This window comes from Ambystoma mexicanum, chromosome 5p (assembly GCF_040938575.1).
Source record: "Ambystoma mexicanum isolate Mex_15411 chromosome 5p, UKY_AmexF1_1, whole genome shotgun sequence".
Taxonomy (NCBI): Eukaryota; Metazoa; Chordata; class Amphibia; order Caudata; family Ambystomatidae; genus Ambystoma; species Ambystoma mexicanum.
In genome coordinates, this window is record NC_090930.1 from 460,650,565 (window position 1) to 461,803,997 (window position 1,153,433).

General features: G+C 46.2%; 1 protein-coding gene across 1 annotated transcript; it reads left to right on the forward strand.

Moving 5' to 3' along the window:
- The first annotated feature begins 17,790 nt into the window (after positions 1-17,790).
- LOC138481019 (sodium- and chloride-dependent neutral and basic amino acid transporter B(0+)-like) lies at positions 17,791-771,051 on the forward strand. The gene is made up of 14 exons (XM_069612866.1): positions 17,791-18,012; positions 130,628-130,787; positions 230,117-230,248; positions 303,104-303,265; positions 357,319-357,451; positions 360,144-360,276; positions 396,060-396,200; positions 396,458-396,686; positions 424,181-424,306; positions 452,450-452,568; positions 504,108-504,207; positions 613,423-613,532; positions 725,009-725,176; positions 763,142-771,051. The coding sequence occupies exons 1-14, from the start codon at positions 17,944-17,946 to the stop codon at positions 763,304-763,306; spliced, it is 1,947 nt and encodes a 648-aa protein (XP_069468967.1). The 5' UTR covers positions 17,791-17,943; the 3' UTR covers positions 763,307-771,051.
- Positions 771,052-1,153,433: the final 382,382 nt, after the last annotated feature.

A 1,153,433-nucleotide genomic window follows, 5' to 3' on the forward strand; every position in this document is an offset into this window, starting at 1 on the left:
AAGGTGTGCTCCTTAAAACCCAAGCAGGGTCTGACCTTGCTGGCTATCCGGCCCACTGTAGCTCTGTACAGCGAATTCAACCAGAGGAAGGGTCCTGGCTTGCAGTTTGGGCAAACTGGTTGGTCCCACCAGCTCAAGGGAAGAAGTTTCCTGGAGGATCTTCTCTGTCGGTGGATTCTGAAGATTTGAACCTGCAGCAGGGCTTCTCCGGGCGGTTCAGTCATTGTAGGGGGCTCTTCTGCCAGTTCCTCATTGGTTCTTTTGTTCCAGTGGCGACTCTGTCTTTCCAGTCCCAGAGACCTGCTTTTTATGCAGTTGTGCCCCATTCATACAGCCTGGCTGTCAATCACACAGCAGGGTGGCTGTCCTGGAAAGGACAGTCCCCTCAGCCAATCAAACAGGAGTGCGACTTGGGTTACCAAGGGAACCCATGGCAGGAGTCCGAAGACCCCTCCCTCTCTTCCTGCCTACCTAGACTTTCATGCACCTTATGGAGGGCTTCTGTGCAGAAGCCTGCAAAAAGACAGCAAACCAAGGAATCATCCCCGGTTTGGCGCACAGAGAAAAACACAAGAAAGACTTTAACAAAAAGAAATGGCGAATAAACCCAGCCGGAGCCAAAATAAAATGTATTTGGTCAAGCAGATTTATGTTCGAGGCTAATATAATAGCCTAAAACAATACCCAGTTTATATAAGATAATCGCAGTAGAAAAGTTAGGGTAGTTACCACTGCCACCAGCCAAGTCTTAATGTAAAGGGAGCGAAACAATGCTCCAAGAGGCACAGACAAAACGGGATAAGAGTTAACCCTTTCCAATACTCCATGTAAGATGGGGTGTACTGGGTCTGTGGTTCAAAGTGACTAAAGTAAAGTCAATGACAACTTTACACTTTTCTCTGGGACAGTAGTCAGCCCCAAAAAATGGAGTTGGTGGGAAGTCTCAAAGACAACCCTGTGTCACTGCACTGAAGGTGCTGTTTAATACACATGGAAATATGAGGCCATGAAGTAGGTGAGGCTCCAGTGCTCAAGATCACACACAAAGTGAAATAACACACAGCAAAACACATGTAAGAGTTGTAAAAAAGGCTCACACTCTTACCAGGTGGAAAAAGAAATCCTAGAAATCCTGCAAAGCTGCTGAGGGACTCATTAGGTAAGGGAAATTAGCCATTTATGAGAATTCTCACTAACACTCAACCCCCCAGACTAAGGGACAGGAGGATTTAATCCACTCCTGGATGAATCTCTACCTCTAGTCGGTTATAAACATCCTAGAAAGACCATCAGCATTTTGGTAGTGACATCATGCTCTGTGCTCAATGGTAAAATCAAACCCTTGTAGGCAGATTGACCATCTTAGAAGTTTTGCGTTCTCCCCTTTCATTTGCATTAACCATCTCAAGGGTTGGTAGTCTGTCTGAATCACAATGGTAGATCCATACAAGTATGGTCTAAACCTCTTCAGAGACCACACAATGGCAACACATTCATGCTCTATGGTTGCCCACCTTTTTTCTGGTTCCTTCTGTTTCCTACTGATGAAGCAAATGGGGTACTCCCTATCTTTCTCATCCAGTTGATTAAGGACTGCACCTATACCTATATTGGAGACATCTGTCTGCACAATGAAGGGTTGGTGATAATCAGGAGCTCTTAGGACTATAGCTTGTCAAAGGGCTTTCTTCAGGTTTTCGAAAGCTTGATTGCACTCCTCATTCTGTTTAACCTTTTTAGGGAATTTTGGAGAGGAGATCATATTCAAGGGAGAAGCTATGGACCCATAGTTCTCTATGAAATTCCTGTAGTACCCAGTGAGACCTAAGAAAGCTCTCACTTGGGTTTTTTTCAGTAGTAGGGGTGGCCCAGTTTTGCATAGCTTGTACTTTGCTGGGTAATGGCCTTATCTCACCTCCTCCTACCTCATGACCAAGGTAGACCACTTTACTCTGACCAATTTGACATTTGCTTGCCTTTATGGTTGGACGGGCCTGCTCAAGAGCCTGCAAAACATATCCCAGGTGGTCAATATGTTCTTTCCATGTAGGGCTGAAAACTGCATTGTCATCCAAGTATGCCATGCAGAAGTCATCCGTCCCATTCAGAACTTAATTAACCATCCTTTGAAATGTAGCAGGTGCATTATTTAGTCCAGAAGGCATAACCTTAAACTGGTTGAGACCTGTTGGGGGAGAAAATGCAGTTTTCTCCTTGGCATGGTCTGTCAGTGTTATTTGCCAATAGCCTGAGGTTAGATCAAATGTACTGAGGTACGTGGCTGAACCAAGTCTATCCACCAGTTCATCTGTCCTTGGCAAAGGATGGGCATCAGTCTTAGTGACTGCATTTAGAGTTCTATAGTCCACATAGAATCTCAACTCTTTGGATCCTGCCTTTGGTACTAGAACAACTGGACTAGACCATGGACTTGTAGATGGCTCTATAACCCCCGAGATCAAGCATCTTGTTCACCTCTCCTCTGATTTGGGATCTCACATGCTCTAACATTCTGTAACCTCTGCTTTTCACAGGTAAACAGTCACCAGTGAGAATATCATGCTGGCCCCAAGGGGTCAAGCCTGGTGATAGTGAAAACAGGGAGGCAAACTGATTCAACAGAAATTTGCACTCCTCCTGTTGTTCAGAAGTCAGCTGAGAAGTGAGATTAACTCCTTTTATCTGTTCATCTAAAGGTTGGCCTCTGAGGAGGTCAGGTAGAGGTTCACTCTCCTCTTCCTCTTGAGCTGAAGCTAGAAGCAAAGCTCCCACTTCTGGTCTCGAGACATAAGCCATTAAACAGTTGGTGTGAATGACTCTGGGAGCCTCCTTAGGTCTGCTTAAGTCCACCAAATAGTTCACCTCTCCAAGTTTGCCCACAACCTTGAAGGGTCCTATCCATTTGTCCAGCAAGGCCCTCTGCCTTGTTGGCACCATAACTAGTACACGCTGGTCTTCAGTAAACTGAACCATGTTGGCCTTCTGGTCATGCCAATGTTTGACCAGTGCCTGACCTGCTTTTAAGTTATCACTTGCTTCTGCCATCATGTGTGACATTCTCCTCTGCAGACCTATCACATAGTCAGTCACTCTGACTGGTTTGGGGGAAGGAGCACTTTCCAACCCCTCCTTGATCAGGGCCAATGGAGCTCTGACTGGATGGCCATAGAGAAGTTCAAAGGCGCAGTAACCAACTCCCTCCTGAGGGACTTCTCTATATGCAAAGAGAAGGTATGGCAGTAGAAGGTTGCACTTTTTCTTAAGGGGTTCCTCTAATACACCTATCATGCTATTCATAGTACGATTAAACCTCTCTACCAGTCCATTTGTCTTTGGATGGTAGGCTGTAGAGAACTTGTAAGTGACACCACAGTTTTTCCACACGGCTTGCATGTAGTGGGACATATAATTGGATCCCCTGTCAGATATCACTTCCTTAGGAAACCCTACTCTGGTAAAAATACCAAGTAGAGCCTTAGTCACAGCCTGAGCCGTAACAGTTCTCATATGTATGGCTTCTGGGAATCTTGTAGCAAGGTCTACTACAACCAGGATAAACCTGTTCCCTGAAGATGTGGGAGGGTCAAGGGGACCGGCAATGTCAATGCCCACCCTCCAAAAGGAACTCCCACCACTGATAGAGGCACCAGAGGTGCCACATTCTTGGCTCCACTCTTGCCAGAGGTTTGACAAGTGTGACAGCTCCTACAGAATTTGTCCACTTCTGAACCCATTGTAGGCCAGTAGAAGTAGAGAGAGAGACTTTCCTTGATCTTCTTGAAACTCAAGTGACCAGCCAAAGGTATCTCATGGGCTAAATGTAGGAACTGGAGTCTGTTAGCAAGGGGCACAATTATTTTGCAGTCCCCAGGGATCGACTCAGTTGGTTCACTGTAGAAGAGATGCCTTAGCAATATCCTCCACCTTGAAAAATGATTCATCCACCACAGTTATGCTGGCTCCAGTGTCTCTGATGGCAGGGGTTTCCTCACCATTCAAAAGAACTCTATCTTTATAATACCCTTTAGTATTATCTGGGATGGAATTATAGATATGTAATTTCTGTTGTTCCCGCAAGCCCAGGGACACTAAAGAAACACTAGCTGAGACTCTCATGGGTTCATCAGCCAGTAGGTGAAAGTTTCCACTTGCCATAGGTACTTCTTCCTCTGGGGAGAAGGCTAAGGACAGTGTGGACCCCTGAAGGTTCACCCTTACATCTAAGATCCCCTTTCACATGGTCAGTTGACCCACAAACATAGCATTTCCCAAATGTTTTGATGAATGGGGTTTGTTCTGACCTCCATCTGGTTTGGGTCCAGAAGGTGCATTACCCTAATTTGGTTTCCTTTGTGGTTTACCCTTATGCTGCTATTTGTGGCCCTCTTTTGGATCGGAGGTATCAGAATTCTCTGTGTTATCTTTCTTTGGCTGTTTCCCCTCATCCTTTTTCTGAGTAGCCCCAGAATCCTTGTGAGTAGCCCTATTGGCAACCCACAAGTCAGCAGCCTTAGCTAGCTTCTTTGGATCTATCTCCTTAGAATCAGCCAAGTGCTGTCTGAGTTCAGCAGTGTAACTCAGGAGGGTCTCCTGACTGTGGCTATCCATATCGACATGATTGGTATTGCATTTTAGTGATGTTAGCCTTGTGGTTAGTTGATCCAAGGTAATAGCAGTACTCTAAGTGTAATTACTATACTTTGATCCTCACCGCTGTACACCCGTGTTAGGCAGAATTATATGCAGTACCCTTTGGGACCACCACACACAATTAAGACTACAAGTGACAGTACATATTCACACTGTTAAAGTGGTAGCAGTAGCGGAGAGCAGACATCAAAAATAGACTCTAACATTACAAGATTTCTCATTCCTTCATAAGTGTTGACTCTGTAACCCTTAATCCAACCATCTATGTGTTTCAAACAGTCACATACCGAGGTAGCCCAAGGGGTACCATCATGCTTTTTGATGGTCCTAAACCTCTTAAAATACTGGGAAGGTGTCTTCCCAAATCTAGTTATTAAAGCTAGCTCCACACACTCATAATCCATCCTGTCCACCTCCTCCAACTCCATCACAACATCAGATGAAACAGTGGGTAGCCTAGAGAAGAGCCAGGGAAGCAATTGATTCCATGTAAGACCTTGAATACCATGGTTATATTCAAACATTGCCAACCAATCTAAAATATCAAGCTTAACCTCATACATACCCATAATTTCTTTAGGCATACAGGGTCTCTTAGGACTGGAATACCTAGAAGACTCTGGGAGAGTAGCATTTTCAAGAGACAATCTTTTAATTTCAAGTTCATGATTCAACTCCATTTCTCTGAGTTTAAGTTCTTGGTGTTTTTGTTCAGTTTGAACATGTAAATGTTTAAATTCCAGTTCAAGCCTCATTTTCTCTGGAGCAATGCATTCAGGACTGATATGGGACCTGTGGGGGTCCCAGTGGACAAGGGTTGAGGTTGCTGAGCAGGCAAGGGGCAGAGAGGCCTACATTAAGAGACACATCTACCTCTTCCAACTCATCATTAACAGACAAAAAGGCCGATTCATGGAATTCCTCACAAAAGTGTCGCACGCGGCTGGCGCACAGCATGCCCGTGCGAATGTCTGCGCCAGCCGCGTGCGATAAAATCAATTTCCGTGCACAGCGTATTCATGGATTCTCGCCTCCAAAAGCAGACGTGGCGCAGAGTGGCGCAGCGACCCTGCAGCAGCACCAGTTACGCCCCCAAGAACGCCCTTGCGCAAGGAAAAGCCATCAAGATCGCAAAACCATCGCAAAGGGCCGTGCCAACCCTGTACCAGTTTACCGGACTGGCAAACAGCAAACGCAAAGCGAGAAGTCCCACACGTGAATGGCCTGGGCGCGTGTATTTCAGGGGTGCGCGAGAAATTCCACACGTGATCGGGCCTGGGGGAGCGTGTGCGTGTATTTCAGGGGTGCGCGAGAAGTTCCACACGCGATCGGGCCTGGGGGAGCGTGTGCGTGTATTTCAGGGGTGCGCGAGAAGTTCCACACGCGATCGGGCCTGGGGGAGCGTGTGCGTGTATTTCAGGGGTGCACGAGAAGTTCCACACGCGATTGGCCTGGGCGCGTGTAGTTCAGAGGTGCGCGAGAAGTTCCACACGCGATTGGCCTGGGCGTGTGTAGTTCAGAGGTGCGCGAGAAGTTCCACACGCGATCGGGCCTGGGGGAGCGTGTGCGTGTATTTCAGGGGTGCGCGAGAAGTTCAATACGCGAATGGCCTGGGTACGTGTATTTCAGGGGTGCGCGAGAAGTCCCACACGCGAATGGCCTGGGCGCGTGTATTTCAGGGGTGCGCGAGAAGTTCCACACGCGATTGGCCTGGGCGCATGTAGTCCAGAGGTGCGCGAGAAGTTCCACACGCGATCGGGCCTGGGGGAGCGTGTGCGTGTATTTCAGGGGTGCGTGAGAAGTTCCACACGCGTTCGGGCCTGGGGGAGCGTGTGCGTGTATTTCAGGGGTGCGCGAGAAGTTCCACACGCGATCGGGCCTGGGGGAGCGTGTGCGTGTATTTCAGGGGTGCGCGAGAAGTTCCACACGCGATCGGGCCTGGGGGAGCATGTGCGTGTATTTCAGGGGTGCGCGAGAAGTTCCACATGCGATTGGCCTGGGCGCATGGAGTTCAGAGGTGCGCGAGAAGTTCCACATGCGATTGGCCTGGGCGCTTGTAGTTCAGAGGTGCGCGAGAAGTTCCACACGCGATCGGGCCTGGGGGAGCGTGTGCGTGTATTTCAGGGGTGCGCGAGAAGTTCCACACGCGATTGGCCTGGGCGCGTGTAGTTCAGAGGTGCGCGAGAAGTTCCACACGCGATTGGCCTGGGCGCGTGTAGTTCAGAGGAGCTCGAGAAGTTCCACACGCGACCGGGCCTGGGGGAGCAGGGTACGTGTATTTCAGGGGCTCGCAGGTGGTTTTACACGCGAACGGGCCTGGGGGAGCAGAGTACGTGTATTTCAGGGGTGCGTGAGAAGTTCCACACGCGATTGGGCTGGGTGCGGGTATTCCAGGGCTGCGCGGGAAGTTTTACACGCTCGCCTACAACACGTATTCATGGAAACGAACGTGCCCAATTCGGAAACACGTACGCCAGCAGGAAGTAGGCGTACGTCCACCCGCACAGCATAAAAGTGCACGCAAACAACAAACAAGCTCAGACGCCAGGATGAACATACCGTTCCTAGCAGCAGAGGCCGTAGGATACCGCAGGAGAAGGAGGATAGTCCGGGCCAGAATTTTTACACCCAGAACCAGCCTTTTTGGGATGCCTGATGACCATGTGTATGGGAGGTACAGGTTTCCACCTCACATAATACTCGACCTGGTCAGTGAGTGGGAGGATGACCTCACATCAACCACCCTGTGCTCCCAAGCACTCAGCCCCCTGGAGAAGGTCCTCAATGTACTGCACTTCCTGGCCACTGGATCATTTCAGCGGACAAGTGCCATAGTGGGGGGGTGTCACAGGCCACGCAGTCATGCTGCCTACACCAGGTCTTGGCCATCATCACTGCACGCCCATCAGTCCGCAGGCACATATACCTGTCCAGAACACCTGCAGAAAGGCAGGCTGTTGCCCAGGATTTCTACAGGGTGGCACAATTCCCCAAAGTGCTAGGTGCCATTGATTGCACCCATGTGGCTCTACGTCCCCCCAGGGCAACTGAGCACATCTATAGAAACCGCAAGCACTGGCATTCCATCAACGCCCAGGTAGTATGTGATGCCAAGGGAATCATCACCTCAGTAGACGCCCACTATCCAGGCTCCACCCACGACAGTTTCATCTACAGAATGTCTACCCTAAACCGGGACATAGAAGCTGGGCGGCATGGCGATACATGGCTGCTCGGTGAGTATAAATGCCACTGCGCATGCATGCATGTCAGATACTGAGTAATGTCAAAACCCCACTGATGATACCCATCACCACCTCCCCAGGGGACAGTGCCTACCCTCTCAGCATCCACATGATGACGCCAATTCGGAACCCCACCACGCCACCCCAGGTAAGATACAACACAGCCCACATTGCAACCCGGGGCATCGTGGAGCGCACATTCGGAGTGCTCAAGTCACGCTTCCGCTCCCTTGACCGTTCTGGCGGGCAGCTGTTATACGCTCCCCCAGTAGTGTGCAGGATCATAGTGGCAGCATGTGTCCTGCACAACGTTGCAACACGCCGGGGCCTGGCCGTGGACATGGTGGTGTCCCCACATCCCCAACCACATGCATGCCCACTGCGCATGGGAGGGGAAAGGGCACGGGGTGAGGCAGCCCCTACACAACTCGTGGCTAATTACTTCATATAAAATCACACCCCCGTGGAGTGCACACAGCCCTGGCACATACCAGCTGACAATCAATGATGATTGTAACTGGCAAATATAATGTGTCAATGGACAGTCAACTGTCACAACCATACCAGCCTGAGATTGTACATCTGGAAGTGTTCCATTGTGTGCTTCCCTACCTACACAAACACCACCAATGCTGTGTTCAAAAAACACACTTCTATGCTGCTAAAATCATTACCCCCTTGCAAGACACAACATGACAACAGTGCCATGTCACCCAACCCCTCCCCAGTACCGCCACCCAACACACCATGGCATGACATGCCATGTGAGAGCAAACAAAGTCATCCCCCAAACATGACACGTGTCACAAAGTACAGTGTCCCTAATGGAAACTGGCCACACACAATATGCCCACATAAATGTAGAAACAACAACACACATGACCAAATACTTACCACAATACAATCGACATAGCATAAACATGACAGTACTAAGGCAAAGGATACGTAGTCTTACAACATGAGAATGCCAGCACATCCACCACCTCCAACTGTACATTGTTGTTGCCACGCACATCTGGAAGTCCACTGCTCACAACATGAGCTCCATCTCCAAAGTGGACGGCCTTGTGAAGACATGAGGAATGAACCTGCAAATTAGGAGGGAGACATGGATGCACAAGCACACATCAATACACCATGCAGTGCACAATACAACAACAATATGCACTAGGAATGTATACACAGTATTGACTACAGACTGCCCACACAGTCACTGTGTAATTCACTGTCACTTGGGCACACCCTTTGCAAGCCCATGGAAACGGGAAGCAGGAGGGGTGTGTGTCTCACAAACCCAAGCATCTAACCCAAACTCAGGACAAGCCTGCATGTGCCCAGCCGTAATACAGTGGATGCCCACGGGAGCCACACAAGGCAACACACTGCAACAAAAAATCAAAAATCAAAAATCAAAAATGGCCATGTGTGGGCCAGGGGGGTGGGGTAGGCCACCCAGGAGGTCCGAGGACAGGGTGCCCACCAACAGCCACCTGCGTGAATGTTGCGAGAAAAAAAACACCTCCATGGGCTCATGGCCTGCACGGCTACTAAATAGTGGGAGATTCACTGCTGGATTCGCTCTCCTCAACCTCTGCTGCTGCTGCCACAGGAGGTGGTGGTGCTATGGGAGGCAGCCCACGCAAAGCCCTAGTTTGGTCCTCCATGGCAGCAAGCATGCGGGTGTGGAAGGCCTCGTTCTGGAGGGATATGGTGCGGAGATCCCCATGCAACACCCGACGTGTTGCCCGGACCTCCGCCCGAGTTGCTTTCATCTCTGCTGAGAGCGTACGGGTGACGTGCTCCAGCAGCTGTTCCGTCCTGGTGACAGTGGAAGCCTCAAGGTCCACAAGAGTCTGCCTGAGGTGCCGGACCTCTCCCCTCAGGGCTTCCCTCTGTCCCTGGGCATCTATAGAAATTGATTCCCTCAGATTGTCCAGGGCCGCCTGTCTGTCCCTGTTGGATGCCAACATGTCCTCCCTGACTGATTGGCAAATGGAGTCTGTTGCCTGCTGTAGTAGCTCCATCTGCCTTTCTGGGGGGACAATGGAAGTGGCCACCTTCTCCATGGCTTGAGCAATCATTTCTGATGATGCTGCCTGTTGGTTGGCCATACCGTAAATGGATTGCTCCCATGCGGTATGGCCCGCGGCGGACGGCAACCGCGTTGGTGGGCACCACACCTGTCTGGGGCAAGGCGAACTGCGCCTTGCTGTGTCGGCACTGCCTGAGGCTGCAGGACTGCATTTCCCCTCTGAACTGCTGGCCCAGGAACAGGATCAGATGTTGCAGAGTGTGGCCCTGCATCCGTAACCACCACAGGTGCACCTACCAACACTGACATCCCCATAGTGGGCTCTACCCCTGGTGCAGGTGGGTCAGACAGAGCAGTATCCCTTCCATGAACACATACCTGCGAATCCACATAGGCCTCATCTGAATCAACACCTGAAAAGAGTTCTGGGGAGGTGCAGCCAGGGACACCCCTGGACAGTATGGCCTGCAGCAAGAGAGGGTTCTCCCCCACCACCAAACCACGTCCCCCACTGGTGCCTGGTCGTGCTTCAGATCCCTCCTGGGCCTGCACCATCTCCTCTCCCTCAACAGCATCAGGTGCGTCATCCTCTGCAAAAACATGAAAGACAAAAAATTAAAACAGGCATTAGCACCATGGCACGCTATTAGGCCAGACAAGCTACAGTACCAGTACTTGATTTACACATGTCCCACATGACTATAACCCTCCCATGCATGCACTGTCCATGAGTTGGAAGGGGAGGAAAATGTCAGACACTGATGACACCAAGATGGGAGAGCAACACATCAGCTGCATGCTGGCTAGCAGTGCCATCACACATTGGCCTGTGAGTGGCATGTCCAATACAAATACATGACACATGCCATCACACAGATGGCATGTACCATAGGCATGTCATATATGTGACAATAGGGCAGTGTGATGCGCAGTAGAACCAGGTGAATTCCTACAATCAGTCTGAATGAACACAGCTGAATACAGAACAATGTTGTAGCAAGATGCCACTTCAAGGGCAACTGGCGCGATGTAGTGCAAAAAGCCTACTGTGGCCAGAAGGGATACTGTAATACCCAAATCCCGGGGCGCCGAATGCATTGGATGAAGCACATGGGTGGGCCAAAACACTCAGGCACACACACCCTGACCTGGCACTCAACCAGAACCCCTCCCACAAACAACATACACATGGATCACACACACATGCATGTGCACTCACCGAACAATGCCTCGTAATCTGGCAGCTCTCCCACACCTTGGATCTGCTCCTCTGTGACGTAGGTCCCAGCAACATGCTCATGTATAGTGAGTTCTATGTCCTCTTGTGGAGACCCACCTCCAGTCACCAGAGTTGCGGCATGACTTGAGGCCAGCTTTTTCTTTGCCCTACGCTTAAGGTCGTTCCAGCGCTTGTAGCACTCAACAGCTGTGCGCCTCATGAACCCAAGGGCACTTATGCTGTCCGCGATGGACTGCCAGTGTGCCTGACGTCGAGCAGGTGTAATCCTACACCATGAAGTGACCAACATTTCGGCGTCATGTTCGGACACATACTGCACAAGTGCATCCAGTTCGGCATCATTGAAGCTAGGCTTCCTTGGCGTGCCGGACCGTGTAGCCATGTCGGGGTCATCAGCCTGTACTGGACGAGCACTCTTCCTCTTTCTTTTTGTGGGTGGTGGGGATCCGGAGTGCCCTACGCCGCTCTGGACACTAGAGGCAGGAGCACCGGTGGACTGTGTAGTAGTAGTGTGCAATGGCACACTGACCACATGACTTTCTGCAGGCATTAGCTGAAGTGTGATGATGGCAGGGGGAACCTCAGTCTGATGTACCGGGACCAACACTGTCCTTGCTGGGAGAGTCAGAGCTGGGGTGGACGGAGCTGCAGCTGCCCCTGCAGCCTCCCCACCCCGCCTACTCGGGGCAGCAGATGACATGGCTGCCCCTGTACCACGTGGCCTGGTGACACTGGCTTGCGCCGCCACCCGTGGCCTAGACTTGGCGACCTGGAAGTCAGCATGGGAGTCACCCTGTGCTAGGTCAGGTGCCACAATGGGCCGGTCCAACAAGGGCTGAGCAGGGATGGTGTCAGCCACGTTTCCCTCAACCATGGGGGGGGGGATGTGTGTCCCTGACTGGTCCTCCACATGTGGGGGGCTATGGGGAGTCTGCAAATCCTGGCCACGTCCCCTACCGCGCCCACCAGGCCCACCTCTTGAGGCTCGGCCACCTTTGCCACCCTTACCACTTGCTCGCCTCCCAGCCATGGCACTGATGGAGTTGTGCGTATGGGAGTTGCAGTGGACAATTGTCCTGGGCAATTGGGGGTCAAAGGGGTAGGGTACTAGATGGAATTCATACCCAAGTGCTCTAGCAAGGCTGTATGGAACCCCTGGGGAAAGATGACGGGTCACGCAACGCACAGGCACCCCTAAAACAGAAAATGACTTGCACGCGACCCCTCGTAGATCACGTGCGTGGGAAAAGGAACCTGCACTACGCTGTGGCACCCAGAAACACAAAAATGAACGTATGCGTGTCACACGCAGCCTACAATGACCTCTGAAGGGGTACGCTACACACGGGGCTAGCATAGTTGGTAAATACGTGTGCGACTCACCGTCTGCCTGGTAAAAGAGCGTGAAAAATATGCGCGTGTGCGCGTTGGCAACACCCCCGCCAAAAGAAGAATTGTACACTGTCTGAGGAGACAGGACAAAAGGAGAAGTCAACGCTGTTTGAGGAAACAGGTCGAAGAGAAAATCAGAAAAATACTGACAGAGGTAACAGGGAGTACGAACTAGAAACGCTGTGAAGTAAATCGCGTGTGAACCGACAAGAAGTACAGATTTCACCCACTCGCTCTCCACGGGAAGCACGTACAAGGAAATGACGTACTACACGCACCTTTTAAACCGCACCACACGTCCAACGTCACTTCCGCGTATACGCACTGAGACACTATCCTCCAATTACGCGGGCTGACACTCAGACGTGCAGTTTTTGGTCTTGTAACATTCCCCCGGGTACAGGGACACACCCGCACGTGTCACGTCACAGACGCGCCTGTGCTGTCAGGGCCTCTGGTCCAATGGAATCGCGTACACAGGCCAATCGCGTGTGGAACTTCTCGCGCACCTCAGAAAGACACGCGCCCAGGCCAATCGCGTGTGGAACTTCTCGCGCACCTCTGAAAGACACGCGCCCAGGCCAATCGCGAGTGGAACTTCTCGCGCACCTCTGAAATACACGCGCCCAGGCCAATCACGTGTGAAACTTCTCGCGCACCCCTGAAATACACGCGCCTAGGCAAATCACGTGTGGAACATCTCGCGCATCTCTGGAATACACGCGCCCAGGCCAATCGCGTCTGAAACTTCTCACGCACCCCTGAAATACACGTGCCCAGGCAAATTGCGTGTGGAACTTCTCGCACACCTCTGAAAGACACGCGCCCAGGCCAATCGCGTGTGGAACTTCTCGCGCACCTCTGAAATACACACGCCCAGGCCAATCACGTGTGGTACTTCTCGCGCACCCATGAAATACACGCGCCCAGGCCAATCACGTGTGAGAAACTTCTCGCGCACCTCTGAAATACACGCACATGCTCCCCCAGGCCCGATCGCGTGTGGAACTTCTCGCGCACCCCTGAAATACACGCACACAGGCCAATCGCGTGTGGAACTTCTCGCGCACCTCTGAAATACACGTGCCCAGGCCAATCGCGTGTGGAACTTCTCGCGCACCTCTGAAATACACGCGCCCAGGCCAATCGCGTGTGGAACTTCTCGTGCACCTCTGAAATAAACGCGCCCAGGCCAATCGCGTGTGGAACTTCTCGCGCACCTCTGGAATACACACACAGGCTCCCCCAGGCCCGATCGCGTGTGAAACTTCTCGCGCACCTCTGAAATACACGCACACGCTCCCCCAGGCCTGACCGCGTGTGGGCCTTCTCGCGCGTGTAGGACTTCGGCGCACATTTTTTTCCTGCGCAGGGACGCTACCACCTGCTTTTGTGTGGCGGACATGTATGGGCCTGTGCGCGTCTTTGGCCGTGCGCTGTTTTTCCCTATTCGATTCCATGAATACGTGTTGTAGGCGAGCGTGTAGGCATTCTGCGCACTTGCCTCCTGTACTTCCCCCGTGACGCCCACATTTTCACAAGTTGTTCCCCATTCTGCGTGTGACGCCCTGTGTTACGCCTACTTTTGTTATGTGCGCCGCGCTATGTGCGAATTCGCTGTGGCCTTATCGCACGGCGTTCAATGACCTGTGCGCCAGCGTGCGCCAGCGTGCGCCAGCGTGCGCCGCGCACTTTTTCAGCGCGCATCCCACATTTCGCGCGTGCACGGACTTCCATGAATAGATGTGCGATGTTATCTGTGCGATAACCGCACTTGCACTGCGATTATCGCACTTGCACTGCGATTTTCGCTATTTCACTGCGAATCGCACGTTTTTGCACGCGTGCACCGTTTTTTCGGCGCACGTTGATTCCATGAATCGGCCTGTTAGTGTCATCCTCAATACTTTCCACATTTGCTAGAGAGTCAGGTATTTCAGATGCACTCCCCAGACTTTGGTTCTTTAACAACTTATCAACTAATTAAATTTTTTGCCTTTGGCAGAGAGTTTCCTTTCTTTATACATGTTTCTTAAATGATCAGCAGTGAAACTCAGGAGGGTCTCCTAACTGTGGCTATCCATATCGACATCATTGGTATTGCTTTTTAGTAATGTTAGCCTTGTGGTTAGTTGATCCAAGGTAATAGCAGCACTCTAAGTGTAATTACTATACTTTGATCCTCACTGCTGTACACCAGTGTTAGGCAGAAATATATGCAGTACCCTTTGGGACCACCAAACACAATTAAGACTACAAGTGACAGTACATATTCACACTGTTAAAGTGGTAGCAGTAGTGGAGCAGCCAGACTTATCTCAAGAGTAAGTGAGCAGTACAAGATAGTTACACATAGGACAGCAATTACTATGATTCAGGCAAACACTGACTCAAGGTTTTCAAGTAAAAACATATACATTTATTTCACTCTTCAGTTGTATAACATTACACTATTATTAGCAAGTCAAAACTCACAATCTTAATACACCACACCACTTCCCTTAAATGCCAGACAAGATAAGCTCACAATATGAAGTGGGACCAAATGGCACTCCAGCAATTTAAAAGGGAGGGAAAGACAAATGTTATTAGAAATTAGATCAAACCAACAGGTAAGTACTCAGGGCAGTTGAACAAGAGGAACTTCAGTGAGGAGATCAGATAGAAAAGGCTTAGGGCCAAAGTCAATGGGTCAAAAGTCTTTTGCTCAAGATCACACAGTTTAGGGTAGTTTGCGGTAAAGTTCGTGGCACGGTTTTCGGACGAGGTTGGTTGATACAAAAGTTAATTCAAAGAGAAGAGAAGGGCAAGCCCTCGGATTGGAGAAAGATTCCAAACACTTTCACTGCGGTTGAACAAAACGGACAACCGGATTTGCACAGTACCTTAAAACGGAGAGGGAGCTGAGACGGACGTTCCTGGTAGTTCCTGCAGGCTCATGGTTCCTGAAGCAACTGTCGGACTGACACGAAGTAGGAAGACTGGAGGGTCCTGCACTACCCAGGGAAGAAACCAGCAGCAGAGCAAAGCAATTAATAAAAGGTGCGCTCCTTAAAACCCAAGCAGGGTCCAACCTTCCTAGCTATCCAGCCACTGTAGCTCTGTACAGTGAATTCGACCAGAAGAGGGGGCCTGGCTTGCAGTTTGGGGGAACTGGTTGGTCCCACCAGCTCCAGGGAAGACGTTTCCTGGAGGATCTTCTCTGTCGGCGGATTCTGGAGATTCTGACCTGCAGCATAGCTTCACCAGGCGGTTCAGTCATTGTAGGGGTCCGCTTCTGCCAGTTCCTCATTGGTTCTTTCGTTCCAGTGGTGACTCTGCCTTTCCAGTCCTAGAGACTTGCTTTTTATGCAGTTTTCCCCAATTCATACAGCCTGGCTGTCAATCACACAGCAGTGTGGCTGTCCTGGCAAGGACAGTCCCCTCAGCCAATCAAACAAGAGTGCGACTTGGGTTACCAAGGGAACCCATGGCAGGGGTCCGGAGAACCCTCCCTCACTTCCTACCTATCTAGACTTTCAGGCGCCTTAAGGAGGGCTTCTGTGCAGAAGCCCGCAAAAAGACAGCGAAAGAAGGCATCATCCCCAGTTTGGCGTGCAGAGAAAAACACGAGAAAGACTTTAAGAAAAAGAAATGGTGAATAAACCCAGCCGGAGCCAAAATAAAATGTATTTGGTAAAGCGGGTTTATGTTCGAGGCTAATACAATAGCCTAAAACAATACCCAATTTATATAAGATGATCGCGATAGAAAAGTTAGGGTAGTTAGCACTGCCACCAGCCAAGTCTTAATGTAAAGGGAGCGAAACAATGCTCTAAGAGGCACAGACAAAAAGGGATAAGAGTTAACCCCTTCCAATACTCCATGTAAATTTGGGTGTACTGGGTCTGTGGTTTAAAGTGACTAAAGTAAAGTTAATGGCAACTTTACCCTTTTCTCTGGGACAGTAGTCAGCCCCAAAAAATGGAGTTGGTGGGAAGTCTCAAAGACAACCCTGTGTACTGCACTGAAGGTGTGTAACACACATGGAAATATGAGGCTCCAATGCTCAAGATCACACAAAAATGAAAACACACACAGCAATACACATGTAAGAGTGGGAAAAAAGGATCACACTCTTACCAGGCGGAAAAAAAATTCTAGAAATCCAGAAAAGGGACTCATTAGGCAAGGGAAATTTGCCATTTATGAGAATTCTCCCTAACAGCTCCTGGACTGTGGCCAGTGCCATTTGGCTCTTTGTTGCTGGAGTGGCTGGCTTTTTTGTTCAGACCTCTTAAAAAAAACAGGGGATACCAAAAGTGTAAACACTTTGAGCAGTGAGCCTAAATAAGAACGTATAGGAATAACAAATAATGTGTCTTTCTGGAACTCTACACAATAATTGCTAGACTCATTAAAGGTTTATTTCAGGCACACTTCAGGGGGTGACTCGCTGATTTATTCTGTTCTTAAACACCTCAACACAGCCTTTCATCCTTCTGAGATCGATAAATGAGTACCAACACAGGTTGGGTGATATTGTATGTATGTTTGTTCTATATAAGTGTTTAAGCGTAAGTGCTATATAATAACACATCATTATCATTTGGCCTTGGACGTCTGCTTCGATTCACAGTAATTTGTTAATATGGGCCTATACACGCTGATATTAACATACATATGGCGATTCATTCTTGCATGAAATGTATATCACATTATAGTGATATTGTAACCATATTATTTGTAGTGTACTCAGAAACAATGCTTTGTGATGCCACTTCCTGTTTTGTCAAGGGGTATAAGGTCGTGTTCCATCGCTTTCTGTGATGTCACTTCGGGGTGGGGTCAAATGACATCACGTCATGTGATGTCATCGGAGGTCAAAGGTCATGTGATGTCACTTCCCCTGACTTTTTGGTGAAATTACGTACTTGCCTGTCACCCTTCAAAAGGAGCGGCCACCAGTCTTCTGAGTCCAATGATGGCACTTCCGTGAGCCGAAGGTTTGTGTTCTCTCATAGTATTTTATAAATCAAATGTTCTTTATTTGCATAACATTATGTATTGGTATAATAGTCTCAACCAATCATTAAACTAACCAGGAAATATATGCTGTGATGCAAACATTAAATGTATTTTCCTAACAGGGATAACTAGGTAGTTGCCAAGTCATAATTAGATGAGGTGTAGGATAACTGGAGAATTGTCTTCACGCAATACAGTCCCAAACAATGGGCGTAGGCTGGTTTTGCAGCCTGTAGCTAGACGTCTAGGGATGGTGAACCTGCACTGCTTCCTGGTCCGGTCTTTTTGTGCCTCTCACATCTAAGGAGATCGCGTCTTGAGGGAAAGACTCAGGCATAAGCCACGGGTCACGGAAATACTGCTGTTCCCCTTCTGCAATGGGACTGAGAAAAATTGCACTGCCTGCTTGTCTCAGATGCTGCCGTAAAAAACCTAGAGAAGACAAGGTATGTACAATGTGCGCGCAACGCGTGCCACCGCGCGGCAGCTAGGTTTGTCACGAGCACCCGGAGGAGAGTTGGAACAGGTCTTTTACGCTTGGGATGCCAAGAGCTTGTCTGCTGCCCACAGTACGCGGCACATCTGTTCGGTTGCAAGAACCATTTTCCTTTGAACACACCTGCACGTCTCTTTAGGTAGGGCCGGGTAGCGATGCGTTTGTAAAACATTATGCTAGGTTGTTCCCAGAGCCGGCCCTGGGAGTGGGGGGGGGAGCGGGGAGCCGGGCGACCGCCCGGGGCGCCTTTTGCCCCTGCCACGCCAGCTCGGGGGAGTGTTTCAAGGGCTCCCCCGAGCTGGCGTTGTGGGACAAGGCGCAGCAGGTGGCATTTTACTGTAAAAGGTGCCCACAGCGGTCGGTGCATTTAAATACGCCCCTCCGCCGTGGACACTTTTCACAAGAAAAGGCGCCATTAACCCCCCACCACGCCAGCTCCGGGGAGTCTTTCAAGCGCTCCCCGTCCTGGCGTGGTGGCAGAAGTGTGGCAGGCGCCTCATTGTCATTGAATGAACCCGCGATGGCGGGCTCATTCAATGACAATGGGATGCTAACGGCACCTATTTAACCTCCTCGCTCCGGTGAGGAGGTTAAAAAAAAAAGTTGCCCGTCCTGGCCCCGCCCCCTGTTAACCAGGGGGGCGCGGTGGTGAGGGGGTGGGGGGTCACCAGTTCGCCCAGGGCGCTGCTGGACTTAAGGCCGGTCCTGGTTGTTCCTTTTCAAGAATACGAGTGATTTCAGGGGCTGTGGCCACGAACGTGTGAAGGTAGCTATACACAGGCTGCTATTGCTCGTTAAAAGGGTTCCTGATATTCTACTATGCATAGGATATAGTTTTTCACGGCTCTCCTCAACTTCTGAATTATCGCTCTAATATGCTACGCAAACGCACTAGACGCTGGAAAATCAAGGGTTTACATAAATGGAACTCACCCTCCCTCCCCCACAGAACCTCCTCCCTCCCAGAACCTACCCACCCTCGGGGACCCCGGGACCACCAGACCACACCCTTCCTTGCCTCTGCACTATACCGTTTTGCTGAGATTTCCCGTGAACCCTGTTTTTGAACAGCGCACGCATTGTTGACCCAGTGGCACAAAGACCAGTGGGCAGATTGGGCTTTAGCCCCCTCGAAATGTTGTGTTATGTTGGCTTGACCTGGCTGACCTACAAAGACCTCTTATTGTCTGTGTCATGTTCTGTCCTGCTAGGTCTTTGTAGGTCAGCCAGGCCGAGTTAGGAAAGGCCCAGCAGTTAATAATGTAGAAGCATTTCATTGTTAGCACCTGCATATATTTTTAGGCAATTAAACTCGTGATGGGGTGTTGCTCAGAGGAGTGATTGGAAGGGCGTGGGGGCTAAGAGGGGGGGCTGGAAACAGATAATTCTCAGAGCAGTTCTTAATTGTATAGTTTCAGTTGTGAAGGAGAGAGTTTGCTTGTGTCATCGAAGCTGCACCAGAATAGTCTAATGAGAAGGAGTAAAGAAGTTAGATGCCCCCACCCAAGTTCGTTTGCCCCTCCCCAGAAGTCTCTGACAGCACTTTCTGTCACCCCTTCGTCCACCCTCTAGTTCCTGTGTCATATTGTGTCCTGTCCTCGTGTCTGGTTTGTGTTTCCACCTTCCCCTTCAAAACCTAGTCTTCAAGTCACATTCTCTCACCCCATGGTAAAGGGCCTATGACCTCCGCTCTGTTATCAATTCTGCAAGTGTTGTTGTGCCAAAATGCATCTCTTTCCCTGTGATTGTTATAAATAAATAAATAAAAGTACATAAATAAGTATAACATTTGAAGGGATAGCCCCTCCCCCCGCACTCTTGAAAGTTTAGCCTACTTACACTGCTGACTCTGATAAATAGATCTTTCAGGTTTTCAAGAAAGTCCTTTTGAGTTATAAACAGTTACATCATTTTTCAGCCCCCACGTCTAAGTGTTGTAATAGCCAGTGTTATTATTAAACTATTTTTATGGCATAAGCGTACTTAATGATAGCCTACGTGGTAGGACAGATCGGTGGCCTGAGATGCCCTCATCACGAGTTGGGCAGTAGCCCTTAAAAGCAGTGGTGTTATAACAGCATTTACCGCTCCGCCCAATCTTAAGTCCGTGGTGTAATTGCGCTGAAAATTCCTCATTGGGTCCATTAATGGGGAGTAACGGTTAGCGCCCAACCCATGATCTGGCGGTAATACCACCAGATGGGTTGATGCTAGGGCTAATAAAGTTGGGTGGTATCCCAGCCGGGATACTGTCCAACTCGTGACCGATGAGGCCCTAGTGTGTTGAGGATGATGTGTAGCCCATAAGACACAGATTCACATTCTGGCGGAGCTCTGCCTTTCAACATCCTCAGGTAGAATAATTGTGCCCTGGGAATTGGGTAATACAATCGAAACTACAAATTGTGATCGGATGTGCAGTGTAAAATAATAAAATATACCCTATTGTGAAAGCGATTTGACAACAATATTAGAAAAAAAACAGAAGCAAAGAACATTGTGATAACACTGTTACAATTAAATGTAGTTGTCCGTCCATTTGAAACAAAGAAGGCTGTATTCAGGCAATCTTTAACTTGATGTCAACATGTTTGTAATATAGAGCCTGCTTATCTTGAGGCAATATAATCCATTCAGAGAGGTCCCTGATGCAGAACGCAATTGCGCCCAGGGGAGCTGGACTGCAGTGTTCTACACAATGGTGTTTACTTTAGACTTAGATACACAGCAAAGTGTTCTGCATGGTTGCAGGTGAGGGCGGCTAACACTTGTCTTTGCGTTGGGCCAGTTCTCTTCTTCATTTCACTTGTGCTTTGCTTTCTTTAACATGGGTTTTCCCATTTTCACTTTTGCACATAATGCTGCACGCGCTATTTCAATAGCATCCTGTACGCTCAGATATGCAATTGAAAAACAGTTAACTACCTGGATGTCCAGCATACTTAGGAGTAAATATAAAACAATGCCTGCTCTCAGTTTGGAAAACAAGAGTAAAAACAACAAAATATAACATTGATGAAGTGATTGAAATGTATCCTGAAAACTTCCAGTAAAGGCTGGGGAAGTTGCCATCGGCAAGAAGGGGTCTACAATTTTGGACTCTCCACATGTTTCAGACTTCAACACTCATTAGACTAATCAGCAGAGTCACTGGTGAAGGATAATGGATTTGTAAACCAAATCATGTAGTCTGCAGCAGGTTGGATTGAAAGAGTGTGTAAAGGTGCCCAGTGCATATTAAAAGAGGGTGTAGAGGTTTTTCATTGGCCATTCAAAGCCTTGGAGTAACATAACACCGGAGACAGTTCTACAGCCTCTGGAATATATTTTAGAGGTGTTATGATGGTAATAAAGCGAGTAGTTGGGTGAAGCCTGACACCCAGGAGCTTGTTGTAGCTCTTGGCCATCAAATCCTAATTTCGAGCCCTGCTCTGTAATCATGTGATGTGCTTCCTGATCTGCAATAGTAGGTGTGTTCCTCAAAGAGGGTGCATTCAGTTGGGGGTTGAGCTTAATTTAACATTATAGCCTCTGAATCTTTGGAGGTGTCATTCCCTCCTACAACCCAGCACCACTGCTTTCCAACAGAAATGCTTGTTCCTGCCTGGATTCTGGTGTAGCAACATCTTTGTCTAGGTCATCATCCATCTTATCATCATTACTGTCTGGCCCAGTGTATGGTGGCAGCCGAGATAGAGATCTGGGGTTTATTTGTGGTCTCATCTTGCTGTTTGTTAGGGAGAATTCTCTCTTTAGGCTGAATTTCCTAACCTAGTGAGTCCCCCAGCAGCTTTGCTGGAATCCTGGAGTTTTTTTTTCTCCTGCCAAGAGTGAGACTCTTTTTCTCCCACTCTTGGACATGATTTATGGTGTTCCTTTGACTGGTAATGTGTTTTATAGGCTATGGGGTCCTTTACTCCATAGGGTCTCATGTGTTTTTACTATGTGTGTTACACAGCACCCTCCGTGCAGTAACACAGGGGTGTCATAGTGACACCCCACCATAGACTCCATACCCTGGGACTGACTACTGTCTCCCAGGGCATGTAAAGTCACCATTGGCTTTACTAGTTCCAAATTATTAACAGAAACCAGTACAAACCATCACATTGTGTATGTACTGGTCGGGGCAATTCGATTGCCCTGGGGTCTGTTAGTCGAGGGGGCACGTCTCCGTCCCCCCTGATCGAGTTTTGGCTGGTGGCAGTGGAAACTACTTTTTATATTCAACCGCAAATATTTTCCTATGTGATTTTCCCATTGTTCGAGGCTACCAACTTTAATTATTTAATTCTCATAGCCTCGAACATACCGCCGGTTTATTTAATTAATATTTATTCGCCGGTTGGTATTTTTTGCCAGGACTCGATTCTAAAATGGCATTTGTGTTCTCTTCTGTGACTCCAACCCAAGTCGAGCCCTTTGTTCCACTTTTTGGTGGGCTTCTCCACAGAAGCCTCCAAAAGTGGTGCCACTCTGTCTGGGTACCACAGGGGGTGTGGGAGGGAGTTTAGGCACCCTGGACTGAGTTACCTTGGTAACTCAAGTCGCACTCTTGTGTGATTGGCCCAAGTGGTGAGCCGGCTGGCTCACCACTTAGCATGTTTGATTGACAGCTAGGCTGAGTGAATGGGGGTGTGCTGCATAAAAGTAGGGCTTTGGGGACTGGAACTTCAGAAGTCGCCACAGGACCTGAGAATCTGACGAGGGAGAAGCTGAGCCGACCTATCACGACGACACCACCGGTGGAGCCCTGCGGAACCGACTCACCACTTCCCGACGACAGAGAAGATCTCCCGGCTGGAGAGGCTTCTTCCCCTGACTGGTGGGCACAACCAGTTTTACCTTCTTTCTTCGCACCCCAGACTGGTTTGTGGTCGAACTGCCCGTGCCAAGCACTACGGCGGCCGGATAGCCACTCACCACTGAACCGTGAATCAACGGACCGCTCCTTGTACCTGAGAAACTCCGCGGCTGGTTTCTTCCCTAGCAGTGCAACGGACTCCTGTCTTCCTCCCCGACGAGATCCTCTCTTCCCCCGGATGAAGCACCGACTTGCATCCGCTGCCAGGAACAACTGCCCCTGCTGGAGTGTTCTCACCACTTTAATGTACAGTGTCTGCCAAGCCTCCCTTTCTAAAGATTGCTACAAGGTAATAATAACCCCTTAACCTTCTGGACTGGGCTGGCCCCCTTGACCCTCTAACTGGTCCCTTTCTTTGGTCCAACTCCTATTTGAACCGTTTCAAGACTTTTGTGCACTGCAACCGTGTGACCTAGGACACATTTCGTTTTGATCCTCTTAAAGCGGATCCGGCCTACTGACTCTGAACTCACGGTGTTACTTTGCCTTCCTCTCTTGTTGTGTTCGTGAAAAAGTGTTGGGACCTGTTTCAATTTATTCTCTGTTTTTCTCTCCCTTTTTAAAACAAACTATTAGAAGTGCCATCTACGTTAAGCGCTCACCGCTGTCTGAAAATAAGTGGGGCTTTACTTAAGACTTGTCTAATATTCTTTTAAGGGAGTGTATATCTTTTAGTGACCGTGTTTTTGAATTACTATTACTATTAGTGCCTGTGTGTTTTTCTAGATGTGGTTTTAAATAAATAATTACATCTCTTTTACACCAAGCCCTGGTCAGTGTTTACTTGTTCTATTGTGTTCTCTTGACCTATTGTGAATACTCTGTATACTGCCTAACTCTTATTGAGGGAAGTCTGACTGCTCAGCCACAGCTACCAAGTGAATCTGTGTGGTACAGACTGCTACCAAGTGGGTTTACTGCCAAACAACTGTAGTCTTAAATCTTTTGCAGTGGTCCCAGAGGTAACTGCACAGGTTTCTGCCTAACACTGGTGTACAGTGGTGGGATTTGTATTGAGTGTACACTTTAGAGTGCTTGTTGAACACTTTAGGACAACTAACCACAGAGCTTAGCACTAAAAAGCAGATTTTCTAACTATGTCTGCTATGGAGAGTTATACCCTAGAATCATTGTCTGCCAAAACTGCTGATTGCTTAAAAGCATTGTGTAGACATAAGAATCTCTCTGAGAAGGGCAAGAAAATGGAACTTATAGAAATATTGTTAGAAAACCAAAGTCTGGGTGGTACAGAGGAATCTACCCCCAGCAAATGTAGAAAACAGTGATGCTATTGATCTGAATCAAAGTCTTGATAATGAGTCAGAAGAGGAAAATGAACCTAATCAAGTTAGCCACTCTGAGCCTCTGTCTGCCTTACCTACTGTACCTACTGGGCCTATACCAGGTCCTACATGTAACACTGCTTATTTTGAACTTGAAAAAATGAAGCTTGAATTAGAGTACAAGCGTTTTATTGCTCAATCTGAAAGAAACCAAGAACTAGAGTTCAGAAGAATGAATGCCCAGGCTGAGCAGAAGAAAGCTGAGTTAAGACTCAGAGAAATAGAGCTTAATCATGAACTAGAAATGAAAAACTTGTCTGTGGAAAATGCCTCTCTCTCCTCTGGTTCTTCTAGGAGTTCCAGTCTCAAAAGACCCCGGATGCCTATGGAATTAGTGGGTATGTATGAACCTAAATTGGATGTGTTGGATTGGTGAAAAATGTTTGAGTATAATCATGGGCTCCAGGACATCACCGGGAATGAGTTACTTCCCTGGTTGTTCTCTAGGCTTCCCCCTGTTGCAACTGATGTGGTAATGGAGTTAGGGGAGGTGGATAAGAAGGATTATGAATGTGTGAAACTAGCTTTGATAGCTAGATTTGGGAAGACCCCTTCCCAGTACCTTAAGAGGTTTAGGACCCTCAAAAATCATGATAGTACCCCTTGGGCTACCTGGGTGAGTGAAAGTTTGAAAAACTTAGATGGATGGATTAAGGGTTACAGAGTTAACACATATCAAGGAATGAAGAATCTTGTAATGTTGGAGTCAATTTATGATGCCTGCTCTCCTGAGCTCAGACAACACTTGGCTGATTCAAAGGAATTAGATTCCAGGAAGTTAGCTTAGGCTGCTGACTTGTGGGTTGCCAACAGGGCCACTCACAAGGATTCAGGGGTCACTCAGAAAAAGGATGAGGGAAAGCAGCCACCAAAAGGGCACCAAGAGATTTCTAATACCTCCCAACCCAAAGAGGGCCCCAAGCAACAACATAACCAGGGTAAGCCCCAGGGTAAACCACAACAGGCTAGAGTACCTTCTGGTCACAAACCAGAAGGAGATCAGGCCAAGCCACCCTTCCAGAGAGCATTTGGAACATGCTCTCTCTGTGGGGCAACTGACCACATCAAAGGATATCCCAGATGTAAGGGTAAACCTACAGGGGTCAGCACAGTCTCCTTAGCCTTCCCTCCTGAGGAGGAAGTCCAAATGGCTAGTGCTCACTTTGAAGTCTTTGCTGAAGAACCTTTGGGCCTTCAAGTAAGTGTAGCAGTAGAGTCCATGGGTCTGGTTAGTGAGCAGAATAGGAGTGTGTACAACTCCATACCACAAAACTCTAAAGTTTATTATATGGACAGTGTTCTTGTCAATGGCCAGGCTACCCCTGCCAGGCGAGACTCTGGGGCCAGCAGAACAGTACTGGATGAAAGCTTTTTCAGTCCTGAGGATGTTGCTAAGGCACCCAAAGGTCCCACTAAGATGTCTGGAGGCCCTGTCCAAATGGTTCCAATTCTACCAGCCCTCATTCAGTGTAATGACATGACAGTGATGATTCCTGTCAGTGTTCAGACTGAGGTGCCTGGGAGAGTCCTGTTGGGGAATGATCTAAGAACTTTAGGAGTAGTATCCAGTACCCCCAGGCCTCCCAGTATGGAGATCCAGAACCAAACCAAATTGGCTAGAGAGGCCACCTTAAGGAACCACTCTAAGCCTGTGGGAATCTCTACTGAGAACTCCACTACAAGCCCTGGTGTTGGTTAGTTGACCTCTGACCCAGGCAAATTTCAGGCTAAAATGTTAAGGAAATGGGAGCCCCAACCAAGCTCCATCATTGTTCCCCCAGTCATAGAGTCTGTGACTCCCCCTGCTTCTAAGGAAGAGGTGGATAGACCTACTGGAACCCTAACTAGGCCTAAGAGAACTGGTAATTCTCAGTGCTGGTGGAAAACCAGAAAATAAAGTCTAAGGCCAAAAACCTTCAGGCTGTTGGACCTTCCAGAGAAGACTCCAACCCAATTCCTAGTCTTAAGGGGCAAACTCCTAAAGTAGGTAAAGGTAGATCTAAGAGGCAGGAGAAGCCTGTACCTTGCTTATCTCCATCCCCTCCAACCAAGAGGCCTAAAACCCAACTTTCTCCAACAGTGAGGTGGTGAGGACCTCTGGAGGCCCCTCTAGATCTAAGGGAATCCTTTATAAGGACCCCTTGAAAAAGTCTAACCCAGGTTCAGAAGTTGTAAAAACTTCTGAGGGACTGGTCAACCAGATCCCATATAACTTTAAAAAGACTGATGTTCCTCAAAGGGTTTGTAGGTCATATAGCTTACAAAGGAAAACCTTTGATTTGACCATAGAACATAGGTCAGGGTGTCACCACCAAAATGCTGATGGTCTCTCTAGGATGTATGCCATCGACTAGAGGTTTGAGATTCATCCAGGAGTGGATTAAATCCTCCTGTCCCTTAGTCTGGCGGGGGGGGCAAGTGTTAGGGAGAGTTCTCTCTTTAGGCTGGATTTCCTAACCTAGTGAGTTCCCCAGCAGCTTTGATGGATTCCTGGAGTTTGTTTTTGTCTCCTGCCAAGAGTGAGACTCTTTTTCTCCCACTCTTGGACATGATTTATGGTGTTCCTTTGACTGGTAATGTGTTTTATGGGCTATGGGGTCCTTTACTCCATAGGGTCTTATGTGTTTTTACTATGTGTGTTACACAGCACCCTCCGTGCAGTAACACAGGGGTGTCATAGTGACACCCCACCATAGAATCCATACCCTGGGACTGACTACTGTCTCCCAGGGCATGTAAAGTCACCATTGGCTTTACTAGTCCCAAATTATTAACATAAACCAGTACAAACCATCATATTGTGGACGTACTGGTCAGGGTAATTCGATAACCCCGGGGTCTGTTAGTCGAGGGGGCACGTCTCTGTCCCCCCTGATCGAGTTTTGGCTGGTGGCAGTGGAAACTACTTTTTATATTCGACCGCAAATATTTTCCTATGGGATTTTCCCATTGTTCGAGGCTACCAACTTTAATTATTTAATTCTCATAGTTTCGAACATACCGCCGGTTTATTTAATTAATATTAATTCGCCGGTTGGTATTTTTTGCCAGGACTCGATTCTAAAATGGCGTTTGTGTTCTCTTCTGTGACTCCAACCCAAGTCGAGCCCTTTGTTCCACTTTTTGGCGGGCTTCCTCCACAGAAGCCTCCAAAAGTGGTGCCACTCTGTCTGGGTACCACAGGGGGTGTGGGAGGGAGTTTAGGCACCCTGGACTGAGTTACCTTGGTAACTCAATTCGCACTCTTGTGTGATTGGCCCAAGTGGTGAGCCGGCTGGCTCACCACTTAGCATGTTTGATTGACAGCTAGGCTGAGTGAATGGGGGTGTGCTGCATAAAAGCAGGGCTTTGGGGACTGGAACTTCAGAAGTCGCCACAGGACCTGAGAATCCGACGAGGGAGAAGCTGAGCTGACCTATCACGACGACACCACCGGTGGAGCCCTGCAGAACCGACTCACCATTTCCCGACGACAGAGAAGATCTCCCGGCTGGAGAGGCTTCTTCCCCTGACTGGTGGGCACAACCAGTTTTACCTTCTTTCTTCGCACCCGAGACCGGTTTGTGGTCGAACTGCCCATGCCAAGCACTACGGCGGCCGGATAGCCACTCACCACTGAACCGTGAATCAACGTACCGCTCCTTGTACCTGAGAAACTCCGCGGCTGGTTTCATCCCTAGCAGTGCAACGGACTCCTGTCTTCCTCCCCAACGAGATCCTCTCTTCCCCCGGACGAAGCACTGACTTGCATCCGCTGCCAGGAACAACTGCCCCTGCTGGAGTGTTCTCACCACTTTAAGGTACCGTGTCTGCCAGGCCTCCCTTTCTAAAGATTGCTACAAGGTAATAATAACCCCTTAACCTTCTGGACTGGGCTGGCCGCCTTGACCCTCTAACTGGTCCCTTTCTTTGGTCCAACTCCTATTTGAACCGTTTCAAGACTTTTGTGCACTGCAACCGTGTGACCTAGGACACATTTCGTTTTGATCCTCTCAAAGCGGATCCGGCCTACTGACTCTGAACTCACGGTGTTACTTTGCCTCCCTCTCTTGTGTTCGTGAAAAAGTGTTGGGACCTGTTTCAATTTATTCTCAGTTTTTCTCTCCCTTTTTAAAACGAACTATTAGAAGTGCCACCTACGTTAAGCGCTCACCACTGTCTGAAAATAAGTGGGGCTTTACATAAGACTTGTCTAATATTCTTTTAAGGGAGTGTATATCTTTTAGTGACCGTGTTTTTGAATTACTTACTATTAGTGCCTGTGTGTTTTTCTAGATGTGGTTTTAAATAAATAATTATATCTCTTTTACACCAAACCCTGGTCAGTGTTTACTTGTTCTATTGTGTTCTCTTGACCTATTGTGAATACTCTGTATACTGCCTAACTCTTCTTGAGGGAAGTCTGACTGCTCAGCCACAGCTACCAAGTGAATCTGTGTGGTACAGACTGCTACCAAGTGGGTTTACTGCCAAACAACTGTAGTCTTAAATCTTTTGCAGTGGTCCCAGAGGGAACTGCACAGGTTTCTGCCCAACACTGGTGTACAGTGGTGGGATTTGTATTGAGTGTACACTTTAGAGTGCTTGTTGAACACTTTAGGACAACTAACCACAGAGCTTAGCACTAAAAAGCAGATTTTCTAACTATGTCTTGCTATGGAGAGTTATACCCTAGAATCATTGTCTGCCAAAACTGCTGATTGCTTAAAAGCATTGTGTAGACATAAGAATCTCTCTGAGAAGGGCAAGAAAATGGAACTTATAGAAATATTGTTAGAAAACCAAAGTCTGGGTGGTACAGAGGAATCTACCCCCCAGCAAATGTAGAAAACAGTGATGCTATTGATCTGAATCAAAGTCTTGATAATGAGTCAGAAGAGGAAAATGAACCTAATCAAGTTAGCCACTCTGAGCCTCTGTCTGCCTTACCTACTGTACCTACTGGGCCTATACCAGGTCCTACATGTAACACTGCTTATTTTGAACTTGAAAAAATGAAGCTTGAATTAGAGTACAAGCGTTTTATTGCTCAATCTGAAAGAAACCAAGAACTAGAGTTCAGAAGAATGAATGCCCAGGCTGAGCAGAAGAAAGCTGAGTTAAGACTCAGAGAAATAGAGCTTAATCATGAACTAGAAATGAAAAACTTGTCTGTGGAAAATGCCTCTCTCTCCTCTGGTTCTTCTAGGAGTTCCAGTCTCAAAAGACCCCGGATGCCTATGGAATTAGTGGGTATGTATGAACCTAAATTGGATGTGTTGGATTGGTGAAAAATGTTTGAGTATAATCATGGGCTCCAGGACATCACCGGGAATGAGTTACTTCCCTGGTTGTTCTCTAGGCTTCCCCCTGTTGCAACTGATGTGGTAATGGAGTTAGGGGAGGTGGATAAGAAGGATTATGAATGTGTGAAACTAGCTTTGATAGCTAGATTTGGGAAGACCCCTTCCCAGTACCTTAAGAGGTTTAGGACCCTCAAAAATCATGATAGTACCCCTTGGGCTACCTGGGTGAGTGAAAGTTTGAAAAACTTAGATGGATGGATTAAGGGTTACAGAGTTAACACATATCAAGGAATGAAGAATCTTGTAATGTTGGAGTCAATTTATGATGCCTGCTCTCCTGAGCTCAGACAACACTTGGCTGATTCAAAGGAATTAGATTCCAGGAAGTTAGCTTAGGCTGCTGACTTGTGGGTTGCCAACAGGGCCACTCACAAGGATTCAGGGGTCACTCAGAAAAAGGATGAGGGAAAGCAGCCACCAAAAGGGCACCAAGAGATTTCTAATACCTCCCAACCCAAAGAGGGCCCCAAGCAACAACATAACCAGGGTAAGCCCCAGGGTAAACCACAACAGGCTAGAGTACCTTCTGGTCACAAACCAGAAGGAGATCAGGCCAAGCCACCCTTCCAGAGAGCATTTGGAACATGCTCTCTCTGTGGGGCAACTGACCACATCAAAGGATATCCCAGATGTAAGGGTAAACCTACAGGGGTCAGCACAGTCTCCTTAGCCTTCCCTCCTGAGGAGGAAGTCCAAATGGCTAGTGCTCACTTTGAAGTCTTTGCTGAAGAACCTTTGGGCCTTCAAGTAAGTGTAGCAGTAGAGTCCATGGGTCTGGTTAGTGAGCAGAATAGGAGTGTGTACAACTCCATACCACAAAACTCTAAAGTTTATTATATGGACAGTGTTCTTGTCAATGGCCAGGCTACCCCTGCCAGGCGAGACTCTGGGGCCAGCAGAACAGTACTGGATGAAAGCTTTTTCAGTCCTGAGGATGTTGCTAAGGCACCCAAAGGTCCCACTAAGATGTCTGGAGGCCCTGTCCAAATGGTTCCAATTCTACCAGCCCTCATTCAGTGTAATGACATGACAGTGATGATTCCTGTCAGTGTTCAGACTGAGGTGCCTGGGAGAGTCCTGTTGGGGAATGATCTAAGAACTTTAGGAGTAGTATCCAGTACCCCCAGGCCTCCCAGTATGGAGATCCAGAACCAAACCAAATTGGCTAGAGAGGCCACCTTAAGGAACCACTCTAAGCCTGTGGGAATCTCTACTGAGAACTCCACTACAAGCCCTGGTGTTGGTTAGTTGACCTCTGACCCAGGCAAATTTCAGGCTAAAATGTTAAGGAAATGGGAGCCCCAACCAAGCTCCATCATTGTTCCCCCAGTCATAGAGTCTGTGACTCCCCCTGCTTCTAAGGAAGAGGTGGATAGACCTACTGGAACCCTAACTAGGCCTAAGAGAACTGGTAATTCTCAGTGCTGGTGGAAAACCAGAAAATAAAGTCTAAGGCCAAAAACCTTCAGGCTGTTGGACCTTCCAGAGAAGACTCCAACCCAATTCCTAGTCTTAAGGGGCAAACTCCTAAAGTAGGTAAAGGTAGATCTAAGAGGCAGGAGAAGCCTGTACCTTGCTTATCTCCATCCCCTCCAACCAAGAGGCCTAAAACCCAACTTTCTCCAACAGTGAGGTGGTGAGGACCTCTGGAGGCCCCTCTAGATCTAAGGGAATCCTTTATAAGGACCCCTTGAAAAAGTCTAACCCAGGTTCAGAAGTTGTAAAAACTTCTGAGGGACTGGTCAACCAGATCCCATATAACTTTAAAAAGACTGATGTTCCTCAAAGGGTTTGTAGGTCATATAGCTTACAAAGGAAAACCTTTGATTTGACCATAGAACATAGGTCAGGGTGTCACCACCAAAATGCTGATGGTCTCTCTAGGATGTATGCCATCGACTAGAGGTTTGAGATTCATCCAGGAGTGGATTAAATCCTCCTGTCCCTTAGTCTGGCGGGGGGGGCAAGTGTTAGGGAGAGTTCTCTCTTTAGGCTGGATTTCCTAACCTAGTGAGTTCCCCAGCAGCTTTGATGGATTCCTGGAGTTTGTTTTTGTCTCCTGCCAAGAGTGAGACTCTTTTTCTCCCACTCTTGGACATGATTTATGGTGTTCCTTTGACTGGTAATGTGTTTTATGGGCTATGGGGTCCTTTACTCCATAGGGTCTTATGTGTTTTTACTATGTGTGTTACACAGCACCCTCCGTGCAGTAACACAGGGGTGTCATAGTGACACCCCACCATAGAATCCATACCCTGGGACTGACTACTGTCTCCCAGGGCATGTAAAGTCACCATTGGCTTTACTAGTCCCAAATTATTAACATAAACCAGTACAAACCATCATATTGTGGACGTACTGGTCAGGGTAATTCGATAACCCCGGGGTCTGTTAGTCGAGGGGGCACGTCTCTGTCCCCCCTGATCGAGTTTTGGCTGGTGGCAGTGGAAACTACTTTTTATATTCGACCGCAAATATTTTCCTATGGGATTTTCCCATTGTTCGAGGCTACCAACTTTAATTATTTAATTCTCATAGTTTCGAACATACCGCCGGTTTATTTAATTAATATTAATTCGCCGGTTGGTATTTTTTGCCAGGACTCGATTCTAAAATGGCGTTTGTGTTCTCTTCTGTGACTCCAACCCAAGTCGAGCCCTTTGTTCCACTTTTTGGCGGGCTTCCTCCACAGAAGCCTCCAAAAGTGGTGCCACTCTGTCTGGGTACCACAGGGGGTGTGGGAGGGAGTTTAGGCACCCTGGACTGAGTTACCTTGGTAACTCAATTCGCACTCTTGTGTGATTGGCCCAAGTGGTGAGCCGGCTGGCTCACCACTTAGCATGTTTGATTGACAGCTAGGCTGAGTGAATGGGGGTGTGCTGCATAAAAGCAGGGCTTTGGGGACTGGAACTTCAGAAGTCGCCACAGGACCTGAGAATCCGACGAGGGAGAAGCTGAGCTGACCTATCACGACGACACCACCGGTGGAGCCCTGCAGAACCGACTCACCATTTCCCGACGACAGAGAAGATCTCCCGGCTGGAGAGGCTTCTTCCCCTGACTGGTGGGCACAACCAGTTTTACCTTCTTTCTTCGCACCCGAGACCGGTTTGTGGTCGAACTGCCCATGCCAAGCACTACGGCGGCCGGATAGCCACTCACCACTGAACCGTGAATCAACGTACCGCTCCTTGTACCTGAGAAACTCCGCGGCTGGTTTCATCCCTAGCAGTGCAACGGACTCCTGTCTTCCTCCCCAACGAGATCCTCTCTTCCCCCGGACGAAGCACTGACTTGCATCCGCTGCCAGGAACAACTGCCCCTGCTGGAGTGTTCTCACCACTTTAAGGTACCGTGTCTGCCAGGCCTCCCTTTCTAAAGATTGCTACAAGGTAATAATAACCCCTTAACCTTCTGGACTGGGCTGGCCGCCTTGACCCTCTAACTGGTCCCTTTCTTTGGTCCAACTCCTATTTGAACCGTTTCAAGACTTTTGTGCACTGCAACCGTGTGACCTAGGACACATTTCGTTTTGATCCTCTCAAAGCGGATCCGGCCTACTGACTCTGAACTCACGGTGTTACTTTGCCTCCCTCTCTTGTGTTCGTGAAAAAGTGTTGGGACCTGTTTCAATTTATTCTCAGTTTTTCTCTCCCTTTTTAAAACGAACTATTAGAAGTGCCACCTACGTTAAGCGCTCACCACTGTCTGAAAATAAGTGGGGCTTTACATAAGACTTGTCTAATATTCTTTTAAGGGAGTGTATATCTTTTAGTGACCGTGTTTTTGAATTACTTACTATTAGTGCCTGTGTGTTTTTCTAGATGTGGTTTTAAATAAATAATTATATCTCTTTTACACCAAACCCTGGTCAGTGTTTACTTGTTCTATTGTGTTCTCTTGACCTATTGTGAATACTCTGTATACTGCCTAACTCTTCTTGAGGGAAGTCTGACTGCTCAGCCACAGCTACCAAGTGAATCTGTGTGGTACAGACTGCTACCAAGTGGGTTTACTGCCAAACAACTGTAGTCTTAAATCTTTTGCAGTGGTCCCAGAGGGAACTGCACAGGTTTCTGCCCAACACTGGTGTACAGTGGTGGGATTTGTATTGAGTGTACACTTTAGAGTGCTTGTTGAACACTTTAGGACAACTAACCACAGAGCTTAGCACTAAAAAGCAGATTTTCTAACTATGTCTTGCTATGGAGAGTTATACCCTAGAATCATTGTCTGCCAAAACTGCTGATTGCTTAAAAGCATTGTGTAGACATAAGAATCTCTCTGAGAAGGGCAAGAAAATGGAACTTATAGAAATATTGTTAGAAAACCAAAGTCTGGGTGGTACAGAGGAATCTACCCCCCAGCAAATGTAGAAAACAGTGATGCTATTGATCTGAATCAAAGTCTTGATAATGAGTCAGAAGAGGAAAATGAACCTAATGAAGTTAGCCACTCTGAGCCTCTGTCTGCCTTACCTACTGTACCTACTGGGCCTATACCAGGTCCTACATGTAACCCTGCTTATTTTGAACTTGAAAAAATGAAGCTTGAATTAGAGTACAAGCGTTTTATTGCTCAATCTGAAAGAAACCAAGAGCTAGAGTTCAGAAGAATGAATGCCCAGGCTGAGCAGAAGAAAGCTGAGTTAAGACTCAGAGAAATAGAGCTTAATCATGAACTAGAAATGAAAAACTTGTCTGTGGAAAATGCTTCTCTCTCCTCTGGTTCTTCTAGGAGTTCCAGTCCCAAAAGACCCCGAATGCCTATGGAATTAGTGGGTATGTATGAACATAAATTGGATGTGTTGGATTGGTTAAAAATGTTTGAGTATAATCATGGGCTCCAGGACATCACCGGGAATGAGTTACTTCCCTGGTTGTTCTCTAGGCTTCCCCCTGTTGCAACTGATGTGGTAATGGAGTTGGGGGAGGTGGATAAGAAGGATTATGAATGTGTGAAACTAGCTTTGATAGCTAGATTTGGGAAGACCCCTTCCCAGTACCTTAAGAGGTTTAGGACCCTCAAAAAGCATGATAGTACCCCTTGGGCTACCTGGGTGAGTGAAAGTTTGAAAAACTTAGAGGGATGGATTAAGGGTTACAGAGTTAACACATATCAAGGAATGAAGAATCTTGTAATGTTGGAGTCAATTTATGATGCCTGCTCTCCTGAGCTCAGACAGCACTTGGCTGATTCAAAGGAATTAGATTCCAGGAAGTTAGCTTAGGCTGCTGACTTATGGGTTGCCAACAGGGCCACTCACAAGGATTCAGGGGTCACTCAGAAAAAGGATGAGGGAAAGCAGCCACCAAAAGGGCACCAAGAGATTTCTAATACCTCCCAACCCAAAGAGGGCCCCAAGCAACAACATAACCAGGGTAAGCCCCAGGGTAAACCACAACAGGCTAGTGTACCTTCTGGTCACAAACCAGAAGGAGATCAGGCCAAGCCACCCTTCCAGAGAGCATTTGGAACATGCTATCTCTGTGGGGCAACTGACCACATCAAAGGAGATCCCAGATGTAAGGGTGAACCTACAGGGGTCAGCACAGTCTTCTTAGCCTTCCCTCCTGAGGAGGAAGTCCAAATGGCTAGTGCTCACTTTGAAGTCTTTGCTGAAGAACCTTTGGGCCTTCAAGCAAGTGTAGCAGTAGAGTCCATGGGTCTGGTTAGTGAGCAGAATAGGAGTGTGTACAACTCCATACCACAAAACTCTAAAGTTTATTATATGGACAGTGTTCTTGTCAATGGCCAGGCTACCCCTGCCAGGCGAGACTCTGGGGCCAGCAGAACAGTAGTGGATGAAAGCTTTTTCAGTCCTGAGGATGTTGCTAAGGCACCCAAAGGTCTCACTAAGATGTCTGGAGGCCCTGTCCAAATGGTTCCAATTCTACCAGCCCTCATTCAGTGTAATGACATGACAGTGATGATTCCTGTCAGTGTTCAGACTGAGGTGCCTGGGAGAGTCCTGTTGGGGAATGTTCTAAGAACTCTAGGAGTAGTATCCAGTACCCCCAGGCCTCCCAGTATGGAGATCCAGAACCAAACCAAATTGGCTAGAGAGGCCACCTTAAGGAACCACTCTAAGCCTGTGGGAATCTCTACTGAGAACCCCACTACAAGCCCTGGTGTTGGTAAGTTGACCTCTGACCCATGCACATTTCAGGCTAAGATGTTAAGGAAATGGGAGCCCCAACCAAGCTCCATCACTGTTCCCCCAGTCATAGAGTCTGTGACTCCCCCTGCTTCTGAGGAAGAGGTGGATAGACCTACTGGAACCCTAACTAGGCCTAAGAGAACTGGTAATTCTCAGTGCTGGTGGAAAACCAGACAATAAAGTCTAAGGCCAAAAACCTTCAGGCTGTTGGACCTTCCACAGAAGACTCCAACCCAATTCCTAGTCTTAAGGGGAAAACTCCTAAAGTAGGTAAAGGTAGATCTAAGAGGAAGGAGAAGCCTGTACCTTGCTTATCTCCATCCCCTCCAACCAAGAGGCCTAAAACCCAACCTTCTCCAACGGAGAGGTGATGAGGACCTCTGGAGGCCCCTCTAGATCTAAGGGAATCCTTTATAAGGACCACTTGAAAAAGTCTAACCCAGGTTCAGAAGTTGTAAAAACTTCTGAGGGACTGGTCAACCAGATCCCATATAACTTTAAAAAGACTGATGTTCCTCAAAGGGTTTGTAGGTCATATAGCTTACAAAGGAAAACCTTTGATTTGAACATAGAACACAGGTCAGGGTGTCACCACCAAAATGCTGATGGTCTCTCTAGGATGTATGTCATCGACTAGAGGTTTGAGATTCATCCAGGAGTGGATTAAATCCTCCTGTCCCTTAGTCGGGGGGCGGGGGGGGCAAGTGTTAGGGAGAGTTCTCTCTTTAGGCTGAATTTCCTAACCTAGTGAGTCCCCCAGCAGCTTTGCTGGATTCCTGGAGTTTGTTTTTTTCTCCTGCCAAGAGTGAGACTCTTTTTCTCCCACTCTTGGACATGATTTATGGTGTTCCTTTGACTGGTAATGTGTTTTATGGGCTATGGGGTCCTTTACTCCATAGGGTCTCATGTGTTTTTACTATGTGTGTTACACAGCACCCTCCGTGCAGTAACACAGGGGTGTCATAGTGACACCCCACCATAGACTCCATACCCTGGGACTGACTACTGTCTCCCAGGGCATGTAAAGTCACCATTGGCTTTACTAGTCCCAAATTATTAACAGAAACCAGTACAAACCATCATATTGTGGACGTACTGGTCAGGGCAATTCGATTGCCCAGGGATCTGTTAGTCGAGGGGGCACTTCTCCGTCCCCCCGATCGAGTTTTGGCTGGTGGCAGTGGAAACTACTTTTTATATTCGACCGCAAATATTTTCCTATGGGATTTTCCGATTGTTCGAGGCTACCAACTTTAATTATTTAATTCTCATAGCCTCGAACATACCGCCGGTTTATTTAATTAATATTAATTCGCCGGTTGGTATTTTTTGCCAGGACTCGATTCTAAAATGGCGTTTGTGTTCTCTTCTGTGACTCCAACCCAAGTCGAGCCCTTTGTTCCACTTTTTGGCGGGCTTCTCCACAGAAGCCTCCAAAAGTGGTGCCACTCTGTCTGGGTACCACAGGGGGTGTGCGGGGGGGTTTAGGCACCCTGGACTGAGTTACCTTGGTAACTCAAGTCGCACTGTTGTGTGATTGGCCCAAGTGGTGAGCCGGCCGGCTCACCACTTAGCATGTTTGATTGACAGCTAGGCTGAGTGAATGGGGGTGTGCTGCATAAAAGCAGGGCTTTGGGGACTGGAACTTCAGAAGTCGCCACAGGACCTGAGCATTCGACGAGGGAGAAGCTGAGCCGACCTACCACGACGACACCACCGGTGGAGCCCTGCGGAACCGACTCACCACTTCCCGACGACAGTGAAGATCTCCCGGCTGGAGAGGCTTCTTCCCCTGACTGGTGGGCACAACCAGTTTTACCTTCTTTCTTCGCACCCCAGACCGGTTTGTGGTCGAACTGCCCGTGCCAAGCACCCTGGCGGCCAGATAGCCACTCACTACTGAACCGCGAATCAACGGACTGCTCCTTGTACCTGAGAAACTCCGCGGCTGGTTTCTTCCCTGGCAGTGCAATGGACTCCTGTCTTCCTCCCCGATGAGATCCTCTCTTCCACCGGACAAAGCACCAACTTGCTGCCAGGAACAACTGCCCCCGCTGGAGTGTTCTCACCACTTTAAGGTACCGTGTCCGCCAGGCCTCCCTTTCTAAAGATTGCTACAAGGTAATAATAACCCCTTAACCTTCTGGACTGGGCTGGCCGCCTTGCGGATCCTGCCTACTGACTCTGATTTCACGGTGTTACTTTGCCTTCCTCTCTTGTTGTGTTCGTGAAAAAGTGTTGGGACCTGTTTCAATTTATTCTCTGTTTTTCTCTCCCTTTTTAAAACGAACTATTAGAAGTGCCATCTACGTTAAGCGCTCACTGCTGTCTGAAAATAAGTGGGGCTTTACTTAAGACTTGTCTAATATTCTTTTAAGGGAGTGAATATCTTTTAGTGACCGTGTTTTTGAGTTACTTACTATTAGTGCCTGTGTGTTTTTCTAGATGTGGTTTTAAATAAATAATTATATCTCTTTCACACCAAGCCCTGGTCAGTGTATACTTGTTCTATTGTGTTCTCTTAACCTATTGTGAATACTCTGTATACTGCCTAACTCTTCTTGAGGGAAGTCTGACTGCTCAGACACAGCTACCAAATGAATCTGTGTGGTACAGACTGCTACCAAGTGGGTTTACTGCCAAACACCTGTAGTCTTAAATCTTTTACAGTGGTCCCAGAGGGAACTGCACATGTTTATGCCTAACACTGTTCAGTACTCAATCCATCACTCGTCCTTGATTTTCATTAGCTAAAATCTGCGCACTTCCTGCTTCAGGCCCTCAGATGCTGGGAGAAAATGAAAATGCACCATCCTCTGTCAGCCTCGGTGGGTGTTTGTTGTCATGGTGCACGACCTGTGCATTTCTCTTGTAGTGGCCCATGTATCCCTGAAGGACTTGTGACAGTGGGAATGGAATGAGAGATTGAGGATTTCCTCTATTTACCACATTCAATTCTGCTGGTGTGAGGAGACCAGGAGCAGCATGTCTCCCCCCCGCCTCTGGCTCATTTTGGGTGTGGACATGGTGTTCTAAATGTGTCCCATGTTGTGTCACAGGTGCCCCCTTGAATCCCTGCTGCTCTTTCCCATAAAAAACCATATGTGCATTACCCTCCGACAAGCTGCCCCCATGGACATCAACTCCTCCTGTGCCTTCTCTCAGGGGTCAGCCAATGGCACATGCCTCATCCACTTGCGTCAAGAGATAGACACTTTGAGTCATATTCGTTCCCCATCTACATTGCACGGAGTGAACTGGTTCCGTTTGAACTTCCGTGCAACATGTCACCTCCCTGAAATGTTCCTGTTTTCCACACTGTCGTGAAAAGTGAGAAGTAAAACATGAGCAAAATCGCCTTGACCCTTCACTTTTTGAACACATGACTGAAAGAGTGCAAATGCCCTCTCCAATTAATGATTGTGGTAGGCATTTACAAAGAATTTCTATGGAATCCCCGTGCTTTCACCAGGAGGTAATGTCAGGCAGATGCCATAGGAATCCAATGCATTACTGCCAGCATGGAAGTACATGCTGGTAGTAAGGCAGCAGCATTTGTGAGGTAAAGGAGAAAATGGGGGCAGACAAGGGATGTCTGCCCGCTCCACAAGTCTGCCTTACAAATTCACAAAAAAGTAGCATATTTGAAATAATAGCAGTAAACACTTTTACCAAATCTTTCTTCTCTGCCTCAGAACGAAAATGACCCACTTTGTCAGAAACTACTGAAAGCTGAAGGTCAAAAATATTCAATTGCATAATATTTCAAAAGTGGATTAAAACGTTAACAGTTCAAGCAAACAATTCCTTCTCTCCTTCTCAGAGTAAACAATCCCATTTTCTCAAAATGTGATGGCTTGCATTCAAGTTTTCGCTCCCTTCTTGACTTAGTGAAAAACACCTTTCAGACTTTGCCAAGAGTGTAGGTCCAGGCTCGGACTAACTGCATTATGTTTTGGCTAGGCACAAGGAGATTAGGTCTGGATAGTTTTGTTAGCGCTTGCCTCTGACTAGGTGCCAGGTCCTAAAATAGGGGACTAATGGCTTGGACCTTAATAGGTTTGAAGCCCAAATAGAAGTATTGTAAGCGCAGTGTGTGCCGTTCAGAATTCCATATTAAGAAAAGTGAACGTTCAGAATCTCTGTAAACATGCTATAGAATGTTGCAACTTCATAGGCCAAATCAACTATTACAAATGACAGTTTTTAATCTTCATTGTACATTCTTAGAAAGAGGACATGACACGATTGGTTTAATGTTCTTTCACATGTTTAGGCCTGGCTGAATAAAGTACTTCTCTGAGGAGGGAAACATGTAGAGTGATGAATTACATAGATTCCTATGGAATCTGCCTACTTTTCACAAGTGCAAAAGTCAGGCAGATTCAATAGGAATCCTTGGGTTTGTCTCCAGCATGAACATACATGCTGGTAGAAAACCATTGTGGTCTTTTAAGGCAGTTTGGGAGAGGAACATGACCATGCATATTGCATTCAGTGTCACCACCCCTCCTTTAAAGGACACTAGAATGCTCCAAATCACTCAGTTAAAACGTAAAAAGTACATTTCTTAATTTCATGGTTTATTTTAATATTCCTGGACTTTCGAAAATGACCCCACTGACTGCTGTGCCTCTTGACTCCCTGAATGTGACTCACACACAACCTGCTCTCAGGGATTCATAGCTCCTCTTGCTCTTTCTCTCAGGTGTCACCTGATGGCACTTAGCTGTCCACTAACATTAAGAGTCAGGCAATGATTTGAGTTTCACCCACCTCCCTGAATATCTGCTGCTCCCTCCCAGCAAAATTAGATGAGCATGACTCTCCCACAAGCTGTTCTCTGGGATTCCTGGTTACCCCTGCTCCTTCTCCCAGACCTCACTGGATGGCAGAGTCTCATCCACCCTCGTCAAGAGGCGGACACTGACTGGAATTTCACACAATTCCCTGAATCTCTGCTGCTCCTTTCCAGAAACATCCTGTGAGTCTGATTCTCACAGAATATGCACTCAGGGATTCCTGTCTCCTCCTGATTATCTTCCCAGGTATCACCCAATGGCATGTGTCTCACCCACTCACTTCAAGAGACGGACACTGAACAGCATATCACTCGCCCCCCAAAATCTCTAAGGAGGGCACTTGTGTTGTGAAGCCAATCTATTTCAGTGAAAGTGTAACCGAGGGTGCATATGAAACACAATCACAAACTCTCTGTCACTGACTGAGTTCCACCCACTCACTATCTGTCTCCCTACCTTACTTCCTACACTAATCTAAATACCCCAACACATCCCTTAATATTGGAAGCCTGCCAACACAAATAACCTCCTCTGCATCAGAAAGCTGTTTGAGATTGAATGGGAGCTTCAGCCAAGTTTCCCTCCTTAAAACCATGTGAACCAAATCAAATTAACTTTTCAAAAGGTTTGTCAATGTTCGCCCTTAACAAATCACCAACAATTCGAGTGATTTGGGTTAATTGCTGGAAAGTTTGCCTAGCCCTTCTCACAAACGAAGTCCATGGGAAATTCTATAAAGATTTGGAGGTCATACGTCATTATCTATAAGGATTCTTCAGAACAGATCGGTTGTGGAACAATGGTGAAAATATATCTCCAGTGCTGACTCTTAAGGGGAGTAAGCAGATGTATGTCTGTTGTCTCACTATAATGTATTTTTTGCTTTTCTGAATTTGAGCAGGAATTGACAACAGTTGGTGGCAACTCCTCAAATGTAGTTGGGTATGGAATGCTGACCCACACCTATACTGACAATATGGATCTTCTCAACCCAGCAGTCTATAAAGGAAGTTTAAGGTAGCTTTTCATTATTTTCAAGACAACAACTGTTCCCAGAACCTCAAAAAACAAGGGTGGTACCTTTTTGTATATGAATACCTAAATATAGGTAGCATATAAATTAAGCCACAATTGAGAAGGTATATATCCTCGGCTTAACCGTTGCATGTTTAGGCTCTTTGAGTCATCATGCTAAACGAGTGATTGCCAAACAAACTTAGAACTTGCTGATTGAGCCAATTCTGTTATTGACACAGTATCCACATGCTAAAGGTGTCATACAGAGTTTTTGAAAGAAAGATACTGAATGTATGTTATGTCAAGGAAGTCTGGATCTATACAACGTTGAGGGTGATTTGGGTGCCACAGAACAGATTTATGGGGCTATCACGAGCACCATGCCTGCCTGTGCTTCACCCCCTTGAATGTGGTGCACACCCTGTTAGATTTGTTCTTCACAGAGATTACATATGTTACATTCTGAAGAGAGTTAATACATAGGTTCCCAAACCCCATGGTAATGGGGGCACTGAAGGAGATCTGCTACAGTCCCAACAACAGACAATACCCACAGAGAGTGGCAGTGCAAGCATAGCTCACTATGTAGGTCCTGAAGAATGATAGTGTGTCTTCCCAGCTCCAATTTGCAGTCTCTGACTGGAAAGAAGGCACAGAACTCTTTTTCTTGTATGTGCTGAATATTGATCAGAGGCTGTGTATATGTAAGGCACAAAAATGCTTACAAAATGTAACATTAATAACAGAGTGGAGGACGTGGATCCTTGACAATGGGATGAGAGAATGTGACTTGAAGACAGGATTTTGCAGGGTCGAGGACAGGACAGAATAACATAGGAACAGGATGGTGGGGGAAGCGCTAAAGTAAGGCTGGAGAGGTGACGGAAAGTGCTGTAGTGTAGTCAGTGAGGAAATTGAGAGAGCAAAGCGGGGTTATGGAGTAACGTAGAGTGCTAGGAAACTGGTTATTCAAAAAGGAGGAGGGCTTCAAGGTTGGATTTAAATAGTGGTAGAATTGGAGTAGTATTGGGAGGGAGAGAAAGAGCATTCCAGAGTAGGGATGCGAGGAGTGGGAGTGCGTGTAAACTAGAGGGAGTGCAGGGGGAAGAACTAGTCGCAAGGAGGTTAGCCGAGGATGATTGTAACAACTGAGGGAGAGAGTAGGGAGTGAGATGAGCAGATAGGTAGAGTGTGGCAAGACCATGGATAGTTTTGAAGATGATGAGAAGAACTTTATACGCAGCTCTTTTTTTTATAGATAGCCAGCATATCTGACGATGGGCAGAGGAGGTAGAAGTAAAAAAAGAAAGGTTGAAAAGTGTGCAGAGTGTGACATTGCGGAATTTGTCCAGAGGTGAAACATCATAGTTGGAAAGTCCATAGAGGATACTGGCACAGCAGTCAGATCTATAAAGGACTAAGGAGGAGATTAGCTGTATAGCAGTATTGAAGGGAAGAAGATGACCGATTTTTCTGATATTGAAGAGGTTGATTCTGGCTGCAGTGGCAGATATCAAGATAAAAAGTGAGAAGTTGTGAGATGGGTCAAAGATGACATCAAGATTATGAGCGGAAGCAGAGTAAGGAAGGTAGCCAGAGAGAAGAGAAGAAGAGAGGGCAAGCAAAAGATAGTCTGTTTGGCAGGGAAGTAGAGAAATTGAGTCTTAGTGGAGTTGAGCATGAATGAGTGAGATGACATCCAATATTTGATGGCAGAGAGATAGTTGGACATTTTTGACAACAGCTCGTTGGATAAGGAAGGAAAGGAGAAGAAGATCTGAGTGTCATCACCAAAGAGTTGAAAGGAGAAGCCGTAAGAGGAGATCAGGACGCCAAGAACTGAAGTATAGAGAGAAAAGTGAAGTTGACCAATGATAGAGTCTTGGGGATCTCCAACACTAAGTGGAATTAGTAGGGAGGTAAGGCCAGGACACCTGCAAGTGTCTAGAGGTAATGTATGAAGCAAACCAGGCAAGAGCCTTATCTCTGATGCCAAGGAGAGATAATGTATAGAGAAGATCAGAATGGTGACAGTATTGAAAGCAGCAGAGAGTTTGAGAAGAATATGAATAGATGAATGGTTCGCATAACATGCGGAAGAGATGAAGTTGCTGATATTGAGGAGAGCTATCTCGGTGGAATGCAGGAGTCAGAAGCCACAGTGAAGAGGGTCCAGGAGGTTGCGAGTAACAAGGAACACAGTGAGTCGATTAATTAATACTTGTTCTAGGACTTTGGAATAGTGTGATAGAGGAGAGACAGGATGAAAGTTGTCAGGAGAGTTATGATTGAAACCAGGGTTCTTAAGGAGAGAGAGGGATGAAAGTAGCTGACTTATAGGATGGGTGAAAAGTAGCATTATCAAGAGAGGAAGCCAAGAGGGACTAAGATGTGGATAAAAACTGGAAAATAGTGCTTTGCAATGTGCAGGGACAGTGGGTCAGGGGTGGCACAGAAAGGGTTAGCCATGAAGAGTGTGGCAGGTATCTCATCAGTGTTGGTAGGCGCAAAGGATGGTATAGTAGCAGGAGAGGAGGGTAGAAGAGGTGGAGAAAAATGTGCAGGAGGAGGGTATAGAAGGTAAGTAGGGAGGGTACTGTGAATGGTAGAAACTTTAGAAGCAAAATAGAGAGCAAGATCATTTGCAGAAAGAGTGGAGGAGAGGAGGAGAGTACAGGGGGTTATAGAATTGATTTGAGGGACTTTTGGAGGAACCTGGGTTGAGAGGATTCAGATAAAATGAGAAAGAGATAGAAGTCACGTTTGGCAGACTCGAGAGCATAGGAGTCGTTTTGAAGAGCAGTGAGGTAGAGTTGGGAATCTGAGGAGTGTCTTGACCTTTGCCAAGTATGAAGCTTTTTCTGCATTGTTGTTTTGAGGGTGTGGATGAGAGATGTGATCCAGGGTCATGGAGGGGAGAATTTATGAGTAAATGTGGAAAGAGGGTAGTTAGAGGAGAAGAGAGCATAGTGAGCAATGTTAAAGTTTGTAAAGGCTTCTTCAGTATATGGAAAAGTGAGTTCAGCATAGGAGGGGAAAGACCATAATACTAGCTATTCTGCCTCAGAGCATCACAGGTACTAAAAATATTCAGACAACCAACACAACCTGTGAGAGAAAAAAGTTTTCAGACTGATAACATATCGGAATGTTTAACTCACTGACTTATACAGCAAGAAGCATTCATATTGCACAATGAAACCAATGATATGACCACTGACAAGTATATTCTTAAGCACAAGCATGTTAAAAGAATATATGTGATAGATTAATTCAGCCCTGCAAAATGATTCATCCTGACACTGTATTCTGCACAAGTGGCACAGCAGGCCACATCAAGATGCCCAATCCGGAAGCAAAGCATGCCGCCCTAGTAAACCTCCTATGGGAAACATTGCACATAACAAAACTTTAAAAATTACGAAGGTCAACTCTAATACAAATGCTGCCATAGTCGATGAATTAAGACCCAATGGACACTAATTCTCTTTATCCTGAGAGCACTAACGAAAATGTTACTCAGTTTTATCTGGAGAGAAACTTGAACTTCAGCTGTTTAGATATTGGTCTGTTTACTTTTTAAATGCAGATGACGAGAGCATTCAATTCCTGTGCGAGACATATGGGCACTGCTGTGGTGTTTTATGCACTGGTTAAAGGCTGCTGAACACTGATATTATTTAGACCAGGTTAATTTGCCTACATGGATATTATCCATTTGCTATGTCTGTTGGAAGTGGCTTCCTCCTAGTTCACATTCTTTTATTTTATTTAATTAATTTGTATTTTAGTGCAGAACTGGCCCTACCCAGAGGGCATCGGACCACCTTACAAGGTTCTAAAGTACAAATGGTGTGAGGTGAAACAAAAGTTACAAAATTTGTCAGGACAATATAAGAAGTTAGGATGGACAGGCAATGGCAAGGAAGATGGTGTGGCTGGATTAGGTGTGGGGAAAGAGGTATGTTTTGAGGCTTTTTTGTAAAGTGGTGATGGAGGGTGCAGTGCGGATATGGAGTGGTAGGGAGTTCCAGGTTCTGGGTGCCCACTGGATGAAGGCTTGTTTTTGTATGCATCTAAGTTTGCACAGTCGAATATACAGGAGATTTTGGCTAGGCTGTTTGGGGTTTGTGTGGGTGATGGGGTTCAGTTTGCTGTGAAGGTATGATGGAAGTTTGATGTGGATGGCTTTGTATACAATGCATAGTTTTTAAAGCAATTATCTGAGGTTTGAGAAGCCAATGGTGCTGTGAGAGAGCTGTGGTAATCTGTGATAGTTGGGTAGGTACAGGGTGAGTCTTGCCGCAGGGTTCTGTATGCCTTGCTGGGGGGCGAGGGTGCTGTTGAGGAGTCTGTTAAGGAGAGTGTCCTTGGAATCCTGCTTGTTTAGAACTTTTGCTTGGATTGTGATGCAGGAGCCGTCTCGGGAATTATGTGTCTAATCTTTTGTCATAGGTGTAGTTGTAGGTTGCATGTTTTGGTGATGGCATATATGCAGTGTGTGAAGGAAAAGTGGGGGTCGATGGTGATGCCTTGGATTTGACAAATGTGAAGAGGGATATGTGTGGGTTATCTTTGACGTGTTCTTTGATCCAAGGTGTGAGGTTGGGTTTGTGCTTTGGGAGGCATATGAGAAGGTATAGTGTTTTGGAAAGGTTGAGTTTGAGGAAGTGGGTGGCCATCCTTGTCATGATGGTGGAGATACATATTTTGATGCTGTGGAGTTGTGAGGGAGAGACGTTTTAGAAGTATGTTTCTGTATCTACTTTGGATTGGTGAAAATGGACATTGTGATTGCTAAGGGTCTGCCCGAGAGATTCTATACATAGGTTGAAGAGGAGTGTACACAAGTGGGATCCTGTAAGTGAGAAGTAAAGTAAGTAAAGAGGCGTAAAGTGTGTCCTGTAAGTGAGAAATTAGGTGAACCAGTTGAGAACAGTGCCTGAGTTTTATACTGTGGGATAGGATATTTATGAAGACAGTGCGGTCAATGATGTTTAAGGCTGTAGAGATATTATGGAGGTCATCTTGGATGTGAAGTGTGGCTGTCATTGGGTCAAAAGTTAGACTGGAAGATGTTTAGGAGGTTGTTTGTGGTGATATGATTTTACATTTTATTTATGACAAAGTGCTGCATGATTCTGGGTGAAGTATTTCAGCACCGTGATGGGATGGTAGTTTGGAAGGAGCATGGGGTTGAGGAATGGTTTCTTCAGATTCAGGAGCTTTGTCTTGGCTTGAGTGTCGAGAAAATTGTACCATTTGCGAGCCAGGAGTTGATAATGTTGAGCCAGGGTGATGATGCAGTTGCAAATGGCTTGGGGTGCTCTCCCCCGGGACACCCCCATCCAGGAAGTGTGTTGGTTTTGTTTCTGCTATGAGGATGATGAGTGTGTCCTGGAAGATGGTGCGAATATTTCCCATTTGTTGGAATGTTTTGATGCAAGGGTTGGGAGTGGGACTGCAGGGCAGAGGGCTTGTCTAATGATGTGTATTTTAGAGTTGAAATAGTCCATGATGGAGTTACAAATTGAGGGGGATGTGGGCATGGGACGAATTGGATTCTGCCCTGCAGGAGTATGACGACGAGTAAGGGTAAAATGGCCCACTCAGCCCTTACACTTCTACAACCCCAAAACCAGTGCAATTATAAAGGTAGAACAGGGACAATTAAGAGATATACCTCCTTCACCTTTTGTGGTATCGTGGGCGACGGAAGGCTATACTCTTAAGAGGGGTGTGAAGGTGAACCATTAGTGATGCAAACAATATGCATAGGATGCATGGGTCATCCCACTGCTAAAGAAAACCTACGTTGGGCCCCAGTATTCCCACCAATTACAGGCCTATCACCACGGTCCCATTCTTATTGAAAATCTTGGACAGGGCAGCGTATATACAGATTCAGAAGTATCTAGAAATCAACAATCTTCTCGGCACAATACAATCTGGTTTCCGACCTAAGCACGGGATGGAAACAGCCTTATTAGACCTTAAAACTCAAATTGAGGATCTAAAAGACAATGGTAAAATGGCCTTATTATTACTCCTCAATTTATCAGCAGCATTCGATTTAGTCAACCATCAAATCCTCTGTCGTGACTTGAAATCAGTGGCCCACTTCTCTGAAAAAGCCACCAAATGGATCAGTTCCTTCCTGGATAACAGACAGATGAGGGTATTCTCGCCTACTGCCTCGGCAGAGCCTACACCGGTGCCTTGCGGGGTGCCTCAGTGTTCTTGCGTCTCACCAACGCTCTATAACATTTTCACTAAACCTCTGTTTGATGTACTTGATTATCTGGGTGTCACCTATACTAACTACGCTGATGACACCCAGATACTCATTACCATCATAGGTGACTACATAGTGGACTCAAAAGCCCTGAACGACATCTATCAAGTCATCCATGCCTGGATGCCCCAGCATGGCTCTGTCTCAATGATGACAAGACAGAGCTCCTCATCCTGGGCTCCCAACACCGACTGAACAGACTTGACCCCTCCTTCAAAACCTTCAACATTGACGGCAACTCCATTAAAGTCTCCACTGACACCAAAACATTAGGAATCTACATTGACTCCACCTTATCACTTAACAGACAAACTAACGCTGTTGTCTCGGCATCCGTTTACACATGTAAGCTTATCACAGCATGCCGCCCCTTCCTAACCACACAGAACTGCACTATTTTGGCCAGGACATTGGTTATGTCCAAACTTGACTACTGTAATGCCTTATCTAGGGACTAACCAACGTAACGTTAACAAACTCCAGGTTACCCAAAATAACGCCATTAGAGCTGCCTTCAACATAGCTAGATCCTCACACATCTCCGAAACAAGGAGAAGCCTACACAGGCTCTCAGTAACACAAAGAATTTCTCTGAAATCTCTTACCCTCACACACAAATGTCTTAAAGATCAGGCCCCCATCTATCGTGCCTCCCTCTTCTCTCATTACTCGCCTACCCAGCTACTCAGATCGGCACAAGCACACTGCCTGACCATCCCTAGATACAAACTGCAGAAAGCCGGAGGTGCAAGCTTCCCAGTCCTCGACACAAAATTATGGAACTCGATTCCATTAACTATCAGATCCAAACACTCTCCGTCCCTATTCAAACAAAAAACCAAACATTGGTTATCTACTACACAAGCCTAACTCCTTTCACCACCTCCACCTTAGGACCTTTCAGCTCACTACCTGCCTAGCGTTTGTATTTAAGCTTCATGCTAACTGTAGATATTGCTGCATATTATATTGTATACTATGTATAATGCTACTCTGTATATAGCGCTCACCTTACATTGTTAATTTACTTTTATTGTAGTTCCTGTACACAGTGTTTTTGTTCCTGCTAACTGTAACTATTACTGTGTTGTACCTTTATTGTTCCAAGATATGCACCCTGATGCCCTTGGGCCTGGTGTGTTGAACAAATAAATAAAATACAAATACAATACAGTCCAAAATAAGGGAATGTCCAATCGTAGAGATATATATATATGTATATATACTTTAATTAAACACACCTTCTGCAATAGAACACATAGAAAATACTGTACAAAAACCCACCCTAAAGGAAGAACAGAGAAGATGCAAAAGACTGCAGAAAGTAGCACTCTGAGGGTGGTCCATGGGCGGCAGGTAAATTACTAGCCACAAAAAGGATATGTTGTCAATGAAAAGAGGTGCGATCATGACCTAACCAGTCTCTGGGCCCGAGTGGACTGAGGGGGCAATTTGGGGTCAACAGTACTTAGATTCAGTTCTTGGTGGGTTGGCGGTGTCAGACCCGGTGTTGACCATTGATGCAAGCGGATCAAGTTCTGTTGGGCAGATTGGACCCATTGAGTAGAGTCGTTCAGTGCAGAAGAAGGGGGGCTCTCCACGATGCAGGTCGGGCGGTCCCAGAATCGCTTTGCAGTTTGAATCTGTTCAAGTCGGACTTTAACAGCTGGGAGGGTTTGATGAGTGATGCTCCAGTCATTCATTGAAGTGGTGACCTTGGGTGAGTCAATGTGCATGTCAATGAGGCAGCCATTCAAGTGCTATCTGGGTTGAGCTGTGATTGTAACCCCTGATCAGAGTCAGCGTGTGACTCAACAGTGATTCAGAACAGGTGCAGCGGTCGAGCAGTTGATTCAGGCCTAGCAGGTGACAGGCTTAGCTAGGGCATGAGGCAGCATCGATATGGTTTGAAGTGCAAGTAATAGTTCAAATTGGTGGATGAGCGTAAAAGCTAGTGTTGGTGCCTTCTGTGAGAAACCAGAAAGTGTCTCACCCACATGTCCCTGGGGATCTGCCATCCAGCTGGCCAGGACATGGCCATCGCTTTTGGATCCACTTCCTGGGGGTGGACCATTGCAAGTGTATCACCTGGGTGAGGGGTCTTCGGGGAGTGGTAGTGGGACATCGGAAGGTGAGAACCAGTATCCCCTTCTTTATAACACCTTTACCCCATCCTTCCAAGTAGGATATTTAGGAACTCCACCCCTCCACCCCTTTACAACATGAACACTTTCTCACGCACAGCCTGCTATGAGAGAAAATGGACTAACACCCGAGCTGTATGTATACCTGATGTGTCCCAATACAATGGTCGGGCAAGGTCAGGCAATTACTGACCATCACACACACCTGACTTCCATTAAACTTCCCCACATGGATAAAAGGCAAAGCACAACAGCACCCTCTGAGGGAGGCAAAGTCCATGAGGAAACAGCAGTGCCAAGATCGCAGTTTAACAAGCGGAGAAAGACTGTGAAACAGAAGGGGATTGCAAGGAGGGAAGTTTCCTTGACCTTTTCAACAAGGCACTGTTGCTTTCATGAGCTCTCGAGATTGGAAAGAGTAGGACCAGGAAAACAGGCTGAAGAATCCTGCATTGTGTGTCAGAGATACCAGGGGCTCTCCTGCGTCAAGTATCAAGGCAGGGAGAATTATCTGCTGTAGGACTGTCCTTGGCTCCAAGAACAAAGCAACGTCAGTAAAATCAACACCGCCGGTGAGTTGGGGAGATCGATACAAGACCGGTTTGTGTTGAAGCCAAGTTTGCAGGCGGCAACATTGTATGACGAGCGCTGGAACAAACATTGTTTGAAATACATGTGATAAAAGACGCAAGTAAAGTTGAACTGCTGATTAGTGATTGAACTTTGAAACAAAGATACAATGCCTTTGACAGAGTGGTCCGGCATCATGTGGATGCTCAATCAAAGGTCTCTGTAAGGTATTCAGCTGAAAAGTGAAAGCAGAGAATTGTGAATTTAAGTGGTCTTGAGACGAATCAAGAAAAACCCTTCGCACAACCGAAAGTCTTTGATGTTTGTAAAGTAAAGAACATTTGTGGTAACTTTATTAAAGTTGGTCTGAGCCCATAAGAGGGAGATCAATTAAAGGCTTTGCGAAGAAGTGGGTCTGAGTGAAAGGGGCCCCTAGGTGACCCTGACGTCTATGGAAACAAGGCGAGTCACCACACACGATACAGACGCCAGACACGAGGTTGTATTCCCAAAGCTAGGGCTTTATTGCAAAGCAAAAGTCTCAGTTGGCGAACTCGGTCTCAACGCCCCGCAACGTGTATCTCTAGACCTCGTGGGATGCAAGCGAGCGAATTGCGTGCATCAGTTACATATATACAAAATGCATATCAAACAATCAGCTATGTCATGGTTAACACCCCTCTTCATTGGGTTTCTTTGAACTTGGTGTGACGATGGACATCTCAGGCCACTATGACACCTTCAAACATCTATTCTAGTAACAATTTGCAATTTGTGAGTGCGTAGGCATCTTTTGGTTACTGAATAGAACATGGCGCTTCTGTTCTTGAAAGTGAGCTACATGCAGAGGGGGTTACATTCCGGACCTTACTATCTATCAGGTGCTATTCGCATCCTGGGAGCCGACATGCTCTAGCGGGCTCAGCAAAGGGGGGCTGTTAGAAAAGCATAATTCAAGCCTTTAGCGGTATTATTCTAACATATTCTACCATATAACGAGACTGGCTGGCAGCTGTGAAATGATTAAATGCCCTGCGGCTCTGCTTCAAGGCTACATTAAGGAGGGAGCCGGGCATTCTTCCTGGCGCTGCCTACGTTTGTGTTTCAGCGAAACTCTTGTTATCCTCTCGACCCTGTGGCCTTGTCCTTTTCATATACAGACAGCATTGTTCCTCAGTCGAGCAGTGTAAGCGAAAAATATACTGCGAAGCAATAGGAACAGAAAGCAATGAGCAATGGTTAAAAAACAAAATGGCGATTCTTGTTACATCAAAATGGCTGTTCATTAGAACACTCGAAAACCTATATTCTGTCGTATCGTGCATGAGACGGTTGGCCCACGGCCACCAAAATACGTTTTCGGTCTCGAATTAGATTTCTAGACTGACAAACGTCTCATCTATTTATTGAAACCTCCTCTAGTGATGATGAATCTGAAGTACTTATGTCTGAATCTCGCATGCTATCCTGGTCGTCATTGCCTTCAGTAATATCTATTGCCATCAACTCTTTCATTACTCTTATCTCATTTGGGTCTGGGCTAGTTCGATCATGAGGTTGTTTTTTCTTTGTTATCATTCGCATGCATCCTTCCGTATATCCTTCAGTTACCTCTGCACAAACTATGGGTAAACAATGTATACAACAACAACACGTTAGGAATATTCCGAACACCACTACTAGTATCGAGATCAACTTCCATCCCCAAGATCATAGTATTCCCCAAAACCAAGATCCTATTTCCCAGCTCCCTTCTCCTGTGGGGAGTTCAGAGCTTAGAACGTGCATTTTCTTTATTGCTTCAAAGATCGTGGGGGAATAGTCATCGACATAAACGCAACATGCTGATCCCACTATTTTGCAAATTCCCCCACGATCAACCAGGATTACATTGAGAGCCATTCTATTTTGCAGCGTCATTAACCTGATTCCTCTTTTTTCCAACGTCATGTTGAATAATATATCTGTTGTTGTGTTTATTGTATTCTTTAGGATTCTGGACAATTGCCTTATATTATAGGAGTTCACTATCTGTCCTAAGAATGGAACGAATGATTTTGCTACATCAGTTGCTATTAAAACACCTTCTTCAGTCCTTTTGACTCTAGTTCTAGATAATTTGGCCATGGCTGCTGTTTCCAAGAGGAATACTCCTGGGAACAGTAGCCCAAGATAACATGTACCTCCCCAGTTTCTGGGCAACCAAGGGTATGCTTTCTCTCCACATATAAAATAAACTGGATCACCTATGTATACTGGTTCTATTTCCCATTTTAGTACCACTGTGTTCATACAACCAGTATATGTTCCGACCGAAAAAGATCCTTTCTTTTTCAGGCAAAACGGGACAGTTCTTGGGCTATAATTCACCGTGTAAGGTGGGGGAATCGCATCTTTGTTCCCTTCCTTTCTTACACGAAACGTCATTACAGATGTTTTTTCTGGCGGGGACAATCTATCTCGTCTAGTTGGTCGTTTTATTTTACGTGTGCTTTTCCTCGTGGGCTCTGGGGCTATTACTTGTGCTTTATGGAAAATGGAACAACTCACAGGCTTCATTATTATCTCCTCAAACTCATTCATGTTGGTTCTGTCTAATTGACCTGTACTTCTCTCATTCCATTTCCCATAGAACATTGCACCTAAAGATGCACTACATGCAGAACTTAATGGTAACGGCTGCACATACCACCCTATTCCTTTCCCAGCATGCTGTGGTAAATGGGCACATACCCAGCAGTTTGTTTTCTTCAGGATTGCATGTGTCATGTTCATGATTAATAATAATGTATTATTCCCAAAATCTTCCCTGTGTTTTTCTTCCATTGGGGGTAGGGTATAAGTGATCACCTGAACCGGGCTTTCAGTAGTGGATATATTAATTATTGGTAAAAACATTTCTAATGGGTGTATTGTTTCTACCCACCATAATATTAGGGCTGTTGATATTGGTGCTACCACGCTCATAAAGCACATCATTATCGTTAGTGTCAGCATACAATTTGTTTTACCATGCATTTTTCTTAAAGTTATAGGCCCTCATTACAACTCAGGCGGTAAGGGGTTTACGGCGCCGTAAACAGCACCGACCCTTACCGCCTGAGTACGAGGTCCCTTAGCGCCATGGCGGACTTAACACCTGCTTTTAGCAGGTGTTAAAATCCATGGCGCTAAGGGACCATGGAGTAAATTACGCCACCGTAATTTACGGTGGCGTAATTAACGCCTTCCCCACTCCCATTATGCCCTATGGGGCAAAAATGGGAATGGGGAAGGGTAAATGGGGATTGGGGACTTACCGCCCCGCCAAGGTCGGAATGGGGCGGTAAGTCCGCCAACCACCATGGCGTAAACATAGTTTACGCCATGGTGGTAAAGTCACGGCCCAGGCGGTAACTTACCGCCTGGGTCGTAATGAGGGCCATAGTCTTTATAACTGACTCATTTTCAGCAGTGCTGGTGCAGGAGGAGGCTGGAACCGGTCCCGGCATGTTTCTCGTTGTCCTTCTTCTTCCTTATCACAGTTCGATGTGGATATCTCTCTTCGTCGCGTTTGCTCTGATGTCTATAAGTTCAATGAAATTCTCCCAGTTCAGTTTTGCCTGTCCTTTTTTGTTTTAGCCTGGATTCGATTATTCGTTTTTAGGCGAGATCACTTGTCCCTTTTCATACTGCTCGGAGAACCTTTGGTCAGTTTTCGCCTCAGTATCATGCGCGCCCAGCTTTTCCGCTCTGGTTCCGCACACATGTACTGTTAATCAATTATCTCACTTGCCATAGTACCACGTGCGCCCAGCTTGTCCGCTCTGGTTCCTGACACATGTACTTTTATGATCGCACCGAGGAGCCGCGAGTCTTGAATTGTCCGACTTGCACAATTCTCACGCTTCTCTCCTCTACACCCCTGGTTCCTTCTCCGTCCATGAGCTGAACCAGAGGTTGACATAAACATCAAAAGAAAAAGAATGCAGATCACCTTGTCTTCCGAGGCCGCAGGTTGTATCGCCTTGCTCCTGGTATCGTATTATCTGTGAACAGTGCCGGTGCACTTTCAGATTCAGGCTTGAAGTCAGCCTGCAGCGCTTCTGCAGGTGCTGGTGTGTGCCGCGCCAATAATGCAGATTCGGTCTTTGGCGTGCTGGCAAGTGCTGGTGGGCGCCAAAGGGGTACACGATTTGTTTCTGCTGGTATTTGCAAGGCAGATTTCACGTCGGTCAGCAGTGATGTCGATTCTGCTGGGCAACTTTGGGGCACTCTTTGCCCTTTCCCCTCTTTGGCAATCGTCTCAGGCTTTGTTTCGAGTTTCACGTCATGTTTTGGTAGATCAGGTGGCTGCACACTGGCAACAGTTTCTTTTGTCTCTGCGACCGCTGTCTCTTTCCAGTCATCGGTGTCAGGCAAGACTTTCAGTGCAGTTGGAATCTTCTTGGCATGGGTGGCATGGATCCACGACTTCCTTCGATCCACCCTGATTGCCGTTTGCGTCGCCAAAAGTACTTGATAGGGCCCGCGCCACGTGGGTGCTAATGATGACTTTCTTTCGAAGTTTTTTAGCAGCACCCAGTCTCCTGGCTCCAGCGCGTGCCCCGGTCCGGTATACCGCACGGGTAATGCCTCCTGCACCTGCTGATGAATCAAACGCAATTTCTGCATTAAAAGGCCACAATAAGTACTAAGCACAGGATGTTCTATCTCACTGAGTCGCTTTGGCTGAGGTGCGCACCAAACATTTGCCGGCCTCCCCATTATGATCTCGTATGGGGAGAGCCCAGTTTTAGCCTGTACAGACGTATGGATGCATAATAGTGCTATTGGTAATGCATCCACCCAACTCAACTTGCTTCCCGCACAAATCTTGCTAATCTTTGATTTAAGTATCCCGTTGTGCCTCCCCACAAGACCGGCAGAACTCGGATGCCTTGAACTGTGGAATCTCTTATCAATCTAGAGACCTGCACCCACAAAATGTGGTCCATTATCGGACCATAGGACACGGGGCAAGCCAAATCTGGAAAAATACTCCATACTCATCGCTGTGCAGTCTTTTAAAGGATATTCCTCCACCCACTTACTGAATGCACAGATTACCACCAAGACGTATTTTAAGTTTTGACACCTTTCCATCTCTATGAAATCAAAATGAACTACCGCAAACGGCATGGAGGGCGGGCCACAACTTCCTGTTGGTGTCACTGTTCCCTTTCCTACATTGTGTTTTAAACAGGTGATACAGTTCTGCACCAACCTTTCTGCATTCTTTTTTATGTTTGCATTCTGCCATACTGTAGAAAGGTGCTGTATCATTTTCTTAGCACAGATGTGCGTAGGACTGTGGGCCATTGTGACCATTGCAGTCACATATGAATTTGGCAACATCCAGTTTCTAGTTCCCTTGTCCACCCAACAACCCTCTAAATCCAACTCAGCAGATCCCTCTGCCCATCCCTATATATCATGGGCCGTAGCCTCAGCCTGCATTTCTTTGACAGTCGCAACTCCATCTTCTATCATACAGGGTACTTCCTCTGTCTGAAGCGTTATCATCTTGGTATTTAAATCAGTGGCAGTTTGTTTCGCAATCCTGTCTGCAAACGCGTTTCCCTCTCCTATTTTACATGTTACTTTTTTATGTGCCTCGCATTTCACTATTGCTAGGCGCTTTGGAAACGTGAGTGCAGACAGCAATCGTACAATCAAAGGGCATGTTGAATTCTGGCACCATGTGATGTCAGAAACCCTCTCTCAGCCCAGAGTCGTCCAAAGTTATGAACCACTCCAAACGTGTACTGACTGTCAGTATATATATTCACGTTCAAATTTTCAGAAATCTCGCAGGCTCTGGTTACTGCTATTATTTCCGCAGCTTGTGCTGAATTATAGGGGATTCTTTTACTTTCTACAACACTCTCTAGGGTAGTGATAGCGTATGCGGCAGTTGTCATGCCATCCTGTAATTTAAAACATGAGCCGTCACAAAATAACTCTCCATCCGGCTCTTTCTGTGGAATATCACTTAAATCAACTCTCCCCTTGGTTTCTTCCTCAGTGACCATTAAGCAATCGTGGGGGGGTGATTCATTCTTCCCAATTTCTGTTATGGTTAATGGCGTTAATTCTGCAGGATTCAAAGCGCTACAACTCATAATTTGGCTATGGGGCGCAAACAAGATGATCTCATATCTTGTCAATCTAGCAGAGGTGAGGTGTTGCGTCTGTGTCCTATTTAATAGAACGTCTATGGCATGTGGCACCATCAGAATTAAAGTGTGCCCCAATACCATCCCTTCCGTTTGTTTCACTGACGCAGCAGCCGCCGCGACAGATCGCAAACATCGTGGTAGTGCGCGCGCTATAGGGTCCAGCGCAGATGAAAAATAGCCGCACAGCCTATTTCTTCCACCTTGTTCCTGTGTCAAAACCGCCAATGCACATCCTTCACTTTCACACACAAATAGTCTGAACATTTTCTTATAGTTCGGCGTACCCAAAACTGGAGCCGAACATAATGCAGTTTTCAATCCATCAAATGCTCTCTGACATTCCTCATCCCACTGAAAAGGCATAACCGCAACCTTTCTAGTCAAATTCACTAATGGTTTCTCAATCAATGCAAAATTACCAATCCATTGTCGGCAATATGAAGCCATGCCTATTATGGCTCTGACTTCTTTTTGTGTCTTTGGAATAGGCATACAAGAAATACTTTCTATGCGTTCTGGCGTTAGTCTTCTCCCTCCTTTCGAAAGTAGGTAGCCCAAATAAACTACCTCCTTTCTATTATACTGAAATTTCTTCAAACTATCTTTATGGCCATGTACCGCTAGGTGGTTCAGTAGTAATACAGTGCTTTCTTTACACATTTCCTCTGTGTCTGCAGCTAGTAATAAATTGTCTATGTATTGCAAACGTACACAACCCACGGGTAATTCCAGCATGTCTAGCTGCTCTTTTAATGCTCTACTGTAAATACTTGGACTTCCTGTGTAACCTTGTGGAATCCGTGTAAATGTAAATGATTGTCCTCCTAATGTGAACGCGAACAAGTATCTACTGTCCTTGTCAACTGGAATACTAAAGAATGCGTTCTTCAAATCTATTACACTAAAATATTCTGCTGAAACAGGTATCATTGTCAATATTGTAGTGACGTCTGGCACTAAAGGAAATTGCGGATGTACTACCTTGTTTAATGCGCGTAGATCAATTATGAAACGGTATGGTACCTCATTACCTCCTTTCTTATAAACCTGAAGGATCGGGCTGTTACATGTACTGCCTGTGATTTCCTCTATTACCCCTAATTTCATCAAATCGGTAACAATACTCTTCAATCCTTTCTCACCTTCAATCGAAATGTTGTATTGGGGTATTTGCGGTAGGGTAACACCTTCTTTTAAAATAATCTTTACTGGCTCTATCTTTAAACATCCCACATCGTTGTCATGCATTGTCCATATACAGGTTGGTACTTTACTTAGTTCCCCTGGTAATGCTTCGGACATGAATTCTGACACAGGTGCATCGTGTGGCCATATCGTTAGAAACACTCCGTCTGCATTGCAATGTATAACAGAACCTAGTTTTCTCAACAAATTCAATCCCAACAAATTTTCTCCACAATTTTCTGTTGGAAGGAAAGGACAATGTTTAGTAAATAGTCCTATGATAACTGGGACTGGTTTGGACACTGGGTTTATGACTGGTGTGCCTGCGAACCCTACAGAAATATTCTTTTGCCCTGACAGTAGTATATTCGGAACCAAGTGATGGTCTATTGAACACTTCTGTGCTCCTGTATCTACAAGAAAGCTGTGTTCCTCATTGCCAACTCTCATTTCTACGTAGGGTCCTCTCTGATTCACAGGAATAGACACTGGTTCCGACCCCTGTCCTGGGCTGTCCTATTGGGAAAATAACACATCGTCCGATGTGTAATCATTACTATTACTGTAATATGTGTTTGGCTGTGTATCGAAAACATTTCCACTCTTCCCTCTATTTCCCCCATTCTGATTTCCATATTGTTGATTTTGCTGTCCCTGACTCTGGTTTGGGGCATTTTGGTTTTGGCCTTGGTTTTGATCATCTCCATTATTGTGATGCTGCTGCATACTATTCCTATTTGGTCCATTCGCTCCTGGTTGTCCTCTATGCTGTCTCCTTTGACCAGACCCATTTCTGTTCTGTAAATGCGGGCATTGCGCTCGCCAATGTCCTTCCTCTTTATAATATGCACACTGATTCGGCCCCACTGTTCCCCCATACATATTCGAACTACTCCTCACTTGTGCGTTCCCTCGCCCTCTATTATGTCCTACTACTTGCTGCATTAATACCCGTGTCTTTAGATTTACCCTATCCCTCTCTTCTTTTTCTTTTCCTGCAGTCACTCTGCGCTCATAATATTGGGCCATATGCAATACTTCGCCCAACATTTTTGCTTGCCATGCACTCTCTGATGTCATTATTAGATCCTGAATTGGAAGTCTTAACCCCCCTCACATATTTGTCAACAAATAACCTTTTCCCTGCTTCTGAACCCACATCCTGCCTGCTGAAGTCTGTGAATATTTCTTCAAATCTATTAAAATAATCTGTAGCCAACTCATCTTTGCCTTGTACACATGCAGTCAGTTTGTCCCATTGGATTCTTTTCTCTGGAACAATAGTTTTTAACTTCTGTACTATACGTGCTGGTAATGCCACCAGGTTCGGTCCTGGTGTTCCTCCAACCGCTTTATTCCTATCTTCTATCATCAAATCCGCCCATGTGGCGCCAAAGGCAGTTGTGTCATCTACCTTCCTTATTTGTTTCCATATATCTGCTGGCAGGATCACCGGGAATATTAGGTCTATATCACCCATGGTAAGCACGGATGACTGTAGGCAGGACTCTACTTCCTTGTAAAACCCTGCAGGATTCTTTCTTATGTCCGGAATCGTCTGCTTTATGTTGTTCACCTCTTGTCTGGAAAGGGGGACATGCACGTATTAGGCGGTGTAATGGGCTGGTGTTACCTGCGCCGCTACATTGCCCACTGCGGGAACCTCCACTTTGGGCACAAAGGTAGGTGGGACCGCTCTCATAGGGAATGCCCCACTTACCATCCCTCCCCCTTCTCTTAGATGCAACAATATTCCCAGATCCAATGATAGGGCTGTTTCTCCTGTTCCTCGTTCTAATGCTCTCCTATATACTGCCATTATTTCAGGCGGGCTGGCCTTATCGTTTTTTATATCTTTATCTAATAAGTGTTCAACCATCGATTGTAGCGCTTTTCTTTTCATAGGCATGGAATATTCATCAAATATCTTGTGTATCTCCATTGTGGGAATACTAGGATCTGACATTCATCTAGACGCTTCTCGCATACATACTTTTAACTTGTCGCCCCTTTGTACTGATGACATCGAATGTCGTCGCTGTATATATGGCTCTACAGTTTCCTTTCTATTTCTCCCAATATCTTTACTCCTATATCCGGGTGCAGTATACATTTCGGCATAGTCATTATCTAATTCATCCTTTAACTCAAAAAGTCTATACACATGTTCTCTTACTTCTTCATCCCTCTCCCTACAGCGTGCTAATGCATTCAGATCTAACAATCGCTGCAGTGGTAATTTCCCAATTAGCTGTTTCCATCTCTCCACCAAATATTCACCCATGCATTCCAACACTACCTGTCTTTCGTCGCTTCTACGAAAGTCATATATCAAAGCCAATGTTGCCGTCCCATCATTCCCGTCTATATACATCTCTGCCTGTTGCTGCAATTCCACCTTCCTCTCCTTGCTGATTGCGATGTGGGTTACCCTTGTGCACTGCCGTTGGTCAGTTCCGCCTCTTGCCCCCGCGGTTTCAACTTCAATCCCGGGAGGAACGGACGGTACCGAGTCTGTGTCTAAGGCGGGAGGTGCGGATGGGACAATGGGAACAGCGAGTGTCTGTTGTGGGCCTGGTTGGCTAGTAGGAAGTGTTACGTGCGCGGTCTGTGGCTGTGGGAGGGCTTGAGCTACCGGAGGGGGAGCTTGAGCTACGGGAGGGGTCTGGGCAATAGTTACTAACATATCTGGTCTTTCTTCTGATCTTGGGCCTTGTTTTGTATGAGTCAATATATTTTCTATCAATTCATCTGTCATGTGTAATTCTCGTTGTGGGTATATCTTTTCTATATTCAACTGGTCACGCCTGCCTGCCCTTCTTAGACTCTCAGTCCACTCCTCCTCTTCTTTTTCTTCTGCTACCTCACTTTTTGATTTATGCCTGCGCGCATGCTTTGCTCTGCTTTTAAATCGGAGCATTGCTTCCTTTCTCCAGTCTTTATGCCGCAGGGCATGCTTTTTTTCTTATCAACACCCTTTCCAAGTTATCTATCCTCGCCATCTCAAAACTACCATTAATCGGCCACTGGTGGTCTTGTTGCTTTCTGGTTTGCCTATGCCAAGTCTCACAAAATATTATCACACCCACTCCATACTTCACATACATCTCATACGCCGGCGTTCCCCCAGGTGGTACAATTTGGCCATCTTCCAAAGATTGTCTACCAAAGCGGAAAAACCCTGCTAAGGTGGACAATACCCCAGGCATGTTTCAACCTTCCCCTTGGTTAATCAACCTTACCTAGGGCGTTTGATTTTGCAAAGTCAACTCTCAACCAATATCAGGATGCTATTAATCGGGAATGACTCACCTGATAAATCAAGTCGTCTGTATACTGACGCACCAAAGGACGTTGTGTCTGCGTTCCTTGACTTCGGCCTCGTTTCGGGACCCTCACCTCCTTGTTCTCTAGCCAGGCACGTAGATCAGAGATCAGATGTGTGCAGATCTGCAAAGGAGTCTCTCATCACTTTTACAGGGCGCCCCGAACACCTCTTGATCCCGGCTCGATCGTCCTGTTCTCGCCGTTCTCTGCCTTTCTCAATTACAACGTTACGCGAAGGAACAAGTGGGAGAGGGTCCCTATTCGGGCGCCATCTTGAAAGGGGCCCCTAGGGGACCCTGACGTCTATGGAAACAAGGCGAGTCACCACACACGATAGAGACGACAGACACGAGGTTGTATTCCCAAAGCTAGGGTTTTATTGCAAAGCAAAAGTCTCAGTTGGCCAACTCGGTCTCGACGCCCCGCAACGAGTATCTCTAGACCTCGTGGGAAGCAAGAGAGCAAATTACGTACATCAGTTACATATATACAAAATGCATATCAAACAATCATCTATGTCATGGTTAACACCCCTCTTCATTGGGTTTCTTTGAACTTGGTGTGACGATGGACATCTCCGGCCACTACGACACCTTCAAACATCTATTCTAGTAACAATTTGCAATTTGTGAGTGCGTAGGCATCTTTTGGTTATTGAATAGAACATGGCGCTTCTGTTCTTGGAAGCGATATACATGCAGAGGGGGTTACATTCCGGACCTTACTATCTATCGGGTGCTATTCACATCCTGGGAGCCGATATGCTCTAGCGGGCTCAGCAAAGGGGGGCCATTAGAAAAGCATAATTCAAGCCTTTAGCGGTATTATTCTAACATATTCTACCATATAACAAGACTGGCTGGAAGCTGTGAAATGATTAAATGCCCTGCGGCTCTGCTTCAAGGCTACATTAAGGAGGGAGCCGGGTATTCTTCCTGGCGCTGCCTACGTTTGTGTTTCAGCGAAACTCTTGTTATCCTCTCGGCCCTGTGGCCTTGTCCTTTTCATATACAGACATCGTTGTTCCTCAGTCGAGCAGTGTAAGCGAAAAATATACTGCGAAGCAATAGGAACAGAAAGCAATGAGCAATGGTTAAAAAACAAAATGGCGATTCTTGTTACATCAAAATGGCTGTTCATTAGAACACTCGAAAACCTATATTCTGTTGTATCGTGCATGAGACGGTTGGCTCACGGCCACCAAAATACGTTTGCGGTCTCGAATTAGATTTCTAGACTGACATGAGCCCAATGGATGGTGATCCGGGATGAACAGATAATCACCTGAACATTTCTGCGTGTGAAACCCGAAGGAGAAAGGAACTTTGTTGTTTTTCACATTGCATCAGGCCCTCTGGAAAAGGGGCTTTGAATGGAAAAGAGATTTTGGCACAGAAGGCCATGATGTTGAAGTTTTGAACTGCACCCTCATGATAGAGAAGCCAGAGACTTTGCTAAGCTCTAGTGTGCCGCCTTGTCCCATGCTGAAAACGTGGAGAAGGGAAGCCAATGGCTTGACTATCCTGACATATAATTTCTTGAGCACTATTCTTTTGAATAAAATTGTTTCCCACACTATTTGTATTTAGAAGTAAGCATTGGCAATAGGCTATGTATTAGTATAGCCCCTTTTATTTTCACAAGACACCACTAGGACTGCGCTATTATTATTTGATGGTTGTAGCTTGCTCACATCTTTAGATTTAGGTGTAGATAGACATTTTTCAAACCCAATTGAAGTTCAATAAACACCCTTGAACTGTGGTCACTTGTGTCTGTCTTACTTTTTGATACTGTCATGAGCACTACTCCCGAGGAGCCAGGACTGGCCCAGCACCCCCGGAAGCAGACCCTTCTTCCACATCTCCGGACCCAGCAGATCCCTACAGGGGCCCTTTGGACCGTATCCTGGTGCCTTTGACGCCAGGCTCATAAAGGACTTCAGTCCCGGCGCCATAGGCGCCGGGCTCATATTGATAAACTGTGTAATAATGCTTGGGTGGACTTACCTGAGGCAGACCATGCTGCATACTTACCCAGAACAATCCAGTCTGGCTGAAGTCCCCAGCCATCAGGGCTGGGAGGAACTATTTCCTCTATCAGGAACTCTTTTCTTACCTGGGTGGGGCCGGTGGAAGAACACACACCTGAAGCACTTCTCTGCTATTTAAACCAAGCCCGATGAAATACACGTGCTTCGCGTTATTCTGCATCAGCAGCAGGACGCTCACCGAGTCGGCTCCTGCATCCTGGCTCCTGACACGCCCGCCAGCACCCGGAACACCTGCAAACAGACAAGAAAAGAGAAGGCGAGCATTAGAAATTATACTTACCGGAATCCGGCCTCAGCAATCCTACCTCCGACGATCCTGCAAAGGAAAGGTACAGGGTTAGCAGCGCTCTCAAACACTCGCAGCCGCGCCGCCTTGCATTACCCATCCGTGGCCTCGCCGAACTTCACCGCGGCCACAACGCCGGCAGCATCTCGGCACCTGAAAAACAGAAAAAGACAGTCATTAGAGGTGCCCGCTCTAAAGCGGCCACATTTACTTACGTGCCTCATCATGCGCGATAGCGGCTGTGTCGCCGGCAGCATCTCGGCACCTGTAAGCAGAAAAAGACCATCATTAGAAGTAAGCAGTCGCTTTTCTTTCACTTACCTTCCTCCACCGCGGCTACAACGCCAGCTACATCCCAGCACCTGCATAAGAGGAATACATGGTGAGCACTAACTAAGCACGGAGAACAAATACTCACCAAGAGACTTACCTGCTTTAGGTTTCTGGGCCCCGGCTCCTGTGGAGAAAAGACACTCATACTTACGGCTACTGCAGGAGAGACGAAAGGACACAGTGTCCGCAACTATTTCCCATCCAGTGACGTAACTGGATTCTACGCACCCCTGCACCTGAAGCAGGATGGAGAGCTCATCTTTACAATACCTAAGGTGAGAGCTCGCAGAAACCAAGTTGGGGGGTCAAGGAGAGTGAGAAACGGGAGATTGGTGGGAACACATATCCACCCCAGCTGGTAATCAATCCCTTTTCTTCCACCTGCAGAAAACTTACTCTACAAGCCAGGCAATCCAAATTCGGAAGCCCCGTCCAGAGCATCTTCCGGGCCCTGCGCCTCATGATAGAAGAAACGGTAGCAGTCCAGTTCGGGTCAGCGTCTCTGTGGGAATCAGGTGAGCATTACAGATACCATGCCTTCCTTATATGGTGTCAGAAGTGGGATGCGACTCAATTGCGACACATTGGGGAACCCTAAAATCCCAGAAGCTTACTCATAGAGCCTCAGATTTCACTATCACCACTAGAGAATCCATAGGCTTTGATATCTGTAGCAGCAGAGAAGCTACTATCCTTCCAGGGAAAAGAGGAATGATTCCCACAGACTTAGGGCCTCATTACAAGTCCGGCGGTAACCCATCCGGAGCTGCCCGCAGGTTGCCACTGGACTTGCAATATTTACCAGTGCCTGGCTTGCCGGAATCACCGGGGGATTATGACCCTGGCGATCTGAGAAGTCAGGTGCCAGTAAATTGTTAATCCCCATTCCCATTTGAGTCCCAGAGGAATTTTGCGTTTTATAGAGAGTGAACCAAACGATACTGAGAGAGGTGCATTTGGCTTTGGGGGAAGCAGATGAACCATCTGCCACTGAGCCAAAAAGGGAAAGAAAACCCACAATACTTCCTGACCTAGCCTTCACCCAGCTAAAGGATCCATCACTCACAGAGGCTTTCTTGCACTTGATTCCTGAAGGGGAAGGATTAGAGAAGGGGAGTCCCGTTTTCTTTCTGAGGCAAGGATTACTGTACAGAAAGGAAACATCCACAGAAGACATAAGTAAAATTCAGTTAGTAATTCCCAAAACCCATCGGTAGATCGTGTCACTGGAGTGCATGATCTCCTCATCCAGTTGTCTCCTTCTGTTCTCTCACAGTCTCAGGGTATTTAAAGGGTCCCAGTGTTGTTCTTTCTAAATCTTGACTGTTGCTCTTTTGAATGTAGATCATTCTTGCATGCCTTGAAGTTGATAACACTACACCATCCGTATCAGCCAGAAGGAATTATTCCCCTGGCCTTATATATATGTATACCCACTACAAATTACTAGCATTAATTCCCTCTCCCAGATTGTCACACTGAAGTTATTCCCATGCACCAATCAAAGGATGCCATTTTTAGCTTGAGCCTACCAAATGTAGGATCAGGGTTGTCCTTTCCAGATGCAGCCCCACAACTGATTATGGTACCATTGTAGTCACAATCCCACAACAGAATCTGATTGTCTACTTCTGGTTTCTCCTCCGGGACAGGTCAGGATGACAAAACTCTCTCTCAATTATGGTGGTCTCAGTCTCCCACCATGGTCTTCCAAATAGCCCCAAGCAGGCGCTTTGCAAACTGATTTACTTAGCAAAATGATAAACTGAGCAACACTACTTAGAAAACTCCTCCTCTCATCACGTCTCTCTCACTCGCTCTCTCTCTCTAAAAACCTCTTTCATCTCCACAGTAAACAAACCAAATCTATAGAAATCCATCCTAACCCCCAATCTTATGGTTCCCTGTGCCTCCTTTTATATTGGTTGCACTGACTTGTGTCTCAATAAGGTGTGCAATTGGTTAGCCCCTTACCTCTGGGTTGCTGGATTTGGAACTGTTTTGTGGGTTCCCTTCTTTTTCTTGTTTTACTCCTCCCTTACTGGTATGTACTTCAGGAACCAAGAACTTAATATGGCCAGCTGCCAGGTTAGCATCAAGCATAATAAATAATGAGGCCAGCAGCCCCATGAGTCAGGTCCCAGGCATGTTGTGGTGCCCTGTGTTCTGTATGTGTATATAGCGCAAGAGCCAGTGAAAAGTCAGCAGGGGGAGTGGTTTTTCGTAAAATGTGTATGCCACAAACACAAGCACACAGATCTCCTGTTGAGAAACCATCTTGCTCTACTGATAGTTTCTTCTAGTGTGGGCTAGAAGAGACCATCTTCGACAAAACTGCATGCTTGCTGCCTTTGTAGTGTATTTTGTGCAAGCTACCACACTGTATTATTCTGATCACTTCTGGCCTCTGGCATCATACACATCACATAGGTGTTACACATATAACCCGTCTTCTGCTTCTCTAAAAAGCGAGGATTTCTCTTGAAAGTGTGTTGTGGGGCTCACTGCTGTAAAGGGCTGGGGAGGTTTGGGCAGACTACGGTGATCCCCTGTATACCACCAGGAAGGGTTACGTTACTGCTCCTCTTGCACCCTAGAGTCACCTTAACTCTTACATAGCCATCCTTAATGTGACTTCACCACACCCCTTGTTGGAGAATAATCAGTGGGCTTAGTGACTCCACTCTATCTGGAACTATTATTGTCACAGAGGCTCCATCTGTACATCCTGAAATACACGTTGGTTTGACACCTCCATGCCTCAACCTGCCTCTCCATTCCGGTTTGGTCAGTGGCACCATTGGACAGGTGCAAACTCAGTGGCTCCTTCTGAAAAGCAGAGGTGTCCAGTGCGTTATAGTTCCACTCTTCTTGGAATAATAGTTGGCACAATGATCTACTTTTGGAAAGCAGAGGAGTGTGGGGGCGGTGGATGATGGATGTTGCCTTCTGCTTTTTAACAACAGGTGTTTTACCTTGTTGCCAATATTATGCTCCTGACTAGGCAGGAAAGAGCACACTGGAGACAAGTTACAAAAAGGTTGTTTATGTTCATTCATCTAATGTCTTCTTAGTTACATATAGGCTGTAGTTGCCGGCGTGTACATACAGCAAACCAGCAGTATTCCGCAAAGCTTTAATCTTTCATCTCCAATTGGCATTCCTGGAATTCTTGCACAGGTCACGCTTTCAGGATACCAAGGATCGCTCCATTCATTGCCTCATTTATACATCGCTTCTTGGTGGATTACATGTTCATTTATAACAATCCCTGGCCATGGGGTGACCACCTGGCTAGTTTATGATGAAAGAGTGAGTACCTTTTCACCTAATGGGAGGAATCCTTCCAAATGAGAACAGTATTGGTGCATATTATGATAACAATCATTGAGAAATGGGCACCTACGTGTTCATTTTATGGAAACCCCTAGCAATAGAACAAGAGTTTGGATATTGTATGGGAATGTCCAGCAATGTGGAAAGTAGCTGGGAATGTGATGCCAGTCACTAACCATTTGATGAGTACGTGTGGCTTTTTGGCAATCTCTGGCAATGTTGGAAGCACCTTTGTAATGTCAGGCATCGAATGACAGTACCTGGCATAGGAAGTGAATATTAGCACCTTGGTCTATGCCGGTAAAATACCGGCACCGCCTTGGAGGAAAGGGGAATTACCACCCTATTCCAAGGTTGGTGGGGCGGTTATTCCCCCTTCCCCCATTGCCCTTCCCCATTCCCATTTTTGCCCCATAGGGCATAATGGGAATGGGGAAGGTGCTAATTACGGCACCGCAAATTGCGGTACTGTAACTAACTCCCTGGTCCCTTTGCGGGTTGGTTTTTAACGCCTGCAAAAAGCAGGCGTTAAAGTCTCCAACCCGCAAAGGGACCTCATAGTAAGGCGGTAAGGGTTAACGGTCACCGGTACCATTAACGGTGACCGTTAACCCTTACCGCCGTCCGTGTAAAATGTTCTAAAATGGAATATACCAAAAGAAGATAAATTGGCTTCCAACAAAATTACCTCACAGACACTCCACAACTAAGAGCAAGACCAGACCTACAGAGTACTCAGAACATAATTTTACCTGAAATAGTAAGTGTACTTCATTTTACCCATATATTTATAAACTTTCTGTATTAGATAAAAAAATATATTATCTTTTTTTTCTCACAGAAATGTCTAGTACTCTGGAATGGCTAGAGGAGCATTTCCAACATTAGGAAATGTCAGAAGATAGTGAAACTAATGGTACACACTTTACAATATAAACCATTTAATTATTATTATTTTATATACATTTAACATATATATTTTATTTTTGTACAGAGCATACCAAAATAGAAAATACCTCTGAAGAAACTATTACGGGTAACACTCTTGACAGCATAAAAGAAAAAATTGATATATTGTTGACCAATTTTAATAATTTGATACTTTTGTTGAGGATCATTTTAAAACAAAAACCTCATACCATTGTCCCACATGTACTTGTCCCCCTCACCACATCCCAGTCAATTATCCCCAAACCCTCTCCATAACCCAAAACATTTTGATGAGACTTCCATCCCTTCTTCACCTGATACCAATCATGATGAAACCCCTAAGTCTCCTGTTTTTGTTTCCGTTTCTGCCTCACCTTCTCTGTCATAAATTGTTAATATATGTTAAATAAAGTTACATTTTTATATTGTGTTGTAATTAAATTTCAGTTTTAAAAAAACAAAAACAATTTAGGTGTGCGCGGACAGCGCGGTTGTCCTGAAATGTTTGTAAAGAAACAAAAATGGAGGTGTCCTGAAGAACACTATACCTGTCCGTACTGTTCGCTAGAAAGTTGAAACTGTTCTAGAACACACGCGGTGTCCTGAAATGTTCGTAAAGAAACGAAAATGGAAGTGTCCTGAAGAACACTATACCCGTCCGTAGTGTTCGCTGGCAAGTTGAAACTGTTCTAAGAACACAAGTGGTGTCCTGAAATGTTCGTAAATAAACGAAAATGGAGGTGTCCTGAAGAACACTATACCTGTCCGTACTGTTCGCTAGCAAGTTGAAACTGTTCTAGAACACACGCGGTGTCCTGAAATGTTCGTAAATAAACGAAAATGGAGGTGTCCTGAAGAACACTATACCTGTCCATAATGTTCCCTACCAAGTTGAAACTGTTCTAAGAACACAAGCGGTGTCCTGAAATGTTCGTAAATAAACAAAAATGGAGGTGTCCTGAAGAACAGTATACCTGTCCGTACTGTTTGCTAGCAAGTTGAAACTGTTCTAAGAACACACGCAGTGTTCTGAAATGTTCGTAAATAAACGAAAATGGAGGTGTCCTGAGGACGCAATGTCTGTCCGTATTGTTTGCAAGGAAGTTAAACTGTTCTAAGAACAAACGGTTGTCCGTAACTGTTTGTTTGACGTGTGACGCACTTTTTATTGCTTCAGGACCCGAACAGTGTCCGTAGAACATCAACGCGCATGCGCATACCAATGTCCGTGCATTTGGTGTCCTGCGGACAGCCGCTTCCTTCGCGAACATGTTCGCGAAGCGATCATGTGACTGCGCCCATGCTGATCGCGTGTTCTGAATGCGGACACTGTTCGTGTCCCCGAACAATTTAAAAGTTCATTTTCAAGTGATCCACAATATTTCTCAATAAAAACTTACCATAGCACAAGTCCCACATACTAATCCTGAGTTTCTACATACTTTTTGAACGTTTTTGAACCTTCTTTTGTGTTCGATCTGTCCGCGGACAGCGCGCATGTCCGCGAACCGCGTACAAGCACCCCTATAAAAGACCACGCCTAGAGCTTATTCTCATTGTGTTTCTGGATATTCTTCAGAGCACATCTATTTTTCCTGCAACTTGCAGATTAAACCATCATCGAGATGGCATCCATGGCTGCACTACTGCCACCTGGTGCTGCACCTGCTTCAGCACCACCCCCACCCCCTCCACCACCACCACCTCCCGAAGGGCCTGTAGAGGGATGCATAGGAGGAAGAAGAGGATGACGAGAATGAGATAGTGGAAATCCCTACTACCCGCACTCGGCGTGAGTCTTGGGTGTGGCGGTTATTTACCATTCATGGGGATGGTCCTAAGGCTCGTGCGAACCGAGTCACCTGCAATGAGTGCAAAATGGTACTCAGTCGCGGGAAGCATGGTTCATACAGCTTTGGGACCACTACCATGAAGCGACACCTAAGGTCATTTCACTCTGGGGCCATTCGCAAGGTTGTACCTTGCGAGGAGCATAGTATGTTGATTTCCTCTACTTCATCCTCCGTTTCTGATCCTGTCACCACAAGGAACACCTCTGTGGGACAGCGTCTTCCTCAAGCTGCCTCACAGGCCATACATAATGCTGATGACCCTTACCTTTCGAGGGTCACAGTTGTGTTTATGTACTACGACACAGTACTCTGCAGGGGGAGCGACTTCGTAGTGCTTTTGAGACTATAGTCTCAGAGCACGAGAAGACCTGCTCACTACCCAAATAAAACCCACGCTACATCTTCCTCTCTCAGCTCGCCCTTTCTTATCCCTGTGGTTGGTGTCCCCCTTTTACCCTCCTTTCCCCTCCTCTCTTAGCGTGTCGTGTATAAAAAACCAAAAAAAAATAAAATAAAAAATAAGGCTCTTTTCAGAGCCGCCTTTCACAGTGTCATGATGCCTACCCCCAGGCATCCGGACCAAGCCCATCAGCCCCGGGAGCAGGCATCTAGACATTTAGTAAAACCTCAGCAGCCCTGGCTAGGGGCTATCTGGGTTCAGTCCTGGCGCCTTAGTCGCCAGGCTCATAGTAGAAATCAGTCCTGGCGCCTATGGCGCCAGGCTCATAGTCATTACTTACCTCAGGCAGACCATGCTGCAAATGACTCCAATCCAACATGAAGCCTGAAATGGACTATTTTTCTACAGGGACTATTTTGTACTCGGGTGTGGTTCTAGGGACTTCTTACCTAGGACTACTTTTGAGGCTATTTAAACCACGCCCGACCAGCAACACACGCTTCGCGTTATTCTGCATCCAGCAGCTTAACGCTCACCGTGCCTGCAGCCTGCATCCAGTCTTCTGCCACGCCCGCCTCGAATATGGAGCTCCTAAAACAAAGAGGAAAGAAAGGGACAAGGTTAGAAAACAAATTTATTTCTATTCCACACCTGATTCTGGATCCATCTCGTCTCCGGACCTGTAAAGAACATCATTTCTGCACGCGCCGCACCTCCAGCTGCAGCGCCACGCCATACTCATCAGTCTTCACAGCATCCTTCGGGTCGGTGCTGCCTCCATCATTTTTTCGCCGAACTTCGGCACCTAGGAGACAAAAGAAAACCACAAGGTGAGCCGAGGGAACCAACAAATATAATTCTTACCACCATAGACTTACCTGATTTACCACCGGAGGCATTCTTTTGTGACTCTCCATATTTTCACGTGCCGCATCTATAAAGAGAGACAAAACAACATGTTTTCCATGTGCAACATTTACCGGACAGCGCCGGGTAATACAGACTCTCACCTGAGCGCCACCAGCTGCAACAAGAACATCTTTTCACGAGCCAGCTGCAAGACAAGAAAGGAAGGGGGGAACAAGAGTGAACATCGGACATATTGAACTCTAGGAACTTAATACTTACTGGTCCATACCAGGAACCTCAGAGTCAATACTCTCCGGAACTCTCCCGAGCCTTCAAACCAGTGAAGTAACTGGAATCAACGCGCCCCTGCAAATCCACGCAGGATGGAGAGCTCATCTTTCAAGAATATAAAGTGAGATTGCTGTGAGGGCATTTCGGAGGTGATTAGTTGGGAAGGACTGTGGGGGTGCCATCACTTGAATCCACAAGTGGCTAAATCCATCTCTCCACTTGCTGGAGAACATTTCTACGGGTTAAGCAGACAAGATTAGGAGGGCAGATCCAGTCAGTCATCGCTGCACTACGCATCACGTGGGTGGAGACCGCAGCTGTCCGTGTCCGACCGATGCCCCTGTGGGAGCAAGGTGAGCGTAACACACAGTTAAACAATAGAAGTGAAAATAAATGAAGCAGGGCCCTTTGTATTTTTTAGAAGTCCGCAGACAGTCCGCAGACATCTAAAATTTTGGGATGCTACCCTATCATAACTATTGCAATTTTCTCTGGGAGGAAGTGGCGGCTCTGAAAAGAGCCTTTGGGAGGTGTTTGTGTTTCAAAAATTATAAATACTCAACACCTACTTCAAAATGGATGCTGTAATTCTAAAAAAAGGTTGCAATGCATTTTGTATGTTTCTTAGAAAAATCTGATTGTCAGCATAAATTAGATGTACTCCATCTCTGCAAAAAATATATGTACTACGAAACATAATATTTTCATTGTGAAAAGAGGATATGCCAAAATCTCTTTGAAAGGCACAAACAGCCTTATTGACATTGCGCCTTGCTTTCTCCATTTGTGGACCAAATGAAGAAGAACAAAGCCACATTTGTCTTTGCGAAATCCGTGAAAGAATTACTTGAGAATTTGGAAGCATGTCCATGACCTTCCCAAGTCCTTCTTTCATTGCAAATTGCAAAGTAATTCCAGACACATGTCCTAAACTGTTCCCTCCACAATGAATTACAATTATATCTGGATGTTGCTCTGTCTCCAAAGTAGCACAGAGAGGTAACAAGTCCAATCACTTCATTCCACGTACTCCATGCCAGTGTACTTCCACATGTGGGAATCCAAGATCTACAGCTACTCCACAGGTTTCTGCATGCACCTTCAACCAATGTATCCATGAGTCTCCCAAAATCCAAACAATCTGTTTTCTGAAACACACAGCCATAGCTATCTGTTCTTCTCTCAGCAAAAAGAGTATCTGAGAAACTCTCTCCTGGCACAACACGCCCACTAAACTTTCCTGACCAATCCCTTTCAGTGCTCATTCTCATTTGCATGACTTCTGAACCCAAAAATCCCTGGATGTAACACCCGATGTCCGCAAACTACCGCCATGTCCGCAGACATATCGTAACATGAACAGCCCTTCTACCATTTCCAGTTCACTCTCTGTGCCATTGCCTCATTGGATGTAGCAAAGAAGTCACATGACCATCCACCAATCACATCCAAGACCTCTACATCTAACTGCATCATCATAGATCAGCACTGCAAATGTACTGTGAATCTCTCTGAGTACAAGTGTCATATCATTGGCAAGCACCATCTACAAGAATACTGTACAAGTCTCCAAGATTTCTACTTGCAGCTCCATGCATATCCATATGCATGAACATAAACTACAGGTATGCATATTTTCTGTACAGTACAAGAACACATTTTCTAACTGACTTTTAGCTTGTATAATCTGTAAAATGAATCTACTGTCTTTTTTCAATCTCCTAAAATCAACTGTCACTTACAAATCTTCATTCAATTTAATTTCTTTATACACACACACACTCAAATCATGTTAAACTAACATGTTTGAAATGAAATATATAGACTACGTATAGTCAAACAAAATTGCATGCACACTCTATGTTCAAATCTCAAACAATAATACTTGTACAATTACATCTTTTTATTTCTTTATTTATTTAATTACTTACATTTATATAGGACAAGCAGCCCATGACATTGAGGCACTATTACCTGGAAGAGCTTAGTTACAGGAATAATGGTATTCAATGGTACATTATGAATTTCACAAGACATAGTAAAGATATTTTGTTTGCTACAGTTAGTCATTGCAATACAATTTGTTCATTAAGAACTTATCATATGTATTCAACTGGTGCGATGTATTTTATGTAAATAAGATAGTTTTAATGGTTTTGAGGAAGGCGCTGAGGATTTCAATTAAAATAATCAATATCTAAATTAAAAACAGTGCTATATACAAACAAAATTACTAATTTGTTTCTTTTACAATTGCAGTGAAGACCATTCTCCTGAAAAGAAGCAACCGAATTTAAAGTACAAAGAACAACTAAGAAGTAACCTGTTCATTTTAGAAAAAAAGTAAGTAGAATATCACCATGATATTTGTATTATTACTCAAACACACTGTAAGGTTAATTCATGCTATTTCTGTGCCTAAAAATAGAGATTCTGTACCATTCTGTCCAAAAATCCCCATGTCATAAACAGCGATTTACAGCCAGAATGGCCCAGAAATTCCTATTTTTGGACACACAAATTACCCAACTCAACCACTAGAATTTTGATGTTATAGAACAAACAACTGTTTTAATTGTATAGCATTAGATATACTATTTTTACTTCTCCACACCATTAGCTTACTTTCTTCTGTCATCTGAACCCCTGTTTAGTAACACATTAATTCAAGAATACCCATCCCTACTAGTTGTAGTTCCAATGCACAATCACACACCATTACATACATCTTTATCATCTTACTCAAACACTCATGCACACAGCACACATACATTGCAGAACACCCCAACCCGTACCTTCTTTATTTTTTTCAACAGACCCTAAAGAATGCCTACCAAAAATCAAGTCCATAGAAAGCAGCACAGAAGTAGAGCAAATGAAAATAAGTGTCCAACATAAGCATCCATCTCTAGCACAATTTGTAAAAAGAAGTTGAAACAAAACAGCTAATACAGTCATTTAGTGAAACAAAAGAAGTTGCAAGTACAAAAACTTTGCCTCCTCTATCAAAATGTAAACCAAACCAAAAAACAATTAGCAGAAAATCAGCTATCACTACAGATAAAACAGCTTCTTTAAATCTTGATATAGTTCAAAGTAAGCATACCAAGAAAAGTATTTTAGCCAAAATGTTCTGTCACAAAGTCCTTCAAAATCATATAAAAACAGGTGAGAAACCAGGTTCAACGCTTAAAAACATTGATAGACAGTGCAATTCTTCTCAAAAGAAAGTTATATATTTTAGTGTTAAACAAAATGAAACCACTAACAAAACTAATAACTAAATTACAAAAAAGATTTCTCAATAAACGAAATGTCAACAGAAAGAACTTATTAAGTATCTGCGGAGGTGAATGGAGTCACACTACGAGCACAGAACCATACTTTAATGAAGAAGCGTACAAACAAAAGCAAACAAATACAATTGCCATACATAGCAGTGGTCGAGGTTATGAAAAAGTTAATAATACCATAATGGAACAAGAAGTACTCCTTACAAAAATATGTCCTGAAAACTTAGAATTACCCCTCCATTCAACTGAATCAGAACGTCTAGTGTACAAATGGCCATGCACGTCAATGTGTAACATTCCCAAACAATTTTTCAAGTCTTTACGCCAATTCCTCAATCAATATGTGAAAAGCAAAGACAAAATCAAAATTAAACTACTGCAAAATATGGATACCTGTCCAGTACGCAAGTACACAGGACTACAAGGACATTCATTGAACTGCATTACAGGACCTACTTGCAAAACCACCTTCCATGATATCAAAAGGATATCAATACATCATTCAACTATAAGAAATCTAGTTTATAAACTGTACTATGCTAAAAGTCCTGCTTTAGTACTAGCCAATTTAAATAACTTTCTTCTACATGGTACAGCAAAAGACCGACTGGAAGAAATTGACTATATCCAGAAAATATTTTGGAAGTGAAACCCACTTACAGAATGAAATAGCTGTAAACCAAATTAGTAACAATTCTACACATGGCAACCTTTCACTACGCACATACAAAAAAAGAAATACTAAAATTTAAAAGTACATCAGCTGAAGTACCAAACCATGTGCGTGTATGTTGCCGCAGAACTTTTTATAAAAGTAACACAAAAACTGTGGACCTATCATACAAAATAGAAGACAATGAAGATTCTAAATGGTTTGAATTAGCTCTCTACCTTATAGCAGAAAACAAATACGAAATAACTGACCGCGTAATACTTTGTAGTTACTGCACTACAAAACCTGACAACAACCAAACTCCTTCACGTGCTATCACAAATAATTTCGAATTATATCCACTACGAAAACCCCTTCAACAACTTAATTTATATGAGAGCATCATAATTCAAACAGTGCTCCCATTTCAAGCAATAATACGCCTTCAACCAAAAACTGCAAAAATACCTCCCTCTGAATTAGTGAAAGGTATTCGTGGAAAAGTAGTGTATTTACCATTAGATCTAAAAGAAAATGTGCACACTCTAGGAGTGCAACGTCCAATGCAACAATCTTTAATTATTTTGGTAAATGGAGTACCTACAAAAGACAAAAAAATTTGGCAACAGCTGGTATATTTACATAAAGTTAGAGAAGCCTTGCCATATCTTAAAGCGAATAATGAATATTACAAAGAAATTAATATTGAAGAAAACTTGAAGGATACAACTGAAATAATTCCAGAGACACAAGAAGGCGTGTTATTCTGAACAGTTTGGAGTTTGGCTATATTCTTGGCAGTGGTACCAATGAATAGGGCATTACAGTAGTCAAGTCTCGAACCAATGATGGCTCTAGCGATGGTGAGACAGTTTTGTTGGGAAAGGAATGGTCGGGTCGCATTGATGAGTTTGGAGTAGTAGGCGGATGTGGAGGTTATGGCATTGACCTGTTTGTTCATGGACATGTCAGGTTCAAGGTACACTCCAAGGGTTTTGATGGACTGGGAAACAGTGATGGGGATACTGTCTATGACGAAGGAGGAGTATTGTTTGTTCAGTTTATTTAGGGTGGAAGGTGAGCCAACCAGCAGGAGCTCCGTTTTGTCACTATTAAGGCAGAGCCAGTTTTCTGCCATCCAAGTTTGAATTGTTGAGTAGATTGCGTTTAAGGTATTTTGGTCAGATGCGTAGTCACCTGAGAGGGGGATAAGTACCTGGGTGTCATCCGCATAGTTAGTATACGAGATGCCCATGGAGTCAAGGATTTTGAACAGGGGCCTCGTAAAGAGGTTGTAGAGGGTGGGGGCCGTGCAGGAGCCTTGCGGGACGCCACACTTGATGGTGCTGGGGTCGGCAGAAGAGGAGTCTGAGAAGACCTTCATAGATATGTCTTTTAAGAATGATTCTATCCATTTGCAGGCATTGTCTGAGAAGTTAGCTATTGAGGATAGATGCTGGCAGAGAGTTTTGTGGTTGACTAAGTCAAATGCTGCCGACAGGTCGAGGAGCAAGAGGAGTGCAGGCTTTTTTGGACATTTATTGGACACATACTACCCAAACAGGAGTATCACTTTGGAAACCATGTGTCTATACCACATAGCCCAAAACTACACATACTAAAATAATATAAAACCTGATGAAAAAAACGGTAAATACAGAGTGACAAACTGTGAAGGCAGCTTAGTAAAACTCACCAAACCAAATTTAATTAATCATATCAAATTGTCATTAAAGACTCCTCAACATAAAGAGGTATATTACATGTCCCTGCTACAACTCTTTAAACCATGGAGAAAAGAAGAAGAAATACTAGATAACTATGACTCATATGAAGACGCATTCAAAGCAAATGAAAGCACTATAACTGATGTAAACTTTACACAGTACAAAACAATGTTGCACAATGAACAGCAACACGAAGAAGAACTCCAGGCCCAACTAGATAAGGACACTCCTGACAGTAGTCAACCTTCTGTAACAGGAAGCCAAGAACCACTGGGAGAGCCACTAATAGCAAATGAGGCAGACTTAGCCATGATAGAAGTAGAAAACACAATGTGTCAGTATGAAGATAAAGAAGACTTAACTATACTACAATCAAAACTAAACAATGAGCAATGTAGCATTTTTCAAGAAGTAACAAAAGAAATTGCACATGGTGTACAACATGAAAACAAAGAATGCACCTGCCAAAATTACAAACCTATACTATTGTACGTCAGTGGTGAAGCTGGTTCTGGCAAAACATTCCTAATCAAAATCATCAGTAAGTTCCTTCAACAATTGACAAACAACAAACTGTCAGCTGTCGTCACTGCCCCACAGGTTTAGCTGCCTACAACATAGGTGGTGTCACTTTACACCGATTACTACTACTGCCAGTAGAATACCAAAACAAATTAGACTATTACAAACTTTATACAGAAGCTGCAATGGAACTACGCAGAGTATTGAAACAAATGAAAATGCTTCTAATAGATGAAGTGAGCATGGTGTCCAAACTAATGTTGGCTTTGATTCACCTCAGATTACAAGAAGTACTCAAAACAAACTATGAAGAGCTCTTTGCAGGAAAACACATTATTGTTTTCGGAGATCTCCTTCAATTGACACCAGTAAAAGGTGAACCTATTTTTAAAACATTAGGACACAAACTCTGCCGTAAAACTGTTGGCAGCATTGGAAATGTCAATCTTTGGCAACATTTCCAACAAAGAGAATTAACAGAAAATATGCGGCAATCTGCAGATCTCATTTATGCCAACATCTTAAAAAGTATCAGAGTTGGTATACTTTCTAAAGAAGCAGAAGCAAGATTGAAAACCCGGCACATTTGTGCACTTTATGGTGATAATGCATGTGCTACAGATGTTTTGGAACAATTAGCCCACAAAAATGTCAATTGTATGGCCTTAATGCCAACTCTTGCAAGCTGTTTCAAATTCAATGAAATAATGTTAAGTAAAGAAATGCAACCAATAATGGAAATTAGCGCCACAGACAAACTAGATGTACATGGTATGACACTACCCATGTGTGACCAAGCCACAACAAGACTAAATAGTTTAGAAAAATCAATCTCAAACACAGCAGGCTTGGAAAATATATTAAAATTATCCTTAAATTGCAGAGTAATGCTTAAACGCAACCTTGACGTGGACCAAGGACTAGTTAATGGAGCACTGGGTACAGTTGTTGCTTACGTACACTTGACGGTCTATTTCTAATCAACTTTGATGCAAGTAAAGTAAACGCTGATATTCCTTGCATTTTAGAATACAATAGACATCGCTCAGTATACACCCCCCATCTAAACACATATTCTGTACCAAAAAAAGTAAAACGTTTTAAAAGAAAACTAAATCAAACAGAAATGCAACAAGATGTCACTGCAAATCCTCCAAAGAGAGTAAAAGAACCTAAAACTTCATCAAGTACCACTAACATAAAAGAACCCATTAGGGAAAGTAAACCAGGTAATTCATCAAAGAAGGAAGACAAACTAAAAAAAAATCAATCAGATACAGAACTACCTGGTCCATTTAAACTCTCAAATATAGTTGGAGTAAGTTGCTATGCAAATGTAACAATGAATATTCTATTTCGATTGCCACCAATTGTTGACAACATTTACTTACACAGTACAGACCAATTGTGTTTGCAAATGTTAGTACTTCACAGAAATGTAACAAACAATCCTGATAACACGTATAGTGTTTATGGAATAAGACAACAATTGGACTACTGTGCTGGAATGGTTAAATTCACTATAAACTCACAGGAAGATCCACAAGAATGTCTAATGTACTTACTACAAGTACTGGAAAATAAAAAATATACCTATAAATGAAATCTTCCAGATTTCATACTTGAGGAAACATACATGCACTCTCTGCAACAATGTGACAGAAGAAAAATTCCCCAATGAACACTTCATATATATATCAATAACTAATTGTGAATCCATGCCATTTCAGCAACTTGTACAAAATGCAAACCAGGGTAGATTATGTACTACCTGCAATTCGGATAATCGCTCCACGTTAGTAATACAAACACATAGCAAATACGTAATACTAATGCTTCTATGTTACAATGCAGATGGCACCAAAAACAACTGCAAGCTGACTGGATTCACACATGGTCAAATATCACTTGGTAAGAAAACCTTCACAACAATAGGTATAATCTACCACGCAGGAGCCACAACCAATTCAGGGCACTACACTGCATATATAAAAAAGAAATGTGGATAGTTTGAATGTAATGATAGTACGATTACTCTAAAGCAGAGATTGCCAGCAAATCTTACAAACGCTTATTTAATGTTCTTAAAACCAAATTTGATAACTAAACTGTACTTAAACCTTAAGTAAACTTATAGTAAAAAAATATAAACGGTTAGAATATTCCAAAAGCTACCTAACTGCCCAAAGATTCTACAACAACTAATCAGATAAATGAATACCACTAAATTAGAGCAAAAAATAGACAGAATACGCCAATTGGTATCTAACTGTTCCAAAATTTAACAATATCCAAACAGATAAATCAATACCACTAAAATATATAAAAAAATAGACAGTTAGAATACACCTACTGGTATCTAACTGCTCCAAAATTTTACAATATCCAAACAAATAAATAATATGTTACTGCTCCAAAAAACTGCAACAAGCCAATGTATAAAGCATTAGCCAGAAACAACAAGTGAACACTGAAAACAAACAAAGAAACTGTAGCATAACAGAAAAAGTGTTTTTTTTTAATCCAACATGGATTCTTTTTTCTCCCACAGACCCAATGATTTTAGCAACAAACACAGAAACTGAGCAAATTGCACAGTACTCTGGTTTGTAATCTACTAAATATGAGGGTCCAAAAAAATAATTGTTGATTATACAATGTAATAAGTCATTACAAACTACTAATACTAACATGCTATTTTCTTTTATCACAGAAATGAACAACACATACATGTACTCCAGTTACTAAACCAAACAGTATGTATATTACAATAAGCACAACCATCGCAGCATATCACACCCATAGTGGCTTATAATTATGTTCCTTATAAATTTGTTATTGACTCAAAGTTATAAGCAACTATGAGTGTGATATGCTGCGGTGGTTGTGGCCAGGACATAGAGTCTCGGGTGCATGGCCGTTTGGCCATGCACCCGAGACTCTATGCCCTGGCCATGACCACCGCAGCATATCACACCCATAGAGTCAAACATTTCAACTATGGCCTATGAAAACTTTAAATGTCCGTGGACATTATGAGTGTTCTTAAAAAACTTTCAACTTGGCAACGAACAATACGGACAGCGTCCTCAGAACACCCCCATTTTATTTATTTATTTATTTTCGAACATTTCAGGACACCACAAGTGTTCTTAGAACACATTCAACTTGCAAGAGAACAATACGGACAACGTCCTCAGAACACCCCCATTTGTTTATTTGCAAACATTTCAGGACACCGCGAGTGTTCTTAGAACACATTCAACTTGCCAGCGAACAATACGGACAGCGTCTTCAGGACACCACCTACGAACATTTCAGGACACCGTGAGTGTTCTTAGAACACTTTCAACTTGACAACGAACAATACGGACAGTGTCCTCAGGACACCCCCATTTTGTTTATTTGCGAACATTTCAGGACACCGCAAGTGTTCTTAGAACACATTCAACTTGCCATCGAACAATACGGACAGCGTCCTCAGGACACTCCCCTTTTGTTTATTTACGAACATTTCAGAACAGCGCGAGTGTTCTTAGAACACATTCAACTTCCCATCGAACAATACGGATAGTGTCCTAAGGACACCCCCATTTTGTTTATTTGTGAACATTTCAGGACACTGCGAGTGTTCTTAGAACACATTAAACTTGCCATCGAACAATATGGACAGCGTCCTCAGGACACCCCCATTTTGTTTATTTACGAACATTTCAGGACACCAGGAGTGTTCTTAGAAAACATTCAACTTGCCAGAGAACAATACGGACAGCGTGCTCAGGACACCCCCATTTTGTTTATTTATGAACATTTCAGAACACCGTGAGTGTTCTTAGAACACATTCAACTTCCCTTCGAACAATACGGATAGCGTCTTAAGGACACCCCCATTTTGTTTATTTGCGAACATTTCAGGACACTGCGAGTGTTCTTAGAACACATTAAACTTGCCATCGAACAATACAGACAGCGTCCTAAGGACACCCCCATTTTGTGTATTTACGAACATTTCAGGACACCACGAGTGTTCTTAGAACACATTCAACGTGCCAGAGAACAATACGGACAGCGTCCTCAGGACACCCCCATTTTGTTTATCTATGAGCATTTCAGAACACCGTGAGTGTTCTTAGAACACATTCAACTTCCCATCGAACAATACGGACAGCGTCCTCAGGATACCCCCATTTTGTTTATTTACGAACATTTCAGGACACCACGAGTGTTCTTAGAACACATTTAACTTGCCAGAGAACAATACGGACAGCGTCTTCAGGACACCCTCTACGAACATTTCAGGACACCGCTAGTGTTCTTAGAACACTTTAAACTTGACAACGAACAATACGGACAGCGTCCTCAGAACACCCCCATTTTGTTTATTTACGAACATTTCAGTACATCACAAGTGTTCTTAGAACACATTGAACTTACCAGAGAACAATACGGACAGCGTCCTCAGGACACCCTCATTTTGTTTATTTACGAACATTTCAGGACACTGCGAGTGTTCTTAGAACAGTTTCAGCTTGCTTGTGAACAAAATGGACACATATTGCGTCCTCAGAACACCCCCCCATTTAGTTTATTTAGAACATTTCAGAACAGCCGTGTTGTCCGCAGACAAATCGAACACAACAAGAGCGTCTACCACATAAAAAAACACAACATTTAACGTCCGCGAATCCAAGATGGCGGGTGCTACCGAAAATCTGACGCGCTTCACGCTCCACGCCGTCCAATCAGCGAATGCGTCGCATGTCCACGGACATCACACAAGCCGATTGGCCAATCAGGACACTGTCCGCGGAGCGAACAGGGAAGTGTGCCCGCGGACCGAACACAGATATCACTAATTTTTTATGACCTACTTTTTGGTCATTTTAAAAAAACAACTGGATGGATTTTCACTAAATCTGCAAAAGCACGCTTTCAGGACCAAGCCGCTACTCCTGGTCCAAATTTGGTGAAAATCCGTCCAGCGGTTTGGGCTGTAGGCGTGAGCAAAAAATGTTCCCCATTCAGTTTATGGGAAAAAAAGTTTTGGGACCCCCCCCTATAACTTTGCCCCCCCTGGACGAATCCTCACCAAACTTTGCAAAAAATCCAGAGTGGGCCATATAATTTTTTTGCAAAGTTTGGTGTGGATTTGTCCAGGGGGAGTGAAGTTATAAGCCTGTAATAATTCACGGGAAAAATACCACCTAGAATACTGACAGGTTATCCCAAAGACTCACCGATACTTTCTTTCCTCTCCTTGTGGATGACACCTTCCAAAAGGAGGATGAATACGCGTGCTTCCAACAGGGGGGATGAATATGAACGCCTCCCCGAAACCCCTTCTCACCACTAGAAAACTAGAGAGGAGAAGAGTTCTCAGGGAAACCCTCTGGGGAAGAAAACCCTGTGTCGACGGCTGCGGGATAGCTGTCTTCAATGCAGCGAAGGTTCAGGTGATGTCCGGTGAAAGGCGGTCTTGAAAGAGAAAGAAGATGGTAAGTATTCTACAGGTAAGTGAGAGATAGATATTGTACAGAGGTCTTTATTCAGATTACCCTTATGAAGGATTATGAGGCGTGTCAAGTTGAAACCCGGAGACTTCTGAGAGACCCCTAGGGTAGCATGGAAATAGTGAGATTAGCACTAGGAAGAAGACTGAAATGAGTCGAACTTGGATCAAGGAGGGATCTTTACCTTGAATGAGGTAAGGGCGGAGCTTGAAGGTATTTCCGCAATGTTGTGTTTGGAACGAGCTGGTGCGTAAACCGTATTGTGTATGCCTGGATATGTAAGAATGGGAGAAGGATGTTAAGTACGGATTACGATCCGAAGGTGGGAGGACCAGTAAGTCACTGTAACTGATCTCGGAGACCCCTGATTGTAGCTTATCGAGGTCCGGAAAGGAACCGGTGAGCGGTCTGGAGTGTGCAAGCGTTGGAGTTCTTGAAGTCGGGAAAGGGAGGCGTGGTATGGTAGGCACTAAAGTCAGGAAAGACGAAGGACAGTTTTAGATATAGTAAAGTTCAGTGGCATGAAAGACGTATTAGAAGGATCCTAGATATGAAGTCATGTAGCGTTGTTAGAAAGGAGTAGCAACGCACCCGTGCGTTGTTCACAGGAACTGATAAACCTTCTCTCGAGTAGGAGGACGGCACTTCTTGGATACTGAGTTGTGTATTGTCTAGACCCGCATCATTAGTTGCAGCGGCCATCTTGAAAGTAAAAATGGCCGAAACTCGTCGTCCCCGGGACCATCGATGCCACAAAGACCAACGCCTTCGAAGAGGCGTGACAAAGCCACCCAAAAAGTGCTCTTCCTATGGAAACAGCAACTTAACCATAGCTACACAGCCACTACCGTGGCTGTGTAATATATATATATATATATATATATATATATATATATATATATATATATATATATATATATATATATATATATTACATGGGCTGTGTAGTTATGGTTAAGTTGATAAACCCATAGGAAGACCACTTTTTCGCCAGTTTATAACTTTGCTCCCCCTGGAGCAATCCTCACCAAATTTTGCAAACAAAGTATATGGCCCACTCTGAATCTTTTCGGCAAGTCTGGTGAGGTTTCGTATGGGGGGAGTTATAGGGGGTCCCCAAAATATTTTTTTTCCATAGACTGAATGGGCAAAATATTTGCACACGCTACAGCCTCAACGGCTGGACGGATTTTCAAATTTGCGGGAGGCACAGCAGCTTGGTTCCAAAAGTTTGGTGGAAATCCGACCAGTACTTTTGTTGCAAAGAACTGAAATGTACGTCTCAAAAAATGTGTGATACCTGGATATGCTTTGCGGACCCATTTAACTGTTCGCTCCTCCAACAGAAATCTCATTGGCTTGGAGTATGCTGTGATGTTGGCGTACTTTGGATGTGGCCATTGGTTGGCCAGATGGAAGTGTAGTGTGCGTCAACATTTTTTGGGAAACGCTGACATGGTGTTCTGGAGGACAGTGTGGCACCGAAAGGGACTGAGCAATAGAATGTAAGGCATGTGGTGGTGAGAAGAAGGAATGGAAAGGGTGGAGGAGAGAGAAGTGGTCCATCTGAGATATATGATTATTAGGTGGATGAAGAGGGTGGTGTGCCTGCAGTCTCCGTGCATACTGTGCCAATTCACCGGTCCCTGCACAGGCGGCAACCATGTGTGCTCAATGCAGGCAGCCTTTGTTACGCACGATACCTCATGCCACAACCTTTTACCGTGCTGACTGTTGGCAGCTGATTTGCAGAAGGGGAGGGCATTGGAAAACATATATTACGCCATGTGGTGGTGGGAAGAAGGGATGGAAAGGGTGGGGGAGTGAGAAGTAATTCATCTGAGATATGTTAATAGGTGGACAAAGACGTTGTGCTTCCAGTATTCATGCGTACAGGGCCAATCCACGGGTGTCTGCACAGGCCACTACCAGGTGTGCTGAATGCAGGCAGGCTTCGGTATGCAGGACAGCTGGTGCGGAGACCTCTTTCCGTGGTGACTGGTGGGAGCTCAATTGCAGAAGGGCAGTGCATTGCACATGACATGCACATTGTAAAATAGCATGTACTCCGGCGTGTTGCATGGGTAAGGCCATAGCTCATTCGATGTACGGATGGAGGCTTGGCACCAACCACTATGTGTCGTAGTTGCAATTAGGTTTGACATTGTTGCCTTCTCTGTGTGTCATTCATCAGCATTGCATACATTGTTGATTCCATGGGTGTGGTGCTTGATAGCACACCCTACAGTGTTCATTCCAGTGAACATTTCTGCTGTGTGTGCACTGAGTGCAGTGTTGGAGTACTGTCAGTATAGAAGAGGGTAGGGTTGAAGTGCATCTTCTATGTGCAAGGTTAGTGCCGTGTGTGAAGTGGGTGCAATATTTAAATAGTCTGTGCATAGAAGTAGATAGGGGTGAACTGCATATTTCATAGAATTGCGTAGTGTCCATTGCGCTCAGTTCTGACTACTGTACTGCACTATCAGGTTTTGCTTTTGTGTACTGCATAGAGTACGCCATGTGGTGGTGGGAAGATGGGATGGAAAGGGTGGGGGAGTGAGAAGTGGTTAATCTGAGATAAGTCAATAGGTGGACAAAGATGTTGATGTGCCTGCAGTATCTGTGCATACAGTGCCAATTTGTGGGTCTCTGCACAGGTGACTATCATGTGTGCTGAATGCAGGCAGGCTGCGTTACGGCACAATAGCTGGTGCAGAGACTTCTTTCCATGGTGAACGGTGGGAGCTCAATTGCAGAAGGGGAGTGCATTGCACATGACTTGCACATTGCAAGATAGCGTGTACTCCGGTTTGTTGCATGTGGTAAACCTGTAGCCCATTCGATGCTCGGATGGAGGCCTTGCACGGACAACTATGTGCTGTGGGTGCAATTAGGTTTCACATTGTTGCCTTCTGTGTGTGGTTCATCAGCATTGCATACATTGTTGCCCATGGGTGTGGTGCTTGTTAGAACACCCTACAGTGTTTACTCCATGGCTACAACTAATGGAGTGAACAGTTTGTCAGTGTGTGCACTGCGTGCTGTGTTGGAATACTCTTAGTATAGAAGCGGGTAGGGATGAAATGCATCTTCTATGTGCATGGATACTGCAGTGTGTGAAGTGGGTGCAATACTCAAATAGTGTGTGCAGAGAAGTGGATAGGGGTGAACTGCATATTTCATAGGATTGTGTAGTGTCCATTGCGTGGGGTGCTGACTACTATACGGCAGTGTGAGGTATTGCTTTTGTGTACTGAATAGAGTGCTGGGAGCAGGGCCACTGTTGCAGACATTTTCTTGGTTTGGTTGGCAGTAACACCATACTGTGTGAATGAAACTGAGCATGGGTGCCGGAGGCTGTCAAATGTTAGTAGATTCTGCTAACTGTTCCATGTTTCCATGCATAACTGTATTAAGGTGCAGAGGTTGGGTAGCAGTGGCGGTGACTGTGGTACTTGTGTAAATGTGGCACTTGAGCACATGTTTTCATGCATGGCTGCATTATGTTGCAGAGGTTGTGGGCAAGGCCTAAACTATTGGGTGCATGGCCAAAGGCCATAGGCCATGCACCCAACAGTCTAGGCCTTTGCCACACGCACCACAGCAATGCAGTTTAGACTGCATCTGTCAGAGGGTGCTCAACTTTACGGAATGGGTGTAAAGCACATTGTACTCTTCATAGAGCACCAGAAGTGCGCTGGCATGCATATATTGTTGCTTCCATGGGTGCGGTCATTGTTAGAACATCCTATGGATTTCGGTGTATGGCTAGAGATTGTGCAAAAGTCCTGCGTGCAGTGTTGGAACACTGTCACTATAGAAGAAGGTAGGCTTGAAGTGAATGTTCTATGTGCTTGGATATTCTGGTTTGTGTAGCTTCCTGGAAGTAGGCCCAATGTTGTGAAGATTGTGTGGTCTGGTTGACAGTGACACAATACTTTGTGAATGGAAGTGGGTAGGGGTGGAGGAGGCAGTGGTATGTTTGTGGACTCTGCTAACTGTTACATGGTTCAATGCATCACTGTCTTATGCTACTGGAGTTGGACAGAAGTGCCGCAGGCTATGTTACATTTGTGGATTGTCGTTTCTGGCCACATGTTTGCATGCATGGCTCCATTATGTTGTGCTGGGTGTGGGCAAGCAGTAGACTCTTGTTTGCATGGTCAAAGGTGTGCTGTGTGTTGCTCTGGATGATTTTGGATGCTGACATGGATTTTTTTCCAGACCTTTGTACTGAAGGTGCTTTCGAAGCACACGCAATGTGTACTCGGAGTGTTCAACGGTAAATATGGAGTGCTGTACAGAAATTATAGTGTTGGCTGCAGAGCTCTGGGCTGTGATTGCTGCATGCATGCATGATTATTTCACAGTACTCAAAGAGGGAGTGCTGGAAGAAGAACAGTGGAGAGGGGACCAGGACTGTCATTGCTTCACGGTGGTGTAGCCCTCGCTGTGGCTGGGAAAGCGCACGTGCCACATCTTGCCATTCTCAGCATGGTGGGCATGCAAAATGAAACTGTGAGGATTATGGAAACAGGTGTCAAGGGTGTGGTACACAGGAAGGGGCGGTACTACTTTTTCCCAATACTCTCTGTGTAATGAGGTTGATAGAGATAGAGATACACACAGTGCTGGTTGTGGCTGATACATTTGCACAAGATCTGCACAGGTATGCCGTGGAAAGAGGCGCTGCTGCTATTTTTGGGTTGGAAGAAGTCGACGCGTTGTGGGCCACTCTCTATGCATGCAGTTTTGTCGGGATGGTTCATCTTTGCAGATATGTTACCTCTATCGTTGATGGTCAAGTTGTCATGGTGCATTATGGAGATCTACATTTGGATTATATGGCATGTGGACGGTTGCTCCGTCACCTGAAGAAGTTGATGAATGCAGTGATGCAGTTTTTCCCACTGCCCAGGTCGTTTTCTCAACCATTCCACCAAGAGGAGTATGGGACCATGCAGGTGTAATTTGTCCCCAGCCAGAGCTCAGAAGGTGTCTTATAAACAGAAGCATGTCTGCATTCATGTGCACTGATGGACTGTTCTCCACCCACTATGAAAACATGAAGTTGCAAAATATACAATGCTTCCATGCAAATAGCATTTCTTTGAACGCCATTCGCAATGTCACTTTCTTTTACACTATGCAAGAAGCGTTGGCAATAAATCGGTAAAAGGAGAAAGAAACAGAAACTCATACAAAGAGAAAAAACCAAAACGGTTGTTTGCAAACACTTAAAAAACATAACAAAATAAAAAACAAAAAAAAGTCCAAAACATTTAAGAGGGACGACTAACAACCCAATCCCCTACCCTGTTTCACACTCCCCAGGCCCTCCACCCCCTTGCACAATCACTCCGCCGATTTCATTGCAGTTTCAGGATTCCCCGTTCCACATATGGCCATTTGCAGGATGGGAGCCATGGAAATGGGACTGTGGAGGCTACGACATTGTGCAATAAGGTTTGTGGTTGTGGTGTGTATGTAAAAACTGTGCCATTTTGTCTCTTTGCACAAAGAAGTGTAGAAGGCTATGGTGGAAGTGTGCAGGATAAGGGCCAGGCATCCTGTTTGTATGCATGCACTGTATGTACTTGTGTGTAGTTGGTAACATGCATTCAGTGCTGCTTTTGCGCAATCATTTTTGAAAAGTTTGTAGTAAGTGGGGTACTGCAGAAAAAAAAACCCTGTAAAGTGTACAAGGTAAGTGGCAGGCATCCTGTTGGTATGAATGCAATGTGTCTATGGTATCATATGATGTGAAATTGTATGATATGCCATTTATAATGCGCCTATACACAAGTTTGGGAAGGCGCGATGAGGCAAGGGAGGGGGAACAGAGGGGAGACAGAGACAACGAACCTACTAGGCCAGGTGTCACTGTGATGGCCCAAGTGCATGGGTAGGGGGAGGGGATAGTGCAGTACATGGGGAGAGGATCAAATGACAATAAGAAAAAATACGTCCCGATTGTGCCCAGTGCAAGGATAAGTGCAGACATCAGGTGGTGGTGTAACTGTTTGCGATACAGAAAACAGTCCACAAGTGTGGGGTTTGCCAGAAAGGCAGTGCAGGGGTGCTACTTGGAGGGTGAGGTGGCCTGGGACCGACATCAGAGTGTGGCCAGGTAACCAGTGGAGAATCAGTTGCAGCCAGGAAGCCAGCCGGGGAGCAGAGGAGAAAAGCAGACACAAAGAGAAAGGCTTTGTGGTGCTTCCCGAACCAGCGATGGGTCGCCTCAAGTTTTAAGGAGACTGTTGCAGAGAGAAGCCCCAGACAAAGAAAGAGATCTACCACCAACTCGCTGCTTGGAGAAGCGACTGATCCTGAGGGAGGCAGTAGAGGGAAGAGCTCGAGCAGGGAGATATTTATTAAGTGAGAGTTGAAGGTATTGAGGTCCCAGGGCACATAAGGCCTTGTGCATAAGGCAGAGGGTTTACACCTTATTCATCGCAGCCATTGGGAGCTATTGTGAACATTTAAGTCCAGGAGAGTTACAATCCCTGGGCTTGAGGCCAAGGACAAGTCGCACAGTCCTCTTCTGTATGAGTTGCAGAGGGCAGAGAGTAGAAGAGGGCAGATTTAAAAAGAGGCTGTTGCAATAGTCCAGAATAGAGAGAACCACAGCTGTGTAGATAGTGACCTTTTGGGAACCTGCTTTAGGTTGGTAAGATACACTCAGTGCTGGTTTTGGTGCCTTATTTTTACGATTTATATAGGGGATGGGTTAGTGGGGAAAACAATCTGTAGCATTGTCGGAAGGAAAGAAGAGAGTTTCTGTATCAATATTACAAACTATGATATGGCTAAATGACAACGTTGCAAGCACATACCATTGAAGTGCCACTTGATGGTAGGGGATGGAAGAAAATACAGTATGCTTTTCAAGAACGTAATGGACGCTCAGTGGCAGATACCGTGCGCAGAGGCACTTATACCAGAGTTGTAAACATACTGCATAAAAAGTATTCATACCTCTACTTTGTGGTGATGGGCAATGTTCCCTCTAATTATTTTTCTCTATGTGCGGAATTGGTTGGCTGTCTTGCACACATTATTTTCCATGGGTGCAACTGACTAATGAGGTAAGGCACTTTGTGAGCATGCAAAGTTAGTGAGCTACTGGACCTCATTACGGGTCTGGCAGTAGCTGTGCCTGTAACAAAGGCACGGCTGCTGCCGGATTTGTGATTTTACCGGCACCCACGAATGGGCAATTACCGGGTCATGCCGAGGTTGGCGGTCCCGGTAATTTCCCATTCGCGGGAGCCGGCAATAAGGGACTCCCCATTCCTATTCGGCCCTATATGGCTGAATGGGAATGGGGAGCTTGGATGCACCGGCACCATTCATAACAGTGCCGGTGCATCCACGAGTTGTGCTCGCGGGTGCCAAACTGCCCACCAGGTCGGCAGAGCAGGACCCACGAGCACATCTCGTAGTATGGCGGTACGGTACCAACGGTGCCGGTAGCAATACCAGCGCCGTTGTTGCCTTACCGCCATATTTGTAATGAGGCCCACTGTATAGTATTGTATTGTTTATTTATTTATAAAGCGCACCTGGCTGTTAAGCAACTGGGCACTTGCAAAGAATAAAATCTTAAGTTACAGGTACATAAATAAGTTACATTTCTTATGTTGCAGGATCATATATCAAGCATTTCTTGTGTTACACTGTCGGATGACTTACATGTGGGATGTGTTACAGTTTCAAGTATTTTACAGTAAATGTACAGAGTACTTAGTGCAGTTGAGACATTTTAGCAGTCGTTGGATTTAAGCCAGAGTTTGACGTTAGCTTTGAACACATGGAAGGAAGGGATGGCTCTGAGTGCATCTGGGATAGAGTTCCAGAGATGAGCTGCTAGGACTGGGAAGCTGGATCCGCCAGTTCTTTTCAGTTTAAAGTTGGGGATTTTGATCCTGTTTGAGAGGGCCTTTCTGATGGGTCGTTCAGAGGTGTGCTTTGTGAATTTTTCTGTGAGGTATGCAGGTGCTTTGTAGTTCAGACAATTGTGTGTAATGTTCAGAGTTTTGAATTTGATACGGTCATTGATGGCAAGCCAGTTGATGGCTCTTCTATGGACAGATATGTGTTGTTGCCCTTTGGGAATTACTAGGGCTGTTCTAAGGGCATTATTTTGCAAGGTTTGGAGTTTGTTGATGTTATGTTTACAGGTACCTAGGTACAGTGCATTGCAGTAGTCTAGTTTGGAGAGGATGAGGGCTCGCGCTATGGTGGTACAGCTATCTGTGAATAGGTATGGTTTGCAGGCGTGGATGAGTTTGCAGGTGTAACTGGTTGCTGAGGCTGTAGCATTTACTTGCTTGTCGAGGGTGAGAGCTGAGTCTAAGTAGAATCCTAAGGTTTTAACTTCCTTGGCTAACTTGATTTTGATGCCATCAATCGTGATGGAATTGTACATATGGGGTAATTAGTTCAGTTTACTGGTAGACCCGATGATTAAGAGCTCGGTCTTGTAATCTTTAAGGCATAGGCCATGTGTGGCCATCCAGGTTTGGATGATTTGGTAGATTTTATTTATGAGGTTGGTGTCCTTTTCATAATCACCCTGGATTGGGATAAGAATCTGGGTGTCATCGGCGTAGTTGGTATATGAGACCCCTAGTTTGTCCAATATATCAAAGAGAGGCTTTGAAAAATATTGTACAAAGTGGGGGAAACACATGACCCTTGAGGGACTCCACAGGTGATGGGGACTGGATCCGCTGCTGATGAAGGTGGGAAGACTCTTATGGTTCTCTGGTCCAAGAATGAATTTATCCACGCTGTGGCTTGTGTGGAGAAGTTGGCCACTGATTTGAGGTGATTACAGAGTACCTTGTGGTCTACCAGGCCGAAGGCAGCTGATAGGTCTAGGAGTAGGAGAATAGAGATGTCTCCTCTCTCTTTGTGCTCGTCTAGTTGGTTTTTAAGATCAAGGAGAGCCGTTTTGGTTCTGTGTCTCGGTCTAAATCCTGATAGTCTTGTCCCTAGTAGATTGTTGATCTCCAGATAAGATTGGATCTGTAGATATGCAGCTTTATCTAAGATTTTGAGGAGGAACGGGACAGTTTTTATGGGCCTATAGTTCATTGGGACATTGGGGTCCAGGTTTACTTTTTTTAGGAGAGGTAATATCCAGGCATCTTTAAGTTTGGTTGGCACAGAGCATGATTTGAATGATGAGTTGATAAATGATGTGACGAAGGGGGCTAGTTCATGTGCAGCCTCTTTAATAATTGGGGCTGGACAGGTGTCGCCAAGGCATCGAGACGGTTTCAAAGACATGATGATGTTCTTAGTTTCCACAATAGAGATGGATCTAAAGCTAAATTGGTTAGGGGGTTTAGTTTGGTTGGCGGCAAGTTCCTGGAGGATGGTTTCTTGTGTGGAGAGGGCAATGTTGTGGAGGGAGGATTTTTTGGCTAATATTTTGTCTTGTAACATTGTGATTTTGTTGCATAGGGCATTTTGAATGTTTGTGCACCAGGCACAAGAGTGTATGGGTGCAATTTGGGATTCTAATTCTCTCAAGATGGAGAAGATTTCCCTGGTATTCGAATTCGCTTTTTTGATTCTGTCATTAAAGGTCTCTTTTTTTGCCTGAATGATTTGTTTTTTGTAGCTGTTAGTAAGGGCAGTGAGGAGGTTTTTGTTATGGGGAGAAGGGTTTTTTTCCAGCAGGCTTCTGCGTGTCGTTTCTCTTTGCGTAGGGCTTTTAGAGTGGGAGTGAACCAGGTGTTAAGATGGGCAATGGGTTTAGATTTGGTGAGTTTCAGCGGCGCAATGGCGTCAATCGCCGAGTAGATGGTGTTATTGTACAGGTCAGCTAGATCATTAGGGTTAGAGATCAGGCTGGAGTGATTAGTGATAGGTTGGATCAGGGGGAGAAGATTCGAGAGTGTGATATTTGTTTTTGCAGAGGGTGAGGGCAGGAGGAGGTTTAGTAGATTTAGGTTGGGGAAGGTCTGAAATGGTCAGTGAAATGAGATAGTGATCAGTCCATATGCAAGGTTCAATTGCCGTTATGAGGGAAACGCAGTTCATATCTGCGACCCAGTCCAATGTACGGCCTTTAGAGTGCATGGGGCCATTATTCTGAATAGTGAGGCCTGCTTCCACAATAGTGTTGGCTATGGTGGAGGCATTAGAGTCTTTTGGGTCCTTATAGCCTAAGTTAAAATCGCCTAATAGAAAGATTTGTGTTCCCGGTTTGGCATTAGTGTTTAGGAGGGTGGTTAAGTCTTCTTCAAAGGTGCCTAGTGGACCGGGGGGTCTGTAGATAAGGTGTACCGTGATAGTACGTGAGGCGGAGATTTCTATTTTTAGGGAGAGTAGTTCCGCTGATGGCATAGTGATGCTGTCTATTTCTTTAATGGTGAGGTTGGCTCTGCAGATAAGAACTATGCCTCCTCCTTTGGAGGTTTCCCCTATCTTTTCTGAAGATGGTAAAGTTTGGGTGTATGGCTATCATAAGGGCGGGGCCGGCAGCTTTGTGTAGCCATGTTTCAGTAACTGCTAGGAAATCAAGTTGGTTACAGGTGATGATGTCAGCAATTTCAGAGACATGGGCTATTAGAGATCTAGCGTTGATGAGACTTCCCTTGAGGTTTTGTGTTATTTTAGTATTATTGCTAATTTGGACCTTGTTGGGCAAAGTTTCAGAGGATTTGTTTCGCCTGGCGTGTATGGGCTCCTTCTTAGGGAGGCTGAGAAGTGAGTGTGCACTTGGTGGGTTGGGAAGTATAGTGCCTAGTCTAAGGTTCCTTAGTCCAGTAGGACAAGCCTGATTCTGTTGGGTCTGGGTAAAGGGAGCAGGTTGATTGGGTGGTCTAGTGCCTAATCTAGAGTTCCTTCGTCTGGAAGGACAAGCCTGATTCAGTTGGGTCTGGGTAAAGGGAGCAGGCTATTTGGGTAGTCTAGTGCCTAGTCTAGAGTTCCTTAGTCCTGTAGGAAAGCCTGATTCAGTTGAGTCTGAGTAAAGGGGTCAGACTTTTGGAGTGGTAGCAGTGTGTACATCTTTCTGGTTGGTTCCCTTTCTGTAGGCAGACTGTGGTGGGGGGCTACCATGATGGCTAAGGCAGAAAGTGTCGAGAGTATAGCTAAGTAGCATATAGGTGTGTCAGACATGGGAGATGTCATAACAGTGTTTGTTGGTAGGTTGGCCAGTAGTGGCCTGGTGCCTAGTAGTAGTATGATTTAAGTGTGCAGAGTGCAGATGGGTTCACCTAGGAGCGAAATTCACAATATGAACTAAAATGCATGACTTAGGGCCTCATTACACGGACGGCGGTAAGGGTTAACAGTCACCGTTAATGGTACTGGTGACCACTGTTCCCTCCAAGCTGTGCGCATGTGCGCTTGTCCAACTTGCTTCTGGGTGCCGCTCAGAAGATTTTTAGCAGCGCACACAGACAATTCTCACCTAACTAAAAAGATTTAATAAGGTACAAGCACAGCAATTATCTGACATTTGCTTTCTCTTAAAATGACTAACTAATCTTAATATTCTGCTATAGCTCATTTGCATTACCCTACTATGTAAGCATGACCTTAAAAACCTACAAACCCCAACAGAATACACCCACAAGAGGTTAAATCCTAATATGAAAAGTTGGCTCCATGAACAGCAGAATCTAACCAAGACTTGCCTGGACACATTAACCAAATAATGTTCCCTCCCAACCCATGACTCCGACACTTGGCTCTACCATACTTTTACCTTATGACTCTAACTTGTGCCCCAGAACACATTTAGATATCAAACTGGACTCTTCCTCTTTTGGCTCTACCAAAGGTTGCCAGACTTGTACCGACATCCACTTTGTTGTAATACGAATAACGTTCAAGTACCGGAATTTCTGTTGCTCATGGTGCCTCACCAAAAGTGTCACCCATTCTATGTAAACCAACTATCAGCCAAAAATGGGTTACTGACTTCGAGTAAGCAGTCTACTTGGATGTGTAGCCTCCTTCATTGCTTCTGCTTCTTTGTACATATGTCACGCAAGTATTTTTCAGTGGTCCCTTTGCAAGTTAACACATTATGAAACTCAAATAATAACTTGCCATCGAAGGATTTTGAGTAGACAGATGTTATGCTCAGAATCTCCTACTTTAACACTGCTACCAATACCCTATAGGTGAAGAGCAACATTCCAATATTATTTTCTTGGCCTGCAAGGGAAAATCGACTGTGCCTAGCATTACTCCTCTATAATATTAGGGCAATGTATATTCAGATAGTTGAATGATGTTCACAAAATCTGCATGCTTTCCAAGTGTTCAGAGTTCCATTGGGCATAGACCTTAACAAATGATTTGGTAACTTGCTGGTATTCAGACACAGCTTCACTGAGCACTTGTTTCATATTATAGGGTTGTAGGCGTGGCGTATGTTGCAAGAAACTTGTATGCACTGTAAAATAATTATGTATATGCCGATTGATGACATTTTCTTAAAATGCATATAATATCATAATGAGACATTACTTATGTTTTGCTTGCAACGTATTGTTGGTATGCATATATCGCAGTAAATGCGTACTGCTACAATCCCTCACTTTTTACAGTGCTCTGTCAACTAGCATTGGAGGCTAGCATAGAAGTCGGGGAATGCGGGAGTACAGGTGGAAGGGCAGGGGAGAACACTCCTTGGTGATGAACAAATCAACAAACTTAAAAAAACACGTAACACCTTTCAGCAGGACAGGGAAGGAAATATGTTGTTTGTTTGCTGAAGGGTAGGAAACTGCACCTTGTGCTTCTATCTATGCTCTGCTGCTGAAGCTTTTCTATATAGTCATGTGTTCTTCCATTTATTGACTCAGGTATCCCCCTGCAACTTATTTAAGTGATAATGAATTACAGAAGAGGGTTCCCTGGTTACAAAAGAAGGCACACAATCTGTTGTACTGATGAGCATTGCTGCTACTAAGTTAAAAGGCATATATATGGGATTTTCTCATTTTCCATTAATAACCTCAGTAAGGCACTTGTTCAATTTTGTCTTAGTTCTGGTGAGGAAGGAAGGGCACACCTATAGGCTGTATTATGAGCCCTGTCATTTCACAACCTATATCAGGGTTGCAAGCCAGGCTCTGATAGGATTGTGTTCCCTACTTGGATTCAAATGATTTTTCCGAGAGTTAAAAAGTTATTAGCTTTGCCATAAAGGATATTTCATGCTTATTAAAATATGTTCTTTCCTCTTAAAATTCCTCTCCAGATGAGGGAGCAATCTTATTAGAGTGGTTTCCTATGCCACTGTTCTGCTGGTAACTAACTTGAACACATATCAGTGCAGCTTCGTGGCTAGAAGCAGGGGGCGGTCTCCCATATGATCATTTCCCATTTTTTGTGGGCACATTTTCCTATTTTTAGGGAGTAAAAATAGATGGTGTATATGTCTCTTAGCTATAAAGCTTGTTTTGAGTATGTGTTGTCACAACTCACAGAGAAATGCAATGTTGATAGTAAGCAGAGCCCCATGAATTTTGACCATCATATTCTGAGGTATAGTTATTCTGATGCAATTATTATAACACATCCTTACACAAACTATGCATGTTAACCTGGTCCTTGGATTACTTAAAGTAGCACACAAACTCCCATTAGAATGTGTTCTGACACATTCCTTTTTGTTGCCATTATCCCATCTGAAAATATTGTATTCCGCCTGAATAGTTTGACAGCTGCATCAATTATGCAATGTGTTTTTTTTTAATACACAAGAGGGTCTTCACAGGAGTTATTTTTCTAGGTACTGAGGCAGATCTTGAAGTCTTGAACTAGTTGATGAGTGGTCTTTATAATAACACATAAAATATTTTTTAGCCTATTTGGTTGGAAAAACGTGTTGTAAGATGCAACTTTTACACAGATTTGTAAGGAATTGCAGTGGATGGGAAGCAGAAATTCCTTTCCAAACTATATTCAGAGACAGACTGATAATACTCGATGCGCAATGTCTGTTTGATGCGCCACACCTTTGAATGGTGCCCTGTGTACTCTGCACTGCTCCCTACTTGACCTGCCCGCACTTAATGCAAGCATAGTGCTCTAGCACAACTTAACCTACTCTGCCTCACTATTGATTGGTGCCCCATGTATGTTGCTTTGCTCTCTGCATGATTTGTCCACACTTGTTGCAAGCCTGGGACTTTTGCTTTGCCTATTGTACCTCTGCTGTGAACGTGCCCACTCAATCACTCAGTACTGCCTAGACTTCTGCATTGTTACAACTGCACCCTGTGTCCTATCTGAGACCCTTTTGGTCACCTGCCACTGCACCCTGTGACCTATTTGAGACCCCTTTGGTCACCTGCCACTGCACCCTGTGACCTATCTGACACCCTTTTGGTCACCTGTCACTGCATCCTGTGACCTATCTGAGACCCTTTGGTCGCCTACCACTGCATCCTGTGACTTATTTAGACCCTTGGTCGCTTGCCACCGCACCCTGTGACCTACCTGAGACCCTTCTGGTCGCTCGCCACTGCACCCTGTGACCTATCTGAGACCCTTTTGGTCACCTGCCACTGCATTCTCTGACTTATTTAGACCCTTTGGTCGCCTGCCACTGCATCTTGTGACTTATTTAGACCCTTTTGGTCGCCTGCCACTGCACCCTGTGACTTATTTAGACCCTTTGGTCGCTTGCCACTGCACCCTGTGACCTATCTGAGACCCTTCTGGTCGCTCACCACTGCACCCTGTGACCTATCTGAGACCCTTCTGGTCGCTCGCCATTGCATCCTGTTACTTATTCAGACCCTTTGGTCGCTTGCCTTGCACGTTGCTAACTACTCTAAGGGCCTCATTACACGGATGGCGAATAGCACCTTGGTCCATGCCGGTAAAATACCGGCACCGCCTTGGAGGAAAGCGGAATTACCGCCCTATTCCAAGGTTGGTGGGGCGGTAATTCCCCCTTCCCCCATTGCCCTTCCCCATTCCCATTTTTGCCCCATAGGGCATAATGGGAATGGGGAAGGTGCTAATTACGGCACCGCAAATTGCGGTACCGTAATTAGCTCCCTGGTCCCTTTGCGGGTTGGTTTTTAACGCCTGCAAAAAGCAGGCGTTAAAGTCTGCAACCCGCAAAGGGACCTCGTAGTAAGGTGGTAAGGGTTAACGGTCACCAGTACCATTAACGGTGACTGTTAACCCTTACCGCCGTCCGTGTAATGAGGCCCTAAGTCATGCATTTTAGTTCATATTGTGAATTTCGCTCCTAGGTGAACCCATCTGCACTCTGCACACTTAAATCATACTACTACTAGGCACCAGGCCACTACTGGCCAACCTACCAACAAACACTGTTATGACATCTCCCATGTCTGACACACCTATATGCTACTTAGCTATACTCTCGACACTTTCTGCCTTAGCCATCATGGTAGCCCCCCACCACAGTCTGCCTACAGAAAGGGAACCAACCAGAAAGATGTACACATTGCTACCACTCCAAAAGTCTGACCCCTTTACTCAGACTCAACTGAATCAGGCTTGTCCTACAGGACTAAGGAACTCTAGACTAGGCACTAGACTACCCAAATAGCCTGCTCCCTTTACCCAGACCCAACTGAATCAGGCTTGTCCTTCCAGACGAAGGAACTCTAGATTAGGCACTAGACCACCCAATCAACCTGCTCCCTTTACCCAGACCCAACAGAATCAGGCTTGTCCTACTGGACTAAGGAACCTTAGACTAGGCACTAGACTTCCCAAACCACCAAGTGCACACTCACTTCTCAGCCTCCCTAAGAAGGAGCCCATACACGCCAGGCGAAACAAATCCTCTGAAACTTTGCCCAACAAGGTCCAAATTAGCAATAATACTAAAATAACACAAAACCTCAAGGGAAGTCTCATCAACGCTAGATCTCTAATAGCCCATGTCTCTGAAATTGCTGACATCATCACCTGTAACCAACTTGATTTCCTAGCAGTTACTGAAACATGGCTACACAAAGCTGCCGGCCCCGCCCTTATGATAGCCATACACCCAAACTTTACCATCTTCAGAAAAGATAGGGGAAACCTCCAAAGGAGGAGGCATAGTTCTTATCTGCAGTGCCAACCTCACCATTAAAGAAATAGACAGCATCACTATGCCATCAGCGGAACTACTCTCCCTAAAAATAGAAATCTCCGCCTCACGTACTATCACGGTACACCTTATCTACAGACCCCCCGGTCCACTAGGCACCTTTGAAGAAGACTTAACCACCCTCCTAAACACTAATGCCAAACCGGGAACACAAATCCTTCTATTAGGCGATTTTAACTTAGGCTATAAGGACCCAAAAGACTCTAATGCCTCCACCATAGCCAACACTATTGTGGAAGCAGGCCTCACTATTCGGAATAATGGCCCCATGCACTCTAAAGGCCGTACATTGGACTGGGTCGCAGATATGAACTGCGTTTCCCTCATAACGGCAATTGAACCTTGCATATGGACTGATCACTATCTCATTTCACTGACCATTTCAGACCTTCCCCAACCTAAATCTACTAAACCTCCTCCTGCCCTCACCCTCTGCAAAAACAAATATCACACTCTTGAATCTTCTCCCCCTGATCCAACCTATCACTAATCACTCCAGCCTGATCTCTAACCCTAATGATCTAGCTGACCTGTACAATAACACCATCTACTCGGCGATTGACGCCATTGCGCCGCTGAAACTCACCAAATCTAAACCCATTGCCCATCTTAACACCTGGTTCACTCCCACTCTAAAAGCCCTACGCAAAGAGAAACGACACGCAGAAGCCTGCTGGAAAAAAACCCTTCTCCCCATAACAAAAACCTCCTCACTGCCCTTACTAACAGCTACAAAAAACAAATCATTCAGGCAAAAAAAGAGACCTTTAATGACAGAATCAAAAAAGCGAATTCGAATACCAGGGAAATCTTCTCCATCTTGAGAGAATTAGAATCCCAAATTGCACCCATACACTCTTGTGCCTGGTGCACAAACATTCAAAATGCCCTATGCAACAAAATCACAATGTTACAAGACAAAATATTAGCCAAAAAATCCTCCCTCCACAACATTGCCCTCTCCACACAAGAAACCATCCTCCAGGAACTTGCCGCCAACCAAACTAAACCCCCTAACCAATTTAGCTTTAGATCCATCTCTATTGTGGAAACTAAGAACATCATCATGTCTTTGAAACCGTCTCGATGCCTTGGCGACACCTGTCCAGCCCCAATTATTAAAGAGGCTGCACATGAACTAGCCCCCTTCGTCACATCATTTATCAACTCATCATTCAAATCATGCTCTGTGCCAACCAAACTTAAAGATGCCTGGATATTACCTCTCCTAAAAAAAGTAAACCTGGACCCCAATGTCCCAATGAACTATAGGCCCATAAAAACTGTCCCGTTCCTCCTCAAAATCTTAGATAAAGCTGCATATCTACAGATCCAATCTTATCTGGAGATCAACAATCTACTAGGGACAAGACTATCAGGATTTAGACCGAGACACAGAACCAAAACGGCTCTCCTTGATCTTAAAAACCAACTAGACGAGCACAAAGAGAGAGGAGACATCTCTATTCTCCTACTCCTAGACCTATCAGCTGCCTTCGGCCTGGTAGACCACAAGGTACTCTGTAATCACCTCAAATCAGTGGCCAACTTCTCCACACAAGCCACAGCGTGGATAAATTCATTCTTGGACCAGAGAACCATAAGAGTCTTCCCACCTTCATCAGCAGCGGATCCAGTCCCCATCACCTGTGGAGTCCCTCAAGGGTCATGTGTTTCCCCCACTTTGTACAATATTTTTCAAAGCTTCTCTTTGATATATTGGACAAACTAGGGGTCTCATATACCAACTACGCCGATGACACCCAGATTCTTATCCCAATCCAGGGTGATTATGAAAAGGACACCAACCTCATAAATAAAATCTACCAAATCATCCAAACCTGGATGGCCACACATGGCCTATGCCTTAAAGATGACAAGACCGAGCTCTTAATCATCGGGTCTACCAGTAAACTGAACTAATTACCCCATATGTACAATTCCATCACGATTGATGGCATCAAAATCAAGTTAGCCAAGGAAGTTAAAACCTTAGGATTCTACTTAGACTCAGCTCTCACCCTCGACAAGCAAGTAAATGCTACAGCCTCAGCAACCAGTTACACCTGCAAACTCATCCACGCCTGCAAACCATACCTATTCACAGATAGCTGTACCACCATAGCGCGAGCCCTCATCCTCTCCAAACTAGACTACTGCAATGCACTGTACCTAGGTACCTGTAAACATAACATCAACAAACTCCAAACCTTGCAAAATAATGCCCTTAGACCAGCCCTAGTAATTCCCAAAGGGCAACACATATCTGTCCATAGAAGAGCCATCAACTGGCTTGCCATCAATGACCGTATCAAATTCAAAACTCTGAACATTACACACAATTGTCTGAACTACAAAGCACCTGCATACCTCACAGAAAAATTCACAAAGCACACCTCTGAACGACCCATCAGAAAGGCCCTCTCAAACAGGATCAAAATCCCCAACTTTAAACTGAAAAGAACTGGCGGATCCAGCTTCCCAGTCCTAGCAGCTCATCTCTGGAACTCTATCCCAGATGCACTCAGAGCCATCCCTTCCTTCCATGTGTTCAAAGCTAACGTCAAACTCTGGCTTAAATCCAACGACTGCTAAAATGTCTCAACTGCACTAAGTACTCTGTACATTTACTGTAAAATACTTGAAACTGTAACACATCCCACATGTAAGTCATCCGACAGTGTAACACAAGAAATGCTTGATATATGATCCTGCAACATAAGAAATGTAACTTATTTATGTACCTGTAACTTAAGATTTTATTCTTTGCAAGTGCCCAGTTGCTTAACAGCCAGGTGCGCTTTATAAATAAATAAACAATACAATACTATACAGTGGGCCTCATTACAAATATGGCGGTAAGGCAACAACGGCGCTGGTATTGCTACCGGCACCGTTGGTACCGTACCGCCATACTACGAGATGTGCTCGTGGGTCCTGCTCTGCCGACCTGGTGGGCAGTTTGGCACCCGCGAGCACAACTCGTGGATGCACCGGCACTGTTATGAATGGTGCCGGTGCATCCAAGCTCCCCATTCCCATTCAGCCATATAGGGCCGAATAGGAATGGGGAGTCCCTTATTGCCGGCTCCCGCGAATGGGAAATTACCGGGACCGCCAACCTCGGCATGACCCGGTAATTGCCCATTCGTGGGTGCCGGTAAAATCACAAATCCGGCAGCAGCCGTGCCTTTGTTACAGGCACAGCTACTGCCAGACCCGTAATGAGGTCCAGTAGCTCACTAACTTTGCATGCTCACAAAGTGCCTTACCTCATTAGTCAGTTGCACCCATGGAAAATAATGTGTGCAAGACAGCCAACCAATTCCGCACATAGAGAAAAATAATTAGAGGGAACATTGCTGGTGACCGTTAACCCTTACCACCTTACTACGAGGTCCCTTTGCGGGTTGCAGACTTTAACGCCTGCTTTTTGCAGGTGTTAAAAACCAACCCGCAAAGGGACCAGGGAGCTAATTACGGTACCGCAATTTGCGGTGCCGTAATTAGCACCTTCCCCATTCCCATTATGCCCTATGGGGCAAAAATGGGAATGGGGAAGGGCAATGGGGGAAGGGGGAATTACCGCCCCACCAACCTTGGAATAGGGCGGTAATTCCCCTTTCCTCCAAGGCGGTGCCGGTATTTTACCGGCATGGACCAAGGTGCTATTCGCCATCCGTGTAATGAGGCCCTTAGAGTAGTTAGCAACGTGCAAGGCAAGCGACCAAAGGGTCTGAATAAGTAACAGGATGCAATGGCGAGCGACCAGAAGGGTCTCAGATAGGTCACAGGGTGCAGTGGTGAGCGACCAGAAGGGTCTCAGATAGGTCACAGGGTGCAGTGGCAGGCGACCAAAAGGGTCTAAATAAGTCACAAGATGCAGTGGCAGGCGACCAAAGGGTCTAAATAAGTCAGAGAATGCAGTGGCAGGTGACCAAAAGGGTCTCAGATAGGTCACAGGGTGCAGTGGCAAGCGACCAGAAGGGTCTCAGGTAGGTCACAGGGTGCGGTGGCAAGCGACCAAGGGTCTAAATAAGTCACAGGATGCAGTGGTAGGCGACCAAAGGGTCTCAGATAGGTCACAGGATGCAGTGACAGGTGACCAAAAGGGTGTCAGATAGGTCACAGGGTGCAGTGGCAGGCGACCAAAGGGGTCTCAAATAGGTCACAGGGTGCAGTGGCAGGTGACCAAAAGGGTCTCAGATAGGACACAGGGTGCAGTTGTAACAATGCAGAAGTCTAGGCAGTACTGAGTGATTGAGTGGGCACGTTCACAGCAGAGGTACAATAGGCAAAGCAAAAGTCCCAGGCTTGCAACAAGTGTGGACAAATCATGCAGAGAGCAAAGGAACATACATGGGGCACCAATCAATAGTGAGGCAGAGTAGGTTAAGTTGTGCTAGAGCACTATGCTTGCATTAAGTGCGGGCAGGTCAAGTAGGGAGCAGTGCAGAGTACACAGGGCACCATTCAAAGGTGTGGCGCATCAAACAGACATTGCGCATCGAGTATTATCAGTCTGTCTCTGAATATAGTTTGGAAAGGAATTTCTGCTTCCCATCCACTGCAATTCCTTACAAATCTGTGTAAAAGTTGCATCTTACAACACGTTTTTCCAACCAAATAGGCTAAAAAATATTTTATGTGTTATTATAAAGACCACTCATCAACTAGTTCAAGACTTCAAGATCTGCCTCAGTACCTAGAAAAATAACTCCTGTGAAGACCCTCTTGTGTATTAAAAAAAAACACATTGCATAATTGATGCAGCTGTCAAACTATTCAGGCGGAATACAATATTTTCAGATGGGATAATGGCAACAAAAAGGAATGTGTCAGAACACATTCTAATGGGAGTTTGTGTGCTACTTTAAGTAATCCAAGGACCAGGTTAACATGCATAGTTTGTGTAAGGATGTGTTATAATAATTGCATCAGAATAACTATACCTCAGAATATGATGGTCAAAATTCATGGGGCTCTGCTTACTATCAACATTGCATTTCTCTGTGAGTTGTGACAACACATACTCAAAACAAGCTTTATAGCTAAGAGACATATACACCATCTATTTTTACTCCCTAAAAATAGGAAAATGTGCCCACAAAAAATGGGAAATGATCATATGGGAGACCACCCCCTGCTTCTAGCCACAAAGCTGCACTGATATGTGTTCAAGTTAGTTACCAGCAGAACAGTGGCATAGGAAACCACTCTAATAAGATTGCTCCCTCATCTGGAGAGGAATTTTAAGAGGAAAGAACATATTTTAATAAGCATGAAATATCCTTTATGGCAAAGCTAATAACTTTTTAACTCTCGGAAAAATCATTTGAATCCAAGTAGGGAACACAATCCTATCAGAGCCTGGCTTGCAACCCTGATATAGGTTGTGAAATGACAGGGCTCATAATACAGCCTATAGGTGTGCCCTTCCTTCCTCACCAGAACCAAGACAAAATTGAACAAGTGCCTTACTGAGGTTATTAATGGAAAATGAGAAAATCCCATATATATGCCTTTTAACTTAGTAGCAGCAATGCTCATCAGTACAACAGATTGTGTGCCTTCTTTTGTAACCAGGGAACCCTCTTCTGTAATTCATTATCACTTAAATAAGTTGCAGGGGGATACCTGAGTCAATAAATGGAAGAACACATGACTATATAGAAAAGCTTCAGCAGCAGAGCATAGATAGAAGCACAAGATGCAGTTTCCTACCCTTCAGCAAACAAACAATATATTTCCTTCCCTGTCCTGCTGAAAGGTGTTACGTGTTTTTTTAAGTTTGTTGATTTGTTCATCACCAAGGAGTGTTCTCCCCTGCCCTTCCACCTGTACTCCCGCATTCCCCGGCTTCTATGCTAGCCTCCAATGCTAGTTGACAGAGCACTGTAAAAAGTGAGGGATTGTAGCAGTACGCATTTACTGCGATATATGCATACCAACAATACGTTGCAAGCAAAACATAAGTAATGTCTCATTATGATATTATATGCATTTTAAGAAAATGTCATCAATCGGCATGTACATAATTATTTTACAGTGCAAACAAGTTTCTTGCAACATACGCCACGCCTACAACCCTATAATATGAAACAAGTGCTCAGTGAAGCTGTGTCTGAATACCAGCAAGTTACCAAATCATTTGTTAAGGTCTATGCCCAATGGAACTCTGAACACTTGGAAAGCATGCAGATTTTGTGAACATCATTCAACTATCTGAATATACATTGCCCTAATATTATAGAGGAGTAATGCTAGGCACAGTCGATTTTCCCTTGCAGGCCAAGAAAATAATATTGGAATGTTGCTCTTCACCTATAGGGTATTGGTAGCAGTGTTAAAGTAGGAGATTCTGAGCATAACATCTGTCTACTCAAAATCCTTCGATGGCAAGTTATTATTTGAGTTTCATAATGTGTTAACTTGCAAAGGGACCACTGAAAAATACTTGCGTGACATATGTACAAAGAAGCAGAAGCAATGAAGGAGGCTACACATCCAAGTAGACTGCTTACTCGAAGTCAGTAACCCATTTTTGGCTGATAGTTGGTTTACATAGAATGGGTGACACTTTTGGTGAGGCACCATGAGCAACAGAAATTCCGGTACTTGAACGTTATTCGTATTACAACAAAGTGGATGTCGGTACAAGTCTGGCAACCTTTGGTAGAGCCAAAAGAGGAAGAGTCCAGGTTGATATCTAAATGTGTTCTGGGGCACAAGTTAGAGTCATAAGGTAAAAGTATGGTAGAGCCAAGTGTCGGAGTCATGGGTTGGGAGGGAACATTATTTGGTTAATGTGTCCAGGCAAGTCTTGGTTAGATTCTGCTGTTCATGGAGCCAACTTTTCATATTAGGATTTAACCTCTTGTGGGTGTATTCTGTTGGGGTTTGTAGGTTTTTAAGGTCATGCTTACATAGTAGGGTAATGCAAATGAGCTATAGCAGAATATTAAGATTAGTTAGTCATTTTAAGAGAAAGCAAATGTCAGATAATTGTTGTGCTTGTACCTTATTAAATCTTTTTAGTTAGGTGAGAATTGTCTGTGTGCGCTGCTAAAAATCTTCTGAGCGGCACCCAGAAGCAAGTTGGGCAAGCGCACATGCGCACAGCTTGGAGGGAACAGTGGTGATGGGTGCTCGTGTGGATGAATGTTGAAGCACAAATCTTGCAATCTTTTACTGAACTTTCTACTGGACATGCTTTCGAATGACAAGTGTTGCAGGGTGATTTTGTAATGGTACATATGAAGTGTTGTGCACAGCTGACACTGTTAGATGCTAACTTCTTTGATGGGATTGGTGGATGCATGTGTGACTGAGTACCCGTACCCAATGAGGTAGTTGTGGATATAAAATAGTGGAAAGGGAAGAAGGGCTGCTCCTGCTTTACTGGGATGCGGCCCTCGCGGCACTTTGGGAAGTGCACGTGCCACATTCTGTGCTTCTCACCATGTTGGCCAATGGAAATGGGACAGTGGGGATTATCTAATCAGGTACGGAGGGTGTGGTTCAGAGGAAGGGGCAGTCAAATGGTTTTACATTACTCTGCATAGTGAGGCTTACTGACATGGCGAAACGCATTTTGTTGACTTTGGGTGATGCCTGTGTGATAGATCTGCATAAGTATGCCCTGGAATGACACTTTGATGGCAATTTCGGTTTGGAAGGAGTTTTGCCAATATGCATGCATTTTGCAGAGACCTGGCCACTTTTGCAACAATCGACGTTGTTGTCACATTCTTTTGGCTACGTGGCTTGTTTAGGTTTGTTCCATCGCCTGAAAAGGTTGCTGAATGTGGTGAAGATGCTTTTTCCCACTGCCAAATTGCTTTTCTCATCCATAACACCAAGAGCAGTATGGGAGAATGTTCCTGGATGTTGTTCCAACTCCCTTACCCTGGTTACGATGTATTCCCCCAGGCCCGCATGCAGCATAAAATCCACATCCGGGGATTTTGAGGCTGGCCATGGAAATGGGACTGTGGGGCTTGAGGTATTGCGCAATACCGGTTCTGAGTGTGGTGTGTACACAGAGGACTGTTGTACAGAACTCATACTGTTACATGGAGAGCTCTTCAATGTGATTGGAGGAAGCGTGTGGAACATTCTAACAGTACCCAATGACGGCGTGCTGGAAAGAAGAAAGTGGAAAGGGAAGAAGGAATGTTTCTGCTTTATTGGGGCTTGGCCCGCGCCGTACTTGGGGAAATGCACGTGCCACATAGTACTGTTTTCAGCATGCTACCCATGGGAATGGGACAGTAGGGACTATCGCAACTGAGGGTGTGAGTCACAAGAAGGCCCATTAATATTTTTCTCCATTACTGTGCATGCTGGGCTGGGCTGACATGGTTGCCATTACGTGCAAAGTCAATGTAGCACAGCAGATTCGGTCCACCATCTCTTACAGAGCAAACCTATGTGGCCTGCTGTTCTGTTCTGCAAAACTACAAACCGATTGCAGAGCAGCTCTGGGGTGTGGCCTTTTGTAGGGTTGCTGTGAAGAACTTGCACCCGGAATACAGGCTTACAATGTTCAAAAACATATATACATGTGCACGGGCACAATGTGGTGTGTTGTGAGTGTGTACTTTCTGAAAAACACTCGGTATATTGCACAACACTGTACTTTTCAGCTGTTCGAGGGTCCAGATCGTGTCCCTGACATAAAGGCCCACGCACGCGAATGGGTGCGGTCGCATGGTGATGTCACCACTGTTCTCCCTTGGGACAGCTGCCCGCAGGATGCGGTTTGGGCGGCATACGTTGTGCGTATGTGCATAGGTGTGCTATGCACACCGTTGCCACTTCTCTACTGATTAATAGTGTGACACATGCACGCCGACCATTTTGGGAGATGCTGGGTGTTTATAGGGTATAGCAGGTGGGATGTTTATCTGTATCACTACCTGTAGTTTGTGGGCAGGCGGCGCAAACTAAATAATGTGCTTGCACATATGGTGCACAGTGGCAGTGTCACCAGGAAACAGAGGAACAGATACACATGCGTGTACTTGCACAACAAACAAATGTCCGCTCCCACACGTGCTTATGGGTGGTGCACAACATGCAGATATGCGGGTCGTGCTGGCATCGTACGGAAGCCTCCATTGTCACTGCGGATAGGTCAGGCAGGTGCCGTGTCTGTAGGACACCTACCGTTTGCTTAATTGTGGTCATTCCTTCGAGGACTATTCGCTGCTGAGTCATAACGGCATTTTAAAAAAATAACAATACCACATATACACTCAGCAACAATTTCAATATCATTGTTTACTTGCACACATTCATACACACCATTAGGAAAGGGAAGGGGTAGCAGAAGTGGATACTTTTTGTGGAGAATTGGGGATTTGCACAGGTTGGTAGTGAGGGGAGGAAGGGATTGAGGTATCACTATATCGTCTCCCATCAAATGGATTTTGCAGGGATGGCGGGCTGTGACATGGGGAACGGGTTCACGTGCAGGTCTGACAGTGCTGTTTCATTTTGTCCATAATATACCCTTTTACGCAATCTTTTAAGGCGGCACAATTGTTTTCCAATTCTTCAATTTTGTCTTCTATGCTGTCTATTTTGCTCTTTACAGAGTTTCTTTCCTTTCATATGCCCGTAGGCTGTTGTGGAAGGGGTGCCGCTTGTGCTGCCGTGCTTTCCTTTCCAATATGCTCTCTTACAGAAAGGAAAATGTGTCAGGTGTACATGAAGCAACATATACTACATAAATTATGTTTCACACTCCTGTGAGTACCAATGGGGTTAGTGTCGTAAATCATTGTGTCATGAGGGAAATTTTCTTCCAGTTACTGTAAGGTGCTTGCCATTGCTACGTGTGATGTCATGTTTGATGTCATGGGTGTTAGTCTTAGCAGTGCACAGTGGTGTGGCGAGTAATGGTTGCTTAGGTTACCATAACTGGTGAATTTCTGTTTATTTTATTTCTGTTTATTTTTGGTTGTACTTGTAACCATAATATGGATAGGTTGTTATTAGTGCAAAGTAAGTCTAATGTTCCTTTCAAGTACTTGTTGCACTGATTTTGATTGGTTTTTCTTACAGCAACTGAAACATATTGTTCCTTTAACAAGTTTTTTGTCAGTGAACTTCATAGCTTTTTAGTAGTGCAACTTACCCATAACGTCCCTCTAACAATGTGTTGTGTGAGTGAATTGCATAGGTTTTTACTAGTGCAACTTAACCATAATATCCCTTTAGCAAAGATTTTTGTGTGTGAGATATATTTATATATACATATTAAACAGCCTGCGGTACAGGCTGTGTAGTTATGGTCAAGTTGCTCATCTCATAGGAGGAACCCTTTTTGGGCGGCTTATAACTTTGCTCTATCTGGATGAATCCTCACCAAACTTAGCGACAAAGTATATGGCCCACTGTGATATTTTTTGGTAAGTTTGGTGAGGTTTCGTCAAGGGGGGGCAAAGTTATAAGGGGGTACCCACAAAAAGTATTTTCCATAAACTGAATGGAAAAAAAAATTTGCTCACACCTGCAGCTGAAACCGCTAGATGGATTTTCACCAAATTTCCGGCAGGATCGGCGGCCTGGTCCTGAAAGTGTGATTTTGGTGCAAATCTGGGTAGTCGTTTTTTTAAAACAGGAAAAATGTAGATGCAAAGAAATTAGTGATATCTGGCGCCGCTCCATGGACCAATTTCCCTGATTGGCCAAGGGTGTCACGTCATGTCCGCGGGCACTCAACGTCTCCATGTTGTATACCCGGATATCCAAGGATAGCACAGGGATGAAAATGGCTGGAAAACATGTTTTGGGGCATCTGATATTGCATAGAGGGGCTGCAAATGGTGGGGGAGTGAAAGATGGTTCATATGATGTACCTGTTTAGGTGAAAGAAGAACATGTTATGTTAACATTGTCCATGTACACCACGGCAGTGGGGGGTAGGGGAGTGGTATCTAGATGATATGAGGATGTTTGTATAGGCTGTATTATGCTGTGGTGTTTGTGGCACACTAGTAGACTCTTGGCTGTATGGCCGGAGGCTATGCACCCAAGTGTCTGCCCACTGGTCGAAGTATTGTAATAGTATGTGTGGAGACTTGCTTAGGGCGTGTGGCAGCTGGGTTATTGGACTGCCCTTAGATTCCTGGGTGTATGAGAGTCTGTGCAGTGGGTGCAAGTAGTGTAGTTGTATGCGAACTGAAATGGATAGGGCCTCAACTGGCTGTCTTATGTCTGTGGGTTGTGGCCACTGGGCAGATGTTTGGGTGCATGGCTGTATTATGCTGCAGTGGTTGTGGCCAGGCCCTATACTCTTGGGTGCATGGCCAGAGGCCATAGGCAAAACACCCAAGAGTCTAGGGCCCGGCCACAACCACCGCAGCATAATACGGCCATGCACTCATGAATGTGACACGGAATATGGATTGCATCTGAGAGTCTACTGACTGGTTGAAGTACTGCAATATTATGTGCACAGAAGTGTACAGGGATTCAGGTAGCTGGTTTATGTGTGTGGGTTGTGGCCAGTGTAGAGATTGTTAGGTGCATGGTTGTATTATGCTGTAGTAATTCTGGTGAGCTAGTGGAGTCTTGGGTGCATGGCATGCACCAAGAGCCTGCCGATTGGCTGCAAGAAGTGTCATATTATGTGCACAGAAGAGGACAGGGTGTGTCGTAGGTGGCTTGTTGAACCGCCTTGAGATTATTGGGTGTATGATAGTTTATGCAGTGGGAAGTAATTGTGTCCAGCTACTACAGTCTTGGCACCCAAGAGTCCAAGAGATATGAGGGAATTTGTATAGGCTGTATTATGTAATTGTAAATGTAATTGGTTATTTATAACACGCTTAATACCCAGAGGTTTCTAAGCGCAGACCCGGGGATCAAACTTGTGTTTCTCCGTGTTGTCTTGCTCCCAAGGCAAGCGCGTTGCCCCTAAGCTATCTTCCCGGCCCCTTATGCTGTGGTGTTTGTGGCCTGCTACTAGAATCTTGGCTGCATGGCCAGAGGCCATGCACCCAAGCGTCTACTCACTGGTTGAAGTAATGTAATAATATGTGCAGAGAAGTGCATAGGGCTTGTGGCAGCTGGGTTATTGGAGTGCCCTGCGATTCGTGGGTGTATGAGCGTCTGCCCAGTGGGTGCAAGTAGTGTAGTGGTATGCGAACTGAAGTGGGTAGGGCCTCAGACTGCCTTATGTCTGTGGGTTGTGGCCAGTGGGCAGATTTTAGGATGCATGGCCGTATTATGCTGCAGTGGTTGTGACCAGACCCTAGACTCTTTGGTGCATTGGCAGCGACCTTAGGCTGTAGGCCATACACCCAATAGTCTAGGGCTGGCCACAGCCACTGCAGCATAATACAGCCATGCACTCAAGAATGTGACAGTGGAATATGGATTGCATCCAAGAGTCTGCTGACTGGATGCAGTACTGCAATGGTATGTGCACAGAAGTGGACAGGGCTTCAGGTGGCTGGCTTACGTGTGTGGGTTAGGGACAGTGTAGAGATTGGTGGGTGCATGGCTTTATTATGCTGTATTAATTGTGGTAAACTAGTGGAGTCTTGGGTGCATGGCCGGAGGCTGTAGGCCACAGGGCATACACCCAAGAGTCTAGGGCCTGGCCACAACCACAGCAGTATAATACAGACATGCATGCAACTTTGTGACACTAGCATATGGATTGCACAAATATGTGTGTAGAATGCAATTTGCTGAATACAAAGACGTATGACACCAATAATCGTATACTTACTGTATGTATTGTTCAGGACCTGTGCACCTTTTTTGCATGCAGTACATAATACTGGTCTAGTGGCAATAGCAGATTTCAGTATTATGGTATGGGGAAATGCAGGAGAAATTGTTGTTCCATTCTCTGTGATAAAAGAAAACACAACATGTTATGGCAGGTACTTTGTAATGTCGTATTGCATTGCAGATATTTGTGTACTTTGTTGACCCTCATAATTAGTACTTCACAAGTACAATGATTTAAACAAGTGTACTATGCAATGTGCTCACTTCCTGTGTTTCTTCGCATAATTATTGGGTCAGTGGGAAAAAAAATCCATGCAGGATTTTTTTAAAACCTACTACGTTCATTTGTTGTTATCTGGCACACTATGTTTCAGTGATGTGTGCCCTAATTACAGAAATGTTTAAGGTGTACATCTATGTGGAATTCTGCTTGCAAGCAGGGCTGCAGTAGGAGGAATTGAAATGGTGTGTGATTTTCCTTTTGGAAGTGGTGGTTCTAGGGTTGGGGTCACCAAATTAATTAAAGGTACGTCACAACTTTGCAGACATGCAGACAGCAGTGGAGTCCTATTGACACCCCCATTTTGAATGCAGACATTCCGGACCAGCGCGGTGTCCGCAGGACACCTCCATTTTGATTAATTGCAGACATCCCAGACAGTTGCACACTCAGCGGACTCTTAACACACACAGAGCCACAGAATACACATAGCACTTTATTTACAGACATAAATACACACAATTAGGAAAGGGAAGGGGTAGCAGAAATTAAAACATATACATGGGAATTAGGGTTTTCCACAGGTGGGGCTTCAGGGGAGGAATGGAGTAAGGTCTCATCGTAATGTATTTCTTTACAGGGAATTTGTTGGGATGGTTGGCTGGGATAGGGGGAAGGGGTACAGGTGCAGGTGGGGCAGCGGTAGTTAATTTTCTCCATGGTATGTGCCTGTACAAAAACTTTTAAGTCAGCAAAGGTGTTCAGCAATTGCTCAGTTTTTGCATCCAGGCTGTCTAGTTTATTTTGTAGTGTTTGTTTCATTTTCTATGTGTCGGTGCACTTGTGGAGGAGCTGCTGCTTCTGGGGCATTCCCTTCATTTTATGCATGTATTGTTAAAGAAAGAAATATCTGACAGGTATATGTGAAGCAATGTCTATTAACTGTCTTACTTTTCAAACTGTGTTGTGTACCAATGGAGTTACTGTCTTCACTCATTTCATCCCGAGGGAAATTCTCTTCAAGCCATTCCAGGGTGCTTGCCATTTCTGAGTAAAATAAGAAAAATACATCTTCTTAGTATTGTACACTGAACAACCTGCACAGTTATAGGAATACATGTTGTGTACTTACCACTTAGTAGTACAGTTCTGTTGTCAGTATTTTGCAGTAGTCCCGCTGATAGTTGCTGCACAGTTTGTATGTAAAGCACCACTGAGGTAATATTGCTGGAAGCACAGGTTATTTTTCTTCTTGGTGCATTCCATTATGTTGCATACCCTATGCAATTGCACTGTTGCTTTCTTAAGTACAGAGTTTGAAGACCTTCTTCATTTTTCCTTGTAATTCACTTATGTGTTGCTCTTTCAATATGTTCAGTGTCATTGCTGCACACTACAACAATGTAAGAGAATCCTACGGTCTGCGGACCTTGTGGTTATCTGTATGGGCCAGGACGTTCCGTATGTTGTATGGTACAGCAATACAAATTAAGGGTATCCTGGTAAAAACCTATGAAATTCAGTGAAAAAACTTTGTTAAAGGGACTTTATGGTTCAGTGGCTTTAATAAAAACCTATCAAATTCAGCGCAAAAACTTTGTTAAATGGTAGTTATGGTTATTTTGCACTAACAACAACCTATCCATATTATGGTTACAAGTATAGCCGAAAACCCCAAAAAATAGTAAGCTAAGCAACCATAACTCCCGCCACCACCATGAACTGCTAAGATTAACTCCCAGGACATCAAAGATGATAACACAAATGCAGGTGGTGGTAGCAATGTACCAGCACCCTTTCCGGACCGCCAAACTGTGAGTTTTCCGGTAGGGGCACAGAACCTCTCGGCATGCCTGACCTGCCGGGAATTCAGGCCCCTACGGGCACTGTTTTCACTGAAGCACAATTAACAACCGTGCCAGTGCTTCAGTGTCCTCTGGGACTCCACAGGAATGGGGATTTTACTGTTCTGCCGCGTCTCATGCTATCCCGGTAGCACCGGAATATCAGGCGGTGGAAACAGTGTTACGGGGTTGGCGGTAGCCCAGCGCCTACCAGCGGGTTTTACTGCGATCTCATAATAATGGCCATAGTATATGTTCAAATAATCAAATGTATGGACTCTCTCTAGCTCGAAATTATTAATCATTTGTTCTAGTCTGCAATTCCTCCAACCAGCTGGGACCATGACATTTTCTTTTTCTGATGTTTGCCATGAGGTATTTGATTTTGCAGTGGACCAGAGGCAAGTCCATGTGCTACTGAAACAATAATTTGATACAGGCTAAAAGGACTGGATAATCTGCATATAGTAAAACATGTGTCAATCTTCCTATATCTGGGAAGACCAGGGTAAGGCTAGATAGAAGTCCCTCTTGATTGTTGATGAATTGATTGTATAATATGGGGGCGAGAACACAAGCATGTTGCACTCCAGCTTCAGTGGGGAAAGATCTTGGGAGTTCCTCCTTTCTCCCAAGTTTCACTTTGCATAGTGATCTGTGTGGAAAGGGCATATTAGGACAGTTAACTTCAATGTGTGGGTTGGAGCTTACAACTGAAAACATGTCACCCAAATGAATTGTATCATGTACGTGACTATCAAAAATTCCTCAGTCTTTGTCTTTAATGATTTACCTTTCTGTCCGAAGTTTAAAATTCAAACTCTGCAAAACAGCTTTTAAAAAGAGAATTTAGAAATATATAGTTATTTTAATTTAACAAAAACATCAAGCTATTTGTTTTGTTTCAATATAAATATTGCATTGTATATGTCCAACGTGTATATGGCAGCTATCTATAACTGCACATTTTAGATAACACCAGACATACGTCTGTGGGCTTTGAGTAATGACTGGTTTGTGTTCTCATTCATTAAATCATAGCTGAAAACATAGTTTTTTATTGTGCATTATCAGGTTTCGTTTCATATATATCTTCAATCAATCATGTACAACATTTTAAACATCTTCCAAATTACAGTAGTATATGGTGGATGTTACAAAGGGGTAGAAGGTTGACAATAAGTGGACAGGGTGCTTCACTAAACCACCTACTCTATGCGTGTTGTGGCATACTCATTTGGGAAATCGTTATTTAAGTAGCCCACTGAAGTGTACAGTGTACTCATAATTGGTTGTTTGGTTTCTGTTGGTTCTGTGGCATGTGTGGCGTTGGTGGTGTGGATTTTGTTTTCACATACAAATACCACATTACTAACATCACTATACAAAACAGGGCAAGGCACATGTTGCTCAGCTGGAGCCCCAACACAAAGAAAGGTAGCTTTATGCTGAGCAGCTAAGGATGCACACCAGTGCACACTACTACCAAGGAGGCCTTGCACGGGCGCATGAGGTCCTTTGAAATGAGGCATAGAACATCAGCTAAGGTGGATGCAGTCTGCTGGGGGTGCCACAGGTGCTGTAGCGGGGGCACTAAGTGAGGATAAGAAAATATGCAGTGAGGAGCAGGGTGGCGACCAGGTGGAAAGGGAGGCAGGTGGCTAGCTTGTGGATCACATACAGGGAGGCAGCTTCATGTTAAAATGCCCACATGGAAAGTGAAGAATTAGGGAGCAGCATAAAAGGAGCAGCAATGTTAACAGGCAGGCCATAATGGTGAAATGACAGAGCCATGAATTTTGTTTGTGGCGTTCTGGAGTACAAGAAAGTTGCACAGGTATTGTCTTCAGAAAGGGCTTAAACTGGGCTGAGAAGATCAATATTAGCCCAATACCACCAAAGGCACTGATTCCAGCTGCCTGTGGCTGCCTACAGAGGTCACGTGGCCCACACTAACAAATCAAGGATGCTCTACACGCTGATTAAGTGACCCCTGAAATATGAACTGCCACCTTTAAAGAATCTTTTCATCCTCAGAAGGGTCTTCAACTGGGCTGAGAGGAAGACTGATTTCAGCCCAACCCCACCAAAGGCACTCATTCCAGCTACCCAAGGCTTCCTGCAGAGGTCAGGTGACTCACAAGAATGAACCATGGATGCTCTATGGGCTGATTAGTTGAGCCCTGGCAAGCTCTGTTAAGAAATACACTAACAGGGATCTTGCCCCGGCACGGCCAATTAAGGGCCAAAGGTAAAGGGCATCAGTAAGGTAGACTTCCATTGCCTGTAAACCAGTTTGCCTAGCTTGCTGCCGGATATGCCAAACTGACTATCAATGCCCAAACTCTAAAACAACCTTCGAAAAAACACCTTTAGCAAACAAAGAAAATATTTCCTTCAAACAAACCCAGATACCACCTACTCCAATAGCTCGTACTCAAGGTCAGCCAAAGAAAAAAGTAAGAAACGTCATACTATTCTTCTACCACATATACAATTGGGAAATGTTGCTGTCTCTCATTCTGAACAACTGCTCTCTTACCAAACAGCAATCAATCACCACTGACAAAGAACACATAAAACCATATTCTACCACCCACATCTACATCCACCTGTGTACATCAGGATTGGTCCTATGCCAGGCCAACCAACCCATGCTAAGAAAGTTTGTCACCAAAATTCCAACTGTACTAGGATGTTACCACAATCCACCCTAAAAATCCCATTGAAAAAGTACTCAAAGAGACAAGACACAAATATAACATCAAAACCTTAAATAGCCAGTAATAATCAAATTCCTTGCCTAAAAGCCACTTCACATCCGGATCTATAATATACCAAACCCAACACATCATCCACAAACACATAATACGACACTGCACCCCAACACTCTACTACATATTAATACACAGCATTATCATTCATTTCAAATCTGCACAACACCCCCAACACCCAGCCCACACATTCCACACACTCTACTAACCTGTTAAAGATGCTCAGTCAATCCAACCCGACAATAACTACATGGACCAACATTACATGAATAACACAACTCTCCTCTACTCACCAGACCATAACTCATCTACATCCACTACGCTCATAACCAAACTACCAGACCTAATTCTCATTGGTTCGATCAATGATAGATCAGCAATGAAAAGTGCACATCATGTATCAACTCTTACAGAAAACTTTAACATAGACATATTAGCCATTACAGAAACATGGTTTGCATACAATTAAATTACAGATCTTGACAACTTCTTCCCAACAACTTCAGTGCCAAAACACCCAACAGTTAACAAAAAAAGGTGGAGCCATAGCACAACTATAACAACCAACATTGAAAGCTTTGTAGTCAAACTCATCATAAATCCTAATCCTGCTCTACCATTTGTCATGATCTACAGACCTCCTGGCTACAATCCACATGGCACTCCTTTGGTTCCACTTTGCCAGCACAAATAAATTCCTCAGCCAAGGCGGTAACAACATCAAACTAGATGATCACGATTACACTATGCCATGCTCCTTCCACAAAAAACAATCTGCCCATAACATAAACCTCCTCTCTCAAGGCCCCACAAACCAGAATGGGCATTTAATTGACATTATCTTATCTTCAAATCTCCCACTCCCCAAGCAACTGCTACTGCACTAGCATGGACCAAACATTACCACCTCACTACCAACTGGGCACATAACACTCCCTCCATCTAGCACAAAAAACACAACCCATAAGGTTTCCTTCAGAATAAAAAACATCAACCTCCAAAATGTCAGAAAAACCTTCAACAACAAATCACTCGCTTAACTCCATACAGTCCCTCAACACACACACAGATATCTTGCAAAACCTGTATCACGAAATTACCGCCACACTTGACATCCTTGCTCCCTAAATAGCACATCCATCCAAACCACCAGAAAAAAAAGATCAAACAAATGATTTGACTCTTATCTAAACCTCCATAAATGTACACTTAGAAAAACAGAACACAAATGGAGAAAATCCAAATCAGAAAAGAACAAACTAAATTTCAAAAACCTCTCCAGAGGATCTAGCTTGATACTCAAGAGAAAATAAAATACTTCTACCAATCCGCTATCACCAGAGCTCAATCCCAAACAGTTGAACGTTTCAAAATATACAACCAAATCAACAATCCTGAAACCTTGAACAACCCCAACCCCCATCCAAGACTGGTCAGACATTATAGTTCTAGCTTTCCAAACACATATTAAACAAAATCCAGAAACCTGTAGACAATTTCAACCTTAACAACCCCCATCAACCACACCACTCAACACCAACACCAGTCCACCTACATTCAAACCATTCACCATGTGAGAAACCAAAGGGTGTCCCACTAACTGGTCCCTTGGGATCTGTCATCCAGGTGGCTGGGAAACAGCCATCGCTGTTGGATCCAGACCCTGGGGGTGGACCAGCGTGGGTGGATCACCTGGATGAGGGTTCCTGGGGGGTGGGAGTGGAGCACCCAGCAGAGAGACGCAATATCTCTACATGCATTAGTATGACACCCTCATTCTATATACTATCTGGGAACCTTATCTGCCCCCTGTTTCTACACACACTCTACTGCACAGACAAAAAGCTTCTGAGAAAGACAGACTCACACGCAACCGGTCGGTCTGACCTGTCCCAATATCACGGTCAGGCAGAATCAGGCACTTAATCCTGATGACTTGCACCTGAATCCTGTTCCCTTTCCGCACTGGGATAAAAGATGGAGCATGAGAGCACCTGGGAGGCAAGGCGAGAAAGGCGACCAAGGCAAGCAGAAGCAGCAAAGCAGCAGGAGAACAGACCCTGTGAAATTGGAGCGACCCTGGAAGCAGAGCAGAAGGGACCAAGATGCAAAACAAGGGCTGTAATATGGCCAGTTACAGAGTGAAGGTCGCACAGACTTTTCAAAGGAAATCTCCTCACTAATGCACAAGATGAAGGCGGGCCCTCCTGTATTTTAATGACAGAGTTGGGAGGAGGCAAGCCATGGTGTGCCGATAGCCTTGGCTTCAAGGACACGCTGGAGGAATGGTATCGAGCACTACCGTTGAGTGAACTGTGAGACCAGTTGGTGTTATCGAGTGAAAGATACCAAAACATTTGATGAGTCTCTCAGGGCTTTGTGAAACCATGAGCGAATGTACATTGTAAGCAGAGCGATGAACGCAGAAGCTGCGCATGTCATGGGAACCGCACGGGAAACCTGCAACATTGGGAATGTGTTTAAGACTGACATGTGCTAAGGATGTTTGAGTGGTTCGGTAATAGAGTACTACCTTCTCAAAAGGCTCTGCACCCAGAGTGAAACTGTTAGATTGAATGTAAGATAATTGGAAAGACTGCAAATGCCAGAAGGCCTTAGGAGAGGCCAACCAAAGTAAAGAAAGTCAAAGTGGTCATACGAAGGTGCAAGCAAAATCCTCATACAATTGAAAGTCTTTGACAAGTGGGAAACAAAGTGAACAATTGTAAAGTAACGCATTGTGATGAAGTTGCAAAGGCAAGTGTTAACCCGACGGCGAGATGCCGAGAGAGAGAGAGGGGAGCGAATCCTGCATTGTGATAAAGGCAAGTGTGAACCCGACAGAGGGATGCCAAGAGAGAGAGAGGGGAGCAAATCCTGCTTTTTGATGAAGTTGTAAAGGCAATTGTGAACCCAACAGAGGGATACCAAGAGAGAGCTAAGGGGAGCGAATCCTGTATTGTGATTTGGAGGCTGTAATGAACCCGACGGAGGGATGCCAAGTGAAAGCCAGGGAAAGTGAATTCTTCATTTTGTTAAAGTGACTGAAAAGTGGTGTACAGATGAAGGAGAACATACCAAAGGGGATATCACAAGGAAACTGGGTAAGAGGGGAATCTTGCATGGTGAGAGCTTGGGAAAGTCTTGTGATACCATGCGAAAGACATTGATTCATGGGATACAGCCTTTTCTGAAGTAACTGCTTCCTGATGCCTAAAGACTCAAGGGGTGCTCACAGTCATACCAGTTGTCCGCCTTGTCCCATGATGTAACGAGGGGAAGGATGTACACTAGTACAGCAGTCCTGAACTATCAAAACCCTTTTGGACATTTCAGTTTGCAAGACACTCTTTTGATATGCATATCATTGTTCCACACAACTTTATTATGTAGATTAAGGATTTGGTAATAGGTTTTGTAGTATAGGCCATTTTGTTTTGACACAACACCACTAGGACAGCGTTTTCTTTATTTTGATGGTTGTAGCTTGCTCCCATCTTAGATTTAGGCTTAGAGTAAGTGTTTTTGTCACCCTTATATTGTTTAATAAACACCCTTGGGTTATACCCCTTGTGTCTGTCGTGCTTCTGAGTGATAACCATGCCTTCCTTACAACCACCACTTGACCATGGGAGGTAGAAAAGATAATAATGAACCTAAAGGGAACCTCTACTCAAATTGTCCACTGCCCAGGCTCCTGAATCAAAGAAAATAGATCCCTACTAGTCACCAATATAGCACACCTCTGTAATGCTTCATTTTCAACTGGCTCAGATCCCACAGAGCTAAAAGAAAAAGCAATAGTTATATAATTCCTAAAAAAGACTAATCTTTAACAACTATAGACCAAACACAAATCTACCATGCATAACAAATATAATGGAGAAGCTAGCATGCAACCAACTCACCCAATTGTCAGAAAAAACGTGCAACCTCATGCACAGCAATCTATCCAGTTTCAGACCCTACAGAAGCACTGAAACTGCACTTCTCTACAGATGAGAACACATCCTACACACACTAGATAACACTCCTACCTTCCTGATTCTTCTAGACTTCTCTTCAGCATTTGACACCACCAAACACCCCACACTCCTTAAACATCTGAAATTCAACCTAGAAATGCAAGACTGGGCACTAAAATGGTTTGAGTCGTTTCTTCAAAACCGCACCACCACAGTAAAAGTCAATGATGTCCTGTCAATCACTAGGGAAGTTACTGAAGGCGTGCCTCTGGGATCCACCTTATCCTTATGGGTCTTCAATGCTGAGTTGAAGCCCACATTACAGAACAAATCACACCCACATTTCAAGGATATGCAGACAACACAAAATGTACCTTCTCCATTTCACAAAACATCTAATCCAACACCTCCATCAGCTAATGCCTTTCAATTATACAATAATGGATGACCCAAAACAACTTATGCCTCAACCCCGGCATGACAGAGGTCATGGTCTGTGACACATTACACATTCATAGCCTTCCTTTTGTAGAGCCACTTGACCTAGGAATCTCTTTCCTTCACCTACATCAGAAGCACAGAACCTGGGAATCCCAATGGACACTGACCTATCCCTTAATCCACATAAAAAAGAACTCACCAAAAAACAAACTACCTCATCCACATCCTCATAAATATACGCCCCCCTTAGAACTTCACCAAAAGATCATCATTACCAATGTCTTAATGCTCTCCAAACTATAATACTGCAATTCTCCCTATATTGGTCTGTCATCAGACAACCTAAAATCACCCCACCTTATCCAAAATAAAACTGAAAGATGCATACTAAACCTAAAGCCTTATGACCAAATCACTTCATCTCTAAAAACACTCAACTAGTTACACATCAAAACTAAAATAGAACTCAAAATCCTAAACATTACCCACAGGACCATCCACTCTTTCTGCCCCTCATGCCTCCAATTATTCCTTAAGCTTGCCATCCCATTCAGATGCCCACAGTCATAAAATAAAACTATATTAACACCTATCAGATTTCTCTTCCATTGCCCCCACAAGAACCCACATTCAACACCTTCAAAAAGACTATCCAAAAACTAGTACACTGCGAACCTTCAATCACAAACCTAACACACCACCTGCTTCAACCGCCATAGATCAAAAAGTACCCATCAAGACACCCCTCCATTCTCGCCTCCTTCAATTTGGTTAAAAGTTTCCTCGCCACCCCTTCTCTCCCTCCATCCATCTTCCTTTGACCAAAATAGGACTTGCCTGATATGGATGTCCGGACCCCATAGTACTTTTACCTCTTCAGTAAACTGCACTTCCATTACAATCCTACCCTCTATTCATCACATCTCACCCTGCCCTCCTACTCAGTCCCCCAACTCTATGTCCCCATAAGAATTCTGGATTGTAATATTATGTGCCTTCAAAATATATGCTTACTAATCCTAATTGGTCTGTACATGCTTTTACATCCTGTCTGCAACCAGATGACTTTGGCACCTTGAACCACTTGTGCCATCTAGCGCCTGTATATAAGAAACAAATACATACACCATAAAATAAGTAAATAGTTCACTGCATTAACTTATTTCTTGTTTGCTTCTTTGCTCAGGATATTCAGGATGTAAACAATGACACCAATGCAGATCAGCACAACCAAAAAGGAAAATTGGTCCAACAAATTAAATTAAAACGTTGACCTTTATATAAACACCAAATACAAACAAAGAAACAAACTCAAACTCAATTTGATTATTCAAAACACTAACACTTTCACAACCCTTTAAAACAGATACATTTTATCATTATTCACAATTCCCTTATATCAACCACATAATACCTTGACTGCAAGGCCTGGCCCCAAGTTCACTTTTCCTATGTACTAGCCCATTAAAACCACATTCAGATTTACAAAATTAAAAATGTGTTTCTATTCTATCAAAGCAAGATACAAACTTAACTCTCTAATTGCCATCATTATTGCCCAAAGTGCTTCAGAACAAATGGCACCTGGTGAGTGTACACATTTTTGAAAAAATAATTGTCTCCTGAGAGTTAAATTAGAACATTCAATTATTAATTGAAATAAGGTCTCATTACCCTCTGTTTACATGACTACAGTATCTTTCAGATTTGCTCAAGTTTTGTCTTGGCCTCAGAACTTCCATCGTATGTAAAATATTAAAACAAAATCTTAAAATCCATGTTAGAGCCACCGGAGAAGGGCATTTCCTGACATACATCATTGGTGATCGAAGAGTCATAAGGGCCTCCTTATACACAGTGCAGGATTTTAAAGTGTCTAGTTCATCTCTAGTAAGTAAATTATCATATCCCCTCAACAGTTTGGAAACTAACTTTGGATTATGAAGCCAAGTGTTCCTACCAGGGCTCAATAAGGTTAGTAGCCTATCACAACTCTTGCTAAACTTAGTAACAGCACTATCAACCCATTCCACCATTGCCTCATTTAGCGGCTGGAACATGGAAGTTCTATTTCCCTCCACGATCTAAAAAGTGATAGCCTGTTCTTCCATACTGAGGATTGCCATGACCACAGTCCAAATTCGAGAAGTACCAAAGAAATCGATAGAGAATTGGGTAAATTCAAGACCGCTCTCAGAGAATTGGGTAAATTCAAGACCGCTCTCCATAGATTACCATCTAACACATATAACCATTTTAAATCACAATCTTCAAGGATCTCCAAACCATATGTGACACTCGGAATGACCTTAATTTTGGTAAAGTCAAGTAATGGCATAAGTGAGAACTTACAATGTTTACCCAAAAGTACATTCATCTGAGAAACAAATGCATTACATTTTTCCATGCACCTATTTTTAATTGCCAACATTTTCTGTTTATTGGCAATGCTAAACCCATACTATAACCTTCAATTTAGATGAGTTTATTTCTAGTTCATTCAGATTAGAAAAGTCCACAAAATTCTTTAGACTGGAGTCCCAAATGGGGATTTATCTGGTAAAATAATGTCAGCGTAAGCCAACCACGCTATTCAATGTTTTCACATTTTTGGAGGATTGATATCATGTTTATCCAAAACAACAGATAAGTCAGCTATGTAAAGCTTGAAGAGACAGGGAGCTAAGAGGCATCCCTGTCTCAAACCTGTATTTACCTTCATCGTTCTAGATAGATGTGACCTGAGTCATATTGTCTGAGTGAAGTAAAATCATTGCATTCAATAAACCCCTCGGAATTCCTCAGTCACTAAGTCCACCACAAACTATTGCTTTTTGCCTTATCAAAGTCCGATGTAATATCCAGGGTATCGGAATATAAGCCAGCTGCATCTTTTAATGAGGTTTTTTGATGACATAATTTGAATATCAAACGAGACTGTCCCATATGTATCCAAAACCTGGTCTATTGTATTGAATAACACATTCCTCCAGATATCTAAGAACTACAGCAGCTATAATCTTAATTGCTAAATCAAGCAATCTAATTAGATGATAGTAGGCAAGCAATGGTCACCCTTTTTGTAGATCACGACAATAGTGACTTTCTTCCAACTAGCGTGTAATTCCATCAAATCAACTATTTACTGAAAAAGAAAGTCTTACCAGAAAGCAGTCTTTCATTTGTAAACTGCTTTTGGTAAGCCACCTGGTCTACTTGCAGCAGAATTCTTCAATTTCCTTAAAACATCTTGGGTATCATCACTGTCAAATCCCAAAGACCATTCATCCTCCCCAACCCTGTACTCCTCAGCTTCTTCTTTATAGTACACCTTTTGAAAGTGTTCTAAACAGATGTCTTTGGATATAAATGACGCTTGCACAATATCTATTAAGGTGGCTCCAAGATCCCAGCTAGGCCCAGGATAATCTGAGTCAATCCAAACTCAATAACGGAGTAGACAGTGCATAGCAAAACCCAACTTTATTAACATCAAAACAAAGCCGGGACAGCATACAAACATTGAAATCTCATTGCTCTCGACATGCTTACCAAATACAGTTGCTTAAGTGCTACAAATGTGTCATCAATGATGTCATAACATTATATACGTTTACAAAACCTATGGGGAATGGCGATAGGTTACTGGGTTTGGCTAGATATAGATTACATACAGGTTAAACAGTTCATTGGGTTACAAGTATCTGATGACACTAACAGGGACCACCCCTATGTTGATAAAGGTTAAACTACATCCTCTTCACAGCAAGGGGTTGGTTGGCATACTACTTGATGGTCAGCATGTCTCTAAGGATTTTGATAGGTTGGCACATTGCTTACCAACCTTGAGGGATCATCAGGATCTGAGCAAGACATAGAGTAGGGGGAGAGAGGCATGGAACATTCTTCCTTCAATTAAAAGTTACCATCCCTCATTCTCAGGCCATGAGATCAGGCAATCCCTTTGTACTTGGCCTTGTGTGGTGCCTCATGTCTACGTGTGCATTTAGGGAGTACAGCAGGTGTCCTATCTGTGTTTGCTTCTACTAAATGGCCAATGATATCCAATTATGGGAAAAAATGCACTTGTGCCTGCACTTCTTTGTGCCAATTGCGATGAGTAACAAAATCACAAAAGCCGTTATTTTTGAAGAAGAACATTTTTTTTGTTTATTTATATTTGTCTCTTAGCCCTTCTTGGATGACACATGTTTTGGCGTATAGCCTGCGCCTTTTTCAAATCCGGGCTATTTATGTACATAGAAAAGGAAACAGAACAAAATGCAATAATAAATATAATTCATGTATAGCACCTTGCTTGGTTATTTGATACATTGTAAAAGTGGTGACTTCATTTGTGTTTTAAATCATATACCCACAATTTCCAAAATAATATTGACACCTACACATTACACCTCGTACATTTTACTATATGTGAATCAAACTAAACATCTATGTCTATGTTGTAGAACTGGGGAGGAGGGGTGGGGATTTGAGGTTCTCACATCCTTTGTACCTTGCTATGATCTTTAAGTTATTAGGAGATATAACTGTACATCATCCTCTATAGAGAGCGCCAACAAATAACATCTTTTTAGTTACTCAATGATACCGTGTTGTGCCATCTCTTACCCTTTCATATAGTGTTGCGGTTCCCCTACTGGCAGATAGCTTTCTTTTCTTATCAAGTAACTTGAAATTCATGGGTTCAATCCCACGTATGCAAAGAGTATACATATGACATTATCAGTATGTGTTTATTACTACTTTAAAACACACACAAATTCTAGACTACTGTTCCAATGCCTTTTATTTTGCAATTTTTAGTTTATTAATTTTACATTTTTTAAGAAGGGATCCATTTCATCCCAAACCCCTGTATTTATAATACATCTGTAATCATAAGACTTTGTTCTGTATGCTCACATGGTGTTAATTATAATTTAAATGCGGTGCTTCTAAGGCCAGTGAAAAGCTGCCTGCAGCTATTTCAGGAGAGCGTCGCCTCCCCATTGTTGACACCTGTGTCCGGTTTTTGCGTGCTTATACATTTACCCTTTAGCCGCCTTCTTGTTAATCCAAATACAAGCTTATCTACTTGGCACAATTTGAAACGTGCTCACAGCCTAGGGTGGGCTTCCCATCTACTTTTAGGGCTTACCTGCAAATTCTGATGCTCATGCCTCACGCGTCGGGTTCCATTTTGCCCGAGGTTCGCCAATTGTTATAAGAGATCTCTTTCCACTTAGTCCTTCTTCACTTTCCTCGCTCGCTCATTGGCGGCCATATTTTGGGATACCTGCCCATGTTTTTCTATGTGGCAGGTTAAAATTACCCCTTTCCTTCTTCTGACCCTTCGTGGCAAATGTATTTTTAAGTTTGGTGTGCTTACCGAAAATCTTACTTTTGATATAAATGGTGACTTATTGGATTACATTCTTTTATTCTTTCATGATTTTCACCCATGAATGTTCTATTTTATAAGTATACTTGTTATCCTGCCAATATCCTAATTCCGCGCGAACACTCACCGAGTGTGAAGGATTATGGTTATGGTAGTTGCCTTACTGAGCTTAACGTTTATTTCTTTTTGTTGTATTTCGATGTGTGTATTTATGCATATAATTCATTAGCTACGACCTCTAGATGAACCAGGACCTAGCCAAAAAATTATTATACATTCTGCCTCACTGTGAGAGCCATCTAAAAACTTTGTTCCGATTATTTATTTTGAAACTGTTTGTAAGAGTTAGGGTTTTTAAACAGTATTTGCAAACATCCTAGCAGATATACATCAGTAATGAGAAAGTTTACTTTTGTGAACATGAATGGAGATCATATTGTACAGTAATCATTTTACATATCTTTATCTTGGTAAATGTGCATTTCTGAAAACATTTAAACTTTCTGTTGTCAAAGAAAGTGGACCATTTCATTATCCGAGTTCAGCCCCTGTTCCACCATTTTGAAACAGCAAATGAGTCTGGCTTCTTCCTGCGCAACCGTAACTCTTGGTCACCTCCTCGTTTGCCCAGTTTTATTCTTTTCAGCCCCACGAATCTGATGTCTTTTTTGTTTTGTAATTGGTGATGGTTTTGCCAATGATGGGACAATGGGAGGTTCTTATCTTGGCTTCCAATAGCAGAAATGTGTTCCCTGATTCTAGTCCTTATCTCCCGAATGGTACTCCCGATATATATCAAATTGCACACACATATTATCGCATAAACTACATATTTAGATCTTCAGTTTATTTGCTCTTTTATCCGAGTTTTCACCCCATCTTGGTTTGTGAACAGATCTGTATTCGGTGCCACATAGTGGCACATTGTGCAACAGCCACATTTCCTGAAACCTGCCTGAGGTTGGTGAAGCCATGTCTGTGGTCTTGTTTCTTCTTTCTCTGGCAGCATTGATGGACTTAGCATCATTTTCAAGGTTTTTGCTCTTTTGTACACTATCGTCGGATAATCAAGAATATACTTGCATATGTGTGGATCTAGCTTCAATAGGTACCAATTATTTTTTAGAACTTAAATTCTTTGTTGTTTGCGCAATATGTGGTAATGAATTGAATCTTGTTGTCTGCTTCTACTTATTTGGTTCTTTGAGACAATGTTGATTGTCTGGTCATATTTCTAGCTTTTTTATGGGTGTTTGCAATTGATTTTCGAGGGTAGGGTACCCTCTGACTGTAAACCGGTCTGATAGTAATTGACATTCTTTCTCAAAATTCGATGTTATGTTATGCAATTTCGTTTTGCACGAATAAACCCTCCTTTAGGAATGTTCGGTTGGTGGTGGCAACTTGTTGCAAAAAGTGTGGAGTTCACCTCTGTTTCATTCCTGTATGTTTTTATGTATAGTTGGTTGTTGAATACATAGATGGTAGATCCAAGAAGTTTATTTCTGACCTACTACTTTGTCCAATAAACTCTAAACCAAATTGGTTCTCATTCACTTGATGTAATAGGGATTCTAATTCTTCTGATGTCCCATTCCAAATGCCTACGTTCTGTTTTTCTGATCCTCCCTCATTTCACTTTAACCTTGGTATTAGTTGCCAGCCACTGTCTGAGCTCTGCACGGATATGATATGATATGATATTATAGGTTATTTATGACACGCTTAATATCCATAGTTTTCTAAGCATGGACCCGGGGAGGAAACCTGTGTTGCTCTGTGTCGTCTTGCTTCCAAGACGAGCACATTGCCTCTGAGCTATCCCCCTGAGTCTAAGTATTTCTGTGGATTTTGCTTTTTGAGTTTTGCAGAGGCTTTGTTGCCTGTGCTTATTCAGAGACGTGCTCCGGCTACCATTTTTAATAAGATGGCTGCCCACTTTTCCTTCTGTGTTAACAAGCTATATTTGTGTGTGTGTCCTGTTGCATTCACATTATACATTGGCCATGTTAGTGTTCTTTATGTCTGTGGATGCTCTGTTAATTTTCTTTATGTGTAACTGCTTATATTGCCTATAGTATGTATTCTTTGTGTGGAGTGCATGTTTGCTTCATGTCCAATACATGTGCTTTTACTGTGACAATGTTAGTTTGAATGCTTTTGTCATCTTCAGCTCATATTCTCCCCAAGTCCTGCTTTGCCTGCGGGGGATAAGGGTGGAGCTGTTGTCTCAGTGGGTAACGTCTCTCACCTTTATGGTATTGGTGCGGAGGAGGGGCAGATGCTATGGATGATTTACATGTCTTTGGTGGCAGTTGTTTTATCATTACCTGACAATCCTGCAGTAGTTTGGTATACTTCTATGCCTTTAAACACTATTCATATTGGTTCTTAATCTTCTTAATTTCCAATAATGTGTCTACAATTGGTCTATCCACTGCCAGTATTTTACATGGATGAAACTGCCTTCTCATTACCCTTTAAATATGTTCATCATAACTTGCTAAAGGTCTGTCGTAAAAGGACGCCCACTCCGATTACCAGAGAGCCTTGGCACCTGGAGTTGTTCCTGTATTGCACCATAAAAGTGATGTGGAGAGGTACACCACAGTCTCTCCCTACAACTCCACTGATTCCAACGATTCTCCAAGGAAGCACAAAGAAATTCACTATTCATATGAGTGATTTTGGCCTTGAATGTTGCACTATGATATCTCCAAGTGTAGATATATCTTAACCTAAAATTCCATTTGTCAGCTCAAAGTCCCAAAAAAGTTTCACATGATCGCTCCTGCCTGAAGGGAATAAAAGCATCTTTTCAGTTTTAAAAAACAAGAAATCAGAAACAAATATAAAGTCAATGGTGGAAAGTGAAGAGCCACGACTCCCTGTTGGATTACTAGGACAATCCCCTTTAACATTCCCACTACAATACCTTAGAGCCCACTTCTTCATAACATTTGACCATACACACCGTCTAGATTTTAGCTTATTTGCAAATAAGGCAAAGTAATAGTGGCCATTGAGTCCACTATATTGGGTTCTGGGAAGAAAAAACTGAAGTCCCCACACAGATAATGAATGGTTCTCTCTCTTTAACACACCAATCACTTCTGACCGAGTCAAGTTCTTTTCCAATTTCCTCATCACCTTTCGGATTAGTGTACAGATTTATTAGCAACCAATTTCTCTCACCTTTCTCTGTGGATAGTTTTAAGGTTTTATCAATACTGAAGAAGAATTCGATTTTAACTCCACTAAAACAGACCCCACCTAGTTCCTAGTGACTATAAAAAGTCCTCCAAAAAGTCTACCTTTCGGCCCTTTTTTCAGCTTTTCCCCCAGCAACCCCTTCTCTCCCTCCATCCAATTTCCTTATACCATTATAGCACTTACCTAATATGGACTTTCAGACCCCATAGCACTTTTCAATCTTCAGTAATGGCACTTCCATTCCAATCCTACCCTCCTGTCATCGCTCCTCTCCCTGCCCCCCTGCTACATGCCTCACCTCTATGTCCCCATAACAATTCTGGAATGTGCTATCAAGTGCCTAGCAAATATTTGCTTACCAATCCTAATTATTTGTCAATGGTCTGTACATGCTTTTACATCCTGGCTGCGACCAGATGACTTTGGCACCTTGAAGCACTTGTGCCACCTGGGTCCTGTATGCAAGACATGAATAAATATAACATAAAATAAGTAAATAGTTCATTGCATTAATTTATTTCTTGCTTGCTTCTTTTACCAGACTATTCAGGATGAAAACAATGACACCACTGCGGGCCAGCATAACCCAGAAAGGGAAAATTGGTCCAACAAATCAGATTATCTACTGTCACTGATTGGCTATGCAGTGGGATTAGGAAATGTCTGGAGATTTCCTTACCTAGCTTATCAAAATGGAGGAGGTATGTAATTATGAACGTTCTTCATATGATACAATTTTCCAAATGTTCATAATTGACAGCCTCATATTATTTACAATTGTTTAATGTATTTATTAGATATTCCATATTTGCTCTGATTCTGAATGGTTGAAGAGTCTCTATGAATGCTGCAATTCCATATGATGTTCAGACACAGAAAACACAGCTTTCTTGATGTACATGTAAACATTGCTTCTGATTGCACTTCCTCTCTGCAAAGTCTGACTCAGGAGACTGGACACCCTCCTGTGCTCTAGCACCTTGAAGCATCTCTTGTGCTAGATGGATATAAATCAGGGTGAACTGGCAGACATTGGACTGATGTTTGCACACTCAGACACAAACTTGATTACACAGAGGTCTTATACCCTAATATTTGTCATCTATGATGTCATCCTACGTGGCAAACTATAAAACTTATTAGCAGGAGGGATTGGTTAGGGAAACATGTCCAGTTATAGAATACATAGGGGTTAGTACACCATTGAGTGTCTCTTATCTGTGAGGCACGCCTTGAACTACCTCTAAATATGTCTAATTCTGATTATAGTGAACACAATGGCAGCAGATTGGTCTATGCAGCATTGTATAGCAGGTTGCCCCCTAGACCCACTGATTGGTTCACATTCCTACCCAACCTTGGACTTTCGGCTCAGCTAGCAGCACGTAAGCATCTCTCATCAGTCCAGCCATGAGCCAACGTCTCCCATCTGTAGTTGACCTTGTAGCCTACTCTCTTTTCTGGGACATTCAAGGGAGTGTAAGCATATCACTATGTTCATCTGAGGCTTAATGAATAGCCCTTTTTTCGACTTCTGAGTCAACTGTGAAGAGACCACGAATGTGTCCATTTTGACCTCTTATTTACTGCTATTTGATTTAATTATACTGAGTGTCATTGCTCTTATTGGCCGCTAGAGACTTGCTCACTCTACCTTGTACAGATTGTATACACGTTTAATTGTCCAATACTTGCCTCTTGCAGATGTTTTCTTCTTCTTTAATCTAAGAGAAATATGTCTCGTCCAGTGTGGCCACGGCTGAGGCCATGGATAAAGGGCCCATTTAGGAAACCTATTGGAGCAATATGTAGAGTGGCCACGCCAAAGGCAATGGCTAGTGGGACTGGAGGAAAGCTATTGGGGCAACATGTAAAGGGGCGACGGCTGAAGGCCAGGGCCAATGGCCATGGGCAAAGGCCATGGCTAGTGATCGGCAAAAAAGGTAGTGTTTTGAAAGATACACTGCCCACTGGCCATGGATGAAAGAACCTGGCAAGTGGACCCAAAAGAAGACTTGAAGAGTGGCCAAGGCCTCCCACTGGGTCCAAAAGAAACACATTGGGGGAACATGTACAGTGGACACAGCCAAAGGCTGTAGCCACTGGTCATGGCTAGCGGCCTGTAAAAAACTATAGCAAAACAAAACCCTTGAAAATCACAGAAAAATCTAAGTTACGGTGCAATTAAGTTGTGCAAATTTAAATCACCAAAACCGTTGACATTTTGTGGATGTGGGAAGACATGACCAGCTTAACTTGGCATATTCATGTTGCCAAGCCCATGAGCACGTACATTATAAGACAAGGGATTCCCAATGACATACAAAATTGCATTATGGGGGACTTCCCACATCTAATGAATCTACTAAATATATTATATATAAATACTGAAGATATATAGAGTCTTCCCTAAGTACCTGTGAGAACCAGGAACCTGCGGTGATTACCGCTGTGTGGAGTTTGGTGTATGTTGGAGGATGCGCGTCATTACAACACTGGTAAATCCTTGGCATCTCGTTACATACTATTGCGGTATTGTTGTTAGGCATTTCATTTCACCTAATAAACAGCCTGACCTTGCCATCGCAGGGAGTTGACTTTAATTAGAGAAGTTGAGAAGTAACGGAGGAAAGTGATTTCGAAGTGGTGGGAGGAATGTTCCTTACAAAATTATCTGGGCTTTGGCCGTGTTCCTAGGGATCTATGGATAATGATACTTCCTTCTTTTGAGGACCAATACCCTGCCATGCTTGAAAAATTGGGTCTTGTCAGTAAAGAGTGTTCAGCGCATTTTCTGACAATGTTGGTCAAATAATCGAAATTAGATCGCGCTGGGGCCCATAACCATATTGAGGCAGTTAAAACAGATCTTATGTCTAAACAATCAACTGAAGATGGCACTAAACTCCGCTCCAAGATCGATGGCAACCTGATTACCTATGAAGATGAGATTAAACAGTGTAAACACAGGAAATGTATCCGTGATAAAACAGATTATGACACTGGCAGGGTTTACACATTTGCCAAGCGCTTTGATACACTTCACAACATGTCCAAGTCCAAGTAGGTGCCATTACAGTCTAAGGAGGTTGGCATCATATCCTCTGATCCGATGTTTCGAATTCTGAAAATGATTAGCCTTTTTTAGAGGAAATGCGGCTTCTGTGTCAAGATGTCAAATCGCAAAACAGAGGCAGGGGTCGCGCAAGAGGAAAAGGAAGCAAAGTGGCAGCTGGAAGAAAGCCTGCCGAGGTGAAAGTGGGAAACAACCTAAATCAAGACTCCCAAGGGAGGTTGACTTGCTTTGGGGCTCAAGCATTTGTCTGCTTTTCAACTCGATCTCTTTAATGCACTGCAATGTTAAACCCATGGACTTACTTTGTTCCAACATGTCCACCTGCTTTACACACTTTGGCTGTCTCACTCGCCTTGGTTGCCAACATGGAAAAAGGACTTTGTAAACAATAACTCTGCCATTCTCACCATGAAACTCGTGTGTGATCATGCGTTCTACGTGCACGAAACGCGTTGCTCAGAACGTTGTCCCGTGTATCCTGTTTTTGCTGTTTTTACATATTAAACGTTCCAAGCATTTTGACCTTGGATTTGCTTACTTCACTGGCTTTCTTCGACCCTGGAGTGCGGTCCTCATGCCTCATGCCTTCGGCAGCGTTTGTTTCTGATACATATATATTCAGTAAAAACACTTTACTAAGTTGCGCTACTAAAAACCTATGAAAGTCAGTAAAAAAAGTGTTAAAGGGTCGTTATGGTTCTAAGTAAAAGCGTAAAACCCCTGAAATTTGCTAGTTAAGGTAAGCTAAGCAACCATAACTCGCGCCACCACCATACATTGCTAAGATTAACACCCAGGGCATCAAAGATGACATCACTAATGACATCACACGTGCATGTACTTTTCATGAAAAGTCTGCACAAGCGATTCATATTATAATGTTGACAAAAAAGTGTTCTATTATGAAGATCTTTACAGTATAATAAGCTACTCATCGATAAGCATTGTGTCCAGCATACATGATGGAGGTGCAATATTCATAATCTTCCCATGTTGAATAGTGAAATGATAAATGCTTTCTTATTGGAATTTTGTGTACTGTGCAACATGTAATAAGTAGCTAACGAAACCCACTCCCTATATAATTTCATTATTACATGCAAAACACACACAACAACACATACAAATATGAGTATATACAGGGAAAGTGAAGTATGCAAAAAAGCAACAGTAGAACCAGAAAGTGTTCATAACCTACCTGATTATCTTTATGCACAGAAATGATTGTTCTTCTTCAAACCTACTACTTCCCTAAGTATAACTATCACATGACGTGACTGCACCCTAAAGAAAGTAATGTGAATACAAATATGAGCATATCCAGAGAAAGTACAGTAATAAAAAAACAGCAGGACAATAAGAAAGGGTTGATAACCTTACTGATTGTCTTCACACACAGAAAGCATTGCTATCTTTTAAGTGTGTACTTTTCCTATATGTTTCATAAGCTGTGAGTGGACCATAAGTGAATTATTGTAAGAACATATTTGAAGTATAAGACTACAAATGTAGTACTGATCTGTTCAAGTGTGTATTCTCCCTATTTATGTTTCATATGCTGTGAGTGAACCCCAAATGAATTACTGTAAGAACATATTTGAAGTATAAGTCTAAAAATATAGTACTTATTGATTTTTTTGGTCCCAAGTATTACTGGCTAAGATATATCACTAATGAAAAAAGAAGGAGCCAGACATGTGATGTCATCAGGGATGTCATCAATGACATTTGTGATGTCATCGTTGATGTGCTGGGTGTTAGTCTTAGCAATGCACGATGGTGGCGCGAGTTATGGTTGCTTAGTTTACCACAACCAGGGAATTTCAGGGGTTTTTCGGTTTTACTTCGTGCCATAACGTCCCTTTAACAAAGATTTTTTACTGAATTTCATAGGTTTTTAATAGCGCAACTTAACCATAACGTCCCTTTAACAACGTTTTTTTTACTGAATTTCATAGGTTTTTAATAGCGCAACTTAACCATAACCTCCCTTTATCAAAGATTGTTTTTACTGAATATACAGGTACATAGTGTGCATTTGATAGATATTTACTAGGATTCCCTTACTCTATATACATGTAACATAGAATATACTGAACACCTTGCTAGTGATTTTGATGTCTGTGGACTGTGCGTATGTCCGCGGATGGACGCGGTCAACATCAATACTACCCAAAAAGTCAGGGGGTATCTTAGATTGTTCTATCATGCCATATAAACACTGAACAAGTTCAAATAGCAACACATAAACACATTATATGTAATAATAAATAAGAAGTGAAACCTATGTATGTAACACATCAAACGTCCATTTAAATAGCACATGTACTAAAATGAAATATACCAAAACAAAAAAGATGTGCCTCCAACATAATTACCTCACAGAAACTGCACAGCAAGAAGCAACAGCAGACCTACACAACAGTAACAACAAAACGTATCAGAAAATAGTAAGTAAACTTCATTTTTCCCATCCATCCTCTCCAAACGCCTAATTCCCCTGTAATTGTTTCAGTTTCTGCTTCCCCTTCTCTTTCGTAAATTTTATATTTGTATATAATAAAAAAAAATATTATGTGTTTTAATTTAGTCCTTTGTGTCTTATTTTTATTAAAAAGGCAGTTGGGGTGTCCGCGGACAGCGCGGGTGTCTGGAATGTCCGCAATTAACCAAAATGGGGATGTCCTAAGGACACTATACCTCTCCATGCTGTCCGCAAGAAAGATGGAACTGTTCTTAGAACACACTCGGTGTCTGGAATGTCCAAAATTAACCAAAATGGAGGTGTTCTAAGGACACTATACCTGTCCGTACTGTCCGCAATCAAGATGGAACTGTTCTTAGAACACACTCCTTGTCCGGAATGTCCACAATTACCCAAAACGGAGGTGTCCTAAGGACACTACACCTGTCCGTACTGTCCGCAAGCAAGATGGAACTGTTCTTAGAACACATTCAGTGTCTGGAATGTCCGCAATTAACCAAAATGGGGGTGTCCTAAAGACACTATACCTGTCCGTACTGTCCGCAAGCAAGATGGAATTGTTCTTAGAACACATTTGGTGTCTGGAATATCCGCAATTAACCAAAATGGAAGTGTCCTAAGGACACTATACCTGTCCATACTGTCCATAGAACATCTACGGACATGCGCACCACACCCATAGGTCCTACGAACATCGCGCCTGTCCGTAACTGTCCGTCTCACGTGTGTCACACTTTTAATTAGTTTGAGGACCGGAACACGGTGCATAGAACACACACGCACATGAGCAGGGCTGTTCCTGTACATTTGGTGTCCTGTGGACACCCGTCCCATTTGCAGACGTGTTTGCGACGTCATCATCAGCAGAAACCTTAGTTCCTATGGTAGTCAAATTACTCAATGCCCTACCGGATACTAATGATCCTAACACACTGATTACCACCTATAATGAGACTATGACCAAAGCCATTGACGCTATTGCCCCGCTAAAATTGCGTAAAAGTAAACGCAAAGCCCATCTTAACTCGTGATTTACTCCAGAACTAAAAATACTCCGCACTGAAAAAGGAATCACGCTGGAAATCTTCCCCCAAACCTGAAAATAAAACAAACTTTCCAACATCACTGCCACATACAAAAATAAGATAATCCAGACTAAAAAAGATACCTACAATGCCAGAATAGCCCAAGTCAGCTCCAGCACTAAAGAATTATTCAACATCCTAAGAGAACTAGAGAACCCCAACCCCCTGCCAGATACATGCACCAAGGATAAATCCTGGTGCACTAGTATACACAATGCCCTATCCAACAAAATTAAAGGACTTCAGACCAAAATAGCTGATTAAAGGTCTCTACTTACAGTCAACACTCCAGCACCACCCTCTACCTCACACATTAATTCATGCTTCGTGTTTAAAAAGTTACCATACCCGAAGTTCAAAAAATCATTGCTTCGCTTAAACCATCTAATTGTAAGGGCGATAGCTGTCCAGCTCAGATTATAAAAGAAGCAGCCAGAGACCTAGCCCCATTCAATACTGAACTCATAAACTCCTCCTTCTCCAGCAACTCCGTCCCAAGTAACCTCAAACAGTCCTGGGTTTTACCACTACTAAAGAAACAGACCCTCTACCTGGCTATACCCACTAACTATAGACCAATTATGACAGTCCCCTTTTTATAGAAAATTTTTGATAGAATTGCCTACCTGCAAATACAAGACTATCTTGAAACTCACAAACTACTTGGAATCCATCAATCTGGCTTCAGACCTAAGCATGGCACAGAAACTGCCCTTGTTGACCTCAAAAGCAAGATCGATAAACTGAAAGATAAAGGAAAGATGGCCATCCTACTCCTACTAGACCTCTGAGCAGCTTTTGATCTGGTGGACCACACTATACTTTGTGACCACCTATCATTTTTCCAACTCTGCAGTCTCCTGCATCCAATCTTTCCCCGCAAACAGAACAATTTGTGTGTTCTCAACTTCGGCAGCTGCTGATCCCATCCCCATCACATGCGGAGTCCCTCAAGGATCCTGCATCTCTCCCACTTTGTACAACATTTTTACAAAGCCACTATTTGACAACCTGGACCGTCTGGGTGTCACCTACACAAATTATGTGGATGACACCCAGATACTCCTACCCTTATAAGGAATTTATGATATAGATGTCGCTCGGATCAATGAAGTCTACATCATCATTCAGGCATGGAGGGCCACACATGGCCTCTGCCTGAATGACGATAAGACAGAGTTACTCCTAGTTGGCTCACCTAACAACCTTCTCAAGCTAAGTCCTCTTTACACAAGCATCCTCATCGATGGGAATAGTATACCCGTAGCCAAACATGTAAAAACATTAGGTTTTTACCTCAATGCCCAGTCTAACTTAACCAAACAGGTAAACATGACCTCATCTGCCACTGCTTACACCGGCAAGCTGATCAGAGCCTGCAGACCTTTACTATCACACATCAGTTCCCTTACATTGGCGAGAGCGCTCATACAATCTAAACTGCATTACTGTAACAGTCTCTACCTAGGTGCCAATAAAGCCATCTTAAATAAATTACAGATCATGCAAAACAATGCGCTTAGAGCAGCGTTAAATATCTCTAAAAGAGAGCATATATCAGAAACCAGAAAGCAACACAAGTGGCTCTCTATACATGATAAAATTGATCTAAAAACTATCTGCCTCACTCACAAACGCTTAACTATCAAGCCCCTCCCTATCTCACAGACAAGTTCACTTGGAAAGTATCAAATAGAATCACTAGATCATCCAACACACCTTGTCTGGCGGTGCCCAGATATAACTTAAAAAGAGCTGGTGGCACTAGCTTCCCGGTACCAGCCGCCCAGCTATGGAACACTCTTCCTCAGAATATTCAGTCTATTCAAGCATTTAACAAATTCAGAAGCCATGTAATCACATGGATACTCAACAAAACATAAACGCCACAGCTATTAGATATCACTGACCCTAGGTTGGGACTGCATAATCTGTACGTCGCCTTGTACTATTGTTATAACCCAATGTTTGACTGTATAATATGTATAATATGTATATATCTCCCATTGTAATCTTACCGTGACTGTTTAAATTGCATCTCTCATGTATATAACTGTCTATACTATGCCATATAACCATTAATGTCTTACCAGCGCCCAATTACTTTCGGGTCAGGTGCGCGATATAAATAAAATAAACAATCAAACAAATCATGTGACCGCACCCACGCTGACCGTGTGTCCTGATTTGCAGACACTGTCCGGGTCCCCGAATATTTTAAAAGTACTTTTTTGGACAATCCAAAGTATTCTAGAGTAGAAATTCACCATTGCACATGTCCTAGACAATGTCCATGACGTTCTACATACTTTTTGGAACTTTGTGAGCCTTTTTGGGGTGTTTGGTCTGTCCGCAGACAGCATGGCTGTTAGCGGAGCACGCACCAGCGCCCCTATAAAAGGCCACATCCCAGAGCTCATCCTCATTCTGTCTTTCTGATACTGCAGATTGACTTGCTTTTTCGGCTTTTGCTGCTCTTGCTGCTCTTGCTGCTTTTCCATCATATAACCTGATGGCATCCATGGTTGAACAGGCTAGAAGTAGAGTAGGAGGATGAATAGGATGAAGAGGATGAGGTAGTGGAAGTCCCTACTACCAGCACTCGCCGTGAGTCTTGGGTGTGGCGGTTGTTTACCACTGTTGGTGGAGTGCCAAAGCATATGCGAATAAGGTCACCTACAATCAGTGCCACATGTTGCTGAGTTGTGGGAGGCCTGGTTCGTACAGCTTTGGTATGACATCAATGAAGCAACACCTAAGGCCGTTCCACGGTGGGGCTATTCGCAAGGTTTTACCTTGTGATAAACGTAGTAGGTTGAGTTCCTCTACAACATCCGTTTCCGCTCCTGTCACCACAAGAGAGACTCCTGTGGGCAGTGCATCCCTCCAGCTGCCTCACAAGCCATTCATGATGCTGTTGACCCTTACCTTTCGAGGGTCACAATATTGTGTATGTACTGCAGCACAGTACTCTGCAGGGGGGAGAATCTTCGGAGTGCTTTTGAGAATGCAGTCATGGAGAAGGAGAAAGTCTGCCCACGACCTGAATAAAGCCCACCCTACATCTTCCTCTCTCCACCTGCCCTTTCTTATCCCTGTGGTTGGTGTCCTTTCATTAACCTCCTTTCCCCTCATTTCCTTGTGTGTCATGTTTAAAAAACCCAAATAAATATAAAACAACAAAAAACAAAAAAAAGGATCTTTTCAGAGCTGCCTTTCACAGTTTAAAAATAGAAATGACAAATCAATAGTGCTGTGCCCTGCTAATTCTTTTAGAAGTCCGTGGCCAGTTTGCGGACATTTATTTTTTTGGGGCGGTGCCTATCATAACCATTTCGCTTTTCTATGGGAGGAAGTGGTGGCTCTGAAAAGTGCCTTTTGGTGGGTTTTTTTGTGTTTGAAAAAACTTCAAATGGTCAACACCTACTGCAAAATGGATTGCAGTAATTCCAAAAAAGTCACAACGCATTTTGTACATTTCTCAGAAAAATCTGATTGCCAGCATAAGTAAGATGGACTCCATCTCTGGGAAAATGTATGAGCTACGAAACATAATATTTTCATTGTGAAAATTCAAAATGTAACTTCTACGAAATATGGATACCTGTCCAGTGCGCAAATACACAGGACTACAAGGGCATTCATTAGCCTGCATTTCAGGACCTAATTGCAAAAGCACTTTCCATCATATCAAAATGATATCAACACATCATTCAACTATAAGAAATCTAGTCCATAAACTGTACTATGCTAGAAGTCCATCTTTAGCATTAGGTAATTTAAATAACAATATTCCACATGGTACAGCCAAAGACCTACTCGAAGAAATAGAGCATATCCAGAGAAAATATTTTGGAAGTGAAAGACACTTACAAAATGCAATAGCTTTACAACAGAATAGGAACAATTCTATAAATGGCAACCTTCTACTACACACATACAAAAAAGAAATACTAACATTTAAAAGTACATCTGCTGAAGTACCAAACCATGTGTGTGTATTTTGCCGCTGAACATTTTATAAAAGTAGCACAAAAACCGTAGCAATAATATACAAAATAGAAGACAACAAAGACTGCAAATGGTTTGAAATAGCTCGCTACCTTATAGCAGAAAACAAATATGAAATAAATGACCCCTTAATACTTTTCAGTTACTGCACTGCAAAACTTGACAACAACCAAACTCCTTCACGTGCTATCACAAATAACTTATTCCCACTACAGAAAACCTTGCAACAACTCAATTTCGATGAGAGCATCATAATTCAAACAGTGCATCCATTGCAAGCCATAATACGCCTTCAACCAAAAACTGCAAAATTACCTGCCTCAGAATTAGTGAAAGGAATTTGTGGCATTTGTGGCAAAGTAGTTTATTTACCATTAGATCTGAAAGAAAATGTACACACTCTAGGAGTGCAATAGAGCAATCTTTAATTGTCTTAGTAAATGGAGTACCTAAAAAAGACAAAAAAATTGGCAACAGCTCGTAGAATTACATAAAGTTAGACAAGCCTTGCAATATCTAAAAGACAATAATGAACACTACACAGAAATTAATATTGAAGAAAATCTGAGGGAAACCACTGAAATAATTCAAGAGTCACCAGAAACTGGTCAATTTGTACTTCTAGATCCCGCTAAAGTATCCAATATTTTAGACCATTATTCAATGCATCCTTTACACTCTAAAGACACCATAGATGATGCACTAGAAACATACCAAATGCGACAAACCAAAGGATCACCAATCAGCATATGGGAAAAAAGTATAGAAGCACATGCTTTTCCTCTACTCTTTCCTACTGGGAAAGGAGGAAGGTACGATGATAGACCCGGTCAGATAACAGCATCAGAATACCGCTTGTTACAAATGTATTCTGAAGATTCCAGATTAAGACAAAATCTGGAATACATATTCCACCTACTCTTTGAAAGTGAACTAGCAACTCTATGCTACGGAGTTGCACACACATTGAACTCAGGTACCCATTTTCAAAATATGTCAGCTACGCAATTACTACAAAAAGTGCAAGAAAAAGATGAGGTTTTACAATCAAGCATTACAAATCTGTTAGCAAACATGTGTGATACTAAAGAGTACTGGTTCTGACGTCAGAGAGATGTTCGTTGTATGATAAGAAACCTTGGCCCACCCACATGGTTTGTTACATTAAGTTGTGCAGAATATGCATGGGAAGATTTACATGCTTTCCTACGCATATCAAACAAAACCAAAACAAACATAGATATACTAACATCTGGAGAACATTGCTCTCTAGATCCTGTATATGTTTCAAGATATTTCCATCATCGCTTCATTGCTATGCTACACTTTATTTGCAATAAAACTGTTCCTCCCCTCGGAGAAGGGGAACACTTCTTTTGGAGAAAAGAATACCAAGCCAAAGGAGCACCACATATCCACATGCTTTTTTGGATTAAAGATGCTCCTAAATTTGGTCAAGACAGTGATGCCACTGTTTTACAGTTTATCGAAAAATATGTCACTTGTGAAATTCCTTCCGAAGCAACAAATAGTGATCTTCATGCACAAATTTTACAATTTCAAAGACACAAATGTGGGAAATATTGTCGTTGCAAATACAAAAACAAAGGGGAAATACTACACCAAATGCTGTTTTGGTTTCCCTAGACCAGTTACAGAAACAGGTGAAGTGAACAACTTCATGTCTTCAGTTAGACATAGGGCCTCATTACGAGGTGGGCGGAATGGGTTTAACAGCGCTGGTAATGGTGCTGGTGCTGGTAAACTCATTCCTCTCTATTACGAGGTTCCCTTGCGGGACCCGCTCAGAACGTCTGGTCAGACCAGACATCCTTTGCGGGTCCCGCAAGGGGACCAGGGAGCTAATAACGAACCTGGTATTAACGGGCCCGTTATTAGCTCCCTCCCCAGTCCCCTTGAGCCCTATGGGGGCTGAAATGGAAATGGGTATGAGATCCTTCAATGAGGAATTTCTGGGTCCTCCAAGGTTGGAATGGCCCGCTAATGCCTCATTGAAGGAACCCGCACCTGGAACCCGATATGGAGGCAGCCATGCCCTTATTAAGCCATGCACATATTACATAAAAAGAAGAGAAGAAGCAAAATATATCAATGATTACAATGCAATCATTGCCCTCTTATGGAATGCAAACATAGTAGTGCAGTACATTGCAGACAATTCCACTGCAGTTGCACGATATGTTACAGCCTGCATAACCAAAGCAGAAAAAACAGATATTCAAGACCTCTGGGATGACCTATCATCAGGCAAAACACTGTCTCAGAAATTGTACAGCTTAGGCATAAAAATGCTCTCTCATAGAGAATGTGGCTCCTATTAAGCTGCAGACCGTTTAACCGGTACTGCTTTGTATGGAAAATCTGAAAATATAGTATGGCTAAGTCTTGGTCCTGCTAAATTTAGAAAAAGAGTTCCCAAATCATACAATGACATGGAAGCAATAGCCAAAAATGATTCACAGCCAAGACATTTTGAAAAACAATTTACTAGACACATACTACCCAAACAGGAGTACCGCTTTGGAAACCATGTGTCTATACCACATAGCCCAAAACTTCACATACAAAAATAATATAAAACCAGATGAAAACAAAGAATCATACAGAGGGACAAATTGTGAAGGCAGATTAGTGAAACTTACCAAACGAAGCTTAATTAATCATATCAAATTGACATTAAAAACTCCTCAACATAAAGAACTATATTACATGTCCCTGCTACAAATTTTTAAACCATGGAGAAAAGAAGAATAGTTACTAGGTATCTATGATTCATATGAAGACGCTTTCAAAGCAAATGAAAGCACTATAACCGATGTAAACTTTACACAGTACAAAACAATGCTGCACAATGAACAGCAACACGAAGAAGAACCCCAGGCCCAACTAGATAAGGATACTCCCGACAGTAGTCAACCTTCTGTAACAGGAAGACAGGAACCACTGTGACAGCAGAATTAGCTATGAAAGAAGTAGAAAACACCACGTGCCACTATGAAGAAGATGCAGAAGACTTAACTGTACTGCAATCAAAACTGAACAATGAGCAGCATAGCATTTTTCAAGAAGTAACACAAGAAATTGCACATGGTGTACAACATGAAAATAAAGAATGTACCTGCCAAAATTACAAACCTATACTACTATACGTCAGTGGTCAAGCTGGTTCAGACAAAACATTCTTTAAAAAAATCATCAGCAAGTTCCTTCAACAACTGACAAACAACAAACTGTCAGCTGTTGCAACTGCCCCACAGGTTTAGCTGCCTACAACATAGGCTGTGTCGCTTTACACCGATTACTACTCCTTCCAGTAGAACTCCAAAACAAATTAGAATATTACAAACTTTCTACAGAAGCTGCAATGGAACTACGCAGAGTGTTAAAACAAATGAAAATGCTATTAATAGATGAAGTGAGCATGGTCTCCAACCTAATGTTGGCTTTGATTCAACTCAGATTACAAGAAGTCCTCAAAACAAACTATGAAGAGCTCTTAGGAGGAAAACACATTATTGTTTTTGGAGATCTTCTTCAATTGACACCAGTGAAAGGTGAACCTATTTTTATAACCTAAGTACACAAACTCTGCCGTAAAACTGTTGGCAGCATAGGAAATGTCAACCTTTGGCAACATTTCCAATACAGAGAATTAACAGAAAATATGTGCCAGCCTGCAGTTGGTGTACTACCTCAAGAAGCACAATCAATATTAAAAACCCGGCATATCCATACACTGTATGGCCATAACTCATGTGCTACTGATGTCATGGAAAAATTAGCATACAAAAATGTCAATTGTATGTCCTTGATGCCAACTCTTGCAAGCTGTTCAAAATTCAATGAAACAATCTTGAAAAAAGAAATGCAACCAATAATTAAAATTTGCTCCACAGACAAACTGCACGACCATGGTATGACACTACCCATGTGCCAACAAGCCACGAAAAGACTAAATACCTTAGAAAACTCTACCTCCAACACAGCTGGTTTGGAGAAAATATTAAAATTATCTTTAAACTGTAGAGTAATGCTTAAACGTAACCTTGACGTGGAGCAAGGACTAGTTAATGGAGCACTTGGTACAGTTGTTGGCTTTCAAACATACCCACGTGACAACAACATTCAGTTTATCAATATTCTCTTTGACAAACTATCAGAAGTTAAAAGGATAGGATGGTCAACAGCTCGATTCCTTCTTTTCAAAGACATGTATGTATGCAGAGAGCAATTTTCTCTAACTCTAGCATACGCAGTCACCATTTACAAATCACAAGGTGTTACCCTAGATAAAGCATTGATAGATATTGGGAACACAGTCTTTAAAGAAGGCATGAGCTACGTAGCACTATCACGCTTACGTACACTTGATGATCTATTTCCAATCAACTTTGATGCAAGTAAAGTCAATGCTGATATTCCGTGCATTTTAGAATACAATAGACTATGTTCACTGTACACCCGCCATCTAAAAACCTATCCTGTTCCACAAAAAGCAAAATGTTATAAAAGAAAACTACTTCAAACAGAAATGCAACAGGATCTCACTGCAAATCCTCCAAAGAGAATAAAAGAAGCTAATACTTTATCAATTACTACAACCAAAGAAGAATGTACTTCTCAAAGTAAATCAGGTACTTCTTCAAATAAGCAACACACACTGCAAAGAAATGACTTGGACACAGAACTATCTGGTCCATTCAAATTTTCAAATGTAACTGATGTAAATTTCTACGCAAATATAGCAATAAATATTTTATTTCAATTGCCACCAATTATTGACAACATTTACTTACACAATACAGACCAATTGTGTTTGCAAATGTTAGTTCTTCATAGAAATGCAAGCAACAATCCTGACAACACATATAGTGTTCATGGAATAAGACAAGAATTGGACTACTGTGCTGGAGGGGTGAAATTCATTATAGACTCACAAGAAGATCCACGAGAATTTCTAATGTACTGGAAAACAAAAACATACCTATAATTGAAATCTTCCAGATTTCATACATGTGGAAACATACATGCACTCTGTGCAACAATATGGCACAGGAACAAATCCCTAATGAATGTTTTGTGTATGTATCCATACCTAACTGTGACTCTGTTCCATTTCATCAACTTGTACAATATGCAAACCATGGCAGATTATGTACTACCAGATAATCGCTCCACCTTAAAAATACAAACACATAGTAAATACATAATACTAATGCGTCTACTTTACAGTGCAGATGGTACCAAAAAACAATTGCAAGCTGACTGGATTCACAGATGGTCAAGTATCACTTGGTAAGAAAACCTTCATCACAATAGGTATAATCTACCATGCAGGAGCCACAACCAATGCAGGTCACTCCACTGCATATATAAAAAAGAATTGTGGATGGTTTGGATTTAATGATAGTACCATTACTCTAAAGCAGAGATTACCAGCAAATCTTATAAAAGTTTATTTAATATTCTTAAAACCGAAATGTAATACCTAATCTGGGCATTAACATTAATTAAACTTCAATTAGAAAACTATAAACAGGTAAAATATGCCAACAGGTATCCAACTGCCCCAAGATTCTGCAACAACCAAACAGATATATCAATATCTCTAAATTATAAGAAGAAATAAACAGTTAGAATACGCCCACAGGTATCTAACTGCCCCAAGATTCTGCAACAACCAAACAGATAAATCAATACCACTAAAATATAAGAAGAAAGGACAGTTAGAATACGCCAACAGGTATCTAACTGCCCCAAAAATCTGCAACAACCCAACAGATAGCTGAGCAACTTGAAAATATAAATAAAAAACTATAACCAGTTAGAATACGCCAACAGGTATCTAACAATCTGCAACAAGCCAACAGAACATTAGCCAGAAACAACAAATAAACACTGAAAACAAAGAAAGAAATGTATTTTAGCATAACGAAAAAATTTTTTTGTTTAATCCAGAATGGATTTTTTTTCCCACAGACCCAATGATTTATGAAACAAACACAGAAACTGAGCAAATTGCACAGTATACTGGTTTGTAAACTACTAAATATGATGGTCGGAATAATGCAGAAATGTCTATTAGCAATGCAATAACTCAATATGAACTACCTACACTAACATGATATTTTCTTTTATCACAGAAATAGAAAAAGAATATCTGCTCCAGTTACCCAAGTCATGAAAAAAATATATCCAATCACAAAAAATCAAACAGTAAGTATATAATAATTCAACTCACAAATACTGCTCCATAACACAACCATTGAAGCAAACATCTAACCATACACCACAATCCAAAATGTTTACTTCCATGGATATGTTATACTGCAGTGCTTGTTACCAAACTCTACAATCTTAATTACATGATGTAGCCAAAGTTTCACATACAAACTATACAAATCAAACAGTACACAAACTGGAGATTTGTGGATATTTGATGGATGTTTGATTCTATGGGTGTGTTATGCTGCAGTGGCTGTGGCCAGGGCCTAGAGTCTTGGGTGCATGGCCTGCGGCCTACGGCGTTCATCCATGCACCCAAGTCTCTAGGCCCATGCCACAACCACTGTAGCATAACACACCCATAGAATCAAACATTTTAACTGTGCTAAATGGGCTACTTATACAGGATATTAATTACAATCAACGGTGTACTAACAACCCAAAAAAATATCATAGTAAAGAAAAATAGCCAGAAGTGCATTTTTTTATGTCCACGGACAGCCGCGGTGACCGTGGACATGACAAACACATCAGGGGCGTCTGCCACCTAAACAAATACAGCATTTGACCCATCTCTTACTCCCCCACCCTCCCTAAGCACTCTTATACACCAACACACTCCCCAAAGTTGTATTTTTCCCCCATTCGTCACTGCGCTGTCCGCGGATGTCCGTGGATCCAAGATGACGGGCGCATCAAAACAATACGACGCACGTCATGCTTCATCCCAGCCAATCAGCGAGCTTGTCATGTGTCCGCAGACATGACGCAAGCCGATTAGCCAATCGGTGTCCTGTCTGCGGAGCGAACAGGGGAATATGTCCTTGGAGCGAACAGGGGAATGTGTCCGCGGAGCGGACATATATATCAGTAATTTTTTTAAACCTACTTTTTGGTCATTTTAAAAAGAACTACTGGACGGATTTGCATCAAATTTACAAAAGCACGCTTTCAGGACAAAGCCGCTGCTCCTGCCGCAAATTTGGTGCAAATCTGTCCAGCGGTTTGAGCTGTAGGCGTGAGCATAGTTTTTTCCCCATTCACTCTATGGGAAAAAAATAAATTTTGGGAACCCCCCTTATAACTTTTCCCCTCCTACACCAAACCTCACTAAACTTTGCAAAACAAATTCAGGGTGGGCCATATACTTTTTTTGCAAAGTTTGGTGAGGATTCGTCCAGGGGGAGCGAAGTTATAAGCCACCCCAAAAAGTGCTCTTACTATGGGATTAGCAACTTAACCATAAATACATGGCCTCTACCGTAGGCCGTGTAATTCAATGAAAAAACGTTGTTAAAGGGAAGTTATGGTTAAGTTGCGCTACTAAAAACCTATCAAATTCAGTGAAAAAACCTTATGGTTACAAGTAAAAACGGAAAACACCTGAAATTCACCAGTTATGGTAAGCTAAGCAACCATAACTCATGCCACCACCGTGCACTGCTAAAAATAACACCCAAGGCATCAAAGATGACATCACAAATATGATTGATGACATCACATGTGCATTTTCATAAGAAGTCCTTATAAGGGGTTGTGAATGTAATGTTGGCAAGAAAGTGTCCGGGGTCATCTAGAGATGTGTGATGAACTACATACTTGATTATACAATAGATTGCTCCAAAGAACATTCCATTGCAGTGTTGTTTCTAGAACAGAAACCTATTCATACAGAAACATAGGCATTTGCTGCAGCATACACCATAGAGATGCAATATTTCTAATTTTCCCATGTTGGATAGTAAAACGGTGAATGCTTCTGTATCACACTTTTGCCTACTGTGAATCATATACTAAGTAGGTAATAATGCATCACTTACTACATGCTTGTACTACTACACACAAAACATTATGAGACCACAATGTATACAAATATGTGGCTTATACAGGGAGAGTAAAGTAAGTAAACAAGAGGCAGTAGCATGAGCCACTGTGCATAACCAACATGATTATCTTTACGCATAGAAATGATTGCTGTGTTTCAGGCCAGCTTCTTCCCCTATGCTTTTGCATCATAAGATGCAATTGAATTCTAAGGCAAGTACTGTAAGAACGTGTGAGAATAGCAACGTCTACAAATGTAATACCTTTTGAATTTTAGTTTTTGATTGTCAGTGAATAAACTCACCTGGCCTAGATAATGTCATCAGTGATGTCATCAATCATAGTTGTGATGTCACCTTTGATGTCATGGGTGTTATTCTTAGCAGTGCACGGTGGTGGCGCGAGTTATGGTTTCTTAGCTTACCATAACTGGCGAATTTCAGGGGGTTTCCAGTTTTACTTGTAACCATAACGTCCCTTTAACAATGTTTTTTTCACTACATTTGATAGGTTTTTAGTAGCGCAACTTAACTATAACGTCCCTTTAACAAAGTTTTTTCATTGAATTTCATAGGTTTTTATTAGTGCAACTTAACCATAACGTCCCGTTAACCAAGTTTTTTCATTCAGTTTCATAGTAACCACAATGTTACGAACATCGGACTTCATTGCGGACCTTCCGGACAGTGCCACATGACCATATGCTGGCGCGCGGCATGATGACGTGTCCGAGAACCCGTACACACTTCACGATAAGATCCGTGCTTCGCGGACAGTTCAGAACTGCAGTTTCTAATGATCTAGGAACTTTCGACTTCAAAATTTCCCTTGCACTATTCCAACACCTATTCCTACTCATTCATTTACAATCTTGTACACACTACATTCTTTTAGCAAAACTGCTATTTAACTTAAAATGGAATCAGCTAATGCCATCCCTCCTCCCCAAGAGACACCACCACTGCTATAATCAAGGAGAATGAGAAACACTGCCCCTACCTTAGAAATAACACACACGCAACGTTTTCTCCTGTCCACCTGACCCTCCATATTAGTGTTTTGTGCCTCTTCTCTCATTTCCCTCCCCACGTTTCATTCTTAGCTCTCCTGCCATAAAATGCATCCAAAAACAATAAAAGAAATGTTCCTTTAGGAACCACCTTTCACAGTTAAAAAATAGAACTAAAAAAAAAATTAGAGACTCCATCTACTTTATATTTCTCAGTAAAGTACATAGACTCAATAAGATTTTCCAATATTTCCATTTGCATTTTGTGTTATTCTAATGGAAATATTGTGGTGTTTATCCTCCGCTCCAGGGATGGAACGGTGGATACCGGCCTGGCAGCCCAAGTTATCAACCGAAGCGAAGCAAGGGTGGATAACGAGGCCTCTGGACCATTATCCCCCATTCCAGCCCCTGTAATGGGGGATGAAGGCCATTAGCACCCTAGGTTCCCAAGGCGGGAACCCTCCGGCGTCCCGGTGTAGGAAGGAAAATCCTTTTCCAAGATGGCCATCATGGAACGGGAAGGTGGGGTACCATACAGGGCCCCTCTTTGCTTTCCACGGCAGCCTGCAGAAAGCAAAAAGAGAACTCTATGACCATATTACCACAAGCACATTTTTCTTCCTTTTCAAATCTATCCCAATTTCGAATATCTTTACCACAAATAGAGTTCCAGGTGGACATGGCCACTTTAACCCCATGTTTTGTCCCTCGTGGTCATGGCCAGTAGCCAGATTGTCCGGATCATGACCTTATTCCATGACCCGGACAATCTGGCTACTGCCCATGGCCACAGGCTACACCTCAGTCACTAAAGTTATATCACTATTTTTTGTACCTAAGTTATGACACTTGTCAAAAAATAAAACACGGGCACATTTGCAAAACCATGCTTTCAGGTCCTTCTCAATGCTCCTTACACAAGTTTGCTGGAAATCCACCCATGTTTTATTTTTTCAAAAGTGTCAAATGATGCACATTCAATCATTATATAGCCTAGTTCCCACTGACAAAATCCATTCAGACTTTACGAAAACATTTATATCTAGATCTATAATCCTTTTGCAAACCTTTGTGTAGATTTGTCAAATGGCATCATATTTATAAGCCTTTACAATATTTTGGGACTCCCCCTCTAATTTTGCCCCCTCTTGACAGAATCCCACCAAACTCTGAAAAGTAATTCGGGATCAGGTCAGGAATATAATTGCAAAATTACATGCAGTTCCATTAAGTGGCACCAAAGTTATAAGCCATCAAAAAACTGCTTTTCACCAAACCAGTAATGAAGAGGTGTATGTGAACTTTCACAGGACTGTTCGTGAACATCCAGACTGTTTGCGCACTTTCGTGGTGAAAAACACCCGTCTTTTTGCTTCTTGCAGCCATATTCCATCCCATACTCATCACCCCTCATCACTCCTCACCTCCCCAGAGATTATTTGATAAATTTGACAAGTGCAATGTTGTGTTTTTTAATATGTTTTTACCACGATATCCGCGGACACCGGCCGATGTCCACGAATCCAAGATGGCGGGCGTTTCCAAAAATCTGACGCACCTCACGCTCCATGCCAACCAATCACTGAACACCTTGTGTGTCTGCGGACATGACGCAAGTCTATTAGCCAATCGGTGTCCTGTCCGCGGAGCGAACAGGGAAGGTTGTCTGCGGAGACAAAAAAACTACTGGACGGATTTACTAAAGCACGCTTTCAGGACCAAGCTGCCACTCCTGCCACAGATTTGGTGAAAATCCATCCAGCGGTTTGGGCTGTAGGCGTGAGCAAAGTTTTTTCCCATTATGTCTATGGGAAAAAAATAAAATTTTTGGGACACCTCCTATAACTTTGCCCCCCCTGGAGCAAACCTCACCAAAAAATCAGAGTGGGCCATATACTTTTTTTGCAAAGTTTGGTGAGGATTGGTCCAGGGGGAGCGAAGTTATAAGCCACCCAAAAAGTGCTCTTCCTATGAGTTCAGCAACTTAACCATAACTACATGGTCGCTACCGCAGGCCATGATATATATATATATATATATATGTATATATATATATATATATATATATATATATATATATATATATATTACAGAGCCCGCGGTAGCGGGTGTGGAGTTATGTTTAAGTTGCTAAACTCACAGGAAGACCACTTTTTCAGCAGCTTATAACTCTGTTCCCGCTGGACGAATCCTCACCAAACTTTGCAAAAAACGTATATGGGCGGCTCTGAATATTTTCACCAACTTTGGTGAGGTTTCGTGCAGGTGGGGGAAACTAATAGGGGGGTCCCAAAAAATGTTTTTGCCCATAGACTGAATGGGGAAAAACTTTGCGCATGGCTACCGCCCGAACGGCTGGATGGATTTTCAACAAATTTCCAGGAGGAGCCGGGGCTTTGGTCAGAAAGCGTGTTTCTGTGTCTTTGGTGGGAATCTGACCATTACTTTTGTTGCAAATTACTGAAATGTACGTCTCTAAAAATGTGTGATATCTGGGTCTGCTCCGCAGACCCATTTCCCTGTTCTCCCCGCAGACCAAAGTGTCATTGGCTTGCGGTACGGCGTGCTGTCAGAGAACTTTGGATGCAGCCAGTGGTTGGCTGGAGGGAAGAGTGCTGTGAGCCAACAATTTTTGAGAAATGCCGCCATGGTGTCTCGGAGGACAGTGCGCCGGCGGAAGGGTCTGCAAAATATAGTATACGCCATGTGTTGGCCGCAACTAGGGAGGGAAAGGGTGGGGGAGTGAGAAGTGGTTAATGTGACATATGTAAATAGGTGGAAGAAGACTGAGGAGTGGCTGCAGTATTGGTGTGTATTGCGCAAATTCACGGGTACCTAGATAGCTGACAACTTAGTTTGCTGATTTGAGGCAGCTGTCGTAACGGCACGATGGCTTCTGCCACGACCTGTTTGCGGCAACCTCTTTCCGTGGTGAGTGGTGGCAGGTGAATTTCAGAAGGGGAGTGAATTGCACATGGCATAGGGTGGGTGGGAGCGCTGGTGCCTGTACTATGTGGATGGATTGCAGTAGTTGGGGACATGGTGGCATGCATGGGTGCATGAAGTTGCGGTGGGTCTGTTGAAGGATTAGACTGTTGGGTGCATGGCCAAAGGCCATAGACCGGAGCCAATGCTCTGAAGTGCCTAGGTCTTCAGCTCACCCATGGCAGCTATGCATGTGTGACTCTGTATCCGGTAGAGGAGGGTGCTTGCATGATGTGGTGTGTGCAGATTGGTTGGAGTAGGGCCAATGTTGCGAACAGTATCTGGGTAGGTCGGCAGTGACACAATACTTTGTGAATGGAAGTGGGTACGTCTGTACTATGTGAATGAATGTGCACAGGGGTGCAGGAGACAGTGTTTGGTTTCTACATTGGCGACCTGTTTGCAGCGACCTCTTTCAATGGTGAGTGGTGGCAGGTGAATTTCAGAAGGGGAGTGATTTGCACGTGGGATAGGGTGGGTGGGAGCATGGGTGCTTATGCTATGCGAATGGATAGCAGTGGTTGGGGACATGGTGGCATGCAGTTGGGGTGGGTTTGTTCAAGTATTAGACTATAGGGTGCGTGGCCGAAGGCCATAAGCCGGAGGCCATGCTCTCAAGAGCCTAGGGCTTCAGCTCACCCACCGCAGCGATGCATGTGTGACTCTGTATCCGGTAGAGGGGGTGCTTGCATAGTGTGGTGAGTGCATATTGGTTGGAGTAGGGGCAATGGTGCGAACAGTATGTTGGTAGGTTTACAGTGACACAATACTTTGTCACTGGAAGTGGGTACGTCCGTACTAGGTGAATGAATGTGCACAGGGGTGCAGGAGACAGCGTTTTGTTTCTACATTGTGGTAAGTGTAGCAATCTTTCCTGTATAGCTCTATGGCTGTAAGCAGGTTGGGTAGGAGTGCTGGTGGCAGTGATGTGTATGTGGATTGTCGTTGTTGTTGACATGGTAACATGTATGGTGGCATTAAGTTGTCTTGGGTGTGTGCAAGGCCTAGACTACTGGGTGGATGGTTGAAGGCCATAGGGCATGCTCTCAAGAGCCTAGGGCTTGAGCACAACCACAGCAGTAATGCATTGTTGACTGTGCATCCGTTAGAGGGTGGTGACTTGTACAGAATGGGTGTGGATCACATTTAAGATGCAATAGAGAAGCAGAAGAGAGCTGCCATGCATGTACGTTTGGGTTGCAGGTTAGGTGACTGTTAGAACGTGGTAAAGTTTTTGATGTGTGGTTGGAGATGCTTCAGTGAAAAGTCACGCAGTGTGGTGCGTACGTGCATAGTGGTAGTTGGTGAAATGCTGGCATGAACGGTTGCATTACGATGCAGGGAATGTGTGCAAGGAGCACAGCCACTGCAGCAATGCAGGTTTGACAGTGCATTAGGCACAGGGTGCTGATGTTTGGAGAATGGGTGGGGAGCACATTGCAGACGTGCTACAGCAGAACAAGTGAGTTACAAAGGGTGTATTGTGTGTTCCATGGTTGTGGTGATAGTTGCAACATGCTACAGTATTTGGAGTATAGCAGGAGATGATGCAGTGTGAAGTTGTGTAGTGTGGCCACAGGATGCAGTGTTTATGTAATGTGAGTATCGAAGAGGGCATGGTTGAAGTGCAGCTTATATGTGCTTGGTCACTGTGCTGTGTGCTGATTTATTTGCGGTGGGTGTGTTGAAGGATTGCACTATTGGGCGCATATATGGCAGGACATGGTGCAGTGAGAAGTTGTGTACTGTGGCCACAGGGTGCAGTGTTTGTGTAATGTGAGTATGGAAGAGGGTATGGTTGATGTGCAGAGTATATGTGCGTGGTTACTGTGCTGTGTGCAGATTTAATTGTGGTGGGTGTGTTGAAGGATTGGACTTTTGGGTGCATGGCTGAAGGCCGTAGGCCGGAGCCATGTACTCAAGAGCCTAGGGCTTCAGCTCAGCCACTGCAGCAATGCATGTCTGACTTTGCATCCGGTAGAGGGGGGTGCTTGCATAGTGTGGTGTTTGGTAATTGGTTGGAGTAGGGCCAATGTTGCGAACAGTATGTGGGTAGGTTGCCAGAGAGAGAATACTTTGTGAATGGAAGTGAGTGCGGCCGTAGTATGTGAATGAAAGTGCACAGGGGAGCAGGAGACAGTGCTTTATTTGTACATTATGGTTATTGTTGCACTTTTTTCCTGCATAGCTCCATGGCGGTGCACAGGTTGGGTAGGAGGGCTGGTGGCAGTGCTGTGTATGTGGATTGTTGTAGTTGGTGACATGGTGACATGTAAGATGGTATTACATTGGCATGGATGTGTGCAAGGCCTAGACTATTGGGTGCATGGCCGAAGGCCATCAGCTTACCCATTGCAGCAATGCATGTCTGACTGCATTTGTAGGCCATGCACTCAAAGACCTAGGTCTTGAGCACAACCACAGCAGTAATGCATTGTTGACTCTGCATCAGTTAGAGGGTGGTGACTTGTACAGAATGGGTGTGGAGCTATTTGAGACGCAAATGAGCAGCAGAAGAGAGCTGCCATGCGTGTATGTTTGGTTTGCAGGTGAGGTGACTGTTAGAACATGGTAACATTTTTGATGTGTGGTTGGTAATGCTGCAGTGAAAAGTCACGCTGTGTTGCCACTGGGTGCAGTGTTTGCATATTGTTAGTTTGATAGAGGGTATAGTTGAATGGCCGATTATATGTGCTTGGATAGTGTGCTGTGTGCAGATTGTAGTATGGGCAATGTTGTGAGGATTTTGTGGTTAGGTTGGCTGTGAAACAAACCTTTCTGAGTGGAGGTGGATAAGACAATAAGAATTAAAGGGCGTAGGGGTGCTGGAGACAGTGTGATGTGTGTACATTATGGTAACTGTTGCATTTAATGCAGTGCATATGCATTGTGGTGTGGCGGTTGGGTAGGAGTGCTGGTGCCAGTGGTTGCATTACGGTGAGGGAAATGTGTGCAAGGAGCACACCCACTGCAGCAGTGCAGGTTTGACAGTGCATTAGGCACAGGGTGTGATGTTTGGTGAGTGGGGGTGGAGCACATTATAGATGTGCTAGAGCAGCACCAGTGAGTTGCAAAGTGTGTATTGTGGGTTCCATGGTTGTGGTGATAGTTGGAACATGCTTCAGTATTTGGTGTATGGCAGGAGATGTTGCAGTGAGAAGATGTGTATTGTGGACACAGGGTGCAGTGCTGATGTAATGTGAGTATGGAAGGTGGTATGTGTGAAGTGCAGCTTATATGTGATTGGTTACAGTGCTATGTGCAGATTTAGTAGGCCCAATGTTGTGAAGCTGTTGTGCATAGGTTGCCAGTGACACAATTATTTTTTGATTGGCAGTGAGTTGGGTTGGTGCATTCTGTGGTATGTTTGTGGATTCTCCTAATTGTGACACTTTTTGGTGAATGGGTGTTTTATGGTGTGGGGGAGTTGGGTAGAAGTGGCGCTGGGTATGTCACGTTTGTGCATAATGTTAGGTGCCCACATGGTTGCATGCATGTGCAAAGGGCTGTACTGTTGTGTGCATGGTGAAAGGTGTGCTGGGTGCACCTCAGGATCTTTGTGGATGCTGCAATCGTACCTTTTTTAGCAGAGGTGTCTGGTGGAGGGGCTTTGGAATCAAACAGAACATGTAATAAGAGTGTGTAATGGTAAATATGGAGTGGTGTACAGAAATGATAGTGTGCAATGCTGAGGTTTTGTATGTGCTTGCTGCATGCATGTTTGAAAATGTTACAACACCCGCTCATTGCATATAGGAAAGTGCAAGTGCCATATTGTGCCATTATTACCATGGTGCACATGGGATTTGAATTGTGGCCAATAGGCAATTAGGTGTTTAGGGTATGGTTGACAGGAATGGGTTGTAACAATTTGTGCCAATACTGTGTTGTGAGGTTGGTCGAGATTGAGAGACACACAGTGCGTTTTGTCGGTGATACCTTTGTGCATCATCTGCACAGGTGTTGTGTGCAAAGAGGAGTTGCTGGTAATGCTGGCTTGGAAGGAGTGGATGCTTTCTGGGGCTGTCAGGGTTCCTGCAGTTTCAGCAGGATGGTTCACCTTTGCAGATATGTGGCCTCCGTCATGAACGTTGACTTTTTTGTTGTGCACTATGGAAGCGTACATGTGGGTTACATGTCATGTGGACGTTTAATAAGTCACCTGAAGAGGTTACTGAATGCAGTGTTGCAGATTTTTTACTAATGCCAAGTCACAGAGCCGCTCTACGTAGGACCCAACTTGGGTATGTAGTTCGTCAAAGTTAATCAAGGTAGAGAAGTCACAAATATTTTCCTAGTGAGGAAGTAATTGCCACAACTTATTAATGAATCAGACCATAAATGCCAATGCATTTCGGAAAACAATTTCCTTCATGGCGGCCAGTCTGAAAGTAATGCATTGGAGTTCAAAATCAAATTAAAACAAATCCATAAAAAGCAGCATAATAATGCATAAACATAAAGCATAAGTGTCATACAGCATAATAGTGAATCAAAAAACATACCATCCGGTTGTAGTTTCAAAAGAAGGTATGTTGTCAAGAAGAAACAAATAAAGAAAAAAATAAGTAAGTGACTGGTCGGTATTGATGTAAGATTAAATAATCTAATGGAGAAAGGAAGCTCACCATGTATCACACGGGAAGGGAGAAGTCCTCCTGCTGCCGGCAAGCAAAGACTGAGGCTACCGCAGTGAGGCGTTGCCTTAGCAACCTTTACATTTATAGGCACGTGACCGCATCGCATCCCGAATGGGCACGCGGTCAGAAACTGAAGCTGCTATCAAGCCAATGAGCTTGATACATTTTAATTGAAACAATTATCTGGCCTAATGTGTTAATGAAACTAATTGTCATGTGTAAAAAAAACAAAAACCCACATGGATACAAATAGAAAAAATACTCAAAGAAAAATGGTTTGTAAATGAAAAAGGAGCATGCGCATCAACTAGTGAAAACATATAAATAAATGATAAACAATATTGTGCAGCCCTGCTGCAGTTGGTGACGTCAAAAGGCGGCCCCTCGGGTCCCAGACTGGAGGTCCAGGATGTGCGGCATGGTTGCCAATTGGTCCACAACATATAGGTCGAGAAAAGTAATCGTGGTAAGAGGGAGATAGAGCATAGTGCATCTAGAAAGACAATAACATGATCATATACAGTATTATCTGGGGACATAGCAATCATAACAGTAGGAATAACGCTGGATCATAGATAACATTGATAATTAATTCCCTCATTGTGCCCATTGGGGGCTAAGCTGCCAAGTTTATCAATCCAAAAGGTCTCTCTGCGGTTGAGCCGCAGACCCAAGTCTTCATGCGGATTATTCTTTGTCAGTACTTCCATAATCAAAAATCTTATCTGGGTAAGATTATGACCATTTTCGACCCAGTGGCGGGCCATGGCCGAGTTAGTATTGGCATTACGTATACAGGACCGGTGTTCATTCCACCGTGCTTTGGCCGTTCTTGTGGATTGGCCCACATAGTATTTTCCACATGGGCATTTGATACCATAAATGGTGTTAATACTGTCACAGGTCCCAAATGTTTTAAGGAGGATCTTCTTCTCCGTACTTGGATGGTAAATGACATTATCCTTGATTACTGAGTTACAGTTAATGCAGTGAAGACAAGGAAATGTGCTGGTCCGTTGTGTGATTGGTTCTCTAATGGGTGGTCTCGTGTGCACCAATTCATCTCTGAGATTCTTACTCCGCTGATAGGCAAACACAGGTAATCCACTGAATAGATTCTGTACTTTTGTGTCATTCTTAAAGATCCTCCAGTGTTTCTTTATGGTTTTCTTGATCTTCTTACTTTGAACAGAGAATTTGGATACGTAAACTGGTGACTTCAACTATCTCTTGCTTTTTTGTTTTGGGTGGATAATAGAGTCTCGCGTTCAAGGGTATTAACCCTTACAGATGTTGTGTTCAGTTCCTCTTGTTTATAACCACGTGCAAGAAATTTCTACTTCATCTCTAGTTGTTGTGATATACAATCATCTGGATCACTGACAAGCTTTTTAACACGTAACAGTTGGCTGTACGGGAGGTTTTTGAGCAGACTAGGTTGATGAAAACGTAGGTGGTGCAAAAGGTTGCTGCGGTCCATAAATTTGCGAAACAGGGTGGTGCCGTAGCCAGTTGCTTGCTTCTTGATTAGAACATCGAGGAAAGTGATCGTGTCATGCGACATCTCTCTGGTGAATTGAATACGCTGATCAATGTTATTAAGGTACTCAAAAAAGTCATCAAATGCTGCCTTAGTGCCTGTCCACGCTCAAAAAATGTCATCATTGTAACGCGTCCATAAATGAATGTCCTTGTTCCATTCCTGTTTGTTCAGTACATTGTCCATCTCGAACTTGTCCATATAGCAGTTGGCATATGTGGGCGCCATGGTTGCGCCCATCGATGTGCCTGAAGTCTGTAAGTAGAACTGATTGCGATATTGAAAGTAAGAGTTCTCTGAAATTAATTGAAGAAGAGCCAGTATAAATTCTTTCTGTGCGCGGACATCAGGTGTTTGAAGTAGGAGACATTCTACTGATTCAATTCCAAGGTCGTGTGGTATGGAAGTGTATAGGCTTTTGACGTCAATGGTGAACATCAGTTGTTTCTGTTGAAAAGTCGTAGAGTTGAGTTTCTGCAAGAAATGAGTAGTGTCACGAGTATATGTGGGGGTTTTCTGAATCAGTGGTTGCAAAAAGAAATCGATGTAGATACCTAGTGGTTGGTTTATGCTGTCCATACCTGCAACAATTGGTCTTCCTGGTGGTTTAATGGAATCTTTATGAATCTTCGGTAATGTATAAAAGTTCGGAATCCTGGGGTGACTGTTAGACACACTTATGTGTGTGTTCATTGATCCAGTTCAACTCAAGAGCTTTATCCAACAGTACTTCCAAGTTCTGTTTGATCGAAATGGTCGGGTCATGATCCTAGGTATCACATGTTGTGCGATCTTGATGTTGTCTAGTACATTATGTGTCGTAGTCAGCAGTGTTCTGGATAACTAATGCACCCCCTTTGTCGGCTGGGCGAATTATTATATTTTTGTAGCCACACAGTTCTTTAATTAGTCTCATCTCGTGAGGTTTGAGATTCTTGTGCGGAGGAGTTTTATAACTGATCCGTTCTAGATCCCAGGTAACCAGTTTCTGAAAAATATCAATAGATGGTACTGTAATGGGTGGTATGAACCCGCTCTTGGCTCTGAATCCTTGGAAATCAGGAATCGTAATCGGATTGTCTTGAGTTTCTAATTCTTCAAAGAAGACCTTTAATTTAAGCTTTCTAACAAACTTGTATAGTTCAATCTTTGTGTCAAATAAGGTTGTACCATACGTAGGTATGAAACTAAGACCTTTCTGTAGTGTATCTTCCTCCGGCTTACTCAATATCCGACCTGATATGTTGATAACTAAGTTTTCCTTAGCTGTAGTGTCGTTTGCAGTTTGTTCCTTAGATTTCCTCCTCCCCCTGCGGGTTCTTTTGGGCAGGCACCTAAAAAAGCAGCCGAAGTGGATGGTGCTTGCGTCAAGGGTCCAGTTGTTTGGTTGGAGTTACCTGTCGCCTGTTCTGTTGGTGTTTCAGAATCCCTCTGTGCCTCTGAGTCAGAGATGGAGGTGTTGTCGGATGTATATTTATAGAGCTTTTTAGGTGCTACTGGGCCATACTTCTCCATCCATGTGTACACTGCATCATTAATATAATCATAAGTATCTTGTTTAAATTTTTTAACTTCTGTTCAAGCTCAGATTTGTAATCTTCGAACTTTGTGTTGATATCTGTCAGAATGATGTCATATTCCTCTTTTCCTAGTGAGCTAACTAGCTCTTTCTCAATGTCCTGAATTTCTGCATTAAGAGTGGTCAAATTCTTAGAAAGTTCTTGGATAGTCAATAGGATAAGATCTAAGGAGCATTTGTTCAGGATGGCCTCCCACTTGCGAACAAACTCCTTGCTCTCCTTACAAAGGGTAGGATGAAGTTGTATATGTAGACCTCTAGGGATCCGTCGATTTTTGAAATAGCGACCCAGGGTGATCGCATTTCATTTTCTGTTGATCTCTTTGCGTATAAAATATTCCAACTGTTTGATCCATTTGGCTGGATCCTTGAACGTAGTCCCATGTGCACCAATGGACGTTTCGCTAATGAGTTCGAGAATTGCAGTTGCTTCCTCAGTTGAAAACCCTAAGGTTGTTTTCTCATGCATAACACCAAGAGCGGTATGGGCCCATGACAGTTTAATTTGTCCCCAGGCAGAGGTCGGAAGGTGTGTTATAAACAGAAGCATGTGTGAATGTATGCATACTGCTGGCATGTTCTCCACCCACTATGAGATCATGAGGTTGCAACATATGCAGTGGTTCCGTAGAAAGGGCATTTATTTGAGCACCATTGGCAATGGCGTTTTCTTTTACAATGTGCAAGACGCATTGAGTAGAATGTGGTAAAAATGTGAGGAGAGCCAAACAGAAACACATATAATGAGAAAAAAAAATTTGCTTGCATGCATGTAAAAAAAAAAAAGCAATCAAAAACCTTTATACATGTACGATGGAAGCCCCAATGCTCTACCCCGCTTGATATTACTTACCCCCGCACCCTCACTATCACGAAACGGTTGCGGATTGTGCGGTAGTTTCAGGATTACATGTTCCACATCCTGGTTGGCAATGTGGCTGTATGCGGATGGAGAAATCGTGCATACTTTTACTAATCTTTGTAGTGGACATGCTTTGGAATGGCACGATACTTGTATTTTAAATGTGTAACAGTACATTTGAAGTGTTGCACAGGAGTGACAGTGTTGAATGATGGCAGTTTCGATGCGATTGGTGGATGCGTGTGTGCCTAATTACGCATAAACCAATGAGGTAGTGCGGCAGAGAAGATAGTGCGAAGGGAAGAAGGACTGCTCCAGCTTTGGACAGGTGCGGTCCTCGCGGTACTTGGTGAAAGGCACGTGCCACATTCTGCGCTTCTTACCATGCTGGCCAATGGGAATGGGACTATGGCCTTTGGCCAATGAGGTGCTCTGGGTGTGCATCACAGGAAAGGGCGGCATTTACTTTTTCCATTACTTTGTGTACTGCGGCTGGCAAACATGCACAGTTGTTTTCGTGGGTGATGCCTTTGTGGAAGATCTGTGCGTGTATGTCCTCCAAGAAGACTTATCTGGCAATTTCGGTTTGGAGGGAGTGGACGCTTTGTGATGTAGTGTCGAAGTGTGCTGTTTCTGCAGACTGCTTGTAGAATGTGGATGCATGGCCTCTTCGGTAACTGTACATGTTGTGATCACGCACTTTGTCGCCTTCTTTTTGGGTTACATGCCTTTTTCCTGTGTACCGTCAACCGAAGATTATGATGAAAGCAGTGCAGCACATTTTTCCTCCTGCTAAGGTGCTTTTCTCATGTATGTCCCTGAGAATAGTGTGGAAGTATTCCAATGATTCCTGTCCCCAGCCAGAGGTCGGAAGGGGTATCATCAACAGAAGCATGTGTGACTTCTTGAGTGCTGCTGGGATTTTCTCCTGTGAGAATGAGAACATTAGTTTGCAATACATACACCTTTTCAAGCCAAATGGCATGTCTTTGTCGACCAGTGGCAATGAAATGTTGTTTCACAATCTACACACTGCACTGAAGACCCTATTGTGAGCTGATGTTGAAAACACACATTCACATATGAAAACCGCAAAAAAAGTGTTTCTAGGGAAGCAGCTTTACAACATTTTTTTTTAAAACACCCACAAAGGCTCGTTTAAGAGCCAGCACAACTAACAACGTCTGCTCCCCTGGTTGAAAGTTATTGCCCCAATGAGTTTTTTGAAGGCATCTTTGATGTCATGGGTGTTAGTCCTTGGAGTGCACACTGGTGGCACGAGTTATGGTTGCTTAGCTTACCATAACAGTCGAATTTGGGGGGGTTTCGGTTTACCTGTAACCATAACGTCCCTGTAACAATGTTTTTCCATTGAATTTCATAGGTTTTTGCTAGTGCAATTAACCATAACGTCCCTTTAACAATGTTTGTGTTAGTGATATATATTACACAGCCACGGTAGTGGCTGTGTAGTTATGGTTAAGGTGCTAATCCCATAGGAAGAGCACTTTTTGCGTGGTTTATAACTTCGCTCTGCCTGGACGAATCCTCGCCAAACTTTGCAAAATAAGTATATGGCCTACTCTGAATTTTTTTTGGTGAGGTTTGGTCCAGGGGGGCGAAGCTATAGGGGGGGTCCCAAAATGTATTTTTTTCCCATAGACTAAATGGGGAAAGAATTTTGCTCACGTCTACAGCCCAAACCGCTGGATGGATTTTCACCAAATTTGCGTCAGGAGCAGCGGCTTGGTCGCGAAAGCATGCTTTAGTAAATTTGGTGAAAATCCGTCCGGTAGTTTTTTTTTAAGAAGACCAAAAAGTAGGTCACAAAAACTTTTTGATATCAATGTCTGCTCCGAGGACACACTTCCCTGTTCGCTCCGAGGATAGGACACCGATTGGCTAATCGCCTTGCTTCATGTCCGCGGACATGCGCCGTGTTCGCTGATTGGCTGGAATGAAGCGTGAGGTGCGTCGTATTGTTTCGATGCGCCCACCATCTTGGATCCGCAGACATCCGCGGACAGCGTGACGACGAACGGGGGAGAAATACAACTTTGGCAAGTGTGTTGGTGTGTAAGAGTGCTTGGGGAGGGTGAGGGAGTAATGAGAGATGGGTCAAATGCTGTATTTGTTTATGTGGCAGGCGCCCCTGATGTGTTTGTCATGTCTGCGGTCACTGGAGCTGTCCGTGGACATAAAAAAATACAATGCGCTACCCCATACAGCCAGTTAAAATGTTTGATTCTGTGGGTGTGGTATGCTATGGTGGTTGTGGCCAGGGCCTAGAGTCTTGGGTGCATGGCCGAAGGCCATAGATCGTTGGCCATGCACCCAAGACTCTAGGCCCTGGCCACCACCACTGCAGCATATCACACCCATAGATCACACCCATAGAATCAAACATCTATCAAATATTTGCAAATCTACAGTTTGTGTAGTGTTTGATTTGTATAGTTTGTATGTGAAGTTTTGGCTACGTCATGTCATTAAGATTGTAGAGTTTGGTAACAAGCACTGCAGTATAACATATCCATGGAAGTCAACATTTTGTATTGTGGTGTATGGTTAGATGTTTGCTTCAATGGTTGTGTTATGGAGCAGTATTTATGAGTTGTATTTATCATAATATACTTACTGTTTGATTTTTTGTGATTGGATATATTTTTTTCATGATGTGGGTAACTGGAGCAGATATTCTTTTTCAATTTCTGTGATAAAAGAAAAGATCATGTTAGTGTAGGTAGTTTATAAATACCTAATACATTGAACAACAGACATTTCTGCTTTATTTCGACCCTCATATTTAGTAGTTTACAAACCAGTGTACTGTGCAATTTGCTCAGTTTTTGTGTTTGTTGCTTAAATCATTGGGTCTGTGGGAAAATAAATCCAGGTTAGATTAAAAAAAAACTTTTTTTGATATGGTACAGTACATTTCTTTCTTTGTTTTCAGTGTTTACCTGTTGTTTCTGGCTAATGTTCTATCTGATGGCTTGTTGCAGATTGTTAGATACCTGTTGTCGAATTGTAACTGGTTACAGTTTTTTTATTTATATTCTCAAGTTGCTAATCGATCTGTTTGGTTGTTGCAGAATTTTGGGGGCAGTTAGATACCTGTTGGCGTATTGTAACTGTTTATAGTTTTCTAATTGAAGTTTTATTAATGTATATGTACAGATTAGTTATAAGTGGTATTGATTTATTTGCTTGGTTGTAGCAAACTCTTAGGGCAGTTCGATACCTGTTGGCGTATTTTAACTGTTTATTTTTTTGTTATATTTTAATGGTATTGATTTATCTGTTTGGTTGTTACAAGATCTTGGGGCAGTTAGATACCTGTTGGTATATTCTAACTGTTTATTTCTTCTTATAATTTAGTGTTATTGATTTATCTGTTTGGTTGTTGCAGAATATTGGGGCAGTTAGATACCTGTTGGCCTATTATGTTTATAGTTTTCTAATTGAAGTTTTATTAATGTTTATGCACAGATTAGTTATTAAATTTTGGTTTTAAGAATATTAAAAAAGTGTTTATAAGATTTGCTGGTAATCTTTGCTTTAGAGTAATGGTACTATCATTACATTCAAACCATCCACAATTCTTTTTTATATATGCAGTGTAATGACGTGCATTGGTGTGGCTCCTGCAAGGTAGATTATACCTATTGTTGTGAAGGTTTTCTTACCAAGTGATACTTGACCATGTGTGAATCCAGTCAGCTTGCAGTTGTTTTTGGTACCATCTGAATTGTAACATAAAAGCATTAGTATTACGTATTTACTATGTGTTTGTATTTGTAAGGTGGAGCGATTATGTGAATTGCAGGTAGTACATAATCTGCCATGGTTTGCTTTTTGTACAAGTTGATGAAATGGAACGGATTCACAGTTAGGTATGGATATATACACAAAACGTTCATTAGGGATTTGTTCCTGTGCCATATTGTTGCACAGAGTGCATGTATGTTTCCACATGTATGAAATCTGGAAGATTTCATTTATAGGTATGCTTTTGTTTTCCAGTACTTGTAGTAACTACCATAGAAATTCTTGTGGATCTTTTTGTGAGTTTATAGTGAATTTCACCATTCCAGCACAGTAGTCCAATTCTTGTCTTATTCCATGAACACTATATGTGTTGTCAGGATTGTTGCTTGCATTTCAATGAAGGATTAACATTTGCAAACACAATTGGTCCGTATTGTGTAAGTAAATGTTGTCAACAATTGGTGGCAATTGAAATAGAATATTTATTGCTACATTTGCGCAGCAATTTACACCAGTTACATTTGAAAATCTGAATGGACCAGATAGTTCTGTGTCCAAGTCATTTCTTTGCAGTGTGTGTTGCTTATTTGAAGAAGTACCTGAGTTACTTTGAGTAGTACATTCTTCTTTGGTTGTAGTAATTGATAACATATTAGCTTCTTTCATTCTCTTTGGTGGATTTGCAGTGAGATCCTGTTGCATTTCTGTTTGAAGTAGTTTTCTTTTATAACATTTTGCTTTTTGTGGAACAGGGTAGGTTTTTAGATGGGGTGTATAGTGAACATAGTCTATTTTATTCAAAAATGCAAGGAATATCAGCGTTTACTTTGCTTGCATCAAAGTTGGTTAGAAATAGACCGTCAAGTGTACATAAGCGTGATAGTGCTACGTAGCTCATGCCTTTTTTAAAGACTGTGTTCCCAATATCTATCAATGCTTTATCTAGGGTAAGACCTTGTGAATTGTGAATGGTAACTGCGTATGCTAGAGTTAGAGAAAATTGTTCTCTGCGTACATACATGTCTTTAAAAAGAAGGAATCGAGCTGTTGAGCATCCTATCCTTTTTACTTCTGATAGTTTGTCAAAGAGAATATTGACAAACTGAATGTTGTTGTCACGTGGGTATGTTTAAAAACCAATAACTGTACCAAGTGCTCCATTAGCTAGTCCTTGCTCCACGTCAAGGTTACGTTTAAGCATTACTCTACAGTTTAAAGATAATTTTAATATTTTCTCCAAACCAGCTGAGTTATCTAAGGTATTTAGTCTTGTTGCCTTGTTGTGGCTTGTTGACACATGGGTAGTGTCATACCATGTAGGTCCAGATTGTCTGTGGAGCAAATTTCAATTATTGGTTGCATTTCTTTTTTCAACATTGTTTCATTGAATTTGGAGCAGCTTGCAAGAGTTGACATCAAGGACATACAATTGACATTTTTGTGTGCTAATTGTTCCATGACATCAGTAGCACATGAGTTATGGCCATAAAGTGCATAGATGTGTCGGGTTTTTAATATTGCTTGTGCTTCTTGAGATAGTACACCAACTCTAATACTTTTTAAAATGTTGGCGTAGGTGAGGTCTGCAGACTGGTGCATGTTTTCTGTTAATTCTCTGTATTGGAAATGTTGCCAAAGGTTAACATTTCCTATGCTGCCAACAGTTCTACGGCAGAGTTTGTGCCCTAAGGTTTTAAAAATAGGTTCACCTTTCACTGGTGTCAATTGAAGATCTCCGAAAACAATAATGTGTTTTCCTCCAGAGAGCTCTTTGTAGTTTGTTTTGAGTACTTCTTGTAATCTGAGGTGAATCAAAGCCAACATTAGGTTGGAGACCATGCTCACTTCATCTATTAGTAGCATTTTCATTTGTTTAAACACTCTGTGTAGTTCCATTGCAGATTCTGTAAAAAGCTTGTAATATTCTAATTTGTTTTGGTGTTCTACTGGAAGGAGTAGTAATCAGTGTAAAGTAACACTGCCTATGTTGTAGGCAGCTAAACCTGTGGGGGCAGTTACAACAGCTGACAGTTTGATGTTTGTCAATTGTTGAAGGAACTTGCTGATGATTTTGATTAAGAATGTTTTGCCTCAACCAGCTTCACCACTGACGTATAGTAGCATAGGTTTGTAATTTTGGCAGGTACATTCTTTATTTTCATGTTGTACACCATCTGCAATTTCTTTTGTTACTTCTTGAAAAATGCAACGCTGCTCATTGTTCAGTTTTGATTGTAGTCTTCTGTATCTTCTTCATAGTGACACATGGTGTTTTCTACTTCTGTCATAGCTAATTCTGCCTCATTTGCTATTAGTGGCTGTCCCAGTGGTTTGGGGCTTCCTGTTACAGAAGGTTGACTACTGTCAGGAGTGTTCTAGTTGGGCCTGGAGATCTTCTTCCTGTTGCTGTTGATTTTGCAACATTGTTTTGTACTGTGTAAAGTTTACATCGGAAATAGAACTTCCATTTGCTTTGAAAGCGTCTTCATAGGGGTCATAGATATCTAGTATCTCTTCTTCTTTTCTCCATGGTTTAAAAAAGTTGTAGCAGGGACATGTAATATAGTTCTTTATGTTGAGTAGTTTTTAATGACAATTTGATATGATCAATTAGGCTAAGTTTGGTAAATTTCACTAAGCTGCCTTCACAATTTGTCACTCTGTATCTACCTTTATTTTCATCAGGTTTTATATTATTTGTGTATGTGAAGTTTTTCACTATGTGGTATAGACACATGGTTTCCAAAGTGGTACTCCTGTTTGGGTAGTATGTGTCTGGTAAATTGTTTTGTAAAATGTCTTGGCTGTTGGGATCATTTTTGGCTATTGTTTCTATGTCGTCGTATGATTTGAGAACTCTTTTTCTGCATTTACTAGGACCAAGACTTAGCCATACTATATTTTCAGATTTTCCATAAAAAGCAGTACTGGTTCAACGATCTGCAGCTTCATAGCAGCCACATTCTCTATGAGAGAGTGTTTTTATGCCTAAGCTGTACCATTTCTGAGACAGTGGCCCTCATTACGACCCTGGCGGAGAACCATGGTGCAATTTGCACCATGGTCCATGGCGCTAAGCTGCCAAATCCGCCATGGTGGTTGGCGGACTTACCGCCCCATTCCGACCTTGGCGGGCGGTAAGTCCCCAATCCCCATTTACCCTTCCCCATTCCCATTTTTGCCCCATAGGGTATAATGGGAGTGGGGAAGGCGTTAATTACGCCACCGTAAATTACGGTGGCGTAATTAACAACAAGTCCCGTAGCGCCATGGATTTTTCCGCCTGCAAAAAGCAGGCGTACAAATCACCATGGCGCTACGGGAACTCGTACTCAGGCGGAAAGGGGCGCCATGGTTTACGCCGGCGTAAACCCCTTTCCGCCAGGGTCGTAATGAGGGCCAGTGTTTTGTCCGATGATAGGTCATTCCAGAGGTCTTAAAGCTCTGTTTTCTCTACTTTGGTTAAGTAGGCTGTAACATTTCATGCAACTGCAGTAGAATTGTCTGCAATGTACTGCACATCTATGTTTGCATTCCATAAGAGGGCAATGGTTGCTTTGTAATCATTGATACATTTTGCTTCTTCTGTTCTTTTTATGTAATATGTGTTCTTAGGTGATTTACCTTTAACACTGTGGGCCTCATTCTGAGTTTGGAGGTAAGTATCCGGCCTTACTGGTATGGAGCAAATACTGTATCCGTGAAGTCAAGAGCCTGCTAATAGAGGGCTATTACGAGTTCGCGTGCACAAGCTTTGCGCCATGCCGGTAATGACATTACCGCCATGCCTTTAAAGTCCTAAAAATGGCCCTTAGCGGCATCATGTAAAGTGAAGACAGCACTACTGGCCTAAATTAAGACAGCAGTAGCGGTGACCGCTATTAGCGGTCACCGCTAATTACGGTCAGTGTAAATAGGCGGAACCGGAAGTAGCGTCATCGCACAGGAACGGGAAAGAGCACGGCAGCCATCTTTAAAAACACAATCCATTGCCATCCTTAGCACCCAGGACCTGGAGTATATTGCTGTGTACCTACATGAACCCACAACTACCATATAACGCCCAAGGCAGTGAAAAAAAGCACCTCCCGCCAGCACAAGGAGTGCTTTAATGAAGAAGAGCTCACCATGCTGGCAGAGACCCTGGCTGAGAGCTGAGAATGCAGATGTTGTATTTGCTCAGAGCCTCAAGAGGGAGGCAGACATCAAGAAGAAGGAGATCTGGGTACTAGTTGCACAAAGAGTCAGCGTGGTTGGCAACACCCCACACACAACTAAGGATGTCCTCAAGAGGTGGGATGACCTGCGCCTGCGAGTCAGGAATATCCTGTCCGCAAACAGGAGCCAGGCCATGGCAACTGGCGGAGGAGCAAGCTCTCCGATAAAGCTGACCAGGTGGGAGGAGATATGTGCCAGCACAATCGGCATAGAGGCCATCGAAGGCATGGGTGACATGGAGCGAGGCGCCACCTCATCGGCGGAAGTAGGTGAGTATCCTAAGAAAACACTGTAATGCAGAGTCTGATGATAGTCCACCAATATGTCTGTCTAAAGAGGCAAGCCATGCCCCAATACACACACATTTCCATCCTACTTGTCGTCCGCAGCACAGGCACATGCAGATGCCTGCAGCAAGGCAATGCCATACCTGACACACACCACACTAAGATGTCAAGGGCATAAGTCACACTGCATGCAGGCCACAACAGATATGCATGTCACATAGCATACGTCCGCCCCAACATGAGTGATCCCGATGGATGCCTGCATTACCCACCCATATAGCAAGCAACGAGATCATCCAAACTCTGCTGCCTATTCCCCTCTATTGTGTAGATGAGCAATTATACAAATGTATGCGTGATGCTTCTGAAACTATCACTCGTGCCATCCCTCTCTTCGAGCCCCACAGGCTCAGATCCTGACAGCGAGGCCCGGGACTCACACCCACAGCCGACAACACCCCGGAATAGGGCCAGGGATGAAGGCAACAGGCCTTCCACCTCCAAAGCCCCACACAAGCAACGGCAGGCACCGAAGAATAAACCACCTCAGGATGCCGCGGCATGGGTGCCGCCAAGGCCAATCACCACTGTACCCACAACTCCTGTTACAACGGCACAGGAGACAGTTGAAGGGGCACTCTCTGGAGAGAACAGCTCTGTTGGGGAGGCGGTAGCTACAGCCCCCCTGACTGATGACGACATGCAGGGACAGGTGTCTGTGCCCATGGAGGACGACTCCTTTGACCTGCCAGACACATCAAGTCCGGCACCATCCCCCAGCTCACATCGGTCGACTCGGACCATGGCACCACCCTGGAGCAGTCTGGGAGGGGAGTACATCCAAGGGAGTATGAGTCCTATAGTGGACCCAATTGCATTTGAGCATGACACACAAGCACCCTCCACCTCCACTGGTGTACCGGCGGGGGGGGCAGCAGGCAGGGCACTCTTCGCAGTGGCAGGAGGAGCTAACTGACCTGGTGAGACAGTTTGTCACTGACAATGCCCAAGCAAGGCCGGAGTGGCGCAAGAACACTGCCTCCCTGGGGAAAATCATCGCGGATAGCACCAGTAGACTGTGAGAGGAGGTGCCTGCCCTGTGGCAGGTCCTCAGCCGCATAGCAGATTCAATGAAGGCTGAGTGTCTGGCCCCCCAAATGGAGCAGATGGCCACCCTATCTTCCTCAAGCTCCACGCAAACCAGCCCACTACGCAGGTCGGTGCGCACCCTGCGCCACCCAGACATGCCGCCACCAGGTGCAGGGAGTGGCAAGATGTAGACTGGCCAGCCTGATGAAGGTAATAGATAATTGCTTGGACACCATGTGTGGGGAGTTGTGGGGGGAGGGGGAGTGGGGTAAGGGTGTGTGGGGGAGTTGTGGGGGAGGCAGAGGGGGGTGAGGGTGTGTGGGAGAGTTGTGGAGGAGAGGGAGGCGCTGAGGGTGTATGGGGGAGTTGTGGGGGAGCAGGAGGAGGGTGAGGGTTTGTGGGGGAGTTGTGGGGGGAGGGGGAGGGGAGAGCATGTGTGGGGGAGTTGTGGGGGAAGAGGGAGGAGGTATGTGTGGTGGACGGTTAGTGCACTTTCATCTTTATTGGACAGTTAAAAACACCTGTTGTGTGAAATAAATATCTTGAGTGGACATTCCTCATTGTGCACGTGTCATTTATTTATATACAGTGCATAGTGTACATGTACTCCGACACCCAGGGCACTCTGTCCAACTATCATGTCAGCCTCTGCAGCCATGTGTGTTAGAAATATTGTGCAATCACTGACTGACACACAGCACGTCCCTCATCTTCTGCATCCCCTTCATCATCACCAGTTGGTAGCAGTTCAATGTCAGGGGGCAGGGGCACGTTCCATCGGATATGCATGTTGTGCAGCATGACACATGCCGTGATGATCTTGGCCACCTTCTCATGCCTGTAGAGGAGTGCCCAACCCGACCGACTAAGGCAGCGAAACCGTTCCTTCAACAGGCCAAAGGTCTGCTCAATGACCACACGGGTACGGGTATGGGAACAATTGTAGTCCTCCTCGTGCCTGTTCTGTGGGTTTCAGACAGGGGTGAGGAGCCACAGCTTCAAGGGATAGCCACTGTCACCTGCATGGAGGCAATGAAAGGTATATGTCAGTCGATTCATGATGGACAGTTGTACTAGTCACATATGCCTGCAGATTATCGTTGGTCACATGCACATGTCCCTGGTTGTATGCATGCCATTTTTATGCCCTCAATGTGTCCTGTGCCATAGAATAATGGTGAAGGTTGCATCTCCAAGATGATACACGGTGTGCACTGCCTTGATGTTGCTCATGCATTGTGGACGCATACAGCTGTGTTTGTGTCAAATTTGCGATGTGTTGTGTTCTGCAAGATTTTCTGACTGGCAGCGTTGGCAGTAGGCTCTGCAATATTAGGCATTCAGTGCTGATTGTTCCCATGGTGATATGCTGCACTCCTGTGGTTGTGGCGGCCCTGTGACAGACAGTGGATTCCCTTGGTGGTTTTGTTCAATGCATTCCCATGGATACTTTTGCTGCGTGGTGATTTGCTGGAGACAGCAACATAGTGCATATTCACTGTATGTTGCTGGGTGGTCAGTCATAATGTAGAAAGCAATAATGTAGAAAGTCAAATTTTTTCTACATTTTTTCGAATTTAAAAAAAAAAAATATATATATATATATAATTAAAATGTGTTGAGTATGAGGCGTGAGAGGGTGTTGGAGGGGTGGGGGGTGTTGGGTGACAGGGGTTGGGGGGGACCCCCCCTAGTAAATGATACTCTTCTTGTTTATTTATTTATTGATAGTGCTAATTGACATTTTTTTTCGACATTTTTTTTCTAAAAATTGACTCTTTTCATTATATGTATAGGTTTTCGACATTATTGTTTTCTACATTTTTTTTTCGACATTTTTGTAAGTCGAAATTTTTTTTCTACATTATGACTATAAACCATGTTGCTGGATGGTGCTACGGAGGGTGAGGTCTGCTGATGAGTGGTGCACATGTTGTGGGATGTGGGGTGGTTTACTGTTTGGCATGTTGTGATAGGTGTCCACCATACTTCATTCCTATGGGATTTGGTTGTCATGTTCTGTTTGGGATGCTTTGGGGCACAGTGTTTGGTGATGTGCACATCGTGCTGTCACATTACCATTGACGCCATGGTGGTGTGTGCATCTCTCCCCCCATTTCACTGCCATGTGCCTGTCATGCAACTTACCAAGTAGCCAGGCACGTCGTCCTGCATGTCGCTCCATGTAGCGTGGAGTTCTGCAGGACCATTGAGTCATGAGTTGATCCGGGATATCGGGCAGAACAATGTGTGATGATCTTGCTGGGGTCACATACCATCTGCACATTGATGGAGTGTTATTGCTTGCGGTTGCGGTACACCACCTTCATGGCATGCGGGACCACCAACTCCACGTGGGTGCAGTCGAGGGCACCTATACAATTTGGCATGCCTGCCAGTGCATGAAAGCCAACTTTTGTATCAGAAACATCCTGAGGAGTCCCTGGTAGGGATATGTAATCCCTTGTGTGCTTGAAGAGGGCATCCAGCACTTGGTTCAGAATGCGAGAAAATAAGGGTTGTGATATGCCATGCATGTGCCCCACTGTGTGCTGGTAGGTACCTGTGGCAAGGAAGTGGAGCACCGACACTACCATCAGTAGAGTGGGGATGGCGGTGCGTATTTCAATGAGGCTGACAATGTCGTTGTGTATCATGTCCACGATGGTGGTGATGGTGTCCGGGTCCAGACGGTACAGGGTGTGGATCTGCTCAGGGGTTAGGTTGAATGGACTGGCTCTGATGCAAGGGATTGGGGGCTGCCTCCATGGTACCACTGGCTGCACTGGTGGGGCATGCTGGGCCTGTCTCGCCCTCCTTCTCCTCCTGCATCTCCTCTGTGGTGCCTGCTGTTTCTGTTGTTGTTGCTGGTGTAGCAATGCAAGCATGTCCTCCAGCCCCAGTATTGCTACCATTAGTGGAATCATTTTGGTGTGGGAAGGGGTATGGTGTGTGGGTGTGCTCCTTTTGTGCTGGGCCAGACTCCATTGCCTCCACCTGTGCTGATTGTTTCCACCTGTGGCAGTTGGGAACACTGAACATAGCATTTTACGGTTGGTTCACAATGCCGGTATTGCTGGCATGCCAGTATCCCCTATTAGCGCCTTCATGATGCCTAAATGTGCATGTCCACCTGACTTGTGATGTCCTCCCATTAGCAGCATGCCGGTATTGCTGGCATGATGGGCCGCGTGCCCGCGCCCTTGCCGCTATTAGAGGCACCATTATTAATGGTGCCTCTAATACCGGGCTTTTAGGTTGGAATAGCCCAGAGCGGTATGCGATGCTGGTAATCCTTTACCGGCATCGTTTTTCCATTATCTCCAACCTCGTAATGACCCACTATGTCTAACTGAAGACATGAAGTTGTTCACTTCATCTGTTTCTGTAACTGGTCTAGGCAAACCAAAGCAGCATTTGGTGTAGTATTTCCCTTTGTTTTTGTATTTGCCACGACAATATTTCCCACATTTGTGTCTTTGAAATTGTACAATTTGTGCATGAAGGTCACTATTTGTTGCTTCTGATGGAATTTCACAAGTGACATATTTTTCGATAAACTGTAAAACAGTGGCATCACTGTCTTGACCAAATTTAGGAGCATCTTTAATCCATAAAAGCATGTGGATATGTGATGCTCATCTGGCTTGGTATTCTTTTCACTAAAAGAAGTGTTGCACTTCTCCGAGGGGAAGAACAGTTTTATTACAAATAAAGTGTAGCATAGCAATAACGCAATGATGGAAATATCTTGAAACATTAACAGGATCTAGAGACCAAAGTTCTCCAGGTGTTATTATATCTGTGTTTGTTTTGTTTTTGTTTGATATGCGTAGGAAATCATGAAAATCTTCCCATGCATATTCTGCACAATTAATGTAACAAACCAAGTGGGTGGGCCAGGGTTTCTTATCATACAATGTACATCTCTGTGACGTCGGAACCAGTACTCTTTAAAACCACACATGTTTGCTAACAGTTTTGTAATGCTTGATTGTAAAACCTCATCTTTTTCTTGCACTTTTTGTAGTAATTGCCTAGCTGATATATTTTGAAAGTGGGTACCGTAGCATAGAGTTGCTAGATCACTTTCAAAGAGTAGGTGGAATATGTATTCCACATTTTGTCTAAATCTGGGATCTTCAGAATACCTTCATAACGAGCGGTATTCTGATGCTGTTATCTGAGTGGGTCTATCATCGTACCTTCCTACTTTCCCAGTAGGAAAGAGTAGAGGAAAAGCATGTGCTTCTATACTTTTTTCCATATGCTGATTGGTGATCCTTTGGTTTGTCGCATTTGGTACGTTTCTAATGCATTATCTATGATGTCATTAGAGTGTAATGGATGAATTGTATAATGGTCTAAAATTCTGGATACTTTAGCGGGATCTAGAAGTTCAAATTGACCAGTTTCTGGTGACTCTTGAATTATTTCAGTGGTTTCCCCTCAAGTTTTCTTCAATATTAATTTCTTTGTAGTATTCTTTATTGTCTTTTAGATATTGCAAGGCTTGTCTAACTTTATGTAAGTCTACGAGTTGTTGCCAATTTTTTTTTGCCTTTTGTAGGTACACCATTTACTAAGACAATTAAAGATTGCTCTATTGCACTCCTAGAGTGTGTACATTTTCTTTCAGATCTAATGGTAAATAAACTACTTTGCCACAAATGCCTTTCACTAATTCTGAGGGAGGTAATTTTGCTGTTTTGGGTTGAAGGCGTATTATGGCTTGAAATGGATACACTGTTTGAATTATGATGCTCTCATATAAATTGAGTTGTTATTTGTGATAGCATGTGAAGGATGTTGGTTGTTGTCAGGTTTTGCAGTGCAGTAACTGCAAAGTAATAACAGGTCAGTTATTTCATATTTGCTTTCTGCTGTAAGGTAGAGAGCTAATTCAAACCATTTGGAATCTTCATTGTCTTCTATTTTGTATGTTACGTCTACAGCTTTTGTGTTACTTTTATAAAAAGTTCTGCGGCAACACACACACACACATGGTTTGGTGCTTCAGCTGATGTACTTTTAAATTTTAGTATTTCTTTTTGTATGTGTGTAGTAGAAGGTTGTTATCTGTACAATTGTTGCTAGTCTGTTGTAAAGCTATTGCATTTTGTAAGTGGCTTTCACTTCCAAAATATTTTCTCTGGATATGCTCTATTTCTTCGAGTAGGTCTTTGGCTGTACCATGTAGAAGATTGTTATTTAATTTGGCTAGTGCTAAAGCAGGACTTTTAGCATAGTACAGTTTATAGACTAAGGGAGTGATTTATGGATTATTTGCGCCGGAGGAAACGGGATTTGTGCGCCATTCTGCGCGCAAATCCCCTTTTGTTAAACAGGGATTTGCGGGCAGAATGGCGCACCAATCCCGTTTTGTTCGGTGCAAATAATCCATGAATTACCCCCTAAATTTCTTATAGTTGAATGATGTGTTGATATCATTTCAATATGATGGAAGGTGCTTTTGCAAATAGGTCCTGAAATGCAGGCTAATGAATGTCCTTGTAGTCTTGTGTATTTGCGCACTGGACAGGTATCCATATTTTGTAGTAGTTTCATTTTGTTTTTGTCTTTGCCTTTCACATAATGATTGAGGAAATGGTGGAAAGATTTGAAAGATTTTTTGGAAATGTTATACATTGACATGCATGGCCATTTGTATACTGGACGTTCTGCTTCAGTCGGATGCAGAGGTGATACTGAGTTTTCTGGGGATATTTTTGCAAGCAGTATTTCTTGTAACATTATGGTATTATTAAGTTTTTCATACCCTCGTCCACTGCTATGTATGGCAATTGTGTTTGTTTGCTTTTGTTTGTATGTGTCTTCATTGAAATATGGTTCTTTGCTCGTGGTGTGACTCCATTCACCTCCACAGATATTTAAGAAGTTATTTTTGTTGACATTCCCTTTATTGAGAAGTCTCTTTTGTAATTTAGTAGTTAGTTTTGTTAGTGGTTTCATTCTGTTTAACACTAAAATAAATAACTTCCTTTTGAGAAGGATTGCACTGTCTATCAAAGCTTCTAAGATTAATTTTCTATGGTAGGTTTTAAGGGTTGTGCATGATTTCTCTCCTGTTTTTATAAGATTCTGAAGGACTGTGTGGCGCAACATTTTTTCTAAAATACTTTTTTCGGTATGTTTACTTGCCACTACATCAAGATTTATAGGAGCAGTGTTAGCAGTAGTGGTAGCTGAATTCTTGTTAATCACTTTCTGTTTCGTTTTACATTTTGAAAGAGGAGGGAAAGTTTTTGTATTGGAAGCTTGTTTTGTTTCACTTAATGCCTCTATTAGATCATTTGTTTGAACGTTTTGTACAAATTCTGCTAGAGATGGATGCTTATTTTGGACACTTTTATTTTCATTTGCTCTACTTCTGTGTTGCTTTCTACAGACTTGCTTTTTGGTAGGCATTCTGTGGGGTCTGTTGAAAAAAAAGAAGGTATGGGTTGGGGTGTTCTGCAATGTATGTGTGCTGTGTGCATGAGTGTATGAGTATGATGGTAAGGATGTATATGGTGGTGTGTGATTGTGCATTGGGCAGCTACAATTAGTTGGGAAGGCTATTCTTGTATTTGTGTGTTACTATACTGGGGTTCAGATGACAGTAGAAAGTAAGCTAGTGGTGAGGAGAAGCACTAACACTAAATCTAGTGGTATATAATTAAAACAGTTCTTTGTTCTGTAATACTACCATTCTAGGGGCTGAGTTATGTCATTTGTGTGCCGTAAAACAGGGATTTGGTGCACAAATCCCTGTTTTTCGGCGCACAAATCCCATGAATCAACCCCAGAGTGTGTCTGAGTAACAGTAAGAATATTATGGTAGTATTGTACTTACTTGTTTTGTGTGGAATGAGCAGATTTCTTCTGAGTTGTTATTTGTACTTCAGATGATGCTGCTCTTCAGGAGAGTGGCCTTCACTGCAATTGTAAAAGAAAGAAGCTAGTAATTTTGTGTGTTTATAGGACTGATGTTAATTTAGATGTTGATTTTTATGTTTTTGTAGTAGTATGAATGCAGTTTCCTTTAACTATGTGCAGCCTTTATATTTTACTTACAATATGTTAGTTCAACATGCTTTACAAATGAGTAGAATACTAAGTGTATGAAAGGCTGTGTTATTGAATGTTAGGAGATAGAAGAAATAATGATATACTTATTTTGCAATGTTTATAAGGTAAATGGCAGAAACTCTATAAAAAAGCATGGAATGTATGCATTTATGAAGGTGTGGGTAATAAAAAGAAGGATGTAATTTACAGGCAGTGGTGTTATTTCAGATGGGAGCTTTTCAATGATAGTGTCTATCTGTGTGAGTGTAAGAAGATTCATGACCTTATCCTGGCTGTGTGTAATTTTATACTACACTACTAAGTGTTTTTCTACAATTATACTGTTATTTCTCCCATCTTCTAATATTATAATTTTTTAGATAGCTGTGTGTGTAAAAAAAGAATTTAGATAGCAGACAGGTTTGAAAGTGACAGTTGATTATAGCAGATGGGAAAAATTACAGTAAGTTCATTTTATAGGCTATACAGGTTAAGTAGCAGTTACTCTGTTTATATGCATTCATGAGAGTTGTACATGTACTGTGCAGAAAATATGCATACCTGTAGTTTGTATTCATGCATGTGGATATGCATGCAGCTGCAAGTAGGATCAATCAGAGTGATCAACAGTACATTTAAAGTGCTGAACTCCGATGATGGAGTTAGATGTAGAGGTCTTGGATGTGATTGGTGGATGGTTGCGTGACTGCTTTGCTGTATCCAATGAGGGAATGGCAGAGAGAGTGAAGTGGAAAGCGTAGAAGGGCTGTCTAAGAGTTACACGGTCCACGGACACCACGGCTGTCCGTGGACAGAGCGTGCCACATCCGGGGTTTTCCAGCATGGAAAGTTGACTGTAGGGATCAGTCAATCAGATGTTGAGGTTGTGGATTTGTGTTGAAAGAAACTGTGTGTAGTGAAGATGGCAGAGGTGGAGAAAGTCAGGGGCCTCATTACAAGTGAGGCGGAATGGGTTAACGGGGTCCGCTAATGATGGCGGGACCGTTAACACAATTCCACCTCATTACAAGGTCCCCTCACGGGTAAAACCAGGCGTTGTTACTGGGTCCTGCGAGGGGAAGAGGGAGCTAACAACGGGCCGATCATTGTTAGCTCCCTCTCCCATTCCCATTGAGCCCTATGTGGGCTCAGAAGTGAATGGGGAAGGTCCTTGGCCGGGTTCACAGAGGGAGGAATTACCGGGCCCTCCGAACATTGAATAGCCCGGTAATTCCCCATTCTGGGAACCCGGTAAAGGAGCCCGGTTTGGCAGCAGCCATGGAGCTAAGAGCTCCATGGTTACCGCCAAACTCATAATGAGGCCCAGGGTGTTGGTGGTTGGAGATATATTTGTGCATGGTTTACAGCATTATGCTCAATGCAGGCATGTGGCAAACAATTTTGATGTTAAAGGAGTGGAGGTGGTGTGGAGCACTGTGCCTAATTTCAATGTACAGGGAATTGTACAAGTTTGCGAAGATATGGGCAGGATGAACTGTCCCCATGTGGTAGTTTTGCACTATGGTGCTTTCCATTTGGGCTATGCCAGGCCCCTACTTTGTTGGCAGATTTGGAACACTTGGTTCAAGCAGTAATGAACATCCTTTCAAATGCCAAAGTATTTTTTTCTGGATTAGTACCTAGGGCAATATGGGACAATAGTTCTGTTTTTTGTCCTCAGCAAAACATTGCTAGGTGTGCAATCAACCGAGGCATGTGTGCTTTCATGCTTAGAGCTGGTATGTTCTTCTGTAATAATGAGAATATTTATTCCAGAAGATGGCATTTACTTATCTTTTATGGGAAATGCCATTCTGTTTTGGAATGTAAGGGTTGCTTTGGAGAAGGTCATGTGACAATATTAGGAGTAAAGTAAGAAAAAAAAACAAAATACAAAATAACAGGTGTCTGTCAGCAATCTGCAAAAAACCCCAAAAAATGTCTCTTTTCAAAGCCAACCTCAAAGGGGAAATGGGGCACACTATTTAAATTTACATTCACCACACTCAGATTTTCAGTATGTCCACGGACATGGCGGTAGTCCGCAGACAGCGTGTATTACATACAGGGATTTTGGGGAGGAGAGGCATGCAAATGAGAATCAGCAGAGCAAGGGATTGGTCAGTAAGTTTACTGGGTGTGTTGTGCAATGAGAGATGTTGTCAGAAAGTATTTTTCCTGAGAGAAGAACAGATAGCTATGGCTGTGTGTTTCAGAAAACAGATTGGGCCTCATTAGGACCCAGGCGGAGTGGGTTTCCGCCAGCGCTAATCGCGGCGGACCCGTCCGCCGTACTACGAGTTCCCTTAGCGCCATGGAGGTTTTCTCCGCCTGGTTTTACCAGGCGGAGAAAACCATGGCGCTACGGGACCTCGTTGTTAATTACGCCACCGTATTTTACGGTGGCGTAATTAACTCCTTCCCCACTCCCATTATACCCTATGGGGCAAGAATGGGAATGGGGAAGGGCAGAATGGGGATTGGGGATTTACCGCTCCGCCGAGGTCGGAATGGGGCGGTAAATCCGCCAACCCCCATGGCGCTATCGACGGCTTTCCGCCGTGCTTCGCGGTGCATTTAGCACCGCGAAATCCGCCTGGGTCCTAATGAGGCCCATTATCTGGATTTTGGGAGACTCATGGATACATTGGTTGGAGGTGCATGCAGAACGCTGTGGAGTAGCTGCAGATCTTGTATTCCCTCATGTGGAAGTGCAATGGCATGGAGTGCGTGGAATGAAGTGACTGGACTTCGTACCTCTCTGTGCTAGTTTGGAGACAGAGCATCATCCAGACATAATTATAATTCATTGTGGAGGGAACAGTTTAGGACATGTGTATGCAATGAAAGAAGGATTTTGGGAAGGTTATGGACATGTTTCCAAATTCCCAAGTAATTTTTTTTCGTATTGCGCAGAGACAAATGTGGCTGAGTTCTTCTTCATTTGGTCCACACATGGAGAAAGCGAGGTGCAATGTCAATAACGCTGTTTGTGCCTTTCTAAGAGATGTTGGCATGTACTCTTTTCACAATGAAAATATTATGTTTCGAAGCACATACATTTTTCGCAGAGATGGAGTCCATCTTACTTATGCTGGCAATCAGATTTTTCTGAAAAATGTACAAAATGCATTGCAACCTTTTTTGGAATTACAGCCATCCATTTTGCAGTAGGTGTTGACCATTTCAAGTTTTTCAAACACAAAAACACCACCAAAAGGCTCTTTTCAGAGCCACCACTTCCTCCCATTATGATAGGGCAGCACCCCAAAATGTTAGATGTCCGCGAACTGTCCGCAGACTTCTAAAAAATGCACAGGGCCCTGCTCCATTTATTTGCCACTTCTATTTTTAAACTGTGAAAGGCGGCTCTGAAAAGAGCCTATTTATGGGGGATTTTTGTTGTTTTATATTTTTTTTGTTTTTTTACACACGACACACCAGGAGAGGAGGGGAAAGGAGGGTAAGGAAGGGACACCAACCACGGGGATAAGAAAGGCCAGGTGGAGAGAGGAAGATGTAGGATGGGCTTTATTTAGGTTGGTAGCAGACCTTCTGGTGCATCCTTGACCGCAGTCTTGAAAGCACTTCGAAGATTCTCCCCCTGCACAGTACTGCATTGCAGTACATACACAATATTGTGAACCCTCGAAAGGTAAGGGTCAACAGCATCGGGGTCAACCTGTGAGGCAGCTGGAGGGATGCGCTCACCCACAGGAGTGTCTCATGTGGTGAGAGGAGTGGAAACGGAGGATGTGGTAAAGGAACTCAACCTACTACATTGATCACAAGGTACAACCTTGCAAATGGCCCCACCATGGAACGACCTTAGGTGTCGCTTCATGGATGTTGTACCAAAGCTGTACGAACCAGGCCTCCCACGACTCAGCACCATTTTGCAGTGGTTGCAGGTGACCTTGTTTGCACGTGCTTTTGGTACATCACCATGAATGGTAAACAACCGCCACACCCAAGACTCACAGCGAGTGCTGGTAGTAGGGACTTGAACTACCTCATCCTCTTCATCCTCTTCATCCTCCTCCTCTACATCCTCAGGCCTGTTCCCCTTTGCAGGCCCTTGGGGAGGTGGTGGTGGTGGAGCGGTTGGGGATGGTGCTGACGCAGATGTAGCACCAGCTGGAGCAGCAGCAGCCATGAATGCCATCAGTGTTGATGAGATAATCTCAGCAAGAGCAGCAAAGGCAGCAAAAGTCAATCTGCAATAGCCAGAAGCACAATGAAGATCAGCTCTGGGGTGTGGCCTTTTATAGGGCAGCTGGACCGCGCTCCGCGGACAGCCACACTGTCCGCAGACAGATCGAACACCCCAAAAAGGCTCAAAAAGTTCCAAAAAGTATGTAGAAAACCAGGGTCATTGTCTGGGACATGTGCAATGGTGAATTCTTTGGATTGTCTGAAAAAGTACTTTAAAATTGTTTGGGAACCCGGACAGTGTTCGCAAATCAGGACATATTCTCAGTATGGGTGCGGTCACATGATGACGTCGCGAACACGTCCGTAAAGGGACCGGGTGTCCGCAGGACACCAAATGCACAGGAACGGTGGTGCGCATGCGCATGTGTGTTCTACGGAAAGTGTTTGGGTCCTCAAACTAATTAAAAGTGTGACACAAGTGAGACGGACAGTTACGGAGAGGCACGATGTTTGTAGGACTTATGGGTGTGGTGCACATGTGCGTAGTTGTTCTACAGACAGTATGGACAGGTATAGTGTCCTTAGAACACCTCCATTTGGGTTAGTTGCAAACATTCTGAACACCGGGTGTGTTCTAAGAACAGTTCCATGTTGCTTGCGGGCAGTACGGACAGATATAGGGCCTCATTACACAGAAGGCGGTAGCGCCATGGTTGCCGCCAGTATTTTACTGAGTCCACCATAGTGAATGGCAGAATTACCGCCCCATTCCAAGGTGTGCGGGGCTGGTAATTCCCCATTCACCATGGCACTTCCCCATTCCCATTTTTGCCCCATAGGGCTCAATGGGAATGGGGAAGGCGGTAATTACAGTACCGCAAATTGCGGTACCGTAATAACCTTCAGAGTCCCTTTGCGGGTCCCGTACTTAACGGCTGGTCAAACCAGCCGTTAAGGTAGGGACCAAGAAAGGGACCTCGTAGTAAGGCGTAAGGGATTACCGGAACCGGTAATCCCTTACTGCCATCCGTGCAATGAGGCCCATAGTGTCCTTAGGACACCTCCATTTTGGTTAATTGTGAACATTCCGGACACCGGGTGTGTTCTAAGAACAGTTCCATCTTGCTTGCGAACAGTACGGATGGGTATAGTGCCCTTAGGCCATCTCCATTATGGTTAATTGCAGACATTCAGGACACCGAGTGTGTTATGAGAACAGTTCCTTCTTGCTTGCGGACAGTACAGACTGGTATAGTGTCCTTAGGACACCCCCATTTTGGTTAATTACGGACATCCCGGACATTGCATGTGTTCTAAGAACAGTTCCATCTTGCTTGCGGACAGTACGGACAGGCATAGTGTCCTTAGGACACCCCCATTTTGGTTAATTACGGACATCCCGGCCATCGTGCATGTTCTAAGAACAGTTCGATTTTGCTTGTGGACAGTACGGACAGGTATAGTGTCCTTTGGACACCTCCAATTTGGTTAATTAAGGACATCCCGGACACCGCGCGTGTTCTAAGAACAGTTCCATCTTGCTTGCGGACAGTACGGACAGGTATAGTGTCCTTAGGACACCATCATTTTGCTAATTACGGACATCCCGGACAGGCCCGCTGTCAGCAGACACCTTAACTGCCTTTAAAAAAAAAAATAAGACAGAAAGGACTGAATTAAAACACACATTTATTTAAAATTATATACAGATATAACATTTATGAAAGAGACAGGGAAGCAGAAACGGACACAAATACAGGGGAATTAGGGGTTTGGAGAGGATGGATGGGAGGGGATGAAGGGATGGAAGTCTCATCAAAACGTTTTTCCTGGTGTTGAAGGTTTGGAGATAGTTGACTGGGACATGGAGAGGGGGAACAGGTGCATGTGGGACAATGATATTTACATTTTTCTTTGATGTGGTCCTCCACAAAATGTTTCAAAAGATTGTAATTTCCCCTAAGCATGGCCATTTTTTGTTCCATGCACTGCAGAGTATTTTCTAATGTCTCTTTTGGTGTATTATTTTCAATGTTTGTATGGTCTGTTAAACAAAATATATATATGTTGAGTACACATTAAGTAATGATTATTAATTTGCTTATATACAGAAGAGTCTACCGTTAGTATCACTGTCTTCGGACATTTCTTCACGTGGGAAATTTTCCTCAAGCCATTCCAAAGTACTGGACAGTTCTGTGTAAAAAAAAAAATATATAACTTTTAGTGTACCAAATACAGAAAGTTTAGAAATATATAAGAAAAATGAAGTTTACTTACTAGTTTCTGGTAAATTGAGTTCTTACTGTTGTGTAGGTCTGCTGTTGCTCCTAGCTGTGCAGTTTCTGTGAGGTACTTATGTTAGAAGAATATCTTTTTTGTTTTGGTATATTCCATTTTAGTACATATGTTATTTAAATGGATGGTTGATGTGTTACATATATAGGTTCCACTTCTTTTTTATTATTACATATAATGTCTTTATATGCTGCTTTTTGAACTTGTTCAGTGTTAATATGGCATGATAGAACAATCTAAGATACCCCCTAAATTTTTGGGTAGTGTTGCTGTTGTCCGCGTCCATCCGCGGACATATGCACAGTCCGCGGACATCAAAATCACTAGCAGGGGGTACGACATGTTCTATATAAAGTATGGGAATCCTAGTAAACATCTATCAAATTCACACTATGTATATGTGTATTCAGTAAAAAAAAAAAACTTTGATAAAGGGACATTATGGTTAAGTTGCGCTACTAAAAACCTATGAAAATCAGTAAAAAAAACTTTGTTAAAGGGACGTTATGGTTAAGTTGCGCTACTAAAACCCTATGAAATTCAGTAAAAAACTAACACCCAGGACATCAAAGATGACATCACAAATGTCATTGATGACATCACTGATGACATCACATGTGCATTGACTTTTCATGAAAACTCTGTACAAGGGATTCTTATTATAATGTTGACAGAAAAAGTGTCAAGGATCATTGGAATAGATATCTTGAGCTATGTAGTGCATTAGGCAATGCATTGATATAAATAGCATTCTATTATGAAGTTCTTTACAGTATACTAAGCTACTCATTTATAAATATAAGCATTGTGTGCAGCATGCATGATGGAGGTGCATTAGTCATAATCTTCCCATGTTGAATAGTGAAATGATAAATGCTTTCTTATTAGAGTTTTGTGTACTGTGCAACATGTAATAAGTAGCCAATAAAACCAACTTACTACATCATTTCATTATTACATACAAAATACAAAGACACAACAACACATACAAATATGAGTATATATAGGGAAAGTGAAGTACACAAAAAAGCAGCAGTACAAGCAGAAAGTGTTCACAACCTAACTGATTATATTTATGCACAGAAAGGCTTGCTCTGCTTCAAACCTGCTACTTCCCTATGTACAAATATCACATGATGTGACTGCACCCTAAAGAAAGTAATGTAAATACACATATGAGCACATCCAGAGACAGTACAGTAATAAAAAAACAGCAGAACAACAAGAAAGTGTTGATAACCTTACTGATTGTCTTCATACACAGAAAGCATTGCTATCTTTTAAGTGTGTACTTTTCCTATATGTTTCATAAGCTGTGAGTGGACCCTAAGTGAATTATTGTAAGAACATATTTGAAGTATACGTCTACAAATGTGGTACTGATCTGTTCCTAACTATTACTGTCTAAGATATATAACTAAAAGAAAAAACAGTGAGTCAGACATGTGATGTCATCAATGTCATTAGTAGCGCAACTTAACCATAATGTCCCTTTAACAAAGTTTTTTTACTGAATATATATATATATATGCTTATTATCAAAAAGCTATATGGCATGGTCTAACGAGGAGAGGTTGAAAATAGTGCAACAGGAATGGAATAAACATGTGTGTTGCATCTTTAGCTAAATCAATCAACAATTGAAAGAAATCCTCATGAGTGGGCTTGTCCTGAATGCTAGCTTCAATATTATGACAGAACTAGTCCTAAACTATTTAGATTCACTGTCTGGCAGCTATGTTGGGGACAAAAAGAGTTTTTGACGAGGGCCCTCATGGTAGGCAAGAGGATCATTTTGATTTGTAAGAGTATGATACAGCTAAAGGTAAACGTCTTGTTAGTGGACATGACTGTGCTTGCAGAATTCGAAAAAACTCAGTATTAAAAGCACGATTGTGTGGATAGATGTGATGGGATCTGGAAGGCTTTTAATGATTGCTACCCTCAATGCCCTATTTTGGATATCACCCGTAGATGAGAAATTCTCCCTGAACCCAACTCTATTCCTCCCCTTTTTCATCTCCCTTTTCCTCTTTGCCAACTCGTTCCCTACCTTTGACTGCCCATGATGTGTTCAGAATGCATATCTAAGTCTCAATAGCTATCTCTATCTCACTTCACCGTTCCTTCTCACTCCATTACCTGGTACTATTTGATAAAAAAAAGTGCTACTGATTTTTGAAAGACTTAAGTAATGGTTCACTTATGTGACCATAGACTCTATTAATATCTAAATGAAATAATAAATACAAAGTTCACAAACACTAACAAAATACAAACTAGCAAACAATTATTTACACTGTAGGGGGTCAGACAGGGTTTCATGTTGGCACTGTGCTTATTTAATCTGTACATGTCTGACGTAGGGGAAAGTCTTGCAAACTCTGCATTTGACTCTGCAAACTCTGCATTTGCCTCTCCTAGTATGAATAATCAGCGTCTGACATGTATCTCTTGCGGAGACAACTTCCTTTTGTTTGATCTATCCCTGCAAGACATGCAGAAACTAATTGAGGCATTCGTCAGATACGTCGAACGATTGTTGGGGGGAAGGTCAAAAACTGGAATTGGTGAAGTTTCGTTTTGAGTCCAGACCCACAAAGCAACTATTTATGGAGAACCTACTAAACAAATCTCTGGGTCTCGCCTCTCAGCTGAAAAAAACAATGGGAAGTTCGGAACGTTTTTCATTCTCCCGGCTTTTTAATTTTATCATGGAAAAGTGGTTCCTAAATTACTCTATGGTATTGAAATGCAGGACATCTCTGTGTTGAACGTGCTTCCCAAACTTGAGGCTCTTTAGTGGAGGAAAGTGTTATTTTCTCATGACTCGGGTGATATTGAGATACGAGTTGGGAATTACCTCTCTTAAATCAAGAGGAATGTGGTGTTTCCTTACATTGCACTGTAAGATTCTGCCTGCATATGACTCGACACTCTATGGAGTTGTTTGAGCTTCTTTATCTCGATCCCTGATGTTAGGCCCTTTGCGGTCTCAGAAAGAGTGCGATGAGTTTCTATCCGCGATCGGCTCCTCACAAGATGAGTTAAAAAACAGACCCCAGCACTCTAAACACTTCTGAGATTCTGGGATTGGACCCAAAGGGTTGAATTGCTAGACTCATACCCTTCTCTGGCACATTTGAGTACTGAATATAAGAAGCAGGGTGTGGTGGCACCTTTTTTAATCCATCTATCCATGAAGGATACATTTTGCAGATTTCCCTGGAACATTATGTACACTAAGGAGATTTGGCTGAGATATAAAATGATTAACTCTGGGGACTCAAAATGTAGGTTTTTTGATGTGGCAACAGTTGAAACCCTAAGACATTTAACAATGGAATGCTTCTCCTTGCAACCTGTTAGTCTCAGGTATTTTAGGAGATACTGTGACAGGGGGGTTATTGTGGATGAAGAGGCCATCTGAGATAGATGTTTGGGGGACCGGGTAACCTCAGACTTAATAGCAGTGGTTGTCTTCTTCAGAGCCATAGATGTGTGTTAGCCTGGTTGCTCTACTTTATAAGGAAAAGGTATGTTTCTTTGCCTTTTTCTTTTTTAGTATTTGTAGTATCCATTTTACGCTGTTGAATTGTTTTTTTAATCAAAATGTATACATTTTATTGTATTTCTGCTGTAACTTGATTAATGATTTTGTTATTTTTTAAAAAGCTGCAAGTCAGCCAATCAACAATAAAAAAAGAAAGGAATCAAACAAACGCAAGGGCTATAAGAGTGAACTAGCTACTTTAATCGATTACCACTCAATTTGCATTTCTTCCCTGCTTAGCCCATGCGCAAAAGGAGTTACTGTAGCAATATGACACAGGTACCGTTCCTAAAATATTGCTACCTTCACCTATGAAACCCCTATGCCAAAATTGCACTTAATCCCCAATCTGATTTATCATATTCTAGTCCTGTGAGGTGCTAGGAATTTGTCCAAAGCTTAACAAGGTATGATCCTGACCTTTGTGATGTGCACAATTTACCTTTTGGCTTAGGAGCCAGAGAGAATCATCTCAGTTTGATGGGCAGTGCTCCTTTCACCACATTAAATATGCAGGCCTCAACATTCCTAGGTCTGTTAAGAAACTGTTAATCTTATAGCTGGATCTATTAAACACTTAAGCATGGAAAAATAATGTATGATCCTAGTTAGTGCTTCGTGCCAGAGTCCTCATGCTTCCAAGCACTGTAAAGGCAACCTGCCATGGGCAGACAATGTGGGTGGCATTCATGAGTCATTTTGTCGAAAGTGTAAATATGACACTGAAACCCATGTCCGTATTTAACTGGATTACTATGGAATGAGTCAATTGGGTTTTTTATACCGTTTTTTACACGTCGATGCAACAGAAATCCACACCATCTACACCCGCATCAATTCATACACATTTTAAGGCAGAGTATATTGGGGTGGTGCATTTGGTCAGTCACATAAATACATAAGTATTGCATAGTGAATAAAAGCTACTCATACGACTTGTCATGCATGACTGTTACTAACCGTGCAATATAAACACCTGCTTGACAATGAGCTCCATTGGTGTTCTCATTCATACACCCCTAAAAAAGAGCAATGAGAAAAATAAAACCTAACTTCTTAGAAGGGGATGTTAAAGCAGCCTATTATACAGTCACTGCAGACCAGGAACATGCTGCCAGGCTACACACCAACTCAGAACACAATGATGAATGCTGCAAAACATGCAGCTGTACTGCACCTGATGCTAGAGGCTGTTTATCTGGCCCTGATCCAATTCCCTGACTGTATCCATGCACAATCCGGAAAAGACATTGTAGTGCCATTTAGAATGGCCACCTCTGACGCACCTCACTGTGCCTGTGATGCAGCACCCCCCACAGACCTCCCTGTCTGCACCTCTAATTGGCCCGTATGGCCTGCAAAGAGGGCCAATCACTGTAGCCGGCAGGCAGAGCCGGCCGAAAACCAAGGCCAGAACCAAAGGCTCTGCAAGCCTGTCTGGCTCTGTCCAGATCTGAGGGGTCCTGTCCTGCCTATGGAACTAAGGTATGTGCAATGTATTCCTGTAATGCCTCTTGCAACTAAATTCCTACCTGAGCTCCTTCCCCACTACAGTGCCATTCGACTGCCTTCCTCACACAAGCCTTGATAGCTAATAGTGCTAACCTCACCTTCTATGCCTGCAAGACTCCAGCTCGCCATGCTGTTACCAGACGCAACCCTCCAGCCTTACTTGCATGCATGCCCACCCTGAAAAAATGACGTCTCTCTCACCTTGGTGCATGCCTCATCCTGCCATCCACAACCACTGAAATCCACCCAGCCCACAGAAACTGCTGGCTTACAGCATGAACCCACCCCACCTTCTCCACCTCCGAAAAATGCCTCACTCTCCAAAGATACAGCCCCCACGGCCATACCACTGTCTCCATACACAGCTCTGCTGGTCTCTACACCAATGTCAGGAACAAATTGCCCCATGCACCTCCTCTCCTTCAACCCAAGCCAGGGTTCCCATGTCCCCTCTAGCCACCCTGCAGCCATGAACTCACACTGCACATCAGCTGTGCCCATGGCACTGCATCGCATTGATCCCAACGAACCGAGACACTGCACTAAGCGTGATGCAACTCATAGCCAACTACCTCACCCAGAGACACTTTCCCAGGCACGAAATCAAGCCTCACCTAAGGTGGTACCTGCAAGGGGTACCACTCCACATCTGATGCCATGCCCATCTGCCTATCCCCCATCCCTGCACCCCTGCAGCCAAACACTGCCATGCACACTGTCAAACTCCAGCCTAACCACAAAGCCCTCCACTACCCAATACCCATCACACTGGAACTTGCAGCTCTAACCTGCAGTCTAGCCCCCCCACTAACGCAGTGGATACAAGCCAGCCACCACACTGTGTCTCTACTAAGTCGTGGGTGCCCTAAAGACCATGATAGGTTGTCTACCCCCATCGCAAATAGAACCCCCCCGCCAAGCCATCCCCTGAAATGCATGCTAGTCAATGCCATATCCATCTACGCTCATCCTCTAGATATCCATGACCTTATCATAACCAACAACTTAGACTTCTTAGCCATCTCTGAGACCTGGCTTCCTGCCGCATCAGGCCCAGGATTGTCCAGTTGCCATTCCCAGGTTTCAACATTTGCCACAGTGATAGACCCAACGCAAGAGGTGGAGGTGTAGCTTTTATAGTGAGAGACTCCCTCCCAATCAGACAGCTTAACACTAAACAGGTAGCTAATTGCGACCTACTCTCCATTAAGCTACCACTATCATATTCTGTCACTCTGCACCTCATGTACCGCCCTCCAGGCCCCCTCTACTTGCAAGAGGACCTCGCCCATGTACTGGGCACCAACATAAAGCCCTCCTCCAAAATCCTGCTCCTGGGTGATCTAAATTTAGGCTCTAACATCTCTGGAGATGTTAATGCTGCCTCGGTAGCAAACTCCTGTGATGCCTTATGATTCACATATTGCATCTTGACACCCACCCACTCTAAAGGCTGCATCCTGGACTGTGTAGCTGACCTCAACTGCCAGGCCGCTGTCCAATCTAACTTGCCCTGCCCGTGGTAGGACCACCACGTAATCTCCTTCCTCATCTCGCTGATCATCCCATCTACCCGCATCACCCCACCTCTGCCACCAACCATCGCTCGCAGCTCATGCAACCTCACCAAAGAATGCATTCTTTCTATGCTTGACCCAATACAATCTGGGTGCACTACCTTCAGTCACTATCCAGTCCTGCTAGCTGACCTCTACTCATAAACGCTGGTTCTCTTTGTCGACACCATGACCCCCCCCCCCCTAATACCTTGCAAACAAATTCTACTACACACTGCAACTCCTGGTTCACCCGAGAACTCCTTGCTCTCTGTTCTAAGAAATGGGAAGATGAGTCCAACTGCAGAAGATCACCATCGGGCACCCATAAATAACTGTTCACCACCCCTGTCAAACTTTACAAACAAGCAATTCTGCTGGCAAAATATACCCCCTACAATACAAGAAGGGCCAACTACAAATCGAATACATGTGAGATCTTCACAATCCTCAGAGAATTGGAAACCTCCCATCCCCTTTGTCCAGTCGCACTAAAGATGCAACCTGGTGCACACTGATTCAAAACATGCTCCTAGACAAGATCTCAACCCTCCACAACAAAATCCAAATCAAGCAGGCATCCATCAGCACCCATGAACAACCCCTTATGCCTGTTGTGCAGCACACCACCCAGATGGCATTCCTCCTTTTCGATTTAATTCAGTCTCTGTAGCTTAAGTCACTGCCATCCTGAATGGCCTGAAACCATCTAGATGTAAAGGCAGCATTTGCCCATACACCATAATCAAAGACTGCGCTGACAACTTAGTCCCTTTAATTTCCACCTTCATCATTGCCTCCTTCACCACTGGCCTGGTCCCCACCAGCCTTAATGAAGCCTTGATACTTCCCTTACTCAAAAAAAAACCACTCTACCCCAACACCCCCTCCAACTACTGACCAATGACCACGGTCCCATTCTTACTCAAAATCCTGGGTAGGGCTGTCTACCTACAAATCCAGCACTACCTGGAATCAAACCAAATCCTGGGGAATGCGTCAATTGGGGTTCCACCCAGGGCATGGCACAGAATCATCCTTGCTCTGCCTAAAAAAATCAGTTTGATGAGATTAAGGCCATTGGAAAGCCAGCCCTAATCCTAGATTTGGACCTGGCAGATCACAAGATTCTCTGCCGAAACCTCTCCTCTGCAGTCAACTTGTCACCGGAAGCCACAACATGGATTGCCTCTTTTCTTGAAGATAGATCCATAACAGTATTCACTGAAAATGCCAGCTCCCCCTGAGCACCCATTTCATGTAGTATACCACAAGGGTCATGCATCTTCCCTACCCTCTACAACATTTTCACCAAACCCCTTTTGGACCTCCTTGACTCTTTCGTTATCTCATATACTAACTACTCCAATGATGCTCAAATCCTCACTCCCCTTTCTAGCAACTTATCTGATGACTCTGTCACTCTAAATGTCATCTATCAGACCATCCAGGCCTGGATGGCCACACACTGCCTCTGTCTTAGTGACAAAAAGACAGAGCTACTCCTCGTGGGTGCCCCAGTGGTCCTCAAAAACCTCAAACCTCAATATACATTCTTCACCATCAATGGCATTGTGATACCAGTCTCCCCTTCGGTAAAGACTCTGGGAGTCTACCTAGATGCATCACTCTGCCTGACCCATCAAGTGAATACCATTGCCTCCACTGCTGCCCACACCACAAAATGTATCAATGCGTGCAGACCATTCTTATCACCCGACATTTGCTTCACCGTTTTCCGTGCCACCGCAGGTGCCAGACTGGATTACTGCAATGTCCTCTTTGCAGGCACCTCAACACAGAACATTTAAAAGTTTCAAGTCATCCAAAGCAACACCCTCGGAGCCAGCCTCAATATACCCAAACAAGACCACATCTCTGCCGCAAGAAGAAATGTTCATTGGCTCCCTATACATCAAAGGGTCACCTTCAAAACACTGTCCATCACCCACAGATGCTTGTCCAACTGCGCTCCCCGTTACCTCAAACAGAAATTTACAAATAAACACCTATGAGGCCGACCAGATCTGCCTATGCAAACCGCCTCATCCAGCCCAAATATAAATGGGATAAAGCAGGTGGATCAAGCTCTCCAATCATTGCTGTTGAGTTTTAGAACACTTTACCACCCGCCCTGAGAGCCTAACAATCGGACTGGGCTTTCTGAAAAAATCCTGAAAATCGGACTCTTCACATATGGTTTCCTGGCCTTGATCTGCCCTCGACACCTTACCAGCTAGCAAAAAAACAAAAACCTGACCTTGCAACTTGTGCTGTAATCTGCACTTCATGTAATCCTAGCACGTTGATGCCTACGGGTTTAGTGCGCTTTACAAATGTAAAAATTAAAATAAATATATAAATAAACTAAACCATTGTCAGAGCACCTCCGGAACCAAAAACCACCATGCTAACTGTGACATCATAATTTTACCTTCATGCAGCTGAGTGTTTATCAGGAAATTGCTGCTAATAATTCTTCGCCAACAACAGGAAATGGAGAAAAGACGATAGTGCTAATAGGATAAACGTTCTAGGAAGCAAATTCAGCAACTGCACGAGATGTCGAAGCATCACAGATTTAAGAAAGTTTGGACTCCTCACTGCCCTCTACCAACACAGGTGTCAGTCTTAGTAAATGAACAAAGGAATTCTGACCTAGAAATTTGACCTGCACAATTTGCAAAACTGCAAAAATCAAGCATACAAAAAATGTACAGATACGCACATTTAACCCCATGAAAATAAAAAGGGGGATCAAGTCCCTGAGACCAATCAAAAAACATCCCCATTAAGCTCCCGTACTCTTTAATATTCTCATTGTCCATCTTTATTCCAATTGTGAACTAACTAACACAGACTTCCCGAGTATGCATCAATTGGTGAATCTGGAAAAACCTAAAAGCACAAAATACAAAGGTGAAAAATGAGCAAGTGAATGCATGCCACTTTTATATGCAAACTATGTAAAGGGCAACGACCCCCTTCATTTTGCCAGAGTTGTATTTACTCCAATGTCTGATCGACCACTTCTGTCTGATTCTTTAGTTTGAGGTTGATTTCCAGAGATTAGGTCCTGTTTGAGTTCCTGTTCGAGATATTGACAAAGCCCCTCTAAAATTATGAGATTTACTGGGGCGGACTAAGATTCTGCACTCCACAACCCAGGGACTGCTCATACGACTAACATGCCCAGTCCATACTAACCACAAGCAGGGGCGTTGCTGGGAGGGGCTACGGGGGCTATAGTACCTGATCTTTTGGTTGTAGCCCCAGATAGAATCTCAGGAGCTACAGCCAAAAGGCTAGCTAGCCCCCAGTCCCAACAGTTCCAACATCAGCATAGCCCCGGGTCTTTTCCAGACCTAGCAACACCCCTGACCACAAGCAACACCGTGATTCATGGCACACAGGTAATAGGCACTGTCCACCTGCAATTGGCAACACCACAAGTTTCCACAATAGTCTTCCCGTTATCCAACTAACAAACTGTGGCTCCCTTTCTGACAGAGCCATGCACAGCAAGTCCAATATTATTGTCAGAAGGGCATTATGTAAGACCATTTTATATTACATAAAAATACAGAACCACAATCAAAAATAACCTTCTGAGGCAGGGCCAAAATGGTGTACTGATGACAGTATCGTAATAAAGCTCTGCCATCCTACATTACCGTTTGATAGGCCTAGCCTGACCACTGCCCCATAGTTTGCACTTTGTTCCCATTAACATCTTGGGGCTCACAGAGAGTAGTTGGTGGCAGATCACAGGGGAATAGAGCAAATCCCGCCAGAGCAGTCCTTTCAAAGCTTTCAGACAGTGTACAATGAGCATCCATTTCCACCCGCCTGAACCTTGACGCGGACTGACACCTGAGCTCTCCCCTGGCAAGAAGGTGGATGTAACAGGCTTGGATCGCAGAACCCAATCTCACATCAACACATGCTCTGGGAGCCTTTGCTGGACTTTCAGCAGGGTCAATACTCTCCTGGTGCACTGCAGTGAGAGCAAGCAGCACACCCTGAATGCCAATCGGTGTTCACCTGAGCCACTGGAAGTCAGGATTACCTGCATTGGTGTAGTACTCCTGCCGGGGTGTCTCCTGACTCCAGGGGCCGGCAACTGGTAAATGTCATTGATTGAATATTCTAGTAGCCGTGTGGAAGCTCTTCATTTAGACCACCTGTTCTATGTTCAATTACGGTCCTGCCCTAGCGCCCATCATAGGGTGGTGAAGAGGTTGTCCCATGAGTATGACAACGATGAGTTTAGAATAGGAAAGGGAACTATAAATGAAATGAGGAAACTCTGTTCTATTAGTTAGTTGCCTTATGAAGTTGAAATGGGCAAATAGGCTCCCTCACTACTTTTTATCAGCATCAACAGGAGCGTTTTTGAATCCACAACATTTGTACTGGACGGGCCACATACATAGAGCGTGATTGCAATTTGTTAGTGCAGATGACAAATCAATTGTGGGGCAAAACAGGAGTAGCTTCATATGTGATTTTTTGGATTAATGATGTGGGTAATTCCATCTCAGAAAGGGTATCCAGATCTCCCGTTCAAAAGCTCCATGGCTAACGCGTAGTGTACACCTGTGCCCTGCTGAATCTGATCTCCAGAGGCACAGAGCAGATTCAGGACACAGGTGCCCTCATGTCAGCTGTGGTGTCAACAAAGAGATGACAGTGCAGGGACTGCATTTAAAATGTGCACCACTGTCCTAGGAACTACACTCTTGGTTTGTAGAAGTGTGAGAGGTGAGTAGGCATTTAGCCTCTACTCATATTCGTGCTGCTGCAGAGCAAAAGCAAATTCATCACAGTGGCATTCTGAACATACTGTGCCAACTTCTTCATCAGCCAAAATAAAAGTGTACAATTAAAGTTAGATTTGCTACAATGGAACTTGACATGAACTCTGCATCCACATTGTCAGTAGGTGACATATGGCAGTTATGTCAAGTAAGGGGACTCTTCTGCGTCAGTAAGGCTAAAAAAGGCTAAAAAAGCTAAACTGTTAAAAAGTAAAAAAAGCCTCCAAGCTTTTGAGGAAGCAAGGAGGGTGAAAATTTCCCAAGAGGCCAGTAGTACTACTGAGCCCCCAGCTTATGTACCCTCCACTGTATATCTGTACTGTTGTTACCTGTGAAAAGCACTTTGTTATGCATCTGTACTGTTGTACACCTCTGTAAAGAACTCGGTTGTTTATCTGTATTGTTGTATGCCTCAGTAATGCGCTCTGTGGGCTTCTTGAAGCTAGGTCTGTGCTCAATGAGTCCAATAATTATAAAAATAATAATAATAATAATAATAATAATAATAATAATAATAATAATAATAATAAAATAATAATAATACCTATGTTCTCCTCTGCAGAGGACAGTGCCTTCCCAATCTCACCAATCCTGTTGACATGTTCAGGATTCAAGCCACCCCTGTTGTGGTGCACTATAACACATCACACATAGCCACTAGGGATATAGTGAAGGATGCATTTGAAGTGCTTAACTCATGCTTCCGCTCCCTTTACCACTCAGGTGGCATATTGCTATATGCACAGCCCGTAGTATGGAAAATGTTGTCTCCTGCATAATATTGCCACACACTGCGGCATAGCAGTGGAGGTGCAGGAGGTCTTCTGCCTTCATCCACAGGCACCATCCATTCCATTAGCAGGCCAAAGGGCACAGAAACTGGACACACACAAGCAGGTAGCACACACCTGCTTAATATACATCACAACCCTAGTGTATCACACAGAGTGAAGTCACATTCCTGATGGCCTTCATTGAGGAAATTGGGCTAATCCAACTTTCCCATAACAACACCCTGAGAATGTGTCTCATTGATTGGCAAACACTGTGTGCCCCATTACTTTACCAGTGCCCTGCTGCAATCTCATGGACATCCTTTCCGTAAAGTGAACATACCGCGCCCACATTCGTGTCAAGTAGGAAGAAAAATGTCCATGTCACAAGCTCAAAATACCTAATATACGAAATCCAGCCCCTGGTACAATGGCTCCATAACATGTGTTCCCCTGAATCGCATAAATCAAGAGCAACAAAAAGGGCTCACCTCTCTCCCATCTTGGTGCTCTGCCACTTTGCACCATTGCTTCTGGTGTTGCTCACCATCACACATCACTGCCATGTACGTGCTCCTGCAATGGGGATAATCAACAGCTGCCCAGTCACTTTACCTGTTAACCTACTTTTCCCTCTCTCCACTTCCCCCACATACATCTACTTACCCCATCTCCACTATGTAACCATCTGCAATGCCCTGTCCCTCCCCCACTCATCATCAGGCCCTTCCTATAAATCCATCAATACTCCCTCACGAATCCTGTATCATGCTGTACCACTGCACCCCCATGCCCCTATTGACAGTCTCCTCCACATCTCACCATGAGGGGATTGCCCACACAACCCTGGCACCCTCGGAGGACAGTAACTGGCCTACCCACTACCTTGCTGCACATGGCGTGTGTGGCCATACCACCTGATGCTCCCGCCTCTGTTTCTAATCACAATGTAGTCTGACTCGGCCTATCCTACCCTGCTACTACTCCTGGCTCAGTTGGCAACTTTGCCTGTCATCTGTGGCCATGTTTGTTGTTGGAGGCCTGACCATACACCCACTCTCCCTCATGCCCATCAGAATGTTACTTTCTCCACTATACATGAACAGTTGCGGCACATGTATCTACAACCCTTTACCCCACAGGACCACTGCCAACCTCAATGTCAACTACTTTCTTGGAGTCTCCCTGTCCCCATACCACATCAACAGAGTACACCTAAGCTCTCTTAGCACCCGAGGCCCCTGTTAAGGTCCTCACCAGCACCAATCGCCATGTCAAATCCCCCCCCTCAAACCTCTCTGGTCAGCTTCCCCTCACTCCATGTGTGTACACCCTACTCCTCTGAGTTGACATTGTACCATTTTGGCACTCCTTGTATCAGTGCACCCACCTCCGAGGCATCCCCCTTCAGCGCCATTTGAGCTGTCATGGCTGACACCAACTCAGCCAGCTGCCACATACATGTCCTACCAATGAGACAAAGTGGCACCATCAACATCTCTCATGGTCCATGCCCCCCCTGTGTCAGAGTTCGGGTTTCTCCAGCCCTTTAAGATGAGTAGCAATACCCTGGGGATGGATGGGGATGCAGATTTTATTCATAAATCAATAATCAAGATGACTCAGGTATCTTGGCAAAAGGGAGTCCATTTAAATATCAAAGGTCTAAAACAGGGAGTACAACGAACATCAGCAGTCGCTTGATACTCTTACTCAGCAAACCTTACAAAAAACTGAGGTTTTATTAGGCAAATTGGTCATCAGTAACGTGCTGACCTGCGTCACTACCTACGTGGCAAACTACAAAATCTATCAGAGGGAATGATTGGCTCTAACTCAATAGCTACGTATAAGTTCTATATCAGTATAGAACTGTGAAGGAAAGTGATAGGGTACTTAACATCAGGTGGGGCAACTAAGCCCTCCCCTTAAATTGCCACTATGAACGTCACTAAATACACGACATTCCATTGGCTACACAAACTATAGGACCACTGATTACACAATCCTCTACAATTGGTTGGCTTCTAACACCCGTCAGTACTTTTCCACCTACGTCTAGAAGCATGCTGACTGAACGTCCAGGTGCTAGTCGGCTCATCTTAACACTAGCTTGCCAACAATTAAAATATCAATCCATCATCACCTCACTGGCCCAGTGTCAATTAGTGCTTTGAAGTTTAGCCTTCAGTTTGTACTGTGCTCTGAGAATTTTTAAGGAGTGTAGGCATAGCCTGCCCTCGTGCGTAGGTGTGACCACCTCAATCAGCCAACTTTCTCCTTCCACATGACTGGACACCATGAAATCGACCCTTTTCATGTATTTAATATTATTTTTTAATAGTCCTCAGACGTCTTTTGTTTTGCTCAAGCCTTCTGAACAGGAGTCTCTGTTCTTTCACATAATGTGTATCCAATTCCTGTTTGATAAGACCTTGGATTCTTGAATCATTCAACTCCTTCTTCTAAGATTCACTTGTATATTCAAGTTGCTTTTTAACTGCAACACCTTGAAATGAGGCCTACTTGTTTAACGTTCAGCACTGCTTTATAATGTGTAGTGGAAACATCCATCTTTTACTTATCCATATGCATATATATATATTGGCGCTTGCCGCAATCTATTTACTATAAAGCTTAAGGCTAGCTTTCAAGAGTACTTTCCTGCTGGCGTTTCTGTTGCATCTGTACACATTTAAACTAACTTAATATCTTCATCTGTTTCTGTGGCATAGGTTTCTTCACCTTGATCCCAAGATGTCACCTATCTTTGGTACCTTCTTGATGCCTTATACAATATCTGCATTCTCTGGTTTCTGCATCTCTTCTGTGTGCGTCATCTCAGCTCAGTTGTGACACCACCATTCATCTTTGTCATTAATCTTCTCTGCTTCTTCAGGAATCTCGTTTAAATGGCCATCATATTGTCTTGTATGCAGGTACGTTTTTATCAATGGGTACTTTTCCTCCCAGATTCTCTTAGGTACTGGTATTCTGATTGGTACTGTACAAAGTCCATGCTCTGCTCTTTGTTGGTTCAACTGTTCCGCATATGTCACATACGTTGGTTTCCATTTTATAGATAGGTAATAAGGGTGTGGCAGTTAGAGGGGGGTACTTGGCTCCTCTTCTACAGGTCTGTGGAGGCAAAGCTAGCCATGCACAATTCCATAAACACAACCTATACAACCCTGTTTCTTAACCACCCTATGACACTTGCCCCTGTTTAAACCCCACCTCCAGTCACCGCCCGTTGGCTCTGCCTGCCAAACATAGATTCATGGGTTGTCCCTTTGTCCTGCTCCTTGGGAAAAGGCAACATGTAGCCCTCCCCACATCCTCTCTTCCACACACTGGGCACTGCTTGCCTCCTTCGCCTCCCCATTTTGTTGTGACAGGGCCTGAACTGTAGTAGGTTGCTGGAGCTCCTACTGCCAAACCAGAGTACCACAGCTCTACAGATCCATTTACATGTCGTCATGCCAAGCTTGTACTTGCAGAGCTATGTCAAATAGGCAAAGCAGCCCACCCGAACAGTACACAAAAGCTTTTCTGCCCAGCAGACATGTCCCATGAATGCTCCACCACACCCCATCCTGCTGTCCATGTCCCAAGTGCATTTTCCAAATACATATGAATTACAAAGTGCACTTCAGTGCATCCAGACCACAGCATGCACAGCATGCACACACCAGCACACACATATGCATAGCTACACATGCCTCAACTCATCACTAACAAATCAAACATACATGTACACTCCCACACCATTAATGGTGAAGGGTGCATCCTGACTTGTGAAGACGATACCGACACCATTGCCAGATCATCCTCCTTCGACAGCACGTCCATATGTGTAGAGGCAGATGTTCTACAATGTCGGCAACCACCACCCAATGGCTGAGTTCAGAATTACCTGCTGCAGGGCTCACCCATGCGTATGAACTCATACATTTACCATATGACAATCCTACACAGGCCATCCATAGTGAAAGACAACTCATCAGAACCACTTTAATTGCCCCTGGATGTCAGTGTCTCCAACACATGTGTTATGTGTGTACCAGAACTACCTACAGACAAGGATCAAACACACTTACATATAAGCAGCAACAGAAACACACAATTATTCTAAAAGAACCTCTGCGGAGAGTCAATGTGCACACCACACCACATCAGAAACAAATGCAAACTCACAGACAGCATGCATCTTCATTCCGTCATCCACCTGCAAGAACACTGTAAGAAAAACATAGGACAAACAAGAACCATTGTGTGCACTACACAATGAATCTTCCATCTACTCCCAGCTCCCATTATACCCTTATCCCTCGTCCATGCCTCTGTATATCACTAAATCAGTGGGTACATCTCTGCCACAGGTATCATAGCATGTACAATACAAGATGCATCTTAAGATGATTTGCAACAGTACTCACACAATATGAGGATGGCCACTCCTCCCACACCAATGGATGGATGGCAGGTGTGTGTGTCCCAACACTTGCCCAGTGTTTCTGAATGTCGAATACATTACAGATACGGATCCTATGGTATGAGGTGCCTGGCCTAACTTGTCAAAGGGTGGAATCTACCCTCACTGTCAGGCACTGTGCAAGACATACCTGTTGGCTGTGAAACATTGATCACCTTCAATACCTACAAGCTAGTCACTATGCATGTCTCTACAAGCAGATGCAAGTAGCAAAGGATACCTGCAGGCAGGTTGCAGTTTCCTTGTGTCTTTTGGTTGTAACCCCAGATAGAAGCTCAGTGGCTACAACCAAAAGGCTACAGCTATCCCCGAGTCCTGCCAGTCCCTACGTTAGCTTAGCGCCTGATCTTTTCCAGACATTGCAACACCCCTGCGCTTGATGCATATTTCAAGCTAGCAGATGGGTGTCATTGATCAATAATGCCCAAAGCCATGAACAAAGTTTAACACACTTCCTTTTTATGTCTGTCATATATTTATGACAACATTCGTGATTACAGAAAGCAAAAGTAATGTCATAATACAATAGGCAAAAATGGTGAACACCTAATCTGTCATTCAACCATTCTTGCATTCATTCATTACTAATCTTTACGGGAAAGTGTGGGAAACAACTTAGGTCTTGAACAAAAGAAAATCATCCCTTATATGTTGAATTAAACACACAAGACTTCTAAACAGAAAATATCTTCAATTTCTCACAAGTGTTTTGACGCATTGGGGCCAGTGCTGTTATTCATCTCAATTGTGTTCACTGGTCGCAAGCAGTCAAAGTATTTCCTAGATAGAAAAGTGGTTGGCTCTAGATATGGAAATGACCTTGCTGAGCTCTGTATTCTTGGTGCATCGGGGTAGAAATGTAGGTTGCAAGATCACAGGTAACTTTTTTGAGGTTTGGCCAAGCACCTCATTTGTTAAGAAGGAGAAGGTGGGTTTTTGTTCCTGGCTATCTTGCTTTTGGATTTCAAAGAATTGCTCTCACACGTTGTTGATTGCGATTTTATTTCGCTTTTATTTGTACAAGTGGTTGGTTTTTGTTATAATATACATCTAGTACATTGAGGGTTTCTTGAGTCCCCTTGTTTGTCAGCCGACACGTGTCTCGACCCTTAGGTCTTTATCATGGCTGATTCATTCAAAACCATGTGTGGAGAAGAGTTGGTGACAGTTTAAGTGACATACACAATAAGTAGAGGTGTAAGGAGAGTGGTGTTGGGTGAAAGTGAAATTAAAATAATCACAGTGCATATTGAAACATCAATACATTTAATACAATGCAATAAGAGCCGGTGTGGTGGCAAAGAGGAGAGGGGAGGAAGGAGAGAAAGGGTAAGCAATTGAATATGGAAGAGCCTGTTATCTATCATGAATGGAGAGTGCATGTCCTCTTACATATTGGTATTAGCTTGAAGCCCCCTGTGGTGTCCTTGTTGTTGGGTCTGGTACTTATGCTGCAGTTGCAGTGGCTCAGGTGGGGCCCTGAAAAACAAATGAGATTCTGTAGTGTGGTTTCATCCAGTATTGGATGACAGTGCGGACTGGAGAGTGGTGTGTGGGCTCGTGGCTGGGACGTGGAGGTCCTGGGTGTGATCCCATGGGGTGATGTCCAGATTGCAGCCCTAATGGTAGGAGCATGACTGGCGTGGTCCTAGTGGTGGCAGCAGGTCCTGTCTTGGAGATTGGGAGGGGTGCATTGGTTTGCACTGAGCGCCGGGCTGCTGGCTCTTAGGGAGGCCAGGGAGGCATAAGATTTGGCGCACTGGAAAATCCAGAAGGGACGCATGAGAACGCGTGGTGCCAGGGGCTGTAGTGGGAGTTCAGCGATTTGCACTATGCACTGAGTGGATGGCGTCTGGGGAGGTCAGGAAGGCATTGGGAGTGGCGTACTGAGCAATCCAGAGGGGGGCGCATGGCATATTGCCTGGCGTTAGTGGGAGGGAGCAGTGGGGGAGCAAGTCAATGGAAACAAAAAAGGGGGAGACCTGAATGTCCAACTCAGTAGACTGGCAATGGACAAAGTCACAAATGTGAGCGTGTGCATGCATTTACTGAATGTGGTTCCTCCAGCTATACTGGTTGATGTGTGTTCTGGGAGAAATGTGTTATGATGGTGAACAGCAAAATGTGTCTAAGGGCATACCAAAAGGCAGTGATCACTTTAAAACTCAGACACTGGGTGGGGTGACACACACATATTAAAGAATTACATCTTGGCCTGAGGTGGGTATATCATGTGTCGGTACATTGATCTCACTTCCTTTCATTTATTCTGAAATATAAGCACAAAAAAAGAGAGAAAAACAGAATTCAAACTATGCATGGGAATCATCTCATTAGATCTGCTTCATGTGGCCCATCTAGTGTATGCATATAATAGGGTTACCTCATATGTAGAGACCTCCCAGCAGTTCAGTTGGAACTCCCATACTGTGTTGGATCCAGGGATGGGGCACTCTGGCCATGCATCGTCAAATTTGGGTCCTCATTAGCTATGGTCATTCGTGAGAGGGATGCATGCCTGAGTGACCCAATTGCAAGGTTCTGGTGATGGCTATTGCAAGTGGCCAAAAAGTCAGCATGCATGCTTACCCTTGATGTCTCCAACGGCATGGTGAGATTTTGCTGAATGGTAGCCATCTCTTGGGGGTGGAGGTCCCTTGAGGTCAACAAACATTTCCTCACACAGAGATTGCCTCTAGGAATCCATGTCTTAATGGCAGAATTCCCTTGAGGCCAAAATATGTTCATGCAGACATTTACTCAAGGAATGTGTGCCTTGACTGTGGGTGTCCTTTGAGGGCAACACCTCACAACACAGGATTTGCCTCAAGGAGGCCATCTGTTTCCAGAAGACATCCCTTGCGTCCAATAACTCATCATGCAGGGATAGCCTCAAAGCAGGGCCCTCCTCGTGAGTCACCTGCCTCTGGTGTCGCTCATCCTCCCTCCTCTCCTGACACATTAGGTGTAGTTCCACAGTTTGTGCAGTATTGGAGGAGAGGACATTTTCAGCCAGGCAATGGATGTCCTTGGCCATCTCCTGCAAGACCTCACCCCAATTGGGCACTTGCAAGAAGCAACTCCTCCTCACACTCCAAGTAACCGGCAGGCACACATCCGCCATATGTTAATGCCATAAAAAGCCAGGATGCTGAAGCCCAGGCCTGTGACAGTGAGTGCAAGGTCCTAGGCTGGTGGTCTACAACCCTCCCACTAGCATTAGCCTACACTGCTGCATCCACGATTGTAAAAAGCAATGTTGCAGATACAGAAGGCACCATTGATCCAGGCCTCTCCACTTCCAGGCCCAGGGTCTCCTGGCTCTCCTCCTCAGACTCTGCAGCCTCATGGAACTCAAAAAGCCCCATGGCATTCGGACTACAAAGTGTGGACCCTCCACCATGTCCCTCCGTATGCGCTAAACATCAGATTCAGCAGCATCATTGGAAGACAAGTCAGCAGGCCTGCTGATGATGGCCTGCTGATGATGGCCTGCAACAGGAGGGGATTCTCATCAGACACAACACCCTGGGCTGCACTTATGGATCGTTTTTCCTCATCCTCAGCCTCCTCATGCTACTCCGCTGCATGTTCACCTGCACAAAGTCAGACAACAATATTCAGATGGCTACCTACCCAGATGAACATGCATATGTGAATTCAAATGTATACAGACACAGCAGGGCCAACTACACATACATCAGACATTGAAAATGGGCATTCTGAAACATGGAAGGAAGAGTTGACTAACATTCAGTGCTCTGTGCACATTAGGTGCTGCATCAAGCCATGGAGTGCAGGATTAGGTGGCCATACATACATACATACATACATACATACATACATAATACATACATACATACATAAAAAGGGGGGTCCTGGGAGTCCCTCTGCCAGACATTAGTCCTAGATATGAGAGCCTTACCCAGAGTCTTTAGCTCACTATCTTTCACAGAGGAGAAATATCCAAAACATATCAGTCTTTAAGTTTATGTTTATGTGCTTGTTTATAACGCGCCGATAGCCTGCAGGCATCAGAGCGCGGGAATGTCCAGAGTAATCCAATGTGCATATTATTATGTGTTATAGAGAGGGGCCAGAGATAAGGGATTATCATTGGAAGAGGTGAGTTTTCAGAAATTTCCTGAATCTCAAATAGTTCTCTTTCTGCAGTAATGTTAGTGGAAATTTGTTCCAGCATTGTGCTGCCTTGACTGGGAAGGATTTTCCCTGCCCTCGCACACGATTTGCTCTAGGAATGTTCAGGCTTGTCTTCTGATCTAAGGCATCTTTGAGGCAAGTATAAGGAGAATCTTTTATTAAAGTAGCTTGGGGCTTCTCCATACAAACATCTGTGAACTATGGTCATCGCCTTAAAGTGTACTCTCTCTTCCACCATTAGCCAGTGTAGGGATCTTCTCCCCATTGTGACGTGCTCCCTTTTTCTGATACTCTTAATGATTTGAACCGTATAATTGGCCATGACTTGACACTTTTGTATTTCCCTCTTCGTGCCTCTTATCAATAGGGCATTGCCGTAGTCGAGGCGTGACAGGATAACAGCTCTTGCTATAGTTGCTGCGTTCACCTCATTCATGAACGGTCTTATAGCTCTCATAAGACACATGTAATAGGCTTTATTTTTCTGCAGGTAATTAACCTGAGCCTCAGATCCCACGGATGCTTCCACAATCATCCCTAGGGTTTTTACATAAGGCATCACTGGGATTTGGCCTGTTTGATAGAAAAGGCCTGATATTCTGTCCCTAGCTTGGATCTGGCCTGTTGTGTTCCGAAAATCATCAGTTCGGTTTTCGTGTTATGGAGGCACAACCAGTGACGTTGCATTCAATTGTCAATGATGTGGTAAACCTTTATTATTTTCACTCTATCAATACTGTATTCTCCCTTGAGTTAGAAAATGAGCTGCGTGTGCATCGCATTGTTGGTAAAGAACACGCCGATTTGTTCCAAGAGCTTGCATAAACTTCTCATGTATAAGTTAAACAGCAGTGGCGATAGGCTGGCTCCCTGGGGGACACCATACAGGATGGGGGCAGCCTCTGAAAATGTATTTCCCCATTGGATCTTAGCTCTCCTGTCTTTCAGAAATGATGCCAGCCAATCCAACGCCTTAGGCGTGCAACCTGCTATTTTTTCCAGTGCCTCCTGCAGGAGTTGGCGGTCCACCAAATCGATTGCTGCACTGAGGTCTAATAACTTGAGAATACCTGTTTTGCCCTTATCTATCAGGTCTAACATGTATGTCTGAAGATCGAGCATAGCTGAGTCTGTGCTATGAGAGGCACAGAAGCCTGATTGCTGTTCGTGCAGTAGTTTCCGATCTTCTACATGCTTTTGTAATTGATTTGTTGCGATTTTGTCTAGGACCTTCAAGCTAAATTTGAATTCATTATAGGTCTCATTAGGTCATTTTGGTGCTGGACTGCCCAGGGCAGGACAAAGACTGATATGTTTTGGATATTTCTCATCTGTGAAAAATAGTGAGCTAAATAATCTGGGTAAGGCTCTCATAACCAGGACTAATGTCTGGCAGAAGGACACCCAGGACCCCTCTTGTTAATTTGCATACATGCATACATACATTTATAAGAGTGAATGTTTAACAGTAGACAAATGGAGTTCTGTGCTTCATTGCTGAGACCCTTCTCTTCTTCATCGATGCTTCCTTGAAACATGTGGAAGTATCACACTTTCTCCTGCTGACAAAACTTACATGCAGGAATTTTTGTTGTTAAAATCCCTGCCACCCCCTTCGCCAGATTGGTCAAGGCCAGATGTGTGGGTACCCATGCTCACATGCATCTTTACCATGTGTGAGGAGGGTGCAACATGAATATGTCCAGTGGGCACTTGCATGACCACTAAATGATTGACAATCCAAGTGTGGAATCAACATTATATAGAGAATGTGTTGTAGCCAATAACTACAACTCCTGTCAAGTACATCCCCTCATGCAACTTTTCACTGACATTGTAACTCATCCATATCCACTACCTGGCAGGGACAGTGAATGATTACTCTGACATCACCCACTACTGAGTGTGATACCATGTGAGCCTAATTTAACGTTGAGACTGCACTATCCATGAGCATGACACTGTGAGTGTTTTCATTGATATGTGTCTTGCAGACCATAGGCACATATAGGTGTATTGGCCAGTTTAAACATTACTGTACACAATAATGATCTGTAAGATCAATTTCAACCTGAAACATGGATCTAGCATCCACCTTCTATGATGCAAAACATGTAATGGAAGTGACCATGGATGCAATACTCTAGTAATCATGGATAGGAGAGAAGGACCCTGAACAACTGTACAGCAACATTTGATTGCATTTTATGTGGTGTGAAAAGCATATATATCATGCACACATGGCACTCACCTGATGTGGCAGCATAGGTGTCCATGCCTCCCACACCTACCTCCTCATCACTTGTGGTGAGCCCACTCACCACCACATCAAATGGAGCTATCTCCTCAACATGTGGGGATCCTCCACAATTAGCCTGGGCAGGGCCACTTTGCTGCCAAGCTTCTCCTCAGTCTGCCTAGCGAGTCTATTCCACAGTGCACCTCTTTATGCCACAGGCATTTATCAGGTATGTGACCTCCTGCCACATCCTCCACCACTGGGTCACAGGAAGGGTACTGCCAGCCCAAGGGTAAAGGTCGACATTGTAGAGAAGGAGCCAAGTAGCCCCACTTCAATCAAATCACCCATATTGCCTACATGTTTGGAATCAGAGTGTGAGACACGTGCGGTACCACTAAGAATACAAATACCAAAGAGAATCCTGCAAGCAAGTTCCCATTGAGAAAACCATACCTGCATACGAGAAAATATGATGGTCATTTGAATGAAACCCTGGAAGAAGCAGAGCAAATGAATGGCCAAGACGAATGGTGATGTCACACAGAGCCGAGCTGACAAGCATAAAAAGGATGCAGAGACATGAGAATGGAAAAATTCTATAAGGCATCAAGAGAGTATCAAGGATAAGTGACATCTTAGGATCAAGGTGAAGAAGCTCATGCCACAGAATAGATGAAGATATTAAGTCATTTTACACCTGTACAGATGCAAAGAAATGCAAGCAGACAAAGTATTCTTGAGGCTAGCTTTAAAGTGAATAGATTGCGGCAAGCGCCAATGTATATATATGTACATGAATAAGTAAAGGATGGATGCTTCCACTACGTGTTATAGCAGAGCTGGGCTAAAAAAGGAAGGCCTCTTTTTCAGTGTGTGTCACCGTTAAAAAACAATTGAATTGCAAAATGAATCTCAGAAAGTCGAGGCTGGATAAGTCCAAAAAGCCAAGGTCTTATCAGGCTGGGATGAGCTGACGTTGGATACAAAATTGTGTGAAAGAACAACTCCTGTTCATAAGGCATGAACAAAACATGGAAGACGTCAGAGGCTTATTACCAAATAATATTTTTAATACACCAGAAGCTTGAAATCATGGTCTTCAGTCTTGTGGACGGATGAAGTTGGACGAACAGGACTATCACACCTACGCATGAGGGCACAGTGTGCCTTCACTCCCCTAAATTCTCCAGAGCAAAAAACACTCCTGAGGACAAGTTCAAAGTCTTGATTGCCAGCAGACCACTCCACTGAGGTGATGATAGATGTATATCCTAATTGGTGGGAAACTCTGTTTAAGACGAGCCCACCAGCACCTGGAAGTCCAGTCTGCGTGCTGCTAGACATAGGTGGAAATGTACTGACGGGGGTTAGAGTGCCAACCAATTGTAGGGGACCACGTAATTAAGGGTCTTATAGTTTGTAGAACCAATAGGACATAGTGTATTTAATGACGTTCATAGTGGCCCTTTTGAAGGGAGGGCTTAGTTGCCCCACCTGATGTTAAGAAACCAATTACTATCACTCACTGTCCCATACTAGTATAGAACGTATACTTAGATATTCTCTTAGAGCCTTTCACTTTCTTCAATAGGTTTTTGTAGTTTGCCACATAGGATGACGCGAGTAATACGTAGGTTGAACTCATCAATGACAATTTTTTGCTATAAAAGATTGTTTTTTTTTATAATGCATTGAGAGAATTTGCACTGAGACGTCCGTTGATGTCCGTTGTACTCTCTGTATTAGATAATTGATATTAAAACAGTTATTTCTTTGCCAACTACCTGAGTCATTTCGATTATTGATGTATGAATAAAGTCTGCATCCCCATCCATCTCAAGGGTATTGCTACTCATCCTAAAGGGATGGAGATCACCCAGTGCAACATGGTGTTTGTCAACATAATCTGGGAGGGTTATCAACTCCTCATCAGTTTCCTTGGTGGTCCCTTCTCCGTAACCTGTGCCTGTTTGTGGGGTACTGCCTGTACCTGCTCTACAGGCTGGCCCATCTTGGCCCTAATGGACCTCGGTGGTACTGAGGAACATGTAGCCTCATCACCACCTTTTGCAGGTGAACACTTCTTCTGCCTTCGTCTCCATCCTCATCCTCTCTTTGGACCCCTCTCACTCATTGTGCAATGTTTTTGCTCAGTGAAAAAGTTCTCTAAAGCACTATATAATCCATGTTTAAAGCAAGGTACCCCCAAATATTACAACATCTGCACATGCCAGGAAATCTGCTTGGCACCCACAAATAGCGCTACATCTGTGCATTCCAGGAATTCCGCCTGATACCCCTAAATATTGCAGCCTCCATGCACTGCAGGAAAAGGACATGCAGGATGGCGGCTATTTATTATGCACGTATGCGCATGACGCATGCCGTGAGGAACTTAAACGCAGATGGCTATTCCTCTGGTTTTGTCACTACTGCCTCGTGTTTATAGTAGACACACCTGTGTCTTGCTGATTCTCCTGCCTTGTGCCATGTTTTGCCTCCTCCTGCCATATTTTGCCCCCAAACAACTACATCTCCTGGTGCCTGGTAGTTTGCCACAGGCTTCTGACCACTAGCACTGCCTTGGAGTGCCTGGTGTTCCTTGCTAGCCTGTTCTTTGGTTGGTCTCGTGTCAGGCTGTGTGACCACCTCATCTGCCCTATAAAGACTCCCAAACCTCCATTTTACCATCAAGGCTGCAAAGTACAAGTACAGTGAGGGCCCAGGTTCATCTCACTGGCCTCAGGTGCACCAGCTACATTAGCCAGCACCCCAAGGTGGTGTAGCTGAGGGCTGTCAAATTCTGTGCTGCTGAAGTTAGCATCCTGGGTGACCAGGTCCTGGCCCATTATAATTCCCTCTTCAATCTGCAGAAGCAGCTAGGGATGGGTGGACATCAGAGTACCTAGGCAGACATCACAGCTGCCATCAACACAGAAGGGGTGTCAGTTCATACAGTGCACAACACCAAGAAGCGCTGGGATGACCTGCATATCCAGAGGCAGACAAAAGGTGAAGGCGGCCCTTGAGGCCAATGACTCATCAGGCTTTTGTGGAGGTGCACTCTGCAGGCCACCATATAGTGACACTGCTTCATCTTTCGATCCTGGAGAGGATAAATCCAGTGCTTCATGTCCCAGTCGTTGACCTGCATGCCCATATCCAAAGCACTGGTGAGTTCCCACCGGGTATCCTGGATGAGAATGCATGAATAGAGCATGTCTTTGCTTCTCACTGCATGTGTATTGCACAATTCTTAACTGGCAAGCTGCCTCATGCACACATTGTGAGTATGGCATGGCACACATCTATGAAGTGGGAAGGTGGAGGAGTGAGCTCTGGCAGCTTTAGGTGACAAAGGATACTTGTATGCACGCAATGTGAGAAGCTGACAGCAAGGACTCAGACATAAACATAACCCAGATGGAGATTTTGAGCCCATCTAAGGTACAATCATGCACACCTCATCTATGGGTTGTTCAATTAGGGAATGATGATTGCATCATATCAACTTATCAGGTGAGACGGACACATGTGCTTGGATGTCTGATAAGGGTAATTTAGTGCATTTGGCAATCTGGTTCAACATTGGGACCAGTCAGGCTGCTGAATGAGGTGGCAGACATGGTATGTCATCAAAATAGATTTTCATGTTGGAACCGACAGCATTGCTGGTTGAGCCTCTGCAATGGGTGCATGTACGTGTTGCATGCTTTCATGTTAAAGTGTCATGGGGCATGTCGTAGGATGTGGTTGTCTGGCCCTATCTGCAGGAAACACTTGGTCATTGCTTCATGCTATTGGAATGAGTAATGAGTTGTTGTCATGTGTATGTGGCCACACCTCAATGTGCTATGTTCACATGTGCATGTCTCATAAATGTGACTTATCATTTTACTTTCACTTGCTAGACTGGATTAATTAAGATTTCCAAGCATGGGCCTGCGTGTGTGAGACAGTTTTTTTTTTTTACTTATGATGACTGCATGCTACTGATACAATTGAGGGGGATAAACATGCGTTGGCACTTATAATTGATTCCTACATTGTATCTTCTCTTTCCCACAGTTGTGACGGCTGAAGAAGAGGTTACAACCTAGAATAGGGTATAAACTGTGCTGTGGAGCTGCATACCAGGGCCAAGGCCTCCAGATGCAAGCGCAGACCCCAGGCACACCCAATTGCATCCATCTCCTCGGAGGGCGATGTGCCTGGGGGAGTATCACATTCTGATGGCACTACTGCTGAGAAGGAGGCCCTGGATTTCATCATTATGGTGGACACCTCTGCATCAGAGGCAGAGGGTTATTGCAATGTAACCACACAGGTGCCCCAAGGCACAGAGACCTCATTGGAAGTGTCAGGGTTGATGGAGGAGGGGAAGCAGGAGGAGGGCAAAGTAGTCCTGCCCACAGTGTTAGGTGGGCGTATGGAGGGGGTTATGCAGTCTGCACACCTGCCCTAGAACAGGAGGCTGAGCAGTCCACCGTGGAGGGGTCAGCCCATCCTCCTATCCCAGAGCCATCTGCTGCAGCATTACCCACCTTCACTGATGCCTCTACCCAGATAGATACTGCACTTCCAGCCTATGAGGCCATCCGTGAGGGAGTGCTGCCACTGTTTGTAGGTGTCTTGAGGTGGCAGGCGTCTCTCCATGATGTTCTTCATGTGACTCATGAGATGCTTGCACAGTATCACTGTCAGATGGGCCACCTCTTATCATAACAGGCAACAGCACTGATTGGCCACGTCTCTGGACAGGCCAATGCAATGGTCCCCTCCTCCTTCTCTTACTCATCTGAGCTCCAGTCAACCTCCACTGAAGCCTTCATATCAGCCAACACCATGATCTACTGTGCCTTTGCCCCGCCATTGGAGAGTCTCGAGGATCCTGTGCTCCTAGTGGATGTCAAAGTTTGTACTGTGGCAGTTGAGGTGGTCACAGAGCCTGCCCAGGAAAAAAAATGAGAAAAAGATGTAGAGGAATACCAGGCAAGTGTTGGCAGTGCAGGTGCAATACATGGGAGTACATGTGCCAGAGACACATTGCCAGGCTGCAGGAGATATTAGTGCTCAGGAGGCAAATCCATGAGAAAATAGCTGCCAGGAGGAGGGAATAAGGTGCACATGTGGTATACGTAAGGCAGGAGGCAAGACAGTGGGTACATGCCTTGGTGTCTTACCCGGTGGCACTTGTGAGACAGCATGATGATGAGAGACAATGGTGCATCAGGAGATAATTGCCAGGGCCAGGGCTGAGTCTGCAGAGAATTTGGCATCAACACAGGTTGCCATTCTTGAGGAGTCTTGCAGGGCAGTGGAGGATATAGAGTAAGGGTGACTGAGACACTGTTAATCCTCCAGAAACAATGGAGGCCGGCCCACAGTAGATGGTTTGGTTAAGGCAAATAGGCCATGGCACAGGCATTGTTCAAAATGTCTATGGACTAGCCCGCTGACTCCTGTACATAGTTCTGTAGTAGTAGGTTTCCTTTAATTCTATTTATTTTTGTGCATATGATATTTGTTTCTTTCCATATTTGTAAATAGTTTACCATTAATACATAAATATTGTATTTTTTAATGCACCAGTTTGCTGTCTCTTTGTGACATGTGCAGCATATCTTGGCTTGCTGTTGTATGTGTTCTTTTGTAGTTCTTTAACCACGTGCACCTTTTGTTATCACATGATCTCAAACTGAGTGTTTTTTATGGAAGTCAGGTGGTTTTAGGGTACACTCTGTGGTTCCTAGTGGTAATAGGCTATTTGCTGGGTGAGGTGTGTGCATGATTCTGGTGTGTGTGTGTGATGTGTTGCATGATGCCATAATGGCCAATGTACGTATGTGGACTATGATTGATGAAGGAAGGTGACATGTTTAGAGTTGCACAAGTTTCACATATTTAGGCAACACATCTGTTGCTTTGCAACTCCCATGCTTTGGCAAACAGGCATGATGTTCGTTATTGTACATGGTGTACATGGTTGAATCAACCATGTATGGTGTGGTTGGCATGGCACTTCCTTTGTAAATATGTTCATGGCTTTTGGTTCATGGGGGGGTTACTTGGGGTAGGCATGGTGACATTACTTTGACTGACTTTACCATATTGCCATGTGGACATGTGTCTCACCAGTAGGGACGGGATAATCGTGAGGGTGTGGGTAGCAAGCTATGGATGGTTGATTTCATTTATGGTCGATGTGGATTGGGTGTTTTCTTTCATTGTGTCTGTGGTGGTAGAGTATGATTTGAATTGTGTATCTAATGGTGCTGATGTGGTTTTACTTTTTGTGATAGTGGGTATTTATCTAAAGTTCAGGTGTCTGGCCAGAAGTTCTCCGGTGCATGTATATTTGAGGAATCTGGAGACAGCTCATTCCCCCCTGCCCATTCACTTCTCCAGATTGCTTGATCTTCTAGGTACTGTTCCTTTATGCTGTCCCTTCTGCTTTGTTGGCCCTTTGGCACTTTCTTGTCCGTGTGGATGTGCTCACACTTCCACAACACAAAAGTCCTATTTTCAATGTGGATGATGAGAATGGATGTGGATTTGGAATCCTTTTGATTCAATGTGCTCCCCAATTCACATCAGGACTTTGTTACTTGAAGGGAAAATGACCAAGCTTTAGCAGCAGGAACCATGTAGTTGCCTGTTGTTGTCCATCTTAGTGTGTTTCAAGGGGATGCCATGGAAGAGGTGACTGTCCTGGGACCAGCAGCACTGCTTCCATGTTTTCATGTTGGAAGAGGATATCTGGCAGGTGGAGTTTGTGGAAGACGCCAGCCAGAAGATTTGAGGAAGATAATGGTCAACACTAAACTGGGCCTTGGGTGTTGAAGGGGCATAGCTAGTAAGTGTATTTGTACTGATAAACATTGTAAGGCTGACACCACCATCATACTGAGCAAGGACTGCAAGCCTGTTCAGCAGCTTCTAGGGTCTGTGAGTGGGAGTGTAAATCCATTGCTGTTGAGTATTGTTACTCTCACCTGGTCTCTGCAGGGGCGTTGTGGCATGGTTGGAGCCCTCCCAGCAGTTTGTATATGATTTCAACTCAGCACTCCACCTAAGTCAATGCCTAGCGTGTGATGCCCAGCTGGAACCCTTAATTATATATGTGTGTCTATAAGTTCTTTTATTTCTGAATGATGTACCCTTATATCACGCCCCTCTTTGAATCCACCCCGGTCTCACTGAACCAAGGAGCAGGCTGTTTTGCAAAGTTAAAAGATTTATTTTTATGAATTTGAACAAGATATATATCACACTTTTATGAATTTGAACAAAATCTAGATATCACAGTATTAATATTTATACAATGATCACCAATGGGTGATATTACAATCAACAATCTCTTTAATCAGTAGGAGTATGGAGGAGAATAATAATGTAGCATAGAATAAAACTTTGTGTGGGTTCAGTCAAATGCAATGATAGGAAATTAATGCAGCACAGAAATAATACGTTTGTGTGTTCAATCAAATGCAATTTAATCACTCTTTCCCCCTGATACTACTCAATCCCCCCTTTTTTGCAATATAGAGATGGACTGAGAGAAAACAGGTTTCAGGAATATACAATCTCAACCAATACAGTTTCAATCCCAGTTCCTCCCAGCAAGCCTACAGAGAAACAGGATTTCAAAACAGGTCAAATGCTTTTGAATGTGGTTTTGAATGAATGGGAAAAACACTGAAAATGGATTCAATTATCTAAATTGGATTCAAAACTAGTGGGAGACACTTTGCATAGTTTCAGGTAGACACTAGCAATGATGATTGGATAACTAACAGATTGGAAACTGAATTCTGAGGTCAGATGCAAGAAATAGCTATTTTACATGTGATGAAATTGAGCCAAACGCAGAATCGCAGCAAAAGTTTCAGCACGTAATAAACCAGGATATTAGCTTCAATCTGACACTTAAATTTAGTTTCTAGCATGCACGGTTCAGTAGTTATGAAGGTTTTAGTAGAGGTCGATTTGTCTCAAAAAGAGTCAAGATTTTCAAATGGAAGATGCGCTTTTGAATTACAAACAAGGATTTTCTTTACACTAAGGCAGGATATGAAGATGCAAGATACCCAATGGGACAGCCACCAGAACAGCGGCGCCTCTGCTCTGACTTTTGCCTGCCAAGACACTTGTCTTTCTTCAGCAAAAATATTAGCGCAAAGATGATAATATCCCTACAATTATCAAAGGACTATATGGGTGAGGGAAAGATTCAGAAAAACAAGAAGGTTCTACAATGCAGTTCTGGATATGTTAGAACGGGTTGGATAGGATTACTTACGGATAAGAGATTGGCTATGTACAATTCTATGCTAGATACTCACAACTATGGTTTGGAATAGGCCGTCAGGATCTGGTCAAAGGGTTCTAGACTGGAATTCTGCGAGCCCACTGGACAGAATTCAGGCGCTTGGTTCTGCACTCAGCACGGCACTTGGTCTCTGCACAGCCTCTGAACTGGATCTGACGGGTTGGTTCTGGGTTACAGCTATCTGGTTACAGCTCTACTCTACTGGTTTGGATCTCTGGGTTCTGGCAAGAGTTCTTGGCAAGACGCAGAAACAGAATAGCCAGGCTGTTCAATTTTTGTGTGCCCCTTGGAAGTCTGGGGTTAAAATCAGGTTGCAAGATTTTAAAGGCCAGCTGAGAAGGGTTCAGCTTTGGAATTGGGCCTTCTGCTTTCAGAGTTCTAGAGTCTTGGATCTGGGTTCCTCCTGCAGAGTGCTTTGCCAGTAAATCAGTTGATGGGTGAATGTGTGTGTCTGTCTCTAGGTCCTAAACTGTCCCTATTTATATATTTCCCAAAGGGGTGGGTAGGCTGATTATACTAAGCCCACCCTCTAGGAATCCGATTGGTCAGAGTATTTCCCTTCTCCTGATTTGAGAAGGAAATCTAGTGTCATAGTGATGCTGCAATTTACAATCCAGGGAAAAACCTCCCCTTTGTTTCTACACAGAAAATCTATTTTTCATATAAAGCATATTTACAATATCACCAACTTGCCAATAATACATATTCACATCACAGATTTAGTAGAGCACATATCCGTCCGAGTGCCATTTTCTTGAGAGTTTCAGTTCAAAATTGACGGTTTTTCACTCTTTTGGTTTGTTACCCAGTGTCAGATCTATACACATTTTTCCACATATATTCACATGACATCTGGGCATAATCCTGTAAACTTTCATATTCCTAGCATTATCACAATTGCTACAATTTCAACCTTTTGGTACTCCTGTCTCTGAATGTCGCACAGGGTTCAGAGTAGTTTCAAACTGTGAGTAGCATTTTCATATTAACAACCTATAAAATACAGATTTCTCCAAGTTTTACACAGTTTTCTATGACTCTTTTTCCCAAAAATATTTCCTTGGAGTTTAAGATACACATATCTGTCTACTCCCGCCTCCAAGGTTGGGCTGGGCCAAGAGCAACCTGTGCCTCTCTTCCTTTGGCAGTTGGTTTCTGTTGACACCCGAATTTGAATTTCCTTTCAGTCAAGGGAATCTTTTGTCTCCACTCAGAGCAACAGGCCAAAATTTCCTCCCACCTCCATTAACAACTCAATGCCCGTTCCTGAGCAGAGAGAAGGAGGAAGATTCCTTTGTTTGTGAGAAGCTGTGGAATGTCTTTGAAGTCCAGTGTGGCTGACATTAGTTCACTTTTAAAACACTGTTTTAAAATTGTCTTTTCTAAAATAAAATTACATTTTCAACAAATATACACACAGATCTCTCATTCCAGTCTTTTTAAAACATAGAAATTGAATTGTAGCAACCCATATTGCTTTTGATTGCAAGTCTCTTCTTTTCCACAATTTGATTTTAAGACACAAGTTTTAAACTGACAGTATAAGTAAATGACAGCTTGGACACAGGCGAGCGGAGGTACTGCGCCCATATCTTACATATTTTTCCTAGGCAAGCACCTTTTGCATGTGGATTTGTTATGATGAAAGGTGCTTCTCCTGACATTGTGCTTATGGGGATTCCTTAAACACCCTACAAGGATGTTGGATCTTCTCTGCTGTTTGGGAAACATGATTTTTGCACTTTCAACAGCAAAGGAAAAACAGATTTTAAAGCACTTCTGGGTTTTCCTTGGACTGTAGCACTGCTTTTTCAAGTAGTTTCATTTCACTCTGCGGGCAGCCCAATGATAGGTTTTGGCAGTGTGGTCTCCTGTTTTACCACTGACATAGGCAAAAATAGATTTTGCAGCCTATTTTTCAGGTTTCCCGGCCCACTTCTCAGAGATATATAGCGCATAGGGCTTTTTGACGGCCATTCTGTTGTTTTTGATGAAAGCAGCACACAGTGATGTTGAGGGGCAGAGCCTCGTGGGTTAGAACATCCCACAAGTTGACTCCCTCGGATTGCTTCTTTTCCCCAACTGCTGCGTTTTCGTGTACCCGGAATGCTGGAACTGTTCCTGAGAGAAGATGAGAGGCAGTGATGATGTTGCAGTTCCCCTCGTCCCTTTCATGCCAAAATGTAGTTCACAGGAGTTTGCCCATGCAAGCTCACCTGTTTTTAAGTAAGAAGGAGCTCTCCGTCCTGCTTTCTTTCAGCAGGGGTGCTGTGGATGGACCTAGTTGCATTACTGGTCCAGAATGTGGAGGTCCAGGCTGGCAGCGACCATTCCGTCTTGAAGGTAAGTGTTTATAGCTATGTTTATTGTCGGTATTCTTTATGCTAATTCTTCCCAAAGATTATTATTCGTAACCATGTATTGTTCTCTCTTCCCCTTAGTGATGAAGATGGCTCAGGAGCGGGTTATGGCGAAAAAGTCTTTTCCGGATGACCCACTAGTGGTAAGTAGACAGTTCCAGAAGTTGCACCAAGTTCGTGGGCTGCGCTGCTTTACGTGTTAAAGTCTATGTGATTGCTCACCTTGTGTTTCTTATTCCCTTTGCAGGTGTGGCTGGTCGTTGTTAGCTGGTGAGCGGTTTCCGAACTCCTGCAGGCTGCGGGAGATGAAGATCCACCTGGGTGCTATGCTCGAAGATGGCCCTGTGTTGCTGTGAGTTCGGGACAGGTAAGGATGTTGGGCGGCACCCGCGGAGGATTCAAGAAGACAGGTAAGATGAATGTGGCTGCTGCAGAGTCAGAAGCGATAGCAGTGTTTCTTCGGGCAGTGGCGTGGCTGAATCCAGGTAAGATGCGTGCAGCCACTTCAGAGTGGGAAGCTGATGGCAGAGCTTCCAGAGATGGTGAGGCTTCAAGGTAAGATGTGCACGACGGCTGCAGAGTAGAAAGCTGATGGCAGTGCTTCCAGCGATGGTGTGGCTGCATCCAGGTAAGGTACTGGAGGTTTCCAGAGACTGAAGACACACATGCTGAACCAGGTAAGGGTCTTCTGGATGGCCGAAGCGCCAGTATGCGAGTGGGGCTGGCTTATATAGCCTGGCCCCAGCCACTCCCCTTAGGCCCTGCCTTGTGGCCCCACCTTGCTCTGCCTCCTGTCTTCTGCACGTGCCTTGCCTGGTGCTAATAGGGCCGCGCCCGGCCTTGTTGCACGTGCCTTCTGTGTTTGCGGGGGCGCAGATTAGTGGAGATACTGGGATGAGGACTTGTGGGTGCAGCCTTAATGTGGGAATGCAGGGGCGAAGATTAGTAAAGCTAATGGGATGAGGCCTTGTCGGTTTCGGTATCCAGTCAATATGTCGAAAACATTCTTTCGAAATACCAAAATGTCGAACCAAAAGTGCAGTTTTTTTTTTTCAAATGTATTTTTTTTATTTTATAGGGTTTAGTTTTGTTTAGTTAGCAAAAAAAAATATTTTTTTGTTTTAAAAACGTGGGGTTGGAGGGATCCCCCGAAAAACATGTTTTCAAAAAAAGGCATTCGACATTTTTTTTTTCGGCACTTTTGGTTCGACATTTTGGTATTTCGAATTAGTGACTGTCGGAAAAGTCACTATAAACCGTCAGTTGCAGTAGAGAAATGGAAGTTATGTTGATTGCTGGTAAGTAATCCTTGATTACTTCTTTCACATTGGTCAGGCCAATGACGTACTTTTGGGACACACAATGTTCACACTCACGCTACTACTTTGCGCAGAATTAATTCTTCTTCTGTGAATTTGAGCCATAGTTTCTTTACATTTAGAATATTCTTCATGTATATGATATATCTTTGCTTCAGTATAAAGGGATCATTAGGCGATTTAGCAATGAGCACGGGCAAGTGCAAGCTGGGTGGGAGTAATCTTGCAGAGTGGTTCCCTGAAACGGTGATTAGCTCACGGAAATAGTGCTACCTGCTGGCTCCTTCTCCTAGGACTGAGGGAAGTTACAAATTTGGTGGCACTGCATGGAGCGTGTACACGAACAAGTATGATTCAAGTGTGAGCAGTCTTGCAGAGCTGTTCCCTGAGACACTGTTTACCTGAATTAAATACTTCTACCTGCTGGCTCCTCCTTGTAAGACTGAGAAAATAAAAACAAATGTGGTAGCACCACGTGGGGCATGTGCATGGGCAAGTGCAAGCCAATTGTGTGCAGTCCTGCAGTTCCCTGAGAGACTGGTTATGTCAATGAAATAGTGCCACCTACTGTAGCCAAGTTAGAGCAGTCGTGCAGAGTGATTGCCTTGGACTCGGATTATCTGAATTAAATAGCACTAACTAATGATGGCTCCTCTTCCTAGCACTGGGATAAGGTACAAATTTGTCAGCACCATGCCTGGGCAAGTACAATTCAAGAGTAAGCTGTCTTGCAGTCTGCATCTCAGTGTCAAGATGGAATGGAGAAGCACCCCCAGAGAGTCAATGGCAATGGGTTTAGCAGGCGTGCCTTTTGATGTTGGCTTATTTAGAATAAGGGCAGCTTTCAGTGTGAACACATATACAGAAGTTACATTGCTTGTTGATGGCGTCTAATAAACAAGATTATAATATATGAAGCATGAAGTAATTCACCATCACGGACCTTGGAGATAATTGACATAGCTCTGCAGCAGGGGAACATTTTTTTTTTGTTGCAATAAATTGTCCAAGGTGATAAAGGAAAATGATTGCATGTTAGTTAAAGTAACAATGTTAGCTGCAAACACGTCAACATAATGTAAAATACTTGAATTGGAGAAAACGGATTCTGTCTGAATCGGCAATCATTCTCTGCTGAACCTTTTTTTATAGCTTGCAACGCAACATCTTAGATAGAGAGACTGATTGGACAGTGAGCCTGAATTTAATGGGTCAATTTTACACTTTGAGAATTTAGAGTCAATAAATATGGATTTCATGATAAAATACAGTGCTAGCCTTTGTGTCTGATGTAGAAGGAACATATTTTGGCAGTAAATGCTACACAACACCGAAAATGACAGCAGAGGCTCCTCTAATTGCCTTACAATTGACATTTAAAGGTCTAATAAAACTGCCCAATGGTATGTATGAGGAAATAAAAGTGCAAAGGAAAATATTAACGAGGGTGGACACAAGGTTATATCCTTCAGATACAACAGATATGATAAGCTGAAGCAATCATAGTAGTCAAAAAAACATTCACATCCATTCAAACTACGGTTAAGAGTTTACCACTATGCAACGTAATTGAGCGTGAAATTAATCCATCTGAATAATTGTTGATGAATTAGTTGGCAAATACAGTATGTTGCAACAACATGCTAGAAAAACAGGCACAAAAGGAAAGACAAAAAAGGTTTGCATGAACTCTAACAAAAACGTAATTGTGATGCTGCTTCCTCACATGAGCTGCGTGAAACAGAGGAAGGGACATATTATCCGTCATCAAAAACAACTAAAGAAGAGAACTCTGCACCAGAGAAAAGTGGTGCATAGCGAATGAACGAATTGGGTAATTAAAAGCAATCCTGGGCTTGAAACAAGATTACACAATGCGGGAGGAGGAGAGAGAATTTGTAGGGAAAAGTAATGGCATTACTTTTGGTGATATGTGTAATGATTCAAAGGTATCTTTGAGAAGATATAGGCAAAAACTTAAACTCTTTTATGTTATAAGATAAAGGAATTTTATAATGCGCTATCACCCGAAGATATCTCGGCACTAAGTGGGGAGAACCTCCAACAAAGGGAGAGAAAAACTAAAGAAGATCATATGGGGAATAGGAAGGTTTGAGCAGTTTCCTAAATTGATAAAAAAATCCTCAGTTAGCCTGAGAGAAAGGGGAAGTGTGGTCCATTGATGAGGCGCAGCCAGAGAAAAGACCTGGCCACCAAGGGCGGACTTCCGAAACCTGGGAACCACAAGAAGAACACGTTGTGTAGAGCAAAGAGCCCGGGCAGGGGTATAGGCAGAGATGTTCTCCTGGAGAAAAATCACGCTGTGCCTGTGGAGTGCGCAGTGAGTCGGGTAGAGAGCCTGCAGCTTAATTCTGCTCTTGAGAGTCAACCAGTGGAGCTCAGCCAAGATGGGAGAAGAATGGGAACATTTAGGCAAACCCATAAGAAGGCGCTCAGATGAATTCTACAGGACCTGGAGCTGTTGTGTATGGTATTTAGGCTGAGCAAGAAAGATGGCATTGCAATAGTTGCAAGAGATGCATCTCTTTTAATAAGGGAGATATGATATGATATGAGGTGGCATTTACAACGGGCCTGTACACAACTGTTTCTAAATGGTGAAAAGACCAATAAGGCCAAAAATATTATTGTCATTGAGGCCTTATTGTCTACAGGGGCGGAGACCCCAATTAACCACTCCCACATTTCACATTTGTGCTCACTTTTTCCACAACTGAGGGTATTAACCACCCACAATATACATTTTATAGAAATGATAGAAGCTGGAAAGCAACTGGTAAACAGAGTGTTTTGCTCATCTGTCTCGGTTACTTGGTTCGTATCTAGACATCTGGAGAGCTTTATGAAATTAGGCCGTGAAATCAGTGGTGAGGTTGAGTCTTTTGATTTAAGGAGTGAACACATGGAAATTATTACAGTAATAGGGTCTGCATCAGGTCGAAAATTAATCTGTAAAAAAGAATTTACACACGACAGAAAACATAGCAAATTTAATAGTGGATGGTAATGGTTAGCTGGAGAACTAAAATTGAATAAGCAGTAGACGCCATGACCTGTTGCAATAATGGCATGCAACAAATACAAATGTAAATATATGTTTGTTGTAGGAAAGTTGGCTTATGCATACATTAAGCATAGAAGGCTACTCTATTATCCAAGATGTCACAACTAAAAGAAAATGAGGCTGTCCCATGTTGATCCTTATTATTGAAGTATGCATATCACTATTATAAAAGGTTATAGGGAACATTTAAAATGCCAATCTACGCATTGCAGAAATCAAGCTATAACAGAAAACTGTATCTGCCTCATTCATGCTGTTAAATACGTATGACCGCCCTCGTGGTGAAAGGATGGAAACTTTGACGTTAATTATTCATGAAACACAAGTTAATAGACAAGGAGATGGTAAACATGAAATAGTCACTGTAGGTGGTGATTTCAATGCATGATAGGTAGGCAAATAATGGCAGAATGGAAATGATCCCTCCTATAAAAAATGAAAATAGGTAATTAAGACAAACAGGGGAAAAAGTGGATGGATTTTATGTTTGATTGCCAATTAGTAGTCATGAATGGTAGAGCAGAGGGAGGCATACCAGGCAATTTTACATGGAAAGTAGGGAACAAGCATGCTACTATTGATCATTTACAATGCTTGGGGATGTTGATTCTTTGAATAAATATGTTGATAAATGCAGTGATCATTCCTGGCTTACTATGACTTTAAATTTGTCTTAGAGGGTTAGAAAGGCAGCAAATGTTGGCGAAACTGGGATAAATGACAGTGCCAATAGAATTTGCGGATACAACAAGATCTCAAAGAAATGAGCTATCAGATGGAGATTTAGGATCTTTTCTATGAAGGATTTGATATTGAAATGACTCCTGATAAGATGGTGGATTGGATCATTAATCTAACCTCCACTTTGGCCCAAGTGGCCCAATTAATTGTATTTGGATAGACTGGCAGTAGAATATAATGCTAAAATAGCCACAGTGAAACATTTCCTTGGACAACAGTTCAGGTTAATATGGAAAGTGTCATGAAATACAATGACTGATGGCACTATTTTAATTTAAAAAAAGCTTTTTGGTTGAAAATAAATTAACTCTCCATAGTAAAAGCCAAAGGTTAATTGATACCTAATGAGTTGCGAAAAACAGCACTAAAAGAAACTGGAAGATGTATAATAATTATAGCAGGGAAAAGTGACCATTTGCAGATTACTCTGATATGTGAAGTTAAGTGGAGCAATTTCAGTGCTGAAAATATTAGATCCAATAAAAGGTTCATTATGATGTAAATTATAATAATCAAAAACCCTGGAAATTAGATATACAATGATAATATAATTGGCATTGTTACCTAATTAAAGAATTTTCACTTGCCTGGGCCTGATGACCTAGCCAATGTAGTGCTTACATTGAAAGCAGTAGATGGGTAAGATTACTAAAACAGTTATTTGAGAGGATAGCTGATTCATGGAGGGAATCCATGTTGATACAAGTCATCAAAAAGGCGATTGCCTTAATCCACCCAAATATTGTCATATTGCACTACTGGATGTGCTAGGTAAGATCTTTGCAAAATATTATGTTAAGAGAACTGCACACCTGGGCCAATAGTTTGAGACCGCCAAGCCCTTTTCAAATGGGCTTTAGAAAAGGAAAAGCTGTGATTCATAACATCCTACCATTACATAATTTGGCAAAAAATGTTCTGCATAACAGGAGTCCTGCCCTCTATGCTTTGTACATTGATCTTACATCTGCATTTAACACAGTAGAGTGATATATTTTATGGAATAAGCTCACTAACTGAATTTGCCATCTTGACTATGAAGTATGTTACAACAACTATATAATAATACTTATTCAGATTAAATTAGATATCACTTTTGCTTTGCTCCTAGGATTCCCACTATATAAGCTCTTAAACAGGAATGCATGCTAACACCTCCATTAATCAATATATGTATTGCTGACTTAACAACAATATTACAGGGAGTCCATCATTTCCCCCTAAATTCGGGAAATGAAATGCACCCTGGGTGGCCTATGCGGATGATGTGACCCTTTTGAATCACACTCCCATAGGGCTGATCAAAAGTATAGAATTGCTGTGCTAAACAAAATCAACTAAGAACTAATATAGAAAGGACACAATGCATGGCTTTCAGTGATAGGATTGCAAAATCCAAAACATGGAAGCTGGGACATGACAAAGTCCACATTTATAGCTATTTAGGGGACAGTATATAAAAAAGTGAGAGGAAATGTAATGAGGTATTGAGAGAAAGTAAGAATACCAAAGATAACTCTCTAAGGTTTTCAATTCAAAAATGTTGACCAATACATTTTACAGTGGTGAATACCCTCAAAGGTATCATTTTGGCATATTAACGAAGTGTGGTTCCTTCAATAGTGTATGGTTTCTAATCTAAATATGATGATCCCAATAAATTAGCATTCTTGAAGGGAAAATAAGGAAAAATGTTTAATTTCTTACTCAATGTACTCCGATTTGAAAGGTACACCTTAAATTAGGTCTCATCTACAAGTTTAAACATTAGAAAAGGATTTCTATATTAGAAAAAGAACACATCCACATACTGCCATCTGTCATTAACAAATGCCCAGGGCATCAATCAATATAATTTAAAGACAGCACAATCATTTTTGAGGAACAGTTTGATTTTCTTTTTTTAAATAAATGAAGAGATAGCTTTGAGTCTAGAGAATGTTAACCTAAGAAAAAAAGGTGCAAGCAGGCCCAACCAGTGGGATTGGAGAAGCCAATCTTAGCACTTATTACATTTTAAAATGTATAAGGAATATGTGTTGCTACCCAAGGAGTACTTGACTCAACAAACATTTATAATGGCATTCCATGCTGTTAAATAAAGAAGGGTGATCATTCCCCTAAGAATGAATTTAGTGCCTAGGCTTGAGACGATCAGTCCCAGATATGGCATGGAAAAAATGTAAGCTGTAGTGTTGCATCTGTAGACTGTCTAATATAATGCAAAATGCATCGCCTGTACACACTAATTGTGAGAACATGGAAGTACTGCATGCATCTCTGGGGAAATGTGTGCATGATGTGCAAATTATAAAAACAAAACACTTTTGGCAATGCTGTATGTCCAGAAAGCAACCCTGGGAGAAAGTAAATTATCATTGCTCGTTGAAAAAGAATTGGAGTACTGAATTGCAGATTGACATTCTACGAATAGTTAAAAGGTGTTCATTTTTAAGATTTTCAAAATGTTGTAGGTTGTTTTATTTTAGGTGTAGTATGAGAGGAAATTTGATATGATGTTTTAAGCAATTGTATTTGTATTATTGTATGGTATTTCAATAATGGGGTGTGTTGTTTTAATTGTGATGTATTGTTTGAATCATGATGCAAAGAAAAATTATTTAAAATGTCCTAATTCTTTTCCTTGATCCAAGTACATCTCCTTCACCATGGTTCTTAATCCTATTCCTTCTCCTTAGTCCTAGCCCTTCTCCTTCATTGTAATCCTTTACCTTTGTCCCAGACCTTAAGCCTGAGACATTCCCCTTCTTCATGGCCTTCTCCTTTAACCTAGTTCTTCTTATTTGTCCTAGTCCTTGGTCCTAGTGCGCCTCCTTCATTCTAGTTCTACACATTCTAGTTCTTAACTCTAATCTTTCTTCTTCTTTCCAGTCCTTCTCCTTCATCCTAGTCATTCTCCTTCATAGTTCCCCATTCTAGTCCTGCTCCTTAATCCTACTCCTTCCGATTCCTGTTACTCCTCCTCCTTCATCCTAGTGATTCTCCCTTGTCCAATGCCTTCATCCTAGAACTTACAACCAGTACCTCTTCACCCTAATCCTTCTCATTGGAACAAGTCCATCTTCCTAATCCTTTGTTTTAGTCTTTCTCCTTCATGCTAGTCCTTCATCTTATTCCTTTTCCTTCATCCCATCCCCTTGTTTTAGTCCGTCACTTTCATCCTTGCCCTTCTCCTTCATCCAAATGGTTTGTCCCAGTCCTACCCTTTCATCATAGTATTTCCCCTTCAAAATGGTTCTTTACTGTACTATTTTCCCATTCCTTCTCTGTCCTCTTAGTCCTTCACCCTAGTACTTATTCTTCACCATTGTGGTTGATCTAAGTACTTCTCCATAAAACTAGTACTTCATCATAGTACTTTGTTTTATTTCTTCTCCATCTCCCTGTTCCTTCATCGTGAGACATTTTTGTTGTCCTTCTGTTTCATTTTAGTCCTTTTCATTCACTATAGTATTTAGTCCAATCCCTTGGTCGTGCCTCTTCTTCCAAGCCCCAACTCTTCATCCAAATACTTTGCACTACTCCTTGTCCTGTATACTAGTCCTTTATCCCAGTTCTCAGTCCTAGTCCACCTACTTCTTGATGGTCCTACTCCTTCACCCTAATCCCTCAGCCTGGTCATTAATCCTAGTTCATTTATTTCACACTACTCCTTCAAATGAGTTCCGCTTCATCGTAGTCATTCTCTTTTGTCCTAGTCCTTTGTCCAAATCCTTCATCCTTGTCAGTTTCTTAGGCACCGTATCTCAGTCACACTCTCAAGTCCTTCTGAATAGCTTCATCCCGCTTGTTTTTCTTTCTCCCCTACATATTTACTTCTCCATCTCTAGCTCTCTTATTTGCTCTCTATTTCTCTCTTATTTAGTTCGTCTCACTGGGGAAGGGAATGCCAGTTGCAGTAGGAATGGAGCAGGAGAATGAGAAAATAGAATCCAAGGATGCATTCAGTGGTTGTTAGGAGGCTGGACACTGAAAGCATAAAATGGTATGCAATCTATGTGAATATCACTTTGCTATCCTGAAACAACCACCTGCTAAATCTACATATGGATCTAGATGTGGTAGTTCTCAAGTCACAACTGGGGACATGACTTGGTTGGAGTGTTTGAGGTAGGCATGGAGCCTAAGCTCTGTTGCTTAGAGTGGAGTTTGCAGGCGAGCACGGAGTAGATCTGCTGCTTCAGAGGTCCTGGAGGCAAATGGTAAGGCATGAATGCTGCTAGAAGGTTTCTCTGCCATGAATTGGGCTCATGGCCTTCGATCTTGCAGCAGTTATAACTAGGACATTTATATGAATGTCGATGTCGTCTTTGCATAGCAGTGCGTGGTAAATCGGTGCCAGTTCTAGGTACAGAAGGATATTTTCATTGTGTTTCAAATGATAGTGCCTTTGGCCCTGTAAGAACAGATTGTTAGGGATTGCACCCTTCTGTTGATCATTGTGTATGGCCCACAGTGATTGGAGTTTGGAAGTGTGCTTTAAGAATACTAGTAGCCATTGCCAGATGGTACAGAGATCAAGGCGTCATTCCTCAGCTGCCAGTGTAAAATCTTAGAAATATTTAATCAGCAAGCAGAGGACAACAGCTCATGTAACGAAAGTCAAGTGATGACTGACTCTTCAGCATTTTAATTGAGGTCAGCCTGTTCTTTGTGTGGCCGAACAAGTTTGTGTATATTAATGGAAAATTAAATGAACACATTATTGGCTTGGGTACCAAGTTGTGGGAGATGCTCAGGTCTATGAATTGCCCGGGATCAAAAGTAGATCTTTTGGCTAGGTTGCATGGTTCAACAAGGGCATGTTATAGGAGTGGTGTAAATGGGCAATGTACATGCTTCTTCCCTGTCAAATTGGGGTTCGGCAGGGATGTGTGCTTGCGCCTCTTCTTTTTTGCCTTGATATAAATGAGCTCCTTAAGCACTTCCAAGGGTTTCTCCTTAATGTTCCAAAACTGGCAGGACGACCAGTACTAGTATATGCGGATGACTCTGTTTTGAAGGCACGCACACCAAGAGCTCTGCAGGCACACATCTTGGAGTATGCCACTTCCATGGAAGGGCGGGATTTGGTGGTTAACGCACCAAAATCCACAGTGATGGTTTGTTGTAAGGGGATGAGAAGGATACTTTTCAAAATCATGTATTGCGGGAATACCGTTAACCCCAGGATCAAAATCTTTTGTTACCTGGGGCCAGATTTTTGGCAAAGTTTGGTGCTAAGGCTCATGTTTTAAAACAAGCCTCAAAGTTTAAGCAGGGGCATTGGCTAGGGTCTCAAGAGAGATGTGTATGTTTAAGGCTAAACCAATCGCCCCGTTGTTACAGTTGTACAAGGGGAAAGCAGTGTCTGTGGCCAGATTTGGAATGGAGTTGTGGGGTCATTCACCTGTCAACATGGTGCAGTGCAGGGAGAATATTTTTTTAAAGAAATTGTTGGTGCTGCCCACCTCTGCCCCAAACTTTGGTGTTCACATGGAGTTGGGTTGTACACCAATCGAGGATATTATTTCCCTGCTTCCTGCAGTACATTGGCTCAGGTTATGGGGGAATTTCAATGCCACTCTAACTCAGGAACTAATTATTTTTTTGTTAGATATGGCCTTGAGAGACAAGATTCTGTGGCTGTTTAAAATTAAATTAAAGTTGAGGGGGATGAATTTTATGCATTAGTACCCCCCCCCCCGAGTAGTGCTCTAGCCCTGAGGGAGATAAACTGATGGACTGTAGGCCTGTATGAATCTGTAAGACTAAACAGGGAAGGCTTAGAACTCCTGAAGGCCAAGAATCATGGTCTGCTGACGACCATAATGTTTCAGGGTGTTCAAGGTCACCTGCTCTGGGCTGAATCCCCAACAGAGCGTGTACTTTTGACATGGGATGGGCTACGTTAAACTGTATCCACCTGAGGGCTGTGGTGGCAGGTTGGTCCGGGGGCTGGGGTGCAGATCGTTGCTGGCCGTTATGTGAAGCTCCGTATGAGGATCTAGCCCACTTGATTTTGTTTGCCCTATCTATGGGACATATAGAAGTCGTCTTATTAGGCCAATGGTGCGGGAACAGAGCTTTGAGCAGTATAGGCCAGCATTGATTTACCTGCTGTGGGCAAATCCACCCTGTGTGGCCTGGTCCTTACTGCTGTTCTTGAAAAAAACTTTGTATCATAGGAAATGTTTGCTGCAGATCCGTAATGAGTTAACTGACAATATCAAATGAAATGTTGTTGTAATCCCTCCTGTCTGTTTTAACACTGTTTATTATGGATGTATTTTTACCGATTCTTACATTTTGCATATCTTTGTATTATGCACTGTTTTTATGGATTTTCTATGCATATCCTAAATACACTTGATGATGATTATGATAGTATAACTAATTCATATGGCATATTGAACAGTTAACTGTGGGATATTTGGGTGGAATTTCTTAGAGAAGTACTGTGCACAAATGAATTTTTTCTTGAGTGTATAGTTTGCGATTAATCAAGATAAATAATGGCGTGAATGATACCCGTGCAGACGTTTTGGAAGCTTCATGAATAATGTGAGTGTTGTGTGTTGTATGACGTCAGACCATAATTAACTGTAATGTTCAGATGATAGGGACTTCAGTTAAATATGGGTAGCCAATCTTATTAGCGATTCATATTTCATGGAGGTCATGGCAGAAAACTTGAAATAGATGTTTGTGTGAACTGCGTTCAATTAATGACTACAAAGGTGTTGGTAGCCGTACAGGCTGCATGAAAATATGTCCTTCTGCACACATATGCTTGGATTACTGCCCCCAGACTGTTATACTAATGTAACACTGTTTCTGCCAACAGGTGCATATATTATTCCTTTTGTAATCATGCTGGTCTTTGCTGGAATGCCTTTATTTTTCCTGGAATGCTCCCTGGGGCAGTTCTCCAGTTCGGGGCCAATTGCAGTGTGGAGGGTTTTACCAATTTTGCAAGGTGAGTGTTATTAGTTTGTAGTTTCATTTCGAGTGTATTTCTTCTGCTGTGGTTCAGAATTAATATAAAATAGGATGCATAACCACCATTTTAATGAGCACAAATGTCTTGGCAAATCGAAGAATGTAGAACTGTAAAAAAGCTACTAACAGCGACATAGACATAACCCACTGAGGGGCAGCTTCAGAGTGGCATCAGATAGACAAGAGTGAAGCTTGCCTTGTCTATGATGTCCCTTTAAACCTTGAGTTGAAATGCAACCATTGTTAACAGTTGCCCATTTGATATTTATGTGTCCACTGCCCAGTGCCCTTTTTTCTCACCTGTGCTAGCCCCATATAGCAGTGTTAAAGCGGATGGAGAGAAGAGGTGTGAGGGAAGCATCACAATATGGATGGGCCCCTCATGTGCACTTCAACCTCCTCATCACAATCAATTCATTAACTGCTCTCTGACACCCACTCTGACCCAGATCTTTCAGGTGTGCCCCCACCTCCAAACCAAGACAATTAATACCTGGCCTCAGAACACCCTCCAGCACCCCCTTCGCCTTTATGTAAAAAGTAGCTGAAACTTGTCACTCACCCATATATCACTCAGCTTCCTCTCTCCCAGCACAGATCCCCGACAAGTGTGGAGCCATTAACTAGTGATGTCTGCAGAGCCACCTCACCTGCACCGTCACAAGCTTTGTGGCAGCGCAGGAGGGAGCGCTCTGTGACTCTGGCAGGCACTCCACTCCTGCATTACTGGGAAGCTGGAAAGCATATGTAGGAAGGGAACCTGGCTTTCTCAGATTACCTTAGCTTTAAGGAGACCCACGTGTGTGGGTTGTGCGATAGAGAAGACGATGGATCCTCCTGCTGTGACATCATTTAACATACATGAAACCATGATCATGTTGCGCCTGCCTCATCCCAAGCTTTCTGGTGGCTGAATGAACCGATCTGAATCAATTTTGTTTTAGACCCAGTCATAAAACCAACATAATATACAATGAATATACAAGTGTGAGCTGTAATCAAGAAAATCACATTACAAACGATTGAAACCTTAACATTAATTCATCTAATGTAACCCTCATTCTCTCACAATACAGCTGCTCTTCATTCTCTTTTCCTTGTTTAAGTTATGCATTTACATATCATGTCTTATTAAATCTGAACAAATTATTCCTACTATGTCAGACTTTCCCAATTTCAGCCTCCGCTAGATTCCTCACTTGATGGTTAATTGAAAATGGTTTTAGGTTCTGTTGACGACACAGGAACATAATGTGCGAAACCGATTCTTTGCCATTGCTGCATGCTGGACACCCATCAGAATCCTCAGGAACCATGATTTTAAAGCAGTCATTATCGGGTATGTCCCAAACCGCAGCCTAATGAATAATGTTAGGGAGAATTCTCCAGAATGGCTAATTTCCCTTACCTACTGAGTCCCTCAGCAGCTTTGCTGGATTTCTAAGATTATTTTTTTTCACCTGGTAAGAGTGTGAGACTTTTACCCACTCTTATATGTATTTTGCTGTGTGTTCATAGACTGTGGAGTCTCACCTACTCCGTAGGCATCATCTTTTTACTGTGTGTCACACAGCACTTTTAGTGCAGTGACACGGGGATGTCTTTGTCAGACTTCCCACTCTAAACTCCATTTTCTGAGGCTGACTACTGTCCAACAGAACATGTAAAGTTGCCATTGACTTTATTAGTCTTTTTAAAATCCCAGACCCAGTACAAACTATCTTACATAGAGTACTGGAAAGGGTTAATAGTTATCCCTTTTTGTCTGTCTCTCATACAACATTATTTAGTTCCCCTTTCTTTAAATGTTGGCTGGTGGCAGAGGTAGCTACCCTTTTTTTCCTACCGCGGTCTATGAAAATAGCCTTGGTACTATTTTAGGCTAAATTAGTAGCCTCAAACTTAAATCTGCTGGACCCCATTTACTTTTATTTGGTTCCGGCTGGGTTTATTCATCATTTCTTTTTGTAAAGGTCTTTCTCATGTTTTACTCTGCGCAACAAACCAGGTTTGGTTCCTTTGTTCGCCGGCCCTTGGCGGGCTTCTGCACAGAAGCCCTCCTTAGGCACCTGAATATCTGAGGGAGACAGGATGTGAGGGAGGGGTTTTAGACTCCCTGCACAGGGTCTCCTTGGAGACCCATGTCGCACTCTGTTTGATTGGCAAGGTGACTGTCCCGCCAGGACAGCCATCCTGCTGTGTGATTGACAGCAAGGCTGGGTGAAAGGGGGAAAAACTGCATAAAAAGCAAGTCTCTGGGACTGGATGTCGCCACTGGATCGAGGGAACCGAAGAGAAGCTGAAGAAAGAGGACCACTACCACAACTGAACCTCCTGGTGAAGCTCTGCTGCGGTTCTGAATCTCCAAACTTCGACGACAGAGAAGTTCTGCAAGGAATCATCTTCCCTTGAGCTAGTGGGATCAACCAGTTTGCCAAACTCCAAGCCAGGCCTCCCTCCTCTGGTCGAATTTGCTGTGCACAGCTACAGTGAACCGGATAGCCAGGAGGACCGGACCCTGCTTGGGTTTTAAGGAGTGCACCTTTTATTTGTCGCTTTGCTCTGCTGCTGGTTTCTTCCCTGGGCAGTGCAGGACCCTCCAGCCTTCCTCCTTCGTGTCAGTCCGACAGTCGCTTCAGGAACCGTGAGCCTGCAGGATCTGCCAGGAACTTCTGCCTCAGCTACAGCATTCTTCTTCTATTAAGGTACTGTTCAAACCCGGTCGTTCGTTCTGTCCGACCGCGGTGCAAGTGTTTTAAATCTTTCGCCAATCCAAGGGCTTGTCCTTCTCTACTCTTTTAAGTAACTTTTCTTCCGACCAACTTCTTTTCGAACTCTTGGTAAAGACTTAACAGAGAACTACTCTGAACTGGGTGATCTGCAAAGACTCTGAACCATAGGCATTGGCCCAGGCCTATTGAATTGAATCTTCATTGTAGTAAGTCTTTTCTAGATTGCCATGCCTACTTACTAGTTGGTGCTACTTAATTGTACCTTGTCTTTCCCTCCCTTTTCAATTGCTGGAGTGCCATTTTGCTCACACTTCATTTTGGGCTTAACTTGTCCAGAATTCATTGGGTGTGTAGTATATTAAGATTGTCATTTTCTGCTGCTTTACTTTAGTGACCTGTTTTACAAATGATGTGTACATAAATGTATATTATTTTACTTACAAACCTTAAGTCAGTGTTTTCATGAACCATAGTATTGCTGTCCTTTGTGTAACTTCTGATACTGCTCACTTTACTCTTGAGATAAGTCTGGCTACTCAGCCATCGCTACCACTTTAGTACAGGCTTGTACCAAAGGTGAATCTGTACTGTCACTTGTAGTCTTAATTGTGTGTGGTGTTCCCAAAGGGTACTGCATATGATTCTGCCTAACACTGGTGTACAGTGGTGAGGATCAAGTATAGTGATTACACTTAGAGTGCTGCTATTACCTTGGATCAACTAACCACAAGGCTAAACATCACTAAAAAGCAATGTTAATCATGTCTGATATGGAAAGCTACAGTCAGGATACCCTCCTTGGTTATACTGTTGATTATCTGAAAAATCTGTGTAGAGATAGGAATCTCTCTAAATTCAGAATTAATTGAAAGGTTGTTGGAGAAACAAAGTCTGTAGAGTGGGTCTGCAATACCTGACCCTCCAGCAAATGTGGAAAATTATGAGGATGATAATGTGTCTGTTATTCTGATGAGTTAGATGAGGCAGACGTGTCTCACAATGTAGGCCTTACTGCTCCTCTACCTGCTCAACAACCTCAACCTTTGTCCACTGGGGCCCCTACAGGTCCTACACTCAGTCCTGAATTCATAGCTTTAGAAAAGATGAGGCTTGAATTGGAATTCAAACTTATAAATGCTCAAACTGACCAAAAACATCAAGAATTTAAGCTCAGAGAAATGGAGTTGAATCATGCCTTAGAAATGAAAAAGTTGTCAGGGGAAAATGCTTCTCTCCCAGAGTCTTCTAGGTCTTCCAGTCCTAAGAGACCCTGTATGCCTAAAGAAATCATTGGTATATATGAGGCTAAGCTTGATATTGTGGATTGGTTGGCAATGTTTGAATATAACCATGGGATTCAAGACATTACAGGGAATTAGTTGCTTCCTTGGCTCTTCTCTAGGCTACCCACTTTTGCATCTGATGTTGTGATGGAGTTGGGGGAGGTGGATAGGATGGATTATGAGTGTGTGAAGCTAGCTTTAATTGCTAGATTTGGGAAGACCCCTTCCCAGTACCTTAAGAGGTTTAGGAACCTCAAAAAGCATGATGGTACCCCTTGGGCTACCTGGATATGTGAATGTTTGAAAAACATAGATGGTTGGGTTAAGGGTTACAGAGTAAACACTTATGAAGGTATGAGAAATCTGTTTATGTTGAAGTCAATTTAAGATGCCTGCTCTCCTGAGCTCAGACATCACTTGGTTGATTCTAAGGAGATAGATCCCAAGAGGTTAGCTAAGGCTGCAGACTTGTGGGTTGCCAACGGGGCTACTCACAAGGATTCTGGGGCAACTCAGAAGGATGAGGGAAAGCAGCCAAAGAAAGATTACAAGGAGAACTCTAATACCTCCATTCCAAAAGAGGGCCCCAAACAGCAACACAAGGGTAAACCACAAGGGAAACCAAATCAGGCTTGTGTACCATCTGGACCCAAACCAGATGGAGGTCAGAACAAGCCCCGATTCATCAAAACATTTTGGAAATGTTATGTTTGTGGGTCAACTGACCATGTGAAAGGGGATCCCAGTTGCAAGGGCAAACCTTCAGGGGTCCACACTGTGTCCTTAGCCTTCTCCCCAGAGGAAGATGAACCTATGGCAAGTGGAAACTTTCCCTACTGGCTGATGAACCCATGAGAGTCTAGTGTTTCTGTAGCGTCCCTGGGCTTCTGGGAACAACAGAATTTAGATGTCTATGATTCCATCCCAAATAATACTAAAGAGTATTATAAAGATAGTGTGCTTGTGAATGGCCAGGAGACCCCTGCCATCAGAGACACTGGAGCCAGCATAACTGTGGTTGATGAAAAATGTTTCAAGGTGGAGGATGTTGCTAAGGCACCCAAACGCCTAACCAAGTTAGCTGAAGGCCCTGTGCAAATGCTTCTCCAGTTACCAGCGTTCATCCAGTGTAATGATATGACTGTCAAAATACCTGTTAGTGTGCAGAGTGAATTGCCTGGCAGAGTCCTGTTGGGTAATGACCTGAAAACTCTTGGAGTTGTGCCTAGCACCCCCAGGCCTCCCAGTAAAAGGAAACAGGAGCTCACTAGGCCTGCAAGGGAGAGGACCTTGAGAGGCTCTCCAGAGGAGTTGATAGAGGAAAATATCACTCGCAGTCCACAGGACTTACTAACCGCTATATCAGGAAAGAAAGAGGCAAAGGGGAAACTCAAGACCTCCAAGAAGAAAGCAGATAGCACCCCAACAAGGACATCCCCAAGATTGTCCAAAGTCACACCTGTGACTCCTCCACCTGCTCAGTCTGAGCGTGAGGTACAACCCTGTGTGGTTGATCCAGTCTCTGAAGAGTCAGATCTGGAAGAAGACATAACTTTAGTTGGAGATCTGGACCCCGTTGACCATCCTGAGCTGCAGTCTTTGCTGGCAGAAGGTGGGCCCAACGGGGCAGACTTCAGCAGAGGACAAAGAGAGTGTCCTACTCTTGAAAGTCTTCAACAACAGGCAGCTTCTCAACTTGATGGGCAAGAAGCTGGGAAGCATAGGTTGCACTGGGAAGATGGCCTCTTCTACAATGAACCGACTGAGTCTGTCCCTGGGGACTGCAAAAGACTTGTAGTGCCCCTAGAAAACAGACTCCAGTTCCTAGAGGTTGGCCAATAACATACCTTTGGCTGGTCATTTGAGTTTAAAAAAGACCAAGGAAAGGCTCTCCTTATACTTCTACTGGCCTAAAATGGGTTCAGAAGTTGAAAAATTCTGTGAAAAGCTGTCACACTTGCCAAACCTCTGGCAAGAGTGGAGCCAAGAATGTGGCACCCTGTGATGCTGGAAATGCATCGGAGGGCCAGGGCCTCCGTATTCTTGTCCTTTACTGCTTTTTATCACGTGTTCTGTCGTGTTTTCCGCACAGGAGCTCATGTGGGACTCCTGGCGGTGCAGCTCTCTCTTTTGATTTGGTGTACATACACATGGGATACCCTTATGGCACCCATGGGTGGGGGTACAACACTGTGCCCCTAATGTATGTTTTTGGGCACCTGTGGTTGGCCCACAGAGCAGGGTACAGGCTGGTGGAAGCTCCGTGCTGAATTGACTAGTGTCCTGAGCATCCTCCATTTTGGGATACCCAGGCCCTGTCATTGGAATTGGTAGGTTCCTGATGGAGACAAGATGGCCCCCGTGGCCTCATGCCTTCCATCGCCTGTTACCTTGATCTTCCCGAAGTCCCGGGAAGTCCTGACTCTGTCCCTTCCCCCTGACTGGCTGTTGGGTGGAAGTTCTGTATATGGTAGTGTGGGGAAGTGCCGACCAGACTGGCTGGAGCCTTCCCAACGACCGTATGTTCCCAGCATTTTAGGGAGAATTCTCACTTTATGGCTAATTTCCCTTACCTATACAGTCCCCCAGCAGCTTTGCTGGATTTTACCTGCTAAGAGTGAGGCTCTTTTTCCCACTCTTAGGCATTTTTGCTATGTGTATTCTAGGCTATTTTTGTGTTTAATGCCTATGGGATTTTCTCTCCCCCATAGGAACCATCTTTATTCACTTGTGTTACACAGCACCCTCAGTGCAGTGACACTGGGGTGTCGTAGTGACCCCCAAACATAGACTTAATACCCTGGGACTGACTACTGTCTCCCAGGGCATGTAAAGCTCCCATTGACTTTACTAGTCAATTTCTATGAACTAAACCAGTACAACCCATCTTACTATGGAGGTACTGGAAGGGGTTAATAGTTTTTCCCCTATGTTCATTTTCGTGAGTGTACCGTACAGTACCCATCTCAAAAGTTTCTGGCTGGTGGCAGTGGTTACTACCAAAAATATTCAACCGCAAATATTTCTCTATGGGATTTTCCCATTGTTCGAGGCTACCACTTTTTCTGGCATCCTCTAAAATACCGCCGGTGCATTTTAATATTAACTTCTATCCGGTGGGTTTTATTTGCCAGAACTTTAATATAACTTCTTTCTCGTGTCTTTCTCTACAATCCTAACCCAGTCAGGGATCCTTTGTTCGACCGTTTGGCAGGCTTCTGCCCAGAAGCCCTCTTTCCGGGGCCACTGAGTCTGGGGTGGGTTCATTGTGTGGGAGGGGTGTAGGACCCCTGGACAGGGTTGCCTCCACAACCCATGTCACACTCTATCCTGATAGGCTGGAGGGTCTCCCGCCAGGATGACCACTCCACTGTGTCAGTGACTGCTAGGCTGTACGAATGGGTCTCTTTTTGCATAAAAGCAGGGTCCTGAGGACGGGAAGAGCAAGCCGTCGCCACTGGAACTAAGAGGCCGAAGAGGAGAGAAGCCAAAGACACCTGCAACGACTGAACCACCGGTGAAGCCCTGCTGCAGCGTTTCACCACTTTTCTGCACAGGACGAGAGGAAATCTTCAACCGAAAGAGCCTTCTTCCCTTGAGCTGGTGGGGCCAACCAGTTTGCCAATTGCCTTCCGGAACCTGCTGTGGTCGAATCGCCGGTGCCCTGCACTTGGAGACCGGATAGCCAAGCAGCTATCGACCCGGACCGCGATTAAAAGGAGTCTACCTTTTAAACTTCATTTTGCAGCACCGCGGCTGGTTTCATCCCTGGGTAGTGCAGTGCCTCGAATCTTCCTCCACGACGAGAGCTTCTCTTCCTCTGCTGGACCCCTCGAACTGCAGGAACTACCAGGAACAACCACCACCGCAGGAGCCACTTCTTCACTTTAAAGGTACATTGTTCCGCCAGGCCGCCCTTTCTTCGCAGTAGTGCTAAAGGGGTTTTAAATCCTTTACCTACCTATTGGGTTGGCCGCCCCCCTCTCTTAACATTGTCTTTTCAACTCTTGCAACCACCATTTCAAATTTTGTTAACCAAAAACTTGACTGCAGCTATGAGAACATTTTTGCTCCTGGGCCCTTGCCCTGTACCACTAACTTTGGCACAGGCCTATTGACTCTGGACACATTTGTTAGATCTGCTTTCTTGAGACTGATTCTCCATTCGAACTGTGTGGTGCACCCCTTTCTTATAACTACCCTTTTCTTCCCACTGTTGAATCTTGTGAAATGACATCTTGCTCAGTTTTCATTTAAGTACTGCTTATATTGATGCACTGTCTTGCTCTAACTGGGTCACAAGCTAATGGGAAGTGTTGCTAGGGTGTATAAGAAACTATTTCTGAATAACTTGTATTTTCCCTTCATTGTGAGAAATTGTCAGAACCTCCCTTTTGTGTAGTTTTCACTGTGTCGTTTTGCTCAGTTTTCACTCTGGTTCCCTTGGTCTGCAATTTATATAGGGAGTGTGTATATTTTTCCTTGACTTAATTTAACTTGCTTGATACTTGTGATAGATGTGCTTGATTAGAGGTGTATAAAATAAATATATATTTACTTTATAACTACAAGCTTTGGTCACTGTTTCCTTGTGCCATAGTCTAGTGGGCCTATTGTGTAAACCCTGAATACTGCTCATCTTCCTCTTGAGATAAGTCTGACTGCTCAGCCACAGCTACCAAATAAATCTCTGTGGTACAGACTGATACCAAAGGGGATTTATTGCTCTCACCTGTAGTCCTAATCTGGTGTAGTGCTCCCTAAGGGAACTGCACTGGATTCTGCCTAACAGGGTACACCTGTGGATGGGACCTGGGTGAATAGAGTGTGTGACGAATATACACTTCTTGTTGTGGATGTCTGGTATCTGGTGGTTGACTATGCAGTGTGTAGTCTTGAATTGCATGGTACATGTCCGAATCCACATTCTGTGTTGTGAGTGTCCGGATGGAGAAAATGGCCTGAATGCACTGTGTGCCTGATTGGCTGACTGACTTTCAAACTGATTGGATGCCTGAGTGTGACCCAGCAGAATGAATGGGAGATCAACAGTATATCTGGGGACCTCTCACTGCTAGCAATCGTGTTCAGAAGCTGAAGTCCAAACTAGGAAGAGTAACTGGAGTGAAACTGCAGCTTGACCCTGAAGCCCTGCTGGAAGAGAAGAATTGCTGTTGCTCTTCTTCACCAATCTGAAAGCTGCTGTGTCTCCAAGGACTGACCCAGAGAGGACCTGGTAAGGTGCCCTCTTCCCGAGCTACGAGGGACCATCGTGCACCAGCTGATCTTTGCCAAAGCTCCCTGGTAGACAGACCTACGAATGGCTACCGACCAGAGACGGGAACTGCTGTGGAATCCCAAAGAGAAGCGCCCAGACTGTTGTCTGCCACAGTCGACGACTGCAGTCGCCGACTGGAGCTGCCGTGCTCCCGGTGACTAAGAACTTTCAATTCACGGATGCGCTCGTCCGCACCGCCGCCTGCCCTATCCCCTCGGAGAATGCCAGGACGTCAATGCGCCGAGGAGCATCTGCCAGTGGGTTTCCGGCCACCCAAAGACCACAGAGACGCTGACGACTCAACGACCTTGCTGGGCCACAGTTCTTCAAACTGTTTGCGGTCCAGAACTATCGACATCGAGGTGCCCCGCACGCCTCTTCCTTGCAGGACGCTTACGCTTCCCTGTCGACGAGCACCGCTAGGAAAAAAGTTGCCACTTCACCACCGTAGTTCACCCTGTTCTCTGCCGGATGTTCGCTGACCCGTGACTCCTGGCTTAAAGGGAGGGCACTCAAGAAGGGCCGTCGATTCCCCGACGAGGAACGCTACAATACCAGGTACTTTGGAGTTGCTGAACTATTGGAAATACTCTTGTGAACCATATATGGACTGGGCTTGTGATATTTATTTATTCTACAGGTTGCCCAGGTGGGGGATCTCCTATTTCTATAGTTGGTTTCCATTACAAACTGATTTGTGTGACAATTAACCATACAGTTGATGTACTTTAAAGAGATATAATAGTAATTGTGGTACCACGTAGAACTGTATATTTGTCATTATAGATAACCGAGTACAAAGTGACTTATCGTTATATTGTACATAAAATTGAATATTAATTATATAAAGACTGTGTTTTAACTAATACAGTGTGCGGACATTCCTTTGTGGGTGCTTGGGGACTACACTGTACTGAAGAACCAGCCTGCATCACCTCCTGAGAATCTAGGCTTTGATTGCTCAACCAGGTACCACTAATAGAGAATCTTTGCTGGGGTCCCCTGTGCCTCTCCTCTGTCATATAGTGAGCGGGAGTACAGACACCCCCCTCCGGTCTTTACAATGGTGGCAGCGGTGGGATGCTTATGGTTTTAAGAATCAGTGTATAAACGTGCCACTTACACAATATGTGCACTTTGTTAAATTGAGGTTTAGTTGTGTACAAGATAACTGCATTACAAGCAACAGTATCTATTTCGAATGGTAAATTGTCTTGGATGAGCTTAGAGGCTCTCCAGAGTGCTTGTGAAGCCAAGGAGTTAGACTTTGTGGATAAGTCTAGGGCTGAGCAGATAGTTGCCCTGGTGGACTATAAGACTGATGGTGAAACTCTTGAAGAGGGGGATACAACCAATGAGGACTCTGCCCCGGGGGTTGTCGCTGAATCTGTTTCTGGGAATGCCACCATTCCTGCTGCCTCCATTCCAAACTGCAGCAATTCCTTGGAACATGAGTTATTTAGGATGAAATTGGCCTTTGATTATTGCAAGTTGGAAATAGATGCTATGTTTAAGAAAGAGGAGCTGGCACAGCAACTGGAACTCAAGGATAGGGATCTTTAACTCAAAGAGAAGGACACTGAATGTCAGCGAATCCAGTTAGAGAAAGCTCAAGTGGAGACTTCAGCTAAACCAGTTGAGAGTGTCAGGTCCCCAGCAACCAAGTTTATGAAAGATTTGGTTGGTGTGTTTGTGGAGGGTTCTGATATCCTCCAATGGATTGAAGTGTTTGAGATGGCTTGTGCAATTCATGATGTAGATAAAAGAGATTGGGCTAAGTGTTTGTTAAGCGGAGTGCCTCAGACTGGATATGACTGTATTCTGAAACTGAGTGTGGAAGAAACGGGTCGGTATGAGTGCATGAAGTCTGCTTTGATTACCACGTTTGGCAAGACACCTACCCAATACCTTAAAAGGTTCAGGGATTTTAAGAAAAGAGAGAATGTGTCTTGGGTTGACTGGGTGAGTGCTGCGCACATGAACATGATGGGGTGGATTGATGGTTACAAAGTGAAAACGTTTGTTGAATTGTCCCACCTTTTGTTTTTTGAGCATTTTTCTGAAGCCTGTTCACCATAGCTGCGTCAGTATGTTGCTGACCAGAAAATTTTGGACCCCTTTAAGGTGGCTAGGTTGGCTGATAAGTGGGTCTCCCACCAGGTGTCCCATAACGACTCCAGTGGGAAGGACAAGGACAAAGAAAAGGGGACCTCTCAGAAAGCTGAAGAGTCCCAGAAGCAGTCACAGTCAGGTAAACGAAAATCTTCCTCTCCTAAGACCCAAAAACCTAGTGGGGATAAGTCTGTTGTGGATGGCAGTAAGAGTAGTGGTACGCCTGCTGCAAAGCAGGGTCCCAGTAGTTTGTGTACTGTACCCCTCACTCCCGGCACTTGTTGGGTTGTGGGGCTCTGGATCACAGAAGGGGGGAACCCAAGTGTAAGGGTAAGGCACTTGGAGTCCAGACTGTCAGCCTGACCTACCCCTACTCCGTACCTGAGGTGGAGGTTACTGTCCTCCCCTCGTCTACAGGGATCACATTCGGTGCTCCCGTAGAGATTTCCTTAGTGTCCCTTGGGGCTTAGGACCACTACACAGAAGTACTGGCAACTATCCCACAGAACACACATGGGTTTTTGAGAAGTGTCCTTGTGTCCTCGTGAATGGCCAGCCTTCTACTGGTTTGAGAGACACTGGGGCAAGCATGACAGTGGTGGTCAGGACCCTGCTCAAGCCATATGACTATGTAAAGGTGCTCCTCTGAGAACCACCAGGTTAGCTGGTGGGCCTCCCAAATTATCGCCTGTAGCCTTACTCCACATCATGATTAGAGACAAGACAGCGAAGCTTCCGGTCCTAGTTCAGGACAATGGGCCTGCGAATATTTTGTTAAGAAACGATTTGGTCGAGTTGGGGATGATCACGGATGGTCTACCCATGGCTGCTGTGGCAGTCAACCAATCGCAGGTCACACAGGGTCCGGCTGCGAGCCTGGTACCCTCGCCGATGGGGAAACCCAAGGCAGGAAGGAAATGGAAGAATAAGAAGGCCACCTCTGTGGAGGGGACTCCTGCTCTTCCTGCTGTTCCGACAACACCCATTGGGATCTATGCTCTGGACGGGCTGGGTCCAGTGGTGAACCCCATCTCAACTCCTGTGAGAGAAGAGCCAGAAGACTTTCCTGTGGGAGAGGTACTCAACCTGGAGGACCACCCCGACATTCAATGCTTGTTAGCTGAAGGGGGACCCTTCCGGGCAGACTTCTGTAAGGGTCAGAGAGAGTGCCACTCTCTCTCGAGGGTCTGAGAAAACAGGCCCTGTCCCAGGCACACAGAGAAGTGCCTAAGTCATTCCGGATCTATTGGGAGGGTGACCTCCTTGTTAGTGAGCCCACTAAGCCTGAACCTGGTGCCCTCAAGCGGTTGGTGGTACCCCAGGTTTACAGGCCCTTCCTACTGCAGTTGGCACATGAGGTGCCCTTAGCTGGTCATCTTGGTACCAAGAAGACTAAGCAGAGGCTCTCTTCCCATTTCTACTGGCCCCGGATGGGAGTAGAAGTGGAGTCCCACGGCAAGACCTGCCCCACTTGTCAGTTATATGGCAAGACTGGAGGCAGTGTTATTGCCCCACTTCAGCCATTGCCAGTTGTTGGCACGCCGTTTTAGAGGGTGGGCGTCGACATTGTCGGTCCCCTTGACCCTCCCACTTCAAGTGGACATCAGTTGATCCTGGTCTTGGTCGATCATGCCGCCAGGTACCCTGAGGCTATACCCCTTTGGACTGTAAATGCCAAGGTGGTTGCCAGGGCTCTCCTGGGCATTTTCACCCGTGTTGGATTTCCTGAGGGGGTTGTCTCTGACAGAGGATCCGACTTCATGTCTAGTTACATGAAAACCATGTGGAAAGGGTGCAGGGTAACCTACAAGTTCTCCACCTCTTACCATCCCCAGACCAATGGTCTGGTCGAGAGATTTAATAAAACTCTCAAGGGAATGCTAGGCGCTTTGGAAGAGCCCATAAGGAGGAAATCGGATCTCTTCCTGCCATGCCTGCTATTCGCTTACAGAGAGGTACCACAAGAGGATTTTGGTTTCAGCCCCTTTCAGTTACTCTTTGGACATCCCGTAAGGGGGCCCCTTGCCTTGATCAGAGAAGGTTGGGAGGCCACCCCTCCAGGTCCCGCCAATCAAGTGGGGGACTATGTGTTAGGCCTCAGACGAAGGATGACACAGATGATGGGTCAGGCGACACCAAATCTTAAGGCCAGCCAGGAATTGAATAAGTACTGGCATGACCTTAAAGCATCGCAAGTGGACTGGACTCCGGGACAGGAGGTCCTCGTGACGGAGCCTACCAAGCCTCAAGCTTTGGCAGATAAATGGACTGGACCCTTCAGGATAATCTCCAAGATGGGCGAAGTCAATTATCTGGTTCACATGGGAATCTCTGGGGTAGCCCCTCAAGTATTCCATGTTAACAGGCTCAAGCCTTTCCACAGGCGAGCAGAAGTTTCATGTCTCTTGCTAGCTGCAAAGCAAGAAGAGGATGAGAGTGAGCCCCTTCCTGATTTGCTGCATAGCAACCCTCAGGATGGCTCAGTGGAGGGAGTGCATCTCTCTCCCGATCTGACGACAGAGCAGCAGAGGGCCTGCAGGGCTTTGCTCCGGCAGTATGCCACTCTGTTTTCCCTGACCCCAGGCCTTACACCATGGTGTAGGCATGAAATTGACACTGGTGACAGTGTGCCTGTCAAAAGCAGGTGCTACCGTGTGTCAGATAAGGTTACGAACCACATCCAGGCTGAGTTCGCCAAGATGTTGGATCTTGGTGTTATTGAACCCACAACCAGTCCCTGGTCCAGTCCCGTGGTCCTTGTCCCCAAGGCAAGTTCCCAGGCAGGTACAAAGGATTGGAGGTTCTGTGTGCACTACTGCAGAGTCAATCACCAAAACTGACGCATACCCATTGCCCAGGGCTGATGAGCTCGTGGACACCATAGGCGCTGACAAATTTGTGAGCACCTTTGACCTTACCTCAGGCTATTGGCAAATAGCTCTGACAGACCATGCCAAGGAAAAGATGGTGTTCTCAACACCTGAGGCACTCTACCAGTTTAGGGTCATGCCTTTTGGGTTGAAGAAGGCCCCTGCCACCTTCCAAAGATTGGTCAATCATGCGCTCAGTGGGCTAGAGGCCTTCTGTGTGGCCTACTTAGACGACATTGCCGTCTACAGTTCCACCTGGGAAGAGCATTTGACACATCTGGATAAGGTGTTTCAGGCCTTGAAAAGGGCTAACATCACTATCAAGGCCACCAAGTGCCAGATAGCTCAGGGGAAAGTCACGTATCTTGGTCATGAGGTAGGAGGGGGTCAAATCCAACCTCTCCCCAGTAATGTACAGGATGTACATGACTGGGAGACTCCCACTACTCAAACCCAAGTGAGAGCCTTTTTGGGCCTCACTGGGTATTACCACAATTTCATGGCAGACTATGGGACCATAGCTGCACCGCTGACATCTCTGACTTCACCCAAATAGCCTAGTAAGGTTAATTGGACTGAAGACTGTCAGAGGGCCTTTGATGGCTTGAAAGAAAGTCTGTGTAGGGTACCCGTGTTGTGTGCACCTGATTACAGCAAGCCCTTCATCGTTCAAACTGACGCCTGCGACAACGGAATTGGAGCTGTCCTGTCCCAGTTAGATGACAAAGGAAGAGAACATCCAATCATATTTATCAGTAGACAACTCAAGGGTAGAGGACTTAGGTGGGCTACTGTTGAAAAGGAATGTTTTAGTATAGTTTGGAGCCTTGGGTGATTTAGACCCTACCTTACTGGGTCTGCCTTCAAGGTCCAGATAGATCATAATCCCCTGAAGTGGCTTATGTAGATGAAAGGTGAAAACCCGAAGTTGCTCAGGTGGTCCATTAGCCTGCAAGGGATAGACTGCACCATAGAGCATAGACCAGGGAAGAGTCCCGATAATGCAGATGGCCTTTCCAGAAGGTATGTTGACCGTCTGGATGAGGGTGTCTATCTCGTGGGAGATTAGGCACCCTAACCGCAGTCTGGCGGGGGCAACTGTGATGCTGGAAATGCATTGGAGGGACAGGGCCTCCGTATCCTTGTCCTTTAGTGCTTTCTATCATGTGTTCGGTCGTGTTTTCCGCACAGGAGTTCATATGGGACTCCTGGAGGTGCAGCTCTCTTTTGGTTTGGTGTACAGACCCATGGGATACCCTTATGGCCCACAGAGCAGAGTACGGGCTGGTCACAGCTCTGTGCTGAATTGACTGGTGTCCTGAGCGTCCTCCATTTTGGGATGCCCAGGCCCTGTCATTGGAATCGGTAGGTTCCTGATGGAGACAAGATGGACCCCATGGCCTCTTGCGTTCCATCGCCTGTTACCTTGCTCTTCCCGAAGTCCCGGGAAGCTCTAACTCTGTCCCTTCCATGAACTAGCTGTTGGGTGGAATTTCCATATATGGTAGTGTGGGGAAGTGCCAACCAGACTGGCTGGATCCTCCCCAACGACCATATGTTGTGGGTGCACCTGTGGGTGGGACCTGGGTGAATGGAGTGTGTGACGAATCTCCACTTCTTGTTGTGGATGTCTGGTATCTGGTGATTGACACAATGACTGAGACAGCCCTGCCCGAAACTGGTATGAATGTAGTGTGTAGTGTTGAATGGCATGGTACTTGTCCGAATCCACATTCTGTGTTGTGATTTTCTGAATGGAGAAGAATGGCCTGAATGCACTGTGTGCCTGATTGGCTGACTAACTGCTGAATCCCCTTCAAAGTGATTGGACTAGAAAAATGAATGGGAGATCAACAGTATATCTGGGGAGCTCTCACTGCTAGGAATCATGTTCAGAAGCTGAAGTCCAAACTACGAAGAGTAACTGGAGTGAAACTGAAGCTTGACCTTGAAGCCCTGCTGGAAGAGGAGAATTGTTGTTGCTCTTCTTCACCAATCTGAAAGCTGCTGTGTCTCTAAGGACTAACCCAGAAAGGACCTGGTAAGGCGCCCTCTTAACGAGCTACGAGGGACCATCATGCACCAGCTGATTCTTGCCAAAGCTCCCTGGTAGAAAGACCTACGACAGGCTGCCTACCGGAGACAAGGACTGCTGTGGAATCCCAAAGAGAAGCGCCCGGACTGTTGTCCGCCACAGTCGATGACCGCTGTCACCGAACAGAGCCGTCATGCTCCCGCTGCCTAAGAATTTTTGAATCACGGATTCTCTCGTCTGCACCGCCGCCCGCCCTATCCTGTCGTAGAAGGCCAGGCCATCGACGTGCCGAGGAGCATCCGCCAGTGGGTTTCCCGCCACCCAAAGACCACAGAGACGTAGACGACTCAACGCCCTTGCTGGGCCACAGTTCTTAAAACTCTTTGCGGTCCGGACTATCGACATCGAGGTGCCCCGCACGCCTCTTCCTTGCAGGACGTTTATGTGTCCCCGTCGACGAGCACCGCTAGGAAAGAAGCTGCCACTTCAATGCCGTAGTTCACCCTGTTCTCTGCCGGACGTTCGACGACCCGTGAATCCTGCCTTAAAGGGAGGACACTCAAAAAGGGCCGTCGATTCCCGGGCGAGGAATGCTACAACACCAGGTACTTCGGGGTTGCTGAACTATTGGAAAGACTCTTGTGAACAATATATGGACTGGGCTTCTGATATATATTTATTCTACAGGTTGCCCAGGTGGGGGGATTTCCACACAGAGCTGTGTCTAAGTAAACGGGGACAGTATTCTGCCAATTGTTTTAACCAACTGCTTTCATCTTATTTCTATTGTTGGTTTCCTTTACGAACTGATTTGTGTGACATTTAACCGTACTGTTGATGCACTTTAAAGAGATCTAATAGTAATTGTGGTACCATGTAGAACAGTATATTTTCCATGATAGATAACTGAGTACAAAGTGAGTTATTGTGATATTGTACATTACCTTGAATATTAATTATATAAAGACTGTTTTTTATCTAATACAGTGTGCAGACATTCCTTTGTGGGTGCTTGGGGACTACACTGTACTTAAGAAGAAGGCTACATCACCTCCTGAGAAGCTAGGCCTTGATTGCTCGACCACGTACCAATAATAGAGAATCTTGGCTGGGGTCCTCTGTGCCTCTCCTCTGTCATATAGAGAACAGGAGTACAGACACCCCCCTCTGGTTTTTACACACCCCTGGTTCCCCTCCCTGCGGTGGGAGTTCCTTTTGAGAGGGTGGACATCAACATTGTTGGTCCCCTTGACCCTCCCACATCTTCAGGAAACAGGTTTATCCTGGTTGTAGTAGACCATGCTACTAGGTATCCTGAAGCAATACCTATGAGGACTGTTACGGCTTAGGCTGTGGCTAAGGCCCTACTTGGTATTTTTACCAGAGTAGGGTTTCCTAAGGAAGTGATATTCGACAGGTGATCCAATTTTATGTCCCACTACATGCAAGCCATGTGGAAAAACTGTGGTGTCACTTACAAGTTCTCTACAGCCTACCATCCCCAGGTTTAATCGTACTATGAAGAGCATGATAGGTGCTTTAGAGGAACCCCTTAAAAGAAAGTGCCATGCCTTCTCTTTGCCTATAGAGAAGTCCCTCAGGAGGGAATTGGATAAGGTTCCTTTTAACTTCTTTATGGCCATCCAGTCAGAGGTCCATCGGCCCTGATTAAGGAGGGGTTGGAGAGTGCTCCTTCCCCCAAGCCAGTCAGAGTGACTATGTGATAGGTATCCGGAGGAGAATGTCACATATGATGGCAGAAGCTAGTGATAACTTAAATTCAGGTCAGGCTCTGGTCAAACATTGGCATGACCAGAAGGACAGCATGGTTGAGTTAACTCAAGACCAGCTTGTAATAGTTATGGTGCCAACAAGGCAGAGGGCCTTGCAGGACAAATGTATAGGACCCTTCAAGGTTGTGGGCAAACTTGGAGAGGTGAACTGTCTGGTGGACTTAGGCAGACCAAAGCAGGTTCTCAAGTCTTTCACACCAACCGTTTGAAGGCATATCTCTCGAGACCAGAAGTGGGTGCTTTGTTTCTAGCTTCAGCTTAAGAGGATGAGGAGAGTGAACCTCTGCCTGACTTTCACCGAGGCCAACCTTTGGATGAGAACATAGAAGGAGTTAATTTCTCTTCTATTCTGACATCTGAACAACAGGATAAGTGCAAATTTCTGTTAAATCAGTTTGCCGCCCTGTTTTCACTTACACCAGGCTTGACCCCTTGGGGCCAGCATGATATTCTCACTGGTGACTGTTTACCGGTGAAAAGCAGAGGTTACAGATTGTCAGAACATGTAAAATCCCACATAAAGGAAGAGGTCAACAAGATGCTTGATCTCTGGATTATAGAGCCATCTACAAGTCTATAGTCTAGTCAAGTTCTTCTAGTACCAAATGAAGGGTCCAAGGAGTTGAGATTCTGTGTGGACTATAGAGCTCTAAATGCAGTCACTAAGACTGATGCCCATCCTTTACCAAGGACAGATGAACTGGTGGATAAACTTGGTGCAGCCAATTACCTCAGTACATTTGATCTGACGTCAGGCTATTGGTAAATAGCCCTGGCAGACCATGGCGGGAAAAAACTGCATTTTCAACCCCAGCAGGCCCCTACCAGTTTAAGGTTATGCCTTATGGGTTAAAGAATGCACCTGCTACATTCCAAAGGATGGTGAATCAAGTTCTGAATTGGATGGAGGACTTCTGCATGGCATACTTGGATGACATTGCAGTGTTCAGCCCTACTTGGAAAGAACATATTGATCACTTAGGATATGTTTGCAAGCTCTTGAGCAGGCCCATCTGACCATAACGGCAAGAAAATGTCAAATTGGTCAGAGCAAAGTGGTCTACCTTGGTCATGAGGTAGGAGGAGGTGAAATAAGGCCATTACCTAGCAAAGTACAAGCTGTACAAAACTAGGCCAACCCTACTACTCAAACCCAAGTGAGAGCCTTCCTAGGTCTCACTGGGTACTACAGGAATGGCATTGAGAACTATGGGTCTATAGCTTCTCCTTTGAATGTAGACTCCTCTCCAAAATCCCCTAAAAAGGTTAGATGGAATGAGGAGTGCACTCAAGTCTTTGAAAACCTGAAGAAAGCCCTTTGTCAAGCTCCAGTCCTAAGAGCTCCTGATTATCACCAACCCTTCATTATGCAGACAGATGCATTCAATACAGGTATAGGTGCAGTCCTTAGTCAACTGGATGAGAAGGGTAGGGAACACCCCATGTGCTTCATTAGTAGGAAACTGAAGGAACCAGAAACAAGGTGGGCAACCAAAGAGCGTGAATGTTTTGCCATAGTGTGGTCTCTGAAGAAGTTTAGACCATACTTTTATGAATCTACTTTTGTGATTCAGACAGACCACCAACCTTTGAGATGGTTGATGCAAATGAAAGGGGGAAACCCAAAACTACTAAGATGGTCAATCTGCCTGCAAGGGTTTGATTTCACCATTGAGCACAGGTCAGGATGTCACCTCCAAAATGCTGATGGTCTCTCTAGGATGTTTATAACCAACTACAGTGAAGAGATTCATCCAGGAGTAGATTACATCTTCCTGTCCCTTAGTCTGGGGGGGCCAGTGTTAGGTAGAATTCTCCAGAATGGCTAATTTCCCTTACCTACTGAGTCCCTCAGTAGCTTTGCTGGATGTCCTAGGATTTCTGTTTTTTTCACCTGGTAAGAGTGTGAGCCTTTTTCCCAGTCTTGAATGTGTTTTGCTCTGTGTTTTACATTTTTTTGTTCATAGAGTATGGAGTCTCACCTAGTCCATAGGCATCATCATTTTACTGTGTGTCACACAGCACCTTTAGTGCAGTGACACAGGGTTGTCTTTGTCAGACTTTCCACTCAAAACTAAATTTTCTGAGGCTGACTACTGTCCCACTGAACATGTATAGTTGCCATTGACTTTATTAGTCTTTTTAAATTCACAGACCCAGTACAACCTATCTTAGATAGAGTACTGGAAAGGGTTAATAGTTATCCCTTTTTGTCTGTCTCTCCTGCAACATTACTTCATTCCCCTTTCTTTAATATTTGGCTGGTGGCAGTGGTATCTACCCTTTTTTCTTTCCTACCGCGGTCTATTCTAGGCTCAGTTAGTAGCCTCGAACTTAAATCCACTGAACCCCATTTACTTTTATTTGGTTCCGGCTGGGTTTATTCCCATTTCTTTTTGTAAAAGTCTTTTTCGTGTTTTACTCTGCGCGCCAAACCAGGTTTGGTTCCTTTGTTCCCCGTCCTTTGGCGGGCTTCTGCACAGAAGCCCTCCTTAGGTGCCTGAATGTCTGAGGGGGACAGGGTGGGAGGGAGGGGTTTGAGACTCCCTGCACAGGGTCTCTTTGGAGACCCATGTCAGACTCTGTTTGATTGGCTAGGTGACTGTCCGCCAGGAAAGCCACCCTGCTGTGTGATTAACAGCCAGGCTGGGTGAATGGGGGAAAAACTGCATAAAAGGCAGGTCTCTGGGAGTGGAAGGAAGAGTCGCCACTGGATAGAGAGAATCTAAGAGAAGCTGAAGGAAGAGGAACACTAGCACGACTGAACCTCCTGGTGAAGCCCTGCTGCGGGTCCGAATCTCCAAACCTCGACAACACAGAAGATCTGCAAGGAATCCTCTTCCCTTGAGCTGGTGGCACCAACCAGTTCGCCAAACTCCAAGCCAGGCCTTCCTCCTCTGGTCTAATTTGCTGTGCACAGCTACAGTGAACCGGATAGCCAGGAGGACCGGACCCAGCTTGGATTTTAAGGAGCGCACCTTTTATTTGTTGCTTTGCTCTGCTGCTGGTTTCTTCCGTGGACAGTGCAGGACCCTCCAGCCTTCCTCCTTCGTGTCAGTCCGACAGTCACTTCAGGAACCGTGAGCCTGCAGGATCTGCCAGGAACTTCTGCCTCAGCTACAGCATTCTTCTTCTATTAAGGTACTGTTCAAACCCGGTCGTTCGTTCTGTCCGAGCATGATGAAAGTGTTTTAAATCTTTCGCCAATCCAAAGACTTGTCCTTCTCTACTCTTTTAAGTAACCTTTCTTCCAACCAACTTCATTTCGAACTCTTGGCAAAGACTTAACCGCAAACTACTCTGAACTGTGTGATCCTCTGCAAAGACTCAGGCCCAGGCCTAGTGAATTGAATCCTCATTGTAGTAAGCCTTTTCTAGATTGCCATGCCTACTTACTTGTTTGTGCTGCTTAATTGTGAATAACCTTGTCTTTCCCTCCCTTTGAAATTGCTGGAGTGCCATTTTGCTCACACTTCATTTTGAGATTAACTTGTCCAGAATTCACTGGGTGTTGTGTAGTATATTACGATTGTGATTTTCTGCTGCTTTACTTTAGTGACCTGTTTTACAAATGATGTTTAAATAAATGTATATTATTTTACTCAGAAACCTTGAGTCAATGTTTGCTTGAACCATAGTAATTGCTTTGCTTTGTGTAACTTCTGATACTGCTCACTTTACTCTTGAGATAAGTCTGGCTGCTCAGCCATCACTACCACTTTACTGTGAAGTACAGGCTTGTACCAAAGGGGAATTTGTACTGTCACTTGTAGTCTTAATTGTGTGTGGTGTTCCCAAAGAGTACTGCATTTGATTCTGCCTAACAAATAACATGCCAGCATATGGGGGCCATACTTCATCGAGATAATTCTCGAAGCCGTAAATACATTTTTCCTTTTTGTAGTCTTGTATTAGTTTACCTCCACTATCCTTCATCCTATGCTATTCTTTGGTGCATGCGTGATAGGCTAAATTCAATTGCTGATGGGATTTTTCTGTAATAATTTCTGGTTTAGACCAGAGACACCAGACCTCCGATAGACCCTTCTTGTTTAAAGTATGTTTGTTAAATTGGAACCATTGCAGCGTAATGCCCCCTCACTCATCTATGCATCACGCATGGTGTCTCTGTATTGATGCAGATTGGGATGGGACCATCACCTAAATCATCAAATTCTTTCCATCCCAATACACAATGTAGTGCTTTAGAGGGGGTAGATCTAGGGAGACCTAATAGGCCTTTCAAAAACTTGTTTTCAGAAAGTGTCAAAATGGTGGTATTACGTTGTCCCCATAATTCTGCACCATCAAGTGAAGCTTGTCTTGCCTTGATCTTGAATACAGTCAAGGCTGAATTAATGGATCGGCTTCTACTGCCATGAGCACATCTAGCAACTGCAATCCCGTATTTAGTCACAAGTCATTTTTTTTGTATACCTTTTATTTTTACCTGCTCCTCCCTCCCCCTTTACCAGTAAAATGCAGGCTTCGGTACTCATAAGGAACTATGTTCTCAAGATGACCTCTAAAGTGATTTCTTTTTCTGATCGTGTATTTCTTCGCAGACCAAAACCTTAGTTTGATGGTATTACCGATTTTAGCTGATTGACCATTTTTACCACTTTCTTTTATTGAGAACATATAGATGGTAAGTTTGGGTATGGTATATAGAAAGGTGTGCCATTTGACAATTTTAATTCAGCAAAATAAATTTGACGAATGTTCATAGATGCCGTTTTATCATAGTTGATCTCCAAGCCTTTTATTTTGAATATTTCCGCAAAGACCTTAAGTTGCTTTTAAAGTCCAGAATGGGCCTTATAGATTAAAAAAGAATCATCCTCAAATGGTATGACTTCAGTCGTATCAACACTCAAGACCGGCGTAACTGCTTCCAGATTTTCAGTGGTAGTCGCTATCAAAGTTATATACAACAAAAATAGAGTAGGTATAATGACACACCTCTGTCTTACTCCTTTACCAACTGGAGACGAGAGATGCACTCCTCTTTGAGGCCCCACCTTACCATTGCCGTGTTGTCAGGGTAGAATGCTATAGTAGGATTTAATAATCCCTTTGGTAACCCCAAACTACTTATGGTCATCCATAACCTGTTTTGTGGGGCTCCATGAAAGGCCTCTTTCACATTTACAAAAGCCAGGTAAAGAGTCATTCTTTTTCTGATAAAACATATTTTAACAGCAGTATTAGAACTTGAAACCTTGGTCAGTTGTATTTTGCCCTCTCTAGAATATTGCTTGTAGATGGGATATGACTTTATAAATCAAAATCTAGACTTCTCATTGTACATACATTATCCAGCCAATGATTTTACAAGATGCTTATATTAACGTAATTGGACAATAATTTGTATTCTTAGATATGGATAGTATTATGGCCTGAAGCCAGGATTCTGGGATCTTTCCACTTGCAAGAATAATACTAAAAATGCTCATTAAATATGGTGTCCTGATTAGCAGCTCATCTTTGAAGAGGTCCTTAGGTACAAAGTCTGGACCCAAAGCCTTATGCCAAGATTTATTCATTGAACATTTGTAAGGAGCCTACACAGAAAAAAGTGTATCGGGGAGCCACACAACAAAAAGGGGGTTGGGGGGGACAGAGAAGAAAATACCAATAGCGTTCGTACTACACATTGTGACATTCGGATCATGCAAGTGCTATAACTAGAAGTGGGGTGGGGTGATCAGTGCAAAGGGAGGAGGAAGAGGGGGAAGGGGGAAGAGCAAGTAGTGCAGGAGGCAGGGGGCCCAGGGGCTGGCCAAGTGCTAATGGGAGCCCCGTAGGGCAGGTGCCTGGAGAAGCAAGGGTGGGAGTCAACTAGTGCAGGGACGGGGGTGGACCAGACTTAGTAAGCTAGTCAGGGAAGGGTGTCTGTAGGCAAGTGCTGATAAAAAAAGGGTGCAGTGAAAGCTGGCCAAGGGAGGGCCTGGCCCCAGTAAGGCTCAAAAGGAACACAGATGGGGGCTTGGCTGGCCGGCGAGCAATGCAGACGTGAGTCTTGTGTAGCTCCCGCGGCCGCCAGCGACATCCTGCCAATATCCTGTTTTCGTGGCAAGAAATGGAATAAAAACTACACCAGCAGAAAGGGTACTGTATGCAGAATATGCAGCACAGGGATGTTCCGCAGAATCTGCTTACGAGGGGAGATCTCCGTCTGAAGAGATACGACCAGCGAAAATTAGTGTCTCCACAAAATGGTCACCAGCACTATTCAGAGTGGGTGAGAGGCGCCACTTACAACAAAGCACCTGCATTGATAGCTGCATCGGACCAGGACCCACCAGAGTGGAGGCAGACGCAGTGAACTGTACACCTGCATACTCTGTTCTGATTCGGCAGAAAGGCATGCACAATCCACCTCTGCACTGCGAGCCTGCGACCAGTCCTGAGTGGACTGCTGCTGTGTTCACTGGAAGGACAAAGGCGGGTAGAGAACAAACCACTGTGGCCACGTGGTAATGTCTGAAGACTACACTGGCTTGCAATCCAGAGGCCCGGTGGCCGTGAGGAATACTCTGAGGCACTGAGAGCAGTTTGCAGATGGAAGATTCCGGTGAAGCCCACGGGAAATATCGTCTGGAAATACTGGTACCTCCCAGACTTGTGAAATGCTGGCAGACCCCTACATACCAGTGACACTCCTACACCTCGATACCACCGCTCCACCCATGGAGAGACGCTGCGGCAGCACCTAGGGGAGCGGAACCGCACAGTAACTACGGGTGTCACAATGAGTTCGTAAAAGAACCCAGACCGATTACACTGCTGCCATGGCGCGGTGCGACACAAGCTTCACTGGCAGGGCCCCTGGCGGAGCCCCTAAAGACAACACCCCCCCCAAGGTCAGCATCAGAGAAGAGACTGCTTGCAGGTCACCATGGGATGCAAGCCTGCACAACAAGGGAATCCCTCCTGTCCGGGGATAACATTGCAATAATGGCCAACATTATAACCCTAAGAACAGTTGCCACAACACTGCACCCAGGGACCCATAGGCACTCACTGGGCTGCGCGACCGGAGCAAGGTGACAGCTGCATCCCTCCTCCAGAGCTGCAGCACGGAGCAGCTGTAGGGAGCCACCACGCCACCCAAGGGAGCCAGATGAACCTATGCCTGTCTACCCTGTGAGTGGAGTTGGCAGGATCACTCCAGGCAGCCATGCAGCAGCTGCGTGTGGTGCTCCCCCAACTCCCCCGCCTCCTATCACTGAAGAAACAGAGTGGGACAGTGAGAGGGAGTGCCTGATGACACCCCCACAGAATTGAAACCTGGTATGCAACCAAGAGGCTAAGCAGAACGCAGACCCTACTTGGCAGGCCAATAAGCTAGTATAAGGCTTGAATTCACTGCACCAGCTCCACCAATCAGCATATATGACCGCTCGGAGTGGGTGGGGGATGCGGGACGGCGAGGTAGGATAGCCTTCACACTGCCACAAGTGACTGACCACTTTTCACCATGGGGTGGAACCAGGTGAGGTCTGGCAGCATGATATAACACTGCACTGTAGGTCAACCACTCGAACGCACCCCTATGGGAAAGTAAGGAACTGATTCGCCCCCCTACCTCACGCCTGGAAACCTACTACGTACCACAAGTCTAGTAAATGTATCAATTGCACCGCCTGATTGGCGGACACTGCCCACTCCGGCCGGAATGCTACTGGTAAACGTGATGCTGACTACAACCCTGCAAAGCCTGTACCAATAGAGCACCCAAAACGGAGGAATCAACTGTGGGCAAACGACACTGCAGGCTAATAGATACATAACCAGTGGGGCAAACGGAGGTACTGCCTGACACTGAAGCTGGTACACTACCATACAAACGGTGCAATCCCTGCCCTAACTGGAACAATATACACACTGCAGACATACTAGTGCTCGTAGAGCCTCTGGACTGCGATCCTGAGTTGATATAGGCAATGAAACCCAAACAGAGTTCCTGCTTGTGCTCCGCTGGCAATCTAATGAACTATAGTAGATCCCGATAGACTTGGTAACCTGCCATCAACACAGATAACGCAGCAGCTAAGTGGCGTGAGGGAGAGTCTCTGCCTTGCACTCGATACCTACTATTAGAGAAAGGCAACCAGTATAAGTACTCACCTCAGAACTTATCAACAAAACCTGCAAGTTTTGACCCATTCAAAGTGTGCGTCATCATGGTGAAAGACAAATGTAAAAAACCACCCACCCAAAGCATAATGGACCAATATTCAACACCACTGGTAATCACCCCAGCTGACAAACCCCAAATGGATGACATGACGGATCCAGAGGAAGTCATCTCACTGAAAGATCTAAGGAATGCCATTGCCAACTCACCTGCTTCCATGGAAAAGAAAATGGACAGCATTAGCGCGGACGTGTCTCTCCTGTGGCATGACCTACAGAAACGGACCCCCCATACAGGCAAAGCTGAAAAACGCATTTCAATGGCGCAAGATGGACTCCGTAACGTGGAGCAACAAATGTCAGGAATTATGGCACGTCTGAAGACAATGGAAGAAAGGTTGGATGAGGTGGAGGGCTGAGCATGCCGCAATAATATTTGCATCTTGAGGCTGCCTGAGAAATCGGAGTGACCAAGTATGGAACTGTTTCTGGAGCGATGGCTGACGGGCATGTTCGCCCCTAAAACATTCTCTAACTTCTTCTCGATTGAAAGAGCCCAGCGTATGCCAACGGGGCGACCCACCCATGAGGCGCCACCGCGTACAGTAATCGCTAAACTACTGAACTACAGAGACTGTGATGCTCTATTACAAATGGCCCGCACTAAAGGAACAGTAACATACAATGGCTCCCGGATTGTCTTCTTCCCCTATCACACAAGAGAAGTCCAACGAGCCAGGCAATCCTTTGATCACCTTAAAAAATGCCTCCAAACCATGAATGTCAAAAATGGTCTCTTATTTCCAGCGCAGCTTAAGATATTCCACAATGGTACACTGCTACATTTTACATATCCCAGGGAAGCGTGGAGATGGATGGAACAACTCATTGAAAGGGAATGGAGACCGGACAGAGTGAACAGGAGCAAAAGACCCAGAGGCCAAGAAGATTTCAATCCACCAGAACAGCTGCCACACGCACAGGAACCTGACCCACTGCCACCAATCAACAATGATTGACAGACAAACCCACACAGAACGACATAAGATTGGCTTGCCCCAACCATACGCCCATGGAAAGACAAGCTCCTAATCCCGTAATAGAGAGCAACGAGAGACACGGGGTGTACCTAGAGCTGTGCGGCCCGGCACGCACCCACTCTCCTAATTGATAAACAACTACACTGCCACATTATTAGCTTGTAGTAGAACTAATATAAGGTATGGAATGTTATTTGGTTGACCACAGATAGCTGACTGTTCGGACTGTCAGTAAAGTTTGGGCGATAGATGCTTCAAGTTGGGATGGAGTATAGGGAGGGGGGAGCACCCACCCCCTTGCATTACAGTACACACACCCAAGCTATCCTCCCAATTCCAAGCCCTGTGTATAGAGACGCATTGATCACACAAACAAGCAATGGCCAGGCACAGTGTTAAAACCCTGAAGCTCCTGACATGGAATGTCAATGGCTTAGGCACCGGGATTAAACAATGCCTAGTTACACAACTTCTTAACAGGCAATCCCCTGATATTGTCCTCCTTTCGGAAACACATCTGCTAGGCACAACATGTACCCTATTCCATCGCCCAAATGACTGTACAGCAATACACGCTAGCTTCTCAGGGGCTCCAGGTGGGTCCTGATAGTACTTCACAAAAGACTTGCCTTCCAACTATCCAAAGTGATACAGGACAGTGGAGGTAGATTTGTGTTAACACAGGGCTTCGTATGGGATGAAATCCTCATGATCCTAGTGGTATATGTCTTACCGTCACTGATTGATGCACTAATTCAAGACATCACACCAATAATCACAGCCCACACATCCGATCTCTGGGTCGAGGGAGGAGACTTCAATGACATAATGGATGTGACGATGGACCGCACACACCTGCAGGGAAGAAACCCCAGTGTGAGCACCAAACTCACCACCTTCACTTCAGCATTCGGGCTGAAGGATATATGGCGGGACCTTCACCCGGCGGATCGTGGATACTCCTACCACTCTGGAGCCCACGCCTCCCTTTCAAGACTTGACTATTTCTTCCTCCCAATGGTAGAGGCGTATCGAGCAATTAATGCGACTCTCCTTCCCCGAGGCATATCCAACCACTCAACCCTGATGATAGAGTTAAAAACAAATAGGCCACCCACCCTTCCTGGCGTCTAAACAATTATTATCTCGATTTCCCAGAACTTATCAACTGTGTCCAGGAAGCAACAACCACATACTTTGAATTAAATACTGTAACGGTTGACAACTCAGTGACACTGTGGGAGGCATATAAGCTGGGGAGGAGATTATCTCCTGGATATCGTCTCAGAGGAAAGCTCAACAAACAGTGGCAGCAGCAGAGCTGGAAGCTCTGCAACAAAAGGCGGAACACATTACCAAAGGCTCACCCGAAATGTACAGAGCCCACTTGGTGGCCAAGGAGCGCCTTCGTAATGTTGCTCTAGACAATGCCAAGCAAACACACTTGGAAATACGTACAAGACTGTACGAATCCTTGGACAAAGCAGGGAAGATTCTAGCTTGGCTGGAATGCAGAGATGCAGGGCAACTGCATGTCAGGGAAATCAAAACAACGCAAACTGACCCATTACAATCTGACCATGATATTGCAGAGGACTCTGCAGACTTCTATGCAAACCTATATGGGTCACCTCCTGAAGCCATTTCTAGTACTGTCCTTAATGAAATTATACTCCCCTGTTTGAAACCCATACAAACACTACAGCTGGAACACGATATTACAGAATAAATAATAATAGCCATGTCACAATTGCAGTCAGGGAAAACCCCGGTACCCAACGTATTCCCGATTGACATATGGAAGAAATTGGGTGAGAATGAGATGACCCCTCATTCACTTAAGTTGTTTTTGTACTGTAAAGAGCAAGGAAGACTACCCCCAGATCTCTGCAAAGCCAGTATAATAGTCATCCTGAAGCCGGATAAACCACTGGAATTATATAGCTCATACAGGCTGATCTCACTAATTAATAGCGAAACCAAAATTCCGGCAAAAGTACTGGCAAACAGGCTGCAAAGGGTGGTTTCCTTGTTGGTCCACCCGGACCAATGCGGATTTATGTCAAAGAGATCCACACACATGAATATCTGCAGACTGCATTTGTTGCTAGAAAGAGCCACAACCCTTCACGACCCCCTTTGACTACTGGCTGGTGATTTTGAGAATGCTTTTGACTCTGTCTTCTGGGAGAGCCTTTGGGAAATTGTGCGGCAAATGGGATTTGAGGAGTCCTTTATGGCATGGGTCTGACTTCTAAATGAAGCCCCGATGGCAGAGGTAAGAGTTAACGGATGATCTCATGAATCTTTCCTTTGGGGAAGTGGATGCAGCAAGGATGTCCCCTAACCCCACTGTTGTTTGCATTAATTATGGAACCCCTAGCCATACTCATCCGTCAAACAAATTTGTGGCGAGGTTTCTGCTGGCCCAAAGGTGAGGAGGATAAGGTTTCCCTGTATACCGATGACCTCTTGGTATATTTGGATGATCTGGCGAACTCGTGTCCGATAGTCACAGAGATACAAGAACGATATGGGTCCGTTGGCAGGCTGAGAGTGAACTGGAACAATCCAACCTTTTCCAGATTAACGGAGCAACACAAGCATTCCCCCCACATTGTCCATACCGTATCGAACTGGGACACTTTTGCTACTTAGGGATTCAAATCACGACAGACCTCTCGTGATATATAACCAGAAACCTACACCCGATCACAGAGAAATGTATTGCACATGCTTGACACTGGGTTCTGCTTCCATTGACCCTACTTGGGAGAGCCGCCCTATTTAAGATGTTAACGCTACCGCATTTTATATATGTCCTTCAGAATTCCCCACTTCATATACCAGACCTAGAATTCAACAGGACTGACAGTACTCTTTAAACCTTGATCTGGGGTGGAGGGTATCCTCGAATTGCATTACAGACACTACAGCGGTCCATCTGGGAGGGTGGAATTCGTTTGCCATGCCTGCAATCCTACTACTGGGCAAGTCAAATGGCAGTGATTAATGACATCCTACATGGGGACAGATAGTCACCTCACATCCGAGCGGAGATTGCTGCAATGCAAGGTTTTACCCAACTAATATGTCTGTATCAGCCCTTGCCAAGACCACCCCCCGCAAGATGGCAACCTATATCACAATATTATGGCGAGACGCTCACAAATGTATAGGCTGGAATAGAAAGCTGACACCGGTACAAACACTGGAAAAATAGCAACCTACCCGAACTAGGTAAATTGTCGGTGTGGTCGGGGTGGATCTCAAGGGTGATTTTGACAATTGGTGATGTTTTTAAAGAGGGCAACCGCAACAGTTGAGGAACTGCAGGAAAAGTTCGGACTCCCTATCACAGAACAATACAGTCATCATGATTGAACTGAGATGCCAGATTGTACACCGTTGGAGAGAAATTTACTGTTAGAACGCATACCCACTAAAATCACATCTGTGATGTACAATGCTATATCCTCCTTCGCTACTCCTGAACTCTGTACTTTGAAGCTCCAATGGGAGGTGGATGTCCCATTCAATCAGAAGATTAGTTGACGGTGCTGATGTTTCCGTGGGAGACTGCGATCTTGGCAAGAATTTGGCTGATACAACTGAAAATCTTACATAGAGTATACTTCCCACATGCTGCTCTGTACAGGTGGAATGGGGTCACTGATCCCAACTGCTTATGTTGTCTTCAGGAGGAAGGCACCTTTTTCCATATCCTATGGGAATGTTCACAGATTCAGGAATATTGGCGGAAGTGCTGTGATAAACTGACTGAAGTCTTGGGACAGGTTGGGCTAATGGACCCTAAATTGTTATTACTAGGTTTTGAGGAGGAAGGGAAATTGACACGCTTCGAGAAGCTATTCCTTGCTGCGACCACGGGTCTTCTTAAACGTAATATTGCCAAACTATGGGGATCCAGCACCGTCCCACTTTATGAGCAATGGGTAGCAAATGTAATTATGTGTATGGCCATGGAACAGCGAATATATACTGCTAGAGGGTGCCCTGGGAAAGCAAGAAAGATCTTGCAGAAATGGGAGGATGCTAGATAGATCAAGCTTTGATGTTACAAATTGAATACTGTAAGGAAGTAGGAAGGTGGAAGTGTACCATATGATGTAGTGGATTTGTTTTTGTTTGTTTTGTGGTTGTATTTTGTAATGTATAACCAATTTTTCCTTTTCAAAATTAATAAAATGTGTCATAAAAAAAAGGAACACGAGTAACCAGTCAAAATGGTAGGTGGAGACTAGCAAGGGATGGAGAGAGGAAAGGAGGAGGAGAAAAGGAAGGTATTGAGTAGCTTCTGGAACTTAAGGAGACCCTTCTCAAGTCAGAGAGGGGCAGGGAGGCTGTTCCAGTGGGCGTCTCCTGCCAAAGGAAGAGATCTACACTCCACTCTCTGCTTGGAGAAACATCTGACCTGCAGAGAGTTGGAGCTAGAGGACCAAAGGACTCCAGCAGCGAGGTATTTAGAGAGAGAGAGTTAGATGTAGTGAGGTTCCAGGCCAGGAAAGCCGTGTGGATGAAACAGAGGGTCTTGAATTTGGTCCTTGCAACCACTGGGAGCCAGTGGAGAGATTCTAGGGCTGGAGAGATGCAGTCCCTGGGCATGAGGCCAAGAATAAGTCCTGCAGTCCTATTCTGGATTAGTTGAAGAGGGTGGAGGGAGGAAAGAGGAAAATTAACGAAGTGGTTGTTGAAGTAATCCATCCCAGAGAAAAAAAGAGCTCTGAGACATTGAGTTTCTGGGGGAAGGTGTGGAAAGGGAGAATGCCTCTAAGGAGGTGAAGCTGAAAGTGGATCTTCTTGACAAGGTCAGAGATATGAGGTGCATTATCCTGTGTGGGCCTGTTTGGGACTGGAAATCGCACCCTACCAGTCAATAATGCAGCCAAGAAAACAAGAGAAGTGCTCCTAAATCTGAACATTAAACCTCGTATCATAAAACTGACCGACACCAACACACACTCAACCTAGTTTCTATCATCAGACATCAAATGCATACACTCTCAACATGTGCCAGACCAAACCTCCATAACTATCCAGCTTCATTACATATCATGCAACCAGAGTAGCCAAGTCAAAACAACCAAAACACCATATCTCTCCTTCATGAACTTCCCTGTAAAAGCACCTGAAGATGACATCTCACTAGAGTCCACTCATCAGCAGGCATCAAAATCTTACTTCAACAAGTTAAATGCTCTTTGTTCAATTGGCATGACACAAGTTTGAATCCTGGCAGGGCTGACCCTACATTCATCTTTAAAATGGCTGTAAAGTAAATCAAATGAAATGGGAATAACAAAAACCTATGATTTGCAATGCTTAGAAGCAGGAGGAATCCGGCATGAAGGATTATATACAAATGTATCATTATTATTATTATTATCCCTTAACTGACATTGTCAGAAACCATGCACCACTGAAGCTATAGTTCAATAGACCAAAGCCTTCTACATGCATGTAATAACTCACTGACCAATCCACCAACAATAAAAGGCCGGGCAAAAATCCTAATAACAGGAAAACCCTCTCACGAGTTTGCAGACATCTCAAAACCTCAAAATCTGACACAAGTTGACATTTGCAAGCACACTACAGACATCCCCCTTTCTGCCTCTTAATATCATGATTTTGTCCTGGAATCCCTGATCAACATCTTTGAAGTACTCAGCCCAACATCTACAAAGATGGCACTCTCCCTGTCTCTATCATGCAACATATGTCATTCAAGCCAATCACTCACTCCACTGCACTATATCATCAACATCTTCTGCAATCAGGGGAAATTGTCAGAAGCACTTAGGACTGGCTGGATAATCACCATGCTAAAAAAGCCCATACTCCATCTAGAAAAAGTGGCTAACTACTGCCCCATCACTTACCTATCCATCATTGTCAAGGTAATTGAGACAACCATCACCCTTCAATTGCTTGAAAACATAACCAAACACAACCTTCTACCAAATTATAAGCCCGGCTTCCAACCAAGATAAAGTACCCAGACCACATCCATTCAGGTAATTAAATATGTCCAGCAGATGTTTTGAAAGATTGGACCATGCCTACTGGTCCTACATAGCCTCTCCATGATAATCAACACTATCAGCCTCAAAGTTCTCCACAACATCCACCCCACTTGGCTGAGACTGGATGAATCATTCTTGCTCTGTTCACCTCCTAACATATGGAGAGACCCTGGTTCATTCAGATGGCCTGTAGTAGATCTCAATGCCAAAATGTAACCTGTGGTTCTTGCAAAGTTGAATCATTTTCTTACTTATGTTCAACCTGTACAATGGAGCACTGGGAGAACTCTTTGCCTACCTCAACATCAAGATCCACTAATCGACTGGTGCCACACATGACTCACAATTCTGGTTCTATGTGATATTTCTGCATTTTGAAGGTCAAACACAAAAAAACAGACCTTTTACGGCCGATTTTATGTAGCCTTCAAAATGGCAAAATATCACATTCTGAACCCCCTAGCTGCTGGGAAGGTGATCCCACCCTCTCCTGCACTGGCAGAATTTCTAGGGAATTGGGGGGTTGAACCATGGACACACCTGTTCAACCCCTGCAGCCCGCTTTCCCTGCTTAACACATTCATCCTCACCCTCCACCACTCAAAAAGACACACAAAACACTTTTGCTTGCTCCCCTGCCCCTTACATTCCCTACCACTAATATTCCCCTCCTCTCCCAGACACCCCCTCAAACACACACACACACTCAGACAAAAACCACTTACCTCACTCCCGTGACTTCGCTCACCTGGCCACACCTCTCAGCCCCCGCACGCACTTGTGTGTGGCAGGGGCATGACAGTTAAATTTAGAAGGACTGCTCATTGCGGTCTCTGAGAGGTCTTTCTAAATCAGTCTTTTTAAAATTTGATTATTTAAAAAATAAATTTTCGATTAATACCACAATTCTTCCTAAAGGTCAAATATGTCAAGAGGAAACATTGACCAAAATGGGATCTACGTGATCCGACCGCGGCTGATTTTCAGCGGCCGGAAAGTTTGCATGAGAAAGATGCAAACCACCAGAAGTTTGCACCTTTCTCATGCGAACACATGTACATACCCACACCCCCCAACCACACTCTCAAAACACCCCCACCCACTCCATCAACATAAACAAACCCTACTTACCTTTATCTTCACGCTGAGTCCCTGCTGCGCAGGTTCACTTTCACTTCTGTGATCGGGAACCGGCGCCGCAGGGTCTTTTTCTTTTTTTTTCTTTTACGGGTGCTGCAGGGGTTTCCCCGGCAATCCCCTGGTCACTATACTGTAAAGTAGTGAGCGGGGTGTTGCGCGGGACACTCCTGCAGCCCCTTTATTTTGTTATGGGTATGCTGCGGGTTGTCCCCTGCAACACCCCGCTCACTATACCACACAGTATAGTGAGCGGGGTGTTATTGGGGACACCCCTGCAGTCTTTTATTTTTTTTACTTACCTGCAATGCTACTACCAAAGGGCAAACTTTTGGTGTTCGAACCTTTGGTGGTAGCATTTTTAGAACTTTTTGTTCATGAGCCCGTTTAGATACCGTCTTTTTGTACAATATCACCAAAATGCAGCAACACCCCTTAATCTAGACCTGCATTTTGCAAGCTTACATGAAACTAAACCCTGAAAACATTGCATTCATCCAACGCATAAGCTTTGCCAAGCTAGGTCAAGTTCAAAATCAGCGATGGGTATGAATCTTAATGTATTGACAGCCCAACTCTCCGTATTTGCAAAATCACTTAACTTCATCATCAGCTGTGACCTCACCTCAAGGCTCACAGCACCAGAAAATCTTGACAGCCCATAACCATTTATTGCTCCAATGAATAATGAAACCATTTTATCCCCATTTCTGACATTAACATTGTGCTCCAAGATCATGCCCTCTCCCATCTCGATAGGCATAACATCCTCCTTATGGGTGTCTCTGTCTCCATCATAGCTACACTACAATCTACTCAGTATTGTGCAGCCCGCCTCATCACAGCTCTGAAGAAAATGGACCTAATAATTTCCAACTTCAAGGCTTGCACTAGCTCCTTCTGCATGACTGCATTATCTTGAATACAGACTGCACGAGATGCCATACCAACCCCAGGGGAGTAACAGAACCTAAAAGAAGGATTCAAAGATATTCCATCTCCTGCCAGAACCCCTGACTCTTGGAACACATCCTCTCCATCATCAAATAAGACAGACTACACGAAGAACAGTACAAGACGACTACAGAAAAACAAGCCTTATCCTGCTACAACCTTAACTCTGAAGCAACTTGCAAAATCACATGAGATTGCCCACCCCCTCTCCTGTATTTCAGGATGGAATGGAAGGCAATGCTCTTCAAAGAACACCTTGTCACACCTGGAGTCTGACTTCAGGAGTCCACCTTTCAATACCCCACTACACCCCTCTTCCCCTATGAATGTCCTTCTTCTTCTGAATTGGTGCTCCGTATCCCCCACACTGTACTGTACTGCTAGCAAGGTAGCTATTTTATACATAAATAACTGCAAATTTAGCCTTGCACATAAGAGATTTTGGTGAGAGGAATTTTTGAAATCCAGAGTTACAGAAAACAATTAAATGTTGTGCTTTCTTTAATAAGAGTAACATTTTCAAAGGGTGTAAAAAGGGCAACAAAGAGCGCCATTACATGTTTGCCATTCTGGGAAAATTGATGGGAAAATTGCCAGTAATTCCGGCACCAGCAACTTTTCCAGACCAAGAGCTGGAGGTAAATCAGGCCCCCCCTGGCAAATAAATGCAGGAATCAGCGCAACCGGTGTTACCAATGCCAGTAATTCCAGTAACCCCCTCCATGGAGTACTGTTGGACTCCATGGAATGGGGATTTACTGCTGTTGCTGGAATCTGGAATATCCTGTTAATACCAGGATATCAAGCGCCGGTAACGGTAGGGTCAGTTTCCGAGTATCCTGCCGGAATTCTCCCTGTCTTGCCCCCAAAAAAGAACATTTGTAGCACAGCCAAATGGCCCTTGTAATGTTATACTGGTATATTTGTTCCAAGGTGTAAAAGAAGCATAGTGAAGAATTGCTGCTTCAAATATATAGATTTCCTTTTTATTTGTAAGGTTGATTGCTGTCTGACAGTTCACTTGACCAAGTAGCTCATGCCCGCTGCTTGTCGTGGGGCTGTTCCAAGGCAATAGCGTTTCTACCACCAGAATCTATTCGTGCATTTAATCCCCAACAAAGCTACTGTCAGCAATGTGAAAGTAATTTGCCCTAGTATTCCTGTATCTGAAATAAAATGAACAATAATGGGGTTTCCTTCCTGTACAAAGCTGCCACATTCTGATTATTATTTATATTTTTGCTTGGCCACAGTGGGGTTGATGATAGTCCTTTGTGTGTTGCTTTAAAGGCGCCCATTTAAATATTTCTTTAACCAAAACGCATTGATAATTTGAAACCATATTCCAATGTAACCTATCATCTGCTGATTGCTGATATCTAATGCATACACATTGCATGTGTGTAAAGGGTTAACCAACAAGCATTGCTGAAAAACACCTTCAACAATGGGACCAGTGTGTCAAGAAAGTTTTGGGGCTGGCTGTCATTGTTTTTGACTGGACCCATTTCTCATGTGGTCCTTCAATACCTGCAGAATTATGTGCCAGTCCCGAATTGCTCTGTCCACAAGGGCATATCACTCTCACATTATGTATCTGCACCCACTGTCTTTAATAATTTAGTACCTGAAAGGTCCCCAATTGATTTTTTAGATGATTGCCGATGATAAACATCTGACAGCGCAGTTTGGAAGAGGGCAAAGGATACCATTCAGGCAATGATGATGAACAGTTGGCATGCCCCGAAATGGGCACAGAAAAATGCCCATGTTGCTGCTAGCAATAATTCCTGCCATTGATGACATTGAACGGGTCATGACACATGGGTGACACTCTGACACTCACCCAGAATAATTAGGTAACATAGACTAGTTGTTGATCATAGCTCTTCACGTAGTAAGTGGGGCGCATTTTGAAGGTTTTTAACATTATCGCCGTACGTATAGTCGTACGTCTCACCATAGGCGATATTTTGGGGGGGATACTTTGTGGGTGTGGAGGTTACAGGGGTGTCCCTGCACATTTAAAAATAATGCAGGGGTTGCGGGGGTGTACCCTGCCGGGTCCATGCCTCAATATTGCCCCAAAAATATGGTGATATTTTTGTATCGCAATATTTTTGCGGGAATATTAACACATGGAACCGAGAGAAGGGTATGTAGACCATGTTCTAACTTTGTCCCATGTATCGAAGATACGCCTGGAAATCTCCAGCCATGTTTACCAAATGTATAGTGCCAGGTGTTCTGTTTTGTTTCTGTATGCATTTTCCTACTATTTGTATCCAAGCATGGCTACATCTGTGCTTTTAGTGCTGCCGGACGTTTACCTATATAAAATCCAGAGCACAGCTTGGGTTAAAATATCTGTCTTTCACTTTGGATACCTAGTTGTGTGTCCCAATAATCTGTAAAGTTAAGGGTGGTGCCCAAATTGATATATTGTTTGTTACCCCACTTTAACACTATCACTGCCATAGCTCCACTATTCCATTTATTTAGAATTCCTCAGATAATCCATATAAACATTTTATATTATGATATTAATCAAAGAAAGACTTTACAGATACAAACAAATCATCATTGTAAGTAAATGGCCAAGTACGGCTAAAACAGCCAATTGCTAATTATAGCAGATCTATTTGCCATAGAGTGCAGTCAACTACATGAGAAAATTAAGTCCATCTAAGATTGACAACCTAAGGTAGTATGTAATGCAAAACCAAACGTGTACCAGATGAATGCAGCGCATAATAGCGGCCTGGTGTAGTCTGAACTCTTGCTTAGTTTAATAACCCCCTTGTGTATCAAATCCATTTTAGAGAAAAATGTGCACAAGCACATAGAAGCATTTCTCAGGCATGTCCTCATTGCATACAAGAACATCGAAGTATTTTATTTATTTTCATTCTTATACCTCTCTGAATCTGCCAGAGGCGGGAGTAGGTGGAACATAATTTAAAGTGTTTTCAGAATAGGATAGGAAGTTTAGCAGGTAATAACAGAGCTGGTGATCTGGGTGTTTTCGGTGTGGCAAAAGAGGTGGGTTTTGGGCTTTTGCATAAGGTGATGATAGAAGGTGTGGTACGGATTTGGGGTGGGATGGCGTTACAGGCTATGGGTGTGCATTGTGTGAAGGATTGTTTTTGTGTGCAGATTAGCATGTAGATTGAATGAGATTTTGGTTGGCTTGTCTGGTGTTGAGTCAGTAGTGATGGGTTTAAGTTTGTAGTAACGATATGATGAGTTTTGAGGTTGATGGCTTTGTATGAGATGCCAAGTCCTTTGAAAGCAGTCCTCTGTCATATTGGGATGGGAGCCATGAGCAATGTGCAAGTGTTTTGTCTGGTGTAGAAAGAGTCCTGCCGCTGCTTTCTGTGTGGTTTACAGGGGTCAAGAGTGTTGTTAAGGTGTCCAGTAAGGATAGAGTGTCCGTATTCCAGCTTGGAGAGAACTAGTGCCTTTACTTGATTATGGACTCCTCAAGAGAAAGATGTGTTTTATCTTCCTTAGGCGATGTAGCTGTATGTTGCATGTTTTGGTGATGGAAGATGTGGTGTATGAAGGATAGATGTGGGTCGATGGTGAAGACTAGGACTGCTTTGGAGAGGGATATGTGTGGGTTGTCTGTGGTGAGTTATTTATTCCAGGGGATGAGGTTGAGTTAGTGCCTTGGAGGTAGGTGATGAGGTATTTTGGATGGAATGAGTATAAGGAAGTGAATAGCCATTCAGGTAGGGATGGTGGAGAGACAGCGTCTTCAGGTGTGTCATTCTGATGGGTAGGAGGTTTGGAAGTACATTTGTGGGTCGGCTTCATATTGTGAAAGTGGATATTGTAGGTGCTAAGAGTGTGCATGAGGAATTCAAAAAGGAGGGGAGATAGGCAGGATTTTTGCAGTACTTCATATTTCATTGGGGTGGGATTTTATCGTTAGGGTGGTAAAGAGACAGTGTGTCCTGTCAGTGACGAAGGAGGTATATCTATAGAGAACAGTGCCTGAGAGTTTTATTTTGTGGGAGAGGATGTCTTGAAGGATAGTGTCATTGAAGGTGTTAACAGATGTAGAGAGGGCAAGAAGGACTAGAAGGGTTGTGTATCTTTTGTCAGTGATGCTGTGGAAGTCATCCAGGGTGTAAGCTGTTGTAGTCTTGGTGCAGTGGTTTGAAAGGAAACCTGATTGGAAGTGATTGGGAGGTTGTTTGTGGCGATGAGCTGTTGGAGTTGCTTGGACAAAGCTTTCCATGATTCTGCTGAGGTATAGTAGGATTGTGATGAGACAGTAGCTTTCATGGAGTGTGTAGTTGAGGCTTAGTGTGGGCAAATAAATTCAAATGAACCCCTAATCACCTGAATTGTCACTGTATTCACTGTGTTTTGAGGGGGCAGTTTCTTTGAGAGCATGGGTTTGTGATGCATTTTATTTGACTGGCGGCTGTAGGTGATGGGGATGTGTGACAAGTCGGGCAAAATTGTGAAGGATATTAAAGTGGTCTGACCATGATACCTAGATTTTTTGAAGAAATCAGTAGGTCAAGAGTACTGTCAGATATGGGTGTGAGATTGGTGATGTGTTGAGCGAGAGGAGTGAGGATACTGTTCAGTATGTGGCTGTGTTCTGGGTGGAAACTTCCTTGGTTGAAATCATCAAGGTAGATGTTGGTGAAGGGGGAGCTGTGGCTGTTGGTTGTAAAGTTAATGAAAAGACTCTTACAGGATCTATCTGCATGGCTCTCTCAAAACCTCCTCAATGGTCATTCATATATTCGGAGGAGAGGAGACATACATTGAAACGCTTCGCTATGTGCCTACATTGTAGCATTTGCTTAGATATTTTTGAACGTGTTTATGTATCCAGTGTTTGTAATGCACTTGTACACCCTATTTGCTCTTCACCAGATGCTTCACATTTTCACTTAGCCAATCTCAATGTTCCCATAGCCTATGAAGATCAGATCCCACCTCCTGTCTCCTCTTTCTTGGGAGTTACTATGCAAGGGCTTTATCCATTGCTTCCTGCATCAATTAGAACAACAGCAGGATCAGAGTTATGTCAAAGTAATAGTGCATCGTGTACAATTTTCAGGCTAAGGGTTCGGAATAGAGGAATAAGGCAAACAAACCAGAAAGAGGCCTATGGTGCTCTCAGCCTGACTGCATTAAAAAAAAATCACTGGGTGTGTCTGGTTCAATTTCTAAACTTGATCACGAATCCTGACTGGATATACAAACTACACTGTTTGGCTGGTTGTGCAGCATGTAGATAGAGCTCTTGTCTGCAGGAACATCTTACATTCAAAGTATGATATTACCATTTGGCTCTGGCTAACTAATAATCTATCAATTGGACTTATTTCAATTGAAAGAGGATAGCAAATTGAGATAAGCAACATGAAAAGAGCATTTCTTTAATTAGTGAAAACTACAGGGAATGATCACTCAAAGGAATAGTCGGACTGTTAGCAGAGTCCCTGTATACTATATGCATTGGTCGAAAGATGGACCCAATACAAAAAAAGCCTAAGATTAGCTGTGTGGGCAATCCATGTCATATATGATTCACAATTCTAAGGTATACATCAGGGATCTGCCACTGTTGCTCTCCAGATGTCTTTGACTACAACTTCCACAGATCATTAACATCATAGTCAATGGTGAGAAATCATGGGTGTTGTAGTTCAGAGCATCTGGAGAGCCACAGGTAGAGGACACCGGGTACAGGTGGAGTAGGGAAGAGCACATTTCATGTCCCCATAGCACCTCTCTATATAACTACATTGTTCTCTGTAGACTTTGGTTGCTGCTGTCAAAGCACAACCCCCATTCATACAGCTGAATTGCCTTAGACATGTAGGTTCTGCATCAATGAAGGGTTTGCTCTGGCTACATGGTGCCTCCAGTGGGTCTGAAGATTTAAATGAGGCCGGGATAATATAATTTGAATATTTAGCTGTCTCATCATTCGGTAAAAGGTGTGAAAATGCTTTGCCCAGTGTCAATAGTTCATATTTAGCATTTGTCAACATTGATAGACTCATCGCTCTTCAAAATGAGTTCAAGATTTACAACATTTCTATTGGGTTCAGGTTGGTTGTTCCAACCAGGTCTGCTTCAAGCTGTAAGGGATTTCAATCAGGCACTCACCCAGGTCTCGCCAAGCATGTAGCGCGCGATGAAACCCATATTTATTTTTGTCTATAAATTCAGTATTCTGAATGATATACAACTCATATCACACCCGTCTCAAAATACCCCCCAGGTCACATTGAACCAGGAATCAGGCTACTTTGTAAAGGTAAAGATGTATTTATTTATTTAATATTCAAATGACACATAAGTTTAATACATATAGATATATGGGCAGTAATCACCCAAAAGGTGACAATGCAATTCAGAAACTATGCAGAGCAATTGAATTCACTTATAATGATGAAAAATAGAAAACACAGGAAAAAGAGCAGTTTTGTTTTGTGCACAGATAGTGTTTAGGTTAAGATTCCCCTGCAAAGTTTTGTTAAATACAAATGAGCAATCCTACACCAATGTGAGTAACCAGCAGGTATTCAGGAATGGAAGACAAGTTCTAGAGTTTATAGGCAATCTTCTCTCCCCAAACAAGAGAGAAAAACCTGTTTTGTAAAATGGCCTTTTAAACTGACAGGTGAAAAACGACTTTGTAAAACACTGCAAAATGGTCAAAAATGCTTAAATGGAGAAAAATTTGCACATTTGCAGAAAACATTAACTATGCGATATTGAAGATAAACGGGTCAAATACACTGTTCAATGATGCAGTGGATGTAGCTAAGTGTTTTAGGTATCAGTGAAAGTTAAAATGTTGTTTCTATCTTTAACAATGAAGATGTTATAGAGGTTTTAGTGAGAGGCATATTTGCAAAATAGGCACGAAAATGAAAACAGAAATTCGATTTTAAAATGACAGATAGGTTTTCTTATACTATATTAATGACTATGAAAAAGAAGAGACCACACATGAATCTTCACCGCTAAGTGGCCAGCGCAACCATTCATGTGATGGGTCCTCAATTTCTTCTGGGATTTACTTTAATTACTTCAAAATCACTAGGGAGTTATGGTTTTGTAACACAGATGAGAGAAAATCAGCGCAAGTAGGATTCTAACACTACTAAGGTTCTGAATTAAAGATGGGATGGGATGGGTTGAGATAGGGATAATACAATGCAGATATACTATTGGTCACTGTTCTTCCTATTATACTTACAGTCTTTATAATTAAATTGGACCGTCCGGTTCTGGTGATAGGGTGGATCAGGTCTACCGGCAACAGGGCACCTCTAGAGGGATTTGGATCAGCGGCGCGGTTGTGGTCAATTTTGGACTGCACCTCAGATGGGATTTGGAAGGGCCCCTTCTAGTTACTGGACACGGTAGATAGCAGGATGCAAGTTTCAGCAGGCAAGCCTTAATGGTAGCAAGCCAAGCTGAATCAGAATTATTCTTTTAAGTTCTGTATGTTTGCAATTGGATCAGCTGACAAGAGTTCAGCAATGCTAAATCTGGATTCTGCAAAGGAATCTGGATCTTCAAAGAATTCTGGAGTCAGCTACAAGATGAAGAGTTCTGGAATAAGGTGCTGCGCTGAAATCTGGATGTATTCTGGAATCAGTGTGTCTTATGTGTAGTGAAACTCCTATATTTATACATTACAAAGTTTATGGCATGGGCAGAACTTCAAAACACACTCCCATGTCTGTGTGTGGCTACAGGCATGTTATTTGTCCTGGTTAGCAGTCTGAACAGAGCTGTCATCATTATGACAGGATATAGGAACTCCCACCTTGATTTTTACCAAAACATAACTCTTGCACACATGTACATTTCTAACATTATGTACCCAAATAAAATTGGGCACATATATTTCATATTTGATTGTCTGCACCCACATTCAATCCCCCTCCTTGTGTGAGCTGTCTTTCTCATTCTACGGATTTTAATCAATTTTCACCATAACGGTTTGGATTACTCATTTCTAATTCGATACACCTCTGGGCGCTGATCAGGGGATCATATACATACAATGTTATGCTTGCAACATTAATAGTTTTGCCACAATCAGTGTTTTAGTGTATCTTTGGTTCCTAATGTAGTAAGAACTCCTACCACATCTTCAACTGTCTAGCATGAGTTCAGATTTATAAGTTTGAGAAACCTCCTCCACATCCTGCCCCTCCTTTAGGAGGCTGGGTGTCCAAGCCTTCCTTTGTCCTTGGGTCAGCCAGCAGACGAATGTCTGCTGCTCTCTTTGTTTTCATTATGCGGGAACCATTAGCATCACTTAAGCCTTCCTGTAGCAACTGAGTGTCAAGCTGAAATGTGAATCTTCCCAGGCTGGGCTGTCAGATCAGAATTAAATAGTGTATTAACTCCAGACTGGGTTACTGTTTAGATGACAAGGCAAGATTCACAATAAAGTCTTATCTTCAACACATATAAAAATAAGCACAGTATATAGGGGATTTGGACTTTTTAAAAGAATGAGCTCTTCACAAACCTGCTTTAAATAGGTGAATTTTGCCATTTTAATCAGGAAACAGAAACACATTTAAACTGGGTTTGACAGCTAATTTTCTGAAGCAGCTGTCAGTCATTGAGGCCTGAATTCCTCTGACTGCATGGAGAATCCATGATTTCAGCACACTTTCCTTTCAATAATTCACTGGGAAAAATGACTGAATTTAGCGCCAAAACAGCACTTTGAAGGTTACCATTGATTAGGAATCTTTATTTAAGGACATTTTTGGATTTTAGCCCACTTCTGTGGCATTGATTCATGTGACAGTTGACAGATGACAGATGACAGGTGGCAGCAGTGATTCCTGTTTTTACACCAATTTTGCCTGTGTATAGCAGGGTGTGCAGCTCTTTTGTGGTTTGTGAACCATACGCAGTTTTGTAGATTTGGCGTGCACAGGGTTATTTCCTCCATTTTTGACAGTTTTCTTTCCCCATTGGCAAAGTTGTGCAGTGTGGCGCATTGGTGTGTATAAAAATATTCCACAATCCACTTAAAGAGGAAGTTTTACTGCTATTCAAGCACATTGTGGTACATCCACATTAAGCGATTCAAGAACGATTATAACCGGAGTTGATACTATGATACTCAACTGTTGAACATCTCCTTTCTAGGGGTTCCCTTGCCCCCTACATCTCCCCTCCCGCAGCGCACTCCGGCATAGCTGTCAGTATGAAAAAGTTACAAGTTCTCTATTAGTTGCTCTGGCATTTCGAGACCGTTAAGAACATAAATCATCTTGTCACAGGGAATCATAGTAAAGGCCAATTCAAGTCTAGAAAAAGCTAGATAAATGGTGTGTTTGTGTAGAGCCACTTATTTTTATATTATTTTAAAAAAAATATCTACCATCGGTAAATGGCTAATTGACCTCAGAGGTCAATCAGCTAATCGCGGAAGGTTCTATCCAAATAATTACCTTCTTCAACATGATTTTCATGAACATGTTACTGGAAGAGTCTGGAGGTGAGATAGGTATGTAACTAGTTTCATTATTTTTCTCCTTCATGAATAAGGTGTTCTTTCCTGCCCAAAGCCATGTAGAAGACATTTTACTAGATTGAATAACTGCATTAAGTGGGTAGGGAAGGGGACCCAGACACCAAGGTCATGCCTTTAAAATTCTACAGGATAGGATACAGCCCTTGGGCTTTATCAGTACTCTGTAACAGAATGGGTACTCTTGTTTCCTGTAGGCTAATAGGGATATTGGAAACACTAGTGGTATAGAGTAGTAATTGGACTTGTGCATCTTTATGAAGTAATCTGCAAAGGAGCTAGAAGTGGTTAGCCATGTGGCTGCTCCTATCTCACATGGGTGAGAGAAGTTGATGGAACATATGCATCAGATCATTATATTCCAAAAGGGCTGGCTGTCCTCTCCCTGGATAGCTGTGGTTAGTTTTTCCCATACCAGCTCTTCATGGACCTTTTTCTTTACTGGACAATTTTATTTGCATTGGTTCCTAACCTCTTGATTGGGCAAGGACCCAAGCATAGTGGATTGCTTGATTGCATTTAAAAGCACAGTCCTACAGTCTGTGAAACCATCCATTACCTGGTCCATTGTACATTCCAGTGTTTGTTTTTCCAAAAGACTCGGTCAAATGCCAATATACTCTGATCCTGAAGCTATCCACAAATAATTTTACTGCAGAAAGGTGCCCTTCCTGAACCAAGCTAAATGTTTCAGTGTATCCTTAGGTAGAGGGGCAGTATATTGATTTAACAGCAGATAGAACTAGAAAACTGCATCATTTTGAATAACCTGTCTCATAGTGGGCCATTTTTCCCTTAGCCAATGGCGTTACAATCCCCGAACTCCAGCCCCTGAGGCCATGTTCGGGCTCTGGACAGCATACCAAAGCCTATTAATGAACCTCACTAGGTGTTGAGGATGCAAGGGAAGGTTACATATGGCTGTCTGAACAATACCAAAGCTGGAAAAATAGCTCCAGCTAAATAACTCGTTCCATGTACCCGAGCATAATCTGATTACATGAGTCAGTGTTCAAGCGACACTCTACAATAATATATTAGCAAAATGCCCACACAGGGTCTAAATGTTGACCAGTTTGGAGAATTTGAGGGGAACCTGTTATTCATATAAGCAAATCCCTGAAAGTGAGCTCAGAGCAGAATGGGAAATTACAACAGTGAGTGGAGCGGTTCATCCCCAAATAAATGTTGTATTCCGGCAACCATGGGGAGCACAGTGAGTCTTACAGCGGAACCCTCATGTATATGTTCAGGAACACTCATGAATATGTTCATTCAGGATGTCAGCCACTATGATAATTGCATTTACCTTTTATCCAACATCTATCAAAAAACATTTTTTCTTTTTGAACAACATTTACCATCAAAGCATAACCATCTACACAGTGTAAAAGCAGTGGTTGTTTTCTCAAGAAGCAGGGCCAAACATGCCAAGTACAGATTTAAAAGCATTGGCTTCAGTTTGCTGACCTGCCATTTGCCATTCACCAAGATATCCCTGATGCCCAGTGTTCAGGATGTACTGCCACTATTAATAGAAGAGCCACTATTCATAACCCAACTTTTTAACTCTGCTTAGATCCTTTGGGCAACAAATTGATAAAGTGATGGCTCAACGACAGCATAAATTATAATTATAATTGTTTTTTTATAATGCGCTTAATACCGAAGAGGTTTCTAAGCGAGGACCCGGGATTCGAGTCGGTGTTGCTCTGCGTACACACATAGGCCTTGATTTTGAGGTTGGTGGATGGGAACTTCTGCTTCCATTACCATCCCCACTAGCCGCATGCCAGTATCCACCAATCACTGATGCAGGAAGCCCACCTCTGCCATGCCTCCTTCTTCCTTTCACTAAACTAAGCAACAAATACTTCTCCTCGATTTATTGAATGTCAAAGAGTGCTGGTGGGTAATGGTAGTATGCTAGTTCAGGGCTTGCAGTAGTCCCCCCTCCCATCCTTGTCACAGGGACCTTTGCTGCCAAAGAGATCCCTTCTTTTTGGCTTCCTGGTGCTGAATGGAACACGTCTGGCAGAAGCACTTCTGCCAGGTACATCAGCACCACCAAGCCACAGTTGGTAGCCTGCTTCAAAAATCAGGCGGGGCCTCACCACCAGGGTTGGTGGCTGAGAAATGGTGTGACAAATTGGATGCCTGATCAGCCCTCACACTGCAGCACGCCAAGATCCAACACAATCATAATGGTAAAACAGGCACTCTTAAGGGATATACCTCCTTTTCCTTTTGCGATAACGTGGGCTGAGGGAAGGCTATGCTCTTAAGAAGGGTGTGCATGTTCAGTAGCAACCCAAACATCAAAGCATAACAAAGGGAATAAAGGGAATATCCAATCAAGGTTCTATAAACTCTAATAGAAAACCTACATAGGAAAACACTACTAAAACCTACCCTTAATGTAAAAACAGAGAATAAGCAAAGATATGATAATGTAGAACTATGATCAATGCATCAAGGACTAATTAGTCTCTAGGGCCCAGAACTGGACCAAGGGACAGTTAGTAGTCAATAGTAGTGAATAGTACCTTTTTGCAGTTCTTGGTGGTTTGACAGTGCCTAACCTGACTTTGAACAGTGGTATGTACGGATCGGGCTCAGTTCAAGTACGTTGAATGATGTGGACGCATGCAGTAAGCAGACATCAAACAGGTTCAAATGTGGTGGCACTGTGTGGTCCGAAGAGTCCATTTGGGGATGAAGGTTGGAGATCTCACCAGGATTGTTTTGAGGTCAAGCCGGGTCTAGTCAGGTTGTACCCTCCAGAATGGGCCAATGAGTGATGCCCCAGCGGTTTGAGTCAGCAGGCAGTGATTTTCAAAGTGGTGATTCCTTTGCTCCGATGCACGCTTCAGCAAAGCATCAGTTCGAAAGGCGAGTCAGTTCAAGCTGTGGAGTAAGCAGTGTTTTAGTTGTGAATTGACTCTCCAGTGGTTCGAGTCGGGTCCCGGAATCAGCGTTTGATTTTGGCCTTGCAAGTGACAGGCTCAGCAAGTTCACAATGCAGCATCGAGTGGGCTTGAGATGCAGGCATTTAAAATCTTCATTTGTACATCTATACAGAGCTCTCTCTGTATACACAAACCCCCCTTTACCTTTTCAATAGGATCAAAGGCTCTTTGAAATGCAGTACCCGGGTGTAAGGCAAAGGCTTTTCTCAATGGGTGCGCCCTTTGATTCCAGTTCCCAGGCCAATGTCCTGTGGAGTTGCTGTCTTTTGGGAAGGGCATTACCTCCCTTCTAAAGGAACAACTAATGCCAAGCCACCAAAGGAACAGTCCTGCCAGAAGTGGCAAGGTACAGCCTGTCTAGGGAGAAAACACAAAGGAGCTCATTTTATAGAAGACCATAATTTGGCATGCGGGGTGCTGCTACGTGTTGATATACATGTAGGTGGCTCCCCACCGTCAAATGTTCATCATTTGTATGTTGGAGTGGAAATGTGCAGGACAAAACGCTGCCTGTCATGCTTGCATGCCAGGCACAGTTCACTTTTAATTGTGAGTGCCGCTTGCTATGCTGGCAAGGCAAGCGGCACTCACAATTACAATAAAACCCTGCCCAATGTTTCATTTTCATTGTAACACTGCATACTAAGTCAGAAAAGGTTTAATTTCCATTGTTAACAGTTCACAAGGTAAATTAAACCCTGCCTGCAATGGATTTTTATGGGTCCATAGGGATCTCCAGCCAAATCTGCCAAAAATTTAGAACAAAAAATGCTGAATGCGCTTTTTATGCACATTCTGCATTATGAAAAATAACAAATTCTTAAAATGTTGAATAAGGGGTGTGGAGGTAGCGGTGGGGTACCCCTTGTAAAGACTGGAGGGGGGTCTATACTCCTGCTCTCCATATGGTAGAGGAGAGGCACAGAGGACCCCAGCCAAGATTCTCTATTGTTGGTAGCAATGGACGAGCAATCAAGGCCTAGCTTCACAGGAGGTGATGCGGGCTGGTTCTTAAGTACAGTGTAGTCCCCACGCACTAACAACGGAATGTCCGCACACTGTATTAGTTAAAACACAGTCTTTATATAATTAATGTGCACGGTTATGTACATTATCACGATAACTCACTTTGTACACGGTTATCTATAATGGCAAATCTATACAGTTCTACGTGGTACCACAATTACTATTAGATTTCTTTAAATCGCATCAACTGTACGGTTAAATGTCACACAAATCAGTTTGTAAAGGAAACCAACAATAGATATAAGAGGAAAGCAGTTGGTTAGAACAATTGGCAGAATACTGGCCCCTACCGTTAGACATAGTTCTGTGTGGAGATTCCCCCATCTGGGCAACCAGTAGAATAAAGATATATCACAAGCCCAGTCCATATATTGTTCACACAAGTCTTTCCAATAGTTCAGCAACCCCAAAGTTCCTGGTGTTGTAGAGTTCCTCGTCGGGAAATCGACAGCCCTTCTTGAATGCACTCCCTTTAAGGCAGGAGCCACGGGTCGTCGAACGTCCGGCGATGAACAGGGTGAACTACGGCAGGGAAGTGGCAGCTTCGTTCCTAGCGGTGCTCGTTGATGATGGAGCATAGACATCTTGCAAGGAAGAGGCTTGCGGGGCACATCAGCGACAATAGTTCAGGACCGCAAAGAGTTTGAAGAACTGTGGCCCAGCAAGGACATCGAGTCGTCAGTGTCTCTGTGGTCTTTAGGTGGCGGGAAAACCACCGGTGGATGCTCCTCAGCACATCAGCGGCCTCGACTTTCTCCGGCGGGACAAAGTGGTCGACGGTGCAGACGAGAGCGTCCTTGGATCAAAAAGGTTCTTAGGCAACGGGAACACTGCAGCTCCGGTTGGCGATGATGGTCATCGACGGTGACGGACAACAGTCTGGGCGCTTCTGCTTGGTATTCCGTGGCAATCCCCATCTCCGGTCGGCAGCCTGTCGTAGGTCTGTCTACCAGGGAGCTTTTTGCAAAGATCAGCTGGTGCACGATGGTCTCTCGTAGCTCGGGGACAGGTCTCCTTATCAGGTCCTCTCTTGGATCAGTTCTTGGAGACACAACCGCTTTCAGATCGGCGAAGTAGAGCAACAGCAATTCTTCTCTGCCAGCAGGGCTTCAAGGTTAAGCTTCAGTTTCAACTCCAGTTTCTCTACAGCTTCTGAACGATTTCTAGCCGTGAGAGGCCCCCAGATATACTAGTTGATCTCCCATTCATTTTGCTGGGTCACACTCAGGCAACCAATCACTTAGAAGGGCATTCAGCAGTTAGTCAGCCAATCAGTCGCACGGTGCATTCAGGCCATTCTTCTCCAGCCAGACACTCACAACACAGAATGTGGATTTTGACAAGTACCACGCCATTCAGCACTACACATTGCATTCATACCAGTTTCAGACAGGGCTGTCTCATTCATTGTGTCAAACACCAGATACCAGACATCCACAACAAGAAGTGTATATTCGTCACACACTCCATTCACCCAGGTCCCACGTACAGGTGTACCCACAACATACAGCCTTTGGGCAGGCTCCAGCCAGTCTGGTTGGCACTTCCCCGCACTACCATATATGGACCTTCCACCCAACATCCAGTTAGGGCTTCCCAGGACTTCGGGAAAACCAAGGTAACAGGCGATGGAAGGCAAGAGGCCAAGGGGGCCATCTTGTCTCCATCAGGAATCTGCTGATCCCAATGACAGGGCCTGGGCATCCCAAAATGGAGGACGCTCAGGGCACTAGTCAATTCAGCACTGAGCTGCCACCAGCCCGTACCCTACTCTGTGGGCCATACACAGGTGCCCAAAAACATACACTAGGGGCACAGAGTTGTACACCCACCCATGGGCGCCATAATGGTATCCCATGGGTCTGTACACCAAACCAAAAGAGAGAGCTGCACTGCCAGGAGTCCTATATGGACTTCTATGCGGAAAACACAACAGAACACACGATAAAAAGCAGTATAGAACAAGGATACGGAGGCCCTGTCCCTCCGATGCATTTCCAGCATCACACCCGTCTCCCCTTGATTAACATTATGGGAATTCGGGGTTTGCAGGGGTGTCCCCCGCTTCCATAAAAAGGAAAGCAGGGGAAAATGAACATTTTAAAAAAAAGGACTCTGTGGCGGACGTTCCGCCCCACAATTGGGAGGAGGAATTCACATTGCAGGGAAAGCGCAGCAGTAGTGGACATAAAGTAAGTGTGCCCAGGCAGGTAGGATTTGGGGGAAGGTGGTTGTAGGGTAGTGGGGTAGGGAAGGGGGATAGGGGCCGGGGGAGATGTACTTGATTACTGCGTGCCATAAATTTCAAATTCGTAATTTTTTGATTCAACATTTTTGGCGATGCAATAATCACGTAAATCCACCTCCAGCGCTTGCAGAGGCAAGAAAATCCATGCCGGCGCAATGCTGGAGCATGTGTATGGCGAAGAGGAAAAAAGGTGGTGGAAAGTTAACTTGCGTTCTGCCCCTCTTTTCCAACATACAAATTAATAATAATGGGTGGGTAAGATTAATGGAAAGCGTCAAAGCCTGGAATCGTCCGAAATGACCGAATCCAATTTACCTACCCCACCAAAAGACCTAAAATACATACCACCAAAAGTTCGAACTACAAAAAGTTTGAACCTTTTGTGGTATGTATATTTTGGTGGGGTAGGATCAAAAAAAAGAAAAACAAAGGCTGCGTGGGCTGCGGGGGTGTGTATAAAGTATAGTGAGCAGGGTTGCGGTGCAACTGACCCGACTCATAAAGAAAAGCTGCAGGAGCTGTGGGCTGTGGGGGTGTCCCCCGCAATCCCCAGCTCACTAGTATAGTATAGTGAGCGGGGGTTGCGGGGACACTGCTGCAGTTGACCCGAAATATATATATATATATATATATAAATAAAGGCTGTGGGGGTGCAGGGGTGTCCCCCGCAACACCCCGCTCACCATACTATACAGTATAGTGAGCAGGGATTGCAGGGGACACCGCCGCAGCTGCCTAAAAAGAAAACCCTCAATAAATAAAAGAAAATGACTCACAGTCACAGAAGTGAAAGGGAACCAGTGTCGCAGGGACACATCGCTTCGAGCTGAAAGGTAAGTAGGGGGTGGGGGTATGTTGGGGGTGTGTTGGGGTGTGGGCAGGGGTGGGAGTGTGGGCAGTGATTTAGTTTTGGGGTTGTTTTACAACAGATGTCCGCATGAGAAATGTACAAACATTCATGTATATCGGACATTTCTCATGCGGTCATTTCCATCGCTGACCTTTCCACCTAGATAAAACAACCCCAATCCAAAAGCCTTACGCTAGGCTTGTATGCCTTCCATTAACGCTACATCACCCATAGAAAATGAGCTCCAGAATCCATCCAGAGCAGAGCATGGGCTCTCAGGGCTGACACATGTGTGATATCAAATTGCTGCGGCTGGAATAATTATGAGAATACCATCCACCATACCGTAACTCAGGTAAGGCTTATTTTTAGATTATTCTGCCACCAGGAGATAGACTCATAATTAAAGGGTTTTGAAGCAGAAGTGCATATCTTAAATGCAGCCTGTGCGCTGCAAAGACTTGGCTGTCACTGCAGCTGTCAAAAGGGTACCTGTAACCTTTGAACCTGCTCTGTGCCACTGGTAGAGCAGGTGCTGCTGATCAGTCTACCGATGCAGCAGGGCACAAGTACACAATATATTTTTGAAATGCAGCATGTAAAAAGGGAATCTGATCTGGTGATTCAGAGATGGTAGTACCCGCATAATTTTATTAAATTAATAAAAAGTAAAAACAGTGCCTTACACCCTATCCAAATGGCAATCCATCACACATGGCACATAGATTCCATCTGGTCCCCAATTCCAGGTCAAACAGTTATTGTGAAGATATGTTGGTGTATTCCATTACCAGTGGATTTAGTTTTCTGTACTTCACTTTGGTTGAACATCTGTCAATAAACACTCTTGGCAATTGAGTGTAGACACATTTTTTTCTGAACCCATTTAATAAAATATTTTAATATTTAGAGGGCAAACCATTCGACAATGTGGAGAGCAGGGTCTGAAGGTGTGGAATGCTTTGCCTTGCTCCCCGAAAGAACAAGTCCATTATATAGCCCTTCGTCTGCGTTGCACATATGTCCTGGGATATGAACAGACTTGTAGACTCATGAGGCCCTCAGTTAGAGTAAGATATAGATTACTAACTTAAAAGTGGCAAAGAGGCGGGAGAACAAGATTAATATTATATTACTTCAGAATCATAGAACGAGAATTACAGTAGAATTACCCAATATTTGCAGATTCCAAATAACAGTTAATTCGGACAGGTAAAAACTGGTAGACAACACTGTAAAGTATGCATGCTGTATGACAATCTGGGTTCAATAACAACACAAGGTGCACGTTCCAAAGACAATGCAACAAAAAAAAGAGGCAGGGGAAAAAGCAAAAAAATGCCATCGGAAATCGCATTAAATCGGCAATTAAAAAGGCCATGGGTAGACCCATGGAGGGATTATTGACGTTTGTACGAAAAAGTTCTGGTTACAAAATCTTAGGCGCCAATAACATCACGCCTTACATTCAGAAAATACATCTGGTCTCAGAAAGCTAAAAAAAATTGGAAAGGACTGTCTCCATGTCATGAATATCTACTGGCAACACAAAGCGACCGGCATATTATCTTTTGTTGACCAAATAACAACCATAATAGATCAAATTTATGAGATGGAATTAGCTCCAAAAATTCTGCTATGTGGAGACTTAAACAACAGCTGCCTGGAATTAAATAACAAACCACAGCATGTAAACTTGACCATCATGAACGCAGCTGAGCAATGTTGTACTGAGATGGAAACGAGAAGCATGCATATGTTAAATTGTAACACCACAGGCGATATGCCAGCTAACGTTACTTGGAAGAGGCTATCACAGGAGTCAACTTTAGACTATTCTTTTTATCTCAGAGGCCCTACATACATGCGTTAAATCCCTTCAGATAGTGCTAAAATCCAAAAGCGATCATAATTTGGTATGGCTGGCCTAGTGAACAATACTGCTTGTCAATGGAAACATGAAATAGCGGTTGAATCAAGCAGAATTAGACTCAGACTGACTGAGCACGATGTCAAGATAATTAACTTCGCCTATCAAGATGAACACTGCCAACTTGAATACCAGCACCTACTTGCAAGCTTTATGGACAAAAAGCAAGGCTTTAAAAACAATGTATTTACCCTTAAACATATATTTGATCTTGATGTGATGAAACAAAAGCGAAAGATGAGATCAGACATTAGAGCATGTGGCAAATCATATACAACTCAAGACGTAGCCAAAATCAAAGCCATAAAACAGTTGTATAAAAATTGGCTCAAATCACATAGAGGCATCATATTTGTAAGAGGATTCAATTCAACACTACAGCTAAGTCAATGCCTAGTCTGGGATACTGAATGGAAACCCTTATTGATATATCTTTATGTCCAGTTCATGCGTTCTGGATGACTACCCCTATATAACACCCCTCTCTTGGAATCCTCCTGACCCCATTGAGCCAAGAAGTAGTTCTGTTTTGCAAGTTAAAAGGTTTAATTGATAATTTAAACAATATATATATATATATATCACGCTTTATAATAAATTAATAATTGAATATCACACTTAATCTGAGATGATCAAGATTAACAACGGAGAATCTGGCACTAGCACACTTCTTTATAATCAATGATGAGTGGTTATAGGATGGATAAGATAGCAACAATACTTTTATGGTTTCAAATGGATGTAATGTGGAATGAAATGCAGTACAGAAAATAACTTGATAGGATTTCAGCAAAAACAATGTAATCACTTTCTTGTACAATTCACCCCCCCCTTTTATGCAATGCAAGGAAATGGAAGGAAGGCACACAGTTCTCAGAAATGCAATTAAATGTGATTCAGTTAACCCCAGCAAGCTTAGACTACAGAAGTTTAAAACACAGGCAAAATGCTTTTATATGTGCTGGCAATTAAGTGAAAAATATGCTAAATTGCTTTTAATTCCCTCTAGAGGTTCAGGGTGAGTGAAATCAAGTTAATATTAGTCCAGGCTCACTTTAGCAATGCTCTATAATGGTTGTCAGGTTGCAAACGAATTTTTGCAACGGAAGGCAAGCAACAGCAGATTTTTACACGTGGAGAAATTGGCAAATCGCGGTAAAATTCGCGAGTGCGTTTTTCACGATTGCGGCAACTATAGGGGGTAGGTTCCTAGAAAAGCCACGATTCTAAGCTTTCTGAGGAAAGTTACTGCAAGTCTCTAGCACAAACGGTCACGGAGATATGAGCGATTAAATAAAGGTCGTTTTTCAGATTTGAAATTTTAAAGTTAAAAAAAAAGACAAGTGCAGCTTGCAACTAGAAAATGACAAGTGACAGCTTTACAAATGACAGGTGACAGTTAGGAGGCAGTTCTACTTAGATTAAAATAGCTTGGATTATATTATTTTAACTAAGAGATTGGTTCTGCACAGTTTTCTAGGTACTCACACTATATTCTTGAGTTAAATGGGCCTCGCCACGGATCTGGTCAGGTTTTCTTCACTCGCCCCGGACGGTCTCTGCGCACAGCGTCTGGGTCAGCTCTACTCTGCTGGTCTGGTCTGGGTCTCTGGTTCTGGATATTTGATAGATTTGAAGTCTCTATGTCTGCTCTCTGAAGGTTGAGGGAGGTAAAGTATGGATTTTCCGGCAGAGCTTCCAGCTGCAAATGGATTTGAAGGTCCCTATCTGTCCTGTCTGTCTGCTTTTATGTGTTTTCAAAATGGGTGTGTGTGCAGCATCACTAGACCCTACCCCTCTCCACTTATCATTGGCCAAGCTTTCATTTCTCCCCTGATTGGGGGAGCTAAATTGTGTCAGAGTGATGTCATTTTACAGCCTGCAGAAAGTCCACTCCTCCTGTCAACTTACACCCAAATCTAGATTTGAACCAAATACATATTTGCAGAGGTACATATTGTTTTAAAATCATATGCACCCCTCACATATCACCGGAGGTATCCTCTGTTCAAACTCTGCTCTTCCTGGGAGCTTGCATTCAGAAATGGCAATATTTTGCACTTTTTAACTGGTTTGCAATACCGGACATTACCCCAAATTTACACACATGTGCGCAAGGAGTATGGACATTAGTTGATGAAGTGTCAGATTTTTCACATGCACACATTTTGAGTAATATCCTCTTTTCCGCTAAAACCCCCCTGAACATACCACCGGTTCTAAAAACCTCTTAAAATGTGGGCACAAAAATCACAAGAATTATGGTGTCATTTAAATAATTTTCACAAGTCCGTACTACGAGTTATTCATCTTTTTAGAGTTATGTTCTGGCCCCAAAGGGGTGTGGTTTTCCCCCAGCACAAGGTTGGATTTCTGGTTTTTCCAGTTCTGCCAAGCCAGCTTGCTCTCACAGGCAGTGCTCCTCCCCTTTGCTTCAGGAGAAAGCTACTTTTACAGCCCCCGTAATAAAACCCTTGCCTGAGTCAGGACAGGGCTTTGTTCAGAGCTCCTGTATTCTGTGGGGGCTTCCCTTAATTCAATTATCAGAGAGATGGCATATCCTTAGTGTGGCCAGCAAAAGGCAGATAGGCCTGGGAACACAGCTGTGACTCAAGTTTCACTCCTGATGGGGGTGGCTGGTGGGCAGAATTCAGCTCCTTAAACCAGGTTTCAGATAAAATGTCACTTTTTGTTACCCAGTTTAAGTCAAGACAATGTTTACATATGCAGCTAGAATGCTGATTCTAAGTTTAAAACTATGACATTTGAACAATTGCAACCTATGTGACACTCAAAGTAGGTCACTCATTTCTTTTAAACATTTAGATTTTTAGTGTCTTTCAGTCCAAATTTACTTAAACTGCTGAAATCCACAGCTCAGCCAGTCTTGTTATAAACCTTCAAGTCACTTCAGAATATAACTTTACATTGGATCCACCTCTCAGTAAGTCTTTCTTTGGCATGTTTTGGGTTCATTTATTCAGTTTTCTACAAAAAAGTAAAATCTGGTGGTTTTAAAACGCCGGCTTTCTGATAGTGGTGAGTACTGGTACTGCACCCCTTTTTGGGATTTAAGAAAATGAATTCTCCACAGTTATGGGTTTGCTTTTGGCAATCAGCATTGCCATTCCCAATGGTTTCAGACTACTGTGTGGGTAGTCCAATGGTGGTTTTAGGCAGTGTCTTTCTGTGCCCATAACATCGGCAAAAATGAGTGGCAGCCTATTCTTCATGCATTTCCCTGTGCATTTTCTGGGAAGCTCTGGCCATCATGATGTTTTCATGTCAGTACTGCACAGTTTTGAGGTAGGGCTCGGATGCATGGGTAAATACATCCCACATGTTGCAGCAAGATGCAGAACTAATGTTGTCCAAAATGAGAAATAACAATACACGTGAGTTCTGGAGTTTGATTAACGAACAACACGGCCCTCAGGCTGTGCTTCAAACAACCATGGTGACTGAGAATGACTGGATGATCCACTACAATCAGCTCTATAAGAAGAAAGGGAACTTTGCAGATCCTTCTTCCCCTTATTAGACACCTGGGACTTGATATTTGAGAGATCTGAAATCTTGGAAACCATCAACAGAATAAGCACGACTCTTGTTCCTGGCCGGGATGGCTAAACCAATTTTGCGTTAAAAGAAAATTCTGTTAATCCCTTTTCAAGAACATCACAATCGTGTGTGCAACTCAAGCATCCTGGAAAAGTGCAACTATTGTACCAGTCTTCAAAAAGGGCAATAGGGCAAATCCAAAAGTGTATTGCCCCATTGCACTATTGGATGTCTTGAGCAAGATTTATGCAACTTTATTGCAACGTAAGCTTTTAGCTTGGAGTACCATCAGTAAGCACATCAACCACAGACAAACAGGATTTGTCAAGGAAGTAGGGTGCAGCCTGAATCTCCTGATTGTTAACATCATGAAGATGGACGCTATAAGAACAAGAAGTAAGATCTATGTTGCCATAATTGATCTATCACACGCCTTCGACAGCATCGATCGGGAGATATTATGGTCGCAAATGATTAAGTGGCACTGTTCTGCAAGTCTCTGTTGGCAATAAAAGAACTTCATACGAACACAGAAATCAGGAGTATATTAGATTGCTCTGGCAGACTTTCAGCTCCCATTCGAACACAGTGTGGAGTAAAGCAAGGATGTCCTCTAGTCGCCATTATTTTCAATCTGTTGCTTTCTGACATTGATCAGACCATTGAAATTACTGCATCTTTTCCCCCTTAAATAAATGGATCGCACAGAAGTCGTCTTCTTTATGCTGACGACTTAATTTTGTTAGATTCCACTCCAATTGGTCTTCAGAGAAAACTGAATGCACTGGGGCAATATGTTACAGCAAATGGTCTGTGCATCAACATTTCAAAATCAGAAATACTGGTACTTGAAGATCTGTGTGACTCTAGACAACGTCATCAGCCACATTTTTCGTTTGCATTTGGACAAAACTCCTTTGAAAAACACGATGAATACTCTATACTTGGGGATGCAAATCAACTCCAACATAAATGATGCTCCCTGGTTAGAAGGGACCAAAAAAAAATGTCATCAATTGGCAATTCAGGCATTGGTACTAAACAAAAGATACAGCAAATATTCATTGATGTCTGTTCTGGTCTTCTATAAGCAAAAGGCGGTTCCTGCCTTAATCTTTGGCACTGAATGCGCCCTGGGTTGCTCCTAGGAACTATGGAGCTCTCTTAAAAATATCTTATGGTCCAGGGTTTGGGCCTACCTAGAGGAACACCTACAGCTTGTATTCATCATTAACTTAGTTTAACATCCATCAACGCATGGGTATGTTCGAACATGCGCTCCCTGTACCGGAAAAATGACCATGAAGGACATTCCTCCACAATTTAAGATCTTGCAAAATCCGGCAAATGACAACAAACCAATGTAGAGACATATTACTTGAACTCGATATCGGTATTGACACCTTACAAACTAACCCTGTGCATGCCAAATAAATGCTATGGAGACGAGATTGGTGTGCTACTTGTGGACAAGGAAGAGCTCATAGCATTATGAAATATTTTCCATCTGAAAAAAGAGCCTTTAACGAAATTCAAAACTATTGGAACATTTTTCCTGACTTGCATCGTAGAAGAAGTTATATGAGGTTTTGCTTGAACCTGTTCAAAACAAAAGAAAGAACAAGTACATAGACAGAGAAAAAAACACTATTGACCATTGTAGACTATGTAATTCCACTGAAGAAACGTTGAAACATCTCATCTTATTTTGCCCAGCTCTCTGTCAAGAGAGAACGATTCATCTAGGAAGTTTCATGATGAAGAGCCCAACGCTAAGCGCAGAGGATTGGTGGCAGCACATGTTTGACGAGGCTAACAGACGTTTAACTATAGCTTTGACTTCTTTTTTAGGGGTACTGCGGTCCTGTTTTCAAATATTAGATGAGGAACTATACAAAATCATTATTCATAGAAAAACTGCCATACAACTGTGTGTTGAGTTCAAGCGGTCGAGGACACACTAAATTAGTTATCAATTAGATTGGCTTAGTGCTATTATGTTGATTTTGTCATAAGTTTGAAATAAGTTGTATAACGTGAAAGTGTATTTTAAAGGTTTGTAATAAACCATAAAAAATTAAAAAATAAATTAAAAAATGCCATTTTACATTTTGTGTTGGCGCAATGCAAAGAAAGTGTATTTTCTTGCTCAGTGCCAGATGCATGCGTGTAGCATGATCCCGAGTAATAGAACGATAACAGAAATGTATTGCGTCTGTGCAGGAGCATTATGCCTGGCCCATGCATTTCACATATTGTGGAGGAATAAAAGCTTAAACAGAAATAAGCAATGTGCAAGCAACATTTTCTGCTGAACATGCTGATGCAAAGGACCATCCCCTCCTTTCGTTGTGTTCTACCCCCTGCTCCCTGCCCCCCAGTCTGATGTTGTGTCCCTCATGCTCCCTACCACCTGATGGTTTTTGTTTGCCCACCTCTACCACCTGTGATGATTTTGGGCACCCTTCCCCGCCTTGCCCCCGTGATGGTGTTTGGTTTTTTCCTTCTGCTTCTTTCCCTTCTTCCCTCCCCCCAATCCTTCCTCTTGTTACATTCTGGCATTATCTCAATTGCCATCAGGCATAGTAATGTAGCCGCCGGTTTGTCTCATTCCCTTGCCCTCCCCCCCTTTCATTTTTAATAGCGCTTACTCTATCATTTTGTCTCATGACTTGTGTGATAGCAGCGTGTCTGTCTCCCACCCTTTCCCTCCTTGTCCTCCCCTCCCGCTCCCCCTCCAGCATTATCTGACTTGTCGTGATAGTAGCTTGTTTTGTTCTTCTCCTTCTCCCTTACTCCAAGCCCTCTTCCACCCTTCCCCCCTCCTGTCAAATCCAGCACTACAACAATTGTTGTTAGGCATAGTAATGTAGCCGCTTACCTGTCTCCTTCACCCTCCCATCCCCCCCACCTACCTTCTTTGTTCCTTGCACTTGCACTATCTGAAATGTCGCTGGGCTGATTATGATAGTTATTTTTCACATTCTGAATGTATCAAGGACTTGTAAGAATGTCACTGTATTCTCCTTGTTCCCTTTCCTGCCTTGACGCGCTTTGAAACACATTCTGTATAGGCGCTATACAAATAAACAAACAATTCAATTGAATACAATTTGCAAAATTTAAGTCTGTCTATTCTGCTGTCTGACGGAGGAGGAGCTGCCTATTAAACCTGCACCCCTGGGGCAGAGACACGGACTGAGGCAGGAGTGTTTCTTGGTGACTTTACCCGCTTCATTTGCAAAATTTCAGTCTGTCTTCTCTGCTATCCGAAGTAGGAGGAGCTGCCTATTAAACCTGCATCCCTCGTGGAGCAACGCAGGAAAGTTTCTTGGTGACTTGGCCCGCATCATTTGCAAAATTTCAGTCTGTCTACTCTGCTGTGTGAAGGAGCAGGAGCTGGCTATTAAACCTGCACCCCTTTTGGAGCGAAGCAGGGTGAGGCAGGAGTGTTTCTTGGTGAATTGGCCCGAATCATTTGCAAAAATTCAGTCTGTCTACTCTCGGTCTATAGCAGGAGGAGCTGCCTATTAAACCTGCACCCCTCGCAGAGCAAAGCAGAGTGAGGCAGGAGTATTTCTTGGTGAATTGGCCTGCATCATTTGCAACATTTCAGTCTGTCTACTCTGCTGTCTGAAGGAGGAGGTGCTGCCTATTAAACCTGCACCCCTCGGGGAGCGACACAGAGTGAGGCAGGAGTGTTTCTTGATGACTTAGCCTGCATCATTTGCAAAATGTCAGTCTATCTACTCTGCTGTCTGAAGAAGGAGGAGCTGCCTATTAAACATGCATCCCTCGCAGAGCGATACAGAGTGAGGCAGGAGTGTTTCTTGGAGTTCCTTGGTGGTCTGAGGTTTGGGTGAGGTGTGATCAGCCTGTGAGACGGGCGATACTGAAAGACAGCAGAAACTATATAAAGTCTGCTGGGAGCCGGGACACGGCAGCAGGTAAGACTGCGAGTTCCATTAGATCAAGACCAGAACCCAGTGGGCGCGGCAATCCCTAACAATAGGGCAAGTATTGTGGTCAACTACCGTTCCTTAAGCAACTTCATAGGATTGTGTTGATGGCGCATTTCAGTCAAACGCTGAAGAGATACGATCTGTCCCGGCAAGAGTGGGGCCCGGGTCTGAAGAGATCGAGCGGGATGAGGAGGCCATCTGTTTACCGCCCCAATTGAAAAACATCCCTGTGTTGGCAGAAACAAAAGACATAAATGAGACCCCTAAAGAGAGGATGATGGCGAGGGAAACCTGCAAAAACCTGGGGTTCCGAAATAAGAGCTTGAACATGGAGGACTCTGACCCCACAGACCTGGGGGAGGAGGAGGAGTTATGTGGGGGCAACTGGAAGTTCACAAGAGGAGGAAGGGTTGACACCGAACGATCCTTTAGCTGTGAACCCAAAAAATTATCCATCAGCTTGCCCACAAATCCAAGAGCTGAAAAGCTCAGATCTGGCGGCACGGCTTGTGAAAGACTTATTGTATCTAACAGCAAAGATTTCCTTGCTGAAGCATAAGAGCCTATCTAGCATAAATTATCGATTGGTGATGCTGAGTTATGAAACACCAAATGTGGAAAAGGTCAACTTGGAAATAGAGCCCACAGTATTTCCAGAAACACCAACAGGGTGGAGAGAGAGGAGCAATACAACTTAAAACTCGGCAAAGATCCATGATGAGACTGAAATCCAGGAATCTCCAAAAAAACTAGATCCAGCAAAGGAGTGAAAATTATCATGGTGAAAGGGATGCGACAGAGGAGATAAAGGCAAGAAGGAAAAATACGCTGACACAGCCTGAAGGAGACATATTCATATTTGAAAATAGATCTATTTCGACAAGCTGCATTATGTCCTCATTCTCCGTGAGGTGCATCTAGGATGAGTTTAGTTTTGAGGGGGTGAGAGCGGTCACTAGAATAGGAGATGGACCCCATCAAGAGAGTCGATGACCCACATGCAGCACACAGTGATGGCTGTGCTCACTAGCTCGATGGGCCCTTTTACTAAGCTATACGAGATGCTGAATAATTCACTGCAAGATCAGGCCACACTAATTGTGATGGCTCACGCTGAAATGACCTACTCAGAAAGTTTTGTAAACAAAGTCCAAGAGCGGTTAGATAAAGAAGCAGAAGATACAATTAAGTGCCAAAACTGTCTTTGTGACCTCGCAAGAAGAGAGACAACAGATAAATCTCTACTAATGGAAGCAATATTGGAAAACTGTAAATGGATGCAGGACCAGTGGAGAAAAAAAAAATGTGATGAGAGAGGAGAAAAATGAGGTGGTAGACCTGGAAAGGAGGAGTGTAATGGAAAGAGGAAAGCGAGAGTGGAATCCTCCCATCAAACATCTTAGGGAGGAATCCAGATGGGGCCAAAACAAAGGCCCAGAAAGGAACAGTGGAATTCAGGACAGAAATTATTGGACGCTGCCAAATCCATCAGCACAAATATTGCTTGATTAAAGCATGACCCAGGAAGAAGATGGGGGGGTTGAAAGCACCAGGAGGACTCAAGGTGCGGCCACACAAGCAAATATTTTTTAGATATTCCAGTCTACACAAGCTCCGGGGGACCCAGGTTGGCAAGTTTTAAACCATGTACAAACTGACAAAAATGGGAAAAAACCTAAAAACATAAAAACTGGGAGGAAGAGAAAGTCCAATGGATCGAGGGCTTTTTTGAGGAATATAAGAACTCCTCCGCCCCGGACATAGCCCAAATACTGAAACGCCTGAGAAGAGAACTGGTGATGACCAAGGAGAAAACATCAATGAAGCCTATGGCTCCAACAAATACTCTCTCACGAGGCCCCCGACTGAGAATGATAAGATAGAATCAATTTCGGAGACCTGTTTGAGTGACCTAATCGAAACAATGGAAAGGGAAGAAGAAGATGAGGAATGGAATAATCTAAGCAACTCTGATTGGGTGGAAATTGAGCGTCAGGTAAACCGAATAACGACGGGACCCACATCCCATCCGTCTAGTTTGCTCTTCGAGAAAGAAAAACCAATAGATCAAACAAAAATTCACACCACCTTTAACACATTGGAAGAATAAAAGAGTAGACTTTGGGGAGGTCGCGACAAGGGGACCTCCACCAAAGAGCAGTCGATAAAATAAAAGCAAAGGAAAGTTTGCAGAACAACCAAATTGGTTTCACAGGGACATCGAAAAAAGAAGAAGTGGACCTCCAATTTAAAAACCAAGATAGGAGGATGTGCCTTGAGAGAATACTGTCCAGACCTGATGCACTTATCTTGAATCGTGGAAATGTGATGAAGCTCCTCCAATACATCCCAAAGATGAGATATATAACAATTGAGGATATCCCGGTGGTCGAGTTTGTAAATGAGAGTAGAATGTACTGGGATATACTCCACCTTGAATCCCAGTTGATCAAAGAAGCCCTATTGGAATCCAGTGACCAACTCTTACCCTTGGGATATGAGTTTAGTGACTGTGTCGAGTCTGATAAATCAAGGAAGGGGAGAGTGGCAGTGTGAAGAAACATTGAATCCAAAGACACTAGCAACTTACCAACAAAGAAAAGAGAAGGCACCTTGTATATCCCATCTAAGGAGAATCAGCAGTGATGAAGACAATCCCTTCTTCCACTGAACTTCACGATTGATAACTCATCTCAAAACAAGAGGAGCCCAATAATACATCCAGAACATCGACAAAAAATTGGGAATGGGTAGCTGAAGTATGAAGATAAAGGTCTGCACATCGACTCCTGATATGCAAGGGGATTATGGACTCTTTTCTAAAATAAATCCTGGAGCCGGACACAGTTTGATATTCTATGTCTGCAAAACTTGGATGAGGATCAAACCATCATGTGAAGGCTACAAGATCCATCTACACCTGGCATGTAAAGGTCCATTGGGGAGGCCCAACTCAGGACTTTTGACCATGATTAAGGTTGATAAAGGGATGATGGTGGAAAGCATTGCAAACCCAAATCCATGTGTTCAGATGGTGAAATTGAATATGTGGAACCACAAGCTGAAAGTCCAAATCCTCTTGATAAACATATATTGGAGTGTCAATTTGTGCCTAGAAGAGGACTTCATCAAATCAAAAATTAGTTATGTGGATGAGGCCCTAATAGCAATGGAAAAAAAACCATATTGTCATATGCAGAGACTTGAATATTTGCCTATTGGACAAGGAAGGATGGCCACTGAGTGAGGCTCTGTTGGAGAAAAGAGCACAAAGATGGTCTATTAAGACAGGAGCCCGTGAATTGATACTCCACAATGGGCAAACAAAAGGTGACATTCCATGAGCATGCAAATGATGAAGAGGGGCTTATAGAGCTTGCCTGGACTACTGCTTTGGTTCAAAGAATATTGCTGTAGGGGTAGATAAGTGTAAAGTATTAGAACAGACTCTGAGCGATCATGATCTATGTGCCATCAGTTGGAATGGTAGGAAGGTAATGGCTTCAGTGGAGATAGTGTGGGGAAAAAATAGGCTCAGAATTAAGCAGGCCTATGTCCCTAGAATTGTCATGCATTATGAGCACTTCATATTGGAGAATCTAAGCAAAGTGGAATATGCTTGGATCCTCAAAGAGTTCAAGGAAGAAAGAGATCAAAGTGGTAAAATTAATATGCTACCCATACATGCATATGCTCATGACCTAGTGATGGCGAGAAGAGCACTCAGATCTGATATTAGAAAGCTGCAGAGTGATAGAGGAGTTCATGAATGATAAGATAAGGAAACAGAAACACAAATATCATAACTGGGTCCTGGCGTCTAGGGCAGGACAGATGCAATTAGACGCTGAAAAAATGCTAAAAGCCGGGTTTAGGAATAATACAAGGAATCTGTGGGACATTATTAATAATTGGGGACATTTTTGACCAGCGCACATGATGGCGCAAGTATTAGAAGAGCGATATGTAGACCATTAAACAATCTTATTTGCTCAACAAGGAGTGACAAGAGAAAGGGCGAATTGAGGGGGGAGAAGAGATGGTCTTTTGAATTTGACGTGGAGGACACAAGAACTATGATTGGTAAGCTTAGATCCTCTAGGGCAGCTGGTGTGGATGGTTTGTCAAACCAGGTATTAAAGGGAAATGTGAATGCCTGGGGGGACTTGGTGGTAAAAATTTTCAGCCAGATTATGCAAACAAAGCAAGTACAGGCCTCATGGCGTGAGGCCATTGTAGTGCCAATTTTCAAAAAGGACAACCAAAGCGATCAGAAGAACTATTGCCCGCTTGCCCTTCTGGATACATTGGGGAAACGCATCAGTCTTGTTGAGAGACCTGGTGCAGGGGCAATGAAGGTAGGCCGATTAGATGCTAGACAGATAGGCTTTGTAAGTGGAGTAGGGACTTCATTGAATCTGTTTATACTCAATGTTTTGAATTGAAGCTGAGATCCACGGAGACCAAGGCAAACATCTACTTGGCCTTCATGGATCTGGAGAAGGCCTTTGATGGGGTGAGTAGAGAATGTTTGTCTACTCAATGGTCTAAGCTTGCAAAGTGGAAATGTCCCGTAGATCTGATAGAGGCAACTAGAGCCCTATATACAGATACATCGTTACAGGTGAGACTGTCAGCGGATAGGGGGTTGTCAAGGAAAATCTACACTCACTGTGGGCTAAAGATGGGATGCACTCTGGAACCCCTGCTATTCAGCCTCCATATGTCAGATCTGAAGGAATCTCAAAAAAAGATCTGAGCCTTCCCTCCGAAGATAAATTCCATTGAAGTTCCATGGATTCTGTACGCAGACGACTTGGTATTTATTGACCAAACGCCTATTGGTCTGCAATGGAGGATTAGCACATTCAATATCTATCTAAAAGATAATGGCAGGTGAAATAATGTGGGAAAATTTAAAATTTAGACCATGTCGTTTACGTGCTAGAAACAGAAGGAAACATTTTCATGGAGGGTGGAAGACCAAAAACTGCTGACAGTGGACCTTATGACCTATTTGGGCCTAGTGGTAGATAAAAACCTAGATGAAAAAGGCCACTACACAAAGCTAAGAGTTAAGCTGTGAAAGCTTACAACCCGGTGGCAGCCCTGAATAGAAGATACGGGAGTTACTCAACTCTCCCACTCATCATATTTTATAAATGGAAGGTGGTGCAGATCTTGACATACAGAGCTGAATATCTGTTGAATCTATCATGGAAAGTGTGGGGAGTATTGCAGGGGGTATTCTAGCGGATGGTTTTGAGATTGCCAAACTCACTGCCAGTGTGCGCCATTAGATACAAGCTGCAGCTTCAATGCCTGGAGTCAATAGTAATGTGAAAACCATATCACTGTATAGAAAATGTACTATCTCAGACAGTTCTGCCCCATTTTCCATCTTGAAGTCAAGGGAGACTGACTGAGATAAGGGATTGAGATGGTGGATGGATGCATTTGAGGTCTACTTTGAAAGGTGTACCATCACAAGGGACTTACTCAAGTGCAACCCAATTAAAGCTAAATGAAAAGCTGCAGTCCCTTGATTGGATTACCACCATTGAGACAAGAAGCAGAGTTACATTGGGGCTTATATTAAGTATGCAGGGGAATGGTCTAAACCAACCTTCAGGCTACCTCCAAAGGGTTCTGCCAGCGCATTATGGAGACCTTCTCTTGCGTTGCCGCCTAAATATCCTCCCAACAAGAGAAGTTCAATTGGCTAGGAAACAAATCAAAGAGTCTGAATCACATTCTAGACACTGTGGAGACAACATGAATAATGAGACACTCATTTAATAACCTCCTGAAAAGCTTTAACAGAGGTAAGACTGAGATACCGGGAGGGGCATGTAAAACAAACACTTACACTAACAGCAGAAGAGTGGTGGGAGAGAGTATTGATCGGAGAAAATATTTGCTTGGTATTAGCAGTGATGACATTTGTGGAGTATATCTAAAGAGAAAAAGATGAATTGGTTTTATTTGGTAAATCAGGGATCAATTCAAATATGTATATATTTTAGGATAACTTGATGACATTGATAAAATGAGAAGATTGTGCTTCTTCTATGTCTTGTTAAAACAACGAGTTTAATTGGCTGGGAAACGAGGGATGAATTTTAACATGTACGTATTTTATCACGAATTGTTGATAATTGAACAAAGAGAAGATTGCTTGTACAAATGAATGAAGATGTAAAAGGTTGTTTTTCCTGATAAACGAATAAACATAAAGAAATATATAATTTATTTCAAAGGGTTTTGCTTCCATATGGCTAAGTGAGGACAAGCCCTGTTTTCTTTATTCAAGAGATGTTGTTTGTGTATACATGCTGTCAGTGCAGTTGATGGAAGCATATCATCTGTTTTAGGTATTACAGATAGAGTAGGAGGATGACTTGTGCTTCTAGTTCCTTTAGGTGTTTGCAGACTTTGTGTCCAAAGTTGTGGGATGATGACAGATGTGGATTTTTGTAAAAGAGTTTTCATTAGAACGTTGTCGGAGTAATCTCTCATATCATTTTTGGTGATGGGAAAACAAGGGAGATGTATTAGTTTGCTTACATGACAGACAGCATCCCACACGTTAACCCGCTCTGTCTTAACTATAGAGACCCTCCCTTCAGTGCCATCGTTCTTATAAGAGACATGACCATCACATGTTCTGGAAAGTGTAGACTATACATTCCACCTCACACGTTTCACAAAAGGGACCATTTATAACAGGTGTTAGTGCTACTTCATTACTAGTGGTGGAAAATGAAGTACGATCATGCTACTTCTGGCTCAACATGGCCACCCTAAAGGAGTTCGGGTCTCACCCCCAGTGTCGAGCGTGCGTAGGGTATCCGGCCCCGTGACGGCTTTCAGTCTCACTGAAGCAGTGTAGCCTGGTGACTGAGCACTACCACAATGTTCACCCTCTAGCTTTATGTGAGGATTAACGTCCATTGGGCCTCATTACACGGAAGGCGGTGAGCCATGGCGCTATTAGCGCCATGGCTCATGCCGGTAAAATACCGGCACCGCCTTGGCGGAAAGGGGATTTACCGCCCCATTCCAAGGTTGGAGGGGCGGTAAATCCCCCTTCCGCCATTGCCCTTCCCCATTCCCATTTCTGCCCCATAGGGCTCTATGGGAATGGGGAAGGCGCTAATTACGGCACCGCAATTTTGTGGTGCCGTAATTAGCTCCGAGGTCCCTTAGCGGGTTGCTTTTTAACGCCAGCAAAAAGCAGGCGTTAAAGCACCAACCCGCTAAGGGACCTCGTAGTAAGGCGGTAATGGTTAACGGTCACCGTTACCATTAACGGTGGCCGTAAACCATTACCGCCTTCCGTGTAATGAGGCCCATTGACTTGTATTGGCATTGTGCTTTTTGGGGGATTGAACTGGAAGTTTGTAGGAAGCTAATGCAATTGCAATTTCTTTATTTTCTAATGCAGTTTCGAATTGGATTGCTCCTGTCACAAGATGCTTTTTTATGTAAAGAGGACTCTATAAAAGGGAGGCACACTGGCATGTGTGGTATATTTAGGGAGTGTGCCTTTATAGTTTGCAGAAGGGGTGCTGCAGCCCTCTGACTGGAAACACTATCAGTTGATATTATTATTATTATTATTATTATTATTATTATTATTATTATTATTATTATTATTATTATTATTATTATTATTATTATTATTATTGCTATTACTATTATTATTATTATTATTAGAATTATTATTATTATCATTGTAATTATTATGGTATTTATTGAGCATAGACCTAGCTTCGGGAAGCAATAGAGTGCTTTACAATCATTGGGGAAGAACAAGGTTAGGGATCAGAGAAATAAGGGAGTGGGGATTTAAGAACAGGGGAGGGAGGGCAATTATCAACAATGGATCTACTAGTTACCACGGGAGGAAACCCGGTTTCAGAGAGGGTGGCGCGTCTCAGTGATAGGACAGCAGACATTCAGAAATAAAAGGGACGGTTGTCTGCCTTCTGATGGCAGTACTGAGCATAGTGACGGACTGAGAGTTGAGCTGGAAGCAGATACAGGCACCCAGTGCTTTAAACGCCTATAGAAGTGGGTTGAGGGATGCAAGTTGCCCATCATCCAGATGATAGGTTAATAGGATTTATTCCAGATCTTGGAAACCTGAACTTTGTTCCAGAACCCAGGATAGGATGTAAACCATAATCTTGCATCACTAATGCTATGCATAACAGAGAGAGACAGAGAGAGAGAGAGAGAGAGAGAGAGAGAGAGAGAGAGAGAGAGAGAGAGATTCTCCATGAAAAAGGGGCAGAAAATACTTTAGCCAGTACCTAAGGCCCCACAAATTGGACAAGGGAACAACGGCTCTCATAGCACCTCATGAGAAGTCCTAGGGGTTCATTGCTTGGTTAGAAAATATGGCAGTACAAAGTAATCTGCACGTTGCGCTCATAGGCTCTCCTGAGCCGATGAGGTGTCAGACCAGTCAGAAGGATGCAAGCAGGGGTTCAAAGTTCTGAGGTGATTGCCAAAGGCAGCACCACAGGTCCTGGTGGTTTGAAAGCATAGAACACGGTTCAAATTTGGTTTGAAGTGGTTTGAGAAATGAAAAGAGGACACTTAGATGCTCTGGAATTTCTTGATGCTGTGATACTCGCTGCAGGGGCTCCAGGACAAGGTGTGTCATTTTCACTCTCTGCTCTCACCGCCTGGGGAGATTTGCTAGCAGGGTAGCAGACTTTGGTCCTCAGCAAGGACACCAGCAATGTATCGTAGGCATGGGTAGGGAGCGGACCTTGACTCTCCTTTGGAACACATGTCTGTCTCTGACAGAGGACTTTGGAAAGGACTACACTCCCAAAAGGGTCCAGATGAATTCTTCCTGAAATTCCTGTAGGTCCAAAGGTTAAACATAGGAGGTGTGGCCGACCTCCTGTTTTAAAGGTGAAAGGTCATGCATGACACCAGATTGGTTTAAGGGGTCCAATCCCAGTCCTTGAGACAAGTGACTTTTGTCTCCTGATGTCATACACATAGTACCTTGTTCCACAGAAAGTGGAGGGGACAGGAAGGAAAGAGAAGCACACAGAAAAACAAGAGGTGGGGACCCTTCCACAAGTGCCTTGTACTTGTGCTCTTTGACTGCCAAAACATCCCCCCAACTCCTATTAAGCCTACAGCTCGAAGGCTATCAGGTATGCAACCCCTACTGTGAAGCAGGCCTTTGATATGGAAGTCCCTCTTTGAAACAACGCTCTTGGGAGATCTGCTGGTGGAAGCTACCAGACCTAGCAGGGAGGAATTACCCATCCACCCTGAGGGTCAACCGAAGCAGTGTTTTAGTTGTAATTGTAATGTTGTTTGAAAGTTACTAGGTATGGTGGTGAGAAGACAGGGAGTGAGTCATGTGTATGGGTGCCCAGGGACTCAGGACTGCGATAGCAGAAACGTCAGTCTCATGCTTAGGGGGGGCAGGTTGCTCTGATTTTGCTAGATCATGGGAAAGACTTTGCTTAGGTTTCCCAGTGCTCTGCCACTATCCCTCTTCCAGCTGCATCCCATACTGGGCAGGTGCCAGTGAGATGGCGGCCATGAGAGTGCCACTGTAACTCATCTACATATGTGGGAAGTTTGTTGGACTAAAGGCAGAGATAGGGGGCGGTCAAGCCTACCATCTCCTTGGAAGTGTAGCACATAGAAGAGGAGGTGAATAAAGGTCAACTTCAGAATACATGTTCACAAATATCTACGACTATGACTCTGTTCATCACCGATGTCACATGGCTGAGGTTTATAGCAACTTTACTGTATAGTCAAAACAAGAGCAAACCTGGAGATCGTACCAGTTAAATCCCCAATTCTTGAAATGTCTCTGAGATGCCTTTGAGCAAGTCTTTGAGATTCACATTTGCACATGGGCCGCTTAAACAGGTTCTGGGTATTCTCAGGTTTCCTCCTGAATCAAGTTTAGTGAGTCAGGAATAAGGTAATGCGTGCAGAGCTGAGATGCTAAAAGGTATCTCCTGATTCAGTTCATTGAAGATCTTTGAGAATTTGGCAGTAGAGCTAGTCTTACAACACATGCCATTTAGAAATTAAGTTTCAAAATGTATCTATTCGGATGTACCTGATTATTTGCACAGTGGGAAATTTTGAATAACTAAAATTTGGAATACCCTTATTCCTTATACCCACCACCTGTTTACCCCCCAACCCTTACCTAAATACCCCCACTTTATGCTCCCTGCATCAGGCTTCTTCCTGCAACGTCGGTTCCATCACCTGGAACTTCCGCTACAGGGTCCCTTTTTATTGTACTTTATTGTTCCATGCTTTCCATGTAATGGAAGCAGGTGACACCCCCACAACAACCCAACCCATAATGTGGAACAAAGGGAGTGGGGGATACCTCCAAAACCCCTGCTCCCCTTGTTTGACATTATGGCTTTTTTTCCCGACCTTTTCGGATGAAACGATCTATTCCTTTGAAAAAGTATCAAACTGCAAATAGGTTTATTTACAAGGACATCTTCAATAATTTCCATACTTTAATTCACAAATGTTAAAAGAAAAGGTGTAGATGGTGAAGTAAATGAGACGATAGGGAAGAGGGTGGAGTCAGTAGAGCCCACTTGGGCTTCATGCCTGTACACTATGAAGGCACTTTGGCACACCTGAAGACTATAGAAAAGCACAAAAAAGTGTGAGTGATGCATACACCACCAGATTAATGTGACAAGCCCAGAAGAGTTCAGCCCACACCAAGGGCATACGTTGGATGTGTAATTGATATGATATGATAGTCATTGATAACGTGTCTGTACACAAGTGTTTCTAGGCGCGGTTCCGCAATTCCGCAGAACCTTGTACTCTTTCACCAAACACACGGCCATGTAGAATGATTGACGTTTTTGCAGCCACCACACAGGGGTGGACTGGGAACCAAATGAGGCCCTTGAAATAATTTTCAAAGTGGCCCTATATAACACATTTCCAGCAAAACCAACTCTTTTTCCTATGGGGAAATTGTGGAAATACCACACAAAAGAGGCCTTGGTTGCAGAGGTCAACTGGGAAATCTCCAGAGATCCTTATAGGCCAGTCCACCCATACCTTGATGAGCAGCCCATGCAGTGTAAAGGCTTGACACCTGGGTCATCTGTAATGCAACCCCACCCCCTCTCCTTCTTTCACCTTTGCACTTTTTCATTTATCTTTGACTGTGTTTTACTGGAAAGATAGCCGTTTATATATCATAACTAAGTGTAAATAATATCCATATGTTGGCAACTAACTAACTTGTCCTTATAATTTATTTTACAGGAGTTGGTGTCACCATGGTCCTGATTTCAGCTCTAGTAGCAATTTATTATAATGTTATTATAGCCTATAGTCTCTATTATTTATTTGCCGGCTTCCGAAAAGTACTACCCTGGTCTGAATGCTTTGAATGGGCCGACAAACATTGCAGTAACTTCAATGCAGGTAATTTTATTTTCAAATATTATATTAATATGGAGGGGATTATCAATTTGCTGTGATTTTTTATTTATAAATACATCTTTTGTTGTCCTAAAATATCAGGCAAAGAATTTTGAAAGGAACAAATTACCAACATTGTATCAAGGGGGTCCAATGATGTTTAGTATTTTATAATTATGCTTGTTCGTTAGCTATAAACTCACTATTTATCATTGTATGCCTGACTTGAGGAAATTGAGACTTTCTCGTGTTCTTGTGAAAAGGCCTCTGTTTTACGGGATAACTAATGCAACTAAATACAAGTGTATTTTGTTAGTTGGCAAAACAAGGTTGCCCTCCCACATAATTGAAAGCCTATTTCAAGATTGTGGTCCTACTATTTGAAGGGCTATGGCATACCAATGGTGCTATCCATCACACAATAGGCTCCATTGGGAGTATGTGTGTGTGTTGAATGTTCATTTGCACAACCCTCAGTAGTAACTTCCAGGCTGACCTACACTGACAGCTTGATATTTAAAGCTGGAATGCATCGCCCATGGAACTTCCCTCAAGTCGGAGCTCAATCTCCAATGATTGAAGTCGAATGTTCAGTTCATTTTTTTTTTAAACTTTCTTTATTGCCATTTTAAACAAAACAAACAAACATTAAGACCGGGCACTGGTGAGAACCGCCCCCGTCCTGCCCTACCCCCTTTCCCCACCCGTTGTATTAAAAAGAGTCTTGGCACCAAACACTATCGTCCACATATCGGTATCCATCAAGGTTTCAGTATTATGCGTTGGACTGGTGATTGAGCTTTGTGTTGAGGCTGGATGTTGTGGGTCCAAAACATTCAGTTCATAACAATATAAGCTTTAAGGTCAAATGCAAAATGTGCAAAATAGGCTTCGACTGCACTTGAAATTCGCATGCTTTAGTGATTTGTAAAAATGGCCACTTGCACCATGTATATATTGTTTTTGGCATTAAAAGTATAAAGCAATGTAAATAAATCAAACAAATTTGGAATTTGGTCATAGATTTATAAATCCACACAAATGTCGACAAAATACAGTGGGCCAAAAGTTACAGTCCAGACTGATGCAAGAGGATTTCTCTTCTGGTACATTCCTATGTAATCTGATGAAGTCTGGATTGTTACTTCCTTAATTGTGAGATAAATTTAACAGCTACGTTTCCAAATTGTTTCTAAAGCACAAGTAGTTTCATTGCACTATTGAGTGTGGATTTTGCTTGTTGCAATCTTTTGAATCTTGAACCTATTCTTCAAGGGTTCAACCTCTGTGTATTTAGCATTTGTATTTATTTGCATTTGTTATGCGACCTTCACCAAAGTGATGCACATAATAAAGAGACGGTACAGAATCAAGTAATGGATGCAAAAGAATCAGTCCAACAAGGAAAAGAATCAGTTTGAAGAGTAGAGAGAAGGTGAGATTTAAGACAAATGCAGAAAAGATGAAGGGAGGGGGCAGAATTCCTCTATTTAAGAGCTAGAATTGACAAAGAAGGGAAGTGAGAGGGAGCACGAGAAGGAGAAGGAGTGGCAAGCAGGAATTGAGATTGCGAACACATTGAAAGAATACAATGCATCGAATGCAAAAGCCTTGAAAAAATGATTTTCTTTGTAGGTAAAGTTTTTTTTAATTAAAATGGCTTTTAAGGGGTAAAAAAACAGGGGTGGGGGGACCGCCCATAAAGTAAAATGAAGAAAAAAAATGCATTTTTCAATGCATTTTATTCGAGGCTTTTGCATTCGATGCTTATGCATTCGATGCTATCACTATAAACCGGTTAAAGACAATGGATACACTTGTAGATATAGAAGCTCATTACCTCGAGAGCCCTGGTTCTCTCTAGGCTGGACTATTACAACAGCCTCTTTCTCAATCTTCCTACTTCTACACTCTGTCCTCTACAACTCATCCAGAACAGAACCGCAAGACTTATCCTTGTCTCAAGCCCTGGGACCGCATCTATCCGGCACTCAAATCCCTCCACTTGCTCCCTGTGGCTGCGAGGATCAAGTTCAAGATCCTCTGCATAATCCACAAGGCTTACTGGGGCCGGGCTTGCACTATCTACAATGCTCTCTTCCTAAATACTCTCCTTCTAGAGCCCTCAGCTCATCCTCCTCCAACTCTCTGCAGGTGAGCCACTTCCACAAACAGAGATTTGTGGGTAGATCTTTATCCTCTACGGGTGCCTCCCTGTGGAACAGCCTTCCTGCCTTTCTCTGCCTTGAGCTGGAACACCAAAAGTTCCGGAAACTCCTCAAGACCTTCCTTTTCTCTTCCTCCTTCTCCCTCCCTCTCCCTTGCTAACCCCCTTTCCTTCCTCCCCCACACAACTCTGTTCAGTTTTTGCTGACTGGTTGCCTATTCACCTCCAGATCCTAACAGGTCCCAAGCTCCCCGGCAGTCTTTTGCACGTGCTGCCGGGCCACTGCAACTTTTTCAGCATTACTGCACTTCCTGCTTACGCTCCATGAGTGGGGATACCTCTCTGCACTTAACACAGGGCCCTGCTGGACCAGACTCGTTGTTGTTCCCTCCTCCCCTACCCTTCCTCGCACCTCTGTGTATACGTATGCCTTACCTAAATGTTCTAGGACCAGTTAATTGTCTCTCATGTCCCCCCCTTGCTCCCCTACCCACCATTTCTTGTCTCCCCCTCCGGAGCTTGGTCGCAACACTTTGTGCACTCACACTAGTAAAAATGTTGTCAGGCCTAGTATTCTAGTTTTCTTTCTCTGTTTTGATCATTCAGAATCTTCAAGGCCTAAGAATGATTACTGTATTTCCTTGTTCCCTTCCCGCCTTGAAGTGCTGTGAAGCACTTCACCTGTGTATAAGCGCTGTACAAATAAACTATAAATAAATAAATAGTGAGAAAGTGGAAAATAATAATAATAATAATAATTTAGCATTTATATAGCGCTACGAGCCCTTAGGTATCTGAGCGCTGCTTATTATTACCCACGGTGTGTGGTGCTCATTTATCGACCTCGGAAGGATGAAAGGCTGAGTTTGGCCCTGGCTGGATTCGAACCTGCGTCAGCAGGCTCTGCACGGATGTCAAAGCGAGCGCTCTACTAAGAAGCAGAGAGTAAAAAGGAAGAAGAAGAGAGCTAGAAGAGCGGGAGAAATCGAGGTGCATGGGAAGAGAGGAAAGAGAAGGCGAATAACAGAATTATAGAAGGAACATAATGGGGTGAGGTAGGAGATAGGAAGACCAAGCAGCATCGCAGAGCAATAGTCAAGCCAGTAAAAGATGATGAGTTTAGTAGCAGAGAAAATCAAATATTATAGAGATGAAAGCGACAGATGTCAGCAGTGTTGGATATATGATAGAAGAAGCATAGGCACAGAGTACTTTGGCCGGGCCAAAATCATCCCTGGGGAGTGAGGGCTGGTTTCTGGCCATGCCTGGGCCGGTTTGGGAAAAAACATTTGTTTTCAAAGATCTATATTTTTTTTCAAATTTCCTTTTATTTTTTTCAAAAAGCCTTTCATCCTTCTTAGGTCGATAAATGAGTACCAACACAGGTTAGGTGATGTGGTGTGCATATTTGTTCTATATATAAGAGCTTAACCACAAGTGCTACACAATAGCATATTATCATTTGGCCTTCAACGTCTGCTTGGATTCACAGTAATTTGACAATATGGATCTACACACACAGATTTTAATGATAAATATGGTGAACCATTCTTGTATGAAATGTATATCACATTAGTGAAATCATAACCATATTTGTTTTCGTAGTGTACTTAGGAATAATGCTATTTGATGCCACTTCCTATGTTTCATTGCGTCCCGGGATGTCACTTTGGGGTGGGGTCAAATGACATCACTTCTGGTGATGTCATCAGAGGTCAAGGGTCGTGAGGCGAGGGTTGGGCCACTTTTTTGAGGCGAGGGGTGGGCCACTTTTTTTGGGTGACCAGGCCTATTTCTTGTCCCAGTCCGACCCTGTAAACAGATTATCTTTTCTCCCAGAATTGTGGGGTTGGACTGTATACAAGGCAGTGTTGAGCTGCAAATTGTTTAGTTAATCTACTCTAAGGGCTGTATGATGGCGGCTGAAGAAAAGTTTACAGGGATAACTATATCAAATATCCAAACAAGGTGTGTATAGACTAATAGCATGATTTGTGTGGAAACTGCCTCATTATAAGCTTGAAGTGTTTTCTTTTTTTATGCTTGAGAACTACAACAATAAATAGACAAAATATAGTGCAAACATGTACCTTTGCTGAGAAGGCATACAGAGGCCCTTAGCCAAACCTCTGCAAAGGCAGAGAGCAAGTTGAAAGGTCACATGTGCATTCCTGACTGCTGCTGAAACACAAAGTTCATGCAGGCAGAGGTGACTTTTTACTCTTCTGCACCTTGGATCCAACCCATAAGAATTGGAACAGACACTTCAAAGACAGCACTGACATAACAAAACAGAATCTCACATTAGGGTGCCAACCCCTGGACTCCTTTAGAAGTCAGCATGCATGGAGAACAGGTGACATTAGAGTATCTAGAAGGGTGAGGTGGGCATAGAAAAGGGTACCGCCATCTTGGTTTCTATTAGGGATCTCTATAACTTCCTGTGCTCAATTTCCTGCAGGCCAAGCTGCTACAAACTAACTACTGGATTCATCTATGACCTCGACACCAAAATTCCTCTGCATTTATGAGTTTGCTTGACACTGAAGCTCTGCCATCTCTGCATCTGAGACCTACCAGGATTCGTGTTTCCAACTCAACACCACCAACTGGTAACCTGCTCCCTAGACCTCTCAACAGATGCTGATGCAGTGCATTATGCCACTTTGAGTGAACTGACCCGCCTTATTGCCAAAGACAAGTCTACCACTCCCAGCATTTTTGACCTACAAGCCGGTGCAACTGCTTAATAGACCAGGATCCCTCACTGCCACTCAAACCCTCAACCCCAGCCCAACGTTGCTCACAGACTCCAGGTTTGATCCTGAAAAACATGGCTCAATGCTGTTGAGCCACAACAACTATAATAAAAGTATTGTGAAGAGGCAATGTCCAACTGGTCCACTTTTTGGGACACTAGTGGATTGTAAACCCTCTTTCACTACCTTTTTGTTCATAGCCCTGAAGAGTGACATTGTTTCCAATCTATCACCTGAACACCCCTGATCAGCTACCCAGAGTGCCCTTTCACAAAGGTCTCCATTCACAGTTTCTTTCAAAGGGGTGGGCTTTTCTCTAGTGTTTTCACATTAGTTTGAATGCATTTAATTATTTGAATTAAAGTCTATGGGACTCCTTAAAATGCCTGCAGTAGAGATGGTGTTAATTCTGAGGGGCTGAATTACCATTACCGCCGTGGCATCCGTCAAGTCTAATGCCAAATTACAAGGCTACTTGTGTGTGCCCCAACATTGGCGGTAATGGGAATTCCGTCCATGGGAATTTGCTGCAAAAATCAGTCCCGATTTGCAAATCTGCCACTTTTCAGCATAGTGCAGGAAAAGTGGAGGAATTGCTGAACAATAATTCTGACACGAAGAAATAGCACTGCAAAGAAAATGAGAGGCTGTGCAGCACCCATCTTTGAAAATCCAATCCACTTGAAATTCATCTTTTGAAAGTGCCATTTAAAGTGGAAAGATATAAACGGCAATCTAAAATAGATTCTTCCTGGCATACCATGTTTGATCCAAGAGGTTCGTAAAAAAAATGTAAAGGTCTCAGAGATTCAATGTAAGCAAAGGTGCGAGGGGGAAAAAAACAAAGCTCGCACACAGGTTGTAATGTAACAAACTCAAAAACAAGTATCTTGAGTAAGGATACCCCATCCCCTGCACACTATCTAACTGAGAACAGTCAAGCATTTAGAGATGTGTGGAGAGTTTGAGATGACGTGATGCATTTTGTGAGGTATTAATATAATAAACAATAAACAAATATGATATTGTCAGAATATTTGTTGTTATGAGCATGATGTAATTATCAAAGCAAGCTTTAGAAAGAGTTAAAGCTCGATACTATAAGTAGTACTTACAGATTTCACTGAAAAGACAGTAAGACTACAAGTTGTCTTATTGACAGAAAATATAAAATGAGTGTTATGTCCTTGTAAAATATGATAATATTGTGATGCATTCAAAAAGATTAAACTAGATAAGATTTAAATATATGCAATGACAATAAGCATAATATTTAACAGCTTTCAGTCATATACGTATGTATCTTGAAACCAATGTGTATTTATATATACACATTGGAAAAGGGTCCAGAATCCGTAATCCCATTCGCGAAGTAACACAATATGGATTTCAGATAAATGCTCCAAATTGAAAATCTTCGATTTAGGATTGTTATAGTTATAAACATTTAAAAATGTGTTTTGAACCTGGGTGTAATAGTATTTGAATTCTTTTTTATAAAGATTGACATAAATCAAAACATACATTTCGCTCCTCAAGAAGAGATTTGTCCTGAAACGCATTGAGACATGGGTCTCAAGACTGTATTGAACCGAATTAAAGATGTATTGTTTAGTTGCATATCATATTTGTTTACCTTTTATTATATTAATATCCTACCAAATGGATCATGCCCATGCCCATGCCAAATTGTCAAAACATCTCCAAATAATTGACTGTTCCCAGTTAGATAGTGAGCTGTGGACCGGGATATCCTTAACTATAGGATACTTGTTTTTGAATTAGAGAGACAAAACATGCCAGGAGACAAATCCAAAGCCCAGGGGCTGGAAATGAAGCATAGACAGCCTACATTCACAAAATCTGTGCTCGCTACGGGGCAGAGAACAGGAAGACAACTGATCAGAGGGAACAATCAGTATGGAAAAAGATATGTGAGAAGCTGGTGGCCATGGGGACAGTGCCTAATAAAAAGATGCAGTGCCCTATGTCCCCACCGTAGTAGTCCACCATCTAAGGGCACAACAGCTACCATCGGAGGGACAGTGGATCCTCTGCAACTAACACTTTGAAAGGAGAGTCTGAGCCGCATACGCCACATGGTGGGCCTGGAGGGTACAGGAACAGCAAAGGTTGGAACGGGCAGCCAGGAAGAACCTGGTGCGTACATGATTGGCTCATAGTCTCTTTACCTAGGTGAAGGCTTCTTCCAAGCAGACTTTCACCAACATCCTCTTTGACGTTCCTTCCCGGACCTTTGGATTCCCCTTATGGTCTCTGTGTTCTCCCCCTCCCATTAATGGTGGCACCCATTGGGAGGTTCCCTTGGCATCCTTCCTGTCCTCTATGGTCATCATAAATGTCTACCTAAATGGCACTGTCATGGTCCAGGGCTCTTAGCCCAACCTCCTCCTTCGTTATAGGCATCTTCTGTCTCACATCACCTTCCTCCCCTTAACTGCCACTCCTCTTTCTGCCACCCCTCTGGCCCCTATACCACCTCCGACGGATGTACCACACTCCTGTACCCCTCTTAGGAAGACCTTAAAAAGTGGCTTAGCTACCCTAAACTCTTGCTCTGCCATCAAACACTCCTCTGACATATGCCACCTCTTTGAAGACCTTGGCCTAGATGCCCTCGGATCGATATTGTTTCTGGTTCCAATACACTGGCTCCACTGCCTGGGGGTGGCACTAATGCCAGATATGTACAATCCAATGCTGCTATCACATTGGGGAAGTGGGCTATGGCATAGAACCATTTATTTATTTATTTATTTATTTATTTATTTATTTATTTATTTATTTATCACTTATTAGGCACTTATACAGTTAGCCAAAAACTGTTTCAAAGCGCTCACAAGGCAGAACAGGGTGGGAACAGGGGAAGGTAGACAATTAATTACGGCAAGGATAAATAATTGCTTTAATAGTACAACAAATAATGAGAATAAAGGAAGGGGGAGACAAACCGTGGGGATAAGGTGCTATGATGCTCTTGAAGAAGTGCTAAGGGTAAGTGCTAAGAGGAGAAGAAAGTAGGTGCAACCACCCATGGGTAGGATGAGCCCAATTAAGTGCAGCAGAAAGACAGTGGCTGGGATGAGAGATGTGGGGGGTCAAGGCCCCGAGCACACATAAGCACCTTGCATATTACTCACACTGCTTTAAGGTTAGCAGGGTCGAGAGGAGGAGACGGAAGAGGTAACGAGAAAGGTCTTGAGGCTTTTTGGAAGTTAAGGTGGTCTTGCTCAAGACACAGAGGGAGAGGGAAGTTGTTCCACAGGAGGGAGCCAGACGAGGAAAGTGAACGCCCACCAGCTCTCTGTTTAGCAAAGCGATTACCACGCAGGCAGTTGGTGCCAGAGGAACGGAGGATTCTAGAAGGAGAGTATTTGGTCAGGAAGCATTGAAAATTGAGCGGTTGCTGGCACCAGATAGCCTTGTAGATGAAGCAGAAGGATTTGAATTTAATCCGTGCTGAGACCAGGAGCCAGTGAAGGCTTTGTAGGGCAGGAGAGATGCAGTTGCTGGGCTTGAGGCCAAGGATAAGTCTTGCTGCCCTATTCTGGGTTAGCTGTAGGGGTCTAAGATGACTCAGATTCCTGGCTACAGTAGAGGGGCGGGGGGGCATGGTGGAAGACCAGAGTGCAGGGAATAAGTATGGTGCAGTGGACCCAATAGGGAGAATCTCTGTTTTGCTGGCATTGAGACAGAGGTCATTGGCAGTGCGCAAGGCCTGGATGGCAGAGAAGAGGTCAGAGATGAAGGAGGGTGCAAGGGCATCAGTGGGAACTTTGAAGAAAAGTTGTGTATCATCAGTGTAGCACTGGAAGTTGGGGCAGAAAGAGGAAATGAGTCATGCCAGCAGAGAAAGGTATATGTTGAAGAGCCAGGGTGAAATAATGGAGCCCTGGGGGATGCCACAGGTAGTGGAGGAGGAAGGAGAGGAAAAAGGGACTAGAACGGTCTTGGAGGAACAGTCAGTTAGAAAGGATTAAGTCAGTCCAGTGCCCGCTCTGAGATGTCAAGGGTGTCATGGAGGCTTTTTATGAGGATGGAATGATTCACTGTGTCATATGCAGAACAGAGATCAAGAAGGATGAGGACAGCAGGGGAGTTGAGTCAAGAGATGCGAGCAGATCTTCACAGGTGTTCGGAAGAGCAGATTCCATGCCTCTGAATGCTTGGAATCCAGACTGGTGGTCATGTAGGCCAACAACAAGTTCAGTATGAGAGTTGATTTGGGAGAGGGACAGCTTCTCAAGCGGTTTTCCCAGGAAGGGGGTGGTTGGCTGGGCAGGAAGGGTCACCAGAGGGTTTTTTAAGGAGGGGGTGCACAAGGGAGTGCTTGAGGGAAGATGTAAAAGAACCAGTAGCGAAGGAGTGGTTGCAGAGATCAGCCAGAGCAGGTGCGAGAGAGGCAATATTTTCCTTGATGGTTCTGGAGGAGCAAGGATCAACCTGTTTGGACGAGAACTTCATGGAGTTGACAATTTTAGTGACTTCTTCAGCAGAGACACGGGTGACGGAGGGGATAGAGGAGGGGGGATGGTGAATGGAGTGGAGGGCTGGGTTCAGAGAGTGTGTGACAAGGCTGTTCAGTATGTCCTGGGTTTTGGAAGTGAAGTGAGAGGTGAATACATTGCAGAGGGCCTGGTACGGAGTAGGGCAGAGGATGCTGCAAATGGGTTGGCAAGTTCCCTGCAGATTGTGAAGAGTTCAGCCGTGTTTTTGCATGCATTGGACACTCCTGCCTGAATGTGGGCTCTTTTTATGGCACAGATGGAGAGTATGTAGTGTCTCCATATCAGGCGGCAGGCCAGTTTGTCAGAGAGTGAGCCTGAAGTGTGTCACTTCCGTTCAGCAGCCCTGCAATTGCGTTTTTGGTCTGCAAGATCGGAGTCGTACCAGGTGTTACGCTTAGAGGCAGGTTTCAGGTGGATCCCCATGACTGGGGAAAGGATGTCAAGGGTGTTAGTGATGGACAGATAAAGGCCAGAATCAGCAGAGATGTCAGTGTTTGGAGGTCAAGAGTGAATGAAGGTAGAGGAGAAGGCAGCAGCTGACACTCGTTTCATCAGATGGCTGTTCATCAACGAGGTTGGCAGAGCTTTATGAGGGGCTGTCACTGTGCCATAGGTACCCAAGTGGGAGCTGAGGAGAGAGTGGTCAGACCAGGAGAGGGGAGTGACCAGGGGAGAAGAGATGGTGAGGTTGGAGTGGATGATGGCATCTAGCGTGTGTCCAGCTGAATGGATAGGGCCAGAGGTAAGAATGGAGAGGGATAGGGAGGAGCAGAGGTCAGTGAAGAGGGTGGTTGCTGTGCAAGGTGAGTCTAGGTGGATGTTGAAGTCACCTAATAGTAGCAGGTTGAAGGTGGTAGAGAGTAGGGAGGAAAAGAAATCTACCCATTCAGATAGGAACAGAGAAGAAGTGCCAGGGGGTCGATAGATGGTAGCAATGGCCAAGGTGGGGAAAGGAGAGATGACCAATTTGCACACTGGGCTCTAAAAGGATGAATAGTGCTGAGTGGGAAGAATGGAAGAAGGAATTCACTCTGGGAAGATTAAACTAACTCCACCACCAGCGCCGTGGGGTTGAGGATTAGAGGTGATCCTATAGCCATCCAGGAGGAGTGAGTCAAAGGAAGTAACTGAGCTGGCGTTGAACCAGGTTTCCGTGAGTGCAAGTATGTCCAGGTCAGTGTCTTCAATGAGAAGGCAGATATCAGCAGAGTGTTCGATGGCTGACCGTGAGTTGAGTGTTGCCAGATGAAGACGATCACTGCCTTTGAAGGTTTTTTGAGGCAGAGTGTCAGGACATGGGACATCCATCTGGAGAGGTGGAGTAGTGGGTGGTAGAAGGGCGAGAGGCAGGGGAAGGAAGGAAGTTGATGAGAGAAGGCAGGAGCCGGTCAAATAGAAGGAGGTTGGACTGCGGGCCTTGAACCAGGACTGTGCTTGTGAGGTAAACACAGCAGCTGACACTTTATTCATCAGATGGATGTTCATTGATGCGGCAGCGAGAAGAGAAGAAGCCCACAAGGAGGACTTCCCACTTGGTGCTGCCATTAATGGGAGTTGAAGAATAAGGTGGGAGAGTGGCAGTGAGGTGAGAGGTCCATAAATTGGGAAATGGGACGATGAAGAGGATGTGAGTGAAGATTTCTCTTAAGGATGCACTGACATGGGTGTCTGCAATTGGGAGGCCTCGGTTAGCAGCAAGGATGTCTTTTTTATGCTTTTTCCGTCCACATTTAGTGAGAAAGGGAGGATAGGTGATGGTGTAGCAGTTACAGAAGATAGGGGAGATGGAGCGTGCCATGTCAGAGCGAGGGAGGGCGAGAGAGGAAGAGAGAAAGTAAGAGCTGAGGTGAGGGTGACTATGCTGCACAGCACAGATCTGAACCCACGTGTCACAGTAGGCCAAATGGGTATTACGTGTAAGATCAACAAGTAGGAAGGAGGCACAACTAAGAAGCGGTAACACACAGGCAATTTCAATTTAGGAAGGAGGCACAGCTAAAAAACGATTTTCAAATACACAGGCAATTTCAATTTAGGAAGGAGGCACAGCTAAAAAGTGATTTTCAAACACACAGGCAATTTTAATTTAGGAAGGAGGCACAGCTAAAAAGTGATTTTCAAACACAAAAGCAATTTCAATTTAGGAAGGAGGCACAGCTCAAAAGCGATTTTCAAACACACAGGCAATTTCAACTCAGGAAGGAGGCACAGCAAAGCAGTAGTTGGTATCAGTAAGAGTGAGTCATAGTGAGTGAAGGCAGAATGCAAAGTCACCGAAGAGCAAGGGGCATCTGTAAGGTGATAACTTAAGAGGCAGATGAGATGGGTTCAGTGGTGCTGAGGCAGACTGGCAGTACTTACGTGAAAACACGATTATGGAAGAAACAGTCAAGAGGGACGTTGAATGTAAATAACTCATTGCGCTGCATTTTCACAGAGGAATCCGGAAAGTGGGGCCCGTAGCATGTCCAGGCACTGACAGGAATGGACAGGGCCTTAGATGTGGTCCTTTGAAGAGGGGGCTCGCTAAAGCATGTCGGTCCCACAATATGCTAAACAGAGATCCTAGCAGCCAATTGAGGTGGGGAGAGGAAACGTGAGGAGGACTCCAGGGGCCTTCTACAAGGAGAAAAAGGTGGCAACCATCTTGGAATTGCCGCATGGAGCCAAAAACAAATGGCCCACAGATGTAGGACCCCCCTCTTTCACAATGCATACAGCCCCTGGGTGTTGGTGGGCAACGTTATCCACACAAAAGACAGCAAGGAGGTCAGCGTGATGAAGGGACTTATTTTTAAAAATAAAGCACTTTTCTTTAAATTAAATTATTCTTTTTTTTCAATTATCGATTTTCAAGCAGTTTTATTTTAAATAATGCTCCTACCGTATGATTCATCTGAGTGCAGTGGACGATGCAGGCTCTGAGAGATGAGGAGCACCCTCCAGGTATGTAGTCCAGGACTGGCAGGCAGGGAGACCACATCCTCGGGCAGGGAGATATGTCGATGTGCATATCCCAAGAACACATCCAACACTTGCTCCAGCAATTTAGGGAAGATTGGCTGGGACATACCATACACCATTCCCAAGTGCGTTGGAATGAGCCGGTGTCATAGAAACACAGGACACACCAGCTTCAGCATTGGTGGGATGGCAGGCCTGATGTTGATTCCTCTCTGACGGTCTGCCTCAATCACAATCAGCAGGTCTGCAATGGAGTCTTGGTTCAGGTGGTAGGTTGTGACTAATTTTTCACCAGTCAGTGACCAGGGGGAAGGATGGACAAGAGGTATGGGTGACTTCTGCAGTACATTTGTCCTCCACCTTTGTGGTGCTTGTACTCAACGCTACAGGGGCTTTGCATGACCCTGGAGCTTGATGAACAGTACTAAAATGAAATGATGTTTTATTTATATCACACTCATACACAAGTGTTTCAGAGTGCGGCCAGGCAAAAAGGGAGGGTGTTTTGTCAGGCAAAAGTCTTTTGCTCAAGATCACACAGTTCAGGGTAGTTCGCGGTTAAGTCTTTGCCAAGAGTTCTGAACGAAGTTGGTCGGCAGAAATGTTAGTTTAAATAGTAGAGAAGGATAAGCCCTCAGATTGGAGAAAGATTTCAGACACTTTCACCGCGGCTGGACGAAAAGAACAACCAGATTTGCACAGTACCTTTAAATGGAGAAAAAGGTGTAGCTGAGGCGGACGTTCCTGGCAGTTCCTGCAGGCTCATGGTTCCTGAAGTGACTGTCAGACTGACATGAAGTAGGAAGACTGGAGGATCCTGCACTGCCCAAGGAAGAAACCAGCAGCAGAGCAAAGCAACAAAATAAAAGGTGTGCTCCTTAAAACCCAAGCAGGGTCCGACCTTCCTGGCTATCTGGCCCACTGTAGCTCTGTACATCAAATTAGACCAGAGGAGGGAGTCCTGGCTTGTAGTTTGGGTGAACTGTTTGGTCCCACCAGCTCTGGGGGAGAAGATTCTTGGAGGATCTTCTCTGTCGTTGGAGTTTGAAGATTCGGACCTGCAGCAGGGCTTCACCAGGCGGTTCAGTCGTGGTAGGGGTCCTCTTCCATCAGCTCCTCGTCAGTTCTTTCATTCCAGTTGTGACTATGCCGTTCCAGACCCAGACACCTGCTTTTTATGCAGTTTTCCCCCATTCACACAGCCTAGCTGTCACTCATAAAGCAGGGTGGCTGTCCTGGCCGGACATTCACCTAGATAATCAAACAGGAGTGCGACTTGGGTTACCAAGGGAACCCATGGCAGGGGTCCTAAAACCCCTCCCTCACATCCTGCCTACCCAGACTTTCAGGCACTAAAGGACGGCTTCTGCGTAGAAGCCCGCAAAGAGACGGTGAACAAAGCAACCAAACCTAGTTTGGCGCGCACCGTAAAACACGAGAAAGACATTTTCAAAAAGAAAAGGCGAATAAACCCAGCCGGAACCGTATAAATACTTATATGGTCTAGCGGGATTAAGTTTGAGGCTTCCAAGAAAGCCTAAAACAATACCAAGGTTATTTAAGATAACCACAGTAGGAAAAAAATGAAAAGGGAGCAAAACAATGCTCCAAGAGAAGCAGACAAAAAGGGATAAGTATTAACTCGTTCCAGTACTCCATGTAAGAAGGTTTGTACTGGGTCTGTGGATTTAAAAAGACTCATCTTTTCTAAAGCAATTAATTCAGGACTGAGTGTAGGACCTGATGAGGTCCCAGTGGACAAAGGTTGAGGTTGCTGAGCAGACAAGGGAGCAGTGAGGCCTACACTTATAGACACATCTACCACCTCTAACTCATCAATAATAGACACATTATCATCCTCATTATTTTCCACAATTGCTGGAGAGTCAGGTATTTCAGACTCACTCCCCAGACTTTGGTTCTTTAACAACGTTTCAATCAATTCAGACTTTTTGCCTTCGGCAGAGAGGTTCCTTTCTCTACACAGATTTTTTAAATAATCCACAGTGTAACTAAGGAGGGTCTCCTGACTGTAGCTTTCCATATCAGACATGATTAATATTGCTTTTTAGTGATGCTAGCCTTGTGGTTAGTTGATTCAAGGCAATATCAGCACTCTAAGTGTAATTACTATACTTGATCCTCGCCGCTGTACACCAGTGTTAGGCAGAATTATATGCAGTACTCTTTGGGAACACCACACACAATTAAGACTACAAGTGACAGTACAAATTCACCTTTGGTACAAGCCTGTACTACACAGTAAAATTGGTAGCGATGGCTGAGCAGCAAAACCTCAAGAGCAATTGAGCAGTGTCAATAGTTACACAAAGGACAGCAATTACTATGATTCAATCGAACACTGACTCAAGGTTTTTGAGTAAAAGAATATACATTTATTTACACATCAGTCATATAACATTTCACTAAGATAAAGCAGTTAAAAAATCACACTCTTAATACACCACACCACTCCCAATAGTTACCAGACAAGTTAAGCTCACAAAATGAAGTGTGAGCAAAATGGCACTCTAGAAATTGAAAAAGGGAGGGAAAGACAAAGTTAGGCAGAAATTGAGCATCACCAGCAGGTAAGTAAGCAAGGCAATCTAGAAAGAGGAACTACAGTGATGGAACCAAATCAAAAAGGCTTAGGGCCAAAGACAATAGGACAAAAGTCTTTTGCTCAAGATCACACAGTTCAGGGTAGCTGCGGCGGTAGTTTCTGGCAGTTCCTGCAGGCTCATGGTTCCTAAAGTGACTGCCCAGGGAAGAAGCCAGCAACAGAGCAAAGCGACGAATAAAAGGTGTGCTCCTTAAATGCACAAGGGGGCTCTCTCAAGCTGGCTAACCGGTTTCCTGTGGCAAAGCAAATTCGAGCAGGTTGAAGAGAGAGGTCCAGGGGCTTTTTGAGATGGTTGGTTTCACCAGGCTCAAGGGGAGAAGACTCCTTGCGGATCTCCTCTGTCAACGAAGTTCAGGCGATTTGGACCTGCAGCAGGGCTCCATCGGGAAGTCCAGTAGTTGCAGCAGTCGTCTTCCTTCAGTTTCTCATTGGCTCTCTTGATCCAGTGGTGACTCTGCCTTCCAAGTCCCAGAGACCTGCTTTTTATGCAGTGTTACCCCCATTCACACAGCTTGGCTGTCAATCACACAGCTGGGTGGCTGTCCTGGCTGGACAATCACCTAGCCAATCAGATCATAGTGTGACTTGGGTCCCCAAGGAGACCCTGTGCAGGGGGCCTAAAATCCCTCCCTCATATTCAGCCCACCCAGACACTCAGAAGCCTGCCAAAGGACGGCAAACAAAGGAACCAAACCTGGTAAAACACAAAAAGACCTTTACAAAAAGAAATGGATAATAAACCCAGCCAAATAAAATGAAAAGGGGTCCAGCAGATTAAAGTTTGAGGCTACTAACTTAGCCTAAAACAGTAACAAGGCTATTTTCATAGACTGCGGTTGGAAAAATACAGTAGATACCACTGCCACCAGCTAAATTTTAAAGAAAGGGGAACTAAATAATGTTCCATGAGAAATAGACAAAAAGGGATAACTATTAACCCTTTCCAGTACTCTATGCAAGATAGTTTGTACTGGGTCCGTGGATTTAAAAAGACTAATAAAGTCAATGGCAACTTTACATGTTCTACGAGACAGTAGTCAGTCCCAGAAAATTGAGTTTTTGAAGTGGGAAGTCTGAAAAAGACAGCCCTATGTCACTGCACTAAAGGTGCTGTGTGACACACAGTAAAAAGATGATGCCTATGGAGTAAGTCAGTGAGGCTCCAGAGTCTATGACCACAAAAATGTAAAACACACAGCAAAACACATGTAAGAGTGGGAAAAAAGGCTCACACTCTTATTACCAGGTGAAAAAAATAAATCCTAGTAATCCAGCAAAGCTGCTGAGGGACTCAGTAGGTAAGGGAAATTAGCCATTCTGGAGAATTCTCCCTAACAGAGAACAACAACAATGATACTAGGCCCAGTGACATTAAGAGCACGCAAGTGCATGGGGAAGGAAAAAGGGGGAAAGTGCATAGAAGGGGGATAAAAGGAAAGTGCGGCACAGAGGAGAGAACAGAATAAATAATATGTCAAAATAAATAAATAAAGGTGACTGTTAGGCAAAGTTTGTATCCAGTGCCCTTTGGGACCACTACACACAACTATGACTACAGGTGTAAGCAAAACCAACCTTTGGTATAAGTCTGTACGACACAGTTTTTGGTAGCGGAGCTGAGCAGCCAGGCTTATCTCAAGAGGGAATGTGAGTTGTAATGATGTTACACGGAGGTCTACAATCACAGGTGTTCAAATGAACTCTTACACTCAAGGTTTCTTTGTTAAATACTTATTAATTAATTTAACTGTCAGTTATAAAACATTAATAAGAAGGAGGCAATATAATCACACACAAATATAATTCAGTACTGTACCCTCTACGTTTCTGAGGCATTCAGAATACTTTGAAGGAGGAGCAAAAAGGCATAGGTTATCAGAACATAGAAAGAATACAGTTATTTCTTAGGCAGTGCAGATATTTTGAGTTCACCAGAAGAGTCAATTCAATTCAGTAGGCTAGGCCAAAGTCAATGGCCTAAAGTCTTGGATAGGATAAGGCAGTTTGTAAAAAGAAGAATCATATGTTGGGTCAGAAGCTGATTAGGCCTGTGAGTTGAGAAAGTTTCAAGCGCTTTCACCGCAAGAGGTAAGTACTCTCAGTCTGGTTTTACAGTACCTTTACCGATGAAAAAAAAGATGCAGCTGGTGACCTCTGTTCCTGTCATTTCCTGCAGATCTTGCTGTTACTGGGCTTCAGTCATGGGGACAGGAGGGAGGACGCCGTGGGACTCCTGCACTGCAGTGGGACTGGTCAAAAAGCTGCAACTGGCAAACTTCAATTCCGGTGGCTGTAAACAAGCACACAAGCTGGTGTCCCTCTCCCTGGTTATTCGGTTTCCTGCAGCACTCTGAGGAAAATACAACCAGCTCCGAGAATGGTATCCAGGTGGCTTAGTGTCGAGTTGATTGGTCCCACCAACTCAAAGGGAGAAGTCATCCTTGCAGGGCTTCTCTGTCTAGATGAACTTAGCGATTCGGACCTGCAGCAGGGCTTCACCGGGCAAACCAACGGTCCAGGAGTTGCAGCAGCCGTCCTCTTCATGCTCGTCTTCGGTTCTTTTGTTCCAGTGGTCGACTCTGCCTTCCAAGCCAAGAGACTCGCCTTTTATTCAGTTCTCTCCCATTCATTCCAGCCTGGCTGTCACTCGCCCAGCAGGGTGGCAGTCCTTGCCGGACATTCAGCCAGCCAATCACCACAGAGTGAATTTGGGTCTCCTAGGAGACTAAGCACAGGGAGTTTCAGGCACCTCCCTCACTTCCTGCCCACCCCAGACACTTGGACACCAGAGGCGGTCTTCAGTCCTGAAGCCCGCCAAAGGCGAATTAACAAATTAACCAAACTAGGTTTGGTGCGCAGAGCAAAACTCTAGAAGGACCTTCCACAAAGAAATGGTGAAAAAAGAAGACTGGGACCTGTTTTTACAGAGGGGACTCAGACGCGATCTTGAAAAACATGGCTCCCGCGATTCAACACTACCGTGTTCACGGTCGGGAAAAATCATGGTAGTTCATTGTAAAACCACTGCCACCAGCTATTCTGAGAGCAAAAGGCAACATTTGACTGCTACATGGGTATCTAGACACAAGGGATACAAAGTAACCCCTCCAGCACTTTATTGTAAGATAGTGTGTGCTGGGACTAGGAATTTAAAAAGACTAGTAAAGTCAATTTCACTTTACTTACTCTAGGAAACAGTAGTTTATCCCAGAGAAGGTATTTAAACCTTGGGAAAGCCTGTAAAGGTTTCCCTGTGCCACTGGCCTCTTGAGGAAATAGCCTGCCCTCAGCCTGCACTACGATGCAAGAGGAGAACGAGGAATACCTTTTGGGGTTAACTTCTTTCACCTTTGTGATTGGGATCATTGCTGGGTTACCAGTAGTGTGGGGCGGAGTAGGCAGCCTAACCACCACTCATCCTTGTACTCCTGCAGAGCAATAGTCATGTCCTCACAGTGGACAAGAGGCATTGGGTCAATGAATAGAAAGTCGCTGTTCTCTATGTTATTGAGTCCTGGGAAATGTGATCCTGAGCTAGTCGGGTAATCCGAGGTTTTATTACTTTCATAAGGCAAATAGCTCATCAGTACATAAAACCTGCAATGAGTATGAATAATTTTCGGCTTTACGTGGAACTATGATTAACATAAATTAATGTTTCTCAGTGCATGCTTCCTTCACATGCTAACACAATTGAATATGTTATTCCTGTATTTCACAGGTAAACCAGGTGTAATTGGCCACTGTTGTTCAGTAGTTCTTTAATCATAGAGCCTAAACATGTAATAGCTATTCCATAGGGAATTGCGTTTTAGTGAAACACATAAATATATAGTTTTCATGTAGATTAATAGCTGGGGATTGTAAAGTAACCATTATAAATAATAATACGTTATATGCTAAAATAATGCAAAACATAATGTGTGATGCATGATGAGGAGCAATTTGAATAAAGCTTGTAGATATTAATAGTAATGTCGAATTTGTCACAGGACAAACAAGCCTTTTAATAAGCAATGGTTGGGGTGATTTAAACTGAAGGGTATACACGCCAAGAATTAGTTTCCAGTGCACTTCTCTGTATGAACCACCAGGTGGCAGTATAAGCTCGGATAACAATTAAAACACATTTGTTGAGAATAACCGACGTCGAGAATCGAATACTTGCTCCTGAGAGGCCTGGTAGATAGTAATTTCGATGGAAGAACGTGTGAATTAACACTACAAAACCTAAAAACCAGTCACGGCAAAACTCTCCCGGGATCGATCAGTTTGGGAAGGTAACACGGCATTAAACAGCAATAGCCTACTCTAGTGCATGAAAATCTAGACTGGGCAGTAGCGCGATCGTTCTGAACAGGTTTTAAGGAGTTTTGGAATGGAAATAGTGAATTGCACTGTGTCAGTCATGGCATCAGATGTGATGGTGGTAGAAAGTCCAACACATCGTGCATCAGCGGGCAAGCAATTATGAGACGACTGTAAAAGAGGTGCTAAAAACCATTAAGACGTAACCTGGAGTAAGGTTTAGGATTTCGCTCATAGTTCAGATTGGCCCTCAGTCACGTTTGCAAAAGTCATGCAGCAAATACTTCCCCCTCCTTTTTAGGTTTTGGAGCATATGGTGGAGTTCGCCACCTATGTGGCAAAGCATGGCTAACAAAAGCAAGGAGCAAAGGTTTTTTAAAGCAGGATCTGGTTGACAAACTAACTGTAAATGTTCAGGAATGAATTCACCGAATTAGTAAATGTTATGTCTTCTGGCCTGGGGCCATTTATTCCAATGCATGCACCAATCGGGAGTCTCGTTGGAAAGCACGTTTCATCCAGCAGGCAGTGGCGTAGTGATCTGTCCTTTTAGCCCGATTGCCCCCGCCCGGTGTGTGCGTCATTCACACGTGAGCGTACGTAGTCAGTGAGATGATACCTATGCCAAGAGAGGCAGCCCCGCAAAGCCTTTGCAATGATGGTTTGCTCCTGTAGATTGGGCCCGTATGCCGATTTAGTTCTACCACTATGGGCCTTCTCCCCCCCACCACCCTTTGCCCATCATAAACTGCGCGTTACGGGCCCCCTTTTGTTTTCCACTGCGACCTCCAGCCCTCCTTGGACTCCCAACGTAAGACACCAGAGCCAGGCTAACGTACAACCTTCTTTATTCCTCTCTTACATGCTAACTACCTTCCCCTGGTTCCCCCCTTTCCTCCCTCCTCCCATCCCTCCAACCCGCTTCCCCTGGGTCTATCCCTCTTAAAGGGATCATGTCCCCTTTCTCTTCCCAACACCTCTCCTTACAAGCAGTCATAACTGGGGCTCCTGTGGTGCACTTCCTGATTTCAGAGGTGTCTGTCATGCCTGCCGTCCCTAGTGTGGTGTGTGACCCTCCCAAGAGCGTTCTCCCTTTAAGGCAGAGGTCTTCAATCTGTGGGGCGCGCCCCCCTTGGGGGGCGCGCCACCATGCCTGGGGGGGCGCGTGATGCCTTCCAAAAGAAAAGAAAACGAGTAACGCTTTTTTTTTTTTTTTTTTTTGGTCGCACTGAACTGAGCATGTGCAATGGGGAGCCACTGGCTCCCATGCACATGCTCAGCCAGTGCGATGTGGTGGGGGTGTGGCCATGGAAACAGGAAATAAACGCAGCCTGGCCGCGCGGTTTCCTGCATTTGGGTCGCGCGTCCAGGCTGCGTTGTGGTGTCCTGTGTTCCCTGTTGTTGTTGCTGCTGCTGCCGCCGCCGCCGACGAGTCCGAGGTAAGTGACTCGTTCCGCTTTATGTTTAACACGGCTCCCCCGTGGCAATCTGCCATGGGGGAGCCGCGTTATTAATGCAGCACCGGTCCCCCTGCGCCCCTCTCTCCCTGCATCCCCCACATTGGGGGGCATGCATGGGGGAGAGGAGGCGAGCGGGGGACCGGAACTGCTCTGTTGGTGTTTTTTTTTTACAACGCGGCTCCCCTATGGCAGATTGCTGGAGCCCAGCAATCTGCCATGGGGGAGCCGCGTTGTTAATGCAGCACCGGTCCCCCTGCGCCCCTCTCTCCCTGCATCCCCCACATTGGGGGGCATGCATGGAGGAGAGGAGGCGAGCGGGGGACCGGAACTGCTCTGCTGGTGTTTTTTTTTACAACACGGCTCCCCCATGGCAGATTGCTGGAGCCCAGCAATCTGCCATGGGGGAGCTGCGTTGTTAATGCAGCACCGGTCCTGCTTCATTTGCCATGGCTGTGTTTCCAGTCATCCATTGGATCCCTAGCTTGCGCAATGCTCCTCGTTCTGGAAAAAATGTGTTGGTTAAACCAGGGCTCTCAACCTTCACCCGCCAATAGCGAGTGATCATGGGGAGTATATATATGGTGTGCATTTGGCGAATTGAAGTGGTGAGTGACTTCTCATGCCTGGTAGTAACTTGCAGCTTGAAATTTATTTCTCTGGATATGAAGTCAGGTTCGTTTTCAGTGTTGGTCCTGTTTGACAGATGATTTACTGACTTTTGGAGAATGTTTTTCAACTTTTGGTGGTACCTTTTTTCTTTCCCAATTCTGAGGTTGATACTCCTTTCGGCAAAGCCTCTCCTACAAACTGATGGCACTTGGCCATAACTAAGGTTCTTGGCTCTAGGGAAAATCCCCAAATGGTATGTAATACCACATCTGTCACTACTGCAAATTCAACTACTACACTAAGCTCATTTCCTTTCTCCTCCCCTAAACGCAAGCTATCTATGGACCCCTAGTCAATGCTTGCCCTCCTCGTTCCTGCTCAGATTGCGCTACCGTTCCATTTTTCCCAAAACTGAGAGCTCCGCCATCCACTACCACCACCCCTTGCCGGTATGGATTTCACAAGGCCCCATTTTCTTCATGCCGTATGCCACCTCTCATTGCAAACCCATCTCCTTTGGATTCTCATATCCTGTATTTGTGGGTAAAGCTCCAATCTGCTTTTAGTTGCCTGACCTCCCCACAAAGCTGTCCTCTTGCACTACTAACTGCCCATCTGATTTCTATCACTGTATGGCGCTGCATTGCTTGATGCCACATCACGGGTGACCGGGGGGACGGGACATACGCATCATCAAGGGCAACCCAGGGGGGGCACATTATCACCTGCAACCTAGTCCGGGGCCACACTGCAAAAAGAAATTAGAACTGGGCCTGCATGATCTGAATAGTAATTCTTCTGAGACTTGTACCAATGTATTTTATCCAACCAGTGTTTCGGACCCATTTTTGTGTGGGGTTTCCCTCCCCCACTCCCAAGCTTTTCAGAACGTTTTTTGTTGAATTTTTGCTTTTTTAAAATCTCCCCTCCTTTTTTCCCCACCCCATATTTCTGACCCTTTTTTGCATGGGGTGTTTCCCACCAACCCCAACATTTTCACATGGCTCAGTTCAACTCTTTGCAAGTGGTGTTTGCCATGTTTATGCTTTTTTTGGGGTGCATTTCTACTTTTTTAAAACCGTTTGAAATGTTTCGACAGGTTCAGGCTCCTTTTCTCGATGGATCGTTTTCTAGTGCCCAAAGATGGTAGGGATCTGAAACGTAAAGCGGAAGGAGAGGTGGGAACATACACAAGAAATGCAAAAACACGGAAATATGATCACTCTTATTTGGACTTTGGGTTCACATGCATCACAGTCGCTGGGGAAGTGAAGCCGCAGTGTGTGATTTGTGGTGCTACATTAGCAAATGACAGCCTGAAGCCAACAAAATTAAGGCGGCATTTGGAAACCAAACATGCCGATTTAGCAAAAAAGACCAGGGATTTCTTCGTACGGCAGCTTCAAGGCATGAAAAAGCAAAAGGAGACTGTTAAAAGTGTGGCATCTGTACCTGCAAATGCTTTGAAAGCATCTTACCACATTGCGTACTTTCTTGGCAAAAACAAGAAGCCTTTTACAGATGCTGAGAAAGTGATTCTCCCAACCATTCTCGCTGTCAACCGGGTAATGCTTGGTGAAAGTGCAGCAGAGAAATGCAAAAGTATCCCTATGTCAGACACAACAATTTGCCGCCGTATTGCTGACCTGTCCTCTGATATCAGTACAGAATTGGTATTGCGCTTGAAAGACAGCCAGTTCGCCCTACAGTTGGATGAGGCCACTGACATATCAAAAGAAGCTCACTTGATTGCCTATGTGAGGTACTGCCATGGAAAGGAGATGTTGGAGGACTTCTTGTTTTGTAAGCAAATTAAGGGCAGAGCAACTGCACCCGAACTCTTTGAAATTTTAAACAACTTCCTAAATTCCAACTGCCTAAAGTGGGAGGCGTGTGTTGGTATTTGCACGGATGGTGTTCCTTCAATGTGTGGTGCTAGAGCTGGGCTAAAAGCAAAAGTATTGGCAGTAGCTCCACATATTGTGTGGACACACTGCATGATACACCGAGAAGCTTTGGCTGTGCGCAATATGGGGCATGAACTGACACAAGTTTTGACTTCTGTTGTAAAGATCGTAAATTTTATTAAAGGAGAGTTCCGGGACTTTTTTTTTATTGTCCCTACGGGTCGGCCATGTGTTTGTAAGCATAAATCGGTAGATCGTAGGAAACTTTCCTATGGACCTTACCCGACTTTTCGCCCCTTATCGCACTCGAAATCAGCCTCCATTTTGTGATAATCCTATCATTCCGCCGCATCGAGCTGGCTCACCTGCCTTTGCGGCACTAAATCAAATCCCCCGCCCCTGAGCCTGACATCAGCAGACGCGTACTGCCCATTTCAAGCACGTCTCGTGTCAACAATCGCTGCGCCTCAGCTATTGACGTGTTGCCATGGAAATGGCAGGACGCCTCTTTCCCCAATAAGTATAAACAGACCGTTTCACAACATACAGCAGCAGATTTTCGATTCCATTCCTCTCTCTGTGTTACTTTGAGTATTCTGTGACTCGTTTCAGTGCTCTGGTCAGCTACCTTCGCCGCTTGTAGCCCGTGTGAACAGATACCAGTACCACCGCTATAAATTATTTTACTATCTTTACCGCACAATGGCCACAATAATGCCGTATATGTACGAGCCCGAGTACACCGAGGAAGAACTACTGGAAAGGCAAGCACGGGAAAACGATGGGGATTCGGACGGCAGTTGGGAGGACCAGTCAACGGATGAAGAGCCTGGACCATGTCGCATGGACGGCGTCTCCACCTGGTGCACGTGCAATCGGTGCGAGCTAATGCCAACTGAGGAGGAGAACTGCTGCTGCCGTGAAAATTCCGGGTGCTTGGCCTACATTTCGGAAAGCGAGCAAAGTCAGCAGGAAGGCGAGCAAAGTCCGCAATGCATCACCGAGCTGCCAGAGTTCAGGGAAGCCTGCCTCTCACGGACAGTGTTGAGGATGATGATGGTGCTTATGCACGAACTTCGTGGCACTGTTCGTCCGCGTAATCCGAGTAACGAGTAAGTATACTCTGTTTGTGATGTCAGTGATGCCACCACTATTTCATGGTCGTCTCCCACATATAAAATTACATTTACATATCATTGGAACGCATGTAAATTGGTTCCATATAGTGCATTTTCTAGATATAATTTTTTTCTAAGGAAAATGACATGTGTTACCTGAATCGACATTGATAAGAAAGTTTGGTCAGTTTAATACAGTTTGCATCTTTTTTTTTCACAGGTGGTACAGGCTGGTGGCCTATCGTTGCTTCACTTGGTGGCTTCACGGGAGGCTCGGACACCGCGTTCGGAGAGTAATACCTGCCTGTGCGGTACTTGCCATTAGACAACATTTCCCCAGTGACAGTGGACAATACCGCGGATTTTCCCTCGATGTGCTGCAACCTCAACTTTACAATGTGTAATGTTTATTATTTATGTTTAATTAAAATCTAAAATAAAGCCCAACATATATTTTAACAATGGTTGTTTTGATTTTTTAAATGAATCTAGTGTATATTCTCCTGGGAGGGTGAGGTATTTATAAACTCACCCCCCTGCCTTCCATGTAGTAGATCCTGCAGCCATCCTCTTACATTCAGTTAGATGGCCTCTCCTTGGTGAGGCCCTGCGGCAAACGGGTCTTGTCTGCACGACCACCGCCCCGATCCACCCCCCGCCTTATCAAAGGCAGTTCGCACCGGGGTACTTGAGCTGCTGGCAAGTGGAGCTGTCAGGGAGCGATAAAGGCCAAGAGGTGCCAAAGACCATGTACACTTCAAAGTGGTCTATAGAGCATGGGTTTGTTGTTCCCATGTCTACCTCCAGACCCCGTGTCTCCTGCCAAGCATCCCCCTCACGCTGGACGGCCCCCTGCAATCCACATAAGTGTGTCTCCATTCACGAGTCTTCCTGTGTCTTGTCTGCACGACCACCGCCCCGATCCACCCCCCGCCCTATCAAAGGCAGTTCGCACCGGGGTACTTGAGCTGCTGGCAAGTGGAGCTGTCAGGGAGCGATAAAGGCCAAGAGGTGCCAAAGACCATGTACACTTCAAAGTGGTCTATAGAGCATGGGTTTGTTGTTCCCATGTCTACCTCCAGACCCCGTGTCTCCTGCCAAGCATCCCCCTCACGCTGGACGGCCCCCTGCAATCCACATAAGTGTGTCTCCATTCACGAGTCTTCCTGTGTCTTGTCTGCACGACCACCGCCCCGATCCACCCCCCGCCCTATCAAAGGCAGTTCGCACCGGGGTACTTGAGCTGCTGGCAAGTGGAGCTGTCAGGGAGCGATAAAGGCCAAGAGGTACCAAAGACCATGTACACTTCAAAGTGGTCTATAGAGCATGGGTTTGTTGTTCCCATGTCTACCTCCAGACCCCGTGTCTCCTGCCAAGCATCCCCCTCACGCTGGACGGCCCCCTGCAATCCACATAATGCCACGACATATACACGTCATTCATTCACAAACACACCCCTGGTTCGAATTCTTTATAACCCACTTCATATTTCTAATGAGAACTTCTTTGCGCTTTGCTAGTCAACCCGTGAAGGTGCTGGTTATCTGCTCTTCGTCTCTGTGAACTTCCGTGACCACTTTGAGCAAACTCGTCAGTTTGCAACCTGTGAACTGCTCCCTGTTCTACGACAAGAAACTACTCTGATCCCTGCATCTAACTGTTTGTTCGTCAAGGTAAGTCCATGTACCATAATCATTTTGCGTCCAATTTTTTAATTTATATCTATTTGCTAGTAGTCATCAAATTGCATCCATGTTTTCTTTTCGTTCACGACAGTACATGCAAGGAACTAGTCACATGTTCTGAGTTTAGTCAAATTACTTTTTCTATTTTTTGAAAGTTATTGAAATACTTATCCGCATGTGAATAACGTGTATAGTTCCAAGAACCAAAACGGACCTTGCATTGAACCTTTTATGTGTCATTTACTGTTTTAACACATTGGTATTCATAGAGAATTGTTGATCTTTACTTTTCAGAACTTTCCATAATGCCTGCCTGTTCCATTGGCGGTTGCCCTTCGAAGACCCATAACAAATCTGAAGGTACTATAATGCATGTTTTCCCTAAGACAATAGATCAGATAAGAGAATGGGTCCGATATTGCGGATATCCAGCCTCTGAGCTAGAAAGTAGAGTCCTAGAAGTCTTTGCGGACAAGAGGGGTGATCGATACCGCATCTGCAGCAGGCACTTTAGCCCAGACATGTACTCCACATCATTGCTAATAAAGAAGAAAACACCGCGAGCGAGGCGAAAATTGCTCTCAACCGCTATTCCCACTCTATTCGTCCACATCCCTCCACTGGTGAGTCAAGTTTACGTATTTATCTCTCGGCCTTGCGGTAGTGTGTAGCATTAGCTAACAATAATTTCCCCATTTATGTATCCACTCAATATGAAGGCGGAAGATTCTCCATCCGTGTCGTTATTGCAGTCATCAGCCACTTCAAGCGCCTATCGGGTAATCTTACTTAGCTATTCTGACACTGACTTGTTTTAGGCATGTAAATCAATAGTTTTAATTGATCGTGTAATTATTTTACCTAATGGTACACCCTTGTACTCGTCCTCTAGTCTTTGTTTTCAGTTATAATTATTGTTATCCAAAATAATGCAAGTACTGTCTTTCAGGGAGATGCTGAGGAGTCCAACGCATTGACGACAACCGTAGATGTCACTCAGATGCTCGAGGTACGTTTCCGGACAGTTCCATCGATGGAGATCATCAGATCTTGCATTCTTGTAGCGTGATTGTTACACACAATGTTTCTTTCGTTTTTAGCCATTGATATGTCCTTCTGTCGTCGCCCTCCTATTTGTCTTCTTTTTTCAATATTGTGTTCATTACTAATGAAAGTCCTATGTTTCAGGGAGTCGATGGAGCATTAGTCCAAGTAGAAGGGGGAGCATGCAGTTACGGGTCGGCGCAACAGCTTGCAGAAGTGTGCACCGCAGTTACATCGTCCCTTGATGTTCTTATGCATTTCGAGGTATGGATACTGACAGCTCGATCAAGCGAAATCATATGACGTGATTACATCCGCTATACTTCCTTCTTTATTAACGCAAGTACTATGTTTCAGGGAGATGACGGAGCTTCTTCTACAAGAACATCACCCCTAGTAGTTGATGCAGATCTCTGGGTGGTGACACTTCCAACGATCGAGCAAATCGAATCATATTTACATATCCATTATTTATTTTAGACAACTGATCATTTGTGCAGGTCTATTTAGATGAGCCGTTGACGCCTGCTCAAAGTTTATGTTCTTTTTAACAAAATAGAAAAGCATACTAATGCAATTACTGTGTTTCAGGGAGTTGCTGAAGCGTCATCTTCAATAATATCATCAATGGAAGTCTATGCGGAGCCCGAGGTATGGATCTTGACAGTTCAATCTAACTAGATCAACAATGCGTGAACTATTGTCGTTTGAATGTTCTACACAATGCGTTCATTCGTGTTTTGCTATTGAGATGTACGTATGGGTATTGGTCCCCAAGTACATTTTGTGTTTTCAATATTATTATACATACTAATGAAAGTTCTATGTTTCAGGGAGTCGATGGAGCCTCAGTGAGTGATGGATGTGCTTATCATGAAAATATAGTCGTTGCAGCGCGAGAGGAAGTGGAGACATGCACACACGAGTCGGAGCAACAGCGTCCAGATGTTGAAGTTCGAGGCAAGAAAGTTTCAAAGAAAAGAAAGCAAAAGAAGGTTAGTGTCCTGTTCACTATATTATGTTGTCTTTCACTGTCAATAGTTCAATACTGTAAGTTGTGTTTAAACTGAACATCCCTTTTCTAATCTGTCCTCTAGTTGCGAGTGGGTGTAAGAACTAGATCTACACAGACAGTGAAGCGAACGAGAGATGTTGCTTGTCAAACCTTTTGGCAGGGACTTGAGACTGGAGATGCATCGTGCCAATGGGAAGAATATGAAGTGATTGACAACGGAGCTATACCACCACCAGCCATTGATAGTGAATGTCCTCCTGGTAGTTTGGATGCAGTCGGAGATCAATTCACAGAATCCACACCCGCAAAAAATAAGAGCGCGCGAAAGTTGAAGACATTGTTTTTTTCTCCCATCTCCGGACAAGGAACAGATGTTGCAATGGAAGAGAATGACGTGGACGACAATGAAACACCATCAATATCACTCAGCATAGCGGAAGACGATATCAGAGATTGTACCTTTCATGCGAGTGACATGTCCTCAACGTTACAGGCCGAACCAGCTGGGATGCAGAGTGACAGTATAAGGAAAGAGGCCAAATTCATTGTATTCGATAGCTGTTTGATGGATATTATTATGATGATGAAATGTGGGCATTCGGTTGGTGGGGAAGTATGTGGGGAGCCATTGATTAATGTGACTCGTGCAATTCGAGGCACTAACCTTAAAATACATGCCACCTGTACACAATATCATCCGTTCGCATGGTCTGCACAACCCATGCTGGGGCAACTGCCAGCAGGCAATCTACTTTGTGCAGCGGCCGCACTTTTTAGTGGTTCAAGTTTTAAAAAGTTACAGTATTTCTTTCAGTTTGTGGGAATCCATTTCATTGCGAAAAGTCAGTTCTACAAATACCAAACCGATTATCTATTTCCAGCCATCAGCGAAGCTTGGAGAATGGAAAAAATGTCAATGGAAAGTACATTCGCGGGCAAACGCTTCAGGCTAGCCGGTGATGGACAGTGCGACAGCCCAGGATTTTCAGCCAAGTACTGCACCTACCACTTTCAGGACATGGAAAGTAAGAAAATTGTGAGTTCGGTGGTCGTGCAGGTGTCACAAAGTACATCCTCAGTGGCCATGGAGAAAGTTGGCTTTGTAGCATCATTGCAAGAACTACAATCGCGGGGAATGGTGATCGACCTGATAGCCACGGACAGACACGTTTCAATTGCCAAGACAATGAGAGAAGAGTACAAAAATATAAATCACCAATTTGACGTATGGCATCTTGCAAAAACAATCAATAAAAAATTGTCGGCTGCAGGAAAAAAAAAAGATATGCAAGGTATTTCACAGTGGTCCAAGTCAATCAGCAACCATCTTTGGTGGAGCTCAAAAACATGTGAAGGGTCGTTGGAAATTCTACTGGAAAAATGGCGGTCAGTAATGTTGCACTGTAGCAACGTACATCGATGGTCGACAAATGAGCATTTCCACAAATGTGAACATGGCCATTTGTCCACAGAGGAGGCACGGAAGAAGAAGTGGTTGATTCCTTCATCACCCACTCACAAGGCCATTGAAAAGATTGTATTTGATAAAACTATAACAAGAGATTTGAGGGGACTCACGGAATTCTGCCACACAGGAGATTTGGAGGTGTTCCACAATATGTGCCTAAAGTACAGGCCCAAAAGATTGCATTTTGGCATGGAAGGCATGAAAAATCGGACTCTTCTAGCGGTCTTGGCACATAACCATAATGTTGGCCGTCAACAAAGTAGGACGACCGGAACTTTAGGGACGCTTCGCTACAATAAGGCCTTCACTAAAAGAAGTAAACAATGGGTGATCAAACCAGTGTTTGAGGATATGCAATATGAGTTTATTGAGAGACTTATCGTAGATGTCCTCGATAGGCACATACATGGAGTGGTGAACGAACCTATGCAGGGGACAACTGCATTGCCACCCAACATTGCCTCTGTTCCATGTCCACCTAAAGCAGAGCTCATTGAGAAATACACATCACGGTTTAAATGATTGTAATTTGATTGTCTGTTCTCTCGAGTCTCCTCATGTTGCAGGCCCATTGCAATTAAACCAAACAGTAATATAAATCATTTTTACAAAAATTATAGAATGTTTCCGTATTGCAAAAACATGGCCGACCCATAGGGACAATAAAAAAAAAGGCACGCAGACAAGATGTCCCTAAAACTAACTGCAGCTAACTAGAAATGTGTGCTCGCTCAAAGTGAAGGTCAGCTGCTTTGATGTTTTGCTCGGGTGGCGGAACGGCCCACGACCCAATATAAGGTTCTATTGTGATTTGACCTTGACAGGCCGGGACCATCCTGAAAGACTAAGAAAAGATAATGAATAAAATTTCAGAAACGAAACGATGAGCCACGTTCATTAGAAGAAGTAACGTCGGCAAAGAAGGAGTGGTGTTTCGGGTCTGCCCTACACAGAGACACAATGGAAAATGCAAATATAATGTAAGTAACTTTTGATGAGTTTATACCGCAATTTCATTACTATACAGTGGCTTTAAAGACGGGTTCAGTTGTACTTGTTCGTTCTATGTGGCATATTGTTTTCTACCGCGCACTATCTTGAGGAGAAACATCTGCTTTTACTGAAGCACCTCAAAACCTTCCTCTTTGCTTCTGCTTTCTCTCTCCCTCTCCCCTGCTACAACTGGTCCACTGTCTGCGACCTCAGTCCTGGGCCCTTCCACTCTCCACCTGCACTGCCTCCCTGTCAACCCCTGCACTGGGGGACTGTCTCAGTATCCTACAGCCCCCCCTTCCCAGCACTTGTTCTGCACTTACCTTGCACTTGCCACCAGCTGGCCCTATTTATTTATTATTTTATGCTACTTACCTTGTACTCCACTCCCCCCCCCCTCCATGCCTCGCCACGCCTTTAAACACTTGTGTACACCCAGTAGCGCTGTCCTCGCTATGAAATGAATAATTTTAATAAGGATCTGATGGTGAGACTAATTTCATTTTTTATGTTTTTAGGTACATCATTCACTACTGTCTGTGTCACGAGTACCAGACACCGGCGGACGGCTTCTACAGCCGCCAGTTGCTTCTCCGCGTGAACAACGTTACCACCCTGACCATTTTATGGGACGATCGCCAAGTACAAGTATGCCCTTATGCGGTACTAACGGTTAGATGCAACATACCTACCGTTGTGGTGGCCTAGTGCCTCGTTGTTGGAACAGCCATGCGATTATCAGTGCGACCGAAGAGCTTATTTTTATCGTAAACCAACACCCTGTGTACTGCACACGAACATCGCTTCCCTCAAGACGAACTAATTTGGATCGAGAGCAAAGAAAAATGCAAATCGCTGAATATTCTCTAAACATTTGATGTCCAATAAACGTACTTTGCCAAATGTACAATCTTGCCGTTTGCTTTTAAACCACGGTTTCACATTCCGAATTGTGGCGCTGTATTGTGAGATGCTCTAAGACCCTGTGTACAGCAAAGGACCATCGCGTTCCTCAATACGAACTTTTTGGAACGTGAGCAAATAAAAATGCAAATCGCTGAATATTCTCTAAACATTTGATGTCCAATAAACGTACTTTGCCAAATGTACAATCTTGCGGTTTGATTTCAAAGTACAGTTTCATATTCCGAATTGTGGCGCGCAGTATTGTGAGCTGATCTGTGTTGATTTCCGGGGTCTGTGTGGAGTCGCGTAGAAGACGCCTGGGCGCGTTTGCCTACGCAGCTCAGTCACGTCACGGATAGAGGCGGGGAATATGAATGTTTTGATAAAGTCTGTTTCAGGGGCGGGGGATTTGATTTAGTGCCGCAAAGGCAGGTGAGCCAGGTCGATGCGGCGGAATGATAGGATTATCACAAAATGGAGGCTGATTTCGAGTGCGATAAGGGGCGAAAAGTCGGGTAAGGTCCATAGGAAAGTTTCCTACGATCTACCGATTTATGCTTACAAACACATGGCCGACCCGTAGGGACAATAAAAAAAAAGTCCCGGAACTCTCCTTTAAGATGCACCCCACAAGAGCCCGTCTGTTTGCCACCTTATGTGCAGAAATGGGAGCTGACCATGATGCTTTGCTGTTTCACACAGAGGTCAGGTGGCTATCCAGGGGAAAGGTTTTAAATCGCATCTATGAACTCAGAAACGAAGTGAGACACTTTCTCCTGGAGTTAGACCAGACAAAAGCAGAGCCTCTGTGTGATCCACGCTGGCTTATACTGTTGGCTTACCTTGGCGACATCTTTGAAAAGCTAAATTTTCTAAACCTCTCCCTGCAAGGCACAGAAACCACATCATTTGCCATGAATGCAAAAATATCGGCATTCAAGAAGAAGCTGGAGCTTCGGAGGAGAAGGGTTGATATTGGCATAGCCGATGCGTTCCCATTATTAGAAGATGCTCTTGAGGAGACGGAGTATGATCTCTCATGTGTTTCTGAAGTAATTGGAAACCATTTAAATGCTCTCAGAACCAGTCTCGAAAAGTACTTTCCTGACGACAATTGCAACATGAATGACTGGGTGGTTCAGCCTTTCCTAGCTGACGTAGGAGCCCATCTCCCAATACAACTCCAGGAGGAACTAATGGAGCTCCAAAGTGACCGCCTAGTAGAGAGCCAATTCAGAAAATTGTCTTTGGGTGCATTTTGGCAACATGTGTCTGCAGAGTATCCAACTTTATCGAAATGTGCAGTCAATGTACTTTTACCTTTCAGCAACTCATACCTGTGCGAAATTGGGTTCTCTGCACTTGCAGCCCTAAAGACAAAATATCGGTCAAAGCTGGAGGTGGAAGAAAGCCTGCGGTTGGCTATTGGAAAAATTGAACCGAATATTGACAGGCGGGCTGGTGAAAGGCAGGCCCACCCTTCACACTAGTTCTCCAGTATGCCACTGTCCAACTTGCAAGTGACAGCATTGACAGTACGTTGTTGTATTTCAGAAACAAATTGTTACAGCACTTGCATAGCAAATGTTACTACAGGACAGCAATATTGGGTGTTTTCGTTTGTGTGAAATAAATACCCAACACTATTTTTAGTCGAGTCCTCTGTATTATAGCAAAATAATCGGAATGCTTTGTTCACACATATTTGTCCTCATTTGATTTGAATCATTGCAAGCAATGATTTTGAAACAACGTGGTGTGTGGCATGCACTCCTTCGTTGGGGGCACCATTATACTCCAGCGCGCGATAACCGTTCGCAACCGAGTAACATTTTGGAGTACATGTGTATAGGGGGGGCCTGGGCCGGAGAAATTTTTCTTAGGGGGGGCTCGGGGTCAAAAAGTTTGAAGACCACTGCTTTAAGGGAATGTATCCCTCCCCTTGCAATTGCCCTTTTAACACGGGCCATGACTCTGTCATGTCCCAAACTAATAAAAGGAGCCTCTGAAGACACGCCCGTCAGAAAGGCTACAGACTCCAGAAGTGGAACGACTGAGTCCGTGTCTCCTTTCATGTAGGCCTGCAGCCTACACGTGGAGGCACAGGCCAGCATGCCCTGATGCCGTGGGACCCTCGTGCCAGCACGGTGGCAGAGGTCTACATGGGCATTGCTGGCTGTGCCCCCACCCCCATTTGTGCTGAAGTCCGGTAGCACCATGGGGCCTGCCGGAAGTCCAGGGCAGGCCCCAACCCCCACAGGCACTGGGCCTGTTGTGCGCTGATGTTTTTGGCACTATGGGGACCTGCCGGATGATGATGGCACGCCGCCCACAACATTGGCGACGAGGAGTGAACCAACAAAATGGGCCGTTTCCCTGCTATCCCTTGAAAGGTTTTTCTCCTCTGTTCTTCTGCAAAAAGGGGAAGGAGGAGGAGGGACAAAGAAGGAGGAGCGGCGATGGTGTGGAGAAATGTCAGGGGAGGGCCATCTGCCCCCCTGTGGTGTCTACCGCAAGAAGACACGCCCCTGCGGTGTCTGCCGCAAGAAGAAGTCAGAGGAGGACCATCTGGCCCCACAAGAAAGAATGCAGCGCCACCCGGAACGGTGCGTGCCCCACTAAGCGGCTGCACCATCATATGGTGTGCCGCACCGCCGCCAGAGACCCACTGTGATCCTGGGCCATGCAGTGGTTAAGAGAAAATCCAGGATCGGAGCTACCACAAAAACATTTAAAAAAAGAAAAAATGCTAGTTTTCATGCTGGTGCCCATAGAAGATCCCGGGCCCGGCAGTGATAATGGTGAGGTGCTCTGGTCGGGAGCAATTGCAGTGACGGCCCCTGCATGAGCCCGTGCCTCCACCATAATGGGCAGCAGCCGATGGAAAGAAAACACCCCCTGGTGAGTAAGGGGTGTGTTGCCCCAACAAGGATAAGGGGGTGCACAGAAAGTAGGATGGAGCTCTGTTGGCGCTCCTCCATGGCCGCGGCCCTCTGAGGAGAGTGCTCGTGCGGCCGGGGTGGGAGTTCTGCCCACAGCTCCTCTGCCGAGGAGCTGCTCTGATACGGAGCGAAAAGTGGAGGGCCCGCCTGAGGCTGCGGTGCTGAGGTGGCCGTCTGCACCCTGATGTGCAGCACCCACAAGAGATATTAGGGGAAGGGAGTGCCTGCTCCCCAGCAAGTTAACAGAGCCAGGAACAGCCTGTTTGCCCCTGCTGCAGCGGAGGACTGTGGAACAGCTGCAGGGATGGGAAAAGACTGAAGCCCTGCTGGGTGATCCTCCCTGGCCGCAGCCCTCTGATAAGGGTGCTCATGCGGCCAGGGGAGGGCCAGCCCGCAGCCCCTCCGAAATCTGATGCCGGGAAGATTGTGGCAACTGCAGCTGCAAGAATAAATGGGGCAGCTGCAGCCCTATCAATAGCGGCACCACCCGCCTGCAAATAAATGAAGTGGCCACAGCCGCAGCAAGCAAGAGGGGACCATGACCTTGTTGGCGGACCCTCCCTGGCCGCGGCCCTCTGTCAAGAGGGTGCTCGTGCAGCCAGGGAGCAGTCGGCCCACACCAAAGCCCCTCCAGTGTTTGCAGGGCCCCACTGCAAGCAGGTTGAGCCCGGCCACCCGAATGTGAAGATGCCGACAACTATGGGAGCCAGGCTAAGGCAGGAGAGGCCTCTCGAGCTGCAGAGCACCATGACCCCGGGCCACTGTGGCGGTGCTGTGTTTATGCTCCTGACCTTGGAACGAATGGTGAGAAAGGAATTGCTCCATGTAGGAGCAGGTGAAATATGAGAAGACATCAGCTGCCTGCGCTGTGTGGCAACACCGGGCAGTGCAGTCCTGCACAGTGCAGCGCCTGCAAAATCTTCAGCAGTGTCCCTGGTGGCTGCAGGCATTATGTGTGCTGGCCCCTCATTAACAAGTGAGGAGTGCGATGGACAGCACATTGAGGATTTGGCATGTCCTGCGGGGAGCCTCCTCCCTGCACTCTCCGGTAATCGTGCGTGTGCGGCCAGAACATATCACAAAGGGGAAAGGAACAGGCGTTTGCAAACTGCCAGGAAATGCTGACAGGACAACTAAAGGAACTCTGCCAGCCGCTGCATGGTCCCACGCGGTCGGCGTGCAACACACTGCAAGCACCAGTATCTATCCAGACAGGCAGGCAAAGCAATACAGAAAGACACAGAGGATGTCTTACGGTCCCCGCGCTGCGCCTCAAGGGTTGACCACACCCAGATGCCTCACACTGAGGTCACTTTGGTGAATTCCAGAGATTGGCAGCATTCTTCCAAATGGCCTTCCTCATGAGACACCTCCAAGGTGTAGTCGGTGGCAGGGCCAGCTATCGGAGGTGAGGAGGGGTGTCAGTGTTGGTCCTGCCACCAGGCCTTGGTGCATGGCACCGGTGGGAGGAGAACTAGAGGTAGCAGGACACCCTATCTCTGAGAACGGCATGGGAAGGAATGAGTACCAGAGGCCAGGAGCAAGAGGTAGAAGCTCTCCAGGTGTAGCCCAGGAAGCACCAAAGCCTCAATGAGAAAGAGTGTGTGCCCTGCCAAAATCACCTCAGTGATGGAAGAAGTCAAGAACAGCGCTGAGAACGGCCTGTATGTAACGACACAAGGAAGACAGCAAGATATGCCCTATATGGCCAAGGAGGGAATAGCAGGACAGGCCTGGGGAAACGGCGACTTGTGCCCAGTCAACCTAATCCACATGCGAGCGAGCATGAAGTCTGGCGAATGTGATACTTGCCATCCTGTCTCCGCAATGGTGGACGTTAATCAGCCCCGGTAGACCAAGCGGCAACTCCGAAGTGGAAACCAACACTGGAAGAAGGTACATGCCATGCCATTACATTGCACAGACCTGTGTCACTGAAGTGAAGGAGTGTTGTTGTTTTTGTAGGGTGGAGTGAGGCGAGCCATGTGGGAGCCAGACGAGAGGTGAAGACTTGCCCGGCGCAGAATAAAGATCATGGCGCCGTGCAGTGAATTGGGGAGCTCCCATGATCTGAGCTCCGAGGACAAGAAGGCATGGTGTGTATGCACAATCCAATGGAGGTGATGTTTGCCATTCCACCTATGCAAACATGAGCATGGACGGGCAGGTGTCCCAGAGAGAGAGAGAGGAACTGGAACAGTAAGTGGCCCTGGCACCTAGCCATGAGTGTCGCCCGACTGGGCCCTCCAATTATGGCCCAGAAACATGTCACCGTGGGTGCAATTCCTGCCAGCCCTTAGCTCGGATGTCACCAGCTCAACTGTCCGGCCTGGAAGAATGACTGGGCGTGACTGCTGCTCCATCAACAGCAGTGTTTCCTGCCTGGGGGAGGAAAAGAAATGGCCCAGGCACCCCGTCACCTGTCACCTGTGTCTGGCCAACCAACGTCATGCAGCCCTGACAGCTGTCATCAGGAAGAAGTACAAAAAGCATGTGAGGGTTGCAGCTCCCCAAGAGTGCTTGTGCACCCGCCGGTGCCACTGCAGTAGTGACATTCCTGCCTGCGAGAGTGTGACAAAGGAGAAGGGGGGTGAGTAACATGCTGTCATCACATGCCCTGTCAACATCATGTGGCACCGCCTAGATGCCCTGCCGTCAGCGTCTCGCTGCAGGCCATAACCTCAAGGGACTAAGCTGATGTGGCCCCTGGTGTCCCCAGGTGCAGCTTTGCTGGTTTCTGTGAACTGTAACACCGACGGACCTGGACCATGGAAAGACACATCCTGAACAGACGTTGTTGGAAAATGAACTGGTGTCCAGCAGTCCTGCATTTGCTCAACAAGGACTCCACAAACACATGTTTTGATGCTGAAAGCCTGCACATTAGTTATATGCTTCAAGTGGTTTTGGTAAAGGGCAGCCAGGTGAAGCGGTGATCTCGCTGTTTGTAGGTGTGCGCTCTATGGTGCCAGTAGCTAACAATGGCGTCATTAAGTGGTTGTAGTTTCCACACCCTGGGTCAATAAAGGGTTTTGAAACATATGGTCGGACTGCCGACACTTCACCGGCGGTTCACAAAATCGCGACTGTTACCCACGAGTTGTGTGGACAGTGGGTTAGTATGTATACTATGTCCACGACCATGTGAGCTCTGTGGGTGTGGCTGTGGCATATCCTAGTTGTTGGTGATTCTAGTATTCAGAAGTAGCACAAGTAATGTTGTTTGTAATGGGGGGAGGGGTTAGTCTAGATTTAGGAATTGTTGTTTGTTTGTTATGAAAAAGGAGGAGTGTGGTGTGTGACACTCCCACGAGTGTTGCCCCTTTAAGGGGATGTATCCCTCCCCTTGTGTATTGCCCTTTTAACACGGGCCATGACTGAGCCCTACAGAACGACTGCAGACTCCAGAAGTGGAACAACTGAGTCTATGTCTCCTTTCATGTAGGCCTGCAGCCTACACGTGGAGGCACAGGCCAGCATGCCATGATGCTGTGGGACCCTTGTGCCAGTGTGGTGGCAGAGGTTCACTTGGGCATGGCTGGTTGTACCCCCACCCCCATTGGTGCTGGAGTCCGGTTGCACCATGGGGCCTGCCGGATGTCCAGGGCAGGCCCAAACCCCACAGACACTAGGCCTGTTGTGGGCTGATGTTTATGGCACTATGGGGACCTGGCGCCACCCACAACACCTCCTCTGTGTTGTTCTCTTGAGTGCACACCTTTTCCTCTTTTGTGCTGCACGGAGTTTGGGATTTCTCAGGGGGCATGATCAGGAGGCAATTGGGTGGAGGGGCAGGGAACAAGAGGTTTCTTGAAGCTTTTGGGCTAATTGGCCCCTTTGTTATTCAGTCTCCCTCAGCTTCCCTCTGCGTTGGCATAATTTAGTAAGTCCTTGGGAAAGGAACTCGCCTTAATCTTGGGTGAATGGATGTTAAATTCAGCAAGCCCTTATTCACCGAAAGCACTGCATTTTGCAGCCTAGTACTGATATGGAAAGGTGGTCCTGCCTCCGGTCATTCACATGAACTGCTCTGTTACACCTTTTGTTATGCAACAATTTAGGGGACAAAGCCAGGCCCTCAGGAGGCTTTGCTGTGGGATGAGGTGTGATGTATTTTGCAATAAAACTGCATTTCCAAAAACAAACAAACCTCCTACTTTGCTTGGAGGAGGAGAACTAAGTATAAGGCAATCACTTGCAGCCTTGGTCGAGTAGTGGGGTGTACGGTATGTTAGTTAAATATTGTAAGTCAGCAAATGTTGGTATTTATGGATGCATATTTTAGCCTTCTCCCACTGGAAAGGTGGGGGTGAGTGAAGCCTCCAGAGGAGCACCTGCTTCTCTTTGCTGTCATTGCAACTCTTGGGGAGGTGGCTTATTGGAGCTTATCCCACCTTGGTTATTACATGTTTTGGTGGTTATAAGTAGTGAAGGCGAGGTTTTCACCGACCTTACTGTAATGATAAGTGGGTTTTGGTAACCGAAATGACCTTCTTTATTCACAACAATGAAAGCTTCCAATGCTTGGACAGGTTTAGTATGTTAGTATTGGGCGTTGAGTTGTTTCTACTAAAATATTTCATGCAGCGTTGTGTGCAAGGGGGATTTCGGTGACAAACCCCGGCACAAAGCGTGGTCTATTGAGAAGGCATAAACATCCTCCACCTCCAGTACAGCAGCGCCGGATTAAATCCTGTGGAGGCCCCTTAGACAGTCGAAATGTCACCCCCCTTCCACCTCGCAATTTATCTTCTAATACGTTTTTAATTTGCAGCACGGCTTTATTTTGATCCGTTGAGCAGGGGCCCCTAAAAAGGAGTGGGGCCCATAGGCCAGTGCCTGGATAATGCGGCACTGCAGTAAAGAGAGGTTATCCGAACAATACAGTAGTGAGATAGCGGATGATATTCTTTCAGGATAGGGATCTGTTTTTTTATGTATTCACTTTTTGTCAGAAAATCCTCTGTTTGTTTTGAGTATTCTTGCTGTTCCCCATTTAGGCAGTCCACGGTAGCGGTCACGGTAGCCTAAACTCAATCACAGTTGGTGAACAGATATTTTGGGATTATCCCGTGTTACTGGATGGTGGGGTCTTCAAGTAGTCTTCAAATAATAAGAGAAGAGAGGAATTGAGTAAATGGGGGAAGGCAAGGCATGTGCAGACTCATAAGTACTGTGACGAGGAAGAGTGGTAGATGGGTGTAATGCTTAATTATGCCATTACATGCAAAATTAGAAATGCATTCTCACCTTAGTTCAAACATATCTTCCTTGCTAACATCAATCGTATCTTCAGATATATATTTTACTGATCACATCAATGGATCAGCTGGTCTTTGATCTACATTAGGCAACCCCAATGTATCAAAATAAGTATGAGTCAGAGAGACGTGCCGTATATCTACCCCTAAATAATGTTATGATATGATATGATATGAGACAAGTGTTTCAAGGCATGAGGAGGCAGGGAGGGGGGAACAAGGGGAAGACAGACAACGATCCCACTAGGCCAGGTGTCATTCAGATCGCGCAAGTGCAGGGGTAGGGGGATGTTGGGATTCTAGTCATGATAAGGGTCTGACTCATTTCTCTTATGAGGTATTAATCACCATGTGCCTGATGTACTCTGTTAGGCCTGCCGTACACACCGCTCATGCATACGCCGGAATAAAGACACGGAGCCCGGGGTCCTGTCAACCTTCTTTATTCTCTCTCTCACACGTTCTGCCTTCTCCCCCTCTGCCCCTCCCCTTCCGCCTTTCTCCCGCTCCCCTCGCCTTGGTCCTCTTAAAGGGGCCATGTCCCTTTTCCCTATACAACACCTCCCCCGTGCTTAACATGAAAGCTCAATTACATCTGTTCGATGAGTCTCATTGGCTTCTTTATTGTCCGAGGGGGTCTCCCTGGTGATTCGCGGCTCTCGCCAGTTGATTCCACTGGGGGCTCTGTTTCTTCTTCTTCACTACGGTCCTCGGTAGGTGTTCCTTGCGTCTCGGGTTCCTCTAGATACATTTTCTTGAAGAATGAGGAATTGCGGGTAATGTCTCCTAGGTCTCCAGTTGCTGTGACCATGGGTCCCTTGATGGCCGTGATTATTCGCGGTTCGGGACTGTACCGGGTGTCTGTTTTCTTGCGCTGCTTTTGTCGCACGAGGACAGTTTGTCCGATCTCTAGCTGTTGTTCTTTCGCTCTCCTTCTCGTGTCGGCCCATTGCTTTGCTTTCCTCTTCTTTTCGGCGTCTCGTTCTCTGATGACTAGGTCTTCTTCAGGTGTATAATCTTCCCATCGGGGAATGCGCATTCTGGGTTGGTATCTCACCATGAGCTCGGCTGGTGGTTTTCCTGTCGCGTCATGTTGGGTATTCCGATAGCCCCGGAGCATGCTGCAGATGGCTTTCGGATGTGGCGTCTGCTCTGCCACTGCCTTTTGTCTTGTCAGTTTGATGGTAGCCATAAATCGTTCCACCATCCCGTTGGCTTGGGGCCACAGCGGGGTGATCTTTTGGTGGTGGAATCCTAGGTGGCTTGCAAAGTTTGCGAATTCCCTTCCTTGGAATGGAGATCCGTTGTCGGTTTTGACAACGTTGGGGATGCCCCATTCGCTGAACAGTTCATGCACTATGGGTGCGGTTTCCTCGAATGATGTTGACATCGTTTGTTTGACAAAGGGGAATCTTGAATACTCATCTATTATTACTAGTAGATAGCCCCCCTCTTCTAGGGGTCCGTAGAAGTCCATTGCGACTCTTTGCCACAGTCTTGTCGGGAGCATTGTTAGTTGCAGAGGGTTTGGGTTCGGTCCTTGCACTGCTAGTTGGCAGGGTCTGCAGTGCTTAAGCATGTCTTCTACTATCACATCCATGTATGGGAACCAAACGTAGTTCCTGAGGAATCGTTTGGTGTTCTCTATGCCTCTGTGGCCTTCATGAGCTAGGGTTGCCAGGGTCTTTCTCAGGTCTCTGGGTGCTACTAGTCTCTTTCCCCGTAATAGGAGTCCTTGGTCGGTGACTATGAGTTCTTCGTGTATCTTGGACAGCCGGTCGAGTTCTTTCTGATCTACCTCCTCCATTTCCGTTTTTCTTGTGCGATGCTCTCTCCATTTGTTGGAGCGGGTGAGGGAGATCGCGGCTCTGATTGTCGGGTCCGCTTTGCTTCTTTCTTCAAAAGTTGTTAAGGAGATGGTGGGTGGCGTGGCATTTGCTGACAGGTATGAGATGTATTCAGCGGCTTCGTGTTCTAGTGTGTCCTTTTTGTCCCTTAGGGGATGCCTGGATAGGTAGTCTGCTGGATTGACACCTCCCCCTGGTTTGTGGATAATGGAGTAATCGTACTCTTGCAGTCTTATCCCCCACCGTTCAATGCGGGGCGGCATTTTCGTCCTGAGGTTTCCAAAGATGGACAGCAGGGCTTGGTGGTCCGTGACCAGAGTGAAGTTTTGACCGATGATGAAATGGTGGTATTTTTCGCATGCCCATACAGCGGCTAGGCTTTCTCTCTCCGCTTGAGAGTAATCTTTTTCAGTGTGTGACAGGGCACGGCTGGCATATGCGACTATTGCGTGATGAGTACTGTCCGAGGGGTCGGTCTGGGCTAGGATGGCTCCTAGTCCCACCGGGCTCGCATCGACCGTAATAATGGTGTGCCAGTCTGGACGAAAATATGCCAGTTGACGGTTGTTGGAGAGGCCTTCCTTTATCGCCATGAACGCTTCCTGGCAGGGTGCGTCCCAGGTGAATGGTGTATTTTTCTTTAGGAGGTTGCGGAGCGGGTCAGTTGTTGAAGCATAGTTTGGGAGGTAGCGCGCGCAGTATCCTGCCATTCCCAACAGGGAGCGTAGTTCAGCAGCGGTCGTGGGTGCTTGGAGTTCGGTTATTGCTTTGATTTTGTCCGGGTCGGCTGTTATGCCCCTGTTCGAGAAAGTGTGCCCGAAGAATTTTAAGCTTGTCTTGTTAATGTCGCACTTGGGCTCGTTGAGGGTCAGTCCTGCGTCTTGTAGGATGGAGCAGACGGTTCTTAGGGCTTTGTCGTGCTGGTCTTGATCTCTCCCAAATATCAAGATGTCGTCACTATAGTTTAGTGCATTCATCTCCGATGCTATGAGCCGTCTGATGGTCTCTTGAAAGATCTCTGCGGCGGACGATATGCCAAAATGTAACCTTTTGTATCGGAATAGCCCATCGTGCGTTGCAAATGTAGTGATGGGCCGTGACTCTGGATCCAGGACAAGTTGATGATATCCTTGGTTGAGGTCAAGCTTCGAGAAGAACTTGGCTTGGTTTAGCCTGATCAGCATGTCTTCTAAGCTCAGGCCCGGGTGCCTTTCCCTTTGGATAGCGGTGTTTGGGATGCGCATGTCAACGCATATGCGGAGACGGCCGTTATCTTTGGGGACGATGACTATTGGCGATACCCACGGTGTTGGACCATCTGCTTTCTCTATGATATCATTGGAGAGAAGAAGTTGTATTTCTTTTGATACTTGTTCTTGAAGGTGGAAACCCACTTTACGCGGGTGTTGTGGGACCGGTCTGATGTTGTTGTCAATGTGCAGCTTGATGCACGAGTCTTTTAACATGCCCACCCCTTCAAATAGCCTGGGGAATTGGCGTTTGAGGTCTTCTTTCGATAGGGGCTTGTCTGTTATTGATCTGATAAGTCCGTGAGGCAGTGGTAGCCCTTCTATTTCTTCTGACGGGTCGGAGTGTAGGTCAATTAGGGCAAGGGCCTTAGCTGTTCGGTAGCTGAGGAGGCAGCGGCCGACGGATGGGCTCCTTACGACGTGTATCGTGGCTGGTATTGTGATGTTTCTGTGCCGTAGGTTGCATTGGAACTTTCCTTTAGAAGACATGGGTTGTGTCGCTCCCCATTGAAAAATGTGTGTTCTGGATTCTTGTAGGGGGTATGATGACGCTATGTTACGGTAGATGTCTTCCTTCATGACATTTACTGTCGCTCCCGTGTCAATGATGAATCTGTTTCTGATGTTGCCCAGTTGGACCGTTACTCTGGGGGCCGACGTGTCTTCATCTTCAACACTGAGGAGACATACGTACTCTCTGTCGTAGCCATCTTGCAGGTATTGAGTGTGGTCATTCTCTCCTGGGTGATGTTGGGGGGGGAAGTTGAGGTATGGGTCTCTGTCTTGCTCACATAAACTTGTGGTCTCTCCCCTGTGGGTCACTTCATACTCCACGTTTTGCATGATGTTGCTCCTGTGTGTGTCATATAGTTCATGATCTTTCTTGTCTGGCTCGATCTGGAGACCTTCGAGGGCTCTTATAGTGTTTGGGCGTTGATAACCACTCGCGGAGGTTGGCGTGTTTCTGTCCGTCTGGCGCGGTTGGTCTGTGTGGGTTTCCATCGTGCGAGTGACAGGTCTCGGGCGTGATGATCCTCCTTCCGGTAGTAGTTATTTACACATCACTTGGAAGTGATTTTCCATGCCGCATCTCATGCAGCGTTGGCCGATGGCCGGACAGGGACCTCTGTGTGGGTATTCAAATCCACAGCGATAACATTGGCGGTCACTTTGCGTCCGTTGTGACGGGTACCTCGTGTTCATCCTTGTTTGTTGTGCTGTGTTTCGGGCATAGGGATGTATTGCTGCTATGACTTCACCCTTCTTGGGGTTCTCGATGGCCGCAGCTTGGATGTCCACTCTCTCGTAAACTCTGGCTAGGTCTAATACCTCCTTTAGAGATAAGGGCTTCTTCAGGAGGTGTTTCCGGAACATCGACGATACACAGCCTTCAATTATACGTAGCCTGATGGCTTCCTCATCATTAAAGTTGGCGAAGTCGCACTTCGATATTTTCCTTTGAAGGCGAATGACAAATTCCCCCATTGACTCGTGGGGTAGTTGACTGCATTGGTTGAACGTATATCTCTCGTAGTCGTGATTGGGTGAGATGACAATTTTGTCATTGATGGCTTGTCGTAATTTTGCGTATGTGGAAAGGTCCTGTAACGGGATCGTGCGTATGATGTTCTTAATTTCTCTGCCAGCTACATTTGCGAAGATGCTTAGTATGTTGGGTGGTTGTTGCGTTCCTATGTCACCTACAAAATCCTCAAATTCTTCCATCCACTCTTCCCATCGTTGGCCCTGGTCATGGTGTGGGTTTAGAGTGAACAGCGCGGGTCTCCTCATTAGGCTGGCGTATGAGGATGGTACCTCTAGTGGTGCTGGCTGTGCATTGGGGTCTGCGGCGTCTGAAGCCGACATGATGGTGTCACTAAAATTCCTTTTGTTGGTTGATGGCACTTGGGTGCATGTGGTGGTTAACTATGGCGTTATGATCCTTTTGTACCGTTTCCACGTGGGTGCAGGTTTCCTTTTCCTGCGTGGGGTGGTAATCGTGTATTCCCTTTGATTTGCTTTTTTTTTTTTTTTTTGGGAAATGTCACGTGGGAAGACACGGGGTTCTTCTTCTCCCGTGATATTTGTGAGTGTCACGTGTGGTGGGGGCACGGGGTTCCTTCCCCGAGGTGCGGTCTTTCCAGACTGCTTTAGCTTGTCACAGTCGGGAGAAGCAAGGTTTCCTTTTCCCCCCCTCCTTACTTGAAGTGGTCGTCACGGTGCCAGTCTTCTCGTCGGAGTTGGCGCTTCTCCCTCTCTTCTTCGGCACACCGGCGTCGCTCCTTCGAGGTGCGCAGACTTCCTCTGTGCGGGCGCACGGGGCGCCGGTCGCTGACGGGCACACAGGCCCTCCCCGTCCACCGAAGCGCGCAGTCCTCTTCCACTTGGGGCACACGGGCCACACCTTCTCGAGGCACACGGGCCTCTAATCAGCCACGGGCACCCGGGACCTCTGGTGAGCTGCAGGGCACACGGGCCACTGCTGGGCCACTGCCGGGCACACGGGCCCCCCTCGTACGGTCCTTTCCTTCTCGGGGCGCACAGGCCTCCGATTAGTAACGGGCTGCAGGGCACACGGGCCGCTGCAGGGCTTCAGGGTGCACAAGCCCACTTCGAACTGCCGGGCACACGGGCCCTTCTCACGCGGGCCTCACCTTCTCGAGGCGCATAGGCCTCCGATTGGCAACGGGCACACGGGCCCTCTGTCGAGTTGTAGGGCACACGGGCCCTCCTCCCGAGGCGCGCAGGCCTCCTATTAGCGACGGGCACACAGGCCCAAACTGCCGGGCACACGGGCCCTCCTCAACTGCTGGGCTCACCGCCCTCCTACTGCCGGGCACACGGGCCCTCCTCAACTGCTGGGCTCACCGCCCTCCTGTTACTGCTGCCGGCACGCGAGTCTTCGCATCGGCTTCGTCGCCAGTGTTAGGCCTGCCGTACACACCGCTCATGCATACGCCGGAATAAAGACACGGAGCCCGGGGTCCTGTCAACCTTCTTTATTCTCTCTCTCACACGTTCTGCCTTCTCCCCCTCTGCCCCTCCCCTTCCGCCTTTCTCCCGCTCCCCTCGCCTTGGTCCTCTTAAAGGGGCCATGTCCCTTTTCCCTATACAACATACTCATGTATAAACTAACTATACCAGTCTGGCAGACACGTGCAGGTAGTATTCAGAATATTCTGTGTGTTCAGAGTGCTTTGCAAATGCCTTCAGTGAGGGAAGGGATACGGGATTCTGCATGTTCGTCACAGTCTCAAAAGTACATTATCATGAGAGAATCACGATAATTGATATTGTACCAGGACAACAACAGTACCCAAAGCGCTGGGGAACATTGAGTCAAGGGTTTAGGGTTGTTCAAGGGCGGGAAGGTGGTTCATAGTGTTATGGGGCCCAAGGGTGAAGGGACGTGTGGGGGAGGCCCACAGCATGGTTCTCAGCGCCGCGCGAGCTGCAATAAGAAGCTGACAGCTGGAGTTGCAGTGGTAATTAACTGCCGAGCGTCGTCTCTGCACGGGCCCTTAATGGGCTTATGACACAACATCCCATGCCAAGGGTATAAAACAAAACAACACAAACAGGAACAACATAATGCAGCACCAACCTAACTTGTTACTTATTCAATTTTCACTATGTGGCAAACACCGCATTATACACAGACCAATAGGCAGTTACAAGGAAAGGGACACCCACACTTGTTTGACTGAGTCCAATTTTTCACCCGCTTTAAGGGCGGGAGCACAGCATGTAATGAGCATCACTGTCTGTTGGGGAGCGGGACATGACTGGCTCCTGACACACGCTGGGACTGCGTGGCCGCAAGGATGAACACAGTCACTGGGTCATACACACATCAGGATGACAGGAGACATATTACTGGATTCCTTTTGAGCACACATGTGTATGCAGGACGACAGTTTAAACACCCCTGGGTGATCACGTACACAAGCAACAACACATACATTGGTAATAAGTTCATTTGGATGCATTGGGGAAACTGCGGACTTGGGTAACTTTTATTAGTCGATAAACTTGGGGAACATGTCCCCCTGGCCAGCGGGGTTACCGAGGGGCATATCAGCATTGTGGTCCTTGGAGTAGGCGGACAGGGCTAACAGCAGCACGATTGCTGAGCCTATGATTAAGCTCGATGCTGGCAAACAGCTTAACACCTGCGTCGCTGTTCAGGAAGGATGGGGCAAGGCTGGTATCACTAGCAGCAAGCTTGCTCAGTCCGAATGAAGCAGTAGTGTGCAGGCAAACAGCATGTCACCCGCATCACTGGTTTGCTGGGGAAAGGTCCAGTTGTCTTGGGAGAGGTGGTGCAGCAATGGCATGCCTGTATCATATGTCTGAGGAGGGCGCAGTCCAGGGGCTGTGATCGTCGGTTGGTGGGAGATCTAACCGCCACACTGCGGTGGTGGAAGAGGCCCCTTCCATCTCCCCCGTTTGGGAGACATGTTAGCCCAGTGCGGCAATGGGCAGCGGGCCACTATCTGCCCCATGCAGTGGACCCCGCTTCTGTTTCTCTCCCTGAGGCGGGAAACCCGATCATATGAATGCTGTGGCTGATGCTGCGCCGACCCTGGGGCGGACCCGCTCTTGGCCCCCAATGGGCCTCAAGGATAGATGAGGTCCAGCCGGCATTGTCGAGCTTCTTAGTATGTTGAATACCGAGGAGACAGTCAGACACTGTTTGTGGCAGGGCTTTGGGGGTGCCACGCCACTCATGATGGCTCATGATGGCCACCCTTCTGTCCTTCAAGGCTGTGTCCCCTTATGGCCGGGTGCAAGCTTTCCCACCTGGAGGACAAGCTCACCACTCTGCTCTGCGGGTGCCCAGAGTGTATGTAGATCCACTATGGGGCTCAAATGGGAATGTGGAAGAATATTTTCCGGCACCAACGAATGGGTAAGGTCGCAATGACCCGGTAATGGCCCATTCGTGGGCACCGGGAAAAAAAATGATACCAGCGGCAGCTGTGCCGGTTCTACCGGCACGGCTACCGCCAGTATCATAATGAGGCCCATTACCTCCATGTCTGTCTTCCTCATCGCAGTCCTAACCTATATGAGAGTATATACATCTTCAACTATTTCCCGATAAAATAAAACATGCAACAACCTATAATCTTCCTATTACATTAGCGATTCATTTAGACTCATTCATTGCTTTACGGAAGACAGTGCACTGGCCCAAAGTCACCTGGGTGCCCTTCCAACACTGTAAGAAACCTGAAGGTGTCTCACCCGCAAGTCCCCGGGGATAAGTCATCCAGGTGGCCAGAACACGGCCATCGCTATTGGATCCAGTTCCTGGGGGTGGACCAGTGCGGGAGGATCAACTGGATGAGGGGATTTCGGTCAGGGAGTGGAAGTGAGACATTGATAAGTGTAAAGTGAACTGCAATTGGTCTGAGCCCGGCTGAGGGAGACTAATTGAATGTGAAGAAGGGATCTGAGCCTGGCTGAGGGTGATCCAGGGTGAACAGTGAGTCACCCGAGAAAGAATAAAGGAATCTGAGCCCGGCTGAGGGGGATCCAGGGTGAACAGTGAGTCACCCGAGAAGGAATGTTTTTGGAATCTTAAAGTAAAGGGATCTGAGTCCAGCTGAGGGGCATCCAGGGCGAGACACCCCATATCATACAATCATAAGAATAAAGGAACGTTCTATTTTTGTTTTGTACATCAGGCCGAATCAAGAGACTTTGATGGAAAAGAGACTTGAGCACAGAAGGCCCTGATGCTGCAATTGGAACTGTACCCTTGTGTCTAGGAAGCCAGATTGTGTTCTTGGCTCGAGTAAACCGCCTTGCCCCATGCTGAAAACGTGAGGAAGGGGAGCCAAAGGCTCAACATCCTGACTTATCATTTTGTGAACTCTTCTTTCTTTTACATGAACATTACCCCACACTATTTGTAAAGAGTAGTAAGGATTGGCAATAGGTTTTTTGTTGTAGGCCCTTTTCTATTGACAAGGCTTCACTAGGACTGCATTATTATTATTTGTTGGTCGTAGCTTGATCCCATCTGTAGATTCACGTTTCGATAGGTGTTTTTCAAGTCCTTGAGAAAGTTCAATGAACACCCTTGGTCACACGTGTCTGTCTTACTTTGATACAACTTCCTTACTTCGTTACAACACCAACAGTTTATAATGCTTACTAAATGCAGTCGAGCATCCCATGTGGCTGCCCTGCAAATTCCCTGTATCAATGCTCCCCCAAACTCTGACCATGAATTATCCACCCTCTGAATGGATCTGCCCTAAATCAGGTAGGGCAATGGGATTTCCACAGTGGCATAAACGGTGGATATTGTGAGTTTGGTACACTTGCTCAGTGTTGAGGGGGAAGGACGAGAGCCCTGCTTGGCTGTACTCAAGATCACAAATAGGGAATGCACCTGGCAGAATGGCTGTGTACTGTCTAGATATATAGCAATAGTTCACAACACATGTAGGGAGTGTGGACTTAATCTGTGGAATTCCCCTGGTAATGCCAGGAGCACAATCACCTGGGTCTCATGAAAACGGAACACCACCTTGAGTCTAATAGATGCAGATGAACTGAGGATTTTCCTATAAGAAAATAAACTGGCTATAGGATTTGTGACAGAGTAGTACCTACGATCCATTTCCATGAAGTTATGGCTACCTAGGAAGGCATTTTCGTGGAGAAGAATTTCGGAATTAATATGTTTTCTATAGGCTTTTCTGCAATCTCAGCAAAATCAAAAGAAGGTCCAAAGGGGAGTTGGAGGGGCTATTTACTAGGAGCCTCAATTAAAAAAGCAGAAGAATGTTGGCACAAAGCCTTATATGTGGCATTCCCTCATAGGTTGTACACAAAGCCTGACAGACCCAGTAGGAAGCCATCCCAGAGGAAATTCAAAATCTGGCAAGGTGCATTCTCCCAAGGAAGACAGTGGGTCTCATTACGAGTCACCCGGTATGGAAATAACGGTGGTGGTAAACACGCTGCCACCGTTGTTTCCATACCGGGTGATCTCGAGTCCTGCATGCGGAGGTGTCATTCCCGCCAGGTGTGACCTGGCGGGTTTAACACCACCCGCCTGCAGGCGGACATGGAAACACCGGCACCATCACAAGATGGTGCCGGTGTTTCCACTTCCCCATTGCCATTGAGTCCAATGGGACTCAACGGGAATGGGGATTTACTGAATTCTGCCTCCGGAATTCCTGTGTCACCGGGGTCGTAATGCCCTGGTAATTCAGGGAATCACGGAGGCGGAATGGTAATACGAGTCCGGCGGTAACCTGCTGGAATTTCAGGCACGGTTACCGCCAGACTCGTAATGAGGCCCAGTTTCCCTCTGCACAGATGGTGGACACATTCTTCCAGTGACACGAGGTGCATGGCTGGTTTACTGCCTGCTTGAATGCAGAGCTCTGTCCCATTCAAGCAGTAACACTAACTTCTCAAGATCCATTACATAACATGAGGTGGAGATGGTGGAGGGTGGCTCATGAGAGGGCCATGGACAGGACAGGAGACATGGTCCAGGGTGAAAAATCCATGGAGCCTCCTGTGCCAGATGGAGGAGGAAGTGGTGTCGCCTGTACTGGATAAGGATCACCCCAGTCATCTTAAATTCTGAATTTAAAGGGGACTTACCCTGGATCCAATCACTGGGATTAAATTCTAGTCCTTGGGTATGCAACAGTAAAGCTATCAGACACTCAAAACCTAGAGAATGTCTTTTCTTGTCTTGATACAGTGCTGAATTTGCTCTTGTTACGATGTATGTTCACTTACGTGTGTTTGGAGGCCAAGCCCCCAGACCCATTAGACACAGTTGCAGTTATACCTCTGATATCAAAGGAATGTTTTGTAACAGTGTTCTGCTAATGCTAATAACCTTACCAACCTGGTTGTTTACTCATTTGGGATGCTGTGTCTAATGCCCACAATAGATGGATAGGGATATAGAATGGGAGAGAAGCATACTCTGCATCACATAACACTTTTTGGTTGGATAGCATATCATGTGTATCAATATACCAGAGTCACACATGACCATCTGGTAAAAAAGAAGAAGCTTTCATTTACATGTCAAAACCTCATCGAGTTCTCTCTTCAACAAAACATATTGTTCCAACACATATTTGCCATTATCAAACGACCGTCTACACTTGCATATTTGAACATAAAAAATCTAACACAGGTGGTTAAGGATAGCAGGTCATATCCCTGCACTTGAATCAATCTTCAATGCCCCCAGACGAGCTTTTCAACACATAGAGTCCAGCCCAGCCTGGGCTCAAAGAGATGTCCATTAAAAGTGATGCACAAGCCGTGTCCAGTCTCAAACACTCTGCTCGATTTGAATCGCATTTCAAAACTAATACTGGAAAAAAAGCATGTCTCAACCTATTCTGTGGTTTCCAGACTCAACCAAAAGCTTAGACCAAAACAGTATTCAACATAAGGCAATATATCATCATCACATCAATTGCAAGCACACTTCTACTGCATTGAAATAAAATAAAAGAAGACCACAGTTAAAGGACACTGTTCAGCAAGCAGAACCCATTGCAGAACGTTATATAGGTGCTGCTTGAAGAAACCACCCCCTGTAATTATGGTCTCAAGAAGACCACAGGACGTCTGGACCTCAGCCTCGGCAAGACCACCAACCAGCTAGCCCCCGAATAGGTGCTGCTCTGCCATATATATAGGGGTCTTCTGAAAATCCCCTTACCATCAAACTACTATCAACTAGCGGGCGTAGTAAAAGTAATATGGATGTTAGTTCCCCACCCATCTGCATAGTGTATGTCAACAAAATTGAGGAGCACATTCCCTTTGGTAAGGGGCTGTGTTTATAGGTCTTATCTTCCCAGGGCGCTCTGAAAGTGACTCATCGTGTTATCCATTTCAGAACGCCGCGACAATGTCAGCTCTTTCGCAGGTCGCTTGAAGTGTCTGGCTGCTTTATCAAATGTAAGACTTAGGTCAACGTGGTTGGATGTACACGTCTGTGCAGTGCCTCTACTCTTTAGCAAACTGCCTTTAATATGGAGAATACAATGGATTCTAAATCACGGCCTGCTGGTGCAGTGATTTATGCATATTTTGTTCTTGCACAGTCCTGCTTACAAATACATAGTTGAACATGTTTGCATGCATGCATGTATGAATGCTCTCCCTGTTGAAAACTACTAGTGCTTTGCTATAATGAATGTGACTACAGGAAAGGTAACAAATAAAAACACATTTCTTGCTAAGTGGTTGCTTTGCAATCTAAGGCTAGTACAGGTCACTAGCGCTTTAAGTGTATTCTGCAGTATAAAGCACTACATTCTAGCACTATATTAAACCAGGACTTTTCAAACCAATTCTAGTTCACATGTATGAGGGGAATGCTGACATGAAATGGTATCTCATCTGCTACTTTTACTCTGCAAGGGTAGAATGTGTCCTACCACATGACAGTGTTATCTGGACCTTCGGGTCCAAAGCAGGACTATTGCCAAAACTGATGGAACTGGGGGTATGCATTAAGCCATTACCTGGGGCATGACACTGAGACGGCATCCACTCTCCTTGTCTTCCTGGATGGTTGCAGAGAGATGAATAACAACACCTGATGGCCCTGATGAGAGGCAAAGAGCTTGACCACTGGACACCCACACCAGAGAACACAGAGGGGTGAAGCTGAGAGTGGACTGAGGAGGAAAATATCCTGCTCAGGTGGTCTACAAGCATATTTTCCCTGCCCAGAAGATAGGCTTCAGATAGACTCCCTAGATTGGCTTCTGCCCATTGACACATTGGCCCTCATTACGAGTTTGGCGGTAACCATGCCGCTATTGGCGGCATTGGCTGCCGCCGAAATCGCGTCGGGGTCCGGGTCCTCGGAATGAGGACTTACTGGGCCATTCCCAGTTCGGAAGGCCCGGTAATTCCTCCCTCCGAGGACCCAGACACAGTCCTTCCCCATTCCCATTCAGCCCCCATAGGGCTGAATGGGAATGGGAGAGGGAGCAAACAACGGGCCATTACGAGATGGCCCGTTGTTTGCTCCCTCTTCCCCTCGCAGGACCCGGTAAGCACGCCTGGTTTTCCCAGGCTTGCTTACCGTGTCCCGTGAGGGGAACTCGCAATGCGGCGGTACGGAGTGAACGGCGGCGGCACCTTTTACTGCGCCGTTCACTCCGTACCGCCAGTGTCATAATGAGGCCCTTTGTGTTGGCTTTCTGAGCCAATGGTTTGCACCTGGTGCCCGCCTGCTGATTTCGATACATCTGAAGGACCAAATGTAGTCACCTTTTTGAGTGGGAATGATCAAAGACCTGCATCTGGGTAAGAAAAAAATAACGCGTGCGGGGGAGTGGGGGGTTTTCAGGGAGGAGCCTTAGAGTAAAACAACTGTGAGAAAGAAGAGACTGAAGCATAGTAAGCACTATCTACAAGTGTGTTTTTGGAAGGGCAGTTTGGAGACTCTGGGCCTCATTATAAGTTTGCCGGTCCGGGAACCACAGTAGCGGTAAGCATGCCGGTACCATAGTTCCCGGACCGGCAAACTATGAGTTCTGCTCACGGGTGCCATTGAGGCCATAACGAGCAGTGCATGTCGGATGCACCGGCACCGTTCATAACAGTGCCTGTGCATCCGACGTCCCCATTCCCATTGAGCCCGATTGGGCTCAAATGGGAATGGGAAGCATTCGGTTCTGGCATCCGTGAAAGGGCAATTACCGGATCCGCCAGAGTCGTAATGACCCGGTAATTGCCCATTCACGTGCGCCAGATGTTTTCAGCAGTTTGCCGGCAGCCTGCCGGTTTTACCGGCAAGGCTACCGCCAAACTTCTAATGAGGCCCTCTGTCTGACAAGGTGGGAGGCCCAAAGTGCAGTTCTTGCAGGAGACTTGCTGTAAGAAGCCTTCCTCCCCGACTCACTTTTGTTTCACTGCATACACTGCGACCCAGGAACATACGAACCTGCGACCCAGGGTGGTTACAAAATGCACATTTTACCAGTTTACCGTGTTCTCCTTCACTAGACATTCTCTCCACCTGGAGAAATGACACTAAGTAAAAATTAAAGTGAAAATTAAAGTGCATAGGTATTGCTTCAACTGGATGTGTTATACATAAATGCTTAACAAATTATATCTACTTAGACAAATGTTCTTAATTATGCAAATGCATGTGCTTTCTCGTTAAACAGATTCATGTAATGCAAGTATGGGCCATAATGATACATTAACAGCAAATTTAACAGGAGTGGGAACAAATGAAACTTGCATAGGCAACAGCGATCCAAATGGAACAATGGAGCTCCCAAGCCAGCAGTACTGGAGGTTAGTGCAAGTGCTATAATGTAACCCATCCATTGTAAGCAGACCAATACATTATCTGCCTTTAATAGCTTCAGTCCATGTTTTAAAATGCATCTGAATTGCAACCCACATCAGAAATGAAATGTTTGGCTTACATCTTTGCTGCTGAAAGAGAAATCTTCTATCATGGTATTGATTATGTTGTATACATTGTTGTATGTGGTTTAACGGAGACATACGAATTATTAAAGATTACTACTACTAAATCTTGAATTTAACATACTTTTTGGAGTATAATGGGCAGAGTATAATGTTAGCGTGGGTGCAGGGGACACACTTCCGTGGCTGCATCTGTTGGTAGACAGAAGACAGTTCATTCTCCAAAGTCATAGCATTGTGTATAAATGACTCAATATTTCCCTGTACATATAATGATAACGACTATTGCAACGCAGTGGATGGGAATTTTCTTTCCCTCTGCCCGTCGGCTTCTTGGAATGCCAGTTAATAGCTTTGGTTGTTGTTGACTCTAGGGCGTCACCCCATTTGGGGTTCCACTGGGTGGTTCAGCGCTGCACCCCACTGCCACGGTTCTGCTGTAATGGCCACATTTCTTTGACGTGCTTGGTGAACAGCGGTACTGCCCAGGATTCAAAGATACTTTTTGCGTCAGTGCACAACTACTGAGTACAGGTTTAGAAAATAAAAAAAAATAATTAGAAGAAGCCAAGGAGAGCATAGCAGAACCACCTAATCTGCCTCCACCTTGTCTGCACCTGCTAAAGAAAAAACAATATGCATCCTCTAATAAAAGCTGTTTCTCAAAGATGTCTCAAGCTAATAGTCCAAAAGACCAATGTCTGACCAAATGCATTTCAGAGATCCATAGCTCAGGTTGTAATCTGTATGATTTTTAAAAATTCTGTTTACATGTTTTTCACCATTACTCTGCTCTATAACGATAACTTGAAAAGTACACATATCATAGTGTCACTCAAATGTATAAATCCTTATAGAACTATGTTAGACAAAAAGTTTAATATTTTGGCATTATTCCCCCCATCTTGACTGGGAAACTACAAATACTAGAATGCAATAAAAAAAAAAGGCAAATAAATGGTCTCTAAGTGCAATACTTCCAAGAACTGAAAGTAGACCAGTTTAAAGAAAAGAATGCAGGTGCCGTGTGTTTTCTTAGTGTGTTATGAGATATTCAAAACTAAGAAAACACATAGCATCCGGGACTGTCTCCCATCCATGCAGTAACCAGAACCAACCCTGCTTAGCTTCAAAGAGAGAAAGAGGCCTGCCCTGTCAGGCCATGTTGCTCTAAGTGGTAGTGTTACCTGAAGTCATTTATTAGGCAACATGGCGTAAGGGTGGCGGCAGCAACCTTACTTTGAATCTAAGCAGGGTCAGTCCAAGTTACTGCATGGATGGGAGTCCTGGATACCTATTGTGTTAGTGTCCAGGGCCTTTGATTTTTCATCCCCAATGTAGCTGTAAAAAAAAAATTTTAAATCTTTTTTTCTCTAGCCACGGGTTCAGAACTACAGATACCCTTGGCTATCTGTAGTCGTTTTATGTATGGACTACATATACCCACGGTAATCTGTGGTTTTTATAGCCACGAATATCAGAAAAATGGCTGGGGAAGAAATGCTTTCTTGCCTCCCCCAGGCCCTCACCAAGTGCCCCCCTCATCTGTGCCATCTCCCCCAGAACCCACTTCTCCATCTAATATTTTAAAAACGACTGCACGGAATAACCCAAACCACAAAAAGGCCTCCAGTAAACACTTTGTGCCCAGGTTGTTTCAAACCTGGTCCAACTCCATCCAGTGGTTTGAGCTGTGCAGTCAGGCAAACATTGACCTTGTTTGTCTATGGTAAAATTAAAGGGAAGTAGGCTGCAACATTGATTTTTTGTGTGATTTGTTTTCTTAATAACATTTCTATTTTTTTACAAGTCTTCCCCAAACTTTGCAGCCAGGGTTGGATGGGGGTAGGGGGGCTGGGTGGATGCGCTTCCCTAATTGACTTCAAGATTTGGACCAAATCCATTACACAAATCAAAAGTCATTAGCAATACAATCTTTCTAGGTTACTATGTGAGTCTGACTCACCTTAACTATAGGACAGCGACAGCCACCGTATAATAAATATGCATTTGATAAAATTGCTGCATGGTTCAATCAGTAAGTACATGATGCACAAAGGGCTTGGTACTCATTTAATTTACCACAACTGTCACCCCGAAATTAAAATGATGGGAACATGGAACAATATATAGTGATTCATGCAACCTTAGGCTTTGACTATAAGGAAAGACTGGCTGTGACATTGATCACGATATGTGATCAAGGTCTCATGATAAGGATGACTGTGCACATGCTCAGTTCCCAATGTACAGAAATCCTAAGAGAGTTTTATGTAAAGGATGTTTCACGTTTAATTGGGCACTACTCATGGCTTGAGAATGTTTGCATGCAATTATTTTATAGTGATGGATCTGTGTGTTCAGACCATTTCCCCAAATCGTGATAACTTATTTCTACTGTGCACTCCATTTACTTTGTATCTGACTTTTTATACATCGAAATATACATATATTTTTTTAGGAACTTTTAATGTTCTGATGGTTTATCTTATTGTAGAGAAAACAATCATTATTCAGATAAATTAGAAGTGATTGTAATATGTGTTCTCTTTAGTAAAGTTGCCCTCCGTGAATCAGGTTCACTCGATGAGACTGGCCAAGTCGTGTGGCACCTTGCCCTCTGCCTCCTCCTGTCATGGATTTTAGTTGCAGCATCTTTGTGCAAAGGAATAAAATCGTCTGGAAAGGTAATTTTGTCAAAAGCATTTATATACGTTTTTACTGTGCAAAAGTATGTATTATCATAAACAAGCATTGACAAAGCCAGAATTATTGGAATTTGCAGTTTATTTCATTTTACATTTATATATCCCCAAGTGACTGTTTCCAGATGTACATTGAGCATTAGTACACCGCTGCCATTCTATTCACTTACCGTAGTCTGTTGATTGGTCAGGTAACAGGCTTTACCAGCCCTACAAGCCCACTCTTCCTCACGCACTGCGTGCCTCAAACGTCCCTGTGTTGCATCTCTTTCCATTTTACTTCATTCAGTCCTCTGTACATCGCTGCCATTTACAACTGCTCCTTTGTTCATCTCGCCTTTCAAACAACGTGGTCCCTTAAATCCTTTCCTCTGTGTTCCACGACATTACTTATTGCAACATTTTGCCTTGTTTTATTTACATGTGCCATAGTTCAGCACTAACCAATATAAAGTAACGTTTACTCCCACATTTCCAACATGGTCGCCAGAGACTAGCTGTGCTTCAAGCAAATTCACCTGTCTAGTCTTTTCACACTGCAGCCATGTTACTGACATGGACGGCATCCTTCCTCGCTTTACTAATAGCAATAAACCCCTCACTGGGGAGGGGCATTACTGAGTCAGGTAATGCCCAGGGGCTTACGTTAAGGCCCTCGTATGGTAGGGGTTATTTTATTCCTTATAATTAGGGTTTCCGGAGTTTTGGGAAATTCCATAAAAAGACACAGTAAATGACCTCATGATTGTTTTTTATTTTCCCTGGGGACCCCGATATACACTGACATTTTACATAATTTGTATTTATTAATTGCCACCCAGTGCGGGATTGGGATTCAAAATGTTGTTGTTCCAAATTGTCTTGTTTCCAGCACACACACACTGCTGATGAACTATCCTCCCAGCCCTGGATGTGCATAGCTATTGGATGTAACATTACTATAACTATAGCACTGACGTTATCCACTATTGCCACCTTGTGGTCAATCAAATAATGAAAAATAAACCTGGGCTGCCTTCATGTCCATTGCATTAGTATGCACTGCTCGTTGAGTTCAAATTATTCAATTCATTGAACTCATTCTCTCTAACATGAGGCAGCAGGACAGAGGCAACATAGGCATTTTCCTGCTATGGTGAGCATCCCTCTATATATGACTAGAGAAGTAGTGGAGTACCACTGAGTTTCCGATAACAGAGGTACTCACTTTATTTTGTGCATGCTGAATTATCCAGCATACATAAGGACTGGCACCATTATTTGCTTATTCATTGGTATTAGTAGATAATCAATATACTTTACATTAAATAGGTGTGTCCACCTTCTAACAGGACTATGTATGTCCATAATATCAGCATTACAATTCAGAGCATGCATTTCAGGTGGATTTAATTCAGACTACCATGCAGCCAGAACTACTCCATTATTGGTCTCCATAAGGCTCTCTCAATAGCAACATTCCAAGATTCCAAGATTTCTGCCGTTCTCGCCTATCCTACATTAAGACCACATAATCTCTGATATGCAGCGTAGGCCAGTACACTTCTCATACGTAGCCGCTAATCATGTGGCTTCAGCTACTGTCAACCCGGCCAATTTACAGATAAAATTATGCAGGTAAGCAATACACCCCAGTGGGGAAACCGAAGCCTCTTTAGTTTGCATAGAGAACGGCACTCGTGTAATCGCATAGGCCATGTTATTTCTGAATGTCCACGCTTCTGAGAACACTCGAGCTCCCGCTGTGCAACCGAGGGAACAATAAATCAATACTCTGCTTCATTTGGGTCACGGCTATTAGTACTTTGAGGCAGATTACAACTGCAGGAAATTACGTTTTAAATAAATGTATTTATTTTATTTATTTATTTACTTATTTCTAAAGCGCCGAAAACTAAGGGCATCAGGGCACTAACAAACATGCTTCAACAACAAAACGACAGGACAAAAGAAGCAGGTGAAAGCAACCGGGTGTTATTCAAATAAGATAGTTTTCAGCCATTTACGAAACACCTGCTCAGATTCCTCCTGTCGTATGGAAGGGAGTTCCAGGCTTTGGTGACAATGAAGGGAAACAATCTGCCGTTGCCTCGAGCACGGTCGGGCTGAGGGCATACTAGAAGATGTTGTTTACTAGATCTCAGTGTTCTCTGTGGGTGGTAGTTATTGATTTTCTCCTTCACATAGTTTGGGACTTTGCCATAGATGCATTTGTGTGTCAATATGAGGGTCATGAATTGAATCCTCAAGCTTATTGAAAGCCAGTGGAGTTACTTTCTGTGCTCTGAGATATGTTCACCCCCAGCTTATATTCTTTATGATGCAAACCGCATCATTTTGGTTTTTCTGCAACTTGGCTATATTACCCTTACATGTGCCTTCTAAGGAAGCATTGCAATAGTCTAGCCGAAAGAGGATGGTTGCTCTGGCTAGAGTTTCACAATTTTTATCAGAAATCAAGGAATGATTTGTCTGAACAGATTGAGAAGATCATTTATAGTTTTCACTTGGTTGTTTACAGATACATCTGAACTCAGAGAGGAATCTAAATAGGTTCCAAAGGTTTTGACCTTGCTGAGTGTCGGGATGTGGCAGCCATCAATCTCAAAGTGGGCATACTGCACATCTAGTTTGGTTCTTGCTTGTTGAGGGCCCAAGAGTAAATTATTGAAGCACATTTGATTAGAGGTCATCCACTGTTTAATTTTGAGGAAGGTGCTGTCTAATTTGGAGGAGCCGGATTTGTGGTTCCTGTTGAACGTGAACAAACGTTGCGTGTCATCAGCATAGTTAGAAAACAATATATTTTCACTATCCAATGTATCACATAATGGCCTGATGTATATATTGAAGAGAGCAGGGGATAAACTGGCTCTATGGGGGACCCCATAACTGATAGCGGCAGGATCAGAGCTAATGTGACCCCGGTGCACAGTGGAGACTCTACCAGACAGGAAGGAGAGAAACCAAGACAGAGACTGATGGGAACATATGCCAGCATTTTGGAATGTAGCAAGCAGAATGTTGTGGTCAAGTAAATCAAACGCTGTGGATAAATCCAACAGCAGCCACAGACCACATTAGTTTTTTTTATCAACCATGGCAACCATGTTGATTTGAAGGTCTAGCAGAGTGCTCTCTGTACTATGGTGGGCCCTGAAATTAAAAATATCACATCAGTTTTGGTTTGAGTTAGTGAAGGAATCGTGAAGGAATCATGAAGGAATCGTGTTCCTTTAACGTCTTCATAGCCTAACGCTTTCCAATCCATTAAACAAAGCATTTTAACTGACAGTGTTACTTTACTGGAATTTTTCAGCATGAGAACACTTAACCATTGGCCCCACTTGGAGTCATGGGTCACATTAAATTGCCTGGTGACAGATAAAAGATTGCATCTTGATATTCGCCTTGCCTGGCCCAAAAAATGAAAACCTCAGAGCACTGAGGACATTGACGTGATCCTCTGCATTCCTAAAATTGCTAAATCGAAAGGGCATCACCAAGCCTTTTTAAGCTGATCTACAGAAATTGTCTTCCTTGCGGTTGAAAACTGTTGTCGAAAAAAAAACTCCTGCTGCTTGAACATTCTGCAGCTTGTTCCAGGCAAGACCATCTCAGTGGAAGATTGCTGAGCTGCGTCTCAAGGAGCCTGAGCACATTTCATGGTTACCTTGTGTTGTCTTGGTTTCCTATCACAATTAACAGCAGGAGCCCCTGTGTTTGCAGACCCTTTTTAGAGTCACTTGATAATTTGATGGATTCACAAGCGCATAAATCGGAAAGGTATGGATAAAATTACCTTTATCCTTCTACTTAGCTCATAACATTTTCATAATGTTTGGCATTCTCAAACCATTTAGGGGCAGGGATGCCCAGTTCAGTGAGATTGTCCAAATGACAAATGCTCTAAAATAGTAGGTTGAAATGGTGTGTTTTCCAGGGTATATTTTGGACAACTTGTATTGTGAGACAGACACATTGGCCCTCATTACGACCTTGGCGGAGATCCATGGTGCTATTTGCACCATGGTCCATGGCGCTAAGCTGCCAACTCCGCCATGGTGGTTGGCGGACTTACCGCCCCATTCCGACCTTGGCGGGGCGGTAAGTCCCCAATCCCCATTTACCCTTCCCCATTCCCATTTTTGCCCCATAGGGCATAATGGGAGTGGGGAAGGCGTTAATTACGCCACCATAAATTACGGTGGCGTAATTAACAACAAGGTCCCTTAGCGCCATGGATTTTACCGCCTGCAAAAAGCAGGCGTAAAAATCACCATGGCGCTACGGGAACTCGTACTCAGGCGGAAAGGGGCGCAATGGTTTACGCCGGCGTAAACCCCTTTCCGCCAGGGTCGTAATGAGGGCCATTGTGTTTTGTACTTCTAGCATTAATAAACAGGAGCCCGTAATGTGCAGCACATACTCTTTTAATTATGTTTCTCTAACTCCCTCTTACATTCTAAATTTCTCTAAACCCCTCTACATTCTACTATGACATACTACCATTCTTGACTACCCCAGTAACTATTAACAACACAACATATTGTAATCCTAGCAGCACCTAAACAATAATTGAATATTTGGGTGTTTACACTAGAAAAAACTGTTTTCCGTGATTTGTTGAAGGGGCAAATGGGAAAACACTGATAAACACAGATTCTGAAATGTAAAAAGTAAAACAAAGTAATCCCTAAAACTGGAAACCCTACTTATAATACATAATGACAACCTGTCATCCACTTTAATGCCTGGCCTCCCGCTTACTCTATTTTAAGAGATGTTCCAGTTATTGATAAATATAATCAGTGTAGAATCTGTTTGGATAGAAAATGTAATATGCAAATTATAATGTTTTGCAGAAAAACAGTTTAATTAAATACATCTACATATGTTTTGTGCTTTAAAGTAAAACATAGAAAGTAGATAGACTCTTCCTCTCATGTCTTAAACTCCAGCAGTGCACACAATAAGTGCCATCAAAGCTATTTTAAGAGAAAGGAATTTGAAAGTAAAATATACATAGTAAAATGGCTTCTCTTCAACTAACTTGAAGACGTTTTTGGAACTTTTGATGCAATGTTGGCCGAAGTGTTTATTGCAGCATGCCTGTAAATTAGAAATGCAAGTCAGTCTGCCATGAAGAGGTGTAGATTGGTTCATGTTGCTATGACTGTCCTCATCCTTTTTTCAATTCAAAGGTACAGTTTCCTAATCCTCCGCAGGACTTCTTCTAGGGCTCTGGTGTGGTCTTGTGTGTCTGTTCTGTGTATTGTTTATAGTGATTGGAGCAACTTTGAACCCATGTATCATTAGTGGCATCGGCCTTTGAAAAATGGACATAAGCCAAAGAACATGTGGGTGAATTGGAGAACCCTAAATTGAATGCAAGACAGAACGAGTGTTTTGAAATTGGGGTGCAGCTTCAGCTGGTGGTAGGCAGATCATATGCCCTATTTTGTATACCTTTGTTCAATACACTGAAAGTACTAAATGTAAGGAGCGGGATGTTTTTCCACAGTACTTTGCTGAAGTTTCTCAGGTTGACTCACAGTCTCAGTTGATTATTGTCTTACAAATATTGGGCTCAGCTGCTACATGATTTCTACAAGTCCAATAAGACTCTCTCTGCAGAGGTCTTATAGTATCTTATTGGGTGATCGATGTGACGGTCTCATTTTCTTTAAACTGATTTTGTGCTCAAACTTTAAATGATCAAATGCAGGGTTTAAAGTCTTTCTTGTATTTCTTTAAAATGTCTTCTTGTCACATGGAATTGCCATTATTTGCTTTTTGTTTTATGGTCAAGTTGTATGTGTAGTCAGCCCTTGGTAAGGCTACCCTGGCATTGGGTCTCCAGCATTGGGTCTCCTTTGGCTGCTCTGAGCTTCCAAACTATTTGTATTCAAATGTTCCCTGTAGGGAAACATCCCAATATGAGGCATTCACATACAAAAGGTTCAATTAGTCTAGTGAGAAAGGCCCTTACCTGGGAGCCTGACAACCAGAGTTTAAATCCTGCTAGTATAGACCACGCACTAAACTATTAATTCAAATAAACGCAAAACACCAGTTAACATTCCTGGTTTCAAGGGAACTGGCCTGCCTTAGCACAAACAGACAAGGTTTTGGCTATCAATATGTCAAGGTAGGAAATGTGGGACAAAATCCAAGTTAATCTCTGCAACATGCACTTTGAAAACAAATTGAATCACTTCCACACTTTTATGCAAGAAAGTGATTGGAAAGGAAACAAAGACAATAGGCTTTTAACTTGGCCTGTTAAAACATTTAGATAGGAAAATTGTCTATTGCACGACTTAACTATGATAAATTCTCCAAAGATATTCAAGTGACATTTCTGAGATGTTACCAATAACTTTATATTGATAGGAATAATATCTCAGTGGCAGAAAAACAGAGATGCCTTGGCAAGCTGATGTTTCATATGCTAAATATATCGAATTGAAAGAAATTACTCACAGATGATACAATGGGAGTGGTTCACAGCTTTGTACTACTTTAATCAAAATGCCTGACGAAATTTGTAGAGCCAGATGGGTATGATCACTAAACATGATGGTCAACCAACATCAGCCATGAGTTGTTGATATTTTACTTCCCATACTAATCTCCCTATTCAGAACTTTGTTTGAAGATTGACCTCACCTATGACTTTTCATCAAGGCACATTAACTATCTCTCTCAAATCGGGGAAGGAGTGTTCACGTTGCAGCTCTTATCAGCAGATAACTCTATTCTTAATTTCTAATGAAGGTTAGTACTATCAGACAACTGGTCTGTATCACCTTATTGTTACGCAAAGACCTGACCGGATTCACAGCCAGCTGGCATCTTGCAACACATATATATATATATATATTGTCTCTTTGATGTTTTTGCAAAATCAGAGTAGGAGAATTTGGTACCAATACAGTTGGACCTGTTGAACTGTGGAATTGTGTGTAATACTTTAAAGGCAATGATTTCACCCCATCCAACTCACCACAAGGGTTAGACATTGTTATTCTCATTTAGGTGTAAATATGATTATATACAATGCTGCAGCCAGACAGCATACAAAGATGGCATCAACAGGGGTGGTTGCTTAGCCCACTTTTGTTTCATTTAGACATAATGTCCCTTGGCCAGATGATTCAAAGCCAAGAGAAAGTGCTACATGGCCTGCAGATGCATGGTGTTTAAGTAACTATTACTTAGTTCTATGTGGATGATACTGCACTCTGCCTGCACCTTCTCATGTAAATTTCCATTAGGTCTTCAGTCTTACAGACAGTGTTTCACAAGTTCTGGGGGTACATTTATAAAATGCATAAGATGGAAATAATTATATATGCTTCCCATAAAGATTCATCAGTCACTGCAGTCAAATTTATTTCCAATAAATAATATTTAGTTATTCAGATGTCAAGTCAACATCTGAAATAGGTGAGCAGTAAATGGTGTCCCTTCATAGGAAACATATTTAAACAGCTATTTTGATATAGTCATGTCATTCTAGATATTGTGGGTGGCAGTAACTTGGCCAAGAGTTAAGTCTCCATATCTACCCCTTCTGTTCTGTTTCAAGACTGTCAACTCTTCCCTAGCTTCTGAGCAATATGAACAAATCACAGGTTGGAACAACAAGATATAGTTTTCCATATTCTCCTCTTTCCCCTGATGAGACTTTATCTTATGCTCCATTGCACTCATTCCTGAAAAGTACTTCCCGGTGGTCTCTAAGAATGCACTCTCCATCTGTTTCTCTAATTAGTCTTCTTGAGTTATAATGATACCAAGTATGTTCAGTTAGTTTACACCATGGTATTAATGGTTTACCTCCTCTGCTGTGCTAACAAACTGTATAGATCAGTGTTAATGAAATGATCGAACAAAGAAAAGTTGATCAATTGTTTGCCTGTGGATCAGTACTAATTTGTTCAAAAGATTTTGCTACAGCATATCACATAATCTCAACATTTTTTTGCTGAGGAGTATGTTTTTCCCACATTGAGTTATGAACATAATTGCATGGATTATAGATACAGCTGACGCATTTAAATTACAATATTAACAAAAATTAACAACAAATGTTCGTGTTGCCTGTTTAACACAATATACTCTTGTGCTAATTGTCAAGTTAATATACAATACTTGTACCAAAAAGCATTCACTGAACCCCATTGGTTTTTGAATTTGAAACTCTATAATCACAGTCTCAAAACAACATTCGTAGAACTGAATCTCTATAATATAAACCAAGCCGACACATGTTTTTACCGATTGAGGTCATCATCAGGGCTAGTATTAATGCTCTACTTTCATTATATTCAATCCTGTGTTGAGCCCAAAACATCTGTGAATGGGATGACCATGTGAGGAAAAGAGGAAAAGGAGTACACACCATAGATTCAGAATGTTGAACTGTCACCAACGGCATTATATAAACAAGATTGCTCTAATGATCTACTGTTTACAGATTGGAAAAACTGTAAGACTGGAAAGTACTTCTATTTGAGAAATTTGAAATTGTACGTCTCCTGTTTTTATGCGTCTCCTGATTTTATGCAAAGTAGATAGTCACACATAAGGGAGGGGGGAGCCTCTTTAAAAATCATGTGAGATGTATTATTAGCCTCGGACCCTGTTTCTGGTGGCGAAAAATAGACTTGTGTGTTTCATTGAAATTACCTGTCTGGTAGTGCTCAGGGAATGTGAAGATGTCCAGATGATGAGAAATATTGATTTTGGTGATATTTCAAACAATTGCTATGTCCAGTGTATCTACTCGATACCTGTTTTTGAGACACCTCATCCTGTTAGGTGAAAGTAATTACCATCTTTTAATTCACTAGCATATCATGATACTGCATATTCAAATATTCAAATATTGTCAAAATTTCGTTCACCTTGTAAGAGTTGTGCATAGGTTCAAAAGGCAAATTGTGCCCATTATACCAACTATTTTAGCGATTTGTTGTTCTAATGTAGAACATGATATGTTTTGAAAGGTTTGTGCAAATATCATGTTTTGAAAGGTTTGTGCAAATATCCACTTGCCTGCATGGTAGCACATGAAATGTGAATACATCTGCGCTTAATCTTGCTATTACCCATTATTAATTTCAAAATCTATAAATATGCATAATGCAGAAGATGTTTGTGCCTCACATGTTATTTAGTCGGCTGAATCTGTATGCCAATAACACGTAATGCAGGTAGGAAAAATCGGACATTACGCGGGTTGCCATAACGACGGCAATGCCGAGTCACGTGATCTGTAACAGGACTCAACCTAAGAAGATTGCTAAACAAGTATGTGAACTCAGCCAACACCTTCATATATATGACAAGAGTTCATTTAAAATATCTCTTGTATATAATCTGACTGCTAATAACATGTAATGAATGCGAAAATAGGACAACAATACTACACATATTATAATCAGACAGACGCGGGTTACCATAACAACGGCAATACAGTCACGTGATCCTTCACATGACTGAACTCAAGAAGTAGATAAACAGGTACGAGAACTCAGTCCGGTCTTTGCCAGAGCAGGATCAGGACGACCGCATTGAAGCAGATTTCAACTCTCTGCAAACATTTGGGCTGGTATTAGGTAAGAAAATAGACTTTGGTCTGGTATTTCTGACATGATACTGCAGGATTATAGCTATCTACAAATGTTAGTTAAATGTGATAATACAATAGAAGGGGCACAAATCTTAGTATTTGATTTCACTTGCAGAATCTGCAAAATACAACACGCAAAGCGCACTTTGAGCGCAGCCTTTTTCATGTTATAACCTTCCATCACGCAGGTAAGCGGATATTTTGATCTACCTATAATAATGCGTAAAGGTTGGCCACCAGGGGGCGCAGAGACAACCGTGCTCTCTGCATGATCTCCGTTGCCACAGCCCTGAAAGGTGGATTGAGCCCCCACTTATCAGACCCCCCCACAAACAAAAAGCAAGCGACAACTGTGGGAACATCCCTGCTCTAAGTGGGAGAAATTTTGAAGAAAATCGTAGGAGGAAACCCCCGGAAAACAGCACTAGAAGTTACGGCCTGCCGGACCCAGATAACCGAAAGTGAAGCTACCCAGACACACATAGGCTGAAGGTGCTCCAGCGAAGAGGAACGACTTCAAGGTTACATGAAGGATCCCCCCAAAATATCAACACACGTCACAACCCCTGACGGCGAGGGCACTGTCCAACAGGCTGAGGAGGTGGGTGTCTCCGGCTACGTGCCATTAAATCCACTGCAGCTCGGGACTTGCTCCCTCTTGGATTAGCGCTGGGAAACTGCTGCTGGCCCAGCCACTGCTGCACCCCGCCCTGCCCAGTCCCCCTGGTGGGCGCGTTAAGAGGCGCAGTCCTTGGTCGAACAGTAGAAACTGCTGGAGGCCCCCTGCCTGAGGAGAAGCTAAGGTGAGAGCCAGTGTGATGCTCCCTGTGCCCTAGGGCACCTCTCACCCCCTGCCGCAGAGCCACTGAACTGGAGGCTACTCCTCTGGAATGCGGGGAGGGCCTCGCGGACCCAGGGGCTGGGGATTCAGTCAGCGGTAAGTGGACGCTTTGGGACCCCCTCGCCTCAAAACTCTCGCGCCCCCTACCGATCTCCATAAGACACGGTCGCAAAGGGCCCGAACGCCCACATCACCTACTGGAGCGCAGCGCGGCAAAGGAGACCCTGGACCTGCTGCAGCCATACAAGACAATACAAATCCCACCTACCCATGCAGTGCTCCCCAGGGGGACACGAGTGAAGCGGGGGGAAGTAAGAAACACACAGACTCATTACACAGAGTGAGGACCGGCCCCACCGGACACTCATAGAGGCAATGACATTGAAGCACATAACAGCTGTTCTTATCCCAACAGCACAAGGAGAAAAACTAGTGTAGAATAGATCAGTGAGCCCTGACAACGCAATGCCCTGAGACACCATCAGACCTCGGACAAACCTAACTACAGCAGACCTGCAACCATGCTGGACACCGGGGGGCGTGGCCAGCAATGGGACGATGAGGATGTGAGTTCCTGGCGCTCCGAAGGCCGCAGCAAATAGCCTGAATAAATAGCCTGCTACGAGTGGCAAATCTTCCTAAAACACATACCCTCCTGAAGGCAAGCGCCCCCGGTGCACATGGAGAAAATTCCAGGCCGAAATGCACCGTTTTGAGCGAGTTCGGAGAGGCGGGAAGGAGGAGACGTGCTTGCGGCATCGCACGATCAAAATAGCCGCGCTCACCGGAGTGAAGCAGGACGGCGGGAAGACGCGTTGAGGGAGAATCGCGACTATCCCCCAACGGACCGCAAAGCAAACGATTTGTCCGCTACACCTGCATAAATCAACAGAGCTGTTGGGCGGCAGCCCCCGTGTGGTCTGAGAAGAGACTTTGGCTGGTGAGGCGAGATGGGCGGTAAACCCACCACACGCCCCGCACGACACGGAAGGGCCGGGGTCGATGGAGAGGAGCCTGTGAATTGGCTGGGGAGACGAGGCGAGCTGGTCGCCCACCACACACCACGGCGAACGAGAAGAAACGGCCCCGCTGGGTGGAGCACAGAGGACTGCCCCGTTGCCGAGACCGGTGAGGGGAGCCCGTGACATCAAAAGAATCGCCGCCACCCTGCTACAACAGCCCGGACTGCGATACCCACATATTGGCATTCAACATGGGTAAAGACAAATCCAAAAGATTGATATCCCAGAGCAGGATAGATAAATTTACTACGCCGACAGCCAATGGCCAACCAGAACAAGAACGAGACCAAGCAGACGCCATGGCAGGAACAGAGGGCTCGATATCACTAAAGGACATCATGGCGGCCATAGCTGACTCGTGCGCCTCCATGGAGCAGAAAATGGATGGCATCAGCATGGACGTTTCCCTCCTGCAACATGACCTCCAGAAGCTGACATCGCGCGCCGGCGAGGCAGAACAACGCATCTCTGGTGCGGATTAGGGAATAAGGAACATAGAACAGCAGCTGGCCAGAGTCACAACACCATGGAGGAGCGAGTGGATGAGAGCGAGGGAAGATCCAGGCGTAATAACATAAGGGTCCTGGGACTGCCGGAGAAAGCGGAGGGACCACATATGGAGCTATTTCTGGAACAGTGGCTTACAGACATGTTTGAAGAAAACACGTTCTCCAATTTCTTCTCCATTGAACGAGCCCACCGTGTACCGACGGGTTGTCCAATTCCGGGCGCCCCGCCTCGTACAGTGATTGCCAAACTTTTGAACTATCGTGATCATGATGCGCTGATCCAGTCCGCAAGGGCGAAAGGCACCCTCACCTATAATGGATCCAAAATAGCATTCTTCCCAGACTATACCAGGGAAGTGCAGAAGGCTAGACAATTGTTTGACCCACTGAAAAAACAACTACAATCCCTCAAGGTGAAATACGGCCTGATGTTCCCTGCCCAACTTAAAATTTACCATGGAGGCACAACAGTCCACTTCACCGACCCCGGAGAGGCGTGGAGATGGGCGGAACAACACATCGGGGGAGACTGGACGGCAAGGAGGGGCAACAGAAACAGAACACCCTGTGCCCGGCCGGGTCCTGAACCGCCAGACCAACAACCGCCTGTACCAGGAATCGCACCACAGCTGCAGGAATAAGAGCACCGACTCCTGAAACATATGCGAACAGAAACACTTGAGACCCTACCGTGCGGGGTTTAGGGTACTGTATAACAACCTAATGCTGAACATGTATACATACTAGCCACGAAGAGACACACAGCCAAGCCGCCAGCCCAGACGGAAGCCCCCCTTCCCCTGGCGTGACACCGCACCGGAGTACGTCCGGAGCCTACACACAGGGACACAACCCCGAATAGTTTATTTGTTCATTTGTTAGCAGGCTCACTCAACTACGGTTAGCTGAGGCTTGTTGTTGAATGTTCGGGCAACAGATGCTTCGAGTTAGAAGGAGTATAGGGTGGGGTATGGGAAGTTTGTTTAACGACGGTTTTGTTAAGAAAAGGGTCCAAAGTTCAAATCTAGAACGCTTTGCCACAACACTATCAGCAGACAACATGTGCACATGGTGCTACATGCCAGTGATTAACCCGCACTCTTTACCAAATGGCCTCCAACAACACAGATATCAGGACCCTACGACTCCTAACCTGGAATGTTAATGGGATGGGAGGTGGAATCAAGAGTCGACTTATCACACAACTCCTGAATCGCCACACACCAGACATAGCCTTCCTAACTGAGACCCACTTAGCAGGCACTACATGTACCTTATTCAAATGCACCAACTACAGAATTGCAATACATGCTGGGTTCACCACAGGCTCTCGTGGGGTGCTTATATTAATACACAAATGTTTGCCCCTGACCATGACACGGGTGACCCAAGACACTGGCGGCAGGTACACACTTACTAGAGGAACACTATGGAACCAGACGATAGCCCTACTCGGGGTCTACTCGCCACCGACACTGCTCACCACCCTCCTACAGGACATTACACCTCTGAACTCGGGAGATAACTCAGACATACTGATAATTGGGGGTGACTTCAACGAAGTCATGGAGGTGGGGATGGACCGCTCCCACTTAAGAGGAAGAAATCCCACTGTCCGAACCAAACTAGCAGCGTTCACCACAGCAATGGGGCTGCGGGATGTGTGGTGTGACCTACACCCAGACACAAGGGAATACTCCTTCCACTCAGGGGTACACGCCTCTTTATCGCGATTAGATTACTTCTTTCTGCCTGGGCCAGAGACTCACAGGGCCACAAAGGCAACCCTACTGCTGCGCGGCATATCAGATCACTCCCCCCTGCAAATCGAGCTTAATATGGCTAGACCACGTCTGCCCCCTCCTGGTGCTTAAATAACTACTACCTAGGCCTCCCAGATTTTCTGGAGCAAATACAACAAACGACAAAAACTTACTTTGAGTTAAACACGGGATCGGTGGACGACCTGGGGATCCTGTGGGAGGCACTCAAACCGGTGCTGAGGGGTGAGATTCTGTCATGGTCTGCTGCACACCGAAAGAAACACCAACAGAAATTGGTAGAAGCCGAAGAATAAGTGACCCAGGCTGAACTAAACCACCTGGCACTAGACCAACCGGACACAAATCGAGCACTAACACTTGCCCAAAAACGCTTACAGAATGTTGCGCTAGACAACGCTAGGCAGGCACATATGACGATGAGAGCTAGAATATATGAGACCGGTGATAAAGCCGGCAAAATGCTGGCATGGTTAGAGAAACGCGAAATAGGCAACGGCCAGGTCAGAGCGATAAGATCAGAAGGAGCTGAACCCTTACTGACCGACCGCAACATAGCCGAGGACTTCGCAGCCTACTATACGGAGCTCTATAAGCCACCCACATCGCCTATCAATAGATCGGGACTAAACGACATAGCCCTCCCCACTCTAAGCGCTGAACAGCAGGCTCTACTTGAGAAAGATATCACAGAGGAGGAACTGATAGCGGCCCTGTCAGAACTCCAGACGGGAAAGACACCGGGGCCAAACGGCTTCACGATTGAGATGTGGCGTAAACTTGGTACAAATGAAATTGCCCCCCACTTACTGCGAATGTTCCTACAGTCCAAGGAGAGAGGACGCCTACCGGCAGACCTCCGGAAAGCCACATTGATAGTGATTCCCAAAGCAGACAAACCGCCAGACCTCTGTAGTCCATATCGACCGATCTCACTTATCAATAGTGAGACCAAAATACTAGCAAAAGTACTGGCCAACCGCTTACAAAAGGTAATCACAACATTAATTCACCCCAACCAGTGCGGATTTATGCTGAAACGGTCGACCTGCATGAACATTCATAGGCTACACACTGTAATAGAGAATGCACCCGCCACCCGAGGTCCCCTGGCTGTACTGGCGATTGATTTTGAAAAGGCTTTCGACTCGGTGTACTGGGAGGCAATTTGGGAAATAATGGGCCGGATGGGGTTTGGTCCCCAATTTCTGAGCTGGGTGCAACTCTTATATCAATCCCCCGAGGCACAAATGAGAGTGAATGGGTGGCCATCGCAAACCTTCAAGCTTGGGAAGGGAACCAGACAGGGATGCCCATTATCCGCCATGATATTTGCCCTGGCTGTGGAACCATTAGCAGAGGCATTGAGAACATCACCGGCCTGGTGTGGTATTCAGTGGGAAGACGGGCGGGAGGGTAGGGTCTCCCTGTACGCGGATGACTTGCTTCTGTACTTAAAAGACCCACACCAAGCCTGCTCCACAATTGTAGACATACTGGACAGCTACGGTACTTTCAGCGGGCTAAGAGTAAACTGGCCCAAATCAATACTGTTCCCAATAGGTACCACAACTTTTATACCGCCAGCCAACTGTCCCTTTCGCTTAGAAACCGAGCAGTTTAAATACCTTGGCATACAAATTACTAACAACCTGAGCAGTTATGTGACCAATAACCTCCACCCGATAACAACCAGATTCACAGAAGATGCCAGGCACTGGGTCTCTCTCCCATTGGCCCTACTAGGAAGGGCAGCACTATTCAAAATGATGGCTCTTCCACGCTTCTTATACATACTGCAAAACGCACCACTGCACATCCCAGTGAAAGAATTCAAAAAGATAGACAACGCACTAAGGAAACTCCTCTGGAACAATGGACATCCACGTATTGCGCTGGGCACTCTGCAGCGCTCCATCTGGGAGGGAGGAATAGGGCTCCCCCACCCACATTCCTACTACTGGGCTAGCCAAATGGCAGTGGTCAACGACTTACTGCATGGGGACACCACGCTGCCACACAATAGACTGGGGAGTGCCAGAGAACGTGCTAGACCTGAAACTGAACTCCTTTACAAAGTGATTCATAACTCAGCCCCACAATCTATGCTATCACACATTGCCCGAGTATGTAAAGATACACTCAAGTTCCTGGGATGGGAAGGGAAGATCACCCCACTACAACCTCTGTGGAACAACAGGAATCTACCTGAGGTAAACAAGCTTCCGAGATGGCGTACATGGTCACAACACGATATTAGTACAGTGGGCGATATTGTAGAAGGGGGCAGACTGGTATCCTTGGAAACCCTAGAGTCCAGATTTCACCTCCTGGGCACTGAACGGTTCCAATATGCGCAGATGCAGCATGCCCTACAAGCCCACCTCCCAGCACTTGAAGACATGGCCGAAAGCACTCCCCTCGAAAGAAACATAGTTGAGGCAAGCATAGAGACTAAAGTAACGTCCACCATGTATAATGTAATCACTTCCTTTGCCACCACTGAACTAACCAGCTTGAAGGGCAAATGGGAAAGAGACATAGGACTTATACAACTAGAGGACTGGGTGGGGGCCCTCATGTACCCTCGGGAGGTGACCATTTTGGCCAGACTTAGACTTATCCATCTTAAAATACTGGATAGGATTTACTACCCAAGGGTGGCATTATATCGCTGGGGGAAAACATCTGACCCACACTGTCTTCGATGCAAGAGGGAGGAGGGAACCTTCTTCCACATACTGTGGGACTGCAACCATATACAACAGTACTGGCAAAAATGTTGTGATGAACTCTCACGGGTATTGGGGAGAACGATACAAAGAGACCCGAAGCTACTCCTGCTCGGGATAGAGGAGGAGGGAGAAGCATCTAAATACGAGAAGCTGCTTCTATCGACGTCCTCAGCAATAACTAAAAGGAACATTGCACAATTATGGGGCTCGGAAACAACACCGCAGTACGAACAATGGGTGACGGACGTCAACATATGCATTGCAAAGGAAAGGAGAGTATATACAGCCAGGGGATGTCCTAGGAAAGCAGACAAAATATGGAACAAATGAGAGGAAGCCCAGTGACTGCATCAACCTGAACAATGGATGATAAGGCACAATGTGCAATGTGCAAAAGTAATCCAATCTGGCATATAGCGTGAGAAATAACGGACACTGCAAGACCCCTTTTCTTTCCTTTTCTTTTCTTTCTTCTTTTCTTTCTTGCTTTCTTTTCACCTGACCAGGGACTATTCCACTGGTCATATAGGTTGAATGTTTATATGAAGAATGTATGTTTTATGATGTTAAGTTGGAAAAAACAATAAAATGTGTTATTAAAAAAAACCATGCTGGACACCCCGTTACAGTAGGTGAAGTGCAGGCATCACACATGGACTCCCACCGGTTCCAACCCTATGGACGAAACATAAAGGGAGCATACCTCAAGGGTCAAGAGCACTTACGCCTCCCTCCCTCCTCTATGTGGACAACACACCGTAATCAACCACACAAGCTGGTGCACTCACAATAGGAGTGGACCTGGCAGAGGTCCTATCATCGCAATCCACTCCTGAAACCATTCTAGCATCGCAACTCCTCGGTTTGACACTTCTTTGATCAAGCAGCAAGGGGACTAACCTAATACATCATATAAACGGGTAAAGAGAAAATGCAGTGCAGGAAAACTGGGCATTAACTCACATGCTGGAGAAATACTATTGATCGACCCCTCTCGCTGAGCATTCCTGCACACGACAGAACCCCCAAAGACAGCAACACTAATAAGCATTAAGAAGGGACAAAGATAAATGCTCCACCTCCCAGTGTCCAGGAGGACCTGACGATACTCACTCAAGGTCACCACCTAAGGTTTGGACCAATCCGCCCTCACCAGGTCCACTGTGCACTGCCAGCGCAACCCCCCAGGGTTGCATGAGTGTGAGACAAAAACTAGCCCCATTTGCCTACATCCCCACATCAACTTGATCTGCCAACTCTGTCATGACTCCGATGGATACCATGCAAAATGACTCAGCAGCCACGAAGGGGGACATTGCAGCCTTGTTATGTGAAATTAAGACCATGGGAGCCAACATTGGAGGCAAAATAGACAAGATCACACAAAGGCTGGACAACATGGAAGAAAGGCTAGACGGAGTGGAGAACAACCAAGCGTCCATAGACGCCCTGGAAGCACAACTCGAGCAAAGGATAACTGACTTGGAGCAACGAGAGGAAGATTTCAAGCTCAAGATGGATGACTTAGAAAACCGGGAAAGACGAAACAATCTGTGCATTTTCGGGATTCCGAATGAGAAGGAGAAACTGAAAACGATCTGAGGAAAACGCTTCACGATATCATCAAGCTCTTAGTTGTGGACGATGCAATAGACCAACCAAAAACAGAACGAATTCACAGAGCTGGGGTTCCCCCAGGTGGACCAAGATTGGTCCTAGCCCAATTCCATTGCTTTCAAGATAAAGCAAGAGTTCCGAGAAAGCTAGAACCAGCGAGGCAATTACTCTGGGTGGTGCCAAATATCAATATACCAAGACCTATCTTCGCTGACATTGGCCCTCTGGCGCATGTGTGGGCCTCTCACAAAATGGCTGAAGGAGAAGAACGTTCGATACCGATGGGACTACCCCTTCTTCCTTTCATTTGAATATGAAGCAACCAAGATGAGAGTGAGATCTGAAAAAGAAATTAAGGCATGCCTCGCTGAACTAATAGGACCCAGGGAATAGGAAGGCAATCAAGAAGAAGTGAGACGGGAAGACCGAGGTTGGCGCATCCAGGGCCCCAGGAGGAAGCGGGTGAAAGGCTCGAGAAAGTACCGGAGGGGCAATGCCTCCCCAGAGTGGGATAACTGAACACTCTTGGATTTGGTAACATGGAATTTACTCTATTGCTCAGATTGTGACTTGAATGAGTGGCCACTTTTCGAACTTTAGTATGGCCATGACAAGGAAACTTGGGGGGGACACAAAGGGGGCTCAATCAAGATTGAGGTATCATGTTAGGTCAAGGGGTGTGAAGCAACGGCCCCTATAGGTGGTTTGATGGAAGATCGGTGCCATCAGATGCCATGAACTGGGAAAAGGTAGGGAAGGGGGAGGGAGGGAGAGCAGACAAGGGGATGGGGTTAAAGTGGCATCTTTATTGGTCCAAAATGCCCAATAAACCTGATGAGCAAATAAAATACTGGTCACGGAATGTAAAATATTTCCCCATGAAAATACCCAATGGCACTGACTATTGACACAAGGAAGGGGTATTCCCTTAGAATTTGGACACTCAATGTAAAAGGGCTCAACTCACCTACTCAGAGATCACTGGTATCCAGAGAATTCCGCAGGGCCAAGATCGATGTTCTCCTGTTACAAGAGACAAAGTATGGTAAGGGGGAAGAAAGGCAAATCCTAGGGAGATGGGTTGGGATGGAGTTCTGGGGATCTGGACCACTAAGAAAGGGGGGAGTGGGGATCCTCATCAGAAAAGGTATAGCATTTGAGGTAACCAAGATCTGGTCCAATGTAGAAGGGCAGGCTCTATTGGTCACGGGAAACATTGCAAAAGTGAAAGTCACGATTGCCACAATCTACTTCCCCAACTCTGGACAGACTAGGTTTCTGGCCAGAACGATCCCTAAAATTACACTGGAGGCCTCAGGACATATTATTGTAGGGGGAGACTTCAATCAATGGGCAGATCCAACTAAAGATTGGAAACCTGGTAATCCCGATGCGAGAGGTCAAACTAGGGGTGACCGTACAGAATTTATGGGGATGATGGACACATATGGAATGGGTGATGTGTGGAGAGAAATGCACCCAAATGAACAAGGCTACACCTTCTACTCCAACCCACACAATACATTTAAACAATGGAGACAGAGATTAGCGAATACCTCAAACTAAATGATACGGGGGAGGTATCTAAGCAAGTAGTCTGGGAAGCAGGGAAAGCCACCTGGAGATGTATTTTATTAAAGGAAGGGGCATGCAAGAAGAGGAAGAGAAAGATCATTGAACACAGGCTCAGAACCGAAATCTGTCAGCTGGAGGGAGAATGTTTGAGAGACGAAGTAAATGATCCCAATAAAAGTAACGAAATAAAAAAGAAAAGAGAGTAACTGAGACTGCTAGAGCATGAGCAAGTAGTGTGCAAGCTTCGCCTCTTGAAACAGAAATTGTATGAAAAAGGGGACAAAGCAGAACCACTACTAGCTACGAGACTCAGGGACCAGAGAGCTGAGCGTAAAGTATTAGAAATAACCGAGGATAACCCCTCCCCGGCAGACTCTGCCCCTACCATCCCTGAATGCTTTGCCACCTTCTATGAGACCATATACACCTCAGTAACAAACCCTGACCAACCTGACACCGAGACTTACCTGTCCTCCATCAATATGCCCAAGATATCAGGCCTTAACTCTGACCTGCTAGAATCCCCCATATCTGAGCATGAAGTACAAGATGCTATAAAGAGGCTAACACTAGACAAATCTCAGGGTGAAGATGGCTACAGGGCCGGATTTTATAAATCCTTTAGTGCACAACTAACACCATTCTTGACAGACCTCTTTAACGAAATACTTGAGACAGGGGAATCCCCAGACTCCTTCATCCATGCCCTGATTATGGTAATCCCTAAAGATGAAAGAGACCCCAAAAAACACAAAACACAATTTAGACACGAAAATATACACAAGGGTTCTCGCCGCTAGACTAGAGACACTAATGTCACAAATCATACACCCCGATCAGGTCAGATTCATACTGGGAAGACAAGGCGTGGACACAATGCGTAAAACCCTCCATTTTATTCATGCATCCCAAAACATACCCAACGAACCCGTCCTCCTTTCAATTCATGCAGAGAAGGCCTTTGATAGGGTAGAGTGGGGTTTCCTGAGAGCAGTCCTGAGGAAGGTGGGGATCGGGCCAAGATTCCGAAGGAGAATACATGCGGTATACACAGCGCCCAAAGCATCGATATTTGTGAACGGGGAATACTCTAGATGGTTTGAACTAGGACATGGCACCCGACAGGGATGCCCCCTCTCCGCAATCCTTTTTACACTCTCCCTTGAACCCCTGGCACAAACAATGATGGCTGACCCCCAAGTAGAGGGAATTCGACTGGGAGCGGTGGAATATAAGGTGGCTCTCTACGCCGATGATATACTCCTGCATATGACCAGCCCTATGATGTCCATCCCCCGGGCTCTCTATCTGCTAGAAGAATATGGCCGTCTCTCCGGGTTTAAGGAGAACAAAACCAAATCCATTCTGTTTCTACTACGGGGATCGACAGAGATAAATGAAACCAGGTACTCCACACTTGGGCTCAAGATCGAACACTCTAAATTGAAATACTTGGGAATACAGATCACTAAAGACCTGGCTGACTTATAAGAAGCCAATTTCCCCCTTCTCCTCCAACAATTTCATGACGACCTAAGTAAATGGAGCAAGCTGACAATCTCTTGGTTAGGGCGCCTCAACGCTATCAAAATGGTTTGCCTCCCCCGGTTCTTCTACCCATTTCAGATGCTACCCATAGAGATACCCAATAAATTCTTCCTTGAGGCCAAGGAAGCCATGGTGAAATTCCTTTGGGAGGGAAAGAAGGCAAGGAACGCATATGACACCCTAACACTTCCCAAAGACAAAGGCGGGATGGGACTCCCTGATCTCCGAAAATATTACGAAGCAGCCCAATTACGTGTTCTAATTCCCCACTTCTGTAACCACAAAGAACCCCAATGGATACATATGGACAATCACTACTTATCACCGGCCACGGTCTCAGAGTGGCTCTGGGCTCCAAGAAAAATACTTGATAATAGACTCAAAGACCACTCAATTCGGAGTAGCATATGGGGAATTTGGAGAAAAGGTCAGAGGATGCAAAAGATCTCTACATGGCCATCCTCACTGAGTCACTTATGGTCCCCGGGAATAAATGATCATAACCCCAATGTAGAAAGATTCCAAACATGGTACGAGGCTGGCTTAGAGAGGGTAGGGCAACTACAGAAAAAATATTCTTTTATCACACTCCCGGACCTGACTGAAGCCCTGGGGATAGGCACACTCTCCACCTTTCAATACATACAAATTAAAGGCATTCTAACGAAACCAGCATGGAAAGACAAGCTGATGCGACACCTCAACCCCTTTGAAAAGTTATTAGACTCTAGGACAGAGATGAAGGGCCTGATATCAGCAATGTACAAGGAATTGGTTGAAGCTGGAGATGGGACCACATACCCACTGAGATGTAGAGGGGAGAGAGATCTGGGTGAGCATATTACCCCAGACATGTGGGGAAGGATGTGCAAGGCAGCGTCACAAACGTCCATATCAAGCCAATATAAATTACGTGCTATTAAACTGTTACATGGCAATACAACCCTCTCAGGCTGTCTAAAATGTCCCAAAAGATTAACCCAAGATGCTGGTGAGAATGTGGGGAGGTTGCTGACTATTGGCACATGTGGTGGGGCTGTTCCCGAATAAGAGTGTTTTGGGGAGAGGTCTTGGGTTGGATCAAAGAAATAGACGATATCCAAAGAACTCCTGACCCCCATTTTATACTATTTGACCTGGAGAAAAGTGAAGACGAATGGAGTAGGATTAAAGGTTTGGCCCCTCAGCTACTCCTAGCGGCCCGTGCCATACTTGTAACTAAATGAAGGTCCAGGACGGTCCTGAGCAAGAACAAATGGATCAATTTAGCATCAAACATATGCATAATGGAGAAGATAACGGCATCTCTCCACGGGAGATCTTCACAATGTGAGGCTCTATGGATGGACTTTGTGAATAAATACTTGTCAGGGAACTCAAAATGTCAATATGTTTGATGCATTGAGTTGAAACGTAAAGGAAGTGACCGAAAGGGCTGTGAGCGAAAGGAAACAGAAAAAGACTAATCCAATGGGTAATTCCCTGATCAATAAATGGTGGCCACGTAAAGACACGTAAAGATACATTCCCCAAGATGTCTGCTGGGTTGGGGGGAGGGAGAAGGGAAAGTCATGCTAAATCATTGCAGCTCAAATACGAATGTTTGTATAAGATGTTTGATGAGATAATAGTTTTGAAATGTTCTGACACTGTTCTGTAACCTTAAGTTTGTATTGTTTTCAAATACAGTGACTGGCATTGAACAAACCTTAATAAAGTTAAATTTAAAAAAAATAATAATAACGCATAAATGTTGTATATTAGATTTACAAACAAAATCAGCCGACTAAATAACATTTTGATTTACAAACATCTTCTGCATTATGCATATTTGTAGATTTTGAAATTAATAATGGGTAATGGCAAGATTAAGCGCGGACGTATTTACGTTTCACCTGCTACCACGCAGGCAAGCGAATATCTGCACAAACCTTTCAAAACATATCATGTTCTACATTAGAACAACAAATCACTAAAATAGGTGGTATAATGGGCACACTTAACATTTTGAACCTATGCACAACTCTATAAGTGAGGGTACAAGGTGAACAAGGTTTTGACAATATTTGAATATTAGAATATGCAGTATCATGATATGCTAGTGAATTAAAAGATGGTAATTACTTAAACCTAGCAGGATGAGGAATCTCAAAAACAGATACTGAGTAGATACACTGAACATAGCAATTGTTTGAAATATCACCAGAATCAATATTTCTCATCATCTGGACATCTTCACATTCCCTGAGCACTACCAGACAGGTCATTTCAATCAAACACACATGTCTATTTTTAGGCACAAGTAACAGGGTAAGAGGCTAATAATATACCTCACATGATTTTTGAAGAGGCTCCCCCCTCCCTTATGTTTGATTATCTACTTTATATAAAAACAGGAGACGCATAAAAACAGGAGACGTACAATTTCAAATTTCTCTAATTGGATTGAATAAAAGTACTTTCCAGTCTTACAGTTTTCCCAATCTGTCAACAGTAGATAATTAGAGCAATCTTGTTTATATAATGCAGTTGGTGACAGATCAACATTCTAAATCTCTGTTGTGTACTCCTTTTCCTCTTTTCCTCACATGGTCATCTCATTCACAGATGTTTTTGGCTCAACATAGGATTGAATATAATGAAAGCAGTGCATTCATACTAGCCTTGATGACGACCTCAATGGGTCGAAACACGTGTTGGCTTGGTTTATATTATAGAGATTCAGTTTTACGAATGTCGTTTTGAGACTGTGATTATAGAGTTTCAAATTCAAAAACCAATGTTGTCCAGTGAATGCTTTTTGGTACAAGTATTGTATATTAGCTTGACAATTAGCACAAGATTATATTGTGTTAAACAGGCAACAAGAAAACGTTTTGTTAATTTTTGTTAATATTGTAATTTAAATGCGTCAGCTGTATCTATAATCCATGCAATTATGTTCATAACTCACTGTGGGAAAAACATACCCCTCAGCATAAAAATGCTGAGATTATGTGATATGCTGTAGCCAACAATTTTTGAATAAATTAGTACTGATCCACAGGCAAACAAATGATCAACTTTTCTTTGTTCGATCATTACATTAACACTGATATATACAGGTTGTTAGCACAGCAGAGGAGGTAAACCATGAATACCCTTTATAGAGATAGGTGGGTAGGGGTTCAGCCACCGTTCCACCTCCACCGAAGCAGTAAAACAAGATTTCATATCTTAATTGTTTACATTTTTGGTGAATACGCACACTCCACACTAGGTACCCTACACCAGTCATAGTTTACACCATGGTTACACAATTCCTCAGAATGAGTAAAGTCAGAAGCGTGAAGACAGAGTCGAACTGTTTAAAAGATCAGTGTACCTGGGCATTACCTAACCTTCAGAAATATAATGTTTAAAATAACCAATGATTACGCCACTCCCTGGCCCATGACACCTAACAGCTCTCTACTGGTGAAAGGAAAGGAGACCAGATGTACCCATTAAGTCCTGTAAGTGAAGAAATGGTGAAACATATGAATGTGTTTGTACTTGAGAGCAATATTTGTACTTTTTACTCTTTTCAATCATCCAAAACAGCCTTCTCACCAACATATCTCAGCACTATTTTTCCCCTAATTTCTTTGATGCACAGCCAATACAGCCTTGTGAGATTGAGTCTATCAATTTGCCACTTGGTGTTTCATTGTCATTCAAAAGGGGTAAAAGTACATGAACATTCACCCGCATGCCATTTCCACAGCACAATCGTATTTGTATTCAGACACACATGATTTCCCAAAGCACAGGTGGGCCTGATGTAAGAATGCTCTCCTAGTTAACACCTCAACCAACTTCCCTCATTCAGCTGTCAAGCATGCTTCGATTCTTTGCACAAATGTTATTTTTACACCTATACTGTAGAGTCTACCGAGCATACTTTCATTTTATTTATGTTCTAATGTTTTGTTGGTGCCAATTTACTAGTTCTTGTGCATGAAAATCAGGTCACACAATATTTCATAATGGTCAGTTAGATTCTTTTATTTGAAATGTTTTTCTGATTTATTTTATGGTGCACTCTACTCCTGCAACATTGCAGGATATATGTTAATGTTAATGTTAAAGGACATTTTTACCGCGCACTATCACCACCGGAGTGGTCCCCTGGTGCTCTGGCGGCTCTGAAAGAGGGAGGGCGGGTGAGTTAGTGGGTGGAGGCTGGAAAAGTGCAAGAGAGCAGTGATGTACTATTGGCAGCCTCAACCCGGTGGGTCCGTCGGCTGGACCTGGGGTGTATGCGGCCGTTAGTCGTTGTGTACTGATGTGCGAGTCTATGTGAGTTTATTGTTTTGTTGTTGCAGTGTGGTGAAGTTTGTGCGGTTTGTTGTGCTGTAGGTTTGTGGTTGTGTTTGGTTTGGAGTTTGAGAGGTGTATGCAGAGGAGGAAATTGTTAGTGGTATTGGTTAGTTCGCATCTCTATCCTGGGGTGACCAGTTGGGCTCGCGTAATCTCGCTCGATGGGGTGCTTGGGCACCATGTGCCTCTGGAGGTTCGTGCTCGTTTTGTATTCGAGGCCCCTTGAGCATCTCGCTGCCTCTTCCGCCCGTTCTGTCAACAACATTGCATGTTCCTCACCCCCCCACATGGTTAGTGCACCTGCCAGTGTCCATATCTCAGTTAGTGCGGTGATTGGTGGTATCTCGCATGGTGTTCCATTCCAATGTACAGTTCCTGCTGAAGCAGTTGTTTTTGTATGTAAGGCATCAAACCTTCTGCTCTATTAGATACATAGGGCAAGCAAATGATTACAAAGCCACTATGTGAAGAGGCGGGGGGTCGAAAAGTCCTCCCAAGCAGATATGTGTTCAGTCGTGAATCTTTCCCCTCCCACTGGTGGGCTCATGGATTGGATGCACACTCAAAAAACCTTCACTCAACTTGGGCCAGTCTATGTCAGTTCAATTCCTCCCCATCAGCATAGCATAAAGTAATGCAAACTTTAAAAATAAATGTTTTTTGCATTCAGATATAAACACACGACTACAATCCAGTAACAACTTATGAATAAGGTATTAAAAAACCACAACTGCTGTGTTGGACAGTGTGTCAGCAGTCAAGAGGAACTCGCTGTGGCCAAAGATACTGTAGCATCTCTCCTAAAGATTGATACACTACACGGTATAAGGCTTATCATGTTTCCAGTGTCAGGTAATATCATGATAGTCCTATTTGATTATAATTGATACATTTGTCAACGTAATCAGGAGCCCGAGCTGCTTTCAGGCCCTGGGTCCAGATGGATGGGAGAGGATGTTCAGTCACTTTCTATATGCCAACATTGCACCTAATAAACATAGTGCTATGGGAAGAGGTTACTGCAATAAGCACATTTTTGCTAGTATGCTAGATTGCCTTGCACTCTCCAATAATACCATTTAAATGTATCCAATTCTTTATAAACTTTAGTAGACACTTTTACTTAGCCAGGCGTAGTGGTGTTTTGATTGTGACTGCTTTAGAGGGGATGCTGGGTGACTGGAACATAGTTCTTGTTTGATGATGGGGTTGATATTTTCAGTTTTTCTCAATTCTGTGCCGAGGCATACTGCAGCATGCACTATAGATTTCAGCAGGGCCAACTTAGTGACTGGGACTCTTCTGAGCAGGTCACTGCCACCGTTCAGGTGGACAATGACCAGGGCTTGAACTGTTCTGAAACTTGGGGCAATAGTGAAAGGCTTGACTTAGAGGTGACTGGCAAGCTGGTACTGTGCTGCTGGGGACTTCCTGGCAGTGTGTGTTTTCACACTCAACTCATTTTCAGGCTCCCTTCTCCTTCTCTCATGTCTGACTGTCTGTCTGCTATTCAGGAGTGATGTGCCGCCAATGATCTCTGCCTTAATGCCAGTAAGACCGAGATTCTCCTCATCGGCACATCTGCTCCCTCCTTTCCTGTCACTCTCTGGCTGGACTCTCTTGGCCCTCTTCCTGCTCTCACCTGTGAGGCTAAAAACCTTGGGGTCATCTTCGACTCCACACTTTCCTTCTCTTCTCATATCTCTGACGTCTCTAAGAAGTCACACTACCAGCGGCACATCCTCAGAAGTGTTCTTCCTTTCCTCTCCTTCCCTCAGAAGCTCACTGTTTCCAGAGCTGTGGTTCTCTCTAGGCTGGACTACTGCAATAGCCTCTTTCTAAATCTGCCTGCATCTGCTCTCCGCCCTCTGCAACTCATCCAAAATAGGACTGCGAGACAGCCAGGAACAGCCTCCCTGCCTCTCTGAAACTTGAGGAGAACCATGTCCAGTTCTGGAAGCACCTCAAGACCTTCCTCTTTGCTTCTGCTTTCTTTCCTCCTCTCCCCTGCTGATCTCCTTGCTGATTCTGAAACTGCACTGGTTACCTGGCTACCCTATGATCTCTGGCCCAGGTCCCCTCACCACCAGTTGCACATATGCACTGCCCCCTGGCAACCCTTGCACTCAGGGACTGTTTCTGTATCCCTACAGCCCCTATTAGAACGTGATACCTGATGTCTGCACTTACCCTTGAACTTGCCACCTGCTGGCCGCACTTTTATTTATTATTTATTGTCCTTATTTATTTTACTGCGATCCCATGTACTGCACTGCCCCCTCTCCTTTCCCCCCGCACATTTCCCCCATCCCCCACCCCTGCACTTGCGCTGCCTCTGTCTTCCCTCTGTTTCCCCTCCTTTCCCCGTCGCTCCTTGAAACACTTGTTTATAGGCACGTTATAAATGCCATATCATATCAGAGGAAATGGCGTGCTTCATGTTCATCCTCTGACAAACTGGCCTGCCGCCTGCTCCAAAGGCAGTACCGGCTCTCCGTTCTCACCAAGAAGAGAGCCCTTATCCAAGCCCGCATCTCTGCGGCATCAAACAATTCCGCCGAACTCTTTAAAATCTGCAAGGAGCTGGCCAACCCTGTTGCAGTCTCTACCTCTCCTGTCCCCTCCCAGGCCCTCTGCACTGCACTGGCCTCTCACTTCATCTCTAAAACTCAGGACATCCTGTCCTCGCTCTCCTCCTTTCACCTCCCTCCCTCCCTACCCGGCCCTTCCTCTGGCCCTTCTGCGGTCACCCCTCCTCCCTCTTTCTCTGCCTTTCCACCTTTCTCTGCTGACGAGGTTTCCAGACAAGTCCGATCAATGAAAGTCTCGTCTAAACAGGTTCACCCCTGTTCCTCCAAAACTATCAAGGACCACATCGACTCCCTGGCTCCTGCCCTGGCTGACTTTTGCAACCACTCCTTCGCCTCTGGAGTCTTCCCTTCCCCCTTCAAGCACTCCCTTGTGCACCCTCTTCTCAAGAAACCCTCTTCCGACCCCTCCTGCCCGGCTAACTATCGCCCTATCTCCATCACTCCCTTCCTGGGCAAGCTCCTGGAGAAACTGGCCATCTCCCAGCTTAACCTCCATGCTGAATCTGTTGGTAGTCTTCATGACCATCAATCTGGCTTCAGAGCTGCCAGAAGCACGGAAACTGCTCTCCTGAACATCCGTGAAGACCTGCTCTTGAACCTCGATTCCAACACTCCGTGTGTTCTCATTCTGCTCGATCTCTCCTCTGCCTTTGACACTGTCAACCATGCCATCCTGCTCAACCGTCTCCGGGAAAACCTAGGTATCACTGGTCAGGCTCTGGCGTGGCTGACCTCTTTCCTTTCAAATCGACCCTCCCAGGTCCAACTGGGGCCCTTCCTCTCCGACATCTTTTTCTCCACCTGTGGTGTCCCCCAGGGATCTAATCTCTCTCCCTGGCTGTTCAACCAGTATCTGGCACTCCTTGCCCACCGCATCGCCGCTCTCTGCCCTAATTTCCAGTGCTATGCGGACGATACCCAGCTCATTTTCAGGCTACCCTCAGCCTCCCCCTCTCCTTCCCTCATCTCTGACTGTCTGTCTGCTATCCAAGAATGGTGTGCCGCCAATGACCTCTGCCTTAATGCCAGTAAGACTGAGATTCTACTCATCGGTACTCCCACTCCCTCCTTCCCTGCAGCTCTCTGGCCTGCCTCCCTTGGCCCCCTCCCTGCTCCTACGTGCAGGGCAAAAAACCTTGGGGTCATCTTCGACTCCACACTTTCCTTCTCTTCTCATATCTCTGACGTCTCTAAGAAGTCACACTACCAGCGGCACATCCTCAGAAGTGTTCTTCCTTTCCTCTCCTTCCCTCAGAAGCTCCCTGTTTCCAGAGCTGTGGTTCTCTCTAGGCTGGACTACTGCAATAGCCTCTTTCTAAATCTGCCTGCATCTGCTCTCCGCCCTCTGCAACTCATCCAAAATAGGACTGCGAGACAGCCAGGAACAGCCTCCCTGCCTCTCTGAAACTTGAGGAGAACCATGTCCAGTTCTGGAAGCACCTCAAGACCTTCCTCTTTGCTTCTGCTTTCTTTCCTCCTCTCCCCTGCTGATCTCCTTGCTGATTCTGAAACTGCACTGGTTACCTGGCTACCCTATGATCTCTGGCCCAGGTCCCCTCACCACCAGTTGCACATATGCACTGCCCCCTGGCAACCCTTGCACTCAGGGACTGTTTCTGTATCCCTACAGCCCCTATTAGAACGTGATACCTGATGTCTGCACTTACCCTTGAACTTGCCACCTGCTGGCCGCACTTTTATTTATTATTTATTGTCCTTATTTATTTTACTGCGATCCCATGTACTGCACTGCCCCCTCTCCTTTCCCCCCGCACATTTCCCCCATCCCCCACCCCTGCACTTGCGCTGCCTCTGTCTTCCCTCTGTTTCCCCTCCTTTCCCCGTCGCTCCTTGAAACACTTGTTTATAGGCACGTTATAAATGCCATATCATATCAGAGGAAATGGCGTGCTTCGACAAACTGGCCTGCCGCCTGCTCCAAAGGCAGTACCGGCTCTCCGTTCTCACCAAGAAGAGAGCCCTTATCCAAGCCCGCATCTCTGCGGCATCAAACAATTCCGCCGAACTCTTTAAAATCTGCAAGGAGCTGGCCAACCCTGTTGCAGTCTCTACCTCTCCTGTCCCCTCCCAGGCCCTCTGCACTGCACTGGCCTCTCACTTCATCTCTAAAACTCAGGACATCCTGTCCTCGCTCTCCTCCTTTCACCTCCCTCCCTCCCTACCCGGCCCTTCCTCTGGCCCTTCTGCAGTCACCCCTCCTCCCTCTTTCTCTGCCTTGCCACCTTTCTCTGCTGACGAGGTTTCCAGACAAGTCCGATCAATGAAAGTCTCGTCTAAACAGGTTCACCCCTGTTCCTCCAAAACTATCAAGGACCACATCGACTCCCTGGCTCCTGCCCTGGCTGACTTTTGCAACCACTCCTTCGCCTCTGGAGTCTTCCCTTCCCCCCTCAAGCACTCCCTTGTGCACCCTCTTCTCAAGAAACCCTCTTCCGACCCCTCCTGCCCGGCTAACTATCGCCCTATCTCCATCACTCCCTTCCTGGGCAAGCTCCTGGAGAAACTGGCCATCTCCCAGCTTAACCTCCATGCTGAATCTGTTGGTAGTCTTCATGACCATCAATCTGGCTTCAGAGCTGCCAGAAGCACGGAAACTGCTCTCCTGAACATCCGTGAAGACCTGCTCTTGAACCTCGATTCCAACACTCTGTGTGTTCTCATTCTGCTCGATCTCTCCTCTGCCTTTGACACTGTCAACCATGCCATCCTGCTCAACCGTCTCCGGGAAAACCTAGGTATCACTGGTCAGGCTCTGGCGTGGCTGACCTCTTTCCTTTCAAATCGACCCTCCCAGGTCCAACTGGGGCCCTTCCTCTCCGACATCTTTTTCTCCACCTGTGGTGTCCCCCAGGGATCTAATCTCTCTCCCTGGCTGTTCAACCAGTATCTGGCACTCCTTGCCCACCGCATCGCCGCTCTCTGCCCTAATTTCCAGTGCTATGCGGACGAAACCCAGCTCATTTTCAGGCTACCCTCAGCCTCCCCCTCTCCTTCCCTCATCTCTGACTGTCTGTCTGCTATCCAAGAATGGTGTGCCGCCAATGACCTCTGCCTTAATGCCAGTAAGACTGAGATTCTACTCATCGGTACTCCCACTCCCTCCTTCCCTGCAGCTCTCTGGCCTGCCTCCCTTGGCCCCCTCCCTGCTCCTACGTGCAGGGCAAAAAACCTTGGGGTCATCTTCGACTCCACACTCTCCTTCTCTCCTCATATTTCTGACGTCACCAAGAGGTCACACTACCAGCTGCACCTCCTCAGAGGTATTCTTCCCTTCCTCTCCTTCCCCCAGAAGCTCACTGTCTCCCGAGCCCTGGTTCTCTCGAAGCTGGACTACTGTAACAGCCTCTATCCTAATCTGCCTGCCTCCACTCTCCGCCCTCTGCAACTCATCCAGAACAGAACTGTGAGACTTGTCCTTGGCCTTAAGCCCAGGGACCGTATCTCTCCAGGACTGAAGTCTCTACACTGGCTCCCAGTGGCTGCGAGGATAAAGTTCAAAACCCTCTGCATTGTCCACAAGGCATTCTGGGGCCTGGGGCCTAAATACCTTCAACTCTCTCTTCCTAAATATCTTCCTTCCCGTGCCCTTCGCTCATCCGTCTCCAACTCCCTCTGGGTCAGCCGCTTCTCGAAGCAACGAGCTGGGGGTAGATCACTCTCTGCGGCAGGGGCCTCCCTCTGGAACAGCCTTCCTGCCTTCCTGAAACTTGAGGAGAACCATCTACGGTTCCGGAAGCACCTCAAAACCTTCCTCTTTGCTTCTGCTTTCTCTCTCCCTCTCCCCTGCTGAACAGCAAATAAATTCTTCACTGAAACTGCACTGATCCTGAAACTGGACCACTCTAAACGGCCTCGGTCCTGGGCCCAGCCACTCTCCACTTGCACTGATGCCCTTGAACCCCTCTGCACTGCGGGACTGTCTCTGTATCCCTACAGCCCCCCCCCCCTTCCCCAGCACTTGTTCTGCACTTATCTTGCACTTGCCACCAGCTGGCCCTATTTATTTATTACTTTTCGCCACTTACCTTGTACTGCACTTCCCCCCTCCCCTTCCCCTTGCACTTTTCCCCCTCCCCCACCCCTGCACTTGCGCGATCTGAATGACACCTGGCCTAGTAGGATCGTTGTCTGTCTCCCCTTGTTCCTCCCCTCCCTGCCTCGTCGCGCCTTGAAACACCTGTGTATAGGCGCGTTACAAATACCATATCATATCATATCATATCATATATCATTTCATAACTAGAGGTCACAGTCAATGATAACGCTGAGAGATTTTGCATGTGGTGCAAGTTGAGCCTTGTAGCCGTTGCTGTTCATGGCATCAAGCCCATTCTGGGCTTGCGCATAGTTTGTGATGTTTGCTAGAACAACATTTGGTCATAGGCGGGTAAATCTTCAAGAAGGTGTTTAACATCCAGGCTTGGATGAGTAACAGACAGTGCTTGAATCAGTGGATGTAGTTCATACAATTGTTTTTAGGAAGAGCTGCATGTCATCTGCTTTATTTTGGTGTGTTTTGATATCAGTATTGGCAGGGAGTTCCCCTAGAGATTCCATGTAAAGCTTGAAGATGACATGTGGCGGGATGGAAGCTTGTGGAACTTCGCAAGCTACTGGTTCCTGCTGGAAACTGCTAGGGCACATCTGGATTGGTTAGTCTCTACTGGAGAGATGGGAGGCAGACCACTGCAGGACTGTTCCGTCGAAACCGAAGGATGTTGTCTTTGTAGGTAGTGGCTTCGAGGGCTGCAGAGTGTCGGTCAGGTCTTCTAGAACTATTGTCCGGAACTCAATTCATTTTGATTAGTTACAGGCTGGTATGGGTTTGACCTTTGTGGGGTGTTAGGCACTGTCTTGGCATGCCTTAAATTGTGTAGTTTGTCTGTGAAGTTGTTGATGGTGTTGCATTTGTCAGTGGATTGCAGCATTGCAGGGTCTGTCAGGGGATTGGTGCAGACCTCTATCCTTGACATGGCTCAAATGAAACAGGAGGGCAAAGACAAACTATTCACAGTAGTGTGGATAATGTTTCTGGGCACATGGGATGATAGGTGCCTAAGTGTGCTCAGGTACTATGCATCAGTTGGGCAATATACAACCTCGTGTGTTACACCGGGGTAGACCTCTGATCGCTGTGCTAAATGTTAGTAAAATCTGATCCCCTGTTCTATCAGTAACTTCCTAGAATAGTGAAGAGCCCATTCCATCTTGAAATGAAACTGTCAACGGAAGCGGCCCCCAGAAGTGTTATAAATATAATGATAATGCTGTCATCCCTGTGGTGGGGCGGTGAAATGAATATGATAGGAGGATACTGGTCACTCTGGGCCTCTTCCCCTATTGTATCATATCTCATTATGTCATCCATGCCTTACACCTAGATATTTTTGTTTACATTTAAATCGCAGCAATATGTTGGTGAGGGTAATCCGTGGACTAATGGCTTTGCCTGCACTCGATTGGTCACCCCATTAAGAGACACATGCTGTATAAACCCAGGCTCAGCATTTTTAGCCAGGCGAGGTAACTAGATGAAGGCTACTTGGCTCCCATCTTTGCTTTAGGCCGGTTGTACCCGGCATGGACAATGACCCCTGATTCCACGGGTGGAAATGCATCAGGGGGTGGTGGACCTACACCCTTCACATGCTATACAGCAATAGGATTTGGATGAACCAGAAGAACAAGAACACGTGATGAGCTGAGGGTATTGAAGAGCAGTGATGGACACATTTCATCTTTCAAAGGATGTGATGGTTATTTGCGGGAGAATAAACAACCAGAGGTTTCATCAAGACTGACAGGGTCGAATCACTGGGGAGTTATAAGGGTATGTGAAGTGAAGGGCCGAGTTGGGTTGGCTTGGGTTGCAGGGTGAAACGCTATGCTGTCTGTTTTTCTTGCAAGTGAAGTGAGCTTGCTTGTCCATCTCAGAGACTGACGAGTGACTTATTCTTAGGGGTGTCCAGTCAACTGGTCGACAACAAACTGGTCGACTGCAATTTGGTCGACACCATTTGGTCGAATGCCAAATGGTCGAATTTATTTTTTTTTTAATATATATATATGTGTTTTGTGGGTTTTCGTGTGGGGAAAAAAATAAAAAAGAAAAAAAAGGGGGTTGGGGGGGGACCCCCCCAAAAAAAACCAAAAAATGGGTAAAAAAAAAAAAAAAAAAAAAAGCGACCATTTGGCATTCGACCAAATGGTGTCGACCAAATTGTCTGTCGACCAAATGTTTTCGACCATTTGACTGGTAACCCCTAGACGTTAACAATACTTTATTGTATGATGTTCACTGTCTACCATTTTCCTGTGGACATTCCTGACATTACTTTATGCATCTTGTGTTTTTGCTTGCCTGTTCTTTCTGTACAATACCAATCAGAACCGAATATAGTTTTGTATTACTATTCAAGAACTAATTTGGGCTGAGTAATTAAAACTGTACAGTGTGCAGTGATCTTAGGTGCAAAGGGTAAACACAGGTGGCAGAAGTGGTCAGTGGGAGAATATCCCCCTAGCTGCCACACTTCAATGAATAGTGCACAATTGGAAATTGTAGTGGAGTCAATTTGCTCATGTGGCTGCACTGCACTGTGGACTGGCCACCCCGTCCTGACAGAGCAAAGCCCCTCTGTCTTGGTGTGCTGGGGTACCTTATGGTTCATGGGTGGGGGCCGGGGTGCTTCTAGGCATCATGGAGTAGCTGGGGCCCCAAAAGGTACATCGCAGCATGAGTGTCAGACATGCTGATGCTCTATTGGGGACTGTGATCATACAGTGCATGCTCTGTAAGGGGAACATGGGTGAGTAGAACACCTGTTCATAGAAAGCTTTGGGGCATGTGACCATGGTAATGAGTGAATATGACCATTTAAATGTGCTCCCCTTCAACAAACAGCTATTAGTGCCATGTGCATGGGAGGCACCCTTTTTGTAATAAGGCCGGAGTTGTATTTGTGGTCTAGTTTTTGTAACGTGGTATACAAAAGTGTGAATATATCTTTAATTAAGCTGCACATGATATCTATGTCACGTATTCCACTCTCTCTCACACCTCATATTGCCCTTGCCCCACCTGCCATCCAATAACCGCTCATTTCCGGGCCCAATAATGCACTGCGTGTGATACCTGTAATCCAAGCGTGTACATTTCTTCATTTCAAGCATGCATGTGATTTCCAGGCGAATGAAGTAACACGTCATTCTGTTATCTCCTTTTATTGAGCGCTATATATGTATGTATTGGTTTATATATCATGTAAACCTATCTGTGAATCAGCGGACACACCAATGGGATAAAGACATAGGATTCGATAATGAAACCACCTTTAGAAGAAGAGACTGTTAAGGGTTTATTTAGAATAATATGCTGGGCTAGGGTGCAGAAAGTTAAGTCCTTGGCACTGCTCCCTTTTAGCCCTCCCAGAAGAAAATATAACTCGTATTATGTACATAAACTGCAAACTGTTGACATTTACCTTACTTTTGACCTTGCCTTTTCAATATTTATTTTCTCTTTGAATTATGATTGACAGGTGGTTTATTTCACAGCCATATTCCCGTATGTTGTCTTGATAATACTACTAGTGCGTGGTGCTACCCTGGAAGGTGCTGTGGATGGAATTAACTTTTTCATTGGCACTAACTCCGACATCTCGAAACTGTCCAATGCTGAGGTAAGATTCTATAGGCAGCAACCCTGATATTGATACAAAACACACACTAATTAGAAATTCATATTGATAAGTATTGCATTAACAATAAGTTATTACTACCTGTACAGACCCTACTATACAACTCAACGTTACCAGTTGTCTAGCTTGGTAACGAGACATTTTCACAGCATGTAGACTATAAGCATTCTTGTGTGTTATTTAAATGTCAATGTGACTTTTACTCATTCTCATCAGAAACTATTATTTTTCAAATGTAGGGCTGGAAAGATGCTGCCACCCAAATCTTCTACTCACTTTCAACAGCCCAGGGAGGTCTAGTGGCTCTCTCGTCCTACAACAAATTCCGCTACAACTGCTATTTGGACTCCTTAGTGGTCTGCTTCATAAACCTTCTCACCAGCATCTTGGCTGGATTAGTGATATTTTCAATCCTTGGTCACATGGCACATGTATCTGGGAAAAGCGTGGACTCTGTGGCCAAAGGCGGTAAGTTACAATGAACAGAAAACATATTGAAGAAATGTGCTTTGTGTTTGTTTCATGGCATATTTAGTTAAAATGCATAGCATGTATGTTAAAGACATTGGTTACTCTGAGCTGCGGAGACATAGAATACCAGAGTTAAGCATCACCTTTTGTTTCATGTGTTACTTAGTCTCAAACTGTAGCTCCTCACCTGAGGTTTCAGGGTCTTCTTCAGCAGAATCCTCAATAGCTTCCTCCTTCTTCTTTCTTCATGTTTCTCCTTTCTTTCCCTTCTTTTTCTTCTGGAAGAGAAAAGGACGGGCTCCCCCGGAGGCCACAGTGCCTTATCAGCTGTTTGCCAGTCAGTCGGGGACTTCAGGGAGCCGGTCCCAACACAGGGAAAAGCCAAGGGCAGAAAAACCCTGGTCTTGGTGGAGTGTTGGCTGCAGGTTGAAGTGTACGGAGGTTCTTAATTCTCTGCCTTTGTCGGCTTGATTGCAGAAAGGTAGGTGTACACAGCACCAGAACAGCCAGAGGAGAAGAAAAGACAGGTAGTACAGAAACTGGGAAGGTATCCAAAGGTAAGTATGGAATGAGGTGAGACTGGATGATTGTGTAGTCAGGGCTGCGGCAGCTGAATGAGGCTGGTGTTGCCGTGGAGCGGCAAAGCCCCTTTTGCATACAAGTCGCAGAGCGGATGAAGGAGGCTGACGTTTCCGTGGAGCTGCAAAGCCCCTTTTGCATACAAGCCTCTCCACGGCTAAAGGAGGTAGTAGCTGCCGTGGAGCGGCAGGCCTCGGAGCAGATGAGGAAGGCAATAGCTGCCGTGGAGCGGCAACAGCTTTTAACATACAAGCCGCAAAGTGGCAGAGGGAGACAGATGTAGCCGAGGAGCGGCAAGCTGCAGAGCGGCTGAGGGAGGCAGTAGCTGCCGTGGAGCAGCAACAGCTTTTAACACACAAGCCATGAAGCGCCAGAGGGAGACTGATGGAGCCGAGGAGCAGCAAGGCTGAAGGCAGACAAGCTGAAGGGGCAGAGATGCCGGGCTCAGCACGTCCTTCAGGAATGAAAAGCTGACGAGACGGCAGAGAGGAAAGAGCAGGAGGCAGCACAGAGTCTGCAAGGGATACAGAGAGGGAACAAGTAAAACAAGAACACACTAGCGTCTTACCCGAATGGATGTGGGTTGCAACACACAGCGCATAGGGCTCCTTTCAATGATATGAATGCAGCGGCCATCTTGGTCAAGGACTAGACTGCTAATGCACCTTAGTATGGTAACGTGCTGGGAAGCTTAATGGAACCTCCACGTGTTCCACCACTTCCACCGTTGCCGCATGACACTTGGTTTGGATGCACTGAGTGTGACTAGGAGTGCTGTTTGGCTGTTTGGGTGCTTGGGGGCTAGTGGGTGAGTAACAGTTGACCTATCTTCTGTTTTTCCATCTTTTGCAAAGTTCTTATCTGGCCTTGGTATTGGCTTCCTAGGTAGGCAGTTGTCTATCTTGTCCTGAAATTACCAGGCAATACTGGGTGTTTGTACTGTGCAGCTGCTCTAAAGAAATGTCATATGCATACATACTTAAGTCAACAATGCCTAATAAGAGTTTGCTTACACAATCAAAACTACAGAGTAAAAATACTAGGGAAAATGTTGGTTTGTCAACGATACAGGCTGTGCCGAAGCAAAAAAGATGGAAATCCCTTACATCGGACATTAGAGGATACTGGTGAAACCCAAGGAGATATCTCGGGAGTCCATTAATAAACCACCGGAGCGGGAAGTTCAAATTATACATCATAGGTTGGTTAACATTGTACCAGAACCACGGGGTGATTCGTTAATCTATTTTGATGATGTTCCTGACACGGCGCTAGCTAGGGAAATGCAAAATATCGAGCGACAGATAGTGGAGGCAAGATTGTCAGAATTGCTTACCCGAGAAGGGAAAGATAATCATTATACACAAGGGCGAGAACCCGCTGGAGGGGTGGAACCATTCAAAATCAGAGTCCAGTCTCCTATTCTTCAGGTGGAGGCCCATGTACATGCTGGTAATGAAGAGAGAAGGGGTGAGTTATGTAGGGATTAACAGCCCACACCTGTGGCCAATAAGGACACTACGGCTTTAAGACAGGAGGATTTATTAAGATCTTTGCCAGCAGTAAAAACAGTTAAAAACCGTTTTAGGGATTAATCTAATACTGGGGTATTGGTCCCTGCAATATTCCAGCAAAGGGTCCCTGAGGAGATTCCGGAAACTCAACTGCCTCAAACCTCCCAGTTGACTCCTGTGTACTCTGTGGATATCTCTGGCTCCCCAATTATATACCCCAACACTCTTGATTCTTCTTCTGATTTATCAGTTTCATGTACTAATCCATCCCTGAGAAAATCGACTGGCTTGACCCCAGGACCTAATGCTATGGTCGAGGTGACTCTGGCAGTGATGAATACGGGACTATTGGCCTAGTAAAGTTATATGAATCATTTGATGGCAGGCTTGTTCAGCAAGCAGCTGTTCTAAACTCGGTGCTGGAAAAACTGACACTGTTACAGACCCACATTATGTCTAAAGAGCAAGTGGGGGTGTCCAGACAAGCTACAGGTGGGAGTGGAAAGAGAAAACGCTCAATTTCTAGAGACTGCACAATCCCTCACCACTCTAATTACGGTTGAAGAGGGGACGAGTGGAGAGGCCCCCCTTTATTATAGATCTTGAAGAAGTACTCCCTCATAATGATCAGTCAAGGGCCTCTACCCCCCTATTGCCTCCAGGGTAGGAGCCAGTGTTTAACATTTTTGTGAAAACAAAAGGGAGTAAGAAAAGTAAGAATACAGTCAAGAAACCTAAAAATCAAAAGAGGCCCCTTAAATCAACGATGTTTGGTTTGAGGAAATTCCTCAGAACTTTGACTACTCCTTTTCATCAGGATCCTGTGATTGCCATCTCAAATCCTATAATAAAGAAAAAAAGAAAGGCTAAATCAGTACTAATAATGGAGATGGCAAATATTGAGATCCCTAATTTAAGGGGGCAACAACTAGACCACAACGTTTGCAACATAGTAGAGTCGGAGGTGGGTTTGAGTGATATTACTACCCATTCGATCCTTAATGATTCGCTTAGTGCTGAGCCACCATGGGATCCTGAGACTGCTCCATTGTGGCACTTGTTAAATAGTGGTGAGGGGTTGATTTTGTCTCATAGGAATTATCCTGCAGCATCCGGGACAGTAGAGTTCTCGCATGGCCCCAGAGAGAGGAGAAGGGTCAACAAGGCCCCAATAATTATTCAGGGCAGAAACATCAGAGTGGCTCACCGATCCGGGGGTGTAATCTAAATCGTCCCAATAGAAGGTATCAAAAAGGGTATATGGATGATTACTGGGTGCTAGAAGAAGATGAAGCCCCTGTGAGATTTATGGGTAATAGGAAATATCAAGGTTCAAACTGGATGTTGGTGCCGATAAGATCTCAAGTGAGAGGTAGAGGGGACAATTGGGGTGGTGACGAAAAGGAGGAAACAGTGGGACATCTGTGAGATAAGAGGTCTTAAAAAAATGAGAGAACCCCTGGAGGGGTAAATAGACCTGGTGGGGGGAAACAAATCTAACATATCCCAAGCCCTTATTCTAGAAACTAGAAGAAGGGCTGACAAAGATCTAATTTTAAATATATACCATGTCCTGCATCTAATACATAGTATACCAGGCTATTCATTTGCTGGACATAGCCCTAGTGAAATTTCAGGATGTATGGGACTTGGGGCTAGTTAGATTGGAGATCCCATTACTGGTAGTGAAAGAGATGATGTTGGGGGCAGTGAAGCATTTCTATACACAGGACTTTAGACTGAAGGATGAGCGTGGAAGAGGAGTTGATTACAGCAATGGATGATCTGATGTAGACCATCAACAGAGGGGAAATAGATCATCTCAACCTCTCCCTAGGTCTTCTCCCGATCACCGGCAAGGGAAGGAGGGGAAGGACAGAAATTTACGATTAGACGTTAATGAAGGAATGAAGCTTAAATTAGCCTCAAGCAACATCCAGGGCTTTATGTTTATGTTCATGTTTATGTTTATGTGTATTGTGTTTATACAGCGATTTACGCCAAAGCGCTGTACATTATAACAACAAGAATACAATAATAGTAGAAGCAATTACAAAATATGAGTCAAACCAGTAATACAGCAACTAGAACAATTTGCCAGTGGAGAGAAATGAGGGAAGAAGGGGTGGAGAGGGGAAGGTAGTGGGGAACAGGAAGTGAGATGAGCTGAAGGCGAGAGAGGAGGAGAGGGGACATAAGAGGAGACAAGGCAGGGGGAGAGGGGTAAGATGAGGAGAATAAAAGAGGGGGGGGGGATGGGACGGCGGAGGAGGATCCGAGTATCAGGGAGGGGAGTGGAGAAGAAGAGATTTTAAGGAGACACGAAAGGAGGAATAAGTGGGGATGGAATGGATAGAGAGGGGAAGGGAGTTCCAGTGGAGGGGGGCAAGGAGCTGAAAGGAGCAAAAGCGAGAGGAGGCACATGGGGAGGGAAGAACTAGGAGAAGGAAGTGATCCGCAGATCTGAGGGAACGGGAGGGAGTGTAGAATGAGATGGGAGAGGAGAGATATGAGGGAGCAAGATCATGAAGAGATTTAAAGACAATACAGAGGAAGTGGTATTTGATTTGGGAATGAAAGGAAAGCCAAACAAGCTGTGAGAGCGAGGAGGAGATGGAGTCGTGAGGAGAGAGAAGACAGAGGGTGCGAATGACAGAGTTGTAGAGGGATTTGAGGGGGGCAAGATGAGAAGCAGGGAGTCCGAAGAGGAGAGAAGAACAGTAGAAAAGATGAGAGAAGAGAAGGGAGGAGATTAAATGTTTAGTGGCGTGGAAGGTTAGAGACGAGCGTACTTTGCGAATATTGAAAAGGTGGTAGCGACATGCGTGGGAAGTGAGAGAAATATGGTGGGTGAAGGAGAGGGAGGAGTCAAAGTAAATGCCTAGATTACGAGCATGGACAGAGAGAGGAAGATTAGCGGGAGGAAAGTGAATCGAAAGAGGGGGAGAAAGTGGAGGAATAGTGTTGGAGGGAAAGAATAAGACTTCAGTCTTGTCTGTATTGAGAGAGAGAAAGTGGGATGACATCCAGTTTTTAATGGCAGTGAGACAAGTAGAGAGCTTAAGATGGAGGTCAGAAGTGAAGGAAGAGAACGAGAGGAAAAGTTGGGTGTCATCAGCGTAGAAGTGGTGAGAAATACCGAAGGGAGAGATGATAGGGGCGAGAAGGCAGGTGTAAAGAGAGAAAAGAAAAGAGCCAAGGACAGAGCCTTGGGGTACACCATAGTCCAAGGGGAGTGTAGAAGAGGTACGACCACCCCAGGAGATGGTAAAAGAGCGGTGGGAGAGGTAAGAAGAGAGCCAGTTGAGGATGGAGCCTTTGAAACCTAAAGAGGAAAGAGTGTTGAGCAGTAGGGGGTGATCAACGGTGTCAAAGGCTACAGAGAGATCAAGGAGGATAAGGACAGAGGATTGCTTAGAGTAGCGAGCAGTGAGGAGAGAGTTGAGGACCTGGGTGAGGGCAGTCCCAGGGGAGTGTTCAGGACAAAAGCCAGATTGAAAGGGGGAAGGAGAGAAGTTAGTGACAAACGCAGAGAGCTGAGAGTAGACTATGCATTCAAGTAATTTAGAGAGGAATGGAAGAAGAGAGATTGGATGAAAGTTGGATACAAGATGATGATTAGCGGAAGGCTTCTTCAGAATAGGGATGATAGTAGCATGCTTGAAGGCAGAGGGGAAGGTAGCAGAAGAGAGACAAATATTGAAGAAGGAGGTTAGCTAAGGAATGAGGAGAGGGTAGATCTTGGGAATGGGGAGTGTAGGGAGTGGATCAGAAGGGGCAGCAGTGGGATGAGATTTGGACAGGAGAATGGAAACTTCAGACAGAGTGACAGGAGAGAAGTCAGTCATACAGTTAGGGGTTGAGGGTTGATTGGGGGAAAAGTGGGGGATTCTAGCAGAAAGAGCAGGAAGTGATGATTATTCGGGGAAGAGAGAGAATCTTGGAGGAGAAGAAGTCAGAGAAGTCGGAAGGGGATAAGGGAGATGAGTTTGAGGGGTCATGGGTAGGTGGGGAGAGGAAGCGAGAGAGGGTTTGAAAGATACGACGAGGCTTGAGAGTGTAGAAGGTTAGAGTAGTAAGAGCGTTTAGCAGAGCTGAGGCTGGAGTCATATAGAGAGTGGTAAGAGAAGTAGGAAGCCTGGTTTGATAGGGAGGGGAATTTGAGCCAGTGACGCTCGAGGCGGCGTAGGAGACGATGCATGGACAAGAGGTGGGAGGAAAGTCAAGGTTGAGAAGGTTTACGAGTAGGGCGGAAGGATGAGAGAGGATAGAGTTGATCAAGACTGGAAGAGATTGATGAAGACAGAGAGGATAGGGCTTCATTATCTGAGAGAGAAGAGAAGTCGGAGAGAGGGGGAAGAGAGGAGGAGCAAGTATCGTGGAAGAGAGGAGGGCTAAAGTAACAGATATCTCTTCAAAAGAAGGAAGAGGAGGAGGTCAAAGGAAAGGGTTGAGGGAGAGGAGGAGTAAGGGAGAAGGAGAGAAGGGCATGGTCAGAGAGATAGTTGGATAGAGTAGAGACGGAGGAGGAGGAATAGGTAGAGTTGAAGATAAGGTCAAGAGTGGAGCCAGAGGAATGAGTAGGAGGAGAAGGGAGAAGAGATGGGAGGTAGGAGTCAAGGATGGAGAAGAGAGGGGAAGGATGAGGGGGAGATGGGAGGTGAAGATTGAAATCACCAAGGACGGTGAGAGGAGAAGGAGAGGGGTAGGTGAGAGAGAGGAGGTGGTCAAGGTCTTCGTAAAAGGAGGAAAGGGGGCCAGGAGGTCTATATATAATTAGAAAAGAGATAGGATGAGGGGAAGAGAAGGATTTGTAGAGGTATTCAAAGAAAGGGAAGGTTGGGCGAGGTACAGAGGAGGTAGAAGAAAGGTATTTAGGGTGGAAGAGGAGTCCAATGCCTCCACCACGCCCAGAGGAATGAGGGACGTGAGAGAAGGAGGAGGAGGATGTAGTGAGAGAAGCAGGAACAGTAGAGTTGTGAAGTGGGATCCAGGTTTCGGTTATAGAGAGGAAGTGAAGGTCAAGTCGGAGTAACATGTCCAAGACAGCTGCGGTCTTATTGCAGATGGATCTAACATTCCAGAGAGCAATGTTGATAAGCCTGCAGGGTTGGATAATAGGGGGGGTAGGTAAGATTGGGACGAAGGGGAAGGGAAGGAAGGGGATGGGGCGGACGGGGAAGGGGGTTGAGAAAGGGAAGGGAAAGGAGAATGGGGAGTAGAGGGAGGGTAGGAGAGGGGGAGGAGGGAGAGGAGTGAGGGGGACGTTGAGAGTGAGGACTGGCGATGTGCATGACAGAGAGGCTTGAGTGAGTGGGTTAGGAGGGTCCAGGAGAAAAGGCGGGTCGTAGGACAAAAGGGCACTGAAAGTATCAGGAAATATAAGATAAAAGGGGACCAGATGGTGGGGGGGTCCAGCCGAGAAGAAGGCCCACGATGAAGGTCCAGGGACCAGGTGAAGGCAGGCAGTCCTTCAAGAGAAGAAAATCAGTGGGGACAATGGGACGACGGACCGTAGGGGCTCAGGGGGTGGCAGATGGTTAGTAATCAGGTAGTACTATGGCGGTAACAAATTGGTCTGAAGAGACAGATGGCTCTGGAGGTCGCAGATAGCCTTCAGAGAGAGATCAAGATTTGGTGAAGGCCAAAAGTCAAGAAAGATCCAGGGGGGGTAGCAGGCAGTTTGCACATCCAGGGGTTACGGTGGTAGCTGGCAGACAAAGGGAAAAAGGGGATCCCAATAGTGGCAAAACCAGTGGTTATGGTCAGAGCAGGCAGTCCAGGGACAAGCGAGTCAGATGAAGGGGGGATGGTCAGTAAATATGAAGGGACCAAAAGGCGGCAAAGGTCAGTAAACAGGTAGGTCCCGTATTATGGCAACCAGAATAGGGGGCAGCTGCACTGAAGGTGGCAGGTAGTCCATAGGATTGGGTCCGCAGTATTAAGGCAGTTAGTGCAGGAGGCAATGACAATTGCAGGCAGAGCACTAAATAGATGCCCAGTGGTGGTAACAGATGCAACCAGTGTAGGAGGCAGCGGCACTGAAGGTGGCAGGTAGTCCGTAGGAGTGTGTCCGCAGGATTAAGGCAGTCACTGCAGGAGGCAACAATTGCAGGCAGAGCACTAAATAGTTGCCCAGTGGTGGTAACAGAGGCAGTGACAGTGCCCGCTCTAGTCAAGGAGAGGCAGGGACAGCAGTAGGCACCTCAGGCTATGAGGTGAGAGTAAGAGAGGCAGTGACAGGTCCACTACAGCCAAGGAGGCAGGGGCAACAGCAGGATCCTCTAGGCAATGAGGCAGGAGCAAGAGAAGCAGTGAAACCCCACAGCAGTGAAACCCCACTACAGCCAAGGAGGCAAGGGCAACAGCAGGTTCCTCCAGGCAATGAGGCAGGAGAAGCAGTGAAAGCCCACAGCCTCGGAGGGGCTAGAGCGGAGGAGAAGCAATGGAGAAATGTGGACCGTGGCCAGCTGAAGATCAGCTCATCCTCCCAGGATGAGAGCCGGAAGGCCAGCGGAAAGATGGCTGTGGGGCCAGGATTCGGAGGTGTCGTCTCACTGCAGTACCAGCAACAGAGGAGGGCAGTGAGCCAAGCAGCAGAGGAGAGGCCAGGGAAGGAGCGTCTGCGGCCCCCTGCACAAAGAAGCAGCAGAAGCTTGAGAGCTGTGGCCCCAACACCCGAATCCGCAGCACCAAGGTAGAGGCTGGAGAGACGGCGCAGAGGTGTCAGCAAAGAAAGGCAGAGCAAGCCGGCAGAGATCCAGGACGCCGGCTCGGGACTACACCGAGCAGGGGCTGGGGCTGGGAGGTGCCGGCAAAGAAGGCACCTTTGGGTGGAGCAATGGCCGGCAGAGGCCCAGGACAACAACACTGAAGAGGGAATACGCCAGGCACCGAAGGTGACCAGCTGCAAAGGAGAGGTGGGGAGCCAGGCATGTCCAACAGTTAAGCACCTACTGTCGTCTGTGAATAGTCCATTGCTGGATTTAGATCTGGTTGTGCTCCAGGAAACATGGCTGCTTAAAACTCTAGTATGGGAGGGTTATAAGATTGCGACTATTCCAGCATTTAAGGGTTCGAAAGGTAGATCAATGAGCAGTCTCCTAGTGACTTGTAAAAAAAAATCTGGGTTATAGCCTTGAATTTTTGGCCTCTACAAATCATTTTATTCAGTTGACTAAACTGAAGTGTGTGACACTGGGGAAACATCTAGGGGGGTACTATGCATTGTAAAATGTATATTGCAATCATGTGGCAATCCCTGATGATTCCTTTTTGGAGTCGGTTGAGGCCATGTTGGAACTAGCTATGGGGGATACTAAGACTCTAGCAGTGATAAGAATGGGCGACTTGAACATTCAATGTTTACCTAGGGGAGGGTCCCTTGACGGTTTGCGGCCAAAGAAGTGGCTTACCCTAATGAAAGCTAGAGATCTAGTTATGTTGACTGGCTCCATTAAGGGGGATATCGCTGCCCAGGCAACTTGGGGAAGGGGATCTCAAAGAACAATCATTGATTACATGTTTGTGGAAAAGAGCATGTTGGGATTTGTGGAGGCTTTTCAAATATTGCAACAAGTAAACCGTGATCATGATATCTTGCTGGCAGTTTAGAGGGTGCCCTATTTGGTGCCGGAAGGGAAATTTGATAAACATGATTTACAGATAAATGGGGCATAAATAGGTTAAAGTGGACGGAAATCTCATTGCTAGACTTTAAGGTGAGCTGAGAATTAAGGGAACCAAAGGGAAGAGGAGTGGATTAGAGAAGGATGGGGAGTATGTTTCGACTATGGCCTTGTTTGCTGAGTCCTCCCACAAAGGGTTTCATCCTGGATTTAGCCATATGCATGTTTTTGACAGCATGGTACATTCTAAAAAGAGGGCGTTGAAAAGGAACGTGAAAGCCTTGACAAGATTAAGTCCAGGGAGGAGCCTAATGAAAATAAAAAAAATTCTATCTCACCTATAAGAATTGGACAAGAGGGCGTAATGCAGCGCTATTTCAACAGGATGGAGAGAATATGCTAAGGCATTTAGGGGTGAAAAACAGCGCCCAAATCTAGGCCCTACTTAAAGAGGGATGTAAGGATGTGAAAATGCCTTTGCTAATAAATCCCATCCATGAGAGTGCCTGGGTAGATTATTTTTTGTAAATTATACAAGTCCTCATCCTGTAAAGAGGCTAACATTTCCAAAGACTGGAACCCGGTTTGTACCCTGGTGTTTCATACTCACAATATTTTAATGCACTTCTATATCCCCAGGTCCGGATTCGCTGTTGAAAGCTCACCCAGAAGCTCAGGAGGAGATCCTTTTTACTATTTTTAAACAGGTCATATGCTGCCAAAGAATACCCCAGAAATGGAAAGAATCGGTTATTATACCTATTTTTAAAAGGGGGGATAGAGAGACGCCACAGCACTATAGGCCGATTGCGCTTCTGGATGCCCCGGGAAAAATCTTTGGGCATTTATTGATTAGAGATATAGAGGTCTGGGTCAACAAAACACAATTCTTGGACAAACTGCAATCTGGTTTTGTCCCAGAAGTGGGAACTGCGTTGCATTTGATGACCTTATCATTGATTTTAAAAAGCGTGATTCGGAAAGGGCAGGTGGTTTGTATGGCATTCATTGATTTTAAACTAGCTTTTGACTCTGCCCTGCGAGATATTTTATTTAAGAGAATGAGGGCGGCAGACTATTCAGTACATATTTTAGCATTGATCCATCAGTTTTATTCAGGCACTTCGATCCAGGTTAATTTAAATCAGCTGGGGCTTCTGTCAAAACCGATACCAACTGCTAGGGGATTAAATCAGGGGTTTATTCTGGCTCCTGTCCTGTTTAATTATTTTATAAGTGATATTGGTGTGCAACTGCTCAAAATAGGGAAAATACCCATATCTTGGCTGCTCTATGCTGAAGATTTAGTGTTAATGGATAAAACCCAAATTGGCCAGCAAAGACTTCTTTCTGCATTAGACTCATATGCCAAGAGTAATCAATTGGTTATTGATGTACAAACATCAAATATTATGCGATTGGCGTAAAAAAAACAAAAAGTGTGAAAGAGTTCTGCATGTAAATGGTTTTTGTACAAATGCCCCTTGATGGAGGTTGATGAATATACATATTTAGACATGAGTTCTAATAATAATTTCCAGGAACGCCCATATATAGCTGATGTTAGAGCAACATTTATGATGTCTTGCAGCCCTAGCGGGCGCCATTCATATCAAATATGGCAAATGTTCTTATTTACCAGTTTTAACCTTCTACAAGCAAAAGACAGTTCCTCTCATCCCATACGGAGCGGAAACTAAAATAGTTGGTCCGGGTATCGATTGGAACTTAATGGCTAGTTTATACTGGAAAAAGGTTCTCCAATTACCTAAGAATGTTCTCAATTCAAATATTTAGATTTGAATTGGGATTATTTCCATTGGGAATTCTGGTGAAATTGAATTCTTTATCCTTTCTGAGGAAATGTATCTTAGTGAGGTATAGAATAAATACAATTGTCCCATTGCTGATGCACTTACTGGGGTGTCAAATGGATATTTCATTGTAATCTTGGCAAAAGATAGTTTTGTTATAATGGCTTTAGCCGATATTATGCTGGATCTTCTATTGACAAATCTAAATAGTGCAAAATCATAACTGGGGGCGTATGACTGGAGAAATACGTGGGAGAAGTGTAATAAATATAATATGAAGTGGCACATTTTGAAATAAAGTCATTCTCCAAGCTCCCTTTATATCTTAAGAAATTCCTGTCTCCGAAATATTGAGCAGGATTCTTACCCCTTCATTTGAACCTATGGCCAACTAGAGATGTAATAGTGTCAAGATCACATTTTCTACCTGAACAGAAAGTCTGTAGATATTGTCAGCATACCAATATACAAGAGACCCTGATAAACCTATTGGTAGGGTACCCTCGTTTGTTGGCAAAAAGAACAGATTTTATGGAACAGTATTTTTTTTGGAGACTATGAAGGAACCCTATGGAGAAGGATTTTTAGTGGAAGAAGGGTCGCAGTGATTTTAGCAGTAGTTACATTTTTTTTAGCACTATATAAGTAAGAATTTTCTAAAAGAGGGAGCTTTTTTGGATCCATTATGAAATGTAATAGAGTGTATTGTCGGGGGGAAATTCTGCCGGGGTCGGCCGGACCGTCCGCAGACCTCCAGGCAGGGAGGCCCCAACTCCTCCCGTGTGTATCCCAGATAAGATGAGATAGAGTATGAGACGCACACAAGGAGCAAGGTGACTCTGCTGTTTATTAGACAAAACGGCAGGGATGGGTCAAGGAGCGCACGCGTTCGTCCTGACACACACACAATCGTGGGGCTCGCAGGCCCTTTTTACTGTATTATGACGCGCTACTTGCGTCACTTCAGAAAGTTAACAAAAAACCTATCGCCACTCTTAATTGGGTGTTCGAGTGGTAGGGTTAGTATAGCACACATATAGAGAAAGATATTAGTGGACAAGGTGTAGTCAGGTGGTATATCTGGGTTGTCCCTACAATTAGATACATGAAAATTGTTACATGAAGGCTCCTGAGGATTGGCTAAATGTGCTGGCGTCAGTGATAAGAGCCCCATGTTCTGATTGGTGCGCCCGTGAGCTTCCCAGCCTGGGACCACCGTCGTTCCCAGCTCTCGGTGTACCTGTAAGTTGCAACAATGTTTCACTATGGGTACATGCAGACAATGTGAGGACTTATTCATAGCTGGGCGGGGTACCGTTCCCACTGTTGCAGATGTCCATTGAGCCTTTCAAGTGTATCTGCCAGTGTCTCGTAGCGAGGGATCCAGACGCCTCTGTTCTCCCGGGTTTGGCATCTCGTCAGGTTCGGCTTGATCACGTGGGGAGGGACCGCGAAAGAGGCATAATTCTGCACAATTAATATTGTTTTTCTACTGTGCGTCTGGTTTAATTTGTCGGTGTGACTTTAACGTTGGTGCGCGGAGTGCGAGGTTGCAACATCGTGCCTTTGATGATTTGCTCTTGGAACATGGGTTTGCAACATTGCGACCTTGGCTGGTTGCTTCGCCAAGCTCATTCTGCAGGATCAGCAACTGACTCTTGTCTTGTTGATGTCCATGGGAGCTCTTGTTTGAGGCCTACTTTGGCCCGGTGCATAAGTTGTCCGTTTGGTGCATAGGTGCCTTAGGTTACAGGAGCATATAATTCCATAATCGGTATTGTCTTTATTATATTTCTCATCGTTGTACCTGATTTCAAAGAGAAGCGTGAGCAAGCTAGTAAAAGTTTATGATGCGTCTTGCGTTTCTGCATTCTAAAAGCCTATATAAAAATAATAAAGATGCACGTCCGTGAATATGCCTGTCGCCTACGTCATAGCACTGAGTATATTCTTCGTGTAGGTTGGTGTGGGAATGTCCAGTGTGTATATTTGAACAGATGTGCTTCCCGTTGTCTAGGTCGTCATGGCATCTCTAACGACGTGTAGATTTTAGTCTAGTTGATCCGTGCCGCAGGTGTCGGCATGGCCAGTGCGGGCTGCTGGGCAAGCAGATGGACACATCCGTATGTTCCTGTACCAGGGTATCTGGTCGTCTGGTAAATGGGCAAACTCTTCTCGTGGCGGGTGTTTGGGTCGTGACCCTCTAGGCCAAGCGCGAGAGGTGAAGGACGGGAGCCTGGTTTTCCATTCTCCCACTTCAGTATTATATAGGTATGTATTGACATTTTGTTAAAGTGATGTGTTGTTTGGTTTTATGATATATTTAACAATGGTTTATAGGATTGTATTATTGCTGAGAAGAATTGGAATTGCAAGATATTTTGAAAGGTTGAATTTTTCTTCAGCCAAATCTTTTTACCTTGTTTTAATTTATTGGTCATCGTGAAAGAATTGCTTGACAGTTCATAAGGTCTTGTCCATAATAATTAGATAAATAGCTTCCTTTTTAAATTAAGATGAATGCCAGTGAATCAGGTTGTTAACACAGCATAGTAAGTGCCACAACATATATATTAATTATATTAAACCAATAACTGTTTCTATATTAAAAAAACACATTATTTGGATTAAAAATCCAAATTATTCCAGTCTAAATCTAAAATATATTTGCAGAAATTCCTCTGAGACATTGCTAGAGATCTTAAAAATAATTAAATGACAGGATATTATACATGCAAGGCATTGCCATATACACTGATACAATCCTTTTTACAACATAATACAGGCATAGTGCTTATTTCTTCATTGGCTGTACAATTGTGTATCCGTAATTCCTCTTACTTAAGGTGAAATGAGGGAGCCTCCTCTTTGCAGTATTTGTGTCTTCCTGCTTCACATACGAAAACATATTGGAAGGATGTATGCCATTTGCAGTATTATGCATTTACTAAATTAGCTTGCCTGTAATTGAGCACAACACAGGCATATGTGCTTTTTTGAAATATAAATGATTCATTAAACTTTGGATACATGAATGCCATTTTCAACAGAGGTGAAGGAGCTTTCCTGTGACTATCTCGACTGTGTAATATCGAATCATACTATATTTTGACAGATGCAAATTTATTTTTTCTTGATCCTCCTTGCCCAAATGTATGGATGGAGGGATACCTGCATGTGACATTGTGTGTTGTTTTATGTTATTGGTATTAAAACAGCACCTTAGTGTCATTTTTATGGTTTTTGGCACTTTGGAACCTGCACAAAATGGGCTAAGTTCAATTAATGGGAGAAGAAGGAACAGTTATAAAGGTCCCTTTGCTCTTGTGTTCATCCATGAAGATTGGAAGGAATTGGTTCTGTGTGCTAGTATGGAACTACTTCTGGTATGTGTATTTAAAAAGGAGGCCCTGTTGTAGGTATTCTGCTCAATTTGCTACTAGCGTGGTATGTACTGTGAGTGAGGATGGGTTGAAGGCTGCTGGAGAGCTCAGTGTGAGAAGCTGGTGGGAGAGGTCTAGAGTTCTGTTGTTGGTAGTACTTTCTAGAGAAGGCGGTTTTATCTTGTGTCACCTGCAGCATGATAGTGGGTCGTCAATTTGTGTAGTATAAGGTGGAAAGAAGAATGGTGAGAACGTGCATCAATGCAAAAGGTGGCATAGTATAGCGTGGCAGGGCAAAACAAAGCCTTACAAGACATAGCAAGGCATGTAAAGTCCCAACATGGCAAAGCTACATGGTTCCCTGCCCATGCTCCTACCACTTGCCCCTGCAGACGCATGCAATTTCAGTTTCTCTTTGCCACTGTTAACCCCCTCTCTTCTCTCGCTCTCTCTATCTCACGCTCTCCCTTTATCTCTGTCTCGCTCTCTCTCTTGCTTTCTTTAACACTCTCAATATATCACTGCGCTCTCAAATATATACATTGTACACTCCATGCAACAACGATCAGGGAATGGGTAAATTGGGGAAGGGGATGACGGGGGACTCCACTCCTCACACTAAACCCTAAGAATAGTGCTAATGATTATAGGAGGCATGACGTTTCTGGTTCAGAGAAAAAGCTGCCTTAGATATGAAAACACCAGGTTCTCATTTAACTTTCATTAGTGTGTTGGTTGGTAGGCTAAGAGTCATCTCAAACCTCACTTTAATGTGATCTGGTGCTGTGTTCAGTGTGGCTTGCTGGAGCTTTTGCCCGTCAGGCCAAGGCATGATGCACAAACAAAATGTATTTCAGCCCTTATATAGGCAATTTTGGAAGGACCCAAAATCCCTTGTAATTTCTGCCTGAGGTCTACCCCAGTATCTCTAACATGCCTCAAAACGTCTCTCACATTGTGCACACAGCCAGAGGCTGAACATATCTCCTCCACACACTCAGCCGGTGTTTTCAATTAAGATTGGGATTTCGATGAGTTGGGGAGCATAAAAGATAAAAGAGAGAGTATTTCTCAAAATGACCCAAAACGCTGTGTGTCCATGCTGATTGCTGTGTGTCCATGCTGATTGCTGTGTGTCCATGCTGATTGAAGGTCAAGAGAATCATGAACACTAAACGAGTTGGAGTTGGATTGAAAAGGAGGGCTGCAGGATGCACAATTGAACAACTCTGACATCTAGAATGCAAGGCATCTTTACTAGGCTCTGTTCAAGCGTTAAACAATGAATCATGGCACTAGGCACTATGATGAGCAGTTCTATCATAAAGGTGCAGGTTGGCCACATGGGATTTAGGGAGTCATCAACCTTGGATCAGAAGAATGGCTGAATCTATGGTAGAAGGGTCTACATTGTTTCCTATAGAGCAGGATTCATCATCTCTATGCCACAGGTATGCACATTTCTCAAAAGAAGTGTTCTCACCCAAAGGTGCCGTATTTATCTATTTGTAGAGGCCTGTGCTTCCTAGGTGATGATGATGGGGAGCAGGCGAAAGAGTGTGGACACAGGATCCCAGCTGCACAGAGATAGGGAGAGGATATCAGGGCTTATTATCAGTACAAGCTGTGAACTGTCTCCACATGGGGAGTCCTGATGTCAGGAAGGAACTGCCTCACCCACAAACAATTACATGTGTTAACAAAAAGTGGTTTGGGGGATTGTCATTCTTGAATAAGAATGTTGCGGTCCCTGTGTAGAGGCAGTATTCTGACAGATTTTTACCCAATAGGAACAATTTATACAATTTGATATACGTGCTTGGATGCGTAGTGCTTAGTTAGTTATGGTGAAACTTCAAAAAGCTATGAAATTACATATTTTACAGCCATGTAGGCCCATTTCAATTGCCTGGTCATATTTAATACTAAATGGCTTCACATCTTACATTTGTCAAGAAAGATCGTTGAAACTTGAACTAGGTCTCATTGTGCTCATCTTGAGTTGGCAGATGCAAAATATGTGTCACACATTGAGATGTAGATGTTTGGATGTCATCAGGGATGGCGGATAGGAGAATGGTGTTAGCATTAGTGCCATGGAGTAACAAAACCTCTCTCTTGGAAGAGTTAAGCATTCGGGAGCATGGCTCTGAGACACTGTTAGTGCATTCCAGGAAAGTGGGGGGAATGAGAGAAAGAAAACAATAGGGATTGATCTACAAAGATGTGCTAATGGGAGCCAAAGTACATGGTGCGTTTTCCCAGGAAGGAGATGGAGAGAGTGATGAGGAGTGGGCAGAGGACTGATACTCGTGTGATTTGCACAGGAAGAGATGAGGGGAAGAGGTGTAGGGTTTCCAAGCAATGTAAAAAGAGTGGTTAGCGAGAATGGAGGTCAAACAATTGCATATGGTGTTCTTGAAGCCAAGATTGGAAAGGATTTGTAGGAGGGAGGGATGATCTACAGTGTGAAAGGTGCTGAGAGATCAAGTAGGAGTGGGATGGAGGAGAAGTGAGCATTGTGATCAGCATTAGAAAACTGTAGACATGCACTAGACAAGTGTCTATAGACTGTTTGTTCTGGAAACCTGTTTGAAGGAGCATGCAGCGTGAGTAATCCTTGAAGCAGTTCACTGGATGGGTAAAGAAAACAACCCCCCTCAAGTGGAGGTGTCTGGAAGGAGAAAGGTATGTAGAATGAGAGTTTGCTAGAGTCAATCGCCAGAGGGTTTCTTGAATATGAGTATTACAGCAGCTATTTTGTAGCAGGCAGGCAAGGTCACAGTGCAGAGGTAGGTGTTAAGGAGAAAGGAGAGGTACGAGTAAATGATGGGCTGACAGGAGGTGGAAAGAAGAAGGAAGTAGGTGGAAAAGATAAGAGGGTGAGCAGGATGTCACATATTTTAGTGATTTTAGAGGAAAAGTAGGCGGCAAAGTCATCAGTGGACAGAGAGGAGGGTGTCAATCGTATTTAATGTGAAGAATGGCCTTGAAGGTATGGGATCGTTTTTGGGGCAGTGAGCCATGAGAGGATATAAGGTCAGTGTAGAAAGAGTTTTTAGCAGTGTCCATTGCAATAGTGAGGGCAGGGAGAGGGTTTTTGTGGGCAGTTACTAGTGTTGTTTAGTTAGTGATCCTTTCACCAGCCATATAGGGGAAAGTGCAAAACCATGGATGTATTTTAATCCTGTATAAAGGTGCATTAACACGATCTAATTTTAGCTAGGGTGGCAAAAAACTCACCTTTGAGTTCAAGTATGATTTCAGCTGCTTGCGGAGGTAGCTCCAGTCTCCAGGAGACCTCAATATACTAGTTTCTGGATTGGTCAGCTGCTATTAGCTGAACAAGTCAGAGCCTGGTCTGGTGGCAGAGATGATCTGCCTTTGTTTTTTGGCCTTAAGAGATCACCAGCATATATAATTATTTTTCTGACCTGAGGAGCCCAGACTTAGGAGGCACTGATTGTTCACAATTTTTAGGAAATTATTTGTAGGAAAGAATGGAGTCAGAGGGAGAGGACAAAACACAGACACTGTGAATGAGGCTGGTCGGAAACCGTTCACTCTCCCTCTGGTCATTTGCTGCCCTTCGGTTGTCAATAAGATACTACAGCTAGCCCTAATTGTAGGATGAAGGTTACACAGAAGTTGTTTTACAGTATGGTTATATTGTTTGTTTTTATGTAATTTGATGTTCTATGAGATTGATAAAAGGAATGGAATGATTTAAGGCCACTGAGTTTAGTTGTTCAAAAAATAAAATCAAGATCAGTCAAGCAGAAATCATATCATAGTGTCACAGACACATACATGATTCACCAGATGGTCCCGGAATATATCCTGGAAATCACCAAAGAATAAATGTACACCATTGAATTTTATGGAGCAGTAAAGTGTGCCATTGACACCTTGCCAAATTTACTCCACATACCAACGTTTTTATAAAAAATACACCCAGATTCTTCCAGGAACACCACCTTTGGCTGTGCAAGCAGACTGTGGATTCTCTCTGTCGCAGCTGCAGTGAAGGAAACCACAAAAGCATATGCTGCTAATCGATGCTTGACACTGACAAATGATAAAGTAGACTGAATCCATCAATAGCTAATAAATCAACCATGTAAAATCAGCCAGATTTCCTATATTATAAAGCAATCAGGATGCTTCTTCTTGTTGGTTTCCATGTTTTAGTCCTCCGAAAAACACGGTTCAATCCCAAAGAATTGGAGCCAATAAAAAGCACCGATTAGAAGCAAATCTTTCTGAAAATACCTGAGCCTCGTGACTCCTTAATCTCTCTGAAAAACCCAGAAGCTTGAATGGCCTTTTTGTTTGGCAAGAGCAATTTACATTCCAGGGTTTGAGAAAAAATGAGTAATACAGAACAACACAGACATGTCATGACATAGGGATTGACAGACAAATTGAAGTCAGAATGTAAGGTTACTGGTGCTTTATTGGGTACAAAATAATATACATGATTAGGCTTTAATGAGCTGATGGGACAGGGTTCTAACAGGAGTATAACTTAACCAAACCTTTCTTAGGACTTTGACCCACCTTCTATTCTTCTTAACCTCAAACAAGTCTACCCGTTTGCCTGGAATGAGCCACGCAAAATCTCGGGGATTGGTTGCATCCCGCACCTCTTTATGGCTCATTGCAGGGTTGTTTTCATGGCATGATTGGTTTCTCCAGGATTTCAGGGGCACCACAACCCCTCATGCTTTTGGTCAGCTTTTTCACAGTTGGAGGACCCTGGTTGTCAGACTAAACCACAACTTTGGCACTGGTGCTCTGTGCTTTTATTTGATATCATTAGCCCCCACAATCGTTGTGAGACCATTCCACCATTGTCTTAGGTCAGTAAGGATTGGAGATCTGAGGACCTCCTCTAATGCCCTTTTATTCTTTCCCTCGCCCCCTCTTGCTCCTTCCCTCGTAACTGTTCATTATTCCTTCCTTCTTCCTCTGCTCATGTTGTGTTATTTCTCTCTGTCTCCCCTAATAGTTTCCCTTTACACCATTTGGGCTCTGCACCAGTCCACAATGTTCTACTTCTCAATCTCTGTTCTTCCTTCTTTGGGTTTTCTCTCTTTTTCTACCACCTCTCTGTTTCCGCTCTTCTTCTCCTTCCCCACATTTAGTCATATCTCTCTCTTCTCCTTCTCCTTTTACCATCTTAATCACATCTCTAGCTACTTATGATGACGGAGATAAAGTGGGTGATGCGCAAGGACCCACCCCCATGTGTCACCTGATGAGAACGAACACACAGAATAAGGAAATTGGAATAAAGTGGCATTCTGTGTATGCCACCGCCATGTAGAATGAAACACAATTAGGATAGAGTTAGTTTGCCACACTGTAGGGAATTAGTTTGCCACATTTAAGGAAGGGTTAGGTTGCTGAATACACAGAGAGGTGTTGTTGCAAATGGTGGCATGCACAGTTATATAGGGCACACATGTATAACCTCATCATAAATTAACAAGAGAAACGCCCTGCATAGCACACGGTTAAGAAAGCACCGAATTTTGTTTTAAATAGCTTTGTAGTTTATTCAGTGTATTCAGGACTGTCCCCATATTGGTCTTGTAACGGAAGGCAAGCAGGGGTAGTATTTTCCTCAGGATGTTCAGCTAATTATGGGAAGGTCTGGTTACTATTCATTTATTTATTTATATACAGGTGGAAGTAAGCTCTTTTGTTCAAGAAAGAACGTACAATGGCTAAGAAATCTGATTTGACAGCAAGCAGTGAGCTTCTTACAATGGGGTGAGTTTAAGGGACATTCTGACCAGGTTGTGGAGGGGAGTAAATGGAACAGTCACTGGGGACAATACATAAGTAGACATATATAGATTAAGGACAATGAACATTGGACATATTTAAGTGCAGGTAGGTGGTACGACCAGCTGTGCTTGGGATGTGACCATGATGGGTTTAGTGCTAGAGTGGAGGCAGAGGAAGTGAGGTTCCTTTTTATTTGTGGGTGACTTGAATTATAAGACATTCACAAATAGGCACATTATGAAACTGAAGCCTAATAGATTTTCACTGAATAAATATGGTGCAAAGATTGTATTGCCATGTGCGGAGGATACCAATGAATTGGATCCTTGGTTACATTTTATTAATACAAATTGTCTTAATCAATTGTATGTGAACGATCAAACAGATATGTCATCAGATTATACCTGGTTCTGCAGAAAGAATTTCTCTTGGTTCGATTATATATTTTTCTCTGATTCTCTTCTGGGTGGTATAGGACAAACAAGTCTTACACCAACACAGATTAGTGATCATGTGGTACAAAAATGTAAACTTGCCGTCCAGACTAATATGAAAGAAAAAGAGATCATGTTGGGGGCACTCTGTCTAAATAGACCTGGTAATTTTATGGATTGGTCTATTAATAATATAGACAGATCTGTGAGCTATCTTGAGGATATGGTCTCAACAATGGATAGAAATAGGTGTATTGATGTAAGAACTTTTGAAGAAATCTCTCTGGCTGCTAATTGATACACATATGATCGACCCAGGAGTAATACTGCTAAAATAATGTATAAAAGAAAGATATTTGATATTGTAATTGCTAAAGAAAAAAAGAGACACTATAAGGAAATGAATGCAGTTAAGCATCAATATAGCAATGAATATGACAAAAGGAGGATAAATTAACATCTGAAAACGGGTTATAAAAACTTGTCACAATGATATAAAGCCTCTGAACATTCCAAAAGATGGGTGATAGTTAGAAATGTGTTAAACCACTGTGACAGATGCAAATTCTGGAATATGTACAATATGTACAATAATGAAAATGGTGGAAGGGGTAAAGATATTAATCAAATAAAAGAGTTAGACTGAATTAAGTATATTAAACAGAGATATGATGGAAACAGGCAACTATTTAATATCGCCTATACAGGGGATTAAAATATTGAGAGCTTTAACATGACCTTTAAAAGTGCTGATATCGTAGCAGTCATTGTTAAAACGAAACCTTCCTGTGCCCCTGGGCCAGATGAAATACCAAACTTAATATACAAGAGAAATCCAGGATATTGGGCAAACATATTTACTCAGCTATTTACTACAATTTTTATGACAGATTTATTTCCGGTCAGCTGGAAGGCAACCATCTTAATACCTATATTTAAGAAAGACGCTCTTGAGGATCCACATAATTACAGATTGCTAGCCATGACAGATGCCTGTTCAAAAATCTTCGCTCAAATCCTCTTGCAGGAGTTGGATGCCTGGATTAAAAATAATAATATATTATCTAAGCAGCAAACAAGTTTTCGAAGAGGCATGATCACTCCGTATAATGCCTGGACTTTATTGTATCTGATAAGAGACCATCTGAAAGAGGACGATTCATTGGTTATATGTTCCATAGAATTTAAAGGTGCCTTCGACACAGTTGACCATCAATTTTTGTGGAATTAACTTGGCAAATGGGGTTTTAGCACTGTGTTATTACATTTTTTACAGACATTTTACACAGACACAGTTGCCTAAATAAGATTAAATCAGGAGGGAGCCCTAAGTGAAACAATTGGGACTAATATGGGCTTAAAACTGGGTTGTTCACTTGTTCCCACTCTTTACAATGTGTATGTATCCAACATTGGTCAGACTTTAGTGACTGCAGAAATGTTCCACCTACGATAGGCGATGAACATCTGGCCTGGCTTACGCAGATTACACCCAGATAAAACCCAGATTGGTGTACAACGAATTATCGATAAATTAGTACAACATTCTAATGATAAAAGGTTGGTTATAAATTTCCCAAAAACTAAGATTATGATGACTGAGTACATTTGTGTGGTTAATGGACAACAACAGAATTGATGTCGTTCAAACCTATTTATGGTATTTTTATTTTTGATACCTTGAATATAGCAATGCATGAACAATTTATAAGGCAGAAAATTGAAAAATGGTTTCTGGCTGTATACAATTTTGTAAGAGCTGAAGGTGGATATTCCTTGGAAGGCCTGGTTAAACTATATAAAACCTGTCTAATTCCCTGTTTGAGCTGTGGGCTTGAAATATTTACTGCCAGAGAAACACGTTGGTTGGAAACAATTGAGGGTAATATTTGTAGAAGAGCGCTGGGTGTTTCTAACAATACCCCTATGACAGGTTTGGACTGTGAGTTAGGACTGCTCTCTTTAAATATGCAAAAGAAACTGGCTATGGGTATATTGTATGGTCGTATGAGAAGCAAAACTGATGAGCAGAATTGTATATATTCTAATTTCAAGAAGGTGGTAACTCAGGGGTGTGCAAATCAAGCATTTAGAGAATGGAATAAGGATGTGTTTTTATTTTTTGATGGAATTAGTTTTATCATTGATAAAGAAACGAATGTAGCAGTGATATAAAAAGAACAATCTAACTACGCATTGCTGCTTTTCTCACCTCCTTCTACAGTCCATCACTTTACATAAATGATTTTAAGCATGTTTTCTGATGACTGTGCTTAGGCAAAAACAGGAGGAGTTACTCCACATCTCCACATGCATATTTACATTGGCTGCAGTGCAAATGCAGGGGAAATGTGCACTAAGTGTAATTAGATTGAACATGCGCAAAATTGTGTTTGGGCATGCACAAATGCACCAAAATGATGACCCCACTCTCAATTTCTATCTGCCCACTAACGCTGACCCCTTATCTCTTTGTATTCAATTTTTTTTTAACTCAATCTTGATTCATGCTTGATAATTATAGTATAGAAATCTGGCAATTAACTTTTCAGAGACCGGGTGGACCGCCAATGGCTGAGACATGAAACGTTCCTGCCTAATTCCTTCTGTATGTAATTTCATATCCAAAATATGTGTCCAAGTTCCTTGTAAAAAATGAGTTACATCATTTGTGTGCTTGTAAAAATCACAAGATTTTATTCTTTGTAGATCCGATGCATTTTGGACTTGAGCCCATCTTCAGGGATCCAAAATGATCATAGATAGAGGCAACACAACATCTGTTACGTTATAGTCATATGCTAATAATTAACCTGTTTTTCACTAACCATCTCATTAACGTATCACATATCTGCCTGTAAAGTCTCTGTGATCTGTCCTGAAAGAGAAAGAACATCTTGGTACTTGTTCTCATTCTAAAACTATGTGTATAATAGTGGATACAGTTATATGTATTGTACCGCCCCTGATGTAGCAAAATCATGGTAATTACATACCTCAACTTCTATTTAAATATAAATGCTGGATGATATGTATGTAGTCTGATTGTCTCTTCTACTCGTGTATTACATTGTGAAAAGGAAAAAGAAGACGGAACCTTGAAGTGTTTTACGATCAAAAGGTTATGAACCTGCCTATTTTTCCAAAAATTAGTTGTAATTACCTTGTAGGGGATATTTTCATACATTTCTGTGGAACCATCAGGTCACCTCTGTGCCGAGAACACAGTGTTTCCTGATGGTAGCTCATAATCCTAGTTTTTATTGTAAGCGCATGCAGCCAAAACACAACCTGATGATGCCATTAGCATGATGACGTCATTACGGTATTGTGTGCTTCATAATTATGCTTTTACTCTGTGGTGGCTGGTGAATTTTTTTATTGGAGGGGCATAAATGTTTTCCCACGAAAATGTGGGAGTGACTGAGCAATCCAGGAGAGGTCTGGGGTTCTCCCCCAAGAAAAACTATAAAATAATGGGTTAAAATAGTGCATTTTACAGCATACTCTGTAAGCAAAATTGGGTCAAAAATCCACAGTTTGCATTTAGTTTTGTAGGGAAGGGGAGCACATTAAAATATCCAATAGATGCATGTCACCAACACTGTTCAGGAGCCTTTTCCAACTCATTTTGATGGTGACTTTGCCCACAATATATGCCAGCAAAATAAGCATGTTTATGATGGCTGTTCCATACATGTCCATGCAGACTACTGCACCAATACCTGGCATCATTACCAAAACGTATGAACCAAAAGGGCCTACCCGCTTTTCCAGTTGGGGCTAGGGATATACAGCAATACACACAAGAAAGTGTGCCCACTGGGAATTATTGAAAACCTAGTTCTAAAGTTATGAAAGGCTAAGCTTCCTGTACCTCCAAATAGAGGTTACGACGTTGCAACCCTGTATTATTCCATATCTAAGAATACATCAAAAATAAAAGACAAACAATCATGAAATAACAACTACTTTCCATATCTGATGATATTTATTTACATCAATACATGCATATATACAGGATTTAATACAAAAATACAAAGAATACAGTAGCACCAAATAATAATGGATGCTGGCCAGCCCACAATTAAGAAAAATCGTACTTAATAAGCTGAAATGCTGGCAAATGCAGCAAACATAATGGAGAACAAAATTAAAGATACTTCCAAATGATACAACAATAACATAACTAACAAAGTTGAACGAAAATCTACCTACTCATGAAGAATGCAGGGGGTAGGCTGTCAGGCAACTGCTGTGTATCTACTGCTAAATAACAGAGGCCAACTGTATGATGTAAAGCAGACCCACGGACAAATAGGGTCCAAAGCCACACATTTTCCTTTTTGTTTTGTAGGGTAGGGTAGCACATTAAATCCAATAGATGCATGCCACCAACACTGTCCAGGAGCATTCTCAACTAATTCTTATGGTGACTTTGCCCACAATATATGTCAGCAAAAAAAACATGTTTATGATTGCTGTGCTATGCATGTCCATGCAGACTGCACCAATACATGGCATAATTGCCAAAAAGAACATATCCTTGTTGTCTTTGCCATTACAAAATGCTGTGCCGCAATTAGGAAATATATCCAGACTAACTGCACCAATGTAGGCCATTCGAGCCACATAACAATTATCATGTTTGCGTTAACCTTGATGCCCAGTAAAAAATGCCATGCCAGAGTCATAACAAGTCTGGCTCCAGCAGCGTAGGTGAGTCTAGCCACATAACAACACTTATCATGTTTGCTTTAACCTAGATTTGTTGAAGAAAAAATAACCAGACTAACTGCAGCAGTAAAGGCCAGTCTAGCCACGTACCAACACTTATCATGTTTTCTTTAACCTTGATCCCCAGTAAAAAAAAGCATTGCCAGAGTCAGAATATGTAACTAGACTGGCTGCAGCAATGCAGGCCAGTCTAGCTACATAAAAACACTTTTCATATGTGCTTTAACCTTGATTCCCAGTACATAATCCCCCCCACAACCTGAAAACAGAGGCCCGCTCCCCAGCACACACGCTAGAAACAGCATTCATTGATTTAGCATTCATACACATTCACTAGCGCACCCAAACACATTTGCTTGCACTTTCATATACATTCACAGCTTTCATAACTCTTTCACCTGTACATCCATAACATACACTCTCTCATTCACACGTGTACTCACACAACATGCACTCATTCCTTAACATGCAAACATGCACACATGCACATATTTATTTATTTACCTGCAGCAGTGCTCTAGAATCCTTTATCCGCCGCCATCCAGACAGGCTCCCATGATGGCTCTCTGGCACCTGCACAACATGAACATGAACCAGGAAGCAGGGAGAGCTTCCTAGTTCCAGTCCATGCAAGGAGGAGCCAGGGCACTTGCTGACGACTACCAAGGCGCTCTGAATGTGTGGGGAGATGGATGAGCACCCCATAAACAGATTCAGAGTCGTATTACCCCAGCGTGCATCCCCAATGGGCCATGAAAGGCTTAGGAAGCAAAATGCCCCTGGCCTTGCATGGCCCATTAGATGTTTCACTTTGACAGTGCAAGCCAGCTCAGGAGCTTGACATCAGCTGCTTGCAGCAGCTGAGTGAGTGCTTAGTGTTTTCACTGGGCTGGCTTGTCGGCTCATCCATAATGGGTGGGCCGATGTCCCATCGCCCATTATGGATGAGCCGTCTCTGCTTTTACTTATCCTGACATATGCACACTCACATTGGCATATGCAGACATGCTGTTTGAACACGTGCAATCATATTAGCACCAGTGCAAATACAGTGAACGTGTTTTTGTATCGGTGCCAATCAGATTGTGCTTGCACAAAGAGCTTTTGCTCATGTTCCATTGTACTCTAAAACGGCCCCATTCTGTTGAGGGATAAACAGCCTTATAGTGTGGACATCAAAGTGTACAGAAGACAAATGACTGTTTTCTGTTGTTTAGTATATGAAAGGATTCATTGATAAGACACACATATTGTCTAACAGATTGCTGACAGGGGACTTTAGATGAACTGACTCACTGAGCAATGTAGCAGGAGTGGCTTCCTTATTATGTGCAAAGTAGGCGGCATGAAGGTGGGGCTGTGATGTAGCACTGCTGGCTTGTTAGTTTCACATTCTTAATGTCTCAAGGCCTTGTAAGAATGTCACTGTATTTTCCCTTGCTCCCTCCCTTGCCTTGAAGCGCTTTGAAACACGTGTGTATAGGCGCTATACAACTAAACAATCAATCAATCAACAGAGGACTATATCATCATGTCAGTGTACTATAATACTATTATCAATACCTAATGAAAGGAGGATGTTTAATACATGTTGTCTCTCTCACAGGATTTGATTTGGCGTTTGTTGCGTATCCATTCGCTCTGACGAAGTTGCCAGTTTCTCCACTTTGGTCCTTTCTTTTCTTCTTCATGCTGTTGTTGTTGGGTCTTGACTCCCAGTTTGCGCTGATAGGTAAGTTAAACATGCTTCACTTTTTTAATGAAACAGCTTCACATCAGTATGGCAATGTTATAACATTCTGAAGCGTGTATTTAAGTTCACAACAACGGGTATGGGCCTCATTACGACCCTGGCGCTAATGGGTTAACGGTGCCGTAAAAGGCTGTGGCGCCGTTAACCCATTAGTGCCTAATTACGAGGTCCCTTTGCGGGACCCGACCTTAACGGCTGGTCTAGACCAGCCGTTAAAGTAGGGACCCGCAAAGGAACCTTCGCGGTAAGTATGGTAGCGTAATTTGCGGTACCGTACTTAGTGCCTTTGCCATTCCCATTATGCCCTATTGGGCAAAAATGGGAATGGGGAAGGGCCATGGGGAAATGGGGAAATACCGCCCCGCCAACCTTGGAATGGGGTGGTAATTCCCCATTTCACCATGGCGGACACATTACGATACCGGCACCAACCATGGTGCTAATAGCGCCATGGTTTAGCGCCGGTATCGAAATGAGGGCCTATGTGTTTATATTTGAGCATGCATGACTGAATGAATGGATGAATTACCACATATCAACCACCTCACATCATGGTGATTACAGAACCACAGCTCAATTCCCAATTGTGTTCTTTGAAATATGAGTTAATATGTAATAAAGTTTTCATGTGATAATGTATGTATTAAAATGTCTTTCTCAATTCATATTTCTCAATTTCCTTTCTCTGAATAATACATACTTTCCTTGTTATGCTTTGTGTTTGCAATCATTGGTTTAGAATAAATACTTAGGGATTTAATTTCGTTTTTTCCTCCCTTTGAATTTCATTGAGATGTTCTGTTGGTGGAGACCCCTAAACTTGCCAGCTTTACCCTTGATGAAGAGAAATGTTTTTTAGGAAAAATTTTAAAACATTTAATTATCAAGCAAAATGTTTTCAGGGGAGTATTATTATAGAGTCGTTTCCACATATTAGTGTCTACTGTAGACAGTGACAACATAACAATTACAGAGTGGATTGAAGCCCAGTGTTCAGTTGATAGAGGGGTTGATGAGAGATTCACCAGGAGCAAGCCCTGGATTTGGTTACTAGGTAGGAGCTCAACCTCCTGTCCAATGATGTTACAGAGAATGATGGGTACCAACATTCGTATCTCCTCTCTGCCTCCTGGCAGTGCGTCCGTCCATGTGTGCTGTTGCCAGGGTAAGCAGGTGCATGTACTTCTACCCTTGTTGAATGGGAAGGAGGCACCTAGTGGGCAAATGGTAGACAGGGCCTTGGAAAGCTGTGTCTGGCATGTATTAGAGATGCATTTGGGCAAAAGAGTTGCTACATTTGTAAGTGAAATGGCTGATGCTGCTCATAAAAAGAACACTACGTACAAACGTAAATGTCAAGTGCTGTAGACCATTGTTCTTCTCTATACAAAACTGTAAGTGACTTTGATTTTGCTAAAATGGAAGCAGACTGCTAAATGGTAAGCTTCATAGAGGAGCAAGAAACAGAACCACAAAGGAAACAAGGGGGTAAATGAATATAAAACTGTGCATCTTTGGTGAAAACCTCAAATGAAGGGTGTGTTTTTAGTGAGGGCAAAGTATCTAATAGCCAATAAGAGAAAATGGAAACAAAGAATGAGACCTGATACCAGGCAGGATTTTAGTCGGGGAGTGAGGTGCTCTGAGCAGCACATGGCTGTGAATGGCAGAAAAGAAAGGCCATCCATGCATCCATGTGGCTATGATAATTCATTAAATGAGTAAAATACTCACTTACTATGTTTGGCATAAGCAGGCGAAAGGGGAAGAAAACATATTAGTTTTATTTTCTATAATATTAATTCTAATTGTGGCTTGTGCATTTTTATGACACTAGTGATACTGACACTTATAAGATATAGTCAATAAAACATATGATATTATATTCCTATTGAGAAGATAATAGAACTCTAGTCAGACCACATGTATGTAAACTGGTGTTATTAAGCCTTTTGAAGATCAGGCAAATCCGATGGATTTAGTTACCGAAATCTATTGATGATATTCTTGTATGGTAAAGTAATAAACTCCCCCGCACAAAGCCTCCATCATCCCTGAAGATTGATAGTCTTTGGGGTTCAAAGGGTGAAGGTGACACTGTTGTACCATATGAATAATATTACAGAGACTCTGAAAAGTGGGCATTGCGGATGTTGCCTTGTGGGTCAGGGGCGCCCTATTTCCACACAGCTTATCACTCCAATTCTTCTCAGATTCCACACTTTGTTGCCCCACCCTTTCTTGCCCCTTCTCAAACTGATTTTGCCGTTTCCAGTTTACAGGCAACCCAACTGTCTGTGCCTGGCCATGCTCCCTTCTCACAGCACCACCCAAAGCTACCTGTTCTCCCCCACCCACTCCTTTCCCCTTTGTTTTATCCATATTGCCAGGGGCGTGGCACCTGCACAAGCACCTATAGCCGTCTCATTACCCCAGACACCCTATCACAGGTTCTAAAAAGGACCACCCGGGCTAGATGAAGGGCTCTGATCCTAATGGGGAGGACGTAGCCCCCCCTGCTCCCAGTTAGCGGGTAGTAAGATCTAGCACTCTTTTTACGCAACATGGTAGCTATCGGACACTGGTTCACATCCCAGAAAAAGGCTTTTCTCATCTGATTACAATGCCAATGTATGCTCTGCTACAATGGTTTACAATTGGGTGTGTGGGGGTTCAAAGTGTGTATCCCTTCCCAACTCACATAGACAGTTCTAATGTACACAACCCTGATACCTGAAAAGGTGATAACTGATACTTACTCACAGATCTACAATATGTTCACAATAGGTTTTTATTGCAAATATTTAGATAGAAATAGGAAGAGAGCAAACCAGAAAGGCTCCATGGAGAGAGAGGAATGAGGCATCTCATAGCACTTGGTTAGTCAGCATTTCACTATGTCTACATATCAGGGTAAAAAAAACACCACGCTGTAAAAAGGAAGCATTTATTTACAAATATAAAAGCCCTCAATACAATATCACTAAAATTACAGTAGTCCAACTTATTCATGTCATCAACGACCTTCTAAATGTTTTTCTGTTCTCACATAGGATCAAAAGACCTTTCTGTGGTAAATAACTTTTTTTTCAATAATCAAAAACACTTTACATTGTCTTGCAATCATGGGCCTAATCATATTACATAAAAGCCCTTTCATACCCCATATGGCGCATAAGACACAATTGTTCTTCACAGCGGCAAAACGCCCTGCCCATGCTTCAATAACAATACGGCTCACTTCTTAATTCAATGCAACACTATGGTTTTCAACCTAAGCCAAAAGCTTCTACAATCGATTCATGAGTCAATATTTCATCTTACAATGCAAAGCACATCTCAATATAATGCGAAACATAATTCACTGCATCAAGATGAAAAGAAAAGACCAGCATTTGAGCACAATATTCATCCAAGCCATCCCCATGGCAATGACAAACTACTCAAAAGGAGCTGCTTAATCACAGATCCCCCCCGCCCCCCCTCGCCCTTTGCCCTGACAGCTCCCCGTCTCAGCATGTCTCATCCAGTCCCTATGTGGGCTTTCATGGTGTTTATATAGGGACAGTTTGGAAAGGCCCTGAATATAAAACCTACTTGTCACTTGATGGGCAGATCCGCAGCTTCTACTTGAAAGCTGTTGTAATATGGACGCTAGTCCCTACCCCCCATGTGTGATGTGGGTAAACAAATCACAAAAGCACTTCCCTTTTAGTAAGGGGCTAAAATAACAACTCCTGCCAAATATATACATTATTCTCAAGGCGTCTCATCATGTTATCACCTCTTAGAACCTTTCTTTGAAAGCAAGGTGCTCCGAAGGGTGTAGCCACGTTATCATGTTGTAGCAAGATGCTCGAAAAGCATCACGCTTCTAGGACCCAAGTCAAGGCCTTTGGCACGGTACTCTGGCTTCTTCAGCAGACTGCCTTTTAACCCTAAATATGAAGAGCAACATCGAATTTGATAGCACGGCTTGCTGGTTTAATATGTAAGCATACGGGGTCGTGTATTGACCTGCTTCAATCTGCATATGTAAGCATACGTGTGCATGTATACATGAAGCTGTTTAAAACTACTAAACGTTTTGCTGTAATGAATGGTGACATAAATCAAACACACATGTGTGCGTTGCATGCAACAAACGTCTTTGCTTTTTAGCTACTTTGCAACATGAGGCTGATACAGGCCTCTAGCGCTTTGAGTGTTTCTTGCTGGTTGAGGTACTATATTGCTATTCTAAATATAGATTGCTCTTTAAGCCTGTAGCGCATCACTAGCTTCAAGGCACGGTGTTAAGCTAATGCTGGTTACATATTTGAGGGGAATTCTGACATGAAATGGTATCTCATGTGCTGCTTGTGTGCTGTTTTAACCCCAAAGGGGCAGAATGGGTGAAATCCATGACAAACCTCTTTCCAAAGTGCAATTGCAGGGATGAAAATATTAGCTCTGTGCGGAAAGCCTGTAATTCTGCTATAGGATTGTTAGTGAAAACCTGACTCCAGCTATAGGACCCACTTCCTGTCTTGCAATCATGTTGTTTATCTTGCTCGGGAAACATTGTGTATCTCTTCAATCATATATCTTAATCACTTGTTTGTTGTGAGCCTTATGGATTAGCACTGCCCCTTGTTCTATTGAACATTGAACATTTCCCTTCATTCACTGTATCCCAGCTCTAATGAAGTCTTTTATTTCTTTTTACTATTATGCTTTCCCCAAACCACAACGCCGATGGTAAAATAAAAATCTGTATTGATACATTGCGAACCTTCATTCCTCACATTGCTCATACAAACACAACAGGCTACTTTCCTTTTATATCAAGGAAGCACTTATGCCCACACCTTAAATCGGAGCAAAGAGCTTAGTCAATTTTTGCTTTGGTCCAATCTAGATAGGGTGATGCGAATAGCATTTATCTGGGCCTGCAGGCCTTCCGGGTAAAAAGGTTACAATAACAGCAGAATGAAGTGATCAATCTAATAAATTGGGGACCACTTCAAATTATTCCTGTCCTGCATAAATTGCATTGGCTATTGGTCAAAAAGGGCTTTTCGTTTAAGGACATGTTCAATGTACACTAGAAGATCAATGGTGTAAGGCCATCTTTCTTGGAAAGAAAATACTCACTACAATCCCCCTAGATCTCTCTGATCTCTTGGTCATAGGCATTTAAGGGTTTCTAGATTTCCTCTATGTTAGATGGCTGGTGCCACACTGGAAGCTCTTCTCTTGCCTCCTTTCTAAAGAACATAAATGCATGGTTGGTCATGCCTTGCAGTGTTTCCGGTGGTAGCAGAGTGCCAAACAAGTATACATTAACATAGCTTAACACTAGAACTAACAGTGACACAAAGGTGAAAGAGGAACAATCACACCCTGACATGGCACCTGCACCGACAGCCCGATGGCTAATTACATCTATGCCCCACACGACAAAAATGTTGTTTGAGATTTTATTTGTGCAGGATGTACAGCTGCATCCTAACAATTGCACTTTGCGCCCTAAAACTATGCCCTGTGGGAAGTCTGGGATAGGTCTGGGCACCTGGTCTTTTATGGTCCATATGAAGCAACAACATTGACATAAGTGGCACCAACATGCACATCACCTTCCCACAAACCAACCAGCACTGAGTCACGTGGTGGTGTTACTTGTCAGTCTGGTAACCCTGTAAAGTGTTGATGGGCAAGAACATTGTTCAGAGTCTCGTAATGGTACCAGACACAGTTGAATCAACAGAACAAACTGTAACCCAGCCTTGCACCAGTCCTGTCTCAACGAGTCAATTCAGGTTAGTCAGAAACACAACTGAGCCTTACTTGAGTATCTCATGTCTGTGGCATACGGGTGGTAATGTTAGCAGTGCACCTGCCCTACTCACTTGTAAAAAACAAATATTTGATGGACTTGATGGAAAGCACTGATGACTACTGGCAGATTCCTAGACAGTGTTACTTTGTATGCTAGACTGTATTCCAGTTGTATAATAAAGTAAGTATAATAGATGGAGAAGAACTGGACAGGTCAGAGAGTATCACAGACGACTTTACCTAGGAATTCATCCTGTACATTGGTGAATGAACAAAGCAATGATTAAATGAGCATAGCAGTGCAATTGATCACCTTCCACAAAGTGCCAGGTATGAGAAGGTAAATGCTAACCACAAACAAGGCACTTGTGCATATACAGCTTTGATGGTATGACCAACAATGTTGGAATCGTTTTCTAGCATGTGGCAGTACGACTTACAAGACTTGTCGTCTCATTTGGGCGACTGCAGGTGGCATATGTTTTAGTTTAATAATTCGACCAGTGGCAGAATGTTATAGTGTGTCTCCTTTAATGATATTACTACTACATGGGGTGGGACCAAGCCTGATTTGCAAATGGTCAATCCCCTTTCTGCAATGGCTTGGCAGGCAAACAACAATGGTCTGGGGCATTGCCCAGAGGGATGCCAGAGGTTTAGATCAATTCAAAACTTTCCGTTTGTTTTGCATTCCTACAACACAATCAGTTCAATCAATGGAAAGCTCCTTCACTTTGAGTGGTGAGGTGGTGCTGGTGACCTCCTAAGGACAATACATCAGATTTCATTTGCATATTCCTTTGTCTTTTATGAACAAACCTCAGATGGCATTTTGACAACACTGTACATGCCTCACTCATGCCAATAAAAAGAGACCAATGATTCTTTATGATTTGTTCAATTTTGTGACATACTGGTTCCTATGTAAAAATGCTGTGTATATTGTATTTCCTGCATGGCAGTTCCATAGGACATATCACAATAGTACATGCTTTTGAGAATGTCTCTTGGCCGTAGCCTCTTGTCTTTAACCTAATCATCATTTGTTCCACTGTGCATCTGAATCCCTGCTCATCGCAAATCATACATTTGATGTGAAGTAATTGGTAATATGGAAGAGAATTAATGGCGTTGCGTGGACACATGGAACTTCTGTGTAACATTGAAAAGTAGTCAGTAGGTACTTTATCTAATGATAACTCGGGTGACTTTTGGCTAATATTCACCATAGTATCTAAATAATTGACCGACTTCATAGTAAAAATGTGGATACATTTGATGGTGTCATATATTTGATTCTGAAAATCAGATTTTCTAGGGAAGTCTCCCAGAGAATGAATACATCATTTATAAAGCGCATCCAGCCCCTGCACAGAAATGCGAATCTTGAAATGTTCATACTTCATAAAGAAGTTTGCGTACTGTGGCGATTCACTAGGTGCCGTCCCTTCTGCGCAGGGGGAAGCCCCTTCTCAACAGGCCAAGGAGGTGAGGCTGCTACCCAATATTCCCCCTAGGGGTGTTTTAAGACAGAAGGAGCTCATGGGGAGGGACACCCATCCATGGGATATGGACAACCACCTGGGTAAAAGTCATCGCAACACCCCAACCCAACCCTCTCAAGCCTGTTATCATCCACCAACCACTCCTTGATAGCACTTCTATTTGTTATTGTAACATTATACCAGTTAATTATACTGAGATGAAGAAGATTCCTTACAATACAGATAGTATCAGTAACTCCAGTATTGGCATGAAAAAAATCCCCCAAAGCATGAAGATTACCAGCAAGGACAGTACTGAGACGCGGTAGCCACCAGGAGCCACAAAGAATGGCTCACAGAAGATACAGGAACGGTATAGACTTCTGCAGGGGAGTCGTCCTGAGGAATACATGAACACTGACAAAGGACTTCGAGAAGGAGAGCCTCAGACCAGCACAAATGCAGTCCAGCCCGGGAAGTTTGAAGGATATGCAGAGGATGCAGTGGGAAAGCCGAGAGGAGCCCTCTCCCAAAGGCTAGAGGCCAATGACGGGAGTCCTTCACTCAGTGTTGTGGAGCAGGCCAAGGTCCTTACTGGACTGCAACAAAAAAAGGCAGAGGCAACCCACCAATACTTATTGTGATACACACAACATAAAGTGGTATTATGAAAGAGACTAGGAGAAAAATATAGAGGTGTGTTGTGCAATTTCACCTGTATTGTGGTACTTTAGAGATAAATATGATGATATTTCAAAAGTCATTTAAGCTATTTTAAATTTATTTTACACATATTCATAAAACATCATCTACAAACACATTAACATGACTAATAAACATGACAAATATGTAAAAAGAAAAGTATCTTTTCGGCAAAAATCTGAACTTGCCCTGAATTCCCCCTGTTGCAAAAAATCCAAATCCCACCACCAACATGAAAGAACCAAAAGAAAGGCCTAAGAATAACAAAATCAAGAAAACACTGCCAACCCTTTAAAACAAAAAAAATACTCAATGAACACCCCGAGTTATACTTGTGTATCAACTTGTGCAACCATGAAAAATTAGAAGTGTGCAGTATGAGTGATGCTCATCCTTATTTGCAAAGAACTAAGCAACCAATGCTTCAATGTTGCCATCGATTTACACACAAGAGGCCATGAAACAGTGTCCTTTTCAGTTCACAACATATCTTCAAACGCGTGCTTACTCGATTTTCGGCTTATCGAAGGCCATCAACTGTATCAGTGGCCCTAGAGGTTGGGCGTCCTTTAGACCAGCGTAGTGTTTCATATGGTTTCTAAATTGTAAAATGTTACCTTTGGGACTGTTTTGCCCATTATAGACTTCTGCATACAGAAGGTACACCAGACATGACCCTGTATGTTAGGCAGAATCATATGCAGTACCCTTTGGGCACACCACACACAATTAAGACTACAAGTGACAGTACACGCCCATACTACACAGTAAAGTGGTAGCGATGGCTGAGCAGCCAGACTTATCTCAAGAGTAAAGTGAGCAGTATCAGAAGTTACACAAAGGACGGCAATTGCTATGGTTCAAACAAACACTGAATCAAGTGAGAGCCAGAGTAAAAGAATATAAATTTATTTTCACAATCATTTGTAAAACAGTTCACTAATGCAAAGCAGTAGAAAATCACAATCTTAATACACTATACACCACCCAATGAATTCTGGACAAGTTGAGCTCCAAATGAAGTGTTAGCAAAATGGCACTCCAGCTATTTAAAAAGGGAGGGAAAGACAAGGTTATTCAAAATCAAGCGGCACCAACAAGTAAGTAGGCAGGGCAATCTAGAAAAGGGTTAGTACAAATCAGTAGGCCTGGGCCTATGTTAATGGTTCAGAGTCTTTGCAGAGGATCACACAGTTCAGAGTAGTTTGCAGTTAAGTCTTTGCAAGAGTTCGAAACGAAGTTGGCCAGAAGAAAAGTTATTCAAAAGAGTAGAGAAGGACAAGCCCTCGGATTAGCAAAAGATTTCAAACACTTTCAACGCGGTCGGAGGGAATGAACGACCGGATTTGAACTGTATCTTAGTAGAAGAAGAATGCTGTAGCTGAGGCAGAAGTTCCTGGCAGTTCCGGCTGCTCATGGTTCCTGAAGCGACTGTCGGACTGACATGAAGGAGGAAAACTGGAGGGTCCTGCACTGCCCAGGGAAGAAACCAGCAGCAGAGCAAAGCGATGTATAAAAGGTGCGCTCCTTAAAAGCCAAACAGGGTCCGGTCCTCCTGGCTTTCCAGTTAACTGCAGCTATGCACAGCAAATTCAGCCAGGGGAGAGAGGCCTTGCTTGGTGTTTGGCGGACTGGTTGGTCCCACCAGCTCAGGGGAAGAAGATTCCTTGAAGATCTTCTCTGTTGTCGAAGTGTAGGAGATTCGGACCCGCAGCAGGGCTTCACTGGGAGGTTCAGTAGTTGCAATAGTCCTCTTCCTTCAGCTTCTCTTCAGTTCTCTCGATCCAGCGGCGACTCTGCCTTCCAAGTCCCAGAGACCTGCTTTTTATGCAGTTTTTCCCCATTCACACGGCGTGGCTGTCAATCACACAGCACGGTGGCTGTCCTGGCAGGACAGTCACCTAGCCAATCAAACAAGAGTGCGACTTGGGTCTCCAAGGAGACCCTGTGCAGGGGGCCTAAACCCCCTCCCTCACATCCTGCCTACCTAGACTCTCAGGTGCCTAAGGAGGGCTTCTGTGTAGAAGCTCGCCAAAGGACGGCAAACAAAAGAAACAAACCTGGTTTGGCGCGCAGAGTAAAACACGAGAAAGACCTTTACAAAAAGAAATGGCAAATAAACCGAGCCGGAACCAAATAAAATTAAAAGGGGTCCAGCGGATTAAAGTTCGAGGCTACTAACTTAGCCTAAAACAGTACCAAGGCTATTTTCATAGTCCGCGGTAGAGAAAATATTGTAGATACCACTGCCACCAGCCAAATCTTAAAGAAAGGGGAGCGAAAAAATGTTCCACGAGAAACAGACAAAAAGGGATAACTATTAGCCCTTCCCAGTACTCTGTGGAAGATAGTTTGTACTGAGTCTGTGGATTTAAAAAGACTAATAAAGTCAATGGCAACTTTACATGTTCTGGGAGACAGTATTCAGTCCCAGAAAATAGAGTTTAAAGTGGGAAGTCTGAAAAAGACAACACTGTGTCACTGCACTAAAGGTGCTGTGTGACACACAGTAAAAAGATGATGCCTATTTAGTAGGTGAGGCTCCACAGTCTATGAACACAAAAAATGTAAAACATACAGCAAAACACATGTAAGAGTGGGACAAAAAAGGCTCACACTCTTACCAGGTGAAAAAATAAATGCTAGAAATCCAGCAGAGCTGCTGAGGGACTCAGTGGGTAAGGGAAATTAGCCATTCTGGAGAATTCTCCCTAGCACTCGCCACCCCCCTCCCCCAGACTAAGGGACAGGAGGATTTAATCCACTCCTGGATGAATCTCTTCACTCTAGTCGGTTATAAACATCCTACAGAGACCATCAGCATTTTGGTGGTTACATCCTGACCTGTGCTCAATGGTGAAATCAAACACTTGCAGGCAGATTGACCATCTTAGTAGTTTGGGTTCTCCCCTTTCATCTGCATTAACCATCTCAAGGGTTGGTGGTCTGTCTGAATTACAAAAGTAGATCCATACAAATATGGTCTTAACTTCTTCAGAGACCACACAATGGCAAAACATTCACGCTCTATGGTTGCCCACCTTGTTTCTGGTTCCTTCAGCTTCCTGCTGATGAAGCAAATGTGGTGCTCCCTACTTTTCTCATCCAGTTGACTAAGGACTGCACCTATACCTGTATTGGATGCATCTGTTTGCACAATGAAGGGTTGGTGATAATCAGGAGCTCTTAGGACTGGAGTTTGGCAAAGGTCTTTCTTCAGGTTTTAAAATGTTTGAGTGCACTACTCATTCCATCTAATCTTTTTAGAGTTTTTGGAGAGCAGATTACATTCAAAGGAGAAGCTATGGTCCCATAATTCTCAATGAAATTCCTGTAGTACCCAGTGAGACCTAGGAAGGCTCTCACTTGGGTTTGAGAAGTAGGGGTGGCCCAGTTTTGTACAGCTTGTACTTTGCTAGGTAATGGCCTTATTTCACCACCTACTACCTCATGACCAAGGTAGACCACTTTGCTCTGGCCAATTTGACATTTACTTGCCTTTATGGTCAGATGGGCCTGGTCAAGAGCCTGCAAAACATATCCTAAGTGATCAACATGTTCTTTCCAAGTAGGCCTGAACACTGCAATGTCATCCAAGTATGCCATGCAGAAGTCCTCCATCCCATTCAGAACTTGATAGACCATCCTTTAGAATTTAGCAAGTGCATTCTTTAATCCAATCCAAAAGGCATAACATTAAACTGGTAGAGGCCTGCTGGGGTTCAAAATGCAGTTTTCTCCTTGGCATGGTCTGTCAGGGCTATTTGCCAATAGCCTGATGTCAGGTCAAATGTATTGAGGTACTTGGCTGCACCAAGTTTATCCACCAGTTCATCTGTCCTTGGTAAAGGATGGGCATCAGTCTTAGTGACTACATTTAGAGCTCTATACTCCACACAGAATCTCAACTCCTTGGATCCTGCCTTTGGCACTAGAACAACTGGGCTAGACCATGGACTTGTAGATGGCTCTATAACCCCAAGATCAAGCATCTTGTTGACCTCTTCCTTTATGTGGGTTCTTACATGTTCTGACATTCTGTAACCTCTGCTATTCACAGGTAGACAGTCACCAGTGAGAATATCATGCTGGCCCCAAGGGGTCAAGCCTGGTGAAAGTGAAAACAGGCAGGCAAACTGATTTAACAGAAACTTGCACTCCTCCTGTTGTTCAGATGTCAGACTAGAAGAGAGATTAACTCCTATGCTCTCATCCAAAGTTTGGCCTCTGAGTAGGTCAGGTAGAGGTTCACTCTCCTCCTCCTCTTGAGCTGAAGCTAGAAGCAAAGCTCCCACTTCTGGTCTCGAGACATATGCATTCAAACGGTTGGTGTGAAAGACTCTGGGAGCCTCCTTAGGTCTGCCTAAGTCCACCAGATAGTTCACCTCTACAAGTTTGCCCACAACCTTGAAGGGTCCTATCCATTTGTCCTGCAAGGCCCTCTGCCTTGTTGGCACCATAACTAGTACAAGCTGGTCTTGAGTAAACTCAACCATGTTTGCCTTCTAGTCATGCCAATGTTTGACCAGAGCCTGACCTGCTTTCAAGTTATCACTAGCTTCTGCCATCATGTGTGACATTCTCCTCCGGAGACCTATCACATAGTCAGTCACTCCGACTGGCTTGGGGGAAGGAGCACTCTCCAACCCCTCCTTAATCAGGGCCAAAGGACCTCTGACTGGATGGACATAAAGAAGTTCAATGGGACAGTATCCAACTCCGTCCTGGGGGACTTCTCTATAAGCAAAGAGAAGGCATGGCAGTAGAAGGTCCCATTTTCTTTTAAGGGGTTCTTCCAGAGCACCTATCATGCTCTTCATACTACGATTATAACTCTCTACCAGTCCATTTGTCTGTGGATGGTAGGCTGTAGAGAACGTGTAAGTGACACCACAGTTTTTCCACATGGCTTGCATGTAGTGGGACATATAATTGGATCCCCTGTCGGATATCACTTCCTTAGGAAACCCTACTCTGGTAAGAATACCAAATAGAGCCTTAGCCACAGCCTGAGCCGTAACAGTCCTCATAGGCATTGCTTCAGGATATCTAGTAGCATGGTCTACTACAACCAAGATAAACCTGTTTCCTGAAGATGTGGGAGGGTCAAGGGGACAAACAATGTTGATGCCCACCTTCTCAAAAGGAACTCCCACCACTGGGAGAGGCACCAAGGGTGCCACATTCTTGGCTCCACTCTTGCCAGAGGCTTGGCAAGTGTGACAGCTCCTACATAATTTGTCAACTTCTGAACCCATCTTAGGCCAGTAGAAGTATAAAGAGAGCCTTTCCTTGGTCTTGTTGAAATGCAAGTGACCAGCCAAAGGTATCTCATGGGCTATCAAAATAGCATCACTCCGCGCAGACTGTGGGTTAGATGGTGGCACGCTGAGGGCTGAGCTTACCACTCTTTCCACTTCCAGGATATGGTGGGGGGAGGGGCATGGCAACAGGGACCTAACATAGTAGTTCACCCAGAAATACAGAGCAAACACTGTGTGTTTTCATATTTTCACAGACCCTTGAGCTGTGGGGAAGGTCTGCAGTACTTTTGGGCAGGTTTGCAAACCTCTGAAGGTTTAGAGGCATGCTGAGTGTGATGGTGAGACTGCTTGCTTCCCTGTGCACAGTGGCCAAATGTGCAGCTCTATGGTGGTCTATAAGCCACACAGACAACTGGGGATCAGGTTGGATAGTGCTATTTATAATGGCCAGTGGTTCTGATGTGTGAGAGGGTTTTCCTAGCATCTGGCACACTTAGGGGAGACGTGTTATATGGGCTGTAGTGTGACTGTCCCCAGCCAAGTTGCCCAGAAAGTGGAAGTGCTTCAAGACTACAAGTCTTTTGCAGTCCCCAGGGATAGACTCAGTCGGTTCACTGTAGAAGAGTCCATCTTCCCAGTGCAACCTATCCTTCCCAGGCTCCTGCTCATCGACCTGAGAAGCTGACTATAGGTCTAAGACCTTTAAGAGTAGGACACTCTCTTTGTCCTCTGCTGAGGTCTGCTCTGCTGGGTCCACCTTCTGCCAGTAAAGACTGCAGCTCAGGAAGGTCAACAGGATCCAGATCTCCAGCTAGAGTAATTTCTTCTTCCAGATCTGACTCTTCAGAAGCTGACTCAACCACACAGGGTTGTACCTCAAACTCAGCCTCAGCAGGTGGTGGAGTCACAGGTGTGACTTTGGACAATCTTGGGGATGTCCTTGTTGGTAGCAAAGGTGAATTTGTACTGTCACTTGTAGTCTTAATTGTGTGTGGTGTTCCGAAAGGGTACTGCGTATGATTCTGCCTAACACTGGTGTACAGCGTTGAGGATCAAGTATATTGATTACACTTAGATTGCTGCTATTACCTTGGATCAACTAACCACAAGGCTAAACATCACTCTAAAGCAACATTTTAATCATGTCTGATATGGAAGGCTACAGTTAGGAGACCCTCCTTAGTTACACTGTTGATTATCTGAAAATTCTGTGTAGACAAACGACTCTCTCTGTTAAAGGCAAAAAGTCAGAATTAATTGAAAGGTTGTTAGAGAAACATGTCTGGAGAGTGGGTCTGGAATAACTAACCCTCCAGCAAATGTGGAAAATGATGAGGATGATAATGTGTCAGTTATTATGGATTAGTTAGATGAGGCAGATGTGTCTCATAATGTAGGCCTTACTGCTCCTCTACCTGCTCAACAACCTCAACCTTTGTCCACTGGGACCCCATCAGGTCCTACACTCAGTCCTGAATTCCTTGCTCTAGAAAAGATGAGGCTTGAATTGGAATTCAAACATATTAATGCTCAAACTGAACCAAAGCATCAAGAAATTAAGCTCAGAGAAATGGAGATGAACCATGTGTTAGAAATGAAAAAGTTGTCTATTGAAAATGTTTCTCTCCCAGAGTCTTCTAGGTCTTCCAGTCCTAAGAGACCCCGTGGGCCACACTTATCTCAAGAGTAAAGTAAGCAGTATCAGAAGTTACACAAAGAACAGCAATTGCTATGATTCAAACAAACACTGACTCAAGGTTTCTGAGTAAAAGAATATACATTTATTTACACAATCATTTGTAAAACAGTTCACTAATGTAAAGCAGCAGAAAATCACAATCTTAATAAACTACACACCACCCAATGAATTCTGGACAAGTTAAGCTCAAAATGAAGTGTGAGCAAAATGGCACTCCAACAATTTAAAAAGGAAGGGAAAGACAAGGTTATTCAAAATCAAGCAGCACCAACAAGTAAGTAGCAAGGGCGATCTAGAAAAGGCTTACTATAACTAGGATTCAAATCAATAGGCCCGGGCCAATGTTAATGGTTCAGAGTCTTTGCAGAGGATCACAAAATTCAGAGTAGTTCGTGGTTAAGTCTTTGCCAAGAGTTCGAATCGAAGTTGGTCGGAAGAAAAGTTATTCAAAAGAGTAGAGAATGACAAGCCCTCAAATGAACGAAAGATTTCAAACACTTTCACCACGATCGGATGGAAAGAACGACCTAATTTGAACAGTACCTTAGTAAAAGAAGAATGCTGTAGCTGAGGCAGAAATTCCTGGCAGATCCGGCAGACTCACTTTTCCTGAAGCGACTGTCGGACTGACACGAAGGAGGAAGACTGGAGGGTCCTGCACTGCCCAGGGAAGAAACCAGCAGCAGAGCAAAGCGACAAATAAAAGGTGCGCTCCTTAAAACCCAAAGAGGGTACGGTCCTCCTGGATATCCGGTTCACTGCAGCTATGCACAGCAAATTCGACCAGGGGAGCGAGGCCTTGCTTGGTGATTGGCAAACTGGTCCCACCAGCTCAGGGGAAGACGATTCCTTGCAGATATTCTCTTTCGTCGAAATGTAGGAGATGCAGACCCACAGCAGGACTTCACCGGGAGGTTCAGTACTTGCAGTAGTCCTCTTGCTTCAGCTTCTCTTTGGTTCTCTCGATTCAGTGGTGACTCTGCCTTCCAAGTGCCAGAGACCTGCTTTTTATGCAGTTTTCTCCCATTCACACAGCCTGGCTGTCAATCACACAGCATGTTGGCTGTCCTGGCAGGACAGTCACCTAGCCAATCAAACAAGAGTGCGACTAGGGGGCCTAGAACCCCTCCCTCACATCCTGCCTACCTAGACTCTCAAGCGCCTAATGAGGACTTCTGTGTAGAAGCCCGCCAAGGGACGGCAAACAAAGGAACCAAACCTGGTTTGGCGCGCAGAGTAAAGCACAAGACAGACCTTTACAAAAAGGAATGGCGAATAAACCGAGCCGGAACCAAATAAAATTAAAAGGGTTCCAGCGGATTCAAGTTTGAGGCTACTAACTTAGCCTAAAGCAGTACCAAGGCTATTTTCATAGTCTGCGGTAGGGAAAAAATGGTAGATACCACTGCCACCAGCCAAATCTTAAAGAAAGGGGAATGAAATAATGTTCCATGAGAAACAGACAAAAAGGGATAACTATTAGCCCTTTCCAGTACTCTATGGAAGATAGTTTGTGCTGGGTCTGTGGAGTTAAAAAGACTAATAAAGGCAATGGCAACTTTACATGTTCTAGGAGACAGTAGTCAGTGCCAGAACATTGAGTTTAAAGTAGGAAGTCTGAAAAAGACAACCCTGTGTCACTGCACTAAAGGTGCTGTGTGACACAGTAAAAAGATGATGCCTATGGAGTAGGTGAGGCTCCACAGTGTATGAACACAAAACATTTAAAACATACAGCAAAACACATGTAAAAGTGGGACAAAAAAGGCTCACGCTCTTACCAGGTGAAAAAATAAATCCTAGAAATCTAGCAAAGCTGCTGAGGGACTCAGTAGGTAAGGGAAAGTAGCCATTCTGGTGAATTCTCCCTAACACTGTAGGCTGTGCTTCTTCTTACAAACAAGTGATGTATTATCACCCCAGAATTCATCATACCACAACATTTCTGAAATTGGTATGCTTTTTTATTGTTTTTGTTTATTGTGTGTGTCTACACATGTTTGTTTTTTATTCTTTACCTTAATTGGTTGATGCTCATGTTTATATTAATGTTGGCAATGCTAAAAGATATTTATACCGCGCATTATCACCACCGGACTGGTCCCATGGCCCTCTGATGTGGTATCATATTTGTTTTATCGGAGTACCATTCATTTGGCTTCTCCGTTGTGAAGTTGATTCTGCTGCCCTGAAGAAGGCTGGGCCACTGATATAGTTGATGGCCTTAGATGAGCCAAAAATTGAGTAGGTACTTGCGTTTGAAGACATGTTGTGAACTGAAAAGGACACTGTTTCATAGATTCTTGTTTGTAAATTGATGAGTGCACAAGTCAATAAACAAGTACAACTTGAGGTGTTCATTGAGGATTTTTGTTTGTTTTAAAGAGTTGTTTTTTTTCTTGATTGTGTTATTTGTAGGCCTTTCTTTTGGTTCTTTCATCTTGGTAGTAGGATTTGCATTTTTTGCAACAGGGCAAGTTGTTTTCTTTGCAAAAATAGATACTTTTCTTTTTCTGTATTTTTCATGTTTATTAGTCATGTCATACATGTGAAGGTGTTTGTAGATGATCTTTTATGAATACGTGTAAAATAAACTGCTTAAAATGACTTTTGAAATATCATTTTGATCTCTAGAGTACCACAATTCTGGTGAAATTGCAGAACACAACTCTATCTTTTTCTCCTGGTCACAAGGTTGTGACTGAAGCATGGCAGACGGTGTGACCGAGTGGTACAGTAATGGTGCCGACACCGTCGGTGAAGAGACCAGGAACAAGGCATGCAGAGTGAGAGCAGTAGAAGCCACAGATGCATGCACAGCCTGGCGATACGATGCAAACACACAGGAAGAACCAGCCCAGAGTCCCTAAGGAAAAAAAGGTAACAGGCACGTCACAGGGACCTGTAGGGGTTTGCAGATGCTGGAGGGAGACAAACCGCACAGAGATAAAGATACAAAGTATCTTCCTTGTGGCAGTTCTTGGGAAGAGAGTCATGCAAGTGGGGCTAATGAGAAGGGAAGAGAACCAACAGTCTGGGACCCAAACAGAACTCAAGCTTATGTTGATACAAGTCATCTTCCTTGTGGAAGTACTTGGCAGGAGAACAAACCAAGTTGGCCTGACACGATAGGGGGAGTGATTAGGGTCTGGGACCCAAATAAATACAAGAAAAATATCAGAGGGAGGAACCCTCTAAACAGTGGTAGAGAAAAGACCACTGACGGCCAGTACTGAGACGAGGTGGCCACCAGGAGCCATGAAGAATGGCTCATAGAAGATACAGGAATGGTATAGACTTCTGCGTGGTAGTCATCCTTAGAAATACATAAACACTGACAAAGGACTTCGAGAAGGAGAGCCGCAGACCAGCACGAATGACAGTCCATCCCGGGAAGTTCGAAGAAGACACAGAGGATGCGGTGGGAAAGCTGTTTGCTCCCAAAGGCAAGATGCCGACAACAGGAGGTGTTGTGGACGGGAGGTGTTGTGGAGCAGTTCAAGGTCATGACTGGAGCCCGGCAGATGGTGATGCAACCTCAGGGAGGTGGACCGAACTGTCCAGTAAAAGCGCCCACACCGTTGGTGAAGAGTCCAAGAAGACGGTATGAAGAGCGAGAGCAGCAAAAGCCAGCAACACCCACACAGTCTGGCGAGAAGACGCAAGAACCTGGGAAGAACCGGCTAGGAGTCACAGAGCCAATGAAGGTAACAGGCAGGTCCCGGGGACTTGTAGGAGCTTGGAGGTGCAGAAGAGAGATAAACCACATGGGGATAAAGTTACAAAGCATTTTCCTCATGACAGTACTTGGGTAGAGAGTCACCCAAGTGGGCCTAGTGAGAAGGGAAAGAGAACCAAGAGTCTGGGACCCAAATAGAGGTGAAGCCTTTGTTGATATGAGTCACCTTCCTCGTAGCAGTACTTGTCAGGTGAGTAAACCAAGTGGGCCTGATGAAAGAAGAATAGAAACCGGTCTGTGACCCAAACCAAAGTAACTGATATCAGCACATGCATTATCCTCATAGTGGCACTACTTGGCAGGAGAGTGAACCAAGTTGGCATGACAAGAAAACGGGAGCAAACAGTGTCTGTCACCCAAATAAATACGAGGGAAATAATGGAGTGAGGAACCCTCTAAACAGTGGTAGAGAAAAGACCACTGACAGGCTAAGGAGAGCCTGGTGCTGTTGTGAAAGTTACCCAAGGAGACAGGTGAAGGGAGTCATTCTCCCTGATCCTAATTAGAACTTTGTTGAAACTAGACATCCAGGGGAAAGGAGTAATTCCCCCTGGACACAATTGGAACGTTGCTGTTATTAACATCCAGGGGCAGGGAGTCATTTCCCCTTCATCCAGTTTGAATATTACCAGAGAAGCCAGGAGAAGGGAGTCATTCCTCCCTGGTATTGATTGGAGTCCTGAAGAGACTTTCTTTTAAAACACCAGGAGAAGAGAGTCATTCTCCTGGTGGGAGAACTTTACTTTTATTTTTTGTTAAACACTTTATTTAAAGTTCATGAAAAGCAATAACAAATAAGCAATCAATACATAAGTAACATATGTAGTACCGCAAAGTAAAACCATCATTCTAAGCAATTATCAATTAAATCAGAAACCATAGTACATATAATGTGAACAATGAATCTAAATCTCTAATAGCAAACTATGGTGAAATAATATACAGTTCAATAAACTAATGAAGCACAAAACATAAGACATGACAAGACTCATGCTCACAATACAAAACCCCACCCCACCAGACAACATCAAGCAAAGTCACAAACATTCTGTCTGAACATTAATCATAAAATTCACTAAACGGTCCCCACTGTTCCATATAAACATCTTCCCTATGCTGCTTACCATGCTTAACCTTTTCAAAATTTGAGAGAACCTGCACATTAACAAGCCATTCTGCCACACATGGCTTCTTCCTGGTTTTCCAGACTCTTAGTATTTGCCTTGTTGCGACTAAAACAACTTTGTTAATCCAACCTAATGTTGTACAATCAATAAACCTACAATACTTTGGGGCTTTCATAATCACTGTAGATGGAGTTTAGCGCTGGTACACTTTTTGATTTATATTCAAGAAAGTCTGCTTTTGAAAGGGTTAAAAATAGGGGAAGAAGAGGTCAAGGTACTAGCTTATGCTGATGATGTCACGATAGTTCATGGTAATCCAATTGAGGGGGGCTCTATTCTGAAGCAAATGGTTGAGGGGGTTGGATCTCTTTCAGGTTATAAGATTAACTGGGAGAAAACTGTGGATTTTCCTGCCAGAGACACCCCTGTTTGTAATTGTTTGATGGATTGGAACTGCAAATTGGAGAACGGTAAGGTGAAATATTTAGTGGTGTATCTTGTGAGAGATTTGAAGCGACTGGTTGAATATAATGTAGATAAAATAATAGAGGTTCTTCGTAAAGACATCTGTAAATGGGGAAGACTTTTGTTAAGTATCTGGGCAAAAACGAACACGATCAATATGGTACTACTACCGAAAGTCCTATATATCATTCAGTCACTTCCATTTAAGTTTACAAAGAAAAACTTAGGGCGCATTGACAAGGGTGTTCCAGGAATTTTTGTGGGGAGTCGCTAAGAGTCCGAGACTACCTTGCTATATCCTGGTTCATAGTGTGCAAGAGGGGGGATTTGGATACCCTATCCTTGAGAATTACTGCAAAGGATTTATTTTGAAAAAATCTGTTGCTTATTTCAACATGGATAGTTCCTTGACTCCGTTATGGGCACAAATAGAAAATCAGCAAAAGGGGCCATATGGGATCGAGAGTTTATATTCAATGGGAAAATTACCTAAGCCGGTGTCTTGTTTACAGATAGTGGTTGCTACCAAGGGCGCTGTTACATCAATGATGTTGGGGAGTGGGCAGGGATTGTTCTTGTATAGGGAGGCTTCCATTTGGCACAATCCAGGTTTGCAGATCAATAATTGTTATGTTGGAGGAGGTGGATTAGTAGAGGTGTATTGTTAATTGGGGACATCTGGTGTGATGGTAGTATGGTGGCTTTTGAGAACTTAAGTGAGAAATTTGGTTTGCATAAGAGATAGTTGAGGAGATATGGTTTGCTGACCGATTTAATTTCAGAAACACAACAGATGTTAGAGGTTCCACTGACGCAGAGGCTGAAGGGGTGTAACCTTCTCAAATCTGCACCATGTAAGGTGTGAACTTTTTTGAAAATGTTCCCATTAGAGGCTCATCTGGCTGAATCATGGGATAAATTGAGACTTACTTGGTATGAGGAACTGGGTAGGGTTATTTCAATAAAGGAATGGGAGAGTCTGTGGAAGGTTCCCATCAGGGCGGAAGTTGACTTGAATTTATGTTGTGTTCACCAGAAGATATTGGGGCGCCTTTATTGGACACCGGTCCGGATGCACAGATTGGGATTGATAGGAAGTGAACATTGCTGGGGATGCCAGAAGGAGAAAAGTACCCTTTTACATATGATGTGCAACTGTGCCAGGGTGAGGGATTTTTGGAATGACGTATTGGATAGAATTGATTTGATATGGAATGTTATATTTCTGTTTGGTTATATTGTAAAGGATAGCAGTAAGGTTTTCACTCAGGGCTGTGCTTTCTTTAGTTATGGACATTCTAACAGACCCTCTTAGAGTTGGGGATAGCTTGGTTTGTGAATTCAATAAATTTATTTGCTAACCACCATGGCATCTCCTGGTCAGTTACCTTCTTCTGCACCCTTACAGTACTCACGAGCGAAAACTGACCCCCATTAAATTCCTGCAACGTGGTTTTGTAATTGTGCTTGTCAAAACAGAAATATGTATTCTGTAAAGACAGGTCTAATAAGGTGATAAGAAACTCATGGTTTCTCATGGCCGCTAAAATCTGGAACTCCCTGCGCCATGAGCTGAGAGCTGACCTGCCTTACCCTCACTTCAGAAAGAACCTCATTACCCACCTCAATCTGATCAAGAACTAGCTTCCTCTGACACTTTTGCATTCCAGTATTATCTGCCTCCTAAGATTATAAATATATACAGACGTTTGTATACTATGATGTAAATAAACCTGTATTTTGTGAAACTTGACTATTTGTATATTTTATATTGTTATATCTATTGTGAAATCTGACTACCTGTATATTGTACTTTGTACACTATGTAACCTTGTAAGCCTTGCATAACCTTGCCGCGCCCTGTTACCCCTGGGTCTGGTGCACTTTACAAATTCAATAAACAAACAAACAAACAAACCCCTTCCACCTTTTTAGGTAAACCTATTTGAGCTGTGTGTATAGCCTCATCATGGGGAATAGTAGTGTACAATCAAACCACATCAGCTGTGGCGATGGTTGAATGTCCTTCTTTTTGGTTTTCAATCTTAGTGATATAACCTGATAGATCCTCAAAGAAATGGGGCCTTTTGTTACCAATAGCTTCAAGAATTCCTCAATATGAATAACACTGGGATCTAAGAGCCCGTCTCATTGAGAGGCAATAGGTCTTCTGGGAGGGGATTTTGTTTTTGTGAATTTAAGACAGCATGTCAAGCTAGGAGTCTGGTGGTGTTTTTGAGTCAAGTAGTGAACCTTTTCTAGAGGATACATATTCCAAATCAATATTCACATTGACAACCACCTGAATCAAGGTTTTAGTTTACTTGTATGGACCATGTGTTAACAATGATTCAATATCACAGTAGGATAACTGCATTTCTATTTCATTTTTGTAATCCACTAACTTCATTACCACCAAAGCATTTTCAGTGAGAGGTCTTTATCATTTTTGAGAGATTGGATAGCTTTCTTTTTCTGTCAGGGTATGTTGGGCAGTGTCTAACGCTGGTTGAAATTCCTTCAACGTACATCTTTCAATACGCTGTTAGTGAAAGATTGTAAAATAGCTTTTTGTACTGAAGGTGTGAAATCACTTTTAGGGTGACATTTCTCAAATGTAGTTTGTGGCTCAATTGTTTCACATTCTCAGTTTCAGGATGCGAAAAAAGCGGTGAACTTCCAGCTTTGTTTAAAAGGAATAATTATTACTCGAAGGCACAAAAGACATTCATTTGTTCAGGAAGGATTGGTCAGATCAAGTTAGTACCCCATCTGATACGTTAACTAACAAGGTTTCACTTGTTGAGACCTTTTCGCAACACATTTGTATTCCCCCCACCATGTGGCAGATGGACATCTAAAAAAACCTGATTAATGGCTATCGAACCACTGGTACCATGCTGTCTGCCTGCACCTAAGATGTGGTTAATGGCTCTTGAGCCACTAGTATCATGCTGTCTGCCTGCACCTAAAGACCTGATTAATGGCTATTGAACCACTGGTACCATGCTGTCTCCCTGCACCTAAAGACCTGGTTAATGGCATTTCAGACACTAGTGCCATGCTGTCTGCCTGCACCTAACGACCTGATTAATAAGCCGCTAGTTCCATGCTATCTGCCTGCACCTAAAACCTGGTGAACGGCTCCGGAGCCACTAGTATCATGCTGTCTGCCTGCACCTAAGACCTAGTTAATGGTTCTTGAGCCACTAGTATCATGCTGTCTGCCTGCACCTAAATACCAGATTAATGGCTATCGAAGCACTGATACCATGCTGTCTGCCTGCACCTGAAGACCTGGTTAATGGCTTTTGAGACACTAGTGCTATGCTGTCTGCCTGCACCTAAGACCTGGTTAATGGCTGTTGAGCCACTAGTACCATGCTGTCTGCCTGCACCTAAAGACCTGATTAATGGCTTTTGCGACACTAGTGCCATGCTGTCTGCCTGCACCTAAAGACCTGATTGCTGGCTTTTGAGACACTAGAACCATGCTGTCTACCTGCACCTAAAGACCTGATTAATGGCATTTGAGACACTGCTGCCATGCTGTCTTTCTGCACCTAAAGACCTGATTAACGGCATTTGAGTGTGTAGTATCATGCTGTCTGCCTACACCTAAGGATTGAGAATCACTTGATAGTGCTCCTAATGAAGAGGACAATTCCTAGCAATCTCAACAAACGGATTTGATTAAATGAATAACATCCCGAGTGCATTTAAGTTCTGACGTTTCCACAGTCCAAGTGTTCAAACTCTCACATTTGTAACCCAAAATGTGTCTCTTAAATGTTTGAAGAAATTCTGTTAGATGTTTAACAATAGTTGTGTTTATATCACCTAAAATCTCCACCCAATCCATCGGGTCACTTTCTTGTGACATGGCTTGTTTGGTTTCTGCAATTTTCAATCTTAGTTCATTGAAAGAGATTTGCAACTCTTTTATGGTAAAGAGAATGAGATCGAGAGAGCACTTATTCAAAATCATTCCCTGATTCATAAAGAACTCCGCTTCCTCTGCATAACTTCGGTTTAAAAAAGTCCTCAAGGAATTAGATTGTCTTTAAAGTACTGTGAAACAATGACAGTCTGAAGCTCTGCACATGTTCTATGACTTTTGTTGATATGTGTTTCAGTGAAAGACCCGAGACAAGGTGCCCTGCCGGGCTCTTTGTGCCAGTGGGAGAGCGACCTTGGGGGATAAGTGCATCCCAAACCCAGTGGATGATGGATGTTGGGGTGTAATAGGGAGAATCTCTGAAGAAGGCCCACTTTCTGGGCAACTTGGCTGGGGACAGTCACACTACAGCCCATATAACACGTCTCCCCTAAGTGTGCCAGATGCTTGAAAAAACCCTCCCGCACATCAGAACCACTGGCCATTATAAATAGCACTATCCAACCTGATCCCCAGTTGTCTGTGTGGCTTATAGACCACCATAGGGCTGCACATTTGGCCACTGTGCACAGGGAAGCAAGCAGTCTCACCATCACACTCAGCATGCCTCCAAACCTTCAGAGGTTTGCAAACCTGCCCAAAAGTCTTGCGGACCTTCCCCACAGCTCAAGGGCCTGTGAAAATATGAAAACACAGTGTTTGCTCTGTATTTCTGGGTGAACTACTATGTTAGGTCCCTGTTGCCATGCCCCTCCCCCCACCATATCCAGGAAGTGGAAAGAGTGGTAAGCTCAGCCCTCAGCGTGCCACCATCTAACCCACAGTCTGCGCTGAGTGATGCTATGTTAATGATTGAAGTGCCCTACGAGGTCCTGCGACTCCACCGCCCCTCCAGATACAAGAAGTGGAAATGCCATAATCTCACTTATCGGCATGCCAGTGTCTGTGCCAAGTCTTGCTGTTTTGCTGAATTGAGTGCCCTGTGAGGACCAAGGAGCCATCACTCTCACCAGATCTGAGACCCAGAAAGTGTGACAAGCTCCCTCCTGAGCGCACCAGTGCTCATGCCTGACTCTTGCAGCAGTAGCAGTTGCTGTATCAACTGCCACCATTGAGGAGACCCTGCTTTGTGCTTCTGTGACCAGTTTAGAATTTTTTCTGAATATCCTGCTTTTGGCTTCTGAATCATGTTTGCTGTAGCTGCTTTGTCACAGCTCATGTCCTGTTTTCTGTGAAAGTCCTCCAGTTCTACGTCAGTATCTTTGCTGCCTTTCTGACTTTCTGCAGAAACCCTGTTTTCTGTGAGAGTTAGTTCCTCACAAACCCCTCTTTCTGCAACGCCGTTTATTCTATTCGCTTTCCTTCTGCAATCCCAGTCTCACACTTTACTGTCATTTCCTCCTGTTATCCAATTCCACAAATGTAATGAGTTAGCAGCAACTTGCAGTATTAAGCTTTACTGTGTGTTTGTTTCTTGCTTTATTACTGGACTTCAGTGCATAGTTTAAGTGACTCTTTAGTGCACTGAGTAACCTGAACTCTCGTATTCACTGAGTTGGCCGCAATCTATATTATCTGTGACTATTGCTTTGTATTCTCTGATATTCCGAGAAATCTAGGATTCAGAGTTTTGTCTGGCAGCTTTTCTTGCCTTCTTTCCTGCTTACTCCTGATACCTGTTCTGACTCGTCGCCCAAGATTCCCTCTGTACCAACATTCCCATGAGCATTCAGAGTTAGTGCTGTAGAATCTCCATCTACAGGCACTGCTTTGTACTTTGTTTCTCTGCCTATCCTGTACCAGGTTATTTCTATCCACACTGCTTTCTGCCTGTATTACAGAATGATCCATTGTTGTGCCTCTGCTCCTAATCCATATACAATGTGACGCCCGAATTGGTCTCCATCAAGATCAGATAAGGCAAATGACTAATATTGCCTTTGTCTAGTCTATTGTAGTCTTACCTGTTTCCGTATATAGTCTCCAGTTTTACCCTTACACTGAGTAAAATAGTCTCTTTAGCACGCCTGTGACATGACACTGCTGTATGACAGTTGCTCAGAGTGATCTGATTGTATAGATCCAAAGGGGTTTCCCTAATTCTTCGGGACTACATATCATATTCCAGTACAGCATTTATTCTGATCAATCCATGTTACCCAGTGCATTTGCTTGCCTTTGCTTTCTCTATGTTTCTTTGCTTATAGCCAGCTCATCCCCCTGCCCTTCCAGTTCCTGTGACTACCTGTCTCAACTCTGATCAGACTGGTATGTACCCAGCTTCTGCTATATGCTGTTATCTCCTGTATGTCTCCTAATCTACAGTATACAATATATCTTTTGCATTCTTGCCAGACTCATTTCAAAGGGAAACAAGCCTTGTCTTCAGAGTGGAGGCAACTGCATTACATTGCCTGTGCAGTATTTCTACAAAATATATGGCAGATATTGGTTAATGTGTGAAATTCTAATACATTTTAGCCAGGTTAACCGAATATCAAAGTTTACAAAATTACACAGGCTTTTGCTATGCCAAAACCTTCAGTGATAACCACATGTAAGCATGGTATCACAAGTTACCAGCACCTCCTCAAGTGTGCCCAATATATATTTGACTAGCAAAAAGTACCTATACTCCCCTGGTTCTCTATACAGACCTAATATCACTTATCAATTGTTGAAAATCAATGAACCTGTAATTCGCTGTCCCTAGTCGCTTGAGGTGCTTTGCTCTCTGAAGTAAACTGCACTGAGAATGGGTTTGTGTTGCTGGCTGTAATACCCGGGAACAGACATGGAGGGAAGGAAACTGTTGGCGTGATGCAGCATAATGGGACCCTTCTGTGTGCTCGCCCGACCAGTCCCCTCACCCTAGTCACTAGAGCCTAGTGCATTGCAATGAAAATATCTTGGAAACAGTGCGTCCTAGGGCCTTGAAATGTGGTTTTTGAGGACCTTCAAGTTGTGTTCCTCTCGTTGAGATGCTTAAAATGAGCTTTATCTGGTTCTTTTACGACCATATTGTTGATTTGCCAATTTCAGGCAACTATCTCATGTGTGAAGGGGCTGAAGTCTGGGGATAGGGGTGGGGTGTCCAAATGTCATGTAGCCAGTAATGTCTGGAGGGTCCGAACAGGTAACTATGCAACATTTGGTGCAGACTGTTGGAATGGTGTGGAATTGTATGAGGAACAAACTAACACATTTTCTGCTTTATATATACATATATATATATATATATATGTATGACTTCAGGGTGGAGAAGAGAACAGAAAACACAATTGTCATAGTCTACAAAATGACTTTGAATCCAATCAGTCTGCCTGAGGTCCGTGGAGGAAGAATAGCCTATGCCCAAGGGCCACAACTAGGAGAAACAAAAGTGGTTGCCAACTAGGGCATGACCACTGGGGTGCACCAAGCAGGCTTACATTTGCTACACAAGCAGCACATGTGGGCCCATTGCCAGGTAGGGAAGAGGCTCACAGCATGCCACTTCAACTGTGGAAGAACTAATCATGACATCGCTCCTGCCCATCAGTTTTACTCTGCCATCCTAGAACTGCAATCTGTCTACATTGTCGAGTAATGTTCTACAAGCAGTGATAAAATATAATTGATAATAAATCAATTTTGAGTGTTTGTTTTTATTTCATATTGCAAGGAATTAATCCTAACTATTGAAAAAGGGAACAAGGCTTTAGCAGAAACCCTAAACACATTTGTGCTAGAAGTACTAAAACCATGGATCTGTAATGTATGCAGTAATCGTATCCTAATATATATTGTTTATAACTGCAAAATGAGAAACATTTGAATGCTTTTCAGCGGAGAGAAGCCCTTTATTTTGTTGAGCCTCTTTGCCAGCATGCAAAAGACACAGCATGGACGGCTCTTCTAAATGCCTGTCTTTGTTCCCTGCAGAAACAGTCACAACCTCTGTGGAAGATGCCTACCCACACCTGATGAAAAGGCTGAGAATCCCCATCACTGCTGGGTGCTGCATCGTTTTGTTTCTACTTGGTCTTAGCTGTGTCACCCAGGTAGGGCTTTCACTGTTTCTCAACCATATACAAATACATGGTCCAATGGACGTTATAATTGACAGTCCTCTCAATAAGGAAATGCATAAAACGATTGTAATTGGTTATTTATAACACACATAATACCCAGATGTTTCTAAGCGTGGACCCGTGGATCGAACCTGTTATCTTGCTTCCAAGACAAGCGTGTTGCCCCTGAGCTATCCTTCCGAGACTACTGGGGATGATTCACAAAGAGGTTAACTCCCAGTAGTAACTCTGACCAGCACCTGAATAGGGACTGAGGACGTCAGCCGGCTGGCACTTTGGGCTCCATATGTCCACTCACCATATGAATCCGGACGGAGGTGACTTATGATCTGCGTGATAGAGGGGGAAAGGGAGTTGAAACAAAAGTGCTTAAGTTTCTCATTGTCATCCCTGGTTAAACATTTAGAGAGTTCCAAACATGTTTCTCAGCTATGAAATGCTATTTATGCAAAATGGAGAAGGTAGATTTTAATCAAATTGCAGGCATGCTTCTATAACATTTGATTGCAATCCTGAAGTCCTGATATATTTTTTTTACATTTAAATCACATTTTAGAAATGCCAAGTGTAAACATAAGAAACCCACTTAAAAAAAGTGTAAATATTTCTCACATATCAGGAAACCACCCTGCAAAACAGGAAGTGTGAATACAATGTTGAGAAAAACCAAACCTTTCCACCCCGGGGTGCTGCTGTAGAGTTCAGACTTCACAAACTTCCGTCGTTTCCATCTATAAGATTTTCTGGAGTAATTCTCAGCAAGGTTTATGCACTGCACATTTTAAAGAAAGGGAATATTTTCGGTTTAGAGAAGGGGGGGATTTGTTTCCACTGGGATGTGCTTTCCATTTTCGTGGTGAGGAAATCCAGGGTGTGCAGCACTGCAAAACAATTTCCGACTGCATAAAATAACATAAGAAATGTATCAACAGCATGTGGCCAGATGTAGGCACGAGTAGTCCACTTTGATGAGTTTATGCATTTTCCTAGAAAACAGTTTTCCAAAAAAGATAATAAAATCAGAAAGCAGACTAAAATCTCTCGAATTGGGCCCATGTGCCTGCAGTATAATATGTTGCTCTCCTGCAAGGTATGACACGGGTTAAAGAGATGCTGAAGGAAGAGCATTAAGCTAGAGCTTAGAAAGGCGATTCAGATTCCCTGCTGGTGCATCCCCTTCTCCCATGGAAAGCCACGCAGAGAACAAAGGACAATGGTGGTGGACTACCTGCTGCTCATCCTCAATGTTCTGCTGAGCAGTGGCCGGATATCACACATTTTAAAACAAGTCATTGTTGTTTATTGTTAACAACATAAGCAAATCCAAATGTCCCAACACAAACCCCCCCCCATCTCGCATGTATACTTTGTTCACAAAACCGTTAGTTGATGGAGTAGTAGACAAGATCAGGACTATTTGGAATAACAAGCGTTGAAAAAAGTGTATACAATTCTCCTAGGTACCCAGGACGGGTAAATTACTTTATCTAATGTACCTAAGAAAATGTCCCTTTATCCATAAACTAAGTGGCATAATTTTTTTTTATTTTAAAAATACATGGGGAGCCATTAAGAAACTACACTTGTGCTGTCAATGTGTCTATTCAAAATTGTCCTCCTACTGGAAGCATTGTAACCAATTGTCCTAGAGATCGCAGGGCACGGTCCCACATGTAAAGCTCCATAAACTGAGGCCAATTTGAGGGTAATAATAAAAGTGGGTTACAGAAAGGGTTAGAGTTGTCAAAAGCAGTTCACGCTTTAAACGGTTAGGGTTAGTATACAGGATCTCGCACACAATGGAGCATTACCAGAGCCCAGGATAGGGTTACAGTGTGAGTTTGTGTTTGGATGTATATATAAACTCTACTTAATTCTGTACATGCCTACATCGCCTAGCCAAAAACGGAATCCATCAACTTTTAATGTTGATATTGGAGCACTGATGTTGACTATTTAGACATACTTACAGGTGTAACATAAGATCTTTATTGTACCATACAAGTTCTAGGCCCATGGATATGTTTTAGTGCTAACTACCTAGAGGTCCCAGGGAGCGCTGCTCTGTGGTTCCTTCTTGGGACAAGCAGACCCAAAGCAGGCCTCCTCTTGAGAGCAGCCCCAGAGTGCAAACCAATGGCCGCCCTCACCAATAGTTCTGGAGGGCAGATTGCCAGAGACTGACTTCCGGTAACAGTGATTTACATGGAGCACTGCTGCCACCTAGAATGAAGCTATAGGCAGTGCAATGAGTGCAAACAACGATTTAAGAAGGGATGTCACCCGCAGGGGCGAGTACAGTAAAAATGCTACTCAATCTTGCTAGAGTGAGATCTGGATAATATATGCTCCAAACAGAGGTAGAATCCAGATTTAGTAGTAGCGAAAGTACAGAACGGGCCATACTTCAGATGCATAAACAACTCTTACATTTGAGTGATGGCTCTGGGAATACTAGCATCTAGCAACAAGGTGGCTTGTAATTTCCCGGATAATTCCAAGGACCCTTCTTATAAACTGGGACGATCTGATCTCAGCAGCCCTCCAAGATGAGAAAATAAATCAAGAGTAAATCAATGCATTAAAATATTTGAAAATACCCATACCTCTACATTGTCCTTAAGAAGCCGCTGGGTTCCCATCATTGCCTGCTGCCTTCCCCTCTTTCAGTCTGAGCCTGAAGCCCTTCACAAAACATGATTGCTAGGATTCTAAGCTCCAACTGCATAGCTAGATTCAGAACTCCCTTATCTCTTGACTCCTCCTCCTTGGTACAAATCTCTGAAATGGCCAAACCAGGTAACTTGAACAATAATATTACTAGACATTAATGGAACACTATCGTTGACCACCAAGTACATGAAAACCCAAAAAGCTGCTGAAACCTTTAGAGACATAGGCTCCATCAAGCTTTAATTCCTGGTCTCTGCTTCCTCTTCTTTAAGTTTAGTCAGCATCTTACATGATGAACTCAAGAACTTGGGAAAGTGTTGATCATTCACAGTCTGGATAGGCAGAGTGGTGCTCATTAAGGACCTGCCTGTACACCCTCTCATCATGTTCAATGTCAATATGACCAAATTGGCCTAGCGGCTCAACTGAATGCCTCTCATTTGACTGGTCATTATTGACGAACCCTTGGATTAGGTACATTACCTGAAAAAAGGTGGGATACAGTATTGTCATTCAAGGTTAATGCAGTGAGTGAATATACTCACTGTTATCTGTAAAACATAAGTAAACTGTCCCAGCTGACCAAGCTTAGCTGCAAGTGCATCACCAGGAAAGTAGGGAATGAAGGTGGGGAAATCGCTGAAAGGCACATTGCCATTGTGATGAGAGTGTTGCAATTGACTGGCTGTGTTGAACTGAAATGGGTAAAATCACCTAGCCTAAAATATGCAGGTCACAATCTCCAAAGGTCACACTCTCCAAGACAGTGCAAGGATCCCTGTGGCCCAAAACCCTGTCCAAAACGTCTGGTCTCTGGTTGACACAGGATATTTCTATGCAGAACTAATTCAAGCCTACTGGACATCCCAGGACAATTTTACTTTGCCCACATGGCAAAGAGGGCACAAACAAGTGGCTATATCTTGGATATTTGGAAAAAGTAATCAAAATCTGATAGAATTACTGGGAAACCATCTCCTTACCAACCATATCTCACTTATCTGGAGTATAGAGTTAGGACCACTTTTCCAGTCCGCTGTACAGAGATATGTCCTGTGACTAAAGAGATGTCTCTCTGAACCACTGATTAAGCACACTACCATGAGGAAAAGTGATCTTGGCAAACACCTCTGTATATACTCCACCAGTTGACTTGCATCCACTGGAAATGAATGGATGTGATTTGTCTTGAGGGCAGAGAGACAACAACCAGCAATGTCGGGAAATGGAATATTATAAGACACGAGCAAAAATCTCACATGCATAGAATAATGCAAGGGGATAGTGGTGGAGTTCCTGTTGACTGGAATCTTCACTAGACACCAAGCATATGCAGTGCTAGCAAGAAGGCTGACCCCCAGCCACAGTAAAAGACACCAAGACCACCAGGTCCCCTAAGAACACAACATATTGCAATGTAGGTGTAAACGTGCATTCCCAACATGGCTACACTTATTAGACTATGATAGTTATGTTCCGATTATGGCAGAGGTGCTACAACCAAGGGGGTCATTTTAAGTTAAATGGTAATTGCATGCAGGGGACCATCAACATGTGCACTTAAATGTTGCTGCATGCAATTCTAAACACTCCCAAAGTGGAATGTAAAAGTCAAAAGTAAATCAAGGTGAGATTGGTTCTGTTCTATGTCTAACTGCCGCGCAGAACAGGTCACACCGCAGATTCCAGCACAAAAGGCTGCATCCTACTGGTGTGACCTTTTGTGTGTGGCCCTCTCTTCTTGCTCATATCCCCACTACTTTGACACCACTAAGCCTACAGCCTACAAGAACACTGTGCTTTCATCAAGCATATTTCATCCAAGCTCAAAAAGTGAATTGATTGATAACAAACCTTATATCACTGAAATATATGCATCATAGGATATCAAAAGTGGGGGAGGGCATGAGATGGGTTTACAAGGTTTTAATCTCCATGTCATCATAGGAGGTTCTATGTACTATGGACCAAACACCATCCCTCAGGTTTACATCTTAAAAGCAACCGGAATATTGAAATATATGAACAATAGCATATGACCGCGGTGTGTCAAGGGCGCAGTGTTTGGCGCCGCTAGTGTGTCAACTGTGAAGATGTTCACCATCTCTATCCCTGTCGATACGCCGCCTGGACTTAAAAATCCCCTGCATTTGCCCGAAGTGGTGAAGCCACCGTGTCAAGGGCACAGTGTTGCCGCCGCTGGTGGCTTGCCGTGAAGGCATGTGCCCCTTCTTATCCTGTCACTAGTAAATTCGGTATTACGTCTGACAGGAGCAGCTTGGCTTGGTGGATGGGAGCAGTGGCAACACTAAGGCAAATGCGACCAGAAGCCCTAGTTCCCGGGAGCAAGAAAGATGATTTTGCCTCTGCTCTCGGCAAGCCCGCACACCATTGGCAGTGAAGAAACTTCTGTGGTTGTAGCAGTAGCGCTCTTCAGACCTGGAACCTTTATGTACCTGGAGCGAGGATTGTTTAGGCCCCTGGAGCGGAGGTGGGGATTCGGACTCTGGGTGCCCCATAAACCAAATGTGCATTCTTCACTCGGGCCTGCTACTGTTGCACAATCCAAACGACACTCCAATTAGTGACTGCAGCGTGCCTGTAGTGTGTTTATTGTTTCGTGCTCCAGGTGTGCGTTCCTCGACCTGAACGGGTCCTAAGAGCACCTATCACTTAGCACGGTATTAGCCTACATCCCGTGTAGGCTGGAAAAGGTGTCTGGGGATTGGGTGATTCGGAGGTGTGAGGGGTAGGGGAGTTGGATTTTGCACCACAAATCACTCGGGCATCTCTTGCTCCAGCAGCACATTTATATGATGAGATTTGTGAATTTACCTAGTGCTACTTAGTGTTTTGTGTTTTGCACCTGGGGCAGGAGGGCGGCAGTGATGCTCATGGGAACTTTTCAGCTCAAGTGGGGTGCATTTTTAGGTTTGCACATTTAGCATATTTTCACATTTATGGTTATAAAGCTCATGTATGTTGGATGCACAGTGTGTGAGCTTTGATTGTGTACTAGGGTGTCAACATATTTCAAAGTGTTTTATATATTGTAAGTGTTTTAGTATATTCATGAAAGGTTGTAAACTGGCTGCTATTTTATGCTTTTTTTAATGTACCTAATAGCCTATTTTAACACATTATCATCTACTAAACCACAGTGATCATTTTATGTTCCTCCCATATTCTTTAGCTGTGGGGGTCCCTAGGCATACCTGCTTTACCAGTGGTGGGCACATGTACTGTGCGGACTGCGTGCCACCTCTTGAGAGATTCCTAGAAGGAAGGGTGTATTTGATACTTCCCTTGGGAAAGGGTGGACAAAACTCTTTAAAATGTTCCAACGAATTGATGAAGTGAAGTGTTGATCACTGTAATCAAGGATTTGTTGAGTGACATTGAAGGCGACAGTGAGGCTGTAGAAAAATGGGGGCAAAAATCAAATTGCGTGGCGGTGAGGCCGATGGAGGATGGCTGGAGATAGCTAGATATAATCCTTACTCCATTGACCCCGCCATCGGCTGGTTGGCTATTGCATGGAAAAACTGGTGGGTTACACAAGGAATCCCTGGATGGGTTTGTACTAGGCAGGAAAGAGGGACAGGAAGCAGGGGGGAAAATTATCTACTACCAGTTGGTAAAATTAGTTTGGCTGGCTCGGTGCTCCCATGTATTATAGAACACGTTGCTAGCCGACCCCCCAGTATTTGCCCCACCAGGTCCCCGGAGGCAATTAATTTTGATTTCGTCCCTACAGAAAATGACATTGGGAAGGACATAGTGGCAGTCTCACCATCAATTCCAACTTCAAGTAGTTATTCTAGCCTAAGTACATTGGATAGTTCCAAACGAAGGTGGGAAGCAAGGAGGCAATAAGAATGTTAGTGGGGAGAAGCGACGGTCCAGTAAACCTGGTGAAGGGCAGAATATCTCATAGCATGAAGGAGACTGTAAGTAAAATTCTAGAGGCGCTGGGCCAGCTTACAGTAAAACTAAATGGGTTGTGTGTAAACTCGCACCCCCATATAAGTAGCAAAGGCCATGAGTACTGCACGCCGGAGATCCACAAAGGGACACCCTAATAATAACCAGGATAGAAACATTAAACGCCGGGCTTAGCCATGTAAATAACCAGCCCAAATGGGCTGGACCCATTATTGAAGTGATAGGGAAGCAGGCAGAAAATGATCCTAGTGGAACAAGGAGTCTCTCCAGTTGAATAAATGGAACACCCCACTTAATGCAAGTTGCCCGCAACGGAGGGCAGAATAACCTCCCCAATTCTGGTGGGGCTAAAGGGTATTCAAGACCTAATCCCACTAGTAGGGACTATAGAAGTGGGTTGATGAAGCACTTTGTAGTCATGAACTACGTCCTAAAAAAGCAAGAGGGAGTTATGAGGGCCAAGAGGCACTTATTAATAAAGTTATCCATTGGATTTGCCACACGAGGGGATGCGTCTCTGTGATCCAAGATGGCATTGCTATTTGTAAAATATGTAATCCATCTAACAGCAGGGATGACAACATCTAGGTCTTTCTTACAGAAGAGCGGCTGGTTCAGAGATTGTTGCCAATTGAACTTAGATCATATCTTCCCCCTGGTTTTAATATCTCCCTCAGGGTTAATCTTCCTGTGGCTGGGCCTCCATCTTTATGCCCAGTACTGGTAGGCCAAACTACAGGGCAAATAACTAGACCACTAACCAGGACGACACACAGTCCAGCTGGTGGGAGTGTTGAGGGTCATCCCTTTGTAGCACATGAAGCTTTGTGGACTGACTGCCACTGATCGCTGTAGTCTTAGCTGCTATTTTGAGTGCCCCCTTTAAACTGATGTCTTGGAACATTGCAGGGGTCAGCAAGCATCTTGCTAATAGCGAGTGGGTGATGTCCATGGAGGATTTTATTATCATCTGTCTCCAAGAAACATGGGCCATGGAAGAGATGACTATTCAGGGATATATGTCATTTGATATCAAAGCCAAGAAGGGCCCAAGGGAGAGACCCTCTGGTGGGCTTGTGACATGAGTAAAAGTTTCCCTTAATTGGGATGTGAAGCAGGTTAGCACCGGCTCATCCGAGCTGCAGCAGCTGGAAATTAGCATGCCTGGCAACTACCTCATGCTGTTGTTTAATGTCTACAATAGGCCCAAAAATAGAGAAATTCCTAATGCCATCATCACAGTCCAAGAGTGTATACAAATGGGAACTGGGCGGCAAGGAACATTTTGGGATTGTTGTTACGGGGGACTGCAATATCCAATTGGAGTCTCTAAGGGGACTTCAAAGCATATGGGAAGATCAGGACAAGGCTTGGGACATCCCACAAGTAAATACAAGCTCTCCTGTAAGAACTCATTGTACTGCGGTGGACACTACCTGTATTCTATACAACCTCGAGTGGAGGGCTTGCAATGGACACCTCCCGACTGACCAGCCCGCCAATGATAACTATTACTGGACCTAATGGTAGATCGAGAATAGATTATGCCCTGGTACTAGCGTGAGATTGGCATCAAGTGGCTAGCTTCCAAGTGATTGATCACTTTGAAAGCAATCACAAACCCATAATGATCCTCCTTAAGAACAATGGTACATCTAATATCATGCATAGCACAAACACTTCTGATATTATAGTTACGGGACATGCCCGCCACTCAGTGACATAGGCATCATTGATTTAGAAAGATATGATTCCCGGTATATATGGTATATTTCTGGCGCACAATGAGCTAGTATCCACCCAGAAAACCACTGATTCAGAGGTGCTATCAGAATTTGTAAAGTTGATTGAGCACATTCAGCCTTTTGTCACTGCTCCAAAATCCCTTGTTCATAATGGGGCAAAAAAGGCAGAAATTTGGTTTGACAGGTAGAGCTGCTAACACAAGCTGATCGACTATTTAAAAAATACTAAGAAAGTGAATATGGAGTACCTGGGTAGCAGTAACCAAGAAATGGGTGTATATCACTGTCAAATGGGGCTACATGTTGGAGTCTGTCAAGGAAGGAGACTCGGCTAAGTTCTGGAAATCTGTCACTGAGAAGGAATTAAAGGGGGATGTGACTCACCAAGCATGCATTACCCCTGACATGTGACATAAGGATTTTGAGCCTTGTACCAGTCCTTGCGTGGTACCAGGAAAGATGAGTTGGTACCTGTCCTCAACTTAGGTACATGTGATAACAGTGGGAGTATGCACCTAGGATTCACTGTGATGAGGTGGACGAGGTGATCAGGTCACAGGTAGAAGGAAAATCTGCCGACCCAGACAAAATCCCAGTTGATCTCTTCAAGAGCAAGCCTACGATATGGGCCCCAGTTTTAACATGTCTTTAATGCTATCTTGGCCATGAATAGAATCCCTGAGACTTGAAATAGTGTTGAGATAGTTTCAATCTTCAAAAAAGGAGAAAGGCCGGCACCTACCAACTACTGCCCAATTTCCCTTTTGGATGCGTTAGGCAAAATATTTGCCAAGGCAGTCTTGAAGCAGCTCCAGTCTTGGGTTGAGACCACAAGTCCGCTAAATCACTTGCAAGCAGGCTTTTAAGCCGGCATGAACACCATAGACCAGAGCATTGGACTGTACTTGATTATACAAGAGCACCTAACAGACAAAGCTGTATGCAGACTTTGTCGATTTGAAGACAGCATTCAACAGCGTTCCAAGAGCCTTAGTGTAGGAGGCATTCCGGGCTAAATATATTTCAGAAAACCTGTTAAATCCGATACAGCTCTTTTACACTAACAACATGGCAGTGGTCTGCTAGAGTTTGGCGGGGGACGTGACAAAGCCTTTGGCGGTGGCAAGTGAGGGGGACGACAAGGTTGTGTCTTGGCCCCTTTCTATTTTGCATATATATGAATTAAATTCTTTACCAACTTCTCACGATCAGCTCAGACCCTCCAATTCTGGGGAATGATTGAATTTTTGCCCTCTTCTTTGAGGAATATGCACTGTTGTTGGCTACGACTCCCTCAGTGCTGCGTGTGGCTTTTTCTTGTTTTGCAAAATAGTGCGATGAGATGTGACTAGAGATTAATGTCAGTAAGACCAAGTGTATGGTCTTTAGTCCAAGAAATTCTAAATGCAAAGCCCTGAACTTAAGTATGAGGGGTCACAATGCTCGAGCAAGTGCCTTAGTATGACTACTTGGGTATACACTTTGCAAGTGGCCCAAACTGCGCTAACCAACTGCTAAAGGTTTAGGTCAGTTGGAGAAGAATACTAGTGCCCTGAAAGCATGGTGGGAGCGCCACCAAACCAGTTGTTGAAATCTATCAGGCACAGGCGAAGGCATCAGACCTGTATGGATCAGAAATTTGGAGTATGTAAACCCTCTTGCCCTGTCTGTAATTGAAAGTAAGTTTCTCAAAAGCACTTTCTTACTGCAACAAAGCACCCTAAGTGTAGTAGAATGAATGGAGAGCGATTTGGGCTTCATTAATGAAGAGACAGGGATTAGACCCATGTATTATCCGTTACGGGTATGGGGCAACCCAGGTCTAACCAAACATCGAGAGGCCCTTGAGCATATATCACATCACTGGGGGTTGGGAAAAAAATCCAATGCTCATACATGTAAAAAAAAATGGCTTGTGAGATTGGGGCCGAGTTTTCGAAACTAATATATTCAGGGATTTTATGGAAACTGTCCAGGTGTTGCTCTATAATCAAATCATATGTACCGCAAATGTTCTTCCACCCATAGGGGGTCATTACAAGGTAGGCGGTAAGGGGTTAACAGCGCCAGTAAAGGTGCCAGTGCCAGAGCCGTCAACTCCTTACCGCCTCATTGCGAGTTCTGCTTGCGGGACCCGCTAAGGCTGCCTGGTAAAAACAGGAATCCTTAGCGGGTCCCGCGAGCAGACCAGGGTGCTAACAACGGGCCCATTATTAATGGGCCCGTTGTTAGCACCCTCCCCATTCCCATTGAGCCCTATGGGGGCTCGAATGGGGATGGGTTCCTTGAATGAGGAATTACTGGGCCCTCCAAGGTCAGAATGGCCCGGTAATTCCTCATTCAAGGAACCCGGACCCGGTACCCGGTAAGGGGGTAGCAATGCCGCGAATAGCGGCAAGTTTACCTCCTACCTCATAATGACCCCCATAGTCTCCTTTTTTTAAACTTGGCATCAAAAGGAGTTTACAGTCAGAAGATCCGAGAGACCTTTTAGGAATGTAGGGGCATGGTTTTTGTTGTTGAAGGAACCAGGTACCCACGCCCTTCAGAGCACTATAGGTCATACACGTGAAGTTAAATCCGATCCTTCTCTCCAATAGCAGCCAATGTAGAGTTCTGATGTTAGGAGGCACACGATCCTTCCTATTTAGACCCTTTACTAGAGTTGCTCTGGCAATCTGCATGTAGTGAAGTTGTCTAACGTCCTGCCTATGAAGTCATAGGTAAATATCATTATAATATGGTATGTTAAGATTATGGATTTGATACCGAAGACCACTGCCCTTTTCATGCTCTCCAGGAATGGATCTGAAAGAGAAGGAAACAGGTTAGGTTAGTGGATAGAGAGGGAAATAGAAGATAGCTTTGCTGTTCTGTTGATGCAGAGATAAGAAGTACCCTTAGCTCTGAGTGCAGGTAACTCTGTATGTGTGATGTGATGGAAGCGCAGAGGGGCGCCTTGCATGCCCATGGTGCTAGGCTGCATTGCCTGGGACTGTGATGTGTAAGCTAATTGTAGAGGTGTAGCATTCTATTCATGTCTGTTGGTAGGGTTATCCTAGCCTTCAAAGTGATTGTCATTAATAGGGGACCCCTTATAAATGTACTAAAAACAAATAAATACTATTGAGTTGCCATGTGTGGATGACTTAGTTGGTCTGTTTGTGTAGTCTATTGGAGTTTAGAGGTTGAGAATGTTAGTACATAGAGGTTTTAGGAAGGCCTGGTGGACAACTGGGAGCACCCATTCGGTGTGGCCACAGTGACGTCTCTCAAGGGTGCCCCCTGAGTGATGTCTAGATGGTAGCGCCTCCTAAGAGTGCCCCTTGAGTGAAGTCTTGGTAGTGACGGTGTTTGAGTAAGGTACTTGTGAGGATATGTCCTTTCGGTATCATTGAGTGGGCTGGTATCCCTGTTAGTGGGCAGTGTGGAGTGACTGGTCCTTTACAAGTGTGGGGAGAGTAAGAGGAGGAGTGGAAGATATAGGGTGCATGCAGGGCTCAGGAACAGCTAGACAGTAGATCACCATCGTTCCTGAGTGAAGTTAATAGTAGATAATTGAGAGAGGGAAGGCTGCTGGTGGTGTCCCTAGGGACAAATTAGCATGTTGTGAAGTCAAGTTGCATGATCTAGAAACAAGTCACGCAAATTAAATTAGTCATCAGAGAGCAACAACATGGTAAGGTACTAATTGCATTGGACATAAGGAAGTCAAATCACAGTGGAACCCCAGGAAGCAAAACCTCAGGGGTGATCATTTGTAGAGAGAGAACAAAATGACAGTAGAGCACACCAGGGTAATAACACTCAGACAATCACACACAGTAGCTCCAAAAGATACAACATTGATATGGACATTGACAGATGATGTGAGGGGGCAGTGTAGGGCCCCCACCCATTATCATAAGCAGAGTGTCAAGGGTTAAAGAAAGGAGAAACACTGGGCTCCTCTGAACAAGCTCTTTGAGAAATGGAAACCACAGGCCCCCACTTCACCTTCCATAAGAGAAGGCAAAAGCATTCAGAATCTGCCTTAGAAATTAGATCTGAAAATAAAACGATTTAGTTATTGTCCCAAGATGGGTACATACAGACAGTTGATCATCAATTAATATCTCTCACTGGTAGCGAACAATGGTCCAGAGTAGTCAGGCAAAGGGACTTGCTCTAAAGTGTTGTGCTGTTCCCTCAGAGAAGAATCTCTCTTTTAGTAGGATTAAACTTAATTCTATATTAGTCTACCAAGCTGCATACTTTGACCAGGCATTTAGTAAAACAATCAGAGACCTCTATCATGTCTCTCTCTAGATAGAGGAGGACCTGGGTGTCATCTGCATAGCAGTAAAAATGCATGTCCTGTTTTCTCAAAAGAAGTGCAAAGGATTGAAGGTTCAAAGTACAGAGAAGTGAAGGGAGTGATGAGCCCTGCGGATGGTTCAGTGTATGTTTGAGGGGTAGAAGAGTAAAGGGGGCTAGATATTAGCTGTTTTTATTTGCTAAATAGGGTTTGAATAATTGTAATGCCTGATCACTGACAATGTTTATCCAGTTTGACAAGTAGAAGAGAGTAGTCAAAGATGTTAAAGACGGCCAAAAGATCCAATAGGATCAGGGCCCCTATATTTTTGTGGTTCATTATTCGTCTTGTGTTACACACTCTGGATAAATCCCCAGTATTTTGGGGTGGCCTAAAACCAGCTTGTTGAAAATCTAAAATCCCCTGTGATTCCTGAAAATCGTGTATCTGGGCCACAGTGAAGAATTGTACGATTTTTACGGGAGAAGATAAATATGACTCAGGTTGCCAGAGTCTGCAGGAAATCTGGTTCAACATGAGATGGGAGTTTTTTCACAACCATAGGGTGTTACAGGTTTCTATGAGTGTCAGAATGGCGTGTGGCTTGCCTTTATGAGAGTGTTTTGTATTTCATTAAGAGAAACTGGGCATAATGCATTCAACACAAAGCTATTTGAAGGCAGATAGCCCTCAGAGGCTAATACAGCATTACAATCAACCAGTGCTGTAAAGCTACTAGTCAGCTTTGATAGTGTGATCTTATTCTGAAACAATATGTTTAGATTACCACAAGTAGTCTGAGAAGGAATAAAGAGGCATGCATTTGATTCTTCATATTTCTTTTAGGTCAATACAAATCTTTAAAGGTTCTTTAGAGCTATATCTATATAATATTCTTTGGTAAGACTTAGGAAGAAAAATAGGAAGGACGGTTATATTTACATAGTACAAATCAATAAATCGTCTCCTCCTGTTACTGGTAAGGCAGCTTTGTAGACTGTAGACCTGCTGTCCATGGGAAACCTGTAGATCATATATTCAAATGGCAGCAGGGACGACTCAGCCATTTACCCTTCTGAAATCAATGAGTACAATAAATTGGGGGGAAAACTCCTATTATGATCCTTACAATCCAGGGGAGTGTTGTGGCACCCAACCCCTTTCCTCCAATGTATTTGCTCTACGAGCTGGTATGGCTCAGATATCTGATAGATGGCCCAGAAATTAGCAAATGAGGGGGTCTGTGTGACTCCCCTAGGGTCTGTCATGGGTAGGACTCTTAGCTTGGCATTCGCTATCATCACAGGATCTTTGCTCCCCTCCTTGCCCAGGCCATACCTGAAAGACAAGGTCCAGGCACACTGCATCGAAGACTCGCTCTCCGCTAGCTCCTTACCACAAACCGAGGTGTATGGCTCTGCCCGCAGCCAGCATTCCATGTTCGCCGGGCCACTCCACGCTGACGCGGCCAGGTCTTGGCTCTACCCTTAACCCTATTGGATCGCCACTCTGTTTCTTTGCTGGGGCACACCTGTGCCAGTTTAGCAAGCCCCATCGCTCCCTCTGCACATTTCTGCATGCCCACTCGCAAAACCAGTCAATTCCAAAGCAGCCACCACAGTCAGATTGCCTTATTATTTTAATCCAACTCTCCTCTTCAACAAACACAGCTCATAATTGCTTTATAGAACCCTGCTTCAGGCCGTACTGAGAGTTATAGGCCCATAAATCTCACTAAACGCCCTTAGTGCTCTCTGGCTTTTGACATGGGGGGGTCATTACGAGTTTGGAGGTAGCCATGGCGCTACTAGCGCCATGGCTGCCTCCAAACCCGGGTCTGGGTGAATGTGGACTTACTGGGACATTCCGACCTATACGGACCCGGTAAATCCCCATTCAGTTAACCATTCCCCATTCCCATTTGAGCCCCCTTAGGGCTCAATGGGAATGGGGAAGGTGCTAATAACGAGCCCGCAAATTGCGTTCCTGCTGGGACCCGCTAAGGGACCTCGGAATAAGGCAGTAAGGGTTTATAGGCACTGGCATCATTACCGGTGACCGTTAACCCTTACCGCCCAACTCGTAATGAGGCCCATGGTCTTTAAGGCCCGTGACCCCCTGTACGGACCCTAGGACGGCTCTAGAAAGCTTAATCATGGCCATAAGAAACACCAGTGATTTTCTGTCTTTTTTCCCCTGAAAGTTTCCAGGTTATAAGGACACACAATCATGGATTCTCTTTTTAAATGCAACACCATTTTTACAAATGTGTATAATTGGAGACATTTATTAAGTATGTTTACACAATGGATGAATGCAAAACTATACACATTTGAATAGGCTTGCTTACAACAAAGACATAAATCAACACTTCTCGTCTATCAGTCTTTTCTTTCTGTGATTTGGCCAACCCAAGGATGAAACCAGCACCTAATAAAGAAAGAAAAACTATGCAAAGCAATAATGGGGTGACTAATTTAAGATCCTGGAAAAGTTATTAAAATATAGTAGAAATGTACTTCCCAAATGTTTCCAAAAGATTCGAGGTGCACATTTTAGTGTTACAATTGTTTCCATACGACCCTATGAACAAAGCATGCAGGGCCCCAGAGCACCTCATACTTTATTTCCTGTTTTTATTTTTGCGTTGTGTTTTCCCTCCACATTATTCTGCTACTTCGCAGCACTTTAAACAATGCTGCCATCCAACGGCCTTAACCTTTGACAGATCATCAATATATACAAAGAAAACTGTGGTAGATGGCCAGCTGTCCACAAATGCTGTTCAAGTGCAGGAGAAGAGAATACAGCGCTCTGAAAAATACACTTAATGGAAATCTATTAACTCTCTTCAAACAGGTCTTTATTCATTCAATATGTATTTATGTCACATTGTACATTTCATGAATTGCTGTTTCTTCTTCCAGCAACATTAATTGTTGTTCCAAAGATACTGATCATATAGTGATTCAAATTTGATTTCAATATGGATCCTAACCTATGAATTTATTATTCAGGAATGACTCTTCCAATGGTAAATAGTAAACATTTTACAATACACACAAACAGTATCAGTATCATAGTATGACGTTTTACACAACCAAGGCTACACCTTTGCTGGTGTTGAAATGCAACAGTGGCAGAAAATAGTAGTGGAAACAACACAAAGCATGTACTGGTCTCATTAAGCAGGGTTCTGGAGCAAGATCCTGTTTAATGGCACTGCGAAGGATCGTTTGAAGATCATCCTACATTTTCTTTTAGAACCTGTGTCATAAATCAAATGAATCTGGAACAAAAATGTAATATTGACCTGAAGGTGCAATGCTTCCTTTTTAGTGCCAAATCTGTGTTCAAGCCAATAATCTGTTTCACAAGCATTCTGTAGTAGCACACACACAACGTTGTACAAGCAGTGCCATTCTGACATGTATTTGTATTTTATTAATTCCTATAAAGTATGTATGCATCACTTTATAACACAACAGATATACAAAAGACAAATGTACTTGATGTCATTGTTGAAACTCAAACACTTCAGAATAATCTTTTGTGGGTGAAGATATTCTGACCTGAATACTGTCTAGTGGGCCACTTTACCCAGTTACACATGAGAGCTGTAAAGAGTAAGCTACTAAGCTCTTTCCCAGAAGCTCAAAAGAATTGACATGGCCTACATGTGAGTAGTGATCCCCCTGATATCACTCATATTCAAATGGTGAATTGTGTGATGCTCTTAGAAGCCTCTATTGTAACGTGTAGAAGGAAAAGGGAAGTCTTGTCAATGTGATTTTATTTTTAGCAGCCATTGGGCCTCATTACGAGTGCAGGGTTAAGGGGTTCACGGCACCGGTAAGGATGCCCGTGCCGTTAACCCCTTACCGCCGCATTCCGAGGTCCCTTAGCGGGTCCCACTAAGGCTGGTTGGTAAAACCAGCCATCCTTAGCGGGAGCCGCTAAGGGACCAGGGAGCTAATAACGTCATATGTTCAGCTACTTGCGCCTTTTGGCATGTATTGGCACATATTTACAAGTACGTGCATGAATTGCCATGAAATATCCAGGTACTCGCAACATTATTGTGTGTTGGGGGTGTTTGTATGTGTGTGAAAGGGGTATCTATGTATGCAGTGTGTGTGTGTGTGTGTGTGTGTGGGCACTGCCTGCATTTGTCTGTGCAGGTGTGTGTAGCAAATGTGTATGTAGGGAGGAATATGTGGAGGGTGTGAGTGGAGGGCAGAACATATGTTAGGAAGTGAGTGGAGTGCAGTGTTTTTGTGTGGGGGTGGAGTGTGTTTGTCTGTTAATGTGTCTGTGGGGAGACAGTGAACAGTGCACCTAGTTATGGGGAGGTGTGTGTGTGTGTGCACAGGGGATGTTTGTGTGATGTGTTCAGTGTGTGTTCAGATTGTGAGTGAGTGGCAGTGTGTGTGGGAGGCAATGAGTGTGAGTGTAAAGTGAGTTTTGAACAGTACGTTTGGGGATGCATTGTGTGGTGGCAGTGTTAGTCTGTAAGGTCAGTGAGTGTATAGGGTTTGAGTGTAGACAGTGTGAGTGGGGAAGTGGATGTGAGGAGAGTGTGTGTATGTATATGTGAGTGTTTGGGTACAGTGTGCTTGTGTAAGAGTGTGTGAGTGCATTTGTGGGTCAGTGTATGTGTGTTGAGCAGTGTGTGCATGGGGCACTGTGCTTGGGTGTGTAGGCTGTGTGTGGGGGGTCAGCATGTGCTGTAGGGAAAGTGGGTGTGTGGAAGGTGTGTGCGTAATGTGTGTGAGTGGCAGTGCGTGCACGTGTGTGGCAGTGTGATGAGTGTGGGTGGCAGGGTGTGGTGGGGGAGTGGCAGAATGTGTGGGGAAGTGGCAGTGTGTGTGGAGAGGGGCAGTGTATGGGGAGATTTTAAGTGTGTGTGGTTAGAGTGGCTGTGTTTGGGGAAGTGTCAGTTTAAGTTTGAATGTGTGTGTGCACGTGTGTGTGTAGGGGAGTGCCAGGGTAGCGGAGTGGCAGTGTATGTGTTGGGGAAGTGGCATTGTGGATGTGGGGATGTGACATTGAGGGGGAGTAGCAGTGTGTCTGGGTGAAGTGGCAGTGAGTGTGTAGAAGGGAAATGGCTGTGTGTGTGTGTTGGGGGATCCCCTATGTAGGGGATCTGCCAGTGTTTGTGGTGGGCAAAAGGTCTGTAGGCAAGCAGAGTATACGTTTATGGGACAGCGTGTGTGTGTGTGTGTCTGATGTGTGTGGGTGGAGCGGCAGTGTGTTTTGGGAGGTAGCCGTGTCTGTTGGGGGAGTGTCTGTGTTTGGGGGAGTGGCTTTGTGTGTTGGGGGAGTGGCAGCGTGTGTGTCAGGGAAGTGGCAGTGTGTGTGGGGGGAATGGCAGTGTGTGTAGGGGGAATGACAGTGTGTGTGTGTGGTGGGAGTGGCAGTGTGCGTGCGTGTGTATGTGGGGAGAGACAGTTTGTGTGGGGAGTGGGAGTGGCAGTGGGTGGCGGGAGTGGCAGTGTGTGTGGGGGAAACTGACTGTGAGAGAAACTGACATTGTGTGGTGGAAAAGTGGCGGTTTGTGGGGGATTAGCAGTGTGTCTGTGGGGAAGTGGCATTGTGTGTGGAGGAGACGTGATAGTGTGCGTGATGGGGAAGGGGCAGTACAAGCAGGGGAGGGTGCAGTGTTTGTGGGGTACATGGCAGTGTTTGTGGTGGGTAGACTGTCTGTAGGCAGACAGAGTGCAAATTTATGGGTCAGTGTCTATGTGTGTGGGGCAGTGTCATTAGGCAATAGGTGTGGGGAAGTGTGTGTTTGGAGCAGTGTGTGTGGCGAGCAATGTGTGTGGTTAGGTTGTGTGGGGCAATGTGGGAGGCTGTGTGTGTGTTGGGGCAGTGTGTATGGGGGAAGTATGTGTGGGCTCTAGTAGTGCAGTTTGTGGGCGTGTGAGGAGGTGTGTGTCTTTGTCTGTGTGTGAAGCCATTGTTTCGGGGGGCATGTGCACTTGGTACAGTGTGGGTAGTTGTGTATGCGAGTGGCTGTTTGTGTGTGTGGTGAGTTTGGGAGACGATGTGTGGTGGGGGAGTTGCAGAGTATGTAGTGGGAGTGGCAGAGTGCAGGTGAGCAGCAGTGTGTGTGTGAGGAAAATTACAGTTTGTGCTTTGTGTGGGTGGAGAAGTGACAGTGTACTGGACGAAGTAGACGTGATTCTGGGGGAAGTGGCAGTATCTAGGGGATTGGCAGTGTGTGGGGCAAACTGACAGTGTGTGTCTGGGTGAAGTGGCAGTGTGCCTGGAGAGGAAATTACAGTGTGTGTGGGGGTGGAGTGATATTGTGTGTGGGAGCAGTGGCAGTGTTTATGGGGAAAGTGGCAGTTATTAAAGTGTTCAGACAGTCTGTGGGTGGGCAAGAAAAGTGTATGTTTATGGGCAGTGTGTATGCGTGGCAGCAGTGTGTCTCAAGGCAATGCATGTGTGTTGGGGAAATGTGTGATGGAAACCCTGTTAGGTGAGCAGTGTGTGGGAACATCATGAGGGGCAGTGTGGGTGTGGGGGGAGCAGTACGTGTGTGTGTGTGTGTGTGTGTGTGTGTGTGTGTGTGTGGGTGTGTGTGTGTATGGGGAATTGTGTGTGGGAGCAGTGTGCTGGGAAAGTGTTACTGGGGCAGCATGTGTGGGGTAGTGTGTGTGTGGGGCTAACCGTTTGTGTGTGCAGGGCAGAGAGTGTATGAGGAGCAGTGTGTGGGGCAGTTTACAGAATGTGTGGGTGGCAGTCAGGAAATGTGAAAGGCAGTGTCAGGGACAGTGCATGTGTGGGATGACTCTGAACGGGGAACGTGTATTTGTGTGTGTGTGTGAGGAGTATGCAGCGGCAAATGTGTGTTTGGAAGTGGTAAGTGGATGGCAGTATTTATGTGTATGGGGCAGTGGGAATATGGGGGGCAGTATGTGTGTGGGCTGGCAGTGTGGATTTGTTTGTTTGTTTGTTTGTTTTAGTCATTTGTAGTGCGCGCCAGACCCAAGGGTATAAGGGCGCAGGAGCAACAAGGTTATTCTCAGCTTGGTAACAGTGCAGTACAGTATTTTACAGGTGTATACATAGGTCAGTACAGATACAAGAACAAGGCAACATATGAAAGGAATTCCAGAATGTACATATGGTGGGCAAGCATAGGTGAGGTTAGCAGTCATTTTCCTTGATCCACTGAATGTAATTGCGCCTAAAGTGATGGTAGGTTTGAGGTGTTGTTAAAGTGGGTGGCAAGGCATTCCAATGTTGGGCTGCTTTCACCTGGAAGCTATTACCACCAGTTTTAGTGCGTTTAAATCTGGGGACTGTAAGGAGGTTGGTGTTAGCAGTTCTAGTAGAACGGGTAGGGGTGTATCTCTTGACTCTATCGACAAAGTAGCAAGGGGCTGCATTGGTGAGGCATTTGTGCGTCAGAGAGGCTACCTTGAGCATGATTTTGTCAGAGGTGGTGAGCCAGTTATGAGCTCTCCTAATGTTGGAGATGTGTTCTTTTTGGAGATACTCAGAGCTGCTCTGAGAGCATTGTTTTGCAAAATCTGGATATAACATATTTGTTGGCTCCCACATACAGGGCGTTACAATAATCCAGTTTTGATAGTATTAAGGCTCTGGCTAGGGTGGTGCAGCTCTGGGTTGAGAGGAAGGGTTTGGCGGCTCTTATTCATTTACAGGTGTAAGCTCTACAGGAGGCCATGGAACTAACCTGTTTACGGAATGATAGGGTGGCGTCTAGCTAGAACCCTAGGGTTTTGATTTCTTTGGCTACATGAATAGGATTGCCGTCGATACTAAAGCTGGCATAGTTGTGATTCAGTTTATTTAAGTTAGGGGTGGAACCAAGGATAATGATCTCAGTCTTGTCATCATTCAGGCATAGACCATGGGAGGCCATCCATGCCTGAATGATGAGGTACACCCTGTTCACCAAGGTCAAATCCTAGTCATAATCTTCCGTCAGCGGGATGAGGATATGGGTATCATCTGGGGTCAATGAGTGTGTGTGTGAATGTGCCTTATATTTGGGGGGTGATCAGTGTGTGTGTGGAATGTGTGTGCTGACAGAGTGTGTGTGGGGAGTCAGTGTGTGGTTGCGGTGAGTGTGTGAAAGTGTGGATAGTGTGTGGCTGCGGTGGACCAGTGCATGTGTGGAGTGGCAGTGTGCTTGTGGGAGTGGCAGTGTGTGTGGGCGGGTAGTGCATGGGTGTGGAAGGGCACAGTGTGTGTTTGTATGGGACTGTGTGTGTGGGGAAGTGTGCTGTGGCATTGTTTGTGGGTGCACTATGTGTGTGTATTTGGGCTTTGTTTCTGGGGGTAGTGTGTGCATGAGCTGTTTTTGAGGGCAGTCAGTGTGTGTGTGTGTGTTTCATGTCAGTGTGTGGGGCATTGCGTGTGGGTGTGCATAATGGTAACTGTCTCCATTGAAATATAATTACAAAGTAAACATTTACACCAATTTTCAATCAAATATAACACCAACGCTCTCTTGTGATAGTATTTGAATTAGAATGCAATTACATGGTAGCTTGCTAACCAATGTTTTTAAAATATGATGTACAATGATAATGAAAGATGTCTTTTTGGAAAATGAACAGTCAACTTCTACTCGAATTTTCAGTAGAAACCAAATAATGTTTCCATTGCATTGACAAACACGTTAATTTGACGTTTCTTTGGAGTTTTCTAAGCACCTTCTGAATATGCCACGACGACATAATTTCACGATTAAGCATTTTGAATAGTTCTGCGGCTTGCTATTGTTTTGTTTTGGTGCGCTGACACAATCCCACACACCAAAACAGTTATTGAAACATGTCCCTCTGTATTTATCAAAGCGAATAGGTAGCATGAAGATCCGCATATGCTCCAGCTTTTTCATGTTATTTGTTGTCTAGTAGACATGGTAATTAACTCCAATCTTTCGCCAGGTCAAAAATAGCAAACATGTATATGAAACATACATTTTAATACAATTTACAGCAAATACTATTGTTTTAGTATTATGTTTATTTTATATATCACTACACATATTACTAGCAATCACTTCCACTATGTTTTACATTTTCTATGTATCTATTCCACAATACATATCATTCTTCTTTCTTAATCTCATCACACAGACATAATTTACCTCTTGGTACATCCATGTTATTCATTCTTATCGTGATCGCAACGGTTCCATGTGATAATATCGCCGCAAAAATATCGCTGTACAAAAAAAATGTCGCCATATTTTTGCGGCGATATTACCCCATGGAACCTGCAGGGGACACCCCCGCAACCCCCATATATTTTAAAAGGGAGCGGGGGATACCCCCGCAACACCCCCATCCATTTACCCCATAAATTATCCCCACCAAAAATATCGCCTATGGCCGTTCCCGACGACCATATGTACGGCGATATTTTTGGTGGCGATAATATTACCTGACACCATCGCAACTTGCTAAAAATGCTTTATTAAAGTACAACTCATAAAAGAGTAGTATTCTGCCATGCCCGTGAATGCAAATGTATGATGAAAACAAGGACAATCAGGACCATTCACCTTTTTATGCATACAAGAGAGATTTGCCCCACATTAACAATATGAATCTGTACTACATCACTGCTGTATTTCTATTACAAATATGCAAAAAAGCAACCATAAATGAAGCCGGCCTTAAAAGCAAACCACACTCTTCAAGACAATGGGCCTCATTACGACCCAGGCGGTAAGGGGTTTACGGCACCGTAAACAGCGCCGACCCTTACCGCCTGAGAACGAGGTCCCTTAGCGCCATGGCGGATTTAACACCTGCTTTTAGCAGGTGTTAAAATCCATGGCGCTAAGGGACCATGGAGTTAATTACGCCACCGTAATTTACGGTGGCGTAATTAACGCCTTCCCCACTCCCATTATGCCCTATGGGGCAAAAATGGGAATGGGGAAGGGTAAATGGGGATTGGGGACTTACCGCCCCGCCAAGGTCGGAATGGGGCGGTAAGTCCGCCAACCACCATGGCGTAAACGTAGTTTACGCCATGGTGGTAAAGTCACGGCCCAGGCGGTAACTTACCGCCTGGGTCGTAATGAGGCCCAATGACACACTGCGTAAATACCTTAATGAACCAGCCAAAGGAATTGCCAAACACAAACCCCTATTAGACTAACTCTGACTTCCAGCTTAGACACATCATCAAGACAGCCACCATCAATTTCACTGGTGATGGCCCTTCATATCTTGAAGGAAGAGAAGCTGTGCTTTTTGTTCCTACTTGACCTCGCTACTGCTTTTGACACCATAGACCACAAAGCACTTCTCAATATTTTTTACAGTCGCCTGCGTTTTGAGTAATCATTCCTAATCCTAGTTCTTATCACCTCCTTCTTCATTGAAGGACAGGAACTCATCCATGGGAATCAGCACCTAACTGCCATAGTGCTTCATACCCTCGTCAGTAATCTTCAAACTCCACATGGAGACACCAAAAGAAATCATCTCCAACACTGACATCAACATGAAATGCCATGCAGATTTCGAAGGATCAACACTGCACTTAAGATCCATTGGCTGAAACACTCTCTCTCCCTTCTTAAAGCATTGATACTGAGTGCCTCCATAAAACCGAACCCGGTCAAGACAAAATTCAGCCTTCTTGGAAAAACCCCTGAGCACACCTGAGTGCACAGATGGCTGGCAGAGATGAGACTTTATGGTTTTTCACCCCCAAACAAACTATTTTTCACAATTACCAGCAGTCTGTCATTGAAAAACTAAATCAACAAGTAAACACATCATTTGCTAATATTTAAAACTCAAGTAATTCCTCCCTGCTGTGGTCTTCAGAACCACGCTGTAACCACTTGTTCTTGCCCATCTAGACCTTGTTTCTGCCTGTTTCAGAGAAATCCAAGATTTCACCCTGCCACCCCTGTAGACTACCCACCATCTTGCAGAGTGCCTTACTACCGACATAGAAAAATGTAACATCGGAGACCTACACCAGTTACCCCTACAGGTCTTCATTACCTGGAAAATAGCCTGTTTCACATACAGAGAAATGACAGTCTCCCATATATGGGTGGAAAACTCAAGCTCTCAGAAGGTCAACGGAACATTAGAAAAAATAATATTACCCAGTTGGAATCCAAGCACTTTGGGAACCAAATAAACAGGGTAGAGGCTATTTGCTCCTATGCTCATGAAATATAGAACAGCCTATACATATCAGGCAGAGGCAGGCCCCCTCCCGCCTACATTTAAAGAAGGAATTGAAGTCTGAATTCTTCAAATCAAGCCTTTCTGAATGCAGCCCATTTAAATCTTCCCCCATTCCCTTTCCTACCCTGCAGTTTGTTGCCGCCCCACCTCTCCTATTTTAAGCAATCTATTGCTGACCAGCTAAGATCATGTAATGTAAATCCTAATGGATACATGCAAAACATGACTTCTGGGAGATTATGTTGGAGCCTTCTCTCAGATAGACAAATGTGATAAATACATCAAGCTTTAGAGGCACAAAGAGTGTGTAACACCCATAAGACTCTTGCAGGGGGAGCCAGCCAATCAGGTGGCTATGAATGCCGTCTTGAACCACCGGTCTAAGCCCACGTTCCAAGCCGCCTGGCGGCCGGCTCCCCCTGCTTCCATCTTCCGCCCACCCCACCACCTTCTTCTCTGCTCACAACGGCCACCAGGGAAAGGGAAGAGGGGCTCCGGAGCCCCGACTTCCATTTCCATGGCAGCCATGTTGGTAAAGGTTTTTACATCCTACAACGGGATGCCGCGCACGTCCCGTTGTAGGAAAGAAAAACCTTTTTTGGTAACCTAGGTTTCTAATCGCCATCAGGTGTTAATGCCACAAGAATGACCAATGCACCTTCTAATGGCATAGTATATGGGAAAGTTATATAATGCTCACATTTAATACTTTGCAATCACACAGTATAAAATCAAGTCTGTCTCAGAAAGCTTAAGTGTGAACTAATAATGAACACACATGAAAGAATGAATACAATAATGAATTAATTAATTTATACAGCACAGCCTATTTCCTAAAGGAGGGGTATAATTAAAACTTAGAAAAAGTGTGTTAACATTATGGCGATATGATTATTTTCAGTGCAGTTTTTCATGGGAGCATGTTTCATAGCTTTGATGCATGAACTGTGAAGCGACTGCGGGCCTCATTACACGTTAGGCGGTAAGGGTTTACCGGTACCGGTAAGGGCACCAGTACCGGTAAACCCTTACCGCCTTACTACGAGTTCCCTTTGCGGGACCCGACCTTAACGGCTGGTTTTACCAGCTGTTAAAGTAGGGTGCCGCTAAGGGACCTTGGAGCTAATTACAGTACCGCAATTTGCGGTACCGTAAGTAGCGCCTTCCACATTCCCATTATGCCCTATGGGGGCAAAAATGGGAATGGGGAAGTGACTTGGTGAATGGGGAATTGCCGCCCCCGCTCACCTTGGAGTAGGGTGGTAATTCCGCCATCCACCAAGGCGGACACGGTAAAATACCGGCGGCAACCATGGCACTAATAGCGCCATGGTTACCGCCTACCATGTAATGAGGCCCTGCCTCTTTCTGCACGGCAGGATACTTGGTTTATCTGGAGCACCTTTTGGTCAAATGAGTACAGGGATGCATCATTTGAATAACATTTTATTTTGTTAGGAAGTTATTTGGGGATATTTCTATTAATGCCTTTGTGGGTAAGGCAGGAGTTAATGTCAGGTACTCAATGGGCAATAAACATAGTGACAAAGTTATGGAGATGTTGATTTTTGGTGTTGATGAAAGTAAAGATACAGCAGAGGAAAAGTGCAGGAATTGGTAGTGGCAGCGATTGAGTCGCATATGCTTAGTAATGGATTTATGGTGGACAGGAGTTTGAATTTCCAGAATTGAAGAAGAGAGGTTCAGTTTTGGGTTAATTCTGTTTTATGACGCTTTTTGTAATCCAGGAGCTTTTTGTAAGCCCCCAAGTGTTGGTAGTCATTTAGTTTGATCAGTTGAAAAAGGGTCAAAATAGGGAAGCCAGTCAGTGTAATGAATGAAAAGAATCCAATTAAGTCACAGTCATTTAATGTCTAAGTGCTGTCAGCATTAATCAACAATTGTAGCGATTCATACTAATCCTGTGAAAGAGGGGGTTCCTTAAGCTTCTTCCAGAATTGTAAGTAACTTCATGAACCACAGGAGAAGATTGGAGGTTATTCTACCTGACTGGGAATTAGACTAGGGCCCCACTTATCATGACAATGGTTAAAATGATGGTGGTCACCAACCCAGCGAGATTGGGAAAAAGGGATCAAGGGCTCTTTATAGCAAACTGTCAATTGTATAGGTAATCAGATAGCCACATGAAGTGAGAACAGTTCCATCCTGACAAAGGGTGCATGATCATATTTTGTAAAGTATCAGACTCGCCAAACACCTGCATTCTTTACATGTATTACTCTTTAGGTGCAATGCTTAAGCAAACCGGGCAATGTGACTATTGCAATTGTCGTTCAATAGTGATCTGACTGCAATGAACAAGAATTCCATGGGGATTGGTGTATAGATCTTCCAGAGTTGGAATAGATGTTGAACAAATATTGTGGTATTCCCTAAAAATGGGGAGAAAAGAAAATTCATGGTATAGCACTGTGCCTAGATTTTTGACTCCATCCTTGAGCTGCAACTCCTTCTGAAGGAATTGAGGGATGAGTAGAAATAAATCTAGGGAGCTGAGTTTCTTTTCCCAAACATGAAGGATTCTGCTATGTTTCCATTAACCTTTATCCACTTCCTCCATGTGTCAGCAGCAGTTGAAGGAATTGAGGGATGGGTAGAAAAGAATGTGAGGTGTTCAGTTTCTTTTCCCAAATATGAGGATGCCTGCTGTATTTCCATTAACTGGTATCCACTTTATCCATACCACCTACTAAATGTTCAGGAGGTCTACTGGAACGTTGGAGAGTGGTCGCTGCAACCCTGGTGTTATAAACCTAGGTAATGGCAGCATAGATAAGAGGTAAGTGAGAACAGAGAATTGGTTACCCCTTTCTACACAGACCTGTGAGTGATGACATTGGAGTGGTTGTCACACGGTATTTAGCATTTACATAACATAATACAGTGTTAGCTCTATAGCGGAACCAGCTAAATTAACACAAGAACGTATGAATTGATTTATAGAAAAACTTTTAAAAATTAATACAAAGGTAAAAAAGACATGCTTACAAAAGCTATATGAATGAAAACATCGATCTAAGCACAGGTGAAACTAAAAACTAAGAATCAAAGGGGTGTACGTCACTCAGTGAACAATACTTTTCACAGAAAATTAATTAATCAGACAGCTATATATATATATATAGCTATATAGCCATATATCAAATTAGACATTATCTCAGCTGTCTATTCAAAAGGTGGATGTCACGGCCATCTTCAGGACAGAGGATTTCTTCCAAAAAGCCTTCACATACATGGTTTACCCTATATTTTGATGTAAATATGACATGAATGATCTAAACAAAATTCAGAGAATTAATTAGCTGGAAGGTTTTTTCTGTGTAATATATCTAGTACAGTGATATTAGAACATAGCGTGTTACCATACAAACTTTATATAAAACAGTACAAACAGACAAGGCCCCTAAAGTCTATCTATTTTTTAAGAAAAGGCTTCGGGACTAACAGATCTTCCAAGATAATACAGGTTTTTATTGAACCTCATCTAATTAGGGTTCTTCATTTCAACAGTAACCAAATAGTAGTATCTAGTGTGACAAAACACTGAAATCAATCTGTTACTTGCTTCTCCAGGTAAGCTGAAAAATAGTCGACCAAAGATGCGGCAGACTAGAAGGTATTTCTTTTACAATAGCCACGGAGGGTTGGCGTTGGTGGTAGTTCTTTTGACAAAGGCCACCTTATCCTACATGTTAATCATAGGAAACCATTGTTAAATCAGAGTTTAAGGCTGGCTAATACATAAGGTTTTCATATTTATATCAAAACATAATACAACAATGATTTGTTTAAGTTTATTTTTTAATAGAGCTCAGTCTAAACATTTACAGACCAATCATGGAATTAATGTGCGCCGAAAATCTCTGCGCAAACGTGCGAGAGCGTGCTAAAAGCAGCGCAAGTGCGAAAATCGCAGTGCATGCGTGCGAAAGCCACGCACATCGATTCATGGAAGTACGTGCGCGTGTAAATACTGGGACGTGCGCTAAAATCCTGCGTGGCGCACGCGGGCGCACACGTCATCAACGGCATGCGCTACGCGCACAACTAAAGCGCTCATAGCGCGGCGCACACAACAAAACTAGGCGGAACACAGGGCGTAACACGCTGAATGGGGAACAACGTGTGAAAATGTGGGCGTTACGGGGAAGTACAGGAGGCAAATGCGCGGAACGCCCACACGCGCGCATACAACACGTATTCATGGAATCGAAAAGTGGAAACGCGGAGCCAAAAAAGACGCGCTAATCCGGAAACACGTACGCCAGCAGGAAGCAGGCGTACGCGGACCCCCGCAGCATAAAAGTGCACGCAAACAACAAACAAGCCCAGACGCTATGATGAATATACCGTTCCTCGCAGCAGTGGTCGTGGGACACCGCAGGAGGAGGAGGATAGTCAGGGCCAGAATTTTTACACCTAGGACCAGCCTTTTTGGGATGCCTGATGACCAGGTGTATGGGAGGTACAGGTTTCCACCTCACATAATACTCGACCTGGTGAGTGAGTGGGAGGATGACCTCACATCACCCACCCTGTGCTCCCAAGCACTGAGCACCTTGGAAAAGGTGCTCAATGTACTGCACTTCTTGGCCACTGGTTCATTTCAGCGGACAAGTGCCATAGTGGGGGGAGTGTCACAGGCCACTCAGTCACGCTGCCTACACCAGGTGTTGGCCATCATGACTGCACGCCCATCAGTCCGCAGGCACATATACCTGCCCAGAACACCTCCAGAAAGGCAGGCTGCCGTCCAGGATTTTTTACAGGGTGGCACACTTCCCCAAAGTGCTAGGTGCCATTGATTGCACCCATGTGGCTCTACGTCCTCCCAGGCCAACTGAGCACATCTATAGAAACCGCAAGCACTGGTATTCCATCAACGTGCAGGTAGTATGTGATGCCAAGGGAATCATCACCTCAGTATATGCCAACTATCCAGGGTCCACCCATGACAGTTTTATTTACAGAATGTCAACCCTAAACCGGGACCTAGAAGCTGGGCGGCATGGCGGTACATGCCTGCTTGGTGAGTATAAATGCCTCTGCACATGCATGCATGTCAGATACTGAGTAATGTCACAACCCCACTAATGATACCCATCATCACCTCCCCAGGGGACAGTGCCTACCCTCTGAGCACCCACCTGATGACGCCAATTCGGAACCCCACCACACCACAAGAGGTAAGATACAACACAGCCATATTGCAACCCAGGGCATAGAGGAGCGCACATTCGGAGTGCTCAAGTCACGCTTTCGCTCCCTTGACCACTCTGGTGGGCAGCTGCTATACACGCCCCCAGTAGTGTGCAGGATCATAGAGGCAGCATGTGTCCTGCACAACGTTGCAACCCGCCGGGGCCTGCCGGTGGACATGGTGGTGCCCCCACATCCCCAACCACATGAACGGCCGCTGTGCATGGGAGGGGAAAGGGCATGTGGTGAGGCAGCCCGTACGCAGCTGGTGGCTAATTACTTCACCTAAAATCACACCCCTGTGGAGTGCACACAGCCCTGGTACATACCAGCTGACAATCAATGATGATGACATAAGGGACAGTCAACTGTCACAACCATACCAGTCTGAGATTGGTCATCTGGAAGTGTTACATTGTGTGCATCCCTACCTACCTAAAGACAACCAATGCTGTGTCACAAAAAGACACACATTTATGCTGCATGAATGACTACCCCCTTGCAAAATAGAAAAACAACGCCATGTCACCCAACCCCTCCCCATCTCTGCTATCCAACACACCATGGCATGTCATGCAATATGAAAGCAAACAAAGGAATGCATAACACGTGACACAAGTGTCACAAGGTGCACCGTCCCAAATGGAAACAGGCCACAGACAATATGCTCCCAGTAATCAATAACAAACAGCACACATGACCAAATACTTACCAGCAACACAATACAGCAACACATGATGAAACATTGCCAACATATAACAGTACCAAATCAAAGTAGTGCAAGTTTTACAACCTGAATAAGCCAGCACATCCACCCCTTCCAACTGCAGAGTGTTGACGTCAGGCAAATGTGTCAGTGTACTGCATACAACATGAAGACAGCCTTGTGAAGACATGAAGAAGGTACCTGTGAATAAGGAGGAAGACATGGATGCACAAGCACATATCAATACACCATGCAGTGTTCGATACAACAACAATCCCCACTAGGGATGTACACACAGTTTTGACTACAGACTGCCCACACAGCTCATGGGAGGCCAATGTCACTGTGTAAGTCATTGTCACTTGGTCACACCCTTTGCAAGCCCATGGAAAGGGAAGCAGGAGGGGTGTGTGTGTCAGGAACCCAAGCATCTAACCCAAACACAGGACAAGCCTGCATGTGACCAGCTGGAATACACAGTGAATGCCCACGGGAGCCACACAAGGCAACACACTGTAAAAAATAAAAAAATAAAAAAAATAAAAAATGGCCATGTGGAGGACAGGGGGGGCACCCAGGAGGTTCGAGGACAGGGTGCACACCAACACCCAGCTGCGTGGATGTTGCGAAAAAAAAAATACCTCCATGGGCTCATGGCCTGCACGGCTACGCTATTGTGGGAGAACTGCTGCTGTCGCTCTCTTCACCCTCTGCTTCTGCATCAGGAGGTGGTGGTGCTATGGGAGGCAGTCCACGCAAAGCCCTGGTATGGTCCTCCATGGCAGCAAGCATGCGGGTGTTGAAGGTCTGATTCTGGAGGATGATAGTGCGGAGATCCCCATGCAGCACCTCACGGGTTGCCTGCATTTCTGCACGCATGGCCTCGCGTGATGCCCGCATCTCCTCCCGAGTTGCCTGCAGCTCAGCAGAGAGCGAACGTGTGAGCTGCTCCAGCTGCTGTTCTGACCTTAAATTTCGAGAAGCCTCAAGTTCACTTAGAGTCTGCCTGAGGAACTGGAGTTCTAACCTCAGGGCTTCCCTGTGGCCCTGTGACTCTACAGAAATGGCTTCTCGCAGAGTCTCTAGTGCCGCCCGTCGGTCCCTGTTGGACACCAACATGTCTTCCCTGTGTGATTGGCAAATGGAGTCTGTTGCCTGCTGTTGTTGCTCCATCTGCCTTTCAGGGGGGAGAATGGAAGTGGCCACCCTCTCCATTGCCTGAGCCATCATTTCAACTGATGTTCCCTGTTGTGCTGCTATACCGTACATGGAGTTCTCCCATACAGTATTGCCTGGTGGCGCACGGCCACCGCGTCGGCGGGCACCACACCTGTTTGGGGCAAGGCGATCTCCTTGCTGTGCCAGCACTGCCTGAGGCTGCAGGACTGCATTCCCCCTCTGATCTGCTGGCCCAGGAACAGGATCAGATGTTGTGGAGTGTGACCCTGCATCCGTAACCGCCAAATGTGGAGTTACCAACACTGACATCACCAGAGAGGGTTCTACCCCTGGTGCAGGTGGGTTGGACAGAACAGAATCCCTGTCAGAAACACTCACCTGCGACAGCACATAAGTCTCATCATCCGATTCAGCACCTGAATCATAGAGGTCTCGGGAGGTGCAACCAGAGACATCCCTGGACAGTATGGTCTGCAATAAGATTGGGTTTTCACCCACCACCACACCACGTCCTCCACTGGTGCCCGGTATTGCCTGAGATTCCTCCTGGGTCTGCACCATCTCCTCAACCTCAACAGCATCAAGTGCGTCATCACCTGCAAAAACATGAAAGACAACAAATGGAAACAGGCATGAGCACCATAGCACACACATAGGCCTGACAAGCCAGAGATCCAGTACATGATTTACACATTCCCACATGACAATAACCCTGGCATGCATGCACTGTCAATGAGTTGGAAGGGGAGGCAAAAAGCAGACACTGAGGACACCAAGATGGAAAAGCTACACATTTGCTGCATGTTGGGTAGCACTGGCATCACACATTAGCCTGTGAGTGGCATGTCCAATAAACATACATGACACATGCCAGCACACAGATGGCATGTAGCCTAGCCATGGTACATTTGACAAGTACAGCCATATGTCAGTGAATGAGTACTGTCACCCATCCATGTGAGATGGACATGATGAGATGAAAAATGCTAAATAGTGTGACAATATACGCATGTGCCACACACTGCAACACATCCAGTGTACAATAATACAGTGATCGCAGGCAGATGTACACATCAATGGTTGGTCACTTCAACATGACAGGAAACAACTATCATGTTCCACATTCAAACAGGCCCCAGAAATTAATGTGAGCAGGCCAATACTCAATCAGCCTGAATGCTCTAATCATTCACGTAACAAGGCAACAAATGTGGGCCAATGTGGGGTATAATCAATGACAGAAGCATGTCACATATGTGGCATTAGGGCTGAAAAATGCATTGCAAAAATGGGAGAATTGAAACAATCAGCCTGAATACACACTGAAAAATTCAGAACAATGTTGTAGCAAGATGACAGTTCAAGGGCAACTGAAGTAATGTGGCGCTAATTGGCTACTGTGGGCAGAAGGGATACTGTCATACCCAAATCCAAGGCTGTTGAATGTTTTGGAGGAAGCACATGGGTGACCCATACCACTCAGGAGTACACACCCTCACCTGGCACTCAATCAGAACACGTCACCCAAACAACATACACATGGATTACACACACATGCATGGGCACTCACCGGACAATGCGTTGGGCCAACGTCGGTTTGATGGATATGGCCCGACACTGTCCCGGTTTGGAGACTCAGAGCTGGGGTGGATAGAGCTGCAGCTGCCCCTGCAGCCTCCCCACCCTGCCTACTTGGGGCAGCAGATGACATTGCTGCCCCAGATCCACGTGGCCTGGTGACAGCAACTTGCACCGCCACACGTGGCTTAGACTTGCTGACCTGGAAGTCAGCCTGGGAGTCATCCTGTGCCGGTTCAGGTGCCAAAATGGGCCGGTCCAACAAGGGCTGAGCTGGGATAGTGACAGCTACGTTTCCCACAACCATAGGGGGGCATGGGTGTCCCGGATTGGTCCTCCACACACAGGGGTCTAGGGGCACCCTGCAAATCCTGGCCACGTCCCCTACCGCACCCATCAAGCCCACCTTTTGGAGGTCGGCCACCTTTGCCTCCCTTACTGCTTGGTCACCTCCCAACCATGGCACTGATGTTGTTGTGCGTATGGGAGTTGCAGTAAATAATTGTCCTGGGCAATTGGGGTGAAAGGGGTAGGGTACTAGATGGAATTCGTACTCTAGTGCTCTAGCAAGGCTGTATGTGACCCCTGGGGGAAGAAGAGGGGTCACGCAACACACAGGCACCCCAAAAACAAAAGCACACGTGCATGCAACCCCTGGTAGACCACGTGCGTGGAAAAATAAACCCGCACTACGCTGTGGCACCCAGAAACACAAAAATAAGCGTACACGTGTTACACGCAGCCTACAATGACCTCTGAAGGGGTACGCGACACACAGGGGCAACCACAGTTGGAAAATACGTGCGTGACTCACCGTCTGCTTTGAAAAAGAATGTGAAAAAGACGCGCGTGTGTGCGTAGGCAACACCCCCGCCAAGAGAAGAAAAGAACGCAGTCTGAGGAAACAGGGAGTGCGAACTGGAAACATTGTGAAGTAATCGCGTGTGAACCGACAAGAAGTACAAGATACACCCGCTCTCTCTCCACAAAAAGCACGTACAAGGAAATAGCATGATACTCGTACCTTTTAAGCCAGCCCACACGTGAAACGTCACTTACGCGCTTACGCGCTAAGGCCCTTTCCTCCAATAGCACGGTGACGTGCAGTTTTCTCACGTGCTGATTCACTATGCACCCATGTATTGGGCAACGCCTGCGTGCCTAACGTCACTGACGCGCTTACGCACTAAGGGCCTTTCCTCGAATTACACGCTGACGTGCAATTTTTTCACGTGCCAAATCACACCGTATCAAGCTGGCCACCTGAATACACACAGAAGACCACGCTCCTGCCCAAAAGCCCATTTTCCTGCCCCCCAGAGCCCCGAGCATGCTCCCACCTGCCATCTGCTGCTGCCTGACTGCCTGCTGCCCAAGTGGCCTGGTATTTGCTGCCTGCACGTCAGCCAGGGGTGCAGTTGCTGTGACCACCCTTGCTGGAACTGAAGACTCCCGACTGGGATACCATCGCTCCACAGCCCAGCCCCAGGACCCAGTTGCCCACCCACACCTGCCTCTGGGGTTGCCATGTCGGGCACAGCCCCATCTGACACCACTGACAACCCCCAGCCAGAGAGGCAGAGGGCCACCAGCTTCAGTGCCAGGGAAGTTGGTGTCCTGGTGGAGCAAGTCCTGGGGCAGTATGATGCCCTCTTTGGAAGTTTGCGCGCCGACAATGAAGGACGAACCAGGATCTGGATGGACATCGTGACTGCCATCAACGAAGAGGGGGTGGCAGTCCGCGACATCAAACATGTCCGGAAGCGCTGGGAGGACTTCAGGTCCAGGACCCTCGACAAGGCCCAGCGCCTCTTGAAGGCAGAGGATGCCAAGGTGCACCGGGGCCACCTGTCGGACCACCAAATGAGGGTCCTGGAACGCACACGCCCAGCGCTCCACGTCCAGGTCCTTGAGAGGCAGACCCGTCTGGAGTCGAGCGGTAAGTGTACATGCATACTGATTGGACGCTGTGCGTGATGTGGTGTGCCAGTAGTGTGCAGGTTGCACATGTGTTTTTGTAGGGCCATGTATGGATGTGTATGTACAGGGGCGTGAGGCTGACACATGTGAGTCCTCTCATGTGTGAGACACATGGTTGGTGTATGTGTTGGTAAGCATGCAGGCCAAATGCAGGTGTGGGAGCACACATGTTTGAATTAGTGTGTATGTACGTTGGCATTGTTGTGGTGTCACACATGGATGGTGGTTCCAGCTGCATGTATCTGCACTGTGTACATGTGCATATGTGTGTATTTGACAAGTGTGCAACTGTGATGCAACATGGATGCATGTGACACTGACATGTAGAAGGCTGAATGCAGATGTGACATGGATGGCGATCTCATCACTGCGACAGTTGGTGGAGATGTACACATGCATGTAAGTGTGGTGGCCTGTGTGCATGTGTTGTGCACTCCCCGTGTTTCATGTGATGTCAGGCTCACCTTCGGCTGCTCGTGCTGTTGTTTGTGTATGGATGGTGCAGCCTGGTGGAATAATGCTGTTGAATTGCTCATGTGTGTGAGTTGAAATGACATGTGTGTTGGGGAGTGTGATGCCATGTCTGAAGTTTGACACTGACACTCATGTACAACTGTCATGTGTGTATCAGTCCATTGTCCAGTGCCCTGATGCCTGTGTTCTATCTCTCCCTGTCTGCAGCATCAACTGATGAAGAGGGCGGAGAGGGTGCTGTGGAGCAGAGCGGCAGGGATCGCACCACCAGCCGGAGACGCATGGCCCGGCTCCCCTCCCAGGTTGCCATCTTGGCGGGGAGTGAGGAGTCTGGTGCCGCATCCCAGGCCACAGCTGCCGAGGGTAGGTCCAAGAGGCGGAGGTTGGAGGTGGACTCCTCGGCAGCAGAAAGGGCAGCTGAGACCCCACAGGGTCCGACGGAGGAAGATGGCACAGAGTCATCCAGGTTGGGGGGGGGGTTTGGTGGAGGAGGAGGCTGTGGAAGGGACACACACGGGGTCTGGAGGTGGGGATTCCACTGGTGCTAGTGGTGCAGTGCAGGGGCAGGGACAGGAGGCAGCACAGGCCACCGTGGAGGTGCCTGTGTGTAATCCTGTCCCCGATCCTGTGACTGCATCATCCCGCACCAGCAGGGATGCCTACGTCCAGACCCGTTTTCAGGGAGGGGATCCGCTTACAACAACTGGCCTTCCTCTCCCTGCGGACGTGGCTATCCAGAACCGGGTTGAGCCTGTCCTGAGTGGGATGGTGTTAAGTCAACGGGGTATGCGAGGTGACCTGCAGTGTTTTCGTGAAGACACTGCACGTCATCTCGAATGCCTCATTTACAGCGTTGACCTACTGGATTCCTCCGTTTGCTGGACCTTGTTCCGACCCCCTCCTCACCTGAACACCCTACGCGCCAGCCGTCCTCCATGCCATCTTCCCACCCATGTATCACCTGGGTACCCTGTGGCGCTGCCTCTGACCCAGTGGCCAGGCTGGTGGGGGACACATCCCTGCCACAGTCGGGAGTCGGACGTCCAGCAGGGGTGGCCACCACGACAACTGCACCCCAGCCAGAGGAGGACGTGCAGGCAGCAAGAGCAGGGGCACAGGCACAGCAGCAGCAGCAACAAGGTGGGAGCCATGATGGCTCGGGGCCATCGACATCGGAGGGGCAGGCATCGGCCAGAAGGCAGGAGGACCCAGGATTACAAGTGTCTTCCGTGTGGCAGCGGTTGGGCCACGCCATAGATGCGGAGCGGCAGCGGGCGGAAGAGGCATGGCTCACAATGGTCAGGGCGGAGAACGAGTGCCTCGAGGCAATTCGCAGGGAGTTGGAGGTCAACATGTCATCGTCCCTGCGAACCCTCGAGGCCATGGAAGAGGACCGCCTCCAGGACATTGAGCGGGAGTTCGATGATGCCCTGGCCCGGGACACTGAAAAGTGAGCCGTCGGACTAGCCCGCTGCCATTGTAAATAGTTTTTAGTGTTAGGTTTCATTTTCATTTTCCTTTGATTTGGGGTGATTGGACTATGCCCCACACATTTGTATATAGTTTTTTTCTTAGGTAGTTTCTTAGGTAGGTTTCATTTCTTTCGTTGGGCTCATGAACCCTTGACAATGGATTGTACATAGTTGGACAATGGATTTATTTGAACTTTTCATTTGGATTTGAACATGGATTAATGGATTTTTCTTTTTGACAATGGATTGTACATAGTTGGACAATGGATTAATTTGAACTTTTTCTTTGGATTTCACCATGGATTAATGGGTTTTTCTTTTTACGGGAGAGTTTGGACTATATTTCTTTTGTATTCCTTTGGATTGGTTATACTTTTCATTTACTCATCTTTTGGACATGCTTTTCATTTCATGTTTGCTATTTTTTTATGCTTTCATTTCATTGCTTTATTTTTGTCCATAATACATTTTGATATTTTACTTCCATGTGTGTGATTCGCTCATTGGGTTCATGCATGTGAAAATGTGGGTTTACGCAATCAATGCCAACCAGTGTGTGTGTGTGACGGACATGTGTTGATGTACATAGTTGACTTTTGGTTTGTGTCTTGAGATAGGCATGTCAGTGTGGGGTGGATTGGGAAATCATTGCATCTCAAGACTGGGGTGGCGTGATGTGGTATTTTGGTGTAGAAGTGGGCCATGATTGTGCATCTTTATGTCATGTGGGGGGGACATGAGTAGGGGCCTGCTGGCAGGTGCCCCTCACTGCTGGGGGGTGGGGGTGCAGGGGGACATGAGTGGGGGCCTGCTGGCAGGTACCCCTCACTGCTGGGGGGTGGGGGGGGCAGGGGGACATGAGTGGGACATGAGTGGGGGCCTGCTGGCAGGTGCCCCTCACTGCTGGGGGGTGGGGGTGCAGGGGGACATGAGTGGGGGCCTGCTGGCAGGTGCCCCTCACTGCTGGGGGGTGGGGGTGCAGGGGGACATGAGTGGGACATGAATGGGGGCCTGCTGGCAGGTGCCCCTCACTGCTGGGGGGTGGGGGTGCAGGGGGACATGAGTGGGGGCCTGCTGGCAGGTGCCCCTCACTGCTGGGGGGTGGGGGTGCAGGGGGACATGAGTGGGACATGAATGGGGGCCTGCTGGCAGGTGCCCCTAACTGCTGGGGGGTGGGGGTGCAGGGGGACATGAGTGGGGGCCTGCTGGAAGGTGCCCCTCACTGCTGGGGAGTCGGGGTGCAGGGGGACATGAGTGGGACATGAATGGGGGCCTGCTGGCAGGTGCCCCTCACTGCTGGGGGGTGGGGGTGCAGGGGGACATGAGTGGGGGCCTGCTGACAGGTGCCCCTCACTGCTGGGGGTGGGGGTGCAGGGGGACATGAGTGGGGCATGAATGGGGGCCTGCTGGCAGGTGCCCCTCACTGCTGGGGGGTGGGGGTGCAGGGGGACATGAGTGGGGGCCTGCTGGCAGGTGCCCCTCACTGCTGGGGGGTGGGGGTGCAGGGGGACATGAGTTGGTGATCACTAGTGCAAGGTGACATGTGGCGTGGCTGGGGGGCATGCCCATGGTGGATGGGCTGCCTGCGGGACATGACCAGGGGTGCAGGGTAGTCCCCTGTGGTGTGGGCTGCCTGCAGGGCCCGTGGAGGGGGTAGAGGGCACACCTGGGAGGACCCACACTGCCAGTTCACGTGTGGGACTCCCCGCGCACCCCACTGGATACACGTACCCCGCTCTGACAGCGAAATTGCGTGTGAAACTTCCCGCGCATCCCCGAAATACACGTACCCCGCCCGCATAGGGCCAATCGCGTGTGAAACTTCCCGCGCACCCCCGAAATACATGTACCCCGCTCGCACAGGGCCAATCGCGTGTGAAACTTCCCACGCACGCCCGAAATCCACGTACCCCGCTCGCACAGGGCCTACCGCGTGTGAAACTCCCCGCGTACCCCCCAAATACATGTAGCCTGCTCGCACAGGCCCAATCGCGTGTAGAACTCCCCACGAACCCCAGTAATACACGTATCCCGCTCGCACAGGGCCAATCGTGTGTGAAACTTCCCACGCACCCCCGAAAGAGAGAGAGAGAGAGAGAGAGAGAGAGAGAGAGAGAGAGAGAGAGAGAGAGAGAGAGGGAGAGAGAGAGAGAGAGAGAGAGAGAGAGAGAACGGCGGTGTGATTTTGACCAAAGAGGCAAGGCAGCTAATTGGAAGGTAGCTAGCTTCCACCTGGTTGCCTGTATAGATTTCTCAGGAATACTGCTTCTAACATCTGTTTTTTGTTGTGCCAAAATATTCGGATAATAAGGCAGTGCACGGCTCTTGTCAGTGAGTATCTGATTAGCCATCCATCGGTTCATGATTTCAGTACGCAGGCAAACCATTCTCTAGATTTGCTAGCCTCTGTTGCCGTTTTCTAGAGACCGATTCCCCATCCCGATGAAGCTATATTGTATGTTAAGGGAGAACATTTAAAATCACTTGATCTGTCACTAGTAGCATTGTATACATTTCCTGTAGGCACTTATGATTTGTTTAAGGTGTTATAGGCTGTCTGAGAACAGTACATTGTATAGCATTGCTTTTGGCCACTGTTCAAGGAGGGTGTTTATAAAGTTTAGGTTGGACCCATTGAAGGTACAGTCCTTGCCACTAGGCCAAGCTCCAGAGTAAGCACAACATTTTTTTAACCTACTTCAAGGTTTAAATATGGTAGTTTTGTAGAATTCTGCCTTGCAACTTATATAATCTACACAAAATTAGAGTTTGACATCAATCTTGTAGGTAAAGTCATATGTGGGCCAGGAGGTGGCTATGGTAGTTTAGGAAGAGATAGAAAACTCATATAGGTTTAAACTGAGTTTGTGGTATGTTTTATTTAATATGTATTGATAATGTGTCACCTGTGCAACACGCAGATTGCCTCATGGTGTCTCAAGAGGAGGGCCAGGAGTTTGCAAAGGGAAAGGGAGGAAGGTGGACAATCAAAGAGGTAATTCACAGTCCTTGCATCATTCAGATCCAGAGAGTTAAGGGAGTAGAAGAGCCATGAATAGCAAACAAAAGAAGTGCATTAGAGATGAACAGTGTAAGACTAGGGTTAACTTTAGAGCACATGAATGGTGCAAGTGCCCCAGAGACAGTGCAAGTGAAAAATCTGACACAGTGACTCTACTGGTGGAGCACCAAGGTCTGGGGGTGAGCACAGGAAGGCGGGGGATTACTGCATATGAGCCTCAGGTGGCAAGGTACGCCAACTTGAGTTGGTGAGTCTTCAGCCTTTTCATGAATTTAAGTGAGATTTCTTCCAATTTGATGTCAAGTCGTATGTTGTTATGGAGAGCAGAGCCACTGGAGCAGGAAGATTACCTAACAAAGTTCTTTTTCTTAAAAGAGTTGCTTTTCAGCCTCCTTACTGTGATGGTTCTTAGGTCTTGATCTAGGGTATATTTGGAAGTGCATGCTCTAAGGTAGGTGGGCCCTCTGTTATGCCTAACTTTGTGTAGGATGCACAGAACCTAAATCAATTATGTCTTTCAACCGACTATTCAGGACAATAAAGGTGGGGGGGTGTGATCATGGGTTTGAAGCCCAATACCGGTGGGCAGTGCTATAATGGATAAGCTGCAAGGTGTGGACTGGGTATATTGTGAGATCAAAGTATAAACTATTGCAGTAGTTGAGACACCACTAGGGGGGCGCAAAACAATATGGCAGCATAAGCATCTCGCTCCCGTTCTGATATAAGTGCTTGCTGTGGGTTAGGTTGCAAATTGGATGGTGCAACTGGTGGGGGAATCCACTGTGTTTCCCATTGAGTTCATAGCCTGGAGCGTGCAAACAAAGGGGGTATGTGTGAAGACACCCTTTCTGCAGCCTTGGGGTCCAGGCAGTGCGCCCATTCTACAGCAAGCGAAGCAGATGAGCAGCAGTGTCTGTAATTGAGGAGGGAGGCATGGGCCAAGAGGAGGGTCAAAGCCCCCTCCTGATTGCCCCTCACAGTTGTAGAGTGTGGTGAGGGGTCACAGCAACCAGAGAGTAAGGAATGTAGCCTCTTGGTGCCCCCCCCTGCAAGGTGTTTAGAGGGGCAGGGCCAGCCTGGATAAAACTGAGGCCCAGTTCTATAGTGCAATAAGTGGAGGCCCATAGCAGGCCATAGAGGGTGCTGGAGCCTGCAGGTGGACCCGCAGAAGATGAGAGGAGGGACAAGGAAGAGATTGGACAGTGGAGGAGACCAGACGACCCAGCGTTTTGTATGGAAAAAAGCACTCTGTGCGCCCTGTGCTCCTGGGAGAGCCCAATATTGGATTGGGTCTATTGAGACCGACCTGAGGAGGCCTCCTCAGAGGGTGAAGTGAAGCCGTAGTCTGGAGGCCAGAGAGGTGAAGGCAACAGAAGAGAGTGTAGTGTCCCCCCACCCCCAGTAAATAGGCACAGCGCAGAGAAGGCATGTTGTGGTAGCCTACTCCCCTGCTCACATTGAGGCCAGCATGGTGGGAAAGCAGCCCCAGTCCCAGCAGAAGAGTGATGATTTTGGAATGCTTAAGGCAGATATTCATTTAGTCCTGTCTGAGATAAATGCATTTAGGGCTCAACTAGACAGCAATGTCAGCCATCCACACATGGGTGGACAAGGTGGAAGACAGAATCGAGGCGTTAGAACATAACCAACTCTCGGCAGAAGTATTGGAGGTAAAAATGGACTTGAGGTTTCAGGACCTGGAGCAGAGGGAGAATGAGATGCGCTATAAACTGGATGACATAGTGAATATGTAGCACCAAAATAATGTGCGTGTTTAGGGGCTCCCGTATAAGGATGGGTAGAGGCTGACAGTCTTGGATTAAACGGTGGGCTCCATGCTGTGCAAACTGTTGGGGTCAGACGATGCTAGAACTATCCAGTTTGACAGAGTGGCCCGGGGAGTGGGCTCAGGTGTGGGCGTAAGGTTTTTGGTGGCAAAATGTCACTATTTCCGAGACAAGGAGGACATCCTGTGGAAGGCGAGAGAGGTGGAAACCTTTGAATGGGAGGGTGCCCGCATCAAGATATTCCAAGACTTGTCTGCGCATACTTTGTTCCAGAGGTGGCTGTGTAAGCCACTGACTATATGACTGCAGGTGGAAGGCATCAGATATAGGTGGTGCTAACCCTTTTCCTTGTCCTTCGAAGTTAAGGGAGATTTGCATGTGGTAAAGGATGGCAATATGGCAGAGCAGCTTCTCCAGGAGCTCAAGAGGGTTCCCACCGAATCTGGTTCCGAGGGCATCACTCTGATGAGAGAAAGGTTCAAGCAAGCGTTTGCCCCAATGGCTGGGCATAAGAAGGTGGCGGGATCGTGAAAGTACTGGAAGATGAGTTTCTCCCAGAGCGAGAAAACATCTTGAAATGGAGACGTCTTCATTAAAATTCTGTCGTCCTTTGATGGACCTTGATGTGGCTGTGGCTCAAGGGACACTGTGGAACTTCTGTCACCACAACATTGAAGGAGTGACTGAGAATGTAAGGAGCAAAAAGAGAACAAACATATGTTGGTGCTTAGGGGGTGCATTGGAGATGAGGAGCTGTACTCTATTGGCCCAGGCATCTCTGGGCATCTCCGCGTTAGAGGTTTTCTTTTACTAGTTCTTGTTACTTGCTAGTATGAAGGATTTTCATGGGCGCCTTAGTTACATGAGGCAGAGGGTGGGGGATTGGAGTTGGGGAGGGGGAGGCGGGTTTCTACATTCTGGGCAGGAGTGTTTTGCCAGGCTATATGTCACTGGTAGGGAATTGCTACAGGTGTATATTCGATAGATGGACCATGGCTGATATTAAGGCTTCAACCTTAAATGTGAAAGGGCTGAATTCACCATATCAGGGAGCTCAGGAGACTACAATTCGCGGTCCTATTCATACAGTAAACCCACTCGGCTTCTGGCCTTCTGGGATTCGGAGGGTGAGAGGAAGAAAGGTGAAGTGGGTATTGTGCTCGCGAAATCACTGGTACTGAAGGAGGTGCAGGTCAAAAAGGGGATGGGAGGACGACTGCTTATGGTTAAAGGGTTTATGAGGTGTCAAACGATTACCCAAGCTGCTCTTTAGGCTCCATTAGCAGCATTCGACTTGTTAGAGCAGTAGTCAGACGGCTTCACATTGGTTGGGGAATTTTAATGATTCAAGATTACCTGCGAGGTTGGAAATCAGGCAGATGGCAGTCTAGTTGAGGAGGAATAAAGGAAGTGTTGAAGTTGTGTACTCATTAATGAATATTTTTGGGCTGATGCGTGAAGGTACCAGCACGAAACCATCCGGTGGGTGTACCTTCCATTCCCTCCCACCGCCATGACATGTATACAAGAATAGATCTCCTACTGGTGGGCAAAGAACATGTGGGTTCCTTGGATGAAGTGTTGCTTGAAACCATGGCCTGGTGGGATCATGATATGGTTGTCATGACACTCTGATTCACAGTGGGGGATAGGCATAGGGCTGGATGGTGTTGTAATGATGCTCTCCTAGGAGATAAGCTATTCAGGGAATCATTGGAAGGAGAAATAGATGGCTTCTTCGAGGTTAATGACACAGCGAAGTCGCTCAGCAATTTGTATGTGAAGCCGCGAAAGCCACATTAAAGCGGTTTCTCATAGCAGAGAGAGAGAAGAAGAAGATGGAGAGGGGACAGCTGCAGGGCATACTGAGGGAGAAAATTGGGAAACTGAGAGCCAAACTGTTTGAGAGCCAGAGTCGAGAGGATTTGATCCTCCAGGAAATTAAGGCAAAGAGGCAGGAACCAAAACATCTGCTTATTGGGGAGGTGCACAGAATAATACAATTCACGAAGCAGAAGTATTATGTACACAAGGATGGAGTAGGGACCATGCTGGCCAGCAGACTGAAGGTGGCCCAGAATGAAAGGCTAGTTGAGCAAATTAGAGATGCTAGGGGTGGATTCATATGTGATAGGGGGGGATACGCACTGGTTTGCTGAATTTTTACAGACCTGTATTAGGGGGAGTGTGACCCTTTAGACCCATCACGGATGGAATATCTGAAAGGCATGGAGCTCCCAAAACTATCAGCTGAGGAGAGGGAAGGCTTAGATACAGAGATTAGGGTAAAGGATGTTAAGATGGCCATCAAAAATCTTAAGGCAGGGATGATCCCAGGGGAGGATGGTTTCACAGCAGCTTGCTATTAAATGTCTGGCGATTGCTTGGCGTAAGCCTGTCTGAGTCCGTTTCAGCAAGAATCAGGTCACAGCATTCCTCATAAATTGCTCAATGCTTTGTTATAATTATTGCTTAAAGATATCTTCAAATAGCAAACCCGATAATGCAATCAAACTTTCCTCGGCCTAGGTTGTACTATTAGTTCTAACCCTATTATATCATGAACCCATTCAGGGCATATGAAGCAAGCAACCTTGTTAAATGTGGTTGGTATCTAAAATATTCTTGTATGCTTCATTACGTATTTGGTATTTTAAAATGTTTACGTTTATGTACTTTTTTTACTCCTGAAAGCCACTTTCGGTAATTTCACCATGGTTAAAAAGGAACTGATGTCATCTGGTTTTAAGGTCACATCAGGTTTGCAATGTCACTTCTGCTACACCAGGCAATTTGGTGAATTGACGTCCCTGGATTTGACATTGCAGTTTAAACAGCCAAACGGAAATGACAGACAGAACAAGGTGTGGAAAGGGCCAGACCCCACAATGATGGTTCTGTCTTGCAAGAATGAGATGTGCTATTTAAAAGTCATGCCTGTGATGCCAAGAGTGTTCCAGTCTCAGCCTCTGTTGGTGGACAAATGCTGGAGAAAGTTGAAACAGGCCCATAGGAGACTTGGAATTCATAGCGGAGAGAAACACCTCTTGACTTGTTGCTGTGTAGGACTGGCACGCAGTATCTGCTGAATATACTAATCAAAGTCTATCAGGATACTAGGGCATGTGTGAGAAGCAAAGGAAAAGGTGTACCAGCTTTTTTCAGTTAACATCCAGGGTGTCATGGCCCCACTGCTATTTTAATTGTACCGCAATGGCCTTTATTGTGAGCATGTTGTTCTGATATCCCAAAAATAGGTAGCATCACCCTTCCCGTTTTGGCTTACGTAAATTATACTTTTCTGGTAGCAAGAAGCCCCCTCACTCTCCCGCTCAGTGCAATGTTCGATTAATGTGTCAAAATAATTCATGAATAATCTAGATCTTCAGGTGAAGACTCCCAAATCTGCTATCTTACTATGGCTATTGTGTAAAAAGCAACATCGGTTGCCCACTTTCCGGAGTAACAACAAAACTATCCCGGCGGTTACTGAATTTGATTACTTGGTAATATGCCACATAGATTAAAAAATTAATGGTAATGAAGGAGGCCTTGGGTGGCATCATAGGTTTAGTGAAAATGTTTCAAGCTCAGCCTACGGATTTGATATTAACGGTCTACAATATGAAAGTTAAGGCATCGACCAAATTTGGTGCAATGCTTTGGGTTTTTTCTGATGTTCTGGAAAATTCCCTTTAAACCTGCTTGGTCTAGCCATATCTGCGCCTAATTATGCAGATCATCTGAAGTTCGGATGTGCTTCTTGGAAGATGAGCTCTACTTGGAACCAGTGTTCCACTGGCTAAGAGTGTGGAGTAGTGATAACACATGCTTGACTCAGCTTCTCATTAAATCACTAATGTGCAACTGGGCTTCTTTATCTATTCCTTGGTTCCTGTATGTGGAAAAGCTACTTGGTAAAATTAATGGATCTATTTTTTTTTTTTACGGCATTGTATGGAATAGATTTTAAGACTCGTCGGCGTCTAAAAGAAAAGGAAATGGCCTACTGCATTGATGAGCATGAAAGTAGCAAATTGATGAAACCTACCAATCAAAGCCATGTGATTCTAATAATACAAAACTTACAGCCATGATTATTTGTGGAGTAAATATATGTATGTTTCTTGTGGAATTACTAGAGCTAGATTTTCTTTTTATTCTCCCCTGAGATCTGTGGGTATCAAATGATCAGGTAACCACCAAGAGAGTGAAAATTGCATGTTGTGTTATGCACCTTGTGAAACCTTACTGCACTCTATCATTTTTTCCTCTTTAGGCACATATCAGGTCAAATGTCAAACTACCGAAATTGAGGGATGCATGTTTTCACCCAGCTTTTTATTATCCTTTGAGGGTGTACTCTCGCTTAATAGGTTGGGCTTCGCTATCTTCCCTTTGCTAAGCTTTAAAACTTAAGAACACTTTTATGCAATCGAAATTATGTGTTAATTGTATGTAGAGTAATATGGCAACGTCAAGGCGTGTCCAATTGTATGGATTTTTTATTTTAATGTTTCCATCTAAAACTTGGGTTTTGCATGAGTAAAAGCGTTATGGTATATTTCTTTTTGAAACAAATGTGAAACTTGAATGCTGGATTACAATATAGGAGGAAGATGGATCACGTGCAGTTTGAGGGCTGGTGGGCTACTGTTCACTCCAGCACCTTCCCCATAAACAGGATATTAAAAATTCTGGGTGGAAGCTGAATGTGTTGGGGCCAGCAGTGGGTTTGTTTAGTAGCAAGGAGATGATGGATAATTCAGAGGTAACCTCCCCATGAGCAAGGTGGCTATTTATTTATTTGTTATGTATCTAATTGTTTTTTTTATAACACACCTAATACCGTACCTGAGTGTGGTTTCTAAGCGTGGATCCAGGTTTCAAACCTTTGTTGTTCTGCGTGCTCTTGCTTCCAAGACCGGGGCGTTGCCCATGTACTATGCTCCATTCACAGGATCTGTGAGTGCCAGGGCCAGGGAGAGGATATTTTGATTGTCATGGAAGCCATTGCAAGATCTGCTCATATTACGCCTTAAGTTTGGTCACTGTCTCGATAAGATCTTCATGTGAGATTGGCTGAAGATGCTGGGAGGGTGGTCAGATCTGGGCTAAGATGCAAATTAGGTCAGCTATGCCAGAAACCTTGTCCTGAAAGATGATATTGAGTTTGTCAGGAAGGTGTTGTGAAGTAAGGAAAGTTGAACAAGATTCCACAGGAAATGTAAGTTCTTTTGATACCCTGAAGATCACTGACAATTTATTGCTAGCCTGCATGTTACGAATTTGAAGGAAAGCTTTTCTCTTTCAGAAGATGGAATTGTGAGCGCCTCTATTGTCATCTACACAGAGCAGTTCACTGTGATTGTATTGTGGAAATAACAGTGACGTACAATTACAAAGTGTAATAAATATTGCATGAAAAAATATTGAAATATCTTTTACAGTGCACATTTTAAAAATACCTATTTTGGAGAGGGGAGCTCACAAGCTCGCCCTTACCTCTTCTACTCCTAAACTCTCCTTGTTTCCCGCCCCCTTATCCCAATTTTCACCTAAAACTGTTTTTTTATACCTAAAACCCACCCCGAGTATTACATTTTCTTTTCTTTATTTCAATATGTATTTATGCTTTTAGGTTTTGTATACCCACACTGTTATTTCTTGCAGTATTATTTCAGCTTTGTACATTCATTCTTTATTATTTCCTGCACTATTATCACTGGATACCAGACACGATATGTTGTAAGTATTGTCTTGGGATTTAACAGCTTAAGAAGTTAGAGGAGAGGATGGCATCAAGAGTATAACCTCCAATGTGAGTGGCAGAAGTGGATAACATAGAGATTGAGGTCGTCAAAGTATTCCAGTAAGGAGGTGGTAGTAGAATTAGGGGGCAGTCTAAACAAATGTTGAAGTCAACCAACATCAGACTATTGACTGAAGACAGGTGAACAAACTCAAACCACTCTTACAAAGAAGCAGTGGCAAAGCCAACAGTTTGGGCCTTTGATTAGGTATGGGATAGGCATTTCCTAGGCACTGATATAAAGGTACTGCCTGGCCATAAGATCGTAACAGCTGAAAAATTGAGTGACTCTCTGGGCATATGAGTTCAGTACCTGGCAAATGCCTATTTAATAATGCAAGTCAAAACTGCTGGCTTTTGTCATCGCTTGTTTTTAACAGGACTTCAGTGCAAGGGACACACATAAATCAAGCGGCTACACTTGGTTAAGACTTTTGTAGTGTACCAGTAGTCATTACCAGCTGCAGTAAGCCATTAACTATCAAAAGACTGCTTTGAAAAAAATGACAGGCTAAGCCTGATTTTACTACTTGATATAGCAAGCTCAGAGATCCCATGGGCATGTGTTTTGGGCAGGAGGGGCAAAGAGTGGGCGGGAATGGCCATAGGGAATGGATTGGCCATGGGCAGTCAAGGGTTGGGTAAATAACCAAACACCCACAAGCTAAATGTCCCTCCTAACATTTCATCTCCCTCCTAACTGTACTCTAAAACAATATTGTTGGCGTATAGTTGTCACTTCTGTGTCACCTATTAGCTCAAACAATAACGTGGAAGCACATCTTGGTGGACTGAAAATGGCAGCAATCAGGAGAGTGGATTTCATGTTTATGGTGCAAATTCACAGGAGAGTTTTGAAGGTTGAAGTGGCACATGTGAGGCCCACTACCAATTGAAAGTATGCAGGGTGAATTAGGGTGACACCCCTACCAGCACATCTGGGTCTGCTCTTGGTGAGAATTCCCAAGCCAGGCGGGAGATAAATTCAGTCGGGGAGTGACATTTTCATTGAACCGACTAATAGGGATTAGGAAGCCGATGCATTTTATTTTAAAATCCAATCGATTGGTGGAAGCAAGGAGGAGTTTACTATTCTAGTACTAAAACGGAGTGTGCATTGTTTTCATGAGTACTTCGAGGGTGGAGAGAAGTCCAGTGACCATGGTGCACGACATTCATGCAAGTGACCATTTGTTGAAGGGACTAGAGGCGAAACTTCCAGGTTTGAGATTACATTTAGCTGTAATGAATTGAGCAATATACATGTAATCTTTTGGGACTGCGAAAGAGGATAACAATCCTACTGATCAGCTGGAATGACATAAACTCACATGGCACTTGTTTTCAGTAACTATTAAAACCTAGAGTTGGTCAGAAGCAGGTGATCACATTCAGCAACTGCGTGTGCAACTCATGAGCCCTCTTGTTTGTGACTACCGAAGACAGAGTGGATGATTTTAGTTTGCAGTGAGATTTGGTAATGCCCTCGAGTATCACAAGAACCTTCAAGTCTGCCGAAACCCAAATATTGGACTCGGTTTGACTCACGGGTTCACTCAGGTTTTCCCTGAGATTAATAACTGCTAGTGCATGGGTGAGCAATTGAGTAGAGTGATTGAAAAGAAATGTAATTTCCTGGAATTCCTGTGAAATTGGTGGTTTGGTATGAGGGTACACATGACACCAAATTTCAGAAACAAGTAGGGTATTTTTGTCAAAGGAAAAGGGAAATAGGTCTTGGCACTAAATTAAAGGACAATATTATATGATGGGCAGTACAAATAGCACCGGCAGTAACGTCAATTACCGCTGATTTTAATGCCTTTCCCAATACAAACGGCAAGCTAGTAAACAACTATGTGCAGGGCAGGGTTACTGTCAGTGTTAATTGTCAACTGAGGTAATTACTTCATGCAATGAAAATATAGGTTTCAAATTTGCATTCCCACCAGAACTTCACATAATGGAATAAAATACAACCAGGCCATGGCTGTACTTACTGCACAAAATAATATACTTTATATCTGAATTCCAGAGTCTATCATTTCGAATCCAAAACAAGCTGATGACGTGCTGGATGTGTCATGTGTGCACAGTAGACACACATGATGATATAGGAGGGGTGTTTGCTGTAAGGGGAACATGACAATCGCAGAAAATGAAATGCATCATGACCGTTCTGCATTTTTACAGTCAACAGTAATTATCTCTAGCAGTATTCAGTAAAATAAGTCTTATACCGGCTCGATGTTTACTGACTGTAGTATTTACCTCACCATACCTATCCTCAGCATTACTTCATGTCCTTGGTGATAATATGTAATCTGGCTATCCCTAGTGGTATTATCCAAAATAATCAAAATTAACCAGGTGCAAAAAATGAATTTCAAACGTTCTATACACCCTCCTGGACGAGATTGCCGGAAGCTAACTTTATCAAGGTCGAGCCTTAGCATCAAACCTTACACTCGAAGGGCCTGCTAGTGTTTTTCAAAGTAGCCTTGTGAGCGTTAATGACTTAATTGGACTTGTTGGGGCTATAGAAAATGTCTTACAGGTCTGCCTTCAGATTTATAAGCACTCTGAGTGTTCTCCACTGAAATCCTGTTAAAAACAAGCATTGGCAAAGCCAACACTCTCGGTTTGTGTATACGAATTAGGCATTTGTCAGGTACTCCTATTAGATGCCAAGGCACTTGCTACATTTTGCAGCTGCTGCCATAAATGGCAGTTAATTCCACTTTGGCAGTGCTTGGTAAGTGCCTTCCCGATGCCTACAATAAAAGCCAAAACCGTTGGCATTGCAAACGCTTGTTTTTATCTTCCTCTCTTGTCTGCTTCTTCCTCCATTACTCTCTCTTAAAGTGGCATTTCTGGGTCATTTCAGGCCTAGCTTGGCATATGATGCGTATGTTGCCAGCAAATGGACATATGAGGCTGCACATTAAATAGTGCACCTTTGTTTCTCCTGATGTTTTGGACTACATCAGCCTTTTTCAGCATGGACAGTTGTGACGGAACATGAAAGCCATAGATACACACGAATTGATTAGTCACAGGCTGCAGAATCCTGATGGTAAAGATGCCAGGCATATGACCATGTGAGGAACTACATGGCATTGTGGGGCGGTTGAGGCTGCATTTGGCATATGACGACAGCAACTGGGCATGAGGCTGCACATTACATTATAGTAACATACCTTTTGCATGAGACTTTCTTTGTAATTTCTGGGGAATTTGAGGCGCACATTGCCAATGGTAAAGATACCAGGCATATGCGAACTGTGTGGTGTTTATGGATCATTTGCGGCTGAGCTTGGCACATGATACAATCAATTACAAGTGAGGCTAAACATATGATTCCCCATGCCAGGATTAAAAGGCATTACTGGGGCATTGGAGGCAGCACTTCACATAGGATGGCAGCAATTAGACTCTTCCTTACAGGTGTATGAGGCATTACCTGACATTGGGTGGCATTACTGTACATGTAAGGATGCACTTGATAGATGTATGATAGAAGAAATTGGATAGATAAAGCCGTAACTGACATACTTTGACTGTACGTAGCTGGTACGGCTATAAGACACATAACATGGCAGTATCCTCAGATGGTGGCTCCATTCGGCATACTGCTTTATGGCAACACCTTGGAATGCCGGCCTTTACTTGACCTGACATGTGCAGCTATAATTGGCATAATATGGCAGCAAATGGCCATAGGAGACTCTAGTGGCATATGTAGGGCAGTGCCCCTGGCCAATGTTGGTAAAACTATATCTACCCCGGTCCTAAAATGAGACCCTCCATGACATATCAATGCAGCACCCTAGTTAAAATGTGGTTGGTTTCTAAAAAGTCTTATGTTTACTTTAGTACACGTAAAGTATTTCATGAAATGTAAGCTTATTTACATTTTATACCCCCATCAGTCGATTGTCATCGGGATCAAGGTCATATGATACCACTCCTGGTGATGTAATTGTGCGTGTGATGTCACTTCTGCTTCCCCTGGCATTTTGGTGATTTGGCGTCCCTCCCACATGTGTATTGTTCTTGAGAGCTAAAGTAGCTGAGCATGGTTCTGTAGTTTGTCTAGTCGGGGAGATTAACATGCTGAAGGAACATAGCACGCACCTGTGTTAGAACACATTTGCGAATTCAAGGAATTTACCTAAAGCCTTCCTTAGATCAGCTCTGTACCCTGCACTTGGCGGGAGAAAAGTTATCAAGGGAAAAGAACAGAACATTGCAGAATAAACTGAGCAAGTATTAGAATGTAATAATAATTTGATGGAAACGTTTAAAGTTTATGTATTTAAACCAATTATTCTAAAATCAACCGCAGTTTAGTATTTGATATCAAAACATGATCTTTCAAATAATTGTTTTTTTTTCTTCTAAAGGCAGGAATTTACTGGGTAAATCTGATTGACTATTTCACTGGCGGATGGGCGCTGCTCATTGCTGCAGTATTGGAGCTGGTTGGGATCTGCTGGATCTACGGTAAGGGTGGAAGTTCCATTTAAGAAACACTCCTCAAGTTCATTAGACTGTTGTCTGGCAAGAGTGCTGCATAAGAAAATGGTGAACTATTAAGAAAATAAATGAGAGGCACACAGGGCAAAAACCTTCCAATCCGAACTATAACACGGCATGTACATTAAGGTACAAAATGCTAATCATTGAAAAATACAACCCTCGTTATTGTTTTAAAGGCGTTTTACAGACAAGTTACAAGATTTTGCCATCCATTGTTTAGGGGTGAATCAGCCACTATTAAGAAGCTTTTAAAGCTATTCAGATTGCTTGTCCAACCTTTTTTTTTTTCCGTAAATCAGGGCAATGTCAGAAAGCTTATGTCTATAAGGGAGATTTGGAAAATAGGAGTTTCTGGGAAATGAGCAAGAGATTTAGACTTAGATATATTTTTCACTTCATTCTTTCTAAACGTTTAATTAGGCTGAAGCAGGGCGGAACCGGCCTGACCTAGCCTCGGGCCATCCCTATAGGATTTCCTGGACACAATGAGGCCAAAGCATTCGAAATCTGCTCAGCCTGCCCCTGCTCCATGCAGGAAAACTGCTAGCCTCTCTGCCCACATCAATTTTTGATATAGGCGTGAGATCCATCCATAAGGACTCATGGTAATCCCACTGGGCATTACCATTTCTTTTACGGAAAGGGTGTACAAAGGCATGGAAACCTGGCACCACCCAGATTCCCATTGAAGGCACGCCCCTAAACGGTCATACCAGAAAAAAATGCAAACCGCTAGGGAAAAAGGCCTAAGAAACTCTTGCAAAGATAACAAATATAGTGCGTCAGCAAATAACTCTGCTGCCAAGGAACGTTCTGAAGAAAACAGATGAAAGCAAAGACTTAAAAGGGGACACAGCATCATTTAAATACAGTGAAAACCCACGCGACTGGTTGGTGCAACCCTATACAAGGTTGGCCTACTTCATAGGGGATGCCAGGCCATTGGTCCCAGCCCCGTCCATCCATCTTCCATCATGTGGTCGGCTAGGCTCATCATCTCCAGGGAACCAAGGTCGAAAAACCAATTAAATACAACTGCTAACAATACTACTCTATCATTATAGAGGGCACCTTGCATGAGCTTTGGCTGGTATGGGGAGAGTCTCGAGGTCACTCTCACCCACACACATTTCACTCATCGCAAGTGCATCCTTTCGACTTCCAAGGCTTCTACCCTCACTTTTCAAGTATCATTTATCCCTCCCTGTACCTAGCAGTACAAATCATGTCATTATGAAATAAAGGAGGAGTAACCATTCTCTTGGATCTTTTATAGCTTTGGTTTATGGTTGGTGGTCTGAGGTCAACTGGTGCCTTCGGAATTCAGGGTTCTTGGGACTGAGGTGGTTGTAGGGGCCATAACTCGTAGCTGTTTTGTGGCCTTGCAGGGCACATTCTTTCTTGGATTGGCAATTTTAGTACAAAGGTGAATTTCTGTGGAAGTTAGCAGTGTGGGTGTTAAAAAGCAGGTTCCAGGCTTTTTAGGATTAACTTCATGTAAGTTTATTCCTGCTTAATAGTTACAATCCACATGAGGACATAAAGGACATAGATAGTGGACAAACACTGGCTCCCATCACCCAGGGCCAGCCAGCTGTAACTGTCACTGAATAGAACACTCACTCAGAAGGTTCTATCATCCGCACACAAACATTCCACACGACATCACCAGCTACATCACCACAGGAAGCACAATACAACAGTAGGCCTAGCTCATCAGCGCTTGGGCCTGTTCAGATTTCCCCTTCAGACCCGCAGCCTATGTGTAATGCACCAGATAATACTGAATGGGTGTACAGGCCCCATGCTTCGATTCTGGCTACAAAAATGGCGCCTCTTATATATGCATACTAAATCTAAACATCTAAATTTCACATGATATTATCATCATATACAGGCCTCAGGACGTCCCTCCTCTTTTCCCCTGATATATCACTGGTCTTCCACTCGGACCCCCCTCACCCTGGAGTGCCTGGGGGGGATGGGGTAATTCCCTTGCCAACATTCCCCCCTTTCGTTACTTCTACTGGAATTAACTCCCCACCCACGCATGCGCTCATTCTTCCTTCTTACTGCCTCCTCATATGGTGGGGTTCCCTTTATTGGTATCCACGCTCTGCACACTGACCGCAAACATTTTCTTTTCAAATCTCAATTGACACCATCATCATTGCACTACTAGGCGCTGCTTTGGCACAACACCAGAGGCCGATTTGGCAGGTGCAGAAGATGACCAAGATGAATACAATGACAGGTACCAGCATCTTCACGATGGCTCCTAGCCAGGACGGGGCCCAGTCAAATGCAACATCGAACCAGCAATTTCCTTGTATTCCACCTTCTTTCTTCATACGGACTCCTAGACCATGTATGGCTGGAATTATGTGAAACAATGACCCATTGTCCGCATCTCTGAGAAGCACAAATGTGCAACAGGGTTCCCTGATTTTATCGAAACACGCCTCCGTCCATTGCCGTCAACATATCGAGTACGTACCAGTTCTGCATCATCATCAGCCGGAGGGCACGCAGTTCGACCTTTATGACATTGAATCCGTGCTCAGTGTCCTTTGCCAACTGGACCAGTTCCCAGCATACAATCTGCAGCCATTTTGTATTAGCTGCTGCCTGTATGCCGGGTAGCAAAAGCGAGGTGAAGAAGGTCTCTGCCGAGCTGAACAATCTGTATTCATCAGGAATTACGCAGAGCAATGCGGCTCAGTCTCTAGATAGTTTGATGATCTCTTCTTCCTCTGCAACTTCTCATATTGCCCTCTTTCGGGAAGAATGTGAAATTCTGGCGGTGATAGCAGATTCTGTTCCTCGAATGCAGAAGAAACGGTCAGGGCTGTATCCGGTATTGGCCCCCCCTTGCAAGTGTTCTTCTGGGATTACTAATAGTGCTGACTATAGAATGGCCAGTGAACAGTAGCCCCTCCATGATGGTGGGAGGTGCAAGTAAGCTTGTTGACCACTGACCCAGTAGTAATCCATCACAGCTACCGTGCCCTTCTTCTGGTCTGGAATCAGGGGGTCCTGTTGCATTTTTCTATTGGGCCGATAAAAATAGTTTCTTCACTGTAGAAGCAAAGTTCATATGTTTCTTCTCAGTGCACCTTCACTGGCTTTTCAATCGCTGCAATACATGTCAACATTGAGATAGGCTGTGTCCAAATTTGTGCGCAAGTTGCTTTGACTCAAACCAGGAGTTTCTCTTTCTATCCTAAGAGACCTTCTGCCAGACAACTGAGTGTGGTTTCTTGCCATTTGCTGTTTATATATTTAAGTCATCTGATGACCAAATATGGCTTCTGCAGCATTTAATGTGTCTCAGTTTACCGTTACATTGCAGGGGATTTGGATCAATGAGCTCTAGTTATACTCTGTGCCGGGAAGGTGCCTTTAACCCTACATAGCGCACTATGAGCAAGTCACTGTAACTTTATAATTGGTACTTCCTGTGGTAATGATACCTTGGGTGCCCCTGACGTGTGTGGGATTAGTGAACACACGTAGCAGCTGCCATTTGCCGTTTGTCTCCCTACCACACTCATATCTAGGGGTGCCTTACATACTCAATAGCATCAAGAGCAAGCCCACGATGGTGTCATATTTCGCCCATCATGCTTGCTGTTTCAATCTTTTATGCCACCCATTGAGCTTGCTCACAACACAACTACTCCTATCATCATCATAAATACTGATGTTGTGCGAAACACTTTTAAAAATAAATAGGAAAAGTTGTTCTAATATTATACTAATTTTCTTGTTAATGCGTGTAGGTGTACTTGTTGGTTTGTTATAACTGTTATTGGGCTCATTAATATTATCATACATATTTAAAGGGATGTTGGTGATGTTCATGTATGTACCCTCCCAAACCCCTCTTTTATTTGATCTCCCCATAGAAAAAATGATCCCCAATAAATCCCTAACAAAAACATTAAAATGGTAAACAATGCTGCACTAAAATGCATACCGCACATATATGAATATGAACATCGAGGAGTAGTTTGATAGATACAAGGCATAAAATAAGCAGTGTTGCATAGCAATTTGCTATGCAATTCTGTAGGTTTGCTAATCAAATTGATACTTGTGTAGCAACACTAGCTATTTAAGTTCCCAAGTTCCCAAAGCACAGCAAAGTATAACATGAATCATCTCCTTCACTCTTATGTTAATTTTTCTTTCTTTTCTAAATGACTGCAAACCAGAAGTGATCAAATTATACTTTTAGTTATACTTTTATCAAGCCAACTATATCTTGTCTGGCAAAGACCAGTATGTGTCCACACAATTAATTGCTGATGACACACCTAGTTCAGTAACCTGCTGATTGCATACATCTGCAACTGGTGCTCAAACCTTTTGCTGATCCCATACGGATTGACATTCTATGTTATCACTCTGTTGCTTTTTAACAGCTACCCTGAAAGCGAGATTACCACAAACTGCAATATTCCACCGAGTGTGCCAAGTTCTCTGTTTGCTATGCCATCCAATCTGCATAGTCTATTACTTTCTTCCCTCTTACATAACGAATACTCAAAGATGTTTACGCAAAGTAGTGATATATAGTTCCATCCAGTTGGTACATCTACAGATCTACTGCAGTACCATACACTGTAGTATAGCCTCCACAGCCCTCTTTGCTTTAATTATGCTTTAGAGCATAATTATAATTTGCTTTATAATTATGATTGCATTATATATTGGCATCTGCGGGAGACAGCTGGCAAAACTGTTTTCAGATTCTTTTTATCATATCTATTTGTGTCCATTCATGCAGCCAACCTTTTACATTTTACAGACACTCATCCATGGCTCGCAAAGTCTTTTCGCCCACTTGCATAGTTGTTTTATGAAGGGCGAGTACCATTTGCAAGGGATGTCAAATAAAGGTTTCACTGCATGGCTGGCCTCTGGGTGGTAGCCCTGTGCCCACAATAAAGAGGGTTTGTAGTGACATGCACCATTTTACAGGAATCGCATTTAAATTTGTTGTCATTCGTTACTATGGGTTGAATGCATTTGTCTTAGGTCGAATAGGCAAACTAAGTTGCCCGACCTGCAGGTCTAGCTGAATTTTAAATAATTTGCATGTAGCAGTACTTTGCCATTTATATAGTGTCTTTATCCCATTAGTATGGTCTCAACGCTCAACAAGTTCTAACATTTCTCACTAATGTCTTAATTTAGTGGTACGCAAAACTGCTGTATTGTTGCTCATTTCATGTCTTCAGTACAAATAAATTCTGGTGACATTAACAATATTAGTATACAACATTGCTAATTAAATGGCACTGTTTGCTGATTAATACTTTTTTAATTAGCAAACTCTGCTAATCAATTTTTGGAAACTAATTTATGCGTTGAGATAACATTCTTTCTAACATATACAGATGTATCGGATGATGCTGGTACATTGTGTTCTTTCATGAAAGGAAAAAATAATGCACACAAATGAAAGGAGAAAAAAGGAAAAAGAAAGAAGGAGGGAGAAGAGAAGGGGTAGGTAGAGAGAGAGCGAGAGATTTTATAAAAATTCCATTTGATACTGGCTTTGTTTTTTTTTTAATAAACTATGGCCCAAAACGTATACTGGCTGGCTTTATAATTAATGCTGAGGTAGGGAACCTGGGACTGGAGGTCTGAAGGTGATTGTGTATTGTCTGGTGGTGCCCTGTGTACATCTGAAAGATGTATCCAATAATGGAGCCCCTCAACCGTTTACAGCCATGGGGGTTGAAAATGTAACCTCGTAGGGATGTGACATCTGGGGTTGTTCTACTTCCTAACAAAACTCCTTATGTCAATCAAATCTCCAGGTAGCAGCGGTTGGGTCGGTGGGGAGCCTGTTGCTTTTGGGTTTGCATTGTTCGCAGTGTCCTCTTGTCGGGTCGGTGCAATCTGTCAGGAGACACATTTAACTGCACATCTTAGTGTTGTGAGATCCTCTTTGAATTTGTCACCTAAGACCACTGCTGCCCCGTGGGCATCTGATGCCCTCCTGATAGGGGATGCGGGTGTACGTATGCACCGACCAGTGACCACTTCGTGGGTAATAGATGATGGTCCCTCTGGGGTGTGTGCATAGGCTGAAGAGGGCCAAGGGTAAGCAATGCATCCAGTTCTTTTTCAACATGGTGCACATCTTAGTTTGCTCTTAGAAAAGGCTGTTGATGCCCTGATCTCTTTAAAGAGCTCATTGAAAAAATTGGTGCATTTATCGGACCTTAGCACATCACACATGCCCCATCGAGGGAAGACCTGAAGGACAAGAAATGTGATGGCACATTTAGCATCCGGGTGTGCACAATGTCCTGCTTCAAACAACCATGAGAAAGGGCAGACCACAAACATCAAATATCTGGAGCCATTACACCTTTCTCCCATGTCAGCGTAATCTATGTGTAGCTCACGGAACAGCCCAATATGGTGGGGCAAAGTGCCCCATAATGTTTGGTGTGTCATACTTGTGCTGAATGTTTGACATGTGGTACAGTGTATGATCACGTTTGTCAGGTGCTCCTGAAGATTGGGAATAAACCAAACTTCCAGTATGTCTGCTGCAATGCATTGCTTTGAGCTGTGGGAGAGGTGGTGGAGCTGAGCAAAAGCTGTCATCAACAGTTTATACAGCATTTCTCCCTTTCCAGTGCACTCTTGTCCCCACAACAAGGATGATTGTTTGCAACCCCTCCGCACCCATAACTCTTCCTCCAGAGGTGGCGATATGCCTTGCAGTTTGATAACCTGTGTGATGGGCACTGTTGTATATGGGCAGTCCTGCTGGTTAGTTGAGGTGGTGGTTATCACATATTCAGCAATTGTGGGTACCGGGAGATAAGCCGCCATTTGGCCGCCGCATCTGCAGCAGCGTTCCCATGAGATTTCATCTGTGTTGTTGGTATGGGCAGCGCATTTAACGACCGCCACTACAGAGGGTTGGGACAATGCAGAGACCAATATGTCTAGCAATGTGAATGTTGCACCGGGAACCATCTTCTCTCCAGAAACCCCTCCTGTTCCACCGTGGCAGACCAACATGCACTGTTGTGGTGACGTTTGCCAAGTCGGTATAACTTGTAGTGCTTCAATGAGCATTATGAGCTCTGCTGCTTGGGCCGAATAATGCATGGGCAGTCTTTTCATAACTAATGTCCCGTATTCACCTCCTTCAAGGCGCACTACTGCGGCACCTGTACGTATTTGTCCTGTCCCCTAATCAATTGTTGCTGACCCATCAACAGAGAATCTCCCCCTCATCCAATGGGCTATCTTTTGCCCTCCCCTTCATATGTAGCACAATCATGTATTTCTAAGTCTTCGTCTGTACGCATTTCTGTCAGAAAAGTGGAAGGTTCACTGTTTTACATTGCACAACATGAACGTTTGGGCTTGAGAGGATAATCTTGTATGCAGAGGCTCTCTGTGTGGTCAGGTTAGATTTATAGCTCTCCAAAATGGTGAATACTGAATGCTCCACATACAAAGTGATGGAGCATCCCACCCCGATTGTGAAACTTTTTTCAAACGCAGCTGCAGCAAGTGCTTGCTTGCACGCAATTTGTCCCTGCATAACTGAATCGAGCATAATACTATAATAGGCCAACGGCTTGTGGACCATTGTACTCTTTTCGGTGAGTACAGCGGTCATGGGTTTGCTGTTAGAATGCGAGAATATGCAGAACTCCTGAGTATAGTCTGGGGTGGCGAACACTGGGGCTGTGGATATCACTTCTTTCAGGTCATTGACATTTTTTATCATGTCCGCATTGTCCACTCAAGTTTAAGATTGCCTTTTTGTGCTTTCTTGAGGGCTTGCAGGAGCGTCCTGGTGTACACTGCATAGTCTATAATACATGCTCTGCAGTAGTTACATAACCCTAGGAATTTCTGCATGTCTTTCATTGTCATAGGTCTGGGGGTGGCACGCACAGACACTGCTCTATATAATATTATTCTCTTGCCATTTGCTGATATCCACTGACCTAACTGTACTAGAGTTCGGCTTTGTCAACTTTGTACAAATTGTGGGCTAGGAGTTGTAGAGTGGGATGGAGTCTCGTTGGCAGTGTGCTCACTGTCGCTACACACAAGCAAACCGTTCATGTACTGGATGATCGTGCTCGACACTTGAATTTTCCCTAAGTCAGAGTGCAATATTCTGTTGAAAATGCTTCTGTTCTCACAGTATTCCATAGGGAAAAACAGTGTGTTTGTAGCGCTTTCCGCCATAAGTAAACGCTGTGAGGTTCTGTGATTTGGGGTGCAAATGTATCGAAAAGAAGGCATTTTTTAGGTCAACCACTGTAAACCGGGTTGCTTCTTTTGTGATGCTGCACAAAATGGTTGCAGGGTTCAGGAGCACGGGAAACTCTTTCTGTACTGCATCATTTATGGGGTGCAAATCCTGGATCCTTCTCCAGTTGTCCCCTCTTGTCTTTTTCACAGGGTAGATCACAGTGTTACACAGTGATGTGGATGGCACTATGTTCCCTGATTGAGAAGGGCCTGCATTGTGTCTCTGATTCCCTCCTATGCATCTCTTGATAGTTGGTACTGCTTCACCCAGGGTAGCACTGCCCCTGCCTTTTGTTTAATGTGCACTGTGGTCACTTCCTTTAAAAGGCCAAGATCATGCGGGTTCGTGGTCCACAACTGCTTGGGTACATATTCTAGGTCTGCCTCACTGATGGGGGGCTGGGCCACAATGGCCATCAGAGGGCACTGCACTCTTTGATATTGTACCATGATCTTGGACGGATACAAATGTCTGGAATCATTTCTCTGTCACTGTCATTATTCTCAAACAGTTCTGCATCAGTCACCTCCTTAAGAGGTACAGTGGGGTCAATCCAACGCACTGTATGCCACTCACATCCATGAGTGTCTGTCCTAAGTACAACCACTCTCTTCACTGATATCAATACAACAACCCTTGCAAGTCTAGGTACTGGATTGTGCCAGCCACCAATTCTAGAGACACTACAGGGCGAAAGATAAAATCTGTCAGCACTCTCCAGTAGCCCTTGGCAATCTGTGGCACCGCCTTGACAAGCACTGTTATTCCATAAATGAACATGTCTGGGTCCATTGGTATCCCTTGGAACACCACCTCTCCTGCCATTGCTTGTATTATCACCATCGCTCTTATTGCGCACATCCCTGGTGTGGTGCAAACAGTGCCTTGATCAGTGAATGAGATTGTCATGTTCAACTTACTGAGCAGGTCATGTTCACATCTTTTGTACATGGAACCATAGAAATAGCCCCAGAGAAGCCCCGAGTGTTGCCCGATAATGGGAAGTTCCCTCGCTGATACATGATTTTGCAGCACCTAAGCCAACCATAAAGATAAATTGTGTATTTCCTATCTGTGCCCCCAGCAAGGGTTCTGCGTCTGGGTTGAGGGTCATTGACAGGACCGGACATGCAAGAGTTCTCTGTGGGATGTGCTTTTCATGGTAGGTATTCCTCCCGGGGAACAAAAGATTTCTCCCCACTAAGGCTGTCCCTCGAAATGGGGCAACCATACCATTTGGCACTCCGTTGAATGGGTTTGTGCCACCTGTCTGTTGGAATGTGTCGGGGTGTATATTGTTGCACCGATTGCTGCTGCTGCGCAGGTGGACCAGGTATCTGCAGGGGTAACTCTGTGTATGCCTAGTGTATTTCGTAAGGTATAAAAGTTGTTCCAGGCGCCTGCCGTTGTGGGGGCCCCTGAGGTGGTGGGCCATAGTTATATCTTGTGCCTTGTCTCCATCTATACTCTCTTGAAAAGTATCTCTGCTTTCTGCAGTTCCAACCTTGTGAAGGCCCCATCCCCTCTCCTCTGGGCCCCATTCCCTTCGAATCCACCTCCCCTTGTGCCTCAAAACCCACCTCTTCCTCGCTTTTGTCTTCCTTGTCGCCACTGTGGGCCGTGCTACTGTGGACCTCTGCCTCATTGTTTTTGCCCTCCTTCTGACCAAATCACAGCTATTCTGTCATTTGCAAAGTCTTGGGCATTTCCGGATGTCTCTGTCGTACCAGCATTGATACTGACACCTTCACAGCGACTTTGGCTAATTTGTTTTATACTAGTTTCACTTGTCGTCTCTGGGCCGTTTCCTTGTCACGCTCCTTTAATCTCTTACAATTGTGGATTATTATGCTCTGTATTTTGGCCCATCCCTTCGCCTCAATGCACACAAGCTTATCTAGTGCCTTTTGTACCTCTTTGGGCAGGCCCTTTTAACGATAAAGTAGGAAAAGGGTATTTATTGGTCTATCGAGTTACCCATCTCCACTCTCCACATCTCCTGAATTCCAAGAACAAACTGTGAGTGGTCTTCGTCATCGCCCATAGTACATTGCATTATTGTCTGTAGATGTGGTGTGTCAGGGAACGCTCACCGTAGCAAGTCCCATATTTTGGCACAAATATTGTTAAATGATGCTCCATCATGTGCATCGTTCCCCAAAGTCACTCCTGGGAATCCTGCTTTCACTCACACATCCCCAGCTTGGTCTCCGAATATCGCTACCAATAGGCTTTTTATGTCACCAACTGCCGGGGTTACTCCAGCAATCTGCTTTTCGAATGCATAAATTCACTTGATTTCACAGGCTGCGATGTGCAGTAGTGCCTTTATCAAATTGTTTTTGTCCATCTGCGACCCAAAGCCTCATAGTGCGGTCTGACAGATCCCTTATGTATAAGGGGCATCTGCATCCTTGTCCTACTCCCATCAGTCCTTTTTCCACTTCCCCTCTTCCTTAACGCTGGCATTTGGCTGAACCTGCTCCTTAACATGCCCTCCCGCAGACTCTCCACGCGAGGAGTTTGTTCAGGCGCTTGCTCTGCCTCCTCATCCTCATCATCTTCAGCCTCATCAAATGGAGTCCACCTGTCATGTTCTCCTCGAAGAGAACCCAAATTCTTGTACCCCAGGTTTTCTGCCCTCTCGCCCCCTTCTCCTTCCTTCTCTAAATAGTACTGAGAGATACGATAAATTTATACAGTGTCTCTCTATTTTTATAATAGGTTACCAATCTCGACCTAACGTGAATAGGATTAACCTAAAACGGCAATAGACATCCCGAAACTCACAGTAAAAGGTGAGTGTTTCAGAAAAACATCATTTAACCGGATCAGTGAAGCAGAGACAGAACATGATTATAAAACTGTTCCCACTTTACCCTTCACCGCAGATTATCCAGAATTGAAGGATATAAAAAAAAAAAAGATCAAGACCACGGAAGTAAACACGGTTGGATTAATACAGGTGGGTCACACAAACACTATGTAGATACCTAAAGGAGAAATAAAAAAAGAAAAGAGAGGACTCAAGAGGAAAGAGTAACAAATAGGTTAAAATGGTGGCATATAAACCATATTTGTTCTGATTTCCACTGATTGACATGGATGAGTAGACTACATAGGAGTCCATCCATGTGCATACTGGCCGCCACCACAGACTGACTCAGGTAATTGTTCCCATAGTATGGTCAAGGGCTTATTTTTAAGAGCCACACAGATAAACAGCACTAATAGCTATTTGTGTTTGGTTTTATTGACAGCCCAAGAAGCACAAGAAATTAAAGGAACATTTTACAGAAAGAAAAGGATATAGACTAGTGGCATATAGATTGCTATCTCCTGAAGAATGTTCACTATTTACAGACAATGAACAGAAACATGTTGAGTGTAACCCTTTGTAATCAAACACTGGTTTAAAAAGAGTGTCTAGTAGAACAGAAGGGCAAATTCAGAATCCTGAAAGGGAGGTTGAGAGTAATACCTATCACATAAGAAGAACCAGTCTATAGAGTCAATCACAGACGATTAGAAATAGTCATCAGCTATTTTTGTAATTGCTGTTCCTCCCTCACCATCACCTGTGTCTTTGAACATTTTCCAAAGGTCTAATATTTCTTTCCACTTTTGTAACTGTATTTAGCTGTCAAAATTGTGGACATATGTTACAAAATATTCTTATTATGGGAGCCCTGTGCTGGCCACGAGCGTGGCATACTCCCCCTTGTCCCAGTCACCCATTTTTTGTGATATTTCTTGATTCTGTCTCATTATAGTGGCAGGGCCTTACCCATATATTCTATGGGTGTTTCCCCTCCCATTATAATGGTTGGTGCGCCTATCTACCCTTACACCTTTGATAGTGCACTGTGCTTGCTGCCACCGTCCGTCAAAAAAGTAAATCCATCACCCCCTCATTCCCATCAAAAAATCAAAAATGTCTTCCCCCACTCTCACACTTTACACATTCAACATACACCACTAATTACAAAACGCCCCTCCTCGGGCCTCCACCATACACAATAAAAACACGAACAAAACAACCTAAAATAACAAGCTAAAATAAGAATTACTACTCCCAAATCCATTAATTATGCGGGGCTACTACTTGTTTCTTTTTTCATCCATTACACAATATATGTGGTAGTACCTTCTCCCCTCACTCAGGAAGGTTCCCTACCATTCCGTTTTACTTTCCTTAATATTCTCCTTAAATTAATAATACTACAAAATAAAACAGACCACATCCATACCACGCCAATAATATCACGCTCCACGTGCTCACACGTTTAACACCTTGCCATATACCCTTCCCCAACTTGTTATCACTTGCATCCCCTTTTCCAAATCCCGATCTATCCTACCTCCCCTCTACTGTCAGAGTATATCATCACGCATGTCCTACCCCACCCCAAGAAGTTCCAGTAGAACACTCACACTCAGAGGAAAGCAAGAGAATTTAAAACCCCTTTTTCTCACTATAATCCAGACTTATCATACCGCCCCTCTGATATCATCCACTACTATGAGAAACAATCTTTTCCTTGCCTGTTAACCTCATTTACTGAGGGTACCAGAGTGAAAGAACCGATACAAGTTTCCTATCCTAAGAACACTCTTAGACCAGTGACATGGGATCCCCCCTTCCTTGACAGTGACCTACCCAACCCCCCTCAGCCTTCATAGAATGTATTAAGACACACAATCTTATTTTTCCCAAGTACTGTGCTGAAGAAGAGGAAATCAAGAGAAGTACAGATTTCCTTTGAGAAACACCACTATAGTACTGGTACGAAAAAGATGCAGATAGAGACACATTAACATCTTCATAGGCCATGTCCCACTAACAAGGCGAGGCATGGTCAGGCAATCGAAATCAACCATGCCCAGCTGCAGCCTATCAAGTCTTTAGGGAGTATAAAAGGAACAGTAGCAGTAAGCAAAGAGAGAGAGTTGGGAGGAGAGCTGAGGAGCCGTGACTGCCCAGGACCTGTTCGAAGAAACAGGGACACAGAGACCCTGAAGGTCTGTGTGAGGAAGCATCTGGGAGAAGCATGGCTATCGATCTCTGTTTCCAGCAAAGAAAAGAAGTCCAAAGAAGGGAGCAAGATACAAAGTTGCAGCCCGAACGCATAAGACTGAAGATGCATCGTGTGAAATTGACAAATGGAATTACAAGAATACATAGTGGCAGAGTGGTCGCGTGTATGATTACACATTCTCAAATGACTCTGTGTAAAGAAAGGAAGTGTCTGCAAAGAGGCCAGCTGTGCGCGGACACGAAAAGTGAGCAAAATAGAAATCCTTAAAAGGGGGAGCTGTGTGAGAAATGAAGTGGGAGCAAAATCCCCAAAACTGATAGAAAAGTGTTGGCAACAAAGTGTGTTGGAAAAGCATTAGGGAGGCCACCAGGTAGAAGATTGATACAGGCTGGCCACAGAGACCCCGGAATCAGCATCAGGGTGGCCACCAAGCAGGAGATTGATCCAGGTTGGCCATAGAGACCCCAGTATACGGAAAAGAGAACTCTATTAAGGATAAGGCACCTGCTTGCCCGACCTGTAATGGGTGGACAGCACAGTCTGAAAACTGCGAATTCCGATTGAAAGCAAGGAGCTGCATTGAAAGGGGCCCCTAGGGTTCCCTCGTGCTATGGAAACAAGGCAATGACCATACATGAAAAGATGCACCAGACACGAGGTTTCAAATTCCCAATGCTAGGGTTTATTGCAAGCAAAAGATAGTATCAATTGGCCAATTCTGATCTCACGCGCCGCAACGTGAGTTTCCTAGACCTCGAGGGACGCAATAGAGCGAATTACGTACATCAGTTACATATATACAAAGTGCATATCATACAATCAGCAAAGTCATGTTCAACACCCCTCTGTATTAAGTTCCTTTGAACTCGGGATGACGATGGACATATCCGACGAGTATGACGATTATAATGCTTTCGATGTCTATTCTAGTAACAATGTGCAATTTAGAAAGTGCGGAGGCATCTTTTAGAACACGGTGGTTCTGTTCTTGGAAGCAATCTGTACACGGGGGAAGAGCCAGATTCCAAGCTTTGCTATCTATGAGGTACTATTCGTGTCCTGGGAGCCGACACGTTCTGAAGGGTTTTGCGAAGGGGGGCCGTAAGAGAAGCATAATTCAAGCCGTTAGCTGTATTATTCTAACATATTCTACCATCGTACGAGACTGGCTGGCAGCTGTGAAGTGATTAAATGCCCTGCAGCTTCATCCCAAGGCTACAGAGAGGGGGCATGGGCATTCCTCTCTGGGCTACTCATGAGGAGTTTCAGCAAACTCTTCAGTCCCGCGACCTTGTCCTTTCATATTCAGACAACAATGTTAACAGTTGAGCAGAGTAAGCAGAATCTGCAAGAATTGCAAGCTGCAAAGCAGTTTTTAGACAAAAAGCAATGAGCAAATGTTAACAAGCAAAATGGCGATTCTTACTATATTTAAAATGGCCGCTCGTCGGTCAATCATAGCAGTTCATATTTCTCCAATTCGGTGCATAAAACGGTTGGCCCACGGCCATCAAGTTACGTCTATCATTCAAATGAAGGGTATTCATTTTTCCAGATTGAAAAACCCTCCTTTTGGCCGTGTGCCAAACGTCTTATTTATTCATTGTATCCTCCTCTTCTGAGGAGGAGTCTGGGGTATCTGCATCTGAATCATCTCCATCATTAATGTCAATCACCATGAATTGTTTTACTATTTTTGTTTCCTCAGTGTCTCTGTTATTCCGGCCATGCGTTTGTTTTCCTCTCAACACCATGTGCATACATCCCTTAGTACATCCATCAGTTATTTCAGTGCATATTATTGGTAAGCATTGTATGCAACAGCAGCATGTTATGAATATCCCGAGTACCATCATTAGTATCGAAATTAACTTCCATCCCCAAGACCGCAATAATCCCCATAACCAGGATTCTATCCCCCCAACCCCCTGCTTCAGTAGAGAGTGTGGAACCTATGACATGTAATTTCCAGATCGCTTTAAATATCGTAGGGGAGTAGTCATCTATATACACACAGCATAGAGTTTTTACGAGCTTGCAAACTCCCCCACGATCAACTAATATTATATCGAGAGCCATCCTGTTTTGAAGTGCCATCAGTCTTATTCCTTTTTCTTCTAACGTCGTATTCAATAAAATATCTGCTGTGGAATCTATTGTTTCTGTAATATTCCAGACAGTTTTCTTATATTGTAAGAGTTTTCTATTTGGGACAGGAACGGTATAAATGATTTGGCTATATCCATTGTTATCATTCCATCCTCACTACTCCTTTGAGTTCTACCTTTTGTTCGTCTGGCTACTTCTGCTGTCTCCAAGAGGAACACTCCTGGAAACATTAGACCTAGGTAGCATGTACCTCCCCAGTTCCTAGGTAACCATGGATATGCTTTTTCTCCACATATAAAGTAAACAGGGTCTCCCACGTACACGGGTTCTATTTCATGTTTTAAAACCACTGTGTTCAGGCAGTTGCTAAACGTTCCTACTTTATAGGAACCCTTTTTCTGTAGACATAGGGGAGCAGTTTTGGGGCTGTGATCCACTGCATAGGCAGGGGGCACAGCATCTTTGTTCCATTCATCCCTCATCCGAAATGTCATTACTGATGTTCTTTCTGCTGGCGGGGTTGGTCTATTCTGCCTATGTAATCTATCTAGTCTTGTTATTTTTCGTGTATTCTTTCTCACGGGTTCTAGTGCAAATACGCGAGCTTTTTGGAATATGGAACAACCCACAAGTCTCATGATTACTTCCTCAAATTCATTCATATTGGTCTCATCTAGCTGACCCGTATCACTCTTGTTCCATTTCCCAAAGAACATTGCACTTAACGTTACTTCACAGGAATAAATCAACAGCCTATCCCTTTCCCACCGTGCTGTGTTAAATGGGCGCAAACCCAGCAATCTTTTTTCTTTAACACCGCATGGGTCATGTTCATGATGAGCAACAATGTATTGTTGCCGTAACCTTCTCTATGTCTTTCTTCCATTGGGGGCAAAGTACCAGTGATTACATGAACCGGGCTTTCAGTAGCTGTTTTTGGCAAAAGTGTTTCTAATGGGTGTACGTACTCCAGGAACCATAGTGTAATAGCTGTTATTGTTGGTACTATCATACTTAAGAAACATATGACCAATGTCCAAATCAGTACCGTATTTGTTTACCATGCTTTCTCCATAAATTTACAGTCTCTAAATCTATTATTTTTTTAGCAGGGGTGCAGGAGGAAGCTGAAACCGGTCTTGACATGTTCTTCATCGTCCTTCTTGCTGGCGAAGTTCGTCGTGAATGTCTCTCGTTCTTGATGCCAGAAAAGTTCAACGAAAAATGTCACAGTTCAATTCTCCCAGCCTTTTCACAGCCTGGATCATTTATCCACTCCCGAGCAAGATTAGTTGTTCTTTCTCCCACTGCTCAGACGATTTCTGAACAGTTCTTTATTGATAGAGTACCATGTGCATCCAGCTTGTCCCGCTCTGGCTTAGGACACATGTACTCTATCAGCCTTAGTACTTATGTGCGTCCACCTTGTCCTGCTCTGGCTCCTGACACATGTACTTTATAAGCGCACCGAGGAGCCGTGAGTTTTGAATTGTCCGACTTGCACAATTCTCACACTTCTCTCCTCTACGCCCCTGGTTCCTACTCCGTCCGTGAGTAGAACCAAAGGCCAAAAAGAAAAGCACCAAAGATCTGTGGATCACTTTGCCTGTTGAGACCGCAGATTATATCGATTCACTCCTGCTATTGTATGATCCGTGAATAGTGCCCTTGCATTTCCAGTATCAGGCTCAGTGTCAGCCTGTGGCACAATGATGGGCAGCGATGGGCGTCGTGGCAATTATGTAGTTTCTTTCTCTGGCTTTGGTGCATTCGCGAGAACTGGTGGGCGCCAAAGGGGTGCACGTGTTGTTTCTGCTCGTGTTTGCAATGCAGGGTTTGTGTCGTTCGGCAGTGATGTTGTTTCCGCTGAGCAACGTTGGGGCACTTTTTGCCCTTCCCCCTTACTGGCAGCCTCCTCAGGCTCTGTTTCGAGTTTAACTTCTCATTTGCGCTTTGTTTCAACTTTCACTTCTCGCTCAGGCTGATGCTGTGGCACTGGACTGGCAACAGTTTCTTTCGTTTCCGAGACCATTGTCTTTTTCTCGTCGTCTGGATCAGGCAAAGTTTTCAGTGACGCTGGGAACCTTTTGGCATGGGTAGCATGGATCCATGCCTTGCGTCCGTCCACTCGGATGGCCGTCTGTGTTGCCAAAAGTAATTGATAGGGGCCGCGCCACCTGGGTGCTAATGCTGTCTTCCGTTCAAAGTTTCTGATTAGCACCCAGCTCCCAGGCTCCAGTGAGTGCCCCGGTCCTGTATATCGCATCGGCAACGCCTCCTGCACCTGCTGATGAATCAAACGCAACTTTTGTATTAAAAGTCCACAGTAAGTGCTTAACATAGGATGCTCAACCTCACATAATTTTCTGGGCTGCGGTGCGCACCATACATTTGCTGGTCTCCCCATTATAATCTCATAAGGGGAGAGCCCAGTCTTAGCCTGCACAGACGTGCACATACACAACAGCGCTAGGGGTAATGCATCCACCCAACTCAACTTGCTCCCAGCGCAAATTTTCGCTATCTTTGACTTCAGGATTCCGTTGTGTCTCTCCACAAGCCCGGCAGTACTGGGATGCCTGGAACTGTGGAATCGCTTCTCTATTTGCAGACCTGCACAGATCTTTAGCAATACTGCGCCCACAAAGTGGGGGCCGTTGTCTGACCACAGGACACGAGGCAACCCAAACCGGGAGAAATACTCCTTCAGCATTACTCTTGCTGTGGACATGGCAGTACAGTCTTTTAAAGGATATGCCTCCACCAACTTGCTGAATGCACAGATTACCACTAACTCGTAATTGTAGTTCTGGCACCTTTCCATTTCTATGAAATCAAAATGGACCACCTCAAACGGCATAGAGGGTGGGCCGAAACTACCTGCTGGAGTCACGGTTCCCTTTCCTACATTGTGTTGCAGGCACGTGATACAATTCTGCACTAGCCTTTCTGCATTCTTTTTTATGTGCTCATTCTTCCATACTGTGGATAAATGCTGTACCATTTTCTTTGCGCAAATGTGGGTAGGGCTATGCGCCATTATAACCATTGCAGTTACGTAACAATTTGGCAACATCCAGTTCTTTGTTTCCTTGTCCACCCAACATCCTTCCAAATCTAACTCAGCAGAGCCCTTAGCCCACCCCTGAATCTCTTCGGTCGTGGCCTCAGCCTGCATTTCTTTGACTGTGGCAACTCCATTCTCTATCATACAAGGTACTTCCTCAGTCTGTACTGTCATCATTTTATTCCCCAAATCTGTGGCTGTTTGCTTCGCAATCCTGTCTGCAAATGCGTTTTCCTCTCCCACTCTGCATGTTACTTTCTTATGCGCCTCGCACTTTACTATAGCTAGGCGCTTTGGAAACGTGAGCACAGACAACACACGCACAATCAAAGGGCCATGCTGAATCCTGGCTCCATGTGATGTCAAGAAACCCCTCTCAGCCCAAAGGCGGCCAAAATTGTGAACCACGAAAGGCGTACTGGCAGTCAGTATAAATATTTACGTTCAGATTCTCAGAGAGTTCACAGGCTCGGGTCAGTGGTATTATTTCTGCGGCTTGTGCAGAATTGTAGGGGATCCTTCTGCTCTCTACAACTCTCTTTAGGGTAGTAATTGCATATGCAGCCGTTGATGTGCCATCAGGTAATTTAAAACAAGAGCCATCGCAAAATAAATCCCCATCTGGCTCTTTTTGTGGGATATCCCTCAAATCAATCCTTCCCTTTGTTTCTTCTTCAGTGATCATTAAACAATCATGGGGTGGTGATTTGTTGTCACCAATTTCTGCTATGGGCAGTGGCAGTGGCATTAATTCTGCAGGATTCAATGCGCTACACCTCATAATTTGGATGTGGGGTGCAAACAAGATGAGCTCATATCTTGTCAGTCTAGCTGAGGTGAGGTGCTGCGTCTGCGTCCTATTTAATAGAACGTCTATAGCATGTGGCACCATCAGAATTAAAGTGTGCCCCAATACCATTCCTTCCGTTTGTTTTACTGACGCAGCAGCCGCTGCGACGGATCGCAAACATCATGGTAGTGTGCGCGCTTCAGGGTCCAACGCGCAAGAAAAATAGCCGCACGGCCTATTTCTTCCACCTTGTTCCTGTGTCAAAACCGCCAATGCGGATCCTTCACTCTCACTCACAAATAGTCTGAAGATCTTTTTACAGTTAGGAGTGGCGCAGCACACAATGCAACTTTCAATTGCTCAAACGCTTTCTGACATTCCTCATCCCACTGCAAAGGCATCTCTGCATCCTTTTTAGTCAATTTTATCATCGGCTTCACAATCAATGCAAAATTACTGATCCACTGCCGACAATAGGAGGCCATGCCTATTACAGCTCTCACTCCTTTTTGAGTTTTTGGAATAGGCATACTAGAAATACTTTTTATGCGTTCTAGTGTTAATCTTCTTTCTTCTTTCAAAAGTAGGTATCCCAAATAAGACACCTCCTTTTGATTATACTGGAATTTCTTCAAACTTGCCTTATGACCATGGGTCGCTAAATGTGTCAAGAGTAATACAGTACTTTCTGTGCAGATCTCTTTCGTGTCAGCAGCTAATAACAAGTCATCTATGTACTGCAAGAGTACGCAACCCTCGGGTAGTTCTAGCATGTCTAGCTGCTCTTTTAGCGCTCTGCTGTAAATGCTCGGGCTTTCTGTATATCCTTGTGGAATGCATGTGAATGTGAATGATCGACCTCCTAGAGTGAACGTGAACAGATATCTACTGCTTTTATCCACTGGGATGCTAAAGAATGCGTTCTTCAAATCAACTACACTAAAGTATTCTGCAGTGGCCGGTATCATTGTCAGTATTGTTGTGACATCTGGGACCAAAGGGAATTGTGGGTCTACCACTTTGTTTAATGCGTGCAGATAAATTATGAAACGATAGGGTACTTCATTGCCTCCTTTCTTGTAAACTGGAAGAATCGGGCTGTTGCACATGCTCCCTGCAATTTCCTCAACCGCCCCAATCTCACCAGGTCAGTAACAATGCTTTTCAATCCCTTCTCACCTTCAACAGAAATTTTATACTGGGGAATTCGTGGTAGTGTTACACCTTCTTTCAAAGTTATTTTTGCTGGCTCTGTTTTCAAGCATCCTACATCATTATCATGCATTGCCCACAGACAGGTTGGTACTCCACTTAACTCTTCTGGCAACTCTTTTGACATGAATTCCGTCACCGGTGCATCGTGAGGCCACATCTTGAGGAACACCCCGTCTGCCGTACAATGTATGACTGCCCCCAATTTTCTCAACAAATTTAATCCTAGCAAGTTCTCTCCACAATTCTCTGTCAAAAGAAATGGACACTGCTCCATGAATGGTCCTATTGTAATTGGGACAGCTTCGGACATGGGGTTAATTACTGGTGTACCTGCGAACCCTACAGAAACATTCTTCTGCCCCGATAGTGGTATCTCCGGAACCAAGTGGTGGTCTATCGAACACTTCTGTGCCCCTGTATCTACAAGGAAACGGTGCTCCTTATTCCCGACTCTCATTTCTACGTAGGGTCCTCTCTGATTCACGGGAATAGACACTGGTTCCGACCCCTGTCGTGGGCTGTCCTATTGCAAAAATAACACGTCGTCCGATGTGTAGTCACCGCTACTGCTATAATACGTGTTTGGTTGTGTATCAAAAATATTCCCATTTCCCCCTCGATGTCCTCCACTCTGATCATTTCTCTGTTGGCCCTGCCCGCCCTGATTTTGGTTCGAAACACTTTGGTTCAATGTCTGGTTCTGTTGTGCTTGGTTTTGGCCATATGATTGGGTTTGAGTACCTCCATTGGTATATCCCTGCTGCTGCTGCATGTTACTTCTGCTTGGGCCGTTCGACCCCTGATGTCCTCTATGAGGCCTTCTCTGACCAAACCCACCTCTATTCGGTAGGTGCGGGCATTGCGCTCGCCAGTGTCCTTCCTCCTTACAGTACGCACATTGATTTAATCCCAATGACACCCCATGCATATTATACAAATTTCCCCAGCCTTGTGCATTACCTCTACCTCTATTGTATCCAATGACCTGCTGCAGTAACACCCTTAATATCGTTTGCATCGCTTCCTTTCTCATCTCCAATGGGTACCCATTACATATCTCACTTACTTCTTTTACTGACGTTCTTTTGTTCGACATCCATCGCATTGTTTCCCCTACCCATACCTGCAATCTTTGTTTATCGCCTATCTGTCCCGGTACCGGCAAATGCTTTGTACCACCTGGAAAAACTCTTGGCCATGATTTTTTTATACTCAACCTTGACGCCTCCTTCCTACCTTTCTTAATAAACTCTCTACTATACTCCGGTGTAGCAAACATTTCAGCATATCTATCTTCCATTTCATTTTTTACTTCAATCAGTTTGTGCACATGTTTTCTTACATCCTCATCTCTTTGCTCACTGCGTGCTAACTTATTCAAATCTAACAACCGCTGTGGCGGTAAATTCCCAAGTATCTTTTTCCATTCTCCCACCAGAATTTCCCCCATGCATTCCAGCACTACCTGTCTCTCGTCTTTTCCTCGGTACCCATACAATGAGGCCAATGCTGCCGTCTCATCATTTCCTTCTATGTACATTTCTGCCTCTTGTCGTAATTCAATCTTTCCCTCTTTGCTGATTGCGCTTCGAGTTACCCATCCAAATCCTGTTCCTTCAGCCCCGCCTCTCGCCTCCCCAGTCTCAATCTCGACTTCGGGAGGGGCGGATGGTGCTGAATCTGTCTCTAGAGCGGGAGGTGCGGATGGGACAAGTGACACAGGTGGCATCTGTGAAGGGACTTCCTGGGTGCTGGGAAATTGTGTATCCGCGGTCTGCGCTTGTGGGAGTGCTCGTGCTGTGGGCGGGGCTTGGGTTAACGCTTGCGTGAGGGGAAGTGCTCGGGCTGCGGGTTGGGGTATGAGAGCTACTGGTTGGGCCAGCGCAGTCACTGCTGGCGTGTTTGGTTTCGATTGTGGTTTTGGGCCTCGACCCGTGTTAGTTAACAAATGTTCCATTAATTCATCTGCTATGTGTAGTTCCCGCTGCGGGTATAATCTGTCTATGTTCATCTGGTCCCGTCTCCCTTCCCGTCTTAGACTCTCAGTCCACTCCTCTTCTTCCTTCTCTTCTGCTATCTCAAGCTTCGTTTTATGCCTACGTGCATGCTTCTCTCTACTCCTTAGTCGGAGCATCGCTTCCGTCCTCCAATCTTTGATGGTCTTAAAAGCTGCAGGTCGCGCTTTCTTTCTAATCAGCACCCTCTCTAGGTTATCTATCCTCCCCATCTCAAAACTACCATTAATCGGCCACTGATGGTCAGGTTGCTTTCTAGTTTGCCTATGCCAAATTTCACAAAATATTATCGCACCCACACCATATTTCGCATACATATCATAAGCCGGCGTTCCCCCAGGCGGTGCACTTTGGCCATATTCCAAGGACTGTCTACCGCAGCTGAAAAGCCCCGCTAAAGTGGACAGTACTCTAGGCATGTTTCTTTAACCTTCCCCTTTGGTTAGCCACTTTTACCTGGACGTTTGAGATTGCAAAATCAACACTCTACCAAAAATCAGGTTTCTCTTTGAATCAGGGAATGACTCACCTTATAAAACAAATCGCCTGTTCTAACGCAACCTCTCCCCACGTCGTGTCTGCGCTTCTCTGGCTTCTGCCTCGTCTCGAGACCTTCGCCTCCTTTGCCCTCTGGCCCGGTACGTCGATCATGGATCAGATGTGTGCATATCTGCGGAAGGAATCTCTCCTCTCTTCTACAGGGCACCCTGTACACTTCTTGATCCCGGCTCGACTGTCCCGTCATCTCCGTTCTTCCGCCTTTACTCCGTTACAACGTATACGATGGGGCAAGTGGGGGAGGGTCATATTCGGGCGCCATCTTGAAAGGGGCCCCTAGGGGTCCCTCGTGCTATGGAAACAAGGCAATGACCATACACGAAAAGATGCGCCAGACACGAGGTTTCAAATTCCCAATGCTAGGGTTTATTGCAAGCAAAAGATAGTATCAATTGGCCAATTCTGATCTCACGCCCCGCGACGTGAGTTTCCTAGACCTCGAGGGACGCAATAGAGCGAATTACGTACATCAGTTACATATATACAAAATGCATATCATACATGTTCAACACCCCTCTGTATTAAGTTCCTTTGAACTCGGGATGACGATGGACATATCCGACGAGTATGACGATTATAATGCTTTCGATGTCTATTCTAGTAACAATGTGCAATTTAGAAAGTGCGGAGGCATCTTTTAGAACACGGTGGTTCTGTTCTTGGAAGCAATCTGTACACGGGGGAAGAGCCAGATTCCAAGCTTTGCTATCTATGAGGTACTATTCGTGTCCTGGGAGCCGACACGTTCTAAAGGGTTCTGCGAAGGGGGGCCGTAAGAGAAGCATAATTCAAGCCGTTAACTGTATTATTCTAACATATTCTACCATCGTACAAGACTGGCTGGCAGCTGTGAAGTGATTAAATGCCCTGCAGCTTCCTCCCAAGGCTACAGAGAGGGGGCGTGGGCATTCCTCTCTGGGCTACTCATGAGGAGTTTCAGCAAACTCTTCAGTCCCGCGACCTTGTGCTTTCATATTCAGACAACAATGTTAACAGTTGAGCAGAGTAAGCAGAATCCGCAAGAATTGCAAGCTGCAAAGCAGTTTTTAGACAAAAAGCAATGAGCAATGGTTAACATGCAAATTGGCGATTCTTACTACATTTAAAATGGCCGCTCGTCGGTCAAGCATAGCAGTTCATATTTCTCTAATTCGGTGCATAAGACAGTTGGCCCACGGCCATCAATTACGTCTATCATTCAAATGAAGGGTATTCATTTTCCAGATTGACAGCATGATCTAAATGGCTTATAGGTTCTTGAAAAGAAGACCCAGAGAAGCCTCACAAACTTGTCAGGAAAAGGTACAGTAACTGCTTTTGCCAAGTGAACTTTTTGTCAAGTGAACATTGTGCCAAGTGAACTTTTCTTTGCCAAGTGAAACCTGAGAGACTGTGTAATCCTGAATTTCTGAAACTTGGGGAAGGGAGCTGCAGAAAGGCTCCATTGTCACATTAACATTATTTTGAACACTGTTGAGTTGACCAAATCCCATTCATCCTATTATTCTGTAGAAGTGAGAACAAGCATAGGTTTTGACACAGACAGTATTTTTTTTGGACCTGACAGACTTAGACTTCCCTTAGTTTTCTTTCTGTTCCCATGTAAGAGTTAGGGCAAGTTAGATGTTAAAACATCCTGACCACTGAGAATAAAGGTTTTCAAACTGTATTTAACTTGTCTGTGTCGTCTCTTGATACCATGCCTGTCTCACACTGGCTATTTGGTAATCATTTATTTATGTTGTTTATGATTTATGTTGAATTGTTTGCTGTTTAGTGTGAGGGCCAGTTTTGTGTATGTTAGGAGATTGTCCCTTAGAAACTAGACTAGGTAGGAAACTCCCAGGTAGAGTAGGCTTAGTTAGGTTTTCTTTGCATTTTCTTCTATTAATAAAATGTCAAATACTCAAAAACTACAAGCAGTTGTCCTCCTTGCATTACTTACTCCTCACAAAGGGCAGATCAATACAATTGAATTAAAAGCAGCAAGAGTAAGAGAGGACAGAGTGATATTACACAGAGTTGATGGTGAAGTAGTAACGTGGCGCACAGTATTATCGCTTGACTCAACACACAGACTAACTGGCTTGGCTGATGAAGGCCTATTTGAAGATGAAGACTCAGGTGATGAGGTGAGAGTTTGATATGTGTCTTACATATCATTTACAAATGGATTACAGAGAGGTTCTCCAGTTAATATTATTGGTGAGGAAAGTACCATCCTTTATGCAGGAAGATTTCGTAAAGGTTCTGTGCTCATTGTGGACCAGCGGTCCATATGATGCTGGCTTATTAAAAGTAGAAGCAGTAAAAGTGAAACTGAAGAATAATGCCATTGTACCACAAGTAAAACAGTATCCCATGTCCAAGGAAGCTAACAATGGTATCTATGAAACCATTGCTGCATTGATGCAGCAGGGTATATTCGTGCCTTCAGAATCACAATGCAGCATGACAGTATGTACCCCATAAAGAAGGCAACATCTCTGAAAAGTCTCTCCAAACAGGTGCAGGCGAGACAGGGGGCTCAAGAGTCACCGAAAACGCAAATGGACATATTCATGTTATTACAGCCACTCCAGTTCTAAACAGGGGATGTAGTTCTTTGTAAAAAATGTGTGAGACATTGACTCAAGCCTATGTTCGAAGGGCCTTATGTTGTAGAAGTAGCAACCTCTTCCACAGGTAAAGTAGACTGACGGAGAGTCTGGCTTTATTTGAGTCACATCAGGAAGTACTGTTTTGATGCCCCTGTGGCCAACAATATGAAGGCTGATGGTGAAGAAGAAATACAGAGACCCCAGATGAGGGCGATGTCCAGGGCCAATCTGCAGCAAGAGCAGCAAGAAGCATGAAGCCTGAATGCAGTTTTTTCTATCACAAGAAGACTTTGAGCACTCCCCAAAGACTCTTTTTAAAACTCCTTTTCTTGATTCTTTATGGCAGTTTTCTTTTGAACAATATATACACTGATTTAGAAACCAGGAATGTCTTATTTTTAAACAAGCTTTACTGTGGACACTTATTTTTTTATGCATTAAAGGGACAGTTGTCCTGACACAAAATGCAGTCCTTAAAAAATACCAAACATTTGCTTTAATTGCCTAGAAGAGCTTGTGCCTATACAGAGTTGCCAAAAGCAGAAACATTGGCTATTATGCTGGTAGCCATGTTTTCTTATTTTGTTGCCTTTATTTTATTATTTGTATCAAAGTGAAAGAGCTTTGCACTAAAATTATGGCAAGGCCAGTATCCAGTGAGGATAACACAAGTATAACCACCGAAAGAATGGCAAGCAAAATGACACCTGAAGCATTCCATGAAGAAAGCACACTAATTAAAATATTAATAAGAGGGGTGCAATATGACCAAAATGACCTGATCGAGTATTCTGATAATTCCCTCCACATTACCAATAACATGTGGTACAAACACATGAGCGAAGTGGGGAGGGAGAGGTCTGATGAGAGATGTTTTGTGTGTTGCCTCATCCCTCACTGCACTGGCATAGTGCCGTAGTGCAAGATGTAGCACCAACTTCAGCATTGACCAGTCACTGCTTCTCCTCTGACCACCCATTCCTACCCCCAACATTATTCCTACCTGCATTAGACAACTCTGCTGCTGCAGCGCACTGTGGAACACCAACCCTGTTGCCTGTTTTCTCCTTTAAGGCTGAAAGCACTCATTTATGGACTGCTGCGAGAAAAAGTTCCCACATTAACTCCTCACTGGACACCATCTCCCCCATTCAGTGCCACGCACAAGACGCACACACCCAGAACATGACACTCACTTGCGCCCTGTTCTTTGGCAGCACACTGCCTAGCTGGGGTGCATCCCGCCAACACAGACTCTCTTCCAGGATGCTCACCACTACTTCCAACTCTTGCTGCCCTCTCGTAGGAGTAACCAGACTAGCAAGACTGGAATCGCAAACTAACTCTCCCTCACCACTCACACTGGATATGACAACAGATCTCCCACCCTACCAGCCTCATGACCACCCCAAGCATATAGATCCCCTCAAATGCCCGCTTATCAATGCAAGATCCCTATGTGATCATGCAATTGAAATCCATAACATCACTCTCGAACTTCATCTCTACATCAAAGCCACCACAGAATCTTGGCTACATGATTCCTCTGGCCCCCAACTCTCCTCTAGCAGCTGTCCTTACCTTGACATCCCTCTCCTCATTACACCCTTCATGAAACCTTCTACCACATGTGTCATCTTGGGAGACCTTCATATGAGCTACAATGAAGCCACTGACCCCAAAGCTGCTGTGCTTTTCACTGCTCTCAGATATATTAGTATCTCCCAACTAATAAACTCCTCCACGCATTCAAAAGGTTGTATCCTAGATTTTATTCCTACGGCTAATGCTACCAACAACATCCTTACCATCGATATTGGCCCTTGGTCCACCGACAACCTCATCCACTTCAATCACCCACTGACTAAACCCCTCTGAAACCCAGCAGCGCCACTCAGCCCCCATACAAGTCGCCAATACTCGGAACTTGAAACATGAGGATCTTGGGCCCTCAGTCCTAGCCTCGGTTGGCTCCTTTCCTCGAGTTCAGAACCACATGGCAAATGACATTGCCTACCAATTCCACACCGGCCTGCTCCAGATGATTGATCTACATGCACCGATCAAAACCAAAATTCCCAAACCACACAAACCAAACAACACCTGGTTCACTGATGAACTAATCCACCTATGCAGGGAGAAAAGATCTCTAGAACAAGTGTGCAAAAAATATCCTTCTCCAAATAACTGCATGACTCTCGCCACAATGGCCAGTACTTATAAAAAAGCTGTTATCCCCTGCAAAGTTAACAGCTTTAATGACAGAATCACCAATGCAAGCTCCAACTGTAGAAAACTATTTGCTTTCCTCAGAGAGCTTGATACCCTGATTCTCCCCCCCCCCATCGCTGCCTCATGCACTGACAAAGCCTGGTGTACCAGGATTCAAGACCCCTCTCTCATACAATGGAGATGCTACTTACCAAGGTCAATCCCAAAGAAATGTTGCTTGCCAAAAAATCACCCTTAACTGAGCCTATCACCCGCCCCAGTGATTCCCCTGTCCCTAAAATCCCATTCTCATTCAACCAAGTCCACAGGAGCAAGTAGTTGACACCATCAGAGCTCTTAAACCCTCCAACTGCAAAGGAGACCCTTGCCCTGCTCATATAGTAAAGCTTTGCACCTCCACTCTCACTGAGTTTTCTAAAGTGTCATTCACGACTAGCCTGGTACCCTCCAACATCAAAACTGCCTGTATCACACCTCTGCTAAAATAAAACTCCCTAAATCCTTCCATCCCCACTAACTACCACACCATTGAAACAGTCCCATTCCTTCTTAAATTTCAGGACCATTTACCCTATACCCAAGTCCAACAATACCTAGAGCGAAACCACCTTCTTGTCAAAAGCCAATCTGGCTTTCGCCCCAAGCACAGCACAGACACTGCTCTGCTAGACCTAAAAATACAAATGGACTCCTTCCGGGATTCTGGTAAACTACCCATCCTTCTCCTGCTAGATCTCTCTGCAGTGTTTGACCTAGTCGATTACTACATTCTATATCACCACCTCAGCCAGCACTTCCACTTCTCTCCCAAAGCCTCCGCTTGGATCAACTCCTTTCTGAGAGGCTGCACCACACGAGTATTCATAGGGAAATGATCAGGTGACCCCATCCCTGTACCTCTGGGAGGCCCGCAACACTCATGCCTCTCCCCGACATTGTATAACACATACACAAAACCCCTTTTTGATCTTCTAGACTCAAAGGAAATCGTTTACACCAACTTCACAGATGACACCTAAATTCTCATTCCTATCACAGGTGACCATGTCAGTGATGCAGCCACCATGAAATCAGTATACAGCACTATACAAAACTGGATGGCCACTCATAACTTATGCCTTAATGATGAAAAAACAGAGTTTCTCATCATTGGCACACTGCACCAACTCAAACACCTGGATGCTTCCTTTTCCTCCATATGCATTGATGGCTCCAACTACCCCGTTCTCAAACAAATAAAAACCCTTTGGACCTACCTTGAAGCAGACCTGGCCATGTCCAGACAGATACATTCCCTTACATCATCGACTGCCTACACTGCAAGACTTATGTCTCTATGCAGACAATTCCTCTCACAAATCAATTTCCTCACAATGGTACGTGCTGTGATTCTCTTAAAGCTTGATTATTGCAATTTCCTCCTCATGGGCACCTCAACCACTAACATGTCCAATATCCAACTACTCCAAAATAAAGCTCTTGGTGCCACCCTTGCCCTAAAATGTTCTGATCACATTACAGCTATGAGATGTGAATCCCACTGGCTCCCCATCAAAGCGCATGTGGAATTCAAAACATTGTCCATTGCACACCACTGCATCCACCATGTGGTCCCCATCTACTTCAAAAACTGCATCACCAAGATTTTCCCAGAGCAAGCGCTCAGAAGCACTTCTGCAACACTGTTAAACCCCCCCCCCCTGCTCTAAGAGCAAAAGAGCAGGCAGTGTCAGCTTCTGCGTCAGAACACCCCCTCTTTGGAACACTCAACCCACACACATCAGAAATGAACGCTCCCTCACCACCTTCAAAAAACTGTTCAAGACCTTGTTGTTGGGCGAATATGAGTAAAATCTGTCTCGGTCTCTGCCTTGCTGTCTTTGTATACTGTAATTTATCTGCCTTGTACAAAACGCAGTGATAGCCCCGGGTTTGGGTGGTACAAAAATGTCAGAAATAAATTAATTAATAAATACTTTAATGTTTTTATAGCAACAGAAGTACCTGCAAATACAGCACATTGCTTAACACATCTTTCACTACTGAAGAGAGGGTCCCAACACCCTCTCTGGGCTTCTGGCACCCCTGAATCAGGGAAGGCATGCTGGAGACCAAGCAGGAAGGCAGGCAGAGGCTCAGGCTGAATTTCAAAGTCATCTTTATTCCTCACAGCAAACCAGGAGACAGCAGACAACATACATCAGGAAAACCAGCAACAATCAACCTGAGCTCTGAATTCAGCTCTTTGTATACTGTTCCAAAACTGGTGTAATTTAGTAATTAATACACAAAACATTACTATTGGTCCTTATAACTAAAGACAACCCCTTCTCTAGTCCAGGCTTGGTTGCCTTAACTGCTACTCATCAGGTCCCTATTGCATACCTATGCATTCAAACTAATTGCATTTGTGTGAGATGCTCTCGACCTTTATTATAAATCCTTCGATGCTTTGAGAAGAACAATCTTGGCAGACTTCTCGCGTTCTTTTTGGCAGGCAGCATCATGTCTTCCTGTCAAAGGAGTCCACGTATGGGCATCAGCTATGTGCACTGCCCATGATCCCAACAACTGTTGCTAGCCGACTAGCTGTCTGTACTAATTGCTACCTTCCCTTGAACACTACCTGGATGCCCCTGGCTCATCAAATGTCAAAATTACTGTCAAGAAGTCCAGACATTATGTTCTCTTCTACTGAACTTTCAATGAACTGTTCATGAGAAAATGATTTAATTATTTCAGTATGAATTGCAGAATTCCACCTTTTTTTTGTTTTCAGTATCCATCTTAGAGTTTGCCTGACCTTGTCTCAACCAAAATGGCTGATCAAATTACAAAATGGTTCCCAATCTATTTTTGATCAGAACTTAGTTCCTGTTCAGTTTTAAGCCTAGAATGTTGGTAACTATGATACATGCATGCTATCCAACATGCCCTCCGCTGCGCCAGGCATTCTGACCCCAACAATGTATGTCGTCATACAATGTGCTTGTTTGGCCTTTTATGCACTACAATTCTGATTTTCCCACCTCTGGAACTAGTGATGTACCCGACAAGTTATCTTCATTCAGTTAGAGGGGGGCTGGGGTCTAGCATCTTTAGCACCACCTCTACACTACGCATCACAACATGGACAATTCCAGGGTGAAACAGCCACCATACAGTGGGTAACAAAGGCAGACTCTGCACGTGATGATAGCGTTAAAAAACAAATCCGCCTGATTATCGATGTTAAAAAACAATGCAGGGTGATGAAATGCATACTGTCAGGCCGAATAGGGCAAAGATTAGAATAGAAGACCACAAATGCAGTACATTAAAGCACAAGGGAACAAAATACCTGGTTGCTGGAATAGTGAATGGGAAGGAAGGGCAATGTGTTTGTCTTGGAAGCAAGACAACGCAGTACAACACAGGTTGGAATCCTGATCCCGCACTTAAAAACCACTTGTTGGTATTAAGCGTGTTATAAAAGGACATTTATAATTATAGTAAAGGCCAGTTACAGATAAAAGGAATCTTACCACCAAAGGGTGGGTCGACGGATTGATAGGCTGCAAAGCTCAAGCTCTCCTAGCACTTCCTGAGGAGGTTGTGCGGAATGCAAATAAAGTGTACCTTGAACAATTGCCTAAATACACAAAGCTGCTCCCGTAGGTAGAAGAGGAGGGAGGGCCAGTTACCCACTATACCACTCAAAAATAAAACTCTGTATATTAGAAAAAGAAAGGCACAGTGAACGTTGTAATGAACACAGGTTGCAAACGTGTTTTTGACATGCCAGGTATGAAAGTAGGCACAGCTGTATAAATGGGCCCTTATTGGGCTTGTCGTTCAAAGGCCTACATGCAGCTTCCCCCAAATTGGGGAGGTCTCTGATCCATAGTGATAATAAGTGCACCAGACTGGTGGTGGCTCAGAGTGAGGTGAAGATTGGTGATTTCCCCCTGATGAGTAAAAACATTCAAAATAAACGGTCTCTTACCCTAAAACACAACAAAAGGAAACATCATTTTTTGGCAAAATCAGTAGAGGCCTATGATGACATACCAGACAGACATAAACAGTTCAACAGAATGGCAATGTTCTTTATCTCCTATCTTGCCCCTGGCTTGGAAGCAGCAACAAATGCCAAATGGTTACAAACTACCAGATGGGAGCTTGAAATGACATGAACATTAATCCCTGAGTGGTTCATAATATCCCTGAGACACAGTAGACACTAGCCCACCTACTCCACAGGCAGCTACCATCCAGCCGCATAGTGCGAAGCGTGTCATACCAGTGTAATCCGCAGAATGCAACTGTTGGCTCTAATGAGGTTTTACTATATAACACATATATTTATAGTATTTAGATACATACGGAGCACTTCTCACTGCTTAAGCACATGTCCCAGTACACTTCCTCAATAATTCACTTTAGCATTCAGATCAAGCAAGGATACCAGAGCTTGTTGTATTTAGATGCATACAGAGCACTTCTCAATGCTAAAGCGCATGTCCCAGTACACTTCCTGAACAATGCACCTTAGCATCCAGACCAAGCATGGATACCGGAGCTCATTGTCGCGGTAACCCATGAACACATGACGAACGTGCTGTATCACCACAGTTTTCATTTCAGGCCAATCCCGGTTGAACAACTGCAGCCAATAGGCGCACATGTGTTACAAATACAACACAGAAGTGCTTTGGCAGGATCGCATTGATCACCAACCAGCAAGGAGATGATAGACTGAGGCAACTCACCTCCCTAGGTAAGTGACTAACACATGGATTATTTCCATTACATTCATTATTGTCTAAGTGTCTCCACTGTAACAAATGGGCACCTTCCTGATTCACTTTGTTCTTTCTAGTTTGGCATGTGCCTGCATTCAATCATCTTTAGCAGAAATTGTAACTGAAACCCCCAGGCACAAGCCGTACAAGCAATGCAATCCCTAATCGCACCGGGTGTTCTCAAAATTGTGCTTGTGAACTCGCGGCTGCGATACAGACTCATTCATTTGAATTAGCAACAAAGTGTCCAGCAAGCCCTGTTCACTCTTCATCAGTCATAGATGGACTGGGATCCACATGGTACTAATGTGTGGTTCGCAGCAAGCACCCCATTTTTCCTCTCGGCTCTCTCAGAGATACGGTTTAGCAACACGACACTGCTTGCGCCCATTTTACACAATGTTGTTGCAAGCATGTTATCTAAATACTTCAGGAATTCATTTTTCTGTGGAACTCGTGCACTCAGATCCTCAACGCGTGCTTAATCATTAACATTAGCAATACAGTGGCCAGCAAGCACTGTCTATATTCTACCATGCATAAATGGACTGTGATCCACACAGTGCTAACGATTCGGCCATATCAAGCAACCCATTTTTCCTCATGGCTACTTTTTGGAGATACTCATTTTTAACAACACCACATGGCCTGTACCTGCCCTCCACGACTGTGTTGAAACAGCGATTAAATAATGCCTGCAAAAATGATATATATATTCTTTCTGTTGATCAATTTGTCCCTATCTGGCCACGCGGTACAGCCATACATGTGCAAAGTATTTACCATAATTACTAGCTACTCCTTGTTCTGTATTGTCGCTGTGCCACCTAGTAGATCACTTTCCAGGACCAGAGACCCACATCACAACCAGTGCTCCTCCCGTTCATGTACATGTTCTGGATCCACGAGCATGTAAGCCAATCGCAACCCCACACCACACTATCACAGATCCCAACACTCCCTCCTCCCACCAAGGATCTATGTGCAACTGTCCCAGTCTATGGGTTATCAGGTGTAGCAACCTAGAGGCATGTAATTGTCACTACTTTGCTTGAACTTCTTGGACACATAGTAACACTATACAACCTTCCTCAGGTTAGTCCTGCTTGCACTGTCCACCAAGTCAGCTCTAAACCAACTAAGATCTAAGAATATGCCCTAACTTCCTTGACACAGTTACATGCTAGTTCCACCAACAATATTGGCTCTCTGATGGACTATGAGCACACAGCATGATCGCACAATCGGCAAGTGCATGCTCAATCAACACCCAACCTGCCCACTCCATGACCGCCCGAACGTGCGTGGTCTTTCCTGACTATAATCTGGGACCCAGACGCTCGCAACAACCATTCAGGGAGATATGCTTATACCTTAATCATTTTCTTTCCTACTGGCACTTTCCAGTGCACAGTACTGCACCAGGCGACACGCCCCTATCTTACTTCATGTCCATGATGTATCGAACCTGGCAAACTCTCTCCATAATACTCACATCAGATAACTCATACATAAAGAAACTCTTCTTTCTTACTAATCTTGACATATTCTCTCTCCTTCTTCTCTCCTTGGTGCATCCTGTGTCTTTAAACTTGTGGACTATCCATGTATGAACACATTACATACAATGACTGCACTTAACTTTGAACCTGATGATGTACAAATGATGATATGATTTTAACTACCACAATTCACTCATGTCACCCATTGCACATGTTACAAATACCAAACACTTCACACCCAGTGGGGCACGATTGTGTCCTATGTTATGCCACACTTGCATCTGATTCAACATCCTACTAAAATGTAAACAATGAATGTATGTTGGATGACCACCACAGCCTTTATAAAGACCCTTGAGTGGTCTAAACACATGTCAGTACTTTTTGTAACAATAAAGACGTAATGGCACTAACGTTGAGCTACCAGGCTCTCTCTTCATTGAACTGTGATCTAATAAGCCATACAAAATGTTCAATTCAGATTGCCCACGAATTGTGAGCGCAGCACCAACAATATAGAAATCCTACAATCATCGTGGTTTGATTACCTGTTTTCTTGGGTACCCACCTAGTTGGCAAACGTATTCACAATATTATTGGCCATACGGGTACTGGTCCTGACAGCTATCTGTGTCCTAAAAATAGCACTGAACCAATGTAAAAAGGTGAGCAAAATGGGGCTGGAAATGAGTGTATACAAACAGAAGAACTACGCAGGATGTACCATCTATACTTTCCTATTGGACCTCCTGGGACATTTTTCGAATGTCCCGGTGACACCACAATAACACTGAACATTGGGTGGATTGTGACGCTGATGGGGCTTGTTGCTACATGACATGTGGTCCTGAAAAATGTGTAGCACAAGGAAGCAGCTTGAGGGGGGGTGAGCAAAATATAGATACCCAAAGATGACTATAATGAAATGGGCAAAAGTGTGGGCGTGGTCAAAAGTTCAACCAGAGAAGGGAATGTGTTGACGCAGATTAATATGTCATTACCACCTTCTGCCACGGCCCACCCCATTACCATAAGGGCGGAAGACGTTACAGACTGAGACAGCCTTAGCACCCAATGAACATAGGGCTAGTTGACAATATGAGTTAAACTGAGCTGCATGAAACAATATGATCAACCAAAGTGAATGCAATCTGCCTTAAAAGATTAGTTAGGTTGTGCGACACAACTAAGGACCAAAAGTAGTTTGTATAAATCACAACTAGTGTGCTGTATAAATAGTGCAACACAGCATAAAAGGACTGGCGATTCCCGTGTACCAAGAAAGGAACTCACTACTCTAATTGGATTATCGGTATATAAGATGCTGAATACACGGGCAGGGGTGACATCACATAATCCAGACATGAAGAACACTGGCTATTCATCATGAGCCAAACACAGGTAAGATGTCTGCAGGACTCCATCACTATACACACAGACACCAGGTGGCACACACGTCCAGGTTCAAAGAGTTTTCTTCAATTGGAAGTATGGCAGACTACGGAATTCTCTTCCCCCACATATGTCTCACTCATATCTTGACTTCTCATCAAAGTGTACAAGGTTGGTGAGCTAAAGGCCCACCAATAGAATTTCCCCATACCACATCGCCTATGATAGAGAATGCAAACCCATCTGCGATCACTTCAATGATGTATTAAAAATAGTGTCTAGAAATGGATGGGTGCACGCAGAGCCATCACATAGGTGTAGACCAATAGAGTACCTAACCCCTATGCATCATATATGTAGTTTGAGCTATTTTCCAACCCAACTTCTCTGTAGGTTTTGTAGACTGATAGTGTACTGTGACTTCATTGCTGATGTAGTTTTGGTACAAAACCTGCTTGCAATCTTTGAAAGAGTTAAGAGCTATGAGAACAACATGCTTGTATACTGTACCAGCGAGGATTCATTGCTTGAATAAAGCTGGGTTTTGATGTGCACCTGAGTCCTCCATCATTGAGTATTATTTTGACTAATTGTGTGGCCTCTGGCCCACCTTTACAATATTGTGTTCTGTTGTGCTTCACATCTAAGTGCCCAAATGATGGTGCATTGAGCGGTGTATTTATATACTGTTGTGTTTCATAGTCTGAGCATTCCTGAAAAAACAGAGTGAATTGTACTCACACAAACCTCATCACTAGTATGGTGCACAAGGTATACCATTATGTTTTGCTAAAGGTGTCTTCATGGAAGGACATTTCACAGCAAACACATTCAGATATCCCTTAAATAAGGCATCAAATCCAAATATCCCTAAAATAAAGCATCAAACTGCTTAATTCCATTGTGAGGAGCCAGTAATGAGACATCGACACAGGGGATTCATGGTTGTGGTCAAATACTTTTATTAAAATAAAAGAGGGTTGAGAAGTCCTCTCTGTCCTTGGTCTAAGAGGTGTTTCTCTTCCTAAAACCAAAAGGAAATGGCTGTCAATGTCGAAATGCCCAAAGAAAATCTGTCCCATGTCCAAAGTACTATCCAGGCCCTCAAATTCTAAAAATCAACTCTAAGGTGAAAGGTTAAAAATTTCTTTGAGCTTCTCAGTGGTGTACAAATGTTAAAAAAGGAAATGCATAACTCCAACACAAAAAGTTCTAGATGGATAGATTTCCTTGTTCCAGAGGGTGACTCTGTTCCCCTGGATTTCTCTTCACTCTGTTTTATATTCAAGAACAGCAGTTCCTTAAGTTTCTCTTGATCAAACAACACAACTGGTTTACAAAACAATGCAGCTGTTTAGTCTTTATCTTGTTGGGATACCTTGTCTACTCTCCTGACAGGTTAGGTTTGCTCTCCTCTTTAATATGTTTCCACAGCCTTTTTTTTTGAAGTCCTGGTGTATCCTTAGCAGGACTTCCTTGGGTACCTTATGTCATGCACTGTTCAACTTGACGACGCCTGGTGTGCTTTCCTGCCAGGGTTTTCACACATGAACATGCTTACCTCTTGCATCTGCCTGGTATACTCTCCAGCCAGGACTTTTCTTATATGAATACAGTTGCAACTTGCATGTTCCTGGTATACTCTCTTGGCAGGGCTTTTCTTATAGGAACACACTTGCAACTTGCAACTGCCTGGTATACTCTACTGCCAGAGCTTTTCTCATTTGGGCTCTGCACACACTTATAAACTTGACAGTCTCTTATATTTGTTCTGCCTTGTCTTGAATCTGCCTGGTATATTATCTTGCCAGGACTTTTCTTATAAGTGTACTGCATACGCTCACAAAATTGACAGTCTCTTATACTTATTCTGTTCTGCCACTTTAACAAATGTTCACCTGTTCGTTCTCTCTCTTATACTTCAATCATGTTTATTCAGTTTTGGCAGGGTTGCCAATATTTCCCAGTGTCCCCTCTTCCCTTGGGTGTACTCACCGGCTCTTGCAGGCGTATGCTGGACCTCCCGCAGCAACCCCGTGGTGGTCTTTTGGCATTCCACTCCCTCTCACCACCTCTGCCCCTCCGCTTGCCTGCATCTTGTGGCTCTTGCTCATCTGTTTTCCATCTTTCTGGGCTTCGGTGGTGTGGAGGCTGCCTTCCAGTACCTGCAAATGTCCAGAAGCCTTTTGTTTGCTTCTGGCGTTCTCGCAGTGTACTCCCACTTGCAGTGCACTTCCCTTTTCCTTGTCGGTGAGCCGCTTAGCTACACGGACACGGCACCAGCCCCATGGTCCCTCTGCAGCAAAAGAAGTAGTGTTCTCCATCCAGAATCTGCCTGTCAGCTCGTCTGCTGGTTTAAATTTCCTTGCATCAGAATTGTTTCAGCAACAACTAGAGTGCATCGTGTTCTCCTGGCTTCCAGTGATCTTCTTTACTCGGCTCAACTTCTTAATCACGTTATTTTCATTGTTTGGACAATGGTAGTCTGTTTGTGATGACTTGTATGCAAAGTCTGAAAAAGGGTACTCAGTGATATTAAAATGCAAATAAGTTCTTGAGGACTTGTATGCAGATCCTGTAAAAAGTGTTTTCAGTGCCTTTCCTAGGTGGGTGAGCGGGCGCATGACAATATGCCATTAAGGCATGCGGAATGGCGGGGGTATCCGATGAAGTCATGGTACCTCCCCAAGGGCTGCCTCCCCCATGTGATCCTCCCTCATATAGCCGCCACCCGTGTCAGGATCAGGTAGCGGCTGCCATCCTCTGGCCACATAGTGAGAGGTTACCACCAGGAAAGGAGTGTTGACACCACTGGATTCATCACATCATATACTTTTGTGTTTCATCTCTGTGTGTTTCAAAAAGGAGCATTGCATTTTACTGTTTCATTATATGAACATCCCTGTGAAGGTGTTTTGCCACATTTTAGGCCCCATGTTGCTCACACCTAGATACCCCTAACAAAAGCCTAGCAGTGTTTTATGTACAATTATGCTGTTGGTAGGACCTCTTGGGTACTTATGAATTAGCTTTCAGGAATACATATGATGTGATTGCTGCTTGGATCTACTGGGACATTTTACCACATGTCCACTTGAACGTAATGTTTTGCATACTGTCTCACATTTAAATACCCCTAAGAAAGCATTCTAAATGTGTACTCTTTTGTGCTCACTTATAGGCATCCTTTAAAATAACATTGCAAAAATATATATTGTGTCCTGTTCAGCTTCACATCTGGGTGTCCCTGCGCTGGCGCACTGATAGGTCCATTGTATGTACAATTATGTTTCATAGCTGCCCATCAGAAGGATGGTGTATTGAGTTTTTACACTTTATATGCTTTTGTGTTTCATATATGTGTATCCCCATGAAAGGACATTGCAATATACTCACAGTCTGCAATATACTCACATCCAGATCCTAAGATAACACACTGAATTTTTTCATTTCATACAATTCCATGTCCCATATCTATGGGTCACTTTGAAAGTGGATTCCCTTGTAGGTGAATCTATGTATCCCTAAAACAACGAATATGATGTGATTTGATTTAATAATATGCTTATAGTCAACTAAGACTTTACATATATTTACAATCAACAGAAACATGTTCCAAGTTAGAATCAATACAACAACTAGTTATCACTCATCTCTACCAGCTAAAAAGAATCACTTAAAAACATTTTAATCTCTCATTTCCTTAAAAATAATCAATTTAGAATACCTACAGACAATTCTTTAAGAACATTCAAACATACTACATAAAATGACATCATATGAAAAACTAAATTAACACCATTACCCTTTAAAAGATTTACCGACATTTCTTCCATGTTATTCAAGTCATACGTGTCATTATAGGCCTTAAATGTTATTCTAAAGGTAACAAGACTTTCACATTGACATGTTAGATGTTCAGCAGTCTCAATTGTTAAAACTCCACACAATCTACACCACCTATTATTGCACGTGATTCCACATTTCGCTCATACATATGGTACAAAAATGTTTATAGTTTTACTGTCTGGATATGCATATTGGTACCTACGTATTTCAGTTTGAGCATTCCAGTATTGGATGTTATGATATGATATGATCGTTTATTTATATAGCTCCTATACACAATGTGTTTCAAAGCGCTTCAAGGCAAGGGAGGAACAAGGGAAAACATTCCATTATTTACTTTGGTTGCTAGTTGGATCATATCTCTTTCTTGACTAAACACATGTATTACATTTTTCAATAGGTGCTTCATTCTAGAAAAAAAGATATGTTAGCCATATGTTTGCATAATCTTTTGTCCATTTTATAAAAATATTCCTCAAAAATATGAAGGAATTCAACACCCATATTTTCTCTATTGTGTCAAATATTCTCATAAACTCCACAATAAATGTTGCATTATCTAATCTGTTCAGCTTTACATACAAGATAGGAATTTTGTATTCCAGGATATCAGTTACACACATCAAATCACATTCTAAGTAAATATATTCAGGGGGAAGAGATTTGGGCATTCTAAGTAATATCTTTAGCATTTTTCCTTCGAATCTTAATAATTCAGCTTTCAATTTTCCCCCCAAATCTCTGCATCATTTAATAAACAAGGTATCACTTTTGCTGTATATAGCATCAGTATTGTCTTTAGAGAGTAACCACCTTGTCTTCCTATAAAATGACTCAAGGCCATTGTCACATTTATACATTTACTTTTAATCTCAGACCATTGTTGTTGCCAATTTAAATTGTGATCAATGATGACCCCCAAATATCTATATGAGTCTACCACTTCAATTTCTTGGTCTGCAATTTTCCATTTCAGTTTCTTTTGTTTAGCTCGACTGGTTTTCTCTAAAAAGGCAATCACCTTGGTTGTTCCTATATTGATTTCAAGCCATTATCTAATGCAAACTTGCCTAATGTCGTTAACTTTTATTAGAGACCCCTGTTAGAGACCCCCGGGTGTGTAGTCCAACACCAGGAGGTCATCCACATAGCCTAGACAACTTATTTTTAGTATTCCAATGTTCACATCATTTGAAACTGTTGCACCTAATGCCAAAGGTAAGTCTGCTAAATACAGATTAAAACGCGTTGCAGCTGAATTGCAGCCCTGCTTAACTCCTCAAGGGTTGGAATCAGCGAGGAAACTTTGCTTCACGTCCAACCTTACTCTAACTCAGGTATTTGAGTATAAATGTCTAATCATAGTCAAAAGTCCTGCTGGGAACATCTAATTGAATGGCCTTTTTGTATACAATGTGTTTAATATCTAGGTTACTCACACCTTGATATCCCTAACTAAAGACTTTCTAGCATCTAACTTCTTTAAGAAAACATACTGCATTGTTTCAAAATTATACTGTGTTACGTTCACAAAGAGGCATCACTAGAAAAGCAAATTCAATTGCTGTATATTTTGCCATGTTGGGTTCCACCTCTGGGTGTCTCTGGGTAGGTGCATTTAAATCATTTTTTATATATTGCTATCTTTCCTATCTGCATGTTCTTTTATATACTGTGTTTACCTAGCTGGGTGTTGCTGTGATAGCGCATTACATTGTACTCATTTCTAGATATCCTTTAGATGCCACATATGGTTGTTCCATTTTTTATACCCAAAAAATAGTCCTTTGGTGCCCCCCTGCAAGAATGAACAAGGCTCATTGACCTGTTATTTGGGAAGGTACCCAACCGAGAGTCCGCAGCCACACTTTAGCTCACTGTACCGTTCACAGATGGGAAATATCCATTTGCATATCAGTCTTTGTCCTGCCCACATGGGCAGTCCAGTACCAAAATGCTATGGCAGTTCCCTTCTGAACAAGAGTACCAAAAGCAACCCCATACACATGTTTCAGCCTTGTTGGGCCTCATCAGTGAGGTGGAGCTGTGCCTCTCTGAGTACAGTGAGCAAGGGGTCCACGTTTGGATGACCCTAGGAAACTTAGGGTGACTACAGCTAAGTCCTTTAAATAATCAAAGGATAGTCCATAGGCACCCCTCTGCAAGAATGAACACGGCCCATTGACCTATTCTTTGGGAAGGTACCCACTCGAGAGTCCGCAGCCACACTTTAGCTCACTGTACCTTTCACAGAAGGCAAATATCCATTTGCCTATCAGTCTTTGTCCACATGGGCAGTCCAGCTACTACTAAAAAGCTGAAGATTTTGCAAAGAAACACAAAGAGGTTCCACCTTTTTCACTATGGTGGCCAAACACTAGAATGCACTACCAAACGGAATATGCACCCTAAAGAGCACCTTAAATGAAGGAAAAGTTTAAAAACTTTCAAGGCCTTACAGACAGTTTAACATGCACCTATCAAGCAGTGGAAACAACAATTCTCAATAGTTTGACATTTTCACACGTAGACACGACCTTAACGGAATGCTATACCAACTCCCAACCATCTGACCAGAACACATCACAGGACACTCAGGAAACTATAACAATTAGGCATGATATCCCTACAAAAGTCCTAATAGAACATCTTTCCTGTTTCCTGGCATATCTACACCTCTATTAGTGGACACTCCCGTCCCCTGCACACCTCATATAATGAATAAATATCAGTCAAAAGTGTATGAAAGTCATAGATATTCTTTTAGATTTGTATCTTATAGATGAAAGAAACTCTATACTTAATTTGTACATTTGATAGTTCAGTAAATGTTAATATTGAATATTCTCAAAATTCAACAAACATAATTCAAAATTATAATTCAAAGAAATATAGAAACACATATATAATAGAAGAGCTTGATGCGTTTTGGGAAATATAATCCCTTCATCAGGAGCGACAATTCATATAGTTCAAATTCTTGTTTCAAGCTTCAATTTCATATACAAAGTAAATCAAATGCTCATGTCAGTTTTGGATCTCTGATGGTATAAATAATTCTAGTGAATCATACATGTATATGCACATAAGTGTCACCTTCTTTGACACCAGGAATTCTACATCTGCTTATTGATCACGAAAAAAAGGCCTAACTCTATTGTTATTCGTACAGTGCAAATGCTTGTTTCAAGCTTCAATTTCATTTACAAAGTAAATCATAAAATCATGCCAGTTTTAGATCTCTGATGGTATAAATATGCCAGGGATTCTACATCTGCTTATTGAGCACCGAAATATTCTATCAGTTTGTTCCCCAACTGTCAGAGTTGTTTCTTGTCTTAATTTCTAAAAGATATATCAGACATACACATCTGTGATTCTAACACTCAGTGCAATACTGTAAAATATTGTGCAATATAAAGTGTAGAGGCCTAAGTCTATTGTTATCAATTTCAATACACTCTTGTGGTGTAGACGTGTTATGGACTGCTTAAAGCAGAATTTCACACTGCATCCATTCATCTAGTACAAAATGATAATACAGGATTAATGTCAAAATAGCATGATTATTATATGTTAATATAAAAGTTTGTAAGTTAAAGCGCATTCTTAAGGAACAGCTGTCACATCCCGTTCTTGTTGGAAATTGGCATGGCATTTATATGAGCGCTCTTCAACACACAGAACCCGTTAAAAAATAAAAAAAACTACAATTCCCATCTTCCTGCTACGTTGGTCACCTGACACGCACGCACCACGTTGCCGTGTCTTCTGAAGACCGCATTTAGTACTGTCTGTTCGAGTGCCCAGCGCTCCTAAACTGTGTTAGTTTCGAGCGTTGTTTCCTGACTCCTGTTTAAATCCTGAATCCTGTGCTAACTCCAAACCTTCGCCCCTGCCTTCTCTTCCGTTTTCCAACGCCCGCCCCTCTTCGACTGATTTCCCCGGAATCCTTGAACTCGGCTTGCATCTCGACCTCCACTTGCTAAAGTCCTTTGGCTGTGACGCTTAATATACTCGAACACGAAAATAATGGAACTAGCGTGAAGTAACGCTTATTTTCTTTGCCCTTCATTTTGTTTACTTCAATTCTTTCTTTTTTGACACTGTTTATTTTGGACGCTTTGCTGAATCTACAATTGGATTGCTTTGGACATTTTGGGACACTTTGCTGAATTTGATTTGGATCACTTTAGGATATTCTTTGGGACGCTTTGCTGAGTCTATTTCGGAACACTGTGGATTTTGATTTGGAACGCTTTGCTGACTCTACTTTGGAATCCTGTGGCTATCTTCTTGGGACGCTTTGCAGCACTGAAGTCCTGAGACACTGGTGTACTCCTCCTTCACCGTTGATATAAGAATCCCCCTTTGTGTTCATTACTAGTAGGTTACTGGTACATTTTGCTACGGAACAGGTAAGAGTGGGTACTTGGGGGGTGTTGTTTGCTGTTGATTCGGCAATACCTGGCTGCATTCTGAACGTCTGCTCTGTTCTTCCCTCCTTTAGCTCTGCTGAGTCTGCTCCTGCCTTTTCACTCAAGCCCTCAGCCTGACAGGTGGAATAGATTCATTGTAGGCTGAGCTCTAATGGGAGGGAAGTCTTTGGCATATCACGTTAGAGACTTCGTGTTCGAAGACAGAAGGTTACTTTTCCGGAACTGGGAGAGTAGTATCTGCGGCAACTGGGATACCATACCTAGGTTGTGACAGATTTAGGAGCCTCAATTGTAAACCGTCTCTCGGTTATGGAGGCTGCCTCAGACCCATTGGCAGCCCTCATGCAGGCTTTTTCTGCTCTTCGTACCGATATGGCATCAGCACATGCGACATTACATCAACGCATGGATGTTTTACAGAGCTTTGTGCAGCCCTTACCCCATGACGAGGAATTCGGTGACGCCGCGGCTGCGGCTGCGGCGCCTCCTCCTGTACCACCTCCGGCTCCAGTTCCTGTAGTCCTCCCTGGGCCATTCCCTTTGGCCCCGCCAGAACGCTTTTTGGGTGATCCCAAAACGTACCGGACCTTTGTGAACCAATGTCGCCTTCATTTTCTTTGTCGTCCCTTGGCATTTCCAGATGCTACTACAAAGGCGGCATTTGTTCTTTCCCATCTGGGTGGCACTGCTGCAGCATGGGCTAATCCATTGCTAGAAGCAGATGACCCGGCTCTGTATGATTTCGATAGATTGATCCAAGCCATGAACAGTGTGTTTGATATGAGATATAAAGCACAGTCCTCGGATCTGGAATTCTTGGCTATCAGTCAAGGCAAATCGGATCTCTTGACTTATCTTGCCCGTTTTAATCAATTGGCGGCTGAAACCACATGGCCAGAACAGAAGAAATCGGCTGTGTTTTATAAAGGTCTGTCAGATGACCTGAAAGATGCCCTATCAGTGGTACCTGCTCTTCCTTCTGGCTTCCCTGAATTGCTAGACTTAGTCTTACAAGTCGATGCTCGACTCCGGCAAAGACGAGGCGAACGTCGCTATCCCGATATTCGCAACACCCCTCGATCAGATGGAAGTACCCCTGTTTCCCAGGGGGAAGCTGAACCTATGCAAATCGGGGCGATTAGGGGTCCATTGTCCAAAACTGAACGAGAAAGGCGGGTGGTGAATAATCTATGTTTCTATTGTGGACAGTCAGGCCATTACATCCGTCTGTGTCCTAAAAGACCCGCTAAGTCGTCGGGAAACGCCAGGACTCGCCCTTGAACCGGGCCTTCCGGACGAGTCAAATGATCCCAGGCCCGGGTGAGTGTTTTCCGTCTTCGCATATTTACCTTGCCATGTCCTTTGCGGCTCCCGGCGTCATTACCTTTTCCAATCCGGTAATGATAGACTCAGGGGCTAGCGGGAATTATATGGACCTTAAGTTGGCCAAACGTTACGGGCTACCTATATTACCTAAAGAAAGACCTGAGGAAATACATGCGGTAGATGGTTCACGTTTAATATCCGGACATGTGACGGATCAAACAGGACCACTACAAATGTCTACATTACAAGGACATTCGGAATCCATCACTTTCGACCTTATCATGGCTCCTCAATTTGGCATCATTCTGGGGCTTTCTTGGTTGCAAAGTCACAATCCTGTAATTGACTGGGTTGAACAAACCGTAAGGTTCTCTTCCTCTTTTTGTATACAGAGGTGCTTTACGTCCCGTAATGTAGCGGTATTGTCCCCTTGTTTGGCGATGGTAGATTGCCTCCCTTCTATCAATGCCACGTCATCTAACCCCGTTTCGGTCCTCCCTTTGGAATACCAGGAATTTTCTGATGTGTTTAACAAAGGTCTTTCGGAAAAACTGCCCCCACACAGATGCTATGACTGCCCCATCGACCTGATACCTGGAGCAACAAAATCTACTCCCTTACTCAGAAGGAGGAAGAACATCTACGGAGCTATATTGACAACGCCTTACGTTTTGGACACATACGTCCGTCCCGTTCACCAGCGGCCTCCCCAATATTTTTTGTGCCAAAGAAAGAAGGGGATCTGCGCCCCTGTGTTGACTACCGCGCCCTTAACAAAGTCACGGTGAAGAACCAGTATCCGTTGCCACTTATTACTGAGCTCCTCGATAAAATGACCTCCTCCACTATCTTCACCAAGTTGGACTTGCGGGGAGCATACAATTTGGTGAGGATGCGAAAGGGAGATGAGTGGAAGACTGCCTTTAAGTCAAAATATGGGCTTTATGAATATTGTGTGATGCCCTTTGGGCTTTGTAATGCCCCGGCGACATTCCAGCATTTTGTAAATGACATCCTCAGGGATATGCTGGATTGCTATGTTGTTGTCTATTTGGATGACATTCTAATCTTTTCAGACACTTTGCCCCAACATATACAGCATGTGCGCTCTGTTTTACTTCGTCTAAGGGAATACTCTCTCTTTGCAAAACTGGAGAAGTGTGTGTTCCATGCATCATCTGTAGAGTTTTTGGGTTTTCAGATTTCCCAAAAAGGAGTACTCATGTGTACCTCCAAGGTTCGGGCAGTTTTGGATTGGCCCGTTCCGAGCTCAGTAAAAGCTCTTCAATCCTTCTTGGGTTTTGCCAATTTTTATAGGCGTTTCATTGCCTCATTTTCTGAAATAGTAGCCCCATTAACTCGATTGACTAGTCCTAATGTTCCTTTTTTGTGGGATGAAGAAGCGCAAACGGCATTCCGGAACCTGAAGGACGCATTTACCACCGCTCCTGTATTACAGCACCCCAATCCAGCTCTCCCATTCATCGTGGAAGCGGATGCTTCAGCCATTGCAGTAGGGGCCATCCTTTCGCAGGTTTGCCTCGCTACTCAACGCCTACACCCAGTAGCTTTCCACTCTCGAAAACTTACCCCAGCTGAACGTAATTATACGATTATGGAAAGAGAACTCCTTGCAATCAAGGTGGCGTTCAAGGAGTGGAGGCATCATCTCTTAGGCGCAAGACACCCGACAACTGTGTATACAGATCATCGAAACCTTCAGGCCTTGTCGCACGTGAAATGCACCAACGCCAGACAGATACGTTGGCATTTGTTTTTTACCATGTTTGATTTCACGGTGACATATCGCCCTGGTCCATTACATGGAAAGGCAGATGCCCTATCCCGTATTGGTACTGACACGGAAACTGTCAAACATTCCACCCCGGTATTACCATCAGGGGCTGTTATATGTGTTTGTTCGGTCTCTCCCTCAATTGTAGTCAGTTTACGGAGATGGGCCAAGGATCATGTTTCTGTCCTGAAGGAAATGGACGCTGAACTGATCTCCGGACTTCCTTACGTTAAAGGTCTGCTATACCTACCTGACAACCAAACCAGACGGAAGGCCCTTAAATGGTCCCATGACCTCCCGTTAGCAGCCCATCCTGGCCAGGCAAAAACCTACGATCTTTTGCACCGTTGGTGCTGGTGGCCTGGAATGAAGAAAGATACCGAACAATACGTCCGTAGGTGTGCCGTTTGTACACAATGCAAAAGACCACCTGGTAAGCCTGTTGGTCTTCTAATGTGTATGCCTTTACCACCGCACCCATGGCACACGGTGACCCTGGATTTTGTGGTAGAACTCCCCTGTATCGGGGGTATGTCCACAATTCTTGTGGTAGTGGACGTCTTTACCAAGATGGCTCGGTTCATACCATGTTCGGGAATACCAACTGCTCCCACATTAGCTAACTTATTCTTTGACCATGTGGTACGCTTTTTTGGTCTACCTACGATTCTAATTTCCGACCGGGGGTCTCAGTTTACCTCGCGCTTTTGGCGCGTTCTCACTTCCTCATTGGGTGTTGATGCCCGCTTGTCCTCGGCCTACCACCCCCAAATGGACGGCCAGACTGAACGTACCAATGGCACCATGGAACAGTTTCTTCGATGTCTGTGTCTACAGCATCAATCAAATTGGCTGTCGGTTTTAGGTGCCGCGGAATTTGCCTATAACAACTCCCTGCACTCATCGGTTGGCTGTTCTCCGTTCTATGCATTATATGGGTTGCATCCAAGGACCCTTCCACCTGTTTTGCCTTCCCTACGGCAAGTTCCTGCAGTCAATGCAGTTAGGGATTCGTTGGTTGCCATCCGTAAATCTGTATTGGTACATCTACAAGCTGCACAACATCGCACCAAGATACAGGCGGACAAGCGGCGTGCTCCGGCTCCTCCTTATTCCTGTGGGGACCGTGTATGGCTCTCAACAAAGCATCTGGCCTTTCAGGGTAAACGGAAGCTTTTACCATGTTTTTTTTGGGTCCTTACACGATCCTGCGGTGTCTCAACCCCGTTGCTGTTCGTCTGGACATCCCAGCACATTGGAGAGTGCACCCGATCTTTCATGTTTCTTTGCTTCGGCCATTTGTACCTGGCACCCGATTGCCTCCCATCCCGGCCCCACTTACCGTCCGTGGTGAGGAGGAATACGAGGTGCGTGCCATTCTGGACACCCGCCTCTGTCGTGGGGTTCGGTCCTATTTGGTTGACTGGGTGGGGTATGGCCCAGAGGACAGGTCCTGGGAGCCAGCCTCTAATCTGAGTGCACCCCGTTTGTTGCATGCTTTCTGGTTACATCGCTTGCGTGGGCACAGGAGTAATCGCCCTTTGTGGAGGGGTACTGTCACATCCCGTTCTTGTTGGAAATTGCCATGGCATTTATATGAGCGCTATTCAACACACAGAACCCGTTAAAAAATAAAAAAAACTACAATTCCCATCTTCCTGCTACGTTGGTCACCTGACACGCACGCACCACGTTGCCGTGTCTTCTGAAGACCGTATTTAGTACTGTCTGTTCGAGTGCCCAGCGCTCCTAAACTGTGTTAGTTTCGAGCGTTGTTTCCTGACTCCTGTTTAAATCCTGAATCCTGTGCTAACTCCAAACCTTCGCCCCTGCCTTCTCTTCCGTTTTCCAACGCCCGCCCCTCTTCGACTGATTTCCCCGGAATCCTTGAACTCGGCTTGCATCTCGACCTCCACTTGCTAAAGTCCTTTGGCTGTGACGCTTAATATACTCGAACACGAAAATAATGGAACTAGCGTGAAGTAACGCTTATTTTCTTTGCCCTTCATTTTGTTTACTTCAATTCTTTCTTTTTTGACACTGTTTATTTTGGACGCTTTGCTGAATCTACAATTGGATTGCTTTGGACATTTTGGGACACTTTGCTGAATTTGATTTGGATCACTTTAGGATATTCTTTGGGACGCTTTGCTGAGTCTATTTCGGAACACTGTGGATTTTGATTTGGAACGCTTTGCTGACTCTACTTTCGAATCCTGTGGCTATCTTCTTGGGACGCTTTGCAGCACTGAAGTCCTGAGACACTGGTGTACTCCTCCTTCACCGTTGATATAAGAATTCCCCTTTGTGTTCATTACTAGTAGGTTACTGGTACATTTTGCTACGGAACAGGTAAGAGTGGGTACTTGGGGGGTGTTGTTTGCTGTTGATTCGGCAATACCTGGCTGCATTCTGAACGTCTGCTCTGTTCTTCCCTCCTTTAGCTCTGCTGAGTCTGCTCCTGCCTTTTCACTCAAGCCCTCAGCCTGACAGGTGGAATAGATTCATTGTAGGCTGAGCTCTAATGGGAGGGAAGTCTTTGGCATATCACGTTAGAGACTTCGTGTTCGAAGACAGAAGGTTACTTTTCCGGAACTGGGAGAGTAGTATCTGCGGCAACTGGGATACCATACCTAGGTTGTGACAGATTTAGGAGCCTCAATTGTAAACCGTCTCTCGGTTATGGAGGCTGCCTCAGACCCATTGGCAGCCCTCATGCAGGCTTTTTCTGCTCTTCGTACCGATATGGCATCAGCACATGCGACATTACATCAACGCATGGATGTTTTACAGAGCTTTGTGCAGCCCTTACCCCATGACGAGGAATTCGGTGACGCCGCGGCTGCGGCGCCTCCTCCTGTACCACCTCCGGCTCCAGTTCCTGTAGTCCTCCCTGGGCCATTCCCTTTGGCCCCGCCAGAACGCTTTTTGGGTGATCCCAAAACGTACCGGACCTTTGTGAACCAATGTCGCCTTCATTTTCTTTGTCGTCCCTTGGCATTTCCAGATGCTACTACAAAGGCGGCATTTGTTCTTTCCCATCTGGGTGGCACTGCTGCAGCATGGGCTAATCCATTGCTAGAAGCAGATGACCCGGCTCTGTATGATTTCGATAGATTGATCCAAGCCATGAACAGTGTGTTTGATATGAGATATAAAGCACAGTCCTCGGATCTGGAATTCTTGGCTATCAGTCAAGGCAAATCGGATCTCTCGACTTATCTTGCCCGTTTTAATCAATTGGCGGCTGAAACCACATGGCCAGAACAGAAGAAATCGGCTGTGTTTTATAAAGGTCTGTCAGATGACCTGAAAGATGCCCTATCAGTGGTACCTGCTCTTCCTTCTGGCTTCCCTGAATTGCTAGACTTAGTCTTACAAGTCGATGCTCGACTCCGGCAAAGACGAGGCGAACGTCGCTATCCCGATATTCGCAACACCCCTCGATCAGATGGAAGTACCCCTGTTTCCCAGGGGGAAGCTGAACCTATGCAAATCGGGGCGATTAGGGGTCCATTGTCCAAAACTGAACGAGAAAGGCGGGTGGTGAATAATCTATGTTTCTATTGTGGACAGTCAGGCCATTACATCCGTCTGTGTCCTAAAAGACCCGCTAAGTCGTCGGGAAACGCCAGGACTCGCCCTTGAACCGGGCCTTCCGGACGAGTCAAATGATCCCAGGCCCGGGTGAGTGTTTTCCGTCTTCGCATATTTACCTTGCCATGTCCTTTGCGGCTCCCGGCGTCATTACCTTTTCCAATCCGGTAATGATAGACTCAGGGGCTAGCGGGAATTATATGGACCTTAAGTTGGCCAAACGTTACGGGCTACCTATATTACCTAAAGAAAGACCTGAGGAAATACATGCGGTAGATGGTTCACGTTTAATATCCGGACATGTGACGGATCAAACAGGACCACTACAAATGTCTACATTACAAGGACATTCGGAATCCATCACTTTCGACCTTATCATGGCTCCTCAATTTGGCATCATTCTGGGGCTTTCTTGGTTGCAAAGTCACAATCCTGTAATTGACTGGGTTGAACAAACCGTACGGTTCTCTTCCTCTTTTTGTATACAGAGGTGCTTTACGTCCCGTAATGTAGCGGTATTGTCCCCTTGTTTGGCGATGGTAGATTGCCTCCCTTCTATCAATGCCACGTCATCTAACCCCGTTTCGGTCCTCCCTTTGGAATACCAGGAATTTTCTGATGTGTTTAACAAAGGTCTTTCGGAAAAACTGCCCCCACACAGATGCTATGACTGCCCCATCGACCTGATACCTGGAGCAACAATTCCTCATGGTCGAATCTACTCCCTTACTCAGAAGGAGGAAGAACATCTACGGAGCTATATTGACAACGCCTTACGTTTTGGACACATACGTCCGTCCCGTTCACCAGCGGCCTCCCCAATATTTTTTGTGCCAAAGAAAGAAGGGGATCTGCGCCCCTGTGTTGACTACCGCGCCCTTAACAAAGTCACGGTGAAGAACCAGTGTCCGTTGCCACTTATTTCTGAGCTCCTCGATAAAATGACCTCCTCCACTATCTTCACCAAGTTGGACTTGCGGGGAGCATACAATTTGGTGAGGATGCGAAAGGGAGATGAGTGGAAGACTGCCTTTAAGTCAAAATATGGGCTTTATGAATATTGTGTGATGCCCTTTGGGCTTTGTAATGCCCCGGCGACATTCCAGCATTTTGTAAATGACATCCTCAGGGATATGCTGGATTGCTATGTTGTTGTCTATTTGGATGACATTCTAATCTTTTCAGACACTTTGCCCCAACATATACAGCATGTGCGCTCTGTTTTACTTCGTCTAAGGGAATACTCTCTCTTTGCAAAACTGGAGAAGTGTGTGTTCCATGCATCATCTGTAGAGTTTTTGGGGTTTCAGATTTCCCAAAAAGGAGTACTCATGTGTACCTCCAAGGTTCGGGCAGTTTTGGATTGGCCCGTTCCTAGCTCAGTAAAAGCTCTTCAATCCTTCTTGGGTTTTGCCAATTTTTATAGGCGTTTCATTGCCTCATTTTCTGAAATAGTAGCCCCATTAACTCGATTGACTAGTCCTAATGTTCCTTTTTTGTGGGATGAAGAAGCGCAAACGGCATTCCGGAACCTGAAGGACGCATTTACCACCGCTCCTGTATTACAGCACCCCAATCCAGCTCTCCCATTCATCGTGGAAGCGGATGCTTCAGCCATTGCAGTAGGGGCCATCCTTTCGCAGGTTTGCCTCGCTACTCAACGCCTACACCCAGTAGCTTTCCACTCTCGAAAACTTACCCCAGCTGAACGTAATTATACGATTATGGAAAGAGAACTCCTTGCAATCAAGGTGGCGTTCAAGGAGTGGAGGCATCATCTCTTAGGCGCAAGACACCCGAAAACTGTGTATACAGATCATCGAAACCTTCAGGCCTTGTCGCACGTGAAATGCACCAACGCCAGACAGATACGTTGGCATTTGTATTTTACCATGTTTGATTTCACGGTGACATATCGCCCTGGTCCATTACATGGAAAGGCAGATGCCCTATCCCGTATTGGTACTGACACGGAAACTGTCAAACATTCCACCCCAGTATTACCATCAGGGGCTGTTATATGTGTTTGTTCAGTCTCTCCCTCAATTGTAGTCAGTTTACGGAGATGGGCCAAGGATCATGTTTCTGTCCTGAAGGAAATGGACGCTGAACTGATCTCCGGACTTCCTTACGTTAAAGGTCTGCTATACCTACCTGACAACCAAACCAGACGGAAGGCCCTTAAATGGTCCCATGACCTCCCGTTAGCAGCCCATCCTGGCCAGGCAAAAACCTACGATCTTTTGCACCGTTGGTGCTGGTGGCCTGGAATGAAGAAAGATACCGAGCAATACGTCCGTAGGTGTGCCGTTTGTACACAATGCAAAAGACCACCTGGTAAGCCTGTTGGTCTTCTAATGTGTATGCCTTTACCACCGCACCCATGGCACACGGTGACCCTGGATTTTGTGGTAGAACTCCCCTGTATCGGGGGTATGTCCACAATTCTTGTGGTAGTGGACGTCTTTACCAAGATGGCTCGGTTCATACCATGTTCGGGAATACCAACTGCTCCCACATTAGCTAACTTATTCTTTGACCATGTGGTACGCTTTTTTGGTCTACCTACGATTCTAATTTCCGACCGGGGGTCTCAGTTTACCTCGCGCTTTTGGCACGTTCTCACTTCCTCATTGGGTGTTGATGCCCGCTTGTCCTCGGCCTACCACCCCCAAACGGACGGCCAGACTGAACGTACCAATGGCACCATGGAACAGTTTCTTCGATGTCTGTGTCTACAGCATCAATCAAATTGGCTGTCGGTTTTAGGTGCCGCGGAATTTGCCTATAACAACTCCCTGCACTCATCGGTTGGCTGTTCTCCGTTCTATGCATTATATGGGTTGCATCCAAGGACCCTTCCACCTGTTTTGCCTTCCCTACGGCAAGTTCCTGCAGTCAATGCAGTTAGGGATTCGTTGGTTGCCATCCGTAAATCTGTATTGGTACATCTACAAGCTGCAAAACATCGCACCAAGATACAGGCGGACAAGCGGCGTGCTCCGGCTCCTCCTTATTCCTGTGGGGACCGTGTATGGCTCTCAACAAAGCACCTGGCCATTCGGGGTAAACGGAAGCTTTTACCATGTTTTGTGGGTCCTTACACGATCCTGCGGTGTCTCAACCCCGTTGCTGTTCGTCTGGACATCCCAGCACATTGGAGAGTGCACCCGATCTTTCATGTTTCTTTGCTTCGGCCATTTGTACCTGGCACCCGATTGCCTCCCATCCCGGCCCCACTTACCGTCCGTGGTGAGGAGGAATATGAGGTGCGTGCCATTCTGGACACCCGCCTCTGTCGTGGGGTTCGGTCCTATTTGGTTGACTGGGTGGGGTATGGCCCAGAGGACAGGTCCTGGGAGCCAGCCTCTAATCTGAGTGCACCCCGTTTGTTGCGTGCTTTCTGGTTACATCGCTTGCGTGGGCACAGGAGTAATCGCCCTTTGTGGAGGGGTACTGTCACATCCCGTTCTTGTTGGAAATTGCCATGGCATTTATATGAGCGCTCTTCAACACACAGAACCCGTTAAAAAATAAAAAAAACTACAATTCCCATCTTCCTGCTACGTTGGTCACCTGACACGCACGCACCACGTTGCCGTGTCTTCTGAAGACCGTATTTAGTACTGTCTGTTCGAGTGCCCAGCGCTCCTAAACTGTGTTAGTTTCGAGCGTTGTTTCCTGACTCCTGTTTAAATCCTGAATCCTGTGCTAACTCCAAACCTTCGCCCCTGCCTTCTCTTCCGTTTTCCAACGCCCGCCCCTCTTCGACTGATTTCCCCGGAATCCTTGAACTCGGCTTGCATCTCGACCTCCACTTGCTAAAGTCCTTTGGCTGTGACGCTTAATATACTCGAACACGAAAATAATGGAACTAGCGTGAAGTAACGCTTATTTTCTTTGCCCTTCATTTTGTTTACTTCAATTCTTTCTTTTTTGACACTGTTTATTTTGGACGCTTTGCTGAATCTACAATTGGATTGCTTTGGACATTTTGGGACACTTTGCTGAATTTGATTTGGATCACTTTAGGATATTCTTTGGGACGCTTTGCTGAGTCTATTTCGGAACACTGTGGATTTTGATTTGGAACGCTTTGCTGACTCTACTTTCGAATCCTGTGGCTATCTTCTTGGGACGCTTTGCAGCACTGAAGTCCTGAGACACTGGTGTACTCCTCCTTCACCGTTGATATAAGAATTCCCCCTTGTGTTCATTACTAGTAGGTTACTGGTACATTTTGCTACGGAACAGGTAAGAGTGGGTACTTGGGGGGTGTTGTTTGCTGTTGATTCGGCAATACCTGGCTGCATTCTGAACGTCTGCTCTGTTCTTCCCTCCTTTAGCTCTGCTGAGTCTGCTCCTGCCTTTTCACTCAAGCCCTCAGCCTGACAGGTGGAATAGATTTATTGTAGGCTGAGCTCTAATGGGAGGGAAGTCTTTGGCATATCACGTTAGAGACTTCGTGTTCGAAGACAGAAGGTTACTTTTCCGGAACTGGGAGAGTAGTATCTGCGGCAACTGGGATACCATACCTAGGTTGTGACAACAGCATAATTCAAATGCATTAGGGATAATGTTCCAAAACGTTTTTCTACACAAGGGAAAGATAGGTCTAGCTATTCTTATCTTCAATATACACTCTACTAGTTTAAAAGTCTAGTTTTTCAAAACATTTTGGAATCGCAGCCAAATTCTGTAACTTACTCAAATGGAGCATGTAGAATTGAGTGGAAATGCTTTGAATTACAAAATGGCTGCATAAAAAGAAGAAGTACAGCGCATCCTCGCGGGTGCGCTGATGTAATTTGTAAACATTAGGTCACCCCGTGAGTAGGTGGCTGTTATGAGACCTGTCTTGGCTATATATGTTAATAAAACAAATGATCCTATCAACCTATTGAAAGTTGATTCCATTCCTTGAATGGATCCTGAGGGAGAAGCTTCATCTCATCGAGTTATGACCTGTCCTGTGTATGTGTGTCTATGTCAGACACCTCAACTTAGTGTATCTCTAATGGTGAACTCTTTATAGCACACTGCGATCGTCAATATCAATTATTGTGCTGGTATACCATCAATGTACAACAACCTCCTATCCGAATGTATCTCTACTGATGTAATAATATCCTGTTTCATATACATAATGGAATTTTTAACGGCACACTTGTTACATCAATGTGAAACATTTACATCATCATATTTAGTTATTACAGTTATATACAAGGTATCATAGGTCAATATGTTTATACAAGTACAGAAGCTTTACATATTATTGATGATATTTTACATGATATAGGTTGGCCATCTTGCCTTAATCTGGTTATTTTAACTTACACCAGTTTCAACCACTTAAGTACATGGTTAGGTTACAAAATAGACTATAGACACTCAAGCAGGTATTGACACCAAATTATATTCATGTGATGGATTGCATTTGCAATACATTGTGGAAATAACATCCATTATAGCATATATTATAATTTTGTATTGTATGCTAATGGCCTATGTGGGGCTATTCTTGTGGGACTGCAGTCTTCAGACATAACTCTAATATGTATGCAAGATGTTTGTACCAGAGATGCTTAAAGAAATAAGTGAGAATTCTTCATTAAGTCCTGTGTGGGCTATGACATTCAACCTATGGATCCAAAACCTTTCTCTTTTGGATAGGAGTGTCTGTGTGTTACCTCCTCTTGGTGGAGTTCTAACTATCTCCAAAGCATATATTTCAACTGAGCTGTGGAATGTCTATTTTTACCAAAATGTCTTGCGTCTGGTGATTTCTGGTTGTTGGTTCTAATATTTGATTTGTGATTCGCAATTCTCTGTTATATTATCAGGAAAGTCTGATCTACATAATATTTGCCACAGGGGCAGATCAATCCATATATCAAGAATTTTGAGTCACAAGTCGCAAAATGCCTTAGCTAAAATCTTTTTCCATTGTACGGATGTCCGACATAATCGAGTTTTGACATAAAGATTTGCTTGGGATGTGCAGATCTTTTGGTCTTGACAATATTGTCTCTGTGGTTTCTACCTCGGGTATAGGCTATCATTGGTGGTTTGGAAAAAGTCTGGTGAGTTGGGAATCCAGTCTCATGATTCTCCAATTCTTTTTGATAATGCGATTGATTTGCCCACTCTGTTTAAAAAATGTCAACAGGTGAAAAAAAGGTGGTTCACTTTGACATGCTTTTGGTGCAAGAAGGTTTGCTCTAGTCTGGGTTTTGTTCTTCCTTATAGCTTGTTCTAATATAGTGCAAGGAAAACCTCTTGCTCTGAATCTGCTGGCTCGCATTTTCTGTTGCTTCACAATAGTGGGGATCTTCCGAGATGATCCTTCGCATTCCCATATATTGACTCAACAGTAGATTATTTTTGAGATGTGATGGGTGGTAGCTTGCATAATGCAGTGTATTGTACACATCTGTAGGTTTACGATAGATGGAAGTAATGAGTCTATTTTCCTCCTGAGTAATCAAGACATTTAAAAAAAGTACACTTGGAGTGCCTATCTCCAAAGTGACTTCAATTCTACGATGGTGTCCATTCAAATATGATACAAATGTTTGCAGTTCATCTTTGGGACCCTTCCATATCCCAAAGATGTCATCAAAATATATTTTCCATATACTTAATTTGGTCTTCCATGTTTGATGTTCCAAGACATGCTGGGTCTCGAGAGCATACATAAATAGATTGGCGTACAATGGGGATATAGAAGACCCCATTAAGGTGCCAGATACTTGAATGAAGTAATTCTTCTAAAAGCATAAGTAGTTGTATAAGATTATCGTTTCTAACTCTAGCATACAGATGATATCTGACTGAAAACATTCCTCATGTAGTAGGTCCCATTCAAGGGCATCCAGTCCTTCGCTATGAGCAATATACATGTACACACTCTGCACCTCCAAGGTGAATAATGTCCAGTCTGGATTGAATTCGGTGAGTTGTTCTAATGTAGTCAGAAAATGTGTGTCACGATCCATGCCCCTGACCCCCACAGGTATAACAACCCCTTGGCAGCAGTGGGGCTAAAACCCTTCACACTGGCCCCAAAGGCCTTAAAACTCCATCAGAAACATACATGGAGTCAGTCCTGGCGCCTTTGGCGCCAGGCTCATTATCAGGAATAAAGCAATACCAGTTTTGGACCTTAATCCAACACGGAGGCCTATTACACAGCTCAGTTCTTTAGAGCCAAACTATGTGGTCTAGTGTTTTGGGTGTGGCATGGCCTGGAACTACTTGGCCTGGAACTACTTTACCTGGGCTATTTAAACCACACCCAAACAGCAGAACACGCTTTGAGTTATTCTGCACTCCTGAAGCGTAACGCTCACTGTGACCAGCTCCTGCTCATTTGCTTCTCCGGCGGCCTGATCCTGAAGCCCTAGATCCAGATTCCATTAATAACCTGGAAGAACAAGAGCAGCATTAGCAAGCAAGCACACTTACCTGTGAAGTAACCAGCCTTGAATCCATCCTGTGCTTCGCTTATCTCACCCATCTCCGCAGTTTGCCGCAACCTGCAAAGATGAAGAAACACGGACAGCATTAATAACAACTCTTACCTGGGCAAGCAGCGAGTCCTGGCAGCACCCTGCACTTCTCTTACCTCGCCCATCTCTGGGTTTTACTGCAACCTGCAAGGGAGAAGGAACAAGGTCAGCATTAACAAAGCATTTACCTGGGCAAGCAGCGCTTCGATCGCTCATCACTCCGGAACATCACCGCAACCTGTACAAAGAAGAGAAGAGAACACAGGTTAGCAATTAACACCAATAAAAAGTGCAGCGCTCCGCGCATCAATAATTCACTGTGGTCTTCACCATTGGCGCGGCAACTCCGAGATCACAACCATCCCTGTGAAAACAAAAAGAGACATTGTTAGGGAACAGCGTACTGGAGCAAGACACTGAGAAGACAGAGAAAACGGAGGGAAAGAAAGACAGAATAAATACGGAAAAGACATTATAACTCACCTGGAGAGTCAGAGACACAGCTGGTCTGGATCCGACATAAGGGCACCCGGACCAGTGAAGCAACTAGGCCCACGGAATGCCTACACCAACCACGCGCTCCTGCACAGAGACGCAGAACGGAGAGTTCAACGCACAAAAACCTAAGGTGAGCAATAACCCCAAGGAAGGGGATTTGGACCAGAGGGAGGTGGGAGTCCACTCATCACAGAACCAGTATCTTAACACTCCATTCTCCTGTTATAGGCGCTACCCAATGTATGAAACATAACCAAGCAGAGAGGGGTCCGGGATAGTGCTTAGACCACCATCCAGTATCATGTGGCGCCCCCGTGGATACCAGGTGAGCATAACAATGTGTGGTGTCCCTTAGTAAGGTCGTGCTCTTTTGCACTATAGGTTGAAGAAGTTTATCAACATATTTTGCAAGAGGTTCGAAAATGCTATCAGTGGCAACTACTATAGGCATCCGTGGAGGTGATGGAAGATTTTTATATTTTTCGGGAAGTCCATAAAATATGGGCATAATAGGAAATATATTGGTAAATTAGTCTTTAGTCCTTTCTGTTACCCATTCTTCAATGCAAGTGTTTAGTAGAACCTTCTCTATGATTGGTTTGATCATATTCGTGGGATCTCGATCTAATATCAGGTCAGTGTCTATCAATAAGGAGTGTCAGGCAGTTTTGATTGTAAAAGTCACTGTCCATAATCACAATGGTGCAACCCTTGTCAGCAGGTTTAATGGTTATTGTTTGGTTTTGGGCTAACTGTCTCAATATCTTGTGCTGATGTGTCCTTACGTTATGCTCTCTGATGTTGACATACTTGATTGACTTCAGATCCTTCATCATCGAGTTTTCAAATAGGTCTAATGCAGAGTTTTTGACACTAGGATTGACGGTACTCTTGGATTAAATTATCAAATAATCAAATATTATTGACCATTCATTATTCAGTGGTATAGAGTCAAAGAATACATTCAACCTCATTATTATTGACAATTTGCCTGCGTTAATATGTTCATCAAAGAGTGTGGTATTGCTAGTCGGGACAAAAAATAGTCCTAAGTTCAGCATGTCCATTTCTTGTTTTGAATTGGTCCGATATGAGATGTTGATCACTAACTCACTGTCTTTTTCTTGCCCCTTAGCTTTCTTATGTCCTCTCCTTGTTTTTCTGCCCCTAAAAAAGGATTTGTGTTAATTGATGTAGTTGCACTACCAGTCAGAGTTGTAGTTGGTGGAGGATGTAAGTATGCACGAGTGCTGCTCAGAGTTGGGATGTCAGGGGGTGTAGTACAACCCTCTTTGCCACACCCGGAGGTGTTCCTTGATGGATCAGTTTCACCACTGACATTTCAAGGTTGTCTGGGTTGATAAGGTTGTCTATTTGATTGGAAAGGTTGATTCTGGTGATAGTATTCTTGCCATGTAAAAACTATCAAGAGAATAGTTGAGGGTATCTCTTCTAAACTTCCCAATCTTTCTGTGTTGTACTTCCCATTTATATATATCTAAATTTCTGTTAGTGTCTTCCAAGATGTTAGTCAGTTCTTCCTGAGAAAGTAATTTGTTCAACTGATCCTTAAGTTCTGCAATGTCTTAGAGAGTGATTAGTATGTCACAGAAAGAGGTAACCGCCTGACTAAATTTCACCATACTTTAATTTATATATGGTCAACATTTTAAAAAAAGTGAAAAAGGGTGGTTTGTACAAAAATCAACCTATAGTTTATCCTTGTGGTGAAATCAAACACCCCTTAGTTGGTTAAATACAGGAAAACCTACTTTGTATTATTTGAGCAAGTTCTGTAACCAACAACTAGTTGTATTCAGTGCTTATTTTATTTTTAGTGCACTCAGTATAACAAACAAATTTAAGAACCAAAAATACAATGTTTTCAAAAAGGCAAACAGGTTTTTAGAGCATCAGTCTCAAAGACTAGAGAGTGATTAGGCCAGAGGCGTTGCTAGGGGGGTTCAAGGGGTTATAGCCCCGGGTCTTTTGGTTGTAGCCCCTGATAGGAGCCCAGGAGCTACAACCAAAAGCTAGCTAGCCTCGAGTCCCGACAGTCTCAACATTAGCGTAGCCCCGGAACTGTTTCTGACCTAGCAACACCCCTAGATTTGGCGAGTTCTTCTATTGTCAATAGTATTAAGTTGAGGGAGCTTTTTCTTAAGAATCTGCTCTCATTTATTGACAAATGCACTGTTCTCTTTGCATAGAGTTGGTTGTAGATATATTCGGAGGCCCCTCTATATCCTTTTGGCTTTGTAGTATTGAGCTAGTGTTGAAGCATGAAGCTTCAGTGAGATTTCTCTCCTTATTAGTCTTTCTAAGTTGGTTATCAGTTTGGCTGGGCTCTCTATGGTGTAAGTTGTTCTTTCTGTGTCTTCAATCAAACTAAGAAAATGTGATGCTTCCTCTTCACTAACATCTAGCATTGTTGCATGCTTTGTGGTAAGTAAATTGATTTTGGAAAATGACAGTTAGATGTCAAATGGTTTCAATGCTAAGGGTGCACACCGTTACTAGTGCCACTCCACCAAGAAGAGTGAACAGAACAATCTAAGGAATGCAGACCTTATGTGTTTGTGTATGATGTGGACTTGTAAATAGCTTCCTGAAAATTAACAGGTGCAGGGGAGAAAATACAGCTCTGGCACAAACAGCCGCTAATATGCAATCATGTATTCAATTAGTGGACACTCCCGACCTGTTATTTTTTTTCGTGATTGCATATTAGCGACATTTTGTGGCAGAGCCACATTTTCTCCTTTGCACCTATTAATTTTCAGGAAGATATTTACAAGTCCACATCATAAAACAACAAATAAGGTGTGCGTTTCTTATATTGTTCTGGTCACATATCTACACCTCTACACAGAACATCCCACAAGTCAATGACTAAAGACAAACACCTTTCAGCATAACACAACTAACAGCAAGACCAATCATTTGAATCACTACAGAAACCCCATAAACACTCCCCAATTTTTGACTAACCCTCTATTTCTCTCCACTATACTCATCGCATAAAATATCAAACTGGCCCCTCGCACATGGCTTTTAAATAAGACCCTCTCCCCAAACTTCAGACATCAAAAATGTACAAATGTAACTACAAGTGACATACCCAACCCCTAGACAACATATGTTCACACTATAAGCATGAGGCTGGTCCTCTGGATGCTATGCCTTTGATGCTTCCTGCAGTCCACACCTAGAAGGTGTGCAAGCATGCAGAGCTGAGGGTATTTCTAATCTACAACCTCAACACAAATCATTGCAATCTCACCATTTCCTGTCTTCTGAGCTAACTAAGCCCACCCATCCTATTCCAGATCCATCAGAGTGCCTGCATATCATGCAAATGGCAGTGGTGCGTGGCTCTCCTTTTCCTTATAGACCAACACAACAGTTAATTTATTCACGACATGGCCTTCCATGCCATTCTTTACAACAGGCATTTCGTTTTTACCTGGGACACTCACCCACCAGGTCTTCTCACACAAATGCCTCAGTTCTAGTGTACCATCCCAACAGGACTTTTACTATACACACATCAACGTTTACCTGGTGTAATCTCCTGGCAGGGTTTTGTTTCACAACTACTAAACTACACCTGGTATATTTCTCAGCCAGGACTTTGTTTCACAACTCGCACATACTTTGTTATGCAGATTCTCAACTGCACCTGGTATACTAAACACGTGCTTAGCTTCACCTGGTCACTATCCTACCAGGACTTTGTTTCACAATTACTAAACTCCAACTGGTATATTTCTAAACCTAGGGTTTTGTTTCACAACTCGCACATACTTTGTTATGCAGATTCTCAACTTCACCCGGTATATTTCTCAGCCAGGACTTTATTATGCGAGTCACTCTTTCTTTCAAACACTCAGAGTGTATTAACCCATATAACACTTGCTTTACAAACGTCTTCATTTATTTAGCAACAGTGTAATTTCCCTCCCTTAAAAAGTGATTCACTTTATTTAGCCACCCGTCATCCCACTGGCATCCTTTAGGTTCACCTGTAGTTTCTATGGCCTTACTGGATGGAAATATTCTTTCTGGCAACCCAGTAATCCTTCTTCTCCCCCAGGGCTTACCGGTTATCTCGAGAGTTTCTCCGTTCTCTCTTGTTGCAGCGTGCTGGCCTTGTGTTATCACTGCCAAGCACTCCAGGTGTGTCATCTTTTGCTGTACGCAGTCTCCGCTGCCTTCCCTCTTGCTGTAGCAGTCTATTCGCACCCTGGATTTCCCCGACCTTGTGTCAGCTTCACTTCTTGATCACCTGACATATATTTCCTGCCTTCGGCATAGTGCTCTGCTGTTCCACAAGCTGTGAGGCAGCTTGCATGCCCAGCTTTCCTCTCTCCTTCTGCCAATCAACTACAGCTGAGTCACTTTTGAACTTCCCAGTCTGTTTACTTCCCGGTCTCTTTACTCAATTGCCGACAACTAGACTGCATTACTCTGTTGCTCTTCCTCGTGTCAGTTACTATAGAATTACTTTCTGAAGGGTTTAACGGACATGAATGCTGAGCCTTCTGGCAGGTAACCCTCACTGCTCTCTGCCTCTTCTTCGTCTCAGTTACTAACATACTCTCCCTAATGGGAATTTGGGAATCAGCCACAGTATATTCATCAAGAGTTGGGGGATGAGTGAGTGCAAGAATAAGTCATTAAGGCATAGTGGACTGAGGAAACACCCCTTAGGAGAAGAGGGGGGTTGCTCCAACGATATCATCTGGTCTCTCTAAGAGTTACCACCCCCCCAGATGGTCCTCCTCTAGGGTCAGGATCAGGTAGCGGCTACCGTTCCCATGCTGCATAAGGGAAGGTAGTCTTAGGGAAAGGAGTGATTATATCATCAGATTCATCACAAGGCATAGGAAGATTGAGGCTCTTGGAATAGCAGGACACCTCCAGGATTCATCTACTGAATGTTGTGTCTGTTTGTGTCTGCATCTGATTTGTTTCCTTCATAAAGAGCCTTACACTTCAGAAGTTCCCGCACGTATTCCAGTCACAAAGATTTAAGTGGGACACTAAAAATGACATGCAAGCAGGCAACAGGAAACACACTGCTGTGCTGCTCTCAAAAAGGCATGAAGGGATTTGGTAGTGTCAGTCATGACATGTGCAAACCTATGAAAAGCCTCTATGTCTTAGCCATTGTTAGGCAGAAACGTGTGCACTTCCCTTAGGGACCACTGCAAAAGATTTAGGACTACAGGTGGTTGGCAGTAAACCCAATTGGTAGCAGTCTGTACCACCCAGATTTACCTGGTAGCTGTGGCTTAGCAGTCAGACTTCTCTCAAGATGAGTTAGGCAGTATGCAGAGTATACACAATAGGTACAGAGACACAGTAGCACAAGCAAACACTGACCAGAGCTTTGGTGTAAAAGTATATAATTATTTATTTAAAGACACACTTGTAAATTACACTAGCACAAAAAGAGGTAAGTAAATTCAACACACAGTCACTATTACTAGATGTACATCCCTTATTCCTTATTAGACAAGTCTTAGTTAACACCACTTATTTCCAGAAAGAGGTGAGCGCTTAACTAAAGATGGCACTCCAATAAGTTAAGAAAAAGGGAAGGAAAAGGCAGAAATTAGGAAAAGCACACAACACAATACTTTAGAAGCACCCAGCAAGGCAGGAAAGTCAAGTCTACTTGTGAGCAAAAGGTTCAGGGGCCAGGCTCCCTCTTAGAGAGAACAGAGCACCAGTGCGCCCAAGATCACACAGTTTAAAAGTCTTGAAAAGTCTTGCAGGGAGTTCAGAAAAGAATTAAGTCATCGCAGAAAAGTTCAGTTAGCCAGCCTAGGGCCAACCCAAGAGGTAAGTGGAGGCTTTAAGAGTCACCCCACACAGAACATTGCGAGGGAGGCCAGGCGGACACAGTACCTTCAAAGTGGAGAGCATCCTCCAGCGGGGGCAGTTGTTCCTGGCAGCAGGTGCAAGTCACGGCGTCGTCTAGAGGAAGAGATGGTCTCGACGTGGAGGAAAGCTGAAGATCGTTGTACTGCCAGGGAAGAAACCAGCCGCGGAGTTCTCCGGTTAAAAGGTATGACCCTTTTATTCGCGGTAGTGGAAAAACCGTGGTATCCCGGTTGCCGGGGTGCTTGGCACAGGCAAGGCGGCCACGAGATGATCCAGGAAGGTGAAAAGACGGGCAAACTGGTTATCCCCACCAGTCAAAGGAAGAAGACACTCCGGGCTGGAGATCTCCTCTGTCGTCGGGAAAAGTGGTGAGACGGTTCAGCAGGGCTCCACCGGTGGTGTCATCGTTGCAAGTTGGCTCAGCTTCTCCCTCTTCGGATTCTTTAGGTCCTGTGGCGACTTCTGACGTTCCAGTCCCCAAAGCCCTGCTTTTATGCAGCAAACCCCCATTCATTCAGCCTAGCTGTCAATCAATCAAAGATGCTAAGTGGTGAGCCGGGCGGCTCACCATTTGGGCCAATCACACAAGAGTGCGACTTGAGTTGCCAAGGCAACTCAGTCCATGATGCCTAAACCCCTTCCCACACCCCCTGTGGTACCCAGACAGAGTGGCACCACTTTTGGAGGCTTCTCTGGAGAAGCCGGCCAAAAACTGGAACAAAGGGCTCGATTTGGGTTGGAGTCACAGAAGCGAACACGAACACCATTTTGGCATCGAGTTCTGGCAAAAAATCCCAACCGGTGAATTAATATTAATTTAATAAACCGGCGGTATGTTCGAGGCTATATTAAAAAGTGGTAGCTTCGAACAATGGGAAAATCCCATAGGAAAATATTCGTGGTCGAATATTAAAAGTAGTATCCACTGCCACCAGCCAAAACTCGATCAGGGGGGACGGAGACGTGCCCCCTCGAACAACAGACCCCGGGGCAATCGAATTGCCCCGACCAGTGCGTCCACAATATGATGGTTTGTACTTGGTTCTGTTCATAATTTGGGACTAGTAAAGCCAATGGTGACTCTACATACGCTGGGAGACAGTAGTCAGTCCCAGGGTATGGAGTCTATGTTTGGGGGTCACTATGACACCCCTGGGTTACTGCACTGAGGGTGCTGTGTAACCCACATACCAAAAACACATGAAGCCCTATGGGGTAAAGGACCCCATAGCCCATAAAATACATACAAAGGAACACCTCAAATCATGTCGAAGAGTGGGAGTAAAAGGGTCTCACTTTTAGCAGGAGAGAAAAAAATAAACCCCAAAAATCCAGCAAAGCTGCTGGGGGACTCACTAGGTTTGGGAAATTAGCCTTAACAGAGAATTCTCCCTAACACTCGCCCCCACCAGACTAAGGGACACGAGGATTTAATCCACTCCTGGATGAATCTCATACCTCTAGTCGATGACATACATACTAGAGAGACCATCAGCATTTTGGTGGTGACATCCTGACCTGTGCTCAATGGTGAAATCAAACCCTTGCAGGCAGATTGACCATCTCAAGAGTTTTGGATTTTCCCCTTTCATTTGCATTAACCATCTCAAGGGTTGGTGGTCAGTCTGAATGACAAAAGTAGAACCATACAAGTATGGCCTAAACTTCTTCAGTGCCCACACAATAGCAAAACATTCTCTTTCTATTGTTGCCTACCTTGTCTCAGGATCCTTCAGCTTTCTGCTGATGAAGCAAATGGGGTGCTCCCTACCTTTCTCATCCAGTTGGCTAAGGACTGCACCTATACCTACATTAGAAGCATCTGTCTGCACAATGTAAGTTTGGTGGTAGTCAGGAGCTCTCAATACTGGTGCTTGGCAAAGAGCTTTCTTCAGGTTTTCAAAGGCCTGATTGCATTCCTCATTCCATTTGACCTTTTTAGGAAACTTTGGAGAGGAGATTACATTCAGTGGAGAAGCTATGGTCCCATAGTTCTCTATGAAATTCCTGTAATACCCAGTGAGGGCTAGGAAGGCTCTCACCTGGGTTTGAGTAGTAGGTGTTGTCCAATTTTGCACAGCTTCAATCTTACTGAGCAAAGGCCTTATTTCTCCACCTCCTACCTCATGCCCAAGGTAGACTACCTTACTCTGTCCAATCTGGCATTTACTTGCCTTTATGGTCAGATTGGCCTGTCCAAGAGCCTGCAAAACATGTCCTAAGTGGTTCACATGTTCTTCCCAGGTTTGGCTGAATACTACAATGTCATCCAAGTATGCCATTCAGAAGTCCTCCATTCCATTCAGAACTTGGTTCACCATCCATTGGAATGTAGCAGGTGCATTTTTCAGTCCAAAAGGCATAACCTTAAATTGGTATAGGCCAACTGGGATAGAAAATTCAGTTTTCTCCTTGGCATGGTCTGTCAGGGCTATTTGCCAATAGCCTAACGTAAGGTCAAATGTGCTGAGGAACTTGGCTGAGCCAAGTCTATCCACCAACTCATCTGTCCTTGGCAAAGGGTGGGCATCAGTCTTAGTGACTGCATTAAGAGCTCTGTAGTCCACACAGAATCTCAACTCCTTGGATCCTGCCTTTGGTACTAACACAACTGGGCTAGACCATGGACTAGTAGAGGGCTCTATTACCCCGAGATCAAGCAACTTCGTGACCTCCCCTTTGATGTGGGTCCTTACATTTTCTGACATTCTATATCCTCTGCTTTTGACTGGCAGACAGTCACCAGTGAGTATATCATGCTGTCACCAAGGGGTCAAGCCTGGTGAAAGGGAGAACAGAGAGGCAAACTGATTTAACATAGCTTTGCACTCTTCTTGTTGCTCAGGTGTCAGATTTGAAGAGAGATTTACTCCTTCAATCTTTTCGTCCAAGGGTAAGCCTCTGAGGAGATCAGGTAGAGCTTCCCTCTCTTCTTCCTCTTCCGTTGAAGCTAGAAGCAAAGCTCCTACTTCAGGCCTGGAGACATACGCCTTTAGTCGGTTGGTGTGAAAGACTCTGGGAGCTTCCTTGGGATTGCCCAAGTCCACCAGATAGTTCACCTCTCCAAGTTTGCCCACAACCTTGAAGGGTCCCATCCATTTATCTTGTAAGGCCCTCTGCCTTGTTGGGATCATAACTAGAACTAGCTGGTCTTGAGTGAACACAACCATGTTAGCCTTTTGGTCGTGCCAATGCTTGACCAAAGCTTGTCCAGCTTTCAGGTTATCACTAGCTTCTGCCATCATTTGTGACATTCTCCTGCGGAGACCTATCACATAGTCAGTCACTCTGACTGGCTTGGGGGAAGGAACACTCTACAACCCCTCCTTAATCAGGACCAATGGACCTCTGACTGGATGGCCATAGAGAAGTTCAAAGGGAGAATAACCTACTCCCCCCTGAGGGACTTCTCTATAAGCAAAGAGAAGGCATGGCAATAGAAGGTCCCACTTTCTTTTAAGGGGATCCTCTAAAGCACCTATCATGCTATTCATGGTTCTGGTGAACATTTCTACCAACTCATTTGTTTGAGGGTGGTAGGCGGTAGAGAACTTGTAAGTAACTCCACAGGTTTTCCACATGGCTTTCATGTAGTGGGACATAAAATTTGACCCCCTGTCAGAGATTACTTCCTTAGGAAACCCAACCCTGGTAAAAATACCAAGGAGGGCCTTAGCCACAGCCTGAGCTGTAACAGTCCTCATAGGAATTGCCTCAGGGTACCTAGTAGCATGGTCTACTACAACAAGGATAAACCTGTTGCCTGAGGAGGTTGGGGGAACAAGGGGACCAACAATGTCAAACCCTACCCTCTCAAATAGGACTCCCACAACTGGGAGAGGCACTAAAGGTGCCACATTCTTGGACCCAACCTTACCAGAAGTCTGGCAGGTATGGCAGCTCTTGCAAAACTTATCTACCTCAGCCCCCATCTTTGGCCAATAAAAGTAGAGTGAGAGCCTTTCCTTGGTCTTCTTGAAACTCAAGTGACCAGCCAAAGGAATCTCATGAGCCAGTTGCAAGAACTGTTGTCTGTTTTCTTGAGGTACTACAAGCCACTTGTAGTCTCCATGTGCAGACTCAGTTGGTTCACTGTAGAAGAGGCCATCTTCCCAGTGCAACTGTTGGCGAAGACCTTCCAGAGTTGGACATTCTCTCTGTCCCTTACTGAAGTCTCCCCTGTTAGGTCCACCTTCTCCCAGTAAAGACTGCAGCTCAGGATGGTGAACAGGATCCAGATCTCCAATGAGTTCTTGGCCTTCCACTAGCCCTTCTTCAGAGTCTAGTTCAACCACACAGGGTTGTACCTCCCTCTCAGCCTCAGCTGGAGGTGGAGTTACAGGTGTAACTTTGGACAACCTAGGGGAAGTCCTCGTTGGAAGCACTGGAGTGCTTGCTGTTGGCTGTTTCCTTGAAGCCTTGGGTTTCCCCTTTTCTTCTTTTTTTTCAGTGATAGCAAGTTGTAACTCCAGTGGAGTAGGAGTGATATCTTTCTTCATCATCTCCTGGGGAGTACCTCTCATGGTTCTCTCCCTTGCAGGTCTGGTTAGCTCCTGTAACCTTTTACTAGGAGGTCTGGGGGTATGTGACACTACTCCAAGAGTCTTCAGGTCATTACCCAACAGAACCCTTCCTGGTACCTCACTTTGTATGCTGACAGGTATCTTCACAGTCATGTCATTAAACTGGATGAGAACTGGTAACTGGGGAAGCATCTGCACAGGCTCTCCAGCTAACTTGGTGAGGCATTTGGGTGCCTTAGCAACATCCTCTGCCTGAAAAAACGATGTATCTACCACAGTTATGCTGGCTCCAGTGTCCCTAATGGCAGGAGTCTCCTGACCATTCACCTGGACACTGTCCTTATAATACTCTTTAGTATTATTTGGGATAGAGTTATAGACATCTAAATTCTGTTGTTCCCACAGACCCAGAGACACTAAAGAAACACTGGCTGAGACTCCAATGGGTTCATCAGCCAGCAGTAGAAAGTTTCCACTTGCCATTTGTACTTCCTCCTCTGGAACGAAGGCTAAGGAGACAAGCTGGACCCCTGAAGGTTTACCCTTACATCTGGGATCTCCTTTCACATGGTCAGGCGAGCCACAAACATAGCATTTACCAAATGCTTTCTGGAATGGTGGTTTGCTCTGACCTCCTTCTGGCTTACCACCAGAAGGTGCACTACTCTGATTTTGTTGCCCTTGTGGTTTACCCTTATTGTTTTGTTTGGGGCCCTCTTCGGGATTGGAATTATTAGAATTCTCTTTGGAGTCCTTTTTTGGCTGTTTCCCCTCATCCTTTTTCTGAGTTACCCCAGAGTCCTTGTGAGTAGCCCTGTTGGCAACCCACAAGTCAGCAGCCTTAGCTAGTTTCCTGGAATCTAATTCCTTTGAATCAACCAAGTGCTGTCTGAGCTCAGGAGAGCAGGCATCATAAATTGACTCCAACATCACAAGATTCATCATTCCCTCATAAGTGTTCACTTTGTAACCCTTAATCCATCCCTCTAAATTCTTCAAACTTTCACTCACCCAGGTAGCACAAGGGGTACCATCATGCTTTTTGAGGGTCCTAAACCTCTTAAGGTACTGGGAAGGGGTCTTCCCAAATGTAGCTATCAAAGCTAGTTTCACACATTCATAATCCTTCTTATCCTCCTCCCCAACTCCATTACCACATCAGTTGCAACAGGGGGGAGCCTAGAGAACAACCAGGAAAGTAACTAATTTCCTGTAATGTTCTGGAGCCCATGATTATACTCAAACAAACTCAACCAATCCAAAACATCCAACTTAGGCTCATACATACCCACCAACTCCTTAGGCATCCGGGGTCTTTTGGGACTGGAACTCCTATGATATGATATGATATGATATGATATGGCATTTGTAACGCGCCTATACAGAAGTGTTTCAAGGCGTGTTTAGAGGATTCGGAGAGAGAAGCACTTTCCACAGACAATTTTTTTCATTTCTAGCTCATGGTTGAGCTCCATTTCTCTGAGCCTTAGTTCTTGGTGACGTTGCTCTGTTTGAGCATTAATTCTTTTGAATTCTAATTCAAGCTTCATTTTTTTCTAGTTCCACATATTGGGGATTAAATATGGGACCTGGTAAAGGTCCAGTAGGTACAGCTGGCAGGGCAGGTAGAGGCCCAGGGGAGACAACTCTAGCATCCTTGCCCTCCTCTTCTGCTTCTGACTCAAAGTTATCAATACTAACATTCATATCAATATCATTGCTGTTATCTACAGTTGCTGGAGTGGTGGGTTCCTCTGAACCACCATCCAGACTTTGGTTTGCTAACAACCTTTCTATTAGCTCCATTTTCTTGCCTTTAGTCAGGAGATTCTTATGCTTACAGTTGTGCTAAGCTTTGTGGTTAGTTGCACTAAGGTATCTATAAGCACACTAAAATGTATACTCAATACAAATCCCACCGCTGTACACCAGTGTTAGGCAGAAACCTGTGCAGTTCCCTTAGGGACCACTGCAAAAGATTTAGGACTACAGGTGGTTGGCAGTAAACCCAATTGGTAGCAGTCTGTACCACCCAGATTTACCTGGTAGCTGTGGCTGAGCAGTCAGACTTCTCTCAAGATGAGTTAAGCAGCATGCAGAGTATACACAATAGGTACAGAGACACAGTAGCACAAGCAAACACTGACCAGAGCTTTGGTGTAAAAGTATATAATTATTTATTTAAAGACACACTTGTAAATTACACTAGCACAAAAAGAGGTAAGTAAATTCAACATACAGTCACTATTACTAGATGTACATCCCTTATTCCTTATTAGACAAGTCTTAGTTAACACCACTTATTTCCAGAAAGAGGTGAGCGCTTAACTAAAGATGGCACTCCAATAAGTTAAGAAAAAGGGAAGGAAAAGGCAGAAATTAGGAAAAGCACACAACACAATACTTTAGAAGCACCCAGCAAGGCAGGAAAGTCAAGTCTACTTGTGAGCAAAAATTTCAGAGGCCAGGCTCCCTCCTAGAGAGAACAGAGCACCAGTGCGCCCAAGATCACACAGTTTAAAAGCAGGGACGTCATTTGGGGGTCGCCAGAGGTCGCAAGTGCGACCCCTGAGGTCTCCCTTGCGACCTCTGAGGTCTCCCTTGCGACCTCTGTGGTTTTCCATGTAACCCCATAAAAAAAAAGTTTTTTTTTTTCTTGCAATGCAAGTTCCTGGGCTGTGGCCAGCACCATGTCTCTCTTTAATTCTGGAGTGGCTAGCTTTCTTGTTCAGGCCCCTTAAAAAAGAAGAAAAATAAGAAAATGAGGCCACAAGTCTAACACTTTCAGCACTGAACCTAAATAAGAAAAAATAGGAATGGCAAAAAATGTGTCTTTCTGGAATTCTATACAATAATTGCTAGCCTCATTAAAGGTTTATTTCAGGCACACTTCAGTCACTGATTTAGTCTGTTCTCAAACGCCTCAACTCAGCTTTTTATCCTTCTTTGGTCGATAAATGGGTACCAACACAGGTTGGGTGATAGTGGGTTTATATGTCTTCTATGTAAAGCGCTTAAGCGTAAGTGCTATATAATAACACATCATTATCATTTTGCCTTGAACGTCTGCTTGCAATCACAGTAATTTGGTAATATGGGCCTATACACACTGATCTTAAGATACATATGGCGATCCATTCAGGAATGAAATGTACATCACAGTGATACAGTGATATTGTAACCATATTTTTCCTAGTGTACAATGCTATGCGATGCCACTTCCTGGTTTGTCAACGGGTGAAAGGTTGTGTTCCATCGCTTCCCACAATATCACTTTGGGGAGGGGTCAAATGACATCACTTCCTGTGATGTCATCAGGGGGTCAAGGGTCATGTGATGTCACTTCCGCTACCCCTGGCATTTTGATGAAATGACGTCTCTGTTTAAAAGTCTTGAAAAGTCTTGCAGGGAGTTCAGAAAAGAATTAAGTCAGCTCAGAAAAGTTCAGTTAGCCAGCCTAGGGCCAACCCAAGTGGTAAGTGGAGGCTTTAAGAGTCACCCCACACAGACCGTTGCGAGGGAGGCCAGGCGCACACAGTACGTTCAAAGTGGAGAGGATCCTCCAGCGGGGGCAGTTGTTCCTGGCAGCAGGTGCAAGTCAAGGCGTCGTCCAGAGGAAGAGATGGTCTCGAAGTGGAGGAAAGCTGAAGGTCGTTGCACTGCCAGGGAAGAAACCAGCCGCGGAGTTCTCCGGTTAAAAGGTATGACCCTTTTATTCGCGGTAGTGGAAAAACCGTGGTATCCCAATTGCCGGGGTGCATCTCCCACGAGATGATCCGGGAAGGCGAAAAGACGGGCAAACTGGTTATCCACACCAGTCAAAGGAAGAAGACTCTCCGGGATGGAGATCTCCTCTGTCGTCGGGAAAAGTGGTGAGACGGTTCAGCAGGGCTCCACCGGTGGTGTCGTCGTTGCAGGTTGGCTCAGCTTCTCCCTCTTCGGATTCTTTAGGTCTTGCAGCGACTTCTGACGTTTCAGTCCCCAAAGCCCTGCTTTTATGCAGCAAACCCCCATTCATTCAGCCTAGCTGTCAATCAAAGATGCTAAGTGGTGAGCCGGGCGGCTCTCCACTTGGGCCAATCACACAAGAGTGTGACTTGAGTTGCCAAGCCAACTCAGTCCAGGGTGCCTAAACCCCCTCCCACACACCCTGTGGTGCCCAGACAGAGTGGCACCACTTTTGGAGGCTTCTGTGGAGAAGTTGGAGTCACAGAAGCGAACACGAACGCCATTTTGGCATCGAGTTCTGGCAAAAAATCCCAACCGGTGAATTAATATTAATTTAATAAACCGGCGGCATGTTCGAGGATATATTAAAAAGTTGTAGCCTCGAACAATGGGAAAATCCCATAGGAAAATATTTGCGGTCGAATATTAAAAGTAGTATCCACTGCCACCAGCCAAAACTCGATCAGGGGGGACGGAGACATGCCCCCTCGAACAACAGACCCCTGGGCAATCGAATTGCCCCGACCAGTATGTCCACAATATGATGGTTTGTACTGGTTTCTGTTCATAATTTGGGACTAGTAAAGCCAATGGTGACTTTACATGCCCTGGGAGACAGTAGTCAGTCCCAGGGTATGGAGTCTATGTTTGGGGGTCACTATGACACCCCTGGGTTACTGCACTGAGGGTGCTGTGTAACCCACATACCAAAAACACATGAAGCCCTATGGGGTAAAGGACCCCATAGCCCATAAAACACATACAAAGTCAAAGGAACACCTCAAATCATGTCTAAGAGTGGGAGAAAAAGGGTCTCATTCTTAGCAGGAGAGAAGAAAATAAACCCCAAAAATCCAGCAAAGCTGCTGGGGGACTTACTAGGTTTGGGAAATTAGCCTTAACAGAGAATTCTCCCTAACAACCATAGTCAGTTGTGTGTCCATCTCCACCATGCCTACCTATGTTGAATCTTGGCATAGGAAACCCATCCACTCAATTGGTAGACATAAGTATTTAGAAAATGATTCAGGCTGTTGGTCACATTTATAATTTCAGTCGGTTGAACCTATATGCACGAGATTTACACAACGGGGTGTAGCAGGCAGAGGAAATCTCTGGCGTTTGTTAAGTTGAATTATTCCTGGGCTGGACTGGTTTGAACATTTGAATGATATCTAAGTTGTATACATCTAGCAGTGCAATGTGGAGCCAACGGCAACTTGGGTACACATAGCAATCGTTTTGAAGTTGGAGAATTATGTAACATTAAGGGTGTAGTGCCTGTTTGTATTGGTCTCATCGATCTGTGGATTTGTCCACCGTTGCTTTCAATGGATGGCACCCTGACAGAGACATACGACAGAGAACCGCACATATGTTGAAGAAAAATATGAGAGCTTTGTTTTTTCTAGTAGGATGCTCATGGAACTGTCGCACAACCAGAAGCACCCATCATAAATTGTTGATTAACAAAACCAAGTTTGAATAGTGCAATATTGTATTAATTGTTCATTTGCAAATGTGTGATTATGTACACATACACATTATGGCGACTTTTGAAGACATCTTACTATGTACTGACATTAGAGCACAGCAATTATGCTTCAGTGAGGCTGAAACCGCTCAATTTAAAAAAACTCTGGATAAACCTGAATTACTAACTAAAGACCAACCAAGACGGAGTTTTGAGAAACAATTGGAATATCCAATGAAAAGCAAAATTAATATGCAACAACACCGGTGCAATATCATCAATGAAACAAATCCCCATGGGTTTAAGTATTTTATTGCAACCCATGTTGTGTCGCCAGAATAAAGATTTTTGTTGGTTAAATTGCATAAGATTTTGAACAAGTGTTCAGTGGACTTGTTGTTGACCATCAAGGATTTTTCTTCGTATATAGACAAAATGGAGGTTGAAATCTTCAAGTCAGAAAATATGCTAGATTATTATTTTCAACCAGAATAGTTGGCTGAAGCATTGAATACCATAATCAAGTTGTTAGAAGAGTATCAATCCAATTTACAGAAGATACAATTACGAAAATTTAAGAGGGACACATTGGATTATTAATTTGATTGCGTGTACACTTGGTTGGATGACAGACAAGCAAGTACACAGAATAGATTGTTTTACGAACAAAAAGCACAAATTGGAACATCAAATCTTACAAGTTTATCAAATGATGTGTAGGAAGATGGACCATCAACATGAGAAAGCCACCCTACTACTTCAAGGGCAATTGTAAAACATGCACTGTCTTTTTTAGGCAAAAGACTGCTTGATGAAACAAAAAGAAAAACAGAGAAACTGTCATTACAACAGAGGAAAACTTAGTGATCAATCTTTCTAATGAACAAATACCAAAGGAAGTCATTAACATTTTACTAAAAGTTTGAGGTTTGTTCCAGCGCCATAACATTCAAGTTTTGACACTGTTGTAGAACTGGACCATTTCTTTCACAAAATCATATAAAAATTACAGTTTCAGGGACAAATTGAGGATACAAGTGGCTTACATCCTTATAAGGAACATTGTCGAGTCAGTAAATAATACCAACCATTCAATCACAAGCTTTAAACATGTTTAAAATACGAATCTACAAAGATCTGAATCAATTACAATTCAAAAGGAAGTTGCAACAACCTAATATTTTTAAAAGAGAGATGGACTTTTTGGAAATATTTGGTAAAAAACGTAATGTCATTGAAAAGCCGGCAGATAAAGAGGGAGCAATGGTCATCATGAACACCACATATTACATCAAAGAATGTCGCCAACAATTACAGGACACTACCACTTACAAAGCACTGTCAGAAAATCCCACTGCTAGATTTCAACTAATTCTTGGATTGATTCTTGCAGAAGCGGAGGAAGGTTACACCAGTATAGCCCCACATCAGGCACTTAAAATTATAGAGACTATTAATCCTGTATTTTATTGTTTACCAAAATTTCATACGGATCCAGTCAAAACTCCAGAGAGACCAAATGTGTCTCAAAATCTGTACATTTTTGAAGAAATGTGCATTTAAATTGACAATTCATTACAACGTCTAAAACTCAATAATGTTCATCACGTGAAAGACACAACACATTTCATCACTTTATTGGAACAGATTGATACTATTAGAGAACAGAGTTGGTTGGTGACACTGGATGTATGCAGTTTATACACCAAAATACCTCGTAGGCAATGGAAGCAGTGGCAAAAACAGAATGAAATAAAGTTTCCAATGTCAATCATCGATTGTTTTTTGTTGAATAATAGCTTTTTCAAATTTGGAGATATCTTTTTTCAACAACTTAAGCACGCCTCTATGGGGCCCGTTTTGCACCAGCTTGCGCAAAGCTGTTTATGAAAGAATTGGAAAACACATTTTAACATTTATTCAATGGAAAAAAGGTGGTTGACTATGGCTTAGATATATTGATGGTGTGTTTTGTCTTTGGAAAGGAATTGAATCTGATCTGTTGGAGTTCATGGAGTTCATCAATTCCATGCATGAGTCCATAAAATTCACTTTTAACATTTCTGATGGAAGGACACATTTTCTTTACACTAATGTGATTATTACACTGGCAGTCTTATCATCCAAGACATTAATCATGGAATCTACCTTATGCACAATTCTTGAGATGGAGGCGGATCAATTCTGGGCCACAGGAGTTCGAAAAGGAAGCATAGCTATGAAGTCTAAAACTTCAGAATCATGGTTACCCAGCACAAGTCATCACAGTTGCATTAAATAGGGCCGTCAGTATAACTGAATTATTGAAGTATAGAGAGGCCATAAAAGACAGATCTCAGAAGTTAACTTTACCTCTGATGTTTCATCCGACCACACCTAAAATCATCCAACATGTGTAAAGAGTTTCCACGTATCACCTGCAAATGGTTGAGAAATCTAAGCGACAAACTGGAGCATGGAGATATGAAACATAAAGATTCTCAACAACTTTTTTGGCAGACACAACATTTTTTAACATATCCATGCTTGACTTGTGTTCACTGCCACAATGCTATCAAAGGCAACATTTTGTACCATCAGACCAGAGAAGAGGGGAGTAAATTCAAACAATTTGCTACATGCATGACCAAGTGTACCATTTACTGGCTGAAGTTTCCTTCGGGCAAAGTATATGTTGGAGAAACTACTAGAATGACAAAAGAAAGAATTGGAGAACATAAAGGGGACCTCGGAAACAGGTATTTAAAATCTCCAGTATCAAGATTTTTTTTTAAATAAATCACTGAGTAACACAATTTAAATTCCAAGTGATTGAAGTAGTGGCAAAACCTCCAGAGGAGGCAGCAGAGAATGACTCCTGCATAGAGAGGCATTCTATATACATAAATTACAGTTAATGGCCACTTATGGAATGAACGAAGAATGGTCGCTCAGGAGTTTTTTGTAGATGCAAGCTGTATATTGTTGTATAATTTATGGTGCTGGGACACTAATGTAGATATGGATATAATTCAAATTTAGTGATCAGTGACAATGAGGTGTGTTTTTAACACACTGAGATGTGGATCATTTCTAATATATATGGAAGGGGTAGCAGTAGTATGGTTCAAGTGTTTGTGATCCTCAATACAGTTTCTATAAATCATCACCATGCACGGACAAAACCTGATAAAATAAGATTGCTGCAGCTCTTGTATGAAGTGAGTGGCAATGCTACATTGCAGTTTGTCATTGATGTTAGCATCCATGGTGAATGAGTGGTTAAAAGCATGCAAGTGATTTCTTCACGTTAGGAAACCTTCTGCACAGACATGAAACATTGTCATAAGTATCCAAGTTTCTTGAATTGAGGTAAGCTGGTAAACCTTATGGTGAAACGTTAAGTAGGGTCTTGATCTCCTTCCTGAACTGTTGAAGTGGGGGTGAGTCTGATGTTGGTGGGGAGGAGGTTTCAGAGTCTTGGGGCATAGGCAGAGAAGGCCTGTCTTCTGGTGCTTTCCTTCCTGCACCAGCAGACTTCATGTCTGCAGATGTCCTTACTTCTGGTGGATCGTAGGCCTCCAGAGATGCAGAGTTTCTAAGTAAGGTAGCTTGGGGACTTCAGGGTGCTAGCCTTGTAGATTATGCACCAGGATTTTAAGATGATACGTGCTTGCAGCTGGAGCCAGTGCAGTACGATGAGGGTTGGGATAATATGGTCTAATGTGCAGAGTCCTTTAATGGATCATGCTGCAGCATGCACAACCCATCTCAGGGGTGCCAGGTTTGTGAAAGGAATGCCTTCCAAAAGGACATTGCCACCATCCAGATGGATGAGGACCAAGACTTGGACAGCAGATCTGAAGTTGTTTTCTCAGATGAAGGGCCTGATTTTCCCCAGGAGAGAAAGTTGGTGTGTCTTCCTTGCTATGTGCTGTTTGAAGAAGAGGTCTCTGTCTATGTAGATGTCTGTTGACGTCAAACCCAAGGGACTTGGTGCAGGTGGCCAGCTGGTGTGTGAAGCCCTTGAGATACATAGCAGAGAGCCAGGTCTGAATGTCAGGGTGTTCAGTGCTGTTATTTACAATTACAGAATACAAGCATGCCTTGTGATGTTCTGTTCCTTTGAACCAGGTTGGATTCTGAAGGATATTTACTCCTTAAAAATATATAAACATATATATATATATACACATATATGTATATTTATTTATAAAGAGTAAATATCCTTATATATATATAAAATATATATATAATATATATTATATATATATATATATATATTGGAGCCCTGACCTAGGAGCTATAGCCCTGCAAGCTTGGGTGCCCTTCTTGCCTGCCTGCCTCAGACTCCTTACCAGGGAAGACAGTAGAGAATTCCCATGATTTTCCACACCTCACATACAGGATGTCCTCTTCTCTTAGGAATTATAAATAGATGATTATTTTATTTGCGATTAATGTGATTATAATGCACCTAAACACAAGTGTTTCAAGGTGCGACGAGGCATGGGAGGGGGAGCAGAGGGAAGACAGAGACAATGATCTTACTAGGCCAGGTGTCATTGATATCGCGCAAGTGCAGGGCAGGGGGGAAAGGAAAAGTGTGGGGGTTAAGCGGGTGGGCACAGTACAGTACATAGGATTGACAGTAAAAGGAAATAAATAGAATAAATAAAAGCAATAAGTAAAAGTGCAGCCAGGTGGTGGCAAGTGCAAGGGCAAGTTCAGACAGCGGGTGTCAGGGTGCTGCTAGGGGACTGTAGGGATACAGAAACAGTCCCCCAGTGCGAGGTAGCTAGGGAGGCAGTGCAGGTTTCCAACTGGTGGGGAGGGGACCTGGGCCCAAGATCAGAGGGTGGCCAGGTAACCAGTGCAGTTTGAGCCAGGAGTTCAGCAGGGGAGAGGAGAGAAAGCAGAAGCAAAGAGGAAGGTTTTGAGGTGCTTCCGGAACCAGAAATGGTTCTCCTCAAGGTTCAGGGAGGCTGGGAGGCTGTTCCAGTCTGAGGCCCCATCCAAAGAAAGAGATTTACCACAAGTTGTTGCTTGGAGAAGTGAATGACCCCGAGGGAGTTGGAGGTGGATGAGCGAAGAGCTTGAGAAGGAAGATATGTAGGAAGAGAGAGTTGAAGGTATTGAGGCCCCAGCCCCAAGAAGGCCCTGTGGACAATACAGAGAGGTTTAAATGTAATCCTCACAGCCACTGGGGGCCAGCGCAGAGATTTCCTTCCTGGAGAGATACGATCCCTGGGCTTGAGGCCAAGGACAAGTCTCGCAGTCCTGTTCTGGATCAGTTGCTGAGGGCGGAGAGTAGAAGCAGGCAGATTTAGAAAGAGGCTGTTGCAGAAGTCCAGCCTAGAGAGAACCAAAGCTCTGGAGACAGTGAGATTCTGGGGGGAAGAGAGGAATGGAAGAATACCTCTGAGGAGGTACAGCTGGTAGTGTGACTTCTTAGAGATGTCAGAGATGTGAGGAGAGAGTCACAGATGACCCAAGGATTTTAGCCTTGCAGGTGGGAGCAGGAAGAGGGTCAAGAGAGGCTGGCCAGAGAGTAACATAAATGGAGGGAGCGGATGTGCCAATGAGGAGAATCTCAGTCTTACTGGCATTAAGGCAGAGATCATTGGCGGCATACCACTCCTGGATAGCAGATGGACAGTCAGAGATGAGAGAAGGAGAAGAGGTGGCTGAAGGTAGTCTGAAAATGAGCTGAGTGTCATCCGCATACCACTGAAAGTTGGGGCAGAGAGTGGCAACGCGGTGGGCAAGAAGTGCAAGGTATTGGTTGAACAGCCAGGGAGAAAGGTTAGACCCCTGGGGAACACCACAGGTAGAGATGGAGATAGAGGAGAGGAAGGACCCAAGTTGGACCTGGGAGGGTCGATCAGAGAGTAAAGAAGTCAGCCAAGCCAGGGCCTGATCAGCGATCAGGCCCTGGCTTGGCTGAATGGCACATTTCCGAATGAGTCACCAGGTGCTCAGTGCCAAGCTGTGCACCACTGTCTGCGCTTTCCTTGACCATCCTTATTACATTACATATGTCATTTTATTCATTTTTTTTATTCACACACAGTAACAAACAACAGTTATTCAGGTTATTCACATAACATCCTTTGTATACAATGGTCAATATTGAATACAAATGTTCGCTGTGTAGTAAAAACTTTAAATACAACCAAAGAGAATCTGTGACATGCATGCTTGTATGGTTTTGATTCAACATACTCTTTAAACAATTGGCTGTGACCCTGGTAGTTCCCAGTGGTGTCCCTCTCTTTTTATAACATATGTCACAACCTAGCAAATGGTGCTTCCCAGGTGGGCACGTTCATGGGGCTTTATGTCGGAGGGGGTGAACATTGCCTGCGTCAGTGCGTTCCAAGCGGTTATGTCTGTGCTCACTTCTGTCAAGCTGCTATACACTGCTCTGTACCAATCTTTGGTCTCGGCTGTCGACCAGCGCTCTCAGTCTGCCCACCTTGCTTCAATCCTCTGTCCCTCGGGCCGACTTCCAGGCCAAGGAAATTCTGTGTTTGGTTAGCACACAAATTAGGTCCTTCATCCTGGTGAGGTATGCCATATGTTTTTCCCCCCTCAGGACCAACCCCAACAAGCAGGCCTCTGGCGGCCATGTGTGCATCTGTTTCCCTCCCCTGGACACTTTGGGCATCATTACACGGTAGGTGGTAGGGGGTTAACGGGTCCGGTAGAGCTGCCGGCCCCGTTAACCCCCTACCGCCTCATTACGAGGTCTCCTGGTAAAACCAGGCACTCTTAGCGGGTCCCGCGAGCAGACCAGGATGCAAACAACGGGCCTGTCATTAACAAGGCCGTTGTTTGCATCCTCCCCATTCCCATTGAGCCCTATGGGGGCTCAAATGGGAATGGGGATGTACCGGGTCCGGGTTCCTTGAATGGGGAAATACCAGGCCCTCCAAGGTCAGAATGGCCTGGTATTTCCCCATTCAGGGAACCCGGACCCGGTACCCGGTATAGGGGCAGCCATGCCGCAAATAGAGGCATGGCTACCTCCATTGTCGTAATGAGGCCCTTTATCTGCAATCACCAGCCAGAACTTTCTGATCACCAGGCAAGTCCAAAACATATGTATAATGTCTGCTATATTGTGGGCACATCTGGGGCAGTTTAGTTCAGTGGAATATTCAGGAAGTAGGGGTCCAAGGTTCCCATGATTTTCCAAGCCCTGTGCCACAATTCCCTGCCAAGTACAAGGAACTGGGGCAGGTGTGGAAGTCGGATTTCTCGCACCCATAGCACATCCTTCAGGAAATATTGTCTGATCGACAGTTGCAGGACCGTTGTGTCTAATGAAGCCTCATCCGCTAGCCAACTCATGGCGAACTGTAGCTGCTCTGATAAGTGATGGGGTAGTCTAATCCTGCCATTGCTATAGTCCCTACTCAGTGCAATCCTGTTCCTTTTTCCTCCCCATAGGAATGCTCTAGCTACTGAATCTAATATACCAAAGAACCTCCTGGGTGTGTTGTAGGGTATAATGGGCGAGGTAGAACCACCAAGAACCGCCATTGCTAGGGGCAGCTTCTTCCATATCGACATGGATTTTATAATGTTATCTAGGACCCTCTGCGTGTTGTGTTCATGCGAGGATGTAAAATCATGCCACACATTGACTCCTAGGTATTTGAAGGTGTCTATTTTCCATTTCAGTCCCACGTCAGGCAGTTGGTCCTGATCCAGGCCCTTAAGACGTGCCAGCAGGAACATGCAGGACTTTGCATGGCTAATGTTGATGCTGGTTTGCTCCGCAAAGCAGTCAATTATGTCAAGAATATACGATAAATTGACTTTGGGATGATTGCTATAAAGGAACATATCGTCCACGAACAACGAAACCAGATACCTGACCTCCTCAATCAGGATACTAGCAGCGGTATATTCCGATCTCAGAAACATGGCTAGCGGTTTGGGGGCAAAGATAAACAGCAATGGGGACAGCAGGCAGCCCTGTTTGGAGACTTTACACAGTTCCCATGCTTTAGAAATCTGCTTCCCTGTCCTCACCTTAGACATAGGTTTGGTGTAAACTAACTTGACCCATCTCAAGGATTCAGCCCTGATACCAAAATGTCTCAATGTCTCATGCAGCCCGACCCATCTGACAGACAAATGCCTTGACTGTCTCTAGTGAGGCCACTGTGCAACCCATCATTAGGTGTTAAGTGCTATCTATCAGGTGGTGAAGTCTCTGTAGCTTCCACAAAGTGTTCCTACCAGGGACATACCCAGTCTGGTCAGTGTGTATCAGGGCCCAGTCACTCTTTTTAGTCTGTTTGCCAGTAGGGCTGTGAGTATCTTGAAGTCATGGTTAACCAGGGAGTTTTCCTGTAAGAGTAGCTGTCTAGTAGGGGTTTGTCTGGTTTGAGGATAGGCACTATAATTGACTCTCACAAGCTTTGAGGCAACACTCCCACCTCATAGGCCTCTTCTAGCATCTGTAGGAGTTTAGGCACTAGGATTTTTGCATATGTCTTGTAAAATTCCCCAGGTAATATATCTGGCCCGGAGATTTTGCTGGATGGTTAGGTCACTATAAAAGTCCAAATTCTGTCAAGGGTGAGCAGGGCATCCAGCATGTCTACCTACTGCCTGTGAAGCCTGGACAACTTGATTATAGCCAGAGTCTCTTTGATGTCTGTCTCACATCTTTCTGACCCCATTGAGTAGAAGGATTCGTAATATTTCAGAAAACATCATTAAACCCACCCTGAGTTTTCACAATGACTTCCTCAGCTATTCTCTGAGGACAGTCACGCCAGCAGTCTTCCAGGTGTGTCCCTTTCTGCATGTATTTTCTGTGTGTATTTGGCAAAGTCAAGTTTACCCAACCTTTCCCATTCAGCAATGCATTTTTTGGCGCAGCACATATAGTCTTCAGTCCCTTCCTCTGCCCCCTTCCTACCACCTTCTGCTGCCTCAATTGTCACTTCCATTTTTGTGAGGGCCTCTAATATGTCTTTCCTAAGTCTACCCATCTTGCCAATGGCTTCCCCTCGCAAAACTATCTTAAGAGCGTCCCATAAAGTGCTGATTTTCTCAAAACTGCCCGTATTCGTTTTGAAATATTCCCCTAGCCTATATTCAATGTATTCCCTAACTATGTCGTCTAGCAAGGCATCCGCCCTTAATTTCCAGGTGGGGATCAGTGCTCTTCACAAAGTCCTCTGCCACATTGTTGAATTCCCAATTAATGGGGAATTCCCTATTAATGGGGAATGGTCGGAGAGGACCCTGGACTTTCAATCAATAGCTATAAACTCACCCATGGTCTCCCGCCCAGTGAAAATATAATCGATGCAAGTGTGCACCATATGTGGGGCCAAATAATGTGAGTAGCCTCAAGCATCACTATATGTCATTCTCCAGATATCCACCAAGTCCAGATGTCCTAGCAGGGAATTTAAGGCTTTGGCCGGGGGGGAAGGATTTCAATATGTATTGTCAGTTAAAGCCTCCTCCCCAAATGCACATGGTTCCCCGGTAAGTAGTAATTCTCGTGTAAAGAGAGTTAAACAATGCTGTGACATCATGGTTGGGCGCATAGGTATTTATAATGCACACCTCCCGGTTCTTGAGAAACTTGTGTACCAGTTTCATTCTGCCCTCATCATCATGTTTGGTCTCCCTCAGTTGAAATGGGACAGATGGTGCGACCCATAAAAGAACACCTCTAGCGTATGTCGAGAAGGGGGAGCCATGCAGTTTCTATCCCCACTTCCTAGCTATCAATGTTTTCCTGTCCTCGTGAGGTGTGTTTCTTGCAGTAATGCAATTTGTACCCCATCATTTTTAAATGAGCATGTACTCTTAGGGGGTCATTACAACCTTGGCGTTAAGGGTTTAACGGCGCCTTTAACGGCGCCGTAAAAGGTGTCGGCGCCGTTAAACCCTTAACGCCTGATTACGAGGTCCCTTTGCGGGACCCGACCTTAATGGCTGGTTTTACCAGCCGTTAATGTAGGGTGCCGCAAAGGGACCTCGGTGCTAATTACGATACCGCAATTTGCGGTACCGTACTTAGCGCCTTCCACCGTCCCATTGAGCCCTATGGGGCGAAAATGGGAATGGGGAAGGGCTATGGTGAAATGGGGAAATACCGCCCCGCCAACCTTAGAATGGGGCAGTATTTCCCCATTCCTCCATGGCGGACTCGTTACAACACCGGCACCAACCATGGTGCTAATAGCAATAGCTAATAGCACCATGGTTTAGCGCCGGGGTTGTAATGAGGGCCTTAGTCTTTTTATGTAGCTATTAAGTCCCCGGACATTTCAGGTAACAACTGTCAAGTTGCTAGCCATCTTTCATATGCCCTCGATTGTTGTCCCTCCCCACTGCCCCACCCCACAGCCCGTTTGCAGATTCTGTATCGTCCTCCAAGCCTGGATGATCTGGTGAGGCCAGCGTAGGTAGCAACTGAGAATCTGGTAAACATACCCTAACTATATAAGGATAGCTTCTATCTGCAAAGATATTACCCATGCATGTGCATTGACTATCTGTATAATATTGACAACCTACACACCCACCAATAAACAAGTCAAACATACCAAACAAAGGGTAGTGAAAAAGAAGAAAAAAAAAGAAAAGAAAGGGAGATGAATCAAAAACCGTCGCCGAACCATACAACAATGGTCCAGTAGCATATCATATACTCATGCTCAGCTGCCTCTCCCACCCCTGCCTCCCCCCTTTGAATGGTGTACATCAGGGTGATGCAATAAAACGGGCATCTTAAGGAACAATGTCAACTGGGAAGCAACTCCCGCCATAGAGAGCCCAGACAAACTAATAAACAACTTAAAAAGACTAGGAGAGAAATCGAGAAATCTCACAGAAGCTTTATGTTTCAACACTAGCTGAATACTACAAAGCCAAAAGATACCAAGGAGCCTCAGAATATATCTATGACCAACTCTATGCAAAGAGAACAATGACTTTGACAGAAAATGGGAGCAGATTCTTAAGAAAAAGCTCCCTTGACTTAATACTATTGACAATGGAAGACCTAGCCAAATCGCACTATAAGATTGACTCAGACATTGCAAAACTTAAGGATCAAATGAAAAAATTACTATCTCAGGAAGAACTGACTAACATCTCGGAAGACACTAACAGAAAGTTAAATACATATAACCCAAAATACAACAAAGAAAGATCTGGAGGAAGTTTAGAAGAGACAGGCTCGACTATGCTCGTGATATTGTTTTTACATGACAAGAATACTATCACCAGAATCAACCTTTCCAATCAAATAGACAACATAATCAACCGAGACAACCTAGAAATACCAGTGGAGAAACTGATCCATCAAGTGACTCCTCTGGGAGTGGGAAAGAGTGTAGCACAACACCCCCTGGAACCCCAACTCAGAGCAGCACTCCTGCAGACTTACATCCTCCACCAACTACAGCTCTGACAGGTAGTGCAACTACATCAAATAACACACATCCTTTTTTAGGGTCAGAGAAACAAGGGCAGGACACAAGAAAGCTAAGGGGCAAGAAAAAAGAAAGTGAATTAGTGGTCAGCATCTCAAATCGGACCATTTTGAAACAAGAAATGGACCTGTAGAACTTAGGACTATCTTTTGTCCTCACTAACAACAGCACACTCTTTGATAAACATATTAACGTAGCCACATTGATAAGAAACATTCGGTTGAAGCTCTTCTTTGACTCTATACCACCGATAGCTGAAAGTTCAAAAACCTTGGATTATTTCAAAATTAAATCCAAGAGTACCTTCAACCCTAGTGTCGAAAACTCTGCATTAGACCTATTCCAAAGCTCAATGATGAAAGATCTCAAGAGAATCAAGTACTTCGACATCAGAGAGCATAAATTAAGGAAACATCAGCACAAGTTATAGAGACAGTTAGCCCAAGACCAAACAATAACCATTAAACCTGCTGACAAGGGTGCGCCATTGTCATTATGGACAGTGATGTTTACAATCATAACTGCCTGACACTCCTTAATGAAAGAGACACCTACCTGATCTTGGATCAAGATCCTATGAATACGATAAAAAACAATCATAGAGAAGGTTCTACTGAACGCTGTCAATGAAGAATGGATATCAGAAAGAACTAAAGACTATCTTACCAATGCATTTACTATTATGCCCGTATTTTATGGACTTCCAAAAATAAATTAAAATCTTCTATCACCTCCACTGAGACCTATAGTAGCTGCCACTGATGGAATTGTTGATACTTTTATGAAATATGTTGATCAACTTCTTCAACCTATAGTATAAAAGAACACAACCTATCTAAGTGACACCACACGTTTTATGACTACAATAGAACAACTCAGCAAATTAATTCCAGACTGGACATTATTCACCTTAGAGGTGCAACGTCTGGACACGTCTATCCCTCATAGTGAAGGACTGGATGCCTTTGAATGGGTTCTACTACGTGAGGATTTTTTTCAATCAGATAACATTTTTACACTAGAGTTAGAAAAGATAAGCTTATACAACAATTACATTCGCTTTCAGAAAAATTGCTACCTTGAAGATTCTGGCACCTCAATGGGGTCTTCTATGGCCCCATCATACCCCAATCTATTTATGTATGGTTTTCAGACCCAGTATATCTTAGAACATCAAACATGGAAGACCAAACTGAGTACATGGAAAAGATATATTGACTACATCTTTGGTATCTGGAAGGGTCCCAAAAATGTACTGGAAGCATTCTTTATATATTTGAACAAACAACATCCTAGACATTGTATAGATGTCTTGATTACTCAGAGTGAAAATAGACTCATTACTTCCATCTATCATAAACCTACAGATGTGAGCAATATACTGAATTATGCAAACTATCACCCATCACATCTCAAAAATAATCAACCCTTGAGTCAATATATAAGAATGCGAAGGATCATCTCAGAAGATCCCACCTATTGTGAGGCAACAGAAAATGTCACTAACAGATTCCGAGCAAGAGGTTTATTTATTGATAGCGTTGAAAGCCTGCAGGCATCAGAGTGCTAGACAAACAACACATACAACATAAACTGAGCGCCATCAAAAGCAATCAATACAGTGGATTTCAAAGGTTCATATTAATATACATTCTTAAGGTAGGAAACATTAGTTATGAGGGCTGACACTACAAGTTTCAAATTCTATAGGCCCTTAGTCAAATATATACAATTACTCAAGTAAAGAGGCAGGTTAATAGTTCTGCATCCCACCAACACACAGTCCCTATAGATTATATGTTATCCAGAACAAGCTATAAGGAGGAGCAACACCCAGACTAAAGCAAACCTTCTTGCACCAAAATCTCCTCAAAGTGAAGTACCTTTTGTGCACTTGCTGACATTTTCGAAACAGAGTGGGCAAATCAATCATATTATCAAAAAGAATTGGAGAATCATGAGACTGGATTCCCAACTTTCCTAAACCACCAATGATAGCCTATACCCGAGGCAGGAACCTCAGAGCCAATCTTCTCAAGGCCGAAAGATCTGTGCCTCCCAAACAAATGTTTATGTCAAAAGCCAAGCATGGTACATTTCCATGTCTGCATTGCAGTCATTGCAACAGCATACAAAAAGGCAATCACATCAGACATCCATAAACTGAACATAAATTTGAGCTAAAGCATTTTTCTACTTGTGACTCTTGTGATTCTTGCTATATGGATTGGTCTGCTCCTGTGGTAAATTGTATGTAGGTCAGACTATCTAGAAAATAAGAGAATTGCATAGCACAAATCAAATATTAGAACCAACAACCAGAAATCACCAGTCGCAAGACATTTTGCTGAAAATAGTCATTCCATAGCTCAGTTTGTTAGAACTTCCCCCAGAGGAGGTAACACACAGACAATCCTAGCCAAAAGAGAAATGCTTTGGATTCAGAGGTTGGATTCCATGGCCGGCCCCCACAGGACTTACTGAAGCGTATTCACTTACACCATTTCTTTAAGCATCGCTGGTACATACCATCTGCAACACAGCAGTTATGCCTGAAGACTGTAGTCCCACAAGAATTGCCCCACATAGGGCATACACACATAATACCACATTTTAATCAATGATAAAATGGATGTTACTTCCACAATGTCTGATGTCAATACCTGCTTGAGTGTCTATTGTAACCTACCTAGGTTCCTAAGTGGTTGAAGCTGATGAAAGTTGAAATAACCAGATTAAGGCAAGGTGACCAGCCTATATCATGTAAAATATCATCATTAATACGCAAAGCTTCTGTACTGGTATAAAAATATCCACCTATGACACCTTTTGGATATTACTGTAATAAGTAAACATGATGTAAATGTTTCACATTGATGTAACAAGTGTACCATTAAAAATTCCATTATGTATATGAAACTGGACATTATTACATCAGCAGAGATACATCCGCATGTTGTACATTGTTGTGTATTCGCACAATGATTGATATTGATGATTACACTATATGTAGTGATTTAACCATTAGAGATGGACTAATTTGAGGTGTCGACATAGACAAACATGCACTGGACAGGTCATAACTCAATGAGATGAAGCTGCTCCCTCAGGATCCATTCAAGGAATTAAATCAACTTTGAATAGGTCAATAGGATAATTTGTTTCATTAACATATGTAGCCAAGACAGGCACCGTAATAGCAGCCTACACACGGGGTGACCTAATGTTTAAATATGATGTCAACGCTGTACATAATCTTTTAATGCAGCCATTTCGTAAAAAACAAATTGTTTCCGCTCTGCTTTGTGAACGCTCAATTCTACATGCTCCATTTTAGTAAATTATAGAATTTGGCTACAATTCTAAAAGGTTAGTAGAGTGTATATGGAAGATGTGAATAGCTATACCTATCTTTCCCTTTTGTAGACCAACGATTTGGAACATTATCCCTAAGGCATTTGAATAATGCGCATCCTCAACCATGATGAGGTAAGAAAGCGCTCTAACTTTCAAACCTTTAGATGAACATTCGGTCACTTTGCTAGTTATCCCCACAATAATCAAGCTTTTTTGACACACGTTCTGTATCATTTTCTTGTACTAGATGAATGGATACAGTGTGAAATTCTGCTTTAAGCAGTCCGTACCACGTCTACTCAACAAGAGTGTATGGAAATTGATAAAAATAGAGGTGGGCCTCTATACCTTATATTGAAATATATTTTACAGTATTGCACTGAGCGGGAGAATCACACATTTGTATGTCTGATATATCTTTTAGAAATTAAGACGAGAAACAATTCTTGGAGTTGGAGAACAGACTGATATAATATTTTGGTGATCAATAAGCAGATTGTCAATCCCTGGCATATTTATACCATCAGAGATCTAAAACTGTCATGAGTATATGAGTTACTTTGTAAATGAAATTGAAGCTTGAAACAAGCATTTGAACTGTATGAATTGTCACTCCTGATAAAGGGATAGTACATCCTGAAACGCATCAATCTCTTTTATTATATTTGTGTTTCTATATTTCTTTAAACTACAATTTTGAATTATTTCTGTAGAAATTTGAGAATACACATTCATTATTAACATTTACTGAATTGGCATATGTAAATTCATTATAGAGGAGCTTTCATTTATAAGATACAACAAATCTAGACGAATATGTATGACATTCAAAAACTCTGTGTTATTTCTTTTCAGTATATGAGGTGTGCACGGGACAAGGGTGACCACTAATTGACGCCACTTTATTTTTTCATAACTGGGATGTTACAGCAGCCGGTGCAGGCAGCCATCAGGGCTTCAGCCCCATGTTCTTATATCTCAATGTTTCTTATCCCGCAATCTACTGCCTTTTCATTGCCCTCTATCACTTATGAAAGAAGAAGGCTACTCCTATGTTGTGGCATCAGGATGCTACAGTGCATTATTCCTCCTGTCCGCAAGCTGTGCTATTCCTAACATGTCCATCCAGGAGTGCCCCTCGGCTGTGTTTTCAAAAAGGTGCAACCCGCCATTGTGGAGCACTTTGAGCCTTGCAGGATAAATTAGCATATATCTTACATTTGCTCATCGTAGCTGTTCCTTGGTAGGGCCATACATTGCTCTGAGCTATTATACTAGTACTGTGTAGTCTGGATATAGAGCCATCTTCGAGGACTCATGTACAATAACCCCACCCTCTCTGGAAAAGGCCAAGATCCTCTCCCTGTCTTTGTATTTCATAAATTTAGCAATCAGTGGTCTTGGGGAGAGTTAGCTCAATGTCATGGTCCATCCGCCTTCAACGCGCCTTGTCCTGCCCTATCACCAACAACGACAGTGGAGCCTGCCATGGCAGCTAGGAAAGAAAGCGCGGCGGCGGGTGTTGCGAACTCAAATACCCAGACGGAGCAGGGGTTTGCGCAAGTGACTGGCCACGTGTACGTCCCTGCCTATTTTTGGGAAGGAGACGATCCTTGCCCCCCCTTGTGTCACTCCAGAAACATAACATATGTAATAACCAAGGTGGGAGTTGTAGCCACCCCCACAGCATTCAGTTGCACCACATCCCATAGAAAAAAGCACATAGACCATAGCTTGTAACCCTGCATTAGGAAACCATTTTGATCCAGGCCCAATGCCATCTTTCAACGAGGCCGAAAATCCATCTCTCTGCAGAAATGCAGCTCTCCCATCCCCAGCTTCTCGCACAGCCAGTCCACACCATCGCTTCCCACTTGCCAACTCAACGCAAATGTTGTTCTCACAGAAGCCAGCCATGCCTTGTTACAAATCCTGTAGTATAATTTTCAAAAGAATGTGCCTTGCAGAGAGCGTTAGACAGTGACAAGTCATAAGCCCAAGTGCCCATTCATCTCCACTAAACTGCCGTGCCCTCACAACCCCCCAGCCCATCAGGCCAGAGCCCACCAGCTCAGACCCCCACTTCCTTTCATGCTGATACCCATCTGACCCTAATGCATCCCGATCACTCCAGGACCCCACCACAGCCTTAATCCTATGTAGCAATATATTCTCCCAAAAGGTAACACACGTCTACCTATATCATGAGGACCCAAGCAGGGCAGATAGCAAATCAAACCTTTAGGGTGGGCACCTGAGTACAGAGATTATGAAAAAAGAAAGTGGGCAAAGAAACCACAGAGAGTCACAGTGCTTGGAAACGTAAAGTAAGTTAATTGATACGTGGCAGCAGTTAACTGTTAGGTTGTGGGTGCATTGCCCCACACCCAGCAGTAGGAAACTTGCAAGAACAATTGAAAACAGTAGCACTGTGCTACACTGTGTAGTCAAAAAATTTACGGTTGTACAATATTTTAATACGTATTCAGTTCAGCATGAACTGAATACGAATTAAAATACAGAGATTATGGTATCAAAGAGATTCCAAAGGGTAGAGGTTAGAATGTCAATATATTAGATCATGTGACCTAAGTACCCCTATTCATGCAAGATTTAATGTGTGCCATAATTTCTGCATTATCAGTTCCTGTTGTTTAGTTTAGTTTGATAGATGCATTTCTCCCTCGCCCTGACCTTCACACTGCACAGATGAGCACAGCTGACCCACGTGTGCCAAGAGCAACGGAGAAACGGCGGCCAATTACCATCTTGTTTCCCTTGTAGTATGAACTGTTCCATAGGCCCCTCACCAATCTGATGCTAGAATATGTACCCTAGTCATGACGCCATCAGTGATGCTGTGTGCCTTTTTACTGTGCTGCCCATGTAATATTTCGGCAGAGCTCTCTCGGGCAGCAGAGTTCTTTGCTGGCAAATTTTATGATTATATAAACTTTGTTATCTTTGCAATTCATCTCCTGATCTCATTCCCATGACGGGGGTTTGCCTTATTTCTGTATATTTTTGGGACACAAGCAAGCTGGTTGCCTTAATTTGGTGACCCCTTTAGACGTGATGTCCTTGAGACCCCCGCATATGTGGTGAGATCCAGGGCTTCTCTGGTAAGGCCAGCCCCACCTATGGCTGACCAGTCCCCAAAAAACACATACGCAGAAGGAGAAGGTTCTTGTGGGTTCCGGCTTTGTGAATACCCCGCTGCTCGTCTGAGCTGGGTGCAGTCCCAAGGAGAGGCCCAGACGTTGTGGATAGACCGTGAACGGAGGCTCCTGGAAGAACACGGGCACGTGAGTAGAATTGCAAAGAAGATAACAAGCAGGGAATATTGAGGGGAATATAGAGCAACATGATTGAGGGGAACATGCAGTGAATGGATGGATGAATGAACTGGATGATTGATTGGAGTGAAGCGCTTTCAACTTTTTATGGCCATTCATTTTTTAATAGAGATATGTGAAGGAAGATAAAAGAGGAAATACGGGAGCCTGACCTAGAAAGAGGTTGGAGGGTGGTGCCACAGAGCACTGTTTTGACCAGTGCTGAAGACAAAGTAAAAGAGATAAAAGTAGGAGCCCCATATATTTAGAGGGCTCGGGAATAAGTAGAAGTTGTTGTTTTAGCTTGTTATTTTAGCTTGTTGTTTTCAGTGTTTATATATATATGCAAGAAGGAAGAGTCCAGTAGGGGCGACCGTGATGTGAATGAAAAGAGAGAGAATGGTTATGTAAGTGGGAGGCTCTTAAGAAGGAAGGGGTGAATTTGTTATACGTAGTTTGTCTTATGTATTTGTCCTGTTATTTTGAAAAATGTTTTACGTTTCTGTGTCTAAATGTATATCTATTAATGTATTGTAATGACGTAACGCAACAACACATATGAGATCCAGGTGGGAGTGAGGCACTTTGGACCTAGAGGTAGGAGTACAAGAAGGGAGGGACGAGTAAAAGAAGGACACTTTTATGCCTATACGGGCCTTGAATAGAGGGACGTACTAGACATACTAGATGGAACATAAATAACCAGCTATGGGGGCAGAAATACCATTGTCCGATATTTGCAAACATCTCCCTTTGTATAGTGAGCGCATTAAAAAATACCATGGACAGTGGGTAACAGAAACGAAAGAGGAGGGACTATCTCATTCTTGGCCAGAGGGTGGATCGTTTCACAAGGGAACGTTAGAGCATTTGTCTACGTTCCTAACAGACAAATACAAAGGGAAACAGTTACAAAACAGGAGGGAAGTGTTAGATATGTGGCAGATGTTTGAAGAAGCTCGAACCACAAGAAAAAAGGAAAAGGGAGTAAAGACTCCAACAGCGGCAGGGGGAGAGAAGAGGAACAGAGAAATGGGACAGACAGAGCCCAAATGGATATATCCATTGCTCACAAAACCAGCAGAAGGGTATTCAAATCCTGTGTATGTTCCTGGGGGGAATACACCAGTAACACTGAGCACAGCTCCACCCCTTCCTTATGTCCCATCGTCCGCCACTCCCGTCTCAGCATGAATAGATGTACAAGATCTCGGGGTGGCGTTGGCGTCCACCCGCACAGAACTGGCATGATTACGTGCAGTATGTGACCCCGTACAAGAGTTAGAGGGGGACCCACATCCACCACGGGGCACCCCAGCAATACAGGAAGACAAATGGAAATCAGGAGAGATACTCTTTTGAGTTGAACGGGAGGGGGAAACTGATAGTTTAGGATATGATACTGTGGTCTCAGTTAGAGATGAAGAATCATGGAGTGATTTTGATGAATCAGAAGAAGGTGCTGTGGGAGGGGTAGCACCAGTACAGTGGGTCATGCCTGTCGTGGAGGACGCCTGGGAGGGAAGGTTAAGGAACAGACGGGGAAGAATGGCACTAGCTAAAAAGAAAGGATCAGGAATGAGGGATGAAAAAGTAAAATCTAAATTACAAATGCCCCTCATCCACAAGGGTGCAGGCGACCCCATTATGTCCCATGGGCCCAAATGGATAAAAACAACCTCCTCAAGTCCCTCCCCCCACTCACAACTGGCACAGGAAAATTGAGAAAAATACAGCTGGAGTACCCCTTGCTATAGGAGACATTAAACGACTCTTGGTATCTGCGGTAGGAGACCAAGCAGACGCAGTTTGAGTGAAAGCCGAGTAATGACACTCCTGATGGGGCATCATTTAATAATGTTTGTGCACAAGTATGGGATGCACTGCGGAGAACCTTCCCCGATACTCCTGACTTGCACTCTTTCATGCAATGCACAATGGGGATGAGGAAGATGCTGCGCAGTTCATTCTTCGCATGCTGGAGATGTGGTACACGGAAACGGGCACCACATGGGATCAATCCACCTCCCTCTTTTACTTTATCATAAAAAGGGGATTACCCAAAGAAGTACAGAAGTCGTTAGATAAAATACCAGGAATAGAAGCCAAAGGGTGGCCAGAAATGCAAAGCATCATAGTGAACCATTGTAGGAGGATCAAGGAGAAAGAAAAAGACATTGTTCAAAGGAGGTTAGCTGAGGAAGGAAAACTTGTGCTTGTTGGTGAAGGTCACGGCAATAACAGCTGTGCTGCCCACAGATCAGTTGGGTGAAGAGGGGTGTGTCGCAGTAGCCACACAGTCAAGAATGGACGCACTGTGGGTAGATAATGGACAAGGACAGTGGGAAGGAGAGCAGATATATTTGGGACCCCAGTGGCAAGGAAGGACTGCAAGAGGACAAGTTGGGTTGAGGGGACCCCAGGGAGGAGGATATGTGGGCAAAGGGGAATGGAGGGCCATGTCCCAGCGGTGGAAGCCAAGGGCCATGCTTGACATGTGGGGGGTGGGGTCACATTTCACAAGAATGCCAGAGCATACAGGGTGGAAATTATCAATGCAACCAACCTTACTATGCACCACCTGAGTATGCCCCTCCCCAATGTGGTCATCCGCACCCAGGGAGCCCATATGGACTGCCCCAGGGATCGTATGAAGGACACAACATCCACAACGAGCACAAACACCACCATCTGGGTATAGTGCATTAGGTTACCCCACCCTCACAGCACCAGCACAACGTAACCGCCCTACTCAGCAGGTCCAATGACATCAAAACCCCTTCACCACCACTGCAAACAGTGCACCAGCACCTTACCAAGGAACATGCATGCTTAATGAAAACATCTTTTCCAGCCCAGGCACAGACACTCACCCCAACTAGGACAGCCCACAGAGAACAATTGCGTGTCCATTCCTATCAACTACCTTACATCCAGAAGAGAAACCAATGGTGGGGGAAGCAATAGGGAACAAGCAGTTCATCTTTATGGTGGGCTTGGGAGCAGAAAAATTATGCATAAATGAAGATGATTTTCCGTTGTCTGGCAAAAATCTCAAAACGCAAGGATTCTCTGGGGCTGAAGTAATGGTTCCTTTTACAGAAGATTTGGATGTCAAAATAGGTGGTAAGACAGTACAGGCACCCTTAGTTTATTACAAAAGTTCCCCTGTTAATTTGCTGGGTCAGGACCTGCTTAGCAAGCTCATAATGACAATATCATTCACTGAGAGAGGGATTGTTTGTTCTACCCATGGCATGTGCTCCCTCAGAGCAATGCTATTGATAAACACCATGGCAAACCAGCTGAGAGTGAGGGGGGTGCCAGTGGATCCTGACATGTTAATTTATGCGATCAGAGTATTGTCCACAGCAGTACCTGAGCTCACGAGAAAAACATTGAGAATGCCTTCTGATTTTGTGTTCCGCCCTGTAGCTTGCCCCAACATGGTTGTTGGTACAATTCTGTCCCTAGATCATGAAGGGGTACAGGTATCTACAAAAAGGATTGTAGCAATAGGAATGGACACTCATTGATGTGAATGGCGCACAGTGTTGTGCATTAAACCCAATATACCATTACGATAATTGAGTGATGAGGAACTGTTCACTGATGACAGCAATGACGAGGAGATCATTCTAGAGATAGGAATGCCATGTGTGGTGATGGTACAGTACCGGAAAGTACCTAGCCCCCTCATGGATGTCGTCAGCACACCACTTTCCTTTTACAATACAGATATGCAACAAGTGCCCCCTCATTTATGTACCACTAACCCACATGATGTAGGATTGTTGAGAGAAGTGACCCCTGTGAAGATCACATTAAAACCAGGAGCGATATTGACCAGAGTGAAGCAATACCCCCGTCCAGAGAGGCCGAGGAAGGAATACAGGAAAAACTATGTGCACTCCTAGAGCAAGGAATAATTGTCCACTCCAACTCCTCATGCAAAATGGCCATTCATCTGATCAAGAAAGCAACGGGGGCATGGTGTATAATACAAGATGTCCTCACCCTCAATGACATTGTACAAAAAGAGTTCCCTCTTGTTCCAAATCCCGCTTCAATATTGTGCAGCATCCCAAAAAAGGCCACCCACTTTACAGTGGTGGATTTAAAAAATGCATTCTTCTCTGTGCCCCTTGATCCCAGCTCAGAGTACCTCACAGCATTTACACTGGTGGGAGGAGATACAAACATCGTCACTTGCACCAAGGGTACTGTGAAAGCCCCAGGATCCTACACAAAATTATCGGCAATATTCAGGTTCCCAGCACGCACTGTAATTCAGTATGTAGATGATCTCCTAGTTTGCAGTGACAGTGAAGAGAGTTGTAGAAAAGACTATTGCCCTTATCCAGCTGCTCGCACACAAGGGATACATGGTAGATAAGAAAAAAACTACAATACTGTCTGACAGAGGTCCAGTACTTGGGCCAGTTGATATAAAAAGATGGTAAGAGAATTATACCTGACAGGGTGTCAACAGTGTGTGCCTCTGCCAGACCCCACACTGTGAAAGGCATGCAGACATTTCTTGGAATATGTAACTATTGTAGAGCATGGATATTTGATTATGCTGCATACACAAGGCCCCTACTGGCATGCCTTAAGGAGGCTCAAAAAGGGAAACCACATATCTCATGGACATCAGAAATGCAGACAGCATTTGAAACCTTAGAGGAATTGATTTCCATGGCCCCAGTTCTAGCAACGCCTGATTATTAATGCAAGTACTACCTTTTCTCGCACTCTAATGGCACCTTAATGACAGCATTTCTGACATAGAAAACATCTATGGGTCACAAACCACTGGCCTATTACAGAGGTACACTTGATTTGGTAATGCAAGGTCACTTTGCTTGCGAACAGTTTCTCACAGCTGCCGTCTTTGCCATTGTGAAGTGCTCCACAATTGTAATGGGGTGCTCTGTCACCCTTCATGTAGAAAGATCCAAATCAACCCTCACAACACAAAGGGCATCAGCGTATGAGATAATACTGTCGAGCCCCAATATCCATGACATCAGATGCAAGTCAGTAAACCGAGCCACATTCCTCACAGAGCCCTGCATTGTACAGGATATGCAGGAACATGTGTGTGCCACATATGAGGGAGATTGAAATGACATTCCGAAAGCAAGTGAAAATGCGTTAGAGGAAGGATAAGAGTTCTTTGTTAATGGATCGGCATCCATCTGCCAAGAGACAGGTGAAAAGCATGTAGGAGCAGCAGTGGTGAGATTGGAGGAAGGGGAGTATGAAGTACTGGTTAAAAAATGTTTGCCCATCCATTATTCTGCCCAAACCACGGAGCTGATAGCATTGACCAAAGCGCTCCATGCAGCAAAGGGTTGTTTAGTGACAATGGGCCTCATTACACGGTAGGCGGTAACCATGGTGCTATTAGCGCCATGGTTGCCGCCGGTATTTTACCGTGTCCGCCTTGGTGGATGGCGGAATTACCGCCCTACTCTAAGGTGAGTGGGGGCGGTAATTCCCCATTCACCAAGGCTCTTCCCCATTCCCATTTTTGCCCCCATGGGAATGGAGAAGGTGCTAATTACGGTACCGCAAATTGCGGTACCGTAATTAGCTCCGAGGTCCCTTTACGGCACCCTACTTTAACGGCTGCTAAAACCAGCCGTTAAAGTCGGGTCCCGCAAAGGGAACTCGTAGTAAGGCGGTAGGGGTTTACCGGTAGCGGTGCCCTTACCGGTACCGGTAAACCCCAACCACCTACGGTGTAATGAGGCCCAATATATTCCGATTCAGCATATGTCACCACCACGGTACATGCTGGATTGTCAAGATGGAGGAGAAGGGGATTTAGGAGAGCAGATGGGTCCCCAGTACAACATGCTAAATTACTGAATAAACTGATTGAAGCATTAGCACAGCCGTCAGTTGTAGCTATCATGAAGTGCCAGACACACACCCATAATTTGGATGAAATATCTTTGGGAAACACAGCTAAAGATGCTGCCACAAAAGAGGTGCCATACTTCTCAATGCCCATGAATACAGAATGCATGCTGTGCACTGCATACTAATAACTAAAACAAACAGACAAAAACCTGATGGGTATAATGCACTGCCTATAGCCCAAATAATTGGGTTACAAAAGAGAGCGCCACAAACTGAGCAAGATCTATGGACTAAGAGAGGATGCACACAATCTCCTACAGATTTGTTGTGGAGGCAGGACACTACAGGAAAAGTTCTCATGCCTCTAGAATTGTTGTTTGTTGCATTTGAACAATTGCACTTCCCCGCTCATAGCACAAAACAGCACATTGGCGCTGATCTCTAGGAAGATTGGTTCCTCCCAAACCTTCCAGAATACCTCAATAAAATGGTGGTAGAATGCCCCACATGCCAAGCGTTCAATTCAGGAATTACTTTACGAAAATACGAGGCCTGTTGCCCCACCCTGTGTGCCCCTTCTGAGAACCGCACATTGATTATGCAGACATGAAGAGAGGTGCAATGGAGAAAGATATCTAATTGTAGTGGTGTGTCCATTGTCGATTTTTGAGATGGGTGGAAGCTCGGCCCTGCGCCCACCCAGACGCAAAGTGTGCTGCAACATTTTAGGTCAGAGAAGTATTTCCCAGATGGGGAATATGTGACATCATAAGGTCCGATAATGGTACTCATTTTGTTAATGATATGTTCAAGGAAGTGACATCTCTGCTAGGAATAAAACACACAATTTGCTCGATTTACCACCCAAAAGCAAATGGAATTATAGAAAAAATCCATGGTTTTCTGAAAAGTAAACTGTCCAAACTATGGAATTCCCTAAAGAAGAATTGGGTATGCTGCCTGCCCCTAGCCCATTTTCAGCTGCGCACCCAAAAAGCAAGGACCACCACCTGCCCCCCCATTTAATAATAACTGGTCGACGCATGCAAGCGCCACTGTCACCAGTGAGAAGAGTATCTGATGCACACAGGACAGCCACTGTGCTAGGAGAAGAGTTTAAAGAGTACCATACGCAACTCACATGAGCAGTGAGATGCATTGCAAAACGAATTGTGCACCTATTCACCACAGACAGTGTAAATGACACATCCAATGCAGCACAAGATAGCCCAGCACAACCTCTCATGCCAGTTGAATTGGTATATGTCCGGAGTTTTCTCTGCAAGTGGAATTCACTCAGATTCTATGGACCATATGAGGTGATCTATTGTACTCCCCTTGCTGTAAAAGTGAAAGGGTTAAGGTACTGGATCCACCTTTCTGATGTACAAAAAGCACATGATAGTGTTGCAGCTGACACACTAGACAGCAATCAAACAAATGCTGCAGTGCCATAAGAGGTTACTGAACGGGCATAAGGATGCAATGTTCCACAGTAATAAAATGCATATACAGATGAATAAATTATGTCTCTCTTTCTCTCTCTCTCTCTCTCTCTCTCTCTCTTTCTCTCTCTCTCATTTTCCACTTTTCACCTTCTCTCAATACTTTCCTTTTTAAGTACATTTCTCACTGACTATCTTGTTGTATCATTTTTATCACTTCCCCATGTTCTATTTCCCATTCTATAACAATCACCCTGTTTTATCCTTTTCAATAGGTGTCACAAGAATGGAACTCACGCCACTCAACAGCAGGGATAATACGTTAGATAGCAGTAGGAATAGAATTAGTGTCACAAGGGCCTATAGCTATGAGTGTGGTTTGAACTTCGTAGCAATAGTGTTTTCATAAACAATAATTGTTTTAGGTATTTATTAGGGAGAATATTTTATCTGGGGGCCATATAAAAGAAGAGGGGCAGGGGGTACACTGACCTGGAACAATAACACATCCCCTAACCTAACTAGTCTGTACAAAAATCTAACGAGAGCAACCCCAGAACCTAGGGTATTTGTAAATAATGAAGATGCCAGTAAAGTTACAGGCCCTCATTCCGACTCAGGCGTTAAGGGGTTTACGGCGCCGTAAACGGCGCCAACCCTTAACGCCTGATTACAAGGTTCCCTTTGCGGGATGGCTTTTAACGGCTGCTTTTTGCAGCCGTTAAAAGCCATGCCGCAAAGGGACCTTGGCGATAATTACGGCACCGTAATTTACGGTGCCGTAATTATCGCCTTTCCCCATTCCCATTATGCCCTATGGGGCAAAAATGGGAATGGGGAAGGGGCCATTGATGAATGGGGAATTATCGCCCCACTCACCTTGGAATGGGGCGGTAATTCCACCATCCACCATGGCGGAATTGCAACCTTAGCGGCATGGACCATGGTGCTAATAGCACCATGGTCCTCCGCCAAGGTTGTAATGAGGGCCACAGTGTCACCTCATACCATGTTTACAGCTTTGCAAGATACCCCACAACCTACTATGATGCCTACCTCAAAGCCAAATGAAATGCATTTCTTGATCCCCATTATAGTATCTGAAGTAACACAAAGCACTATGCCCCCGACTATGGTGTGTATGCAAGATAATGCAGAGGTCAACAAAAATGTAAATGTGAATACTGGTATTTTTCCCATGTATCGTCAACGACCCATAAATGTTCATAAATCACTGTGTACCACTGATAGACTGTGTAGCAGGCTGATAGGAAAAAGACAATCCCCCTTACAATACTGTCGAAGGAGGAGGGAAACACAGCAATTTAAGTATGATGCATTACATTGTTTGGGGTTGTATAAAGTGGAAGACCTGTTATCCTGGCCAATCTAACATGAGACATGAGTGCCTCAGACATGAGTGCCTGTGGGAAAAGGGCTACTAATGATAGTTGCTATGTGTGTTCATTGATAGCGCATGCATCTGGAATGCCCAAAGTTCTGGTACCTCAAAAGGCCCCTCTGGTAGAAGCTCAATGCCTCATCCACCTCACACTGTGCCGGATGAAGACCACCTTCCAGGCACACATAGTAAGAATAAAACTCCTTCTGCCTGATAGGAGAATCTGTAAAAAGGGATTGCAAAGTGCAAAGTGTTTCAAGAAGCCATTCCTGGCTTTTGAAGGAACAGCATTCACAGAAAATAAATGGCGACGTTCATGTGTAGGGCTGAAGAAATGTGCGGTCTGTCCGATGAAAGACTAGAATGGATGGAACAGACATTTGCACAAACACAGACTGAACATATCACAAAACTGACATGGATCACTCCCCTCGAAAAACCAATCAAAATCCAGCATGAAGAAAATGATGGACTATGCTTTCATGGGGAAGGAAAAGCACCAATGGGTATCAACAAACGCTGCAACAGAACTCTTGTTATCCCTGACCTCCGAAAAGGCAATGCCGCCCTAATGGACTACTACTGGGTGTGCGGCAAACAGGCATACTTGCACCTCCCACTTTCATGGAGGGGCTACTGTGCTTTGGCAACACTGTATTCCACACTGCTGGTGATACCAGAGGAATATGTAAAGGGGGGAGTGGTGCCAAAAGGACTACAATCTGCACCACGACCAACAGAAGCACCACCCCCCATCTTCCGCATACTGTCCGAGGAAGACCATGAAGATAGTCTGGCTCGAAGGAAATGTGCCTCACACTACATCTCCCAAGATTCCTCTGACCTCCTCACCCAGATCCTTGATGGATATAAACTCTTCAACTCAGCAGAGACATTTTTTGCATCACTTATACCAAGCTCCATATCGAGTAAAGGTCAAGCGGCTCCAAATCATCCATTGGGAGCTGATCCAGTTGGCGAATGACACAGAAGAAGGATTTAATGTCATCCAGGTGGAACTAAGAGCGCTGCGCTTCATGATGATGCAGAACCGCTACATCTTGGACCTCCTCACAGCAATGGAAGGCAGCGTTTGCGAAAAGATTGGAAGTTCATGTTGCACGTTCGTACCTTCCTCAGATGCTGAAAACGGGATATTGTCTCACGTGATTGCAGCAGTGCACGAACGTGGTGTGAGAATAATAATAATAAATAATAAAAGAAGGAGGAGTGCAAGACAGTGATTGGTTCAGCATGGCATTCAGCTGGGTGCCTTTGTGGCTTGGGACTGTGATAAAGATGCTGGTCCCCATCATTGTGTTCTTCCTGCTGATCTTCTGTGTGTGCCAGTTAGGGCTCAGTTGTTTTGCAAAAGCTGTTCCCAGCAGTGCGATGATGATGGTAACTATTGGTAATAGAAACATTAATAACAGAGCCCCTCGTGAGACACAAGAAGCACAGGTGCAAACTGGGGAGAATGATGAGCCCAAATATTGCATGGTAGCCATATACAATAGTGGGGATGAGGTAGACAACTATTACCACACCACAATCAAACAACCCGACGATCTTAAAAATTACAAAGAGGTCTGGGTGGATCAGGCGGGTGATGGGGGATCTATATACATGACCTGTACCCCTGAGGACTATGCAATGATAGGAGAGAGTTTGAGAAGTGTGTATAGAGCATGGATGCCCATTAAAGGTAGCCCTGCATGGGACAAGGCAGTTAGAAGAGCAGAGGAATGCCAATGTAATGCAGGAGGGTATTTGTTACTTTAAGAGTAACGAAAGAGGGGAACGTTGGGAAGGAGATGATCCTTGCTCCCTCTTGCGTCACTCTAGAAACATAACATATGTAATAACCAAGGGGGGAGGATATGTAATAACCAAGGCGGGAGGCATAGCCACCGCCCGCAGCATTCAGTTGCACCACATCCCATAGAAAATAACACATACACCATAGCTTCTAGCCCCGCATTAGGAAACCAATTTGAACCAGGTCCAACGCCATCTTTCTACTAGGCCCGAAAATCCATCTCTCTGCAGAAATGCCGCTCTCCCATCCCCAGCGCCTCGCACAGCCAGTCCACACCATCGCTTCCACTTGCCAGCTCCGCCCGAGTGCTGTTATCACGAAGCCAGACATTCCTTGTTACAAATCCTGTAGTATAATTTCCGAAATAATGTGCTTGAGACAGTGACAAGTCATAAACCCAAGTGCCCATTCATCTACACTAAACTACCCGTGCCCTCACAATCCTCCACCCCGCCAGGCCAAAGCCCGCCAGCTCAGACCCCCCAGTTCCTTTCATGCTGGTACCCATTTGACCCTGCCGTGTCCTGATCACTCCAGGACCACCACAGCCTTAATCCTAATTAGCAATATATTCTCACAAAAGGCAACACATGTCTAATTATATCATGAGGACCCAAGCAGGAAAGCCACTTGTAGAATATATTCCCAAACAGATCTTTGTTATGGTTACAATGGAAAACTAAATAAATTAATGTAGGGGTGAAACATTTGAAAACAAACCAAATGTGGCCAGGAGGGTTGCGCACTAAAGCAACCTTAAGGGTCTCTCCAGAATGTCCAAATGTTCAAATAAAACATTAATTCCATTCTTGTCAGTTTTGGTCCTTCCTGGTAACTCTGAAATGTAAAACCTAATTTGAGGGGATATGTTCAGTGTCCCAAATCAAGCATATGGAGTGCCAAGGAAAATGTCTCTCACAAGGTGGTTGTTCCAGTCCTTCACAAGGTCACAGTACTGGAGCTCATTACAAGTACAGTGGTTCAGTAAAAATAGCAGTAATGAAGGAGTAATTCCAATACCACCACATTACCACTGGATTACTGCAATGCCAAACTAGGGGTTTGGTGGTATGGAGGTAAGATTACCTCCAACTAAAAGTTGTAGGTAAAACTTTCCCTTGCAGTAATAAATCAGCAGAATTACTGCAGCAGAATTACCGCTGGCAGTAATTCCACCAAAATCCCCATGCAGTCTGATGGACTCAGAAATTGACATTTACACCACCCTGCCACCACTTGTAAACCCATGGTAAATCTGCAGGACTAAGTGGCAGTAACTTTAATTTAGTTTTGAGGTATTTCAACAAATTTACTGCTCTAATACCACCAAATTCATAACGAGACCCAGTGCCTGTTCATTTTCTTTGTGATATTCTTGTGGGGGTAGTGACTTGTAAGGAGTCTTCCTCTGGCCTGCACTGAAGCCTGATGGTTGGTTTTATAGTTGGTGACAAGCTAAAGCTTTGTAAGTAAGATCCGGAGGCATGGGTAGACAGGGTGCCATGATAATGTTTTTACAGTGCCTTCTCATGGCCTCTCACTACTCCCAACCCAAAGTGTCTCTCCTCCTTGATGTCCTGCCACAAGCTTATACCCAAGGGATGGTCTCTTGTTCCCTCATTCTCTCTTCCATTATCATTGTGCTTCTCCTGAACCTGTTCAATAAGTTAACACTTGCATGCCATTTTATTCTTAAAAGAAATATGATCAAAAAGGCCTCACTATCCCTACTTTGCTGAGGATTTCCCAGCCTAACCAAAGCTAAGGGGATACACTCTAACACAGGATCCCTGTCCCTCACACTAAGCTACAAATACACTAAGACAATATATGACATTACAACATGACATTTATTGGATTTATTTTATTGGACATGTGTATGGCGCCTGTACACAGATGTTTCCAGGTAACACAAGACCAGATGGTGAGCATGGGACTCAAAAGGTATAACAACAAAAATGGTCATATTGGCCTTGTGACAATCCCACCATGCACGTACATGACAAAGTGATAATTGGGAGGGGAGTAATAGAGAAGTGCAGGAGTGGGGTACCCCTAAGGGTGGGGCAGGTAGGAGCTGGGTGGGCCAAGATGGCAAGGGCTACATGAACACCATTCACAGTTTCTGGATATCCTCCTGATGTCCTGGGTACTTTCCCTTTCCCAGGCTGCAAGGTTAATCCTGCTAATGTTCAACCAAAGAAAGAAATGTCTCAGGTCAGTTTGTGATGTGTCAAGGTTAAAGGTTTGTTAACCAAAATTCCAATTATAGCATCTCCTTGATGAAATACCCTCTTTCCACTTCTACCAAAAAGAACCAATGGTAATCCAAGCCACAATGCTTTGTCACCTCTTCAATATTTCAAAAGAATTGCAATATCTACGACTGTCAGTGATACACAGTTCTTGTTTAACAGTTAGTATTTTCTTAATTACAGTTTTAGAGTTCACTATGGTATATTGTCCGGATGACGTCTTAGTGTTGCTACTTCCAACTCAACAAGTTCACTTCTACTTGATTCACTATGAGAACAGTCACATTTGTTTCACAGTCCCTCACTTTGTTTAGACTACTACAATGTTGCATCTAGGGACAACCAGATATACCACCACAGCATCAGTACTTTGGTATACTGCATCAAAGTGATTTATACTTCTAGACAGGCTTCGACAAGATACACTTCAAGGTGCTTCAAAACCTTCAAGTAGGTAAGGCACTCTTCCTCTGAATAACTATCTTCAAAAGGACAGCCTATTTGCCTCTCTTGTCTGTCTGCCACAATAACAACCTGGGTTTGCCTTTAAGACCCTCTTTTCTCTGTCTTCCACAGTCTCTGGCACTCCAGGTTGTGTCAACTTCAAAATAATCTTTACAAGCAGCCAGTTTCCCTTCCCCAACTTTGCCAGTACCTTTCTGCCAGTTATCATCCCAAGCAATTACCCAGAAGCCTTGGTGCCACTCGTTTTAGGTAATGATTGTAAACTTGCATCTTAGGCCAATTGAACTGTTATAAACTTCACAGTACAGTTAGATTGATTTTTAACTCTGAGAAAGGCTGGTTTCACTGTTAATATGGGGACACTCTTGGCTCGTGCAATGCTTGTTTTCTTCAATAATATATACACTTTGACTTCTTATATATAAAAGGTATGCTGTGTTAGAGTAGAGAATAGAGTTCAGTCTTTCTTTAGAAATCACAACTAGGCACATGCAACCACTTCTTAGTGTAGTTTTCAAAGTTGAAAGATTGATATGGTATTGTATTTCCATGAAAGTGAAGGATAGAGTTCAGTCCTCCTTTGGGAATCACAATTGGGCACACATGACCACTCCTTAATGTTGTTTTTCCAAGTTAAAGGTTTCAACAATGGTGTTATCAAGGTTAGGTATTTGGTAATGATCTTCTCAACGTTCACCGTTCTTAATTAGGGACACGCGACCACGCCATCAGATAGTAACAGTATTTTAAAGTTTGAACAATGGATTTAAGCAGCGTTTGTTTTCTACGCGAGTAAAAGGACTTTCATATTACACGCGAGTGCTACATTTCCATTGATCACGTATTTCAGCTTCAACAAACAACTTCTACTCATTTTAAACCATACACCACTGAAAAGGGAACTGGATACTGTTGTCGGCAATGCTCATGAAAGTTATTAGAATGCTGTGCTTCACTCACCGGCTTCTTTAACACTTGCTCTGTGGGTGGCACTGGTTCCCCGACTTTTACCACAATTTCTACTATGTCTGGCTTCATAGGGACCCAAACCTTCCTCTGTAAAGGTATTTCCAGTCTGGCAACAGGTTTATGGAGCCCCTCTCGCACCTGAGACCCACGGCTTGACAACTACTTCTTGCCTCGATATCAGCACATCCACTATGCAGCAACCATGGCAATCGGGCTCACATGGGGGAAGACAGCTCTCCTGCATGTCTTTCAAAGAGGAGCCTCTGTACTTCAGAGTGTGGGGGAACAAGGCCCTCTCAGAACAAGCAGGTGACATCTGCTGTCTCCGTGTTCTGGCATCCTTCTTGTTCTCCCACTTTTGCTTGGTTTGCCAGCTTTGTGCCTTCTTCCTTCTGCTACTGTGACTGCAGCTCGCATTCCAGTCCCAGTTCCAGCTCCTTCCACTCCTCCCAATTGTCTGCACCTGAGATGGCTTTAATGCCTCTCAGGTTCTCTCAGGTGTGGGCTGTTAGGTTTAATTGCCCAACTACTGCAACTGCATGCCTCTTCAGACCCCTTCCTCATCCCAGTACGTATGAGATTATGGGACTTGTAGTCCCCTTCAGCAAAGTTAGCTCTTTCAACCATTGAGTTATTTGTAAGGGTAGATGTACTTCCCTTAAACTCATAAAAATATGGACACCTTAGAGTTGGTTGTTAAAGAGGCAGATATTAGATGCATTTTCTCTAGATCCTTTTATATTATACCTTTCGGAGTAAGGAAGGTGATTATCCTGAGATACTCATAAATAGCTTTCTGTTAATAAGGCTTGATCATCTTTAACAAATACTGTGTCTCATCCCATGGAATCTCCTCGCCACCCTGGACCCTGTCTCCTCCCAGGGGATCCTCCCACAGTACACCACCCTCAAGGTCAGGATCAGGAAGCATCTGCCTTTCCCCGGCCACCTGGGAGGAGACTTTAGGCAGGGGTTCAGTGAGGGATCCATAGGGTTCTTCACATTCCTCCTTAACTCCTCTTACCACCTCTTCCTCATCACCTCTGTAACTGGATCTAGAAGTGAAATAGTTCTTCCTTTTCCCATTTTTCTGAACTGTCTCTCAGTGTGTGTGTGTCTCGTGTCTCTCTCTCTCTTTCTCTCTCTCTCTCTCTCTCTCTCTCTGTCCTTCTATTTCTCTCTCTCTCTCTTTCTCTCTCTCTCTCTCTCTCTCTCTGTCCTTCTATCGCTATCACTCTCAATCTGTCTCTTTCTCTCTCTCTCTCTCCCTCTCTCTCTCTCTCTCTCCTCCTCTTACCATCCAGAGTGCCTCATTCTACACATTTCTTTGTGTTCTTCTTTCTGCCTTCTGTGTCTTTTTCTTCCTCACCCCTGAGTTTCTCTATTCTCAGGTCACTGGGCCTCTGCACCAGCGTCATGTCTCCTCCTTAACCCAACCCAGTCTCTAGGGTCTTTCTTTTCCCCACGCAGCAGGGTCTCATATCGAACTTCCTGTTTGAGCTTCATTTGCACTCTTCACAAGCCATCTCCAAATGAGCTCCTTCCCTGGACTCCCACAGCTTACTGGCAAAGGTGTTTGCTTTTATTGGGCCTTGGCACCACCTTCCACCCTAAGTGAACTCTGGTCTATCTCCGTGTGCAGCAGGTATGGAGATCGGCTGATGAGCTCTGCCCCTATGGTTGGCTTACAGTTTTGATGTTGGGACTTGTGGATGGTTAATCTCTCCACATGGGCAGTGCACTCTCTGCGTGTCACGCTCTGACCACATCCTTGGAGAGGGTTCCTTTAGCCTAGGTAAATGTGTTTGGAGACCTTATGAGGTGACTGAACACATTTTGGAATTCTCCATCTGAGATCAGGTCCTGCTCATTCACCCTGAGGTTTGGGATTTTATTTCAGCACTACTGGAAGGGAAGCCAGGCTTGCACACACTGCTGGCTCTCTGAGGTCGTCATTCATAACTAATTCCCTTAAAGGGACAGGTGATTCAAAGGCAGCAATGTGACAGTCCCTACCTCCATTCGGCATGGTGGGAATAGCCAAGGGATCCTCCACACATTGCCCCTTGGTTTAACAGTACCTTGCTTGTTGAAGCACCCAGTCTACTTGGCCCATCCACCATTCACTAGTTAGGTCCGGCAGGGGACTTTATCACAGTAGTGCTCATTACATACTGTAAATTGCAGAATCCTCTAGGAAAGTAACAGAACAGGCATAAAAGAAATATTTATCCTGTCTTCACTTTTACTGATTCAGATAGTAAATTGAAATGTAACAGTGTAAAAAATATGAACATATTGCCATCCTCTGTTTGCTGTGCTCTCTCTTTTGACAGGAACAAACAGATTAATTGAGGACATAGAGATGATGATTGGAAAGAAAAGCTGGCTCTTCTGGCTGTGGTGGAGAGCATGCTGGTTCTTCATATCCCCTGTGCTTCTGGTGGTAAGTAATGTGACTTAAATCATTTATAAAGAACCATATATATATTTGACTATTGGAGAAGCCTGTATTCTAAATGTTGCCAAGAGCATGTTTAACGGTAATATCTCACTCCAGAAACATAACCTTTTTAAAATTAGAAATTAGAAATAAAGGCTTTGCAATCAATAATCAGCACACCTTTAAGCTCCAGATTCCACACAAACTACAAAGGACCCAGTCCAGAATGCTCACAGCTACATCCACTAAGCAGAAATATAGATCAAATAATGGTGATAATAAAAAACCTAATGGCACTAATTTACAACGAGTGGACTATATTTTCGTCCTCTTTACAGGACTCCACAGATTACAGGAACTAACAAATGGAATTTATCAAGCGCCAGCATTGTAGGAATCCAACACACACCCACCTAGATCAAATAATGCTTGTTTTCTAAAGTGAAGTGTGGAATAGTTGTATTGATATACAATCATCCTTTCAAGTAATCCATGATCATCTATGAAGAACCAGATCTATGAAAAACAATGTCATGCGTTTCATCCCCTAGCTGGGACTTTGCCAGGCAAATACAATCAAAGAAACATTGGCTCTAAACATTTAAAGTCTCCATTTGAACTGTACATGAAAACGTCATCACATGAAGTATTTTAAAAGCTACATGTTAGCTGCTATTCTGACACAACATCAGTACATCAATGGTATTTAATATAAAACAACAAAATGCAAACTAATCCCAAACTGGCTAATATAGTTCAACTGATGAACATGTGTTCAAAATGAAAGAGAGGCTTGAAAAGAAATTACAGCTCAATATGAGATGAAAGGCGCTAGTGCTAAATCAATAAACATATATTACTATTGTGCAAATGGTTTGTAACTATTCATAGAAATAAAAAGAGGACAGGCAGCAAAAAAAAGAAAATAAATCATGCCCAAAAAGCCAAAACATTTCTTTAAACCTTCAATTTTTCATAAACTTTTCACATTTGATTTTAAAAAGTAGTCATGTTTAGGATAGACGGTCTTATGTCTGTCTTCCTGTACATGTCTTCCTGTACATGCTTATAGGTTAAGACATATGAGATATTGTGCCAAAAAGATGTCAACATCAAATTCAATTAGCTAGAGCAATTCATGCACAAAACATTGGTAAGATGTAAATTCTTGTTTTAAAATAAACCACAACTTCTAAGAAAACCTTAATACAAGAAGACACATAATTCCTAATCCCAATTATAACTATTTGGATTTAATTAACTGATTGGAATTTATATGGAAAGCAATTCTAGAAAAATTTGCTTATCCTGAACATAAAATTAATCTTCACTTTGAATTCAATTAATTAATATTCACGAGGTTGACAAATTCATCTAGAAATTGACTAGGGTAATTCCAAAATATAAATAAGTCAGCAATAATTTGAAACAAGTATAAATTCCTGTCCACATCTTTGTCAACATTCTCTCACCAGACTACTGTTTCTTCCCATCATCCCATAAAGGGATTGGCATAGGTTACAGCTATAAATGAACCCATTGCTGATCCACATGGTTGACTGTAAAATGGGGCATCAAATAAAAAAATATTCTGTTCTAAAGAAAAGTCCAACAAAATGAATAGCATTCCATTTTGTTGTTTAAAACATACTGATCTGGAATCTAGATAATATTGGCAGGATTGAAGCCCATTCTCCCGACTAATACAGTGTTCATAGATATGATCGATATCCTTCCTTCCTCACATCCAGGACATTGCCAAGAATTCCAACTTTCAACTCTTCCTTCTCAGAGGAATTCTCCCTTTTCTCAGTTTCCCCCAGAAACTCAATGTTACCTGAGTGCTGGTTCTATCTAGGCTTGACTACTGCAAGAGCCTTCTCTTGAATCTACCCTCTTCCACTCTCCAACCCCTTAAGCTAATCCAGAATAGGGTAGCAAGACTTATCCTTGGCCTCAAACCACTTTCAGATATTGCATCTTTAGGTATACCAAATTTCTCTTTAATAGTATGACTATCAATTTATTTGAATTAATTAATTCCAGAGCTACTGCAATCCAATTGATCTAAACAAATTAAAGAACACATATCTAGCACTGAAAGTGGACCAGTAGCTCTTAAACATGCAAACAGATCAAAATAAGGTGTCATAACTTTGTCAAAAACTTAAATAATACAATCCGTGTAATAGCAAAATAATATCCATTAGTGGGATAAAAAGATAATCCAAGCTTTAATACAAACTCTTCCAAAGATTAGTCAGATCTATCAGAGACATTAAAGATTGTTAATTTCAGTTCTTCACCTGACATCCTCTGCCCTTATTTCTTTGAACTCCCCCATAGTGTGTCCTTAGGTTCTGGGAGGTGCCTTCAATGTAATCGGTTGCTCCTTCTTGTATGCTTTTTATTTCACTCTTTCTTTCACTAGTGGTTGCCCTGTACATTTGTGGTCTACTTTGTTGTCCATATGTATTAATTTGAATTCTTCTAGAAAATGCAGACACAGAGGTCTAACTTCCGGATCTGTTAATTCAACCATAGAACGTTAAGCCTTATTCATTGTGTTCTGGAGAGTTATGATCAAATGAGTTCTTATTGATCTCTTAAATAAGTAGATGAAATCATTTACCAAAAAGATTAAACATAACCTTGTTCATAATCCACCTTATTTTGCCTGAATGTATGTTGTTTGCATAAACTTAGCTCTCCCTCGAATCTCTCTAGATTTTCTTCCATCCTGAAGAGTCATCTTTTACATTCATTGTCATTGTTAGAGGTAAATAATTAATCATCTAGTAGCTCAATTTCCTTGTACAATTTCAATTGATCAGAAATAGCAAATTCAATCAAGGTTTTCATAATTGTGAATGAACCCTCATTGGTTTATTCTGCCCATTCTTTACACAGGAATGGATCAAGATCCTCATAAGTGGGATGGTCAGTATTCTTAGACATGTTTGTATACTGTTTTATTTTATATGCACCTGCAAACACTTGAGCATCTGCCTGCCTCTTTGCTTCTAATTCTTCACTTATGTTTCTGACCAAAGCCACATGTATTTGAAAATTATCAAAATAAATAACTGAGAATGGAATTAAACAGCCAAACGCAGTCCTCAGCACCAAACTATGTTACACGTAGCTAGAGTCAAGAAAACCCTGCCTTTTCAAAATGATAAAATCCTCAATGGAATAATCTATCAAAGGTGGACACTACTACCACTGTATGTTTGATATTAGGTGTTCATTCACCTTCCTCTTAGAATATAGGATTCAGAGGTAAACCCCAACCAAACTTAAAATAGAAAATTAATTCTGAGTAAAATTGGGGTCAGCCTAATAATGGTAGCCAGTGCTTCTTCGATTGGTTGAAGCCATTCCTTAAACATAAATTACAGAGGGTCCAGTCCAAGATGCTCACAGCTAGATCCGGGGAGCATAGATTTTGGTTAAAAAATAAAATACCCTGGCACTACTTTTATAATCTGCAAAGTGCAATACTTGTATTGATATAAAACTATTCTTTCATGTAATCCAGGATCATCCATATGGAACTGGATCTATAAAAAAAACAAAATGCCTTGTTATCTATCTCCTAGACGGGACTTTATCAGAACACAGTGCAGGACTTTTGTGAAAATGTCCACACTTGAAACAGAAGAACTTTAAATACTGAACAAACTAACACTTAAACTTGGCCCCCTACACACGTAAGAAGTAAGACACAATGGGCCTTATCATAAGTTAGGCAGAGCAGCAAAATGGTGGCAGTAAAGCTATTACCGTCGCATTACCGCTCTACCCAACTGTGCGTTAGGCAGAAAGTCGCCCAGCTTTACCTCCAGCTGTAAGCTGGAGGTAAATCTAGTGAGATTCCGCCTATTTGCAGCGCTATTACCGTGGTCCAAATTGCATGCGGGCAATAGAGCCTACCATGCCCATAGAGTCCTATGGACTCTGAAAAAAAGGGGACTCACAGCCTTACCGCAACTCAGGATCCGGGTCTAATGGAGCTGGACCAAGCTGTGGTAACGCTATTTGTATTGGCGGTATCATGGCAGATTTACTGTCGGGATACTGCCAAGGCTCTGATGAGTCTCAATACATTTAAATCCTTCCATAAAACTCTTATGTAACGCTCACCTTATTCCCGTAGAGGCGCCGGTCTTGACTGGGCGTATGCCGTATCTTCAAAGGTGATGTGTAACACACGGCTGGCTCTTTGGGCTGGACCTCTGTGCACTGTATGTCTGACTCGAAGGGTAAGATGTCTGCAGATAGAAAATATGGGATTAATGAACTGGGTTATTGAATGTCTCTCTCTTCTTCCCTTTCTCTTCTCCTGTAGAACCCCAAAGGTCAACGCTCTCACCTTAGGTAAGTGAACGCCGTGCTCTCCATCTGCCTCTGGGCAGGGTGCTGTAACCAGTTTCTTCACTGGATAAGGGGAGCAGGCCTCTTGACTTCAGAGGACTGCTGTCCGTCGTTTACTGCACGAACGGTAAGTTTCGAGTAATTCTAATGTCTTTAAAAGTCTTTAGTAATGATGTCTCTTGTTTTGCAGGGTTCCGGCGATGGCGGATGACGGGCTGAAGTGAGTTGAAGATGGAGCCCGTGTGATGAATAGAAGCGCCTGGAAGCACGTAAGTAAGCGCTTGTTGCCTGCTTCACGATGCGCTCTAACTGTCTTTTTATTTTGCAGGTACAAGTTCGGAGCGGCTGCAGGGTGCCGGAATACCCACTGGGTTAGATGTGGAAAGGAGTAATGGCACGTGAGTATTAAAGTTCCCCAATGTCTTTAAACGCACCTTGTTTTGTCTTTCAGATGCGGGATGCAGCGCCGAAGGCCTCCGGAGCGTGCAAAGAGTTGGTAAGCCTTTGTCTTTCAGATGCCGGAATGCAGCGCGAGGCGTTGATGACAGCCGATGGACCAGGTAGTGAAGCGCTGTCACTGAAGACCGTAATGCTAACCTGTTCTTTCTTGTCTTTATAGGTGTTGCTGAAGACTGGATTCAGGATGGTAAGCCTTTTTCCTTAGGCCCAGGATCAGATGCAGAAGACACGATGAGCGTTCTGCTGCAGAGGATGCAGAATAACGCAAAGCAAGATTCATCCATCGGGTGTGGTTTAAATAGCCTCCTGTAGTGCTTAGGTGTCTCCTTCCACAGCCACGCCTAGGTAAGAAAAGAGTTCCTGCTTTCCAGAAGAGTTCCAGTGTTCTGAACCTAGGGAGTGGCTCCTGCCCCACCCAACAGGAAAAGTAGTTCCAAACAGAAGAGGATCAGAGGCTCAACTGGCAGGCAAGTAAGCAGCATGGTCTGCTGCAGGTAAGTCCACCCAAGCATTATGAGCCCGGCGCTTCCAGCGCTGGGACTGGGCATATTTATGAGCCTGGTGCCACTGGCGCCAGGACTGGGTCCAAAAGGTCCCAATTGGGACTGGTTGGCCCTCGGAACCTGGGTTATGGATCTGCTTCCAAGGGAGTTGGGAAAACCCTGACCTTTTGGAAGCAGAGATCATGACATCTTATTAGTATTTAGATGTAATTTATTTTTAGAAACATTGTACTTTATTTTTTTTTGCATCTACATCCTACTGTTTACTTGTTTCAGATGTAAAGCGTTATGAACTTCTACACTCCCTAACACTCTATGTATATGGAACCACTTATGAAACCTAGTACTTATTTGGAACACTTGAATATATTAAAATATTCAGTGTTTTTCACACTAAAACAGAAGAAGAAGATTGCAGAATGCTGTTTTTTTATTCTAATTTGTGTAATCTTGAGAATCTTAACTATACATTTATTTCAGAGTGATTTTATAATACACCCTAGTAACTATCTATCCTCCACTTTTCACAATACATATTAGCCTATTGTTCTATTTCAATCTTTACTTTTGCATGTTTATATTCACAAAGAATATAAAACATGTTTTAAAAAGTTGGTTCTAACAACATTGAGTAAGCATTCTTTAAACCCTTTGGCAATCTAGCTTGGTGTGTTACTATAGAGTAATTGCAGACAAGCCAATCTACTTCTGTATGCACCCATGTTGTAAAATGCCCACAGTGAGTGGATGCTCCCTCATGGAAAGTAATTGCACACGTCTTAAAAGATTTCTCACTAATAGAAACTTGACTATTTACAAAATGCATTACTGATGTGTTAATTTTCCAGCCATCTACACTGTATCTTTGAACTATAATCAATAACTACCTATTAAAAAGTAGATTTTGCAGGGTATACTGTAAATTACAACTACAGTCTCTGCATTGTATGTCATGGAAAATTTTAGTTAGAAGATCAGAAAAGTGTGAAATTTTCTGATCAGGGACAAGAACGTATACAAACCTTTCAGAAATATCCTGAGTAGTGTGCTACAAATCTATCTAAACTAAGTTTCCTGCAGTAATAAATCTAAGACAGTCCTTACAAATCCTTGACTATCTTCCTGGGTATTTAGGGAAAATTGTTCATTTCCACTTGTAACAGCTGCTACATTTTGGACAGACATTTCTGAATGTGTATTGTGAGGTCTTTCAACTACCGATATTTTACGAAAGAAAAGTTCCACACGTAGGTGCTTGTCTGCTGTTGAAGCTATTTCTTGCCTTAGTGGTGTCAGTTGAAACAACATTCATAAAGCTGTGTTAGAATAGCATTCAACTCCTTTTTCATTACTAAATCTACAAAGGGAGTATGTCATATTTGAACTTATCTTGCTATTTAGTCTTTAGAGGAATTACTTTATTTGAATGTAGTTTCACCCATTCCTTGTGTTTCCATGCTAAGTGATTATGAGATACAGGTATTTGGTCAAGATGAGAAGCATACTGTACATGTAACCTACTATAATTTTCAATGCACAAAATGTCAGCTGTCACTTTTTTTTCATCAAAGTTAATTAGAAATACACCTTCAATATTTTTCACATGTGACAGAGCTACGTATGACATTCCTTCTTTGAACACTGTATGGCCAATCTCAATAAGTGCTTCTTCTAAAGTCAACCCTTGTGATTCATGAATAGTAATTGCATATGCAGAGCACAATTTCACAAAGGTATCCTTAAAAAGCATGAAACATGCAGAGGTCCGAGAAATCATATGTGTTTCTTCTGCACAATCAAATATGTTCAATATTTGCACTGTGAGCAAAAGTGCGAAATGCAATCACTCTTCCCATTGTTCCATTGACTGGACCAATTTCTACATTCAGGTTACTCTTTAACATTACCCGTGCATTGATGCACAGTTTTAAAACTGCTTTTAGACCTGTTGATTTAGAAATTGAATTCTCTAGTTGAACTAATCAAGCTTTTGCTCTTTATTTCTAACTCTAATGTCATAAGATGGCCATCTTAAACATCACATGATTTTATCTTCACAAACATCTTGCTTAGCATAGGGCAGCATTGTAGTTGAACTTGTTGCACTCTGCAAGTGTACACATCATAGCAACACAAGAATGGTTTTTCCTCCTGAAGAGTCAAAATGACATCAGACGAAGTGCAATCTGCATGTAATGTGTTAGAAATCAGTCTTCGCTTTAAGACTGCTTTCACATTCTCCTCAGGAATACCTTTACAAATCTTATTAAGCATTTCTGCATACTCAAAGTCTGCAGATTGTCTCATATAAATTACCAATACTCCCTATAGTTTTCTGATTATTATTATATTGCAGCATCTGGAAAACTGGTTGACCTTTAACAGGAGTTAATTGTCTCCAAAAATAAGTACATGTTTATTCTCAAACAAAATTTCATAGTCCGTCTTCAAAACCTTTTGCATTCGCAATTGAATGAAAGTTAGCATCAAGTTAGACATCATGCCTAATTCCTCTACAATCAGATATTAAAATTTCTTACAACTTTTCCTACTTCTTTTGCTGCACTTGACACACGTTTTCGATAATAGTTTATTATCATGCTCCACTAATAGCATCAACAGTTGATGTAAAGTAACACCTCTTAGATAGAACGCAGCTAAACATGTTGGAGCAGTTACAGTACACGACAGAGAGCAATCAGTTACATTTTGTATCATAGCTCATAATGCATGCATTAAAAAAAGATTTACCCTTTCCTGCTTGTCCACTAACATACATCAATAGAGGTTTGTATTAGACACAAGATCGTTCATGCTTGTCATGTTTTAAACTGTGTAAGAACTTATCTTTGAATTTATAATAAACTTAATTTTTCTCTATATTAGGTTTACTCACCATTGTATCATAATTTGCATCTGCAACTTTAGTTTGTTGCATTGCACTTTCTACTTCTTCCATGGCGAGCTCAACATCAGTTTGAATAATTGGCTCACATAGAACATTTTCACTTTCTGGTGCAGAATCTTGACAGCCCTCAGGAGTCTCTTTTGCCAATTCAGCTGCCAAAAGTTCTTCTTGTTCAAAGGTTATAAACATTCAAGCAAATCACTCTCTGCATGCCATAGGACGAAAAACTGCAAAAGGCAAAAATGAAATAATTCCTTTTTCTCTGCAGTTTGGCAAGACAGTTTCATGTGGTCGATGAGGCTTGGCTTCTCATGTCTCACTAGACAACCGGTACATCCATGTACTTTAAAGTGTCCTCTGTCACTGTGTTCGCTTCAATATTTCGATATGAGTAGCATTCTGCTACTTCATATAAACCAAGATCATCCAAATATAAAGATTGATTTGGATAATATGTATCAATCAAGTGGGTTTTCAGAATCTTTGTGCTGTCAGTTACTGTTTCAGCTAACCGCTGAATTACACTCAAAAGCTTCAGCACACAATTTCTACTAGTAGCTGGGCCAAGTCTTAACCAAAGTACATTAATGCTACACCCATACAGAGACAAACTAGTTCGCCGATCTGCTGCTTTGTAGCTTCCACACTCTCTATGTGAGAGCATCTTCAGACTAAAGCTTGGACATTTCTGTCTAAGGCTTTTATCTGCCAAGTCTGCCCATAGTTCAGATGCATTGCTCTCTTGAGCTTTTGTCATGTATGCTGTAAAATAACAAGCAACAGCTGTTGTATCATCAGCAGTATACTGTACATCAGTATTTGCATTCCACGACTGAGCAATGGCAGGATTGTAATCATTAATGAATTGACATTACTTATCTCTTTTGAAATGACAGGTATTCCTCTGTGACTTACCAGTAACATGGCGTTGAACAGATGACATCAAACTATTTGCACAACCAACTGGTGTCACAGGCCTTGGAAAGTCAGAGCACAGTACTTCTCTTTACTTCTATATTTTCTCTGACAGTACTTACGGCATGAGTGCTTTTGAAATCTCTCCACCTTGTGCCGTAGCTCAGCATTCACATGCTGAGCAGTAATGGAACTTGTATCATATTTTTCTATAAACTCCATCACAAAGCCATTACATTCTTAACCAAACTGAGGAGCATCTTTAGTACACTACAGCATATGTATATGTCGAGCCCCACAACCCGTGCACTCTTTCATCCAAATGAAATGTTCCACAGTACCTAGTGGACCATTTTCTTTATTTGATATAAAGTGTAACATGGCTAAAAATCAGTGATAAAAGAACCAAAATACACTTACAGGGTCCAATTCTCCTGGCGTCATGTGTTCTAAGTCTTTTTCTGTGCAATACCTTCTGGAATCCACTGAGCAAGATCATCCCAACCCTACTCAGTGCAAGTTAAAGTCACAAACCAAGTTGGAGGACCCAGGTTTCTGATCATGCATCTAACCTCTGAGTGCCTCCTATACCAATATTCTTTGGTTCCTCTCATTGTGGCAAGAATATTGGTAAGTTTACCCTCAAACCTCATTTTATTCCTTTCATATATTGCAGTATCTTACATGCAGAAAGATTTTAAAATCTAGTACCAGTCTGAAGTGTACGAGCAACAGCCTAACATAATGTTCAAAATTCACGTTCATATAATAAGTGAAAAATATATTTAACATTGGTGCAGAATCAGTAATCTTCTGAATGCATTTGTGTGCAACCATATTCTGAAAATGAAATTGGGACCTTCCGATCATTCAATCTGCCTCCTACTCCAGTAAGAAAACACATAGGGAAACAACAAGCTTCTAAAGTATTTTTCCCAGATACTGTTAAGTGCACATTTTGTTGCTTTCATTTGGTACAATTCTAAACTGTTGTCCATGATTTCACTTGTGTGTAGAGGATGAATAGTGTAATGTTCATACAAACTATTCCCTTCTGCAACCGATAGACTTTGGAGCTGACCTTCACTGCTTTTCTTTGTTGACTCAACATCAAGTATAGACAAGTCTGGTACAGTCAGACTGCCTTTGTACAAATCATTGTGCTCCAATAGAAACAGTAATGCGCTTTTCACCTTTCCAATATTTAGAAGCTGTTGCCAAATGTTCTTATCTTTTTGTGGCCACACCATTTACTTAAACAAACTAAGAAACAAATTAAGAAACTGCAATATCACCATTCACTCGAATAGTTTTTTTTTACAAATATGCAATTTACTGTGGTTTCGGGTCGAACCACTTTGCTAGATTTGACCTTGGTCAAGGTTTATTGCACTGAGATCTCAGTATACCCAGCAGTGGTTTGTTCGTTCACTCCAAGAGTGCTCATATTTTCTTGCAAATTGAGAGGTAAATACACAAATACACAACTTTGCCTCTCACACCTTGCACTAATGATTTTTTAGGCAGGTGTGACATCTTTATTTGTAATCTAACAATGTTTGTTTGTTTTGTTTGTTTATTTATTTGGTAATGCGCACCAGACCCTTAGGTATCTGGGCACAGCAGATACAAGTATACTTGAAGCTTAGTTACACAAATAGGGTAAATAGGTAATATTACAATGAAAAAGGATGGGTATACAATGGGTACAATGATACAGTTGGGAGTAGTAACATAATAACTTGGAAAGGATTAACAGTTTGCAATGCAATCACATCAAACATGTTACAATGTTGAAGCACAACAGGGTTATCAGGTACTACCATGTAATTCAAGACACTTCTTAGAGGAATACCTTTTCGATTCTAATACCTGACACAGTGTCTACAAACACAAAGTTCCTCACTTGTGTCAAATCATTCTTCTACAAATACAGATGAAGTTTCTCCCGACCATCTTCTACACTATGTTTAACTTTCTCCTCAATGTACACTAGTTGCACTTGGGACTTATAAAAAGTGTATGGACAAGATACACAAACACTGCCAGATCTTTCACTAGAAGACAACTCAAGCATTGCAATACTTTTTATTTACTGTTGAAACATCAGACCCTTTGAAAACAAAGGATCATCATTTCCACTTCCTGTAAGTGTTTCATCTATATACACATAATCTTTTAAATGCATTTAATTTACAATTTGATGTGTAGAAACTAAACTTTCAACAGTCCTAGTCACAAGTGCTTGATTTAAAAGTCCAAGAGACATACTTGGTGTTTTTCACTCATACAGTTTAACTAGACGGTATCTCATTTTATGATGAAACTGAATCTTACATCAACTTGTATCAAGACAAGCTAGACAGTGACCCAGAAGTCCTATTTTTTTAACTTTTTTAACTTTTTAAAGTATTTGCACGTATATGTACTGTTCGTGAATAGTTATTAAGTGTTACAGTAACTGTCCATATATTTTAAAATATTTATAAGACTACTGCCCATATATATGTAGATTTACATATATATTTTTTTAGAAAAGGTTTTATAGCTGCGTCTACCAAGGATACATGTGTGGCTACATACAGCATCGACTGACGTGGGAGTTAACCCACGTGTGAGACATGAGCCAATAGAACGTCGAAATCCTTCAATGCGATTACGCATCTTTGCGTCTAATACCCCAGCCAATGGTATCATGCGCTGCGGTTCCGCGCCTACACGTTATTTGCATCTACAAATGATCCAATCACACATTGGTATTGAGGTGAATAAGCCCATGCCATTTGACATAAACCGCATGTACAGGATAAGACAATGAGACGTCAAACTCCTATGCCTCTTTGTGCATAATGCATCAGTCAACCAAAACATGTGCTGCATTTCTGCGCCTACACCTGACTTTTATACGTGTCAATACACTATACAATCACACGTTGCACTGTATCAACTTGGCTACAGCCACGCCCTTTGATTACATCTGCGCATGACTGTCCAATCAGACGGCATCATGGTCTGGAGCCGCGAATAATCACCACACCCTCAAAAAAATGACTCACTGTTTTTTATAGTTGCTAGTGAAAGGGGTTCTGAGTAACTGCAAACACTTTTGACACTTTAGCCCTTAAACTCTTCATCCTTTTTACTCAGTTTTCCCAAAATCCAATTTTACTTTGTTTTGTGATTTGTTTAGTTTGTCTATTTACTGTTTTGCTTTTTTGTTTTCTTTTTTTTCCTTCTTTTTTTGCAGCATTGCCTTTTTCGTGTCATCATTTTTCTTCTTTTATATTTTCCTCCCTGGTTGGACATTCCAACATGTCTGACCATGACAGTAGGAGCAGTGAGGATAACGTCATCATTTAGGTTGACACCACCAAGGAAAAAGCACATAGGAATGAAAAACACTGCAGACAGCTGGTGCTTCTTTAAAGTGATGGAACACTGCTCCAGAAAATAGGCGGAGGAGGTACTGTGCAAATTCGGCAATAAGACTCTACACCATGGTCCACCGCTCATGCCCCGTGTGTGTCTATCCCCTCCAATCCACCCCCCGCTCATGCCCTGTGTGTGTCTCTCCCTCCCCCCACCCCCTGCTCATGCCCCGTGTGTCTCTCCCCTCACCCCGTGATCATGCCCCGTGTGTCTCTAGCCCTGCCACCCACCCCCCGCTCATGCCCCTAGCCCTCCCACCCACCCCCCGCTCATGCCCCGTTTGTCTCTCCCCACCGACCCACCCCCCGCTCATGCCCTGTGTGTCTCTATCCCTCCCACCCACCCCCAGCTCATGCCCCGTGTGTCTCTCCCCTCAACCCTACTCATGCCCCGTGTGTCTCTATCCCTCCCACCCACCCCCCGCTCATGCTCCGTGTGTCTCTATCCCTCCCACCCACCACCCGCTCATGCCACATGTGTCTCTCCCCTGCCACCCACCCCCCGCTCATGCCCTGTTTGTCTCTCCCCTACAACCCACACCCCGCTCATGGCCCGTTTGTCTCTCCCCTCCCAACCACCCCCCGATCATGCCCCGTTTGTCTCTGAACTCCCACCCACCCCCCGCTCATGCCCCGTGTGTCTCTCCCCTCCCACCCACCCCCTGCTCATTCCCTGTGTCTCTCTATCCTTCCCACCCACCCACCCCCTGCTCATGCCCTGTGTGTTTCTATCCCTCCCACCCACCCCCGCTCATGCCCCTTGTGTCTCTATACCTCCCACCCACCCCCCGCTCATGGCCCGTGTGTCTCTACACTTCCCCCACCCCCCGCTCATGCCCCTATCCCTCCCACCCACCCCCCTCTCATGCCCATGTGTCTCTATCCCAACCACCCACCTCCCGCTCATGCCCCGTGTGTCTCTAACCTGCCCACCCACCCACCCCCCGCTCATGCCCCGTGTGTCTCTATCCCTCCCACCCACCCCCCGCTCATGCCCCGTGTGTCTCTACCCTCCCCCCACGCCCTGCTCATGCCCCGTGTGTCTCTATCCCTCCCACCCACCCCCCGCTCATGCCCTGTGTGTCTCTATCCCTCCCACCCACCCCCCGCTCATGCCCCGTGTGTCTCTATCCCTCCCACCCACCCCCCGCTCATGCCCGTGTGTCTCTATACCTCCCACCCACCCCCCGCTCATGCCCCCTGTGTCTCTATCCCTCCCACCCACCCCCGCTCATGCCCCGTGTGTCTCTATGAACACGCTCATGCCCTGTATGTCTCTATCCCTCCCAGCCACCCCACGCTCATGCCCCGTGTGTCTCTATCCCCTCCCGCCCACCCCCCGCTCATGCCCCGTGTGTCTCTATCCCTCCTGCCCACCCCCCGCTCATGCCCCGTGTGTCGCTATCCCTCCCACCCCCTGCTCATGCCCCGTGTGTCTCTAGCCCTCCTGCCCCACCCCCCCGCTCATGCCCCGTGTGTCTCTATCCCTCCCGCCCACCCCCCCGCTTGGGCCCCGTGTGTCTATCCCCTCCCGCCCACCCCGCGCTCATGCCCCGTGTGTGTCTATCCCCTCCCACCCACCCCCCGCTCATGCCCCGTGTGTGTCTCTTCCTCTCCCCCACCCCCTGCTCATGCCCCGTGTGTCTCTCCCCTCACCCCGTGATCATGCCCCGTGTGTCTCTAGCCCTCCCACCCACCCCCCACTCATGCCCCGTTTGTCTCTCCCCACCGACCCACCCCCCGCTCATGCCCCGTGTGTCTCTATCCCTCCCACCCACCCCCCGCTCGTTGCCCCGTGTGTCTCTAGCCCTCCCGCCCCACCCCCCGCTCATGCCCCGTGTGTCTCTATCCCTCCCGCCCACCCCCCCGCTCATGCCCTGTGTGTCTATCCCCTCCTGCCCACCCCCCGCTCATGCCCCTAGCCCTCCCACCCACCCCCCGCTCATGCCCCGTTTGTCTCTCCCCTCCGACTCACTCCCCGCTCATGCCCCGTGTGTCTCTAGCCCTCCCACCCACCCCCCGCTCATGCCCCGTGTGTCTCTATCCCTCCCACCCACCCCCCGCTCATGCCCCGTGTGTCTCTCCCCACCCCCCCGCTCATGCCCTGTGTGTCTATCCCCTCCTGCCCACCCCCCGCACATGCCCCTAGCCCTCCCACCCACCCCCCACTCATGCCCCGTGTGTCTCTATAACTCCCACCCACCCCCCGCTCATGCCCGGTGTGTCTCTATCCCTCCCACCAACCCCGCTCATGTCCCGTGTGTCTCTATCCCTCCCACCCACCCCCGCTCATGCCCCGTGTGTCTCTTGACCTCCCACCCACCCCCCGCTCATGCCCCGTGTGTCTCTAGCCCTCCCACCCACACCCCGCTCATGCCCCGTGTGTCTCTAGCCCTCCCACCCACCCCCCCCGCTCATGCCCCGTGTGTGTCTCTCCCTCCCCCCAACTCCCTGCTCATGCCCCGTGTGTCTCTCCCCTCACCCCGTACTCATGCCCCGTGTCTCAAGCCCTGCCTGTCACCCACCCCCTGCTCATGCCCCTAGACCTCCCGCCCACCCCCCGCTCATGCCCCGTTTGTCTCTCCCCTCCCACCCACCCCCTCTCATGCCCCGTGTGTCTCTATCCCTCCCATCCACCCCCCACTCATGCCCCGTGTGTCTCTATCCCTCCCACCCACCCCCCGCTCATGCCCCGTGTGTCTCTCCCCTAACCCCCTACTCATGCCCCGTGTGTCTCTGGTCCTCCCACCCACCCCCCGCTCATGCCCCTAGCCCTCGCACCCACCCCCCGCTCATGCCCCGTGTGTCTCTATCCCTCCCACCCACCCCCCGCTCATGCCCCGTGTGTCTCTATCCCTCACACCCACCCCCGCTCATGCCCCATGTGTCTCTAGCCCTCCCACCCACCCCCCCGCTCATGCCCCGTGTGTGTCTCTCCCTCCCCCCAACCCCCTGCTCATGCCCCGTGTGTCTCTCCCCTCACCCCGTACTCATGCCCCGTGTCTCAAGCCCTGCCTGTCACCCACCCCCTGCTCATGCCCCTAGCCCTCCCTCCCACCCCCCGCTCATGCCCCATGTGTCTCTCGTCTCCCCCTGACCCCCCACTCAAGCCCCGTGTGTCTCTCCCCTCCCCCCACCCCCCGCTCACGCCCCGTGTGTCTCTCCCCTCCCACCCACCCCCCGCTCATGCCCCGTGTGTGTCTCCCCTCCCACCCACCCCCCGTGTGTCTCTCCCCTCCCACCCACCCCCCGCTCATGCCCCGTGTGTCTCTCGTCTCCCCCCGACCCCCCACTCAAGCCCCGTGTGTCTCTCCCCTCCCCCCACCCCCCGCTCACGCCCCGTGTGTCTCTCCCCTCCCACCCACCCCCGCTCATGCCCCATGTGTCTCTCCCCTCCCACCCACCCCCGCTCATGCCCCGTGTGTCTCTGCCCTCCCACCCACCCCCTGCTCATGCCCCGTTTGTCTCTCTCCTCCCACCCACCCCCGCGCTCACGCCCCGTGTGTCTCTATCCCTCCCACCCACCCCCCGCTCATGCCCCGTGTGTCTCTATCCCTCCGACCCACCCCCCGCTCATGCCCCATGTGTCTCTCCCCTCCCCCCCGCCCCCCGCTCATGCCCCTATCCCTCCCACCCACCCCCCGCTCATGCCCCGTATGTCTCTATCCCAACCATCCATCCCCCACTCATGCCCTGTGTGTCTCTATTACCCCCCGCTCATGCCCCGTGTTTCTCTATCCCTCCCACCCACCCACAGCTCATGCCCTGTGTGTCTCTAGCCCCGCTCATGCACCCCCTGCTCATGCCCCGTGTGTCTCTAGAAATCCCACCCCCCCCCGCTCATGCCCCGTGTGTCTCTAGAGCTCCCACCCAACCCTGCTCATACCCCGTGTGTGTCTCTCCCGTGTGTTTCTCCCCTCCCACCCACCCCCGCTCACGCCCCGTGTGTCTCTCTCCTCCCACCCACCCCCGCGCTCATGCCCCGTGTGTCTCTATCCCTCCCACCCACCCCTCGCTCATGCCCCGTGTGTCTCTATCCCTCCGACCCACCCCCCGCTCATGCCCCATGTGTCTCTCCCCTCCCCCCCGCCCCCCGCTCATGCCCCTATCCCTCCCACCCACCCCCCGCTCATGCCCCGTATGTCTCTATCCCAACCACCCATCCCCCACTCATGCCCTGTGTGTCTCTATTACCCCCCGCTCATGCCCCGTGTTTCTCTATCCCTCCCACCCACCCACAGCTCATGCCCTGTGTGTCTCTAGCCCCGCTCATGCACCCCCTGCTCATGCCCCGTGTGTCTCTAGAAATCCCACCCACCCCCCCGCTCATGCCCCGTGTGTCTCTAGAGCTCCCACCCAACCCTGCTCATACCCCGTGTGTGTCTCTCCCGTGTGTTTCTCCCCTCCCACCCATCCCCGCTCATGCCCCATGTGTCTCTCCCCTCCCACCCACCCCCGCTCAAGCCCCGTGTGTCTCTCCCCTCCCACCCACCCCCGCTCATGCCCCGTGTGTCTCTCCCCTCCCACCCACCCCCTGCTCATGCCCCGTGTGTCTCTCCTCTCCCACCCACCCCCTGCTCATGCATCATGTGTCTCTCCACTCCCACCCACCCCCTGCTCCTTCCCCGTGTGTCTCTCCCCTCCTACTCACCCCCCGCTCATGCCCCATTTGTCTCTCCCCTCCCACCCACCCCCCGCTCATGCCCCATTTGTCTCTCCCATAACACCCACCCCCCGCTCACGCCCCGTGTGTCTCTCCCCTGCCACCCACTCCCCGCTCATGCCGTGTGTGTCTCTATCCCTCCCACCCACCCACCCCCCGCTCATGCCCCGTGTGTCTCTATCCCTCCCACCCACCCCCCGCTCATGCCCCGTGTGTCTCTATCCCTCCGACCCACCCCCCGCTCATGCCCCATGTGTCTCTCCCCTCCCCCCCACCCCCCGCTCATGCCCCTATCCCTCCAACCCACCCCCCGCTCACGCCCCGTGTGTCTCTATCCCAACCACCCATCCCCCGCTCATGCCCTGTGTGTCTCTATCCATCCCACCCACCCACCCCACGCTCATGCCCCGTGTGTCTCTATCCCAACCACCCACCCCCCGCTCATGCCCCGTGTGTCTCTCCCCTCCCCCCACCCCCTGTTCATGCCCCGTGTGTCTCTATCCATCCCACCCACCACCCGCTCATGCCCCATGTGTCTCTATCCCTCCCACCCAACCCCCGCTCATGCCCTGTGTGTCTCTATCCCTCCCACCCACCCCCCGCTCATGCCCTGTGTGTCTCTATCCCTCCCACCCACCCCCCGCTCATGCCCCCTGTGTCTCTCCCCTCCCACCCACCCCCTACTCCTGCCCCGTGTGTCTCTCCCCTCCCACCCACCCCCTGCTCATGCCCCATTTGTCTCGACCTCCCACCCACCCCCCGCTCATGCCCTGTGTGTCTCTATCCCTCCCACCCACCCCCCGCTCATGCCCCCTGTGTCTCTCCCCTCCCACCCACCCCCTGCTCCTGCCCCGTGTGTCTCTCCCCTCCCACCCACCCCCTGCTCATGCCCCATTTGTCTCTCCCCTCCCACCCACCCCCCGCTCATGCCCCGTTTGTCTCTCCCCTCCCACCCACCCCCTGCTCATGCCCCGTTTGTCTCTCCCATAATACCCACCCCCGCTCACGCCCCGTGTGTCTCTCCCCTGCCACCCACTCCCCGCTCATGCCGTGTGTGTCTCTATCCCTCCCACCCACCCACCCCCCGCTCATGCCCCGTGTGTCTCTATCCCTCCCACCCACCCCCCGCTCATGCCCCGTGTGTCTCTATCCCTCCGTCCCACCCCCCGCTCATGCCCCATGTGTCTCTCCCCTCCCCCCAACCCCCGCTCATGCCCCTATCCCTCCCACCCACCCCCCGCTCATGCCCCGTGTGTCTCTATCCCAACCACCCATCCCCCGCTCATGCCCTGTGTGTCTCTATCCATCCCACCCACCCACCCCACGCTCATGCACCGTGTTTCTCTATCCCTCCCACCCACCCCCCGCTCATGCCCCGTGTGTCTCTCCCCTCCCCCCACCCCCTGCTCATGCCCCATGTGTCTCTATCCCTCCCACCCACCCCCCGCTCATGCCCCGTGTGTCTCTATCCCTCCCACCCACCCCCCGCTCATGCCCCCTGTGTCTCTATTCCTCCAACCCACCGCCCGCTCATGCCCCGTGTGTCTCTATCCCTCCCACCCACACCCCCCGCTCATGCCCTGTGTGTCTCTATCCCTCCCACCCACCCCCGCTCATGCCCCGTGTCTCTCTATCCCTCTCCCCCACCCCCGCTCATGCCCTGTGTGTCTCTATCCCCACCCACCCCCCGCTCATGCACCGTGTGACTCTTTCCCTCCCGCCCACCCCCCGGTCATGCCTCGTGTGTCTCTATCCTTCCCACCCCCCCGCTCATGCCCCGTGTGTCTCTAGCCCTCCCGCCCCACCCCCCCGCTCATGCCCCATGTGTCTCTCCTCCCCCCCACTCCCCGCTCATGCCCCTATCCCTCCCACCCACCCCCCGCTCATGCCCCGTGTGTCTCTATCCCAACCACCCATCCCCCGCTCATGCCCTGTGTGTCTCTATCCCTCTCACCCACCCACCTCCCGCTCATGCCCCGTGTGTCTCTATCCCTCCCACCCACCCCCCGCTCATGCCCCGTGTGTCTCTATCCCTCTCCCCCACCCCCCGCTCATGCCCTGTGTGTCTCTATCCCTCCCACCCACCCCCGCTCATGCCCCGTGTGTCTCTCTCCCTCCCACCCTCGCTCATGCCCCGTGTGTCTCTATCCCTCCTGCCCACCCCCTGCTCACGCCCCGTGTGTCTCTCTAAACCAGCTCAACCACCCCCGCTCAAGCCCCATGTGTCTCTCTCCCTCCCCCACCCATGCCCCGTGTGTCTCTCTCCCCTCCCCCCACCCCCGCTCATGCCCTGTGTGTCTCTCTCCCTCCCGCTCACCCCCCGCTCATGCCTCGTGTGTCTCTAGCCCTCCCACCCACCCCCAGCTCATGCCCTGTGTGTCTCTAGCCCCACTCATGCACCCCCCGCTCACGCCCCGTGTGTCTCTAGTCCTTCCACCCACCCCCCGGTCATGCCCCGTGTGTCTCTAGCCCTCCCACCCACCCCCCGCTCACGCCCCGTGTGTCTCTAGCCCGGCCACCCACCCCCCGCTCAAGCCCCGTGTGTGTTCTCTCCCTCCCCCCAACCCCGCTCATGCCCTGTGTGTCTCTCTCCCTCCCGCTTACCCCCGCTCATGCCTCGTGTGTCTCTAGCCCTCCCACCCACCCCCAGCTCATGCCCTGTGTGTCTCTAGCCCCGCTCATGCACCCCCCGCTCACGCCCCCTGTGTCTCTAGTCCTCCCACCCACCCCCCCGGTCACGCCCCGTGTGTCTCTAGCCCACCCACCCACCCCCCGCTCATGCCCCGTGTGTCTCTAGCCCCCCCACCCACCCCCCGCTCACGCCCCGTGTGTCTCTAGCCCGGCCACCCACCCCTCGCTCAAGCCCCTAGTTCTCCCACTCACCCCCCGCTCATGCCCCGTGTGTCTCTCCCCACACTCCCCGCTCATGCCCGTGTGTCTCTAGCCAGACCTCCCACCCACCACCCGCACATGCCCCGTGTGTCTCTAGCCCTCCCCCCACCCCCTGCTCACGCCCTGAGTGTCTCTCCCCCCACCCCCTGCTCATGCCCCGTGTGTCTCTAGCCCTCCCACCCACCCCCTGCTCATGCCCCGGGTGTCTCTCCCCTCCCTCGCACCCCCCGCTCATGCCCCATGTGTCTTTCCCCTCCCCCCCACCCCCCGCTCATGCCCCGTGTGTCTCTCCCCTCCCCCCACCCCCCGCTCATTCCCCGTGTGTCTCTCCCCTCCCACCCACCCCCGCTCATGCCCCTTGTGTTTCTTCCCTCCTACACACCCCCCGCTCATGCCCAGTGCGTCTCTCCCCTCCCACCCACCCCCCGCTCAGCCCCGTGTGTCTCTCTCCTCCCACCCACCCCCCGCTCATGCCCCATGTGTCTCTCCCCTCCCACCCAACCCCGCTCATGCCCCGTGTGTCTCTCCCCTCCCACCCGCCCCCGCTCATGCCCGGTTTGTCTCTCCCCTCCCCCCCACCCCCTGCTCATGCCCCATGTGTCTCTCCCCTCCCACATACCCCCTGCTCATGCCCCGTGTGTCTCTCCCCTCCCACCCACCCCCTGCCCCGTGCGTCTCTCCCCTCCCACCCACCCCCCGCTCATGCCCTGATTGTCTCTCCCCTCCCACCCACCCCCCGCTCATGCCCCGTTTGTCTCTCCCCTCCCACCCACCCCCCGCTCATGCCCCGTGTGTCTCTCCCCTCCCACCCACCCCCCGCACATGCCCTGTGTGTCTCTATAACTCCCACCCACACACCCCCCGCTCATGCCCTGTGTGTCTCTATCCCTCCCACCCATCCACCCCCCACTCATGCCCCATGTGTCTCTCCCCTCCCCCCCACCCCCCGCTCATGCCCCTATCCCTCCCACCCACCCCCCGCTCACGCCCCGTGTGTCTCTATCCCAACCACCCATCCCCCGCTCATGCCCTGTGTTTCTCTATCCACACCCACCCACCCACCACCCGCTCATGCCCCGTGTGTCTCTATCCCTCCCACCCACCCCCCGCTCATGCCCCGTCTGTCTCTATCCCTCCCACCCACACCCCGCTCATGCCCCGTGTGTCTCTATCCCTCCCACCCACCCCCCGCTCATGCCCCCTGTGTCTCTATCCCTCCCACCCACCCCCCGCTCATGCCCCGTGTGTCTCTATCCCTCTCCCCCACCCCCTGCTCATGCCCTGTGTGTCTCTATCCCCTCCCGCCCACCCCCCGCTCATGCCCCGTGTGACTCTATCCCTCCCGCCCACCCCCCGGTCATGCCTCGTGTGTCTCTATCCCTCCCACCCCCCCGCTCATGCCCGTGTGTCTCTAGCCCTCCCGCCCCACCCCCCGCTCATGCCCCATGTGTCTCTATCCCTCCCGCCCACCCCCCGCTCATGCCCCGTGTGTCTATCCCCTCCCACCCACCCCCTGCTCATGCTCCATGTGTCTCTCCCCTCCCACCCACCCCCTGCTCCTGCCCCGTGTGTCTCTCCCCTCCCACCCACCCCCGCTCATGCCCCGTTTGTCTCTCCCCTCCCACCCACCCTCTGCTCATGCCCCATTTGTCTCTCCCATAACACCCACGCCCCTCTCATGCCCCGTGTGTCTCTATCCCTCCCATCCACCCCCCGCTCATGCCCCGTGTGTCTCTATCCCTCCCACCCACCCCCCGCTCATGCCCCGTGTGTCTCTCCCCTCACCCCCTACTCATGCCCCGTGTGTCTCTGGCCCTCCCACCCACCCCCCGCTCATGCCCCTAGCCCTCGCACCCACCCCCCCGCTCATGCCCCGTGTGTCTCTATCCCTCCCACCCACCCCCCGCTCATGCCCCGTGTGTCTCTATCCCTCACACCCACCCCCCGCTCATGCCCCGTGTGTCTCTAGCCCTCCTACCCACCCCCCGCTCATGCCCCGTGTGTCTCTAGTCCTCCCACCCACCCCCACGCTCATGCCCCGTGTGTGTCTCTCCCTCCCCCCAGCCCCCTGCTCATGCCCCGTGTGTCTCTCCCCTGACCCCGTACTCATGCCCCGTGTCTCAAGCCCTGCCTGTCACCCACCCCCTGCTCATGCCCCTAGGCCTCCCTCCCACCCCCTGCTCAACGCCCGTGTGTCTCTCCCCTCCCCCCACCCCCCGCTCACGCCCCGTGTGTCTCTCCCCTCCCACCCACCCCCCGCTCATGCCCCGTGTGTGTCTCCCCTCCCACCCACCCCCCGTGTGTCTCTCCCCTCCCACCCACCCCCCGCTCATGCCCCGTGTGTCTCTCCCCTCCCACCCACCCCCCGCTCATGCCCCATGTGTCTCTCCCCTCCCACCCACCCCCGCTCCTGCCCCGTGTGTCTCTGCCCTCCCACCCACCCCCCGCTCATGCCCCGTTTGTCTCACTCCTCCCACCCAACCCCGCGCTCATGCCCCGTGTGTCTCTATCCCTCCCACCCACCCCCCGCTCATGCCCCGTGTGTCTCTATCCCTCCGACCCACCCCCCGCTCATGCCCCATGTGTCTCTCCCCTCCCAACCACCCCCCGCTCACGCCCCGTGCGTCTCTCCCCTCCCACCCATCCCCGCTCATGCCCCATGTGTCTCTCCCCTCCCACCCAACCCCGCTCACGCCCCGTGTGTCTCTCCCCTCCCACCCACCCCCGCTCATGCCCCGTGTGTCTCTCCCCTCCCACCCTCCTCCTGCTCATGCCCCGTGTGTCTCTCCCCTCCCACACACCCCTGCTCATGCCCCATGTGTCTCTCCCCTCCCACCCACCCCCTGCTCCTGCCCCGTGTGTCTCTCACCTCCCACCCACCCCCGCTCATGCCCCGTTTGTCTCTCCCCTCCCACCCACCCCCCGCTCATGCCCCATTTGTCTCTCCCATAACACCCACCCCCCGCTCATGCCCCGTGTGTCTCTCCCCTGCCACCCACTCCCCGCTCATGCCGTGTGTGTCTCTATCCCAACCACCCACCCACCCCCGCTCATGCCCCGTGTGTCTCTATCCCTCCCACCCACCCCCCGCTCATGCCCCGTGTGTCTCTATCCCTCCGATCCACCCCCCGCTCATGCCCCATGTGTCTCTCCCCTCCCCCCAACCCCCGGCTCATGCCCCTATCCCTCCAACCCATCCCCCGCTCACGCCCCGTGTGTCTCTATCCCAACCACCCATCACCCGCTCATGCCCTGTGTATCTCTATCCATCCCACCCACCCAGCCCACGCTCATGCCCCTTGTGTCTCTATCCCTCCCACCCACCCCCCCTCATGCCCCGTGTGTCTCTCCCCTCCCCCCACCCCCTGTTCATGCCCCGTGTGTCTCTCTCCTCCCACCCACCCCCTGCTCATGCCCCATGTGTCTCTCCCCTCCCACCCACCCCCTGCCCCGTGTGTCTCTCCCCTCCCACCCACCCCCTGCTCATGCCCCATTTGTCTCTCGCCTCCCACCCACCCCCCGCTCATGCCCCGTGTGTCTCTCCCCTCCCCCACCCCCTGCTCATGCCCCGTGTGTCTCTATCCCTCCCACCCACCCCCGCTCATGCCCCATGTGTCTCTATACCTCCCACCCACCCCCCGCTCATGCCCCATGTGTCTCTATCCCTCCCACCCACCCCCGCTCATGCCCTGTGTGTATCTATCCCTCCAACCCACCGCCCGTTCATGCCCCGTGTGTCTCTATCCCTCCCACCCACACCCCGCTCACGCCCATTGTGTCTCTCCCCTCCCACCCACCCCCCGCTCATGCCCCGTTTGTCTCTATACACCCACCCACCCACCCCCCGCTCATGCCCCGTTTGTCTCTCCCATAACACCCACCCCCCGCTCACGCCCCGTGTGTCTCTCCCCTTCCACCCACTCCCCGCTCATGCCGTGTGTGTCTCTATCCCTCCCACCCACCCACCCCCCGCTCATGCCCCGTGTGTCTCTATCCCTCCCACCCACCCCCCGCTCATGCCCCGTGTGTCTCTCTCCCTCCGTCCCTCCCCCCGCTCATGCCCCATGTGTCTCTCCCCTCCCCCCCAACCCCCGCTCATGCCCCTATCCCTCCCACCCACCCCCCGCTCATGCCCCGTGTGTCTCTATCCCAACCACCCATCCCGTCGCTCATGCCCTGTGTGTCTCTATCCATCCCACCCACCCACCCCACGCTCATGCCCCGTGTTTCTCTATCCCTCCCACCCACCCCCCGCTCATGCCCCGTGTGTCTCTCCCCTCCCCCCACCCCCTGCTCATGCCCCGTGTGTCTCTATCCCTCCCACCCACCCCCCGCTCATGCCCCATGTGTCTCTATCCCTCCCACCCACCCCCGCTCATGCCCCGTGTGTCTCTATCCCTCCCACCCACCCCCCGCTCATGCCCTGTGTGGCTCTATCCCTCCCACCCACCCCCAGCTCATGCCCCCTGTGTCTCTATCCCTCCAACCCACCCCCCGCTCATGCCCCGTGTGTCTCTATCCCTCCCACCCACCCACCCCCGCTCATGCCCGTGTCTCTCTATCCCTCTCCCCCACCCCCCGCTCATGCCCTGTGTGTCTCTATCCCCGCCCACCCCCCGCTCATGCCCCGTGTGACTCTTTAACTCCCGCCCACCCCCCGGTCATGCCCCGTGTGTCTCTATCCTTCCCACCCCCCCGCTCATGCCCCGTGTGTCTCTAGACCTCCCGCCCCACCCCCCCGCTCATGCCCCGTGTGTCTCTATCCCTCCCGCCCACCCCCCCGCTCATGCCCCGTGTGTCTCTCCCCTCCCGCCCACCCCCCGCTCATGCCCCGTGTGTGTCTCTCCTCCCCCCCACTCCCCGCTCATGCCCCTATCCCTCCCACCCACCCCCCGCTCATGCCCCGTGTGTCTCTATCCCAACCACCCATCCCCCGCTCATGCCCTGTGTGTCTCTATCCCTCCCACCCACCCACCTCCCGCTCATGCCCCGTGTGTCTCTATCCCTCCCACCCACCCCCGCTCATGCCCCGTGTGTCTCTATCCCTCTCCCCCACCCCCCGCTCATGCCCTGTGTGTCTCTATCCCTCCCACCCACCCTCCGCTCATGCCCCGTGTGTCTCTATCCCTCCCACCCACCCCCCGCTCACGCCCCGTGTGTCTCTCTCCCTCCCACCCTCGCTCATGCCCCGTGTGTCTCTATCCCTCCTGCCCACCCCCTGCTCACGCCCCGTGTGTCTCTCTAAACCCGCTCAACCACCCCTGCTCAAGCCCCGTGTGTCTCTCTCCCTCCCCCCACCCCCGCTCATGCCCCGTGTGTCTCTCTCCCTCCCCACACCCCCGCTCATGCCCTGTGTGTCTCTCTCCCTCCCGCTCACCCCCCGCTCATGCCTCGTGTGTCTCTAGCCCTCCCACCCACCCCCAGCTCATGCCCTGTGTGTCTCTAGCCCCCCTCATGAACCCCCCGCTCACGCCCCGTGTGTCTCTAGTCCTCCCACCCACCCCCCCGGTCATGCCCCGTGTGTCTCTAGCCCTCCCACCCACCCCCCGCTCATGCCCCGTGTGTCTCTAGCCCTCCCACCCACCCCCCGCTCACGCCCCGTGTGTCTCTAGCCCGGCCACCCACCCCCTGCTCAAGCCCCGTGTGTGTTCTCTCCCACCCCCCACCCCAGCTCTTGCCCCTTGTTTCTCTCTCCCTCCCCCCCGCTCATGCCCTGTGTGTCTCTCTCCCTCCCGCTCACAGCCCGCTCATGCCTCGTGTGTCTCTAGCCCTCCCACCCACCCCCAGCTCATGCCCTGTGTGTCGCTAGCCCCACTCATGCACCCCCCGCTCACGCCCTGTGTGTCTCTAGTCCTCCCACCCACCCCCCGGTCATGCCCCGTGTGTCTCTAGCCCTCCCACCCACCCCCCGCTCATGCCCCGTGTGTCTCTAGCCCTCCCACCCACCCCCCGCTCACGCCCCGTGTGTCTCTAGCCCGGCCACCCACCCCCGCTCAAGCCCCGTGTGTGTTCTCTCCCTCCCACCCACCCCCCGCTCATGCCCCTAGCCCTCCCACCCACCCCCCGCTCATGCCCCGTGTGTCTCTCCCCCCACTCCCCGCTCATGCCCCGTGTGTCTCTAGCCAGACCTCCCACCCACCACCCGCACATGCCCCGTGTATCTCTAGCCCTCCCCCCACCCCCTGCTCACGCCCCGTGTGTCTCTCCCCCCACCCCCTGCTCATGCCCTGTGTGTCTCTAGCCCTCCCACCCACCCCTGCTCATGCCCCGGGTGTCTCTCCCCTCCCTCGCACCCCCCGCTCATGCCCCACGTGTCTTTCCCCTCCCCACCACCCCCCGCTCATGCCCCGTGTGTCTCTCCCCTCCCCCACCCCCCGCTCATTCCCGTGTGTCTCTCCCCCCCCAACCCACCCCCGCTCATGCCCTTTGTGTTTCTTCCCTCCCACACACCCCCCGCTCATGCCCAGTGTGTCTCTCCCCTCCCACCCACCCCCCGCTCAGCCCCGTGTGTCTCTCCCCTCCCACCCACCCCCCGCTCATGCCCCATGTGTCTCTCCCCTCCCACCCACCCCCGCTCATGCCCCGTGTGTCTCTCCCCTCCCACCCGCCCCCGCTCACGCCCGGTGTGTCTCTCCCCTCCCACCCACCACCCGGCTCATGCCCCATGTGTCTCTCCCCTCCCACCCACCCCCTGCTCATGCCCCGTGTGTCTCTCCCCTCCCACCCACCCCCTGCTCCTGCCCCGTGTGTCTCTCCCCTCCCACCCACCCCCCGCTCATGCCCTGATTGTCTCTCCCCTCCCACCCACCCCCCGCTCATGCCCCGTTTCTCTTTCCCCTCCCACCCACCCCCCGCTCATGCCCCGTGTGTCTCTCCCCTCCCACCCACCCCCCGCACATGCCCTGTGTGTCTCTATAACTCCCACCCACACACCCCCCGCTCATGCCCTGTGTGTCTCTATCCCTCCCACCCATCCACCCCCCGCTCATGCCCCATGTGTCTCTATCCCTCCAACCCCACCCCCCGCTCATGCCCCTATAACTCCCACCCACCCCCGGCTCAAGCCCCGTGTGTCTCTATCCCAACCACCCATCCCCCGCTCATGCCCTGTGTGTCTCTATCCCTCCCACCCACCCACCCCCCGCTCATGCCCCGTGTGTCTCTATCCCTCCCACCCACCCCCCCGCTCATGCCCTGTCTGTCTCTATCCCTCCCAGCCACACCCCGCTCATGCCCCGTGTGTCTCTATCCCTCCCACCCACCCCCCGCTCATGCCCCCTGTGTCTCTATTCCTCCGGCCCACCCCCCGCTCATGCCCCATGTGTCTCTCCCCTCCCTCCCACCCCCCGCTCATGCCCCTATCCCTCCCACCCACCCCCCCGCTCATGCCCCGTGTGATTCTATCCCAACCACCCATCCCCCGCTCATGCCCTGTGTGTCTCTATCCCTCCCACCCTCCGACGCTCATGCCCCGTGTGTCTCTATCCCTCCCACCCACCCCCCGCTCATGCCTCGTGTGTCTCTATCCCTCCCACCCACCCCCGCTCATGCCCCATGTGTCTCTCTCCTCCCCCCCGCTCATGCCCCGTGTGTCTCTATCCCTCCTACCCACCCCCCGCTCATGCCCCATGTGTCTCGATCCCTCCTACCCACCCCCCGCTCATGCCCCGTGTGTCCCTATCCCTATAGCCCACCCCCCCACTCATGCCCCGTGTGTCTATCCCCTTCTGCCCAACCCCCGCTCATACCCCGTGTGTCTCTCCCCTCCCAACCACCCCCTGCTCATGCCCCGTGTGTCTCTCCCCTTCCACCCACCCCCTGCTCATGCCCCGTGTGTCTCTTCCCTCCCACCCACCCCCTGCTCCTGCCCCGTGTGTCTCTCCCCTCCCACCCACCCCCCGCTCATGCCCCGTGTGTCTCTCTCCTCCCCCCACCCCCTGCTCATGCCCCGTGTGTCTCTATCCCTCCCACCCACCCCCCGCTCATGCCCCATGTGTCTCGATCCCTCCCACCCACCCCCCGCTCATGCCCCATGTGTCTCGATCCCTCCCACCCACCCCCCGCTCACGCCCCGTGTGTCTCTATCCCTCCCACCCACCCCCCGCTCATGCCCCGTGTGTCTCTATCCCTCCGGCCCACCCCCCGCTCATGCCCCATGTGTCTCTCCCCTCCCTCCCACCCCCGGCTCATGCCCCTATCCCTCCCACCCACCCCCCGCTCATGCCCCGTGTGATTCTATCCCAACCACCCATCCCCCGCTCATGCCCTGTGTGTCTCTATCCCTCCCACCCTCCCACCACACGCTCATGCCCCGTGTGTCTCTATCCCTCCCACCCACCCCCCGCTCATGCCCCGTGTGTCTCTATCCCTCCCACCCACCCCCCGCTCATGCCCCATGTGTCTCTCTCCTCCCCCCACCCCCTGCTCATGCCCCGTGTGTCTCTATCCCTCCTACCCACCCCCCGCTCATGCCCCATGTGTCTCGATCCCTCCTACCCACCCCCCGCTCATGCCCCGTGTGTCCCTATCCCTATAGCCCACCCCCCGCTCATGCCCCGTGTGTCTATCCCCTTCCGCCCAACCCCCGCTCATACCCCGTGTGTCTCTCCCCTCCCAACCACCCCCTGCTCATGCCCCGTGTGTCTCTCCCCTTCCACCCACCCCCTGCTCATGCCCCGTGTGTCTCTCCCCTCCCACCCACCCCCTGCTCCTGCCCCGTGTGTCTCTCCCCTCCCACCCACCCCCCGCTCATGCCCCGTGTGTCTCTCTCCTCCCCCCACCCCCCGCTCATGCCCCATGTGTCTCGATCCCTCCCACCCACCCCCCGCTCATGCCCCGTGTGTCCCTATCCCTCCCGCCCACCCCCCCGCTCATGCCCCGTGTGTCTATCCCCTCCCACCCACCCCCCGCTCATACCCCGTGTGTCTCTCCCCTCCCAACAACCCCCTGCTCATGCCCCGTGTGTCTCTCCCCTCCCACCCACCCCCTGCTCATGCCCTGTGTGTCTCTCCCTCCCCCCCACCCCCTGCTCATGCCCCGTGTGTCTCTCCCCTCACCCCGTGATCATGCCCCGTGTGTCTCTAGCCCTCCCACCCAACCCCGCTCATGCACCCCGTGTGTGTCTCTCCCTCCTACCCACCCCCCGCTCATGCCCCGTGTGTCTCTAGCCCGGCCACCCACCCCCCGATCATCCCCCGTGTGTGTCTCCCCCTCCCCCCACTCATGCCCCGTGTCTTTAGTCCTCCTACCCACCCACCGCTCATGCCCCTAGCCCTCCCACCCACCCCCCGCTCATGCCCCGTGTGTCTCTCCCCCCACTCCCCGCTCATGCCCCGTGTGTCTCTAGCCAGTCTTCCCACCCACCACCCGCACATGCCCCGTGTGTCTCTAGCACTCCCCCCACCCCCTGCTCATGCCCCGTGTGTCTCTCCCCCACCCCCTGCTCATGCCCCGTGTGTCTCTAGCCCTCCCACCCACCCCCTGCTCATGCCCCGTGTGTCTCTCCCCTCCCTCCCACCCCCCGCTCATGCCCCATGTGTCTCTCCCCTCCCCCCACCCCCCGCTCACGCCCCGTGTGTCTCTCCCCTCCCCCCACCCCCCGCTCATGCCCCATGTGTCTCTCCCCTCCCACCCACCCCCCGCTCATGCCCCATGCGTCTCTCCCCTCCCACCCACCCCCGCTCAAGCCCCGTGTGTCTCTCCCCTCCCACCCACCCCCGCTCATGCCCCGTGTGTCTATCCCCTCCCACCAACCCCCTGCTCATGCCCCGTGTGTCTCTCCCCTCCCACCCACCCCCTGCTCATGCCCCATGTGCTCTCACCTCCCACCCACCCCCTGCTCATGCCCCGTTTGTCTCTCCCATCCCACCAACCCCCCGCTCATGCCCCATGTGTCTCTCCCATCCCACCCACCCCCCGCTCATGCCCTGTGTGTCTCCATCCCTAACACCCACCCACCCACCCACTCATGCCCCATGTGTCTCTATCCCTCCCACCCACCCCCCGCTCATGCCCCGTGTGTCTCTATCCCGAACCCCCCACCCCCCGCGCATGCCCCGTGTGTCTCTCCCCTCCCCCCCACCCCCTGCTCATGCCCCGTGTGTCTCTATCCCTCCCACCCACCCGCCCGCTCCTGCCCCGTGTCTTTAGCCCTCCCACCCACCCCCCGCTCATGCCCCTAGCCCTCCCACCCACCCCCCGCTCACGCCCCGTGTGTCTCTCCCCCCACTCCCCGCTCATGCCCCGTGTGTCTCTAGCCAGCCCTCCCACCCGCCACCCGCACATGCCCCGTGTGTCTCTAGCCCTCCCCCACCCCCTGCTCATGCCCCGTGTGTCTCTCCCCCCACCCCTGCTCATGCCCCGTGTGTCTCTAGCCCTCCCACCCACCCCCTGCTCATGCCCCGGGTGTCTCTCCCCTCCCTCGCACCCCCGCTCATGCCCCATGTGTCTTTCCCCTCCCCACCACCCCCCGCTCATGCCCCGTGTGTCTCTCCCCTCCCCCCACCCCCCGCTCATTCCCCGTGTGTCTCTCCCCTCCCACCCACCCCCCGCTCATGCCCCATGTGTCTCTCCCCTCCCACCCACCCCCGCTCATGCCCCGTGTGTCTCTCCCCTCCCACCCGCCCCCGCTCACGCCCGGTGTGTCTCTCCCCTCCCACCCACCCCCTGCTCATGCCCCATGTGTCTCTCCCCTCCCACCCACCCCCTGCTCATGCCCGGTGTGTCTCTCCCCTCCCACCCACCCCCTGCTCCTGCCCCGTGTGTCTCTCCCCTCCCACCCACCCCCCGCTCATGCCCTGATTGTCTCTCCCCTCCCACCCACCCCCCGCTCATGCCCCGTTTGTCTCTCCCCTCCCGCCCACCCCCCGCTCATGCCCCGTGTGTCTCTCCCCTCCCACCCACCCCCCGCACATGCCCTGTGTGTCTCTATAACTCCCACCCACACACCCCCCGCTCATGCCCTGTGTGTCTCTATCCCTCCCACCCATCCACCCCCCGCTCATGCCCCATGTGTCTCTCCCCTCCACCCCACCCCCCGCTCATGCCCCTATCCCTCCCACCCACACCCCGCTCACGCCCCGTGTGTCTCTATCCCAACCACCCATCCCCCGCTCATGCCCTGTGTGTCTCTATCCCTCCCACCCACCCACCCCCCGCTCATGCCCCGTGTGTCTCTATCCCTCCCACCCACCCCCCGCTCTTGCCCCGTCTGTCTCTATCCCTCCCAGCCACACCCCGCTCATGCCCCATGTGTCTCTATCCCTCCCACCCACCCCCGGCTCATGCCCCCTGTGTCTCTATCCCTCCGGCCCACCCCCCGCTCATGCCCCATGTGTCTCTCCCCTCCCTCCCACCCCCCGCTCATGCCCCTATCCCTCCCACCCACCCCCCGCTCATGCCCCATGTGATTCTATCCCAACCACCCATCCCCCGCTCATGCCCTGTGTGTCTCTATCCCTCCCACCCCACGCTCATGCCCCCTGTGTCTCTATCCCTCCCACCCACCCCCCGCTCATGCCCCGTGTGTCTCTATCCCTCCCACCCACCCCCCGCTCATGCCCCATGTGTCTCTCTCCTCCCCCCCACCCCCTGCTCATGCCCCGTGTGTCTCTATCCCTCCTACCCACCCCCCGCTCATGCCCCATGTGTCTCGATCCCTCCTACCCACCCCCCGCTCATGCCCCGTGTGTCCCTATCCCTATAGCCCACCCCCCCGCTCATGCCCCGTGTGTCTATCCCCTTCTGCCCAACCCCCGCTCATACCCCGTGTGTCTCTCCCCTCCCAACCACCCCCTGCTCATGCCCCGTGTGTCTCTCCCCTTCCACCCACCCCCTGTTCATGCCCCATGTGTCTCTCCCCTCCCACCCACCCCCTGCTCCTGCCCCGTGTGTCTCTCCCCTCCCACCCACCCCGCGCTCATGCCCCGTGTGTCTCTCTCCTCCCCCCACCCCCTGCTCATGCCCCGTGTGTCTCTATCCCTCCCACCCACCCCCCGCTCATGCCCCATGTGTCTCGATCCCTCCCACCCACCCCCCGTTCATGCCCCATGTGTCTCGATCCCTCCCACCCACCCCCCGCTCACGCCACGTGTGTCTCTATCCCTCCCACCCACCCCCCGCTCATGCCCCGTGTGTCTCTATCCCTCCGGCCCACCCCCCGCTCATGCCCCATGTGTCTCTCCCCTCCCTCCCACCCCCCGCTCATGCCCCTATCCCTCCCACCCACCCCCCGCTCATGCCCCGTGTGATTCTATCCCAACCACCCATCCCCCGCTCATGCCCCGTGTGTCTCTCCCCTCCCACCCGCCCCCGCTCACGCCCGGTGTGTCTCTCCCCTCCCACCCACCCCCTGCTCATGCCCCATGTGTCTCTCCCCTCCCACCCACCCCCTGCTCATGCCCGGTGTGTCTCTCCCCTCCCACCCACCCCCTGCTCCTGCCCCGTGTGTCTCTCCCCTCCCACCCACCCCCCGCTCATGCCCTGATTGTCTCTCCCCTCCCACCCACCCCCCGCTCATGCCCCGTTTGTCTCTCCCCTCCCACCCACCCCCCGCTCATGCCCCGTGTGTCTCTCCCCTCCCACCCACCCCCCGCACATGCCCTGTGTGTCTCTATAACTCCCACCCACACACCCCCCGCTCATGCCCTGTGTGTCTCTATCCCTCCCACCCATCCACCCCCCGCTCATGCCCCATGTGTCTCTCCCCTCCACCCCACCCCCCGCTCATGCCCCTATCCCTCCCACCCACACCCCGCTCACGCCCCGTGTGTCTCTATCCCAACCACCCATCCCCCGCTCATGCCCTGTGTGTCTCTATCCCTCCCACCCACCCACCCCCCGCTCATGCCCCGTGTGTCTCTATCCCTCCCACCCACCCCCCGCTCTTGCCCCGTCTGTCTCTATCCCTCCCAGCCACACCCCGCTCATGCCCCATGTGTCTCTATCCCTCCCACCCACCCCCGGCTCATGCCCCCTGTGTCTCTATCCCTCCGGCCGACCCCCCACTCATGCACCATGTGTCTCTCCCCTCCCTCCCACCCCCCGCTCATGCCCCTATCCCTCCCACCCACCCCCCGCTCATGCCCCATGTGTCTCTCTCCTCCCCCCCACCCCCTGCTCATGCCCCGTGTGTCTCTATCCCTCCTACCCACCCCCCGCTCATGCCCCATGTGTCTCGATCCCTCCTACCCACCCCCCGCTCATGCCCCGTGTGTCCCTATCCCTATAGCCCACCCCCCCGCTCATGCCCCGTGTGTCTATCCCCTTCTGCCCAACCCCCGCTCATACCCCGTGTGTCTCTCCCCTCCCAACCACCCCCTGCTCATGCCCCGTGTGTCTCTCCCCTTCCACCCACCCCCTGTTCATGCCCCATGTGTCTCTCCCCTCCCACCCACCCCCTGCTCCTGCCCCGTGTGTCTCTCCCCTCCCACCCACCCCGCGCTCATGCCCCGTGTGTCTCTCTCCTCCCCCCACCCCCTGCTCATGCCCCGTGTGTCTCTATCCCTCCCACCCACCCCCCGCTCATGCCCCATGTGTCTCGATCCCTCCCACCCACCCCCCGCTCATGCCCCATGTGTCTCGATCCCTCCCACCCACCCCCCGCTCACGCCACGTGTGTCTCTATCCCTCCCACCCACCCCCCGCTCATGCCCCGTGTGTCTCTATCCCTCCGGCCCACCCCCCGCTCATGCCCCATGTGTCTCTCCCCTCCCTCCCACCCCCGCTCATGCCCCTATCCCTCCCACCCACCCCCCGCTCATGCCCCGTGTGATTCTATCCCAACCACCCATCCCCCGCTCATGCCCTGTTTGTCTCTATCCCTCCCACCCTCCCACCACACGCTCATGCCCCGTGTGTCTCTATCCCTCCCACCCACCCCCCGCTCTTGCCCCGTCTGTCTCTATCCCTCCCAGCCACACCCCGCTCATGCCCCATGTGTCTCTATCCCTCCCACCCACCCCCGGCTCATGCCCCCTGTGTCTCTATCCCTCCGGCCCACCCCCCGCTCATGCCCCATGTGTCTCTCCCCTCCCTCCCACCCCCCGCTCATGCCCCTATCCCTCCCACCCACCCCCCGCTCATGCCCCATGTGTCTCTCTCCTCCCCCCCACCCCCTGCTCATGCCCCGTGTGTCTCTATCCCTCCTACCCACCCCCCGCTCATGCCCCATGTGTCTCGATCCCTCCTACCCACCCCCCGCTCATGCCCCGTGTGTCCCTATCCCTATAGCCCACCCCCCCGCTCATGCCCCGTGTGTCTATCCCCTTCTGCCCAACCCCCGCTCATACCCCGTGTGTCTCTCCCCTCCCAACCACCCCCTGCTCATGCCCCGTGTGTCTCTCCCCTTCCACCCACCCCCTGTTCATGCCCCATGTGTCTCTCCCCTCCCACCCACCCCCTGCTCCTGCCCCGTGTGTCTCTCCCCTCCCACCCACCCCGCGCTCATGCCCCGTGTGTCTCTCTCCTCCCCCCACCCCCTGCTCATGCCCCGTGTGTCTCTATCCCTCCCACCCACCCCCCGCTCATGCCCCATGTGTCTCGATCCCTCCCACCCACCCCCCGCTCATGCCCCATGTGTCTCGATCCCTCCCACCCACCCCCCGCTCACGCCACGTGTGTCTCTATCCCTCCCACCCACCCCCCGCTCATGCCCCGTGTGTCTCTATCCCTCCGGCCCACCCCCCGCTCATGCCCCATGTGTCTCTCCCCTCCCTCCCACCCCCGCTCATGCCCCTATCCCTCCCACCCACCCCCCGCTCATGCCCCGTGTGATTCTATCCCAACCACCCATCCCCCGCTCATGCCCTGTTTGTCTCTATCCCTCCCACCCTCCCACCACACGCTCATGCCCCGTGTGTCTCTATCCCTCCCACTCACCCCCCGCTCATGCCCCGTGTGTCTCTATCCCTCCCACCCACCCCCCGCTCATGCCCCATGTGTCTCTCTCCTCCCCCCCACCCCCTGCTCATGCCCCGTGTGTCTCTATCCCTCCTACCCACCCCCCGCTCATGCCCCATGTGTCTCGATCCCTCCTACCCACCCCCCGCTCATGCCCCGTGTGTCCCTATCCCTATAGCCCACCCCCCCGCTCATGCCCCGTGTGTCTATCCCCTTCCGCCCAACCCCTGCTCATACCCCGTGTGTCTCTCCCCTCCCAACCACCCCCTGCTCATGCCCCGTGTGTCTCTCCCCTTCCACCCACCCCCTGCTCATGCCCCGTGTGTCTCTCCCCTCCCACCCACCCCCTGCTCCTGCCCCGTGTGTCTCTCCCCTCCCACCCACCCCCCGCTCATGCCCCGTGTGTCTCTCTCCTCCCCCCACCCCCTGCTCATGCCCCGTGTGTCTCTATCCCTCCCACCCACCCCCCGCTCATGCCCCATGTGTCTCGATCCCTCCCACCCACCCCCCGCTCATGCCCCGTGTGTCCCTATCCCTCCCGCCCACCCCCCCGCTCACGCCCCGTGTGTCTATCCCCTCCCGCCCACCCCCCGCTCATACCCCGTGTGTCTCTCCCCTCCCAACAACCCCCTGCTCATGCCCCGTGTGTCTCTACCCTCCCACCCACCCCCTGCTCATGCCCTGTGTGTCTCTCCCTCCCCCCACCCCCTGCTCATGCCCCGTGTGTCTCTCCCCTCACCCCGTGATCATGCCCCGTGTGTCTCTAGCCCTCCCACCCAACCCCGCTCATGCACCCCGTGTGTGTCTCTCCCTCCTACCCACCCCCCGCTCATGCCCCGTGTGTCTCTCCCCTCCCTCCCACCCCCCGTTCATGCCCCATGTGTCTCTCCCCTCCCCCCACCCCCCGCTCACGCCCCGTGTGTCTCTCCCCTCCCCCCACCCCCCGCTCATGCCCCATGTGTCTCTCCCCTCCCACCCAACCCCCGCTCATGCCCCATGCGTCTCTCCCCTCCCACCCACCCCCGCTCAAGCCCCGTGTGTCTCTATCCCTCCCACCCACCCCCCGCTCATGCCCCATGTGTCTCTCTCCTCCCCCACCCCCTGCTCATGCCCCGTGTGCCTCTATCCCTCCTACCCACCCCCCGCTCATGCCCCATGTGTCTCGATCCCTCCTACCCACCCCCCGCTCATGCCCCGTGTGTCCCTATCCCTATAGCCCACCCCCCCGCTCATGCCCTGTGTGTCTATCCCCTTCCGCCCAACCCCCGCTCATACCCCGTGTGTCTCTCCCCTCCCAACCACCCCCTGCTCATGCCCCGTGTGTCTCTCCCCTCCCACCCACCCCCTGCTCCTGCCCCGTGTGTCTCTCCCCTCCCACCCACCCCCCGCTCATGCCCCGTGTGTCTCTCCCCTTCCACCCACCCCCTGCTCATGCCCCGTGTGTCTCTCCCCTCCCACCCACCCCCCGCTCATGCCCCATGTGTCTCTCTCCTCCCCCCACCCCCTGCTCATGCCCCGTGTGTCTCTATCCCTCCCACCCACCCCCCGCTCATGCCCCATGTGTCTCGATCCCTCCCACCCACCCCCCGCTCATGCCCCGTGTGTCCCTATCCCTCCCGCCCACCCCCCCGCTCATGCCCCGTGTGTCTATCCCCTCCCGCCCACCCCCCGCTCATACCCCGTGTGTCTCTCCCCTCCCAACAACCCCCTGCTCATGCCCCGTGTGTCTCTACCCTCCCACCCACCCCCTGCTCATGCCCTGTGTGTCTCTCCCTCCCCCCCACCCCCTGCTCATGCCCCGTGTGTCTCTCCCCTCACCCCGTGATCATGCCCCGTGTGTCTCTAGCCCTCCCACCCAACCCCGCTCATGCACCCCGTGTGTGTCTCTCCCTCCTACCCACCCCCCGCTCATGCCCCGTGTGTCTCTAGCCCGGCCACCCACCCCCCGATCATGCCCCGTGTGTGTCTCCCCCTCCCCCCACTCATGCCCCATGTCTTTAGTCCTCCTACCCACCCACCGCTCATGCCCCTAGCCCTCCCACCCACCCCCCGCTCATGCCCCGTGTGTCTCTCCCCCACTCCCCGCTCATGCCCCGTGTGTCTCTAGCCAGCCTTCCCACCCACCACCCTCACATGCCCCGTGTGTCTCTAGCACTCCCCCCACCCCCTGCTCATGCCCCGTGTGTCTCTCCCCCCACCCCCTGCTCATGCCCCGTGTGTCTCTAGCCCTCCCACCCACCCCCTGCTCATGCCCCGTGTGTCTCTCCCCTCCCTCCCACCCCCCGTTCATGCCCCATGTGTCTCTCCCCTCCCCCACCCCCCGCTCACGCCCCGTGTGTCTCTCCCCTCCCCCCACCCCCCGCTCATGCCCCATGTGTCTCTCCCCTCCCACCCAACCCCCGCTCATGCCCCATGCGTCTCTCCCCTCCCACCCACCACCGCTCAAGCCCCGTGTGTCTCTATCCCTCCCACCCACCCCCCGCTCATGCCCCATGTGTCTCTCTCCTCCCCCCACCCCCTGCTCATGCCCCGTGTGTCTCTATCCCTCCTACCCACCCCCCGCTCATGCCCCATGTGTCTCGATCCCTCCTACCCACCCCCCGCTCATGCCCCGTGTGTCCCTATCCCTATAGCCCACCCCCCCGCTCATGCCCCGTGTCTCTATCCCCTTCCGCCCAACCCCCGCTCATACCCCGTGTGTCTCTCCCCTCCCAACCACCCCCTGCTCATGCCCCGTGTGTCTCTCCCCTCCCACCCACCCCCTGCTCCTGCCCCGTGTGTCTCTCCCCTCCCACCCACCCCACGCTCATGCCCCGTGTGTCTCTCCCCTTCCACCCACCCCCTGCTCATGCCCCGTGTGTCTCTCCCCTCCCACCCACCCCCCGCTCATGCCCCATGTGTCTCTCTCCTCCCCCCACCCCCTGCTCATGCCCCGTGTGTCTCTATCCCTCCCACCCACCCCCCGCTCATGCCCCATGTGTCTCGATCCATCCCACCCACCCCCCGCTCATGCCCCGTGTGTCCCTATCCCTCCCGCCCACCCCCCCGCTCATGCCCCGTGTGTCTATCCCCTCCCGCCCACCCCCCGCTCATACCCCGTGTGTCTCTCCCCTCCCAACAACCCCCTGCTCATGCCCCGTGTGTCTCTACCCTCCCACCCACCCCCTGCTCATGCCCTGTGTGTCTCTCCCTCCCCCCCACCCCCTGCTCATGCCCCGTGTGTCTCTCCCCTCACCCCGTGATCATGCCCCGTGTGTCTCTAGCCCTCCCACCCAACCCCGCTCATGCACCCCGTGTGTGTCTCTCCCTCCTACCCACCCCCCGCTCATGCCCCGTGTGTCTCTAGCCCGGCCACCCACCCCCCGATCAAGCCCCGTGTGTGTCTCGCCCTCCCCCCACTCATGCCCCGTGTCTTTAGTCCTCCTACCCACCCACCGCTCATGCCCCTAGCCCTCCCACCCACCCCCCGCTCATGCCCCGTGTGTCTCTCCCCCCACTCCCCGCTCATGCCCCGTGTGTCTCTAGCCAGCCTTCCCACCCACCACCCGCACATGCCCCGTGTGTCTCTAGCACTCCCCCCACCCCCTGCTCATGCCCCGTGTGTCTCTCCCCCCACCCCCTGCTCATGCCCCGTGTGTCTCTAGCCCTCCCACCCACCCCCTGCTCATGCCCCGTGTGTCTCTCCCCTCCCTCCCACCCCCCGTTCATGCCCCATGTGTCTCTCCCCTCCCCCCACCCCCCGCTCACGCCCCGTGTGTCTCTCCCCTCCCCCCACCACCCGCTCATGCCCCAATGTGTCTCTCCCCTCCCACCCAACCCCCGCTCATGCCCCATGCGTCTCTCCCCTCCCACCCACCCCCGCTCAAGCCCCGTGTGTCTCTATCCCTCCCACCCACCCCCCGCTCATGCCCCATGTGTCTCTCTCCTCCCCCCACCCCCTGCTCATGCCCCGTGTGTCTCTATCCCTCCTACCCACCCCCCGCTCATGCCCCATGTGTCTCGATCCCTCCTACCCACCCCCCGCTCATGCCCCGTGTGTCCCTATCCCTATAGCCCACCCCCCCGCTCATGCCCCGTGTGTCTATCCCCTTCCGCCCAACCCCCGCTCATACCCCGTGTGTCTCTCCCCTCCCAACCACCCCCTGCTCATGCCCCGTGTGTCTCTCCCCTTCCACCCACCCCCTGCTCATGCCCCGTGTGTCTCTCCCCTCCCACCCACCCCCTGCTCCTGTCCCGTGTGTCTCTCCCCTCCCACCCACCCCCCGCTCATGCCCCGTGTGTCTCTCCCCTTCCACCCACCCCCTGCTCATGCCCCGTGTGTCTCTCCCCTCCCACCCACCCCCCGCTCAAGCCCCATGTGTCTCGATCCCTCCCACCCACCCCCCGCTCATGCCCCGTGTGTCTCTCTCCTCCCCCCACCCCCTGCTCATGCCCCGTGTGTCTCTATCCCTCCCACCCACCCCCCGCTCATGCCCCATGTGTCTCGATCCCTCCCACCCACCCCCCGCTCATGCCCCGTGTGTCCCTATCCCTCCCGCCCACCCCCCCGCTCACGCCCCGTGTGTCTCTCCTCTCCCCCCACCCCCCGCTCACGCCCCGTGTGTCTCTCCTCTCCCCCCACCCCCCGCTCATGCCCCATGTGTCTCTCCCCTCCCACCCACCCCCGCTCAAGCCCCGTGTGTCTCTATCCCTCCCACCCAACCCCCGCTCATGCCCCATGTGTCTCTCTCCTCCCCCCCACCCCCTGCTCATGCCCCGTGTGTCTCTATCCCTCCTACCCACCCCCCGCTCATGCCCCATGTGTCTCGATCCCTCCTACCCACCCCCCGCTCATGCCCCGTGTGTCCCTATCCCTATAGCCCACCCCCCCGCTCATGCCCCGTGTGTCTATCCCCTTCCGCCCAACCCCCGCTCATACCCCGTGTGTCTCTCCCCTCCCAACCACCCCCTGCTCATGCCCCGTGTGTCTATCCCCTCCCGCCCACCCCCCGCTCATACCCCGTGTGTCTCTCCCCTCCCAACAACCCCCTGCTCATGCCCCGTGTGTCTCTCCCCTCCCACCCACCCCCTGCTCATGCCCTGTGTGTCTCTCCCTCCCCCCCACCCCCTGCTCATGCCCCGTGTGTCTCTCCCCTCACCCCGTGATCATGCCCCGTGTGTCTCTAGCCCTCCCACCCAACCCCGCTCATGCACCCCGTGTGTGTCTCTCCCTCCTACCCACCCCCCGCTCATGCCCCGTGTGTCTCTAGCCCGGCCACCCACCCCCCGATCAAGCCCCGTGTGTGTCTCGCCCTCCCCCCACTCATGCCCCGTGTCTTTAGTCCTCCTACCCACCCACCGCTCATGCCCCTAGCCCTCCCACCCACCCCCCGCTCATGCCCCGTGTGTCTCTCCCCCCACTCCCCGCTCATGCCCCGTGTGTCTCTAGCCAGCCTTCCCACCCACCACCCGCACATGCCCCGTGTGTCTCTAGCACTCCCCCCACCCCCTGCCCCGTGTGTCTCTCCCCCCACCCCCTGCTCATGCCCCGTGTGTCTCTCCCCTCCCTCCCACCCCGCGCTCATGCCCCATGTGTCTCTCCCCTCCCCCCACCCCCCGCTCACGCCCCGTGTGTCTCTCCCTTCCCCCCACCCCCCGCTCATGCCCCATGTGTCTCTCCCCTCCCACCCACCCCCCGCTCATGCCCCATGCGTCTCTCCCCTCCCACCCACCCCCGCTCAAGCCCCGTGTGTCTCTCCCCTCCCACCCACCCCCGCTCATGCCCCGTGTGTCTATCCCCTCCCACCCACCCCCTGCTCATGCCCCATGTGCTCTCCCCTCCCACCCACCCCCTGCTCATGCCCCGTTTGTCTCTCCCATCCCACCAACCCCCCGCTCATGCCCCATGTGTCTCTCCCCATCCCACCCACCCCCCGCTCATGCCCTGTGTGTCTCCATCCCTAACACCCACCCACCCACCCACTCATGCCCCATGTGTCTCTATCCCTCCCACCCACCCCCCGCTCATGCCACGTGTGTCTCTATCCCTCCCACCCACCCCCCGCGCATGCCCTGTGTGTCTCTCCCCTCCCCCCACCCCCTGCTCATGCCCCGTGTGTCTCTATCCCTCCCACCCACCCCCGCTCATGCCCCGTGTGTCTCTATCCCTCCCACCCACCCCCCGCTCATGCCCCGTGTGTCTCTATCCCTCCCACCCACCCCCCGCTCATGCCCCGTGTGTCTCTATCCCTCCCACCAACCCCCGCTCATGCCCCCTGTGTCTCTATCCCTCCGACCCACCCCCCGCTCATGCCCCGTGTGTCTCTATCCCTCCCACCCACACCCCCGCTCATGCCCTGTGTGTCTCTATCCCTCCCACCCACCCCCCTGTTCATGCCCCCTGTGTCTCTATCCCTCTCCCCCACCCCCCGCTCATGCTCTGTGTGTCTCTATCCCTCCCACCCACCCCCTGCTCATGCCCCGTGTGTCTCTATCCCTCCCACCCACCCCCCGCTCATGCCCCGTGTGTCTCTCTCCCTCCCCCCACCCCCGCTCACGCCCCGTGTGTCTCTATCCCTCCCGCCCACCCCCTGCTCATGCCCCGTGTGTCTCTCTTCCTCCCCCACCCCCGCTCATGCCCCGTGTGTCTCTCTCCCTCCCCCCACCCCCGCTCATGCCCCGTGTGTCTCTCTCCCTCCCCCCACCCCCGCTCATGCCCCGTGTGTGTCTCTCCCTCCCCACCTCCCCCGCTCATGCCCTGTGTGTCTCTCTCCCTCCCGCTCACCCACCGCTCATGCCTCGTGTGTCTCTAGCCCCTCCCACCCACCCCCAGCTCATGCCCTGTGTGTCTCTAGCCCCGCTCATGCACCCCCCGCTCATGCCCCGTGTGTCTCTAGTCCTCCCACCCACCCCCCCGGTCATGCCCCGTGTGTCTCTAGCCCTCCCACCCACCCCCCGCTCATGCCCCGTGTGTCTCTAGAGCTCCCACCCACCCCCCGCTCATGCCCTGTGTGTCTCTAGCCCTCCCACCCAACCCTGCTCACGCCCCGTGTGTGTCTCTCCCTCCACCCACCCCCGCTCATGCCCCGTGTGTCTCTAGCCCGGCCACCCACCCCCCGCTCAAGCCCCGTGTGTGTCTCTCCCTCCCCCCACCCGCCCGCTCCTGCCCCGTGTCTTTAGCCCTCGCACCCACCCCCCGCTCATGCCCCTAGCCCTCCCACCCACCCCCCGCTCACGCCCCGTGTGTCTCTCCCCCCACTCCCCGCTCATGCCCCGTGTGTCTCTAGCCAGCCCTCCCAGCCACAACCCGCACATGCCCCGTGTGTCTCTAGCCCTCCCCCACCCCCTGCTCATGCCCCGTGTGTCTCTCCCCCCACCCCCTGCTCATGCCCCGTGTGTCTCTAGCCCTCCCACCCAACCCCTGCTCATGCCCCGTGTGTCTCTCCCCTCCCTCCCAGCCCACGCTCATGCCCCATGTGTCTCTCCCCTCCCCCCCACCCCCGCTCATGCACCGTGTGTCTCTCCCCTCCCCCACCCCCCGCTCATGCCCTGTGTGTCTCTTCCCTCCCACCCACCCCCGCTCATGCCCCGTGTGTTTCTCCCCTCCCACCCACCTCCAGCTCACGCCCCGTGTGTCTCTCCCCTCCCACCCACCCCCCGCTCATGCCCCGTGTGTCTATGAACTCCCACCCACCCCTGCTCATGCCCCATGTGTCTCTCCCCTCCCACCCAACCCCGCTCATGCCCCGTGTGTCTCTATCCCTCCCACCCCCCCGCTCATGCCCCGTGTGTCTCTATCCCTCCCACCCACCCCCCGCGCATGCCCCGTGTGTCTCTCCCCTCCTCCCCACCCCCTGCTCATGCCCCGTGTGTCTCTATCCCTCCCACCCCCCCCGCTCATGCCCCGTGTGTCTCTATCCCTCCCACCCACCCCCCGCTCATGCCCCGTGTGTCTCTATCCCTCCCACCCACCCCCCGCTCATGCCCCCTGTGTCTCTATCCCTCCGACCCACCCCCCGCTCATGCCCCGTGTGTCTCTATCCCTCCCACCCACACCCCCCGCTCATGCCCTGTGTGTCTCTATCCCTCTCCCCCACCCCCCGCTCATGCTCTGTGTGTCTCTATCCCTCCCACCCACCCCCTGCTCATGCCCCGTGTGTCTCTATCCCTCCCACCCACCCCCCGCTCATGCCCCGTGTGTCTCTCTCCCTCCCCCCCACCCCCGCTCACGCCCCGTGTGTCTCTATCCCTCCCGCCCACCCCCTGCTCATGCCCCGTGTGTCTCTCTACCTCCCCCCACCCCCGCTCATGCCCCGTGTGTCTCTCTCCCTCCCCCCACCCCCGCTCATGCCCCGTGTGTCTCTACCCTCCCACCCACCCCCTGCTCATGCCCTGTGTGTCTCTCCCTCACCCCCACCCCCTGCTCATGCCCCGTGTGTCTCTCCCCTCACCCCGTGATCATGCCCCGTGTGTCTCTAGCCCTCCCACCCAACCCCGCTCATGCACCCCGTGTGTGTCTCTCCCTCCTACCCACCCCCCGCTCATGCCCCGTGTGTCTCTAGCCCGGCCACCCACCCCCCGATCATGCCCCGTGTGTGTCTCCCCCTCCCCCCACTCATGCCCCGTGTCTTTAGTCCTCCTACCCACCCACCGCTCATGCCCCTAGCCCTCCCACCCACCCCCCGCTCATGCCCCGTGTGTCTCTCCCCCCACTCCCCGCTCATGCCCCGTGTGTCTCTAGCCAGCCTTCCCACCCACCACCCGCACATGCCCCGTGTGTCTCTAGCACTCCCCCCACCCCCTGCTCATGCCCCGTGTGTCTCTCCCCCCACCCCCTGCTCATGCCCCGTGTGTCTCTAGCCCTCCCACCCCCTGCTCATGCCCCGTGTGTCTCTCCCCTCCCTCCCACCCCCCGTTCATGCCCCATGTGTCTCTCCCCTCCCCCCACCCCCCGCTCACGCCCCGTGTGTCTCTCCCCTCCCCCCACCACCCGCTCATGCCCCATGTGTCTCTCCCCTCCCACCCAACCCCCGCTCATGCCCCATGCGTCTCTCCCCTCCCACCCACCCCCGCTCAAGCCCCGTGTGTCTCTATCCCTCCCACCCACCCCCCGCTCATGCCCCATGTGTCTCTCTCCTCCCCCCACCCCCTGCTCATGCCCCGTGTGTCTCTATCCCTCCTACCCACCCCCCGCTCATGCCCCATGTGTCTCGATCCCTCCTACCCACCCCCCGCTCATGCCCCGTGTGTCCCTATCCCTATAGCCCACCCCCCCGCTCATGCCCCGTGTGTCTATCCCCTTCCGCCCAACCCCCGCTCATACCCCGTGTGTCTCTCCCCTCCCAACCACCCCCTGCTCATGCCCCGTGTGTCTCTCCCCTTCCACCCACCCCCTGCTCATGCCCCGTGTGTCTCTCCCCTCCCACCCACCCCCTGCTCCTGCCCCGTGTGTCTCTCCCCTCCCACCCACCCCCCGCTCATGCCCCGTGTGTCTCTCCCCTTCCACCCACCCCCTGCTCATGCCCCGTGTGTCTCTCCCCTCCCACCCACCCCCCGCTCATGCCCCATGTGTCTCGATCCCTCCCACCCACCCCCCGCTCATGCCCCGTGTGTCTCTCTCCACCCCCACCCCCTACTCATGCCCCGTGTGTCTCTATCCCTCCCACCCACCCCCCGCTCATGCCCCATGTGTCTCGATCCCTCCCACCCACCCCCCGCTCATGCCCCGTGTGTCCCTATCCCTCCCGCCCACCCCCCCGCTCACGCCCCGTGTGTCTCTCCTCTCCCCCCACCCCCCGCTCACGCCCCGTGTGTCTCTCCTCTCCCCCCACCCCCCGCTCATGCCCCATGTGTCTCTCCCCTCCCACCCACCCCCGCTCAAGCCCCGTGTGTCTCTATCCCTCCCACCCACCCCCCGCTCATGCCCCATGTGTCTCTCTCCTCCCCCCCACCCCCTGCTCATGCCCCGTGTGTCTCTATCCCTCCTACCCACCCCCCGCTCATGCCCCATGTGTCTCGATCCCTCCTACCCACCCCCCGCTCATGCCCCGTGTGTCCCTATCCCTATAGCCCACCCCCCCGCTCATGCCCCGTGTGTCTATCCCCTTCCGCCCAACCCCCGCTCATACCCCGTGTGTCTCTCCCCTCCCAACCACCCCCTTCTCATGCCCCGTGTGTCTATCCCCTCCCGCCCACCCCCCGCTCATACCCCGTGTGTCTCTCCCCTCCCAACAACCCCCTGCTCATGCCCCGTGTGTCTCTCCCCTCCCACCCACCCCCTGCTCATGCCCTGTGTGTCTCTCCCTCCCCTCCACCCCCTGCTCATGCCCCGTGTGTCTCTCCCCTCACCCCGTGATCATGCCCCGTGTGTCTCTAGCCCTCCCACCCAACCCCGCTCATGCACCCCGTGTGTGTCTCTCCCTCCTACCCACCCCCCGCTCATGCCCCGTGTGTCTCTAGCCCGGCCACCCACCCCCCGATCAAGCCCTGTGTGTGTCTCGCCCTCCCCCCACTCATGCCCCGTGTCTTTAGTCCTCCTACCCACCCACCGCTCATGCCCCTAGCCCTCCCACCCACCCCCCGCTCATGCCCCGTGTGTCTCTCCCCCCACTCCCCGCTCATGCCCCGTGTGTCTCTAGCCAGCCTTCCCACCCACCACCCGCACATGCCCCGTGTGTCTCTAGCACTCCCCCCACCCCCTGCTCATGCCCCGTGTGTCTCTCCCCCCACCCCCTGCTCATGCCCCATGTGTCTCTCCCCTCCCTCCCACCCCGCGCTCATGCCCCATGTGTCTCTCCCCTCCCCCCACCCCCCGCTCACGCCCCGTGTGTCTCTCCCCTCCCCCCACCCCCCGCTCATGCCCCATGTGTCTCTCCCCTCCCACCCACCCCCCGCTCATGCCCCATGCGTCTCTCCCCTCCCACCCACCCCCGCTCAAGCCCCGTGTGTCTCTCCCCTCCCACCCACCCCTGCTCATGCCCCGTGTGTCTATCCCCTCCCACCCACCCCCTGCTCATGCCCCATGTGCTCTCCCCTCCCACCCACCCCCTGCTCATGCCCCGTTTGTCTCTCCCATCCCACCAACCCCCCGCTCATGCCCCATGTGTCTCTCCCATCCCACCCACCCCCCGCTCATGCCCTGTGTGTCTCCATCCCTAACACCCACCCACCCACCCACTCATGCCCCATGTGTCTCTATCCCTCCCACCCACCCCCCGCTCATGCCCCGTGTGTCTCTATCCCTCCCACCCACCCCCCGCGCATGCCCTGTGTGTCTCTCCCCTCCCCCCCACCCCCTGCTCATGCCCCGTGTGTCTCTATCCCTCCCACCCACCCCCCGCTCATGCCCCGTGTGTCTCTATCCCTCCCACCCACCCCCCGCTCATGCCCCGTGTGTCTCTATCCCTCCCACCCACCCCCCGCTCATGCCCCGTGTGTCTCTATCCCTCCCACCAACCCCCGCTCATGCCCCCTGTGTCTCTATCCCTCCGACCCACCCCCCGCTCATGCCCCGTGTGTCTCTATCCCTCCCACCCACACCCCCCGCTCATGCCCTGTGTGTCTCTATCCCTCCCACCCACCCCCCTGTTCATGCCCCCTGTGTCTCTATCCCTCTCCCCCACCCCCCGCTCATGCTCTGTGTGTCTCTATCCTTCCCACCCACCCCCTGCTCATGCCCCGTGTGTCTCTATCCCTCCCACCCACCCCCCGCTCATGCCCCGTGTGTCTCTCTCCCTCCCCCCCACCCCCGCTCACGCCCCGTGTGTCTCTATCCCTCCCGCCCACCCCCTGCTCATGCCCCGTGTGTCTCTCTTCCTCCCCCCACCCCCGCTCATGCCCCGTGTGTCTCTCTCCCTCCCCCCACCCCCGCTCATGCCCCGTGTGTCTCTCTCCCTCCCCCCACCCCCGCTCATGCCCCGTGTGTGTCTCTCCCTCCCCACCTCCCCCGCTCATGCCCTGTGTGTCTCTCTCCCTCCCGCTCACCCACCGCTCATGCCTCGTGTGTCTCTAGCCCTCCCACCCACCCCCAGCTCATGCCCTGTGTGTCTCTAGCCCCGCTCATGCACCCCCCGCTCATGCCCCGTGTGTCTCTAGTCCTCCCACCCACCCCCCCGGTCATGCCCCGTGTGTCTCTAGCCCTCCCACCCACCCCCCGCTCATGCCCCGTGTGTCTCTAGAGCTCCCACCCACCCCCCGCTCATGCCCTGTGTGTCTCTAGCCCTCCCACCCAACCCTGCTCACGCCCCGTGTGTGTCTCTCCCTCCACCCACCCCCGCTCATGCCCCGTGTGTCTCTAGCCCGGCCACCCACCCCCCGCTCAAGCCCCGTGTGTGTGTCTCTCCCTCCCCCCACCCGCCCGCTCCTGCCCCGTGTCTTTAGCCCTCGCACCCACCCCCCGCTCATGCCCCTAGCCCTCCCACCCACCCCCCGCTCACGCCCCGTGTGTCTCTAGCCAGCCCTCCCAGCCACAACCCGCACATGCCCCGTGTGTCTCTAGCCCTCCCCCACCCCCTGCTCATGCCCCGTGTGTCTCTCCCCCCACCCCCTGCTCATGCCCCGTGTGTCTCTAGCCAGCCCTCCCAGCCACAACCCGCACATGCCCCGTGTGTCTCTAGCCCTCCCCCACCCCCTGCTCATGCCCCGTGTGTCTCTCCCCCCACCCCCTGCTCATGCCCCGTGTGTCTCTAGCCCTCCCACCCAACCCCTGCTCATGCCCCGTGTGTCTCTCCCCTCCCTCCCACCCCACGCTCATGCCCCATGTGTCTCTCCCCTCCCCCCCACCCCCGCTCATGCACCGTGTGTCTCTCCCCTCCCCCACCCCCCGCTCATGCCCTGTGTGTCTCTCCCCTCCCACCCACCCCCGCTCATGCCCCGTGTGTTTCTCCCCTCCCACCCACCCCCCGCTCACGCCCCGTGTGTCTCTCCCCTCCCACCCACCCCCCGCTCATGCCCCGTGTGTCTATGCCCTCCCACCCACCCCTGCTCATGCCCCATGTGTCTCTCCCCTCCCACCCAACCCCGCTCATGCCCCGTGTGTCTCTATCCCTCCCACCCCCCCGCTCATGCCCCGTGTGTCTCTATCCCTCCCACCCACCCCCCGCGCATGCCCCGTGTGTCTCTCCCCTCCCCCCCACCCCCTGCTCATGCCCCGTGTGTCTCTATCCCTCCCACCCACCCCCCGCTCATGCCCCGTGTGTCTCTATCCCTCCCACCCACCCCCCGCTCATGCCCCGTGTGTCTCTATCCCTCCCACCCACCCCCCGCTCATGCCCCCTGTGTCTCTATCCCTCCGACCCACCCCCCGCTCATGCCCCGTGTGTCTCTATCCCTCCCACCCACACCCCCCGCTCATGCCCTGTGTGTCTCTATCCCTCTCCCCCACCCCCCGCTCATGCTCTGTGTGTCTCTATCCCTCCCACCCACCCCCTGCTCATGCCCCGTGTGTCTCTATCCCTCCCACCCACCCCCCGCTCATGCCCCGTGTGTCTCTCTCCCTCCCCCCCACCCCCGCTCACGCCCCGTGTGTCTCTATCCCTCCCGCCCACCCCCTGCTCATGCCCCGTGTGTCTCTCTACCTCCCCCCACCCCCGCTCATGCCCCGTGTGTCTCTCTCCCTCCCCCCACCCCCGCTCATGCCCCGTGTGTCTCTCTCCCTCCCCCCACCCCCGCTCATGCCCCGTGTGTGTCTCTCCCTCCCCCCCACCCCCGCTCATGCCCTGTGTGTCTCTCTCCCTCCCGCTCACCCACCGCTCATGCCCCATGTGTCTCTCCCCTCCCACCCACCCCCGCTCAAGCCCCGTGTGTCTCTCCCCTCCCACCCACCCCCGCTCATGCCCCATGTGTCTCTCCCCTACCACCCACCCCCGCTCATGCCCTGTGTGTCTCTCCCCACCCACCCACCCCCCGCTCATGCCCCGTGTGTCTCTATCCCTCCCACCCACCCCCCGCTCATGCCCCGTGTGTCTCTATCCCTCCGACCCACCCCCCTCTCATGCCCCGTGTGTCTTTCCCCTCCCCCCACCCCCCACTCATGCCCCCTGTGTCTCTATCCCTCAAACCCACCCCCCGCTCACGCCCCGTGTGTCTCTATCCCTCCCACCCACCCCCCGCTCATGCCCCGTGTGTCTCTATCCCTCTCCCCCACCCCCCGCTCATGCCCTGTGTGTCTCTATCCCCTCCCGCCCACCCCCCGCTCATGCCCCGTGTGACTCTATCCCTCCCGCCCACCCCCCGGTCATGCACCGTGTGTCTCTATCCCTCCCACCCCCCCGTTCACGCCCCGTGTGTCTCTAGCCCTCCCGCCTGACCCCCCGCTCATGCCCCGTGTGTCTCTATCCCTCCCGCCCACCCCCCTGCTCATGCCCCGTGTGTCTATCCCCTCCCTCCCACCCCCCGCTCATGCCCCGTGTGTGTCTCTCCCCTCCCACCCACCCTCCGCTCATGCCCCGTTTGTCTCTGTCCTCCAACCCACCCCCCGCTCATGCCACGTTTGTCTCTCCCCTCCCACCAACCCCCGCTCCAGCCCCGTGTGTCTCTCCCCTCCCACCCCCGCTCATGCCCCGTGTGTCTCCATCCCTCCCACCCACCCCCCGCTCATGCCCTGTGTGTCTCTATCCCTCTGACCCACCCCCCGCTCATTCCCCGTGTGTCTCTCCCCTCCCCCCACCCCCGCTCATGCCCCTATCCCTCCCACCCACCCCCCGCTCATGCCCCATGTGTCTCTATCCCAACCACCCACCCCCCGCTCATGCCCCGTGTGTGTCTATCCCCTCCCGCCCACCCCCCGCTCATGCCCTGTGTGTGTCTATCCCCTCCTGCCCACCCTCTGCTCATGCCCTGTTGTGTTCTCTTTATACACCCTGCCTTCCCTTTCCATGGTGGCCATCTTGGGAAAAGATTTTCCTTCCGGTTTGGGAAGAAAAATCTTTTTTTTAACACCTGGGGTTCCCACTTTGAGGACCTAAGATGCTAGTGGTCTTCATCTATTGAAAAGGATGTTATGGTGACGTTGCACTAATAAAAACCTATGAAATGCAGTAAAAAAAAAATTGTGTTACAGGGACGTTATGGTTAAGTTGCACTAATAAAAACCTATGAAATTCAATGAAAAAACTTTGTTAAAGGGACGTTATGGTTAAGTTGCGCTACTAAAAACTTATGAAATTCAGTGAAAAAACATTGTTAAAGGGACGTTATGGTTAAGTTGCACTACTAAAAACCTATGAAATTCAGTGAAAAAACATTGTTAAAGGGACGTTATGGTTAAGTTGCGCTACTAAAAACCTATGAAATTCAGTGAAAAAACTTTGTCAAAGGGACGTTATGGTTCCAAGTAAAACCGAAAAACCCTTGAAATTCACCAGTTATGGTAAGCTAAGCAACCATAACTCGCGCCACCACGTGCACTGCTAAGACTAACACCCAGGACATCAAAGATGACATCACAAATGTCATTGATGACATCACTGATGTCATGATGTAGATCTATCATGTGTTCAAGATTTCAGTTGCCTAAAGAATTATGCATTTGAATACAGGTACTAACATTGAAATGCTTTACGTTGGGGCCTTTGTTAACAATGAAACACAGGTGCCGTTTAACATCTGTGTCCTGTTCTGTCCAGCAACGGCTCTGTAGGTCAGCCAGGTCGAGCCAACATAGCCCAAAATTTCAAGGGGCAGGGCGGAGGGGAGTGGGGAGGCTGAAGCTCAGTCAGCTCAATGGTGTTGCACCACTACTTGTATTTAATCCCTTGTTTACTTATTGGTAATCGACATTACTCATAGCCCTATTCTTCCTTATCCCAGTACTTCTGTATGATGAACCTTGAATGATACATAAGTACTGGGATGAGGAAGAGGGACATCAGGGTAATACCTGGCTTAGTTACTTGTAATCTTTATTACTCCTAGTCCCACTATTCCTCATCCCAGTACTTACCTACGAGGCAAGGACCCTAGTACGTAAGCACTGGGACAAAGAAAAGGGATGTGGAGGTAATTCTAGGCTGAGAAGCTGATTGTGGGGGTTGGGGCAGGGGGTGGGAGAGGGGATGTGTGGGGGGGTTGGGGTGGGATGGGGTTATGTGATAAATCATAATGGTCATCCATGTCCAGGATACGCAGTCATGATATGTGGTATTAGTGGCTGTTAAGGCATTTTGGTGCAGCAAGTCTAGGCATTTCTTAGTTTGGCCTGACTTTATTTTAACTGGGCATCTCTGATAAAGCTGTCCTGCTAAGTGTAATTACCTGGCTAGACTGGCATTTGGGTGCTGCCAGTCTAGCCGTTTCTTTCTGCAGCATTGTATATTTTTCTGGGCATCTGTGATAAAATAACCATGATAACTGTTATTGCTTCAACTGGCATTTTGGTGCAACCAGTCTAGGTGCGTCTAAATGTGCCTTGCATGCTTTACTGCAATATGTTATTGCGTGTCTATACTGGTCTACATTGTGCAGCCAGTTGGACATGTTTTAATTGTGTCATGGCATTTTTAATAGCAAAGCATTATACTAATTAAAGCATCAATGTTCCTGTGCACTGTTGGTGGCTTGCATGTATTGGATATTTGGATTGTGTTATCCTACAAAACAATTACAAATGCTCTGGCCTTTTAACAAATTTTCTCAGAAAGTCTGCTGTACAATGCATCAAAGAACATATTTATATCTATCTCCTAGTGCAGTGTGTTGCATACCCGCGTATTGCATGAGCCTCTAGGCCAGCCCAGAGTGTGGTGCGACCTGTGATTTGTTGCCGAGTCGGGGGGGGGGCCCTCAGCATTGCTCACACAAGGGCCCCCAAATTTTGTGTTACGCCACTGCCTACAAGCGCAGCGCAGTTGGCATTGTACCCATGGCTATCGACAGCGCTGCTGTTGTACATGCGGCAAACACAGGGTGATACGATTGGTCAAATGGAGGCATGGTCAGCCGCACCAACAGCTGGGTGGTTTTACCCCAGACAACCAGGGAGCATAGCCGCGGCTATGGGAGGCCCTCTGTATCGCTCACACAGGGGCCCCCAAATTTTGTGTTACGCCACTGCCTACAAGCGCAGCGCAGTTGGCATTGTACCCATGGCTATCGACAGCGCTGCTGTTGTACATGCGGCAAACACAGGGTGATACGATTGGTCAAATGGAGGCATGGTCAGCCGCACCAACAGCTGGGTGGTTTTACCCCAGACTACCAGGGAGCATAGCCGCGGCTATGATAAAATATATTAAAATATGAACTTTATTTTAACACACACTGCATTGAAATAATCAATTAAAGGCTATTGATCCAGTTATACAGTCTGTGTTTTTATTGTCTATTTTTAGAACTGAAAGGTTGGCCCTGAAAAAGACCATTTGAGGGAGAGGGTAAAAAAGAGGAAGGAACTAGGAAGGGAAAAACATTAGGATTCACACTTATAACAAAGTGTAAAAAAAACATGTATTTTTCTTAGCATTTTATTTTTGGGAAATTTTGTTTCGGTTTTTCTTTTTCTCTCCAATGGGGTAAAACAATGGCCATTAAAAAATACATATATTCCTAGTGTTAGCAATTGGCCTAGTACTCTGAAATGGCCTTTCCGAAGGCATCTAGGGTGGCATTTTCCACTTCGATCCAGTCGTGACATCTTTTACATGTTACCATAGAGTCCTGTAGAATGGGGTGCAGGCAGGATGGGATGAGATTGGGTGTTGGTAGGTGGAACATAAGTATCGATAGAATTGGAAGACTGTGGTGCAGATGACAGATACGTGCCTGCTGGTTGTGTACCATGCGCTTTCACTTTATGTTGCACATGGGTCTTCCTATAGGATTTGTCCACTTCATTCCAATGTACTTGGACAAGGTGCTGGATCAATGTCTAGGTTCCCAAACTTAGCAATGGCTTATTTGAATGCCCCCTCCATAAAACCTTTCCACAAAAAACACAGATCACTTCCTAAATCTCCTTTTTACTGTGTTGTTCCTTGACCTGAACATACTGTCAACTGTCAGCAATAGGTTTCTGCTCACATTGCTTTTTGCGTGGAGGTAAAGCAGAGGCCACACACACCACCTCAGCATCACTGCTGGTCCCAGACATATTGAAATGTGAGACTGTTAAGAAAAAATGGACACTGTAAAAGAACACAACACAAAAAGGACTCTGCCACTTAAAATCGAAAAACTTAAAAAAAGAAATAAGCTAAAATAAAAAAAGACAAACTAAAAAGCACAAGACGCAGGTATAGGAACAAGAAAGGTAAAAAAGGAATTGAGAAATTAAGATACTTCCCCTTAAAAGTTCCTGAAGGCTCACAACCAAGTGCACCCACCAAGAGAAAAAAAGCAATGACAGAAAATAAGAAAGTGGTCTTTTGATGTGGGGTATAACTACAGGTACAAGGAAAAACCAACCGAATTGTGTTTTTTGTACGCCCTGGTATACCCAAGCGCAATGACGTGTTTGCACCTAAATAATCGACCAATCATTTTTCTCACTGGGGTGACGCACCTACACATGGACGTAAACGTGTCAAGGTAGGGCCCAATCACACGGAGGGGCCCATTGACGTGGCTACTCGTCTTCACGCCTCATGAATCAGCCAATTGAACTGCGCACTTCAGTTACGTGCCTACATATAATTCGTAACCATGTCGACAAACAGACCAACCACATGCTGTGTTGTGTCAACACAGCTACGGCCACACCGTTTGATGAATTTTGCATTTGTGAAATGGACCAATCGAATGCCAAGTTTCATTGTGGCAGGTACTCATCTTTGCACCTCGTGTGCCAGCCAATCACTGTAGTTCAGCACTTACACATGACCCATATCTGTGTCAACAAATGGACCAATCACATGCTGCAGTTTTTGATGCAGCTACACCCACGCTGCATGACGGAATCCTCCTGTGCGAAAGTGACCAATCATGTGCCTGGGGGAGATTACATAGCCACGAATAATCACCACACCCACAAAAAACATTATATTGATCATTGCTATCTGTGCTTGTTGGTTAATGGATATCCTAATAACTGCAAGAACTTTTGGCAACTTATCCCTAAATTGTCCATCCTTTTTATCCACTTTTGACCTAATCCTCTTTTCCCTTGTCTTGTGATTTGTTCAGTTTGTCTACTTTTGTTTTAGTTTTTTACTTTGTGGACTTTTATTTTTAGTCTTGTCACTTTTGTTGTTTTATATTTTCCTCCCCAAAATAAATAAATAAAACAAGAATATTGTTTTTTTATTTTAATTCCCTTTGTTACATGTTGCATCCTTATTTGTTTCCTTCCCTGTTCCCTGTTCCATCCACCATCTTTCAATACCGCAAAACAGCCCTTTTAACAGCCACTCTCTAAGTTATAAAAATAAATTAAATGAAACACAAACTGCACAAACTACATTATATGTAATCTATTTCATGCAGTTTGAATGACTAAAATTCATTTTTCAAAATCTTCCATTGTAATCGTGGTTACAATGCACCCAAATGGGTTCTGTAGCAATGAATACGAATCCCCCAGTCATTGCTGACATTAGACGCATATTTAAATGCTCACGCCTCATTGGCTGGTGCGGTAGTTGCAGCTATCGATATATATATATATAAAACACTTAGACATGTTTCCGTACTCTGCTATCATTTCAACATACGGATGCAATTTATCAGTGTTAGTTTACCCTCTGCTGTCTAAATGGCAAAGTGCACCCACCTCAACAACAGCTACCATTTCAACAAACAGAATGAGCACGGTTCTAAGCAGTCACCTTCTCCTTCGCAAAGATTTAGAAGTTACTTCTTTCCACACCCACTTCTCTTCACACATGGCACAGCCATTCCAGTGTCAATGAACAGTTCATTACAGGCTCAATGTTTCAGTCTCTAAAGAAAGTCTCTAAAGAGTGAAACATTGTAGGACGAATGCCTCCTCACGAGCTGAAATTGAAAGCAGGTGCTGTAATTATGCTACTACACAATCTTATGCTATCACAGGGAGTCTGCAATGGAACAAGGTTGACGATTACGCATCTACAAATTCACATGAGAGAGGCCTGTGTGACCGATGGAACTTAGATACTGTTCTTATACCATGCATACCTCTCATTCCACCTGAAATTTTTAGCCTTTTCAATGACCATTAAGAGGTTACAGGGACATACGCCTCCTTCCTTGGAGCGATCAGTGGTTATTCCAATATTTAAGAAGGGGGACAGAAGTAACCCTATGAATTACCAACAGATAATGACCTTTAAGATATGCTAGAACAGTGTATGTTATGCTGGGAACAGCTAGTATATTTATATATATTTTTTTAAATACAAATCTGTGTTTATATGTCAGCATTCTATAGTAAATGTAATTTCTATTTTCAAATATGCACAGTGTAAGAAAAGGTACGATAAAGATTCAGAAACATGAATAGAATAAAGAGGAGTGAGTATGGTTAGTGGTAGGGTTAGAGACAGTGGAAGTAGGTTGACTGAATGTAGAGAAGATAAGAAACAATAGTTTCCATCTCTCTGCAAAAAAACCACAATTACTTAAAGAACACACTATATGAAATACAGTTATTGTATTTTTTTACCCTCATATGTAGTTCATCACATACACTATATAAGATACAACATTTGTGCATTTGTGCATGCTACATTGGTGTTCTCTTTGCACATGTTGATCATTGGGTCATTGGAAAAAAATCAAGTTGCATAAAAAACATACACTAATACATCAATAAGGTGAATGTATGGGAGTTGAGTGGGTGGGAATACATTTAATAGGTACATGTACACAAGATGCACTAGTATTAATGAGAATACACAGACTAAACATACACTGCGTAAATTATGTAAAATTTGACTGGGGTGGCTAAGGTTTAAAAAGAGATTAGATTGGTTGCATATAAAGAATGTAAAGAGTGGCAGTATAGCGCAGAGTGGTACAGAGTGTAAAGGTACTGTGCATAAGTAAGGATACAGTGAGGTGTGGCAAGTCTGACCCAAATGACAGCAGTGATGACAAAGTAGTATGGGTTCCAAATCCATCCCCACCACGTAAAAGGGCTATAAGAATGAAAACAATTACAAACAGCTGAAGGTACATTAAAATAAAAGTAACACTGTTTAATGAAAGAAAACTGACTATGACCAATGTACTTTCTGCCACAAGAACCTATGACACAGCCCGTCAAATGTACAATCACAAGGCTCGGGCACATCAGTACATATGAACCATCTATTAGGAGTTCAGTAGGATTATGCAGACATCTTATGCAAACCATTTGGTTATTGGGAATAAACCTGTGATGAATTGGAAAAAAACCTCCTCCAAATATTAGCTCAAATCCACCTGCTGCCATGTCCAACAAAAGCAGTTTGAGGATGATGTAGTTTGACTTCCAAATTCATCCCCACTGCAGAAGAGGCCTACAAGCTTTTAGTGAAAAACAAAACATTAATATGGACCTAAGTTTCAGTGATTTTACAATTAAATTGCCTTGGATTGCGTGGAATGCGTTTCTTCCAAGTATTTCCTACGTTGTTCAGTCTGAGATGTACATGGCAGGCAGAAGTTATACTGATTCATTCTGGGGAAAATCCTTTGGACAATGTACTTTAATGATGAAACAAGAATTGGATAAACAAATGGAACCCTTTCCTTGCACCATCTTTATCTTTTCGAATCTGACTCAAATGCAAAACCGGAGATGTACCACCAGGAGAGTATGCAGGGTGGTTGCAGTAAACATGATTAGGTAGGTTAAGTAAACTTGGAGAACGTGGGATACAAAACAGTCATTAGACATTTAAACTTGTATGGAAATTATAGCGGTAGTGCCGGCATGAAGACCACCGCAGACAATTGGCGATACATCAACGTCAAAGAACACTGTTTGAAAAAGAAGCACAAGACGTCCCATGGACCTTCTGCAAAAAGACGCTGAGACGTGGGCCTTCAAATATTCCTTCTCAAAGCTTGGGAAAATCGGTGCTAATAGACCATCTGGTGTGTCGCCAATGAGACAATGTAAATGATGAATACCAAAAACCATATAAGCAGCACATAAAAAAATGTGTAGGCTTCATGCATTACGTCACAGACAATCAGCACCTCATCCAGCAACTCCATCCACCAGTGAGACACTTCCAACAAACAGTCAACCCTTAACTTCTGTGGCTGCTGCTTCAATTCAATTCCACCTCTGATATAGTACCAGCACCCAATGCATCTCTTATGAAGGTAATATGTTATATATGCCGCAATTGGGTTGCCACAGGAGGTGCAACAAAAGAGGATTAACACAGGAGTATAGCCACTTTTTACCCAATCCTCTTTTCCTGTGACAAGTTATATGTTCAGTTTATCTTCATCAACTCCTACGTTTTTAATATGGGTTGGCCTTTCACTGAAAGTAACTGAACAACAAAGAGCACCGAGGTACTTGACATCCTATCAGCACCTGCCCAACATAAAAACAATAAAGACCAAATCAGAAAATATATGCATAGAATCCAGTTTTCTTTCAACAGATACAAAAAAAGAAGCAGCCAAAGAAAATATAGAAATAAAAAAGTGACTAACATGAACTTGCAAAACACCATCAATGGTACTACCTCACAGAAAACTGGAGACAGCTAAAAGTACTTCATAGTAAATGTGCATTAAACTTAACAAATACAATCCAATAAACCTTTAACCTCGCTAACATACATTGAAAAAATGAAATACCTACATATAAATGACATCGGGCCTCATTACGAGTTTGGAGGTAGCCATGCCGTTTTCAGCTGCATGGCTACCCCAAACTCGGGTCCGGGTCCCGCAAAATGGGAATTACTGAGCCATTCCGACCTTTGCGGGCCCGGTAATTCCCATTCGCAGGACCCAGACACGGTACGTCCCCATTCCCATTGAGCCCCATAGGGTTCAATGGGAATGGGGATGATGCTAACAACGGAAACGTTAATGACGGGTCTGTTGTTTGCATCCTGGTACAGTTAAGTGCACTGTGCATGGGTAGGTGGTGGGGTAGTTGTGGATAAACACTCCAGCCACTGCTGTTGCTAGGCACATTCATCAATAAAGCAATCATATCACTTTTTAAAATGTGAGTAGTGTGTATGAATGCGAAAAGAGACAGTAGCGATACAATAGTAGTAAAAAGGGTGTCAGTATGGTATGTGACTGCTCATAGGATTATGTAAGCTGGGTGAGGTTAAAGAGGGCAGAGTATAGATAGTGGTTAGGATAGAGAAGATGGAGCAGGTTGCATGGATGTAGAGAAAGGGAGATACACATGTATCCTATCTGTTAAAAAAAGAAAACATTATTAAGAGAACACACTATGTGAAATAGTTATTTTTTGTAACCCTTATATGTAGTGCATCATATGCACTATATTAAATCAAACATTTGGGCATACTATACTGTTATTCTCTTCGAACATAGTAATGACTGGGTCATTGGGGGGAAACAATCCAAGATAGATTAAAAAAGAAATACTGTAATGAATTAATAATGTAAATGGGTGGGAGCAGACTAGATGCAGATACATCTAATGTGTACAGTTACACGTGAAGCAGTACAGTGGGTAAGAATACACAGGCTGAAAATACAGTGGGTGGGAGATCTAAAACTAGGGTAGGCTAGCTAAGGTTCCAAAACAGGGAAAGGGTGCGTTGAATATAAAGAATGACAGTATAGTGCCAAGTGGTACAGAGGATAAGTGCACAGTACATAGGTAAGGATACAGTGATACAGTGGAGGGTGTCATATCTGACCCAACTGACATCAATGATCATAGAATACTGTGAGTTCCAAATCTATCTCACCACGTAAAAGGGCTACAGAAATGAAACCTTGTCAACACGTGGAGAGACTAGATATGGGTATACAGGCTGTGGAAATACTATAACTATAATAAAATACACAATAGCATAACAATAAAGGTATAAAAACTGTCAATAAAGTCAATGAATAGAGATAAATAGACTGGGTAAGAATAAACAGGGGAGATTAGACAGTGCAGTTGCAGTAGAGATGTCAGCATAGGTTAAGTAAGCTTGGAGAACAAGAGAGGTTGAATTAGGACAACATGGGATACAAAACAGTCACACAAGTAGAAACACTACCCATGACCAATCAGAACACACAAGGTTCCATAAACGACAATATCCACCACACCTGAAGAAAGTTTTAGTTACTTATCTGTAAATGTATTTCTCCAACATTGGTATCTTTCATAGATTCACATGCTTGAATATTCCCCGTCGTCAGACTGGGAATCCTCTGTGATTTAAATAATTATTAAAAAATTAAATATACATACATTATTTCCATAGAAAAAGAATGTAGATAGTCCATTATGGCCTATGAGCCATTCAATTGTGTAGTCCCTCCACCTCACTTTGGTCCTTATGGCCCCAACCAATGAGGTGGCAGGGTTTAAGCTACGCCCCAGGCAGCCTTCTTCAGATTTTGAGCCTTAGAAGACTACATGAATAGATGGCACCTGGGGGAGGGAGCAGCCTCTCAGGGGAGGCAAGTGGGTGCATGTGAATCTATGAAAGATACCAATGCTGGAGAAATACAGTTACAGGTAAATAACAAATATTTCTCCTGCATTGGACCACTCATAGATTCAGATGCTTGAATAGAATACCAAGCAGTTAAACATGCCCATCATTATATACATTCTATAGATCCTTCTGAACGCCTTACTATACAGCAACTGAATATGTTAAATTACCATGGAAGGCGGGAAGAGAAGGATGCTCCTACCTTAATCAAAGAGATGGCGAAGAACTGCTTGACCCACTGCTGACTCTTTCCTGGTATCTTCTGCCAGGCAGTAATGTTTGGCGAATTGATGCAGAGTCCTCCAGGTTGCGGCTTTGCAGATGTCTTTCAATGGTACTCCAGCGTGAAAGGCAACCGATGCTGCCCTCCCTCTGGTGGAGGGTGCTGAAGGAGGTCTGGCGAGTGGATTGCCTTTAGACTGTTGGCAGTGACTGATACATTGAGAAACTCAAACGTGCCAAACTCTGCTTCGAAATGTACTACTGTTCGGCCAGCAAATGCGATGAAATGTCTAGTCGAGGAGCTGAATTCCTTAGTTCTTTGGCTGTAGAACTTAAAAACCCTAGCCACATCTAGGGAGTGCAAGCATCTCTCTGCATCAGATGAATGATTCATGAAGAAGGTTGGAAGTACGATGCGCTCGGTGAGCATCATTTCTGACAGTACTTTGGGTAATAATTTCCGATGCGTCCTCAGTATGACACAGTCCTTAAGAAACACGGTGAATGGAGGTTCTGAAGACAGGGTTTGCACTTCGCTTATCTTCCTGGCTGACGTGCTAGCTACTAAAAAAGCTGCTTTCCAGGATAAAAACTTTATGTCACACCTGTGGATCGGTTCATATGGTGGCTCCATGAGCGCTGCCAGGACCGTGTTCAGGCTCCATGCAGGAACCGGTGTAGGAGTTGGCAGGAAAGTACGCATCAATCCTTTCAAAAATATTTTGACAGCTGGTTTGGTGAGCAAAGACTGTTGACCTGGGTTAGTTGTGTATGCTTATATGGCAGCCAAATGCACCTTAATGGATGAGTTCTGCTTTAGCTAGGTGCAACAGTTATGGCAGTATCTGTTCGATGGAAGCAGAAAGAGGGTTCACTAAGGATGTTTCACACCACTTAGTAAAACAAGTCCATTTCCTAATGCAAGTTGTTCGTGTAGAAGGGGCCCTAGAGGCCTTGATTATGTCCCAGCATTCTGCAGGTCAATACATTGTCGCTGCTCAGGAACCACTCATGGAATGACAAGCTCGCTGTGTCGTGGTGGAGCACTTTCCGATCCTGTAGCGTTAAGAGACTCTGATGAACTTTGAGGCGAATTGGGGGCCATAGAGACAGATGATGCAGCGTCGGGTAGCAAACCTGGTGAGCCCAATCCGGCGCTATCTGGATCATCGAGCAGGTGTGTTCCTTCAGTCTGAATAGCACTCTCGCTATGAGCGGGATCGGAGGGAAGGCATCAAGGAATTTGCCTGTTCAGTCCACTGAAAAGGTGTCCCCCATCGAGTGATGCTCTGGATACCTGAAGGCAAACCTGCAGCATTTTTTCTGTTGGCCTTGGTGGCAAAAAGATTGATCTGTCGATGCCCCCACTTGTGGAAAATTCATCGGACTTCTGCTTCCTCTAGCTCCCATTCGTGGGATGCTGAATAGTCTCTGCTTAACTTGTCTGCAAGAACGTTGTCCAATCCCGGTAGGTGTTCTGCCTTGATGTGGATCTTCTGATGTAAAGTCCAGGTCCATAGTTCTTGTGCTTCTTGAGACAACAACACCAACCTCATTCCCCCTTGTTTGTTTGTGTAGGGCATAGATGTGTTGTGGTCCATTTGTACGGTCACCGCCTGCCCTGCAAGTACTGGTAGAAAAACATTCAATGCCCACTTTATCGCCCTGAACTCCAGGACATTGATGTGCAGTTGGGATGCTTGAGAGGACCAAGTGCCTTTTGTTTGTAGATCTGCCAGGTGCGCTCCCCAGCCCGATAGTGAAGCATCCACCCTGAGGAAAAGAGTTAAAGCTGGAGCTTGGAAAGGCATTCCCTGTAGTAGGTTTTGAGGTATGCCCCACCATAGAAGGGCCTTGTGAAAGGCTGCTGGTAGTTGTACGTTATCCTCACATGACCTGACTGCCTGCTTCCATTGGCGGTCCAGGGTGTCTTGGATTGGCCTCATGTGAAGCCTGCAATTTGGTATGAGGAATATGCATGAGGACATCATGCCAGAAGAGATTTGAGGGAGCGGACCGTGGCTATCACATTGCTTTGAAATCATGAAGCCTGCTGAGTCAAAGCAGGTATTCTGTCTGCTGATGGTCTCACTCTGGGTATGTTGGTGTTGAGTTCTGCTCCCAGAAAAAGCACTGTCTTGCTGGGAACGGGGCAGGACTTTTCCTCATTTATCGAGAAACCTAACTCTCTCACGAGATTTACTGTTCTCTCCACTGCGAAGCTCGCAAGGTGGAATGAGCTTGCCCTTATGAGCCAGTCGTCTAAATACGGGAAGACTTCTGTTCTCGATCTTCTGAAGTATGCTGCCACCGGAGCGAGGCATTTGGTAAACACTCTTGGTGCTGATTTTAGACCGAATGGGAGGACACGGAATTGAAAATGTGACTCCTCTATGGCCAATCTGAGGAATTGCCTGTGGGCAGGATGAATGGGAATGTGGAAATAGGTGTCTTCCAAGTCAAGGGTGGTGAGGAAGTCGTGTTGGTTGAGCCACGGGAGAACGTTCTGAATGGTGTCATTTTGAACTTGATGCGCTTGATAGACTTGTTGTAGGAGCCTCTTCCCATTTGCTGGTTTGGTACCGGTTCTATAGATGCTTTGAGGAGTAGCTTGTGAACTTCCAGCATAACCTGCTTCAAATGCTGTACCTTGCGTGGAACGGGGGCAAGAAATGGAGGTTGATCCAGAAATTCGATGGTGTGCCCTTTGCGGACCATCTGTAGCACCCACTTGTCTGATGTTATTTTTAACCAACGTTGGTAGAAACTGCTCCCTCTCCTTTCCACTAGGGTGCGTTGTGAAAGGGGAGGAGGGGGACAGTCAATTTTGCTTGCTCTGGGTCTTGGTGTGGTTCAAACCACGTTTACCCCTATGAGTATATCTGCTTGTCGACTGATGGTATCTCTCTTGAAAGGTACTTTGCATCTTTTGATTGTAGGAGGGGTGGCTGAAAACTCTGTATTTTGAAGATGCACCTCGAAAGGATCGAAATGACCTGCAATCTTTGTCCTTGTCCTTAAGAGAACTGATGGCTCATGCTGTATCAGTATCAACCTTTATACCCTTGAGAAGGTCGTCTATCTTTTTTCCAAAGAGGTCCTATCCATCGAAGGGCATATCCAGTATCTGGGCCTGAACCTCAGGTCAAAAGTTTGTAGCCTTCATCCAGGCTTGTCTCCTTAAGACCATACCATGGGCCATCTGTCTGCAACCAGACTCTGCTATGTCCACAACTGTGTCGATCATTTCATCGGAGGTAGCCTCACCATCTGATATGATTGCTTTGGCCTTTTCTTGCAGTTCTGCAGCCAAGTGCTTTGTCAGCTTGGACATACAGAGCCACAGCTCACGGTCCAGACGTGCAGTCATGGCAAGAGTGTTTCCAGCCCTAATGGTGAGAGATGCTGACGATGATACCTTCCTGCCCATGACTTCCAATTTACGCCCTTCTTTGTCAGGTGGAGCTGAAAGGGGCGTTGATCGGTTAGCCATCTTTTTCTGGCTGCAACCGTTATGATGAAATCCAGTTAAGTATGTCCCCTTAGACATAATGGTTCCATGTCCAGTGCCTTATACTATTTCTCGGGTCTTGAGACAAGTGCCAGTGTGGACAATGGTGTGGCCAAAATCTTCACTCTAGTGTCCCATATCGTGTCCAAAAGAGGAATCGTAGTGACTGTCCTTCTGCGTTTGTCTCTATGCTCATAGAGCACCGATTTATTTCTCTTCTGATGCAACCTGCAAATTAAAGAGGTCCGCCACTTTAGCAATTATAGGGAGTCCTTCTTCTTAGGCTTTTCCGCAATGTAATCGTCCCACTCACACTGCGTATCAGGATCCTGGGTAATTTCTCCTTCAGGATGTGAAAAATCCCTGAAAGGATCTTCCTGCCAGTCGGAAACGGAGGTGGTGGATGGGACTATCGTGGGGCCCCTTGTGGGTGGCCTCATGGGGTCCCTTGTAGGTGTTCTTGGTGCAAGCAATGATCTAGGAGAGTCGTGCTTCTGGACCAGTGGGGAGGTTCCGGTGAGCGTGCTCTCTTATGAGGTCTGCACATGTTAGGAGAGTTTCCTGGAGAATAATGAGGCAGTGAAACTCACCTTGTAGGAGACCTTTCCATTGGCGTAGAAGAACGATGCCTTTGCATTTGATGCCTATTAAATTTGTCAATGATCCTCTGCATTGAAAGCATGAGCTCTGGATCATATGGCTCTGCCAGATCCTCTGAGGTGGGATGCCAGGGAGGACTGTTTTCCTTGGGAGTGAGGATCGGTTGCTCAGAAATGAGTTTGGAATCCAGAAAATCCTCCTGAAGGATGATTTAAGGCAGTTCTGCCATCTCCCTTAAGGGATACAGTTGAGCCCCTACTGGTAGACTGGTAGACTAAGGGCTTCTGGGGTGTGGAAGTCCGTTTCCTTTGGTTTGAACGATTTGCTTTCCTTGGAAGGCATGCTCGAAACATCCGTGGACGGTACATTGGACTTATTCTTCTCTGTCAATGGGGGGTTAATTGTCATCGACGGTGCTTCCATCGATGGTGGTTTGGGTGTCTTCATCGACGAGGGTGCCATGGACGAAGATTTTGTGGACGATGATGGCTTCGTGGACGGGTGATGCTCTGTCGACGATAGCTTCGTTGACGAGCGGTGAGATTCCTTTGTTGATTGTTTAGTCGTGGCTGATTAGATGACTTAGGTTTCATCTACGGCTTGCTCGTCGACAAGCCTCTATCACCTGTGACGCTCGTAGATGGCGGTTTCGATGACGATTGCCCCACCAGAATTTTTGAAAACGTCTCCTTGGTTTTCTCATCAGAGTGCTTTCTCTTTTGGTCTCCAGAACCCAGGGAAGATGATTCCATCTTTTTCTTAAACCTATGTGAAGGAGAAGAACTTCTTTCTACAGAGGAGGCCCTTCTTTTTGAAGTTTGCCTCTCTGAAGTCTTCATAGACAGTACAGGGGCTGTCTTAGCTGATTCTTCATCCGAAGAGTGTCCTCTTGATTCCAAAAGTCTTCTATGTCTGTCCTGGAGAGTTTTGTTAGAAAAAGTCTTACAAATCTCACATTTGTGTATGTCATGGAGATAGAGACAGTATATGCACTGCTCATGAGGGTCTTTCATGTAGACAAGCTTCTTTTTGCATCTTACACAATCCCTGAAAAGGGAAGGTTTCTTGGTAGCAGGTTCCTCTGACATGGTGTGAAGAGAGGATTCACTCGACGAATTTCAAGTGAAAACAGGGGTTTTCTGAGCCCAGAAACACTGTGTTTGAAAGACTTTATCAGGAGATCAATATAAAGCTGTTTTTGATTAAAAAAAAATATGATATCTAACAGTTAAGAAAAAACGAAAAGCTCAGAGAGCTAAGGATTGCCTCTAATCTGTTGGACTGCGGTGAAAAATCTGAAGATGGCTGCCTGGGGCGGAGCTTAAACCCTACCACCTCATTGGTTGGGGCCATAAGGATTTAATTTTTTAATAAATGTTTAAATCACTGAGGATTCCCAGTCTGATGACGGGGAATATTCAAGCATCTGAATCTATGAAAGATCCAATGCTGGAGAAATATCTTTATATTGATCCTTGCTAACAGTGCTTGTTAGTGAACACTGTTCCATCCCAAAGCTTAGGAACATCATTACTTATCAATCTTCAGGTAGAGGTGCACTTGGTCGATGAAACCCCATCAGCACCACAAAATCAAAATGCATGCACCTCTTTCGTTCCATCGCAGACAATCAGCACCTCCTCAAACACAACCTCCATCAATTCTTTTATTTTAAATATGGGTTGGCCTTTCACAGGAATAAGGTCTACAACATATCCAAAGACAATCACATGTTTCCCATGGAAAACAGTTCTTCATATCAAGTGTGAACGACTTCTTCAATTGCCAAAGAGCACATGAGGTATTTGCCCTGCATAGAAGCAATAAACACCCAATCAGAACATATATATGCAAAGAATCCAACCTTCATTCAAAAGACACTTAAAAAAAGCAGCCAGAAGCCAGAACACAACTTTAAAAGTGACTAAGATGAGCTTTGAAGACAACATCAACTGTACCACCTCACAGAAAACTGGAGACAGCTGGAGGAACTTCATAGTGAAAGTGCATTACAGTTTACAACAAATACAACCAAACCTTCACCCACACAAACATGCATACAGAAAATTAAATAGCTGCTTATAAATGTCGTTCTTTGCAAAATCTATTTTTTTAACTGCATGTTAGAGAAAGATAAAACAATACATCAAAAATTAACTGCCACTGAATCTGAGTAGATGAAGAAAAAATCCCATAAATACCATCTGATAGAAGGGCATAATATAACTATCACACAGAGCACTGCAAATAAACCTTTACAAATGTAAATATTTTCTGACACTTTCTTTCACATCAACCACACTTTCAGCATGTGTACAGTGTGAGTTCTGCAATGCAAAAGATAAAACTGCACAAAATGGTGGCTTTTATACTTTCCAACATCAATACCACCAATATTGGACTATTTAAGCAAACTACTAAAATGGCTGACGCATTTTGACTCTAACCTATCACAGACAAGTATGCAATTACAACAGTTGCATCAACCAATTACAAACACCGAAACACACACATCATACATACCATATTCTTACAAATTACTAGAAATTCAAACCAGGAGTCATTTTCCTGGAAAGAGAAAATTAAAAAAACACAGAGAAATGTTAACAAGGTAGTTTCAGCTTCCATGACATAATAAAACCAATTATGGATTTCAAAAAACAACATACAGTTCAACATGACCAATTTGTATAGACATGATGGAGTACACCAAACCTATGACAGAAATGCAGGGTTCCTTCATAACATCTATGCAGTGCTCCAAATGTGCTAAGATTCTACACTCAGTATACCCTAAAACTGTCCTTTTAGGCACTACTTTTCACATATAAATACAGAAATACAATGAAATAACATCTAAAAACATTTTTATAAATAATTAATAGCCACGGATATCCTGCCCTTGGCTACAAACAGCCCATTGTTGATGCAGGTACGCGTACATTTTTACTGTGCATTCAAAAACACATATTGCAAAGGTTTCAAACTTAAATTACACATGGCTTGAGGTAAGAACATCGAATCAGAAACACAAGTAAAATTATTTGCTGTAACATCCACAAAATAATATGATTACTGCATAAATTACAGAGACAGGTAGCCACGTGTATACCTGTGGCTATGCAACCCGCCCAAATGCACGACGTCCCATTGGATGACAGTAGCCACGGATATGCACCCCAGTCATTGCTGAAATCAGCCACGCCTCTCACTCGGCCAGTGAGAGCATGGACTGCATATACGCAGCTAGGCCAGCGCCCAATGACAAAATCTGTACATGCAGAATTGACCAGTCAGAGCGCGTGCTATGGCACAAGGGTACACATGTCATATAGCCGCATCAAAACAATCACCCGAAAGGAGCGCCGGTGCATAGGTTTGGCTGAAGTTTCCATTGACACAGTCATAAAACACAATGCCCTGTTGGCTTGTTTTGTAGCCGTGAATAATAATCGGCACCTCTTGTCTCCAAGTTCTCCATTTAAGTTATTGCTTTTAATCAGTATACAGGTGTTCACTTATACTACAAGTACATTTATCTGATTACACCTCATTTTCCCATCCTTATTTACCTGTTTCTTTCCTAAACCACTCGTCTTTGTCCTGTTATTTCGGTATCACTAAATATTATCCCCACCAGAAATATCGCCATATATATGGTCGCCTAGAACGGTCATAGGCGATATTTTGTGGGGGGATCATTTTTGGGGGTTTTGGGAGCAGGGGTTGCGGGGGTGTCCCCCGCTCCTTTAAAAATAATGCAGGGGTTGCAGGGGTGTCCCCCGCAGGTTCCATGCCTTAATATCACTGCAAAAATATGGCAATATTTTTGTATGGCGATATTTTTCCAGGGATATAAACACATGGAGCCGTTATTTGTTATCTTTGTCAATTCTTGGTTTTAATGTATTTTCTTTTTTAAACATTTTCAATTTTGTGGCATTGTCCATTTTGTTTTGTCATTTTTCTTTTTTAACATTTTCCTTCCTTGTCAGACTATTACCATCATGTCTGACAGAAGTGACAGCAGTGGAGATAACATTGTATGGGTGCCAACACCATTGCCACCATGAAAGAAGCTGTGTGCCATGAAAAAGAATCAGACAGCTGGAGATTCTTTCTTGTAATGGAGCACCATTCACTGAAGGAAGTAGAGGTGGTACAGTGAACCTTTTGCAAAAAGCGTCTGTGATGAGGACCATCAACTGTCGCTTCACAGAGCTTTGGCACCTCTGCAATAATAAACCATCTGTTACACGTCCATTGGGATGACGAGTATAGAAAAGCCTGTGAAAAACACAAGGTGAAAATGCAAGTGTATCTACTTCTTCAGCACTTCATTCATCATCACCTCCAGCTACCTCTTCTTCTACAACTCCTTCAACTTCAGCTCCAGCCACCACCACTCAAGGTACCACTTCTTCAAGCGGAGAACAACACCCACCTGCTCTTATATTACCGGCACCCAATCTTGCATACTTTAAAATTCTTTGCGCCAAATGCCACAATTGGGTTGTCCCGGGAGGTGCCACACTAGCCCATTTGGAAAAGATTCTCTACAACATCACGTGCATTGCCATTGCTAGTTTATTTTTTAAAGTGCCAATTTGTTCCCCTTTTTACAAAAATATAAAATTAAACAAAAACACCCAAAAATATATTTTACCTTTTTTTCAATCCCTTTGTTATATGGTCCCATTTCCACCCTCTGCCTTCCTGTCCCCCAAAACGGCCCTTTTAAGGGCCACCCTCTTATTTATATAAATAGACAAAATAAAACACAGTCTGCACTAAAAGAGCACAATGTCTTATGTGTTCTATTTAATTATCTTTGTGTTATTGACATTTATTTTTCTTAAGTTTACATTGTAGCCAAACACATTTTTCATTAGAACTGTGACTAAAGAGTTCATTGACTTTTTAAAGACGTGGTTACAAGTACAAGTACTAGTTAAAAAACAAAATGTTATAGGTTGTTATACATATATACATATATACATATTTATGTACTAGATAGTCGTATAAAGAACTATTTTTGGATACAAAGACTGCACTTCTTCAGTGCATTAACATTTAATAGCCGCAGGTAAGGGTCCATTATAGTCACGGCTGCGACCTCTAGTCGTTGCTGTGATTGACCGCGCCTCGAAAGCTCAACATCTCGTTGGGAGATACGATAGCCACGGTTATGGATTCTGTTTCGTAAAATGACATATATATATATATATATATATATATATATATATATATATATATATATATATATGTAAAGTGAATGAGAATAAAGAGGTGGGAGTATGGTTAATGGCTGGGGTAGAGAGGCTGCGAGTAGATTCAATGGATGTAGAAAAGGTGATATACAGTAATAACCTTGAACCTTGTATCTGTAACAAAAAGAAAACATAATTAGAGAACACACTTCATGAAAAACAATGTTATAGTCTTCTTGACCCTCATATTTTGTATGTAGTGCATCACATGCACTATATAAGATACAACATTTGTGCATACAGCACTGTTGTTCTCTTAACACATAGTATTCAATGTGTCATTGGCAAATAAAATCCAACGTGGATAAAACAACATAGACTAATAATTTAACAGGGTAAATGGGTGGGAGTAGCCTAGGTGGGGATACATTGATACACCAGATGCAGAAGGATGGGTAGCAATAAACAGGCTGAAAATACAGTGGGAGAGGGTTCCAAAACTAGGATTTGTTGGCTGAGGCTCAAATAGAGAGAAATTATAAGTTCTATATAAAGAGTGACAGTATAGTGCACACCAGCACAGAGGGTAAGGGTACAATGCATAAGTAAGAATATAGTGGGGGTGGTATATCAGATGCAACTAGCAGCAGTAATAACAATGTTATGAGATCTATCCAGTTGTTGGGGGGAAAAACATGGTAGATTAAAAGAAATATTATACATTGTGTAGGTTAGTGGCAGGGCACCACTGAATTCCCTTCTGCCACCACTGCTACTTCCTCCCACACTCATCCCATCTCGCCTACACCCGATCTACAGAACTGCCAGGAAAAGTCACTTAAAATGAGAAAAAAACCATTTGGTTATTGTGGTAAAAAACCTGATGGAATGTAAAAAACAATTAAATGTATCCAAAAATAACAATGTACATGACTACACTTCCCATAAACTGCAGACCAGTGGTCACATTCAGAACCAGTTGAAGACATGGGGGGTAATTCATGGATTATTTGTGCCGAAAAAAACGGGATTTGTGCGCCATTCTGCCCGCAAATCCCTGTTTAACAAATGGGGATTTGCGGGCAGAATGGCGCACAAATCCAGATTTTTTCGGCGCAAATAATCCATGAATTACCCCCATGGTGTGGGTGTCTCCTGCTTTATCTGCACACAAGAAGCAATGCGCACAGAAAACTGTTGCTGATACTTGACAGTATGTTTGTATCAAGGAGCAACACTGTAAGAAGGAGAGTGAATAATCAAAGTGTATTTTTTGTGGGAAGGTCTTACAAAGAACAACTTATAACAATCCATCTCAAAGTTTGAGAACCTCATCTTTGATCCAATACCTTGTTCGATATCCATTCAGATGATGTGGAAGAACCCTAAAGGAAGGTTCATGTTTTTTTATTTTTTATTTATTTATTTAATGCATTAGTTTAATTACATATAAACTTTAAGCATATTAGCAAACAAGAATAAAAAGAAATGCCTAATGAACAATCAAACGATCAGTTTGATATAGCAATTCAAAACAGTCACCTACAATACAAATAAGCAAATAATCTACCTATATATAATAAATATCTTCAATTCAATTAAAAGACAATGGGCCTCATTCCGAGTAGGGCAGTGAGGGTTAACGGTCACCGGTAACGAGACCGGTGCCGTTAAACCCTTACCGCCCTACTACGAGTTCCCTTTGCAGGTCCTTCTTTAACGCCTGCTTTTAGCAGGCGTTAAGGACGGGACCCGCAAAGGGACTTTAGTGCTAATTACGGTACCGTAATTTACGGTACCATTATTAGCGCCTTCCCCATTACCATTGAGCCCTACGGGGGCTCAAATGGGAATGTGGAATGGCCCTGGTGAATGGGGAATTACCGGTCCCTCCAACCTTGGAATGGACCGGTAATTACTCCATTCACCAGGGCGGAGTCGGAACGATTTTGGAGGCAGCCATGCCACAAATAGCGGCGTGTTTACCTTCAAAGTTGGAATGAGGCCCAATATAAAAATTATTCACACCCCTATCAAAAAACAAATAGCATATTCAATTTCCCTGAGTGTTAGTAGCCCTATTCAAAATGTCACATGCAGCAGAAGTTATTACTACAGATTGAGCAGCTATAATGCTTTATATTGTACTTACAAAGTGACCATATCCTCTACTATAAGTCTGTCATAGCTGCACATGATGTTAATATCATATATAATATGTCTGGCAGTCTCGCACTTCAGATTGCGGCATCTACATAGGTCTTTCCGGGAAGAGATTTTTTTCCAGTGGCTTGTGTATTCATCTGGGGGCAGAATATTAAATCGCAAATATAGAATAAAACGCTTTAAATTGATGCCACAGCATTTTGTTAAGTAGCTGCAGGGTGTGTTTCCAAGACAACTGTGATGTGAGTATTCATTGGATTGAGCATGTTGGTGCAATTGCTCAATATTGGAAATCAAATCCCACTGGTGAGATTTCTGCTTAGTAGTTTTTTGCTAATCAGGCGAGTTAACCAATATATTTCTATCAAGGCCTAAGGTTTGCAAATGACCCATACTAATTTGGCAACAAAAGAATTTAGAGTGACTAGCGAGGATCTGACTCAAGCAACTGCAATAAAGCATTAGGCTCATGTGCAGCACAAAGTGTGAGCACATTGTCCACAATCACCAGACCACTGGACAAGTTCAAGAAAGTAACCTTTACCCTCAGAAACCAGGATACAAAAAAGGAACTAGATGCATATAAAAACTATTGATTTAAAAATATATATTTTTTAGTACCATGTTAGCGGTATTTAAAAAAACACATCAAACATTAACTGCCACTTAATCAGAGTAGGTGGAAAATAGTACAAAACTATGCTATCTGACAATAGTAGTAAATATAAGTGACAAACATTTTTTAAGCAGCATATTAGTGAAGGGTAAAAAAAAAGCATTAAGAATTAACTGCTACTTAATCTAACTAGGCTCAAAATAGTGGTCATATATACCATCTAGTAGCAGTGGTAATTTAGCTCACACATAACACCCCAAAATATCTAAATATTTAATGACACTTCCACATCAGCCACCCACTATGCATACTGTACAGTGTGAGTTTGGCAATCAAAATGAGAATACTGCACAAAATGGTGGCTTTTTGCTACCCAAAATCAATAACACAAAAAGAATACTGTATGGAAAGCACCAATCACAGACGTACACAAGTAAAACCGTAACAACAACCAATAACAAATAATGAAACACACAGACATTTTATTTTGTACACAAGCTCTCGTAGCCAAGGCTATTCAACACGGCTACAAATATCGCCTTGTAGTCGCTGCTACGCGTACATTTTTTATTAACTCAAAAACACAATTGCCAAACATTAAAAGTTCAAATGAGACAAGGGTAGAGCTAAGCACTTGAAAATGTATGGTTTGATACAAATTTTGGTTAGCCATGCTATGACAGGTGGACAAATGCATGACACCTGTATTTAGCCTCAGCAACACAGGGTGCTGTGCATAGCCGAAGGTACAGATGCTGCGCAGTAACCAATTCTATTGTTAATAACTTTTGATTTATGTGACGGTTTGGACGAAATTTTGAAGATGATTAGGGATGCGTAGGCCCCTTCAACTGTTTTGTAAAGATTGATTACAAATTAAAAATTTTATTATGAAGAAAAAAAAACATTTTCTTTCCAGAGTTGCGGCCTACTTCTCATTCATTTGCCAATAGACAAAATGTCAATTTTTGCTGGAGCGCACAGCCCAAACGGCTGGACGAATTTGGACCAGGTCCAAAACAACTTGGACACGAAGCCGAGAATTTCTGAAAATGAAAATCAAGGAAAAAAGCCATTTGCAGGTACAAATAATTGCAAATGTCATTAGTATACAGGTATGGGGGTGGCTAGAAGTCACCAAGTGGAATTTGCGAGTTGCAGGGGATTTAGGGACTGAGTTTGCAACACAAAGCTGTTCTGTAACCTCGGCTATAACCTCTAACAGCTGGCATCTCAAAGCATACTGCATCACAGAAACAGCATGAAAGGGAGAGGGCAGGGGAGGTGAGAATGTCATCTGGGGAGTGGTGGGAGTTGGCAGAGATGATGGGGGCATTTGGTGAGGGCCTGGGGGGCAAGAAAGTATTTATTTTTTTCAAGCCGTTTTCCCCCTATTCACGCTTTTGTTGTGTTAAGTGCTCAGCTTAATCTGTATGCAGTGATTTTCATGAATGAAAAATAACAAATTGAATTTTTCACGAACCCAAAACACCTAAAAAAAATAAAGAAATTGTCAAAACTATATATATTTTAGATGTGAAGAAAATGTTAGAATGATGTGTATGTTGTTAATTTTGATATGTATTTTGATATGAAATGAGCCTAGAATTATGTGTATGTAGATAATTTTTATATGTATTTTGATATTAAATGTGCTTAAAGTTTAAAAAATAAAAATATATATGTGGTTGGGAATGGGAATAGTTTTGAGGTGGGTGAAAGAAATTAGTTATTTTTTATTCGATGTTTTTTGTTCAGTAAAAATTCATTTGTTGTTTTGTAATTCGCTAAAATCACATGTAACCACCTAAATGTCCCTGCAACTAAAGTTTTAGTTGAGAACTTAATGCAACAAAACTCCTGAAATTCAGCTAAAGCCACCTTAACTTCATGCCCCCTATTGTGCAGCTTATGACCACATTGATGCCATCGCACTATAGTTAAGGTGAGTATTGAGTTCCATAGGAAACCTGAAAATTGAATTGCTTATCACGTTTCACTTGCATGATAGATTTGGTTGAGATCTTTCAAACAAAATGTTTGTCTCAGCCTAGATTGGTAATTTTGGGAAAGATGTGTTAAAAAATGCAAATATTATTAAGAAATCAAAACAACACTGTTTTCAGCCTACTCCCATTCATTTTCCCATAGAGAAAAGGTCACAAATTCTGTGTAGCGCAGGGCAGAAACCAGTGGATGGAATTTGACCAAATAAAAAACAACTTGGGCACAAAGCATTGACTATTTCTGGAAGGGTTCCTGGGTTATTCTGTCAAGTAGGTTTTAAAATATTTGATGGGCAAGGGGGTGCCCCCTTCTCCCAAAATTATAGCTATATCTCCAATGGTGCCTTGCAGCAAAGGGGGGCTTTTTATAGAAATAATAAAGCAGCAATTTTTTCAATAAGAATTCAATTGCTAATAACTTGAAGGTTGGCATGGTCCACCCAAACTGCACATTTTGGGAACAATATGTTATAAAATGAAAACGTTATTAAGAAAACCAAACATCACAGTTTAAAGCACATTCATTTTCTTATTGAGAAAAAGTGCACTTTTTTAACAGCTGTAGTAAGAAAACTGCTGGGCAGATTTGGACCAAATAAGAAACAACTTGGGCACAAAGCACTGATGTAATTTCCATGACTTGCTTGGGGTAGATCCATCCAGGAGTTTTTAAAATATTCGACAGAGAAGGAGTGCCTCCTATTCCTTAAAACCTTTATATCGGCCTTGGGGCTTTGTGGCAGAGAGGCTGAGAGCCTTTTCAGAAATGAAAAGCCACCATTTTCTTTTTCTCAATGCAAGTGATTACCACGATATTTCCAGGAGAAGCCACACATTAAAGAACTCAAAATTGTTTTTGGAGGAGGAAAACGGATATTATAAAACTTCAAAATGAACTCCCCAAAGACCTTGCAGTGTCTAATAACGTTTTCGACATCAGAAAGAGACTCATAATTCATCAGTTTATGTAGTAACTTCTAGGGGAACAATGATTGTGTTGAACGACAGCGTTTAGATGGCCTGGCCATAGTTGCTATATAAATACCAATATCAATACTAATAGCAATCACATCAGGCTAGAGGTCAGGAGTGGGAAAGAAAACACCATCTGATGTTGATGACTTGGGGGTGGTTGTGGGGGAGCTAGTTATGGGTAGAAAATGTTGCGTTTATTAGGTGAAGACTGCGTGAATCTCATGAGATTATCGCAGCAATGAAGCAAGATGAACTCAGAAAAAATATGTGTGTCATACAAAGTGATGAGTGATAGGGGGTAATGGGAGAGGGTTAGGAAGACAAAAAGCATTTGAGTGGAGTGAGGGAACCTGGAAAAAGGAAGTGGGACACATGCTGAGTGCCTGCAATGGTTTCAATCAAGCCACTTTAACTATGTGCCCCCTGTTGCGCAGTATATGACCACAATGATGACATCACAGATGACAACACTGGTGACATCAATAATTACATTATACAGGACATCACTGGTGTCACTAATGACATTATACATAACATCACTGGTGAGATCAATAATTACATTAACCTGTTCTTTGGGAAGGTACCCACTCGAGAGTCCCCACAGCGAGCTAAAGTGTGGCTGCGGACTCTCGTACCTTAATAAAGAAGCAGTCTCACGTCCCAAAGTTATATCACTACATTTCATACCTACATTTTGGTACATTTGAAAAAATAAAACACTGGATAGATTAACATCAAATAATCAAAAGCCCGATTTTGGGACCAGAACAAACGTCCTCACGCTGGTTTGGTGCAAATCCATGCTGCGGTTTGGGCTGTAACTGAAATGTTTTGACCTCCCTACAACTGTTCCCACCCTTGACGTAACCACACCAAACTTTGCAAGAATATTCAAAGTTATGTACATATTGTTTTTTTGAAGATTCGTGCTGATTCATCGAATGGCACCAAAATGATAAGCTGCTGAATAAATGCTCTTCACCGACACGGATCCCCCCCCTAAAAAAAGAACACGGACCCTAGCTCCGCTCTTTTGGGCGTGAACCTTCATAAGCCAGCATGCACGCGCACTCTGCGTGCGCGCCTTGAGCAAAGTAACGTCGAAGTATTGCTTTGCCGCATCGTCGCGGGTACTATCGGCGGTCCTCCGCTATCAGGTAAATCATTCTATATCAAACTTTGCTTAGCTTATGTGGTGCGGTCCGTATACAATGCGTACTGACATGCCTTCTCCAGGCTCAGTGCAATCTAAAGCTGTTAAACAGAAACTTTCTGATAAATCAATTCAGAAACACATGACGAACAATGCATGTTCAACTCCACTTGCGCGAGTAAGCAAGACTGCTTCTGTTGATAAACTAAAGCCCATAACAAACACGGATATTCACCAGTTTTATCAGGCACCCGGCACAAATCCCCTTGTTATGGTGGACTCCATTCGATCTGTGGCACACAATCTGCCATCTATACCACACCTTCTTAAAGTGATGGAAGCCTCGAACAAAGCAAAGCTGTGTGTGGTATTTAATACTCCATTGACAAGCTCACTGAACTTGGGGTCTACTAATGCTGAGGGGGAAAATATTAAGCCCAGAGCTTTATCCAATGAAAAGGTTGAAAACGATACATTGCGTCAACAAGTGTCCCTGTCAGACAGTGAGGTATTTCAAAATGTTTTGATTGTATCTAATACACATAATGTTTCTTTGTTGAATAATGTGGTCTTGATAAATGTGCCGAATATGCTTGCTGTCTTTATAGGTAGTGAAGAGCTGTGTGATAACAAAAAATGATATGGCTGTTATTGATTTGGAAACAAATGGCTCCAGCTTTTTGGTGCATGACGAAACACATAACTTGTCTCGCTCTCCTGACTTATTTCCTGATATAAATCAGTGGAGTCTGCTTTGCCTGTCTCATTTATAGCTCCAGTGCCTCGTAAACCAAAAGCTCCTCCAGTCGGTTTAAATTCCTCAACATACTTAGCTCCTTCTCAAATGCTAGTGGCAAATCACACTTAACGCAATTAATCTAGCCTTGAATTCCTTGGCGAAATTATTTGAATCGCTTGATGCCAAATTGACTCATCAGGCCGTACAAATTGCCATGATTCTAGCATGGCAGACAAGTTTTTGATAATTCGTCTCACCTAAAGGCTGGAGCCCCTTCCAACAGTCCAAAGATTATTCATAATCTAATCTCCACATCAAGTCAAACCTTACCATCCGTGTTGCCCCAAAACTCGCTCTTATTGGTGGAGGCAACTAATACACAGGGAGCTCTAGCCCTACTGCTCCCATTCATAGGGAAAGTTATATTTTCAGACAATCATACTCCACAGACTCAGGAATCTCTGATGGATCAGAATGGCACGACTAAATCTATTTCCATCTCTTCAACAAAACATGCTTATAGAAATGACTCTGATGCAAACTAAAAAACAGATAAAAGGTCAAACTAATCCCAAAACATTTGCTAAAACACAAGAAAAGAAAACTAAGAATGTCAAAACAATAAAAAACACCACAACATCCGCCACTAAACACTTCTTCAAATCACTAAATCAGCCAGGGAAAGGATGTAATATAGCTGTTAATGCTGTCTCTAAAAAAGATCTGAGTGTAGTGAGACTTTGGATAAACTCGCGATTGGTATTAAACACTATTTGGTTAGCAAAACAAACCTTGTTTAATATTGGTTTCAAGCTCTTTGTGAGCCCCCCAACTCTAATGATTTGATCCATATCTGTGCTGATCTCAATAAGCCCAAAAGCATTACTCCTCCTGAATGTCAATTAGATAAAACGAGACAAAAACTCACTCAGTGTGTTTGCAACTGTGGGTCTAATGGAGTATAACTAGGCCTGCATTGCGATCAGAGGGTTCTTTCCCTGGTCAGCTGGAACTCTAGAGGTTTCACCAATCTTATGAACAATCAAAACCACGGGCTAGAAAATGTTGACGTGAAACTATTACAAGAAACATGGCTCTCCTCGGTTCCTATTTGGGACAATCATGATTTCCACTTGGTCCCTGCCAACAAGGGTGCGAGGGGTAGACCATCCTCAGGTTTACTCACAGCTACCAAAGTTAGCTCGGGTATTGTTAGGCGGAAACCTGTGCAGTTCCCTCTGGGACCACTGCAAAAGATTTAGGACTACAGGTGTTTGCCAGTAAACCCACTTGGTAGCAGTCTGTACCACACAGATTCACTTGGTAGCTGTGGCTGAGCAGTCAGACTCCCCTCAAGAAGAGTTAAGCAGTATGTGGAGTATACAAGATAGGGCAATTCCTCACAGTAAAACAAGCAACCATGCAACGAGGCTCAGTGTAAAGATATTAAGGTATTTATTTATAACGAAACATCTATCAAAAACACTATGGCACTATCACGGCAAACAAGTCAAATACAATTACTCTACGAAGAAGAAACGATCAATCCCCCTAACAATATTTCGACAAGTCTAGGTTCTACCGGCACCACTTATTTGCAGACAGAGGTGTATGCCTCAACCTAGATGGCACTCTAATATTAGTTAGGACGGGAGAGAAAAATAAGTAGGTTAAGAAATCAACACAGTTCAATACTTCACGGGAAAAATGCAAGGCAAGAAGGCAAGACCCACAATAGATCATAAAGTTCAGAGGCCAGGCCCACTCGGAGAGAGGCAAGGCGATATGTCCCAAAAAGTCTCTAGTGGAAATGCGTTTCGAGTCTTTGTAGCAAATTGTTATCGGCAGATTGAACTAGTTCAGAACAATACGTGAGAAAGCTTGGAGGCGACATAACGGAAAGGAGAGGATTAAGACACCTCACTCGAACCGATCGAAAGGGAAGCCAGGCGGACACGGTACCTTGTTTGTGGAGAGACAGCTCCGGCGGGGGCAGTTGTTCCTGGTGGTGGATGCACGTCGGATCTTTGCCAAGAGTAGAGATGATCTCATCGTCGAAGAAAATTGAAGTCCGGTGCACCACCAGGGAAGAGACCAGCCGCGGAGTGCTCCGTCACAAGGCACCACCTTTTAGTCGCGGTACAGGGGTAGTGGCTATCCGGTTGCCGAGGTGCTCTGCACGAGCAATTCGACCACTGCGTCCTGAGGCGAAGAAAAAGCAAAAGGGACTGGTTGTTCCCACCAGTCAGGGGAAGAGACTCTCCGGCAGGGAGATCTCCTCTGTCGTCGGGAAGTGGTGAGTCGGCTCAGCAGGGCTCCACCGGAGGTGTCGTCGTTGCAGGTCGGCTCAGCTTTACCCTCGTCGGATTCTTAGGTCCTGTGGCGACTTCTGAAGATCCAGTCCCAAAAGCCCTGCTTTTATGCAGAAAACCCCCATTCATTCAGCCTAGCTGTCAATCAACACATGCTAAGTGGTGAGCGGGGAGGCTCACCACTTGGGCCAATCACACCAGAGTGCGACCGGAGTTGGCAAGGCAACTCGGTCCAGGGTGCCTAAACCCCCTCCCACACCCCTGTGGTAACCCAGACAGAATGGCACCACTTTGGAGGGTCTCTGTACAGAGCCTGCCAAAAGTGGAACAAAGGGCTCGACCTTTGGTTAAGGAGTCACAGAGACGAACACAGACGCCATTTTAAAAACCGAGTTCTGGCAGAAAATACCATCCGATAGACTTATTTAAGATAAGTAGACAGGTGGTATGTTAGAGATTAACGAGAAACAGTATCAATCTCTAACAATGGGAAGAATCCCATAGGGTTATATTCGGGGTCGAATATAACAAGTAGTTTCCACTGCCACCAGCCAAAACTCGACGAGGGGGGACGGGACAGTGCCCCCTCGAATAACAGACCTAGGAGTAATCGGATTACCCCTACTAGTACGTCCACAATAGGGTGGTTTGTACTAGTTCTGTTAGTAAATTTAGGTCTAGTAAAGCCAATGGTGACTTTACATGCCCGGGGAGACACTAGTCGGTCCCCGGGTATGGAGTCTATGATGAAGGTCCGCTAGGACGCCCCAGTGTTACGGCACGTAGGGTGCGGTGTGACACACATAGCAAAACATATGAGACCCTATGGAGTAAAAGAGCCCATAGAACACATTGACATTCACAGGAATTACACACATTCATGTCCAAGAGTGGGAGAAAAAGAGTCTCACTCTTGGCAGGATGGAAAAAACAAACTCCAGAAATCCAGCAAAGCTGCTGGGGGACTCACTAGGTTAGGAAATTCAGCCTAAACAGAGAATTCTCCCTAACAGGTATCAGCTCTGAAACATGGGTATCTCCGAACCCATTTATGCAACTAACCAAATGACACTTCCAAACAATGTTGTTTGCACTACTGAACATCACTGGTGCCTGTTTTTTCCATGATCTAAATGATCTGATGGATGTGATCCTACTGGCTCCAAATACTAAACATGTTATCCTGGCCGGAGACCTAAATCTTCATTGTCGAGGGAATAGTACAACCCAGGATGAGGGTCGATTGATACAGTGGAATCATTTAAAGTTACTGAATGGCTGAATGCTGAATGGCGCTTTTGTAGATGATATTCCACCGCAAAAGACTTGGCATAGAAATAAATCAGAGGTGATCATCAACTATATATTTGTAGATGCAGTGCTTTTCACATTGTTTGAACAGTTTTGAATAATACATACCGATCTCAGCGACCATGAAATGTTGTCGGTACAATGGTGTGTTAATGCCCCTAAAACAAACAACTCTCATAAGTACACTCAAGGATCAATGATTATTAATAACAGTCCAAATAGATGTTGGACTGGGAATCCTTTGATGCTGTTCAACAAACATAATCAATTAAATTTGTGATGTCATCTTTTTATGTCATGGGTGTTAGTCTTGGCAATGCACAGTGGTGGTGGGAGTTATGTTTGCTTAGCTTACCATAACTGGTGAATTTCTGGGGGTTTTCGGTTTTACTTGTAACCATTGTATGGATAGGTTTTTGTTGCAAAGTAACTGTAACGTCCTTGTAACAAAAGTGTTTGCACAGAAGTTGCTAGGTTGTTCTCAGGGCAACTGAAGCATAACATCCCTTTACCAATGTTTTTTCACTGAATTTGATAGGTTTTTAGTATGGCACTGCAACCAGATCCTTACTTTAGCATAGTTTTTTCAGTAAAGGGGATAGGTTTGTAGTAACGCAACCATACCATCCTTTTAGCAATGTTTTTTGTTAGTGAATTTCATAGGTTTTTAGTAGGGCACTGTAACCATAACGTAGCTTTAACCTAGTGTTCTCTGTAAAGGTGATAGGTTTTTGGTACCGCAACTGAACCATAACGTCCCATTAACAATGTTTTGTCACTGATTTCTTGGCTGCCCTCATGACAAACTTCTGGAAAGGCCAAATTCTCCTGTGTATGTATCCATTTCTGCTACCCCTTCTCTTTCCTGAAAGTGTCAGTGTATCTTAGAAATTAAAGATATACATGTTAAGTGTTGGTGAGTGTGTGAGTGGTTTTTCTTTTTGTGGTAACATTGCATGGTGAATTTGTGCCGCACAGTACTGTCCGAGATGACTGCAGGTAAGCAAGATGAAGGTTTCTTAGGGAGACTGCACCCGGCCGGCGTATGTGCAATCACACTGCAGGTATCCATAGGACTCCATTACTGGCCGCATGGCGGCATCTTCTAATGCATTTTTAATTAGTTGTGGGAGTGCATGTGTATCTGTTGTATAGCTATGCACATCCGTAGGGCATCCTCTGTGTGCTGGTAACACCGCCCCTGTCGCCAGCCCTACTGATTCATACGGTAGGCTACCGCATTTCAAGTAGTGCTGGCGACTACGTGAGTTGCTGCGCAAACCTACCAATTTGTGGCTGCAGCATGCCTGGCTGTATAAGGCCCACTGGAAAACAAGGAACAGAAACCTCCAGTGTACAGTGTTGCATGTTAAATGTCGCATTAATTTGATTGATGTGCTGCTTGCCAATCCATGACCCATGAAACAGACACACCGTCTCTGCACTGAGCACTGTGATGGAAAGTGTTAAAGGCTTGCCTGCGGGTCGTAGAGTTGAAGAACACATTTAACTGGCGGTGTGACCATTTGTAATGAGTCTCCAAAATGGCAAAGCTGGTGTGGCTTGGTCACGCACATACTAGTGCATGTAAAGAGAAGTAAGCAAACAGCAGATTCTTCGGAGCACAAAGAATGTCAATGGTGGTTAGAAAAGTACTGTAGCCGCATGGGTCTCACTGAATAATTATCTTCCTGCTCCACGTAAGCTGTGTTTTGCATTGCTGTAAGCAATCTTGTATTTCAGAATTCATGCATCTCCATGAATGCTAGCCCTACGGCTAATGGCGTAGCATGAAGTGGCCATACTGCATGTGACGAGAACTGAAATGGAAACACAAGGGGTCAGTGGGCAGGGTGCTGCCCTTCCAACAATGCAGTAGGGTAATTTCATGTACAGCATTTTCCACATCTGCTGCGGCCAACAACAGGGGCACTCCTGTAGGGCAGCAGAGCTTTAAAACATCCTTGCAGACCATATGCTTCGCTACAGACCCATAAGGGCAAAGGGCATCGTATTATGCATGTACTGCGATGCTCTACTCTACAGAGGGAAGCTACTTGGAAGTGCTTGAGAAGACTCCGTCCGGGAGCATGACAGTGACTGGCACCTATTTAGCTGAAGGCCACCCAACATTTCCCTCTCTCTGCACGTCCCCTATGTTATCCCTGCAGGTGTTGCCCATTCTGTACCAGGCCTTGCCTTCCGTTCCTTCTGTGGCATGTGTTACAAGACCAAAATAAATAGAAATGAACTGGAAAAGGAAAAACGTTAAATAAAGAAAGCTCCTTTCAGAGTTGAACAATGGAATTTCCACTGAACGGATGCAGGACGCCGCGCACCGTATACGCTCCACATAATGTGCGCTAAATAAAGGGAGGCGTGGCACTGTGGAAAACACTGTAGTGGAATCAGGTAGAAAGGGCTTGCTGTAGTAAGAAGTTTCTTTACGTGTTGCAGTGCGTTTCGAAGAGTTTAAGTGCGCAAGACTTACTACAAAAATTCTACCTGTACTTTCAAGAAGGGCAGCAAAGCAATTTGGATAGGGCGTGCAGAAATCGGGATGGCAGGAATAGTAAGATGAACGTTATCGGTGGGAAAAACTCTTCGTGCTGTGAAACGTCATATTCCCATTTTTGAAGTACGCCATTGGCACATGTCGTAAAAAGGCACAAATAGACTTCTTCATAATATAACATGCTTTCTCCATTTGCGGACAAAATAAAAAATAACACAGCAACATCAGTGTGTGCGTAATGCAATAAAAAGTTATGCAGGAGATGGGAAACAGACGCATGACCTGGCCAAGTGCCTCCTTCATTGCAAATGGCACTGAAACTCGTGTAACATGTTGTGCAATGTTCCCTCCACAATGAAGAACAATAATGTCAGCATGATTGCGCGTCACCAAAGTCTCACACAGACAAACCAAAATCAGTCACTTCATTGTAGGTACTCCATAGCAGTACTCATCCCCATGATAGAATCCAAAATGAGCAGCCAATGCACAGTGTTTTTAATTCACTTTCAATCAATGTATTTAGAACTCCCCTAAAAACTGTACACTGTGGCTCGTGAAACACACAGCCATAACTGCACCCTCTGCATTTCTGTCGACAAATACACTGTGTACCACAGTACACAATACAAACCACATCCAGAAACCTTATTGACCAATCTCGTAGTCTCCACAGGCCCATTTCTATGGACGACATCTGCAAAAGGGGCGTATGTGACACGTGCAACCCTGCAACTATTACGATGTCCGTGGACTTTTCGTGCCGTGTGCACGCAGAAGTAGGTGAATTAATTTCAACCAGAGTAGGGGAATTCTTTAGTTATGGCGGCTCTGAAAAGAGCCTTTTTTTTAAAGGTGCTTCCATGGAAACACCTTTTTTTGCGGTTTTTATAAGTATTTTTGTGTTTTGTACATCAGCTCACATTCTTACAATAGGGTCTTCAGTGCAGCCTGTACATTGTAAAACAAAATATCATTGTCACTGGTCGACAAAGAAATGCCATTTGCTTTGAAAATGTGTATATATTGAGAACCAATGTTGTCATTCTCACAGGAGCACATCCCAGCACCACTCAAGAAGTCACACATGCTTCTGTTGATGAGACCCCTTCCGACCTCTGGCTAGCGGCAACAATCATTGGATTAGTTCCATACTATTCATGGTGGTATACATGAGAAGAGTACCTTGGCAGTGGGAAAAATGCACTTCACTGCTTTCATCAACTTCTTCAGTTGACAGTACACACAGGAACAAGTCATGGAACCCAAATGCAAAGCCCCATAGTGCACAACCACACCATGTACCATTGCGAAAGTGGCCACGCGTTGACATTTTGAAAGTAGACCGGCGAAACTGCACACATCACCACAGCACCACAAAGCCTCCACTACTTCCAAATTAACTTTGCCATCAAACCCTTTTCCGACAGCATACTGGCACAGATCTTCCACAAAGGCATCACTGACTATCAAAACAGTGCGTCTCTCCATCTCTGCCTGCCTCCATCACTACACAGAGTAATGAAAAAATATGTTGCCACCCTTTCCTTTGACGCACACCCTGAGCACCTGATTGGACAATTCCCACAGACCCATTTCCATTGACCAGCATGGTGAGAAGCGCAGAATGTGGCACATGTTCTTCCCCAAGTACCGCTAGAGCCGCACCCCAGTAAAGCATGAGCAGTTCTTCTTCACTTTCCACTATTTTTCTCCATCACTACCTCATTGGGTACTGTTAAATAGTCACACACGCATCCACCAATGGCATCCAAGACGTTAGCATCTAACACTGTCACTTCTGTACAACACTGCATATGTACCATTGCATAGTGAGCCTCCAAGTGTCGTGTCATTGGAAAGCACGTCCAGTGGAAAGTTCAGTTAAAGAATACAAGATTTGTGCATCAACATTCATCCACATGAGCAACCATAACCACAAAGTGGAGGTATGAAAACAGTTTCTGCAATATGTGTACAACTCCGTCATAAGTGCCTGTGCGCACGGTATCTGCCAGTGACCGTCCATCACGTTCTTAAAAAGGTTACTGATTTTTTCTCCAATCCAAATACGTGTCAAGTAGCCTTCAATTGTATATGCTTGCAACATTTCCATTTACACATATCACCCATTGTAATATTGCAATAGGAACTCTTTTCTTCCCTTCCGACAATACTACGAATTTGTTTCCCCACTAACGTATCTCCTACATAAATCGTAAAAATATGCCACCAAAACCAGCACTGAATGTATGTTACCAACCTAAAGCAACTTCCGAAAAGCTCACTTTCTCCACAGCTGTGGATCGCTCTAGACTAGACTATTGCAACAGCCTCGTTCTATATCTGCCTGCTTGTACTCTCTGCCCACTGTAACTCATCCAGAAGAAGACAGTGTGCCTTGTGCTTGGCCTCAAGCCCAGGGATCGTATCTCTCTGCGACTGAAATGTCTACATTGGCTCCCAGTAGCAGCAAAGAATAAGGTAAAAAGTGTCTGCCTCATGCACAAGGCCTTCTGGGCCCTGGGGCCTCAATATCTGCAACTCTCACTTCCTAAATTTCTCTGTGCTTGAGGTCTTCCCTCATCTGCCTCCAACTCCCTCAGGGTCACTCGCTTCAGTAAGCAATCAGTTGGTGGTAGTTCTCTTTCTTCGACTGGGGCCTCCCTCTGCAACAGCCTCCCTGCATTCAGTGAATCGTGAGCAGAACCATTGCCGGTTCCGGAAGCACCTTAAAACCATTCTCTTTGCCTCTGATTTTTCGGCTCCTATCCTGTGCTGACCTCCTGGCTGAAACTGATTCTGCACTGGTTACCTGGCCACCCTCTGATCTCAGGGCCCGGTAACATCCCTGCACTGCCTTTCTGGCAAATCCCCCACTTGGGGACTGTTTTCTGATACCTAACAGTTACACCACCACCTGATGTGTGCAGTTATCCTTTCACTTGCCACCATTCGGCCATTTTTCTACTTATTGTCATTGTTTCTTCTTCCCATGTACTGCACTTTCTCCTCCCCCTCCCCATGCACTAGGGCGATCTGAGTGACACCTGGCTTAGAAGGTTCGTTGTCTCTGTCTCCCCTCTGTTCCCCCGCCCTTGCCTCAGCGTGCGCACTAAAAATTGCATATCATACAATATCACATCGTATGATATTTAATACACATTGCATGCATTACAACAGGATGCCTGCCACTTACCTTGTACATATCACACATTATTTTTCCGCAGCACCCCACTTATGCAAACATATGAACTATTATCGCAGAAAAGCAACACTAAGTGTATGTTAGCACCTGCAAACAAATACATACAGTGCATGCATACAAACAGGATGCCTGCCCCTTGGCTTGCACACTTTCACTATAGTCTTCTGCATGTTTATGTACAAAGAGACCTTTTGCCACAGTTTTTCCATACACACCACAACCAGAAACCTTATTGAGCAATCCCCTTGCCTCCACAGTCCCATTTCCATGGCTACCATCCTGAAAAGGGGTGGATATGACACATTTAAACCTGAAACTACCACGGAATCAGTGGAGTTATCGTGCTAGGAAGGAGGGGGGATGAGAAGTGTGAAACAGGTTAGGGGATTGGGTCTTAATTGTACCCTTGGAAAAGATTTCTTTTTTTATACGTGCTTACAAAGAGCTTTTTTAGCTTTTGCTCTTTATTTGAGTTTCTCTTTTGGTTGTCTCCTTATATTGTTACAGGCTTGTCTTCAACACTTTTTGAACAGTGTAAAACAAAACCGCATTGCCAAAGTTGGTCAAAAAATGCCATTTGCATGGAACCAGTGCAAATTTCGCTCATTAATGATGTCATAGTCGGTGGAGAACATCCCAGCAGTGGATATGAATTGACACATGCTTCTATTAATAAAAACCTTGCGACCTCTGGCTGGGGACAAAATACACCGGCATGGTCCCATGCTCCTCTTGGTGGTATGCTTGAGAAAACCACCATGGCAGTGGGAAAAATCCACATCACTTCTTCCATCAACTTCTTTAGGCGACGGAGCAAACATCCACACGACATGTACCCCAAATGTACAGCTCCATAATGCAGTACAACATCAACAGTACCGAAAAAGGCCACAAATCTGCAAAGGTCAACCATACCACCGAAACTGCCCTCATAGACAGTGCCCCAGAAAGCCTCCACTTGTTCCTCCAACGCAAAATTAGCAGCCATGCCTCTTTGTGCAGCATACATGTACAGATCGTGCACAAAGGTATCACACGATGTTAGGACTCTGTGCCTCTCCATCGCTGCCCGCCACTCTCACTGCACAGACTGATGGGGAAAAATAGTACCTCCCTTCCTGTGAGGCACACCCTTCACACCTGATTGGCTAATTCCCACAGTTTCATTTCCATGCCCACCATGATTAAAAGGGCAGGATGTGGCACGTGCGCTTTCTCATCTACAGTGAGGGCTGCACCCCAGTAAAGCAGGGACAGTCCTTCTTCCCTTTCCACTCCAGCCATGCATCCAAGGCGCTAGTCCCTCTCCACAGAGAACACAACATAGTACACTTTATGTTTAAATGCTCATGTCATGTGCAATTCACTCCCCATCTGCAATTCAGCCTGCCAGCTTTCACCCTAGCCACATGTTTGCATGCATGGCTGCATAATGTTGCGTCGGGTGTGCTGAACGGTATGTAGGTTCCTGTGTACAATGGCCATATTTTACAAGTGTGCAGCTGAGCCCTTCCTTTCATGCCACAATATCTTCCTACAGAAAGGATCTTATAAGGGCCTAAACACAGCAAGCTCAAATGGTCACATGTGGCTCCCTATTAGGCAACAGGTGCAATGATGTACACCATATGCTAATCTACACATAGCAGCGCACTTCTGCTGCTCTACCAAGTCTACAATGTCCTCCACAACCATTGTGTAAAAGTCACCCACTTCAGATAGATGCAGAGTTACAGCTGCATGCCTCCATTGTGTTGTGGTGGCTGTGGTGAAGGGCTAGGCTGTTGGGTGCATGGCCTACATCCTTTGGCCATGCACCCAAAAGTCTAGGCCTTGTCTACACCCACCACAACATAACAGAGCCATGCAGGCGAACATTTAGCCAGGTTCCAGAATTCACAAACGCAACATAGGCACTGGCACTTCTACTCAACCGGCGCTCCATAATACAGTGGTGCATGCTAACATGTTCCAGTTACCATAATCCACACACATACCGCACTGGTTGGTACCCCTACCCACTTCCGTTCACAAAGCATTCTATTACTGCCAACCAAACAACACATTTTTGACAGCATTGGTCCGGCTCCCAACACTCTAGTAAGTGCATAGAACCAATACTGCATAATGCACAACAACACTTACTAATCTGTGCAATGCAGACTATAGAAGCACATATAATAACCTGTTCAACCGTACCCTCTTCTATATTGACACTAATCCAACACTGCAACCCGTGGACACGCTATACCACTGCTTACTGCAGCATCTCCACCCATGCAGCCACAACTGTATGAAGTAACTGCATACAAGCAATAGTGCAGAGTGCAGTACAACACTTACTAATCTGCTCAATGCAAACTACCCAAGCACTTATTGCATCCACTTCAACCTTACCCTCTTCCATATGGACAGTATTCCAACACTGCACCCACTGGACACGCTGCAGCATCTCCAGGCATGCACCGACAACTGTAAGATGTTCTAACAATCACCACACCCATGGAACCAACAATGTATGCAATGTAGCCAAACCACACACACAAATCAACAACAATGGCAAACCTACTTGCAACCAGTCAACATACTTGTCGGTGCAAGGGCTCCAGCCGTGCATGCAACACATTTCACGGGTCTTATAAAGGGCAAACCCTAGCAAACGCAAATGCTGACATGTGCCTCCCTAATGTGAAACATGTGCAATGACCTACACCATATGCTAATATATGCATTTCAGCTCCCTTCTGCTGTGCTAGCAAGTCTACAATGTCCGCCACAACCATTGTGTAAAGGTCCCCACCTTCAAAGACATGCAGAGTTACAACTGCATTGCTGCATTATGTTGTGGTGGCTGTGATGAAGACCTAGGCCTAGACTGTTGGGTGCATGGCCTATGGCCTACGGCCTTCGGCCATGCACCCAATAGTCCAGGCCCTGCCCACACCCACCCAATATAACAGAGCCATGCAGCCGAACATGTAGCCATGTGCCAGAATTCACAAAGGCAACATAGGGACCAGCACTTCTACCCAGCCGTGGCACCATAAAGCAGAAATGCACGCACACATGTTCCACTTACCATAATACAAAAACATACCACAGTGTTTGGCACCGCTACCTACTTCCAGTCACAAAGCATTGTATTAATGCCAACCAAAAAACAAAATCTTCACAACATTTGTTCTGCTCCCAACACTGTACTACATGCATAGAACCAATACTGCATAGTGCACTACAACACTTAGTAATCTGCACAATGCAGACTACCCAAGCACATATAGGAACCAGTTTAACCATGCCCTCTTCTATATGACACTATTCCAACACTGCACCCAGTGGACACACTGCAGGACTGCTCACTACAGCATCTGTACCCATATATCACAACTGTAGGATGTTCTAACAATCGCCACACCCATACAACCAACAACGTGTGCAATGCAGCCAAACCACACACATTCAAAGCAACAATGTCACAGCTACTTGCAACCAGTGGACATACCTTTTCAACCAGTGGGCATATTTTTCCATGCAAGGGCTCAAGCCCTGCATGGAAGGCGCTACAGACTTACCACACATAACACACCATAATACACGCTATGTTTAAATGTTCATGTCATGTGGAATGCTCTCTCCTTCTGCAATTCAGCCTGTCACCACTCATAACAGAAAGAGATCGCCACTGTAGCTGCCATGTCATAAGGAAGGCTGCCTGCAATCACCACACAAGGTTGTTGCCTGTTGAGGCAACCGCAAATTGGCGTAGTATGCACGGATACCGGTGGCAAACCACCGTCTTCTTCTAATGAGATATATCAGATGAAGCACTTCTCACTCGCCCATCCTTTCAATCCCTTCTTCCCACAACCAGATGCCGTAAAGTATGTTTTCCAAGGCTTTTCACTGCTGCATTGTCCTCAGATACAACATGCCAGCGGTATCGAAAACGTCTGACGCACAGCACGCCACCGCACCCTGCAGTGGAATCAAATTTTTGACCGTGCATCAAACAGGGAAATGGGACGCTGGAGTGGGTGCACTGTTACCTACAAGAGCCCCAGTCATGCACACAATGCTGTAAGGGCTTGGCACACACACCACAACACTCTCCTCCCATACACCATGGCAGCGTTTCCCAAAAACTTTGATGCACAGCACGCTTCCCTCCAGCCAACCACCGGCCACGTCCACAGTTCTCTGACAGCATGGCGTACTGCAAGCCAATGAGCCTTCGGTCCGCGCAGCGAACAGGGAAATGGGTCCCCGGAGCGGAGCCAGATATCACTGATTTTTTGAGACGTACATTTCAGTTCTTTGCAACAAAAGTACTGGTCGGATTTCCACCAAACACACAAAAGCACACTTTCTAGCCCAAACCCCCGGTCCCGCCGCACATTTGGTGCAAATCCGTCCAGCTGTTCGGACTGTAGCCGTGCACAAAGTTTTCACCCATTCAGTCTATGAAAAAAAAAAAATGTGGGACCCATCTATAACTTTTCACCCTTGCACGAACCCTCACCAAACTTGGTGAAAAAATTCAGAGCGGACCATTGTGCAAAGTTTGGTGAGGATTCCTCCAGGGGGAGCGAAGTTATAAGCTGCCGAAAAAGTGGTCTTCCTATGGGTTTAGCAACCTAACCATAACTATACATAACAGCAGGCCGTGTAATATACACATATACATATATATATATAATACACAGCCTGTGTTATCGGCCCTGTAGTTATGGTTAAGTTGGACATATCATAGGAAGAACACTTTTTGGGTGGCTTATAACTTTGCTCCCCTTGGACGAATGTTTACCAAACTTTGCAAAAAAAAGTATATGGCCCACTCTGAATGTTTCTGGTAAATTTAGTGAGGTTTGGTCAAGGGGGGGCAAAGCTATATGGGGGTCCCACATTTTCTTTTCTTTTGCTCACGCCAACAGCTCAAACAGCTGGACAGATTTGCACCAAATTTGCGGCAGGAGTGGCGGCTTGATCTCGAAAGCATGCTTTTTATAAATGTGGTGAACATCCGTTCAGTAGTTTTTTGAAAAACAGGCAAAATGTAGGTCCCAAAGAATTTGTGATATCTGGGTCCGCTCTGCAGACTTATTTTCCTGTTCACTCTGTGGACAGGACTCTGATTAGCCCGGAGGGCCACGTACATATGACGTGCCCCTGATTGGCAGGAAGGGAGCGTAATGAGCATCACAATTTCTGAGAATGGCTGCCATGTTCTATCTGCGGCTATCTGCAGATAGCGCAGTGGCAAACAGGGCTGAAAACAAATTTTGGGGCATTTGCTGGTGAGAAGAGGGGCTGGAAAGAGTGAAGAAGTGAAAGATGGGTCATAAGATGTATTTGTTTAGGTGGAAGAAGACCGGCTGTACTTGCTGTGTCTGCTGACAGCAGCAGTTCACGGTTAGGTCCTCGGGTGAGCAGCTTATGGGGTGACTGCAGGCAGGATTAATTCGGGTAGGGAAGCGGAATGTAGATGATATGACGATGTTTGTAAAGGGTGTATTATGCTGTGGTGTTTATGGCAGCTACTCGAGTCTTGAGTGTATGGCCGGAGGCCATGTACTCAAACGTCTGTCCACTGGCTGTAAGTAGTGTAATAGTATGTGTACAAAAGTGTACAGGGTGTGTGTCAGATGGTTTGTTGGACTGTGTTGAGATGTTTGGGTGTATGATACTGTATGCAGTGGGGGTAATTGTGGCCAGCTACTATAGTTTTGGGTGCATGGCGGAAGGCTATGCACTCAAGAGTCCAATAGTGTGTCCACTGGTTGAAGTACTGAAATGGTATGTCTATAAAAGTGGACAGGGCCTCGTGTGGCTGGCTTATTGGATTCAAGAGTGTGCTGACTGGTTGCACGTACTGGAATACTATGTGTATAGAAGTGGACAGAGCCTCAGGTGGCTGGATTATGTGTATGAGTTGTTGCCAGTGTACAGATTGTTTGGTGCATTGCTGTGTTACGCTGTGTTGATTGTGACTAGCTTCTAGAGTCTTGGGTGCATGGCTGAAGGTGATCCACTGAAGAGTCCAGTATTGTGCCCACTTTTTGAAGTACTGTAATGGTATGTGTGGAAAAGTGGGGAGGGCCTCAGTTGGCTGGTTTCCTGGACTGAAGAGTGTTCTGACTGGTTTAACGTACTGGAATGCTATGTGTACACAAGTAGACAGGGCCTCAAGTGGATGCCTTATGTGTTCGGGTTGTGGCCACTGGGCAGATTCTTGGGCATTTTACTATATTATGATGTATTGCTTGCGGGTAGTTAGTAGAGTATTGGGAGGAAAAGCCATGCATCCAAGAGTCTGTCCATTGGCTACAACAAGTATTGTAATAGTATGTCAACTGAAGTGGATAGGGCATGAAGTGACTGTGTTATCTTTGTGGGTTGTGGTAAGTGGGCAGATGTTTGAATGCATGGCTGTATCATGCTGCGGTCGTTGTGGCCAGGCCTAGAGCCTTGGGTTAATGGCCGGAGGCCGAGGCCATGTACCCAATAGTCTGTCCAATTGGCTGTAAGTAGTGTAATAGTATGTGTCCAAAAGTGGACAGGATGTGTGGCAGGTAGTTTGTTGGACTGTCTTCAGATTGTTGGGTGTATGATATTCTATGCAGTGGGAGGTAATTGTGGCCAGTTACTATAGTCTTTGGTGCATGCACCCAAGAGTCCCAGAGTATGGCCACTGATTGAAGTACTGTAACAGTATGTCTAAAAAAGTGCACCAGGCCTTAGGTGGCTGGCTTATTGGATGCAAGAGTTTGTTGACTTCTTATATGTCCTTGAATACTATGTGTACAGAAGTGGACAGGGCCTCAGGTGCTTGGCGTATGTGTTTGGGTTGTGGCAGTCTATAGATTGTTGGGTGCATGGCTGTTTTATGCTGTGGTGAATGTGACCAGATAGTATGGCTGGAGGGGATGGCCCCAAGAGACTGCACACTGGTTGAAAGTACTGTAATAGTATGTGTATAAAAGTGGGCAGGGTGTGTGTCAGGTGGTTTGTTGGACTGTTTCAAGATTCTTGGGTGTATGATATAGTATGTAGCGGGAGGTAATTGTGGCCAGCTACTATAGTCTTGGGTGCATTGCTGGAGGCGATGCACTCAAGAGTTCAAGAGTGTGCCCACTGGTTGAAGTACTGTAATTGTATGTGTAGAAAAGTGGACAGGGCCTCGGGTGGCTTGCTTACTGCACCCAATAGTGTGGTGACTGGTTGCATGTATTGCAATACTATGTGTATAGAACTGGATAGGGCCTCAGGCAGTTGCCTTATGTGTCTAGGTTGTGGCCCGTGTACAGATTGTTGGGTGCATGGTTGTATTATGGTGTGATGATTGTGTCAGCTAGCACACTATTGGGTGCATTTCCAGAGGCCATGCACCCAAGAGTCTTTCCAGTGGCTGCAGGTAGTGTAATAGTTTGTATACAGAAGTGGATAGGGTGTGTGACACATGGTTTGTTGGAGTGCGCTGCGTTTCTTGGGTGTATCATAATCTGTGCAGTGGGTGGGAGTAATGTTATAGTGTGTGAAGTGAACAGGAGTATAGGTGGATGAGTTATGTGTTTGGGTTGTGGCCGCTGGGAAGATTCTTGGGTACTTCACTGTATTATGCTGAATTGGTTATGGGCAGTTAGTAGAGTCTTGGGTGTGCAGCCAAGAGTCTGTCCACTGGCTGGAAGTATTGTAACAGTATGTGAACTGAAGTGGATAGGGTCTCAGGCAGCTGTGTTATGTGTGTGAGTTGTGGTCAGTGGGTAGATGTTTGCATGCATGACTGTATTATGCTGCAGTGGTTGTGGTCAAGACCTAGACTATTGGGTGCATGGCCAGAGGCTGTAGGCCGTAGGCCCAATTTCTGCTGCATTTCGAGTGTAGGGCCTGGCCACAACCACTGCTGCATAATACAGCTATGCACTGAACATTGTGATACTGACATATGGCTTGCACAAATATGTGTACAGAATGAAATTTACAGATTACAAAAAAGTATGACATCAATCATTGTATACTTACTGTTTGTATTGTTGAAGCCCTATGCAGCTCTTTGCATGGTATGTGTAAATGCAGCAGAAATGGTTGGTTCATTCTCTGTGATAAAAGAAAGCATAACATGTTAGGGTAGGTGCTTCGTAATGTGTTATTGCATTACATTGCAGACATTTGTATACCTTGTAGACCCTCATAATTAGTACTTCACAAGTACTATGCTTCAAACAAGTGTACTGTGCATTGGGCTCAGTTCCTGTGTTTGTTCGCATAATCATTGGGTCTGTAGGAAAAAAATTCCATGCAGGATTAAAAAAAACCTTTCTACGTTTATTTGTTGTTATGTGGCACAGTCTGTTTTAGTGATGTGTGCACTATGTAGCAATGCTTAAGGTGGTTTGTTGTAGTAGGAGGAATTGAAATGGTGTATGATTTTTATTTTGGAAGTGGTGGTACTTTGGTTGCAGTTAGATACCAGTTGGCATATGTGTTGTATAAATGTCCATTTACCAGGGTTGTTAGAATTGCTGTGTTCATAGGTTCATTCTTAGAATGAACCGATGAGGTATCTATTCTGGAATGTGGAGGTTATGTTGCTGTTGTTTCTTAAAGAGTGTCAGTTGAGCCTTGGTTGTGGGAGAGGCTGGGGGTCTTTAGTATATGTGCTCAAGACATTTCAGTTACAATAAAGATTGTTGTAACCTACCTGGTGCGGCCCCTTTATTTAACATTGGCGACGGGGATGGGATGGAGGAACAGGATTGGAAATCGTGCCGCAATCTAAAGACCCCCAATGGAGGAAGTTGCTGCCAATCCCTCTCAGTCACCGCCTGCTGACCGTGGAGCCGATTGGGAGAGGTTATCCAGCCTCTGGTTCCGTGTGAAGCAACTGGGGAGAGCCACCTCCGTGCTCCCAGCTGATCGTGAAGCTGCCGATCGCGGACCAGATTGGGAGTGGCAGTTGAGCTCTCAGCTCTGCGCGAGGCGATTGGGGAAAGCTATACCTGCGCAGCCAGCTGGGTGTAGAGCTGATCGGGAGGAGCGGTTTGGTTTTTGGTCCCGTGAGGAGTGGCGGGCCTCGAGGAAACTGTACCGTGCGCGCTTCGGACCAGCTGCAGTTTCCCTGCAACGAACGGGTCCCCGGAGAGAGATTTTTTGCCCACTCCCTTGAAGAGGAAGAGCTAGGTCCGGAACCTCCGCGCCTCAGTGTAAGGTGCGGGGAGTGAGCCCTGCTGGTTCCGCTGTGTTTCTCCATCCAATCGGAGTACACGTCGGAGCGCACAGGGGAAACTCCACCCCACATGTCCTGATCACGTGAGGCGACACGCAGCCAGTACCAGGAAGTACTGTGTGTCTCTCCGGAGAGACGAATCGGGAGGCATTGCCGACACGCCCAGGGCCCGTTTGGGAAGGCGGTGTCGGCGCAAGCGGTGGGGTATCATTTTGACAGCGCCACCAGTCCAGGAATGATGGTATGTTGTAAATGGCACAGGTGAGAGCGGGCATGACGAAAGAAAAAGGAATCTGGTGAAGTGCATCACAGGAGCATAGTTGATGCACTCCTACGGGCAATTGAACTGTCTGTGACATATTGACTAATTTTTACCGTGTTCTGGGAATTGAAGGAAGCAGAAATTGTTTATCTGTAACTGTGATGGCATCTTGTGCTTCACACTTACATACTGCATCCAGTTTTCACTTTGGAATTGTAATATGGCACTTTCTGGGGTTCCTGGTCCACAGGTGTTTATGCCCTCCCCGGGTCCGCTCAGGATCAAGTGGACTCCCTGGAAAAAGGGTTTCCTACACTATGTCAAGGCCACATGTGGCAATGGTATATCAGTGGAACGCAAGGTGGCAATGCTAATGCATTTTCTGGGATATGAAGGTCAGAGGATATATGACACTCTCCCATAAATATCTGAACTGGATGTAGAAGGGGGTTCTAATGACTTTGATGACGCGTTGGCTAAGTTGGACAATCACTTTGAATCCAAAACAAGCACGGTGCTGGAACGGTATCATTTTGGCATGAGGTTCCAGCATGAAGGAGAATCTGTTGAAGATTACATTACTGCTTTATGGCATTTGTCACTAAATTGCAAGTTTGGTGGAGGTCTAGATGAACATATTAGGGATCAGTTTATGCTCCATTGTTCTAATGACAACATTCGTCAAGAAATTTGGTTAAAAGATGATCCAAATTTGGAAGAGGTTATAAGCATTGCAAAAAGGATCGAGCATACGTTACAGTGTGTGGCAAAATTGTCTGGTAAAGAGAGTAAACCTGCTCAAATTACTGAGGTATTAAAGGTGGGAGATAAGAGAAATATTGTGCCAAAAGAGAAAAAGAAATACAAAGCTAGAGCGAGTAGGCGGTATGAGAGTATTTAAAACAAGGGTGGAGGTGGTGATCAAGGCAGTAGGCGTATTCAGAAAGATTCCACGCAAGTAAATGTAAAAAGGGAAGATAGATTGTGCTTTCGTTGTGGGAGTGCACGCCACTTATCTACATCTCCCATATGTCCTGGGAGGCGCGCAAATTGTAGCATTTGTAAGAAATGGGGCCATTTCGAAAACTGTTGTAAACATTATAGGATTGGTGGTGGGAAAGGAACTCTTCTTATTGAAGAACACGATGGTGCATCGTCTGAAGAAGGCGATGTGTCAGAGAATGAAATTATTACTGTGCACATGGTACAGTGCACGGGGTCGGATGAGAGCGAACATCCCTCGGCATGGATAGAAGTGAATGGTCATCAAGTAAAAATGCTGGCAGACTCCTGCTCAAAGATTACTTTGATGTCCAGGGTGGTATTTGAGAATGCGATAGGAGGTTCGATGAAACACCTGTTTCCCTCTGACAAGATTCCTGGTGGATACAATGGTGACAACATTGATATTTTAGGATGTTGCAATGCTGAATTTAAGATTAAAGGAAGAGTAACCTATGGAAAAATACATGTCACCAAAAGAGGGGAAACTTTGCTGGGATGGAGGGAGCAGAGGGGATTGTGCATTAAGTTAGATCCTAATAGTGAGGAACAAGTTCTCAATGTGGGCAATGTACCGGGGTCGGATAGAAACAACAATAAAGGTCATGAGGTGATTTTGAAATATCCAGAGGTCTTCAGCAAAGGTGTAGGATGTCTTAAAGGGATGGTGCAAAAAATGGTTGTAAAAGAGGGAAGTAGACCAGTTGCAGCCAAACTCAGACCTTTACCACTGTCTATGCGAAAAGCTGTGCGGGAGGAGTTAGTGAAGCTAGAAAGAGAAGGCATCATTGAACCTGCTAAGGCAGTAGAATGGATTTCTCCATTGGTGGTTGTAAAGAAAGGCAATGGTGATTTGAGAGTGTGCATTGATTTGAGGGAGCTTAATCGGTGTGTTGTGGCTGATCGCAATCCACTCCCGAACATGGAGAATTACTGAGTAGGATTGGGGATGCAAAATTCTTTGCAAAACTGGATATGGCTAGTGCGTATCATCAGATCAATTTAGACATTGAATCTCGCAAATTAACTGCATTTATTACATACGAAGGGATTTACCAATTTCGGCGGATGCCTTTTGGATTAATATCAGCATCCTCCGTATTTCAGAAGGTTATGGACAAGTTGTTGAGGGATGTCAGTGGAGTGTGGTGTTTCCAAGACGATGTTCTCATATGTGGAAAGGATGAGGAAGAGGTGAGGAAGAGACTTGAGGTGGTGCTGGGAGTATTGAAAAGGAGAGGTATACGTTGCGTGGAGAAAAGTGTGTTTTTATGACCCGAGTTGTTGAGTAACTGGGTCATGAAATATCAGAACAGGGTCTAAAACCAAAAAGAGATTTAGTAAATTCCATTTTGAAAACTCAACCGCCTAAGAATAAAGCTGAATTGAGGTCATTCCTGGGTACCATTGAATTTTATCATCGGTTTGTTGAGAACTATGCTGGCTGTGTAATGAATTTGAGAGCGTTGTTGAAGAAAGGTGTTGATTTTGAATGGAACAGGGATTGTGAAAGTGAATTTGAGGAAATAAAAAGAAAAATTGATATGGCCAAACCCTTAGCAATGTTTGATACGAGAAAGAAAACCATTCTTTCTGTTGATGCCAGCGACACAGGTGTAGGGGTTGTGATGTTGCAACCGGATGTAGATGGTTCAGAGCAGTTCGTGATGCACGCTTCTCGCATGTTGAAGGGGGCGGAACTCAATTATTCTGTGTTGGAAAAAGAAGCTTTGGTGTGCCATTGGGGCATAGAGAAGTTAAAGAATTTCGTGTGGGGTCAGGATTTTACATTAAGAACTGATCATAAGCCACTCAAATCAATTTTTGAGAGTAAAGGACTTGACAAAGTATCAAGGAGAATAGCGTGTTGGGTGACAAGATTGCAGTGCCAAAAATTTAATATAGAGGTTGTTGCTGGAAAGGAGAATGTACAAGCTGATCATGCTTCTAGGGTAAAATTGGAAGACTGCGAAAGTGAGGGATGTGGCAAAACCTGTGGTGAAAATGATATGGTTTTTGTCACAGTGGAAGGTATTATACAAAAGCAAGAATGGATTTGTGTCTTGGAATCCGATGAAATGTGGAAACGCATTTTAAATTTTGTAAAAGGAGAATGGCCTGAGAAGAGATTGTTGTGCAGTGAGGAAAGATCATTATGGGAGATGAGGATGGAACTATCAGTGAGGAATGGATTTTTGTATCGGTGGGACAAATTGGTAGTTCCTGGATGTTTAAGGGAAAGGTTAATAAGATCTGCTCATCAAGGACATATAGGTGTGTATAAGACCAAAGAGGTGATAAAAGCGGATTACTGGTGGCCAGGGATCGATCGTGAAATTGAAAAAGTAGTTGGTGCATGTACTGATTGTGTTAAATCAGGAAAGAATTTAGTGGCGGTGTCTCAGCCGATGGGTAAGACCAAAGCACCCGATGGAGTGTGGCAGGATCTGGCAATGGGTCCAGTTGACGTGGGTACGGGTCGAGGTAGATTTATCTTGGTCTTAGTTGACACTTTTTCAAGGTGGACTGAATTTAAGATTTTGAGAGAAGTGACATGTCAGCGGATCATAGAATTCTTGGAGGGTGTGTTTGAGAGAGAAGGTCTTCCCAGGAGCATTCTCACTGATAATGGTCCGCAGTTTATAGGGAAGTTGTTCTTGGAATATCTTGAGAAATGTGGGATTGCGCACAAAATAACTCCCCTATACTATCCCCAAGGTAATGGTATGGTTGAAAGGGCCAATCAATACATCATGGAAGCTATCAGATGAGCGAATGCATGTGGTCTAGACAGGAGAGTGGCTGTGAGAGAAAGACCATATGCGTTGCGAATGGCCCCAGGTCTTGAGACAGGTGTGAGTTCGTTTGAACTTATGAGAGGTCGAAGGGCGAACACGGTGGTGTCTCCAGCCTGGTTAGGTAGGGCAAAGGAGACTGATGTTGTTGTAGATGCAGTGAGAAAGAGGATGGATGCGCGTAAGGACAAATGGGTGAAAAAGGTCAATGAAAAGCATCCAAGAAGAAGAACTGAGGTTGAGATTGGAGAATGGGTTCGGATAAGAAAGGCTGTGGTTTCTAAGAAAGGAGAACCTCTTTATTTGGACCCAGTTAAGGTTGTGAGAGTTTTCCAAAATGCTGTGGGTTTGGAGAGCGGGCAAATTTGGAATATGTCTAGAGTTACGAAGATAAAGAGTTAGAGTTACATGATGTTTCGGTATTATTTTCATCATCATTCTGTATATATTTTGTTTTTCTATATGTGTATTTCTTCAAATAAATAATATATTTTTTTTTTGAAGGGAGGGGGGTGTGTTCTTTAAATGTCCATTTACCAGGGTTGTTAGAATTGCTTTGTTCATAGGTTCATTCTTAGAATGAACCTATGAGGTATCTATTCTGGAATGTGGAGCTTATGTTGCTGTTGTTTCGTAAAGAGTGTCAGTTGAGCCTTGGTTGTGGGAGAGGCTGGGGGTCTTTAGTATATGTGCTCAAGACATTTCAGTTACAATAAAGATTGTTGTAACCTACCTGGTGCGGCCCCTTTATTTAACAATATTCTAACTGTTTATTTGTTTCCTCTTTTTAGCAGTATTTTTTTCTGCATCTGTTTGCTGTTGATGTTTTCTAAGTACTGTGGTATTGCACAGTAATATTGCAGAATTGTGGGGGCAATTAGATACCTGTTGGCGGATTCTAACTGTTGATAGTTTCGAAGTTGTTGAGAGTATGTTTATACTTAATAAGTGTTGAAGGGTTTCCTCAGAAGAACTTTCATTTTTGCTGGTGGATTTCAAATTGTGTAGTAATGGGAAGTCATTATTGTAGTATTATGGTTGCAGTTAGATACCAGTTCGCGTATTCTGTTTACATTTTCTCACTTTTGCAGGGTATGTCTTCAAGTACATTCATTCTTGTTGGTGGATTTACATTTTTCACTCTTGTGACGTGCTTTTGAGGCACTATGGTTGCAGTTACATGTAGTTGTGTATTTCTTGCATTGGTACTGGCATTGTTATACAGTTGTTGCCTTATTCTACCAGTTGGTGGTTTCAAAGGTTATTGAGGTCAGTTTGTAGACACTCATACTCAGATCAGTGGGTACATTTTGGTTTCGAGAATATTAAGTAGGCATTTGCAAGATTTGCTGGTAATCGCTGCTTCAGAGTAATGGATGTATCATTGCATTCAAACCACCCACATTTCTTTTTAATGTATGCAGTATAGTGACCTGCACTGGTTGTGGTATTTGTGTGGTAAATTATGCCTACTGTTGTGAAGGTTTTATTGCCAAATGATACTTGTCCATGTGTGAAGCCAGTAAGCTTGCAGTTGTTTTTGCTACCATCTGTATTGTATCGTAAAAGCGTTACTATGATGTATTGGCTATGTGATTTTATCTGTAAGGCGGAGCGCTTATCGGAATAATGTCCCTTTGCTTGCATTTAGTATGAGCTGCTGAAATGGAATGGATTGACAGTTAGGTATAGATACATACACAAAGCGTTTGTTAGGGATTTGGTTGTGCATCACATGGCTGCAGAGAGTGCATGTATGTCTCCACATGTATGAAATCTGGAAGATTTCATTTATAGGTATATTTTTGTTTTCCAGTACTTGTAGTAAGTACATTTAAAAATTCTTGTGGATCTTCTTGTGAGCTTATAGTGAATCTCACCATTCCTGCATAGTAGTCCAATTCCTGCCTTATTCCAGAAACACTGTAAGTGTTGTCAGGATTGTTTGTTGCATTTCTGTGAAGGAGTAACATTTGCAAACACAATTGGTCTGCGCAGTTTAAGTAAATGTTTTTAACAATTGGAATAGAACATTGATTGCTACATTTGCATAGCAATGTACACCTGTTGTATTGGAAAACTTGAATGGACCAGCCAGTTCTGTGTCTGACTCATTTGATGGAAGTGCACATAGTTTCTTTGAAGAGGTAGTTGTCTTTGTTTGGGCAGTTGGGTATGCATTTGTCTTTTCAGTACATCCTTCTTTGGTTGTGGTAATTGATGAAGTACCAGCTGTTTTCAATTTCTTTGGTGGTATTGTTGTGAGATCAAGTATAAGTTGAGTTTGCACTACTTTTCTTTTACAAAGTTTGCCTTTTTGAGGAACACGGTACATTTTGAGATGGGGTGGGTAGAGTCTATTGTACTCTACAATGCAAGGAATGTCGGCAGTGACTTTACTTGCATCAAAATTGACTAGAAATAGTCCTTCAAGCATACGTAGGTATGACAGCAACTCATGCCTTCTTTAAAGACTGTGCTGCCAATATCAATCAATGCTTGATCTAGGGTAAGACCTTGTGATTTATGGATTGTGACTTCGTATACTAGAGACAGGGAAAACTGTTCTCTGCGTACATACATGTCTTTGAAAAGAAGGATTCGGGCTGTTGAGCCTCCTATCCATTTAACTTCTGAAAGTTTGTCAAAGTGAATATTGACAAGCTAAATGCTGTTGTCACGTGGGTATGTCTGGAAGCCAACAACAAAGTGCTCCATTAACGACGAAACCTTGCACCACGTCAAGGTTACGCTTTAGCATAACTCTACAGTTTAAACACATTGTTAACATTTTCTCCAAACCAGCTGTGTTAGAGATAGAGTTCTCTAAGGTATTTAGTCGTGCTATGGCTTGTTGACACATAGGTACTGTCATACCGTACACGTCTAGTATGAGCAGAGGGAAGAGTGAAAGTCAATGAAGGGAATAGAAAGGGTAGGCAGAAGGAGGGAAACTAATCCATGGGGTGGAACGTAGAAGAGTCTTAGTAGTCCAGAACATGACTGTGAACTGGCAGCACCAAAGGGGTCACAGTGCGGTATTAGCTTCATGTAGCGTCCTGGAAGCAGATAGGGGCCTTAGAAGTAGGCCTTTGAACCACAGGCCGCCTCCCGCCCTGCCCCAATTGGAAGATGAAGACGGTAGAAGCCAATGGGAAGAGGGCCAAGGAAGGCAATCATTTCAGGCAGCTATCTTGGAAAGGGTTGAGGCAGATGAAATAATGGGCAATAATGGGCAAGCCTCACAAAAATAGCAAAATCCACGAGGCATACACAGCGTAATGCAGGTCAAAATGAATGCATCAAAACACCTGCTTCCCTTAACATGCAGCTGCGTAGGAGGAGCGCCACAGCAGAGATGCAAATTATTTTTGAAATTACTTGTTTACTTATTTATTTTTTCTTTTATGATGAATGAGTGAAGTAATACTTCTGGGTGCTATAGTCCTGTGTAGTAAATCTTCATAGTGTGTAGGGATTTTAAGCAGTCCTTTATGGCTTCTATGCTCTATGCACTGTGTTCCTGTAAATTATAAATCTAATATGTACACCATGTAACAACGATGATGTGTTAGATTAATAACACTGCACAACCCTCCCTTTTGTTTTTACACATTATACACTGGTTCACTGAATGAAGCTCTCACCTCTGCTTCCTGGTGCGTGGATGAGTCTATTAGAAGGGTACATATTTAGGATGACTCTGGGGCCCACAGAGAGTAAAGCTGGAGAGGGAGAGAAAAGATGCCACAGCATGAAACAAGGGGCTCACAATGTGAGGGGCCAGCCCCCATCTCCAACCATCTCAAACATTGCATAAGTACACAATATAATGGGCCTCATTAGGAGTGTGGCGGCCACGGAATGAACGGTGCCGGTCCCTTACCGGGCCACCACATTACGAGGTCTGCAGCGGGTCCCTCTCTTCACACTTGGCCAGACCAGACGTGCAGAGCGGGACCCGTTAGCAGACAAGGATGCTAACAACTGACCTGTCATTTAGCATCCTCCCCATTCCCACAGAGCCCTATGGGGGCTCAAATGGGAATGGGGATGTACCGGGTCCGGGTCCCGCAAAAGGGAATTACCGGGCCCTAGAAGGTCAGAATGGCCTGGTAAGTCCCCTTTTGCGGGACCCGGACCCGTGTTTGGAGGTAGCCATGCCGCTAAAAACAGCATGGCCACCTCCAAATTCGTAATGAGGCCCAATGGTTTCAATATCTGAGTGCAACATTCACATTTTGAATATAGGTTTAGGGAATACAATTCTAAGAATCAAGAGCAAGTGATTTCATAATACAAATTGTATTTAGTTATTCAAGAGAACCAAGAGTGGTATAAAGGGGTTGAGATACTGCTATAAACGGCAGAGACTGGGCCACAGACCAGTTGTTAACTTGATGAGAGAAGGAACATGAGTTAGAGCGTGTCATGCCACTTACCGCGCGCTGTGGTGCAGGGTCACGGGTGCCTTCCTGGAGGCTCTACCCACTCTGGAGGAGGACTCAGACATGCTCGGCACAGCTGCTCACTGTAATGGGAGCTGCCATTACGGCGGCTCTGCGCATGCGCAGGAGTCCATTTTCAGCCCTTCACGCATGCGCAATGACTGTCAGGTTGCCGGGCGACAATTGCCTGTCGTTCCCCAGCCATCTGCTCATTTGCCTGCCTATAAAAGCAGTGGCGAGACACTCTTCGTGCGTCTCAACATGGAAATCCTTGTCTATGTCCTCGCTCCTGGGATCTGTCCCTTTGTTGCTCTCTTGTCAGTCCGAGCAGCTCTCTTGAGTCCAGTCATTCTTCTTGGTTCTCTCCTGTCCTGCTTCCCCACCTTCTGGTTCTTCTTGCTCTGGTCTTCCCTCTTCTCATCGTCTCTTCTGCCTTGCTTCATGTGCTTTGGCTATGCAGTCTCCAGCAGCCTGCCTAGTTTTTTCCATTGCCTTGAATCTGTGGTCTTCATCAACCTAGCTATCTGTACAAATGCTGCAGCCAGTTAGTCTCTTCATCATTCTGTTTGGCCTTCCCTGACAGTGTTTGCACTGTCCTTGTGCCATGTAAGACAGGGAAGGTCCATCCCGTGGCGTGGGGAGCTGGTCCAGCATAACCCTGTGCATTGGGGTATCGTTGGGTTGGTTTCCTGCCTCACGTTGTCATTTTGACATCCGGAATCTACCTTGTGGTATACTGGCTTCACTGTCTCTTCAGCAACAAAAGAAAGCAGGTACGCAGCACAAGAGAGACACTCTGCATTATAGAGGGCAGGTCAGAGAAGAGGAGATACTGTCCAGGAGAATTTTGGGAGGGAAGGACCAGAACAGACTTTGCTGCTTGTATCTGTTGTTGTGTAGAGGCTGGTACAAGGCTTGGAAAAATATCAAAAAGAATCTAAAAACCTTTTAGAACAAACATTACATGATGGATGACCTTGGCAGGAAGGTAACAATTTCACATCCTGTCAAATATCATAAGCAAGGGGGAAGAAGTGCTTGTTTGGTTAGGGATTGATTGTAAGCCAGCAGAGCACTAGATCCCTAGGACTGGGATTTGCCAAGAAGTGATGGGAGGACTATTTCCTCGAGGCTGACATGTATCTATGTGCACATTACCCTTGAGACTGTATAGGACATTAAGTAACCTTGGTAAGAATAGTATTTGTTTAGTTGGGTACTATAGACATTTACGGTTAACCTTAACAGTTGACCCCTTTATCATATTGACCCTAGTGAGTTATTTGAGTTCAGTTTCTCTACACCCATCAAGAATTAATTCCACCTATCCTGACAATGTGAATCAAGGTTTTGAAGTTCACACTCATCACCCATCTGTGTTCTGTCAGGAGTGGGATCCAGGGAAGGTGAGACAGGAGTTTGGCCTTGACCCCATTTATCATCTGCCATTGTCTCGCATGACTCCAATATCAAATTTCATATGGAACAACAATGGAAATATCAATTACCAAACTTATATTTTCACAGGTTCTGACTCCAACAATAGATCACCATGGGCCCAAATGGTATGAGATGTATTTATCTGTCAGATATGTAGCAGCCTTTAAGGGAATCTGTGGCTTTCACTCTGTGATTTGGAATTGAAGAAATATGTTTGCTTGCTTGTGCTGACAACACCATGGTTTGGGGTTACACCCAGATTGGCTTGCAGCACTCACTAAAAGAATGTTATGATTTTGCCACAGATAATAGCATGGTGAATAAGCTAAATAAGACTGAGGTGATGGAAATAGTTGTGCCCACACACAGTAATCCCAAGTTTTGTTGGGAAATCAATGGAGTGCCACTCATATCTTCCTATGTATATCTTGGTATAACTATTTTTACAAATCCCTCAAACAAATGTATGAGAAAGCTGTGACTAGAAAGGTGATTAGTAAATAGAATTTTACCAAACATCGCCTTACTAAAAGGGGTGGTCATTCTATTGAAGGTTTCCTACAAATGTATAGGATGAGTTTTAAACCAAGCATCTTATATGGACCTGAGGTGCTCCGAGTGACATATTCAATGGTTTGATAGGTTAGAGGGTAAAATTTGGAGATCAGTATTGAGACTACCATAGTCTATCCCTATCAAGGCCATTAGTTGTGAACTAGGCATTACATCATTAAATGTACTATGGAAATTACAACACTGTAGACTATATGTTAAACTTAAGGTGCAGAGTGTGACTGAAGATTCCATGATGAGTCTGATAAGAAGAGACTACCTGGTCAAGAAAAGTAATCCTTTAATGGAAGATATTACCATATCCTCCAAAGTGCTCCTCCAGACTCTCTTTTTAGAACCTCATTTGGAGAACCCGGAACTACTGGAAAAGGTCTGCTTAAAGATAAAAATTAAAGCAAGAGAATGGGACGTATCATTGAATGTGGACTCACTTGGCTTAAAAAAGTGATACAGACAATATGCCATTCAGGATTTTAACCTGAGTGAAGGTCTTTTGAAATATTGTAGCTAGGACCTCAAGTGCTTTCTAATCTATCTAAGATTTGATATATTACCATGCTATGAATATACTGGTGCGTCGGTTGGTATTCCTATTGAAGAAAGGAAATGTAGATACTGTAATCTATATCTGGAGACATCATGGCATCTATTGATAGGCTGGCCCATGCAGAGTCAATATAATTTAAAAAGTTATGCCAAATTGGTCAGTGAAATAACATCTATCTCCTATAACCAATTATGGGCTGCGATATATTCTGCCAGATCCTTGGTTATAACAGGCGCACTCTATTATATCTGGAAAGGAGTGGTTTTACCATTATAAGTGTCTCTCCTCTCTCTTATGTAGATTGGTATTGACGGTTGATGATAACATTAATGTTTTTATCTATTGGGGTATAATAAAACCTGCTTAATGATGGGACTGATTGAAAAACTGAAATATGTAAATGAAGTATAAGGTATAGGTCGATTTTAATGGATTTAATTTATTGAACAGGGATTATTTGTACATATTTGTTTTATATTTTATATGGTGTATGTATTGAATGATTTGTAATGTATGCATGGAATACATTTTTTAACTGTATTGATAATTGGTTTATTATGATCATGCAAAAGGATTATATTGATAACCCCAAGCATGCAAATAAAAACAGTGCCTATGATTTCTTGACTCCTAGTAGGGTGAAAGCCCTTATTGAGACTTATGTACAGGTAGCGATACCCCAGGAGTGTTGAGGGATTTTTTTTCTTTGCCACTACCATTCACCGTTGGAGAATTATTGATGCTCTGTACAGTACTGGTCCATCTGTGGTGACATTGGTACAAAATGTTCCTGATTGGTTCATCCAAATTAACTAAAAGGGCACCATAGCCTGCCTGAATTGTGAAAATATGTGGTACTCAGAAAGTCCAGCAGATTGTGAGGTAAACAGAGAGATCATAGATCCCTAATCCTGTATTCTGGAATGACACAGGAACTGGTAGTGAGCCATTCTGGGATACATGGGAGATGTGGGGTTAACATGAGCAGCAGGCCAACAATAGAAGAAGGGAAAGACAAAAAGAGACATTGCTTTAGATTGAGCGGCCTTAAGCTGTAGGGGCCAACATGCGAAGCATACCAAAGTGTTAGGGAGAATTCTCAAGAATGTGCTAATTTCCCTTACCTTTTGAGACCCCCAGCAACTTTGCTGGATTTCTAGGATTTTATTTTTTACCTGGGAAGAGTGTGAGCCTTTTTTCCCACTCTTCTATGTATTTTGATGTATGTTTTACTTTTGTGTTCTTTGGTTATTGAGTTTTAAAACAACTCCATACGCATCATCTTTTTCTGTGTGTCACACAGCACCTTCAGTGCAGTGACACAGGGATGTCTTTCAGACTTCCCAAGGTTTAAATACCTTCTCTGGGACTGACTACTGTCTCCCAGAGCATGTAAAGTTAAATTGACTTTACTAGTCTCTTTACATTTACAGACCCAGCACACACTATCTTCCTATAGAGTGCTGGAGGGGTTGCCTAACTTCCCAAGTCAAAACACTCATACATTTTACCCTTTCCTACTTTAAATGGCTGGTGGCAGTGGTTTAGATCAAACTACCATGATTTTTCCCGACCGCGAACAACGGTAGCTAAAAATCGTGTCAGCCATGTTTTTCAGTATGGCGCCTAAGACCTATCTGTAAAAACAGATTCTGGTCAACATTTTTCACCATTTCTTTTAGGAAAAATCCTTCTTGTGTTTGTATCTGCGTGCCAAACCAGGTTTGGTCCCTTTGTTTGTTGGCCTTTGGCAGGCTTCAGTGCTGAAGCCTTCCTCTGGCGCCTGAGTGTCTGGGATGGACAGGATGTGAGGGAGGTGCCCGAAACTCCCTGTGCTTAGTCTCCTAGGAGACCTCAATGCACTCTGGCGTGATTGTCTGGCTGGCTGTCCGGCAAGGACAGACCCCCTTCTGTGTGATTGGCAGCCAGGCTGCAATGAATGGAGGAAAACTGCTCAAAAGCAGGTCTCTGGGACTTGGAAAGCAGAGTCGAGCACTGGAACAAAAGAACCGAAGACGAGCTGAAGGAAGAGGACTGCTGCAACTCCTGGACGACCGGTGAAGACCTTCTGCAGGTCTATATTGCCTGAAATTCCATCGACAGAGAAGCCCTTCAGGTTAACTTCTTCCCTTGAGTTTGGTGGGAACAACCAACTCGTAAGCGGCCTGGACACCGTCCCCTCCTGGTCGAATTTTCTGCAGAGTGCTGTTGAAAACCGGATAGCCAGTGGGAAGGTTACCAGTTTGTGGTCTTTAAGGCACTCGCAACTTAAACCGACATTTTGCCAAGCTTGTGGCCTCTTCCTTGGGCAGTGCAGGAACCTCCCGACGTCCTCCTTCTTGTCCCCACGACTGAAGCTCAGGAACAGCGAGATCTGCTCGAACTGCCAGGAACAACTGCCTCTGCTACAGCTCTTCTTCACTTTAAAGGCACTGTGCAAACGCGGTCTGCAAATCTTTTCAGCCACGGTGAAAGTTTGTGAAACTTTCCGGACTTTGAAGGCTTGTCCTTCCCTAAACATTTGTCTAACTTTTCATCTGACCAAATTCTTCTGAGATCCATGACAAAGACTTAACCGTTTACTACCAGAACTGTGCTATCCTGTACAAAGACTCTGAACCATTGACTTTGCCCAGGCCTATGAACTGAATTGTTGGTTGTAGTTAACTGAAACCCTTTGCCCTGCCTATGAAAGTATTTGTGCTATTGATTCTTATAACCTTGTCTTTCTACCCCTTTTAAAAGTATCTAAAGTGCCATTTTGCACCGACTTCAGGGGAGCTGAACTTGTTCAGTAACTTATTGGTTGTGTATTTGTCATATATTGGTATATGATATTGAGCTGTTCTTGCTAGTGTAATGTTTTCAAACTGACTGTGTAAATAAATGATATTTTTTTACCAAGATACCTTGAGTAAGTGTTTGTTTGAACCACTGTATTTTTTGATCCTTTGTGTAACTTGTTATACTGCTCACTCAACTCTTGAGATAAGTCTGGCTGCTCAGCCACTGCTACCACATAACTGTGTAGTACATGCTTGTACCAAAGGTGAAATTGTACTGACACTTGTAGTCTTAATTGCATGTAGTGTTCCCAAAGGGTACTGCATTTGATTCCTAGAAAGAAACCTAGAAATGTCCAAGAACTCAGAAAAGTTACAGCTCCCAAGGAGAGAATAAGTATTAGATTTCCAATTAAACCCTTAGACCTAGGGAGAAGCCCCACTGTCCCATCCGGGAAGCTGGACCAATCTAGAGATGCAGAGGGTCAAACATTTTTGGAGTGACCCTGTGAGCTGAAGGCTGATTTAGAGCAAGACAACAGTAAATGACTCAATCAGCGAGGTGATAGTAGGAAGAACAGTCCAAAAGATTCTGACCAAACACAAGTGAGCACTGAAAGCCACTAGCAGGTCAGAGACACTTATGAATGGAGATCTATCAAGCCAACCTGAATCAAGCTGGATGACAAAAGATTCAGGGCTCACCAGGGAGATATGTGAACTGAAGATTGATATATATCACTATCCTAAACAGGTATTCTCAAAATGTTTCAGTTGACAAACCAATCACACTGAAGGAGTCCCCAAGAGAAGGTGCAACCCTGACAGGGCCACTTTGGGCTGAACATTGGGGGAAAAGCAAACTAGCTGACCATTTCAAACTCAAGAAATACCTGAGAGGAAGACATATAGTTGGTAGGAATATCCACCATGTACCCCTCAAAAGGTCACTAATCGGAAAACTGCTTGACGTGACGGACTGAAAGTTTGCATAAACCCACATTCAATACTCCTGGAAAATACCAGCTACTAGTTCAAATGGGTCAAGAACTTATTCAAATTATTTTAGATTATGGAATCAGGGGGAGTCCCATCTCCCCTCTAGTCTAGTTACAGGGTCACAGTGAAACAACCATTAGGGATGTCCATAGTCACTAGGAACACAATGCCTGTCAGATAATCTGGATTAAGAGCAACATTTCAGTGGGGGCGTATCTGTCATTTCTAACTGCCAGGAGGCCCAACCGTTAGGGGCTAATTTGTGACATTTTAAATTCCAGGCTGCACCTTCCCTAATTAATTCAGATTATGAACAGGGGCAGAATGATTTGAGCACCGCTGACAAGCCTTACTAAAAGGATGGAAACACGTAGAGGAAAAAGCTAGAGTGGAGAATAACCGATCCCAATCTAGGAATATAGAGAAATTAGGAAATAACCAATCAGTACCTTAAATATATAATCAAGACAGTCAGGACTACCATACAAACTCAGGATGGTGTGGTAGAGGGCAGAGACCAGCTTCAGACCAGTGGATAATCTAAAGAGACTAACAATCATCAATCACACCTGAATGAAAGGGAAGAGCAATTCACGGCATTAGGTAGTATGGTAAAACATCACCTTTCCACACATAGCAGAACGAATTGCACCTTTTTGGAGGGGACGTAATACAGATACATATTTGTATGCAGATACATATTTGTAGACAGATACATATTTGTATGCACATATTAGTAACTACCTAAGGATGGCATAACATATACAGGTTGGTATAAGGTTGCTCTTTGTAAAGTAGATTATAGCTGATATTCGGGGTGCCCAAATGCAAGAAGTCACTGACACCTGATATGGGAAAAGGTGGCGAGCAAGGAGGTTTAATGGAGTGGGGGTGTCACAAAGTGAAGACACCTAAATAGATGGAAAACAATTGCAGAAAATAGGTTAGGGATTACAAGTAAATAGTAATGCAGAACTATTTGGAATGGACCACTCATGCGAAGCTGTTAGAAATAAGAGTCATGGATCGAGTTTGGGACTTCACATAAAATGGTCACAACCATCAGCAGCATGCATGTTGATAGACTAAATAGTTCTACTCAGAAATTATTTCTCAAATTGTAAGTAGCTGTAAATATGTTGTCCTGTAAAATGTGATGAAAATGTAAACGATTCTATAAAATCATACACATGATTATTGACACTGTTGCCTGCTGATGAGTACGGGCATAACGATCATGTGTGTTAACCTACAAATGCTTGTTTTCCTTGGCAGGTCATCTTCGTCTGGTCATTGGTGACATTTACTGCACCCACATATAATGGTGTTCCGTACCCTGCCTGGGGAACAGCACTTGGGTGGCTTATGATTATTTTTTGCGTCATCTGGATTCCCATCGTTGCCATAGCAAAGGTTTACAAGGCAGAAGGAACCTTGTGGCAGGTGAGTACTCTGTGCGGATGAACAAAAATGCTTTCTTATAAGAAGAGAATGTGTGCCATTAAACCAGAAAGCTCTCTATCGTAGTTGTGGAGTCAGTGGCAGCACAACCAGAGACCTTCATTAACCAAAGCATTGGAAATATTTTTATAATGTGAGACTGTACATGACCAAAATGTGTAATGCCAAAGCGAGTAAGATGTGGTAGTGGGCTGCAAGGCCAAGAGACGTACTGGGAAACGAGATATAATGAAATCAAACAGCTGCCAATGTTCAAGTCTTTGTTTTAGTTTATGCCTGCCAGTGTTTTTGGAAACCGCCATAAAGTGTATAGAATTATTCTGTAACGCTATGGACAGCTGATGAGCTGGGGAAATATAGAGATGCAGTTATTGATTTATTATCTCAGGCGGAACGACATTCTGGGCAAGTGAGCTCTTGTTTAACCCGGTTACTATGACCACTAAGAGAAACTGTTCATTAAGAGAGCCTCTGAGGCAAAGGTGGAGCAGGCCATCCTGGCTGAGGTTGGGCAGGATGTCACTGTTTTTTTTTTTTGTAAACTCTTTTTTATTGACTTGACAGCACAAACAAAGGACCAGAGGAAGACCACAAGGCACCAGCATAATTTACAAACAGTATGAGGAAGAAACATATACTATTACATGAATGTAGCATATCAATAATCGGCAAAACCCAGAGCGTAATATACATGCCCCGGGGTAGTATGGTATTTAGGGGGAAGCATCTGGGGATGTAGAAGAAGAGGTCGTGGCAGAAATATAGTCACGGAATCTCGGCCAGATGTCCCTTGGTCTAGAGTGGGGATGTTGTATAGCACTCCAGGACTGCTCAGTATCATGAGCCCATGTGACCGATCTGAGCCACTGGGCGTAGGTGGGCGCTCTGGGGCGAAGCCAGCAAAGTAATATACAGCGAACTGCCAGTAGCATGCAGAGGCCTGCCAATTTCTTAGCATCGCGGGGGAGCTGTGGGAAATCGTGGAATAAACAATGCAGTGGGGTGGGGGTGATTGGGTGATCTAGAATGTCTGATAATGTAGAGCAGATGTCTAGCCAGAAATGGGACAGATGGGGGCATAGCCATAGCATGTGTATATAGGAGGCCTGATCTGCGCCGCACCTAGGACAGGTAGGGGGGTTGGTGTGAAACATGCGGTGAAGTCTCACGGGTGTATGATGATACCTGTGTAAGACTTTGAACTGAATGAGCTTAAATTTAGTATTGTAGGAGACCTCGTGAGTCCGGGCGCACATCCGAGCCCACCTCTCCTCAGTTATTTCGGCATCAAGGTCCTCCCCCCATCTGCGTCTCAGCTCGGTAAAGTGGGGTGCCGCTCTGGTCTGAAGTAAGGAGTAGAGCCGCGACACTTTACCCCTGAAGGAGAGATAGGAGCAGAGATCCTCCACTAAAGGTTCATCAGTGGGCAAGGCGGGGAAGTCTGGATAGGTGGACTTGAGATCTGCTCGAAGTGAAGAGTACTGTAGCCACACCGAAGGTCGTCGCCTGAGTAGGGGGGGTCAGACCATTCTATGAAGTTCCCCTGTTCAAAGGCATCACGTAAAGTCAGAAAGCCAGCAGTGGCCCAGCGGGTGACTACCGAAAGTGGGATGTGTGGAACATCGGGAAGGAAGTTCCACAGGGGGAGGTCCCCGTGAAACGGACGGGGTGAGCCGACCATGGACCAGAGTTTAGTCAACGCCAGGGACGTACAAGCCACCGGGTTCGCCGAGTCTAAGGAAGGGGAGATTGGGCGGAGGACCAGGGACCCGATCACTCGGTCACAGACAGCCAGCTTCTCAAGGCGGACATGAGGGGGGGATCAGTAGTGTTGAACCAGAATGCAGCAAACTGTGATTGGGCCACCACCCAGTATCTGATGAAGTCGGGTGCGCTAAAGCCGCCCAACGCTTTAGGGGCAGTTAGTGTACTCAATTTGAGCCGAACGGCCCCTGAGTGCCAAAGGAATGTGTTGCATATGGTGCGCAGTGTTTGAAAAAAGGTGTCCCCAGGCCACAGGGGGAGATTGGTAAAGCGATACAATAATTGAGGTAATACGATCATTTTGAGTATGCCTATTCTGCCCGCTAGTGAAAGGGGAAGCTTAGTCCAGCTTGAGGTTTTAGTTTCGAGCTTGGTTAAATAAGAGTGATAATTGTCGTCTCGTAGCTGTGACGTGTGCCTGGAGACCACCACTCCCAGGTAGGTGAAGCTAGAAGAAGCCCAGGTGAACCCATGCAGATCCTGAGGGGGGTGCGTCGAGTCTGTGAGCGGGAATAGTATAGTCTTGGAGCAATTGACCGTCAAGCCTGATATGTCCCCAAATCGAGCCACATCTATCAGTATCGGTAAAAGATTAATTTCAGGGGATCGAACAAACAACAGGGTATCGTCAGCATAAAGGGAGACTATGTCGGTCTGGCCAGACGTGCGCAGCCCTCTGTGTGTGTGTGACTGCCGGATCATGTCAGCGAAAGGTTCCATGGCAATTGCGAAAATAAGCGGAGAGAAGGGGCATCCCTGACGTTTCCTCTAAATATCTGAAAAGGGGAAGAGCATCTGTCTTCTGTACGGACCTTGGCTGACGGGGCAGTGTAAAGGAGCTTTATCCGGGCGCGAAAGTTGGGGCCGAATTTACATTTCTCGAGGACGCACCACAAGTATTTCCAGGAAACTGAATCAAATGCCTTATGCATGTCTAATGTGGCCGCCACTGCATGTGTGGCCGGGGCGATTCTGTTAAGGATATTAAAGAGTCTCCTTAAATTTAGGGAGGTGGACCTGCCCGGTACGAAGCCCGCTTGGTCTGGATGAACAATGTGGGACATATATGGTCCCAAGCGGTTGGCAAGGAGTTTGGCAAATATTTTAATATCGCTATTAATCAGGGAGAGGGGTCTATAGGAGCCACACTGCGTGGGGGCTTTACCAGGCTTGAGGAGCACCGTGATGAGTGCCTCACGGAGAGATAGAGGGAGTATGCCCAATTCGCACGATTCCTCCCACATGGCCAGCAGGTGCGGCGCTAGTTGGACTTTGTATAATTTGTAGAAATCCATCGGGAGCCCGTCGGGGCCGGGGGCCTTCCCCGCTGCCAGTGACTCGATGGCCTCAATGATTTCTTCTAGAGTAAAGGGCCGCTCAAGGGAGGCACTAGTTTCGGCTGATAGGACTGATAACGGGAGGTTCTCTAAGTAGGAGTTGATTTCGGTTATCTGGGAGGTGTTGACCTCTGAGTATAGGGAGGAATAAAATGCGAGAAAGTCAGAGTTGATGTCCTGAGGGGAGGTGGCGAGTGTGCCATCTGATCTAGCAATGGCCGGTATGCTGGGGGCACCAAGTTCGCGGCGTAGCAGTCTAGCCAACATTCTGCCGGGGCGTTCACCCTCGCCGTATTTCCTCGCCAACCGAGGGGAGTCCAGGAACTTAACCTCGTGTTCAGCAAGGCCTCGGAACCTGTCCAGCTCAGTGCCCAGATTTGCCAAGGTGGCCGGGGAGTGATCTACAGCGTACTGTGATTCATAAGCAGATAGGGCCGATTCGCTGGTGGCGATGTCGGAACGGATGGTTTTAAGGATACCACTGTTCTTAGAGATGGCGACTCCTCTCGTGTGTGCCTTGAAGGCTTCCCATAGCACGGCATGTGTAGAGACGGAATTTAAGTTAATCTCGAAATATTCCTCAATTGAGGATTCAAGCTCGGAGGCGAAAACCTGGTCGAGGAGCGCGTGAGGGCTCAACCTCCACAGCCTTGGTTTGTTGGCGTCAGGTCCCCAATTTAAGGAAATTAGTACTGGTGAGTGGTCCGAGAGTGTCCTGGGGAGAATGGCTAAGCTAGTTACGCATCTAATCAGTAAGTCTGTGACCAGCCATCTATCTATTCTAGAGTGGGAATCGTGTACTGAGGAGTAAAAGGAGTAAGTACGGTCATCAGGATGCATTAGGCGCCAAGCGTCCACCAGTGCCAAGCGGGGGAGCGAAGTCAAGATCGAGTAGGCCGCTCTAGACAGTTGACGAGGGCGAGAACCGGCCCTATCCAAGGTGACGTCTAATATAGTGTTGAAATCCCCGCCCCATATGATGGGGATCAGGGGGTAGCTCTCAAGTAACGTGACTAGGTGATGGTAAAAGTCGGGGTCGTCAACGTTGGGACCGTATATATTCAGGATGATTATCTCCTGGCGCTGCAGTATACCAGTGATGAGTACAAATCTACCAAGTGGGTCTATGTGGGATTGATGACAGGTGAACTTGAGGCTGCTATGTATTAGGGTAAGGGTGCCTCGACTCTGAGTAGAATAGTTAGTGTAGTATCTCTGGGAGCCCCATTGTCTGGCGAATCGCTCACATTGCTCTAAGCGAGCGTGGGTTTCCTGTAGGCAAAGGATCTTCGCTCTGTGGCGTTCGGCGTGGAGCTGGATCTGCCTCATCTTCTTATGATTGCCTAATCCCCTGACATTCCAGCTCATAAAAGTCAAGGAGGTATCAGCCATTTTCATATGAATGGCGGTGGAATAAGCAAGGGTGGATTCCAGGGTCGTGAAAATTGTGTACCTTAGGTGTATGCAGATGGTGGACTGTATATGTGGACTGCTTGGGCGCGGTGTCTGCGGGGCCTCCGGAGGCTGTCAAGACATTTTTAAACCAGAACGTTCCCTTCCAACCCCCCACCCACATCCCTCCCCCAATCAGAGGGATGAAATCCGAACAAAACCAGAACAACCGTGAACTTTTAGGCATCAGCGCCTGGGGGACTGTTAGCAGCCGGCCAATGGCCGCCGGACTGGGGAGAGCGTCAGGAGGTTTATATTACGTGGTAGGTAAAGGTGGAGAACATAGAGCGGGTGCAGGTCATCACGGTACCCGAACCATAAGCTAGGGCCCGCAGAGAAAGAGGATGGGACCGTGCGGTCCGTTACAACGCAAGAGAGGAGCGTGCAAAATCATGGTTGGTGAGGGACCAGGGTGTAGGAACATGACACAGAGGTGGATGGGTTGAGAGAGCAGGACATGTCCAGGCTGTGAGTCCAACAAGAAACAGATAATAGGAACTCTGATGAGACAGCATGGTAACGAAACATCGCCTATATGGAAAGGTGAAGGGGAAACAGAAGCAACTTGTGCAGTAGTGGGCTACGATGAGCAGTTCTCACAGTGAGGGAGGGAGCGCCATGGCGGTCCGATCCCATGGCACAGGTATGATAATAGATAATGGAGCATGTGAGACATATTAACATTGCTTAGATCAGCCAGGTATGTGTTCGTCTATAAACTTCGAAGCCTCTTCCGGGATGGTAAAGAAATACGTTTGATTAGAATGTTCGATCCTCAGTTTGGCAGGGAAAAGCATGGAGTACTTGACTCCCAAGTCTCGAAGTCTTTTTTTCACCGCGAGGAAGGTTTTACGCTCTTGTTGAACAGCCACCGAGTAATCCGGATACAAGTGTATTCTAGCCGCCCCCAGATGCAGCTCCCCCTTGGCCCTGGCCGCCCGGAGCAGGGAGTCGCGATCGCGGAAGTTGAGGATCCTGGCTATGATGGGACGGGGCGGAGCACCCGGCCTGGGCTTGGCAGTCAGGGATCGGTGGGCTCTCTCCACTGCAAATTGTGCTGACAGCTTGGGGTTGTCCAAGAGCGTCAGGAGGGTGCGCTCCACGTACTCCTCCATAGGCTCATGAATGTTGTCCTCCGGTATACCTACAATGCGGAGGTTATTCCTCCTAGAGCAGGATTCGAGGTCGTCATTTTTCTTCTCGACCGCAGAGACCCGGCTGGTCAAGGTGGTTACAGCGGTACGCAAGGAAATCAGGTCATCCTCTGCGGTGCTAACCCTTGTCTCAATTTCAGAGACCCTGCTGTCCGTCCTCTCAATATGGGCCTTAATAGACGAGATGGTCCCATTCATATCGTCTAACTTAGTGTGGAGTGTGGTGAAACCCTCTCGTATGTACTCTAGCATTTTCTGCGAGTCTTCAGAGGTGGAGGGTGCAGTGGTGGTCGGTGATTCCTCCGGGGGATCAAAAAGTGACTTAGAGGGGGTCTTAGCAAACATGTTTAGTGAACTTTGCTTCTTATTGGAACCGGCTCCCTTAGTCATGGTGGAAAGCAGAGCTATAAGTTCAGGAGTGCTATAGATGGGGAGCGGCGAGAGCACAGTCGTGAGGAACTTAGAGCAGGCGGTTCACTGCGAGGAGGTGTGAGACGACCAGACAGAGCTCCCGTGGTACGGGTTGGATGTCACACTACAAGGGGGGGAGGCGAGCAGACAATGCACCGGCCGCACGCGGGAGGGCAATTAGCAGTAGTACAGGCCGGCCGCCGGTGTAGGTCAAGTGAACCAGGAGATACACAAAGTCCACGGCACAACCGGGCCCGTGATGGCTCTCCGCGCAGCCCAGGCACGTCGCCGCGTATAAGTGAGGGTATATGGCAGGCACCACACCAAGACAGTCAGCAGGTGGTAGGGAAAGGGAGGGAGCGGCAGTGCGGTGCGGGCTCCCAGCTGTAGTATGCGCCCCCACAGTGCCCGTGGGGGGGAAGAGAGCAATTTCAGGAGAGGCGCCCCAAGCGCAGGGGGCTCGGCGCAGAGCTGAGTAGAGACGTGGCGGGCCGCGGGGCGCGCCTGTAGTGAGCGAAGCGGGCAGCACAGGATCACCGGAGCCAGTGGGACGACTCCCCCTGTGTTCCCCACCTTGCCGCAAGGAGAGTTCTGTGTTCCGTGGGAGGGGGGGCACCGGAGGAAAAGCAGGTAAGTATAGAGGACCTGCAGTGACGGCTCCGTTCCCCGCCTAGTGAGATCAGGAGGCGGGGGGACTCCGGGGCCCAGTAAGCCAGTCACGTTGCGCCTGGGTTGCAAGAGCGCAGGGAGGCCAAGGTTGTGAAGCTGGTGGTCGTAGGCCGCAGTACGTGTCCAATTTCAGGAAGGATATCCCCAGAGCGGGGGGCCTGGCGCGGATCCGCCGCTGCGCAGAGGCACAGTGGGCCACGGAGCCAGCAAAGACACCCCCCCCCCGTACCCTCTACCTTGCTGTGAGCAGCGTCTGTGTTCCGTGTGAGGGGGGCAGCGGAGGGAGGGCAGGCGAGTAGGCTGGATGAGAGAGGACCCGCGGCGGTGTCTCCGTCCCCCGCCGCGTGGGACCAGGAGGCGGGTGGATTCCGGGGCCTCCAGGCCCCCGCGAAGTTGGCGGGCCGCAGTAGTCGTGAAGCCAGTGGAGCTCTGGTCAAGGGTGGCCGCCCGGGCCGCACGAGAGGGCCGGATGCCCCTCCTCCGCAGCGGTGACGGGGGGAGCCACAGATCCAGGAGCCGCAGCGTGGAGCGGGCCAGCGAACCAAGGCCCCAGTCCAAACGGGGCCCACAACAGGGAAGCAGGAAGCAGGGTATAGGGAGGAGAACCTGCGTCGGCGTCCTCGTCGCCCACCGTGCGAGGCCAGGAAGCGGGGACTTCGGAGCTCCCAGGCCAGCACGAAGTCGATCAGCGGGGGTGGTGGCTCGCCAGAGTGGGGTCCTCGGTGGTGAGCGGCAGAGCGGGAGCCTGGATCCGGGAGATGCCGGGTGAATCCGCCGTCCGTGGAAAGCTCGGGCCGCCCGGGAGGTCTGCAAAGCCCCTCCCCCGCAGCGGCCTGCAGCGCCGCGCTCTCTGGTATCAGGGAAAGCTGCAGTTCCTGGAGCCGTAACGTGGCTCGGAGATGACACCACAGCCCCAGTGCGAGCGGGGCTCAAAGCTCAGCCCCCGGGGGAAGCCTGGGTCCAGGAGTTGGCAGGGGGGTAGGTTGGTGGTTCACCCACAATTACCGCCAGTGTAGAGTAGTATTGCAGTATATTAGGGCACCTTTTTAGGTTTTTGCGCTCTCCCAGTCCGGAGCACTGGGATTAGGCGGCCATCTTGTTTCGGCGCAACAGCGCCCCCCCCACGGGCAGGATGTCACTGTTGACAAAATATTGGAGCCTTAAGCAAGTGCTGGGGTATGAAGAGTACCTTGATTATGTTAATCCAAAACATGAAAGAGCTTTGAATTTTAAACTTCGGATAAGTACTCTACAGCTGGTGAGCGTTTGCAGTAGACGGACCCCAAGTGTGTCAGCGGCATGTCCATTTCGCCCAGGTGTAACTGAGACTCCTGTTCATTTTGTTCTAATCTGCCCACGATACCTGTCAGAAAGAAGAAGATTCTTGACACGCCTGTTTAGGGAATGATATATTCGAGCCACAGAGGAGGCAATGGCCTTATGCTGTAAAGCTACCAACGGGCCTGCAGTGTGTCCAACAGCGAAGTATTCAGCATGGGCCTGGCGCATGAGGCAACATTCATGTAAATCGGTTCAGTTTTAAGAATCGCATTCTATCTGGTCTGATTTGCCTTAGATTCTTAATGAAGGTGCTCTGGCACACACTGCTTTATGATGTTGTGTAGGGCGTGTCTAACTGTGATGCTTTTAATGCTTTGGTGTCTTCGGAATATGGCCAGGTATTTTTATGTTTTAAGCCATTTACGTCCTGTTATGCTCATGTGGAAGAAATGTCACTGCTTGCACTTTACCTGTTGGATAATGGATTGGTAATTTTAGGTACTGATTTTTATGCTGCCTTTACATGTCACCACTGATGTTCAGCCATGCTCAGGTTGCTGCTGTAGGATATATTACCAATTGCACCTAATCTAGGCCTTTTTCCCACTATACACGACTCTCAGACTTAGGTGTGTTTTTTCTCCGTTAATTAAATTGCATTGTGAAAGTCTTTAAAATTGCATTGTGAACCCTACGCCTTTCTCCCACTATACAGGACTCTCAGACTTAGGTGTGTTTTTTGCTGTTAATTAAATTGCATTGTGAGTCTTTAAAATTGCATTGTCAAACATAGGCCTTTTTCCCACTACACAGGACTCTCAGACTTAGGTGTCTTTTTCTCCGGTATTTAAATTGCATTATGAAAGTAGTGCCGTTCTGTGGTTTTGCCTCCTAGCAAAGCATTAATCTAGCAAACTTTCTACCATTATCTAAGCTCCTGTCGTCTTGTCCCATGTCTACCATTGTCTCGTCTCTCTCGTCTGCTTGTGCCCCTCCCTGTGTCCTTCACTAGTGTTCTCCCCACCACCTCTGACACCTTTCCTCTTTTCTCCTCTCCCTACCTACTATATGGTGCTCTCTGTCTCTCCTATATTTTCTAACTGCTTCTCCATCGACTATCCTGCTCTCCTGACTAAATCTGGTAGGAAGAAGTTTAAAAAAGACATCCTGGTCTCCAACCCAAGCCTCCCTACCGCTGACACCTATAATAGTGCTTCCTCTAGGCAAACCCTCACCGACATCCTCTTTGTCATTCCCTCGCCAGACTTATGGACTCTTCATATGGTCTCTGTGCTTTCTCCTTTCTCTTCTTCTTCCATTCATGGTGGCACCCGGTGGGAGTCCCTCCTGGCCTCCTTCGACTCCTCTAAGGTCATCATTAATGTTTACCTGAATGGTACCGTCTTGGTCCAGGGCCCTCAGGCCAATCTTCTCCTCTTTGATAGACACTTTCCGTGCCTCATCAATTTCCTTCCTTCTGCTGTCTCCTCTCTGGCTACCTTGCCCTCTCCTCCCTCCTCCTCTGCCCCCTCTCGGGCTTCTTCTACACCTCTGCAAGGCATTCCTCTAATTTGTACACCTCCCCGGGAGTCTTTCGAGGATGGCAACCGTCTCCATATTGGCACTCTAAACTCTCGCTCAGCTGTCAAACACTCCTCTGACATCTGCCGCCTCCTTGAAGAACTGAACCTCGATGTCCTCGGTCTCACAGAGACATGGTTCACAGCCAGCTCTGTCACGAGCTTTGACACTCTCCTCCCTGACGGCTACAAGATCCTCTCTGTGCCCAGGACCAACCGTTCCAGATGGGTTTAGCCCTGATCTTCCCTGAGTGGATTCCTGCTGCTGTCATTCCTACGCAGGCCTACTCCTCTTTCGAATGCTTCATCTGCAGGCTCTCTCTCTACTAGACATTCCCTTACTGTGGTTGTCAGATCTCCTCCTTCCTCTCTGAGTGGGCGGACCTCTCCTCCTCCCTGTAACGCTCACCTGATTCCCGTAGAGGCGCCGGTCTTGACTGGGCGTATACCGTATCTTCAAAGGTGATGTGTAACATACGGCTGGCTCTTTGGGCTGGACCTCTGTGCACTGTATGTCTGACTCGAAGGGTAAGATGTCTGCAGATAGAAAATATGGGATTAATGAACTGGGTTATTGAATGTCTCTCTCTTGTTCCCTTTCTCTTCTCCTGTAGAACCCCAAAGGTTAACGCTCTCACCTTAGGTAAGTGAACGCCGTGCTCTCCATCTGCCTCGGGGCAGGGTGCTGTAACCAGTTTCTTCACTGGATAAGGGGAGCAGGCCTCTTGACTTCAGAGGACTGCTGTCCGCCGTTTACTGCACGAACGGTAAGTTTCGAGTAATTCTAATGTCTTTAAAGTCTTTAGTAATGATGTCTCTTGTTTTGCAGGGTTCCGGCGATGGCGGATGACGGGCTGAAGTGAGTTGAAGATGGAGCCCGTGTGATGAATAGAAGCGCCTGGAAGCACGTAAGTAAGCGCTTGTTGCCTGCTTCACGATGCGCTCTAACTGTCTTTTTATTTTGCAGGTACAAGTTCGGAGTGGCTGCAGGGTGCCGGAATACCCACTGGGTTAGATGTGGAAAGGAGTAATGGCACGTGAGTATTAAAGTTCCCCAATGTCTTTAACGCACCTTGTTTTGTCTTTCAGATGCGAGATGCAGCGCCGAAGGCCTCCGGAGCGTGCGAAGAGTTGGTAAGCTTTTGTCTTTCAGATGCCGGAATGCAGTGTGAAGACCTCCGGAGCGCACGAAGAGTAGGTAAGCCTTTGTCTTTCAGATGCCGGAATGCAGCGCGAGGCGTTGGTGACAGCCGATGGACCAGGTAAGTGAAGAGCTGTCACTGAAGACCGTAATGCTAACCTGTTCTTTCTTGTCTTTATAGGTGTTGCTGAAGACTGGATTCAGGATGGTAAGCCTTTTTCCTTAGGCCCAGGATCAGATGCAGAAGACACGATGAGCGTTCTGCTGCAGAGGATGCAGAATAACGCAAAGCAAGATTCATCCATCGGGTGTGGTTTAAATAGCCTCCTGTAGTGCTTAGGTGTCTCCTTCCACAGCCACGCCTAGGTAAGAAAAGAGTTCCTGCTTTCCAGAAGAGTTCCAGTGTTCTGAACCTAGGGAGTGGCTCCTGCCCCACCCAACAGGAAAAGTACTTCCAAACAGAAGAGGATCAGAGGCTCAACTGGCAGGCAAGTAAGCAGCATGGTCTGCTGCAGGTACGTCCACCCAAGCATTATGAGCCGGGCGCTTCCAGCGCTTGGACTGGGCATATTTATGAGCCTGGTGCCACTGGCGCCAGGACTGGGTCCAAAAGGTCCCAATTGGGACTGGTTGGCACTCAGAACCTGGGTAATGGATCTGCTTCCAAGGGAGTTGGGCAAACCCTGACCTTTTGGAAGCAGAGATCATGACAGTACCCCCCCTCAAGGCCCCTCCCAAACCGGGCTTCTCCGGGGGTTTTGGCTTGTCAGGAAATGTTCGGTGAAATCTTTTGATTAGGCGAGGAGCGTGGACATATTCAGCAGGTTCCCAGGATCTCTCTTGGGGGCCGTAGCCTTTCCAGTCAATTAGGTAAAATAGTTTAGATTTGGAGATCTTGGAGTCCAGAATGCTTTTGACTTCAAACTCGAGTTCCCCATCAACTAGGATAGGTTTTGGAGATTTAGTTAGTCGGGTTTGAGGTTGCACGGGTTTTAATAGAGAGACGTGGAAGACCGGATGTATCTTCATGTGCGGGGGCAAGTCCAACTTGACCGCTACTGGGTTTACTATGGTAGTGATGGAATAGGGACCAAGGTATCTTGGGTTGAATGTGCTTGGCTCTTTTAGAGGTAGATATTTGGTGGATAACCAGACTTGATCCCCTACTTGATATTGAGGGGCTTCCTTCCGATGTTGATCTGCTCCTTTCTTGTATTGTTCTTTAGCCCTTTGAAGGTGAGAAACAGCTTCCTTAAAGGCTTGGGTGATAGTAGAATGCAGGTAGTCTACTGCTGGTGTTTCAAGATCTTGGAGGGGATCCAACTCCGAGGTTCGAGGGTGACTGCCGTACAAAAGAAAAAACAGGGTTTTCCCAGTTCCCGAATGGACAAAGTTATTGTAGGCATATTCGGCTATCCAAAGGATGTCTTTCCAAGTTTTTTCAGTTTGTTGCAGCATGCAGCGTAAATACTGTTCCAGAGTTTGATTGGTCCTCTCGGTTTGTCCGTCGGTCTGAGGGTGGTGACTGGTCGATAGTCTCACATCAATTTGAGCCGACCGACAGCAACTTCGCCAAAAATGAGAAATAAATTGACTACCTCGATCCGAAATTAGAACCGAAGGAAAACCGTGCAGTCGGACGATGTTTTCGAGAAATTCTCGGGCCAGAGTTGCTGCTGTTGGCAAGCCTTTGAGCGGAATGAAATGCGCCATCTTGGAAAATGAGTCCACGATTACTAGAATCGTATTGTATCCGGAGCATGGAGGTAGATCGGTGATGAAGTCCATAGAAAGCGTATGCCAAGGGCGAGGTGGGATGTCAATAGGGCGTAAGAGGCCTGCTGGTCTTTCCTTTTGACTCTTGTTTTGGGCGCATACTCCACAGGACATTATAAAGTCTCTGATATCTTTTTTCCAAGACGGCCACCAGAAGTAGCGCTTGATCTTTCCTGAGGTCTTGGCCATACCGGGATGTCCTTCCATTAAAGAATCGTGATAACAAGAGATTACTTTTTTCTGTAAATCTGTGCTGGGCAGGTATAATCGTTCTTGGAAATACAATAAGTTGTCCTTTACTGCAAAGTCCTTTCCCTGCAGATGCCAATTCTGTATGTCTGCTGGAGTTGCAAGTTGCCTGGCTTTATCCTTAACTTCCTCTATGGATTGTGTGGCGATTACACCCAGAATTCTTTGTTCGGGAATGATTGGTACAGGTTTAGGGTTGATCAAGTGTTCTTCCACTCCCATCCGAGAAAGGGCATCAGCTTTACCGTTTTTTGTACCAGGTCGATAGGTAATTATGAAGTCAAACTCGGCAAAGAATAATGCCCAACGGAGTTGTCTAGAGGATTGGGCTTTTGCGGTTTTCAAATATTGCAGGTTTCGGTGATCCGTAATCACAGTAACGGTGTGTCGGGCCCCCAGCAGATAATGCCGCCAATCCTTAAAGGCAGACTTGATAGCCAGAAGTTCCTTGTCAGTAATCGTGTAATTGATTTCAGGAGGCGAGAATTTGCGGGACCAAAAAGCCACGGGATGCAACTGATTGGTTACCGGGTCCTTTTGTGATAGAACTGCCTCCATGGCAAGGCTTGAAGCATCAGTTTCCACGATGTAGGGGAGTTTGGGGCGAGGGTGTTTTAAGATTGGTGCAGAGATAAATTTAGTCTTCAAATCCTGGAAAGCTTGTTCCGCCTCGGTAGACCATTCAAAACGTTTGTTTTTCATTAACAAGGCAGTGATGGGCTGGACTATTCTAGAGAATTCGGCGATAAACCTGCGGTAAAAGTTAGCGAAGCCTAACATGCTTTGCACACCTTTTACGGAGGATGGTGATGGCCATTTGAGAACTGCATCGACCTTCTTTGAATCCATACGCACTCCGCCAGGTGATAATATGAATCCCAAGAATTCAACTTCAGTCACGTTGAAAACACATTTTTCCAACTTAGCGAAAAGTTTGTGTTGTCGCAATCTTTCGAGGACCATTTTCACGTGTTTCCGATGTTCAGATTCCGATGAAGAATAAACGAGGATGTCGTCAATGTAAACAACAACACAGACATCTATGCACTCTCTGAGGACATCGTTCATAAAATATTGAAAGGCGGCCAGGGCATTGCAAAGTCTGAAGGGCATGACCTGATATTCAAATAGCCCATATTTGGTGCGGAAGGCCGTCTTCCATTCATCGCCCTCTTTTACTCGTACCAAGTGGTAAGCTCCTCTAAGATCCAGCTTTGTATATATGCATGCTTTTCTGACTTGGTCCAGGAGTTCAGGGATCAAAGGTAACGGATATCTATTCTTAACAGTGATCTGGTTCAGGGAGCGATAATCTATACAAGTTCTAAGGTCTCCTTCCTTTTTTGGAACGAAGAACAAAGCTGAAGAAGCAGGGGACTTGGAAGAACGAATAAACCCATTTGCCAGGTATTGATCCAGGTATTGTCGAAGGTGAAGGTTCCCAGGCTCGGTGAGGGCATAAATTCTACTACAAAGAGGAGTAGATCCAGGTATCAGGTCTATCTGGCAGTCATAAGACCTATGAGGTTGTAGAGAGTTAGCCTGATCCTTCCAGAAAACATCTTGGTATTCTAGGTATTCGGGAGGTAACTGGGGAGTCTCTGAAGAAATTGCTTCCAGTGCAACACCAGGTGGAGGGTGACAAGTAGAGACACATTCTGGAAACTGGACCGTTCTTGCTCGCCAATCGATCAGAGGATTGTGTTTCTCTAACCAAGGTATTCCTAGAATAATCTGAAACTGAGGGGCCTTGATCACATCGAACACGATCTTCTCATGGTGTCCATCTTGACTTACTAGCGTCACTTCTTGAGTGGTATGCGTTACTGGCCCGGAGGCTATCTCCGTACCATCCACTGTAGTAATGACGTCCTTTACAGCCTTGGGACAAAGAGTTAGATTCATCCTCAAAACCATTTCATGATCCACATAATTGCCGATGGCACCGCTGTCAACGTAAGCTTCAATTGCATGTAATCGATCCGGATTATCAGGGCTAATGAGGACCATAGGTATCACGAAATGCGAGGTCACGGAACTGGTTTTCACGCTCGGCAAGAGGACCTCTATTCTTGTCGGGCAAGGTCGTTTCCCTGCTCAGAGTTTGTAACTTTGGTAACTGCAGCTCCTACTGCCTTCTTGGCAGGTTTCCCCGGACAGTCTCGAAGAAAGTGCCCTGAGTTTCCGCAATAGAGGCATAATTGCAACTGTTTTCTCCTTTCCCGCTCCTTTTGTGTTAGAGGACTTTTCAGACCCCCTATTTGCATGGGTTCCCCGGAGTCTACTCCTTTGGAAGGAGTTGGTGGTTTGGAAAATACTCGAGCATCAAACTTGGAAACGATCGGCCTTCCTGTTCTGCAGTCTGTGAACTATTTGAACGACTAAGTCTATATAGTCCGAACAATCTTGTGGGGGATTCACTACTTGGGCTAACACATCTTTGAGCTCTCCACGTAGACCTCTATAAAACAGCGTAATCCTTTTGTCCTCAGGCCATTGAGTTTCCACTATCAGTCTGTTGAAAGACGCAATATAAGCCAAAAGGTCTTGATTACCTTGTCGCAACGAAAGAAGCTCATTGTCCAAGGCCTGCCCCTGTGAATGTCTTGCGAACAGTTTTTCCATACTGAGCTGAAAAGCTTGAAAATCATGGAGGACCGGATCATCTTGATTTACTAGAGGGATCGACCAGTCTGCCGCATTGCCACTAAGGTACGAAAGCACGAAAGCTACTTTAGCTTGATCAGTTGGAAAGGCTGCTGGCCGGCATAAGAAATGCAACCGGCACTGATTGATAAATACTGCAAACCTCTTTGGGTCACCAGAAAATCGTTCGGGCGGAGCCAGAGGTACATTCCCAGGTAGGTTGATCTGCACTGGATTCATAGAGGATGTAGAAGGAAGATTTCCCCCAGATGCGGGTAACGGGGTCTGTCCGGCTTGTGACTGTAGCAATTGTCTAGCGAGATCATCTGTTCGCTCCTTGGAAATAATCAGTTCCCTTCTTAGAGCGTTCGTTTCCTGACGGGCTGCATGCACTTCTGCCCTTAGTTCCCCAAGTAACTGGGCTAGCTGGTCGGTATCCGAGGTTTCCATAGCGCCTGGACGGGAGTTTTGTGGTAGGCTTTGCGTTCTGTAACGCTCACCTGATTCCCGTAGAGGCGCCGGTCTTGACTGGGCGTATACCGTATCTTCAAAGGTGATGTGTAACACACGGCTGGCTCTTTGGGCTGGACCTCTGTGCACTGTATGTCTGACTCGAAGGGTAAGATGTCTGCAGATAGAAAATATGGGATTAATGAACTGGGTTATTGAATGTCTCTCTCTTCTTCCCTTTCTCTTCTCCTGTAGAACCCCAAAGGTTAACGCTCTCACCTTAGGTAAGTGAACGCCGTGCTCTCCATCTGCCTCGGGGCAGGGTGCTGTAACCAGTTTCTTCACTGGATAAGGGGAGCAGGCCTCTTGACTTCAGAGGACTGCTGTCCGTCGTTTACTGCACGAACGGTAAGTTTCGAGTAATTCTAATGTCTTTAAAGTCTTTAGTAATGATGTCTCTTGTTTTGCAGGGTTCCGGCGATGGCGGATGACGGGCTGAAGTGAGTTGACGATGGAGCCCGTGTGATGAATAGAAGCGCCTAGAAGCACGTAAGTAAGCGCTTGTTGCTTGCTTCACGATGCGCTCTAACTGTCTTTTTATTTTGCAGGTACAAGTTCGGAGCGGCTGCAGGGTGCCGGAATACCCACTGGGTTAGATGTGGAAAGGAGTAATGGCACGTGAGTATTAAAGTTCCCCAATGTCTTTAACGCACCTTGTTTTGTCTTTCAGATGCGGGATGCAGCGCCGAAGGCCTCCGGAGCGTGCGAAGAGTTGGTAAGCTTTTGTCTTTCAGATGCCGGAATGCAGTGTGAAGACCTCCGGAGCGCACGAAGAGTAGGTAAGCCTTTGTCTTTCAGATGCCGGAATGCAGCGCGAGGCGTTGGTGACAGCCGATGGACCAGGTAAGTGAAGCGCTGTCACTGAAGACCGTAATGCTAACCTGTTCTTTCTTGTCTTTATAGGTGTTGCTGAAGACTGGATTCAGGATGGTAAGCCTTTTTCCTTAGGCCCAGGATCAGATGCAGAAGACACGATGAGCGTTCTGGTGCAGAGGATGCAGAATAACGCAAAGCAAGATTCATCCATCGGGTGTGGTTTAAATAGCCTCCTGTAGTGCTTAGGGGTCTCCTTCCACAGCCACGCCTAGGTAAGAAAAGAGTTCCTGCTTTCCAGAAGAGTTCCAGTGTTCTGAACCTAGGGAGTGGCTCCTGCCCCACACAACAGGAAAAGTAGTTCCAAACAGAAGAGGATCAGAGGCTCAACTGGCAGGCAAGTAAGCAGCATGGTCTGCTGCAGGTAAGTCCACCCAAGCATTATGAGCCCGGCGCTTCCAGCGCTGGGACTGGGCATATTTATGAGCCTGGTGCCACTGGCACCAGGACTGGGTCCAAAAGGTCCCAATTGGGACTGGTTGGCACTTGGAACCTGGGTTATGGATCTGCTTCCAAGGGAGTTGGGCAAACCCTGACCTTTTGGAAGCAGAGATCATGACACTCCCTCCTGGTCTCGACCATTTAACTCCTCCTTCTTGGAGATTTTAACATCCACCTGGGTGCTTCCTGTCCTTCCTCTCTACTTTTTTGCGACCTCTGCGACTCTCTCTCACTCTCTATCCTCCCCTCTGGCCTGACTCATTCTGAAGGGCACACTCTGGATGTTCTGATCTCTACCGACCTTCCCCTCTCTATCCCTCTCACCACTTCTCTCTCCTGGAGTGATCACTTTCTCCTTTTCTCCCAGCTCACTCTCTCCACCCCTCAGGCCAAGCCAACTCCAGCACTAACATCTACCTTCTCCTTTATCCGACCCGTGAAGCATGTGTCAGTTGAGGCTTTCACCACCATCTTCTCACCCTCGTCCCACTTTGGATGACCCACACCCTGACACAGCCCGCTCCATGCTCCACTCTGCCATCTCTGATACTCTTGATGTTCTTGCACCTGTCATGAGGATCCGTTTGAAGCCCAAAGCCAAGTGCAACTCCTGGTATGACTCAGACCTCGCCACCCTTAAATGGAAGTGCAGGATGACTGAGAGGATATGGCGTGCTTCTGGTACATCCTCTGAGAAACTGGCCTGCCGCCTGCTCCAAAGGCAATACCAGGTCTCTGTCCGCACCAAGAGGAGAGCTCACATCCAAGACTGCATCTCTGTGGCATCTAACAACTCGACTGGACTCTTTAAAATCTGCAAGGAGCTGGCCAATCCTGCTGCAGTCTCTACCTCTCCTGTCCCCTCCTAGGCCCTCTGTACGGCCCTGGCTTCTCATTTCATCTCAAAAGACTCAGAACATCCTATCCTCTGTCTCTTTCTCTCCCCCTGCCCTCTCTACTCCCTGCTCTGCCTCTGGCCCTTGTTCAGCCACCCCTCCTCCCTCCTTCTCTGCCTTTCCCCCGTTCTCCCCAGATGAGGTTTCTAGACAAGTCTGATCTATGAAAGTCTCCCCAAAACAGGCTCACCCCTGTTCCTCCAAAACCATCAAGGACCACATTGACACCTTGGCCCCTGCTCTGGTGGACTTCTGCAACCACTCCTTTGCCACTGGAGTCTTCCTCCCCCACCTGAAGCACTCCCTTGTGCACCCTCTTCTTAAGAAACCCTCTGCTGACCCATCCTGCCCAGCTAACTATCGCCCATGCTCCATCACTCCTTTCCTGGGCAAACTCCTGAACAAGCTGGCCATCTCCCAGCTTAATCTTCACACTGAATCTGTTGATTGTCTCCATGACCATCAGTCTAGTTTCAGAGCTGCCAGAAGCACGGAAACTGCTCTCCTGAACATCCGTGAAGACCTGCTCTCCAACCTTGTTTCCAACACCCCCTGTGTCCTTATCGTACTTGGTCTCTCTTCTGCCTTTGACACGGTAAACCATGCCATCCTGCTCAACCGTCTCCGTGGCAACCTGGGTATCACTGATCAGGCCCTGGCTTGGCTGACCTCCTTCCGCTCTGATCGACCCTCCCAGGTCCAACTTGGGTCCTTTCCTCTCCTCTATCTCTATCTCTTCCTGTGGTGTTCCCCAGTGGATTAACCTATATCTCCCTGGCTGTTCAACCAATACCTAGCACTTCTTACCCACTGCATTGCTGCTCTGTGCCCCAATTTTCAGTGCTATGTGGATGACATTCAACTCATTTTCAGGCTCCCTTTCACCACTTCTTCTCCTTCTCTCATCTCTGACTGTGTGTCTGCTATCCAGGAGTGGTGTGCCACCAATGAGCTCTGCCTTAATGCCACTAAGACCAAGCTTCTCCTCATTGGCACACCTGCTCTCTCCTTTCCTGTCACTATCTGCCTGGCCGCTCTTGGCCCTCTTTCTGCTCCCACCTGTGAGGCTAAAAATCTCTGGGTCATCTTCGACACCACACTCGCCTTCTCTCCTTACATCTCTGACATCTCTAAGAAGTCACACTACCAGCTGCACCTCCTCATGGGTATTCTTCTTTTCCTCTCCTTCCCCCAGAAGCTCATTGTCTCCAGAGCTCCGGTTCTCTCTAGGCTGGACTACTGCAACAGCCTCTTTCTAAATCTGCCTGCTTCTACTCTACGCCCTCTGCAACTCATCCAGAACAGGACTGTGAGACTTGTCCTTGGCCTCATACCCAGGGATTGTATCTCTCCAGGACTGAAATCTCTGCGCTGGCTCCCTGTGGCTGAAAGGATCAAGTTGAAGATCGTCTGCATCATTCACAAGGATTTCTGGAGCCTGGGACCACTGTACCTCCAACTTTCTCTTCCAAAACATCTTCTTTCTCAAGCTCTCCACTCATCCACCTCCATCTCTCTGAGGGTCAGACGCTTCTCCAAGCAGAGAGTTGAGTGAACATCTATCTCCTCGACTGGGGCCTTCCTCTGGAACAGCCTCCCTGCCTCTCTCAAACTTGAGCAGAACCACCTCTGGTTCTGGAAGCAACTCAAGGCCTTCCTTTTTGCTTCGGCTTTCTCTCTTCCTCTCCCCTACAAATGCACCTGAGTGCTCCGCGCACTGGTCACCTGGTCACCCTCCGAACTCGGGCCCAGGCTCCTGCATGTCCAGTTGCCCTTGCACTGCCTCTGGGCTCCCCAGCACTTAAGGGTCTGTATCTGCAACCCTACAGTCCCTTCTCTCTGCACTTACGATCCACCTGCTGGCTGCACTTGTGAGTTAACTGCAATTCCCCCTACCTCTCCCCCCTGGCACTTCTCCTCTTCCCTCTTCCCCGCAATCTGAATGACACAAGGCCTAGTAAGATTGTTATTTTGTCCTCCCTTTGTTTCCCCCTCCTTGTCTTGTTGCGCGTAGAAAGACTTGTGTACAGGCGCGTTATAAATGCCATATCATTATGTCATGCACTGTTGCCACCTGCATGGTTTCTTGGTGCTCTGGCAGATCTCTAAAGCAAGGGGGAGGTGAGTAGGTTAGTAGGACTGAGTAATAGTAGAGAGCAAGAGAGCTGTGATGTACTGTTAGCAGCTTCAGTTTGGTTGACACCATTCACTCAACGTAGGTGTGTTATTCGGTCGGTAGTTGCAATGTGCTGTTGGGCAAGGCTATCTGTGGTTTGTTATGTTGTTGTGGTGTTGTGAAGCGCGTGCGGTTTGTTGTGCTGAAGGTGTGGTTGTGTCTAGTTGAGAGTTTAAGAAGGTGTTTGCGGAAGGTTGAATTTTTAGTAGGGTTAGTTAGTGGAAGTACCCTTTTCTACCCCTACTGTTTTGACTAACTGTGGCCCATATCCCTTCCCCTGTCGTACATTCTGGTGTGCAGCATTTACCACCCCCATGGGTTTCTCCAGAGGTGATGTTTTCTGTGTCCTGCGGTCCATTCTTGTGAAATGTTGCTCCCTAGCACAGATGGGCTAAATGCAAGATTTTGGCTCACTAACATAAATGGGCTAAGTGAAAGAGTTGCTCACCAAAACAAATGGGTCAAATGTGAAATACTGCTCACTTATACAGATCGGCTAAATGCGAGACACAGGTCTCCAACACAGATGGGCCAGATGTGAGGTAAGGCTCTCCAACACAGATGGGCCAAATGTGAGACATGGTTCACCAACACAGATGGGCTATGCCCATGGAGAAACATCTATATGAGAAACCGTGGGAAGAACGCCTAAACTTGAAACACAGCGATAATTAGAAAAGCCTATATTTTAGACACAGCAAAAAAGAAAAACCACACCTGAGCAGTGGGAGAAACATGCACAGAATTTGAGACACAGTAATAATTAGAAAAGCCTAGATTTGAGACACAGCAGTAAATGGAAAAACCACCCTTATTTTAGATACCGGAACAAAGGGATAAAACGCCCAAAATATGGCACACAGCAATAATGAGAAAGGGCTAGACTTGAGACACAGCAGTAACCATAAAAAACAAGGTAAACACCTAAACTAATAGTTGTGTTAAAGTTTCAAGGTCAAGTCTTTTCCAGATTCTTTTGTTTGTGGGCATCATGCGGCTCAGGATTTTGACGGTAAGGAATTCAACTGATGGGGACTACATGTGATTGGTAGCAGTTGGGCAGTAGTCGATAGTTAAACCTTGCAGAAAATTGCATCTAGTGTGTTTCCTTCACCGTGAGGGGGTCCATTCACTATTTGTTTGAGAGGAAGAGTTTTCAGGAAGGCGCTGAGAGTGACTAGGTGTGATTCAGAGACATCTATGTCTGTTGAGGGTAGTAATGAGGAGCAGATGGGAATTTTGTGTGATGGAGCGATTCCTCCTCCTTTTCTGGTTTCTTTGTTAGATTGCAATATTTTGTAGCTGTTCGGTATGGCTTCATGAGCGATTACTTTTTAGTTATCTGAGAGCCATGTTTCCGTGTAGAATAGAACATCTGTACCACCTTCACTTAGAAGGTCGTACATTTCTGTTCTGTACTTTGTCATAGATTGTATGTTGTGTAGGCTGCAGTGTAGTGTGTGCAATTTAGCTTGTTATTTGTTAGTTGTTATTTCTAGTGTATCGATGGGTGGGGTGTTTGTCAGTCCTTCGACTCTATGTTGAGCTGGCCTGCTTATTGCTGAGTGTTCATTTATGTCATTGGTCCCATTTTCAGGCTCCCTTCTGCCACCTTTTCTCCTTCTCTCATCTCTGTGTTTCCGCTATCCAGGAATGGTGTGCCGCCAATGATCTCTGCCTTAAGGCCTTAAGGCCAGTAAGACTGAGAGTCTCCTCATCAGCACACCTGCTCCTTACCTGTCGCTCTCTGGTCAGCCTCTCTTGGCCCTCTTCCTTCTCCCACCTGTGAGGCTAAAGAGCTTGGGGTCATCTTCGACTCCACTCTCTGGTTCTCTCCTCACATCTCTGACGTCTCTAAGAAGTCACACTACCAGCTGCACTTCCTCAGAAGTATTCTTCCTTTCCTCTCCTTCCCCCAGAAGCTCACTGTCTCCAGAGCTCTGGTCCTCTCTAGGCTGGATTACTGCAACAGCCTCTTTCTAAATCTGCCTGCTTCTACTCTCCACCCTCTGCAACTCATCCAGAACATGACTGCAAGACGTGTCCTTGGCCTCAAGCCCAGGGATCATATCTCTCCAGGACTGACATCTCTGCACCAGCTCCCAGTGGCTGCGAGGATTAAGTTCAAAACACTCTGCATTGTCCACAAAGCCTTCTGCGGCCTGGGACCTGAATACCTTCAACTCTCTCTTCCTAAATATCTTCCTTCTCGAGCTCTTCGCTCATCCGCCTCCAGCTCCCTCAGGGTCAGTCGCTTCTCCAAGCAATGAGTTGGTGGTAGATCTCTCTCTTTGGCTGGAGCCTCCCTCTGGAACACTTTCCCTGCCTCCATGAAACTTGAGGAGAACCCTCAAGCTGCACTCCCCCATCAGCTGCACACCTGCAATGCATCCCGAGCAACCCCTGCACTTGGGGCTGTTTCTGTACCTCTACAGCCCCCACCAGCTCTCAACACCTGTTGTCAGCACTTACCCATGCACTTGCCACTAGCTGGCCACGTTATGTTATGTTATGTTATTTGCGTGCTTATTACGCGCCGGCAGCCCGCAGGCATCAGGGCGCGGGAAACCAAGAAGATCTGAAACACGAATCACCTCATTAAGACAGGTAGAAAACCTAGAGATCGAAACTCTAATGCTCATTGAAACAATGAGGTTTTTAGTGATTTCCTAAAACTCTGGTAATTAGCTTCAAGCCGTAATGCCATCTGCTGTCATGATGCCTACCTCTAAGGAGCCAGGCCGGGCCCAGCAACCCCAGAGGCAGACATCATTTTCCCCAGGGAAGTCTCAGCGGGCCCAAGTCGGGGCCCTTTGGACTCAGTCCTGGCGCCTTAGGTGCCAGGCTCATAGCGGACCCCAGTCCTGGCGCCTTAGGCGCCAGGCTCATAGAAGAGGATATGTGTTTAAGTGCTTGGGTGCACACTTACCTGATGCAGACCTTGCTGCTTCATCCAGGCCCTCTTGAGGCCTGAATGGGACTACTTAACCTGTAGGACTACTTCACCACCCGGGTGTGGTCAGGGAAGGATACATACCTGATTGGTGGAAGGATACATACCAGGAACTTCTTCCAAGGCTATTTAAACCCCACCCGAACAGCCACACATGCTTCGCGTTGTTCTGCACCTAGAAGCTGGACGCTCACCGTGTCAGCTCCAGCATCCTGACTTCAGCCACGCCTGCCAGCACCCTGGAACACCTGCAAGGGGAGAAAGGAAGAGAATAGGAGAAGAAAAGCCCTTACCTGCTAAATCTGCATCCCGGAGTCATTTCTCCAACGGCCCTGAAAAGGAAGACATCATTTTAAAGGCATTTCGTTTCGATCGCTGCAGCGCTGCATTTTACTCACCTTTGCAAGGCACTTCCATCTTCAGCAGCGATCTTCCGGATTCAGCTACGCCCCGGCGACTAGAGGAAAAAAGACAAGAACAAAGGTGAGAGGGAGAAAAGGAATAAGGAAAGCTCAGTTTCCTTTTAAGTCTTACCTGTTGGATTATTCCCACTGCATTTCGGGTCCTGCCGCTTCCTGGCATCTCCGGACCCCGGCCCCTATGGGGAAAAAAGACAAAGACATTGAATGAGCGAATGCAAAGACATTACCTGAGCGCTCATCCAGAACTGTTTCACTTCGGGTCGGCGCCATATCTCCGGCACTCCGAACCCCGGCCCCTAAGGGGAAAAAGACATAAGCATTAGCGCTTGCTGCAATTAGACAACGAACATTATTATTAAGCTTGAACTTTTGAACAGAACTTTTACAGCGCCTTACCTGAACAGTCAAGCTTACCTGAAATCCCATCAATCCTCAATCCAGTGAAGTAACTGGGTTTCAACGCGCCCCTGCATCAGAAGCAGGATGGAGAGCTCATCCTTCCAAACCCTAAGGTGAGGCTTCACGGGGAATCGTGGAGGAGGTATCGTGGAGGGTTGGAAGGGAGTGGGAGGCTTGAGCATTGTTCCACAGTTGGTAATACTCCCTTTTCACGCACAGGAGGGTATCCAACGAGCCAGGGAAGCCAGAATAGAGGGGCCCTTTCTGTCCATCTTCAGAGTTCTGCGCCTTCGACGCCGCGCCTCCGTGGGAACCAGGTGAGCGTTACAGAACGCGAAGCCTTACCACAATTTCCCACCTGGGCGCTATGGAGACTTCCGAGACAGATCAGCTGGCCCATCTTTTAGGGGAATTACGGGCAGAAGTGCACTCAGCCGGCCAGGAGACTAATGCTCTCAGAAGGGAACTAATCCTATCCAAGGAAAGAACTGATGATCTGGCCAAAAGGTTATTGCAGGGCCAGGCAGAGCACACTCCTTTACCTGTTTCCGGAGATATTTCTACAACAATGGGTTCGAATAACCCGGTACAAATCAATCTACCTGGACACATGCCTTTGGCCACGCCGGAACGTTTTGCGGGGGATCCCAAGAAATATGCCGTTTTTATGAACCAATGCCGTTTACACTTTTTATGCAGGCCCGGGGCCTTCCCCAACGACCAGACCAAAGTAGCCTTTGTACTATCTTACCTCAGTGGCTGTGCTGCCGATTGGTCTATTCCATTGGTAAATCAGGATGATCCCATTCTCCGGGATTTCCAGGGCTTCCAGGCCAGCATGGAAAGATTGTTTGCTCGACACTCGCAGGGACAGGCCCTTGACAACGAACTGCTATCCTTACGACAAGGTAATCAGGATCTTTTGCCCTATATCGCCACCTTTAATAGACTAGTTGTGGAAACCGGATGGCCTGAAAATAAAAGGATCACATTGTTTCATCGAGGCCTGCGCGGAGAGCTTAAAGATGTTAGAGCTCAGATAGTAGATCCACCCCAGGCCTGCGCAGACTACATAGACTTAGTGGTTCAACTTGATCACAGACTTCAAAATAGAAAAGCAGATCGGCTCAAGTATGAAACCAGAGTACCTATCAAGACCCACGTTAACTCCAAGAGTACTGACGTTTCCGAACCTATGCAAATTGGCAGTGTTAAAGGACCATTAACGCAGAAGGAACGAGAGAGAAGGCGACAAATGCAACTTTGTCTGTATTGCGGAACTTCCGGTCACTTTCTTCAAAGTTGTCCAGTTAAACCACCCAAGAAGGTGGTTGGAGCCACTGATAACGAGTTATTGACACCTGGTTCGGGAAACGACCTAGCCCGACAAGCGTAGGGGTCCGCTTGCCGAGCTTGAAAACAAACTCTTTGACCTCGCATTTTGTCATGCCAATGGTGCTTGTGAACCCAAAACAGCCTCAGCAGTTGCATGCTATAAAAGCATACATAGACAGTGGAGCTATTGGAAATTACATAGACCGTGACTTGGCTTCCAGGATTAAGCTTCCTCTCCGCCCGAAAGTAACCCAAGATATAATTACTACAGTTGATGGAACCGAAATAGCCTCAGGGCCTGTAACGCATTCCACAGTTGAAATCACTCTGGTGGGTCAAGACGGACATCGGGAAGCAATCGTGTTTGATGTGATCAAGGCCCCACAATTTCAAGTACTTCTTGGAATCCCTTGGTTAGAAACACATAATCCGAGAATAGACTGGCGAGCAAAGAAGATAACTTTTCCTGATTGTGAACCAACCTGTTACCCAAGGAATCCAGCTATGGGTCTAGCCTCTGTAACTTCCACCCCTGTACAGCTACCATCTGAATACCAAGAATTCCAAGACGTTTTTCAGAAAGAGCAGGCTAACACCTTACCTCCCCATCGATCTTACGATTGCCAAATCGACTTGGTACCCAATGCACAGCTACCTTGTAGTAGGATTTATGCTCTTACTGAACCTGAGAACCTGCATTTGCGCCAGTATTTGGATCAATACCTGGCCAATGGTTTCATTCGCCCATCAAAGTCACCAGTCTCTTCCGCTTTGTTCTTCGTACCTAAAAAGGAAGGAGACCTTAGGGCCTGTATTGACTACCGCGCCCTAAATCAGATAACGATTAAGAATCGTTACCCTTTGCCCCTAATACCTGAGCTTATCGACCAAGTAAAAGATGCTCGTGTGTACACCAAGCTAGATCTCTGAGGAGCTTACCACCTGGTACGTATAAAAGAGGGCGACGAGTGGAAGACTGCATTCCGCACCAAATTTGGGCTCTTCGAATATCAAGTAATGCCCTTCGGTTTGTGCAACGCACCTGCCGCCTTTCAGTACTTCATGAATGATGTTCTTCGGGAACTTATCGATGTTTGTGTCATCGTTTATATTGACGACATCCTGGTGTATTCCTCCTCAGAATCTGATCACAGAAACCATGTTAGGGCAGTTCTTGAGAAATTGCGCCAGCACAAATTATTTGCCAAGCTCGAAAAATGCGTTTTTCATACCACAGAAGTGGAGTTTCTCGGATTCATCCTGACACCTCAAGGAATCCGAATGGACTCGCGGAAAGTGGACGCCATTCTCAAATGGCCATCTCCTAGCTCTGTGAAGGGAGTGCAAAGCATGCTTGGCTTTGCCAATTTCTATAGAAGGTTCATCCCGGAATTTTCTCGAACTGTTCAACCCATCACAGCTCTCCTAAAGAAAAATAAACGCTTTGAATGGACTCTTGAGGCTGAACAAGCCTTTCAGGACCTGAAAACCAAATTCACCTCTGCACCTGTATTGAAGCACCCGCGCCCAGATCTCCCTTACATCGTGGAAACCGATGCATCCAGTTCGGCCATGGGAGCTGTCCTGTCGCAAAGAGACCCAGAAACTAACCAACTACACCCTTTAGCCTTTTGGTCCAGAAAATTCTCTCCACCTGAACTCAATTACGCAATTACCGACAAAGAACTACTGGCTATTAAATCAGCTTTCAAGGCTTGGCGTCACTATCTTCTCGGTGCAAGACACAGCATCACCGTAATTACGGACCACAGAAATTTGCAGTATTTAAAGACGGCCAAAGCTCAATCTTCGCGACAACTCCGATGGGCTTTATTCTTTGCAGAATTTGATTTTGTAATTACCTATCGCCCTGGCTGCAAGAATGGTAAGGCAGATGCCTTATCCCGGATAGGCATGGAAGAACCCAATTTGAGTTTAGAACCTGTGCCAATCATACCGGAACAAAGAATTCTGGGCTTGACTTCATTGCAAACCATTGAGGACATCCAAGCTCAAGTAAAACAGCTTTTTGACTCTTCTGCCTTACTGGAATGGAGTCAAAAGGGTCCTCACTACACCGTTAAGGATGATTTACCCTACTTCCAAGAGCGGTTATTTCTGCCAAGTAAAGAATTGCAGGAACTTGTCATTACCCGTCATCATGAATCATTGATGGAAGGACACCCCGGTATCGCGAAAACAGACGAAAAGATCAAACGCCACTTCTGGTGGCCTTCTTGGAGAAAAGACATAAAGTCATTTGTGTTGTCTTGCGGAATCTGTGCCCAAAATAAGAGTCAAAAGAAAAGGCCAGCCGGCCTACTTCAACCTTTGGACATTCCACCAGCACCTTGGCACACCTTGTCAATGGACTTTATAACTGACCTGCCTCCTTGTGGTGGTTACAACACGATTCTCGTAATAGTGGATCTATTCTCCAAAATGGCCCATTTTATCCCTTTAAAAGGATTGCTGTCAGCTTCCACCTTGGCCAAGGAATTTATGGAAAATATAGTGCGGTTACATGGTTTCCCTTCCATATTAGTCTCAGACCGTGGAAGTCAATTTATCTCCCACTTTTGGAAGAAATGTTGCCAACTAGCACAAATAGACGTGCGGTTATCCACCAGCCACCACCCCCAGACCGACGGACAAACCGAGAGAACCAATCAGACTCTCGAGCAATATCTGCGGTGCATGTTACACCAATCCGAGTTGAATTGGAAGGACATCCTTTGGATTGCAGAATATGCATACAACAATTCAGTGCATTCTGGAACCGGACAGACTCCTTTTTATACCCTGTATGGTCACCATCCTCGGACCTCTGACCTAGATCCACCTCTGACCCTGGAGATGCCTGCAGTAAATCACCTACATTCCACAATAACCCAAGCCTTCAAAGAAGCTACAACCCACTTACAGCAAGCCAAGAAAAAGTATAAAGAAAACGCTGATTTGCACCGAAGTAAAACTCCTCCTTACCAAGTAGGAGATCAGGTATGGCTAGCAACTAAACATCTACCCCTCAAGGGTCAGCAAACTTTTAATCCCAGATTCATTGGGCCTTACCCCATCAAAGCTATTATCAACCCAGTGGCCTTTAAACTCGATTTACCATCCAACATGCGGATTCATCCCGTTTTTCACGCATCTCTTCTAAAACCAGTACAACCTGGAACCAGACTGTCTGAGCCCCCAGGCCCTGTCCAAATTGATGGAGAATTAGAATTCGAAGTGAAAGACATTTTAGATTCCAAGATAGTTAAGTCGAAACTCTTCTATCTTGTTGATTGGAAAGGATATGGACCTCAGGAAAGATCTTGGGAACCCAGTAACTATGTTCACGCACCACGATTAATTCAAAGATTCCATCGTAGATTCCCGCACAAACCAAAACCCCCGGAGGAAAAGACCTTGGGAGGGGCCTTGAGGGGGGGTACTGTCATGATGCCTACCTCTAAGGAGCCAGGCCGGGCCCAGCAACCCCAGAGGCAGACATCATTTTCCCCAGGGAAGTCTCAGCGGGCCCAAGTCAGGGCCCTTTGGACTCAGTCCTGGCGCCTTAGGCGCCAGGCTCATAGCGGACCCCAGTCCTGGCGCCTTAGGCGCCAGGCTCATAGAAGAGGATATGTGTTTAAGTGCTTGGGTGCACACTTACCTGATGCAGACCTTGCTGCTTCATCCAGGCCCTCTTGAGGCCTGAATGGGACTACTTAACCTGTAGGACTACTTCACCACCCGGGTGTGGTCAGGGAAGGATACATACCTGATTGGTGGAAGGATACATACCAGGAACTTCTTCCAAGGCTATTTAAACCCCACCCGAACAGCCACACATGCTTCGCGTTGTTCTGCACCTAGCAGCTGGACGCTCACCGTGTCAGCTCCTGCATCCTGACTTCAGCCACGCCTGCCAGCACCCTGGAACACCTGCAAGGGGAGAAAGGAAGAGAATAGGAGAAGAAAAGCCCTTACCTGCTAAATCTGCATCCCGGAGTCATTTCTCCAACGGCCCTGAAAAGGAAGACATCATTTTAAAGGCATTTCGTTTTGATCGCTGCAGCGCTGCATTTTACTCACCTTTGCAAGGCGCTTCCATCTTCAGCAGCGATCTTCCGGATTCAGCTACGCCCCGGCGCCTAGAGGAAAAAAGACAAGAACAAAGGTGAGAGGGAGAAAAGGAATAAGGAAAGCTCAGTTTCCTTTTAAGTCTTACCTGTTGGATTATTCCCACTGCATTTCGGGTCCTGCCGCTTCCTGGCATCTCCGGACCCCGGCCCCTATGGGGAAACAAGACAAAGACATTGAATGAGCGAATGCAAAGACATTACCTGAGCGCTCATCCAGAACTGTTTCACTTCGGGTCGGCGCCATATCTCCGGCACTCCGAACCCCGGCCCCTAAGGGGAAAAAGACATAAGCATTAGCGCTTGCTGCAATTAGACAACGAACATTATTATTAAGCTTGAACTTTTGAACAGAACTTTTACAGCGCCTTACCTGAACAGTCAAGCTTACCTGAACTCCCATCAATCCTCAATCCAGTGAAGTAACTGGGTTTCAACGCGCCCCTGCATCAGAAGCAGGATGGAGAGCTCATCCTTCCAAACCCTAAGGTGAGGCTTCACGGGGAATCGTGGAGGAGGTATCGTGGAGGGTTGGAAGGGAGTGGGAGGCTTGAGCATTGTTCCACAGTTGGTAATACTCCCTTTTCACGCACAGGAGGGTATCCAACGAGCCAGGGAAGCCAGAATAGAGGGGCCCTTCCTGTCCATCTTCAGAGTTCTGCGCCTTCGACGCCGCACCTCCGTGGGAACCAGGTGAGCGTTACATCTGCAACTTGTTCCAGAGGTCTACTGCTTTCACCGGGAAAGATTTGCCTTGCCTAAGTGCGGACTTAGCCCCAGGTCTGTTCAGCGTGCCCATACTTTTACCTATTGCTTTATTCATTTTATTTATTCTTTGCTGTTGATCCTATGTATTGCACTGCCCCCTCCCGCTTCCCCCCGCACTTCCAAAGTAGCAGAAACCAAATAAGTACAGTTTCAGTGTGGCTATCTTCAGGAGCAGCGGAAACCAAATCCATAGTTTTTGTGTGGCTAAATTCACAAGCAGCAGAGTTTGAGCCAGCCCAGCTTTGGTGTGGCTAATTTCTCAAGCAGCAGGAGTCAAATCAGTACAGCTTAAGTGTGGATACATTCAGGTGCAGCACAAACCAAATCAGTACAGTTCTAGTGTGGATACATTCAGGTGCAGCACAAACCAAATCAGTACAGTTCTTGTGTGGCTATATTTAGGAGCAGTGGAAACCAAATCAGTACAGTTTTAGTGTGGCCAAATTCAGATGTAGCAAAAACCAAATCAAATACAGTTTTAGTGTGGCTAACTTAAAAAGCAGTAGCGATTCAACGACTACCACTTTAGTGTGGCTAAATTCATAAGCAGCAGAAATCAAACCAGCACTGCTCCAAAGTGGATAAATTCAGGAGGAGCAGAGACTGAACCCAAACAGTTCCAGTGTGGCTAAATTCAAAGACAGCAGTGATTAAACCAGTACAGCTCAAGTTTTGCTACATTTGAAAGTAGCAAGGATTGGTCCAGGACGATTTGTGCTACAATGTCCCTTACCCTATTTATTTAGTCCTCTGGGTTGTGGAGCAGGCTGCTGTGCCAGGATGGGTCCCAGGTGAATATGCAAACAGGAAATTGTCCGTATCCTCTGCACTAAGCCGGCTGCCAGGGCAAGGATCCCCATGGAAGGTCTAAGAAGAGTGCTGTTTGGGTCAAGTAGCCTCCAGCAGCACCAACCAGGCATGGTGAGGAGGTATGGGGAGGGGTCTCGAGTTGGGTAAGGGAAAGCAGGATTGGGTAAAATTAAATAAAGTTAAGGGGGAAGCAGCATTGGGTTAAATTAACTAGAGTTAAGGCATGGGGGTTGGGTAAAATTAAATAAAGTTAAGGTGAAGGTGCTTGTGGAAGGGGGTGTAGGCCTAAGGCCTGTGCTTACCTGTTTCTCGGTGGGCAATGGTTTTCATGGCAAGGCAGTGGGAAGCAAGTGGGCTACCCTTGCCTTGTTCCGCTAGTTTTCCTTGGTGCTGCTGTTTGGGTCACATGACATGTACCAGTACTGCTTGCAGGGGCTGCTGTGGGTCAGTAGCTACCTGGGCAAATATTTCAGGGTTCCCCATTCCTCATCCCCAAGGCCTCCTCTAAGTTAACTGAGGTACAATGCACACCCTTTGTTAGGTTGTCCACTTATACCTGACTATCAAGTGGTAAGCTTTCTTTTGGCAACCAAGGACATACAAGTGTTCCACACCTATGCACTGACTGGAAACATACCAAGACTGCTTCCAAGGTGCATCATATCTCTGAAAAATCAAATGGCGTAACTTTAGGGGCATGGAGTTACACAATGAAATCCCTCTCCAAATAGCCACCAATTATTTTGCATGTTGTAATTCTCAGCTATTTCAATCAGGCATGGAGGTTCATTGGCAAAAATGAAAACTTTGGGTATGTAGTCCATGTGGTATGCCCTCTTGATTCCATTGCCAGGCATGTTCTATGTTCCTTGTGCCCCCACCAAATCGGAATAGATCTTAGGGTGATGTTCGACTCCTATGTCGGACTAATATAAATTACATTACATTGGTGGTCCATCGAATTAGCATGGTGCATGCATCCTTCTCAGCAAGAAGTGATATGCAATTTGCGATCTGCAAGGAGTGGAAACTACTGCCAGGAAGCATGCCAACCTGATGCTGGGAAAATAATGAAATAATGATTCACTGGGTTTAGCAGTCCACAATGTGATGTGATTCTTATCACCCCTACCTCCAGAGCCTTCTCTCCATCCCCAAGAGAGTTTCCAAGATATCCACAGAAGGGGCTGTGGTGGGAATATAGAAAGGGAAAAGCTTATACCTGTCAGTGTGTATCAGCAAGGAGAGTAGGCAACAACACCCTGCAGTGGCTGACTACTCCCATTCATCAGCATAGTAGAGGCTTACTAATGTCACATTATATGTTATTGATAGTCCACTGCTAATACCTTTCAGTAACCCTTGTAAATGTGTATTAAAGACATGCACCATTTATAACATATCAATAATTCAACATTTCAAATTGTGAAAGTGGAAGAAAGGCCAAAATGGGGAAGTCTGCATGGACGGCCGCAGGCAGAGACACAGTTTTGGCCCAGGGAATTAACAGATCCGAGTGAGGTGTGTGTTGTGTATGTACACTGGGTCACCCCTCTTGCAATACTAGGCAGACTACCCAAGGAAGTGGGAATACAGAAGAAGGCACCAACGTCCATGCAGAAATCAGGAAACAGATGTATTACAGAGAGGGAAGTAGGCTCATTGCCAACAGAGTATGTTAGAAACACTAGACATGGATGATTGTCTCCACTGGGCTGTGGGCACAAGGAGTGGCATTGATGGCAGGAATACTGGCTAGGCACACCCAAAGGAAGGAAGAGAAGGTGAGAGAGGGGGACAGGCGGGGGAGAGAGAGAGAGGGGCACAGAGTGAGGGGCACAGAGATAGAGTGAGAAAAGGGGGAGAGATACAGAAAGAGAGAGAGACAGAGAGAGAGACAGACAGAGAGACACAGAGAGATAAACCCAGAGAGAGAGGCATAGAAGGAGGCAGAGAGAGGCAGGTGCATAGGAGAGCAGGTTGGGGAGGAAGGGGCACAATGGGATGGAAAGGGAGTAAGCCAGACTGGGAGCACTGTACCTGCTAAGTGTATCTGTAACTCATCTACCTCCACCCAAGTGTCCAGCACTGCAGCCAAAAAAGAGACCCAGGCCTGGTTCTGTGTCCATTTATAAGGCTGTTGCACCACCCCTGTAGAGCCCGCCGATAGGGGCCAAAGAAGAAGGGGCAGGAATGACAGGCTGTCGGATGACACATGCATGCACAGGCCCAACTCCACAGCTGTGGCTTCACCCCTCGGGAGGGGAGGAGAAGGATTTCTCAGAAAGAGATGCCATGATGAACACAGCAGTCCAAGTGACAGAAAGGGGAAGGAGGCAAAAATAGTTGCCTGGGTCTAAGTGACAGGAAAAGCGCAGGCATTTACAGGGTGTTGGAGGCACAGACCCCTCTTTCACAGTTGTCCCAGGAAGGGGGATGGAGGGACCTGGGAAAAGGGGGCTTGGACATGACAGGTGGGCAAACATTTCAGGGATGTACACAGTGCCTCCCACATATCTGTTCCAGAGTGCAGAGGGGATAGTGACGGGAAAAAAGGTGAAGGTGAGCAAACATAGGCAGGTCCCCTTGGGAGGGGAGGAAGCTGTTACCAGGACTTAAGGAAGCTTAGTACAGGAAGGGGGCAGGGCCAGCTCTCAGGCTGAAGATTTTACCGTGGCTGTAAAACTGGCAACTGTTAGCTGTGGCCTGAGGGGGGAACACGTTTAGAAGATGGAAAATACAGTGGGGAATGCAAAGTCATGTAATACATTGAAATGCAAGTGCAGTTATATACAATGTGCTATGAAAATACATTTGTGGAAATGAAAAATCACACAGTACATTAAAATGCACAAAGTGACATGCAATACAGTAAAATACATTAAAATGCACCAAGTGGCCTATCTAAGAAACACAGGTATTCAACAGTGGAGACTAATTTCCACAAATAGATGCCCCACATATAATGTTCATGTTCAAATACTTCTGATTAAACACTCTGTAATGAAACAAGGCATAAATCAGTGTTTCAAAAATGATTAGTTAAAATGTCTAAATAATTTTATTTTGATTAGCAATCCGTTCAACATATATGAGTAGCAAATGTGTATATACCTATTTCCATATGGGCCCGCACAATACATGTGACCCCTGTGCGACAATACAGGGACTGGGACCCTTGCCTCGATGCTAGAGCTAAAGGTATGGTTAGAGGATGCCTTAGTAAGAGATGTTAACGAACAATGCTGCCCAGACAAATTCAACTGGGCTTCCCACTAGGGGCTTGCAAATACTTAACTTTCTCTAAGCTATCAGAAGAACATTTACCTTGGATACTCCTTATAGGGGGTAGCACATTTGAGTAAACATTTTTTTCTGATAAGTGTTCTCTTCACATAATATGTAATAGTAAGTAGCATGATTGTGTGAAACATGGACTACAAGAAGGTGACCTTATCATGAAGTTCTTTTTGTTGTGTTTTTAGTCTTGAATGTACATTTCCAAAACTTAGAGTATATTTATTTTCATCCTGGAACCAGTAGGTTTTCATTAGAAAATGAGAAAGGAAAAATAAGACAACACTATGGCCCTCATTACGACCCTGGCGGAGAGGGTTTACGCCAGCGTAAATCATGGCGTACCCTTCCGCCTTACTACGAGATTCCGTAGCGCCATGGAGCCTTTTTCGCCTGCTTTTTCCGGGCGGAAAAATCCATGGCGCTACGGGACCTTGTTGTTAATTACGCCACCGTAATTTACGGTGGCGTAATTAACGCCTTCCCCACTCCCATTATACCCTATGGGGCAAAAATGGGAATGGGGAAGGGCAAAATGGGGATTGGGGATTTACCGCCCCGCCAAGGTCGGAATGGGGCGGTAAATCCGCCAACCCCCACGGCGGTGCTGGCAGCTTTGCGCCATGGTCCATGGTGCAAATTGCACCATGGATCTCCGCCAGGGTCGTAATGAGGGCCTATAACTTTTTCTCCATGGATTTATATTGTCAGGATGGTTTATGATTGTTTTGTAATTTTCAAGTCATCGCCACAAAACAGAGTCTTCTTGAAAACCAAATACCTCTTTCAATCAACTAGCACTGATTTGCAGATTGGTCTCCAATCCTGTGTTCACAAATTAACAAACATGTGTGATCCTGGGCAAATTGTTTTATTTCACTGTGTGCTATCTGCCAAAAATGTGAAGTCCCCACAAGCCAATCAGTTGACATTTGTACACTATACAAGAAAAACTCACTCAAGGTATTGCTTTATTTATAATAATGACAGTGAAACTTGATATATTGCATATCAGAGTTAATTACCTCTTGGCTTAATTATAGCACATTCATGCAATAGAACTTACCATGATCCCGTTGAGTGTCAAATACTACCTGCTGTCAATACCTATGCAATTTAGGGGAGCCTACATGTGCTTTGTTGCACAGTGCTATGCAAAACATAAACTTGCCCTCAATGGAAAGCATATTTTGCATTTGAACTGAAGGTCATATGTCTACAAACTAATTTTCTATTGCGTTACCCCATAAAGCATTAGCATGCATTAAAAGAAGACTATATTGTATGCTCTGCAGGTTTGGTCCCGAATGTAACATCGGGCAACAGCAGGGCTAACCATAATCATAGAATTTGGTGTATATATTGACTCGCCATGTACAACCATTTCAGAGTCACATACCCCAAGCAATGCAGACTGAAGTCAATTGATTTGGGAAACAAACTGTGAGATAGGAAAAGGGGGAAGTTAGGGAAAGTTAAAAGGGGCACGGGGGTAAGGGGAAGATACAAGCACACACAGAGGGAGTATAAAAGCAATAAATGGTTACAAACTTGAGCAAAAGTGTAATGAAAGAGAGAAATGCAAGGAACAGAGCAGAGAGGAAAGGCAATTAAGAGAAGGGCCAATTAATTTAGTTCCATCCTGCAAATATCCTCCTCAATATTTACCTTGGGCTGATTTTACTTACAAGGAAGGAGCAGACACACAGACAGGCTTCCAAACTCTTATCGCCAGTTTCCATCTGTCATCAATCAGGACCGCAATTAGCCTGAGACGTTTCGGTGGGCTGACTGGATCTTTGTGACCAAAATAAAAAAGCACACTTATCTTGCCTGAAATCATGTTGCAAGTTTGTGCCACTTGATTTCCAAAATTAAAAGCAATTAATCATTAGTGCATCATGACATGAATTGTGATGCAATACTGCTTATTTTATGTCTTGTGAACACACAATGAATGCTTCTTACACTCTCATGTATAATGTAAATCTTTTAATTATGAGAAATAAGTAATAAAGAAATATTGGTACCATTATGGTTACTACACACAACACACTTAAAATGCAAAAAGTGAATAATGAAAAGGCAGCAATCATTGGCATTGCCTCTACGTCTACTCAAGACGAAGACTAATCAACTTTCTCCAAGATATCATAGCCAGCTTAAAAACAGCTACCTCCTTCGCCAGGTCTCGCTAGGCAACCTCAGAAATCTTGCTAGGTAATCTTCATAGAAGCACCTGCCCCCTTTCAATACCTCAATACCTTTCTCAATGTGATATCAATGATGGGCAAAATCTCTCACACTCACTATCTGTAGAAGGTAGGGAGATGAGAGAGCTGGAGAAGACTGGATGCCTGGAGCAGTCTGCACAATCCAAGAACCATAGTCTCTTTAACAAAAAGTAGGAAAATAGGACAACGTGCTTCAAAAAGTGTCAATGTCAATTGGGATCAACCATGGTGCCAGAATCAGCCAATTAACATAAGATCTCTTCAAAGGATGTGTGCTGTTTTGCCCTGGGTAGAAATGTAAAAATATTCCTGATAAAGCTCAGTCAAACATGAATTGTTCTGCTCAAATTGCGATTGCCAGAGTCCTTTGGGGACTCAAATGCCTCAAAAAAGCCAAGAATACAATTTAGTGACTTCAAAAGGTAGGCAAAAATATTGAGGGACTTTGCTGCCTCCCTTCTTCATAGAAGATAATGGACCAAGTGTTTCTCCTTCTGGACCATCCCTCCAGCCTTCTGTCTGCCTGTTGTCTCCGTCCACCAACTCTGTCGCAGCTAATCTACTGCTCTGCCTTATGAAGTCATTCCTTTTATACTATTTGGGTAAAAGCTGTCAACTTCCCTTATTAGCATGCTCATAAAAAAGAAGCAAAAATCTGTTTAGATCATCAGCCCAGAAAAGCTGCTCACCGCACCGGCCCACTAACAGTTTTCAGCATCTTTCCAGAGAAGTAAAAAGCGTGTTTATGTTGAGAGCAAGGCCAACACACATTTCACCGATTTTTACTAGCTGTTGTCCTTTTTGCATGTCAGCTAAAAGCCTTGCAGGAAATGTTGTAGTTACTGTAGTTCTTTAGTTATGTTTACTTTAACCGGGGCACTGAAATGCAGGTCAGAAACTCCCTCGCAAATACCATAACAAAGATTAGGTCTGGCGCAGTGCGCGGAAATCCAAAGCAAACATTATTCTCAGTACTGAGATGTGAATCCTATTCATCGCCTTATTGCAAATGCATTACACTAGTTGCTCATTTTCAATACAAGGCTTGGAATTATGCTCGGATTTCATACCCTAATCACAGTTAAACAAAAAATGCACAACAAATGAAGTTATTGGGTGTCACAGAATGTAGTTATGTTTGAGTTAATAGCAATACAGTTGAATTTCAGCTGTATTTTGAATAAATGAGCAGTGAAAGACATGACTCTATTACTAATAAGAAATATATTTTGCTTTTTTACAGCGTATTGTGAAGTGTTGTAGACCAGCTGCAAACTGGGGACCAGCGTTGCCACAAAATCGTGGTGAAAGATACAAACATATGGAAGATACCCGTGCCCCGGACGCGAAAGACTTGGAGCTACCAACAGTTATTGGCAGTGATAACCCTTCGTTTCAGACTGAATGAAGCTTTTCTTTTTAATGTTTTTACATGACAACACAAGAGCTGGTCCCTCAGTGTGAAGGGCGATGATACATCAGATGCATAAAATAATTTGGAATTTGTAATTAAACGATCCGAGGCCTTCCTGGATGTCCTCATTACACTTATAGACCGTGGGCAAGAGCCTAATAGCTAACCCCTCTACCATGAAAACAACTGTCACAGAAAAAGCTTGTGTTACTTTTGTGTGCCTTGGAAAAGTATCAAGAGAAAATAACAACAAAATGGGGTGCTTCTTATCCCGGATTTAGATCCTGAGACTGAAATGTGGAAACACTTTAAAACCCTGAAAAGTTATCAGGCCCGAGGAGCAATGTCAGGTGTCCTGCACCCTGCCAAGCTCAAGTGACATGGATGGAGAAGGAATACATTTTCTTACAAGCAGATAGAACAATTGAAGGTGATACCAGAATTGATGGGTGTGGAAGACCGAGGTTAAAAGGGAATTTTTCCAGGCTGGTGGTTCCAGAATATTATTGTTGGCATGAATTACTGGCTGCTGCTTTTAGTTTAGCTTGTCCTTGTCCCCTCTCCCTACAAAGGTTCTGCCCATCTTTGTATTTTAGAAACCCAGTGTGGCGACAGGGGAGGGAGCAGAGTTAGCAAATTAATGAATGACATTTGAGTGAAGGTCTTTAACGGCATACACTCAACATCTGAGTTTCACTGAAATGGGCCATACAGACCTTTTTTAGGAAGGAATTCAGAACCGGAGCATTAAAGATCTAAAAAGTCGAGGAACGCACAGAGGATAACCACAGGAAGGACTGTTCACTATTTGTGAACTACTTACCATTAGGTTTTTGCCATAACCAAAACAAGGAGAAAATCATTTGTTAATGTATTTCCATTTGTGTTTTCCAATGAACAATATGGTTATCATTGTCTTAGTCTCAAAATCATTGAGCAAACTACCTGTGTAAATTGATGTGTGAAGAATATTGGCGAAAAACTAATGGCACATTAGAAAATTAGCAGCCAGGGCGGGGGGGGGGGCAGCCAATCAGGTTCCGCTGAGATTACAGGTTTCAGCCCGCATTCCACGGAACCTGCAGGCTGCCTCCCCTGCTGCGGGCCGCCATATTTCCCCTCGTCATCCTGTAACTATTTTTTTGATTTTTTTAAATCCCAACCTCCCTCCCCACTTACCTGTTGCGGCAATGGCACCACCGCCACTGCAGCTTCCCTTTCATAGCCGTCATGGTCATAGACAAGGGGCTCCGTACGGCTTCTATAAACATGGTGGTCATCTTGGTAAAGTAATAAAAAAAAAAATGTTGCAACCCGGGTTACCGCTTTGGTAACCCGGGGTGCTAATGGCGTTAATCCCCCGTCACAAGGCTGGAATGGGGGTAATGACCCGGTGCCCTCATTATAGACCATCGTTTCACTCGGGCCAATAATTTAGGTTGCTGTGCCGTTACCCCCCCGCCCCGTTGCAGCCCTGGGAACGGGGGATTAATGCCATAATATTGTAACGTGTTTTCCAAGGCATGATATATTTTGCTTGACCAAGAAACCCTGCAACACTACGAAAATAGAATTATAAATAACTGATCAGTTGGTCATAATACAGAAAAGACAGACTTGATACATCTGCGTGCTGATTAACAAACAGGCAAGCACTTGAAATGATTGGCATTGTACATTCAGAATAAACACTCCAGGTTTTTAAAAAGGTGAGTAGTTGGCAATTTTCCTTTGCAGTAAAATGGGTATCTCAAGAGATTAGCTTATTTTTGGGTGCACCACCATTCTCTCTCTAACCCTGCCATTTGTTGCACATGAAGGCATTTATTTTGCTGTTTTGTTTGATTGGTCTTTTGAAAAAGGGCCTTTCTGGCAATACTTGTGCAAATGTATTTCAAAACATTTTCTACAATTCTCACTAAAAGTGTGCAATTTCTGAAGCCAGTGTTATTCAATACCAATAGTTACAAAATACTATCAGCAGTATTGAAATACACTGATTGTGAAGACATACCACTATAAAAAATTTAAAAAACACAGGCTGAAAAGAAAAACCACACTTGCTATAAAAGCATTGCGCTTTCCTCAGAAGGTTCTTCCCCAAGGAAATGTGAAAAATAATGGGTTAAAAAGATACATTTTACAGCACACTTTCTGTGAAAAATGTGGTAAAATGCCACACAGTTTGCAATCGTTTGTTTAGGGCAACACATAAAAACATCTAAAAGATGTTAGCCACCAACAGTGCACCGGGGTGGGTATTTTCCAACACATTTTCATGATGCTCTTGCCCACAATATATGCCTGCATAAAAATATGTACCCATACATATCCTTGCCGGTTGCACCAATAAATGCCAGTATCAGCATATATGAACCTACTCCTGTTGACTTTGCCAGTAAAAAATGACCAGACACAGGGCCTGATCACAACCTCGGTGGTAACGGTAACGCTATTAGCACGGGGGCTATTAGCGCGACCGTCATAGCCCCCGGCACTTATTGCGCAGGATCACGAGTTGGGCGGACTTGGAAGTCCCCATTCCCCATTGAGCCCATTCGGGAATGCCCCATTCCCCATTGGGCTCAATGGGGAAAATTTGCGCTCTTACAGCCAAGAGCTGGGGCGAAATCCGCCGAAGCCCTGATTCGGCGGACATTAAATCCGGCGGTAATAGCGCTACCAGCGGATTTAAGGGTTACCGCCGAGGTCGTGATCAGGCCCACAGTTAGAAAATATGTCCAGACTGGCGACACCAATATAGCATGGCTGTACACCACGACCCAGGGGAAAGAACAATCTAGCGACTGGCCTCGGGAACAAGGTGAGCTTGGGGACCACTGGAAGGTGTAGGAGGAGCATACAAGGGGACACTTGGAAAGGAGCAGTGTGTGTTGTTCGGTGGAGGTCAAAAGAGGAAAAGGCAGACTGAGAGACCAGGTGGAGAAAGGATGGGGCAGGGGAGCGTGGAAGATTGAGCGCATCAAGCATGAATTGGTGATAGAAAGTGGTATTGGCTGTGAGAGTGTGTGTATGTTGTTGAACGTGAGTGAGTGAGACTAAGTGGGAGTGTAGGAGAGTGAGTATGGCTGTGTGAGAAAGGGTATTGGGAGAGTGACTGGGGCAAGGAGGGCAAGAGTGTTGTGAGTGTAGTGTGGAGAGTAGTAAATTGGAGAAGGAAGAGTAGTGGAGAGGAGAGTAGTAGAGGGGAGAGTAGTGGAATGGAGAGATTTCTCCTAAAAAATGAGCTTTCCATTTTGGAAATCCCGGGGTTCATCAAGGAACAAATCAACTCCCTGTTTATTAAAATTGGAATGAACACTAAGGCTACAATTAACTTTGTGCTGATTTACCGCCTACCAATTATAAAGCCCTTACTCGCTTTATAATTCTGGGAGATATAGATTTTTGGCTGGGTGACTCAGAAGACTCTCATGCAAGTAATTTAGATCACTCACTTGCTGATCTAGGATTCTATCAGCAAGTGACAGTACCAACCCATGTACTAGGAGACACGCAAGACTGGGTAGCAACATTGAATACCATTTGCCAGGATGTATCCACTACGTCATGCCCATGGTCGGACCACATGTTAATTCATTTTTCATTAATTGTGCCGTTGTAAGTGAAACAAAAAAATCAATCCAAAGGACACATGTTAGCCCATTACCTAAAACGTCTTACCCTTAACAATATAGTACCATTACTAGCTTGGAATATTGGATTCCCCTCTGACACACCTCTTAACTACATGTCTGCTTGCCTGACTAGCAGTATGGCTAGCATATCCAATACTCTAGCTCCACTGAAACCAAAGAAAAAAAAACTTAGACCAAAAAAGTCAAGCATGGTTTACAGAGGAGCTGAGAAAGCATAAATCGGCAATGACCAAGGCTTATTACACCTGGAAAACTGATCCCACTCTGATATCCCTTCAATCGTATAAGACACTAGTGAAGGAATATAAAAACGCAGTGCTGGCCGCTAAGAGTCATTTTCATAACTCACGTATTGCGAATACCATATCGGATGCCAGGGCCATTTTTTAAATATTGAAAGAACAGGAAGCAACCCCTCCGCCAGAAGACCAAATAGAGATCAGAGATTCGGCATCGTGCCAGCGCATACAAAATGGTATGGAAGAGATAAACTCCTAGGAATTAGAAAAGGAATGGTAGAAAGAAAGAATTTGTTACCTGCTAAGGTACTTTCCTCACAGCAAACACCCATGAACACCGAAATCACAGTAGCTGAATTTAACTTTTTGCCAGATTCAGAGGAAACACTGCAGGACATAGAAAAATTGAAACCTTCTAGTTGCAATGGGAACTCATGTGCCTCCGTAATTATAAAAACGTGTCCCACGCTGCTTATTAAATCTATATGTACGTTTATAAATACATCACTTAGAGAAGGTAAGGTACCAGACGACTTGAAGCAATCAATGGTTACACCTATCCTTAAAAAAGCAGGTTTGGATAAGAAAATCCTTTAAATTACCACCCAATTTCTAACACACGTTTCTTACTAAAGATTCTGGATGAAGTGGCTTAACTGCAGATCTCAGAACACTTTAATAAATGCCCCATTTTGAATGCACACCAATACGGTTTTAGGAGGAGTTTTGGAACAGAGACTTCACTTCTTGACCTTAAGTCCAAACTCCTAGATCATGTGGATAAAAGCTCTCTCTCTCTCTTAGTATCTCTTGCTCAGTCTGCGGCTTTCGACTTGATCGACCATCATATATTGAAAACCAGACTATCGGAAATAGCTAATTTCTCACCACTGGCCGTCTCATGGACAATGTCGTTCCTGGAGAACAGACACAGCAGAGTCTGTTCAGATATTGCAGTAGCTTCCCCCATTATGGTTCTCTTTGGGGTTCCACAGGGCGCGTGCACTTCCCCTAGTATTTACAATCTTTTTATGGTACCGTTCTTTGCCCAATTAGGGCCAGAGGGGATCATATTTTCTAACTATGTGGACGACACACAATGTGTTGCCCCGCTCACCGACTGCCATTCATGAGACGAGGTAGAGTTAAACAGAGTGTTCAGCCTAATTGAAATTTGGATGCTTAATAACAACTTAGCATTAAATAAAAGCAAAACAGAACTGATGATCATAAGGCATTCCGCTGCCATCAGCAAGCTGGATAGCAAAAGTCAATCCTTTAGGTTGGGTTCGGACCATATTAAGCCAGTATCAAAACTTAAAATTTTAGGAGTGACACTAGATCAATCGTTGTCTATGACAAATCATGACACTAGTGTAATCTCGGCTTCAGCATACTACATTAAATTACTCCTCCACCTCAGGCCGCTCATTTCACAGGCAAATTCAGAAACAATTGCAAGAGTCATAATTGGTGCAAAAATAGACTATTCTGGTAGTTTATTAGTTGGTCTAAAAAAAGGAGACTTCCAAAGATTACAGATAATGCAGAATAGGGTGGTCAGAGTGGTCTTGGGACTCACCCAAAGAGACCATGCTCCAGAGGTTAGGCGATTTCTCCACTGGCTTCCGGTGGAAGCACGCATTAAGTACAGAATCCTGACAATTACCTTTAAATGCAGACAAGGCAATATGCCACACTACCTGCAGAACGTCATTATAGAAAAAGCATGTGGGCGAGAATTAAGATAATCCGGTCAGAATCTGCTCACAATTCCCAGGAGTAGAGATTCAAAGGCTGAGAAAGGAGCCTTCCATTTCGCTGCCCCAAAACTTTGGAATCAACTTCCTCTTTCATTGAGACTCCAAAGCTCTCTGGAGACTTTCAAGAAAGACCTGGAAACATATATATTTGCATAAATTCTACGGACTGCCTCGCTAGAAACCATTTTGGAGAACTTACCCTGGTTGATGTTATGTTGTATTTTGTATCCTGTTCGTCCTTGTTTAGCGTCTTTATGACCAAGGGTCCACAGTGCGCTATATACATGATGTAAAGTAAAGTAAAGAGTAGTGGAGTGGAGACAAGGAAGTAGTAGAATGGAGAGGGGAGAATAATACAATCGAGAGTGGAGAGGAGAGTAGTAGTAGGCGGACGAACATCAGAGGGACAGAGAGAGGCAGAGAAAGACAATAGTGAGAGGATGAGAAGAGTAGAGAAAGGGTAAGGAAGGAAGGCTAGAACATCAGAGAGAAGAGTAAAAGAGAATGAGAGAAAAAGACCACAGTAAAAACGAGTGACTCAAATGCACCACTTCCACTTCTTGAGATATTTTATTTTCTTATTGTGGGACCCTATGGTAGGACCCACCTAGACATTCCTGGCGAGATAGTGCGATTGTCTTTGGGCCCTCACTAGCAGCCAGCCAGATGCTAGATAGTAGGGGTTACTGATCTCTAATAGTAAGGACTAGTACAGCCAAGTAAGAACACTCATCATGCTGGCTTTACCGTTGCAATCAGCGGAAAATTCATGCCACAGTAAGCAAAAATGTCCAGACTGCCTGAAGCTGCTCGAGTGTAACCCACTCCATATAAGAGGCCCAATCCCAAGAACGTGAATTCATTCAGCATCCATACACGTTCACCCATACATCATTCTTACACTCACTCATACAGTGACACGGCATACACTCTCGTATCCGCAGACACATCCAAACATACGCACTCTTACACGCGGACCCAAACAACATACACTCGTTCATTCAGACATGCACTTAAAGGCACAGACCCTTCCATGCAGGCATACACGCATGCACAAACACATCATTTTTCTTCTTACCTGTAACGGTGGTCGAGACTCCATTCCACCTCCTGCTCCCATGATGGCGAGGCAGCTACCATGCTGCACAAAACAGGAAGCAAGTTTCTGAACATGTGCTGTGGAGCCATAGCACCTCCAGCTCAGTGCCCCATGGCCTGTGAATGGGCGATGAGGTGCAGAAGTGCCCCTATGCACATTCAGCCGTGCAGTAGCCCAGCCAGCATCCCCAATGGGCTATGCAAATCTGGGGGAAGAAAACGACCCCCAGCTTTTCATGGCCCATTATACTTGTGTATAGGGGTACTGAAAACTGACGAAGATAAACCATGTTTTCCTTTGACAGTTAATATCAGCCCAGGAGCACCCATCAAGTGCTTGCTGCAGCTGAGGGAACACTGTGTTTTCATTGGGCTTGCTTGGCTAGTCCATCAACGGTAGAGAGTTGATGGGCCGCCACCCACTGTGATAAGGGCTCCCTAATTGCAATCTCCGCAATCATTTTCCCCATATTTTCCTCCATAGTCAGAAGTTCAGATGCCCCACAATTGGTGACCTGAGACAGCTACAATTGTGATTTGGCACAGAATAACATACCATAATATATTGCCCATTGTCATCGTAATTGAGCGTTGCTGTTGTGCATTGTACACTTCTGTCAATCAAAAAATGGCTCACCAAACCTGGTCACTGAGTGTGCCATCTCTAACATTGCATCAATATTCATTTAAACACAGAGATATCATGACTGCCATGCCGACTTATATATTGATGTACAAGTGTTTGCAGAATGTCCAGTCCTTACATTCCAGAAATGTGCAAGACTCCTCTGGGTACACCCATCGGGAATAAATCGCCTCATCCCAGCAACATCAGGGACACAATCAGAGTCTGCATGGATTTACATACACATAAAATATGACACATAAAACATGTCTGTTTCAAATCGCATTTGCTGTGTCCTCTTGGTTTTTGATTTGGAAAGGATACTATGGTTTAATAAACGACTTATTCCAACTAATCATAGTGTCATGTACTGATGGTGTAGCATTTGGTATATGTCAGTGTAGTTGTCTGTAATATGTGCTGGTTTATTTTGGTGAACAATATTTTTCTTTTTTAAAGAGACAAGTGTTTTAAAACTCGATATTTTTGGAAGCAGGGAGTAAAATGATTTTGTAGGGAACAAAATAAAAGTGCTCTTTCCAGGCTGGATTATATTTACACAGGTGAAAGTATATTTTAATTTAAAAAAATAGGCATTTCTTGAAATACAACCATGTTTTGCAGCTATCAACTCCTGTGAGTAAATGCAAGTCCACTTTGTGGATGATGCTGCTTATGCCACTGATATTTACACCACACCTGAGCAGGGTAAGTGTCATGAACAGTCAGACACATGTCTACTAGCTACTCCCTAGTCTTCTACGTTGCAGGTATTTGCCTGATTTTAGGAAATACAAAAGGGAGTTATGCCACATATATGGACCCTTGGTAATATGTCATTATATTGTGACGAACACATTGATACACTTGGGAAAATGTGAACCGAACACATATCTTCTCTCTAGCTTGGACTATTGTAACAGCCTCTTTCTAAATCTACCTGCCTCTACTCTCCGCCCTCTGCAACTAATCCAGAACAGTACTGCCAGACTTGTTCTTGGCCTCAAGCCCTGGGATCGTATCTCTCCAGGTCTGAAATCTCTCCACTGGCTCCCAGTAGATGCAAGGATTAAATTCAAAACCCTCTGCATTGTCCACAAGGCTTTCTGGGGCCTGGGTCCAAAATACCTTCAGATATCCCTCCGCAAATACCTCCCCTCTCTAGCTCTTCGCTCCTCTACCTCCAACTCCCTCAGGGTCAGTCGTTTTTCAAAGAAACGAGCTGGGGGTAGATCTCTGTCTTCGGCTGGGGCCTCCCTCTGGAACAGCCTCCCTGCCACTCTAAAACTTGAGGAGAACCATCTCCGGTCCCGGAAGCACCTCAAGACCTTCCTCTTTTCTTCTGCCTTCGCTCCCCCTCTCCCCTGCTGATCTGTTCTCTCTTGGCACCGTGCACCTGGCCACCCTCTGTCCTTCGGGCCCAGGTACCTGCTCACCCTGCCACCCTCCCGCACTGTCTCCGGGGCACCCCTTGTACTGGGGTCTGTATCTGTACCCATACAGCCCCCCCCTTTTTCTTCCTGCACTTATCAAACCTACCCTGTCTGCTGCCTTAAACCTAGCACTTGCAACTTGCTAGCTGCATTACCACTGTGTGTTGCCTTTATTATATATTTATTGTTATTTATCTATTTCTCCTCTGCTTCGCACTTTCCACTTCTCCCCCCTTCCATGCACTTTTCCCCTCCCCCCTCTCCCATGCACTTGCACGTTCTCAATGTCACTGGGCCTAGTAAGAGCGCTGTTTTTTTCTCCCCTGTTCCCCTCCCTTGCCTTGTCACGCTCTGAAACACTTGTGTACCAGCGCGATAGAAATAAAATATCAATCAATCAATATCTAGAGAAATTATTTGCTTAATAAAATGTCCCTTATATTGCAAGCCACTTCCTGTTGTATTACTCTACCATGGCCCATTTGTACTTGCACAGTAGGCATGTTAACTCCTTTGTGTAGCCGGGGATTAAACCTATTAATTATGTATCTCACCTCCCACAACACAAACTGAAATGTACCCACTAAATGGCCAGTACAGGCATAAGGGAAGAAACTGGAATTATGTTTGCTCATAAAGCATGCAGGAATTCATCTTCCGAATGGAGAAAATACGAGTGGGTAGCTCTGCTCTTAAGCGAACCCCATGTGCTTCATGAGCGGCTTGTAATACAAACAGTAAGGATGTGTCCCTTTATAAGGCCCAGCTGTGGCACCAACTTTAAACAATGTTAAAGTAGCATGACACCATGCAAGAGCAGAGTTGCAGAGTTAAGAGCAGATGTCGTTCCTCAACCATACTAAACTGAAGTTGGCCTATACAGTCGGACACTTTTCCCAGAATCAGTGTCACATTCTGCTTTGTTATTGTGGTACTCACCTGCTGCTGGAAGACAGGATGAGCAATGTATGCTAGCTGTAGTGTCCATGTCCCACTAACGTGGCTCCTTGTAGCTCAGTGCCATCATCTCTAGGCAGTATCATAGGAACACAGCAGGAGCTTGATGTTGGCACTAAGCATGCTGATTCTAGGACAAGTACTGTGCTGGACTTTGTCCCTTTGCAAGATTATCCCAAAAAAGTCTGAAAAGCCCAAATAACTTATTGAAGTCATCCTGATCTTCGCAGCACTACTCACAAGCAAGAAAAGCAAACAGGGAATCCGAAGGCACCCATTTTGTGGTGATGCCACTGCTTTATCACAGTAGCACATTTTCCATTCAAGGAACCCTCTTTAGCCACTATCCATGAAAACATCCAACAAGTAGAGATCTTTACTCCAGACACATGCAATTGGTCATCTGGTGTATGTGACCTCTGCCCCACCAACCTACTAATCACTACTAATCTTGTGGTGCATCTCTTTTGGTGCCCTTTTTCTTAAACCTGCCCTTCTTTCCCCACGTAAGCTTCCTTCCAGCAACTTTTCTCCTGCAGTTGGTCAGCTGGTGCAAGTGGATTAGATCAAGTGATATCTGCACCATCCCACTGCTCAGTCCTATACTTTTCTTTAATTTCTGAACTCCTATATCACAGGGGGAGTCTATCATCCGGGTGTTCAAATCGAAGTGCAGACGAAGAAAAGGGCAATTTCTGTTTAGTCCTGTTTGCGCCTGGAAAGAACTGGAACCCCTGCTACCTGCATCCCAGGTAAGCCAGAGACATGTCACATTCCTCTTCCTGCCTTCTGCCTGCCACCTAGTGCTGACCACGCCAACCTCAGGCTTCACTTAAGGCACACTAGCAGTGTAAGTTGATCCAGCCTCCAGCAGTAAACGTGGTGAGTGCAGGTCACATGGGTTATATCTCTCCTCAAAAAAACCTAATCTAGATCCAAACATACCTACTAATTACAGACCTATAACGACAGTTCCATTCCTCCTAAAAATATTAGGTAGAGCGGCCTATCTACAAATACAAAAACAGCTTGAGGACAACAATCTCTGAGGCCTGCGCCAATCTGGTTTTAAACCCAGGCATGGCACTAAAACCACCCTCTTGGATCTAAAAATCCAAACGGATGAGGCCAAAGACAAAGGCAACCTAGCATCCTCCTACTGCTGGACCTCTCAGCAGCATTTGATTTCGTTGACAACCAGATCCTTACCAAACATCTGAGAACAGATGCTTTGTTCTCTCCGAACGCCGCTAGCTGGATTCAATTGTTTCTATCGAACAGAACAATGAGGATCTGTGCACCGACAGCGTCTGTCGATCCAGTACCTATCTATTGTGGAGTCCCACAGGGCTCTTGTGTCTTGCCCACTAGCTACAATATATTCACAAAGCTCCTCTTTGATCATCTTGATAGCTTGGGTGTCACCTACACGAATTATGCAGATGACACCCAAGTCCTCATCACACTCACTGGCTGCTATGACATAGACTCTAAAATGATACATTAAATCTACCTTCAAATTCAGGCATGGATGGCCGCCCATAGCCTTTGTCTAAACGACAATAAGACGGATCTACTTATCATTGGATCTCAAGCTCGTCTAAACAAACTAGATACGCGGTACAAGACTTTTAACATTGATGGAAACATCATCAAAGTCGCCAGTGAAGTCAAAACACTAAGCGTCTATTTAGACTACACTCTCCCTCAAAAGACAAGTCAATGGCACAGCCTCAGCTACAGCATATACCAATAAATTGATCAATGCCTGCAAACCTTACCTTTCTAATAGTTGCCTCACTCTCACCAGGGCATTGATTTTATCCAAGTTGGACTATTGCAACACCTTATTCATAAGCTCCACCGAACGTAATCTGAATAAATTCCAAGTGCTACAGAATAATGCTCTTGGCTCAGCCTTAAATATCCCACGATCTAACAACATCTCTGCCATAAAACGGGATACACACTGGCTCCCAGTGCGTGATAGAATCTCTCTGTGTACGCCAGTTATCACAATGCCTTTCTAATACAGCCCCTAAATACTTGGCGGACAAATTCTCCAGGAACCAATCTACCAGACCTATAAGATCCTCCTACTCACATTGCCTCAACATACCTAAGTACAAACTGAAAACTGCAGGTGGGCCCAGCTTCCCTGTGCTAGCAGTGAAGCGCTGGCACTCCCTTCCCACAGCCATCAGGGCCGAACCATCTTTCTGGACCGTTAGAGCTAAAGTGAAAGATTGGCTCTTCGCCCAGCAACATTAAACTCAGTTCTGACCGTCTCCACCACTTTTAATTTCTGCCTTACTCTTCGTCTGTTGTGCTGATCTTACTGCTTCTGCTATGTAGCTAGTGACTGGCCTGTGCAGGAGGGTCCCTAGTCCTGCCTGGGCTCTTGTCACACTACTCTTTGTTTTCACCTCCTATGCCAGCTTGTTGTCCAATATGTAACATGAGTCAACCGCCAATTGTCAATAGCTTCTCTGTTATTACATCCCCTTTGTATACATCCCCGATGTCGGTATGTTGGCCAATATGTAACACATGTCAATGAGCCATTTTGTCAAATGCTTCAATGTTATTGTATTTGTAACAACTACCCAAGCTTAAGTGCCCAAATATCTCAGGGTTAGGTGCGCTCTACAAATAATAAACGAAACTAAACTAAACGTGACCCTGCTCTTTTCCACCTTCAGACCTACATCCACTGCTGACCATGCCCATCTCTATATTCACTTAAGGGACACCAGAGGTGTAAGCCAATCCAGCCTCCAGCAGCAGAAGTGGTGAGAGCAGGTCATGTAACCTTGCTCTTCCTGCCTTTTGCCCGCCACTCACTACTTTCCACAGCCGCCTTTGGCTTCACTTAAGGGACACTAACAACATAAGCCAATACAGCCTCCAGCAACAAACGCGGAGAGAGCAGGTCACCTGAGTTTGATCTGCCTGCCTTCTGCCAGCCGTTCACTGCAGACCACACCCACCACAGCCTTCACTTAAGGGACACCAGCAGTGAAAACCTAAACAGCCTCCAATATCAGCAACTCCGTGAGCAGGTCACATGACCTCACTCATCCCACTTTCTATCCACCATGCACTTCTGATCACTCCAACTTCTGGCTTCACTTAAGGCTTAAGGGAGCAAAAACTGGATGGGATAGTTCCCATCTCTCAATATCCTCCTGGTCTCATACCCTCCTACTCTCATTCCTGAAATTATATACTTTGTAATATGTACCTCAGCAGGCAAACCATCTAAACCCACTATTTGTGGGTCATACAGAGCTGTGAAGCACTGTAATCAATAGAACAAACTTTTTGTACTGCTGGATACAGTGCTTCACAGTGAATGAGACCAGGAGGATATCAAAAGGCGGGTACTCTTGTGTACATGCGACTGACATGGTTGTACAATAGGGAGAAGTATATGAATTTGGATGGTACCAACTGTGGACACATGTCTAGGAGAGTACAAAAGAAAATCTAAATAATGGGGCACAACCAGTGTGAACTGACTCATGTATCATGTCCCGATGAAGCCTGGAATGTGGAATTGAGAAAATGGTACAGAGCATGCCCCAGTGCCAGCTGAAAAAAAGCTAAAACAGGGTGTCAATATGTTTTTCTTCGTGAGATGATAATAATAAACATCAATAAATGGCTATTTTGAGGGGAAGCAAAGATATTTATTATGTAACCATTGTGATGAATCTGATGGCGTCATCACTCCTTTCCCAGCGGTGACCCCTCCCTGTGTAGCCAAGGGACGGCAGCCTCAATCTAATCCTGACCCTGGGGGTGGCTATATAAGGGAGGATCACATGGGGGGAGACAACATCCAGGAGAGTAGCAGGGCACTATTGGACAAGGCATGGTATTAATTTTTGTCTTTTAAGGATACCCCATCCCTACCCCATACCTTAATAGCATATCGTTCCACCTCCCCTCATCCCCCTAGGAAAGGTGCTGAAGATCTGATTTACCCTCCAAAATGCATGATAAGATCTCCTCAAACTCTTTTTATACATTATTCAGAATTAGCGCGGGGGCTATTAGCGCGACCGCCATAGCCCCCGGCACTTATTGCGCAGGATCACGAGTTGGGCGGACTTGGAAGTCCCCATTCCCCATTGAGCCCATTTGGGAATTCCCCATTCCCCATTGGGCTCAATGGGGGAAATTTGCACTCTTACAGCCAAGAGCTGGGGCGAAATCCGCCGAAGCCCTGATTCGGCGGACATTAAATCCGGCGGTAATAGCGCCACCAGTGGATTTAAGGGTTACCGCCGAGGTCGTGATCAGGCCCACAGTTAGAAAATATGTCCAGACTGGCGACACCAATATAGCATGGCTGTACACCACGACCCAGGGGAAAGAACAATCTAGCGACTGGCCTCGGGAACAAGGTGAGCTTGGGGACCACTGGAAGGTGTAGGAGGAGCATACAAGGGGACACTTGGAAAGGAGCAGTGTGTGTTGTTCGGTGGAGGTCAAAAGAGGAAAAGGCAGACTGAGAGACCAGGTGGAGAAAGGATGGGGCAGGGGAGCGTGGAAGATTGAGCGCATCAAGCATGAATTGGTGATAGAAAGTGGTATTGGCTGTGAGAGTGTGTGTATGTTGGTGAACGTGAGTGAGTGAGACTAAGTGGGAGTGTAGGAGAGTGAGTGTGGCTGTGTGAGAAAGGGTATTGGGAGAGTGACTGGGGCAAGGAGGGCAAGAGTGTTGTGAGTGTAGTGTGGAGAGTAGTAAATTGGAGAAGGAAGAGTAGTGGAGAGGAGAGTAGTAGAGGGGAGAGAAGTGGAATGGAGAGTTTTCTCCTAAATAATGAGCTTTCCATTTAGGAAATCCCGGGGTTCATCAAGGAACAAATCAACTCCCTGTTTATTAAAATTGGAATGAACACTAAGGCTACAATTAACTTTGTGCTGATTTACCGCCTACCAATTATAAAGCCCTTACTCGCTTTATAATTCTGGGAGATATAGATTTTTGGCTGGGTGACTCAGAAGACTCTCATGCAAGTAATTTAGATCACTCACTTGCTGATCTAGGATTCTATCAGCAAGTGACAGTACCAACCCATGTACTAGGAGACACGCAAGACTGGGTAGCAACATTGAATACCATTTGCCAGGATGTATCCACTACGTCATGCCCATGGTCGGACCACATGTTAATTCATTTTTCATTAATTGTGCCGTTGTAAGTGAAACAAAAAAATCAATCCAAAGGACACATGTTAGCCCATTACCTAAAACGTCTTACCCTTAACAATATAGTACCATTACTAGCTTGGAATATTGGATTCCCCTCTGACACACCTCTTAACTACATGTCTGCTTGCCTGACTAGCAGTATGGCTAGCATATCCAATACTCTAGCTCCACTGAAACCAAAGAAAAAAAAACTTAGACCAAAAAAGTCAAGCATGGTTTACAGAGGAGCTGAGAAAGCATAAATCGGCAATGACCGAGGCTTATTACACCTGGAAAACTGATCCCACTCTGATATCCCTTCAATCGTATAAGACACTAGTGAAGGAATATAAAAACGCAGTGCTGGCCGCTAAGAGTCATTTTCATAACTCACGTATTGCGAATACCATATTGGATGCCAGGGCCATTTTTTAAATATTGAAAGAACAGGAAGCACCCCCTCCGCCAGAAGACCAAATAGAGATCAGAGATTCGGCATCGTGCCAGCGCATACAAAATGGTATGGAAGAGATAAACTCCTAGGAATTAGAAAAGGAATGGTAGAAAGAAAGAATTTGTTACCTGCTAAGGTACTTTCCTCACAGCAAACACCCATGAACACCGAAATCACAGTAGCTGAATTTAACTTTTTGCCAGATTCAGAGAAAACACTGCAGGACATAGAAAAATTGAAACCTTCTAGTTGCAATGGGAACTCATGTGCCTCCGTAATTATAAAAACGTGTCCCCCGCTGCTTATTAAATCTATATGTACGTTTATAAATACATCACTTAGAGAAGGTAAGGTACCAGACGACTTGAAGCAATCAATGGTTACACCTATCCTTAAAAAAGCAGGTTTGGATAAGAAAATCCTTTAAATTACCACCCAATTTCTAACACACCTTTCTTACTAAAGATTCTGGATAAAGTGGCTTAACTGCAGATCTCAGAACACTTTAATAAATGCCCCATTTTGAATGCACACCAATACGGTTTTAGGAGGAGTTTTGGAACAGAGACTTCACTTCTTGACCTTAAGTCCAAACTCCTAGATCATGTGGATAAAAGCTCTCTCTCTCTCTTAGTATCTCTTGCTCAGTCTGCGGCTTTCGACTTGATCGACCATCATATATTGAAAACCAGACTATCGGAAATAGCTAATTTCTCACCGCTGGCCGTCTCATGGACAATGTCGTTCCTGGAGAACAGACACAGCAGAGTCTGTTCAGATATAGCAGTAGCTTCCCCCATTATGGTTCTCTTTGGGGTTCCACAGGGTGCGTGCACTTCCCCTAGTATTTACAATCTGTTTATGGTACCGTTCTTTGCCCAATTAGAGGCAGAGGGGATCATATTTTCTAACTATGTGGACGACACACAATGTGTTGCCCCGCTCACCGACTGCCATTCATGAGACGAGGTAGAGTTAAAGAGAGTGTTCAGCCTAATTGAAATTTGGATGCTTAATAACAACTTAGCATTAAATAAAAGCAAAACAGAACTGATGATCATAAGGCATTCCGCTGCCATCAGCAAGCTGGATAGCAAAAGTCAATCCTTTAGGTTGGGTTCGGACCATATTAAGCCAGTATCAAAACTTAAAATTTTAGGAGTGACACTAGATCAATCGTTGTCTATGACAAATCATGACACTAGTGTAATCTCGGCTTCAGCATACTACATTAAATTACTCCTCCACCTCAGGCCGCTCATTTCACAGGCAAATTCAGAAACAATTGCAAGAGTCATAATTGGTGCAAAAATAGACTATTGTGGTAGTTTATTAGTTGGTCTAAAAAAAGGAGACTTCCAAAGATTACAGATAATGCAGAATAGGGTGGTCACAGTGGTCTTGGGACTCACCCAAAGAGACCATGCTCCAGAGGTTAGGCGATTTCTCCACTGGCTTCCGGTGGAAGCACGCATTAAGTACAGAATCCTGACAATTACCTTTAAATGCAGACAAGGCAATATGCCACACTACCTGCAGAACGTCATTATAGAAAAAGCATGTGGGCGAGAATTAAGATAATCCGGTCAGAATCTGCTCACAATTCCCAGGAGTAGAGATTCAAAGGCTGAGAAAGGAGCCTTCCATTTCGCTGCCCCAAAACTTTGGAATCAACTTCCTCTTTCATTGAGACTCCAAAGCTCTCTGGAGACTTTCAAGAAAGACCTGAAAACATATCTATTTGCATAAATTCTACGGACCGCCTCGCTAGAAACCATTTTGGAGAACTTACCCTGGTTGATGTTATGTTGTATTTTGTATCCTGTTCGTCCTTGTTTAGTGTCTTTATGACCAAGGGTCCACAGTGCGCTATATACATGATGTAAAGTAAAGTAAAGAGTAGTGGAGTGGAGACAAGGAAGTAGTAGAATGGAGAGGGGAGAATAATACAAACGAGAGTGGAGAGGAGAGTAGTAGTAGGCGGACGAACATCAGAGGGACAGAGAGAGGCAGAGAAAGACAATAGTGAGAGGATGAGAAGAGTAGAGAAAGGGTAAGGAAGGAAGGCTAGAACATCAGAGAGAAGAGTAAAAGAGAATGAGAGAAAAAGACCACAGTAAAAACGAGTGACTCAAATGCACCACTTCCACTTCTTGAGATATTTTCTTTTCTTATTGTGGGACCCTAGGGTAGGACCCACCTAGACATTCCTGGCGAGATAGTGCGATTGTCTTTGGGCCCTCACTTGCAGCCAGCCAGATGCTAGATAGTAGGGGTTACTGATCTCTAATAGTAAGGACTAGTACAGCCAAGTAAGAACACTCATCATGCTGGCTTTACCGTTGCAATCAGCGAAAAATTCATGCCACAGTAAGCAAAAATGTCCAGACTGCCTGAAGCTGCTCGAGTGTAGCCCACCCCATATAAGAGGCCCAATCCCAAGAACGTGAATTCATTCAGCATCCATACACGTTCACCCATACATCATTCTTACACTCACTCATACAGTGACACGGCATACACTCTCGTATCCGCAGACACACCCAAACATACGCACTCTTACACGCAGACCCAAACAACATACACTCATTCATTCAGACATGCACTTAAAGGCACAGACCCTTCCATGCAGGCATACACGCATGCACAAACACATCATTTTTCTTCTTACCTGTAACGGTGGTCGAGACTCCATTCCACCTCCTGCTACCATGATGGCGCGGCAGCTACCATGCTGCACAAAACAGGAAGCAAGTTTCTGAACATGTGCTGTGGAGCCATAGCACCTCCAGCTCAGTGCCCCATGGCCTGTGAATGGGCGATGAGGTGCAGAAGTGCCCCTATGCACATTCAGCCGTGCAGTAGCCCAGCCAGCATCCCCAATGGGCTTTGCAAATCTGGGGGAAGAAAACGACCCCCAGCTTTTCATGGCCCATTATACTTGTGTATAGGGGTACTGAAAACTGACGAAGATAAACCATGTTTTCCTTTGACAGTTAATATCAGCCCAGGAGCACCCATCAAGTGCTTGCTGCAGCTGAGGGAACACTGTGTTTTCATTGGGCTTGCTTGGCTAGTCCATCAACGGTAGAGAGTTGATGGCCCGCCACCCACTGTGATAAGGGCTCCCTAATTGCAATCTCCGCAATCTATTTCCCCATATTTTCCTCCATAGTCAGAAGTTCAGATGCCCCACAATTGGTGACCTGAGACAACTACAATTGTGATTTGGCACAGAATAAAAGCTTTGTAACATACCATAATATATTGCCCATTGTCATCGTAATTGAGCGTTGCTGTTGTGCATTGTACACTTCTGTCAATCAAAAAATGGCTCACCAAACCTGGTCACTGAGTGTGCCGTCTCTAACATTGCATCAATATTCATTTAAACACATTGGCCCTCATTACGACCCTTGCGGAAATCGAAAAACGATGGCGGAAATGCAATACCGCCATCGAATAGCGCTCGGTGCGACTATGACCGTCACCGCAACGTACGATGCCATTAGCGACACCGTAGTGAACGCCAACGCTAACTGCACCAAGTACGCGCGCGCGCGCCATGCCAAACCGTAAATACCACCATGGCGCAAGGGTACGCGAATTCCGACCCTAGCGGACATGTACCTAACGCCATCAAGCACGGCGGAAAGTACCATTCCGCCATGGTGATAAGTACGGCATCGCGAATCAACCATAAACGGCCCAACTGAGTGCCTGTACACCGCTCCCTGCCCACATAGTACAACTCCCCGTAGGTGCAATGAAGTCACAATGCAACCAGTGAAATGTACAAGTCACCCATGCATGCCAACGAACAAAAGAATCACAAGAGGGGCCAATGGGAGCTGCAGGGCACAGATGGCACGAATACAGAAGCCATTCCAATGGACATGACCACAGTCCCCCTCCAAGAAACGCACGCAAACACAGGCATCTGTGACCAGCAATATTTCGAAAATCACATCATTCCACCAGTCCACCTGGCTGACCGGCATCTGTTACACAAAACCTAATCCCCCTCCCCTGAGCATGACATCATTCAAACAGTCATATTGGCAGCCCTCATCCCTGACCTCACTGGGCTTCGTAGGCAAACGCGCCCAGCACAGTACCACGCAACTATACTCCGAAGCTGGAACCCAATGCAGATCTCCTCACAATACATCGCTCCCCAAATAGGAATATGCCACATCACTTGCAAAGAAGAACGCTACACGGCCCATATCAGAATAGAAATTTAATGCACAACAAAATCACCAAGCCCATACAGCCATTAGGCCATGAACTCCAAAACGCATTTCACCATTGTGGGCTGCATCCGCAAGAAATGACCAGCTACTTCTTGTGTGACGCCCTGTTCCATCATGGTACACAGAGCCACATTCACGTACGAAAAGGCAACATGGAAGCGCACAGAACCGCAGGGCCGTCCCAATGGGGAGGCACTAGTCCAGCTGAAAGGCCGAAATGTTGCTCCGAGCCACTAGTACTGCGTAAGGGCATGTGGCCCATTGGCGATCGTCCCATAAGATCGTAATGCTGCTCCACTGATTAACACGAAGCAGCAGGTGTCGGGAGTAAAAGCCATCTGCAGGAGTGGCATACAGATGGCAGTGGCAAAAGGGGAGGAGATACCTGTCAACCAAAAGAAAAGAAAAAGAACAGAATGGCCATCAGAACTACATTCGAACAACTCACTCCAATGATCACACTAAATCCACAGCCATATGCATGCTAGCCCACTCCAAAGGATCATCACCACCCCAAAACCACTTGCGACTCATAACTATCTATATCGAGGTGTAAACACCATCACACACGAGTGTACCTGTGCATGCGTCTGTGAAAACAGAATCCATCAGATGGGATTGGTAACGTGCATGGACACAAGTGTCTGAGGGCGCGCCGAGACAGGGAGGGCTCAACAAGGCCAGATAGACGATGGTCCCACTATGGCAGCCCTGCATCACATAGCGCAGGGGAGGCGGACAGATTCCAAGAAGCCCTGTACATGGCAAACTCTGTATCAAATCATCTGTCCATGCATCCATTCATCATTCCCTCATCCCGGGATAAAAACGCCTGAATATTTACTCACATAACATTAGAAATATCCATTGAGTCTGTGCGTTATGCAGCCTGCAAAATCCACAGTGCCCCAGCCCGTAATTCCAGTGTAGTGAAGTAACATGTATTTGGGAACGTCCGGCCTCATCGCCCACGTCGCTATTGCGCATCCCAAACTATTCATATCAATCATTGCATCCTCGCCATGGCCCCTGTCTCAAGGACATTGAACAATAGAACGTTATATTTGCAGTCAGACCTGTGGGCATCTCCTCGCCGCTAGCTGATAACCGAAAGCGCCGCCCTTCGAATTCCTCATTTGCAACATCACGTCGAAAAGGCATCTGTGGCCGCTTGAAATCACAAATTAATCCATCTAGTGCGGCTGTGTGTGAAAATGGCAACTGCCTTCACTCACAAATGGGACGCCCCGCCCATCGTTGCAACTCGGTACAGTAATGCATGAGGGCCCACCGTCACTCGAGTACTACGTTCCACTGACCCCTCACAAGTCTGTTCGCGACTGCAAAGATTGCATGTGAAACAATGGGACCATAGCCGAATGAACATATCAACCAATGTTACACGGCCATCGGGTACAAATACATGATTGCAATAGCAAGATGCCATGCGTCGAAGTGCAGCGTTGTGTGCGGGACGTGCTCGGCCAAAGGGGAGAGCAGCTTGCACAGGTGGAATGAATCACCACAGGTGGAGGCCATACAGCCTGAAAACACATAAAGTGCACACCCAGTCTCCTCCCACAACCACACCCACTCCGAAATGCTACCGGCAGGACTCGCGATGTTGGCCCTGGGGGACCTGATAGCACTGCAAGTACTCCAACTCCAAGAAGAAGACGAACACCAACTACAACCGGCCGCACGGAGGAGACACAGGAGGAGGAGGAGGGCAAGGCAGGGCCAGCAAGGGCCGCCAGCACAGCCACTACCACCACGCAGGCAGCCCGCAATCCCACGCCTCCGAGCACATCCGTTCAACCTCACTGATGAGCAGATCCACACCCTCTACCGTTTGGACCGGGACACCATAGCGGCCATCGTGGACATGACACAGGCTGACCTTGTCAGCATGATAGACAGCCCAACCGCCATCCCACCCCTACTGAAGGTGGTGTCTGTACTCCACTTCCTGGCCACAGGCACCTACCAGCACACAGTCGGACAGTTGCATGGCATTTCTCAGCCACTGTTCTCACGGACACTATTGCAAGTGCTCGATGCCCTCCTGCAGCACGCAGACGACTACATCTCTCTACCACGCTCGGAGCAGGAAATTACCAACACAAAAGTGGGATTCCATGCACTTGGCGGCATACCGGGTTGCATTGGTGCCATCGACTGCACCCATGTGGAATTGGTCGTCCCACATGCCATGGAGGCCCAGTACCGCAACCGAAAACAATTTCATTCTCTGAATGTACAAATGGTGTGTGACTCCAACAGGATCATTACACATTGTTGTGCCCGATTCCCTGGATCAACCCATGATTCTATGGTCCTGAGGAACTCTACAATACCACGCTACATGGAGCGACACGCAGGGAACAGATCCTGGCTACTCGGTGAGTCTCATTTCATGCATGATGATGTGGGGTATGTGATTCGGCAATGACCTGGCAGGAAGGGGGGGTGGTGTGTGTGCGTACGTAGCAATGGCATTCCACATTATACGTTTATCGTCCACATACAGGTGATGCTGGATATCCACTGAAGAGATGGCTCCTCACACCAGTCCGGAACCCACGGGACCAGCATGAGGAGGACTACAACCATGCCCACGCACGTACCCGTGTAGTCATCGAACAGGCATTCGGCCTACTGAAGACTCGTTTCCGCTGCCTCAGCAGGTCTGGCGGGGCACTCCTGTACCGCCATGAGAAGGTTGCAAAGATGGTGATGGCATGTGTCATGCTCCACAACATGTGCGTACGTAGAAATGTGCCCATGCCCCCTGACGCAGAACTGCAAGCACCTGAGGATGGTCATGATGAGGGTGGGGATGTGGCAGCACCTCAAGGAGTCTGCGAGGCACAGGAGGGCCGTGACATTCGTCAGCATCTCATTGATGCATGCTTCTAGCACTCACGCCTGGTGGCTGATACATGGACACGGTACTCGTGGCACTGTGTGTGTCTGGTACATGCACAATATGGACTGTACGCCTATGATGGCCTAGTACACAAAGATCATTGTCCACACATCTCATTGGTTGATCGTGCATTGTTGATGGCATATGTGATATCATGTTAAACACCCTATCGACCCGCCACCCAAGTGAGCCCAACACACCCCCTCCACCCTCCTACCTCCCCCCCGAACACCAGTGTCCAAAGATGCTCATTGTCAGTGGGCAGTCGCTATTGCAAGCCCCCTCTGCGGGTATCAGGGGCACCCCTGCCTGTGGAGCGCAGGTTCCTCCCAGATCTACGTTGGGGGCTGCCCTGGACGGAACTTGCAACGGATGATGTCTCTGCCTGCTCACGTCCATGCATGTCCCTAAGGGTTTGTGAGAGCTCAGTGAGCACACGGCGCACTGCGGCAAGTTCGGCACATACGTCTTTGGACGTCGCATGCAGTTCCCCCCTCAGGCTCTCGGTGCTACTCTCCATTTGTGCCCTTAGCGTCTCTGTACTTCTCTCCATTTCTGCCCTAAGTGTCTCAGTTGATGTTTCTATGTCTGCCTTAGTGCCCCCACATTCATCGGCATGGTCCTTGAGGAGCGTGGCCAGTTGCTGCTGTTGCACGATTAACTGGTCGAGGGACTGTTGCCTCTGCTGGGCCATGGCCATTTGCGGTGGTGTCACAGAGGGGCTGTTCGCCTCATGTTGCCCTGCCACAGGGCTTGTGGGGGATGGCCAGTCGTCGTCTTGTGGGTGCCCCTGCGTGGTATCCTCGTGTTGTACGGGATGGAACAGACAGGGGGATTGGGACAGGTCATGGATGGATCTGACTTCGACATCCCCGTCTTCTGTGTCGGAGCATGCTGCCATCAATGGGGTGTCACCTATGGTGCTGCTGCCACCAGAGGCAGTGCCTTCTGTGGCATCCATTGGGGGGACCTGTGGTGCTGCTGTTGTGGGCATGCTGGCTGCTGGGGTGCCTGTTGATGTTCCCTCCTCTGTGCTGCCATCTGATTTGTGCTGCTGCCGTGTCTTGATGCGTGCAGCTGAGGTGGAGGGTCTTTGGCCGTTGGTCTTGGCCCTCTTTGCAGGTGTGCTGGTAGGGGTGTCCTGAAGCTCGTCGTTTGGATCGGACCCTGTGGTGGAGTAAAGGAGGGCGAGGGTTATTAATGGGTCTGTAGGAATTGGAATGGCATTGTATCACATGCATTGGGGTGGTACCTGAGGGTGATTTGGGTCGGGGCCTTGGAGGTGGTTTCATTTGTGTGTGGAGTGAGGGTGCAGTTGTTTGGCAGCCTGCAGTTAGGGTGTGCCTGCTGCACGTGTAGTGGGTGTTTTTGGGTTTTTTAATTATTTATGTATTTATTGTGTGTTTTAAAGTGCGCTATCAGGCCAATGTGTGTGGACGTCCTCCTGGCCATGTGTTTCTGTTGCACTATGTGGACACATGGTACTTCACATGATTGGACATTGTGGATTTGGCATTGTTTTATTTGGGCCACCTACCTGATTCTTCGGATGTCTGCACTCCTTTCTCCATCCCTCCGACTCCCTCTATACTCTCCATTCCAATGGTGGAGGCACAGATTTCTTCCCAGGGGGTCAATTTGATGGGTGATTCCGATCCTCCCCCGGTGGCTGTGGCAATGTTGCGGTTGGCAGAAAGTATGCTACGGACGCGTATCCGCAGGTCGTCCCATCGCTTTCTGCATTGCTGTGGGTTGCGGGGTGCGGTCCCCACCGCACTTACCCGCTGTGCCACCAGAGCCCATATGGCCTTCTTGTTCGCAAGTGCCGTCCTGGTCATTTGCGTGGAGAAGACGGCGGCGGCATTCTCCTGGAGGGTCTCTGTTAGCACGGTGAGTTCCTCACGGGAGAAGTGGACCTGCCGCTTGCGGTCGCACGCTTCTTCGCTACTTTTCCCATTTTTCTTGGTTTCGCTAGGGTGGATGACGGGTTGGGGTGTGTCTCAGGGTAGTGTATTTAGTGGTTGTGTGGATTTTGTGGTTTTATAGGTGTACGGCGGGATGTTTCCCGTTCCGGGCCCATGTTTTTACTTCCGTTTCCGTATATTTCCGGTCACCGTACTTTCCGGTTGGCGCTCACTGCGCTGTCCGCTGAGATGGGTGGCGGTATTGCACCTAGGGCGCCGTACGGCGGCGGTGTGGGCCGTTTTGGGGTCATTTCCGCCATCGCGGACTTTGCACTTCCGCCATGCCGTGGTGCTCTTGCCCGATGGGTCGGAATGGGCCGCACTTTGCTCCATCGTGCAATGGCGGAAACGCTATTTACGCTGTGGCGGTCCGGTCAGTCACTTTCCGCCAGGGTCGTAATGAGGGCCATAGATATCATGACTGCCATGCCGACTTATATATTGATGTACAAGTGTTTGCAGAATGTCCAGTCCTTGCATTCCAGAAATGTGCAAGACTCCTCTGGGTACACCCATCGGGAATAAATCGCCTCATCCCAGCAACATCAGGGACACAATCAGAGTCTGCATGGATTTACATACACATAAAATATGACACATAAAACATGTCTGTTTCAAATCGCATTTGCTGTGTCCTCTTGGTTTTTGATTTGGAAAGGATACTATGGTTTAATAAACGACTTATTCCAACTAATCATAGTGTCATGTACTGATGGTGTAGCATTTGGTATATGTCAGTGTAGTTGTCTGTAATATGTGCTGGTTTATTTTGGTGAACAATATTTTTCTTTTTTAAAGAGACAAGTGTTTTAAAACTCGATATTTTTGGAAGCAGGGAGTAAAATGATTTTGTAGGGAACAAAATAAAAGTGCTCTTTCCAGGCTGGATTATATTTACACAGGTGAAAGTATATTTTATTTTAAAAAATAGGCATTTCTTGAAATACAACCATTTTTTGCAGCTATCAACTCCTGTGAGTAAATGCAAGTCCACTTTGTGGATGATGCTGCTTATGCCACTGATATTTACACCACACCTGAGCAGGGTAAGTGTCATGAACAGTCAGACACATGTCTACTAGCTACTCCCTAGTCTTCTACGTTGCAGGCATTTGCCTGATTTTAGGAAATACAAAAGGGAGTTATGCCACATATATGGACCCTTGGTAATATGTCATTATATTGTGACGAACACATTGATACACTTGGGAAAATGTAAACCAAACACATATCTTATCTCTAGCTTGGACTATTGTAACAGCCTCTTTCTAAATCTACCTGCCTCTACTCTCCGCCCTCTGCAACTAATCCAGAACAGTACTGCCAGACTTGTTCTTGGCCTCAAGCCCTGGGATCGTATCTCTCCAGCTCTGAAATCTCTCCACTGGCTCCCAGTGGATGCAAAGATTAAATTCAAAACCCTCTGCATTGTCCACAAGGCTTTCTGGGGCCTGGGTCTAAAATACCTTCAGATATCCCTCCGCAAATACCTCCCCTCTCGAGCTCTTCGCTCCTCTACCTCCAACTCCCTCAGGGTCAGTCGTTTTTCAAAGAAACGAGCTGGGGGTAGATATCTGTCTTCGGCTGGGGCCTCCCTCTGGAACAGCCTCCCTGCCACTCTAAAACTTGAGGAGGACCATCTCCGGTCCCGGAAGCACCTCAAGACCTTCCTCTTTTCTTCTGCCTTCGCTCCCCCTCTCCCCTGCTGATCTGTTCTCTCTTGGCACCGTGCACCTGGCCACCCTCTGTCCTTGGGGCCCAGGTACCTGCTCACCCTGCCACCCTCCTGCACTGCCTCCGGGGCACCCCTTGTACTGGGGTCTGTATCTGTACCCATACAGCCGCCCCTTTTTCTTCCTGCACTTATCAGACCTACCCTGTCTGCTGCCTTAAACCTAGCACTTGTAAATTGCTGGCTGCATTACCACTGTGTGTTGCCTTTATTATATATTTATTGTTATTTATCTATTTCTCCTCTGCTTCGCACTTTCCACTTCTCCCCCCTTCCATGCACTTTTCCCCTCCCCCCTCTCCCATGCACTTGCACGTTCTCAATGTCACTGGGCCTAGTAAGAGCGCTGTTTTTTTCTCCCCTCTTCCCCTCCCTTGCCTTGTCACACTCTGAAACACTTGTGTACCAGCGCGATAGAAATAAAATATCAGTCAATCAATATCTAGAGAAATTATTTGCTTAATAAAATGTCCCTTATATTGCAAGCCACTTCCTGTTGTATTACTCTACCATGGCCCATTTGTACTTGCACAGTAGGCATGTTAACTCCTTTGTGTAGCCGGGGATTAAACCTATTAATTATGTATCTCACCTCCCACAACACAAACTGAAATGTACCCACTAAATGGCCAGTACAGGCATAAGGGAAGAAACTGGAATTATGTTTGCTCATAAAGCATGCAGGAATTCATCTTCCGAATGGAGAAAATACGAGTGGGTAGCTCTGCTCTTAAGCGAATCCCATGTGCTTCATGAGCGGCTTGTAATAAAAACAGTAAGGATGTGTCCCTTTATAAGGCCCAGCTGTGGCACCAACTTTAAACAATGTTAAAGTAGCATGACACCATGCAAGAGCAGAGTTGCAGAGTTAAGAGCAGATGTCGTTCCTCAACCATACTAAACTGAAGTTGGCCTATACAGTCGGACACTTTTCCCAGAATCAGTGTCACATTCTGCTTTGTTATTGTGGTACTCACCTGCTGCTGGAAGACAGGATGAGCAATGTATGCTAGCTGTAGTGTCCATGTCCCACTAACGTGGCTCCTTGTAGCTCAGTGCCATCATCTCTAGGCAGTATCATAGGAACACAGCAGGAGCTTGATGTTGGCACTAAACATGCTGATTCTAGGACAAGTACTGTGCTGGACTTTGTCCCTTTGCAAAGTTATCCCAAAAAAGTCTGAAAAGCCCAAATAACCTATTGAAGTCATCCTGATCTTCGCAGCACTACTCACAAGCAAGAAAAGCAAACAGGGAATCCGAAGGCACCCATTTTGCGGTGATGCCACTGCTTTATCACAGTAGCACATTTTCCATTCAAGGAACCCTCTTTAGCCACTATCCATTAAAACATCCAACAAGTAGAGATCTTTACTCCAGACACATGCAATTGGTCATCTGGTGTATGTGACCTCTGCCCCACCAACCTACTAATCACTACTAATCTTGTGGTGCATCTCTTTTGGTGCTCTTTTTCTTAAACCTGCCCTTCTTTCCCCACATAAGCTTCCTTCCAGCAACTTTTCTCCTGCAGTTGGTCAGCTGGTGCAAGTGGATTAGATCAAGTGATATCTGCACCATCCCACTGCTCAGTCCTATACTTTTCTTTAATTTCTGAACTCCTATATCACAGGGGGAGTCTATCATCCGGGTGTTCAAATCGAAGTGCAGACGAAGAAAAGGGCAATTTCTGTTTAGTCCTGTTTGCGCCTGGAAAGAACTGGAACCCCTGCTACCTGCATCCCAGGTAAGCCAGAGACATGTCACATTCCTCTTCCTGCCTTCTGCCTGCCACCTAGTGCTGACCACGCCAACCTCAGGCTTCACTTAAGGCACACTAGCAGTGTAAGTTGATCCAGCCTCCAGCAGTAAACGTGGTGAGTGCAGGTCACATGGGTTATATCTCTCCTCAAAAAACCTAATCTAGATCCAAACATACCTACTAATTACAGACCTATAACGACAGTTCCATTCCTCCTAAAAATATTAGTTAGAGCGACCTATCTACAAATACAAAAACAGCTTGAGGACAACAATCTTTGAAGTCTGCGCCAATCTGGTTTTAAACCCAGGCATGGCACTAAAACCACCCTCTTGGATCTAAAAATCCAAACGGATGAGGCCAAAGACAAAGGCAACCTAGCATCCTCCTACTGCTGGACCTCTCAGCAGCATTTGATTTTGTTGACAACCAAATCCTTACCAAACATCTGAGAACAGCTGCTTTGTTCTCTCCGAACGCCGCTAGCTGGATTCAATTGTTTCTATCGAACAGAACAATGAGGATCTGTGCACCGACAGCGTCTGTCGATCCAGTACCTATCTATTGTGGAGTCCCACAGGGCTCTTGTGTCTCGCCCACTAGCTACAATATATTCACAAAGCTCCTCTTTGATCATCTTGATAGCTTGGGTGTCACCTACACGAATTATGCAGATGACACCCAAGTCCTCATCACACTCACTGGCTGCTATGACATAGACTCTAAAATGATACATTAAATCTACCTTCAAATTCAGGCATGGATGGCCGCCCATAGCCTTTGTCTAAACGACAATAAGACGGATCTACTTATCATTGGATCTCAAGCTCGTCTAAACAAACTAGATACGCGGTACAAGACTTTTAACATTGATGGAAACATCATCAAAGTCGCCAGTGAAGTCAAAACACTAAGCGTCTATTTAGACTACACTCTCCCTCAAAAGACATGTCAATGGCACAGCCTCAGCTACAGCATATACCAATAAATTGATCAATGCCTGCAAACCTTACCTTTCTAATAGTTGCCTCACTCTCACCAGGGCATTGATTTTATCCAAGTTGGACTATTGCAACACTTTATTCATAAGCTCCACCGAACGTAATCTGAATAAATTCCAAGTGCTACAGAATAATGCTCTTGGCTCAGCCTTAAATATCCCACGATCTAACAACATCTCTGCCATAAGACGGGATACACACTGGCTCCCAGTGCGTGATAGAATCTCTCTGTGTACGCCAGTTATCACAATGCCTTTCTAATACAGCCCCTAAATACTTGGCGGACAAATTCTCCAGGAACCAATCTACCAGACCTATAAGATCCTCCTACTCACATTGCCTCAACATACCTAAGTACAAACTGAAAACTGCAGGTGGGCCCAGCTTCCCTGTGCTAGCAGTGAAGCGCTGGCACTCCCTTCCCACAGCCATCAGGGCCGAACCATCTTTCTGGACCGTTAGAGCTAAAGTGAAAGATTGGCTCTTCGCCCAGCAACATTAAACTCAGTTCTGACCGTCTCCACCACTTATAATTTCTGCCTTACTCTTCGTCTGTTGTGCTGATCTTACTGCTTCTGCTATGTAGCTAGTGACTGGCCTGTGCAGGGGGGTCCCTAGTCCTGCCTGGGCTCTTGTCACACTACTCTTTGTTTTCACCTCCTATGCCAGCTTGTTGTCCAATATGTAACATGAGTCAACCGCCAATTGTCAATTGCTTCTCTGTTATTACATCCCCTTTGTATACATCCCCGATGTCGGTATGTTGGCCAATATGTAACACATGTCAATGAGCCATTTTGTCAAATGCTTCAATGTTATTGTATTTGTAACAACTACCCAAGCTTAAGTGCCCAAATATCTCAGGGTTAGGTGCGCTCTACAAATAATAAACTAAACTAAACTAAACGTGACCCTGCTCTTTTCCACCTTCAGACCTACATCCACTGCTGACCATGCCCATCTCTATATTCACTTAAGGGACACCAGAGGTGTAAGCCAATCCAGCCTCCAGCAGCAGAAGTGGTGAGAGCAGGTCATGTAACCTTGCTCTTCCTGCCTTTTGCCCGCCACTCACTACTTTCCACAGCCGCCTTTGGCTTCACTTAAGGGACACTAACAACATAAGCCAATACAGCCTCCAGCAACAAACGCGGAGAGAGCAGGTCACCTGAGTTTGATCTGCCTGCCTTCTGCCAGCCGTTCACTGCAGACCACACCCACCACAGCCTTCACTTAAGGGACACCAGCAGTGAAAACCGCCTCCAATATCAGCAACTCCGTGAGCAGGTCACATGACCTCACTCATCCCACTTTCTATCCACCATGCACTTCTGATCACTCCAACTTCTGGCTTCACTTAAGGCTTAAGGGAGCAAAAACTGGATGGGATAGTTCCCATCTCTCAATATCCTCCTGGTCTCATACCCTCCTACTCTCATTCCTGAAATTATATACTTTGTAATATGTACCTCAGCAGGCAAACCATCTATTTGTGGGTCATACAGAGCTGTGAAGCACTGTAATCAATACAACAAACTTTCTGTACTGCTGGATACAGTGCTTCACAGTGAATGAGACCAGGAGGATATCAAAAGGCGGGTACTCTTGTGTACATGCGACTGACATGGTTGTACAATAGGGAGAAGTATATGAATTTGGATGGTACCAACTGTGGACACATTTCTAGGAGAGTACAAAAGAAAATCTAAATAATGGGGCACAACCAGTGTGAACTGAATCATGTATCATGTCCCGATGAAGCCTGGAATGTGGAATTGAGAAAATGGTACAGAGCATGCCCCAGTACCAGCTGAAAAAAAGCTAAAACTGAGTGTCAATATGTTTTTCTTTGTGAGATGATAATAATAAACATCAATAAATGGCTATTTTGAGGGGAAGCAAAGATATTTATTATGTAACCATTGTGATGAATCTGATGGCGTCATCACTCCTTTCCCAGCGGTGACCCCTCCCTGTGTAGCCAAGGGACGGCAGCCTCAATCTAATCCTGACCCTGGGGGTGGCTATATAAGGGAGGATCACATGGGGGGAGACAACATCCAGGAGAGTAGCAGGGCACTATTGGACAAGGCATGGTATTAATTTTCGTCTTTTAAGGATACCCCATCCATACCCCATGCCTTAATAGCATATCGTTCCACCTCCCTTCATCCCCCTAAGAAAGGTGCTGACGATCTGATTTACCCTCCAAAATGCATGATAAGATCTCCTCAAACTCTTTTTATACATTATTCAGAACTAACTTGCACTTAAAGACTTCTGAGAGCACTCACCCAGACTTTGCATGTAAATCATCAAGAATGGACTTCCATTCCCATAACTGCAACAATACGAGCCGAGTGATGTAGAGAGGAAAAGTCCAAGAACTCAAGCCGCTCTCTAGTTGTTGGGAGCGTGTGCCAATAACCGGGATATTTAAACAGCAGCGACAGCTGACTGAGGAGAACTGCAGGAGAGAGAGAGATGCTTCTCTGGGTGAGGACCTGGAGATTGAGGGGCTGCGAGAAGATTTGTGGAGTAATCCAGCTCGGAAAAGAAGAAGAGGGAAGCTGACAGCAAGAGAAGACATGCTGCAAGAATGCCAGAAGCCAGCACATGCCTCCTCAGCATCTGCAGACAGACACGCCCCACAGGAACCGTACAGCACAGAAAAGCCAGAGAACGGAGACAGCGAGAAAAGCCAAACACCTGCCCTGGATTACCATGGGAGTTACGAAGCATGCCAAAAAGAACCAGTGAGTGGAAGGCAGATAGGGACACCATGGCATATTGGTAGATATGCCAAAGACAAATATTTGTAAAGAAAGCAAATAAGGCATTTGAAAGAGAAAGAACCTGTGAACATTTTATTGAAAGGGAAAGCAAATGAAAAGTGAGAACAATTCAAGAATGTCAGTCTATGCAATAGTCCGCTAAGAAAATCGCTGGCAGGATAGTGTACCAGATAGATACAGAATTAGATAACAAAGACCCAAGAATATATTTCGTTTGGAAGTGGGTGCAGAGCCCACATGAACGATATCCTGGCAGGAGAGTATGCCAGGCACTTACACTTGTGTTTAAAGAAGGTCCTAGCAAGAGAAGCATACCAGGCAGGTACAAGTATATTGGTAAAAAGCCCTGGCAGAAGAGTATACCAAGAAGTTGCAAGGGTGTTTATGACAATCCATGGCAGGAGAATACACCAGGCAAGGGCAAATTGAGCAGTGCAAAAGAAATACATCACCAAAAAGGGCTCCTGACAAGGATATATCAGGACCAGTCAAAGGTGGTATGAAATCAAAGAGAACAGGAGTAAAAAGCTGGCAGGTGAGTACACCAGGTATCCAAAAAGAAGAGAAACTCAAGGAACTGTTATCTTTGAATATACAACAGAGGGAAGAGAAATCCAGGGAAAGAGAACAACCCTCTGGAACAAGGAACTCTATCCTTCTGGGACATTTTGTGTCGGATATACACATTTTTCCTTTTGAACATTAATAGCAAGGCCAATGACATTACCCTTTTCACCATAGAGTTTATTTTTTTAGAATGTGAGGGCCAGGATAGTACTTTGGACACAGGACGGTTTTTGTTTCGGATATTGTGACATCGAGAGACCCTTAGTTTTGGTTTTAGATAAGGAAACAACTCTAGTGCAGGGACAGAAAGGCATTTTCCCCCTTTTTATTTTAATAATAGTCTTTGACCAAAAGAAAGAACCACTTGTATCCGACTCTCCTTCATGGCTCCTCACACCATCCAAGGACTAGAGAGAAGATAGGAAATAGAATGAAATTGAACTGTCAGCATTAGGTCACCATGATAGACAGATAAAAGAGGAATACCCCTTATTTTCTAAAACTGTGGGAAGATATGTGTATTGTGCACTTAGTAAGCTCCATCGACTTTAAAAATCGTGACAATTAGTGGTTTTATGTATAAGATGTATATTTATATGGCACGCGGTAGCGGCCGTGTAGTTATAGTTAAGTTGCTAAACTCATAGGAAGACCACTTTTTCTGCGGCTTATAACTTTGCTCCCCCTGGAGGAATCCTCACCAAACTTTGCTAAAAAAGTATATGGGCTGCACTGATTTTTTTCTGCATGTCTGGTGAGGTTTTGTGCAGGGGGAAGTTACAGGGGGGTGCCAAAACATTTTTTTTCCCATAGACTGAATGGGTGAAAACTTTGCGCACGGCTACATGCGTGCTTTTGTGTGTTTGGTGGAAATCTGACCAGTACATTTGTTGCAAAGAACTGAAATGTATGACTCCAAAAATTTGTGATATCTGGCACCACTCCACGGACCCATTTCCCTGTTCGTTCCGTGGACGGAAGGCTCAATGGCTTGCAGTACACTGTGCTGTCGACGAACTTGGATGTGGCCGGTGGTTGGCTGAAGATAAGTGTGCTGTGCGTCGACATTTTTGGGAAACGCCGCCATGGTGTATCGGAGGACAGTGCACCGCTGAAAGGGACTGACAAACATAATGTATGGCATGTGGTGGTGGGAAGAGGGGATTGAAAGGGTGGGGGAGAGAGAAGTGGCTATTCAGAGATACGTGATTATTAGGTGGACAAAGACAGTGGTGTGCCTGCAGTATGCATGCATACTGCGCCAATTCGCCGATTCCTGCCCAGTCCCCAACCATGTGTGGTGAATGCAGGCAGCCTTCATTATGGCACAATAGCTCATGCCGTGACCTCTTACCATGCTGACTGGTGGTACCTGAACAGCAGACGGGGAGTGCATTGCATAACATATGTTATGGCATGTGGTGGTGGGATGAAGGGATGGAAAGGGTGGGGGTGTCAGAAGTGAATTATCTGCGATATGTCAATAGGAGGACAAAGACGTTGATGTGCCTGCGGTGTCCTTGTGTACAGCACCAATTTGCGGGTCTCTGCACAGCCGCCTCCCATGTGTGGTGCATGGATGGAGGCCTTGCAGCGACAACTATGTGCCGTGGTTGGAATTAGGTTTCACATTGTTCCCTTCTGTGTGTGGTACGTCAGCATTGCATAGATGGTTGATTGCATGGGTGCAGTGCTTCTTAGCACATCCTACAGTGTTTAATCCATGGCTGAAGCTACTGGAGTGAACAGTTGTGCAGTTTGTCCACTGAGTGCAGTGTTGTAATACTGACAGTATTGAAGAGGGTAGGGATGAAGTGCATCTTCTATGTGCATGGCTACTGCAGTGTGTGAAATGGGCGCAATTCTTTATTAGTGTGTGCATAGAAGTGGAGACGGACTAAACTTCATATCGCATCGGATTGCATTGTGTCCATTGCGTGGAGTGGTGGCTTCTGTACTGCAGTATGACGTGTTGCTTTTCTGTACTGAATAGAGAGCTGGGAGACGTACTATGTGAATGAAAATGTGTATGAGTGCCGGAGGCTGTGTTATGTTTCCATGAATAGCTGTATTACGGTGTGGAGGTTGGTTAGTAGTGGCGGTGGTTGTGGTATGTTTGTGCAGTGTGGTAGGTGAGCACATGATGGTATGCATGGCTGCAATATGTTGTGGTGGGTGTGGGCAAGGCCTAGACTATTGGGTGCATGGCCAAAGGTCACAGGCCATGCACCCAATAGTCTAGGCCTTGCCCACACCCACCGCAACAATGCAGTTTACAGTGCATCTGTCACAGACGCCTCACCTTTACAGAATTGTTGTGGAGCACATTGTACACTTGATAGAGCACCAGAAGTCAGCTGGCATACATATACTGTTGGTTGGTTGGGTTGGCAGTAACACCATCGTACGTGAATAAAAGTGAGTAGGTGTGCCGGAGGCTGTGTTAAGTTTGTAGATTCTGGTAGAAGGTGAATCTTTCTATGCATAGCCGTATAACAGTGCAGAGCTTGGGTAGGAGTGCCGGTGGCTCTGGTATGTGTGTGGATTATGGTACCTGATGACATGTTGCCATGCATGGCTGCATTACTTTGCGGTGGGGTGGGTGTGGGCAAGGCCTAGACTATTGGGTGCATGGCCTAAACCCATAGGCCGTAGGCATTTCACCCAATAGTCTAGGCCTTGCCCACACCCAATGCAACAATGCAGTTTACACTGCATTTGTCACAGACTCCTCACCTTTACAGAATGGTTGTGGAGCACATTGTATACTTGATAGAGCACCAGAAGTCAGCTGACATACTTATACTGTTGGTTGGTTGGGTTGGCAGTAACGCCATTGTACGTGAATGAAAGTGGGTAGGGGTGCCGGAGGCTGTGTTAAGTTTGTAGATTCTGGTAGAAGGTGAATCTTTCTATTCATAGCCGTAAAACGGTGCAGTGCTTGGGTAGGAGTGCCGGTGGCTGTGGTATGTGTGTAGATTGTGGTACTTGATGACATGTTGCCATGCATGGCTGCATTACATTGCGGTGGGTGTGGCCGAGGCCTAGACTATTGGGTGCATGGCCAAAGGCCGTAGACCATGCACCCAGAGGCAAAGGCCTTCAACACACACACTGCAGCGATGCAGTTTTGATTACATCTCTCAGGGGGTGGTCACCTTCACAGAATGTTTGTGGAACACATTTTAATCTTCATAGAGCACCAGAAGTGCGCTGACATGCATACTTTGCTGGTTCCACGGGTGCGGTCATTGTTGGAACATCCTATGTTTTTCGGTGTATAGGTGGAGATTGTGCAGTCAAAAGTCTTGCAGTGTGCCCACTGGATGCAGTGTTGGAACACTGTCAGTATACAAGAGGTTAGGGTTGAAGTGAATCTTCAATGTGTTTGGACATTCTGGTTTGTGTAGCTTCCTGGGAGTAGGCCCAATGTTGTGATGATTGCACGGTTTGGTTGCCAGTGAGATAATACTTTGTGCATAAAAGTGGGTAGGGGTGGCGGAGGCAGTGGTATGTTTGTGGAATCTGGTTACTGTAACATGTTTCCATGCATCGCTGTGTTATGGTGCTGGGGTTGGGTATAAGTGCAGCTGGCTATGTTACATTTGTGGATTGTGGTTTATGGCCACATGTTCTCATGCATGGCTCCATTATGTTGTGATTGGTATGGGCAAGCAGTAGACTCTCCTGTGCATGGTCAAAGGCGTGATGGGTGCCGCTCTGGACGATTTTGGATGCTGACACTGTGGGGTTTTTCCCATACCTTTGTATGGAAGGTGCTTTGGAAGCACACGCGACGTGTAGTCGGAGTGTTGAACGGTAAATATGGAGTGCTGTACAGAAATGATATTGTTGAATGCAGAATTCTTGGATGTGATTGGTGCATGCATGTGGGAATATTTCACAATCCTCAATGAGGGAGTGCTGGAAGAAGAGCAGTGGAGAGGGGAGAAGGACTGCCCCTTCTTTACTGGGGTGCAGCCCTCGCTGTAGCTGGGAAAGCGCACGCGCCACATCCTGCCATTCTCAGCATGGTGGGCATGGAACTGTGCAAATTATGGAATCATGTGTCAAAGGTGTGGTCCACACGAAGGGGCGGTACTTCTTTCTCCCAATACTCTCTGTGTAATGAGGTTGGTGGACATGGACAGACGCACAGTGCTGATCATGGGTGATACATGTGTACAAGATCTGTACAGGTATGCCATGCAAAGAGGCGTTTCTGCTCATTTCGGGGTTGGAAGGAGTGGACGCTTTGTGGGGCAGTCTCGATGCATGCAGGTTTGCTCTGATGGTTTACCTTTGCAGATATGTGGCCTCTATTGTTACTGGTGAAGTTGTCATGGTGCATTATGGAGGTCTACATTTGGGTAACATGTTGTATGGATATTTGACCCGTCACCTGAAGAAGTTGATGACTGCAGTGATGCAGATTTTCCCACTGCCAAGGTCGTCTTCTCACCCATTCCCCAAAAGGAGTATGGGCCCATGCCGGTGTAATTTGTCCCCAGCCACAGCTCGGAAGATGTCTTATGAACAGAAGCATGTCTGCATTTATGTGCAGTGATGGCATGTTGTCCACCCACTATGAGAGCATGAATTTCACAAAACATACACTGCCTTCATGCAAATGGCATTTCTTTGACCGCCATTTGCAATACCATTTTCTTATACACTGTGCATGAAGCGTTGCCCTTAATTCGGTAAAAAATGAAGGAGGAGAAGCAAACAGAAAGTCATACAAAGAGAAAAAACAAAAAAGGTGGTTTGCAAGCATGTAAAAAAAACACATAAAAAACACAAAAGAAAAATTAACACCTTTCCAGAGGGACCACAAAAGACCCAATCGTCTGCCCTGTTTTCCAATTCCCCTGCCCCCCCTTCCTAGCACGAAAACTCTGCGGATTACACTGTACTTTCAGGGTTACACGTGCCACATCCTGCCATTTCCAGGATGGGAGCCATGGATACGGGACTGTGGAAAGACACTCCTCAATAAGGTTTGTGGATGTGGTGTGTATGCAAAAAGTGTACTCGAAGGTCCCTTTGTACAAAGAAGTGCAGAAGGCTATGGTGGAAGTGAGCAAGGTAATGGCCAGGCATCCTGGGTGTATGCATGAACTATATGTACTTGTTTGAAGTTCGTAACATGAATGCAGTGCTGTTTGCGAGCTATCATTTTTGATAAGTGTGCAGTAAGTGGGGTACTGCAGAAAACTAAAAACCTGTGCAATGTACATGGTAAGTGGCTGGCATCCTACTGTTATGCATGCATTCTGTGTATGCTATCATATGATGTGCAATTGTATGCTATGGCATGCGTAATGCGCCTAGACATGTTTAGCAAAGTGCAACGAGACAAGGGATGGGGGAACATAGGGGAGACAGAGACAACAAACCTACTAGGCCAGGTGTGACTTACATCGCCCAAGTGCATGGCTGGGGGAGAGGAAGGTGCAGTAAATGGGTAGAAGAAGAAATGACAATAAGTAAAAATACTGGCCGATTGTGCAAAGTGCAAGGATAAGTGCACACATCAGGTGGTGCAGGAACTGTTAGGGATACAGAAAACAGTCCCCAAGTTCAGGGTTTGCTAGAAAGGCAGTGGAGCGGTTCGCCTGGCCGGGGGAGATGGCATTGGCCCAACATCACATAGTCGCCAGGTAATCAGTGCAGAATCCGTTTACGCCAGGCAGTCAGCCGAGTAGAGGAGGAGAAGAAGCAGACGCAAAGAAAAAAGCTTGAAGATGCTTCCCGAACCAGCCAAGGTTCTCCTCAAGTTTCAGGGAGGCAGGGAGGTTGTTGCAGAGGGAGGCCCCAGCCGGAAAAAATACATCTACCATCAACTGGTTGCTTGCAGAAGTGATTGACCTTGAGGGAGTTGGAGGCGGATGAGGGAAGAGCTCGAGCACGGAGATATATAGTATGTGAGCGTTGTCGGTATTGAGGTCCCAGGGCCTAGAAGGCCTTTTGCATAATGCAGAGGGTTTTCACATTATTCCTCGCAACCAGTGGGAGCTATTGCAGACATTTCAGTGCACAGGAGATACCATCCCAAGTCGCGCAGTCCTCTTCTGGATTCGTTGCATAGGGCCGAGAGTAGAAGCAGGCAGTTGTAAAAAGAGCCTGTTGCAATAGTGCAGCCTAGATAAAAGCACAGCTGTGCAGACAGTGACCTTTTGGAAACTTGCTTTAGGTTGGTAAGATACATGCAGTGCTGCTTTTGGTGGCATATCTTTACGATTTATGTAGGAGATGGGTTAGTGGGGAAAACATTTCGTAGCATTGCCGGAAGGAACGTACAGAGCTCATGTTTCCATATTACAATGTATGATATGGGTAAATGAAAATGTTGCAAGCACATACCACTGACGTGGCACTTGATGGTAGGGGATGGGAAAAAAAAGACAGTATGCTTTTAAAGAACGTAATAGACACTCAGTGGCAGATACCGTGCGCAGAGGCAGTTATAACACAGTGGTAAACATAATGCAGAAAAAGTTTTCATACCTCCATTTTATGGTGATGGGTGCGCATGTGGAGGCATGTGGATGCACAAATCTTGCAATCTTTTACTAAACTTTCTACTGCACATGTTTTCGAGTGACAGGACACTTGCAGGCTGATTTTGTAACGGTACCTATGAAGTGTTGTGCAGAAGTGACAGTATTAGATGCCAACGCCTTGGATGGCATTGGTGGAATCGTGTGTGCCTATTTACCCGTACCCAATGAGGTAGTGGTGGAAAAAAGATAGTGGAAAGGGAAGAAGGACTGCTCCTGCTTTACGCATTGTCTGGACTTTGGGTGATGCCTTTGTGATAGATCTGCACAAGTATGCCCTGGAAAGACACCTTGATGGCAATTTCGGTTTGGAAGGAGTGGATGCATAGTGGAACGCTGTCTACAAGTGCAGCTTCACCGACATGCATGCACTTTGCAAAGCGCTAGCCAATTATTCTACTGCCGATGTCATTGTCATCCACTACGCCGGCATGCATATGGGTTACGTGCCTTGTTTAGTTTTGTTCCATCAACTGAAGAGGTTGCTAAATGTAGTGAAGAGGCTTTTTCCCACTGCCAAGGTTCTTTTCTAATCCATAACACCATGAAGAGTATGGGACAATGCTCCTGGATGTTGTTCCGAGCCAGAGGCAGGAAGGTGTCTCATCAACAGAAGCATGCATACTGTTTTGTCCACTGGTGGGATGTTCTTCTGCAACAATGATCTCATTAGTTGTGGAAATGCTGAGTTTGAGGCATTTCGTTGTCACCCATTGGTAATGCTGTTTTGTTTTCCCGTCTACAAGATGCAGTGAAAGGTTTACTGTAACAATGTGAGCACAAGAAAACATAAAATCAAATAAAAACCGAAAAAAGGTGTTTCTCTACAAGCATCTAAAAAAAGGCTCTTTTCAGAGCCGTCCCTTAAAGCGAACTTCCCCATCCCTGGTTGCAACTTATTCCCCCATGCCTGCACCCATCATCAAAGCCACATCCGGGTATTTTGAATGGCGGCCAATGGAAATGGAACTGTGGGGATTGTCCAATCAGATGCTCATGGTGTGCGTCACAGGAAAGGGCGGCAATATTTTTTTTCATTACTCTGTGGAGTGAGGGTGGCAGGCAGGGATGGAAAGACGCACTGTCTTGATAGTCGGTGATGCCTTTATGGAAGATCTGTTCCAGTATGATGTTGAAAAAGGCTTTTATGGCAATTTCGATTTGGAGGGAGCAGAGGCTTGTGGTGAGGTGGCGATGTGAGCATATTCAGCGCTGTGCTTGCAGTATGTCGACAAGTGGCCACTTTAGCTACTGTACATGGTGTGGTCGTGCACTATGGAATGTTCCATTTGGGTTCCATGGCATGCTCCCGTGTGTACCGTCACCTGAAGAAGTTGATGAAAGTAGTGCAGTGCATTTTTCCGACTGCCAAGGTGCTTTTGTCATGTATATGACCAAGAATAGTATGGGACTATTCCAATGATTGCTGTTGTCAGCCAGAGTTCGGAAGGGGTCTTATCACAAAAGCATGTGTGACTTCTTGAGTGCTGCTGGGATGTTATCCTGTGAGAATGACAACATTGGTTCTTGACATATGCACCATTTCAAGGCAAATGGCATGTCTTTGTCGACCAGTGGCAATGATATTTTGTTTTCCAATCTACAGGCTGAAGATTCTATTGTAAAATGTGAGCTGAACTACAAAACAAAAAAACATTGTTTCTATGGAAGCACCTTTACAAAACAAAAAAAAGGCTCTTTTCAGTGCCACCTCTACTTCCGAAGTCCCCTACACTGGTTGCAATTTATTCCACCACTCCCGTGCACACAGCATGAAAAGTCTGTGGACATCATGAGAGTTGCAGGGTTGCCCGTGTCACATATGCCCCTTTTGCAGATGGCAGCCATAGAAATGGGCCTATTGAGGCTACATGATTGCTCAATAAGATTTCTAGGTGTGGTTTGTACACACAGACTGTGGTACACAGTGTATTTGTTGACAGCAATGCAGAAGGTGCAGTTATGGCTGTGTGTTTCAGGAGCCACAGCGTACACTGTTTGTGGGAGTTCTAAATACATTGATTGAAAGTGAACGGAAAACACTTTGCAGTGGTTGCTCATTTTGCATTGTATCATGTGGACTTGTACTGCTATTGAGTACCTACAATGAAGTGACTGATTTTGGCTTATCTTTGCGAGACTTTGGTGACGAGCGATGGCATTTGTGATATCATCTTTGATGTCCTGGGTGTTAGTCTTAGCAGTGCATGGTGGTGGCGTGAGTTATGGTTGCTTAGCCTACCAAAACTGGCGAATTCCAAGGGTTTTTCGGTTTTACTTGTAACCATAATATGGATAGGTTGTTATTAGTGCAAAGTAACTGTAATGTTCCTTTGAAATAGTTGTTGCATTGAATTTGGTAGGTTTGTCTTAGGACAACTTAACCATAATGTCCCTTTAACAACGTTTTTTCTCAATATATATACATATTTATATATATTCACTGAAAGAACTTTAGTTAAAGTTTAGTTAAGTTGAGAAGATTTATCAAAATTCTGAAAGATTATTGAAATTCAGCAGATGTGGGAAGTCATGACTGGCTTAACTCGGTGTGTTCCCATTGATATCCCCTATAATGCTATGTCCCTCATAATGTCATTTTGTATGTGATTGTGAATTTCTTCTTTTTTTAAAACAGTAAAGGGCCACTAGCCATGTCCTTCGACTGTGTTCACTTTGTATTGAGGGTGCCAAAAAAACCCATCTGCTGGGCCTTGGCATCTCTAGGGTCAGGAAGAGACACTGGAACAAACAGGACACTCAGGCTTGGTTCAAGAAGTTATCAGGCTTTATTTGTCCAGCAGGCTGGTACACTTCATACATCTTGGACATCTCTGGAACTCTGCTCTCAAGTTATAACATGTCCCTCATTTTATATTATTTTTGGTTGGCTCAGCTCCCTGTCTATGGTGCAGAACACTCTCATTGGTTCAGCCACTCCAAGACAAGCCCCTTCCTCCTCTAGGGTTGGCGGACTGAGCTGCCAATTCAAAAAAGCTCCCATGTCATATCTACATCTGTTACTGATAAAATGGTGTGTGTTGTGCTTAACCTTTAAATGGGATCATTTACTGACATCTGTCCTAAGACAATTTTAGTAACTGCATGGCTTCCTGTCCCAAAGGCTCAGATATAGACATCAGCTGCATCCTCTCTGCTAATTGAACTAGCTGAATGTGTCATCCACATTCCTCCCTTGACTGTTACACCGCTCCCACACAGTACACTGTTAAGATTAGAGATAAGAGATAAGAGTCCGTGAAGTCCCGTCTCTGGCTACTGAACTCTCCTTGAACTATCAAGAGGTAATTCTTTTTTCATTTCAACACCGTTTTACAAAATTCACTTATATATATATCTCAGTATCCATCTTAAAGGTGCTGGCCTTAAAGGTGCTGGCCTATCACAAAATGATGGATTACCCTATTTCTGTTCATTTCTTGACACCTGGTACATTTCGAACCTTGTGTTTTAGTACAATATATTTAGCATGTACTATTTAATGTCTTTCATTATTTAAACATTCAGAAATTTCAAACATAAAAAGCACTATGATTTCTAGTTTTCTGCACATTTGAAGGCATTAATCACCTCCCAAGTTTTCTACGCTCAGTTTAAGGAGGAAGGGTCTTTCTCCACTACATTCAGTTTAAGAGGGGGGGTTAGTCATTCCTCTTCACTCCCCCATCTTGTATAGTATTTAGTCATCTACTCAATACTAGCAACTACACCCATGTCTACCCTCATCAATTTTCAATGTACCTACATATTTCTATCTTAATCACCCTTTTTCTATAAACTATTCACTCCAACCTAAGAGGTATCTAACACATTTCTAAAACGTCAGTAGTAACAAATTATACTCTTTTAATCTAAACATGTATGTGTCCCTAAAACTACATTTATTTACTTTTATTTGAGCCCTACCTCCATTCCCCAGTTTACTTTAAACTAACTATATGCCTCAGACAATTTTACAGCCATTATGCCTTCTGTGAGAGACAGTCACTACTTGAGGTAACCCAACAGCCCATCATCTGCATACATTTTAGCCATATTGTGGATCATTGTCCACATCCTTTCTGCTACTCCCACCCCACAACATCTTCCTTGCTCCCATTGTGCTATCCATGCATTTCTTAAACTTCCTCCTTTTGATCTGCCTTGCAGCACATCCTCGGGCCTTCATTCCAAGGCCAGTCCTTTTATTTTTCAGTGTCTTTTTTTCACAAAGCATTAGCTGTCCTTTCAACATGGAGGCACTTTTGGCAAGGGAACACAGGGATGGGGGAGATTTTCCTGCAGAAAACAACAGTGGACTCATATATCACTGTAACTCGGGCATGTAGTTGGGTTCCTCGGTGACCTCTCTCTGCTTTTAGACAATTGTCTGCGTCATATAGGTCCCTCGTTATACACCTGTAATATAAAAGCTGAATGAGTTTCCTTTGTAAAATAAATATGTCTCTATTATCAGTACATTTCCTGTCAACCCATGCCCTTAAAACCCTTGGTTGCATATTCTGGCAACCATCACCTGCCTTCTAAACAAACTACATTTTATTTTATTTTTTAAAGGTCCCTGCCTCCTAGAAAAACTTTACATATATATTTTTGTTTCAATGTATCGAAAGCAACTTATTTTCTACATTCATTTTTATACATATTCTACTGTATGGTCAGTCTGCTGGAACCTAATATGTTCTCAATAAACACATAATCTCCTCATTTTCCTCTGCCCTTATGACATCTGGGCGTTCTCGTTAACACTATTCTTCCTTCAAGGGACACATTTTCTCCTAAGGTCGACAAGTTCAAACCAGGGAGACGACAAAAATAACAACCAACAAATAAACACATTGAAAAAGACATTAAAAGAAGGGCATTTTATTATTTTCCCGTCTTCTAGATGCATCCGTGGCAGACGAGGATGACTTATTTTGGGGATTCCTGTTGTCTGTAGAAAATCAAAATAGAGACAAAGGTCATTCAGGGACTGGTAAGGGGCTTGTGGTTCTTCTTGCACTAAACCCCTTCCTCCTGGCTGCTAATAAAAAATGCTTTCTAGATCCACTTCTATCTTTTTCAGCCCATTTAACTCATGGGCCTTCACTAACATATTGGTGTACCACAACAATACTATTTTTCATCCCTTATTCAATGCCAGGGCCAATACTCAATCTGTGTTTCTGCTTTGCTGCATGTGCTTCACTCTGCTCAGCAGTAAATTCTTGATTCAGCTATGCTGTAAATTCTTCTTCCTTGGCAGTACATTCTTCATGCCTTTGCTTCTCCATCTTTCTCCCGATTTCGTCAGACCAAGGTCTTTTCTTCTGTGCTTTGCTTTCATCCTGTTGAGACAAACAGAAGTGTTTCGCTACACAATATCTCTTCCTTATTCCCACTATACTTAATCTAGTCTACCCCTCTTTTCCTAGACTATGGCACCAATTCTTACTACGTGGCTTCATTTTTATCGTGAAACTACAGTGTTTGCTCATTCTAAATATTTTTTAATACACTCCATAATAATAGAAAAATTGTTACCCACCTTCAATTTGACTTCTTTTCTGCATTTTATCTGAAGTGGCCATGCTTTCATCTATTTTCTACTCTCCTCATCCCTGATTGCACCTATCTTGGGAAAAATATCTACACACTTGAAGACACTGTGGGGCCGATTCACGGAACAAACGTGCGCCGAAAATCCCAGCGCAAGCTGGCGCAAGCGTGAGAAAGCAAGCGCACACACACGCGTGCCATTCAAGGAAGGCGCTGCGCATGTTTTCCACTGTTTGTGCGTCAAATCCGTGCGTGCCGCACGCAGGCGCACACGTCATTGCAACAACCCGAACGACATGCGCAACGCGCACAGGGACAGCACACAATGTCTGCGCACACACGGAAAAGGGGGCGGGACACGGGGAGTAACGCACGGAATGGGGAACAACGCATGAAAAAGAAGGCGTAACTGGGGAAGTACTGCAGCCAAATACACAGAATGCCCACACGCACGTGAACAACTCGTATTCATGGATTTGAATACGGGAAACAAGCGCACGCTAAAAGACGCACACAGGCATCAACACGTCTGCCACAGGAAGGCAGGCGTAAGTGTCCCCTTGCACAGGATAAAAGCGCGCACAAACAACAAAGACGTACATACCGCTACGATGAATGCCACATTTGTCGCAGCACTGATCGTGGGACACAGAGGGAGGAGGAGAATAGCCAGGGCCGGCGATTTTCCCCCGGACAAGCCTTTTTGGGATGCCTGATGACCAAGTCTACAGCAGGTATAGGTTTCCACCTCGTATCATCCTAATACCTGGTCAGGGAGTGGGAAGGTGACCTTTATCCCCCACCCTCTGCTCCCAAGCATTGAGCTCCTTGGAGAAGGTTCTCAATGTCCTGCATTTTATTGGCCACTGGGTCATTTCAGCGGACTACTGCCATAGTGGGGGGGTCTCACAGGCCACACAGTCACGCTGCCTACACCAGGTGTTGGCAATCATGACTGTGTGCCCCTCAGTCCGCAGGCACATATACATGCCCAGAACACCCGCAGAAAGGCAGGCCGTGGTCCAGGAATTTTACAGGGTGGCACACTTCCCCAAAGTGCTCAGTGCCATAGATTGCACCCATGTGGCGCACCTAGGGCCACTGAGCACATCTACCGAAACCGCAAGCACTGGCATTCCATCAATGTGCAGGTGGTATGTGATGCCAAGGGAATCATCACTTCCGTCTATGCAAACTACCTGGCTCCACCCATGACAGTTTCATATACAGAATGTCCGCCCTGAGCCGGGCCCTGGAAGCTGGGCAGCATGGCGACACATGGCTCCTAGGTGAGTACAAATGCCTGTACACATGCATGCATGTCACACACAGACAAATACACAAACCCCAATAATCACAACCATTATCACCTCTCCAGGGGACAGTGCCTACCCTCTGAGCAACCACATGATGATGCCAATCCGGAACCCTACCACACCACCCCAGGTAAGATACAACGCTGCCCATATCGCAACCAGGGCCATAGTGGAGCGCACATTCGGAGTGTTCAAGTCATGCTTCCGCTCCATTGACCGCTCTGGCGGGCAGCTACTCTATGCACCCCCAGTAGTGTGCAGGATCATTGTGGCAGCATGTGTCCTGCACAATGTTGCAACACGGCAGGGCGTACCGATGGACATGGTGGTGCCCCCATATTCCCAACCACAGGCACAGGTGCTGCCCATGGGAGGGGATAGGGTACGTGGCGAGGGAGCCCGGACCCAGCTTGTGGCCACATTTTTCACCCAAACCCCCACCCCTGTGGAGTGCACACAGGCCTGGCAAATACCAGGTGACAATCGATGATGACAAAGAGACAGTCAACTGTCACAACCTTACCACCCTGAGAATGTTGCCATGGAAGTGCCACATTGTGTGCATCCCTAGCTACTCAAACCTAACCAATCCTGTGTGACCAAAAGGTACACATGCAAGGTGTGTATCACACAGACCTGCAAAACAGGCCATGACAATCACTGGTATGTCACACAAAGCCACCAAAACCACAACATGACATGGCTAGCAATAGTAAAACACCAACACAGTAACAATAGTGTACACATTGACATGTGAAAAATGCAAAGTGGCGTCAGACAAAGATGCCTGACATGGAATCAGATGAAATGACTAATTAACAACCTCCCACACAAAGCAAGTCATACCCAAATGCATAACAACCGTTGTAGCTTGAACATAACAATGAATGCCTGTACACATGCTCATTGTCCACGGCAAAATCAACAATGCATAATACGTGTGCTGTGTCCATCTCCTGCAACACACAGCTCAGCACACAGCATAGTGACCAGCCATTGTGTGTGACACACACCCTGAGCATCACATGAAAATGAAAAACTAAATAAAAAAACAAATCACGCATGTACAGGATCCACAAATGGTCATAGATCATGTGCTGCAGGGACACAGTGGGCCCCAGAAGGCAAACTGAGTGAACCTGTGGACATGGAAGGGTGGTTGTACATGTTGTGGATCGTAGTGCGAGTGTGTGTGTCAGTAGGGACATGCACTCAATACATGCATGTGCAATCAAGTGACCATCAGTGTCCTCATCACATGTGAACATTGCCCATGTCTACACCCCAGCATGTCAAACCACAACCATACCCTCACACCTGAAAGGTAAACACAACACATGAACAGCCATTGATCAGCTAAATACATCATGTACATAGGATACCACAATTACAATGTCAGGGTGCCCATCACACTGTGGGGCAAGGCAACTGTCAAACAACAAAATACCCCCCTCCCTCACATATCACCATGACCCACTGAACAACTGAGCATGGGGTATATAGTCTTCATCCTTGAAGTTCACCTGGCCACAGGATCACCCTTCCCCTTTGTCTCCATCTTCCACCTTGCGTGTAAAAAGTGTACAGCACCCTCAGAGGCCACCTTAACTTGCAAAATCACCAAATCAAAGAGAACGCAAAGCAGGCAAACACAGAAGCCAAGCAAAAAGCCTGTAGGGTAGCAAAACAAACCAGAAGAGCCTCCAGTAGATGACTTGAAGTAGCAGTACGTCACAAAGCCCAAGTACTAGCACAATGAAGGAACAACCAAGGTAGCACAGTAAAACAATATCACAACAGGATGTGTACCATGTGTGGAACATAATATAGAATGTTGCACCACAAACTGATGTGTACTGTCACAGCTCCCGTGTACAGGCGCAGGAGTGGCACAAACCAACCACCCCAACCGTGGTCTGGGTGCCTGCAAGGTCAAACTCACACAGGCCTCTGAGACCCTGGTGGGGAAGGAGGGTCAGGGATATGCAGTCGGGACAGGCATTGGTATACTGGATAACCGGAATGAGGGGCAGGAGAGGGGAATAGGATTGACAAGGGAAAGTAGAGAATGTACAAAAACATAAGAATCACATTAACACATACTCAATCATACCAAATGTGTACATCATGCACATAGTACCAAATTACTCAAATTGAAGTCAAAGATAAACTTATCTCTGCGGTGAGTGCTGGCCTTTTTGTCTGGTAACATGAGCAGTTCAATGCTGCATAGAGACCCAGAGTCACTAATCTGTGCGTGCCCATAACACACACACACACCACCATGCATGCCCCAAAGTAACAAAATACTGTACAAACAAACTATCTGGTGTGGTGCTTCATACCCATACATAAGATTCCCCCTGTGATGATTCATACACAGTCAATGCAGTAAGTTATGCACCGGTGGGTGCGCGGCAAATGGAAGACCAATGTGTCAAGATTCACACAACATCCAATGTTCCCTGGATAAGCATCCAGATGCATTTAGCAAGGTACGACTTCAGTACAAGTTGTGTTCCAGCATAACCTAAATAAAGTAGGTAGTGCATGTGGCAATTTTCCATCTGAAAATGAAATGCACCTCACACGAGTCTGTCCCTTGCTATCTGTCCCTGTGAGCTGCTTCTTTCCCTGTCTTGGAACACTACATGGCTAATACAACTGCCTCAATGGACCATGGTGGACCGGAGGATATGTGCCACTGCCCCTGCATGTGCCCCTGACAACTTTCCCATCAACTAGCCATTAGTCCACCAACGCATCTTAGCTGTACTGTGTGCTTCAACACCAATATCTGTCCAAGCTCACCGTCAGTGGTGCTACTTCCCATGCATGTGCAACTGGCCTGGTGGACAGATGGCTGCGGTGTGGCCCCCTTGTGCTGCTCACCTTGCCTGGAGTTCCTTGAAACACGTCAGCTTCTGTAGGATGTATGAGCGCAATCCCTGTGGCTCTGCCTGAGCACACATGTGCATGTCTGCACCACCAAACGTGGCCAGCTTCCAGACGTCCAATGGGCCATGTCTGCTAGGAAAGGTGGTCTGGAAGCTCATCCCCCTGCAGAAAGGGCAGAAAACACATGATTAATGCATGAAATTTCCCTGGGTGTGTCTCCTCAGGCATGTCATGACTGGACCATGTCAGAGACGTACTTCAGAAATCACTCCATCAGTGCGACTTTCACAGGCAAAGTGTGTTAGCCACTGTCTACAGCATGAATTGCATCAAGCACATGTACAGCAAAGATAAGAAACATACTACACATATATAGCAATTGATGCACACATGAATCATGAAACCACTCATCTAGCAAAGGAAGAACTGTGGTCAATATCACCCCTATCATCCCCACTAGGGGTGTCAACACAAGCAGTACAGCAGCAGACATGCCACAGATATGACAGTCCAAAGCCCTTGTGCAATAGGCTGTAACACGAACCATCCTTGCGAGCCCATGGATAAGGGAAGCAGGAGTGGCATATGTGAGTCAGGACCCCAAGCTGCAAACACATGCACGAGACAAGCTTGAAGGGACCAGCTGGAACAGACAGTGGATGCTTTCAAAAGCCACAAAGCACCACACTGTCGCATGAAAACACAATAGACAAGCAATTTTAAACTATATTAACTAATTAGACTAACTATGAAAAACCTACATTACCTAATTAAACTAACTATCAAATTGAAAGATAACTAACTAAACTAAGAGAAAAATAAAAAATGGCCACATACGACCCGGGGGGGAGGGGCACCCAAGAGGGGGGAGGTGCAGGGCGCTGCTCAACACCTACATGCGATTATGTTGAGGAAAAAAGGAGACCTCCATGGGCTCAACGCCTGCACAGCCTGACCTATGTGGGAGATACCTCGTTGTCCGAGTCTGGCTCTTCCTGGAAAGGAGGGCGTGGCACAGGAGCCTGACCACGCCTAGCCGCTTGTCAGCAGCAAGTCTGCCAGATGGGTGAGCCTGGTTCTGTGTGGCGATGACACATAGGTCTGCATGCAGAACCTCCCGTGATACGCGTGCTTCCTCTTGCAAGGTAATATGTGCAACACAGAGTTCTTCCTGCAAGGCCTGGCTGGACAACTGATGCACCTCCCGGCAAGCACGTAGCTCAGCCGAGATGGTACGCTCAAGCTGCTCAAACCTCTCCTCTGACCGTGCCCTCTGGGACATCAAGAGGACACCCAGAGTGGATCTGAGGGACTCATACTCAGCCCTCAGGGCCTCCATGTGTGCCTCTGCGTGAGCAGCAATTGCTTCATGCAGAGACAACATTTCAGCCTGGCGTGCCCTGTCTGAGGCCGCCATGCCCAGCCTGAGCGAGCTGGCCATGGACCGTGCCGCCCGCTGCTGGAGAAGCACCTGCCTAGCAGGTCGGAGCACGGATTGGGCCACACGCTCCATGCTCACAGCGATGTTCTCCATTGCTGCCCCCTGGCGATCAGAATTGGCAGTCATGTCTTGCTCCCACTCAGTATACCGTGGTAACGCGCGGCTACCGCGTTGCTGGGCTTGACACCTGCGGGACCCAAGGACCGGGTGTCCTCGTTGTGTTGGCACCACCCACGGCTGCATGACTACATGCCCCCGTCGACGTGATGGTCCAGGCACATCAGTGACTGGTGTGGAGGGTGACCCTGCGTCCTGATCCACCACAGGCGGAGGTTCCAACACTGTCTAACCCCTCGGTGCAGGTGTCGCGGACAGAGGAGTGCCCACATCAGAATCACTCACCCCTGACATAAGGACCTGATGCACATCCAAATCGACATGGACGTCAGAGTGGTCATCAGGGCTGGACTCATTGCCAGCCAAAGACAAGATGGACTGTAGCACATGTGGGTTTTCGTGGCCTACCACCCTACGACCCCCACTTGTGCCGGGTTGCTGTAGTGATAACAACCCTGTGCCTGGCATGACAACACCATCCTCTGGCTCCATTGCGTCATCATCTGAAAAGTAGAGAGAAAAAAGGTTACTACACATGTTAGAAGGACACAACACACACACACACATAGACATCACACAGACACCAAACACATCAAGCAGACATGTCACACACAAAAGAGAACCTGCCATGCATGCTCGGTCAACTTGACATTGCTTCTGTGATTAAGCATGTAGAAGGGTGTTATATCGCTCAGAAGTGGGTCGATACAGCGCAGCAAAATTGTACATTACTCACTATCTACATGTACAAGTACTTCATGATGTGTATCAGGAAATGTGAAGGCAGTGCAAGGTCAACTTCAGGCATCACGTGCAATGTGCATGCAATGGGTAGCATGGCTACAAGCAAACCACCCCTCCCCCCAAGTGCAAATGCAGGGATGCCTTGCATGGTATCAAAAGGATGGCCATAGACCTGTGTATTGACAGACAGGGTTGGCTAGCATCAATTGCATCATGTGAGTCAAGTGACAACACAGCAGATGATGATGGGACAGTAAGCAGGACACATGATGAAACCTCCGGAGTACACCCACGTGTGAAGACACTACACCAGTTGGACAGAGTCATTGGGCATGAAACAGGCTGAGGCCTGTGACCCACACAGACTGTCACACCCTAAACATGTGTGCGACGTAGGACTGGGCCACAGTGGCCATGGGAAGGCTGATGAAATGCCATGTAATGTAGATCACCCTGGACACGTACTACAATGATCATCCAGTCAAGGACACATAGGGGCATGCATGGAATGCACATGGAGGATGAATGGCCACTCATGTCCCTGCGGAGCATCTGACATCTGCACAGTCCAAGTGAGACACCCTGCATCAAGTACAAAGGATGTACCACACAGCATATGTCTGGCAGGTTGGCTGGTGGAAGTTAGCATGTAGACAGGACGCATGAACAGGCAAGTACTTAAATTGATGCAGACCAGTGCAAAGGTGAAATTGGGGTGCAGAGGGGGGGTGGTGGGGCAAGGGAGCAAGAGGACACATGCACGTCAGTCATGCTATGACATAGTCCCAGGGCTGAGAGGAAGGTCACCCCAGGCTACATGCAGAAGGGCCAGTGAGCTAGAACATGGACTGGAGGGGCATCCCGGTGACCAGCATGTGAGTAGGGTGCAATAGTGGTGATGCGGACAGTCCCCTTCTGCTCCACATGTCCACCATCCTGCAGAGCAGCCATGCATCAGTGAAGCATTGCATTACTTGCACATCAGAACCATGTACACATGACATGTAGTGGCAGTCATGCACAACACATCACACAAGTAAAACACACATGTCCTCAACAAACACACAGCAACACACACTGGACTGGGCATCAAAGTCCGGCATCTCTCCCACTCCTTCGACCGATTCAGGTGGTATGAACTCTGCAGTGAGTGACTCGTGCAGAGTGAGGTCTTCCTCCTCAGGTGCAGGCCCGCTGCCAGTCACCAGAGTCAAGTTGTAATTTGAGGCATGCTTAGCCTTAGCGCTGCGTTTGAGGTCATTCCAATGCTTTTTGCACTCTTGCGCAGGTGCGCACCTCATGGCCGAATACACTCACATGTTCCGCAACTTGCTTCCAGTGGGCATCACGGTGGGCAGCGGTAGTCTGACAATTAGGCCCCACTAGCATGTCACGGCTGTGGTCCCGCACATAGTCTATGAGGAAGTCCAGTTCCTGGTTGCAGAAAGGCTTCTTCCTCGACATGCAGGAGGTCGTGGCTGTGTGTGGGGTCCCAGCCTGTGCTGCAGGTGCAACCTTCCTCCTCTTGGATTGTGGCGCAGACCCTGGCTGGAAAATGCCGCCCTGATCAGTATGGCCAGTGGCACCGGTGGATTGAGCCAAGGGAGTGGCAGGTAGAGGGACGACCAAAGGCCTGACTTGCGTCAATGGGAGCTGGGTGCCCTCCAATGGACCCTGTGCAGGAACATCCGCTGTGGCAGGGTCATTGACCGTGACTGTCCTGGTTGGTAGACTCACAACCGGGGTGTTGTTGGCTGCATCTGCCCCTGCACTTGCCAACACCCGGCTGGTCGGGGCAGCAGATGACATTACTGCCCCAGGGACACGTGTCTCAGTCAGGGCAGCCCTGCGTGCACCTACGGTTTGCCTCCTGCCCTGTTGGAAATCTTCCAAGGACTCTTCAAGTGCCAACGCAGCCTGCGCTAGCAGACCCTGAGCCTGAGTGGTGGTGTCCACAGCTGCACCTGCAGCTACCACTACCCTTGGTCCCGTGTCAGTCGATTAAACGGACTGCCGGGTCACATGGGCGCCAGTGCCAGATGCAATAGCTGCATCTCCCGGAACCACAGGAGGTGGTGGCATGACTGCACTGATACATGGCACAACATTGTGCACAAGTGGCGCACCCCTGCCTCTTCCCCCTCTGCGGCCACCCTGGACACCCTAGAGTCCCCCTACTCCCTTGTCACCCTGGCCACGTCCCTGACCACACCCGCCACGAGGAGTACAGCTAGCTGATGCGCCCCTCACCTTTGGTGGCCTCCCAACCATGGCACAGATGGAGTAGTGCCGGCACAGATGGAGGAGTGCCAATGGGAGATGTACACCACAATTGTCCTGGGCAATTGGGGTGAAGGGGGTGGGATGCAAGATGTCAACAGCACCCCTGCACCTGCAAGGCTGTATGTGACCCCGGTGATGAAGTGACGGGTCACGCAATGCTCAGGCACCCCAAAACTGCAGTAAAACCGTGCACGCAACCCCTGCAGCCTACGTGCGTGGAATTAACCTCCCGCAGAAGGTGGCAGCACCCAGGAACACGAAAAACACGTACGTGTGGGACACGCAAGCTACTATGACCTCGTAAACGGGTACGCGATACACAGGGGCACCCGCAGTGGGAAAAATAGCGTGCGCGACTCACCGTCAGACTAGCGCGATGATGAAAAACACGCATAGCCAATACCCCGCCAAAAGAACAGATACGTCCTTGATCTGCTGTGAAGTTGTGATAGCGCGTGAAACAACACGAAGTAGCAACCCACACATCGATCTCCACGAAAGGCACATACAACGAACTGCTGGCCCCGCTCACCTTTAACCCGTGCTGAGGGAAATGCCTGCGCGTGTCACGTCACTTACCCGCTTATGCCCTTTCCTCGAATTACACGCATTCACACACGGGCGGGTGGTTTTTTCACGTGCTGATCCACTATGCACCCATGTTGATATGATATGATATGATATGGCATTTGTAACGCGCCTATACAAAAGTGTTTCAAGGCGCGACAAGGGAAACGCCCGTGCGCGCTACGTCACAGATGCGCTTACGCGCTAAGGGCCTTTCCTCGAATTACACGCTGACGTGCACTTTTTTCACGTGCCAAATCACTCCGTATCAAGCTGGCCATGCGAAAACACACAGAAGACCACGCTCCTGCCCAAAAGGCCATTTTCCTGCCCCCAAGTGCCCCGAGCACACTCCCACCTGCCATCTGCTGCTGCCTGCCTGTTGCCCACGTGCCCTGCTACTTGGTGCCTGCATGTCAGCCATCTGCAGGGGTCCAGTTGCTGTGTCCACCCCTGCTGGAACAGAAGACTCCCGACTGGGATACCATCGATCCATAGCCCAGCCCTAGGACCCAGTTGCCCACCCACACCTGCCTCGGGGGTCGGCATGTCGGGGCAAACACCATCCAAGACCACTGGCGACCCCCAGCCAGAGAGGCAGAGGGCCACCAGCTTCAGTGAGAAGGAAGTTGGTGTCCTGGTGGAGCATGTCCTGGGGCATTATGATGCCCTCTTCACACCATTGCGTGCCGACAAGGAAGGACGGAGGAGTATCTGGACGGACATCGTGGGTGCCATCAACGCGGAGGGGGTGGCAACCCGAGACCTGAGACACGTCCAGAAGCGCTGGGAGGACTACAAGTCCAGGACCCTCAGGAAGGCCCGGCGCCTCTTAGAGGCAGAGGATGCAGTGGGGCACCGGGGCCAGCTTACCAACCAGCAGATGAGGGTCCTGGAGCGCATTCGCCCAGTGCTTCGCCACCAGATCCTCAGGATGCAGGCCCATCTGGAGTCAAGCAGTAAGTGGCCATGCATTGCTGTGTGAAACAGGGCATGTTGCAGTGTGCTGGTAGTCAGCTACTTGCCTGTATGTGTAACATAGGCCATGTATGGATGTGTGTGCCCCGGGACATCATGGTAATGCATGTGAGACCAGTAATGCATGAACCACATGGATGGTGCATGTGTTCCAATGAGACATGGGGAGCTGCATGCGGAATGCACACATGAATGCATGCCAGTCCCTGTTCTTGGACATGGGTGGGGGGTGAGAGATGGGTGCTGCTCTCATGTACATGTATGGTGTGCATGTCTGTGTGTCTGAGAAGCCTGTGTGTGACTTTGAAACGCCATGGATGCATGACACATGTCCGTGACGATGTGTAGATTCACTCATGCAGTCTGGTCACCGTTATATCCACTGTGCCTGTGGTGTACGAGCCATGATGCATGACCCTCCGGTGATGTGTGTGCATGGGATCAGTATGAGCCGTGATGCGTGTGAGTTTGAAGGCAACATTTATGTCCATGGAGGGCCTTGTACATGGATGCTGATGTTGATTGCATGCACCGTGCCTGTTTCTGCATGTGTGTTGCGTGCTTGACCCATGTGTTCTGGAGGGACAGGATGGAAGTGACGTTTGACTATGCCACTCATGTGTTATTGCTTCCTGTCTAGGGGACTATTGTACAGTGCTCTGATGCTTGTGTTCTATGCCTCCTTCTACGCAGCGTCAAGTGAAGAAGAGGGCCGAGACGGCGCTGTTGAGCCAAGCGGCGGGGATGCCTCCACTGGGCGGCGACGCAAGGCCCAGCCACCCTCCCAGGAATTGCCATCATCCGGGAGCGAGGGGACTGGTGCCGCGTCTGCTACTACGGCTGTAGCGGAAGGGCCGGGTGAGCCCCCACAGGGGCTTGCAAAGACAGAAGACGGTGCAGAGACATCCAGGTTGGTGGTCTCCACAGAGGAGGAGGAGCCTGCTACTGAGCCGCACATGGGGCCTGGTGGGGGTAGTACCACTGGTGCAAGTGGTGCAGTCCAGGGCCAGGAGGCGGCACAGGTCACCGCGGAGGGGCCTGTGCATGTCGCTGTCCCTGACCCTGTGACTGAACCACCATGCACCAGCAGGGATGCCCCATCCCAGGCCCGTACGGGCTCCGTCCTGATTGGTGTCGTGTTGCGCACGCGTGACATTCGTGATGACATGCATGCTTCCTGGGGGGAGCACGCACGCCATCACAAAGAGCTGCGTGGCAACGTGGCACTGTTGGGAGGGGCCCTGGTCCGTAGGTTCCTACATGTGTCGAGCACTCTGGCGGACCTCTCCTCCTCTGTGGAGACTATGCGCAAGTCATTCTCCCTGCCGTCTTCCGGCCCAGATTCCACCAGGGCCCCGTGTGGACCTGGTCCGACCAACACAGTCAGCTTGGTGGAGATCCCATCCCTGCCACAGTCGGGAGTCGGCGGTCCAGCAGGGGTGGACACGCCAACAACTGGAGACCAGCAGATGGAGGATGTGCAGGCATCATCAGACAGGGCACATGGACAGCAGCAGCAGAAGGCTCTAGGTGGGAGCCATGATGGCTCGAGCCATCCACATCAGAGGGGCAGGCATCGGCCAGAGGGCAGGAGAACCCTGGAATGGGACTGTCTTCCGTGTGGCTGCGGTTGGGCCAGCGTATAGATGCGGAGCGGAGGCGGGCGGAAGAGGCGCGGCTCACCATGGTCAGGGCGGAGTTCTCCATGCGTTGGGCATTGAGGCAGGCTGAGTGCCTCGAGGCAACTCGCAGGGAGTTGGAACAGGCCATGAGTGCATCCCTGCGAGACCTCGGGGCCAGGACAGAGTCCCGCCTCCAGGAGATAGACATGGAGTTCGATGATGCCCTGGCCCGCAACATCACAGAGTGAGCCGCAGGACTTGCCCGCTGCCATTGTGTATAGTTAGTTAGTGATAGGTTTCCTTTCTTTTAATTTTTATTTTGGGACGCTTGGAGAATACCCCACGTTTTTGTATATAGTTGTAAATTAAGTAGGGTTTTGTATATAGGTTTCATTTAATTTGTTAGGCTCATGGACCCTTGTTGCAATATTTGTTCATAGTTGGACAGTGGATTTTTTTTATTACATCATTTACCCTCACCATGGATCAATGAATTTTTTGGATTTTGGTTTCCTTTGTATTTACTTTGGTGGACAAGGATTTCTGACAAACTTTATTTTGGGCTCATTTGGATTGTAGCTTCATTATTATTTTTTTTGTTTTGGACATGCCTTTTTTCCTGGTTTATGATTATTTACATGCTTTGAATCATTTTTATTATTTTTGTGCACAATACATTTTAATTTCTTACTTCAGTGTGGTATTTGCACTTTGGTTTACTGCATGTCACAATGTGGGTTTACACAATCACTCGCACCCAGTGTGTGTGTGTGACGGACATGTGTTGATGTGCATATTTAACTTTTGGTTAGTGACAAGTAATAGGCCTTTCAGTGTGGGGTGGATGGGAAACTTGATTGTGGATGGCCTGGGGTGGCGTACAGTGGGATTTTGGTGGACATGAGGCCCATGAATGTGCATCTTGATGACATGTTGGGTGGGGACCTGAGTCGGGGCCTGACCCTCAATGCTGAGTGGATAGGGGTGCTGAGGGACATGAGTCGGGGCCTGAGCCTCAATGCTGGGTGGATGGGAGTACTGGGGGACATGAGTCGGGGACTGCTGGCAGGTGCCTGTCAATGCTGGGTGGATGGGGGTGCTGGGGGACATGAGTCGGGGCCTGCTGGCAGGTGCCCATCAATACTGGGTGGATGGGGGTGCTAGGGGACAAGAGTCGGGGCCTGACCCTCAATGCTGGGTGGATGGTGGTGCTGGGGGACATGAGTCGGGGCCTGACCCTCAATGCTGGGAGGATGGGGCTGCTGGGGGACATGAGTCAGTGCTCACTTGTGCGTGGTGATATGTGGGCTGGCTGGGGGGCTTCGCCAGGGTGGATGGGCTGCCTGTGGGGCATGGCCAGGGGTGCAGTGTGTTCCCCTGTGTTGTGGTCTGCCTGCAGGCCCGGGTGAGGGGGGAGAGGGCACACCTGGGAGGACACACACTGCCAATTCGTTGGGGCACACCCGAAATACTCATAACCCACTCGTACAGGGCCAATCGAGGGTAAAACTTCCTGTGCACCCCCAAAATACACGTACCCCGCTCGCACAGGGCCAATCGCATGTGATTCTCCCCGCACACCCCCGTAATACATGTACCCTACTTGCATAGGAACAATAACGGGTAAAACTTCCCACGCACTCCTGAAATACACGTACCACGCTCGCACAGGGCAAATCGCGTGTAAAACTTCCTGCGCACCCCCGAAATACACATACCCCGCTCGCACAGGGCCAATCGTGTGTAAAATTTCCCACGCACCCCGGAAATACCCATACCCCGCTCGCACAGGGCCAATCGCGTGTGATTCTCCCCGCGCACCCCCGTACTTTAACCTCTGGCGAGGGAATAAGAAGGATAAAGGAGCCATGGCTTTGGAAAAAGCGCTGAACAACCTGGACTTTAAAGTTTTCAATGAGGCTCCCACCACCCCTCAGGGTAACCAGTTGGACTGGTTATGTGGATACAATGTATCCCTGCAAGACTGCAGAACCACGCCCTGCATTTGGAGCGACCACTATCTGGTATCTGCCAATCTAAAACTGCCTATTTACGTACACCAGCACAATCCCCATATCCAAGTAGTTAATAGAAACTTCAAAAATCTAAACAGGGCACAGATTAAGTCATGCGCTGATGAAATACTGTGTTCCTTTCAGGATCTCGACTCATGCGCAATCCTCTTAGACAAATACAATAAGCACGTTCTTGAGCTGGTGGAGGCAGAGGCCCCTCTCAAATCTAAATTAGCCAGAAAAAACAACAACTGCCAAAAATGGTTTACTAAGGAGCTCCACACTTTAAAAAAGGAAAAACGTACACTGGAGAGGAAATGGATCCTAGAAAAATCAGTGGATAGTAAAAATAATTGGAAAACAAAGGACAAGGAATATAGAGACAAAATAAAGTCAGCTAAGGCTAACTTCTTTAATTCAGAGATTGAACTTGCTGACAACAAGACTAGTAAACTTTTCGACATACTAAAGAGCATTGAAAAACCTGCTAGTCTCACACCCCCGTTTGCGCCCACAGAGGAGGATTGTAATATTGTCTCTAAGGCTTTTCAAGCTAAAACTGATAAAGCACGACAAAACATTATCAAGGCTAGAACCTCTGTGAACCAGGAGATACAATCTATAGAAGCAGAGATAACCACAAGAGAACAGATTTTCAAATTTGACCCCATCACTGTAGCAGATTTGTTAGAGGTACTGAACAATATGAAACCCACCACCTGTGCAGAAAATATTCTACCACCTAGCATTATTCTGCAACATAAAGACATTTTTGCCCCCATTCTCCTGAGAATAGTGAATGCCTCGTTCCAGGAGGGTGTAGTGCCAAAGGAACTTAAGAAGGTCACCATCACCCCTCTTGTCAAAAAAGCCGGCCTGGATCCAAAGGACCCTGCTAACCTGCGCCCAATTACAAATTCCAACTTTGTTCTTAAATTACTGGACAAGGTCGCAACGCAGCAACTACAGAAATTTGTAGAGAATCAGGAAGCCTTGCACCAGCAACAATCTGGCTTCAGAGCATCTCATAGCACTGAAACAGCCATGCTGGACCTACAGAATCAGATGTTGAGCTTGCTTGACAAAAATAAGTTAGGGATGCTGATGCTTCTTGATTTAAGCGCTGCCTTCGATCTAGTAGATCATCAACTCCTCATCAAGGCACTCATTGAGAACGTGGGCTGCTCCGAAGGAGCTATTGACTGGTTATTGTCATTTCTATCGAACCGCCAAGCCAGAGTCCACTGGGGCAGCAACTTTTCTGATCCCTGCGATATCCTCTTCGGAGTGCCCCAAGGGGCCAGCTTGTCACCAATGCTGTTCAACATATACATGCACACTTTGTGCAGCATACTGGTGAATGCAGGCGTGCCGTTTACGAATTACGCAGATGACACTCAACTTATTTTGGAACTGGGGGGCAGCCAGCACGCCGCTGACAGCGAAGTGATTGCAAGGGTTTATAAGACAATAGACGATTGGATGCAGGCTAACTGGATGTGCCTGAATGATTCAAAAACCGAACTGATGCTGTTTGGTTCCAGTCGTCAGTTGGCTAATCTAGGGGCAGAGTACAAATCCTTCCAAATTAAGGAAGCCATCATCTCGGTGGCCCCTAAAGTGAAAACCTTGGGCATGATGGTTAACTCTGCGGTAGATTCTCATGCCCAGACCAGCTATCTCCAAAAAAACACGGCTTATTATCTCAGGCTAATGAGATATATCAAGCCCTTCCTAAATGAATGTAACCTGGCGACCATTGCCAGAGCTATTATTTTATCACGGCTCGACTATGGCAATGCACTGCTGTTAGGGGCCTCGTCTAAGGACTTAGCGAGATGTCAGGTGATCCAGAACAGTGCGGTTAGGCTAGTAAAAAATCTGAAGAAGAAAGATCATGTCACCCCCAATAGGATTTCCCTTCATTGGCTAAGAGTAGAGGAACGTATAAAGTTTAAGGCTCTTTCTTTGGTCCACAAGTGCCTATATGGTAAAGCACCAGAGTATTTGAAAAACAGCCTAGTCCTCTACACACCCAGGAGAAGACTACGATCGGAAGGAAAGTGCCTCATGGTCGTACCCAATTTCAAGCTGAAATCGGGGTTGGGTAGATCTTTTCTGGTACTGGCACCTAAATTGTGGAACAGCCTTCCCGATTCACTGAGGTCAGAAGCAAACCACCTTGTATTTAGGAAACGGATGAAGACACTCCTCTTCAGATAAGATCTCTAACGCTAGTGGCTGTCAGGTCTTCCATGCCAACTGTTTCGCGTCTCTTTATGCCTGCTTTCTTCTCTTCTATGTTGTAATGTTCAAGCGCCCTGATGCCCTCGGGCTACCGGCGCTCTATAAAAATATATACATACATACATACATACATACATACATACATACATACATACATACATACATACGTAATACACGTACCCCACTCGCACAGGGCCAATCGCGGGTAAAACTTCCCACGCATCCCGAAAAATACACGTACCCCACTCGCACAGGCCAATCGCGTGTAAAACTTCCCGTGCACCCCCGAAATACATGTACCCCGCTCGCACAGGGACAATCGTGTGTGATTCTCCCCGCACACCCCCGTAATACACATACCCCACTCGCACAGGGCCAATCGCGTGTAAAACTTCCCACGCACCCCCGAAATACACGTACCCCGCTCGCACAGGGCCAATCGCATGTAAAACTTCCCACGTACCCCCAAAATACACATACCCCGCTGGCACAGGGCCAATCGCGTGTGATTCTCCCAGCGCACCCCCGTAATACACGTACCCCACTCGCACAGGGCCAATCGCGGGTAAAACTTCCCACACACCCCCGAAATACACGTACCCTGCTCGCACAGGGCCCATCACATGTAAAACTTCCCACACACCCCCGAAATACACGTACCCTGCTCGCACAGGGCCCATCACATGTAAAACTTCCCACGCACCCCAGAAATACACGTACCCCTCTCGCACAGGGCCAATCGTGTGTGATTCTCCCAGCGCACCACCGTAATACACGTACCCCGCTGGCACAGAGCCAATCGCCTGTAAAACTGCCCACGCACCCCCTGAAATACACGTACCCCGCTCACAAAGGGCCTATCGCGTATAAAACTGCCTGCACACCCCCGAAATACACGTACCCTGCTCGCACAGGGCCAATCGCGTGTAAAACATCCCGCGCACCCCCGAAATACATGTACCCAGCTCGCACAGGGCCTATCAAGTGTAAAACTTCCTGCGTACCCCCTTAATACATGTACCCCTCTCACACAGGGCCAATCGCGTGTAAAACTTCCCGCGCACCCCCAAAATACACGTACCCCGCTCGCACAGGGCCAATCGCGTGTGATTCTCCCCGCGCACCCCCGTGATACATGTACCCCGCTCGCACAGGGCCAATCGCGTGTAAAACTTCCCGCGCACCCTGGGAAATACACATACCCCGCTTGCACAGGGCCAATCGCGTGTAAAACTTCCCGCGCATCCCTGAAATACAGGTACCCCGCTCGCACAGGGCCTATCGCGTGTAAACTTCCTGCGCACCCCCGAAATACACGTACCGTGCTCGCACAGGGCCTATCGCATGTAAAACTGCCCGCGCACCCCCGAAATACACGTATCCCGCTTGCACAGGGCCTATCGCGTGTGAAACTTCCTGTGCACCCCCGAAATACACGAACCCCGCTCGCACAGGGCCAATCGCGTGTGATTCTCCCTGCACACCCCCGTAATACACGTACCCCGCTCGCACAGGGCCAATCGCATATAAATCTTCCCACGCACCCCTGAAATACACGTACCCCGCTCGCACAGGGCCTATCGCGTGTAAAACTTCCCGAGCACCCCCAAAATACACGTACCCCGCTCGCACAGGACCTATCACGTGTAAAACTGCCCGCGTACCCCCGAAATACACATACCCCACTCGCACAGGGCCTATCGCATGCAAAACTTCCCGCGCACCCCCGTAATACACATACCCCACTCGCACAGGGCCAATCGCATGTAAAACTTCCCTCGCATCCCCGAAATACACGTACCCCGCACGCACAGGGCCTATTGCATGTAAAACAGCGCACGCACCCCCAAAATACACATACCCCGCTCGCACAGGGCCTATCGTGTGTGAAACTTCCCGCACACCCACGTAATACACGTACCCCACTCGCACAGGACCAATCGCGTGTTAATTTCCCCGTGCAGTGGGGTACGTGTATTCGAAGGGGTGCGCAGGGAGTTTTACACGTGTATTCATGGTTGGGGGTCTGTATGCTGGTCCACTGGCCTGTGCGCCATGTATGGGATTTGTGCGCTGTTCATGGCGCACGGGGAGGGGTTGGGGGCGTAACTGCCACTGCTGCAGTTTCACTGCGCCACTCTGAGCCACGGCTGGTTATGGATGTTTGGCACACGTGGCTGGCGCAGACTACCGCAATCGCACACTGTGTGCCAGCTGCGTGCACCACTTGTGCACTGAATTCTATGAATTACCCCCTGTGTCTCTTTCTACCTCTTTTTCTGTTACTCACCTGGATCCTCTTACACTTTAGTAATGATCAATTATGTGTCCACACCTTTTTAGTGTGAACCAGTACTTAACTGTTTTCTTTCTCACTATTTTAGGCCATGCAGACATTCCTCTTGTTTCCACACAAGATCTACGACTTTCATCTGTAACATAAACCAAAATTATTACAAATATTAAAAAAATTGTATCTTACTTAACCTTGTATTTTCTTCTTATATTGGCTCTGTATAAAATATTCCTTGTCTGGTTAACCCAATTTTGGTCACTCACAACTCTTTTCTGTTCCATATTTCCTGACGCTTTTTAATGCTCTGTGCCATTTTTCAATGTCGGCTAGGAATCCTCATTGGGGCTGTTTTTATGTAAATGTTTAGTTTTTTTCTTCCTCATATTATGTTCCCTATTTAATTCCCTATCCATTTATTCATGTATCCAATCATTTCTTTATTCATTCTTCTCTTTAATGTATTGTTTTAATTATTTATATATTTATTTAAATAATGTTCTTTTTCCATCCAAATGCCGTCAATTTTTTTAATTAAGCACCTTACTTTTATACTGTTTAGAATAGATTCTTTATTTTTATCTTCTCCTAATTCATTTTTCTGGACCTATCCCAAAAAGGCTCAAAGTCTGCTCAACGTATTTTACACTTTTTCCAATCTTTTTTCATTTATGCTGGGTGTTTGTTACAATATTGTCATGTATACTACAATGTTTCCTTTCTTTTTTTAATGTGTGATGTTTCCTACAGAAAGCACCACTTCATACACTATTAAGCCCTATCTAGGTATACCGTCATCTTTGACACTACGTAAACTAAATCTTTTTATCTGAACCATTACCGTCCTTCATGATCCCATTTTTTATTCTTCACTCCTTAATCTTTTGCCATATTTCCTTACCTTATGGCTGTCTCTAATTTCATGGAGGTCATCGGTCCTTACTCTTTGCTCACAAGTAGCTATTGTCTGAAACTGAATTCATCATATATTCCCATCAATTTTCCACTAGGTCACATGATTATCCATAATACTGCGCTTTTGTCGCAACAATAAAACCTTTTGATCTCTTAATAGAAATATCATGTTGGGCCTTTTTGCCCTGCACATACCACTATGGATGCGCCCATGCTAAAATGGTGCGCTTCTCAGAATAACACAAAACACGCTTCTCTTTGATTACCTAAACAACATCATCATGCTTCGGCTTTGTCATCCAATCCTTTCCTCAACCAGTGGCAGGTGCCTGTTGCATCTACACCAAATCTAGTCATAACACACTCTCCTTCAGAGACTGCTAATTTTTCTTTAACCAACACTACATGTATAATCTTCAAAAAGCCACCCTCAGCCTTTTAACATTCATCTACCAATTTTCTGTCTTTGTCTACCACTAGACCAACAATTGTTCTCTTTTTGCCATATTACTTCTTGGCACCTCTACAAACCTGGTGCTACTACCAATTCTAAACACATGAGGTCACCCTATGAGGCTGTCCTAATGCAAACGCATTCATTCCTTTGTTTTTGCAAAGGCATTCCTTCTTTTTAAGCTAACACCTTTTATTCCTATGTGTCTTTATGCATTCTGTGTTAACACATTGCTGAGTCTGCATGTGATCTCACTTACCTGTCCTGTGCAGTAAATTCATTTTGCATGCAGTGCACTTTATTTACACAAAATATAACATGTTCTTTATTCAACCCCGAACCACTCCTCGCACTCATTGCGGTGGGGTTCCTTTTTGTTAACATATTTGAAATAATGTATCTATTTTACCACCCTGCTATAATGACTACTAAGAGTCATAATGTTCGCTTCCCTCAGATCTATTAAATACCACTGCGTGCTGCACAGAAGTAGAGCCTGCTCAGAGGTCACCCTCCTTTTCCAACAGGCTAGTTCTGCGCGTACTGTCAAAGTCACATAGGAGGCCCACTGTACACCATTACTTCCCGGTCTGCAAGATTTCTCTGGCGCGACAATCAGCGCCACCAATTCAGCAGTCTATGACGGAAGGTAAAACGGTAGGCATATATTCTGTCAATACCTCAAACATCTTTATTATTCGTGTGCTTTACCCCAGCGGCACCGGTATCTCAAAGTCTATTACCCTGATTGCTTCTCAAAGAACAATCAGAAAGGAAAATCTTCCCTGCTGCCACTACCTATTCCCTTACCCTTGAGGGATTATCACAAAAGTTCTCAACATGCCAACAATCATGAACTTGCTCGGTATCTGCCAGTGCTTTCCGCTGCACCCATGGCAGAATTCTCTTTTCTATGTCTGACTATTTGATGGCCAGTTTTAACACAATCCCCTCATAGGCAGCAGCCTTTGGAGAGACCATCCTACCCTCAGCTTTTTCTAACCAGAAAAACGCCCTGCATGTTCAATACATTATGTCACTAAATCATTCAGCACCTTGATGCCCATGGGCTGTGCGAGCGCTTTAAGAATGCAAAATAAATAAAATAACCAAATCTTATCATCGTGCTGTCAGCCCCCATAATGGCATATTCAGCATCTGTCATCTCTAATTACAAGGGGAGTGACCCCTTATTACTGGGTCCAAGGATCCCCCTGTAGTGTTCACGAGGTTCATCCTAATATGAGTCTCAGCATGTGCACATTCATTATATCAGTTCCATTTGCATATAGCAACAAGAATATTTCCTCAGTATAGTTTGATCAGGTTTTAACTGGAGCAACTCTGTACTCCTTCTCTCATTCATCAAAGCCCTTCCTTGATTTGTCAGCTGTACACTAGAGGGCATGCTGTCCCTTTTCTTAAAGATTTTTCATTCTGCATGAATCTCTGGCTTCCACACATGAATGCAAAAATATTCTAACATACCTTATGTGCAATGCACGGGAGGGCTCCTAACCTGTCCATCCTCCATATTTTGATTGTCGTTCTGCAAATTTTAGAACGCACCTGGGTTATTCTGAGATTTTCCCTAACTATTTTGTATGCCTCTATCCTAGATGATGTATTTCAACCCTTTTTATTCATTATTTTTCATGTGATTCTTTTCTTGCAGAAGCCTGCACTTAATGCACAATGGTGAACTACATCTCTAATCATGGCCTTATTTCCAGGCCCACTAATTCCTTAGGTTATGCCAGCATAAGCTCTGACAGCCTGTGGCATTTCAATAGCTCCTCCATCTGGCATGTCTGGACGCAGCACTATGAACGCTTTCAAGACTACCGTACTTTTTAATTGTTTGCACAGTGCTCCATTATGTCATCAGTTTGAGTCCCCATATCTAATAGACCTTTGCTGTCTTCTGTAGCTAATGTGCCCCTTTACGACACTTTTTCTAGTACATGTGCCCACTTCTCAGTGCTAGAAGTCCAAAACCTCGGGAGTTTGCACCTTATTTTACTCTTACTCATCTGGGATCAAGGTACATACTGTCATCTGGTTCGCCCTTTCTCTGGTGAGAAAAACTATAAAGCCCCAAACTCATTCTAAATACAAAAATGCATTTAAATCTGACCATCCTCAAAAATGCCCTTTGAAGTCACACTGTCAGGTTGCTCTGTCCTGGCCTATATGTTTAAGCCAGAACAAAACATTTCACATTTTCAATATGCATTGGTGCACGCTTTTGACTCAACAGCCTATCAGTGTTTCATTCACTTGCATGCGATTTGTAACTCTTCCCATTACTTCGTTATTCTCAGCTATGTCCTTCACAAGCTGTTATGTTAAATTAATTCATTTTTGCTTGCAATGCGAGAGTGCTGCATTCCTTATTCTCTCTTAACATGAGTCAGTTTTAACTCAAGGCCTCTCCATCGTGTCGTATTACTGCATTCCTGTCCAGTAATCTCACACTTTTTCCTTCGTGTTTTGCCTCAGATTTTGCCTCTGGGAATAATAGAACATAATTGCTGTTTTTATACCTGCTTGCATACTGCAAGAATCTCAATATTCCTGCATATTTCTTTTTAGCCTGTATTTTAATATTTTTCCAAATGTGCCATGTCTATCTCAAAAAAGCTTGTCAAATAATGTTTTTTCTCATATATTACTGTCCCTTCTCATAACTTATTTTACTGTGTTTGGTACAAGTACCCTATATTAGCACATTGACCTGCTTTTTACTGTATTCTACACATAAAACACAATTTAAATTTCAGCTACACCTCTCTCAAATGGTGTGCTCATGGGCACCTTTTCTCTGACTTCTTCATGTCCACAACACATTTTTCTCAAAGTCAAAAATGACATGCCTTTTTCCTTGATCACTTTTAATACATAACATCACATAGCATATCATGCTTAAAACACAACACACATATTTTATAAACAAATGCTACATCAATACACAGCAAAAACTCTTCAGTTTTCTCATTTATAAGACACAATTTTTGTCACATCTTAAAACAAACGGTCATTCTTTCCTTTGCAGTGCTGCGCACACTTCTGCTTTATCTAATTTCTACTGCGTAGGTCGTTAAAACAGATTAATTCCTTTAGTAATCGGATGTCTTGGATTTTTGCCTAGCTACCCACTTCATAATTTTAAACCTTTTCTCTGCTCAAGAACTCCTGTCAATCGAATGCGATTCTATTTTATTGGAAGCCTATCAGATTCCTAAAAGGTCTGGCCTCATTAATGTAATTAATGTAAATATCTGTCTGCTTTCAATCTTCTACCGCGGGGCTTTTCAAAAGTGCCTACACATTTGTCAATAGTAAATCCCCTTTTTCTTTTACACAGGAGCTGATTCACATACTTGCAGCTCCTTATTTTATGGTTATTATCTCTAATTTAAAAGAAACTTCAATGCGGTTTGTTGGACTTTTTTTTAAAACTCCACTTCCAGCTTTACCTTTTAGTTACTCTATCTTCATCAAACTGAATGCGGTTTTAATCATACAGGGTGCATATCATAAATCGTTTTGCCTAGTTTCAACAAATGTAATAATTAGCCTATTATTTGCTGGATTCTAATTTTTAACAGAGGCTCAAAGAGAAGGAAATGTCTTCCTTGTTTTTTCTCGTTATTTCACTAAGTTTTGTTTTTATCAATATAAAAACAACACAAATATGTTTACTTTGACCTATGGTATCTACTTAGTTCAGAATTTTGTATAATTGATCACTTTTAATTCTTGGCTTAATACCAATTGTTTAAATCAACTTAAAAATGCATTTTTTCTTTCTCAAGTCATAAAGAATAATATACAGTGCACACCTATTGACATAAAACACAACAAATAAACAAAACAGACAACAAACATACTTGGCCGGCCACATGTACGTGCACCTAACAATCTACTCATAATAATCGTCTTACCCCCTAAAATCTGCTCCGATTGGAACTTAAACTAATTCCTATAAGAATGTCTTTAACCACTCTCGTGTTCTATATGTTCCACGTAAAAGGGCTCTGAATTAAAGCTTCTGCTAGCGCTCTTTAAAGTCTAGGAACAGGACGTATCCTCATAGCGTGGCTCCACTCACGACTATTTTTCCTCATATATTGCTTGGCCACACTCAAGTCAATATCTCAATAACTCCTTAACGCTCAACGACTTGAGTTAATTCCCATTCTCTGTTACTTTTTCTAAACTACTTATATTACAATTAAAAACATTACTCTTTAAAATCAAAATACTTAGGGAGGTTCCCTACAATTAGTACATCTTGTGTTTGAAAGACTGTCAACAGATAATCTCAAAATATTTTTTCTTTGAGGGGTTCCCCATGAGTGCTTTAAGTTTGTTTCTAAAAGGCTGTTAAAACTTTAACTCAAAAATACATTTCTAAGAGTTATCTCTCAATAGATTTCTAAAAATGCCCCCCCAAATAAGGCCCACCAAAAATGGCCCAAAGGGGGTAGCCCAGCATTTTCAAGGGGGGTACCCCAACATTTTCAAGGGGCGACCCCAATTATTTCTAGGGGGTGCCCCAATATTTCCTAGGGGGGTACCCCAACATTAGCCTCCCCAATCCACAGATGATAAGTCCCTCTGTCATGCTATCAAGCCTGCAAGACCCTCAGATGTTTTACTCATTTTAAAATTTCTTGGAAATTTGCCAAAATAAATAGTTCTCTTCACTAGCCTAGTGCCAGGGCCTTCTGCCATACTGTCATGTCCCTTCTCTTCTACTGGCTAGGGCAACTGCAGTCTGCTCTCCCCCATCTACCTTCCTAATCCATTCTTACCCCCATGCAGGTAGGATAGTATAGCTAGTATAGCTTACCTCATCTTGCCTTGGTCCGTCAGTCCTGGAGCCCTTAGCTCAGGTCCTGGCTTGGCTCGCCAAATGTATTGAGGGTCCCAAAAACGTCCATCTGCTGGGACTAGGCATCTCTAGGGTCAGGAGGAGACACTGGAACAAACAGGACACTCAGGCTTGGTTCAAGAAGATATCAGGCTGTATTTCTCCGGCAGGCTGGTACACTTTATACATCTTGGACATCTCTGGAAGTCTGCTCTCAAGTTATAAAATTTCCCTCCTTTTATATTCTTTTCGGTACCTCAGCTCCCTGTCTATGATGCAGAGCACTCTCATTGGTTCAGGCACTCCAAGACAAGTCCCTTCCTCCTCTAGTGTTGACTGACTGAGCTGCCTGAGCTGCCAATTCACAAAGGCTCCCTTGTCATGTCTACATCTGTAACTGATAAGATTGCGTGTGAAGTGCTTAACCTTTAAATGGGAACATTTACTGACGTCTGTCCTAAGACAATTTTAGTAACTGCAGCATGGTTTCCTGTCCGAAAGGCCCAGATATGGGTATCAGCTGTATCCTCTCTGCTAATTGAACCAGCTGAATGTGTCATCTACATTCCTCCCTTGACTGTTACACCGCTCCCACAAAGTACACTGTTAAGATTAGAGATCAGAGTCTGGAAAGTCCCATCTATGGCTACTGACCTCTCCTTGAACTATCAAGAGGTAATTATTTTCATTTCAACAACTTTTTACAGAATTCACTTATATACCTATCTCAGTATCCATCTTAAAGGAGCTGGCCTTAAAAACATTTCTTGACACCCGGTCCATTTCGAACCTAGTTTTTTAGTACAATATATTTAGCATGTACTATTTAATATGTCTTTAATCATTTAAACATTCTAACTTTATAAACATAACTCGGTTTTTACAGTGCTTTTGCTGCAAGCACTATGATTTCTAGTTTTTTGCACATTTGAAGGCATTAACCACCCCACCAAGTTTTCTACGCTCGGTTTAAGGAGGAGGGGGTCTTTCTCCACTACATTCATTTTAAGAGGGGGGTTAGTCATTCCTCTTCAACTTTCTTCTCCCCACCTTGCTGTAGGTCTCCAAATACTTCTCTTTGTTTAAATCTTTTTTGCCCATAACTCTGGCTATAATAGCAATGTACCACAGTTAACACCTGTTATTGCTAGTTGTCCAATAACCATGGTTATCAGGATAAACGGCAACAAAAGAAAATGTTTCCCTGCTCTCCCAGTCACTCACCAGGTGCCCCTCCTGGCATCGCCCCCCTGCTCCTCTAAACCCACTATGTGACACACTTTAATTCTCAATCTTGTTTTCTTTTGTTGAATAACTAAGGCTAAAGAAAATCGTTTGTGCTCCTAACTTGGCCCTTAGCTCCCCTCCAACTCCCCAATTTCACATGGTATTCTCCCCCTCTTCTAGCCTAATACAATTTCATAGTTTTTCCTCCCCGAAATTTCATATTTCTGCATTTTCATTTTTGGTTAGCCACAGGTATAACCGGGGTTATATCTAGCTTCGAAAAAAAGATAGCAGCTTTTTTCATTTCTGAAAAGCCTCTCTGTTGCAAAGCACCATGTGAGATATAGCTATAATTTTGGGAGAAGGTGGCACGCACTTCTCCACCAAATATTTAAAAAACTACTCGACACAATAACCCCAGACTGCCCTCCCACCGTTGGGAATCGAGTCATTTCTTCTTGACCAAGTTTTTTTGTACCAGGTCCAATTCTGTCCAGTTGTTTTCGCTGTACGCGTGAGCAAACATTTTGCGTCTGAGCAAACATTTTGCTTATTAACTTCTTTATTTTTTCACAGATCTTTGTCAAAATGTCCAGTCTGGGATAGAATAGTGTTGGGAGCCTACAATTAAAAGTTTGTACGCAAATTTTCATCTGCATTCGTTGTACGAGTCAAACGTTTTTAACAATTCCTTTTTCTCGGTTTTCCTATGTGTTAAGGTAAGGACTTCAGGAGCCAAAAGCGTAGAAGGAAAACCATGGTTTATTTAATAAGATTCTGTGCAGGGCCCTCCCAACTCAGCTCTCATCCAGCAACTGCCTAACCTCTATGAATGCTCAGCATGGAACAACATAACTATATACAATGCATTGAAATGTGCATCAACAGATGCTGGACATGGAACATTACATGAACTATATACAATGAAATGGCATATAGAACAGTATCTATGCAGGTGATCCTAGAAGACACACTCCTAACACTATGTATCTTGTTATTCAATTTAAATAGTTAAGTTGAGTAGCAAGTTCCATAGAAAACCCCAAAATTTAAATGAATTGCTAATAAGTTTTGACTTGCATAATGGATTTGGCTGACATTTTACAACCAAGAAGCTTGTTGCTGATTCCCCCCGCCCGACTGGATATTTTGCCAAAAGATCTGTTAACAAATGAGAAAGTTATTAAGAAAGCAAAAAAAACACGTTTTTCGCCTACTCACATTCATTTACCAATAAAGAAATGTCCACAAAAGAAAAAAACGCTGGGCGGAATTGGACCAGGTACGAAACAACTTGGCCACATTGACTCGATTTCCAGAAAGGGACTGGGGTTATTCCATCCAGTAGTTGTTAAAATACTCGACAGAGAAGGGGGTACTCCCTTCTCCCAAAATTATAGCTATATTTCTGTCCAACAATGCATCAGCCAGGCTCTTTTTTGTGCAATGCGAGAGATAACCGCGGTTATAACCGAGGTTAGTCAAAAAATGAAAAGTGGAAAAAATGCAATTTGGAGGAGGAAAAATAATTAAATGGCATTCGGCTAGAGGTGGGGAGGGGGAAGAGGACGCCATGTGAAATTGGGAAGTTGGGGGACTCTGGACCAAGTTCAGAGGTTTTCGCATAACTGGAGTTGTGCAGTGGGATAACTGCGCTTATAATAGAAGCAATCAGGAATTAAGGTACATCACATGAAACAAAAAGAGTTGAGGGAATGGGAGAGGGTTAGGGTGGGAAAAAGGACCTGAGGGAAATGGGGGAGCATGGCAGGAGGGGAGGCACTCGCTGAGTGTCTGGGAGGGCAGGGGAGACTTTCACATTTTGTGTGCATTTTTTACAATAACCGCAGTTATTTGTGTTTATTTACAGACAATCACAGTTATCCGTAGTACATTAATAACCAAGGCTATCGATAAAATGTTTTTTTAAGACAAAAAAAGGGGAATTTTACAGCAACAGTGAAGTGGGGGTGTAATGGGTGTGGCTGAAGGCTATGGCTAATGGGTTAATTCAAGGAACCCAATGGTACAATATCCAGGAGGGTAGCTCAGCGGCAACGTGCTCGCCTTGGAAACAAGACAACATGAAGCAACACAGGTTTGAACCCCGGGTCTGCCCTTAAAAACCTCTGAATATTAATACCCAGAGGTTTCTAAGCGTGTTATAAATGTGCAACTAAGACATATTCCGTTAAAAGCACCTTGATGCCCCGGGCTGTGTGAGCGCTTTAAAAAATTCAAAAATAAAATAAAAAATGAAGGGAGGAAACAGCCAAAGACAGTGGTCACTGGCCATCGTCCAAAGACCATGATTAGTGGGCCTGACGAAACCTATTGGGGCAACATGTCAAGGGGCCACAGTGAAAGGCCGTGGCCACTGGCCATAGCCAAACGCCATGGCTAGCGTGCCCAAATTAAACCTAGTGGTGTGGCGTTTGGCCATGGGCACTGGGTATGGCCATAAGCCATGGCTAGTGGGACAGTAAGAAAGCTATTGTGACAACATGCAAAGGGGGCCGGCCGAAGGTCGAGCCAATAGTCCTGGGTGAAGGACATGGCTGGTGGACGGGAAAGAAAGGTATTGTTTTAAAATAAGCATTGGGCATGGCCAAAGGCAGAGCTCACTGGCCAGGGCTGAAGGCCCTGGCTAATAGGCCCGAAAGACATGTATAGCAGCCGCAGCTGAAGGCCTTTGCCCCCTAGTGTGTCCAAATGAAACATTTTGGGTGCACATGTACAGTGGGCACTGTCAAAAGCCAATGCTAGTAAGTCGCTCCTCCCAGGGTTCTGGGTTGCTCAACTAGACCCACTCAAAGTGACCCGCCAGGCCTTCGTTTGCCTCATCAGCTCTAAGAAATCTGACCACATGAACCTCATCTTGCGCGAATGACACTAGACCCCTGCCGCAGTTATGATCAGAATCAAAACCATGTGTGCCTCACTTACAAGGCAACTGCTGCCAGTATGCCTACCTGACTGTCAAGCTAAAAACATCAGTCAGCTCACGGTCATCTGTCAGTAAGCCCCTCACCGGACTGGAAACTAGACTGGCTTGCAAGGAGAGAACTAGAAAAAAGTCCACTCCTAATCATGCTATTTGCTGGTTCTGTGGAGCTCCATTACTAAGGCAATCTCACCTGCTCCCAGTGGCCTTGAGTTTAGGAAGGAACTGGCTCTTCCAACAACATCTTAGTGTAACCTAGATTCTGGCTATCTGGTACACCTCCTCCCATCTTGTACTGTGATAATTATTACTAATTTCTATTTATTTTTTATGTATGTATTTACTGTTTGCTTGTTAGGCGCTTATACAGTAAGTAAATACTGTTTTAAAGCGCCCACAGGGCAACAGGAAAGGGACAAGGGGATGTCAAACAATTAAACAAATAATATAATTAAATGAATAAAGGAATATTAAATACAGAGGGTAGGTGGAGGGTGAACCTATTATGCCTTGCGAGTGGTCAGAACGTGCAAGTGCAGAAAGGGGGTGGATAGGTGCATGGTTGAAAAACAGGTGAAGTGCAATGTAGAATAAGTGCAAGCCTCAGGGAGGAGGGTGAGCCGAAGCAACTGCTGAGGAACGACAGAAGCTGGTGGCTATTTGGTGTGGGAGGTCAGGGCCTTGAGGATGCATAAGGGCTCTGCCCACCAAACAAGCAACTGTGAGATTAGCAGAGGAGGGTGAGGGGAAGGAGGAGTTAAGAGGAAAGTCTTGAGCAGCTTCGGGAATTTAAGAAAGTCCTGCTCAAGGCGAAGAGAGAGGCTGTTCCAAAGAAGGGAGCCAGCAGAGGAAAGCGATCGACCACCTGCCCTGTTTAGCGAAACGCTTTACACACAAAGAGTTGGTGCCAGAGGAGCACAGGGTCTAGTGGGGGAATATTTAGTAAGAGAGAGTTGCAGATAGTGTTGCCCCCGGCCCCAGACAGTTTTGTGGATGATACAGAGGGATTTGATTTGAATTTAATCTGTGAAGCAACCGGGAACCAGTGGAGGCTTTCTAGGGCAGGAGAGATGCAGTCCTTGGGCTTGAGGCCAAGGAAAAATCTTGCTTCCCTTTTCTGGATTAGCTGGATAGGTCGCAGAGTGGAAGAAGGGAGATTCAGGAGGGGGCTATTGCAATAGTGACGCCTAGAGAGAACCAGTGCTTGGGTAACATTGAGCTTCTGGGGGAAGGTGCGGAAAGGTAGAATTTCTTTGGCAATGTCCTGTGTATGAGGGAGGAAGGAAGGAGAGGAGTCAAAGATCACTCCAAGGTGTTTGGCTTCACAAGAGGGAGCAGTGGGAGAGCCCATGGAGGAAGGCCAGAGTGAAGGTAAGAAGTCATAGGTCCCAATGGGAAGGATCTCTGTTTTGCTGGCATTGAGGCAGATATCATTGGAGTGCACCAGGCCTGGATGGCAGAAAGGCAATCAGGGATGATGGAAGGTGCAAGAGGGTCAGCAGGAAATTTGAAGAAGAGTTGTGTGTCATCAGCATAACACTGGAAGTTGGGGGACAAGTAGGAGATGAGGAGTGCCAGTGGAGTGAGGTAGATATTAAAGATCCAAGGCGAGAGGATAGAGACCTGGGGGGGCAGCACAGGTGGAGAAGGAAGTAGGAGAGGTGAAGGTGCCCAGGATGACTTGAGAGGAGCGATCAGTAATGAAGAGGGTCAGCCAGTCCAGTGCTCGCTCTGAGATACCAATGGTGTCGTGGAGCCTTTGTATAAGGATGTAGTGGTTGACCTTGCCAAATGCACAAGAGATATCAAGGAGGAAGAGGACAGCTGGGGAGTTGGAGTCAGGGATGCGAGAAGTTCTTCACAGGTGTTCAGAAGAGCAGTTTCCATGCCTCTGGATGCTCAGAATCCAGATAATTGGTTATGGAGACCACCAACTAGATCAGTGTGAGAGTTGAGTTTGGCTAGGGCCAACTTCTTCAGCAGTTTCCCCAGGCAATAGGGAGGTAGTTGGCTAGATAGGTAGGGTCTGCAGATGTTTTTTTAAGGAGGTGGCGTACAAGGGAGTGCTTGATGGAGGAGGGGAAGGAAAAAGTAGCAAAGGAGTGGTTACAGAGACCAGGGAGTGCAGGGGCAAGAGAGTCAATGTTGTCCATGATGGTTCTGGAGGAGCAAGGGAAAACCTGTTTGGAAGAGACCTTCATGGAGTGGACAACTCTGGAGACTTCATCGGGTGAGACAAGGGTGAAGGAGGAGAAGGAGGATGGTGAGTGGCCAAGGGAGGCAAGGGGGTGAGGGATGGGCTGGGAGAGTGTGTAACAAGGCTGTTCAGGATGTCCGGAATTTTGGTGGTGAAGTGGCGAGTGTGTAGCATAGGGCCTGAGAGGGGATAGGGGAGGAGGATACTGCAGAAGGGTTGGCTAGTTCCCTGCAGAGTTTGAAAAGTTCAGCCACGCTGAGGACACGTGCCTGAATGTGGGCCCTTTTCTTGGCACGGATAGAGAGTCTGTATTGCTTTCGGAGCAGATAGCAGGCCAGTTTGTCAGGGGGTATGCCTGAGGTTTGCCACTTCCGTTCTGCAGCTCTGCACTTTCGTTTCAGGGCTACAGGTTCAGAGTCGTACCAGGTGTTGCGTTTAGAGGTGGGTTTCAGGAAGATCTTCATGACTGAGGTAAGAATGTCAAGAGTGTTGGTGATGGACAGGTGGAGGTGGCTGAGAGCAGTGTCTGTGGTAGAGTCAGAGTTGGTGGGAAAGTGGGGATAAAGGTGGAAGTGAAGGCAGCAGCTGACACTCGTTTCATCAGGCGGATGTTCGTGAATGAGGTTGGCAGGGATTTAGGAGGTGAGGTCATAGGGCCATAGGGACCCAAGTGGGGGGAGAGAATGGAGTGGTCTGACCAAGAGAGTGGGGTGACCATGGGAGATGAGAGAGGTAGGTCGGAGTGGATGAGGGCCTCCAGAGTGTGTCCATCAGAGTGGGTTGACCCACAAGGGAGAATGGAGAGGTATAGCGAGGTACAGAAGTCAGTGAAAGGAGTAGATGCTGTGCCAGGGGAGTCCAATTGGATGTTAAAGTCACTAAGGAGCAGCAGATTGGAGGAGGTAGAAAGTGAAGTGGAACAGAAATCAGCCCATTCAGAGAGGAATAGGGAGGTAGCGCTAGGAGGCTGGGGTAAATGGTATCAATGGTCAGGGTGGAGGAAGGAGAGATACCAAGCTTGCATACCAGGCTCTCAAAGGAAGAGTAGAGCTGAGTGAGTAAGATGAAAGAGGGAACCCACTTCGGGAAGATTAAGGCAACCCCACCACCAGTATGGTGAGGTTGTGACTTGGAAATGATCTTAAAGCCGTCGGGAAGGAGGAAGTCAAAAGTGGTGAGTGACTGAGCTGGTCCATGTCTCAGTGAGAGCAAGAATGTCAAGGTCAGTGTCTTCAAGAAGGAGGGTGTTAAGAGATGCCAGGTTGAGGCAGTCTCTGCCTTTGAAGGTTTTCTGAGGTGGAGTACAGGGACGTGGTACTTCAGTCAGACGGGGGTGGGACAGAGGGGGAAGTAAGGGGAAAGGCCGGCGAAGGAAGACAGTTAATGAGAGATGGAAGGATCTTGTCAAAGAGAAGGAGGTTGGCCTGAGGGCCCTGAACCAGAATAGTGCCAGTGTGGTAGACATTAGTGATGCAGCATGAGGAGGAGAAGCCCGCCAAGAGGACTTCCCACCTGGTGCCACCATTAATGGGAGAGGATGTGAAAGGGGAGACAGTAGAGATGAGAAGTCCATAGGTCTGGAGAGGGGACAGAGAAGAGGATAACAGTGATTATTTCAATGGAGTGATGCACTGACATAGGTGTCTGAGATGGGTAGGCCAGGATTTGCAGCTAGGATGTCTTTTTGTGTTTTTTCAGTCCAAATTGTGTGAGAGAGTGAGGATAGGTGATAGTGTAGCAGTTAGAAAAGATTGGAGAGATGGTGAGTGCCATCTCAGTGACAGTGTATAGATGAGAGAGGGAGGGGAGCTACACTGCACAGTCCTGGGGCCTTACTCACATGTGGACTAGTAGTTAAAGGCGGGCACAATACAATGCACATCAGTAGGTGAGGTGCAGTAAATGCAGTGTACAGCAAGACTGCTATTTGTGAAGCATAGATAACATGCAGTGCATTCAGCATGGCATGTTGAATGCAAACCCAACTAGATTCGAATTCTTACAGAAGGTAGACAAAGCAGTGCACACTGGATGACATTTTTTAATGCAAACCCACCTAGATTCAAATTCTTACTTAAGGTAGACAAAGCAGTGCAAACAGGATGGAATTTGTGAATTCAAACTCACCTAGAACCGAATTCTTAAAGGAGGAGTACAATGCAATGCAGTGCGCAAAAAACAAAGCAACGTCACAACGTGGTGCACACAGGAGTGAGAGACGAAAGGAGACCAGCACGTGAAAAGAAATTACAAAAATTAAGGCCACAGAGAGTCGTCTCGAAGGAGGAAGTCCAGGAAAAAACGCCAAGAAAGTGATGTTACAGTTATAGGACCGTGGGATAGCTGGAGGAGGCAGTACGAAGTTCAACCATCACTCACGTTTGGACAGAAAAAGGGAGGCGTGAGGTCCAAGTTATGAGGCACCAGGAGGTGCACGGGAGTCTTCAGCATTGTGTTTGGGCAGCCAATAGGGTGGTAAACCGAGCCCAACAGGACATTATTCTGTGAGCCTTTGTCGTGGGGGCTGGTTTGAAAGCCTGCTGGCACCCGATAGGACCAAAAAAGGAGTGCCTGAACCAATCACGTGCAAGGCATCTCCGTTTCTATGGCAGTACTCAGAGGCACATAGGTGTCGAGGATGAGGGTGGCCATGCTGGTGTGGAGTAGCTTCCTAGGCTTGCAAGCTGGATTTGCACCCTTTGTTCTGCTTTTCTTTTTTTGAAAAAGATCCTGCAGTCTGCCTCCAGAAAGAGGTCGGTGGCCTTTGAAGTCAGGCCATGTAGGTGTTGATTACTTGTTATATTCTTGCCACCAATCTTTTGCTCCATGGCCTGTACAGCACTCCATCGCTCCCAAGCTAGTTTTGTGCAATAACAATATGTTGTAATAATAACAATAACTACCTAATGCAAAAGAATTAACTGGTAATATCGGATACGTTGATCAGATGGCAATGCTTCAGTCTTTGACAACTCCTTACTAGCCTTGAGCTTTTTCTCAACACAAGACTGATTCTAGAGGGCTTGCCTTCAGCCGCTCTGAGGAGCATACCGTTTGATAAACATTGCCTAGTCCAGCCCTTGCTTTAATGAAGATTCTGTAAATATATTAAGGTCAATTAGTCATATGGCACACGCCCCAATGAATAGACAACAAATGGATGAATTCCTTAACATTTTCTTTCCTCCAAAAAACTTCAATGGACTACTATTACACATTTTTCTATACGGCCCATCGATTAGTCATATCAAATAGATGGGGTAATATTCATTACGCTTGCTTTGATGTATCCTCTAAACCATACTTTAGATTTGATTGTTACAATTGTACCACTTCTATAGTATCCTTTGCCTAGGCATTCAAATAGTTTTATCTGTCTGTTTTTCATTAGGTTTCTTGTTTCTTGCAGAGCTTAGGCAGAACTAAGCCTTGTGCTCAGCCAGTCCTATAACAAGGAAACCAAAGGGAACTTAAGGAGGCTAAGTTTACCACTGTGGTTGGATCAGAGGTGTGGTGGGAAATCAAATGGAGTGCATTAAGCCACCACATTCTGTCTCACTTTCACTCCTGTGACAATGTCAGCCCTCTATCTCCATCTAAACCACTGGAGGGGTCTAAAGCACAAGACAGTCATCCTAACAGGGCAAACTAGCCAGAGGCATGAGCTATCTAGACTTGGTACAGGGAAGGAACTGAAGAGTCCTCCTCCATCCATCAAACTGCTATGTCATTGACTCTGTGGGGCATTTCAGACCGGTTTTGTTTAACCAGTATCACCCTTTGTAGTACCTTCATGAAGGTCAAGAGAAATGCCAATCCTCAACCCAGTGGTTGTCCTTGGCAATGGTGATTTGGTCAAAGGAGGTTCATCTTTGCCTGGAGCGGATGAGGACTGAAGTACCCAGAATTACTTTACCCCAAAGTCGGCAACAGTAGTGCAAGAGAGACCACTGAACCACACAGCTAATAGCTGGCCACATGAAAGTAGGATCTACCAGCACTCGCCACCAGGGCCGTGACACCCTTACATGCAGACCTACCAATTTAGCACTTGTGATTTCAAGGCTAGCAGAAGGGGAGTTAACTGACAGGAGGATCCAGAAAGGTGCACCAAACCGGAGGAGCAAAGTTTACAACTCACACAGAGTATGCTTGGGAATGGTGGAGGGGGTGGGACTTCATGAGATAAAAGCCCTGCTGTAAGGGGGTTAATTTAGATGGACAAATGTGCTGTATTGACAAGATCCATATGACTTCAGAAGTGTGGTTGATCAATTTCACACACAGGAAATGAAGGGGATGAATACAAATGGAAATTAAGGGTTTATTTATAGCAGAACAAGAATACCTTTCCTAGTTGTGGTCTAAACAAGCCGTGTCGGGAAGAAGCAAACAAAACAGTGCCAGTGGTTTCTCTGTCATGGTGCTAGATTCTATAAAGCATAACAGTCTCAGATCCCTGTTTTCAGATGTACCTTATTCAATAGTGTCTGGGATAGAGCATTCCGTTGTTTCATGGCTTTATCTTACAATATGTAAATAATTGGCTGAAAACCTGTAGTTATCGGATTTTATCTATAACAAAAGAGGGGCCTCCACCTTGGTTTTGGAGGAAATACAGTGTCTAATTGGGATAACCGAAAAAAGGGTCCTGGGTCAGGCCCAGTCCCCAAATTGGATGGTATGCTTTTGATTTTACCCTTTGCCCTCACGGTTTCCAGCAGCAAATAACATACCTTTCATGCAGGGAAAGGGCAAACAAACCACTCAAGAGCCGAGTCAATGCTTCTTGAAGGAACACATAAAGGACATAATAAACATCAGTCAGAACAGGTACCAGATTTTAGTATGCATGTAGGAATGCAGAACATTTTGCCCTAGCGTATCCCACGGTGTCTCAGGTCACTGTAGGTGTGTTGCAGATGACGTCAGGTAGATTGTGAGGTCAAAGAAAAGTTTCAAGCCGAGGGAAAAAAAATGGTCAGCTAATGACAGTAGTACAGGGGCAAAGAGGGCATTCCTTGGAACATCACAAGCAGAGTCGGCATGAAGACAAACACAAATACAGAGCGATCCCAAAGTGAATTGCCCTAATGAGTGCGAAGGCACTGCTGCCAAGAAGCCAGGGAGTGGGACAGGGGCACGGGATCACTAGAGACTCACCCTCCAGCCAGATGAAAATTAACAGTTCTCAAAAGTGGAAAGAGGCAAATTCATACCAAAAATGAATATAGGCAGAGGTTCTTGGGCACCAGGGGCCAGATTACAGAAACTTTGCCCCGGTGTAAATGCAATGTTGCACGGTATTAGCACTAGGGCAAAGTTTGCCCTATTTTTTAAAACACTGGGACATATTGGAAAACGATTGCACCATGACAAGTGCAATTTGGCATGGTGTAGGCATAGGGCAAAAATTGCTCTTCGGCAGAAAAGATAGATTTTCACTTCATTATTGCAACAGGGCAAAGTTTGCCCTAGTGCTAATAAGGAATGGTATTAGCACTAGGGCAAACTTTGCCTTGGTGAAAAAACTCATCCAAAATGTATCTTTCTTGCACTAGGGCACTTTTTTCCCAGGTGCTTATACAATGTCAAGGTGCATTTGTCATAGTGCAATCGTTTTCTAATATGTCCTAGTGTTTTTTAAGGTGGGCAGTCATAATTTCGAAAAAAAAATGTCGACAGACAAAAATATCGACAAAATAATGTCGAAAAAAAAAAATTCGACTTTCGTTTTTTTTAATTATATATTTATTTTAGGGGTTCGGGAGTTAAAAAAAAGGGAAAAATTAAAAAATAAATAAAAAAAGGGGGGCTGGGGGGGAACCCCCCCATTTCGAAAAAAAATGCATTGAAAAAAAAGTCGACATTTTTTTTTCGACATTTTTTTTTTCGAAATTTTGACTTTCGACATTTTTGTTGTCGAAATTATCACTATGAACCGTTTTTTAAATTAGGGCAAACTTTGTCCTAGTGCTAATACCGTGCAACTTTGTCCTTGTACCAGTCCAAAGTTTCTGTAATCTGGCCTCAGGAGTTCACTGGAACCCAAAGAAGTTCATGGTGCTCCACAGGAGAAAGGAGTGTGAGGATCAGCAAAAGATATATGGGGCTACCCGTGCAGGTGTTGCACATGAAGTAAGGGAGATGAAAGTGCAAAGAGGGAGTATGCGGATATGACTGCACAGGAACTAAAAGACTCATAGGAGACACAGAAAATTCAAGAGAAAGTGCGAAGAATGAATGGAACCTGAGGAAAAAAACTAAAAAGAGGAACACTTAGACCAAGAGTGCCAATACGTGGGACGACTCCTAATAGGCAAAGGAGAGTTCTAGGCACAACAAGGCTGGCAGCGACTGGACAAAAAGACACAAAAGCAAAACCATTCAAAGACATTGCCAAGCATTGTCCTTTATGCTCACTACAGAGATAACCATGTCACAGCCACTTGACACTTGAAGTACTTCCTGCCAGACTATTGTCTCCCCTTACATCACCTTGGACAGGTGATCCTTCCTATGCTTCTTTTGGCTAATGTTCTTCCACTTCTTGCAGTATTCCCTATATTATCCTGTATTCTACACACCCCTTTTCCTCTTTCTTTCAGTTTTAGGCCCTCAAACCTGACACTATCACAGGGATACATGTTAGGAAATATTTCTCATTACTCCACCTTTCTTTCCATTTTGATGGAATGCCAAACGTTTTGCTTTTATTTTTGATCCTGACCTGTACTAAACTTCACTTCACTGTCTTTTGCTCATCTGTTATGGGGAAACCGACATGTCCTTCAGGCTGTCAGTACTGGGAAACATTGGATCCCTTAGCATTGATACTGTTTTTACTACTTGGTATCTTTTGTATCACTTTTGTAACTTTTATCATTGTACCATGCTTCTTACAATGGGGTACAGTTTTGTTTTTGCTCTAGACTAACACTCAGATGATTTTTGGTACTCTAGGTGTGCTAAATTGACAAGCTGGTGGCAGCAGTGGCTTTTTACAATTTTGTGGTGCTTTTCGTTTTAGGTTGACAGCTTTTATCACATTTGGCCACTAACTGTGGCTAGTGACCAAACATGACCATGCCACAAGGTGTTTCACTTGTCCTTTGTCCAACTTGTCTTGTAGCCTTCTTCCTGGCCTCTGAGGCCAAGAAAATCCCTATGTGGACTTACAGTGCCCGGGACAGCAGAAGCTTTTGGCGGGCTACTGGAGAGCTATGTGTGTTTGCTGGCAGGATGTGGGTTGGGACTCTCTGGTCCCAATCCACAAACTGGTTTCAATGTGTCTGAGTGTTATGCATGAGTGTTCCTGCCAGTGGTTCTGATTGGACCACTGCTGAGGTGTGCATGGGGCTAATTTTGCTAGTGAATAGTGGGTGAGTTCCTGCTCTTACCTGGCTTTGGAGATAAGAAGAGGACCCCTGCACCCACTCTAGAGAGATCCTGGAGAAACATTGAGCCAAGACTCCTGTCCAGCTGTGAGGCCCCTGAGGAGACTGGAGACCTGTCTGAAGGAGGCCTGGCAACCAACTTCTGCTGCTGTCCTGGAAGAGCCCTTTTTTGCTGTCGATCTTCAGCAGTCCTGTGAGGGAGCTGCCACCCGTGGAGTGGAGGGAACATCCATTCCTGACATCTGCTCGGTACCCTGCGAATAAGAGCCTTCGGAAGTGCCCCAGGACTGCCCTGTGGCTGACCAGCTCTGAGTTTGGGCTACAATGCTGGCGACGTGTCCATTCACATTGAGGCCTGGAACTTGGCGGATCCCCAGCTTGTCCTACAAGACTTAACTCAGTGAAATGATGGAGTCCTAGCATTAAGGGGACCTGAGATGGGAGGGAAAGTGTGACCATGACAAGTGAGTCCTGTGAGTTACTGTGCTGCAGTGACCGCCGTCCGAAACAGCTTACCTGAGTCGAGTCCAGTCTTGCGAGGGGTCCTGCATTGTGCTTTTCTACATTCTGCCACCGAGAGTACTTGCACCAGCCAAAGACACAGACCAGAGATCTGCTCGATCCTGCAACCCGTGCAAATCAAGCACTGAGGCTGATGGTGGGACAATCAACCTCAGTCCTTCTTCCATTGACCTGCCAAGTCCTGTGAAGAATCAGAGTACAGAGGGCGAGTTACGGGGGTTCTTACCTGCCCCTAAACTCTAACTTTTATAAAACTTTCACAATACTTTGGCTTTGCAATTGCTTGCTAACGCAAGCCGTCTGAAAATTGTGGACACTTTTGTTAGTTATAATAACTTGTCTTCCAACCCTTGGAATCATTCACTGGACCCCAGAGACCCTACCTTTACTTTTTCCAGTGTTACAAACTGTGCTAGAACCTTTCCTGAACCTTTAGGCGTAAGGCCCCACACAACTTGGGAAGGAACTTTGAAGCTAGGGCTAATTCTCTTTGGACCTGTAGTGCATAAGCTAATCTACACTTTTCTTTACAGGGGTTTGATCTGTATTATGCCCTACTCTATTGACTGTACCTATGTATTCTATTATTAGTGTTCTGTGATACTTCTACTGGTTAATAATCATTGTTCATAGTGTTTCTTGGACATAAATATATAAGTAACTGTATTTGTATACATACCGTCTAAGTGTAATTTGTGACTCCCATTGTGTGTACCCTTTACAAGCTCACCACCTCTTGAGACTTAGCCTAGACCCTCGTCAATGCTACCTTGAACTGGTTTGGCTATAGCTCCCATAGTTTTCCCTGTCATAATATAAGCATGCCTTCTATACATCTGTACACCAGTCCAGAGTATGGAAAATGATTCCTAACAATACTGGCCACCCATAGGTTTTTTAAAGAATGGCACACACTCAGATATATAGCCCCTACAAACCTATTTTCTCCACTCACAGTCACATTGATATAAAGCAGTGCTGCTTCATTACCCAGTCCTCCTAACAGGGTTATAGCATCCTGCTCGCTATTTGTAATCCACACAAGAAGGTCAGTGTCTGTCACACTACTCCCTGGCCTGGATAATTAGTGCCTCAGTTGACTATGAAGGTCAGGGACCCTTAATACTTTCACAAAGGGGATCTTTTACCCTTATGCCCCCCCTTATACACTCTGTATAAGGGATATCAAATACTAGGATTGTCTGTACACCTTTCCACTACAAGGGTTAAATTGCTCCTCTCTCTCAGGTGTGAAGAAAACAATGCTTGTCAGCTATAACACAAGAGAGAGTGAAGGCATCTAAGCACTATGTCAATCAATCTACTGGAATCCAGCCAAGCAGTGACCCAGTCATAAATGTAACACAGGCAGAGGATGAATTGCATCCCTTGTTTGCCTCTGCTTTCCTAACACAGGCCGAGGGAAGGCTATACTCTTCAGGGAAGTGGGTGAACAATGGAAGCCTCCAAACCACAAAAATACAGTAAGTAGCAAATAAAAGAATTGTCCAGTTATTTAAAAAATGTCCTTTACTTAAACACGGGTCACTTCATCATTAAAACGCTAAACATCCAACCGTTTAAGGCAAGTTCAGAGAAAATGCCGAATGCTCTGTACACTACGAGTAATATTTGTGTTTTTATTGGTGTTCATATTGAGCGAACTTCGCCAGGAAGCAATAAAGCAGTGCACAAGTAATTTGGAGTTAACAGAGTTTGGTGGAAGGGGAGGCTATAGAAGCTTGAACACCCCATGCTACAGGAGTCATGCATATCTAGAAGTAACAAGCCCTAAGTGACCACTACGTATTCCCTGAAGAGCAGGGTCTTGAGTGCCTACCTAAACTGCAGAAGTATTGGGGCATCCTGATTGAGACCAGAATGGTGTCCACAAAGGTTTGGGCACAGCCATAGAAAGCATGTTTCTTGGTTTTATCTTTTCATGCCAGTTTAGTCTAAAGCCTCGCAATGGTCTGGCTCCTAGAGGAGTGCATCCCATCTGAGCATGCAAGTGTTGGGGCTAGGTAGGCTGGTGATCAGGCAGCAGTTCCCTTATATGTGATGAAGGCAGTTATAACCTGGATGGGATGTATAGCCAGTGTACTACTTAAATTGGTGGAGATGTGGTCACATTTCTTATTTCCCGTTGTGAAGTGTGCAACAGAGTGTTGAAAAGCCCCAACAGATGAATAGTAATACCTGAAAATGAAATGCAAAATTAGTATCTTGAATGTCTTGATAAGATATGTTATGGGGTCTTAAACAGTATCTACGGGCCAAGGTACAAGGCCAGGGGTTCATAATCTTGATAAGCCATGTTAGTGACATCCACTTAATTCATATCTGGATGCTTTTACACAAGCCAGTATTCTAGTTGCTTTTCAATGGCTTGGGCCATCACTGGATGTGGTAAACTGGCTCGATTTGAAGAAAGCAGGTAATACTGTTCCAGCTTCTCAGTGCAGTGAGTCATTTATAAGGAGTGTTGGGGTAGTTGCTAAGGGTCCCACGGGTAAAGAGAAATGTGAAATGCATGCGCCATATTGGTGGCTGTGGTGACAGCGATGTTGACATGATGTTGCAATTGAGCATGAATTCAGTGTAGCTAATGGGAATGAGATATGTTATTTTTATTGTCGTTTGTGTTTTAGTTGATACATTTTCGAATTGCATGTGAGCAGCAAGATAAATGTAAAAACTGCTGATACAATATAAACACAATATAGGTGTGTCATGCCACATAGCTCCTAACCATCGGTCAGCGAGGAGCTCTACATGTGCATGCGAGGTATGAGATTTGCAATGGGAAAATGGGGTAGTCCTGAACATACACGTACAGGTACACATACATGCTATGTTATGTTATCTTCATTTATATAGCGCACGGCAGCCCAAAGGCATCATGGCACTGAAGAGGGAAAACTGACCAGTTAGGAAAGAGCCACAGAGTAGAGAGCTAGAAAAGGGTGGTCTTAAGCGCTCTTCTAAAAGCAAAGTTTTTGGGAATTTTCCTCATTACAGAGGTGAGACCATTCCAGAGGTTGTCCGCAGCTATGGAAAAGACCCTACCACCAACCCTAGTACGATGATATCTTGGAACAAGAAGATCCGCGGTGGAGGAGCGTAGGTCCCGCTCTGAGAGATAGCGAGAGAATATGGCCTGCAAAAACTCTGCCCCATGACCGTGAATAGCCCGGTGAACTGTACACAAGGCCTTGAAGTGGACACGCTGGCTAACCAGCAGCCAATGGAGGGAGCGCAGCACCGGAGTAATGTGAGCTCCGTACGGGGTTCCCGTAGCCAGCCTGGCCGCCTGATTCTGTATACACTGTAGCTGTTGTGTCAGGCCAATATGGTACGACGATATAACGAGTTACAGCAATTCAAGAGGGAAAGTACTAGTGCTGCGAATACCGGAGGGCACAGAGGGTCAGGTATCATAGGTAGAACCTTCTTCAGACCCCTAAGTTGGTAGTGGCCTGCTTGGCACCAAGCCATGACTTGATTTGACATGGAAAGGGAAGCAGAGAGAATAACAACTAGGTTTTTTACCTTGCTAACTGTGCTGGGGAGGGGGCCCAGAGAGGCGGGCCAGAAGGCAGTGGCCCACAATGAGGGATCCGGGGGGCAGCCCACCACAAGCACCTCGGTCTTGTCACTGTTGAGCTTGAGCCAGTTATGGTCCATCCAATCGCCAACGGCACTCAAACAGTCATGAAGGCACGACGATACCTCTACTCGATCCTGATCTAAACGGATCAAGATTTGGGTGTCGTCGGAATACGAGTAACAGTTGAGGCCGTGGGCATGGATAAGGCATATCAGTGCCCAGATGTAAATGTTAAACAAGATTAGGGATAGAGACAAACCTTGCTGGACACCGCAGGTGAGGAGACAGGGCGAAGAGAGGAACGGAGGCATGGCAAGAGTCTGGGTGCGGTCTGATAGAAAAGAGATGAACCAAGCAAGAACCTGGCCAGATATTCCGATCTGGGTCAGGCGTGACAAAAGGATGGGGTGGTCGGCAGTATCGAACGCAGCCGAGAGGTCCAACAAAATCAGTGCCCCAACCACACCTGAGTCAACCAACCTGGAACTATCATCCTACACGGACACAAGCACGCTTTTAGTGCCTCTGCCTGGTCTGAACCCTGCCTGTGCAGGATTGAAGACCTTTGAGGATTCCAAAAAAGAAGATAGTAGAGGGGTAATTAGTGATTCCGACAGTTTGGAGAGAAAAGGGAGCAAGGAGATAGGGTGAAAATTAGCAGGGACCGTAGGATTGAGTGAGGGCTTCTTAAGAAGAGGAACAACCCTCACAGATTTCAACTCTGGGGGGACAAATCCTGATTGGCAAGAATTATTTATTGCCGATGTAAGTTCTACCAGGAGATCTGGAGCGATCCTCTTCATAGTTTCAATAGGGATAGCATCCACAGGGGAGGACAATTTAATTCTTTGAATGGCCGCTAGAACTTCCGCCTCAGTGAAGAGAGGGAAGGTCGACCAGTTGGTGAGGGGTTTGGTGGGGAGAGCGGGCGGCACCTTTGCGACATTAGAGGACGATGCAGCCAGGGATTTAGCAAAATTGGTGCGAATTACTTCTATTTTATTAATGAAAAAAAGAGAAAGATCATCGCACAGGGTCTCTAGGGAAATAGGTTTTGGTCAGTTTGAATATACAGGTCTGTTTTGCCGCAGAGTTCTCTGATAAGTTAGTAATTGTGCTGACTAAAAACCTGGGTTGGGCAATTGAACTCGGTGTGAATGAGAAACTAGTTTTACAAAGTTGAGGAAAAACAGCAGTAGTTGCAATATAAGATGTTTAGTTTCAAGCAGGCCTCTTTATGGCTTGGTGCATTGTGAAGGAGAGATGCAATCTATGTAGATATATGGGAGTTTGTTATTGAATTACGGAGGGATTCACCTGGTAGGGCTGGATTTTAGGGCCGGACAATTAAACCTGATGCGGGTTGCTTGCAGGGATAGGAGCACCGATAGTTCATGGATTTTCAATTGATTTGCCAAGGTGTATGTTCGGACCATGTGGGCTGGAATGGTAAGTCGCATAGTTTAGAATAAAATGTGGACACCAACACGTTAGGACAATAAAACCAGCAACAATAGATCAAAAGCAAATTTGGTTGATCCCCTACTCTTCACATCAATGGAATGTCCATAGAATAACTGTGTGTGTCACAAGTAGGGGTAAAGGTTTCCAACCAGATGGAACCTGTGATAATTTAAATTGTTTGTAAATTGTGTAATCTGTGTAACTAGGATATGTTATGTTATGTTATTTTGCATTTATATAGCGCCTTATATACCATTGGTATGGTCTGAAGGCGCTGGTAGGTTGAACGCCCTTGGGAACCGAAGTTCGGGTCAGTAGAGAGAGTAGAGAGAGTCCAAAAAGTGCGTGTGTGCACTAGGTATGTGTGCAGCTGGTGCGGAATTCAAGTGGTAGCTGCTTCTTCGCGGTAGGTGTGGTGGTTGAGAGATCAGGAGTATGTGTTCGCTCTGGCCGGCTTTATCCAGATCGAGTGTGGCTGCGTTAGGCCTGAGGAGAACGCCTGGCTGGGGGGTGCGAAACCAACAATGTTTACTTAGAGTGATGGGGAGTGAGCGGGAGATGTTGATATGAGAACAGTTATACCGAATGGTGTCATAGTATCTCTGTGTACTAGTTGAGTGGTGGTGTAAGGGAGAGAGTAAGCGTGGGGTGTGGTATGATGTATTCCATGCATTCCAAAGCATATTATGTACGTCACGCAATTCCGTGCGGACAGGTCCGTTCTATGCATTTTTGTTAATTTCAGGCGTTCAAGATTGTCCTACTCATTCATGTCTGCTCGACATATTCACGCACTCTGGTTCACCTTGCGTGTTCTAGTCTATTCTTCATTCTCCAGTGTGCCTCACGCATGCTCTCATGTGTTCCATACGTACGTACTCCTGTCCTTCTTGCGCATGCACTCCAGTCTACCCCGCGCACGTACTTCTGTCTGCCTACGCACTCATCCGCTCTGTATACTCATCAGCTCTGTATACCCATCCGTTCAGTACGCTCATTTGATCTACACACTCATCTGGTCTGCATACTCATCCGGTCTACACACTGATCCACTCAACATACTATTCATCAGCTCTACGGACTCATCCATTCAGCATACTGCTCCGTTCAGCATACTCATCCGCTCTACAAATCCATCCGCTCCATGCGTTCATCCGCTCCACACCTTCATCTGCTCTGTACACTCATCCGCTCCACATACTCATCAGCACCACAATACATTCATCCGCTTCATATACACTCATTCGCTCCACATACACTCATTCGTTCCATACACACTCATCCGTTCCACATACTCCACATACACTTGTCTGCTTCACGCATTCGTCCGCTCCACACATTCGTCCGCTCCGCACACTCGTCCAGTCTACACACTCGTCCAGTCTACACACTCGTCCGGTCTACACACTCGTCCAGTCCACAACACTCATCAGGTCCACCCACTCATCGGCACAACATACTACTCGTCCGCTTGACAATACTACTCGTCTGCTCTGCGTGTCCATCCATGTCCATCCATCCGTTCCACACACTCATCCGCTCTATGTATTTATCCTCTCCACACACTCATCTGTTCCTTACACTCATCCGCATCAGACATTCATCCGCTTCACACACTCGTCCGCTCCACATATTCATCCGCACCAGCCATTCATCCGCACCAGACATTCATCCGCACCAGACATTCATCCGCACCAGACATTAATCTGCACCAGACATTCATCCGCTCCACACACTCATCCGCTCCACACACTCATCCGCACTACAGACTCACCTTTTCCACACAATCATCCGCTCCACCAACTCATCCGCACCACACATACGGCCGCTCCACTTACTTGTCCGCTCTACGTACTTGACCGTTCCACAATACTCATCCGCTCTCCACACTCATCCGCTCTCCACACTTATCCGCTCTCCACACTCATCCGCTCTCCACACTCATCCGCTCTCCACACTCAGTCGCTCTCCACACTCAGTCGCTCTCCACACTCAGTCGCTCCCCACACTCAGCTGCTCCCTACGCTTCTGCGCTCTCCACACTCAGTCGCACTCCACACTTGCTTCCGCGCTCTCCACACTCAGTCGCTCTCCACCCTCAACTGCTCTCCACGCTCCTCCGCTCTCCACGCTCCTCCGCTCCCCATGCTCCTCCGCTCTCCAACACTCCTTCGCTCTCCACACTCATCCGCTCTCCTCACTCGTCTGCTCTTCATGCTCGTCCGCGCTCTACACTCGTACGCCCTCCACACTCATCCGCTCTTCCACACTCATCCACTCTCCATGCTCATCTGCTCTCCACACTCACCCGGTCTCTACACTCACACGGTGTCTACACTCATCCGCTCTCCACACTCATCCGCTCTCCACGCTCACCCGCTCTCCACACTCACCCGGTCTCTACACTCACACGGTGTCTACACTCATCCGCTCTCCACACTCATCTGCTCTCCACACTCATCCGCTCTCCACACTCATCCGCTCTCCACACTCATCCGCCCTCCACACTCATCCGCTCTCCACACTCATCCGCTCTCCACGCTCATCCGCTCACCACGCTCATCCGATCTACACGCTCATCCAATCTTCACACTCATCCGATCTCCACGCTCATCCGCTCTTCACGCTCATCCGCTCTCTACGCTCATCCGCTCACCATACTCATCCGCTCTCCACGCTCATCTGCTCTCCATGCTCATCCGATCCCCATGCTCATCCTCTCTACATGCTCGTTCGCTCTCACACGTTCGTCTGGCCAAGCGATCATCTAGTCTATACGTTCAGTATAGTCATCAGTTCTACACCCTCCTGCGTTCTGTTTGCTTCTCTGTATTTGCGTACTCGTTAACTCTACACTTACTCATCAACTCTATACGCTCGACCGCTCTACACACCCAACCATTCTACATACTCATTGGCTTTAGTTTGTTCATCTATTTCATCCGGTCTCCATACTCATTTGATCTTTCTAGTCGTCTGTTCTTCCACTCATGCACGCTTCTACTTAGTGTATTCATCTGTTCTATACGCTTCATCCATTCTAACTATTTCATTTATGTCATTCACTATGTTCCCTCCTCATTCATTATGTCCATTTCATCGGTTCAGATCTCCTTAGTTTCTTAATGACTTATTCCTATTATCCGCTTCACTGTTTCAATCTACTTTACTCGTTTAGCTCTGTTTGTCTTTCTAGTTTACATTCGAGTTTATTTAGCTGTCATTTCTCGCCTCAGGTTGATTGATCGGTCGGTATTATTGTGATGATGCTAGTTTGGAAGCCGGTTGGTTTTAGGGGAAGAGCCAGGTTTTCAGTAGTTTGCGGAAGGACGTTAAGTCCTCAGTTAGGCGGATGTGGGGTGGGAGCGAGTTCCACAGGGTTGGAGCTAGGGCTGAGAATGATGATCCGCCTAACCTGACTGAGTTTGTCTTAGGAATTGCTAGGTGGCCGGCTGAGCTTGATCTTAAACTGCGAGTGGGATGATAAGGTATTAGTTTGTCTTGAAGATATTGAGGTCCAGTTTTATGCAGTGCTCGATGGGAGAGGCATAAGGTTTTGAAAGCCACCCTATGGGCTACTGGAAGCCAGTGCAGTGTCTTAAGGGCTGGGGATACGTGGTCTCTTGGACCGAGCGCAAGTAGCATTTTGGCCACCGCGTTTTGTGCTCTTTGGAGTTTATTCAATTGGTAGGCATGGATTCCGAGGTATAGGGGGTTTCCGTAGTTCAGTCTGGATATAACGATTGATTGGGCCGCGGAGACTCTGTTGGGAAATGAGAGGTATGGAAAGATGCGCCTAAGGGTTTTAAGGTGGTAGTGGCAGGACTTTGAGACATTGTTGACTTGGCGCGAGAGTGTTAGGTCAGAGTCCAGGGTGCATCCAAGATTTTTCACTGTGTTGGAGGGTGTCGGTGAGTTGCCCATGGCTGGAGGCCAGGGTAGTGGGTGCGGAAGAAGATCGGAGTTGCCGCAAACCATGATTTCTGTTTTGGAGGGGTTTAACAAGAGGTGGCTTTGGGTCATCCAGCGATCAATGTTAAGGAGGCAGGATGCCAGGTCAGGTCGGGAGTTGGGTTTCGAGTTCAGGAATTTTAGGATTAGTTGAGTGTCGTCGGCGTAGTTGTAACATAGGATGTTGTGTTGATGAATTATTGGTGGGAGGGTGGACAGGTAGAGATTGAACAGGAGGGCGGATAGACATGCTCGCCATCGTGCCCCCCTGGCCTGGTGTTTGGAGAGGGTAATGACAGGGATTGCGGAAGAGGGTGGGGTGATATGGGAGGGGGAGGGAAGGCAGATCGGAGAGTGGAGGTGGTCCACGGGAGTCGTTTCTGACAGACTCTGGTGGAGTGGGTGCGCTCATGATTGGTGCAAGCTTTGGGTTGATTTAGGAGGGTTTTCTGATTGTAGTTCTAAGATCGGTGACTCACGCTTTTAGGCACACTTCCAGGTTCAACTGGTCAACGACTATTTGGTGCTTTCTTGATACAATTGTAGACAGAGATGATATTAGTTTATTTGGTACACTTCTAAGTTCACCTGTACACAGAGAAGATATTCGGTCAGCCTCTAGATTTAATTTACTTAGAGGGGGTTTTCGATTATTAGTTACCGTTTTAGATTCTACACAGCTATATTGTTAGTTATACTAGTAGGATTGAGTAGGGCACGTTATTGGGTGGACTTCTTTCAATTCCCTTTTATAGAGTGAGGGTATTAGGCATGAGTCTGAATCAACTTTGTATTAGATTATTAGTCGCCTTTTTAGCTTCTACATTAGCCTCTAGTTTCAATTTATTTATACAGGGATGGTATTAGGCATGAATCTAAATTCAGCTTTCCTCAGGGAGGCTATTGGTCACAACTTCTAAATGTAAATGGGGACACGTCTAAATGCAACTTTCTCAGAGGGACTACAGGGCGCAACTTGATTGAGTAGGGCACGCTAGTGGGTACACTTCTAAATGCAATTGGGTGAACTTCTAAATTCAGCTTTTCTCAGAGAGGCTTTTGGTCACAGCTTCTAAATGCAATCGGGTACACTTCTAAATTCAACTTTTGTCAAAGAGGCGATTGGGCGCATCTTCTAAATGCAATTCGGTACACTTCTAAATGCAATTGGGTACACTTCTAAATTCAGCTTTCTCAAAGGCAATTGGGCGTAACTTCTAAATGCAATTGGGTACACTTCTAAATTCAGCTTTCTCAAATGCAATTGGGCGTAACTTCTAAATGCAATTGGGTACAGTTCTAAATGCAATTGGGTACACTTCTAAATTCAACTTTCTCAAAAGAGGTTATTGGTCATAACTTCTAAATGCAATTGGGTACACTTCTAAATTCAACTTTCTCAGAGAGGCTATTGGGCGCAACTTCTAAATGTAATTGGGTACACTTCTAAATTCAGCTTTCTCAGAGAGGCTATTTCTAAATGTAATTGGGTACACTTCTAAATTCAGCTTTCTCAGAGAGGCTATTTCTAAATGTAATTGGGTACACTTCTAAATTCAGCTTTTCTCAGAGAGGCTATTGGTCACAGCTTCTAAATGCAATCGGGTACACTTCTAAATTCAACTTTTGTCAAAGCGGCGATTGGTCGCAACTTCTAAATGCAATTGGATACACTTCTAAATGCAATTGGGTACACTTCTAAATTCAGCTTTCTCAAAGGCAATTGGGCGTAACTTCTAAATGCAATTGGGTACAGTTCTAAATGCAATTGGGTACACTTCTAAATTCAACTTTCTCAAAAGAGGTTATTGGTCATAACTTCTAAATGCTATTGGGTACACTTCTAAATTCAACTTTCTCAGAAAGGCTATTGGGCGCAACTTCTAAATGCAATTGGGTACACTTCTAGATTCCGCTTTTCTCAAAGAGGCTATTGGGCGCAACTTCTAAATGCAATTGGGTACACTTCTAAATTCAGTTTTCTCAGAGAGGCTATTTCTAAATGTGATTGGGTACACTTCTAGATTCAGCTTTTCTCAAAGAGGCTATTGGGCGTAACTTCTAAATGCAATTGGGTACACTTCTAAATGCAATTCGGCGCAACTTCTAAATGCAATTGGGTACACTTCTAAGTTCAGCTTTCTCAGAGAGGCTATTTCTAAATGTGATTGGGTACACTTCTAAATTCAACTTTCTCAGAGAGGCTATTGGGTGCAACTTCTAAATGCAATTGAGTACACTTCTAAATTCAACTTTCTCAGAGAGGCTATTTCTAAATGTGATTGGGTACACTTCTAAATTCAACTTTCTCAGAGAGGCTATTGGGTGCAACTTCTAAATGCAATTGGGTACACTTCTAGATTCAACTTTCTCAGAGAGGCTATTTCTAAATGTGATTGGGTACACTTCTAAATTAAACTTTCTCAAAGAGGCTATTGATCACAACTTCTAAATGCAATTGGGTACACTTCTAAATTCAGCTTTCTCAAAGGCAAGTGGGCGTAACTTCTAAATGCAATTGGTTACACTTCTAAATGCAATTGGGTACACTTCTAAATTCAACTTTCTCAAATAGGCTATTGGGCGCAACTTCTAAATGCAATTGGGTACACTTCTAAATTCAACTTTCACAGAGAGGCTATTTCTAAATGTAATTGGGTACACTTCTAAATTCAGCTTTTCTCAAAGAGGCTATTGGGCGTAACTTCTAAATACAATTGGGTACACTTCTAAATGCAATTCGGCGCAACTTCTAAATGCAATTGGGTACACTTCTAAATTCAACTTTCTCAGAGAGGCTATTTCTAAATGTAATTGGGTACACTTCTAAATTCAGCTTTTCTCAAAGAGGCTATTGGGCGCAACTTCTAAATGCAATTGGGTACACTTCTAAATTCAACTTTCTCAGAGAGGCTATTGGGTGCAACTTCTAAATGCAATTGGGTACACTTCTAAACGCAATTGGGTACACTAAAAAGTGCAATTCGGCGCAACTTCTAAATTCAACTTTCATAGAGAGGCTATTAGAGATTCCATCTAAGTGTGGCATATGCTAACAATCACTGGTTAACATTAGGCTGCAGGCCATTGAAAGGTAGGTTAGAGTGGCTGGAGCTTTCTGGAGTACAGTAATTGCTCTACCCCTCACCCAAGCCAACACTTACGGTTTTGTCGGTGTCTGGTGGCTTCCTTGGCGTCCCCTGCGGACCCCTGCTGACACTTCCTGGAGCCGCCTCTGTTGGAGCCGCCCTTGGCCTTGGGGCCCTTAGCCGCTGGGGGCTGCCGGGCAGGGGGCTGCCCTGGAAGGACCAGTGATAAAGGTCGAGGGGCCTATCAGAGGGGGGTGGGCAGGAGGGATGGGATCAGGAAGGGGTTTTAGAGGAGGGGAAGTGGGGACCGACTCACCTGCTCCTAGGATGGAAAGTAGGAGCAGGTGCAGGAAGCGGGTCGATAGACCGACGCTGCCTCGGCCACACAACCAATCAGGGGCAGTGGGCAGGATGGGAGGCGGGAGGGAGAGGGGAACAACCAGGAAGCGGAGGCTGGGGAGCTCGGGGCACACAGGGGCCTGGGGGCACTTTTTGGGGGTAAAAATGACCAGGAAAGGGTCGCACACGGGGGACCGACTCACCTGCTCCTAGGATGGAAAGTAGGAGCAGGTGCAGGAAGCGGGTCGATAGACCGACGCTGCTTCGGCCACACAACCAATCAGGGGCGGTGGGCGGGATGGGAGGCGGGAGGGAGAGGGAAACAACCAGGAAGCGGAGGCTGGGGAGCTCGGGGCACACGGGGGCATGGGGGCACTTTTTGGGGGTATAAATGACCAGGAAAGGGTCACACACGGGGGACTGACTCACCTGCTCCTAGGATGGAAAGTAGGAGCAGGTGCAGGAAGCGGGTCGATAGACCGACGCTGCTTCGGCCACACAACCAATCAGGGGCGGTGGCCGGGATGGGAGGCGGGAGGGAGAGGGGAACAACCAGGAAGCGGAGGCTGGGGAGCTCGGGGCACACGGGGGCCTGGGGGCACTTTGGGGGTAAAAATGACCAGGAAAGGGTCGCACACGGGGGACTGACTCACCTGCTCCTAGGATGGAAAGTAGGAGCAGGTGCAGGAAGCGGGTCGATAGACCGACGCTGCTTCGGCCACACAACCAATCAGGGGCGGTGGGCGGGATGGGAGGCGGGAGGGAGAGGGGAACAACCAGGAAGCGGAGGCTGGGGAGCTCGGGGCACACGGGGGCCTGGGGGCACTTTGGGGGTATAAATGACCAGGAAAGGGTCGCACACGGGGGACCGACTCACCTGCTCCTAGGATGGAAAGTAGGAGCAGGTGCAGGAAGCGGGTCGATAGACCGACGCTGCTTCGGCCACACAACCAATCAGGGGCGGTGGGCGGGATGGGAGGCGGGAGGGAGAGGGGAACAACCAGGAAGCGGAGGCTGGGGAGCTCGGGGCACATGGGGGCCTGGGGGCACTTTGGGGGTATAAATGACCAGGAAAGGGTCGCACACGGGGGACCGACTCACCTGCTCCTAGGATGGAAAGTAGGAGCAGGTGCAGGAAGCGGGTCGATAGACCGACGCTGCCTCGGCCACACAACCAATCAGGGGCGGTGGGCGGGATGGGAGGCGGGAGGGAGAGGGGAACAACCAGGAAGCGGAGGCTGGGGAGCTCGGGCCACACGGGGGCCTGGGGGCACTTTTTGGGGGTAAAAATGACCAGGAAAGGGTCGCACACGGGGGACCGACTCACCTGCTCCTAGGATGGAAAGTAGAGTGGAGCTATGACCAAATATGGAAAGGCCCCAGAGAGGGGTGTAGTGTAAATATGAAACATGCAATTATAAGCGAACGAGGAAGGTGCTTAGATGAGTGTATCCAATAAGAAGTGTGGGAACTGAAGGGAGTATGGTTACATTGTATAGGTTTAACCAATCATGTGTGGGGGTTGACTTTGTAACAAAACCTCTGGGAGTTTTTTAACTGTTACAAATTTAATACAATGCATGTTCTTTGTGTGGTTCAGTGAGACAGGTTAGTTTGACTCTTTGATGTCATCTAACCCCTCCTGGCTGTTTTTACAATAAACCTGCTTTACTAACAAAGCGTACACTTACTCTTTAAGGGTGGGCCTGCTTTGGCATACAGTGATCAAAGGGCCTCAGGCTCTGTGGGACATTGGGGGTCTCCGGTCCGGCAAGCTTGGCTGTGGAGCTTCTCTGCGGGGACCAGTCTTCGTGCTCAGCAAGGAGGAAGTCTACAGGTAGCGTATTGGTTAGAGACCTGTCTGCCCCCCCCCCCCGTAAGTGTGGCACCATGGCCCGGCTGTGCAAGCCAGAGTAAAGGAGCACCACGTCAGAGCGCTTCGGGGTTCACTTTCATGTGAGTGCATCTTTGCCAGGCAAAACAAAAGGGTAACAGGGAAGACGTTTTTTTGTTGTTTTCCTCAGACAGAGCAAGATGGTGTGTGTAAGGTTAGATGAGGTCAAGTAGGTTGGAAGAGTGAGTGTTTTTGGAGGAGTAAATGAATTGTTCTATGTCGTATGTTTTTACCTTGTTTGTTATTTTAGAGGTGTGGTTTCCTGCACCTGCACTCCCATTGTAAGGACAGTCTTGATACCCTTCAGGGTGCTTGTCTGGTTGGCAGGGGCTCTCACCTTAGGGTGAGTTGGCATCTTATGGTACGTCCACATGTAGATACCTTTCTGGAATGTACAATTCATAACCCCTTACGGGTATTGATTGTGCGGATGGAGCCCACGCCTCGCTTTTCCTTGGTTAGTCAAAGTAGTGAAGGGTATCTTTCTGTAGTCAGGAATAGATAGCAATGTAGTCAAGAGTGTTGCACTAGTAAAGAAGAGAGCGAGATACAGCAGTTTTGTAGTGGAAAACATTGCGCTCCTTTTATGCTTGAGTAAAGGAGAAATCTCAGAGAAGTAAAGAGGATTTTTGGCCAGTGTGTGTTTTGATAATATACTGTCTTGGTAGTAGAGAAGCAGGAACAATGGAAATGGGAAGAAGCAGTAAGGTTAGCGGAGAATGAAGTAATGCAGTTACAACAGAGCAGGAGTGAAAAACAGGAAGAAGGTAATAGGAAAGTGAAGGAGGTCGAGGAAGGGAGATGGAGGCATGATCAGATCCTCAATAGGTTAGATAAATCAGTTATAAAGGGAGTAACTGTGGATTTGGAGGAAGGACGTGCCATCACAGGTGCGGAATCAGAACAAGGAGAAAGAGAAGCCACATGCTACGGCAGTGCCGAATACGCTTCCATCCCCATAGAAAGATTATGGTATGTGGTAATAGGCACAGAGAAGGAAGAGGATGAATGGGAAAGAGATGATGAGCAGGGAAGACAAGAGATAGTAGTTGTGCCTCCCGTTCCAGCAGTAATCGGAGAAAGCACACCATGGGAACTATGGATGCACCGTTGGGCTAACATGGCTGCAGGGAGAGGCTGAGGACAGATGGGAAAGCCCCAGTAAAGGTAGGGGCAACTCAATTACCAGTACTCAAGAAGGGTTAGGGGAAGGTGTATTATGTCCTGTGGTCACACATGGACCGGAATAGTCTAATGAAGACACTTCCTTCGCTCACTGCAGAGGCAGGGAAGTGGATTTATGCTTCGGAAAAATAGACCGCTGGTATCATGTTAGCGATTGGGGACATGAAAAGCCCTTTTACAGCCTTGAGAGGGGAATAGGCAGATGAGCTCTGGAAAAAAGCGGGATATCTAGGGATTCAATTGAACAGGAACACCCATGATGGAGCAGCCTTTAATAATTATAGGGGACAAGTTTGGGTGTTACCGAGAATAATGTACCGCGATATGCCCGATATAAACTCAATCTTGGCAACACAATGAACCTAGATGAGGATCCTACTACCCATATTCAATTAATTTAAGAAACGTGGAGGGCAGAGACAGGAGAAGCATGGGACAAGAAAGTGGCTATCTGCTACCGCATGTTAAAAAAGGGATTGGAAGTGCCTTGGAAGAGTAAGGTTATTGGGCTGTCATACTGTTGGAACAGAGAGGCTGGAAAGAGGCTGTAAAGAGAAGAGGAAGGTGCTGCAGCATGGACAAGGCAAAACACCAACGCTGCATGTTACTTGGACTAAATATTGCATTTTGTACTTCAACGCCCAGAGTAAATATTGAATATTGACATTATTGCATTAACAATCCGAGGTGATACACCCAACCATACAGGGCGTGGAGCCATTGGGGCTGGAGTGCACCTGGGTGTGGAGCCACTGAGGGTGGGTGTGGATTTTCCCTCCCTCGCTGCCGTTACGCTTTGTGAAATAACGTAGCGTTTACCAGCACACTAGCATTCTGTTGTTTCTTTTTCACTGCAGATCCCTTGCGTGTTAGGGCTCTGCCCCCGCTCCCTCCCAACCTCCCAGCAAGCCTACAAACACTTGGGCATGTGCGCATTGGGTACACGCATTGGAAGTGCCTTGGAAGTGTAAGGCTGTTGGGCTGTTAGGCTGATGGAGTGTGGGTGAGTAGAGTGCTATATTACCCTATTGTTATCTGGACATTTGTAAATCTGATGTGAGCATTAGCCATTTCATTGTGGCTTGTGCCTATAGATCCTTTCCTTAGGAGATTTCTTTTTGTAATCGCTCAAACAGTAATTTTACTTAGCTGTTTCCACTTAACTATTTTGGAACGCACACCCTACCTATAGGGGTTTCACTACAGTTGCGAGTCTTTCATTGAAACACACTCCTACCATGGACTGCACAGTGGTAGAAAACTCACAATGGGCAAACTGAAATCCTCTGAAATTGAGAGCTCAGCTTCATCCTTAACATTTGCTATGTTGAGCAACCATCCCACTCCCATAGAGGGAGGAACTTTAAACGAGGCAAATGATTCAGCTCCTACCTTACAGTTAGATGAAGGGGCGGCCCATATTCCAGAAGAGTCTGTGAATCTGGGACTTACAATGAGGACGATGTCGGGAGGTGACCCTGTTAATTCTATTAATATAGGTGTTGTGACAAATCCCTTGCTACCAGACACAATGGATGAGTCTCCCCCCCCACATCTTGTGGAAAGGGACTACAATGACCTTGATGTTCAGATTAGAGCTCCTCTTCAAGGGAAAAAACCGATATTGAGGATAACTCGAGCGACAAAGTGCAAATACACAAGGCATACATTCCATGTGATAGTGAAAACTTGGGGTCCCTCAAAAAACTATCTACTCATTCACAAGCTACGGGATCATTATCCATAAAAGAGGTGAATAAAATATCCCCAGGAAGGTGGGGAAATGAATGTGAGGAATTGGCGGATAATCTTGATAGAGACGAAATTAAAAGAAAGATGGCCATGGAATGTTTTGATAACCATCTTGCTGATTTTTCAATGTTAGCCCCAGCAATCGAATCTGAATTAGGGAAGCGTATTAGGCTCTTGCATGAGCCTTCCACCCCTGTCACCCAAAGGAAATATGGGGTGAAGAATGTTTTTCTCTTTAACAATTTACCTAATTATTCATACACTGTGCCCTCCCGCTATACTGCACGTAGAGAGGGTCGAGACATTGGGAGTATTTTTACCCCAATAATTTCATCTTCGGTTGCTGCAGCTGTGCAAAACATTAGATCCCCCATCTCCGAAAAATCAGCTATACATCATACCCAAGGTTCTAACAGTCTTGAACGCTCTATGGATCCGCCGTCCCTTAACAATGAGCAAATAAATGACGATTTTGGCCCATCAATGGCTCCCAGCTCTGATGAGCACCGTTTTAGTCCAGAAGCTTTTCCGTGCTCACTCGGATACTTATCCTTCTGGACAAGGGCCATGATCAAAACTCACGGGGAAGTTAGACTGTTACAACTAGAGATGATAGAATTGATTGATAAATTAAGCAGAAATGAGGGGTGCTTTTTAGCTGTGACGCGATTTCTGCACTAACGCAAAAGAGCAGTGAGAGGGCAGAGACTAACTCCATTGCCAACCAAACGAAAACCTTTGCTGAGGCAGTGGCCCATAGCCCATGTACAAAGCTACTCTTAGAGTTGGGCCTGGCTCCGCCTCTCCCGCAAATAGTGGCCTTGAATGTTGCAAAAATTGCGGCGTTGACGTCAAAAGTAAACGAGAGGGTGCTTCTTGATAGCCCCTCCGCTCTCACTGACCTCATTTATTTATCCGTGGATACTATCGAGTCAAAGGGGAGCCAAGAGTTGCCCTGAAGAGACTCCGGTGATAGTCTTTATGCGAAAACAGAAAAGAGCCCTGGCTAGAGCAGAGAAACGTAAAGTATTTGATAAAAAAAAATGAAGGGAAAAAAACTAAAAACCAAGCACTAGACAAAACAAATAGACATAACACACATATGAAAGATATATGTAATCTATCTGGTGGAGACACAATTATCGATTTGAATCAATTGAATGAAGAGTCAAAAGCATTGCTTAACCTCTCCGAGCCAAATCAACAGGCTCAACCAACAACAAAGCCTTCAAATGATTCAAAAGATTCATACCAACAAGGCACCAGGGGTGTGACTGGGGCAAACCCACAGAGTATGGGTAAAGGTGACAAGAAAGGAATTACCAAACCAAATAAAGGGGTTTCTCCAGTTCCTAAAGTGGAAGAAATTGTGATACTAACTCCTGTCCCGCTGGTCGCAATGCCCGTACAAAAACAATCTGTTCTATCGAACTTTTATCCAGGTAAATCCTTAAAAATTAAAGAAAGTGGTCAACAAATCCCACCCGCTGATCGAATGCTTGAATCTGGTGCAGGAAGTGTTAAATATGGAGAAGAGGTGTATGGGCCCCCGCCTTCACATGGTAAATCGAATGCACAGGTATTGATGGCTCCCCTAGCAGTGTGCAGTGGTGTTCAAGAGAATGGGCCACTAAGCAACGTTTCACCTCACATGGTGAACCATCTCAACTCTGCTAATTTGATGGGCTGGGAAAGCGATCCCATTCGCCATGGTAAAACTTGGTTGAACCGAGCTTTTTTACTAACTCAGGATATCCCTGCCCTTCGCATTATAAGATCCAACGACATTGACTGGGTTAAATTAGCATCAGTGAAAAACAACAGAATGATTTGTAAATGTTATTCTCATTTCATAATGAAACTTATCTGGGAACAAAGGGAGGACCTTAAATCAATTGGTCTATTGACTCACTTGTTTATGTCAATTGAGGATGCTACAAGTTATGTAGAGACTCCCCTAAATACTGTGGGGGACACATTAACCAAGACTGCTTATGGTGATCCTCCTAAAATAGATAAGAACACAATGATACAGCTCATGGCTTTTGTGTCAGCAATTAAGGGGCTGCCATGGATGGATTCTCGTACAGTGCAATCAGGTATGCAGTCTGATTTGTTAGGAGATTCATAGCTCTGCTAACTTATCCATTATCTCCTGGAATTCTTTCAGACTTAATAACTTCAAAAACATGGTGTAGAAATAAGACACAGTCAACCCCAGTTGTTATTTTTCTGCAAGCAATTATGCACCTAACTCCTTTTACTGTCAAGGGCTACTTTACCTATACACAGGTGGCAAGTCGTGGGTCGCTGGGAAGACCATCGGGTGGCAATATTGATTAACACAGCTTGCAAATGTTCATCAAAATTGGTTAGCAGTTCTGATGCATTATTGGCCATTCATCTGACTGCCGATGAGGATCCATCCATAATTATCTTACTGATTTGTATTTATTGGAATAAGCATACCTTTGCATTATCCTCTACACTTGATGAATTGAAACTTTTACTAGAGGAAGTATTTATTGCAAATCCAGCAGTAAGAATAATTGTTGGTGGCGACTTTAATTCCCTTTGTTATGATGTTGTGACCCAATCAGAAGTCATTGTGAAGAAACACTCAGAACTGTCAAGGAGAAATGGGCAGAAATTGAGAGATTTTTTTCTAGAATGCGATATTCAATCTCCCCTTATGATTTTAGATCCCTATAATTATACTTGGTCAAGGGGAGCTAGCAGCTCACTGATTGATTATTTCTTTATCTCCTCAGTGCTTTACCAATATACTGCTTCTGTGATCATAATCAACCCAGATCTGGGTGATCATATAATCATTAAATTGATGCTACATATTCCTTTTGCCCGTTTCTCCGTGGACATTTCTGTAACTCTGATGGAACCCGACCGTCAGTCTCTGTCAGTAAGATGGAAACCCACAGTCTTTCGCAAGCTCCTAAGATATATTGAATCAGATGATGAAATTATAACAAGGATAAGTGCAGGAGGTCCCCTCATGTTGGACGTAGAAGCAAGGAATGCTTCTCAAATTCAAATTCACCTAAATAGGCTGGCAATTGAAAAAAGGATCCAAGTCCATTTGTATGTTAGCCATGCCCATTCCTATAATCAGCCGTCCTAAAAAAAGAAAAAAATACACTTATCAGGCACTTCTTAAGAAGACATTTTCCTTCTGTAGCATTGAGTGAACAGGTAAGAAAAATCAAACAGACATATAAAAACAAAATTATATGGATGAGAAGAGAATTGAACATTGTCGACAATCAAAAAAGTATTTACCATCTCCTAAAACATGATACCAGGCAAGTGTGGTCTACTCTGCGCACTTTAACATCTTGCCCTGCCACTACAGTTGAATCTGTAATCACTGCGGAGGTATGGTCGATCTACATAAAGGACAAATATCAGCTGCCAGTGTATCTTACTTCACTCAAAGGCTGTGAACCCAAGTTAGATCCAGGTATGCAATCTATATGGTCTATTGTTGACATTGCTGAAGCTATAGGGAAATTAAAAACTCAAAGGCTCCAGGACCGGATGGCCTGCCCCCTTGTGTATATAAATCTGATCCCCTTTTATGGGCACAAATACTAAAAATACGATTTGACTTGATTGTCCACACTGGTATAGTACCACCCTCCTGCCGCTCTGCACACATCATTCCGATCTATAAAAAGGGTCCCCCTGACTCTCCAAATAACTATCGACCCATTGCGCTTACATACGTGTCTTCAAAAATGTTCTCTCTATTGCTGTTGCATCAATTGCAAATACATATCGATCAAAAGGCACTATCACCCTCCCAGGTGGGATTTCGAAAAATACATTGGTTGCACTTTGAACGCAACCATTTTATCTCATCTTCAGGCCCAAAACACTCATTCAAAAATTGGGCCTGTCTGTATGGCCAGTTTAGATCTAACTGCAGCCTTTGGCAGTGTGATCCGAGAAATTCCCTGGGCAAAAATGCTGAAATTGGGTATTCCCTTCTACTTGGTAGCCCTGATCGCGTTACTTCACCATAACACTAGCTATCGAATTAGATTGAATCGTGAGGGGGCACTGAGCAACCCAATTTCTACCAACATAGGGGTCAAACGGGTGTAATATGGCAGCAGTATTATTTAACCTATACCTCCTAGGCTTTGATGAGTCGTGGCAAGGTGCAGTAGACTTTCCAGCCAAACTAGGTTCCATCAGATTGGACTGGATAGGCTTTGCCGATGATCTTCTATTTTTCGATAGAACTCCCTTCAACCTGCAAAAAAAACTAGATTTATTTGCAGAATATGCGAAAAAAAACAATCTCTCGGCTAATCCTGCCAAATCATACATCTTAACTTTCACCGATGGCAAACGGAAATTCACTCGTTTTGCTTGGTCACTTAATGGGGTTGCTATTGTGTATGCCCCTCTGATTCGATACTTGGGTTACCCATTAACAGACCGCTACTCGTTGAGCATGTGGAAGACCTACTTAAAAAATAAAGTCAAAACATTAACCTCACAGATGAAAATCATACTTCACAAATATTGCATATTTTCTTTGTTACCCCTCATCCAATTGTACATACTAAAAGTAGAACCTATCTTGTTGTATCCTTTGGATATGTGTACTTTTGAGATCGATGCTCTTCTCGATGCTTTACATGGCAAATTATGGAAAAATGTTTTAGGCTTAGCACCATCCATTCCTAATGCACTGATATGGCACGAGATTAACTTGCTACCCCTTTCAGTTAAACGGAATTGGCAGAGTCTAAAAAATTGTATCAAAATGGCTGACCCTCCCAAAAATACTTTATATGTGGAGCTCAATAAAATTCTAGGCGACCCCAGTATTCTTTCACGTTGAAACTTAAGTCAATTCTCAAATCTATCAAGTCAATGAGTGTGTATTTGCTGAGCCAAAAGAAAAAATATCAGAGATATCACTGGTGCATCATGCTAGACCTGATTGGGACCTAGCCCTCCTTCTTTGAATATAATCTCTTTCGGAGAAAATGGGGTGATTCACCAAAATATTTAATTCAATTCCCCTCCTCAACAGCAAGGAAAATGTACCTCTGCTTCAGGCTAAACGAACTACCAACTTACGCAAGAACTAAATATTGCTATAGATGCCAGGGAACAATGGGATCAGGCATATGTTGATTTTGTGTTACCGATGAAGAGAGTGAAACTTTGAAACACCTGGTGGTTTATTGTGATTTCTTTGAGGAACAACATGTTTGAATTTTTGATTTGAGCTCATTGAGCAAAACCCAGATTGCTAGGGAATCACTGTGGAAACATTGTATGGAGGGTTATAGCCAACAACTTACCTTGAAACTGATTGAATTGCTCAGACTTATTGAGGTCAAACTATCTGAGGTAGCAGTGACTGTTTAAGTATATACTGAATCACTACTTAACTACAGCAAAAGCTTATTATGCCCTCCTCCATCTATGTGGCCTATTTAGGGATCTTACTTACAAAGCAGTCTTAACGTCCTAAGTTTAGTGCAAAGTATCTGCAAGACAAACACTACGTTCTATAGAATTTTGCTTCAGGTTTGCCGCATAACACTGCTCTTACCACTGCTTTTGCACCTACCTCTCACCCCTTTAGGGCACCCCACCTTCACATTGTACTATTACCCCTTACCTTTGTACTGGCAATTTATGTATAAGTATTCAGCGCAAATTGACTTATTAACACTGAGACTAAGCCATTTCGAATGACATCTGTATTGCTTACTTATACCGTAAGGAATTATGATTGTATCTGATTTGTTTCCTCCTAATAAATATCCGGGGCACCGATTGCACAGAACGCTACACTTTGTATTACTCGCCTATATTGCAAGGTACTGTGATTGCAGCCGATTTGCTTCATCCTAACAACTGTCCTAGCCACCTATTGCATAGAACGCCATACTCACGCCTACATATCATACCTCCATTAACACAGACCCTGCTCCTGCCTAGTCAACCCCCATGAACCCTTACCATGAGCTTCCCTAGGATCATTACCAACGTGCTACTCTGGTTCATCTTACCGGGATACCACCTGATAGTTGCACCCACCGCCACCTTAACCTCACTGAAAATGCCAGACCATTGCAAGGTCAAACCTACACCTTTCCTCCCGCCGCTACAAGGAACCCAGCATCCTATTAATCCTACCACCTTCCTGCCCAAATTAACACCTAACTCAGGTACTTCACAGAAACCTAACCCGCCAAATAAAACTAACGATCTACTCACACTTACGCCTATGCAATGGATAGAGCGGTTTGCTACCAAGCCAACCCCAAACCTCCCTTGCCGAGGCACTGCCAGAAATACCAGGCTTGCCTCAAGGTTCACCATAGCAGAACCAATGGTTAACCTTTATCAGGAGAACCTCCCCATTTCAAACCTACCGCCCAGCTCCCTGCTTAGTCAACCACGCTTGACTACCACTGCTTCTCTACCTAAAAAACATAGACCTAAGCATAGCAAAATGCCGAAGCAGAAGACCCAACCTAATCTACCTCACCATCTTTCTGCCCAAACCAAACCGGTGTTGATCAAAGCCGCACTTATAAATGCGAGATCACTAGTTGCCCATGCAACGAACGTAGCAGACTTGATTAAGGACCATGACCTAGATCTCCTAGCAGTCTCAGAGACCTGGCTGCACGCTGCAGCTGGCCCTGCTCTAATGTTAGCCATACCAGACTCCTACACCATCACTCGGGTGGACAGAGAGAAGGGCAAAGGAGGAGGGGTCGCCATTTTAGCACGCTCCACCTTAGCACGTAGACCTTCAACTACCACCTCCTTCAAATCATGCGAACTGCTTACAGTTAAAATAACTACCTCACACACCAGTACTATCACCATGCACCTTGTATACAGACCCCCGGGCCTGTCAGGAGACTTCGAGGATGACATCATAGCACTGCTCTCGGACAATACCAAACCTAAGTCTCAAATCTTAATACTCGGAGACTTTAATCTTGGCCTATCTGACCCTAACGACCAGCAAGCTAAATCCCTAGAAGACTCCCTTAACGCACTGAACTTCTCCCAGAGAATCAACCAACCTACTCATACGAAAGGACAAACCCTTGATTGGCTGGCAGACCATAATTGTGACACTATTGTTACAGCCATTGAACCACAATCTTGGACTGACCATTCCCTTATCACTTTCACAATTAATGCCCACCGCCCAACCCTAACTCCTAAAACTATCGCTCCACCACTACTCACGAGAAACAAGCGTAATATTACCGCTGAAAGATTAGCCCCTCTGCTGATCCCAATACTTAACGCTAACAACTCTGATGACCCTGAGGAACTAATTGAGCTTTTCAACAATACTATGACTACTGCCTTAGATACTATGGCTCCTTCGAAACTCCGCAAAAGCAAACCTAAAGGTCACCTCAATTCTTGGTATACTCCACAACTAAAAGCCTTAAGGTCCGAAAAAATAAAATGTGAGGCCATGTGGAAAACCTTACCCTCTAAGGAAAACAAGGACATAGCTCTAGAAATCTTGGCTCGCTACGAAGCGGAGATCATAAAAACTAAACAGGAAACCTACAATGAGAGGATCCAAAATGCTACTTCCAGCATTAAGGAATTATTTGGAATCCTAAGGGAACTTGAATCACCTATAGTCCAGGATGACTCACTCCTAAAAAACAAAGACTGGTGTACCAGTATCCAAAACGCCCTGGCAAACAAAATCACTACTCTCCAAAATAAGATAGCCTCCAAGAGACATAACATAAGGACCGCTAACTCAACCTTGCAACTAAACACCCCGCTCCCCACTAACTCTATACCTGAATTCAAACTCAAACCAGTCACGAAAACAGAAGTTGAAAAAATCATTAACTCTCTGGAACCATCACGTTGTCAAGGCGATATCTGCCCGGCCCAAATCATAAAAGATGCTAGCAGAGACCTTACCCCCTTCATCACCAGACTCATAAACGCCTCCTTCAAATCCTGTCAGGTCCCTACTAACTTGAAAGATGCCTGGGTACTCCCCTTACTTAAAAAAGCTTCCCTTGACCCTACCATCCCCACTAACTACAGGCCCATAACGACAGTCCCCTTCCTTCTCAAAATCATTGACAAGGCGGCATATCTCCAGATCCAGTCCTACTTAGAGATCAACAACCTCCTGGGGCTAAAACAATCCGGTTTCAGACCTCTCCATGGAACGGAAACATTGCTATTAGATCTAAAAATGCAAAATAGACGAAATTAAAGACAACAGACAATGCGCATTACTGTTACTACTGGACCTCTCTGCTGCCTTTGATTTGGTAGACCATAACATACTATGGCCCTCATTACGACCCTTGCGGAAATCGACTGACCGGAGCGCCACAGCGTAAATAGCGTTTCCGCCATTGCACGAAGGAGCAAAGTGCGGCCCATTCCGACCCATCGGGCACGAGCACCACGCCACGGCGGAAGTGCAAAGTCTGCGATGGCGGAAATGACCCCAAAACGGCCCACACCGCCGCCGTACGGCGCCCTAGGTGCAATACCGCCACCCCTCTTAGCGGTCACCGCAGTGTGCGCCTACCGCAAAGTACGGTGACCGGAAATATACGGAAACGGAAGTAAAAACACGGGCCCGGAACGGGAAACATCCCGGCGTACACCTATAAAAACACTAAAACCACACAACCACTAAAATCACTACCCTGAAACACACCCCAACCCGTCAACCACCCTAGCGAAACCAAGAAAAATGGGAAAAGTAGCGAAGAAAGCGTGCGACCGCAAGCGGCAGGTCCACTTCTCCCGTGAGGAACTCACCGTGCTAACAGAGACCCTCCAGGAGAATGCTGCCGTCGTCTTCTGCACGCAAATGACCAGGACGGCACTTGCAAACAAGAAGGCCATATGGGCTCTGGTGGCACAGCGGGTAAGTGCGGTGGGGACCGCACCCCGCACCCCACAGCAATGCCGCAAGCGATGGGGCGACCTGCGGATACGCGTCCGCAGCATACTCTCTGCCAACCGGACATTGCCACAGCCACCGGGGGAGGTCCTGAATCACCCATCAAGTTGACCCCCTGGGAAGAAATCTGTGCCTCCACCATCGGAATGGAGAGCATAGAGGGAGTCGGAGGGATGGAGAAAGGAGTGCAGACATCCGAAGATTCAGGTAGGTGGGCCAGATAAAACAATGACAAATCCACACAGTCCATCCATGTGAAGTACCATGCGTCCACATAGTGCAACAGAAACACATGTCCAGGAGAACGTCCACACACATTGGCCTGATAGCGCAGGTTAAAACCCACAATAAATACATAAATAATTAAAAACCCCTAAAACACGCACTACACGTGCAGCAGGCACACCCTAACTGCAGGCTGCCAAACAACTGCACCCTCACTCCACACACAAATGAAAGCACCTCCAAGGCCCCGACCCAAATCACCCTCAGGTACCACCCCAAAGCATGTGATACAATGCCATTCCAATTCCCACAGACCCATCAATAACCCTCGCCCTCCTTTACTCCACCACAGGGTCCGATCCAAACGACGAGCTACAGGACACCCCTACCAGCACACCTGCAAAGAGGGCCAAGACCAACGGCCAGAGACCCTCCACCTCAGCTGCACGCATCAAGACACGGCAGCAGCACAAATCAGGTGGCAGCACAGAGGAGGGAACATCAACAGGCACCCCAGCAGCCAGCATGCCCACAACACCACCACCACAGGTCCCCCCAATGGATGCCACAGAAGGCACTGCCTCTGGTGGCAGCAGCACCATAGGTGACACCCCATTGATGGCAGCATGCTCGTACACAGAAAACGGGGATGCCGAAGTCAGATCCATCCATGACCTGTCCCAATCCCCCTGTCTGTCCCATCCCGTACAACATGAGGATACCACGCAGGGGCACCCACAAGACGACGACTGGCCATCCCCCACAAGCCCTGTGGCAAGGCAACATGAGGACAACAGCCCCTCTGTGACACCCCCGCAAATGGCCATGGCCCAGCAGAGGCAACAGTCCCTCGACCAGTTGATCGAACAACAGCAGCAACTGGCCACACTCCTCAAGGACCATGCCGATGAATGTGGGGGCACTAAGGCAGACATAGAAACATCAACTGAGACACTTAGGGCAGAAATGGAGAGAGGTACAGAGACGCTAAGGGCACAAATTGAGAGAAGCACCGAGAGCCTGAGGGGGGAACTGCATGCGACGTCCAAAGACGTATGTGCCGAACTTGCCGCAGTGCGCCGTGTGCTCACTGAGCTCTCGCAAACCCTTAGGGACATGCATGGACGTGAGCAGGCAGACACATCATCCGTTGCAAGTTCCGTCCAGGGCAGCCCCCAACGTAGATCTGGAAGGAACCTGCGCTCCACAGGCAGGGGTGCCCCTGATACCCGCAGAGGGGGCATGCAATAGCGACAGCCCACTGACAATGAGCATCTTTGGACACTGGTGTTCGGGGGGGAGGTAGGAGGGTGGAGGGGGTGTGTTGGGCTCACTTGGGTGGCGGGTCGATAGGGTGTTCAACATTATATCACATATGCCATAAAAAGTGCACGATCAACCAATGAGAAGTGTGGACATTGATCTTTGTGTACTAGGCCATCATAGGCGTACAGTCCATATTGTGCATGTCCCAGACACACGCAGTGCCACGAGTCCCGTGTCCATGTATCAGCCACCAGGCGTGAGTGCTAGAAGCATACATCGATGAGATGCTGACGAATGTCACGGGCCTCCGGTGCCTCGCAGACTCCATGAGGTGCTGCCACATCCCCACCCTCATCATGACCATCATCAGGTGCTTGCAGTTCTGCGTCAGGGGGCATGGGCACATTTCTACGTACGCACATGTTGTGGAGCATGACACATGCCATGACCATCTTTGCAACCTTCTCATGGCGGTACAGGAGTGCCCCGCCAGACCTGCTGAGGCAGCGGAAACGGCCCTTCAGTAGGCCGAATGCCTGTTCTATGACTACACGGGTACGTGAGTGGGCATGGTTGTAGTCCTCCTCATGCTGGTCCCGTGGGTTCCGGACTGGTGTGAGGAGCCATCTCTTCAGTGGATATCCAGCATCACCTGTATGTGGACGAGAAACGTATGATGTGGAATGCCATTGATATGTACGCACACCCCCCCCCCTTCCTGCCAGGTCATTGCCAATTCACATACCCCACATCATCATGCATGTAATGAGACTCACCGAGTAGCCAGGATCTGTTCCCTGCGTGTCGCTCCATGTAGCGTGGTATTGTAGAGTTCCTCAAGACCATAGAATCATGGGTTGATCCAGGGAATCGGGCACAACAATGTGTAATGATCCTGTTGGAGTCACACACCATTTGTACATTCAGGGAATGAAATTGTTTTCGGTTGCGGTACTGGGCCTCCATGGCATGTGGGACGACCAATTCCACATGGGTGCAGTCGATGGCACCAATGCAACCCGGTATGCCGGCAAGTGCATGGAATCCCACTTTTGTGTTGGTAATTTCCTGCTCCGAGCGTGGTAGAGAGATGTAGTCGTCTGCGTGCTGCAGGAGGGCATCGAGCACTTGCAATAGTGTCCGTGAGAACAGTGGCTGAGAAATGCCATGCAACTGTCCGACTGTGTGCTGGTAGGTGCCTGTGGCCAGGAAGTGTAGTACAGACACCACCTTCAGTAGGGGTGGGATGGCGGTTGGGCTATCTATCATGCTGACAAGGTCAGCCTGTGTCATGTCCACAATGGCGGCTATGGTGTCCCGGTCCAGACGGTAGAGGGTGTGGATCTGCTCATCAGTGAGGTTGAACGGATGTGCTCGGAGGCGTGGTATTGCGGGCTGCCTGCGTGGTGGTAGTGGCTGTGCTGGTGGGCCTTGCTGGCCCTGCCTTGGCCTCCTCCTCCTCCTCCTGCGTCTCCTCCGTGTGGCTGGTTGTAGTTGGTGTTCGTCTTCTTCTTGGAGTCGGAGCACTTGCAGTGCTATCAGGTCCCCCAGGGCCAACATCGCGAGTCCTGCCGGTAGCATTTCGGTGTGGTTGTGGGAGGAGACTGGCTGTGCAATTTATGTGTTTTCAGGCTGTATGGCCTCCACCTGTGGTGATTGATTCCACCTGTGCAAACTGCTCTCCCCTTTGGCCGAGCACGTCCCGCGCACAACGCTGCAATTCGGGGAATTGTATCTTGCTATTGCAATCATGTATTTGTACCCGATGGCCGTGTAAGATTGGTTGATATGTTCATTCTGCTGTGGTCCCATTGTTTCCCATACTATCTGTGCAGTCGCGAACAGACTTGTGAAGGGTCAGTGGAACGTAGTACTCGAGTAACGGTGGGCCCTCATGCATCACTGTACCGAGTTGCAACGACGGGCGGGGCGTCCCATTTGTGGGTGAAGGCAGTTGCCATTTTCACACACAGCCGCACTCGATGGAATAATTAGTGATTTCAAACGGCCACAGATGCCTTTTCGACGTGATGTTGCAAATGAGGAATTCGAAGGGCGGCGCTTTCGGTTTCCAGCTAGCGGCGAGGAGATGCCCACAGGTCTGACTGCAAATATAACGTTCTATTGTTCTATGTCCTTGAGACAGGGCCCATGGCGAGGGAGCAATGATTGATATGAATAGTTTGGGATGCGCAATAGCTACGTGGGCGATGAGGCCGTCCGTTCCCAAATACATGTTACTTCACAACACTGGAATTACGGGCTGGGGCACTGTGGATTTAGCAGGCTGCATTACGCACAGACTCAATGGATGTTTCTAATGTTATGTGAGTAATTATTCAGGCGTTTTGATCCCGGGATGAGGGAATGATGAATGGATGCATGGGCAGGTGATTTGATACAGAGTTTGCCATGTACAGGGCTTCTTGGGATCTATCCGCCTCCCCTACGCTATGTGATGCAGGGCTGCCATAGTGGGACCATGGTCTATCTGGCCTTGTTGAGCCCTCCCTGTCTCGAGGCGCCCTCAGACACTTGTGTCCATGCACGTTAACATTCCCATCTGATGGAATCTGTTTTGACAGACGCATGCACAGGTACACTCGTTTGTGATGGTGTTTGCACCTCGATATAGATGGTTATGAGTCGCAAGTGGTTTTGGGGTGGTGATGATCCTTTGGAGTGGGCTAGCATGCATATGGCTGTGGATTTCGTGTGATCATTGAAGTGAGTTGTTCGAATGTAGTTCTGATGGCCATTCTGTTCTTTTTCTTTTCTTTTGGTTGACAGGTATCTCCTCCCCTTTTGCCACTGCCATCTGTATGCCACTCCTGCAGATGGATTTTACTCCCGACACCTGCTGCTTCGTGTTAATCAGTGGAGCAGCATTACGATCTTATGGGACGATCGCCAATGGCCCACATGCCCTTACGCAGTACTGGTGGCTCGGAGCAACATTTCGGCCTTTCAGCTGGACTAGTGCCTCCCCATTGGGACGGCCCTGCGGTTCTGTGCGCTTCCATGTTGCCTTTTCGTACGTGAATGTGGCTCTGTGTACCATGGGGGAACAGGGCGACACACAGGTAGTGGCTGGTCATTTCTTGCGGAAGCAGCCCACAATGGTGATTAGTGTTTTGGAGTTCATGGCCTGATGGCTGTATGGGCTTGGTGACTTTGATGTGCATAAAATTTCTATTCTGATTTGGCCCGTGTAGCGTTTTTCTTTGCAAGTGATGTGGCATATGCCTATTTGGGGGGCGATGTTTTGTGAGGAGATCTGCATTGGGTTCCAGCTTTGGGGTTTAGTTGCGTGGTACTGTGCTGGGCGCGTTTGCCTACGAAGCCCAGTGAGGTCAGGGATGGGGGCTGCCAATATGACTGTTTGAATGTTGTCATGCTCAGGGGCGGGGGATTGGGTTTTGTGTAACAGATGCCGGTCAGCCAGGTGGACTGGTGGAATGATGTGATTTTCGGAATATTGCTGGTCACAGGTGCCTGTGTTTGCGTGCGTTTCTTGGTGGGGGACTGTGGTCATGTCCATTGGGATGGCTTCTGTATTCGTGCCATCTGTGCCCTGCAGCTCCCATTGGCCCCTCTTGTGTTTCTTTTGTTCGTTGCCATGCATGGGTGACTTGTACATTTCAATGGTTGCATTGTGGCTTCATTGCACCTACGGGGAGTTGTACTTTGTGGGCAGGGAGCGGTGTACAGGCACTCAGTGGGGCCGTTTACGGTTGATTCGCGATGCCGTACTTCTCGCCATGGCGGAATGGTACATTACGCCATGCCTGATGGCGTTAGGTGCATGTCCGCTAGGGTCGGAATTGGCGTACCCTTGCGCCATGGTGGTGTTTGCGGTTTGGCATGGCGCGCGCGCGCGTGCTTGGTGCAGTTAGCGTTGGCGTTCACTACGGTGTCGCTAATGGCTTCGTACTTTGCGGTGACGGGTCATAGTCGCACCGAGCGCTATTCGATGGCGGTATTGCATTTCCGCCATCGTTTTTCGATTTCCGCAAGGGTCGTAATGAGGGCCTATGTAAGCACCTTTCATCGGCAGCAAACTTCTCCCTTGAGGCCACCTCTTGGATCAAATCCTTCCTCAACAATAGAATGATGAGAGTATTCTCCCCTACTGATGCAGCCGACCTCATCCCCATCACCTGCGGAGTCCCCCAAGGATCCTGTGTCATTGTGTTCACAAAACCCCTCTTTGACATTCTGGACCATTTGGGTGTCATCGACACCAACTATGCAGATGACACCCAGATACTTATCCCACTAACCGGAAACTATGACGCTGACAACGACCGGCTAAACAAAGTCTACCTCGTCATTCAGGCATGGATGGCTACCCATAGCCTATGCCTGAATGACAACAAGACTGAAATTCTTATACTTGGCGCCCCCACTCATCTGAATAAACTAAACCCTAACTACACTGCATTCAACATTGACGGCAATATGATTACGACTGCTAAGGAAACTAAAACCTTAGGCTTCTACCTAGACTCGGCCCTAAACCTTAAGAAGTAAGCCAACGCCGTTGCATCAGCGACAGCTTACACTTGCAAATGTATCCATGCTTGCAAAAACTACCTCTCCACCAATAGCCGCTTGATTCTGGCACGAGCACTAATCTTATCGAAACTTGATTATTGCAATGGTTTGTATGCAGGGGCTAACAAAAAAGTTCTGACCAAACTCCAAACCTTACAAAACAATGCACTAAGAACTGCATTGGGCATCCCAAGAAAGGACCACATTTCAGAAACAAGAAGAAGCCATAAATGGCTTTCCATCCAGGATAGAATATACTTTAAACTGGTCTCTATCTCCCACAAATGTCTTCATGAGGCCGCACCTAAATACCTTATGGACAAAATTATTCCCAAAATATCCACCAGACTCACAAGATCAGCTAACCCCTGCCTCATTGTTGCACCACGCTACAACCTCAAAAGAGCTGGAGGCACTAGCTTCCCAGTGCAAGCAGCCCAGGCATGGAATGGCCTCCCTCTTAACCTGCGTATTGACTCTAACCTTCAGAGTTTCAGGTCCAACACCAAAAATGGCTCTTTTCCAAGGACAGTGTATTATAAATGTACTATCGGACTGTCCACAAGTAACTTACCAGGCTGTCTGGTCCTACCTTGCCCTTCTGAACCGGCTCACGCCTAGTAAGTTATATATTGCATCGATATGTCTGTTTTCCACTTGTTCTGCATATTATCTATAACTGTTGATTCTGTAACAATGGCTGCTGATACTGTACCACTGAATGTATATGCTTAAAGCTGTCTTATACAGCGCCCGGATGCCTTTTGGTGCGGTGCGCTCTAGAAAAACAATAAACAAACAAACAAACAAACAAAGCTTAGAAAAACAACAATGTGCACATAATGCTGTAATTACGCTGTTCTTTGATTTAAGTCTTGTTTAGAACTTGTTGAGTCATAATTTTATTTTATTGTGTATGAATTATTACATTTTAAATTGTATTGTATTTATTGTATTTAATTGTTTAAATGAGTTATTAGAGAATTCATGCACTTTTTTCTTGTTACCTTTTTATATATGTAGTTATCAAAATGTAGTCCTATTTGTAAAGGTTTTATTTGATTAAACCAAAAACAATTAAAAAAAAGAAGAAAAAAATAAATAAATAAAAAGGGGACTCCCAAAGAAGTCCAGCACGAGGCCAAGAGTTGGTAGGAGATTCAAACACACATTGTGAACTTTTGTAAAAAGGCAGCAGGAGAAGAAGGAAAACACAGAGCAAGCACAAAAGACAGAGGCCAAGCTGGTTAAGAAAAAGTGGCAAAGATCTGTTTAGAAGGAGCAATGATAACTAGCTCCACAGAGGGACAGCAGAGACAATCAAGATAACAGGGACAAATGGAAACGGGAATGGGACAAGGATGGATGAACGGGTCTGCACCTGGACTGAGACTGATGAGAGTGTTTCCACTGCGTATGGGAGGATTTTCACGGGGTGGTGGGTCATTTGAAGTGATGGGACCCTAGTTTAATGGGCCGATGGTAGGTGGTTATGGAGGGTATAGAGTGCATTGTTGGGGGTATGGAGAATGGGACATATCACACAGGACCGTTGAAGCTGGATGCAATATTTCAATGCAGGTGCCCCACAAATGAATCCCCCAACTTTGCCATACGCCCCAAGCTCTGTGCCATCGGAGCAAGTCCAAGTTGATCAGATCCCAGGAGCTGGAATGGCACAGATCTAAGCACCACCACCGACCGTGTCAGCCCAGGCACTGGTTCAGGCTTAGAGAAAAACCCTCTACCCCATTGGACTGTCACCCACTACACCGGAGCAAGTGTGTTCAGAGGAAATCCTTTTTTGCCTCCTGGTGCTCATATGTACCAGGATTAGGACAGTCCACAAGGATCTCTGATGTGTCCAGTTCAATCAGTTACTACTGATCCGGAAGAAGAACCTTGGATAGGAGTAAAGGTAGGTGAGCAGACATTTTCATTTATGATCGATAAAGTAGATACGAAATCATACATCAAAGAAGGTGAGTTTCTCCTTTCAGGCAAAACGCATGACACACAGGGATTTTCTGGGGCTGTCCTGTCGGTTCCTTGCAACGAGTATCTGCGTATCAAGGTAGGTAAGGAAATTGTATCTGCTCCCTTGTTATACTGTAACAATACCCTGGAAAATCTTTTGGGAAGGGACCTCCTGAGCAAGCTTAATATGTTGATTACTTTTTCAAAAGACGGCATAGTATGCTTGACTCCAGGATTGTACCCGATGAGAGAAGCAGCTCTTTCCCCTGCATATTACATTGATAGGGCAACAAGGGGGGTGCCAGTGCATTCAGCATTGTTTCTGTATGGGGTGATTATAATGTTCAGTTGGGGCACAAATATAAAAGATCAAACATGGCGTATACCTCTTAAATTTTTGTTTCAGCCTGCTGAGTCAAAGGAGATAGCGCCAGGGACTATTGTTACCATTCAGTTAGAAGCAGTGGTTGTAAAGAAAGACAGGGTGGTTATTTCAGGCACCGATGAGAAAGGAGGCAAATGGTGCACAGTGTTGTTTATCGGTCTGACCACATCATTAAGAGACATGTCCGATGAGGAATTGTTTAAGAATGCGGAAGACACAGGAGAGATGGTCTTTGAGATTTGGGTGCCTTGCCAAGTAATAACAGAGCAAAGGGAAGTACCAGAGACCCATAGACCATGCTTGTCGTTAGGAAAACGTCGCCATATTGGAAGGAGGATTTGGAGAAAGTACCGGATGACTTGGAGACCAGCAATCCTCATGATGTTGGGTTGTTGAAAAGTGTAGGAGCAGTACAGATTAAATTAAAACCAGGAGCAATATTGCCACGAGTTAGGCAATACCCCATGTGTAGGAAGGCAGACGTAGGGATTTTGTAGACCCTTATGGCATTGTTAAAGCAAGGCCTTATACAACCATCTGTATCCCTATGTAATTCGGCCATCGACCCTGTGAAGAAAGCAAAGAGGTCCAGTTGGAGGATGGCCCAGGATTTGCGACCTCTGAACAACATTGTTGAAGCAGAGTTTCTGGTGGTACCAAATCTTGCCACCATTCTCTGTAACAACCCTACTGGGTCGAACCATTTTACAGTAATTGATTTACAAAAATGCCTTTTTCTCAGTCCCCTTAGACCCTGATTTCCAGTACCTGACAGAGTTTACGTATGGTGGGCAGAGATTTGAGCACACAAGGTTACCCCAGGGATACTGTGAAACCCTGAGTGTTTTTAACAGGGTCATTCAAATGGATTTGGGAAACTTACAAGTGTCCAGTGCCGTAATTCAGTACATGCACAACTTATTGGTCTGTAGTGCTTCAGGGGAGCAATGGTGAAGAGACTCAATTAAGCTCCTCACGCTGCACAGGGGGAAGGGGTACAAAGTGGACAAATATTAATTGCAGTATTACCAGATAGAGGTAGTATATGCAGGGAGAAAGGTGATGCCTGAGAGAGCCACTGCAGCCCAGAATACGCCTCCGACAGTTACGGTAAAACAGATGCAGCAGTTTATGGGGCTCTGTAACTATTGCAGGTCCTGGATTTTTGACTACTTAAGTTACACAAGGCCCACTTCTTCAAGCACTTAAGAAAGCACAAAAGGAGAAGGGTCCAATAAAATGGTCTGAGGAAATTAGAACATGTTTTCAGGAAATCAAGTCTGCGATCAGTGATGCTCAGTTTTGACGACCCCAAATGACCACAAACCATTTTTTCTATTTTCATATACAGATGGAAAGGTAATGACAGCAGTCTTGCCTCATAAAACATAATTAGGTCACAAGCCCTTGGCTTACTACAGCAGGTTTTTGGATTCAGTTATGCAAGGTCAGTTCCCATGTAAATAAGATCTCGCGGCAGCTGCTTTTGCGATACAAAAGTCTTCAACCATTACTATGGGCTGTCCAGTGATGTTGTATGTCGAGCATGCAGTTTTTGCTATTTTAGAAAAGTCTAAGTCAACTTTGACAATCCAAAGAGTATCAGGGTATGTAGTTATTTTGTCAAATGCTTCCATTCATCCGGTAAGGTGTCACCTACTCAATACAGCGACATTCTTAGCCAAACCAGTGAAACCTGACAACTTTGTCCACGACTGTTCAACTTATGAGGGAGAAGAAGAGAGGACGAATGTTAGGGAGGATACCTTGGAAGAAGGCGAGGTACTGTTTGTTTACGGGTCATCAATAATTGATCAGGACACTGGTGAGAGGCACGTGGCTGTTGTAGGTCTTGTGGATGGGGAATACTTGGTTGGAGTGGAGAAATGGCTGCCTCCACATTACTCCCGAGAAGCGTCATAACTATTGGCACTCATTGAGGATGATTAAGGGGAAAGCAGTCACTATCTACTCTGACTCTGCGTATTTCACCTCCATGGTACATTTCAGGTTATCTAAATGGAAGAGAAGAAGGTTTAAAAGATCTGATGGGATTCCAGTCTAGCATGCTGCGCTGGTAGCTCAACTAATCGAATCGCTAACATTGGCCACAGAGGTAGGAATAGTGAAGTGTGTGGTGCATACTAACGGAACTGATTTAATAGCACCTGGTAATGATGCCGCAGACAGAACGACAAAGGAAGCAGCATATTTGCCTTTTTCAGAACCTACGAAATAGGAAATGGTGTCCCAACAGGTACAATTGCCAGTCCCATATACTGCAGTCCCTTTGCTTCAAATAGTATGAATGCGGGGAAAGGCACCTCCAAAGGAGAAGGAGTTCTGGGCAAAGAGGGGATGTATGCTCTCACCCACAGACTTGTTTTTGAAACAGGAGTTGATGGGGAAGGTAATAATGCCTGTAGAATTGCTTCTTGTGGCTCTAGACCAACTACATTACCCGTCAAATATGTCCCGACAACAAATAGCAACAGAACTCCAGAAGGTGTGGTTTATATCAAACATTCACAAACAGGTAAGTAGGTTTATATGGACTTTTATAGTTTGTAAAGAATTCAATTCTGGGAATACCATGTAAGCAGTGAGAGGGGTAATACACCGGCCTTCAGGTCCTTTTAGAGAACTCCATATTGACTTTGTCGATATGATACAGAAGTGCAACAAATTCAGGTATTTAATTGCAATTGTATATCAATTTTTCCGATGGCTTGTGGTTGGTCCCTGTGTGCATACTGATGCGAAATCGGCAGCTACATTTTTGGTGAGGGAGATATTTCCACGGTGGGGAATATGTGAGGTCCTGAGATCAGATAATGGTACCCATTCTTTTAATGCATTATTTGCCAGGATTACATCACTTATGGAGATCAAGCATCGGTTGTGTTCATTGTATCACCACAAGCCAACGGAATTGTGGAAAGACATAATGCTTTGCTTAAAATGCAGTTGCCTAAACTATGTAGTGAATTGCAGAAAAGTTGGTTGTACTGTCTTCCGTTGGCCCTGTTTTACTTATGAAGTAATCCAAGGAAAGATCACCACCTCAGTCCTCATGAGGTGGTTACGGGGCGTAGATTGTATACACCACTCTCACCCACATGCACAGGTTCAGACGCACATAAGTCAGCAGAGATTCTTGGAGAAGCGTTTGGGGAATATCTTCGGGCCTTAACTAAGAGCGTTAAGATTGTGTCTTCACAGGTTACACCATCACATCAGCAGACAACAGGAAAAGACAGCAAGGAACAAGAAGATCGACAGCAACCATTGCTACTCCCCAGGGACTAGGCCTATGTGCGTTCATTAGTTTGCCACTGGAATGCACAGCATTTCCATGGGCCTCGCAAAGTGATCTTCGCTACACCGAAGGCAGTCAAAGTGGAGGGTAACATAACTTGAACCCATTTCCATGATGTGTGAACGGAGACCGGAGACTGTCCACTGACGCCTGGCAAAGAGCAATCCTAAAAAGATAAGTGTGCCCTAAGGAGATGTATTTTATGCCAGTGAAGAGGGGAGGGAGCATAAAGAGATTGAGAATTGTTATGCAGACTGTTAAACAAAAGAATGCATTTAAAAATGTGTATGAGAATGTGTAGATATATTTCTCTCTTTAGTTCTGTGGTATATGTTCTCAATAGCAGGAATGTAAATGGATCTGAGCTATCAAGTACTATGTATATGGCAGATAAATTATTAAGAGTACAAGACCTTGAAATAGATTTTATAAATAATGATGTTGACATGAATTTAGAAACAGTAAGAGACATATACAGCTTTGCATCAGATCATTTGTGGTATCGTTATATGAAGAGGGTGGGGAGAGCGAGAGAAACAGAGTTGTGTGATATTTGCTCTCTTATCCCCCATGCTTCTGGTGTCCCTATATTATTTATTCCTGATGACGTAGAGGTAGCAGAGGCACAGTGTCTAGGGCACCTAGTCTTGTGCAGGGTCCAGGGGCAGTTTCAGGGGCAATCTGTAGCAGCTTCTATCCTTCCAGTCGAAGAAGAATGTTTACCATTAGATGGTGGAAAACAGCATAATGTCCCTTGCATGCAAAGAGTGCAGTTCAATCTTGAAGGATGTAAAGACTGGAGGGGGGTGTCTGTACTTCCGCTCTCTATATGGTAGAGGAGAGGCACAGAGGACCCCAGCCAAGATTCTCTGTTATTGGTATGTGGTCGATCAATCAAGGCCTAGCTTCTCAGGAGGTGATGCAGGCTGGTTCTTAAGTACAGTGTAGTCCCCAAGCACCCACACAGGAATGTCTGCACACTGTATCAGTTAAAACACAGTCTTTATATAATTAATATTCAAGGTTATGTACACTATCACAACAACTCACTATGTGCTCAGAAAATCAACAATGGTAAATATATACAGTTCTACAGTGGTACCACAAATATTATCAGATCTCATTAAAGTGCATCAACTATACTGTCAAAATGTCACACAGACCAATAAAGAGGAAACCAGCAGTAGAGAGAGGAAGGAAAGCAAGATGGTTGAACAATTGGCAGAATACTGGTCGCTACCGTTAAACAAAGCTCTGTGTGGAGATCCCCCCACCTGGGCAACCTGTAGAATAAAGATACAAGCCCAGTCCATATATTGTTCACAATAGACTTCCCAATAGTTCTGCAATGCCAAAGTACCTGGCGTTGTAGCATTCCTCAGCGGGAAATCAACGGCCCTTCTTGAGGGCCCTCCCTTTAAGGCAGGAGTCACGGGTCGTCGAACGTCCGACGGAGAACAGGGTGAGCTACGATGGTGAAGTGGCAGCTTCGTTCCTAGCAGTGCTCGTTGACGGGGAAGCGTAAACGTCCTGCAAGGAAGAGGCATGCGGGGCACCTCAGTGTCGATAGTTCTGGACCGCAAAGAGTTTGAAGAACTGTGGCCCAGCAAGGGCATCGAGTCGTCGGCGTCTCTGTGGTCTTTGGGTGGCGGGAAACCCACCAGCAGAAGCTCCTCGGCGCATCGATGGTCAGGCCTTCTCCAGCAGGATAAACCGGCGACGATGCGGACGAGAGCGTCCTTGGATCAAATTAAGCTCTTAGGCACACGGGAGCACGGCGGCTCCGGTCGGCGACGGCGGTTGTCGACAGTGGCGGTGTCATGCCTCCCACTTCCCCGCACTCAAACTCCCATAACGCCCCACGGCTGTGCTCATCATCTTCATCCGCACAATCACGTACCTCACGGCAGCATGTCAGTTTCTCCTCAGCTCGTTTACAGACGAGCGTTCGTTCTTCAGAAACATGGATGCATGCAGCCGCCGTTTGTCCCGTGGGCTGCGCCCCTTCCTTCACTGGCAGCTACCGTGGCGTAGGACCACGACCCGAGCAGGGCTTCGTGTTTCCATTGTTCCACACATCGTTGCTGGTCATGTGATGCGGAGACAAGGTCACGTGACACGGAACAATGCAATTGTATATCAATTTTTCGTGACATAGTGACTTTAAAAGGACACGATTAGCATTGTACCGCACTTCACAGCTGTTCTATTTGGTTGTTTGGCGCATACTCTGTTTCTTGACTACTTCGAATCACAGACCATGGATTTGCTTCACGGACTGCCTCTGCTTTGACCTTTGGATTTGTCAACGGCGTAACTTACTTGGACCTCGACCTCGGATTTCTTACCGGACTGCTACTACTGGATTTTGCTTTGGACTTGGTTACTTTGGAACTTACAGCACCCTGCCCCACTCTTTCTGTGCTGTGTCTATTCAAACATTCTTTTTGGGGCATCCAGTGAATACCTCAGGGCAGTAGTTTTACAGCATTCAACTCCTTCGTGCTGCCTCCTTTCACTGAGGGTACCGGACTCGCATTCATTACTATCATCAGAACATTCTTCATTCCACACCCTGGTAAGACCATTTGTGTTAACTCTTGTAACAACTGCCACATGTGTTCTGCATTACTGTGTGTGATTAATTGTTTCCTTTGCAGTGTTTACCTGGGATCTCCGGCGTTCCTGTACCTAACCACCACCTGTGGCCTCAAAGACTGAATAGCGAGTTGTTTTCTTATTCTCTGTTCGGTACTTGGGGACGGAGGTTCCCATAATCTTTGCGACAATCAAGTTTGTGACAGGCAGACAACAGTCCGGGCTCTTCTCCTTGGGATTCTACAGCAGTCCCCGTCTCGGGTCAGCAGCCTGTCGAAGGTCTGTCTACCAGGGAGCTTTGGCAAAGATCAGCTGGTGCACGATGGTCCCTCGTAGCTCGGGAAGAGGGCACCTTACCAGGTCCTCTCTGGGTCAGTCCTTGGAGACACAGCAGCTTTCAGATTGTGAAGGAGAGCAACAGCAATTCTTCTCGTCCAGCAGGGATTCAAGGTCAAGCTTCAGTTACTCAAGTTACTCGTCATAGTGGACTTCAGCTTCTGAACACGAATTCTAGCAGTGAGAGGTCCCCAGATATACTAGTTGATCTCCCATTCATTCTGCTGGGTCACACTCAGGCAACCAATCGGTCAGAAGGGCATTCATGCAGGCAGGCTGCCAATCAGGTGCAAAGTGCATTCAGGCCATTCACTTCTCTCCAGATACTCCAACAAGTTATCTCTATTGGGACAAGTACCCAGCCATTCAACACTCCACACTGCATTCATACCGGTTTCGTAAAAACAAACAGGTGATGGCTGGAAGGTTTAGAATGAATCTTAACCACTGGCATTGCTCTGGGCAACCCTCCAGACCATCTTTCTTCACCTGCCAAGCCATTACAGAATAGGAAAGACCATATGCAAATCAGGCTTGGCCCCACCCCTAAAAGGGGCAGTCCAGCCTGAACTGCTAGGTCACATCCCTTCTGCACGAGACCACAAGCATCCCCAAACATGTTTCAGCCTTCTTGGGCCTCATCAGTGAGGAGTAGCTTGGGTCTCTAGGCCCAGCAGACACGGGACCCACGTCTGGGCATACCCTTCCCACTCGGGGTGACAAAGTAAAAACAAAGAGGTGATGGCTGGAAAGTTTAGTATGAATCTTAACCACTGGCATTGCTCTGGGCTACCCTCCAGACCATCATTCTTCGCCTGCCAAGCCATTATAGAAGGGGAAAGACCATATGCAAATCAGGCTTGACCCCACCCCACTCAGGCAACCAATCGGTCAGAAGGGCATTCATGCAGGCAGGCAGCCAATCAGGGGCATAGTGCATTCAGGCCATTCACTTCTTTCCAGACACTCACAACAAGTTATGTGTATTGGGACAAGTACCCAGACATTCAACACTCCACACTGCATTCATACCAGTTTCGGGCAGGGCTGTCTCAGTCATTGTGTCAAACACCAGATACTAGACACCCACAACACAGAATGCGTATTTGTCACACACTCCATTCACCCAGGTCCCACCCACAGGGTGTACCCACAACATACAGTCACTGGGAAGGCTCCAGCCAGTCTGGCCTGGATTTCACAACAACACCATATATGGAACTTCTACCCAACAGCCGGTCAGGGGGAAGGGACAGAGTCAGGGCTTCCCAGGGAAAACAAGGTAACGGGCAATAGAAAGCAAGAGGCAACAGGGACCATCTTGTTTCCTATCAGGAATCAACTGATTCCAATGCCAGGGCCTGGGTATCCCAAAATGGAGGATACTCAGAGCACCTGTCAAATTCAGCATGGAGCTGCCACCAGCCCATACCCTGCTCTGTGGGCCACCCAGAGGTGCCCCAAAATATAGACTAGGGGCACAGGGTTGTACCCCCACCCATGGGTGCTATAAGGGTATCCAATGGGTCTGTACACCAAACCAAAAGAGAGAGCTGCACCACCAGGAGTCCCACATGAACTGCTGCGCAGAAAACACGACAGAACACACAACAAAAAGCAGTAAAGGACAAGGATACGGAGGCCCTATCCTTCAGATCCGATGCATTTCCAGCATCACAAAGGATTAATCATCATGAACCATAAATGGGAGCTGGGGATGAAGAGTTGCAGAGCAGGTGGATTAGTGGGACTTCATGAAGAAGGGGTGGCACAAATAAACCCAGTTTTTGTGGAAGTGTATGGAAAAAGTAAGTAACATGGCCCAAGGAGCCAGAGAAACCTGTTGAGATCTAGTTACTTACACATTTTTCTCTGTGTTTTAAGGGCGATGGCACAGTGCCTGAAGGTACAAATCTAAACTGCAGCCTCATGCTTCGCATCGCTGATCTGGCTGGAGGTACATTACCGATTCTCGACTTGTATTGGTCCTGTGGACACTTTTCCTACAAGCAGTTACTTCTGGCCTAGCGTGGCATTTGCAGTCTCACCACCCTGCATGTGCAGTCCTTGTGGTTCTCTAGAGCCACCTGACATTCGCAAATTCAAAATCTGAGTCTACATTTGTGCCCCCTGCCCCTTGCATCACTTGCGCCATGAGATATGGACAATTCAGATACTTTACAGACTTTCGGAGAAACAGACTCATTGAAATGATCGAGAAGCTCAAACTATATTGCATCAGCATCCACTGAGGCTCTTACGAAAATTCCTGAACAATTTCGACTATCCAGTCAGATTGAAACGTTTTTTATTTCCCTTTTGGCCCCTGGCATACACACTTTGGTGAATTCAAAATGGTTACAAATTGTTTGCTATGAATTATTATTATTATTTATGAATTCCTCAGAATCAGCATTTAGTGCAATTAAAGAAGAACCTGGGGCCTTGAGGCTTGTAGCGTTCCAGAATCGGTATATCCTCAACCTCCCAACGTCTATGGATGGCGGGGTTTGCCAGAAGACCGGGAGTACGTGTTGCACATATACACCTCCAAATGATTTGGAAAATGGAACTCTGGCCCGATAGACTGCCACATTGCCCAACCTTAGGGGGACCATGAAAAGGGAGGCGAGAATTGCTGATGACTCTTTTTCGGACTCCCTTTTTTCCTGGGTGCCATCATGGGTGAACATAACTATGAAAATTCTCATACCTCTTTTTGTATTTTTTTTAAATTATCTTTTGTTCCTGTCAACTATGTCTATGGTGCTGCTCTGCCCACATGCCTAGAGCCGCTGCTATGATGTTTGTGACCCTGTATAAGGCTAGGGCCATTGCCAGTCCATCTCACATGTGTACTCAGACTGATTCTGGAATAAATACAGGAGTACTCACTTTTGTATTCTCCACCAGGTTGGGGTGAATATGTAGAACAAAGGGTAGATTGCAAAATTGGTGCAAGGGTGAATTGGGATTGTCCAGCAGAGGAGCATGGGTGCCAGGGGACTGGTACGAGAGATGGCTGTAAGGTTTCATTCCCCCAAGAAGGTGAGATCGATGAGCTGGAAATTGGTTTGTTAGTTAATGTATTTACTAAAGGGGCAATGTTGCGGTAGTTGATAAGGATCCCACGGGTAAAGAGAAGTTAATGGTGGCTGGGGTGACAGCGATGTTGACATGGTGTTGCAATTTAGCATGAATCCAGTGTAGTTAATGGGAATGAGATATGTGTTTGTTTGTGTTGTCCAGAGCATACATGTATAGGTACACATACATGGGGCTCTCTAGGGAAATAGGTTTTGGGCAGTATGAATATACAGATCTGTTTTTCTGCAGAGTTCACTGATAAGTTAGGAATTGTGCTGGCTGAAAACCTGGGTTGGGCATTTGAACTCTGTGACTGAGGAACTCGTTTTACAAGGTTGGGGAAAAACAGCAGCATTTGCAATGAATATCAGATGGTCAATTTCGGGCAGGCCTCTTTATGGCCTGGTGCATTGTGAATGGGGATGCAATCGCTTTAAGTATATGGGAGTCTGTTATTGAACAACAGAGGGATTCCGGCCCCCTGGTAGGACTGAATTTTAGTGCCAGACAATTAAACCTGATGTGGGTTGCTTGCAGGGAAAGGAGCACCGATAGATCATGGATTTTCAATTGAGTTGTCAAGGTGTGGTTTGGGACCATGTGGGATGGAATGGTAAATAACATAGTTTAGAATGAAATGTGGACACCAACACGTTTGAGCAATAAAACCAGCAACAATTGATCAAAAGGAAATGTGTTTGTTCACCTCTTCTTCACATCAATGGAATTTCCATAGAATAGATGCCTGTGTCACAAGTAGGGGTAAAGGTTTCCAACCAGATGGAACCTGTGATAATTGAAACTGTTTGTTTGTAAGTTGTGTAAACTGTGTAACTAGGAGATTGGGCTATGACCAAATATGGAAAGGCCCCAGAGAGGGGTGTAGTATAAATATGAAACATGCAACTATAAGTTAAAGAGGATGGTGCTTAGATGAAGGTATCCAATAAGAAGTGTGGGAACTGAAGGGAATATGGTTACATTGTATGCCTTTAACCAATCATGTGTGGGGGCGTTGATTTTGAAACAATACCTCTGGGAGTTTTTTTAACTGTTTCAAATTGTATAAAATGTGTGTTCTTTGTGTGGTTCAGGGAGACAGGTTAGTTTTATCTTTGATGTCATCTAACCCCTACCGGCCGTTTGTACAATAAACCTGCTTTACGGACAAAGCGTGCACTTACTCTTTAAGGGTGGGTCTCCTTTGGGTTACGGTGATCAAAAGCCCGCTTCTACAGGAGCTTAATCAACAGTGAACTGCTTTGACCGTGGTGTCTCAACTCGATGTGATGGTTTAGGATGGCAGTGGATGGATATGGTAAGCTTCAGCGGCCCTATTGCAGTTCTGATTTGGCTCAACATGTCTCACAGTGTCTTAAATAAAAGAAATGCTGTCATGCTAGGAACCAGCAATGCCACGGTTAAAGCCCTTGGAATGTACAATACCATGGGCCCCTCCTTTTAGCCGTCCCCTTGAAAGAGTTGGACACAGTTTCTGCATGTACCAGTCAAGGACAGATTCCAAAGCCTTTTAGGGTAGTTTCCACCAAACATGGCGTGTTTCCTGGGTACCAGTCGTCTGTTGGAGCAGGCAGTCCATCATATCCCCAGCATGCTCAGAAGCAGCAAATTTAAAAGACGTTGTGAGGAACAGTTTGGTGCAGGGTTCATGTTCCCTGCACACATACGTGATACAGTTACTGTAACAACAGAAAATGATTGTGGACTTTTATGCAATTGGGGTTGGAGATGAACCAGTCGACGGCCTGCTATATGTTATAAGCTTAGTTTTTTCTGTACCTTCCTCCTGCACTTGTTTTTATCTGCTGCTGGCGCATGATTGTGTCATTGTGTTTAGATGTAACCCCATTTATTTTTTTAACAGGCTGAAATTCACCACTGCATATCAAATAGAATTTTGTCCTGAAGAAGGATGGGCTTGCTGTCATCCTGAGAGCCCTTAAGCCAATTAAGAATGGGAAGCCAACATAAGAAGAGCTACGATTCATTCAAGCCATAGTGATGCAGCTTAAATTTGCCATACTGGCAAATGAGAATTATTAGGCACTTTGCACTTTTTGCATTGTAGACTGGATGAATTGCAGTCATTGGCTCACAACAATTGGATACTTTTGCACTTTATCAGCGCTATTTGCACTTAAGGTTATTTCTTTGGGTTTGGGACGATTTGACCTAAAACATTTGACCTAATCACAGTTGATCTAATTTATTTGACCTTTTTTGCTATCTAAAATGAGGAGGGAGTCCCCTGCAACTCCCCCTCCACATCCCCTCAACCAAATCTATACCCTTTCCCAGCCCATATATATATTTAATTACATTTGACCAAAAAAAGGTAAAGAAAATGTGATCAAATATTTTAGGTCAAATGTTTTTAGGTCAATTATGCTAATACAATTTCTTTGCACATATACTGTGGTTTGGTCATTTGTATGTTGTGATGTTATTAGGTAGCATGAATGTATGATTGTGAGAGTGTGTATTAGAGTTGTGGAGAGCTGTGAGTTTTGTAATGTTAAACTATTATATTGCTTCATAGATTATAGAAATGATAATACAAAAATAAATATATTTTGAAATAAAACAATGGAACTGTCATTTTGACACTCTAGTACATCCACGTTATTTTGGCATAGCATATTTCCTTGTTTGTGTTGTTTCAGGATCTTCACATATTCCCATGTCTGTAAGTTGTAAGTGCGGAGTACCTCAGGTTTTTGTGTGATGCTAGTCCATCGTTTGACAGGTTACCTCATTTGTCCCTTAAAGTTGGTTAAAGAAAGTTGTCACATCTTCTGCAGATGATCATCTGCAATCCTGGAAGGGCCCTTTGAACTGGTCAGTTCCAGTATGATTCCAAGTAGCGTACTGTAATGAGTTGGATAAACTCCCAACCCTATTGTATGAGCTGGCTGAACCACAGGGGTTTTATTCGGTCATGCCGCTACCCGATGTATCCCCCCCAGATGGTGGAAAGAGTGGGATTCATTTGGTCCTCCCTCCCCTCAGAGATGCTTTATTTTCTTACTTACAAAGAATGCATCTTTTCCTAGAAAGATGGTCTGGAACTACAGGTCCAGGTCAGAATTCATCAGAAGAGTCAGTCTGTAACACTAAGAAACATGTCTTTTGTAGCATTTTACAAAAACCATAAAAACACATCGACATTGGACTCTGTAATAATGACACACAGGTGGCATATTTTTGGTTATACACTTTTATTGGATGAAAGTAAAAGGAGAAAACCCCTACCTGGCCCTATTACTAAGAGGGGTTTCACTGCCTCAAATACTTAGGACTCTGTCAGGGTGTCTGTCAAAAACAAGTAGTCCACTGTCACATGTCAAAAACCTATTTCCTTCCCTAGCACTCTAAATTAAACTTAGTAAAGGGGTGATTGTCTTAGTCCCGAAGAATGGCTCCCTTCTTCTGGACAATAGTACAAAGTTCACTTTCAGGTGATGAAAAAAAGGAAAGGTTCCTCAAAAAGGTCAAAATCAAAGTCTTAGAAATATTCTTGGCTTAGCTCTCTACCAATGCACGTGGGAAAAGAAAGTCTCATATCTCCACTGGGTTAAGGGGGATGTTTCCCTCTTCCCCTCACCTTCCTCAGGTTTTTCAATGCTTTTCACAGTGCCAGAAAGGATGACTTCCTTCTCCTGGCTTTTTACTATGCAGTTCACAATGACAGGGGAAATGACTCATTTCCCCTGGTCTTTCTTGGGCTTCTCACAATGGCAAGGAAACTCCCTTCCCTTGGCTTCTCAGAAAATATTCACAAACATCAAGATGGGATGATTCCCTTTCCCTTGCCTATCTCCAACTCTTCACAATGCCAAGAGAATGACTCCCTTCTCTTGGATTCTCTCACAACGTTCATCAATGAAAAGACACAAGGCTCTTGTATTCACAAATGTCTAGTTCACCAGTGTGAGGCGGATGGCTCCCTCCACCTAACCTTCTCGGGTTCTTCAACTGTTTGACAATATCACAGTGAAACACGTCCTTCCCCTGATTTATTTAGGCCTTACAAAGCACAACTCTAAATGACAGGGGGGATGCTACTCTTCCCCTGTGCTTTTCAGGTTTTCCTTTGGCAGTTCAAAATGCCTGAGGTAAAGGTTGCTTCCCCTGGTCTTTCTCAGCTTTCTAGGCACAGTCAACCTGGTTTACTCCACAGTGAGGTACTGTCACTATGAAGAACAATAAGCATGCTTCTTGTTACTTTTATGGGTGCAGGTCTCAGACACACACTTTCTACTTTCTCCTTCTATTTGACAGACTTGGTTCACTCTTCTGCCAAGTACTACCATTCTTTTCCCAATAGGAAAAGTAAATTTCCCTCTATCGGGGACCCAGACCCAAGATTCCCAACTGTTTTGCCCTCTCAAGTTTCTCAACCACTTGCTTGTGGCCACAGCACATCCCCTGCCACCTCCGTACCTTAACTTGTGGCTTGCTGTGGTCATGGGCCTTCATGGATGGCTGCAATCTGCTGTGGAGCTTCCCTGTTTTTCTGCGTCTCCCTTCGGTTTGCGGCGGCTCTGCAGGGGAAACCTTCCTCTGGCTGGCGTGGCTTCTGCTTTCCACACTTGCCAGACTTCAGGGACGCCAGGCACAGCTTGTTCTCAGCTCGTCGAGCGTTCCATCCACACTGGACCTGCTTCGCACTGGCTTGCTGCCCCCTTGGCGTTGTGGGCTGTTTTAACCCACTCTGCTCTGCCCTGAGACACCCCTGTGTGCTGATGGTGCAGGAATCATCAAAATGGCCGCAAAAGCCCAATGCGCGCCAAAACCTGTGAAAATTGTGCTTTGAAACCGGAAAAGATAGCTGCCAGACCTACTTTGCCTGTTAGTGGTGAAATGGAGACCTCACTGATGAAACATGTTACTGGGCTGCCTACCAAGGAAAAATGCAGGAAAGGCAGTGCTTTATTGCAAGAAACCCAGAAATTGCTCTTGAATCCCTTTTTCTTGGTTGCTGAAAACACAAAATACCGGACAAAACACCACAAAACATCCAATATCTTTGCTGGGTGTTACCCGCCACTTCATTTAAGGAATCATTATGAACACACAAATGTCAGGAAAAGCAGAATCCATCATCAGAATATCCACAGTAAAAAGTGTGCTTGCCTGGGAAAATCTGTCAAAATATGGGCACAGTAACAGCTGTCATTAGTTGCATCAGAAACTTAAACTTGTGCAATTGAAATCAAATGTCTATAAATTAAGTGACCTGTTATCAAAAGTAATATAGGTTGCAACTATTTAATCTCCATGGTTTAGAGACTGGAATTAGAGTTCTGGTTGCCTGTTTTGAAATTGCAAGTTTATTTTCAACAAAGAAAAATTTAAAAGAGTGACTTTTAAAGTAAGCCTGATGCAAGTCAAAACTACAAAGCAACTCCCTCACTGGGCAAGGCACCTCCCTTCTGCTCTCTGGACCAGGAACTCACATTCAAGTGTTGATTAAGAGGGGATGGGCGCTTGGGCTTCTCCTGGGAGAGACAATGAACCTTCCTTCGCTGAAAGGATATGCAGATTGTAAAGTGTCAAAGTGGCCTCTCCCAGAAGGAAGGGGGCGGATTGCTTCAGACCTGCCAGAGAGCCAATGAGGCGGGGACAGATGACTATTTGTGGATTCACAAATCACAGAAAGCATATTTTTGAAAAAGACTAATATAAAGGCCTGTGCAAATTTATAAAAATTGTACGATTATGCCCAGATATCATGCGCACATATCATGCGCACATATGTACAAAATTGTGGACAAATCAGATGTTGTGTCCGGGACAAAAGTGCGAAAATTTGTCAAATCCAGACCCAAGATCTCACAGCAACGAGGCTTGGAAGAGGGTGTGCTCCACAAACTATGTGATCAATGTATGTTATTGGTATAAAGATTGTACACATGTAAAGATGTATTATATCAAAAATAGATTTTATATGCAAAAGGCAAAGGGGAGGATATTTTGCCTCAAACTACATCATCATGGTGACACACTGTTTTCTCCTCCAATCAAGGGAGAGAGAAGACTTTAGCCAATAGACTACCTAGGGGGTGCGCCTAGGATAATTCAGCATACCCACCCCTTTATCAAACACATAAATAGAGACAACTGAGGACCTAGAAAAACACACTAATCCACCCACCATCCCGAATTTGGCAAAGCCCTTTGAAGGAGATCCATCCATACTCCTTGTTCCAGACTCCAAAAACATTGCAAGCAGAAAGGCTCAGAGCATAGCTGAACCACTTTCAGCTAGGCGTAACTTCCAGAACCCATCCCTCAACTTAAAGGGGAAAACAAAAAGCAGCCAGGTTGTGCTGTAACTGCTTGCCTACCAAAGAATCATCTTCATAACCAGAAGGGCAGATTAAACCCCGTCTGGTGCCGTGCTGTGCTGTGCAGACCAGAGAGTCATTGCAGATCCAGTCCAGTCGTGCTGTGCAGTGTAGACCAGAACGCCTTGCTGTCCAGTCCTGCAGTGCGGTGTCCAGAGTGCCTTGCTGATCGCTGAAACAGACCAGTCCGGTGTGCCCAGCAGTCTGTCCCAGAAAGTATTCCTGACCAGAACCAGAATTCCTGATGGTTCCATTCAAAACATTGGTAGTGAGTATCCATAGTATAGGATTGTCACTAGCCTATGTACTGTCCACAGTCATCCCTATCCAAATCAAATCTATCTCATATCCAGAACTGTATTGTTAGAAATCCTTTTTATCTTGCCTGAACTCTCTCTCTTATCCTATAGTCCTTCTGTAATAATATTGTTAAAAATCATTTTTGCGCTGATATAGTTCATCTGAAGAAGGCAAGCATCTTGGCCAGCAACAACCTGATCGGAGGCGTCCTGGTCTGGTGGTTGTGCTGTCGTGTAGTTTGTTTTTTCATAGTCCATCCCTAGTGTAAAGAATCCTGTTTGTATTTTAAAAGCGCATCTTGTTTTACATTTTGCCTCTATCTGAAAAAAACGACCTCCACAAAAACGCCCATAACTTCTTCATATTTCATGCTAGAAATTACGTTAGCATCCTAAGCTTTCCAATGAACCCAAAACCGCATCTCAACTCCTTATAGTTTTTCCACAATCGCGCTTACCGTGTGCGGAAAAGTATGCCGCAAATTTTTCGTTTGCCCAAAATCTATAATGTGTAAAATAGCTTTTGATTGCTTAAATTAAGTTTTCAACTTGTTTATCACTCTTAAATCATTGCTGGTGTTTGTCTGAACCCATTCAAAGTGGCTCCCATGAGAATTTTAACAATTTCAGTGAATTAAATCCAGATTTAGTGTTTTACCCATTCATTCAAAGCCAACTTTAAAACCATTTTTGACAGTTTGCAATCAATTCTGTTTTTCTCTGGCGTTTGCTGGGGGGAAATTGGGATTGATATATTTGTTTGAATTCTGCATTCCTGAAACCTGTTCTCTCTCCTTCTATCTCTTTATCTTGCATATTGGGGGGGAATGAGGAGTGTGCAGGTGGAAATAGTAATCACATTGCCAACTGATTGAACAAACCCACAAAAGTATTATTTCTATGCTGCATTGTTTTTCCTATCATTATTACTCCTTGTGATTAAAGAGATTTTTAGTGTGACATCACCCCATTGGTGATCAATGTATACCCATTAAAATAGTGTGATATATATATTGTGAAATCCATAAATAAATATTTTAACTTTGCAAACCTGCCTACTTTCTGGTTCAGTGTGACCGGGGGATTCAAAGAGAGGGGCGTGATATAAGTGGTACATCATTCAGAATGAAAGAACTTATAGACACAAATAAATAATTAAGGGTTTCAGTTGTGCATCCCACGCTAGGCATTGACTTAGGTGAAGTGCCGGATTGAAATCACTTACAGCGTCCTGGTCTGCCTTCTCTCTTTTTTCCCTCAACTGTGCTGTCTCTTGCAGTTCCTCCAGGGAGGCTCAATGCTATTGTGAGTCCTTTCTCAGTTTTTATACTTGTGCAATGTCCATATAGACTAGGATTCTTACTGTGGTTCCGCAGGGCGTTCTTCATGGCTCTGTACATCTTCTTTGTCTCAGTACATGTATGACCACTCCTTACTCGGTGGGCTGGACTCTCCCTCGTCCCGTTTATCCGATATACTTATTCTTATTCCCTATTCTTCCTCGTCTCAGTGGTTCTGATAAGGACTAGATTGTCTACTTTACACAGATAAATGGATGTGTGTGGGACTAATATGCTGTGCAGAGAATGAGGATGAGGGAGGTTAGGATGTGTTGTGACTATAGCACATTCTCCCCAAAGAGTCGTCCCTAGTCCCAAAGGGGGGACCCTCGCCATGACATCCTCCCACTGAGTACCACCCCCAGGGGGACTATCAGGTATCGGCCTCATAGAAAGTGGCTCCCCCTAGGGGAGAAGGGACGACATCCGAGGATTCATCACAACTCCCAGAATGGAGCTGCTGGGTGACATGAAGGTAAACTTCCCCCCTTTAAGAACGAAGGAGAAGCTAAGTGCAGTTGTTCACAGAATGGCAAGCAAGGAGAGAGAGCAAAAACTAAGAAGCCCAACCAAATGCTTTATCTTCACACAAGAGCCAGGAACCGCGTGTTGCGCTCGAATCACAAGTGCTGCACCCAGTGAGTTTGCTGAGTGATGCAGGCCACCTCATCAGCGTGTCTGCTCACATTTACAAATCTAAAAGGACGCAGAAGGCCTGCTCCCAGTTTAAAAAGATTGGGCCAACCCTTACCCGACTCAAAACATCAATTAAGACAAACCAATAAACAAAAGAACGTAATAACAAATTTGAAGCCCAAACAAAGCCTGATGAGAAAGTCAACCAATCAGGGCCCTTGGTCCCAACTCCAGCAGGCCCCCACATCAAATTAAATGAAGGGATCCGTATCTCAAGTCAAATTCAATAGCATGCTACACGTATTTAATAAAAGGCACATGCCCCTAAATTATAAGGAACGCTGCTCCCTCACTACCTAACTTTGGGGCCTCAAAATTCACAATCACCTGACCTTTTTAATACATTTCTGTTTATAATTTAAGTGGGAAGCACTTGATGCGTGGATAATGGTATATCATATCATCTTAGGAGTGACCGTTGATCGAACCCTAATTTGTGTTAGCGTTTGGGCGATATGAACAATGGTGTATTTGCAAATGAAGGCCCCACATGAAGGCCTCCACTGAGCTACCTACATCTGTGCTCTCACTGGAAACAATTGGAGTCACAAATATATAAAAATATCACGTCCCTTTTTAATTGTGTAATTTGTTTATATGATTGTGAACTTTCAATGAACAAAAAGAGTTTGCTTTTTTAGGAACTCCCAATTCAATTTACATAATGCCTAACAAGTTCTAGGTCTGAATCATACTATAACTACAAGCCAGACCGTGTGACCTTCAACTGTTTTTGTTGTGAATGTTAGCCTTGACAGCACAACTGCAAAACACAGAAGATATTTTAGTTTCAAGTTACTTTGCATTATGGTATTTGTGAGCTGCAATTATGGAAGGCACAAACAAAGCTACACTCATATTTTTTTTGATAATCATATTGCTTTAAGGGGTATACACGCTGGATTGTCAATAAGTATGCCACTAAGGGGGCTGAGGGCTTGCTCGTCCTCTGCCATGCAGGGCTTCACATGTATTAGAACAGGCTCTGGGCGGAGACGAAGAACGTAAGGGAAACGTGCCTACAATTACATTAATGGACTCTTTGGTAAAGCTGCAGGAAGGAAATACCCTGAAAGCAAATAATGAGGAGTGGAAGAGAATTAGGGGCTTGTTAAGAATTAGGGCCAGGCTGATAATGAAACTAATAAAGATTGTTTATTAAGATTAGAGGAAGATGACAGCAGGCACTGCCACAGGCAGCAGGGACCAACTGACCACCTGTAGAATACTCTCAAAGAGCAACACTCTAGAGAGAATGCATTACCTCACAACAGTACAGATTTAGAATGAAGCAATATATAAATAATTGTATGTACAGATATATGTTAAACATCAAGAACTGAATGCTTACAGAAACAAAAGCAATAACCCAACACATCTCCTCCCTTACAAAATTGAAATCATTCAAGATAATAATCTCTTAACCAGAGAGATTTACTCCTCACTCTCTCCAAATTCCAATTCACATTGTTATCCTTTAATACATTATTGTTTACACGCCTGTTTGCATTTGAACCAGATAACAAATTATCATCATTGTCACCCTCAGTACTTCCACTTTCCTCAACAGAATCATTGTTGTTATATCTCACCAACCTTGACATGGACCAGCATTCACCTCCCTCCATGATGGCTACGTTTCCTCTCACTACAGAAATTCTTTTAGGCCCAATGAATTTGCTCTCAATACACTTAGGAGATAATCTGGGGTTTTTGATATAGACCATATCTCCTTTTTTCCAAGTTATGGCTTTGGACTTCCTTTCAGCATTTGCCCTCTCCATGTACTCATCCTGAGCCTCTCTTATAAGTGACATAACCCTAGTTCTGTCCACATAAGTACTCTTCGCCAAGTCCAACCATCCTGGACACAATTTGGTCCCTGGTTGCCTGCCCTTCAGGGACATAAACGGGGAAACTCTGGTAACTGAATGCGGGGTCGTGCAGTAATTCCACACCATTTCCCTTAAAACACTCTACCAATTTAGACCTGACCCCATGGCTAACTGCAGCCCTCCTTTTATAAATCTGTTCGCCCTCTCTACCAAACCATTTGCCCTAGGCTGCTAGAGGGCCGTTCTGTAATGTCTGATACCAAACTTCTTAAAGAACTCCACCATTCTGTCAGAACAGAACTGCAACCCATTGTCTGATACCAGCTCTGTGGGAAATCCCTCCCTATAAAATACCTCTTCAAAGAAAGTAATCATTTGGGCAGTGGTGGCCTCTCTTATCGCCTTCCACTCAACCCACTTCGAATGATAATCCACAAGAACAATTAAGTACTTGAAATCATTTCCTAAATTTTGCAGGGGACCTATCAAATCCACTGCAACCTTTTTCCAAGGCTCATTTGGAACACTCACAGGTCTCATTGGGGTCTCCCTAAAAACTTTACTCTTGTCGCTCTTTCCACATTCTCTGCAACCCCTCACACATCTCTCAACCTCACTATCGATTCCTGGCCACCAAAAGGATTGCCTGATATGCCTTTTTGTGCCCCCCATGCCTAGATGACCCTGATGTGCAATATTCACTAACTTGGGTCTAACATTGCAAGGGGGAATCACCCTCACTCCTTTCCTGAGCTGAAAGCCATCCTCTGACAAGCTTAATTCTTCTTGTATTTCACAGTAACACTCATATTTCTTCTCAATGAGATCTCTCCTGGGCCAACCTGTTTTGGTCCACATTTTCACTTGTTTTATAATTTCATCCAAATCATCAGCTTCCTTCCACTCATCTCTTTCTATGGCTTCATATTCAACTTCATAAATGTTCAAACCATGTTCAACACTCTCTTCCCCAGAGTTTTTGTCTCGTACAGGCAGCCTTGACAAACAATCTGCCACCATGTTGTCTTTCCCAGGTACATACACAACCCTAAAGTCATAAGCTAGCAAATCAACCATCCATCTGGATATTCTGGGTGAACCTTTGGCCCATTCCACACTTCCCAACAATTGAACCAATGGCTTATGATCAGTTCTCACAGTGAAGTGCTGACCCCAGAGATAAAATTTGAAGTGCGTAACAGCCCACGAGACCGCTAACGCCTCCCTCTCAACCACAGAATAATTTTCTTCAGCCCCCCTCAAAGGTCGAGAGGAAAAAGCGATGACATGTTCCACCTTGCCAACATCAAACTGAGAAAGAGCAGCACCCAGACCCAAGGTACTCGCATCTACTGCTAGAACAGTCTTCCTATTGGCAACAAACCCCCCCAAGGAGGGCGCACTCACAATCCAATCTTTGATTTTTCGAAAGGCACTCTGACACTCATCAGTCCATACATACTTTGTACCCTTTTTTAACAATTCTCTCAAAGGAGCGGACATGGTGGCAAAACCGTCAACAAACTTGTGGTAGTACTCTGCCAACCCCATGAATGAGCGTAACTGCTCCTTGTCTTGTGGTTGGGGAGCACATCTAATACTGTCCACCAGAGATTTCTTGGAGGAAATTCCTTCACATGAAATTCTGTGGCCCAAATAATCCACCTCTTTTACAGCAATTTTACACTTTTCCCTCTGCACCGTCAAACCAGCTTCCTTGAGTCTAACCAACACGGCTCTCAACGTTTCATCATGTTCGAGTTCATTCTCCGCAAAAATAAGAATGTCATCTTGAAAAACAGTGACTTTTCTTAAACCTTTGAGTACTTCCTCGATCACCCTCTGAAAAACAGAGGCCGCAGAGGCCAAAGCAAAAGGCATGCGGTTATATTTGAACACACCCTCGGCTGTGATAAAAGAGGTGAGATGCTGGGAATCCTTGGATAACGGAACCTGATGATACGCTGAAAAGGTCAATGACAGAAAACAACTTCGGCTCACCCAAAGTCGACAGAGTCTCAGAAATTTTTGACAGTGGATGTCTCTCAACAACAATGTTCTGGTTCAAGCTGCAAAGGTCAACACACAATCTTAGCTTCCCATTGGCTTTAGCTACTAACACAATGGGCGACAACCACTCAGTGGCTGTAACCGGCTCAATAACACCCTTGTTAACTAAGTTATTAAGCTCTTCCTTAAGTTGATCTCTCACTTTCAGTGGTACTTGCCGCACCTTGTGCACGACAGGCTGCGCATCGCTTTTGAGCTTTATATGATGCTCAAATTTCTTTAGTTTGCCTAACCTTTCAGAAAAAACTTCTGGGAAATCCTTGGTCCAAATATCTTCAACTTCCGCTATGGTAACAGGATTGGGAGCACTGGCCTGAACTCGCACCCCTAAGTTCTTTTGCTCCTCCCAACCCAACAAGGAGGTACCTTTCTTTGCTACAAGTACCATAGCTCGACAACCTCTTTCTTTATACTGTATCTTTGCTGGGAATTCTCCCAAAATGTCTATGGCAGATTCTCCATAACCACAAGCCCTGACACTGGTGGGCCGAATCACAGCTTCGCTCTTTTTCAAAACACTGACGAGGGTATCTCGGGATATAATAGTCCAAGGTGAGCATGTGTCTACCTTCATGACCAACTCACACCCATCAACAAGAAAAGTGTCCACCGGGCCCTTTGTCTCCCCAGATAAGGACGATATTTCAAAAACATACTTGGTGATCGATTCCCTCACATCCGACACCTCTTGAATATCATATCCCCTCCTAACGTTTTCTTCCCTGTTGCCTTCTGCTCTGTGTTCCACACAATTGACAGCAGAGGCTTTACAGACGTTAGCAAAATGTCCTTTGCCCCTGCATTTGAAGCATTCACCAAACTTAGCCGGACAAGATGGAAAATGTGCGCCGTGTCTGGCACTCCCACAGCGAGGGCAAGAACTTCTCATGTTCCAGTTCCCTTTTTTTCCACTGGAAACGTTAAGCTTCTTCCTTTGATCTACAGCACACACAGCCAACGATGGCGCAACAGATTTATCCACCCTGAGTTCTTTAAGGTACTGAGATGTTTGCTCAATACTCCTGGCCAACTCCACTGCTTCATCCAGACTCATATCTTTGGCAAGGAGTTTTTCTTGAACTCTGGCATTGTTAGTGCACCTAATCAACTGGTCCCTGATTAATGAGTCACCTAACAGTCCAAACTCGCAGGAGTAGCTCAGGGACCTCAAGCATGCAATGTACGATTCCACAGGTTCTGACTTTTCTTGTGTTCTCTGGAAGAATTTGTGCCTCTCAAAACTGACATTCTTCTTTGGTTCAAAGTGATCCCGCAGGCGACCAAGAGCCAACTCATATTCATCCATGTCGTCTGATCCTGAGACTTGATTTCCAGCAAGGCCATCAAAAATTCTGCGCCCTTCCACGCCCAAATTGTGTATCAGAAGGGCCTTCTTGCTTGCAGCTGAGTATCTGTCTCCCCCCATAGCCACTAGATAGTTCTCAAAGGCATCTTTCCAATTATCCCATCTGAGGGCAGGCCGGCCTGGTTCATTTAGAAAAGAGAGAGGGGATGGTATGGACACAGCCATGCTAAATGGGGGGCAGTTCAAGCATGCAATAAGCCAGATCCAGCTTCAGAATTAATCAGCTGCACAGCTGAACAAACGTTCTGTAAAGAAAGCAGGGAGCCGCCGGTGTGTGTAAACAAAGTTGCTGCCAGGCAAAGTGCCACAGTAGCAAAGTTCAGAGAGCTTCCCTTGAAACGATATTGACGTCACAATGGCAAGGCTCAGAACGCTTCCTTTGAAGCGATAATGACATCCAGCAGGGGGTGGGGCGAAAAGGGCAGGGCGCAGCTCGCTCACTGCACTGCTTGAAATCTCGAGGCCTGCAACAGCCGCGTAGCCGCTTGCGCACTTTGCGCAGCTCGAGGGCACAGCAAACTGGTGCTCGAGCTCTGCCGTTCGCGCTCTCAGCGCGGCTCGAGGGCTGCAAAGCCCGAGCTGGTGCCAGTGCGCTCTCCCTTCGAGGAGACACCTCTTTCCGCCCAGGGCCCACCCCCAGACTTGCCTCTTGACAGCGTCGTGATCGTCCGTCTCTCCCTTCCTCCTGCGGTTTCCTTCATTCTCTGCCTGCTGTCACGCCCGCAGGAGAACCGGTGGCCGCACACACACGGTGAATGAGGGACGCGTACACCGGGGCAGCAGCGCAATGGATCCTAAGCGTTCTTCGTCGCCAATGTTAAGAATTAGGGCCAGGCTGATAATGAAACTAATAAAGATTGTTTATTAAGATTAGAGGAAGATGACAGCAGGCACTGCCACAGGCAGCAGGGACCAACTGACCACCTGTAGAATACTCTCAAAGAGCAGCACTCTAGAGAGAATGCATTACCTCACAATAGTACAGATTTAGAATAAAGCAATATACAAATAACTGTATGTACAGATATATGTTAAACATCAAGAACTGAATGCTTACAGAAACAAAAGCAATAACCCAACAGGGCCGTCTGTCAGAAAGTAATCAAGGTGACAGTAAGTTGTAAATCAAGGGATGACAGGCTATCCTGAAGCAGAGCAGATTACTACGCGCCTGAAGCAAACAGCGTTATCGTTTGTAAGCAACAGGTACAGAGCATTGTAATTCGAGGAACATGCACAGATCAGTGTCAAATTCACAACAGGAACACACTGAACACGCTCCCATATGAACAGTCACCGCTCAAAGCACTAGAAACAACAGGCACTTTCCAACTTACCACAATAATCACATTACAAAAACCAGCACCCAAGATGGCTGAGGCTTTCAACGGCAGCACGCTCACGTAGTGGCGAGGACTCTGCAATCTATTGTGTACACGATTTAGCAAAATGCACAGCTCTCTCTCATTGAAATCTGAAAGACCTTCATAACATGGCACACCTCGTGAAAGTGGTAGTGCCATTCTAGTGTTCCATTTTTACACGTGCTCTGGCAAGGCATCAGGCAGGTTACCTTCCAAACACATTGAAAAATTCAGGAGATCTGTAGTAGAGCGGGCACCCCGCATGATCAAAGAACTAGCACGCAAACTAACACAGTACTCATGCTAGGTTAGTCCCACCAGAGTTTGCACCTTTGACTTGTAGGCCAGTATATAAAACAGTAGATCTCGTCAGAAGGTGCATTGACCCACTAGGCTAACATTTCAGTCATGACCCATACTCTGCAGGTATCCAATCATAGCTATGCACCTATTGCACATACTACCTTGTTGGGGAGGTGCATGCTCGCCCCTCCCCCAACCCCCGCCCACACGCAAACCTCTGGTGCTGGTGGCAGACTAGTCTCTACAAATCCTCACTTGTATAGTCTCCCTCTGATTCTGATTTTCACACAGTCAATAAAAAAAAATGCTCTGTTGCAGTAGCCATTCCTACACTGCAGACATGGCAGAGATCACCCTATCTTCCGCACCCTTTCTCATCACCAACACCACTGGCATAGAATTAAAAGCTTGTAGCCAGGACAGCCATTCACCACAAACCCTAAAGCAAAGTGTAGTGCAAGAAGCACCATTAAACCCCATGAGCCAGAACAAGCATTGCACAACACCACCCAACTACCCTCTAGTAGGAATGCGAGGACCAGTGTGCACTATTCTTTGAAGTGTACAGCATTTTAAAATGGTCATATTCTGAAGGAATGCATGGATGAAATGTGTATAAGGCGCAACACGCCCAAATGCCTCAGTGCGCACCGAAGAAGTGATGGTAGGGAAGAAAAGAAAGTCAAACCAGGGCATCAAAGCATAGAACTACAACGCCTTCTGCACGGATTTTGGAATGCAAACATTATGAACAGGAGCTCTTCTATGGATTCAATCTACACCACGAGAGGACAAAGGCATTTGATTTATTGGTTTTAATACATTTAAAAATGCTCTTAAATAAATATTGCAGCTCGTGTTAGTGTCAACTGTGTCTAGTTAATTTTATTCCCAGACACCTCGCAGGCAATCCATGTTCTCGAGATGCATACCATTACTATGCACTTGCACAATCTCCATGCAGCAGAGAGATGTTCAGCATTCCTCAATGTGAGCTTTCATTTGCAGCTTTTTTTTCAGTCTGACTCGGAATGGTTCAATCCATGCATCAGTTTACTCACCTCAGTGGTCCTGTCCTGAGAGTGTGCCACATCTCCTTGGCTCATGCTCGTGATTCCCTGGCTGCCTGGCGCAATCACTGTGCTTAAGGATCATGTGAGGGGCAGGGGCATCGTGGGAAGAGTTAGGATTGTTGTATTGTCCCCTTTCAGGTCCGTCATGACCTGGCTCCCAATAAAAGGAGACTAGGCCAACACGTGCGTTTATAACAGCGGCTGACTCCATGAATGGCACTTCTGTCCCGTATTTCATTTGTTGGGCCTGAAGGCTGATGCCGTGTGATTACGGCTCTGCTATCCTGGCCTGCAGGTGTGACCACAGTACTGCTGCCACCACCGATCTGAGTGATGTCCAGTTGTGTGCCCACGGCTCCATCCATAAGTCTGGGTGCCTCTGGCAACAAAAGTAAGCTTGTGTGATCACAATAATCAGGGGGATCCCTGCAACTGTTCCAGGCCGAGTGACTAGGGCAATGCAATCTTCAGTTTGTGATGTCTCAGTGGACCGCCTTATCTCCCAGGGACCTGCTACGCTTCATTGGGAGTGAAATAAAGACAGAGGCGGGAGATGGGGTACAACACTTCTTTATTCGTATGACTCAGAACTCCTTCCATCGCTCGCCCCTCCTCTTCCCACTGCCCCGTGTCCCTCCCCACGTGACAGGGGCCCGTGACGACAACACCCCCCCACCCCCCAGATACTAAACATGAAGTCCAGCTTCAGTTCATTTCTTCAATGAGCCGGTGAGGATTTTTCCAAGTTCTTTACGGTTGCTGGTTTGCCTGCTCGGAATGCCTTGGTGACATCCAGGGTGGCGCCTCGTTGCTGGAGTCTTCTCTGTCTCCTTCGTAGGGTGCGTCCCATTCGGGGAAAGGGCCTGGCGAGATGGGGTCGGCAACTGGCATGATCCCAGGCATTCTCCTGAAATGTGAGGAATTTCTGGTTGTCGTCTTCCTGTCACCCTCAGCAGTGATGAGGAATCCCTTCACTTCTACGACAGTGAGGGGCTCTTCGTTGAAAGCAGCCATGTTCTTGCGACCTTGGGGTTGTTTCATGATGATCACATCCCCTGGTTCCAGGTCGTTTTCTTTGGCTCGCCTTTTCCTGTCCGCTGCTCTCTTCATGTCAGCTTTCTTTCGAGCATCTTGCTCTCGCATTTCTTGATCGTCCTGGTATCTGTCCTCTTCTGTCATGATCTGGGGGAGTCGGGTTCTTATGTTTCTTCCAAACATCACTTCTGAGGGTGTCTTCCCGGTGGTGCAGTGCAGTGTGTTTCTGTAGTCTCACATCAGTTGACATAGCAGCTTTTCCACAGGCTCCCCCGTGAGTCGAACAATTTGGGCTGTGCGCTTGATATTGCACATGAACCTTTCTACAGTGCCATTTGCCTGTGTCATGCACGGCAGCCGCGGCCACTGGCGGCTGTGGAGACGCTGGCGCTGGAGCGGTCATTGTTAAGGCCGCTACGCAGCTGCACGTTCTCCAGCCGCGGTCTAGCTGCTGCCGCGGCCGCTGGCGGTGTTGGAGACGCTGGTGCGGAGCGGCCATTGCCACGGCCCCTACGCAGCTGCACGTTCTCACGCCGCGGTCAAGCTCTCCGCCGTCGGATCAGCGGCGCACTTTATTACGAGCGCCAACCCGGAAACCCGCGCGTTGCAACCTATTCGCGTTAGGCTTCCGGGTTGGTACGCTCTAGTGTCTTTCTCCGTGCTTCTGTTCCTCTCTCGTTCTCTCTCCTGAGAACGTTCTGCTTTGCCATTTCATCCTCTTCCTTACCTCTCCGGCTCCCCTTCTCTCTACAGTCCTTCTGTTTTGACAATCAACTAGGCATCAGCAGTTTTCTGTTCTTTTCTACCTGTCGAGTTCCATCACCCCCATCCTACCTTCGTTCTGGAAGGAAGTTCGTTCCGTGTGGAATCCTTCACATCATAGCTGACCTGACATCCTGTTTTCCGATCCCATCGGAAGGGGTTTTTTGTGCCTTGTGGCTTTTTCCCCTTCATTGGTCTGCCCGGTTCGGGGGCCCCCCTAGGCCCCGAGTCAGAGGGGCAGGGTGGCTTCCTCTCGAGGCAGACCCCATCTGCATTCCCGAGAAGAGGCCCTGAGAAGAAGGAGGTTTGGACTCCAAGCAGAAGAAGAGACAGCAGGTGAGCAGGAGGGCATAAGGGTCACGGTGGATAGTGGTGTGGAGTCGAGTAAACCAGGGAGCCATTGTGACAGCTTGCAACGCCAAGAAAGAAGTATGGCCTCCCCCGAGCAAATACAAGATTTAGTAGCCGCTGTTCAGGCCATGAATATGGAACTACAGAATGTAAAGGCAGAAAATGCAGTTCTGAGACAGATGATCTCTAATCGAGAAGCTAGAGATTCCGACTTACCGCCGATGACCTTGTCTACAGGCAAATACGACGGCACCCCAAAGCGCTTAAAGGAATTCTTGGAAGCATGTTCCGTTTACTTTGCATTCAGACCACTGATGTTCTCTAACGATCAAGCTAAGGTGGGGTACATGATTTCTAATATGACGAGTAATGCCTTGGCTTGGGCCACCCCATTTGTGACCAACAATAACCCTATTATCAGAGATTACAGGGGTTTTCTGACCTTATTGCGCCAGCAGAGATCACACATGTGGCTGCAGAGGAACTTTTGGATGTGCAACAGGGTACCAAGGACCTGCAGACTTACATCTCCACCTTTAAACGGTTGGCCTCTGAGGCAGGTTGGCCAGAAAGGGCCCAGTATACAATATTCCGTCGAGGATTGAAGGAAGAGATAAAGGATGAGCTGGCCCGTATAGCCCGTCCTACTACCCTGTCGGACTTATTCTCCATAGTAACACATTGACTACCGCCTTAGCGAACGCAAGGCAGAACGGAAAAAACAAAGGGTGTCCGTCACCCCACTGCCTAGTACCTACCCTATGCCCTCACTGTCTCACTCCAGTAACAAGGAGGAACCCATGCAAGTTGGGTCCGCACGGTCCCCGTTGACCCCCGAAGAAAGAAGACGCCGGAGGGAAGCGGGCCTCTGCATGTATTGTGGTTCCGGTTCCCACTTACTGCGAAGTTGTACTGAAGTCCCACCAAGACGCTCGGGAAACGACCGACCTCGGAACTGAAGGGGACGAGTAACCGAGGTACGACCACAAGTCCCTATGTTACGGTGACCGTAGCGTCTCATTCCACCACCATGGACTCTCGCCTTATTGCTGTTCCCATCCGGTTGGAAACCCCGACAAAAGTCTTCAACACTATGGTGCTTTTGGATTGTGGCGCCGCAGGGGTATTTATGGACACTGAGTGGGCACATAAACATGGTCTCCCACTGCAGAAACTGGAAGAAGTCCAGAAAGTAAAAGGAGTTGATGGCTCTCCTCTGTCATCGGGGCCCATCACCCATTCCACTATTTTTCTGAAAGCGTGCATTCTCCAACATTCAGAACAGCTACAGTTCGACTTAATTCGAGCAGCCCATTTTCCGGTTATCCTCGGAATCCTGAAAGCATGCGTCCCCAAACAGCACGATCCTCCCCGCAATGAGAGACAATGAAGGACTCTCCCAAAATGGGAATAAGGCCAAGACACAGTGCGGGTGAGCGTAAATGGGAGTTTATCAATCAGAATTGGGCATGCAAAGAACTCTGCAAACTCCGAGAGCGCTCTGTCTGACAATAGCAAAGACAGGCATATATATTTACAAAAAACGTCATCAAAACCTACATACTATAGGGGGCACAAGTTCATTGGGATTGGGTGGCGACGACTAACTATAGGTGCTGCTGCGGTGTGGTTGGTCTTTGGCTGGAGGACGTCACTGGTCACCCTCGTGGGTTGGGCTGGGCCTGGCAGGTCGGCTTGAGTTCATCCGGGCGGTGTTGGTGTGTCGAGGCGGCCTGTGGCAGAGATGAATGCCTTTTCTGACTTACTTGCCCTCTGCCATGCACACTGCAGTCATTCAGTCATTTACAGTTTTCTTCTCTTTAGTAAATCTTTTAATAGGTTAATGCAACACAGGAGGAATGCACCGTGTGAGGGATCTGGAGATAATATATCGTGGCCTGGTTACTTGTGATCTGTTGACCGGGACCATAGGTCGAGGGGCTAAGCTTCGGGGACTTGGGCGGGTGGTACAGGTCTTTCTGTCTTGTCAGAAGTGGTTATAGATGTTTCGCTGTGTGTCGTCAAAGTGTTGGGTGTCCTGATTGCACAGGGCCATAAGTCTGAGACAGTCCGGTGGGTTGTGGGGTTTACGAGGGGGCGCTTGAGTTTAAACTAAGGTTTACTGCTGTGCTGTAAATAATGCAGGTGGCTGGCCGCGGCCTTGGGTGTTGCAGTGGGGTTACAAGTCTTTGAAGCAGCTCCAGTCAGGTCGGGGGAGGCGTGATAGCACAGAGCGGGGCTCTGTTCTCATGTTTTGGCAGCCTTCTGAGGGAGGGAGGGGGATACATCGAGACCTTGTACGTTTTCACAAAGGTATCTCCCTCGTGCGTTGCGGAATATAAGTAAAGACATCGCAATCATTTGAATACTTTCTATAATACTTATTTAAAATCACTTCGAAACATGCATTTAATCTTTGCTGGGTGCGTTTCGATTATACCCAGTTTGAGCATCATATTTGTACATTAGACTCTAGCAGCTACAGTGTTTCAGTTACATGCATATACATTCGTAGTAAATGAGGTAGTGGTTAGATAAGTGGAGTACATAGAAAACGACCTGCCACTGTGCGTGACGGTGGTGGCATATGAGGGGCTCAGACATTCACACATGATACGTGCACTCTCGCGCATTCTTTTCATGGGTTCATAGTATAGTTGCATCCGCTTTCTCGTGTACTCTAGCAGCATTAGCTTTAGCTATGGCGCGAAACCACGTGAGGTAGGCTGCCCAGTAATACACGCAACAAACAGATCCCTGGAGCGTTCCTTTATCATTGGCATCCACCAGTGATGGTGCGAGCTCGCCATAGCTTATATCATGGGAGCATACTCTCTCATTTTAATGCATTCTACAGGTATTTGTATTTTGTGGAAGAAAGAAATAATGCAAGAGGTCTTGACATTAATATATACATATATATAAAGACTGTCTTCCATCAGAGGACCTTTTTACTGTTCTTCCCATTGTCCAGGCCTGCTGGCTGGGTCAGGCTGATAGTGATGATACACTGCGGGAGGTGAACTGCTACAATGTTGGCGTATTGCGCTAGCTCATGTCCGTCTTGTTCGTGGGAACGTGCTCGCAGCGGATCTGCCAGGGTGCGGCGGCAACAGGGATGTTCTCCAAGGGTGGGGGCCAGTGCGCTGAGCTCACACCATTTTTACCGGGCAAAGAATGGTTTTTGGGCCTAGCTAAATTTGTGTTGTGATCAGTACATGTGGGCATTCGATACGTGTGGGCGATGTCTCCAGTGGGTGGGCCCTCCACCACCTGGGCCCGGGTGGCATGAGGGAACGCCCAATGGGCCATAGCCCTCACCTGGGGAAGAAACGCGGGCGAGAGGGGTCTCCTGGACCAGCCCTCCCCTACATTTCCCCCCTTTCGTTACTTAAGTAACGAATTCTTTAACTCCTCTATCCTTCTACATTCTGCTTCGTCCATCACCGCCTCATCCCATGCAGGAGTTCCTTTGATAGGCATCCATGCTCTGCACACCCCCCTTAAACTCTCACCTCTCCTGGCGTATTCATCTGGAGTACACGTAAGATATATGCACCCACCATCTCCTTCCAAATCTACCCACACTTCCTCGTACCATTCTAGTATGCGGGGCTCTTTGATGGTGGTGTGCCAAAGCTTATCTACAATATCCTTGTCATGGTACATGGGCACCAGTTGGTACCTTGGTGTGTTGTCTACCCCTGTTTGTACTTGTGCTTCTTGCACCGTTTTTATTGTACCGTGTGAGTTGCCCATTGTCACCATCATCATTGCACCATTTGGTACTGCGTTAGCACAGACTCGAAGACCCACCTGGCATAGGCAGAAAATTAATAGGAGGAACACCACAGCTGGCATCAAAAATTTCATCGTTGTTCCAAGCCATGAGGGGACCCAGGAGAAGAGGTTATCGAACCATGTACTATCTTCTGCTCCGCCTTCCATCTTCATTTTTTCTCCTAGGTTGTGGACTGCTTCGATCACATGGGACAGGGAGCCGTTTTCTGCGTCTTCAGAAGGTACGAAAGTGCAGCAAGCACTTCCTATTTTTCGGCAAACACCGCCGTCCATCGCCGTCAACAGGTCCAGGACATATCTGTTTTGCATGGTCATCAGTCGCAAGGCTCTTAGCTCGACCTTTATTATGTTGAAAACTTCTTCAGTGTCGTTCGCCAGCTGAATTAATTCCCAGCGTGTTATCTGGAGCCATTTTGCGTTAGCCCTTGCTTGGACACTTGATACGAGCGAGGCAAAGAATGTTTCTGCTGAGCTGAATAATCGATATTTGTCTGGGATCTGGGCCAATAGTTCTGAGGATGCCTTCGATATATAGTTTGATGCTCGTCTGTTGCGGGTCAGCACCTCTTCCTTGCTTCCAGAAGACAGGACATACATTCGTGGTTCTGCAGTTGGTTGGCCCACACTCTGTTGTGTGCGTTCCTGTGTCCTTTTGCTTCCATCGATGTGGCTTTCTGGTATCACCATTAGAGCTGAGTGCAGAGTGGCCATTGAGCAGCTGCCACTCCACGACGGGGGGAGGTGTAGGTATGCCTGGTTTCCACACACCCAATATGTGTCCATAAGGGCCGCAGTCCCTTTTCTTAGGTCTGGGATAGTGAGGGTTTTGTTGCACTTCTTGTTCGTTCCCATGGACGTTCTCCCCTCTCCTTTGAAACATAGTTCATAGTCTATTTCATTCTGCAACTTGAAAGGCTTTTCGATGGGCGTGACCCAGGTTAGTTTTGAAATGTGTTCTCTCCATACGGGTGTGCATGTTTCTTCTATCCATTGCAATTTCTCCGGTGCCACACCCCTCAGTGCTTCAGCTTTGCACATTACTTCTTCATTCTTCCACTTGTTATCAGAAAAAAGTGTCCCTTCGATTGCAAAAAATGGTTCTTTCAGACATACAACCCCTGATGGTTTTGGGTAGCACGTTTTCTCGTTCTGCAGCATTTGAAAAGTCACTTCATGTGCCTGGAAGGTGTTCTTAATTCTGCACAACGTGAGATGAAGGAGACATTGGGCATCTATAATCGGCAACTCTTTGGGTAACAGTACTTTGGGTGTACCTGATGCATGGGGGATGAGGGAGCAAACATAACAGCTCTCGTTTGTTGTTTGTTTAGCTGTGGCACTCATATCTGCATACCACTTATTTGTTTGGTGTGGGTGTCGTGGGTCTTCCATCTTATCTAGGCCTAGCCCATAGTACTCATCATACTTCCTCCTCCCTGCTTCCCTCTTCCGTCTATTGTTCTTATTCCTCATATTCTTCCCGATTCCCTGGGCACGAGACAAACTAGACCCCCCTTTCTCATTCCCGCCCCCCTTCACCCAGTCATCATATAATATTTCATGTGTTTCTCTCATTCTTTGATTCTCTATGGCTGTGGGGGCAGGTTGGCTGGTGGGGGTATTATACAACCAGGATATGACAGAGGGATTTCGGTCGTTTAAACTGTGAGCATTGTAATTAGACATCTCAGGTGGGGACAGTGTGTTGTTTTGTCTTTCACTTTTTGGCTTTCCATCGTGTGAGATGACAACATTGGGTGATGTAGTATAGTAGCCCCACACAAGTTTGGTTCCATCCCATATCAAAAAATCACCTTCCCTTGTAGTTGCATTGACACTTGCAGTTGTATTGGTCCCAGTAGTTGTGTTACTCCCTCCCCCCTCGTTCATCTCGATAGAGATGAACGCTATGAACCAGTATGTAACCAGACCAAATAATAATGTAAAAAACAATATAATGCACGCAGATAGTCCACATTCATACGAATATATACATTTCACAGTTAACCATTCTCTAATTCTAGTAAATCTATCCGTTGCAGGCCGCCCGTTAGATGCCATGGAAGCTCCTGTTTTAAGATATAAAAGTGCATTGAGTGCATACATGTAAACATTTTGTTGGCACCATCAGTGCCAATATACATGTGACGGGGAATGGAAGCGGGTGGGGATACGGGGAGGGGTACTCACAGACAAGGGTATATACAAGCTCATAGTTTGGCATTCCATTTAATATATGTATATATATATATATATTCACACTCAACAAGATGAAAGTTAAAACAAAATTTTCCCTTTTTTTTTTTTTTTTTATCAGTTGTGCATTTCTTCAAATTCAGTACCAGCACATACACGCAAGTTCATATTCAGTCATTCTGTTCAGTTGCAGCGTTTGCTGTTGTCTGTGCCTCCCCATCTAGCTCCTCTTGTACGTTGCTATATGCCTTCCGTACATCGGTCAAGTGCACCCAGTACCTCAACCCTTTGACCTTTACCGCCGTAGGTGTGCAAAATATTACTTCATATGGGCCATGGAATCGTGGTGCATTCCACCGACGCACAAAACTTCTGACATATATCCAGTCGCCTGGCATTAGCTGTAGTTGTTGCTCTGGCTCCGTGACAGAGCCTGTTACATTTCCCTCTTCTCTAGTGAAGGGTGGGGACAATTGCTTTGCTATTACGCGCGCTGCCCTTGTCAGCTTCTTTAAATAGTCTGTGAACTCATCTCCCAATATCGCGGCGCTTCTGTGAGCGTCTGAGTGTTCGCGCAGTGGTGAATGTGCTGTGTTCATCCGTCTCCCAGTCACGATCTCGTGCGGGGACAAATGATGGTCTTTGCTTGGCTGGTTTCGCAACTCAAATAGCGCAAGCGGTAGGCAGTAAATCCAATTCTTTTTTAATGAGAAGCATAGTTTTGATAACCTGCCCTTCAACAGTCCGTTCATCTTTTCCACTATGCCATTGCTTTGAGGATGATAAATTGAGCATAATTTATGTTTTATTCCCAGCAATGTAGTCACTTCCTTAAAAAGCTCATTCACAAAATGAGTGCCATTGTCTGAGCGGATCACGTCACAAATTCCCCAGCGCGGGAATACTTCCCTTACTAGGAACTTGGCGGCGCTTTTGGCATCGTGGCACGCGCAGGGTCCTGCTTCCACCCACCTTGAAAATGGGCACACGACCACAATCATGTATCGTGCACCATTACACCTTTCCCCCATATCTGCATAATCTATGTGTAGTTCCTTGAATGGGCCAATGGGCTTAGGGATTATTCCCCGGAGAGTGCGTAATGTCATCCCTGAATTGTATATTTGGCATGTTGTACATTCCATTGCCAATCGAGACACGTGCTCCTGAAGACAGGGCACGAACCATTCTTCCTGTATTTCTGCTGCGATGTGTTGTTTGGTGTTATGTGCAGGGAAGTGTAGCTGTTGAAATGCAATCTCTAGTAGCTGAATTGGCATTACCACCTTCCCCGAGTTATTTTGCCTCCACAGTAGGTCTGTTCCTGACTTGCTGCACCCTCGCTTTGTCCACAAGAGTTTTTCCTCTGCACTGGCTCCTTCCTGTAATTCTATTATTTGTGGTATGGGCATGGCATTATATCCCTCTGTGGGCTCTTCGTTTGTTTTGTCCTTGAGCATGTATTCACCTGTGTCATTTTTCTGAAAATAGGAAGCCTCCTTGGCGGCAGCGTCCGCTGCCGCGTTCCCTAAAGACACAACATCTGTGTTGGACGTATGTGCTTGGCACTTTACTATTGCTACTGCAGTGGGGTTTTGCAGGGCCTCAATTAACTCTTTTAACAATTCTGCATGCTGTACAGGTGTTCCATCTGCCCTCCTAAAGCCCCTCCGCCCCCATCTTGCTAGACCTCCATGCACTGTTGTTGTCATGTAAGCTGAGTCTGTGTATATCGTAACTGCACACCCCTTTGCTGCATGTAGTGCTTCTATGAGTGCAATAAGTTCTGCTGCCTGCGCGGAGTAATGTGATGGGAGACGATATTGTACCAGTGTTTCATACTCACCGTCTTCTAACCTCACCACTGCCATGCCAACGTGTTTTTCTCCCGTGTCCGCGTCAATTGATGCGGACCCATCCACAAAGTACACTTCCCCTTCGCTTAGAGCGTTCTCACATACCACTGTCTCCTCCCCGCTTCCTCCTGTGTAGGTTGCGCAATCGTGGTTCTGCATGTCTTCGAGCGTGCACGCTTCTGTAATGAATGTGGCGGGGTTCACTGTCTTGCATCTCACTATATGGATGTTGGCACTGGACAGTATAACCTCGTAGGCGGTCGCCCGCTGTGTGGTCAGTGTGCTTTTTGATCTCTCGAGTATTGCAAATAATGAATGTTCCACAAACAATGTCACAGGGCAACCCATTACTATTGTGGCACTTTTCTCAATCGCGAACGCGGCTGCAGCGAGTGATTGCTCGCACGCGAAATGGCCCTGCATCACAGCATCTAAAGTGCCACTATAGTAAGCCAATGGCTTGTGTCCCAAAGATGTTTTTTGTGTCAGGACTGCTGTCATCAGTGTTTCCTTGCAGTGTGAGAATAGGTAAAACTCGCGTCCATAATCAGGGTTTGCGAGTACTGGGGCGCTTGAAATCAACTCTTTTAGTGTTTGGAAGGAGGAACTCATCTCTTCTGTCCATTCCATCTTCCTGTTCTCCTGTTGGGCCACCTTTAATGCTTGTAATAAGGGCCTGGTGTATGCCGCATAATCTAATATCCATGCTCGGCAATAATTGCACATTCCCAAAAATTTCTGCATGTCTTTTACTGTTGTGGGTTCTTGTACTGATCTTATGGCTTCTACCCTGTCTGGTATTATTCTTTTCCCATCTCTTGAAATCAGCTGCCCTAGGTACAGGACCTCTGTCAGACAGTACTGTAGCTTTCCCTTGTCCACTTTGTACCCCTTGTTGGCCTGCAAGGTCAACAATGTTACGGAATCTGCTCTGCATGTCTTTTCGTTTCGTGCGCAGACTAGCAAATCGTCTACGTACTGAATAATGGTGCTCTCAACTGATAGGTTTCCTAGGTCTTCATGTAATACACGATTGAAGATGCTCGGGCTCTCGCAGTAACCCTGTGGTAATCTGCAATGCTCATACCTTTTACCCCCCAGTGTGAAGGCGGTAAGGTATCTACTCTCTTCAGCCAGGGGTATAGAGAAAAATGCGTTTTTCAAATCCACTACTGTGAAATGTGATGCCTCTTTCGGGATGCTGCATAGTATTGATGCGGGGTTCGGGACTAGAGGGAACTCCTTCTGAATTACATCATTGAGGGGGCGTAGGTCTTGTATCATCCTCCACGACCCCCCTTTTGCTTTTTTGATCGGATAAATGCAAGTATTACATGGGGAGTTTGAAGGCACTATTATCCCTTGTGCTAGTAGGGCATTTATTGTCTCTTTTATCCCTTCTTCAGCTTCACGAGACAGAGGATACTGTTTAACTCGTGGTAAAATTGCTCCTTGCTTTAGCTTTATTACCACAGGCTGTACCCCATGCAACAGTCCCACATCATGGGGGCCTGTCGTCCATAAGCTGTTCGGTACGAGCCTCATGTCGTCATCAAAAAACGACGGTGGTGCTCCTACCACCGTCATCAATTGGACGGGAGTCTCCCTGGCTTGTATTAAAATATCACAGGGCATCGCTATTTCCATCACTATTTCACCATCATCCTCTGAGTCTGAGAAGAGATCCTCATCTGTTACCTCTCGCAGGGCGATGTTGGCGGTTGTGCATAACACTGTGCGCCACTCACACCCTTCCTCATCCACTCCGATCACAGCTATTCTTTTTGCTGACACTTGCACAGCGTGCAAATCTAACGATACCACTGATCCTGGTGCTGCGTTGGGGCATACTATGGGGCGGAAGAGGAACTCCGCCGGGATCCTCCAGTCCATGCTTCTCAGCTCGGGAATTATGAGGGCCAGAGTCTTCAGCCCTTTGATAAACATTTCCTCATTTTGTGGCAGTCCTCGTATTTCCTGCGTGGTTGTGTGGGCTTGCACTACCAACATTGCACGCAAGGGGCATATCCCGGGTGTGGAACACACTATCCCTCTCTCGGTAAATGATATAGTCATGTTGAGTTTACTCAGGAGATCCCTCCCTAGCAAGTTAATTGGGGAATGTTCGTAATACAATAAGGGTGCTTTCACAGTCTTACCCCCCACTGTTACATCCAAAGCTTCTGTATAAGGAACTTCAACTACAGCCCCAGAGAACCCCTGCGTCTCTAACTTCCTGTTAGATAACGGGAATCGGCCCTCTCTGATACATGATTTCTCCGCTCCCGAATCAACCATGAATATAAATTGCTTGTCTCCTATCTGCACCCCTACCAATGGTTCCTCTGCTGCATTGTAGGTGGTGGATAGAACTGGACACGCAAGTGTTCTCTGTGGGCTGTCCTATGCGGGGTATCTCGTCGCCTCTCCCTCATTAAAGACATTTCCGGAAACTATCGACATGCCACTGTAAGGAGCTGGCGCGGGGGCCCCGTTTGTTGTTGTCGCAAAAGGGTTACCTGGCGTGTATTGCATGCTGTCATTGTTTTGGGGGTGGTTCTGTGTCCTATACTGGTGTTCTTGTTGCTGGCCCGTGGTACCCTGGCCAGGGTTCCTTAGCTGCTGTTGTCCCATTGGGAGACCGTATGGGCTTCCCGGGTGTGGATGACCATAAGCCTCCCCCTCCTGGAACCCATTGTTTTGTCTACTTCTGCATTCCCTGGAGTAATGTCCCCATCTTCCACAGTTCCAGCAACTCCCTTGGGGGCCCCTGGGACCCTGCCATCCATTTCCTCCCATTCCTCCATACCCCTGTCCGCCTCCTCTCCGGCCCCTGTACCCACCTCGTCCCCCTCGAGGGGTCCACTCTTGCCACTGCGGGCTTCCACCTTGCTCTTGCTCAGTCCACTGCCGCTGTGCTGGTCCTGCCCAATTAGTTGCCACCCTTCCTTGGAGTGCTATCAGCCCCTCCTCCTCCTCATCTCCCTCCCTACTGTGTGGGAGCGCGGCTACTGCTGCTGCAACCTTCACTAACTTTGACTGTACTAACTTCGCCTCGTCTGCCAATCTTTTCTGCGCCACCTCCTTCTCCCTCTCCTTTATTCTTTTACAATGGTGTACTATTATGCTTTGAATTTCTGGCCATCCTTTTGCTTCAATACCTGCGATCTTGTCAAGCGCCTTCTGCACTTCCTTTGGGAGCCCTCTCTTTATAATAAAATAAAATAAAGATGTCGATTGATACCAGGGCGTGCCCGTCTCTGCTCTCCACATCTCTTGGACCCGAAAAATATAATCCATAGCCTCTTCCCCGTCATTCATTGTACACTGCATCACTGACTGCAAGTCCGGTGTGTCTGGGAATGTTTCGCGTAAGGCATCCCACACCCTGGCACGCACCGTGTTAAATGATGCCCCATCATGGCGGTCACAGTCTAACGTTACTCCCGGGAAACCGGCCTTAACCCATACCCTTTCAGCCTGGTCACCTACCGCTGATACGAGTAGACTTTTCACATCTCCTATGGCTAGGGGTACCCCGGCAGTATGTTTCTCAAAGGCATATATCCACTTACTTGCCCCTCCTGACAACGGGGCAATAGCTTTAATAAATTGGCTTTATCCATCTGTGCCCATGGGATATAGTTAGGCCTCCCTCCTCCCCTGTGTATCAACGGGAGCTGTAGCCTTCCTTTTGTCGTTCCGTCCGGACCCGTTTGACCTGTTGATGTCCCTAGTGATGCCATTTTTCCCACTCTGTTCCTTAGTCGCCCCGTCCACTCATCGTCCAGGGTTCTTAGTGAACACGTACCTTCCCCCCCTTCGCTTCCCCCTCCTATCGCCATACTCAACCTGTCGCTTTCTTCTACCTCGTCCCTTATGTCACACAGCAACTCCTCTCTAATTCCCCCCCTTCTTTCTTCACGTGCAATATCTCCCTCTCCGGGCCCTACTTCTATTATTCGCGTTGGTTCTTCCTCAATTCTGAACAAAATCTCGCCCTTTTTCCACCCCTCTCCGGGCTTTCTATTTTCACCTTGCGCTCTGGACGTACGCCCTGATCTAGTTGCATCTAGTGCTGTTCGTTCACATATGTCTTTTATCCTCGAGAGCTCATCCTTTGCTATCGTCAGTCTCGATTCTAAATCATCTGTGAGCTTCTCTATAACCACCCTTTGTGCGCATGCCTGGGCTCGCTCCCTCGTGCTTTCGTACGGCGGAGGTGCCGTGGGCCGAAGGGGTGTGGTATCTCTCGGGGGAGGTATGTAAGTGGGATCACTGTACCCCTCTGCGGGCACAGACTTCTTTATTATCGGGTACAAACATATTACTTCTACTGGTGGCGCTACACTTGAGCCTTCTTTGACATCTTTTTGTATTAGCAGTGGATTGTCTGTGGTGGACGGGAGATCAGGATTTAGTGCTGATGTCTTAGGCGGTGGTACCTCTTCAAATAACCTCCAGAGATCTAATATTTCCCTCCTGTTTTGCAGCTGCTTTCCTTTGTATTTTAGATAAATGCATGTGGCCACTGTATCCAGGACACTTTTATCAAACGACCCTCCCTCGGGCCAAATCTGAGGTAACCCCTCCCCCTTTAGCTCGGTCACCCATTGGTCATGATATTTTTTAATCCGCTCCACGTATCCCGGGAGATTCTTACAAATATGTGATAAGGGTGTTTCAGCCCCCATCTCTGTGCCCTCCTAGTGCTGATGTGCCTCGTGTGTTTGCAACTACAATGTAACTGTCGTATCAATATTATTCTTTATATATATATTACCTCACATTCAACGCTGGGTCCCTTTGGGCTCTCCCCCTCCCTGACTGCACAATACAAAACTGGCCGTGCACAATGTCTATTATGTTCTTTTTGAGGGGCACATACAAGAGCAACCCATCCTTTGGTTTGACAATGTCAGACTGGAAATCAAAAAGGTACTCACTCACTCCACTATATTGGCGTTTTCTAAAGAGAGAAAAAAAAACTTTTATCCGACCACACTTATCATGACCATTTAACTATTATGCACTTCCAATCGTTCACACATTCACAACGTCAAAATCTCCTCTAGCACATACGAGGTGCACACACCTCTTGGCACCATTCACCATTCAAGCTGCCCTCCCTTTCCTCCCTAGCCGGCTGTCCCTAATCGCCTTATTTGAGTATCTAGATGCGCATATATATATATAGATATTAACCTGTTTTCCCCTCCTTCTAATAGGACTTTGTTTCTCTTACTGTCTCCCCAAGTCTGTGCTAATCACAGTTCTTTATTCTCCCCCCTACCCTTAAGAAAAGGAAAAAAGTAATAGCGGTCACTAATGTACTCTCAGTGTCCCCTTTTGCTGAACACTTTTATTTTATACTCCACTTCTTCATATATTCCCAGTACTAGTTAAGATAGCACTATGCGGCGCCGCCTTCCACCCCCTTTCGGAGCTAGGTTCCCGTCACTTTTATCTCTTATTCACCTCTTAATCCTAATGGCCATATGCAAAGAAAAAAGCAAGAAAAATTTAAGATGATCTTTAGTAGATCTGCGTACCCCCTCTTCGTTCCTGGTCCTACACTTCACTCCCCGCTCCCTTTAAGATCGCTCGCACTCAGTACTCACGTGCCCGTCTTGAACCGATATTCTCCGAATCTGGGTCCTTCCAGGCAGTGTCGCCGTCAGCTCAACGGTCAGCCCCGGCTCCGGCGAGCGGTACTCAAAGGGGATTTTTCAACCGGGATCCCGTACCCCCTCTCTATTGAGTGCGCACTTCTTAGTGTACCGGTCGCCATTGGCGGGCAGCCTCCCGGAGCCGGCTCACCGTGTGCGTATCCCTTTTCGACCGGAGATTCTCGTGCCAAACGGGGACGGTTAGAAGGAGTTTAGGAAGAAATAAAAATCACGCTATCGGGGTCACCACTGAAAGCATGCGTCCCCAAACAGCACGATCCTCCCCGCAATGAGAGACAATGAAGGACTCTCCCAAAATGGGAATAAGGCCAAGACAGAGTGCGGGTGAGCGTAAATGGGAGTTTATCAATCAGAATTGGGCATGCAAAGAACTCTGCAAACTCCGAGAGCGCTCTGTCTGACAATAGCAAAGACAGGCGTATATATTTACAAAAAACGTCATCAAAACCTACATACTATAGGGGGCACAAGTTCATTGGGATTGGGTGGCGACGACTAACTATAGGTGCTGCTGCGGTGTGGTTGGTCTTTGGCTGGAGGACGTCACTGGTCACCCTCGTGGGTTGGGCTGGGCCTGGCAGGTCGGCTTGAGTTCATCCGGGCGGTGTTGGTGTGTCGAGGCGGCCTGTGGCAGAGATGAATGCCTTTTCTGACTTACTTGCCCTCTGCCATGCACACTGCAGTCATTCAGTCATTTACAGTTTTCTTCTCTTTAGTAAATCTTTTAATAGGTTAATGCAACACAGGAGGAATGCACCGTGTGAGGGATCTGGAGATAATATATCGTGGCCTGGTTACTTGTGATCTGTTGACCGGGACCATAGGTCGAGGGGCTAAGCTTCGGGGACTTGGGCGGGTGGTACAGGTCTTTCTGTCTTGTCAGAAGTGGTTATAGATGTTTCGCTGTGTGTCGTCAAAGTGTTGGGTGTCCTGATTGCACAGGGCCATAAGTCTGAGACAGTCCGGTGGGTTGTGGGGTTTACGAGGGGGCGCTTGAGTTTAAACTAAGGTTTACTGCTGTGCTGTAAATAATGCAGGTGGCTGGCCGCGGCCTTGGGTGTTGCAGTGGGGTTACAAGTCTTTGAAGCAGCTCCAGTCAGGTCGGGGGAGGCGTGATAGCACAGAGCGGGGCTCTGTTCTCATGTTTTGGCAGCCTTCTGAGGGAGGGAGGGGGATACATCGAGACCTTGTACGTTTTCACAAAGGTATCTCCCTCGTGCGTTGCGGAATATAAGTAAAGACATCGCAATCATTTGAATACTTTCTATAATACTTATTTAAAATCACTTCGAAACATGCATTTAATCTTTGCTGGGTGCGTTTCGATTATACCCAGTTTGAGCATCATATTTGTACATTAGACTCTAGCAGCTACAGTGTTTCAGTTACATGCATATACATTCGTAGTAAATGAGGTAGTGGTTAGATAAGTGGAGTACATAGAAAACGACCCGCCACTGTGCGTGACGGTGGTGGCATATGAGGGGCTCAGACATTCACACATGATACGTGCACTCTCGCGCATTCTTTTCATGGGTTCATAGTATAGTTGCATCCGCTTTCTCGTGTACTCTAGCAGCATTAGCTTTAGCTATGGCGCGAAACCACGTGAGGTAGGCTGCCCAGTAATACACGCAACGAACAGATCCCTGGAGCGTTCCTTTATCATTGGCATCCACCAGTGATGGTGCGAGCTCGCCATAGCTTATATCATGGGAGCATACTCTCTCATTTTAATGCATTCTACAGGTATTTGTATTTTGTGGAAGAAAGAAATAATGCAAGAGGTCTTGACATTAATATATACATATATATAAAGACTGTCTTCCATCAGAGGACCTTTTTACTGTTCTTCCCATTGTCCAGGCCTGCTGGCTGGGTCAGGCTGATAGTGATGATACACTGCGGGAGGTGAACTGCTACAATGTTGGCGTATTGCGCTAGCTCATGTCCGTCTTGTTCGTGGGAACATGCTCGCAGCGGATCTGCCAGGGTGCTGTGGCAACAGGGATGTTCTCCAAGGGTGGGGGCCACGCTACAGTGCGCTGAGCTCACACCATTTTTACCGGGCAAAGAATGGTTTTTGGGCCTAGCTAAATTTGTGTTGTGATCAGTACATGTGGGCATTCGATACGTGTGGGCGATGTCTCCAGTGGGTGGGCCCTCCACCACCTGGGCCCGGGTGGCATGAGGGAACGCCCAATGGGCCATAGCCCTCACCTGGGGAAGAAACGCGGGCGAGAGGGGTCTCCTGGACCAGCCCTCCCCTACAATCCCTTGGTTAAGGAGGCACAACCCGCTAATCGACTGGGCTCAGAACACTCTGGCTTTTACATCCTCGTATTGTAAACAGTACTGTTTACTCCATACCTCAGAAGAGTTTGTACGAGTCCTAAACCCCCAACAAGAAGGAGTGCATGAAGTTTGCAAGATTCCCTCAGAATTGGTTAAGTTCAAAGAAGTTTTCAGAGACAATCCGGTCTTGGATCTCCCTCCACACCGTCCGGACTGCGCCATCGAGCTGGTACCAGATGCCCTGGTTCCGTTTAGTCGCATGTATTCACTATCTCTATTAGAGAAGAAGGCGCTTCGGATTTACTTGGACTCTCATCTGACCAATGGCCTTATTCGACCCTCCAAATCACTGGCTGGGGCATCTTTATTTTTCATACCAAAAAAGGATTCCTCGGAATTAAGGCCATGTATCGACTATCGGGGTCTAAATAAGGTCACGGTGCGTGACCGTTATCCAATGCCTTTGATAGCCGACATACTGGAAGCTGTACAGGGTTCAACCGTCTTCTCAAAGTTAGATCTCCGGAGTGCTTACCACCTTCTCCGGATTAGAGATGGAGACGAATGGAAGACGGCCTTTCGGACACCTTTTGGCCTTTTTGAATATCGAGTAATGCCATTCGGCTTGGTTAACGCTCCGGCAATATTCCAACGTTTCATGGATCGCTTGTTTTCTGACCTATTATTCATCAATGTCATAGTCTACCTCGATGACATCTTGGTTTTTTCAGAATCCACCTCAGCACATTCGTCGCATCTTCAGACAGTGTTTCATCGACTACAATCCCAACACCTATTAGTCAAACCCGAGAAGTGCTTTTTTTACGTGTTCCTTACTTGGGTTATATCTTATCCCATGAAGGCATAACCATGGATCCCAGGAAGGTGTCTGCCATCTTGGACTGGCCCGCACCCAGGTCTTTGAAGGATGTCCAACGATTCTTGGGACTAGCCAACTTCTACAGAAAGTTTATTGAACACTTTTCGCAGATAGTGCTGCCCATTACTTCACTACTCAAGAAGGAGGCTAAACCGTTTATATGGTCGGAAACGGCCAATCAAGCCTTTATTGGTTTAAAGAGGAGATTCTGTTCCGCACCTATACTATCCCAACCTGATCAGAATCAGCCCTTTATAGTAGAGGCTGATGCTTCCGCAAGCGCATTAGGAGCAGTACTTCTGCAACTCAAAGAAGGACTGGAACATCCTATCGCATACCTTTCTAAGACTCTATCCACCAGTCAACAGAATTATTCAGTCATTGAAAAGGAACTTCTAGCGCTCAAGGCGGCATGTGAAGAGTGGAGACATCTGCTACAAGGTGGTTCACACCCATTCACTTTACGTACAGATCATAAGAACCTAAAGATCCTTCGAAACATGGAATGCGTCAACTCCAGGCAGGTTCGTTGGGCTCATTTCTTCAGCCAATATGACTTTTCTATAACCTATATTCCAGGCACTCAAAACGGTTTGGCTGACGCCCTGTCAAGATGTCAGATTTCCGAGAATCACTCTTCTTCATCTAGTCACATGATGTTTCCCCGAAACCGAATAGTGGGGATAATCTCGTCATTCCTTCAAGAAGTTAAGACAGCAACCCAACCAAATTTAGCAACCACTGTGCCGGGTGTCTTACAACCTCAACCTCGCTGGTCTGAAGGCCTTTTACTGGTGGGGCAACGTTTGTACATTCCCTCTAGACCCCTACAACGGAAAGTACTGGAATGGGGTCACAACCATGTTACCGCCGGACATAGGGGCGTCAAAGGTACTAGGGAGTTGATCTCTCGCTCTTTCTTCTGGCCTTCCCTTTCTCACGACGTAATGCAACACTGTAAGTCGTGTATGGTATGCGCCCAAAACAAGTACTCCACTCACAAGCCCTATTGGTTGTTGATGCAACCAGAATTGCCAAGCCAGCCATGGTCCCAAATATCCACAGACTTCATAGTAGACCTGCCCCGATCCCAGGGGCTGACATGTCTTATGGTTACCATTGATTCCTTTACCAAGCTGGCCCATTTCTCAGCGCTGAAAGGAGTACCATCCGCTACAGAAATGGCTGAAGTATTCCTTAGAGACATATTCAGACTCCACGGATTACCTGATAAGATTATCTCGGACCGGGGCTCTCAATATACCTCTCGATTTTGGGGCGCACTATGTCAACGGTTAGGGATAGAGAGGGCCTTGTCATCCGGTTTCCATCCTCAGACTAATGGCCAGACAGAACGCCTTAATGCCTCCCTGGAACAATACCTCCGATGTTATGTCAACAAGTATCAGGACAATTGGGTGAGTCTTCTGCCCACCGCCGAATACGCATATAACAACGCTGTTCACTCGGCGACGGGACTCAGCCCTTTCTTTTGTTCGTATGGTTTCCACCCTCGAGGTATATTACCGATTTTCTCTTCACCCTCAAATATACCCACCATCGAATCCACCTTAGATCAAATAACCTCTGCCCACACTACCGCTCAACAAAGTCTGATATCCACCAGACGCCGGTATAAGGAGGTGGCTGATAGAAGACGTTTATCCGGTCCTGATTGGAGGGAGGGAGAGCGGGTCTGGTTGTCCACCAGATATCTGCCGAGATGGGTACATCCAACCAAACTAACCCCCCGGTTTATCGGACCTTTCAAAATAATCAAGAAGATTAACCCAGTGGCTTATAGATTACAACTTCCCAAGTCCATGTCTCGGATACACCCAGTCTTTCACTCTTCCCTCTTCCGGCTAGTCGATTCAAGCACTCCTGTCAGAAGGGCTACCGGGATAGCGAGTCATCCCCAGGCCATACCCGAAGAATACGAGGTATCTGCCATATTAGATTCCAGATATCGTAGAGGCAGATTGGAATACCTTGTGTCATGGAAGAACTATCCCAGTTCGGAGGATTCTTGGGAACCCAGGTCATATGTACATGCTCCTAGACTGTTAAAATGTTTTTACCGAACACATCCGGGGAAACCCGGAGGGGCAGGATCTGGAGGGGGGCATACTGTCATGCACGGCAGCCGCGGCCGCTGGCGGCTGTGGAGACGCTGGCGCTGGAGCGGTCATTGTTAAGGCCGCTACGCAGCTGCACGTTCTCCAGCCGCGGTCTAGCTGCTGCCGCGGCCGCTGGCGGTGTTGGAGACGCTGGTGCGGAGCAGCCATTGCCACGGCCGCTACGCAGCTGCACGTTCTCCCGCCGCGGTCTAGCTCTCCGCCGTCGGATCAGCGGCGCACTTTATTACGAGCGCCAACCCGGAAACCCGCGCGTTGCAACCTATTCGCGTTAGGCTTCCGGGTTGGTACGCTCTAGTGTCTTTCTCCGTGCTTCTGTTCCTCTCTCGTTCTCTCTCCTGAGAACGTTCTGCTTTGCCATTTCATCCTCTTCCTTACCTCTCCGGCTCCCCTTCTCTCTACAGTCCTTCTGTTTTGACAATCAACTAGGCATCAGCAGTTTTCTGTTCTTTTCTACCTGTCGAGTTCCATCACCCCATCCTACCTTCGTTCTGGAAGGAAGTTCGTTCCGTGTGGAATCCTTCACATCATAGCTGACCTGACATCCTGTTTTCCGATCCCATCGGAAGGGGTTTTTTGTGCCTTGTGGCTTTTTCCCCTTCATTGGTCTGCCCCGGTTCGGGGGCCCCCCTAGGCCCCGAGTCAGAGGGGCAGGGTGACTTCCTCTCGAGGCAGACCCCATCTGCATTCCCGAGAAGAGGCCCTGAGAAGAAGGAGGTTTGGACTCCAAGCAGAAGAAGAGACAGCAGGTGAGCAGGAGGGCATAAGGGTCACGGTGGATAGTGGTGTGGAGTCGAGTAAACCAGGGAGCCATTGTGACAGCCTGGGGATTAGGGGTGTTATTTTTCAATGGTGAAATCCCATGTATTCTGCAAAAGATTTGAAGTTCTGCCCCGAGAATGGGGGCCCATTGTCTGTTTTCACGACTTTGGGGATGTCATAGGCGGCAAACATTCTGTCTAGAGTGGGAATGGTGTGGTACTCCGATGTGGATAGTACGATCTGCACGTCCGGGAATTGCGAGTATTCATCGACCACTACCAATATGTGTTTGCCTCCTTCAAGTGGTCCGAAGTAGTCCACGGCGATTTCCTCCCACGCTCCCTCTGGTAGTGTGGTCATACATAGGGGCTCTGGTCTGGTGTGCGGGTTTATGACCGCACAGGTAGGGCAGCTTTTGAGCAGTTCCTCCACATGGTTGTCGAGATGTGGGAACCACAGTTTTTGTCTCAGCATCCTTTTAGTGGACACTATTCCTCTGTGCCCCTCATGTGCCAGCTCTAGAATCTTTTGTCTTACACTGCACAGAATTACAAGTTTGGTGCCCTTTAAAAGCAGCCCTTCGTCTGACTTGCCAAGTTCTTCTTTGATGGCCAGCAGGCATGTGATGTCTTGTTTTACATCTTCCCCCACATTTTCTTTGAGTTGCTTCGCATGCTTCCAGTGGCCGGTCTCCATGCACCTCAGGATGATCTGCAGTCCTTGGTCTGCGTTTGACTCCTGAGCTATCTGGTCTGTGTCGAGGTTTTGTGGTCTGTTTCCTTGGATCACGTACCGGATGTACTGATCTGCTATAGATGGGCCCTCCGCACACTCCTTGTTTGGGTGCCTCGAAAGAAAATACACTGGATTCTGCTCTTTTCTTGGTCTGTGAATGAAGTTGAACTGATAGTCCAGCAACCTTAACGCCCACCTTGCTATTCTTGGTGGCATCTTGGCTTGCGGTTTTCCATAGATGAACAACAGTGCACGGTGGTCTGTAACGACTGTGAAAGGCTTCCCATAGAGAAATAAATGAAAGTGTTGTTGAGCTTCCTCCAAAGCCATGAACACTCGCTTTAGCATGTCGTCATGCTTTTCTTGAGTCTGACCAAATACTAGGATATTGTCACTGTAGTTCAGAGAGTTTGGCACATGTTTGATCACATTGTGGACCTCTGACTGAAAAATTTCCACCGCCGACAAGACTCCAAACCTAAGTAGTTTGTACCTGTATAGGCCTAGATGAGTGGCAAAAGTGGTGATGTACCTGGACCTTTTGCTGAATTCTAGTTGATGGTACCCCTTGTTGAGGTCCAGCTTCGAGAAGATTGTGGCCCCATTTAGGAGGTGTACCTGTCTGTGATGCGTGGGGCTTGGTGGCGTTCTCTGAGGATGGCTACATTTGGCCGTTGCATGTCCACATAGATGCTGATATCAGATGCGTCTCTTTTGGGTACGGGTACTATGGGGGATACCCATGGTGTGGGGCCTTCCGCTGGCTCGATGATGTCAGCCTCCAACAGCTTGATTAATTCATTTTCCACTTGCTTCTGTATGTTAATGGGGATTCCCCTGTAATGTTGTGCCACTGGAGTGACGTTGGTGTCAATGTGTAACTCGAATTGCCTTCCTTTTAATTTGCCTAGGCCTTTGAACAGTGCTGGAAATACTTGTTCAATGTTTGCAGTGGGATCCAGGTATTTATGTACCATGAGTCTATATAGGTCGTGGATAAGGCCCATTTCAATAGCTGCCTTGTAGCTCAGAATGCATCCGCTGTCGGTGGAGGCTTCCATGGGTATCTCCTGGAGTGATCTTTGTAGCTGCATGATGCTGTGAAGAAACCTTTGCAGGCTAAGTAGTAAGGGAAATATGAGTGTGCTTGCGGGTTGCAGGCGGGGGGCATAGAGTATGCTGTTGTGTACCGTGCGTTTATAACGGCAGCAGACTACATGAATGGCACTTCAGTTCCGTATCTCATTTGTTGGGCCTGCAGGCTGATGCCGCGTGATCACGGCCCTGCTACCCTGGCCCCCATGCCACTGTCCAGCCATGTGCCCACACTCTATCCATAAGTCTGGGTGCCCCCTGGCAACCGAGTAGGTCTGTGTGGTCACGGTAATCAGGGTGATTCCTGCAACTATTCCAGGCTGTGTGACCATGGCAATGCAATCCTCAGCAGTGTGACCAAGCATTCTCCTGGGGTGCTGGTTGCCCCAGCACTAATCAGGCTGACCTGTGTGACCACAGGGCCAGCCCACAACAGGGATCACAGGTGACAAGGTGGCATGGCACATGGTGGTGGCAATAGTAAGGACAAAGACTGATATGTAGTGGAAATTTCTCTTCTGTGAAAGGATAGTGAGCTAAAGACTCTGGTTGAGACTCAAACCCAGGGTATAGGCCGGTAGAGAAAAACTCCCAGAACTCCCCTTACTTATGCATATTAAGTAGCTTTAGGTTTTCACCCTAAATTACTAAGGAATTCCAGACGTGGAACCCTTGCTCAATGTTCTTAGAGAGGCACTGCTCCACCTCACTGACGAGACCCAACCAGGCTGAAACACGTGTCTGGGGTTGCTGTTGGCATTCTTGTTCAGAGAGAATTGCCTGGCATTTCGGTGCTTGACTGCCCTTGAGCAGGACAAAGACTAATATGTAGTGGACATTTCTCTTCTGTGAAAGGATAGTGAACTTAAGATTCTGGTTGTGACTCAAACCCCAGATATAGGCCAGTAGAGAGAAACTCCCAGAACCCCCATTACTTATGCATATTAAGTAGCTTTGGGTTTTCACCCTAAGACGCTAGGGTATTTCATATGTTAAACCCTTGCTCACCTTTCTTAGAGATGCACAGCTCCACCTCACTGATGAGGCCCAACCAGGCCAACACACTTGTCTGGGGTTTCTGATGGCACTCTTGTTTAGGAGAGAATTTCCTGGCATTTTGGTGTTGGACTGCTCTCGGGCAGGACAAAGACTAATGTGTTTTGGACATTTCTCTTCTGTGAAAGGATATTGAGCCAAAGACTCTGGTTGAGACTCAAACCAGGGATTCAGGCCAGTAGAGAGAAACTCCCAGAACTCTCCTTACTTATGCATGTTAAGTAGCTTTAGGTTTTCACCCTAAGGTCCTAGGGTATTCCAGACGTGGAACCCTTGCTCACTGTTGTTCTTAGAGAGGCACAGCTCCACCTCACTGACAAGGTCCATCCAGGATGAAACACGTGTCTGGGGTTGCTGTTGGCATTCTTGTTCAGGAGAGAATTGCCTGGCATTTTGGTGCTGGACTGCCTTGAGCAGGCAAAAGACTGATATGTAGTGGAAATGTCTCTTCTGTGAAAGGATAGTGAGCTAAAGACCCTGGTTGAGACTGAAACCCAGGATACCGGCCGGTAGAGAGAAACCCCCAGACCGCCCTAACTTATACATCGTGGTGGCAAACCTTCATGATTGGGCCAATGGCAGGCACAGCATTCAGGACGGCAGGATGCAGCAAGTGAAGGCCAGATGAAGTATGGGTCCTCGTGCTTAGCTTCACCAATAACACCAGGCCTTCCTCCACTACAGCTTACTAAATTCTGAAGCTGGATAATTTAGGTGATTGGCTGCAGCAGCGCAAAAAGTGAGCATGCATCACACTTAGATAGAATTATGAAGTTTAGCCATGCATCAGACTTAGAATTGTGAAGATTATGAATGCATCACACTTAGATAGCATCATGAAGATTAACTTCATATTACACCTAGATAGAATTGTGACGTTCATCTGTGTTTCATTTCTAGACAGAACTGTGAAGATTAAGTGGTTGTCAGCAGGTAGGTGTCAGAGCAGCATCCGGAAGGGGCAGGGCCATTGTAGGACACACAAGACTCATCCATTAATTTTGTTTTTCCAATTCCCCAGCTAGCATGTTTAAAGAAACACATTTTAATTATCACGTTTCCTAGCCACCTCAAACTCAGATGTTCGTCCTGAGAACATGTTTCTTTGACTTGGAACTACATTACATACAAAAACACATACAGTGTGGCAGCAGGAGGGTCCCCAATCCCCTAGGGTGGCGGTCCAGGGCACATGCCCAGTTTGCTCCCTTAGCCCTCATTAAGACATCTCTGATCAGGGCAAGTAAAACATACCATACAATGGAGGAAATACTACTGAGCCAGCCTAGGAAACCAACCACAAGAAAATTCTTATAAAAGAGAAAGAACAAGCCAGTAAGAAAGGGAGACAGAGAAAGCAGATGGCCTTTAGTTCACCCCTGTGTACACAGAGAGGCCATTACCTGGGAAGAGGCTTTTTATATTCTATCAGCTTTTCTGGAGAGGTTATGCCAGAAGTCCTACAAGAAGAGCTGGTACAGAGCTGTAGAAGGGTCCTTTCAAATGTCCTACTTTTGGACGTCACGCAGGTCTCTCCATGACCTTGAATTTTCTAAGGCTTCAACCAAGTCTTTTTATGACCCTGGGTTCTCTCTGGTCTCTCTGAGGTCTCTTTCATGACCTTCGATTCTCTCAGGCTTTTCCTGTGTCTATGCATGCCCATGGTTTCTCTCTAGTCCCTTCACAACCTTGGGTATTCTCTTGTTTCTCAAATATCTCTCCATGATGATGGATTCAGTCAACACTGTACTCTTGACAGTAATGGGTATCACCCCATTCAGGGCCCTTTTCATACAGACAATATTATCACCCTCCTGCCAGGGGTTCTACTCCAGATTCCTAAAGGGAGCTCCTTCCCCCAGCTCTCCATGTAAGTGAGCTGAACCTTTCTCTAAGTCTCTTCTACAGCTCAGCGCCAGCACTTCTGGTTGGCCCTCTGGCATAGCTTTTCCAGAGCAACTTTTGTACAGCTGATAGGACAAGTACGGCTTATTTACAGGCAGAGGCCTCTCTGCATATTCAGGGGGAATGAAGGCCCATCTAGTTTCTCTGTCACCCTCTCCTTTAGTCTTGTTCCTTCTACTGCTATACGGCTATGCAGTGGTTGGTTTACTAGGCTGGCTGGGGATTGTTTCCTAGGAATAAACAGAATTGGACCACTAGGATAGAGAATACCACAGCTTGACACATTTATCTTTTTAAATATATCAATGAAATGCATATCATTGAATTCAAATTCTTTTATTTCAAATATAAAATGTAAATTCTTAAAACATTTAGGCAAAAATATTTCCTTACATATTCGACTCACACTGATTCGTTCCTATCAGTCATTCACTGTTACTTTCTAAAACAAACATATAACACCTACCTCTTTGACCAATTGGTCAACAAAATATCCTTTTTACACTGTGAAAAGTCCTCCACCAAATGTTCTGATGATTCTATCCGTGTACTATTAGTTACACCGATGTATCTGTCTACACGTGTTTCGGTTGTCTGTTTGGACAACAATACATTTGTCCACTTGGTAATGCAACCTTCATCAGGACCACTATGGGGAGTTCGATCATCCCCATTTCAACGAGTAGGGTGAGTTACACCACCTAAAAAATAATCTAAAAAATTAAAATTAAAAGCCATTCCCTCTTGCTTATTTGATTACTATAAATGTAAGCAGATGATTCTAAATAGTAATCATTGGATCAACATTCCTGAATGATATTTCCTAACATTCTAGCAATATTGCTTAATGGATTAATCCTATTCACACCTCTGTGTGGTGGTCAACACCATCTAACCCCACCCAGGATGCAAACAAACACAAATCAACCTCTGTGGTTTAATTTTTAATTTTTGGCATTATGAATGAATAGTATACTTACTCAAAAATGTCAGAAAAGCACTTTTGATGACACTTTCAATGTTCAGAAGGTGTTCTTGATTCTCTAAGAGGAGTTCTTCAATCTCTAATATTGCAATATTGATCATCAGATGACTCAGGTCCTAAATAGCATCCTATAATGAAGGGAATCTACATTAAGATCTTCTAGTTCAGGGTCCTGGACAATCATTAGTCAACTTGATACAGTCAAATACTTACATCCACATATGTTGTTATGCACACATGTTCCAAATCCCAGCTTTCTAATTAGGACTTCCAGAGAGTTCCTTTGGTATAGCTGAGTATCTACGATGGAACTGTAGTAACATAACATTTCGTAAGCTAGACCATTTATCTCACAGTCCTATTAGACACGAGTATCACCTTATGATATCATCTTATTACAGGGCATGTGGGTATCCTTAAATTATCATCTACCCCTCTGTATTCATAGGTAATCCATGATTCTGTTAGTTATTTAACCCACTTCCCTGAAACCTTCTTCTCTATTGTCAATGCACGCCTCTCATTCAATATAACCCCATATCATTCTCTGTGAAACTGCCATCTTATTCTCAGTGAAGCGATCACTTGCCATCCATCATGATGTAGGTTTCTTTTCTACCCGGGCGCCATTTCATACACCCTCTATATACAAACCTTATTTGTCTTCCAAGTCCCCTTTCAGTGAAACATTCCTTGTAAACACCTTGTCACGGCCCTGCATCATACTTTTTCATATTATATGCCTCATAGCATACATCTCGCACATGCAGTGTTTACTTTATCATTCATACCGCAGCCGTATACCTTAGTCTACATCGCTTCATTGCATTCTTCTCAAGAGATACGTGCTTACCTTTCGTTTGTGCTTCGCTCTTCAACTCGAAAACCCCCTTCGAACTCTGTACTTCCAATGCATCCGGAATAACAGCCTACGCGTAAAAGCGCACCTGTTTTAAGCCACATATCATGAAGCTAGAGAGAGGACTAAGCATAGTCCATAACTCGTTGAGTCCTGAAGCTAGAAAACAGACTTCTCATCTTTACTCTGTAGAACGTCTGTGCATGTGAAGTAAGCCAACGAGCAAGAACACGAGTTGGGGATCCCATTCTCAATCACTACAGGGGGGCTGTGCCACAAAATGATATATTTTTACTCCTTACAATGTAGCTCTATATTAATACTGCCTCACATGGAAACCGCACCTATCTAAGGTCGTTGGTAAATCCAACATTGTTAATTATGATTTATGGACCGGCACTTATCTGATAGTGACCCTCTAAGCATACATCCTAGAGATGGATCATACATCACTAAATCATTATGGGGCACCTAACTCCCATGTGGGGGAGCAGTGCCACAGGACACTGTCAAAAATGCAGAACATCAAATAGCCCAAAAAGTCAGTGGGTTATTAGAGCATTCCACTCAACAGAAATATTGAGTCCATGTTTCACCATATCTAAATGGTATATCCAACGTTGTTCTATTTTGTGTAATGCCACCGCCATGTCTCCACCTCTTTTTTGCGGTTTCACACTTTGCAAAACAAACCATTTTAAATCAGTATCCTTATGATGATTTTGAGTAAAGTGGTCCACTAGAGGTTTATCAGCCACTTTATTGCGAATGCAACTACGATGTTCCCCTATGCACTGCCTTACCTCTTTCATTGTCTTACCCAGATATGAAAGATTTCAGGGGCACCTGATTATGTAGATCACATTCTTGGTTCAGCAGATTGTGTATATTTTTCAATTCCATCTTGTGGTACCATAATTGAACTCATAGCGTGTCTCAGTTAATGAACAAGAAACACAATTCCCACATTTGTGGCGTCCAATTATAGGTGGCAAGCCCCACTGGTTAAGTACCGTTTGTTCTTGATTCACATTTGTGTAAGTATGCACCAGTCTTTGTTTTAGGTTTTGATTTTTCTTAAAGGTGAAAATCGTTTTTTTAGACAAACTTCCTGGCTGCTTTATTAGATCCCAATTCTGATTCACAATGTTCTTGATTTCGTTACTTACTGGATTAAACATGGTGTCCTGAAGGGCAGTGTCCTGTGTTTAAGTTGTTACATGTCACAGAATATTGGTTTTGTAGTTTGGCTAGAGAGTAATGTGCGGTTTGAGTGTATTGGTGGGTTGTTTCACTATCCCTTTGGGAGTGTATGGTAGGTGAAAAGTGTGGATAAGAAAAGAAAGGGGAATGGTTAGTGGGGTTTGGTGGTTTTTGGGTATTGTGTAGCTATATTATTGTTTCTTTCTGAGGGTATTTATCTCATATTTTCATTGCTCCAGATATTACCGTTTGTAGAAGCGGCCATTGTATGAGGTTGGGGTTGTTCGTTCGATGGAGTGGTCGTTGCATAGATGGTCTATGCTTATCTCCGTGAGGTGAATAGTTGGGTTTTTAGCAATTTCCAGAAAGTTAGGTGGTGGTCAGTCATTCATATGTCCTTTGGGATAGAGTGCCATAATATGGCTATCAAATGGGAGAAAGCAGTTCCTCCGAATTTTCTTTTCTCTTAGTGTCTTGTTTCTGTTTGGAGGTCCGTGCTAGATCTTATATTTCTTCTCGGTTGGTATTGGGTGATTTTTGCTTCAAGGAATTCAGCTCCTTATCCATGTAGTGATTTATGGGCAAACCACATGGCTTTGAAGTTAATGCATTTCTTTACTGGTAGCCAGTATAGGCCTCTTAGGGCCGGTGATGTGTCCTCTTCTATTTAATGTTACTGGTAGTCTTGCTGTAGTATTTTGGAGACATTATAGTTTTTGGTGAGGTGTTCAGGCATTCCCAGGTAAAAACTATTTGCATAGTATTTTCTTGATAATACCAACAAATTCATTGTGAGGATGCTGTGTGGGAAATCGACGAAAGGGTGTATACCTCTTATTAATCATAGATGGTAGAACATATCTTTTGCTATTGCATTGACTTGTGGTTCCACAGTGAGACAATTGCCCATGAGGATTCCCAGATTTGATATCACTGTTGGCCATCTCTGGTTGGGATTCCCATGATCGGGCTAAAAGTGAGTGATATCTGTGTCAGATTATTTTCTTTAGTTAACATTATTTCTGTTTTGTTTGGGTTTAGTTTGAGGTTGTTGATTGCCATTCAGGTGTTTATATTGGTAAGGTGTTTTTTGATTGGGTTGTCAAGATTGTGGTCAGTGGTTATCTTGAAGATGAGTTGGGTTTCTTCTGCGTAGGTATAAGCAGTCAGTCCATGGGTTTGAATGAGCTTCATTGGGGTGGTCAAATAATGGTTGAAGAGGAGTGGGGAGAGCCTTCACCCTTGAGGTACGCCTCAGGTGATATTTTGTGTGCTCAATGTAAATGGTGGTAGGTGGGTTCCTTCAGTTTGGTTGGTGAGGAAGGATTTCAGCCATTGTGGTGCAGAGTTTCGAATGCCAGAGTCTTCCAGTCTCTTGATTAGAGTTGTGCTTTTTGATTGTATTCAAAGCAGCTGATATATCCAGTAGTAGGAGGGCCGATTTGTTAGTCCAAACATATGAAGCTACTACAAAGAAATGAAGACACACCAGTCACGAGGAACAAATATATAAACAACAGTTTATTTGGCGCTCCAGCGGTCTCAACTTTGGCAATGCATGTATACAGGCATAGAAAAAGTGAGCTAAGACATGGGAGAGTAGATGTATTTTATACACATTCCGAATACCATGATAAATTTTGGCTATCTCATCATGTGATAATGGCTCGTGACCTATACACCTACAGACATGGTCATTTTACCATGGCAACGTGTGTTAGAACACTCAACGTCAACTCGCAGACAATTTACTGTCTGAGATTCAGAGTGGAGAGGGGTGTACAAGTATATTGTATTCCAAACAAAAGGTAACATTCCTCATGCTACTTTATCTATATTATTGCTAGACTTAAAGGTCAGTCTGTATTTCTACTCAGTAGCTCAATCCTTCAGAGCAACATATGCTGTGAATTGTGCTTCACTTCAGTTGTCTGAATGCACATTCATAATTAGCTGTGGAAAACAAGAGCGTCAATGAAGACAGGATGGCACCTAATTGTCATGGCCACTGGGCCAGGGCCCATGTCTTTATCACCTACAGGGTCCACATGGACCCAGTCCTGGCGCCTCTGGCACCGGGCTCATAAAAAAGTGTGCTTTGCACACTTTGTGCCTAAGGCACATGCATCAGGGTCGGCCGTGGCCATAGAAGATCATTGGGGAGCATGTGTAAGACCTTCTCGGAGTGGCAAGGTGGAGCCTCAAGGCGGGTCCAAAGGGAGGGGCCTGGGACAGCCTATTTAAGGCCAACCCACTCACACACCAGTGCTTCGCGTTAGTCTGCCTTCTGCAGCGTAATGCCTACCGCCGTCTTCACCGGTTTTCCTGCTCATCATCTCGTTGCGCATCTTTCAGACTCCAGCTACTCCATCGCTGAATGTGCCTCTTACCTGATTCCAGCTACTCCATCGCTGAAGGCACCTCTTACCTGATTCCAGCTACTCCATCGCTGAAGATGCCTCTTACCTGATTCTAGCTACTCCATCGCTGAAGGTGCCTCTTACCTGATTTCAGCTACTCCATCGCTGAAGGCGCATCTTACCTGATTCCAGCTATTCCATCGCTGAAAGCGCACCTTTCCTGTCTCCTGCACTCCATAGTCTGCAGCGCATCGCATCTTACCTGATTCCCATAGTCATCGGAGTTGGAGTGCTTTCTCACCCATTCCAGACGTCCAGTTAAGCAGGAGCTTATCTTCCATTCTTCATCTTCGCGGAACCCTCCATCCTGCAGCCGTGGCCTGGCCTCCGAACAGGCATCCTCTACTCGACGTCGCCAGACCTCTCCTGCAAGAGAAAAGAACACAACAGGTTAGAAGTTGCATAAATAACTAACGCTCGGCCGCGCCATACCAGAACACAGCATTCTACCATGACAGCCAACTTACCTTCTAATTATAAGGCTGCATCATCCTCTGGGGAATCACTGGACTCGCTTCAAACCCTGCGACTCCGGGCAGCCATCTTCACACCTATAGAAGAGAAAAAAGACATTTCTCGAATTACGAACTATAATCACGGCAAAAGTCATTATAATAAGAATACAAACAATAATCTTTGCTAAGAACACTCACCATCTACGTGGTCGGTCACAGCCGGTCTGGGTCGCCACTTCCGCTGGCCAGTGAAGCAACTCGGTCCAGCCAACGCGCCCCTGCTACAAGAAGCAGGACGGAGAGCCCATCATTACGAAAAAAACAGGTGAGCTTGCATGGGCAAATGCTTGCTCACTTCATTCTGGCACGAAAGGTTAGAGGGGAATCACGACACCACCACGCCAGTCTCATTCCCTCTCATCTCCTCTCAGGGGCAGTACCAGCATCCAGAGCAGTTGACTTCGCAGCAGCTGGGGGAGAGCACCGATCCAAGTGAACCAAGTCCAGGAAGGGCTCCAACCATGCCCCAACGCCCCCGCAGAGACCAGGTGAGCGTAACAGAATGCAAAGCCTCTCTGAATCTCTGCCTGGGTGTTATGCACACCTCTGAAACCAACCAGTTGGCCCAATTACTGGGGGAGCTGCGGGCTGAAGTGCATGCCTCTAGGCAAGAGACCAATGCTTTGAGGAGGGACCTTATTGTAGCCCGGGAATGGAAAGATGATTTGGCAAGGCAAATGCCCCGACACACGCAGGACAGGTTCCGTTACCTGGAATTGCACCAACTGCTTTGCCACAACCATCACCACCAGTGAAAGTGGTACTTCCAGGGGCAGTTCCACTGGCCCCACCAGAGCGTTTCACCGGCGACCCTAACAAATATGCCATATTCATGAGCAAGGGCTGCCTCCACTTTTTGCGTCCACATGGGGCTTTCCCTAATGATAGCGCAAAAGTTTCCTTTGTACTTTCTTATTTGGGAGGCAGCACAGCTGACTGGTCCATACCCTTAGTAACCCAGGATGATCCAATACTTCCAGATTTTGGGGAATTCCAAGAGGAATTGGAAAAAGTGTTTGGCAGACACACCCAAGGACAAGCCTTAGATAACGAATTGTTATCTCTTCGACAAGGAAGCCACGATTTGTTGACTTATATTGCCACATTGAACCGTCTCGTAGCACAGACTAATTGGCCTTCGTGGTGAGTTAAAAGATGTGCTAGCTGAAGTGGTTAACCCACCCGAGTGTTGTTCGGAATATATCAATCTGATGGTGCAATTGGACCATAGGTTACAGGACCGAAAAATGGATTGCACGAGAGCTGAAGGGAGGTCAGTTTACATGCGACCTCGGGACAACCAAACCAGACCTCATGAATCTACTGAGCCCATGCAAATTGGGGGATTATGAGCCCCTATTTCCAAGGCTGGAAGGGAAAAAAGGAGACAACAACAACTTTGTTTATATTGCGGAAAGGATGGACATTTTCTCCGAGATTGCCCTATAAAACCCCCAAGAAGATAGTAGGTGCCACAGACAAATGCAACAAAGAAAAGGAACAGAAGTCGGAAAACTCTGACACCCGGCAAGTGTAGGGGTCCACTTGTCGAGCGGAATAAAGAAAGTTGTACAGACCTCATAACTGGTCATCCCGGTACTATTAGACCACTACTAACAACCATCAAAAGTACATGCTCTCGAAGCCTACATTGATAGTGGATAGGGGTGTCACGGTATATCATGATTATCATGGTATAGCAGGTGGAGCTAACTAATGTTAAAAAATATTTTCTTGAAAAGGTCATAAATTGTCGGATTTATCATCACAAACAAAACCAGGCACCCAGGGCCAGAATTGGGTTTTTCAACATACTTTCCACTGAAATGCCACCCCTTGCTTCCACCAAACAACACAAACACACATGTGGAGAGGTGGGGGGGGTGAAGGGGAAGAGCCCTGCTCTGACTGGCAATGCAAACTTAATAGATTTTCTTAAGTGGTTATTTAGGCTTTTAGCTCCCCCACTGGCTACTGGTGAAGATGAACATGTTGCCATCTTGATGATCTGCATGCCACAGATCAATGGAGGCTGATGGTAGTATGCGCTTGTGCCCATACACACGCACACCCACTCTCTCTCTTATGTTACAGCCTTTAGTTTACTTGCGGGCCAAAAAGTGTTCAGTAATCACGGACATGTTATCCTTTGGTATGGCAGCAGGGAATACCCGCAGAGATGAGTACATGTTGCGATGTGACTTATTATGTATAAATTCAATGATAGAACCAGGGAAATCCCCAATTGTCATATGTTTAGAAAACATTATCCATTATAAATGTATAAACCCCAAAGCCACCAACCCACAGTAAATCCTTTTCCTTCTTGGCACTATATTTATTCTTCCTATTGCTAACATATTGATTTTGTGTCAGGCACGTGTGGTTTACAAAACAGGCATTAAAAACTGCTCCAACTGAAACTACTTGTACCAAAAAAAAACCTTTTTTTACATTGCCTTTTTGCATTTGAACTTCTTTGACATACCATTAAGTCAATGGCCCTCATTACGACCCTGGCGGAGATCATGGTGCAATATGCACCATGGAGCATGGCGGAAAGCTGCCAATACCGCCATGGGGGTTGGCGGATTTACCGCCCCATTCCGAGGTTGGCGGGGCGGTAAATCCCCAATCCCCATTTTGCCCTTCCCCATTCCCATTTTTGCCCCATAGGGTATAATGGGAGTGGGGAAGGCGTTAATTACGCCACCGTAAATTACGGTGGCGTAATTAACATCAAGGTCCCGTAGCGCCATGGATTTCTCCGCCCGGAAAAAGCAGGCGGAAAAAGGCTCCATGGCGCTACGGGAACTCGTAGTAAGGCGGAAGGGTCCGCCATGATTTCCGCTGGCGTAAACCCACTCCGCCAGGGTCGTAATGAGGGCCAATGCTTTTTAGTTAACTTACGAATACACAGGCAGGATTTTCCAGCTGTAGCAAGGTAACATTTTGAAACTTGTCTCTGCACATATTTAGCTAATACTCCAGGAATCTAAGGCGGCTGCAGAATTGGTATTTCATGGCGCTCACTCGTTGATCGCCTTGAATGAAAGAGTGACTAGTGGAAGTGTTATAATGCACATTTTGAGCAATGAGCTTGCTGCTCAGTCACAGGTCATCACTTTGAAAATTGGCCTCGACTTACATTTGTTTTTAACCACATGGCATGGGCATTGTGAGCCCTCGCTGCGACAAAAAGTTTGTTTTCACAACTCTTCATCCCATTAAAGGGAGAAAAATCACTCATGTGCGGTTTGAAAGCCCATGTCATTGTGTTTCTTTTGTCAAAATGTCACAGCCAACACAGACCCACCGAGAGGTTGCATAATGATTTAATAACTATAGCTTGTTTACCATCTGCCTGTTGTATTATGAAGGTCTGATGCCGGAGTCACCACTGGCCATGCAATCCTAAAGGGACAGCGTTCAGTGGGCGCTGTTGATTTCTCTCTTGATTCTTGCAATACATGTTAATTTAGCTTCTTAAAGAGTGGCAAAAAAAAAGTTTGAAAATGACAAAGTTAAAATACATATCGGCACAAATATGGCCTAGAGTACCACCTCACCACAGCCCCTTCATTACAGTTTTCCCCAGGTCTGAGTGCATTACGACCCTTGTGATGCAAGTTCATAGGGAGGAATGCTTTCATGGGTGGTGTCACAAATTGAGAATAGACCTAAGAATATGTCACCCCATTGCTCTGGATACTTCAAATTGAATGTAGAATCTGTCCTGCCTGCTTGAGTCCAGTGCCATATGCAGAAGGCAGGTAGGTCAAGGATCAAGCGAAGCAACAACTCTAGTGCCAATCTACAAATCTACACAAAGGACAGTGAGGGGGGAGTTTATTTACTAGCAGAAAGCACTGATAGACCCAGTGTTCACAGTCTACAGCAGGGTCGGACCGGGGCATAAAAATGTCTCGGTTACCAACATAAAAGTGGCCCATAGTTGCAAATGGGAATTCATTCCTTTTGGAACACTGTTTGAATAGTACCCAAGGGGGGAGATTTTTGATCAAATGTGATGCAAATTGTACATTTAAGAGAATATTAATTCAGCAACAGTGGTCAAAACTATTAGCCGCATAGAGAAGTCTCTGATCAAACTGGTCCACTTTGGCCAAAAAAGTGCCCACTCTGACCCAAAAAACTGGCCCACACAAGCATTTTGCGTTTTTGGTTCGGTCATGGGCCTATTGCCCTAAAGGCCAGTCCATGCCTGGTCTAGAGAGCTAAAGTTGTTTGGGGACATGCATCAGAAAGGCATCCAGTTCATTCTCCCCTTTGAATTCTGGGATGTGTATTTCCCCATCTATCAAATTGGTGTGAAAACTACAAATCCCAGAATTCTAAGCTAAAACAGAACTAGATGGCTATTTTATCCATGAACACGAGAAACTTAAGTTCCTTGAATCTAAACCTTGGGGGGAGTAATTCGATATGCATTTTCTTTTTTTTTTTTTTTTTTTATTTTTTTTATTTAATTTTTTTATAACCTCATAGGTTTTTACAAAACATATTTCGAAATTCGCATTCCCTGTTGCGCAGTTTGTTTACTACCTAAGGACACCACTCCTGGGGACTCCTTTCATTACTCTAGACTCGAGGGCAGGCTTAACGTGGGTGCCTCCTCAGGGGCTCCCTGGAGGCTCTTGCAATTTGGCCCATTAGCTCTTTGCAGGGCGACAGTCAAAAATTTCGCGGCTGTCCTGGACCATTTAGCCGAGTCCCCGGCTATCAGCCGTGACCAGGAGGTTTCCTCATCCAACATCTTGGCTTCGTTGAAGAGTGGTGTCAGATAGGATTGTCTCTCATAGGATAATGCTGGACAAATCATTAACAGATGTCGGAGTGATTCTCGGTTGTCCGGCACACTGCATAGACGGCACTCCGCTGATGGGGACAGCGCTCTACTAGATAGAATTTCTCTAGTAGGCAGTAAATTCAGCCGTGCCCGCATAAAAGTTTGTCTTAGATTTTTTTCCGGGAACTTGTCACAGTACTTTAAGGGTTCCTTTAGGCGATTGTGCGAAGGAGGTAGGTGCTTTAGTGATTTGTAAGAAAGAGCTTTTCGTTTGTACAGATCCAATCTTGCTGCTCTAGCTTAGTTTTGACACGGCATGGATTTGAAATCAGTATTTCTTCATCACACACTACCGCCTCCATAGCGATCTTGATTTTTTTTTCCCAATCTACCAAGGCTTTGCAGTTCCGTCCTTGTAATTCAGCCGCCACGATTTTGAAAATCGGGGGGGAGCTTTGGAGCAGGATTTTCCTGTATAGTTGCGTTGCAGATATGGTCACCACCGCTCCAAGAGATAGCAGACCTAAATCTCGACGGATTGCTGGAAGGGGAGCTGACTTAGGCAAGCCTAATACTGATTTCCAAATGAAGTCTTCTAGACGCGGCCATAGTTCATCCGGGAGATTGAGGTTTGCCGCCATGCCATAAGTAATGGTTGGAACTACTTTCGTTTTGTAGAACGGGGAACCACGAGAATTTTCCAAATTTCCCATCGACTGCCCGCATTTGAGAAGTTAAGTTTCGCACTTTTGACCAGAGCGAGTTTTGGAGTGAGTTTTCACGGAGCGTGTTGTCAAGCATTACTCCGAGATATTTATATTCGGTTATGACTTCGATTTTAGTTTGTCCCAAAGTCCAGCCGAAGGTTGATTTAGTGCTCTTTGTTGATTTTGAGAGTATCAGGATTTTGGTTTTCGTTTTGTTGATTTGCAGATTGTTCATGCTCATGTAGGCCGCCACGTTGGTCAACTGGCGCTGAAGGCCGATTGCTGTTTGGTCCAGTAGAACCAGGTCATCGGCATACCAAAGCCTGGACACTTTCTCCCCTCCTACTTTAGGAGGGAATGCTCGCACCATTTTCTCAGACTCTTGATAGTCCCCAATAAATTCAATAAACAGGGCCGGGGCCAGGGGCATCCCTGTTTGACTCCCCGTTTGGTGTGAATCATGTCGGAGAGGGCCCTTTGCTGGTTTAAACGGAACCTTAACGATGTTTCCGTGTGGAGTGCCAGGATGGGGTCGAGAACTGGTCGCGGACAGTTCCATGCTGTCAGTTTGGCCCATAGCTTAGTACGATCTACTGTATCGAAGGCCTGCGAGAGGTCTATTAGTGCCATGTAAACTTTAGTAGCTCCCCTCTTTGCGTTGGCTTTGATTATACTCAGGATAAGAAGATTCATTGCCGTTCCTGTACCTTTTTGGAATCCTGTCTGGAAACAGTCCGTGGCTGGGGAGATGGCGGCCCAGTCCTTGAAGTGTTGTAACAGCAACGAGGCAAAGATTTTGCCAATTATATCTAGAAGTACAATCGGTCTGTAGTTAGCCGGTTGGTTTCTATCGCCCTGCTTAAAAACTGGGACTAAAATTGCCTCTGTCCAGGATTTTGGAACTTGCCTCTGGGTCTGGCATTGGGTAAAGAGTTCGGAAATTGCATTTGCCCATGCTGATGGATGCCTTTTAATATCCACATTTGTCAGTCCATCCGGGCCCGGTGCCCTTGAAGTTTTTAACTTGGCAATTGTTCTTAAGATTTTTTCCTGATTCGCTAAATCGATCCATGGGTATTCCCCTCCTTTTTGAATCTGGTGGGGCGAGTCCCCTGGTACGCGGTATAAGTCTGAGTAGTGGGAGATCCAGTTTTGTTCATATACTGAACTCGAGAGTGGTGGCGCTTTTTGGCAATTTCTATTTCTGAGCAATGTCCAAAAATCTTTGGTCTTTCTCGTCGCCCCAATTACCAGCATGGCTTCCGCATCCTTCTGGTACAGTGCTTGGCGATGGTGTTTTAGCCATGCCTTGTAAATCTTCTCGCCAGTGCGGTATTCAGTCCATGCCTCCCTGTTCCCTGCCTTGATCGCTTTCTTTTTTAGCTTTCTCAGCTCCAGTCTTTTTGTCACCACCTCTTGGTTGAACATGTGGACATGGTTAGGAGGGTTTTTCACCTTTCCTCCAAAACTTGTTTTGTAGGGCACAAGTAGCGATACATATTCAGGTCTTCCCTCTATTAGATTTTCCGGTGGGACCCCCCCTTTTTGCTTTAGAGCGATTTCCAACCCTCTCACGTTGTTAGATGAGAGACGAAGTCGGTTTTGCTGCATATTCGAGCTTACCACTGGTAGGTAGTGCGCTCTTTCCTTCATAAGACCGCCCCAGGACATCTGCAGCAGATTGTGGTCCCTTTTTGGTGTCCGGTATACTGTGAAGTCCGTCAGATACGGGATCAAACCTTCGGTGATGAAAATGTAATCGAGAGTAGCCTCCGCACCCGACCTTTCCCATGTTGGAATTTGGGATTTGTGCTCCACCAGTTCTGCCACATTGTACAGCTTACGTGATTTCATTAATTCTGACCACGCTTTACCTCTTTCGTCGGCCACGGGATAGGAAGGCTTATCATCTTTATATTTGCCGGTCCCACATTTTGCGTTCAAATCGCCGCATATTATTGCGTGGGGGACCTTTAGGTCGATTGTAATTTTATCGATGATGTTCGCAATCTCCGTACAGAAGCCCTCAGTGGAGACTCTATCCGGGTTCCAGTATAGGTTGATTATTGCTACTTCTGATGTAGCGTCTATGGCTAGATCCCGGGGACGGTGATTCCAAGATACAAGAGTTGTTAACATGCCATAATCTTCAGCTACCTTCTTTATACTCGAGATTCCTGAGCCTACCCGGGTTGCCGTCAGTAGGCCAGCCGATGGTCGTCCCTGTAAGGACCTTGTTGCTGGGGAAACTTCAATTTCGTAGCCATCTAACGCCGGTTTTCCCAGGAGCCAGGTTTCTTGAAGGCAAATAAGATCGAAGGCTCCTAAGTTAGTCTCACTTTCGGTCATTAGATGGCGATGACCTCTTGTGTTCCAGGATGCTATATGAAGGGGTAGTTCTTTTTGCTTAGTGGGCGGCATTTCCTCCCGTCCCATAGTGGCGTTGGAACACGATGGTGATTGCTATGCTTTTGGGGGGCGGGCAATAAGGTCTTGAACCCACTTCCACGGTTTCAATTGAGTTCCCTCTTTGTTCGGCACTGTTTTCGTCTGTTTGCCTAGTTCTTCCTGGTATTGCTTCTCGTCACTCATTCCTTGAGCTTTCGGTGGATCTGTGGGTCGACTGTTCCTGTAATTACTGTGTTCTTTATTTTCATAATGGTTAGACGGCCTGAATTCTCCCCTTACATTTGTCCTGAGGACCACTTGGGTTTATACGGTGTCTTTTCTGCGATGTATTTTGCGGCATGATGTAAGGTCGTGCCATTTTTCTCTCTCTCGTGGGTTTGGTGTAAGGGCAGTGGGATTCAAAGTTTTTCTATTTTCAAGCCCATACGGTGGAGATCCTTTACAACTTCTCTGGAGAGATCGAAGGCTGCCTTACTATTCACATGGAGGTAGGCTTTGGCTCTGTGGTCCCGGTGATATGGTTCCACAAGTATAAGATCGGCTGATCTTAAATTTCGCAACGTGCTTATCTTTCGCAGCAATTTCAGGACTGTGCCTCGGTTCAATACTAGATAGGTATCCTTTGCAGAGGTTTGCTCTAATTTGAAGAGTATTGAGTCGTGTAACTTTTCTTGTATCTTTTCCTTTGACTTTTGGTGACTACCCATCGATTTATAGGATTGTAATCGAGTTTTATCCTGGTGCTGCTGTTGATTTGGCCCGCAGCTTGTGTCTTGATCTGGTTTGCGTGTTCTTGGTATTTCTTGTTCTTTAAGGGTTTTTAAAGCCTCCATGGCGATGTTTGGTGAATTTGCCGGCGAACTATGAGTGCGAGACCTTCAGCCCCCCCCATTAGTGTTTGTTACCTCGTTTGGTTGTGGGGTCGGTTTCCCCGTCGAGGGTTTTTGCGAGCTTGTCGTTGGGGAGCTGATTTTTTCCGATGTTGAGGGCCTCGCCTTTTCACCGACAGAGTGTTGCGAAATGTTCAATAGATCCTGATCGGACTCATTCCCACTACTTACATCAAGAGTCAGAACTGGTCTCAAGATAGTTGAAGGTTTCTCTGGCTGTACGACGTTATTCGATTGAGGTTTTAAGATCCCCTCATCTCGACTTTTCTGTGATTCTGGTAGTTCCCTTTGAGTGGTCTTTGCTTTTTTGTCCATTTCCAGTACGCTTTTCCCCTTTGTTTGCTTTAGATTAGTCGTGAGCCGTCCGGCTATGACCTGTTCCTGTTCGTGGTGTGCAGTTTTTTTTACTGACTTTTTGAAAATGGGGGCGGTACCCATGCTGCTGCCACTTTCTGTTGTCTGTATAGCCTTAGAAGAGGAAGTGGTCCGGCTGTTTTTTGCTTCTAACTCGCCTCTCAGTAAGTCAATTTTCCCCTCAAGGTTTGGGGCAATCCTATTTGAGTTTCGCTCAACGGCCGTTAGATATCCTTCGATGAAGGTTAGTTTTTCACTCATTGTACTTATCATAGACGAGTTGTCCTTGAGTGCTTCATGAATTGACTCATACAATTTGCAAAAGGGGTTTAAGGCTATTGTCACCGCTGACATTATCGACAGTAAATCAGCTTTATTTTTAGAGGGGGTGTCTTTCTGTCATGCTTGGAATTTCACTTAGGCGCCTCGATTTCTTGGGGGTTTTTGTCTCTCTCTCGATTAAGTGATGAACCGGCCTTTCTGTTGTCCTTCTCTTTGTTGGTGGCGGTGCACCGAGAGTCATTGAGTTGTTTTCTCCTAGTGGCCTCCCTGAATTTCCTAGAATGTGTGGGTGTATCCATGCATATTGGTCATTCGCGGTGGATGAAGTCTGCTCTTCTCTTTCACTAGGAGTGGGTGGGCCACCATCCCGAGGTTTTGAGAGAGCCTCCTCTGACTGTAATGCTTTTGGAGATTCATGCACTTCACCTCTCTCAATCGCTTGGTGAGCGGAGGTTTCTTTAGCACTTTGCTTTGTCCTTTGATGGGGCGAGATGTTTTCTAAGTCACTGCTCTCCTCGTTGTCTATAGGTGGGGCAAGGTTCGCTGAGGTGCTATTTGCAAACCCTTGAGGGATGCCCTCGATTTTCCTAGATTTCAGTCTTGGAGAGGGTTCTGTGATAGCCTCAAGTATTTCAGCATCTGAAAGTTCCGGCTCCATCTCGTGTTTCCTTTTGTGCTGTTGGATGAAATAGTCTTTGAGGGATGATGATATCAGAGGAGTTGCTAAGCGATTGATTCTACCCTTTGCTCGTGCCGGGGCTTTGCGAGATTTCTTCCCTGGCGCCTTTTCCATCCTTGCTTTTGCTATTTTTCTTTGCTTTGGTGGAACTGTTCTGCGTGGTACTGGAGATTTTACAAGTGGGTCATCCAATTTAGGGATCTCGTACTGAGAGGCCAAGTTCTGTTGGCTGGAGCCTCCACTGCCACTTTTATGTAGTTCCTGTGTTTGTGGCATGAGCTGTGGGACCTTCTCTTGTGTTTTCGCCTCAACTGCTGCAGATGGGGTGTGTTGGTCTGGATTTTCGCAAAACGAGTCATCCTGGGGTGTAGTCGCCTCCTCCACGGGTACTTCAAATACTGAGTCATCTGATTGACTGCCACTCATTGCTAATTTTTCAGCTTCATGGTCAGAGCTCTCAGCCAGGTCTGAGCTGTTTGCCCTACTTTCAATTTGGGTTGCCTTGGCGTTAGGTAGATTTGACTGGTTGGAACGGCCAATAGGTGAGTGTGTACTTTTCAGTGATTGGTGCATTTGGACGGTAGTAGAGACTTGGGAAGTTGGAATAACTTGGTGATTGGAGGCGCCCTCCGCATTCGACTTACGGACCACTGCGTGAAAGCGCACTCCTGGCTCTGTAAGTCGATCAGCGGTTCTTCTGTCGTGATGATAGCTCAGGGCGTATAGATTCCTGCCTCGCCCATACTCCAACAGTCTCTGGCGGGAGATCACTCGCCATAGCGGTCGGACCGCCGGGCATTCTGTGCTCAGCATTTTTGAGAGGGCTCCGCATGATAATAGGGGGGTGAAGGACCCCTTTCCACACTGCACCGTTCTTCGCCTCCCCTTCCCTTTTGTCACTTTGATCTGTTACTGGGAGCAAAGGACCATCCAAATACGTGGGGTCCACAGTGGGACTCTTGGAGCCGCCTAATTTCTTTAGCCTGACGTCGGCCCGATGCCTATCCAGGGGTGAGTTCATCTGCGTAGGAGGCACGGGAGGTGAGGGGTGTGAGCAGGGAAGGTGTAAGGGGGAGGAATTACTCCCAGTTTGTGGTTGCCCCTCTCGTGGCACAGCTCTCTGTGTTTTCAGAGAGTGCTTATTTAACAGGGTGTGCTCCTGGCACTCTGGGGGGTCAACAGTGTCGAGTGCCAGTTTGCTGCTGCGCAAACGGCGACTTATGTCGTCTTCCGAGGGGGGTGGACAAGCCATCCCACACTGGGAGAGTTCGTGAGTGGTTGGTACACAGCTTTAAGGCTAGGTGGGGGAGTGGCTTTCCACGTATGTCACAAGAAGATGTAAGAAAGTGGCTTACCGTCTGTTGCTTCCCGACACCCTGCACCGCACACTTGCCTATTCCTCTCCAGGTACCAGCGCCATCTAGAGCCGAACAGCAGCCAAACAGCTCTTTACGTGTGAAATGCAGTGCCCTTTACTCCGCAGTCGGGCTTAACGCCGCGAGGGTGTCTGGGGCTGTTTTTTAAAGTTGGTAGAAGTCACGTGACAGCACACGTGACCGTAGCAGAGCTCCACCTCCTCCAGGAAGTGGGTGAACGCCGGCAGGCTACTCGGCGTGTAGCAGAGGTGAGTCAGGATGCGAGCGTTCTGGATAAACACACCGCTCGGGCGTCTGGGGCTGTTTTTAAAGTTGGTAGAAGTCATGTGACAGCACACGTGACCGTAGCAGAGCTCCACCTCCTCCAGGAAGTGGGTGAACGCCGGCAGGCTACTCGGCGTGTAGCAGAGGTGAGTCAGGATGCGAGCGTTCTGGATAAACACACCGCTCGGGCGTCTGGGGCTGTTTTTTAAAGTTGGTAGAAGTCACGTGACAGCACACGTGACCGTAGCAGAGCTCCACCTCCTCCAGGAAGTGGGTGAACGCAGGCAGGCTACTCGGCGTGTAGCAGAGGTGAGTCAGGATGCGAGCGTTCTGGATAAACACCGATATGCATTACTTATTACTTCACTGGCCGTCCTTTTTTTTTGCTTTTACAATGTGCACAGCCGGAGCAAGAGCTGTTCCAATGTGTGTTTTCTCAGTGCAGTAGGACCTTAACTTACTGAACTAATGGCTCATGATCCTGGGCCCGGCTGAATCGATACATTTCTGCTCATGCTGGCTGAGTGGTTCCTAAGCAAAGTGCTACTGGCTCCACTGTTTTGCAAGTCACTGAACATTTTATTACATTTGTTTACATACGAACAAAAGGAAAAATAAAATGCTCACTTTCAGTTCAGGCCCTAAACTCACCCTTCTGGTGTCCGTTTGGTCTTGCTAATTGCAAATTGAAAATCGGGACAGTCACCATAGAAGATCTGACCTGTAGCGGGAGCAGCAGGACTGTGTGAAAACGTTTAAAATCTGTATGCTGCCTTTCAAATAAAAATTGCCTGAAACAAAATAACTTTGTTCTATTTTGCCCATGAAATCCAGGTCTGGCGGAGTCTATGAACTGGAATCTCCGGTATGCTTATAGAGCCAGTCAGTCAGCTCATTGTTACCAGCTTTGCATGGGGAACACAAATGTTCAGGTACTGGGCAGCTTTCAACACAATTTGCAAAAAATCAGCTGATCTTTGACCAGACTCTACTGATCACAGAGAAAGAGCAGTCACAGCAGCAAAGCTGCATTTACTAATGTGGCCTCACTTTCCCTATGCTCTTGTCTGCCAAACAAGGCCCCCTTGGCAGGCGGCACATCCAACAGTGCAAGACCAAAACTGTGCAGCAGCACTTGCTTACTGCAGCCTTTCCAAATCAAATTTAAAATTTAAAAGCACACTAAACGGTATAAACGGTATACCAGTATAAACAACTTGATGGTCATTATTGTTCAATTAAGTTGTTCATGTATCTTTAATGGTATACCGTTACATCCCTAATAGTGGAGCGGTGGGAAATTACATCGATCAGAATTTGGCTGCACGGATAGGCCTTCTGCTTCAGCAAAAACCACAATCGGAAAACGTCACTGACGTAGATGGCTCTCAGTTGTCTTCCGGTCCAGTAACATAACATACCGATAAGGTGATGCTGATGTGTCAGGATGGTCATTGGGAAGACATTTCTTTCAATCTTATAGGGGGCCCCCAGTTCCAAATGTTCCTAGGAATGCCGTGGCTTGAACCCCATAACCCAAGGATTGACTGGCGCACAAGGGAGCTGACCTTCCCTCAAGAATGTGCAAAGAGTTGCTACCACAGGGACATGAGGAATCTACAACTCAAGGGGAAACCCATCCTAGGAATTTCTGGTTCATTACCCTCGGAATATCAGGACTTTTTGGATGTGTTCCAAAAGGAACAAGCAAACACCCTGCCTCCACACAGATCTTACGACTGCCAAATCGACCTGGTCCCAGGAGCACAAATCCCTTGCAGTCAAATTTACGCTCTAACTGAGCAAGAAAACCAGCATCTGAGAACATACCTAGATCAGTACCTAGCCAACGGATTCATCCACCCATCCAAGTCTCCAGCCTCCTCAGCTCTCTTCTTCGTGCCAAAGAAGGAAGGGGACCTCAGAACTTGTATAGATTATAGGGCATTAAACCAGATTACCGTAAAGAATAGATACCCTCTGCCACTCATTCCCGAGTTTCTTGATCAGGTGAAGAATGCTCAAATCTATATAAAATTGGACCTACGAGGAGCTTACCATTTGGTAAGGGTAAAAATGGGCGATGAATGGAAGACAGCATTCCAAACCAAATATGGACTATTCCAGTATCAAGTTATGCCCTTTGGGTTATGCAACGTATCAGCAGCATTCCAGTTCTTCATGAACGATGTACTTCACAAACTGTTGGACGTCTGTGTCCTCGTTTACATCGACGACATTCTGATCTACTCAGCATCCAAGGAAGATCATGTGGGCCATGTAACGGCCGTTTTGGAAAAGCTTTGCAAGCATCGGCTATTCGCCAAACTGGTAAAATGTTTTTTCCATGTCACGGAAGTCGAATTCTTGGGCTTCATGCTTACCCCACGAGGGGTTCACATGGACACTCGCAAAGTGGAAGCTATTCTTCAATGGCCATCTCCAACATCGACCAAGGGGGTGTACTCGGATTCACCAATTTTTACAAGCGGTTTATCCCAGGGTTTTCTTAGATCGTTTATCCTATCACTTCTTTACTAAGAAAGAATAAAAAGTTTGCCTGGTCTCCTGTAGCCGAAAAAGCCTTATGGGAATTAAAATTGGCCTTCACCTCAGCACCCGTTCTTCGCCATCCCCGACCTGACCTGCTCTATGTAGTTGAAACAGATGCCTCCAGGGTTGCCATGGGGGCAGTTTTATCACAAAAGGACCTGGACACGGGGCAATTACACCCCATAGCATTTTGGTCCCGTAAGTTTACTGCACCAGAGATGAACTATGCCATAACTGATAAAGAGTTACTAGCAATTAAAGGTGCTCTTAAAACCTGGAGACACTACCTTCTAGGAGCCAGGCATACCGTCACAGTTATTACAGACCACCGTAATCTGCAACATTTAAAAACTGCCTAGGCCCAATCTTCATGTCAGCTTTGCTGGGCTCTTTTCTTCGCAGAGTACGATTTTATTATCACATACAGACCAGGAGTGCGTAACGTAAAAGCAGACGCTCTGTTGTCTGGGAGAGGACAAGGACGTATTTATACCATCAGAACCAGTACCCATCATTCCTGAAGGGTGAATTCAAAACCAGATCGCAGTAACCGCCTGCTGGGAAGACCTGAAGGTCAACATCCAGTCTCAAATGGACCAAACAGCCCAACAGAATGGTTGAACAAAGGGGACCAGTACTCCATTAAGGATAATTTACCCTATTTTCAGGGAAGACTATACATTAAAGACAAAGAAATACAAAACAAACATATAGCACATTACCACAAGTCATTAGTGGAGGGACGTCCCGGAATTACTAAAACACGTGCCAAATTCCGAAGGCACTATTGGTGGCCGACCTGGAGAAAGGACGTGGTCCAGTTTATCGCAACCTGTCTCAAAAGTGAAGTCCTGCAGGATTATTACGTCTGTTGGCTATACCACCAGTACCATGGCATATGCTATCCATGGACTTCATTACAGATTTGCCACCCTGTGACAGTTTCAACACAATTCTAGTCGTGGTAGATTTATTCTCCAAAATGGCAAATTTTATTCCACTAAGAGGGCTTCCTACTGCTGGAACTCTGGCTACTGTATTCTTAGAACAAAAAATCAAACTACATGGCTTCCCCTCGGTACTGATTTCAGATCAGGGAACTCAATTTGTCTCAGCCTTCTGGAGGAGTTGTTGTAAGATAGCACAAATCGATCTTCACCTATCCACATGTCGCCATCCCCAAACCGATGGTCAAACTGAAAGGACCAATCAGACGCTAGAGCAGTACCTGAGATGCATGCTGCAGCAGATGGAAGGATCTTGAAAAAACATTTTCTGGTTGACTGAATTTGCCTACAATAACTCCATCCACCATAATACTGGACAAACCCCATTCTATACCATGATGGTCGACATACTCGGACGTCCTCCTTTGATCCGCTTGATGAACTAGAAATGCCGGTGATCACTTCTCTGCATAAGACCATTACTCAAACCCTTAAGGAAGCAACCAAGAACCTAATCAAAGCCAAGGAACAACAGAAAAAATTTGCTGACAGGCACAGAAGGGACGCTCTGCATTACCGAATTGGTGATAACGTATGGTTGGCATCCAGAAATATACCATTAAAAGGACCTCGGGTCATCCGTCCAAGATATCTTGGACCTTACCTCATCAAGGCCATCATCAATCCTGCCGCTGTAAAATAAGACCTACCCTCCAATATGCGGATACACCCGGTATTCCATGTTTCCCTCCTAAAACCTGTGAAGCCGGAGACTAGGATTAAAAAACCACCTGAGCCTGAAATCATCGAGGGAGAACCTGAGTATGAGGTTAAAGACATTCTGGACTCTAAGTTAGTACAATCAAAACTGTACTACTTAATCGACTGGAAGGGTTACAGACCTCACATGGGAACCTGTTGAATTTGTCCATGTACCTCAACTAATCAGACGGTTCCACCATAATAACCCTGCCAAACCAGGACCAGAGGGAAGAACGTCCATGAGAGGGGCCTTGAGGGGAAGTGCTGTCATGGCCACTGGGCCAGGGCCCATGTCTTTATCACCTACAGGGTCCACATGGCACCAGGCTCATAAAAAAGTGTGCTTTGCACACTTTGTGCCTAAGGCACGTGCTTCAGGGTCGCGCCTGGCCATAGAAGATCATTGGGGAGCACGTGCAAGAACCTCTGGGAGTGGCAAGGTGGAGCTTCAAGGCGGGTCCAAAGGGAGGGGCCTGGGACAGCCTATTTAAGGCTAACCCGCCCATACACCGGCACTTCACGTTAGTCTGCCTTCTGCAGCGTAACGCTTACCGCCGTCTTTACCTGTTTTCCTGCTCATCATCTCGTCGTGCATCTTTCAGACTCCAGCTACTCCATCGCTGAAGGCGCCTCTTACCTGATTCCAGCTACTCCATCGCTGAAGGCACATCTTACCTGATTCCAGCTACTCATCGCTGAAGGCGCATCTTACCTGACTCCAGCTACACCATCGCTGAAAGCGCACCTTACCTGTCTCCTGCACTCCATAGTCTGCAGCGCATCTCATTTTACCTGATTCCCATAGTCATCGGAGTTGGAGTGCTTTCTCACCTATTCTGGACGTCCAGTTAAGCGGGAGCTTATCTTCCATTCTTCATCTTCGTGGAACCCTCCATCCTGCAGCAGTGGACTGGCCTCCGAAAAAAGGCGTCCTCCACTCGACGTCGCCAGACCTCTCCTGCAAGAGAAAAGAACACAACAGGTTAGAAGTTGCATAAATAACTAAAGCTCGGCCGCGCCATACCAGAGCCCAGCGTTCTACCCTGACAGCCAATTTACCATCTAATTCTAAGGCTGCATCATCCTCTGGGGAATCACTGGACTTGCTCCAAACACTGCGACTCTGGGCTGCCATCTTCACACCTATAGAGGAGAAAAAAGACATTGCACGAATTACGAACTATAATCACGGCAAATGACATTATAATAAGAATACGAACAATAATCATTGCTAAGAACACTCACCTTCTAAGTGATCGGTCACAGCCGGTCTGGGTCGCCACTCCCGCAGGCCTGTGAAGCAACTCAGTCCACCCAATGCACCCCTGCAACAAGAAGCAGGATGCAGAGCCCATCATTACGAAAAAACAGGTGAGCTTGCATGGGCAAACGCTTGCTCACTTCATTCTGGCACGAAAGGTTAGAGGGGAATCACAACACCACCACGCCAGTCTCATTGCCCCTTATCTCCTCTCAAGCGCAGTACCAGCATCCAGAGCAGTTGACTTCGCAGTAGCTGGGGGAGAGAGCCGATCCAAGGGAGCCAAGTCCAGGGAGGGCTCCAACCGTGTCCCAACGCCCCCGCAGAGATCAGGTGAGCGTAACACTAATTTACAGATTAGCTACTTTCATGCCAGTGCTTCAAGGCTCTACGTTACAGAGAAAGAATGTGCTCAGCGGTTTCAACATTCCTGTGCAGGGACATGTTATGTTTTAGAGAAGCTTCCGAAGCGATGACTTTGTGGGTTCTCACTGTGTTCAGAATGAAAACTCAGAAATGAGAGCAAAGCAGCCAAGATTGTGTTTTCAGAAACGGCGATGGCGCAGTTCAATGTGTACATGCTTAGGCCAACATTATAACGCAAAATGTATCTGCTTTTACAGATTGGGTGTTCTTAACTGTGTTAGTGCTGATTCGATTCCTCTCATTTGTCTGACACCAACCTGGGATTGGTTGAGTATTCTGTTGCTTTCTACATGATTTATTAGTTCTTTGTACACTTTGTATTCCAGGATTTACGCTGGATACTGGGTCTGTAGTTAGTAGGGTAATGTATTTTTCACCCATGCCTCGTTTTTTAGGAAGGGTTTGATATATGTTGATTTGAATGATTCTGGTACTATTCCCATGTTGAGGGACAGATTAATTTGTAGCCGGTGTAGTGGGCTTGTGTTTTGTGTTGTGAGAAGCTTTTCGTAGGTATTTTGTGGACATGGGTCTCTAAATTGGTATCTTTTAGTAGTATGTCGAAGAATTCCTCATTTTGAATCAGTTGCATGTTGTGCTGGTTGTTGGGATGTTGGATTCTGGAAAAGTGTTGTTTGTACACTGCAGGATGTGTTGATGGCTTGTTGGATTGCTTGTAATTCTGCTCTTTGGTGGGTTGTGATGCTGAAATATAAGATTTGCGAGGGTACAATGTTGTTGCAAAGCTTTTTTATTTTCTCTATGATTCTGAAAAGATTGGTGTGTGGATTTGTTGCCGACTGGATTCTCGCATTGTAGTATGCTGTCTTGGCTTTCAGGACTGCTGATTTGTATAGCCAAATTTGTCATCGGTAGTTGATTTTCTCCACTTGGTTGTAGTGCTTCATCATCGTTTTTCCAGTTTACGTTTTTTTTTTATGTTCCCTCAATTCCTCTGTGAACCATCTTGCTGCTATTCTTTTTATTTTGGTGTGGGTTTAAAGAGCTTTCAGGGTTTTAGTTGGTCTAACGCATTTGTAATCCAGGTATGGCGTTTCACTTCAACTGTGTCTGGTGTCATTTTGTTTAGCTGGGAGGTGTCTGGTTTGGTAGTTTCTAATAGTTGTGTTAATGTTTCAAGATTAATCCTTTTCCCGTTTCTTTTGTTTGTCGCAAAAAGGTTTAGGTTTGTGGGCCTCTTGTGGCCTGTGATTTTGAAGGTGAAAGGGATCCTGTGGTAGTCACTCCATATCACTGGTACCGGAGGGGCGGTGGTGAAAAGACCATCCCTGCAGAAGACTGCATCTAGTATGTGTACAGCTCCGTGAGTGGTTCCGTTCGATGTTTGTTTGAGATTAAGGGTTTCTAGAAGGGCCCAGAGTAAGTTTGTTGAGGTTTCATTATCTCCTTCGAAACCAGATGTTGAAGGCTCCCAGAACAATGCTGCTGTCGTGATTTGTGGAAAGGTTAGCTATGGCATTAGTGAATGTTGTGGTAAAGTTAGATTTGTAGGTTGGTGGTCTGTAGATCAGGAGAAAGAGTAAATTGAATTGATCGTTGAGCTAGAGGTTGAATAGGAGTGGTTTGCAATCTTCTTTGCCTGTTGCTTGCAGGGATGTTCAGGTGATGTGATTATTGTGTGGCAGAGTGATTCCTCCTACTCTTCCTGTTTCTCTGTTTCATTGTATTAATTCGTAGTTGTCAGGTATGACTTTGTGAGCGATTACCTTGTAGTTGTCTGAGAGCCATGTTTGTGTGAAAAATGAGCATTTGTGCTGCAGTCGCTTAGAAGGTCGTAGATTTCTGTTTTGTGCTTTGCCATAGACTGACATTGAGTAGGCTGCAGTGCAGTGTGTGTGGTTCGTCTTGTTTTTTTTGTGTGTGTTATTTCAGGTGTTTTGTGGAGGAGGAGGTGTCTATCAGACCTTCGGCTGTCTGTTGGGGGGGGCTTGTTTGTTGCGTGGTGTGTGGTGATATCACCTGTCCCTTCATTGAGGGGTTCCATTAGGCTGTGCAAATGGTTTCTCTGTTATGAGTCCATTATCTTTGGGTGTGGTTGTCCGGGTGGCCCTTTTTCCAATCTTTGGTTATCTAAGGAGTGTAGATGGTAGAAGATTCTAGTTTGGCTCTGGGTCTTGTAGATGCATTTCTGAGATTGTTTTCTCTGTTGCCAGGTTCTGCTGTTTGGGGTGGGTGGTTTGATAGTGTGGTGGGTATCCTCTATTATTTCCTCAGTCCTTGTTTGTGGATTGCTTGATTTCTAGTCTCCAGTTAGTTCATTTAGTGGGAATTGATGGCGATTTAGAGGTGTTGTGAATTCTGGTGGGCAGTTCCTTTATGTATATGCGCATAAGCCACATTTGTTACTCATTACTTCTATAATGTATGTGAATTGTTCTTCCCAAGTAATTAGACCCAGTCCTTAGGCAGAGTGCTTAGAAATGCAGGGTTATACAAGAGGAAAATTGCCCCTGTCTGAAGGAACTGTATCCTAGATTCATTCATATAGTCATCCAAATGTAATCACTTTGAATTACCCCCTTTGTCTGAAGGTTTAAACTTGATCCGTGAGACATCTTTTAAAGATTTCAACAATGGTCTTTGATTCTTGGGCAAACAATTTTTGGACATTTAGAAACCATGGATAAGCAACATACTTGAGTATTACGTACAACTAAGGCTGCAAGCCAACAGCATGCCTGCACATTCATAATTAGCTGCGGAAAACAAGAGAGTCAATGAAGACTGGATGGCACCTAATTTACAGATTAGCTACGTTTGTGCTAGTGCTATAAGGGTCTACGTTACAGAGAAACAATGTGCTCAGCGGTTTCAACATTCCTGTGCAGCGGCATGTTATGTTGTCACCACAAAACATCTATGTTACTGGGCAATTGGTTCTACTGAGTAGATTTATGTGTTGATAATAATGGGACATTGTTTTTTCCAGCCTTTATAGTAAATACATGCATGTTTTGATCACACCCACTTTTTTGTATGATGTTGAAACATCAAGCCTTAACTCAAAGTACAAGTACAAACTCAGGAATTGAACCAACTATAATAGGTAGGTTTAAGGATTTACAGATTTGCCCTATGGAAATTGTCTCATTGAGTGTGCTGCCAATTGCAATCACCAGGGTTTTCATCTCTGCAGCTCTAAAAGGATAAAACAATGGTGGAAACTGACAAAAACGTACCCACCTGCAGGCAACAAGTGTTTTACACCCATTTTCTTAATTTCCAGTCCCATTGCCTGCCCCATCCCTGGCCGGCTTCTTTCCTGGTCATAAATAGCGGGGATTCATAGTTTGATGGTGGCAGAAGAGTCATACTTCACTGCAAAAGGGTTCAGGTAACTCACTCATAATACATTTGAATTACCAACAAGAAAGGTGGAGTAGGGAAACCAGTAATGCAAAAACCCTACACAGCAAAATGAGACAACAGGAACAAAACTCTAGACAGCCTTTGAAGACGAATGCTTCCTTGTGTTATTTTGAAAATGCCTAGTATTTGAAATCCACTCTAGAAAGGTATTTGCCAATATAATGCACTATACAAATCTGAAAGATAACAGCAGGTTCCGGCTTAACCTACACAAAACCTGGCCTAACAATCTTCTGAAGTCTGGAATTTACCGCTCACTCTCAGTTTTTCCAATGCTAAATCACAAAATAGCAAAAAAAAAGAAACGTCATTCATGTGATGTTAATTTGGCTTAATATAGCGCAACATTTGTCATTTCTATGGCCCCTTGGTGCTTGGGGTCCTGCAAGTGCATGGTGAGGGGGTTATGGGTGCAGATAGGGCAGAGCAAAGGTTGCTATTATATTAGTTGTGCAATGAAGACCGAGTGCAAACCGTTGCCTGCATGTGGGTGTCAAGTACTTTGTGTGAGGTATGCATTATAGTTTTTCTGCTGTTGGTGTTCAGCAAGGCAGAGCCAGTCTCCTGCGTGCAGATTACTGTAGGGGTGTGTTGAGGTCCAAGATTGGGCGAGATATTTGGGAAATGTATTAAGTGTTATGTTGTGGGATGTACAACCTTTTTTTTAAAAACGGTATAATTTTTTTTAACACATTTAACATGGAAATTATAATCGTCAGTGCACACCCACTCCAATTAGGAACAACACCTACTTAAGAAAAAGTTAAACACAGTTTGGGTGCAGGGGTGGAATACCGACCCTGAAACTGGATCGTAATATTAACAATGAAAGATAAGAGGCCAATTTGTGGACCCTCCCGTCCCATGTACACCTAGAGGAGGGTCCATACATTGGACTCTATTTTCAATAAAAACATTTTCAGAGGCAACAAAACAACACTACTTAGTCTTAACCCTACGTAATCTCAGCCTGCCCTTTCAGACTACCCCATCACCCCAGCCCAGCTAAGCAATCAGCGTTGTTGACCAGATCTGAGCGTTTCTCCATCTTGTCCCAGACCGTTTGCCATACAGTGTACTGCAGGAGGTTCCTTATTTCCCAGATCCATTTCAACCCTTACCCATTTGCGCATTGCCCTGCACCAATCTCCTATCAGGGGCCCTCCTTGTGCTTTCCATGCTATGGTGATCACCCGCATAGCAAGTATTAGCCCTTTGGCGAAAACGTTAGTAACTGCTCTACCCCAAAATCCTTTCCCTCGAGGCAGCAATCCCAACAAGCAGTATTTAACCAATTTAGGAACATTCACCACCCCCAACCTAACTGATTCCAAACAGACCATCTCTCAAAACCGCCACACCCTGTCACATCTCCCCACATATGCAAAAATGTCCCTTTTTCTCTCCACATCTCCAACATGTTGAGTCCACAGTGGCGACCACCTTAATCACCCTGATCAGGGTAATATAGGCATGCTGTACTATTTTATATTGGATCCATTGGAATCTAACATTCCGGGAGACTGTCTTCGCATGTTCAAGACCTCTATACCACTCCCCATCTGAGACTTGTTCCCCTATGTCCGTTTCCCATTTGAGCCTCAGTTCCTCAGCCTTAGTGTCACATTCTGCTCTGCCTGCCGTGTTTCATTCCGAGACATTCCACCCCCCTTCAGCTGGTAGCAACATTGCACTTTTCAATTCGTGCAAGTGCAGTTTCTTCGGAAACCCATCACTGGCTACCCCCACCCCAGCCATCAGACTTGCAAATTCCAGAAAGTTCAGACACACTGCTGTGCAGGCCCCCCTAACTCTGCATAGGTAATAGCCCTTTCCTCTACATATAAGTCATAAATGACTCTGCCCTATCCCTCTTGGCCCATTGAAGCCCCCTCCCTTGCACTCACCCTCGCTGCAGTCTGCCGAAACCTCTGTCCCACACCCGAATTATTGAGCTCACTGAACTCAAAATACTCCCAAGCTCCCTCACCCACCCGCCCCAGCAATGCCAAGACTTGACACAGCGTTGATTCTTCCATGATCCATGCTGTGATATGATTCCTATGTGGCAGAACAAACTAATTGACGATATGTTGCAACGTGGCCGCCCAGTAATAGGATCTGAAATCTGGGCTTCTGTGCCCGCTTTAGCTGCCGCTAATTGTAATGTACTCAGTGCTATATTTGGGGTCCCCCTTCCCTCGCAACTCATCAGCTCGCCCCACCAGACCTGCTCAATCACACTGGCCCTCATTACGACCCTGGCAGAAAGTAACTGACATGACCGCCATAGCGTAAATAGCGTTTCCGCCATTGCACGATGGAGCAAAGTGCGGCTAATTCTGACCCATCGGGCACGAGCATCACGCCATGGCGGAAGTGCAAACTCCGCGATGGCGGAAATGACCCCCAAAACGCCCCTTACCGCCGTCGTACGCCGCCCCAGGTGCAATTCCGCCACCCATTTTAGCGGTCACCGTAATGAGCGGTCAGCGCAAATTACGGTCACCGTAAATATACGGAAACGGAAGTAAAAACATGGGGCCGGAACGGGAAACAGCACGCCGTACACCTATAAAATCAGAATCCCAACACAACCATGAAAAATCCGACCCTGAGACACATCCCAACCCGTTAGCCACCCCAGTTAAAAAAATAAATATGGGAAAAGTTGCTAAAAAAGCGTGCGATCGCAAGCGGCAGGTCCACTTCTCCCATGAGGAACTCACCGTGCTCACAGAGACCCTCCAGGAGAATGCTGCCGTCGTCTTCTCGACGCAAATGACCAGGACGGCACTTGCGAACAAGAAGGCCATATGGGCCCTGGTGGCACAGCGGGTAAGTGCGGTGGGGACCGCACCCCGCAACCCACAGCAATGCAGAAAGCGATGGGACGACTTGCGGATACGCGTCCGGAGCATACTTTCTGCCAACCGAAACATTGCCACAGCTACCGGTGGAGGATCGGAATCACCCATCAAGTTGACCCCATGGGAAGAAATCTGTGCCTCCACCATTGGAATGGAGAGCATAGAGGGAGTCGGAGGGATGGAGAAAGGAGTGCAGACATCCGAAGAATCAGGTAGGTGGCCCAAATAAAACAATGCTAAATCCACAATGACCAACCATGTGAAGTACCATGTGTCCCCATAGTGCAATAGAAACACATGTGCAGGAGAACGTCCACATACATTGCCATGATAGCGCCCATTAAAAGTCAGATCAAATACATAAATAATTAAAAATCCCAAAAACACCCTCAACAAGTGCAGCATGCACACCCTAACTGCAGGCTGCAAAATAACTGCATCCTCAATCCACACAAAAATGAGACCACCTCCAAGGCCCTGACCCAAATCACCCTCAGGTACCACCCCAATGCATGTGATACATTGCCATTCCAATTTCCACAGACCCATAAATAACGCTCGCCCTCCTTAACTCCACCACAGGGTCCGATTCAAACGACGAGCTTCAGGACACCCCTACCAGCACACCTGCAAAGAGGGCCAAGACCAACGGCCAAAGACCCTCCACCTCAGCTGCACGGATCAAGACACGGCAGCAGCACAAATCAAGTGGCAGCACACTGGAGGGGACTTCAACAGGCACCCCAGCAGCCAGCATGTCCACAACAGCAGCACCACAGGTCCCCCCAATGGATGACACAGAAGGCACTGCTTCTGGTGGCAGCATCACCATAGGTGACACTGCTTTCATGCCAGCATGCTCCGACACAGAAAACGGTGCTGTCGATGTAGGACCCATCCATGACCTGTCTCAATCCCCCTGTTTGTGTCATCCCGTACACCATGAGGAAACCACGCAGGGGCACCCACAAGACGACGACTGGCCAACCCCCACAAGGCCTGTGGCAAGGCAACATGAGGTGATCAGCCCCTCTGTGCCACCACCGCAAATGGGCATGGCCCAGCAGAGGCACCAGTCCCTCGAGCAGATGATTGTGCAACAGCAGCAACTGGCCACGCTCCTCAAGGAGCATGCTGATGAATGTGGGGGTTCCAAGGCAGCCATTGAAACATCTACTGAGACACTTAGGGCAGAAATGGAGCGAAGTACAGAGACACTAAGGGCACAAATAGAGGGAAGCACCGAGAGCCTGAGGGGACAAATGGAGAGGAGCACCGAGAGCCTGAGGGGGGAACTGCATGCGACGTCCAAAGACGTATGTGGTGAACTTGCCGCTGTGCGCCGTGTGCTCACTGAGCTCTCACAAACCCTTAGGGAACAAACCCTTAGGGACATGCATGGACGTGAGCAGGCAGAGACATCATCCGTTGCAAGTTCCGTCCAGGGCAGCCCCCAACGTAGATCTGGGAGGAACCTGCGCTCCACATGCAGGGGTGCCCCTGATACCCGGAGAGGGGGCTTGCAATAGCGTCTGCCCAATGACAATGAGCATCTTTGGACACTGGTGTTCGGGGGGGAGGTAGGAGGGTGGAGGGGGTGTGTTGGGCTTTTTTGGGTGGCGGGTCGATTGGGTGTGTAATATCATTTCACATTTGCCATACATTTCTTCATATTCATCCAATGAGATGTGTGGACATTGATATTTGTGTACGAGGCCTTTCTTTGCGTACAGTCCACATTGTGCATGTTCCAGACACACACAGTGCCACAAGTCCCGTGTCCATGTAACAGCCACCAGGCGTGAGTGCTAGAAGCATGCATCTATGAGATTCTGACGAATTTCACGGGCCTCCTGTGCCTCGCGGACTCCTTGAGGTGCTGCCACATCCCCACCCTCATCATGACCATCTTCAGGTGCTTGCAGTTCTGCGTCAGGGGGCATGGCCACATTTCTACGTACACACATGTTGTGCAGCATTACCATGCCATGACCATCTTTGCAACCTTCTCATGGCAGTACAGGAGTGCCCCGCCAGACCTGCTGAGGCAGCGGAAACGAGCCTTCAGTAGGCCGAATGCCTGTTCTATGACTACACGGGTACGTGAGTGGGCATGGTTGTAGTCCTCCTCATGCTGGTTCTGTGGGTTCCGGATTGGTGTAAGGAGCCATCTCTTCAGTGGATACCCGGCATCACCTGTATGTGGACAATGAAGGATGTTTGTGGAATGACATTGCTACGTACGCATCCCCCCCCCTTCCTGCCAGGTCATTGACGCATCACCTACCCCACATACTCATGCATTAAATTAGACTCACCGAGTAGCCAGGATCGGTGCCCTGCGTGTCGCTCCATGTAGCGTGGTATTGTAGAGTTCCTCAAGACCATAGAATCATGGGTTGATCCTGGAAATCGGGCACAACAATGTGTAAAGATCCTGTTGGAGTCACACACCATTTGCACATTGATAGAATGATATTGTTTCCGGTTGCGGTGCTGGACCTCCATGGCATGTGGGACAACCAATTCCACATGGGTGCAGTCGATGGCACCAATGCAACCCGGTATGCCGCCAAGTGCATGGAATCCCACTTTTGTGTTTGTAAGCTCCTGCTCCGAGCGTGGTAAAGAGATGTAGTCGTCTGTGTGCTTCAGGAGGGCATCGAGCACTTGGAATAGTGTCCGTGACAATAGTGGCTGTGAAATGCCATGCAACTGTCCGACTGTGTGCTGGTAGGTGCCTGTGGCCAGGAAGTGGAGTACAGACACCACCTTCAGTAGGGGTGGGATGGCGGTTGGGCTATCTATCATGCTGACAAGGTCAGCGTGTGTCATGTTGACAATGGCGGTTATGGTGTCCCGGTCCAAACGGTAGAGGGTGTGGATCTGCTCAGCAGTGAGGTTGAACGGATTAGCTCGGAGGCGTGGGATTGCGGGCTGCCTGCGTGGTGGTAGTGGCTGTGCTGGTGGGCCTTGCTGCCCCTGCCTTGCCCTCCTCCTCCTCCTCCTGCGTCTCCTCTGTGCGGCCGGTTGTTGTAGTAGTTGGTGTTCGTCCTCTTCTTGGAGTTGGAGTACTTGCAGTGCTATCAGGTCCCCCAGGCCCAACATCGCTAGTCCTGTCGGTAGCATTTCGGAGTGGGTGTGGTTGTGGGAGGGGTTTGGGTGTGCAATTTATGTGTTTTCAGGCTGTATAGCCTCCACCTGTGGTGATTCATTCCACCTGTTCCAGCTGCAATAACTTTTGGGCGAGCACGTCCCGCACACAACGCTGCAATTTGACGCATGGCATCTTGCAATTACAATCGTGTATTTAATCCCGATGGCATTGGAATATTGGTTTATATGTTAATTCTGCTATGGTCCCATTGTTTCACATACTATATTTGCAGTCGCGAACAAACTTGTGAAGGGTCAGTGGAATGTAGTACTCGATCAACGGTGGACCCTCATGCAGCACTGTACCGACGTTCACCGACGGCCGGGGAGTCCCATTAGTGATTGAAGCCAGTTACCATTTTCACACACAGCCGCACTACATAGATGTATTTGTGAATTCAAGCGTTCACAGATGGCTTTTCGACGTGATGTTGCAAATGAGGAATTCGAAGGACAGCGCTTTTGGTTTTCAACTAGCGGCGAGGAGACGCCCACAGGTCTGACTGGAAATGTAACGTTCTATTGTTGAATGTCCTTGGGACAGGGCCCATAACGAGAATGCAATGATTGATATGAATTGAATGGGATGCGCAATAGCGTAGTGGACGATAAGGCAGGACGTTCCCAAATACATGTTACTTCACTACACTATAAATCCGGCCAGGAGCACAGTGGATTTTGCAGACTGCATTATGCACAGGCTCAATGGAAATATCAAATGTTATGTGAGTAAATATTCAGGCGTTTTTATACCGGGATGAGGGAATGATGAATGGATGCATGGACAGATGATTTAATTGAGAGTTTGGCATGTACATGGCTTTTTGGAATCTATCCCCTTCCCCTGCGCTATGTGATGCAAAGCTGCCATAGTGGGACCATTGTCTATCTGCCCTTGTTGAACCCTCCCTGTCCCGACGCGCATTCAAACACTTGTGTCTATGCATGTTACTAATCCCATCTAATGGATTCTGTTTTAACAGACGCATGCACACAAACACTAGTTTGTAATAGTGTATTCACCTCGATTTATATCGTTATGAATCGCAAGTGATTTTTGGGTGTAATTAATCCTTTTGAGTGGGCTAGCATGCATATGGTTGTAGATTTAGTGTGTTGAATGAAGTGAGTAATACATATGAAGTTCGGATGCCCATACTATTATTTTTTTTTCATTTGGGTGACAGGTATCTCCTCCCCTTTTGCCGCTGCCATCTGTACGCCACTCCTGCAGATGGCTTTTACAGTCGACACCTGCAGCTTCGAGTTAATCAGTGGAGCACCATTACGATCTTATGGGACGATCGCCAATGGGCCACATGCCCTTACGCAGTACTAGTGGCTAGGAGCAACATATCAAACTTTCAGCTGGACTAGTGCCTACTTCATGGGACGGCCCTGCGGTTCTAGGCGCTTCCATGTTGCCTTTTTGAACGTAAATGTAGCCCCTGTGTACCATGAAGGAACAGGGCGTCACACAAGAAGAAGCTGGTCATTTATTGCGGATGCAGCCCACAGTGATGAACATTATTTGGGAGTTTATGGGCAAATAGCTGTATGGGCTTGGTGATTTTGATGTGCATTAAATTTACATTCAGATATTAACCGTGTAGCGTTATTCTTTGCTAGTAATGTAGCATATTCCGATTTGTGGCGCGATGAATTGTGAGATGGTCTGCATTGGGTTCCGGCTTCTGAGTAGAGTTGTGTGGTACTGTACTGGCCGCGTTTGCCTACGAAGCCTAGTAAGGTCAGGGATAGGGGCTGCCATTATGACTGTTTTTATGATTTCATGCTCAGGGGCGGGGGATTAGCTTTTGTGCTACAGATGCCGGTCAGCCAGGTGGATTGGTGGAATGATGGGATTATCAGAAAATGCCTGGTCACAGGTGCCTGTGTTTGCGTGCGTTTCTTGGAGGGAGACTGAGGTCAGGTCCATTGGAATTGCTTCTGTATTCGTGCCATCTGTGCCCTACAGCTCCCATTGGCCCCTCTTGAGATGAGCCTGGCTGCTCAGTCACTCTGCCAACTTGTGTGGTACATGCTTATGCTGATGGTTGGTTTGTCTACTGGCAAGAGTACAGGGCTGGTGCAGTCTCCCTCAGGATACTGCTTTGAATGTTGATTTACACTGGTGGCAAGCGGTGGGGGTCTATTGTTGTTTTGTCTCATGGAATATTTCTGTTCATTTTGGTGTACTTGAACCTTCACATGCCTGTGCTGCATCAGTACGGCAATGGTGACATGCCAAATATGGATGGCCACTCACAAGGCACTTGGAGCCCCTGCATGCATTTGTTCGTTGGAATGCATGGGTGACTTGTACATTTCACTGGTTGCATAGTGTGACTACATTGCGCCTACGAGGAGTTGTGCAATGTGGGCAGGGAGCGGAGTACAGGCACTCAGTAGGGCCATTTACGGTTGGTTCGCGATGCCGTAATTCTCACCATGGCGGAATGGTACTTTCCGCCATGCTTGATGGCGTTAAGTTAATGTCCGCTAGGGTCAGAATTCGAGTACCGTTGCACCATGGCGGAAATTACGGTTTTGCAAGGCGCGCGTGCGCGTACTTGGTGCAGTTGGCGTTGGCGTTCACTACGGTGTCGCTAATGGCATCGTACTTTACGGTGACGGGTCATAATCGCAACGAGCGGTATTCGATGGCGGTATTTCATTTCCGCCATCGTTTTTCGAATTCCGTAAGGGTCGTAATGAGGGCCACTGTCTTGAGATACCAAGATTCAAACTCCAGAAGGCCGGAGACAGCAGTTTCCCTACTGTAGTAGCTAAGAAGTAGTTCTCCCTTCCCTTGGCGCGCTCTACAATAAATACAATACAAATACAAAAATAATAACCTGGCTAGGGTCCTGTGTAATGAACGAAAACACTCATCAGGTCTATACTATCAGAATGAGCAGCATCATTACACATTCTACAAGCCTAAAGCAGGTTGAATCAAAACAGTCACAGACTTATGCACGCCTGAACGCGCACACACACACACTTACTGTGATGTAAGATTTCTCTTTTCCTGCGAGAAATTGCACATGGCCTTTCGTGTGCCATCCTAGTGCACGTTAAAGCGGTGAACACTTCAGAAATGTTCCAGCCAGATAAGTAACATGATACTCCACGATAGCATATCCGAGCAAGGGGTGGAGTTGGAACCAAAAGTGGCCCTGGAAATGTTTTTCAAACTGGCCCCATATTACACTTTGCGAACGAATGTAGGGAGCAAGAGCATCCCATCTAATTAGGGATCAGTGAGGTTCTCCCCACAACAACATTTGGAGACTAAAGTCTAAATGGTACATTTTAAAGCACATTTGTACCTATACAAAGCTAAATATGTATTTAGGCACAACACAAAACTGACATAGGATTATTTAAGAGAGCTAACCTAGAAGGTTCATAACCAATTATTTATTGCAAACTAATGTGGGGGGAGGAGAGATAGAAGGAAAAAACACAAAGGAGGCCCATAGAACACAGGGCCACTGGTAAATATCAGTCCACCACTGATCCAACCCATTTGGTTAATTTAGCATGTCTTTGTATTCTCTTTTCAGTCCTCGGTGCTCTGAGTTCCCATTTTTGTCGCTCTTGGCAGAAGCCATGATTTGACCACTACTTTATCACTTCACACGTTCACTTTGAGAAATGGCATACATCATCTATTTTAGAAACACATCTTTGCGGCAGGTCCAATTTTGACAGTGAATTGGAACAAGCCTTTCTTTTGTCTAATAGAAAAAAAACTATGCTTGTGCACATACTCTTGTAAAATTAGGGAACTTGAACTTCTTCGCTGTCATTAGGTCTCCTTCACACTAATAAGCACGCTGAACTGTTTGCTGTGCTCTTCCAGTAGGTGCTAAATTCTTTTTTTTTAAAACAACTTCTTCATAGGCCGCTCTCCTCACATTGTTTTTAATACTGCACCAGCATGCTTCAAAATACCACATGTGGGACGCATGTTTTGTTGTTGGACAAGTTGAACGGTTCCGCTTCAGGTCACCTCACTACAAATATACCCCTGCAAAACTTTCCCAGGAACACCAGCGGACCCTTACCTTTTGCTTATTGGTTTCTGCAGAATTCCCACGCCAACTGATTATGTCCCAGACAGAGGTTGTTGCCTCATCTGTGTTGTGGTTGCACGCTGGTATGGGGGAGAGGGCATGGTGGTTGCATAAGCAGGGGCTGGTGGCGGAGGTGATCAGCAGAGCTTGCGTTGATGAGTAGGCCTTGTGCCATTCAACATCGCAAGAGAAGCTGGGACTGCAGTCAGGTTCTGTGTGGCCTTCTCTCAGGCAGTGGGGGCTGACCGTACTCCATCCGAAAGCCAGGTTCCAGTGCCCTGAACCCTGCCTTTCCAAGAAGGTTAGAGCTGGCGTGGTAAGCGCGAGGAAGGCTAGAAGCTTTTCTGGTGTGAGGCTGTGTACATTCCTTTATCCCTGGCACGATGGGAGTGGGAACAGGGGCTTCCAGCATTTGGGAGAGTGGATGGAGTTCCACAGAGTCTACTCGGCATGGTGGGGTCCACTCTTTGTATTTGAGTTATGTCTGACTGCAGAGTCTGGTCTGCTACATAAATTGTCAAGAACACAATGTTTAGAAGGCGAAGAGGTTGTTTCTGACAGTATCTTCACTGTAGCTAGATGTCAACAGAAGACGATGGGTCTTGTCAAGGTAAAGAACTGCCCAAGTTGCTGTCAGGAGGATAGACTCTTGGAAGGCAAAGTTATGTTAGAAGAATGTAAAAAAATTAGGCTAAGAAAAAATAAATCAAGAATACCCCATGTGCTGGGGTGAGCTTGATCCAAACCAGAACAGTACTGATGAAAATAGCAACCAGCTACTTAAAATGGCACCCAGGAAAGAAGTTTTTAAAGCTCTTCCCAAAGAATAATCTGAGGAGATGAGTGTTTTCTTTTTATTTATTCTTTAAACAATTTTAATTTTGCAACTTGATCAACATACAATTTAGCAGCGAGCATACATGTCAATCTTCCTGCATAGTTTCAAGGCGTATCTACACCCCCCATCCTTCTTTCGAGCCTACCTCACATGAAGCCTCCTCATGTTGTTCCTGTGGGTTCTCCGCCCTCCTCATCTATAAAAGGGGCTATCTTCCTCCTGCCTTGCTAGGTTTGAACCTGAAAGGGTCCCTACCAACTGTTTCCAAGCGCTTAATGTATCTGCTTCTTCATCCCCCCCTCTGTTTATTGCTTCGTTCCATACTGTTGTCTCTGAATTTGCCCATTTCTGAAGATCGTGCCACCAAGCTTCCACCCTCGGCCTCCTACTTGCTTTCCAACTCATTGCTATCCTGCATTTGGCGAGTATATTCGCCATATCTTTGAGATTACTCACATGTTTAAGTTTGTGTGGCCTGGGGAACCCCCCAACATGCAGGCCCACAAGGAGTCCACATCCAGGTTTATCTCCTTTTCCGCCAAGAGGTGGGCCACCTCCTTCCAGAATCTCCTAATTTCAGGGCATGCCCAGAACATATGTACCATCCCTGCATTCTCCTCCCCGCATTTTGGGCATTTCTGTACTCCGGCCTTCTTGAACTTGGCTATCTTCCCGGGGATCAGATACGCTCTGTGGGTAACGTATAACTGAATCTGTTGCAGCCTCACATTCCTAGATATTTCTTTGTGATACCCTTGTATTCTGACCCACAGCCTGTCTCCCATTGGTTCTCCCGCCTCCTCTTCCCAGTCTCGTCTCGCCTGGAGCACCTCTTTCCCAATCTTCAACATCAGCAGCTCATATATCCGGGAAACTTTGTGGCCCCACCCTCTGATTTGTCGGGAAATGTTTCTATGACTGCATCGGGCTGTTAGGTCAGCACTGCCTCGGGCCACGCACCTTTTATCAACTTCACCAGCCCAGCACGTATGATGTATTGGCCACAATGAAATCCTGTGTCTTCCATCAGTGTGTCAAACACTATTGCCTTCCCGTCTTGCCACACATCCCCTAGGGTCGCCAGCCCCACCGGTTCCCATCGCCCTCTTATGTTAGTCCTCATTTGTCCATCCACTCCCTCCAGTGCCACTAGCGGAAAGTGTGGTGAGCACGGGAACGTGTTCTCCATCAGCTGGCATGCTCTCTGCCATATTTTCCCTCCCAAGTCTAACAATCGTGTTCCTCCTTTCCACTGCAATTCTGCCAACCACATCCTTTCATTCAAGAGGTAAGGGATACAGTCTGCTCTCAACAGTTTAGACTCAAGCATAGTACCCTCTGATAACCACCTCACCAAGTACTGAAGTTGGCTAGCCACGTAGTACGCCTCAAGATTGGGCAATCTGATGCCTCCCTGTTCATATGGATTTTGAAGTTTCCATAGCACTATTCTATTCCTAGAGTTGTGCCATATGAACCCTCTGCGTATGCTGTGTACTTTGACGAAGAACCGTTTGGGTACAATATATGGTATGTTCGCAAAGTAGTGTAACAGCCTCGACAGTACCACCATCTTTAACAAAGCTACCCTCTCCATCATAGTCAATGGCAGCTTGGCCCAAAACATCTACCTAGGGAAAAGATGCTGGACTTTTTTGGGTTAACGGTTATGCCTGATAGCATGGCGTACCGCTCCATCACCTCTAGGAGGTACTGAAGGTTTTCCTCAGGGTACTTCAGATAAAGCAACACATCATCCGCGTACATCGACATTAATTGTTGACCCCCCCTTGGTGTTGATTCCTACTTCTGCATATTGTTGTCTCAGGTACACAGCTAGGGGTTCTAATGCTAAAATAAAAAGCATGGGGAGCATTGGCATCCTTGTCTAGTATCTCTGCCCAGTTGCCACTGTTCTGAAATATTCACACCGGTTCTTACTCAAGCGTATGGTTTATTATATAGTAATTGAACCCACTTCAGGTACACTGGCCCTATACCATATTCCCTTAAAACCACCATTAGCCAGGGCCACTTAACCAAGTCAAAGGCTTTCACTGCATCTAGCAAAACTATTGCTACCTCCTGAGAGCTTCCTACTGTCTGCTCTATAACATGGTGGAGTCTTCTTAGGTTGTCAGATATACTCCTGCGTGGGACATACCCTGTTTGGTTAGGATGTATAAATTATTTATAACCAGCCGCAACCTATTCGCCATCAACGCTGTGAGCATTTTGCTGTCTTGATTTAGTATCAAGAGGGGTCTAGAGGACCCACAGTCTGTGCCCGGCTTATCGAGTTTGAGGTGCGGAATGATGATCGCTTCCCTCAGGGATGCAGGCAATGTGCTTGTGTCAAACGCTTTGTTTAACATAGTCAGCAGCGGGGCGAGTAGTTCGGATCTGTATGCTTTATAAAACTCACTCGGGAGTCCATCTGACCCTAGGGCTTTATTGGTGGGTTGCAGCTCTTCTAAAGTTAGTGGGGCCTCTAAGTTCTCTCTTTCTGCCTCCTCAAGTTTGGGGAGGGTAAATTCCATTAAAGCCTCCAGTACATCTATTTCTTCTTCCTCAGTAACGTCTACGTATAACTTTTGATAATATTTTTAAAAACATTAATTTACTCCTTCCTGTGTGTCTGGTATCTGTCCGTCTGCCCCTTGCATTTCTTTTATTGGTTGTCTGGGGGTCTCATTTTTATATAACCAGGCCAGTAATCTTCCCGGCTTGTCTCCTTCTGTGTGCTGTCTCTCCACATATTTTTTATAGTTGAGATTGCATAGTCTCTCCCAGTGGTCCATACAATCCTGCTGTAGTCGGTGTATGGCCTCGATCTCCTCGGGGGATCCCTCGCCGTCCCGCATTTTCAATTCTAAGTCCCTCTCGGCAGCTTACAATGCCTGTGTTATGCCACCTTGTAAGCCTTTTGATTTTGAGTTTGTCAATCCCCTGATCACCACCTTAAATGCCTCCCACAGTGTCTCTGCCAACTCCACACTGCCAGAGTTGTGTTAAAAATACTCTTTTATCTCTGTTCTCAGGTCTTCTCTAAAGACTGTATCTTTCAGTGCTTCGGCCCGCAGCCTCCACGTCGGGATACTCACCCTAGGGGGCGAGCTCTGCCATCTTATCAGCGGCGCATGGTCTGAAAGGACCATGGCCAAATGTTCTGCGCGCGCCATTTCTTCCGTTAATTCTGATCCAACAAAAATATAATCTAGTCTGGTGCACAGAGCCTGCGGGGCGGAGTAATGCGAGTATCCTCTGTCTGGTGTGTGCTGCATTTTCCACACAACTACTAACCGAAAATCATTTAGCAGGTTGCACAGTGCCTTTGCCGCAGGGCCGGCCTGTCAACCTTTTCATCTGATCTGTCGCACCTCGGGTTCAAGGTGCAGTTGAAGTACCCCCATATCACTTCCCCATCCATATAAGGGCTGATTTTAGTATTAAGGTTCTTGAAGTAAGCCGTAGTATCCTGATTAGGGGCATAAACATTGAGGATGTTCACCTCCCTATTTGCCACCATCCCTCTTATTAAGACCATCCTCCCATCCTTGTTTATGGTGGACTGTAACAACTTAACAGGACATGTGGCGCTCTCCATCTTATCACCCCTCTGGCATACGCTGAGTGTGTTGCCCCTAGGACAATCCCATTCCATTTCTTTGTTACCAGTGTTAGCTTATCCTTATTTAGATGAGTTTCCTGTAATAGAGCAATATCTATTTTCTGCCTCTTCAGGTACATCATGACCTTATTATGCTTAATATATTATTTAGTCCCCTTACATTCCAGGTTACTATCTTAAGGTCTCCAATCTCATCAGTTTCCTACTCCGCCCGTCTCCGCTCCTACCCTCCTTTCCTTTGCTTGTGGCTTATGATTGTAGGCCTGTTCCCCCTTACATCCCCAAAGTCCTCCCCCCTCCCTCCCCTTAAACACACCAACGTTCCCTCCCCCTCTCAACTTGTTGCCTAGCTCCATCCCTGGATCTCAGGCTACCCCACATCTCATCCCTTTCTCGGACCTTGCCAATACTCAGAGCTCAAAAGGGGGACACCGCCCTACCAGTATCACAACTAAACTATCTACTGGGGGTAATAGCGTGTACCCTCCGTCTCTCCTGCATCCGTCTTCCAGATTACTACACCGTCTACTGCTTTAAAAGCCCTTAGTGCACACTCCCTTTAAACTCTCAATTATACAGTCTGATTGTACCTCAGTGCTCCCACCGTCCTAACTGCGCTCACTGTATCCTCAGCTATTGCATGCTTCGTGCACTATCCCATCACGACTATTGCACTCGGCGCACTCCAATTAGCGTATCTCCATGTTGTATGTAATGTGATCTGTGCATTGTTTGAAATTATTCTGAATGTACTAATCTATGCTCTGATTGAACTGATTTTGATTTTGAATTTGAATGGACTTTAGTGATCCCACGTGCCGAAATTGTGCTCATGTTACTCGTTGAAAATGCGTGCTCTGCGCACCCTCCTAAGCAGCCATCCAACTATTCTATATAAGGTACACTAACTCCCAATTCACCTGCCTGCATCTAATGTTCTAGAACTATTGGGGCCCACCTCCCTGCGTCCATCTACTATGCTTACCTCGCACCGATAGGATGTATACTGCCCTTGGCGACGATGTCGGTGCCTTGTACTCAATTTCCAACTAGAACCCTCATTCTCACGGCCCCATGCCTTCTGATCAGGAATGCCTACCTACCTTCGAATTCATGTGTGTTTTGCACTGTTCTTCCCTACCTTGGGATCATTTTATACTGCCTAGTCTTTCACTATAGCATGTCTGAGCCAACATTCACTTCTATGTGCTTCCCATGGCGTTCTAACTACGTACTTATTACACACTATGTACAAATGCAATGACAAGAAATGATTGACATTATCATGTGCACTGATGCCTTGACTGAATGAATGTTATTCCCATGCGTATGTGCCTGTAATTTGCGTGTACTAACTTACTGCTTCTCCACGAAGCTGTCCGGCCTCCCTGGGCCTGTGCCCTCCCTGGGCCCCTACCCACTGATTATAGACTATAGATAATCACTGCCAGGGTCTTTTCAGACTTTGATTGTCCAACTCACCCGCTACACCTGACCGCGACTAAGGTGCATACCTAGGCCCTCTCTAAAACTTGCAGAGGCATTAACATACCTCCTGACAAACATGTTATTCCAAAGCATAGTATACTGTATAATGAAGGTCACTACTCTCCTCTCCATTAGCTCTGCAGAACTCTGCAATAGATTAGCTTCACCTAAGGTGGAACCATTCCCATCCAATCTGACAAACGCAGTAGCTGACAGCCCTAGTTCTGTCCTTGCTAAATATCCCTGTGACACAGGTCCAGAAGCCTTTGCTACTCTCCCCTGCACCCTCAATGACAGAAATCTCAGACTCCGGGCAAGACTTGCTAAATTATATGAACCACTCACAAGATCACTACCACCGATAAACAAGAAAACTAACTGCCTTGTTCATAGTAAAATCAATAATCTCAACCAGCCTACACCTTTAGCGACTCCCTATACCACTGCCAGTGAGACCACAACCTACAATACTATGCTAATTGCCTCAAACACTTCAAGGCCTCACCAAACAACAACCAAAATAGAAGCACACCCCCTTAAAGGTGCACTTCTAAATGTGAGATCCCTCGTTGCCCATGCCACGGACATCGCTGACCTAATATTAGAGGGAAACCTTGATTTCCTCGCCATAACGGAATCTTGGCTACAAATGATGCAGGGCCCTCGCTTATGCTAGCCATCCCAGATGGATAGACAATATCCAGGCAAGATAGAGACCGAACCCAAGGTGGAGGAATTGCTATTATTTCCAAAGCGTGCCTATCACTAAGACTAGCCCCTCCAGAAATATTGCCTTCTTGTGAAATCCTTACCGCAAAACTAATGAACACAAACCTAGCCCCTAATGAACTCCCAGTCATTGACTATCCATCTACTTTACAGACCACCTGGCCCCCTTGGATCTTTCGATGGAGATATAAATAGCTTACTAGCTAATAACCTGAAAACAACTTCTCGGTTACTACTAATAGGCGACTTTAACCTGGGCTTTAATGATCCAGCGGATAAATATGCCGCTGAGATAGCCAACACGCTGTCAGATCTAGTATTTTCACAGAAAGTTAATAAACCCACCCACAGCAAAGGTAGAACACTAGACTCGGTAGCTGATCACAATTGTACAGTTGCCATCACCACTATCATGCCACAATTGTGGACGGACCACGCACTTTTGTCCTTCACTTATCTACCAACAAACCTCCTTCGATGGCCCCCCAACTGGCGCCACCCTGCCTAACCAGAAATAAAAAGAATATAATAGCAGACAAAGTGATCCCTGCTATTCTCCTGACCCTTAATTCACTGCCTGATAATTTGGACCATAGTATACTGGTCCATGAATACAATAAAATCATGCTCACCACTTTGGACAAAATTGCCCTGCTCAAACTGAGAGCCAGCAAACCTAAAGCCCACCTAAACAAGTGGTTCACCCCACAACTAAAAGAAGTATACAACCTGAAAAGGAAATGTGAAAGTGCCTGGAGACTTTCTCCTTCCAATGAAAATAAAGGCAAAGCAACTACTATCTCGATGCAATACAAAAAAGAAATATGTATGGCAAAAAGGAATTCTTACAATGAACGTATTGCTTAATCCAATTCAAGCATGAAGGGAATTGTTTACTATTCTAAAAGAATTAGAGTCCCTGATACCCACACCAGACATTTGCATTAAAAACAAGACTTGGTGTTCGGATAGCCAACATGCACTAGCTAACAAAATAATCACTCTCCAAAATAAAATCAACCTAAAAAATGATACACTAAAGATACCGCCTCCCTCAGACACACCTCCACCTAGTGACTCCCCTACAGCCTTGTTTCCTAGCTTCTGTTTCACTAAAACTACCACTCTAGAGGTTGAGAAAACCATTCTATCTCTTAAACCATCCAACTGCAAAGGCGACATCTGCCCTGCGCAGATCATAAAAGATGCAGCTAGAGATCTATCGCCATTCATCTCCAAATTGATCAATGTCTCCTTTACTTCTGGTGCTATTCCCACTAATTTAAAACAATCCTGGGTACTCCCACTTCTAAAAAAGCAAACGCTAGATCCACTTTTTCCCACCAACTACCGCCCTATTACGACAGTACAATTTTTACTCATAATACTTGACAAAGTGGCATGCATCCAGATCCAAAAATACCTTGATTTGGACAACCTTCTGGGAGATAGACAGTCTGGTTTTCGTCCACTACATGGGACAGAAGCTGCCTTGATCAACCTAGAAACACAGGTTGATGAGCTGAGAGATAAAGGGAAGACAGCTCTTCTCCTATTACTTGATCTCTCAGCTGCATTCGACCTGGTGGATCACAAGGTCCTTTGCAGACATCTGGGCTCAGCAGCTCACTTCTCTACTGAGGCTATCAGATGGATAGAATACTTCCTGAGTGAGAGGACAATGAGGGTGTTCTCCCAATTGGCAGCAGCAGACCAGACTCCCATCCAGTGTGGGGTACCACAGGGTTCTTGTGTCTCACCTACCCAATACAATATATTCACCAAACCATTATTCGACAAGCTGGACCTTCTGGGTATCACCTACACCAACTATGCAGATGATACACAGATTCTCCTCCCTCTTTCAGGGGATCACAGCGCGGATCTGGCATTGGTGAATAGGGTCTATCTCATCATCCAGGCATGGATGGCTACCCACGGCCTATGCCTGAATGATGATAAGACTAATATCAATAAACTAGGCCAAGAATATTCTTCATTCACCATCGATGACAACACCATCAGAGTCACTAAAGTGACTAAAGTCACTACTCAACTATGTCCTTCGACAAACAAGTGAACTTATAAGCTTATCAGAGCTGGTAAGCCATTCCTTTCCAACGACAGTTGCATGATCCTGGCGAGAGCACTAATACTCTCCAGGCTAGACTATTGCAATGCCCTCTATAGCGGTGCTAACAAAGCCATCATCCAAAGGCTACAAATCCTTCAAAATAATGCCTTAAGAGTTGCACTAGGCTTAAATAAAAGAGCACACATCTCATTGACCAGACGTCAGCATAACTGGCTGCCGACCCATAACAAAATACTGTTAAAAATGGTCTCCCTCACCCACAAGGCACTAAATAATGCGACCCCCAGTTACCTAATAGACAAACTAACTAGAAGAACTTCCAACAGACCGACAAGAATTAACAATACCAACTGCCTTCTAGTACCTCGATTTAGACTCTCTAAAATTGGCGGTAACAGCTTTCCAGTAAAGGCGGCCAAAATCTGGAACTCTCTGCCCCACGAGCTTAGAGTAGACCAACCCTATACACACCTCAGAAAGAATTATATCAATTGGCTTAAATCAACTGACTACTAACCTTCACTGTAGTATGCACCCACAGCCTCCCGTAGCCTCCCATCATAGGCCAGTGAACCAGAGAACCTAATTTGGCTTGAACCTGTATATATGCTGCTATATTGTGAGATACGACTATATTGTCTTATCTATTTGAAACGTGTTGCAACCCTTCTTTTTGCTGTAAATATAATGTATAATGTGTCAGAATGTGAAACAATTTGTAACCTTGTAAGCTTTGCACCTTCCTATTTCTGTGCCCTTTTACCTACGGGTCTGGTGCGCATTATAAATAAATAAACAAAAAAACAAACAGTTTATATTTTAGTCTAAAGTCAATGTCATTGCCCTGGGTGACATCTCCCCCCCCAATTCAGTGCAAGTACTTCTCTGCCGAACCCAGTTCACATGTCTGGTCTGCTCTCCATCTGGTCAACCGCTCCTGTCTGGCAATTCTGTGCGTCCAACCATGCCGTCACCTCTTCAAGGGTTTGGGAAAAATGCGCCTTATTATTTTGTATCACTTTCAGTTTCGCTGGGTACAGCAACATGTATTTGTATCCAGCTTCACGTAGTCTTCTTTTAATGGACACAGTCTCTGTACCAAAAAGCTGTAGTCTGGGTACGCTGTGACGGTCGCGGATCCTCTACTTATGGTCCCCCCTCTGCGGATGTGTTCCAATACTTTCTCTCTATCTTTGTAATTCAGTATCTTGGCTATGAGCAGGCAGGAAGAGGCTCCCTGCTGTGCTCTCCTGGTCATGGCCCTGTGCGCACTCTCCGTGGTGAACCCCTCAGTGAGTGCTCCACCGCTTATCTCCTGTAGCGGCATATTCTCGACATAATTTGTCAGGTCTGAGCCTTCTTCTCCCTCCAGGATCCCCACTATGCGTATGTTGTTCCTGCGCACCCACCCTTCTGCCTCCTCAGCCCTGTTTTCCAGGTTGCACACCCGTTGTTGAAATACTGTGACCTCTCTGACATTCGCGGTGCAGGTTCCTGTGTTAGCCTTCACATCACTTTCCAGTGCGCCCCTGCGCTCTGCCAGTTTCCGAACATCTTGCCGCAGAAGTTTGACATCCACACTGACAGCGTCGATTTTTAGTTCGAGCAAGGTCCTCAATTCTGTGATGGCTGTGTCAATCTTGCATTCCCAGGACGTCTTCAGCTATGCTATAGTGTCAAGGATTTGTTGATCCTCCGTGCTGGAGTCAATTCTTCTTGCATATCCTGCTTTTTAGGTCACACCACCTGCGCAGGTGAAGTCGATTTGGCAAAATCCTCCAATGTTGGTTGTTTCCGTTTGCCTACTTTAGACGTCATTTCTGCCTTCGTGTTTATGTCCTAGTTCTCGGTGCTTGGGTACGTTGATCGGTCTAGCCCCTCTCACCCGGGTCTCAATTTCGTGGTGCCTGCATCACTTTTGTCTCTTCTGTGTGTTGGGCTTGGCTCTCCTGACCTTGGTTCTTGGGCTCCACGTGTCGTGTGGCACTTTATTTATTTATTTATTTTTTATTTATTTAAATTTATTTTGCGCGCAAGTAACCCATGGGCATTGAGGCGCTGTTACTTGCAAGAGCTTAGTTACAGGCAAAGAAGCATTCATCAGTACATTATGTATTCAACAGGCATAGAGCTGCTGTTTTGGTTGGTACAGTTGGTCATTACAAACAGTTTATGCACTGGAACATAGGAGATGTATTCAGCTGGTGCGAGGAATCTTATGTGAATAAGATGGTTTTTATGGATTTGCGGAAGGTGCAAAGGGAGGCCTCACCTCGGATTATGGGAGGGAGGGCGTTCCAGTGAGTGGGTGCGAGATATGGGAAGCTGGAACCGCCAGCTCTGGCTTTTTTTACTAATGGCACAGAAAGCATGTTAGTATATCCGAGCAAATTTCAAAAGACATTGGAAATTTTGAAACTAAATTGCCAGAACCAAAGGATCGCTAGTGCCCCCCAGCATTGTTTGCATCCTGGAAGTAGGTGAGAACTCTGAATATGCATCAATAAAAACAAACATCAAAGAGGTGATTTCTGAGGTTTTGCCAAATAACTATAAACTAGCAAATCTCTCATTTGACATTAGCAGTTATGCTAGGGTTCTGTCCTGCACCTCAGGTGTTCATGTGGTTTTAAATTTCTCTGGCCGGATTCGGATGCAGCAGAGGTACCCATTTCAAAAGACATTGGAAATTTTGAAACTAAATTGCCAGAACCAAAGGATCGCTAGTGCCCCCCAGCATTGTTTGCATCCTGGAAGTAGGTGAGAACTCTGAATATGCATCAATAAAAACAAACATCAAAGAGGTGATTTCTGAGGTTTTGCCAAATAACTATAAACTAGCAAATCTCTCATTTGACATTAGCAGTTATGCTAGGGTTCTGTCCTGCACCTCAGGTGTTCATGTGGTTTAAAATTTCTCTGGCCGGATTCGGATGCAGCAGAGGTACCCATTTCCAATCACAGTGGGTCTTTCCTCCACTGCTATATTACGGAAGCACAGTTTCCTCGTAAACTCTGGCTTGGCGTACTCCCGTGATCCAGCCTCAATTGAAACCAGTGTTGGCTTACTCCCCTGCCCCAGTGAGGTCGTGTTTACCCCAGAGTGCACTCTGCTTGTGCCTGCAGCTCCGTAATCGAGCTTTCCGTTTCTTTTGCAGCTCCTTGCGCAGTGTTATAAGTGCCAGGCCAGTCCCACTCTCATCAGTTCCCCCTGCTGCCTGCTATCCTCACGGGTGCCCTGCCCCAGCTGTTCTACTTTATCCTCCTATTGTATGCATCCCAGTGTCCTCCTCTTCGTTCCAACAGCACGTCTGAATCTGTGCAACAAATAGCTCCTCCGGCGTCAGTTGCAGGGTGAGTCAGCATGGTATTGGGCCTCATTACGACCCTGGCGGTAATCGCCCGTCATTACCGCCATGGCGTAATGAGCGTTTACGCCGTGGGACGATGGCGTAAAGAGCGCCACATCACGACCCATCGCGCACGAGCATTACGCCATGGCGGTAATGCAATTAACGCCATGGCGGAAAAGGCCCCTACCGGCATCGCTAAGCGAGCAAGGTGCCCTTCCGCCAGCGTAAGTAGCGGCCACCGTAATTTACGGCCACCGTAATTAGCGGCGGCCGTAAAAGGCCAAACCGGAAATAGCGTCATCGCGCCGGAACGGGAAGCAGCCCGTCGGCCATCTTTAAAAACACAATCCATCGCCATCCTACCAAACAACACCAGACCCAACCCTGACACCTGTCCCAACCAAACACCCACCCATCCAAGTTCCCGAAAATGCCAAAATCCGTGAAAAAGGCATGTGACCGCCAGCGCCAGGAGCGATTCAGCCGGGAGGAACTCTGCATGCTAGCGGAGACCCTGCAGGACAACGCAGGTGTTGTTTTCTCCCCTGATATGACCAGGACAGCAATCGGGAAGAAGAAGGCCATCTGGGCCCTGGTGGCTGAGCGCGTCAGCGCGGTGGGGACCGTACCCCGCACCCCACAGCAGTGCCGGAAGCGCTGGGATGACCTGCGCATACGGGTCAGAGCCGTCATCTCAGCAAACCGCAACCTTGCCCAGGGAACCGGTGGAGGGTCGGAATCCCCCCTGAAACTCCAACCGTGGGAGGAGATCTGTGCAACCACCATCGGCATGGAATCCATCGAAGGCGTTGGAGGGATGGAAAGGGGAGCCCCGACATCAGGCGATGAAGGTAGGTGCCTCATACAAGACATGCCATAGTCACAGCAGTCCAATCATGTGTAGCACAAGGTTGCCCTAGAGTGTAAATGCAACACAAATCAATACTGCCCATAGCCACATGCGAGCACCACCCTGCATACACTGCTGGCACCCGCATACCTGCATCCACATACCACACTAAAAGGAGACAACCTGCATGGCACTGCCTGAAACTGCCTCATCCACTGGCCAAAATAATGTCAACCATTGTCATTCCAAAGTCCGTAGACCCATCAATAACGCCCTCCCACCTTTGCTCCACCACAGGCACAGAATCACACCCAGAGGACCAGGACACCCCTGCGCCGAAGAGAGCGAAGTCCAACAACAACGTCCCTGCACCTTCAACCTCAGCTGCAGTGAGGCAGACCCCACGACAAGCAGGTCCCACTGCAGGCATACCGGAGGTCCCACCGGCAAGCACCCCTGTTGGCAGCAGGCCAGCAGCAGCTGCTCCACCTCCACCGACATTGCCTGCCACAGAAGGCAGGGGGTCAGCGGCCAGCAGCAATATCGGGGAGACAGCTGCAACAGCTGCATGTTCTGACTCGGACATGGAGCAGGAGGTCAGAAGCCCCACTGACCAACTACATTCCCCCTGTTTCTCAGACGCCAGCCCCCATGAGGGTGACACACAGGGGCACACTGAGGCAGAGGAGTGGCCTTCCACCCCATGCCCTGTTCACACTCCACAGGAGGGGAGCAGCCCCTCCATCACTCCACCTGCACTGGCCATGGGCCAGCACGGCCAGCAGTCCCTCGAGGACATCACTCAACGGCAGCATCAACTGTCCGCAATGCTGGATGAGCATGCCGCGGAATGTGTGGGGGCTAGGTTTAGCATTGAACAGGCCACGGAGACACTAAGGGCCGAAGTGGCGCAGAGCACTGCCACCCTGAGGGATGCCATGCAGGCCATGTCCAGGGACATCTGTGCCGAACTTGCGGGCTTGCGTCGTGCGGTCACTGACCTCACCCACACAGTACAGGAGCTGCATGCACAGGGGCAGCCAGGGACATCCTCCACTGCCAGTTCTGTGCAGAGCAGCCCCGTGCGACGTTCCGGACGCAACCTGCGCTCCACAGCCAGGGGTGCCCCGGGGGCCGGGAGAGGGGGCTTGTGACGGCCTGTGGACACTGTCACAGGCATCTGTTGACACCTACATGGGGTGTGTTGGGGTGTGCAGGGGGGAGGTGGGAGGGGGTGTGTTGGGGTGTGCAGGGGGGAGGTGGGAGGTGGGAGGGGGTGTGTTGGGGTGTGCAGGGGGGAGGTGGGAGGTGGGAGGGGGTGTGTTGGGGTGTGCAGGGGGGAGGTGGGAGGTGGGAGGGGGTGTGTTGGGGTGTGCAGGGGGGAGGTGGGAGGGTGTGTGACACGACAGTTCATAGTTCCAATACACTTTTTTCTTTCAAAAAAAGAAATGTGTGGACATTTTCATTGCGTATGTGTGCTTTATTGGTGTACAGTCCACAGTGTGCATGTCCCAGAGACACACAGTGCCCCAAGTGCAGTCTCCATGCGATAAACACCAGCCGTGTGTGCTAGAAGCAGTGGTCGATGATACTTTGGCGCATGGCACGCCCCTCCTGTGCATCGCCTCCTCCATGTGGTGGCGCCCCATCTGCACCCTCCTCATCCTCATCGTCAGGTGGTTGCAGTTCTGCGTCAGGGGGCAGGGGCACATTCCGTCTGACGCACATATTGTGCAGCATGACACATGCCATGACGATCTTTGCCACCTTCTCATGGCCATACAGGAGTGCCCCACCAGACCTGCTGAGGCTTCGGAACCGTGCCTTCAGGAGGCCGAATGTCTGCTCTATGACCACACGAGTACGTGTATGTGCACGGTTGAAGTCCTCCTCGTGCTGGTTCTGCGGGTTCCGGACTGGTGTGAGGAGCCACCTCTTCAGGGGATAGGCTGCATCACCTGTATGTAGGCGAGAATGTATGTGTCAGTCATGTTGTCTGATCAGGAACATGATGTTCCACCATGGCTGGCATGGAACTGTTACCTTGGCTCACTTCTACATGCACTAATTGATTCACACAATGCAACCAGTATATGCTCATTGCTGCCATGGCCTGTTTTGCATGCCATCACCCTATGTATGCAGAGGGGTTGTGTGAATTGTGAGTGCCCTTCCTCTGTCTCCGTTCTCTGTGTTACTCACAGCCAGGTGGAGTATGCATCATCCCCCCACCCTTTCTGCCAGGTGGAGTATGCATCACCCCCCCCCTTTCTGCCAGGTGGAGTATGCATCACCCCCCCCCCTTTCTGCCAGGTGGAGTATGCATCATCCCCCCCTCCTTTCTGCCAGGTGGAGTATGCACTGGTACGTCATTCCCATGCCCACTTCCATGACATTGCACTCACCGAGTAGCCAGGATCTTGGGCCTGCATGTCGCTCCATGTAGCGTGGTATTGTGGAGTTCCTCAGGACCAGTGAATCATGGGTTGATCCGGGGAATCGGGCACAACAATGTGTGATGATCTTGTTGGAGTCACAGACCATTTGCACGTTGATAGAGTGGAACTGTTTCCGGTTGCGGTACGGTACCTCCATGGCACGTGGAACCACCAATTCCACATGGGTGCAGTCGATGGCACCAATGCAACCGGGTATGCTGGCTAGTGCATGGAAACCCACTTTGGTGTTTGCAATCTCCTGGGCAGTCCGTGGTAATGAGATGTGGTCGTCTGTGTGCTTGAGGAGGGCATCGAGCACTTGGATGAGTGTTCGTGAGAATAATGGTTGTGAAATGCCATGCAGGTGCCCCACTGTGTGCTGGTAGGTGCCTGTGGCCAGGAAGTGGAGTACAGCCACTACCTTCAGTAGGGGGGGGATGGCGGTTGGACTTTCTATCATGCTGACGATGTCGTTGTGTGTCATGTCTACGATGGCGGTGATGGTGTCCCGGTCCAAACGGTACAGGGTGTGGATCTGCTCAGCAGTGAGGTTGTTTGGATTGGCTCTGATGCGTGGGATTGGGGGCTGCCTGCGTGGTGGCACTGGCTGTGCTGGTGGGGCTTGCTGGGCCTGCCTTGCCCTCCTTCTCCTCCTGCGTCTCCTCTGTGCTGCCTGTTGTTGTTGTTGCTGTTGTAGTAGCACATGCATTGCTATCAGGTCCTCCAGCCCCAACATTGCTAGTCGTATTGGCATCATTGTGGAGTGTGACTGGGTGTGGGTAGGGGTGGGGTGTGCTCTTTTTGTACTCCCCTGAGTCTGTATTGCCTTCACCTGTGCTGTTTCTGTGCACCTGTGGCAGCTGCATTCACTTGACATGGCCCTTTACGGTTGGTTCGCGATGGCGTTATTTGCACCATGGCGGTAAGGTACTTAGCGGCCTCGGTGATGGCGTTAGGTGCATGTCCGCTTGGGTCGGCATTTGCGTACCTTTCCGCCATGGCGCTAAGTACGGTGTGGGCGGTCGCGTGCGCGCACCCTTAGCGCAGTTAGCGGCAGCGTTAACTACGATGCCGCTATTGGCATCGTAGTTTACGGTCAGGAGTCATGATCGGACCTGGCGGAAAACGATGGCGGTAACCATTTACCGCCATCGTTTTTCACTTAGCGCCAGGGTCGTAATGAGGCCCATTGTCTTGGGTGCCGCTGCCGTATTCGTTCCCTCAGGCTTCGCAGTTATCCAGTGTCTTGGGGTGCTCTGGCGCTCTGAGCCGTGACTCACTTCACCAGTCTACTTACCTGCGTCCGGCCCGCTATAGGGAAGTTGCATTGCATGTATGCCAGAATTTAGGGGATCTAGCCATCCAACGCTCCGGTTCATCTTTTCTCAGCCACCCGATCCTATCCGCAGGCTTCCGATTCATCTTTTCATCGTTGAGTGCTCCGGCAGTTCACTGGATCCTCTTACCGGGATATGATTTCATTATATGCTGCTTCATGTAGAGATGCCTCCATACCTCGCAGCTTCCCGCTCTCATTTCTCTTGTTTCTGCTCGTCTCCGGCGCTTCCATTCACGTCTGTCTGGGCGCTTCCTCTACTGTTCGCCTCCCAGCCCTTTGTTCTCCTTAAAACGCCATCTTGGATCCCACGTCCGCAGACCGCCGTGATCTTCTCCGGGCTGATATTTCCAGAATTGAATAACTGACAGCACTGAGTTGCACACCAGCAGTACCTCACCCTTTCATGAGCTTGCCCGTCCAGTAATTTTCAGTTTTGGTGTCAATAACGTGTAGTTTGAAGTCGAATCACCTCAGGATCAACGGGAGCTCATCGGGTACACATCTGCCTACATGGCCTTTTACCTTTTAGCCCCACCACTCCTGAGGGGAGTGTTTCCATGCTGGTGAATGCACAGAAGCAGGTTTGGGAACCATAGATGCAACAGCGAGGTTCAGCGAGTTACTACCAGGCAGTTCCTTTCATTGTAGGGCACGGTATTCAGCAGCCTGACGTAGCGTCCCCTGACGTAGTGCAGGCAGTAAAGTGCAGGCAGAAAACCCAGATTCTTATTGGGGCTGGGGATGAAGACCGAGTCCAGAAAGCATCGGTAGGGTAGCAGAGACTTAGCCACCTCCATAGAATGCCAGCATAACAAAGTGTGCAGATTACAAACTAGTAGGGCTCCCAGAGGTACAGTCCTTTGGAGAGATGGTAAATAGTTACAGAGCTACTGCACATGGGGATCCGGCCTCCTTTTAAGGTGCCCAGACCTGTGTGTGATCCCTTATCAGCTCTGCTGATGCTGAACCAGGTGTGTCAGCGCCATGTTTGTCAATTCTTTGCATCAGCAGTACCTTCTGGCCCCACATGCTGTAACAGTCTAGCCCCCTTAATTCTCCCATAGTCTCCAGTGGGCTTTGCCTCAGCTAGTCGCTACCTCTTCAGAGGTGCTCTTGCTGCTGTGCCTCAGGTTACGTCCACATTCCTATTACCATGGGTTGTTGGGGATGGTGGGATATGTCGCTGCAATGTCCGATGGTTTGGTCTCAAAAGATGGATAACTGTGGTTGCTAAGGAAGTATTTCAAGTGGGTAGTGCCCTACAGAACAGTTGTTAAACCGAACATACATGACTCCTGATGAGACTTCATGATGCACAGCAGAGTCTCATGCCATCAGAAAGTGAAAGTGGAGACTTAGGGGCTGCACAGGAGCAGTTGTTCAGTACTTATTAAAGTGGAAGCAAAAGAGGTGGCCATAGTGGGTGATAGCTGACCAAAGACAATAAACCATATTAAAAAAAAAAATAAAGAAAACGAAGAGCACCAAAACATACCATACCATGTGGAACACAGCGAGTGGATGATCTGCAAAACCTCTTTTGAGGGGGTTATAATAAAGAGCTTTGGACAAAATATACTTCCTCACCAACACATATGATAGCAGCCTGGAAAATATTAAAATCCGAGCAAATTTCAAAAGACATTGGAAATTTTGAAACTAAATTGCCAAAACCAAAGGCTCGCTAGTGCCCCCCAGCATTGTTTGCATCCTGGAAGTAGGTGAGAACTCTGAATATGCATCAATAAAAACAAACATCAAAGAGGTGATTTGTGAGGTTTTGCCAAATAACTATAAACTAGCAAATCTCTCATTTGACATTAGCAGTTGTACCCATACTTTGCACGGTATTTCCTAGGGCTGATGCGTGTACGCTTGAAGTGCCTTACCCGTACGTGTACAGCTGAAGCATGTAAGCTTTGTACTGTTGAGATGGCATACCTTGATCAAATTCATTGGGAGATGAAGTTCCTGCAATTATCATTAGAGATTTGCCACACAGTGACGGACAAGGTCATTGCGGACACTATTGAAGAGACATGCACCATTTCCTGTCACCTGCATTACCACAAAAGCACTATTTGTGTCATCTGCATGACTTCAAAAGTGAGTGCCGCTAATGTCAACTAGACGCTGTGTGGAAGGTTTAGGAACAATGAACTGCTGAAGTTTTCATGAACTGCTGAACTTTAGGAACAATGAACATAGAACTACTGCAGCACTATGGCGTGAAGAGCTATATGTCAGGGGTAAGCATTGCAGACTGCTTAATAACAAATTTGAAAAATGTACATTTTTATTACATTGTCTACACCATGGAACCTACCCACATGCAAAATTTCAAGTTTGTAGCATGTTCGGAAGTACTATGAACATTTTGGACAGACACACACACATATTCAATCATTGCATATTGCTTAAGAAAAAAAAGCTTAAAAAAAGAAAATTAGAAAAATGTATATATGTTATACTTTTTACATTGTCTACACTCTGGAATCGGCCCGCATGTCAAATTCCGGGTGTGTAGCATGTTGGGAAGTATGCTGAACATTCTGAAAAGACGCACACACAAATATCCACAAATGTCCCTTTATATATAGAAGATAGCTATATTACGCATCATATGCCTGAAGCTCCTGACAGGCAAATTATGTTAAAGTACAATGCATGAGACTGAAAACTGCTGGCAGCGGCCAGGTAGATATCCAATAGGAGACGAATAAGATCTCCTTTTATCCCGACTCTGCGCCTAACTCCAACAACAAGGCGAGGAAAGCATTTGACGAGACCAGACAAGTTAGGTGACAAAACAAGTTTGAGAGTTGAATTTGAAACTAGGATTTAAATTAAGAGTCTGTAAGTGCCATGGTTACACCGGCATGGGCTCAGTGCACATACCTATTGACTTCCAGCATCCGGTTACACTAAGTCAATGGAAAAATGGGGAAAGAGATGATGTCACAGTGCTATGTTATTTGTTACATTGTGTTTTCACATGAAAGTCTTATCATTATGATGGGGGCACCAAGATATGTATAAAAAATGGGAGTGCACTGCAATTAAGTCTTAATTTATCTAAATGGTTTAAATTATGGTGGTAATATTTCTGGTGCATTTTTGGTCCTATGAGAAACGCAAATAAATCATAACAAAAAGACTTGTTTTCCTAATGCGTAATCCGAATGCACTCTAAAAGGGAATAATATCCCTTCTATATGTATTGCAATTTTAAATAGATTTATAGTGATGTACAAACAAATGTGCATAAAACATATATGGACACCAGTTGCTCAACATTTCATCACAACTCCACACCGTAATTTAGATCAAAAGTTTACTCATAAATAAAAGTAAAAGTAAAGATTACAAATTGTACCTGCTCTCAAAGTCAATATTATTTCACAAAAATTATTAAATACAGAAAGAAAACATAAAAATACAGAAAGAAATATTTGGTTAATTGCATTCAAAGATATCATTAGCCGAACGTACTGTTTGTCCCTACAATGTCAATGTCATTTGATTATTTCTCTAATAACTTGTTTTATTAGCCTTCAACTAAATATAGCCAGAAGTAATGGCATTGATCCATTCAAAGTGTAGAATACAAAGACACCCAGTGCGTTTCATCAATATTTAACACTTCTTGAGGTCTGTAACACTTTTCACATTCTTTGACCATGTATTCTTTTTGCCTTTGTGTGAATACAATATTTCTTTCCAATCACAATGTCAACAGTTGTTTTGACGTGTCGCCAGACTTTTAAGCTTCTGCAGTAAGCAAACATATGTTCTATGTTCTGTAAACAGGAAGACAAATATATCAATCCCACAGTCAAATACAAATGTTTCTAGCTAACTCTAATTTCTCTAATGAGATATAGAAATGTTAATCCACATCCACTGGTGGTGAGAAATAAATTGAACCTCGTACTTGGATTCACTACTGCTCCCAAAAAGCTGTGTAAGACATTAAAGGCATACTCAACTATAGAACGTCATCAAGAGCTGATCCAAATAACAACTAATACCAGGAATTTGAGTATAGATAAAAGCGCTCACCAGTTGAGTATGACTTCTGAAAGCCTCAGATCAAAGTTGCCAAAATTCTCATATTGTCACCACTAAAACCACCTGTAACAATGTAACCAAGATGAACTAAGCCATTCAGCTTACTGAGTCAATGCAATACAAATCATTATTCAATTCACACCATCGCAAAATCTATATTCAGCTTCAGTTCTAGTGCGCAGTAGATAGGGCATCACACCAGCGAACTTATCTGGTGACCCATCTATGTGCCACAACACCAGCAGGACCACGTGATCACGGCCGGGTTTGGGACACTGTGGCATACCTGCATGGCAGCGGACATCTTGGACTGGTAACAGTATAGTATTAATCGCAAGCTCTTCCATGATAAACTATGCCCTTCAGCTAACAAACTCAATCCCATTAACACCAGTATTCAATTCACACGGTCTGTGTGGCACCTCCTTCTGAAACTGTAGTAACATCTGTAAAAGCAATTGAAGAATCGAGTGAGTTTGCAACATTTTCAACTATACAAGTCTCTTTTTTTAGATCAAAGAGGATCAGAAGAGGGAAGAAGAAAATCCCACAAAAAAAAAACTGTACACACTCAGAAAGTTTAGTGGTAAACATTTCCTCTTACCAAGTCTCTAAATTTGAGGAGTCCGTCTTGCAGAAGGGCCTATCCTTTGTACCCCAATATTCTAGTGCCCTCTTTAAAAAGAAGATTGATCTGTACACATTTCTGTGCAAAATTAAATTGAAGGTACTCTTTGATTCCCTTGAGGATAGAGAGGAGCCAGACCAACCAGAATTTCTAGAAATAAAGCTAAAAAGCAAATGCAATCCTCCGGTACAGAATTCTACACTACAGATATTCGAGAAAAAGACCCTATAACATCTCTCGAATATAAGCTTTAAAAGCAGGAAATGGGGTGATTTCTCCAACAGAGAGCAAGATGTATTAAATTGTTTGCTAAAAAAACAGGAATAATATTCAAACCAGCAGACAAGGGTGGTGCCTTGGTAGTCATAAATAGAATTGATTAATAGAAACAGAAAGACAATTTAGCGATAATGAGACATATCTTGAATTTGAGAGTGATCTGACTTAAGAGTTACGTCAGTTGATTAAAGAAATGCTAGATGAGGCAGAGAACAGCAGTTATATCACCTATCACACACAGCCGTTTTTGGATAAAGTGCACCTGAACATGCCGGTGATATATATATTACTGAAAATTCATAAGAGCTTAATGAATCCTCTGGGACGTCCAATTATTGCAGTGACTGACAGCCTTTTATAGCCATCAGTCCAATATCTTGACCATTTTCTTACTAAACTCAAATCAACTTTGACCGGGGAAGGGACATCTTGTTCACTATGAATGTCACCAGCATCTATACTAATATCGTGCACGAGGCAAGACTTGAAGCCAAGGAATGGCTTTTACTATGAACAGAAACCTGTCAGGCAGATAAAGTGTTTGTTCTCTCTCTACTGAAGATTGTTTTAACCAACAATATCTTTAAATTCGGAGATCACTATTTCCTTCAGACATCTGGTACTTCCATGGGGATCGTCATGACCCCACCCTATGCCAACACTTACATGCTGCATTTCAAAACATTGCATGTATTGTAGTCACCACAATGGTAGCAACATTTGAAAATGTATGTACGACATATCGATGATATATTTGGATTATGGAAGGGGTCACTATCCAATTTGCAGAATTTCTTTACGTATACAAATGAGATACAACCACGCATACAGTTCTCTACAGAACATAGTTTGGAGAAGGTGCATTCAATAGATGTGAAGGTAGTTGTTAGAAATGACACTATCGATGCAAATATATTTACTACGGCAACTAACAGGAATAGCCTCCTGTTGGCGACCAGCTTTCATCCAAGAAGGACCCTGCAGCGTGTCCCCATCAGTCAGTTCATGAGATACAGATGTGGGATCTCAACGAGTCAGAGTTTGATCAACAATCTGAAATATTGAAAGAGAAGTTTCTTACATGTCAATACAACAGGCATACTGTGGAGAAAGCAGCACAATGTGTCGCAGGAGGATAGTTCAGTGACAACTTGCTCACCTTGGAAGCAAGACTACACAGAGCAACACAGGTTCGATCCCCGGGTCCACGCTTAGATAGCTCTGGGTATTAAGCGTGTTATAAATAACGTATCATATCACCTAGGGGTGGGAAAATGGCACCAACCTTGGATTATGTCACAACATTCTATGAACAAAGCCCAAAAGTTTGAAAGATTGAGAAGAAGAATTGGGACATACTAAAGCTTTATCCCACACTGGAAAAATTCTTTCCAGTTCCACCAACTTGTGCATACAAAATGAGCATGTCACTGAGAGATTCAGATGTGGGAGGACAAGGACAGGGACAGGGACAAGTATAAAGGGACACTGGCATGCAACAATTGCCAACATTGCAGCAATATTATTAAAGGCCTGGCAATCTCCCATCCATACTCAGGGAAGAAAATGTTGCTACGACATACATGTACCTGTGACAAAAAAAAGTCACATATTATCTGAAATGCCCCAGTGGGCTTTATTATGTAGGAATGACTGGGAGAAAAGCAAAAACATGCTGGACTGAAAATAATAAAGTTACTCACCGTAGTGACTACCTTACTCCTAGTCCATAGTCCCCTTTCCACCATACTTATGGGACATTCCTCCGTCCAGTGGGACGGGACCGGAGCGCTTTTGAAAAAGCATCACATTTTTCCAAAAATGTGTCTTTCTCTTTTTACACGTGTGACCACACGTTCGCGTAACCCTGCCCTCCTTAGCTCCACCCAGCGCATCGCCCACCAGTCCTTTTCTATCACCTTTAAGCAATAACAGAGGAAACCTGTTAGAGGGGACGGCGGGGGGGTTGTATGGAGGAAAGGGGACTATGGACTAGGAGTAAGGTAGTCACTATGGTGAGTAACATTATTATACTCCTACATCCTGTCCCCTTTCCTCCATACTTATGGGAGATTCCCAAGCACTCCTCACTGGAATTACGGGTGGATGGAAACTCCTTACTGAAAAAGGTTTTACGGACAGCCTGGCCAAACTGAGCATCATTTCTGGAGCTCAGATCTAAACAATAGTGTTTACAAAAGGCTTATGGAGAGGCCCATGTCGCCGCTTTCGCGATGGTCTCCCAGGGGACATACTTTTGAAAAGCAACCGCAGCTGCTTTGCCCCTTACCAGGTATGTATGGATCCCTTTAGGAGGTTGGAGGCCCTGAACAGTGTAAGACTCCAATATGCAGACATCAACCCATCTGGAGATAGTTGCTTTGGAAGCCACTTTACCCTGAGGATTACTAAAGGTCACCAATAGTTGAGAAGAACTCCTAAATTCAGATGTTCTGTCCAGATAGAACTTAAGAGCCCTTCTACCATCCAAGCAATGCAGAACCCTTTCGGCTTCCGAAGCTGGGTTTGGGAAGAAGACGGGCAAGGAGATTGATTGATTTAGATGAAAAATCCGAGACCACTTTCGGTAGGAAGGAAGGATTCGTCCTCAGGACAACCTTACCCTTGTGGAAAACCAAGAAGGGATGCTCCACAGACAAAGCCTGGAGCTCACTCACATGTCTTGCCAAAGTCACGGCGATCAAGAAAGACACTTTCCACGAAAGGTGCTTAAGATCTACCATAGCCATTGGCTCGAAGGGTTTATGGCACAATGCCGTAAGCACAATGTTCAGATCCCACGTCGGATGCGGTTTGCGAACAGGAGGGTAAAGACGCATTAGAAACGCAAAGTGCCCTTTAATCACTGGATTTGATAGTGAAAAAGAGCACTGGTCCGTGGATAAGTAGGCAGCAACAGCTGAAAGATAAGTCCTGCATGAGAGGACATGAATGCCTGACTCCACTAGATGAGAGACAGAAGACAACACTGTGTCAATTGAAGCCACCCTGGGATCCAATTCTTTAGCTAAGCACCAGTGGCAAAACCAAAGCCACTTGCTCCTGTACTGAGACCTCGTAGATGGCTTCCTGGCTGCCTGAATAATGCACATGTTATCAGCAAACAGGTTGCAATGTTCTAGAGATTTGAACTCAGGCACCATGCCGCCAAGCTGAACGATTGTGGGGAGGGGTGCCACAGTTGCTGATCTCTCTGGTGAAGCAGGTCGGGAACCAACGGAAGCCTGATCGTCGCACAAACAGACAGATGCTGAAGCTCTGAAAACCAGAACCTGGCCGGCCACCACGGAGCTATGAGCAGAAGAGAACAGTTAATCATGTTCCTCAGTTTGCAAATTGTCTGATGAATGAGAGGCACGGGTGGAAAAACATTTGCACTCGTATTGTGCCAGGGAATCTCGAGAGCATCCCCCAGAGAGGAGGCTCCCAGTCCGTTCCTGGAGGCATACAGAAGAAGTTTCCTGTTGTCCATCGTTGCAAAGAGGTCCACCTCTGGAGTGCCCCAACGCTGGAAGATTTGTAAGAGAACCTCCACCTTCAACTCCCACTCATAGCTGACCATTGTACGTTGGCTGAGAGCATCCGCAGTTACATTCAGCTTACCTGGAATGTGTACGGCCACCGCCAGATGCCATGCTGCTCTGCCCATTCCCAAATCTGAATGGCAAGATCCAAAAAGGAGGGGATTTGGTACCACCCTGCTTGTTGATGTAAAACATGGATACCACATTGTCCGTGCGGACACGGACCACGTGGTTGACAATGACCGGCCTGAACGCCTTAAGCACCAGGAAAATCACCAAGAACTCCAGATGATTTATATGGAGGAGCTTGTCTTGTGGCGATCAGAGATCGGAAACATGAATTAGATCCAACGTCGCACCCCACCCCAGAAGGGAAAAGTCTGCTGTGACTGTCATCAGTAGAACTGGGTCCTGAAAATCCGCGCCCAGTGACAGATTGCTGAGAGACGACCACCACAAAAGGTCCGCTCTCATGAAAGCTGGAATCAAAATCATTTTGGAGTCCAGGTCCACAGCTTGACGCCAGGAACTCCGAAGAGCCATCTGTGTCTGCCTCATCTTGAGCCGAGCAAGAGGAAGAGCCAAAACACATGAGGCCATGAGGCCCAGAAGCCTCTCGAACTAGCAGGCCGACATGCTCCCGGACTGCGTAAAGACCTGACAAGTGGCTACCAGATCCGCCATTCTGTCCTCGGTCAGGTATACCCTGCAGTTGATCGTTTTCCAGCGAATACCCAGAATAAATCAGGTCCTGAGAGACCGTCATGGAGGATTTCTGTCAGTTCACCAACAGCCCAAGGTGGAACAAGAGCTGGAGGAGCGACTGAAGATTGCTCGAGACCTTCAAAGGACAAGGACTGGGCAGCAGCCAATTGTCCAAATACAGATACACATGGATACCCTGAAGCCAAAGATAAGCTACGATAACCGAGATCATCTTTGTAAAGACACGCGGTGCTGAGCTGAGGCCAAAAGGGAGTACTCGGAACTACAAGTGCTCTTCTCCCACAGAAAATCGTAGGTATCTCCGATGTGGATTCCAGATCAGTATTGCATATACGCATCTGGAGGTTCACCACGCTGAGCCAATCGCCCTTCTGCCAAGAAGACTTTATCTGACAAGGCGTGATCATCTTCAATTACTCTTGGGGTAGAGAGAGATTTAACTGGGAAAGGTCTAGGATGGTACGCAGGCCGGCCTGGTTGGGTTTGGGCACCGTAAACAGCCGGGAATAGAAGCCCTCCCCTCGCTCCCCTAGGGGATCGGGTTCCACCACCCTGAGATCCAGCAACTTCTGAATCTCGGCTCTGAGGGAGGGCGACCCCTACTGCTGGAAGGGAGGATTGAAGGGTGGGGTAGGGGAAGGGGGAAGCGGAAGCCAGCCCGAGCGACTGACAAAACCCACTGGTCCTCGGTGATGGTCTGCCACGCCTCCCAATGAGACGCAATGCGTCCTCCCAACGGGGTCTCGTGCGAGCGCAGAGAGGCTTCATTTAGCAGGTTTTTCAGTGGCAGCACCGCCTGAACCTGAAGAGGAGGCTGAGGAACGGGAGAAAAACCTGCCCCTTTGCTGCCTTTGGCGAGAATTTCCCAATGGGGTAACAACCCTGTGGGACTTTCGGTCCAGAAACCCCCTGAAACCAGAGGAAGGCCGAGGCTGCGAGGACATTCTCTGTGTCCTAAAAGGCGGTTTCACCAACAAGGGCTTGGCGGTCTGCGTGCTATCCTTAGTTTTGGTCAGGTACACGTCCGTATTGGAATGAAAAAGTTCCTTGCCATCAAAGGGCAGGTCTGAAACCTTATCCTGCACTTCCTTAGAGAAATTGGTGGTGTACAGCCAAGCCTGGTGAGAAGTGTCCGCGCCGAGCATGAGGCCGCGGGCTGTGGTGTCGACATGATGCGCCGCGGCCTCCCGCATGTCCTGTGCCAGGACCCTCTATCTGACAAACCCCCTCTGAAATCCTCTAGCTTTTCAGTGGGGATGTATTCCTCAAATTCCGACAGACCTTTCCACATTTTCATGTTCTCCCCGCTAGCACCAGTTCTGCGTTTGCTTGACGTAACTGCAGAGCTGAATTAGCGAAAATCCTCCGACCCAAACAGTCAAGAAGCTTGTCCTCTTTAGCTAGAACCTGAGCAGCCGTCACGGAAGATGATGCCGCCAGTCTAGACTGCAAAGTGGCCACAGCCACTACTGTGGAGAAGGGAGGCGGACATGACGCTAAAGCCACCTCTTTCGAAGAATGGAGCCTATAACGTGCGTCGATCTTCTTGTTGACAAACAGTCCTGAGTGTGTTTTTTCCCAAACTTTACAGACCTCGGCTAAAACGTCCTTCTGCAAGAACAAGCCAGTACGTTCCGAAGGAGATAAGGTGAACGCCCCCGAAAGCACCCCCTCCTGCGGAGCATGTGCCTCGGGCACTGGAACATCTAGTAAACGCATCAAGTCCAGCACCCGGTCGTGAAAAGCTCTGACAGAGCGGGGCTGGCCATCGCTGTCCTGATCCTCTTATGCATCGTCCAGCGGATCCGGATCAGACTGAGTTACATCAGGCACCACTGTTGACTTGTCCAATGGGGACAACAGAGGCAAGGGAGGAAGAGCCGGAGTTGGCCCAGCTGGTAAAGGCGGCGCCAGCAGAATCACTGGTGCTGTAGGTGGAACCGTCGGCACAGGCGGGCATATCTCCCTAAACAAGCCTCGAAAATACTCCTTCCAGGGGTCGGAGGGCATTAGTCTTTGAAACTTGCCAAAAAAGACGTCCTCCGCCGATGATTTAGGCGCAACTGGAGGAGGCCTCTCATGAGCGGAATAATTCCAGGGCCGCAAGGGAGAGGGATGCCAAGAGGGCCCTTCTCCACTATTGTCCATGTAAATCAGGGGCGCAGATATCTGTGGAAGCGAGACATTGTGCGGTAGGGGCATCTGAGCGTTCCAGTCATAAACTGGACGAAAAGGATGTGCCCAAGGAAACCAATGTTCACCTGACAACCCACTCCCCACACTTAGGCCCGATGGCGTAGTTGTAAGGGAGGTATCCAAAACAGCCGCTGTAGTCTTGGTGGGAGCGGCCGCCATTTTGTGCACACCTGAGGGGAACTGCGACACGTGTTGAAGTGAGACAGGGGTCTCCACAGGTGGGTCAGGGGTCTTCATTTTAGCCTTGATACAAGGAACCTCGGCCGACCGGGGCTGTGAGGCCTAGAATGTTTTTGAGACATGCCAACAGCCAGAGAAGCCTTCAACGGACAGACCTCGGTATTGCTGGTAACTGAGGAATTACGGTAGAAGTGCCACCTAAACAGATCTGGTATCACCGCTTGAACGGGACTGATGAGGAATACACCTCACCGACAAGACCTTTACAGGCCTCTCAGAATTGTCGGTCACCTTAGCCACCAAACGAGGGGCCTCGGAACCAAGCCCGGTATTTATAGCCCTACCATGGGCCTCGACCTTCTGTTCGGTACTAACAGCCCCAACAGAGGCCTCAGGGTGTACCCGAGTGTTTTTACGGGAAGCTCCAACTCGGGAGACCTCGAAGCAAGCTCCGGTACCCGCCGCCACTGCTGAGCTGGGTTCACAACTAGCCCCCACAATAGGAGCCTCGGACAGCAATCCGGTGTCAATAGGTCCCTTACGGGGACCCTCAGAGAACACACTTTGTAGGCCCAGAAGACACCTCAGGGCAAGCCCCGGTAACAGAGCTCTTAACGCTCCTCCCAGACCGGAGAGACCCTGGAAAGGAGTCCCCCGGCCGGGGTGCTCTAAAAAGTAAAGAACTCAGCGGGCGTTTCTTCTTTTCCTCGCTGAACATAAGACAATGCAATGGGGGAGCGTGCTGGAACACCTCCTCCCACCGCTCCAAACGACGCTGAAGCGCCCGGACCGAAAGGGAGTCGCAGTAAAAGCACATGTCCCACCTGTGGTCCGGACCCAAACACTCTAAACAAAGAGGATGGGGGTCCGCCCTAGCGAAGCGTCGCTGACAAGAAGTACAAGTAGGAAAATCTAACTGAAACGGCATAGACGGACTCACAACCGCCAGTTGGAGCAGGAGAGAAGGACCTGGAAGTAAAAAATCATCCGAAGATGCTAGTGCGTCCATTCCCGAATGAGCAGAGAAAAGGACTGATGGGCGATGCACTGGGCGGAGCTAAGGAGGGTGGGGCTACGGCTGCGTGCAGTACCCCGCGTAAAAGAGAAGGACACATTTTTGGAAAAATGTGATGCCTTTTCAAAAGTGCAATGCCCATGTTTGAAATTTCCTCAGGAGGAGGAAACTGAATATCTTCCCAATAGGCTCCAACAGTGCGATCGGGCGATGGTTTACTGGATCAGTGTTTCCTTTCTTGAAAATATGGACCACAATGGCAGATGTCCATGAAGGTGGTACAGATTTTGACTCTGCACACCTGATGAAGTCATATTTTATGAATTTTGCCCATTCCTCAGGATGAGAATTGAGGTTGAGGTTCGTGATGCCACCTGGCCCTGGCACCCTAGAGTTTTTCAGTTTCTTTAGGAGGTTGCAAACTTTCCGCTTGGTCGTCGAATTTTACCCATTCGTAGGGTGCCATTCCGAGGCGGTCTGTCTTCAGGCCTGGAGGTTCAGGATGATCGAGATGGTACTCTTCATCGACGAGTGGTGGTTCTGGTTCTGGTCTTACTGGGTTTGTGTCAGGCGGGAGTTGAAAAAGGTTTTTAAAGTGGCTGACCCAGGTGGATTCGCATATTCTATTCAAGATTCCGTCGCCACTTTCTGGCATGATGGTTTTCAAGAGAGACCAGAATTCCCTAGCTTTGTTGCCACAGGTTGCCTTGAGTATTGATTCAGCATCTTGTTGGTATAGCTTCCAGCGGTAGGATCTAACCCATGATTGGTAGGTTCTCTTGGCATCACAAAGTGCTGCTTTGACCTGTTGCGGTTCCAAGTTAGCTGCTCTTCTTTTGAGTTTCCGGAACTCTTGTCGCTTAAGGACAAAGAGCTTGTCGTAGGTGTGTTTTTTCGAGGGAGACGTCGAGTGTGTTTTGTGTCCAGTTTTCTTGTAAACCGTCAGCAATGGCCCATAGTCAACCAATTTATGAGGACCCGCACCATCTTCTCTATTATATTTGCTGGTCAGATCTCTGATACCTTTATCTGTCAATTTCAGCCTGTTTCCTTGTTTGTTAACTTCCAACCGGTTTATCAACGTTTCTTGCTTGCGAAAAGCAGTCTTCCAAGTCGTCTGCAAGAGGATGTGGTCACCAGCGTTAGTCTGGATAACTTCAAAAGACGTAGTCTGGTGTAGTAGTGGACTAGAGACGAAGATGTGGTCAATTGTAGATTGAAGTTTGACGCTTTTCCAATACGAAGACGCTCTTGATTTTCGAATACAGTGTCTAGGCTGAACAGATTTCTTGAGGACATCAAGTCAAGCCAAAAAGCACCTCTGTGGTGAACTGTAGAAAGATTAACTTTAAATGTTTGTTTTTTGCAAGTAGCGTTTAGGTCACACCACACAAGAATGTGGTAGACCTGCTGCACAGCTAGGATCTCGTCTATTGTACTCTCGATTAGTTCGAGGAACTGAATAGGATATGTTGTTGCAGGATTACCGTAAGTATTGAGGAGAGTTTGTAGAGGTGCCCTTGTAGGCCCAATTTAGTAGCACTGCCAACAAAGAATAGTTTGCTACCAGTGTTTTGGTCACAGTGAGACCCAGTCCGCTCGACAGGTCGTTAGGAGACCGGAAGAGGGGCAGCCCATTGCTCCCTTTTTAGCGTGTGCTAAGACGATTTCATATCCAACTAGGATAGGATTTTTAGTGAGCCATGTTTCCTGAAAACATAAGATGTCGTAGGAGCCTAGATCCACGTCTCCTGTCGCCGTCAGGTGGAGGTAACCCCTAGTGTTCCAAGAGCATAGCCTCAGATCGGTAGTATGAACATCGGGCTTGGAGCCCGCCAGCCAGGTGAGCTCAGGGGGCTTGGATTGCTATTTATTGCGCTGCGATGTTAGAGCTTTTGGCAGCCATGACCAAAAGCCTTGCATGGTTGGCCTGTTCGATCGAGGAGATAAAAGGTCTCTTCTGGCGTGTGCATCTTGGGTGATGGTCCTTTTAGTTTCTCTAAACTCTTTGGTTATCTTAGTTGGAAGGTGTTGACCGATCTTCCTAAATTGCGACGTTGATAGTTTTCGATGTCCTTCCATTGAGGTGATCTGCTGAGGATATGAATGTAGATTTGCTTCTTCAGTTAATGGTGATTTCTTTTAGTGGTTGAGGTCGAGACGATCCCTAATGGGCTCTTTGGCTTTAGTGTGTAGTGAAAGATGAAGATTTTGATCTTTGTCTTGCGGCTGAGCTTCATCCTGGATAGTATGTTTGGTCGCTCGTTTTTGGAGGGTATCTCTGCATTCTTACTGTTCTCCTTGAATTCAGTAAGGTCATAGCCCAATCTTAAGAGTTCCTGTGTTTTGTGTCTTAAGAGTCCTTTGACCGTTGATGACGATATTTATAGGAGACTATGGCTGGGATCCACTATTTTCAAATCATCAGTTTTGATTCGGCGAAGTTTGGGAATATAGTGGAACAAGGTCAGCACTGATCTTCTATTTAAAGTTACTTCATCATGGTTGCCTGGAATTTGTTCCAATTTAAAGACCCACTTGGGTTTGAATTTGTCCGCCAAAGTTTTCTGATATATTTCAGTTCTGGATCTGTAGCGAATTCCTGAAGACCCTTTTTTATGAAGAGGGTTGTGATGGGAAGTTTGGGTCGAGTTGTGTCTTCGTGGTGAGTATCTGTAATCTGCTACCCACTCAGGGCTATTCGGTCGATTTCCAGGTTGTTTCAGCCATGCCCCTTGGAGTGGAGAATTCAATTTTTGCGAAACAGTTGTTTTCGTTTGTTTTTTTAGGGCTTTAGGGAAGCCGGGACCACCTGTTTTTCAGCCCGGATTGCTTTTTTCCTAGGTTCTTCCGAAGTAAGGAAAGGTATCGAGAGGACATCGGCTTCCTCGTTGCCACAAATGGGGGCATCAACGGTTGAGTCGCCAAAGTTGACCTTCCTCTGAATAAGTTGAGGACGTTGATTTAGTGTTGGCAAAGAAGGCACGTCGTTTAGGTGTTGGCTGATGTTCATTAGGGACTTGTTAGCCAAAAAGTCATCTATTGTTTTAGGTGAGGAATGCTTTCTTTGGCTTCTGGTCGCCTTTGGTCTTTGGTCTTGGTGGTCCACTAATTGCTGGGGTGTATATGTAGTTGTTATAACTGTATTTCCTGAAGGAGAGCTTTGCAGTTTGACCTTAGAGAATGGGTTTGGCCTTGTATCAGCCAACCTGCTCAAGGTCTTATCAGGTTTTGGCCTGGTAGATTGCCGAAGAGGAGGGCTTAGCTGCTTGGTCCTGAGCCCTTTCGTCGACAATAAGCACTACTGCCTTAGCGTTTGTAAGGGTTCCCGGGCTTATAGTTACTTGTGATGTTGTGCTGTTAACCTTTTCTCCTGTGGGAAATCCCAAAGAGACTTGGTTTGTTGCTGTTAGGTCAATGAAAGTTGAAGGTGTTGAGGCTGTATCTATTTTCTGCTGACTGAAGTTGCCACATTTGTCTAGTCGGTCTAGGCCGTTGTCCATGGCGAGGAGTCGCAAAGTCAAGTCATTTAAATTTTAGTTTGAATTTTTGGCTCCTTCATCTTGGGCCAATACATATCCTTCCAAGTAGATTAACTTGGTATGAATCATGGCCTGGATCGTTGTGTGATCTTTCAATGTATCGTATATAGATTCATAAAGTTTAGTAAAGGGCACCAGTGCGATGGTGATTGCCAACATGATTGAAAAAATGTCTGTTTTTTTTAAGGGGTGTCTTTATTCGTTGTTTGAGGATGAACGTGTGATTTGTTCAAGGGTGGTGGAGATGCTAAAGATACTAGACTAAGGTCCTCATTACGACCCTGGCGGTAATTTGCGGACATTACCGGCATGGCGCAATTAACATGTCCGTGCTGGCCAGATACTGCTAAAAGCGGCACATTACGACCTCTCGGCACGAGCAATGCACCATGCCGGTAATTTAACAACCGCCATGGCAGAAAAGTACCAAAAACGCCACTTACCGGCATCGTATGCCGTGCAAATAGCGCGTCAGCCACCTCAGCCATCGATATCAATGATCACCGCCATTAGCAGTGACCGCAAATAGCGGGAACCGCTATTAGCGGTGACCGCAAATAAGAGGATCCGGAAGTTGCGTCAATGCAGAGGAACGGGAAAGAGCACGGTGGCCATCTTCAAAAACACAATCCATTGCCACCCGCCACAACCAGTGGACACCTGACCCCCACAACCTCTGCAAATCTTCATCTACATTAATCCATCCTCACAATGCCAAAAGTTCTGAACAAAAGTGGAGAGCGGCTTGCGGCAGGAGCGCTTCTCTAAGGAGGAGCTTAACATGTTGGCAGACACACTACAGGAACATGCCGACGTGGTGTTCTCGACCGAGATGACAAGACTGGCAGTAGCCCGTAAGAAGGCCATTTGGGCCATGGTCGCACAGAGGGTCAGTGCAGTTGACACTACACCCCGCAATGCACGACAGTGCAGGAAGAGGTGGGATGACCTACAGCTCCGCGTAAGGAGTATTCATTCTGCCAACAGAAACCTGGCCATGGAAACTGGTGGAGGAGCAGAGTCACCAATAAAAATGCAGCCGTGGGAGGAGACATGTGCCGGACTCATTGGCAACGAAAGCATCAAGGGGGTTGGAGACATGGAGAGAGGAGCCCCGACTTCATGTGACGTAGGTAGGTGCCTCTAATCCAGCCATGCCAAAGTCACTGAAGTCCAGATTGTGGGAATTGCAATGATGCCTGACAGGGTTAACACAACACATCTGCATAATACTGCCTACAGGCAGTTCTGACCTCCACCTTGTACACATGCAGTATGCACACCCTTTCTGTAGCCACCCACATGCCTCCATGCTTCTACCACCTAAAAGTATGTCACTGCCTCCAATGTGCAACATGTACCAATCAAAATGAATGCAGCCATCACAATGCCTGCTCAATGTCCACAGAGGCATCACTAACCCTTTCCCCCCTTTGCTCCACCACAGGCTCTCATTCGGACAGTGACGAGGAAGACACTGCCACCACACCTGCAAAGAAGGCCAGGCCCGATGTCCCCACACAACAACCCTCCACCTCTGCTGGAAAAACCAAAATCCCTCTTCAGCCAAAATCAACGACCACAACACAGCCCAGGACACAGATGTGCACCAGGCCAAGCACCATGGTAGCACCAGCATCACACACCCAGCAAGTGTTGCCCACCGAAAGCACTGGGTCTGCAGGAAGCAGCACAATAGGCGAGACTGCTGCCACCGCAGGTGGCTTGGACGATGATGCAGGGAATACAGATGTAGTTGTAGATCCCCCCACTGGCCACCTTCATTCCCCCTACCTGCCCCCATGCAGCCAGCATGATGAAGGCATACAGGGGAAATCCCCTGATAACTCTTGGCCAGCCACTCCATCCCCAGTTGAAAATGTGCAGGAGGGGAGCAGCACATTCGACACGCCACTGCCATTATCGTCAGCCCAGAGAAACCAGGAGTCAATGGAAAGAATAATCCAGCGCCAACAACAACTGTGCTCACTAATGAACCAGCATGTGGCCGAATGTGGGAGTGCTAGGGCCGAAATGCAACAATGTGCTGAGACAGTGATGGCAGCAATAGTATCCACATCCAAGGACATATGTACAGAATTAGCTGCCGTGCGGCACATGCTCTCAGACCTTGTTCAGGTTTTGAGGGCATGCGTCCTTGTGAGGGGCAAAGTACCTCCTCGGCTGCCAGTTCTGCCCCATCCAGCCCCGTCCGCAGATCGGCCAGGAACCTGCGGAGTACAGGCAGGGGTGCCCCGGGTGCAGGGAGAGGGGGGGGCAATAGAGTCCGCCCAGTGGGACACTCCCACATGATGCACTAGACCACAGGCATCTACACACTTTAGTGGGAAGTTGAGGGGGGAGAGGGGATGGGGTGTGTTGGGGAGTTATGATATGATATGATAAGATATGGCATTTGTAACGCGCCTATACACAAGTGTTTCAAGGCGCGAGATGAGGGGGGAGGGGGATGGGGTGTGTTGGGAAGTTGAGGGGGGAGGGGGGATGGGGTTTGTTGGGAAGTTGAGGGGGGATGGGGTGTGTTGGGGAGTTGAGGGGGGAGGGTGAATGGGGTGTGTTGGGAAGTTGAGGGGTATGGGGTGTGTTGGGAAGTTGAGGGGGAAGGGGGATGGGATGTGTTGGGGAGTTGAGGGGGGAGGGAAGAGGGGGTGTGTTCAGTCAAATCACCTAATCAATACAGTTTATGGTTATGCACAAATCACATGTGTGGACATTGATCATTGTTTATGTGTGCTTTATTTGTGAATGGTCCATCCACAGTGTGCATGTCCCAGACACACACAGTGCCCCAAGTGCCATCTCCATGTGACACCCACCGTCCATGTGTGCTAGAAGCATTGGTTTATTAGAGTCTGACGCATGGCACGTCCTTCCTGTGCATTGCTTCCGCCTTGAGGTGCTGCCCCATCCCCACCCTCCTCATCCTCATCGTCAGGTGGTTGCAGTTCAGCATCAGGGGGCAGGGGCACATTCCGTCTGATGCACATATTGTGTAGCATTACACATGCCATGACGATCTTTGCCACCTTCTCATGGCGTATACAGGAGTGCCCCACCAGACTTCCTTAGGCAGCGAAACCGCGCCTTCAAGAGGCAAAATGTCTGCTCAATCACCACACGGGTACGGGTATGTGCACGATTAAAGTCCTCCTCGTGCCGGTTCTGTGGGTTCCGGACTGGGGTAAGGAGCCACCTCTTCAAGGGATAGCCTGCATCACCTGTATGTGGGCAACAATGTGTGTGTCAATCATGACATCAGATTTCAAATCATGACGTAACACCATGGCATGCATTCATCTCTTCCTTTGAACCCCATTTCCATGCATGAATGCAGTCACACGATGTGACCGCTATATGTGGATTCCTCTTATGGACTGTTTTGCATGCCTTCAACCACTGTATGCAGGGGGGCCCAGTACCTTATGAGTGCCCATTCACTGTGTTAGTACATAGCGGTTGTTTTGGTGATCTGGCCGATGTACATGTGTTATCAATGCTCTCATCATGGCACCATTGCTGTCAGCCTCATGATGACCTCACTGAGCACTAAAAACGTTGTCATGCAATTCATTTGGGCCTCTATGTCCATGTATTGGTGTTTTGATGTTCATGTCCGTCATGTGGCTCCTTTGTGCGCAGTTATGGTGGACTGGCCTTTCAGTTGATGGTGTTTAGTGCCGTGTATTGGCTGGAAGTCATTGCATGTAGGTGCATTTCTTTGAGCTGGATGCGGTCTGATTTTGTACAGTGCGCATGCATTTGTTTGGGTCATGGTTGGTACACATCTTCATTCACATTGTAGGGCTGCCTACATCTGGCATTATGTGGTCAGGTGTCAGCTAAAGTCTTCACTGCTTTAGGGTATGAGCTGGCTCCATTACCTCTGCCACTCGCAGCCAGATGAAGTATGCATCCTCCCCCCCCCTGTCAGCCAGGTAAAGTATGCATCCTTCCCCCCCCGTCAGCCAGATGAAGTATGCATCCTTCCTCCCCCTGTCAGCCAGTTAAAGTATGCATCCTTCCCCCTCCCCCTGTCAGCCAGATGAAGTATGCATCCCCCCCCCTGTCAGCCAGATGAAGTATGCATCCTTCCCCCACTCTGTCAGCCAGATGAAGTATGCATCCCCCCCACCCTGTCAGCCAAAGTATGGATTGGTACGTCAATCGCCTATCCACTTCACAATTCCATGGCCATGACATGAGACTCACCAAGTAGCCAGGATCTCGGTCCTGCATGTCGCTCCACGTAGCGTGGCATTGTGGAGTTCCGCAGGACCGTGGAATGAATCATGGGTTGATCCGGGTATCGGGCACAACAATGTGTGATGATCCTGTTTGAGTCACATACCATTTGTACGTTGATTGAGTGGTATTGCTTACGGTTGCGGTATGCTACCTCCATGGCATGTGGGACCACCAATTCCACATGGGTGCAGCCGATGGCACCAACCAGGTAAACCGGCCAGTGCATGGAAACCCACTTTGGTGTTTGCGATCTCCTGGGCAGACCGTGGTAAGGAAATGTAGTCGTCTGTGTGCTTGAGGAGGGCATTGAGCACTTGGTTCAGCGTACGTGAGAATAATGGTTGTGAAATGCCATGCAAGTGCCCTACTGTGTGCTGGTAGATGCCTGTGGCCAGGAAGTGGAGCACGGGCACTACCTTCAGTTGGGGGCGGGTGGCGGTGGGTGTTGCAATCATGCTGACGATGTCATCGTGTATGATGTCCACGATGGTGGTGATGTGTTCCGGTCCAAACGGTACAGGGTGTGGATCTGCTCAGCGGTGAGGTTGAATGGACTGGCTCTGATGTGTGGGATTGGGGGCTGCCTGCGTGGTAGCACTGGTTGTGCTGGTGGGGCTTGCTGGCCCTGCCTTGCCCTGCCTTGCCCTCCTTCTCCTACTGCGTCTCCTCTGTGCTGCCTGTTGTTGTAGTAGTTGTTGTTGCTGTAGAGTTTCCATTGCAATCAGGTCCTCCAGCCCCAACATTGTTAGTCGTATTGGAATCATTGTGGAGTGTGACTGGGTGTGGGAAGGGGTGGGGTGTGATCCTTTTGTACTTGGCCAGTCTGTATTGCCTCCACCTGTGCTGATTGTGTGCACCTGTGACAGCTGGGAACACTGCACATGGCAATCTACGGTTGGTCTGCGATGGCGGTATTAGACCTTGGTGCAAATTGCGGCACCGTACTTAGCGCCTTCCCCATTCCCATTGAGCCCTATGGGCTCGGGGAATGGGGGAGGGCCATGGAGGAAGGGGGAATTACCGCCCCGCCAACCTTGTAATGGGGTGGAAATTCCCCCTTTCTCCATGGCTGAGTTGGTAACTTACCGGCATGGACCATGTCCGTTCGACTCGTCATGTTCCCCAATTTGCGCCATGCCGCTGTTTCCGGCATGGGGGGTCGCGTGCCCGCACTCTTGGTGCTGTTAGCTGCACTGTTAACTACGGTGCCGCTGATTGCACTTACTCGGATCATAATAGGACCTAGCGGTAAGCGATGCTGGTAATCCTTTACCGGCATTGTTTTTCACTTACCGCCAGGGTCGTAATGAGGGCCTAAATCTTTGTTGTCTCTGGCTAACTTGCCAGTCCAAGGAGTGTCTTCAGTGTGGGCCGAGGCGTGGAGTGGCTGGATTAGTGTCTCAAAGGATTTCTGGCCGTGGTTTTCCATGAGCAGGAGGCTTTTTTTTTGCCAGGACCTCTAGATCATCTAAGTCACTGCTATCATTTCTTGTAGGAGGCACCGGTTGTCCTTTATCACTGGATTCCAGGCATTCTTTTGCGTTATAAGATTCTGTGTCAGCCACTTGAGGCTTTTTAAGGTCAGGAGTTTGAGATGCAAGTGAGCCTGGTTTTGGAGGACGGCCTCTAGACTGTGGGGGTTCTACAGATATTTGTGGTCCTGGAGCATAAGGCTTGGAGGTCCAAGCTGGTCTGCAGGTTTGGCGGGGTATTCATCATATCCATGGTTGATAGCTGAGGATTTTCAGCCATGAAGGAAGTCTGCAGTGGAGGCTCCATAGCAGGAGGTCATTTGGATCTCATGTGACTCAAAGACTCTGGTGTCTTCAACTTTCCTAAGTGCCACTTTGGTTGAGTAGGATGGTCAGTTGGATGAACGTTAGGAATAGGAGTTCTTAGCTTCATTGCAGTTATGTCTTCTGTCCTTCTTTGTTTGTGGAAAGGCTAGCGGTCCAAAACTGCTTCCAATATCTCTGGGTTAGATAATTTGGCTTTGTTGCTGGTGAGAGAGTTTGCCTGCTTGTTAAAAAGGCCAGTTTTTGATAGCGACTTTTGTGGTGGTTGTCTTTTTTGGTCTCAGAGGCGGAATGTTCAGCGTAGGTCTTGGCCGTTTCTTTGAGTTCAAGGCTGGTTAGGATCCTGTGCTCCCAGCCTAGTTTCCGGCGTTAGCCGATTGGCCTCGTCTGAATATCCGCGGGGGCTGCTGGTTTCATTTTCGTTGCACCGCATAGGAGCGATGCATGTCGGAGTCGCTGCGGCCCCTCCTAGGTGTTGGAGAGGCGAGTCTACTCCTGCGTCAGTGTGAACAAGAGCCCGGACTATTTTGAAGTTCACGGCTCTACACGTTGGTCCACTCAGCGCTGTCATTAGATCACCGCCATTCAGTGAGTACGGCAAGGCCCACACGACTGGTAGCGCCTCCCTCGGACCAGGATAGCTGCTGCCATCGGGGGCTCCTTCCCCGCCCCCGCAGAGCCCGGCAACTCCTCAGAGGAGCCACCCACCGCAGGACTGCTCACCTTCTGGGCTGCCAACTCGGCCCCCCTCTGGAGGTAGCCGGTAAGTGGGCCACAGGAGGGCTATCTGCTGGGAATTGGAAGACTGGTTGTGCAGGGTTTGTGGATGGGGTAGGCTGGCAGTTAAGGGTTTCAAGAGTTACTGTCAAGTTTGGACCTTTCTGTATGTCGTGATTGGTCAATGAACATTCTATACACTCCTCGGTCCTCCAAGGGGAATCCGCTTCTTTTAAGTCTTCTTTCTGCAAGCTGCTTTTTCCATTTTCCGAGTAGGCGAGAGGCTCTCTGGTGTTAGCCGCGCTTCTGCTATCAGCGGCTTCTCGTGGATCAGGCGCAAGCGGGTGCGGTGTAACAAGCAGCTGTTGTCCTCAGGAGGCGATGTTTGTAGATGGCCGGTCCTCACAGCCGAGACAGCCATGACTGCCACTCGCCACCACTCTGCGTCCACGGACTAAAGCAGTTTTTGTAGGGGTAGTAGGTGCTCCACCTTCAAGGAAAATGAGAGAGGGAGGACAGACCAAACACAAGGTTTCTCCTGCAGGACTTCCACTCGCTGCCACTCCGTATCTGCTCCGCGGACTAAAGCAGTTTGTGTAGGGGTAGTGGGTGCTCCGCCTTCAGGAAAAGGAGAGAGAGAAGACAGACCAAACACAAGGTTTCTCCTGCAGGACTGCCACTCACTGCCACTCCGCGTTTGCTCTGCAGACTAAAGCAATTTTTGTAGGGATAGTAGGTGCTCCGCCTTCAGGAAAAGGAGAGAGGGAGGACAGACCAAACACAGTGTTTCTCCTGCAGGACTGCCACTCCGCATCTGCTCCATGCACTAAAGCAGTTTTTTTAGGGATAGTAGGTGCTCCGCCTTCAGGAAAAGGAGAGAGGGAAGACAGACCAAACACAGGGTTTCTCCTGCAGAACTGCCACTCGCAGCCACTCCGCTTCCGCTCTGCGAACCAAAGCAGTTTTTGCAGGGGTAGTAGGTGCTCCGTCTTCAGGAAAAGGAGAGAGGGAAGACAGGCCAAACACAGGCTTTCCCTTGCAGGACTGCCACTCGCCTCCACTCTCAGTACTTATTCTATTCCGAGATGCCAAGCTGACATTTTTACATCATGATGAGCAAGCCTTCACGTCATGCTTCTGTGCCCATGACTACTCAATTTTCTTCTGTCAGCACTGCTCATGTTATGCAACAGCTTATACACGTTTTGTGCAATCTGTGCAATGTTCACCTTCCCTAAAGTGACTTGCAGCAGGTGATATTAGCTATATGTAGAGCCATGCATTCTTCCGGAGTCTATCAATATCTCTAATGAAAGCCAGAATCTGTTTTCCGTTCTATCCAGTGCCACTTGGATCCCATGAAGGAACCAGTTGGCCATAAAATAGGCTTTCCCTTCACCTCAACTGGCATGTTTATCCCAATTGAGTCAATGTAGGATATGCATGTTTCATATCTCAGTATTGTTGTTTCAGCCAACAGTTCCTTTAGACTTGTGTTGATTTACAGGGTAATTCATAGAATTTCGCAGAAAAGTGTCGCAAGCGGCTGGCGCAGAGTGTCCGCGTGCGATTGTCTGCGCCAGGCGCGTGCGCCAAAATCGATTTCCGCGCACAGCGTATTCATGGATTTTAGGCTCCCAAACCAGCCGTGGCGCAGAGTATCGCAGCGACCCTGCAGCAGCGCTAGTAACGCCCCCAAGAACGCCCTCGCGCAAGGAAAAGCCATCAAAATCGCTAAATCATCGCAAAGGGCTGCGCTAACCCTGGACCAGTTTACAGGGCTGCCAAACAAGGAACGCAAAGCGGGTAACGTACATATCAGGGGTACGCGGGAAGTTTTACATGCGATTAGCCAGGGTACGTGTATGACAGGGGTACGCGTGAAGTTAAACACGCGATTAGCCAGGGTACGTGTATTTCAGGGGTACGTGGGAATTTTCACACGCGATTTGGCTGGGTACGTGTATGACAGGGGTACGCGTGAAGTTTTACACGCGATTAGCCAGGGTACACGATTTGGCTGGGTACGTGTATTACAGGGGTGCGCGGGAATTATCACACGCGATTTGGCTGGGTACGTGTATTACAGGGGTGCGCGGGAATAATCACACGCGATTAGGCTGGGTGGGTCCTCACAGGTGTTACCTGTACACCCTCCACGGCCCCTGCAGGCAGCCCACAAAACAGGGGACTACCCTGCACACCTGCTCATGTCTCCCACCCCCCCAGCAGTGTGGGGCACCCTCCACCAGGCCCCCACCCATGTCTCCCACCACCCCCACCCCCCAGCCACTATGGGCAGCCCCCACCAGGCCCCCACTCATGTCCCCTATCACCCCCACCCCCCAGCAGTGCAGGGGCAGCCTCCACCAGGCCCCCACTCATGTCTCCCACCACCCCCACCCCCCAGCCACCAGGGGCAGCCTCCACCAGGCCCCCACTCATGTCTCCCACCCACCCCCACCCCCCAGCCACCATGGGCAGCCCCCACCAGGCTCCCACCCATGTCCCCTATCACCCCCACCCCCCAGCAGTGCAGGGGCAGCCTCCACCAGGCCCCCACTCATGTCTCCCACCACCCCCACCCCCCAGCCACCACAGGCAGCCTCCACCAGGCCCCCACTCATGTCCCCTATCACCCCCACCCCCCAGCCACCATGGGCAGCCCCCACCAGGCCCCCACTCATGTCCCCTATCACCCCCACCCCCAGCAGTGCAGGGGCAGCCTCCACCAGGCCCCCACTCATGTCTCCCACCACCCCCACCCCCAGCCACCATGGGCAGCCTCCACCAGGCCCCCACTCATGTCTCCCACCCACCCCCACCCCCCAGCCACCATGGGCAGCCTCCACCAGGCCCCCACTCATGTCTCCCACCACCCCCACCCCCCAGCCACCATGGGCAGCCTCCACCAGGCCCCCACTCATGTCTCCCACCCACCCCCACCCCCCCAGTCACCATGGGCAGCCTCCACCAGGCCCCCACTCATGTCTCCCACCACCCCCACCCACCAGCCACCATGGGCAGCCCCCACCAGGCCCCCACTCATGTCCCCTATCACCCCCACCCCCCAGCCACCATGGGCAGCCCCCACCAGGCCCCCACTCATGTCTCCCACCCACCCACCCCCCCAGCCACCATGGGCAGCCCCCACCAGGCTCCCACCCATGTCCCCTATCACCCCCACCCCCAGCAGTGCAGGGGCAGCCTCCATCAGGCCCCACTCATGTCTCCCACCCACCCCCACCCCCCAGCCACCATGGGCAGCCCCCACCAGGCCCCCACTCATGTCCCCTATCACCCCCACCCCCCAGCCACCATGGGCACCCCCACCAGGCTCCCACCCATGTCCCCTATCACCCCCACCCCCCAGCCACCATGGGCAGCCTCCACCAGGCCCCCACTCATGTCTCCCACCACCCCCACCCCCCAAGCAGTGTGGGGCACCCTCCACCAGGCCCCCACCCATGTCGCCCACCACCCCACCCCCCAGCCACCATGGGCAGCCCCCACCAGGCCCCCACTCATGTCTCCCGCCACCCCCACCCACCAGCCACCATGGGCAGGCCCCCACTCATGTCTCCCACCCACCCCCCCTAGCCACCATGGGCAGCCCCCACTCATGTCCCCTATCACCCCCACCCCCCAGCCACCATGGGCAGCCCCCACCAGGCCCCCACTCATGTCCCCTATCACCCCCACCCCCCGGCCACCATGGGCAGCCCCCACCAGGCCCCCACTCATGTCCCCTATCACCCCCACCCCCCAGCCACCATGGGCAGCCCCCACCAGGCCCCCACTCATGTCCCCTATCACCCCCACCCCCCAGCCACCATGGGCAGCTCCCACCAGGCCCCCACTCATGTCCCCTATCACCCCCACCTCCCAGCAGTGCAGGGGCAGCCTCCACCAGGCCCCCACTCATGTCTCCCACCACCCCCACCCCCCCAGCAGTGTGGGGCCCCCTCCACCAGGCCCCCACCCATGTCTCCCACCACCCCCAGCCAACATGGGCAGCCCCCACCAGGCCCCCACTCATGTCTCCCACCCACCCCCACCCCCCAGCCACCATGGGCAGCCCCCACTCATGTCCCCTATCACCCCCACCTCCCAGCAGTGCAGGGGCACCCTCCACCAGGCCCCCACCCATGTCTCCCACCACCCCCACCCTCCAGCCACCATGGGCAGCCCCCACCAGGCCCCCACTCATGTCTCCCACCACCCCCACCCCCCAGCCACCATGGGCAGCCTCCACCAGGCCCCCACACATGTCTCCCACCACCCCCACCCCCCAGCCACCATGGGCAGCCCCCACCAGGCCCCCACTCATGTCTCCCACCCACACCCCCAGCCACCATGGGCAGCCCCCACCAGGCTCCCACCCATGTCCCCTATCACCCCCACCCCCCAGCAGTGCAGGGGCAGCCTCCACCAGGCCCCCACTCATGTTTCCCACCACCCCCACCCCCCAGCAGTGTGGGGCGCCCTCCACCAGGCCTCCACCCATGTCTCCCACCACCCCCACCCCCCAGCCACCATGGGCAGCCCCCACCAGGCCCCCACTCATGTCTCCCACCAACCCCCACCCCCCAGCCACCATGGGCAGCCCCACCAGGCCCCCACTCATGTCTCCCACCCACCCCCACCCCCCAGCCACCATGGGCAGCCCCCAACAGGCCCCCACTCATGTCTCCCACCAACCCCCACCCCCCCAGCAGTGTGGGGCACCCTCCACCAGGCCCCCACCCATGTCTCCCACCACCCCCACCCCCCAGCCACCATGGGCATCCCCCACCAGGCCCCCACTCATGTCTCCCACCCACCCCCACCCCCCAGCCACCATGGGCAGCCCCCACCAGGTCCCCACTCATGTCCCCTATCACCCCCACCCCCCAGCCACCATGGGCAGCCCCCACCAGGCCCCCACTCATGTCTCCCACCACCCCCACCCACCAGCCACCATGGGCAGGCCCCCACTCATGTCTCCCACCCACCCCCCCCCAGCCACCATGGGCAGCCCCCACCAGGCCTCCACTCATGTCTCGAACCACCCCCACCCCCCCAGCCACCATGGGCAGCCTCCACCAGACCCCCACTCATGTCTCCCACCCACCCCCACCCCCAGCCACCATGGGCAGCCTCCACCAGGCCCCCACTCATGTCCCCCTGCCCACAGGCCCTGACAATCCTCAAGCATGGGCCTCATGGCCAGCCACCACAGCCCAAAGACACAACCAAGTATTACATGCGCCCATGATACTACTCCAATGGAAACAATGTAAATCAACACATGTGTCTCACACACACACACAATGGTTGCAAGAGAACCTGAAAACCCATATCATGACATGCATGAAAACAATGAGATGAAACCACACATCAAAGAATTAAAAAATCCAAATAATGTATTAATAACAACAGTAATGGCAAACAAAATTGAACAAAATATACAGATAAAAAAAAAAAATTAAGCTGGCTGTCCCTTTTCAAATTGAAATCAATAAATGATAATCCAAAAAAAATTCTTCCAAAGTTCAACTCCATAAAAAGGAAATGAAGGGAAAAAAGAAATAGAAAACCATTGCTCCATGGGAAAAAATATTCATAGTAAAAAAAATTCCAAATCCAAAGTCCAACTATGTACAAAGTATTCAGGGTCCATCATCCCAACAGAAGAAATGAAACCTATCAAAAAACCTATCTAAAATGGGACTATATACAAAAAGTGGAGCAGTGTCCGTCGACTCCGAATAAAAATAAACTATAAAGGAAACCTATCACTAAATAACTATATACAATGGCGGCGGGCCAGTCCAGCGGCTCACTTAGTGGTGTTCCGGGCCAGGGCATCATCGAACTCCTCGTCTATGTCCCGGAGGCGGTCCTGTTCCATGGCCCCGAGGGTCCGCAGGGACGCCGACATGTTCACCTCCAACTCCCTGCGGATTGCCTCGAGGCACTCGACCCGCCTCAGGGCCCTCCGCATGGAGTTCTCCGCCCTGACCATCGTGAGCCGCGCCTCTTCCGCCCGCCGCCGCTCCGCATCTATGGCGTGGCCCAACCGCTGCCACACGGAAGACACTTCCCGTCCAGGGTCCTCCTGCCCTCCGGCCGATGACTGCCCCTCCGATGTTGAAGGCCTCGAGCTATCGTGGCTCCCACCTACAGCTTCCTGCTGCTGCAGCTGCTGCTGTCCATGTGCCCTGTCCGATGGTGCCTGCACATCCTCCTCCAGCTGGGGTGCAGCCGTTGATGTGGCCACCCCTGCTGGACGTCCGACTCCCGACTGTGGCAGGGATCTGTTGTCCACCAGCCTGGCCGCACGGTCGGAGGCAGCTCCACAGGGCACCCAGGTGACACATGGGTGGGAAGATGGCATGGAGGATGACTGGGGCATAGGGGGTTCCGTGGAGGAGGGGGTCGGAACAAGGTCCAGGAAACAGAGGAATCCAGCCCTGGTGAGCTGTCCCAGTGGGTCAACGCAGTCAACGAGCCATGCGAGAAGACGTGCAGACTCATCATGAAAAGACTGCAGGTCAGCTCGCATGGCCCGTTGACGCAACGCCACCCCACCCTGGACAGGCTCAACCTGGTGCAGGATAGCCACATCCGCAGGGAGAGGAAGGCCAGGTGTTGTAAGCCAATCCCCTCCCTGAGAACGGGTCTGGAGGTAGGCATCCCCGCTGGTGCAAGATGATGCAGTGACAGGAGCAGGGACAAGATTGCACACAGGCACCTCCGCGGCGGCATGTGCTGCCTCTTGTCCCAGATCCTGCACTGCACCACTAGCACCAGTGGAATCCCCACCTCCAGACCCCGCCTCTGTCGCTTGCACGGCCTCCTCCTCCTCCAAACCCCCCACCAACCTGGATGACTCCGTGCCATCTTCCTCCGTTGGGCCCTGTGGGGTCCCAGCTGCCCCTTCTGCTGCCGAGGAGTCCAACTCCAACCTCCGCCTCTTGGACCTCCCCTTGGCAGCTGCGGCCTGGGACACGGCACCGGACTCCTCACTCCCCGACGAGATCAGAACCTGGGAGGGGATCCGGGCCTTGCGTCTCCGGCTGGTGGTGCGACCCCTGCCGCTGTGCTCCACAGCACCTTCTCCGCCCTCTTCATCAGTTGACGCTGCAGACAGGGAGAAAGAAAACACAGGCATCAGGGCACTGTCCAATGGACTCATACACACATGACAGTCATACATGAGTGGCATTGGTAAACCTCAGACATGGCATCACAATCCCCAACACACATGTCATTTCAACTTGCACACATGAGCCATACCACAGCCATATTGCAACAGCCAGCACCATCCATTCACATACAACAGCATGAGCAGCCAAAGGTCATCCACACATCATATGCAACATAGGGAGTACACTACACATGCACACACACCACCAAGCTTGCATGCATGTGTACACCTCCGCCAACTGTCGCAGTGTTCCGATCGACATCCATGTCACACCTGACAATCATTCCTCCACATCCTGTGCCATGCAAGCCCACACACACAAGCACCATCCATGTGTCACACATGAGACCCCTCGCATGTGTCACCCTCACGGCCCTGTACACCCCCCCCTACTTGCCCACATAAAAATACATGTTCAACCTGCACACTCCTGGCACACCACATGCACAGCTTACAATCAGTATGCATGTACACTTACCGCTCGACTCCAGACGGGTCTGCCTCTCAAGGACCTGGACGTGTAGCGCTGGGGATATGCGTTCCAGGACCCTCATCTGATCTTCCGACAAGTGGCCCCGGCGCCCCTTAGCATCCGCTGCCTTCAGGAGGCGCCGGGCCTTGTTGAGGGTCCTGGACCTGAAGTCCTCCCAGCGCTTCCTGACACGTTCGTAGTCACGGACTGCCACCTCCTCCGCGTTGATGGCAGTCACGATGTCCATCCAGATCCGAGTCCGTCCTTCCTTGTCGGCGCGCAACCTTCCGAAGAGGGCATCATACTGCGCCAGGGCATGCTCCACCAGGACACCAACTTCGATGGCAGTGAAACAGGTGCCCCTCTGCCTCCTTGGCCGGGGGTTGCCACTGGTGCCAGATGTTGCAGTGCCCGACATGGCAACCCCAGAGGCATGAGTGGGTGGGCAACTGGGTCCTGGGGCTGGGCTGTGGGGCGATGGAAAAGCAGTCGGGAGTCTTTGGTTCCAGCAGGGGTGGTCACAGCAACAGCACCCGTAGCTGATGTGCAGGCAGCAAATGGCAGGGCACGTGGGCAGCAGGCAGTCAGGCAGCAGCATATGGCAGGTGGGAGCGTGCTCAGGGCTCTGGGGGGCAGTAATTCGGCCTTCTGGGCAGGAGCGTGGTCTTCCTTGTGTGAACGCGTGGCCAGCTTGATACGGAGTGATTTTACACGTGAAAATCCAGCACGTCTGCGTGTAATTCGAGGAAAGGCCCTTAGCGCGTAAGCGCGTCAGCACACGTCTGTACATTCATTGGCCCAAAGGCCACCAGCGTATGCGCGTCTATGAAGTCACGTGCACGTTGAATATGGCACACGTTTGAAATGTTGCATGTAAAAAAAATGAAAAACACGTCCCAGTGTCAAAGCGTGTAATTGGTGGAAATGGCCTTAGCGCGTACACGCGGAAGTGACAAAGCGTGTAATTGGTGGAAATGGCCCTAGCGCGTACATGCGGAAGTGACAAAGCGTGTAATTGGTGGAAATGGCCCTAGCGCGTACACGCGGAAGTGACGCTGGACGTGTGGGCCTGCATAAAAGGTACGTGTAGAACACCATTTCCTTGTACGTGCTTTTCGTGGAGAGCGAGTGGGTGAAATCCATACTTCTTGTCGTTTCACACGCGATTTACTTCACGGCGTTTCAAGTTCGTACTCCCTGTTACCTCTGACAGCTTTTTCTCTTTCTTCTCTTTTTCTGGTTTTCCTGGGCCTGTTCCCTCAAACAGCGTTCCCTTCTACTGTTGTCCTGTCTCCTCAGACAGAGTACAATTCTTCTTTTGGCGGGGGTGTTGCCAACGTGCACACGCGCTTCTTTTTCACGCTCTTTTTCCTGGCAGACGGTGAGTCACGCACGTATCTTGCTTGCTTGCCCCGTGTGTAGCCTACCCCTTCAGAGGTCAATCTAGGCTGCGTGTGACACGCATATGTTCATTCTTGTGTTACTGGGTGCCACAGCGTAGTGCAGTTTTTTTTTTTCCGCACACGTGGTCTAGGAGGGGTTGCGTGCACGTCATCTCCCTTTTTTGGGCTTCCTGTGCGTTGCGTGACCCGTCATCTTTCCCCAGGGGTCACATTCAGCCTTGCTAGAGCACTAGGGTACAATTACCATCTGGTACCCAACCCCTTTGACCCCCAATTTCCCAGGACAATAGTTTACAGCCACTCCCATACTCACATTAACATCAGTGCCATGGTTGGGAGGCGAGGAATCCGTAAGGGTGGCAAAGGTGGACGAGCCACAAGTGGTGGCCGTGGTGGATCGGGTAGGGGACGTGGTTGTTACTTGCAGGGTGACCCTGTCCCCCCATGTGTGGAGGACCAGTCAAGGGCACCCATAATCCCCCCCACCCCCCCTGGTTGAGGCTGATGTGGCTGACACCATCCATGCTCAGCCCTTGTTGGACCAGCCCATTGTGGCACCAGACCTGGCTGACTCCATGGCTGACTTCCAGGTCAGCAGGCCTATGACACGTGCGCAGGTGCACGTTGATGTCATCAGGCCACGTGGATCAGGGGCAGCAAGGTCATCTGCTGCCCCAAGTAGGCAGGGTGGAGAGGCTGCAGGGGCAGCTGCGGCTCCATCCACCCCAGCTCTCACACACCCAGCCAGGACAGTGTCGGTCCTAGTCCATCCTGCTGACATTCCCCCTGACACCATTACACTTGAGCCAATGCCTGCACCAACTCCCATGCTGAGTGTGCAATCCCACACTCCTGATACAGAGTCCACCAGGGCTCCTGCCCCTAGTGTCCAGAGCGGCGTAGGACACTCAGGATCACCACCACCTTCCAAGCGGAAGAGGAAGAGTGCTCGTCCGGCACAGGCTGATGCCCCAGACACGGCTACACAGTCCGGCCCGTCGAGGAAGCCCAGCTTCACGGATGCCGAACTGAATGCACTTGTCGAGTATGTGTCTGCACATGATAACGAAATGGTCATTGTTGCAGGATCCAAGACCACACCTGCACAACGCCAGGCACACTGGCAGACCGTTGCGGACATCGTAAGTGCCCTTGGAATCGTGAGGCGCACAGCCAATGATTGCTATAAGCGCTGGAATGACCTAAAGCGCAGGGCAAAGAATAAGCTGGCCTCAAGTCATGCCGCAACTCTAGTGACTGGAGGCGGGTCTCCAGTAGAAGACATGGAACTCACTCCACATGAGTCAGTCGCTAGGACCTACGTCACGGAGGAACAGATCCAAGGCGTGGGAGATCTGCCTGATTATGAGGCATTGTCCGGTGAGTGCACATGCATGTGTGTGTCATCCATGTGCATGGTGTGTGTGTGAGGGCTTGTGTTTGTGTGCCAGGTGAGGGTGTGTGCGCCTGAGTCGTTTGGGTCACCCATGTGCTTCATGCAATACATTCTGCGCAGCAGCATTTGGTCATAGCAGTATCGAATCTGCCAACAGTAGACATCTAGCCCAACAGCACGCCAGTTGCCCTTGAAGTGTCACCTTGCCACAACATTGTTGCTTATTTTTCTCTGTTCATTCAGGCAGATTGTTTGCATTCCACCACTTTTACTAGGCATTTCTCAGTCCTCTAGTCACATGTCTGACATGGCTATGGTAAAGTGGAGTGACTTTGTTACCTGTATATCATTTGTTTAGACATGTCCCTGTGCAATCGGACCATTTTGGACTGGCAGCTCCAGGTGAAAAATCAGACCTGTTTGAATTAGAAAAGCTATTACATGAGGGAACTGGACTGAATGAATAAGTGCTGCCCTCCTCTCCATCTTCACTCAATAGCAATGGTACATGCCATCTGTGTGATGGCATGTGTATTTCACCTGGCAATCACAGGCCAATGTGTGATGCCACTGCCAGGCAGCATGCAGAAAATGTGTTCATCTTCCATCTTGGTGTCATCAGTGTGTGCCATTTGCCTACCCTTCATACGCAGTGAGGGTGCATGCATGGGAGGGTTTTAGTCATGTGGGACATGTGTCAATGAAGTACTGGTTCTGTTGCTTCTCAGCCCTCATTGTGTGCCATGGTGCTAATGCCTGTTTCCATTTGTTTGCTTTTATGTCTTTGCAGGGGAAGACGCACCTGATACTGCTGGGGTTGTGGAGATGGTGCAGACCCAGGAGGGGTCTGAGGGCCGACCGACCACCAGTGAGGAACGTGGTGTGGTGGTGGGTGAGAACCCACAACTGCTGCAGGTCGTGCTCTCAGGGGGTGTCTCTGGCTGCACCTCCCCCGAGCTGTACTCAGGTGTTGATTCGGATGATGAGACCTACGTGCCGTCGCAGGTGAGTGTTCCTGGGAGGGATTCTGTTCTGTCCCACCCACCTGCACCAGGGTCAGAACCCTCAATGGGGATGTCAGTGTTGGCAGCTACGCCTTTGGTGGTTACGGATGCAGGGTCACACTCCGCGACATCTGATCCTGTTCCTGGGCCAGCAGATCAGAGGGGGAATGCAGTCCTGCAGCTTCAGGCAGTGCCGGCACAGCAAGGCGCAGTTCGCCTTGCCCCAGACAGGTGTGGTGCTCGCCGACGTGGTGGCCGTACGCCACCTGGCAATACCGCATGGGAGCAATCCATTTACGGTATGGCAACCCAACAGGCAGCATCATCAGAGATGATGGCTCAGGCCATGGATAGGGTGGCCACTTCCATTGTCCCCCCCGAAAGGCTGATGGAGCGACTACAGCAGGCAACCGACTCCATCTGCCAGTCACACAGGGAGGACATGTTGGCGTCCAACAGGGACAGGCGGGCGGCACTGGCGACTCTGCAGGAAGCCATCTCCATAGAGTCCCAGGGCCACAGGGAAGCCCTGAGGCTGGAACTCCTTCACCTCATGACGACTCTTGTTGAGCTTGAGGCTTCAACAAACCGAAGGACAGAACAGCAGCTGGAGCGTCTCACCTGTACACTCTCAGCTGAGATGCAGGCAACTAGGGCGGAGGTCCGGGCATCCCGTGAGTTGTTGCATGGGGACCTCTGCACACTCATCCTCCAGAACGAGACCTACCACACCCGCATGCTTGCAGCCATGGAGGAACAGACCAGGGCCTTGCGTGGGCTGCCTCCCATAGTGCCACCACCTCCGGATGAAAGCTGCACAGGGTGATAATAGTGACAGCAGTGATACTCCCACAATAGGGTAGCCGTGTGGGCCATGAGCCTATGGAGGTGTTTTTTTTTCGCAAGATCCACACAGGTGGGTTTTGGTGTGCACCCTGTCCTCGGACCTCCTGGGTGGCCTCCCCAACCCCCCCAGGCCCATTAATGGCCATTTTTGATTTTTTCTTTTTTTTTTTTTTTTATTTTTATTTTTTTTTTTTTTGGGAAAGTGTGTTGCCTTGTGTGGCTCCCGTGGGCATACGCTGCATTGTTGCTGGGCACATGCAGGCTTGTCATGTATTTGGTTCAGATGCTTGGGTTTTTGTCACACACACCCCTCCTGCTTCCCGTTTCCATGGGCTTGCAAAGGGTGTGCCCAAGTGACATTGACGTACATGGTGACATTGGACTCCCACTACATGTGTGGGTAGTCTAGTCAATACTGTGTATACATTCCTAGTGCATATTGCTGTTGTGTTGTACACTGCATGTTGCATTGATGTGTAACTCATCATCCATGTCTACCTCCTAATTTGCAGGTCCTTTCCTCATGTCTACACAAGGCCCTCTACTTTGGAGATGGGGTCCATGTTGGCAGCAGTGCACCGACAACTCTACATGGCAGCAACACTGTACAGTTGGAAGTGGTGGGAGTGCTGGCATTTCCAGGTGGTGAGACTACTGATTCCTTACATTCGTAATGTCATGTTAATGGTAGTTTTGAGGGTCAGTAGCGGATAAGTGTTATTGCTAAATACCTGCTCAAGTGTGTTGTTGGTCCTGCATTACTGTGAGCATTTCAGGTATAGCGAGTTTCAATTAGGGACACTGTACTTTGTGACACTTGTGTCATGTTGTGGGGATTACTTTGTTTACCTGCACATAGCTGTCATGATCTCTGCTTCCAAAAGGTCAGGGTTTTCCCAACTCCCTTGGAAGCAGATCCATAACCCAGGTTCCGAGTGCCAACCAGTCCCAATTGGGACCTTTTGGACCCAGTCCTGGCGCCAGTGGCACCAGGCTCATAAATATGCCCAGTCCCAGCGCTGGAAGCGCCGGGCTCATAATGCTTGGGTGGACTTACCTGCAGCAGACCATGCTGCTTACTTGCCTGCCAGTTGAGTCTCTGATCCTCTTCTGTTTGGAACTACTTTTCCTGTTGGGTGGGGCAGCAGCCACTCCCTAGATTTAGAACACTGGAACTCTTCTGGAAAGCAGGAACTCTTTTCTTACCTAGGCGTGGCTGTGGAAGGAGACACCTAAGCACTACAGGAGGCTATTTAAACCACACCCGATGGATGAATCTTGCTTTGCGTTATTCTGCATCCTCTGCAGCAGAACGCTCATCGTGTCTTCTGCATCTGATCCTGGGCCTAAGGAAAAAGGCTTACCATCCTGAATCCAGTCTTCAGCAACACCTATAAAGACAAGAAAGAACAGGTTAGCATTACGGTCTTCAGTGACAGCTCTTCACTTACCTGGTCCATCGGCTGTCACCAACGCCTCGTGCTGCATTCCGGCATCTGAAAGACAAAGGCTTACCTACTCTTCGTGCGCTCCGGAGGTCTTCACACTGCATTCCGGCATCTGAAAGACAAAAGCTTACCAACTCTTCGCACGCTCCGGAGGCCTTTGGCGCTGCATCCCGCATCTGAAAGACAAAACAAGGTGCGTTTAAAGACATTGGGGAACTTTAATACTCACGTGCCATTACTCCTTTCCACATCTAACCCAGTGGTTATTCCGGCACCCTGCAGCCTCTCCGAACTTGTACCTGCAAAATAAAAAGACAGTTAGAGCGCATCGTGAAGCAGGCAACAAGCGCTTACTTACGTGCTTCCAGGCGCTTCTATTCATCACACGGGCTCCATCTTCAACTCACTTCAGCCCGTCATCCGCCATCGCCGGAACCCTGCAAAACAAGAAACATCATTACTAAAGACTTTAAAGACATTAGAATTACTCGAAACTTACCGTTCGTGCAGTAAACGACGGACAGCAGTCCTCTGAAGTCAAGAGGCCTGCTCCCCTTATCCAGTGAAGAAACTGGTTACAGCACCCTGCCCCGAGGCAGATGGAGAGCACGGCGTTCACTTACCTAAGGTGAGAGCGTTAACCTTTGGGGTTCTACAGGAGAAGAGAAAGGGAAGAAGAGAGAGACATTCAATAACCCAGTTCTTTAATCCCATATTTTCTATCTGCAGACATCTTACCCTTCGAGTCAGACATACAGTGCACAGAGGTCCAGCCCAAAGAGCCAGCCGTGTGTTACACATCACCTTTGAAGATACGGTATACGCCCAGTCAAGACCGGCACCTCTACGGGAATCAGGTGAGCGTTACAGAACGCAAAGCCTACCACAAAACTCCCGTCCAGGCGCTATGGAAACCTTGGATACCGACCAGCTAGCCCAGTTACTTGGGGAACTAAGGGCATAAGTGCATGCAGCCCGTCAGGAAACGAACGCTCTAAGAAGGGAACTGATTATTTCCAAGGAGCGAACAGATGATCTCGCTAGACAATTGCTACAGCCACAAGCCGGACAGACCCCGTTACCCGCATCTGGGGGAAATCTTCCTTCTACATCCTCTATGAATCCAGTGCAGATCAACCTACCTGGGAATGTACCTCTGGCTCCGCCCGAATGATTTTCTGGTGACCCAAAGAGGTTTGCAGTATTTATCAATCAGTCCCGGTTGCATTTCTTATGCCGGCCAGCAGCCTTTCCAACTGATCAAGCTAAAGTAGCTTTCGTGCTTTCGTACCTTAGTGGCAATGCGGCAGACTGGTCGATCCCTCTAGTAAATCAAGATGATCCGGTCCTCCATGATTTTCAAGCTTTTCAGCTCAGTATGGAAAAACTGTTCGCAAGACATTCACAGGGGCAGGCCTTGGACAATGAGCTTCTTTCGTTGCGACAAGGTAATCAAGACCTTTTGTCTTATATTGCGTCTTTCAACAGACTGATAGTGGAAACTCAATGGCCTGAGGACAAAAGGATTACGCTGTTTTATAGAGGTCTACGTGGAGAGCTCAAAGATGTGTTAGCCCAAGTAGTGAATCCCCCACAAGATTGTTCGGACTATATAGACTTAGTCGTTCAAATAGATCACAGACTGCAGAACAGGAAGGCCGATCATTCCAAGTTTGATGCTCGAGTATTTTCCAAACCGCCAACTCCTTCCAAAGGAGTAGACTCCGGGGAACCCATGCACATAGGGGGTCTGAAAGGTCCTCTAACACAAAAGGAGCGGGAAAGGAGAAAACAGTTGCAATTATGCCTCTATTGCGGAAACTCAGGGCACTTTCTTCGAGACTGTCCGGTGAAACCTGCCAAGAAGGCAGTAGGAGCTGCAGTTACCAAAGTTACAAACTCTGAGCAGGGAAACGACCTCGCCCGACAAGAATAGAGGTCCTCTTGCCGAGCGTGAAAACCAGTTCCGTGACCTCGCATTTCGTGATACCTATGGTCCTCATTAGCCCTGATAATCCGGATCGATTACATGCAATTGAAGCTTACGTCGACAGCGGTGCCATCGGCAATTATGTGGATCATGAAATGGTTTTGAGGATGAATCTAACTCTTTGTCCCAAGGCTGTAAAGGATGTCATTACTACGGTGGATGGAACGGAGATAGCCTCCGGGCCAGTAACGCATACCACTCAAGAGGTGACGCTAGTAAGTCAAGATGGACACCATGAGAAGATCGTGTTCGATGTGATCAAGGCCCCTCAGTTTCAGATTATTCTAGGAATACCTTGGTTAGAGAAACACAATCCTCTGATCGATTGGCGAGCAAGAACGGTCCAGTTTCCAGAATGTGTCTCTACTTGTCACCCTCCACCTTGTGCTGCACTGGCAGCAATTTCTTCAGAGACTCCCCAGTTACCTCCCGAATACCTAGAATACCAAGATGTTTCCCGGAAGGATCAGGCTAACTCTCTACCTCCTCATAGGTCTTATGACTGCCAGATAGACCTGATACCTGGATCTACTCCTCCTTGTAGTAGAATTTATGCCCTCACCGAGCCTGAGAACCTTCACCTTTGAAAATACCTGGATCAATACCTGGCAAATGGGTTTATTCGTCCTTCCAAGTCCCCTGCTTCTTCAGCTTTGTTCTTCGTTCCAAAAAAGGAAGGAGACCTTAGAACTTGTATAGATTATCGCTCCCTGAACCAGATCACCGTTAAGAATAGATATCCGTTACCTTTGATCCCTGAACTCCTGGACCAAGTCAGAAAAGCATGCATATGTACAAAGCTGGATCTTAGAGGAGTTTACCACTTGGTACGAGTAAAAGAGGGCGATGAATGGAAGACGGCCTTCCGCACCAAGTATGGGCTATTTGAATATCAGGTCATGCCCTTCGGACTTTGCAATGCCCCGGCCTCCTTTCAATATTTTATGAACGATGTCCTCAGAGAGCTCATAGATGTGTGTGTTGTTGTTTACATTGACGACATCCTCGTTTATTCTTCATCGGAATCTGAACATCGGAAACACGTGAAAATGGTCCTCGAAAGATTGCGTCAACACAAACTTTTCGCTAAGTTGGAAAAATGTGTTTTCAACGTGACTGAAGTTGAATTCTTGGGATTCATATTATCACCTGGCGGAGTGCGTATGGATTCAAAGAAGGTCGATGCAGTTCTCAAATGGCCATCACCATCCTCCGTAAAAGGTGTGCAAAGCATGTTAGGCTTCGCTAACTTTTACCGCCGGTTTATCCCCGAATTCTCTCGAATAGTCCAGCCCATCACTGCCTTGTTAAAGAAAAACAAACATTTTGAATGGTCTACCGAGGCGGAACAAGCTTTCCAGGATTTGAAGACTAAATTTATCTCTGCACCAATCTTAAAACACCCTCGCCCCGAACTCCCCTACATCGTGGAAACTGATGCTTCAAGCCTTGCCATGGGGGCAGTTCTATCACAAAAGGACCCGGTAACCAATCAGTTGCATCCCGTGGCATTTTGGTCCCGCAAATTCTTGCCTCCTGAAATCAATTACACGATTACTGACAAGGAACTTCTGGCTATCAAGTCTGCCTTTAAGGCTTGGCGGCATTATCTGCTGGGGGCCCGACACACCGTTACTGTGATTACGGATCACCGAAACCTGCAATATTTGAAAACCGCAAAAGCCCAATCCTCTAGACAACTCCGTTGGGCATTATTCTTTGCCGAGTTTGACTTCATAATTACCTATCGACCTGGTACAAAGAACGGTAAAGCTGATGCCCTTTCTCGGATGGGAGTGGAAGAACACTTGATCAACCTTAAACCTGTACCAATCATTCCCGAACAAAGAATTCTGGGTGTAATCGCCACAGAATCCATAGAGGAAGTTAAGGATAAAGCCAGGCAACTTGTAACTCCAGCAGACATACAGAATTGGCATCTGCAGGGAAAGGACTTTGCAGTAAAGGACAACTTATTGTATTTCCAAGAACGATTATACCTACCCAGCACAGATTTACAGAAAAAAGTAATCTCTTGTTATCACGATTCTTTAATGGAAGGACATCCCGGTATGGCCAAGACCTCAGAAAAGATCAAGCGCTACTTCTGGTGGCCGTCTTGGAAAAAAGATATCAGAGACTTTATAATGTCCTGTGGAGTATGCGCCCAAAACAAGAGTCAAAAGGAAAGACCAGCAGGCCTCTTACGCCCTATTGACATCCCACCTCGCCCTTGGCATACGCTTTCTATGGACTTCATCACCGATCTACCTCCATGCTCCGGATACAATACGATTCTAGTAATCGTGGACTTATTCTCCAAGATGGAGCATTTCATTCCGCTCAAAGGCTTGCCAACAGCAGCAACTCTTTCCCGAGAATTTCTCGAAAACATCGTCCGACTGCACGGTTTTCCTTCGGTTCTAATTTCGGATCGAGGTAGTCAATTTATTTCTCATTTTTGGCGAAGTTGCTGTCGGTCGACTCAAATTGATGTGAGACTATCGACCAGTCACCACCCTCAGACCGAAGGACAAACCGAGAGGACCAATCAAACTCTGGAACAGTATTTACGCTGCATGCTGCAACAAACTGAAAAAACTTGGAAAGACATCCTTTGGATAGCCGAATATGCCTACAATAACTCTGTCCATTCGGGAACTGGGAAAACCCCATTTTTTCTTTTGTACAGCAGTCACCCTCGAACCTCGGAGTTGGATCCCCTCCAAGATCTTGAAACACCAGCAGTAGACTACCTGCATTCTACAATCACCCAAGCCTTTAAGGAAGCTGTTTCTCACCTTCAAAGGGCTAAAGAACAATACAAGAAAGGAGCAGATCAACATCGGAAGGAAGCCCCTCAATATCAAGTAGGGGATCAAGTCTGGTTATCCACCAAATATCTACCTCTAAAAGGGCCACGCACATTCAACCCAAGATACCTTGGTCCGTATTCCATCACTACCATAGTAAACCCAGTAGCGGTCAAGTTGGACTTGCCCCCGCACATGAAGATACATCCGGTCTTCCACGTTTCTCTATTAAAACCCGTGCAACCTCAAACCCGACTAACTAAATCTCCAAAACCTATCCTAGTTGATGGAGAACTCGAGTTTGAAGTCAAAAGCATTCTGGACTCCAAGATCTCCAAATCTAAACTATTTTACCTAATTGACTGGAAAGGCTACGGCCCCCAAGAGAGATCCTGGGAACCTGCTGAATATGTCCACGCTCCTCGCCTAATCAAAATATTTCACCGAACATTTCCTGACAAGCCAAAACCCCCGGAGAAGCCCGGTTTGGGAGGGGCCTTGAGGGGGGGGTACTGTCATGATCTCTGCTTCCAAAAGGTCAGGGTTTTCCCAACTCCCTTGGAAGCAGATCCATAACCCAGGTTCCGAGTGCCAACCAGTCCCAATTGGGACCTTTTGGACCCAGTCCTGGCGCCAGTGGCACCAGGCTCATAAATATGCCCAGTCCCAGCGCTGGATGCGCCGGGGTCATAATGCTTGGGTGGACTTACCTGCAGCAGACCATGCTGCTTACTTGCCTGCCAGTTGAGCCTCTGATCCTCTTCTGTTTGGAACTACTTTTCCTGTTGGGTGGGGCAGGAGCCACTCCCTAGATTCAGAACACTGGAACTCTTCTGGAAAGCAGGAACTCTTTTCTTACCTAGGCGTGGCTGTGGAAGGAGACACCTAAGCACTACAGGAGGCTATTTAAACCACACCCGATGGATGAATCTTGCTTTGCGTTATTCTGCATCCTCTGCAGCAGAACGCTCATCGTGTCTTCTGCATCTGATCCTGGGCCTAAGGAAAAAGGCTTACCATCCTGAATCCAGTCTTCAGCAACACCTATAAAGACAAGAAAGAACAGGTTAGCATTACGGTCTTCAGTGACAGCTCTTCACTTACCTGGTCCATCGGCTGTCACCAACGCCTCGCGCTGAATTCCGGCATCTGAAAGACAAAGGCTTACCTACTCTTCGTGCGCTCCGGAGGTCTTCACACTGCATTCCGGCATCTGAAAGACAAAAGCTTACCAACTCTTCGCACGCTCCGGAGGCCTTCGGCGCTGCATCCCGCATCTGAAAGACAAAACAAGGTGCGTTTAAAGACATTGGGGAACTTTAATACTCACGTGCCATTACTCCTTTCCACATCTAACCCAGTGGGTATTCCGGCACCCTGCAGCCGCTCCGAACTTGTACCTGCAAAATAAAAAGACAGTTAGAGCGCATCGTGAAGCAGGCAACAAGCGCTTACTTACGTGCTTCCAGGCGCTTCTATTCATCACACGGGCTCCATCTTCAACTCACTTCAGCCCGTCATCCGCCATCGCCGGAACCCTGCAAAACAAGAAACATCATTACTAAAGACTTTAAAGACATTAGAATTACTCGAAACTTACCGTTCGTGCAGTAAACGACGGACAGCAGTCCTCTGAAGTCAAGAGGCCTGCTCCCCTTATCCAGTGAAGAAACTGGTTACAGCACCCTGCCCCGAGGCAGATGGAGAGCACGGCGTTCACTTACCTAAGGTGAGAGCGTTAACCTTTGGGGTTCTACAGGAGAAGAGAAAGGGAAGAAGAGAGAGACATTCAATAACCCAGTTCCTTAATCCCATATTTTCTATCTGCAGACATCTTACCCTTCGAGTCAGACATACAGTGCACAGAGGTCCAGCCCAAAGAGCCAGCCGTGTGTTACACATCACCTTTGAAGATACGATATACGCCCAGTCAAGACCGGCGCCTCTACGGGAATCAGGTGAGCGTTACAATAGCATGACATGGCACGGTGTGTCGTGTGGCGGTGCTGGGGATGGGTTGGGTGACATGGCACTGTCCTCATGTTGCATTTTGCAAGTGGGTATTAATTTTAGCTGCATGAATGTGTTTTTTCACGAAACTGCATTGGTGGTGTCTGTGTAGGTAGGGATGCACACATTGTAACACTTCCAGGTGAACAATCTCAGGCTGATATGGTTTTGACGGTTGATTCTCCAGACATTCAGGATCAGTGTCAGGTTGAGTCATCATTGATTGTAAGATGGTATGTGCCAGGGCAGTGTGCACTCCACAGGGGTGTGATTTCTATGTGAAGTAATTAGCCACTAGCTGTGTACGGGCTGCTTCCCCCGTGCCCTTTCCCCTCCCATGCGCAGCGGGCGTGCATGTGGTTGGGGATGTGGGGGCACCACCATGTCCACGGCCAGGCCCCGGCGTGTTGCAACGTTGTGCAGGACACATGCTGCCACTATGATCCTGCACACTACTGGGGGAGCGTATAACAGCTGCCCGCCAGAACGGTCAAGGGAGCGAAAGCGTGACTTAAGCACTCCGAATGTGCGCTCCACTATGCCCCGGGTTGCAATGTGGGCTGTGTTATATCTTACCTCGGGTGGCGTGGTGGGGTTCCGAATTGGCGTCATCATGTGGGGGCTGAGAGGGTAGGCACTGTCCCCTGTGGAGGTGGTGATGGGTATCATTGGTGGGGTTGTGACCTTGCTCAGTATCTGACATGCATGCATGTGCAGTGGCATTCATACTCACCAAGCAGCCATGTATCGCCAAGCCGCCCAGCTTCTAGGTCCCGGCTTAGGGTGGACATTCAGTAAATGAAGCTGTCGTGGGTGGACCCGGGATAGTTGGCATATACTGAGGTGATGATTCCCTTGGCATTACATACTACCTGCAAGTTGATGGAATGCCAGTGCTTGTGGTTCCTATAGATGTGCTCAGATGCCCTGGGGGGACGTAGAGCCACATGGGTGCAGTCGATGGCACCTAGCACTTTGGGGAATCGTGCCACACCGTAAAAATCCAGGGCGGCAGCATGCCTTTCTGCAGGTGTTCTGGGCAGGTATATGTGCCTGCGGACTGATGGGCGTGCAGTGATGATGTTCAAGACCTGGTGTAGGCAGCGTGACTGCCTGGCCTGTGACACCCCACCCACTATGGCACTTGTCCGCTGAAATGATCCAGTGGCTAAGAAATGCAGTGCATTGAGGACCTTCTCCAGGGGTCTGAGTGCTTGGGAGCACAGGGTGGGTGATGTGAGGTCATCCTCCCACTCACTCACCAGGTCCAGTATTATGTGTGGTGGAAACCTGTACCTCCCATACACCTGGTCATCAGGCATCCCGAAAAGGCTGGTTCTGGGTGTGAAAATTCTGGCCCTGACTATTCTCCTCTTCCTCCTTTGGCAGCCCACGGCCACTGCTGCTAGGAACGGTATATTCATCCTGGCGTCTGAGCTTGTTAGTTTTTTGCGCGCAAATTTATGCGTCGCGGGTCGACGTATGCCTGCTTCCTACTGGCGTACGTGTTTCTTTTCGCGTGTTGTAGGCGAGCGTGTGAAACTTCCCGCGCACCCCTGAAATCCAGTACCCAGGCCAATAGCGTGTGGAAATTTCCGCGCACCCCGGAATACACGTGCGCTGATGTACTCGCGTGTGTAAGTGCCCGCGCACCCCTGAAATACACGTACATAGGCCAATCGCATGTACGCGCACTTTTGTCCAATTACACGCGATGACACTCTGACGTGCAGTCTTTCCACGTGTGCTCCAGCATCACGTGCTATGAGGGAAACACCCGTGCGGGTCACGTCACAGACGCGCTTACGCGCTGAGGGCCTTTGGTCCAATAGAATCGCGTATGCGTGCTGACGCGCTTACGCGCTGAGGGCCTTTGGTCCAATAGAATCGCGTATGCGTGCTGACGCACTTACGCGCTAAGGGCCTTTCCTCGAATTTCACGCCGACGTGCAGGATTTTCACGTGCCAAATCACTCCGTATCAAGCTGGCCACGCGAAAACACACGGAAGACCACGCTCCTGCCCAGAAGGCCGAATTACTGCCCCCCAGTGCCCCGAGCAGCCTCCCACGTGCCATCTGCTGCTGCCTGCCTGCCTGCCTGCTGCCACCGTGCCCTGCCATTTGGTGCCTGCACATCAGCCATCTGCAGGGGTCCAGTTGCTGTGTCCACCCCTGCTGGAACAGAAGACTCCCGACTGGGATAACATCGCTGCACAGCCCAGCCCCAGGACCCAGTTGCCCACCCACTCCTGCCTCTGGGGTTGCCATGTCGGGCACTTCAACATCTGGAACCAGTGGCAACCCCAGGCCAGAGGGGCACCAGCTTCACTGCCACCGAAGTTGGTGTCCTGGTGGAGCATGTCCTGGGGCAGTATGATGCCCTCTTTGGATCGTCCCGCGCCAGCAAGGAAGGACGGGAGAGGATCTGGGCCGACTGTGTGGTTGCCATCAACGCGGAGGGGGTGGCAACCCGCGACGTCCAGAAGATCAAGAAGCGCTGGGAGAACTTGAGGTCCAGGACCCTCGTGAAGGCCCGGCGCCTCGTGGAGGGGGGCCGGGGCCGCATGAGTTCCATCCAGATGAGGGTCTTGGAACACGTACGCCCAGCGCTCCAGGCCCAGATCCTTGAGAGGGAGACCCGTCTGGAGTTGAGCGGTAAGTGGCCAAGCATTGCTGGCTGAGACAGGGCATGTTGCGGTGTGCTGGTTGTCTGATACTTGCCTGTATGTGTGACATAGGCCATGTATGCATGTATGTGTGCAGGGACATCATGGTAATGCATGTGCGACCAGTGATGTGTGAACCACATGGTTGTTGCATGTGTTTAAATGCGACATGGGGAGCCCTATGCAGATTTTACACATGAGAGCATGCCAGTCTCGGTTCCTGGACATGGGTGGGGGTGAGGGATGGGTGCTGATGCCAGGTACATATATGGTAGCCATGTCTGTGTGCCTGACCTGCGTGTCTGTGACTTGTGAATGCCATGGATGCATGCCACATGTGTGTGACAATGCACAGATTCACTGATGCAGCCTAGTTATCCTTGTATTAGCTGTGTTTGGGGTGTATGAGGCCAGATGGATGTGACTGAGGTGAAGTGTGTGCATGTGATAGGCATGACCCATGATGCATGTGAGTTCCACATCATTGTATGTTTCAAGAGTCCATTGGACATGTATGGAAATGTCCATGGCATGCACCATGCCTGTTACTGTGTGTGTTTTGCCTGGACTGACCCATGTGTTGTGAAGGGACATGATGGAAGTGTACTTTGACAGTGGTACTCATCTGCTATTGCTTCCTGTCTAGGGGACCATTGTACAGTACCCTGATGCTTGTGTTCTATGTCTCCCTCTACGCAGCGGCTAGTGAAGAAGAGGGCGGAGACGGCGCTGTGGAGCAAGGTGGCGGGGATGCCCCCACGGCTGCAGCGGAAGGGGTGGGTGAGCCCCCACAGGGGCCTGCTACGGCGGAAGACGGTGAGGAGCCATCCAGGTTGGTGGTTTCCACAGAGGAGGAGGAGGCCGCCACTGAGGCACACATGGGGCCTGGTGGGGGCATCCCTGCTGGTGCAAGTGGTGCAGTCCAGGGGCAGAGGCAGGAGGCAGCACAGGTCACCGTGGAGGGGCCTGTGCATGTCGCTGTCCCTGACCCTGTGAGTGCACCACCATGCACCAGCAGGGATGCCCCGTCCCAGGCCCGTCCGCAGGTAGAGGGGATGTCCATGTCACCTGACTCCCCTCCACCTGTGGACGAGGGGACCCGTGGCCGTATGGAGAAGGTCCTGATTGGGGTTGCAATGCGCGCGGGTGCAATTCGTGATGACGTGCGTGCTTCCCGGGAGGAGCACGCACGTCATCACGAAGAGCACCGTGCCAACGTGGCCCAATTGGGATCTTCCATGTTCGGGGGTTTCCTGCATGTGTCGGCCAATCTGGCGGCCCTCTCCTCCTCTGTGGAGGCTATAAGCCGGTCGTTCTCCTTGCCGTCTTCCGGCCCAGATGCCACCAGGGCCCCCTGTGGACCTGCCCTGACCAATGCACCCAACTTGGTGGGGATCCCATCCCTGCCACGGTCGGGAGTCGGAGGACCAGCAGGGGTGGACACCACAGCAACTGTACCCCAGCAGATGGAGGATGTGCCGGCATCATCAGGCAGGGCACATGCATGACGGCGTTGGTGGATTCCATCAGCCTGGATGCCGTCGTACTGGCAGAGGCAGTTGCGTCGGAGGCAGCAGCAGAGTCAACGTGGGAGGCATCATGGCTCGGGCCATCAACATCGGAGGGGCAGGCATCGGCCGGAGGGCAGGAGGACCCAGGACAGGAAGTGTCTTCCGTGTGGCTGCTGTTGGGCCAGCAGATAGGTGCGGAGCGGTGGCGGGCGGAAGAGGCGCGGCTCACGATGGTCAGGGTGGAGAACTCCATGCGGAGGGCCCTGAGGCGGGCCGAGTGCCTCGAGGCAATCCGCAGGGGGTTGGAGGAGCAGATGGCGTCGTCCCTGCAGACCCTCGGGGCCATGGAACAGGACCGCCTCCGGGACATAGACGAGGAGTTTGATGATGCCCTGGCCCGGAACACCACGGAGTGAGCCGCTGGACTTGCCCGCCGCCTTTGTATATAGTTCTTTAGTTTTAGGTTTCCTTTGTTTCTTCTTATGATTTGGAGTCGACGGACACTGCTCCACTTTTTGTATATAGTTGCATTTTAGTTAGGGTTTTTTGTAGGTTTCCTTTGTTCAGTTGGGCTCATGGACCCTTGGATGTTTTGTACATAGTTCATCATTGGATTGTTTTTTTTAAAAACATTTTTATTTATTCACCATGGAGCAATGGTCTTTGCATTTATTTTTCTCTCTCGGATTGATTTTATTTTTAATGTGACTTTGGACAACATTTTTTTGGATTTGGATTTGTAGTTTTGATTTTTTTGGACGGACATGCAGCTTATCTTTTTTTCATTGCCATTGTAGTTTGTTTCATTTCATTTGCATTCAATTTTTTTTAATACAATTTTGTTTTCATACTTCACTGTGTGGTATCATCTCATTGGTTTCATGCATGTCATGTTGGGTGTTTTCCCATTCAATTGCAACCATTGTGTGTGACGGACATGGGTTCATTTGCTTTATGAACATTGGGGGTGTAACATGTAATTTCCATTTCCATGTGGGTGAATGGGTTACTTGGTAGGGCCTTTTGGCTGTGGAGGCTGACCATAACACACATGATTGGGGATTGTGAGGACCTGGGTGCAGGGGGACATGAGTGGGGGCCTGGTGGGGGCTGCCCATGGTGGCTGGGGGGTGGGGGTGATAGGGGACATGAGTGGGGGCCTGGTGGGGGCTGCCCATGGTGGCTGGGGGTGGTGGGAGACATGAGTGGGGGCCTGGTGGAGGCTGCCCCTGCACTGCTGGGGGGTGGGGGTGATAGGGGACATGGGTGGGAGCCTGGTGGGGGCTGCCCATGGTGGCTGGGGGGGTGGGTGGGAGACATGAGTGGGGGCCTGGTGGGGGCTGCCCATGGTGGCTGGGGGTGGGGGTGGGTGGGAGACATGAGTGGGGGCCTGGTGGAGGCTGCCCCTGGATGCTGGGGGGTGGGGGTGGTGGGAGACATGAGTGGGGGCCTGGTGGAGGCTGTCCCTGCACTGCTGGGGGGTGGGGGTGATAGGGGACATGGGTGGGAGCCTGGTGGGGGCTGCCCATGGTGGCTGTGCGGGGTGGGTGGGTGTGAGACATGAGTGGGGGCCTGGTGGGGCTGCCCATGGTGGCTGGGGGGTAGGGGTGATAGGGGACATGAGTGGGGGCCTGGTGGGGCCTGCCCATGGTGGCTGGGGGGTGGGAGACATGGGTGGGGGCCTGGTGGAGGGTGCCCCACACTGCTGGGGGGGTGGGGGTGGTGGGAGAAATGAGTGGGGGCCTGGTGGAGGCTGCCCCTGGATGCTGGGGGGTGGGGGTGCAGGGGGACATGAGTGGGGGCCTGGTGGGGGATGCCCATGGTGGCTGGGGGGTGGGGGTGGTGGGAGACATGAGTGGGGGCCTGGTGGAGGCTGTCCCTGCACTGCTGGGGGGTGGGGGTGATAGGGGACATGGGTGGGAGCCTGGTGGGGGCTGCCCATGGTGGCTGGGCGGGGTGGGTGGGTGGGAGACATGAGTGGGGGCCTGGTGGGGGCTGCCCATGGTGGCTGGGGGGTAGGGGTGATAGGGGACATGAGTGGGGGCCTGGTGGGGCCTGCCCATGGTGGCTGGGTTGACATGAGTGGGGGCCTGTTGGGGGCTGCCCATGGTGGCTGGGGGGTGGGGGTGGGTGGGAGACATGAGTGGGGGCCTGGTGGGGGCTGCCCATGGTGGCTGGGGGGTGGGGTGGGAGACATGGTTTGGGGCCTGGTGGGGGCTGCCCATGGTGGCTGGGGGGTGGGGGTGGTGGGAGACATGGGTGGGGGCCTGGTGGAGGGTGCCCCACACTGCTGGGGGGTGGGGGTGGTGGGAGACATGAGTGGGGGCCTGGCGGAGGCTGCCCATGTTGGCTGGTGGGTGGGGGTGGTGGGAGACATGAGTGGGGGCCTGGTGGGGGCTGCCCATGGTGGCTGGGGGGTGGGGGTGATAGGGGACATGAGTGGGGGCCTGGTGGGGGCTGCCCATGGTGGCTGGGGGGTGGGGGTGGTGGGAGACATGAGTGGGGGCCTGGTGGAGGCTGCCCCTGCACTGCTGGGGGGTGGGGGTGATAGGGGACATGAGTGGGGGCCTGGTGGGGGCTGCCCATGGTGGCTGGGGGGTAGGGGCGATAGGGGACATGAGTGGGGGCCTGGTGGGGCCTGCCCACGGTGGCTGGGGGGGTGGGTGGGAGACATGAGTGGGGGCCTGTTGGGGGCTGCCCATGGTGGCTGGGGGGTGGGGGTGGGTGGGAGACATGAGTGGGGGCCTGGTGGGGGCTGCCCATGGTGGCTGGGGGGTGGCGGTGGGTGGGAGACATGGTTTGGGGCCTGGTGGGGGCTGCCCATGGTGGCTGGGGGGTGGGGGTGGTGGGAGACATGGGTGGGGGCCTGGTGGAGGGTGCCCCACACTGCTGGGGGGGTGGGGGTGGTGGGAGACATGAGTGGGGGCCTGGTGGAGGCTGCCCATGGTGGCTGGCGGGTGGGGGTGGTGGGAGACATGAGTGGGGGCCTGGTGGGGGCTGCCCATGGTGGCTGGGGGGTGGGGGTGATAGGGGACATGAGTGGGGGCCTGGTGGGGGCTGCCCATGGTGGCTGGGGGGTGGGGGTGGTGGGAGACATGAGTGGGGGCCTGGTGGAGGCTGCCCCTGCACTGCTGGGGGGTGGGGGTGATAGGGGACATGAGTGGGGGCCTGGTGGGGGCTGCCCATGGTGGCTGGGGGGTGGGGGTGGGTGGGAGACATGAGTGGGGGCCTGGTGGGAGCTGCCCATGGTGGCTGGGGGGTGGGGGTGGTGGGAGACATGGGTGGGGGCCTGGTGGAGGGTGCCCCACACTGCTGGGGGGGTGGGGGTGGTGGGAGACATGAGTGGGGGCCTGGTGGAGGCTGCCCATGGTGGCTGGGGGGTGGGGGTGATAGGGGACATGAGTGGGGCCTGGTGGGGGCTGCCCATGGTGGCTGGGGGGGTGGGTGGTAGACATGAGTGGGGGCCTGCCCATGGTGGCTGGTGGGTGGGGGTGGTGGGAGACATGAGTGGGGGCCTGGTGGGGGCTGCCCATGGTGGCTGGGGGGTGGGGGTGATAGGGGACATGAGTGGGGGCCTGGTGGGGGCTTCCCATGGTGGCTGGGGGGTGGGGGTGGTGGGAGACATGAGTGGGGGCCTGTTGGAGGCTGCCCCTGCACTGCTGGGGGGTGGGGGTGATAGGGGACATGGGTGGGAGCCTGGTGGGGGCTGCCCATGGTGGCTGGGGGGTGGGGGTGATAGGGGACATGAGTGGGGGCCTGGTGGGGGCTGCCCATGGTGGCTGGGGGGGGTGTGAGACATGAGTGGAGGCCTGTTGGGGGCTGCCCATGGTGGCTGGGGGGTGGGGGTGGGTGGGAGACATGAGTTGGGGCCTGGTGGGGGCTGCCCATGGTGGCTGGGGGGTGGGGGTGGTGGGAGACATGGGTGGGGGCCTGGTGGAGGGTGCACCACGCCTGCTGGAGGGGTGGGGGCAGTGGGAGACATGAGTGGGGGCCTGGTGGAGGCTGCCCATGGTGGCTGGTGGGTGGGGGTGGGGGGAGACATGAGTGGGGGCCTGGTAGTGGCTGGCCAGGGTGGCTGGGGGGTGGGGGTGATAGGGGACATGAGTGGGGGCCTGGTGGGGGCTGCCCATGGTGGCTGGGGGGTGGGGGTGATAGGGGACATGAGTGGGGGCCTGGTGGGGGCTGCCCATGGTGGCTGGGGGGTGGGGGTGGTGGGAGACATGAGTGGGGGCCTGTTGGAGGCTGCCCCTGCACTGCTGGGGGGTGGGGGTGATAGGGGACATGGGTGGGAGCCTGGTGGGGGCTGCCCATGGTGGCTGGGGGTGATAGGGGACATGAGTGGGGGCCTGGTGGGGGCTGCCCATGGTGGCTGGGGGGGGTGGGTGTGAGACATGAGTGGGGGCCTGTTGGGGGCTGCCCATGGTGGCTGGGGGGTGGGGGTGGGTGGGAGACATGAGTGGGGGCCTGGTGGGGGCTGCCCATGGTGGCTGGGGGGTGGGGGTGGTGGGAGACATGGGTGGGGGCCTGGTGGAGGGTGCACCACACTGCTGGAGGGGTGGGGGCGGTGGGAGACATGAGTGGGGGCCTGGTGGAGGCTGCCCATGGTGGCTGGTGGGTGGGGGTGGGGGGAGACATGAGTGGGGGCCTGGTGGTGGCTGGCCAGGGTGGCTGGGGGGTGGGGGTGATAGGGGACATGAGTGGGGGCCTGGTGGAGGCTGCCCCTGCACTGCTGGGGGGTGGGGGTGATAGGGGACATGAGTGGGGGCCTGGTGGGGGGTGCCCATGGTGGCTGGGGGGTGGGGGTGGGTGGGAGACATGAGTGGGGGCCTGGTGGGGGCTGCCCATGGTGGCTGGGGGGTGGGGGTGGTGGGAGACATGGGTGGGGGCCTGGTGGAGGGTGCCCCACACTGCTGGGGGGTGGGGGTGGTGGGAGACATGAGTGGGGGCCTGGTGGAGGCTGCCCATGGTGGCTGGGGGGTGGGGGTGATAGGGGACATGAGTGGGGGCTGCCCATGGTGACTGGGGGGGTTGGTGGGAGACATGAGTGGGGGCCTGCCCATGGTGGCTGGTGGGTGGGGGTGGTGGGAGACATGAGTGGGGGCCTGGTGGGGGCTGCCCATGGTGGCTGGGGGGTGGGGGCGATAGGGGACATGAGTGGGGGCCTGGTGGGGGCTGCCCATGGTGGCTGGGGGGTGGGGGTGGTGGGAGACATGAGTGGGGGCCTGGTGGAGGCTGCCCCTGCACTGCTGGGGGGTGGGGGTGATAGGGGACATGGGTGGGAGCCTGGTGGGGGCTGCCCATGGTGGCTGGGGGGTGGGGATGATAGGGGACATGAGTGGGGGCCTGGTGGGGGCTGTCCATGGTGGCTGGGGGGGGTGGGTGGGAGACATGAGTGGGGGCCTGTTGGGGGCTGCCCATTGTGGCTGGGGGGTGGGGGTGTGTGGGAGACATGAGTGGGGGCCTGGTGGGGGCTGCCTATGGTGGCTGGGGGGTGGGGGTGGGTGGGAGACATGAGTGGGGGCCTGATCGGGGCTGCCCATGGTGGCTGGGGGGTGGGGGTGGTGGGAGACATGGGTGGGGGCCTGTTGGAGGGTGCCCCACACTGCTGGAGGGGTGGGGGTGGTGGGAGACATGAGTGGGGGCCTGGTGGAGGCTGCCCATGGTGGCTGGTGGGTGGGGGTGGTGGGAGACATGAGTGGGGGCCTGGTGGAGGCTGCCCCTGCACTGCTGGGGGGTGGGGGTGATAGGGGACATGAGTGGGGGCCTGGTGGGGGGTGCCCATGGTGGCTGGGGGGTGGGGGTGGGTGGGAGACATGAGTGGGGGCCTGGTGGGGGCTGCCCATGGTGGCTGGGGGGTGGGGGTGGTGGGAGACATGGGTGGGGGCCTGGTGGAGGGTGCCCCACACTGCTGGGGGGTGGGGGTGGTGGGAGACATGTGTGGGGGCCTGGTGGAGGCTGCCCATGGTGGCTGGGGGTGGGGGTGATAGGGGACATGAGTGGGGGCTGCCCATGGTGACTGGGGGGGTGGGTGGGAGACATGAGTGGGGGCCTGCCCATGGTGGCTGGTGGGTGGGGGTGGTGGGAGACATGAGTGGGGGCCTGGTGGGGGCTGCCCATGGTGGCTGGGGGGTGGGGGCGATAGGGGACATGAGTGGGGGCCTGGTGGGGGCTGCCCATGGTGGCTGGGGGGTGGGGGTGGTGGGAGACATGAGTGGGGGCCTGGTGGAGGCTGCTCCTGCACTGCTGGGGGGTGGGGGTGATAGGGGACATGGGTGGGAGCCTGGTGGGGGCTGCCCATGGTGGCTGGGGGGTGGGGATGATAGGGGACATGAGTGGGGGCCTGGTGGGGGCTGTCCATGGTGGCTGGGGGGGGTGGGTGGGAGACATGAGTGGGGGCCTGTTGGGGGCTGCCCATGGTGGCTGGGGGGTGGGGGTGTGTGGGAGACATGAGTGGGGGCCTGGTGGGGGCTGCCTATGGTGGCTGGGGGGTGGGGGTGGGTGGGAGACATGAGTGGGGGCCTGATCGGGGCTGCCCATGGTGGCTGGGGGGTGGGGGTGGTGGGAGACATGGGTGGGGGCCTGTTGGAGGGTGCCCCACACTGCTGGGGGGGTGGGGGTGGTGGGAGACATGAGTGGGGGCCTGGTGGAGGCTGCCCATGGTGGCTGGTGGGTGGGGGTGGTGGGAGACATGAGTGGGGGCCTGGTGGGGGCTGCCCATGGTGGCTGGGGGGTGGGGGTGATAGGGGACATGAGTGGGGCCCTGGTGGGGGCTGCCCATGGTGGCTGGGGGTGGGGGTGGTGGGAGACATGAGTGGGGGCCTGGTGGAGGCTGCCCCTGCACTGCTGGGGGGTGTGGGTGATAGGGGACATGAGTGGGGGCCTGGTGGGGGCTGCCCATGGCGGCTGGGGGGTGGGGGTGGGTGGGAGACATGAGTGGGGGCCTGGTGGGGGCTGCCCATGGTGGCTGGGGGGTGGGGGTGGTGGGAGACATGGGTGGGGGCCTGGTGGAGGGTGCCCCACACTGCTGGGGGGGTGGGGGTGGTGGGAGACATGAGTGGGGGCCTGGTGGAGGCTGCCCATGGTGGCTGGGGGGTGGGGGTGATAGGGGACATGAGTGGGGGACTGGTGGGGGCCTGCCCATGGTGGCTGGTGGGTGGGGGTGGTGGGAGACATGAGTGGGGGCCTGGTGGGGGCTGCCCATGGTGGCTGGGGGGTGGGGGTGATAGGGGACATGAGTGGGGGCCTGGTGGGGGCTGCCCATGGTGGCTGGGGGGTGGGGGTGATAGGGGACATGAGTGGGGGCCTGGTGGGGGCTGCCCATGGTGGCTGGGGGTGGGTGGGAGACATGAGTGGGGGCCTGGTGGGGGCTGCCCATGGTGGCTGGGGGATGGGGGTGGTGGGAGACATGGGTGGGGGCCTGGTGGAGGGTGCCCCACACTGCTGGGGGGGTGGGGGTGGTGGGAGACATGAGTGGGGGCCTGGTGGAGGCTGCCCATGGTGGCTGGGGGGTGGGGGTGATAGGGGACATGAGTGGGGGCCTGGTGGGGGCTGCCCATGGTGCCTGGGGGGGTGGGTGGGAGACATGAGTGGGGGCCTGCCCATGGTGGCTGGTGGGTGGAGGTGGTGGCAGACATGGGTGGGAGCCTGGTGGGGGCTGCCCATGGTGGCTGGGGGGGTGGACGGGAGACATGAGTGGGGGCCTGGTGGGGGCTGCCCATGGTGGCTGGGGTGTGGGGGTGGGTGGGAGACATGAGTGGGGGCCTGGTGGGGGCTGCCCATGGTGGCTGGGGGGTGGGGGTGGTGGGAGACATGGGTGGGGGCCTGGTGGAGGGTGCCCCACACTGCTGGGGGGGTGAGGGTGGTGGGAGACATGAGTGGGGGCCTGGTGGAGGCTGCCCCTGGATGCTGGGGGGTGGGGGTGCAGGGGGACATGAGTGGGGGCCTGGTGGGGGATGCCCATGGTGGCTGGGGGGTGGCGGTGCAGGGGGACATGAGTGGGGGCCTGGTGGAGGGTGCCCCTGCACTGCTGAGGGGTGGGGGTGGTGGGAGACATGAGTTGGACATGAGTGGGGGCCTGGTGGAGGGTGCCCTGCACTGCTGGGGGCTGGGGGTGCTGGGTGACATGAGCAGGTGTGCAGGGTAGTCCCCTGTGGTGTCGGCTGCCTGCAGGAGCCGTGGAGGGTGTACAGGGAATACCTGGGTGCACACAGCCAAATCGCGTGTAGAATTTCCCGCGTACCCCTGAAATACACGTACCCAGCCAAATCGCGTGTGGAAATTCCTGCGCACGTACCCGGCCAAATCGCGTATGGGACTTCCCGCGCACCCCTGAGATCCACGTACCCAGCCAAGTCACGTGTGGAAATTCCCACGCACGTACCCGGCCAAATCGCGTGTGGAACTTCCCGCGCACCCCTGAAATCCATGTACCCTTCCAAATCGCGTGTGAGACTTCCCGCGCACCCCTGAGATCCACGTACCCAGCCAAATCGCGTGTGGAAATTCCCGCGCACGTACCCGGCCAAATCGCGTGTGCAACTTCCCGCACACCCCTGAAATCCACGTACCCTGCCAAATCGCGTGTGGGACTTCCCGCGCACCCCTGAGATCCACGTACCCAGCCAAATCGCGTGTGGAAATTCCCGCGCACGTACCCGGCCAAATCGCGTGTGCAACTTCCCGCGCACCCCTGAAATCCACGTACCCTGCCAAATCGCGTGTGGGACTTCCCGCGCACCCCTGAGATCCACGTACCCAGCCAAATCGCGTGTGGAAATTCCCGCGCACGTACCCGGCCAAATCGCGTGTGGAACTTCCCGCGCACCCCTGAAATCCACGTACCCTGCCAAATCGGGTGTGAGACTTCCCGCGCACCCCTGAGATCCATGTACCCTGCCATGTCGCGTGTGGAAATTCCTGCGCACGTACACGGCCAAATCGCGTGTGGAAATTCCCGCGCACGTACCCAGCCAAATCGCGTGTGCAACTTCCCGCGCACCCCTGAAATCCACGTACCCTGCCAAATCGCGTGTGGGACTTCCCGCGCACCCTTGAGATCCACGTACCCAGCCAAATCGCGTGTGGAAATTCCCGCGCACGTACCCAGCCAAATCGCGTGTGGAACTTCCCGTGCACCCCTGAAATCCACGTACCCTGCCAAATCGCGTGTGAGACTTCCCGCGCACCCCTGAGATCCACGTACCCAGCCATGTCGCGTGTGGAAATTCCTGCGCACGTACACGGCCAAATCGCGTGTGGAACTTCCCACGCACCCCTGAAATCCACGTACCCTGCCAAATCGCGTGTGAGACTTCCCGCGCACCCCTGAGATCCAGGTACCCTGCCAAATCACGTGTGAAAGTTCCCGCGCACCCCGCAATACACGCACACGTTATTTTTCAGTCAGCGGTTGTCCGTGTTTGTGGGTACCCCTTTGCACGTCATTTGTCCTGGAGGGCCACAGTATAGGACATTCATCATAGCTGTATATAGGTGCTATTTGTAGGCGCACCTTTTGGCGCACATTTATTACAGGCGCAGAGACGCTACCGCCTGCTTTCTTGTGGCGGTCGTGTTTGTGCCTGTGCGCTGGTTTGACTGTGCGCTTTTTTGCCCTATTCGATTCCATGAATACGTGTTGTAGGCGAGCGTGTGGGCGTTCCGCGCACTTGCACCCTGTACTTCCCCCGTGACGCCCACATTTTGGCAAGTTGTTCCCCATTCCGAGTGTTACGCTCCCCGTGTTCCGCCTACTTTTGTTGTGTGCGCCGCGCTATGTGCGATTTTCGCTGTGGCCTGTGCGATTTTCGCTGTGACCTGGCGCACACCGTTAGATGGCCTGTGCGCCAACGTGCGCCGCGCACTTTTTTAGCGCTCATCCAATGGTTTTCTCATGCACGCCCTTCCATGAATCGATGTGCGCTGCTTTTCGTGCGATTTTCGCACTTGCACTGCGATTTTCGCTATTCCACTGCGAATCGCATGTTTTTGGCCACTTGTGCCGCGCTAATTATTCCATGAATCGGCCTGACAATGTCTTCATTCTTCTGGGAGGGGACAGTTGCCATCAGTGTCTCTGGTTCTAAGGAACCAGATCTGGCTGACTCAGCCCTAGCCCATTCCTTGTCATTTTCCACAAGAAACTTGCAGACATATTTAGAGCTAAACACAGAAAGGTATCTCAAGAATTTCAGGAAGTTCCTGCCACTCAGCTCCTGCTGGAGTTGGTTTCCTTGCACAATGTTAGTCCCAATGGATGCATTCCTCTAGGAGCCAGACCATTGCAAGACTTGAGACTCAACTGGCATACAAAGAGAAAACCAGGAAACATGTCTGCTCTTGCTATGCTCAAAACTATGTGGACACCATTCAGGTCTCAGGACTGCTCTAATGCTCCTGCATTTCATGTAGGTACAAGAACCTGCTCCTCAGGCAAGACCTAGCCGTCACTTAGGATATGCTGCTTTTCGGTATATATGACTCCTGCAGTATGGGATATTGAAGCTCCTATAACCTAATCTTCCACAGAACTGTCAACCCCAATTACTTGAACCGTGAACATTTCAATCTGTTGGGTATATATGTATGCATGTGTTTTATTTGCACCAGGGCAATGTTTTCTGGTGCTTATAACATGCCAAACTGCACTTGTCATGGTGCAATGGCTTTCAAATATGTCCCAGTGTTTTTAAAAATGGGGCAAATGGTGGCCTAGTGATATTACCGTGAAACTTTGCACTTGAACTAGTGCAATGTTTCTGTAAACTGGCCCAAGGTATGTAACCCACTGTCTCAGAATTAAGACTCTGTTGAATAGAGCGCCTGAAGATATTATCCTTCCCAACTCTATTCAGCCTTATTTATTGCACTCAGATGTTTTTAATTTGTGAAATCTTATAACTAGGTAAAGGTTTAATTGATTGCCTATTAATTCAGTAGCTAGATCTTGGTCAAACAGTGCAGCTGATAATATTTGTTGCCCTTCTGTATTGATATGGCTGAAACCAATATACGATTTCTGTTTCTGTGTTATATGTATACCAATATCAAGAAAACGACTATCATTTCACTACCGATGGAACAGGACATTACTAGTTGCCATGCAGCCTTTAATATGTTTAATATCTCCTGAGCCATAACCAAGCGAGCTCTACCTGGATATTGTAGATGAAAAACAATGTATATCTCAAAAAGCATGTATTTAATCCTTAGATCATGGAACACACAAGGTCATGGTCATTTAACCAGGCCGGGAGACATTAACCTGAGGGATTTTGATGTGATATGCCTCCAGGAAACCTGGCTCATGGCCCATCCAACCATGGATGGGTATGAAATAGCAACCTCACAAGCAATCAAAGGTCGGAGGGCCATCCCATGTTCGGTTTATTAATTGCGGTGAGATCAGGAAGCTCACTGAACATTCATAAAGAACTGCTCACTTCGACATTCATTCAAATGGTTCTGATGAGCTGGACTCAGTCTACACCCCCTTCTAAAAACATCTCATGGATATGGATCCTGGTGATCAATATTTATTGGAACCCCATGGTGAATTCAATCAAGACAATGATAAAAAAACGTATCCTCAGTCCTGGACGAAACCACTGCTAAGTATAATATTCATCACACAATCATCTGTGGCGATTTTAATTCAACCATTCCAGAGGCTGTGGATAAAGGAGAAAAAACAATAAATAACAACAGAAGGTACAAAAAAACACATACCAACAAATATCTAAGAGGCAAGGAGCACAATGGGCTAAAAGTATGGATCAGAGAGACATGCATTATCTCTATCAAATGTTTAAAGCCTCTGAACCGAGAATACCAACGTGGCCAACGTGGGAGAGACATTGATTAAACTCCATAATAGATCATATATACGTCTCAAAATGCTTGTTAACCATCATGACAGCCTTTGTAGTCAGGAAAACCATCCATAGTGATCACAATCTCCTTGTTGCTACTTGGACTGATGCACCAAAATCCAATCGATTTATGAAAATCCAAATAGAAGTTGACAATCAGGGAACGCGCTGAAGCTAACAAAAGAAGCGATTGGGGAAATAGCCCAACAAAACCAGGCAAAGAAGCCAATGAACCAGAGCCTTGATGAATCGCCAACACTTGACTGTTGCCCGCTGCTAATCCCGTACCAGAGGCAAATTAAAAGGAGCTCCATACACAAAGAGCACCTACATGCACACAATAATGACAGAAAAAAAGCTATGATTCAAGTGAAAAGGATAGAAAGTAAACATCCAACGAAGACCAATCAAGAAAAGGCCTTTAAGACGATCAGACGATACAAAACATGGCTTACGAGTCAGTGCAGGATGATGTATCAACACGACTCAGAAGTCATGCTTAAAGTAATCCGCAGTAGAAACTTGCATGACTTCTGGTCAATAATAAAAAACACAGGGACCTCGAAAAATGACAACCTACAAAATTGTGTGAGTGAATCAGATTGGTTGACCTACTTTGGGCCTCTTTTTTCTGAGACTACACCGGTGAAGATGACATCTCAAGGCAACATTTCAAAAGAATGGGAGATAGAGATTGATAAAGATACAATACAGAGAAAAATAAAGAACTTAAAAAATTCAAGGGCTCCCTCCTGGTCCAGATGTCATAACTAACATTGCCTTGAAATTACATGAGGAAGAATGGACTGACCTTATTTCAGAAATTATACAAAGATGTACGGCACAAATAAAAATCCTGGTGTCCCGGAAAACAGCAAATATAAAACCCATTTTTAAGAAAGGAAACAAGACCAATCCAATAAATTACCGACCGATTGCCCTGCTGGACACGATACGTAAACTGTTTGGTTCACTTCTATTGGATAAACTACAAAATTGGTGTAAAGAATCTGGTTGTGTAGACCCACTTCAATCGGGCTTCACTAAAGGGATCGGTACCAATGCCAATATCATGCTCATAAGCGCATTAAAAGCTAAAAAACAGGTGGGACAACCAAGAGTCCACCTTGCGCTCATTGACCCAACACAGGCGTTTGACCGGGTGAACCGCTCCATACTATGGTAAAAAATGGCCAAATGGCAATGCCAGGTTTCAACATTACAGCCGATTAAATGTCTGTATACTGATACCTCAATGAGGGCAAGGCTGAATGGAGCAGGTTTATCATCAAAGTCCGTAAGCACCACAAGAGGGGTGTAGCAGGGTTGCCCACTGGCACCGGCATTGTATAAACTCTACATCAAAGACATTGATGAATGAGAAGTTTGTTCCTTTCCACCAACACTAGGAGAGGAAAAAAGACAGTGTCTCCTCTATGCGGGCAACATAGTTTTATTGGATCAAACTGAAGTCGGTCTGCAGAGACAACTGAATAGTTTATCCTCATATTTCAAACAAAATGAACTGGACATAAACAAAGAAAAAGCAAAGCTATTGACCCTGGGTAAAGGATCAGCAGGAACAGAAAAATTCAATTGGAACTGCAAGGTTGTGACGATAGAAACAGTGTCAACATATAAATACTTGGGAGTCATAATTTACAAAAGTCCCATTGAAGCACCCATGCAAACAGCTTTACAGGAAAAAATGAAGATGCTCATATCAGAGGCGATTATAATCGACAAAAAACATGGCTGTTATTCCTTAACACTGATTTTGAAATTCTACAAAGCCAAAGTGGTGCCAACGATTACGTACGGAGCAGAGGCCATGCCCAGCCTACCGAGTAAACTTTGGAAGAAACTGGAAGGCCGATTCTGGTGGCACGTGCTGAAATTACCCAGTGTAATCCGAGACCCCCGGACGGCCCATAGACCTGAGGTTTGCTCAGAAGTACTTTAAGACGAGATAGCTGCACCCTTGAGATGGATGGGGGTGCAGGTTTATTACTCAAACACCAATCAATAAGGACAACTCAATGGTTTGGCAAAGGGAGTCCATTTAATGACAAGTACAAAAAACGGGGAGTCATGGAAATCAGCAATGATGCGATCGTCCTTCTCGCTTCAACTCCAACGAGCTTCATACAAGTTGTAACATTTATACTCAAAACTCATCATAATTGACGTGTAACACTCAAAAGTTAACATGCAATTGTATTGGTTAGGAAAAGGTAACTTTACTATATGTACTATATCTGTAGATGGTAACGGAGTGAGGCAATTGGGTAAACACTGTCAGGTGGGCGTCAAAGCCCTTGCTTCTAAAAGGAATACTGTAGACGTCACTAAAAGTACAACGTCCCATTGGTTCTACTAACTATAGGACCCTAGATTATTTGGTCCATTGTGATTGGGTTGGCACCAACCCCATACATACTTCTCCACTTCGCTTAGCAGCACGCAGAATGGTTGGCCAGGTGCAGGGTGCCCCTCAATTCAACCGGCCTTCCTTCAATCAATCATCACTTTAGTGGCTATGTGTCAATTAGTTTACTGTGGTTGGTCTCGAAACTGCATCTTCTGTCTAGAAAGGTTCTGATATCTTCATCTGGTCTGGTGCCATGCATAGGTGTGTGCTAGTCTCTTCTGTCTTGGCTGGTCACGTAATGCAGACAACGTGAAGTTGCTTCATTTCTCTCAATTTGTGTATTTGATTTTAGTTTCACCAGCCACCTGCCTATGTCTTCTTATCTCAACCTTTCAGAGGCAGGATATTCGGTTCTTAGTTTCAATTAAAATGTAACTACTGTTATTTTCTTCTATTGGTATGCCCTTGGCGCTCCTGGCACGAGTTGCTTCTGCCGAGTTTCGATTCAGCCGTCTCTTCTCATTTTGCTAAATATGAATCTCTGCTCATTTGGCCTTTAGTAACCTGGGTTGATTCTGCTTCGTTTGCAAAGTGGAAATATACTTATAACAAAGTACTTAGTTTGAGGTAGATTTATGTATAATGGCGCTTGCCGCACTATTCATCTACTAAGCATAGCACGCTGCACTGTTTTCTTAGCTTTCTTGCAGTTCCAAGCATATTTACAGGTGTAAACTGGTCAAATATCTTCCTCTTGTTTACAGCTTGAACTGCATTTCATCATTGTTTTCCCCCTTAGGTTCACAATATCTTTATTCATGGCGTTTCGTCTCTTTGTGTCATTCTCTGGTCGTCATTTCTTCTAACTGTGAGTCTGTCCGGGTCGTCGTAACGTCACCATTCGTCTTCCATTAAGACCTTTTTGGTTTCTTCCGGGACAGTACTTAGGCAATCTTCATTTCGTTTCATTTGCTGGTAGAGTTTCCTTAATGGATACCTTACTTTCCATGGTTTTCTGGGTATCAGTACTTCAATAGGTGTTGCTCTTCTGATAGGCACTGAGCAGAGCCCCACTGTGGCTCTCTGCTGGTTTATTTGCTCATCGTACATCACATATTGTGGTGTGAACGTTCCTGGAACTTCAAAATGGGCGACTGGAGTGCAGGCTTTATTTGGGATCTCCTCTACACCAGTTCAACAGCAATCGCCAGCATAAGGAAAGAGCTAAGTTTAGTCTCATTACAAGGCCATGTGGACAAAGCCACCTTGCAATTTTATGGAAAGATCCAACAAAACCCCAGACCATAAATGTTGGAGATAATCGAGAAGGGAATGGAGGGAGGTCAGAACACCATGCTAGCAAATTGGGCTACAAAGAACTTAAAGCTTCTTGAAGATATAGGAAGCTCATATAGGAAGCTCACTGGAAGAAATGAAACTCCATCCTGTAAAAGTCAACCTGAAATTTACAAAGTGGGATTGGATTCAAACACTAGAAATTGCCTTTTGGAGGGAGAGAATGATGAGTGCTAACAACACAAAACTGGTGATCGCTGTGGCAAAAATTCTACAAAGTCTGGGGTTGGAACAAGAATCAAGACAGAGAACCTCAAAGACTGGTTAGGAAACAAACTGAATGAAATGGGGTGGAACTGATCATGGAAACAATCTTTTTGCAAAAATGGTTTTGTTTAAAACAACAATAAACACCATAAAAAATAAAACAAAAATCTCCTGATTCTGCTTCTGGGTATTAGCAAGTTTCCTCAAAATGACCTTCAACTGGTAGTCCAAACTAATGTGTAGTTCTAAAGCAAATGTAGTTGCTTTCTGACATATCTAGCTATTTGAGGTGATGAGTAATTCATTTTTATAATGCAAGCAAGGATGGGTTGGTAAGCTGGTGTAATCTGTTTTATTACATTTTTTATGATTATTTTATTTAGCAGTTTAATTCGGATTGTGTTATACTTTAGGTTTTTAATTTTTGTGAGTGTTGGATGAAAGGCACCATGCCTTATATTATTCTATCTACATCAGAATACAAATGTTTAATTTGGAGATTGTTTAACTGAATACTTTTTTATGACAACATCAAATATTGAACTGTTTTTTATATAAAGGAAAGGGAACTAGACACAAACCTTGAATTGAAATAAATATGTTATAATGATAATGATGTGTTATTTATATAGCGCCTTTATGCAAAGCGCTTCACAGAGCACATATTTACATACAATATCACCCAACCGAAATTGGTACTCATTTATCGACCTCGGAAGGATGAAAGGCAGAGTTGCCCTTGCCGGGATTCGAACCTGCAGATCACGCTCAGATCGCATCAGCGAGTGCTCAACCCACTGAGCAATCTTACCGGCAAGTTATGTTACTCAGATAGCAGATATTGCTAGATTATACCTGGAAATGCCATTCAAAGGAACATGTATTCACATAATGTTAAAATGTAGTTATGGAAATCCTAATGACTCACACCATTGCCATGTACTGCCATCTAAACCAAAGCATGTGTACTATTGCCAACACTTTTCCCGGTACTGAAATCATTGTCAAGGATATGTGTGGTTAAAAGAGGAGTGTCTGGTTTCACTATGCCCATTTAGGTAAAGTGTTATGATCATTTATGCCCAGTTACCAAAGCATAGTCAGATTCCATTATGCCCAATTAGTATAGCAATACCATGTTTGATTATGCCCACTTCCCGCTGTAGGCAAGAAACTGTTATTCACCATTAGAAGAGAAGTGCCAGATTCCGTTTACAGTTTGCAGTTTTTTACAGTACGGCCACATTGCAATATTAATTTTTATCACAGTAAATTCAGTTACCAATGTGGCCAGAAAACATAGTAGTTGCAGATTCCAGTGAGTTTATGTGGCACTCCAAGGACAAATGTGTGTGTGTGTGTGTGTGTGTGAGAGAGAGAGAGAGAGAGAGAGAGAGAGAGAGAGAGAGAGAGAGAGAGAGAGAGAGAGAGAGAGAGAGAGAGATGCCGGAGGTGTGTATGTGTGGTGCAGGGGGATGTGTGGGCAGTGCTTGTAACAGTGTGTGTGAGCAATGTTGTGTCATTATATATCAATGCTGGGGCAGTGTGTGTAGAGCTGACCTTAGGACAGTGTGTGTGTATCTGCAGTTTCGGGATGGTTTTTATGTACAGTGTAGTACTGGATTCACTGTCTGGTGCTGGGATCAGTGTCCGTTTGTGTGCATGTGTCTGTGTATGAGGTGATGTGGTGGTGTGTGAAAGCGGTTTGGTGTGGGAGCAGTGCATTGTGTAGTTTTAGGGGCATTGTGTGTGCAGTGCTGGAGATAGCGTGTGGGTATAGTGTTATTAGTGTGTGTTCAGCAGTGCTGGGGGCAGTTTCTTTGTGTGTGTGTTATGCTGCAGGAAGTGTGTGTGCATGTGAGTGTGTGTATGTGTGCGCGCATGTAGATTTAGCCTGCAGTTACGTCAGGATAAATAACAGAATTATATTGACGAAAGAAATACGCGTCTGTTAGATGCTTCACAATAGAGAAGCCTCCATTGGGTGGGGTGGAAAAATATTCATTTAAATAAGATTGCTTTATTTGCTATAACCAATCACCAGCTGCATGCTTATATCCCTCATCTTATCCATCTCCCATCTATCTACAAACGCATGCAAATATTTTCGCCACACTTTGAAATATGCCAGAACTGAGAAAAGTCATAGGTATCAGTTAGTTTACAACGTAGGCCGAGGCCAGACTAAAGGAATGAAGCTTAGATCTCTCTTTTCATAGTACCTTTAATTTTCCATAAGACGAGCTTATTAAAAAACAGTGCATTTTTTAGAAACTTCTTGAACAGCAAGTTTCTATGAGGAAAGCTCACGTTCAATGAATTGCTTTATGTGCATGTTTTCGGCATTCAGGCAATATGTTTTTTTTACATTTCTCCGGCTTGATTCCCTTTCTCGTCAGAAAGCGCTCCAGCTCCATCAGGTTACACTCTACTATCTTGAGGTTTGTCAGTATTCTCTTCTGTACAGCGATTGCGTTCTGTATGTCACTCAGGCTTTCTCTAGACAGTCCACTGGCTGAAAGACCTGTTTCACTGCTGGACTTTGAGCCTTCAGAAGCTTCTTTTGTATCATCCAGGGATGTTCTCTTCTGAAAGAGTACAACAAGAAAGCCATTGTGTAAAAGGACTCTCCATTGAAATCCTCCCATGTTTTATTCCCCAATATGTTTATTAAGTGGAACATTTTGGGCGATATTGCTTATTTTTGATTTGAAGCATGTTTGCATGTTCAATGTGATGTATTACAACTCGGTACAAATATGCCATAATGTGCAATGCAACGTTCCACTTCTAAATCATAAGGCTTCTAAAGCACAGAAAAAGAACACTTGTCGATATACTAATTAGAATGATCGGAAAATAACACTAGTAATACAAATAAACGTTATTTTTAATATATTTTTATTTTTAATGATTTGCAGTTTATTTCAAACCTTTCTCATACATCATACATTTTTCCTTGATTGATTCTCTTTACATCTAGTACAGGTTAAGAGAATGTGTAGTCCCATCCCTTGGCAGAACAGTGTGTTAAATATTTAGATCAAATACCTCCTTTAAAAATGTTAACAGGCAAACCGTGGCCGTTAGATTATCTGCCCAAAGATTTTCCGCCTCCATCGACCAACGCTCCTCAATCAGTTCGACCATATGTTTAGTTCTTAAATCGGTCAAACTTCAGCAGAACAATATAACGTGCTTTAGTGTCTCATTCATCTCTCTGCTTGAGCAAAATCTGCATCCCATGGTGACTGATTTACCGTAGGTCTCCAAAAGCTGGTGAGTTGGAAATAGGTCTAAGCTAAAGCGCAAAAACATCACGCGTTGGGGGCCTTGCTTTGATATCTTGCGGCAAGGCTTGGTTTAATTTCTTAGCGCTTTCAAGAGTTGGTGCAAGTTTTTTTTCCTCCTGGGTTTTAATCCAATCGTTTTGCCACAGCTTCAATTTCACCTCCCCAAGATATCGATTAGTTCATCAAGATCAGAATGCAGGTACTCTAGGATCGTCCGACATCCATTGGCCCATTGCTCCAATAAGATGTTATCCGGTCTATGCAATTTGTTCTTCAGAATTTGATAAGGAACAGCTGGGAGAGGGAGCACGCACTTGCGAAAGAGGGCTGGCGTTTTCCATGTCGCCCTTGCTTGTAGCAAGGTTAGACCCAGTTCATATCTAATCACAGCAGGTGAGATTAGATTTGGGAGATTCAAGATGTTCCTCCAAAAAGCGCCCTCCAGTGACGGCCAGGTTTCCCAAGGAGTAAGTGGGAACCCTTCAGCTCGGTAAATGAAAGCGGGGACCACTTTCATTTTATAGAAGGACAGTATAGGTAAGATGGAAAACTTGCCATACTTTTTGGATCATCCTGCGTTGGCCAATCAGAATTCTCATCCTGGATTTCAGGGATAGCTGGGTGGGCTGATCGCACCTACTGTTGTTAATGAGGGCCCCTAGGTATGTGATATGAGAGGTCTTCATCAACCATTCACGGTCAACATACCGTTTAAACAAAGGCTTCGCTCTGTTGCTTTGCGGCCCTAGGATCATGATGTTGGTTTTTGCAGAGTTCATTGATAGGCCATTGATCCTCAAATATTCCTTAAGAGCTTCTAAACTCCTCTGCAGGCCTATGGATGTTCTATCAATAAGCACAAGGTCGTCCGCGTAGAGCAGTCTTGCCAGTTTCTCTTCTCCAATATTAGGGGGGAACGCTCTTACCTTGCCTAGGGATTCCCCTACATCAGAGAGGAACAAGTTTAACAAAGTCGGGGCCAGTGGGTATCCCTGTTTCAGGCCTCTAAAAGTATAAATGGGAGTCGTCAGGAGACCCTGTGCATTTAATCGCACTTGAATACTGGTGGATTCATAAAGGGACTTGCTGGCAGTTCCAAGCCTCCATTTTTGCCCATAGCCGTTGGCGGTCTACACTGTCAAATGCCTTCTTAGATCAACAAAGGTCAAGTAAATCTTTGTGTTGCTGTTAAAGGCCTTATTTTTCTTCCTTCACTCTCTCTCTCTACCCTTCTAACCCAGTTCTCTGTTTTCCCCTCTCTCCCTCCACTTCCTTACAGCACGCTGACTGGCCGTCGGGTGTACCTCAGAGTCTCACTGGTCCCCGGCACCGCTGCCAGTCCTATTTTGCACTTGCCTCAGGGCCCTACACCTCACCCACACTCATTGCACTTGAGAAATGTACCCTAGAGGGTGGCTCTCTCTGCACTTCCTCCAGTCTGAACCGACCGGGTGCACTTGATCCTCTCCCCCCTGTGACCCTCTGTGCACTTGCTCGAACCGTACGAACCACGCCTGAAGATCGTATGTCTGTTCTCCCTTGTCTTCAACCCTTAATTGCACTGTTATAACTGCAGAATCGCCGCCAGGCCTTTTTGCTATCTCCCAAACTGTTAAATGTATTTTTTACACACTTACTCTTCCTGTGCAGACTATTATCGCCTCAGAATTTAAAGGGCTCTGAGCGGCTGTTTGTCTTTTTCCCCTTGTTCCCACCCTCCTTGAGCACTTTGAAACACCGGTCTGTGTATAGGCGCTATATAAATAAACAATACCATACCATGCCTACCAAGATATTCAGCAAGAAGAGGTCCAGTACTGTGCCCACTCCCTTGACAAAATCTGTTTGTCTTGGGTCCTTTCTCCTTGCTGTCTTAATCCAGGTCTGAAGTTGCTTTAAAAGGAAGGCAGCAGATAGCTTGCCCAATGCATCTAGCAGGGCAACTGGTCAATAGCAGTGTTCCCTCTAACGTGCATGGCTGTGCGGCCGCGCACCTTTGATTCTGATGCTGCGCATATTGTTTTATTTACCTCACACATGCACATTGCTTTGCACATTCATTTGCCTGCCCTGCCCTCCCTTCATCATTAGTATGATATATTATGCACGTGGTTATCCAATCGGGACAGAGAAGTGACAGACCATGCTTTATTATGATTGGCTGCAGCAGCACTTGGCTGCACGTGGCATGCTACTACAGCCAATGAAACATGGCTGTTCCTATCCGCTCCGACCCCATGCGTAAGACGTGGCAGTGGCACCTTACTAGCTCTCCACTTCGGTGTGGCTGTCATTGTTCGTGCTCCAGGCCCCACATTGTGTTTCAGGCCCATACGCTGCCTGCCACTGCCTCTGCCTACATTTACTGGACTGAAGTGGTACAGGCCCTGTGAATGTTGGCAGCGTGAGCGTGACCCTCTCCTCGATGGTTGACGGACAGATTGCAAAAAAGGTATGCAGCATAGTAGCGATTGAGCGCCTGGGAGCAGCTGCAGCGCTCCTCTGCAAAACAAAATGTTTTACCATTCCTGTAATTTTATATTAAAATGAATCCGTTCCGGAACGATATCATCTCAATATAAAATTGTAGGAATGGAACTGGGAGGAGCTGTCATGCACAAGCCTGCCACTCCTGTTGTGTCGCTCCTGGTGGCAAGTTGGCAACTAGTCTGTTTGGTGACGACGAGTCGACCAAGCCAGTCTTTTTGCAATCTGTGCAATCTGGTGGTCGATCTCATCGTCACCGAAGAGGCTTGTGCGTGACAACAGCTCCCAGTTCCATTCCTTGAAAGGTCCCACGCTTCTTTTGTGCATGTCTCTGCAACTGTTCCAAACACTCACAGGCTCACAGCTGAGCCATGTAACAAGTTGGCGCTATAATTATTAAACCCTATATAAAGCGTGGCATCATAATAACCTACAAACATTCATTTTAAACAGCCCTGCCTGCTACCACCCATATGTATGTGTGGGGGTGCACAATGCTCTATATGCTTGAACAGGAACGCTTTTATTAAACGGATTGAATTTGTCAGAGATGTCAAAATGAAGACTGAGCAATAACTAGAGGGCTACCCAGACTAGAGCAAGAGTGAACCACAGAGAGTGGGAACGAAACGACAGAGAGTGGGGGGACAAAACCACAGAGCGCGGGGGAACAAAACCACAGAGCGCAGGAAAAACGAGAGGGAGAGAGAGAGAGAGTCCGGGGGTGGGGAGAGTGAAAGAGGACCACACAGGAAAAGATCCAGAAAGAGAGAAAAGGTGACCATGTGCTTCAATCAAGCACTCCACTCAGAGCCAACATCTTCCCCAGTCTGCACTGCAGTCTTCAGGCTTCTCTTTGGTGGTGCACAAATACAATCTATTAACCCGTGATACAGTGTCAAAGGACACCTTCGTAGACGATTCAGGGAGGCTTGGAGCAGCTGATCCCTGGTTGTCGTGGTGTGTGTGCACGAGGGCTGCTGGTCCTTTGCACAGCAGGAGGGATGGATTCTGGTCAAGTAAAGCAGCCCTTCACTTCTAGGAAGATGTTCAGATCAGCTCCAGTCTATTTTTGACCATTGGCTTACACATTTGAGCAATTGAGCACCCAAAGAATATGAAGATGTGAGACTTGGAGGCCCAAATGTCTTTTAATAGGTCCCTTGTTAACATACTTGCAGGCTGCAGCTCTTTCTAAACCCACAGCGTGGAAGATTGAAATGCACGTAGGTCCGAGAAAGTCCAGGTCAATTTCCAACCGAGAAAAAATAGTGTGGTTAACCAATGAAATAAGCTTTGAAAACTGGTGTCAATTCAATTAGCAAGTTTAACTTTTATGCTGCCAGGTTAAAATGATCAAACAAGTGGCTTGGGTGCATGCGTATAGCATGTTCCCATGTCAATCATACCCCAGGTTCCCCCCACCCCCTTAGGCAGCGATGACGGGACCTGTTTGCCAGCACAGGTTTACTGAAATCGGCGATGGATGGCCCAGCTAATGACGGGCTGCATAAACAGCCCACTTCATCATGTCAGATATGCAGTCTGTGCACAACATTCTTGACAGCACAGCAGCAACCAAAGGAAAAGCATTACATTTGCAGAATCAATCTATTCTACATCTTTTTTGAGCTCTCATTTCACACTTGCCTTTGTGCGAGTGTACATGCATTGACAGCCAGATGATATACTTTTGGTGCACCACTTCCATGGAGGTGGGATTGATGTACATTGTTGAGTTTGGAAAAAAGCAGCTGAAGTATTGGGTGGCTAATAAGGGTAATAAAAGCCGGACTCTTCTTGGCTGCAAAAGCCTGCAACTTTGGATGGCCTGTCAGGATTGCAGGATGCTGCTGTGCCATGCCAGGGTTACAGTATTTAGTGGCTTATTAGAGATGTAGAGCACTGCTGGCCTGCACTTGAGGTTTACATATTGTGGTTACAGGCTGCAGACCACAGAACTGTTGGTTGGCCATCTTTTTAGGGATATCTAACAATGATAATGTTGGGTTATTTAAATATAGCACCTATACCTGAACGCTTTACACAGAACATATATGCATGATGATGAATCAAACAATATCACCCACTGGCAGTTGGTACCCATTTATCAACCTCACAAGGATGAAAGGCTGAGTGTTGTCGGGATTCGAACCTGCGACTTGCAGATCACACAAAGATCACAGCAGCAAATGAGAGCTCATTCCACTGAGCTATCTTAACAATGCTTGACTACCTCCATGGCTGCAGGCTTGCAGCACATTGCAAGGCTGCAGTGCAGGCAGTATTGGACTGCTTATTAGGATTGTTGAACACTGTTGGTCTTGAGGACTGCAGTCATCATGGTTATCCTATCAGGATTACATGGACCTGGGGCTGCAGTATTGAGTGACTGACTGTCTACCAACTCCCTCTGCTTGAGCCCACACATGTCAGGGTGGTTAATGTAACCTAACAGCATTAGAAATTAAACACAGCAAACCTTTAGCGCTTTACGGCCATACTAATGTCAGTAGGCGGTATGCAAATGCCACATAGCATAACATTTGCAGAAATCTATACCTGCGTTTCATTAACAGAGATGATGCTCTGCCAACCCATCCATTGCTGTGAACTTACCATTTTTTTCAATGTAATATATTGGCCCTCATTACGATACTGGCGTTAAACCATGGCGCTATTAGCACACATGGTTGGTGCCGGTATCGTAACGAGTCCGCCAATGTTCAATGGGGAATTACCACCCCATTCCAAGGTTGGCGGGGCGGTAATTCCCCATGGAACATTGGCCCCTCCCCATTCTCATTTTTGCCCCATAGGGCTCAATGGGACTGGGAAAGGCGTTAAGTGCGGTACCGCAAATTGCGGTACCGTACTTAGCACCAATGTCCCTTTGCAGGTCCCTACTTTAAAGGCTGGTCTAGACCAGCCGTTCAGGTCGGGTCCCGCAAAGGGACCTCGTAGTAAGGCGCTAAGTGTTTAACGGCGCCGCAGCCTTTTACGGCACCGTTAAACACTTAGCACCAGGGTCCTAATGATGGCCATTGTGTTTTTTGCACACTGTAAATGCCCTTTCAGCAAACGTGCACCACCCGAGTTACTTGGAATTTTGGATATATGCGTGTGAGCTTGTATGCTGCATAGAATCTAACACTAACAGTACTCCTTTGTTGTATCCAAGAGTGTTAGTGGAGGGTTTATATTCATAGATGCATTGAGTGTGCTGCTGGACGGTATCTTTCCAATTGTTGCTTGCCACATGCTATCCGTGTCCATCCTTTATGGGAGATTTCACATTGCTGATTTTCTTTTCTGTCCCTAGAGCAGACACTTCTGAGACTGTCGGTTTGACTTCCAGTACAATCTGATATTACATGATTTACTTGAATTTATTTAACCGTCCATCCATACTCCCTCGCTTTAGTCATCTTTGTCATTAATCATTTTCATGTATTGCTTCTTTTTTTCAACCAATACAACGCATTTCCTTTATATTCCATAGGTTTACTATAATGAGAATGCTGGAGCTACTGTTGCTAGTACTGTTCTAAATATTAATTTGTGAGGCAGAATCTGTGTTCCACCAGAAGAACCAGACTCCCTTCTTGTACCAATCCATCATAAAACAAAAGATCTTGCTAATATTTTGAGATTTAAAAAGACACAACTTCAGATGAGTTTTAGTCTTAGGAGGAGAATAGAACAGCCAAATGCCCCTTGGAGTAGGGCATGCTGTGCCGCAAATTTGCATTCCTCGCTTGCACAGTAGATCACTAAACACTTGCTGTGGCGGCCCAGCACACCGGCGCCGATCTGCACCGCATCACTCAGTTGCGCACAGGACTAAAAACTGCCCGCACACAAAAATTCCTTGGTGCACAAAGCCGAAAATAATTAGAGGGAACATTGGTCGATAGTTGGAGCGATCCACCCTTTTACCTTTCTTATAGATCAGATCTTTTATCCATGAACCCAGAATCTCGCCTGTTCTCATGATCAGATGAAAAAGGTCCAAAATAAAAGGAACCCAGAGTTCTGGCATCTGTTTGATCATGTTGTTTGTAATTCCGTCAGGACCCGGAGCCCTAGAATGATTGGGTTTTTAATAAGCAACTCCACATCCAGATGATCGAGCGGAAATAGCCACCCAGTATTACTTTTGCCAGCTACCAGATCTAACGCCCCCTTACCGGGTTCAAATAAATTTTCATAGAAAGCGATGCACGTTTCTTCTGAGACGGTGTTTGCCAATGGGGTTGTATGCAATAGACCCGCCTCAGTAAGCATCTGCCATGTAGTTCTTGTGTCCTTTTTGGAGAGGGCTGCAAGCATACGTTCGGAGTCCAATTGCAAAAGCAAAGCCAGCCAGTTTTTATATTTTTGTTTTCTTTTTTTATCAGTCTTAAGTGCTGTTCCTTATCTGAATGGGTTATCGATTTTGGCTCTTTACATAAGAGGCTTTTGTGTTGCTTCACTGCTGTGTTGAAACTGTGCTTATGTAGTGGAACAGTAGTCAAATTCTTGTTAGACATTACCATAAATTCCAACAAAAGCAGCACGTAGTTCAGGCCCTCCCCTCACAAAAGTTGATTGGCATATTGCTTTCATATAGAGCAAACATCTTGCTTTCTCAGCCTCAGGCGATTGGACTCCTGGGTCGCTTCAATGTTCATGCCGATCATATCTCGCTTGAGTCATTGTTTACCGTCCCAGGTCAATTTCAGCAGCCCTAGGCAAGACTTCAAATCGACTAATGTCCAGAATGACTGAGCTGGAGACAAAGACATAATCCAAAACACTGGAATTGAAGTTATTCACCCAAGTAGTCTTAGCGGGATGTCCCCCTAAGTTTGACCATTAAGGATATGAAGATCTTTGGCCTTCATTAGCTCCAACCACTTCACGGCTCTGGATAACCGAACAGAGGATCGGCTGTGCTAAGACGACAATAGAATATTATTTATCTCAACAGAAGGGAAATTCAAGTCCCCCCTGCAATTACAAAATGAGGGTTACAATACAGAGTCAAATTGTCAATTGCTTCCGATATAGCCTTCATTAAGTACTTAGATGTAATTGCGGCCGGGTTCCAAATATTTTTCAAGATCAGACCCCTTTGGATCACACCTCCTTCGTCTTCCTTGATATTGTATGGAAGGAAAGGTCTTCAAGGCCCCCCTCCCCTTCATTCTCACCAACATGCAGTCTATGACTCGTCCAGAAGCCATCCATGCGCCTGTTGCCAGGGATGCGGGATGACTGCGGGTCGACACATGTGACTGCAATACACAGTGCTCCAGATAAGATTTTGAGGTGGGAGTATTTTACGCATGATTTTTCAAATTAGAGCGTAAATGCAATTTCAAGAGAGTAAAAATGAGTTTTCTCCTCTGCAAGAGAGTAAAACGTATCCAACATACACCCAATGCATTCGTAAAATCAGACCCGTAGCCCAAAAGAGTTGTAGATCAAGGTTGTCTGGCTTGGCTTTAACCATTTTATTATACTTGTGGAAAATATTCTGCCATAAAATAACTTACAAGTACCTGGTACTTACACAACTTCATTTTCAAAATTCTAGAGCCTAGAAAGTAACTCTGTTAAGAACTACTATAGATTGAGACTGATGTATTGCCTGCAGAGGGAGTGTGAATAAGCAATTGTTGGCATATGATTTACTTACAGGAACTTGCACACATAATCTTAGCAAAAGTCACAAACTGTTAATCTACCTTTCCCGCTGTCTGCTGCAGGAAATTCATGTGGATCGCCAGACACTAGTTAGCAATATCACTTCAAATAACCAAAAAGTGCATGTAAGCTGAATAGCATTATGGTAGGCATATCTATAGTTTTACTTGTTTATTGTTTGTGTACAAAGCCAAAAAACATAATTCTGGCAATTACAGTTAGGAAGAAATGGAGGAAATTGCATAAGTTGAAGACTGGTCCCAAAGCCCTACGTCAACACTAAAGTGTGTGATCCTGGACAAATACTTTTGCCACTGTGCCTTTTTAGCAAAAATAGAAATTGCTACTACAAGTGATTTATTTCCAACTAGTTACTACTAAAATAGCCTGATTGGCCTCTGTTCCACTGTTCGACCTGTAGCATTAATACTAGTGACCATTTATATAATGCACATGACAAAGTTTATGTCTCTTGGCTTACTCCTTGCTGCTTGTTTAATATAACTTCACATGAACTCCTCGAGTATTAAAGACTTCCCTGTACCTTCCCCCATCTTCCACTTCCATCCTAGGAGAGCAGTCTTGATTGCCCGATAGGTTTCCTCCTAGATAGCCAAGAATCTGCATCTCGGACAAAACACGCATCACAGCAAATTCAGCCCATGACCACTAATCACATCAGTGGTGGAAGTGGAAAAAAGGAACAAGTGGTCCTCTGGTTGCATCCAAAAAACAGGGAATAGGATGGCCGGACAGATGGGGTGTGAGGCATGGTGGAGTATGGGGACAGGGGACCAGGATCACAAACCTTGGCTGAACAGTGAAGCAGGGATCTTAAGCCACTCTGCAAATTTGACCACATACCTTCCAAGCGTTACTCAGTACAAATAGTTTGGATTTCAAGGCCTACAGTAATGCTGTCTTAAAGAGCTTACTTCCAAAAACACAAATTGCATAAAACATCACATGGCAACATGTAAATCCTTACATCAACATGTTAAGCCTGAATGGTAAACTAGAAGTCCCAAAAATCTAGTTAACCCCACTGTACTTTCAGTGATTTAATAAAAGAAGTTATGTAATACACTCAGATATGGAGATTATTGCCCTGTACTGCCATCTAGTGGAGGAAAGTATGCGTTTTAAAGAAAATAAATACAGCGTAAACGGTACGCAGAAGAAAATTAAATGCTCCGTAATGGCTTTAAATGTATGCGTATAAAGCCTGGATACGCACCTTATCTGTAGGGCTGGCAAAACTCATCCAGTTTTATGGTACCAGGCTCCATTTTGTGACACACTCAGACTCCATTTTGAACATAACAACTTAGGCCTCACTAACACAAGCGTTCTGCAGGGTTGCAGTTCTCCCCTCCTGGTCGCGCACAGCGAGCAAGTCACTTCCTTCGCCCTCCTCCCCTCGGCAGCCCTGCTGCAGGCATGTTCTCATGGGAGACTAGGCGCGAACAAGTCACATGACAAACACTGTATCTTTCACCTTCCGCAGTCCATCATTGACCTGCAGATGATCGGGCCGAAGCTGGGGTTTGAGAAAAACAAGCTATCACCATAAAACTTGTCCTGTCCCCTCGCAGAACCCACATTTATGGATGACCCCCCAACCCTGTTCCCCATTTGAAGTGACAGACATGTATGCCAAGCCTGTGTGCCACCCTGTTTCACCCATGTAGCTAATCCCTCTGAAGGGGCTATGAATTCACTTCTGTTGTTGTATGCCACAATGTGCCCTCTGACTTGATAGTATCCCAGTTCACCCCGACCCTGACTGACCATGGTGGCCATATATTTATTCTTGTACTAACATACTATGAAGATGTCTCCCCGCTAGATCTAGCGGAAGAAAAAGATAGATACAAAAAGACAGATAGATGAATCCCTGGAATGTGCCCCCTGATAAGCCACCTGAACCCATGCGGCAGCCCACCTGGTGTATAACGTGTCTTATGATGATGAAACACTCGCACTTAAAGGGATGGTCTAGTAAAAATTTTTATTTAAAAAATAGATAGGCAACATAAAAAAAAAATACTAGCATTCTCCGTTTTAAAACTTCAGCTCCTCCAGCCCGAAAAAACGCAGCTAGTGCTTATTTTTAAAAAATAAATAAATAGCACTTACCGAGATTCAGCTGCAGCTTTCCTGCTCTGGTCTCCGGTCCCCGTCCTCCGCCTACAGCACTAATGAAGGGAAAGCCACCCAGCGGTAGCCTTTGTTTACTACAGCTGGCTGGCTTTTCCTTCATTAGTGCCGCAAAAGCAAAAGCCAGCACAGGAGGGCCTCCATTTCACAAAATAGCTCAAAATTTTACATAGGACGTTTTAAAACGGAGAATGCTAGTATTTTTTTTTTTATGTTGCCTGTCTATTTTTTAAATACAAATTTTTACTAGACCATCCCTTTAAGAGTTATGTGCTATTTTTCTTGTGATGTTAGAATCACGATTTGTGGGAATTACAGGGCATCATGAATTATAATTAACACTGAATGTGTATGTGTGGCCACAAGGGCAAATGTTAGAATAGTCACGAGGTATCAATCAACCATCATCTGACCGGAGCTCCACCCTGATGAGGCCAGCTGACCTACAAGCATCACCATGAGCCTTCAAGGAGCCTCACCAATCCCGAAGTTTCGCACCTACTCATCTATAGGCGCCCTTCTCCACTGCCCAATCTCATCGATCCATGTATCCCTTAGCTCCCACGTCATAGGTGACGGGGTTTTGTAACAAAATGTGAATGTTTGCTGTTTTTTGGCAGAACGTCTCAGAGTTCACAGAGTTCTCTGCTTGCCCTTTATTGGTTTGGATAAACTTTTACTTTTTGACTTCACCCGCACTTGGTTTTGGCCTCATTCGCATCTGGAGTGTGTCCATCATTGACTCTCACAGGGGAGTTTTGAATGCCTTTGTGGGGGACGCTCACTTTCAATATTAACTACCAGGGTTTGCAAGATGAGGATTGGACTTGCTGCTTCCATCCCTGTCATCCCTGCTCCAGTTCTCAGAAAGGTCAGCAGTACCGCCGATTGGCAACCTCTCATACCTTTATAGGCAGGGTAAAGAAAAAAGTATAGCCATGTAGGGTCGGAGGCATTGTAAGCCAGGTTTCTTGTAGGAAAACAACATCAAACTATCCTGAAAAAATCATTTCATCAGTCCGCAGATGTAACTCGCTCCTGATATTCGAGAATTCTAAATGCCATGAAGTATCTCTTTGTTAATTAGACATTTGTTGAGGAGTTTTTAGAGCAGCCCATTGGCATATTTACATTAGCTATCCTTTGTGACGAATTAGCCGGAATGTAAATTGAGCGTTTATTTATATCATTCATATTGAAAGTGATCTTCAGCTTGCCCCTTTGCTGCCTTGGGTTGCCAGTTTTCTCCTTATCTCATGTGACAGGAATGCTTGTCACTTCCGTTAAGGGAAACCCTGTGTTTTGTTTTGAGCTCGCCCTCTCTCGCCACTGTAAAGATGTTACACCTATGAACTAAAGTTCCAGGAGCCGAGATCCTGGGCTGGGAACAGAGGTTTTCCTTTGACATATTACGAAGTTCGAATCCCATCGACAGGAGTAGATGTGCCACTTCCAATAAAGATGTTCTCACACCATTTGATCAAAGATGCACAATTACCCTGTCAAAGCAACTTTCCTTCGGGAACTCCACTATGCTAATGTCTTCCGACTGGAGAAAGTGCAGTAGTGAGATTCGATGTAAAAGAAACATCACATTCGCACAGTTCAAAATGAGGCTGTCCGAAGACTTCCTGTAAGATCCTCATTTTCTTGTAGACATTTCCTGATGGATGCTTATGTTACTCTGCATTATGTTGTTACGTTCGTTCCTCACTAGTTGGTGCTTGCCCTCAAACTCCTTTACTAGGACAGAGGGCCTCATAAGATTTTGTTTTTTGAAATTGATAGTAGCTGTTTTTCTTCGAGGGTCAAGAAAAGGATGTAAGGTTTCTTAGACTTCAAACTCGGAAACTGATCAATAGGAATGAAGTTAGAAATAGGATCTGCATTGGAGCCCTGTGAGTTAGACTCAGATTGAGCTGTCTTCGACAGTGGGTTCTCTGAGTCCACTGGCCTCAATGGCAAGCTCAAGGGGAGTTGTCCATTGTCACTAAGGTCTTCCTTGTCGATCGTATAAGTGGAGAAGTTTAAACAATCCGTCACTGTTTGATTAGAGATAAAGCCTGGTTCATGTGCGTCAGCGCAGTACTCATTCCTAGACTTATCAACAGTGCCCCTCTTTTTTGAACCTCCCTCCAGGGAAACCATTTTCACCTCATCTCGGAAAATAGGATCACAAAGAATCTGAAGATTTCTAATAAATGCGCAAGCGTTGTTTGTATTTCAATTTCAGGGCATCAGTGGATTTTTTGATTTTTTATTTCTAGGTGCATCTTTAGATCCTGAGTTGATAATTTTCCTCTTTTTTCTTGTTCTGAAATATGAGAAAGGGCTTTGTTGAAGCGCATTTACCCAGGGAAGAAGGCTCTTGAGGTACAGGAAGATGGGAATGCCGATCATCCTGAGTCGTGGGGTCCTGATTCAAAGTATTCATAAAGGACGAGCTTACCAACTCTGTTCCATTTGTATTTGTAGTTGAAGTCGGTCGCTGGTCTGGATGGCCTACTGGGAACACTTTTTGTTGATCGAGGGCAAGTCAGAATTGTCATATGACCCTCCATTACCCTGAGATGGTAACAATTCTACGAAATCATCATACACTGGGAGGTTGGAATCCGTTCTCTGTGTCATACACTGCCCCACTCTCCTATTTTCAATCAGAGAATTAAGCTGGAGCAATTCCAAAACAGAGTTCAATAGACATTTTTTGTCGGCTCTTTCCAAGTCCAAGGCTTCTTGCAGCCTCTTTTGAATAGCTTTCGCACATCTGCCTCATGATCAAATCTGGATTGCAGAGATGTAACGAATGACTCGATGAATATAATTTTAGAATGAATCATCGCGAGGAGGGTGGCCTGGTCTTTCGCGTTTTCATTCATCGTCTCATAAAGTTTAAAAAATGGGGCCAACGAGATGGTGAGTGCCGACATCATGTTACACTGGTACTTCAATCCTGAGTGCAAGATGCCCTGTCTAGGTTCATCCGATGAATGGGGGGGGGGGTGGGAACCGAGTCCTCCAAGGATAATGACACTGGACGGTGGTGAACCGTCGGAGAAGGTTGTATTGCCCGACTTTCTGTAGCAATTAAAGGCTGAGAGGACTTTGAGGGCAGGGACTTTTCTTTGAAGTGTGTTAGTTGGTCTGGCTCAATCGGTAGATTACTCTCAACCAGTAGAGGATATTACAGCAGGGATGACGACTCCACTCCGATCTCACTGGTTTGTTTAGACTTCCTTTTTTCACCCGAAGACCCAATACCCTCACCCAGGAATTCTTTAGATGATACTTGTCCTCCTCTTTTCCATTCACTGTTTCTAAAGGATCTAATACTGTCTTTGTGCAAGTCATGTTTTTCAGCGCAGGATCTGATGGGGTTGCTGATGTTAGAGAGGAAGCTGAGGGGGGCTGAACGAGTCTCAATACTGTTTCAAGGGTCTGGCGACAGGGGGGAACATACTACCTCGGATGAACCACTTGAAGATCAGAGTAGTCCGTCTGAGGTTTGCACAGCAACAGGGAAATCACATCCTGAGTAGAAGGAAAAGAAGCAGCATTTGCCAGCTTTATCTCTGTTTCCCAGTCATATTAAACTGACTCATCATCTCTCTGCTAAACTAGCTCTCTCCCCTAACTGCACCATTAACTTCATAGTCACATACAGACCACCAGGTTCCCCCCCAGACTACCAAAAGCAACTCCTCCAAATCTTAGGCAGCAACCTGAAAAGCTCCACTAAAACCATGCTACTTGGCAACCATAACCTTGGTTTAGATGACCCCAAGGATAAGGCAGCCGCACACTTAGCCAAGGATCTCTCCCACATGGGGTACGAACACAAAATCACCACACCAACTCACTGCAAAGGTCGGACCATCGACTGGTTAGCAGATCATAACTGAGCATCGACCATCACCTCCATCTCAGCTCTCCCTTAGACAGATCACTATCTCATCCAATTTTCCATTCCAACCACACCCATTCGTAAAACCTTTACTCATGCCCCCCGCTAAAGTCAGAAGCTCCAAAAAACTCACTGCTACCAACCTCGCTCCTCTTCTTGATATCCCTGAACTGAAGCATCCTTTTAACCAAGAGCCCACCTCTCTCACCAACATCTATAACAATGCCCTCGCCCAAGCCATTTAGTCTATTGCCCCATTGGAAGATAAAAAAGAAAAAAAATCCATGCATTCCAACTCCTGGTTTTCAGAAGAACTATCTGCCTTGCGAACCAAGAAACGAAAAGCCCTATCCAACTGGCAATTAACACCCAACCAATCCTCTGTCAACAAGTTCAAAGAAATCTCACGAACCTACAAAAATGCCATATTCAAAGCCAAATCCGAATCCTATAATCAAAGAATTACCAAAGCTAGCTCCAAATCTAGAGAAATATTCTCTATATTCAAAGAACTCACTACTCCCGAGTCCAGCCCTGACGAAATCATCAAGGATGAAGCATGGTGCACAGGAATCCAGACAGCCCTCCTAAACAAAGTTAAAACGCTCCAAGACAAAATAGCATCCTCAACAACCTCCCATGTCCCCCTCACTCCCCCCTCACAACCCTCACCCGCAAATACCTCTCTTTGCCTTTAGAGAAGTCACAGAGCTAGAAGTCTCCGCCCTACTCAAAAATATCAAACCTTCCACATGCAAAGGGGATATATGCTCACCCACCATCGTCAAAGAGTGCACAGAAGCACTCACCCCTATCATCAAAGCTTTCATCAATGCCTCTTTCTCCTCCGGAACCGTACCTCAATGCCTAAAAGAAGCCTGGGTTCGCCGGCTCCTAAAAAACCCCTCTCCAGATCCAACCTCCCCCAATAACTATCGCCCCATCACCACCGTCCCCTTCCTCCTCAAAATCCTAGATAATGCCGCCCATAACCAAATCCAACACTATTTGGAAACCCACGCCATTCTAGGCAGAAGGCAATCAGGATTCTGCAAAGGCCATGGGACCGAAACTGCCCTCCTAGATTTAAAGAATCAAATTACCAAAATAATGGACACAGGCAAACCTGCTCTCCTCCTACTACTCAATCTCTCCGCAGCATTTGACCTAGTGGACCATGGCATCCTCACATCTCACCTATTCAATGCAGCTCACTTCTCTCACAAAGCAACTACTTGGATCACGTTATTTCTAGAAGGTAGAGCCATGAAAGTGTACTCTGACCAGGCCAACGTTCCTCCTACTACCATAAGCTGTGGAGTCCCACAAGGTCATGCACTGCACCGACCCTCTACAAACTCTTCACTAAACCCCTCTTTGACTTACTGGACTCTCTCGGCATAGCCTACACAAACTATGCCGATGACACACAAGTTCTCCTCCCCCTCACTGGAGACTATGAACAAGACACAGAAGCTCTCCTCAACATCTACACCACAATCCAAACCTGAATGGCTATTAATGGTCTTTGCCTTAACGGCGACAAAACAGAGATCATCATCCTGACCCCCAGCAAAACTCTATCCAAGCTCAGCCAAGAATACTCACACCTGACCATTGACAACATTAGCATACCTGTCTCCTCTGCTGTGAAGACCCTAGGAGTCTACCTAGACGCTACACTCTCCATGTGTTAGGGTCCAAGGACTAAATCCAGCAGTGGTGGCTTGGCACGTCGTGATGCAATTGAGTCTTTCTGACAATATACCCCTCAAGAGTACAAAAGGACAAATTGAGGTGAGTATTGCCCGAAAATATTGGTACACCCTGGTACCCATACAGCTGGCTGCAAGAGAAATTAACTAAGTATTAACGTATGACTCAAGACAACAAAATAACTAAGCAAGGTGATGAGCAAATACTCACAAGCAAGAAATGTAGACTGGGACTGATAAATTCCAAGCTAGATTGGTGAGTATCCTGAAACAAGAGAGGTGGCCATTACCATGAGTACAGGATAGTAAGAAAAAGGAAGAACCAGACAGTTGTGTGCTTACCAATGATTGGTCTGGATGAATTCTGAAGATGAAATTCTTGTAATGGAGTGGTAGTCCTGGGAACACAAAGGGCCTCATTACGACCCTGGCAGTACGGAGTGAACAGTGCCGTAAAAGGTGCCGGCGCGGTTCACTCCGTACCGCCGTATTACGAGTTCCCCTCACGGGACACGGTAAGCACGCCTGGGAAAACCAGGGAAGGGAAAATGAGGGGAAGAGGGAGCAAACAACGGGCCATCTCGTAATGGCCCGTTGTTTGCTCCCTCTCCCATTCCCATTCAGCCCTATAGGGGCTGAATGGGAATGGGGAAGGAGCGTGTCCGGGTCCTCGGAGGGAGGAATTACTGGGCCTTCCGAACTCAGAATGGTCCGGTAAGTCCTCATTCCGAGGACCCGGACCCCGACGCGTCAATAGCGGCATGGTTACCGCCGAACTCGTAATGAGGGCCAAAGTCTTGTTTCCTATTCCCGCCGGCACGAGGACGCCTAAAGAGTCTTTGATCCTTGCGCAGTTGCGCTAATGTCCCTTGATCCTTGCGCCGTTGCGCTATTGTCCTTTAAGTTCCTTAGAGTCTTTGAGCTAAAAAAGAGGGAAGACGTGATGATGGTTGGAGTTGAAGCAGTCCAATAGACGTTCCGGTTTGGCAACAAGCAGGTAAGACGTGAGGAATGAGACGAATGCAGTCCGTGGACGTTCCGAGTTTGACAACAAGCAGGTAAGAGGTGAGGGATGAGATGAATGCAGTCCGTGGACATTCCGGGTCAACAACAGATACCAAGTAAGCAAATGACAAGAACGAGGCAAGGGAGGTCACAGAGCAGACCACGGGGTTGAAGAGCTTGAAAACAAGGTGACAAGATGCGTAGCTTTGAAATTCCAAATTCAGAAGCAGCGCCGTGCAGCGGGGGAGGGGTTTAAATAGAGATCAGCTGACCGCACGCACAACGCGCCGCCGTAGGCTTGAATGCCTACGTGAATACAAAGGGCGCCAGCGTCTCCAAGGCAACCCATAGCATACTCTGAAGGGACGCATAAACAGGGACGAACCAGGGTTCCGAGGTTCTAATGAGAATCCCAAATTCAAATGTAAAGTGTTAAACCTACTGGGGATTCGGGAATGTTTCTTCCTGTGTGTGACCGATCTATGACCAGACAAAGAGGAATCAAATGGAACCCTGACACCATGACAAGACAAGTCAGCGCCATCTCCTCTTCATCCGCACTGACCACCAAACTCATCTATGCTACAAAACCCTACCGTACCACTCCTAACTGCCTCTCCATTGCTAGAGCCACCATAGGAGCCAGACTAGATTATTGCAATGCCCTTTTAGCTGGCACATCATCCAAAAATGTAAACAAGCTCCAAATAGGTCAAAACAATGCGCTCCGTGCTGCTCTACACATCCCCAAATTTGACCATGTATCGCAGGCCCGACGAAATGCTCACTGGCTTCCAGTCAAGGAAAGAATCAATTTCAAAATACTCACCCTCACACACAAATGCATCAATCACACTGCACCTTCCTATCTAACAGAAACCATAACCAGGACATCTTCCCTCCATCCTACAAGAATCCACCAAGCCAACCTACTCCAAGTTCCTACCATAAGAATAGCCAAAGCTGGAGGCATTGGCTTGCCACACATAGCACCCAAGCTCTGGAACGACCTCCCCAACTCTCTCAGAGCTGAACCCTCTCTGTATTCCTTTCGCAAATCCCTCCAAACCACTATTTTTACATAATCTTTCCGCCCTCCCCCCGCTGACATGAACTGTACCTTAACGTTTTGATGTCTGTACTGCCAGCTTATGTAACTAAAAATGCTACTGTAAAGCAAAATGCCTTGTAATCATTATCAACCCTCCTTTTGTAACCAGCCAATGTTTTATATGTAACAGCGCCACGATGCCCACGGGCTGTTGTGCATTTTAAAAATACAAATAAATAAATAAATAAATAAATAAATAAATAAAGCAAGCGTATTATCATTTTGTAGGATTTCCGCATCTGTCAGGACAAGATAGGTCCCTGTCGAGATCTCAGATAAATATAAGTCATAGGCTCTGCAGTTCTTGTCAATATCATCTCATTAGAATTCAGCACGCGGGGGCCTTAACAGGGGTTATTGTCATGTTAACATTAGTTTCAGGCATTTTCTTTCCCTTCAGTACATGCACGAGTCCCAAGCACTCGACTCCCCCCCTTGGAGTCCTGTAGCCATGTTTTTGCGTCTTTCATAGGTGAAATAGGGAGCCGTTTATGAGGTAGCGTTGACAGGGGGGATGAATGCAATGATCGTTGACCACAATTAAGGATTTAGTAGGAAGTCCGCTCACCTGGGTTTTCAGCTGGTGTCTGGTGCGTGGCATTGGAAAAAAAAACTCATCGCTTCCATGTGAGGCTCCATGGCGAAGGGATGCGGGAATGCATAAATGTGCTCGGTGGTGCTCTCTTAGTCACTGGGGCCTCCTTGGCCTCCCAGACAACACAGCCAACACTCCTGCACACTCCGCGACCAGAGTGAGTTTTTATGCAGAAGCACCTACCAGCAGCAACTGAGATGAAAGAGGACTCTGTTACACAGAGCCAGCACCAGCCATAGCGAATGAGACACAAGGAGTATTCTCCATCCAGCCAACACTCTGCGTTTATTTTAGGAATTGAGGAGTGAGTCAGTCAATCTTGAAGGATGGATGATAAGAATTATGGGGGTCGGGAGGTGGGCAACTGGACACAAGACTTGTGTGAGCAGTCTAATACTTCAAAGGGAGATGTGTTGATTCCCAAAAGCAGAGCAGAAACAATTCAACATTGGTAGAGGTGGGATTCACGTCATTAAAGGCATGGAAGGCAATATAAAATAATAGAAAAGAGCTAGAAAAAATCCATCTGCAGGTCCTAGATAACCTTTTGGAGGAAGAGGACAATGGGGAAGAAAATGGTATCTGCAACGGCAATGCACTAAACACAAGAACAATGAGAGTATCAAAACAGCATGCTTCCTCCAGCTCCAATTAGAACAGTGGGGACCCGAAAGGTAGTATGCTGGCTGTACTTCCCGAGATCCTTACACAGGTACTCCAGAAGTTAGGCCTGGGTCCACAGAACCTTTAGGCGAGATGAAATAAAAGTCACAAGCTGGAATACCCGTGGTCCAAATACATTTACCACGAATAAAATGAAAAAACCCTCTTTGGCAATACTGATATTATATTACTTCAGGATACCTGGCACACACATCCAATACAAATAGAAGGATTCACAATCTTCACAGTGCCATCATCACAGAAAGCAATGGGTCGGCCATCAGGAGGGCTGTTGCTTGGAGTTAATAATTCACTAAGTAGAGATGCCACTCTACAACATAGTGAAAAAGATTGTATCCCCGCATGTAAAGTGGGGATACACACAACAGGGGGACAGGTACAACTCATTATAGTGAATGTGTACTGGAACCCGGCACAAATGAATCTCCAAAACTTCCATTTGTTGCTGTCTGCAGCAATGGAAAAGATATCATTATTCCACAGTGATGCTAACGTGATCCTAGGAGGTGACCTAAACACCCAATGTACATCAACACAGAGCAGTGAAAACAACTTAAAATGGGCTAAAAAAACAAAGACTGGAACTCAATGTGTGGATTACCTTAACTCATGGTGTCACAGCATGCTACATGGCTCGATTTCAGGTGATAGGCCAGCAAAACCAACATGGTTGCGTGGCAGCTCCTTCTCCACACTGGACTACTTCTTTGCCTCTGAAGCTATTCAAACAAAGAACACATCCATGGAAATTATATGGGGGGAAGGGAGTGACCATGCTTGTGTAAAAATTAATATACCAGACATTTATAAAATAAAACCTGATATATATGCCCATGATCTGTCTGTGAGAAAAGGGAAAGCAATGTTGGTAAAATACAAGAGAGAAGGGAAGAAGTAAAATGATAAACTCACTTGCATACCCTCATCGGAACTAAAGGAAAACTGCAAACCTGAATGCTTCAAGAAATGTATTTGGGCTGTACATCCACCAAGTGCAAGTGGACTTCGGAAAATAACTCATCATCAGCATACATTCGATGAAGAAACCTGGGTGCACAAAAAAGAACTAAGACGAGAAAGCAGAACATTGAAAAAACTCATAGCAAACCGAACAATATTGCACAAAGAGCTAGAGAAACTTTCAAGAGCCTACAAACACTGGTCATGAGCAAGAAAATATCTGCGTCATCAACAAGATAATGACAAGATCCAAACAGCAACAGCAATCAGTGTAATTTAGTCTCCGAAAAGAACTGGGTAGACTATCTTACAAATAACTTCAAAAATACATCAGAGACCCTAGGAGGGAAGAAGGAAGCTGCACAATGGGAGCTTAAATATGATATTAAGCTTATAGAAGGTCTAATCCAAAATACTTCATCTTCGAAGGCAGCGTGACCAAATGGGCTAACCTACCAGGCTTTAAAAAACAACGTTAAAACCTGGGCGAACCTTCTATTCAACCTCTATAATTTAATGTTGGAGAACCAAACGTTTCCCTCCTCTCGAAAACAAGCTGTCATTATGCCATTCTATAAGGGGAGAGATCGGTCACTACCAGAGAACTACAGGCCAATCGCCCTCCTCGATATCAAAAGCAAAATTTTCATGAGAATGATCCTGACAGAGTTAGAGGACTGGGCAAAGCAAAAAAAGATAGTCTCAAATTTCAAACAGGGTTCAGAAAGGTATGGCCACCACATTAAATGGCCTAACATTGTCCCTCCTGGTAGAACACTCAAAAGAGTTTGGTGAAGGCCCTATTTATGGAGCATGGATAGATTTCTCCAGGGCGTTTGACTTAGCCAATAGAGAACGCTTGTGGGCCAAAATAAGAGATTGGGGAGCACCAAGAGGATTGCTGTCAATATTAATTGAATTGCACAAGGATACCTCCTTGATGGTACGACTAGGTGAGGCCGGACATCTAAGCAACACAATTAATGTTGAACAAGGAGTGAGACAAGGCTGCATGGGAGCACCATTCTTTTTAAATCTATATCTGTCAGATCTAGGGCCTTTTCTACAATCATAGCAATGGCGAGCCCCAAACTAAATCCAACCAAGGTTTATTGGCTTGCCTATGCGGACGATACAGTCCTGATCGATAGAACATCGGTAGGGCTGCAACATCTGCTGAATGGCCTAAGCAAGTACGCTAAAGCAAATGGACTCCTAGTAAACCCAAAGAAATCAAAAATCCTAGTACTGAAGCACCCAAAAAAGCACTTAAACTACACAAGTTGGTTTCTCGAAGGCGAAGTGATTCCGAGAACAGAAGAGTCAGTGTATTTGGGGTATGTGGTACATGCTTCTCCACCAATCAATAAAATCGAAGAAGAAATAAGGATAAAAGTTGAGAAAGCGGTGCCACAGATGAAAAAGGTTCTCCAGGAACTTTGCAAATTTTCTATTATACCGCTGGTAAAGTTCTATGTTGCAAAAATAACCCCTGTTATACTATACGGCCTGGAGGCCAAACCAACACTCTGGGAGATAGATTGGCAAAAAGTAGAAGGACAGATATGGAAAAGATCATTAGGCTTGCTAAACTGCTTTGCTATGTCGGCCCTAAGGTTCGAACTCGGGCTGAAATCCCTGGAGCAACAAGTAGACTGGGGACTGCTTTCACTCTACAGCCTGATAGAAGAACCACAAGAAAACTCGTTATACGAGGATATAAAACTTCAGATGCAAACGAGCAAGTCAAAGATACTCAAACATCTAGAAGCAAAAGCTCTTAGAGTCCTGATGGAGGCTGATTCATCAATAGAGGTTCGGATGGCTAATCCTTTGAAAGCAAAAAAAGAAACTGAAACGCTGGATTGGCTTACAAAAGGGACAAAAATGAGGCACATAAGACCTAAAAACAGCTTTCTTACAGCGGAGAAAAAGTTGGGACAGTTGCCAAAATACTTACAAAAACATCCGAATGGGGAGTCACGAAATACATTTTTCAGGGCATGCCTAAATCTAATCCATACAGGAGAAATCTTAAATATTAGGGGATTAAAACACAATGCCATCATCTTGTGTGATATTTGCACAGAATCAGCCAAACAAAGCCTAAGTCATCTGCTTCGAGACTGCGAAGGGACCTGGTGTTAGGGAGAATTCTCTGTTTAGGCTGAATTTCCTAACCTAGTGAGTCCCCCAGCAGCTTTGCTGGATTTCTGGAGTTTGTTTTTTTTTCCATCCTGCCAAGAGTGAGACTCTTTTCCTCCCACTCTTGGACATGTATGTGTGTAATTCCTTTGAATGTCAATGTGTTCTATGGGCTATGGGGTCTTTTACTCCATAGGGTCTCATATGTTTTTCTATGTGTGTTACACCGCACCCTACGTGCCGTAGCACAGGGGCGTCCTAGCGGGCCCCCACCATAGACTCCATACCCGGGGACTGACTACTGTCTCCCCGGGCATGTAAAGTCACCATTGGCTTTACTAGACCTAAATTTACTAACAGAACTAGTACAAACCATCTTATTGTGGACGTACTAGTAGGGGTAATTCGATTACTCCTGGGTCTGTTATTCGAGGGGGCACTGTCCCGTCCCCCCTCGTCGAGTTTTGGCTGGTGGCAGTGGAAAGTACTTGTTATGTTCGACCCCGAACATAACCCTATGGGATTCGTCCCATTGTTGGAGATTGATACTTTTTCTTTGTTAATCTCTAACGTACCACCGGTCTACTTATCTTAAATAAGTTTATCGGATGGTATTTTCTGCCAGAACTCGGTTTGTAAAATGGCGTCTGTGTTCGTCTCTGTGACTCCTAAACCAAAGGTCGAGCCCTTTGTTCCACTTTTGGCGGGCTCTGTACAGAGGCCCTCCAAAGTGGTGCCATTCTGTCTGGGTTACCACAGGGGTGTTGGAGGGGGTTTAGGCACCCTGGACCGAGTTGCCTTGCCAACTCCGGTCGCACTCTGGAGTGATTGGCCCAAGTGGTGAGCCTTCCCGCTCACCACTTAGCATGTGTTGATTGACAGCTAGGCTGAATGAACGGGGGTTTTCTGCATAAAAGCAGGGCTTTTGGGACTGGATCTTCAGAAGTCGCCACAGGACCTAAGAATCCGACGAGGGTAACGCTGAGCCGACCTGCACGACGACACCTCCGGTGGAGCCCTGCGGAACCGACTCACCACTTCCCGACGACAGAGGAGATCTCCCTGCCGGAGAGTCTTTTCCCCTGGGTAGTGGGAACAACCAGTCCCCTTTGCTTTTTATTCGCCTCAGGACGCAGTGGTCGAATTGCCCGTGCAGAGCACCTCGGCAACCGGATAGCCACTACCCCTGTACGGCGACCAAAAGGTGGTGCCTTGTGACGGAGCACTCCGCGGCTGGTCTCTTCCCTGGTGGTGCACCGGACTTCACTTTTCTTCGACGACGAGAGCATCTCTACTCTTGGCAAAGACCCGACGTGCATCCACCACCAGGAACAACTGCCCCCGCCGGAGCTGCCCTCCACAACAAGGTACCGTGTCCGCCTGGCTTCCCTTTCGATCGGTTCGAGTGAGGTGTCTGTATCCTCTCCGTTCCGTTGGGTCGCCTCCAAGCTTTTCTCATTTATTGTTCTGAACTGGTTCAATCTGCCGATAACAATTTGCTACAAAGACTTGAATGCATCTCCACTAGAGACTTTTTGGGACATCGCGCCTTGCCTCTCTCGGAGTGGGCCTGGCCTCTGAACTTTATGATCTATTGTGATTCTTGCCTTCCTGCCTTGCATTTTATCCGCGAAGGATTGAACTGTGTTGATTTCATAACCTGCCTATCTTTTTCTCTCCCGTCCTAACTAATGTTCGAGTGTCATCTAGGTTGAGGTATACACCTCTGTCTGAAAATAAGTGGTACCGGTAGAACCTAGACTTGTCGAAATATTGCTAGGGGGATTGATCGTTTCTTCTTCGTAGAGTAATTGTGTTTGATTTGTTTGCCGTGATAGTGCCATAGTGTTTTTCATAGATGTTTTGTTATAAATAAATACCTTAATATCTTTACACTAAGCCTTGTTGCGTGTTTGCTTGTCTTGCTGTGAAGAATTGCCCTATTTTGTATACTCCACATACTGCTCAACTCTTCTTGAGGGAAGTCTGACTGCTCAGCCACAGCTACCAAGTGAATCAGTGTGGTACAGACTGCTACCAAGTGGGTTCACCGCCAAACGCCTGTAGTCCTAAATCTTTTGCAGTGGTCCCAGAGGGAACTGCACAGGTTTCCGCCTAACACCTGGGATCTAAGAGTAAGCCACCTCTCTAAGGGGGTAATTCAGAGAATTTGCCGAACAAGTGGGGCACGCGGCTGGCGCACAATGTGTGCGTGCGGCAGTCTGCGCCAGCCGCGTGCGCCAAAACCCATTTCAGCGCACAGTGTATTCATGGATTTCAACATCCATAAACAGCCGTGGTGCAGAGTGGTGCAGCGACCCTGCAGCAGCGCCAGATACGCCCCCAACCCCGCCCCATGCACCGTGAACAGCACACAAATCCAGTACATGGCGCAAAGGCCAGTGGACCAGCATACAGCCCCCCAACCACGAAAATGCGTGTAAAACTCCCTGCGCACGCCCCAGAATACATGTACCCCGCTCGCGCTAGGCCAATCGCGTGTAAAACTTCCCGCGCACCCCTCGCAATACACGTACCCCACTCGCGCTAAGCCAATCGCGTGTAAAACTTCCTGCGCACCCCTCGGAATACACGTACCCCGCTTGCGCTAGGCTAATCGTGTGTAAATCTCCCCGCGCACATACACGTACCCTGCTCGCGCCAGGTAATATGCATGGAAAAAGTCATCCCTGTGGTGTGGGCTGCCTGTGGGGCATGGGGAGTGTGGATGGGCTGCCTGTGGGGCATGGGGAGGGTGGGTGGGATGCCTGTGGGGCATTCCCAGGGTGGATGGGCTGCCTGTAGGACATGGGGAGGGTAGATGGGCTGCCTGTGGGGGATGCCCAGGGTGGATGGGCTGCCTGTGGGGCATGGGGAGGGTGGATGGGGTGCCTGCATGTATTTGGGGGGTGCGCAGGGATTCTCACATGCGATAGGCCCTGTGCGAGTGGGGTATGTGTATTCTGGGGGTGCGTGGGAAGTTTCACACGCGATAGGCCCTGTGCGAGCAGGGTACGTGTATTCTGGGGGTGCGCGGGAAGTTTCACACACGATAGGCCCTGTGCGAGCGGGGTACGTGTATTCTGGGTGTGTGTGGGAAGTTTCACACGCGATAGGCCTTGTGCCAGCGGGGTACGTGCATTACTGGGGTTCGCGGGGAGTTTCACACGCGATAGGCCTTGTGCGAGCGGGGTATGTGTATTACTGGGGTTTGCGGGGAGTTTCACACGCGATAGGCCTTGTGCTAGCGGGGTACATGTATTACTGGGGTTCGCGAGGAGTTTCACACATAAATGTGCATAGTGGTCCCTCCCGGGTGTGGCCTTCCCCCACGTCCCATGACCTGCAGGCACCCTACACCACAGGGGACTAGCCTACAATCCCCCCCATGCCCTGTAGGCAGCCCACATGCCAGCATGCATGCCTGAGCGCACCTGTGAGCCCCGACTCATGTCCCCCCACCCACCCACCCAGCAGTGATGGGCACCTGCCAGCAGGTCCCGACACATGTCCCCCCACCCACTCACCCACCCAGCAGTGATGGGCACCTGCCAGCAGGCCCCGACACATCTCCCCCCACCCACTAGCAGTGATGGGCACCTGCCAGCAGGCCCCGACTCATGTCCCCCCAACACGTCATCATGATCCACAATCATGGCCCTTATGGCCACCCAAATTCCACGGCACGCCACCCCTGCCCAAAGAACCAACCGAGTATTACATCCACCCCACATTGAAATGCCCATTACATGATACAACCCAAATGGCAAGTATGTACATCAACACATGTCCGTCACACACACACAATGGGTGCCAGTGAATGTGAAAACCCACATCGTGACATGCATGAAACCAATGAGAGCATACCACACATTGAAGTATGTAACAAAAGTGTATTGAACACAAAATGAAGGTAATGAAATGAAAACATACAATAATACAAATAAGAAATCAAATCCAGCATGTCCCAAAAAGAAGAAAAATATGAAACCAGAATCCAAATAAATCCATATGAAAATGTGTCCAAAGTCTCCGTCCAACAAAGCAAATCCAAAGGCAAAGAAATTAGGAAAATCCATTGCTCCATGATGATAAAAAGAATTATAATGATGACAAATCCACTGTTCAACTATGTACAAATAACAAATCCAGGGTCCATGAGCCCAACGATATAAATGAAACCTACATAAAAACCTACCTAATTAATAACTATATACAAAAATGTGGGGCATAGTCCATGCGCCCCAAATGAAAGAAAAAATGAAAGGAAACTTAACACTAATTAACTATTTACAATGGCGGCGGGCAAGTCCAACGGCTCACTTGTTGATGTCGTGGGCCAGGGCATCATCGAACTCCTGGTCAATGTTTTGGAGGCGGGCCTGTTCATTGGCCCCGAAGTCTGGCAGGGATAAAGCCATGTCCACCTCCAACTCCCTGCAAATTCCCTCGAGGCACTCAGACCGCCTCAGCGCCCTGCGCATGGAGTTCTCTGCCCTGACCATTGTGAGCCGTGCCTCCCCCGCCTGCCGCCGCTCCGCACCTATTTGCTGGCCCAACCGCTGCCAAACGGAAGACACTCCCATTCCAGGGTCCTCCTGCCCTCCGGCCGATGCCTGCCCCTCTGATGTAGGTGGCCCTGAGCCATGATGCCTCCCACGTTGAGCCTGCCGCTGCCTCCGACGCAACTGCCTCTGCCAGCACGACAGCACCAGTCCCCTCGATCCCGGACGATGGTAATTCCTGGAGGGTGACTGGGCCTTGCGTCGCTGGCTGGTGGAGGCATCCCCGCCGCTTTGCTCCACAGCGCCGTCCCCGCCCTCTTCTTCACTTGCCGCTGTGTAGAGGGAGACATAGAACACAAGCATCAGGGTACTGTGCAATAGTCCCCTAGACAGGAAGCAATAGCAGATGAGTGGCACTGTCAAACGTCACTTCCATCATGTCCCTCCACAACACATGGGTCATTGCCGGCAACACACATGCAGAAACAGGCATGGTGCATGCAAAGAACATTTGCATACATGTCCAAGGAACTCTTGACACATTCAATGGTGGTTTGAAACTCACATGCATCATGGGTCATGCCTATCACATGCACACACTTCACCGTAGTTTCATCCATCTGGCCTCGTACACCCCAGACACAGTGGATACAAGGATGACTAGGCTGCATCAATGAATCTGAACATTGTCACGGACATGTGTCATGCATCCATGGCGTTTACAAGTCACACACACACAAGTCAGGCACACAGACAGTTACACCATACATGTCCATGACAGCAGCACCCATCTCTCACACCCCATCCATGTCCAATAACAGAGACAGGCATGCATTCATGTGTGCATTCCGCATGCTGCTCTGCATGTTGCATTGTAACACATGCACATCCATGTGGTTCACGCATGACTGGTCTCACATGCAGCACCATGATGTCCCTGCACACACACACATCCATACATGGCCTATTGCACACATACAGGCAAGTAGCTGACTACCAGCACACTGCAACATGCCCTGTTTCACACAGCAATGCATGGCCACTTACCGCTCGACTCCAGACGGGCCTGCATCCTGAGGATCTGGTGGCGAAGCACTGGTGGCGAAGCACTGGGCGAATGCACTCCAGGACCCTCATCCGCTGGTTGGTAAGCTGGCCCCGGCGCCCCACTGCATCCTCTGCCTCTAAGAGGCGCCGGGATTGCTTGAGGCTCCTGGACTTGTAGTCCTCCCAGCGCTTCTGGACGTGTTTCAAGTCACGGGGTGCCACCCCCTTCGCGTTGATGGCACCCACTTTGTCCATCCAGATCCTCCTCCGTCCTTCCTTGTCGGCACGCAATGGTGTGAAGAGGGCATCATACTGCCCCAGGAATCGCTCCAGCAGGATGCCAACCTCTTCGGAAGTGAAGCTGGCAGCCCTCTGCCTCTGTGGCTGGGGATTGCCACTGGTGCCGGAAGGTGTTGTCTCGGACATGGCAACCCCCGAGGCAGGTGTCGGTGGGCAACTGGGTTCTGGGGCTGGGCTGTGGAGTGGTGGAACACTAGTCGGGAGTCTTCTGTTCTAGCAGGGGTGGTCACTGCAACTGGACCCCTGCAGATGGCAGATGTGCAGGCACCAAATGGCAGGACACGTGGCAGCAGGCAGGCAGGCAGCAGCAGATGGCTTGTGGGAGTCTGCACGGGGCTCTGGGCGGCAGGAAAATGGCCTTCTGGGCAGGAGCGTGGTCTTCCGTGTGTTGTCGCGTGGCCAGCTTGATACGGCATGACTTGGCACGTGAAAAAAGTGCACGTCAGTGTGTAATTCGAGGAAAGACCCTTAGCGCATAAGCACGTCTGTGACGTTACGCATGTGGGTTTCCATCGCTCTGTACGCTCTGTACGTGCTTTTCGTGGAAAGCGGTGCGTGTGTTTTCCTGGAGTTGGGGTTCACACGCGATTACTTCACAGCGGGTGGGTGTTCGCTCCGCGTTATTCTTCTACATGCAAGTTGCACATGCTATTTTTCCCTCTGCGGGTGTCCCTGTTTGTCGCGTACCCCTTTTCTTCCAGCCATACTAGCCTGCGTGTTGATGGCTTAGGTATTTTTGGGGTTCCTGGCTGCCACAGCGTACTGCGTGTGTTTTTTTACACACACGTGGGCTACAGGGGTCGCTTATCTGTTTTTGTTGATTTTATGGGATGCCTGTGGGGTGCGTGACACGTCAATTCTCCTAGGGGGCCACAGAATGGGACATTAATGTAGCTGTATGTACGTGTTTGTTGTTTGCGCACACTTTTGTAATGCGCAGGGACGCTACCGCCTACCTTCGTGTGGCGGCCGTGTTTAGGCATGTGCGTGTATTTTGCCAAGAGCGGTTTTCCCATTTTCAATTCCATGAATGCGTGTTGTTCGTGTGCGTGTGGGTGTGGGCGTTCCGTGTATTTCCCTGCAGTACTTCCCCAGTTACGCCTTCTTTTTCAAGCGTTGTTCCCCATTCCGCGCTTTACGCCCCGTGTTCCGCCCACTTTTTGGTGTGTGCGCTAAAGTTGTGCACTTTCGCTGTGCGCGTTGCACGCGAAAGTGCACAACACGCGCAGGGACTTCCATGAATTGCACGTGCGCGTGCGCCTGTTTTTTCACGCTTGCACCAGGATTTTCAGCGCACGCTTGTTCCATGAATCAGCCCCTTAATTTCTGTACAAAGTAGAATGGCTGTCTTCGGAAAATTTCTGGAATCTGCTGATCTTGGGCCACAGTACTAACTATTGCAGTTGGCCAGGTTCTAGCTAAAATTGGATTGCTATCAACAGGAGATTGATATAATGCAGACACTAACCTGATGTGGAAGTAAAAGCGATATGGGAGTTTTGAGGACTGATAGTCATCTATGATTACACCATCTCTGTACGAAGAATTGGACTGAATAGAGTATAGCCTAGGGACTGCTACCGTAGTTATTATGGCACGGTTTAGCAGCCTGGTCATCCTTTTCCCTGTTCTTTTCCTTTTTTCCCTTTCTCTTTCTTTCTTCTTTTTTCTTTTTTCTTGTCTGGTTATTGTCTGCCTAGTTCTCCTGTGTGTCTTCTCAAACCAATTTAGTTTTTTTATCAGTTTTTATGAAACACAAATGTAATTATCTTTTTATTATGTATTTGAAATGTTGAAAATTGTTTTGTAAAGGTCAGAGTTGACCCAAACAAATAAAAAATAAAAAATAAAAAGATTCCCAAAATTGTGAACATTCAAAATGTTATTTTTGCCTCGACTAGTGAATGCAAAATAGTATTTCAGGGACAATTCTACATATGGCTTTGCAAATGTCTTCAAGATTTTATTTCATTAATTAAAACAGTACATTTTAAAATTACATTTTACTGGGCTCAGTGTTTAATACAGGTTGACAATTTAGGAACGTGCCGGCATCACTACTGATTTATTCACACATTAAGTAAAGCACTCCAAATTTAATTCAGAGTGCTATCACCTGGCTCAACTTAATCAACTGTTTAACAGTGCATTTCTAACTCTCCTATACACATGAGCATTTCACTAGGCTGATGGATGTATTGACAATAACTGGTCTGGGGTGAATATTCTAAAACCATTGTAGAAAACACACATGAACATCTACTTAAAGGAGTATGGGAATAATAAAATGAGCTCTGTATGTGTTCGCAAAATAACATTCTAGAACATATGGGACAAGTCACAGGACAATACAGGCATATGAAGTATTTTTCACATGATTACACCTAGTGTAGGCTCTAAAACATGTGTTCTAGATACTGAAGAATACAAGATCTGACTCTGGTGTTCTACTCGAAGGTGAACACCCATTAAGCACCAGTGCAACCACTCTCAAAGCTGATAAACAAAACTGTATTCTGCTCAGTTCTGTGCAGGTGCAACAAATGATCGCTCATCTGCACCTCGTCAGTTGCTTATATTGAAAAATATTCCTTGTCACATATTTTACAAAACAACTAATAAATATAAACCATGTATCAATGAAGAATTGCAGACAATAATGTAGGAATCGTTAGACAAATAATTATTAGCATACAAAACATACTGTAGTGTTTTGAAGAAACAACTCCCAAAAAACCTGTAGGTTATAACTTATTTTAGACTGCAATGTTTAACTTTGAAAACATTTCAGATGGGATTCCAGGTCAGGGCTAAAATAAAATGTCATCAAATGCTCCAATAATTCACAATATTTCCGAACAATGCACTTTAGCAAATAAATGAAAAAAGTGAACTCCTTCACAACTCCACTGCCTTCAACTTCCCTGAAATTGCATCCCATCTATTTTCTACCTTCACTGGCTCCCCATTCACTAGAGAGTACACTTTAAGACTCTGGGCCTGATTCACAAAGCGTTTTTCAATGCTTTGTGAATCAGACCCTCTGTGTTAGATTAAACTGCTACCACTCTTTACCCTGGATTTCAAAACAAATGATTCACCCAATATATTTTATGCCACTTTGATTATCTTTGACACAGTGCCCCCCAGGAGAATTTCTTGCATCATCAGTCCTGCCTCTCTGAAGTTAAACTTTGGTTGAGTAATAAAAAACTGCGCCTCAAACCATTCAAGACTTAGAAAGTCTACTGGGCCCTTTACACCTCATAAAAGACCCTTTGAGATGCTTTGGATCACCCATTATGTTTGATCTGCCAGCCAGGTTTGCTTTGAAAGCAGTAATCTAGGAGTCATCTGGGATCCTGGAATGAAATTAACTAATTAAGTCAATAAGGTTGTCAGATCTTCCTTTTATTGTTTATGCATGTTAAGGCAAATTTTTCCTTTTTCCCATAAGCTACTCATGCAGTGGTGGTGGGCTCTTTGGTAAATTCCCATCTTCATTACGCAAATGCTATTATTGTATGCCGGACTGCCAAGCTATTTGATGAGCCACTTACAAACCACCCAAAATGTGGCTGTTAGGTTTATTTGTAAAATGTCTAAGACCTTTCCTGGTTCTTTGAGATGCTGTTTGCATTGGCTCCCTATTTCCCAGTCTGGTTTTCAAATGTGTCCAAAGGATTAGCATCCACGTATCCATGCTTGACAATCAAACCATATCTTACAGCGGACTGAGTCTTCCGATCAGTGTTTTTTTACACATTCCTCCTTAGCGCTGTACAACCAGAGGCGATAGTCCGTTTTTGTATTTGGGTCCTTGCCTTTGGAATAATGTCCAGTTACAGCTTCCTTCTCTGAATTCTTTGATGACCTTCAGAAAAAAAGAAATCCGAAAACCCACCTTTTTATACAATAGTTTTTCTGGTGTCATTTTTCTATCAGCATACTCTTCTAACAGCACACGCTAGGTTAGTGATGTCCTTTTTTGGCATCTGCACCCACATGCAGGCAATGTCTTCCAAGTAGTCTTTGGGTTGTGCACCATATAAATTAACATAGCATAATATAACATAACATCTCACACTTCCTTGTCTGTAGTCCACATTTCAGCTATTCTTCGACTGGAGGCCAATCCTTCATATCAGCTATTTTGTACTCCATTTCAACACTACCTTAAAGCCCATTTTGCTTCTGCTTTTTCATAATTCCTGCCCTCTCTCTCTCCTTTCTGATCACATGTGGATAAGACAATAGTGCAAAGAAACCTACTAGGTGTAGGTGGTTTTACAAAACTCCCTAATATAGTCTCCTCAAGCAAGCCCATTGGAACCGGTGCTTACTTTAATCCCACCTTGGAAGGCTGCTCAACAGGAAGACCCGTCAGAAGGGCCATGTGCTAAAGAATTTGTGGAGCACATGCTGTGTGTAGTGTAATACATTGATCACTAACATGGGTACTAACATGTAGTATTAGGAACTGAAAGGGGGGTGATTTGGGGGTACTAACTGCAAATATAGGGGTGGTTTGTGTGGGCTAGATTTGTAGGCCACAGACTCTGTGTATACCAGCACTGCGGCAGGCGCATGAACAACACGCTGGCTGATCATTGCCAGTTTCACAAATAATGCAAAATTGAGAGTTGACACCAGTCCTTTGCAAGGCAGAGCATGTGCAGTCAAGGGCCTTGAAAATAAATGCTCATTGTTCATACTAAGCAAGCACAGGAAGAGGATGGGAGAATGTTTAATTTTTCTCATTGAGCTGCAGGAAGAAACGATGAGCAGGAATGCAGCTTAAAGTTTGCCAAAAACCTGGGGGCGTGAGGTGAACTAGAAAGGGGTGAAGTGCGTGTAAGTAAAGGGCTGGAAGATTCTTGAATGTTCCAACACGTGATAAAGTTGGAAGTGACTTCATGAAAGGGGAAGGCTGGTAATAGCTGACATCATCAAATAGGAGGGAAAAGATGTTCAGAATCCATATGTGATATACCAGAAAGGGATTGATTGTGGAGAAGATGTATAAGCCACTTCAGTCCGCCGGGGAAGGCCACAGGGAAAGGCATCTTGCCTGTCTATGCCTGTCTCGCTCCTCCATACTATCTTGGAGTGAGGGAGGCAGGCTGCCCAGGATTTCCATTCATTCCTCCTCTACCTGTTGCATCCAGCCACGAAGATCAAGAGGATGCTCTCCTAAGATGGCCACCGACATCGACATACCCCAGCACTGTTCCTGCAGCGGGGAGGAGTGCCTGATGACTAAATGCTGATTGGCGCTGCGTTTCTACAAGTCCCAGGCCTCCCTGAAGCCAGCAGGGGAAGCCGCTTCATTCCGCTGGGAAAGGCCACAGGGAAAGGCATCTTGCTATGCCTGTCTCCCTCCTCCATACCATCTAGGAGTGAGGGAGGCAGGCTGCCCAGGATTCCCATGCATTCCTCCTCTACCTGTTGCATCCAGCCCCGAAGATCAAGCGGATGCTCTCCTAAAATGGCCGCCGCCATCAGCATACCCCAGCACTGTTCCTGCTGCTGGGAGGAGTGCCTGATGACTACATGCTGATTGGCCCAGAGTTTCTACAAGTCCCGGGCCCCCCTGAAGCCAGCAGGCAAAGCTGCTTCAGTCCGCTGGGGAAGGCCACAGGGAAAGGCATCTTGCCTGTCTATGCCTGTCTCCCTCCTCCATACCATCTAGGAGTGAGGGAGGCAGGCTGCCCAGGATTCCCATTCATTCCTCCTCTACCTGTTGCGTCCAGCCACGAAGATCAAGAGGGTGCTCTCCTAAGATGCCCGCCGCCATCGACATACCCTAGCACTGTTCCTGCAGCTGGGAGGCGTGCCTGATGACTACATGCTGATTGGCGCTGAGTTTCTACAAGTCCCGGGCCCCCCTGAAGCCAGCAGGCGAAGCTGCTTCTGTCCGCTGGGAAAGGCCACAGGGAAAGGCATCTTGCTATGCCTGTCTCCCTCCTCCATACCATGTAGGAGTGAGGGAGGCAGGCTGCCCAGGATTCCCATGCATTCCTCCGCTAACTGTTGCGTCCAGCCACGAAGATCAAGTGGATGCTCTCCTAAGATGCCCGCCGCCATCGACATATCCCAGCACTGTTCCTGCAGCTGGGAGGCGTGCCTGATGACTACATGCTGATTGGCGCTGAGTTTCTACAAGTCCCGGGCCCCCCTGAAGCCAGCAGGCAAAGCTGCTTCAGTCCGCTGGGGAAGGCCACAGGGAAAGGCATCTTGCCTGTCTATGCCTGTCTCCCTCCTCCATACCATCTAGGAGTGAGGGAGGCAGGCTGCCCAGGATTCCCATTCATTCCTCCTCTAACTGTTGCATCCAGCCCCGAAGAAAAAGCGGATGCTCTCCTAAAACGGTCGCCGCCATTGACATACCCCAGCACTGTTCCTGCTGCTGGGAGGAGTGCCTGATGACTACATCCTGATTGGCCCTGAGTTTCTAAAAGTCCCGGGCCTCCCTGAAGATGGCAGGCGAAGCCGCTTCAGTCCGCCTATGAAGGCTGCAGGGAAAGGCATCTTGCCTGTCTATGCCTGTCCGGGGCTGGACGGCGGCTCAACGTGACACTCCTTTCACCTCCACCCCACCCTACTCGCACCGACAAAACCCTTGGGGCTCAATGTCAACTCACAAGGTAAGGGGCAAGCCCACCGTTCCGCTGGGTGCCAATTACTGCTAAGTCAGATCTTCGTACGCTGACTGTCTACATTGTCCCAACTGCCCATTCCACCAGATTATATAGGCCCATGCACTCTCTACCTTACCTACTCTTCTATGCCTCTATTGTGCTACCCTCTTGAATCCCCGCGCAAGCAGACGCTCTGCTCATGTATCCGGTGCTCCAGTTACAAACCTTGTGTCGCATCTTTCACCCCCTCAGTATCGCTATCCACGCCTCCTGGTGTCCCCCATGTTCCATACCGAACTGCAACGATCTGTCTTTCCACCTCATACAATGGATTCTTTCAACTTAAACATACTACTCGGCTACGACTCTGCCATAACCCAGCCAGCCAAATGACAATACTCAGATCCTATAAGAAGGACACTATATCTGCTACAACTCCCTGCATATGTACATACCACCTTTACCTAACTGTATATTTGCACCCACCATGTCCTATGTATGCACGCCTGATGTAGCTCCCATAACATGAGGCGTGGCTTTACCAGTCTGTATATTTGCACCTACCATGTCCTTTGTATGCACGCCTGATGTAGCTCCTAGTAACATGAGTGGCTTTACCAGTCTGTATATTGCATCTTCTTTGTCCTGTATAAAGCACTTAGTGTAACTAGCGCCTAGATGCCTCAGGGCTTTGCGCGCTGAAATAAATGCAAAACTAAAATAAATAAAATAAAATAAGTGGCTATGAGAGGCAAGGAGTGTTTTTTTTACTGGATTGTCTCGGGCTGGCTGAAACTTAAAAAATTGGCTGGGCTTTAAAAACTATGACTTCTAGCAAGGCCTGGGGTTTTGTTTGCCGAATTCTGAAAGAGATCTGGGGCTTACCACAAAACAGCTCCAAGGACGATGAGCTTTTACAACCTCTGTTTGCATCGAGTGAGAAAACTGGGCTGGCACGTTTGGTGTGCTTCTCCGAGCACAATCGAGAGACCGAGTCCTCAAAGCTGCTTTGAGCTGTCTGTGAGCTAATGATATCTGTGGGCAGCTGGCAGCAGGACACAGGACACTGTGCTGTTCTGAACCCGTCAGCTGGAAGGTGGGGCTGCTGAAGAGTGGAGCCCAGGTTGCAGGCAGACCGGACGGGCTGAGTTTGCCAGAGTTACAGGTGAAGTAGAGTGAGTAATAATAGGGACAACATTAGCTGGTACTTCCTTGCAGAGTAATCTGGCAAGGGTTTAACTATGAACACGTGTTTCACCATTCAGGCAATCTTAAATGGTTCATCAGGAGAGATTTTTACAGAAAATAATAATCAGTGTTTGTACCCTAAATACAGTTTATCCTTAGAATATAGAATCCTTCATTTCAGATTTTTCTGATTTGTAAACAAAAAGTTTCCTTGTTCACATAGTGGCACTTATATTGGTGCGGCTTGATGAACTGACAATTCACTCTTTTGTTGTAGAGCTTTCTCTAAGTATGTAAATGTGTGGCTATGGGCCTGCCAAGGTTCTCTAGGATGCTTCCTGTAGGTTGCAACAGGAAGCATCCTGGAGCACCTTGGCGGTCCCATTGCCGCAAATTTAAATACACGCAAATAATTCCATGAATCACTTGGGCTGTAGTAATGGCATATGTGGTCTTTTCATATATGGCTCTTAAATGCTAAATTCTGATCTCCGACAATGTGACAGAGTACATGCGTACATTGAGGTAGTAAGGGCACAGAACATTAAATAATACATAAAAAAACAACATCATTGAGGCTTATATATAGAATATAACTGTTTTAGAAAGAATATACGAGAATCCTGAAAAATACTCTGGTAACGGAAGATATACACTGAAACCTCAGGCAGTTCGTATTCCTTTGTTGTTCTATGAGGTATGTAGTCATTTTGAGGGGGAACATCTCAGAGTTTCTGTGGACGAAGCACCAATTTTCTTAAAGGTAGACATGCTAATGTGTTATAACTATTTATTTAGGGACCCAAAAACATAGTAGGTCCCAGTCAGAATCATCCCTTGTAGAAAGCCTCTCCTCAAAAACCGTTTACGGTTCACCCCTTGTACGAAAGATGTGCATTGAAAATGAGGGGTTATCCCGTGTACGAAAGACATTACAGGCTCATCCTGTGTAGGAAAGACGCACAATGAAAAATGAAGGGTCATTCCATGGACGAATGATGCGCCTTGAAAAATTACCGGTTAATGCGTGTTTAGTAGAAGTCCAGGTAAACATAATCCCGTCATGTACACTGTTGATGTGTTAAAAATTTCAATACATCTTCTTCAGGTGCCAGTGCGGATGCCAAATGTATCATTGATATATCGTGTAAATATATTTAGATGATTCTTCCATGTATTGAGCTTCATTTCACACAGGGAACCAAACAAGAAGCCCACAAAGTTCAGAAAACATGCACGCCTAATCTTTTTCTCAGACACCACTCAAACATGCAGGCACGAATTTAGGGAACAGCAAATACGGCGCAGTGAAGTAATAAAGGTTGAACATGCACATGCATTCCTTTTCTGAGAGACCACAAAGCTGCACAGCCAAAAGAGCGTAATCCTTTTAGCAGGCAGGGAATCATACATTTAGCTCAGTGAAAAAAAGTGAAGATGCACGTACATTTCTTTTCTACGAGACCACAAAAGGTGTGCGCGGGCCAAAACACTTGAGCATCATTTCACATGGGAAACCATACATCCAGCCCACAAAGGAAAGGCCGGAAAACATGTATGCCTCATTTTCGTGCTGATACACCACTCAAACATGCAGGCCAGAGGTTAGGGATCCGCACATTTTGCACAGTGAAGTAAATGAGGAAACTGAAAAAAAACACTAAAATGCTACCGTCAACAGCAACAAAATGCTGCCGACGACAAAATAAAGTAAAATATTAGGTTTTTTTAGCAACAAATCACTGTTGCCATGAAAAAAAATCAACTACAGTGACTTAAAAAGTAATGCCTGACGTCACTATTATAACATCAGATATATTAGAAGGAAATAATCTGCTGAACAAGAGAGCAGCAACGTGCTGTACAGAGTGGCCTTGACAGTCCACCATGCATTCATTTCATGGTCCAGTCTTTTTAAGCCAATTTAAACCAAAATAAAACTATTTTTCGAAATGAAAATGGTTCAACTAAACAAAGGTGCTATGCATTTTGTAGTGGCTGTGAGATGAAATAAAGGATGGGGAAACAGAGGTAAATGCTTTTGGATGGTTCTGACAGACACCAGTAGAAAGGTAAATTTTCAAAGGCGCAAAAAAAAAGCATGGCCTCATCAACAGGAAGTCAGCACTCAATGCCAGCCTCTGGGTCACTACTAGAGATGGGAATAGTTTCTTACCTGTAACTCCATTTCTCCAGCATTGGTATCTTTCATGGATTCACATGCTTAGAATATTCCCCGTCGTCAGGCTGGGAATCCCTGGTACATTATATAGACCCTTTCCCGTAGGAAAACTTTTTCGACGCTTATGCGTCCTATCCACCTCGTTTTGTATCATGCGTGCCCGCGCCGTCAGGACGCCATGATATAAATACAGGACCCGCCCCCGCGCTCCCTCAGATTTCGGCCCCCAAAGTAGTGGGGGAACCAGTTTGCATGCCCAGGGGAGGCAGGCGGGCGCATGTGAATCCATGAAAGATACCAATGCTGGAGAAATGGAGTTACAGGTAAGAAACTATTCCCTTCTCCAGCATTGGATCTTTCATGGATTCACATGCTTAGAATAGATTACATAGCAGTACCATCCCGAAAAGAGGAGGCGTGCATGCAAACCCACATACTTTCCTCACAATGCCTGTTCCCTATGGTCGTGTACACATCCGCAATTGTTAACATAGGAAACGAACAATATTCAATCTTAATTGCAACAAGATCTAACCCCTCAACCGGGGCTTACCTTATTGGAATAGGTGTCGTAGCACCGCCTGTCCCATCCGAGTATCTTCGGCATGTTGTTGTGACAGGCAGTAATGGCGGGTAAAAGTGTGTGTAGCCGCCCAGGTAGCCGCCATGCAGATGTCCCCTAGAGGGACTCCAGACCACAGCGCCGTCGACGATGCCGCCACTCTAGTTGAATGAGCTCTTGGGCGTCGCAGAAGAGGCTTCCCAGCCTTGGAATGGCAGTACGAAATGGTAGACGATACCCATCTTGACAGTCCTTGATTTGAAATGGCGTTGCCTTTCGCACCCAAACCGTAGGCCACGAACAATTGCCTCGTTTTCCTGAAAGGTTGCGTGCGATGAAGATAAAACTTGAGAGCCCTTTTCACGTCTAATGTGTGTAACGTGCGCTCCGCTCCCGAGCATGGCTCTGGAAAAAACGTAGATAAAACAATAGAGGAATGTTTATGGAACACTGAAGGAGCTTTCGGTATGAACTGTGGGTTTGTGGCAAGGACCACCTTGTTCTTGAAAATTCTTAAGTATGGTGGGTCTACCATTAGAGCTTGGATTTCCGAAATACGTCGAGCTGAAGTGATGGCCACCAGGAAGGCCAATTTCCACGACAAAAACTTTAGAGACGATGATGACATTGGTTCAAAAGGAGGTTTCATAAGAGACGCTAACACCAGATTGAGGCTCCACGCCGGAGGAAATTTCTTCTCGGGAGGGAAACTCCGAAACAAACCTTTAAGGAAGTGCTTAATCAGGCGGTCGCTGAATAATGGTGCGGAATGTCGTTGACGGGTAAACCTGGAGATGGCAGCCAGGTGTGCTTTTATCGACGACACCGATAAGCCCTTTTGAGCTAAGAACAGCAAGTATGGAAGGAGCTGTTCCGGCGTAATAGACTGCGGAACCAAACCTGGTTGATCCACACACCACTGACAGAAACTCCTCCATTTGTACGAGTATGAGGTGTTTGTGGAAGGTGCTCTTGCCGCTTGCAGAATACGACGACACTCCTCCGGAATCGTTAGCTGACCAAATTCGGCGAAGTCAGGAGCCAGGCCGTCAACTTGAGGCTGTCCGGGTCGTGATGCCAAACGGTACCCTCCTGTCGAGACAGAAGGTTGGGAATCTTCCTGAACCTCATTGGCTCCGCCGCCGCTAGGTGCAGCAGGTTTGAAAACCACACCTGTCTGGCCCAATACGGGGCCACCAGAATCACCCGACATGGGTACTTGAGGATCCATTGCAACGTCCTCCGGATAAGAGGAAAAGGAGGGAATGCGTACAGGAATTTGTTCGTCCATGGGAAGGAGAACGCATCCCCCAGTGAGCCCTGCTGAGGCCATCTGCTGGCATACTGCGGGCATTTCCTGTTGTCCTTCGTCGCGAACAGATCGATGGAAGGATGTCCCCACTTCTTGAATACGTGTTGTAGTTGCTGGTCGTTCAGCACCCATTCGTGAACTTCGTTCATTTCCCTGCTGAGGGCATCGGCCTCCACATTTCTCACACCTCGCAGGTGGAACGCCAAGATTAGCATGTTGTGCTGCAGGGCCCAATGCCAGATTTTCTGTGCCTCCGTCGACAGGGACCTGGAACGTGTTCCTCCTTGTTTCCTTATGTAAAACATTGTAGTCGTGTTGTCCGTCATGACACGCACCACAGAGTCTCTCAATTGAGGAAGAAAAGATTTTAGAGCCCACCTCACTGCTCTCAGTTCTAGCAGGTTGATATGCAGGGAGGACTCTTGTAACGACCACCGGCCTTGTACCTGTAACGTATCCAGATGAGCTCCCCATCCGCTCAGCGATGCATCCGTCACCACCGTCTTCTGGAACTCCGGTTCCACCAGAGGCATTCCTTTCGTTAGATGAGTAGAAGCTCTCCACCAACGGAGTGCTTGTACCAGTTGTTCGTCGATGACCAGTTTGTCGGACCAGCGACCTTGGCTCTGCGCCCAACGGTCCGCTAGAAATTTCTGGCAAGGCCTCATAAACAGACGGCAGTTGTTTATCAACGGAATGCAGGATGACATGGTCCCTCGCAGGGACATGTATTTGCGCACCGACACCCTGGTACCGCATCTCCATTCCGACGCCTTGCTTTGTAGCTTCTGTATTCTTTCGCTGGACGGTCTTACAAGGCTTGTGTGCGTATGAAACTCCGCTCCTAGAAAGACCAAGGTCCTCGAAGGCTCTACGGAGGACTTGCTGAAGTTTATCGCGAAGCCCAGTTCCTGTAAGAGGGACATCGTGGCCCCCAGACTGTTTCGTGTTTGTTCCATGGACGAACCTCTGACCAGCCAGTCGTCTAGATAGGGATATACATGGTGGCCGTCCTTCCTTAAATGGGCCGCTATAGGGGCCAAACACTTGGTGAACGTCCTGGGGGAGGACTTGAGACCGAACGGGAGGACCTTGAACTGAAAATGCTTTCGCCCGACGACGAACCTTAAATATCTCCTGTGTCGTGGACGTATTGGGATATGAAAATACGCGTCTTGAAGGTCTAGCGACGACAGGTAATCCATGGGTTGCACTGACCTGATAACCTCCTGGAGCTTTAGCATTTTGAATTTTGAGCTCTTTAACCATTTGTTGAGTACCCTCAGGTCGAGAATGGGTCTCCATTTTCCATTTGGCTTCTTGACAACGAAGAACCGGGAATAAACCCCTTGTCCTTCCTGTGCCACGGGAACCCGTTCTACCGCTCCTTTGTGCAGCATAAGCGCCACCTCTTGTCGTAGAACTCGAAGGTGGGGCTGGGCCGAAAACACTGGCGGAAGACTTGGAGGCTTGTTTTTGAATTGTAGCGCATGACCCATGCGAATCATGTCCAGAGCCCATCGATCTGTGGTGATGCATTTCCATTGGTCGATATGATGAGAGACTCGACCCCCCAGGACGTTCCGAAGGCCGTCATTGGTTGCTGGTTTGCTTGTCCTTCGTCGACGAGGGACCCGAGCCGCGTCGTCTGGAGGCTTGAAAATCTCTGCCTCTACGTGCCGACTGGGATGCACGTCTGTAACCTTGTGAGGAGTATGAGGGCCTGTTAAATCCACGGTCCCTAGAGGCTCCAAAGCGGGAGTTTCCGGAAGCACCCCTGAAGGGGCGAAAAGAGCGAAAACGTCTACCTGTCTGGAGGGCGCCGAGAGACCTAGCGGTATCCGTGTCTTCCTTCATCCCCTTCAAGGCTTCATCTACCTTGTCTCCAAACAGATGTTCTCCTTCACATGGCATGTCTAGGACTTTGAATTGGACTTCAGGTCTGAAAGTAGTACATTTGAGCCACGCTTGTCGACGTAGTACTACGCCATGATTGATTTGTTTGAACCCAGCCTCTGCTATGTCCACCGCAATATTAATTGCATGGTTCGAGGCCTCCTCACCATCTCGTACTAGCAACATGGCTGCTTTTCGATGTTCTTCCGGCAGATGTTCTAGGATAGGGGCTAGTTTATGCCACATTTCCCTATCATATCGTGATACAATCGCCAAGGAGTTGGCTGCTCTTACCGTCGTGGCGCCAACTGAGAGCACCTTTTTTCCAAAGGCGTCCTGCCTCCTGGCCGCGCTTTCTGGTGGGGTTCAACATTTTTGCTGTACTCTGGCCTTCCGAGCTGCTGCCGCCGATACCACAGAGTCTGACAGAGGCTGTGATGTTAGACATTTTGGAGTGGACTCTGGAGCTTTAAACTTTTTCTCAATACGCCCCTTAATAGCCGGCTCCGAGAACGGATGACGCATCGTCTTGAGGCCTTCTTGCCACACGTGGTCCAGGATTGGGATGGCAAATACCGATTTCCTCCTTTGACCCATGTGATCAAAAAGAAAACAGTCTTTCTTTTGCTCCTCAGGAATTAAGCCGAACTCGGAACACGCTTTTCCCATCATTGCATGGAAGGCTCCCACATCATCCGGAGGAGATGGTTGTGCCTGGTTCCTCGTAGACTCTACCTCTACATCCGAATTCCATGTTGGGTCTCTCGACAGCGACAGGGAAATGTCCGACCCTGAGTCACCTCGTATAGAATCGGACTCCGATAGCTCACCCTCCTCCTGCGCTCGAGGACGATCCTTCACCACCTGGGAGGCCGACAGGCTTTTGGTCGTCGAGCGGGCTGCTTGAGCTTGCTCGTCGACGGAAGGTGCAGAAAATAGCAACGCTGAAGTGCCAGGCTGAGGGATCTGCGTATCCAGACGCTGCAGGAGCTTTTGAAGTGTATTAAGCACATCCAGAGACAAAACCGTCTGGGGGGTCAGCAACGTCGAGGATAGAGGGACCACACCCCCACCGCACTCGTCGTCGATGTATTGGAAGGCCGTAAGCCCAAGTCCGACGGCTGCATAACCCTGTCACATTCTCCTTCCGCCGACGTCACCGACAAGGCCGTGTCTGGCTGCAGTAGGACCTCAGGGGGGACCGGGTCACAAACCTCTGGCTGCCAGGCCATAGATTGAGTCACCGTCGACGAAGGAATCCCCACCGCTGCTGCCTGAATAGTAATAGGCATCGTCAACGACACCGGGGTTGACGAGCAAGTAGCCGGCACCGAGCCTTTAGACTTCGTAGCTGATTTCGTTGCCGACTTCCCGGCTGAAGAGTCTCGACTCACGGAAGACCTAGGACGGTCCCCTGAGGAGGGTTTTGATGCCGCTTGCCTCTCCGTCTTAGAGGATGAGGAGGAGGAGGACTTTTTGTGTGATGAGGAAGACCCAGCATGCTTCCCCGTATGCTTGTCCGCAGGGCATTTTTCAACAGGCCGCACCTTCTTCGAGGGAGGTTCCGACCTGCTCCTGGAGGCCGTGGAGCCAACTTCTGATGCCGGATAGGCACCCGCTCCGTCGTTAAGCCAGTCGACCAACCTTCTTTTCCGGTCTTTAAGGGTTTTTTGGGAGAAACCCTGGCATATCTCGCATGTATCCGCCGTGTGGTGCGGGTGGAGACAGTAGATACAATCCATGTGAGCATCACCTTCATAGACTTTTTTGAGTCCACATGTCGCACAAGGGCGAAATAAAGCTTTTCCTGACATATTTTATCCAGAATGTAACGTCGCCGAAGCGAAAATACAACCTAATTTCGAATAGCAGTAACCAGGAGGATCCCACTACTTTGAAAGACGGTTGAAATCTGAGGGAGCGCGGGGGCGGGTCCTGTATTTATATCATGGCGTCCTGACGGCGCGGGCACGCATGATACAAAACGAGGTGGATAGGACGCATAAGCGTCGAAAAAGTTTTCCTACGGGAAAGGGTCTATATAATGTACCGGGGATTCCCAGCCTGACGACGGGGAATAGTCTAAGCATGTGAATCCATGAAAGATCCAATGCTGGAGAACTCTGTTTCCTAAACACAGGCACCATTAAACAACCCATCTCCAATTTCTGGTGTCAGAAATGTAGCAGCATTGACGGGTGGCAACTCATCATCATCACTTGAGCTGCTGTGTTGGCTGTGGGTAGATGAGGGTGGCAACTCATCATCATCATCACTTGAGCTGCTGTGTTGGCTGTGGGTAGATGAGGGTGGCAAATCATCATCATCCCTTGAGCTGCTGTGTTGGCTGTGGGTAGATGAGGGTGGCAACTCATCATCATCATCACTTGAGCTGCTGTGTTTGCTGTGGGTAGATGAGTGTGGCAACTCATCATCATCATCCCTTGAGCTGCTGTGTTGGCTGTGGGTAGATGAGGGTGGCAACTCATCATCATCCCTTGAGCTGCTGTGTTGGCTGTGGGTAGATGAGGGTGGCAACTCATCATCATCACTTGTGCTGCTGTGTTGGCTGTGGGTAGATGAGGGTGGCAACTCATCATCATCCCTTGAGGTGCTGTGTTGGCTGTGGGTAGATGAGGGTGGCAACTCATCATCATCACTTGTGCTGCTGTGTTGGCTGTGGGTAGATGAGGGTGGCAACTCATCATCATCCCTTGAGCTGCTGTGTTGGCTGTGGGTCCATGAGGGTGGCAAATCATCATCATCATCACTTGAGCTGCTGTGTTGGCTGTGGGTAGATGAGGGTGGCAACTCATCATCATCCCTTGAGCTGCTGTGTTGGCTGTGGGTACATGAGGGTGGCAAATCATCATCATCACTTGAGGTGCTGTGTTGGCTGTGGGTAGATGACAGTGGCAACTCATCATCATCCCTTGAGCTGCTGTGTTGGCTGTGGGTAGATGAGGGTGGCAAATAATCATCATCACTTGAGGTGCTGTGTTGGCTGTGGGTAGATGAGGGTGGCAACTCATCATCATCATCATCACTTGAGCTGCTGTGTTGGCTGTGGGTAGATGAGGGTGGTAACTCATCATCCTCCCTTGAGCTGCTGTGTCGGCTGTGGGTAGATGATCTACCATAGTCTGCTGCAATAGTGTGACGATTCATTATTAAAAGGTCAAGTGTTTTACATGCAGCACTTATAGGGTGCTCCTGCATTCCTAGACAATAGCCATGGCTGCACTGAAAACTGTTTCCGACTGCACTCTTGTGGGCAGGCAGGTTGACGCTCCCAGTTCAACTCTCACAAGTCCCACCGGTCATATGGAAGACTTGCTATTTCCATACTGTAATGGGTCATCATCACTTCCCACATGACAAATGTCCAGTAGATGGGTGTCAAGTATCTGTGCAAGTGATGGTGCACTGTCTGGTCGTTTGATGTGTTATTGGTATTCAAGATGCCAGTGTTTGTGAGAGGAGTGTCCCACAGCCTTTCCATGGGCTACACCTGCACTGGTCATGAACCTTTCTTTTGGCGGTACTGATGTTGTGGCCATTGGTGCAGCCAATCTGGACATGCCTGGTGCTGTTGGCAAACTTAGGGGTGCTTGCAGCTCTTCTTTCTGCCTGCGTTCTTCTTCCAATGTATGCTGCAAATGCTGCAGCAAGGCATCCTGGCATGCATTCCAACTGCCTCCTCCTTTCATTAGTTGTTGCAAATCATCCTCCCCTGATATGGGGTTACTAAAAGCTTTTCCATTTGTTAAAGACGAGTATGTCAATAAAACTCTTCAATACAATGGGCCCACGAGGAACAACAGGAGAGTGAAGTTCCGAAATACATCGTATAGTACTAGTAACGACAGCAGCAATCCCGATGACTCAGGGGAAGGAACATCAGCTGGAACAAAACCGATGAACAAAAGAGGTAGAGGACAACCTATGAAACGCCAAGGCAATGGAGGCAGGAGAGGTAATCAAGGCTGTTTTTTTTTATACCAGGCCCAAAACCGAAACAACTGGGACGACGGAAAAAAAACAGACCCGGAGCGGGAATCGCTTCTGATTAATTTATCTAATTACACCTTGACAGATGCAGAACAATAAGTTCTTAACAAAGGACTGGGATATGTCATTACCAAAGAACATGACCCATTTGAATTTCGAATTGAGTTTAACAAACTCATGAGAAAAATCCACCTGAGGGAATTGTTTGCGCTAGAAACAGAGAGATCAGGGGATGGACCCACTAACTGTACCGGTTTACGGAACCCCTCCACGTTCTACCTGCCTACGCACAGCTTCTCATCGGAATCTCAAATTTTTTAAAAGAAGGTATGTGCCGATATTGCCTCCATTGAAGCCAACCAACAGAGACCGTTTCAGAATTTAACAAAAGTAGAACAAAGAGCCTTGAATTCACTGTCAGCCAACCCATCCATCATCATTAAAAAAGCCGATAAAGGAGGAGGGATTGTGATCCTTAATCGCACTGACTATATTAAGGAGTGGTTCAAACAACTTAGCAATACTCATTACTATCGCTCGCTCCAATAGGACCCCACCAAAGAACTCCACTGACTTATCTCGGAGAAGATTTCTAAAGCTAAAGATCACAAATGGATCTCTAAGCAAGAAGCTGATTTTCTGTACAATAGGAAACCCAGCATCCCAACTTTCTATACCTTTCCTAAAGTACATAAAACCATTACCAAAGAACATGACCCATTTGAATTTCGCATTAAGTTTAACAAACTCATGAGAAAAATTCACCTGAGGGATTTTTTTTGCGCTAGAAACAGAGAGATCAGGGGATGGACCCAGTAACTGTACCGGTTTACGGAACCCCTCCACGTTCTACCTGCCTATGCACAGCTTCTCACCAGAATCTCAAATTTTTTAAAAGAAGGTATGTGCCGATATTGCCTCCATTGAAGCCAACCAACAGAGGCCGTTTCAGAATTTAACCAAAGTAGAACAAAGAGCCTTGAATTCACTGTCAGCCAACCGTCCATCATCATTAAAAAAGCCGATAAAGGCGGAGGGATTGTGAGCCTTAATTGCACTGACTATATTAAGGAGTGTTTCAAACAACTTAGCAATACTCATTACTATCGCCCGCTCCAAGAGGACCCCACCAAAGAACTCCAACAACTTATCTCGGAGAAGATTTCTAAAGCTAAAGATCACGAATGGATCTCTAAGCAAGAAGCTGATTTTCTGTACAATAGGAAACCCAGCATCCCAACTTTCTATACCTTTCCTAAAGTACATAAAACCTTAACCAACCCCCCGGGACGACCCACAGTGGATGGAAAAAGAAATCAGTGACGCTGTTGCAGCATCACAACACAGGGTTAATCATTTACTTCTTAGTCCTGAAGATGGCCGCAATACCAACTTCTGAAAAGACACCAGAGATAGTGTCTAATACATTCCATGGCCGAAGCATGTTGACTATCTCCTTGAAAGACTACTAAACACAGTAGCCGTATGAACTAACCTCATATAGTACAGTTCATTTAGTGATCCAAATCCGTTTTTTCTGATTATCTTCTGTCCTTTGCAAAATGTGTTCCCAGTCCTATTTTTGATTGTAAAAAACTTCTTGAATTTTTCTCATTTGAGCATTGTCCTGTTTTAAAATTTTGTATCAGTACTATTAAAATAGTTATATTTTGTTTTAATATATGTTTATGGTGTTGTTGTTACCGTTTGAGCAAGTGATTTTTATGCTAAGTGTATGTTGAACATGTTGTAAAAACCACTCCTATCTCAAGCTACCAGGTCTGTGTAGAGAGGGGTAATCATTTATTTCCTTCCTTTTTTGATTAATATATGTGGGAAAGACAATTCGAAAAGTAAAGACCCGTTTAATGGAGCACCGAAGTTGCATAAAAAACACCACTGAGAATGCACCTCTAGTTAAGCACTTTAGTTTGTTAAAGCATGATCATGAGGACTTAACATGTACTATATTGATGTCTCTGAAAGGGGGTAATTCCCAAGAACTTGAAAAAAGACTGTTTAAAAGTGAACAAAAAATGATATACATGCTGCATAGCGATGTCACTGTCTTGAACGAGTCCATTGAATGGCATAAGATGCAGTCCTGAGTATTAAGTGAGACATTTTCTAACTCTTTTTTTAACTCTCCTTGAGTGTACACTCACCTTTTTGGAATACTAAATATTTCTCAGTTGCACACGGCTCTACAGCCGTGCCCCGGTTCTTTGTGAAGCTTGGGTTTGTAGGCCCCAGTTAGCGAGGTTGTGGTCTGCCTATCTCTATCCTTTTTATTTATATTTGTTGTCGCGCATGAGTAGCCATCCACCCTCCCCGACAGGAGTTTTACTTTGTTCTGGATCGACCCTCGAGGAAGTGTCTTCATCAGTCTCCACCTTCCTCTTGTAGTATCCTACATTTGCTGTTACTTAGTTTTTCTTGTCCTTTTCCTCTCTATTTTCCTTCACAGGACAGGGTTTCTAGCCACTTCACTTATGCGCCACACTCTGAGTATCAACGGTGCCACGTACACTGGCTGAATATGACGTTTTTGACGTGTTTCATTTTTCGAGTTCATTTGGGGCGGTCATATTACTCCTTTTGCTGGACATTACTTCTCCTACTCGGGGCAGTATGTATTCTGTTTGCCAATCGTGTATGGATTGCTATTTACGGGCTAGCCATTCTGCTGTTCCAAGATGGCCGCCCTCTTTCCTTAATTTCCTGAATTTCCTTAATGTCTTCGTGTTCATTTTCATGGACACTGTGATAGGAATTAGGCCGTCTCCATGACGACACCTACACATCTACCAGCCTTGCACGGCCAGCCTTCCCTTAGAGTCTCTTTCCGCGTTACGAGGCACATTCCTACGCAGGACCGCGGCATGCAGGTATGCATCCTCCTTTAGGTGTCTTGAGTGCTGACTCACCTTTAGATCAGCACGGAAGCCTCACTATGTTTTTTGTTTCCTGCAGTGTCGCCGACGTGTACTCCTTCGCATCCTTTGATTTCGGGAGCGAGGTGTTCTAAGCCAGAGTATTTTGGAAGTTTTCCTCAGCTTTACTAATATCCTTTGTGCAACTTTTTAAAGGCGGCAGGTATGTAACCTCCACTTCTTTTTATTAACTTTGCTACATGCTAGTTGCGGGGTTGTACTGACAACGGATTGCCACTGTACTTAGGGGGCTGCTCTGTACCTTTGATATAGTTCACCCGTCTACGCCGTTGTTATAAGCAACGCACGGGAGTCATTGCACCTATTGCCATACATATGGAACTCTACGGATATAATTACGGGTTTGCCATTTCATCCATGGTGCACCCCTTTCAATGGTATTTTCCCCGTTGGCTCTGATTGGCAATTTTTTGGGCAATCTGTCACTTTTGCCTTTTCCGCACGCCTTTCCTTAGAGAACCTGTGGTCTATCCTGATCAGTAACAGTAGATTAATCAATTTGACTGTGTTTTGACACTATCACCGTTGTGACTAGTCTTTGGTCTTTGTTTGCAGGATATCTTATTCTGAATCTTTTCGGGTGCTACCTGTACCGTGGAGCCCAACACCATATACGTGTATTAGAGAGTATCCCGTACCGGTTCTGATACTTTGCACGGCCTGCCCTCTATCTATATAGGCAGGTGAGCGTTGTCCCTCGGCACTCCTTGTAGAAACCTCTCTACCTGGTGGTCGGCCTCCTTGGTTTTGTCTACTGATTTAGATATTGCGTTGTGAGCACTGATGTTGCTATGTGGTAAAAGCTCACGTTAGATGCTTTTCTTGTATTATATACTTAGTAGAACAGATTCACCCTCCTACTCCAACTGATCCATTGAGGTTGCGAGCCCCCACGAGCACTAGATAAGGTAATTTATCCTTTTTGGTCCTTCAGTTCAACAAGTTAGAACTTTACGAAGTAATGTAGCTATTTAACAGCTGATCCTTTGTTTTTATATTTATAACTCTTCAGGTGCTATGAGACTGACCCAGATCAAGTCTGTGAATCTATAGGAACTAGGTTTTTTGTTGGAACTGTTTTCTCCTGATGAATGTTTGTTATTTGTGCTTGTGAACAGAAACATGTCGAGACAGCTCTCTGGATTGAAAACAGAGACGTTATAATATGACATACTAATCCAAATGGAGTTTAGTACACAACAGGTTGTCCTAGGTGTACACTGTTTTTCTTGAATTTGTTTTAGCTAGCATTTACTGCCTATCACGTATTCCTATATTTTTTTGCAAAGTTTTGTATTGTGGACCGTTGAATTTAATAATGTTTTTTAACCTTTCTGACTTATTATTAAAAATGATGTTGTAATTTCTTTAGAGGTGTCTGGTCCCCCTTTCCTTTTAGATGTTTTGTGAATAGTACCTGTATCGCTAGCTCTGTCTCCTATTTATGTTTTGTTACTAAAAGCAGCCACTTTTACTTAGAAACATGGGTCTGAAAACTAAGCTAGCAGGTACTTGATGTTAATTGAATTCCAACAACCTCTGGATCAACATGCAAGGTTGAAAGCTGGCCCCTAACCAGCTATACCACCTCATCATCTCCTGCCAAATCACACCCTTGGCCAGGTTGGAGAGGTTTAGTTCAGGGACATATACCAATGGGAGAACATCATTAAGTGAAGCACTGTGAAATCTTACTCTCTAGGTGTCATCCTCAAAAGATAGCACAGAGCATACATTGGGCAGCAACGGCCACTGGCATGGTGTTAAGGTAATCCCATGTAGTGCTTTCCTGTGTGTGTTGCAGTAGTCTGAAATGGCAACAAAGTGCTTCCGGCAGTCCATCCAACATGTGCAACATGGTGTTCCAAAGAGTGAGGTCTTTAGGTTATGCTTTGGCAACTTGTGGCACACCTGTAATTAGCAGAGGGCATTGTTTTGAATTATAGACCCAGATGAAATGGGTGCTGATCCTCTGTGCCACTGTGACCATTTACTTCACATGCTGACAGTTGTTGGCAAAGGGTCTGCTTACCAGGTATAGTAGATGTGCAAAGCATGGGACAAGTACAGTATTGACAATTCTTAAAGCAGCAATCGCCTCTACCTTCTGCCAGCTATTAACTCCCCTGTGGCTTCTGCCCTGAAATCCTTGCATGCAAATGTTACCTGTGTCAGCCACGCATCTGTTGCTCCCTTCCATTATTAAAGGACCCCCTCTTGACTGATAGTTAATGGAAAGGCTACTACCCAGTATGCAATGATGGCCATGTAGTCATTGCTCTGACCATTGGTCCATATGTCCACAGTAAAATGTATTTTTGACACTTGGACTGCTGTAGTACCAGTCCTATTGTAGCCATAACATTGCTGTACAATTCGGGTACTGCCTTGCATTAAAAAAAAATGGTGGCTGGAAGTTTCCCAGCAGTGATTGGCTATTCCCAAAACCCACTGGAATACGGTTTGTCAATAAAAGAGTAGGGAAAGAAGTCTGTTACCAATATAATGGCAAGATTTGTATTAAGCAGGAGCTGTCGATCATGTGACCTGCAATATTTTTGGCCACGTTATGAGTGCAACCTTCTCTGAAAGTCTGGGTGCAAAATCACTGGGCTTCAATTACTGTGCATGTACTTGCACTGCTTGGACCTCACAATTACTTGGTGGGGGGGCTGAGGTGGAATGTGTGATAATCAAATTGCTCTGTGATATTCTGGCATCACCAGTGTGCACAGTAAGTGCTGCAGCTGGTACAAACAGACCAAGAGCAGCATGTCTTCCTCTGCCACCAGATAAATTCTGTAGTCCAGACATATTGTCTGCACATGTGCAGTTCACTCAATCAAAAGATGGATGGTCACTGGTTGTTATCTCCTGCCACTCAAACTTTTTGCAACCCCATGTGTCACGTCGCTGCCTTAACACAATAGCGCAAGCTGTGCTATGGGATTCTAAGGTCCTCCCAGCACTGGAATTTCACCCAAGGGCATGTGCGCAGTTCCCCACTGTTCGAGAGATGTTACCTTTTGTTGTTGCGACTCTCTGAATATCTGCACCGAAGTGTCACCATAGGGGGCATGTTTGCCATTGCATGCGTTTGTCCACTCCTAGACACTGTATGTCTTGCCTCCCTGCAGGTCTGACACTTTACCCTGCCAAGTGTCACTGTTATTTTCTCCAGACCCCACTAATGCTGACAAAAAAAGTCTTGTGTGTGTATCCCACAAAGTCCAGACCAGGCCCCCAGGCTGATCTCACTCTTGTCGAGCCCCCAATCTTACACTGATAACATTTGTATATAAATTCTCTGATTACCCTTTTATAATATAAACTATTTTAGAAATAAAAGAATCTGCTGAGTGAGTAGCAATGTGCTCTAAATAGTGGCCCTGAATAAACCATGCATTGCTTTCCTTTTCCAGTTGTTCTAAACCAAAGGAAACTTTTTTCTGATATGAAAATGATTCAACTACAAAAATAAAGTCGAATTTGTTAAGTGTGTGTGAGGTGAAATAAAGATGGCTATAGATTAAGTAACTCTCCAGGCATAGAAGGCTCTCTTTGCATTGTCTGCAAAGCGAATGATCCAGGCAGGAAGTGTAGACCCTCAGATATAACGTCCCTTAAACTCCAGTAGCCTAGAATTCATTAGTAATACCACATTGAAGTCATTCCAGCAATCTTCAAACCGTTTTGAACCGCTACTATTTGAAAAGTTTCGAATTTGGCTCAAATCGGTACGACCACCTAAGGAGGACTATGTAGCTAGCCCTTGGTTTGAACTTTTCATAAGTTCAACATTGGCTGGAACTCTTTGATCCACCTAAAATTTGGGCGGTTCAAAGTTGGAACTAATAAATTCACCCATGCTTAGTTATAACTACTATTTTTGGGAAAGGGGTGATTAATGAAACTATACATATCTGGGTTGAATAGGGTTTGTAAATTCCTATGGGAACCATCCAGACTTCGGTCTCTGTGGTACAGGGTACTTCACACCCATGCAGCACTAGTGAATGAATGTGCAGGGATATGAATAGTTTTCATCTGAATCACAAGCAGCAGTAGGGAGATACTCGTCTCCCAGGTGTGATTGCTCCAAATCCTCATCATCCTGAACAGTATATGTGCAGAGCAGTGTAGGTGCCTTTCCCCGTCTTACTATGTGTAAGAGAAAATAAAATAACCAACACAACCCCTGTCGGGGAAGGAGGCACTGAGAACCGGCTGCAAGAGTTCAAAGGATGGTTTACTTCTCCAGCTAGGAAATAACCCACAAAAAACCCCTAAAAACCATTTACATCATCACCCATATATATATATCAATTAAAGTAACTCTAACAAAAAATACTAAATGGACCCGATTGGCCAGGCGGTGTGGTGCTGTAGGTGTGGGTGGCATCTCTTCCTTCTGATTGGCTGAGTGGCTGACGAGATGATGGACATCAAATGTCTTGTGCTTCACGCAGGTCAGGGTCCGGTCACTGTGGTCACTACCTAAGCTAAAATGTTGCATTCGTAAAACACTAAATAACAAATGATCTAAACATTTTATACTACTTTTCATATTTCTACACAAATCACACATAGTATTTATTGTCAGTACAATTGGGTCATTCGTGGCTTTAATTGGAGGCCTTGACCTTTATTGTGCATGTAAAAAGAGTCAAGCTGTGTTTCACATATCCCCTAAACTTTAGACCTATTAGTATAAGTAAAAACATATATTGTGGCAAAGTGCTTAAGGTTAGTAGTGGGTGTGTTGGGTGGGTTTCGCAGCGCAGGTGAGGGTCTGGCACTTGAAAGAAATACCTTACAGGGAGCGCAGGGTCAGCATGGCAATAAATTGCTCTAAATGGGGGTGGGTGGCTTGCACGTTTATGGGAACGAACGAGCAGAAAGTGCTTAGCTCATCCTGGTTCACATGCTGGTTCTCATGCTAACAGTGATCTCAGAGGAAGAAAACTGTATCATATTGGTTGTTGCAACTTTCTCCAGCTTCAGCGTGAGAATGGGAGCGCGGAGCTTTCCTTTGCAGGGGGAGTGCAAGGGTGGGGGACAGCCAGCTGCCTGCGCGCCTTGTGTGTGTGTCTCTGTCCTTGGCAATTGCAGTGGAAGGGGAGCTGAGCCTTGCTGTACTATCGCAGTGAGGCCTGTTTACCCAAAATGGAGTCGAAAGGGGGCACAAAAGATGGATGCCCTGTGTCCTGCTCAGTAGTCCCATCTATGTAGCGGTCAACCGTGGTTAACTTTACATAAGTGCAAGGGGCAACACCACTACCGGAGGCACGTGGTCCAAGCTTTGTACTGAGGAGGGCCCCTCACTCCCATACTTTCCCCCCTTTCGTTACATCCAAAGTAACAAACTACTTATGTCGTTCTTTCCGTTCTCCCTTCGGTAGCACTCAGCTTCAGCCACAGCCTCATCCCAAGTAGGTGTACCCTTTATTGGCATCCATGCTTTGCACACACGTCTTAAGCTGTTACCCCTTCTTGCATATTCTTCTGGGTTGACCATTAAGTATATCCCACCATCCCCATCCAAATCTATCCAAACCTCGTTATACCACAGCAAGTCCTTTGGTTCTTTAATGGTAGTGTGATGTAGATTATCAACCACGTCCCCATACTGCCTATAGATGGCAGTCATTCTATACTGCGGTGTGGTGTATTCTCCAGTTTGCACTTGGGCATCTATCAGAGTAGCCACCGTTGTCTGTCGGCCCACTGTTACCATCATCATCGCTGAATTAGGCACATTATTTTCACAGTATCTTAGTCCCAGTTGGCACACACAGAATATTAGGCGAAGAAAGACAATAATGGGAATGAGTATCTTCGCTGCTAAGTTCACCCATGATGGTATCCAGCTGAACAGATTGTAGAACCACGTGCTGTTGTCTGCTCCACCTTCCGTTCTCATTCTTTCTCCTAAATTATGCACTGCTGTTATCACGTGTGACAGTGTCCCGTTATCAGCATCTGAAGTTGGTACGAATGTGCAGCACGCCCCCCAATTGTTTTGCAAACACCGCCGTCCATTGCCGTGATAAGATCTAAGACATATCTGTTTTGCATCGTCATCAGGAGCAGTGCACGGAGCTCTATTTTTATGATGTTGAATCCTTCTTCAGTGTCGTTAGCCAGCTGGATAAGCTCCCAGCGTGTTATCTGCAGCCATTTCGCGTTTGTGCTGGCTTGAACGCCTGGTGCTAGACATGATGCAAAAAATGTCTCTGCAGATGAGAAAAGCTTGTACTGCTGCGTGATTTCAGCAAGGAGTTCTGACGATTTGGACGAAATATAATTGGATCTTTTGCTGCGTGACAACTTGGTTCTCAATGTTTCTTCTGACAATAGTTTGTATGCTGGGGGCTCCCTGATTGTCTCATCGGGCGCTGTCGATGGTTCAGCCGGTTGCCCTGCTGCCGATATGTCAGCCGATTGGCCTGCTGTCGAACCGTCTGCCGAAGGCCTTGCTGTAAACTGAATGTGGCTCTCTGGTATCACCATTAGTGCTGAGTGAAGTGTGGTTAGGGCACAAGTTCCTATCCAGGATGCTGGGAGATGCAGGTAAGTTTGTTTGCCACAGATCCAGTATATGTCCATTAATGCGGCAGTGCCTTTTTTCATATCTGGTATTATTAAAGTCTTATTGCACTGCTGTGCGTTTCCCATATTCACCTTTCCTTCTCCATGGAAGCAAAGTTTGTGCGGTATTTCCTTTTGAATCTTTATGGGTCTCTCCAATGGTGTGACCCATGTCAGCTTGGTGATATGCTGTGACCAGATGGGGATGCACGTTTCTTTTACCCACTCGTATGTTTCGTCTGGCAGCCCTCGAATCCCCTCAGCTTTGTCTGCATACCTTGTCCCTTTTATGATGAAAAATGGCTCTTGGAGGCAGATTACTCCTTGTCGTCTGCTGGTGCATGTTTGTTCGTTTTCCAATTTTTTCATGGTGACTGTGTGTGCCTGAAATGTCTTTTTTATTCTACACATCATGAGATGAATCAAGCATTGGGCCTCAGACAAGGGTATTTTCTGTGGAATTAACATGTTTGGGGTTCCAGTTGCATGAGGAATAAGTGAGCACACATAGCAACTTTCATTACTTGTGTATGGGAGTGAGGGGCCCCCAGGCCACCTCGTGCCGTACACTCCTCAGTACAAAGCTTGGACCACGTGCCTCCGGTAGTGGGATTGCCCCTTGCCCTTATGTAAAGTTAACCACGGTTGACCACTACATAGATGGGACTACTGAGTAGGATACCGGGCATCCATCTTTTGTGCCCCCTTTCGACTCCATCTTGGGTAAACAGGCCTCACTGCGATAGTACAGCAATGCTCAGCTCCCCTTCCACCACAGCAGCCAAGGACAGAGACACACACACACAAAGCGTGCAGGCAGCTGGCTGGCCCCCACCCTTGCACTCCCCCTGCGAAGGAAAGCTCTGCGCTCCTATTCTCACGCTGAAGCCGGAGAAAGTTGCAACAACCAATATGATAGTTTTCTTCCTCGGAGATCACTGCTAGCATGAGAACCAGCATGTGAACCAGGATGAGCTAAACACGTTCTGCTCGTTCGTCCCCATAAACGTGCAAGCCACCCACCCCCATTTAGAGCAATTTATTGCCATCCTGACCCTGCGCTCCCTGTAAGGTATTTCTTTCAAGTGCCAGACCCTCGCCTGTGCTGCGAAACCCACCCAACACACCCACTACTACCCTTAAGCATCTTGCCACAATATATGTTTTTACTTATACTAATAGGTCTAAAGCTTAGGAGATATGTGAAACACAGCTTGATTCTTTTTACATGCACAATAAAGGTCAAGGCCTCCAATTAAAACCACGAATGACCCAATTGTACTGACAATAATTACTATGTGTGACTTGTGTAGAAATATGAAAAGTAGCATAAAATGTTTAGATAATTTGTTATTTAGTGTTTTTCGAATGCAACATATTAGCTTAGGTAGTGATCACAGTGACCAGACCTTGACCTGCGTGGAGCACAAGATATTTGACGTCCGTCATCTCGTCAGCCACTCAGCCAACCAGAAGGAAGAGATGCCACCCACACCTACAGCACCATACCGCTTGGCCAATCGGGTCCATTTAGTATTTTTTGTTAGAGTTACTTCAATTGATATATATATATATATATATAATGATGTAAATGGAGGGGAGGGGTTTTGTGGGTTATTTCCTAGCTGGAGAAATAAACCATCCTTTGAACTCTTGCAGCCGGGTCTCAGTGCCTCTTTCCCCGACAGGGGTGGTGTTGGTTATTTTATTTTCTCTCACACGTAGTAAGCCGTGGAAAGGCACCTACACTTGCTTGCTTTGCTGCGGTGCTCATGTCTGAATACCATTTATTTGATTGGTCAGAGTGTTGGGGGTCCTCTATTTCATCTAACCCCAGGTTATGATAAATATCATATCTGTTTTTTCCCGCCCCCCTTTTTCTCCTCCCTCTTTTGTTTTTTAATTGGGTACCAACTCGTTGATATTGCAGCGGGAATATTCTGGACCATGCATCATCAATGTTGTTCATGGTGACATGTGTGTATTCAGTAGTGGTTTCTGGTGCCGTGTGTGTGTGCATGCTTGTATTTCTGGAGTTAGTCAACCAATAGTAATCGTCATTTACATCCCATCCAGGCTCTATTTCCTTGGCCATAGTATTACTCAACAATGGGATAGCAGTTTTGTTTTCATGCGATGGTTCATAGGGTGGCGTTGTATTTATACCATTCGATTCAACGTTATAAGTGTCCTTCCAAATGGTTGTTACTCCAGTCCATATTAGTTTAGACCCTGGTTTTATCATGTCAGCCCCGCTCCCCCTTTGTTCATTTCATTTGCCACAAATAAAACAACGTTATAGCAAATAAAACAAAACATCATTATTGCAAATAGTATGGCCGCATATTTTATAACGCATTCCACATTGCTCAATCTACTGGCCCTAGTGGCATCGTTATTTCTATCTAACATTTCTGCCTGCTCAGCCGTTTCATCGCATTGGCTCATGTTGAACCTATGTGGGCGAGACAAATTCGTTAAGTCATCATGAAAAGAAACATATTTGCAATTGTTCATTCTTTTTCATTTTTTTTTTTTTTCTTAGTTAGGCATTTAACAATTTCTTTCCATTTATCATAAAACAATGAAGAAAAATAGGAAAAATAACACAATTCATATGAGAGTAAGAGAGAAAAAAGGGAAAGAGAGAGAGAGAGACAGACAGACTATGTAAAAAAAAACATTTTGCTTTTCTACTATACTTTTCCTCTCTTAGTTGCAGTTTTCATCATGTCAGATTGTGTTAGCAATGCCACAATGCCATCTGCACAGTTTGTTTCATTTTGTGGCAGTGCAACACTGCGCGCCCTTCTGTGAGACATGATCTTTCTGCTCCAGAGTCTACCATAAAGATAAACTGCTTGTTTCCTATCTCTGCGGCCACTAGTGGTTCCTCATTTGCACTTTGTGTGGTGGATAGGACTGGACACGCAAGTACTCCCTGTGGGCTGTCCTAGTCTTGGTATCTTTGCTGACCTGGCACTGAAAAAACATTGTCACCTACGATCGTTACGCCACGGAATGGTGCAAGGGCACCGTTTGCAGCCGCTGCAAAAGGGTTATTGTTTATGTTCCCTACTGGGTTTTGTCTTGCCATGGGCTGTAGTGTGTTTTGCTGTTGTGGCTGCTGCTGTTGCTGCTGTTGTGGGGCTGGCTGTCTTTGCTGCATTTGGGGGTCATAGCAGTACTGATCTTGTTGTCCCCTCCTCCCCATTGGAGCTCCACAAGAGCTACCGGGGTGTGGGCAGGCCCACCCCTGTTCATTGTTCATGGGCTGCTGCTGCCCCTGAAAATACCCTGATGGTCGCATTCTACAATCTCGTGAATAATGTCCCCACCTTCCACAATTCCAACATGACCCCTGTTGTCCTCCTCTTGGTCCTTGCCCACAATACCCTCTGTTTCCCATTCCTCCGTATCCTACCCTCTGCCCACGGTACCCGCCTCTTCCTTGGGCCTGCCTGTTCTGCCACTGTGATCCTTGGCATGGCATTTTCTCTTTGTTCCACTGTCCTTGGTCCTCTCCAACCCACTGCGCTGCTATCCCAACGGGCCTTCCTCCCGCGTTTTCCTCTCCTTCGTTTTCTCTGTCTCCGGTTACACTGGCAGTAATGGCGGCGACCTTCACTAATTTTGTCTGCACTAGTTTTGCTTTGTTGGCCAGCCTCTTTTGTGTGACCTCCTTTTCCTTCTCTTTGATCCTCCTCCAATGGTGTACAATTATGCTCTGAATTTCAGGCCACCCTTTGGCTTCGATCCCAGCTATTTTGTCCAAGGCCTTCTGCACCTCTTTCGTCAACCCCTTTTTAATGATAAAAAAATAAAATAAGGCTGTTGATAGATTCCATGCCGTATCAGTTTCACTTCTCCATAAGTCTTGCACTCGCAAAATGAATTGCGCAGGATCTTCGCTCTCCTCCATCGCGCACTGCATCACTGCATGTAAGTCTGGAACGTCTGGAAATGCCCGCCGCAATGCATCCCACACTTGTGCTCGAACATTGTTGAATGGTGATCCATCGTGGCGATCACAGCTCATTGTTACTCCCGGGAACCCTGCCCTTTCCCAGATTGTGTCTGCTTGGTCCCCGATTGCTGATACTAATAAGCATTTCACATCACCTATAGCTAACGGCACGCTTGCCGTGTTCTTCTCAAATACATGTATCCACTTACCTGCTCTTCCCGTCAGCGAGGGGAGGAGTTTTAACAGGTTGTTTTTGTCCATTTGGGCCCACAGGATATAGTTTGGCCTACCTGCTCCTTTATGTATCAGTGGCATTTGTAGTTTCTGTTTCGTTCTCCCTTTTTTCGTTTTACTTACCAGTATGTTCCTGTCCTCCCTGTTCGTTGTCTTAATCTACCCTGCCCTAATGGTGGTGATAGTGTGTCTAGGTAACGTCAGTTTGGCAGTGGGGAACCCTCTGCGGCAGCTGCTTCTTCGTATTCATCTAAATCATCCCATACTTCTTCTATTTATGACTCCGGCTCGTTATTATCCTCCCAGTTTTCCTTGGGTTCACTTCCTTGTCTTTCACTCTGATCTCCACTTTGTTGACTCTCCGGTGTATCTGGGCGTATAATTCTCACTGGCTTGTTATTCAATTGGAACAGGAACTGGCCTGACTGCCACTCTTGTTCTTGTCTTTGCTGTGATGACGCCCCTTGTGATGCTATAGATTGTCCTGATACTGAGACTGATGGGGTTGCATTGCTTGCTGCCCCTATTGGAGGTGTGAGATCTGCCAGTGACAGCGGGGGTATCTCCCCTCCCCCTGGCAGCATTTGCCTCTTGTCGCATAGAGCTCTTAACCGTGTTATTTCCATTTGTGCGTGTGCTAGCTGGCGATTTAAATCGCCTGTTAAACATGCTAGGTTCACAGGAGGCGCACTAGTGGGGCCGTACAGGCCTCACTTGTCATATGGTGGGGGTTCATGGGCTGCTGCCCCGAACGGAGCAGTGGGGGTGGGTGGTATATACATGGGCTCACTAAACCCTACTGCTGGCCTGGTCATTAAGGGATAGATTTGTGTTACTTCGTTCTCGGTTGTAGTTGTTGAGCACTCCCCTTTTGGTGTCCCCCTTACTTCTTGAGGTATTTTCTGCTTTTCTATCATTCGGCTTGTACCTACCTCTGCCGTGGGGGTAACTTTCTCGAACATTCGCCATAAATCTAACACTTCTCTCCGGTTCTGTAATTGTTTCCCTTTGTATCGTGCTAGCAAATGTGTTGATACTAGGTCCAACACTCTTTTGTCGAATGACCCTCCTTCTGGCCAAATTGGTATAAAACCATCCCCTTTTATCTCAGTGATCCACTTATTGTGATACTTCTGTATCCTGTCGCTATATAGTGGAACGTGCTGGCAAATATGTGCTATTGGCGTTACCCCACCTGTGGCAATGCTTCTTTTCCTTTCTTGTGTGTTCTGGTACCCTTGAGTCCCTTCCCACCTCTCACTTGGTATGTCAGTTACAATATGTAAAAATACATTTTTTATCAATGCTCGCAATTATGGTATGTCACATTAGCTGTTCTTTCTGAGAGGTGTTACGTGGTCACCTCTCACAATTTATTTCTTTGCCTATTATTCATTAATCAACGAGTTACTTGTACTGAAATACTTTGGCGCGTTCAACAGGACATATACACAAAGCAGACCAACAAACATATAATCATGCAACATACACATGTACTGCCTGCGCGCATTTTTTCTTTCCCTATTCCTGTTACTGTCCCTGGTTTTTCTTCTTCCCTATTCTACCTACTATTTCGCATTCTCTCCCCAACTCTTTCACCTTTATTATGTCTCAAGATTTCTTACCTCCACGGAAAAAGAATATTCTAAAACTACTCCGAGTCTACTCAATATACGAGACCCCTACTATTTTCTCTTTATCTCTATTCTGCACTTGGTCAGGACAAATGCTACGCGGCGCTGCCTTCTACCCCGTACGGGCTAGGATACCACTTCTCTTCTTCTCACTTCTTACAACACCTAATGGCCATATAAAGGATAGATCAGAAAAGCCTTGCCGTCACTCACACAGACCCTATTCTTAACTACCTTCCCTTTGTTGCTAATTCCCTTCTTCCTGTATTTCCCCTTACCTTCCTTTGGGGTCTTTGCAACCGGGACTCCACGTGTTCAGTCAGGTACTCCGAGGGTCACCGCTCACGGCCGGACCTCGCTCAGGTTCGTCCCCCAACCAAGCCGTGGCCTGCCTTGGCGAGCAGCCTTTTCGATCGGGTATTCGTCAACCGGGAACCCTTGACCCTTTCTTCGTGGTGTGCACAGTCTGGTCAACCGCGGAGGCGATGGTCTTGCTGGGGGCGTCCTGGATCTCGCTGCCGGGCGGTGCAGGCCTCGAGGCACCTCTCTAAATCACGTCGCGGGGGTCACCAAAAATGTAGGTGCCTTTCCCCGTCTTACTACGTGTAAGAGAAAATAAAATAACCAACACAACCCCTGTCGGGGAAGGAGGCACTGAGGACTGGCTGCAAGAGTTCAAAGGATGGTTTATTTCTCCAGCTAGGAAATAACCCACAAAAAACCCCTAAAAACCATTTACATCATCACTCATATATATATCAATTAAAGTAACTCTAACAAAAAATACTAAATGGACCCGATTGGCCAGACGGTGTGGTGCTGTAGGTGTGGGTGGCATCTCTTCCTTCTGATTGGCTGTGTGGCTGACAAGATGATGGACGTCAAATATCTTGTGCTTCGCGCAGGTCAGGGTCCGGTCACTGTGGTCACTACCTAAGCTAATATATTGCATTCGTAAAACACTAAATAACGAATTATCTAAACATTTTACACTACTTTTCATATTTCTACAAAAATCACACATAGTATTTATTGTCAGTACAATTGGGTCATTCGTGGCTTTACTTGGAGGCCTTGACCTTTATTGTGCATGTAAAAAGAGTCAAGCTGTGTTTCACATATCCCCTAAGCTTTAGACCTATTAGTATAAGTAAAAACATATATTGTGGCAAAGTGCTTAAGGTTAGTAGTGGGTGTGTTGGGTGGGTTTCGCAGCGCAGGCGAGGGTCTGGCACTTGAAAGAAATACCTTACAGGGGGCGCAGGGTCAGGAAGGCAATACATTGCTCTAAATGGGGGTGGGTGGCTTGCACGTTTATAGGAACGAACGAGCAGAAAGTGCTTAGCTCATCCTGGTTCACATGCTGGTTCTCATGCTAACAGTGATCTCAGAGGAAGAAAACTGTATCATTTTGGTTGTTGCAACTTTCTCCAGCTTAAGCGTGAGAATGGGAGCGCGGAGCTTTCCTTCGCAGGGGGAGTGCAAGGGTGGGGGCCAGCCAGCTGTCTGCGCGCCTTGTGTGTATGTCTCTGTCCTTGGCTATTGCAGTGGAAGGGGAGCTGAGCATTGCTGTACTATCGCAGTGAGGCCTGTTTACCCAAGATGGAGTCGAAAGGGGGCACAAAAGATGGATGCCCCGTGTCCCGCTCAGTAGTCCCATCTATGTAGCGGTCAACCGTGGTTAACTTTACATAAGGGCAAGGTGCAACCCCACTACCGGAGGCACGTGGTCCAAGCTTTGTACTGAGGAGTGTACGGCGCGAGGGGGCCTGGGGGCCCCTCACTCCCATACAGCAGGAAGTGCTGAATAATATTCACCATGGCAACAATTTCCAAGTTTTCGGCTGAAAAAGGTATTCTTCTGTCTAAGAAGAATACCACCAGTGCACTGAAAACACTTTCAGAGTTTATACGGGCAGCAAGACACAAGACATATTTGTGTGCTTAGTTTTGGCTAGTAATCTATTTTGCGGTGCCAATAAAGCTTCCACATCCATAATCAGATGTACATTATTTTCAAGATACTGCATGACCATTTCCACTGCTCCCTTCTTGAAATGGACATTTGTTATGCTTGCTGTGTCTTGACTCTAGATTTGGCTAATCTTTTTCAAATTGGCTTCTATACTTTTAACTGAAGTTGGTAAATTCCTATATAAGAAAACAAAGGAGATAGATGCAAACCTATGCTGCAGTGCTCACTGGTGATTCATGGGAGCCATTGGAGAGGTCCACTTTTCTGGGAGTGTGGTGTTTATGATGTTGCCAATGGGACAAGTCTCTGTGCAGGTGGAAGAAGAGACATTTTTCCAGTATCTTTCTGGGGAAATTGCAATTGAAAACTCTCCCTCGTGTGCTGCAATTCCGTCCAGGGTTCACATCTTGTTTTGTTCATGTATTACCCGCCATAGGATGACAAAGGTAGGCAATAGGGAATGAAACAAGGCGAGTAATTGCAAGGGAACCAAAATGTATATAAGTAAAATAAATGCAAGCAAAGAACTCTGCTGCCCGAGAGCGCTCTGCAGAGATTACATGAACAGTACATTATAAACTCTGGAAACGTCACTAGTGACGTTTCCCTATAGGTACATGAGGGTACATTAGGATTGGTAGAAGAAATGGATACATCATATGGATATATGGACTGGCTCCACAGGACTGGCTGCAGCCTGGAGGTTCGTTGGGCATCACGTGAGTCGGCTGGGTTCATACTCGCAGGATGAAGGTTGGTCGAGGTTGGCAGAGAGGACGTACAGCTCTCTAACTAAACTAAACACCAGACAAATCCTAACAAGTGTATGAAGGGGGCTGTATGTAAGAAATAAAGACATTCTGACCCATGCTTTTATGGGGGGCATCAGTAAGGGGTCGCTCTTCCAGGTGCCTTATCAGAGGGGTGGATTTGTGATTTGCGATTTCTGGGGTCTCATGACTTCAAACGCACAGGGGACAGCTGTTAGTGTTACCAGAATATATGATCACTAGAGATTAAGTATATGGTGGGTGAATTGAAGGTGGTCTGGGGAACCGACCAATGACCAGATGTGTTCAAAGGGAATGGGGGCATGGGTTCGAGGGGCTGCAGCTTGGTTTGGAGGGGGTGGAGAGGGCATGAGTCGGTCAGCAGAAATGGATGGGAAGCTGGGGCTTGAGCGGGCCTTGGTATCGCGTTCTGGGATGAGCACATCTTGTCAGTACTCGATACTTGGTAATAGCAACGATGAATCACTACATTTTCCGTGAGAACAGGAGTTGCACTGAGCTGGCAGAGGGTGGAGGTGGTGGGGGCTGAATGTGTGCGGCGCTGAGAGAGGGAGAGTGGCTATTTCACCAGAGGGGCAGAGGGCCCAGAAAAAGATGGCATTTAGAAAGACACAAAATGGAGTACAGACTACAAGCCTTAACATGGCATTTATTCGTTTTTCTTAAAGCAGAAGATGTGAATAAGTACAGGCTGTGTGGAGATGTCTCCCCCCCTTAGCTCACACAACATTTACCTGGTGCGGGAATGGTGCAGGGGGCAGAATATACTGCCTCTCCCCCAACAATCCTGTTATTTTTGTCTTAATACTGGTGTATGTGACTGGCCAGAAACATTTTTAAAAGCCTCAATCTACAATTTCATGCTGCATCATTATGATCTGTTTTTTGAGCACATAAAACACAGGCATTACATAACTGTTGTATTAGTAATGCATACTGCCTGTGCATTTTATTCAAAAAATGCTAAAAGATGGTAAGCCATTTCATTGAACCAAAGGCATGGATTAACTTCTTCAACCTTGTGTTACATCACATACTTGTTAATAGATTTGTGTTGTTCAAAAAAGTGTTGAAGCATATATAAGGCTGAATTTAATCAGGCAGAATTGTCCTGAATGAGACCATGCTATGCAAGGCCATTCACGGCTAGCAAACCACTCTGCATCTTCTGATTTTTTACAGAATACCTTCAACAGTGACACATTGTTTGAAGTATGTGCCTTAAAATGTCAACCTCTGTGTCCTTTTTGGAACCACTTTACTAGAAGGTTTAAGCAGTGCACAAAACAGGGGCAGGGTATTAACTGCCATCTACCATTGCATAAACAAGTGGTGGCAGACAACTGAATGAAACTTATGCGTTACCTGAATGATGTGCAGAAATATTAGCAAGTGCATAAGAAAATGGGCATACACAGAAACAATGATGTGCAGCCATGTCTTTCAAAGGGAAACGCTAGCACTGGGAAGTGGCGAAACCCACGATTCATTGTGTTTAGAAGCATCATGGCCAATAAGGTACTGTGGAAGGATGTATGTGGGGATGTAGAGCATTGTGTAGATGGGAGATAGGGATGTTCTGTTCTCAGATGAAGATGTCCATTATCAGACTTCTGACTGTGCCAAGCGTAGAGGTGCATAGAGTAGACCGTTTTACTCTGACAAGAAGTCTGTACGCAAGGTCATATACATGAGGGGATGTTCATTGTTAATACAGTTCACCTAGAGTATAAAAAAGAATCTGCACTTCTGGCTCGGGTTGAAATGGTCAGACAGGGACACTCTGTTGGTGTATTTTCTTGCATTGCAAAGAAGAATAAAAAGACTTGGTGACCTGTTGCTTCCTGAAATTCTGTCTGGATTATTTTTGATTGCAAAACAATTTTTTTTTGTTAAATTTTTATTAAAAGTTGGTTTTAGTTTATACAAAATATCATAAAAAGAAAATAAATTGTTAAACTTTTACAACATAAATATCACATTTTTTACCATTAAAACCATACATATGACAAGGTTTTTTCTCTTAATTTTGTTCGTAGTATGAAATAGACATATTTACAAATACCATCATAAGTTTAAGAAATTTAACAGAGTTTCTTTAAATCTCATAATCAACTATAGTATCATACAGTAATCCTTATTTGAGTATTAACAAGACTTGTAATATATCCAAGGGAAACAAGGTTTTATCGGTGCGTCATGATCTCACCACCTTCTCAGACACTTTTTATATAACTTCATCGAGTTTTATCATATTAGAATGAATTTGGTCTCATGATTCTACATACACAATATCCAAATGAAGAATTATAATTTTCTATCCTTTCGACACATACTTAAATCCTTTGATGTTCATTAGAATTTTTCTGTGTTAATTTTTTTTCAATACAGAATAGCAAGCTAGGTAAAGCCACAATAAAGCATGCAGTATTGCCAGCTAAACACCTTTCCCAAAAACAAACTCTAGCTATTTCAGAAGGCTGTGGATAAAAAATTCCAAGAAGGTACAACAATATTGCTAACATTTTCTCTCACAAAAAAACCAGCAGTCATTGCTTTTGGCCTACACCATCCAAAAAAACCTTGGCATTGAATACTAGCATGATGTTTGTTGGTGTGTACACCTTCACAATGGGAAACATTAAAATAGCTGAGTGATGGTGAATTATTTTGGTATGGAAATTACAGTAATAGTGTGCACTTTCTTAAAAGTAGACAATATGCAGTAATGCATATTGTCACCAATAGACTTTATCTCCTCACCTGAATCCTCCTCGCTTGACAAGGCAGGTGAGTTGTCTGCATATTGTGTACTCCCTTTCTTGCGTGTAGGTCATCGATCCTTGAAGAGATAGGGTCGATCACGAGAGGAAGCCACTATGCATGCTGAGCCAACAGCCAAGGCAATAGGCCCCCGTCCGAGATGACCACACAAAAGGGAAAAAGCCTGAAGGCAAAAACCCATGAATCCCTATGATGTTCAGAGCTAAGAAAAGAACGAAATGCCTGGTCCCGGTTTGTATAAGGAAGGAGGGTTGCAAGAACTTCCACAGGATGAATGCAAACACAGCTAGACTAGTTGGGGTATGGCATTCCAGAAAGCAGTGTCACAGTAAGCACAAAGGATGAACATATACCAAGAAAAGAACACCCAGACAGCATACAAGGATGTGGTTGTAGTGTGGTTTCCTTGCAGCAGTGAGCAAAGAGAAAGGCAGGAAAAGTGGAACGACAATGCTGTAGCACTGAGAGGAGACAGGAGGGATGAAAGCCGGAGAGCCACCGGAGAATAGCGAGGGACGGAGGGGAAAAGGTAGGCAGGAGAGCAAAATGAGTCAGCAGGCGAGAGAAGACAGAAAAGGGACAGATCGTAGAGCACAAGGCTCTACAACAGCGTCTTACCAGAAAGAATGAGAAGGGTTGCAACGCGGAGTGAAGCGTTGATTTCCGGAATAAAAAGAGAAGATGGGCGGTAGTAAGATAAGACCCGTAAGCACGTTTGAAATGAAACGTGAGAGCGAATCAATGGTGTCTGACGCTCCATTTGTCCTGTAACTTCCATGAAGGTCTACCAGTGACAGCATGCCCCCCCCCTTCTTATGCCGGGACGTTGCAGGCTTTCCTGGATGCAGGCGATGGAACTTCCTCAGTAAATCGTACGTCTTGAGGTGTGATACTGGTTCCCAGGTGTCTTATAAAGAGGGATATCCTTTCCAATGTACCAAATACTGAAGAACCCCACAGTGAAATCTTGAGTCGCAGATGCGGGATATTTCATATTCATTGGTTTCTTTGAAGGTGTGATAAGGGTCTTCTTCCTCTTGCGCTCATAAGGATCAGAAACAAACGCATGTAACAAGGAGGAGTGAAAAACAGGGTGCAGTCTGTGTAAAGAAGGGGGCAATTTGAGCCGAAATGCTACAGGATTAATATTGTAAAGTATTTCAAAAGGTCCTATGAACATGGGAGACAGTTTGGAGGGACAGATGCATCGAGGAAGAAATTTGGTAGACAGCCAAACCTTGGAGCCGTTCTCTCATCCAGGGGTTGGACTCTGAAAGTCAGAATGTTGTTTGTAACCCTCTCTTCTTGACATTAAGTGGGAATAGACATCCTTGTGAGCTTGCAAAATGTCGTTACGGCAAATGTCCAAGGATGGGATTACGGATGCAGGTACAGCTGTGTTGGGTAGAAATAGGTGATGGAGACCATAAGTGCAGTGGAACAGGCTCATATCGATAGCTGTGTGGATGGAGTTATTATAGGCAAATTCTGCCCTTGGTAAGAGGTCCACCCAATTATCTTGTTTGGGGTTGATAAAGCAATGCAAATACTGCTCCATAGTACAGTTTAGCCTCTCAATCTGACCATTTGTTTGAGGGTGATAGCCCGAACAAAAGGGTACGTTCGATGCCTAGCAGACTGCATAGGGTTTTCCACAACACAGAGAATGGTGTGTCTCTATCAGGGGTAACAGAATCTGCAGTTCCATGACGACGAAAGATGTCTCTGAAGAACAAGGTAGCTGTACCAGAGGCCGATGGAGACCTTGGAAGAGGTACGAAATGTGCCATCTTTGAGAAGGAATCCACAATCACCATACTAGCTGTGCACACCCTAAAGAGGGGGAGATCCACCACGAAATCCGTAGAGACGTGACTGCAGGGTCTCGTAGGGGTCTGTTCCAGGTATCCAATGGGGCAGCCGGTGCAGTGTTTTTATTGGGCGCAAGTCGGACGAGACTTGACAAATTGTTGGATTTCTGTACTCATGGAGGTCCACCAAAAGGGGAAACGAATCAGGTCCAAGGTAGTGTCATATCCTCTGTGTCCTGCTGTCTTCCCTCCAAGGCACCACGACATAGCTTTCCTGCAAAGCCAGTCCTCAGGTATCACTAGTAGATTACAATGAACAAGTAACCCTCCCTTCTTTTTTAGAATCTTTCTTGACCATTGAGGTCGTCACTGTGCAGTGGCTACTCTTACCTCCTGAAGAAACAAAGTGACTATACCAAAAATTTCTGGAGAAGATGTGTTCAGGCTGTGAAACGGAAGAATCTGGTGAGATGCTTCGTGATAGTCCATTCACTATTGTATTTTCAGATCCGGGAATATAGGTTATAGTGAAGTCAAATTGTGCAAAAAGCAAAAAAGTATGCCCACCAGTCTTGTCTTGCATTGATATAGTCCATCAGTTGCAAGACTCAGAGGTTTCTGTGATCAGTTCTCATAGTGAAAGGTAATGTGGCTCCCTGCAACAATTGCCTCCACTCTGTGCATGCTTGCTTCATTGCCATGAGTTCCTTTTCAATTACAGAGAAATTGAGTTTGCTTGAGTTGAAGGTTTTGGAGAGGTAAGAGACAGGGTGTTCTTCTCCGTGGAATTCCTGTTTAAGGATAGCACCTAGAGCCTCTGCCAAGGCATCGGTTTCCACTATGAAAGGGAGGTTTTGATGTGGTTGTCTTAGAATCAGAGCAGAACAGAATCTTCTCTTGAGCAGACAGAAGGCCTCCTCTGCAGCCGGACTCCAGAAGAAGGGTGTGTTCTTCTTAAGGAGTGCCGTAATGGGAAGGACAGTAGCCGAGAAGTAAGGTATAAAACTTTTATAGAAATTGGCCAGCCCTAAGAAGTGTTGGATGCCTTTTACCGAAGAGGGACCTGGCCACTTAAGCATGTCAAAGGTCTTGTGTGGGTCCATGGCAATTCCTTCTTCTGACAGTATGAAACCCAGATAAGGCACTGAGGATGCTTCAAAGACACACTTTTCTGGCTTGACTAGTAATCTATTCATCTGTAATCGCTCCAGTACCTCGGTCAGCTGTTCTTCCCTTGATCGGGAATATACCAGGATGTCATCAACGTAAATAATCACTGATCGGAGCAATAGATTGGAGAACATGCGGTCCACGAACCTCTGAAATACAGAGGGAGCGTTGGCCAGACCAAATGGCGTGACCTGATACTCAAAATGGCCATATAGTGTCCTGCAAAGCGGTCTTCCATTCATCCCCAGAACTCCTCGTAAATCCAATTTGGAAAACACAGAGGATTCCTGAGCTGCTCGCAGAATATCCCCAATGAGTGGCATGGGGTAACGATCTTGTATAGTCACAGTGTTAAGGCCTCTGTAATCAATACATGGTCTTAAATCAAGGGAGTTCTTTTTTAGGGATAAAGAATAAGAGACTTATGAGGGTAGCCCAACTTATAGTGGTACCCCTTAATTATACAGGTACCCCTAATCACGCTCACACCAGAGTAAAGAACACCCCTCTAGGGAAGTAACGCCAAGAGTCTATCTTCCGGGATTACTAGTAGCAGTGATTGCAGGGTGGCCAGTGAACACTTTCCCCTCCATGATGGTGGGAGGTGCAAGTAGGCTTGTCGGCCACAAACCCAGTAGTAATCCATCACTGCTGCTGTAACTTTTGTCATACCAGGGATCACATGAGTGTGGTTACACTGTGTGTTTGCGCCAACAGGAACTGTTCCTTCATTGCTAAAACAAAGTTCATAGTCTATGGCTCTACGTATTCACACTGGCTTCTCCATTGTTGCAATCCATGTCAGCCTTGTGATGTATTGGGGCCATATTTGCACACACATAGTCTCGACTTGGGCTATTGCTTCTCTGCTGTACTCGATCAGTCCATCTGCCGGGCACGTCACTGTGGTACCCTGCCATTTGTCATTGACTTGTGAGTAAACTCCAAAAGAAAAGTATGGTACTTGTAGACACTGGCGGTATTTCGTGTTGCCATTGCATGACGCTGAGTCTAAATCAATGCTCATCAACTGCACGCTGTGTTCCTGCAATGTGTCCTTTATCCTACATAGTGCAAGATGTACCAGGCGTTGTGCCTCTGTAATTGGGACTGGTAGTAGAACTAAAACCTTAGAAACCCCTGATGCGTGCGGGAAAAGTGCACACACGTAACAGCTTTCATTTACCAATTTCTTTCCTGCAATGCACATATCGGACTACAAGCTATTCAATGTTTCTAAATGCTGGATGTCAGAAAGGGTATCAAAGCCCAACCCCTTAAATAAATCATACGCCATTCATATTTCCTGTTTCATTCATCTGAGAAAACTTGGAGGGGTGGCCGGCAAAAAGTGAGCGATTTTGTAATTCTTTTTTATAGACATATTCATATTAGCATTATTTTCCAACTGTTGTATGGGAGTGAGGGGTCCTCAGGCCCCCTCTCGTCGTATGCTCCTCAGTACAAGGCTTGGACCGCGTGCCTCCGATAGTGGTATTGCCCCTTGCCCTTATGTAAAGTTAACCACGGTTGACTGCTGCATAGATGGGACTACTGAGCAGGACACGGTGCATCCATTTTTGTGCCCCCTTTCGACTCCATCTTGGGCAAACAGGCCTCACTGCGATAGTACAGCAATGCTCAGCTCCCCTTTCCACCGCAGCAGCCAAGGACAGAGACACACACACACACAAGGTGCGCAGGCAGCTGGCTGGCACCCAACCTTGCACTCCCCCTGCAAAGGAAAAGCTCTGCGCTTCCATTCTCACGCTGAGGCTGGAGAAAGTTGCAACAATCAATATGCTACAGTTTTCTTCCTCTGAGATCACTGTTTGCCTGAAAACCGGCATGTGAACCAAGATGAGCTAAGCACTTTCTGCTCGATTCGTCCTCATGAACGTGCAAGCCACCCACCCCCATTAAAACAATTTATTGCCATCCTGACCCTGCACCCCCTGTAAGGTATTTCTTTCAAGTGCCAGACCCTCGCCTGTGCTGCGAAACCCACCCAACACACCCACTACTAACCTTAAGCATTTTTATTATTATATATGCTTTTACTTGCACTAATGAGTTTGAAACCTAGAAAGAGATGCGAAGCATAGCCTGATTCTTTTACATGCACAATAAAGGTCAAGGCCTTCAATTAAAGCCACAAATGACCCAATTGTACTGACAATAATCGTTGTGTGTAACTTATGTAGCATAAAATGTTTTAAATAATTTGTCATTTAGTATTCAACAATACTAGCTTAGGTAGTGACCACAGTGACCGGACCCTGACCTGCATGGAGTGCAAGATGTTTGGCGTCCGTCAGCTACTCAGCCAACCAGGAGGAAGAGATGCTACCCACACCTACAGCACCACACCGTCTGGCCAATCGGGTCCATTTAGTATTTTTTGTTATAGAGTTACTTTAACTAATATAAATGTTGGCACTGATGTAATGAGTTAGAGTTTTTTTGGGTTATTTCCTAGCTGGAGAAATAAACCATCCTTTGAACTCTTGCAGCCGGGTCTCAGTGCCTCTTTCCCCGACAAGGGGTTTTGCGTGTTATTTTATTTCTTTTTCTCTCACACGTAGTAAGACAGGGAAAGGCACCTACATTTTTGGTGACCCCCGCGACGTGATTTAGAGAGGTGCCTTGAGGCCTGCGCCGCCCGGCAGCGAGATCCAGGGCGCCCCCCAGCAGAACTATCGCCTCCGCGGTTGACCAGACTGTGCACACCAAGAAGAAAGGGTCAAGGGTTCCCGGTTGACGAATACCCAATCGAAAAAGCTGCTTGCCAAGGCAGGCCACGGCTTGGTTGGGGGACGGACCTGAGCGAGGTCCGGCCGCGAGCGACGACCCTCGGAGTACCTGACTGAACACGTGGAGTCCCGGTTGCAAAGACCCCAAAGGATGGTAAGGGGGAAATACGGGAAGAAGGGAATAAGTAATAAAGGGAAGGTAGCCAAGAATAGGGTCTGCGTGAGTGACGGTGAGGCTTTTCTGATCTATCCTTTACATGGCCATTAGGTGTTGTAAGAAGTGAGAAGAAGATGAGAAGTGGTATCCTAGCCCGTAGGGGGTAGAAGGCGGCGCCGCGTAGCATTTGTCCTGACCAAGTGCAGAATAGAAATAAAGAGAAAAAATAGTAGGGGTCTCGTGTAGGCTCGGAGTAGTTTTTAGAATATTCTTTTTCCGTGGAAGTAAGAAATCTTCAGACATAATAAAGGTGAAAGAGGTGGGGAGTGAATGCGAAATAGTAGGTAGTATAGGGAAGAAGAAAAAACAGGGTCAGTAACGGGAATAGGGAAAGAAGAAACGCGCCTAGGCAGTGCATGTGTATGTTGCATGATTATATGTTTGCTGGTCTGTTTTTATGTATATGTCTTGTTGAACACGCTAAAGTATTTTAACACAAGTAATTTGTGATCGATACAAGATAAAGCAGAAGAAATAAACTCTGAGAGGTGATCAGGTAACACATCTCAGAAAGCTAATGTGACATATGGTAATTGTGGGCATTGATAAAGAACGTATTATTTCTACATATTGTAATTGATATACCAAGTAAGAGGTGGGAAGCGATTCAAAGGTACTAGAATACACAAGAAAGGAAAAGAAACATTGCCATGGGGGGAGTAACACCACTAGAACATATTTTCCAGCACCTTCCACTTTATAGCGACAGGATACAGAAGTATCACGATCAGTGGATCACTGAGATAAAGGGAGACGGGGTTACACCAATTTGGCCAGAAGGAGATTCTCTTTTGACAAAAGAGTGTTGGACTTAGTATCAATACATTTGCTAGCGCGATACAAAGGGAAACAGTTACAGAACCGGAGAGAAGTGTTAGATTTATGGCAAATGTTTGAGGAAGTTTCCCCCACAGCAGAGGTAGGTACAAACAGAATGACGTAAAAGCAGAAAAACCCTGAAGAAGTAGGTGGGACACCAAAAGGGGAATGCTCAATGACTACAACCGAAAAATAAAGTAACAAAAATCTATCCCTTAATGACTAGGCCAGTGGTAGGGTTTAGTGAACCCCTGTATATAACCCACCGCCACTGCCCAGAGCGGAGCAACAGCCCCCGAACCTCCACCATATGACAAAGGAGGCCTGTATGGCTCCACGAGTGCACCTCCTGTGGATATAGCACGTTTAACAGGTGATTTGGACCGTCAGCTAGCACAAGCACAAATGGAAATAACACGGTTAAGAGCTTTATGTGACAAAGGGCAAATGCTGCCAGGGGGAGGGGAGGTACCCCCGCTGTCATTGGCAGATCTCACACCTCCGATCGGGGCAGCAAGCAATGCAACCCCAACAGCCTCAGCATCAGGGCAGTCTATAGTATCACAAGGGACGTCATCACAGCAGAGGCAAGAACAAGAGTGGCAGTCAGGACAGTTTCTGCTACAATTGAATAACAAGCCAGTGAGAATTATACGCCCAGATACACCAGAGAGTCAACAAAGTGGAGACCAGAGTGGAAGACCAGGAAGTGAACCCAAGGAAAACTGGAAGGATAATAACGAGTTAGAGTCAGAAATAGAAGAAATATGGGACGATTTAGATGAATACGAAGAGGCAGCTGCCACGGAGGGATCCCTGCTGCCAAACCACCATTACCCAGACACACTATCGCCACCATTATGGCAAGGTAGATTAAGACAACGAACAGGGAGAATAGGAAACATATTGGTAAGTAAAGCGAAAAAAGGGAAGACAAGCAGAACGGGAAAGAAACAAAAACTACAAATGCCACTGATACATAAAGGAGCAGGTAGGCCAAATTACATTCCGTGGGCCCAAATGGACAAAACAAACCTGTTAAAACTCCTCCCCCCGCTGACAGGAGGGGCAGGTAAGTGGATACATGTATTTTAGAAGAACACGACAGGCGTGCCTTTAGCTATAGGTGATGTAAAAAGTCCATTAGTATCAGCAATCGGGGACCAAGCAGACACAATCTGGGAAAGGGCAGGGTTCCCGGGAGTAACGATGAGCTGTGACCGACACGATGGATCACCATTTAACAATGTTCGAGCACAAGTGTGGGATGCATTGCGGCGTGCATTTCCCGACGTTCCAGATTTACATGCAGTGATCCTGCGCAATTCATTTTGCGAGTGCAAGATTTATGGAGAAGCGAAACTGGTACGGCATGGAATCAATCAACAGCTTTATTCTATTTTATTATCAAAAAGGGGTTGCCGAAAGAGGTGCAGAAGGCCTTGGATAGAATAGCTGGGATCGAAGCCAAAGGGTGGCCTGAAATTCAGAGCATAATTGTACACCACTGGAGGAGGATCAAAGAGAAGGAAAAGGAGGTCACGCAAAAGGGGCTGGCTGACGAAGCGAAATTAGTACAGACGAAATTAGTGAAGGTCGCCACCATTACTGCCAGTGCAAAAGCAGACAGAGGAAACGAAGGAGAAGAAAACGCAGGAGGAAGGCCCGTCGGGATAGCAGCACAGTGGGTTGGAGAGGACCAAGGACAGTGGAACGAAGAGGAACAACCATGCCAAGGATCGCAGTGGCAGAACAGGCCGGCCCAAGGAAGAGGTGGGTACCGCGGGCAAAGGGAAGGATACGGAGGAATGGGAAACAGAGGGTATGGTAGGCAAGGACCAAGGGGAGGACGGCAGGGGTCGTGTTGGAATTGTGGAAGATGGGGACATTATTCACGAGTTTGTGAATGTGACCATCAGGGTATTTTTAACAGCAACAACAGCCCATGAACAATGAACAGGGGTGGGGCTGCCCACACCCAGGTAGCCCTCGTGGAGCTCCAATGGGGAGGGGGGGACAACAGGATCAATACTGCTATGACCCCCAAATGCAACAGAGACAGCCAGCCCCACCACAGCAGCAGCAACAGCAGCAGCAGCCACACCAGCAATACGCACTACAACCCATGGCGAGACAAAACCCAGTAGGGAACATAAACAATAACCCTTTTGCAGCAGCTACAAACAGTGCTCCTGCACCATACCGCGGCGTAACGGTCGTGGGTGAAAATGTTTTTTCAATGCCAGGTCAGCAAAAATACCAAGACTAGGACAGCCCACAGGGAGCACTTGCGTGTCCAGTCCTATCCACCACACAAAGTGCAAATGAGGAACCACTAGTGGCGGCAGAGATAGGAAACAAGCAGTTTATCTTTATGGTAGACTCTGGAGCAGAAAAATCATGCCTCACGGAAGGGCGGTTTCAGCTCTCGGGAAGAAATTTGGAGACGCAGGGGTTCTCTGGGGCTATTTTAAAAGTTCCTTATACAAAACATCTTGATGTAACTGTGGGGGGAAAACAGTGCGTGCACCCTTATTGTATTACAAAGACGCGCCAATCAATTTGATGGGACGAGACCTACTCAGTAAGTTAAACATGACCATAGCCTTTACTGAAAGAGGAATAGTGTGCTCAACGCCAGGGGTATGCCCCGTACGGGCACTCTTGCTAATAAGTACGATTACAAAGAAAGTTGCATTAAGAGGGATTCCCATTGACATGGACATGTTCGTCTATGGAATACATGTATTAGCCCGAGTAGTGCCTGAAATAACACAAAAAGAGTGGAGATACAATCAGATTTCATATTCCGCCCAATCACACCAACAGATGTAGTGCCAGGCACAATTATGTCTATAGACATTGAGGCAGTTCAAGTTTCCAACAAACACATTGTGGTCATAGGCCTGGACACGCAAGGACGCGAGTCGAGAAGTGTGCTATGCATAGGGCCAAACATAATGCTAAAAGATATTACTGATGAAGAATTGTTTACTGACTACGAAGGGGATGGAGAAATAATAATGGAAATAAGCATACCATGTGACATTATGATTCAATACAGAGAAATACACAACCCACTCATGGCTAACATAAAGGCCCCACTGACAATATTTGAAGAAGACATGGCCAGGGTAGCACCTGAAATTTGGACTGCAGGACCACACGATGTAGGATTGTTGCATGAGGTAACTCCCAAAAAAATAAAACTGAAACCAGGTGCCCTCCCACCCAGATTTAAACAATACCCAATATCCAAAGAAGCAGAGGAAGGTATTAGAGAAACAGTGAATGCACTCCTAAGCCAAGGGATCTTAGTGCCATCGACTTCCCCATGCAACACAGCGATTTTTCCAATTAAGAAAGAAAAAGGAGGGGCGTGGAGAATGGTCCAGGACCTCCGCCCACTCAATGACGTCATCCAAAAAGAGTTCCCTTTAGTGCCTAACCCGTCATCAATATTGTGCAGTATACCAAAAGAGGCCACTTGCTTCACTGTCATTGATATGAAAAATGCCTTTTTCTCTGTGCCAATCGCACCAGAGTCGCAGTACCTTACAGCTTTTACATTAGGACACAACAGATATGAACATCGCAGACTCCCACCAGGGGTATTGCGAAAGCCCGAGCATTTTTAACAGAGTACTACGAGAAGACATTGGCAACATAGGAGTAGGGCGCACCATAATACAGTAAGCAGACGATTTACTCGTCTGCAGCAAAACAGAAGAAGAGTGTAGAGAAGACTCGATAACACTGCTTAAAATATTGGCTGCCAAGGGATACAAGGTGGACAAAGGAAAGTTACAATACTGCCTTGCTGACGTTGTGTATCTTGGCCAGCAAATATCTAAAGACGGAAAAAGAATATTACCAGACAGAGCAGCAGCCATTCGACACATTATCATACCAAAAACAGTGAAGGACATGCAGAAATTTCTTGGCATATGTAACTATTGCCGAGCATGGATCCTCGATTATGCAGCATACACACGGCCAATGTTACAGGTACTAAAAGAAGCACAAAAGAACAGAGCCCCAATAAAATGTACACAAGAGACAATTGCTCAATTCCCTCGATTAAAAGACCTTATTTCAGACGCCCCAGACCTTGCAAATCCAGATTATGAAAGGGAATTTTTCCTGTTTTCACACAGCAATGGAACATTAATGACAGCAGTATTGACACAAAAGACATCACTAGGCCATAAACCATTAGCGTGCTACAGTGGAATATTATACCCAGTAATGCAGGGACATTTCGATTGCGAACAGGCCCTCGCTGCAGCGGCCTTCGCCATTGAGAAAAGTGCCACGATCGTAATGGGATGTTCAGTGACGCTATATGCGGAACATTCGTTATTTGCTATCTTGGAAAGATCAAAATCTACCCTCACAACACAGACAGCCTCTGCTTATGAAATAATAATATCAAGTCCAAATGTACATGTGGTCAGATGCAAAACAGTCAACCCAGCTACCTTCATTACAGAGCCATGCACAACTGAGGATTTACAGGAACACGATTGTAGCACATACGAGGGAGAGGGTGATGACATTCCCAAAGCAAGCGAAAACGCCCTTACAGAAGGTGAAATGTATTTCATAGACGGGTCAGCATCCATAAATTCAGAGACAGGAGAGAAACATGTGGGGATGGCGGTAGTGCGCATGGAAGAAGACACATATGAAGTGATTGTACAAAAACGCCTCCCCTCACATTACTCTGCACAAGCAGCCGAACTGACTGCGCTAATCAGTGCGTTACACACAGCCAAAGATTGTGCAGTGACAATATATTCAGACTCAGCTTATGTCACCACCACAGTTCACTCCGGGCTATCACGTTGGCGAAGGAGAGGGTTCAGAAGAGCAGACGGGTCCCCTGTACAACATGCCAAGTTGCTAAATGAACTAATAGAAGATTTAGCAGAACCATCGGTAGTAGCAGTGGTTAAATGCCAAGCCCATACCCATAACACAGACGCCGTCTCATTGGGGAACGCGGCAGCCGACGCGGCAGCGAAAGAAGCCTCGTACTTCAATAAGACACCAACATCAGAGTACATTGTAAAAACAACCACAGCAGAACAACCAGCAGATGCATACAATAACACGCCCATAGCACAATTGATAGAACTTCAGAGAAGGGCCCCACTGGAAGAGCAGGAGTTGTGGGCCAAACGAGGGTGTAAGCAATCAGCCACAGATCTCATTTGCAGACAGGAAACGACAGGCAAAGTAGTGATGCCAGTAGAATTATTAGAAGTAGCATTTCAACAACTGCATTTTCCAGCTCACGTTGCAAAACAACACATTGCCTCTGATATTCAAGAGGATTGGTTTCTTCCTAATCTACATGAATACTTGACTAAATTTGTGATTGAATGTACTACATGCCAACCTTACAATTCAGGAATGACATTGCGAACTCTCCGTGGCACTTTGCCACGCCCTACAGGTCCATTTAGAGAACTACATATCGATTACGCCGATTTGGGAGAAAGATGTAACGGAGCAAGATACTTGATTGTGGTGGTATGCCCTTTTTCACGGTGGGTGGAAGCGGGCCCCTGCCCCCATCCTGATGCAAAATGTGCTGCCAAGTTTCTTGTGCGAGAAGTATTCTCACGGTGGGGAATCTGTGACATGATCCGTTCAGACAACGGCACGCACTTTGTAAATGACCTCTTCAAAGAAGTGACCTCCCTTCTGGGGGTGAAACACAAATTATGTTCGATTTATCATCCAATGGCCAATGGAGTTGTGGAGAGGATCAACGGGCTGCTTAAAAGCAATTTATCGAAATTATGCAGCACGTTGAAGAAAAATTGGGTATATTGTCTGCTCCTAGCAATGTTCAAACTCAGAAACCAACCATGCAAGGACCATCATTTAAGCCCGCACGAAATCGTGACGGGAAGGAGAATGCACACACCACTCTCCCCTGTTAGGAGAGCGTCAGATGCACACAGGGCTGCCACAGTGCTGGGAGAAGAATTTAAGGAATACCTAACACAGCTAACGCGCGCTGTACGCAGCATAGCAAAACAAATTGTTTCACCATTTACTGAAGATGTAGCAACAGACACCTCCATGCCGACAGCAGACAGCCCAAAGGGGCCTTTAATGCCAGGGGAGCAAATTCTCATTAGAAACTTTGTGAGAAGGTGGAATTCACCAAGATTTCATGATCCATACACAGTGGTGTACAGCACCCCAACTGCAGTTAAAGTCACAGGGTTAAAATACTGGGTGCACCTCTCAGACGTAAGAAGGGCACATAGTGTTACACCTCCCCAAAATGAACCTGACTGTGTGGATGCCACCACTGGCACAGGTTGATATGATGACAATTGCAACTTAAGACAGGGAAAGGATAGGGGAAAAGTAAAGGTTTTATTTATATTTTGTCTCTCTCTCACTCTCTCTCTCTCTTTCTTTTTTCTTTTCTTTTCATATAAATCGTGTTGTTTTTTTCTATTTTTTCCTAATTTTCCTAATTTATTCCATGATGAAATGAAAAGGAATTGTCACATGCCTAACTGAGTGAAGAAATGAAAAAGAAATGAATAATTGCAATTATTTTTCTTCCATGTGACTCAACATGAGCCAATGCGACGAAATGGCTGAGCAAGCTGAAATGTTAGATAGAAATAGGGATGCCACTAGGGCCAGTAGATTAAATAATTTGGAATGTGTTATAAAATATGCTGCCATATTATTTGCAATAATGATGTTTTATCTTATTTGGTATAATGTTGTTTTATATGTGGCAAATGAAATGAACAAAGGGGGGAGCGGAATTGATATGACAAAACCAGGGTCTAAACTAATATGGACTGAAGCAACGGCTATTTTGAAGGACACTTATAACATTGAATTGAATGATAAAAATATAACATTGCCCCTTTTACAATTGCACGTAAACGAAACTGCTATTCCATTGTTGAATAATACTGGAGCCAAGGAAATAGAGCTTGGATGGAATGTAAATGATGATTACTATTGGTTAACTGATTCCAGAAATACAAGCATGCATACACACACTGCACCAGAAACCACCACTGAATGCACACATGTCACAATGAACAACATAGATGAAGCATGGTCTAGAATATTCCCGCTGCAATATTCACTAGTTGGTACCCAATTAAAAAACAGAAAGAGGAGAAAAAGGGGGGTGGGAAAAAACAGATACAATATTTATCATAACTTGGGGTTAGATGAAATAGAGGACCCCCGACACCCTGACCAATCAAACAAATGGTATTCAGACATGAGTGCGGCAGCAAAGCAAGCAAGTAATGAAAGTTGTTACGTTTGCTCACTTATTCCCCATGCAACTGGAACCCCAAAAATGTTAATTCCACAGGAAGTACCCTTGTCTGAGGCCCAATGTTTGATTCATCTGATGCTGTGTAGAATAAAAAAGACATTTCAAGCAGACACAGTCACTATGGAAAAATTGGAAAACGAACAAACTTGCACCAGCAGATGACAAGGAGTAATCTGCCTCCAAGAGCCATTTTTCGTTATAAAAGGCGCCAGATATGCAGATGACAAGTGGCATGATGAAACGATTGAATGCAAAGCTGAGGGGCTTCGAGGGCTGCCAGATTAAACATACGAATGGCCAAAAGAAACGTGCTTCCCCATCTGGACACAGCATATCACCAAACTGACATGGGTCACACCCCTGGAGAGACCCATAAAGATTCAAAAGGAAATACTGCACAAACTTTGCTTCCATGGAGAAGGGAAGGTGAACATGGCAACGGTGCGGCAGTGCAATAAGACTTTAATAATGCCCGTCATGAAAAAAGGCACTGCTGCATTAATGGACATATACTGGATCTGTGGCAAACGAGCTTACCTGCATCTCCCAGCATCCTGGAGGGGCACTTGCGCCTTAGCTACACTTCACTCAGCACTAATGGTGATACCAAAGAGCCATATCCAGTTTACAGCAAGGCCTTCGGCTGACACATCGACAGTAGGCCAATCGACTGACACATCGGCAGCAGGGCAATCGGCTGAACCATCGACAGCGCCCGATGAGACAATCACAGAGTCCCCAGCATACGAACTATTCTCAGAAGAAACTTTGAAAACCAAGTTGTCACGCAGCAAAAGATCCAATTATATTTCGTCCAAATCGTCAGAACTCCTTGCTAAAATCCCACAACAGTATAATCTTTTCTCATCTGCAGAAACATTCTTTGCATCGTTCCTAGCACCAGGCGTTCAAGCAAGGGCAAACGCGAAATGGCTGCAGATAACACGCTGGGAGCTCATCCAACTGACCAACGACACTGAAGAAGGATTCAACATCATAAAAATAGAGCTCTGTTCACTGCGCCTAATGACGATGCAAAACAGATATGTCTTAGAGCTTATCACAGCGATGGACGGTGGTGTTTGCAAAATAATTGGGGGGGCGTGTTGCACGTTCGTACCAACTTCCGATGCTGATAACGGGACACTGTCACATGTGATAACAGAAGTGCATAATTTAGGAGAAAGAATGAGAGCAGAAGGTGGAGTAGAAAACAAAATGTGGTTCGACAACCTGTTCAGCTGGATACCATCGTGGGTGAACATTGCAGCAAAGAAACTCATTCCCATCATAGTCTTTCTTCTTTTAATATTCTGTGTGTGCCAACTGGGACTAAGATGCTGTGAAAATAACATGCCTAATTCAGCAATGATGATGGTAACAGTGGGCTGACAGACAACGGTGGCTACCATGATAGATGCCCAAGTACAAACCGGAGAATAAACCGCACCACAGTATAGGATGACTGCCATCTATAGACAGTATGGGGACGTGGTTGATAATCTACATTACACTACCATTAGAGAACCAAAAAACTTGCTGTGGTATAATGAGGTATGGATAGATTTAGACGGGGATGGTGGGATATACTTAATGGTCACCCCCGAAGAATATGCAAGAAGGGGTAACAGCTTAAGAAGTGTGTGTAAAGCATGGATGCCAATAAAGGGTACACCTGCTTGGGATGAGGCTGTGGCTGAAGCTGAGCGCTACCGAAGGGAGAACGGAAAGAACGAGATAAAGTAGTTTGTTACTTTAGATGTAACGAAAGGGGGGAATGTATGGGAGGGAGGGGTCCTCAGGCCCCCTCGCGTCGTATGCTCCTCAGTACAAGGCTTGGACCGCATGCCTCCGGTAGTGGTATTGCCCCTTGCCCTTATGTAAAGTTAACCACGGTTGACTGCTGCATAGATGGGACTACTGAGCAGGACACGGGGCATCCATTTTTTGTGCCCCCTTTCGACTCCATCTTAGGCAAACAGGCCTCACTGCGATAGTACAGCAATGCTCAGCTCCCCTTTCCACCGCAGCAGCCAAGGACAGAGACACACACACACAAGACGTGCAGGCAGCTGGCTGGCCCCCACCCTTGCACTCCCCCTGCAAAGGAAAAGCTCTGCGCTGCCATTCTCACGCTGAGGCTGGAGAAAGTTGCAACAATCAATATGCTACAGTTTTCTTCCTCTGAGATCACTGTTTGCCTGAAAACCGGCATGTGAACCAAGATGAGCTAAGCACTTTCTGCTCGATTCGTCCTCATGAACGTGCAAGCCACCCACCCCATTAAAACAATGTATTGCCATCCTGACCCTGCACCCCCTGTAAGGTATTTCTTTCAAGTGCCAGACCCTCGCCTGTGCTGCGAAACCCACCCAACACACCCACTACTAACCTTAAGCATTTTTATTATTATATATGCTTTTACTTGCACTAATGAGTTTGAAACCTAGAAAGAGATGCGAAGGATAGCCTGATTCTTTTACATGCACAATAAAGGTCAAGGCCTTCAATTAAAGCCACGAATGACCCAATTGTACTGAAAATAATTGTTGTGTGTAACTTATGTAGAAATGTGACAAGTAGCATAAAATGTTTAAAATAATTTGTCATTTAGTATGCAACAATACTAGCTTAGGTAGTGACCACAGTGACCGGACCCTGACCTGCATGGAGCGCAAGATGTTTGACGTCCGTCAGCTACTCAGCCAACCAGGAGGAAGAGATGCTACCCACACCTACAGCACCACACCGTCTGGCCAATCGGGTCCATTTAGTATTTTTTGTTAGAGTTACTTTAACTAATATAAATGTTGGCACTGATGTAATGAGTTAGAGTTTTTTGGGTTATTTCCTAGCTGGGGAAATAAACCATCCTTTGAACTATTGCAGCCGTGTCTCAGTGCCTCTTTCCCCGACAAGAGGTTTTGCATGTTATTTTATTTCTTTTTCTCTCACACGTAGAAAGACGGGAAAGGCACCTACACTGTCCACCCACCCCTTTATATGGCCACCCCATATAATAAACATACCTTCATCCACTCCAACAACTACAACCAGTGTCATACAAAACAATATGATACTTAAAAAGCATAATATATAATTCCTAGAACAAATGACATCCTTATTAAACATATCCCTACATAACAGAGAGGTTTGAACACGTCGTAAGGCATCCTTGCTTATTCCTGGAGAGGAGAAAGAAGGTTATCAAGAAAGAAAGAGAGAGAGAGAGAGAGAGAAAGAGAGAGAGAGAGAGAGAGGGAGAGAGAGAGCGAAAGAGAAAGAAAAAGAGAGACAGAGAAAGAGACAGAGAAAGGGATAGGAAAAGGGAGAGGGAGAGGAGACCTTTTTCCCACTAGGGCCCTTCGGGTTCTGGACCTTCAAAACATTTTTTTAAATCAAAACAAATTGAAAAAAGATACAAAATTACAAAATAATAAAAATGTAAAAAGAAAAAAGGCAAAAATCAGGCATGTGCCACTGTACACCACCTTGGCATGGATCCTTAAAAATGTCTCTTCTTTGGCTATATCCTTACTGAGCTTTGCCTTGTCTCAGGTGCTCTTCGGACACACGGAGGGGGAGCGGAGTATAGAACACCACCCCATAAGGACCTTGAAACATGGGGTTGATCAGTTCCCCAGGTAATAATGGTCCAGTTGTAATATGTGCAATGCTGTGTATTGAACCATGGTCTCGCTTTCTACAGGGGTTGTCACAAATTCTGCCCCCCGTTTTCCATGCGCCACTACCGCCCCTGTGCGACTCTGTCCTGTCTTCTGGTCAATTATTGATGACTCATCAACATATAGTAGGTCTACTCCCAGCAATGCATGAGCCGTTATTCGGAGTGGGAGAATAAATAAAACCCCCATGTATAATCTAGAGTTGCTAAAACAGGGGCTGTGCAAATAGCTTCATTTAAGTCCTCAAATTGTCTATTAATTTGGTCAGTCCATTCCAATTTACTTTTAAGACCTTGTCCTTCCCTGAGACTTTGTAACAGCGGCCTTGTGTATACTGCGTAGTATAGGATCCATGCCCTACAATAATTACATAAGCCCAAAAACGGCTGCATTTCCTTGACAGTACTGGGCCTAGGGGTGGCGGGTACTGCCACCGCCCTATCTGGTAATATATGTTTCCCATTTGCAGAAATGAGTTGTCCCAAGTATAGTACCTCCTGTTGGCAGTTGTGTAGCTTCTTTTTATCTGTCTTTTACCCTTTGAAAGCCAGCAATTGCAATAATGCAACAGAATCCCTCCTGCAATGTTGTTACTTTTTCACTACATACTAGCAGATCGTCCACATACTGGACAATTGTGCTAGGCACCTGACTTCAATGTAATCTAAACTGGGGTCACATCTCTCAGTAACCCAACATCATGTGGATTGAGTCCGTAATTGTGCTGGCACATATCGCATGCCCTCTTCAGAAAATAAAGACGGGGTCACCCTTGCCATCAGGGGGCACTGTACCTTCCTATACTGCACCATGATATCACAGGGATGCAGATTTCCAAAATGATCTCTCCACCATAGAAGAATATGTCAGTGACCACAGGAACCCACAGACTACCTTCTTGCCATTGCATTGATTATTACCATTGCTCGAGCTACACACATTCCTGGTGTGGAACACACTGCCCCTTGATCTGTGAATGATATAGTTATATTTAGTTTACTGAGCAGATCCAGACCCAATAGGTTAACAGGGGAATTCTATGAATATAACAAGGGGGCTCGTACTACCTTCCCTCCCACTTTTATATCCAGCTCCTCAGTGTATGGAACCGTAGAAATAGCCCCAGAGAATCCCTGGGTGTCAAGAGTTCCCACCATAATGCATGATTTAGTTGCACCTGAATCTACCATAAATATAAATTGCTTGTTTCCTATTTCCACCTCCACCAAGGGCTCCTCTTCAAGGTGTGCAGTTGTCAATAGGATTGGACACGCGAGTGCTCTCTGTGGGCTATCCTAACCAGAATATGGATTTGTCCCGAGGAATGAAAAAGGGGCCCCCTGCCATTGTAACTCCTTGTAATGGGGCACCTTTTCCCCCTGCCATCCTGTTAAACTGTGTTCCCTCACCCTGCTGTAGTTGTTGCCCACATTGCCCTTACCTGTCAGCCCCATAAGGGAACTGATTTTGACCCCCCCTCGCCCAAATTGCTGTTGTCCCATTCCTGCCCCGGAGGTGATGGCCCATAATTAAATCCCATCCCAGGCCTGTTCCTGCATTCCCTTGCAAAATGCACCCATCACCCGCAATACCAGCACTGTAATGTTCCCAATCCTCCTCCCCGGGGCCCTATGCCCCCAAAGCCTCCTGCTCTTGCTCCTCAAAAATTCTCCTCTTCCCCTTGGTGCTCCTTCATACTGCCACTGTGGGTTGGGGTACTCTCAGCTCCGAACCCATTGTCCCTGTCCCTCTTAGCCTAGTAGTGCCGCAATTGTGGCAGTCACAATTTGTTGAGTGTCTCCTGTACTTTCCCCCTGAACCGGTGCCGTCACCGGTGCTTGGATGACAACCTTTTTTAGTTTCTTTTCCTTTTGCCTCGTTCATTTGCCGCTTCTGGGCTGTCTCCCTGTCCCGCTCCTTGATTCTCTTACAATGGTGGACTATTATACTTGTATCTCTGCCGACCCTTTGGCTTCAACACCCATCATTGTATCTAGTGCTTCTGAACTACTTTTGGTAATCCCCTCTTTACGATAAAAAAGAATAATGGAACTGAATGGTCCCATTGCCTTCCTGTCTCAACTCTCCACATTTCCTGTAACTTAAAAATAAACTTAACGACTGGCCACCAGGGGCGCACAGATGAGCTCTTCCTCTGTGTGAGCTCTGCCTCTAAGGTCTGTGAAGTGGCTTGAGCCCACACTTCGGGACCCCCCCTCAGACAAAAAGTGAACATGTGCTGCACAACTGAAGAAAACCCGGTGGAAATCGGTGCAGGATTATGGAAGGAATCATCGTGTGAATATGAGGACACTAGAACTGCGACTGAACAAAAGTGAAACTACAGCCATCACACGTTGAATCCTGAGGAGACATCGCCAGATTCTGTGATCGACCTGGGGATCCTCACTGAAACACCCTGAAGGATCCCCTTTCTGCAAACCTGTTCCCTACGAACATTTAACTAAGAGGCGAGATTTTTGCGGATGAGGAGGAGGGAATACTGCCTCGTGAGGCCCGGGATGCATCAGAAGTGAGCCCCGTGGAAGCCCAGAGTTCTGCTCTGCCTGGACCGAACGATCTGCTTGGACCTTCCCTTGGTCCTGGTGGCATGTGGACCATGGGCCCCCGCTAGGCACCGAGGACCAGAAAACAGCTGGGTCACCTGGTGTTGAGGGGAGTCTCCGGAGATACGTTCCGTGAGCCCAGCAGGCCCTGTGCTCCCCGCATAGTGCTGGCAGCGGTGGCCCGTGCGCTATCCGGAGACCCTACTGTCCCGATGGTGGTGTCGGCCGCATGAGCAGAGTGCCAGACTGTGGGAGCAGCATTTGCACCGGGACCGGTGGCCCGATCCGGAACGTCTGGCGACGCAGTAAGTAATCCCTGTCTGTCCCTATCAGCGGTGTGTCCACCCTGAGCTACCTTGACACTGGTGACCGAACAAGAACAGTAGTCACACTGAATAAGGGACACTGTAACAGACCTTGAGGTGATCCAGAGCGGTGGGAGAGGACCCTGCATTGCGCTGAAATCTGCCCCCTGCTACCATACGCCTGAGAAGGGGAACGGATGGAATAGGGCACGAGGAGCACCTCCTCTCACTGGGGAACAATGCCGCAGTGGCTCACAGCGGGAAATAGATACCACGGGACCCTGGCATGTGAAAGAAAGCACAATACAATAAAATCCACTAGCACGGCAGGTCCCCCCTAGCTTCGTGCACTGCATCACGTACTCGCTGTGGTGCCCACTTTGGCTCGGGAGTCCTGGAATCATTCTGGAGACACTTGATTCTGAAGTGACACCATGCAAGGGACTTAAGCACAAGACAATAACTCCAAAGTCAAAGACTAATAGCAGGGACACAGAATGAGGTTATAGGACTGGATTGGCAAACCCCATGAACCACAACCAGTTTTCTAATACACTATCCAACATCAAGTCGAACGTCGCTGGTGTGCCAATAGCCCACTCCTGAGGAACCAGACTAATGAGCACTTAAGAGGATCTCTCACAACCTCGCTCCAGACTATTACGCTGAAGGTTGGACCCCTGCACTGCAGGGCGTGTGCCCTCCTTGGAAGCGGTGTGCAACTCCAGCCATATTCCTCCTCAAATACAGACACTCTCTGCGACTTAAAGAGACCTACACTCCACTATCACTCAGCCACAATTACGCTGAAAAAGCTTGGGCCGTATAGGTGAGTGCTTCCCACACCTCACGTACAACTTGGAGGTAACACACTGGCTGATCCAATATGCAGATGCAGCACAGCGATTGAAATATTATCGGACGAGAGAACTGAAGTCACACGGGCACACGGATTGATCTGTAAATTGTGAGTCGCACCCTGCGCCTGCATCTCACGTTCCGTCCCCATGACATTTTGATACTAGCAAACGTTATTCAGAGGGAGAGCAATACACAGGAGATTTGATCCAAAGACCCTTATGCTTTATGGAGTCATGGGACCCCATCTCCTGTAACAAAGAGGAATTCCCTCGATCCCCAGCAGGATGAGAACATGTGGTGGGTGACTACAGTAAAGAGGAACATAATAGTAACCCTGCACTATCTGCGGAGTGGGGGTTGTGCAAAGTGAACCGAAGAAACTTACATACTGTTAATCGGCCTTTAGTTCACAGACATTTTGAACACCTAAACACTCCTGGGACCATTTTGGGGCCATCGGTACCGACTATTGATATGGAGGGTAGGGCCCCCGGCACCGGGGCGAGTGCCTCCTCCAGTACAGCAGACAGTACATGGACATTAAATTGAAACTAGCCAAGTACGCCTACTTCCCACCATCGCCTGCCATAGACGGCACAAATACAGGGATCACAGAGACCTCGCGGACAGAAGCAGCCGCAACAAAAGGAGACATTGCTGCTCTCCTGAAGGAGATAAAGAACATGGAAGTCAACATACTGGAAAAGCTAACACAGCAAACTGACAAGATTGAAGAGAGACTCGAAAGTGTTGAGAACAATCAAGCCTCCTAGACATCTTGAAACCCAGATGGACCTGCGACTAAGAGAAATAGAGCAAAGGGAGGAGGAATTACGACTGAAAATGGACGATTTGGAAAATCGAGAGAGGAGAAATAACCTAAGCTTCTTTGGCATCCCCGAACACGAAAGCGAAACAGAAGGGGACCTCAGGAAAACGATCCATGATATTATCAAAATATTGGTAGCGGACAAGGAGATTGATGAGGCCAAAACAGAGCGGATACATAGGGCCGGCAGTCCTACGGGTGGTCCAAGATCCGTCCTTGCCAGGTTTCGTAGGTACCAGGATAAAGCCAGCCAGGATTTTTGAGAAAGCCAGGACCGGAGGCTCAATCACCCTTGGGGGAGCACAGATCAACATCTTCCAGGACCTATGGTCATTGACCTTGGCCATAAGGTGAATGTGCGGCCTTCTTACGAAATGGCTCAAGGAACAAGGAACGAGATACAGGTGGGGTTACCCTTTCTCCCTCTCTTTTGAACATGGAGGCAGTAAAATACGATCGAAATCGGAAAGGGAGATTTGCGACTGCACCGCTGAACTTATGGAAAAGCGTCCAGAAGGTGGATACCAGGAGGAAGCAGGACAGAGTGGGAGACATTGGGAACTCCAAGGACCACGAAGGAAGAGAGTTAAGGGATCGAGGAAATACAGGCGAGGCAATGTCACACACGAAGGAGATGAATGAAGGAGGCGATCGGCTGGAGGGAACTCTACACATCGGTTACCAAGATACAACGAAGGACGGTTCGAGAAGCTCTAAGTGATCCGAGCCGCTTGTGGTTCGGTTACAGAGGGAACATATCTTATTTGAATGCTTCTCCCTGACGAGAGAACGAACGGTCTGCTGACAACACGCGGCGATGTCACATGTGACACCACATATCCTTCTAAAGAGTTTATGTTTGGTTCGGGAGGGGGGGAACCAGAAAGGGGGCTCAAATGTTATTGAGAATGTTTTTTTAAGAGGGACCGTGAGGTAACGGTTCCCACTGGTGGTCCCACGTCGGATCAACATTTCCAACCAATCCTGATCGGACCCCATCAACCAGGCATGGGGGGTGTAGAAGGTAGGGGAGAGGAGAAGGGAGGTGGGTCTGGAACAGAATTCTCATTGAGACTTGTAAGGATGCACGCAAGGTTGACCGACATCTCACTAAGGTGTCATTCACTGCTGAAGGGTCCTCTAAAATGTATGATGGCAAATATCGGTTGATACAGGCCAACGGGTAGGAGGCCTCCTCAGGGTGGGAACATTAAATGTCAAAGGTCTTAACTCCCCGACAAAGAGATCCTTAGTATACCGGGAATTCCACGGGGGGAAACTGGACATCCTCTACAGGAAATATAATTTGCTAGGGGAGAAGAACAGAAGCTCCTGGGGGCGTGAACGGGGCTAGAATTCTGGGGATCCAGGCCTCTGAGAAGGGGAGGAGTGGGGATACTCATCAGAAAGGGACTAGGCTTCATGATCTCTGAGACATGGGGGGATGTTGAAGGGCGTGCATTTCTTGTTGCAGGCACTGTGGGAAAGGCATTTTCAACCATATACACCCCCAATATGGGACAAGCTGGATTCCTAGCCAAGACAGTGCCCAAAATTATGTTAGAAGCCACCGGACACGTCCTCCTCGGAGGTGACTACAATCTGTGGGCGGACCCTAACCTGGACAGGAAAGCGGGTAAAATTGAAATGAGGGACCCCACCAAAGCAGGGCGCAGTGAGGTCGTAAATATGTTTGATATATATGGCTTGAGAGATACATGGCGGCAACTCCACCCAGAAGATCAGGGGTACACCTTCTATTCCGCCTCACATAATACCTTTACTAGGATTGATTACATATACTTATCAGAGGAAATGCATAATGCTACAATAAGGTTGGATATCTTCCCGATCACCTAGTCGGATCACAATATGGTTACAGCTGACATTGACTGGGATATCCTGCCTAGGAAAGGGGGCCGCTGGCGGTGTAATGAGACACTCTGGAAAGATCCAGTTTACAAAATGGAGATGCAAACTGAGATTACTGAATATATTAAGACCAACAACACCGGGGAAGTTTCCAAACTAATAGTGTGGGAAGCGGGGAAAGCGACATGGTGAGGAGTTCTGATTAGAGAGGTGGCTAGCAAGAAAAGGGAAAGGAACTTGGTCGAAAACAGACTCAGAAATGAGATTTGTCGTCTAGATATGGAGGCGAGGAAAGACGAAACTGGGAAAGCAGACAAGATTTTGGAGGCAAAAAGGAGATTTGTCGTCTAGATATGGAGGCGAGGAAAGACGAAACTGGGAAAGCAGACAAGATTTTGGAGGCAAAAAGGAGATTTGTCATCTAAATATGGAGGCGAGGAAAGACAAAACTGGGAAAGCAGACAAGATTTTGGAGTCAAAAAGGAAGAGGGAAGAACTTTGCCTTCGTGAACAGGGACTGATAGCCTGTAAATTGCAGCTCCTAAAACAGAAGTTCTATGAGAAGGGGGACAAGGCGGATTCCTTACTAGCTGCCAGGTTACGTGCCCAATGGATAGAGCGGAAGGTACTGGAAATAGAAAACCAGGACACCTCCCACATTGCGACCAACGCAGACATTCCTGAGGCCTTTGCCACATTTTATGAGGCCCTATATAGATCTGAAGCCCAACTCGGAGTCCGCTACCGATCAATACTTGTCCTCCGTAAGAATTCTGCAGATAACATATGATGAAAGCCATGCATTAGAAGGTCCGATAACGGAAGAAGACGTCAAGGATGCGGTTAAGAGACTGTCATTAGGCAAATCCTCCATGGAAGACGGCTACACCGCCGGATTCTATAAATCCTTTCTCTCCTCGCTCCTCCCTCTGATGGTAGAACTCTTTAATGAGATTCTAGACACTGGAAGAGCCCAGACTCTTTTGCTGGAGCCCTTGTCTCTATGATTCCCAAAGAAGGTCGGGATCCTAAGCAATGCGGCTTGTATCGCCCCATATCCTTACTAAACATTGATGCGAAAATATATACTAGGATCCTAGCAGCCCGACTGGAAACGTATATGCCACGTCTAATACATACTGACCAGGACAGCTTCATACAGGGCAGACAAGGAGCCGACACCATGAGGAAGACCCTACACTTAATTCATCGCGAACCATGAGGAATAATCCTGCTCTCCTCTCGGTCGACGCAGAGAAGGCTTTCGACAGGGTTGAATGGGGCTTTTTGAAGGCAGTACTCCGCAAAGTGGGGATAGGCCCCAAATTCAGGGGAGTGGTTCAGGCAGTATAAACATCACCCAAGGCCTCAGTCTTCGTCAACGGTGAATACTCCCGCTGGTTCGAATTAGGTAGAGGAACATGACAGGGATGCCCTCTCTCTGCAATACTCTGCGCTCTCTGTAGAACCCCTAGCCCAGAAACTAAGAGACGACCCTCAGGTTGAAGGACTCTAACTGGGAGCCACAGAATATAAAGTAGCCCTATATGCTGTCAGGGGTATTGACCCACGTTTGAGCATTACGCTGCAACAGTTGGTGCTGTGGGCTTAGAAAATCCAAGATGGCCGAAAAGCCCACGTTGCGCCAGAATCCAGAAAAACTGTGCAGTTTTGGCACACACCAAAATGTTCCCCTGACCTGCCACCCACCAGTGCGAGCATGATGGGCTAGGAGTGCCATGGGTGAAATGTGTGCCAAATGAAAAACAGCAGTGCCGGTTAGCTCAGAAAGCGCTTTGAAATCACCTTTGTTTCTCTGAAATGCAAGCTAAAAATGCCTATTTTAAACATTGCAAGATATTCAAAAATCTCAACAAACACCAGCAGATATTTGGCAGAAGGTAGACTTGTGTGCATACAAAATCTGGAAAGAGAAAGAGCCCAAAATAATGTTCATAATGAAACTGGCTGAGCTGTGGATGTCAGCAGCTGAAGTGAAATTGGACTTAAAGCCACTAAAATCGAAATGTTTAAAATAAATGAGTGACCTACTGTTGATTGTCACATAGTTTGCAACTGTTAAATGTCATGGTTTTGAACTTAGAACCAGCATTCTAGCTGCATGTGCAAAAATTGTAAGTTTGATTTAGATGAAGAAAAACTGGGAACAAAAGTGACATTTAGCTGAAGCCTGGCTTAAAGAGATTGAATTCTGCCTAGCAACTACGCCCGACAGGAGTTGAAACTTGCTCAGCCACTCTTCCCAGGCCTGGCCTGCATTCTCCTGCCCTCGCCAAAGGGAGAGGACACCTCTCTGATTGGATTAGGGAAGGAGCAGCTGGGGACTGCAGGAAACTGAACAATGAGCCTTCCTTGGCTCAGGCAAATGTTAAATTAGGGGGGGTCGTAAATGGCTTCCTCTTGAGAGAAACTGTGAGGGGCAGTGCCTCTGTGAGCAACTTGAGTTGGAGGAAGTGGACAAACCAGAAATTCCACCATGTGCTTTGGGAAACCACACCCCTCTGGGCCAGAGCATAATTTTAAAAAGATGGATAATTCATAGTACGGACTTGTCGAAAGTATATAATTAATATCATTATTCTTGTGATTTTTCTGTGCACATTTTAAGAGGTGTTAGAACTCTGTACCACGTTCTGAGGCAAAACCCCATGAATTATGGAGATTGCAGACACGGGGTTCACGCTAGAAAAATGAAAATTCACTGGAATATGTGTAGAGAGATGGTGTACATCTGTGTAATTTTGGGTAAAAACCCAATATTGGAAAACCAACCAAAAAGCGCAAAATGTTGTCATTTCTTAATCCAAGCTCTTAGAAACATCAGAGTTGGAACAGAGACTACCTTATGTGATATATGATGTGTATATGTAATGTCAACCACTTGTGTATCTGGGAAATGTGTTTCGTTATGAAAATGATTTTCTAAGGTAAAAGCAAAGGGGTGTGTTCTTTCTGTATGCCATAAAGATGACACCTGATGACTCACTGCTCCTTTCTCAAATCAGGTCAAAGAGAAATCCTTGACCTATCAAATCGTGAGTGGGTTGGGCATAGAAAGATAGCCTTCACACCCACTTTCCAAAAGACATAAAAAGAGCCACTGGAAGCCAGACAGGGACATTCATTTTCCAACCTTCAACTGAATTCCTGCGCAGCACGCTGACGGAGAACTCCAGAACCAGAACTCCAGAGATCCAGACTGACTCCAGCTAGACTACAGAACTTTGAACCAAGAAGGCCTACTGCAAGCAAAAGTATTCTCAGCAGGCCTAAAATCATTTGCAAATTATTCAAACAGCCGGGCGGAGCTGTTTGATTCTGGCCTAGAACCCTGTGCCAGACCCAGAAAGCAGTGCTATATCCAGAATCCATTTGATCCAGACCAGCAGAACCAGAGATCCATGCAGTGCCGAGTACCAGACCAGACCGCTGTATCCAGAACCGCAGACCAGACCCAGACCACTGTGAGCAGAACCAGTGCCTGATTGACCCACCGAGCAGAGAGAACCGCAGCTAAACCTATTGACCAGATCCGTGACAAGGCCATTCCGTTAAAATTTATAGTGTGAGTATCTCCCCAGAACTGTACAGAACCAATCTCTTAGTTTAAAATAATCTAATTCAAACTATTTTAACCTATTGAGAACTGCATCATAGGAATCGTGTGCGCATTCTGTCATTTCAAAGCTGCAAAACTGTCATCTGTCATTCTGAGCTTGACTTTTATTTTGAGGATCTACCTTCACAAAATCAACCGTATCTCTTGAACCGTTTGTGCTAGAAGCGAGATTTAACTTTCATTTGGAAGCTAAGATTCACAGCTTTCCAACAAGCTCCGACTTTCTATTCATTATACTTTTTCCGTAATCGCGCTCGACGCACTCGGAAAAAGTGCAGCGATTTGCGATTTGGCTCAAATTTCTTCACTTGTCAAAATAGCAGCTTCTTGCTTTCCTTTGCTGAAATTCGTTTGCAACCTGACAATCATTCATAGAGCATTGCTAAAGTGATCCTGAACTAATTTAAAGTAGCTATCACCTACCCTGAATCTCTTATAGGGAATTCAAATCATTTTTAGCATATTTTTCCCTTCTTTGCATACCACATTTAAAGTACTTTGCCTGTGTTTAAAATCACCCCTGTGATCTAAGCTTGCTAGGGGGAACTGAATTCGGATTGTACTGTGATTGTATTCCTGAAGACTGTGTGTGTTACTTCCATCTCCTTACATTGCATAGGGGGGGAGTGAATTGTCAGAGAAAAAGTAATCATATTACCTTTTGCTGAAATCATATCAAGTTTATTTCTGTACTGCCTTTTATTCATCTTTGCATATGCTTGAAACCATAAAGCATTCCCAGCTACCTTGTTCTTTTCATACCAACTCCTAAGTAATAAAATAAGTGTGCTAGTGTAAGATTATCCATTGTTGATCAACATCATATTCTTAAGTGTGATATCAAATATTAATTTATTATAAAAGTGTGATATATATATTGTTACATTTTCAAAAAATCTTTTAATTTTCAAAACAAACCTACTTCTTGGCTCAGTGGGGTCAGGGGGATTCAAAGAGAGGGGCGTTATATAAGGGTTTATCATCCAGAGTTATCCAAGATAACTTGTCATAAAAATATATAATTAAGGGCTTCCCTTGGGCGTCCCAGACGAGGCACTGACTTAGTGGGATTGCTGACTTGAAGTCACTTAACAATGCGGACAACCTACTCTTGCATATTTCGAATCCCATATCCTCCATCCCCAGAGCAATCCAGCTGATTAAGGAATAGGGTAACGTCTCGGGTTTCAAAATGAATGAGGTCAAATCAATCTTATTTCCCTTGTATGAGACCACACAAGTAGACGTGGATAGATCTCTCCTCTGGGCCTCATCCTGGAAAATGTCAAGTTGAATACAGGCATACAGGTCACGAGAGACATTGCCAAACTCTATGAAGCCAATTTCCCACCCCTCCTCCTAAAGTTTAATGCAGACATAGCCAAATGGAAGAAACTCACGATATCGTGGATGGGTAGACTTAAGGCGATCAAAATGGTATGTCTCCCCCGCTTTCTTTATCCCTTCCAAATGCTCACCATACAAATACCGAAGACCTTTTTTGATGAGGCCAAAAGGGCCATCATGAAGTTCCTTTGGGAGGGCAAAAGAGCGAGAGTAGCCTATGAAACTTTAACATTGCCTAAAGATAGGGGAGGGACAGGACTGCCAGACCTGAAGAAATATTATGAGGCTGCCCAGCTTCTAATTCTGATCACCCACCTACGAAACTGTAAAGAACCTCAATGGGTTGCGATGGACAATCACTATCTGTCCCCAGCAATGGTCTCTGAGTGGCTATGGGTCCCGAGAAACAAACTATTACGGAGATTGAGAGATCAGCCGCTACTAGGAACCATTTGGGAAATATGGAAGGAGGGAAGTGATATGCAGGGAATCACTTCACGGCTGTCCCCCGAGTCATCTATGGGCTCCTGGCATCATGGAGAACATTCCTAATCTAGACAGATTCCAATAATGGTTTGAAGCAGGCCTCTCTAGGTAAGCTCTGGAAGAATGGGTCCTTTACTACGATTTTGGAACTGGGTGAGAACCTCGGGCTGGGCCCCCTTCCTGTCTTCCACTTCTTGCAGATTAAGGGAGTACTGACAAGGGTAGAATGGAAAGGTAAAGTGGATAGAGAACTCACCACCTTTGAGAAGCTGTCGAACTCCAGAACGGAAATGAAAGGTTTAATATCCACCATGTACAGAGAATTGGTTGAAGCAGTGAAGGGTTTCCATGTTGCACTTGAAGAATAGATGGGAGAGGGATCTTGGTAAGGAGATTGAACCGATCATGTGGGGTAGGATGTGCAGGGCTGCCCCTCAGGTCTCTATAGCTAGCCAATACAAACTTCATGCAATCAAATTGCTACACAGGTGGCAATATGACCCCCTCAGGCTCTCTAGAATGTTTCAGTCACGAAGCCCAATTTGTTGGCATAAGTGTGGTGGAATAGCTGACTACTGGTACATGTGGTGGGACTGCCCCCAGAATCAAGGTCTACTGAAATGAAGTCTTGGGGTGGATCAAAGACCTTGATGGAGTCCTGAGGTCTGCAGATCCCTTTCTGATTCTCTTTGGATTTGAGCAATGCGAAGAGGAAAGAAAGAAAATCAAGGACCTAGCAGCCCACCTTTTATTGGCGGCCCGCGCCACTCTAGTCATCAGATGGAAGTCCAAACACACACCAAGCAATGGCGAATGGATTAATGTAGCATCAAACATATGTGTTATGGAAATAAATCACTGCAACCCTGCATGGAAAATCATCCCAATGTGACATGTTGTGGGGAGACTTTGTCTGTAAATACATGCCGGGAACTAATCAGTAAAATGTGAAGTGAAATTGAAAGGTTGTACCCTTCCCCCTGAGGAGAACACTCATACTCAAATCTGTTTTTTTGGAAAAGACATACATTATGGCCCAGAGGATTTTATGTCCAAACAACCCATGTCAGTGTGATTATCGGATAGGTTAAAATGTGCACCAAACAAGTCTCTACTCTCTATTTCTTGAATATATATGCTAATAAATGAAGGAGGAAAGAAATGTTGTGGGGGCAGAGAGGGCAAGTTATTTTGAATAAAGAGCACGCCTTCTTATCTGGGCGTGAGAATTTTTCACACGTATCTGATCCACTGTATCTGTTTTTGAACAATGTTTTGTAATGCCCCTTTTCATGATCTTGAAAATTTCAATAAATTGAAATAAAATAAAATAATAATAAACTTAACTGGATCCTCAACATCACTCATTGTGCACTACATTAAAGAATGTAAGTCAGGGGTATCTGGGTACATTTTTCATAGGGCATCCCATATCCTTGCCCTTACCCCATTAAAGACTGTTCCATCATGTTTATTATATGCAAGACGTAACCTACAGCACCCAGCCCTTGTCCACAAGTACCCAGCCTGGTCCCCAACTATGGCGACCAGTAAACTCTTTTAGTGCTAAGGCTAATGTATGGGAGCGAGGGGTCCTCAGGCCCCCTCGCGTCGTACGCTCCTCAGTACAAGGCTTGGACCACTTGTCTCCGGTAGTGGGATCGCCCCTTGCCCTTATGTAAAGTTAACCACGGTTGACTGCTACATAGATG

Excerpts from the sequence above, each read along its gene's own strand:
- LOC138481019 (XM_069612866.1), top strand. The coding sequence starts at position 17,944 with ATGGGACTGAGAAAAATTGCACTGCCTGCTTGTCTCAGATGCTGCCGT. Across the intron at positions 303,266-357,318 it reads TTGCAGTAACTTCAATGCAG|ATTCATGTAATGCAAGTATG; the intron begins GTAATTTTATTT and ends CTCGTTAAACAG. Across the intron at positions 360,277-396,059 it reads GAATAAAATCGTCTGGAAAG|GTGGTTTATTTCACAGCCAT; the intron begins GTAATTTTGTCA and ends TATGATTGACAG.